This window comes from Carcharodon carcharias, chromosome 20 (assembly GCF_017639515.1).
Source record: "Carcharodon carcharias isolate sCarCar2 chromosome 20, sCarCar2.pri, whole genome shotgun sequence".
Taxonomy (NCBI): Eukaryota; Metazoa; Chordata; class Chondrichthyes; order Lamniformes; family Lamnidae; genus Carcharodon; species Carcharodon carcharias.
The window spans coordinates 3,485,213-4,382,712 of record NC_054486.1 but is presented as its reverse complement, the minus strand read 5'-3'; the positions used below and the strand labels follow the sequence as shown (position 1 = coordinate 4,382,712).

The 897,500-nt window shown below is 47.2% G+C and overlaps 1 protein-coding gene and 1 pseudogene across 1 annotated transcript; both read right to left on the bottom strand.

Moving 5' to 3' along the window:
- Nucleotides 1-113,109: 113,109 nt before the first annotated feature.
- On the bottom strand, nucleotides 113,110-113,318 carry LOC121292803 (annotated as a pseudogene).
- A 27,099-nt stretch (nucleotides 113,319-140,417) lies between these two features.
- Nucleotides 140,418-886,467, bottom strand: prkd1 (protein kinase D1). Its single transcript, XM_041215333.1, has 18 exons — nucleotides 886,222-886,467; nucleotides 544,835-544,973; nucleotides 482,989-483,120; nucleotides 233,920-234,080; nucleotides 207,727-207,937; nucleotides 201,357-201,434; nucleotides 192,333-192,522; nucleotides 182,876-182,999; nucleotides 176,274-176,351; nucleotides 174,310-174,589; nucleotides 165,377-165,429; nucleotides 160,309-160,381; nucleotides 157,290-157,396; nucleotides 156,554-156,715; nucleotides 154,940-155,038; nucleotides 154,529-154,796; nucleotides 143,046-143,131; nucleotides 140,418-141,490 (listed from the first exon to the last, which is right to left on the bottom strand). Exons 1-18 carry the CDS (start codon nucleotides 886,411-886,413, stop codon nucleotides 141,272-141,274), a joined length of 2,652 nt encoding a protein of 883 aa, XP_041071267.1. The 5' UTR covers nucleotides 886,414-886,467; the 3' UTR covers nucleotides 140,418-141,271.
- Between the last annotated feature and the right edge of the window lie 11,033 nt (nucleotides 886,468-897,500).

The following is an 897,500-nucleotide window of genomic DNA, read 5'->3' as shown; positions in this document are numbered from 1 at the left end:
CTTTTCTTTGCATTAGACAGAATGGCTCTTTTTCATCATTGTGTCACCCCCTGCTTGCCACTAGGCTCCAACTATGAGACATGTCAACTGCCTGTCACAACTACAATAGACAGCAACCCAGAATTGTTTTAGTCAAATCCAAGGGGAACTTCTTGAACAAAGGGAAAATTTTACTGCACAGGTTTTGCAGAGTCTGATTTTGAAATTTTTGAATGGATCTTGCAGACTTAATAGATGTTAATTAGCCCTGCAGTTTTGTGTTGACTGTGTTAACATCAGTGTCTGTGAAGCATTCATATATCACTGCTTTATATGATGATCTCATCAGGTTAGAGAGGCAGGCAGTCTGAGAACTATGCAGCATTTCAGCTAACATGGTATCTAATAAATTATAGGGAAATAATAGCTTTTGGAGTATGATTTAGTAATGAAGCAGGATTACAGGATAGAGGCAGATGGGTTTTACAGCACCTTTCACACTGAGAGCTAAGACTGAAATAGAGTCTACCTATACGACAGCCTTTAAGGGTAACATTATCTCTTCATTTTGCTAGCACAATTATCCTATGGCCTGTATGTGAAAAGTTAGTGTCATATTACTCATCAAAGCATATTGTGGATGAATAATAACTGTGTAGCATGACCTCTAACCTTAATAAGGACCTTTAAAGAATTTTAGAGCAATTTGTGCCTTTTACATAGTGGCCTTTTAGGTACTGCAGTTTTGAATGGCAACTTGATCCCACCATTCTAATCTGTTTAGTACAGTTATTGTTCGCTGTGATGAGTGGGCAAATATTTAGATGATCCAAATATCGGAGAAGCAAGATGTACTATAATTAAATACATTAGTTCAATACAGCAGGTGTTTGAAAGCTTGGCAGCATATTTATATAATGAAACATTTGAAAACAGGCAAGTTATTATGCTGATTACGGCTTAATGGAATCTGCAGACACAAGGCACTTAATTTCCTTTGTAATTATCAGTCTGTTGTACTAAAAAATGTATCTGTATGTTATAATGTTTTCTTCCAAGCAGTTTTCATACAATACGCACAATTCACAATGTTTGGGTAGTGACTAATCTGCTGTTTTATTCAAACCATCAATTCGAAGTATTCTATATAAATAGCATACTTTTAACCAGGTATTCTGATTTCTTAGATATAAATGGCAAAGACATATTGCTGTTATTTTTGTAATCAGCACTAAATTCTAAAAACCTGTCATGTCTTACATCAATCGTTCTTCTGCAAATTTAGTATGTTTTTTCCTCTACTTTTCTATAGCCTAGTTGGGCCCATTTACATTTTAGATGTAACAAACAATAAGCTATAATTTGCTAGATAAATATGTGATTAGCAACTTGCTATTAATTAACAACCATAAGTGCGTTATTATTCTGGTGTTGCTGTTGATGGTGCAGATAAATATGTCAAATGATTGCTTGAGTAAAAGATTGCTTGAAACTTTGTAGCCTTGATATTAAAAATCTTACTGACTTCTTGAAATTAATTTTAAGTCTGTAAATGAGCAACATTGCAGATGTATTTTGTTTAAACTAATCAGTATGTGTTCAGCTGTTTATTTAAAAGGACACTTACAGTATGAATTTTGTCCAACTCATCTGATTTTCTATTCACTTCAGAGTAATTTGGTGCCCAGAGGGGTCAACGGAGACCACAGCTCCTTTTTATTTGCTTTAATTCAACAATGAGGTTGTGACCATCCTAAACAATAAATCTACAGCCACTAATACTAGGTCTATTTCCCTCCTTTATGCCTCCTTTATCCTGCACCTGTGACAATTGCCCTGTGTTAGTGAAGGTAACAGGAGTCAGGTTAAAGGTCAAGGGACAGGGCACTGTCAAGAGGAAGTTATTTTTTCAGGCCACTGACTTAGGCAAAGTTTCCTTCTAATGTGACATCCATCTGTCAATCATGTACATCAGGTAGCTCACCAATGCTAACTGCTGTTTTTGTCACAAGGATACAACTCTTTTCATTTCTCTCACCAGGATCCCTCTAATTACTTTAATATAACTAAAATGACTGAGCAAAAGGCTTTAATTTTTCCAGCACCAACAATCCAACATTAGCAGAAGTTACAATGACGTGAAGTTTTTATTGAATATACTACTTAATTAATATATGCAAGTGATCAACCAAAGATCAAAATATCCCATTCAAAGAAAACAATAATCGATCAGCTTTGCTGGAGAAAGCGCTTAATTATAATGGAACTTATAATCTTACAGAGCTCAGTTTGCTTTTGAAAAGCTTTCACATTTTATGATCAGGACTACCATCTCAGCAGGTCATGCCTGGTTTAGCTAGTGCTACCCATAGTAATGTTGGTGGAATATGGATATTAGTCTGTGATGTCGGCACGACTAAAGCAGAAACAGAAGGCCGGTTTCTTTTGAACTAGAATTTTCTCTTCATTCTGAGAGCTGTACTTGTGTGGCCAGTTAGTATTTCTGCTCAGAAACCTTCTTCCAGGCTACTCAAAATCTCCTTGGAAAAATTATAGATCCTGTAAATTATTTATACGTTACCACAATTTTGGATAAGTAATATTATGAAAAATGCACTTACAAACCGTGATCATAGTAGTGTTGTCTCCATCGTCCCATTTTAATGAAACATGTAAAATATTGCTCTTTAGTGGTTTACAGTGTGTAGCCAAGCTCCCAGGCCATTTTTGAGCTTGTTACATTGGTGTCAGTTATAGTAAAGTGCTTGTTGTAGATTCATTGTGAATCAGCAGACTGTCCAGTGATAATTAGACAACATTTGTGTGCTTTCTACCATCTTAGGATGGATAAATATGTTGGATTTCTGATGGTATGTCGACTGAATGCCGTCCCCTACTGCTATAAATAGGAGAGACCATTTAGTGTGGTGGCTTAACTACATAATTTGCCTGTAACATGTGGGCTATGACTGTCTTTTAGAAGCTTTTAGAGGCATCTTCTGGTTGTGAAGCTCTTACCCATAATATAGAGATCCTACTGGAATAGTCCCTTGAGAAAATGCCAATGTTAGGAGCTTTGGTTGCAATTCTTAACAATCTGAGCCTTAAAACCAGCCTGGTCATTCTAAGAAAAGATTAAGGTGGTGAGGGAGAATGCACTGAATAGAGAAAAAAGGTAGGTGCATTATGTGAAGAAATACTCCTTAAACACGGAACAATATTAAAACCTGCTGTTTTGTTCTCTAAACATTTGACCTTGTTTCATCAGGGCCACTGCACACAATAGGTAGTTAATGCTAATTATTTAATTGGACGTAAGAAAAAAATGAATAGGTACGAGTCAGATGTGTGTGTGTTTTGCGCGTGGCAGGGAAGGTAGATATATTGCAGGTAAATCATCAAGGAATACACCGAGCATCTGAGCCAGCTGGCATGCTCCTTCCATTGTGTCAGTGATAGGACTACATGTTGTAATAGCACTGTGTTCAGACGGTCTGTTGCACAGCTGTTCCTATTTTGAAACAAACAGGCTTGTGTTGGGAAATCCAGTCTGTCACTGGTATAAAGCGAATTTTATTCAGACAGGAAAGGAGTGTCTCTTCTTTCAGACAAACATCGAGCTTATAAGGTTGATAATCACAGCTTCAGTTAATAATAATTCATAATTACACGTGCAATGCTTTTTACTGCAGTTTTGCCATCTGCCATGAAGGAAGAAAAGAATCCAAAAGGCAAAGTTGCAATGAAATGAAAATTAGTGTCTGCAATCTTTTGTGTGCCGATTTGAATTTGTGGCGAGGATTTTGCGCAGTTTGATTGCTGTTGTGAATACCACCGGCAGTTAGTGGGGAGCAATTGTTTTGCTCATGGAATTGTCTTTAATGCTAACTCAAAGCATGTAACAGCAATATCCAAACAGCAATGACTATACTCGGACTGGCATTCAACAATATTGAATCAAGAGATTTATTTTACATCGTAACCTACATGTAGGATAAGTGGCTTAGCATGGTGTGACATTCCTACACTTGTAAAAGTATATTACCCTTTGCAGCTGAGTAGCACGGTTTTGCATTAAGTAAAACGCTCCAGAAGCAGTGAAATCATTGGCCTCTGACAATCTGAAAGAATAAAAATCACTTGCCACAGCAAACCATTTCCACTGAGTGTACATCACTAACATTGTGTGTGCTTTCCCCATCAGCTCAACCACGCAACATTGGACAAGAATCCCATTTTAATCAGTGCTCACTTTACTTCAGTTTTAATTATAAAGCCTTACAAGTGTAGGTTTGGAAATGTAGGTCATTATTACATGACTGCTTTGGCAAAAAATGATGCACATTGTAATACATTCTGTCACTGTTATGAGAATGCAGATGACAAACATGAATATATGTGTTTAAATAAATGCAAATCAAAATTGATTTCCATTTATCTTTAAATTTTCTATTTTAATAGTGAAAGATCCTGAATGAATTAAATTAATGTCCACCTAAGGGCCTCAATTTTTAGGCTGGCGGGTGGATTGAAACTCCATGGGGGAGGCCTGAAAGGTTCGATCTTGGGCGAGAATGGCAGGGGGTCAGTGCTTCCATCAGAAGGCTCCTTCTGACTGGGAGTGCACTCCCCTTAAGACCCGGTAGCCTCCAGACCTTCCCGCCCCTCCCCCCAACCTCCCCTCCTACCCCCTACCTATCCCCTGAGACCCCAATCGGTTTGGCTGGCAGCTCCCCAAGGCAGGACTTCCTCCTGAGGGATGGGCGGGAGCCCTGCCCTATGCCAATCAACGCTCGTTGGAGTAGAAATTTGCAGCAGGGCAGCCAGAGTCAATAGGGACATGTTCCCCATCGACTCCTGGGCAAGTCCCCACAATCCAAAACATTCAGGCCCATAGCCTGCTTATGAAGATGATTTTTTAAAAAATCAATCCAAACAATAAACTTCACAAGTCCTTTGGGTTCTTAGTGTCAACTTTTATCTGCTTGATAGATCTTGGTAGAATTTAACATTTATTTCCACACATTGTGTGACTACCGAATAATTGTCCCACAACCTGAAGCATTTGTTAAAAAGAGAAAATTGGTTTACACATTTTGAATTCCATTCAACATAGGAAGCTGCCACAGTTATAAATCATGTCCACTGTCATGACCAGGACTGCACTCCAGTTGTGGATTCAGGCCCACTCTGCAGAATTTATAATTCTGTTCCTGTAGTTTCTGAAGAGAAATGTAATTGGAGATAAACATCTGCCTCAATGGTTCACTAGGCTTCCATTTGACAACATGTGATACTGCAATTGATAATTGTTGTTTCCCTGCTGCATAAGATATAAATTTAAAACAGGAAAACATGCCATCATTTTGCGTGGGAACGAACATCTTTAGTGACCGTAGAGCTTTTTTGCAACAACAACACAGCCAAGGGAATAAAAATGCCTAATTTAGCCCAATTTGTAATGTTGGGCATCCGATCCTCAAATTTCAATATATCTGCACAGAAAGCAATCAAGTTGCTTTTGGATTCCTCTCTAGATTTGGCTTTCATTCTTTTCCCCAATAACACAACAATATGCACCCAACATATTGTGGTCAACAATATTTCCCCTCGCTAATTGCAGTTGTTTACATCGGCCTTCAATGGAAATTAAAGCAAAATGGTAAAATTCAGAACTGGAAGGGAGTTAGCGATATGGAAATGCAATTATATATTTATCCGTGTGGTACCCTAGGAAACGTTCAACATCCACTCAGAACAGTTAAGCTATTCAGAAATTTTACTGTATCAAACAGCTGCCCTATAATTATTTTTTTCCCACATGTTGGGTAGGTTGAAGCTGTATGAAACACTGGTGGAAAAATGCTTGTGTACTTAAAGGATGTTTGATATTATTTAGCAGCAATCAGTGTTAGTAATTTGCAGTTTATGTGCACAAACAACTGACATCTGATTTTTTTGCCTGAGTTGAGGCTGTGTGATTGGCCTTGACACTAAAATGTTAAATACACCAAAGGTAAATAGATGGTGTGAGTAACATGATTTGTCACAGGTATGGTTTTATTAGCGCCAGTGTGGGCAGAATTTAATCATGGGCAACTGTGGGGGCTACAGTTTAATAATCTAGATTACACCATATTTTGATTGCATAGTTTCTTATTGCATATCATGACTAATAACTACTAAGATTCAGAGCATTGAAACTAATGTAATGTTTTTAAAAAAAACCTAATGTTTCACTTTTGTAAAATACTCAGCAGCTGCACTGCAGTTAATTTAGTTTTATCTCACAATTTTAATGTGTCCTTTTTAAATGTTATAGCCTAGAAATGCTAGTTGGTGAAATTAGACTTTGAGTGCTCCACATGCTTGTTTGTCATTCCCCTGTCCACTTTAGAAAGAGATGTTAACTTATATATCTTAAACAGACTAATTTTTTGGTATAAATAGCAGGAGAGAGGTATGTCATAGGGGAAGTTGTTAAGTGCCTGAAAGATAATATTACAGACCATAGTTTTTAGGTCCAATGTTTAAAATAATGCTGAAATTTGATGAAGTAAGGATATGAAGAAAATGGTAAGCTTGTACTTACATTTATACAACATTTTTCTAAATAGTTGTTGACTTTATTGGGCATTATTTCCTAAGAATCAGTAACTTTATCCTACATTTTGGTACCCGTTTCAAGATGGCAAACTTGGGTGTTAATACCAATTTATACAGTTTCATTACATCATATTTTTGATTTGGGATTATCTTAGTTGTTAACTCTTCTATCTAACTTTGAGGTAGCACATCTAATGAAATAAATAATGCTCCATTTCCAAGTATCAGCGAGCTTTTATACATCTTGTACCATTTAAGGCATTGAATCAGACCACTTCTGACCATGGCCAGAATCTTTCCCTCATCGGGAGCGTTCGGAAAGCTGACCGCCGCCCACGATTTCATGTGGGTGGGCCAACTAAGGCCCCCGCCCTGCATGGATCGCGAGTGGTAGCGCTGAGCACTAACTGTGTGGACAGTGGGGTGGGGGGGAGGGAGAGTGGGCGTGGTGCACAGTTCACACATGAGCACAAAAGAGCACTTCAATCTCCCTGAGGCATGAAGCTGCTTTTTTTAAAAAAAAAATTAATAAAGACAATAAAGATTTAATGAAACATGTCCCCTCTTGTGCTGTGTCACATGGGATGAGGCATGTTTTTAATGTCAAAATAAAGTTTTTATTTAATGTGTATTAGCTTTAGGAAACCTCATCCCGCTCATGGATAAAGTTTGCTAAAAACTGTAAAGGCCGCTTGGCCTTTTCGCCTGCCCGACTCCCATTAGGTTGGACGGGCAGCGTAAATTTCAAGTTAATTAGCTCATTAAGGGCCTTAACAGGCCTTTCAATTATCGGCAGATGCACAGCCGGCTCCAGCGCGTACCCGCCGAACGAAATATCAAGCGAGTGTGCGATGACGTTGGAACACGCCCGACATCATCATGCGTTATATTACACTCAGGTGTGTTGGGTGTGCACCCACACGCCGAACATAAAACACTGGCCCATGTGTTAGTATGACTGGGACTTTGGAAGGCAGTATTTAATTGTCTGTGTATTTGTCCTGTCAAAGGTGTAGCAGAGGTTTGAATAAATGGCCACTTAAGGGCTTCATCCCATCATCACTGATATTGTAACAATGTCAGGCAGTGGTCCTGCCAGCAGGTCAACACTGGTAGGTAAGTCTGCAGCCTGGTGTTGGGGGGGTTTGGGTCACTCTTACTCGGGCATCCTGTGCCCAGCAGAGGGATCCGCTGGTAGCAAGGGCTTCCCCCTTGGGCAGATCAACCTCCAGAAGGCCCTATAGACTCATCGCCCCCCCCCCTGCTGGATCCTCCCTCACTGATCCCAGTGAGTCCACACCACTTTTTTTTTGGGGGGGGGGGGGTGCTCCAGGGGCACACCTCAGTCCCAGGCCTACTGCTGGGCCTGGTGACAGTGCCCGTACTGGACAGCTGCCAAACTCCGATTGGAGCTGGGGAATTCCCAATGACATGACGCAGCCTGCTCGATTGGGATTTGATCATGTTGAGGCTCCCAGAATTGACTGCAGCAGGGTTGCCAGTAACTCTCCAGCCCGTGGATGGGCCCAGTGTTGTAATCATTAAACACCAACAGTGGGATCCCAATGTTTCAGAGCTCTGAAGAAGAGTCATACGACCTTGAAACGTTAACTCTGTTTCTCGCTCCGTGGGTGCTGCCAGACCTGCTGAGTTTTTCCAGCATTTTCTGTTTTCATTTCAGATCAATGGTCTTTCATCAAAGTGAACAGGCAGTGTGTGTGAGGGAATTGTGAGACTCCACTTGCAATTCAACATCTTCCCCATTCCAACATAGTCCTCATGTTTATCACCACCACATCCATTTCACATTTCCTGCCACTACTGCTCCTAATAAAAACCTTGACAAAACATCTTTTTGCAGCAACACATCCAATTATACAAACATTCCCTTAATGCCCACCTTGGGGGTGCAAAAACCCTTTGAACAACTCAGCATTTACCACTGAATCACAGTGCAGAAGAGGCCCTTTCAGTGAAGGAATTTCTCCTCATCTCAGTCTTAAAGGCTGACTCGTAATTCTGAGACTGTGAACCCTAGTTCTAGACTTCCAGGCAGGGGACACATCCTTCTAACATCAACGTGATCAAGCCTTTTCAGAATTTTTATGTTTCAATATCATCACCACTCATTCTTCCAAATTCAAGGAAATGTAGGCCAGGTCTATTGCTCAAAAGACAATCCCACCACCCCGCTCCCAACAAGAATCAGTTTAGTGATCTTCATTGCTCTACCTCCCAGGCAAATACACCCCTCCTTAGGTAAGAAGGTCAAACTGTACACAGTACTCCAGGTGTGGCCTAATCAAAGTTCATCTTTATGCACTAGGACTTCATTGCTCTTACACTCCAATCCCTTTTTTACCTTCCCAATTGCTTACTGCACTGGACTATTAACTTTCTATAATTTGTATGTGAGGACACTAATCTGAGGCCCTGTTTGCCCTCTCAAGTGGACTGAAAAGATCCCATGATATTATTTCAAAGAGGAGCAGGGGTCATCTCCAGGTTATTCAATGCCTTGATTTTAAAATTCTCATTCTTGTTTCAAATTCGTCCATGGCCTCGCTCCTCTTTATCTCTGGCATCGTCTCCAACCCCACAACCCGAAAGACATCTGTGCTCATTCAATTCTGGCTTCTTGAGCATCTTCGATTTTACGTGCAACTCTGTTGATGGCCATACCTTCAGTTACCTATCGTCTAAGCTCCGGAATTCCCTCCCTAAGCCTCTTCACCTCTCGTTCTTCCTTTGAGATACTTCTCAAAATCTACCTCTTTCATGAATCTTTTGACCATCTGCCCTAATATCACTTTATGTGACTCCATGTCTAGCTTCATTTTCTAATGCTCCTGTGAAGCCCCTTGTGACACTTTATAAGTTAAACGCTTTATGCAAATATAAGTTGTTGTTGTATTTGCCTGTTTTCACCCATTTCATCCTCAAATTCCATTGCGCACATGTCCCTGTATGTGATTCATCTGATTCCCATGTAATAGCAAAGATTGTGCTGAAAGGAGACTGTTACAAATTTGGGCTTTGTTGTGGATAACTATTCAAGTTCAGTGTTGTCAGTGGCTCCTGTTAGGTAATCCCAAGCCTTTACATTGACTTTATATTTCATTACATTAAACCACTTAGGTAAGAATGTAACCCAGAGAGTGTTAACAGTGCAACCCCCTCACAAAACAAACTGCCTCAAATCTCTACCTGCTCATCACTTCAACCACCTGCTCTCCTATATGCATTTGAGAAGCACAAAGACTGGACCATAACATGAGTGTGTCCAGCTCTTTTTCCTGCACCAGCGATGGTAACATTATTCATGGTAAGGGCCAACTGAGTGTTGATATGTTACAATGTCCCCTCTAGCCCAGAGCTCTGTGCTGGGATGTTGCTAATGAAGTGTCATAAACCTTAGAGATTGTGCTGTCAGTCCAGATGGTTCAGACTCATCGCTAGACACAAGAGGAATATATTAAATGTGCAGGACAGAATCTTCAGAATCATGTTACCTGACATTACTATATCTGGAATTGCAAATCAGGCTGAAGACTTCCTTCCTCGTTCCTTGTTTTTAGTGTTTATATCCTCTGAAAGTAAGTATTTGTACTCCTGAAGGGGAAAGGTGTTAATGTTAGAGAATGAAAACTTCCCATTTTGGGCGCCTACTATCAGTGACATGCATTCCCAGACCAGGCATGGCACAGTTGAAGACAGGATAAAGTTCCCCTTACCGTGTCCTTGGGAATAGATCTCAGCCCCAAACTCAGGACAGCACCTCGTGCTGGACAGCTCAGACCTTTCTTCCCATTTCCCACACCAAAGGGCTGGTTTTAGCTTCTGGAGATCACTGACGATCGGCTGGTGCGGCCAATTTGCTATTTCCTGCCATGGTTAATCGTTAAAATCAGCCTTCAATTATCTTGTGGCCTTTCTGAGCAAGGTTACAAATTAGCAGATAATTAGGGAAGTTTTATCCTGTGTGTTTATGTTACCCAACCTCATAATAAATAGGACTCTAACAGCCTGCAATGAGGGGGAAACCTATCGCATCCATCTGAACCTCTTATTTCTGAAGGCTGGGTTGAACTGTCAGGTGAGTAACCTGCTCCCAGGCATTGGTTCTGCAGTTGAGTGGATTTTACACATTTCCTACTGCCTTCTGACTTTTACCTCCTGCTTGATAAGGCAGCTGTTTCCAGGTTTGATTGGTTTTATGTGCTGGGGATAAGGTTATTTTTAATGGTCCAAGACTTTAGTTCTTGCCTTGCCATGGTCATTCCTGATTTTGACTGACTTAGGTAGCTTAATTCACCTTGGTAATTTAAATCATCTTGAATACATCAGGGGGAATATAAATAACTCAGTGATAACTGAATTTCACAATTGCTAAATACTGCAACATTTGCTGTTCACTAATGTTAAACTTGGTGTACCAGTCCAAAGTCAGGGTCTGATCTAACTTAGGGATGAAGCAGAGCAAGATTCTCCGGAGGATTTGGTTGCACTCCACTTTGATTACCGGTCTTAAAACAGTGAGGTCAAATCTGATCAACAAAGTGCTTGGGAGTGCATTGTACATTCTGGCACCTTTTCAGTATACCTTCCCTCAGATTACATGTTTTGACAGTATTGTGTTTGTTTTTATTTTTACAGAAAAATTCTTTAGTTATTACAAGTCATACACTGCCTTTGTTCCAGCAAACAATTCTCACTGTCCTTTTTTAAAATTCATTCATGGGATGTGGGCTTCGCTGACTGGGCCAGCATTTATTGCCCATCCCTAGTTGCCCTTGAGAAGGTGGTGGTGAGCTGCCTTCTTGAACCGCTGCAGTCCATGTGGTGTAGGTACACCCACAGTGCTGTTAGGAAGGGGTTTCCAGGACTTTGACCCAGTGACAGTGAAGGAACGGTGATATAGTTCCAAGTCAGGATGGTGAGTGACTTGGAGGGGAACTTCTAGGTGCTGGTGTTCCCATCTATCTGCTGCCCTTGTCCTTCTAGATGGTAGTGGTTGTGGGTTTGGAAGGTGCTGTCGAAGGAGCTCTGGTGAATTCCTGCAGTGCATCTTGTAGATGGTACACACTGCTGCTACTGTGCGTTGGTGGTAGAGGGAGTGAACGTTTGTGGATGGGGTGCCAATCAAGTGGGTTGCTTTGTCCTGGATGGTGTCCAGCTTCTCCAGTGTTGTGGGAGCTGCACTCATCCAGGCAAGTGGGGAGTATTCCATCACATTCTTAACTTGTAGATGATGGACAGGTTTTGGGGAGTCAGGAGGTGAGTTACTCTCCGCAGGATTCCCAGCCTCTGACCTGCTCCTGTAGCCACAGTATTTATATGGCTGGTCCAGTTCAGTTTCTGGTCAGTGATAACGCCCAGAATGTTGATAGTGGGGGATTCAGTGATGGTAATGCCATTAAACATCAATTAAAATTAAATTATCTGTTGTTGGAGATGGCCATTGCCTGGCACTTGTGTGGTGTGAATGTTACTTGCCATTTGTCAGCCCAAGCCTGGATATTGTCCAGGTCTTGTTGCATTTGGACATGGGCTGCTTCAGCATCTGAGGAGACGCAAATGGTGCTGAACATTGTGCAATCATCAGTGAACATCCCCACTTCTGACCTTATGATGGAAGGAAGGTCATTGATGAAGCAGCTGAAGATGGTTGGGCCTATGAAATTACCCTGAGGAACTCCTGTGGTGATGTCCTGGAGCTGAGATGACTGACCTCCAACAACCACAACTTTCCTTCAGCACTAGCTAGGTATGACTTCAACCAGTGGAGAGTATTCCCCCTGATTCCCATTGACTCCAGTTTTGCTAGGGCTCCTTGATGCCACACTAGGTCAGATGCTGCCTTGATGTCCAGGACAGTCACTCTCACCTCACCTAAGGAGTTCAGCTCTTTTGTCCATGTTTGAACCAATGTTAAAATGAGGTCAGGAGCTGAGTGGCCTGAAGAAACCCAAACTGGGCTAAGCAAGTGCCACTTGATAGCACTGTTGAGAAACCCTTCCATTACTTTACCGATGATTAAGAGTAGACTGATGGGGCGGTAATTGGGCGAGTTGGAATTGTCCTGCTTTTTGTGTACAGGACATACCTGGGTAATCTTCCACATAGCCGGGTAGATGCCAGTGTTGTTGCTGTACTGGAACAGCTTGGCTAGGGGTGTGGCAAGTTCTGGAGCACAAGTCATCAGTACTATTGCCGGAATATTGTCAGGGCCCATAGCCTTTGCAGTATCCAGTGCCTTCAGATGTTTCTTGATAAAATATAGAGTGAATCGAATTGGCTGAAGTCTGGCATCTGTGATGCTGGAGACTTCCGGAGGAGACCAAGATTGATAGTTCTGGCTGAAGATTGTAGCAAATGCTTCAGCGTTTTGCACTGCTATCCTGGGCTCCCCCATCATTGAGGATAGGAATATTTGAGGAGCTTCCTCCTCCACTGAGTTGTTTAATTGTCCACCACCATTCCCAACTGGATGTGGCAGGACTGCAGAGCTTAGACCTGATCCGTTGGTTGTGGGATTTCTTAGCTCTGTCTATTACTTGCTGCTTATGCTGTTTGGCACGTGAGTAATCCTGTGTTATAGCTTCACCAGGTTGACACCTCATTATTAGGTATGCCTGGTGCTGCTCCTGGTATGCCCTCCTGCACTCTTCATCGAACCAGGGTTGATCCTCTGGTTTGATGGTAATGGTAGAGTGGGGGGTGTGCTGGGCCATGAGGTTACAGATTATGTTCGAGTACAATTCTGCTGCTGCTGATGATCCACAGTGTCTCATGGATGCCCAGTGTTGAGTTGCTAGATCTGTTCGAAATCTATCCCATTTAGCACACAACATGAAGGAGGGTATCCTCAATATGAAGGTGAATCTTCATCTCCGCAACAACTGTTTGGTGGTCACTCCTGCCAATGCTGTCATGGACAGATGCATCTGTGACAGGCAGGATGAGGTCAGATATGTTTTATCCTCTTGTTGACTTCCTCACCACCTGCTGCAGACATAGTTTAGCCGCTCAGTCAGTATTGGTGCTACCGAGCTACTCTTGGTGAAGGACATCGGAGTCCCCCACCCAGAGTACATTCTGAGCCTGCCACCCTCAGTGTTTCCTCCAAGTAATGTTTAACATGGATGAGCGCTGGTTCATCAGCTGAGGGAGGGCAGTACGTGGTAATCAGCAGGACGTTTCCTTGCTGATGTTTCACCTGATGCCATGAGACTTCATGGGGTCCGGAGATGACGTTGAGGATTCCCAGGGCAACTCCCTCTCAACTGTATCCCACTGTGCCTCCCCCTCTGCTGGGTCTGTCCTGTCGGTGGGTCAGGACATACCCAGGGATGGTGATGGTGGTGTCTGGGACATTATCTGTCAGGTGTGATTCTGTGAGGATGACTTGGTCAGGCTGTGAGACAGCTCTCCCAATTTTGGCACGAGCCAACTGAGTTGTTTGCTCGGCCATTTCAGTGTCAACCACATTGCTGTGGGTCTGGAGTCACGTAGGTCAGACCAGGTAAGGACAGCAGGTTTCCTTCCCTAAAGGGCATTGGTGAACCAGATGGGCTTTTACAACAATTGGTAATGGTTTCATCTGACATGGTCATCATCATCACCAGATTTTTATCTATCTGCCATGGTAGGATTTGAATCAGGTCCCCAAAATATTACCCTGCGTCACTCATTCAGTAACGATACCACTATGCTATTACCTCCCTCCTTAGGATGAACTTAGGATAAACATTTTATAGCCCTGCCTTCCTTTAAGTTAGACTGATGGCATATTATTTTTTGTTAACTGAATAACTTCTATAGACTAGTATGAACATATTTAAACAATACTTCACTTCAGGTGTAAGGGCTTGGGAGGGAATCCTGTTACTGAATCTTATATCCATCGACACTCAGAGCTCTCTACTCTCTTTCACTCCCTCATTCCCTTCCCACTCACCCCTGGAGAAAAATCTCCTGCCAGAATTGTCCAGTCTCATTGGGAGTGGGCGTGCTTGGCAGCGAGGGTGGACAATCTGGCAAGAAGGCCAAAAACCAGTTTTACACCATCGTGAAACTGGATTGTGATGGTCCCCTCTGCCTGTCAATGGGATGCTGTGTTTCCCACTGTCCAACGTCGGGAAGGCATCATTGTAGTTGCAAGCCAGAATCATCCTCCCCACGTCAAGTTTACCTCCCACATCGACATGACTTCAGAATGGTAAGCTTCATGACGGCCTTTAAAAGGTGTGCACCTGGCGAGCTGAACTTGGAGGGGAACTCGGAGGTGAGTAGGTGAGTGCACATAACCTTACACAGCGCTCGTGAGTATCGCCCGTAGGACATCGAGGAAGAGGCACCACATATTCCGGGGCCGGGGGGGTGGGTGAACAGGCAAGTTGCTTTTTCCTATCTGGGTTTCAGTGCCGGCCATGGGTGGGGCTGATGGGGGGTGGTGGGGGTGCAAGGAAGCACAGACTGAGGGAAGTAGAGAAGCACAGGGGGCTTTGGGTGAGGGAGGTGGCCAGGCACTTGGAAACGTTTGTCCAAAGTGAGCATTCTTCCACAGCTGAGACTGTTCAGCAGCTGCTCCATTAACCCGCTGGGAGCTGGGCCTCTGAAGCTTTTCTGCCCACGCAGGCATTGCAAAAGCACGAAGGTGCCACCAAGTGCTCGTGGGACGAATCTGCCTTCCGTTCATTCACTTCACACAACACTCCCAAGCTCTAAACTTCATTGATTTTGATTTCCTTGTTGACGCTATCATTCTGCAGCTGGTGAATTGCTTAGCAACTCCCTCACCTCCATTTTAATGGCCCCATTCCTAGTAAATCCTTTACCATCTTCTTCCTTTATCTTTGTCTCTAGTTTGGCCCCCATATTCGTTTCCTAAATTTCAAGTATATAAACTTGAGCATACTTGGTGCACCACTGGTTTGGAAATTCAATACCAGATCTAGCTTGACCACATCAAGCTCTGCTGGACTTGGTTTTCCTCTGAAAAAAACTGTCTACTCCTCTCAGACCATCTTGGAGGGCAGTTATTCACTGGAGGCTCCTTTGTCCCCATTAATACCTCCATCGTAAGGGATGTTCTTTATTTCATGGCCCCTCCCACCTTCACCTCCAAAGAGTAGTTTAAGGAACTCATGGATTTATGCATCGTTGCATCAAAAACCATCTGTTCAGCTGCCTCTTCTGTTTCTCCCTTTTTCCCTTCCACATCAGGAGCTGGAATTTTCCAGTCCTCTTGGGGTAGACTGGGAGGCAGGGAGGCCTGTAAATTCATGAGGAAAGGCCTGATACCTTCCTGCTGCCTGTAAAGTCGTGAAAAAAGGCAAGGCTTGAGTGCCTGTTACCTTCTTGCTGCCAAGGCATTTTGCCAGTGGCAGGGAAGGTGCAGGATGGACCTCCCACCCACAGGGGGCTCTTCCTGCTGCAATAGCATTTTGGGCCCTGCATCCTTTGGGAAGACCACCTGGTGAACTCTGTTGGCCTCCTGCTAGGCCAGATGAGGGCCCTACTAATCTGTAGCCCAGGGAGGCTTCGACCCCACAGCCACACCTGCCCGTCCCCATTGCTTTCACCAATCCCCCTCAATGCAGACTGCCTGACAGGCCCTGATGACCCCTGACCCCAATCATCTTGTCTGAGGGCAGTGCCCAGGCTGCTCCTCCAGGGTGGGTGCAGTCTCAACACTGGCCACCGCTCCCAGTGGTGCTGCCGAGACAGCTGTGCTGCTGGCGCTCTGATTGGCCGATGGCTCTTGAAGGCGGGCACTGTCCCTTAAAGGGATCGGCAGTGGATGGGCCCAAAATGTGGCTGGGTTTCCCCAAACATCTGAGGCAGTGTTACCCTTAGTTTTACCCTGAGCTTTACCCTGAGTTTTACCCCCAGTGTTACCCCCAGCTTCACCCACAGTGTTAGCCCCAGTTTTTGGCCCATTGTCAGGGTCTCCTTCATCCTGACAAAACCTTTCCTCGCTCAACCTCATTTCCATTAATTCCTCACCATCCAAACTGCTTTACTGGTTGATTGGTTCTGAAAAATGATCCCTCTGTTCAGGCACTGAATCATTTTCTCTCAAGATGGCAATCCTCATATTCTGCATCAAAAACGCCCTCTTGCCTCCATCCTCCTTGCTAACCCGTGTCACTTCTCTTTGCTCTCCGGAGGCTTTGAACATTTTATTGGCTCTCAGCTCCATTCCCATCTCACAAATGCGTCTGGAGTTGAAGGCAAATTAGAAATTAGATAAAAATAATAGGTAACCATGCTGAGAAGATAGTGGACTTCTGTAATGTTGGGCTGGATTTTACAAGGGGGGGTCACACTGCTTACTCTCCCAGAAGAAAATTCAGTTTCAAACTGACCGATTTAACTTGGACCGTCCCATAGCAATAACACACTGCCGGCAGCCAAAACAAGCCGATGGTCAAGTCCAGGCATTGAGAGCTGTCTGCCAATCTGACTGGCTGGCAGCCCTAGCTCCAGAGCGGAGGAGTGGGTGCTGCTGGGACTGTAAGGAGGGCCACAGGGATCGAAGGTGGACACCACACGCAGGCTTTTGGGCAGGGTGCTGGGGGAAACGTTTTTGGAGGCCAAGGTGGGGAGGCACAAAGGGGCTATCATCTTGTGGGGAGGTGGCTTCAATCCACACAGGGCACCCCCTGAATGATATAACCCCCTCCTTTCTTCCCACCTTTTCAACAAAGTTGTTTTAAAAAAACAGCCACCTCACTGTCGCCCACCTGGCATTGTAGCAATGGAGGTGGATTGAGGGAGCTAATTGGGCTATAATTGGCCTATAATTAAGGGTCGAAATAGGCTAAGGGTGGGCAGGCTTGCCTTACCCACCCCCTGTATTATGGGGACTGGGTCAGCGTAGGCAGGAAGGTGGTGAGGTCACGACTTGACATAGTTCACATGCCCCCCCCCTCCCCCCCCCTCCTCCTCCCCCCCATGGAAAACATGCCCGTGCATTGTGGATCACTTCTAGAAAGTCCCTCCTTTGTGAAGACAAAGTCAAAACATTTGTGTAGTTCTCCTCAAATTTATACTTCTTGGATGTGAGAGCAGGTTATTTTCTTGTAGCCTGTGAGGAACACTGTAAAGGTTGAATATTGTTTTCTGTTTGGTTGGATGCATGTATTAGATTATCTGCTTAAGTTCAAGATGCTTGAATTCCCTCGCAGCCTGACTGTTAAAACATTTTTTACTGTGGAAGGCATATTGAAAATTAATCCTCATCATCATTTCAGAACAACATGAGTTGCAAACTTTTCAAAAGAGTTCTCTTTTTATCAGGGATCCAATTAGATCGAGCTTTGAGAAAACATACTATTCATAAAATGCTGCTCATCTCATTTGGACGATAATGTCATTTACGCTCATTTATTTGCTGCATGCACATTGACACAAAGGCATATGTTTACAAAATTATGAGGGGAATAGATAGAGTGGACAGGATAAAATTGTTTCCCTTGGTGGAGAATTCTCGAACCAGGGGACGTTGATTCAATATAAGTGGCAGAAGGTGTGGGGGGGACATGAGGAAGAGTTTTTTTACACAGAGGGTAGTGGGTGTCTGGAATTCGCTGCCCAAGTTGGTGGTAGAGGCAGAAACTTTAAACTCTTTTAAAAAGTACCTCGATCTGCACCTTAAGTGCTGTAAGCTGCAGGGCTATGGGCCGGGTGCAGGAAGTTGGGATTAGAAAGGGCACCTGGGTGTCCTCGGGCTGGCATGGACAAGATGGGCTGAATGGCTGACACCCTCTGTCCTTCTGTGCTGTAACTTTTCTCTGGGTCTATGGTTCTATGGTTATTAGAATTCTAGGGATTTATGAGAGGCAAGACCATTCTTGGTGCCTGATATTTATCTCATGAAAAAAGGTTGAGCAGGTTGGGCCTGAACACTTTGGAGTTTAGAAGAACGAGAGGTAATCTTATTGACACATAAGATCCTGAGGGGACTTGAGGGGACAGGAGGATGTCTCTTCTCTTGTTGGGGAGACTAAAACTAGGGGACACAGTTTAAAAATAAGAGGCCTCCATTTTAAGAAGGAGATGAAAAGAGTTTGTTTTCTCTAAGGGTCGTCGGTGTGTGGAATTCTCTTCCCCCGAGAGCAGTGGAGGCTGGGTCTTTCAATTTATTCAAGGCTGAGTTAGACATATTTTTTGACTGACAAGGAGGTCAAGGGTTACAGGGGGCAGACAGGAAATTGGAACTGAGACCACAACCAGATCAGCCATGACCTTATTGAATGGCGAAGCAAACTCAAAGGGCCTGCTCCAAAGTCCGATGTTCATTGACAGAAATTTGTTGTTTTGCGCTGAATTTTATTGGAAGGGATACAATCCCAACTTTGGGGACTGAATTGTGTCATGTGGTTGGGCGATTGGATGTGATACAGGATTTAATGGCTGGCAGGCAGTCAATAGTAGCTGGTGGGCAGGAGAAAGGGGCAGCCAGTAGTAGTTGGCAAGTGGGGAGATGTCCCAGCCACGAATGGCAGCGGGTGTCATATTCAAGGGACAGCAGCATCACAGGAACTGATAAATAAGGTCGGCTGCAGCTCGAGGAAGGGTGGTCCCCAGGTTTAAAGATGCCTCCTTGGAGCTGTTTCTCTGGCAGGAAAAGGCCAGAAAGCGTCAGCAAGAAGACATGACCATGGATCACAGAGGGTGTCAGCAACGACAGGGTGAGCACGTAAACCTGGTTGCAGTTCCACAAGAAGTTCCATAAGCTGGAGCAGTGAGGGAAGGTGAGTGATATTCATGATTCCAAGCTCTTAGCCTTGCCTGCAACAGAAGACACTCACAAACAGGTTGCCGAGCAACCATTAGTAGGATCAGGCATCAACATTCACAGTGAAACACATAGTTGCCCCACAGTGTAGCCCTTGGCCCCTTAGAGTTGATCACTCGATTGGCAATGGCCACTTGCAGTAGGGCCTCCCAATGGTGCAATACTGAACTAGAAACTGGCAGAGAATAAGCAGCAGAGCTGGGGTATGAGTGACTCAATGTACATGTGTGTTTGCAGGGGAAGTGAACTCCCAATGTCAGGGAGACGAGATGAAACACAGGAGGATTGTTATTGCTCACTGCATTGGTGCTGAGGAAGCAATGGAGCTGGGAGGGGTTTCAGCACAACAGCTTGTTGCTGAGGGTGAGGCAGGTGTGGAGGTCATAGAGACTGAGTTGCTTCATGGAGGCGTCTATTGAACCTCATTACCCACGGGACACCTATAGCCAGTGATGAACACTTGGAGCTCCTGATGAAGGAGTTGGTGGGAAACCTACCACCCTAACATCACCCTGTCTCTCCCACCAGCTCAAACAGCAGCTGGGACAACAACAAGGGCAGAGCAGCCACATGAGTCCTCAAAGGAGGAACTGCCACCTGAGGAGACAGCATCCTAGCACACCCTCCACCAGTGCAGATAGGCTCTTGCCAATGGGCATTAACACGTGGTAGCACCAATCGGTGAGCAAAGCACAGACGCAAGCAAGCAACTAACAGAGTCTGTGATAGATGGGGCCACTCTCCATCAGAGGAACTGAGGAGGATGAATCCAGCAATGCTCAGCTTCAGGAATCATCAGTAAAGTAGCTGATATTGGAGCAGCAGCGTGGGATGTGTGGAGACTTGTCAGAGTTCCCAGAAGCTGTTCACACCCATGCATGGACAATGGAGGAGTCCATCCATGCCATGAGCTGTATCATGTCTCTCGAGTACGAGTGCGTGGCCTCTTCCATTGAGAGAGTGGCGACCCTCATGGAGAGACACGTCCACCCAATGGATACAGGAGCAGGTGCTCCTGCTCTAGGTGGCAGTTCCATGACTTTTTTGGTGATGCAAAGCTTCATGAAGCCACAATAACTGAGGCGGCTCTTCCACACCACGTGCCAGGACTCTCTCGACCTCAGCTACCCAGACGAGGTCTGCAAGTGTAATCTAAAACACCAGAGTGGAAAGGCAAACAGCCTGTATACACTTCAGCTGTGGGAGAACCCACAAGTATTCACATAATTACACTTGGATGCACTTGGGTCTGACTGGGAGACAGTTTATTGTTGAATGTCAAAGAAAATTGGCTTTAAGTATCAGATAAAGGATCATGTTTTGCTTCAGATACTGTTTCATGCAATCATTTCTACATTATTGGATCCACCAGCTGGTGAATTCTTGAGAAGGAGGTCATGAAAAGGTCAGCATGAGGGCATTGTTGAAAGGAAAGGCCAAAGACTACCTGAGGGAGAAGACTGAATTGTTTACATGGCAATTTTTAGGTTAATTTCAGGAGAAACGTGACAATACAAGTGATTTGCACATCGCCCTGACACACAACGCCCATTGACAGTGACGCCTTGGGTGCATTGCCATTAGCCACCTGACCTTGAGCCCCATCCAAATCCACATCGGAGGAGGAGGGGGCAATGTACTCAAGGAGATCCTCACTCTCCAAGCCTCTCCTCTCTGAAGTGCCTTGGTGATGTAAAATGCAGCGCTCCCCCAGATCTACCCAGGCAGCTGAACATCATTTTCAAAAAGGCCTATTGCCCTCAAAATTGCTTGGCAGGTGAGCTCTGCCTTTATGGTGCAACTCCACCAATGTGGAAGGAGCCATGTCTTCAGTGTGTATCTCTTGTCATCCAGTATCCATCCACAAAGGCATTTGGGTGGCCAGATACGTTGAGGCGCCTGAGACTATCTCAGAACGAGTTGAGTTGTGACAGCTTCCCGGAGCCATGTACACCCCCACAGGATCTATTTGTGATGGCTGCAAACTAGCTGTTCATTCAAACCCTCCTTGTTGACAAAGGCTCTGGCCCGTCTGTGGAAGCCTTGATGGCCACATGTATGCGGTCAATTACCCCCAGCACCCAAGGGAATCCAGCAATGGCTCCAAATCTTATTGCCCTCTTTGCTTGACTGGCCTGATCTGTGTGAAGCCATTTCTATTGGCCGGTCCTTTGGTACAAGGTGTCTTGATGAAGTGATGGGCCATGACTGGAAGTTCACAGATGTCTCCAGAGGATCCCTGAACTGATCCTTAGATGTAAACGTTGAGGGTAACGGTGACTCTGACCGTCACAGACATGAGTGCCACCACATCCTAGGAGCCTCAAATCCCCCTCCAGCTTTACATAGAGCTCTGACACCACATGACTGGACAGCCAGAATCTTTGTAGACACTGATAACTGACATCTTCATGTAGCAGAGTTTTTGCTGTAAAACGCTTTTGATTTCGATTTGCACCTTCTGCAACCATGAACCTGCAAATCTGGCCTTCTCCACCCTTTTCTTCCACATCCCCTTTCACTCTTTAGGAGCCTGCTGCACCTCTGGCTTTTACAGCCCTGCTCCTTGGGGTTATACCTGTTCCTTGGTCTCACCCTCATTATCCTCACTTGAGGACTCAAAGTCACCCATTGATAATGGATGAGCTTACGAGTCAAAGCTTCTCAGTCCCTTAACTCTGGAAGAGTTAGAGCTTGGAGAGACCCTTCCTATAATCTGCCTCCTATGTGTCAACCTACTTGGAAATGCCACCAACTTCTCCCCCCTGTTTTTTAATGATTCTCACCTTCCCTGTGCACCACTCACCTGCCACTGAGCATTTGCTTCCTTGTAGCTGGCGAGTCACTCAAGCGACATGGGTCCTATGCAATCTCAGTAAAAACTTAAACAAAACCTCAAAGCAGCAGCCAATTTGTTTCTTAACATGTTTAATTACCTGACCGCTGTTGCAGTGGCTGCTGTTACCGCTCTTGGCCCCATCACCCAACCACCTTCAGAGAAGTTGGCCGGCACCAGAACACATTGGGGTTCCGTTCTGAAGCATTGCCCCTGCCATTTTACCAGCACCCCCACCTCTAGTACCATTGCCCCAGAGCCAGTAAACCTCTATATCAGCAAAATGTTTAGCTAGTCAAGTACTCCAGCTGCTTCTTTAATCTAACTGAAGGTGCACATTATCTCCTTTTAGAAAAACCTCTTTGTGCATTTTGTATTTCACAACCTGCATCAGTGATGTTAACTTTTGCTGCTTGTTGATATAAGCTTGTGTTAGAATCATTTACTGATTCTTTCTTGGGGTATCAGCCCATGGAAATATGATTGATTCATGTGTTACATTTCACCTGGGAATGAAAATATCACTTAAGCTTTTATTCGCCATGTTGCAGTCTGCACTATTTCCTGGATCAGCAGAATGTTGAGTATACCTTCAGATGCTAAAACAAATCTCTCTTTCAAGTTGTACTGGTAATGCCAAACCTCATCCTAACACATTTGAACCATTTCACCCATTTTTCTTACCTTGAAGAGACTGGCCTTGGAGTTGTTCTATAATTTGAAGTGGGATATAAAATGACAAGTCCACGGGCAGGACTGTATTGTTTGTTAGATAAATAAAGATTAATAAAATGCATAGGATCGATGGTAATGACTCGTTCCAACTGAAGCATGTGTAAACTGTAAGAGTTAAGTAATTCTCTTTGTACTTCCTGATCTTATCTTTAATTACCTAACAAGCACAAGGAAAAATGTGCTTCTCTTTAGAAACAATTGTTATTTGCAGAGATAAAAACAAAAAACTGCGGATGCTGGCAATCCAAACCAAAAACAGAATTACCTGGAAAAACTCAGCAGGTCTGGCAGCATCGGCAGAGAAGAAAAGAGTTGACATCTGTTCCGATGATGCTACCTTCAAAAACAGTTCCTCTGACATGTCCTCCTTCTTCCTTAACCGAGGTTTTCCACCCACGGTCGTTGACAGGGCCCTCAACCATGTCCAGCCCATCTCCCGCGCATCCGCCCTCATGCCTTCTCCCCCTCCCAGAAACATGATAGGGTCCCCCTTGTCCTCACTTATCACCCCACCAGCCTCCGCATTCAAAGGATCATCTTCCGCCATTTCCGCCAACTCCAGCATGATGCCACCACCAAACACATCTTCCCTTCACACCCCTGTCGGCATTCCGTAGGGATCATTCCCTCCGGGACACCCTGGTCCACTCCTCCATCACCCCCTACTCCCCAACCCCCACCTATGGCACCTCCCCATGCCCACACAAAAGATGCAATACCTGCCCCTTCACTTCCTCTCTCCTCACCATCCAAGGGCCCAAACACTCCTTTCAAGTGAAGCAACATTTCACTTGCATTTCCCCCAACTTAGTCTACTGCATTCGTTGCTCCCAATGTGGTCTCCTCTACATTGGAGAGACCAAACATAAACTGGATGACCGCTTTGCAGAACACCTGCGGTCTGTCCGCAAGAATGACCCAAACCTCCCTGTCGCTTGCCATTTTAACACTCCACCCTGCTCTCTTGCCCACATGTCTGTCCTTGGCTTGCTGCATTGTTACAGTGAAGCCCAACGCAAACTGGAGGAACAACACCTCATCTTCCGACTAGGCACTTTACAGCCTTCCAGACTGAATATTGATTTCAACAACTTTAGATCTTGAACTCCCTCCTCCATCTCCACCCCCTTTCTGTTTCTTCCCCCTTCCTTTTGTTTTTTCCAATAATTTATTCAAATTTTTCTTTTCCCACCTATTTCCATTATTTTTAAATCTTGTATGCCCTGCTAGTCTTTCCACCCCACCCCTACTAGAGCTGTACCTTGAGTGCCCTACCATCCATTCTTAATTAGCACATTTGTTTAGATAATATCACCACCTTCAACACCTCTGTGTTCTTTTGTCTGTGACATATTTTGATTATCTGCTCCTATCACTGCTTGCTTGTCCCTACAACCACACACCACCACCACCCCCCCGCCCTACCACCCCCCCACCCCCTTAAACCAGCTTATATTTCACCCCTCTCATTATATTCACTCCGTTCTCTGGAAGGGTCATGAGGACTCAAAACATTAACTGTTTTCTTCTCCGCCGATACTGCCAGACCTGCTGAGTTTTTCCAGGTAATTCTGTTTTCGGTTTGTTATTTGCAGAAGTGCTTGTTTCTTGCACATGAACCAATCACTGAAAGGTTTTTATTCCAGCAGGAAATTCCTAGCTGGTTATCTGGTGTCTGAATGAATATAGTACAGAGGCCAGAGAATCCTAAATCTTTAAGTGTCATAGAGTTGAAATTCAGACAACTTTTCTTAGTGGAAACATTAAATTTTATTTACAAGACAGCAGCAACTACACGTGTGCATCAAACTGCGTAACTAAAGAAGAACTCTCTCTGTAGAGGTTCCCTGTGCTGCTAACCCATTGGTTTACACAGATCATGTGATCTTGCAACGTGGGATTATTCTTAAAGCTACTGTATTACATTTCCCAAAACTATAATTACTACGTTCCTCCCCCTTTAACTTTTCTGTACATTTTGTATTTACAAGGATATTTATCTCATGACATTACAATATTTACACAGGTCATGAAATTATAAGTTCAGTCTTCCAGATGTTTTCCTGATCCATGTGGAACGTCGGAGCTCCACGACTTCCAATTCCTTGACAGGAACCATATTCTCTGGAACCGCATTAACATCTGATACCTCTTTAGGCACTTGCAGTTCGATGCCTTCCACTCTGACAGAGACATCGGGCATGTCTATCCTTGGTTGAGCAACTTCAAAAGGAACCACAGGTTCAGCGATAGTTACAGGTGGAACATCATTTTATTGGGTTATCTCTCTTTTTCTTAAATGATCCACGGGTGATCCAGCCCTCCACTTCCATGTGGTACGACAATGGTCCGGTGACAGAACTTCCTTTACCAGGTAACCACTTCGGTCCTCCACCAAAACTCCTAACATTTATTGCTTCTCCAACAGTAAATTGATGCTCATGACTATGCAAATCATGAGTCGCTTTTTGGTTCCCTTGACTTTTCTCCACCTTTCTATCCAAATTGGGAAGTATTAGGCTTAGTCTTGTTCAAAGACGGCGCCTCATCAGTAACTCTGCAGGTGTTGCTCCTGTCGTAATGTAGAGGGACTGTTCTGTAGTGAAACAGAGAACAAGCAAGCTTAGTCGCCAACGAATCACCTGTTAACGTTTTCATTCCCGCATTAAAAGTTTGTAGTGCCCTTTCCGCCAATCTGTTTGGTGACAGGTGATACGGTGCAGTCTTCACGTCGTTGATACCGTCGAGGTTGATAAATCGTTGGAACTCAGCGATCGTAAACGCAGTACCATTATCTGAGACGATGAACTCTGGCAATCTGTGGGTGGTGAAGCTCTAGGGTAGCACCAGACATTGGCGACTTTACCTCATAAACATCTAGTGACTTGGAATGAGCCTCTATAATCAGCAGAAACATGGTTCTAAGGAAAGTTCTTATGTGATCAGTGTGCAACCGCACCCAGGGTCTACCTGGCCACTCCCATGGGGGTAATGGGGCTGCCACTGGTAACTTCTGTAGTTGTTGACGTTGCTCACAGTGTTTTACCACCTTCTCAATATTGTTGTCCATCCCCAGCCATCAAAGATAACTTTGTGCTATCATCTTCATTCGGGAGATCTCTGGATGGGCTCTGTGTAGCTCGACAAAAAGTAGTTCCCTTCCTTGTGCAGAAACTACTCCCCATGCACCCCATAATAGGACACCATCTTGACTGCTCATCTCATGTCTTAGGTTGAAAAATGGCTTCAATTCATCAGAGACCGGTTCCTGGGATAACCATGTAACACTTGGTCTCTCACTTGAGATGGGACTGGATCACGATTTGTCCAGTTAATCCAGATAAGTCTGCCTGGCACAGGCTGATGAGGAATCTAGAAAATTCATCACTAATACGAGCTCCTGTGGGATTGGAACATGTTCATCATTCTCTTGCAAAGGCAACTTAGGGCTTCGGCATTTGCTATATGAATCCCTGCGGCAGAACCCGCTCGCTGACGCGTAAAATGATGCGGAATGATGTCAGGCAGAATTCCTGACCTCACCTTGCACCATTTCAATTTTCAGGTCAGCGGGGACATAGCCGAATCAGCTGTGCATCCACTGACCTGTCAGCGGCCAATTGAGTCCATTTAAAAACTAATTGAAGTACTTAAAGAACCTGTCCGTCCAACTTTAAGGTTGGCAGGAAGGCCAGGAGCACTGGTGGGCTTCAGGAAAAGCATCAAACCCCATCCACGGGTGGGATGAGGTTTCACGTAGGTTTTTAAAAATTTAATAAAAGTTTGATTAAAAGTGATGGACATGTCAGGGAAATTTTATTTTTCTAGACTTCATATTTTTGAATTTGGTTCTGATCTCCCTGAGGCAGCATTTAGTACAAAAGGCACACTCTTGGCTCAGGAAATTCCCCTCCGCCCCCTGCACAGGGAGCGCATAGCCTTAATTGGCCCACCCACTTAAAGTGGCGTGTAAAATGTCCCGATTGGGAGCGCTGATCGAAGATGCGCCCGCTCCTGAACTCCCCCCCACCCCCCCCGAAAGGGGAGAAAATCCTTCCCCTGCTCTATGTGCAAAGGTGTATTTGTATGCCGCCAAAATTATGCCCATCTTTTTATTCTTGCAGATGCGATGGGAGGTAAAGCCTTTTCCTCGCTAAACAGACCCAAAAGTGGTTTGTGGTCTGCTACTATCATGCAATGTTGCCCGTGCATGTATTGGTGGAATTTTTTTCAGACCAAAAATAATTGATAGGCCTTCCTTTTTGATCTGAGAATACCCTTTTACTGTTGTAGTAAGTGTTCTGGATACACAGCCTACTGGCCTCTCTCTGCCTTTGTCCATTTTGTGAGATAGTATCACTCCCATTCCATAGGGGGATGCATTGCAGGTTAGCACCAATTCCTTTATCTGGTCATAATACACTAACACATTGGAAGAGTGTAAGAGCTGTTTTACTTTCATGAAGGTTTCTTTTTGTGGTACCTCCCAAACCCAACGCTGGTTTTTTCTTAGGCGTGAATGTAGAGGGGCTAGAACTGTGGATACATTTGGTAGAGATCGCCCAGAATCATTTAGCATTCCTAAAAATGATTTAATTTCAGAGGTGTTCTTGGGTACAGGTGCCTCTCTTATTGATTTAATCTTCTGTTCAACAGGATGTAAACCTTGGGCATTTACCCAATAAATGAATTCATTTGCTTGAAAATTTGCATTTTTCCTTCTTCAGGTGCACTCGTGCTTTGAAAAATCATTTCTGGACTTCCTCTAGGTTAGTCAAGTGCTCCTTGTCAGTGAATCCAGTTATCGGTACATCATCCAGGGGGACCACAAGCTCTCCATCATCCTCTGAAAAACAGCAAAGGCTGAGGAAAGACTGAAAGGCAGGCGTGTATACTGGTATAACCCTTTGTGGTATTTATGGTGATGAGTTCCCGCGAGGTGTCATCCAGCTCCAGTTGCTGATATGCGTGAATCACATCAAGCTTTGTATACGTTGACCCTCCTGCGAGTTTGGCATTGAGGTCTTCAATCTTGGGAACAGGGTACCTGTCCAGTTTGGCTGCTTTGTTGACTGTTAGTTTATAGTCCCCACAGACTCGGATGGTCTGGCCTGGTCTAAGAACCAGGGACTACAGGTGCTGCCCACTCTGAGAACTGAACCGCTTTTATGACACCCAGCCTCTCTAGCCAGTTCAGCTCAGCGTCAACCTCTCTCAGGCCATATTGTACCGGTCTCGCTTTCAAGAAGCGAGGAGTTGCTTCCGGGTCCACGTGAATCTTGCCCTGTAGGTCTTGGATTTTTCCCAGTTCATCCTTGAAGACAGTGTCATTTTTTTTAGCAGCTCTGTTAGTCCACCTGCTCACAACTGGAAGATTTCGGACCAGTTTAATTTAATCTCCTTCAACCAATCATGCCCTAGAAGGCTTGGCTCTTCACCTTCCACCACCATCACTGGTAGCTGTGCCAATTGGTGTCTATAATGAACAGTTGCTCTGGTGATACCTTTTACCTGCATTTCCTCCCCTGTGTATGTTTTTGGCTTGGCAGATGTTTTTTTTATACCAAATTTAATTGTTGATCACCTTTATCTAAATATCTGAAAGTGTGTTCTCCTATTACTGTGGTAGAAGCACCAGTGTCTACTTTCATTTTTAAGGGTTTTCCATTCACCTGCACTGTGACAAATATTGGCTCAGTCTTCCCAAATTTCATGTTGAATAATGAATACATGTCAGAAGGTGAAGTCTTCTAGCGATTGGCAATTTAAAAAGTAGAATGTTATTTTTGTCACAGAAGTGGATTTAACCAGGCTCACAAAGCGAGATTTACACAGGCCTCCAAGTAACAAACAAGTCCAATGACATCTATAGCGTAGACGAGCCAGAAACAACCAATGTTTAAAAATTCATTCATGGGATGTGGGCATCAATGACTAGGTCAGCATTTATTGCCCATCCCTAATTGCCCTTGTTCAGAAGGCATTTTTTAAGAGTCAACCACATTATTGTGGGTCTGGAGTCACATGCAGGCCAGACCAGGTAAGGACAGCAGATTTCCTTCCCACAACAATGAGCCCCTTTGGGTTCGCCAAAGGATAGTTTGCTGAGAGTGGCCTTTTTCCAGGTTGGAATTAAGCCTTCAAGTTGCCTTCTGGAGTGCTGGCAGGAAAGTCTTGAAAGATAGCAAATGACAAAGAAAATATAGCTGTGTGTAAGCTGGAAGATACCATGAGGGCATGGTGTGCACTTGGAGTCAATCTGATGCAGGAAATCCCCTGTGGAAAATAATCTTTGGGTCAGGCACAAATTATGTGTTGAGAGCTATTCTCTTCCCAGATTCCTTTAAATGCGCTGTCGCCTTTCCCACCTTTTCCCTGGCTCTTCAGGTGGAGCAGGCCGCATTTCACCTGTTTAATGTGTTCTACCAGGAGGAATACCTTGCTGAACTCTGGGGTTCGTGCCCCGAAATGCTAAGTTGGGCAGCCTTTCCCTCACTCTTAGCCACCTTGCATAGCTATATGTCCATTTAGTCACCCCTCAAATGGGTGGTCCCTTCACTTCCCCAGAGTTTTGTGTCTCCAAATGTGGCTTTGTTTCTCGCTCTACATATGCCAGGTAATTTTCTCCTCCCTCCAGCAACCTGGACCAAAACAGACAAATGTCTGAAATTTATTTCGAAATTTGAGAAAAGCTGAATAAATAATTGTCTCAATACGTAGTCACATTTCCTTTTAGCTTGGATCTGCTTGTCAGAAATTCACCTTTGGCCTTGTCTCCCTGACAAAGACAAAATCGCACTGGCAGCTCTGCAGAATTATTCAAATGAGCTGAAGTAAAAATTTTTGGGGTACTGCTCCACATTGCCTGCCAAAAAAACGCGATGTAGAGACGTCTACAATGCTGGGGTTGGAATTTCAGCCGCTAAATTTCTAATTGTTGTGAGGGAATGTTTTACCTGTCCCGGGACATGCACCAAGTCAAATCGTAAACAGGGCAGAAGCATGGTGATGTAAGCAGAGTTCTGTCTGGCTCGAATAGCTACCGAGCTACTACAGTGTAATTACTTCCTGAAATAGTAACAGGAGGCAAATGGAGGGTCATTGTATCCTTATTGTTAATCAATGTCAGTTCTAGTTTCTTGTTTGTGCAGCAATCACTGTAATATCACGAATCTGTACTGCTTGCTTTATTGAATTGCTGCTTCACAATATTCATGTCAATGGTTCCAAAAGGCAATGTGCAAGAAAGTACAATCTGTTGTAGAAAGTAAAACAAAAGCAGTATTTGCTCAAACGTCTAAGGTCAACAACTTGACCGGTGTTCATCCTATTGAACTAAGATGAACAAATACTGAGGCTTCCTTCTGTCATGGTCGTCTCCGATGAATTGTGTTAAACGCTGGTGAAGGAAATGTCATGGGAATAGGTTAACAGTCTTCTTTCTTATAAATGATCAGAGTGAAAATTCTCAACACATTTCAGTACATCCTTAATTGGTACAAATGAGAAGCCACATTTCTGACAGAGCAACACTATCACAGTATGCGTCTGAAAGATATTGAATTAAATGTATTCTTAAACACTGTCATGATTGTCCTTATTCCTAATATTCTATTAGTCATAACTGGAAACTATGATTAGAAGAAAGAAGTTGTGTTTCTATTATCTGACGTTCTCTCAGCCCTTACAGACATTCCAAATTGCATTTTCTATTCTTCATTTGTGGACTGCCTACAGAAAGTACTGGTCGTCTTTGGAAAACAACACCTGCAGTTACATTCAAAAGCCGAGCATTTCCAAACATACTCTGAAGTGGTTGGTCATTGTTCTGAGGTGGATAAAGACGAGGCCTTTACCTGACTAACAGAAACATTCCAGCACCATCAGAGCTCTGAACACCCTCTCCATGGGTAATGAGTCCTGCGAGACATTGTAAACCCTCAGGGAAATGTGGTTGGATGTAAAAAGAGGGTTGAGGTTTTTAAATAAGTTTCCTACCCACAGATGCCATCAAGCTTTTATACTATTCATTTCATTTCTGTGGTCTTTACAAAGACTCCCAAAGCTGTGGTCACCACTTATGCAGCTATAACGCACACAATTAGGCTGAAATCTGCACTTCAATGAATTAAATGCAAACATTTTACTGAATGTCACAAAATAAACATATGTTGGTGAACATTTTAAGCATCAAAATACTGTTGGTTTACCAGACTTCACCCCCTTTTTTTAAAAAATCTGAACTAGAGGTGCAATTCTTTGATTATAATCAGTCAAACCACTGCCCACGTGTTTTAAAGTTCTATTTGAAGTAGTTTACCTTTTGTGAATGAATTGCAATTACTTTTCTTCAAGGATTTTTTAATACACATCTTATGCTTCAGAGCAGGTTTTGTCACTAAGTAAAACCTGGCTTTTAAGTTTGTCAGCAATAACAAACACAAGTCCCCTTTTTTCTCTCAGGGAAGTGATAGCCTCTTAATTCTCTAAGACTCTTGAACCTGATGATGCTGCATTCATAAGAGGAACTAAATTACCCCAGTGGTCAAATAGGAGTTTATATGTAACCAGAAACCAGAGCAATTTTTTCATCTTTGTGCTTGAAAGCCCATTCTCAAGTACAAACATTTCTACATGGGCTTCAAGCCAGATTTACACGATGCTCAACATAAGAGGTCAAATAACAACAGGGCAAGTTTTATATCTAGGGATGGATGGGGAGCAGATGATCCTTTGCCACGCATGTTGTTATTTAAGGATGGCACCAAATAATTGTACCCAGAAAATGAACATAATCAACCATGAAAAATGATACAGCCACACATGCGAGCAGAAAATGCTTTTCATCATGTGTGCATGTATATCAGTAATGTCCAGATTCCCCTTTGTTCCCTCCCTCGCATTATCAAACTTTTATACTTAATATAAAATCAGGCCTATTAGCTGAAATTTCTGGCTTTAACCCCAGTGCATCCACCTCTATATTTTTCCCTTGGTCTAATTACTCAATGATTTCAAGGAATTGTGTCCTTATTACTTAATCCTCCTTTTACCATGCACACTCCCTTAGAATATCCTTGCCTGTTCAGCTTGCTGAGTGGATGCTGAATTGCTATCCCACAGTTAATTGATCCTGAGATTTCCAGCTGAGTCCACATACCTTCTTTAGGATACCAAGTCTCCTCCAGCTGTATTATGAAGAATAGGAAGATTAAGCACAAATGGCAACCTTAAGCAGAAACTTCCTGCTCTGCTGTTTACATTAGGTCATTAATATGTCACTTCTAAAACCAATGTTGGACAAATACAGGCATCACTAGTCATGAATGAGTTAGTGGAGGCCCGCAGTTGGTGTGATATTTAAGGACTTTTGATGGTTTCAGTCTGAAAAGGCACTAACTCTATCTTCCCAAAAAAATCATGTTGGTTCACTTAAGAATTTTCTTTCCTTTGAATTAACTAATTATTCTAGATCCTATGGGTAAGGGAAATCATATTTCCTTTTTAAAAAGCCACTGTGTACTGCTTCTCCCTCACTCACTCTCTGTGGAGAGAATTTTCTCCCCCTTGGGTGGGTCATTCGAGAGTGGGCATGGGTGGGTGTGGAGCCCACCACCACCTGCAATCGGCTCCATGTCACCATTTTATGTGCGCGGGCCAATTAAGGCGTGAAACGTGGCTCCCGAGGACAGAGGGGGTGGGCAGGCAGCAGCGGGACTGCAATGACCACCGGGTCCAATGATGACCTGTCGGCCTGTTTAAATAGTGCGCAGCCAGCCTTGCAAAGGCTGTGAGACATGACAAACACCAGGGCTCCCCAGAGCGCTGCTGGTGAGCAGGCCAGGCTGGAGGGTAGGTCAGTGGGGCATGTATTGCCCAAGCCTAGTTCACCCTGAGAGGGTGGTGCTGAGATGGGTTATTAGTTTGATGAAAATATCAGGATGTCATGTTGAAAGATAGGAATTGTACAGATTTGTACAGCATGTGGTAGACTGACCCCCCACGGTACTGTTTTGGGGGCTACCTCAAGGATCTGCACCCAGGCGCAGTGCTGGAACTCCGAAACATGTCAAAGTCAGGCTGCTGACATGCTGGGAGGGGAGATGCCATCCACCCACTGTCCTTGGCGTTCCACGTGCTTGTGTGTCTTTGCCATGCAAAGTGAAACCGTGTGGGTGGCAAATGTGACGGAAGCAGCATGTGAGCAAGGATGGGGGGGGTGGGGGTCAGCCTTGGCTTCTTGGTGTGAGTGAGCGGCAGCTGCAGGGTCACGATTCACTGGAGCCCTGTAATGTCCCACTCAGGTGGGGGTAGCAGGGATGCGATGGGAATCCAGACACAGGGTGGATTAATCAATGCTCCTCTCTCCTTTTCAGGAGAAGACCACACACAACACTGCAGAGTGGATGTGGACTGGTGGAGGCCAGACCCAGTTGGCCATAATCACTAGATACGAGAAGGAGGTGATGGAGCTGGAGAGGTTCCATGCTCACAGCTCCGCCGGTGGCAGTGAGACTGGGGTGCCTGGGGGAGGTAAGAGTGCCACACACTGAGGTCACCATGTGTGTCCCAGCAGCTATTCCACTGTTGAATGTTCAGTGATTGAAGCTTCCATTGATTATGGAAGGATGAGCGTATACTGATCCAAGGGCCAGGCATGCACATTGACATTGTCTCCACTTGAACGAATCAAATGTCCTTGTTCTTCCTTTCTACATCACCAGATCAGGGCTGGGAGAAGGAGGCACAGGGCCCACCTCTCACCCCTGAGACCCCAGAACAATTAGAATCACCAGCATCACACCATCTCTGCCAAGCGGGCACCAGCGCAGATATAAGCACCTCAGTAGGAATTAGATCATCGGGTAGTGTCCCGGGGCACAGCGGTGAGGGCACTTCACACTCGCTGGAGGTGTGGGTGAAAACAGAGAGTACCCAGGGTGCCGGCAGTCAGAGAACTGCAGGGGACCAGGAACATGCTCAGTCGGTGGCTGATGGTGAGCCTCTGGAGTTGTTCCTGAGGCAGCGAACGCTGGAAGTGCAGCAGCGTGTGCAGGAGGATCTGACCGAGATACATGAGGCTATGCATGGCAGGGTCTCCGTGCTGGAGGAGTCCACGCGGAGCATCACTGGTGCAATGAGCCTCATTGCCAAGCGCCATGCGTCCTCCATGGATAGAGTGATGAGTCTCGTGGAGAGGCTTGTCCAGGAGAACAATCGGGGTCTCCTGGGGTTGGCCTCGGACCTGCAAGCCCTCACAGCGGCATTGACTACAGCTGATCAGTGACAATGTGGGAGATGGATTGGGCACCAAGTATCCCAGCTCGGTGCCCGTCCATCCACGGTGAGCAGGGAGGTCTGAAGTGACCTCACATTGGTGCAGCAGCTGCCTGTCGACTCTGCGGGCACCTCTCAGGGTGCTCCGGATGAGGGCAGCAGCTCCTCTGCCCCTCTACCAGTAACCATGGGATCTGATGAGGCTCCGATGACTGGGGAGATGCCAGCCGTGGAACTGGCCGCTCCCTTCCAGGCGGGGCCAGCACAGGCTCCACGGGCCAGAGGATGCCCACCAAGGTCATCGAGGCTAACAGGACAGCAGAGTCAGCAGGCTGTCTCTAATTGCAGTGCCAGCGAGGGGGGAGCACCTAGACATAGCACCCAGAAATGTAAACTTAAGACATCTTGGGTTGTTTTCGTTGGAGCAGAGAAGACTGAGGGGTGATCTGATCGAGGTGTACAAGATTATGAGGGGCATGGACAGGGTGGATAGGGAGCAGCTGTTCCCCTTAGTTGAAGAGTCAGTCATGAGGGGACATAAGTTCAAGGTGAGGAGCAGGAGGTTTAGGGGGGATGTGAGGAAACACTTTTTTACCCAGAGGGTGGTGAGGGTCTGGAATGCGCTGCCTGGGAGGGTGGTGGAGGGGGGTTGCCTCACATTCTTTAAAAAGTACCTGGATGAGCACTTGGCACATCATAACATTCAAGGCTATGGGCCAAGTGCTGGTAAATGGGATTAGGCAGGTAGGTCAGGTGTTTCTCATGTGTCGGTGCAGACTCAATGGGCCGAAGGGCCTCTTCTGCACTGTGTGATTCTGTGATCTGTGATCTGTGACCTTAGGCACACCACGGGTTTCTGACTGGTGGTTTTTTGTTGCCTCGCTCTGAGTTGATTATAAGTTGGTGTGATGCTGAACACCTTTGCATTCATTTTCTTTTCTGTTTTATTTTGTGAATCCATTAAACATTTCTATATGAACTTGACTCAGGATGATTCCTTACTTCTGCAGCCAGATGGGAACCCATGATGTTGTGAGTGAGCTGTTTGACATTGAGCTTTATTGACAAGGCACATAGTTAATGTTCCTAACCAGGCAGATGTTGCTCTCAGCTATCGAGTGTGGAGCCTGCAGCTCTGGCCTGTGTTAAAGGTCCATCTGTGGTGGGCTAGCTGACGGTTCATTGGATTAGAGCCTCCCAGGTGTCCATGCCTTCCTGGAGTATACCCGGGTCAGTGTCTACCCTCTCAGCATTTCCCTGTGTGTGCTCACCCTCAGACTCACTGCTGGACTCATCGTGTGCAGCTGCAGCCACTACATCCCCGTCTTCCTCGTCCACTGCGTCCCCCTTTCCAGCGCCAGATTGTGGAGAGCGCAGCATGCAACCACTGTCAGTGACACACGATCTGGGGGGTATTGGAGTGTGTCGCCTGAGTGGTCCAGGCATCGGAGGCTCATCTTGAGAAGACCGATGGTTCTCTCCACCTCAGACTTTGTGGAGCCGTGGCTCCTATTGTGCCGCTGCTCAGCTTCTGTTCTTGGATGGTGGAGAGGCATCATAAGCCACCTTCTGAGGGGATAGCCCTTGTCACCTAGCAGCCATCCACCCAGCCGGGCTGGAGCACTGAAGAACCCCGGCACCTGGGAGTGTCTGAGGATGTAGGGGTCGTGGGAGCTGCCTGGGTACCTTGCACAGACTTGTAGAATCAGCATCCTGTGGTCACACACTCTGCACATTCATGGAGTGGAAGCCCTTCCTGTTGACGAAGGCACCGGGCTCACCTGCTGGTGCCTTGATGGCCACATGTGTACAGTCTATAGCACCCTCGACACGGGGGAAGCCAGCAATGGCCACGAAGCCTCTGGCTCACTGTGTCTGACTTGCCTGGTCCCAGCGGAAGTGGATGAAGGTCAATGCCCGTCTGAACAGAGCGTCTGTAACCTGCTTGACACAAGTGTGGACAGCTGATTGGGAGACACTGCAAAGATCACCCACCGAGCCCTGGAAAGAGCCAGGGATAGACATTGAGGGCAGCTGTGACCTTCAGAGCCACTGGCATGGGGTGTCCACCCACACGGTTAGGGGAGATCTCAGGGCCAATTATCTGGCAGATGGAGGTGACTGTGTCCCTTAAGAGACGGAGCCTCCTTCGGGACTGCACCTCAGACATATTGAGGTAGCTGCTTCACCGCCTGTAGACCCTGGCAGCAGGATAAGGGCATCTTCTGCGGCCCCTTCCACCTTGGACTTCCTGTTGGCCCTGCGCCCCTTGTGCCTGCACCTGTCCTCCCAAAGGTGGCTCCCCTGGAGGCTGAATATGGACTCCTGGCCTCCTCCCACTTTTGGCCCTCCCTTCCTCCTCAGTGGAGGTGCCTCCAGTGGAGTGTTCACCTCCCATTCCCAGGCTGAGGGAAGGCCTCCTGAAACCAACAAGGCCCCAGAAATGATGTTAACTCCAGAGTCCTGAGCTGAAGCCTGTTACTCCTGTCCAAGCAGCTGTGACGAGTTTTGAAGTATTCCTGCTCACACAGGCAAGTAGCAGCAAGTTAAATGTCTGCCAAGGAACACTCGCGACCCCACTCACCCCTCTTATCCCACCCGTGGATGAGGTTTATAAAAATGGTGCCTACCCACCTGCCCGTTGTGTCTGTGCGAGGACGTGAAGATCACACAGGCCCCAAAACATTGGCGTCAAATACTGGCTCAAGGGCCTTAAGTGGCCCGTTAATTAATGGCGGGCGCGCATCAGAGATCATCGCCTGCCCGCCCACCGAAATATCGCAAAATGTCGGGATGCCCACCCGATGTCACCGTGCATCATTTTACACATCGGTGGGCGGGGCCTGCTCCCTCACACGGACGAGACAATTCTGCTTATTTTAACAGTGACTGCGTAATCCTGACATTAGTTTTGTCGACAGCAGAGTATATTTATCTTGGGCAGAAAATAAAAGACTCTGCTCAGGATTTCCTGATAAAAACACTTCTAGTGGTTGCAGTTCCATCACTCGCAATAGCAGAGAATTACCCCTTAAATTTATTTCCAAATTACAATCTAGCTTCTTAGCTGTGTCGCAATCATTTTCGTGCACCATTAATATCTGCCAAATGCAAAAGCTAACCCGCAGTGACGAATTTTCTGGAGGCGTATCCGAAGCAAGGGATTGGATTTTTTCAAAGAGGTTTGTTGTGCGCCATGATTCCAGAATGATTGGCCCACAGAAGGGGACTGTTTTGGTGCTCTACTGTAGGTGAGGGGATACAGATTGCGAGGAGCGCGAGCAAGTCAGAGAAGCGTCCTTTCCTACACCAAATAATTTGCTGACAGTGAGCTCAAATAGGACATTGAGAATGTATCAAGATTCTTCCAATCAGGAGGCTGTGGATATGGGGCAGAATTTTCCCCCCGTCACGGGGGAAGTTCAGGAGCAGGCGGGTGTGGGCACACCTCCGACTGGAGCCCCCGATCGGGGGCGCGCCGCCATTTTACTTGGACGGGCAATTAAGACCCACCCAGCTTGATGTCCACCAGGAAGCGCTATGCAGCCCCTGTGCAGGCAGGCTGGGGGCCATTCCCTCAGCCGGGAGTGCGCTTATTCACGCTTTTGCACATGCGCACGATAGAGCGCACTCATCGCCCTGAGGCTAAGTCCCGCCTCAGGGAGATCAGCTCCAAATTCAAAAATGTTAAAAAATAGCAAAATAAAATTTCCCTGACATGTCCCTTCACGTGACACTGTCACATGAGCTGGGACAAGTCCATCGCTTTTCGTTAAACTTTTATTAAATTTTTAAAGACCCACATGAAACCTCATCCCGCGCATGGATCAGTTTTGATGCTTTCTCTGAAGCCCGCCAGGGCTCCCAGCCTGTTCACCAAACTTAAGGTTGGACGGACATGTCCTTTAACTGCTGCAATTACTTTGTAAATGGTCTCAATTGGCTGCTGACAGGTCGGCGGGCACACAGCTGATTCGGCTACTCCCCCGCCGACCTGAAAATGGAAACGATGCGGGGTTACTCCCGACATCATCCAGCATCATTTTACTGGTCACGAGCAGGCCCCACCCCCCCAGCTTACCGACTGGGAAATCCTGGCCATGGAAACAAAAAGAAAAATGGAAACATAAATTGGAGAAATTTATACAGCAAAAAAAAATTTAAACAATGTGCTGAGAAAGCCAAGTGTCCAAGTCATAATAATGCCATCAGAGATTCTTCGAGCTGAATCTTGAGACAGTGGCGAAGATAAAGTTTGATTCTATCTGACCTCATCTCTACTGGCGGTAAAACCTTATCAAGAAGACAAGAAACAGGAGCAGGAGTAGACCACAGAGCTCATCAAACCTGCTCCGCCATTCAATATGGTCATGGCTCACCTCAAGTTTCAACTCCATTTTCCCATCTACTCCCCTTACCCCTTGATCCCCTGAGAGATCAAAAATCTGTCTATCCCAGACTTAAGTGTATTTAACGATGGAGCATCCACAACCCTTGGGGTAGAGAATTGAAATGGAAGGTTGGTAGGTTGGCAGTATTGTAGCCTGTGGAGCAGTGGGGCTTGATCTACTGTCTACAGGAGGAGAAACCGACCGATCAGGAAAGAATCAAATTACCAATAAAGGAAGTAGCAACTCTTGCTGTCATTGATAGGGAAACCGTATCCTAGCAACCAGAGCAAATAACTTCCAAACAATACTAAGAGCACCATGAGCTGGAAAAAGGCATTGCTAGATGGAAGTTGCTGCAAGCTCAGCTAGAAGTAGATTTCCGTAGTTCAGGAATTTACAGAACAGCATCCAGCTGGCCTGGAATGTTGGCCCAATTGATATTCTTGCACTCACAACAAGCTGACACTGATTATAAGATGATGCTTAGTTCAGGTCAGCCTCTCTTAATTTGAAAAGTGTGCACATTTTACACAGAACAAGGTGAATCCTAAAATGGATGGAATGAAAAGGTTGGTAAATATGTAGAGCAGATTACTTGCGCAGGTGAGGGAACAATAAAAACACATTCAACACATGTAAATTCTTCAATTACTTAATCCCTTAACAAAAACAAACATTTGCATTCATAGCCCCACATCAAAGACTTTATAACCTACTTGGAGTTGCCAATCAAACTGAATTGGCAGACCCTTCATTGTGATAATGCTAGGTGGTGGAATCAGTCACACAACACAAATCCTACAATGATGGCCCTCAGGCTTATGTCAACAGAGTGAAATAGCAAACCCTGAGTTAAAAAATTTAAAGGCCCAGAGATTTAAATGCCTTGACAGCTTGACAGTTCCAGTGGGTTTATCCATTTTTTATGCACATTCACGTCTAATTTTAACAATCTCAAAAGGCATTTGACCCCTCCCAAAGGTGCCCCTGAAGTGCACTCAACCTCTCCAAAGAACTCTGGTGAGGTTAGACCTTCTACTGAAAAGTGTAAAGCCCACATGTTGTGGTTTGGACATCCTACCAATGAAAATTGGATCTGTTTGAAGGCAGCTGTACTCTTACATGTGCAGTTGCCTCCATGAACCATGGATATGAAAACTACAGCGCCACCCCCCCCCCACCGCCCCCCCCACCGCCCCCCCCCCCCCCCCCCCCCCCATTCCCCCACAGTGAAACTGGTGGACCTCGGGTTTGGGGGCAGCACTCGGGAATTGGGGCAATGGCGCCATTTTAGTTAAGCCACAGACTTACTGGGGAGTTGGCGTAGAAGGTGTAAAGACGAAGAGTGATGGATGGTACCCATGTGTTTGTGTGGGTTGGCACTAAGTTGGCATAGGAGCCATAAAGGGTCATGGAGGTGGGTGGAGGGGCATAGGGGTTGTGTGGGGGTGGGGAGGGGGCGTGAAACATGAGGGCTCTTTTTGTTTTCTTGTTTTTTTTTTTAATGCCAGGACAAAGTACCAGAGCACCAAGGACAGCTCTTCAGACAGCAGCCCCTGTGGCTGCCTCCACACTATCTCCGGGGGTGTTGGGTGCTTGACCCCCATTAACATCTGCCAACCCAGAATGAAAGTCTGACCATCCGGGGCACTTACAAGCCGGGTTTGCGGGATTTAGGAATTTTCCTGACCCTGCTCTCCCGAATTAGGTGTGAAAATTTAGGCCAATATATCTCAAAAACTAATGGAAGGATTTCAATGAAACTTGGTGCACAGATAGAAAGGAAGAACTGAATAGTTTCTGGTGAAGGGACAAATCCAGATTCTGGGATTTTTTAAAGGATCCATTAACATTGGGAGTTAGGGCAAATTAACTTCTGTTTTAGGATGTTGTGGGTTGTCTCAGCTGCTGGAACTGGTCTCAGCTGTCAACATGTGAGCAGAGTTTTCAAAACAGGATGTTGGATGTGGATTACATAGAGCATCAACCAGGCAGGGAAAAGCCTCAAGTAAATAATAACATTGAGCTAACACAGCATGGCAGAGGAATTTGCTCTACTGAGTGTCGTCTGCTCTCAAATTCAAAGCCCTTGGAAAGGAACTGAGGAAATACTGTGGATAGGTGGGCTGGTTGGTTCACGGTCTTCTCCTGCTTGAAACTGTTATTTATTATCTGTTCTTCATTGATTGACTAATTTGCAATAAGAGTAAACAATTGTGTTGACTGCATGCAGTTATCCTGATACATTTGGTAACATGCACAGCTTCATCCCATTTAATATGTGCCACTATAATTTGAAATGTAAATTTCATTACAATTACATCTAGGAGTTGTAAATTATGTTACATGATGTCTGTCAGCACGGAAAATATTGTAGCCTTGCACAATTTCATGAATTGAGGGAAATATTGGGACACATCCTCAAATTTGCTGGTTTTAGAGGAACTTAATTAACAAAAAGAAAAATGGTTTTGATGACATTAACATTAGAACACCTCTAATTTCTTTCTATTTCAAAGCAAAATAAAACCTACAGGTCTGGGCTTTTTGAAGTACTCAACAGTTTATTATCTTGATCATCTCTGTTTCCGAATATGTTGATGAAGACACACTGTGTTTTGAATCTCCGTGGTGGAGTCTAGTTTGTGTTGTTTTTGTGACAGTTTCTACCGAAGCACTTGAAGCATTGCAGGTGCCCTGTTAGTGTCAGATTGCAATGCCAGTTGTCGTGCTACACAAAGTCTCCTTGAATGGATTGTTCATAACTACACCTTGGCCATGATTTGTGTCTCCCCCTGGCTGATGCAGCCAGCCATTTAAATCTCCATTCAGTTCGGCAGGGCAGTAATACTCCACCGGGCAGGAGGGGCTGTAAAATCCTGGCCCTTGTCTGGAGTTGGCTTGTCAACCCTCCAAGTGTTATGAACAAGTCAGTGTTGTATTAAACAATAAACTGGTTAACAGCTGAAGTTAAAAGGCGAGGGTAAACAAGTAAACCATGTTTAGGAATGTAAACACATGCAAAATATGAAAAGACCCTGTCCAATTCTACAGTACACCTCTTAAACACTGTCTACCTCCATGTGCCTGTGTGGACGGTTTCTTGCACATGTCCATTATCCTCTGCAAATAGTTGAATCTAAACTCTCTGTGAACCTTCCCTCTTTAAGCTTGAGCCTATTTCCTAGTTCAAGAGTCTGTATTGCAAAGACCAATTTAACTTATTTATTGCAGCCATACCGATATTACCAATATCACACGTACTACCAACTGAGCTTAAAATTGAACAGGCCAGTGAGGGAAGCAGAAGTGAAGGCCCACGCACAACTCAAATTGATTTTTCACCTTCACTTGTCTCCCCTCATTTAAAGAAAATGCAGCTTAAAAACACACAAATATTGATCAACAACTGCAAGTGAAGATAGGTAGGAAAGTAGGTTGTGAAGAGGACATAAGGAGTCTGCAAAGGGATATAGATGGGGTAAGTAAGTAGGCATAATTTTGGCAGATGGAGCATAATGTGGGAAAATATAAACTTGTCCACGTTGGCAGGAAGAATAGAAAAGCAGTGTATTATTTAAATGGAGAGAGACTGCAGAACGCTGCGGTACAGAGGGATCTGGGTGTCCTGGTACGTGAATCAGGAAAAGATTGTACGCAGATAAAGCAAGTGATTAGAAAGGCAAATGGAATGTTGTTGTTTATTGCAATGGGAATGGAATATAAAGGTAGGGATGTTTTGCTACAGTTGTACATGGTGTTGCTGAGACCACACCTGGAATACTGTGTACAGTTTTCATCTCCTTATTTAAGGAAGGATATAAGTGCATTAGAAGCAGTTCAGAGAAGGTTGACCCGACTGATACATGGGATGGCGGAGTTATCCTATGTGGAAAGGTCGGACAGGCTGGGCCTGTATCTGTTGGAATTTAGAAGACTGAGAGGGGATCTTACTGAAATATATAGGGCAGGATTTTTAAGTTGACGTGTGGGCACGATCGTCTGTGGAACAGACCGCCACCCGCAATCGGCCCCCGGCCGCGATTTCACGTTGGCTGGCCAATTAACGATGATCAGCGCTGCCTGGATTGGGGACGGGAGGAGGGTGAGGGCTGAAGTCAGTGTGGGCGCGGGCGAGCACTGACAGAAAGCCCCCTGAAGGTAGAGAGCTGCCCCAGGGAGCTGAAGGCTTCAAAAGTGTCAAGTAAAGATTTTTAAATCCGGAAAACAATGTCCACCCAACACAAGCAGTCGCCTGAGCTTAGACATTATAAAAACTCTGTGCTTAGATTTTTTCTTGTTTATTCTGAGAAATGCAAAGGCTGCCTGGCCATTTTGTCTGCCCGCCAACCTTAATCCCAGTCAATTGCGCCGTTAATGGGCTTAACTGACCTCTTAAATGTCGGCAGGCGCACTTCCCAGTTTAGTGCACGCGCGGCAACTGAAATATCGCGCGAGTGCGCAATGATGTCGGGATGCTCGCCTGATGTCATCACGCGCTGTTTTACTCTCGAGCGGGTCCGGTGTGTGCCTGCCTGCTCATTGACAAATCCTGGCTACAAGATCCTGAGGGGCTTGACAGGGTGTATGCTGAGATGATGTTTCTCCTTGTGGGAGAGGGTAAAACTAGGGAACAGAGTTTAAAAATCAAGGATCTCTCATTTAAGACAGAGATGAGAAGAATTTTTTTCTCTCAGGGGGTCGTGAGTCTTTAGAACTCTTTTCCCCAGAGAGTGGTGGATACAGGCTCAATGAATATTTTTAAGGTCGAGTTAGATAGATTCTTGACTAACAAGGGAGCCAAAGGTCATTGGGGACAGGCGGAATGTGGAGTTGAGGCCACAGTCAGATCGGCCATGGTCTTATTGAATGGCAGAGCAAGCTTGAGGGGCCGAATGGCCTACTCTTGTTTTTAATTCTTATGTTTGTAGGCTCAGCACTTTAAATGTCCGGACAATATGCTGAACTAATTAAAAAAAGGCTTTGAAATGAAGCAGCAATTGTATAATTCAGTATGTCAGAGCCTGTTCTGAACCTTTCAATGGACATGTCAGACCACGTTTGGTGTATTGTGCTCTGTATTCTATATTCACCTCAAAAACTTAGCATTTGTGAGTACAGAAAGGGACAACATGACTGATCTCAGGTGTAAAGGGATTAGAGAAGCTCAAATGTTACAATGTAGAAAGGAAGCAGATAGGAGACAACATCGCCAAGGCATATCAAATGTTAAATAACTCAGATAAAGCAAACTTGCTTCAAAGAGAAAATTAGGACATAAATTTAAATCATTGCAAAGTTATTTTAAAATGAACGTTAGGATTCTTTGTTCATACGTGAGAATGGTTTGCCAGGTGAAGTGTTTGAGACAAAAATATTCAGGGCATTCAAAATGCACCTGGTTGTTAAACTTGCTGGGAGACATGGAAATAAGTTGAATGGCTTTCACTCATCCTTAGGCTTTCTAATGGCCTTATCCATATGGCCACAGAATTAGTATAATAAGACTGGAACTCTTTGCATTGGCATTATGAAGGAAATGAACCTATCAGCTTTGTATTTGGAAAAGAGCTTTTTACCAAATGCATCTGTGGAATAGTGGATAAAGATGATTCAAAATGAAACATGAAGGTGCAAATATTAATCAGCACTGCAGAGTTATTTATAGGAAATAATGAGTGTCTTATTATACAGGATGTCTGAAGGAAAGACAGTCAGCTGCTCCTGTTCTCACACTCACTGTTTTGATATTACAGATGACATTACAATATGACATTTTCCTGCAAAACTTTATATACGCTGAATATTTGTGAAAAACAGCCCATCAGGATGGAATTGGCTGCTTAAAAGTGATGTCCTTTGTAAAGGAAAAATGGCAGCATATGGAATTGGGTTGAAAATCAAAAATAAAATATCCAATTTTATTGCAGTAAACTTCAGGCAGCTTGTTCTTTTTGTTAGGGTTCTTCAGCCTATTTCAAACAGTTCTGAAGGTTTGCAAAATTAAACAGTAAATAAACTGCAACCTTTCTGTAATTCTAATACAGAAGGAAAGTTTTTCTAATACAGGCTAGGGGGAGGTCATGAGACTTGAAATTAGCTTCAGAGATATTTGCGCCTGTGTTGATGATATTTAGTTGAGATTTTTAAGGTCATCTTCTGGCAGAAAGGTGACCTTAGAAATCACTGCCTGGCACCACTACAGTCATCATGTTGTGTTCTCTTGTTCAGCATAAGCATACCAGTCATGCAACAAGGATTGGTAGAACAATAATGTGGACTCTTAATGTGAAGATAAGACTACAATGGTAATTTGGTGGCTACATAGGACACGTCGGGTCTATAGGACTATTGCACTCCCATCTACAGGGTATACGGGATACTACGTCACACCCTGTCTGGCAATAGGAAGCAGTTTTAGATGTGCCCCTTAAAGGTATATCACGACTGTTTCTATCCGCTTTTATCCATTCTTTTATCATTTTAAAAACATTTATCAAATACCCCAATGATCTCTCCTGTTCTAACAAAAATAGTTCCGTCTAATTACGTTTCTTTTATATTTGGTCAGACCAGGCATATTCCTAGTGAGTTTGTGCTGTACCCTCTTTGTTGCTTCAACATCCTTCCTATACTGCAGAGACCATAAACGTACAGAGTACCTCAACAGTGCTCTTATGATTCAAAATTACATCTTGACTTTTACATTCTGAAGCCTCTGCATAAAAATCAGTATTGCATTAACTATTTTATCACCTTCTAGAACTATCCAATCTTACTGCAGAGGAGAGGCCATTTGACCATTGTACCTGTACCAGTTCTTGGGAACAGTTATCCAATTAGTCCCACTTCCCCTGCTCTTCCCCATAGCCCTGCAAATTGTTCCTGTTCAACTATCCAATTATCTACTTGAGGTTATAACACCTTTAATGGGGAAGTTTCACACTCCTTTCTCTCTAATGGATGGAATTACTATGAAGTCATGAAATTAAAATATAATCTTTATAATCTTCATAGATATATAGTTTTTTTTTACTGTAAATGCACCAAGACTAATGTTAAACAATAATGTAAAATAGGAACCATTCTTAATTGGAAGCATTTTTATTAGGACAGTTAATCCCTTTGCTGTGTATCACTCTTCATATTAAAATTGATTTCTTAAATCTTTAATTTTGCATGAAACTTTCATGAACATTATCCCATCCTGTTGTCAATTGTGCCTTAACAATTGCAAAAATGTCAAAACTGTTCTTCAAAAGATTATTTCTCATGCTCTACTCCTGACTCCAGCTGTATCAGCATTTCAGTGGGAAAGCTTTATATTTGCACCAAACAATTAACTGCAGGTAAATTAAAACACAATTATAACGTAAATGAGAACTCTGATAACTGCCTGTTGTTGCACATCTGCTTTCATTTATGTAGTTCACTGATGTGTTTGCTTTGTAAATACTTGCATTAAATCATTGTTGATAACTCACAAGAGAAGTGCTCAAAATTCACAGCGAGACGGTGAAATTAATTATAACTATTGAAATCTGTAGCGATAATTCTGCGTCATTTTGGAAGATGAAATGCGCTTCACTTTTTGTGCACTCCACTAAATGATCTGATGAATGTATAATCATTCACAGATTTCAAAATGCTGAAAATTGATTACCTTTGATTAGCTCCGATCTACACAGAGAGCTCTGACAGGGTATATGTGAAACATTAGAACATTATAAAGTAACAAATGATTTAATTACCAGTGTGCCTGTTAATGTAGGATTCCCTGCAGAGAACCCGTCAAATCACCGGTCTGTAATAAACCTGTAGGTTTAACTTAATTCTATTAAGGTTTAAATAATATTTCCCACTGTCCACGTTGCTGTGGTGTAAAGTTTCTTTATGCAACCTAATCATTTTTAATTAGGATGGAGTAATTCTAAAATCTTTGCAGACATGGAATTAGATGTCTGCTGTTTGTAATTAAAATATGCATAATTACTGAAATGGTTTCTTACACTGCTTAAGTTTTAAAATACATGTAATGCTGCAATTAAAACAACAACTTATATTTATGTAGCACCTTAAGCATAACAAAATACCCAAAGGTGCTTCACTTAAACAGTAACATTTGGCAGCAAGCTATATAAGGGCAGATGGCGGAAGGTTTAAAGGAGGAAAGAGAGTTAGGGAGACATAGAGGTTTAGGAAAGGAGTTCCAGTGCTTAAGGCCTTAGCACAGCCATGAATAGGGAAGTAATTGAAAAACTAGCTGTTAGATTTATTTTTATATTTGTTCATAGGATATGGCAAAGGCAGCATTTTTTAATACCTATGCCTAATTGTCCTTGAGAAGGTGGTGGTGAGCTGCCTTCTTGAACCGCTGCAGTCCATGTGGTGTAGGTACACCCACAGTGCTGTCAGGGAGAGAGTTCCAGGATTTTGACCCAGCAACAGTGAAGGAACGGTGATATATTTCCAAGTCAGGACAGTGAGTGGCTTAGAGGGGAACTTGCAGGTGGTGGTGTTCCCATCTATCTGCTGCCCTTGTCCTTCTAGCTGGTAGCAGTCACAGGTTTGGAAGGTGCTGTCGAAGGAGCCTTGGTGAGTTGCTGCAGTGCATTTTGTAGATGGCACACACTGCTGCTACTGTGTGTCAATGATGAGGGCAGTGAATGTTTAAGATAGTGGATGAGTGCTGATCCAACGGGCTGCTTTGTCCTGGCTATTGTTGAGCTTCATAAGTGTTATTGGAGTTGTGTTCATCCAGGCATCACAATCCTTGTAGATGGTGGACAGATTTTTGGGGAGCCTGGATGTGAGTTGCTCACTGAAGAATTCCCAGCCTCAGTGCCTTTATGGCTGGTCCAATTAAGTTTGGGTCAATGCTAACTCCCAGGATGTTGACAATGGTGGATTCAGCGATGGTAATGTCATTGAATGTCAAGGGGAATGTCAAGGGGTTAGATTCTCTCATGTTGGAGATAGTCATTGGCTGGCACTTGTTTGGGATGTATGTTACTTGTCATTTATCAGTCCAAGCCTGAATGTTGCCCCATTCTTGCTGCATGTGAGTATAAACTGCTTCAATATCGGAGGAATTACGAATTGAATTAAACACAGTGCAACCATCAGCGAACATCCCCACTTCTGACCTTATGATGGAAGGAAGGTCATTGATGAAGCAGCTGAAGATAGTTGGGCCTAGGACACTACCCTGAGGAACTCCTGCAGTGATGTCCTGGAGCTGAGATGACTGACCACCAATAACTACAACCATCTCCCTCTGTGCTAGGTATGACTCCAACCAGCAGAGAGTTTTCCCCCTGATTCCCATTGACTCCAGTTTTGCCAGGGCTCCTTGATGCCACACTCGGTCAAGTATTGCCCTAATGTCAAGGGCAGTCACTCTCACCTCACCTCAGGATTTCAGCTCTTTGTCTATGTTTGGAGCAAGGCTGAACTGAGGTCAGGGGTTGAGTGGCCCTGGCTGAATCCAAACCAAGCATCAGTGAGCAGCCACTTGATAGCACTGTCATCAACATGCCTCACTTGCTGAGGATTGGCCGGGTTGGATTTGTCCTGCTATTTGTGGACAGGACATACCTGGGCAATTTTCCACATTGCCAGGTAGATGCCAATGTTGTAGCTGTACTGGAGCAGCTTGGCTAAGAGCACAGCTAGTTCTAGAGCACAGTACTATGTTTCAGTAGCACTGAATAGTTTCAGTAATATTGCCGGAACATTGTCAGGGCCAATAGATTTTGCAGTATCCAGTGTCTTCAGCCATTTCTAGATATCACGTGAAGTGAATCAAATTGGCTAAAGACTGGCCTCTGCGATGTTGGGAACCTCCGAAGGAGACTGAGATGCACTGCAGCAGTTCAAGAAGGCAGCTCCCCACCACCTCCTCAAGGGCAATTAGGGATGGGCAATAAATGCTGGTCTAGCCAGTGATGTCCACATCCCAGGAATGAATTTTAAAAATCATCCACATGGCACTTCTGGCTAAAGATGGTTGCAAATGCTTCAGCCTTGTCGTTTGCACTGTTGGGCTCCTGCATCATTGAGGATGGGGATATATTAGCTTGGGGGGGGGGGTGGAATTTGGTGTTCCACATGTTCCCATGGGTTTTCCATTCAGCGAGTTGGGTTAAAATTTCCCTCAGTGCCTCTACTGTTTCTGTGAATGACACATCTTTCCGTGGTATTAACCCTGTGCTAAGGTATAATTCTGCGAGCAACATTCACATTCATTGCCCTGCCAATTAGCCATTATTGATGTATGCTCCTTGACAGTGGGCATTGGAAGGTTGTTTCATTGAGGGGATCATCACACCCAAATCCAATCATGTCCTTACCCAACAGCCATAAACTTCCCTTTAACAGATGGTTTGAGAATCCTAACCAATTTTCACTTGCCCCACCCAGGGGCATCAAAATTCACTGGATCACCACCTCCTTAGTTAAGATCAGTTAATTCAACTAAGGCTATGGAGCTGGTGAGGGTCTAGGCTGCCAGCTGGAGAGACCCGTGATGCCTCCTCTTGGCAAAGTCTGCCGCGTTACCAGTCAAGTGGTTGAGAGGTCACTGGTGGACCTTTCATGGGATCAGGATCTCAGTGGCTGGAAGTTCCGCCTGCTAAGAGCTGTTGGCCAATCACAGGCTGGCAGCTGTTTTGTGTAGCAGTGCCACCAGGGAACCGGAACGACACTCACTGGAGGCCCAGCATCTCAGAGCAATCGAGGCCAGAGGGAAGCGATGGCAGGAGGTCTTTCATAGGGTGTGAGTCGCAAGAAGTGGGGGTAGGGGCCGGGGGGAACAAGCAGCAAGGACAGGGGGTTGGCTTTCAACAGACACCCCCTTCCTGATTCTGGCCCTGTGATCACGCACTGAGGGTCTTTGAGTGAAGGCTTCCATGACCCACCTTGCCGCAGACATACTCAGGGTAGGGGCAGGAAAGTGGTGGAGTCCCTACCTGCCACCATCCCACCTGATTAAATGCCCTTCCCACTACCAAACATGCCATGGTGGAGAGCATACAATACCACTTTAGGGATCAAACCTGGAATGTTCTTCAGATGTAAGCTTCTGCTAATTGCTGGACAAATTCATGTGATAATCTGCAAAGGTATTCCATGCTACTGTCTCCTCTGCCATTGACCTCCCTGCATAGTACCTTCATGTCTTATTAGTACCCAAACTGTGTCAAATGGTGCTCTAAGTTGTATCTAACATTACTTTTCATTCCAAAAGGAAACAGTGGAGGTTAAGTCAAACTTTGTTTTAGCTATTTGAAAACTGGTATCAGAACGTGGATTGTTTCTGATCTGAGGAGACAATGAAATTAACAAAGTTTCATCAATTATTTAGTTTGTGGAATTTTACTTAAACTTAAGAATCCTCCAAATTTATATTAAAGTCATAATCTTTAGAAATTATTGCTGAATTAATATTCACTATCCATTTTAATAGACCATGAAAAAGATTAAAGTATCAAAATAATAATGAGAATTTAGGCTTTTGAATGTTAGGCTTGCTTTGTAGTTTCCAGGTGAAAACTCAGATTATCCAAACTCTTGAGTTTAAAAAAAAAATTGGGAGCATCAAATGATTAATTTTGAATAATTATATATATATACAAATGTTTGAACTTAATTTCCAAAAATAAAAAAAAATTACATTCAAGCAGATAATTGTAACAATGGACTCAATTACACTCATAATAAGCCGAAGGACAGCAGTGTATTAGTGTAACTATTCTTACTACTAATATTCTGACCCTGAATACACAGTCATATAGAGTTCATATATTTATATTTGCACTAATCTTCACCAGTGCCTTTTCGAATGTAGACATGGTGTATCATAGCAACATAACTGAAGGCTTAGACAACAGTAATCACAAATACTCTAGGCACCAAAATGAAAGCGTTTGTGCTTTTTAGAGTACAGCTTGTCAGGAAAACTTCTGTTCTTTCTCATTTTCCTTGTTGTCCATGTACTGGCTTTTGCAGTTTTAGCTTCAGTTAAACTATATAAGCAAGTTTATTTTACATCTTGCTTTCGGTGTTCTAATACCAACTCTCATCAGAAGCCAATAATATTATTTCTACTTTTGAATGAAACTTTAGGAATGCAGAGAGAAAGCCGAACGATGGCTTAACAAGCTAAAACAGAGGGTCAGTGCATCAGAGGGTCTGAAGTGTGAAGAAGCATTGGAGAAGTTTTGGCCATTCGATTTTCAACAGAGTGAACCAAGATCTTACAGAGATTGTAAACTGTGTGGGAAAGAAAAATCTGGAAAATTACTTCAAATGAATGGTGAGGGTAGGACAAGGGGTGGTGGGGTTGTGGGGTACAGGTTCAAATTATTCAAAGGATTGATAGCAGGAAGAGTTATTTACACCAAGTTCTCACACGACGAGGAGAAACCCATTCTGACGCAGACAATTTCCTGGATACGGATAGTAGCGCGAGCTGTCCAGATTTCCTCATTGGAGAATTCCGCAGGCAGCGGGTGGGTAGTAACCCACGGCACTGCCTGCCTCTGCCAAACCAAAATAAATCTGCATAGAGATAAAAACAAAAAAACTGCGGATGCTGGAAATCCAAACCAAAAACAGAATTACCTGGAAAAACTCAGCAGGTCTGGCAGCATCGGCGGAGAAGAAAAGAGTTGACGTTTCGAGTCCTCATGACCCTTTGACAGAACTTGAGTTCGAGTCCAAGAAAGAGTTGAAATATAAGCTGGTTTAAGGTGTGTGGGGGTTGGTGGGGGCGGTTTGGGTGGGGGGAGAGAGAGAGAAGTGGAGGTGGTTGGTGTGGTTGTAGGAGCAAACAAGCAGTGATAGAAAACAAACAAGCAGAAATAGAGGAGCAACACCTCATCTTCCGACTAGGCACTTTACAGCCATCCGGACTGAATATTGAATTCAACAACTTTAGGTTGTGAGCTCCCTCCCCCATCCCCACCCCCTTTCTGTTTCCCCCTTCCTTTTGTTTTTTCTAATAAATTATATAGATTTTTCTTTTCCCACCTATTTCCATTATTTTTAAATATTTTTAAATCTTTTATGCTCCCCCCCACCCCCACTAGAGCTATACCTTGAGTGCCCTACCATCCATTCTTAATTAGCACATTCGTTTAGATAATATCACCAACTTTAACACCTATGTGTTATTTTGTTCTGTTGTTTGTGACATCTTCTGATGATCTGCTTCTATCACTGCTTGTTTGTCCCTACAACCACACCCCCACTCCACTTCTCTCTCTCTCTCCTCACCCAACGCACCACCCCCCCCCCCCCCCCAACCCGCCCCACAGCACACCTTAAACCAGCTTATATTTCACCCCTTTCTTGGACTCACTCAAGTTCTGCCGAAGGGTCATGAGGACTCGAAACGTCAACTCTTTTCTTCTCTGTCGATGCTGCCAGACCTGCTGATTTTTTCCAGGTAATTCTGTTTTTGTTATAAATCTGCATAGCCTCAGTGAGTTCCTCCCCCAAGGAACCTGAGGAAAATAAGGCAGACAAAAAGCCTGGAAACGTTTTAGAAACAATTTAAGCAGCTAATAGGTGCTCCTTCTAGATAGGCGTTCCTCATCAGTACTTACCTTCCTCTCCAGTGAATTGAAGTACACCACCAGTTTGAAAGAGGGATGTACCCTTAGCGGCAAGATGGGTTCAGAAGTTTGGAATGTACAGTAGCCTAGAGATTGAATCAAACTGTGTCCATTTTATAGGTGTAAAATGAGCACCTTTATGTCATTATTCCATTGGAGAAGTCCACTAATGGTATTCTGTCGAGGTCCAGGATGCACACATGAAAAAGGCATTAGGCCCTTTGCATATGTAAATACATGGCCCAGCATCTGCTAGAGGTCTGTTTTGCAAACTTCAATTAAACATGACCACATGTCTTGTGCACACTAATGTACATAGGGAAGGCAGGGGGGATGGTACCATGGTGATAATGTACTGGACTGGTAATCCAGAGGTCCAAGCTAATAACCTGGGTGCATGGGTTCAAATCCTGCCATGGCAACTGGTGGAATTTCAATTCAAATTAATAAAAAAAAAATCTGGAATTGAAAACTAGTCTCAGTAATGGTGACAATGAAACTATCACTGATTGCCATAAAAAACCCATCTGGTTCACTAATGCCCTTTAGAGAAGGAAATCTGCCGTCCTTACCTGTCTGGCCTACATGTGACTACAGACCCACATCAATGTGGCTGATTCTTAAATGTCCTCTGAAATGGCCAAGCAAGCCATTCAGTTCAAGGGGCAAATAGGGGTAGGCAACAAATGCTGGCCTTGCCAGTGACACCCACATCTCATGAAAGAATAAAGAAAAATATATAATTTGCCATCAATCTGATAGAAATGGATTTGATAGCTCATTAAGCACATCATATACAGCAGCTTCACACCAATGGCGAGATGTGGCAGTCCCATTGTCAGGTTGGTTATCGGGTTGGAGGTGGGATTGCCCCCCACGAGATGCCAGGAAGAAGCCGGCAGGCAGGAGAGGCACTCGGTTTAGGGAGTTGGGTGGGCCTTCGATGCGGATGGCTAAATCTAAAGGCCAGTAACTCTGGGGGCTCAGCAGTAGCACTGAGGGAAGTGGTCACTGTTGAGGCAACAAAGATTTGGTGAAGACCCCCCTCAGAAGAGTGTTATAAAGCAGCAGATGACATGTGCCAGGCAGATCAAATCCACGAGGGAAACTCAATCCCGCTATCACAACGGTTTTGCAATTTGTATTTATTTCAAGATGCGTGCCCTGAATTCAGTAGTAATAAGTCCACCGAGGCTCTCGAGATTTTTTAGAAAACTAAATTATATATTTATTAACAATAGAAAAGATTTCAAGCACATACATAGGGCTACAAATTACTGTAATTACTCCTATAACCCCTAATTAATCTGGCTTCCATTTACAACCCCATTAAGGCAGCAGTAAAAACAAATAGATTTAAACAGAGCCAGGCATGTCAACACAATACCCTGGACAGTAGAATTCAAAGCAGTTTTTCCCAGCTTCAGTTTCTGTAGAGAATAGCTAAATGTACAAATACTGGAGGCTTTTTGCACTTCTGGTAAATCTTACAATGCCTTCCTCTAACACATAGCCTCTTCTTCTTTATACATGTTTCTCCCTTTGAATGTAAATTTCATTGTTCCCATGCGTCTTTAGAACTTTACCTTCCTCATAATATAAATCTATTCACGGTACTAGCATTGTCAGTAACCTTTGGGAAAAATAAACACACTGCTTGGCCTAGCTTCCCTGGCTAGGTGTAACATCCTACCATCTCTTTGAAATTCAAACTACCCTGAGTTATCTAAAAATGCAAATTCTCCTCACTTCCCCTTTGAAAACTTCAGCCGTGTTTACGGATTTAGCATTTCAAACCTAGCTTCTTTTTATGAGTCAAAGCCTTCAGACCAGCTGTCTCCAATTCAATTAAAGCCCCCTCCACACACACACATGCACACATACACGCACAAAAAAGCTACCCAAACCCCACTATTAAGCTACCTTTACAATAAATCGTAATGATATTATGGGCTGAATCTTCTGGTTGGTGTGTGGGGGTAGGCTGGACATGCCGATGTGTACAATGACGCATGATGACATCGGACGTGCATCCTGACTTCATCACGTGCCACTGCGATATTTTGTTTGGTGGGCACGCGCCAGAGTCACCATTAAGAAATCAATTAAAGCAGTTTAGAATGTTGCCTGTCCAACCTAAAGGTTGGGGGGCAGGTGAAAAGCCCAAGCGGCCTTCATGTTTTTCAGGAAACCTTATCCACGGGCGGGATGAGGTTTCCTGGAGCTTTTATGAAATAAATAAATAAAATTTCCCATCTTTACAAATATATCCCAACTCATGTGACACAGCCACATGAGGGAACATGTTTGAATAAATTTTGAAAATGCTTCTTTAATTTTTTTCCGATCCATTCAATGTCCCTGAGGCAGCTCCGTGCCTCGGGGAGATTACTGCGCCCTTTCACTTGCATGCGTGAAACAGCACAGGCCCTGACTCTCCTTCGTCCCCCCTCCCCCATAGCACTAAGTGCTACTGGCTGCGTTTTATACTGGAGGGACCTTAATTGGCCCACCCATGTAAAATGACGGCACACAGCTGATCGTGGACAGTGATCGGCTCCACACCCGCTGACGCCCAGCCTGCTCACCATGGGAAAAATGCAGGCCTGTGAGAATTATTATACTTTTATGACACCCGCATTATTAATGGAAAATTAACCATCATAATTTATAAAGACGGCTTCATTTTGTTAACCATTTTGTTACAATTCCTCCTATACTTATCCATATACTCACACTTACATTACTAGATGTATGCATTGACATAACAACATATGTAAACAAATCCTTGGTATCAACAGAAATCATTTCAGTCCAGTGTCCAGGTTTTAAATGTACATTTTTCCCTTTGAGCTTCTAACTCTTGACAATGTATCTGCAATTAGATTTTCTCGTCCAGCCACATGTATAATCTGTAGATTAAATGGTTACAGTAATAAAAACTCCATTTGAACAACCTTGTATTTCGCTCTTGAAATTTGTCCAGAAACTTTAAAGGGTTGTGGTCTGGATAAGCAATTGTTTCTGACAAATTGTTTTCAATGTAATTCTCAAAATGCTGCGACAATAACACCAGACCAGAGTCTCCTTTTCGATCATTGACTATCTTCTCTGTTGTACAGTCAACTTCCGTGAAAAATACCTCTTGGTCTCTCAATAACAATACGTTCCCAATCCCTATATCGCTTGAGTCAATGGCCAACTTAAATTGCTTGGCATAACTGGGTACTGCCAAAACTGGTGTCATAGTTTTCAAAGTGTCAAATACCTTCTGACACCCCCTGTGTCCATTGAAACTTCTTTTTAAATAGTTCAGTTAATAGAGCAACCACTCAGCTAAAATTTGGTACACATTTCCGGTAAAACCTGCTCATGCCCAGAAATCTCCAAACTTCTTGTTTTGTTGTAGGTACTGGGAAATCCACAATAGTGAGAGACTTTCACATCTCTTGGAGCCACCTTAGCATGTCCATTGGTATGGCCTAGGTACATGACTTTTGATTTTACAAATTTACTTTCAGCCAAGTTCATCACCAAATTAGCTCCTGGTAGTTGATTTAATAATTCTTCCAGATGTTGTAAATGCTCCTCCCACGTTTGACTGAAAACTATCAAGTCATCCATATAAACAGCACAATTGCTCAGTCCAGCCGTTACTTTGTCGGTCTTTGAAATGTTGCAGGTGCATTTTTCATACCATACAGCATGACTTTAAACTGATATAATCCATCTGGTATCACAAAAGCCAATATCCCCTTTATTCTCTCTAATAACTGTACTTGCCAATATCCTCTCAGCAAGTCAATTTTTATGATAAATTTGATTGTCCTACTTTCTCAGTGCAATCTTCCAACCATGGTATTGGATATAAATCCACTTTTGTCACTGCATTCACTTTTTAATAGTCCACGCAGTTTATGTTCTATCTGGTTTCATTGCCATCGCAATAGGCAAACTCCATTTACTGCAACTAGAATCAATGATGTCATTCTGAAGCATGAATTCAATTTCTTTCTGTTCCGCTGATACATTTGGTGCAGTTAATCTATAATATCGAAGATGAAACTTCTACACTCACATCATGTATAACTAAAATTGTCCTCTCCAGCTTATTCCCACAAATAGCTTTGTGTGACTGCAATAGCTTCTCCAAATCACTTTGATACTAATCTGGAAGGTAATTCAATGTTACATTTAAATTTTTAAGTACCCCTTCATTATCTAATTTGATTAGAGCAAAATCAATCTCCGAATCCTTCATCTCTACTTCTTTCTCCTTATCTATACCACTATTACTTCCTTTTGGTCCTCTTCCCTGTCAAAGTATTTTGTAAGCATATTCGCATGACACACCCTCTGCTTCCTTCTTCTATTTGGAGTACTCATTAAATAATTTACTTCACTCAGTTTCCTTTCAATCCTGTAAGGCCCACTAAATCTTACCATTAACGAGTCATCCAGTATTGATAACAGAACTAAGACTTTTTCCCCAGCAACAAGACAATGAGCTGTTGCTTTCCTATCTGCCTTTACTTTCATCGCTTGCTGTGATATCTTTAAAAAGTTCCCTAGCTAACTCACATGTTCTGTCCAATCTTTCTCTGAAGTTTGATACATAATCCAGGAGAGTAGCTTCCAAATTTTGACCCATCAATATCTCATGAATCAATTTCAGTGGTCCCCATACCTCATGACCATAGACTAATTCAAAAGGACTAAATCCAGTCAATGCATTAGGAACATCCCTAATAGCAAATGACAAGAATGTAATTCCCCTATCCCAATCCTGTGGATAATCCTGACTATACACCCTCATCATAGTTTTTAAAGTTTGTTGCCATCTTTCCAAAGCCCCTTGTGACTCAGGATGGTAAGCTGTTAACTTAAACTGTTTTATCCCCAAACTGTTCATTATTTCCTTAAACTGCCATGACATGAAATTTGACCCCTGATCTGATTGTATTTCTTTAGGTAAATCATATCTTGCAAAACATTTAGTCAACTCTTCCACAACTTTCTTTGTTATAATATTTCTGAAAGGCATTGCTTCAATAAACATTTTAGACACACCCATTATTGTCAGCAAATACTGATTTCCACTTTTCATCTTAGGAAAGGCTCCTAAACAATCAATCATGACCCTATTAAAATGTTCTCCAAATGTTTGGATTGTAATTAAAGATGCCGGCTTAATCGCTGCTTGTGGTTTCCCTATTACCGGACATGTGTGACATGTTCTACAGAATTTAATTACATCTATATGCACTCGAGGCCAATAAAAATGTTTTTGTATTTTTGCATTTGTATTTCTAATTCCTAAATGTCCCCCAATTGGAATTTCATGAGCTATTCTCAGGATCTCATTTCTATATCCAAATAGCATTACAATCTGATGTATTTCCCTCCAGTTTTCATCTGCTGAAATTTTATAGGGCCCCCACTTTCTCATTAACACATTACCCTTAAGGTAATAACATTCTGGAATACATTCTGCCTCTGTTTCTGAGTAAGCTGACCGATAGAACTGTTTTATTTGTGGATACTTTTTCTGTAACTCTACAAACTGCATTGAGCTAAATATCTCAGTTACATTCTCCTCCATTCTTTCTTCCTGAACAATCTTATCAAAGCCAGTGTCAGCTATTTGAATTTCAACACCTTTTCCTTGCCTTATAACTACCTGTTCTCCCTTTTTCAACCCGTGAGCCTGTGATCTTGTTACCACACAATCTGGAAAAATTCCAGGATGCTCTTACTCCAGCACTTCTGTTAAAAACACCTCTACAAGCTGCTCCAATACCACAGGCATTGCCCACATCTGTGACCCAGCTATCTCATTACCTAAAATAAATTGAACCCTCACAATGTGCAATTTTTCCACTACTCCAGCAATCACTTCACCTGTTTTCCACTTATTCTTTAAATTTACCTTCCACAATGGAGTAGGTCCAGCATCTCCTTGAAACCCACTTATTATCACCTGTTCCTGCAACCACCCTCTGAACAACAAATATCACTATTTCACAACATTAAAGATTGACTAGCTCCTGTGTCTCTTAAAATTTCAATATCTTTACCTACTCCACCCTTGACAAATGGTTCCCCTTCACATACAAAATCTTCAAACATTTCTACAACCTGCTTCTCCGAACTTTCTCGGGTAAATTGTGAACACATTCTCAGATCTTTACTTATCACTGATGCTTCCTATTTTACATGTGCACAAAACACTGTTTTTTTTTTCCTGTGCCTGAATCTCAGAATACACAATACTATTACTTCCAGAACGTTTCTGCATCCCAATAATTCCAACAGATTTTCCCTGTAATTTCCAGCACACAGACTTCATGTGCCCAACTTTATTACAATGAAAACACTTCAATTTTTGAGTATCACTTCTTTCCTCCGCATCTTCCTTTTTATCCTGAGAAAACAATTCCAGGGAATTTCCACCTGCTCCTTTTCTTCCCTGACTACCCACCTTCCTTTCACCTTCCCACTTTCTACCCTTCTCAGATTTAAAAGGGTGACAAAAAAAGAGTTAGATCTATGAAGTAACTCATAATCATCAGCTATCTCTGCTGCGTGTCTCACCATTTTAACCTTTTGTTCTTCCACATGAGTTCTCTCTACCGAAGGAATTGAATCTTTAAACTCTTCTAAAAGAGTCACTTCTCTAAGAGCTGCACATGTTGTCTCTATCTTTAATGCCCATATCCACCAGTCAAAATTACTTTGCTTTACTCTCTCAAACTCAATTAAAGTTCACCCAGGCTGTTTTCTCATATTCCTAAATTTCTGCCTGTATGCCTCAGGAACCAACTCATTTGCACTCAAAATAACCTTTTTTTTAACCACATCACATTTCTTCTGACGGTGAAGCATAAAACTCATGTGCTGTACCCACCAACCCAGATTGTAACAACAACGTCCAGTTTACATGTGGCCATTTCATCTGTTTCCCTATTTTCTCCGATGAAATAAAGAACGTCTCCACAACTCTTTCTTAAAACATCGGAAGAGCTTGCTCAAATTCAAACATCTCTCCACTTGGCTTTAGGTTAATGGTTTTCTCATCATCAGAACTTTCCTCAGCACTTGATATCTCCTTTTTAAAGTCCTGATTATTAAGTCAGTACTCGCTGTCTCTTTCCTGCTCTCTTTCCTCCATTGCTAACTACTCCCTGTGGAGATAAAGTTTTCACATTTCCCTTTATTTTTGAAATAATCCCTTTTTTTCTTTCCCTCCAATTCATGTTTGCTCAGTTCCCTTACTTGTTCAAATTCAAGCTTCCTCATTTTTAACTGAAGTCTCACTGCCTCCAGCTGTGACTCACTAGTCTCAGGTATCACTTCCAACTTTAAATGCTGTGCTATCACTTCAACTCTGTCTGCTTTCTTTGCCCCTACAGATAACCTCAGTTACAACTTATCCACCAGCTCTGTTAACTTACCTGTAGATACTTTTTGTGACCCAATCAAAGTTATATCTTCTACCTCCCAACAAGATTTAGCCATGGATACAGCCATTTTTGAAGTCTCACCACTTTAAAAATCCTTCACAGCAACTCCTGAATTCAAAGTGCATCTCATACTCGTAACCTAAAGATTCACCACCTCTAAACCAATCAAGGAACTTGAAATATTCCCGGATGAGCCCCCAATTTTTCATGACACAACAGATGATGTTTGCCAGGCAGATTGAATCCACAAGGGAAATTCAATCCTGCTATCACAATGATTTTGCAATTTGTATTTGATTTTAAGATGTGTGCCCTGAATTCAGCAATAGTAAGTCCACCGAGGCTCTAGAGATTTTTTTAGTAAACTAAATTTAGATTTTTAACAAAAGAAAAGATTTTGAGCACATACATAAGTACACAAATTACTACTATAATAACCCCTAAAACCCCTAATTAATCTGGCTTCCAGTTACGCCTCCATTAAGGCAACAGTAAAAACAAAAAGATATAAACAGATCCAGGCAAGTCAACACAATACCCTGGACAGTAGAATCAGAGTGGCTTTTCCTAGCTTCGGTTTTTGTAGACAGCAACTTAATGCACAAATTCTGAAGGTTTTTCACATTTCTGGTAGATCTTGCAATGCCTTCCTCTGACACATAGCTCTTCTTCTTTATACATGTTTCTCCCTTTTAATGCAAATTCTATTGTTCCCATATGTCATTGGAACTTTACATTTCTCATAGTATAAATATATTCACGGTGCTAATATTGTCAATAATCTTTGGGAAAAATAAACACACTGCTTGGCCTAGCTTCTCTGGTGAGGTGTAACTTCCTACCATCTCTTTGAAATTCAAACTACCCTGATTTATCTCGAAATGCAAATTCTCCTCACTTCACCTTCTAAAACTTCAGCCACGTTTACATATTTAGCATTTCAAACCTAGCTTCTTTTTATGAGTCAAAGCCTCCAGACCAGCTGTCTTCAATTCAATGAAATCATACACACACACAGAAACTATCCAAAACCCAATATTAATCGACTTTTACAATAATTCACAATAATATTATGATAATTGTTATACTTTCATGACAAGGGTAAGCATTAAATAAATTTTTACATGTGCCAACAGTCAGGGCTGAAACAGAGAGGAAACTCTTGCTGTGGTAGGGCTGGGGCCCGGGCGGGGGCATTAGTTGTTGCCAGCAGCCCCCACTCCTGCACCAAGAAGCCTCCGGCTCTAATGGATTCATACAGCTGGTGGCTGCCCCATAAAGTGGGGATGTCATACTGAAGTAATATTCATTAAATGGATGTTGCCATTTTTATATTATATTGGACAAGATAGAATTTAAACTGTTATTGAGAAATAATTTTAAGGACTCTGATCGAATTGAAACATTTCTATCCATGTGGCCTGAAACAAGATACATATTTTTTGAGGTCAGCGCTTCTAGAAGTCTGAACAACGCATATTTAAGAAAATAATGAGTTTGTTTAAATTATTGTGTTGATGAGTGGTATTTTTCAATTAGAATATCACAATAAACATTTTAAAGCTAACAAAGTAGAAATTTTAAACTGAAACATCAATGTTCTACCTGAAAGGGTTGATGTGATTTTGTTCAAATTCGCAAGCTAAGTATATTGACTGATAGATATACATCAAAACATTTTTAGAAATATATACTCCAGCAAAAATAGCAAACTTTATGTAACAATCGAGTATCAAAAGAACAAGGATCTTTTTAACTGGAAACATTTGCTTGCTTTTCTGCTTAGGTACTGGTATTATACATCTTCAGTATGCCTTGGAATGAAAAACAGCCACAGACATTTAGCTGCCTTGATGGAAAAGAAGAAATATTTTTGATAAAGTGGATAATATATAAAAAAAAACTCATGAATCAGAGGTGACTTCACTGTCTCGAGCACGTTTTCAGGTTGGAAGACAGTCACACATCTAGGAATTCTCTGTATGTTGAGATAGCCAAATCTAGAAGACAAGTAGGATGTTCAAAGCTCCACTTCAAGAACGTTTGCAAGCTACAGTGACACGAAGGCTGAACACTTGTTTTCACGCCTGGGAGACACCAGCTAATGACAGAGGGAAAAGGTGGGCCGGCATGCACCACCACGATGATCGGTGGCTCCAGCGGCTTGGCAATAGGCACCAACACCGAAAACAACAGTCAATGCCTGATAGACCTCTTCATATCTGGCACTTGAGGTAGGAGCTGCCTCTCACAAATTGGTCTCTTCAGCCATCAGCAAAAGTTCACCACATGAAGTTACCGCATCCCCAAAGGATTGGATTTGCTGCCGGTCATCATCTTACATGGATGGAAGGATACCGGCAAGTAAAAAGTAACCAAAACTTACCAGAATCAAAAGACATTTTTTCAGCACTTGTGAAGATAAAACTTTTTGCAAATAATTTTCCAGTCTGAAAGTATTACCCTGTTAACAATGGAACTTCGGCGACTGTATATGTTACATTTTTTGTTGAATCTTCAACACATGGGCCAAAATCCTGGAACTCCCTCCCTAACAGCACTGTGGGTGTACCTATACCACAGGAACTGCAGCTGTTCAAGAAGGCAGCTCACCACCACCTTCTCAAGGGCAACTAGGGACGGGCAGTAAATGCATGAAGAAAAAAAACATTTTTACAACTAGTAACAGACAAGAAGAGCTGACAATTTTTACATTCATTTTCCATTTCATTTAAACACAGGTAGCAGGAAAAAATCACAATGGAAGAGACCATCTAGTTTGGCTCATTAAATTAATTCTGCTTGGTTTATTTTCTTCCATTAGGTACATGACAAGGCCTCTTTGAAATTATAAAACTGTTTCCAAATATGTACAACATTTTAAAATATAGCTGTTTTTTTTAAGTAAAAAGAAGCTTATTTTAATTTTTGGTGTGTAAATGATGAGGTATAAGTTTTAATTTGGGTTTTGGAAAGACCTTATCAACACAGTGTCGTCAACACACTTTTCCAACAAGTGTCCTTAGACAATATTGTTCTGTTAATACAAATTATGCAATTTCTGATCTTCTCTGCTCCCTTGCATTGACTGAAAACCCTTTTCTTCTTGGTCTGATTTGTATTAGTTTATTTGTTGTTAAAACCTGCTTTTAAACTGAAAGACTGAATTCGTTTAAAAAGCTTTCATCTTTAAATAGCTTTAACTTTGATAAATGTACAAATGAATGGATAATATACATTCCGCTAGTCACTGTAATATCTGTTTATTTTTCTCCCCAAGAGTTCCACCAGTATCCACCATTCATTTACTCTTGGCATTAAAGATGTAGCTTGTGGAATTATGTCAATTCTGTCAAACCCAGGTCTGCAACCTGTGAGTTTTCAACAGAAATATCATCCACATGACCAAAATTGTGCATTGTCATGTGGGGCACAGCCAAAGAAAATCACATCAGAAAATGGCAGAATACGAAAGGAAAGAACTTAATTACACTTTTACAGGATTGTTTTCAAGATTAATCAACTGGTGTTTAAATACTGGCTGCAAGTTATTTATTGCAATAATTCTCCCAATTCAGACAGGGACAGAAATGTGATCTCATCAAAATGTTAAAAGAACCAGAAAACTCCTAATAAATCATCCTGGGTGTCAGATAATTTAAGTATATCATACACAGAGCTCAAACTAGGATATAATTTAGTTTATATGTTTGACTGGTGTAGGAACAGGTGTTTGGTCTAAATTAGACTTGGAGACAGTAAAGGATGAAAGTAAAGACTTTTTCTCTTTCAGATGTATTCTTAGTCACTTTGCTTTGTAAACAGACAGTGTGCTTCTATTCATTAAGTGTCGGACATTGCTAAAGTGTGTAACCTTAGCAAGTACATTAGCTCCATACCTGTAATGCTGTTGTAACGTCTGTTTGTTGATTCTCGTCAATGAGTCCACATTGCTGTGGTGTATAGAAGATTCTGAAACAATAAATGTGAGTGTGGCAGGGGGTTTAAATATGTGGCAGGATCTATTTTACATGAATTTTATAGGTAAGGTCATCATTATCTATAGTATTTAATATTGCAAATGTTTCCTTTATAATTAGCCTTGTACTGACCCAAACTTGCAAAAGGTTGTATCCTATTTTGATGCTTATAGATTGACAATAAACTTTGAAAGCTGTTCAATAATTATTTTAACAATGCTGCTTCTTAACTCTGTCAGTGATAGGACACTATGAATAAGCCAATTTATTTTCAGCTGGCCGCAAAGACCCAATAAATTGTATCATGTGTTTGGTGCATAGTTTAGAGTTGATCTCTGGATAAAAAGAGTTCTTGGGATGGAAGGTGAGTAATATTAACACTGGGGCAGGATCTCCACATCTGATACAGAGTATGAATCAGGTCTACCAATGCACTGGGTGGATTTTCGGTAAGATAAAGATGTTGCACTGTTTATGCGAATGATGGTGCTTCTATTGGAATGAATTTTCTTTACTGTTTTCCACACTGTTTGTTATTAAAGAAAAGTTATCTTTCCCTTTCCTGATTAGATAAACAAGGATACACTAATGTCTAAGTGCTTCAACAGGAGATTAAATTAAAAAGGCCAATTAGCTAAACTTCAAAAAGTTCATGCGTGCATAATTCTACCTGTTTGGCTTCGTGCCAGCAATACACAGCAATAAACAGCATATGGAACTCACCGGATACTAAAACTACTCCCCGCTAAATTGCACCAGACCACACTACAATAAAAAGACTCACGTATGGGTGTGCTCTATGCCTCCCAGGCACAAATCCAAAGCCCGCAATTAGTCCATAAATTGGTGGACCCGAAAAATGTATTGTCTTAGCTGGTATATAATTATCTGTTTTGATGAACTATGATTCTGAGGGCCATTGTCTTCAGGCCTGGGTCTGTGAGTGGAGCAGTTGTCTGACAGACTCAGGAGTGGACTTTCCATTTAGTGTCCATGCCTGAGTGATTTCTGCAGTCTCTTGTTGGCTGGGTGAAATACTGAGTGTTTCTGCATGATTTCTTGAGTTGATGAGAAGCAATTATGCCTTAAATGAAGTCATTCATGTCTGGATTTTTGTTTGCATATTTTTCACTGTTCACCTGTTATTAAACCCATCTTTAACTGTAAGTTACTTTCAAACAGATTTTGTCGCCAACACAATTTTGTTATCAAAAGAAAATAATGTGCACTCACTGGATGTTTTCGATAGAAGTTAGCCAAGCAGAAATTTAAATGTGAAAAGCGGGCAATGTTTGAGCACAGTCAGGTATAAAATGTTTCAATACCAAAAGGGGAGCAGTTTTTTTAATTTTCATCATGACTATATATTTCACTTCTGCTTCAAAAGTATGTCCAGAAACTGAACAGATTTTGTCAGACATAAGAACACTTCTTGGTGCAGGTCTCTGCATTCTGAAATTGTGTTATACTATCTTATTGTTTCCATGGTTATTTAATAAGTTGCATCAACCCTCACTTATGCCAAAACCTGCCGGATTTTTATTAACCTATAGCTTGTTACATTTAACGTGATAACCGGGCTGCTATTTAAGATCTCTATTTCTAATAAAAGATTAAATTGCCTCATAATAACTTAATTCAGTAGTATTGCTGTGAGTAGTGGTTTACTATTAAAGCAATTTATTAAACAGAGACACCAATTTATTTCCTTTACACTTTGGATGCCTAACAAGGTCTTTTATGATTGTGGTTTCCAAGGTGATGTTGGGCACATTGTACCTAGATGACACTGGTGTCATGAAAATGAATAAAAGAGAATAAAGTGCACCAAGCCATGCAAATTTGCATACCATTACTGCTAATATTTCTCATTAAGTGCCCACATTTTTGTTGCGATCTGTCGCAGCCATAATTTTGCGAATCTGTTGTTGCTCATACTATTCATAATAAGAGTGTGATTCATATGCCACAACTGTAGTAGGAATTTAGTGTTTAAATATATTTATTTTAATTGCAACCTAATATAGTTGCTTTAATGATGATCACTCCCAATGTCAAAGTTATCAGATATAATTGTTGTGAGGCTTTGAAACGTATACGCTCAAATCTAAACAAAATGCTAGATAACTGAAGCTAAAAATATGAAATATTAAATGCCTGCGAGGCATGCATGTGGGAAAATTTTAACAGATGTTAGATTTGTGAAGGAATTATTTTGATTATTGGATGTTGGTTAGGGCAGCAACGCCACAGAATGCCAACAATAAGTGTGCTTCGGCTCTTAAATCTGCTGTTAAATGTGATAAGAAATGAACTACCTATGACACCTATTCGCCTGCCTTGCACTGTCTGCTGTAGGTACAGGCTGGCAGTCGAACTTCAGAGGACGACTGTATTAAGGTGACCCCTGCTGTCCACTGACAGAGCTGCAAACTTTGCAAAATTAGCACAAAGTGGCTAAGAGCAAAACGGGCTTTTCTGCTTTAATTGTGCTTCCTTCAAGTGTGGCACCAAAAGCATTGCGCTCTTGCACCTTATCTAACAGATTTCTAAAGGATCTGACTTGCTTCACTGGAAATTTGTCTCAGCATCCACTTGCTGAAAGCAAGCCCCTAACTGTCTGCTCGGTGATGCCAGCTATCGATTATTTCCTCCCCTCCCAACAAAGGTTTTCTTTTTCTCTTTCCCGGCAGGATTCTGTAATGACCCATAAAATCATCACAGAGTTCTGAGTTCCAAAGCCACAACAAGGGCAGCCAGGTTTAGAAGGATTATTTTCTATCAATTGTTTGTTTCAGCTGGCAATATTAGAGAATTAAGAACTAAATTGCCTGAACTAATATTGTTCCATTAACAATAAAAAAACAGAAAAAAATACTTAAGTTTAATTGTGTAAAAGCTCACTACATATCTGCACACTTTTTGATGGGTAATTACTTTAAATCCTATGCCAGAATACTTAGATACTCTTACTCGTTCCATGGTCCTACAAACCTTCCCACTATTCCACGTAAAATAGCTCTCAGGACCAAGCACCTCCTCATGATCTTGAGACCCCAGATCCCCTTTAGCTAACTCTCTGACATTTCCATGAACTAGACGGCTGAAACGTTATACAGTAATTAATGTTGATCCTAGCACACACGCAGCCTGCAGTACAAATTAGAATGGAAAAGGTTATCATAATATTTTGCTAGTCCATTTGGCAGAGTTGAACAGCTCCCTGTGGGAGATGAGGAGCAACTGCATTTTGAAGTTTGTTTTGGGACTCTGCACTTTCAAGCCAGCTTTAAGCTTTTGAAATACTTTAACTAAAAAAAAAATTAAGTGCAACAGTTGAAACAGTCAGTATTCATGTATCTTATACTTTTCAACATTTTGGGTTCCTTGCAGATTGCCTGAATTGTGAAGATGTTAATAGCAAATGTATCACATCATGATCAAGTAATGTGGCAGGGATTGGTAACTGCCAAAATAACTGAAACTTCATCATCAAGGCAGACATCAAGCTTGAAGAGTTCAATTTCAGGTACAACCAACAGCTGGAACTCCTCTGGCTATCCATGATGTCTGAGAAAACACCCAGAGACTAAATAATTTAGATTAAATATTTCTGACCTGTATAATTGTTTAAGAGAGGTATTCAGACACTAGCTGAAAGAGGTCAACCAGCTGTAGAACAAAACTAAGCTGCAATTGTTTAGAAATACGATCTTGCATTCGGAGAGTGGATGGATTGTAATGTAGGCTGTTCGAATTTTGTGTGACAATACGTGCCTGAAATGTAGTGAATGAGATTAGAGAACATTGCAATGGTAACAAGATTTTTTACATTTTGTTTCCAAAGACGCACTATGAATTGTAATAATGGATGGCATTTGAAATGCTATCGGAGTGTTCCAACCACATTACCCAGCGGCAAGTGAAACAGTTACATTTAAATATACATAGGAGCCCTCTTCAGAAATCAAAAGAGAATGCGTTAAAAGTCTCCTCAACTATTTTTATATTCTAAGACTGATTGGCTTCATATAAAACAAAAGTTTATAATACTATCCAAGCAAGTCATTACACCCTTCAAAATCAGCATGGTGACAGTAAGAAGTGCAGTGCTTTAGACTTCTTGACAATGCATATTTTTTTTTTGCTCATGATAGTATTAATGGGCATACTTGTCAGTATGAAAATATACGATTGCGATAAAGTAGAAGAATCCCTGCTGCTCTTCAAATATGATGGAAAGGTTTGACTTTACCAGTGAAAATACCCACAATTCATCACTCTTCACAGAAAGAGTCAAAACTTGCAATCACAACAAGAGGAGAAAGCTTCTAGCAATATCCCTGGGAATATGTTGAGGTGGCCATTTTAGTCTCGCATCATTCTTAATAGGAATTCTGTGATTTTATTACTTACTTCGATATTTCCGTGTGGCAAGGTCAAAAATTGCATTTTTATTCCAATGGCAAATTTTATATTAATTATATGACGTTTCACAGAATGTAAATAGCACATGCACATATTATCCCAAAGATGCAAACGCTGATTGAATGAAATGTCCTCAATCATGAAACTTTGCAATGGTTTTAATTTTTCCTTTCTGCTAGTTAACAATTATACTTTATTTAATACTCGGGACAATTGATCTTCATCCATTTTGTTTACTAGTTTAATGGTTTAACAAACTAATGCAAGGAATAGAGTGAGAAAAATACCCTGTTGTCATCTAAAGAAAACATTTGTAATTTAAAGTGCCCTTTAATTTCAATGGCACATTGATTATTTTTGTAATTATCTGTAATTTTATTTAATCTTATGATAGTAATCATAATTTAACAGCAAAATTAAAAGTGTACCAACATTTTACAGAGTTTATTTTCCCAAGATATTAAATGTTATGAAAAATCTATTGCATTACATTTTCTCTAATGATGTAACATTCATCCTTACATAGAATTCAATTTCCAGATGTTATATTAAGAAAATGATATTATTTTGCAAGTATTGTAAGTACTGATGAAAATCATTACTTCTGTTGTGTTATTAAACTGACCAATTGTTAGTGTTGCCAATGTGTCACTTGCAGTCATTTAGAACATTGATAAGATGCAGAGAGAGTTTCATCAATAATGGAAAACTGAGTCATTTTCTAGTGGTCAACCTATTGGTCCTTATTAACTTATTGAGAAATGTAAAACTGTTCCAGTACTTTGTTTGCCGACATCTAAAAGTCCCTGTGGTTACGGTTTGTTTTCTGACTTGAACAATTAAAATGCCCAATTTTTTTCCCACCGTTGATGTCGTGATCGGGGTCGTTTAGCTCTCAAAGTGCTACCTCGAAATGCTAAATGCTTTCTTCAATTGTCAGCTTGAACTGATGGTTATTGATCCAGTGTCTGTGAACCAGTATTGCTGGGTTGATCAGTGCCTGCCCCCTACTGACTGCATTGAAAAATGCGAATTCTGCAAGTTTCTCGTTCGCCATTGCTGCCATTCTAGTTTTGAGGGTATTTGTTATCCATGAATGTTTCACCTGCTTCTGCAGCACCGAACATTCAAAGGTTTTTTTTTATGTAAGTTGTTAATAACAGCTGTCATAATGTGTACTATGTACACAGTGTGTATGCAATCTGTATTATCTCTTCACAATCTCCTTTTGAACTTGAATTATTTTCCTGCAGATATTAATACAGCATTGAAAACAAAGATCAATCATCATACATTAGACAAAGGAATTTCATTAAGTGGAGCCAAACGATGTGATGCAGTGTTTGAAGGGCATTATTAAATAGCTTTCCTATTTCTGTTATTTCTTGCTTTTGTGTGTGTATTCAGAGCAGCTGGAAGAATGATCTCTCAGATGTATGGATTGAGAATGAATTGGAATGAGGTAGATAATTATTTTTGGAATTTCTGTAGATTTCATCTGCCTAGTCATGGTCTGTAGTTAGATTCAGACTGTATATTTCGAACTCTGTGACTGCATTCCCAATCACTTTGAATGTCTATTCATAGAAACTGGCTAGTACAGTGTTGAGCCAATGTGATTTCAGATGAAAACTAGTACATATGTTTACCTAAATGTAATTTTTTAATTTGTGCCAAGTCTCTTTTGTGTGGACATTGTATTTGTTGCCTTTGAATCCAGTCTGTTTGTTAAAGATAACCATAAACAGAGAAAGAAAATCAATCATTGGAGAAGGGAAGTACATTCACTGAAATCAGTTTGCTACATTGTTTGAGAGACCATAACATAAAAGTGTGTACACTTGTTTTTATAAGATTCAAGAGCGCGCATAGCTTATGCAATTTTGTTTAATTCCCAGAATGAACACTGCTTTCAACTGCCTGTCAGAGAACTGCCTTGTTCAATTTTTACACCGCTAAACTTATTCTTAATAATATTGCCTTAAATCCTTAAAACAAATGTTTTGTAATTGTGATGGTCACTCAATTATGTGATGTCCATCACGTCCATTTTCATTGGAATGCACACAAGCTGACAAGTACTTAAAGGTTTCACAAACACATCAAAATCACAAGTGAAGGGTCACTGCTTCTATTGGTTTAATGTTTGTTATTTAATGATAAAGAGATAGTTGGAATGTGATTTTTGTATACCATGGTGATGGTATGTGTGCATCACGAATGTAAAATGTTTGTTGTGAAGATCCCACTGTTTGCAGGTGTGGAATGCCCTGAGGAAGAGCAGAAGTGATATCTCTGCAGGTGTCAGCTTCAAGAACAGGAACTTCCCTGTCCTCTCGCACGCTTTTGCTCCTTCGTCATGTTTTAGAATTAAGGTCTTGAATTGGAAAAGGTGATTTTATTGTCATTACTACACTTATAAAACCTGGCTGATTTAAAGTTGTGGTCTCTGGGGACGCACAATAGTTAAAAAAAAAAACTTTATGTAATTTTTTTTTGTTTTGCAAGTTAAAATGGTGCAGGAGCACTGCAATGATATTTTGCATCATCACATCACAGGGTTTTTTTTTAGAAAGTATGTAGACAATATTTCCTAAACCACTTTTCAGAAGAATTATCCCCCTTTAAAGCTTCATGCTTCATACAAAATATGACAGGAAACAGTTGCAGTCTGAAATTTGGTTTTCTTATGTAGGTGCATGCATTAGGTACAAATGTTATAAAACAGTTTCGAATATTTTGATTAAAAAAGAGAAATAACAAGCAGTTGACCAATATAACCTTTGGCCTGAAGTTATATTTACATTTTAAATTAAGGTCACCTATCTAATTTTACTTCAAGTACAATAAGCATAAATACCTCAGCTGTAATAAACTATTGAAGCCACTTGCATTGAACTGATGCAAACTGATGTGATGTAGGTTGAGATATGTAGCTGCTCTCATTTCTCTTCACTTATCACTTAGATTTTCATGTTCCATTCACGCCTAAAGCCAATCACGGCTAACTTGGCTGTTGAAGTTGCAAGAAAATTTGAACTCTAAATACCAGAAATCTTTGTTGGTAATGCTATTGTCAAAACAAGCATATTCAATTTCTCTCTCCACTTTTTAGACAACTATTCATCAGTTTAAAATAAATGGGTTAACATCTTGGTTAAAAAAGCAGAGAGATGAATTTGGTGTAAGCCTGTTAAGTGTGTGGATGATAATATCAATATTAATAATTTCCATGGGCTTTGTTGCCTTTAACTTATTGAATTGAGAGGTTTGATTATCATCCCAGTTTAAATAGTGTGACAAAAATGATACCTAGAAATATATTTAAAGAGCTTTTTTGGCAATTAGAAGCCATTTCCTATTTGGCCAAATCTATTGCCTATATCTACATCAATCAGCTGACCAAACGTTTTGATTCTTTTTCTTGTATTTCTCACGTGCCGGTGCAGACTCGATGGGCCGAAGGGCCTCTTCTGCACTTTGATTCTGTGATTCTGCTGCAACCAAAATCCTGGATCTGCTTGTCCTGGTTCAAAAAGTGTAACACTGCCAGAGAGCCAGCCTAAAATCCCACTGAGTTTGAAATTCATTTAATTGGTTTTAGCTACACAGTGGCCAGAATTTTCTTGTCAGCGTGTGTGTGGGGCGGGGGGCACATGCTGACTCATAAAATGACGCGCGGTGATGTCAGGCATGCATCATTCCAATCCTCAGTTCAGCGCGCACATAGCTGACTCGGCTGTGCACCCGCCAAACTGTCAAAAACCTATTTAAGGCCATTATTAAACTAATTGAAGTACTTGTCCTGGCTGCCTGTCTAACCTTAAGGTTGTTGGGCAAGCGAAGCGCCCAGGCGGCCTTTGCATTTTTCATGGAATCTCATCCACGGGCGGGGTGAGGTTTCATGAAGGGTTTATAAGTTTAATAAAAAATTTTTATTAAAGTTCATTGACATGTCCCAGCTCATGTGACACTGTCACATGAGGGGACATGTCTGAAAAATGTTTTTGATTCTTTTATTCAACTTTTCAAAATCAAAGTAATCTTCCTGAGGCAACTCCATACACGAAAAAGCACAGGCCCCGACTCTCCCTCCCCCCAACAACTGCCCGCACAGGTAGCGCTGAGCGCTTCCCATGTGCACCTCATGCTGGGAGGGCCTTAATTGGCCCGCGCACGCAAAATGGCAGACCACAGCCGATTGCGGGCAGTGATCGGCTAGGTACCTTCCCACTCCTGCTCCCAAACTGGCCGCCTGACGGGGAGAAAATTCTCCCCTGTGCTTTTTCTGAAGTAATGCAGAATTCCATAAAAATATGTCAATTTCAATAACTGCTTCAAGTTGACAGAATGCAGAGTTTATGGTCACTAGGTGGTTACGTTACTGTATTAGTAATAATCAGAGAATAAAAATTAAAATGCCGCTATAGCAATGTGAAAATCTGAATTCAGTTTAAAAAATTATGTAAGTAAAAGTGACCATAAGATTGTTGGATGATCATTAAAAACCACAACTGTTTCACTAATGCCCTTTAGGGAAGGAAATCTGCCGTCCTTACCTGGTCTGGCCTACATGTGACTCCAGACACACAGCAATGTGATTGACTCTGAACTGCCTCCTGAAGTGATCTATTAAGTCACTCAGTTGTATCAAATTATTACTCTAGAAGAAGGAATATCATCCCCTTCTCAGCTAGCTAGGGACAGAAACTGAATGCTCCATATGACACACTTATCCCAAGAATAGAAAAAAGATGTTTAGCTGGAGAGGAGATGTTGCTAAATATTGATATTATTAATAGGGGATAACTTGCATATTATATGTCTGATTCTGGTTAGCTAACATTGATAGTGAAGTGGCAAATGAGTTCTGTAATCTTTTTAAGAAAGAAAAATAATCAGAATTCAACTCACAAGACAGATTCTCAGGAAATAGAGGATTTATAGCAGAATTAAAGATACGTTTGATGTTACTAACATTTGAAAACATAAGATAACAATTCCCAGTTATCTTTTTAATGCAGTCATACACATATTGAAATTTGTGGAAAGTAAACAGGTGTTTCAGGGTTTGCCTCAATTAACTCAAAACTTAACTACATAATTGATGATGCATATAGTGTGTTAAATCATGTGAGTGTGCAATGATAACATGCAAATAATATATTTGTTTTCATATATAATACAGATCATGCAAGAATCTGACTTTATGCCAGGAGACAGGCTGTATCTTGCCCACTGAATTAGTGTGACCTGATAAAACTAATAGTTAGCTATGGGAAAGATCACCATAGGATAATACTGTAGATGTGGGAATGAACACAATGGGATAATACTGTAGGTGTGGGAATGAACAGAATGGGATAAAGCTGTGAGTATGGGAATGAACAGAATTGGATAATACTGAAGGTGTGGGAAAGAATACCATAGGATAATACTGTAGGTGTGGGAATGAACAGAATGGGATAATGCTGTAAGTATGGGAATGAACAGAATTGGATAATACTGAAGGTGTGGGAAAGGACACCATAGGCTAATACTGTAGGTGTGGGAATGATCAGTATGGGTTAATACTGTAGGTGTGGGAGTGAATACAATGGGATAATACTGAAGGTGTGGAAATAAACACAATGGGATAATACTGTAGGTGTGGGAATCTACAGAATGAGATAATACTGAAGGTGTGAGAATGAACACAATGGGATAATACTGAGGGTGTGGGAATGATCAGTATGGGTTAATATTGTAGGTGTGGGAGTGAATACAATGCGATAATACTGAAGGTGTGGAAATGAACATAATTGGATAATACTGTAGGTGTGGGAATGAATACAATGGGATAACACTAAGTGTGGGAATGAACACAATGGGATAATACTGCAAGTGTGGGAATGAACACAATGGGATAATACTGAAGGTGTGGGAATGAACACAATGGGATAATACTGTAGGTGTGGGAGTGAACAGAATGGGATAATACTAAAGGTGTGGGAATGAACACAATGGGATAATACTGAAGGTGTGGGAATGAACACAATGGGATAATACTGTAAGTGTGGGAATGAACACAATAGGTTATTACTGTATTTGTGGGAATGAACACAATGGGATAATACCGTAGGTGTGGGAATGAACAAAATTGGATAATACTGTATTTGTGGGAATGAACATAACTGGATAATACTGTAGGTGTAGGAATGAACACAATGGGATAATACTAAGTGTGGGAATGAGACAATGGGTTAATACTGTATTTGTGGGAATGAACATAATTGGATAATACTGTAGGTGTAGCAATGAACACAATGGGATAATACCGTAGGTGTGGGAATGAACAAAATTGGATAATACTGTATTTGTGGGAATGAACATAATTGGATAATACTGCAGGTGTAGGAATGAACACAATGGGATAATACTAAGTGTGGGAATGAGACAATGGGTTAATACTGTATTTGTGGGAATGAACACAATGGGATAATACTAAGTGTGGGAATGAGACAATGGGTTAATACTGTATTTGTGGGAATGAACACAATGGGATAATACCAAGTGTGGGAATGAGACAATGGGTTAATACTGTATTTGTGGGAATGAACACAATGGGATAATACTGCAGGTGTGGGAGTGAACAGAATGGGTTAATGCTGTAAGTATGGGAATGAACACAATGGGATAATACTGTGTCAAGTTTGCACTGTAGGATTAGTTAAGCATCATTGGGGTTTGCACATTCTGGGTTCTATTACATGAGTGCGGTGACTACAGATCTCACAATCGTCAGCCCCAGGGAAGAACGTAAAAATCCTTTTACACAAACTTCAATGAAATCTTCTGTCCATACTTGTTCCATAAAATAATTATCCTTAATATGTTTTTCAGGGTGGTAAATGGATACCAAGCCATGTTATGATGTCATGGCTTCCCTGTGACATTAAAGTAATGGAAATATGATTTGTGTTGTCATCACTTTCTATAATTATTCAAACAAAATTCAACCCATCTGAATGACATATTCTTCTCTTTGACACAATGACTATTATAATGAAACACCAAAAGTCAACTTGTAATGCTTTGAAAGCCGATTTATAAATCTATATTTTTCCTCCTTGTATCTGGAATGCATAACTATGGAATATCAAGTTTATAATCATTATGATCTGTATACGACTTGTTCAACTTACATTAGGCTCAAAAGTAGCTGAAAGAGCCACTGACGATGTGAACATGGCCCATCCTTCATTATATTAGTTTCCAATAATAACCGTGCCTTGTTTACGAAGCTGACAGGTTTTTCATATCACTTGCATATTCTGTTATGGTAAATTCACTGGAGTGCATTCATTGCAGCTTTATGCCAGTTCTGTTTCCTGAGGATCATACTGCAGTAAAGACAAATCTGATGTGTTAAAAAGTTAGTGATTTATGTTTAAAAGTATTTTAATTAAATACTGAAACAAGGAAAGCTGTTTAGCAACTCTGTAAGAACATTTTACTTTCAGTAATAATGTCTGCAGCATTCATTATCATCTCAGGAAATTAGGAATCAAAAAGCATGTGTACATTTAAAAAGGCAGTGTTGCCATGCTAGTGTCTTTTAAGATTTTAGTTTATAAACAAAAAAAAATATCCAATGAAAAGATTGGGAATGCCATGTTGAATCACCAATTCATGTCCAGCACTACAGCTGTTGCTAAACCGTATTGCATTCAGACATTTTGTGTAAGTTTCAAATTCTAGATTAGCAGATAATATGCAAAGCTCATTTGAAATGTCAAGTCAATTGCTATGATTAATCCACAATTTGATATTTGTGCATTACAAACACTAATTAACTGTTTTCCTGAAGGCTGAGAATCTTCTGGAAGCAGCATAACATTTGAAGATTAGGTTACAGGGATTTTTACACACTCAAAATAATTATATGATCTAAGTTTTGGTTAAACTAAGACCGCTTTGTAACAGTTGGCACAAGAATTGATGCAAGTCTGTTAAAGTGAGATCTTTCTTGGTGGAAAGCATGACAGCACAACAGTACTTGAAATCTAGCTCTTCCAATGAGTCATGCCTAAATGAAACTCTCTAATGAGTTGACCTTGGTATCTGAATAACATTGTTGTATTCATTTTACTTTAGATGCAAGATTCTTACTATAGTCCTCATACTGAATCTGGACCCATTAATCCTGATGATGTAAAGCTTCCCACCAAGTCTGCTTAAAAATAAGCAAACCCCATGAAAAGCTGATTAGATTTAAGTATTGATAAACAAATGAGTTGGGATAATTTGAAGATTTGTTAAAAAGAACAAGTTCTAATCCATGCTCAGAGCTAATTCTTTGTCTGGCTCTAGGCAAAACCTTTTTGGTAAACTCGGTAGAGCATTTCCCCCACAGTAGGCCTGTGGGATCTGCTTTGATCATAATTTACAAGTAATTGATTACTTTAATGTGGCAGCAGGATTAACCAAAATGACTGCATGTCAAACTGACATAAATTATTCCAAATTCTACAATCTATTTTAACATTTAAAAGTTTTTATTTCAGCAAGCTTTCCCTAAAATGAATATTCTGTACACGAACATGATCAAATTGCTACTTTAAAAGAAAATCTCATTTGGTTTGCGTCAATTAACTTCTATGAGTTTAAGAAGTTGTCTTACAAAAACTTAGAGAAAGAAATTGGACAACAAAGAGTTCATTTCCTTATCATTTGATCACTTTTTTGACATGAGTGGTTCACACCTTTTTTAACCAACAGCTTCCTTGTACACCTGCTCAGCCATCTCATCAATTTTATTTTAGCAAAGTAGTTTCCTTTCAGTTTGTCCACCAAAAGATGGCAAGTGTGATAAAGGAGAGAAACAGATAAGTATTGGCAGTCTTTATCTTGGCGTCTCTGTTTGTTTTTGCATTGGTGTACGCAATGAAACAAAGAGGATTTAATCATGTTAAACAAAAGGCTATTGGTACCCAGGGGGATCTCATTTACTTTGCTCCTGGTGTACTCGGTTCATATTGCACCTCTTCCTCTTTGTCGATGCAGTACACTGAGTTTCCTACCTGAGGCTTAGAATTGGAAGGTGTGAAACTCAGCATTTGTTTTGACAGGTGCTCTTTCCCAAACAACAACCAGGACAGCCAATGCCTGGGCACATGAGCAACACCCCTCTGATATGCTAATTACTGTATTTACCAAACTTTTCTCTTTAATGAGGTTTAGTAGCTCAGAACACCTTTGTGACTATTGACATGATGTGATGTTCATGCTATGATTTGAATTGAATCCACTATTCATTTAGTGCTCAATATATTGACCCAGCAGTAATAAGGTCAAAATACCTGGAGAGAGGAAGACAGTATTAGTCACTATTAAGTTAGAAACATTTTCCTCATGAGTCAGATTACCACTGCCTATTCCATTTACACTAAGGTTTACTGACCATTGTGTTTAATTTATGTGAAAACACTGTTTTAGTGGACGTTGTTACATGTGGGGAGAGTGGTTTTAAAAGCCCTTTGGGTTCCTTCAAAATAACTTTTGCTTTTCTTCAGTTGCCTCACTGACTGATTTGAAAATCCTGTGACCAGGAATCGAGGTGGGTCAGTCTAGGATGCTAACATCGTAAATTATTTGATTGTCAGTCACTTCCTTTGTGAAGACTTGTAAGTTTTTGACTGATCCATGGTTCAAACATTTATAAATGTTCATGGGGAGGGTGTGGAGATATTGCAAACTTCTTTCCAAAATGCAAATGCTGTAAATAATGGTTTGAAATCACCGCTGTGGTAATTTCCACATCCATTTTGGACTCAAACGTGGAGCAGGCTTTCAAACCGCATTGGTAGGCTTCCTAACCATTGCTTGGCCCTAGAGCTTGCAATTGCTCCATTCCAGACATGAAGTTATTTAATATTGGGACAGTAACAACTGCAGCAGTTTCTCTTAAATCTGCATGACAGCAAGTCAAAGATTAATCATGAGTGTTGGGTTGGAGATGCCTTTGTGATATTATTCAAGAATAATGTACCTACCCATGGATATTTTTAGCCCCTAAATAAAAAATTAAATATTGAAGAGCACCAACTTTTCTGTTTTATCTTGTCTCAATGTGGTTTAAATTTGCACAGATATCTCATTTCAAACTAGCAGCATAAATATGGGCCATACAAAGGTATATTAAATATTAGATTCTGTAAACAATGTTGGGTGAATTGAAGAGATGAAGTCAAGGAGTGGCTGTGTTTGTTTAACTATCATCTTTTCCCCTGTACTGACAGTGCTCCTACTTCTTAGTCGCAGGTCATAATGAATAGATAATGTTTCAGCCACAACAGGTGTTCATTTAAACCTGAGGCATTTAGCAGGTATGAGAAACTTTAATTAACATTTTGTTTAATTACTGCCCTATGACCCCTTTTCCTTTCCCATGTTGGTTCTCACCTTCCCAAACAAAAGCCCAATCCCTGCAGCTAATATTAAGATCAGAAACTTAAATTTGCTGTTTCAGGTTTCGTGAGTTCTTTATTCTGACACTATGACATTCCCATCAGCTTCCTTTTCAGTTGCCATAAGCAGATTAAAGAAATTTCACTAGTTAGGCTTGTTGATTTTTTGGGGTAAAATTCTATTTCTTACTTTCCCTATGATGACAAATTGTGTTCAGTTTTCCGAAGGCTGTTTTAACATTCATTTGCATCCCACCAAGGTCAGAGTCTGATTACTATAAGTAATGTTATCTATCCACACGGAAGGGTAAATGGTTCTTCTGTATGTTCCAGCTCAAGAAAGAGATTAAAAAAAATATCAGAGTATCACTTTTCATTAAAGTAGTTTAGACAAACTTCTGTATGAAATATTGCAGCTGAGAAACTGTTCAAAAATGATCTTAGTTCTACATATGGGGAACTGACATTTCTGCCACCATTTGTGATTATATTGAGCCAATGTGGGTGCTATAGTAACAGCTTATGCTGCTTCCAGCTTTGTGATGCCTTCTCACCCTCCCTGCAGGCTAGCACAGCATCTTTGACATTTTATTCTTCTTACACATTAAAGTTAATGATTATTGTGTGTAACTGTATATGGCACAGTTTTAATGAGGAAAAGTGAACTTTGCAATCTCACTGTGTTTTTATTACGAAGAGCTCACCATCTTTACATCCTTCATTTGATTCAGAGATCATGTCAAAATGTCTGATTTCATTATTCAAAAGCTAAGGAAAACAGACAGTTGATCTGTTTAGCACTTTGTGTGAGAGTCATTACTTGTACATGTTTTAATGTGTAACATTGTCTCTTTGTGGATGCTACTAAATGAAGTATTTATCAATTAAAGAGAAACTGAAAGTAAGCCGACAGAGAATATGCATTTGCTTTACAAAAAGATCTCTTGTACCTCATAATGAAATAGACAATTATTCTGACAAGCAAGTTCATTAGCTTCATTATGGGAGCGAACAAATGATTTTTGCCTTTGTTTCTAAATGATTTCCAGAGTGTAAATGTACATTTGTACCAATTTTCCAAGGATGCCAGCTCATCGTAATATTCATTCAGTGAGATGTTACTGTAGGAAGAGACAAAGAAATTAACCTGACAAAATGTAACTGCTGAAAATTGTTCAGGCACAATTCCTTTTGTTCAGATGGTCTTTGAAATCACTGGCTATTACCAAGATTTGGATAATGTTTTTAAGTTACTAAGAGAACAGAATTAATGTCTATCAATCTTGTTAACTCATTTATAATCTGTTTTACCTGTCCAGTAAATCTATGAAAAAATTCCCTCAAAACCTCCATAACCAATAGTTTAGCAAAGACAGTAACAGAGCAATGGTTGCCTTTTTAATAACGACATTGAACTTTGTAATTATCAGCAACAGAGGTGATATATGTGCAATTATTTGAGTGTTGTCAGTGTCGTGGGACTAACTGACAGACACGGGAATGTTTATTTCAATTCCTGGATAAAGGTCATCTTTACTTGTTGCAAAGAGGGGCACATGGTGGTCGAAGTCCTGTCAGGGCAAATACTGAGGCAATAATGCTGATCCACGGTAAAGCTATGCTCACAATGTTTGGCACTATTCCTGTATTTGGTATGACATTCAAGATTGGATACTGTGAAATGTTAGTGTTGAGCTGTAATCTGTCAGCCTTGCTAAGCATATAAAATGAAGTAAATACATTTTTAGCATGCAATTAATATGCATCTACAATAGGTACTGTAAAAGCAACACTGATAGCCACAGCAAAACACTTCCACATTCATTAAATGATGTATATTTTGGCTCACACAAATGAGAACTGCAGTAAAATAGCATCTAATTATGTCTCATTAAAACTAGCAGAAATCAAAACAGCAGCTTAGTTTGCCTGCATGTATAACATCAGATGATGATGTCTTTCTATCGAGCTTGCCGATTTATTTAGCTAATGCAGAAATAATTGGTTTTTGGACATAATGATTTCAAAGTCCCAAAGACACCGGCTGTCATCTGTGATCTCATGAGATGGAATGTTTAAATGATCTGAGTGCCCTAAAACTACAAGCAACATATAACTGTCTTGCATGCTAATGTGTATGTGTTGCGTAAGTGTTTTAATACTGCATCTATCTGTACTGACTTTGTCAGGATTCCAAACTACAAAATGTAAAGCTGACTGTGACAACTTTAATTGGACAAGTTTATGGCAAATTAACTGATTTCCACTGTTCTCGAACAGGTTTCCATGGGTTTCATGCACAGTACTATGTCACTATGTGTGGGAATCGGATTGGTTGCATTAGTACAATAAGCTGCCATATAATACGTTCGCTGTATGTGTCCAGATTTCAGTTACATAACAACCTGTGATAATTACTAAACATCGAGTCTGGCTGACAAGAATAATGTCACAATAGGAACATTTCAGAATATGATAATCATGGCTGGGGAAAACAATGGTGATTTTTCTTATGTAAATAAATTACCAACTGGAGTTTAGAATTATGATCCATTATAAAGTGTGTGTGTGTTTATCTCCTTCTGCAGTTTAGACATTTGAGAAAATTCTGTTCAGAAACTGGCAGAAGATTAAAAACAGTACAAAAGTTGTTTGAATTTTTCAATTCAGTTAAATTAATTTGTGTTCCTAATTACACTCGTGATTTTCTAACATATTTCATTGTTTAAAATAACTTCTCCATGGAGTTCTCCCTTTGAAGGTTCAAAAACAACCTGCAGTTAAATAGCACCTTTATCATTGAAAAGCCTCCCAAAGTGCCTCACAGGAGCAGAATCAGACAAAAGATGACACCAAAGCAAAAGTTGATATTATAAGGGGAAGAGGTTAAGTCTTAAGTGGTCTTAATGGAGGGTAGAGAGCCTGAGAGATTTGAATTGTAGAGTGTTGTACAGCTGCTGATGGGGTAAAGGAGTGGCAGATACTTAAGAGGTTGGAGTTAGAGAAAAACAGAGCTTTCAGAGGGTTATAATTCTGGAGGGGTTTCTCAAGACAGGAAAATGTAAGGCTATGGGGTGTCAGGAAGATATAATAATTTTCATAACGTTATTAGAATTTATTGTCAAGTGGGGTCTATGTGTGTGTGTGTGTGTGACTTAACTGAATTAAAGGCAGCAGTCAGAAGGCTTTGATGTAACAGAATGTAACAGATAAGCAAGGTTTGAATTGTAAAGTAGATAAACATAGGTGTAACAGGAACAATTGCATCTTTAAATAAACCAGGTTAACTTGAATTAAAAAGAGGGGGCGAAATGTTTCACCTAACTAAGAGAAGTTAAGATACCGTGTGTTTATTTTTTCCAAAGATTACTGGTAAAATTGGTACTTTGATGGATTTTTATTATTAGAGAGTTCAAGTCCAAAGACACAGCGAAACAATGGGAATTTGCATTCAAAAGGGAAAACATGAATAAAGGAGAGAAGGATGTGTGCAAAGGAAAGAATTCTAAGATCTAACACAAGTGTGAAAAGCACTTAAACCTCAAGCAGCTGTCTACAAGGAACTGAAGCTGAGAAAAACTCACTTTGAATTTGACTGTTCAGGGTATTGTGTGACACTTTGCCTGGGTCTTTTAAAATCTATGTGTCTCACTGTTGCCTTAACAGAGGTGTAACTGGGGTTTAGATTAAATAGGGGATTTAGAAGATATCATTGTAGCAATTTGTAGATCTCTGTATGTGCTTAAAATAATTTATTTTATTAATAAAGGTTTAATTTAGTTTTGTAAAAAACTTTAAGACTTGGTAGCCTTCTTTTTACTGAATTCAAAGCCTGCATTTCAAAATAAACACAAATTCCAAATAGTTGTGGAAGCTGCTTTAAGTTTCCCTCTGGGATTTGGACAGCTTGGCATTTACCATCCACCTGCCATAACAGGAGCATAACTTGAGCAGAGGATCAGAATGTGAATGGGAATGTATGTTATTGAGAACAAAGGCGATGGCTGAGTGCGATTTTATGTTCATTAGGATTTGGGCAGCAGTGGTTTGAAGAAGCTCAAGTTTATTAAAGTTGGAAGAAGGGAGAATGGCCGAGAGAGCATTGGAACATTGTGAAGGTAGCAACAGTATGAAAGGTATTTTCGGCAGCAGGTGGCTGAGATAGCCAGGTGGTGAGCATTAGGATGGGGACAAAAGGATCAAAGGTAAAGATAAGGAAGTGATTGAGCAGACTGATAGCTGTAAAAATGTCGTGGAAAATGGGGGAACCAAAGGCTAGACAGGTGACAGTTTAAGAGTGGCCCCATAAGCGACTTGGAGAAAGGGTTAGATGTGGAGTTAGAAGGGAATATGAGTGGCAATGAATACAAGGAAGTGATGGTTTTGACTCTAATTCAGACATTGAGAATAGGGAGGCCATGTTTAAGTAGCAAGGTTGGGGCAGTGGCTGTGAATGTGGGTAAGAGAGTTTGTTTGAAAGGAAAAGTTAAGGAAGGACAAGAGAATTCCGAGGTGAGAGGACAAGCTAAGTTGAAATAGACATCAAAATCATAAAAAATGAGGAATCACTCAGTTCAGAGGTAGGAAAGAAGGGAAGGGATCTTGATAAGAAGCTTTGGATGGAGTTGGGCAGTCAGAAAAGAATAATAAATCTAAAGAAGAGGCAAGAAGAGTGGAGCAACTAAGAACCTCAAGGAAGGAGATGGTGAGACAGACAAAGTTGAGATTTGAGTATAAGGGCCATCCAGCTACACCGGGACAGTTTGACTGGACCAGGAAGTTATAGACATGTGAGGAAGGGAAAGGTGACATGAGCCTTGAGTCAAGCTTTCATCACGGCAATAATGCCAATGCAATCCTTCACAATAAGTTAATGATGAAAAGGACACTCTTCAGAAGTGAATGGGCATTCTGGAGAGACATGCCAAGGGAGCACTGACTGTTTATCAACTGATAGAGTCTAAGAGGTGGGAGGAGTGAATGGGAGGAGGAGAAGGATAGCAAGATGAACTTGAAGCAGAGGTGATGGATGGGAAGGTCAGCGAGAGAGGTGGATGGGACAGTAGTGGCTGTTGCTTGGAAAGGAGCACTGACAGTATCACTCAGCAGCAGACAATTTGCATAAATCCAGGCCCCACAAGTAACCAGATAAACTGTTTTCATAATTAATTACATTTAGTTAACATTTGGACAGGATACCAGTGACAAGTCCACTGGCTCCTCTTTAAATAAGGTGATGGGATCTTCCATGTTCACCTGGCAGAGCAGCTTTCAGTTTAATGGGCCATTTGAAACAATACCTCTGATACTGCAGCCATCCCATGCTACTGCACTGAGGTATCAGTGTAGATTTTGTACTTGTGCTGGAGTTGGGCACAATCTTTTCGCTCAGTACTGAGTGGTATTGTGCCTCCTGGCTCGGATTCTCGGGCCCAGCTGTGGCAGGACCCACTGTGCTGGATGTAGCTGGCCAGCCAAAAGTCCATTGAGTTTGGGAGGGCTGGACGATCCCAGCAGTGGACAGGCCAGATAATCCACCCAATGTTTCAGTTCAAGGTGGCAATGTGTTAATTACCTGCCTGTTTTGATTACCTGCTTTGTAACTTAAAAACTTGCTTAAAATTTATGAAAATACCAATGCCAGTAGCTTATAAACCTGAAGTTATATTTCCATACCTTTGTTAGGTCATTGGCTGCAAGATTATTGCTCCAAATCGCTTATCATTCTCAAACAATTCGATTTCATCGCAGAAAAAGGCGCAATAATATACTGGGTGATCTACGTCCATCCAAGGCACTGATTTTGTGTCTAATATCTTTAACACATATTTAAAAAATACATTTGATCAAAACTCTTGCACTGCACTCCTGAGATTTTAAGCTCAGCTGGAGGCCTGGATCACAGCTCAGTTGATGTCAGGCATATATTTAGTCAATAAACACCTGTGCCCACACAATGGGGCTGTCACCCTTTTCATTCAGGTGTCGGTTTGGAACTTGCAATCATTCCTAACCTGTGGCTGTGGGTGATTATAATTGTACAATTAATAAATAGCCAACATAATTAAAGGATCCACCTGCGACTTCAACTGCAGCTTCATGTATGGTGACATTTTGACGCTCTCTATTTTTTTCTATAAAGGTGAAGGCCTTATTTGGAACAATGATGGTGGTTTTATTATTATCCAAACAATACTTAGGCTGGTATCGTCCACACCCATTGGCGACAGGCACCATGGTGGGCATCAGTGGATGATGTGGCAAGATGGAAAAAAAATTGGTTTTACACCGTTGTGAAGCCAGTTTATGATCGTCCACTCCATCCGTCAGTGGTGGGCCACATTTCCTGCTGTCCAACATCAGGAACTTAATTTTAATGCATTTGCATCTCATCACTTTGGCAGCAAGCCAGAATCATCCCCCCCCCCACCCACATCAAATTTTTCTTCCACGGCAGCATGACTCAGAATCACGTGATTTACCTTTCAAAAGCCTGCACCTGGCGAGCTGAACTTTGAGGGGAACTGCTGTAGGATTTGGCACCATAGGGACATGGAGGGCATCCACTGCCAGTGACTATGAAAGTGACTGCGGTGCTCAAATTTTGTGCCAGTGGCTCCTTCCAGGGTTCCACAGGTGATCTGTGCAGGATCTCGCTAGCCTCCATCCACAAGTGTGTCCAGGACATCACGTATTCCATCTTTAAGAAGACTTTGTGTATTTCACCTGGGATCAGGAAAGCCAGGAAGCAAGAGCGCTGGGATTTGCGCAGATTTCAGGTTTCCCACAGGTTCAGGATGCACTCGACTGTACTCATGTGGCCCTCAGATCTCTGTGGTAACAAGCAGCCAACAACGCCTACCACAAGGGCTTCCACTCACTGAATGTTCAGTTGGTGTGAGACCACCACAAACACATCCTACAGGTCTACGCCCAATTCCCAGGGAATGTCCATGACTCCTACATCCTTAGCAGGTCTCAGATCCCTGACATCTTCCAGGGTCCAGAGAGGCTGCAGAGTTGGCTCCTCGGGGACAAGAGCTACACACACAGGCCGTGGCTGATGACACCCATGTGGCAGCCTCAGTCTGCAGCAGAGCGATGGGATAATGAGGCTCATGATGCAAGCTGGACTTCGGTGGAGTAAAGGGTAGGCTTTTTGAAAATGAAGCTGGTGCACTCGGGAGGTCCTAACAGCTGCAAGATTTGTGGAGGATGATGACGAGCTGCAGTGAGGACAGTCCTGACATCCTCACCTTACATCTGTGAAAATCTGACTCCTGTGTGGCTGAAGGCAGCGCACATACCCTCAGTGCTCAGGCTCCTGTCATGGAGACACAGCGGAGACCCTAATAGTCGCCAGATTCTAGGAGGATGATGACGATATGCAGTGAGGACACTCCATAGATCTTCACCTAGCTTCTGAGAATGTCTGAGTTCTGTCTGGCTGAGGGCAGCTCGCTGGCGCTCTGTGATCAGGGTCATATCATGGAGACGCAGCCATGAAACTTTAAATGTACCTGATCCATTGTCTGCCTTCAGCATCTGTCTCCCTTCAGAAGCAGAGCCTCACTGGTCACAGGTACTGAGGAGATGAGGGGCCAGCCCCACCTTAAAGGTGCTGAGATCACTCAGAGAGAATGAGAGAACTCTGTGACTCCTGCCCACAACATCCTGGCAGCAACGACCAGCACCATTGAGGTGCAGGCATCAGTAATGTGTCCAGTGTGTGTGAGGCCGGACCATCACTTTACTCTGAAGGTTACACACTGCACAGGGAAGAGGCCACCTTCATCTTGTGCAGGAACCAAGGTTTCACATCTGAGTGACACAAACACTGCTCATCAGAACAAGGAGCCATAGGCAGGGAGACATTCTTGGGAGTTTATTGACAATAATGATTTTTATGTACAAGTGATTAACGCCGATGCCTAGGCTGTGCAATTACATCTTCTTAACCTTCCTAACCCTGCCACTGTGTCTTGGTTGTCCCCCGACATCCACAGCTGAGGTGGAGGCAGCCTGCTGACTGCTACACCCTGTCTGTGATGACCTTGGTGGGTGTCCTCTGGAAGGCCGAGACCTGAGGACCCCGGCCTGCTTTGGGTATCCATTTGGATCTGCCGGAGTCACCTGGGTGGATGGCCTGGGGTGTCAAACTGCAGGTCCTTCTCCCTATAGGTGCCCGAGGGCCCCTGGCTGACTCCTTGAGGAGAAGGGGAAGCTTGAGAAAGATTAAGCTGCCCCGCACCCCTCTCATATTGAAACTTTGGAGGGCAACTACGGCATCAGCTATGGAGTTCAACTCACACAGCAATGCAGGTCCGATGTCCTGGACTAAGGTTTGTATGGCAGCTGCCATCCTGCTAGTGTTGACTCTGATGTGTTGGCACGTTGGTGCTATCACTTGGACTTAAAGCAGACGGACTCCTCCATCATCCCTCGCAATCTGAGGGGTGCACCAGACATCCCTCCCTGATGTTCCCGTGATTGTCTTTGCAGCTCCAACATCTGATTGAGGACGGAGTCCAGAGGCTCACCATCTGACTCGGACTCAGCAGGTTCCTGACCTCCAGCAGTTCTCCGAGTGCCGGCGACCAAGGATCTCCCTTCCTCCGCCTGCGGTGGGACAGATTGTGGGCTGTGCTCACCAGATTGTGATCCCGAGGCTGCTCCACATTTAGACCCCCCCCCAGAGGTGTGTGTCACTGCGCTGGTGAAGGGTGCAGGTGAGCACCGTGATGGGTCTTCAGAGGTGCTACCCTCGGGGGCCTCATCCGAGGTGCTCTCAGTGCTAGGGTCAGGGTCAAGGTCACCTGAGGGAGACGTACAGATGTGCCTCGGACAGAAAGTGGAGATTATTAGTGCTTGAACGCAGAATAGTGGACTCAGGGTAGCATTGAGGGAGGGATGGTAGAGTGCAGGATCCTCACGTGAATGTTTGCCAACGACCTCACCATCACTGCAGGAGTGGTCAATGTCCTCTCTGGCCAGTTCCAATCCACCACTCTCGAATGGAGTGAAGATCTTGATTCCCAGCAATCCACTTGGAAATATATCGCTGTTCCTTCACTGTCGCTGGGTCAAAATCCTGGAACTCCCTTCCTAACAGCACTGTGGGTGTACCTACATGACATGGGCTGCAGCGGTTCAAGAAGGCAGCTCACCACCACCTTCTCAAGGGGCAACTAGGGATGGGCAATAAATGCTGGCCCAGCCAGCAAAGCCCATATCCCGTGAATGAATTTTAAAAAATATCTTGTCTGGGACCTCTCCCAATGATTGTGCCTGATCTTTTTCTTCATAAAGACAGGTGGAGAGAGTGTGAGCAAGGCACATGCCAGGCTAAATAAGAAGGATCCAGGCGTGTGTGTGTTTGCTGAGTGGAGCCATGGACAGGCTGAGGAGGCAGTCTCCAGAGGAGATGAGGCCAGATGGAGATGTGAGGGTGTGTGTGAGAGAGTGAGTGATGTCCCTTGAGCTGGCAGTGAGTGAGATGCCATTGAATGTGTGATGGGCTTGAATGGGTGGGTTCAGAGCGATGAGATGGTTGCCTTACCCTGGCTGCACAGATGAGATCATTGATCCATTTTCTGCACTGGATGGCTGACCTCTTGTGTGCAGCATTGGCACTGACCACCACTGCCACCGCCTCCCAAGCCGGAGTGGTGAGACTGATGGGCCTCCTGCGACCAGAGCGGGGGTAGAGGACATCGCAATGGGCCTCCATTGTGTCCAGGAGGCATCCCAGGGATGTGTCACCAAATCAGGGGCTGCACTCTTCTTGGCATTTGGGGCCATGTCTTCAGTGGAGCAGTCTGGACTGCAACCATTGAGAAGTGTGCGCGTGGCTGCAGTTTAACTTTGGCACCAGGAGCGAGGAAGTGGCGAGGTAACGAGGGCAAATTGGAGGCCGCCTGCCAGCGAGGCGGTGTGTTCCCTGTGGCTGCATCATGAATGAGGCGGGAAGCGGGTGATAAAGCATGGAAACCCGCCCCTGTGGCTGATGGGTCAGAAGTCTTTATTCACATCCCCTACCACACTTAGTGCAAATCTGGGACAGTTCCACCCTTACACTTGGCACAGGGAAGATTTCTTGTTCGATATTAGTTACAAAACTGTAAATTAATTATTCACACTTGTATTTAGAAATTTACCAGATTTTAGTAAACATTTTCTCCCCTGGCCTTCCTGTCATGTCCATCTTGCTTTTGGGAGTTTGTACTGAGATTGCCTATCATCCTAGAAATCTCCCTTTTTCATTGAATCACGAATGTTGATGACTAACATATTTTCCATCTGTTGCCTCTAAGTCTATTCAGGCAATAAGACCTTCTGAGTTCTGCCATTGTTCCCTGCAATCATGCAGCGAGCTCAGCTGAGTGTTGCTGCAGCCTGGGTGAGAACACCCAAACTATTTCTCCATCTTTTTCCATTCATAATGCTTCTTGTGACAAAAAAACCTTTTACAACTGATGGGTTCGTTCCTGATTTCTTGACATTTCCTTTAATGCTTTCTGAAATCCAGCTGGCCAAGGTTGTCTGATTTCTACTGGTGAATCATAGTTGTGTGATAAAACCTTTCATCTAAATATCTTGCCTGATTTTAACTTTTGCCGTCTGGATAATAATACTGAGTTTGCACTTTTCCTCAACGCATAAAACCTGCTCCAACAGCAGTCACATAATTTAGCCAAGTTTTGTTACAACAACATATTCTGTTCAAACAATGATTAAAGCTGAAAGCTTAATGTCTCCTCGAATGCTGTGTCTACTTTAGGATGCTTAGCCACTTCTTCTGATGACTGTTATTTGCTAAGCCCTCAATTTCCTCATTGTCTCCAGCATTTGCATTGTTTTTTAAATGTCATGTTTTAGTGCATTTGGCTACACTTATGCAAATTTTCCTTGATCTTTTTAGCACTGTAAATCTTACTTTTCCAAATGCCTCAGGGCTCATTTGCATAGCTGCAGCGTTTAAGGACACAAAGGTTTCCTTGTTTTATGCCACAGTCATAACTGGTTCACCTTTACACCCCCCAAAAATGGTTTTACAGCTCCCCCTAGCAGTTTAGATAAGTGCAAGTGAGGGTCTGGTGAGTTGAAAGGGGTAGAAATTTCAATTATTAATAACATGAACTTTTTTAAACACTTTCCCTCACTTCAGTGACCAATCAATTAACACTTGCGCTTCAATTAACTGAAGTACTTTCCTTCCCTCCCAGAATTTTTACATGGACCCTGGCATATTCCCAACTCCTAAAACCACACTCAGCTTAACTTTATACAAGAAGTGGCTTTTCCCACAGGCATAGCCCTTTGTGCCACCATAATGGAGTAGCACCATGTTCAGACCAGGAGAACCAGACAGCAAGGCCCATTAAGTCAAAGCTCCCTATACAAGCTACAATGGCCTTACGTGGACCTCTCCACTATTACAATGACATAAAAGTGGCATTGAACAGTGGAGAATATGTGAATAGGAATCGTTCTGCCCTTAGGACTTTCAACTCATTTATACTCAAACCAGGCTGTGTTTTCATTTGTCAATGTGAGGCCAGAAGCTGCAGGGTGGCATCATCGACTGATTGACTGCAGTGGCAGCACCTTCATCTACCAAATGTTGCCAAAGCAGATCCCTTTGGCACGGCAAGACTTGATGAGGAATCCTTACTTGTGCAAAGGAGTTCTAATCTGCTGAATTATGCTTCAGTTATAAAGTTACACAGAGCATTGGTGAGGCTGCATCTCGAATATTGTGTGCAGTGTGGGTCTCCTTATTTGAGAAAGGATGTAAATGTGTTTGTAGCAATTAGGGTTTTACTTCATGTGTAGTGTACCTTTGAGAATGATACTTGTTAGGCAGGATCATATGATCTGTAGTAACCAATAGGGTAGTAGCACGGGCTACCTCAGCAGTCAGTGTACAGATATAGTTGGAGTTGAAAGCATACATATAGTTGCTGCTGAGTATATTGTAAATAAACTTAAAGTTTCCACCCAAGAAGTGCCTGCGGATCAACTGTATCACTAATAGAATAACTTGGCCATCCTACAACAGCGTTGGAGGTGGGTCAGAGGAGGTTTACTAGATTGATACCTGGAATGAGTGGATTGTCTTATGAGAAAAGGTTGGACAGACTGGGCTTGTTTCCACTGGAGTTTAGAAGAGTGAGGGGGTGATTTGATTGAAGTATACAAGATCCTGAACGACCTTGACAAGGTGGACATGGAATGGATGTTTCCTCTTGTGGGTGAGTCCAGAACTAGGGGGCACTGATTTAAAATTAGGGATCGCCCTTTTAGGACAGAGATGAGGAGAATTTTTTTCTCTCAGAGGGTTGTGTGACTTTGGAACTCTCTGCCTTAGAAGGCAGCGCAAGTGGGGGTCACTGAATATTTTTAAGGCTGAGGTAAACAGATTCTTGTTAGGCAAGGGAATCAAAGGTTATCGGGGTAGATGGAAAACTGGAATTCAAAACACAAACAGACCATGCATGATCTTATTGAATGGCAGAGCAGGGTCGAGGGGCCGAATGGCCTACTCCTGTTCCTATTTTGTATGTTGTATGAATAGTCTATTTCCTAACTTACTGTGACCTTCATAAAATAAAAAAGCAAGAAAAGCAATGTCCATGTTTTAGAAAGTAGACTTTTCTTATTGCAGATGATGGGGCTGGCAGGTTATTTGTTTGAATATAAGATTGCCAGTTAATGAGTGTGTGGGAATTGTGGTAGAAAAGATAAAGTAACAGATGTGGAGTTTTGAGGATGTGGGAGTGGACAAAGGGGTTTGGAGGTTGCGCAAGTTTCTTACAGGGAAGTCATATAGACCCTTATGTCGGCTGTAAGAGGATGAATCTGTGTTGCTGAGGAAGATAACACGCTACCTTTGCCGGCCCTCTCCTGAGCTGTGATATTTAGAACTGAATGCCTGCAATACAAGTGACCTTGTAAGTGATGCTGTGTGGAGATTCTTATCTAAGATCACAGCCTTACTTCGATCTGTTCCGCCGGAGTTACAGTGAGAATCTGACAAAGCAGCCAAGAGGCTGTAACCCTTCATTTATATTTCAGCTGGCTCACTGAAATATTAGCATGATCCTCAGAGACTATAACATCAAGTGATGTAGGGACAAACAGAGGAGAATCCCAAGGAGCAGATTTTAAAGAAATGCTGTCCTCTTTCAAGCCTTTCCCATAAGCACACAGGAGAAGAGATGACTGGAATACAAGCTACCCTAAACAGCTCCATTTAATGAAGTGGTTTTGGAAATGCAGACAGTACTGTGAAGGAAACTGGTTTGTTCTGGAGCAGAGGGGGCTTCTCTGCAATAAAAGCCAGTATCATGGCTACAGGAGGGAAATGCAGCATCAGGCTGTGTGCAGGTCAGTAAAACATTTGCTGATCTTGAGAAGGGTGCCAATTAAGTAAAAGCCATTTTTGCTCCCTTTTACAAAAAATTGCCTTACACAGCCTTCTCTTTTAATCTTGATGCCTCGTCACAGAATGACAATCAACAACACTCAATAATAGTTTGCACAATTTCAAAATACACAAGCATGCCCTTTTTTTTTGCAGGGCTGTGTTCATTGTTGGTGGTATAAGGTATTTACCCTCCGCCCCTTCTGGGGCAAACAATGATCCACTTAGAAGACTGTCCACACTAGGTACCTCAGATACCTAAGTGTTCACACAGTTGCATAAGATGGCTACTGGCATGGATATTTGGATCTAAACATATTTTCTATCACATTCATAATTACACAGTTTCCTGGTCTCTATTTTGACTAGAGAAGGCCACACTAGTTTCTGAAGACAGAGGGAGATTTCAAACATATGAACCTACAAGCAGTGTCTCAATCCTGCTCCACCATTTGTTGAGATCATGGCTGATCTGATCATGGCCTCAACTCTTCTTTCCTGTCTACCCCCTATACACTTTGACACCCTCGTTAGTCAATAACTTATCTAACTCAGCCTTAAACATATTCAATGACCGAGCCTCCACTGCTCTCTGGGCAAGAGAATTCCACAGACTAACGACCCTCTGAGGGAATAAATTATCCTCACCTCAGTCATAACTGGGAGGCCACTTCTTTTTAAACTGTGTCCCCTTGTCTAGTCTCTCCAACAAGGGGAAGCATCCATTCAGCATCCATCCTGTCAATTCCCCCCAGTATCTCATGTGTTTCAATATCAGCTCTCAGTCATCTAAACTCCAATGAACACCCTGTATATCTTACCCTGTATAACTATAGCAAAACTTCCCTACTTTTATGTTCCATTCTGCTTGCAATAAATGACAACATTTCATTTGCCTTCCTAATCACTTGCTTTTCCTGATATATATTAGTGATTTACAGGGACTTTGGTGTAGAGGGCATAATTTCAATAATGATACGAAACTTGGAAGCATTGTAAACTGTGAGGAGGATAGTGTGAAACTTCAAAAGGACATAGACAAGTTAATGGAGTGGGCATACAGGTGGCAGATGAAGTTCAATGTGGAGAAATATGAAATGATTCATTTTGGTAGGAAGAACATGGAGAGGTGATAGAAAATAAGGGGTACAATTCTAAAAGGGGTGCAGGAGCAGAGGGACCTGGGGGTATACGTGCATAGATCATTGAAGGTGGCAGGATAGGTGGAGGGGAGCAGTGAATAAAGAATACAGTATCCTAGGATTTATTAATAGGAGCAAAGAGTACAAGAGATAAAAGGTTATGTTGAACTTGTACAAGAGACTATTTCAGCCTCAGCTGGAGTATTGCATCCAGTTCTGGGAGCCTCACGTTACAAAGGATGTGGAAGCTTTGGAGAGAGTGAAGAAAGGATTCATGAGAATGATTCCAGGGATGAGGAACTTCAGCTATGAAGATAGATTGAAGAAGTTAGGACTATTTTCCTTGTAGAAGAGAAGGCTGAGAGGAGATTTGATAGAGGTGTTCAAAATCATGAGGGATCCGGGCAGAGTAGACAAGGAGAAATTGTTTCCACTCATGAAAGGATTGAGAATGAGAGGGCACAGATTTAAAATAATTGGCAAAAGAACAAAAGTAATTTCAGAACATTTTTTTTTCAAACAGAGAGTGCTAGGATCTGGAATGCTGTGCCTGAGAGTATGGTGGAGGTAGGTCCAATCGAGGTGCTAGGATCTGGAATGTGCTGCCTGAGAGTATGGTGGAGGTAGGTCCAATCGAGGTGCTAGGATTTGGAATGCTGTGTCTGAGTGTGTGGCGGAAGCAGGTTCAATCGAGGCATTCAAAAAGGAATTAGACTGTTATCTGAAAAGGAAGAATGTGCAGGGTTATGGGGAGAAGACGGGAGAATGGCAAAAGGTGAGTTGCTCATTCGGAGAGCTGGTGCAGGCATGATGGGCCGAATGGTCTCCTTCCGCACTGAAAAAAATCCTGTGATTCTGTGACGTACTGGGACATCCAGATCTCACTGTACCACAGAGCTCTGCAATCTCTCTCCACTTAAATAATATTCTGCTTCTCTATTCTTCCTGCCAAAGTGGACAAGTTCACATTTTCCGATGTTATTCTCCATCTGCCAAATTTTGCCCACACACTTAACCTGTCTTTATCCCTTTGCAGGCATCTTATGGCCTCTTCACAACTTTCCTACTTAACTTTGTGTCAACAGAAAACTTAACAATCATACTTTTGGTTGTTTCATCCAAGTTGCTGATATAGATTATAAAGAGCTGAGGCCCCAGCACTGATCCTCATGACATTCCACTCATTACATCTTGTCAACCCAAAAATTACCCAGTTATGCCTACTCTCTGTTTCCTGTTAGCTAACCAATCCTCTATCCATGTGAATATGTAACCCCCTACATAATGAACACTTATCTCACGTAGTGACCTTTGATGTGGCACCTTATCAAATGTCTTCGGGAAATCCAGGTACACCGCATCAACAGGTTCCCCCTTATCTACCTTGCTTGTTGCTTCCTCATAGAACTCTAATAAGTTAGTCAAACAAGATTTCCCTTCCACAAAACCATGTTGACTCTGCCTGATTGCATGAAGATTTTCTAAGTGCCCCACTATAACCTCCTTAGTAATAGATTCCAGCATTTTCCCCGTGACAAGATTTTAGGTTAACAGGCCTGAAGTTTCCTGATTTCTGTCTCCCTCCCTTCCTGAATAGAAGAGTTACATTTGTTATTTTCCAGTCCATTGGGATCTTTCTAGAACTGAGGGAATTTTGGAAAATTAAAATCAATGCATCTACTGCTTCAGCAGTCACTTTTTTAAGACCTTAGGATGAAGTCCATCAGGATCTGGGGACTTGTCAGCCCTAGGTTCTAATAATTTTCTAAGTAACCTTTCCCTAGTGATTGTAACTGTTTTAAGTTCCTCCCTCCTTTTCAAACCTTGATTTACAATTATTTCTGGGATGATATTTGTGTCCTGTACCATGAAGACAGACACAAAACTGGAATCTTCCATTTGGAGTAAGGTGTGTGGACAGGAGACTGCACCTGAAGAGATGTAGATCGAATGAACAGTTGGAAATTTGGTTCAGTTGGGAAGACCTATGCAGTGGGGAAAAGAAGTGTCCCTTTTTCTGCTGTTTTACAGCCTCCAGTAGTTGGTGGATTTCTTTTCTTGTCTCCAAGTGAAGTGAGTGCGACTTTCTATTAATTTACCTGTGTAAATTATTGACTAATTGAGTAATTAAGTAAACAAGGTTGGACAGACATGGCCGGGCTGGAGGTGTGCCACGATTACAGCATGTGGGAATCTGTGGAATGCACTGCAATCCCACACAGCCACAGCTGCAGAAAGTATCTGCAGCTTAGGCAACTTTGGCTCGAGTTGCTGAGCCGGAGTCTGAGTTGTGGATAGTGCAGGACATCAGGGAGGGGGAGAGTTACCTGGACACTTTGTTCCTGGAGGCAGTCACTCCCCTCAGGTTAGGCAGAGCCTTAGAGTTGGTCAATGGCCATTGACAGGAGGGTGTGACTGCGAGTCAGGCAGGTTTGGGGAATCAGCATGTAGTGATGGAGGAGCCTCAGCCCCTGACTTTGTCCAACAGGTACGAGCTGCTTGCTACCTGTGTGGATGAGGAGAAGGACTGCAAGGTGGATGAGCAGGCTGACCACGGCGCCCTGGTGAAGGATGCCATTCAAGTGGGTGGAGTGAAGAGGAATGTGGTAGCGATAGGAGACAGTATAGTCAGGAGGTTAGATACTGCTCTCTGCAGCTGCAACTGGGAGGTCCGAACATTGTGATGCCTGCTCAGTGCCAGGGTTAAGGACACCTCCTCAAGGCTGGAATGGAACTTGTGGGGAATGGAGGGGAGTGGGTGGGGTGCAGAGGATCCAGCTGTTGTGGTCCACATGGGAACCAATGACATAGGTAGAACCAGGAATGATGTTCTACTAAGAGGATTTAAGGAGTTAGGAACCAAATTAAAATGCAGAACTTCAGAAGTAATCATCTCTGGATTGCTATCTGAGACACGCGCACATTGGCACAGGGTCAATCAGGCCAGAGAAATAAATACATGGATCAAAGAGTGGCGTGGAAAGAAGGGGTTTTGATTCATTGGGCACTGGCATCAGCACTCAAGCAAGAGTGAACTATTCTGTTGGGAGGGACTCCCCTTGAACCAGGCTGGGGCCAGTGTCCTGGCCAGTCATATAACTAGAGCTTTAAACTAATGGGGGGCTGAGCTGGGCAGTAGGGTTCAGGTGAAGGGAGATTTAGAAATCCAAAGAGAAAGTTGGAGGTATTGGAAGAGTGTACTGATGTGGGTAAAGGCAAGCACAGTGGGACAGGATGGGACAGAGAGTTTAACAAAAATTGTACATCACCGAATAAGGTCATTGCAGGGAATAGAACCAAAAAAAATTGAAACTAAAGATTCTTTATCCAAAAGGATGAAACATCCACAATAAGATAGATAAACTAGTGGCAAAATAGAGATAAATGATTTTGATCTAATCACCATTACAGAGACATGGTTACAAGGTGATCAAGTTTGGGAAAGAAATATTCCAGGGTACACAACATTTCACAAATACAGACATAATGGCAAGAGAGAAGGGATCACCTTGACAGTAAAAGGTAGCATAAGGACATTAGTGAGAAAGCAACTGGCCTCAGAAGATCATGAAGTAGAATCGGTATGGGTGGAGTTTAGGAATAGCAAGAATCAGGAAGATCTAGTGGGAATAGTTTATAGGCCCCCTAACAGTAGTTATACCATTGGACAGAGCATTAAACAAGAAATCAATAGAACTTGCAGCAAAGAAGATGTAATAATTATGGGGGCTTTAATCTTCATATAGACTGGGATAATCAAATTGGCAAGGGTGGCCTAGAAGATGAGCTTGTAGAATATTTTCATGATGGTTTCTTGGAACAATACATTTTGGAACTGATGAGGGTTAAAACTATCTTAGACCTAGCATTGTCTAATGAAGCAGTGTTAATTAGTAATGTCATGGTAAAAGATCCTTTGGGAAATAGTGATCATAATACCATTAAATTCCATGTTAAGTTTGATAGTGACATACTCCAGTCACAAACAAGAACCTTGAACTTAACTAAAGCCAATTACTTAGGTATAAGGGGAGAACTGGCTAAGATTAATTGGGTAAATAGATTAAAAGGTTTGGCGGTAAATGAACAGTGGGAAACATTTAAAGAAACAATTCAAAATCTTCAACAAGAATACATTCCATTGAAAAACAAAACCCAGTGAGAAAGACCCATCTGTGGCTCACTCAGGAAGTTAAGGATAGTATTAGATTAAAATAAGAGGCTTACAATGTTGCAAAAAAACAGTAGAAAGTCTGAGTCTGATTATTGGGAGTGTTTTAGAAATCAGCAGACGGCCACCAAAAAGTTGATAAAAAGGGGAAAAGTAGATTGAGAGTAATCTAGCCAGAAATATAAAAACAGATTGTAAGAGCTTTGATGAGTTTATCAAGAGCAAGAATGTAGCCACAGTAAAAGGTGGTCCCTTAGAGGCAGAGACAGGAGAAATTATCATGGTGAATGAGGAAATGGCTGAGGTATTGAACAAATATTTTGTGTCTGTCTTCACAATAGAATACACAAGTTTCATTCCAGAAATAGACGGTAACCCAGGGGCTAAAAAGACTGAGGAAATTAGGGAAATTAGCATCAGCAGAGAAAAAGCATTGGTGAAACTTGAGGGACTAAAATTCGACAAATCCCCGGTACATGACGGCCTATGCCCTAGGCTTTTAAATGAGGTAGTTGCAGAGATAGTGGATGCGCTGGCTGTGATTTTCCAAAATTTCTTAGATTCGGAAATGGTCCCATCAGATTGGAAGTTGGCAAATGTTAAACCGCTTTTCAAGAATGGAGGGAGAAAACAGTGAACTACAGGCCAGTTAGCCTAACATCGGTTGTTGGGAAAGTGCTGGAATCTATTATTAAGGAAGGCTTAACAATGCACTTAGAAAAGCATAGTATGGTTAGAAAAAGTCTACATGGTTTTACTAAGGGGAAATTCTGTCTGATGAATTTATTAGATTTTCTTGAGGGTATAACTAATAGGGTAGATAAAGGGGAACCAGTAGATGTAGTATACCTGGATTTCCAAAAGGCATTCAATAAGGTGCCACATAAAAGATTAATAGGCAAGATGGAGTTGGGGGTAGTATTTTAGCATGAGTAGAGGATTGGTTAAAAGTTGGAAAGCAGAGAGTGGGCACAAATGATGCTTTTTCAAATTGGCAGGCAACGAATAGTGGAGCGCCACAAGGATCAGTGCTGGGGCCCCAGCTATTTACCATCTATATTAATGACTTAGATGAAGAAACGGAGAGTAATATAGCAAAGTTTACTGATGATACCAGCTGGGTCGATAGGTAAACTGTGGAGAGGACACAAAGAAATAGCAATAGGTTAGGAGATTGTGCACCAAGGTGGCAGATGGAATATAATGTGGGAAGGTGTGAGGTTTTTCACTTTGGACATAAGAGGCAGAGTAAACTGGGTCTATGTTCTCTTGAGTGTAGAAGAATGAGAGGTGATCTCATTGAAACCTACAAAATTATGAAGGGGTTTGACAGGGTGGATACTGAGAGATCGTTTCACTGGTCGGGGAATCTTATACATGAGGACGCAGTCTCAGGATAAGGGACCGATCATTTAGGACCAAGGTGACGAGAAATTACTTCACTGAAAGGGTCGCGAATCTTTGGAATTCTCTATCCCAGAGTGTTGTGGAGGCTCCATTGTTGAATACATTTAAGGCCAGGATAGACAGGTTTTTGGTGTCTCAAGGAATTAAGGGAAATGGAGAGCAGATGGGAAAATGGAGTTGAAGCCCGAGATCAGCCATGATCGAACTGAATGGTAGAGCAGGCTTGAAGGGCTGTGTGGTCTATTCCTGCTCCTATTTGTTATCTTCTTCTACAGTCTAAGTTCCGTGGCAGGTGCTGAAGTAGGAGTGATTCCCGCCCGGCGGGGGTGGGGTGGGGTGGTGGGTGGGATGCCTGATCACGCGGATCTTGCGCTGTTCATCTCATTCCATACGCATCCACGAGGAAGTCGCCAAATCTCACAGCGGGGGTGGGCAAGAAGTTACCATCCCACCATTACCTCATGGGGTTGAAGGTTCTGGTGCCAGATATAAAGGGCACCTGGACAGCCATCCACTCACTGCAGGCTAGGAGCTCCGGATTCTGTCGAGACCAGTATGTCACAGACCAGACAACGTGTGGCCCCGCGGGTTCCCCTCCAGGCCGTCCAGGAGAGGTGGGAGATGCTATTTCCCAGGGATGGCCGCAGGAGACTCTCCCGTCTGACCACAGCTGCCTGGGCAGATGTGGCAGCAGGGGATAGCATATCAAACAAGCACCCAGGAGTGGAGGAAGACGATGAATGATCTGGTGTGCTCTGCCAGGGTAAGTTGCATTGTCTACTCACTGTAAAGGGGCACTCAGGAGGCACATGTGAGGGCACGGGGATGTCAGACAGGAGCTTGGCCTGCAGGACTCAGCAGCAGCTGGGACATGTGCATTGAATGTGCACCAGGCACTTCATGGTCCCAATCTTCTATCAGTTACAGGGCATCCTGCTTGTTAATCACATAGGGATGCACGCTCCTGAACTGCTTATACACCCATTGGGATGACACTCAATCCTTCTGTCCATCTGCAGGACAAGAACACCCACAATAAGAGGGAGCAGGCCAAGATTCCAGGTACAGCAAGGAAAGGGAGAGGCCCACAGCAGAGACCAGCTGCAACTCTATCTCTGACCCTACCTCTCAGGATGATACCTCAGAAACCTCAGAGGATGCCCCACCATAGTGTTGACTCACACTCTCCACCAGCGCAGGTACAGTCACCTCGATGGGTGCAAGTTCTAGACCAAGCTCAGGGTCACTGAGTATGGTGAGTTTGTCACTGACATGAGTCCACATCTGTCAGAGGCAGTGACAGCCGAGGTCCCTGAATTTGGAGGACTGCTGGAGACTAGGCCCCTGCCCAGCCCCACGCAGATGATGAGCCTCTGGACTAGGCCCTAAGAGACCTGTTGGAGGTGTAGAGATAGGCAGGGGAACATCAGGCAGAGATTACAGAGGCGATGTACAGACTGGACCGAAGGCTGGGGGAGTCCGTCCATGTTCTGTCTGCTGTCATGTCTCCAGAATGCGAGCATTTGGCTGCCTCCATGGAATGGGTGGCGGTCACCTTGGAGACCCAGGTCCAGCAGAACACACAATGGCTGCCAGATATGTGCTTGGACCCTCACTGCATCGCTCTAGCCATGGGTATAGAGCAAAAGTGGCTGGGTGAGAGGGGGATGGGACACTTCAACCTCCCTCCAGGTGCCTCTTCTCCTCAAGGAGTCATGGAGGTGCCATTGAGCACTCACAAGGAGAGGGAACACTAACAAGGCACTCCAGGGGAATCACCCCCAGGACAGGGTGCACTGCCACCCCACCTCCACTTTGCCAGTGACCTCATTGGCAGAGAGAGTGAAGCTCTACACTGTCAGACTGAGGAGGGTGTACCTGCACCTGAGCAGGAGACCCTTAGCAGGCAGGGGCCCTCTAGGCCTCAGGCTATCAGAGGACACCCACCAAAGTCATCACAGCCAACAGGGCACAGCAGTCACAGGCTGCCTACACCTCAGCCACAGATGTCAGGGCAGCACCTAGATGTAGTGATAGCAAACAAAATACTGAGAAGTTTTGAAGGCATACAGGTGGCACAGGTATACAATCATTGTATAGTCTTTTGGAATTTGTAAATATCTGTTCACTCGCACTATTTGGAAGTGTCCTGGATTGCATCTTGCTGCTAGTTGCTTCAATGGTCGCTGGCACTTAAAGGTCTGGAATCAGAGTCCGATAATGAACTCCTGTAGATTCACTTCCCTCACATTGTCAACATAGTGATTACTCAATTACCCCACATGTGCAGGATTAAACACTGGCCACCATTTGGGAGTCTATGGCCTGGACACACATCAGGTAAGTCACCACCTACAGCTCACCATGTTCTGAGCTCAGAAAATGTGTTCAGGAGGTCATTGCAGTTCCTGGTGCTGTTGCTTTGATGTGAGATGTGAGTGGATGCAAGGAGTACTCCAGGGGAGTTAAACCTGCGACGTGAGTGACAAGGAACAGTGTAGGTGCAGTTTCAGGGCTGTCAGAGAGAATGAAGCTCTACACTGTCTGCTTAACAGTAGAAAACCAGAGGCTGCCCTTCATGTAGGAGGAAGCTGTGGTTGACACATCCAATCATTAATGGCTGTCCTTAATGATTTGTCATTTTAAGTTAACATGCAGGTGAAGGCTGCAGTATGGAGGTAACGGGCAAGTTAGCCTTGAATACAAGAGGGATTGAGTGTAGGATTAAAGAGATGGGCGTGCAATTAAGTGAAGCCTTTGTCAGACCTCACTTGGAGATTTGTTTGGCCTGCTCATCTCTTTGTCAAGGGTGCTGTAGACCTCATATTGAGACATAAGTGACTAAGACTATATTTGAGACAAAAGTGCATGGGACAGCATTGAAAGACTGGGATCTTAGTCCATGAGGAGAGAGAGAGTAGAATGGGCCTGTCTGCTGGACTGAGCCAAGGACTGTGAGACTGTCCATGTGAAGCATCAGCAGCTCAAACAGGCCTCTGCAGGGTCCATGCTGGAAAGACGTTTACTTTAACTGGAGTGTCCACAATGACAGATCACAGTCTCACCATAATGCTGAAGCTATTTAGGGCTGAGACTTGTGGAAGTCTCTGCGATTGGAGGGTCCGGATTGGTTCCTACTCAACAACCCATAATACAGGTGAGGCACTCTCAATGGGTGGACTCCAAAGCAACCTTGAAGCTTCTCAGCATGATGAAGATGTCAGGGGATATGGGTTTACTCTGGGTGAGTGACAACCAGGGGGCAGGAATACAATCTTCCCTCATCAACCTGTGTAGAAGAGTGATCTGGGACAGTATAAAAGCTAAAGAGAAAGCATACAATGCGGTGAAGAGCAGTGGGAAACCGGGGGATTGGGAAGCCTACAAAGACCAACAGAGGACAACTAAAAAAGAAATAAGGAGGGAGAAGATTAAATATGAGGGTAAACTAGCCAGTAATATAAAGGAAGATTGCAAGAGTTTTTTTTAGATATATAAAGGGTAAGAGAGAGGCAAAAGTGGACATTGGGCTGCTGGAAAACGACGCTGGAGAAGTAGTAGTGGGGAACAAAGAAATGGCGGAGGAACTGAATGGGTACTTTGCATCAGCCTTCACAGTGGAAGACACGAGTAACATCCCCAAAGTTCAAGAGAGTTGGGGGGCAGAGGTGAGTATGGTGGCCATTACCAAGTAGAAGGTGGTAGGAAAACTGAAAGGTCTGAAGGTGGATAAATCACCTGGGCAAGATGGATTACACCCCAGAGTTCTGAAGGAGATAGCTGAAGAGATAGTGGAGACGTTAGTGGTGATCTTTCAGGAATCACTGGAGTCAGGGAGGGTCCCAGAGGACTGGAAAATCACTAATGTAACCCCCCTGTTTAAGAAGGGAGTGAGGCAAAAGACGGGAACTTACAGGCCGATTAGCCTGACCTCGGTCATTGGTAAGATTTTAGAGTCCATTATTAAGGATGAGATTTCAGAATACTTGGAAGTGCATGGTAAAATCAGGCAAAGTCAGCATGGTTTCAGCAAGGGGAGGTCATGCCTGACAAAACTGTTAGAATTCTTTGAGGAGGTAATGAGTAGGTTAGACAAAGGAGAGCCAATGGATGTTATCTACTTGGACTTCCAGAAGGCCTTTGACAAGGTGCTGCACAGGAGGCTGCTCAGTAATATAAGAGCCCATGGTGTTAGAGGCAAGGTACTAGCATGGATAGAAGATTGACTGTCTGGCAGAAGACAGAGAGTGGGGATAAGGGGGTCCTTCTCAGGATGGCGGCCTGTGACTAGTGGAGTTCCGCAGGGGTCAGTGTTGGGACCACAACTTTTCACTTTATACATTAATGATCTAGGTGAAGGAACTGAGGGCATCCTGGCTAGGTTTGCAGGTGATACAAAGATAGGTGGAGATACAGGTAGTATTGATGAGGCGGGGAGGCTGCAGAAGGATTTGGACAAGTTATGAGAATGGGCAAAGAAGTGGCAGATGGAATACAACATGGGCAAGTGTGGGGTCATGCACTTTGGTAGGAAGAATAGAGGCCTAGACTATTTTCTAAATGGGGACAGAATTCAGAAATCTGGAGTGCAAAGGGACTTGGGAGTCCTAGTCCAGGATTCTCTTAAGATTAACTTGCAGGTTGAGTCGGTAGTTAGGAAGGCAAATGCAATGTTGGCATTTATTTCAAGAGGACTAGAATATAAAAGCAGGGATATGCTGCTGAGGCTTTATAAGGCTCTGGTCAGACCACATTTAGAATATTATGAGCAATTTTGGGCCCCGTAGCTGAGGAAGGATGTTCTGGTCCTGGAGAGAGTTCAGAGGAAATTCATAAGAACGATCCCAGGAATGAAAGGCTTAACATATGAGGAACATTTGAGGACTCTGGGTCTATACTCGATGGAGTTTAGAAGGATGAGGGGGATCTGATTGAAACTTACAGAATACTGAAAGGCCTGGATAGAGTGGACGTAGGGAAGATGTTTCCATTAGTAGGAGAGACTAGGACCCGAGGGCACAGCCTCAGAGTAAAGGGAAGACCTTTTAGAACAGAGATGAGGAGAAACTTCTTTAGCCAGAGAGTGGTGAATCTATGGAATTCATTGCCACAGAAAGCTGTGGAGGCCAGGTCATTGAGTGTATTTAAGACCGAGATAGATAGGTTCTTGATTGGTAAGGGGATCAAAGGTTACGGGAAGAAGGAAGGAGAATGTAGCTGAGAACCTTATCAGCCATGATTGAATGGTGGAGCAGACACGATGGGCTAAATGGCCTAATTTCTGTTCCTATGTCTTATGGTCTTATGGTATCTCGAGGAGCCAAATGATGTTCTCACTCTGCTCCTCCCTATGGGCCTCTCTATCTGATTCCACCAGAAAGAGCTCTCTGCCAGGCCTGAGCCCATTGGCAGCAGGTGTGAGGGTGACTTAAGTGCATCTTGCTGAGGTTAAGTTTGATATTACTTTCAATATGCCAGGCATACAGACATGTGAGGGCATGGATAAAATCAGTCCTATTTACAGGTGCCCAAGGGTCACGGGAGAATGGAGTGCTTTGCAGGTTCTAATGTACCCATTTATTAGCATTGTTTGGAGCATGCAAAGGATCAAACCATCAGCAGGGCTGATGTTAAGTAGTGCAATTTAATTCAGTCATCATAAATCAAGGTACGTTAGGGCAAAGTATAATGTCTGTTACCAAAATGGAGCTGGGGTCTGCCAGCCAGTGGAGGATAGAAAATTAAAGTGTTGAAGAAATGTGTTGGCAGCTTACTCTGCCTGGAATGTTTTAGCCATCAGATTGTCACAGGCCTGCTTGCCTCATTGTACCTTTGCAATGGCCCCTGTATGTTCCTCTGAGACATCTTGGCCCTCATCATCACCACCCCTTCACCTTCTTCATCATCAGAGGCGATCTGAACCTCATCTTTAAGAGGCCTATCATCTGCTCAATCTCAAACCTGGTGGAGGCATGTGCAACATTATAGCTCTGCTCAGCAACACTCTTCAGGTGGTGACCCAGTGTCATCAGCTAGGTCTTCTGGAGGTCTCCCTTGTCCCCAAGGAGCCAGCCCTGCAATCATGGAGGACCTTCAAAAACCTTGTAACCCTGGGAGTGGTTCAGAATGTAGGCGTCATGAGAGGTCCCTTGGAATCGAACACAAACATCCAGGATTATCTCCTGTGTTTACATATCAGCTGCATGTTCAAAGAGTGGAAGCCTTTTCTATTGATGAATGTGACTGGCTATTGCCAGGGAGCTCTCAAGGCCACATATGGACGGTCAATAGCCTCTTGCTCTTGCTAGAAAACCCAACTCTTGCAGCCTGGATTTCAGGATCCAGACATAATTCAAGAAATTGGTACGCTCTCCTGAGCAGGGCAGCTGTCACCTCCCGGATGAACCTTGTGTGTTGATGACTGGAAGATGCTGCACAGGTCCCCAATGGAGCCCTGGAAGGAGCCACTGGCAAAGAAGTTTAAGGCGATGGTGATCCTTAATGCCAGCTTGGCTGAGGGCCAGGATGCGCAATGGCCTGAGCAGTAAGAGGTGGCGGGGCCTCCAGAAGTCAGGATGCTCATGACTGGGGTCAATACAATGGCAAGCCTTGGCCTGAACACGGGCATATCACAGACAATGAATTCCTCCAGGTCCTTGCAGCTATAGATCATCGTGGCCAATGTGAGCAATCTCATTCCGGGACATTCTAAGGCGCCTCCAACATTTGCCTTTTGGCCAATTGTGTTGACCTTGAACTCCACCCATCCAAAAAGGCCCTCCTCCCACTTTGAGGGATCACAGTTTCAGAGTGACATCGTTGCAGAATCCCAAAATGGTGCATGTTACATTCAAGACTCGGTCCACAACCTTCTACCCTCCACCTGTCACCCACCAACTTCTCCCCATCACCCTTGACCTACCCAATATCACTATTCTCATCCCTTCTGTCAACCTTGAACCTCTCTTCCCACCCCCCCCCCGTTACCCTTGCACCTATTACCATCGACCTCCATATACCTTCCCTCCTTTCTGAGCCTACACCCATCCCCATGCCCACCCTAACATTGACCTCTCCAGTTATCCAAGCAACCTGTTTCATCTGTTTTCCTGACACCCTCATGAAACCTTCAGCTACCTGACTATTAGCCTGGACCTGTCACCCTTAAGCATCCTACTTCCCCCTCTCACTGTCATTGTGCTCTCCGCTGCCCGGTATCCTCAGTTCAATCCCTAGGACCCAATGTTGACAGCATGGACCAAAACCTCTAGGACCATTTCTCTCCCACCGTCCGTGCCTAGAAACCCCCCTCCCCCACCAACCACAAGACCCCCAGACTGAAGAAGCAAGGTCCTTCCTTCCATCCCACATCGCTGCACCCTCACATTCCCTTGCTGTCTCTCTCCCTGCCCCAGACAGTCTGTTTTCCTTCTCTGCACAGCCTTCCTACCTTCCACCCTTCACCTGCCTCCCATGTCCAGCTTCTGCTCCACCCTTCTATCCTCAGCCTTCCTCCCATGTCCAGCCTCAGCACAGCTTGGCCTACCAGCGCCTGATCTGAGTCAAAGGCTGAGATATGTGAGCGGTCCCCAAGAAGACCAAAGCAGGGTCTACTCTTGGATGAAGTCAAGCTCACCAAGTGCATGCCACTTTTATACAGTCACAATTGTGAATGTTCTAGTTCCTGCCTGGAGAGGAACTTACTTTGGAGGGGGACCTTAATTCCAGTGAGGTGGCCTTTTAATGATTGTGCATGACGTGCCAACACACGCAGGACTTCCTGACATTGTTTGTTCGGAAGCTCAACCACCTTAAACCGGCTTTTAAAGCCCGAGGAACTCAATTTCTAAAATTCATCCCGTCATCGGGAAACTGATTTTTAGCCTCATTCCAAATTAAGTACCCCCGCCTGCTAAGCTTTCCGGAAGATTCCGCCCAAATTATCTGTTCACTGCATCAACCATTTCCTTATTTCCCAGTATTAATTTCCCAGACTCACTCTCTAGAGGACCAACACTCCTGTTAAAAACTCCTTTTTTTAATTACATGTAGAAACTGTTAATATTTTAGTCATATTTCTAGGTAGCTTTCTCTCATTTTCTAATTTCTCTCCCTTTTTTTAGTCATTCTTTGTTGTTTTTATATTCTATCCAACCTTCTGACCTGCCATTAATATTTCCAGAATTGTATGCTTTTTTTTCAGCTTGACATTATCTTTGACTTCCTTTGTTAGCCACAAATGCTGCGTCCTTCTCCCAGATTCTTTCTTTCTCACTGGGATGTATTTTTGCTGAGTGCTATGAAATATCTCCTTAAACGTCTGCCCACTGTATCTCTACTGACCGATCCCTTAACTTAATTCTCAGTTCTCTTTAGCCAGTTCTGTCTTCATACCCTTATAATTATCTTTATTTAAGTTCAAAACACTTTTCTTAGACCCACTTTTCTCTCCATCAAACTGAATGCAAAATTCAATCATGTTATGTTGTCTAGGGGTGCCTTTATTTTCAGGTCATTAATTGAACCTGCATCATTTCACATTACCAGGTCAAGTATAGCCTGCTCTCTGGTTGGCAATAGAACGCGCTGCCCTAAGAAACTGCCCCAAAAACATTCCATGAACTCATCTTCCAGGCTGCCTTTGTCAACCTGATTCATCCAATCTATATGCAGATTAAAAAAATCACCCATGATTTTCACTGTACCTTTCTCACAAGCCCCATTATTTCTTCCTGGATGCCCTTTTCTTTAGTATGGTTACTGTTAGGGGTCCTAGACCCTACTACACCCACAAGCAACTCCTTACCTTTGCTATTTCCTATTCTACCCAAACTGATTCTACCCTAATTAAAGCAAAACGCTCTGAAGGAGGGCATATGGACTCGAAACATTAACTCTGTTTCTCTCAGACGCTATCAGACTTGCTGAGTTTTTCCAACATTTTCTGCTTTGATTCTACACCCTGATCTTTAGAACTAAGCTCATCTTTCTCTATTGTACTAATGCCATTCTTAGTTAGCAATGCTACCCCTCCACCTTTTGCTAGCTTCCTGTCCTTCCAAAATATTATGTACCCTTGAATATTCAGCCAGCCTTTGTCATCCTGCAGCCATGTCTCTGTAATAGCTATCAAGTTATAAATATTTATTTCTATTTGAGCTGACAATTCATCTTTTTTTGTTACAAATGTTATATACATTCAAATACAGAGCCTTTAGACATGTCTTTTTACCATTTTTGCAATCTCTAGTCTTATCTGCTGGCACACTCTTAGGTTTGTACACTCTGTCATTAATCAATTCCTGTCATGCCCTGATTATCATTACCCTTATTGCTACCTTTCTCTCATCTATTGCTACCTTTCTCTCATCTCTGTCAGTAATCAATTCCTGTCATGCCCTGATTATCATTACCCTTATTGCTACCTTTCTCTCATCTTCTCCTCTCCCTTTAATTTATCATATCTTTCCTCACTTGATCCCTCACCCTCACTATTTAGTTTAAAGTCCTATCTACCGCCCTAGTTATACAGCTCACCAGGGCACTGGTCCTAGCACAGTTCAGGTGAAGACCATCCCAACAATATAGCTCCCAATTTCCCCAGTACTGGTACCAGTGACCCATGAATCAAAACCCATTTCTCCCACACCAATCTTTGAGCCACACATTCAAATTCCTAATCTTATTTATCCGGTGCCAATTTGTTTGTGGCTCAGATAATAATTCAGAGATTATTACCTTTGAGGTTCTGCTTTTTAATTTAACCCCTAACTGTTCATACTTCCTAAACAGAACCTCTTTCCTAGTCTTATCTATGTCATTGGTATCTACGTGGACCATGGCCAGTGGATCCTTTGCCTTCCACTGTTAAGTTCCACTCTAGCCCAGAGTAGATGTCCTGAACCAAGGTACCAGGCAGGAGAGCCTAACTGATAATCTTAAATTGGTTGTCAGTATAATCCTTAGCACATTCAGCATTGTTTAGCAAGGGTTGTCCAATCGCAGGATCATATCTAATGACGGGCACTGTGGGCAGAATCATCCCAGATTTGCACCCTGTTGCTAGCTGCAATGATGGGTTTTCATGCCGTATCATCCCAAACCTGCTACATTACTTTTGCATTCACGGGAAACACGCCATTTCCATAGCAGGCGGGCTCTCATTCACCCACCACACCGTCACCTCGCCGCTTCATCATGCCCGGGCGCGATATTTAAAGTGCAGCCGCGCTCAGTGCTTCCAGCCCAGGGCTGCAGCAAAGAAGACATGACCCCAAAAGGCAAGAAGACCTGCAGCCCTCGAGTGCCTTTTGGATACTGTGGAGGCTGCTGTGATGTCCTCTACCCCTGCTCTGGCCACAAGAGGGGCAGCTACATCACCGCTCCAGCTTGGGAGGCAGGACAGTGGTGGTCAGTGCCAACGCTGCACAGGAGAGGTCAGCCATCCAGTGCAGAAAGAGGATGAATGATCTCATCCGTGCTGCCAGGGTAAGACAACCATCTCATCACTTTAAACTCACACACTCACAAGCCCATCACACATTCACTGGCATCTCACTCTCTGCCAGCTCAAGGGACATCACCACTCACTCTCTTTCACACACACTCACACCTCCATCTGGCCTCATCTCCTCTGGAGGCTGCCTCCTCAGCCCTCACCTTCTTGAGGCCACTTGCACAGATCAACATGTGGCCCCTACACAAACCCAGGGATACCCTCCTTCCCCAGTATAGCCCTCATTTTGCATCTTCTTCCCTTTCCTTAGGCCACTTCACCCCCTTCCCCAAGCAAGCCCGAGACCTGCAGGCCATTGAAAAGCCCCCCCTGCCTGATGGCTGCTCTGGTAGGTAGAGACCTGCCCATGAGCCCCCCTAACAGTGATGTGGTGCTGCCTGTGAAGCCTGGAGCTGGTGACTGTGAGTGCTGCCTGAAGCAAGGGAGGCAAACACACCTCAAAGTCCCGAGTGAAGTGCAGCTCACCAGGTGCACGCATTGTATATGTTGTTGTGAAATGTGTTGGCGTGGGCAGACAATTCAGTGGGAAGGGGGGGTTGGGGGTGCCGATGAGTGCAGTGGGCTGGCCTTACAATGAAACGCTGATGTATTGCAATGAGGCTTCCAATGTCCGATGGTGGGGAATGTGGTTCACCATTGGCGGGCAGAGCGGACGATTGCAAACTGGTTTGACAACGTCATGAAACCAGTTTTTGGCCTTCTTGCCTTATTGTCCACTCACACCACCGAACACGCCTGACATCAGTGGGCAGGGAAAATCCCAGCCTACGTTCTGAGTTTTGCCAACACCAGCTGGTTGAGTACGGTCAGTACTTTGCCCATTGTGAACAGTGGCTGGGACATGCTGTTTAATATGATCCACTCATCTTTGGAGCGCTTGGCCTACATACCCAGCGTCACACCGGCACTGAAATTCATACACCACATTATTCATTTGTGTGTTGACAGCAGCACCCTGTTGGTACAGAATTAAATTTTAGTTTATGCCTCTAGACCTGCCTGTGCTTATATTCTTATTATTCCAATTAATGCCCTACTTACCCCGATTGAAATTCCTTAGTTTAGATAAGAGAGAAAACGCTTACCAGCCAATCACCTACCTGCCTCCCTGTAATGTCACAACTTGATTTTTCTTTCCAAAGATGGCAATGGCAGAATGAGCTGCTGAAGACCCGGACTCTCAGCCTTTAGGAACTCAAATGATGCTTTGATCCTTGACTTGCAATGTGAAAAGAGCCTCAGTGACATGGAGGAGAGTGGGTGACTTCCTTCAAGCTCTTAGCTAGCATTCTCCTTCCCGTTCTATTCCTTTTCTACTTGTGCACTGACTCCTTCAATCCCTCATATATAGACATAGCAATAACACACTATCTTGTTTTGCTATGTTTCAAGAATGTTTTATCACTATAATTCTCAAATATTTTCCAACAGTTGAAGGTTGTGCCTTATAATGACTTCAAAGCATTTCCCAGGATTCAGAGTCATCCACTCATAAATTGGCAGGCACCAAAACAGATATATCCACTTGGAGCTAATTCAGCTGCCGAGTCTAGAGATTTGGACCTCGCAGAGTTTGGTAGCTCATTGCAAGTCTTTTATGCAGCCATGTCAAACCTTTGTAGAGTTTTGTGTGACTGCCTGGGCAAGACCAGCAGAAAGGAAATGACCACTTCAGGACCCTTTGTAGCTGAGCACCCACTTGACAGAGGACATAGGCTTAGGCTTGGATGAAATAACAACAATGAGAGAAATAAAGGCTTGCATTTATATTGCATCTTCCACAACTTCAGGACATCCCAAAGTGTTTAACAATCAATGAAGAATTGGAAGTACTGTTGTACTGTAGAGAATGTGGCCACCAACTTGCAGCAACAAACTTCCACAAACAGAAAAGTGATAATGACCAGATAATCTGACCTAGTGATGTTGTTTGAAGGATTATTATTGCTCAGGAACCAGAGGGAACTCCCACATTCTCCTTCAAAACAGTGTCACTGGATCTTTTATAGCCATCTGAGAGGGAAGACAAGGCCTCAGTTTGATGTCTCATCCAAAAGGAAGATCTCGGATAGCATGGCATTCCCTCTGTACTGCGATAGATTGTCAGCCAAGGTTTTGTGCCCAAGTCTCTGGAGTGAGACTTGAAGTCACAACCTCCTGATTCAGAGGTGAGCAGGCTACTCGCTAAGCGAAGGCTGACACAATAAATAGCCAATCTTTTCACTGGGGTCCTCAGGATCTTGGACTCTAGGTTATACCGAGCTTCCTTGTCTCAATACATTGTGTTAGAAAATGAGATTACATTGGTTCAAAAACTACACATGAGGGAATACATAGTACCAGGGGAATGATGGCAATGATTGATTTGAGGATTCCATCCAGCCCCATTACTCCATATTTCTCAGATGATGTGGAGACCAAGGCAGTCACCATAGTGATGCCCATAATGCCTGTAGTATAAACTAGTTCATTTCAGGTTGGTACCATTTACTTCCACCCCCATAAACAAAAGGTGACATCAAGCAGTCGGCCACCTTACTTCTTCCTTGCACTGAGGAACCGCTCAGGAGAAATATGCCGAATGAGGAATAGGGTGAACACTCCTGCACCACATGTGTAGTTAAGGTGAATAAAATATGGGTTAACTGGGACTTAAATATATCGTGAGAAGTTATTTGAGATGAGGCCGTCGTGTGGTTATTTTAATAATCTAGGGAATATAAATTCATAACTCCACCTGAGTCCAAAAATTTGACTTAAAACATTTTGTTTGTTGGTGTGTGTCCTCTCCAAACTGTTCCATGATGCAGTGTGAAGTTGTGTAAAATGTTGCAGCCACCGTTGTTCTGGTAACGGAGGCTGGTCTGTAGTATAGCCCTCACCTCATCCTTCCAGAGATCTGAACCCTTATTTAAAGATGGTTTAAGGGTGGAATCCTTCATCTGGGCTCAGCAGGTACCTCATTACATCTCTTGGTGCGTCTCATCCCCTATGGGTTACAACACATTTAACACTGAAATCCAATATCACAGGCAGTAAAGGGCAAAGGACAAGCTAAAAGTCAGGGCAAAATCAGATAATTCAACCTTGCCCTCACTGCAGAAAGCCCATGCTGGTCTGCAATCAGGCTCCACACACTCTGGATACACAACAGATGACTCTACGCGTGCAAGAAACAGCCATCTTTGAAAAGGATGGGAAACCAACAATGATGACATTACCACTGGGGTTGGTTTAATTACTACAATTCCGTATTTTTCATATTATCTTTACACAATTTGTATAACTGCAAATTATCCATAACATGAATTAAGCTAATTGTTAAGGGGCGGAGCTGACTAAAAATAAAAGTGGCATTGTCTTCAGGAAATGGTTCAAGCTGTGTTATTAGCGTGCAATCAAAATTGACATGGCATTAATTTTCAAATTCGGAGATGTAGGGACTTTCCTATGGATGTTAGTATGATGTGCTCTGAACAAGATAGAGAGAAGAGGGGAGGGTGAGAGAAAGAATTCTTTCCAGGAGATTTTCTATAGTGATTAAAAGATGAAGCACTGGCTTGAAATAAGGATTAGTAAATGTTCAACATTTTAAAGTAAAGTATCTGAATCTCCATGTCTACCTGTGACAGGATGACCAAAGCAGAGTGATATTAATGGGCAGATTCTTTTTTTATGCAGTCAGCTCCTTCCAGGTACCAGGGTGTGATGTCTAGCATGTTCCAATCTATACGTTATGTGGAAGACATTGTGAGGACAGTTAATTATATACGTTTCCTCAGTCACAAATTGAGGCACTTTTGGAAGCTATTTACAGAATTCAAAAGTTTTTTTTTTATTCAATACAATCTGAACAACATCTAGAGATTTCAACTCCTTACTTCATCTCTTTCACAGCCAGACCTGGAGGCAGTGACTGGGATTTTCAGCCTCCTCTTTGTCCATGGTGACTGATGTGTGTAGATACCTGCTGCACCGTACTTTGAATTTTACATTACTTTTGTCCTTCTTAATTTTCACAGATTTTGCACCCTTTCTTCTTGCTGTTAACAAAAAGTCTTTGATTTCTACTATCATCCAAGGCATGGTTGCAATGAATCCAGCGGCGGGGAGATAAATCGCGTTCTGAGACTCAAGGGTAGGTGAACACACTTTTTGCAGAACTGAGAGATGTATTGCTTTGGAATTGAATGATGATGGCCCCGTTTTCCCTGCGCTGGTGATCAGTGCAAAGTCGCGTAAACATCAGAGGATGCAAACTCATTATAAAGTTAAAATAACATTGAGTCAGGAGACAATATGCAAACCAACCAAGAACCTTTAAATTCTTTTGTTTGTGCTTAACTCAATGAAGCAGGTAGGTGGGGCCATTTAAATATTGCTTCATTCAGGTATATACAACAAATTGGCACCACATAAACAATGTTTAATGTAATTTCACAAAAATGTTTGTGGGATAAACCACATTTGTTGTGTATTTATAATATTCTTGGTCTTGTGTTAACAGATATATTTAATACAGCATTGAGACTGTGAAAAATAAATAATAAATGAGACAGGTGGTGTTAGTTGTTCTGGTCTTAGAACATTTAATTATACTAAAGGCACAATATAAATGCAGATTGTTGGTGTTGATATGCAGCCTCAAGGGCAATAGGGGTATATCTTGCTTCATAGGAAGGCACATTGGCTGAATGTGTAGATTGTATTTGACACCACCACAGGCTTCAGACTGACCAGAGAAGCCTCATTCTGTGTAAATTGTTCCAAGTTGAATTGTACAGTACAGGTTTCTGCAAAGCAGCCAGCTGATTATCTGAAAGGCTCAAACTATTTTGGATATCTATGTTTTTTAAATCATTCTAATATTTTTTCCTCTTCACTTTGATGTCAAAAAGGCACCAGACAGTGAAGATCAGTTCCCTCTGTTCCCTCGTTGAAATAGCCCATCTCCATAGGCATTGGTTATTTGGTCATCACTGTTCAGCTCTATTCTGTGCTCAGGTTTCCACACATAGGAGATCCTTAGGGGTTTTTGGATAGTGAGCAGGAACTGTGGCTAATTCTCTCCTAATCCGAGAATATTGAAGCCAATGCAGCACTCTTCGGTGTCCCAGCTGAGATTAGTTAACTTGCTATAGTCAACCCTGTGACCTTTCTGATCTATATAACTCAGATGGGAAAGTGTGTAAAGCCCATTTTGGTTCTTAATCTTACATGCACTAAAGATTGCAGCGCACCCCAAAATGTCATAATATTTGCATGTAGAAACAGTAGTCTTACAGACAAATAGCCGGCAAAACATTGGCACACTCCAGACCCTAATGAAATCCTCAGGTCAGCCCAGCAACAAGATAAACTGTCTCCAAATTAGGAACATGGGAGTGGACTATTCAGCCCCTCAAGCCAATTCTGCCAATCAGTTAGATCATGCTTGATTTGTATTTTAACTCCATCTACCTGTCTTGGTTCCAAAAGCCTCGTCTAACCAAAACATATATATCTCAGTTTTGAAATATTCAATTGTCCTGGTCACAACAGCTTTTTGGAGGGGAGAGTTCCAGATTTCCATCACTCTTTATGTGAAGGAGTGCTCCCTGACATCAGCCCTGACCACCCCAACTCAAAAATTAAGGTTATGCCCCCTTATTCTGGACTCCCCCGCCAGAGGAATTAGTTTATTTCTATTTACCCTTTAATATCCGACTGGAATACCCAACGACGTTGATTGCATTTCAGTCTGGTTTTCAGGTTAGAACGATCAATTTTTTTGGTTGTAGCAACTAACATTAGTAACTACAGACTCAAAGTTCCTATGGTCAAGTATCAACTGTGAAGAGAAAACAACTAATACACTCTGAGATTAAAATCACAAGTTTACATATTCCAAAGGTGGTTGCACGTTTGGAATTATAATTGATGCATTTTGGAAAAAGAAACCAGATTTCCTGTTGATCATTGTACATTATTTGCATGAATTGAACCCCTGGTTTATACATTTATCATAGTAAAAGAGATACTCAGAAAGATATATCAAGAGAAGGAGCTCTAATCATATCATAGTCTATATAACTACCTCTTAAACCGCAATAGAAAAGAGTATAGGTAATTTCTCCTCTGTAGGCAGCAGTTCTTCAGGTTGTATCTTTGCTGTGACTGTGGAAGCCTGGAGCCTAAATACAATCATCTCTCTGGTTTTAGTATCGTGTGTCACTAAACTTTCCATTCCTTTGATTCCTGAATCTGTTTTCAGCAGTTTGGTAACCTATTCCCATGCCCCTCAACTTGTCCTCTGATTAAAGTAATTAACACCAGTGGCAAATATTCCATCAGGAGTTTTCATGACATTGAGATCCATCTCTTTTGTGAACCTCAGCTTTATCTTTTAGTCAGCCGCTTTCTACAATTGTTGTATGTTAGTATCATCATGCATTCATTTATAAGAAGCAAAATCCCTGTACTCAACAGGCTCAGTCGGTTATTGAAACGTTCATTTTAATTTGTCATTGGTTGTAAATTGTCGTATATGATTCTGCTTATGTGATTGGTGAGTGTTTGCTGTTTGCCATCCAAAGCGCCTTACAGTTCTGTACAGGATAATTCCATACATTTCTGATTCCTTAAATGACACATATGAATTCGTAATGGCTCGCAATGATCACATTGTCTAACTCGTTTCCCATTACAACTATTCTTTGGTAGCAATCAATTTAGCTAAGAAATGACCTAAAAATATGTTATTATTACCTGATGCATATTTTAAAAAGTTTCTTTATAAAAATTCTGGTCTGAGCTTTAACAGTCTATTCCTACTGGAGTCATCTGTGAATAATGTAATTTAAAATAATGTCTTTTTTTTTTCCTTTGAGTGTTTAACACAGGTAGCCTCTACTTAACATCTATTATAATATAAAAACTTTAAATTGAAAGAACTGTTTTGCGGCGATGATTGCTATGAAGTTATCACTGGATATGATTTCAGAGGTTTGATGTGTGGAATGTGATAAAGGACAATCGAACATACAAACATACTTATGAACATATGAAATAGGAGCAGGAGTAGGCCATTCGACCTCTCGAGCCTGCTCCACCATTCAATAAGATCATGGCTGACCTGTTTGTGTTTTGAATTCCACATTCCCATCTACCCCCAATAACCTTTGATTCTCTTGACTAACAAGAATCGATCTACCTCTGCCTTAAAAATATTCAGTGACCCACCTCCACCTCCTTCTGAGGCAGAGAGTTCCAAAGTCACACAACCCTCTGAGAGAAAAAAATTCTCCTCATCTCTGTCCTAAAAGGGCGGCCCCTAATTTAAAAACAGTGCCCCCCTAGCTCTGGGCTCACCCACAAGAGGAAACATCCTTTCCATGTCCACCTTGTCAAGGCCGTTCAGGATCTTGTATACTTCAATCAAATCACCCCCTCACTCTTCTAAACTCCAGTGGAAACAAACCACTAGTCACTAGCCACTAGTTTTCTGTCTTTGTTTTCATAAGGTAATGAATAAAACTTGAATTTTCTGTTCACACGGTAACAAACTGAGATATAAAAGGAAAATGTTTCACTTGATTTCGTTCCACAATTAAAGAGGCAATTTTGTACATTTAAAACTGAATGGTTGATGAATGTAATCGCTGAAAAATGCGATTGGTAAAATGACCACAAGATGGCAGAAGATACTTGCACTGCCAGATGTTTGGAGGCAGCTGGTTAATGAGGTATGGTCTTCACCACCATTTATTTTATGGAAAATTAAGGAGAAAGAACTGATTTAAGTTTCTACAGAAGCTGCTCTGTCATCAAAATAAAACATTTATAATATCCTTCTGATCAGTGGTCTGTATTTGGTTGTGCCACTTAAGCTTCTGTACTCCCATTGCCAAGATGGCATAGAAATAGGTAGGATTGAGCTGAATGAAGGAACGCAGTTTGGGGTTCAATGATGTATAAATTGCATAAAGCATCAGTCATATGGTTTTTGATATTTGAGCCCTTGGTTGAGTCACATATGGTGTCTATAATGTTTCAATGTTGTTGCAGTAATGATTGCTCAGGGATAAATCCACCCCGAGAAAGCCTTTCAGGTTCTTGAAGATGTACATGCACCAAATCATCTTCCTACAAAAATAGAATTCATTGTCACGTGACCTTTTAAAATGAAGCTATCCATTAAACCTGTGATAATACTGGCTCAATTGTTCAAATAAGCTAAATTATTCCAGCATTTTGGTTGTTCTAATGATGCTTATAACACTCTGGTTCTTATCAGAGTAAGCAAAAAGCTTAGTGTTTATGATATATTGAAAGCTGAAGTTGCACTCAGCTGTGTTAAGTGGTAACTTGTCTTTTAGATTTTTTTCAGTAATGCATCTGTTCTGTGCTTAAAGTCACCTTTCAATGAATATTCTAACTCACCAGCAATGCTAAAGCAGTCAGTTTTATTTGGTTTTGAAGCAAAAAACCTTTCACAAAATTTGTTCTGAGACCTATCAAGACACTTGTTATAAAAGGACAATTGCCAACACTCTATGGTACAATGAGCAGTAACTGCTTTTATTTTTTGATCTTTTTTGACTCATTAAAGCAAGGAATATTTGTGCTAGAAAATATAACCCTCTCCCCATTTCAGTCCCCTTTGCCAAGTTGAAGTAATTTGAGGTCGAGATTTCAATGGTTAGATATAAAATGAAGATCTTGGTGCTCCATGCAATGGTGTACCATCGCTTCATATCAGAAGAATACCCTTCCTGCAAAGTGACATTCCTGCTTTCCATATAACAAAAATAAGTGAGATTACAAGGTTATTTTACGATCAGTTATACATACTCAGACCTGAAGTGGTTTTAAAGATGGGGCAAAAATCACCTTCCTTTGCTATCAGCCTGATCAGGATTAAAACCAAGTCCCAGCCAGTTAGTCTCAGCATTCCTGAGCTCAAAGAGTGAGGGATTCAGTCGGGTTCCTTGTGGTTTAATTGCTTTGGTCCTATAAAGTTAGCATGTGCACTCAGTGTGTGTTAAGCAATAGTCATTTTTTGAGGTTTTTTAAAAATAAAAACTATGCTGTTGCTTCCTCCCTCACCCCTAACAACAAAAAGATCCTTCAGTTTTGACTCAATGCCCTTTGTCCTGCACCAGACAAAGCTATTTTCTCCCCACAACTGCTGCACCATTCTTGCACAACGACAGGCTAACGTAAGTGTAAATTATGTTATCATTAACATTCAGTTGGCAGTGTATGATAACCAAAGCAATACCTTCAAGACACAGTGAAATGGCACCAAAGCCAATATTTCTAAAATGAATAAAATTCATCCCACTGTTTAGCTCAGGAGCTGCTTTACACTAGTTTCTTCGTAAAATAATCTCTAATGTTTACTGCTCAATCTTCAGATATGCATAAAATATGTTATTTATAATATTGAGCAGTTTCAGTCCCTGCTAGTTTCTACAGGCCAGATCCCTACAATTTTACTTATCATTGATGTTGGCCAATTCATCCACTTTGATGAATAAAACTCCTATGATTATTGTTCAGACTTACTGTTAAATGGAATAGAATTGGTGTTTTTCTCATTTGGAGTGATGGTCCCAATTGTTCAGATTTGGGAAGTGAATAGGTGTGAAGTATCAACAACAATTGCTGATCTGGGTCGAGTGAGTTGATCTCAGATGGGATGTCAATTATTGGTCCCTGTCCCCCTGTATTAGGCAGACAATTAGACCAGAGTTTCTAATCCTGATCACTTCCCTACAACCTCTGTCTGAATGGCCTGCCTGTGTATGAATGGGATAGACCCGGCTGTGATGATACTATATTCCCAAGGGCTGCACACACAATGTCAAGGAATCAGGCATCAGTGTCGTCTTTCTGAAAACTATGAGAGCGTAAGGGAATTCTTAGGGAATGTGAATGTGTAGTATAAAAACATTTTATAATTTAGTATTAATTGACATAATTACAGCTTCAAGGACTGCTCCATTTTTATCTTATTTTATATCAGCAGGACATCTTGGGATCTATAACTTACAGCATGATATAAACACAAATTACTGTCATTTTTCTGAAGTAATAGTAGCAGCTCCTATAAAATTGAACTCATCATAATTGTAAGCCAGAATGACAGGATATCGTATTTATACAAAATCTGATCCTGCTAACGCTGATGTTGCAAAAATATATTTTCCATCTTTATAAATGTTGTTAAAAACCTTGAAGCAATTGCATGATTAACTTTTTGAGACTATTCATCAAGAATATTTTTCCCCATTTTGAATTAAGCAATCTGAGCGAAGAGATCTTCTCTGTAAGAAGCAAATTGGCATTGTAACATTTATACACATATTGCTTTTTCTCACTAAGTGAAATTGTCCTGTCATGGCATCCAAGATCTCTTGTGGAGAACCAGATTGTCCTCACTGGCTCCTTACTGCCAACTGAATCTGCAAAGAGCAGAAGATTTCTGAGGTAGAGACGGGAGGAGAGGGTATTTTAGTTTAGGGGTTTAAGGCCATTCAACATTCATTTCAACTCTCCTGAAATAAATAAGAACTTTAGCTTGGGTTTAAAACACATTTCTGGCAATCAGGTGGTGTTGCATAAGGGGAGGAGAAAAAAGCATATGTTTATTTTCATTAATTTTGCCTGAGAACTCAGTGAGGTGCAGTAAATGTTGGAGAGGAGCTCTTCCGTTTCCTTTCCTGGCTGTCATACATAACACACACACACACACAGTTACACTGAAATCACACCCAACTGCTCTGCCAGCAGGAATATTTGAATGGAATCAGTACAAAATAAAAGAAAAGTGTGTGTATATAATAAAATTGCTGTTTGTTTTTCTTCAGGCTAACAGTAAACATTAAAATGATCTTGCAATGTTCAAACACCCACATTTGTTCTGGCTTTGGGCTGTTTATTTTTAATCAAGATTGATCATATTTTGTGTTGACGCTCAAAAGTTTAAAACAGGAAACAGGCTTTCAACTTCCAAATTTAACAAGAAGCAGTCGTATAAATTCCTTTGTACTCTGAGCAGAGGGAATGAACAAAAAGGGTGCTCACATATTTAAAGGTACAAATGCAGATCTTCCCCGAGTTTAATTTCCGTATAAGCTTACGGTTAGATTACGAGGATATTATTTGAAAACACTCAGTCTCCATGACGGTTTCAGGGTCTGATAAATAATGGGTGTCACTGTTCTAGAGATTCCTGCTGTTTTTCGTCAAATGATTGTGCCCTGAAAGGACCATTAATGGGAAGGTTGAATGAAAAAAGAAGTCAATTGCTTAGCTGTAGACTCCGAGAAATGTGGTGAACTTCAACAGCAGTTTAGCTAACATCTATTTATATACCGCCTTCACCCTGAATACTGATATTAAAGGAGGACCATTCTGTTTTGGGGAAGGATGTCTTATAGTGCTATTTCCAAAAAAAAAATCAGGCTTCTAATAAGAACCGTAAAATGGTTTAAAATATTTTTACTGTATTTAGCAAAAATCAATGGATTGAGTATTGTGTTACCATGTTTGTTGAGGCTGCTGTATGCAGAGCCTTCCAGTTTATTGTATGAGGTAAATAATAAGTTATGCAGGTTTCATATTTTTATAGCAATACTATTATGTTAAAGCTTACATCATGCGATTTTTGATTATTGTGAATTTCATAAGGTAATGGATCCTGACTAATAGCTTGCAGTGTCTTCTTGAGTGTTATGGTTATTTCTTTAAACTGACGAGTGTCACTAACTGCCTTATCCATCTAAAAGCAATTACTTATTAATCAATTTTAAACCTTGCAAAGGTTCTAGCCGAAATCAAAGTGAGCAAGGTTGCGAAATAATCAATCAAAAATGGCTGCAGATTTTGACAGAAGTGTACACCGGATACTTTGAAAACATTTGAAAGAAAATCTTTTCAATCTTTTACAAATCTCAAAAGTGGAGGTAGTGACTTTCATTATTTTAATTTATCTGGATGAAGGATTTGAGTGAGCTACCTGTTTCACAGAATCATGCATCAATTAGAATGATTAGCTTAATCACATAACACAATTTTTAACCCAAAGAAACATGGCTAATGTTTAAATAATAATAAATAAACCTATCATAAATAGAAACAGTGCACAATTAAATGAAAAAAAATTGCTCCTTCCTGCTCTGATACTCAGGTTTGAAATGTCAACTCTTGGTGACAAGTCATGTCCATGTCTCTATTAAAGTTTTCATTTTGTATGCACCTACAACAATAATATTTATGATGATTTATACATCAGAATATAATTTTCTTGAGATTTACCAATTATTTAGATTATAGTGCTCAATATATCAGAAAAAAAAATTTCCACAAATGTGCTTTCCACAATGACATTTTAAAAGATACAAGTGATAAAATACCTCATGGCTAGCATGTAGAGAACATATAGAAAATGTCAAATCTGACTAGAATTTTGGCTGTGATATTATTGCTTGAGTGTTATCTGGTTTGGCTGTGTTTGAAGACATTCTCACATCTCATAATGTGATGTGGCACAACCATTTAGTAACCCAGTCCAGCTGAACAAATTGCAAATATACATGTATCCAGAGGATACAGAGCGACCGACTGTGATACAACATGCTTTTCCCAAAATCAGCATCTTGAATCATTTACAAGCAACACTGATTCAGATGCAATCATTTGTTTTAATATTGATTTTAGTTATACATTATAGTTTTAATTTTAAAGAGGTATTGGCAGAGAAGCCACAATTATGTTCACAATTATGATTTTTATAAGCCATTTTTCCATGGCTGCCATTTTGAAATTCCCTATAATGTATACAATTATTATTTAATGGGATTTTTCCAATGCAAAGTGTCACAGACAAAATTTATGTGTTCCTTTTTACTGCCCATACAAATCAATATATTTGTATGTAAGGGGCATGTATTTTCTTGCCCTCAGAGTGATTGTCCAAATTTAATTCTAGCAGCAAGCTTTTTGTGAGTTTTAAAATAAAGAATATTATTTATTATCAAACACTTGCTCTAGATGTTTAAAATGTGATGTCTCACGCACACAAAAATTTCTCTTTCATGGCACGTGTGTAGTTTCTTGGATGAGTTGATGCTTTAGGTTAAATGCAAGCCTTGTAAAGCAGAGGATTATCAGTAAAGCTGCAAGGCCTCTTTCAGCAGGTTGGTTCCCCGGTGAACCCAAAGTTGGAAAAGGTTTGGGAGAGCCCTCAGGATCTCCCATTTTCAGGGTATTTTCTGTTTATGACTTTGGCTGCTTGGATGTCTTTCAGCTAGTTTGATGGCTTTCTGATGGAACTCTGTCCTGTAGAACAGCTTCTGCTGTTTTTAAAAGCAAACAGAAAGAATGGCTGTCTCATCATGTGACCTTTTTCATACCTGAATTCTTTTTCTAAATGAGATGGGTAGATAGGTCAATTATATATTCTGTGTTCTGTATTTCACACCCTTAAGGTTTGAGACAGCTAATGTCTTTGTATTTGAAAGACCCATTCAACTGATGATACCCTTTTCAATTAGTTTTAGGAATAGGGCATTGAGTCAATATCAATCTGGAGGGTTCCTTCCATTTGTTCCCTCTTGAGCCAGGGGAGTGGTTTCAATCTGCAAGAGAAGTCAGCTGATTCCTGGTGACCATCTTCTTACAGCCTTTTGTGGTCTGTTTTAAAATATGAAAATTAGTTTGAAGTTCAGAATCTACTGGGACATGAATGTATGACTTGTACCTCACCTAGTGCCCATTGCCTGTCATAATAGGCTCTGACTCCCTGCAACCCTGAATTGGATAAAGAGATTCTGGAAAACTGAGTGAATTGATTCAGTTAGTGAAATGTTTATGGAGCTAACATAAATTTGGATGTATTGTAGGCTTGTATCACTCTGACTTGCTATGAAAGCAAACATTTGCAACTATTTTCAAACTTATTGATGGGTACTCTATGGAAGTAAACCCTATAGTTACTCTTATTGATTGGTACTCTATGGAAGTAAACCCTATGGTTACTCTTATTGATGGGTACTCTATGGAAGTAAACCCTATAGTTACTCTTATTGATGGGTACTCTATGGAAGTAAATCCTATAGTTACTACCATAGCCCGTTCAGCAAATTTGAAGTGCCACTGTTAAAAATCCATGACTATTTTGATTCCCAGTGCAGTGCAGTTATGATCTAATAGAATACTCCCATTGTTTCCACACCACAAACATGCTATTGTTTTGAAATTTGCTGCAATCTTTTATAATTTTAGAAGTTTTAAAATTAGTCAGTCGATTAGTTCCAGGAGATAATTTGTTTCACCATTAGTTGATGTAAGTGTAAAGGGGATCGTAAGAAGAGAAAAGCCCTTCAGTTTATCAAGGACAATATTTCCTTGAATCTTGTACAACAAACCCTATCCTGATCTCCACCTGATGGAAACTTGGATAAACTCTCTCCCTCCTTCCCTCCAATCTGTAGAAATAATCAAGCAAAACTCCAAAATTTTTATTCGTCCCTGTAACTCCATCACTCAACTAAGATGGTAGCTTTTACCACACATTTCTTGGACACAACAAGAGTGGTCACAATCCATTGGGATATTTAATGATTTCTGTCTACTCTGATCTCAGCATTCATTCTTAACCAAACCTAATTCTTGTTTGAAAGAATTCTATGGCACTATATTGGCTGCTTCTTAATGGAGTCTGTCCACAAATCTGCTGCTCTCTGGATAGATATAGATGGGGGCTTTGTACAAAACCCATACATGTTGTGCAGGTCATCAAGAAAGTTTATGGTCTGTCAAATTAGTGTGCTTGATGGACCATCTATGAGTTTCAAAAACTACAAAATGAGTTTTGCCTCAGAATCTTAACTGAGACAAAGTCAGATAAAAAGGAAGATTACAAGCTTGATAAGGATGTGACTTAATATAACATCAACTGTTAATATATTCACATGTACGATGCAAGCCCTCCAATTTGTATCAGAAACTTTAAGAAACTGTGTAAGAGACATCACGGCCTGAATATTGCCGTTGGCGTGTGGGGGTGGGGTTGACACGCTGATGCGCAGAGTGATGCCAGAGGACATTGGGTGTGCGTCCCGACATCATCGCGTCTCATTTAGACATTTCGTTCAGGTGCGTGCCGGAGGTGGCTGTGTGCACACTGAACTGTCAAAGGCCTAGTAAGGCCATTAGAGAAGCAGTTTAGATAATTAATAGCACTGCCTGTCAAACCTTAAGGTTGGTGGCAGGTGAAGAACCCAGGTGGGCTTCAGGTTTTTCAGGAACCCCATCCACCGGTGGGCTGAGGTTTCATGAAGATCTCATAAAATTATTAAGTAAATTTTGCACAATTCTTAAACATGTCCCAGCTCATGTGACACTGTCACATTAGGGGACATAACTACATAATTTTTAACTTTACTTTTTATATATTTTTATTAAGTACTTAATCTCTCTGAGGCTCAGGGAGATTGGTGTGCTCCTTCACACAGGCCCCAACTCTCCCTCCTCCCCCACCCACCCGCACAGGTAGCAGCACTGAGCCTTAATTTGCCTGCCCACATAAAAAGGAGCGATCAGCTCTGTGCCCGCTCCTGCCCAGTCTGCCCAACACGGTTAAGTTTCTGTGCCCATAAGTTTAAAAGAATAAACTCTGAGAAAATAGTTGGTCAAGATGCTAATGAGCTGCAGTTAATGATCGACTGTAAGTAAGAAACATATGGTTTTGAATATATCAGTACTTGAAACACACCCACACCCATTGTTTTCAAAAGTCTTTGATCCCTTTTCTGGTTTTGGAAAATGAGAGATAAAAAACAGCCAGAGACAGGCAGCCACAAAGGTTTTGTCCCAACACATTAAATAGGCCAGATTTGTTATGATAGTAAATCTAACAGCATCCCCACGTTTAGCTTTCTAAATGTTTTATGTCACAGCTGCTGCAAGCGTGAGCTGATAATGTCACCGCACAGGGGACAAGACATTTCAGGCCTGAGCGAACAGGACAAGCGACTCCACGGCCAGGATATTTCCCTCGTTGGGCGGTCTCAAAGGGAGCGGGTGGGGGTTGGTCGGGAAGCTGACCGCCACCCGCGATCGGCTCCTCGCCGCGATTTTCATGTGGGTGGGCCAATTAAGGCCCACCCACCCTGCGTGGATCGCGAGCGGCAGCGCTGAGCACCACCTGTGCGGGCGGGGGGTGGGGAGGGGGTGGGGGGGAGTGGGCCTGGAACACAGTTCGTACACGCGCACGCAAGAGCACTTCAATCTGCTTCAGAGGGATTGAAACGCCTTTTAAAACAATTAATAAAGACAACATGGGATGGGGCATGTTTTTAACTTCAAAATAAAGTTTTTATTTAATTTGTATTAGCTTCAAGAAACCTTATCCCGCTCGTGGATGAGGCTTCCTAAAAAAATGTAAAGGCCGCTTGGCCTTTTTGCCTGCCTGACTAACCTTAGGTTGGGCGGGCAGCGTAAATTTCAACTTAATGAGCTATCTCTATAAATGATAAATTTGTTACTGCTGCTTCTCCACCAGATGCAGAGACCACTAATGAATAGAGAACTGATACTTTTCCGTAACAAAAACAGAATTACCTGGAAAAGCTCAGCAGGTCTGGCAGCATCGGCAGATGCTGCCAGACCTGCTGAGTTTTTCCAGGTAATTCTGTTTTTGTTTTGGATTTCCAGCATCCACAGTTTTTTTGTTTTTATATTATTATTATTATTATTGATACTTATCCGTTTTTGAGTTACTAATGACATCTACAAACCATAGGTTGAAGTAGCTTTTATTGTCTGAATTCTAAGTTCTTTTTATTAAATGGTATATTTGCCAATTCTGGTTGACTACCTCTTGGTTGAAAATAACAATACTAACTACCAGATGAAGGATTTCCAACCTTTGCATGTAATTCTTCCTGCTGCAGAGAAATTGAGGAGCTTTGACTCAAAAAGGATTGAAACAGATAAAGAGTGGCTGTAACAAAAACCACTTGATGAAGATTGATTACAAAAGTGGATCAGGCAAGTTAGCTGGAGAAATGTAAGTTTATCTAGAATTTCGAAAGGTACATTTCTAATAATTGAAGAGCATGTGTGACAGCTTCAAGAAGCTACACTGATTAGCTATAAGAAGTAATCTTAATGGCATGTCTCAGCTTTCTGCAGCAGCAGCCAAACCCTATTGTTTACACTGAAAGCAGTGAATACTGCTTCAAGTAGACTGATGTAGGTAGCCAATAGTGGCTGAAATCATACAAAATATATAGATTATTGATTCAATGTAGAGCAAAACAAATAGAATGAACACTAGGAAGCCATGTGATCTCAGTTTATTCTTGGAACCTGCATGTTGCATAAGAAACAAGTCAAGAGTTAGCATAGGGTTAGTAAATAGTTGCGAAATAAGACACTACATAGGAGAAATGCGTGAGTGGTAATTTCATTGAGAATTTCAGGTGATGTTACCTAGTTAATACTGTCAGTAGTCATTACCTTTTAATCACAGGCGCTCAGTAATTGATGATGGTTAATCTCGTCATTGTCAGGGCAAAAGCAGAATGTCTATACCTGATACATTCAGTGAAAGGTAGAATCGCTTGCATTTGCCAAATCTGTACCTGATTATAAAATACTACCCATCAGTTCACCCGTTTGTTCAAAAGAGGCCATCATATTGACATGCTGAATTGCATAGAATTAAACAATAGCGAGCGCAGTAATCCTGGGGCTCAGAGGTTGTTGAAATTAAGACAAAATGAGTAGAGTTAAGGCAGGGTTGATACTGGGTAGGAGTTTATGTTGGGGCAGCAGAACAAAACTGAGTGTGCAGGGAAATGACAACATAGACCAACAGAGGAAAAAAGTCAGATTTGGCAGGAATAATAATCTCACAGCCACAGACTAAAGAGAAGTTACAAAGTATACTTTTGTAAGACAATTGCATGTTTTGGCCTTGATCCTTCCAAGCTGTGTTTGATGGGATTCATTTCTCTGCCTTTCTGTTGGGAGACAGCAGGGATACTTTGTAATGAAGGTAAGATTATTCTTCCGTGTAAGGGTTAAGGGGAGGAAAATGGGAGCCAACAGTCACCTGGACACAAGTCAAGAGCACATCTATTTAATGGTGAGATAAACCCATGTTTTACTCCAAAGGACAGAGAAATTAGAACATGAGGATATGAATGCAAGTAAATTTCAAACACCTGTCAGGGGAAAATCTTTTGTAAAAATGCGTGGAAATGTAAATAAAGATGATGGGATTAGTTAGTTTACAATTCCTGCTATGATGGAGAGAGATAATTTAAGGGCCAATGGGTCATTTGTCATCCCTCGTTTTTATCGTGAACATATTCAGTTCTACAATCCTGATGAAAAGCAGATCAGTACTTTGATTTTTCATTAGACTGATAGATTTAAAGTGAAAAATGAATTGGTCAACACACATTAGGCAGGGCTTCGAGCAATTCATTGTAACCACTTAGTAAGCTCAAAAACATGCATTTTGAATCATATAATCTAGCCATAATGAACTGATGAAATGAAAAACTAAAATCTCCTATTAAACATTAAAGACTCTGCTTATTAAATCTGTTCTTTGGCTATTAAGGGTGGAATTTTGTGCCCCCAGTGGCATCGGGACTCATGGCGGGCGTGAATGGACAATGTAGCGGGAAAGCCAAAAATCGGTTTTAAGCCGTCATGAACCCAGTTTATGATCGGTCGCTCTGCTCGGTAATGGTGGCCACGTTTCCTGCTGCTGGACGGTGGGAAGGTCATTTTAACACATCTGCATTTAATGATAATCCCTGCTCACCAGAATCATCCCCCCCCCCCGCCCCACGCTGGATCATCCAGGCACATTGGTGAGATTACACACCAATGTGTTTCACAACTGTACATAAGCAACATGCACCTGGTGGGCTGCACCTCACTCAGGACTTTGAGGTGTGTTTGCCTCCCTTGCTTCAGGCAGCACTCACAGTCACCAGCTCCAGGCTTCACAGGCAGCACCACATCACTGTTAGGGGGGCTCATGGGCAGGTATCTACCTACCAGACCAGCTGTAAAGGGTGGGGGGCTTTTCAACAGCTGCAGGGCTAGGGCTTGCTTGGGGAAGGGGGAGAAGTGGCCTCAGGCAAGGGAAGAGGCTGCAGGCTGAGGGCTGTACTGGGGAAGGAGTGTCTCCCAGGGTGTGTGGGGTCCCATATTGAACAGTGGCAATGAACTCAAGATGATGAGGACTGAGAAATCAATCTCCAGAGGAGATGAGGCCAGATGGAGATGTGAGGGTGTGTGTGAGAGAGTGAGAGGTGATGTCCCTTGAGCTGGCAGTGAGTGAGATGCCAGTGAATGTGTGTGATGGGCTTGTGAGTGTGTGAGTTTAGAGAGATGAGATGGTTGTCTTACCCTGGCAGCATGGATGAGATCATTCATCTTCTTTCTGCACTGGATGGCCAACCTCTTGTGTGCAGCATTGGCACTGACCATCTCTGTCACCGCCTCCCAAGACGGAGTGGTGAGATTATTGGACCTCCTGTGACCAGAGCAGGGGTAGAGGACATCACGGAGGGCCTCCATGGTGTCCAAAGAATGTCCCAGGAATGCATCACTGAATTGGGGGGCTGCACTCTTCTTGGCTCTTGGGCCATGTCTACACCGGAGCAGTCCTGGGCCACAAGCATTGAGAACTCTGCACACAGCTGCAGCTTAAATATGGTTCCCGGAGTGAGGAAGCCATGAGGTAATGGTGTGGCCGGCAAATCGGAGGCTGCCCTCCAGTGAGACAGCGAGTCTCCTGTGGCTGTATCATTAATGAGGTGGGAATGGGACGATACAGAGTGAAAAGCAAAAAGCCGCCATTGTGGCCGGGGGGGGGGTGGTAGGGTGGGGGGGGTTGAGGGGGGAGGGGTGGCAAAATGCCCCTTTTCCTGCCCGCTACAGGACGTAGTGCAAATCTGGGACGATTTTGTCCTAAGATTTTCCTTTTGGATTTAGGTCAGCAGTTCACGGTTAATCCTGATGGAGTGCTACATTGTCAGAGGCGTTGGCTTTCAGGTAAGACATTAGACTGAGGTCCAGATCCCCCAGCAAAATGGAAAGATCAGGCAGTTCTCTCAGTTTTCCAGCCAACACTCTAATCATCATTCCTTTATTTGTTGTTTGTGGGACTTAGGCCGGGATTTTCCGGTGGGAGCCGTTGTGAGAGATTTGGCAGCCCAGCCGAAACTCCATTGACTTCTGGCGGGACCGGATGATCCTGGCAGTGATCAGGGCCCAAACATCCTGTTGTTTGTGTTCCAATTTGGCTACTGCTTGCTTAGGTTACAAAATTGCTTCATAAATAATCCATCAGTTGTAAAACATGTTGGTATATCCTGAGGATGCGACAAGGCACTATAGAAATGTAATTACTTTCTTTGTATTTTCTCCTCGGTTAAGTCACAAGTAGAAACTTCCAAACTACTGTTCTTGAACACTGTAACGAACAATAAAAGTTACAGAGCACCTGACCATATACCCCTTAAAGTTTTTTTCCTATACAGCAGCTCTGAGGGCAGGATTTCTTCCCCCCAGTGACCTCAACTGCAGGGAAGACCCGATAGTGGTCACCTAAGTGTCTGAAGGGCACTTCACTCCGTCAGACCTCCCCCACCGAACTGACAGGAGTTCCTCAGCAGCTTTCCCATTGGTGGCGGGGTGGGGGGGTTGGGTGGGGCGGCGAAAGCCTGTCAGTCCGGCAGAATCCTGGCCTTGATTTTTAAAATAACTAACTTAAATCTATAGTTAATCATAATGGAGATATTTAACAACAAGCTGCAAATATAAAATGATTTTTCAAGGCCAGGTCTGTTGTTCCGTAATAGTTATTAACAGATCATCATTTAAAATAAACAATGATTGAACAAGGTGTGACTTTTTGAGGTTTCTATCAGTAATGTGAGAGTGGATGGGGCAAATTCTCAATCAACTGATTTCACTAGATTGCTAGCTCTGGGGTATGTGTGCCCACAATGCAGCCTGTGGTGGAGCGAGTGACAGACCACAACTTCAGGATTTCCCCCTTCACCTGCCCGCCCATGCATTAAACCTCATGGCTTTGGACAGTTTCAGAAGGGTAATGATGGCAAACAATTATAATCCAGTGTCAGAAACCCTTGCAAAACCCAGGCCAACACATTCAAGTAGACATGGGGATAGCGAGAGAGGATGGAAGGATTGCAAATGTTACACAGCTGTTGATGAAAAGTGAGGAGAATAAATTGAGTGACTATTGGCCAGCCAGGCTGACATCGATGATGGGGAAATGTTTTGAGAAAATACTTTGCAATGATATCAGTTGGCATTTACAAAAATCTGGACTGAAGGTCAGCATGGATTCGTTAAAGGCAGATTGTGTTTGACTAACTGGATTGCATTCTTTGATGTGGTAAGGGATAATAAGGGTATTGTTGTGTAGACTGATTTTCAAAAGGCATTTAACAAAGTAATATATAATAGACTTGTTAGCGAAGTTAAAGACCATGGGATTTAAGTGATAGAGACAGCGAGGAGCGATGGTGACTACTACTGTGAGACTGGAAGAAGACATACAATTATGCTCCCCAGGAGTCAGTAATAGAATCACTGCTCTGATATATTTATTAATGACCTTGACTTGTGTATACGGGGCATCATTTCAAAGTCTGCAGACTGAAGTGAAGTTTGGAAATGTTGTAAACAATGAGGAACATTGTAACACACTTCAGGAGGACAGGATCAGACAGGTGAAATGGGCACACACATGGCAGATGAATTCGGATGCGGAGATGTGTGAGGTGATACCGTTCTGTTAGGAAGAATGAGGAGAGGCATTAACTCAGTGGTGCAATTTTAAAAGGGGTCAAGAAAACCAAAGACCTGGAGGTGTACACACACATACTTTTAAAGATGGCAGAACAAGTTGAAAAGGCTATTTAAAAAAAAAAGCATGTGGGATTCTTGTTTTCATTGCACCAGGCCCACAAGCGATACTATAAAGACACGGCCCTAAGTTGTCCTCGCCTTGCTTCAGCTACTACATTTCCTGAGGCCTGGAAAACTCACCAGCTACTGTAAATCCTGCAGAGCTGCTGGGCTCATTAACAGATTTAACCAGCCAGCCCAGACCTGTGGCTGTTCCCCCCTTGACGATCCTCCTTAAGACCTGAAACTAAATGTGCTGGAGTTGAGTTTCAACTTTTACTAATGTGAATATCTGACCCAACCCAAGCTCAACTGTTTATGACTGTTAAAATTCACCGCTACAACTCCTTCATCTGATTCTGGAGTTATTGAATTGCAGATGGGAAATTTGGTTCTTTGATGTCATGTAAGGCCTCAACCCGTTTATGAATGCAGCTGCACAGACGTTTCTGCTGGGTCTCTAATGGACGTGGGGCTTTGTAGCAAGATCCTCACTGGAATGATTTAGAAGTTTAGTTTTTGAAAGGAAGTTAAAATGGACAGATCAGACAGGACAGTTAGACATGTGAAAGGCAAAGCTTGTAATTAGAGAGGCGTCGTGAAAATATAATAATGTTCATATTATTATTGTGATTTATTGTAATGGTAGGCTAATAGTGGGGTTTGGATTAGTTTCTCTGTTTGGATGTGTGTCTGTGGGATTTAATTGAATTGAAGGCAGCTGGTCTGGAGCTTTTGAGTTATCAACAGGGAAGCTAGGTTTGAAATGCTAAATACTTAAACATGGCTGAAGTTTTAGAACGTGAGGTGTGGGGAACATTTGCATTTTTAGATAAATTAGATGACTTTGAATTTCAAAGGAATGTTAAAATGTTATACCTAGCCATAAGAAGTTAAGCCAAACAGTGTGTTTATTTTTCCCAAAGGTTACTGATAATATGAGTACTATGAAAGGTTTATACTTTGTGAAAAATAAAGTTGCAATCACATATTGGAACAATGGAATTTACATTTAAAATGGAGAAACATGTATGAGGTTATGTGTAAGGGGGAAGGCATTCTAAGATCCAAAACAAGTTGCCTATTCAAGTTGTTGGCTATAGGAACCAAAGTTAAGAAAACTCACTTTGAACATCCCTGTACAGGGTATTGTGTGCTCTGCCTGAATTCTGTTGTTTTACTGTTGCTTCATTGGATGTGTAATTGGCAGTCAGATTAATTAGGGTGTTTAGGAATGATTATAGCAGTAATTTGTAGACCTATGTATATGCTTAAAATCTTTTCTTTAATTAATAAATAAACCCTACAAATTTAGGTTTGTAAAAAAAAAATCCTCTAAGCCTCAGTGGATTTATTACAAATGAATTCAAGGCACACATCACAAAATACAATATAAATTGCAAAACAGTTGTGGCAGTTGCTTCAAGTTTTCCCCCTGGGATTTGGGCAGCTCTGCATTTAGCATCCGCTGTACCATAACAAAATTGGGGGCTCTTTGCGGGATATATTTCAAATTTCTTGATTGGTTTGGAGTTGGTGAATCTTAAGGTTACGAGTATAAGAAGCACTTTGAATTCAGGAGTTGGTATGACATTTTTTTTAAAGCGGTGAGACTGCAATCTGGCTTTGGCAGTTGCTAAGGCAACTTGTCTGGCAGTTGAAATTCTAACTTTGGTTAGTTTACAAAAGGTAAATAAAGCTAAATTAATGTAATTGTCAGATAAGTTACAATTAGGATTATCTGCAAGGGGGGTAAGGAAATCAGACATAATTGAAGGTGTAGCACAGCATTTGAGAGACCGAGTTCTCCAAGAGGGGTGGGTCATTGAAATGTGCTCAAATTCAGTTGCAAATGAAAAAAATGGAACTGGAGGAAGCAGGAAAAGAAAAGGAAAGAGAAAAAGAGAAAGGGCATTCTAAAGGGAAAAGGCAGAAAGGCAGGAGAGAGAAAGAAAGCAGGAAAAGGAGTTAGAAATGGTTAGGTTAGAAAAAGAGGAAAGAGAAAGGGAGACACAGACAATTCCAATGCTGGCAGTTAACAAAGAGATACTCGAAGGTGCAGAAGGACTTATTTCCAGATCAGAACACAGTGGGGAGATTTTAAATTTGGACAAGCTCTTCCAAAGTTTGAAGAAAGAGATGTTGACACGTTCTTTACTTCAGTTGAGAAGATACCTAAACAGATGAAATGGCCATAGGAAAACTGGACATTTTTGTTACAATCTAGGTTGGTGGGTAGAGTAGATGAGGTTTATGTTTCACTGTCAGAAGAAATGTTGGTGAACTATAATGTAGTAAAAAAGACTATTTTAAGTGCATGTGAGTTGGTTCCTGAGGATTACAGGCAGAAATTTAGGAATATGAGAAAATAGCCTGGGCAGACTTATCTTATGTTTGAGAGAATAAAACAAAGTAATGTTTATTGGTGGATACAGGCATTAAAGACAGAGAGGCTATATGAAGCTCTTGGAGAAATAATTCTTTTGGAAGAATTTAAAGATTCAATTCTTTCAGTAGTGAGAACTCATGTAGAAAATGGGATTAGAATTGTTAAGTACTTGTTTGACCGGCACAGACTCAATAGGCCGAAGGGCCTTTTTCTGCACTGTAGACCTCTATGACTCATGTGGAGGAATATGTGGTTAAAATAGGAAAACAAGCAACAGAGTTAACTGATGATTATGAGTTAGTTCATAGAGCTAAACATTTTTCTCATCACCCTTTTAAATCTGGGAAGGATAGAAAGAGGGAAGGTGAAAGGAAGGTGGGTAGTCAGGGAAGAGAGGGAGTAGGTGGAAATTCCCAGGAAGTTTTTTCTTACAATAAAAGGAAGGTTCTGAGGGTGGAAGTGACACTTGAAAATTGAGGTGTTTTCATTGTAATGAAGTTGGAGAGGTGAAGTCAATTACAGGGAAAATCTGCTGGAATTATTGGGGTGCAGAAAGTTCTGGAAGTAAAAGTGCTGTGGGTTCTGAGGTTCTGACAGAGGAAAAACCATTGGTTTGTGTACAGGTAAAACAGGAAGAATCATTGATCGGTGGAGAAGTGGGATTGAGTTCACAATTTACCCAAGGGAGTTCTGAGGAGCAGGTTGCAGAAATGGTTAAAGGCTTTGTGTGTGAAGGGAAAGTCTTTCCAAGGGTAGAATCTTACCTATTTCGGGCGGGTTTGGTAGAAGTGGGTGGGGGCTGGCGCTCAGGTAACCAGTGCCCCTGATCAGCTGCCAATTAAGGCCCACCCAGTGTAACACATAGCCAATAGCACTCAGCGCTACCTGTGTGGGTTGGGGGAGGAGGGAGAGTCATGGCCTTTCATGTGTATATGCGTGAAAGAGTGCAGCAATCTCCCTGAGGCAGCTCCGTGCCTCAGGGAGATTAAGTATTTAATAAAAAATGTTAAATAATAAAGTAAAAAATTATTTAAATATGTCCCCTCATGTCACAGTGTCACACGAGCTGGGGCATGTTTGTGAAGTCAAGAAAATTTATTTATTTATTTTATACACGCTTCAGTAAACCTCATCCCTCCCGTGGGTGTGGTAGATGGGTCTGGGAGCAGCTGGGAAACAGCTCGCCACCCACAATCGCTCACCAACTGCAATTTCACGCTGGCTGGTCAATTAACAGCCAGTGCAAAAGGCACACTGAATGGCTCAGCTCAGCTGGGTTGGGGGCAGGAGGAGGGCGAGTGACGAAGTCAGTGAAGGCGTGGGGGAGCGCGGAATGAAAGCTCCCTAAAGGCAGAGAGCTGCCTCAGGGAGCTGACAAATTTAAAACTATCAAATAAAGATTTTAAAATGTAGAAAAAAATGCCCACACATTGGACTCAGTCACCACAACGTAAAGGTTATAACAATTCTACCTAAATGTTTTTAGTTTTTTAAAATTAATGTCGGAAACCTCATCCTGCCCTTGGATGAGGTTTCCTCAAAGATCCAAAAGCAGCCTGGCTGATTCGCCCACCCACCAACCATAAGGTTGGATGAGCAGTGAAAAATTACCATTAATTGCTACTTTAATGGCCTTAATAGGCCTCTTAATTGTTGGTGGGCACATTGCCATCTCTCACGCGGGCCTGCCCACCGAAATATTGCGCAAGTGAACAATGGCGCTGGGACACTCGCCAGATGTCATCACATGCCATTTCATGCTCGAGCCAGTCAGGCACGCACCCACACGCCAAGTGAAACATTCTGCCCCATGACTACAGGGTGGAGTAGGTAAAGATGTTAAAATTCTAAGCGACACATGGGCTAGTCAAGTCTTAATATTGTGGGATAATGATATTTGTTGTGCAGAGGGAGTATTACAGGAACAGGTGACAATAAGTGGGTTTCATGGAGATGCTGGACCTATCCCCAATGTGGAAGATAAATTTAAAGAGTAGTGGAAACACGTGAGGTGATTGTTGAAGTAGTGAAAAAAATTGCCCATTGCAGGGGTTCAATTTATTTTAGGTAATTATATAACTGGGTTAGAGATGTGGGTGATGCCTGTGTAGTTGAGATGTCTTCAACAGAAGTGTTGCAGAGAGAGCATCCTGCATTGTGTGGTAACAAGATCACAGGCTCACAAACTGAAACAGGAATAACAGGAATTTAAAAAGCAGGGAGAAGGTGTGGAAGTCCAACTAGCTGATACGGTTTTTGATAAGATTGTTCAGGAAGAATGGAGGATAATGCAGCAGAGGTATTTAGCTCACAGCAGTTGGTAGAGTTACAGAAAAAGGATACACAAAAAATACATTTTTTTCAGACAGCTTACTCAGAATCACAAGCAGAATGTATTCCAAAATGTCATTACTTTAAGGGTAATGTTTTAATGATAAAATGGAGGCCTTATCACGTTTCAGCAAATGAAAGCTGGAAGGAAGTGCATCAGAATGTTATACCGTTTGGATATAGAAATGAGATTCTAAGGATAGCTCATGAATTTCCATTGGTGGAACATTTAGGAATTAGAAAGACACAGGCAAAAAATACACAAACATTTTTATTGGCCTAGGTTGCATTGAGATGTAGTCAAATTCTGAAGAACATGTCACACATGTCAGGTGATAGGGTAACCACAAGCAGTGATTAAGCTGGCACCTTTACTTCCAATTCAAGCATTTGAAGAACCTTTTATTAGAGCCATGATTGATTATGCAGAACCCACCCTAAGACTAAAAGTGGAAATCAGTACTCACTGACAATAATTATGTGTCTACCAGGTTTCCTGAAGCAATACCTTTGAGAAATATTACAACAAAGAGAATTGTGGAAGAGTTGACTAAATGTTTTGCAAAATATGGTTTACCAAAAGAAATGTGATGAGATCAGGGGTCAAATTTCATGTCACAACTGTTTAAGGAAGTAATGAACAATTCGGGGGTAAAACAATTTAAGTCAATAGCTTATCACCCTGAATCACAAGGGGCTTTGGAAAGATGGCAACAAACTTTAAAAACTATGATGAGGGTGTATAGTCAGGGCTATCAAAAGGATTGGGATAGGGGAATTCCATTCCTGCTACTTGCTACTAGGGATGCTCTGCATCAACTGGCTTTAGTCCTTTTGAACTAGTCTATGGTCATGAGGTATGGGGACCACTGAAATTGATTCATGAGAAATTGGTGGGTGAAAATTCAGAAACTACTCTCCTGAATTATGTATCAAACTCCAGAGAAATATTGGATAGAGCATGTGAGTTGGCTCAGCAACATTTAAAAATACCACAGCAAGTGATGGAAGTGAAGGCAGATAGGAAAGCTACAGCTTTGTTGCTGTGTAAAAACATGTTAGTTCTGTTACCAGTACTGGGTGACTTGTTAAAGGCAAGGTTTAGTGGGTCTTATAGGATTTAAAAGAAAATGAGTGAAGTAAATTGTTTAATAAATGCTCCACATAGAAGAAAGAAGCAGAGGGTGTGTCATGTGAATAAACTTAAAAGGAAATTTGACAGGGAAGAGGACCAAAAGGAGGTATTAGTGATGGTAGAAAAAGAGAAAAGTAGACATGACGGATTCCGAGATTGATTTTTCTCTAATCAAATTGGATAAAGAGGGGGGGTACTTGCAAATTTAAACGTAACATTGAATTACCTTTCAGACAAGTATCAAAGTGATCTGGAGAAGTTTTTGCAGTCACATAAACACATTTGTGGGAATAAGCTGGAGAGGACAAATTTAGCTCTAAATGACATGTGTGTAGAAGTTTCATCTTCAGTAAGGTAACATCCTTATAGATTAAATGCGGCAAAGTTATCAGAACTACAGAAAAAAATTGAATTCATGCTTCAAAATTATATCATTGAGTCTAGTTGCAGTAACTTGAATTCACCTGCTGTGGTGATACTGAAACCAGATGGAACACAAAGACTGTGTGTGGACTATCGAAAGTTGGATGCAGTCACAAAAGTGGATTCATATCCTATACCACAGTTGGAATATTGCATTGAGGAAGTGGGACAATCAAAATTTATCACAAAGTTTGACCTGCTACTAGGATATTGGCAAGTACCGTTATTGGAGAGAGCAAAGGAGATATTGGCTTTTGAGGTGCCTGATGGACTATATCAGTTTAATGTCATGCCATTTAGTATGAAAAATGCACTTGTAACATTTCAAAGACTGAGAAACAAAGTAATTTCAAGACTAAGCAATTGTGCTGTTTATATTGATGACTTGATAGGTTTCAGTCAAATGTGGAAGGAGCATTAAAAACATCTGGAAGAATTATTTAATTGATTACAAAAGCTCATTTGGTGATGAACTTAGCTAAAAGTAAATTTGCAAAAGCACAAGTTAAATACCTAGGCCATACCACTGGACATGGTAAGGTGGCTTTGAGAGATGTGAAAGTCTCTCACTGTCATGGATTTCCCATTCCTACAACAAAACGAGAAGTTTGGAGATTTCTGGGCATGAGTGGGTTTTATCGGAAATGTGTACCAAATTTTAGCAGAGCGGTTGCTACCTTGACTGAACTATTAAGAATGAACAAAAAGTTTCAATGGACATATGAGTGCCAGAAGGCATTTGCCAATTTGAAAACTGTACTGACTATGACACCAGTTTTGGCAGTACTCAATCATGCCAAACAATTTAAGTTGGCCATTGACTCAAGCGATATAGGCATTGTGGCTGTAATGTTACAAAAAGATGACACTGCAATTAAGAAACCAATAGGGTATATTTCAAGGAAGTTGAATGGACAACAGAGGAGATATTCAATGATCGAAACAGAGACTCTGGCTCTGGTGTTGGCATTGCAGAATTTTGAGATTTACGTTGCAAACAATGTGTCAGAAACAATTGTTTAGACACACCACAATCCTTTAAGGTTTCTGGACAAATTTGAGACAGAAGTGCAAGGCTTCTGCAGTTTATTACTGCAACTATTTAATCTACGGATTATACATGTGGCTGGATGAGAAAATCTAATTGCAGATGCGTTGTCAAGAGTTTAAAGCTGAAAGGGAAAATTGAACATTTACAAAACCTCGGGTAGAATTTTCTGGTTGCCATGCAGGGGTTGGACCCGACACACCAACGTGTAAAATGACGCACAATGATGTTGGGGCGTGCGTCCCAATGGCATTGTGATATAGCATTCTGCGGGCAGGCACTGGAGTTGGCTGTGTGCCCGCTGAAATGTAAGCGGCCTATTAAGGCCATTAAGAAATTAATTGAAGCACTTGCTAATACTGCCCGTCCAACCTTAAGGTTGGCATTCCTGAAGCTTTTGTTAAATAAATAAACTTTGATAAATATAAAAACACGTCCCCGCATTCATGTGGCACAGTCACATGTAGGGACATGTTTTACTAAATTTTTCAATCATTTCTTTAATTATTTTAACACCCATTCAATCTCCCTGAGGCAGCTCCATGACTCAGGAAGACTGCTGTGCTCTTTCGCGCACATGCACAAAAGAGCGTTGGCCCCAACTCTCTTTCCTCCCCCCGACCCCCACACAGGTATTGGCACCAGCGCCTGCTCCCGCTCAGCCCACCTGCTATATGAAAAATCCTGCCCCTTGACACTGAGCTGGAATGATTTCTATTGATATGAAGGATTTGTGTAATATATATATATATATTTATGTTAATGCATGGATCTGGTAATGTATAGTGTGAATATATAGGTATGTATAGGAGGTAATGTAAGATGGGTTAAGAAAATGAAGCTGTTCCTTTTCCAGTAATGAGGGGGGTGTCATGAAAATATAATCATTTTCATACTATTATTGTGATTTATTGTAATGATAGATTAATTGTGAGGTTTGGATTAGTTTCTCTGTTTGGATGTGTGTGTGGGGAGGATTTGGTTGAATTGAAGGCAGCTGGTCTGGAGCTTTTGAGTTATCAACAGGGAAGCTAGGTTTGAAATGCTAAATACTTAAACATGGCTGAAGTTTTAGAATGTGAGGTGTGAGGGAAATTTGCATTTTTAGATAAATTAGGTAAGTTTGAATTTCAAAGAAATGGTAAAATGTTACACCTAGCCAGAAGAAGTTAAGCCAAACAGTGTGTTTATTTTCCCCAAAGATTACTGATAATGTGAGTGCTATGAAAGAATTATATTATGAGAAAAGTAAAGTTGCAAAGACATATTGGAACAACTGAATTTACATTAAAAAGGGAGAAACATATATAAAGGAGATGAGATTATGAGTAAGGGGGAATGAATTCTAAGATCTAAAACAAGTTGTGAAAGGCCTCCAGCCTCTTCAAGTCTACACAAACCTTGGTTAAGAAAACTCATTTTGAATTTCCCTGTCTATGGTATTGTGTGCTTTGCCTGGGTCTACTGAAATCTATTTTGTTTTACTGCTGCCCTAATGGAGGTGTAACTGGGAGTCAGATTAATTAGTAGATTTAGGAGTTACTATAGTAGTAATTTGTAGACCTAAGTATGTGCTTAAAATCTTTTATTCTATTAATAAATGTTTAATTTAGTTTTGTCAAAAAAAACCTCTAAGCCTCAGTGGACTTATCAGTGCTGAATTCAAGGCACACATCTTGAAATACAATACAAATTGCAAAACAGTTGTGGCAGCTGTTTCAAGTTTCCCTCTGGGAGTTGGACAGCTTGGCATTTACCATCTGCTGTGCCTTAACAAGAATCTTATAACCATAATGCCACAGAGTTCAAAAGTTTGATCCTGTCTTTAATTCTGAAGCCAAAAAATATTCTAAGTCACTTGGACATGGAATTTCCTGCATAGACCCATTTTAACAGCATTTTAATTAATTCAAACCATTTAAACAGAGGTCACATGGTATCAAGCAATTTTTAGTTAAAATGCTACAACATAAAGAAAGTAGCAGAATTCAACCTGACCAATCCTGTATGAGTCACCATAACTAAGGCATTAAGGCTTACAAGAGCAGCTGACATTTGTACATAAAACAAGTCTTCAATCACTGTACATCTTGAGTATTACTCCTTGTTGCAGTTTGTTGCTGATAAGCTATACATTTTGGACGTGGATATCCCAAAGGTTACATGATTTTTTTTTTAAATCCTTTGTTCTTAACAAGCTGAAAATTGTTCACAGAACAGCTATAATGTTATACTCTTCCAAGAGTTGGCATAGAGCTAAATACTGAAAGAGGTTAAAAACACTTTATAAAGCAAAATTTACAAATTAGTTCTCCCCCCTGACTGGGGTGCATTGTAGATAGATGGAAATAGTCACCAGTGAAGGCACACTGGAAACTGTTTATGGAATGAGAAAAAAATACAATCTATTAACTTGCAAGTTATAGATTTAGTGCTTGCCATTAGCACAGGGTGTACAGAACATAGTCGCCTACACATAAACATATATGCACAATGCTGCTTGAAATGCAATAAGTAAACTTGCCAAAGTTGAAAGAGTCTTAATAGTACATTAAAGTTTCATTATTGGAGTATGAGAACTGGGGTTGAAACTGTGTTTTAGAATGGCAGTTGCTTTGCAAGTTTACAGTCATCAGTAGAAATTAGCAAGCATTCCTCCTTCCTATGGTTAGGGCAGGAGTTGCATTTATTTGATGAAGGTTCCTTCCACTTGCTGGTATTCTTGTTACAATACTTTTGAGTTCTATTTCCTTTCAAAGAATGCTGACACGTTCACTCAAAGCCTTCATTTCTGTCTCCTCTATCTCAGTGTTCTCACTGTAAACTGTTTTATGATTGACTAGATGTGTTGGATACTCCAAGCCATGCTGTCCAGCAAACTGTTCCCAGCGGGAATCATCGCTCTCATGAGTGATGTAGCGTTCTCCAAATTTGCACTCAAGCTCTCGTAGATCCAGCCATGTTTGGTAGTCCTTCAGGACAAAATGAAGAAACGAATTAATTAAGCTTCAAAGCCAACACGAGGCTGTTTACAGATTTTACAAACCATTAGGGAGAATTTTACCAGTTATATCTTTCTTGTTAACATAATCACCTTCTGGGATTTTTGGACTTTTGTTCCATGGAAGGGCTTTTGGGAAAAATATTTTTGAAGTACCCTCAAACAATTAAAAAAAAAACACCAAACTGGTTAAACTGCTAATGAGCTGGACAATTGAAGCCCTTTTCTAAACGCCCAAAACAATAAGCAAATTGTGAGCCTGTTTCAGTAATTGATAAACATCTCACACCCATTTTGTTGGGAAGTCTCTGTTCCTGCACTCAGCAGAGGCTGTCTGACATAGGCCAACCTCTCTGGTTGTGAACAGGTGAGTTTAAAATCGGGAAAAAAAGTGCACATTGGCCAGTTTTTAAGCAGACGGCTGTTAGGGGCAGATTTTTGCCTAGACTCAGATGGTTAGGATGTAGGAGGGCACATAAAAATAATTTTGTTAAGTCAAACATGATGACCATCAATGTGAGAAGCACAGCATGTTCCTTATTTTGTATTACTATAGATAGGCAGTTGTGCTGATTTAATTGAATCCAATCATAACCATGGCCTGGATGTTCACTTGCCGTAGGCAAAATAAAATAGCTGAATGAATCATCCCAGCCTCATCTCACTTGAAGGTTAACAATCTGCCGACTGAATGATTGCAGGAACCCAGATGTGAATGGTTTGATATCCTGTATGTATGCCAAGGGGATTGTTGCCCCTCCTATGTAATACTGTCAAATAAATTGACGTTGGGCAGTGAAGCTATGAAATTTGACTTGGGTAGTAAGCCAATGAGCAATTGTGAATCTGCAGCTTGTTTTGCCCTTCACCCGATCATCTCCCCTATTGAAATCAATGGGAAATAGAATCAGGTGGAGTGGGAAACAGGTGATGATTCTCACCCCGTGAGTCCACTCCACAACATCAAAGATGTGGGGGAACCAGTTATGTGAGTGACTGATGTCACTGAACCTAAAAGGTTATTGACAGCAAATACAAACTTGTAACAATCACATTAAAATCAACTAATGCAAAGGGCTTTAAAAACCTAGCTAAAGTACAAATACTCGCATAGCAAAGATGACATCCAGGACAGGAGTGATCTTGATAGGATACAAGATTGGACTGACCCACAATATACACATAGATCTGAAAATCTATGTACTCACTCTTTTTCCACTATAGGGAGTGTTAATAACATCCTAGCCAATTTCAAGATAAAAAATGAGAAGCGACTAGGACCAAACAAAATGCAGTTCTGTCTGCAAGGTCCAGTTCCCAGGAATGTCTTGAAGGGGATTAACAAAAATGAATTGAGAGCAATTTATTTGTAAAAGGAAACATTGACAAACAATTCCATTCCTGAATTTTTATACTAATCTGGGATGGACAGTTCTTCAGTTGATAATTCAAAAGCATCCTCCAAGATTGGCTTAAGAAATGACAGACTGTGCAGAAGACAATTGTAGAAAAATAAGTAATCTGACCTGCAACCAGGGATGACTGAGAGACTTGTCCACAGTAAAACGTTTTCTCATTTTTACTTGCAATAGATTATTGATGACGTCAATAGCTGGAATATAAAAAAGCAATCAACTGGTGTGCACTTTTGAAATACAGAAATGGAATTTAGATTATAAAGTATGTCAATGAAAACAGTAAATGCATGCAGACAAAATAAAGCTTATCTGAAGGGTCAAGTGCTGGCTCTGTAAACTTGACCCTGGGGCTACAGACTTCAAAAGCTATCCATCATCATCATTCAGCTGAATGAACAATCACAAAAAAAAATGCACATTTGACATGAATTATAAAGGCCATTTACAAATGCTTTGGCAGACACAAGCAATTCCATTTACTGGTGTGATTGCTGCTTATTGCAGTAGTTTGTTCTCATGTTACACTGAGGTTTTATGAAACAAAAATCACCAAGTTAAACAGTGACTCGGAGATAAATGAAAAACGCCGAGGTACGCGAGGTTAGGCTGAAACATCCGAGGAGTGTCATTCACCATCGGATTGTCACTCTACTCCTATTTTCATACCCAATGCCGGAGCTCTGCATTTCAGGCTCAGACTTCCCTATTGGGCCTCTTCAGAGATGCAGGATGGCCAAGTCACATCCCTTTCTATGGCACTAGCTGCTGTATTTTGATAAGGCATCAATCACTAGCCCATCAAAAAGCTTTGGGACATTTAAATAGCTTTTCACGGTGTTGGTGAATGAGATAAGTGGATAGGGTACCAGCTGCGTAGGGTGCCAGTTGGATAGGGTGGCAGGGTCGTAGGTGTCAGGGTGGTGAGGTTGGGTGGAAGGATTAGGGTGGAGCTGCTGGGTTGGGGGGTAGTTGGAGAGTGAGGGTGGAGTCAGAGTGTCGGGAGGAATCAGAGGGCCAGTGGGGGGGTCAGAGGGCCAGGGCAGAGCTTGTGGGCCAGTGGGGAGTAGGTGGGTCAGGGGAGAGTCATAGAGTCCGAGGAGTGAGACAGATGGTTAGGCCAGAGCAGGCAGGTCGGTAAGCGTCAGAGAGTCGGGGGGGGGGGAGTCAGGGGTTTGACAAGGTCAGTGGCTATTCTAACATTTCCTGGGTAACTATCCAGATGAGTCCGAACCGTCCAAACTCTCACGCAGAGTCAGAGACATTTTTGGAGGAGCAAGGGGATTATCCATCGGAAGTTGAAACTTCCCAGACAATTCCTGCGGAATCCTTGCATTGGAACTTCCAAGGGATTCCTGAGCAAATCTTCCAGAGTCCATCTTGTCTCGGACTGTCCAGAGGCTGGAAGATCTGGGCCATTATTCTGAAAGTGAACGCAGTTATACATTTTACAATCGCTTCTTGCGGATGGCATCTGCTATGTTAGAGGCTAAACTATTGCACACTAAATGGAATCACATTCCGTTTGAGTATTTGCAGCATTATTTTCAACTGTGTCACCAGGTTTGATCTATACTGTGTTAGTTGTTCTCAGCAAGTTTGCACTATATATATATATATATATATATATAAAAACAAAAAAACTGCGGATGCTGGAAATCCAAAACAAAAACAGAATTACCTGGAAAAACTCAGCAGGTCTGGCAGCATCGGCGGAGAAGAAAAGAGTTGACGTTTCGAGTCCTCGTGACCCTTCGACAGAACTTGAGTTCGAGTCCAAGAAATAGTTGAAATATAAGCTGGTTTAAGGTGTGTGGGGGGGGCGGAGAGAGAGAGAGAGAGAGAGAGAAGTGGAGGGGGTTGCTGTGGTTGTAGGGACAAACAAGCAGTGATAGAAGCAGATCATCAAAAGATGTCACCAACTATTGTTGATGATCTGCTTCTATCACTGCTTGCTTGTCCCTACAACCACCCCAACCCATTCCACTTCTCTCTCTCTCTTTCTCTCTCCGCCCCCCCCTCCACACACCTTAAACCAGCTTATATTTCAACTCTTTCTTGGACTCGAACTCAAGTTCTGTCGAAGGGTCATGAGGACTCAAAACGTCAACTCTTTTCTTCTCCGCCGATGCTGCCAAACCTGCTGAGTTTTTCCAGGTAATTCTGTTTAAGTTTGCACTATTGTTCACCAATGATGGGGGAAATTACCCAGATTATGTCCAGTGACTCCCACTGGAAAGTGAAGACATGGATGTTGAGTAAAGACCAAGGCTTAGAAGTTCAGGAGAGCCCATTGCTTGGACCAAGGAGCCTGGAATTTTGATTCTCAGACCTCATTATTATGTAGAAGTTGCAGTAGTTGGAGCCAGCACAGGAACCTGTGTGAATATTCAGGTAAGTGATTGGATAAGATCACAGAGGTCTGGAGAAGAAACAGCTGGCCTTAGACCACAATTGGGGGGTGCTGTGGGAATTTTGGAAAGAAGATTACTGTAATTTGCAGTATTGCTGGGGACGAGGGCCTTAGTTTGCAATCGGGTGGCCGGGGAGGGGAGGGTTTGGTGGGGGGTGGTGGTAGGAGATCCAGGGAGCCTGGAGGTCAGATCGGAGATTGCAGGACTGGGAATGACAGTGATTAAAGTGAGGTATAAACCCTTTCTTCATTGCGTACGGCTGAGAACTAGATTTCCCGCAGCCATCAGCCCTGGTGCTGACTGCCCCAGGCACAAGGCAAAGTTTCCAGAGGGACCAGAGGCAGGTGAGGGGCCCTTGCTTTGCGCAGATTATTGGCCTAAGACCTGTTTCTGATGTGCATAAGGTACAGCTCTTGTTTGGTCTTTACCAAAATGGAGTCGAGCATGGCACAGAACAGAATTTTGGACACAAAATGGCAACTATAGCTCTGAAAGGCAGCAAAGGATGACTAAAAAAATAGAGTGAAAATAGATTATCAGAGGAAAGTAAGAAGAAATACAAAAACTGACAGTAAGAGCTTCTGCATGAATATAAAAAGGAAAAGAGTGGCTAAAGTGAACATTGATCCTTTAGAGGGTGAGACTAGGGAATTAATGGAAAACAAGGAAATGGCAGAGAATTTGAACATGTATGTTGTAGCTGTCTTCAAGGGAGAAGGCACTAAAAGACTCCCAAAAATAGCAAGAAAAATCAGGGGGCAAAAGAGATGGATGAACTTAAAGCAATCATTATCAATAGAGAAAATGTACAAGGCAAATTTATGAGACAAGTTCCCTAGACCTGATGGTCTGCATCCTAATGTCTTAAAAGAGATGACTGCAGGGATGCATTGGTTGTAATCTTCCAAAATCCCCTAGATTCTGGAAAGGTCCCAACAGATCCAAAAAACACAAATGTAAGACCTCTATTCAGGAAAGGGTGGAGACAGAAAACAGGAAACTAGAGACCAGTTAGATCTTAATCTGACATTGGAAGATGTTGGAATCCATTGTTAAAGAAGTAGTATCAGAACATTAAAAACAATCATTATACAATCAAGCAGGGTCGACATGGTTTAGTGAAAGGGAAATCATGTTTGACAAACTTATTCCTGTTCTTTGAGGATATGATGAACAGGATGTATAAAGAGGAACCAGTATATTTATCAAAGGCATTTGATAAAGTGCCACCTAAGTGGTTATTGCACAAGACATGCTGTTGGGGCAATATATCAGCTTAGACAGAAGATTGGCTAACTTACAGAAAACAGAGAGTCAAGAGAAATGGGTCATTTTCAGATTGGCAAAGTGGAACTAGGGAAGCACCACAGGGGTCAGTGCTGGAACCTCAACTATTTATGATCTGTTTCAATGAATTGGATGAAGGGACAGACTGTATTGTTGCCAAATTTGCGGACAATAGAAAGCTGGGTGGGAAAGTAAGTTGTGAGGAGGACAAAAAGATTCAGCAAAGGGATATAGATAAGTTAAATGACTGGGCCAAAATTTGGCAAATGGCATATATTGTGGGAAAATATGAGGTAGTCCACTTTGGTAGGAGTAATAGGAAAGCAGAATATTATTTAATAGGAGAGAGACTACAGAATGCTGCAGTACAGAGGGAGCTGGGTGCCCTTGTATATGAATCACAAAAAGTTAGCCTGCTGATACAGCAAGAATTGAGGAAAGCAAATAGAATGTTGGACTTTATTGTAAGGGTGCTGGAGTATAGAAGTAGGGAAGTCTTGCTACAACTGTACAGGGGATTGTTGAGGACACACCTAGAGTACTGTGTGCAGTTTTGGTCTTATTTCAAGAGGGATATACTTCCAGTGGAGGCAGTTCAGTAAATGTTCGCTAGATTGATTCCGGGGACAAAGGGATTGTTTTATGAGGGAAGGTTGAGCATGTTGAGCCTATACTTACTGGAGTTTAGAAGAATGAGAGGGATTTTATTGAAACATACAGGATTCTGAGGGGGCTTGACAGGGTAAATCCTGAAAGGATATTTCCCTTTGTGAGAGAATCTAAAGCTAGGGACTATAGTTTGGGAATAAGGGGTTTCCCACTAAGATGGAGATGAGGAGGAATTTCTTCTCTCAGGTGGTTGTGAGTCTTTGGAATTCTTTTCCCCAGAAAGCAGTAGAGGTTGCATCATTGAATATCTTTAAGGCTGAGTTAGTCAGATTTTTGATCTATAGGAATGTCAAAGGAGATGGGGCTGGCGGCAATGTGGAGTTCAAGCCACAATCAGATCAGCCAGAGTCTTATTGAATGGCAGTGCAGGCTGGGGGGGCTGAATGACCTACTCTGGCTCCTAATTCTTACATTCTTATTGTCATATGAGATTCAAGCATATGGACTACATGAAGATTATAAACCAGAGATCCATTATTCCATTGGTATCAAATCTTTATAAACATTAATGGAAAAGCTTAAATCTGAGAAACAATTTATTTACAATGGACATTCATGGCCAACACTCCAGATCCACCTGGATACTGTTTAAAGTTTAACTCCTGACCTCTAACCAGCCAGGTAGCAGAGTTCAGTTGGTGGACCTCCTCCAGCTAACTTCCTGTGATCTATGTGAACCAGATTACCTCATTTCTCTCCTCCAGGTGTCTCAGGTCTCAGGGTGCTATCCAGGCAGTCTGCCCAGTTCTCCAGCAAGCTGTATGCCTGCCCCAATTCCCCTTGCCGTCTCTCCAGCCACCGTCAGAGGCTTCGAGCTGCACTGTATTTGGCCTTGGCACTTACCACGTTGCAACTCACAACTCTTGGGCTCCTTGCTGCTGCTCTCAGCTCACCTCATGGCACCTTGTTCTGCTTTATCCAGCCAGCCAAAGACACTGTTCTCTGTACAGACGGTCCACAGGGGCTGGCCAGCCCCCTGCCTGGTACTCTAACCACCATCACCACCTGCTGACAGAAGCTCTGCTACATTATGAAAACCCAGGCTCTAAGGAACCAAAGTTTCTAGACCTTGATCTAGTCTGGCTGTGATATCCTAAATTCTTCAACAGCCTGCCAACACTCTCAGTCCGGATTCACATGAAACACACGAAGATCAATGGCTTGTGACACCATGAGAAGGTGCCCTCAGGAGGGCAGTGGAGAAGAAGGAAGAAGGAATATACTTTAAATATTTTCTCCAAATGTAAGTACATTATAGTTTCTGAAATTAAAAGTATAATTCAATTGTCATGAAGCTTTTAATATATATAATATTGTTGGAAAATATTTTTCTTTTAAAATAGAGGTTTAGTCTGTGGGTGTGTCTTAATTGGATTAAAGCCAGCCAATCTGGGTGCTTCGATGTGTACTAGTTTTGAGATGTAAACAAAGAAGTAGAGGTGTATTTGCATTTTTTGAACAGAGCATTCAAGAAGTGGGGTGAAATTTGGCACCTAGCCAGCAGAGACCAAGCAATATATTTATATTACTAATAAAATTGGTAATATGAAAGTAGTTTTATTGTGAGAAGAGGTGGGGTTCAACAAGGCTGGTGATACAATGAGAATTTTACATTCAATGAGCTGTGCTGGATATGACCAATAACAGTTTTCATGTGTGCAGAGCAGAGGCAATGTAAGATCAAAGTAGCTGTAAGCCTACAATTGTCTCCATAGGAACCAAAGTGAGAGGAACCTCATTTTTAATTCATAAGGTGAAAATGCTTTGCCTGGTGTCTGGTTAAGTCTATGGGTTGCTGTTGACTTAATGGAGATTAATTTGGGAATTTGTTAAACGTTATGATAGTAGTAATTTGCAGCCATGTGCATATATTTTAACCTGTGTAAATTAATAAAATGTTTCATTTAGTTTAATATAAAACCTCTTGAGAACTGGTGGTCTGATTCCTGAAGTTAGAGTTGCACCTCAAACATACTACTTAAAAATATAGGTTATGACAGTTGTTTAAAGTTTCCCTCTGGGATTTTTAAATAACTCAGCTTTGCCAAAAGGCTGTCACATAACATGAATAAAGATGGCAAAGATAAACTGGTGTTCAGTTCCACTTGTGATTTATATAACCCTGTTTCCACAAGAAGCTATGTGCTTTGATATGTTTGCTGTCACATCAGCAACTAACTGATAAACTAATATTGTTATCCTGTTACTGTTACATTATTTAAATCTCCTTATGTGCATGTGTGAAACCAGGCCACTCAGCTCTTTTCTGTTCCTTGTATTATAAATTTAAATATGATGCAGGAATGACCCGAATTATTTTAGACAGTGAGCTGTAGTTATACTGCAGCTTTTCGTCTTGCACTCAGGACATTTCTCAAGAATACAAATTCAAGGGAGACAACAAATAAAAGTGGCAACCATTTTCTGGTTCATTCCTCAAGGCAATGCCTTGACCAATCAGCGTCAAGCTGCCTGGCTTAAATTTCAAACAATGCTTGGCAGTTAACTGTCAGCCACCATCAACTCGTGGATTCTCCATGGTAACGCTTCTACCAATCAGAGTCCACTTGCTAACCAATAAGCACTCTCTTTTCATATAGTGTAAAGTCTCCCTTGGATTTATTTTCTTGCAAATTGTCCTGATGAGTGCAAGATGAAAAGCTTCGACAAAAATCTCTTTTCTCAGCATCACTCTGTACTACAAAAACGACTGTTCATACTGCAGCTATTGCACAGCACTCCTCATTATCACAACTATTGCCAATATGACAATTTCTCTGAAATTATCGGCAAATCATTGCATTTTTGACAATTCTTTTGGACTCAGACACCACAATGTCTAAATAGGGGAAAATATAAGATTCAAAGTGGAAGCAAATAAAGGGGCACAATGGTCCAGATCTCTGAGGAGTCATGGAGATTCTGTGGACCTTTAAAAATGCTGGGAGGGTCTCTGGATCTGGAAGTCCCACCCACCCCGTCTTTGACAGACCCCATTTTCTCTGTTAGTGGAAAAGGGGTGAGGCACGATTGACACATGGAGAGAAACCTAAACTCAGCCGGGGCATTAGGGTTCAGTGTGGGAGTCAGGAATTTTTAGTGCTCATGAAGCGGGGAATAAGGCGCTGGATTTTACAGGGAGTTGGACTGCTCACCCCCACCCACCACGCCGACCACAACCCGTGGAAGGAAAGTTGGCCGGCAGCCACTCACCCACAAGAAGCCCACTCTGCAGCCAAAGAGCGCTGCCAGTGGGGATAAACTAAATGGGAGAGGAATTTCCTCCCCACAGTGAGAAGAAGTCCCGCCCCCAGGAGCTGCTGGTCAATCTGATTGGCTGGCAGCTCTAGCAGCCCTGGCAGGTCTGAGAGCTCAGTACGGGGGCACTGCTGGGACTTAGAGGAGGAGCCAGGAAAAGAGAAGATGGATGTAGAAGCCAGGTAAGTTCTGGGCGTTTAGTGAGGGGAGTGATCCGAGAGTCCAGCGAAGTGGGTGGGGGTGGGGGGGTTGTTGTGGGGGGCCGGGATTGGGAGGGCAGCAGTGAGGAACGAAAGGGGCGGTGACAATTTTGGGGGGGTGCTTCTGATGCACGCAAGGCACCCCCTGAATGATGTGCCCCCCATTTCCTTCCTGGCTTTTTTCAACTTGGCCTGCCCACCGCACCCGGCCTGCCCATGCCAATCGTATTATGCCATGACCAATGTCTTATCTTAGTCAATTAGCTGGGTAATAAGCTCATTTGACCTTTAGTAATTTATTTAAGTATGCTGGCCGGCGGCCAATGTCAGCACCTGCCACCTAAGGCATTACAGGGGTCCGCTTGAGGGTGGACAGGAAGGTGATGGGCTTGGCACCCCTCGTATTTTACATACTTGCACTGAAAACACGCCTTGTGGTGGGGGGAGGGGGGAGTGTAAAGTCCAGCCCAATGTCTGGACAACTGTTGAACTGCGCAGTTATTTAAATCCCAAGGCCTTTAAAAATTAAAAAAAAAAGCAGCCTGCTTGTGTCAATGAGAGTTGAAAACAATCTGTTCTAGCAGTTACAATAGCTGTTTGTTGACATTACCCCAAAGCTACTATTATGCCATTATTAATGCTCAATCATTATTTCAGTAGAGGATCCTAAGTTCATAGTTTGATTGACAGCTCAAAGAGGTAGTTGAAGGATTAGCTGGCTTTGTTGTGAGGTTATGAATTCAGGTATTTTTGTTTTGTAAGAGACTAAGTACTTGAGGAAATTTAAATGTTTTGAATAGGCTTCCATGAACGGGATTGCTTTTTTACTATAGAAAAGACTCTAATAGATGTTTAGAATTTTATTTTACTTCATCTCAACATGGCCCTTGATGTCTGCCCTTGGTGGATACTGGGTGAGTTAGCATGGAGGGTGTAAAGGCAAAGGGTTTTTTATTATTCATTTACGGGATATGAGGGTCATTGGCTAGGCCAGCATTTATTGCCTATCCCTAATTGCCCTTGAGAAGGTGGTGGTGAGCTGCCTTCTTGAACTGCTGTAGTCCTATGAAGCAGGTACACCCACAGTGCTGTTAGGGAGGGAGTTCCAGGACTTAGACCCAGAAACAGTGAAGGAACAGTGATATATTTCCAAGTCAGGGTGGTGAGTGGCTTGGAGGGGAACTTCCAGGTGGTGGTGTTCCCATCTATCTGCTGCCCTTGTCCTTCTAAATGGTAGTGGTCGTGGGTTTGGAAGGTGCTGCCCAATGAGCTTTGGTGAGTTTCTGCAGTGCATGTTGTAGATGGTACACACTGCTGCTACTGTGCTTCGGTGGTGGAGAGAGTGAATGTTTGTGGATGTGGTGCCAATCAAGGGGGCTTCTTTGTCCTGGATGGTGTCTTCTTGAGTGTTGTTGGAGCTGCACTCATCCAGGCAAGTGGAGAGTATTTAATTACACTCCTGACTTGTGGCTTGTAGATGGTGGACAGACTTTGGGGAGTCAGGAGGTGAGTTGCTTGCTGCAGGATTTCTAATCTTTAACCAGTGCTGGTAGCCACAGTATTCATATGGCTGGTCCAGTTCAGCTTCTGGTCAATGGGAACCCCCAGGATTTTGATAGCGGGGGATTCAACGACAGTAATGCCATTGAATGTCAAGGGGCAAAGCCTAGATTCGCTCTTGTTGGAGGTGGTCATTGCCTGACACTTGTGTGGCGTGAATGTTACTTGCCACTTGTCAACCCAAGCCTGGATATTGTCCAGGTCTTGCTGCATTTGGATATGGACTGCTTCAGTATCTGAGGAGTCACAAATGGTGCTGAACATTGTGCAATCCTCAGTGAACATCCCCACCTTATGTTAGAAGGAAGGTCATTGATGAAGCAGCTGAAGATGATTGGGCCCAGGGCACTACCCTGCGGAACTCCTACAGTGATGTCCTGGAACTGAGATGACTGACCCCCAACAACCACAAGCATCTTCCTTTGTGCTAGGTATGACTCCAACCAGCAGAGAGTTTTCCCCCTGATTCCCACTGACTCAGTTTTGCTAGGGCTCCTTGATGCCACACTCGGTCAAATGCTGCCTTGATGTCAAGGGCAGTCACTCTCACCTCAACTCTGGAGTTCAGCTCTTTTGTCCATGTTTGAACCAAGGCTGTAATGAGGTCAGGAGCTGAGTGGCCCTGGCAGAACCCAAACTGGGTACAGTAAGCAGGTTATTGCTCAACAAGTGCTGCTTGATAGCACTGTTGATGACCCCTTCCATTACTTTACTGATGATGGAGAGTAGACGATTGGGGCAGTAATTGGTCAGATTGGGCTTATCCTGTTTTTTGTGTGCAGGACATACCTGGGCAATTTTCCACATTGTCGGATAGTTGCCTGAGTTCTAGCTGTACTGGAACAGCTTGGCTAGGAGCGCAGCAAGTTCTGGAGCACAAGTACCCAGATATGTAAGTAGTCCTGTGCTGTAGCTTCACATCTCATTTTAGGTTTATGTGGTGCTGCTTCTGGCTTTGTCCCCTAGCTTGATGGTAATGGTAGAGTGGGGGATATGCTGGGCCATGAGGTTACAGATTGTGTTCGAGGACAATTCTGCTGCTGCTGTTGGTCCACAACACCTCATGGATGCCCAGTCTTGAGTTGCTAGATTTGTTCGAAATCTATCCCATTTAGCACGGTGGTAGTGCCACACAACATGATGGAGGGTATCCTCAATGTGAAGATGGGACTTCGTCTCCACAAGGTCCGTGCAGTGGTCATTCCTACTGACACTGTCGTGAACAGATTCATCTGCGGCAGCCAGGTTGGTGAGGATGAGGTTAACTTGTTGGTTCCCTCACCACCTGCCGCAGACCCAGTCTAGCAGCGATGTCATTTAGGATTCGGCCACTCTGTCAGTAGTGGTGCTACCGAAACACTTTTGGTGATGGACATTGAGGTCGTCCACCAGAGTACATTCTGCACCCTTGCCACCCTTGGTGGTGTTGGGCAAATTGGCGTAATTTGGCATGGAGGGTATGAGGAGCCATTAGGGATGGTGGGGGGACTTAAGGTGGCACAGATGTGTTACATGGACCAAGTGGAAGGTGAGGCGGTATAAGCAGTGAGGGCCATAGGGCCTCATATTTCACAAAACTACTAGGACAAAGCCTGAAACAATCGAGCCGGGCCTTTGAAAGAGCCACCCGTGCTACACAGCAGGCCCTGTTGCTGCCTCCAATCTACATCCATGCACAGCAGGCCTGACTTCATCCCACACCCCAGATCGAAGATCCCGCCATTCGAGTGAGTTTCTCCCAAGGCGATTGCTGTGGGTTCTTGCCACCTGACTCGGGAGTGAAATTCCGGGCCACTATTTATGCTTGCTTTAGGAAAATCCTTGAACACAAAGTAGATGAGCCAAAATATTACTGAATGGAGATTAATGAGCAACAGAATTCCAATGTTCACTTCCATGAAGATGTGAAGATATCACAATGTTACATCAAACCATGTTACAGATGAGTAAATATTCAGGATGTGTGCTTGGTTGAATATTGCGTTCATACCTAGCAAGATATTAAGGAGGTGATTATTCTTTGGTCTAATTATTACTCTGCAAAGGGATTAAGGGTGAGGAATATCATAACAGCAATGTTGTCCTTCAGAGAAAGAGGCTGAATCTCCCTTTGAACTTTGAAATGAAATGAGAAATATTGAAATATTTTTATCTTGCTTCTTACACCCCAGTTCTGTGTTTTAATGAGTCTGTTTAATATATTTACCTTCAAGGGAGATCTCCTTCCAGGGATTAGGTGGATACATGAAAGCAGCATTCTGGATTTGATCATGAATGTCTTCATCCTCATTAAATGGAAAGGTGCCACTAAGACTGACATAGACGATAACGCCTACAGACCACATATCTAACGATCGGTTATAACCTTTGTTCCGAAGCACTTCTGGAGCCAAATATGCTGGCGTTCCCACCACAGAACGCCTGAAAGACTTCTCCCCAATTATACGTGCAAATCCAAAGTCACAAAGCTTGACCTATATTTAGAAAAGCACCAGGTGTGATGAGAATTAAAATGATTAGGTGCAACAATCTGCAAAAAAAGCATTGTACAGAAATGTAACGATAGAGAACCTACAGGATCTGTGTTCAGACACTAAGATAACATATTCACTCTAACCTGTGGCAAGGGGTCTGCCGATGCTAGCAGCACATTCTCGGGTTTCAAGTCACAGTGAACTATGTTCTTAAAATGAAGATGTCGCAAAGCAACAAGTATCTGTTTCAAAAAAAGGTTAACATTAATAAGAGCACTCTCCAGGAAATAATATCTCCTGTTTATCAATGTATAGTTTTGGAATAGGCAGAATCAGACTTCACTTTAATCTCAGAATTTCTCTATGGACATTAAATAAAGGAAGAATAGACTATGTAGAACATAGAAACCTGAGCTAATGTAATGAAAAAAAGTGCAACACAATTCTATGAAGTGTAGAGCATTTTGAATGTTACATCTCTAAGTAAGGTACAGGTACCTGGCTGCTCTGGTGTCAGCAAGCAGTTTCCATTTTCTTTTTGCAAGGAATTGTCAAAATTCACTCAGTTGCATATCTGATAGATATGTGATGCAATAAAGTTAGTCTTCATATTTTGAGATTTCAGTAAATCGACCTTTAAATCTGGTTTTCAATCAACTGATTAAGAATAATCCCCTGCAGCTATTTTAGTATCATGTGCAAATATTAACACCACTCTCTCTAGACCCATATCCAAACCATCGATATACACAGAGAACAGAAGTGGCCCCAAAAAGTACCCTGAGGAACACCAACCACTTTGAAAAAACTGGCCCAACTCCTAAGCTGCCTTAATGTAAATTTTGAATTTAAGAACAATTTTTAATCTAGTTTGTTACCCTCTCTCTAACTCTGTATCCTTAATCTTCTTGGGTGATTTTCCATCTGGAATGTGAGCAAGGCATTCCTAAATCCCATCTGGAATCAGTGCACCTACATTTCCACTATTTACCCACCTACCATGTCTTAATTGCTCTAATCGTTACTTCATAGTCAATAAGTTTAAAAAATAGGAAATTATTTTCATCAAGGAGCCAAGAGTATTTTTGGATCTGGCAGCAGTTTAAGGGTTAATTCCACTGTTACAACATGAGATGGATGACAAACAGAGTCAAGATGCCAGCAAAGAAGAATTCACATCCTTTGATAATAGGTGTGAGTTTTGACTGATGGAAAGAAAAGAGAGACCTTCACATCTGTGATATGGCTTAGGCCAAGGGTGAAAGTCAGCAATGGAAAGGATATGTCATGACTAGCTGGAAGGAAACTCAAATGAGACAACCAGAAATGACTTGATGAATATGTGTAGAGTATGCTGAAAAGTAGTATCAATGGTGAGCGCAGGTGCTGTCCAAGGTCCAAATTGATTTCAGCAGAGTAATCGTGGGTGAGGACCAGACCTATAATATGAATTCAGAAGTGACTGAGCTTCTCTCTAATTCTAATTTAAAGAAGACTAGCTAAGAGTTCAAAACACATTGCAAATTAAGTCCCATATATTAGCTTTTTAATATTAGATATCCTTTCAAGTTCAAGTCACTTAGAGATATTTTTATAGCAAAGATGCTTCACTTTAGCTGCAGGCTGGTTACTAGTTTTATCAACTGTTTAAAAAGAATTCAGCAAAAGTGCACCAGTAGTATTATTAATGATGCTATTTACATGTCAGTTTTGAAGATGGTATTATTAATCTGCTTGCCCTTGTAACTGTCACGTACCTGCGTAATAAGAAACTTTGTTATGCGTTCTGGCAGCTGTCCTTTCTCGCTTGACAGGATCACTTCCAACATGTCTCCATGGAGCTTTTCCATGACAACAAACACTCTTTCTGGAGTCTCAAACATGCATTCCAAATTCACTACACCAGGATGATGCAGATTCTAGGTGAAGAAATGGTATCTATAAAAAGGTGTCCTTTCCCATTGACAATACAAGTTTAAAATGGAACAGTACAGTATCTTTAAAATAAATTATTTGAGTATTTTGTGGACAAGCAAAATCTTATGGCAAGATATAGATTAGATTGTGGACACTGAAATTAAAAAGTAAATCATTAAAAGTTTATATTTACAAGGTTTATATTTTTGATATTCTTTTATGTTCATGATGATTTCAGCCCTAGAGAATGAAACCATCAGCTTCAGTGGTGACAAACAACTGCAGTCGGACAGACTAATGCTTCTACCCTCTCCCAACAACCCTTAACCATTCTATTCCTATGGAAAATGGGCCAGGAATATCCAAAATTACTTTACATAGGATTCTGACAACCAATTGTCAGAGCGTTCTCAACACCCCAGGACTGGATTTTATCCTGGCTCTCAATGCTCAAAGGATCCTGTGTTAACCCACTATGGCAGTACTCCTCCCCATTCCCACCCCACCCACACACAATGCTAATTCTGAGGTCTCTGAATGTTTGCTGTCAATGTTCAGGATTTCTCCCCCATTTACCTGTAAAATGGCAACTTCATTCCGAAGCTGACTTTCCTGCTTTGTTGGGAATCTTAGCTTATCAATTACTTTGATTGCGACATCTCTCCCTGTCTTGCGATGTTTACCTACAAACAAGCAAAAAAGATTCAACTTTAATTGTGGATTGTAACACTGGAACATTTTCTCTTGTGATACTTGGATTATTCGATTGCATTTCCTGCCTTCTCCAGCTCTCTTAGTTATTGTTTGATTATCAATGGGAGTCTTGGCCAAGCAGTCACTGTCAATGTCGGAATGCTGGCAGTGAGATTTGTGTTTTATTCGGATGGCTGGAGAAGTTTGAAGTCAAGGTTAACAATCCATTCAATGGCTTCAGCTGATGCCGTGTGAATGGTTGAAATGCCGCCAGGGCAGAAATTCAGGATGTGGGTGACGCTCTGACTTGGATGACCACAGTCACAACTTGAGCTCATCCTCATGCTCCACTCGTGGAGCCACATCTCTCCTGGACCATCCTCAAGTGGTTAAGGGTTTCCACAGAGTTTCTGTGGGAGGTTGAAACCAGCTGGGGTCAGTTAGCAGATTGAGGTTGGTGATGTTTGCAGACAACCGAGAGGTGTGCCATCGAGACATGGGGCTGTCATCAGATTGTAGGATGTGGAGTGTGTTCCAGTGGGGACTATGGAATTTCAGACGAGTGTGTGAGGTTTTTTTTGAGATCCTGTCAATGGGACTGCTGTCAGCTGGTGATGTGCTTTCATGAGGCATGATTTCCCTATGGTCATCAGGGAGTTCAGCGTGTGCTAGCACAGGAAGCCCCTTGAGCTGTTTTGTTCTCAACATCCCAGAAATAATCCTCATGACTTCCTGAGGGTGGATCTCAACTACAGTGAGTACACAGTGAACCTTTCCAGCGGCTGCAATGTTTTACTTTTATTCTTATCCTCAACCAGTTTCCATATGGACTATTTTAGCAGGAGTACTTACTACCTCAGTGGGCTGATTATTACTTCTTTTGACTGTTGAAATTTGCTATTTTTTTTCACAGCCTAGCTAAAATAAAATGATTGTTGTTGCCTCTCTCTCAGTAGAGACTTTATAAAGAATCAGCCATAATAAATAGCTGAAGAGAACAAATACGCTGGCACAAAATGAAACTGGGTGCATGTGGTGCAAAAGGATTCCTCAGCTGGTTGGATATCAATATAAGTTTACGCCAGACTTTGTGTCACTGACTCACCTAATGAAGGGCCTAAGGGACAATTTCTCTGACTAGACATTGTTAAAAGTAAAACTCCTGGAGTTTAGAAAGACAGCTCATTGACTGCGGTGAAAAAACCTCACTGATGGTAATTGTCCTTTAGTATAACATAAAATAGATTGTAAAAATGAATCGCGAGAGGAAGAGTAGATTTCTTGGTGATTGCCTGGTTTGTTGCTACTCTTCAGTAAGTGACTACTTGCCCATTGTAGCATGTTTTGTTTGTGTAGCCATTCACTGTGACTTTAATATTCAGGATAATAGCTGATCCAGTCAGCGTAACATATACTTGCACCTTCTCAATAAAGTGCAATTCATGATTTGAAATAGAATATAAATACGCTTGATTTTCCTGCTTTTGTGATTTCACCTACTTAAATTCTAGGTTTTGATAGTTGGGGTTATTATCCAAATACTCTGGATATCAATGTAGGAAAAAGTAAAATCCACAAGAATTATCAATTATTTGGCAATGATAATAACAGATTTAGTACAGCAAAAGGAACTCACATGAGTTAATTTGTTTTATTTGATGCTTTGTTTAAATGCTTATAGTATTTAAATAAGAAATTAAGCTTAAATATAGATAACACTTGGTATAAATTTTCAGCCAATATCTGCAATCTGTGCAAAGCACTGCACTACCATATGATGGAGGAATTATTAACTTGCATGGTATAGACCAGCTGCAAAATCTTTGCTCCTATATCTCTTACATCGCTTGATCCAGCTGTCAAGCTCCTCACACTCTCTCCATTTTCAGGTACCATGCCCTAAGTGGGCATTGGTGACCACAGACCTCTGTGCTAATCTTGCTCTAGAGGCGTGGATCATCTTTGTTGATGGTACATTCATCCAGTTTGTGAGGCTCTTGAAAAAGATCATTCTTTGTCTACCTCAATCTCTTTTACTATCGAGCTTTGCCATTAGCAACAGACTTTCTAAGGGGAGAAGGTGCCATTGTGGTAATGTCACTAGTCTAGTGATCCAGAGGCTCTGGCAAATGCTCGTGGGGCAAGGAATCAAATCCCACCATGGCAGCTGGTGGAATTTAAATTAAATTAATAAAAATCCAGAATTGAAAGCTTGTGTTTAATGGTGACCATAAAGCTATCATCGATTGTTGTGAAAACCCATCGGGTTCACTAATGCTCTTTAGGGAAGGAAATCTGCTGTCCTTACCTGGTCTGGCCCACGTGTGACTCCAGACCGACAGCAATGTGGTTGATTCTTAACTGCCCTCTGGAAGGCCCAGCAAGCCACTCAGTTCAAGGGTAATTAGGGATGGGCAACAAATGCTGGGCTAGCCAGCGACACCCACATCCCCTGAAAGAATAAATAAAAAATCACAGTTTCTTCTTCACCCTCACAGAAGAATTGGCACATCAAAGTGATTGCTCAGGTTAAGGATTCACTTTACAATCCTTATTTTGTCGCTCACAGTGCCAGTGTAATATCATTTATAAAATGGTATCGGTTTTCTTATACTGCTTGCTGGAGAGAAATCAAATCAGCTCACAGATCACCGCCTGCAGATCACTAAATGTAGCTAAAATGATTGGTTTACTTCACAATGGATTTTGTTCCATGAATGGAGAAATTAAAGTTTACAGAATTATTAATAAACAGGGAAATTTCTCAACATAAAATAGCAACTTTCAGCTGAATGAGTGTCTTTAGGTTGTGGTTATTCTACAATTCAGTTACACGTATATATAATCATGATGCTGCTGCTAAAATAAGTTAATTTCTGGATGTTCTGGTAAGTTTCCTTACCCCCATAGACGATTCCAAACTGCCCGGATCCCAGTACTTCATCTGGAAATATTTGATATACCATGCTGATATCCTGTTGGAAGACAGTTATTACAACAGCTTACATAAGCCTCATTACTGAAAAAAAGACTTCTTCGACAAAATGAGATTCACATCTAAATTATAAACTCTGCATTAATTCCGAAATTCCAAAATATAAACTCTTGGATATCGATGTCAAAAATCGCTCGTTTCCAAAACTGAATAATATTTTACAGCACTCAGGGAAAAATGTTTCACCAGCTTTCATCATCAGCGATGTCCCCCAGGGTTTATCACCCAGCACAATTAATGTTTTTGATACACATTAGTGATTTGGAAATGGGGGTACAGGGCACAATTTCAAAATTTGTCGATGAAATGAAACTTGAAGTTTAGTAAAGAGCGAGGAGGATAGTGATAGACTTCAAGAGGACATAGGCAGGTTGGTGGAATGGGCAGACAGATGCAGGAATGTGTGGCATGACGTATTTTCTTTCTGTCAAAATGTAAGCTAAACAGCGCAAATTTAAAGAACCGAGAGACCTGGCAATGTTTCTACACAAAGCTTTGAAGGTGCAGGGCAGGTTAACAAATCAGTTAATAAAGCACACGGGATTCTGGGCTTAGAAACAGAGGCACTGGGTACAAAAGCCAACATGTTTTGCTAAACCCATATAAAAACCTAGGGGGGGTATTTTATGGGATGTGTAAGAGCAGGAAATGTGGTGGGTGGGTGACTTAATTAGGTGGAGCTGAAATTTCACTTTCCTGATGGGGATTCACACTCAGCGATTAACTCAGCGACCTGCTTGTGGCAGGTCGGGTCTCATGCTGCCCTGTGGTGGGTACATGGCGGGTACCGTGAATACTTATCACATTGACATCTTCTGTAATTGTCCTGCCTTTATGATAAAGTCAGCAGCACACGAGAACCTTGTGGGCACCCCCTGTTCACGTTGCTTTAGAGGTTGTGTCTGACGTCAGCAGTTTTCTTTGTTGAACTCTGCAGCATAAGGAAGGGAGGAGGAGAATGGCAGCTTGTATGGAGGCTCGGGACTGGCAAAGGCGAGTCAATGGTGGTGGGTGGAGTGTGTGGTGGTGCGGTGTGGAGTAGAGTGAAGTGGGAAGGGCCTGGTGTCCTGGGTGTGGTTGGGGGGGGTGGTGGGGAGGGTGGTTTGGTGAAGGTGATGGGGTCTGTCAGTCAAGGTAAATGAGGGGCCTTTAGGGCAGGGTCAGTACTTTCCACATGTGTGTCCATCTCAGGGTGTTGGCTGGTAGAGTCCTTACAGGACTTTGAGATCACCTACAACATTTCAATTATCCCCACTGGGAGCGATCTCAGACAATGACCTTTACAATAAATAGATAGGATAAATAAAGAAATATCCCTAACTCTGCTGTAAAAATCAATGTGTGAGGTGTGCCTGTACATTTAGCTCTCTGATTAAGCTAGTCTCAACCAAAAACAATGATGCACACATGGATAAAGTGAAACCGGTGTCAGATTAAATATTTACAAGTAAAAGTTAAATTTGAAAAACACCCATACCACCTTTGTGCTCTCAATAAGTCTTATATTAATGGCAATGGAGTTGGGCAGGAAAGTGGTGGTCCTGATGCAGAGCCACCCTGTTTGTCCACGAGGTTCTTTTATAGTTGCCCGCAGCTGCTAAAATTGTCAGCAGACAGTGGGTTTCACCAATAAAAAGCTTTCCCTGCTGCAGATTCTCATGTGTCTCCATCGCACTCTCTGCTGGGCCATGAATTCTAATGGTAATTGCATGGGAGGCAGCAAAAGGTGAAGGAGCGGAAGAGGCATCCACTCCCTGTAATACTGCCAGGAACTGCACGTCACGATTAAAATTCCACCCTAGGTCTGCCCCAGCTGGCATGTTGTGCCCAAAACAATGCGCCACACTTTAGGATGGACATGAAGACTCTGAAGAGGATACAGAAGAGGTTTACTATCATGGTTCCAGGGATGTGGGATTACAGTTACAGGGATAGCCTGAAGTCAGGGTTATTTTCCTTACAGCAGAGAGAATGTTAAGGGAATAGAGATGTTTGAAATCATGAAGGACTTAGAACGAATAAATAAAGAGAAACAGTTTCCAGTGGATGAAGAGTCAATAGCAGGGAAAACAAATTCAAGGTGATGCGCAAAGGAATCAGAAGCAAAATGGGGAAAAACATCTTGTGCAAGGAGTTAGCATTTGGAGTATAGTGTCTGCTAGGCTGGTGGAAAAAGGAATTGGATAAATACTTGAAAGATTAAAGAAAATGGATATGGGGAAAGAGTGGGGGAGTGGGACTAATTAGATTGCTCTTTGGAAGAGTTGGTGCAGACAGAATGCTCTGTGCCAAACTTATTCTGATATTCCAGGTTTTTTTTTAACTTGAGCAGGCATTGCTTCAATGGAAATATATACAAACCTTTTATAAAGGTTAAGTTAAAAGTTGAAATGACCAAATATGTAAACAAAGATTTTTTTTAAAGGGCGAGGTGACCTTATAAGAAAACTTTCATTTTTTATATCACAAGTTATAATGTTTCATCAGTAAATTATGAATGGATATCATTGTTGGAGCCCCGTTTTATTTTTCATGATGTCCTTTAGGGAAGGAAATTTGCCGTCCTTACCTGGTCTGGCCTACATGTGACTCCAGACCCACAGTAATGTGGTTGAATCTTAACTGCCCTCTGGAATGACCTAGCAAGCTACTCAGTTCAAGAGCAACTAGGGATGGGCAACAAATGCTGGCCTTGCCAACGACACCCACATCCCATAAAAGAATAAAAAAATAAAACCACTCTTCCCTCCTTAGTTCTAAGATAGCAAACAAAGTTAATATATTTTGAAGAGTTGTCGTTTAGTTGCATTTTTGTACCCTCGTGGTATCAACTGAAAATGTAACAACTGCATGTGAAGCAGTGATTGATGTTTACTCTGTTAAACTCATCTACACAAATCATTGAAGGCAGCGTCACTCATGACTGTTAAAATCATTCTCACCCATCAAATATAAATAGGCATTTGACATTTGGCTACTAGATACGCTCATGGTGCCTTAATCACATTCTATAATGTAAAAAACATTTTTCAAGTTAAAATTATTTTTGATAAAATGGTTAGAGAAAATTATCTTTAGTGTGATTCATTCCTTAGAGTGATTATGTTTTCAACAGAGATGGTAATGCCGAGGATACATTTTCTCCACAACCATTTTAAATTTGCTATTTTTTTTTCCATTAGTTTGAAGCAAAAGGCTGGAGGCTCCCTTGCCCCAGCTCCCTTGCCCCAGCAGTACCACTGGGGACAGGGGCCACTGCTGGGACTGTATTCGTTTCCTGAAGACGAGCAGCTTGGAGCCCAGACAGGATCACTCCAGGGCCACACCAGCAGGCCCTGGCAAGGTGGGTAGGGGGCCAGGATCGACCGAGCCGAGGTGAGGTGAAAAATGCAGGGCAATATTTTGCAGGGGGTTCCGATTGGCAAAGGGGACCTGAACAGGAGGCACCCTCCAGCTCGGCCACAAGGTGTCACCTGGTGGGCAGGGCACTTGGCACCAGCCTCCCCTTCCAAGGGAAAGATGCCCCCAGTGATGGGTAAATGACAGGTACAGTGCTGCTGCTATGGCACCCAATTTTACACATTTCCCACTTGGTGTCCTGCCCCCTGGTACAGCATAAAATTCTGGCCTTTGGTGTGTCTGCATAAAAATAATAGTTAACAGCTTGAAATTTGTTGAATATATTTGCTTTTTACTTTTAGCTCCTCTTTATCCCCATTCACAACGGACCCATGAAGTAACCCATCTGGACTGAAGTGATTTAAGTTGAAACTGTGACTAGTATTTAAGTGTGCTCCTAGGTTAAATGAACGTTTTGTCAGGAAGATATAATAATTTTTATACTGTTATTTGGAATCTATTGTAAAGTATCATGAAAGTGTGGTGTCTGTGTGTGTGAGTGTGTCTGTGTCTGTGTATGTGACTTAATTGAATTAGAGACAGCTGGTCTGAAGGCTTTGATGTAAGAAAAGAAGCTAGGTTTGAAATATTAAATAGGTAAACATGGGTGAAGTTTTAGAATGTGAGGTGCAAAGGGACATCTGCATTTTTAAATAAACCAGCCTAGCCTGAATTCAAAAGAGGGGGTGAAATGTTACACCTGGCCAGGAGAAGTTAAGAAACAGTGTGTTTATTTCTCCCAAAGATTACTGGTAAAATTGGTACTATGATAGATTTTTATTATTGGAAAAGTAAAGTCCAAAGACATACTGAAACAATAGGAATTTGCATTCAAAGGGTGTATAAAGGAGAAAAGGCTGTGTGTAAGGGAAGGCATTCTAAGATCTAACAAGTGTGAAAAGTCTTTAGCCTCTGTGCTCAAACTGCTATCTGCAAGAACCAAAGTTAAGAAAACTCACTTTGAATTCAACTATTGTGTATCGTGTTACTTTGCCTGGGTCTTTTAAATTCGATGTGTTTTACTGTCGCCTTAATGGAGGTGTAACTGGGAGTTGGATTAATTAGGGGAGCTAGGAGTTAGCATGGTACTAATTTATAGATCTACGTTGTGCTTAGAATTATTTCTTTTATTAATAAATATTTAATTTAGTTTTGTAAATACCCTCTAAGATTAGGTGGACTTATTACTACTGAACTCAAGGCATGCATCTCAAAATAAATATACGAATTGCAAAACAGTTGTGGCAGTTGTTCCAAGTTTCCCTTTGGGATTTGAGCGGCTCAGCATTTCCCATCGCTGTACCATAACAACTTACACCTGAACTACCGTGTATCAGTGTGGACACGATGGGGCAGGGGTTGTGGATTATGAAGGATTAATTTTCAGCTACTCCTAAAATGGACCTAATTGATAATCATATGTATTTTTGTGTCCTGCAAGAGGAATGGACAGCACAGAGGGAAAATAACACTGTCTGAAGCGTGCCAATGGAATGGCATCTTTGATCTTCAGTGATGGATTTTCATTCCAGTTTGTGAACAATAACATTCCTTCCCTTCTGCAAACACTACTCACCACATTCTCCTGGATCTGGCAGTTTGACACTGAAATGCTGATGGACGCATCTCCTGGTGAAAGAGAATAAACCGCTGTGAAATGGTTTGAAATGTTTATGTGCCAATTATGTTAAGTTCATAAAAACAGAAAAGCAGGAAACAACCGGCAGGTCAGGGAGTATCTGGAGAGAGGAAAACACCTAATGTTTCACGTTGGCTTTGCGTCTCTCTCCATAGATGTTGCCTGACTAGCTGAGTATTTTTATTTCGCATTTCTGTCATCGGCATCCAACATGTTAGACAACATGGTTTTTGTTAAGGCTTTCATACAATCAGTGTGTGTGCTGGGCGAGCATGTAGTGCTTGGTACAATAGGACCTTCTCGGGTATCTAGTCATTCACGCTGTGCTTGTCTGACCAGGGCTAGAACCTCCTCAAAACCAAGACCTCTTGCTCACAGTTATGAACATATGAAATATGCGCCGAAGAAGGCCATTCGGCCCCTCAAGCCTGCTCCGCCATTCAATGAGATCACGGCTGATCTGTTTGTGTTTCGAATTCCACATTCCCATCTACCCCCAATAACCTTTGATTCCCTTGCCTAACAAGAATCTATCTACCTCTGCCTTAAAAATATTCACTGACCCCACCTCCACCTCCTTCTGAGGCCGAGAGTCCCAAAGTCACACAACCCTCTGAGGGAAAAAATCTCCTCATCTCTGTCCTAAAAGGGCCACCCCTAATTTTAAAACAGTTCCCCCTAGCTCTGGACTGTCCCATAAGGGGAAACACCCTCTCCACGTCCACCTTGTCAAGGTCGTTCAGGATCTTACATACTTTAATCAAGTCACCCCTCACTCTTCCAAACTCCAGTGGAAACAAGCCAAGTCTGTCTAACCCTTCCTTATAAGACAACCCATTCATTCCACGTATCATTCTCCTCTGAACCGCCTCCAATGCATTTACACCCTTCCTTAAATAAGGAGACCAAAACTGCACAAGGTATTTGAGATGTGGCCTCATGAATGCCCTGTATAACTTAAGTATAACATCCTTACTTTTATGTTCAATTTTTCTTGTAATAAAGGACATCATTCCATTAGCCTTCTCAATTACTTGCTGTACCTGCATACTAACTTTTTGTGACTCATGCACTGGGAACACCTAGATCCCCTCTGTACCTCAGAATTCTGCAGTTGTTCCCCATTTAAGTAATACTCTGCTTTTTTATCTTCCTGCCAAAGTGAACAACTTCACATTTTCCCACATTATACTCCATCTGCCAGATTTGTTCCCACTCACTCAGCCTATCTATATCTGTCTCCTTAGGTTCTCTTCACAACATACTTTCCTACCTATCTTTGTGTCATCTGCACAGTTAGCTCCCATGCCTTCATTCCCCTCATCTAAGTCATTGATGTAAATTGTAAAAAGTTGAGGCCCCAGCACAGACCCCTGCGGGACTCCACTCCTCACATCCTGCCAATGAGAAAAAGACCCATTTATACATACTCTCTGTTTCCTGTTAGCCAGCCAATCTGCTAGCTGTGCTCATACATTATCCCCTACACCATGAGCTTTAATTTTCTGCAATAACCTTTGATGGTGACATCTGATCAAAAACCTTATGGAAATCCAGGTACAGTACGTCTACAGGCTCCCCTTTATCCACAGGGCATGTTACTCCTTCAAAGAACAGCTGAGGTGATCCACTGCAGCTCTGACCAATAGATTCAAATATATCATGTAATAATATATAAGCTCCTCAGGTAGCTACTTTTCCATATCTCAAACATATTTTGACATTGGAACATTGGAATGTAAAAAAAAGACCAGCAGGATATTCAGTAATGGGTTCAAATCAAAGATTTATTCAGTAAATGTTTTGTGCTTAACTGAAATGATATTTGCCTTCTGTGCCTATTCTAGAACCAATCTGCAGTTTCACTAGAATGATCAATGAAAATGTTTAAGTATAATATGCAAGGGAGAATGGTAACATCGGAACTGCTAGATGAAAAAGAGGTCCATCTAATTTGATTTCTACCAGTGTGACAATCACAATGAGAATGAATTCAGATTAAGTTATGTCAGTGCAGAGTTGGCCTAAAAGAAAAGGAGATATATTTCTGTTGATCAGAGAATTTTTTTTTTAAAAACTCAGTGTATGAGTGCAACTAGACATGACTGGGTGGTTCGGCTCTAGTTTCTGAGTCAGAGAGTCAAGCCCCACTTCAGAGGCTTGAGCCCATTATTTATTTGGCACTTAGTACAGCGCTGAGGGAATACTGAGGGAGTACAGCGCTGAGGGAATACTGAGGGAGTACAGTGCTGAGGGAATACTGAGGGAGTACAGTGCTGAAGGAATATTGAGGGAGTACAGCGCTGAGGGAATACTGAGGGAGTACAGCGCTGAAGGAATATTGAGGGAGTACAGCGCTGAGGGAATACTGAGGGAGTACAGTGCTGAGGGAATACTGAGGGAGTACAGTGCTGAAGGAATACTGAGGGAGTACAGTGCTGAAGGAATATTGAGGGAGTACAGCGCTGAGGGAATACTGAGGGAGTACAGCGCTGAAGGAATATTGAGGGAGTACAGCGCTGAGGGAATACTGAGGGAGTACAGTGCTGAGGGAATACTGAGGGAGTACAGCGCTGAGGGAATACTGAGGGAGTACAGTGCTGAGGGAATACTGAGGGAGTACAGTGCTGAAGGAATATTGAGGGAGTACAGCGCTGAGGGAATACCGAGGGAGTACAGTGCTGAGGGAATACTGAGGGAGTACAGTGCTGAGGGAATATTGAGGGAGTACAGCGCTGAGGGAATACCGAGGGAGTACAGTGCTGAGGGAATACTGAGGGAGTACAGTGCTGAGGGAATACTGAGGGAGTACAGCGCTGAGGGAATATTGAGGGAGTACAGCGCTGAGGGAATACCGAGGGAGTACAGTGCTGAGGGAATACTGAGGGAGTACAGCGCTGAGGGATTATTGAGGGAGTACAGCGCTGAGGGAATACTGAGGGAGTACAGCGCTGAAGGAATATTGAGGGAGTACAGCGCTGAGGGAATACTGAGGGAGTACAGTGCTGAGGGAATACTGAGGGAGTACAGCGCTGAGGGAATACTGAGGGAGTACAGTGCTGAGGGAATACTGAGGGAGTACAGTGTTGAAGGAATATTGAGGGAGTACAGCGCTGAGGGAATACCGAGGGAGTACAGTGCTGAGGGAATACTGAGGGAGTACAGTGCTGAGGGAATATTGAGGGAGTACAGTGCTGAGGGAATATTGAGGGAGTACAGCGCTGAGGGAATACCGAGGGAGTACAGTGCTGAGGGAATACTGAGGGAGTACAGTGCTGAGGGAATACTGAGGGAGTACAGTGCTGAGGGAATATTGAGGGAGTACAGCGCTGAGGGAATACCGAGGGAGTACAGTGCTGAGGGAATACTGAGGGAGTACAGCGCTGAGGGAATATTGAGGGAGTACAGCGCTGAGGGAATACTGAGGGAGTACAGTGCTGAGGGAATACTGAGGGAGTACAGTGCTGAGGGAATACTGAGGGAGTACAGTGCTGAGGGAATACTGAGGGAGTACAGCGCTGAGGGAATACTGAGGGAGTACAGTGCTGAGGGAATACTGAGGGAGTACAGTGCTGAGGGAATACTGAGGGAGGACAGCGCTGAGGGAAAACTAAGGGTGTACAGTGCTGAGGGAAAACTGAGGGAGTACAGCGCTGAGGGAATATTGAGGGAGTACAGTGCTGAGGGAATACTGAGGGAGTACAGCGCTGAGGGAATACTGAGGGAGTACAGCGCTGAGGGAATACTGAGGGAGTACAGTGCTGAGGGAATACTGAGGGAGTACAGTGCTGAGGGAATACTGAGGGAGTACAGCGCTGAGGGAATACTGAGGGAGTAAAGCGCTGAGGGAATACTGAGGGAGTACAGTGCTGAGGGAATACTGAGGGAGTACAGTGCTGAAGGAATATTGAGGGAGTACAGCACTGAGGGAATACCGAGGGAGTAAAGTGCTGAGGGAATACTGAGGGAGTACAGTGCTGAGGGTATACTGAGGGAGTACAGTGCTGAGGGAATACTGAGGGAGTACACTGCTGAGGGAATACTGAGGGAGTACAGTGCTGAGGGAATACTGAGGGAGTACAGCGCTGAGGGAATATTGAGGGAGTACAGCGCTGAGGGAATATTGAGGGAGTACAGCGCTGAGGGAATATTGAGGGAATACAGCGCTGAGGGAATATTGAGGGAGTACAGCGCTGAGGGAATACTGAGGGAGTACAGTGCTGAGGGAATACTGAGGGAGTACAGTGCTGAGGGAATACTGAGGGAGTACAGCGCTGAGGGAATACTGAGGGAGTACAGCGCTGAGGGAATACTGAGGGAGTACAGTGCTGAGGGAATACTGAGGGAGTACAGCGCTGAGGGAATACTGAGGGAGTACAGCGCTGAGGGAATACTGAGGGAGTACAGCACTGAGGGAATACTGAGGGAGTACAGTGCTGAGGGAATACTGAGGGAGTACAGCGCTGAGGGAATACTGAGGGAGTACAGTGCTGAGGGAATACTGAGGGAGTACAGTGCTGAGGGAATACTGAGGGAGTTCAGCGCTGAGGGAATACTGAGGGAGTACAGTGCTGAGGGAATACTGAGGGAGTACGGCGCTGAGGGAATACTGAGGGAGTACAGCGCTGAGGGAATACTGAGGGAGTACAGTGCTGAGGGAATACTGAGGGAGTACAGTGCTGAGGGAATACTGAGGGAGTTCAGCGCTGAGGGAATACTGAGCGAGTACAGTGCTGAGGGAATACTGAGGGAGTACTCTTGGAGGCAATTGTGTTGGATGAGACACTAAACCAAGATGCCATCTGCCTTCTCAGTTGCGCTTATAGGGTCACATGGCTCTATTCAGAGAAGAGTATGGAGATTTTCTGTATTCTGCTTAAAATTTATCCCTCAACTTTCAACACTAAAACCTATTTATCTCATTGCTATTCAATACAAATTGGCTGCCACATTATGACAGTGACCATACTTCAAAAATACTTAAATGGCTGTGAAGTACCATTCTCAGGATATGAAAGTGGTTATATATAAATGAAAGCGTTTCTTTTTTTATTTTAAAAATAGGGGCAAATGATGGGTTGACAATCACAGCCTTTCAGAGTGCATTTACACTACAACTTTAGCATTGGTGTGAAGCAGTTTCAGATATCGACTCAGATGTAGTGTGCAGAACAGATGTCAAAGCCCAAACTGACTCTGAGGTAGAGGAATGTCCATCATAAGATATAAACTCATGGGGAGGTGCTGTCAGGTCTGATCCTGATACAGGCTAGATTTTCACTGTTAACTGCAGTGTATTGAAGTGAAATTTTCGCACAGATGCTGAAGGTATAGCCTCAATGCAGCCTTACATAAAAGATTTCACCAGATTTCTAATCAAAATCTGTGAAGGTCCCACATCATTGAAAGAAGATTTCTACTCAGTACTTTTTGTCCCAGTATTATGCTGAAATATTTGTCAAGGCAGGTGAAAGCCGTTTGGCACAACTTTGGGAATGGTAATGCATGACAAATCTTAGAATGATCTCCAATAAAAACAGAGCTACATTTTAAAATTGCTGGGTGGAATTTAATCCACTTCCCAATGGTGGAACCAGACCTGGGTGCCACTTCTGCTTTCGTATTGGGAGCCAGTGCCCATGTGACTCATCTGAGAATTTAAAACACCAACAGCAGGCACGTGAAACACACATAATCACATGATTCCATTGGAGGATCTCGCCATCAGGTGACAGCTCAACAGGTCCGTGCGGGTTATAGAAAAACCGTTGGACAAACATGGAAGCTCTGCATCAAAGCCCCAAGTCTCTTCTCCACCTCCTTTTCATCGGCAGTCTGAGCCATTTGTCCTGTGCGCCCCTTCATCCCCCTCAAACTTCTCCCCCACCCCCCACCCCCCCCGTCACTTCCCCCCCTCCCCCACTGTTATGAATCTTTATTGTCCTGCCGCACACCCACCCCGGCCCTTCCCCACACCCAGCATCACATCCAAACCCCTTCCACATCACTTTGGTGACGTCAGAGCCATATTAACGTTCATTACCTTACACTCGGTTCAGCAATGTCTCATTTCAGATTCTCCTCTTGGCAATCAGGGAATGGTGGGAGGTGCCCCTCCTGACCAAAGGCAACAGGAAGCCCTCCCACCTGACTAAGCTGGCCTTGGATGGAGAGCGCAGAGGAGGCTAGCACTAGCAGCCATAGGGTCCACCCAAGATCCTGGGCCCAGTGCAGGAAAAGGATCAATGAACTCCTTCAATCCACCTGGGTAAGTGTCACGTTGGCATGGGATTGTCTCTCATGTGGGATTCAGGCTCCGTGTTTGTGTGAGAGTGCAGCTCGGCGAGGTGGGCGAATGTATGATCAGCCTCAGGATTGCTTGTCACTTGAGGCCAAAGTGTGTTACAGTTTGGATTGAGCGAGTGACTGGACGGAACCAAACACATCGACAGGCCAGTATGTGTGTGGGGATGGGCGCAGACAAGGGAGTCGGTTGTCAAGTCACTAAATCTCCACTTTCTCCCGCGGGACAAACCTGAAGGAAAATCTACAAAGACAGGTGGGGGTGGGGGAGTGTGTTGGTGGGGAGGGGGGTGGGTGGGTAGGGGGTGGGCAGCTGCCCGATTTCAAGTCTTCAGACCCACTGAGGAAGAAGCCGTCCGGATTCCAGGAGAATGGGGTAACCAAACTACAGAGTGACAAAGGGGCAGAGTGAGAGTGAGAATGTACCCAACCTGCTGCTGTTAACAATGGGCGTTCAGGACCACGTAAGGAATTGGGATGTGCTCACAGATTCTGAGGAACCGTAACGTGTTGCTTATTGTTGCCCACGGGTCTCCATACTCCAGGCCGCAAGCCTCAGCCACTCGAGGAGACCAAGGACTCGATCCTTCCACAAGATGACACCAGTGAGCCGGTGGATGCACCATCACCAAGCTCAAGCTCATTTGCACAAGTGTCGAAACACTCACACTGTCACAGAGGGGGTTGCATTTAGTATCAGGACCACAACCTGGTCAGCACAGCACAGTCAGGCCCCAGCAGCTGAGTGGGGGGGTGGGGTTCATACACATTCATGCCCTCTTCCTGGGGCTCATTCCACTGTTCTTCATCTGAGGAGGGTTCACCGTGTTGCATACTACAACTATCCATCAAATCCTGTGTGGTACGCACTGCAGGGTCCCTCCACACCTGTCAAAGCAGTGGAAGTGAATTTTTGACATGCTAATGGTCTGTTTAATGATGGCTCTGGTGGAGGTGTGGGCTGCATTGGAGCACTCTTTCGCTGCACTGTCTGGATGTCCCATTGGTACCCTGAACCAGGTCTGGGTGGAATGCCCTCGTCACCCAGGATCCCATTCTCAACCTGGGCTGGGCCTCAAAAATCTCAGGAATCTGTGAGTTCCACAAGCTATATGAGTTCTGAGAGCTCCCCTGGGAAACGCCTGTGGTCACAGAGCAGTTGGAATGTGGAGTCCTACACAGTTCACATATTCCACTGGCTGGTCCCAGGCAGATCCAATGGAGACATGAGTACAGTAACTTACCTCTTGCCCTCTAGGGCAACGAGCGATGGCGGAGAAGCCCATAGCCCTGGATGCCAGGCTGTCATCAACTGTGGTGAACCAGATGAACGCATTGGCCTGATGCAAAAGAGGGCATTGGTCACTTTGATGCACTTGTGTGTGGTCGCCTGTGAAATGCCACATGTCACCAGTGGAGCCCTGGAAGCAGCTGGTGGTGAAAACGCCGAGTGTCACAGCCGATTTGAGGGCCACAGGCATGGGGTAGCCATGAAATCCATGTGGTGGCAGGTCTTGCTGCACAATCTGGCAAACTTCAGTGGCCACTTCCTGGGACAATCTAAAGTGTCTCTGGCGTTGTCTTTTCGAAGTCTGGGGGCATCTTGTCCATGTTCTGAAGACGTGCTGCTGCGCCAGTGATCATTTGCTTAGATATCTGACCACCCTACCCCTGTGCCTGCTGCTGGCCTTGCAGCTTCTATTGTTGACCAATGAGAGGTCTCCTTTATCAGATCCTCTCGTTGTGCTCCTGCGGCTGTAGGAATATTGGGTGTATGAGACCCATAGGTATTCCAGCAAGTGAATTGTGTGAAGACCACAGTCAGGGGAGTGAGAAACTGTACATCCATGGGTTTCATCTGTACAGCTGCTGAGCAGTGAGATTTTCTACTCTTCTCATTGTCCACACCCAAAACTCCACCCATCCCCCCACTGGCCTCCTCCCGCTTGGATCTGCACTCCTGGCAGCTGCAAGTAAGTTTTGGACAAGGCCAGTTACGCTGTGCAAGTGACCGTCGAATTGCAACCCGTGACTCTCCACCCTCCCCCGTCACCTTCAACTTTGTTCCCATCACCCTTGACCCTCCCACTATCAGTGTGCATCTGGAACCCTTGAACCACCGCCCCCCCCCACCCCCCAAACCCCCACCGCCCCCACTACCCCCCCATCACCCCTGACCCTGTCATTGTGGAAGTAGACATGCCATCCTCAACTCCGCCCTCCCCAAGCCTACCACCAGCTCCATTGAGATTGCCCCTCTTCCCACTCTGATCCCCGGTTCCCCCCACCCCTGCGTCATGGCGTGAATCCCCCCTGCCCCCACCACATTGACGACTTAGTCGTTCAGTCTGAACCCACCATCGTTATTTTGAAATTTCAGCTCCGGCGTAATTCACTCACTCTGTCTGCCACCTTTCCCAGTCTCATCATTAAACTCCTCTTTTTACTTCATGTTTAGGTATATAGAAGGGAAAATTATTTGACTGCTTGCAGTGAGGGGATTTTTTTTAAATTTAAGGCTTTAAAGATATTGAAACGGATTATTTCATATTATAAATCTCACTTACTGTGCAGACCACGCACCGATCCTGAAGATGAACCCTTTGGAATGACTGGCATCAAGGCATGCTGAATGGCCAACTCCCACACCTGAGCAACGTCCAGCCCAGTGCCACCTGTCAACACACTGTTGTTTTTGGGTGAACTCAAATGATTAGTCGGGTTTTCACCAACAAAATACACCACACTCGCGGTGGTAATTTCAAAACAGTGAGGATTGGCTCCAGCAGGTAATAAGTTAAAGTTATTCCCAGGTTCCAGAGATAAAACTTCAGAAAGCGGAATTTCCTGCAATTAAAAGCATTTTGTTTTTATTTTGTGCTTAAAAATATCACCTCATAGTCAGCAATATGATAAATTAAACAAGGTGTTATATTGAGATCAGCGGTTATGCATATAAAGATCAAGTACATTTCAATGAGTTATATTTTTGTAACAAATATATTTTTCCAGCCTCCTAATTTTTTTCTCTCCATTTCTCTATTCCTCCTCTGAAGGCAGGGACTAATATTTGGATCCAGTTCTATAGGGCATAGGAAACCCTGTCATATCTGAACAGGCTGAGGGATATTGCAGTTCAGGCCTGTATTCTCTACTCCAGTTGTTTTGGTACTTTCCTGATTGCTGGAGCCTGAATCCTGACCCATGTTCCTTTACAGAGCCCAGGAACACGCAGGCCAGTTGCTGCAGCCCACTTGCCAAGTCAAGTAACCCAGTCCACAAGGGAATCGAACCAGAGGCCTCCTTTATCAGTGGGCTCAGCACCGCAACATTTAGTGCAATGCACTCTCAGGCATCAGGGGTCACCCATGACGCAGCTTGTTACAGGGTTGTAACATAAAATGATTTTTACATTTTTGAAACAATTCTTTTCTTGTTGTGCATTTTTCTCAGAAGGAACATCCTGGAGGCTGACCTCCGTGTGAAAGCCTGTCTCAAATTTCCACCTCCCTGGCTGAAATGCATTGCTCGCCCCTCCCTGTTGTTTCACTTATGGGCACACATCGAGAGGATATAATACACATAACATCACTCATTTTATAGGTTTACAAACAGGCTCAAATCATTATGTATGTGGCATGTATTCAGTGAGAAGATAGATTAGCCTTTGTGTTATGTCTGATCATTTAATTTAGCGAAATTTAAAGCTGTGTGCATCAACAGTTTTTATTACAATAATGCGGTACTCAAAATTGCAATTTTCAAAAACAAAGTTTGTTTAAAAGTTGCAAGTTGTTCATCTTTAACTCTGGCAAATTGAAGCTTACCATCTGTTAACACAAGGTCTACACTGCCAGCTGTCAATCATTGACTGCAATGTGCCATGATGACATAATTCCTCCACATGTCAGAGTGACATAGATTATGAGTCACAGCATTGGTGTCCTGAGAGATTGATAGTCACATTTACAGGATCATTGTAAATTGTGATGAGCATCTTTGTTTACAAAGACTGGTATTTCAAACTTGTTATAGCTTCACCCTGGATTAGATTTTTAAAATAATTTTTCAGGGGCACCATCATGTTCTGAGTACTGTTACTTTTTCCATATAAACCATGAAGGAATTGTGGCTTAAGATGTTTAAAACGCTAGGCAGTTAAAATTGTAGTACTTGTGTATATCAATCTTTAGCATTTATCTAAATATAGTTTCTTAAACATCCCATATTGCTCATGACCAAAGTCTTATTTTATTCTTTGAATTGTAAAAGTACAATTTAAAACTATTCATTTTGCTTGACTAATTGAAATATTCAGTGTAGAAAAGTTGATTCCATTTAATGTAATCTGTAATTATTTTGAAGTGAAATCCATTTAAAGCTACCCAAAATGCTTTCGATAGCAGTCTGAAATAGAAGGGTTAAAGTAAGAGTTCACCTGGAACTTTTCACTGACATTTAGTTTGCATCATTTGGATTATTTGTTCAGTGTTAATGTCTGACTGAGAAAATCAAGTAAGGAATGCTTTACCTTGTAATATTTGCTTCCTGTATCATTCTGAAAGAGGGTGATGCATTTACTATCTAGTCTCCAATAGTGTCTTTTTCGCTACATGACAAAAACACATTCCAATGTTAGAAAATTCTTAAAAGAACAGTGAATAGCACATTTAAATGGTAGCATCATTTATGTACTAGTATTAGGCAATAAAAGCCTTCTGTGCTGAATAAATGTCAGTGTCACAGGCAGAGCTGTTTATACAGTAGTGCGGAGGTTTTTATGTTAAGTGCCCTAAAAGGTTTTATCCGTATTATAGTATATCTCGGGAGACAGGATAATGCTGGGAAACTGATGGAAATTGGACAACACCATACTGAAGAGTCATATAATAATAAAAAAGTAAAACAGATTGTACCTTTCTTTCCTCTCCCCTCCCCAGTTTCCTGTCTTCCACTCTCCAATCTCCAGTGTTGGTTTCATTCTTAGTGTACTTAAAGATTTCTCTCCTTCCCTTTCTAACCCACCCCTGCTATTTTAAATTCTATTTCTCAGCTTTCTTTAGCACAAAGGTTATTGTTTTTTATTCATTCATGGGATGTGGGCTTCGCTGGCTGGGTCAGCATTTATTGTCCATCCCTAATTGCCCTTGAGAAGGTGGTGGTGAGCTGCCTTCTTGAACCGCTGCAGTCCATGTGGTGTAGGTACACCCACAGTGCTGTTAGGGAGGGACTCCCAGGATTTTGACCCAGCGACAGTGAAGGAACGGCGATATGTTTCCAAATCAGGATGGTGAGTGCCTTGGAGGGGAACTTCCAGGTGGTGGTGTTCCCATCTGTCTGCTGCCCTTGTCCTTCTAGATGGTAGGGTTTGGAAGGTGCTGTCTAAGGAGCCTTGCTAATTCCTGCAGTGCATCTTGTAGATGGTACACACTGCTGCTTCTGAAGGGAGTGAATGTTTGTGGATGGGGTGCCAATGAAGCGGGCTGTTTTGTCCTAGACGGTGTCAAGCTTCTTGAGTGTTGTGAGAGCTACACTCATCCAAGCGAGTGGGGAGTATTCCATCACACTCCTGACTTGTGCCTTGTAGATGGTGGGCAGGCTTTGGAGAATCAGGAGCTGAGTTACTCGTCGCACAATTCCTAGCCTCTGACCGGCTCTTGTAGCCACAGTATTTATATAGCAAGTCTAGTTCAGTTTCTGGTCAATGGTAACCCCCAGGATGTTGATAGTGGGGGTTCAGTGATGGAAATGCCATTGAATGTCAAGAGGCGATGGTTAGATCCTCTCTTGTTGGAGGTGGTAATTTTGGTCATGCATTTTGACATGGACTGTTTCAGTATCTGAGGAGTTGTGAATGGTGCTGAACATTGTGCAATCATCAGCGAATATCCCCACTTCTGATCTTATGATGGAAGGAAGGTCATTGATGAAGCAGCTGCAGGTGGTTGGGCCGATGACACTACCCTGAGGAACTCCTGCAGTGATGTCCTGGAGCTGAGATGACTGGCCTCCAGCAACCACAACCATCTTCTTTTGTGCTAGGTATGACTCCAACCAGTGGAGAGTTTTCCCCTGATTCCCATTCACTCCAGTTTTGCTAGGGCTCCTTGATGCCACACTCGGTCAATTTCTGCCTTGATGTCAAGGGCAGTCACTCTCACCTCACCTCGGGAGTTCATCTCTATTGTCCATGTTTGAACCAAGACTGTAATGAGGTCAGGAGCTGAGTGAACCTAGTGAAACTCAAACTGGGTGTCAGTGAGCAGGTTATTGCTAAGCAAGTGCCGCTTGATAGCACTATTGATGACCCCTTCCATTACTTCACTGATGATTGAGCATAGACTGATGGAGTGGTAATTGGCCTTGTCCTGCTTTTGGGGAAAGGGACATACTGGGCAAATTTTGACACAGCTGGGTAGATGCCAGTGTTGTAGCTGTACTGGGACAGCTTGGCTAGGGCTGTGGCAAGTTCTGGAGCACAAGCCTTCAGTACAATTGCTGGAATATTGTCAGGCTCCATAGCCTTTGCAGTATCCAGTGCCTTCAGCCATTTCTTGATATCACGTGGAGTGAATCAAATTGGCTGAAGTCTGGCATCTGTGATGCTGGGGACCTCTGGAGGAGGCCGAGATGGATCATTCACTCGGCACTTCTGGCTGAAGATTGTAGCAAATTCCTTGGCCTTATCTTTTGCACTGATGTCTTGGGCTCCATCATCATTGAGGATGGGGATATTTGGGGATCCTCCTCCTCCAATGAGTTGTTTAATTGTCCACCACCATTCTTGACTGGATGTGGCAGGACTATAGAACTTAGATCTGATCTGTTGGTTATGGGATTGCTTGGCTCTGTCTATCACTTGCTGCTCATGCTGTTTGCCACACAAGTAGTCCTGTTTTACAGCTTCAGCAGGTTGATGCCTCATTTTTAGGTATGCCTGGTGCTGCTGTATCAAAACTATGCTGACTTCACCGCCCACTCAATCCAACCATTGACATCACAGCTATCCTCTTCACTATCAACTACACGGCCAATTTTTGTGTCATCTGTAAATTTCCCAATCATGGCTCCCACATTCAAGTCTAAATCATTAATATTTCCAACAAACAGCAAGGGCCCCAACACCGTGCCCTGTGGAACACCACTGGAAACCATTTTCCATTCGCAAAAATATCCATCAATCATTACCTTTTGTTTCCTGTCACTGAGCCAATTTTGGATCCAATCTACCACCTTCCCCTGTATCCCATGAAATCTCACTTTCCTGACCGGTCTGCCATGTGGGACCTTGTCAAATGCCTTCCCAAAATCCATGTAGACAACATCCACTGCACTACCCTCATCAATCCTCCTTGTTGCTTCCTCAAAAAGTTCTATTAAGTTAGTAAGATACGATTTTCCATTAACAAAACCATGCTGACTATCCCTGATCTATCCGTGCCTTTCTAAGTGAGAGTTTATCCTGTCTCTCAGGATTGTTTTCAATAATTTTCCCAGCACTGAAGTCAGACCGACCAGCCTATAATTTTCTGGCCTATCGCTTGCACCCTTTTTAAATAATGGCACAACATTCACAGAAATCTTATTGACAAACGGCTGAACAACAAGTGTAACTATCCAGGTAATAGGTTGTTTTACTCTTTCATAGGATGTGGGCATCACTGGCAAGGCCAGGATTTCTTGTCCATCCCTAATTGCCCTTTACTGAGTGCCATTTCAAGAGTCAACCACATTGCTGTGGGTCTGTATTTATTTGTAGGCCAGACCAGGTAACATTGCAGATTCCCTCAAGGGCATTAATGAACCACATGGTTTTTACAACAATGGCTGATAGTTTCACGGACACCCATTACTGAGAGAAGCTTTCAATTCCAGGTTTGTTAATTGAATTTAAATTCCACCAGCTACTGCAGCGGGATTTGAATACACATGCCCTGAGCATTATACTGAGTGTCTAGATGCTGACATTACCACTTTACTACCATCTCTCCAAAGGCTTTTTGTATAAAATCCTTTCAGGTTTTCTGGTTTGAACACTTTCCCTGTCACTGTTATAAAGTGTTCCTCTCAGTCCAATGAAATTATATTGAAACATAACATGGAACCAGGCAGCCACAGATACACAGTAAACACCGCTTATCTTTTTAAAGTATCCAAACAGAGAACATTTGGGAAAAAGAGTGTTTTCTAGTTGCTGCATTAATCAGACGCAACTTCTGATCAGCTTTACTGAAGCTCATTGAGTACATTTCTGAAGCAATGGAGCATTGGTCTGAGGCCAATAACAAGGCAATGGATGTCATCAACACTGAATACAGTTTATTACCTTATGAGCTCCCATCCTTACCAAAGCAGCAATAGGTCAGCAATAAATATTGGGCTGAATCTTCCGTCGAGTGACAATCACTGTCGGGTTTCCACTCTGCTCCTTTTTACTTAACTTAGATTGGAGTTATATTTCTCACCCGGCCTTCCAGCCTGGGCTTGCTGAGAAATATGCAGCATAGCTGCCCCTGGACTCCCTTCTGTGCAGGGCATTATCAGTCGGGATGTGAAGCCATGCACCTTTTTTCCAGCATTAGCTACAGTAAACCACTGGTAAACCAAAAGATCCCAGCCATTTTGGCAGGAGAGAAGGTAAGTGGGTAAGATGTGTCGGGGTTGGGCATGTCAGGTGGCCAGGAGGGTGGTGGGGTGGGGGGGGGTGGGGGAGGGTTTGATCACTGTCTGGCGGGAGGTGGGGTGTGATGAGCACTGGCGTCCGTGGTGGGGATTGGGTAGTCAATTGGGGAGTGGGGATGAGCATTGTCCCATAGGATGGGTGAACATTGCTATGGGTTCTGGAGCACTTTGACACTCCAGCTGTCTCAGGTAGAGTTTTACTAGTTTTACACCTGCTATGAAAAGCTCTAAGTAAGTCTGTGTAAAAACCAGGGTGAGCAGAGGGCAAACAGCCCAAGTTTCCATAGTTGTGACCAATCATGGAGCAATCCAGACAGGCTAAAACCAGCAATCAGAAGTGTAAATGTCCTGCACAAATATCGGAAGTGCTTACGTCGGGACTTCCGATGGATCCCACGCATATCTTTCTGGATACCTCCTGTCTCTGTCTATCCAGAGGTTGCAAGGTTTGGAGATATATTTCTACAGACATGTTCATCATTTCTGACATTACCATGTCAATGTAACAGAGCTTAGATACAGACGGAGCTTACAACACCCAGTGAAACTAAGAAAAGTGCATGGACTGTGGCAATATTTCAAAGGAAGTAATATGGGCTGATGGAGAATAGTCTTACTTGTTGGGGTGGATGTTTCTACAGAAGCTGCAGAGAAATTCTTTCCAATCTGAAGACAACTCATAAAGGGCAGAGGCCCTGGTTGCTGAATACTTGCTTGTGGGTGAACTGAAAGGACTTTGGTATAGAGTATAACTAAAAGAGACACTCTCAACTTTGCACATAGGGACATAGGAATATAGGAGCCGGAGTAGGCCATTCAGCCCTTCAAGTCAAGTCTGCTCCCCCATTCAATAGGATCATGGCTGATCTGGTTGTGGTCTCAACTCCACTTTACTGTCTTCCCCAGTAACCCTTGACTCCCTTGTCGATCATAAACCTGTCTAACTCAGCCTTGAATATATTCAATGACCCAGCCCCCACTGCTCTCTGGAGGACAGAATTCCACAGACCAACAACTGTCTGAGAGAAGAAATAGTCCTCATTTCCATCTTAAAAGAGAGAGCTCTTATTTTTAAAGTGTGCCCTCTAGTTTTAGTCTCCCCCACAAGAGGAAACTCCCTCTGAGTGTCCACCCTATCAAATCCCCTCAGGATCTTACATGTTTCAATAAGATCACCTCTCATTCTTCTAAACCCCAATGGTGATAGGCCCAGCTTGTCCAACCTTTCTCCATAAGATAAGGCCCTCATCCCAGGAATGAGTCAAGTGAACCTTCACTGAACTGCTTCTAAAGCAATTGTATCTTTTTTTTCAAATAAGGAGATTAAAACTGTACATGGTATTCCAGATGTGGTCTCGCCAAGGCCCTGTACAGCTACAGTAAACTTCCCTACTTTTATATTCCATTCCTCTTTTAATAAACACCAACATTCCATTTGCCTTCCTAATCACTTGCTGTGCCTGCATACTAACTTTTTGTGATTCATATACCAGGACACCCAGATCCCTCTGTACCGCAGAGGCCTGCAATCTCTCCCCTTTTCTATTCTTCCTGCCAAAGTGGACAAATTTACATTTACCGACCCTATTACCCTGTGTGACTGGGCTTTTCTGTTGATTATAGGTTTGTACCCAAATACAGGGTAATAGGTGATAATGGTACTGTGCAGTGAGTACAATTTCATTCACCAGGATTGGGCTCTGGGATTTTTTTTTCCTCTGAAATCTACATAGTTTTTCACTATTTGCAGGTGTCAATTTCTGGTTAAAAAATGGCAACTGGTATTTGGGGTGAAAATACAGCGCACACTGTCAGTGTTAATATAATTTATTGGTACTGGTAAAACAGGCTTGATACCAGTGAAAGAAAGCATTTAACGCCATATGTCTTATATGGAGAGGTGTTTGCTTTGGTTACCTGCATCAGTCTCACTCTCTGTACTGTTCAGCTACGTCGTTATTTTAATATTGTAAAATAAATTACTCAGTCTTGCTGTATCATAATAATGGTGGAAGAATTTCAATACATAAGTTGGGGTAAATCTGATTCCAATTTTGGATTAGAGCTACGGGCTGATATAGCTTCGAGCAGCCTTCTTACAATTTTTTCTTTGCCCTTCAGTTCAAAATATGTTTGCACTGTAACTTGTGGAAGTGTAAGCTGACAATGGTGTGACATGGATGCCTCAGTCAACAATGGAATCAACAAGTCTATCTCTTCAACCAATTAGATGTAAGGATTGGGGCGATATGATTGAGGAGAAGTGTGTAAGGGAGTTGGAATCTGGACCATTAGTGTCAGTAAGAAACTGAAATTACTTTGCCGCAGTGCAAGAATTATAACGCAAACACACCTTTCCCAGAATTTAAACTCCTGTTGTATGTGTCTTTAACATTGATGTGAACACTCAATACCCAATATCTGACAGGTCTTGCATACTCATCTTCTTACCAGAGTGTCCTTGCTGGTGAAGTGCACCATCCACCCCTCCTTCTGTACAGTGCTACTTCTCCTCTTTGTGTGTTTAACAGACTGTACCACTCTCATCAAAGGAATGTTATTACTTGTGGAAGGGCTTAAAAGAGAAAAACAGCAAAACATCACAATTGCTTAGAACTTTAAAACACAGGGGTGAGGTGATGCTATCTACTTCTGGAGCAAAACAAGATCCACTGGATTTCTTTGAACTTTATGAGGTACTTAATTTTAAAGTAACACTCCTCAATTAACTATTTAAAAAGATGGATGAAAATTTAATTAAGACGCTATTTAAGAGCTCGTCTGATGACTCAGTTGGTACTTGTCATTTTATAATTATCCTTTACGATCCCACTGATTGTAAATTTATGATGCACATTTTTTAACCTAAGTACAAGACAGGTATGTTGGTCCATCAACTGCACCATTGCCTGGGGTGATGCATTACGAGATGGTCCTGTAAGCAGCTTGTTTGATTTGTATGTTCCAGTCCATTGAGGACTGCTACTTCTCAGCCTCTCTTTAGTGTCCAGCTGTCTGGGTGCAGCTTGCACTAGTTCAGGCTTATTAGCTCATCTACAGAACCTCAGGCAACAACATTGTCGTGTCACAGACTCTTGCATTTAGTGTACAGCAAGTGCCTTTCCCCATACGGTTGTATTGTGTGTGAGTTTGTTGACAAAAATGCAGTAAGTTCATTCCATATGCAGACAGATACCAAATGTCTAGTAGTTGCTGATAGTGCTGCTGGATTCCACATTCAACCCCTCCATCAGTGGTGCATTGTGGTTGCAGTCTGTACAATGTACAACAACTCGCTCATCTTAATTTGACATTGATGTGGCCTCAGCAAGAAAGACAAGAGCAGCAATATTGTGGGAACACCATCACTTCCAAAATCCCCTCCAAGCCACACACCGTCCAGACATGGATACATATCACCATTCCTTCAATCTTACTGGCTCATTATCTTGGAATTCCCTCAGACCGACATCAACTCATCACCATAAGTACTGCAGCAGTTCAAGAAGGTGGCCCACTACTGCCTCTCGGGGAAACGATGGATGAGCAATAAATGCATCTTTCGCAGACCATCTTCACCCACAGCCAAGGAGCACATTTCTTTTAATGTTGAGAGGTCACTTGCAGTGTGGATAGCTGTGTTGTTATTTTATGACTGTAGGCTGTGAAATCCTGTAGCGTGATAACCTGGGGCATGACAGGAGGTAATTCAAATGGAATGTTATTTCAGCTGGGGAATTTTGAATTTGGAGCTGGGTCAGGTCTCCTCAGCTGAGTGATGGAAGTGACCCAGAATTCTTGGCATTCAGCAGGGCTGACTGGGAAATACAGCTAAGCAAAAGTTGAAGAGGACATTTGTGTGACATAGATGGTCATAGAGTTGTTTCCTTGATGAAATAGTTGGCTGTATCTAGTCTTCATTGCCAGAGGAAGTGGAGTGCCTCACGGCATAAGGGAGCCTTAAGATATTTTAGGGTCTGATGTTCTTTAGGACTGCTTCACTGTGGTACTTCCACCATTCTCGCTTGATTTTTAACATTTCTCCCTTCCTTCAATTTCTCTCATGGTAGCACTGTTACTCAGTGTGGTCACTGTTACTCCGTGTGGTCACTGTTACTTAGTGTAGTAATTGTTAGTTAGTGTGGTAATTGCTACTCAGTGTAGCCATTGTTACTCAGTTTGATTATTGTTACTCAATATGCTTGCTGTTGCTCAATCTGGTCACTGTAACTCATCGTGATTACTGTTACTCAGTCTGGTCACTGTAACTCAATGTGATTACTGTTTCTCAGTATGGTCACTGTTACTCAGGGTGATTAATGTAACTCAATGTGGTCACTATTACTCAGTGTGGTTACTTTTACTCAGTGTGGTAATTGTTACTCAGTGTGGTCATTGTCACTCAGTGTGATTATTGTTACTCAATATGCTTATTGTTGCTCGTGTGGTCACTGTTGCTCAATGTGGTCACTGTAACTCAGTGTGAATACTATTACTCAGTGTGCTCGCTGTTACTTAGTGTCATTACTGTAACTCAGGGTGTGCTCACTGTTACTCAATATGTTTACGGTTATTCAGTGTGAATATGGTTACTCAGTGTGCTCACTGTTACTGAGTGTGGTTACCGTTACTCAGTGTACACCTTGTTACTCAGTGTGATTACTGTAAATCAGTATGCCCACTGTTACCCAGCGTGCTCCCTGTTACTCTGTGTGATTACTGTAACTCTGTGATTATAGTTACTCAGTGTGATTACTGTTACTTAGTGTAATTACTGTAACTCTGTGATTACAGTTACTCAGTGTGATTAGTTACTCAGTGTGATTACTGTTACTCAGTGTGATTACTGTTACTTAGTGTAATTACTGTAACTCTGTGATTACAGTTACTCAATGTGATTACAGTTACTCAGTGTGATTACTGTTACTTAGTGTGATTACTGTTCTCTCTTTTGCTGCAACTTCTAGTTCTCCTCTGCTCAAAGCTTTTCTTTTAAAAAAAAAATGGCCCAGCTTTCTCTTTCTGCTCCTTCTACTGCATTTTCTCCTTTAGTTACTTACTGCCTACTTTAGTTCTTTTATCCCTTTTATTTTCCCTTTTCTGCTGCCTCGTCCTCTTAAGCTATGAGAACAGTTTGCATAAACTTGGTTTTTATTACTTTTAGTTTAGAAAGTTGAGGAATGATCCAAACAAAGTCTTTAAAATGATAAAGGTATTTAATAAGGTAGATACAAAGCAACTGTTTTACTGTTTCCTGTTAACATGTCACTGCCCTTTACTTTATCCACAATTATTGCTGGAATCAGGGAAATATGATCAATGTCTTTTATGCTGATGGAGTCAGTGCTCCAAATCTGTGCCACATCAGATAAAATGCTTAAACTCATATTCATTTACGTTTCCTCATATATTAATTTCTCAGTTCTTGCATAATGGGCGGATTTTAGTGCAGCCTCCCCGAAGGGGCTAAGAATCGAACGGGAGTAGGTGGGAAGGATTCCCGATGACGGGAACTGACACCCGGATAAAACGGACAGCGGGAAGGCAACGTGTCCATCAGCCTGCACCAATACAGAGCTGAAACCAACTGAGATAGGTAAGGTGGCTGTTAAGGATCATTTGCATTCTGGTGAACAGGGTTAAATTTACCTTTGGCAATGAAGCGAAGGGCGAGCGGGGACCTCGAGCTGTCAGTTCCCTGACGAGTGAAAGCTGGGAGTGTTGAAGTGGGGCGGCGGAAAATCAGCCATTTCACAGCCACCTTCCACAGGAGGGACAGAAGGAGTTCGCAAAGTTACAGCCGGAACAAGGGCCAGCAAACTGTGGCATTTTGTTTGTCAACTTCAATGAAAAACAACCTCTTTGACAGCGGGGCTTTGGCGTGTGAAGTATATGGATGGCACAAGAATGACCCAAGAACAGCTGAGCTTTGAGTTATCGGAGATTTTGACCTGGTATTATTTTATTATGAGTAAACTTACGGATTCCCGGTATGGAACGAGGTTAATGCTGTTCTCTCTAGGAGCAGTATAACTCTGCCTTTATCATTTTTTAACGGCGATCACAATGTTGGATGTGTGACCAGAGGCACCATGTTCAGTGAGAGCTGCAAAAACCCCCACCCCTGTCATGTAATCAGAAGGGCCTCACATGTCACTTTGCGTAATTGTCCACCCCCTTCCCACCCAAACAGGAATGTCATTGAATTCCGGATCTGCTGGCAGACACCCATTCCCTGGACTAAATTCCACCAAATAAGAAAAGATAGCAGCAGATATCCATTTCTTTTCCAGTCATTCCTTTCTCGTTTATACTTCATTTTCTGGCTCTTCTTAATTCGCGGCTCTAATTAGTTCCTTCCATTTAATAGTTTGAATGGTTACACATTTTTGATCATCCTTCCAGCCCCCCAATTAATTAGCGTGCTATCTCCACATTCCTGGTCTTGCTGATGTCTCACCACTGGATCTTTTTTTTTCCCCTGTAGGATAATTTGCTGCTATACCCACTTATGGGTTCACGATTTAGCTGACTGGAAGAATAAAGACCTTACATGATGCTCAAGGGCTGCATCTTCACTGGACAATATCAGCGACACTCTATCGAGCATTCTGAAGAGCAGGAGAAAATGGGTAGTTTGTACAACAATGCTACAGAGCGATCAGAATTACTATATTGATGAATATTCTCACTTTTATATCAGGTTTACCGCACAGAGGCACAGTCTGTAGAAAGGTTGTGCCTAATAAAAAGTTTGCATTGTCTTTAGAATTAGAACACATTCTTACAAAAATGGATCCTGGCATTTCTTGTGATCGAAATATCCACAATCTTCCCCGTTTCAACAGACAGCAAGGATTAGAACATATAGAAAAAGTATGCAGAGAAAACCCATCTAGATACTCTGTCTATCTCTTCCACTCACATGAGGAATTGCAGTGATGGCTGGTGGACTAGATTTATTGGCTTGTGAATATGTAAAGATTTGGTCACATTGTTTAGCCATGAAACAACCACTTTACCACCTTGTAGGGAATGTACAATGGAACCGGAGCCCTTGAGAACTTCTTGCAAAAAACATTGCCCCCACAGAGTTAAATCCTGAGGTTATTTACCAAGGAATGAACGGTTGAAATAAATTACATTTTTTAGTAAATAAAATAGATTTATCTCAACAAAATAAACTGCAACTAGAGTCGTTATTTTACGAAAGTGATGATAGCAGGAAGCCACTTTGCTTTCCAAGTTGGAAACGCTCAACAAACTGTATGGCTTATAAACTCATTCTGTAAATAACCCTCAATGTCACATTTTCACCTGTAAACTTTGGTAGGGAGCATTACTTATATATTAAACTGGCGTTCTCTGTCAACTCGGCCATCACATGGGGCTGGATTTATTCCACGGTTGGCAGGCGGGCCCCACCGGCTCGGCGGTGGGCAGGTAGCTGACCCCCGCCACCGAAACGGGGCCTGCCGCCATTTTGAGTGGGCGGGCCAATTAAGGCCCTCCCAGTGGCAACCCTGACAGGAAACGCTATGCGCTATGTGCTTCCTGTCCCGGGGGGGGCGGGGGGGGGTGGAGGGAATCCCCATCTGTCAGAGTGAGCTCTTTCACACATGCGCACGACAGAGCGCACATCTCCCTGAGACTAAGGCCAGGATTTTGCCGTTGGCGATTTGGGGGTGGGGCCCGCTTGCCGACGGGAAAACGATGCGGGATGATGTCAGGAAGAACCCCCGGCGTCATCCTGGTTCCTTTAAATATTCAGGAAGGTGGGTGGACAGCAAAATCAATTGAGGCCGTTGACAGGCTATTTAAGATCATGAAAGACCTGCCTGTCTAACAGAGGCCCAGCGGGCTTCTGATAATACACGAAACTTCATCCACCGGCAGGATGAGGTTTCATGTCCGTTTTAAAAAGTTTCATAAAGTTTATGTGTTTCTTATTAACATGTCCCATCTCATGTGACATTGTCACATGAGGGGGAGATGTTAATAATTTTAATATTTTTCTATTTTTAGAGTTTTTTTTACTTGTCATGAATCTTTCTGGTTCAGCACTTAGTCTCAGGGAGCTGTGCGCTCTGTTGTGCACATGTGTGAAAGAGCTCGCTCTGACAGAAGGGGATTCCCTCTCCCCCGGAACAGGAAGCACATATCGCACAGCACTTCCTGTCGGGCAGGCCGCTGGGTGGGCCTTAATTGGCCCGCCCACTCAAAATGGCGGAGGGCCCTGTTTTGGTGGCAGAGTTCGGCTGCCTGCCCATCGCCAAGCCGGTGGGGTCCGGCCGCCCACTAAGGGTTAAATTCTGCCCCAAGTGCTGTCTCAGGGAGATTACTGACAGGCAAAAAAAAACACTAAATATAGAAAAATATTAAAATTATTAACATGTCCCCCCCCCCCCCCCACCCCAGCTGTCCACCCTCCTTCCTGAAAATTTAAAGGGACTGGGATGATGTCGGGGGTTCCTCCTGACATCATCCCGCATCATTTTCCTGTCGGCGAGCGGGCCCCACCCCCAAATCACCGAGGGGAAATCCTGGCCATTATCTATTTGAAAGTTTCAATCTTCAAAACTGTCTTAGCAAAATGTAATCAAAGTAAGAATCTTGAGATAATTCCCAAGTTGTGCACATCTGTCAGGCAATACGTAGTTCAGATTATTGGTGCTCTGTTCTCTGCCATGCTATAACCTTCAAGCATTCGTCCCTATTTGGAGCAAGTTATTGAATCAAATTGAGAAATACATGGCTACAGTATATCTCTTCGCATGACATATGTTTGGGCTGTGTAGATTGAATATTTGAGGAAGTCAGAGTTCAAATCCCAAGCCATTTCCAGTTGAATTATGTTAAATCAAGTTATAGGTAAACTTTTAAGTTATCACCTTTAAATTGCACAATTATCTTACAGTTAAAAGTATATTTTAAACCATTAGTTTAAATACATTTTGGAAACAATTTCCAATGCACCTTAAAATTCAGAGAAATTGTCTACTGCTACATTTTAAAGTCCACTTGTACACTGCAAACTTTGTTCATTAAAGTGAGGTATGGTTGACTCAATACAGCCATGGAAAGGCATAAGTACATAAATGTATTCAGTGCCTTGAAAAAAATGGTCCTGCCAAAGGAGATATAAGGATAGGAGAGGAACCCAAGCCCACCTCTCATTGGAATACCCCAGAGGACTACTGCATTTGTGTCAGCTGATAGTATTCTACAGAGAGGCTCACAACATCCCAGCTGTCCTGGTACTATTCATTTTGTGCAACATATATTCTTGTGTATTTCTAAAAATAAATCAGCCTAATGTTGCTTTGCCTCTTGATAATGTGGACAGCAAAAAATAAACGTTATAGACTAGATAATTCAAATAAGAAAAATGATTGGTGCTTCCTGTAACCTGAGAAGATCTAGGAAGCAGAAAATGAACACTAAAATGGGCTGTTATAATGGACAGAGCTGAGGTGTTATTGAGAACTTCCACCAACCAAAAGCCAAACTAATTTATTAATGGATTGTTGCAAACAGGAAAAGGGATCTCAAGAAATTGGTGGTATGAGTCTTTAGTTACGCTAAATAAGCCTATAATTGTGGCGTATTAAATTGTTTGCTTATTTCCTTTCACAATAACCAGGTGACAGCATTCCATGCATACCATAAGTAAATAAATATGGTTCCAATTACGCTCTGAAAGGGAGGAAAAGATTCAGTGAGGCAAACTTTGGGCTCACTACATAGAACAATGACAAATTTTGTGAAGTAATTACAGGGTCTTGTCCAGGTTAAGCATGTCAATACATCCTCTCAAACTTCTATACTAGAAAAGAACAGATTGCAAAGGAAGGAGCAGTCTTACACTTGTGCCTGACAAGTGTAGAGTCAAGCTGTGCCCTGTTTATCAGTCTGGGAAACAGAAGTGCTCCGCTCAGTAAAAACGGATAAAGAGAATCGTTATAAAGACTGAGATTTTGTCTCTGATGTACCCACTTTGATCTAATGATGTTTGCTAGTGGTCTTGATTGTGGTAGTCGTCTGTTTGATGTAAGTCTCAGAATTTAAAAAAATACTTTATGAACACCATTTACCTCAAGTGATTTGTTTTTTCCCCCTTAAAAACAATCTATATTTTTGCTTTGCGGCATCAAATGTTGAAAAAAAAGCCTGTGTGAAGGCAGAACAAACACCAACCTCCTTTAACATGATGAACCACATGACAACAGAACAAAACAAAGACTTGTGAACAGAAACCTCTGTGTCATCCACATGAAGCAAAATGATACATGGCATTTTCAGTTCTTAATGTTCTGTACAGGCAGGTGCCGATCAGTCTTTAGGAGCCAGTGTCTCATCAAAATACAGGCTGCACATATTACTCCATTTCATAGAAAGAGGTAAAGCTTAACTCCAGTACATGCTGTTGTTACAGCAATAACTTGCCCAGTTCATCTTTATTTTCAGAAGTATACTGACTTCAGTCCAGAGCTCACAAGGTATATCTGACATCCTATATGACATAATTTCTTCATCCTCTCCAGCTTAATAATATTGCAAATGTCCATCAGATTCTCATGTCACCATGTTTCAATATTCTTATAACACAAACTGAAGGATAATTGGCTATCATCTTTGACGCATTGAAGTTTCTTAGAATAGAGAAATAATTGAGGTTTTTCTACCCTCCCTCATATACAATTACCATATTAAATGTTCAGCAACATGGCACAGCCAGTTCTTATTAAATGATGAACTGCTTTCATTTAGTAGATGCAGGAATAACACGAATCACAACATATGCTGATGGTGTGCAATCTTTAGCTGTGAACATGATAAAATGTGTCATTTTGTCTACAATGCATTTAGTTAAAGGAGAAGGTTGTTCATCTGTATCTCTCCACAATACCATGATAGTGTGTCCACTTTTCTTTTGTTCTCATATTTTATGCTTTGTAACCTGACCATGTGCAACTTCAACACTGAGATGAGCTTCCTATCTTAACCATCACCAAGGCTGCCGGCTGCCATCTCTGCAACATAAACTGTCTCCCCTATTCCTCTCCATTACAGCCACTGAAATCCTATCAACATTTCCATTATTTTCAACGCCCTCCAACTCCCTTCTCCGTGTTCTCCTGAAATCTACTGTGCATAGACTTCAATTTATCCAAAATTCTGTCATTGGCATCCTGTCTGTCTCCCTTATCCTTGACTCCTGGCTTTATCAGCCTCCACAGCTCCCAACTCTGATTCAAAATGCTCACCTTTGTTCACTGATCTGTTGGTTTAATTTGTGATTCTATGGACATGAATCAGGATATCTGGCCTATCTATGCATTATTTACCATTCCCATAACCCAGTTAATGTCCGATCTTCTTCTGACTCTGTGGCTTGTGCATGGTCTCTCATTCCATGTCACTTCCTGGTCGCAAAACCTTCAGTAATTTACACTCTAATCTCTAGAACTGACTTTCTAAACACCTCCACCATGTGAATTCTCTCCCTATTTTCAGCCATCTCCTTAAATCCTTTTTCTTGCTTTTGGTTATTTTCCCCTAACTCTCCTATTACTGCTTGACATCTGTTTTTTTTTTCTCTCTGTGAAGTGGCCTAGAACATTTCAAGATGCTAATATATGCAAATAGTTGTTGCCAGAGGCAATCCAGAAGCTGATATTTTGCCTAAAATGTCCTCTTGGTTTCATGAACCTTTCTTGTTGTGAGATTATGAACCAGGAGTATTGTCTAAGACACAGCACATTATGGAATGAAACCAGCAGTTCTAACCCAATGCATTATTTGACATGCATAATTCTGCAAATATGTAATACTTACAGTGTACAGCCAAGCCAAATGTACCTGCCTATATTCCAACAATCTCTTCACATTATAATCACAGACTAACCTTATAGTGCGGTTTGCATCATCTTGCTCATGGTCCTGCATGTCATCATGATTCCCTGGGATTAATATTTCAGAGTCGTGAGATATGGACTCTTCCATGTCATCGGTAAGTGCGCTGTTTTTTTCACTGTCATTGTCATCACTTCCTTCTTCCATTACCACATCTGATTCTGCACCAGGGCTAAGCAAATCTATCAAAATTATACAAACCACACAAACCAATCACAAATTTTGCTGGTGATGCTAATTTAACATTCATCTAATACCTAGGCAATAGTTAAAGTGATACATGTCTAGGGTTCCAGAGACTTTATAAAAGTAACATATGTAATAGTAAGATGCTGAGGGAGCATTTCCTCTTGACATTTGACATCAGGTGTACAATTTATTTACAGTTTAAGTGATGTCTGAACAGGTGAACAGGTGATGGCTCACCAAATCATGTATTTGCATGAAATATTCAAGTAAACCATTGTGCCAAAAAGAGTTAAGACTTTAAATCAGAAAAATACTTGATGTAAACACTTTTTAATAGTCACGCCAAGACTTGAGCACACAAATCAAGGCTGACACTCCAGTGTAACCTTGAGTGAGTGCTGCACTGTTGGAGGTGCTATCTTTCAGATGACATGTTAAACCAAAGCTCCCATCTGCTTTCTCAGGTGAATATAAAAAAAAAGTCCCATGGCTCCTACCTTAAAGAAGAGAAGGGGAGTTACCCCCAATGTCCTGGCCAATATTTATCCCTCAATCAATATCACAAAAACAGATTATCTGGTGTTGGGAAAACTATATCTTCATGAACCGGATTTTTCTTCTAAAATTTGGAAGGACATTGCATTATGTGGACACTTAGATGGTGACCTGGGATTTTTTTTAAAGGGTCATAAGTTCACCTTGGAACCATCAACAAGCATGGTTTAACCAAGCAATCACCTGGCCAGCAGGGTACTTCAGGAAGCACTGTTTGTTTGTTTTGAACTGCAATCACTTCAATTGATGGGGGGAGAAAATTGGCATAAACACAAGCAAGTGACTTACTGGACACCACATGGCAGAGACAAGCTTTAAGTTTTGAACCTGTTGTTTTGTGAATTCAGTCTTGTTGGGGAATAAGCTGAGCAGGAGGGCTACCTTAACTGACTCTCTCTCTCTGTCTTGGCTGAAATTTTGTGTGTGGTTATAAACCTGTAGCCAGAGAATCTTCATCTGAGTGTAACTTGTCTGCATTTTGGATCTGCAAACCTGAGACAGGAAGAATTTGTCCAACTCTATGTTCTCCTCCACGCCAAAGCTCCATTGGTGAGAGCCTCCAGACGTCTACCAGGAACAGCAGCCCGCCTTCACGAGTGAACTCCAGATCGATAGCATCAAGATCTTGCAAAATTTATCATTTATTTTATAATGCCTATCCTCTAAGGCTCATCTCTGCAGAGAGACCCTATTTGTTTGTCCTTTGTTTGCTTTTGTGTGTGTACATGCACGCGTGTGTGCTGGGGTATTTTTAAAAGCAAAAGATAGTTATACAGCCAGGTTACATTTGTGTGTTAACCAGTTCTAACAACTTATTTTAAGGGAAAAAATGTTTTGTAATAAATCAATCATTCTAAGTTAATTGAAAGAAGCCTGGTTAAAGACTCTTTTATTCTGGGTCTAACAGTTGTGAAGGTAAATAATTGGCCATTTTGGTGAGTGAATTAAACCTTAAACTAATGGTGTGACCTGTGGAGTAGTGACTAGATAAACTGTGCATTCCTCCCATTCCAATCATTACACTAGTCACTATCACTTTGCTGTTTGTGGGAGTTTGTTGGCTGCTACATCTCTTATGCTTCATTGACTCTGAAGTGCTTTGGAATGTCCAGTATGTAGAGTAAAGAGTTAACATGGTAACATCTGGAGCACCTGATACTGATGTAACTATGATGCAATGTCACATGACTAAGAAGCTGAAACCTGGTGGGAAGCAGAAGTACAGCCTCGTGTTGAGTAACTGAAATGTATATAGATCTGTAGATAAATGAGAAAGTTTTTACAAACAGCAGTTCTTCGGGTAATGAGTAAACCCTATAAAAACCCCACTTAGACCCCAAATTCAAGGCGATACATGGTGGCAATGGTGGTGGCATCAGACAGAACATAAAGACCCACAATAACTCCTGCAGACCTGAAAGACCTACAAATCCTTGGAAAAGGAATAAGAAGGAAAACGATTAAGACCTGCCTGAGAACAAAGCATCATGGGTGCTGCAGATGCAAGCAGACACTCAGGCCCAGAGTCCAGACAGCAGCGAGAACAGATCATAATCTACAAGCCAAACTACTGAAGCTGTAACAGATCCAGAACTTAAGGTAAGCATGGAGTCTACAGTGCCACTCCCAGAACCATTCTGAAGTACTGAAAGCTCACAACAGGCTCAACACTGGGAGAATTGGAAGAAGATGTTCTCAAATGCTACAGCTTTCGGTTTGCCTAGGAAGACTTTGATGAGGCTTCGAGATTACATGAGCAAGTCCTCCAGGTATTCGATTTGTACTTCAGTGTTTGAAAAATATTGATTAGTGAGCGAGTGGTATTTAATAAGAGGAGGCAAAAACTGGCCGAATCCACTGACTCATTTATAAATGACCTGTACAGACTTTCAGAGAATTGCGAGGGATCCTCAGAGATGAATTAAGACGCAATCATATAATGATTGGGGTCTTGGATGAAGCCCGATCAGATCTTTTGCAAATGAGGGAATATTTAACTCTTGCAAAAGCAGAGCAAATAATGCAATAGACCGAGCTTAGGAAGCAAAACAGAGTCCGTGTTTGTAGGGAAAGTGATGTCCTTGCGAAAAAATGAGTGACACCATTCAATATGACGGACAGTAAAGAGAAAGCACAGTGAGGCAAAAGCCTGTGAGATCGGGAAAAAGTGCACCAACTGCCATTTTGAGATGCTGTTGGTGTGGCGGGGAAACCTGATACAAAAAGGGAAGAATGTCCAGCAGGGGGTGCTGAGTGCCACAACGGGGGGGAAGTTTGGACATTTTAAAATAGTCTGCAGATCCAAAGTTCCTGCAGCTCATAGGAAGCAAGAGATAATAATGAAACCAAATAAAATCCAAAAAGTGGAAAAGCCACGGTAAAAAAAACAAATAACCTCCTTAGGAGAAATTAATGAAACAGAAAGTAATTATTGGAGCATGAAATTAGAAGTTGATGGTCACCCTACAGAATTCGTGCTGGATACTGGTGCAGGTGTTTCAGTGTTACCCAATGAAGTTAAATGTCTTAAAAATATCATTTTGCAGCCAAACTCCATCCAGTCGCAATGTCAGGAGGGGCTATACGGATAGTAATAGGCCAACACCCGGCAAGATTAAGGTACAAGGATAAAGAAATTATTGAAACTCTGTATGTTAGACAGAATCAGGAGTCCCCATTATTGAGCAGAAAAGCATGCTTACAGTTGAGGCTGATTTATAAGGTTGGTGAAATTGCTGGCGAGCAGTCCAGTGAGGTTTTCAGAAATGAAGTTCCATCCCAATTTTCAGGCTTAGAAAACAGAATATCACATAACCCTGAGGGTGGGTGCTAAACCGATGTGTCCCTTCACAACGAGGAAGGTCCCTCACCTACTCTTAGACAAAATCTAGAGTGAGTTTGAACACATGCTACAACAAGGGGTCATCTCTCCAGTTACCATGCCGACAAAGTGGTGTTCTGGAATGCTCACAGGACCAAAGTCTAATGGTTCAATTAGAATCTGTGTGGACTTGACTTAAATGAACAAGTCAGTAGAGTGTGAGATCCATCCAATAGCATTAGCTGATACCATCGTCAAATTAGCAAAAAGCACCCTCTTCACAAAATTAGATGCTAACAGTGGCTTTAGGCAGTTGCCTCTGGACAAAGATTCCAGATTGTTAAGGAATTTTATCACCCCATTTGGCCGATATTATTTTAACAGGTTACCTTTCAGAAATGCTTCTGCACCTGAGATATTCTAAAGAACAATGTCTCAGACGCTGGAAGGAGTAATATGCCGTATGGGTGACATTCTCGTACATGGTTCATCGAGGGAGGAACTTGACCACCAAGTGAGAGCAGCCCTCAAATTCCTACAAGAAGGATTTTTGACATTAAGCGGCAAATGTGAATTTGTGAAGCCTATGATAAAATTCTTAGGCCACGTTAAGCAAGCTTCAGCAATTACAGCCAACCCACAGAAAACCGAGGTCGTTAGAGAGTTCACATAGCCTAGAAAAATCACAAAATCACAAAGATTCCTTGGGATGTAGGCAAGTTCCTACCAAACTTGGTGGAAATCAATAAACCATTATGACAGCTGTTGTGACAAAGTCAACTGTGGTGCTGGAATGTGAACCAGCAAAATGCTTTTGACAAAATCAAAAATCTCCTAATTTCACCAGAAGTTCCAGCGCACTATGATCCAGAGATGCCAACAACTGTAGCAGTGACGCATCATCTACAGGCTCAGGCACAGCGCTGTTTCAAATTCAAAAAGCTGGACAAAGAGGACCAGTATATTACACCTTGAGATCTTTCATGGACAGAGAGAAGAGGTATGAAACTATTGAGAAAGAAGCATTAACAGCCACAAGGGCCTGTAGGAAGTTCCCTGATTGTCACTGGATTAAGGTTTAAAAGTGAAACCTACCACAAACCTTTGGTTACTTTTTTTAACCTAAAGGAAATTGCAAAAAAGTCACCTAGAATTCAGCACTTTATATTGAGCCTCATGGGATTCGATTCAGCTACTGAGTATGTTCAAGGGAGGTACCAGGCAACAGTAGATACATTATCAAGAATACCAGTGAAAGGAGTCAACAGCAAGACCTACTTCACTTCCAATTGAGGAAGTGGAAACATATACTTCACTCATTATCAAACTCCAGCCACTGGGAAGAGATCACAATAAATTAAGCAAGCACTTCAAAAGGATGACAAGTGCATCAAAATTAAAGTGTTTTGTCAGAATGGATGGTCCTAACAGCCCAGTATTTCAACAATACTTCAAACAGAGAAAACGTCTCATAATCATAGATGATTTCTTAGCAGTTAATGACAGGCTAGTCATCCCTGAAACACTTTGGGGGAGATGATGGCATAGTGATAATGTCACTGGACTAGCTCAAGGCTAATGCTCTGGGAACATGGCTTTGAATCCCACCGTGGCAACTGGTGGAAATTGAATTCATTTAATAATGAACTTTGCACAGGAAAATGGTTTCATATATATGACTAGTTTGCCTAGATATCCTCAGTCAAATCAAAAAGCTGAAAGAGGAGTTCAAACAATCAAAGAATTGATGAAAAAGAACAAAGATATTCACTTAGCCCTTTGTAACTTCAGAACCTCACTGCTAAAAAATGGGTTCTCATCAGAACAATTGATGGGAAGACGCCTGTGAACACGCTCTACAACAAACCCTGCAGCCTAACATTACCTCAGGTGACCATGAGGAAGTTAGGAAAAGTTAGGAGCAACAAAGAGACAGCCAGCTCAGAATTTCAACTTCAAGCACAGCGCATGAGACTTGAAAATGCTACAGCCCAGGGAGTGAGTGTGGATACGAGATCAACAGAAAGAAGACATTGTCATAGAAAGAGCTCCACAATCGAGATCTTACAGAATTGAGACTGGCAGGGAAACATCAGAAGGAACCGAAGAGCCTTGATAACATTGAGAATGAAACCAATGGAACCTTGGACATACTATTTAGATCCGGATGGAGACAAGGAAACAGAAATAAGTAGAAACATGAAAACCACCCATATGGAAGACACTCGTATCAAATGACAAGATAGTGCAGCTCATCCTCAAACTCAAAATGAATTCAGGACCAGATCTGGGAGATTGGTCAAGGCAACACAGAGACAAACCCTGTGAAGTCTGAGACTTTGGAGGGAGATGTATGGGTATGTATATATTTGGTATAAAGACTTGGGGGGAGATGTAGAGTAAAGGGTTAACATCAGGAGAACCTGACACATTTTTTTAATTCATTCACGGGTTGTGGGCTTTGCTGGCTGGGCCAGCATTTATTGCCCTTGAGAAGGTGCTGGCGAGCTGCCTTCTTGAACCGCTGCAGTCCATTGCTGTAATTACTGATGTATCTGTGATGTAATGTCACATGACTAAGAGACTGGGACCTGATGGGAAGCAGAACCTCATGTACAGTTACTGAGATGTATACAGATCTGTAAATAAACAAGAATGGTTTCTACGAATGACAGACAATCTGTGATAGCATTTTCAGGGTAACAGGCAAACCCTAAAGAAACCCCATCTAGACCCTGAACTCAAACAAAACACAGTGATCATGAAAGGCACTATATAAAAGCAAGTCTTTCTTTCTTTGAATGAATTTCTTCCTCAATGAATTTCGGGCTTGGCATGATGCTGAACTCTTCTTCCTCCACCTTCGTCTCCTTGCTCACATCTTTGGGCAGGAGTTCTCTCCCCGTTCAATGGATCCTTTTACCCACCTCCAATATTCTCCCTCCACCTGGACCCCTCCCTCTGAATTCTTACCTTCTCTTGATCTTTTCATTGAGAACTGTCGGCGTGACATCAGTCATCTCAATTTCTCTGCTCCTCTCACCCACTCTAACCTGTCTCTCTCTGAACTTGCTGCACTCCGTTCTCTCACGTCCAACCCTGACATTGTCATCAAACCTGCTGACAAGGGTGGTGCTGTTGTTGTCTGGCAAACTGACCTCTACCTCGCAGAGGCTGAGTGTCAACTCGTACACTTCCTCCTACCTCTCCCTGGACCATGACTCCACCACTGAACATCAAGCCATTGTTTCCAGGACTGTCACTGACCTCATCTCCTCTGTGGATCTTCCTTCCACAGCTTCCAACCTCAGTCTCCCAAACTCGAACGGCCCGCTTCTACCTCCTACCCAAAATCCACAAACAGGACTGTCCCGGCAGAATGATCATGTCAGCCTGTTCTTGCCCCATGGAATTCATTCCTCGCTATCTTGACACCATTGTCCCTCCCCTTGTCCAGTCCCTTCCCACCTACATCCGTGATTCCTCTGACACCCTACATCTTATCAACAATTTCCAGTTCCCTGGCCCCAACTGCTTCCTCTTCACCATGGACATCCAATCCCTCTACACCTCCATCTCCCACTGGGATGATCTGATCGCTCTTTGTTTCTTTCTCGAACAGAGGCCCGAACAATCCCCATCCCCACTACTTTCCTCCGTCTAGCTGAACTTGTTCTCACACAACAATTTCTCCTTAAACTCCTCTCACTTCCTCCAAATAAAAGATGTGGCTATGGGTACCCACATGGGCCCCAGCTATACCTGTCTCTTTATGGGGTATGTGGAACATTCCTTGTTCCAGTCCTACTCCGGCCCCCTTCCACAACTCTTTCTCCGGTACATCGATGATTACTTCGGTGCTGCTTCATGCTCTCGTCTGGACCTGGAAAAATTTATTAATTTTGCTTCCAATCTCCACTCCTCCATCATTTTCACATGGTCCATCTCTGACACTTCCCTTCTCTTCTTTGACCTCTCTGTCTCAATCTCTGGTGATAGACTGTCCACCAATATCCATTACAAGCCTACCGACTCCCACAGCTACCTCAACTACAGCTCCTCACACCCCACTTCCTGTAAGGACTCCATCCCATTCTCTCAGTTCCTTCGCCTCCGTCACATCTGTTCTGATGAAGCCACTTTCAAAAACAGTTCCTCTGACATGTCCTCCTTCTTCCTTAACCGAGGTTTTCCACCCACGGTGGTTGACAGGGCCCTCAACCGTGTCCGGCCCATCTCCCATGCATCCGCCCTCATGCCTTCTCCTCCCTCCCAGAAACATGATAGGGTGCCCCTTGTCCTCACTTATCACCCCACCAGCCTCCACATTCAAAGGATCATCCTCTGCCATTTCCACCAACTCCAGCATGATGCCACCACCAAACACATCTTCCCTTCACCCCCCCCCTATCGGCATTCCGCAGGGATCATTCCCTCCGGGACACCCTGGTCCACTCCTCCATCACCCCCTACACCTCAACCCGCTCCAACAACACCTTCCCATGCAACCGCAGAAGGTGTAACACCTGCCCCTTTACTTCCCCTCTCCTCACCGTCCAAGGGCCCAAACACTCCTTTCAAGTGAAGCAGCATTTCACTTGCACTTCCCTCAATTTAGTCTACTGCATTCGCTGCTCCCAATGCGGTTTCCTCTACATCGGAGAGAACAAACGCAGACTGGGTGACTGTTTTGCAGAACACCTTCAGTCTGTCTGCAAGCATGACCCAGACCTCCCTGTCGCTTGCCATTTCAACACTCCACCCTGCTCTCTTGCCCACATGTCTGTCCTTGGCCTGCTGCATTGTTTCAGTGAAGTTCAATGCAAACTGGAGGAACAGCACCTCATCTTCCGACTAGGCACTTTACAGCCTTCCGGACGGAATATTGAGTTCAACAATTTTAGATCATGAACTCTCTCCTCCATCCCCACCCCCTTTCTGATCCCCCTTTTTTCCAATAATTTATATAGATTTTTCTTTTCCTACCTATTTCCATTATTTTTAAATGTATTTCCATCCATTATTTTATCTCTACCTTTTAGCCTATTTCATCCCTTCCCCCCACCCCCACCCCCACTAGGGCTATCTGTACCTTGCTTGTCCTGCTTTCTACCCTTAATGTCACCTATTAGCACATTCCTTAGATAATATCACCACCTTCAACACCTCTTTGTCCTTTTGTCTGTGACATCTTCTGGTTATCTCCACCTATCACTGACCCTCTATCCAGCTCCAACTGTCCCACCACCCCCCCCCAACCCCTTAAAACCAACTTATATTTCAACTCTCTTCTATTTTTACTTAGTTCTGTTGAAGAGTCATACGGACTCGAAAGGTTAACAGTGTTCCCCTCCGCAGATGCTGTCAGACCTGCTGAGTTTTTGCAGGTATTTTTGTTTTTGTTTTGTTCTTTCTTTCATTTGAGGTGCAGAGGTGGATGTAAGTTCTTACCTCCATTAATAGCCACTTCACCAAGGCAATTATTTGGCACTTTTGGGGCACAACGTTTATGACAGTTGAATTTGCAATCTAACAGAAAAGAAACCAAAGATTTTGTTAATAATAGATGAACAGCTCACAGAATATTATTTATGACGTTCTTGAAACTGCAAAAGTGCAATGATTTGGTTGGTTAAGAAAAGGCAAATATGGAAGTCATGTTGATAACAGTTAATTTGAAAAGACTTATTACAATTGAACATGACCGTATTGTTTGAAAAATCAAGTAGACTGTGTCCTGAGTCAGTTCAGTGATACAGCACACTGTGAGTTAGCCTACTGTGGAATTAACCCCTGATCTCCAGTCAGTATCCATCAGAGATTCGAGAGACTGAATTGAAGGGAGCTACTTCTCCAGAAGGGGAGATGAGTTAAAATAGTTACACTTGAACAGAATTGATCAATATTTCTGTCAAAAATTTTCTGACAGTTGGATCAAGAGCAGCGTCCCAAACCTCAGGGAGAAGGTTAGTGCCTGTTTAATCCCATCAGGAATAGTAATGAAGCAAATAAAAGGAAGAACATTGATAAGGAATTTAATTAAAAAAACATGAAGTCCTAACAAAAAAAAACCTTTTAGTGCATCATGGCCACTCTGCAAAATTATTGTCGTGTTCTCAGATTACTGGGATGACTAGCAAGGTCAGCAGTTTATTGCCCACGCCTAGTCAGACTGAAGGAAGTGGTGTGGACAATCATTTTGAACCCCTGTGTCACGTATGCTGTTAGGTAGGTAGTTACAGGATTTTGAGCCAATGACCAGTAAGGAATGGCAATATTTGCCTCTCTCAGATGATCCTGATTGGAGGGGAAGTTGGAGGTGCTGATGTTCCCATGTATCTGCTGTCTGTGTCCTTCTAGATGGCAGAACCCATAGCTCGGGGAATTGGCAAAGAAGTCTTGGTGTCTTGCTACACAATATTCTGTAAATAGTACTCATTACAACATGGGTGGATGGAGTGCTTGTTTAAGCTGATGGATGGGGCATTGATCCTGTGGATCGTTCTGTTCTGAATGGTGGGGAGCCTCTCCAGTTTTTTTGCAGATGCCCACCTGTCCAGACCAGTGCAGGGCATTTCAAAGCAATTTGGACGAGCCTTGCAGGGGGTGAGGAGGCTTTTGAGGAGTCAGAAAGTGGGCCAATTGTCACAGAACACACAGTGACTGACCTAATCTTGCAACCACACTATTTATGTGGCTGGTTCAGCTGAGTTTCTGGTCAATGATAACCCTTCAGGGTGTTGATGGTGGGGGATTCGATGATGGTAATGCCATTAAATGTTGAGAGAGGTTGGTTAGGCTCTGCCTTTGCAGGTGGCCATGTCTCTGAAGTTTTGTGGCACAAATGTTATTTGTTGTTTAGCATCCTGAGTCTGGATGTTTTCCAGCTCTTGGTGAATGCGCCATGGACTGCTGCATTATCTGAGGAATTCTGAATGAAGCTAAGTGCTGCAATCGTCGATGAAGAGCCCAACTTCGGACCCTATGATGAAGGAATGTGATGAAGCAGCTGAAGGTCGATGAGTAGTCATTTGCAAATACAGAACTTGAGGATTGCTGAAAAATAAGACATGCCAAAGCTTTTTGTCTTGCACGCATTAGGACACTTCACAAGAATATCAATATAAGGGGAAAACAACAACTTATAGTATATGAGAAGAGAGTGCTGATTGGTTGGCAAGTGGACTCTGATTGTTAGAGGCATTGTCATGGAGAATGCAGCAGTGAATGCATCAGTCAGGCTCACAATGTGGCACATTTGCCTGTATTGGAAGCCACATATATTAACACACAGGGCCCTGTTCTTTTCAGACAGTAAGAACATGTATGCACATTGCGCCTATATCAGCTAAACATAATAAATGACAGCCATTTGCTGGCTCATTCCTCAGGGCAATGCCTGGACCAATCAGGATCAAGCTGCCTGGTTTAAATTTCAAACAATGCTTGGCAGTTAACCCTCGGTGCATTCTCCATGGCAACGCCTCTAACAATCAGAGTCCACTTGCCAACCAATCAGTATGCTCTTCTCATACAGTATAAATTGTTCTTTTCTCTTTATATTGGTATTATTGCAAAGTGTCCTGATGAGTGTAAGGCAAAAAAGCTTTGACACATCTCTTTTTCAGCAATATTGAAGTTAGATGAGTGTAAGACACTGTCCTGATTATGCTCGATAACTCCAGTCTTGATTTCCTCAAATTATCAAGGTTATTATGACTACATTTTAGACACTCTGAAACTTTTGACTATTTCTATTGAGTCTCCCAGGGTGATGGTTGTGACAGGAACTATCCATTCTATTACTTCAACTTGAGGCGGGTAGTGATAGATTTCTGGATGTTCACTGGTATGAATTTCTGTTAAGACTCAGGGGAATATGCAAGCCAGTTCCTAATAAGGGGCATCATAATTATAGGTGAATTGTCAACAGAGATAACCATTCGAAGGTACTGGTTCATCAACACAGTCTCCCAAAGCTTTAATTCACATAAATGAATTATGACCTGGGAAACTCTGATTAGTAGCTCAAGACCTCAACCACATAACAATATATGTTTTCACTTTTTTCTTTATCCCTCACTGTTTCACAAAAAAAAATCCATCACAGCAGGTGCTTGGCAAAATTAACATGCTTGAATTTTTACTCCCTGCAGCTAAGGGTATAAAATGCGAGTACAGTTATACTTGCACTTTCAATTCACATAAAGGAGTTTCAAATATGTATTGATGTAAAGGGGGCGACAGTCTGCGATCTAGCTCTGCTATGCATTACATGCTAGAAGTGTGAGACCCCTTTGGGAAGCCACTTTATAACACTTGGGCCTAGCAGACTGTGGAGAGTAATATCAATTCAGTGTGAAGACTGGTTCCAAAAATGCTCAGAATTTACTTCAGTGTCTATGTAATGGTCTCAAAATATTAAAATATACTATCTAACGGATCAAATTCTGCCCATGTTAGTAACTTAACTACAATTTTCACCTACCTATTCACTGCAGCCTTAGCTTTGGGTTATAATTGAATTTACAATCCTAACTGGGTAAAAATTTGCAAGGTATACTTTCAGGCATTCAAATATGATTTTAAGAAAAGCAAAATCAAAAGCTTCTAGAAACGTTAAGTCAGGACAAAAATTAATAGTCACTTAGGCAAATGCAGATTAATTAAGGAAAGCCAGTATGGATTTGTCAAGGGCAAGTCGTGTTTAACTAAATTGCTGGAGTTTTTTGATGAGGCAACAGAGAGGGTTGATGAGGGTAATGCTGTTGATGTGGTGTACATGGACTTCCCAAAAGGCATTTAGTACAGTGCCGCACAACAGATCTGTGAGCAAAGTTAGAGCTCACCGAATAAAAGGGGCAGTAGCAATGTGGATATGAAGTTGGCTGAGTGATAGGAAACCAGGAGTAGTGGTTAATGGATGTTTTTTGAACAGGAGGAAGGTTTAGCGAAGTTCCCCAGGCATTGTTGTTAGGACCCCTGCTCTTTCTGATATATATATTAATGAGATAGCCCTTGGTGTACATGGCACAATTTCAAAATTTGTGGATGATATAAAACTCGTAAGCATTGTGAGCTGTGAGGAGGTTAGTGTAGAACTTCAAAAGGACATAGCTCGAAGCCAGGCCAGGTTTTGAGGTACCACTCGTGCATCAGGTGGACACATTGGCCTTGTCCAGTCCGTATTCAATTGAGGATTGTCCACATCCTCCAAGGTAGATTGAAGCCTGGGCGTTGAGGTGTTGGGTCAGAAATGATGTGTTTATTTGGAGTGTGTTTTCTGCCCAAGCTCTCCTCCAGGTTTCAGTGTTACAGAGTTGGAGATGTTGGATTCATGTCAAGAGCGGGGTTTTGTAGAGCCATTTGGTGAGCTGGGGAGTCTTGAAGGTTCCTACGGATGGGGAGGCCCAGGTTGCTGCTGAGATGAGTTATTTCTCTGGTGTGTTGCTGCGTCCTGTTGAATGGAGGGAGGGCCGATATTTGATAGGACTGGTAACCATTGAACTGAAGTTGGTCTCAGGGTTCCAGAGATGATCCTCATTACTGAGTGAAGTTGTGTGTTGGTGTGTTTGGTGTGAAACTCGAGTCCCATACAGGCGCACAGTACTCAGCTGTTGAGAAGACCAGAGCGATGGGAGAAGTACAAAGGATGGTGTTTTTTACACCCCAGCTTGTGCCACTGAGCTTGTGAATGATGTTGCTCGTCTTGGTCTTTTTGGCAGTCTTTCGGAGGTGCTAATGATAAATTAGGGAGTTGTCAAGGGTCAATCCGAGATAGGTGGGAGTTGAGTCATGCCGCACTTTTTCTCTACAGAAGGTGGCATTTAGGGTGTTGTGTGCCTTATGATTTTCAAGGTGGAAATGCAAAGTTAATGGACTTGGCTGGGTTTGGTTGCAGTCTCCGCTTGTAGATCAGAGGTCAGAGTTTAGTGCAGGTCAGAGTTTAGTGTGGCTTCCTTTGCCTGAGTTGTCAATTTTGTCAAAGCAAATAATTTTTTGTGACGATGTGGCAGGCATGTCATTTATGTAGATGTTAAAAATGTCGGTGCAGGGTACTGCCCTGTGGGAGGCTGTTGGTGAGTGTTGTTGGAGAGCTGACCTTGTCTCCTGGGTAGATGTTCATCCTTCTATAGCTCTGAAATGTGCACAGCAGCCAGGGTAGTTTGGCACTTGGCAGCAAGCAGGGAGAGTTTCAGCATCAGTCCGGAGAGTTTCAGCATCACTCCATGTTTCCACACAGTATCTGGGCTGACACAAGTTCTTGAAACTGGCCCCAGCCTTGAGTTTGAGATGAAAACCAGCCTCAATGTTTTAAGGGCTCGTTCACAGCAAATGTGTTGGGGCCTAAAGCCAGTCTGCTCTTGGGGGAGGGATGGATTGGTAATCGGGCTACTTCTTAAAAGAATGAGCCACTCCAGGAGATTATAGGCTGTACTGCGCAGTGAAATGGGCCTGCAGCTCCCAGACTCATCTGCTGTCTTTCCTGGTTTTGGCAGGGCTATTACCTTTGCCTCACACCCGATTTGGGGAATGTGGCCATTCCCCACCACAGTTGAGAAGAGTGTGAGCACCCATTGCTTTGTCAATGGGTCAAGATGGCGGAGGAAGTCTGGTGGGCCACCATCTTTCCCGGCTGCTTTGTCCTTTTTTGTGTGTAAAAGATACTGTTGCGCCTCATCTGGAGTTTTGTGTCCAGTTCTGGGCACCACACTTATTAGAGAGGGCACAGAATAGATTCATGAGACTGGTTCCAAGGATGAGGAACTTTAGTTTTGAAGATAGATTGGAGAAGTTTGGGCTGTTCTTGGAGAAGAGAAGGCCAAGAGGAGGTTTGACAGAGGTATTCAAAATCATGAGGGGTCTGGACAGAGTAGATAGGGAGAAACTGTTCCCATTAATGGAAGAATTGCGAACCAGAGGGCACAGATTTAAGGTAATTGGCAAAAGAGGCAATGGAGGCATGAGCAGAAACATTTTTATGCAGCCACGTGGTTAGGATGTGGAATGCACTACCTGAAAGTCTGGTGACCCAGGTTCAATTGTGGCTTTCAAGAGAGAATTAGATTATTATTTGAAAAGGAAGAATGAGCAGAGCTACTGAGAGAAGGTAGGAGAGTGGCTCTAAGTGGATTGCTCCTTCAGAGAGCCGGCACAGACATGGCAGGCTGAGTGGCCTCCTTCTGTGCTGTAACCATTCTCTGCTTCTGTGATTCTAATAGATTTGTAGATAATGTGGGGTATTTGCCACTTTTCTAATCTAAACTGTATCACAGATGGAACATGGTACATGTTGCAAAGCTGCATGGTCTCCGAGTTTTCTAAAACCTGTCCAGTGAAATGCTGGTTCTGTGAATTCCCTATAAAACTTTACCTCTGGATTAAAATTAAAGTAAGTGCCTCTGGGGGATTCTTCAGCATATTTGAAATTGACTGGCCAAGAGTGGGGAGGAGTTAGAGCGGTTAATGTTGTAAACGAGCATTGAAAACAGAGTTGCAAGATGTAAGTGTGAACAGTGTTGAGTATGCTGGGGACCTGTATGATCAGGAGAGAGTTTGGCTAATTTTAAAATGTAGGCTCAGAATGGAATATGAATAAATATATAATTAGTATTGGCATTTTGATGACTCACTGAACGAAATGAATAGGGCCTGAAATAATTTAATTTGCCAACATTGTACAAAGAAACTGCAGTGCTTTAATCTAAGAGAAGCAAACACAATAGACATTAACAACTTCATAAAAATTGGTTTTCTGATAAATTTCAACAATTTTTACTGTCTGGAGCAACCGTACATGCAGATTGATCCCATTACTCACCTTTACACTGCACACCCTGTCTAAAAAGCCCTTTCAAGAGCTTCTTACAGTGCTGGCAAACAGTGGGCCGGGTGTAAGAATGAATTACAAATGTGTGAGGCACTTTAACTTTGGAAAGGAAAATCTTATCCAGCTGAATGGGACGACCAATGTATGACTGTGAATTTGAGCGTTTCTCTCTTCCAATGAAAGACTCAGATGGTGCCTTCTGCTATAAGTACATAATAACAAAATGTCATTTTATTTGCACAGTCATTGTTCTGTAACAGATTAGAAAGATGTTTGAAAAATATTAAGCACATATTGAGCAACAGCTAAATGGTTATTTATATGACATTGAATAAGGTGAGGTAACCCATTAATAGATTGCAAACATGGCACTATATATACAGCAATTAGGGTTTACCTACTTACTTAGGAATGTTAGAGACACATTTTTATTCTTTGCTATCTATTTTTTCCTATACTATTAAACAGCAATTTGCACATTGATTGGCTTAAATTTCTACACCAATTGATTCACACTTAGCTATCAGATAGTATTATACAGGCTGGAAAGACATATACTATTCAGTCAGTTTGAAACTGCTTTGGAAGATGAGAGGGTTAAGTAAGTATTTGCAATGTGCAGTTATGGAAATAAGATTGTACTTTAGCAATATATGTAGTTTAAAACACAAAATGAATATATGATCTTACTGAATCAGAGATGTGATTGTCATTTTCGATTAGTAATATCACAGCAGTTAATGTGTGCCTGAATTTTAAAATACCGTTTGATCTGACATTTTCTTTGAATTCTAAAACATTTGCACTCTATGTTTTCTCAGTTTCCGGCAGATGCTACGGGTACACCTATTATGCAACTTAAATACTAATGTATTGAACTCACAGTATGTTGGTATTTATACCACAAGTGTGAGGGTAGATTGCTGAATAACAAATACAGTCATTTGCATAATTTATTCTACTGTCGGGAGTGGAATTGCTTATCCTGCCACTCATTCTTTTAGTAACCTCCCTACAACTAATTCCATAGGCATGTCTTCATAAGCTGTATTTCAATAATATGATGGAGGTGTAGCCTACACTTAATTTAAAGTTGTTTAATTTGAATTATACAGTAACTAGACAAATTAATTAAATTAACAAAATTGTAGCTAATGGTTAATTCATTTTTTTTTCACTCAAAAATGCCTTTGAATTAAAGATAGTTGACTGTACTTTAAATCTCTACCTCTATGCCTCACTGGGACTTCATTACTGAGGGATATACACACACACACCTTGCAGCACTCCTGGATAGGCTGAGTAAAGGGACTATGTTTCCCCTTCAGTTTTGCACTCAGCAGCCTTCGGCAAATACTAAAATCTGGAAAACAGTTTCAAAATTTTCACCTTCACAAGACACCAGGCAGCTAAAAAGTGGCTCTATTTTTGTGACAAACTGAAATGAGGTTTGTAGACAATGTTCCGAGTTTGTAATTTCAATCCTGTTTTGTGAGGTTGCAAAACCGTCTTCCCAAATGACTTAAAAATCATGGGAGATGTTGAATTAATGAATAATTTCATAATAATTAAAATTAAATATCCCCCCAATTTAGATGAAGAAAAACTATATATGAAACCTTTTCTATCAATTCTCAATAACTAACTACTGAACAATGGATTTTTGTCAGAAGGGGGAACCGTTGCATACCACTGAAGATTTGTCACTCATGAATGATTTGGTATCATTATTTGAAGAATAAATTGTGATCAGTTATTGAATGTTGAATATCTATGAAATCTGTGAGTGAAGTTAATGTATCATTAGGTTCCAAGCTATGTAGGTGGAGGTAACTGAATTGTTTGGCCTCTGTAACTATTAGAATGGGTGGCAGGCATTAAATTGTACATCTCGGTGTTAGAACCTAGAGGAGACTGAAGCAAAAGGGAGGCAGTAAGGTCCATATTGGAAACATCCAGCAAGAAGAGACAGAAATGAGGGGTTATTTTAATGCAGACTTTCAATACTTAGGTTCACAAACTTGGGGTAGAAATTTCTCGTCATATTACCATTAAAATTCACTTTCAACCATTTCCTTCAGAGTAGTTAAGATGTTAATTATTTGGTTTCTAGCCATTGTATATAATGGAATATTTCACAGGAGGATGAGCTACAGAGGTAGGATTGATAGTGTCTCTAATGCCGATGAAGAGAAAAGCTTTGTGCACATCCTCTGAACCTTCACATTAAATTGTAAGTTTGAAATTCCTCTCTTTTTCAGTCGACAATATTTCTTATGCAATTTGTCTGGACTTTTTTAAGGAGTTGTACCAGGTTTAGTGAAGTACACATACAGTTGACTGTCAGTTATGGCATGTATTGTGTCAGTTTGTGATGTCAATACTTAAAGTTTATCGAACCATAAACAATTTAGATTACAGGGAAAACTATGACCAATGTATGACCAGTGTACAAGTTATAAAGCAGGTGTATTTCTGTTAACATGATTTGTCTGATTTCCATAGTTCCGCTGTAATGTTATCGGTGATACATAATCCAGTTAACAAGCAGCTGTAATAACTTGTAGCATCGATCAACTGGAATAGCAAAAAACTCATACTGGAGTTTGTGAAAATGAATTCTTCTGGTTATAGACAGGTGAACCAGATGTAACATAAAAAAAGTAAGAGCTTGCATTTTCATAATGCCTTTCACAAAATGTCCAAAAATGTCTTACATAAGGAAGTATTTTATGAAGTGGAATTACTGCTGTAATGTAAGAAAAGTAGCAATCAATTGGTAAACAAATAGAAGTTAGATAAATGAGCAGATAATCTGATTTAGTGATGTTGGTTGAGGGTTAATATTGGCCAGGACACTGGAGAGAATATTTACGACATTTTAAAATAGCACCATGATATTTTTTACATCCATCGGACAGAGCAGATGGGACCTCAATTAACACCTTATCAAAAAGAAAGCACATCCAACAGTGCAGCACTCCCTCAATACAGCAGTGTCAGCCTGGAATATGTGATCAAGTTTCTGAAGTCAGACTTGGACCCACACAATCTTCTACAGTACACTACTACATTTTGATCAAGTGTCAAAATGTGTTAAAATCCTGGAAGCCCCTTCCTAACTGCACTGGACTGTCACATTTCAAGAAGGTGACTCACAACCACCTTCTCAAGGATCATTAGGGATGGACAACAAATGTTGACCTTGCCAGTGGGGTTCAAATTCCAACAACAAAAGAAGTGGCTTCTTGGCAAAATGTATGGATTCTCCTGGCCCTCTGTATTGGATAATGACTCAGTTAATTGGAAACAATCTCCAGTGTATTTACTGAGCAGTTGCCTGTAATCTTCATCAGTTGATAGCAACCAGGGGACACAGTCAGAAAATGGAGATTTCAAGCAGCTGCTCCTGGAATGATGAAAGTGGATGAACAAGGGTGGGCAGAGCCTTCACTGGTCATTACTTTTACCAGATGGATTCCTTTTAACTGAAACATCTGGCTTCATAGTGCTGAGGCCACCAGTTCCTCAGGTGAACAGTTAACAGAACTTAATCCCAATTTAACAAAGTGTGAACAGCTGAATGAATTGCTCACAATAGCCAGGGTGCTTAATCCATTGCATTTGTATTGAATTCAATGGTAATGATAAATAATTATCCCCCATTTGCCAAGTAGATGAAGCTTAACTCCACAATGGACTGAAAAACATCCGACACCCGGATAAGCACAGACAATGTGGGTGGTGAGGACTCTGTTTACTCTGAAGAAGTCATATTGGACTCGAAACATTAACTCTGTTTCCCTGTCCACAGATGCTGCCAGACTTGCTGAGTTTTCAGTTTTTATTTGAGGACGACCTTGGTTTACCCGTGAACCTTCACCACGTTATTCAGTTTAAAATCAATACTACACATTCTGAGATTTCATTGTAAAATTACACTAGATGGCACTGAGGCATTATACTAATGTGTGAATTGAGAACCAAATCACAACCATGAGCTGGAATATTGTGTACAGTTCCGGGCACCATATTATATGAAGGATGTGAACACGTTGGAGAGAGCGCAGAAGAGGTTTACAGGAATGGTTCTAGGGATGAGAAACGTCAGCTATGAGGATAGATTGAAAAGGTTGGGACTGTTCCTCTTGGAGAGAAGGAGGCTAAGAGGAGATTTGATAGAGACGTTCAAAATCATGAGGGGGCTGGACAGAGTAGATGGGGGAAGCTGTTCCCACTCGTAAAAGGATCAAGAATGAGGGGGCACAGGTTTAAAGTGATTTGCAAAAGAAGCAAGTGTGACACAAGGAAAATACTTTTCACACAACGAGTGGTTGGGGTCTGGAATGCACTGCCTGGAAATGTGGTGGAGGCAGGCTCAATTGAGGCATTCAAGAGGGCATTAGATAATTATTTGAATAGAATCAACGTTTAAGGGTATGGGGAAAAGGCAGGGCAATGGCACTAGGTCATAATGTACATTTGGGGAGCTGGTGCAGATATGATGGGTTGAATGGCCTCCTGTGCTGTTAAGATTCTGTGTGATTAGTCAAAGACAATCCATCCCAATTTTTAGTGATGTAGCAGAGCTTTTGGAAGGCCCATTTAATTAGCAAATAGGCTATCACTGAACAGACACTTTCTCAGTTGGTCAGCGGAATTGAAAGGTCAAAGCAGATTTTGCAGAGTGGAACATGTTCACATCCACATGTGTGACTGCAATATCCAGATGTGTTGTCTAATGTGGTACCAACCGCAGAAGCAGCAAACTGTGAGATTACACCAATCTTTCAGCAGAAGGTCAGAGGTCACCAGACTTTACTGAATTTCTTTCCTTACGAGGTAAATATTCAGCGATTTCACCAGTGAATTGAGAACAGAGAAGCTGTTGCAAAACGGATTGTGTATCAAGATGATTTTAAAATACCTTAATGTTACCAGTGGGATTCACATCAAAATTGTCCTTTGGAGGATCTGATGCGGTAAAATTCACCATTCAATTCTATCCACATTAATTATGTAGACTTTCAGTGATGCAGTGATTTAATTGAATGAAAGTGGAAGAAAATTACGACTTGTGTGAATTGGAAATGACTGGCTGTGACATGGAAACTGGAGATACTCAAACTGTATTTAACTGATAGAAAGGAATTTATTACAAAGCTTATGTAGGCTACTGGAGGCCCACATGTTTATGTACGAAACAGGGACAAAGTCACAAAAATGGCTTAAACTACTATTTCAAAGTAAATGGGATTTTCAAGTTAGCTAGGGAAAAAGGAGCTTCAGGCTTTTCCTTATTATTTGTTGATGGCAGGTGAGTGTCGCTGGCTGGGTCAGCAATTATTGCCCTTCCCTAATTGCAAGTTGGTGGTTAGTCACTTTCCCGAACAACTCCAGTCCATGTGATTTAGGTACAATGACAGTGCTGATAGGAAGGGTTTTGACCCAGTGACGATGTAGGATTGGGGGTATATTGCAATTTAGGATAACGTAAGACCTAGAGAGGACTCATATGTCTACCAACCATATTCTTCTAGACAATAGAGGTCATGAGTTTGGAACCTAGGTAGGTGGCTGTAGTGCATCTTGTAGGTGGTGCACACTGTGCATTTGGGGTTGGAGGGAGTGGATGTTGGAAATGGTGGATGGGGTGCCAATCAAGCAGGGTACTTTGTCCTGGATGGTGTTGAGCTTCTTGAGTGTTGTGGGAGCTGCAATCATCCAGGCAAATGATAAATATTCCATCACATTCTTGTCTTGTGCTGATGGTGGACAGGCTTTGGGGAGTCAGGAGGTGAGTTACTTGCCACATGATTCCTAGCCTCTGACTAGGGATTCAGTGATGGTAATGCCATTGAACATCAAGGGGCAATGGTTAGATTCTCTCTTTTTGGAGATGGTCATTGCCTGACACGTGTATGGTGCAAACGTTACTTGCTACTTGTCAACCGAAGCCTGGATATTGTCCAGGTCTTGCTGCATTTGGACATGGACTGCTTCAGTATCTGAGGAGTTGCGAATGGTGCTGAACATTGTGCAATCATCAGTGAACATCCCCACTTCTGACCTTATGATGGAAGGAAGGTCATTGATGAAGCAGCTGAAGATGGTTGGGCCGAGGACACTAACCTGAGGAATTCCTGCAGTGATGTCCTGGAACTGAGATGACTGACCTCCAACAACCACAACCATCTTCCTTTGTGCTAGGTGTGACTTCAACCAGTGGAGGGTTTTCCCCGATTCCCATTGACTCCAGTTTTGTTAGGGCTCCTTGATGCCACACTTGGTCAAATGTTGCCTTGATGTCAAGGGCAGTCACTCTCACTTCACCTTGGGAGTTCAGCTCTTTTGTCCATGTTGGACCAAGGCTGTAATGAGGTCAGGAGTTGACTGGCCCTGGCGGAACCCAAACTGGGCATCATTGAGCAGGCTATCATTGTCTAAATATCACTTGATGGCTCTGTCGACAACACTGCAATCATGTTGCTGATTATTGAGAGTAGACAGGAGCACAAGTTTTCAATATAACAGATGATGATGATGGGGTCCATAGCCTTTGCTGTATCTAGTTTGCTGAGCAGTTTGTTGAAATGACAGGGAACGAACTGAATTGATTGAATACTGGCAACTGTGGTGCTGGGAGCTTAGGTGAAGGCTGGGATGGATAATCGACGCAGCATATCTGGCTGAGGTAGGCTGCAAATGATTCAGCCTTGAGTGACAATCTGTCCCCTTGCCAGCCTTGTTTCTTTCAAGTGCTGTTCAACATGAAGGAATATCAGCTGAGGGGTGCAGTGGGTGGGAATCAGCAGGAAGCTTCTTTGCCCATGTTTGGCCTAATGTTGTGACTCTCCATGTGGTTTGGAATCAATGGTTCTTTTGCTATTCAACCTATATCGATGTCCTCTGGTTCTTGTACCTACTACCAATGGGGACTGTTTCTCACTATCTACTCTGTGTACAGCCAATGGGAACAGTTTCTCACTATCTACTCTGTGTACAGCCAATGGGAACAGTTTCTCACTATCTACTCTGTGTACAGCCAATGGGAACAGTTTCTCATTATCTACTTTGTGTACACTCCTCATGGTTTAGTGAACACAAAATACTAGTTGAGGGAACTCAGCTGACATTCAAGTCTTCTCAAGGTGAACTATCATCTAAAGCCTTTTCACTTGTGTTACTCCCTGTGGCAGGCTACTTACTGGCTGTGCCTGAGCATGCTACATGATATAGAAAAGTTGAGTATTATATGGGAGTCAAGTCCCCAGCAGAATTTTACAGAAGTGTTTTAATAACAGGTTAAAAATATAAAATTATGAGGTAAGTGTTGAAGTATTATCTGTGCTTATAAAATGCTTCATGAAAAATAAATAACCCCAGTGCATGCCACACCTTCAACGGAAGTGGAGCCCACATACACTGCTGCATTAAAATGAGGTCTAACCAACCATTAAATACTAACCCTGCAGGTCTCTGTTGCTCTTCTAGGCAAGTTTAAATTATGGTCATCAGCAATTGGACCAAAATGGTTTGTGAAATCTAGACTTTTAAACTGGTGTCTTCACAGAATCGCACAATGCAGAAGAGGCCCTTCGGCCCATCGACTCTGTACCAACACGTGAGAAACACCTGACCTACCCACCGAATCCCATTTACCAGCACTTGGCCCATAACCTTGAATGTTATGACGTGCCAAGTGCTCATCCAGTTACTTTTTAAAGGATGTGAGGCAACCCGCCTCCACCACCCTCCCAGGCAGAGCATTCCAGACCATAACCACTCTCTGGGTAAAAAGGTTTTTCCTCACATTCCCCCCTAAACTTCCTGCCCCTTACCTTGAACTTATGCCCCCTTGTGACTGACCCTTCAACTAAGGGGAACAGCTGCTCCCTATCCACCCTGTCCATGCCCCTCATAATCTTGTACAGCTTGATCAGGTCGCCCCTCAGTCTTCTCTGCTCCAACGAAAACAACCCAAGTCTATCCAACCTCTCTTCATAACTTAAATGTTTCATCCCAGGCAACATCCTGGTGAATCTCCTCTGCACCCCCTCCAGTGCAATCACATCCTTCCTATAATGCGGTGACCAGAACTGCACACAGTACTCCAGCTGTGGCCTCACCAAGGTTCTATATAACTCCAGCATGACCTCCCTACTTTTGTAATTCATGCCTCGAATGATAAAGGCAAGTATCCCATATGCCTTTTTCACCACCCCACTCACATGCCCCTCCGCCTTCAGAGATCTATAGACACACACGTCAAGGTCCCTTTGTTCCTCGGAACTTCCCAGTGCCATGACAAGGAATTGAATACTTCCTTGTCAAATTACTCCTTCCAAAGTGTATCACCTCACACTTTTCAGGGTTAAATTCCATCTGCTACTTACCTGCCCATTTGACCATCCCGTCTATATCTTCATGTAGCCCAAGTCACTCAACCTCACTGTTAACCACCCGGCCAATCTTTGTGTCATCTGTAAACTTACTAATCCTACCCCCCACATAGTCATCTAGGTCGTTTATATAAATGACAAATAATAGGGGACCCAGCACAGATCACTGTGGTACGCCACAGGACACTGGCTTCCAGTCACTAAAGCATCCTTCTGTCATCACCCTCTGTCTCCTACAAATAAGCCAATTTTGAATTTGCCCTATCAAGTTACCCTGTATCCCATGTGCCTTTGCCTTCTTTATATGTCTCCCAAGTGGGGCCTTGTCAAAGGCTTTGCTGAAATCCATATAAACTACATCAACTGCACTACCCTCATCTACACACCTGGTCACCCCCTCAAAAAATTCAATCAAATTTGTTAGGCATGACCTCCCTCTGACAAAGCCATGCTGACTATCCCTGATCAAACCTTGCCTCTCCAAGTGGAGGTAGATTCTCTCCTTCAGAAATTTCTCCAATAGTTTCCCTACCACTGACGTGAGACTCACTGGCCTGTAGTTCCTTGGCTTATCTCTACAACCCTTCTTAAATAGCGGAACCACATTAGCTGTTCTCCAGTCCTCTGGCACCTCACCCATGGCCAGAGAGGAATTAAAAATTTGGGTCAGAGCCGCTGCGATTTCCTTCCTTGCCTCCCTCAGCAGTCTGGGACACAAATCATCCAGACCTGGAGATTTGTCCACTTTTAAGCCTGCCAAAACCTCCAATACCTTGTCCCTCCCTATATCAATTTGCTCAAGAACCTCGCAGTCTCTCTCCCCGAGTTCAATACCTTCATCCTCATTCTCTTGGGTGAAGACGGATGTGAAGTGTTCATTCAACACTCTAGCAATGGCCTCTGGCTCCACCCATAGATTGACCCCTTGGTCCCTATGGGCCCTACTCTCCCTGGTTATCCTCTTCCCATTGATATACTTACAGAATAACTTGGGATTTTCCCTACTTTTACCAGCCAGAGCTTTCTCATATCCTCTCTTTGCTCTCCTAATTGCTTTCTTAAGCTCCATCCTGCGCTGGCTGAACTCCACTAATGCCTCCGCTGATTTGCTTCACTTGTACCTGCTAAAAGCCTCTCTTTTCATTCTCATTGTAACCTGCATATCTCTGGTCACCCATGGTTCTCTGGGCTTGTTACTCCTTCATAAGCACATCACCCATTCAGCACCTGTTTTCACCCTTTCACCAAAATAATCCCCCAATATTTTTATCAGTGTTGAAAGGTTTGTTTAGAGATGGTTTGACAAATGACACAAATAAATCCCCAAATATCCCTATAAGAAGGATTACTTTGTCACAGGCCATTTCATGTTAGTCCTCCCTGCACAGAAGGTCATAAAAAGCATTCAAAGAATAAATATCTAATATTTCCATTGATGTTTCAGAAGAGGTGCAAGCTTGGCTCAGTTCATGCAAATAGACCGCATCATTATTATTACCTCTGTTTTGATCTAGTTACATGTTCAAAGATTTCTTCTGCACATCACCATCCCTGTGTATGTCCTGTCCCACCAGCAGGACACACCCAGCAGAGGTGGCGATAGAGTGGTATACATTCAGGAGGGAGTTGGGCTGGAAGCTCTTAACATCGACTCCAGACCCCATGAAGTCTCATGGCATCAGGTCAAACATGGGCAAGGAAACCTCCTGCTGATTGCCACCAATCAAGCATTCGCAACAATCTTCAGCCAGAAGTGCCGAGTGGATGATCCATCTCGGCCTCCTCCGGAGGTCCCCAGCATCTCGGAAGCCAGTCTTCAGCCAATTCGATTCACTCCACGTGATATCAAGAAATGGCTGAAGGCAGTGGATACTGCAAAAGCTACGGACGCTGACAATATTCCAGCAATACATGTGCTCCAGAACTTGCTGTTCCCCTAGCCAAGCTGTTCTAGTGCAGCAACAACACAGGCATCTGCCCTGCAGTGCGGAAAATTGCCCAGGTACGTCCTGTTCACAAAAAGCAGGAAAATTCCAACCCAGCCAATTACTGCCCCATTAGTCTACTCTCCACCATCAGTAAAGTAATGGATCTGATTGTCAACAGTGCTATCAAGTAGCACTTGCTTAGCAATAACCTGCTTACTGGCGCTCAGTTTGGGTTCTGCCAAGGCCACTAAGCTGCTGACCTCATTACAGCCTTGGTTCAAACATGGACAAAAGAGCTGAACTCCCAAGGTGAGGTGAGAGTGACATCAAGGCCACATTTGACCGAGTGTGGCATCAAGGAGCCCTAGCAAAACTGGAGTCAATGGGAATCCGGGGGAAAACTCTCCGCTGCTTGGATTCATATCTAGCACAAAGGATGATGGTTGTGGATGTTGGATGTCAATCATCTCAGCTCCAGGACATCACTGCAGGAGTTCCTCAGGGTAGTGTCTAGGCACAACCATCTTCAGCTGCTTCATCAATGACCTTCCTTCCATCATAAGGTCAGAAGTGGGAATGTTTGCTGATGATTGCACAATGTTCAGTAACATTCGCGACTCCTCAGATACTGAAACAGTCTGTGTCCATATGCAACAAGATCTGGATAATATCCAGGCTTGGGCTGACAAGTCACATTTGCGCCACACAAGTTTCAAGCAATGACCATCTCCTACAAGAGAGAATCTAACCATCGCCCCTTGACATTCAATGGCATTACCATCACTGAATCCCCCACTATCAACATCCTGGGGGTTACCACTGACCAGAAACTGAACTAGACCATCGATATAATACTTGGCTAAAGTGCAGGTCAGAGTTTGGAAATTCTGCAGCGAGTAACTCACCTCCTGATTCCCCAAAGCCTGTTCACCATCTACAAGGCACAAGTCAGGAGTGTGATGGAATACTCCCCACTTGCCTGGATGAGTGCAGCTCCCACAACACTCAAGAAGCTTCACATTGTCCAGGACAAAGCAGCCCTGCTTAATTGACACCACATCCACAGACACTCACTCCCTCCACCACCGAGGCACAGTAGCAGCAGTGTGTGTACCATTGACAAGACGCACTGCAGGAACTCACCAATGCCTCTTACACAGCACCTTCCAAAAATGGGGTGGGCGCGCATCCCACCACCACCCCTGAGCTCACCCTCATAATACAGGAGGCGAGCAGGTGCCGGCCGCCATATTTAAATCAACAACTAAGGGTCAATTAGACTTGCTATCAAGCCTGTGAACCCTGATAATACACCGCCCAGGTCATAATATGTTTGCCATGGGCAGCAGGGTTGGAATGGGAAGCCTGATTTCGAACCTGAACTGGTGAAAGGCGGGAAGCGGGTGGGGGTGGTTGCTCTTTGGGGGCTGTCCTCTGCTGACCGAGTGAACACCCTCTTCCTTCCTGCCCACTCCTTCCCTTAAACACACCCCTTCACGCCCACTGCCCCTCTCCCTAACCCTCCGGGGCCAAGACCCCGGACTTACCCGCTCCGAGGATCCTCGGCCTTGGGCTCCACTCCTCACCTGCAGTTCCAGCCGCTGCCATTGACACCTTCCTGGTGCTCTGGGACTGAGGGAGCTGCCAGCTCCAGAGGGCGAGACTTCCCACTCAGTTTTGAGGAATGAGCCCCACAGTGCTTTATTGCTGCAGCATGTTGGCTCCAAGCCAAAGTGGTTTACAGGGAGAAGTGTTGTCTGCCCACTGCTCTTGCCCTCCCCCCACCCCCTGTATTATTCTGCCCACGGTGACAGCAGAGATCATCCTGCAACACCAGCAAGGGACAGCTTCATGTACGGCACTTGTGGCAGACTCTGCTTTTGCCATCAAAAGGAGTGCAGTGGATGATCTTACTCTGGCCTCACCAGAGTCCTGAGGCTGCATCCCCATCATCTCTCAACAGAAAGATGCCAATCATGTCAATGGTCACCAAAAACAAAATGTTGGACACACATGACTCCATCTAGGAGGGAGACCTTTTAAGAGCCTTTGCCAAACAAGGACTTGAGTTTAGAAAGAAAATACCTCTCCACTGCTTTCTATAATAGTAATTCAGAATGGTGAGAGTAAAGGGTTGAAGGTCCATGCCAGCTGCTGATAGTTGTGTGATTTTATTTTGCATTTATTTATCCCACAGACATTTTTACAGGTTTTTAAAGGTGTTCTTTTCAACAGCTGCTTTTATTTTGTTGTAAACACAAACCTCTTATGTCTAATCCCATGGGTCTCCCAATAGGAAACATTAAACATTCAGTGCAAATTACAAATACATTTGAAGATTTAATTAAACTGCGTAGACAGCACACATTATTTTCTTCACTATCAAATCTAAAAGGTTTGTTGTGTGCGAATTATATATTTTCCAGAATAGTTCAAATATCGAATGACAAATATGATGACTGTAGTTGCAATACTGATCAATACATTCAGTCAATCCCAATAACAGGTTTCCCGTGTCCCAACTAGTTTGATGTAATATCCTAGACATTTATTGCAATTTCTGTTCTACTATGCCAAAATATCAATTGCTGCATCACTTCAAAGGAACTCTACCACATCACAGAAGAAATCGAAGTCTAGTAACATCCGTGCGGTACACGTGGAGATGAAGGCATCCAAAATCCAACTGAGTTAAAGATCGGGACTAAAGAGCACAGTTCTTTTAATTTTAAGATAAAAAGGTTTGGATGCAAAAAAAAATGTCACACTGCACCTGCTACTCCCATTCCGTACCGGAAAATCAGTAGATCTACAGTGCAGCAAGGTTTTTTTTCTTATTCATTCATGGGATGTAGGCGTCACTGGCTGGGTCAACATTTATTGCCCATCCCTAGATGGTGTGTTGCCTTCTTGAGCCGCTGCAGTCCATGTGGTGTAGGTACACCCACAGTGCTGTTAGGAAGGGAGTTCCAGGATTTTCACCCAGTGACAGTGAAGGAACAGGGATATATTTCCAAGTCAGGATGGTGAGTGACTTAAAGGGGAACTTGCAGGTGTTCCCATGTGTCTGCTGCCCTAGTCATTCTAGATGGTAGTGGTCGTGGGTTTAGAATGTTCTGTCCAAGGAGCCTTGGTGAATACCTCCAGTGCATCTTGTAGATGGTACACACTGCTGTTACTGTGCGTCGGTGGTGGGGGGAGTGAATGTTTGTGGGTGTGCTGGCAATCAAGGGGGCTGCTCTGTCCTGGATGATGTCGAACTTCTCAAGTGTTGTTGAAGCTTCACTCATCCAGCCAAGTGGGGAGTATTCCATCACACTCCTAACTTGTGCCTTGTAGATGGTGGACAGGCTTTGGGGAGTCAGGAGGTGAGTTACTCACCACAGGATTCCTAGCCTCTGACCTGCTCTTGTAGACATAGTATTTTTATGGCTAGTCCAGTTCAGTTTCTGGTCAATGGTAACCCCCAGGCTGTTGATAGTGGGGGATTCAGTGATGTAAATGCCATTGAATGTCAAGAGGTAATGGTTAGATTCTCTCTTGTTGGGGATGGGCATTGCCTGGCACTTGTATGGCACAAATGTTACTTGCCATTTGTTAGCCCAAGCCTGGATATTGTCCAGGTCTTGCTGTATGTGAACACAGACTGTTTCAGTATCTGAGGAGTCGCGAATGGTGCTGAACATCGTGTAATCATCAGCGACCATCCCCACTTCTGACCTAATGATGGAAGGAAGGTCATTGATGAAGCAGCTGAAGATGGTTGTGCCTAGACACTACCCTGAGGAACTCCTGCAGTGATGTCCTGGAGCTGAGATGACTGACCTCCCACAACCACAACCATCTTCCTTTATGCTAGGTATGACTCCAAGCAGCGGAGAGTTTTCCCCCGGATTCCCATTGACTCCAGTTTTGCTAGGGCTCCTTGATGCCACACTTGGCCAAATGTTGCCTTGATGTCAAGGGCAGTCACTCTCATCTCACCTTGGGAGTTCAGCTCTTTTGCCCATGTTTGGACTAACGCTATAATGTGGTCAGGAACTGAGTGGCCCTGGCGGAAACCAAACTGAGCGTCAGAAGAGCAGGGGGCAAAGCTATCTCCAGCAAGAGAGAATCAAACCATCGCCCCTTGATGTTCTATAGCATTACCATCATTGAATCCCCCACTATCAATATCCTCGGGGGTTACCATTGATCAGAAATTGAACTGGGCTAGCCATATAAATACTGTGGCTATAAGAGCAGGCCAGAGGTTAGGAATCATGTGGTGAGTAACTCACCACCTAAATCCCCAAAATCTGTCCATCATCTACATGGCACAAGTCAGGAGTGTGATAGAATACTCCCCACTCGCCTGGGTGAGTGCAACACCTACAATACTGAAGAAGCTGGACACCATCCAGGACAAAGCAGCCCACTTGATTGGCACCACATCCACAAACATTCACTCCCTCCACCACAGTAGCAATAATGTGTACCATCTACAAAGATGCACTGCAGGAATTCACCATGGCTCCTTAGACAGCACCTTCCAAACACATGACCACTACCACCTAGAAGGACAAGGGCAGCAGATAGATGGGAACACCATCACCTGGAAGTTCCCCTTCAAGTCATTCACCATCCTGACTTGGAAATATATGGCCATTCCTTCACTGTCACTGGGTCAAAATCCTGGAACTCCCTCCCTAACAGCACTGTGGGTGTACCTACACCACATGGACTGCAGTGGTTCAAGAAGACAGCACACCATCACCTTCTAAAGGGCAACTAGGGATGGGCAATAAATGCTGACCCAGCCAGCGAAGCCCACATACTGTGAATGAATAAAAAAAACAAAATGATATCATTGAGTCTAGTTGCGGTAACTGGAGTTCACCTATTGTACAGGTAGCGAAACTGGATGGAACGCAAAGACTGTGTGTGGACAATTGAAAGGCAAATGCAGTGACAAAGTAGATTCATACCCTATACCCCAGTTGGAAGATTGCATTGAGAAAGTGGGGCAATCAAAATTTATCAGAAAGATTGACTTGCTAAGAGGATATTGGCAAATACCGTTATCGGAGGGAGCAAAGGAGATATCGGCTTTCGTGATGCCAGATGGACTATATCAGTTTAAAGTCATGCTGTTTGGTATGAAAAATGCACCTGCAACATTTCAAAGACTGAGAAACAATGTAATTGCAGGACTGAGCAATTGTGCTGTTTATATGGACGACTTGCTAGTTTTCAGTCAAATGTGGGCGGAGCATTTACAACATCTGAAAGAATTATTTAGTCGACTACAAGAAGCCAATTTGGTGATGAACTTGGATAAAAGTGAATTTGCAAAAGCGTAAATAGGCCATACCGTTAGACATGGTAAGGTGGCTCCGAGAGATGTGAAAGTCTCTCACCATCATGGATTTCCCTATACCTGAGTCTGGTGATAGCATTACAGCATTTTGAGGTTTATGTTGCAAACAATTTGTCAGAAACAATTGTTTATACAGACCACAATCCTTTAAAGTTTCTGGACAAATTTTGAGACAGAAGTGCTAGGCTATTCAGATGGAGTTTATTACTGTCACTACTTAAGCAACAGATTATGTATGTGGCTGGACAAGAAAATCTAGTTGCAGATGTATTGTCAAGAGTTTGAAGCTGAAAGGGAAAATTGGACATTTAAAAACCTGAAGACTGGGCTGGAATGATTTCTGCTGATGCAAAGGATTTATATATATTTTTATGTTAACGCATGCGTCTGGTAATGTAATAGTGTGAGTATATAGATTAGTAAAGGAGGTAATATAAATGGATTAAGAAAATTAAGCTGAGTTTTTAAATTATGACGGTTCATCTTCCAGTAAGGAGGACGGTGTCATGAAAATATAATTATTTTCATAATATTATTGTGATTTATTGTAAAAGTAGGTTACTAGTGGGTTTTGGATTAGTTTCTCTGTGTGGATGTGTGTGTGGGTGATTGAATTGAATTGCAGGCAGCTGGTCTGGAGCTTTTGAGTTATCAAAAGGACGCTAGGTTTGAAATGCTAAATATGAAAACCTGGCTGAAGTTTTAGAATGTGAAGTGTGAGGAAACTTTGCATTTTTAGATAAATTAGTCGTTTGAATTTCAAAGCAATGGTAAGATGTTACACTTAGCTAAAAGAAGCTAAGCCAAACCGTGTGTTTATTTTTCCCAAAGGTTACTGATAATATGGGTACTCTGAAAGATTTATGTTATGAGAAAAGTAAAGTTGCAAACACATATTGGAAGAATGGAATTTACATTAAAAAGGGAGAAACATGTATAAAGGGGATGAAGTTATGTGTAAGGGAGAAGGCAGTCTAAAATGTAACACAAGTGTGAAAAGCCTCCAACCTCTGTGCATCAAGTTGCTGTCAACAGAAACCGAAGCTGAGAAAACTCACTTTGAATATCACTGTCCAGGGTATTGTGTGCTTTTGAAATTCATTTGTTTTTACTGTTGCCTTAACTGAGATGTAACTGGGAGCCAGATTAATTAGGGGATTTAGAAGTAGTTGTGGTAGTAATTTGTAGACTTAAATATTTTATTTTATTAATAAAAGTTTAATTTAGTTTTGTAAAAAACATAAGACTCAGTGGACTTATTACTGCTGAATTCGAGGCATGAAACTCGAAATAAAATACAAATTGCAAAACAGTTGTGGCAGCTGTTTCAAACTTCCCTCTGGGATTTGAGCAGTTCATTATTTACCATACACTGTACCACAACAAACGTTCACTTGGCCACAATGTGAAAATGAAACCCACCATAAAGTAAACATTCCAAACCAACTTTAAAAATGAAAACATGTTGTACTGAATACAAATATCAACAAACCACTCTTGTGCATTCTTTGAGTGCCTGTCTTCTGTGTACCTTTGGCTATCCTAGTGCACCTTCACAGTGCTACTCCAGTGACTGCAGAATGGCTGGTGAAATGCCACCAGCCTTCAGTGAGGGAGGCTACCGATGGTCTTGCAGGACGGTCTCAGCAGCTCTGCTCAAGAAAGCACGTCTGTGGACTGCACCATACCAACAGACAACAACAAGGGCTCTGATAAAGTGACAGTGGAGGGATTCGCATGCTTTCAGTCTGAGAGCGTACAGCAGGTTTGTGTTCCAAGACCATTGGGAAAGTGTTGGGAGGACAGATTGTTGGATTGTTGTGACACACTATGAGCCCCTTTAAACACTGGTATCTGCAGCTTTGATGGCAGCAGTCTGAACTTGCATAATTTCAGTCTGAGCTTCCATTATACACTCAGATGTTGAGTGGCTTCTGCTTGTCCTGCAATTGAAGCCGAAATATTAGCCACCAGATGCTGCAAAATAGTTGTGTCTGCAAGTATGTTTACAGAGTGTGTCACCACTTCCACACTGGAAAGGATGGGCTCCAGTTGATATTGAATTCCTCCATGCTCCTTGAGATTGACGGCAGGCTTTCTGCCATTGCCTGCCAATGCAGCAAGCATTTAATTGTACATACCCCTCAGTCTTCTTTTATCAGACACATTGAAGCTTCATCTGAGTCCCCTGCAGCAGAACTTGGGTGAGTCTTCACCCCCTGGTGAGCTGGTCCCTGTGTTACTATCGTCCGATGCCCTTGCTGCAGAATACACCTACCCAGTGTCTCGCCACATGCAGATCCCACCTCTAAGCTTTAAGTAGTGCAGGCCAGCTTTAACATTTGCTAGCCTCTTGCAGTGTTGCGCCATCGCTCATGAGTGTTTTGTGATCCCTGCATCTGTGATTGAGGTTCTGAATTTTGGGGCCACAATCTTGATTCAAGTTGAAAATGCCTTTCATATTTTTTACAAGCAGAAGACAAACACAATCAGTCCATTGCCATGCTACATGCAGGCAGTGGAATACAGAGAAATGAACCACCTTTTAATGAAATAGGCTTTATTTGCACATGTTTTTTATTTTAATTCTCCCAATGGATGATTCAATGAATTAACAGATTGTTGTAAAAATATTTAGGAACAATCTCACTTTACCTGTCAAGGAGAATGGACCTTTAGCGGTGTTTGCATAAACTGGTTAGCTTTTGGATACAGTTAACAACTAATAAAATTCTCAACAATTTCCAGCATCGTTGCTAAATCGTGAGAGAGGAGCTGAAAGACAGGACATTCATGAAAGGCTGTTTTAAGGTCAGGTCGCAAATTGGGCAGATTAGTAGCTGTGGGGCAGAATATTGTTTGCTATATAATGTGGTTGTTCTGGGGGCCAAAATTAAACAGTTTTAAAGGTGAAGAGTTGAAGTAATTGCTTGTATCAGATTACTTGTTACTCTCCAATGAGCTGTTCATGTTTTTCACCTGTTAAGTATTCCCCAAGCCTACTGCTCAGCCTTCCTTTTTCTGACCACCTTGTGTGTTATTTACCCATACTGTCTAAGAGGGAAATACATCACTCCATATTCATTATCGTATTTGTTGCATTATTATGTGTACCTCACCGCATGATACCGTTCTCAATGAAGCAACACAACTTTTGACATGGGGCAGTCATTTTACAGAAACGGTAGGAGGTGGCCATGCATGCTACCAGTCAAATTGTTCCCTTAGCACTTTTCAGCAGCACCAGTGGGACATCGTTACAGAGCGATGACTGAGACCGGTAGGTCACGTATTTGACCTCCTGGATGGACGCCCCTCCGAGTGGCAGTAGAACGGACACCACCAGATGGAAGTAGGAGACGGGGCCGGCCAGACAGACCTGGCAAAGTACATTTCAGGAGGACCTTCAAGAGCGGGACACCACCTGGGCTGAAGTGAAAGAGATTGTGAAGGACCGGGGCCAGTGGTGGAATCTTGCTGCCCATTGTCGCATACGGAACTGGAGGAAATAAGTCAAAGTAAGACTCATCTAGAAGAAGGATAAAGTTTTATGGGTTCAAGCTGATGTGTCAGTTACTTTAATATAATTAAGAGCAATGATGGGAAGAATGAGAAATGACTGAATGCATCAACCACAATTTAAGATAAAACTTAATAAAAAAGATGCTAATTTATGTTTTGAGTTTTAGCTCTCTATAATTTAGGACAGCATCTTCTTTGTATTAATGGGTCACATACAATACACAGCCTTTATCCTTCTACTCTTCTTGGCATACAGTCTACCTAAAACATCGATATAGAGGATACCCAAAGCCCCGGTATACAACATTTCTTTAAAAATGGAACTGACCATATTCAATACGGAAGACAAAGTCATTTTAGTTTTAAAACATTTTTAAAGCAAAAGAAAATCAAAGGAAGAGAAGATATGATAAATGTTACTTCAGGAGATGTAAATTAAGCAATTGCATTTAAAGTGCATTTCACAAAGGAATCATTTAATTTGACTGTATAATGTTAAAGGTTTTATGATCTTTTCATGTTTTAAATTTATTTACGCATTTCATTTTAGCCATTAGCTTTAGAGGGTGGGATTTTGTCTGTCCACCATTGTGTTTGGTGGTGTGAGCGGACAATATGGTAAGACGGCTAAAAGTCGGTTTCATGATGTTGTGAAACCAGTTTGCAATCGTCTGCTCTATCTGTCAATGGCGGACTGCACGTCCCACCATTGGACATCAGAACCTCGCTATAATACATCTACATATCATTATAAGCCCTGCTTGCTGGAATCATCCAAGCCACTGGCGAGTTGCACTTCACTCGGGACTTTGAGGTGTGTTTGCCTACCTTGCTTCAGGCAGCACTCACAGTCACCAGCGCCAGGCTTCACAGACAGCGCCACATCACTTTTAGGGGGGCTCGCGGGCAGGTCTCTACCAACCAGACCAGCCATAAGGTAAGGGGTGGCTCTTCAATGGCTGCAGGGATAGGGCTTGGGGAAGGGGGAGAAGCCTGCAGGGAAGAGGCTGCAGAATGAGGGCTGTACTGGGGAAGGGGGGTATCCCAGGGTGTGTGTGGGGGAACATGTTGATCAGCGCAAATGGCCTCAAGTTGGTGAGGGCTGAGGAGGCAGTCTCCAGAGGAGATGAGGCCAGGCGGAGATGTGAGGGTGTGTGTGAGAGAGTGAGTGGTGATGTCCCTTGAGCTGGCAGTGGGTGAGATGCCAGTGAGTGTGTGACGGCCTTGTGAGTGTGTGAGTTTAGAGTGATGAGATGGTTGCCTTACCCCGGCAGCACAGATGAGATCATTTATCCTCTATCTGCATTGAATGGCCAACCTCTCCTGTGCAGTATTGGCACTGACCACCACTGCCTTTGCTTACCAAGCTGGAGCGGTAATGTAGCTGCCCCTCCTGTGGCCAGAGTGGGGGTAGAGGACATTGCGGTGGGCCTCGACAGCATCAAAAAGGTGTTCAAGGGGCGGGTCATTAAACCAGGGGGCTGCAGTCTTCTTGCCTTTTGGAGCCATGTCATGTTTGCAGCAGTCCTGGGCTGGAAGCACTGAGAGGTGTGCACGTGGTTACACTTTAAATGTGGTGCCCGGCGTGATGAAGAGGCGAGGCTGGCGAATCGGACCCCACCTGCTATCGGAACGGCGTGTTTCCCAGGAATGCAAGATTAACCAGGCGAGACCGGGACGATACAGAGCGAGAAGCTGCTATTGTGGCCAACGGGTAAAACATCCTTTTTCCCACCCACTACCACACTTAGTGCAAATCAAGGACGATTCTGCCCATATTGTTGAGGAGTGACAGCATGCGTATGACACCTAATTGTGCAATACACTTCATAATTTTTAAAATCAAGGGAATGTGGTTTCAATACATTGGTTGATGAATTGTTTAACAAACCTTCAGTAAAGGACAGCTGAACTTCGTTTCAAGACATGCTGCTGAGCACACAGGATAAATGCTTTCCCATGGATTAGAATCAGTGACATTTATTAGACTAATTAACATTCATATTTCAGCGATTTTCATCAAATTAACATGAGTATTTCAGTGACCTTCACTCTGCAAATGTTAGCATTTCAGTGGCACTGGGTAACATTCATGTTTGGATGGCATATTGGGGTAAATGCAAGCATTATAATGGTGCTCATTGGAATAACATTAATATTTTAATGACAGTTATTGGGGTTAATGCTAGTTTTTAGCAATATTTATTGAGCTAATGTTAGTATTTCAGTCATGCACATTGAGGTAACAATATTTTAATAACATCCATTTAGGCAACACCTAGTATTTCAATGAGATTCATTTAGTTAATGTTTGCATTTCATTGACATTCACTGGGCTAACAGTTGTAGCCCTGTGACATTCCTTGGGCTAATATTAGCATTTCTGTGATACTCATTATAGTATGGTTAATGTCAACTCAGTGACATTGAGCTAATGTTAGTATTTCAGTGAAATTTATATGGTTAATAATAGCATTCCAGTGTTACTTATTAAGATAATATTTCATTGAAATCCATTGAGGTAACCTTAATAATTCTCAGTGAAATTCATTTAATTGTCACAAATGCTATTATCATTTACTGGGTCAGCCTTCGTATTTTCAACTGATTAGAATAGTGTTCACATTTCACTGACATGGGAGTGATGCTAGTATTGCTGTAATTTTTGAGGTACTGTTTGTGGTTCAGTGATTGATTTTCTACCAAGTTAATGCTATAATGCTAATACTACATTGACATTTATGGAGGTATACTTATTTCAGTGAACTTCATTCATTTGATGTTTGCATTTTAATGACATTCATTGGGCTAACAGTATTATTGTTTTAACTAGCTTTCATAATAATTCCAAAACTTCTATTTATATTGTGTGCTACCTTTATACAAAAAAGTTTCCAAGCCGTTTAAAAGTAGAATTAGAGGAGGAAGTAAAGATTGATTAGGACTCCTGAACAAAGGCCTGATTGAAAAGATGAAGAAATTTTAAAGGAGGAGAGAGGTGTGGAGAGGTTTCAGGAGGGAGTTAGGAAGAGCAGCTGAAGATCTCTTTTCATTGGTGGGATACGAAGGATGGCAGCACATAAAAGGCCAGAGTCACAGGACCAAAGAGTGTGGGATGGGACGCAGAGCCGGAAGAGTTTGTGGAAATGGGCTGAGATAAGACCAAGGAGTGATTTGAACACAAAGGTGAGGAGTTAAAATTTAAAAAACTTGGGGGCGAGAGCCTAACATAGTCTAGAGAGGCTTTTGGTTATACGCAAACAGGTCTCTATGATCAAAACATTACGGGTAGCTACAATGTGGGCACGCTGGAATTTGTGAAGCTTGAGGGATGATGAACCAGAAAGGAGGACATTTCAATGATTGTATCCATAGGTCAAAGAAACATGGGCTAACGTTTGAACATCAGAGGGATTGAGATCAGGACAGGGGCCCACAATGCACAGGATGAAATAGGCAGTTTTGGTGATGGGTAGATGGTGGGGTTTACAGTCCAATTTGGGTCAAAGCCAATTACAAGTCTGTTTCATTTTGAGTAAAAGTTAGAAAGAGGGCGGATTCAGTGTCACAAAAGAAAAGTTCACAGAGGTGGCTGAAAATGATGACTCTAGCCTTCCTGATGTCAAATTGGAGAAAGGTATCGCTCTTAAATCAATTGATGTCAGACAGTCTGGCAGTACGAGAGTGCCAATGGGGTGAGGAATTAGGGGTGATGGACAGGTAGTTCTTTGGGTTTTCAAAACAAATGTAGAATATGGATTTTTTAAAAATTCATTCATAGGATGTGGGCGTTGCTGGCTAGACCAGCATTTACTGCCCTTCCCTAATTGCTTTTGTGGTGGTGGTGGTGGTGGTGAGCTGCCTCCTTGTACCGCTGCAGCCTATGTGTATGCATGGCATTCATTTGGCGAACACCAGCATTGCTGTGATGCTCATTGAGCTAATACTATCTCAATGATATACATCAGGGTAAATGGAATGATTATAGGGCCCGATTAACTCAGTTGGCCAGTTGGCTAGTGTGTGGTTCAGAATAATGGCAACAACGTGGGTTCAATTCTCATTCCGGCTGAGGTAAATTTGGGATCTGCCTCCTTGCCCTACCCCTGAGAGTGGGAGGCAATAGCAAACCAGCATGCACTAAAACTGCCAAGGAGCTAGCTCAGGATGAAGCATCATGAGGCGACAAGCCATGGACCTGCCTTCCGGCGGAGTGCACATGGGATGTCAGATATTGTGGGGACATTCATTGGGTGAAAATTAGTATTTGGTGACCTGCATTGTTAATATTTCAGTGACATTCATTGGCTTAATGTTAATATTTTGTTATTACTCATTTCTGCTGATTGGAGAAACCTTCCCATGTTTTTCAGCCATGACTGTCTTGGATGTGAACTGCTTCACTTTATATTAAATGCCAGAACAGATGGAAACTTTAAACAAAAAATGTAAATGAGCCTTGTGTTAATCAAAGATGCAAACAGTTTCTTTTCTTTCCTGTGATAACTGATAAAAATGAGTGGCTACGGACATAACGGGGCAATTTTTTAAAAACTATTTTGTTTAATAACAAGAGCTGCCCATAGACACACAATGTGGATTGAACAAAGAGAGGAGCACAAACTACAGGGCGCTATGGAAGGGAAAAAGGTCAATTATGTTGGAGGGAACAGGGAGAGATTCTGAAAGTGAGACTTGAATCGTGGGCCTTACGAAATATTTTCAGGTAATCAGAATATATAATTAACAAACTCATTGAATAATTAAATCACAAACAATATCCAATTTAATTGTAAGCACCCAAAATTCAGTTAATTAATGAACATAGAGAAATTTAAGGTTGATTTTACTTTGCTTTTCCAATATTTTTAGAGTATATTATTCCAAACGTGAAAATCCTAAATCATTTTCAATTGATATATTTGGTGGTCGAGTGTTGTTTTTCCCTCCTTCCATCACTTTTTAAAAATTTAATAAGTTATAAAAGATACACATGCATAACATGTTTACCATACAAACAGCTCCTAGGATGTTACAGGATACATCTTCTTACCTTGGGATATCAATGGATTATAACCTATTTAAATATCAGCACTTATTCATCATTGATTCCTAGCGTACCTGGTACTAGAGAGTTCACAGTATGTAATATTTCTCAGTGTGGAACAAACTGCTATAAGAAAGTTGAAAATAATTTGAGCACTGTACTGTCTCCAAACCCCACAATGGGTGAAAACTGCACAAAGTAGATTGGCAAATATGTTGCATTTGGTAAGTGGCCTTGCAAAATTAAAAGTACCCTACCAATCCTATGTCATAAGTCCCGGATAATATAAAACAAATTCAAATACTTTTACGTTACAAAGGAGCAGCCAATTCCAGTTTCCCAACCAGCTCTGGTTACAGCACTTTGCAATGTAAAGTGCCTGACCTTTCTGTAACCAGCAACTTCATAGAACCGTGAAAATGTAGATCTACAATTTACAGTTGAGCTAAGGCTGCCTGTCCCTGAGAAGTAAATACAGGGGCTTAGAATTCCCTCTCTATTTGTCCCCAGTGACACATGCTGATCTGTTCAGCCGCATGATTGGTTGCAAGTGTGAGTACAATACACCCAAATCTCCTCCATCATTTATGGGCATTTTTCAATCCCTCCACCCCAATACATCCCTAATCATAAAACCAGCTCCATCACACCTCCCCCAATGCCCCCTCCTTCCCCAATCCCCCATCGATGAGTTCTCTGCAATGGTGTTTCCTCAGAAGCTTTCTTCAAATTATGACATTATCAAGCGCAGTAGGAAACAATCATATTTTCTCGTGTCTTATTGCCAATTTTAAAGTGTTTAAAGAATTCTCAGAGTCCTGCACTGTATTTTCTGTTCCTTTGAATGCATTTTCATGGCATAAGTATAAGTCACATTAAAAATTGAAAAGCTTTCCAGATTACAGGTTTTTAAACATGCTGTGCCTAATGTGCATGAATGATGGTTGAATGAGTTGAAGCCTTAATTTTCATACTTAAAGGAGGAATATATAGCAACATGTTTTGGGTGCTTTTCGAGCACCCAGGTTTATACATGTTTTTACATTTGGGTGTGTTTTCATGAGGCTGACAGGGAGTTCTGGTGTACCATTGCCATAGGGTCAACGGGCAGATTTTGGCTCTAATTTGAGAATATGCCCATGCAGTAAATTCAAGGCCAGGGAGTGAGAACCAATTTTGATTTGAAAGCATGTTATAGGGTGGAGCCTAGTGCTCGTGCATAGAGCAACACCTGACTGAACTGGGAGAAAAGTGTGAGTGACGCATGCAGTTTACTCTTCTTGAAGAAGCGCAAAAGGTTTTTTCATACACGGAACTTCATTCACAATTCTTAAACTTACTGATGAAGAATCAAAGGCAGAATATTTTCACAATATTTATATTTGTGGAATTTTGCATCTATTTAAATAAAAACGTTAAAGCGATAGATGCCAATTATTCACATACCAGTAAGCCATCTATCAATTCACTCCTACCATTTTAAACTGGGTTAGGTTACTTCAATTAATTTTTCTACCTTGCCTTGTTAAAATGCTCAAATCAAAGCTTTTCCAGTAAAGCTGTTTTTCTCTTGGGGAATGAAGGTAGTCATTAGATGTCCCCCAGTATAACGAGAGGGCGATAGTTATTTCTACAGCAATCAGCTGCTGTGAATAATGCCTGAAGAAATTGTTACGAACTATTCACTACCAGATGTCATATTGTATCATAGTGTGGAATTTAATAAATGCTACTAAATTGTACTGCAGTGTAAATTAACAGATGTTGATTATTCTCTATTTGAAGTCCCATTAAAAACTGGGATTCCAGCCTTAAGGAAACTTACTGCGCATTGTACAAGGGCGCCCACAAGTGTTTTCAGGAGATATTGGTACTGTGTTTAACCTCTTAGTCTAATGATGTGTGGATTTCTGTAAGATTACCTACCAGCAGCATCTCATCTGCAGCACTCGGTGACAGATCATTCGAGACAGACCGTGAAGTACTTAATCCTGTCAGTGAGACATTGGAGAGGCGTCTCTTACGCACACCACTGCAGTTGTTAGGAATTTTGAATGCACACCTCTTGTGGTAGTTGAGACCACATCCTGCAAATATTTAAATTAAAAGATGCATTCAGTAAGAACTGGAAACAGACTCATTATTAAGTTAATAAAGAAAAACTGTGGTTCTTTCATTCCTGTGGGAAAATGGTCAACAGTCATAGAAATGCCTGATGATCAGCTCTTCATGAAAGTAACATACATAAGGCCTGACACTGTGTTCATCATGGCCTCATCTTGGAGTTAGGAAGTTGAGGGTTCTACTCCGAGTCCAGAAACGTGAGCGCAAAATCTAGATTGACACTCCAGTGCAATACCGAAAGAGTGCTGCATTGTCTCAGGTGTTGCCTTCAGTCTTAAACCAAATGTCTGCTTTTTGAGGTTAATATAAAAGATCCCATGACTTTAATACAAAGAAGAGCAGGGGAATTCTTTCTGGAGCCTCGGCCAATATTTATCCCTCAACCGACCTCGCCAAAACAGGTTAGCTGGTCTGCTTGGGAGATCTTGCTGTGTGCAATTTGGCTATCGTGTTTCCTACATTAAAAGAGTGACTACGCTTCAAAAGTACTTCATTGGCTGCAGCGAGCTTTGGCATGGTCTGAGGTCAAGGAAAGTGCTACATAAATGCATGTCTTTAAGAAATAAGTTTGAACAGGAACCCTGACGGAAGTTACATGTTAATTATGTTAAGAAGCCACATTAAGGCTCAACACATAAAAACCACAGTGTCAAATTTTTATATTGATTAGAAAATTTACTGCTGAAATGTGTTTTTCTGTAATTTGCCATTCATTTAGGCATATGAAAATCAAATTTAAGAAAGTGCATTAAAATGGCATAAGAATTAAAAACTTTTACTCACCACATGTATCAACCATCTATCAAAGAAGGATAAAATGTTCATGTCTCAGAAAACTAATGTTGATAACAAACATTGGATTGCTTAATCACAAGATCATCCCACCAGAGCAGCTGACAGAATTTAAATTTAATTAATAAATCAGGAATAATAAGCTAATCTCATTTCTAATGATCATGAAACTACTGGATTGTCAAAATAAACCCATCTGGTGCACTAATGTCCTTCGGGGGGACATCTGCCATTCTTATCCAGTCTGATCTACATTTATTTAATTCGTTCATGGTATAGGAGCATTGCTGGCAAGACCAACATTGTTGCCCATCCCTAATTGCCCTTGAGAAGGTGGTGGTGAGCTGCCTTCTTGAACTGTTGCAGTCCGTGAAGTGTAGGTACACCCACTGTGCTGCTAGAGAGGGAGTTCCAGGATTTTGACTCAGCGACAGTGAAGGAATGGAGATATATTTCCAAGTCAGGATGGTGAGTGACTTGGAGGGGAACTTGCAGGTGGTGGCGTTCCCATCTATCTGCTGCCCTTGTCCTTCTAAGTGGTAGAGGTCATGGGTTTGCAAGGTGCTGTCGAAGGAAGTGCATCAAGTTGCTACAGTATGTCTCGTAGATGGTAAACACTGTTGTGGCCTCACCAGGATCGCACCTCATTTTTAGGTATGCCTGGTACTACACCTGGCATGCTCTCCCGCACTCATCATCGGAGCAGCATTGATCCCCTGGCTTGATGGCAATAGTGGAGTGAGAGATACACCAGGCCGAGATTGCAAATTGTGGTTGAATACAATTCTGGGGTCGCTGATGGTCCAGAACACCTTATGGATGTCCAGTTTTGAGCTGCTAGATCTGTTCAGAATCAACCCCGTTTAATACAGTGGTCATGCCACACAATATGATGGAGGGTACCTTAGTATGAGGATAGGACTTTGTCTCCACAGGGACTGTTCAGTGGTCACTCCAATCAGTACTTTCATGGACAGATGCATCTACAATGGGTAATTAGTGAGAGCAAAGTCAAGTATGTCTTTCCCTCTTGTTGGTTCTCTCACTACCTGTTGCAGGCCCAGCCTGTCAGGTATTTCTGCCAATGGTGGTGCTACCGAGCCACCGAGCCACTCTTAGGGATGGACGTTGAAGCCCCCACCCAGAGTACATTCTGTGCCCATTGCACCCTCAGTTCTTCTTTCAAATAGTGTTCAACATGGAAAAGTGCACGTTCATAATCTGAGGGGGCAGGGATTGTAGTCATCAGCAGGAGATTTCCTTATCAATGTTTGACCTGATGCTGAGACTTCAGGGAGTCCAAAATCAACTGTATACCACAGTGCGGCCATCTCTGGTATGTCTGTCCTGCCCTGGGTCAGGACATGTCCAGGTGTGATAATGGAAGAGCCTGGGACACTGGCTGTAATGTATGATTCCGTGAGTATAGCAGACAGGCTGTTGCTTGACTAGTCTGTGTGACAGCTCTCCCAATTTTGGTACGAGCCCCCGGATCTTAGTAAGGAGGGCTTGTGCTATTGTCATTTCCGATACCTAGGTTGAAGCTGGGTGGTCTGTTTGGTTTTATTTCTTTTTGATTTTTCCTTAGTGGTTTGGTACAACTGAATGATTCGCTAGGCCATTTCAGAGTCAACCACATTGCTGTGGATCTGGAGTCACATATGAACCAGGCTGGGTAAAGACAGCAGATTTCCTTCTCTGAAGGACATTAGTAAACCAGGTGGTTTTATCAGCTTTATGATCATTATTAATGAGACTACCATTTTATTCCAGACTTATTAATTAAAATTTATCAACTAAATTGAAATTCCACCAGCTGCCAAAGTGGGATTTGAACTTGCACCCCCAGGCTCTTAGCTAGGATTACTCATTCAGTATGCCAACATCCCCCATGACTGAACATTATGGTTGACTCTTAACTGCTCTCTGAAATGGCTGAGCAAGCCACTCAGTTGTTGGTGATTCATATCACACAGGGATGGGCAGTAAATGCTGGCCTTGCCAGCGATGCCCACATCTCAAGAACGAATAAAGTAAGTGAGTTGCTATACCAGCGTCAAATTTAATAAAACGGCTGGATTTCCTTCAAACTCATCCTTAACGTTTAAGAGAAACTGGTGATCAAATTATAGTTAATGAGGAAAGTCAATAGAATATGGTCAGTCTGAGCCCACAACCACTCTACTCGTTCACAGCTTGTTATAATTCTCATAAACTCTGAAGCAAGGGTGAACTTCATGATAATAACATCATTTCTGCTCTCGCTTGTCTTCACATACATTCATTAATCTCATCAATTTGAGTGAGTAGATTCAATTAACATTTTGAAAGACTTGTAACCTAGTTGTGTTTGGGGATTGTAGTCCTTGAGCAGTTAAATGAGATAATGGCAGAGCAGGAGTATGAAATAAATAAACTTCTTTGACCCATGAAGTATAGAAGCAGCACATCATTAGAACCACTTTCATAGATTACAGTGTCCAGTCCTTCAGCTTGTTTTCATTCTTTATGAATATTACCCTTTCTGCCTCTTTTCTCCCTCTCTTTCAATGCACTCTCTCCTTTCATTTCATTTTCTGCATCTACTTTGGCACTACCAGCAGATGGGATCTCAGCACTGAATGCCTACCAGCCGCTTTAAGATCCCCACCTCATGTAAGATCCTGCACAAACAGCATCTTAATCCCTTACTGGGGAGGGCCCAGCACACACAGCAGACATGCATGCTTCTGAACTGCTCCTTCATCCACAGTGCTCACAGGCAATCCATCTGTCCTTATGCAGGACAAGATCTCCCACAATCAACAGAAGACAGCAAAGGCCGGAGGGGGGAACCCCCTGAGCTGAGGACACTCTCTTCCCACAAGGAGCAAGCAGCAGGGCTCACTGGCAGGGTCAGAGGTCGCTCTTGCATGGAAGGTGAGATCGGCCTCCCCAAGCCAGTGAGGGTCCATCCAGTGTACATCAACAAGATGGGGACGATGACTATGAGCGACCTATAATGTAGGAGCCTGCCTAGTCAGTTGCTAATTATCTCTTCTCTCTATTCCAGCCACCAACCTCAGCCCAACCCCCAGAGCATCTCAGATGAGGAGACAGAGGAAGCACCTGAGGAAGACAGGTTACTGCTTTCACCTGCACCCTCCAGCGCAGATACACGCACCTCAGTGTGTCCTCGTTCTAAAGCAGGCTCAGGGTCACAATCTGGTGATCACCTCACAGGCACATGTCCACAGCAGACAGAGGCAGGGACAGCCGAGGTCTCTGTCATTTGGAGGGCAGCTGGAGATCAGGCCGCTGCTGAGTCCAAGTCTCTTGTCCAGTCTCTGCAATTGGCCCTCAGACAAATGTTGGAGATGCAAAGACAGGCAGGGGAACATCTGGCAAGTTTTGTAAGAGCTCACACCGGACTGGAACGAAGGATGGAAGAGTCCGCCCGCGTCCTCTCTGATGTCATGGCTCTGGCATGTAAGCTTATCCAATGAGAAAGGTGGCAGTTGCCTTGGAGACCCGGGCCCAGCGGTTTCTGCCAGATTTATGCTTGGACCTGCACACCATCTAGCCTTGGGGGAAGGGAACCTTGATCTCCCTTCAGGTGCCCCTTCTCCTCAAGGAGTCAGGGAGGGGCCCTTGGCAGCCAAGGGGAGGAGGACTGCCAGCCAGACACCCCGGGGGCATCTACCCAAGACACTCAAAGGGTGTCCTGCTGTCCCAAATCCCCTCTTCCTGGGACCCCATCAACTCCGGCAGTTCAGGCTGAGAGGGTGCGCCTGACCCAGAGCAGGAGACCCTTAACAGGCTGGGGTCCTCCAGACCTCAGGCCTTTGGAGGACATCCACCAAAGTCATCTCAGGCAAGAGGGCGTAGCAGTCAGCTGGCTGCCTCCATCTCCGCTGTGGATGTCGAGGCTGCATGTACACATAGCAGTAGGGTTAGCAAAATTAAGAAGTTGTGAATGCACAATGGTGCCATGGGTGTTCATTCACTGTGTATAATCTGTACTATTGTAAATATATTTCACACTTATCCCTTCTCCAAGTCTCAGGTATTGAATGGCTAATCGACTTGATGCAAGGTCCTGCAGTCAGTCAAAGGCCTAGAATGAACCTCCACTCCCCCAATTATCTCCTGTCTTGCCCCTCAGCTCAATGAAGTCTGACTCAATCTCGTCGCAGTGAATCACCTTTAGTTCCACATCAGCGACATGAACAAAGGCACTTCCTGTATGAAAATGATGCTGGACAAGACACAAGCAACCTTTACACCTCAGGCAGACGCTATGTGACCTCTTGAGAATTTTTTTATCAAGGTTAGTGATTATTCTGATGCTGTTGCACTGAAGTCTGTAGTTTGCGGATGTTATGAGTTCTTGTTGCACCCAACGTTGGAGTCTTTTCACCAAAGTGAACTTTGCAATGCAGCTTATTTTATAATTGCGATGTTCTGGTTAAAGTCGTATTCATCTTCAAGCACCATAGCCTTTCAGGCCTCCCTGCAACATGATTTCATCTCCACAGTTATTAGTTTCCACTCTCTTCACGTGTGACATTGGATGATGGAAGTTGGTTAAACTCGGTGACATTTGAAATGTCTACTAGACAAGAATGTGTGTGTGATGTCAGAGGTGTGTGCACATCCTGATGAAACCATCCACTTACCTGTGAGGATCTTACTTGGCTCCTGAATGGCTGCCTAGCGTTGCTTGATGGAACCCTGTGTGAAGTCACAGAACGCCAATCGATATGGAATTCGTTGCATGACTGTGCACTCACTGACTTCCAGTTCATAGAAAGGATTGGCTTTTGTGAGATGGATAATGTCGGAGGCTGTGATGGTATGAGAGCGATGCTCCGACACACCTGAGTGCTCAGCACGATCTATGAAGGGACGAAGTTATCATTAACTTAATGACTGGGTCATGTCTCTCCCAGGTGCCAAGGCAATGCAGGCCATAAACTTGGCAGGCTTCTGATGAATGCAGGGTAAGGAGTGTTCATCAGTAATCACACAGTGGTCCTGCTGAACCACTCTTTGTGAGAACAATGTGAACATAATTTCCAGCTTTGCATCCATGCTGTTGTGCAATAGGTCACTGCGTCTTGATGTCCAATGGCATCTTGGGGCTCAGTATCAAGATGTGGCCTCTACATTAATCATGCATGAGAGCTGGTGTTTGGAGAGATGATGCCGTCTGGATGTAGCTCCTTCTTCAGATGGTACACGATCACCATTGACGAATGTTTTTTGTCTTAGAGCCCCTTGCTCAGCAGCATGGTACTGGCATGAGTGCTTCCAGGTGTACAATCGCCATTCAGCTTCTTGAAAGGTGCCCTGGCCACTGACTCGCTGCTGTCATGGTTGAAAGGACTGCACTATGTGTAGTTGCATGAGGATGTGTGCTTGTGGAGTGCTAAGCACATTACATAGCGGCCGCATGTTGCATAGGCTACCACAGCTTCCAAGGATGCCCCCATCGTTAGGGTTGAAGTTGACTTATGCTTCCTCCATGATCATTGTGAGATTGATGACCTTTTGTGATGCATTGAAGATGACAATGAATGTGTTATTATCTCCCCTGCATCAAAGCATGAACAGAACTGTGCTCGTTACAACTTGCTTCACCTTACTCCTCCTGGAATCTTGTAGTTATGAGGTTGTCATGGGCACATCTGCCACATTGTGCCCATGCAATGACATCATCTTGTGGCCTTTCTGAATTCTCACCCTCTACAGATTCATCCCCTTCAATGTCCTCCTCATCTGAGGAGACATCTGTGTATCCCTGTGGTAACACATCTGTGTATCCCTGTGGTAACGCATCTGTGTATCCCTGTGGTAACGCATCTGTGTATCCCTGTGGTAACGCATCTGTGTATCCCTGTGGTAACACATCTGTGTAGCCCTGTGATAACACATCTGTATATCCCTGTGGTAACGCATCTGTGTATCCCTGTGATAACACATCTGTGTATCCCTGTGGTAACGCATCTGTATATCCCTGTGATAACACATCTGTGTATCCCTGTGGTAACACATCTGTATATCCCTGTGATAACACATCTGTGTATCCCTGTGGTAACACATCTGTATATCCCTGTGATAACACATCTGTGTATCCCTGTGGTAACACATCTGTATATCCCTGTGATAACACATCTGTGTATCCCTGTGATAACACATCTGTGTATCCCTGTGGTAACACATCTGTGTATCCCTGTGGTAACACATCTGTATATCCCTGTGGTAACACATCTGTGTATCCCTGTGGTAACACATCTGTGTATCCCTGTGGTAACACATCTGTGTATCCCTGTGGTGACACATCTGTATATCCCTGTGGTAACACATCTGTATATCCCTGTGGTAACACATCTCCCCTTGGCAGCATCAGGGCACAGCAAACAATGGTGACCGGGACACACTCTGTGGTGAGTACTGGAGAGCCCAGCATCTGAAATGCATCTTTAAGAGGCCAACTATTAAAGGCCCTTTGGCTGAATGTGCAGCTTGTATCTCTCCTCAGATGAACGGAATGCCCCTTAACACTGAAAAGCCAACCCTCTAAGTGCCAAGCTCCCTTCAATACCCTGGCAACAGGGAGTGACTCAAGATGTACGAGTTGCGTGAGTTTCCTGGGTACCTAGCACAAACATGCTGGATCTGATTTCTGTGATCACAAATTAACTGGATGTTTAGACAGTGAAATCCTTTTCATTAATGAATCTCACAGGCTGCTGCCAGGGAGCTCTCAAGGCCACGTGTGTGCAGTTGATGGAGCCCTGCACTTGCAAGAAGCCTGAGATCGCAGCAAATCCCACGGCTCTGGGAGCCTGGCTTGCTTCATCCACGTCAAAAGGGCATCTGTCACCTCCCTTCTGCATTTGTGTGTCGCCGATTGTGAGATTTGGCAAAGGTCCCCAGTGGAGCCATGGAAAGATATGTCAGCAACAAAGTGCGGTAACCTTCAGTGCGACCGGCACTGGACGCCCTCCAAGTCTGTGCAATGTGAGTTCCTCACGGAGAAGGTGGCACATATGAGCTACCACATCCTTGGACAAGTGAAGGTGTCTGCAGCATTGTCTTTTACTCATCTCCATGTGTGTGCTGCATCCTCAGTGGACCCTTGATTGTGCCAAATATCTTTGTGGATTTGGCCTTCCTCATCAGAATCTGGGACTTCCTGGGGCCCTGCTAACTCTCATTCCTCAGAATCTGGGACTTCCTGGGGCCCTGCTAACTCTCATTCCTCAGAATCTGGGACTTCCTGGGGCCCTGCTAACTCTCATTCTTCAGAATCTGGGACTTCCTGGGGCCCTGCTAACTCTCATTCCTCAGGGCGATGGTCTTCCCTGAGCTGTGCCAATCAGCGATGGGCCCTTCTTCTGCTCTTTGTAATCATAGTATCATCAAGGCAGCATTGCCTGCAGCCAGCATTCTCCTCTCCTCCTTGTATCTGTGGACAGATACAATTGAACAATCAATGGTAGTTCCTTTTGTATGGTCTCCCTCTGTATACAAGGCAAGAATGCAGTCTCCAGCCCTTGACTTTCCCTCAGTCTGCACATCCCATAACAAGGCCACCCTTGCAGGATGATATCATCCTGGACGATGACACGTGGCTGTACTTTGCCCTCGGACGTGGCTAAACATTCACAATGAGGGTCTTCATTAGGGTCAAAAGACCCAAGTCCTAGGAGCCGCAGTCAGCCTTGTGTTGCTTGTCCTCCAGTAGCCTTTACAATAACTATCGATGCTCAATCCTTGCACATATGTCCTGACTGCAAGCAGGATGCCAAGACCTGTGCAGTGGGAACATGGAGGCTTGTAGGGTCCCTGCTGCCTGTGTAGCAGACGTGGCCATTGTTTCTTGGAGCCTGTATCCGTTGTGACATGCCCCTGCAAGGATCAGATGCCAATGAAGACCATGTGTACCTCAGCACCTACACTTAATTGGATTCTTGCCTGAATGCACATCATTAGTGAAGGAGCCAGGCTGATTTGCTTTGCATGAGCCCCTTGAGTCCAGCACTCAGCTAGGTCATGCTCTTCATGGTTTGAACAGGACAGGTATAGGGTGTCTCTTCAATTGGCCAAGAATTACTGACCTCAAAGTTATTGATGAATGGAAGCTCGCCAGGTGCATGTCACGTATATACAGATGAGAAACAGTCTGTTGTAATTATCCACTAGCAGGGCAGTTAATTCCAGTGAGTTGGCCTTTTAATGAGCATTCATGAGATGCAAATATGGTTTCTGATCGAGATCAGCGGGGAAGTTGACCCCTATTTAACCTGCTATCAAAGTCAGCAGAACAAAATTACCAACTAATTTCCTGCCGGTGGGACACTGACATTTTCCATCCACCAAATTTAGTTCCCCTGCCCGCCACAATTCCCATCGCTGGCAGGAGTGGTAAATCCCACCCCAAGGTTCACTGAGTTTATCTTCTCCTGCCTTGGGAATTGCATCATAGAATGATAATGGAGTTGTTAAATCAGAACAATCAATCTCCAGTGTGATTGCTGACACAGGGCCTGGGAATCATCCTGATCACCAGCTCACCCAAGTCACACAAAGTGCACCCAATGTTGAGCGAGGAGCATCTCTCCTCACTGTGGCCAGGAGTTTCCTATTAGCTCACTGGAGAAAATCAAGAGCTTGGGGCTGGAGGGTTGAGGATATTGGGGTGGAGGGGTGAATTGGAAAGGGAACAGAGATCAAACTGTGGGGGGGCGGGGATCAGAGGATCAAAGAAATAGCTGATCAAAGAGAGAGGAGATCAGAGGGAAGGGGGGGAGAAAAGATTGTGGCAGGCGGAAGAGGGGATCAGATGAGGGGGTGAGATTAGAGAGGGAAGAATGACTGAAGATTGAGGGGGAAGGTCAGAAACTGGAAGGGGAGTGTGGAGAGAATAGTAGTTGGGAGGCTGATGGGAGTAAACATGATCCAGGTCTAACCCTCTCCACCTGTCACTGCTAAATGGGAACACATTCTCAGTTTACTTTTGAGCTGGGTCATTTGATGATGTCGTTCTCAGTGCACGGTAAAAAATCAATAGCTCTGCTAATTATGTCACGTTAAGTGACATCACTGTCACTCACTCTCATTATCTTACAGAACCAACATGGCAGCTCAGATTATATAGAATAAAACTGTCGCTTCAATGGAGTTGATTTGTCAAACTTAGCATCAGGGAAATGGCCTCAGCACCCGAGAGAATCTTGCAACATCCATTCATAGGGATACATTTTTCAAAGGGTCCACACATCAAAATTAGTGTTGATAAACAGCTCACAGCATGCAGCTGCTGCCTGGGGACTCTATCAATACCCAAACTTGCAACAAATCCTATTCACCCATCAATCCTGTGCTTGTGGACGCACTTTGGCTCATTGTCTACCGACACGTTTGATTTTACAATTCTTATCCTCATGTTAAAATTCGTAGTGTGAGGACAGTAATTCAGTAGTGTGAGCGCTGTACATTCAGTAGTGTGAGTGCTGTACATTCAGTCGTGTGAGCGCTGTACATTCAGTAGGGTGAGCGCTGTACATTCAGTAGTGTGAGCGCTGTACATTCAGTAGTGTGAGCGCTGTACATTCAGTAGTGTGAGTGCTGTACATTCAGTAGCGTGAGCGCTGTACATTCAGTAGTGTGAGGGCTGTACATTCAGTAGTGTGAGCGCTGGACATTCAGTAGTGTGAGCGCTGTACATTCAGTTGTGTGAGCGCTGTACATTCAGTCGTGTGAGCGCTGTACATTCAGTAGTGTGAGCGCTGTACATTCAGTAGTGTGAGCGCTGTACATTCAGTCGTGTGAGCGCTGTACATTCAGTCGTGAGCGCTGTACATTCAGTAGTGTGAGGGCTGTACATCCAGTAGTGTGAGCGCTGTACATTCAGTAGTGTGAGCGCTGTACATTCAGTCAAGTGAGCGCTGTACACTCAGTACTGTGAGCGCTGTACATTCAGTCATGTGAGCACTGTACATTCAGTAGTGTGAGCGCTGTACATTCAGTCATGTGAGCGCTGTACATTCAGTAGTGTGAGCGCTGTACATTCACTCATGTGAGCGCTGTACATTCAGTAGTGTTAGCGCTGTACATTCAGTAGTGTGAGCACTGTACATTCAGTAGTGTGAGGGCTGTATACTGTCTGGAATCAGTACTGTGAGTGATGCACACTCTTTGAAACTATAGTTTCTTAGAATTGCTACAGCACAGAAGTTGGCCATTCTGCCCATTGTGTTTATCCTGACTCTCTACAAGAGGAACTCATTTAGTCCCCACTCCTGCTTAGCCCACGGCCCTGCATGTTGTTTTCTATTTAGAAAACTATCCATTTTTTATTTGAAAGCCTGAACTGAATCTGCCTCCACCACACTCAGACACCACGTTCCAAATCCTAACCAATCACTGTGTAAAATATACTTTTCTTCATGTCACCTTTGGTTCTTTTAACATTCACCTCAAATCTCTATCCTCTGGTTCTCGATCCTTCCATCTACAGGAATAGTTCCTCCCTAACTGCTTTGTTTAGGTCCCTCATGATTTTGAACGCCTCTAACCAATCTCCCCTCAACATTCTCTTCTCCAAGGACAACAACACCCTTTTCTCGAATCCATCCAGGTGCCTGAAGCTCCTCAGCCTGGAACCATTCCTTTAAATCTTTTCTGCACCCTCTCTAATGTCTTCATATTGTCTCTAAAGTGTGGTGCCCAGAACTGGACACAATGCTCCAGTTGAGGCTGTGTAACCACTTTAACTCTCATCCACCTCATCCTGATATGTCTCTTCCTATTCTTACTGATTACAGCTTATTACATATAGTTACCTAAATCTACAATTACCTATCAGAAACAATAAAACAGTTGCTTATTTTACAATTACAGTATTTGAGACAGATAATGTTTAGAGATAACATTTATAATGCAGTAAATAAGGAGTTAAAGGCCCACAATTAGCAATTGTTGAGATTATAATGTTTAAGAATCTCTCTCCCACCACCCTCCCCCCTCCCCACCATCTTTAATTTTCAGTCTCCGTACTGCAGTAACTATGGTAACATAAGTAAGACCTCACAAGCCAGAACTGTTAAATTATTTCTTTGACAGATTCTTAATAGCTAGAAGGAAAGAACTTGCAAAACAAACTGAGACATTCCCTTTATCTGATTAGCATAAAGCTTGTCTTTGTTATGTTCTACATAAATATAGAAATTGTTAAGCCATTCACAAACTGAACACTTCAATCAATGTTTACGTACAAGACCCTTCAATACGGTGCAGTTTGATGGTGGTAACCCTATTTGCTTGACACCATCTTTGTGATGTTATTCCAGCCTATGCCACCCCTGGCATTGATTGTAACATAGAAAACCTGCCCAAAAGATGCCCAGATGACCAACACAGCTGTTTGTGCTTATACCCAGTGCCTGAGATTCTGAGCCGGCAGCTCTTGGAAAGCTATGGGGAGTCCTCATGATGTGTGTATTATCAAAAGTATCATGTGATTCTGAACGTTTGGAGTCTCTATTTTCTTTTCACTGTAACTTTCAAGGATTCTTACCAAACAGTTTGGCAAGCTGTTGATCAAGGTAGTTAGCTGTGACTAGACTGGACTAGCAATGTTTATAAACACTCTGGTCATTGTTACCATCCCTCATTCTCACCCTTATCCCAAGGAACTGAGGTGTAAGAGCATCACACCACTATCACTGCTTCTACCACTGATAGCATTGTTGCCAGTTCCACTGATACTGTGCATCCTAAATAAATTCCAGTTTAGTGTTGGTGCCTTTATCTTGAATCTGGCACAAATGGTCCAGTGCCCATATGATACCTAATACTGATTTTAGGAGTGATGTCCGTTGTATGATGTTGCTTGTGCCTGCACGGCATTGTAATGTAAAGGTGATCGGCAGAGCAAGGGTTAATGTGGGAGTAGAGAATAGCACCACCTATGGTATGATGTATAGAGTCACATGGTAATAGACTGAGAGAACAGTTTAGAAGCAGGTTACCTGCATGACAGCAGCACCATGCATGAGAGTAACCTGGGATCTGTACACAGTGAAAGGTTCACGGCAAACGGTTCATGTTTAAACATACAAGTTCTAGATCTCATCATTGAGACACCACAATGATGGCACCATAACACAACATGTTGATCAGCAGTAATAATGCAACAATGGCAGGGTGATATATAGTGGAGGTGAGGATCCAGGTGCAGGTTTAAAGAGATAGGTAATCTGAAAATATTCCCTGTGTTGTGTCAAAACTCAAGTTGCATACAATAGCAACAAATGATGAAAATACTTATACACAGCACAGCAATAATGTATTGAACTGAAAACAAAAATCAAATGCCAAATCAAGGAAAGATACCCAAGGTAAGATATACTTGCCATAGTGGGAGTACAATTTTGCCATTCCAATTTTTGTAATCTATATTTATTTCAGTGATGCATGGGAATTTCAAGCGGTTTTAGTGAAAAATAACCTGTAGCTGTTCGTCACATCTGGAATTGATTCATCACATATCAGATTCAAATCTCCAAGGTGTGTTTTACATCAAGATTTTCATCCTAATTTCAGAATTTGTTCACAATTATTAATCTTGTGAAGTCAAATCAATTTATCATATGACAAAAATATTGCAATGTCAGGGCTGTTATACGGTTGAGAGACAATAAGATATTTTCTACTTACGACCAAGTTTCCCTAATTTGATTTCTTATTTACTCTGATTTAATGTTCAGTTGCAAATTAATTGAGGACAAATAAAATACAAAGCAAGAACAGAGGAATGTATAAGAATGGCAAAGACCAAGTTGATTCAATTTGTCTGGCATCAAAATTCGAAACAAAATATATAATTCATTATCTGTAGCACTCAACAGGTTCACATATCAAATGGCCGCGTAACTTTTTCCTAATATTATCATTATTAAACACTTTTGTTTCTGATAAAATTATGCTGAATATAATAGCAGATTTTTTTTTTAAAGTATAATTTCAACTTCTCCCAGCTAAAATGGGATGCCTGTTACAGGAAATTGAACCCAGATACTAATTTTTCAACACTCATGAAACAGCACACATTGCAGAGAACGCAATTCTGGAGGTGACTGAAGTTGATCAAATGTTCTCAGCTCCTCATATCCACTTCAAGACAAAGTGGGAGTACTCCATCTCTTGGCGCATGTGGTTAATTCATGTTAGCAACAGCACCTCACAATGTCATTTCCAGCAACATACGGATAGGAATCATAAAGTTACATTCCATTTTCTCAAGCCTTTCCATAAAATTCATTCATTTAATGTAATGTAATAATCTCAAAGAAATGAATGTTGCAACAAAGATTAAATAATTATTGCTGCCAGCAATATTGAGTGTGAGGAATGATATTACAATAGATGGCCTGCATTCTATGTATGTGTTCATCACCAAATGTGTGAACTGATTTGGGGATTTGCAAAATTCTGTAAATAAATCACTGATATTCAGTCTACATAGGTGATTACAAAAGGAAATGGTTCACTTGTCTGAGCATGTTGTCATTTAAAACAAAAGTTCAGTTGGATAAAGATTTAGACATGCGCTACTCATTCTATTAGCTTCAGCAGTCTTAACAGTTTTAGACAGGGACAAATGTTTTCTATTAAACAGTTATGGAAAGCCTTAACAAAACAACCACCAACACTGCTATCCAACAAATGTTACAGTATATAACCTTATTGACTGAACACAGCCAGTGATCAGGGAACCTGTTAAGACATTACTTTACAAAGCATTCGTCGCTGCAAAATGCTTTGATCTGTTTGGAATTCCTGCCAAAATTATTCATTAACAAAAGTATTCATCGCTTGACCAGTCAGTGTTTTCTGCAGATAGGAATTTATTCTGTAGAGTAACCTACATTATGAAAAGTTTAGACTGGACATTGTTTCAGTTAAAATGCAGATGTTTTGGAGAATGGTAGCATGACCAGCTGTAAAAGTCAGAAATCAAGAACTCCCATCTGTCTAAAGGGGGTAGTCAGTGAAAATGTATTAGGATTAAAGAAATTAAAAATTGAAACCTTTGACGATGAATCCTACTTGGTGACTTTTGCTCACATTTGATGTTATGTTATCCTGCAGTTATTAGTATCATAACATTGATGTAGATGGGGGATGCAAGTTCATGTAACATTGATGTGAGAGGAGCGTGCCATGTAACATTGATGTGGGGGGAGTGTGTTCATGTAACATTGATGTGGAGGGGGAGCCTGTTCATGTAACATTGATGTAGAGGGGGAGCGTGTTCATGTAACATTGATGTAGAGGGGGAGCGTGTTCATGTAACATTGATGTAGAGGGGGAGCGTGTTCATGCAACATTGATGTAGCAGGGGTTAACTTCATGTCGCATTGATTATCTGCCACTAGGTGTTGATGGTGTGCTTTCTGTCTGCTGTACTAAACAGCAAAACACTCAAACTTTTTGCCAGTGTTTGCACTGACACAGAAGTAAATGTGTGTGTGTGTTGGGGGCAGAGGGTCGGTGTGAGGGGTGTGGGGCTGGTTACAGTGGTGTCTGGGGGAAATTTTAATCCCCAGCTCCCCAGGACATATGGGGCAGTAACCAGGGTTTCAACTTTTTGCAAACAGGAAATCCCTAAGCTGTGAAGATGGCTATCTCAGGGTGGGCTGAGGGTGGGCGGTGCACTCAGGTGTCTAACTTGCCCTCGAGAGGCAGCTCAGGAATTAATGGCTGTAAAATTAGGCTCCATGATCTCCAAAGTTTCGGCGCACTGGGTGTGATTTTGATACTAAATTGGGGTCGGTGTTGAGCCCACACACATTTATGGTGTGACTCACACTGGCTGCCATTTTATCTTATGGCTGTTCAGGTGGGTTTGGGAGATATGCAGAGTTGGAGGATCGTAATGGGCCACAGAGTGTAAAGCTGATTTGACACCAGGGCTGCCAGTTTTAACTTCAATGCTTCAGCTAATGTCCTCTCTTAAACACACACACCTACATTCTGCAGGAAGAATTCCCAAGCAGCACTATTTAAACAGGTCCTCAACTACTTTCTGCTCAGTTACTTACTGATTTTGACTGTTTATATCTGGGTTTATACATGTGCCGTGTGTTTCTTGCTGCTGTTTAAAGTTGGTTAAATCATGTAGACTGCATGCAGGGAAAACCTTAGTTTAGACTCCAAGGGCTTTGCTCAAGCCACTTGCTCTCAGTCATGGGTGGTACAGCTACCATTCACCCGGATGCACCATGAGAGGGGGATTGATTAGAGGCAGCACAGAGGGGGACGAGCTGCTCACACAGGCTTCGGGGGTCTGGTGGGACGTCCGTGGGGGGGGAGGAGCTCTTATCCGCCTCCGGGAGCATTTCTCTTGCCTCAGTGTAATTGTGTACAGCTCTCTGTTTTACAAAGGAGGTATTCAGCAAAGTATTCTACCTCTGCGGCCTCAGAGCAGGGTAAGGATGGCACTGCCAGTGGTTGTGAAGGTGATTCAGTCCTGATTTTTTTTTCCCCTCAAGATGCTCTCAGGCTGGAGCAGGCGACATAAAAGCAAAACACACCTCACGTGTAGCACTGAAGAGCAGCCATATGGACTCGAAACGTTAACCCCGTTTTTCTCTCCACAGATGCTGTTAGACCTGCTGAGTTTTTCCAGAATTTTCTGTTTTTGTTGGAGTGGGGGACATTTCTGACATGCCCCTGTTTGGTGCATCGGAGAGCTGGCAGATTCTCTTTGTACCAGGAGAGGGGAGTTCGTTGTGTTCCGTCTGAGCAGAGAGAAGGTGGCAGAATGTGGCTTTGCAAGGATGGCAAACTTCCCCACAGAGCAAGGTGTCATCAACTGCCAGAAACATGCATGTCTCAGTGAGCACTGCAAAATGCCGAGGCCTATTGCAACCCCAAAGGTTTTCACTGTTTGAAAGTACAGTTGGTGTGTGACCACACTCAGTGCACCAGGCGGGTGAATACTCTGTCTCCTGACAGCCGTCATGATCCTTTTATTTTGCACCATCGTGTGAAGCCAGAGGGTGGATGTAGGTCAACAAGGGCTATGTGCTCAGCACCAAGCTCAGGGCTGGCAGTGTGTGCTGACTGTGAGATGTGATCACGCGGCTTGCACTGGTTCTGGGTGTGTGAGAGTGAGATGAAGCAATCAAAGTTGGTAAATGATTTGTGCTGGATAGAGATTGTTGGTTGGTAATGTGATGGAGCTGTGAAAGAAGCTCTGCGTGAGGATAATGGTTCATTTATAAGGACATGGCGTATGAAGATGAACGCATGGAGATTGACCACTCATGAGAGGTCATTAAATTTATTCCTGCACCATATCCAGGCTCTCAGGGCTACATTGCCTACATTGACAGAAATGGCTGTTTGCCTCCAGTGCCTTCTCAGTATTTGTCTGGGGGACAATCCTGTCCATCTCCAGCGCTGCATCTGAGAACTTTGGAGCATGGTCTCTGCATGTTGTGTTATTTTTACTCTTCTCCCTGATTAGAATGTCTTCTGAAGCCAGAAAGAGCCTCCCCATTAAGGGGTGCAGGCTGTGGCTAGCCTCGCATGGTCTTGGTCGCCTGCTGATGGGTGTAGCCACTCAGCATACTATAAAGCATTGGGCTGCACATTACCATTTAAATTAGCGAGCAGCACAAAGTTTGTGGGCGGCCTACATCAGAACAGGCACAGGCGAATCACCCATCACAAACAAGGAGCACATTTTCAGACCTTATCCAATTCCCCCCCATAATATTTAAATATACCATTGCTCAAGCTGCTCGGATTTACAGACACATTGAAAAGCCCTGGGAAGGAAGGGGTCTGGGATGATTGACAACCAACGGCAGGAATCTGGGGGAGGGGCAGTTGAAGATAGGAGGTCATGTGATGACATTTCCCAGGGTATGACCAGCACTGATGACACTCAATTACTGAAGATCCAGCAGTTACAAGCCACAGACTTCATTTCAATAACACTTTTGCCCCATTTTCTTTAAAAAAAAACAGAAAGGCTTTGTTTGTCACAAGATCCCAGAATCCTCTATTCCATTCGAACTTCACTGTGTTATCCAAGGGTAAGAGGCAATCTCCATTCTGAAGAAGGGTCAGATGGACTTGAAATGTAAATTCTGTCTGTCTCTCCACAGACCTGCTGAGTTTTTCCAGCGATTTTTGCTCTTGCTCCATGTAAAACCCTCGTTTATTTTCATTTGCACACTGAATTCTAACAATTGATGTTTGAAAAGTCCAGCTTGAGGTTAAACGAGGAATTTGGTTGATCGGTGCCATGGCTCAACCGGACATGCCTGCCTCAGCACTGATTGGTTTACTGATGGGCACAGTCTGACTACCTCTTCAAGCCTGGCTTGAGATTGGTGTACACTGCTGTCAATCTAATATTGTCACGCAGTGGCTGATTCCCACCTGGCTAGAAGGTGGACAGGCACTTAATTTAAAGCAGGTCATGGGAGCAGATTAACCACAGAGCCTCCTGTAGATTAACCCCAGTGTCCCCTGTAGATTAACCCCAGTGCCTCCTGTAGATTCCCCCAGTGCCTCCTGTAGATTAACCCCAGTGTCTCCTATAGATTAACCTCAGTGCCTCCTGTAGATTCACCCCAGTGCCTCCTGTAGATTAACCCCAGTGTCTCCTGTAGATTAACCTCAGTGCCTCCTGTAGATTAACCACAGTGCCTCCTGTAGATTAAACTCAGTGCCTCCTGTAGATTAAACACAGTGCCTCCCGTAGATTGACCCCAGTGTCTCCTGTAGATTAGCCCTAGTGCCTCCTGTAGATTAACCACAGTGCCTCCTGTAGATTAACCCCAGTGCTTCCCGTAGATTAACACCAGTGCTTCCTGTAGATTAACCCCAGTGTCTCCTGTAGATTAGCCCCAGTGCCTCCTGTAGATTAACCCCAGTGCCTCCTGTAGATTAACCCCAGTGTCTCCTGTAGATTAGCCCCAGTGCCTCCTGTAGTTTAACCCCAGTGCCTCCTGTAGATTAACCCCAGTGCTTCCCGTAGATTAACACCAGTGCTTCCTGTAGATTAACCCCAGTGCCGCCAGTAGATTAACCCCAGTGCCTCCTGTAGATTAACCCCAGTGTCTCCTGTAGATTAACCCCAGTGCCTCCTGTAGATTAACCCCAATGTCACCGGTAGATTAACCCCAGTGCCTCCTGTAAATTAACCCCAGAGTCTCCTGTAGATTAATCCCAGTGTCTCCTGTAGATTAACCACAGTGTCGTCCTGTAGATTAATCCCAGTGCCTCCTGTAGATTAAACCCAGAGTCTCCGGTAAATTAACTCCAGTGTCTCCTGTAGATTAACCTCAGTGCCTCCTGTAGATTAACCCCAGTGTCTCATGTAGATTAAACCCAGTGTCTCCTGTAATTTATCCCCAGTGTCTCCTGTAGATTAACCCCAGTGTCTCCGGTAGATTAACCCTAGTGCCTCCTGTAAATTAACCCCAGAGTCTCCTGTAGATTAATCCCAGTGTCTCCTGTAGATTAACCACAGTGTCCTCCTGTAGATTAATCCCAGTGTCTCCTGTAGATTAACCCCAGAGTCTCCGGTAAATTAACTCCAGTGTCTCCTGTAGATTAACCTCAGTGCCTCCTGTAGATTAACCCCAGTGTCTCATGTAGATTAACCCCAGTGTCTCCTGTAATTTATCCCCAGTGTCTCCTGTAGATTAACCCCAGTGTCTCCTGTAGATTAATCCCAGTGTCTCCTGTAGATTAACCACAGTGTCTTCCTGTAGATTAATACCAGTGTCTCCTGTAGATTAACCCCAGAGTCTCCGGTAAATTAACTCCAGTGTCTCCTGTAGATTAACCTCAGTGCCTCCTGTAGATTAACCCCAGTGTCTCATGTAGATTAACCCCAGTGTCTCCTGTAATTTATCCCCAGTGTCTCCTGTAGATTAAGCCCAGTGTCTCCTGTAGATTAATCCCAGTGTCTCCTGTAGATTAACCCCAGAGTCTCCGGTAAATTAACTCCAGTGTCTCCTGTAGATTAACCTCAGTGCCTCCTGTAGATTAACCCCAGTGTCTCATGTAGATTAACCCCAGTGTCTCCTGTAATTTATCCCCAGTGTCTCCTGTAGATTAACCCCAGTGTCTCCTGTAGATTAACCCCAGTGTCTCCTTTAGATTAATCCCAGTGTCTCCTGTAGATTAACCATTGTCTCCTGTAAATTAACCCGTGTCTCCTGTAGATTAGCCCCAGTGTCTCCTGTAGATTAACCCCAGTGTCCCCTGTAGATTAACCCCATTGCCTCCTGTAGATTAACCCCATTGCCTCCTGTAGATTAACCCCAATGTCCCCTGTAGATTAACCCCAGTGCCTCCTGTAGATTAACCCCCGTGTCTCTTGTAGATTAACCCCAGTGCCTCCTGTAGATTAACCCCAGTCTCCCCAGGAGATTAATCACAGAGCCTCCTGTAGATTAATCCCAGTGTTTCGTGTAAATTAACCCCAGTGTCTCCTGTAGATTAACCCCAGTGTCTCCTGTAGATTAACCCCAGTGTTCCCTGTAGATTAACCCCAGTGTCTCCTGTAGTTAAATCCCATTGCCTCCTGTAGATTAACCACAGTGCCTCATGTAGATTAACTCCAGTGTCCCGTGTAGATTTGCCCCAGTGCTTCCTGTAGCTTGGCCCCAGTGTCTCCTGTAGATTAACCCCAGTGTTTCCTATAGATTAGCCCCAGTGCCTCCTGTAGATTAACCCCAGTGCCTCCTATATATTAACACCAGTGTCCCCTGTAGATTATCGGCAGAGCCACCTATAGATGAACACCAGTGTCTCCTGTAAATTAAACCCAGTGTTTCCTGTAAATTAAACCCAGTGTCTCCTGTAGATTAACCCCAGTGTCTCCTGTAGATGAACCCCAGTGTCTTCCTGTAGATTAATCCCAGTGTCTCCTGTAGATTAACCCCAGAGTCTCCGGTAAATTAGCTCCAGTGTCTCCTGTAGATTAACCTCTGTGCCTCCTGTAGATTAACCCCAGTGCCTCCTGTAGATTAACCTCAGTGCCTCCTGTAGATTAACCCCAGTGTCTCCTGTAGATTAACTCCAGTGCCTCCTGTAGATTGACCCCAGTGTCTCCTTTAGATTAATCCCAGTGTCTACTGTAGATTAACCAGTGTCTCCTGTAGATTAACCACAGTGCCTCCTGTACCTTAGCCCCAGTATCTCCTGTAGATTAGCAGCAGTGTCTCCTGTAGATTAACCCCAGTGTCTCCTGTAGATTAACCCCAAAGTCGCATGTAGATTAACCCCAGTGCCGCTTGTAGATTAACCCCAGTGCCACCTATAGGTTAACCCCAGTGCCACCTGTAACTTAAACCCAGTGTCTCCTGCAGATTAACCCCAGTGCCTCCTGTAGATTAGCCCCAGTGCCTCCTGTAGATTAGCCACAGAGCCTCCTGTAGATTAACCCCAGTGCCTCCTGTAGATTAACTATAGTGTCCCCTGTATATTAGCCCCAGTGTCTCCTGTAAATTAAACCCAGTGTTTCGTGTAAATTAACCCCAGTGTCTCCTGTAGATTAACCCCAGTGTCTCCTGTAGATTAACCCCAGTGTTCCCTGTAGATTAACCCCAGTGTCTCCTGTAGTTAAATCCCATTGCCTCCTGTAGATTAACCACAGTGCCTCATGTAGATTAACTCCAGTGTCCCGTGTAGATTTGCCCCAGTGCTTCCTGTAGCTTGGCCCCAGTGTCTCCTGTAGATTAACCCCAGTGTTTCCTATAGATTAGCCCCAGTGCCTCCTGTAGATTAACCCCAGTGCCTCCTATATATTAACACCAGTGTCCCCTGTAGATTATCGGCAGAGCCACCTATAGATGAACACCAGTGTCTCCTGTAAATTAAACCCAGTGTTTCCTGTAAATTAAACCCAGTGTCTCCTGTAGATTAACCCCAGTGTCTCCTGTAGATGAACCCCAGTGTCTTCCTGTAGATTAATCCCAGTGTCTCCTGTAGATTAACCCCAGTGTTCCCTGTAGATTAACCCCAGTGTCTCCTGTAGTTAAATCCCATTGCCTCCTGTAGATTAACCACAGTGCCTCATGTAGATTAACTCCAGTGTCCCGTGTAGATTTGCCCCAGTGCTTCCTGTAGCTTGGCCCCAGTGTCTCCTGTAGATTAACCCCAGTGTTTCCTATAGATTAGCCCCAGTGCCTCCTGTAGATTAACCCCAGTGCCTCCTATATATTAACACCAGTGTCCCCTGTAGATTATCGGCAGAGCCACCTATAGATGAACACCAGTGTCTCCTGTAAATTAAACCCAGTGTTTCCTGTAAATTAAACCCAGTGTCTCCTGTAGATTAACCCCAGTGTCTCCTGTAGATGAACCCCAGTGTCTTCCTGTAGATTAATCCCAGTGTCTCCTGTAGATTAACCCCAGAGTCTCCGGTAAATTAGCTCCAGTGTCTCCTGTAGATTAACCTCTGTGCCTCCTGTAGATTAACCCCAGTGCCTCCTGTAGATTAACCTCAGTGCCTCCTGTAGATTAACCCCAGTGTCTCCTTTAGATTAATCCCAGTGTCTACTGTAGATTAACCAGTGTCTCCTGTAGATTAACCCCAGTGCCTCCTGTAGATTGACCCCAGTGTCTCCTTTAGATTAATCCCAGTGTCTCCTGTAGATTAACCAGTGTCTCCTGTAGATTAACCACAGTGCCTCCTGTACCTTAGCCCCAGTATCTCCTGTAGATTAGCAGCAGTGTCTCCTGTAGATTAACCCCAGTGCCGCTTGTAGATTAACCCCAGTGCCACCTATAGGTTAACCCCAGTGCCACCTGTAACTTAAACCCAGTGTCTCCTGCAGATTAACCCCAGTGCCTCCTGTAGATTAGCCCCAGTGCCTCCTGTAGATTAACCCCAGTGCCTCCTGTAGATTAACTGCAGTGTCCCCTGTAGATTAGCCCCAGTGTCTCCTGTAAATTAAACCCAGTGTTTCGTGTAAATTAACCCCGTGTCTCCTGTAGATTAACCCCAGTGTCTCCTGTCGATTAACCCCATTGCCTCCTGTAGATTAACCACAGTGTCCCCTGTAGATTAACCAAACGGCCACCTTTAGTTTAGCCCCAGTGTCACCTGTAGATTAACTCAATTGTCTCCCGTAACTTAACACCAAAGCCTCCTGTAGATTAACCCCAGTGACTCCTGTAGATTAACCCCAGTGTCTCCTGTAGATTAACCACAGTGTCTCCTGTAGATTAACCCCAGAGTCTCCGGTAAATTAACTCCAGTGTCTCCTGTAGATTAACCTCTGTGCGTCCTGTAGATTAACCCCAGTGCCTCCTGTATATTAACCTCAGTGCCTCCTGTAGATTAACCCCAGTGTCTCCTGTAGATTAACTCCAGTGCCTCCTGTAGATTGACCCCAGTGTCTCCTTTAGATTAATCCCAGTGTCTACTGTAGATTAATCAGTGTCTCCTGTAGATTAACCCCAGTGCCTCCTGTAGATTGACCCCAGTGTCTCCTTTAGATTAATCACAGTGTCTCCTGTAGATTAACCAGTGTCTCCTGTAGATTAACCCCAGTGCCTCCTGTACCTTAGCCCCAGTGTCTCCTGTAGATTAGCAGCAGTGTCTCCTGTAGATTAACCCCAGTGTCTCCTGTAGATTAATCCCAGTGTCTCCTGTAGATTAACCCCAAAGTCGCATGCAGATTAACCCCAGTGCCGCTTGTAGATTAACCCCAGTGCCACCTATAGGTTAACACGAGTGCCACCTGTAACTTAACCCCAGTGTCTCCTGCAGATTAACCCCAGTGCCTCCTGTAGATTAGCCCCAGAGCCTCCTGTAGATTAACCCCAGTGCCTCCTGTAGATTAACTGCAGTGTCCCCTGTAGATTAGCCCCAGTGTCTCCTGTAAATTAAACCCAGTGTTTCATGTAAATTAACCCCGTGTCTCCTGTAGATTAACCCCAGTGTCCCCTGTAGATTAACCCCAGTGTCCCCTGTAGATTAACCCCAGTGTCTCCTGTAGATTAACCCCATTGCCTCCTGTAGATTAACCACAGTGTCCCCTGTAGATTAACCAAACGTCCACCTGTAGTTTAGCCCCAGTGTCACCTGTAGATTAACTCAATTGTCTCCCGTAACTTAGCACCAGAGCCTCCTGTAGATTAAACCCAGTGACTCCTGTAGATTAACCCCAGTGTCTCCTGTAGATGAACCTCAGTCTCTTCCTGTAGATTAATCCCAGTGTCTTCTTTAGATTAACCGAGTGCCTCCTGTAGATTAACCCCAGTGCCTCCTGTAGATTAACCCCAGTGTCTCCTGTAGATTAACCTCAGTGCCTCCTGTAGATTAACCTCAGTGCCTCCTGTAGATTAACCACAATGCCTCCTGTAGATTAACCTCAGTGCCTCCTGCGGATTAACCACAGTGCCTCCTGTAGATTAACCTCAGTGCCTCCTGTAGATTAACCACAGTGCCTCCTGTAGATTAACCCCAGTGTCTCCTGTAATTTATCCCCAGTGTCTCCTGTAGATTAACCCCAGTGTCTTCTGTAGATTAACCACAGTGTCTCCTGTAAATTAACCCCAGTGTCTCCTGTAGATTAGCCCCAGTGTCTCCTGTAGATTAACCCCAGTGTCCCCTGTAGATTAACCCCATTGCCTCCTGTAGATTAACCCCATTGCCTCCTGTAGATTAACCCCAATGTCCCCTGTAGATTAACCCCAGTGCCTCCTGTAGATTAACCCCAGTGTCTCTTGTAGATTAACCCCCAGTGCCTCCTGTAGATTAACCCCAGTCTCCCCAGGAGATTAATCACAGAGCCTCCTGTAGATTAATCACAGTGTCTCCTGTAGATTAACCCCATTGTCTCCTGTAACTTAACCCCAGTGTATCCTGTAGATTTAAACCAGTGCCTCCTGTAGATTAACCCCAGTGTCTCCTGTAGATTAACCCCAAAGCCGCATGTTGATTAACCCCAGTGCCGCCTGTAGATTAACCCCAGTGCCACCTATAAATTATCCCCAGTGCCACCTGTAGATTAACCCCAGTGTCTCCTGCAGATTAACCCCAGTGTCTCCTGTAGATTAGCCACAGAGCCTCCTGTAGATTAACCCCAGTGCCTCCTGTAGATTAACCCCAGTGTACCCTGTAGATTAACCCCAGTGTATCCTGTAGATTAACCCCATTGCCTCCTGTAGATTAACCACAGTGTCCCCTGTAGATTAACCAAACGGCCACCTGTAGTTTAGCCCCAGTGTCACCTGTAGATTAACTCAATTGTCTCCCGTAACTTAGCACCAGAGCCTCCTGTAGATTAAACCCAGTGACTCCTGTAGATTAACCCCAGTGTCTCCTGTAGATGAACCTCAGTCTCTTCCTGTAGATTAATCCCAGTGTCTCCTGTAGATTAACCGAGTGCCTCCTGTAGATTAACCCCAGTCTCCCCAGGAGATTAATCACAGAGCCTCCTGTAGATTAATCCCAGAGTCTCCTGTAGATTAACCCCATTGTCTCCTGTAACTTAACCCCAGTGTATCCTGTAGATTTAAACCAGTGCCTCCTGTAGATTAACCCCAGTGTCTCCTGTAGATTAACCCCAAAGCCGCATGTTGATTAACCCCAGTGCCGCCTGTAGATTAACCCCAGTGCCACCTATAAATTATCCCCAGTGCCACCTGTAGATTAACCCCAGTGTCTCCTGCAGATTAACCCCAGTGCCTCCTGTAGATTAACCACAGTGCCTCATGTAGATTAACTCCAGTGTCCCATGTAGATTTGCCCCAGTGCTTCCTGTAGCTTGGCCCCAGTGTCTCCTGTAGATTAACCACAGTGTTTCCTATAGATTAGCCCCAGTGCCTCCTGTAGATTAACCCCAGTGCCTCCTATATATTAACACCAGTGTCCCCTGTAGATTATCGGCAGAGCCACCTGTAGATGAACACCAGTGTCTCCTGTAAATTAAACCCAGTGTTTCCTGTAAATTAAACCCAGTGTCTCCTGTAGATTAACCCCAATGTCCCCTGCAGATTAACCCCAGTGTCTCCTGTAGATTAACCGCAGTGTCCCCTGTAGATTAACCAAACGGCCACCTGTAGTTTAGCCCCAGTGTCACATGTAGATTAACTCCATTGTCTCCCGTAATTTAACACCAGTGCCTCCTGTAGATTAAACCCCGTGACTCCTGTAGATTAACCCCAGTGTCTCCTGTAGATGAACCCCAGTGTCTTCCTGTAGATTAATCCCAGTGTCTCCTGTAGAGTAACCACAGTGTCTCCTGTAGATTAACCCCAGAGTCACCGGTAAATTAGCTCCAGTGTCTCCTGTAGATTAACCTCTGTGCCTCCTGTAGATTAACCCCAGTGCCTCCTGTAGATTAACCTCAGTGTCTCCTGTAGATTAACCCCAGTGCCTCCTGTAGATTGACCCCAGTGTCTCCTTTAGATTAATCCCAGTGTCTCCTGTAGATTAACCAGTGTCTCCTGTAGATTAACCCCAGTGCCTCCTGTAGATTGACCCCAGTGTCTCCTTTAGATTAATCCCAGTGTCTCCTGTAGATTAACCAGTGTCTCCTGTAGATTAACCACAGTGCCTCCTGTACCTTAGCCCCAGTGTCTCCTGTAGATTAGCAGCAGTGTCTCCTGTAGATTAACCCCAGTGTCTCCTGTAGATTAACCCCAAAGTCGCATGTAGATTAACCCCAGTGCCGCTTGTAGATTAACCACAGTGTCCCCTGTAGATTAACCAAACGGCCACCTGTAGTTTAGCCCCAGTGTCACCTGTAGATTAACTCAATTGTCTCCTGTAATTTAGCACCAGAGCCTCCTGTAGATTAAACCCAGTGACTCCTGTAGATTAACCCCAGTGTCTCCTGTAGATGAACCTCAGTCTCTTCCTGTAGATTAATCCCAGTGTCTCCTGTAGATTAACCGAGTGCCTCCTGTAGATTAACCCCAGTGCCTCCTGTAGATTAACCCCAGTGTCTCCTGTAGATTAACCTCAGTGCCTCCTGTAGATTAACCTCAGTGCCTCCTGTAGATTAACCACAGTACCTCCTGTAGATTAACCTCAGTGCCTCCTGTAGATTAACCACAGTGCCTCCTGTAGATTAACCGCAGTGCCTCCTGTAGATTAACCACAGTGCCTCCTGTAGATTAACCCCAGTGCCTCCTGTAGATTAGCCCCAGTGCCTCCTTTAGATTAACCCCAGTGCCTCCTGTAGGTTAACCCCAGTGCTTCCCGTATATTAACACCAGTGCTTCCTGTAGATTAACGTCAGTGTCTCCTGTAGATTAGCCCCAGTGCCTCCTGTAGGTTAACCCCAGTGCCTCCTGTAGATTAACCCCAGTGTCTCATGTAGATTAACCCCAGTGTCTCCTGTAATTTATCCCCAGTGTCTCCTGTAGATTAACCCCAGTGTCACCTGTAGATTAACCCCAGTGTCTCCTTTAGATTAATCCCAGTGTCTCCTGTAGATTAACCAGTGTCTCCTGTAAATTAACCCCAGTGTCTCCTGTAGATTAGCCCCAGTGTCTCCTGTAGATTAACCCCAGTGTCCCCTGTAGATTAACCCCATTGCCTCCTGTAGATTAACCCCATTGCCTCCTGTAGATTAACCCCAATGTCCCCTGTAGATTAACCCCAGTGCCTCCTGTAGATTAACCCCCGTGTCTCTTGTAGATTAACCCCAGTGCCTCCTGTAGATTAAACCCAGTCTCCCCAGGAGATTAATCACAGAGCCTCCTGTAGATTAATCCCAGAGTCTCCTGTAGATTAACCCCATTGTCTCCTGTAACTTAACCCCAGTGTATCCTGTAGATTTAAACCAGTGCCTCCTGTAGATTAACCCCAGTGTCTCCTGTAGATTAACCCCAAAGCCGCATGTTAATTAACCCCAGTGCCGCCTGTAGATTAACCCCAGTGTCTCCTGCAGATTAACCCCAGTGCCTCCTGTAGATTAACCACAGTGCCTCATGTAGATTAACTCCAGTGTCCCGTGTAGATTTGCCCCAGTGCTTCCTGTAGCTTGGCCCCAGTGTCTCCTGTAGATTAACCCCAGTGTTTCCTATAGATTAGCCCCAGTGCCTCCTGTAGATTAACGCCAGTGCCTCCTATATATTAACACCAGTGTCCCCTGTAGATTATCGGCAGAGCCACCTGTAGATGAACACCAGTGTCTCATGTAAATTAAACCCAGTGTTTCCTGTAAATTAAACCCAGTGTCTCCTGTAGATTAACCCCAATGTCCCCTGCAGATTAACCCCAGTGTCTCCTGTAGATTAACCGCAGTGTCCCCTGTAGATTAACCAAACGGCCACCTGTAGTTTAGCCCCAGTGTCACATGTAGATTAACTCCATTGTCTCCCGTAATTTAACACCAGTGCCTCCTGTAGATTAAACCCCGTGACTCCTGTAGATTAACCCCAGTGTCTCCTGTAGATGAACCCCAGTGTCTTCCTGTAGATTAATCCCAGTGTCTCCTGTAGAGTAACCACAGTGTCTCCTGTAGATTAACCCCAGAGTCTCCGGTAAATTAGCTCCAGTGTCTCCTGTAGATTAACCTCTGTGCCTCCTGTAGATTAACCCCAGTGCCTCCTGTAGATTAACCTCAGTGCCTCCTGTAGATTAACCCCAGTGTCTCCTGTAGATTAACTCCAGTGCCTCCTGTAGATTGACCCCAGTGTCTCCTTTAGATTAATCCCAGTGTCTACTGTAGATTAACCAGTGTCTCCTGTAGATTAACCCCAGTGCCTCCTGTAGATTGACCCCAGTGTCTCCTTTAGATTAATCCCAGTGTCTACTGTAGATTAACCAGTGTCTCCTGTAGATTAACCCCAGTGCCTCCTGTAGATTGACCCCAGTGTCTCCTTTAGATTAATCCCAGTGTCTCCTGTAGATTAACCAGTGTCTCCTGTAGATTAACCACAGTGCCTCCTGTACCTTAGCCCCAGTGTCTCCTGTAGATTAGCAGCAGTGTCTCCTGTAGATTAACCCCAGTGACTCCTGTAGATTAACCCCAGTGTCTCCTGTAGATGAACCTCAGTCTCTTCCTGTAGATTAATCCCAGTGTCTCCTTTAGATTAACCGAGTGCCTCCTGTAGATTAACCCCAGTGCCTCCTGTAGATTAACCCCAGTGTCTCCTGTAGATTAACCTCAGTGCCTCCTGTAGATTAACCTCAGTGCCTCCTGTAGATTAACCACAGTGCCTCCTGTAGATTAACCTCAGTGCCTCCTGTAGATTAACCACAGTGCCTCCTGTAGATTAACCCCAGTGCCTCCTGTAGATTAACCACAGTGCCTCCTGTAGATTAACCCCAGTGTCTCCTGTAGATTAGCCCCAGTGCCTCCTTTAGATTAACCCCAGTGCCTCCTGTAGATTAACCCCAGTGATTCCCGTAGATTAACACCAGTGCTTCCTGTAGATTAACGTCAGTGTCTCCTGTAGATTAGCCCCAGTGCCTCCTGTAGGTTAACCCCAGTGCCTCCTGTAGATTAACCCCAGTGTCTCATGTAGATTAACCCCAGTGTCTCCTGTAATTTATCCCCAGTGTCTCCTGTAGATTAACCCCAGTGTCTTCTGTAGATTAACCCCAGTGTCTCCTTTAGATTAATCCCAGTGTCTCCTGTAGATTAACCAGTGTCTCCTGTAAATTAACCCCAGTGTCTCCTGTAGATTAGCCCCAGTGTCTCCTGTAGATTAACCCCAGTGTCCCCTGTAGATTAACCCCATTGCCTCCTGTAGATTAACCCCATTGCCTCCTGTAGATTAACCCCAATGTCCCCTGTAGATTAACCCCAGTGCCTCCTGTAGATTAACCCCAGTGTCTCTTGTAGATTAACCCCAGTGCCTCCTGTAGATTAACCCCAGTCTCCCCAGGAGATTAATCACAGAGCCTCCTGTAGATTAATCCCAGTGTCTCCTGTAGATTAACCCCATTGTCTCCTGTAACTTAACCCCAGTGTATCCTGTAGATTTAAACCAGTGCCTCCTGTAGATTAACCCCAGTGTCTCCTGTAGATTAACCCCAAAGCCGCATGTTGATTAACCCCAGTGCCGCCTGTAGATTAACCCCAGTGCCACCTATAAATTATCCCCAGTGCCACCTGTAGATTAACCCCAGTGTCTCCTGCAGATTAACCCCAGTGCCTCCTGTAGATTAGCCACAGAGCCTCCTGTAGATTAACCCCAGTGCCTCCTGTAGATTAACCCCAGTGTACCCTGTAGATTAACCCCAGTGTCTCCTGTAGATTAACCCCATTGCCTCCTGTAGATTAACCACAGTGTCCCCTGTAGATTAACCAAACGGCCACCTGTAGTTTAGCCCCAGTGTCACCTGTAGATTAACTCAATTGTCTCCCGTAACGTAGCACCAGAGCCTCCTGTAGATTAAACCCAGTGACTCCTGTAGATTAACCCCAGTGTCTCCTGTAGATGAACCTCAGTCTCTTCCTGTAGATTAATCCCAGTGTCTCCTGTAGATTAACCGAGTGCCTCCTGTAGATTAACCCCAGTCTCCCCAGGAGATTAATCACAGAGCCTCCTGTAGATTAATCCCAGAGTCTCCTGTAGATTAACCCCATTGTCTCCTGTAACTTAACCCCAGTGTATCCTGTAGATTTAAACCAGTGCCTCCTGTAGATTAACCCCAGTGTCTCCTGTAGATTAACCCCAAAGCCGCATGTTGATTAACCCCAGTGCCGCCTGTAGATTAACCCCAGTGCCACCTATAAATTATCCCCAGTGCCACCTGTAGATTAACCCCAGTGTCTCCTGCAGATTAACCCCAGTGCCTCCTGTAGATTAACCACAGTGCCTCATGTAGATTAACTCCAGTGTCCCGTGTAGATTTGCCCCAGTGCTTCCTGTAGCTTGGCCCCAGTGTCTCCTGTAGATTAACCACAGTGTTTCCTATAGATTAGCCCCAGTGCCTCCTGTAGATTAACCCCAGTGCCTCCTATATATTAACACCAGTGTCCCCTGTAGATTATCGGCAGAGCCACCTGTAGATGAACACCAGTGTCTCATGTAAATTAAACCCAGTGTTTCCTGTAAATTAAACCCAGTGTCTCCTGTAGATTAACCCTAATGTCCCCTGCAGATTAACCCCAGTGTCTCCTGTAGATTAACCGCAGTGTCCCCTGTAGATTAACCAAACGGCCACCTGTAGTTTAGCCCCAGTGTCACATGTAGATTAACTCCATTGTCTCCCGTAATTTAACACCAGTGCCTCCTGTAGATTAAACCCCGTGACTCCTGTAGATTAACCCCAGTGTCTCCTGTAGATGAACCCCAGTGTCTTCCTGTAGATTAATCCCAGTGTCTCCTGTAGAGTAACCACAGTGTCTCCTGTAGATTAACCCCAGAGTCTCCGGTAAATTAGCTCCAGTGTCTCCTGTAGATTAACCTCTGTGCCTCCTGTAGATTAACCCCAGTGCCTCCTGTAGATTAACCTCAGTGTCTCCTGTAGATTAACCCCAGTGCCTCCTGTAGATTGACCCCAGTGTCTCCTTTAGATTAATCCCAGTGTCTCCTGTAGATTAACCAGTGTCTCCTGTAGATTAACCCCAGTGCCTCCTGTAGATTGACCCCAGTGTCTCCTTTAGATTAATCCCAGTGTCTCCTGTAGATTAACCAGTGTCTCCTGTAGATTAACCACAGTGCCTCCTGTACCTTAGCCCCAGTGTCTCCTGTAGATTAGCAGCAGTGTCTCCTGTAGATTAACCCCAGTGTCTCCTGTAGATTAACCCCAAAGTCGCATGTAGATTAACCCCAGTGCCGCTTGTAGATTAACCACAGTGACCCCTGTAGATTAACCAAACGGCCACCTGTAGTTTAGCCCCAGTGTCACCTGTAGATTAACTCAATTGTCTCCCGTAATTTAGCACCAGAGCCTCCTGTAGATTAAACCCAGTGACTCCTGTAGATTAACCCCAGTGTCTCCTGTAGATGAACCTCAGTCTCTTCCTGTAGATTAATCCCAGTGTCTCCTGTAGATTAACCGAGTGCCTCCTGTAGATTAACCCCAGTGCCTCCTGTAGATTAACCCCAGTGTCTCCTGTAGATTAACCTCAGTGCCTCCTGTAGATTAACCTCAGTGCCTCCTGTAGATTAACCACAGTGCCTCCTGTAGATTAACCTCAGTGCCTCCTGTAGATTAACCACAGTGCCTCCTGTAGATTAACCGCAGTGCCTCCTGTAGATTAACCACAGTGCCTCCTGTAGATTAACCACAGTGCCTCCTGTAGATTAGCCCCAGTGCCTCCTTTAGATTAACCCCAGTGCCTCCTGTAGATTAACCCCAGTGCTTCCCGTATATTAACACCAGTGCTTCCTGTAGATTAACGTCAGTGTCTCCTGTAGATTAGCCCCAGTGCCTCCTGTAGGTTAACCCCAGTGCCTCCTGTAGATTAACCCCAGTGTCTCATGTAGATTAACCCCAGTGTCTCCTGTAATTTATCCCCAGTGTCTCCTGTAGATTAACCCCAGTGTCTCCTGTAGATTAACCCCAGTGTCTCCTTTAGATTAATCCCAGTGTCTCCTGTAGATTAACCAGTGTCTCCTGTAAATTAACCCCAGTGTCTCCTGTAGATTAGCCCCAGTGTCTCCTGTAGATTAACCCCAGTGTCCCCTGTAGATTAACCCCATTGCCTCCTGTAGATTAACCCCAGTGCCTCCTGTAGATTAACCCCCGTGTCTCTTGTAGATTAACCCCAGTGCCTCCTGTAGATTAACCCCAGTCTCCCCAGGAGATTAATCACAGAGCCTCCTGTAGATTAATCCCAGAGTCTCCTGTAGATTAACCCCATTGTCTCCTGTAACTTAACCCCAGTGTATCCTGTAGATTTAAACCAGTGCCTCCTGTAGATTAACCCCAGTGTCTCCTGTAGATTAACCCCAAAGCCGCATGTTGATTAACCCCAGTGCCGCCTGTAGATTAACCCCAGTGCCACCTATAAATTATCCCCAGTGCCACCTGTAGATTAACCCCAGTGTCTCCTGCAGATTAACCCCAGTGCCTCCTGTAGATTAACCACAGTGCCTCATGTAGATTAACTCCAGTGTCCCATGTAGATTTGCCCCAGTGCTTCCTGTAGCTTGGCCCCAGTGTCTCCTGTAGATTAACCACAGTGTTTCCTATAGATTAGCCCCAGTGCCTCCTGTAGATTAACCCCAGTGCCTCCTATATATTAACACCAGTGTCCCCTGTAGATTATCGGCAGAGCCACCTGTAGATGAACACCAGTGTCTCCTGTAAATTAAACCCAGTGTTTCCTGTAAATTAAACCCAGTGTCTCCTGTAGATTAACCCCAATGTCCCCTGCAGATTAACCCCAGTGCCTCCTGTAGATTAACCCCAGTGTCTCCTGCAGATTAACCCCAGTGCCTCCTGTAGATTAACCACAGTGCCTCATGTAGATTAACTCCAGTGTCCCGTGTAGATTTGCCCCAGTGCTTCCTGTAGCTTGGCCCCAGTGTCTCCTGTAGATTAACCCCAGTGTTTCCTATAGATTAGCCCCAGTGCCTCCTGTAGATTAACCCCAGTGCCTCCTATATATTAACACCAGTGTCCCCTGTAGATTATCGGCAGAGCCACCTGTAGATGAACACCAGTGTCTCATGTAAATTAAACCCAGTGTTTCCTGTAAATTAAACCCAGTGTCTCCTGTAGATTAACCCCAATGTCCCCTGCAGATTAACCCCAGTGTCTCCTGTAGATTAACCGCAGTGTCCCCTGTAGATTAACCAAACGGCCACCTGTAGTTTAGCCCCAGTGTCACATGTAGATTAACTCCATTGTCTCCCGTAATTTAACACCAGTGCCTCCTGTAGATTAAACCCCGTGACTCCTGTAGATTAACCCCAGTGTCTCCTGTAGATGAACCCCAGTGTCTTCCTGTAGATTAATCCCAGTGTCTCCTGTAGAGTAACCACAGTGTCTCCTGTAGATTAACCCCAGAGTCTCCGGTAAATTAGCTCCAGTGTCTCCTGTAGATTAACCTCTGTGCCTCCTGTAGATTAACCCCAGTGCCTCCTGTAGATTAACCTCAGTGTCTCCTGTAGATTAACCCCAGTGCCTCCTGTAGATTGACCCCAGTGTCTCCTTTAGATTAATCCCAGTGTCTACTGTAGATTAACCAGTGTCTCCTGTAGATTAACCCCAGTGCCTCCTGTAGATTGACCCCAGTGTCTCCTTTAGATTAATCCCAGTGTCTCCTGTAGATTAACCAGTGTCTCCTGTAGATTAACCACAGTGCCTCCTGTACCTTAGCCCCAGTGTCTCCTGTAGATTAGCAGCAGTGTCTCCTGTAGATTAACCCCAGTGACTCCTGTAGATTAACCCCAGTGTCTCCTGTAGATGAACCTCAGTCTCTTCCTGTAGATTAATCCCAGTGTCTCCTTTAGATTAACCGAGTGCCTCCTGTAGATTAACCCCAGTGCCTCCTGTAGATTAACCCCAGTGTCTCCTGTAGATTAACCTCAGTGCCTCCTGTAGATTAACCTCAGTGCCTCCTGTAGATTAACCACAGTGCCTCCTGTAGATTAACCTCAGTGCCTCCTGTAGATTAACCACAGTGCCTCCTGTAGATTAACCCCAGTGCCTCCTGTAGATTAACCACAGTGCCTCCTGTAGATTAACCCCAGTGTCTCCTGTAGATTAGCCCCAGTGCCTCCTTTAGATTAACCCCAGTGCCTCCTGTAGATTAACCCCAGTGATTCCCGTAGATTAACACCAGTGCTTCCTGTAGATTAACGTCAGTGTCTCCTGTAGATTAGCCCCAGTGCCTCCTGTAGGTTAACCCCAGTGCCTCCTGTAGATTAACCCCAGTGTCTCATGTAGATTAACCCCAGTGTCTCCTGTAATTTATCCCCAGTGTCTCCTGTAGATTAACCCCAGTGTCTTCTGTAGATTAACCCCAGTGTCTCCTTTAGATTAATCCCAGTGTCTCCTGTAGATTAACCAGTGTCTCCTGTAAATTAACCCCAGTGTCTCCTGTAGATTAGCCCCAGTGTCTCCTGTAGATTAACCCCAGTGTCCCCTGTAGATTAACCCCATTGCCTCCTGTAGATTAACCCCATTGCCTCCTGTAGATTAACCCCAATGTCCCCTGTAGATTAACCCCAGTGCCTCCTGTAGATTAACCCCAGTGTCTCTTGTAGATTAACCCCAGTGCCTCCTGTAGATTAACCCCAGTCTCCCCAGGAGATTAATCACAGAGCCTCCTGTAGATTAATCCCAGTGTCTCCTGTAGATTAACCCCATTGTCTCCTGTAACTTAACCCCAGTGTATCCTGTAGATTTAAACCAGTGCCTCCTGTAGATTAACCCCAGTGTCTCCTGTAGATTAACCCCAAAGCCGCATGTTGATTAACCCCAGTGCCGCCTGTAGATTAACCCCAGTGCCACCTATAAATTATCCCCAGTGCCACCTGTAGATTAACCCCAGTGTCTCCTGCAGATTAACCCCAGTGCCTCCTGTAGATTAGCCACAGAGCCTCCTGTAGATTAACCCCAGTGCCTCCTGTAGATTAACCCCAGTGTACCCTGTAGATTAACCCCAGTGTCTCCTGTAGATTAACCCCATTGCCTCCTGTAGATTAACCACAGTGTCCCCTGTAGATTAACCAAACGGCCACCTGTAGTTTAGCCCCAGTGTCACCTGTAGATTAACTCAATTGTCTCCCGTAACGTAGCACCAGAGCCTCCTGTAGATTAAACCCAGTGACTCCTGTAGATTAACCCCAGTGTCTCCTGTAGATGAACCTCAGTCTCTTCCTGTAGATTAATCCCAGTGTCTCCTGTAGATTAACCGAGTGCCTCCTGTAGATTAACCCCAGTCTCCCCAGGAGATTAATCACAGAGCCTCCTGTAGATTAATCCCAGAGTCTCCTGTAGATTAACCCCATTGTCTCCTGTAACTTAACCCCAGTGTATCCTGTAGATTTAAACCAGTGCCTCCTGTAGATTAACCCCAGTGTCTCCTGTAGATTAACCCCAAAGCCGCATGTTGATTAACCCCAGTGCCGCCTGTAGATTAACCCCAGTGCCACCTATAAATTATCCCCAGTGCCACCTGTAGATTAACCCCAGTGTCTCCTGCAGATTAACCCCAGTGCCTCCTGTAGATTAACCACAGTGCCTCATGTAGATTAACTCCAGTGTCCCGTGTAGATTTGCCCCAGTGCTTCCTGTAGCTTGGCCCCAGTGTCTCCTGTAGATTAACCACAGTGTTTCCTATAGATTAGCCCCAGTGCCTCCTGTAGATTAACCCCAGTGCCTCCTATATATTAACACCAGTGTCCCCTGTAGATTATCGGCAGAGCCACCTGTAGATGAACACCAGTGTCTCATGTAAATTAAACCCAGTGTTTCCTGTAAATTAAACCCAGTGTCTCCTGTAGATTAACCCTAATGTCCCCTGCAGATTAACCCCAGTGTCTCCTGTAGATTAACCGCAGTGTCCCCTGTAGATTAACCAAACGGCCACCTGTAGTTTAGCCCCAGTGTCACATGTAGATTAACTCCATTGTCTCCCGTAATTTAACACCAGTGCCTCCTGTAGATTAAACCCCGTGACTCCTGTAGATTAACCCCAGTGTCTCCTGTAGATGAACCCCAGTGTCTTCCTGTAGATTAATCCCAGTGTCTCCTGTAGAGTAACCACAGTGTCTCCTGTAGATTAACCCCAGAGTCTCCGGTAAATTAGCTCCAGTGTCTCCTGTAGATTAACCTCTGTGCCTCCTGTAGATTAACCCCAGTGCCTCCTGTAGATTAACCTCAGTGTCTCCTGTAGATTAACCCCAGTGCCTCCTGTAGATTGACCCCAGTGTCTCCTTTAGATTAATCCCAGTGTCTCCTGTAGATTAACCAGTGTCTCCTGTAGATTAACCCCAGTGCCTCCTGTAGATTGACCCCAGTGTCTCCTTTAGATTAATCCCAGTGTCTCCTGTAGATTAACCAGTGTCTCCTGTAGATTAACCACAGTGCCTCCTGTACCTTAGCCCCAGTGTCTCCTGTAGATTAGCAGCAGTGTCTCCTGTAGATTAACCCCAGTGTCTCCTGTAGATTAACCCCAAAGTCGCATGTAGATTAACCCCAGTGCCGCTTGTAGATTAACCACAGTGACCCCTGTAGATTAACCAAACGGCCACCTGTAGTTTAGCCCCAGTGTCACCTGTAGATTAACTCAATTGTCTCCCGTAATTTAGCACCAGAGCCTCCTGTAGATTAAACCCAGTGACTCCTGTAGATTAACCCCAGTGTCTCCTGTAGATGAACCTCAGTCTCTTCCTGTAGATTAATCCCAGTGTCTCCTGTAGATTAACCGAGTGCCTCCTGTAGATTAACCCCAGTGCCTCCTGTAGATTAACCCCAGTGTCTCCTGTAGATTAACCTCAGTGCCTCCTGTAGATTAACCTCAGTGCCTCCTGTAGATTAACCACAGTGCCTCCTGTAGATTAACCTCAGTGCCTCCTGTAGATTAACCACAGTGCCTCCTGTAGATTAACCGCAGTGCCTCCTGTAGATTAACCACAGTGCCTCCTGTAGATTAACCACAGTGCCTCCTGTAGATTAGCCCCAGTGCCTCCTTTAGATTAACCCCAGTGCCTCCTGTAGATTAACCCCAGTGCTTCCCGTATATTAACACCAGTGCTTCCTGTAGATTAACGTCAGTGTCTCCTGTAGATTAGCCCCAGTGCCTCCTGTAGGTTAACCCCAGTGCCTCCTGTAGATTAACCCCAGTGTCTCATGTAGATTAACCCCAGTGTCTCCTGTAATTTATCCCCAGTGTCTCCTGTAGATTAACCCCAGTGTCTCCTGTAGATTAACCCCAGTGTCTCCTTTAGATTAATCCCAGTGTCTCCTGTAGATTAACCAGTGTCTCCTGTAAATTAACCCCAGTGTCTCCTGTAGATTAGCCCCAGTGTCTCCTGTAGATTAACCCCAGTGTCCCCTGTAGATTAACCCCATTGCCTCCTGTAGATTAACCCCAGTGCCTCCTGTAGATTAACCCCCGTGTCTCTTGTAGATTAACCCCAGTGCCTCCTGTAGATTAACCCCAGTCTCCCCAGGAGATTAATCACAGAGCCTCCTGTAGATTAATCCCAGAGTCTCCTGTAGATTAACCCCATTGTCTCCTGTAACTTAACCCCAGTGTATCCTGTAGATTTAAACCAGTGCCTCCTGTAGATTAACCCCAGTGTCTCCTGTAGATTAACCCCAAAGCCGCATGTTGATTAACCCCAGTGCCGCCTGTAGATTAACCCCAGTGCCACCTATAAATTATCCCCAGTGCCACCTGTAGATTAACCCCAGTGTCTCCTGCAGATTAACCCCAGTGCCTCCTGTAGATTAACCACAGTGCCTCATGTAGATTAACTCCAGTGTCCCATGTAGATTTGCCCCAGTGCTTCCTGTAGCTTGGCCCCAGTGTCTCCTGTAGATTAACCACAGTGTTTCCTATAGATTAGCCCCAGTGCCTCCTGTAGATTAACCCCAGTGCCTCCTATATATTAACACCAGTGTCCCCTGTAGATTATCGGCAGAGCCACCTGTAGATGAACACCAGTGTCTCCTGTAAATTAAACCCAGTGTTTCCTGTAAATTAAACCCAGTGTCTCCTGTAGATTAACCCCAATGTCCCCTGCAGATTAACCCCAGTGCCTCCTGTAGATTAACCCCAGTGTCTCCTGCAGATTAACCCCAGTGCCTCCTGTAGATTAACCACAGTGCCTCATGTAGATTAACTCCAGTGTCCCGTGTAGATTTGCCCCAGTGCTTCCTGTAGCTTGGCCCCAGTGTCTCCTGTAGATTAACCCCAGTGTTTCCTATAGATTAGCCCCAGTGCCTCCTGTAGATTAACCCCAGTGCCTCCTATATATTAACACCAGTGTCCCCTGTAGATTATCGGCAGAGCCACCTGTAGATGAACACCAGTGTCTCATGTAAATTAAACCCAGTGTTTCCTGTAAATTAAACCCAGTGTCTCCTGTAGATTAACCCCAATGTCCCCTGCAGATTAACCCCAGTGTCTCCTGTAGATTAACCGCAGTGTCCCCTGTAGATTAACCAAACGGCCACCTGTAGTTTAGCCCCAGTGTCACATGTAGATTAACTCCATTGTCTCCCGTAATTTAACACCAGTGCCTCCTGTAGATTAAACCCCGTGACTCCTGTAGATTAACCCCAGTGTCTCCTGTAGATGAACCCCAGTGTCTTCCTGTAGATTAATCCCAGTGTCTCCTGTAGAGTAACCACAGTGTCTCCTGTAGATTAACCCCAGAGTCTCCGGTAAATTAGCTCCAGTGTCTCCTGTAGATTAACCTCTGTGCCTCCTGTAGATTAACCCCAGTGCCTCCTGTAGATTAACCTCAGTGCCTCCTGTAGATTAACCCCAGTGTCTCCTGTAGATTAACTCCAGTGCCTCCTGTAGATTGACCCCAGTGTCTCCTTTAGATTAATCCCAGTGTCTACTGTAGATTAACCAGTGTCTCCTGTAGATTAACCCCAGTGCCTCCTGTAGATTGACCCCAGTGTCTCCTTTAGATTAATCCCAGTGTCTCCTGTAGATTAACCAGTGTCTCCTGTAGATTAACCCCAGTGCCTCCTGTAGATTGACCCCAGTGTCTCCTTTAGATTAATCCCAGTGTCTCCTGTAGATTAACCAGTGTCTCCTGTAGATTAACCACAGTGCCTCCTGTACCTTAGCCCCAGTGTCTCCTGTAGATTAGCAGCAGTGTCTCCTGTAGATTAACCCCAGTGTCTCCTGTAGATTAACCCCAGCGCCGCTTGTAGATTAACCCCAGTGCCACCCATAGGTTAACCCCAGTGCCACCTGTAACTTAACCCCAGTGTCTCCTGCAGATTAACCCCAGTGCCTCCTGTAGAGTAGCCCCAGAGCCTCCTGTAGATTAACCCCAGTGCCTCCTGTAGATTAACTGCAGTGTCCCCTGTAGATTAGCCCCAGTGTCTCCTGTAAATTAAATCCAGTGTTTCGTGTAAATTAACCCCGTGTCTCCTGTAGATTAACCCCAGTGTCTCCTGTCGATTAACCCCAGTGTATCCTGTAGAATAACCCCAGTGTCTCCTGTAGATTAACCCCATTGCCTCCTGTAGATTAACCACAGTGTCCCCTGTAGATTAACCAAACGGCCACCTTTAGTTTAGCTCCAGTGTCACCTGTAGATTAACTCAATTGTCTCCCGTAACTTAACACCAAAGCCTCCTGTAGATTAACCCCAGTGACTCCTGTAGATTAACCCCAGTGTCTCCTGTAGATGAACCTCAGTGTCTTCCTGTAGATTAAACCCAGTGTCTCCTGTAGATTAACCGAGTGCCTCCCGTAGATTAACCCCAGAGTCTCCGGTAAATTAACTCCAGTGTCTCCTGTAGATTAACCTCAGTGCCTCCTGTAGATTAACCCCAGTGCCACCTATAGATTAGACCCCAGAGTCTCCGGTAAATTAACCCCAGTGTGTCCTGTAGATTAACCCCAGTGTCCCCTGTAGATTAACCCCAGTGTCTCCTGTAGATTAACCCCATTGCATCCTGTAGATTAATCACAGTGTCTCCTGTAGATTAACCCCAGTGCCTCTTGTAGATTAACCCTAGTCTCCCCTGTAGATTAACCCCAGTACCTCCTGTAGATTAGTCCCAGTGTCTCCTGTAGATTAACCCCATTGACTCCTGCAACTTAACCCCAGTGCCTCCTGTAGATTAACCCCAGTGCCTCCTGTAGATTAACCCCAGTGTCTTCTGTAGATAAGACCCAGTGTCTCCTGTAGATTAACCCCAGTGTCTCCTGTAGATTAACCCCAGTGCCTCCTATAGATTAACTCCCGTGTCCCCTGTAGATTAAGGGCAGAGCCACCTGTAGATGAACCCCAGTGACTTCCTGTAGATTAATCCCAGTGCCTCCTGTAGAATAACCACAGTGCCTCCTGTAGATTAACCCCAGAGTCTCCAGTAAATTAACTCCAGTGTCTCCTGTAGATTAACCCGAGTGTCTCCTGTAGAGTAACCACAGTGTCTTCCTGTAGATTAATCCCAGTGTCTCCTGTAGATTAACCCCAGAGTCTCCGGTAATTAGCTCCAGTGTCTCCTGTAGATTAACCTCTGTGCCTCCTGTAGATTAACCCCAGTGCCTCCTGTAGACTAACCTCAGTGCCTCCTGTAGATTAACCCCAGTGTCTCCTGTAGATTAACGCCAGTGCCTCCGGTAGATTGACCCCAGTGTCTCCTTTAGATTAATCCCAGTGTCTACTGTAGATTAACCAGTGTCTCCTGTAGATTAACCCCAGTGCCTCCTGTAGATTGACCCCAGTGTCTCCTTTAGATTAATCCCAGTGTCTTCTGTAGATTAACCAGTGTCTCCTGTAGATTAACCCCAGTGCCTCCTGTACCTTAGCCCCAGTGTCTACTGTAGATTAGCAGCAGTATCTCCTGTAGATTAACCCCAGTGTCTCCTGTAGATTTACCCCAGTGTCTCCTGTAGATTAACCCCAAAGTCGCATGTAGATTAACCCCAGTGCCGCTTGTAGATTAACCCCAGTGCCACCTATAGGTTAACCCCAGTGCCACCTGTAACTTAACCACAGTGTCTCCTGCAGATTAACCCCAGTGCCTCCTGTAGACTAGCCCCAGAGCCTCCTGTAGATTAACCCCAGTGCCTCCTGTAGATTAAATGCAGTGTCCCCTGTAGATTAGCCCCAGTGTCTCCTGTAAATTAAACCCAGTGTTTCATGTAAATTAACCCCGTGTCTCCTGTAGATTAACCCCAGTGTCCCCTGTAGATTAACCCCAGTGTACCCTGTAGATTAACCCCAGTGTCTCCTGTAGATTAACCCCATTGCCTCCTGTAGATTAACCACAGTGTCCCCTGTAGATTAACCAAACGGCCACCTGTAGTTTAGCCCCAGTGTCACCTGTAGATTAACTCAATTGTCTCCCGTAATTTAGCACCAGAGCCTCCTGTAGATTAAACCCAGTGACTCCTGTAGTTTAACCCCAGTGTCTCCTGTAGATGAACCTCAGTCTCTTCCTGTAGATTAATCCCAGTGTCTCCTGTAGATTAACCGAGTGCCTCCTGTAGATTAACCCCAGTGGCTCCTGTAGATTAACCCCAGTGTCTCCTGTAGATTAACCTCAGTGCCTCCTGTAGATTAACCTCAGTGCCTCCTGTAGATTAACCACAGTGCCTCCTGTAGATTAACCTCAGTGCCTCCTGTAGATTAACCTCATTGCCTCCTGTAGATTAACCCCAGTGCCTCCTGTAGATTAACCACAGTGCCTCCTGTAGATTAACCACAGTGCCTCCTGTAGATTAGCCCCAGTGCCTCCTTTAGATTAACCCCAGTGCCTCCTGTAGATTAACCCCAGTGCTTCCCGTAGATTAACACCAGTGCTTCCTTTTGATTAACCCCAGTGTCTCCTGTAGATTAGCCCCAGTGCCTCCTGTAGATTAACCCCAGTGCCTCCTGTAGATTAACCCCAGTGCCTCCTGTAGATTAACCCCAGTGTTTCCTGTAGATTAGCCCCAGTGCCTCCTGTAGATTAACCTCAGTGCTTCCCGTAGATTAACACCAGTGCTTCCTGTAGATTAACCCCAGTGCCACCTGTAGATTAACCCCAGTGCCTCCTGTAGATTAACCCAAGTGCCACCAGTAGATTAACCCCAGTGCCTCCTGTAGATTAACCCCAGTGTCTACTGTAGATTAACCCCAGTGCCTCCTGTAGATTAACCCCAGTGTCTCCGGTAGATTAACCCCAGTGTCTCCGGTAGATTAACCCCAGTGTCTGCTGTAGATTAACCACAGTGTCTCTTGTAGATTAACCCCAGTGCCTCCTGTAGATTAACCCCAGTCTCCCTAGGAGATTAACCACAGTGCCTCCTGTAGATTAACCCCAGTGTCTCCTGTAGACTAACCCCAAAGCCGCATGTTGATTAACCCCAGTGCCGCCTGTAGATTAACCCCAGTGCCACCTATAAATTATCCCCAGTGCCACCTGTAGATTAACCTCAGTGTCTCCTGCAGATTAACCCCAGTGCCTCCTGTAGATTAGCCACAGAGCCACCTGTAGATTAACCCCAGTGCCTCCTGCAGATTAACTATAGTGTCCCCTGTAGATTGACCCCAGTGTCTCCATTACATTAATCCCAGTGTCTTCTGTAGATTAACCAGTGTCTCCTGTAGATTAACCCCAGTGCCTCCTGTACCTTAGCCCCAGTGTCTCCTGTAGATTAGCAGCAGTGTCTCCTTTAGATTAACCCCAGTGTCTCCTGTAGATTAACCCCAGTGTCTCCTGTAGATTAACCCCAAAGTCGCACGTAGATTAACCCCAGTGCCGCTTGTAGATTAACCCCAGTGCCACCTATAGGTTAACCCAGTGCCACCTGTAACTTAACCCCAGTGTCTCCTGCAGATTAACCCCAGTGCCTCCTGTAGATTAGCCCCAGAGCCTCCTGTAGATTAACCCCAGTGCCTCCTGTAGATTAACTGCAGTGTCCCCTGTAGATTAGCCCCAGTGCTTCCTGTAGATTAACCCCAGTGCCACCTGTAGATTAACCCCAGTGCCTCCTGTAGATTAACCCAAGTGCCACCAGTAGATTAACCCCAGTGCCTCCTGTAGATTAACCCCAGTGTCTCCTGTAGATTAACCCCAGTGCCTCCTGTAGATTAACCCCAGTGTCTCCTTTAGATTAACCCCAGTGTCTCCTGTAGATTAACCCCAGTGTCTCTTGTAGATTAACCCCAGTGCCTCCTGTAGATTAACCCCAGTCTCCCTAGGAGATTAACCACAGTGCCTCCTGTAGATTAACCCCAGTGTCTCCTGTAGATTAACCCCAAAGCCGCATGTTGATTAACCCCAGTGCCGCCTGTAGATTAACCCCAGTGCCACCTATAAATTATCCCCAGTGCCACCTGTAGATTAACCCCAGTGTCTCCTGCAGATTAACCCCAATGCCTCCTGTAGATTAGCCACAGAGCCTCCTGTAGATTAACCCCAGTGCCTCTTGTAGATTAACTATAGTGTCCCCTGTAGATTAGCCCCAGTGTCTCCTGTAAATTAAACCCAGTGTTTCGTGTAAATTAACCCCGTGTCTCCTGTAGATTAACCCCAGTGTCTCCTGTAGATTAACCCCAGTGTTCCCTGTAGATTAACCCCAGTGTCTCCTGTAGTTAAACCCCATTGCCTCCTGTAGATTAACCACAGTGCCTCATGTAGATTAACTCCAGTGTCCAGTGTAGATTTGCCCCAGTGCTTCCTGTAGCTTGGCCCCAGTGTCTCCTGTAGATTAACCCCAGTGTTTCCTATAGATTAGCCCCAGTGCCTCCTGTAGATTAACCCCAGTGCCTCCTATATATTAACACCAGTGTCCCCTGTAGATTATCGGCAGAGCCACCTGTAGATGAAACCCAGTGTCTCCTGTAAATTAAACCCAGTGTTTCCTGTAAATTAACCCCAGTGTCTCCTGCAGATTAACCCCAATGTCCCCTGCAGATTAACCCCAGTGTCTACTGTAGATTAACCCCAGTGCCTCCTGTAGATTAATCACAGTGTTCCCTGTAGATTAACCAAACGGCCACCTGTAGTTTAGCCCAGTGTCACATGCAGATTAACTCCATTGTCTCCCGTAATTTAACACCAGTGCCTCCTGTAGATTAAACCCCGTGACTCCTGTAGATTAACTCCATTGCCTCCTGTAGAGTAACCACAGTGTCTTCCTGTAGATTAATCCCAGTGTCTCCTGTAGATTAACCCCAGTGCCTCCTGTAGATTAACCTCAGTGCCTCCTGTAGATTGACCCCAGTGTCTCCTTTAGATTAATCCCAGTGACTACTGTAGATTAACCAGTGTCTCCTGTAGATTAACCCCAGTGCCTACTGTAGATTGACCCCAGTGTCTCCTTTAGATTAACCCCAGTGTCTCCTGTAGATTAACCAGTGTCTCCTGTAGATTAACCCCAGTGCCTCCTGTACCTTAGCCCCAGTGTCTACTGTAGATTAGCAGCAGTGTCTCCTGTAGATTAACCCCAGTGTACCCTGTAGATTAACCCCAGTGTCTCCTGTAGATTAACCCCATTGCCTCCTGTAGATTAACCACAGTGTCCCCTGTAGATTAACCAAACGGCCACCTGTAGTTTAGCCCCAGTGTCACCTGTAGATTAACTCAATTGTCTCCCGTAATTTAGCACCAGAGCCTCCTGTAGATTAAACCCAGTGACTCCTGTAGTTTAACCCCAGTGTCTCCTGTAGATGAACCTCAGTCTCTTCCTGTAGATTAATCCCAGTGTCTCCTGTAGATTAACCGAGTGCCTCCTGTAGATTAACCCCAGTGGCTCCTGTAGATTAACCCCAGTGTCTCCTGTAGATTAACCTCAGTGCCTCCTGTAGATTAACCTCAGTGCCTCCTGTAGATTAACCACAGTGCCTCCTGTAGATTAACCTCAGTGCCTCCTGTAGATTAACCTCATTGCCTCCTGTAGATTAACCCCAGTGCCTCCTGTAGATTAACCACAGTGCCTCCTGTAGATTAACCACAGTGCCTCCTGTAGATTAGCCCCAGTGCCTCCTTTAGATTAACCCCAGTGCCTCCTGTAGATTAACCCCAGTGCTTCCCGTAGATTAACACCAGTGCTTCCTTTTGATTAACCCCAGTGTCTCCTGTAGATTAGCCCCAGTGCCTCCTGTAGATTAACCCCAGTGCCTCCTGTAGATTAACCCCAGTGCCTCCTGTAGATTAACCCCAGTGTTTCCTGTAGATTAGCCCCAGTGCCTCCTGTAGATTAACCTCAGTGCTTCCCGTAGATTAACACCAGTGCTTCCTGTAGATTAACCCCAGTGCCACCTGTAGATTAACCCCAGTGCCTCCTGTAGATTAACCCAAGTGCCACCAGTAGATTAACCCCAGTGCCTCCTGTAGATTAACCCCAGTGTCTACTGTAGATTAACCCCAGTGCCTCCTGTAGATTAACCCCAGTGTCTCCGGTAGATTAACCCCAGTGTCTCCGGTAGATTAACCCCAGTGTCTGCTGTAGATTAACCACAGTGTCTCTTGTAGATTAACCCCAGTGCCTCCTGTAGATTAACCCCAGTCTCCCTAGGAGATTAACCACAGTGCCTCCTGTAGATTAACCCCAGTGTCTCCTGTAGACTAACCCCAAAGCCGCATGTTGATTAACCCCAGTGCCGCCTGTAGATTAACCCCAGTGCCACCTATAAATTATCCCCAGTGCCACCTGTAGATTAACCTCAGTGTCTCCTGCAGATTAACCCCAGTGCCTCCTGTAGATTAGCCACAGAGCCACCTGTAGATTAACCCCAGTGCCTCCTGCAGATTAACTATAGTGTCCCCTGTAGATTGACCCCAGTGTCTCCATTACATTAATCCCAGTGTCTTCTGTAGATTAACCAGTGTCTCCTGTAGATTAACCCCAGTGCCTCCTGTACCTTAGCCCCAGTGTCTCCTGTAGATTAGCAGCAGTGTCTCCTTTAGATTAACCCCAGTGTCTCCTGTAGATTAACCCCAGTGTCTCCTGTAGATTAACCCCAAAGTCGCACGTAGATTAACCCCAGTGCCGCTTGTAGATTAACCCCAGTGCCACCTATAGGTTAACCCAGTGCCACCTGTAACTTAACCCCAGTGTCTCCTGCAGATTAACCCCAGTGCCTCCTGTAGATTAGCCCCAGAGCCTCCTGTAGATTAACCCCAGTGCCTCCTGTAGATTAACTGCAGTGTCCCCTGTAGATTAGCCCCAGTGCTTCCTGTAGATTAACCCCAGTGCCACCTGTAGATTAACCCCAGTGCCTCCTGTAGATTAACCCAAGTGCCACCAGTAGATTAACCCCAGTGCCTCCTGTAGATTAACCCCAGTGTCTCCTGTAGATTAACCCCAGTGCCTCCTGTAGATTAACCCCAGTGTCTCCTTTAGATTAACCCCAGTGTCTCCTGTAGATTAACCCCAGTGTCTCTTGTAGATTAACCCCAGTGCCTCCTGTAGATTAACCCCAGTCTCCCTAGGAGATTAACCACAGTGCCTCCTGTAGATTAACCCCAGTGTCTCCTGTAGATTAACCCCAAAGCCGCATGTTGATTAACCCCAGTGCCGCCTGTAGATTAACCCCAGTGCCACCTATAAATTATCCCCAGTGCCACCTGTAGATTAACCCCAGTGTCTCCTGCAGATTAACCCCAATGCCTCCTGTAGATTAGCCACAGAGCCTCCTGTAGATTAACCCCAGTGCCTCTTGTAGATTAACTATAGTGTCCCCTGTAGATTAGCCCCAGTGTCTCCTGTAAATTAAACCCAGTGTTTCGTGTAAATTAACCCCGTGTCTCCTGTAGATTAACCCCAGTGTCTCCTGTAGATTAACCCCAGTGTTCCCTGTAGATTAACCCCAGTGTCTCCTGTAGTTAAACCCCATTGCCTCCTGTAGATTAACCACAGTGCCTCATGTAGATTAACTCCAGTGTCCAGTGTAGATTTGCCCCAGTGCTTCCTGTAGCTTGGCCCCAGTGTCTCCTGTAGATTAACCCCAGTGTTTCCTATAGATTAGCCCCAGTGCCTCCTGTAGATTAACCCCAGTGCCTCCTATATATTAACACCAGTGTCCCCTGTAGATTATCGGCAGAGCCACCTGTAGATGAAACCCAGTGTCTCCTGTAAATTAAACCCAGTGTTTCCTGTAAATTAACCCCAGTGTCTCCTGCAGATTAACCCCAATGTCCCCTGCAGATTAACCCCAGTGTCTACTGTAGATTAACCCCAGTGCCTCCTGTAGATTAATCACAGTGTTCCCTGTAGATTAACCAAACGGCCACCTGTAGTTTAGCCCAGTGTCACATGCAGATTAACTCCATTGTCTCCCGTAATTTAACACCAGTGCCTCCTGTAGATTAAACCCCGTGACTCCTGTAGATTAACTCCATTGCCTCCTGTAGAGTAACCACAGTGTCTTCCTGTAGATTAATCCCAGTGTCTCCTGTAGATTAACCCCAGTGCCTCCTGTAGATTAACCTCAGTGCCTCCTGTAGATTGACCCCAGTGTCTCCTTTAGATTAATCCCAGTGACTACTGTAGATTAACCAGTGTCTCCTGTAGATTAACCCCAGTGCCTACTGTAGATTGACCCCAGTGTCTCCTTTAGATTAACCCCAGTGTCTCCTGTAGATTAACCCCAGTGTCTCTTGTAGATTAACCCCAGTGCCTCCTGTAGATTAACCCCAGTCTCCCTAGGAGATTAACCACAGTGCCTCCTGTAGATTAACCCCAGTGTCTCCTGTAGATTAACCCCAAAGCCGCATGTTGATTAACCCCAGTGCCGCCTGTAGATTAACCCCAGTGCCACCTATAAATTATCCCCAGTGCCACCTGTAGATTAACCCCAGTGTCTCCTGCAGATTAACCCCAGTGCCTCCAGTAGATTAGCCACAGAGCCTCCTGTAGATTAACCCCAGTGCCTCTTGTAGATTAACTATAGTGTCCCCTGTAGATTAGCCCCAGTGTCTCCTGTAAATTAAACCCAGTGTTTCGTGTAAATTAACCCCGTGTCTCCTGTAGATTAACCCCAGTGTCTCCTGTAGATTAACCCCAGTGTTCCCTGTAGATTAACCCCAGTGTCTCCTCTAGTTAAACCCCATTGCCTCCTGTAGATTAACCACAGTGCCTCATGTAGATTAACTCCAGTGTCCAGTGTAGATTTGCCCCAGTGCTTCCTGTAGCTTGGCCCCAGTGTCTCCTGTAGATTAACCACAGTGTTTCCTATAGATTAGCCCCAGTGCCTCCTGTAGATTAACCCCAGTGCCTCCTATATATTAACACCAGTGTCCCCTGTAGATTATCGGCAGAGCCACTTGTAGATGAAACCCAGTGTCTCCTGTAAATTAAACCCAGTGTTTCCTGTAAATTAACCCCAGTGTCTCCTGCAGATTAACCCCAATGTCCCCTGCAGATTAACCCCAGTGTCTACTGTATATTAACCCCAGTGCCTCCTGTAGATTAATCACAGTGTTCCCTGTAGATTAACCAAACGGCCACCTGTAGTTTAGCCCAGTGTCACATGTAGATTAACACCATTGTCTCCCGTAATTTAACACCAGTGCCTCCTGTAGATTAAACCCCGTGACTCCTGTAGATTAACTCCATTGTCTCCTGTAGAGTAACCACAGTGTCTTCCTGTAGATTAATCCCAGGGTCTCCTGTAGATTAACCCCAGAGTCTCCGGTAAATTAGCTCCAGTGTCTCCTGTAGATTAACCTCTGTGCCTCCTGTAGATTAACCCCAGTGCCTCCTGTAGATTAACCTCAGTGCCTCCTGTAGATTGACCCCAGTGTCTCCTTTAGATTAATCCCAGTGACTACTGTAGATTAACCAGTGTCTCCTGTAGATTAACCCCAGTGCCTACTGTAGATTGACCCCAGTGTCTCCTTTAGATTAATCCCAGTGTCTCCTGTAGATTAACCAGTGTCTCCTGTAGATTAACCACAGTGCCTCCTGTACCTTAGCCCCAGTGTCTCCTGTAGATTAGCAGCAGTGTCTCCTGTAGATTAACCCCAGTGTCTCCTGTAGATTAACCCCAGTGCCGCTTGTAGATTAACCCCAGTGCCACCCATAGGTTAACCCCAGTGCCACCTGTAACTTAACCCCAGTGTCTCCTGCAGATTAACCCCAGTGCCTCCTGTAGATTAGCCCCAGAGCCTCCTGTAGATTAACCCCAGTGTCTCCTGTAGATTAACCCCAGTGTTCCCTGTAGATTAACCCCAGTGTCTCCTGCAGTTAAACCCCATTGCCTCCTGTAGAATAACCACAGTGCCTCATGTAGATTAACTCCAGTGTCCCGTGTAGATTTGCCCCAGTGCTTCCTGTAGCTTGGCCCTAGTGTCTCCTGTAGATTAACCCCAGTGTTTCCTATAGATTAGCCCCAGTGCCTCCTGTAGATTAACCCCAGTGCCTCCTATATATTAACACCAGTGTCCCCTGTAGATTATCGGCAGAGCCACCTGTAGATGAACCCCAGTGTCTCCTGTAAATTAAACCCAGTGTTTCCTGTAAATTAAACCCAGTGTCTCCTGTAGATTAACCCCAATGTCCCCTGCAGATTAACCCCAGTGTCTCCTGTAGATCAACCCCAGTGCCTCCTGTAGATTAATCGCAGTGTCCCCTGTAGATTAACCAAACGGCCACCTGTAGTTTAGCCCAGTGTCACATGTAGATTAACTCCATTGTCTCCCGTAATTTAACACCAGTGCCTCCTATAGATTAAACCCCGTGACTCCTGTAGATTAACCCCAGTGTTTCCTGTAGATGAACCCCAGTGTCTTCCTGTAGATTAATCCCAGTGTCTCCTGTAGAGTAACCACAGTGTCTTCCTGTAGATTAACCCCAGAGTCTCCGGTAAATTAGCTCCAGTGTCTCCTGTAGATTAACCTCTGTGCCTCCTGTAGATTAACCCCAGTGCCTCCTGTAGATTAACCTCAGTGCCTCCTGTAGATTGACCCAAGTGTCTCCTTTAGATTAATCCCAGTGTCCACTGTAGATTAACCAGTGTCTCCTGTAGATTAACCCGAGTGCCTCCTGTAATTTATCCCCAGTGTCTCCTGTAGATTAACCCCAGTGTCTCCTGTAGATTAATCCCAGTGTCTCCTGTAGATTAACCCCAGTGTCTCCTGTAGATTAATCCCAGTGTCTCCTGTAGATTAACCACAGTGTCTTCCTGTAGATTAATCCCAGTGTCTCCTGTAGATTAACCCCAGAGTCTCCGGTAAATTAACTCCAGTGTCTCCTGTAGATTAACCTCAGTGCCTCCTGTAGATTAACTCCAGTGCCTCCTGTAGATTAACCCAAGTGCCACCAGTAGATTTTCCCCAGTGTCTCCTGTAGATTAACCCCAGTGGCTCTTGTAGATTAACCTCAGTGCCTCCTGTAGATTAACCCCAGTCTCCCTAGGAGATTAACCACAGTGCCTCCTGTAGATTAACCCCAGTGTCTCCTGTAGACTAACCCCAAAGCCGCATGTTGATTAACCCCAATGCCGCCTGTAGATTAACCCCAGTGCCACCTATAAATTATCCCCAGTGCCACCTGTAGATTAACCTCAGTGTCTCCTGCAGATTAACCCCAGTGCCTCCTGTAGATTAGCCACAGAGCCACCTGTAGATTAACCCCAGTGCCTCCTGCAGATTAACTATAGTGTCCCCTGTAGATTGACCCCAGTGTCTCCATTACATTAATCCCAGTGTCTTCTGTAGATTAACCAGTGTCTCCTGTAGATTAACCCCAGTGCCTCCTGTACCTTAGCCCCAGTGTCTCCTGTAGATTAGCAGCAGTGTCTCCTTTAGATTAACCCCAGTGTCTCCTGTAGATTAACCCCAGTGTCTCCTGTAGATTAACCCCAAAGTCGCACGTAGATTAACCCCAGTGCCGCTTGTAGATTAACCCCAGTGCCACCTATAGGTTAACCCAGTGCCACCTGTAACTTAACCCCAGTGTCTCCTGCAGATTAACCCCAGTGCCTCCTGTAGATTAGCCCCAGAGCCTCCTGTAGATTAACCCCAGTGCCTCCTGTAGATTAACTGCAGTGTCCCCTGTAGATTAGCCCCAGTGCTTCCTGTAGATTAACCCCAGTGCCACCTGTAGATTAACCCCAGTGCCTCCTGTAGATTAACCCAAATGCCACCAGTAGATTAACCCCAGTGCCTCCTGTAGATTAACCCCAGTGTCTCCTGTAGATTAACCCCAGTGCCTCCTGTAGATTAACCCCAGTGTCTCCGGTAGATTAACCCCAGTGTCTCCTGTAGATTAACCCCAGTGTCTCTTGTAGATTAACCCCAGTGCCTCCTGTAGATTAACCCCAGTCTCCCTAGGAGATTAACCACAGTGCCTCCTGTAGATTAACCCCAGTGTCTCCTGTAGATTAACCCCAAAGCCGCATGTTGATTAACCCCAGTGCCGCCTGTAGATTAACCCCAGTGCCACCTATAAATTATCCCCAGTGCCACCTGTAGATTAACCCCAGTGTCTCCTGCAGATTAACCCCAGTGCCTCCTGTAGATTAGCCACAGAGCCTCCTGTAGATTAACCCCAGTGCCTCTTGTAGATTAACTATAGTGTCCCCTGTAGATTAGCCCCAGTGTCTCCTGTAAATTAAACCCAGTGTTTCGTGTAAATTAACCCCGTGTCTCCTGTAGATTAACCCCAGTGTCTCCTGTAGATTAACCCCAGTGTTCCCTGTAGATTAACCCCAGTGTCTCCTCTAGTTAAACCCCATTGCCTCCTGTAGATTAACCACAGTGCCTCATGTAGATTAACTCCAGTGTCCAGTGTAGATTTGCCCCAGTGCTTCCTGTAGCTTGGCCCCAGTGTCTCCTGTAGATTAACCACAGTGTTTCCTATAGATTAGCCCCAGTGCCTCCTGTAGATTAACCCCAGTGCCTCCTATATATTAACACCAGTGTCCCCTGTAGATTATCGGCAGAGCCACCTGTAGATGAAACCCAGTGTCTCCTGTAAATTAAACCCAGTGTTTCCTGTAAATTAACCCCAGTGTCTCCTGCAGATTAACCCCAATGTCCCCTGCAGATTAACCCCAGTGTCTACTGTAGATTAACCCCGGTGCCTCCTGTAGATTAATCACAGTGTTCCCTGTAGATTAACCAAACGGCCACCTGTAGTTTAGCCCAGTGTCACATGTAGATTAACTCCATTGTCTCCCGTAATTTAACACCAGTGCCTCCTGTAGATTAAACCCCGTGACTCCTGTAGATTAACTCCATTGCCTCCTGTAGAGTAACCACAGTGTCTTCCTGTAGATTAATCCCAGGGTCTCCTGTAGATTAACCCCAGAGTCTCCGGTAAATTAGCTCCAGTGTCTCCTGTAGATTAACCTCTGTGCCTCCTGTAGATTAACCCCAGTGCCTCCTGTAGATTAACCTCAGTGCCTCCTGTAGATTGACCCCAGTGTCTCCTTTAGATTAATCCCAGTGACTACTGTAGATTAACCAGTGTCTCCTGTAGATTAACCCCAGTGCCTACTGTAGATTGACCCCAGTGTCTCCTTTAGATTAACCCCAGTGTCTCCTGTAGATTAACCCCAGTGTCTCTTGTAGATTAACCCCAGTGCCTCCTGTAGATTAACCCCAGTCTCCCTAGGAGATTAACCACAGTGCCTCCTGTAGATTAACCCCAGTGTCTCCTGTAGATTAACCCCAAAGCCGCATGTTGATTAACCCCAGTGCCGCCTGTAGATTAACCCCAGTGCCACCTATAAATTATCCCCAGTGCCACCTGTAGATTAACCCCAGTGTCTCCTGCAGATTAACCCCAGTGCCTCCTGTAGATTAGCCACAGAGCCTCCTGTAGATTAACCCCAGTGCCTCTTGTAGATTAACTATAGTGTCCCCTGTAGATTAGCCCCAGTGTCTCCTGTAAATTAAACCCAGTGTTTCGTGTAAATTAACCCCGTGTCTCCTGTAGATTAACCCCAGTGTCTCCTGTAGATTAACCCCAGTGTTCCCTGTAGATTAACCCCAGTGTCTCCTCTAGTTAAACCCCATTGCCTCCTGTAGATTAACCACAGTGCCTCATGTAGATTAACTCCAGTGTCCAGTGTAGATTTGCCCCAGTGCTTCCTGTAGCTTGGCCCCAGTGTCTCCTGTAGATTAACCACAGTGTTTCCTATAGATTAGCCCCAGTGCCTCCTGTAGATTAACCCCAGTGCCTCCTATATATTAACACCAGTGTCCCCTGTAGATTATCGGCAGAGCCACTTGTAGATGAAACCCAGTGTCTCCTGTAAATTAAACCCAGTGTTTCCTGTAAATTAACCCCAGTGTCTCCTGCAGATTAACCCCAATGTCCCCTGCAGATTAACCCCAGTGTCTACTGTAGATTAACCCCAGTGCCTCCTGTAGATTAATCACAGTGTTCCCTGTAGATTAACCAAACGGCCACCTGTAGTTTAGCCCAGTGTCACATGTAGATTAACACCATTGTCTCCCGTAATTTAACACCAGTGCCTCCTGTAGATTAAACCCCGTGACTCCTGTAGATTAACTCCATTGTCTCCTGTAGAGTAACCACAGTGTCTTCCTGTAGATTAATCCCAGGGTCTCCTGTAGATTAACCCCAGAGTCTCCGGTAAATTAGCTCCAGTGTCTCCTGTAGATTAACCTCTGTGCCTCCTGTAGATTAACCCCAGTGCCTCCTGTAGATTAACCTCAGTGCCTCCTGTAGATTGACCCCAGTGTCTCCTTTAGATTAATCCCAGTGACTACTGTAGATTAACCAGTGTCTCCTGTAGATTAACCCCAGTGCCTACTGTAGATTGACCCCAGTGTCTCCTTTAGATTAATCCCAGTGTCTCCTGTAGATTAACCAGTGTCTCCTGTAGATTAACCACAGTGCCTCCTGTACCTTAGCCCCAGTGTCTCCTGTAGATTAGCAGCAGTGTCTCCTGTAGATTAACCCCAGTGTCTCCTGTAGATTAACCCCAGCGCCGCTTGTAGATTAACCCCAGTGCCACCCATAGGTTAACCCCAGTGCCACCTGTAACTTAACCCCAGTGTCTCCTGCAGATTAACCCCAGTGCCTCCTGTAGATTAGCCCCAGAGCCTCCTGTAGATTAACCCCAGTGTCTCCTGTAGATTAACCCCAGTGTTCCCTGTAGATTAACCCCAGTGTCTCCTGCAGTTAAACCCCATTGCCTCCTGTAGAATAACCACAGTGCCTCATGTAGATTAACTCCAGTGTCCCGTGTAGATTTGCCCCAGTGCTTCCTGTAGCTTGGCCCTAGTGTCTCCTGTAGATTAACCCCAGTGTTTCCTATAGATTAGCCCCAGTGCCTCCTGTAGATTAACCCCAGTGCCTCCTATATATTAACACCAGTGTCCCCTGTAGATTATCGGCAGAGCCACCTGTAGATGAACCCCAGTGTCTCCTGTAAATTAAACCCAGTGTTTCCTGTAAATTAAACCCAGTGTCTCCTGTAGATTAACCCCAATGTCCCCTGCAGATTAACCCCAGTGTCTCCTGTAGATCAACCCCAGTGCCTCCTGTAGATTAATCGCAGTGTCCCCTGTAGATTAACCAAACGGCCACCTGTAGTTTAGCCCAGTGTCACATGTAGATTAACTCCATTGTCTCCCGTAATTTAACACCAGTGCCTCCTGTAGATTAAACCCCGTGACTCCTGTAGATTAACCCCAGTGTTTCCTGTAGATGAACCCCAGTGTCTTCCTGTAGATTAATCCCAGTGTCTCCTGTAGAGTAACCACAGTGTCTTCCTGTAGATTAACCCCAGAGTCTCCGGTAAATTAGCTCCAGTGTCTCCTGTAGATTAACCTCTGTGCCTCCTGTAGATTAACCCCAGTGCCTCCTGTAGATTAACCTCAGTGCCTCCTGTAGATTGACCCAAGTGTCTCCTTTAGATTAATCCCAGTGTCCACTGTAGATTAACCAGTGTCTCCTGTAGATTAACCCGAGTGCCTCCTGTAATTTATCCCCAGTGTCTCCTGTAGATTAACCCCAGTGTCTCCTGTAGATTAATCCCAGTGTCTCCTGTAGATTAACCCCAGTGTCTCCTGTAGATTAATCCCAGTGTCTCCTGTAGATTAACCACAGTGTCTTCCTGTAGATTAATCCCAGTGTCTCCTGTAGATTAACCCCAGAGTCTCCGGTAAATTAACTCCAGTGTCTCCTGTAGATTAACCTCAGTGCCTCCTGTAGATTAACTCCAGTGCCTCCTGTAGATTAACCCAAGTGCCACCAGTAGATTTTCCCCAGTGTCTCCTGTAGATTAACCCCAGTGGCTCTTGTAGATTAACCTCAGTGCCTCCTGTAGATTAACCCCAGTCTCCCTAGGAGATTAACCACAGTGCCTCCTGTAGATTAACCCCAGTGTCTCCTGTAGACTAACCCCAAAGCCGCATGTTGATTAACCCCAGTGCCGCCTGTAGATTAACCCCAGTGCCACCTATAAATTATCCCCAGTGCCACCTGTAGATTAACCTCAGTGTCTCCTGCAGATTAACCCCAGTGCCTCCTGTAGATTAGCCACAGAGCCACCTGTAGATTAACCCCAGTGCCTCCTGCAGATTAACTATAGTGTCCCCTGTAGATTGACCCCAGTGTCTCCATTACATTAATCCCAGTGTCTTCTGTAGATTAACCAGTGTCTCCTGTAGATTAACCCCAGTGCCTCCTGTACCTTAGCCCCAGTGTCTCCTGTAGATTAGCAGCAGTGTCTCCTTTAGATTAACCCCAGTGTCTCCTGTAGATTAACCCCAGTGTCTCCTGTAGATTAACCCCAAAGTCGCACGTAGATTAACCCCAGTGCCGCTTGTAGATTAACCCCAGTGCCACCTATAGGTTAACCCAGTGCCACCTGTAACTTAACCCCAGTGTCTCCTGCAGATTAACCCCAGTGCCTCCTGTAGATTAGCCCCAGAGCCTCCTGTAGATTAACCCCAGTGCCTCCTGTAGATTAACTGCAGTGTCCCCTGTAGATTAGCCCCAGTGCTTCCTGTAGATTAACCCCAGTGCCACCTGTAGATTAACCCCAGTGCCTCCTGTAGATTAACCCAAATGCCACCAGTAGATTAACCCCAGTGCCTCCTGTAGATTAACCCCAGTGTCTCCTGTAGATTAACCCCAGTGCCTCCTGTAGATTAACCCCAGTGTCTCCGGTAGATTAACCCCAGTGTCTCCTGTAGATTAACCCCAGTGTCTCTTGTAGATTAACCCCAGTGCCTCCTGTAGATTAACCCCAGTCTCCCTAGGAGATTAACCACAGTGCCTCCTGTAGATTAACCCCAGTGTCTCCTGTAGATTAACCCCAAAGCCGCATGTTGATTAACCCCAGTGCCGCCTGTAGATTAACCCCAGTGCCACCTATAAATTATCCCCAGTGCCACCTGTAGATTAACCCCAGTGTCTCCTGCAGATTAACCCCAGTGCCTCCTGTAGATTAGCCACAGAGCCTCCTGTAGATTAACCCCAGTGCCTCTTGTAGATTAACTATAGTGTCCCCTGTAGATTAGCCCCAGTGTCTCCTGTAAATTAAACCCAGTGTTTCGTGTAAATTAACCCCGTGTCTCCTGTAGATTAACCCCAGTGTCTCCTGTAGATTAACCCCAGTGTTCCCTGTAGATTAACCCCAGTGTCTCCTCTAGTTAAACCCCATTGCCTCCTGTAGATTAACCACAGTGCCTCATGTAGATTAACTCCAGTGTCCAGTGTAGATTTGCCCCAGTGCTTCCTGTAGCTTGGCCCCAGTGTCTCCTGTAGATTAACCACAGTGTTTCCTATAGATTAGCCCCAGTGCCTCCTGTAGATTAACCCCAGTGCCTCCTATATATTAACACCAGTGTCCCCTGTAGATTATCGGCAGAGCCACCTGTAGATGAAACCCAGTGTCTCCTGTAAATTAAACCCAGTGTTTCCTGTAAATTAACCCCAGTGTCTCCTGCAGATTAACCCCAATGTCCCCTGCAGATTAACCCCAGTGTCTACTGTAGATTAACCCCGGTGCCTCCTGTAGATTAATCACAGTGTTCCCTGTAGATTAACCAAACGGCCACCTGTAGTTTAGCCCAGTGTCACATGTAGATTAACTCCATTGTCTCCCGTAATTTAACACCAGTGCCTCCTGTAGATTAAACCCCGTGACTCCTGTAGATTAACTCCATTGCCTCCTGTAGAGTAACCACAGTGTCTTCCTGTAGATTAATCCCAGGGTCTCCTGTAGATTAACCCCAGAGTCTCCGGTAAATTAGCTCCAGTGTCTCCTGTAGATTAACCTCTGTGCCTCCTGTAGATTAACCCCAGTGCCTCCTGTAGATTAACCTCAGTGCCTCCTGTAGATTGACCCCAGTGTCTCCTTTAGATTAATCCCAGTGACTACTGTAGATTAACCAGTGTCTCCTGTAGATTAACCCCAGTGCCTACTGTAGATTGACCCCAGTGTCTCCTTTAGATTAACCCCAGTGTCTCCTGTAGATTAACCCCAGTGTCTCTTGTAGATTAACCCCAGTGCCTCCTGTAGATTAACCCCAGTCTCCCTAGGAGATTAACCACAGTGCCTCCTGTAGATTAACCCCAGTGTCTCCTGTAGATTAACCCCAAAGCCGCATGTTGATTAACCCCAGTGCCGCCTGTAGATTAACCCCAGTGCCACCTATAAATTATCCCCAGTGCCACCTGTAGATTAACCCCAGTGTCTCCTGCAGATTAACCCCAGTGCCTCCTGTAGATTAGCCACAGAGCCTCCTGTAGATTAACCCCAGTGCCTCTTGTAGATTAACTATAGTGTCCCCTGTAGATTAGCCCCAGTGTCTCCTGTAAATTAAACCCAGTGTTTCGTGTAAATTAACCCCGTGTCTCCTGTAGATTAACCCCAGTGTCTCCTGTAGATTAACCCCAGTGTTCCCTGTAGATTAACCCCAGTGTCTCCTCTAGTTAAACCCCATTGCCTCCTGTAGATTAACCACAGTGCCTCATGTAGATTAACTCCAGTGTCCAGTGTAGATTTGCCCCAGTGCTTCCTGTAGCTTGGCCCCAGTGTCTCCTGTAGATTAACCACAGTGTTTCCTATAGATTAGCCCCAGTGCCTCCTGTAGATTAACCCCAGTGCCTCCTATATATTAACACCAGTGTCCCCTGTAGATTATCGGCAGAGCCACTTGTAGATGAAACCCAGTGTCTCCTGTAAATTAAACCCAGTGTTTCCTGTAAATTAACCCCAGTGTCTCCTGCAGATTAACCCCAATGTCCCCTGCAGATTAACCCCAGTGTCTACTGTAGATTAACCCCAGTGCCTCCTGTAGATTAATCACAGTGTTCCCTGTAGATTAACCAAACGGCCACCTGTAGTTTAGCCCAGTGTCACATGTAGATTAACACCATTGTCTCCCGTAATTTAACACCAGTGCCTCCTGTAGATTAAACCCCGTGACTCCTGTAGATTAACTCCATTGTCTCCTGTAGAGTAACCACAGTGTCTTCCTGTAGATTAATCCCAGGGTCTCCTGTAGATTAACCCCAGAGTCTCCGGTAAATTAGCTCCAGTGTCTCCTGTAGATTAACCTCTGTGCCTCCTGTAGATTAACCCCAGTGCCTCCTGTAGATTAACCTCAGTGCCTCCTGTAGATTGACCCCAGTGTCTCCTTTAGATTAATCCCAGTGACTACTGTAGATTAACCAGTGTCTCCTGTAGATTAACCCCAGTGCCTACTGTAGATTGACCCCAGTGTCTCCTTTAGATTAATCCCAGTGTCTCCTGTAGATTAACCAGTGTCTCCTGTAGATTAACCACAGTGCCTCCTGTACCTTAGCCCCAGTGTCTCCTGTAGATTAGCAGCAGTGTCTCCTGTAGATTAACCCCAGTGTCTCCTGTAGATTAACCCCAGCGCCGCTTGTAGATTAACCCCAGTGCCACCCATAGGTTAACCCCAGTGCCACCTGTAACTTAACCCCAGTGTCTCCTGCAGATTAACCCCAGTGCCTCCTGTAGATTAGCCCCAGAGCCTCCTGTAGATTAACCCCAGTGTCTCCTGTAGATTAACCCCAGTGTTCCCTGTAGATTAACCCCAGTGTCTCCTGCAGTTAAACCCCATTGCCTCCTGTAGAATAACCACAGTGCCTCATGTAGATTAACTCCAGTGTCCCGTGTAGATTTGCCCCAGTGCTTCCTGTAGCTTGGCCCTAGTGTCTCCTGTAGATTAACCCCAGTGTTTCCTATAGATTAGCCCCAGTGCCTCCTGTAGATTAACCCCAGTGCCTCCTATATATTAACACCAGTGTCCCCTGTAGATTATCGGCAGAGCCACCTGTAGATGAACCCCAGTGTCTCCTGTAAATTAAACCCAGTGTTTCCTGTAAATTAAACCCAGTGTCTCCTGTAGATTAACCCCAATGTCCCCTGCAGATTAACCCCAGTGTCTCCTGTAGATCAACCCCAGTGCCTCCTGTAGATTAATCGCAGTGTCCCCTGTAGATTAACCAAACGGCCACCTGTAGTTTAGCCCAGTGTCACATGTAGATTAACTCCATTGTCTCCCGTAATTTAACACCAGTGCCTCCTGTAGATTAAACCCCGTGACTCCTGTAGATTAACCCCAGTGTTTCCTGTAGATGAACCCCAGTGTCTTCCTGTAGATTAATCCCAGTGTCTCCTGTAGAGTAACCACAGTGTCTTCCTGTAGATTAACCCCAGAGTCTCCGGTAAATTAGCTCCAGTGTCTCCTGTAGATTAACCTCTGTGCCTCCTGTAGATTAACCCCAGTGCCTCCTGTAGATTAACCTCAGTGCCTCCTGTAGATTGACCCAAGTGTCTCCTTTAGATTAATCCCAGTGTCCACTGTAGATTAACCAGTGTCTCCTGTAGATTAACCCGAGTGCCTCCTGTAATTTATCCCCAGTGTCTCCTGTAGATTAACCCCAGTGTCTCCTGTAGATTAATCCCAGTGTCTCCTGTAGATTAACCCCAGTGTCTCCTGTAGATTAATCCCAGTGTCTCCTGTAGATTAACCACAGTGTCTTCCTGTAGATTAATCCCAGTGTCTCCTGTAGATTAACCCCAGAGTCTCCGGTAAATTAACTCCAGTGTCTCCTGTAGATTAACCTCAGTGCCTCCTGTAGATTAACTCCAGTGCCTCCTGTAGATTAACCCAAGTGCCACCAGTAGATTTTCCCCAGTGTCTCCTGTAGATTAACCCCAGTGGCTCTTGTAGATTAACCTCAGTGCCTCCTGTAGATTAACCCCAGTCTCCCTAGGAGATTAACCACAGTGCCTCCTGTAGATTAACCCCAGTGTCTCCTGTAGACTAACCCCAAAGCCGCATGTTGATTAACCCCAGTGCCGCCTGTAGATTAACCCCAGTGCCACCTATAAATTATCCCCAGTGCCACCTGTAGATTAACCTCAGTGTCTCCTGCAGATTAACCCCAGTGCCTCCTGTAGATTAGCCACAGAGCCACCTGTAGATTAACCCCAGTGCCTCCTGCAGATTAACTATAGTGTCCCCTGTAGATTGACCCCAGTGTCTCCATTACATTAATCCCAGTGTCTTCTGTAGATTAACCAGTGTCTCCTGTAGATTAACCCCAGTGCCTCCTGTACCTTAGCCCCAGTGTCTCCTGTAGATCAACCCCAGTGCCTCCTGTAGATTAATCGCAGTGTCCCCTGTAGATTAACCAAACGGCCACCTGTAGTTTAGCCCAGTGTCACATGTAGATTAACTCCATTGTCTCCCGTAATTTAACACCAGTGCCTCCTGTAGATTAAACCCCGTGACTCCTGTAGATTAATCCCAGTGTCTCCTGTAGAGTAACCACAGTGTCTTCCTGTAGATTAACCCCAGAGTCTCTGGTAAATTAGTTCCAGTGTCTCCTGTAGATTAACCTCTGTGCCTCCTGTAGATTAACCCCAGTGCCTCCTGTAGATTAACCTCAGTGCCTCCTGTAGATTGACCCAAGTGTCTCCTTTAGATTAATCCCAGTGTCCACTGTAGATTAACCAGTGTCTCCTGTAGATTAACCCCAGTGCCTCCTGTAATTTATCCCCAGTGTCTCCTGTAGATTAACCCCAGTGTCTCCTGTAGATTAATCCCAGTGTCTCCTGTAGATTAACCCCAGTGTCTCCTGTAGATTAATCCCAGTGTCTCCTGTAGATTAACCACAGTGTCTTCCTGTAGATTAATCCCAGTGTCTCCTGTAGATTAACCCCAGAGTCTCCGGTAAATTAACTCCAGTGTCTCCTGTAGATTAACCTCAGTGCCTCCTGTAGATTAACTCCAGTGCCTCCTGTAGATTAACCCAAGTGCCACCAGTAGATTTTCCCCAGTGTCTCCTGTAGATTAACCCCAGTGGCTCTTGTAGATTAACCTCAGTGCCTCCTGTTGATTAACCCCAGTCTCCCTAGGAGATTAACCACAGAGCCACCTGTAGATTAATCCCAGTGTCTCCTGTAGATTAACCCCAGTGGCTCCTGTAGATTAACCCCAAAGTCGCATGTAGATTAACCCCAGTGCCGCCTGTAGATTAACCCCAGTGCCACCTATAGATTATCCCCAGTGCCACCTGTAATTTAACCCCAGTGTCTCCTGCAGATTAACCCCAGTGCCGCCTGTAGATTAGCCACAGAGCCTCCTGTAGATTAACCCCAGTGCCTCCTGTAGATTAACTCCAGTGTCCCCTGTAGATTAGCCCTAGTGTCTCCTGTAAATTAACCCCAGTCCCTCCTGTAGATTAACCCAAGTGTCTCCTGTAAATTAACCCCAGTGTTCCCTGTAGATTGACCCCAGTGTCTCCTGTATTTAAACCCCATTACCTCCTGTAGATTAAACACAGTGCCTCATGTGGATTAACTCCAGTGTCCCGTGTAGATTAGCCCCAGTGCTTCCAGTAGCTTGGCCCCAGTGTTTCCTGTAGATTAACCCCAGTGTTTCCTGTAGATTAGCCCCAGTGCCTCCTGTAGATTAACCCTAGTGCCTCCTATAGATTAACTCGTGTCCCCTGTAGATTAACGGCAGAGCCACCTGTAGATGAACCCCAGTGTCTTCTGTAAATTAAAGCCAGTGTTTCCTGTAAATTAACCCCAGTGTCTCCTGTAGATTAACCCCAATGTCCCCTGCAGATTAACCCCAGTGTCTCCTGTAGATTAACCCCAGTGCCTCCTGTATATTAACCGCAGTGCCTCCTGTAGATTAACCCCAGTGTCCCCTGTAGATTAACCAAACGGCCACCTGTAGTTTAGCCCCAGTGTCACATGTAGATTAACTCAATTGTCTCCCGTAACTTAACAACAGAGCCTCCTGTAGATTAAACCCCGTGACTCCTGTAGATTAACCCCATTGTCTCCTGTAGATGAACCCCAGTGTCTTCCTGTAGATTAATCCCAGTGTCTCCTGTAGATTAACCACAGTGTCTTCCTGTATATTAATCCCAGTGTCTCCTGTAGATTAACCCCAGAGTCTCCGGTAAATTAACTCCAGTGTCTCCTGTAGATTAACCTCAGTGCCTCCTGTAGATTAACCCCAGTGTCTCATGTAGATTAACCCCAGTGTCTCCTGTAATTTATCCTCAGTGTCTCCTGTAGATTAACCCCAGTGTCTCCTGTAGATTAATCCCAGTGTCTCCTGTAGATTAACCACAGTGTCTTCCTGTAGATTAATCCCAGTGTCTCCTGTAGATTTACCCCAGAGTCTCCGGTAAAGTAACTCCAGTGTGTCCTGTAGATTAACCTCTGTGCCTCCTGTAGATTAACCCCAGTGCCTCCTGTAGATTAACCTCAGTGCCTCCTGTAGATTAACCCCAGTGTCTCCTGTAGATTAACCCCAGTGCCTCCTGTAGCTTAGCCCCAATGTCTCCTGTAGATTAACCCCAAGTCGCATGTAGATTAACCCCAGTGCCGCTTGTAGATTAACCCCAGTGCCACCTATAGATTAGCCCCAGAGCCTCCTGTAGATTAACCCCAGTGCCTCCTGTAGATTAACTCCAGTGTCCCCTGTAAATTAGCCCCAGTGTCTCCTGTAAATTAAAGCCAGTGTTTCGTATAAATTAACCCCAGTGTCTCCTGTAGATTAACCCCAGTGTGTCCTGTAGATTAACCCCAGTGTCCCATGTAGATTAACCCCAGTGTCTCCTGTAGATTAACCCCATTGCATCCTGTAGATTAATCACAGTGTCTCCTGTAGATTAACCCCAGTGCCTCCTGTAGATTAACCCCAGTCTCCCCTGTAGATTAACCCCAGTACCTCCTGTAGATTAGTCCCAGTGTCTCCTGTAGATTAACCCCATTGACTTCTGTAACTTAACCCCAGTGCCTCCTGTAGATTAACCCCAGTGCCACCTGTAGATTAACCCCAGTGTCTTCTGTAGATAAGACCCAGTGTCTCCTGTAGATTAACCCCAGTGTCTCCTGTAGATTAACCCCAGTGCCTCCTATAGATTAACTCCTGTGTCCCCTGTAGATTAACGGCAGAGCCACCTGTAGATGAACCCCAGTGTCTTCCTGTACATTAATCCGAGTGCCTCCTGTAGATTAACCACAGTGCCTCCTGTAGATTAACCCCAGTGTCTCCTGTAGATGAACCCCAGTGTCTTCCTGTAGATTAATCACAGTGTCTCCTGTAGAGTAACCACAGTGTCTTGCTGTAGATTAATCCCAGTGCCTCCTGTAGATTAACCCCAGTGTCTCCTGTAGATTAACTCCAGTGCCTCCTGTAGATTGACCCCAGTGTATCCTTTAGATTAATCCCAGTGTCTACTGTAGATTAACCAGTGTCTCCTGTAGATTGACCCCAGTGTCTCCTTTAGATTAATCCCAGTGTCTCCTGTAGATTAACCAGTGTCTCCTGTAGATTAACCACAGTGCCTCCTGTACCTTAGCCCCAGTGTCTCCTGTAGATTAGCAGCAGTGTCTCCTGTAGATTAACCCCAGTGTCTCCTGTAGATTAACCCCAAAGTCGCATGTAGATTAACCCCAGTGCCGCTTGTAGATTAACCGCAGTGCCACCTATAGGTTAACCCCAGCGCCACCTGTAACGTCACCCCAGTGTCTCCTGCAGATTAACCCCAGTGCCTCCTGTAGATTAGCCCCAGAGCCTCCTGTAGATTAACCCCAGTGCCTCCTGTAGATTAAGTGCAGTGTCCCCTGTAGATTAGCCCCAGTGTCTCCTGTAAATTAAACCCAGTGTTTCGTGTAAATTAACCCCGTGTCTCCTGTAGATTAACCCCAGTGTCTCCTGTCGATTAACCCCAGTGTACCCTGTAGATTAACCCCAGTGTCTCCTGTAGATTAACCCCATTGCCTCCTGTAGATTAACCACAGTGTCCCCTGTAGATTAACCAAACGGCCACCTTTAATTTAGCCCCAGTGTCACCTGTAGATTAACTCCATTGTCTCCCGTAATTTAACACCAGAGCCTCCTGTAGATTAACCCCAGTGACTCCTGTAGATTAACCCCAGTGTCTCCTGTAGATGAACATCAGTGTCTTCCTGTAGATTAACCCCAGTGTCTCCTGTAGATTAACCAAGTGCCTCCTGTAGATTAACCCCAGAGTCTTTGGAAAATTAACTCCAGTGTCTCCTGTAGATTAACCTCAGTGCCTCCTGTAGATTAACCCCAGTGCCTCCTGTAGATTAACCTCAGTGCCTCCTGCAGATTAACCCCAGTGTCTCCTGTAGAATAACTCCAGTGCCTCCTGTAGATTGACCCCAATGTCTCCTTTAGATTAATCCCAGTGTCTACTTTAGATTAACCAGTGTCTCCTGTAGATTAACCCCAGTGCCTCCTGTAGATTGACCAGTGTCTCCTGTAGATTAACCCCAGTGCCTCCTGTAGCTTAGCCCCAGTGTCTCCTGTAGATTAACCCCAATGTCTCCTGTAGATTAACCCCAAGTCGCATGTAGATTAACCCCAGTGCCGCTTGTAGATTAACCCCAGTGCCACCTATAGATTAGCCCCAGAGCCTCCTGTAGATTAACCCCAGTGCCTCCTGTAGATTAACTCCAGTGTCCCCTGTAGATTAGCCCCAGTGTCTCCTGTAAATTAAAGCCAGTGTTTCGTATAAATTAACCCCAGTGTCTCCTGTAGATTAACCCCAGTGTGTCCTGTAGATTAACCCCAGTGTACCATGTAGATTAACCACAATGTCTCCTGTAGATTAACCCCATTGCATCCTGTAGATTAATCACAGTGACTCCTGTAGATTAACCCCAGTGCCTCCTGTAGATTAACCCCAGTCTCCCCTGTAGATTAACCCCAGTACCTCCTGTAGATTAGTCCCAGTGTCTCCTGTAGATTAACCCCATTGACTTCTGTAACTTAACCCCAGTGCCTCCTGTAGATTAACCCCAGTGCCTCCTGTAGATTAACCCCAGTGTCTTCTGTAGATAAGACCCAGTGTCTCCTGTAGATTAACCCCAGTGTCTCCTGTAGATTAACCCCAGTGCCTCCTATAGATTAACTCCCGTGTCCCCTGTAGATTAACGGCAGAGCCACCTGTAGATGAACCCCAGTGTCTTCCTGTACATTAATCCGAGTGCCTCCTGTAGATTAACCCCAGTGTCTCCTGTAGATGAACCCCAGTGTCTTCCTGTAGATTAATCACAGTGTCTCCTGTAGAGTAACCACAGTGTCTTGCTGTAGATTAATCCCAGTGCCTCCTGTAGATTAACCCCAGTGCCTCCTGTAGATTAACCTCAGTGCCTCCTGTAGATTAACCCCAGTGTCTCCTGTAGATTATCTCCAGTGCCTCCTGTAGATTGACCCCAGTGTCTCCTTTAGATTAATCCCAGTGTCTACTGTAGATTAACCAGTGTCTCCTGTAGATTAACCCCAGTGCCTCCTGTAGATTGACCCCAGTGTCTCCTTTAGATTAATCCCAGTGTCTCCTGTAGATTAACCAGTGTCTCCTGTAGATTAACCACAGTGCCTCCTGTACCTTAGCCCCAGTGTCTCCTGTAGATTAGCATAAGTGTCTCCTGTAGATTAACCCCAGTGTCTCCTGTAGATTAACCCCAAAGTCGCATGTAGATTAACCCCAGTCCCGCTTGTAGATTAACCCCAGTGCCACCTATAGGTTAACCCCAGCACCACCTGTAACTTAACCCCAGTGTCTCCTGCAGATTAACCCCAGTGCCTCCTGTAGATTAGCCCCAGAGCCTCCTGTAGATTAACCCCAGTGCCTCCTGTAGATTAACTGCAGTGTCCCCTGTAGATTAGCCCCAGTGTCTCCTGTAAATTAAACCCAGTGTTTCGTGTAAATTAACCCCGTGTCTCCTGTAGATTAACCCCAGTGTCTCCTGTCGATTAACCCCAGTGTACCCTGTAGATAAACCCCAGTGTCTCATGTAGATTAACCCCATTGCCTCCTGTAGATTAACCACAGTGTCCCCTGTAGATTAACCAATTGGCCACCTTTAGTTTAGCCCCAGTGTCACCTGTAGATTAACTCCATTGTCTCCCGTAATTTAACACCAGAGCCTCCTGTAGATTAACCCCAGTGACTCCTGTAGATTAACCCCAGTGTCTCCTGTAGATGAACATCAGTGTCTTCCTGTAGATTAACCCCAGTGTCTCCTGTAGATTAACCGAGTGCCTCCTGTAGATTAACCCCAGAGTCTCCGGTAAATTAACTCCAGTGGCTCCTGTAGATTAACCTCAGTGCCTCCTGTAGATTAACCCCAGTGCCTCCTGTAGATTAACCTCAGTGCCTCCTGTAGATTAACCCCAGTGTCTCCTGTAGATTAACTCCAGTGCCTCGTGTAGATTAACCCCAATGTCTCCTTTAGATTAATCCCAGTGTCTACTTTAGATTAACCAGTGTCTCCTGTAGATTAACCCCAGTGCCTCCTGTAGATTGACCAGTGTCTCCTGTAGATTAACCCCAGTGCCTCCTGTAGTTTAGCCCCAGTGTCTCCTGTAGATTAACCCCAAGTCGCATGTAGATTAACCCCAGTGCCGCTTGTAGATTAACCCCAGTGCCACCTATAGATTAGCCCCAGAGCCTCCTGTAGATTAACCCCAGTGCCTCCTGTAGATTAACTCCAGAGTCCCCTGTAGATTAGCCCCAGTGTCTCCTGTAAATTAAAGCCAGTGTTTCGTATAAATTAACCCCAGTGTCCCCTGTAGATTAACCCCAGTGTCTCCTGTAGATTAACCCCATTGCATCCTGTAGATTAATCACAGTGTCTCCTGTAGATTAACCCCAGTGCCTCCTGTAGATTAACCCCAGTCTCCCCTGTAGATTAACCCCAGTACCTCCTGTAGATTAGTCCCAGTGTCTCCTGTAGATTAACCCCATTGACTTCTGTAACGTAACCCCAGTGACTCCTGTAGATTAACCCCAGTGCCTCCTGTAGATTAACCCCAGTGTCTTCTGTAGATAAGACCCAATGTCTCCTGTAGATTAACCCCAGTGTCTCCTGTAGATTAACCCCAGTGCCTCCTATAGATTAACTCCCGTGTCCCCTGTAGATTAACGGCAGAGCCACCTGTAGATGAACCCCAGTGTCTCCTGTAGATTAACCCCATTGCCTCCTGTAGATTAACCACAGTGCCCCCTGTAGATTAACCAAACAGCCACCTGTAGTTTAGCCCCAGTGTCACCTGTGGATTAACTCAATTGTCTCCCATAACTTAACACTAGAGCCTCCTGTAGATTAACCCCAGTGACTCCTGTAGATTAACCCCAGTGTCTCCTGTAGATGAACCTCAGTCTCTTCCTGTAGATTAATCCCAGTGTCTCCTGTAGATTAACCGAGTGCCTCCTGTAGATTAACCCCAGAGTCTCCGGCAAATTAACTCCAGTGTCTCCTGTAGATTAACCTCAGTGCCTCCTGTAGATTAACCCCAGTGCCTCCTGTAGATTAACCTCAGTGCCTCCTGTAGATTAACCCCAGTGCCTCCTGTAGATTGACCCCAAAGTCACCTTTAGATTAATCCCAGTGTCTAATGTAGATTAACCAGTGTCTCCTGTAGATTAACCCCAGTGCCTCCTGTAGATTAGCCCCAGTGTCTTCTGTAGATAAGACCCAGTGTCTCCTGTAGATTGACCCCAGTGCCTCCTATAGATTAACTCCCGTGTCCCCTGTAGATTAACGGCAGAGCCACCTGTAGATGAACCCCAGTGTCTCCTGTAAATTAAACCCAGTGTCTTCTGTAGATTAAAGCCAGTGTCTCCTGTAGATTAACAAGAGTGCCTCCTGTAGATTAACCCCAGTGCCTCCTGTAGATTAACCCCAGTGCAGACTGTAGATTAACCCCAGTGTCTCCTGTAGATTAACCCCAGAGCCTCCTGTAGATTAATCCCAGTGTCTCCTGTAGATTAACCCCATTGTCTCCTGTAACCTAACCCCAGTGTCTCCTGTAGATTAAAACCAGAGCCTCCTGTAGATTAACCCCAGTGACTCCTGTAGATTAACCCAAAGTCGCATGTAGATTAACCCCAGTACCGCCTGTAGATTAACCCCTGTGCTACCTATAGATTAACCCCAGTGCCACCTGTAACATAACCCCAGTGTATCTTGCAGATTAACCCCAGTGCCTCCTGTATATTAGCCCCAGAGCCTCCTGTAGATTAACCCCAGTGCCTCCTGTAGATTAACTCCAGTGTCCCCAGTAGATTAATCCCATGGTCACCTGTAAATTAAACCCAGTGTTTCCTGTAAATTAACCCCAGTGTCTCCTGTAGATTAACCTCAATGTCCCCTGCAGATTAACCCCAGTGTCTCCTGTAGATTAACCTCAGTGCCTCCTGTAGTTTAACCCCAGTGTCTCCTGTAGATTAACTCCAGTGCCTCCTGTAGATTGACCCCAATGTCTCCTTTAGATTAATCGCAGTGTCTACTGTAGATTAACCAGTGTCTCCTGTAGATTAACCCCAGTGCCTCCTTTAGATTGACCAGTGTCTCCTGTAGATTAACCCCAGTGCCTCCTGTAGTTTAGCCCCAGTGTCTCCTGTAGATTAACCCCAATGTCTCCTGTAGATTAACCCCAAATCGCATGTAGATTAACCTCAGTGCCGCTTGTAGATTAACCCCAGTGCCACCTATAGATTAGCCCCAGAGCCTCCTGTAGATTAACCCCAGTGCCTCCTGTAGATTAGCCCCAGTGTCTCCTGTAAATTAAAGCCAGTGTTTGGTATAAATTAACCCCAGTGTCTCCTGTAGATTAACCCCAATGTGTCCTGTAGATTAATCCCAGTGTCCCCTGTAGATTAACCCCATTTCCTCCTGTAGATTAATCACAGTGCCTCATGTAGATTAACTCCAGTGTCCCGTGTAGATTAGCCCCAGTGCTTCCTGTAGCTTGGCCCCAGTGTCTCCTGTAGATTAACCCCAGTGCCTCCTGTAGATTAACCCCAGTGTCTCCTGTTGATTAACAGCAGTGTCTCCTGTAGATTATCCCCAGTGTCTCCTGTAGATTAACCCCAAAGTCGCATGTAGATTAACCCCAGTGCCGCTTGTAGATTAACCCAAGTGCCACCTATAGATTAACCCCAGTGCCACCTGTAACATAACCCCAGTGTCTCTTGCAGATTAACCCCAGTGCCTCCTGTAGATTAGCCCCAGAGCCTCCTGTAGATTAACCCCAGTGCCTCCTGTAGATTAACTCCAGTGTCCCCTGTAGATTAGCCCCAGTGTCTCCTGTAAATTAAACCCAGTGTTTCGTGTAAATTAACCCCAGTGTCTCCTGTAGATTAACCCCAGTGTCTCCTGTAGATTAACCCCAGTGTCCCCTGTAGATTAACCCCAGTGTCTCCTGTAGTTAAACCCCATTGCCTAATGTTAATTAACCACAGTGCCTCATGTAGATTAACTCCAGTGTCCCGTGTAGATTAGCCCCAGTGCTTCCTGTAGCTTGGCCCCACTGTCTCCTGTAGATTAACCCCAGTGTTTCCTGTAGATTAGCCCCAGTGCCTCCTATAGATTAACTCCAGTGTCCCCTGTAGATTAACGGCAGAGCCACCTGTAGATGAACCCCAGTGTCTCCTGGAAATGAACCCCAGTGTCTCCTGTCGATTTACCCCAATATCCCCTGCAGATTAGCCCCAATGTATCCTGTAGATTAACCCCAGTGCCTCCTGTAGATTATCCGCAGTGCGTCCTGTAGATTAACTCCAGTGTCCCCTGAAGATTAACCAAACGGCCACCTGTAGTTTAGCCCCAGTGTCACCTGTAGATTAACTCCATTGTCGCCCGTAACCTAACACGAGGGCCTCCTGTAGATTAACCCCAGTGACTCCTGTAGATTAATCCCAGTGTCTCCTGTAGATGAACCCCAGTGTCTTCCTGTAGATTAATCCCAGTGTCTCCTGTAGATTAACCCCAGTGTCTTCCTGTAGATTAATCCCAGTGTCTCCTGTAGATTAACCACAGTGCCTCCTGTAGATTAACCCCAGATTCTGCGGTAAATTAACTCCAGTGTCTCCTGTAGATTAACCTCAGTGCCTCCTGTAGATTAACCCCAGTGCCTCCTGTAGATTAACCTCAGTGCCTCCTGTAGATAGACCCCAGTGTCTCCTTTAGATTAACCCCAGTGCCTCCTGTAGATTAATCCCAGTGTCTCCTGTAGATTAACCCCAGTGTCTTCCTGTAGATTAATCCCAGTGTCTCCTGTAGATTAACCACAGTGCCTCCTGTAGATTAACCCCAGATTCTGCGGTAAATTAACTCCAGTGTCTCCTGTAGATTAACCTCAGTGCCTCCTGTAGATTAACCCCAGTGCCTCCTGTAGATTAACCTCAGTGCCTCCTGTAGATAGACCCCAGTGTCTCCTTTAGATTAACCCCAGTGCCTCCTGTAGATTAGCCCCAGTGTCTCCTGTAGATTAGCCGCAGAGTCTCTCGTAGATTAACCCCAGTGTCTCCTGTAGATTAACCCCAATGTCCCCTGTAGATTAACCCCAGCGCCTCCTGTAGATTAACCCCAGTGCCTCCTGTAGATTAACCCCAGTATCTCCTGTAGATTAACCCCAGTGCCTCCTGTAGATTAACCCCAGTCTCCCCTGTAGATTAACCCCAGTACCTCCTGTAGATTAATCCCAGTGTCTCCTGTAGATTAACCCCCTTGTCTCCTGTAACTTAACCCCAGTGCCTCCTGTAGATTAACACCAGTGTCTTCTGTAGATAAGACCCAGTGTGTCCTGTAGATGAACCCCAGTGTCTCCTGTAGATTAACCCCAGTGCCTCCTATAGATTAACTCCCGTGTCCCCTGTAGATTAACGGCAGAGCCACCTGTAGATGAACCCCAGTGTCTCCTGTAAATTAAACCCAGTGTCTTCTGTAGATTAAAGCCAGTGTCTCCTGTAGATTAACAAGAGTGCCTCCTGTAGATTAACCCCAGTGCAGCCTGTAGATTAACCCCAGTGTCTCCTGTAGATTAACCCCAGAGCCTCCTGTAGATTAATCCCAGTGTCTCCTGTAGATTAACCCCATTGTCTCCTGTAATTTAACCCCAGTGTCTCCTGTAGATTAAAACCAGAGCCTCCTGTAGATTAACCCCAGTGTCTCCTGTAGATTAACCCCAAAGTCGCATGTAGATTAACCCCAGTGCCGCCTGTAGATTAACCCCTGTGCTACCTATAGATTAACCCCAGTGCCACCTGTAACTTAACCCCAGTGTCTCTTGCAGATTAACCCCAGTGCCTCCTGTATATTAGCCCCAGAGCCTCCTGTAGATTAACCCCAGTGCCTCCTGTAGATTAACTCCAGTGTCCCCAGTAGATTAACCCCATGGTCACCTGTAAATTAAACCCAGTGTTTCCTGTAAATTAACCCCAGTGTCTCCTGTAGATTAACCTCAATGTCCCCTGCAGATTAACCCCAGCGTCTCCTGTAGATTAACCTCAGTGCCTCCTGTAGTTTAACACCAGTGTCTCCTGTAGATTAACTCCAGTGCCTCCTGTAGATTGACCCCAATGTCTCCTTTAGATTAATCCCAGTGTCTACTGTAGATTAACCAGTGTCTCCTGTAGATTAACCCCAGTGCCTCCTTTAGATTGACCAGTGTCTCCTGTAGATTAACCCCAGTGCCTCCTGTAGCTTAGCCCCAGTGTCTCCTGTAGATTAACCCCAATGTCTCCTGTAGATTAACCCCAAGTCGCATGTAGATTAACCTCAGTGCCGCTTGTAGATTAACCCCAGTGCCACCTATAGATTAGCCCCAGAGCCTCCTGTAGATTAACCCCAGTGCCTCCTGTAGATTAGCCCCAGTGTCTCCTGTAAATTAAAGCCAGTGTTTGGTATAAATTAACCCCAGTGTCTCCTGTAGATTAACCCCAATGTGTCCTGTAGATTAACCCCAGTGTCCCCTGTAGATTAACCCCATTTCCTCCTGTAGATTAATCACAGTGCCTCATGTAGATTAACTCCAGTGTCCCGTGTAGATTAGCCCCAGTGCTTCCTGTAGCTTGGCCCCAGTGTCTCCTGTAGATTAACCCCAGTGTCTCCTGTAGATTAGCCGCAGAGTCTCTCGTAGATTAACCCCAGTGTCTCCTGTAGATTAACCCCAATGTCCCCTGTAGATTAACCCCAGCGCCTCCTGTAGATTAACCCCAGTGCCTCCTGTAGATTAACCCCAGTATCTCCTGTAGATTAACCCCAGTGCCTCCTGTAGATTAACCCCAGTCTCCCCTGTAGATTAACCCCAGTACCTCCTGTAGATTAATCCCAGTGTCTCCTGTAGATTAACCCCCTTGTCTCCTGTAACTTAACCCCAGTGCCTCCTGTAGATTAACACCAGTGTCTTCTGTAGATAAGACCCAGTGTGTCCTGTAGATGAACCCCAGTGTCTCCTGTAGATTAACCCCAGTGCCTCCTATAGATTAACTCCCGTGTCCCCTGTAGATTAACGGCAGAGCCACCTGTAGATGAACCCCAGTGTCTCCTGTAAATTAAACCCAGTGTCTTCTGTAGATTAAAGCCAGTGTCTCCTGTAGATTAACAAGAGTGCCTCCTGTAGATTAACCCCAGTGCCTCCTGTAGATTAACCCCAGTGCAGCCTGTAGATTAACCCCAGTGTCTCCTGTAGATTAACCCCAGAGCCTCCTGTAGATTAATCCCAGTGTCTCCTGTAGATTAACCCCATTGTCTCCTGTAATTTAACCCCAGTGTCTCCTGTAGATTTAAACCAGAGCCTCCTGTAGATTAACCCCAGTGTCTCCTGTAGATTAACCCCAAAGTCGCATGTAGATTAACCCCAGTGCCGCCTGTAGATTAACCCCTGTGCTACCTATAGATTAACCGCAGTGCCACCTGTAACTTAACCCCAGTGTCTCTTGCAGATTAACCCCAGTGCCTCCTGTATATTAGCCCCAGAGCCTCCTGTAGATTAACCCCAGTGCCTCCTGTAGATTAACTCCAGTGTCCCCAGTAGATTAACCGCATGGTCACCTGTAAATTAAACCCAGTGTTTCCTGTAAATTAACCCCAGTGTCTCCTGTAGATTAACCTCAATGTCCCCTGCAGATTAACCCCAGCGTCTCCTGTAGATTAACCTCAGTGCCTCCTGTAGTTTAACCCCAGTGTCTCCTGTAGATTAACTCCAGTGCCTCCTGTAGATTGACCCCAATGTCTCCTTTAGATTAATCCCAGTGTCTACTGTAGATTAACCAGTGTCTCCTGTAGATTAACCCCAGTGCCTCCTTTAGATTGACCAGTGTCTCCTGTAGATTAACCCCAGTGCCTCCTGTAGCTTAGCCCCAGTGTCTCCTGTAGATTAACCCCAATGTCTCCTGTAGATTAACCCCAAGTCGCATGTAGATTAACCTCAGTGCCGCTTGTAGATTAACCCCAGTGCCACCTATAGATTAGCCCCAGAGCCTCCTGTAGATTAACCCCAGTGCCTCCTGTAGATTAGCCCCAGTATCTCCTGTAAATTAAAGCCAGTGTTTGGTATAAATTAACCCCAGTGTCTCCTGTAGATTAACCCCAATGTGTCCTGTAGATTAACCCCAGTGTCCCCTGTAGATTAACCCCATTTCCTCCTGTAGATTAATCACAGTGCCTCATGTAGATTAACTCCAGTGTCCCGTGTAGATTAGCCCCAGAGCTTCCTGTAGCTTGGCCCCAGTGTCTCCTGTAGATTAACCCCAGTGCCTCCTGTAGATTAACCCCAGTGTCTCCTGTTGATTAACAGCAGTGTCTCCTGTAGATTAACCCCAGTGTCTCCTGTAGATTAACCCCAAAGTCGCATGTAGATTAACCCCAGTGCCGCTTGTAGATTCACCCAAGTGCCACCTATAGATTAACCCCAGTGCCACCTGTAACATAACCCCAGTGTCTCTTGCAGATTAACCCCAGTGCCTCCTGTAGATTAGCCCCAGAGCCTCCTGTAGATTAACCCCAGTGCCTCCTGTAGATTAACTCCAGTGTCCCCTGTAGATTAGCCCCAGTGTCTCCTGTAAATTAAACCCAGTGTTTTGTGTAAATTAACCCGTGTCTCCTGTAGATTAACCCCAGTGTCTCCTGTAGATTAACCCCAGTGTCCCCTGTAGATTAACCCCAGTGTCTCCTGTAGTTAAACCCCATTGCCTAATGTAGATTAACCCCAGTGCCTCCTGTAGATTAACTCCAGTGTCCCCTGTAGATTAGCCCCAGTGTCTCCTGTAAATTAAACCCAGTGTTTCGTGTAAATTAACCCGTGTCTCCTGTAGATTAACCCCAGTGTCTCCTGTAGATTAACCCCAGTGTCCCCTGTAGATTAACCCCAGTGTCTCCTGTAGTTAAACCCCATTGCCTAATGTAGATTAACCACAGTGCCTCATGTAGATTAACTCCAGTGTCCCGTGTAGATTAGCCCCAGTGCTTCCTGTAGCTTGGCCCCACTGTCTCCTGTAGATTAACCCCAGTGTTTCCTGTAGATTAGCCCCAGTGCCTCCTATAGATTAACTCCAGTGTCCCCTGTAGATTAACGGCAGAGCCACCTGTAGATGAACCCCAGTGTCTCCTGTAAATTAAACCCAGTGTTTCCTGTAAATGAACCCCAGTGTCTCCTGTCGATTTACCCCAATATCCCCTGCAGATTAGCCCCAGTGTATCCTGTAGATTAACCCCAGTGCCTCCTGTAGATTATCCGCAGTGCGTCCTGTAGATTAACTCCAGTGTCCCCTGTAGATTAACCAAACGGCCACCTGTAGTTTAGCCCCAGTGTCACCTGTAGATTAACTCCATTGTCGCCCGTAACCTAACACCAGGGCCTCCTGTAGATTAACCCCAGTGACTCCTGTATATTAATCCCAGTGTCTCCTGTAGATGAACCCCAGTGTCTTCCTGTAGATTAATCCCAGTGTCTCCTGTAGATTAACACCAGTGTCTTCCTGTAGATTAATCCCAGTGCCTCCTGTAGATTAACCCCAGATTCTCCGGTAAATTAACTCCAGTGTCTCCTGTAGATTAACCTCAGTGCCTCCTGTAGATTAACCCCAGTGCCTCCTGTAGATTAACCTCAGTGCCTCCTGTAGATAGACCCCAGTGTCTCCTTTAGATTAACCCCAGTGCCTCCTGTAGATTAGCCCCAGTGTCTCCTGTAGATTAGCCGCAGAGTCTCTTGTAGATTAACCCCAGTGTCTCCTGTAGATTAACCCCAATGTCCCCTGTAGATTAACCCCAGCGCCTCCTGTAGATTAACCCCAGTGCTTCCTGTAGATTAACCCCAGTATCTCCTGTAGATTAACCCCAGTGCCTCCTGTAGATTAACCCCAGTCTCCCCTGTAGATTAACCCCAGTACCTCCTGTAGATTAATCCCAGTGTCTCCTGTAGATTAACCCCATTGTCTCCTGTAACTTAACCCCAGTGCCTCCTGTAGATTAACACCAGTGTCTTCTGTAGATAAGACCCAGTGTGTCCTGTAGATGAACCCCAGTGTCTCCTGTAGATTAACCCCAGTGCCTCCTATAGATTAACTCCCGTGTCCCCTGTAGATTAACGGCAGAGCCACCTGTAGATGAACCCCAGTGTCTCCTGTAAATTAAACCCAGTGTCTTCTGTAGATTAAAGCCAGTGTCTCCTGTAGATTAACAAGAGTGCCTCCTGTAGATTAACCCCAGTGCAGCCTGTAGATTAACCCCAGTGTCTCCTGTAGATTAACCCCAGAGCCTCCTGTAGATTAATCCCAGTGTCTCCTGTAGATTAACCCCATTGTCTCCTGTAATTTAACCCCAGTGTCTCCTGTAGATTAAAACCAGAGCCTCCTGTAGATTAACCCCAGTGTCTCCTGTAGATTAACCCCAAAGTCGCATGTAGATTAACCCCAGTGCCGCCTGTAGATTATCCCCTGTTCTACCTATAGATTAACCCCAGTGCCACCTGTAACTTAACCCCAGTGTCTCTTGGAGATTAACCCCAGTGCCTCCTGTATATTAGCCCCAGAGCCTCTTGTAGATTAACCCCAGTGCCTCCTGTAGATTAACTCCAGTGTCCCCTGTAGATTAACCCCATCTTCACCTGTAAATTAAACCCAGTGTTTCCTGTAAATTAACCCCAGTGTCTCCTGTAGATTAACCTCAATGTCCCCTGCAGATTAATCCCAGTGTCTCCTGTAGATTAACCTCAGTGCCTCCTGTAGTTTAACCCCAGTGTCTCCTGTAGATTAACTCCAGTGCCTCCTGTAGATTGACCCCAATGTCTCCTTTAGATTAATCCCAGTGTCTACTGTAGATTAACCAGTGTCTCCTGTAGATTAACCCCAGTGCCTCCTTTAGATTGACCAGTGTCTCCTGCAGATTAACCCCAATGTGTCCTGTAGATTAACCCCAGTGTCCCCTGTAGATTAACCCCAGTGTCTCCTGTAGATTAACCCCATTTCCTCCTGTAGATTAATCACAGTGCCTCATGTAGATTAACTCCAGTGTCCCGTGTAGATTAGCCCCAGTGCTTCCTGTAGCTTGGCCCCAGTGTCTCCTGTAGATTAACCCCAGTGCCTCCTGTAGATTAACCCCAGTGTCCCCTGTAGATTAACCCCATGGTCACCTGTAAATTAAACCCAGTGTTTCCTGTAAATTAACCCCAGTGTCTCCTGTAGATTAACCTCAATGTCCCCTGCAGATTAATCCCAGTGTCTCCTGTAGATTAACCTCAGTGCCTCCTGTAGTTTAACCCCAGTGTCTCCTGTAGATTAACTCCAGTGCCTCCTGTAGATTGACCCCAATGTCTCCTTTAGATTAATCCCAGTGTCTACTGTAGATTAACCAGTGTCTCCTGTAGATTAACCCCAGTGCCTCCTTTAGATTGACCAGTGTCTCCTGCAGATTAACCCCAATGTGTCCTGTAGATTAACCCCAGTGTCCCCTGTAGATTAACCCCAGTGTCTCCTGTAGATTAACCCCATTTCCTCCTGTAGATTAATCACAGTGCCTCATGTAGATTAACTCCAGTGTCCCGTGTAGATTAGCCCCAGTGCTTCCTGTAGCTTGGCCCCAGTGTCTCCTGTAGATTAACCCCAGTGCCTCCTGTAGATTAACCCCAGTGCCTCCTGTAGCTTAGCCCCAGTGTCTCCTGTAGATTAACCCCAATGTCTCCTGTAGATTAAACCCAAGTCGCATGTAGATTAACCTCAGTGCCGCTTGTAGATTAACCCCAGTGCCACCTATAGATTAGCCCCAGAGCCTCCTGTAGATTAACCCCAGTGCCTCCTGTAGATTAGCCCCAGTGTCTCCTGTAAATTAAAGCCAGTGTTTGGTATAAATTAACCCCAGTGTCTCCTGCAGATTAACCCCAATGTGTCCTGTAGATTAACCCCAGTGTCCCCTGTAGATTAACCCCAGTGTCTCCTGTAGATTAACCCCATTTCCTCCTGTAGATTAATCACAGTGCCTCATGTAGATTAACTCCAGTGTCCCGTGTAGATTAGCCCCAGTGCTTCCTGTAGCTTGGCCCCAGTGTCTCCTGTAGATTAACCCCAGTGCCTCCTGTAGATTAACCCCAGTGCCTCCTGTAGCTTAGCCCCAGTGTCTCCTGTAGATTAACCCCAATGTCTCCTGTAGATTAAACCCAAGTCGCATGTAGATTAACCTCAGTGCCGCTTGTAGATTAACCCCAGTGCCACCTATAGATTAGCCCCAGAGCCTCCTGTAGATTAACCCCAGTGCCTCCTGTAGATTAGCCCCAGTGTCTCCTGTAAATTAAAGCCAGTGTTTGGTATAAATTAACCCCAGTGTCTCCTGCAGATTAACCCCAATGTGTCCTGTAGATTAACCCCAGTGTCCCCTGTAGATTAACCCCAGTGTCTCCTGTAGATTAACCCCATTTCCTCCTGTAGATTAATCACAGTGCCTCATGTAGATTAACTCCAGTGTCCCGTGTAGATTAGCCCCAGTGCTTCCTGTAGCTTGGCCCCAGTGTCTCCTGTAGATTAACCCCAGTGCCTCCTGTAGATTAACCCCAGTGTCTCCTGTTGATTAACAGCAGTGTCTCCTGTAGATTAACCCCAGTGTCTCCTGTAGATTAACCCCAAAGTCGCATGTAGATTAACCCCAGTGCCGCTTGTAGATTAACCCCAGTGCCACCTATAGATTAACCCCAGTGCCACCTGTAACATAACCCCAGTGTCTCTTGCAGATTAACCCCAGTGCCTCCTGTAGATTAGCCCCAGAGCCTCCTGTAGATTAACCCCAGTGCCTCCTGTAGATTAACTCCAGTGTCCCCTGTAGATTAGCCCCAGTGTCTCCTGTAAATTAAACCAGTGTTTCGTGTAAATTAACCCCAGTGTCACCTGTAGATTAACCCCAGTGTCTCCTGTAGATTAACCCCAGTGTCCCCTGTAGATTAACCCCAGTGTCTCCTGTAGTTAAACCCCATTGCCTAATGTAGATTAACCACGATGCCTCATGTAGATTAACTCCAGTGTCCCGTGTAGATTAGCCCCAGTGCTTGCTGTAGCTTGGCCCCACTGTCTCCTGTAGATTAACCCCAGTGTTTCCTGTAGATTAGCCCCAGTGCCTCCTATAGATTAACTCCAGTGTCCCCTGTAGATTAACGGCAGAGCCACCTGTAGATGAACCCCAGGGTCACCTGTAAATTAAACCCAGTGTTTCCTGTAAATGAACCCCAGTGTCTCCTGTCGATTAACCCCAATGTCCCCTGCAGATTAGCCCCATGTATCCTGTAGATTAACCCCAGTGCCTCCTGTAGATTATCCGCAGTGCGTCCTGTAGATTAACACTAGTGTCCCCTGTAGATTAACCAAACGGCCACCTGTAATTTAGCCCCAGTGTCACCTGTAGATTAACTCCATTGTCGCCCGTAACCTAACACCAGGGCCTCCTGTAGATTAACCCCAGTGACTCCTGTAGATTAATCCCAGTGTCTCCTGTAGATGAACCCCAGTGTCTTCCTGTAGATTAATCCCAGTGTCTCCTGTAGATTAACCCCAGTGTCTTCCTGTAGATTAATCCCAGTGTCTCCTGTAGATTAACCACAGTGCCTCCTGTAGATTAACCCCAGATTCTACGGTAAATTAACTCCAGTGTCTCCTGTAGATTAACCTCAGTGCCTCCTGTAGATTAACCACAGTGCCTCCTGTAGATTAACCCCAGTGTCTCCTGTAGATGAACCCCACTTTCTCTTATAGATTAACCACAGTTTCTCTTATATATTAACCCCAGTGTCTCCTGTAAATCAGCCCCAGTGTCTCCTGTAGATTTGCCCCAGTGTCTCCTGTAAATCAGCCCCAGTGTCTCCTGTAGACTTGCCTCAGTGCCTCCGGTAGATTAACCCCAATGACCCCTGTAGATTAACCCCAGTGCTTCCTGTAGATTAACCCCTGTGCCTCCTGTAGATTAACCCCAGTGTCTCCTGTAGATTAACCCCAGTGCCACCTGTAGATTAACCCCTGTGTCCCCTGTAGATTAACCCCAGTGCCTCCTGTAGATGAATCCCAGTGTCACCAAAAGATTAACCCCAGTGTCTCCTGTAGATTAACCCCAGAGTCTCTCATGCAGGTTAAACCCAGTGCCTCCTGTAGATAAACCCCAGTACCTCCTGTCGATTAACCCGTGTCTCCTGTAGATTAACCCCAGTGTCCCCTGTAGAGTAGCTCCAGTGTCTCCCGTAGATTAACTCCAGTGTCTCCTGCAGATTAAACCCACTGTCTCCTGCAAATTAAACCCTGTGCCTACTATGCATTAACTCCAGTAACCCTTGTAGATTAACCCCAGTGCCTCCTGCAGATTAATCCCAGTGTCTCCTGTAGATTAACCCCACTTTCTCTTATAGATTAACCACAGTGTCTCTTACATATTAACCCCAGTGTCTCCTGTAAATCAGCCCCAGTGTCTCCTGTAGATTAGCCCCGCTGCCTCCTGTAGATTAACCCAATGACCCCTGTAGATTAACCCCAGTGCTTCTTGTAGATTAACCCCTGTGCCTCCTGTAGATTAACCCCAGTGTCTCCTGTAGATTAACCTCAATGCCACCTGTATATTAACCCCAGTGTCCCCTGTAGATTAGCCCCAGTGCCTTCTGTAGATTAACTCCAGTGTCCCCTGTAGATTAGCCACAGTGCCTTCTGTAGATTAACTCCAGTGTCCCCTGTAGATTAACCCCAGTGACTCCTGTCGATTAACCCCAGTGTCTCCTGTAGATTAAACCCAGTGTCTCCTGTAGATTTAACGCAATGTCTCCTGTAGATTAACACCAGTGTCTCCTGTAGATTAACCCCATTGTCACCTGTAACTTAACCCCAGTGTCTCCTGTAGATTAACCCCAGTGTCCCCTGTAGATTAACCTCAGTGTCTCCTGTAGATTTAACCAAATGTCTCCTGTAGATTAAAGCCAATGCCTCCTGTAGATTAGCCCCAGTGTCTCCCGTAGATTAAACACAGTGTATCCTGTAGATTAAACCCAGTGTCTCCTGTAGATTTAACGCAATGTCTCCTGTAGATTAACACCAGTGTCTCCTGTAGATTAACCCCACTGTCACCTGTAATTTAACCCCAGTGTCTCCTGCAGATTAATCCCATTGTCTCCTGTAGATTAACCCCAGTATCCCCTGTAGATTAACCCCAGTGTCTCCTGTAGATTTAACCAAATGTCTCCTGTAGATTAAAGCCAATGCCTCCTGCAGATTAACCCCAGCGTCTGCTGTAGATTAACCCACTGTCTCCTGTAGATTAACCCCAGTGTCTCCCGTAGATTAACCCCAGTGCCTCCTGCAGATTAACCCCAGTGTCCCCTGTAGAATAACCCCAGTGCCCCCTGTAAATTAACCCCAGTGCCTCCTGTAGATTAACTCCAGTTTCTCCCTTAGATTAACCACAGTGTATCCTGTAGATTAACCCCAGTGTCTCCTGTAGATTAACCCCAATGTCTCATGTAGATTAACCCCAGTGTCTCCTGTAGATTAACCCCAGTGTCTCCTGTAGATTAACCCCAGTGCCTCCTGCAGATTAATCCCAGTGTCTCCTGTGGATTAACCCCACTTTCTCTTATAGATTAACCACAGTGTCTCTTACATATTAACCCCAGTGTCTCCTGTAAATCAGCCCCAGTGCCTCCTGTAGATTAGCCCCAGTGCCTCCTGTAGATTAACCCCAATGACCCCTGTAGATTAACCCCAGTGCTTCTTGTAGATTAACCCCTGTGCCTCCTGTAGATTAACCCCAGTGTCTCCTGTAGATTAACCTCAATGCCACCTGTATATTAACCCCAGTGTCCCCTGTAGATTAGCCCCAGTGCCTTCTGTAGATTAACTCCAGTGTCCCCTGTAGATTAGCCACAGTGCCTTCTGTAGATTAACTCCAGTGTCCCCTGTAGATTAACCCCAGTGACTCCTGTCGATTAACCCCAGTGTCTCCTGTAGATTAAACCCAGTGTCTCCTGTAAATTTAACGCAATGTCTCCTGTAGATTAACACCAGTGTCTCCTGTAGATTAACCCCATTGTCACCTGTAACTTAACCCCAGTGTCTCCTGTAGATTAACCCCAGTGTCCCCTGTAGATTAACCTCAGTGTCTCCTGTAGATTTAACCAAATGTCTCCTGTAGATTAAAGCCAATGCCTCCTGTAGATTAGCCCCAGTGTCTCCTGTAAATTAACCCCAGTGCCTCCTGTAGATTAGCCCCAGTGCCTTCTGTAGATTAACTCCAGTGTCTCCTGTGGATTAACCCCAGTTGTCCCCTAGGTTAACCCCAGTATCTCCTGTAGATTAACCCCAGTGCCTCCTGTAGATTAACTCCAGTGTCCCCTGTAGATTAGCCCCAGTGCCTTCTGTAGATTAACTCCAGTGTCCCCTGGACCTTAAACTCAGTGCCTCCTATAGATTAACCCCAGTCTCTCCTGTAAATTAACCCCAGTGTCTCCTGTAAATTAAACCCAGTGTCTCCTGCAAATTAACCACTGTGCCTACTATAGATTAACTCCAGTGTCCCTTGTAGATTAACCCCAGTGCCTCCTGCAGATTAATCCCAGTGTCTCCTGCAGATTAACCCCACTTTCTCTTAAAGATTAACCCCAGTGTCTCCTGTAAATCAGCCCCAGTGTCTCCTGTAGATTAGCCCCAGTGCCTCCGGTAGATTAACCCCAATGACCCCTGTAGATTAACCCCAGTGCTTCCTGTAGATTAACCCCTGTGCCTCCTGTAGATTAACCCCAGTGTCTCCTGTAGATTAACCCCAGTGCCACCTGTAGATTAACCCCTGTGTCCCCTGTAGATCAACCCCAGTGCCTCCTGTAGATGAATCCCAGTGTCACCAAAAGATTAACCCCAGTGTCTCCTGTAGATTAACCCCAGAGTTTCTCATGCAGGTTAACCCCAGTGCCTCCTGTAGATAAACCCCAGTACCTCCTGTTGATTAACCCGTGTCTCCTGTAGATTAACCCCACGGTCCCCTGTAGAGTAGCTCCAGTGTCTCCCGTAGATTAACTCCAGTGTCTCCTGCAAATTAAACCCAGTGTCTCCTGCAAATTTAACCCTGTGCCTACTATGGATTAACTCCAGTAACCCTTGTAGATTAACCCCAGTGCCTCCTGCAGATTAATCCCAGTGTCTCCTGTAGATTAACCCCACTTTCTCTTATAGATTAACCACAGTGTCTCCTGTAGATTAACCCCAGTGTCTCCTGTAGATTAACCCCAGTGTCTCCTGTAGATTAACCCCAGTGTCCCCTGTAGATTAACCCCAGTGTCTCCTGTAGTTAAACCCCATTGCCTAATGTAGATTAACCCCAGTGCCTCTTGTAGATTAACTCCAGTGTCCCCTGTAGATTAGCCCCAGTGTCTCCTGTAAATTAAACCCAGTGTTTCGTGTAAATTAACCCGTGTCTCCTGTAGATTAACCCCAGTGTCTCCTGTAGATTAACCCCAGTGTCCCCTGTAGATTAACCCCAGTGTCTCCTGTAGTTAAACCCCATTGCCTAATGTAGATTAACCACAGTGCCTCATGTAGATTAACTCCAGTGTCCCGTGTAGATTAGCCCCAGTGCTTCCTGTAGCTTGGCCCCACTGTCTCCTGTAGATTAACCCCAGTGTTTCCTGTAGATTAGCCCCAGTGCCTCCTATAGATTAACTCCAGTGTCCCCTTTAGATTAACGGCAGAGCCACCTGTAGATGAACCCCAGTGTCTCCTGTAAATTAAACCCAGTGTTTCCTGTAAATGAACCCCAGTGTCTCCTGTCGATTTACCCCAATATCCCCTGCAGATTAGCCCCAGTGTATCCTGTAGATTAACCCCAGTGCCTCCTGTAGATTATCCGCAGTGCGTCCTGTAGATTAACTCCAGTGTCCCCTGTAGATTAACCAAACGGCCACCTGTAGTTTAGCCCCAGTGTCACCTGTAGATTAACTCCATTGTCGCCCGTAACCTAACACCAGGGCCTCCTGTAGATTAACCCCAGTGACTCCTGTATATTAATCCCAGTGTCTCCTGTAGATGAACCCCAGTGTCTTCCTGTAGATTAATCCCAGTGTCTCCTGTAGATTAACCCCAGTGTCTTCCTGTAGATTAATCCCAGTGCCTCCTGTAGATTAACCCCAGATTCTCCGGTAAATTAACTCCAGTGTCTCCTGTAGATTAACCTCAGTGCCTCCTGTAGATTAACCCCAGTGCCTCCTGTAGATTAACCTCAGTGCCTCCTGTAGATAGACCCCAGTGTCTCCTTTAGATTAACCCCAGTGCCTCCTGTAGATTAGCCCCAGTGTCTCCTGTAGATTAGCCGCAGAGTCTCTTGTAGATTAACCCCAGTGTCTCCTGTAGATTAACCCCAATGTCCCCTGTAGATTAACCCCAGCGCCTCCTGTAGATTAACCCCAGTGCTTCCTGTAGATTAACCCCAGTATCTCCTGTAGATTAACCCCAGTGCCTCCTGTAGATTAACCCCAGTCTCCCCTGTAGATTAACCCCAGTACCTCCTGTAGATTAATCCCAGTGTCTCCTGTAGATTAACCCCATTGTCTCCTGTAACTTAACCCCAGTGCCTCCTGTAGATTAACACCAGTGTCTTCTGTAGATAAGACCCAGTGTGTCCTGTAGATGAACCCCAGTGTCTCCTGTAGATTAACCCCAGTGCCTCCTATAGATTAACTCCCGTGTCCCCTGTAGATTAACGGCAGAGCCACCTGTAGATGAACCCCAGTGTCTCCTGTAAATTAAACCCAGTGTCTTCTGTAGATTAAAGCCAGTGTCTCCTGTAGATTAACAAGAGTGCCTCCTGTAGATTAACCCCAGTGCAGCCTGTAGATTAACCCCAGTGTCTCCTGTAGATTAACCCCAGAGCCTCCTGTAGATTAATCCCAGTGTCTCCTGTAGATTAACCCCATTGTCTCCTGTAATTTAACCCCAGTGTCTCCTGTAGATTAAAACCAGAGCCTCCTGTAGATTAACCCCAGTGTCTCCTGTAGATTAACCCCAAAGTCGCATGTAGATTAACCCCAGTGCCGCCTGTAGATTATCCCCTGTTCTACCTATAGATTAACCCCAGTGCCACCTGTAACTTAACCCCAGTGTCTCTTGGAGATTAACCCCAGTGCCTCCTGTATATTAGCCCCAGAGCCTCTTGTAGATTAACCCCAGTGCCTCCTGTAGATTAACTCCAGTGTCCCCTGTAGATTAACCCCATGGTCACCTGTAAATTAAACCCAGTGTTTCCTGTAAATTAACCCCAGTGTCTCCTGTAGATTAACCTCAATGTCCCCTGCAGATTAATCCCAGTGTCTCCTGTAGATTAACCTCAGTGCCTCCTGTAGTTTAACCCCAGTGTCTCCTGTAGATTAACTCCAGTGCCTCCTGTAGATTGACCCCAATGTCTCCTTTAGATTAATCCCAGTGTCTACTGTAGATTAACCAGTGTCTCCTGTAGATTAACCCCAGTGCCTCCTTTAGATTGACCAGTGTCTCCTGCAGATTAACCCCAATGTGTCCTGTAGATTAACCCCAGTGTCCCCTGTAGATTAACCCCAGTGTCTCCTGTAGATTAACCCCATTTCCTCCTGTAGATTAATCACAGTGCCTCATGTAGATTAACTCCAGTGTCCCGTGTAGATTAGCCCCAGTGCTTCCTGTAGCTTGGCCCCAGTGTCTCCTGTAGATTAACCCCAGTGCCTCCTGTAGATTAACCCCAGTGCCTCCTGTAGCTTAGCCCCAGTGTCTCCTGTAGATTAACCCCAATGTCTCCTGTAGATTAAACCCAAGTCGCATGTAGATTAACCTCAGTGCCGCTTGTAGATTAACCCCAGTGCCACCTATAGATTAGCCCCAGAGCCTCCTGTAGATTAACCCCAGTGCCTCCTGTAGATTAGCCCCAGTGTCTCCTGTAAATTAAAGCCAGTGTTTGGTATAAATTAACCCCAGTGTCTCCTGCAGATTAACCCCAATGTGTCCTGTAGATTAACCCCAGTGTCCCCTGTAGATTAACCCCAGTGTCTCCTGTAGATTAACCCCATTTCCTCCTGTAGATTAATCACAGTGCCTCATGTAGATTAACTCCAGTGTCCCGTGTAGATTAGCCCCAGTGCTTCCTGTAGCTTGGCCCCAGTGTCTCCTGTAGATTAACCCCAGTGCCTCCTGTAGAATAACCCCAGTGCCTCCTGTAGCTTAGCCCCAGTGTCTCCTGTAGATTAACCCCAATGTCTCCTGTAGATTAAACCCAAGTCGCATGTAGATTAACCTCAGTGCCGCTTGTAGATTAACCCCAGTGCCACCTATAGATTAGCCCCAGAGCCTCCTGTAGATTAACCCCAGTGCCTCCTGTAGATTAGCCCCAGTGTCTCCTGTAAATTAAAGCCAGTGTTTGGTATAAATTAACCCCAGTGTCTCCTGCAGATTAACCCCAATGTGTCCTGTAGATTAACCCCAGTGTCCCCTGTAGATTAACCCCAGTGTCTCCTGTAGATTAACCCCATTTCCTCCTGTAGATTAATCACAGTGCCTCATGTAGATTAACTCCAGTGTCCCGTGTAGATTAGCCCCAGTGCTTCCTGTAGCTTGGCCCCAGTGTCTCCTGTAGATTAACCCCAGTGCCTCCTGTAGATTAACCCCAGTGTCTCCTGTTGATTAACAGCAGTGTCTCCTGTAGATTAACCCCAGTGTCTCCTGTAGATTAACCCCAAAGTCGCATGTAGATTAACCCCAGTGCCGCTTGTAGATTAACCCCAGTGCCACCTATAGATTAACCCCAGTGCCACCTGTAACATAACCCCAGTGTCTCTTGCAGATTAACCCCAGTGCCTCCTGTAGATTAGCCCCAGAGCCTCCTGTAGATTAACCCCAGTGCCTCCTGTAGATTAACTCCAGTGTCCCCTGTAGATTAGCCCCAGTGTCTCCTGTAAATTAAACCAGTGTTTCGTGTAAATTAACCCCAGTGTCACCTGTAGATTAACCCCAGTGTCTCCTGTAGATTAACCCCAGTGTCCCCTGTAGATTAACCCCAGTGTCTCCTGTAGTTAAACCCCATTGCCTAATGTAGATTAACCACGATGCCTCATGTAGATTAACTCCAGTGTCCCGTGTAGATTAGCCCCAGTGCTTGCTGTAGCTTGGCCCCACTGTCTCCTGTAGATTAACCCCAGTGTTTCCTGTAGATTAGCCCCAGTGCCTCCTATAGATTAACTCCAGTGTCCCCTGTAGATTAACGGCAGAGCCACCTGTAGATGAACCCCAGGGTCACCTGTAAATTAAACCCAGTGTTTCCTGTAAATGAACCCCAGTGTCTCCTGTCGATTAACCCCAATGTCCCCTGCAGATTAGCCCCATGTATCCTGTAGATTAACCCCAGTGCCTCCTGTAGATTATCCGCAGTGCGTCCTGTAGATTAACACTAGTGTCCCCTGTAGATTAACCAAACGGCCACCTGTAATTTAGCCCCAGTGTCACCTGTAGATTAACTCCATTGTCGCCCGTAACCTAACACCAGGGCCTCCTGTAGATTAACCCCAGTGACTCCTGTAGATTAATCCCAGTGTCTCCTGTAGATGAACCCCAGTGTCTTCCTGTAGATTAATCCCAGTGTCTCCTGTAGATTAACCCCAGTGTCTTCCTGTAGATTAATCCCAGTGTCTCCTGTAGATTAACCACAGTGCCTCCTGTAGATTAACCCCAGATTCTACGGTAAATTAACTCCAGTGTCTCCTGTAGATTAACCTCAGTGCCTCCTGTAGATTAACCACAGTGCCTCCTGTAGATTAACCCCAGTGTCTCCTGTAGATGAACCCCACTTTCTCTTATAGATTAACCACAGTTTCTCTTATATATTAACCCCAGTGTCTCCTGTAAATCAGCCCCAGTGTCTCCTGTAGATTTGCCCCAGTGTCTCCTGTAAATCAGCCCCAGTGTCTCCTGTAGACTTGCCTCAGTGCCTCCGGTAGATTAACCCCAATGACCCCTGTAGATTAACCCCAGTGCTTCCTGTAGATTAACCCCTGTGCCTCCTGTAGATTAACCCCAGTGTCTCCTGTAGATTAACCCCAGTGCCACCTGTAGATTAACCCCTGTGTCCCCTGTAGATTAACCCCAGTGCCTCCTGTAGATGAATCCCAGTGTCACCAAAAGATTAACCCCAGTGTCTCCTGTAGATTAACCCCAGAGTCTCTCATGCAGGTTAAACCCAGTGCCTCCTGTAGATAAACCCCAGTACCTCCTGTCGATTAACCCGTGTCTCCTGTAGATTAACCCCAGTGTCCCCTGTAGAGTAGCTCCAGTGTCTCCCGTAGATTAACTCCAGTGTCTCCTGCAGATTAAACCCACTGTCTCCTGCAAATTAAACCCTGTGCCTACTATGCATTAACTCCAGTAACCCTTGTAGATTAACCCCAGTGCCTCCTGCAGATTAATCCCAGTGTCTCCTGTAGATTAACCCCACTTTCTCTTATAGATTAACCACAGTGTCTCTTACATATTAACCCCAGTGTCTCCTGTAAATCAGCCCCAGTGTCTCCTGTAGATTAGCCCCGCTGCCTCCTGTAGATTAACCCAATGACCCCTGTAGATTAACCCCAGTGCTTCTTGTAGATTAACCCCTGTGCCTCCTGTAGATTAACCCCAGTGTCTCCTGTAGATTAACCTCAATGCCACCTGTATATTAACCCCAGTGTCCCCTGTAGATTAGCCCCAGTGCCTTCTGTAGATTAACTCCAGTGTCCCCTGTAGATTAGCCACAGTGCCTTCTGTAGATTAACTCCAGTGTCCCCTGTAGATTAACCCCAGTGACTCCTGTCGATTAACCCCAGTGTCTCCTGTAGATTAAACCCAGTGTCTCCTGTAGATTTAACGCAATGTCTCCTGTAGATTAACACCAGTGTCTCCTGTAGATTAACCCCATTGTCACCTGTAACTTAACCCCAGTGTCTCCTGTAGATTAACCCCAGTGTCCCCTGTAGATTAACCTCAGTGTCTCCTGTAGATTTAACCAAATGTCTCCTGTAGATTAAAGCCAATGCCTCCTGTAGATTAGCCCCAGTGTCTCCCGTAGATTAAACACAGTGTATCCTGTAGATTAAACCCAGTGTCTCCTGTAGATTTAACGCAATGTCTCCTGTAGATTAACACCAGTGTCTCCTGTAGATTAACCCCACTGTCACCTGTAATTTAACCCCAGTGTCTCCTGCAGATTAATCCCATTGTCTCCTGTAGATTAACCCCAGTATCCCCTGTAGATTAGCCCCAGTGTCTCCTGTAGATTTAACCAAATGTCTCCTGTAGATTAAAGCCAATGCCTCCTGCAGATTAACCCCAGCGTCTGCTGTAGATTAACCCACTGTCTCCTGTAGATTAACCCCAGTGTCTCCCGTAGATTAACCCCAGTGCCTCCTGCAGATTAACCCCAGTGTCCCCTGTAGAATAACCCCAGTGCCCCCTGTAAATTAACCCCAGTGCCTCCTGTAGATTAACTCCAGTTTCTCCCTTAGATTAACCACAGTGTATCCTGTAGATTAACCCCAGTGTCTCCTGTAGATTAACCCCAATGTCTCATGTAGATTAACCCCAGTGTCTCCTGTAGATCAACCCCAGTGTCTCCTGTAGATTAACCCCAGTGCCTCCTGCAGATTAATCCCAGTGTCTCCTGTGGATTAACCCCACTTTCTCTTATAGATTAACCACAGTGTCTCTTACATATTAACCCCAGTGTCTCCTGTAAATCAGCCCCAGTGCCTCCTGTAGATTAGCCCCAGTGCCTCCTGTAGATTAACCCCAATGACCCCTGTAGATTAACCCCAGTGCTTCTTGTAGATTAACCCCTGTGCCTCCTGTAGATTAACCCCAGTGTCTCCTGTAGATTAACCTCAATGCCACCTGTATATTAACCCCAGTGTCCCCTGTAGATTAGCCCCAGTGCCTTCTGTAGATTAACTCCAGTGTCCCCTGTAGATTAGCCACAGTGCCTTCTGTAGATTAACTCCAGTGTCCCCTGTAGATTAACCCCAGTGACTCCTGTCGATTAACCCCAGTGTCTCCTGTAGATTAAACCCAGTGTCTCCTGTAAATTTAACGCAATGTCTCCTGTAGATTAACACCAGTGTCTCCTGTAGATTAACCCCATTGTCACCTGTAACTTAACCCCAGTGTCTCCTGTAGATTAACCCCAGTGTCCCCTGTAGATTAACCTCAGTGTCTCCTGTAGATTTAACCAAATGTCTCCTGTAGATTAAAGCCAATGCCTCCTGTAGATTAGCCCCAGTGTCTCCTGTAAATTAACCCCAGTGCCTCCTGTAGATTAGCCCCAGTGCCTTCTGTAGATTAACTCCAGTGTCTCCTGTGGATTAACCCCAGTTGTCCCCTAGGTTAACCCCAGTATCTCCTGTAGATTAACCCCAGTGCCTCCTGTAGATTAACTCCAGTGTCCCCTGTAGATTAGCCCCAGTGCCTTCTGTAGATTAACTCCAGTGTCCTCTGGACCTTAAACTCAGTGCCTCCTATAGATTAACCCCAGTCTCTCCTGTAAATTAACCCCAGTGTCTCCTGTAAATTAAACCCAGTGTCTCCTGCAAATTAACCACTGTGCCTACTATAGATTAACTCCAGTGTCCCTTGTAGATTAACCCCAGTGCCTCCTGCAGATTAATCCCAGTGTCTCCTGCAGATTAACCCCACTTTCTCTTAAAGATTAACCCCAGTGTCTCTTATATATTAACCCCAGTGTCTCCTGTAAATCAGCCCCAGTGTCTCCTGTAGATTAGCCCCAGTGCCTCCGGTAGATTAACCCCAATGACCCCTGTAGATTAACCCCAGTGCTTCCTGTAGATTAACCCCTGTGCCTCCTGTAGATTAACCCCAGTGTCTCCTGTAGATTAACCCCAGTGCCACCTGTAGATTAACCCCTGTGTCCCCTGTAGATGAACCCCAGTGCCTCCTGTAGATGAATCCCAGTGTCACCAAAAGATTAACCCCAGTGTCTCCTGTAGATTAACCCCAGAGTTTCTCATGCAGGTTAACCCCAGTGCCTCCTGTAGATAAACCCCAGTACCTCCTGTTGATTAACCCGTGTCTCCTGTAGATTAACCCCACGGTCCCCTGTAGAGTAGCTCCAGTGTCTCCCGTAGATTAACTCCAGTGTCTCCTGCAAATTAAACCCAGTGTCTCCTGCAAATTTAACCCTGTGCCTACTATGGATTAACTCCAGTAACCCTTGTAGATTAACCCCAGTGCCTCCTGCAGATTAATCCCAGTGTCTCCTGCAGATTAACCCCACTTTCTCTTAAAGATTAACCCCAGTGTCTCTTATATATTAACCCCAGTGTCTCCTGTAAATCAGCCCCAGTGTCTCCTGTAGATTAGCCCCAGTGCCTCCGGTAGATTAACCCCAATGACCCCTGTAGATTAACCCCAGTGCTTCCTGTAGATTAACCCCTGTGCCTCCTGTAGATTAACCCTAGTGTCTCCTGTAGATTAACCCCAGTGCCACCTGTAGATTAACCCCTGTGTCCCCTGTAGATGAACCCCAGTGCCTCCTGTAGATGAATCCCAGTGTCACCAAAAGATTAACCCCAGTGTCTCCTGTAGATTAACCCCAGAGTTTCTCATGCAGGTTAACCCCAGTGCCTCCTGTAGATAAACCCCAGTACCTCCTGTTGATTAACCCGTGTCTCCTGTAGATTAACCCCACGGTCCCCTGTAGAGTAGCTCCAGTGTCTCCCGTAGATTAACTCCAGTGTCTCCTGCAAATTAAACCCAGTGTCTCCTGCAAATTTAACCCTGTGCCTACTATGGATTAACTCCAGTAACCCTTGTAGATTAACCCCAGTGCCTCCTGCAGATTAATCCCAGTGTCTCCTGTAGATTAACCCCACTTTCTCTTATAGATTAACCACAGTGTCTCCTGTAAATCAGCCCCAGTGTCTCCTGTAGATTAGCCCCAGTGCCTCCTGTAGATTAACCCCAATGACCCCTGTAGATTAACCCCAGTGCTTCTTGTAGATTAACCCCTGTGCCTCCTGTAGATTAACCCCAGTGTCCCCTGTAGATTAACCCCAATGCCACCTGTAGATTAACCCCAGTGTCCCCTGTAGATTAACCCCAGTGCCTCCTGTAGATGAATCCCAGTGTCACCAAAAGATTAACCCCAGTGTCTCCTGTAGATTAACCCCAGAGTCACTTATGCAGATTAACCCCAGTGCCTCCTGTAGATAAACCCCAGTACCTCCTGCTGATTAACCCGTGTCTCCTGTAGATTAACCCCAGTGACCCTGTAGAGGAGCTCCAGTGTCTCCCGTAGATTAACCACAGTGTATCCTGTAGATTAACCCCAGTGTCTCCTGTAGATTAACCCCAATGTCTCCTGTAGATTAACCCCAGTGTCTCCTGTAGATTAACCCCAGAGTCTCTCATGCAGGTTAACCCCAGTGCCTCCTGTAGATAAACCCCAGTACCTCCTGTTGATTAATCCATGTCTCCTGTAGATTCACCCCAGTGTCCCCTGTAGAGTAGCTCCAGTGTCTCCCGTAGATTAACCCCAGTGTCTCCTGTAAATTAAACCCAGTGTCTCCTGCAAATTAACCCCTGTGCCTACTATAGATTAACTCCAGTAACCCTTGTAGATTAACCCCAGTGCCTCCGGCAGATTAATCCGAGTGTCTCCTATAGATTAACCCCACTTTCTCTTATAGATTAACCACAGTTTCTCTTATATATTAACCCCAGTGTCTCCTGTAAATCAGCCCCAGTGTCTCCTGTAGATTTGCCCCAGTGTCTCCTGTAAATCAGCCCCAGTGTCTCCTGTAGATTTGCCCCAGTGCCTCCGGTAGATTAACCCCAATGACCCCTGTAGATTAACCCCAGTGCTTCTTGTAGATTAACCCCTGTGCCTCCTGTAGATTAACCCCAGTGTCTCCTGTAGATTAACCCCAGTGCCACCTGTAGATTAACCCCTGTGTCCCCTGTAGATCAACCCCAGTGCCTCCTGTAGATGAATCCCAGTGTCACCAAAAAATTAACCCCAGTGTCTCCTGTAGATTAATCCCAGAGTCTCTCATGCAGGTAAACCCCAGTACCTCCTGTTGATTAACCCGTGTCTCCTGTAGATTAACCCCACGGTCCCCTGTAGAGTAGCTCCAGTGTCTCCCGTAGATTAACTCCAGTGTCTCCTGCAAATTAAACCCAGTGTCTCCTGCAAATTAAACCCTGTGCCTACTATGGATTAACTCCAGTAACCCTTGTAGATTAACCCCAGTGCCTCCTGCAGATTAATCCCAGTGTCTCCTGTAGATTATCCCCACTTTCTCTTATAGATTAACCACAGTGTCTCCTGTAAATCAGCCCCAGTGTCTCCTGTAGATTAGCCCCAGTGCCACCTGTAGATTAACCCCAATGACCCCTGTAGATTAACCCCAGTGCTTTTTGTAGATTAACCCCTGTGCCTCCTGTAGATTAACCCCAGTGTCCCCTGTAGATTAACCCCAATGCCACCTGTAGATTAACCCCAGTGTCCCCTGTAGATTAACCCCAGTGCCTCCTGTAGATGAATCCCAGTGTCACCAAAAGATTAACCCCAGTGTCTCCTGTAGATTAACCCCAGAGTCACTTATGCAGATTAACCCCAGTGCCTCCTGTAGATAAACCCCAGTACCTCCTGCTGATTAACCCGTGTCTCCTGTAGATTAACCCCAGTGACCCTGTAGAGGAGCTCCAGTGTCTCCCGTAGATTAACCACAGTGTATCCTGTAGATTAACCCCAGTGTCTCCTGTAGATTAACCCCAATGTCTCCTGTAGATTAACCCCAGTGTCTCCTGTAGATTAACCCCAGAGTCTCTCATGCAGGTTAACCCCAGTGCCTCCTGTAGATAAACCCCAGTACCTCCTGTTGATTAATCCATGTCTCCTGTAGATTCACCCCAGTGTCCCCTGTAGAGTAGCTCCAGTGTCTCCCGTAGATTAACCCCAGTGTCTCCTGTAAATTAAACCCAGTGTCTCCTGCAAATTAACCCCTGTGCCTACTATAGATTAACTCCAGTAACCCTTGTAGATTAACCCCAGTGCCTCCGGCAGATTAATCCGAGTGTCTCCTATAGATTAACCCCACTTTCTCTTATAGATTAACCACAGTTTCTCTTATATATTAACCCCAGTGTCTCCTGTAAATCAGCCCCAGTGTCTCCTGTAGATTTGCCCCAGTGTCTCCTGTAAATCAGCCCCAGTGTCTCCTGTAGATTTGCCCCAGTGCCTCCGGTAGATTAACCCCAATGACCCCTGTAGATTAACCCCAGTGCCTCTTGTAGATTAACCCCTGTGCCTCCTGTAGATTAACCCCAGTGTCTCCTGTAGATTAACCCCAGTGCCACCTGTAGATTAACCCCTGTGTCCCCTGTAGATCAACCCCAGTGCCTCCTGTAGATGAATCCCAGTGTCACCAAAAAATTAACCCCAGTGTCTCCTGTAGATTAACCCCAGAGTCTCTCATGCAGGTAAACCCCAGTACCTCCTGTTGATTAACCCGTGTCTCCTGTAGATTAACCCCACGGTCCCCTGTAGAGTAGCTCCAGTGTCTCCCGTAGATTAACTCCAGTGTCTCCTGCAAATTAAACCCAGTGTCTCCTGCAAATTAAACCCTGTGCCTACTATGGATTAACTCCAGTAACCCTTGTAGATTAACCCCAGTGCCTCCTGCAGATTAATCCCAGTGTCTCCTGTAGATTATCCCCACTTTCTCTTATAGATTTACCACAGTGTCTCCTGTAAATCAGCCCCAGTGTCTCCTGTAGATTAGCCCCAGTGCCACCTGTAGATTAACCCCAATGACCCCTGTAGATTAACCCCAGTGCTTTTTGTAGATTAACCCCTGTGCCTCCTGTAGATTAACCCCAGTGTCCCCTGTAGATTAACCCCAATGCCACCTGTAGATTAACCCCAGTGTCCCCTGTAGATTAACCCCAGTGCCTCCTGTAGATGAATCCCAGTGTCACCAAAAGATTAACCCCAGTGTCTCCTGTAGATTAACCCCAGAGTCACTTATGCAGATTAACCCCAGTGCCTCCTGTAGATAAACCCCAGTACCTCCTGCTGATTAACCCGTGTCTCCTGTAGATTAACCCCAGTGACCCTGTAGAGGAGCTCCAGTGTCTCCCGTAGATTAACCACAGTGTATCCTGTAGATTAACCCCAGTGTATCCTGTAGATTAACCCCAATGTCTCCTGTAGATTAACCCCAGTGTCTCCTGTAGATTAACCCCAGAGTCTCTCATGCAGGTTAACCCCAGTGCCTCCTGTAGATAAACCCCAGTACCTCCTGTTGATTAATCCATGTCTCCTGTAGATTCACCCCAGTGTCCCCTGTAGAGTAGCTCCAGTGTCTCCCGTAGATTAACCCCAGTGTCTCCTGTAAATTAAACCCAGTGTCTCCTGCAAATTAACCCCTGTGCCTACTATAGATTAACTCCAGTAACCCTTGTAGATTAACCCCAGTGCCTCCGGCAGATTAATCCGAGTGTCTCCTATAGATTAACCCCACTTTCTCTTATAGATTAACCACAGTTTCTCTTATATATTAACCCCAGTGTCTCCTGTAAATCAGCCCCAGTGTCTCCTGTAGATTTGCCCCAGTGTCTCCTGTAAATCAGCCCCAGTGTCTCCTGTAGATTTGCCCCAGTGCCTCCGGTAGATTAACCCCAATGACCCCTGTAGATTAACCCCAGTGCCTCTTGTAGATTAACCCCTGTGCCTCCTGTAGATTAACCCCAGTGTCTCCTGTAGATTAACCCCAGTGCCACCTGTAGATTAACCCCTGTGTCCCCTGTAGATCAACCCCAGTGCCTCCTGTAGATGAATCCCAGTGTCACCAAAAAATTAACCCCAGTGTCTCCTGTAGATTAACCCCAGAGTCTCTCATGCAGGTAAACCCCAGTACCTCCTGTTGATTAACCCGTGTCTCCTGTAGATTAACCCCACGGTCCCCTGTAGAGTAGCTCCAGTGTCTCCCGTAGATTAACTCCAGTGTCTCCTGCAAATTAAACCCAGTGTCTCCTGCAAATTAAACCCTGTGCCTACTATGGATTAACTCCAGTAACCCTTGTAGATTAACCCCAGTGCCTCCTGCAGATTAATCCCAGTGTCTCCTGTAGATTATCCCCACTTTCTCTTATAGATTAACCACAGTGTCTCCTGTAAATCAGCCCCAGTGTCTCCTGTAGATTAGCCCCAGTGCCACCTGTAGATTAACCCCAATGACCCCTGTAGATTAACCCCAGTGCTTTTTGTAGATTAACCCCTGTGCCTCCTGTAGATCAACCCCAGTGTCTCCTGTAGATTAACCCCAATGCCACCTGTAGATTAACCCCAGTGCCTCCTGTAGATGAATCCCAGTGTCACCAAAAGATTAACCCCAGTGTCTCCTGTAGATTAATCCCAGTGTCTCCTGTAGATTAACCACAGTGCCTCCTGTAGATTAACCCCAGATTCTACGGTAAATTAACTCCAGTGTCTCCTGTAGATTAACCCCAGTGCCTCCTGTAGATTAACCACAGTGTCTCCTGTAGATTAACCCCAGTGTCTCCTGTAGATGAACCCCACTTTCTCTTATAGATTAACCACAGTTTCTCTTATATATTAACCCCAGTGTCTCCTGTAAATCAGCCCCAGTGTCTCCTGTAGATTTGCCCCAGTGTCTCCTGTAAATCAGCCCCAGTGTCTCCTGTAGACTTGCCTCAGTGCCTCCGGTAGATTAACCCCAATGACCCCTGTAGATTAACCCCAGTGCTTCCTGTAGATTAACCCCTGTGCCTCCTGTAGATTAACCCCAGTGTCTCCTGTAGATTAACCCCAGTGCCACCTGTAGATTAACCCCTGTGTCCCCTGTAGATTAACCCCAGTGCCTCCTGTAGATGAATCCCAGTGTCACCAAAAGATTAACCCCAGTGTCTCCTGTAGATTAACCCCAGAGTCTCTCATGCAGGTTAAACCCAGTGCCTCCTGTAGATAAACCCCAGTACCTCCTGTCGATTAACCCGTGTCTCCTGTAGATTAACCCCAGTGTCCCCTGTAGAGTAGCTCCAGTGTCTCCCGTAGATTAACTCAAGTGTCTCCTGCAGATTAAACCCAGTGTCTCCTGCAAATTAAACCCTGTGCCTACTATGCATTAACTCCATTAACCCTTGTAGATTAACCCCAGTGCCTCCTGCAGATTAATCCCAGTGTCTCCTGTAGATTAACCCCACTTTCTCTTATAGATTAACCACAGTGTCTCCTGTAAATCAGCCCCAGTGTCTCCTGTAGATTAGCCCCAGTGCCACCTGTAGATTAACCCCAATGACCCCTGTAGATTAACCCCAGTGCTTTTTGTAGATTAACCCCTGTGCCTCCTGTAGATCAACCCCAGTGTCTCCTGTAGATTAACCCCAATGCCACCTGTAGATTAACCCCAGTGCCTCCTGTAGATGAATCCCAGTGTCACCAAAAGATTAACCCCAGTGTCTCCTGTAGATTAATCCCAGTGTCTCCTGTAGATTAACCACAGTGCCTCCTGTAGATTAACCCCAGATTCTACTGTAAATTAACTCCAGTGTCTCCTGTAGATTAACCCCAGTGCCTCCTGTAGATTAACCACAGTGTCTCCTGTAGATTAACCCCAGTGTCTCCTGTAGATGAACCCCACTTTCTCTTATAGATTAACCACAGTTTCTCTTATATATTAACCCCAGTGTCTCCTGTAAATCAGCCCCAGTGTCTCCTGTAGATTTGCCCCAGTGTCTCCTGTAAATCAGCCCCAGTGTCTCCTGTAGACTTGCCTCAGTGCCTCCGGTAGATTAACCCCAATGACCCCTGTAGATTAACCCCAGTGCTTCCTGTAGATTAACCCCTGTGCCTCCTGTAGATTAACCCCAGTGTCTCCTGTAGATTAACCCCAGTGCCACCTGTAGATTAACCCCTGTGTCCCCTGTAGATTAACCCCAGTGCCTCCTGTAGATGAATCCCAGTGTCACCAAAAGATTAACCCCAGTGTCTCCTGTAGATTAACCCCAGAGTCTCTCATGCAGGTTAAACCCAGTGCCTCCTGTAGATAAACCCCAGTACCTCCTGTCGATTAACCCGTGTCTCCTGTAGATTAACCCCAGTGTCCCCTGTAGAGTAGCTCCAGTGTCTCCCGTAGATTAACTCAAGTGTCTCCTGCAGATTAAACCCAGTGTCTCCTGCAAATTAAACCCTGTGCCTACTATGCATTAACTCCATTAACCCTTGTAGATTAACCCCAGTGCCTCCTGCAGATTAATCCCAGTGTCTCCTGTAGATTAACCCCACTTTCTCTTATAGATTAACCACAGTGTCTCTTACATATTAACCCCAGTGTCTCCTGTAAATCAGCCCCAGTGTCTCCTGTAGATTAGCCCCGCTGCCTCCTGTAGATTAACCCCAATGACCCCTGTAGATTAACCCCAGTGCTTCTTGTAGATTAACCCCTGTGCCTCCTGTAGATTAACCCCAGTGTCTCCTGTAGATTAACCTCAATGCCACCTGTATATTAACCCCAGTGTCCCCTGTAGATTAGCCCCAGTGCCTTCTGTAGATTAACTCCAGTGTCCCCTGTAGATTAGCCACAGTGCCTTCTGTAGATTAACTCCAGTGTCCCCTGTAGATTAACCCCAGTGACTCCTGTCGATTAACCCCAGTGTCTCCTGTAGATTAAACCCAGTGTCTCCTGTAGATTTAACGCAATGTCTCCTGTAGATTAACACCAGTGTCTCCTGTAGATTAACCCCATTGTCACCTGTAACTTAACCCCAGTGTCTCCTGTAGATTAACCCCAGTGTCCCCTGTAGATTAACCTCAGTGTCTCCTGTAGATTTAACCAAATGTCTCCTGTAGATTAAAGCCAATGCCTCCTGTAGATTAGCCCCAGTGTCTCCCGTAGATTAAACACAGTGTATCCTGTAGATTAAACCCAGTGTCTCCTGTAGATTTAACGCAATGTCTCCTGTAGATTAACACCAGTGTCTCCTGTAGATTAACCCCACTGTCACCTGTAATTTAACCCCAGTGTCTCCTGCAGATTAATCCCATTGTCTCCTGTAGATTAACCCCAGTATCCCCTGTAGATTAACCCCAGTGTCTCCTGTAGATTTAACCAAATGTCTCCTGTAGATTAAAGCCAATGCCTCCTGCAGATTAACCCCAGCGTCTGCTGTAGATTAACCCACTGTCTCCTGTAGATTAACCCCAGTGTCTCCTGTAGATTAAACCCAGTTTCTCCTGTAGATTAACCCCAGTGCCTCCTGTAGATTACCCCCAGGGTCTGCTGTAAATTAACCCCCGTGTCTCCTGTAAATTAACCCCAGTGCCTCCTGTAGATTAGCCCCAGTGCCTTCTGTAGATTAACTCCAGTGTCTTCTGTGGATTAACCCCAGTTGTCCCGTAGGTTAACCCCAGTATCTCCTGTAGATTAACCCCAGTGCCTCCTGTAGATTAACTCCAGTGTCCTCTGTAGATTAGCCCCAGTGCCTTCTGTAGATTAACTCGTGTCCCCTGTAGCTTAAACTCAGTGCCTCCTATACATTAACCCCAGTCTCTACTGTAAATTAACCCCAGTGTCTCCTGTAAATTAAACCCAGTGTCTCCTGCAAATTAACCACTGTGCCTACTATAGATTAACTCCAGTGTCCCTTGTAGATTAACCCCAGTGCCTCCTGCAGATTAATCCCAGTGTCTCCTGCAGATTAACCCCACTTTCTCTTAAAGATTAACCCCAGTGTCTCTTATATATTAACCCCAGTGTCTCCTGTAAATCAGCCCCAGTGTCTCCTGTAGATTAGCCCCAGTGCCTCCGGTAGATTAACCCCAATGACCCCTGTAGATTAACCCCAGTGCTTCCTGTAGATTAACCCCTGTGCCTCCTGTAGATTAACCCCAGTGTCACCAAAAGATTAACCCCAGTGTCTCCTGTAGATTAACCCCAGAGTTTCTCATGCAGGTTAACCCCAGAGTCTCTCATGCAGGTAAACCCCAGTACCTCCTGTTGATTAACTCGTGTCTCCTGTAGATTAACCCCACGGTCCCCTGTAGAGTAGTTCCAGTGTCTCCCGTAGATTAACTCCAGTGTCTCCTGCAAATTAAACCCAGTGTCTCCTGCAAATTAAACCCTGTGCCTACTATGGATTAACTCCAGTAACCCTTGTAGATTAACCCCAGTGTCTCCTGCAGATTAATCCCAGTGTCTCCTGTAGATTATCCCCACTTTCTCTTATAGATTAACCACAGTGTCTCCTGTAAATCAGCCCCAGTGTCTCCTGTAGATTAGCCCCAGTGCCACCTGTAGATTAACCCCAATGACCCCTGTAGATTAAACCCAGTGCTTTTTGTAGATTAACCCCTGTGCCTCCTGTAGATCAACCCCAGTGTCTCCTGTAGATTAACCCCAATGCCACCTGTAGATTAACCCCAGTGCCTCCTGTAGATGAATCCCAGTGTCACCAAAAGATTAACCCCAGTGTCTCCTGTAGATTAACCCCAGAGTCACTCATGCAGATTAGCCCCAGTGCCTCCTGTAGATAAACCCCAGTACCTCCTGCTGATTAACCCGTGTCTCCTGTAGATTAACCCCAGTGTCCCCTGTAGAGTAGCTCCAGTGTCTCCCGTAGATTAACCACAGTGTATCCTGTAGATTAACCCCAGTGTCTCCTGTAGATTAACCCCAATGTCTCCTGTAGATTAACCCCAGTGTCTCCTGTAGATTAACCCCAGAGTCTCTCATGCAGGTTAACCCCAGTGCCTCCTGTAGATTAACCCCTGTGTCCCCTGTAGATTAACCCCAGTGCCTCCTGTAGATGAATCCCAGTGTCACCAAAAAATTAACCCCAGTGTCTCCTGTAGATTAACCCCAGAGTCTCTCATGCAGGTTAACCCCAGTGCCTCCTGTAGATAAACCCCAGTACCTCCTGTCGATTAACCCGTGTCTCCTGTAGATTAACCCCAGTGTCCCCTGTAGAGTAGCTCCAGTGTCTCCCGTAGATTAACTCCAGTGTCTCCTGCAGATTAAACCCAGTGTCTCCTGCAAATTAAACCCTGTGCCTACTATGGATTAACTCCAGTAACCCTTGTAGATTAACCCCAGTGCCTCCTGCAGATTAATCCCAGTGTCTCCTGTGGATTAACCCCATTTTCTCTTATAGATTAACCACAGTGTCTCTTACATATTAACCCCAGTGTCTCCTGTAAATCAGCCCCAGTGCCTCCTGTAGATTAGCCCCAGTGCCTCCTGTAGATTAACCCCAATGACCCCTGTAGATTAACCCCAGTGCTTCTTGTAGATTAACCCCTGTGCCTCCTGTAGATTAACCCCAGTGTCTCCTGTAGATTAACCTCAATGCCACCTGTATATTAACCCCAGTGTCCCCTGTAGATTAGCCCCAGTGCCTTCTGTAGATTAACTCCAGTGTCCCCTGTAGATTAGCCACAGTGCCTTCTGTAGATTAACTCCAGTGTCCCCTGTAGATTAACCCCAGTGACTCCTGTCGATTAACCCCAGTGTCTCCTGTAGATTAAACCCAGTGTCTCCTGTAAATTTAACGCAATGTCTCCTGTAGATTAACACCAGTGTCTCCTGTAGATTAACCCCATTGTCACCTGTAACTTAACCCCAGTGTCTCCTGTAGATTAACCCCAGTGTCCCCTGTAGATTAACCTCAGTGTCTCCTGTAGATTTAACCAAATGTCTCCTGTAGATTAAAGCCAATGCCTCCTGTAGATTAGCCCCAGTGTCTCCTGTAAATTAACCCCAGTGCCTCCTGTAGATTAGCCCCAGTGCCTTCTGTAGATTAACTCCAGTGTCTCCTGTGGATTAACCCCAGTTGTCCCCTAGGTTAACCCCAGTATCTCCTGTAGATTAACCCCAGTGCCTCCTGTAGATTAACTCCAGTGTCCCCTGTAGATTAGCCCCAGTGCCTTCTGTAGATTAACTCCAGTGTCCCCTGGACCTTAAACTCAGTGCCTCCTATAGATTAACCCCAGTCTCTCCTGTAAATTAACCCCAGTGTCTCCTGTAAATTAAACCCAGTGTCTCCTGCAAATTAACCACTGTGCCTACTATAGATTAACTCCAGTGTCCCTTGTAGATTAACCCCAGTGCCTCCTGCAGATTAATCCCAGTGTCTCCTGCAGATTAACCCCACTTTCTCTTAAAGATTAACCCCAGTGTCTCTTATATATTAACCCCAGTGTCTCCTGTAATTCAGCCCCAGTGTCTCCTGTAGACTTGCCTCAGTGCCTCCGGTAGATTAACCCCAATGACCCCTGTAGATTAACCCCAGTGCTTCCTGTAGATTAACCCCTGTGCCTCCTGTAGATTAACCCCAGTGTCTCCTGTAGATTAACCCCAGTGCCACCTGTAGATTAACCCCTGTGTCCCCTGTAGATGAACCCCAGTGCCTCCTGTAGATGAATCCCAGTGTCACCAAAAGATTAACCCCAGTGCCTCCTGTAGATAAACCCCAGTACCTCCTGTTGATTAACCCGTGTCTCCTGTAGATTAACCCCACGGTCCCCTGTAGAGTAGCTCCAGTGTCTCCCGTAGATTAACTCCAGTGTCTCCTGCAAATTAAACCCAGTGTCTCCTGCAAATTTAACCCTGTGCCTACTATGGATTAACTCCAGTAACCCTTGTAGATTAACCCCAGTGCCTCCTGCAGATTAATCCCAGTGTCTCCTGTAGATTAACCCCACTTTCTCTTATAGATTAACCACAGTGTCTCCTGTAAATCAGCCCCAGTGTCTCCTGTAGATTAGCCCCAGTGCCTCCTGTAGATTAACCCCAATGACCCCTGTAGATTAACCCCAGTGCTTTTTGTAGATTAACCCCTGTGCCTCCTGTAGATTAACCCCAGTGTCTCCTGTAGATTAACCCCAATGCCACCTGTAGATTAACCCCAGTGCCTCCTGTAGATGAATCCCAGTGTCACCAAAAGATTAACCCCAGTGCCTCCTGTAGATAAACCCCAGTACCTCCTGCTGATTAACCCGTGTCTCCTGTAGATTAACCCCAGTGACCCTGTAGAGGAGCTCCAGTGTCTCCCATAGATTAACCACAGTGTATCCTGTAGATTAACCCCAGTGTCTCCTGTAGATTAACCCCAATGTCTCCTGTAGATTAACCCCAGAGTCTCTCATGCAGGTTAACCCCAGTGCCTCCTGTAGATAAACCCCAGTACCTCCTGTTGATTAATCCATGTCTCCTGTAGATTCACCCCAGTGTCCCCTGTAGTGTAGCTCCAGTGTCTCCCGTAGATTAACCCCAGTGTCTCCTGTAAATTAAACCCAGTGTCTCCTGCAAATTAACCCCTGTGCCTACTATAGATTAACTCCAGTAACCCTTGTAGATTAACCCCAGTGCCTCCGGCAGATTAATCCGAGTGTCTCCTATAGATTAACCCCACTTTCTCTTATAGATTAACCACAGTTTCTCTTATATATTAACCCCAGTGTCTCCTGTAAATCAGCCCCAGTGCCTCCTGTAGATTTGCCCCAGTGTCCCCTGTAAATCAGCCCCAGTGTCTCCTGTAGATTTGCCCCAGTGCCTCCGGTAGATTAACCCCAATGACCCCTGTAGATTAACCCCAGTGCTTCTTGTAGATTAACCCCTGTGCCTCCTGTAGATTAACCCCAGTGTCTCCTGTAGATTAACCCCAGTGCCACCTGTAGATTAACCCCTGTGTCCCCTGTAGATCAACCCCAGTGCCTCCTGTAGATGAATCCCAGTGTCACCAAAAAATTAACCCCAGTGTCTCCTGTAGATTAACCCCAGAGTCTCTCATGCAGGTTAACCCCAGTGCCTCCTGTAGATAAACCCCAGTACCTCCTGTCGATTAACCCGTGTCTCCTGTAGATTAACCCCAGTGTCCCCTGTAGAGTAGCTCCAGTGTCTCCCGTAGATTAACCCCAGTGTCTCCTGTAAATTAAACCCAGTGTCTCCTGCAAATTAACCCCTGTGCCTACTATAGATTAACTCCAGTAACCCTTGTAGATTAACCCCAGTGCCTCCGGCAGATTAATCCGAGTGTCTCCTATAGATTAACCCCACTTTCTCTTATAGATTAACCACAGTTTCTCTTATATATTAACCCCAGTGTCTCCTGTAAATCAGCCCCAGTGCCTCCTGTAGATTTGCCCCAGTGTCTCCTGTAAATCAGCCCCAGTGTCTCCTGTAGATTTGCCCCAGTGCCTCCGGTAGATTAACCCCAATGACCCCTGTAGATTAACCCCAGTGCTTCTTGTAGATTAACCCCTGTGCCTCCTGTAGATTAACCCCAGTGTCTCCTGTAGATTAACCCCAGTGCCACCTGTAGATTAACCCCTGTGTCCCCTGTAGATCAACCCCAGTGCCTCCTGTAGATGAATCCCAGTGTCACCAAAATATTAACCCCAGTGTCTCCTGTAGATTAACCCCAGAGTCTCTCATGCAGGTTAACCCCAGTGCCTCCTGTAGATAAACCCCAGTACCTCCTGTCGATTAACCCGTGTCTCCTGTAGATTAACCCCAGTGTCCCCTGTAGAGTAGCTCCAGTGTCTCCCGTAGATTAACTCCAGTGTCTCCTGCAGATTAAACCCAGTGTCTCCTGCAAATTAAACCCTGTGCCTACTATGGATTAACTCCAGTAACCCTTGTAGATTAACCCCAGTGCCTCCTGCAGATTAATCCCAGTGTCTCCTGTGGATTAACCCCACTTTCTCTTATAGATTAACCACAGTGTCTCTTACATATTAACCCCAGTGTCTCCTGTAAATCAGCCCCAGTGCCTCCTGTAGATTAGCCCCAGTGCCTCCTGTAGATTAACCCCAATGACCCCTGTAGATTAACCCCAGTGCTTCTTGTAGATTAACCCCTGTGCCTCCTGTAGATTAACCCCAGTGTCTCCTGTAGATTAACCTCAATGCCACCTGTATATTAACCCCAGTGTCCCCTGTAGATTAGCCCCAGTGCCTTCTGTAGATTAACTCCAGTGTCCCCTGTAGATTAACCCCAGTGACTCCTGTCGATTAACCCCAGTGTCTCCTGTAGATTAAACCCAGTGTCTCCTGTAGATTTAACGCAATGTCTCCTGTAGATTAACACCAGTGTCTCCTGTAGATTAACCCCATTGTCACCTGTAACTTAACCCCAGTGTCTCCTGTAGATTAACCCCAGTGTCCCCTGTAGATTAACCCCAGTGTCTCCTGTAGATTTAACCAAATGTCTCCTGTAGATTAAAGCCAATGCCTCCTGTAGATTAGCCCCAGTGTCTCCCGTAGATTAACCACAGTGTATCCTGTAGATTAAACCCAGTGTCTCCTGTAGATTTAATGCAATGTCTCCTGTAGATTAACACCAGTGTCTCCTGTAGATTATCCCCACTGTCACCTGTAATTTAACCCCAGTGTCTCCTGCAGATTAATCCCATTGTCTCCTGTAGATTAACCCCAGTGTCCCCTGTAGATTAACCCCAGTGTCTCCTGTAGATTTAACCAAATGTCTCCTGTAGACTAAAGCCAATGCCTCCTGCAGATTAACCCCAGCGTCTGCTGTAGATTAACCCACTGTCTCCTGTAGATTAACCCCAGTGTCTCCCGTAGATTAACCCCAGTGTCTCCCGTAGATTAACCCCAGTGTCTCCTGTAGATTAACCCCAGTGCCTCCTGCAGATTAACCCCAGTGTCCCCTGTAGATTAACCCCAGTGCCCCCTGTAAATTAACCCCAGTGCCTCCTGTAGATTAACTCCAGTTTCTCCCTTAGATTAACCACAGTGTATCCTGTAGATTAACCCCAGTGTCTCCTGTAGATTAACCCCAATGTCTCATGTAGATTAACCCCAGTGCCTCCCGTAGATTAAGCCCAGTGTTACCAGAAGATTAACCCCAGTGTCTCCTGTGGATTAATCCAATTGTCTCCTGTGGAGTAATCCTATTGTCTCCTGCAGATTAATCCCAGTGTCTCCTGTAGATTAACCCCAGTGTCTCCTGTAGATTAAACCCAGTTTCTCCTGTAGATTAACCCCAGTGCCTCCTGTAGATTACCCCCAGGGTCTGCTGTAAATTAACCCCAGTGTCTCCTGTAAATTAACCCCAGTGCCTCCTGTAGATTAGCCCCAGTGCCTTCTGTAGATTAACTCCAGTGTCTCCTGTGGATTAACCCCAGTTGTCCCGTAGGTTAACCCCAGTATCTCCTGTAGATTAACCCCAGTGCCTCCTGAAGATTAACTCCAGTGTCCCCTGTAGATTAGCCCCAGTGCCTTCTGTAGATTAACTCCAGTGTCCCCTGTAGCTTAAACTCAGTGCCTCCTATAGATTAACCCCAGTCTCTCCTGTAAATTAACCCCAGTGTCTCCTGTAAATTAAACCCAGTGTCTCCTGCAAATTAACCACTGTGCCTACTATAGATTAACTCCAGTGTCCCTTGTAGATTAACCCCAGTGCCGCCTGCAGATTAATCCTAGTGTCTCCTGCAGATTAACCCCACTTTCTCTTAAAGATTAACCCCAGTGTCTCTTATATATTAACCCCAGTGTCTCCTGTAAATCAGCCCCAGTGTCTCCTGTAGATTAGCCCCAGTGCCTCCGGTAGATTAACCCCAATGACCCCTGTAGATTAACCCCAGTGCTTCCTGTAGATTAACCCCTGTGCCTCCTGTAGATTAACCCCAGTGTCTCCTATAGATTAACCCCAGTGCCACCTGTAGATTAACCCCTGTGTCCCCTGTAGATTAACCCCAGTGCCTCCTGTAGATGAATCCCAGTGTCACCAAAAGATTAACCCCAGTGTCTCCTGTAGATTAACCCCAGAGTTTCTCATGCAGGTTAACCCCAGTGCCTCCTGTAGATAAACCCCAGTACCTCCTGCTGATTAACCCGTGTCTCTTGTAGATTAACCCCAGTGTCCCCTGTAGAGTAGCTCCAGTGTCTCCCGTAGATTAACCCCAGTGTCTCCTGTAGATTAACCCCAGAGTCTCTCATGCAGGTTAACCCCAGTGCCTCCTGTATATAAACCCCAGTACCTCCTGTTGATTAATCCGTGTCTCCTGTAGATTAACCCCAGTGTCCCCTGTAGAGTAGCTCCAGTGTCTCCCGTAGATTAACCCCAGTGTCTCCTGTAAATTAAACCCAGTGTCTCCTGCAAATTAACCCCTGTGCCTACTATAGATTGACTCCAGTAACCCTTGTAGATTAACCCAAGCGCCTCCAGCAGATTAATCCCACTGTCTCCTGTAGATTAACCCCACTTTCTCTTATAGATTAACCACAGTTTCTCTTATATATTAACACCAGTGTCTACTGTAAATCAGCCCCAGTGTCTCCTGTAGATTAGCCCCAGTGCCTCCTGTAGATTAACCCCAATGACCCCTGTAGATTAACCCCAGTGCTTCTTGTAGATTAATCCCTGTGCCTCCTGTAGATTAACCACAGTGTATCCTGTAGATTAACCCCAATGCCACCTGTAGATTAACCCCAGTGTCCCCTGTAGATTAACCCCAGTGCCTCCTGTAGATGAATCCCAGTGTCACCAAAAGATTAACCCCAGTGTCTCCTGTAGATTAACCTCAGAGGCTCTCATGCAGATTAACCCCAGTGCCTCCTGTAGATAAACCCCAGTACCTCCTGCTGATTAACCCGTGTCGCCTGTAGATTAACCCCAGTGTCCCCTGTGCAGTAGCTCCAGTGTCTCCCGTAGATTAATCACAGTGTATCCTGTAGATTAACCCCAGTGTCTCCTGTAGATTAACCCCAGTGTCTCCTGTAGATTAACCCCAGTGCCACCTGTAGATTAGCCCCTGTGGCTCCAGTAGATTACCCCCAGTGTCTCCTGTTGATTAACCCCAGTGACTCCCATAGATTAACCGCGGTTTCTCCTGTAGATTGACCCCAGAGTCTCCTTTAGATTAATCCCAGTGTCTCCTGTAGATTAACCCCATTGTCACCTGTAACATAACACCAGTGCCTCCTGTAGATTAACGCCAGTGTCTCCTGTAGATTAACCACAGTGTCTCCTGTAGATGTAAAACAATGTCTCCTGTAGGTTAACCCCAGTGTCTCCTGTAGATTAACTCCAGTGTTTCCTGTAGATTAACCCCAGTGTCTCCCGTAGATTAACCCCAGTGTCTCCTGTAGATTAACCCCAGTGCCTCCTGTAGATTAACTCCAGTGTCCCCTGTAGATTAACCCCAGTGTCTCCTGTAGATTAACCCCAGTGCCTCCTGTAGATTAACTCCAGTGTCCCCTGTAGATTAGCCACAGTGCCTTCTGTAGATTAACTCCAGTGTCCCCTGTAGACTAACCCCAGTGCCTCCTATAGATTAACCCCTGTGTCTCCTGTAGATTAACCCGAGTTACTCTTATAGATTAACCCCAGTGTGTCTTTTAGATTAACACCAGCGTCTCCTGTAGATTAGCCCCAGTGCCTTCTGTAGATTAACTCCAGTGTACCCTGTAGATTAACCCCAGTGTCTCCTGTAAATCAGCCCCAGTGCCATCTGTAGATTAACCCCAGTGTCTCCTGTGGATTAACTCCAGTTTCCCCTGTAGATTAGCCCCAGTGCCTCCTGTCGATTAAACCCCAGTGTCTCCTGTGGATTAACTCAGTGTCCCCTGTAGATTAGCCCCAGTGCCTCCTGTCGAATAACCCCAGTGTCTCCTTTGGATTAACCCCAGAGTCTCCTGTAGATTAACCCCAGTTTATTTTAAAGATTAACCCCAATGTCTCCTGTAAATCAGCCCCAGTGTCTCCTGTAGATTAGCCACAGTGTCTCCTGTAGATTAACCCCAGTGCCATCTGTAGATTAAACCCAGTGCCACGTGTAGTTAAATCCGAATGTCTCCTGTAGATTAACACCTGTGGCTCCAGTAGATTAACCCCAGTGCTTCCTGTAGATTAACCCCAGTGTCGAATAAAGATTGACCCGTGTCTCCTGCGGATTAACTCCAGTGTCTCCTGCAGATTAACCCCAGTGTCGACTGTAGATTAACCCCATTCTCTCCTGTAGATTAACCCCATTGTCTCCTGTAGATTAACCCCAGTGTCTTCTGTGGATTAGTCCAATTGTCTCCTGTGGATTAATCCCATTGTCTCCTGCAGATTAATCCCAGTGTCTCCTGTAGATTAACCCCAGTGTCTCCAGTAGATTAAACCCAGTGTCTCCTGTAGATTTAACGCAATGTCTCCTGTAGATTAACACCAGTGTCACCTGTAACTTAACCCCAGTGTCTCCTGTAGATTAACCCCAGTGTCTCCTGTAGATTAACCCCAGTGCATCCTGTAGATTACCCCCAGGGTCTGCTGTAAATTAACCCCAGTGTCTCCTGTAAATTAACCCCAGTGCCTCCTGTAGATTAGCCCCAGTGCCTTCTGTAGATTAACTCCAGTGTCCCTGTAGATTAACCTCAGTGCCTCCTACAGATTAACCCCAGTGTCTCCTGTAGATTAACCCGAGTTTCTCTTATGGATTAACCCCGTGTCTCTTGTAGATTAACCCCAGTGTCTCCTGTAGATAAGCCCCAGTGCATCCTGTAGATTAACTCCAGTGTCCCCTGTAGATTAACCCCAGTGCCTCCTGTAGTTTAAACCCTCTGTCTCGTGTAGATTTACCCCAGTTTCTCTTATAGATTAACCCCAGTGTCTCCTGTAAATCAGCCCCAGTGCCATCTGTAGATTAAACCCAGTGCCACGTGTAGATAAACCCCAGTGTCTCCTGTAGATTAACCCCTGTGGCTCCAGTAGATTAACCCCAGTGTCTCCTATTGATTAACCCCAGTGTCTCCCGTAGATTAACCCAGGTGTCTCCTGTAGATTGACCCCAGAGTCTCCTGTAGATTAATCCCAGTGTCTCCTGTAGATTCACCCCATTGTCACCTGTAACTTAACACCAGTGTCTCCTGTAGATTAACCGCAGTGTCTCCTGTAGATTAACCACAGTGTCTCCTGTAGATTTAAACCAATGTCTCCTGTAGATTAATCGCAGTGCCTCCTGTAGATTAACCCCAGCGTCTGCTGTAAAATTAACTCCATTGTCTCCTGTAGATTAACCCCAGTGTCTAGTGTAGATTAACCCCAGTGTCTCCCGTAGATTAACACCAGTATCTCCTGTAGATTAACCCCAGTGCCTCCTGTAGATTAACTCCAGTGTCCCCTGTAGATTAGCCCCAGTGCCTTCTGTAGATTAACTCCAGTGTCCCCTGTAGATTAACCCCAGAGACTCCTGTCGATTAACCCCAGCGTCTCCTGTAGATTAAACCCAGTGTCTCCTGTAGATTTAAAGCAATGTCTCCTGTAGATTAACACCAGTGTCTCCTGTAGATTAACCCCATTGTCACCTGTAACTTAACCCCAGTGTCTCCTGTAGATTAACACCAGTGTCTCCTGTAGATTAACCCCAGTGTCTCCTGTAGATTAACCACAGTGTCTCCTGTAGATTTAACCCAATGTCTCCTGTAGATTAATCGCAGTGCCTCCTGTAGATTAACCCCAGCGTCTGCTGTAAAATTAACTCCATTGTCTCCTGTAGATTAACCCCAGTGTCTAGTGTAGATTAACCCCAGTGTCTCCCGTAGATTAACACCTGTATCTCCTGTAGATTAACCCCAGTGCCTCCTGTAGATTAACTCCAGTGTCCCCTGTAGATTAGCCCCAGTGCCTTCTGTAGATTAACTCCAGTCTCCCCTGTAGATTAACCCCAGTGCCTCCTGTAGATTAACCCCAGTGCCTCCTGTAGATTAACTCCAGTGTCCCCTGTAGATCAGCCCCAGTGCCTTCTCTAGATTAACTCCAGTGTCCCCTGTAGATTAACCCCAGTGCCATCTGTAGATTAAACCCAGTGCCACGTGTAGTTAAATCCGAAAGTCTCCTGTAGATTAACACCTGTGGCTCCAGTAGATTAAACCCAGTGCTTCCTGTAGATTAACCCCAGTGTCGAATAACGATTGACCCGTGTCTCCTGTGGATTAATTCCAGTGTCTCCTGCAGATTAACCCCAGTGTCTACTGTAGATTAACCCCATTCTCTCCTGTAGATTAACCCCATTGTCTCCTGTAGATTAACCCCAGTGTCTTCTGTAGATTAACCCCAGTGTCTCCTGTAGATTAACCCCAGAGTCTCCTGTAGATTAATCCCAGTATCTCCTGTAGATTAACCCCATTGTCACCTGTAACTGAACCCCAGTGTCTCCTGCAGATTAATCCCATTGTCTCCTGCAGATTAACCCCAGTGTCCCCTTTAGATTAACCCCAGTGCCCCCTGTAAATTAACCCCAGTGCCTCCCGTAGATTAAGCCCAGTGTCCCCTGTAGATTAGCCCCAGTGTCTCCTGTAAATTAACCCCAGTATCTCCTGTAAATTAAACCCAGTGTCTCTTGTAGATTAACCCCAGTGTCCCCTGTAGATTAACCCAGAGTCTCCTGTAGATTAACGCCAGTGTCTCCTGTAGAATAACCCCATTGCCTCATGTAGATTAACCCCAGTGTCCCCTGTAGATTAACCCCAGTGCCTCCTGCAAATTAACCCCAGTGCCTCCTGTAGATTAGCTCCAGTGTCTCCCGTAGATTAACCACAGTGTATCCTGTAGATTAACCCCAGTGTCTCCTGTAGATTAACCCCAATGTCTCCTGTAGATTAACCCCAGTGTCTCCTGTGGATAAACCCCATTGTCTCCTGTAGATTAACCCCAGTATCTCCTGTAAATTAACCCCAGAATCTCCTGTAAATTAAACCCAGTGTCTCCTGTAGATTAACCCCAGTGTCCCCTGTAGATTAGCCCCAGTGCCTTATGTAGATTAACTCCAGTGTCCCCTGTAGATTAACTCCAGTGCGTCCTGTAGATTAAACCCTCTGTCTCCTGTAGATTTACCCCAGTTTCTCTTATAGATTAACCCCAGTGTCTCTTATAGATTAACCCCAGTGTCTCCTGTAAATCAGCCCCAGTGCCACGTGTAGATAAACTCCAGTGTCTCCTGTAGATTAACCCCTGTGGCTCCAGTAGATTGACCCCAGTGTCTCCTGTTGATTAACCCCAGTGTCTCCCGTAGACTAACCCCAGTGTCTCCTGTAGATTGACCCCAGAGTCTCCTGTAGATTAGTGCCAGTGTCTCCCGTAGATTAACCCCATTGTCACCTGTAACTGAACCCCAGTGTCTCCTGTAGATTAACTCCAGTGTCTCCTGTAGATTAACCCCAGTGCCTCCTGTAGATTACCCCCAGTGTCTCCTGTAAATTAACCCCAGTGCCTCCTGTAGATTAGCCCCAGTGTCTCCCGTAGATTAACCACAGTGTATCCTGTAGATTAAACCCAGTGTCTCCTGTAGATTTAACTCACTGTCTCCTGTAGATTAACCGCAGTGCCTCCTGTAGATTAACCCCAGGTTCTGCTGTAAAATTAACTCCAGTGTCTCCTGTAGATTAACCCCAGTGTCTCCTGTAGATTTACTCCAGTGTCTCCTGTAGATTAACCCCAGTGTCTCCCGTAGATTAACCCCGGTATCTCCTGTAGTTTAACCCCAGTGCCTCCTGTAGATTAACTCCAGTGTCCCCTGTAGATTAGCCCCAGTGCCTTCTATAAATTAATTCCAATGTCCCCTGTAGATTAACCCCAGTGACTCCTGTCGATTAACCCCAGTGTCTCCTGTAGATTAACCCCAGTGTCTCCTGTAGATTAACCTCAGTTTCTCTTATAGATTAACCCCAGTGTCTCTTGTAGATTAACCCCAGTGACTCCTGTAAATCAGCCCCAGTGTCTCCTGTAGATTAGCCACAGTGTCTCCAGTAGATTAACCCCAGTGCCATCTATAGATTAAACCCAGTGTCACGTGTAGATAAATCCGAATGTCTCCTGTAGATTAACACCTGTGGCTCCTGTAGATTAACCCCAGTGCTTCCTGTAGATTAACCCCAGTGTCTAATATAGATTGACCCGTGTCTCCTGTGGGTAAACTCCAGTGTCTCCTGCAGATTAACCCCATTGTCTCCTGTGGATTAATCCCATTGTCCCCTGCAGATTAATCCCAGTGTATCCTGTAGATTAACCCCAGTGTCTCCTGCAGATTAAACCCAGTGTCTCCTGTAGATTTAACGCAATGTCTCCTGTAGATTAACACCAGTGTCTCCTGCAGATTAACCCCAGGGCCTCCTGCAGAGTACCCCCAGGGTCTGCTGTAAATTAACCCCAGTGTCTCCTGTAAATTAACCCAAGTGCCTCCTGTAGATTAGCCCCAGTGTCTCCCGTAGATTAACCACAGTGTATCCTGTAGATTAAACCCAGTGTCTCCTATAGATTTAACGCAATGTCTCCTGTAGATTAACACCAGTGTCTCCTGTAGATTAACCCCACTGTCACCTGTAACTTAACCCCAGTGCCTCCTGTAGATTAACCCCAGTGTCTCCTGTAGATTAACCCCAGTGCCTCCTGTAGATTAGCCCCAGTGTCTCCCGTAGATTAAGCACAGTGTATCCGGTAGATTAACCCCAGTGTCTCCTGTAGATTAACCCCAATGTCTCCTGTAGATTAACCCCAGTGTCTTCTGTAGATTAACTCCAGTGTCTCCTGTAGATTAACCCCAGAGTCTCCTGTAGATTAATCCCAGTGTCTCCTGTAGATTAACCCCATTGTCACCTGTAACTGAACCCCAGTGTCTCCTGCAGATTAATCCCATTGTCTCCTGTAGATTAACCCCAGTGTCTCCTATAGATTAACCCCAGTGTCTCCTGTAGATTTCACCAAATGTCTCCTGTAGATTAACCCAAATGTCTCCTGTAGATTAACCCCAGTGTCTCCTGTAGATTAACCCCAGTGTCTCCTGTAGATTCACTCCAGTGCCTCCCGTAGATTAAGCCCAGTGTTACCAAAAGATTAACCCCAGTGTCTCCTGTAGATTAACCTCAGAGTCTCTCATGCAGATTAACCCCAGTGCCTCCTGTAGATAAACCCCAGTACCTCCTGATGATTAATCAGTGTCTCCTGTAGATTAACCCCAGTATCCCCTGTAGTGTAGCTCCAGTGTCTCCCGTAGATTAACCCCAGTGTCTCCTGTAAATTAAACCCAGTGTCTCCTGCAAATTAACCCCTGTGCCTACTATAGATTAACTCCAGTGTCCCTTGTAGATTAACCCCAGTGCATCCTGCAGATTAATCCCAGTGTCTCCTGTAGATTAACCCCACTTTCTCTTATAGATTAACCCCAGTGTCTCTTATATATTAACCCCAGTGTCTCCTCTAAATCAGCCAAAGTGTCTCCTGCAGATTAGCCCCAGTGCCTCCTGTAGACTAACCCCAATGACCCCTGTAGATTAACCCCAATGCTTCTTGTAGATTAACCCCTGTGCCTACTGTAGATTAACCCCAGTATCTCCTGAAGATTAACCCCAATGCCACCTGTAGATTAACCCCAGTGCCCCCTGTAAATTAACCCCAGTGCCTCCTGTAGATTAGCTCCAGTGTCTCCCTTAGATTAACCACAGTGTATCCTGTAGATTAACCCCAGTGTCTCCTGTAGATTAACCCCAATGTCTCCTGTAGATTAACCCCAGTGTCTCCTGTAGATTAACCCCAGTGTCTCCTGTAGATTAACCCCAGTGCCTCCCGTAGATTAAGCCCAGTGTCACCAAAAGATTAACCCCAGTGTCTCCTGTAGATTAACCCCAGAGTCTCTCATGCAGATTAACCCCAGTGCCTCCTGTAGATAAACCCCAGTACCTCCTGTTGATTAATCCGTGTCTCCTGTAGATTAACCCCAGTGTCCCCTGTAGAGTAGCTCCAGTGTCTCCTGTAGATTAACCCCAGTGTCTCCTGTAAATTAAACCCAGTGTCTCCTGCAAATTAACCCCTGTGCCTACTATAGATTAACTCCAGTGTCCCTTGTAGATTAACCCCAGTGCCTCCTGCAGATTAATCCCAGTGTCTCTTGTAGATTAACCCCACTTTCTCTTATAGATTAACCCCAGTGTCTCTTATATATTAACCCCAGTGTCTCCTGTAAATCAGCCCCAGTGTCTCCTGTAGATTAGCCCCAGTGCCTCCTGTAGATTAACCCCAGTGCTTCTGGTAGATTAACCCCTGTGCCTCCTGTAGATTAACCCCAGTGTCTCCTGTAGATTAACCCCAATGCCACCTGTAGATTAACCCCAGTGCCCCCTGTAAATTAACCCCAGTGCCTCCTGCAGATTAGCTCCAGTGTCTCCCTTAGATTAACCACAGTGTATACTGTAGATTAACCCCAGTGTCTCCTGTAGATTAACCCCAATGTCTCCTGTAGATTAACCCCAGTGTCTCCTGTAGATTAACCCCAGTGTCTCCTGTAGATTAACCCCAGTGCCTCCCGTAGATTAAGCCCAGTGTCACCAAAAGATTAACCCCAATGTCTCCTGTAGATTAACCCCAGAGTCTCTCATGCAGATTAACCCAAGTGCCTCCTGTAGATAAACCCCAGTATCTCCTGCTGATTAACCCGTGTCTCCTGTAGATTAACCCTAGTGTCCCCTGTAGAGTAGCTCCAGTGCCTCCTGTAGATTCACCACAGTGTATCCTGTAGATTAACCCCAGTGTATCCTGTAGATTAACCCCAGTGTCTCCTGTAGATTAACCCCAATGTCTCCTGTTGATTAACCCCAGTGTCTCCTGTAGACTAACCCCAGTGTCTCCTGTAGATTAACCACTGTGGCTCCAGTAGATTACCCCCAGTGTCTCCTGTTGATTAACCCCAGTGTCTCCCGTAGATTAACCCCAGTTTCTCCTGTAGATTGACCCCAGAGTCTCCTTTAGATTAATCCCAGGGTCTCCTCTAGATTAACCCCATTGTCAAGTGTAATTTAACACCAGTGCCTCCTGTAGATTAACCCCAGTGTCTGCTGTAGATTAACCACAGTGTCTCCTGTAGATTTAAAAAAATGTCTCCTGTAGGTTAACCCCAGTGCCTCCTGTAGATTAACCACAGTGTCTGCTGTAAATTAACTGCAGTGCCTCCTGTAGATTAACCCCAGTGTCTCCTGCAGATTAACTCAAGTGTCTCCTGTAGATTTACCCCAGTGTGTCCCGTAGATTAACCCCAGTGTCTCCTGTAGATTAACCCCAGTGCCTCCTGTAGATTAACTCCAGTGTCCCCTGTAGATTAACCCCAGTGCCTCCTGTAGTTTAACCCCTCTGTCTCCTGTAGATAAATCACAGTTTCTCTTATAGATTAACCCCGGTGTATTTTATAGATTAACCCCAGTGTCTCCTGTAGATTAACCCCAGTGCCTCATGTAGATTAACTCCTGTGTCCCCTGTAGATTAGCCCCAGTGCCTTCTGTAGATTAACTCCAGTGTCCCCTGCAGATTAACCCCAGTGACATCTGTAGATTAAACCCAGTGCCACGTGTAGTTAAATCCGAATGTCTCCTGTAGATTAACACCTGTGGCTCCAGTAGATTAAACCCAGTGCTTCCTGTAGATTAACCCCAGTGTCGAATAAAGATTGACCCGTGTCTCCTGTGGATTAACTCCAGTGTCTGCTGCAGATTAACCCCAGTGTCTACTGTAGATTAACCCCATTCTCTCCTGTAGATTAACCCCAGTGTGTCCCGTAGATTAACCCCAGTGTCTCCTGTAGATTAACCCCAGTGCCTCCTGTAGATTAACTCCAGTGTCCCCTGTAGATTAGCCCCAGTGCCTTCTGTAGATTAACTCCAGTGTCCCCTGTAGATTAACCCCAGTGCCTCCTGTAGTTTAACCACTCTGTCTCCTGTAGATTAACCGCAGTTTCTCTTATAGATTAACCCCGGTGTATCTTATAGATTAACCCCAGTGTCTCCTGTAAATCAGCCCCAGTGTATCCTGTAGATTAGCCCCAGTGCCTCCTGGAGATTAACCCCAGTGCCTCCTGTAGATTAACTCCAGTGTCCCCTGTAGATTAGCCCCAGTGCCTTCTGTAGATTAACTCCAGTCTCCCCTGTAGATTAACCCCAGTGCCTCCTGTAGATTAACCCCAGTGCCTCCTGTAGATTAACTCCAGTGTCCCCTGTAGATCAGCCCCAGTGCCTTCTCTAGATTAACTCCAGTGTCCCCTGTAGATTAACCCCAGTGCCATCTGTAGATTAAACCCAGTGCCACGTGTAGTTAAATCCGAAAGTCTCCTGTAGATTAACACCTGTGGCTCCAGTAGATTAAACCCAGTGCTTCCTGTAGATTAACCCCAGTGTCGAATAAAGATTGACCCGTGTCTCCTGTGGATTAATTCCAGTGTCTCCTGCAGATTAACCCCAGTGTCTACTGTAGATTAACCCCAGTGTCTACTGTAGATTAACCCCATTCTCTCCTGTAGATTAACCCCAGTGTGTCCCGTAGATTAACCCCAGTGTCTCCTGTAGATTAACCCCAGTGCCTCCTGTAGATTAACTCCAGTGTCCCCTGTAGATTAGCCCCAGTGCCTTCTGTAGATTAACTCCAGTGCCCCCTGTAAATTAACCCCAGTGCCTCCTGTAGATTAGCTCCAGTGTCTCCCTTAGATTAACCACAGTGTATCCTGTAGATTAACCCCAGTGTCTCCTGTAGATTAACCCCAATGTCTCCTGTAGATTAACCCGTGTCTCCTGTAGATTAACCCCAGTGTCTCCTGTAGATTAACCCCAGTGCCTCTCGTAGATTAAGCCCAGTGTCACCAAAAGATTAACCCCAGTGTCTCCTGTAGATTAACCCCAGAGTCTCTCATGCAGATTAACCCCAGTGCCTCCTGTAGATAAACCCCAGTACCTCCTGTTGATTAATCCGTGTCTCCTGTAGATTAACCCCAGTGTCCCCTGTAGAGTAGCTCCAGTGTCTCCCGTAGATTAACCCCAGTGTCTCCTGTAAATTAAACCCAGTGTCTCCTGCAAATTAACCCCTGTGCCTACTATAGATTAACTCCAGTGTCCCTTGTAGATTAACCCCAGTGCCTCCTGCAGATTAATCCCAGTGTCTCCTGTAGATTAACCCCACTTTCTCTTATAGATTAACCCCAGTGTCTCTTATATATTAACCCCAGTGTCTCCTGTAAATCAGCCCCAGTGTCTCCTGTAGATTAGCCCCAGTGACTCCTGTAGATTAACCCCAGTGCTTCTGGTAGATTAACCCCTGTGCCTCCTGTAGATTAACCCCAGTGTCTCCTGTAGATTAACCCCAATGCCACCTGTAGATTAACCCCAGTGCCTCCTGTAGATTAGCTCCAGTGTCTCCCTTAGATTAACCACAGTGTATCCTGTAGATTAACCCCAGTGTCTCCTGTAGATTAACCCCAATGTCTCCTGTAGATTAACCCCAGTGTCTCCTGTAGATTAACCCCAGTGTCTCCTGTAGATTAACCCCAGTGCCTCCCGTAGATTAAGCCCAGTGTCACCAAAAGATTAACCCCAGTGTCTCCTGTAGATTAACCGCAGAGTCTCCTCCAAATCAGCTCCAGTGTCTCCTGTAGATTAGCCCCAGTGCCTCCTGTATATTAACCCCAATGACCCCTGTAGATTAACCCCAGTGCTTCTTGTAGATTAACCCCTGTGCCCCCTGTAGATTAACCCCAGTGTCCCCTGTAGATTAACCCCAGTGCCTCCTGTAGATGAATCCCAGTGGCACCAAAAGATTAACCTCAATGTCTCCTGTAGATTAACCCCAGAGTCTCTCATGCAGATTAACCCAAGTGCCTCCTGTAGATAAACCCCAGTATCTCCTGCTGATTAACCCGTGTCTCCTGTAGATTAACCCTAGTGTCCCCTGTAGAGTAGCTCCAGTGCCTCCTGTAGATTCACCACAGTGTATCCTGTAGATTAACCCCAGTGTCTCCTGTAGATTAACCCCAATGTCTCCTGTTGATTAACCCCAGTGTCTCCTGTAGACTAACCCCAGTGTCTCCTGTAGATTAACCACTGTGGCTCCAGTAGATTACCCCCAGTGTCTCCAGTTGATTAACCCCAGTGTCTCCCGTAGATTAACCCCAGTTTCTCCTGTAGATTGACCCCAGAGTCTCCTTTAGATTAATCCCAGGGTCTCCTCTAGATTAACCCCATTGTCAAGTGTAATTTAACACCAGTGCCTCCTGTAGATTAACCCCAGTGTCTCCTGTAGATTAACCACAGTGTCTCCTGTAGATTTTAAAAAATGTCTCCTGTAGGTTAACCCCAGTGCCTCCTGTAGATTAACCACAGTGTCTGCTGTAAATTAACTGCAGTGCCTCCTGTAGATTAACCCCAGTGTCTCCTGCAGATTAACTCAAGTGTCTCCTGTAGATTTACCCCAGTGTGTCCCGTAGATTAACCCCAGTGTCTCCTGTAGATTAACCCCAGTGCCTCCTGTAGATTAACTCCAGTGTCCCCTGTAGATTAACCCCAGTGCCTCCTGTAGTTTAACCCCTCTGTCTCCTGTAGATAAATCACAGTTTCTCTTATAGATTAACCCCGGTGTATTTTATAGATTAACCCCAGTGTCTCCTGTAGATTAACCCCAGTGCCTCATGTAGATTAACTCCAGTGTCCCCTGTAGATTAGCCCCAGTGCCTTCTGTAGATTAACTCCAGTGTCCCCTGCAGATTAACCCCAGTGACATCTGTAGATTAAACCCAGTGCCACGTGTAGTTAAATCCGAATGTCTCCTGTAGATTAACACCTGTGGCTCCAGTAGATTAAACCCAGTGCTTCCTGTAGATTAACCCCAGTGTCGAATAAAGATTGACCCGTGTCTCCTGTGGATTAACTCCAGTGTCTGCTGCAGATTAACCCCAGTGTCTACTGTAGATTAACCCCATTCTCTCCTGTAGATTAACCCCAGTGTGTCCCGTAGATTAACCCCAGTGTCTCCTGTAGATTAACCCCAGTGCCTCCTGTAGATTAACTCCAGTGTCCCCTGTAGATTAGCCCCAGTGCCTTCTGTAGATTAACTCCAGTGTCCCCTGTAGATTAACCCCAGTGCCTCCTGTAGTTTAACCACTCTGTCTCCTGTAGATTAACCGCAGTTTCTCTTATAGATTAACCCCGGTGTATCTTATAGATTAACCCCAGTGTCTCCTGTAAATCAGCCCCAGTGTATCCTGTAGATTAGCCCCAGTGCCTCCTGGAGATTAACCCCAGTGCCTCCTGTAGATTAACTCCAGTGTCCCCTGTAGATTAGCCCCAGTGCCTTCTGTAGATTAACTCCAGTCTCCCCTGTAGATTAACCCCAGTGCCTCCTGTAGATTAACCCCAGTGCCTCCTGTAGATTAACTCCAGTGTCCCCTGTAGATCAGCCCCAGTGCCTTCTCTAGATTAACTCCAGTGTCCCCTGTAGATTAACCCCAGTGCCATCTGTAGATTAAACCCAGTGCCACGTGTAGTTAAATCCGAAAGTCTCCTGTAGATTAACACCTGTGGCTCCAGTAGATTAAACCCAGTGCTTCCTGTAGATTAACCCCAGTGTCGAATAAAGATTGACCCGTGTCTCCTGTGGATTAATTCCAGTGTCTCCTGCAGATTAACCCCAGTGTCTACTGTAGATTAACCCCATTCTCTCCTGTAGATTAACCCCAGTGTGTCCCGTAGATTAACCCCAGTGTCTCCTGTAGATTAACCCCAGTGCCTCCTGTAGATTAACTCCAGTGTCCCCTGTAGATTAGCCCCAGTGCCTTCTGTAGATTAACTCCAGTGCCCCCTGTAAATTAACCCCAGTGCCTCCTGTAGATTAGCTCCAGTGTCTCCCTTAGATTAACCACAGTGTATCCTGTAGATTAACCCCAGTGTCTCCTGTAGATTAACCCCAATGTCTCCTGTAGATTAACCCCAGTGTCTCCTGTAGATTAACCCCAGTGTCTCCTGTAGATTAACCCCAGTGCCTCTCGTAGATTAAGCCCAGTGTCACCAAAAGATTAACCCCAGTGTCTCCTGTAGATTAACCCCAGAGTCTCTCATGCAGATTAACCCCAGTGCCTCCTGTAGATAAACCCCAGTACCTCCTGTTGATTAATCCGTGTCTCCTGTAGATTAACCCCAGTGTCCCCTGTAGAGTAGCTCCAGTGTCTCCCGTAGATTAACCCCAGTGTCTCCTGTAAATTAAACCCAGTGTCTCCTGCAAATTAACCCCTGTGCCTACTATAGATTAACTCCAGTGTCCCTTGTAGATTAACCCCAGTGCCTCCTGCAGATTAATCCCAGTGTCTCCTGTAGATTAACCCCACTTTCTCTTATAGATTAACCCCAGTGTCTCTTATATATTAACCCCAGTGTCTCCTGTAAATCAGCCCCAGTGTCTCCTGTAGATTAGCCCCAGTGACTCCTGTAGATTAACCCCAGTGCTTCTGGTAGATTAACCCCTGTGCCTCCTGTAGATTAACCCCAGTGTCTCCTGTAGATTAACCCCAATGCCACCTGTAGATTAACCCCAGTGCCTCCTGTAGATTAGCTCCAGTGTCTCCCTTAGATTAACCACAGTGTATCCTGTAGATTAACCCCAGTGTCTCCTGTAGATTAACCCCAATGTCTCCTGTAGATTAACCCCAGTGTCTCCTGTAGATTAACCCCAGTGTCTCCTGTAGATTAACCCCAGTGCCTCCCGTAGATTAAGCCCAGTGTCACCAAAAGATTAACCCCAGTGTCTCCTGTAGATTAACCGCAGAGTCTCCTCCAAATCAGCTCCAGTGTCTCCTGTAGATTAGCCCCAGTGCCTCCTGTATATTAACCCCAATGACCCCTGTAGATTAACCCCAGTGCTTCTTGTAGATTAACCCCTGTGCCCCCTGTAGATTAACCCCAGTGTCCCCTGTAGATTAACCCCAGTGCCTCCTGTAGATGAATCCCAGTGGCACCAAAAGATTAACCTCAATGTCTCCTGTAGATTAACCCCAGAGTCTCTCATGCAGATTAACCCAAGTGCCTCCTGTAGATAAACCCCAGTATCTCCTGCTGATTAACCCGTGTCTCCTGTAGATTAACCCTAGTGTCCCCTGTAGAGTAGCTCCAGTGCCTCCTGTAGATTCACCACAGTGTATCCTGTAGATTAACCCCAGTGTCTCCTGTAGATTAACCCCAATGTCTCCTGTTGATTAACCCCAGTGTCTCCTGTAGACTAACCCCAGTGTCTCCTGTAGATTAACCACTGTGGCTCCAGTAGATTACCCCCAGTGTCTCCAGTTGATTAACCCCAGTGTCTCCCGTAGATTAACCCCAGTTTCTCCTGTAGATTGACCCCAGAGTCTCCTTTAGATTAATCCCAGGGTCTCCTCTAGATTAACCCCATTGTCAAGTGTAATTTAACACCAGTGCCTCCTGTAGATTAACCCCAGTGTCTCCTGTAGATTAACCACAGTGTCTCCTGTAGATTTTAAAAAATGTCTCCTGTAGGTTAACCCCAGTGCCTCCTGTAGATTAACCACAGTGTCTGCTGTAAATTAACTGCAGTGCCTCCTGTAGATTAACCCCAGTGTCTCCTGCAGATTAACTCAAGTGTCTCCTGTAGATTTACCCCAGTGTGTCCCGTAGATTAACCCCAGTGTCTCCTGTAGATTAACCCCAGTGCCTCCTGTAGATTAACTCCAGTGTCCCCTGTAGATTAACCCCAGTGCCTCCTGTAGTTTAACCCCTCTGTCTCCTGTAGATAAATCACAGTTTCTCTTATAGATTAACCCCGGTGTATTTTATAGATTAACCCCAGTGTCTCCTGTAGATTAACCCCAGTGCCTCATGTAGATTAACTCCAGTGTCCCCTGTAGATTAGCCCCAGTGCCTTCTGTAGATTAACTCCAGTGTCCCCTGCAGATTAACCCCAGTGACATCTGTAGATTAAACCCAGTGCCACGTGTAGTTAAATCCGAATGTCTCCTGTAGATTAACACCTGTGGCTCCAGTAGATTAAACCCAGTGCTTCCTGTAGATTAACCCCAGTGTCGAATAAAGATTGACCCGTGTCTCCTGTGGATTAACTCCAGTGTCTGCTGCAGATTAACCCCAGTGTCTACTGTAGATTAACCCCATTCTCTCCTGTAGATTAACCCCAGTGTGTCCCGTAGATTAACCCCAGTGTCTCCTGTAGATTAACCCCAGTGCCTCCTGTAGATTAACTCCAGTGTCCCCTGTAGATTAGCCCCAGTGCCTTCTGTAGATTAACTCCAGTGTCCCCTGTAGATTAACCCCAGTGCCTCCTGTAGTTTAACCACTCTGTCTCCTGTAGATTAACCGCAGTTTCTCTTATAGATTAACCCCGGTGTATCTTATAGATTAACCCCAGTGTCTCCTGTAAATCAGCCCCAGTGTATCCTGTAGATTAGCCCCAGTGCCTCCTGGAGATTAACCCCAGTGCCTCCTGTAGATTAACTCCAGTGTCCCCTGTAGATTAGCCCCAGTGCCTTCTGTAGATTAACTCCAGTCTCCCCTGTAGATTAACCCCAGTGCCTCCTGTAGATTAACCCCAGTGCCTCCTGTAGATTAACTCCAGTGTCCCCTGTAGATCAGCCCCAGTGCCTTCTCTAGATTAACTCCAGTGTCCCCTGTAGATTAACCCCAGTGCCATCTGTAGATTAAACCCAGTGCCACGTGTAGTTAAATCCGAAAGTCTCCTGTAGATTAACACCTGTGGCTCCAGTAGATTAAACCCAGTGCTTCCTGTAGATTAACCCCAGTGTCGAATAAAGATTGACCCGTGTCTCCTGTGGATTAATTCCAGTGTCTCCTGCAGATTAACCCCAGTGTCTACTGTAGATTAACCCCATTCTCTCCTGTAGATTAACCCCAGTGTGTCCCGTAGATTAACCCCAGTGTCTCCTGTAGATTAACCCCAGTGCCTCCTGTAGATTAACTCCAGTGTCCCCTGTAGATTAGCCCCAGTGCCTTCTGTAGATTAACTCCAGTGCCCCCTGTAAATTAACCCCAGTGCCTCCTGTAGATTAGCTCCAGTGTCTCCCTTAGATTAACCACAGTGTATCCTGTAGATTAACCCCAGTGTCTCCTGTAGATTAACCCCAATGTCTCCTGTAGATTAACCCCAGTGTCTCCTGTAGATTAACCCCAGTGTCTCCTGTAGATTAACCCCAGTGCCTCTCGTAGATTAAGCCCAGTGTCACCAAAAGATTAACCCCAGTGTCTCCTGTAGATTAACCCCAGAGTCTCTCATGCAGATTAACCCCAGTGCCTCCTGTAGATAAACCCCAGTACCTCCTGTTGATTAATCCGTGTCTCCTGTAGATTAACCCCAGTGTCCCCTGTAGAGTAGCTCCAGTGTCTCCCGTAGATTAACCCCAGTGTCTCCTGTAAATTAAACCCAGTGTCTCCTGCAAATTAACCCCTGTGCCTACTATAGATTAACTCCAGTGTCCCTTGTAGATTAACCCCAGTGCCTCCTGCAGATTAATCCCAGTGTCTCCTGTAGATTAACCCCACTTTCTCTTATAGATTAACCCCAGTGTCTCTTATATATTAACCCCAGTGTCTCCTGTAAATCAGCCCCAGTGTCTCCTGTAGATTAGCCCCAGTGACTCCTGTAGATTAACCCCAGTGCTTCTGGTAGATTAACCCCTGTGCCTCCTGTAGATTAACCCCAGTGTCTCCTGTAGATTAACCCCAATGCCACCTGTAGATTAACCCCAGTGCCTCCTGTAGATTAGCTCCAGTGTCTCCCTTAGATTAACCACAGTGTATCCTGTAGATTAACCCCAGTGTCTCCTGTAGATTAACCCCAATGTCTCCTGTAGATTAACCCCAGTGTCTCCTGTAGATTAACCCCAGTGTCTCCTGTAGATTAACCCCAGTGCCTCCCGTAGATTAAGCCCAGTGTCACCAAAAGATTAACCCCAGTGTCTCCTGTAGATTAACCGCAGAGTCTCCTCCAAATCAGCTCCAGTGTCTCCTGTAGATTAGCCCCAGTGCCTCCTGTATATTAACCCCAATGACCCCTGTAGATTAACCCCAGTGCTTCTTGTAGATTAACCCCTGTGCCCCCTGTAGATTAACCCCAGTGTCCCCTGTAGATTAACCCCAGTGCCTCCTGTAGATGAATCCCAGTGGCACCAAAAGATTAACCTCAATGTCTCCTGTAGATTAACCCCAGAGTCTCTCATGCAGATTAACCCAAGTGCCTCCTGTAGATAAACCCCAGTATCTCCTGCTGATTAACCCGTGTCTCCTGTAGATTAACCCTAGTGTCCCCTGTAGAGTAGCTCCAGTGCCTCCTGTAGATTCACCACAGTGTATCCTGTAGATTAACCCCAGTTTCTCCTGTAGATTAACCCCAATGTCTCCTGTTGATTAACCCCAGTGTCTCCTGTAGACTAACCCCAGTGTCTCCTGTAGATTAACCACTGTGGCTCCAGTAGATTACCCCCAGTGTCTCCAGTTGATTAACCCCAGTGTCTCCCGTAGATTAACCCCAGTTTCTCCTGTAGATTGACCCCAGAGTCTCCTTTAGATTAATCCCAGGGTCTCCTCTAGATTAACCCCATTGTCAAGTGTAATTTAACACCAGTGCCTCCTGTAGATTAACCCCAGTGTCTCCTGTAGATTAACCACAGTGTCTCCTGTAGATTTTAAAAAATGTCTCCTGTAGGTTAACCCCAGTGCCTCCTGTAGATTAACCACAGTGTCTGCTGTAAATTAACTGCAGTGCCTCCTGTAGATTAACCCCAGTGTCTCCTGCAGATTAACTCAAGTGTCTCCTGTAGATTTACCCCAGTGTGTCCCGTAGATTAACCCCAGTGTCTCCTGTAGATTAACCCCAGTGCCTCCTGTAGATTAACTCCAGTGTCCCCTGTAGATTAACCCCAGTGCCTCCTGTAGTTTAACCCCTCTGTCTCCTGTAGATAAATCACAGTTTCTCTTATAGATTAACCCCGGTGTATTTTATAGATTAACCCCAGTGTCTCCTGTAGATTAACCCCAGTGCCTCATGTAGATTAACTCCAGTGTCCCCTGTAGATTAGCCCCAGTGCCTTCTGTAGATTAACTCCAGTGTCCCCTGCAGATTAACCCCAGTGACATCTGTAGATTAAACCCAGTGCCACGTGTAGTTAAATCCGAATGTCTCCTGTAGATTAACACCTGTGGCTCCAGTAGATTAAACCCAGTGCTTCCTGTAGATTAACCCCAGTGTCGAATAAAGATTGACCCGTGTCTCCTGTGGATTAACTCCAGTGTCTGCTGCAGATTAACCCCAGTGTCTACTGTAGATTAACCCCATTCTCTCCTGTAGATTAACCCCAGTGTGTCCCGTAGATTAACCCCAGTGTCTCCTGTAGATTAACCCCAGTGCCTCCTGTAGATTAACTCCAGTGTCCCCTGTAGATTAGCCCCAGTGCCTTCTGTAGATTAACTCCAGTGTCCCCTGTAGATTAACCCCAGTGCCTCCTGTAGTTTAACCACTCTGTCTCCTGTAGATTAACCGCAGTTTCTCTTATAGATTAACCCCGGTGTATCTTATAGATTAACCCCAGTGTCTCCTGTAAATCAGCCCCAGTGTATCCTGTAGATTAGCCCCAGTGCCTCCTGGAGATTAACCCCAGTGCTTCCTGTAGATTAACTCCAGTGTCCCCTGTAGATTAGCCCCAGTGCCTTCTGTAGATTAACTCCAGTCTCCCCTGTAGATTAACCCCAGTGCCTCCTGTAGATTAACCCCAGTGCCTCCTGTAGATTAACTCCAGTGTCCCCTGTAGATCAGCCCCAGTGCCTTCTCTAGATTAACTCCAGTGTCCCCTGTAGATTAACCCCAGTGCCATCTGTAGATTAAACCCAGTGCCACGTGTAGTTAAATCCGAAAGTCTCCTGTAGATTAACACCTGTGGCTCCAGTAGATTAAACCCAGTGCTTCCTGTAGATTAACCCCAGTGTCGAATAAAGATTGACCCGTGTCTCCTGTGGATTAATTCCAGTGTCTCCTGCAGATTAACCCCAGTGTCTACTGTAGATTAACCCCATTCTCTCCTGTAGATTAACCCCAGTGTGTCCCGTAGATTAACCCCAGTGTCTCCTGTAGATTAACCCCAGTGCCTCCTGTAGATTAACTCCAGTGTCCCCTGTAGATTAGCCCCAGTGCCTTCTGTAGATTAACTCCAGTGCCCCCTGTAAATTAACCCCAGTGCCTCCTGTAGATTAGCTCCAGTGTCTCCCTTAGATTAACCACAGTGTATCCTGTAGATTAACCCCAGTGTCTCCTGTAGATTAACCCCAATGTCTCCTGTAGATTAACCCCAGTGTCTCCTGTAGATTAACCCCAGTGTCTCCTGTAGATTAACCCCAGTGCCTCTCGTAGATTAAGCCCAGTGTCACCAAAAGATTAACCCCAGTGTCTCCTGTAGATTAACCCCAGAGTCTCTCATGCAGATTAACCCCAGTGCCTCCTGTAGATAAACCCCAGTACCTCCTGTTGATTAATCCGTGTCTCCTGTAGATTAACCCCAGTGTCCCCTGTAGAGTAGCTCCAGTGTCTCCCGTAGATTAACCCCAGTGTCTCCTGTAAATTAAACCCAGTGTCTCCTGCAAATTAACCCCTGTGCCTACTATAGATTAACTCCAGTGTCCCTTGTAGATTAACCCCAGTGCCTCCTGCAGATTAATCCCAGTGTCTCCTGTAGATTAACCCCACTTTCTCTTATAGATTAACCCCAGTGTCTCTTATATATTAACCCCAGTGTCTCCTGTAAATCAGCCCCAGTGTCTCCTGTAGATTAGCCCCAGTGACTCCTGTAGATTAACCCCAGTGCTTCTGGTAGATTAACCCCTGTGCCTCCTGTAGATTAACCCCAGTGTCTCCTGTAGATTAACCCCAATGCCACCTGTAGATTAACCCCAGTGCCTCCTGTAGATTAGCTCCAGTGTCTCCCTTAGATTAACCACAGTGTATCCTGTAGATTAACCCCAGTGTCTCCTGTAGATTAACCCCAATGTCTCCTGTAGATTAACCCCAGTGTCTCCTGTAGATTAACCCCAGTGTCTCCTGTAGATTAACCCCAGTGCCTCCCGTAGATTAAGCCCAGTGTCACCAAAAGATTAACCCCAGTGTCTCCTGTAGATTAACCGCAGAGTCTCCTCCAAATCAGCTCCAGTGTCTCCTGTAGATTAGCCCCAGTGCCTCCTGTATATTAACCCCAATGACCCCTGTAGATTAACCCCAGTGCTTCTTGTAGATTAACCCCTGTGCCCCCTGTAGATTAACCCCAGTGTCCCCTGTAGATTAACCCCAGTGCCTCCTGTAGATGAATCCCAGTGGCACCAAAAGATTAACCTCAATGTCTCCTGTAGATTAACCCCAGAGTCTCTCATGCAGATTAACCCAAGTGCCTCCTGTAGATAAACCCCAGTATCTCCTGCTGATTAACCCGTGTCTCCTGTAGATTAACCCTAGTGTCCCCTGTAGAGTAGCTCCAGTGCCTCCTGTAGATTCACCACAGTGTATCCTGTAGATTAACCCCAGTTTCTCCTGTAGATTAACCCCAATGTCTCCTGTTGATTAACCCCAGTGTCTCCTGTAGACTAACCCCAGTGTCTCCTGTAGATTAACCACTGTGGCTCCAGTAGATTACCCCCAGTGTCTCCAGTTGATTAACCCCAGTGTCTCCCGTAGATTAACCCCAGTTTCTCCTGTAGATTGACCCCAGAGTCTCCTTTAGATTAATCCCAGGGTCTCCTCTAGATTAACCCCATTGTCAAGTGTAATTTAACACCAGTGCCTCCTGTAGATTAACCCCAGTGTCTCCTGTAGATTAACCACAGTGTCTCCTGTAGATTTTAAAAAATGTCTCCTGTAGGTTAACCCCAGTGCCTCCTGTAGATTAACCACAGTGTCTGCTGTAAATTAACTGCAGTGCCTCCTGTAGATTAACCCCAGTGTCTCCTGCAGATTAACTCAAGTGTCTCCTGTAGATTTACCCCAGTGTGTCCCGTAGATTAACCCCAGTGTCTCCTGTAGATTAACCCCAGTGCCTCCTGTAGATTAACTCCAGTGTCCCCTGTAGATTAACCCCAGTGCCTCCTGTAGTTTAACCCCTCTGTCTCCTGTAGATAAATCACAGTTTCTCTTATAGATTAACCCCGGTGTATTTTATAGATTAACCCCAGTGTCTCCTGTAGATTAACCCCAGTGCCTCATGTAGATTAACTCCAGTGTCCCCTGTAGATTAGCCCCAGTGCCTTCTGTAGATTAACTCCAGTGTCCCCTGCAGATTAACCCCAGTGACATCTGTAGATTAAACCCAGTGCCACGTGTAGTTAAATCCGAATGTCTCCTGTAGATTAACACCTGTGGCTCCAGTAGATTAAACCCAGTGCTTCCTGTAGATTAACCCCAGTGTCGAATAAAGATTGACCCGTGTCTCCTGTGGATTAACTCCAGTGTCTGCTGCAGATTAACCCCAGTGTCTACTGTAGATTAACCCCATTCTCTCCTGTAGATTAACCCCAGTGTGTCCCGTAGATTAACCCCAGTGTCTCCTGTAGATTAACCCCAGTGCCTCCTGTAGATTAACTCCAGTGTCCCCTGTAGATTAGCCCCAGTGCCTTCTGTAGATTAACTCCAGTGTCCCCTGTAGATTAACCCCAGTGCCTCCTGTAGTTTAACCACTCTGTCTCCTGTAGATTAACCGCAGTTTCTCTTATAGATTAACCCCGGTGTATCTTATAGATTAACCCCAGTGTCTCCTGTAAATCAGCCCCAGTGTATCCTGTAGATTAGCCCCAGTGCCTCCTGGAGATTAACCCCAGTGCCTCCTGTAGATTAACTCCAGTGTCCCCTGTAGATTAGCCCCAGTGCCTTCTGTAGATTAACTCCAGTCTCCCCTGTAGATTAACCCCAGTGCCTCCTGTAGATTAACCCCAGTGCCTCCTGTAGATTAACTCCAGTGTCCCCTGTAGATCAGCCCCAGTGCCTTCTCTAGATTAACTCCAGTGTCCCCTGTAGATTAACCCCAGTGCCATCTGTAGATTAAACCCAGTGCCACGTGTAGTTAAATCCGAAAGTCTCCTGTAGATTAACACCTGTGGCTCCAGTAGATTAAACCCAGTGCTTCCTGTAGATTAACCCCAGTGTCGAATAAAGATTGACCCGTGTCTCCTGTGGATTAATTCCAGTGTCTCCTGCAGATTAACCCCAGTGTCTACTGTAGATTAACCCCATTCTCTCCTGTAGATTAACCCCAGTGTGTCCCGTAGATTAACCCCAGTGTCTCCTGTAGATTAACCCCAGTGCCTCCTGTAGATTAACTCCAGTGTCCCCTGTAGATTAGCCCCAGTGCCTTCTGTAGATTAACTCCAGTGCCCCCTGTAAATTAACCCCAGTGCCTCCTGTAGATTAGCTCCAGTGTCTCCCTTAGATTAACCACAGTGTATCCTGTAGATTAACCCCAGTGTCTCCTGTAGATTAACCCCAATGTCTCCTGTAGATTAACCCCAGTGTCTCCTGTAGATTAACCCCAGTGTCTCCTGTAGATTAACCCCAGTGCCTCTCGTAGATTAAGCCCAGTGTCACCAAAAGATTAACCCCAGTGTCTCCTGTAGATTAACCCCAGAGTCTCTCATGCAGATTAACCCCAGTGCCTCCTGTAGATAAACCCCAGTACCTCCTGTTGATTAATCCGTGTCTCCTGTAGATTAACCCCAGTGTCCCCTGTAGAGTAGCTCCAGTGTCTCCCGTAGATTAACCCCAGTGTCTCCTGTAAATTAAACCCAGTGTCTCCTGCAAATTAACCCCTGTGCCTACTATAGATTAACTCCAGTGTCCCTTGTAGATTAACCCCAGTGCCTCCTGCAGATTAATCCCAGTGTCTCCTGTAGATTAACCCCACTTTCTCTTATAGATTAACCCCAGTGTCTCTTATATATTAACCCCAGTGTCTCCTGTAAATCAGCCCCAGTGTCTCCTGTAGATTAGCCCCAGTGACTCCTGTAGATTAACCCCAGTGCTTCTGGTAGATTAACCCCTGTGCCTCCTGTAGATTAACCCCAGTGTCTCCTGTAGATTAACCCCAATGCCACCTGTAGATTAACCCCAGTGCCTCCTGTAGATTAGCTCCAGTGTCTCCCTTAGATTAACCACAGTGTATCCTGTAGATTAACCCCAGTGTCTCCTGTAGATTAACCCCAATGTCTCCTGTAGATTAACCCCAGTGTCTCCTGTAGATTAACCCCAGTGTCTCCTGTAGATTAACCCCAGTGCCTCCCGTAGATTAAGCCCAGTGTCACCAAAAGATTAACCCCAGTGTCTCCTGTAGATTAACCGCAGAGTCTCCTCCAAATCAGCTCCAGTGTCTCCTGTAGATTAGCCCCAGTGCCTCCTGTATATTAACCCCAATGACCCCTGTAGATTAACCCCAGTGCTTCTTGTAGATTAACCCCTGTGCCCCCTGTAGATTAACCCCAGTGTCCCCTGTAGATTAACCCCAGTGCCTCCTGTAGATGAATCCCAGTGGCACCAAAAGATTAACCTCAATGTCTCCTGTAGATTAACCCCAGAGTCTCTCATGCAGATTAACCCAAGTGCCTCCTGTAGATAAACCCCAGTATCTCCTGCTGATTAACCCGTGTCTCCTGTAGATTAACCCTAGTGTCCCCTGTAGAGTAGCTCCAGTGCCTCCTGTAGATTCACCACAGTGTATCCTGTAGATTAACCCCAGTTTCTCCTGTAGATTAACCCCAATGTCTCCTGTTGATTAACCCCAGTGTCTCCTGTAGACTAACCCCAGTGTCTCCTGTAGATTAACCACTGTGGCTCCAGTAGATTACCCCCAGTGTCTCCAGTTGATTAACCCCAGTGTCTCCCGTAGATTAACCCCAGTTTCTCCTGTAGATTGACCCCAGAGTCTCCTTTAGATTAATCCCAGGGTCTCCTCTAGATTAACCCCATTGTCAAGTGTAATTTAACACCAGTGCCTCCTGTAGATTAACCCCAGTGTCTCCTGTAGATTAACCACAGTGTCTCCTGTAGATTTTAAAAAATGTCTCCTGTAGGTTAACCCCAGTGCCTCCTGTAGATTAACCACAGTGTCTGCTGTAAATTAACTGCAGTGCCTCCTGTAGATTAACCCCAGTGTCTCCTGCAGATTAACTCAAGTGTCTCCTGTAGATTTACCCCAGTGTGTCCCGTAGATTAACCCCAGTGTCTCCTGTAGATTAACCCCAGTGCCTCCTGTAGATTAACTCCAGTGTCCCCTGTAGATTAGCCCCAGTGCCTTCTGTAGATTAACTCCAGTGTCCCCTGCAGATTAACCCCAGTGACATCTGTAGATTAAACCCAGTGCCACGTGTAGTTAAATCCGAATGTCTCCTGTAGATTAACACCTGTGGCTCCAGTAGATTAAACCCAGTGCTTCCTGTAGATTAACCCCAGTGTCGAATAAAGATTGACACGTGTCTCCTGTGGATTAATTCCAGTGTCTCCTGCAGATTAACCCCAGTGTCTACTGTAGATTAACCCCATTCTCTCCTGTAGATTAACCCCATTGTCTCCTGTAGATTAACCCCAGTGTCTTCTGTAGATTAACCCCAGTGTCTCCTGTAGATTAACCCCAGAGTCTCCTGTAGATTAATCCCAGTATCTCCTGTAGATTAACCCCATTGTCACCTGTAACTGAACCCCAGTGTCTCCTGCAGATTAATCCCATTGTCTCCTGTAGATTAACCCCAGTGTCTCCTATAGATTAACCCCAGTGTCTCCTATAGATTTAACCAAATGTCTCCTGTAGATTAACCCCAGGGTCTGCTGTAGATTAAACCCAGTGTCTCCTGTAGATTAACCCCAGTGTCTCACGTAGATTAACCCCAGTGTCTCCTGTAGATTAACCCCAGTGCCTCCTGCAGATTAACCCCAGTGTCCCCTTTAGATTAACCCCAGTGCCCCCTGTAAATTAACCCCAGTGCCTCCCGTAGATTAAGCCCAGTGTCCCCTGTAGATTAGCCCCAGTGTCTCCTGTAAATTAACCCCAGTATCTCCTGTAAATTAAACCCAGTGTCTCTTGTAGATTAACCCCAGTGTCCCCTGTAGATTAACCCAGAGTCTCCTGTAGATTAACGCCAGTGTCTCCTGTAGAATAACCCCATTGCCTCATGTAGATTAACCCCAGTGTCCCCTGTAGATTAACCCCAGTGCCTCCTGCAAATTAACCCCAGTGTATCCTGTAGATTAACCCCAGTGTCTCCTGTAGATTAACCCCAATGTCTCCTGTAGATTAACCCCAGTGTCTCCTGTGGATAAACCCCATTGTCTCCTGTAGATTAACCCCAGTGTCTCCTGTAAATTAACCCCAGTATCTCCTGTAAATTAAACCCAGTGTCTCCTGTAAATTAAACCCAGTGTCTCCTGTAGATTAGCCCCAGTGCCTTATGTAGATTAACTCCAGTGTCCCCTGTAGATTAACTCCAGTGCGTCCTGTAGATTAAACCCTCTGTCTCCTGTAGATTTACCCCAGTTTCTCTTATAGATTAACCCCAGTGTCTCTTATAGATTAACCCCAGTGTCTCCTGTAAATCAGCCCCAGTGCCACGTGTAGATAAACTCCAGTGTCTCCTGTAGATTAACCCCTGTGGCTCCAGTAGATTGACCCCAGTGTCTCCTGTTGATTAACCCCAGTGTCTCCCGTAGACTAACCCCAGTGTCTCCTGTAGACTGACCCCAGAGTCTCCTGTAGATTAGTGCCAGTGTCTCCCATAGATTAACCCCATTGTCACCTGTAACTGAACCCCAGTGTCTCCTGTAGATTAACTCCAGTGTCTCCTGTAGATTAACCCCAGTGCCTCCTGTAGATTACCCCCAGTGTCTCCTGTAAATTAACCCCAGTGCCTCCTGTAGATTAGCCCCAGTGTCTCCCGTAGATTAACCACAGTGTATCCTGCAGATTAAACCCAGTGTCTCCTGTAGATTTAACTCACTGTCTCCTGTAGATTAACCGCAGTGCCTCCTGTAGATTAACCCCAGGTTCTGCTGTAAAATTAACTCCAGTGTCTCCTGTAGATTAACCCCAGTGTCTCCTGTAGATTTACTCCAGTGTCTCCTGTAGATTAACCCCAGTGTCTCCCGTAGATTAACCCCGGTATCTCCTGTAGTTTAACCCCAGTGCCTCCTGTAGATTAACTCCAGTGTCCCCTGTAGATTAGCCCCAGTGCCTTCTATAAATTAACTCCAATGTCCCCTGTAGATTAACCCCAGTGACTCCTGTCGATTAACCCCGGTGTCTCCTGTAGATTAACCCCAGTGTCTCCTGTAGATTAACCTCAGTTTCTCTTATAGATTAACCCCAGTGTCTCTTGTAGATTAACCCCAGTGACTCCTGTAAATCAGCGCCAGTGTCTCCTGTAGATTAGCCACAGTGTCTCCAGTAGATTAACCCCAGTGCCATCTATAGATTAAACCCAGTGTCACGTGTAGATAAATCCGAATGTCTCCTGTAGATTAACACCTGTGGCTCCAGTAGATTAACCCCAGTGCTTCCTGTAGATTAACCCCAGTGTCTAATATAGATTGACCCGTGTCTCCTGTGGGTAAACTCCAGTGTCTCCTGCAGATTAACCCCATTGTCTCCTGTGGATTAATCTCATTGTCCCCTGCAGATTAATCCCAGTGTATCCTGTAGATTAACCCCAGTGTCTCCTGCAGATTAAACCCAGTGTCTCCTGTAGATTTAACGCAATGTCTCCTGTAGATTAACACCAGTGTCTCCTGCAGATTAACCCCAGGGCCTCCTGCAGAGTACCCCCAGGGTCTGCTGTAAATTAACCCCAGTGTCTCCTGTAAATTAACCCAAGTGCCTCCTGTAGATTAGCCCCAGTGTCTCCCGCAGATTAACCACAGTGTATCCTGTAGATTAAACCCAGTGTCTCCTATAGATTTAACGCAATGTCTCCTGTAGATTAACACCAGTGTCTCCTGTAGATTAACCCCACTGTCACCTGTAACTTAACCCCAGTGCCTCCTGTAGATTAACCCCAGTGTCTCCTGTAGATTAACCCCAGTGCCTCCTGTAGATTACCCCCAGGGTCTGCTGTAAATTAACTCCAGTGTCTCCTGTAAATTAACCCCAGTGCCTCCTGTAGATTAGCCCCAGTGTCTCCCGTAGATTAACCACAGTGTATCCGGTAGATTAACCCCAGTGTCTCCTGTAGATTAACCCCAATGTCTCCTGTAGATTAACCCCAGTGTCTTCTGTAGATTAACTCCAGTGTCTCCTGTAGATTAACCCCAGAGTCTCCTGTAGATTAATCCCAGTGTCTCCTGTAGATTAACCCCATTGTCACCTGTAACTTAACCCCAGTGTCTCCTGCAGATTAATCCCATTGTCTCCTGTAGATTAACCCCAGTGTCTCCTATAGATTAACCCCAGTGTCTCCTGTAGATTTCACCAAATGTCTCCTGTAGATTAACCCAAATGTCTCCTGTAGATTAACCCCAGTGTCTCCTGTAGATTAACCCCAGTGTCTCCTGTAGATTCACTCCAGTGCCTCCCGTAGATTAAGCCCAGTGTTTCCAAAAGATTAACCCCAGTGTCTCCTGTAGATTAACCTCAGAGTCTCTCATGCAGATTAACCCCAGTGCCTCCTGTAGATAAAACCCAGTACCTCCTGATGATTAATCAGTGTCTCCTGTAGATTAACCCCAGTATCCCCTGTAGAGTAGCTCCAGTGTCTCCCGTAGATTAACCCCAGTGTCTCCTGTAAATTAAACCCAGTGTCTCCTGCAAATTAACCCCTGTGCCTACTATAGATTAACTCCAGTGTCCCTTGTAGATTAACCCCAGTGCATCCTGCAGATTAATCCCAGTGTCTCCTGTAGATTAACCCCACTTTCTCTTATAGATTAACCCCAGTGTCTCTTATATATTAACCCCAGTGTCTCCTCTAAATCAGCCAAAGTGTCTCCTGCAGATTAGCCCCAGTGCCTCCTGTAGACTAACCCCAATGACCCCTGTAGATTAACCCCAGTGCTTCTTGTAGATTAACCCCTGTGCCTACTGTAGATTAACCCCAGTATCTCCTGAAGATTAACCCCAATGCCACCTGTAGATTAACCCCAGTGCCCCCTGTAAATTAACCCCAGTGCCTCCTGTAGATTAGCTCCAGTGTCTCCCTTAGATTAACCACAGTGTATCCTGTAGATTAACCCCAGTGTCTCCTGTAGATTAACCCCAATGTCTCCTGTAGATTAACCCCAGTGTCTCCTGTAGATTAACCCCAGTGTCTCCTGTAGATTAACCCCAGTGCCTCCCGTAGATTAAGCCCAGTGTCACCAAAAGATTAACCCCAGTGTCTCCTGTAGATTAACCCCAGAGTCTCTCATGCAGATTAACCCCAGTGCCTCCTGTAGATAAACCCCAGTACCTCCTGTTGATTAATCCGTGTCTCCTGTAGATTAACCCCAGTGTCCCCTGTAGAGTAGCTCCAGTGTCTCCCGTAGATTAACCCCAGTGTCTCCTGTTGATTAAACCCAGTGTCTCCTGCAAATTAACCCCTGTGCCTACTATAGATTAACTCCAGTGTCCCTTGTAGATTAACCCCAGTGCCTCCTGCAGATTAATCCCAGTGTCTCCTGTAGATTAACCCCACTTTCTCTTATAGATTAACCCCAGTGTCTCTTATATATTAACCCCAGTGTCTCCTGTAAATCAGCCCCAGTGTCTCCTGTAGATTAGCCCCAGTGACTCCTGTAGATTAACCCCAGTGCTTCTGGTAGATTAACCCCTATGCCTCCTGTAGATTAACCCCAGTGTCTCCTGTAGATTAACCCCAATGCCACCTGTAGATTAACCCCAGTGCCCCCTGTAAATTAACCCCAGTGCCTCCTGCAGATTAGCTCCAGTGTCTCCCTTAGATTAACCACAGTGTATACTGTAGATTAACCCCAGTGTCTCCTGTAGATTAACCCCAATGTCTCCTGTAGATTAACCCCAGTGTCTCCTGTAGATTAACCCCAGTGTCTCCTGTAGATTAACCCCAGTGCCTCCCGTAGATTAAGCCCAGTGTCACCAAAAGATTAACCCCAGTGTCTCCTGTAGATTAACCGCAGAGTCTCCTCCAAATCAGCTCCAGTGTCTCCTGTAGATTAGCCCCAGTGCCTCCTGTATATTAACCCCAATGACCCCTGTAGATTAACCCCAGTGCTTCTTGTAGATTAACCCCTGTGCCCCCTGTAGATTAACCCCAGTGTCCCCTGTAGATTAACCCCAGTGCCTCCTGTAGATGAATCCCAGTGGCACCAAAAGATTAACCCCAATGTCTCCTGTAGATTAACCCCAGAGTCTCTCATGCAGATTAACCCAAGTGCCTCCTGTAGATAAACCCCAGTATCTCCTGCTGATTAACCCGTGTCTCCTGTAGATTAACCCTAGTGTCCCCTGTAGAGTAGCTCCAGTGCCTCCTGTAGATTCACCACAGTGTATCCTGTAGATTAACCCCAGTGTCTCCTGTAGATTAACCCCAATGTCTCCTGTTGATTAACCCCAGTGTCTCCTGTAGACTAACCCCAGTGTCTCCTGTAGATTAACCACTGTGGCTCCAGTAGATTACCCCCAGTGTCTCCTGTTGATTAACCCCAGTGTCTCCCGTAGATTAACCCCAGTTTCTCCTGTAGATTGATCCCAGAGTCTCCTTTAGATTAATCCCAGGGTCTCCTCTAGATTAACCCCATTGTCAAGTGTAATTTAACACCAGTGCATCCTGTAGATTAACCCCAGTGTCTCCTGTAGATTAACCACAGTGTCTCCTGTAGATTTTAAAAAATGTCTCCTGTAGGTTAACCCCAGTGCCTCCTGTAGATTAACCACAGTGTCTGCTGTAAATTAACTGCAGTGCCTCCTGTAGATTAACCCCAGTGTCTCCTGCAGATTAACTCAAGTGTCTCCTGTAGATTTACCCCAGTGTGTCCCGTAGATTAACCCCAGTGTCTCCTGTAGATTAACCCCAGTGCCTCCTGTAGATTAACTCCAGTGTCCCCTGTAGATTAACCCCAGTGCCTCCTGTAGTTTAACCCCTCTGTCTCCTGTAGATAAATCACAGTTTCTCTTATAGATTAACCCCGGTGTATTTTATAGATTAACCCCAGTGTCTCCTGTAGATTAACCCCAGTGCCTCATGTAGATTAACTCCAGTGTCCCCTGTAGATTAGCCCCAGTGCCTTCTGTAGATTAACTCCAGTGTCCCCTGCAGATTAACCCCAGTGACATCTGTAGATTAAACCCAGTGCCACGTGTAGTTAAATCCGAATGTCTCCTGTAGATTAACACCTGTGGCTCCAGTAGATTAAACCCAGTGCTTCCTGTAGATTAACCCCAGTGTCGAATAAAGATTGACCCGTGTCTCCTGTGGATTAACTCCAGTGTCTGCTGCAGATTAACCCCAGTGTCTACTGTAGATTAACCCCATTCTCTCTTGTAGATTAACCCCAGTGTGTCCCGTAGATTAACCCCAGTGTCTCCTGTAGATTAACCCCAGTGCCTCCTGTAGATTAACTCCAGTGTCCCCTGTAGATTAGCCCCAGTGCCTTCTGTAGATTAACTCCAGTGTCCCCTGTAGATTAACCCCAGTGCCTCCTGTAGTTTAACCACTCTGTCTCCTGTAGATTAACCGCAGTTTCTCTTATAGATTAACCCCGGTGTAACTTATAGATTAACCCCAGTGTCTCCTGTAAATCAGCCCCAGTGTATCCTGTAGATTAGCCCCAGTGCCTCCTGGAGATTAACCCCAGTGCCTCCTGTAGATTAACTCCAGTGTCCCCTGTAGATTAGCCCCAGTGCCTTCTGTAGATTAACTCCAGTCTCCCCTGTAGATTAACCCCAGTGCCTCCTGTAGATTAACCCCAGTGCCTCCTGTAGATTAACTCCAGTGTCCCCTGTAGATCAGCCCCAGTGCCTTCTCTAGATTAACTCCAGTGTCCCCTGTAGATTAACCCCAGTGCCATCTGTAGATTAAACCCAGTGCCACGTGTAGTTAAATCCGAAAGTCTCCTGTAGATTAACACCTGTGGCTCCAGTAGATTAAACCCAGTGCTTCCTGTAGATTAACCCCAGTGTCGAATAAAGATTGACCCGTGTCTCCTGTGGATTAATTCCAGTGTCTCCTGCAGATTAACCCCAGTGTCTACTGTAGATTAACCCCATTCTCTCCTGTAGATTAACCCCATTGTCTCCTGTAGATTAACCCCAGTGTCTTCTGTAGATTAACCCCAGTGTCTCCTGTAGATTAACCCCAGAGTCTCCTGTAGATTAATCCCAGTATCTCCTGTAGATTAACCCCATTGTCACCTGTAACTGAACCCCAGTGTCTCCTGCAGATTAATCCCATTGTCTCCTGTAGATTAACCCCAGTATCTCCTATAGATTAACCCCAGTGTCTCCTGTAGATTTAACCAAATGTCTCCTGTAGATTAACCCCAGGGTCTGCTGTAGATTAAACCCAGTGTCTCCTGTAGATTAACCCCAGTGTCTCCCGTAGATTAACCCCAGTGTCTCCTGTAGATTAACCCCAGTGCCTCCTGCAGATTAACCCCAGTGTCCCCTTTAGATTAACCCCAGTGCCCCCTGTAAATTAACCCCAGTGCCTCCCGTAGATTAAGCCCAGTGTCCCCTGTAGATTAGCCCCAGTGTCTCCTGTAAATTAACCCCAGTATCTCCTGTAAATTAAACCCAGTGTCTCTTGTAGATTAACCCCAGTGTCCCCTGTAGATTAACCCAGAGTCTCCTGTAGATTAACGCCAGTGTCTCCTGTAGAATAACCCCATTGCCTCATGTAGATTAACCCCAGTGTCCCCTGTAGATTAACCCCAGTGCCTCCTGCAAATTAACCCCAGTGCCTCCTGTAGATTAGCTCCAGTGTCTCCCGTAGATTAACCACAGTGTATCCTGTAGATTAACCCCAGTGTCTCCTGTAGATTAACCCCAATGTCTCCTGTAGATTAACCCCAGTGTCTCCTGTGGATAAACCCCATTGTCTCCTGTAGATTAACCCCAGTGTCTCCTGTAAATTAACCCCAGTATCTCCTGTAAATTAAACCCAGTGTCTCCTGTAGATTAACCCCAGTGTCTCCTGTAGATTAGCCCCAGTGCCTTATGTAGATTAACTCCAGTGTCCCCTGTAGATTAACTCCAGTGCGTCCTGTAGATTAAACCCTCTGTCTCCTGTAGATTTACCCCAGTTTCTCTTATAGATTAACCCCAGTGTCTCTTATAGATTAACCCCAGTGTCTCCTGTAAATCAGCCCCAGTGCCACGTGTAGATAAACTCCAGTGTCTCCTGTAGATTAACCCCTGTGGCTCCAGTAGATTGACCCCAGTGTCTCCTGTTGATTAACCCCAGTGTCTCCCGTAGACTAACCCCAGTGTCTCCTGTAGATTGACCCCAGAGTCTCCTGTAGATTAGTGCCAGTGTCTCCCGTAGATTAACCCCATTGTCACCTGTAACTGAACCCCAGTGTCTCCTGTAGATTAACTCCAGTGTCTCCTGTAGATTAACCCCAGTGCCTCCTGTAGATTACCCCCAGTGTCTCCTGTAAATTAACCCCAGTGCCTCCTGTAGATTAGCCCCAGTGTCTCCCGTAGATTAACCACAGTGTATCCTGTAGATTAAACCCAGTGTCTCCTGTAGATTTAACTCACTGTCTCCTGTAGATTAACCGCAGTGGCTCCTGTAGATTAACCCCAGGTTCTGCTGTAAAATTAACTGCAGTGTCTCCTGTAGATTAACCCCAGTGTCTCCTGTAGATTTACTCCAGTGTCTCCTGTAGATTAACCCCAGTGTCTCCCGTAGATTAACCCCGGTATCTCCTGTAGTTTAACCCCAGTGCCTCCTGTAGATTAACTCCAGTGTCCCCTGTAGATTAGCCCCAGTGCCTTCTATAAATTAATTCCAATGTCCCCTGTAGATTAACCCCAGTGACTCCTGTCGATTAACCTCAGTTTCTCTTATAGATTAACCCCAGTGTCTCTTGTAGATTAACCCCAGTGACTCCTGTAAATCAGCCCCAGTGTCTCCTGTAGATTAGCCACAGTGTCTCCAGTAGATTAACCCCAGTGCCATCTATAGATTAAACCCAGTGTCACGTGTAGATAAATCCGAATGTCTCCTGTAGATTAACACCTGTGGCTCCAGTAGATTAACCCCAGTGCTTCCTGTAGATTAACCCCAGTGTCTAATATAGATTGACCCGTGTCTCCTGTGGGTAAACTCCAGTGTCTCCTGCAGATTAACCCCATTGTCTCCTGTGGATTAATCCCATTGTCCCCTGCAGATTAATCCCAGTGTATCCTGTAGATTAACCCCAGTGTCTCCTGCAGATTAAAACCAGTGTCTCCTGTAGATTTAACGCAATGTCTCCTGTAGATTAACACCAGTGTCTCCTGCAGATTAACCCCAGGGCCTCCTGCAGAGTACCCCCAGGGTCTGCTGTAAATTAACCCCAGTGTCTCCTGTAAATTAACCCAAGTGCCTCCTGTAGATTAGCCCCAGTGTCTCCCGTAGATTAACCACAGTGTATCCTGTAGATTAAACCCAGTGTCTCCTATAGATTTAACGCAATGTCTCCTGTAGATTAACACCAGTGTCTCCTGTAGATTAACCCCACTGTCACCTGTAACTTAACCCCAGTGCCTCCTGTAGATTAACCCCAGTGTCTCCTGTAGATTAACCCCAGTGCCTCCTGTAGATTACCCCCAGGGTCTGCTGTAAATTAACTCCAGTGTCTCCTGTAAATTAACCCCAGTGCCTCCTGTAGATTAGCCCCAGTGTCTCCCGTAGATTAACCACAGTGTATCCGGTAGATTAACCCCAGTGTCTCCTGTAGATTAACCCCAACGTCTCCTGTAGATTAACCCCAGTGTCTTCTGTAGATTAACTCCAGTGTCTCCTGTAGATTAACCCCAGAGTCTCCTGTAGATTAATCCCAGTGTCTCCTGTAGATTAACCCCATTGTCACCTGTAACTGAACCCCAGTGTCTCCTGCAGATTAATCCCATTGTCTCCTGTAGATTAACCCCAGTGTCTCCTATAGATTAACCCCAGTGTCTCCTGTAGATTTCACCAAATGTCTCCTGTAGATTAACCCAAATGTCTCCTGTAGATTAACCCCAGTGTCTCCTGTAGATTAACCCCAGTGTCTCCTGTAGATTCACTCCAGTGCCTCCCGTAGATTAAGCCCAGTGTTACCAAAAGATTAACCCCAGTGTCTCCTGTAGATTAACCTCAGAGTCTCTCATGCAGATTAACCCCAGTGCCTCCTGTAGATAAACCCCAGTACCTCCTGATGATTAATCAGTGTCTCCTGTAGATTAACCCCAGTATCCCCTGTAGAGTAGCTCCAGTGTCTCCCGTAGATTAACCCCAGTGTCTCCTGTAAATTAAACCCAGTGTCTCCTGCAAATTAACCCCTGTGCCTACTATAGATTAACTCCAGTGTCCCTTGTAGATTAACCCCAGTGCATCCTGCAGATTAATCCCAGTGTCTCCTGTAGATTAACCCCACTTTCTCTTATAGATTAACCCCAGTGTCTCTTATATATTAACCCCAGTGTCTCCTCTAAATCAGCCAAAGTGTCTCCTGCAGATTAGCCCCAGTGCCTCCTGTAGACTAACCCCAATGACCCCTGTAGATTAACCCCAGTGCTTCTTGTAGATTAACCCCTGTGCCTACTGTAGATTAACCCCAGTATCTCCTGAAGATTAACCCCAATGCCACCTGTAGATTAACCCCAGTGCCCCCTGTAAATTAACCCCAGTGCCTCCTGTAGATTAGCTCCAGTGTCTCCCTTAGATTAACCACAGTGTATCCTGTAGATTAACCCCAGTGTCTCCTGTAGATTAACCCCAATGTCTCCTGTAGATTAACCCCAGTGTCTCCTGTAGATTAACCCCAGTGTCTCCTGTAGATTAACCCCAGTGCCTCCCGTAGATTAAGCCCAGTGTCACCAAAAGATTAACCCCAGTGTCTCCTGTAGATTAACCGCAGAGTCTCCTCCAAATCAGCTCCAGTGTCTCCTGTAGATTAGCCCCAGTGCCTCCTGTATATTAACCCCAATGACCCCTGTAGATTAACCCCAGTGCTTCTTGTAGATTAACCCCTGTGCCCCCTGTAGATTAACCCCAGTGTCCCCTGTAGATTAACCCCAGTGCCTCCTGTAGATGAATCCCAGTGGCACCAAAAGATTAACCCCAATGTCTCCTGTAGATTAACCCCAGAGTCTCTCATGCAGATTAACCCAAGTGCCTCCTGTAGATAAACCCCAGTATCTCCTGCTGATTAACCCGTGTCTCCTGTAGATTAACCCTAGTGTCCCCTGTAGAGTAGCTCCAGTGCCTCCTGTAGATTCACCGCAGTGTATCCTGTAGATTAACCCCAGTGTCTCCTGTAGATTAACCCCAATGTCTCCTGTTGATTAACCCCAGTGTCTCCTGTAGACTAACCCCAGTGTCTCCTGTAGATTAACCACTGTGGCTCCAGTAGATTACCCCCAGTGTCTCCTGTTGATTAACCCCAGTGTCTCCCGTAGATTAACCCCAGTTTCTCCTGTAGATTGATCCCAGAGTCTCCTTTAGATTAATCCCAGGGTCTCCTCTAGATTAACCCCATTGTCAAGTGTAATTTAACACCAGTGCCTCCTGTAGATTAACCCCAGTGTCTCCTGTAGATTAACCACAGTGTCTCCTGTAGATTTTAAAAAATGTCTCCTGTAGGTTAACCCCAGTGCCTCCTGTAGATTAACCACAGTGTCTGCTGTAAATTAACTGCAGTGCCTCCTGTAGATTAACCCCAGTGTCTCCTGCAGATTAACTCAAGTGTCTCCTGTAGATTTACCCCAGTATGTCCCGTAGATTAACCCCAGTGTCTCCTGTAGATTAACCCCAGTGCCTCCTGTAGATTAACTCCAGTGTCCCCTGTAGATTAACCCCAGTGCCTCCTGTAGTTTAACCCCTCTGTCTCCTGTAGATAAATCACAGTTTCTCTTATAGATTAACCCCGGTGTATTTTATAGATTAACCCCAGTGTCTCCTGTAGATTAACCCCAGTGCCTCATGTAGATTAACTCCAGTGTCCCCTGTAGATTAGCCCCAGTGCCTTCTGTAGATTAACTCCAGTGTCCCCTGTAGATTAACCCCAGTGACATCTGTAGATTAAACCCAGTGCCACGTGTAGTTAAATCCGAATGTCTCCTGTAGATTAACACCTGTGGCTCCAGTAGATTAAACCCAGTGCTTCCTGTAGATTAACCCCAGTGTCGAATAAAGATTGACCCGTGTCTCCTGTGGATTAACTCCAGTGTCTGCTGCAGATTAACCCCAGTGTCTACTGTAGATTAACCCCAGTGTATCTTATAGATTAACCCCAGTGTCTCCTGTAAATCAGCCCCAGTGTATCCTGTAGATTAGCCCCAGTGCCTCCTGGAGATTAACCCCAGTGCCTCCTGTAGATTAACTCCAGTGTCCCCTGTAGATTAGCCCCAGTGCCTTCTGTAGATTAACTCCAGTCTCCCCTGTAGATTAACCCCAGTGCCTCCTGTAGATTAACCCCAGTGCCTCCTGTAGATTAACTCCAGTGTCCCCTGTAGATCAGCCCCAGTGCCTTCTCTAGATTAACTCCAGTGTCCCCTGTAGATTAACCCCAGTGCCATCTGTAGATTAAACCCAGTGCCACGTGTAGTTAAATCCGAAAGTCTCCTGTAGATTAACACCTGTGGCTCCAGTAGATTAAACCCAGTGCTTCCTGTAGATTAACCCCAGTGTCGAATAAAGATTGACCCGTGTCTCCTGTGGATTAATTCCAGTGTCTCCTGCAGATTAACCCCAGTGTCTACTGTAGATTAACCCCATTCTCTCCTGTAGATTAACCCCATTGTCTCCTGTAGATTAACCCCAGTGTCTTCTGTAGATTAACCCCAGTGTCTCCTGTAGATTAACCCCAGAGTCTCCTGTAGATTAATCCCAGTATCTCCTGTAGATTAACCCCATTGTCACCTGTAACTGAACCCCAGTGTCTCCTGCAGATTAATCCCATTGTCTCCTGTAGATTAACCCCAGTGTCTCCTATAGATTAACCCCAGTGTCTCCTGTAGATTTAACCAAATGTCTCCTGTAGATTAACCCCAGGGTCTGCTGTAGATTAAACCCAGTGTCTCCTGTAGATTAACCCCAGTGTCTCCCGTAGATTAACCCCAGTGTCTCCTGTAGATTAACCCCAGTGCCTCCTGCAGATTAACCCCAGTGTCCCCTTTAGATTAACCCCAGTGCCCCCTGTAAATTAACCCCAGTGCCTCCCATAGATTAAGCCCAGTGTCCCCTGTAGATTAGCCCCAGTGTCTCCTGTAAATTAACCCCAGTATCTCCTGTAAATTAAACCCAGTGTCTCTTGTAGATTAACCCCAGTGTCCCCTGTAGATTAACCCAGAGTCTCCTGTAGATTAACGCCAGTGTCTCCTGTAGAATAACCCCATTGCCTCATGTAGATTAACCCCAGTGTCCCCTGTAGATTAACCCCAGTGCCTCCTGCAAATTAACCCCAGTGCCTCCTGTAGATTAGCTCCAGTGTCTCCCGTAGATTAACCACAGTGTATCCTGTAGATTAACCCCAGTGTCTCCTGTAGATTAACCCCAATGTCTCCTGTAGATTAACCCCAGTGTCTCCTGTGGATAAACCCCATTGTCTCCTGTAGATTAACCCCAGTGTCTCCTGTAAATTAACCCCAGTATCTCCTGTAAATTAAACCCAGTGTCTCCTGTAGATTAACCCCAGTGTCTCCTGTAGATTAGCCCCAGTGCCTTATGTAGATTAACTCCAGTGTCCCCTGTAGATTAACTCCAGTGCGTCCTGTAGATTAAACCCTCTGTCTCCTGTAGATTTACCCCAGTTTCTCTTATAGATTAACCCCAGTGTCTCTTATAGATTAACCCCAGTGTCTCCTGTAAATCAGCCCCAGTGCCACGTGTAGATAAACTCCAGTGTCTCCTGTAGATTAACCCCTGTGGCTCCAGTAGATTGACCCCAGTGTCTCCTGTTGATTAACCCCAGTGTCTCCCGTAGACTAACCCCAGTGTCTCCTGTAGATTGACCCCAGAGTCTCCTGTAGATTAGTGCCAGTGTCTCCCGTAGATTAACCCCATTGTCACCTGTAACTGAACCCCAGTGTCTCCTGTAGATTAACTCCAGTGTCTCCTGTAGATTAACCCCAGTGCCTCCTGTAGATTACCCCCAGTGTCTCCTGTAAATTAACCCCAGTGCCTCCTGTAGATTAGCCCCAGTGTCTCCCGTAGATTAACCACAGTGTATCCTGTAGATTAAACCCAGTGTCTCCTGTAGATTTAACTCACTGTCTCCTGTAGATTAACCGCAGTGGCTCCTGTAGATTAACCCCAGGTTCTGCTGTAAAATTAACTCCAGTGTCTCCTGTAGATTAACCCCAGTGTCTCCTGTAGATTTACTCCAGTGTCTCCTGTAGATTAACCCCAGTGTCTCCCGTAGATTAACCCCGGTATCTCCTGTAGTTTAACCCCAGTGTCTTCTGTAGATTAACTCCAGTGTCCCCTGTAGATTAGCCCCAGTGCCTTCTATAAATTAATTCCAATGTCCCCTGTAGATTAACCCCAGTGACTCCTGTCGATTAACCTCAGTTTCTCTTATAGATTAACCCCAGTGTCTCTTGTAGATTAACCCCAGTGACTCCTGTAAATCAGCCCCAGTGTCTCCTGTAGATTAGCCACAGCGTCTCCAGTAGATTAACCCCAGGGTCTGCTGTAGATTAAACCCAGTGTCTCCTGTAGATTAACCCCAGTGTCTCACGTAGATTAACCCCAGTGTCTCCTGTAGATTAACCCCAGTGCCTCCTGCAGATTAACCCCAGTGTCCCCTTTAGATTAACCCCAGTGCCCCCTGTAAATTAACCCCAGTGCCTCCCGTAGATTAAGCCCAGTGTCCCCTGTAGATTAGCCCCAGTGTCTCCTGTAAATTAACCCCAGTATCTCCTGTAAATTAAACCCAGTGTCTCTTGTAGATTAACCCCAGTGTCCCCTGTAGATTAACCCAGAGTCTCCTGTAGATTAACGCCAGTGTCTCCTGTAGAATAACCCCATTGCCTCATGTAGATTAACCCCAGTGTCCCCTGTAGATTAACCCCAGTGCCTCCTGCAAATTAACCCCAGTGCCTCCTGTAGATTAGCTCCAGTGTCTCCCGTAGATTAACCACAGTGTATCCTGTAGATTAACCCCAGTGTCTCCTGTAGATTAACCCCAGTGTCTCCTGTAAATTAACCCCAGTATCTCCTGTAAATTAAACCCAGTGTCTCCTGTAGATTAACCCCAGTGTCTCCTGTAGATTAGCCCCAGTGCCTTATGTAGATTAACTCCAGTGTCCCCTGTAGATTAACTCCAGTGCGTCCTGTAGATTAAACCCTCTGTCTCCTGTAGATTTACCCCAGTTTCTCTTATAGATTAACCCCAGTGTCTCTTATAGATTAACCCCAGTGTCTCCTGTAAATCAGCCCCAGTGCCACGTGTCGATAAACTCCAGTGTCTCCTGTAGATTAACCCCTGTGGCTCCAGTAGATTGACCCGAGTGTCTCCTGTTGATTAACCCCAGTGTCTCCCGTAGACTAACCCCAGTGTCTCCTGTAGATTGACCCCAGAGTCTCCTGTAGATTAGTGCCAGTGTCTCCCGTAGATTAACCCCATTGTCACCTGTAACTGAACCCCAGTGTCTCCTGTAGATTAACTCCAGTGTCTCCTGTAGATTACCCCCAGTGTCTCCTGTAAATTAACCCCAGTGCCTCCTGTAGATTAGCCCCAGTGTCTCCCGTAGATTAACCACAGTGTATCCTGTAGATTAAACCCAGTGTCTCCTGTAGATTTAACTCACTGTCTCCTGTAGATTAACCGCAGTGCCTCCTGTAGATTAACCCCAGGTTCTGCTGTAAAATTAACTCCAGTGTCTCCTGTAGATTAACCCCAGTGTCTCCTGTAGATTTACTCCAGTGTCTCCTGTAGATTAACCCCAGTGTCTCCCGTAGATTAACCCCGGTATCTCCTGTAGTTTAACCCCAGTGCCTCCTGTAGATTTACTCCAGTGTCTCCTGTAGATTAACCCCAGTGTCTCCCGTAGATTAACCCCGGTATCTCCTGTAGTTTAACCCCAGTGCCTCCTGTAGATTAACTCCAGTGTCCCCTGTAGATTAGCCCCAGTGCCTTCTATAAATTAACTCCAATGTCCCCTGTAGATTAACCCCAGTGACTCCTGTCGATTAACCCCAGTGTCTCCTGTAGATTAACCCCAGTGTCTCCTGTAGATTAACCTCAGTTTCTCTTATAGATTAACCCCAGTGTCTCTTGTAGATTAACCCCAGTGACTCCTGTAAATCAGCCCCAGTGTCTCCTGTAGATTAGCCACAGTGTCTCCAGTAGATTAACCCCAGTGCCATCTATAGATTAAACCCAGTGTCACGTGTAGATAAATCCGAATGTCTCCTGTAGATTAACACCTGTGGCTCCAGTAGATTAACCCCAGTGCTTCCTGTAGATTAACCCCAGTGTCTAATATAGATTGACTCGTGTCTCCTGTGGGTAAACTCCAGTGTCTCCTGCAGATTAACCCCATTGTCTCCTGTGGATTAATCCCATTGTCCCCTGCGATTAATCCCAGTGTATCCTGTAGATTAACCCCAGTGTCTCCTGTAGATTTAACGCAATGTCTCCTGTAGATTAACACCAGTGTCTCCTGTAGATTAACCCCATTGTCACCTGTAACTTAACCCCAGTGTCTCCTGTAGATTAACCCCAGTGTCTCCTGCAGATTAACCCCAGGGCCTCCTGCAGAGTACCCCCAGGGTCTGCTGTAAATTAACCCCAGTGTCTCCTGTAAATTAACCAAAGTGCCTCCTGTAGATTAGCCCCAGTGTCTCCCGTAGATTAACCACAGTGTATCCTGTAGATTAAACCCAGTGTCTCCTATAGATTTAACGCAATGTCTCCTGTAGTTTAACACCAGTGTCTCCTGTAGATTAACCCCACTGTCACCTGTAACTTAACCCCAGTGCCTCCTGTAGATTAACCCCAGTGTCTCCTGTAGATTAACCCCAGTGCCTCCTGTAGATTACCCCCAGGGTCTGCTGTAAATTAACTCCAGTGTCTCCTGTAAATTAACCCCAGTGCCTCCTGTAGATTAGCCCCAGTGTCTCCCATAGATTAACCACAGTGTATCCGGTAGATTAACCCCAGTGTCTCCTGTAGATTAACCCCAATGTCTCCTGTAGATTAACCCCAGTGTCTTCTGTAGATTAACTCCAGTGTCTCCTGTAGATTAACCACAGAGTCTCCTGTAGATTAATCCCAGTGTCTCCTGTAGATTAACCCCATTGTCACCTGTAACTGAACCCCAGTGTCTCCTGCAGATTAATCCCATTGTCTCCTGTAGATTAACCCCAGTGTCTCCTATAGATTAACACCAGTGTCTCCTGTAGATTTAACCAAATGTCTCCTGTAGATTAACGCCAATGCCTCCTCTAGATTAACCCCAGGGTCTCCTGTAGATTAACCCAGTGTCTCCTGTAAATTAAACCCAGTGTCTCCTGTAGATTAACCCCCGGTCTCCCGTAGATTAACCCCAGTGCCTCCTGTAGATTAACCCCAGTGCCTCCTGCAGATAAACCCCAGTGTTCCCTTTAGATTAACCCCAGTGCCACCTGTAAATTAACCCCAGTGCCTCCTGTAGATTAGCTCCAGTGTCTTCCGTAGATTAACCACAGTATATCCTGTAGATTAACCCCAGTGTCTCCTGTAGATTAAACCCAATGTCTCCTGTCGATTAACCCCAGTGTCTCCTGTAGATAAACCCCAGTGTTTCCTGTAGATTAACCCCAGTGCCTCCCATAGATTAAGCCCAGTGTCTCCCGTAGATTAATCACAGTGTATCCTGTAGATTAAACCCAGTGTCTCCTATAGATTTAACGCAATGTCTCCTGTAGATTAACACCAGTGTCTCCTGTAGATTAACCCCACTGTCACCTGTAACTTAACCCCAGTGTCTCCTCTAGATTAACCCCAGTGTCTCCTGTAGATTAACCCCAGAGTATCCTGTTGATTAATCCCAGTGTCTCCTGTAGATTAACCCCATTGTCACCTGTAACTGAACCCCAGTGTCTCCTGCAGATTAATCCCATTGTCTCCTGTAGATTAACCCCAGTGTCTCCTATAGATTAACCCCAGTGTCTCCTGTAGATTTAACCAAATGTCTCCTGTGGATTAACTCCAGGGTCTGCTGTAGATTAACCCAGTGTCTCCTGCAGATTAAACCCAGTGTCTCCTGTAGATTAACCCCAGTGTCTCCCATAGATTAACCCCACTGTCTCCTGTAGATTAACCCCAGTGCCTCCTGCAGATTAACCCAGTGTCCCCTTTAGATTAACCCCAGTGCCCCCTGTAAATTAACCCCAGTGCCTCCCGTAGATTAAGCCCAGTGTCCCCTGTAGATTAGCCCCAGTGTCTCCTGTAAATTAACCCCAGTATCTCCTGTAAATTAAACCCAGTGTCTCCTGTAGATTAACCCCAGTGTCCCCTGTAGATTAACCCAGAGTCTCCTGTAGATTAACCCCAGTGTCTCCTGTAGAATAACCCCATTGCCTCATGTAGATTAACCCCAGTGTCCCCTGTAGATTAACCCCAGTGCCTCCTGCAAATTAACCCCAGTGCCTCCTGTAGATTAGCTCCAGTGTCTCCCGTAGATTAACCACAGTGTATCCTGTAGATTAACCCCAGTGTCTCCTGTAGATTAACCCCAATGTCTCCTGTAGATTAACCCCAGTATCTCCTGTAAATTAAACCCAGTGTCTCCTGTAGATTAACCCCAGTCTCCCCTGTAGATTAACCCCAGTGACTCCTGTAGATTAACGCCAGTGTCTCCTGTAAATTTAACCCAATGTCTCCTGTAAATTAACTCCAGTGTCTCCTGTAGATTAACCCCAGAGTCTTCTGTAGATTAGCCCCAGTGTCTCCCCTAGATTAACCCCAGTGTCTCCTGGAGATTAACCCCAGTGCCTCCAGTAAATTAACCCCAGTGCCTCCTGTAGATTAACCCCAGTGTCTCCTGTAGACTAAACGCATTGTCTCATATAGATTAACCCCAGTGCCACCTGTATATTTACCCCAGTGCCTCCTGTAGATTAACCCCAGTGACTGTTATATATTAACCCCAGTGTCTCCTGTAAATCAGCCCCAGTGTCTGTTATATATTAACCCCAGTGTCTCCTGTAAATCAGCCCCAGTGTCTCCTGTAGAAATGCCCCAGTGTCTTCTGTAGATTAACCCCAGTGCCATCTGTAGATTAAACCCAGTGCCACGTGTAGATAAATCCCATTGTCTCCTGTTGATTAACCCCTGTGGCTCCTGTAGATTAACCCCAGTGTCTCCAATGGATTAACCCCAGTGTCTCCAGTAGTTTAACCACAGTGCCTCCTGTAGATTAACCCCAGTGTCTCCTGTAGATTAACCCCAGTTTCTCTTATAGATTAACCCCAGTGTCTGTTATAAATTAACCCCAGTGTCTCCTGTAATTCAGCCCTAGTGTCTCCTGTAGATTAGACCCAGTATCTCCTGTAGATTAACCCCACATTCTCTTATAGATTAACCCCAGTGTCTCTTATATATTAACCCCACTGTCTCCTGTAAATCAGCCCCAATGTCTCCTGTAGATTAGCCCCAATGTCTCCTGTAGATTAACCCCAGTGCCATCTGTAGATTAAACCCAGTGCCACGTGTAGATAAATCCCATTGTCTCCTGTAGATTAACCCCGGTGCCTCCTGTAGATTAACCCATGTCTCCTGTAGATTAATCTCAGTGTCTCCTGTAATTTAACCCCAGTGTCTCCTGTAGATTAACCCCAGTGTCTCCTGGAGATTAACCCCAGTGTCACCTGTAGATTAATACCAGTGTCTCCTCTAGATTAACCCCAGTGTCTCCTCTAGATTAACCCCAGTGTCTCCTGTAGTTTAATCCCAGTGTCTCTTAGAGATTAACCCCAGTGTCTCCTGTAAATCAGCCCCAGTGTCTCCTGTAGATTAACCCCAGTGTCTCCTTTAGAATAACCCCATTGCCTCATGTAGATTAACCCCAGTGTCCCCTGTAGATTAACCCAGTGCCTCCTGCAAATTAGCCCCAGTGCCTGCTGTAGATTAACTCCAGTGTCCCCTGTAGATTAACACCAGTGCCACGTGTAGATTAACCCCAGTGCCTCCTGCAAATTAACCCCAGTGCCTACTGTAGATTAACTCCAGTGTCACCTGTAGATTAGCCCGAGTGCCTTCTGTACAATAACTCCAGTGTCCCTTGTAGATTAACCCCAGTGCCTCCTGGAGATTAACCCCAGTGTCTCCTGTAGATTAGCCCCAGTTTCTCTTATAGATTAACCCCAGTGTCTCATATATATGAACCCCAGTGTCTCCTGTAAATCAGGCCCAGTGTCTCCTGTAGATTAACCCCATTGTCACCTGTAATTTAACCCCAGTGTCTCCTGTAGATTAACCCCAGTGACTCCTGTCGATTAACGCCAGTGTCGCCTGTAAATTTAACCCAATGTCTCCTGTAAATTAACTCCAGTGTCTCCTGTAGATTAACCCCAGTGTCTCCTGTAGATTAGCCCCAGTGTCTCCCGTAGATTAACCCCAGTGTCTCCTGGAGATTAACCCCAGTGCCTCCAGTAAATTAACCCCAGTGCCTCCTGTAGATTAACCCCAGTGTCTCCTGTAGACTAAACGCATTGTCTCATATAGATTAACCCCAGTGCCACCTGTATATTTACCCCAGTGCCTCCTGTAGATTAACCCCAGTGACTCCTGTAGATTAACGCCAGTGTCTCCTGTAAATTTAACCCAATGTCTCCTGTAAATTAACTCCAGTGTCTCCTGTAGATTAACCCCAGTGTCTCCTGTAGATTAGCCCCAGTGTCTCCCCTAGATTAACCCCAGTGTCTCCTGGAGATTAACCCCAGTGCCTCCAGTAAATTAACCCCAGTGCCTCCTGTAGATTAACCCCAGTGTCTCCTGTAGACTAAACGCATTGTCTCATATAGATTAACCCCAGTGCCACCTGTATATTTACCCCAGTGCCTCCTGTAGATTAACCCCAGTGACTGTTATATATTAACCCCAGTGTCTCCTGTAAATCAGCCCCAGTGTCTGTTATATATTAACCCCAGTGTCTCCTGTAAATCAGCCCCAGTGTCTCCTGTAGAAAGGCCCCAGTGTCTTCTGTAGATTCACCCCAGTGCCATCTGTAGATTAAACCCAGTGCCACGTGTAGATAAATCCCATTGTCTCCTGCTGATTAACCCCTGTGGCTCCTGTAGATTAACCCCAGTGTCTCCAATGGATTAACCCCAGTATCTCCAGTAGTTTAACCACAGTGCCTCCTGTAGATTAACCCCAGTGTCTCCTGTAGATTAACCCCAGTGTCTGTTATAAATTAACCCCAGTGTCTCCTGTAAATCAGCCCTACTGTCTCCTGTAGATTAGACCCAGTATCTCCTGTAGATTAACCCCACATTCTCTTATAGATTAACCCCAGTGTCTCTTATATATTAACCCCAGTGTCTCCAGTAAATCAGCCCCAATGTCTCCTGTAGATTAGCCCCAGTGCCTCCTGTAGATTAACCCCAGTGCCATCTGTAGATTAAACCCAGTGCCACATGTAGATAAATCCCATTGTCTCCTGTAGATTAACCCCGGTGCCTCCTGTAGATTAACCCATGTCTCCTGTAGATTAATCTCAGTGTCTCCTGTAGATTAACCCCAGTGTCTCCTGGAGATTAACCCCAGTGTCACCTGTAGATTAATACCAGTGTCTCCTCTAGATTAACCCCAGTGTCTCCTCTAGATTAACCCCAGTGTCTCCTGTAGTTTAATCCCAGTGTCTCTTAGAGATTAACCCCAGTGTCTCCTGTAAATCAGCCCCAGTGTCTCCTGTAGATTAACGCCAGTGCCATCTGTGGATTAAGCTCAGTGCCACGCGGAGATAAATCAAAGTGCCTCCTGTAGATTAACCCCAGTGTCTAGTGTAGATTAACCCCAATGTCTCCTGTAGATAAATCCCATTGTCTCCTGTAGATTAACCCGAGTGTCTCCAGTAGATTAACCCCAGTGCCTCCTGTAGATTACCTCCAGTGTCTTCTGTAGATTAGACCCAGTGTCTCCTCTAGATTAACTCCAGTGTCCCTTGTAGATTAACCCCAGTGCCTCCTGTAGATTAACCCCAGTGTCTACTGTAGATTAACTCCAGTGTCTCCTGTGGATTAACCCCAGTGTCTCCTGTACATTAACCCCAGTTTCTCCTGTAGATTAACCCCAGTGTCTCCTGTAGATTTACCCCATTCTCTCCTGTAGATTAACCCCAGTGTCTCCTGTACATTAACCCCAGTGTCTCCTATGGATTAATCCCATTATCTGCTGCAGATTAACCCCAATGTCTCCTGTAGATTAACACCAGTGCCTCCTGTAAATTAACCCCAGAGTCTCCTGTAGCTTAATCCCAGTGTCTCCTGTAGATTAACCCCATTGTCACCTGTAACTTAACCCCCGTGTTTCCTGTAGATTAACCCCAGTGTCTCCTGTAGATTTACCCCATTCTCTCCTGTAGATTAACCCCAGTGTCTCCTGTACATTAACCCCAGTGTCTCCTATGGATTAATCCCATTATCTCCTGCAGATTAACCCCAATGTCTCCTGTAGATTAACACCAGTGCCTCCTGTAAATTAACCCCAGAGTCTCCTGTAGCTTAATCCCAGTGTCTCCTGTAGATTAACCCCATTGTCACCTGTAACTTAACCCCCGTGTTTCCTGTAGATTAACCCCAGTGTCTCCTGTAGATTTACCCCATTCTCTCCTGTAGATTAACCCCAGTGTCTCCTGTACATTAACCCCAGTGTCTCCTATGGATTAATCCCATTATCTCCTGCAGATTAACCCCAATGTCTCCTGTAGATTAACACCAGTGCCTCCTGTAAATTAACCCCAGAGTCTCCTGTAGCTTAATCCCAGTGTCTCCTGTAGATTAACCCCATTGTCACCTGTAACTTAACCCCCGTGTTTCCTGTAGATTAACCCCAGTGTCTCCTGTAGATTAACCCCAGTGGCTCTTGTAGATTTAACCCAATGTCTCCTGCAGATTAACCCCAGTGCCTCCTGTAGATTAACCCCAGTGCCTCCTGTAGATTAACCCCAGTCCCTCCTGTAGATTAACCCCAGTGTCCCCTGTAGATTAACCCCATTACCTCTTGTAGATTAATCCCAGTGTCTCCTGTAGAGTAACCCCAGTGACTCCTGTAGAGTAACCCCAGTGTCTCCTGTAGATTAACTCCAGTGTCCCCTGTAGATTAACACCAGTGCCACGTGTAGATTAACCCCAGTGCCTCCTGCAAATTAACCCCAGTGCCTACTGTAGATTAACTCCAGTGTCACCTGTAGATTAGCCCGAGTGCCTTCTGTAGAATAACTCCAGTGTCCCTTGTAGATTAACCCCAGTGCCTCCTGGAGATTAACCCCAGTGTCTCCTGTAGATTAGCCCCAGTTTCTCTTATAGATTAACCCCAGTGTCTCATATATATGAACCCCAGTGTCTCCTGTAAATCAGGCCCAGTGTCTCCTGTAGATTAACCCCATTGTCACCTGTAATTTAACCCCAGTGTCTCCTGTAGATTAACCCCAGTGACTCCTGTCGATTAACGCCAGTGTCTCCTGTAAATTTAACCCAATGTCTCCTGTAAATTAACTCCAGTGTCTCCTGTAGATTAACCCCAGTGTCTCCTGTAGATTAGCCCCAGTGTCTCCCATAGATTAACCCCAGTGTCTCCTGGAGATTAACCCCAGTGCCTCCAGTAAATTAACCCCAGTGCCTCCTGTAGATTAACCCCAGTGTCTCCTGTAGACTAAACGCATTGTCTCATATAGATTAACCCCAGTGCCACCTGTATATTTACCCCAGTGCCTCCTGTAGATTAACCCCAGTGACTCCTGTAGATTAACGCCAGTGTCTCCTGTAAATTTAACCCAATGTCTCCTGTAAATTAACTCCAGTGTCTCCTGTAGATTAACCCCAGTGTCTCCTGTAGATTAGCCCCAGTGTCTCCCCTAGATTAACCCCAGTGTCTCCTGGAGATTAACCCCAGTGTCTCCTGTAAATCAGCCCCAGTGTCTCCTGTAGATTAACCCCAGTGTCTCCTGTAGAATAACCCCATTGCCTCATGTAGATTAACCCCAGTGTCCCCTGTAGATTAACCCCAGTGCCTCCTGCAAATTAGCCCCAGTGCCTGCTGTAGATTAACTCCAGTGTCCCCTGTAGATTAACACCAGTGCCACGTGTAGATTAACCCCAGTGCCTCCTGCAAATTAACCCCAGTGCCTACTGTAGATTAACTCCAGTGTCACCTGTAGATTAGCCCGAGTGCCTTCTGTAGAATAACTCCAGTGTCCCTTGTAGATTAACCCCAGTGCCTCCTGGAGATTAACCCCAGTGTCTCCTGTAGATTAGCCCCAGTTTCTCTTATAGATTAACCCCAGTGTCTCATATATATGAACCCCAGTGTCTCCTGTAAATCAGGCCCAGTGTCTCCTGTAGATTAACCCCATTGTCACCTGTAATTTAACCCCAGTGTCTCCTGTAGATTAACCCCAGTGACTCCTGTCGATTAACGCCAGTGTCTCCTGTAAATTTAACCCAATGTCTCCTGTAAATTAACTCCAGTGTCTCCTGTAGATTAACCCCAGTGTCTCCTGTAGATTAGCCCCAGTGTCTCCCGTAGATTAACCCCAGTGTCTCCTGGAGATTAACCCCAGTGCCTCCAGTAAATTAACCCCAGTGCCTCCTGTAGATTAACCCCAGTGTCTCCTGTAGACTAAACGCATTGTCTCATATAGATTAACACCAGTGCCACCTGTATATTTACCCCAGTGCCTCCTGTAGATTAACCCCAGTGACTCCTGTAGATTAACGCCAGTGTCTCCTGTAAATTTAACCCAATGTCTCCTGTAAATTAACTCCAGTGTCTCCTGTAGATTAACCCCAGTGTCTCCTGTAGATTAGCCCCAGTGTCTCCCCTAGATTAACCCCAGTGTCTCCTGGAGATTAACCCCAGTGCCTCCAGTAAATTAACCCCAGTGCCTCCTGTAGATTAACCCCAGTGTCTCCTGTAGACTAAACGCATTGTCTCATATAGATTAACCCCAGTGCCACCTGTATATTTACCCCAGTGCCTCCTGTAGATTAACCCCAGTGACTGTTATATATTAACCCCAGTGTCTCCTGTAAATCAGCCCCAGTGTCTGTTATATATTAACCCCAGTGTCTCCTGTAAATCAGCCCCAGTGTCTTCTGTAGATTAACCCCAGTGCCATCTGTAGATTAAACCCAGTGCCACGTGTAGATAAATCCCATTGTCTCCTGTTGATTAACCCCTGTGGCTCCTGTAGATTAACCCCAGTGTCTCCAATGGATTAACCCCAGTATCTCCAGTAGTTTAACCACAGTGCCTCCTGTATATTAACCCCAGTGTCTCCTGTAGATTAACCCCAGTGTCTGTTATAAATTAACCCCAGTGTCTCCTATAAATCAGCCCTAGTGTCTCCTGTAGATTAGACCCAGTATCTCCTGTAGATTAACCCCACATTCTCTTATAGATTAACCCCAGTGTCTCTTATATATTAACCCCAGTGTCTCCAGTAAATCAGCCCCAATGTCTCCTGTAGATTAGCCCCAGTGCCTCCTGTAGATTAACCCCAGTGCCATCTGTAGATTAAACCCAGTGCCACATGTAGATAAATCCCATTGTCTCCTGTAGATTAACCCCGGTGCCTCCTGTAGATTAACCCATGTCTCCTGTAGATTAATCTCAGTGTCTCCTGTAGATTAACCCCAGTGTCTCCTGGAGATTAACCCCAGTGTCACCTGTAGATTAATACCAGTGTCTCCTCTAGATTAACCCCAGTGTCTCCTCTAGATTAACCCCAGTGTCTCCTGTAGTTTAATCCCAGTGTCTCTTAGAGATTAACCCCAGTGTCTCCTGTAAATCAGCCCCAGTGTCTCCTGTAGATTAACGCCAGTGCCATCTGTGGATTAAACTCAGTGCCACGCGGAGATAAATCAAAGTGCCTCCTGTAGATTAAACCCAGTGTCTAGTGTAGATTAACCCCAGTGTCTCCTGTAGATAAATCCCATTGTCTCCTGTAGATTAACCCGAGTGTCTCCAGTAGATTAACCCCAGTGCCTCCTGTAGATTACCTCCAGTGTCTTCTGTAGATTAGACCCAGTGTCTCCTCTAGATTAACTCCAGTGTCCCTTGTAGATTAACCCCAGTGCCTCCTGTAGATTAAGGCAGTGTCTACTGTAGATTAACTCCAGTGTCTCCTGTGGATTAACCCCAGTGTCTCCTGTACATTAACCCCAGTTTCTCCTGTAGATTAACCCCAGTGTCTCCTGTAGATTTACCCCATTCTCTCCTGTAGATTAACCCCAGTGTCTCCTGTACATTAACCCCAGTGTCTCCTATGGATTAATCCCATTATCTGCTGCAGATTAACCCCAATGTCTCCTGTAGATTAACACCAGTGCCTCCTGTAAATTAACCCCAGAGTCTCCTGTAGCTTAATCCCAGTGTCTCCTGTAGATTAACCCCATTGTCACCTGTAACTTAACCCCCGTGTTTCCTGTAGATTAACCCCAGTGTCTCCTGTAGATTTACCCCATTCTCTCCTGTAGATTAACCCCAGTGTCTCCTGTACATTAACCCCAGTGTCTCCTATGGATTAATCCCATTTAACTCCTGCAGATTAACCCCAATGTCTCCTGTAGATTAACACCAGTGCCTCCTGTAAATTAACCCCAGAGTCTCCTGTAGCTTAATCCCAGTGTCTCCTGTAGATTAACCGCATTGTCACCTGTAACTTAACCCCCGTGTTTCCTGTAGATTAACCCCCGTGTCTCCTGTAGATTTACCCCATTCTCTCCTGTAGATTAACCCCAGTGTCTCCTGTACATTAACCCCAGTGTCTCCTATGGATTAATCCCATTATCTCCTGCAGATTAACCCCAATGTCTCCTGTAGATTAACACCAGTGCCTCCTGTAAATTAACCCCAGAGTCTCCTGTAGCTTAATCCCAGTGTCTCCTGTAGATTAACCCCATTGTCACCTGTAACTTAACCCCCGTGTTTCCTGTAGATTAACCCCAGTGTCTCCTGTAGATTTACCCCATTCTCTCCTGTAGATTAACCCCAGTGTCTCCTGTACATTAACCCCAGTGTCTCCTATGGATTAATCCCATTATCTCCTGCAGATTAACCCCAATGTCTCCTGTAGATTAACACCAGTGCCTCCTGTAAATTAACCCCAGAGTCTCCTGTAGCTTAATCCCAGTGTCTCCTGTAGATTAACCCCATTGTCACCTGTAACTTAACCCCCGTGTTTCCTGTAGATTAACCCCAGTGTCTCCTGTAGATTAACCCCAGTGGCTCTTGTAGATTTAACCCAATGTCTCCTGCAGATTAACCCCAGTGCCTCCTGTAGATTAACCCCAGTGCCTCCTGTAGATTAACCCCAGTCCCTCCTGTAGATTAACCCCAGTGTCCCCTGTAGATTAACCCCATTACCTCTTGTAGATTAATCCCAGTGTCTCCTGTAGAGTAACCCCAGTGACTCCTGTAGATTAACTCCAGTGTCACCTGTAGATTAGCCCGAGTGCCTTCTGTAGAATAACTCCAGTGTCCCTTGTAGATTAACCCCAGTGCCTCCTGGAGATTAACCCCAGTGTCTCCTGTAGATTAGCCCCAGTTTCTCTTATAGATTAACCCCAGTGTCTCATATATATGAACCCCAGTGTCTCCTGTAAATCAGGCCCAGTGTCTCCTGTAGATTAACCCCATTGTCACCTGTAATTTAACCCCAGTGTCTCCTGTAGATTAACCCCAGTGACTCCTGTCGATTAACGCCAGTGTCTCCTGTAAATTTAACCCAATGTCTCCTGTAAATTAACTCCAGTGTCTCCTGTAGATTAACCCCAGTGTCTCCTGTAGATTAGCCCCAGTGTCTCCCGTAGATTAACCCCAGTGTCTCCTGGAGATTAACCCCAGTGCCTCCAGTAAATTAACCCCAGTGCCTCCTGTAGATTAACCCCAGTGTCTCCTGTAGACTAAACGCATTGTCTCATATAGATTAACCCCAGTGCCACCTGTATATTTACCCCAGTGCCTCCTGTAGATTAACCCCAGTGACTGTTATATATTAACCCCAGTGTCTCCTGTAAATCAGCCCCAGTGTCTGTTATATATTAACCCCAGTGTCTCCTGTAAATCAGCCCCAGTGTCTTCTGTAGATTAACCCCAGTGCCATCTGTAGATTAAACCCAGTGCCACGTGTAGATAAATCCCATTGTCTCCTGTTGATTAACCCCTGTGGCTCCTGTAGATTAACCCCAGTGTCTCCAATGGATTAACCCCAGTATCTCCAGTAGTTTAACCACAGTGCCTCCTGTATATTAACCCCAGTGTCTCCTGTAGATTAACCCCAGTGTCTGTTATAAATTAACCCCAGTGTCTCCTATAAATCAGCCCTAGTGTCTCCTGTAGATTAGACCCAGTATCTCCTGTAGATTAACCCCACATTCTCTTATAGATTAACCCCAGTGTCTCTTATATATTAACCCCAGTGTCTCCAGTAAATCAGCCCCAATGTCTCCTGTAGATTAGCCCCAGTGCCTCCTGTAGATTAACCCCAGTGCCATCTGTAGATTAAACCCAGTGCCACATGTAGATAAATCCCATTGTCTCCTGTAGATTAACCCCGGTGCCTCCTGTAGATTAACCCATGTCTCCTGTAGATTAATCTCAGTGTCTCCTGTAGATTAACCCCAGTGTCTCCTGGAGATTAACCCCAGTGTCACCTGTAGATTAATACCAGTGTCTCCTCTAGATTAACCCCAGTGTCTCCTCTAGATTAACCCCAGTGTCTCCTGTAGTTTAATCCCAGTGTCTCTTAGAGATTAACCCCAGTGTCTCCTGTAAATCAGCCCCAGTGTCTCCTGTAGATTAACGCCAGTGCCATCTGTGGATTAAACTCAGTGCCACGCGGAGATAAATCAAAGTGCCTCCTGTAGATTTAACCCAGTGTCTAGTGTAGATTAACCCCAGTGTCTCCTGTAGATAAATCCCATTGTCTCCTGTAGATTAACCCGAGTGTCTCCAGTAGATTAACCCCAGTGCCTCCTGTAGATTACCTCCAGTGTCTTCTGTAGATTAGACCCAGTGTCTCCTCTAGATTAACTCCAGTGTCCCTTGTAGATTAACCCCAGTGCCTCCTGTAGATTAAGGCAGTGTCTACTGTAGATTAACTCCAGTGTCTCCTGTGGATTAACCCCAGTGTCTCCTGTACATTAACCCCAGTTTCTCCTGTAGATTAACCCCAGTGTCTCCTGTAGATTTACCCCATTCTCTCCTGTAGATTAACCCCAGTGTCTCCTGTACATTAACCCCAGTGTCTCCTATGGATTAATCCCATTATCTGCTGCAGATTAACCCCAATGTCTCCTGTAGATTAACACCAGTGCCTCCTGTAAATTAACCCCAGAGTCTCCTGTAGCTTAATCCCAGTGTCTCCTGTAGATTAACCCCATTGTCACCTGTAACTTAACCCCCGTGTTTCCTGTAGATTAACCCCAGTGTCTCCTGTAGATTTACCCCATTCTCTCCTGTAGATTAACCCCAGTGTCTCCTGTACATTAACCCCAGTGTCTCCTATGGATTAATCCCATTATCTCCTGCAGATTAACCCCAATGTCTCCTGTAGATTAACACCAGTGCCTCCTGTAAATTAACCCCAGAGTCTCCTGTAGCTTAATCCCAGTGTCTCCTGTAGATTAACCCCATTGTCACCTGTAACTTAACCCCCGTGTTTCCTGTAGATTAACCCCAGTGTCTCCTGTAGATTTACCCCATTCTCTCCTGTAGATTAACCCCAGTGTCTCCTGTACATTAACCCCAGTGTCTCCTATGGATTAATCCCATTTAACTCCTGCAGATTAACCCCAATGTCTCCTGTAGATTAACACCAGTGCCTCCTGTAAATTAACCCCAGAGTCTCCTGTAGCTTAACCCCAGTGTCTCCTGTAGATTAACCGCATTGTCACCTGTAACTTAACCCCCGTGTTTCCTGTAGATTAACCCCCGTGTCTCCTGTAGATTTACCCCATTCTCTCCTGTAGATTAACCCCAGTGTCTCCTGTACATTAACCCCAGTGTCTCCTATGGATTAATCCCATTATCTCCTGCAGATTAACCCCAATGTCTCCTGTAGATTAACACCAGTGCCTCCTGTAAATTAACCCCAGAGTCTCCTGTAGCTTAATCCCAGTGTCTCCTGTAGATTAACCCCATTGTCACCTGTAACTTAACCCCCGTGTTTCCTGTAGATTAACCCCAGTGTCTCCTGTAGATTTACCCCATTCTCTCCTGTAGATTAACCCCAGTGTCTCCTGTACATTAACCCCAGTGTCTCCTATGGATTAATCCCATTATCTCCTGCAGATTAACCCCAATGTCTCCTGTAGATTAACACCAGTGCCTCCTGTAAATTAACCCCAGAGTCTCCTGTAGCTTAATCCCAGTGTCTCCTGTAGATTAACCCCATTGTCACCTGTAACTTAACCCCCGTGTTTCCTGTAGATTAACCCCAGTGTCTCCTGTAGATTAACCCCAGTGGCTCTTGTAGATTTAACCCAATGTCTCCTGCAGATTAACCCCAGTGCCTCCTGTAGATTAACCCCAGTGCCTCCTGTAGATTAACCCCAGTCCCTCCTGTAGATTAACCCTAGTGTCCCCTGTAGATTAACCCCATTACCTCTTGTAGATTAATCCCAGTGTCTCCTGTAGAGTAACCCCAGTGACTCCTGTAGAGTAACCCCACTGTCTCCTGTAGATTAACCCCAGTGTCCCCTGTAGATTAAACCCAGTGTCTCCTGTAGATTAAGCCCATTGTCTCCTGCAGATTAACCCCAGTGTCTCCTGTAGATTTACGCCCGGTGCCGCCTGTAAATTAACCCCAGTGTCTCCTGTAAATTAGACCCAGTGTCTCCTGTAGATTAACCCCAGTTTCTCTTATAGATTAACCCCAGTGTCTCTTATATATTAACCCCAGTGTCTCCTGCAAATCAGCCCCAGTGTCTCCTGTCGATCAACCCCAGTGCCATCTGTAGATTAAACCCAGTTTTACGTTTAGATAAATCCCATTGTCTCTTGTAGATTAACCCCTGTGGCTCCTGTAGATTAACCCCAGTGTCTCCAGTAGATTAACCCCAGTGCCTCCTGCAGATTAACACCATTGTCTACTGTAAATTAACCCCAATGTCTCCTGTGGATTAACCCCAGTGTCTCCAGTACATTAAGCCCAGTCGCTCCTGTAGATTAACCCCAGTGTCTCCTGTAGATTAACATCAATGTCTCCTGTAGATTAACCCCAGTGCCTCCTGTAAATTAACCCCAGAGTCTCCTGTAGATTAATCCCAGTGTCTCCTGTAGATTAACCCCAGTGTCTCCTGTAGATTAGCCCCAGTGGCTCCTGTAGATTTAACCCAATGTCTCCTGTAGATTAACCCCAGTGCCTCCTGTGGATTAACCCCAGAACTCCTGTGGATTAACCCCAGTGCCTCCTGTAGATTAACCCCAGTGCCTCCTGTACATTAACCCCAGTGTCCCCTGTAGATTAACCCCAGTGCCTCCTGTAGATTAATCCCTGTGTCTCCTGTAGAGTAACCCCAGTGTCTCCTGTAGAGTAACCCCAGTGCCTCCTGTAGATTAACCCCAGTGCCTCCTGTAGATTAACCCCAGTGCCTCCTGTACATTAACCCCAGTGTCCCCTGTAGATTAACCCCAGTGCCTCCTGTAGATTAATCCCTGTGTCTCCTGTAGAGTAACCCCAGTGTCTCCTGTAGAGTAACCCCAGTGCCTCCTGTAGATTAACCCCAGTGCCTCCTGTAGATTAACCCCAGTGCCTCCTGTAGATTAATCTCAGTGTCTCCTGTAGATTAACCCCAGTGTCTCCTGTAATTTAACCCCAGTGTCTCCTGTAGATTAACCCCAGTGTCTCCTGGAGATTAACCCCAGTGTCACATGTAGATTAATACCAGTGCCTCCTGTAGATTAACCCCAGTGTCTTCTGTAAATTAGACCCAGTGTCTCCTGTAGATTAACGTCATTGTCTCCTGTAGATTTACATCAGTGGCTCCTGTAGCTCAACCCCAGTGCCTCCAGTAGATTAACCCGTGTCTCCTGTAGATTAATCCCAATGTCTCCTCTAGATTAACCCCAGTGTCGCCTATAGTTTAATCCCAGTGTCTCTTAGAGATTAACCCCAGTGTCTCCTGTAAATCAGCCCCAGTGTCTCCTGTAGATTAACCCCATTGTCTACTGTAGATTAACCCCAGTGTCTCATGTGGATTAACCCCAGTGTCTCCTGTACATTAACCTCAGTCTCTCCTGTAGATTAACCCCAGTGTCTCCTGTAGATTAACCCCAATGTCTCCTGTAGATTAATCTCAGGGTCTCCTGGAGATTAACCCCAGTGTCACCTGTAGATTAATACCAGTGCCTCCTGTAGATTAATCCCAGTGTCTTCTGTAGATTAGACCCAGTGTCTCCTGTAGATTAACGGCAGTGTCTCCTGTAGATTAACCCCATTGTCAACTGTTACTTAACCCAGTGTCTCCTGTAGATTAACCCCAATTTCTCCTGTAGATTAACCCCAGTTTCTCCTGTAGATTTAACACAATGTCTCCTGTAGATTAACGCCAGTGTCCCCTGTAGATTTGCCCCAATGTCTCCTGTAAATTAACCCCAGTGTATCCTGTAGATTAACCCCAGTGTCTCTTATAGATTAACCCCAGTGTGTTTTATATATTAACCCGAGTGTCTCCTGTAGATTAGCCCCAGTGTCTCCTGTAGATTAACCCCAGTGACAACTGTAGATTAAACCCAGTGCCACATGTAGATAAATCCCATTGTCTCCTGTAGATTAACCCAGTGTCTCCAGTAGATTAACCACAGTGCCTCCTGTAGATTAACCCCAGTGTCTACTGTAGATTAACCCCAGTGTCTCCAGTAGTTTAACCACAGTGCCTCCTGTAGAATAACCCCAGTGTCTCCTGTAGATTAACCCCAGTTTCTCTTATAGATTAACCCCAGTGTCTGTTATATATTAACCCCAGTGTCTCCTATAAATCAGCCCTAGTGTCTCCTGTAGATTAGACCCAGTGTCTCCTGTAGATTAACCCCACATTCTCTTATAGATTAACCCCAGTGTCTCTTATATATTAACCCCACTGTCTCCTGTAAATCAGCCCCAATGTCTCCTGTAGATTAGCCCCAGTGTCTCCTGTAGATTAACCCCAGTGTCTCCTGTAGATTAACCCCAGTGTCTCCTATGGATTAATCCCATTTTCTCCTGCAGATTAACCCCAATATCTCCTGTAGATTAACACCAGTGCCTCCTGTAAATTAACCCCAGAGTCTCCTGTAGATTAATCCCAGTGTCTCCTGTAGACTAACCCCATTGTCACCTGTAGATCAACCCCATTGTCACCTGTAGATTAACCCCAGTGTCTCCTGTAGATTAACCCCAATGTCTTCTGTAGATTAGACCCAGTGTCTCCTGTAGATTAACGCCAGTGTCTCCGGTAGATTAACCCCAGTGCCTCCTGTAGATTAACCCCAGTGCATCCTGTAGATTAACCCGTGTCACCTGTTGATTAATGCCAGTGTCTCCTCTAGATTATCCCCAGTGTTTCCTCTAGATTAACCCCAGTGTCTAGTGTAGATTAACCCCAGTGTCTCTTGTTGATTAACCCCAGTGTCCCCTGTAGATTAAACCCAGTGTCTCCTGTAGATTAAGCCCATTGTCTCCTGCAGATTAACCCCAGTGTCTCCTGTAGATTTACCCCCGGTGCCGCCTGTAAATTAACCCCTGTGTCTCCTGTAGATTAACCCCAGTTTCTCTTATAGATTAACCCCAGTGTCTGTTATAGATTAACCCCAGTGTCTACTGTAAATCAGCACCAGTGCCACCTGTAGATTAAACCCAGTGCCACGTGTAGATAAACTCCAGTGTCTCCTGTAGATTAACCCCTGTGGCTCCAGTAGATTGACCCCAGTGTCTCCTGTTGATTAACCCCAGTGTCTCCCGTAGACTAACCCCAGTGTCTCCTGTAGATTGACCCCAGAGTCTCCTGTAGATTAGTGCCAGTGTCTCCTGTAGATTAACCCCATTGTCACCTGTAACTTAACCCCAGTGTCTCCTGTAGATTAACTCCAGTGTCTCCTGTAGATTAACCCCAGTGTCTCCTGTAGATTAACCCCAGTGCCTCCTGTAGATTACCCCCAGGGTCTGCTGTAAATTAACCCCAGTGTCTCCTGTAAATTAACCCCAGTGCCTCCTGTAGATTAGCCCCAGTGTCTCCCGTAGATTAACCACAGTGTATCCTGTAGATTAAACCCAGTGTCTCCTGTAGATTAACTCAATTGTCTCCTGTAGATTAACCCCAGTGTCTCCTGTACATTAACCCCAGTGTCTCCTATGGATTAATCCCATTTATCTCCTGCAGATTAACCCCAATGTCTCCTGTAGATTAACACCAGTGCCTCCTGTAAATTAACCCCAGAGTCTCCTGTAGCTTAATCCCAGTGTCTCCAGTAGATTAACCCCATTGTCACCTGTAACTTAACCCCCGTGTTTCCTGTAGATTAACCCCAGTGTCTCCTGTAGATTTACCCCATTCTCTCCTGTAGATTAACCCCAGTGTCTCCTGTACATTAACCCCAGTGTCTCCTATGGATTAATCCCATTATCTCCTGCAGATTAACCCCAATGTCTCCTGTAGATTAACACCAGTGCCTCCTGTAAATTAACCCCAGAGTCTCCTGTAGCTTAATCCCAGTGTCTCCTGTAGATTAACCCCATTGTCACCTGTAACTTAACCCCCGTGTTTCCTGTAGATTAACCCCAGTGTCTCCTGTAGATTTACCCCATTCTCTCCTGTAGATTAACCCCAGTGTCTCCTGTACATTAACCCCAGTGTCTCCTATGGATTAATCCCATTTAACTCCTGCAGATTAACCCCAATGTCTCCTGTAGATTAACACCAGTGCCTCCTGTAAATTAACCCCAGAGTCTCCTGTAGCTTAATCCCAGTGTCTCCTGTAGATTAACCGCATTGTCACCTGTAACTTAACCCCCGTGTTTCCTGTAGATTAACCCCCGTGTCTCCTGTAGATTTACCCCATTCTCTCCTGTAGATTAACCCCAGTGTCTCCTGTACATTAACCCCAGTGTCTCCTATGGATTAATCCCATTATCTCCTGCAGATTAACCCCAATGTCTCCTGTAGATTAACACCAGTGCCTCCTGTAAATTAACCCCAGAGTCTCCTGTAGCTTAATCCCAGTGTCTCCTGTAGATTAACCCCATTGTCACCTGTAACTTAACCCCCGTGTTTCCTGTAGATTAACCCCAGTGTCTCCTGTAGATTTACCCCATTCTCTCCTGTAGATTAACCCCAGTGTCTCCTGTACATTAACCCCAGTGTCTCCTATGGATTAATCCCATTATCTCCTGCAGATTAACCCCAATGTCTCCTGTAGATTAACACCAGTGCCTCCTGTAAATTAACCCCAGAGTCTCCTGTAGCTTAATCCCAGTGTCTCCTGTAGATTAACCCCATTGTCACCTGTAACTTAACCCCCGTGTTTCCTGTAGATTAACCCCAGTGTCTCCTGTAGATTAACCCCAGTGGCTCTTGTAGATTTAACCCAATGTCTCCTGCAGATTAACCCCAGTGCCTCCTGTAGATTAACCCCAGTGCCTCCTGTAGATTAACCCCAGTCCCTCCTGTAGATTAACCCCAGTGTCCCCTGTAGATTAACCCCATTACCTCTTGTAGATTAATCCCAGTGTCTCCTGTAGAGTAACCCCAGTGACTCCTGTAGAGTAACCCCACTGTCTCCTGTAGATTAACCCCAGTGTCCCCTGTAGATTAAACCCAGTGTCTCCTGTAGATTAAGCCCATTGTCTCCTGCAGATTAACCCCAGTGTCTCCTGTAGATTTACGCCCGGTGCCGCCTGTAAATTAACCCCAGTGTCTCCTGTAAATTAGACCCAGTGTCTCCTGTAGATTAACCCCAGTTTCTCTTATAGATTAACCCCAGTGTCTCTTATATATTAACCCCAGTGTCTCCTGCAAATCAGCCCCAGTGTCTCCTGTCGATCAACCCCAGTGCCATCTGTAGATTAAACCCAGTTTTACGTTTAGATAAATCCCATTGTCTCTTGTAGATTAACCCCTGTGGCTCCTGTAGATTTACCCCAGTGTCTCCAGTAGATTAACCCCAGTGCCTCCTGCAGATTAACACCATTGTCTACTGTAAATTAACCCCAATGTCTCCTGTGGATTAACCCCAGTGTCTCCAGTACATTAAGCCCAGTCGCTCCTGTAGATTAACCCCAGTGTCTCCTGTAGATTAACATCAATGTCTCCTGTAGATTAACCCCAGTGCCTCCTGTAAATTAACCCCAGAGTCTCCTGTAGATTAATCCCAGTGTCTCCTGTAGATTAACCCCAGTGTCTCCTGTAGATTAGCCCCAGTGGCTCCTGTAGATTTAACCCAATGTCTCCTGTAGATTAACCCCAGTGCCTCCTGTGGATTAACCCCAGAACTCCTGTGGATTAACCCCAGTGCCTCCTGTAGATTAACCCCAGTGCCTCCTGTACATTAACCCCAGTGTCCCCTGTAGATTAACCCCAGTGCCTCCTGTAGATTAATCCCTGTGTCTCCTGTAGAGTAACCCCAGTGTCTCCTGTAGAGTAACCCCAGTGTCTCCTGTAGATTAACCCCAGTGCCTCCTGTAGATTAACCCCAGTGCCTCCTGTAGATTAATCTCAGTGTCTCCTGTAGATTAACCCCAGTGTCTCCTGTAATTTAACCCCAGTGTCTCCTGTAGATTAACCCCAGTGTCTCCTGGAGATTAACCCCAGTGTCACATGTAGATTAATACCAGTGCCTCCTGTAGATTAACCCCAGTGTCTTCTGTAAATTAGACCCAGTGTCTCCTGTAGATTAACGTCATTGTCTCCTGTAGATTTACACCAGTGGCTCCTGTAGCTCAACCCCAGTGCCTCCAGTAGATTAACCCGTGTCTCCTGTAGATTAATCCCAATGTCTCCTCTAGATTAACCCCAGTGTCGCCTATAGTTTAATCCCAGTGTCTCTTAGAGATTAACCCCAGTGTCTCCTGTAAATCAGCCCCAGTGTCTCCTGTAGATTAACCCCATTGTCTACTGTAGATTAACCCCAGTGTCTCATGTGGATTAACCCCAGTGTCTCCTGTACATTAACCTCAGTCTCTCCTGTAGATTAACCCCAGTGTCTCCTGTAGATTAATCTCAGGGTCTCCTGGAGATTAACCCCAGTGTCACCTGTAGATTAATACCAGTGCCTCCTGTAGATTAATCCCAGTGTCTTCTGTAGATTAGACCCAGTGTCTCCTGTAGATTAACGGCAGTGTCTCCTGTAGATTAACCCCATTGTCAACTGTTACTTAACCCAGTGTCTCCTGTAGATTAACCCCAATTTCTCCTGTAGATTAACCCCAGTTTCTCCTGTAGATTTAACACAATGTCTCCTGTAGATTAACGCCAGTGTCCCCTGTAGATTTGCCCCAATGTCTCCTGTAAATTAACCCCAGTGTATCCTGTAGATTAACCCCAGTGTCTCTTATAGATTAACCCCAGTGTGTTTTATATATTAACCCGAGTGTCTCCTGTAGATTAGCCCCAGTGTCTCCTGTAGATTCACCCCAGTGCCATCTGTAGATTAAACCCAGTGCCACATGTAGATAAATCCCATTGTCTCCTGTAGATTAACCCAGTGTCTCCAGTAGATTAACCACAGTGCCTCCTGTAGATTAACCCCAGTGTCTACTGTAGATTAACCCCAGTGTCTCCAGTAGTTTAACCACAGTGCCTCCTGTAGAATAACCCCAGTGTCTCCTGTAGATTAACCCCAGTTTCTCTTATAGATTAACCCCAGTGTCTGTTATATATTAACCCCAGTGTCTCCTATAAATCAGCCCTAGTGTCTCCTGTAGATTAGACCCAGTGTCTCCTGTAGATTAACCCCACATTCTCTTATAGATTAACCCCAGTGTCTCTTATATATTAACCCCACTGTCTCCTGTAAATCAGCCCCAATGTCTCCTGTAGATTAGCCCCAGTGTCTCCTGTAGATTAACCCCAGTGTCTCCTGTAGATTAACCCCAGTGTCTCCTATGGATTAATCCCATTTTCTCCTGCAGATTAACCCCAATGTCTCCTGTAGATTAACACCAGTGCCTCCTGTAAATTAACCCCAGAGTCTCCTGTAGATTAATCCCAGTGTCTCCTGTAGACTAACCCCATTGTCACCTGTAGATCAACCCCATTGTCACCTGTAGATTAACCCCAGTGTCTCCTGTAGATTAACCCCAATGTCTTCTGTAGATTAGACCCAGTGTCTCCTGTAGATTAACGCCAGTGTCTCCGGTAGATTAACCCCAGTGCCTCCTGTAGATTAACCCCAGTGCATCCTGTAGATTAACCCGTGTCACCTGTTGATTAATGCCAGTGTCTCCTCTAGATTATCCCCAGTGTTTCCTCTAGATTAACCCCAGTGTCTAGTGTAGATTAACCCCAGTGTCTCTTGTTGATTAACCCCAGTGTCCCCTGTAGATTAAACCCAGTGTCTCCTGTAGATTAAGCCCATTGTCTCCTGCAGATTAACCCCAGTGTCTCCTGTAGATTTACCCCCGGTGCCGCCTGTAAATTAACCCCTGTGTCTCCTGTAGATTAACCCCAGTTTCTCTTATAGATTAACCCCAGTGTCTGTTATAGATTAACCCCAGTGTCTACTGTAAATCAGCACCAGTGCCACCTGTAGATTAAACCCAGTGCCACGTGTAGATAAACTCCAGTGTCTCCTGTAGATTAACCCCTGTGGCTCCAGTAGATTGACCCCAATGTCTCCTGTTGATTAACCCCAGTGTCTCCCGTAGACTAACCCCAGTGTCTCCTGTAGATTGACCCCAGAGTCTCCTGTAGATTAGTGCCAGTGTCTCCTGTAGATTAACCCCATTGTCACCTGTAACTTAACCCCAGTGTCTCCTGTAGATTAACTCCAGTGTCTCCTGTAGATTAACCCCAGTGTCTCCTGTAGATTAACCCCAGTGCCTCCTGTAGATTACCCCCAGGGTCTGCTGTAAATTAACCCCAGTGTCTCCTGTAAATTAACCCCAGTGCCTCCTGTAGATTAGCCCCAGTGTCTCCCGTAGATTAACCACAGTGTATCCTGTAGATTAAACCCAGTGTCTCCTGTAGATTAACTCAATTGTCTCCTGTAGATTAACCCCAGTGTCTCCTGTACATTAACCCCAGTGTCTCCTATGGATTAATCCCATTTATCTCCTGCAGATTAACCCCAATGTCTCCTGTAGATTAACACCAGTGCCTCCTGTAAATTAACCCCAGAGTCTCCTGTAGCTTAATCCCAGTGTCTCCTGTAGATTAACCCCATTGTCACCTGTAACTTAACCCCTGTGTTTCCTGTAGATTAACCCCAGTGTCTCCTGTAGATTTACCCCATTCTCTCCTGTAGATTAACCCCAGTGTCTCCTGTACATTAACCCCAGTGTCTCCTATGGATTAATCCCATTATCTCCTGCAGATTAACCCCAATGTCTCCTGTAGATTAACACCAGTGCCTCCTGTAAATTAACCCCAGAGTCTCCTGTAGCTTAATCCCAGTGTCTCCTGTAGATTAACCCCATTGTCACCTGTAACTTAACCCCCGTGTTTCCTGTAGATTAACCCCAGTGTCTCCTGTAGATTTACCCCATTCTCTCCTGTAGATTAACCCCAGTGTCACCTGTAACTTAACCCCCGTGTTTCCTGTAGATTAACCCCAGTGTCTCCTGTAGATTAACCCCAGTGGCTCTTGTAGATTTAACCCAATGTCTCCTGCAGATTAACCCCAGTGCCTCCTGTAGATTAACCCCAGTGCCTCCTGTAGATTAACCCCAGTCCCTCCTGTAGATTAACCCCAGTGTCCCCTGTAGATTAACCCCATTACCTCTTGTAGATTAATCTCAGTGTCTCCTGTAGAGTAACCCCAGTGACTCCTGTAGAGTAACCCCACTGTCTCCTGTAGATTAACCCCAGTGTCCCCTGTAGATTAAACCCAGTGTCTACTGTAGTTTAACCACAGTGCCTCCTGTAGAATAACCCCAGTGTCTCCTGTAGATTAACCCCAGTTTCTCTTATAGATTAACCCCAGTGTTTGTTATATATTAACCCCAGTGTCTCCTATAAATCAGCCCTAGTGTCTCCTGTAGATTAGACCCAGTGTCTCCTGTAGATTAACCCCACATTCTCTTATAGATTAACCCCAGTGTCTCTTATATATTAACCCCACTGTCTCCTGTAAATCAGCCCCAATGTCTCCTGTAGATTAGCCCCAGTGTCTCCTGTAGATTAACCCCAGTGTCTCCTGTAGATTAACCCCAGTGTCTCCTATGGATTAATCCCATTTTCTCCTGCAGATTAACCCCAATATCTCCTGTAGATTAACACCAGTGCCTCCTGTAAATTAACCCCAGAGTCTCCTGTAGATTAATCCCAGTGTCTCCTGTAGACTAACCCCATTGTCACCTGTAGATCAACCCCATTGTCACCTGTAGATTAACCCCAGTGTCTCCTGTAGATTAACCCCAATGTCTTCTGTAGATTAGACCCAGTGTCTCCTGTAGATTAACGCCAGTGTCTCCGGTAGATTAACCCCAGTGCCTCCTGTAGATTAACCCCAGTGCATCCTGTAGATTAACCCGTGTCACCTGTTGATTAATGCCAGTGTCTCCTCTAGATTATCCCCAGTGTTTCCTCTAGATTAACCCCAGTGTCTAGTGTAGATTAACCCCAGTGTCTCTTGTTGATTAACCCCAGTGTCCCCTGTAGATTAAACCCAGTGTCTCCTGTAGATTAAGCCCATTGTCTCCTGCAGATTAACCCCAGTGTCTCCTGTAGATTTACCCCCGGTGCCGCCTGTAAATTAACCCCTGTGTCTCCTGTAGATTAACCCCAGTTTCTCTTATAGATTAACCCCAGTGTCTGTTATAGATTAACCCCAGTGTCTACTGTAAATCAGCACCAGTGCCACCTGTAGATTAAACCCAGTGCCACGTGTAGATAAACTCCAGTGTCTCCTGTAGATTAACCCCTGTGGCTCCAGTAGATTGACCCCAGTGTCTCCTGTTGATTAACCCCAGTGTCTCCCGTAGACTAACCCCAGTGTCTCCTGTAGATTGACCCCAGAGTCTCCTGTAGATTAGTGCCAGTGTCTCCTGTAGATTAACCCCATTGTCACCTGTAACTTAACCCCAGTGTCTCCTGTAGATTAACTCCAGTGTCTCCTGTAGATTAACCCCAGTGTCTCCTGTAGATTAACCCCAGTGCCTCCTGTAGATTACCCCCAGGGTCTGCTGTAAATTAACCCCAGTGTCTCCTGTAAATTAACCCCAGTGCCTCCTGTAGATTAGCCCCAGTGTCTCCCGTAGATTAACCACAGTGTATCCTGTAGATTAAACCCAGTGTCTCCTGTAGATTAACTCAATTGTCTCCTGTAGATTAACCCCAGTGTCTCCTGTACATTAACCCCAGTGTCTCCTATGGATTAATCCCATTTATCTCCTGCAGATTAACCCCAATGTCTCCTGTAGATTAACACCAGTGCCTCCTGTAAATTAACCCCAGAGTCTCCTGTAGCTTAATCCCAGTGTCTCCTGTAGATTAACCCCATTGTCACCTGTAACTTAACCCCCGTGTTTCCTGTAGATTAACCCCAGTGTCTCCTGTAGATTTACCCCATTCTCTCCTGTAGATTAACCCCAGTGTCTCCTGTACATTAACCCCAGTGTCTCCTATGGATTAATCCCATTATCTCCTGCAGATTAACCCCAATGTCTCCTGTAGATTAACACCAGTGCCTCCTGTAAATTAACCCCAGAGTCTCCTGTAGCTTAATCCCAGTGTCTCCTGTAGATTAACCCCATTGTCACCTGTAACTTAACCCCCGTGTTTCCTGTAGATTAACCCCAGTGTCTCCTGTAGATTTACCCCATTCTCTCCTGTAGATTAACCCCAGTGTCTCCTGTACATTAACCCCAGTGTCTCCTATGGATTAATCCCATTATCTCCTGCAGATTAACCCCAATGTCTCCTGTAGATTAACACCAGTGCCTCCTGTAAATTAACCCCAGAGTCTCCTGTAGCTTCATCCCAGTGTCTCCTGTAGATTAACCCCATTGTCACCTGTAACTTAACCCCCGTGTTTCCTGTAGATTAACCCCAGTGTCTCCTGTAGATTAACCCCAGTGGCTCTTGTAGATTTAACCCAATGTCTCCTGCAGATTAACCCCAGTGCCTCCTGTAGATTAACCCCAGTGCCTCCTGTAGATTAACCCCAGTCCCTCCTGTAGATTAACCCCAGTGTCCCCTGTAGATTAACCCCATTACCTCTTGTAGATTAATCCCAGTGTCTCCTGTAGAGTAACCCCAGTGACTCCTGTAGAGTAACCCCACTGTCTCCTGTAGATTAACCCCAGTGTCCCCTGTAGATTAAACTCAGTGTCTACCGTAGTTTAACCACAGTGCCTCCTGTAGAATAACCCCAGTGTCTCCTGTAGATTAACCCCAGTTTCTCTTATAGATTAACCCCAGTGTCTGTTATATATTAACCCCAGTGTCTCCTATAAATCAGCCCTAGTGTCTCCTGTAGATTAGACCCAGTGTCTCCTGTAGATTAACCCCACATTCTCTTATAGATTAACCCCAGTGTCTCTTATATATTAACCCCACTGTCTCCTGTAAATCAGCCCCAATGTCTCCTGTAGATTAGCCCCAGTGTCTCCTGTAGATTAACCCCAGTGTCTCCTATGGATTAATCCCATTTTCTCCTGCAGATTAACCCCAATGTCTCCTGTAGATTAACACCAGTGCCTCCTGTAAATTAACCCCAGAGTCTCCTGTAGATTAATCCCAGTGTCTCCTGTAGACTAACCCCATTGTCACCTGTAGATTAACCCCATTGTCACCTGTAGATTAACCCCAGTGTCTCCTGTAGATTAACCCCAATGTCTTCTGTAGATTAGACCCAGTGTCTCCTGTAGATTAACGCCAGTGTCTCCTGTAGATTAACCCCAGTGCATCCTGTAGATTAACCCGTGTCACCTGTTGATTAATGCCAGTGTCTCCTCTAGATTATCCCCAGTGTTTCCTCTAGATTAACCCCAGTGTCTAGTGTAGATTAACCCCAGTGTCTCTTGTTGATTAACCCCAGTGTCCCCTGTAGATTAAACCCAGTGTCTCCTGTAGATTAAGCTCATTGTCTCCTGCAGATTAACCCCAGTGTCTCCTGTAGATTTACCCCCGGTGCCGCCTGTAAATTAACCCCTGTGTCTCCTGTAGATTAACCCCAGTTTCTCTTATAGATTAACCCCAGTGTCTGTTATAGATTAACCCCAGTGTCTACTGTAAATCAGCACCAGTGCCACCTGTAGATTAAACCCAGTGCCACGTGTAGATAAACTCCAGTGTCTCCTGTAGATTAACCCCTGTGGCTCCAGTAGATCGACCCCAGTGTCTCCTGTTGATTAACCCCAGTGTCTCCCGTAGACTAACCCCAGTGTCTCCTGTAGATTGACCCCAGAGTCTCCTGTAGATTAGTGCCAGTGTCTCCTGTAGATTAACCCCATTGTCACCTGTAACTTAACCCCAGTGTCTCCTATAGATTAACTCCAGTGTCTCCTGTAGATTAACCCCAGTGTCTCCTGTAGATTAACCCCAGTGCCTCCTGTAGATTACCCCCAGGGTCTGCTGTAAATTAACCCCAGTGTCTCCTGTAAATTAACCCCAGTGCCTCCTGTAGATTAGCCCCAGTGTCTCCCGTAGATTAACCACAGTGTATCCTGTAGATTAAACCCAGTGTCTCCTGTAGATTAACTCAAGTGTCTCCTGTAGATTTACCCCATTGTGTCCCGTAGATTAGCCCCAGTGCCTTCTGTAGATTAACTCCAGTATCCCCTGTAGATTAACCCCAGTGCCTCCTGTAGTTTAATCCCTCTGTCTCCTGTAGATAAACCCCAGTTTCTCTTATAGATTAACCCCGGTGTATTTTATAGATTAACCCCAGTGTCTCCTGTAGATTAACCCCAGTGCCTCCTGTAGATTAACTCCAGTGTCCCCTGTAGATTAGCTCCAGTGCCTTCTGTAGATTAACTCCAGTCTCCCCTGTAGATTAACCCCAGTGACATCTGTAGATTAAACCCAGTGCCACGTGTAGTTAAATCCGAATGTCTCCTGTAGATTAACACCTGTGGCTCCAGTAGATTAAACCCAGTGCCTCCTGTAGATTAACCCCAGTGTCGAATAAAGATTGACCCGTGTCTCCTGTGGATTAACTCCAGTGTCTCCTGCAGATTAACCCCAGTGTCTACTGTAGATTAACCCCATTCTCTCCTGTAGATTAACCCCATTGTCTCCTGTAGATTAACCCCAGTGTCTCCTGTGGATTAATCCCATTGTCTCCTGTGGATTAATCCCATTGTCTCCTGCAGATTAATCCCAGTGTCTCCTGTAGATTAACCCCAGTGTCTCCTTTAGATTAAACCGAGTGTCTCCTGTAGATTTAACGCAATGTCTCCTGTAGATTAACACCTGTGTCTCCTGTAGATGAACCCCAATGTCACCTGTAACTTAACCCCAGTGTCTCCTGTAGATTAACCCCAGTGTCTCCTGTAGATTAACCCCAGTGCCTCCTGTAGATTACCCCCAGGGTCTGCTGTAAATTAACCCCAGTGTCTCCTGTAAATTAACCCCAGTGCCTCCTGTAGATTAGCCCCAGTGCCTTATGTAGATTAACTACAGTGTCCCCTGTAGATTAACTCCAGTGCCTCCTGTAGATTAAACCCTCTGTCACCTGTAGATTTACCACAGTTTCTCTTATAGATTAACCCCAGTGTCTCTCATAGATTAACCCCAGTGTCTCCTGTAAATCAGCCCCAGTGCCATCTGTAGATTAAACCCAGTGCCACGTGTAGATAAATCCCAGTGTCTCCTGTAGATTAACCCCTGTGGCTCCAGTAGATTAACCCCAGTGTCTCCTGTTGATTAACCCCAATGTCTCCCGTAGATTAACCCCAGTGTATCCTGTAGATTGATCCCAGAGTCTCCTGTAGATTAATGCCAGTGTCTCCTGTAGATTAACCCCATTGTCACCTGTAACTTAACCCCAGTGTCTCCAGTAGATTAACCCCAGTGTCTCCTGTAGATTAACCCCAGTCCCTCCTGTAGATTACCCCCAGGGTCTGCTGTAAATTAACCCCAGTGTCTCCTGTAAATTAACCCCAGTGCCTCCTGTAGATTAGCCCCAGTGTCTCCCGTAGATTAACCACAGTGTATCCTGTAACTTAACCCCAGTTTCTCCTGTAGATTAACCCCAGGGTCTCCTGTAGATTAACCCCAGTGCCTCCTGTAGATTACCCCCAGGGTCTGCTGTAAATTAACCCCAGTGTCTCCTGTAAATTAACCCCAGTGCCTCCTGTAGATTAGCCCCAGTGTCTCCCGTAGATTAACCACAGTATATCCTGTAGATTAAACCTAGTGTCTCCTGTAGATTTAACTCAATGTCTCCTGTAGATTAACCGCAGTGCCTCCTTTAGATTAACCCCAGGGTCTGCTGTAAAATTAACTCCAGTGTCTCCTGTAGATTAACCCCAGTGTCTCCTGTAGATTTACTCCAGTGTCTCCTGTAGATTAACCCCAGTGTCTCCCGTAGATTAACCCCGGTATCTCCTGTAGATTAACCCCAGTGCCTCCTGTAGATTAACTCCAGTGTCCCCTGTGGATTAGCCCCAGTGCCTTCTATAAATTAACTCCAGTGTCCCCTGTAGATTAACCCCAGTGACTCCTGTCGATTAACCCCAGTGTCTCCTGTAGATTAACCCCAGTGTCTCCTGTAGATTAACCTCAGTTTCTCTTATAGATTAACCCCAGTGTCTCTTGTAGATTAACCCCAGTGACTCCTGTAAATCAGCCCCAGTGTCTCCTGTAGATTAGCAACAGTGACTCCTGTAGATTAACCCCAGTGCCATCTATAGATTAAACCCAGTGTCACGTGTAGATAAATCCGAATGTCTCCTGTAGATTAACACCTGTGGCTCCAGTAGATTAACCCCAGTGCTTCCTGTAGATTAACCCCAGTGTCTAATATAGATTGACCCGTGTCTCCTGTGGATAAACTCCAGTGTCTCCTGCAGATTAACCCCAGTGTCTCCTATAGATTAACCCCAGTGTCTCCTGTAGATTTAACCAAATGTCTCCTGTAGATTAACGCCAATGCCTCCTGTAGATTAACCCCAGGGTCTGCTGTAGATTAACCCAGTGTCTCCTGTAGATTAAACCCAGTGTCTCCTGTAGATTACCCCCAGGGTCTGCTGTAAAGTAACCCCAGTGTCTCCTGTAAATTAACCCAAGTGCCTCCTGTAGATTAGCCCCAGTGTCTCCCGTAGATTAACCACAGTGTATCCTGCAGATTAAACCCAGTGTCTCCTATAGATTTAACGCAATGTCTCCTGTAGATTAACACCAGTGTCTCCTGTAGATTAACCCCACTGTAACCTGTAACTTAACCCCAGTGTCACCTGTAGATTAACCCCAGTGCCTCCTGTAGATTACCCCCAGGGTCTGCTGTAAATTAACCCCAGTGTCTCCTGTAAATTAACCCCAGTGCCTCCTGTAGATTAGCCCCAGTGTCTCCCGTAGATTAACCACAGTGTATCCTGTAGATTAAGCCCAGTGTCTCCTGTAGATTTAACTCAATGTCTCCTGTAGATTAACCGCAGTGCCTCCTGTAGATTAACCCCAGGGTCTGCTGCAAATTAACCCCACTGTCACCTGTAACTTAACCCCAGTGTCTCCTATAGATTAACCCCAGTGTCTCCTTTAGATTTAACCTAATGTCTCCTGTAGATTAACGCCAATGCCCCCTGTAGATTAACCCCAGGGTCTGCTGTAGATTAACCCAGTGTCTCCTGTAGATTAAACCCAGTGTCTCCTGTAGATTAACCCCAGTGTCTCCCGTAGATTATACCCAGTGTCTCCTGTAGATTAACCCCAGTGCCTCCTGCAGATTAACCCCAGTGTCCCCTTTAGATTAAACCCAGTGCCCCCTGTAAATTAACCCCAGTGCCTCCTGTAGATTAGCTCCAGTGTCTCCTGTAGATTAACCACAGTGTATCCTGTAGATTAACCCCAGTGTCTCCTGTAGATTAACCCCAATGTCTCCTGTAGATTAACCCCAGTGTCTCCTGTAGATAAACCCCAGTGTCTCCTGTAGATTAACCCCAGTGCCTCCCGTAGATTAAGCCCCGTGTCCCCTGTAGATTAGCCCCAGTGTCTCCTGTAAATTAACCCCAGTATCTCCTGTAAATTAAACCCAGTGTCTCCTGTAGATTAACCCCAGTGTCCCCTGTAGATTAACCCAGAGTCTCCTGTAGATTAACCCCAGTGTCTCCTGTAGAATAACCCCATTGCCTCATGTAGATTAACCCCAGTGTCCCCTGTAGATTAACCCCAGTGCCTCCTGCAAATTAACCCCAGTGCCTACTGTAGATTAACTCCAGTGCCACCTGTAGATTAACTCCAGTGCCACCTGTAGATTAACCCCAGTGCCTCCTGCAAATTAACCCCAGTGCCTACTGTAGATTAACTCCAGTGTTCCCTGGAGATTAGCCCCAGTGCCTTCTGTAGATTAACTCCAGTGTCCCTTGTAGATTAACCCCAGTGCCTCCAGTAGGTTAACCACAGTGTCTCCTGTAGTTTAACCCCAGTTTCTATTATAGATTAACCCCAGTGTCTCTTTTATATTAACCCCAGTGTCTCCTGTAAATCAGCCCCAGTGCCTGCTGTAGATTAGCCCCAGTGCCTCCTGTAGATTAACCTCAATGACCCCTGTAGATAAACCCCAGTGCTTCTTGTAGATTAACCCCCGGCCCTCCTGTAGATTACCCCCAGGGTCTGCTGTAAATTAACCCCAGTGTCTCCTGTAAATTAAACCAAGTGCTTCCTGTAGTTTAGCCCCAGTGTCTCCCGTAGATTAACCACAGTGTATCCTGTAGATTAAACCCAGTGTCTCCTATAGATTTAACGCAATGTCTCCTGTAGATTAACACCAGTGTCTCCTGTAGATTAACCCAACTGTCACCTGTAACTTAACCTCAGTGTCTCCTATAGATTAACCCCAGTGTCTCCTGTAGATTAACCCCAGTGCTTCCTGTAGATTTCCCCCAGGGTCTGCTGTAAATTAACCCCAGTGTCTCCTGTAAATTAACCCCAGTGCCTCCTGTAGATTAACCCCAGTGTCTCCCGTCGATTAACCACAGTGTATACGGTAGATTAACCCCAATGTCTCCTGTAGATTAACCCCAGTGTCTTCTGTAGATTAACTCCAGTGTCTCCTGTAGATTAACCCCAGAGTCTCCTGTAGATTAATCCCAGTGTCTCCTGTAGATTAACCCCATTGTCACCTGTAACTGAACCCCAGTGTCTCCTGCAGATTAATCCCATTGTCTCCTATAGATTAACACCAGTGTCTCCTGTAGATTTAACCAAATGTCTCCTGTAGATTAACGCCAATGCCTCCTCTAGATTAACCCCAGGGTCTGCTGTAGATTAACCCAGTGTCTCCTGTAGATTAACCCCAGTGTCTCCTGTAGATTAACCCCAGTGCCTCCTGTAGATTAACCCCAGTGCCTCCTGCAGATAAACCCCAGTGTTCCCTTTAGATTAACCCCAGTGCCCCCTGTAAATTAACCCCAGTGCCTGCTGTAGATTAGCTACAGTGTCTTCCGTAGATTAACCACAGTATATCCTGTAGATTAACCCCAGTGTCTCCTGTAGATTAACCCCAATGTCTCCGGTAGATTAAACCCAGTGTCTCCTGTAGATAAACCCCAGTGTTTCCTGTAGATTAACCCCAGTGCCTCCCGTAGATTAAGCCCAGTGTCTCCGTAGAGTAAGCACAGTGTATCCTGTAGATTAAACCCAGTGTCTCCTATAGATTTAACGCAATGTCTCCTGTAGATTAACACCAGTGTCTCCTGTAGATTAACCCCACTGTCACCTGTAACTTAACCCCAGTGTCTCCTGTAGATTAACCCCAGTGTCTCCTGTAGATTAACCCCAGTGCCTCCTGTAGATTACCCCCAGGGTCTGCTGTAAATTAACCCCAGTGTCTCCTGTAAATTAACCCCAGTGCCTCCTGTAGATTAGCCCCAGTGTCTCCCGTCGATTAACCACAGTGTATCCGGTAGATTAACCTCAGTGTCTCCTGTAGATTAACCCCAATGTCACCTGTAGATTAACACCAGTGTCTTCTGTAGATTAACACCAGTGTCTCCTGTAGATTAACCCCAGAGTCTCCTGTAGAGTAATCCCAGTGTCTCCTGTAGTTTAACCCCATTGTCACCTGTAACTGAACCCCAGTGTCTCCTGTAGATTAATCCCATTGTCTCCTGTAGATTAACCCCAGTGTCTCCTATAGATTAACCCCAGTGTCTCCTGTAGATTTAACCAAATGTCTCCTGTAGATTAACCCCAGTGTCTCCCGTAGATTAACCCCAGTGTCTCCTGTAGATTAACCCCAGTGCCTCCTGCAGATTAACCCCAGTGTCCCCTTTAGATTAACCCCAGTGCCCCCTGTAAATTAACCCCGGTGCCTCCCGTAGATTAAGCCCAGTGTCCCCTGTAGATTAGCCCCAGTATCTCCTGTAAATTAAACCCAGTGTCTCCTGTAGATTAACCCCAGTATCCCCTGTAGATAAACCCAGAGTCTCCTGTAGATTAACCCCAGTGTCCCCTGTAGATTAGCCCCAGTGCCTTCTATAAATTAACTCCAGTGTCCCCTGTAGATTAACCCCAGTGACTCCTGTCGATTAACCCCTGTGTCTCCTGTAGATTAACCCCAGTGTCTCCTGTAGATTAACCTCAGTTTCTCTTATAGATTAACCCCAGTGTCTCTTGTAGATTAACCCCAGTGACTCCTGTAAATCAGCCCCAGTGTCTCCTGTAGATTAGCCACAGCGTCTCCAGTAGATTAACCCCAGTGCCATCTATAGATTAAACCCAGTGTCACGTGTAGATAAATCCGAATGTCTCCTGTAGATTAACACCTGTGGCTCCAGTAGATTAACCCCAGTGCTTCCTGTAGATTAACCCCAGTGTCTAATATAGATTGACCCGTGTCTCCTGTGGGTAAACTCCAGTGTCTCCTGCAGATTAACCCCATTGTCTCCTGTGGATTAATCCCCTTGTCCCCTGCAGATTAATCCCAGTGTTTCCTGTAGATTAACCCCAGTGTCTCCTGCAGATTAAACCCAGTGTCTCCTGTAGATTTAACGCAATGTCTCCTGTAGATTAACACCAGTGTCTCCTGTAGATTAACCCCATTGTCACCTGTAACTTAACCCCAGTGTCTCCTGTAGATTAACCCCAGTGTCTCCTGCAGATTAACCCCAGGGCCTCCTGCAGAGTACCCCCAGGGTCTGCTGTAAATTAACCCCAGTGTCTCCTGTAAATTAACCCAAGTGCCTCCTGTAGATTAGCCCCAGTGTCTCCCGTAGATTAACCACAGTGTATCCTGTAGATTAAACCCAGTGTCTCCTATAGATTTAACGTAATGTCTCCTGTAGATTAACACCAGTGTCTCCTGTAGATTAACCCCACTGTCACCTGTAACTTAACCCCAGTGCTTCCTGTAGATTAGCCCCAGTGTCTCCCGTAGATTAACCACAGTGTATCCGGTAGATTAACCTCAGTGTCTCCTGTAGATTAACCCCAATGTCTCCTGTAGATTAACCCCAGTGTCTTCTGTAGATTAACCCCAGTGTCTTCTGTAGATTAACTCCAGTGTCTCCTGTAGATTAACCCCAGAGTCTCCTGTTGATTAATCCCAGTGTCTCCTGTAGATTAACCCCATTGTCACCTGTAACTGAACCCCAGTGTCTCCTGCAGATTAATCCCATTGTCTCCTGTAGATTAACCCCAGTGTCTCCTATAGATTAACCCCAGTGTCTCCTGTAGATTTAACCAAATGTCTCCTGTAGATTAACCCCAGGGTCTGCTGTACATTAACCCAGTGTCTCCTGCAGATTAAACCCAGTGTCATTTGTAGATTTACCCCAGTGTCTCCCATAGATTAACCCCACTGTCTCCTGTAGATTAACCCCAGTGCCTCCTGCAGATTAACCCCAGTGTCCCCTTTAGATTAACCCCAGTGCCCCCTGTAAATTAACCCCAGTGCCTCCCGTAGATTAAGACAGTGTCCCCTGTAGATTAGCCCCAGTGTCTCCTGTAAATTAACCCCAGTATCTCCTGTAAATTAAACCCAGTGTCTCCTGTAGATTAACCCCAGTGTCCCCTGTAGATTAACCCAGAGTCTCCTGTAGATTAACCCCAGTGTGTCCTGTAGAATAACCCCATTGCCTCATGTAGATTAACCCCAGTGTCCCCTGTAGATTAACCCCAGTGCCTCCTGCAAATTAACCCCAGTGCCTCCTGCAGATTAGCTCCAGTGTCTCCCGTAGATTAACCACAGTGCATCCTGTAGATTAACCCCAGTGTCTCCTGTAGATTAACCCCAATGTCTCCTGTAGATTAACCCCAGTATCTCCTGTAAATTAAACCCAGTGTCTCCTGTAGATTAACCCCAGTCTCCCCTGTAGATTAACCCCAGTGACTCCTGTAGATTAACGCCAGTGTCTCCTGTAAATTTAACCCAATGTCTCCTGTAAATTAACTCCAGTGTCTCCTGTAGATTAACCCCAGTGTCTCCTGTAGATTAGCCCCAGTGTCTCCCCTAGATTAACCCCAGTGTCTCCTGGAGATTAACCCCAATGCCTCCAGTAAATTAACCCCAGTGCCTCCTGTAGATTAACCCCAGTGTCTCCTGTAGACTAAACGCATTGTCTCATATAGATTAACCCCACTGCCACCTGTATATTTACCCCAGTGCCTCCTGTAGATTAACCCCAGTGACTGTTATATATTAACCCCAGTGTCTCCTGTAAATCAGCCCCAGTGTCTGTTATATATTAACCCCAGTGTCTCCTGTAAATCAGCCCCAGTGTCTCCTGTAGAAAGGCCCCAGAATCTTCTGTAGATTCACCCCAGTGCCATCTGTAGATTAAACCCAGTGCCACGTGTAGATAAATCCCATTGTCTCCTGTTGATTAACCCCTGTGGCTCCTGTAGATTAACCCCAGTGTCTCCAGTAGTTTAACCACAGTGCCTCCTGTAGATTAACCCCAGTGTCTCCTGTAGATTAACCCCAGTGTCTCCTGTAGAATAACCCCATTGCCTCATGTAGATTAACCCCAGTGTCCCCTGTAGATTAACCCCAGTGCCTCCTGCAAATTAACCCCAGTGCCTACTGTAGATTAACTCCAGTGTCCCCTGTAGATTAACACCAGTGCCACGTGTAGATTAACCCCAGTGCCTCCTGCAAATTAACCCCAGTGCCTACTGTAGATTAACTCCAGTTTCACCTGTAGATTAGCCCGAGTGCCTTCTGTAGAATAACTCCAGTGTCCCTTGTAGATTAACCCCAGTGCCTCCTGGAGATTAACCCCAGTGTCTCCTGTAGATTAGCCCCAGTTTCTCTTATAGATTAACCCCAGTGTCTCATATATATGAACCCCAGTGTCTCCTGTAAATCAGGCCCAGTGTCTCCTGTAGATTAACCCCATTGTCACCTGTAATTTAACCCCAGTGTCTCCTATAGATTAACCCCAGTGACTCCTGTAGATTAACGCCAGTGTCTCCTGTAAATTTAACCCAATGTCTCCTGTAAATTAACTCCAGTGTCTCCTGTAGATTAATCCCAGTGTCTCCTGTAGATTAGCCCCAGTGTCTCCCCTAGATTAACCCCAGTGTCTCCTGGAGATTAACCCCAGTGTCTCCTGGAGATTAACCCCAGTGCCTCCTGTAGATTAACCCCAGTGTCTCCTGTAGACTAAACGCATTGTCTCATATAGATTAACCCCAGTGCCACCTGTATATTTACCCCAGTGCCTCCTGTAGATTAACCCCAGTGACTGTTATATATTAACCCCAGTGTCTCCTGTAAATCAGCCCCAGTGTCTGTTATATATTAACCCCAGTGTCTCCTGTAAATCAGCCCCAGTGTCTCCTGTAGAAAGGCCCCAGTGTCTTCTGTAGATTAACCCCAGTGCCATCTGTAGATTAAACCCAGTGCCACGTGTAGATAAATCCCATTGTCTCCTGTTGATTAACCCCTATGGCTCCTGTAGATTAACCCCAGTGTCTCCAATGGATTAACCCCAGTATCTCCAGTAGTTTAACCACAGTGCCTCCTGTAGATTAACCCCAGTGTCTCCTGTAGATTAACCCCAGTTTCTCTTATAGATTAACCCCAGTGTCTGTTATAAATTAACCCCAGTGTCTCCTGTAAATCAGCCCTAGTGTCTCCTGTAGATTAGACCCAGTATCTCCTGTAGATTAACCTCACATTCTCTTATAGATTAACCCCAGTGTCTCTTATATATTAACCCCAGTGTCTCCTGTAAATCAGCCCCAATGTCTCCTGTAGATTAGCCCCAGTGCCTCCTGTAGATTAACCCCAGTGCCATCTGTAGATTAAACCCAGTGCCAAATGTAGATAAATCCCATTGTCTCCTGTAGATTAACCCCGGTGCCTCCTGTAGATTAACCCATGTCTCCTGTAGATTAATCTCAGTGTCTCCTGTAATTTAACCCCAGTGTCTCCTGTAGATTAACCCCAGTGTCTCCTGGAGATTAACCCCAGTGTCACCTGTAGATTAATACCAGTGTCTCCTCTAGATTAACCCCAGTGTCTCCTCTAGATTAACCCCAGTGTCTCCTGTAGTTTAATCCCAGTGTCTCTTAGAGATTAACCCCAGTGTCTCCTGTAAATCAGCCCCAGTGTCTCCTGAAGATTAACGCCAGTGCCATCTGTGGATTAAACTCAGTGCCACGCGGAGATAAATCAAAGTGCCTCCTGTAGATTAACCCCAGTGTCTAGTGTAGATTAACCCCAATGTCTCCTGTAGATAAATCCCATTGTCTCCTGTAGATTAACCCGAGTGTCTCCAGTAGATTAACCCCAGTGCCTCCTGTAGATTAACCCCAGTGTCTTCTGTAGATTAGACCCAGTGTCTCCTCTAGATTAACTCCAGTGTTCCTTGTAGATTAACCCCAGTGCCTCCTGTAGATTAACCCCAGTGTCTACTGTAGATTAACTCCAGTGTCTCCTGTGGATTAACCCCAGTGTCTCCTGTACATTAACCCCAGTTTCTCCTGTAGATTAACCCCAGTGTCTCCTGTAGATTTACCCCATTCTCTCCTGTAGATTAACCCCAGTGTCTACTGTACATTAACCCCAGTGCCTCCTATGGATTAATCCCATTATCTCCTGCAGATTAACCTCAATGTCTCCTGTAGATTAACACCAGTGCCTCCTGTAAATTAACCCCAGAGTCTCCTGTAGCTTAATCCCAGTGTCTCCTGTAGATTAACCCCATTGTCACCTGTAACTTAACCCCCGTGTCTCCTGTAGATTAACCCCAGTATCTCCTGTAGATTAACCCCAGTGGCTCCTGTAGATTTAACCCAATGTCTCCTGCAGATTAACCCCAGTGCCTCCTGTAGATTAACCCCAGTGCCTCCTGTAGATTAACCCCAGTGTCCCCTGTAGACTAACCCCATTACCTCTTGTAGATTAATCCCAGTGTCTCCTGTAGAGTAACCCCAGTGACTCCTGTAGAGTAACCCCAGTGTCTCCTGTAGATTAACCCCAGTGCCTCCTGTAGATTAACCCATGTCTCCTGTAGATTAATCTCAGTGTCTCCTGCAATTTAACCCCAGTGTCTCCTGTAGATTAACCCCAGTGTCTCCTGGAGATTAACCCCAGTGTCTCCTGGAGATTAACCCCAGTGTCACCTGTAGATTAATACCAGTGCCTCCTGTAGATTAACCCCAGTGTCTTCTGTAGATTAGAGCCAGTGTCTCCTGCAATTTAACCCCAGTGCCTCCTGTAGATTAACCCATGTCTCCTGTAGATTAATCTCAGTGTCTCCTGCAATTTAACCCCAGTGTCTCCTGTAGATTAACCCCAGTGTCTCCTGGAGATTAACCCCAGTGTCTCCTGGAGATTAACCCCAGTGTCACCTGTAGATTAATACCAGTGCCTCCTGTAGATTAACCCCAGTGTCTTCTGTAGATTAGACCCAGTGTCTCCTGTAGATTTAACGCCAGTGTCTCCGGTGGATTAACCCCAGTGCCTCCTGTAGATTAACCCCAGTGCATCCTGTAGATTAGCCCGTGTCTCCTGTAGATTAATCCCAGTGTCTCCTCTAGATTAACCCCAGTGTTTCCTCTAGATTAACCCCAGTGTGTCCTGTAGTTTAATCCCAGTGTCTCTTAGAGATTAACACCAGTGTCTCTTGTAATCAGCCCCAGTGTCTCCTGTAGATTAACGCCAGTGCCATCTGTGGATTAAACTCAGTGCCATGTGGAGATAAATCAAAGTGCCTCCTGTAGATTAACCCCATTGTCTAGTGTAGATTAACCCCAGTGTCTCCTGTAGATTAACCCCAGTGTCCCCTGTAGATTAAACCCAGTGTCTCCTGTAGATTAAGCCCATTTTCTCCTGCAGATTAACGCCAGTGTCTCCTGTAGATTTACGCCCGGTGCCGCCTGTAAATTAACCCCAGTGTCTCCTGTAAATTAGACCCTGTGTCTCCTGTAGATTAACCCCAGTTTCTCTTATAGATTAACCCCAGTGTCTCTTATATATTAACCCCAGTGTCTCCTGCAAATCAGCCCCAGTGTCTCCTGTAGATCAACCCCAGTGCCATCTGTAGATTAAACCCAGTGCCACGTTTAGATAAATCCCATTGTCTCTTGTAGATTAACCCCTGTGGCTCCTGTAGATTAACCCCAGTGTCTCCAGTAGATTAACCCCAGTGCCTCCTGCAGATTAACACCATTGTCTACTGTAGATTAACCCCAATGTCTCCTGTGGATTAACCCCAGTGTCTCCAGTACATTAACCCCAGTCGCTCCTGTAGATTAACCCCAGTGTCTCCTGTAGATTAACATCAATGTCTCCTGTAGATTAACCCCAGTGCCTCCTGTAAATTAACCCCAGAGTCTCCTGTAGATTAATCCCAGTGTCTCCTGTAGATTAACCCCAGTGTCTCCTGTAGATTAGCCCCAGTGGCTCCTGTAGATTTAACCCAATGTCTCCTGTAGATTAACCCCAGTGCCTCCTGTGGATTAACCCCAGAACTCCTGTGGATTAACCCCAGTGCCTCCTGTAGATTAACCCCAGTGCCTCCTGTAGATTAACCCCAGTGTCCCCTGTAGATTAACCCCAGTGCCTCCTGTAGATTAATCCCAGTGTCTCCTGTAGAGTAACCCCAGTGTCTCCTGTAGAGTAACCCCAGTGTCTCCTGTAGATTAACCCCAAACCTCCTGTAGATTAACCCCAGTGCCTCCTGTAGATTAACCCCAGTGCCTCCTGTAGATTAATCTCAGTGTCTCCTGTAGATTAACCCCAGTGTCTCCTGTAATTTAACCCCAGTGTCTCCTGTAGATTAACCCCAGTGTCTCCTGGAGATTAACCCCAGTGTCACATGTAGATTAATACCAGTGCCTCCTGTAGATTAACCCCAGTGTCTTCTGTAAATTAGACCCAGTGTCTCCTGTAGATTAACGTCATTGTCTCCTGTAGATTAACCCCAGTGGCTCCTGTAGCTCAACCCCAGTGCCTCCAGTAGATTAACCCGTGTCTCCTGTAGATCAATCCCAGTGTCTCCTCTAGATTAACCCCAGTGTCTCCTATAGTTTAATCCCAGTGTCTCTTAGAGATTAACCCCAGTGTCTCCTGTAAATCAGCCCAAGTGTCTCCTGTAGATTAACCCAATTGTCTACTGTAGATTAACCCCAGTGTCTCATGTGGATTAACCCCAGTGTCTCCTGTACATTAACCCCAGTCTCTCCTGTAGATTAACCCCAGTGTCTCCTGTAGATTAACCCCAATGTCTCCTGTAGATTAATCTCTGGGTCTCCTGGAGATTAACCCCAGTGTCACCTGTAGATTAATACCAGCGCCTCCTGTAGATTAATCCCAGTGTCTTCTGTAGATTAGACCCAGTGTCTCCTGTAGATTAACGGCAGTGTCTCCTGTAGATTAACCCCATTGTCAACTGTTACTTAACCCCAGTGTCTCCTGTAGATTAACCCCAATTTCTCCTGTAGATTAACCCCAGTTTCTCCTGTAGATTTAACACAATGTCTCCTGTAGATTAACGCCAGTGTCCCCTGTAGATTTGCCCCAATGTCTCCTGTAAATTAACCCCAGTGTATCCTGTAGATTAACCCCAGTGTCTCTTATAGATTAACCCCAGTGTGTTTTATATATTAACCCGAGTGTCTCCTGTAGATTAGCCCCAGTGTCTCCTGTAGATTCACCCCAGTGGCATCTGTAGATTAAACCCAGTGCCACATGTAGATAAATCCCATTGTCTCCTGTAGATTAACCCAGTGTCTCCAGTAGATTAACCACAGTGCCTCCTGTAGATTAACCCCAGTGTCTACTGTAGATTAACCCCAGTGTCTCCAGTAGTTTAACCACAGTGCCTCCTGTAGAATAACCCCAGTGTCTCCTGTAGATTAACCCCAGTGCCTCCTGTAAATTAACCCCAGTGCCTCCTGTAGATTAGCCCCAGTGGCTCCTGTAGATTTAACCCAATGTCTCCTGTAGATTAACCCCAGTGCCTCCTGTGGATTAACCCCAGAACTCCTGTGGATTAACCCCAGTGCCTCCTGTAGATTAACCCCAGTGCCTCCTGTAGATTAACCCCAGTGTCCCCTGTAGATTAATCCCAGTGCCTCCTGTAGATTAATCCCAGTGTCTCCTGTAGAGTAACCCCAGTGTCTCCTGTAGAGTAACCCCAGTGTCTCCTGTAGATTAACCCCAGTGCCTCCTGAAAATTAACCCCTGTGCCTCCTGTAGATTAACCCCAGTGCCTCCTGTAGATTAATCTCAGTGTCTCCTGTAGATTAACCCCAGTGTCTCCTGTAATTTAACCCCAGTGTCTCCTGTAGATTAACCCCAGTGTCTCCTGGAGATTAACCCCAGTGTCACATGTAGATTAATACCAGTGTCTCCTGTAGATTAACGCCAGTGTCTTCTGTAAATTAGACCCAGTGTCTCCTGTAGATTAACGTCATTGTCTCCTGTAGATTAACCCCAGTGGCTCCTGTAGCTCAACCCCAGTGCCTCCAGTAGATTAACCCATGTCTCCTGTAGATCAATCCCAGTGTCTCCTCTAGATTAACCCCAGTGTCGCCTATAGTTTAATCCCAGTGTCTCTTAGAGATTAACCCCAGTGTCTCCTGTAAATCAGCCCAAGTGTCTCCTGTAGATTAACCCAATTGTCTACTGTAGATTAACCCCAGTGTCTCATGTGGATTAACCCCAGTGTCTCCTGTACATTAACCCCAGTCTCTCCTGTAGATTAACCCCAGTGTCTCCTGTAGATTAACCCCAATGTCTCCTGTAGATTAATCTCTGGGTCTCCTGGAGATTAACCCCAGTGTCACCTGTAGATTAATACCAGTGCCTCCTGTAGATTAATCCCAGTGTCTTCTGTAGATTAGACCCAGTGTCTCCTGTAGATTAACGGCAGTGTCTCCTGTAGATTAACCCCATTGTCAACTGTTACTTAACCCCAGTGTCTCCTGTAGATTAACCCCAATTTCTCCTGTAGATTAACCCCAGTTTCTCCTGTAGATTTAACACAATGTCTCCTGTAGATTAACGCCAGTGTCCCCTGTAGATTTGCCCCAATGTCTCCTGTAAATTAACCCCAGTGTATCCTGTAGATTAACCCCAGTGTCTCTTATAGATTAACCCCAGTGTGTTTTATATATTAACCCGAGTGTCTCCTGTAGATTAGCCCCAGTGTCTCCTGTAGATTCACCCCAGTGCCATCTGTAGATTAAACCCAGTGCCACATGTAGATAAATCCCATTGTCTCCTGTAGATTAACCCAGTGTCTCCAGTAGATTAACCACAGTGCCTCCTGTAGATTAACCCCAGTGTCTACTGTAGATTAACACCAGTGTCTCCAGTAGTTTAACCACAGTGCCTCCTGTAGAATAACCCCAGTGTCTCCTATAGATTAACCCCAGTTTCTCTTATAGATTAACCCCAGTGTCTGTTATACATTAACCCCAGTGTCTCCTGTAAATCAGCCCTAGTGTCTCCTGTAGATTAGACCCAGTATCTCCTGTAGATTAACCCCACATTCTCTTATAGATTAACCCCAGTGTCTCTTATATATTAACCCCACTGTCTCCTGTAAATCAGCCCCAATGTCTCCTGTAGATTAGCCCCAGTGTCTCCTGTAGATTAACCCCAGTGTCTCCTGGAGATTAACCCCAGTGTCACCTGTAGATTAATACCAGTGCCTCCTGTAGATTAACCCCAGTGCCTCCTGTAGATTAACCCCAGTGCCTCCTGTAGGTTAACCCATGTCTCCTGTAGATTAATCCCAGTGTCTCCTCTAGATTAACCCCAGTGTCTCCTGTAAATCAGCCCCAGTGTCTCCTGTAGATTAAGGCCAGTGCCATCTGTGGATTAAACTCAGTGCCATGTGGAGATAAATCAAAGTGCCTCCTGTAGATTAACCCCAGTGTCTAGTGTAGATTAACCCCAATGTCTCCTGCAGATAAATCCCATTGTCTCCTGTAGATTAACCCGAGTGTCTCCAGTAGATTAACCCCAGTGCCTCCTGTAGATTAACCCCAGTGCCTCCTGTAGATTAACCCCAGTGTCTACTGTAGATTAACTCCAGTGTCTCCTGTGGATTAACCCCAGTGTCTCCTGTACATTAACCCCAGTTTCTCCTGTAGATTAACCCCAGTGTCTCCTGTAGATTTACCCCATTCTCTCCTGTAGATTAACCCCAGTGTCTCCTGTACATTAACCCCAGTGTCTCCTATGGATTAATCCCATTATCTCCTGCAGATTAACCCCAACGTCTCCTGTAGATTAACACCAGTGCCTCCTGTAAATTAACCCCAGAGTCTCCTGTAGATTAATCCCAGTGTCTCCTGTAGACTAACCCAATTGTCACCTGTAGATTAACCCCATTGTCACCTGTAGATTAACCCCAGTGTCTCCTGTAGATTAACCCCAGTGTCTTCTGTAGATTAGACCCAGTGTCTCCTGTAGATTAACGCCAGTGTCTCCGGTAGAGTAACCCCAGTGCATCCTGTAGATTAACCCGTGTCTCCTGTAGAATAATGCCAGTGTCTCTAGATTATCCCCAGTGTTTCCTCTAGATTAACCCCAGTGTCTCCTGTAGTTTAATCCCAGTGTCTCTTAGAGATTAACCCCAGTGTCTCCTGTAATCAGCCCCAGTGTCTTCTGTAGATTAGCTTCAGTGTCTCCTGTAGACTAACCCCAGTGCCATCTGTAGATTAAACCCAGTGCCACGTGTAGATAAATCCCATTGTCACCTGTAGATTAACCCCAGTGTCTCCAGTAGATTAACCCCAGTGCCTCCCTGTAGATTAACCCCAGTGTCTACTGTAGATTAACCCCAGTGTCTCCTGTAGATTAAACACAGTTTCTCTTATATATTAACCCCAGTGTCTCTTATATATTAACCCCAGTGTCTCCTGTAAATCAGCCCCAGTGTCTCCTGTAGATTAGACCCAGTGTCTCCTGTAGATTAACCCCAGTTTCTCTTATAGATTAACCCCAGTGTCTCTTATATATTAACCCCAGTGTCTCCTGCAAATCAGCCCCAGTGTCTCCTGTAGATTAACCCCAGTGCCATCTGTAGATTAAACCCAGTGCCACGTTTAGATAAATCCCATTGTCTCCTGTAGATTAACCCCTGTGGCTCCTGTAGATTAACCCCAGTGTCTCCAGTAGATTAACCCCAGTGCCACCTGTAGATTAACCCCATTGTCTACTGTAGATTAACCCCAATGTCTCCTGTGGATTAACCCCAGTGTCTCCAGTACATTAACCCCAGTGTCTCCAGTACATTAACCCCAGTCGCTCCTGTAGATTAACCCCAGTGTCTCCTGTAGATTAACATCAATGTCTCCTGTAGATTAACCCCAGTGCCTCCTGTAAATTAACCCCAGAGTCTCCTGTAGATTAATCCCAGTGTCTCCTGTAGATTAACCCCATTGTCTCCTGTAGATTAACCCCAGTGTCTCCTGTAGATTAACCCCAGTGTCTCCTGTAGATTAGCCCCAGTGGCTCCTGTAGATTTAACCCAATGTCTCCTGTAGATTAACCCCAGTGCCTCCTGTGGATTAACCCCAGAACACCTGTGGATTAACCCCAGTGCCTCCTGTAGATTAACCCCAGTGCCTCCTGTAGATTAACCCCAGTGCCTCCTGTAGATTAACCCCAGTGTCTCCTGTAGATTAACCCCAGTGCCTTCTGTAGATTAACCCCAGTGTCTCCTGTAGATTAACCCCATTGTCACCTGTAGATTAACCCCACTGCCTTCTGTAGATAAATCCCATTGTTTCCTGTAGATTAACCCCAGTGTCTCCAGTAGATTAACCCCAGTGCCTCCTGTAGGTTAACCCCAGTCTCTACTGTAGATTAACCCCAGTGTCCCCTGTAGATTAACCCCAGTTTCTCTTATAGATTAACCCCAGTGTATCTTATATATTAACCCCAGTGTCTCCTGTAAATCAGACCCAGTGTCTCCTGTAGATTAGACCCAGTGTCTCCTGTAGATTAACCCCAGTGCCATCTATAGATTAAACCCAGTGCCACGTGTAGATAAATCCCATTGTCTCCTGTAGATTAACCCCTGTGGCTCCTGTAGATTAACCCCAGTGTCTCCAGTAGATTAACTCCAGTGTCTACTGTAGATTAACCCCAGTGTCTCCTGTGGATTAACCCCAGTGTCTCCTGTGGATTAACCCCAGTGTCTCCTGTGGATTAACCGCAGTGTCTCCTCTACATTAACCCCAGTCTCTCCCGTAGATTAATCCCAGTGTCTCCTGTAGATTAACCCCAATGTCTCCTGTAGATTAACCCCAGTGCCTCCTGTAAATTAACCCCAGAGTCTCCTGTAGATTAATCCCAGTGTCTCCTGTAGATTAACCCCATTGTCACCTGTAATTTGACCCCAGTGTCTCCTGTAGATTAACCCCAATGTCTCCTGTAGATTAACCCCAGTGCCTCCTGTAAATTAACCCCAGAGTCTCCTGTAGATTAATCCCAGTGTCTCCTGTAGATTAACCCCATTGTCACCTGTAATTTAAACACAGTGTCTTCTGTAGATTAAACCCAGTGTCTCCTGTAGATTAGCCCCAGTGGCTCCGGTAGATTTAACCCAATTTCTCCTGTAGATTAACCCCAGTGCCTCCTTTAGATTAACCCCAGTGTCCCCTGTAGATTAACCCCAGTGTCCCCTGTAGATTAACCCCAGTGCCTCCTGTAGATTAATCCCAGTGTCTCCTGTACAGTAACCCCAGTGTCCACTGTAGAGTAACCCCAGTGTCTCCTGTAGATTAACCCCAGTGTCTCCTGTAGATTAGCCCCAGTGGCTCCTGTAGATTTAACCCAATGTCTCCTGTAGATTAACCCCAGTGCCTCCTGTGGATTAACCCCAGAACTCCTGTGGATTAACCCCAGTGCCTCCTGTAGATTAACCCCAGTGCCTCCTGTAGCTTAACCCCAGTGTCTCCTTTAGATTGACCCCAGTGACTCCTGTAGATTAACCCCAGTGCCTTCTGTAGATTAACCCCAGTGTCTCCTGTAGATTAACCCCATTGTCACCTGTAGATTAACCCCAGTGCCTCCTGTAGATTAACCCCACTGCCTTCTGTAGATAAATCCCATTGTTTCCTGTAGATTAACCCCAGTGTCTCCAGTAGATTAACCCCAGTGCCTCCTGTAGGTTAACCCCAATGTCTCCTGTAGATTAACCCCAGTGCCTCCTGTAAATTAACCTCAGAGTCTCCTGTAGATTAATCCCAGTGTCTCCTGTAGATTAACCCATTGTCACCTGTAATTTAAACACAGTGTCTTCTGTAGATTAAACCCAGTGTCTCCTGTAGATTAGCCCCAGTGGCTCCGGTAGATTTAACCCAATTTCTCCTGTAGATTAACCCCAGTGCCTCCTTTAGATTAACCCCAGTGTCCCCTGTAGATTAACCCCAGTGTCTCCTGTAGATTAATCCCAGTGTCTCCTGTACAGTAACCCCAGTGTCCACTGTAGAGTAACCCCAGTGTCTCCTGTAGATTAACCCCAGTGTCTCCTGTAGATTAGCCCCAGTGGCTCCTGTAGATTTAACCCAATGTCTCCTGTAGATTAACCCCAGTGCCTCCTGTGGATTAACCCCAGAACTCCTGTGGATTAACCCCAGTGCCTCCTGTAGATTAACCCCAGTGCCTCCTGTAGCTTAACCCCAGTGTCTCCTTTAGATTGACCCCAGTGACTCCTGTCGATTAACCCCAGTGCCTTCTGTAGATTAACCCCAGTGTCTCCTGTAGATTAACCCCATTGTCACCTGTAGAGTAACCCCAGTGCCTCCTGTAGATTAACCCCACTGCCTTCTGTAGATAAATCCCATTGTTTCCGGTAGATTAACCCCAGTGTCTCCAGTAGATTAACCCCAGTCCCTCCTGTAGGTTAACCCCAGTCTCTACTGTAGATTAACCCCAGTGTCTCCTGTAGATTAACCCCAGTTTCTCTTATAGATTAACCCCAGTGTATCTTATATATTAACCCCAGTGTCTCCTGTAAATCAGACCCAGTGTCTCCTGTAGATTAGACCCAGTGTCTCCTGTAGACTAACCCAGTTTCTCTTATAGATTAACCCCAGTGTCTCCTGTAAATCAGCCCCAGTGTCTCCTGTAGATTAGCCCCAGTGTCTCCTGTAGATTAACCCCAGTGCCATCTGTAGATTAAACCCAGTGCCACGTGTAGATAAATCCCATTGTCGCCTGTAGATTAACCCCTGTGGCTCCTGTAGATTAACCCCAGTGTCCCCAGTAGATTAACCCCAGTGCCTCCTGTAGATTAACCCGAGTGCCTCCTGTAGATTAACCCATGTCTCCTGTAGATTAATCTCAGTGTCTCCTGTAGATTAACCCCAGTGTCTCCTGTAATTTAACCCCAGTGTCTCCTGTAGATTAACCCCAGTGTCTCCTGTAAATCAGCCCAAGTGTCTCCTGTAGATTAACCCAATTGTCTACTGTAGATTAACCCCAGTGTCTCATGTGGATTAACCCCAGTGTCTCCTGTACATTAACCCCAGTCTCTCCTGTAGATTAACCCCAGTGTCTCCTGTAGATTAACCCCAATGTCTCCTGTAGATTAATCTCTGGGTCTCCTGGAGATTAACCCCAGTGTCACCTGTAGATTAATACCAGTGCCTCCTGTAGATTAATCCCAGTGTCTTCTGTAGATTAGACCCAGTGTCTCCTGTAGATTAATGGCAGTGTCTCCTGTAGATTAACCCCATTGTCAACTGTTACTTAACCCCAGTGTCTCCTGTAGATTAACCCCAATTTCTCCTGTAGATTAACCCCAGTTTCTCCTGTAGATTTAACACAATGTCTCCTGTAGATTAACGCCAGTGTCCCCTGTAGATTTGCCCCAATGTCTCCTGTAAATTAACCCCAGTGTATCCTGTAGATTAACCCCAGTGTCTCTTATAGATTAACCCCAGTGTGTTTTATATATTAACCCGAGTGTCTCCTGTAGATTAGCCCCAGTGTCTCCTGTAGATTCACCCCAGTGCCATCTGTAGATTAAACCCAGTGCCACATGTAGATAAATCCCATTGTCTCCTGTAGATTAACCCAGTGTCTCCAGTAGATTAACCTCAGTGCCTCCTGTAGATTAACCCCAGTGTCTACTGTAGATTAACACCAGTGTCTCCAGTAGTTTAACCACAGTGCCTCCTGTAGAATAACCCCAGTGTCTCCTATAGATTAACCCCAGTTTCTCTTATAGATTAACCCCAGTGTCTGTTATACATTAACCCCAGTGTCTCCTGTAAATCAGCCCTAGTGTCTCCTGTAGATTAGACCCAGTATCTCCTGTAGATTAACCCCACATTCTCTTATAGATTAACCCCAGTGTCTCTTATATATTAACCCCACTGTCTCCTGTAAATCAGCCCCAATGTCTCCTGTAGATTAGCCCCAGTGTCTCCTGTAGATTAACCCCAGTGTCTCCTGGAGATTAACCCCAGTGTCACCTGTAGATTAATACCAGTGCCTCCTGTAGATTAACCCCAGTGCCTCCTGTAGATTAACCCCAGTGCCTCCTGTAGGTTAACCCATGTCTCCTGTAGATTAATCCCAGTGTCTCCTCTAGATTAACCCCAGTGTCTCCTGTAAATCAGCCCCAGTGTCTCCTGTAGATTAAGGCCAGTGCCATCTGTGGATTAAACTCAGTGCCATGTGGAGATAAATCAAAGTGCCTCCTGTAGATTAACCCCAGTGTCTAGTGTAGATTAACCCCAATGTCTCCTGCAGATAAATCCCATTGTCTCCTGTAGATTAACCCGAGTGTCTCCAGTAGATTAACCCCAGTGCCTCCTGTAGATTAACCCCAGTGCCTCCTGTAGATTAACCCCAGTGTCTACTGTAGATTAACTCCAGTGTCTCCTGTGGATTAACCCCAGTGTCTCCTGTACATTAACCCCAGTTTCTCCTGTAGATTAACCCCAGTGTCTCCTGTAGATTTACCCCATTCTCTCCTGTAGATTAACCCCAGTGTCTCCTGTACATTAACCCCAGTGTCTCCTATGGATTAATCCCATTATCTCCTGCAGATTAACCCCAACGTCTCCTGTAGATTAACACCAGTGCCTCCTGTAAATTAACCCCAGAGTCTCCTGTAGATTAATCCCAGTGTCTCCTGTAGACTAACCCAATTGTCACCTGTAGATTAACCCCATTGTCACCTGTAGATTAACCCCAGTGTCTCCTGTAGATTAACCCCAGTGTCTTCTGTAGATTAGACCCAGTGTCTCCTGTAGATTAACGCCAGTGTCTCCGGTAGAGTAACCCCAGTGCATCCTGTAGATTAACCCGTGTCTCCTGTAGAATAATGCCAGTGTCTCTAGATTATCCCCAGTGTTTCCTCTAGATTAACCCCAGTGTCTCCTGTAGTTTAATCCCAGTGTCTCTTAGAGATTAACCCCAGTGTCTCCTGTAATCAGCCCCAGTGTCTTCTGTAGATTAGCTTCAGTGTCTCCTGTAGACTAACCCCAGTGCCATCTGTAGATTAAACCCAGTGCCACGTGTAGATAAATCCCATTGTCACCTGTAGATTAACCCCAGTGTCTCCAGTAGATTAACCCCAGTGCCTCCCTGTAGATTAACCCCAGTGTCTACTGTAGATTAACCCCAGTGTCTCCTGTAGATTAAACACAGTTTCTCTTATATATTAACCCCAGTGTCTCTTATATATTAACCCCAGTGTCTCCTGTAAATCAGCCCCAGTGTCTCCTGTAGATTAGACCCAGTGTCTCCTGTAGATTAACCCCAGTTTCTCTTATAGATTAACCCCAGTGTCTCTTATATATTAACCCCAGTGTCTCCTGCAAATCAGCCCCAGTGTCTCCTGTAGATTAACCCCAGTGCCATCTGTAGATTAAACCCAGTGCCACGTTTAGATAAATCCCATTGTCTCCTGTAGATTAACCCCTGTGGCTCCTGTAGATTAACCCCAGTGTCTCCAGTAGATTAACCCCAGTGCCACCTGTAGATTAACCCCATTGTCTACTGTAGATTAACCCCAATGTCTCCTGTGGATTAACCCCAGTGTCTCCAGTACATTAACCCCAGTGTCTCCAGTACATTAACCCCAGTCGCTCCTGTAGATTAACCCCAGTGTCTCCTGTAGATTAACATCAATGTCTCCTGTAGATTAACCCCAGTGCCTCCTGTAAATTAACCCCAGAGTCTCCTGTAGATTAATCCCAGTGTCTCCTGTAGATTAACCCCATTGTCTCCTGTAGATTAACCCCAGTGTCTCCTGTAGATTAACCCCAGTGTCTCCTGTAGATTAGCCCCAGTGGCTCCTGTAGATTTAACCCAATGTCTCCTGTAGATTAACCCCAGTGCCTCCTGTGGATTAACCCCAGAACACCTGTGGATTAACCCCAGTGCCTCCTGTAGATTAACCCCAGTGCCTCCTGTAGATTAACCCCAGTGCCTCCTGTAGATTAACCCCAGTGTCTCCTGTAGATTAACCCCAGTGCCTTCTGTAGATTAACCCCAGTGTCTCCTGTAGATTAACCCCATTGTCACCTGTAGATTAACCCCACTGCCTTCTGTAGATAAATCCCATTGTTTCCTGTAGATTAACCCCAGTGTCTCCAGTAGATTAACCCCAGTGCCTCCTGTAGGTTAACCCCAGTCTCTACTGTAGATTAACCCCAGTGTCCCCTGTAGATTAACCCCAGTTTCTCTTATAGATTAACCCCAGTGTATCTTATATATTAACCCCAGTGTCTCCTGTAAATCAGACCCAGTGTCTCCTGTAGATTAGACCCAGTGTCTCCTGTAGATTAACCCCAGTGCCATCTATAGATTAAACCCAGTGCCACGTGTAGATAAATCCCATTGTCTCCTGTAGATTAACCCCTGTGGCTCCTGTAGATTAACCCCAGTGTCTCCAGTAGATTAACTCCAGTGTCTACTGTAGATTAACCCCAGTGTCTCCTGTGGATTAACCCCAGTGTCTCCTGTGGATTAACCCCAGTGTCTCCTGTGGATTAACCGCAGTGTCTCCTCTACATTAACCCCAGTCTCTCCCGTAGATTAATCCCAGTGTCTCCTGTAGATTAACCCCAATGTCTCCTGTAGATTAACCCCAGTGCCTCCTGTAAATTAACCCCAGAGTCTCCTGTAGATTAATCCCAGTGTCTCCTGTAGATTAACCCCATTGTCACCTGTAATTTGACCCCAGTGTCTCCTGTAGATTAACCCCAATGTCTCCTGTAGATTAACCCCAGTGCCTCCTGTAAATTAACCCCAGAGTCTCCTGTAGATTAATCCCAGTGTCTCCTGTAGATTAACCCCATTGTCACCTGTAATTTAAACACAGTGTCTTCTGTAGATTAAACCCAGTGTCTCCTGTAGATTAGCCCCAGTGGCTCCGGTAGATTTAACCCAATTTCTCCTGTAGATTAACCCCAGTGCCTCCTTTAGATTAACCCCAGTGTCCCCTGTAGATTAACCCCAGTGTCCCCTGTAGATTAACCCCAGTGCCTCCTGTAGATTAATCCCAGTGTCTCCTGTACAGTAACCCCAGTGTCCACTGTAGAGTAACCCCAGTGTCTCCTGTAGATTAACCCCAGTGTCTCCTGTAGATTAGCCCCAGTGGCTCCTGTAGATTTAACCCAATGTCTCCTGTAGATTAACCCCAGTGCCTCCTGTGGATTAACCCCAGAACTCCTGTGGATTAACCCCAGTGCCTCCTGTAGATTAACCCCAGTGCCTCCTGTAGCTTAACCCCAGTGTCTCCTTTAGATTGACCCCAGTGACTCCTGTAGATTAACCCCAGTGCCTTCTGTAGATTAACCCCAGTGTCTCCTGTAGATTAACCCCATTGTCACCTGTAGATTAACCCCAGTGCCTCCTGTAGATTAACCCCACTGCCTTCTGTAGATAAATCCCATTGTTTCCTGTAGATTAACCCCAGTGTCTCCAGTAGATTAACCCCAGTGCCTCCTGTAGGTTAACCCCAATGTCTCCTGTAGATTAACCCCAGTGCCTCCTGTAAATTAACCTCAGAGTCTCCTGTAGATTAATCCCAGTGTCTCCTGTAGATTAACCCATTGTCACCTGTAATTTAAACACAGTGTCTTCTGTAGATTAAACCCAGTGTCTCCTGTAGATTAGCCCCAGTGGCTCCGGTAGATTTAACCCAATTTCTCCTGTAGATTAACCCCAGTGCCTCCTTTAGATTAACCCCAGTGTCCCCTGTAGATTAACCCCAGTGTCTCCTGTAGATTAATCCCAGTGTCTCCTGTACAGTAACCCCAGTGTCCACTGTAGAGTAACCCCAGTGTCTCCTGTAGATTAACCCCAGTGTCTCCTGTAGATTAGCCCCAGTGGCTCCTGTAGATTTAACCCAATGTCTCCTGTAGATTAACCCCAGTGCCTCCTGTGGATTAACCCCAGAACTCCTGTGGATTAACCCCAGTGCCTCCTGTAGATTAACCCCAGTGCCTCCTGTAGCTTAACCCCAGTGTCTCCTTTAGATTGACCCCAGTGACTCCTGTCGATTAACCCCAGTGCCTTCTGTAGATTAACCCCAGTGTCTCCTGTAGATTAACCCCATTGTCACCTGTAGAGTAACCCCAGTGCCTCCTGTAGATTAACCCCACTGCCTTCTGTAGATAAATCCCATTGTTTCCGGTAGATTAACCCCAGTGTCTCCAGTAGATTAACCCCAGTCCCTCCTGTAGGTTAACCCCAGTCTCTACTGTAGATTAACCCCAGTGTCTCCTGTAGATTAACCCCAGTTTCTCTTATAGATTAACCCCAGTGTATCTTATATATTAACCCCAGTGTCTCCTGTAAATCAGACCCAGTGTCTCCTGTAGATTAGACCCAGTGTCTCCTGTAGACTAACCCAGTTTCTCTTATAGATTAACCCCAGTGTCTCCTGTAAATCAGCCCCAGTGTCTCCTGTAGATTAGCCCCAGTGTCTCCTGTAGATTAACCCCAGTGCCATCTGTAGATTAAACCCAGTGCCACGTGTAGATAAATCCCATTGTCGCCTGTAGATTAACCCCTGTGGCTCCTGTAGATTAACCCCAGTGTCCCCAGTAGATTAACCCCAGTGCCTCCTGTAGATTAACCCGAGTGCCTCCTGTAGATTAACCCATGTCTCCTGTAGATTAATCTCAGTGTCTCCTGTAGATTAACCCCAGTGTCTCCTGTAATTTAACCCCAGTGTCTCCTGTAGATTAACCCCAGTGTCTCCTGTAAATCAGCCCAAGTGTCTCCTGTAGATTAACCCAATTGTCTACTGTAGATTAACCCCAGTGTCTCATGTGGATTAACCCCAGTGTCTCCTGTACATTAACCCCAGTCTCTCCTGTAGATTAACCCCAGTGTCTCCTGTAGATTAACCCCAATGTCTCCTGTAGATTAATCTCTGGGTCTCCTGGAGATTAACCCCAGTGTCACCTGTAGATTAATACCAGTGCCTCCTGTAGATTAATCCCAGTGTCTTCTGTAGATTAGACCCAGTGTCTCCTGTAGATTAATGGCAGTGTCTCCTGTAGATTAACCCCATTGTCAACTGTTACTTAACCCCAGTGTCTCCTGTAGATTAACCCCAATTTCTCCTGTAGATTAACCCCAGTTTCTCCTGTAGATTTAACACAATGTCTCCTGTAGATTAACGCCAGTGTCCCCTGTAGATTTGCCCCAATGTCTCCTGTAAATTAACCCCAGTGTATCCTGTAGATTAACCCCAGTGTCTCTTATAGATTAACCCCAGTGTGTTTTATATATTAACCCGAGTGTCTCCTGTAGATTAGCCCCAGTGTCTCCTGTAGATTCACCCCAGTGCCATCTGTAGATTAAACCCAGTGCCACATGTAGATAAATCCCATTGTCTCCTGTAGATTAACCCAGTGTCTCCAGTAGATTAACCTCAGTGCCTCCTGTAGATTAACCCCAGTGTCTACTGTAGATTAACACCAGTGTCTCCAGTAGTTTAACCACAGTGCCTCCTGTAGAATAACCCCAGTGTCTCCTATAGATTAACCCCAGTTTCTCTTATAGATTAACCCCAGTGTCTGTTATACATTAACCCCAGTGTCTCCTGTAAATCAGCCCTAGTGTCTCCTGTAGATTAGACCCAGTATCTCCTGTAGATTAACCCCACATTCTCTTATAGATTAACCCCAGTGTCTCTTATATATTAACCCCACTGTCTCCTGTAAATCAGCCCCAATGTCTCCTGTAGATTAGCCCCAGTGTCTCCTGTAGATTAACCCCAGTGTCTCCTGGAGATTAACCCCAGTGTCACCTGTAGATTAATACCAGTGCCTCCTGTAGATTAACCCCAGTGCCTCCTGTAGATTAACCCCAGTGCCTCCTGTAGGTTAACCCATGTCTCCTGTAGATTAATCCCAGTGTCTCCTCTAGATTAACCCCAGTGTCTCCTGTAAATCAGCCCCAGTGTCTCCTGTAGATTAAGGCCAGTGCCATCTGTGGATTAAACTCAGTGCCATGTGGAGATAAATCAAAGTGCCTCCTGTAGATTAACCCCAGTGTCTAGTGTAGATTAACCCCAATGTCTCCTGCAGATAAATCCCATTGTCTCCTGTAGATTAACCCGAGTGTCTCCAGTAGATTAACCCCAGTGCCTCCTGTAGATTAACCCCAGTGCCTCCTGTAGATTAACCCCAGTGTCTACTGTAGATTAACTCCAGTGTCTCCTGTGGATTAACCCCAGTGTCTCCTGTACATTAACCCCAGTTTCTCCTGTAGATTAACCCCAGTGTCTCCTGTAGATTTACCCCATTCTCTCCTGTAGATTAACCCCAGTGTCTCCTGTACATTAACCCCAGTGTCTCCTATGGATTAATCCCATTATCTCCTGCAGATTAACCCCAACGTCTCCTGTAGATTAACACCAGTGCCTCCTGTAAATTAACCCCAGAGTCTCCTGTAGATTAATCCCAGTGTCTCCTGTAGACTAACCCAATTGTCACCTGTAGATTAACCCCATTGTCACCTGTAGATTAACCCCAGTGTCTCCTGTAGATTAACCCCAGTGTCTTCTGTAGATTAGACCCAGTGTCTCCTGTAGATTAACGCCAGTGTCTCCGGTAGAGTAACCCCAGTGCATCCTGTAGATTAACCCGTGTCTCCTGTAGAATAATGCCAGTGTCTCTAGATTATCCCCAGTGTTTCCTCTAGATTAACCCCAGTGTCTCCTGTAGTTTAATCCCAGTGTCTCTTAGAGATTAACCCCAGTGTCTCCTGTAATCAGCCCCAGTGTCTTCTGTAGATTAGCTTCAGTGTCTCCTGTAGACTAACCCCAGTGCCATCTGTAGATTAAACCCAGTGCCACGTGTAGATAAATCCCATTGTCACCTGTAGATTAACCCCAGTGTCTCCAGTAGATTAACCCCAGTGCCTCCCTGTAGATTAACCCCAGTGTCTACTGTAGATTAACCCCAGTGTCTCCTGTAGATTAAACACAGTTTCTCTTATATATTAACCCCAGTGTCTCTTATATATTAACCCCAGTGTCTCCTGTAAATCAGCCCCGGTGTCTCCTGTAGATTAGACCCAGTGTCTCCTGTAGATTAACCCCAGTTTCTCTTATAGATTAACCCCAGTGTCTCTTATATATTAACCCCAGTGTCTCCTGCAAATCAGCCCCAGTGTCTCCTGTAGATTAACCCCAGTGCCATCTGTAGATTAAACCCAGTGCCACGTTTAGATAAATCCCATTGTCTCCTGTAGATTAACCCCTGTGGCTCCTGTAGATTAACCCCAGTGTCTCCAGTAGATTAACCCCAGTGCCACCTGTAGATTAACCCCATTGTCTACTGTAGATTAACCCCAATGTCTCCTGTGGATTAACCCCAGTGTCTCCAGTACATTAACCCCAGTGTCTCCAGTACATTAACCCCAGTCGCTCCTGTAGATTAACCCCAGTGTCTCCTGTAGATTAACATCAATGTCTCCTGTAGATTAACCCCAGTGCCTCCTGTAAATTAACCCCAGAGTCTCCTGTAGATTAATCCCAGTGTCTCCTGTAGATTAACCCCATTGTCTCCTGTAGATTAACCCCAGTGTCTCCTGTAGATTAACCCCAGTGTCTCCTGTAGATTAGCCCCAGTGGCTCCTGTAGATTTAACCCAATGTCTCCTGTAGATTAACCCCAGTGCCTCCTGTGGATTAACCCCAGAACACCTGTGGATTAACCCCAGTGCCTCCTGTAGATTAACCCCAGTGCCTCCTGTAGATTAACCCCAGTGCCTCCTGTAGATTAACCCCAGTGCCTCCTGTAGATTAACCCCAGTGCCTCCTGTAGATTAACCCCAGTGTCTCCTGTAGATTAACCCCAGTGCCTTCTGTAGATTAACCCCAGTGTCTCCTGTAGATTAACCCCATTGTCACCTGTAGATTAACCCCAGTGCCTCCTGTAGATTAACCCCACTGCCTTCTGTAGATAAATCCCATTGTTTCCTGTAGATTAACCCCAGTGTCTCCAGTAGATTAACCCCAGTGCCTCCTGTAGGTTAACCCCAGTCTCTACTGTAGATTAACCCCAGTGTCCCCTGTAGATTAACCCCAGTTTCTCTTATAGATTAACCCCAGTGTATCTTATATATTAACCCCAGTGTCTCCTGTAAATCAGACCCAGTGTCTCCTGTAGATTAGACCCAGTGTCTCCTGTAGATTAACCCCAGTGCCATCTATAGATTAAACCCAGTGCCACGTGTAGATAAATCCCATTGTCTCCTGTAGATTAACCCCTGTGGCTCCTGTAGATTAACCCCAGTGTCTCCAGTAGATTAACTCCAGTGTCTACTGTAGATTAACCCCAGTGTCTCCTGTGGATTAACCCCAGTGTCTCCTGTGGATTAACCCCAGTGTCTCCTGTGGATTAACCGCAGTGTCTCCTCTACATTAACCCCAGTCTCTCCCGTAGATTAATCCCAGTGTCTCCTGTAGATTAACCCCAATGTCTCCTGTAGATTAACCCCAGTGCCTCCTGTAAATTAACCCCAGAGTCTCCTGTAGATTAATCCCAGTGTCTCCTGTAGATTAACCCCATTGTCACCTGTAATTTGACCCCAGTGTCTCCTGTAGATTAACCCCAATGTCTCCTGTAGATTAACCCCAGTGCCTCCTGTAAATTAACCCCAGAGTCTCCTGTAGATTAATCCCAGTGTCTCCTGTAGATTAACCCCATTGTCACCTGTAATTTAACCCCAGTGTCTTCTGTAGATTAAACCCAGTGTCTCCTGTAGATTAGCCCCAGTGGCTCCGGTAGATTTAACCCAATTTCTCCTGTAGATTAACCCCAGTGCCACCTTTAGATTAACCACAGTGTCCCCTGTAGATTAACCCCAGTGCCTCCTGTAGATTAATCCCAGTGTCTCCTGTAGAGTAACCCCAGTGTCCACTGTAGAGTAACCCCAGTGTCTCCTGTAGATTAACCCCAGTGTCTCCTGGAGATTAGCCCCAGTGGCTCCTGTGGATTAACCCCAGAACGCCTGTGGATTAACCCCAGTGCCTCCTGTAGATTAACCCCAGTGCCTCCTGTAGATTAACCCCAGTGTCTCCTGTAGATTAGCCCCAGTGTCTCCTGTAGATTAACCCCAGTGTCTCCTGTAGATTAACCCCAGTGTCTCCTGTAGATTAACCCCATTGTCACCTGTAGATTAACCCCACTGCCTTCTGTAGATAAATCCCATTGTTTCCTGTAGATTAACCCCAGTGTCTCCAGTAGATTAACCCCAGTGCCTCCTGTAGGTTAACCCCAGTCTCTACTGTAGATTAACCACAGTGTCTCCTGTAGATTAACCCCAGTTTCTCTTATAGATTAACCTCAGTGTATCTTATATATTAACCCCAGTGTCTCCTGTAAATCAGACCCAGTGTCTCCTGTAGATTAGACCCAGTGTCTCCTGTAGATTAACCAGGTTTCTCTTATAGATTAACCCCAGTGTCTCCTGTAAATCAGCCCCAGTGTCTCCTGTAGATTAGCCCCAGTGTCTCCTGTAGATTAACCCCAGTGCCATCTGTAGATTAAACCCAGTGCCACGTGTGGATAAATCCCATTGTCTCCTGTAGATTAACCCCAGTGTCTCCTGTAGATTAACCCCATTGTCACCTGTAGATTAACCCCAGTGCCTCCTGTAGATTAACCCCACTGCCTTCTGTAGATAAATCCCATTGTTTCCTGTAGATTAACCCCAGTGTCTCCAGTAGATTAACCCCAGTGCCTCCTGTAGGTTAACCCCAGTCTCTACTGTAGATTAACCCCAGTGTCCCCTGTAGATTAACCCCAGTTTCTCTTATAGATTAACCCCAGTGTATCTTATATATTAACCCCAGTGTCTCCTGTAAATCAGACCCAGTGTCTCCTGTAGATTAGACCCAGTGTCTCCTGTAGATTAGACCCAGTTTCTCTTATAGATTAACCCCAGTGTCTCCTGTAAATCAGCCCCAGTGTCTCCTGTAGATTAGCCCCAGTGTCTCCTGTAGATTAACCCCAGTGCCATCTATAGATTAACCCCAGTGCCATCTATAGATTAAACCCAGTGCCACGTGTAGATAAATCCCATTGTCTCCTGTAGATTAACCCCTGTGGCTCTTGTAGATTAACCCCAATGTCTCCAGTAGATTAACCCCAGTGTCTACTGTAGATTAACCCCAGTGTCTCCTGTGGATTAACCCCAGTGTCTCCTGTGGATTAACCCCAGTGTCTCCTCTACATTAACCCCAGTCTCTCCCGTAGATTAACCCCAGTGTCTCCTGTAGATTAACCCCAATGTCTCCTGTAGATTAACCCCAGTGCCTCCTGTAAATTAACCCCAGAGTCTCCTGTAGATTAATCCCAGTGTCTCCTGTAGATAACCCCATTGTCACCTGTAATTTGACCCCAGTGTCTCCTGTAGATTAACCCCAATGTCTCCTGTAGATTAACCCCAGTGCCTCCTGTAAATTAACCCCAGAGTCTCCTGTAGATTAATCCCAGTGTCTCCTGTAGATTAACCCCATTGTCACCTGTAATTTAAACACAGTGTCTTCTGTAGATTAAACCCAGTGTCTCCTGTAGATTAGCCCCAGTGGCTCCGGTAGATTTAACCCAATTTCTCCTGTAGATTAACCCCAGTGCCTCCTTTAGATTAACCCCAGTGTCCCCTGTAGATTAACCCCAGTGTCCCCTGTAGATTAACCCCAGTGCCTCCTGTAGATTAATCCCAGTGTCTCCTGTACAGTAACCCCAGTGTCCACTGTAGAGTAACCCCAGTGTCTCCTGTAGATTAACCCCAGTGTCTCCTGTAGATTAGCCCCAGTGGCTCCTGTAGATTTAACCCAATGTCTCCTGTAGATTAACCCCAGTGCCTCCTGTGGATTAACCCCAGAACTCCTGTGGATTAACCCCAGTGCCTCCTGTAGATTAACCCCAGTGCCTCCTGTAGCTTAACCCCAGTGTCTCCTTTAGATTGACCCCAGTGACTCCTGTAGATTAACCCCAGTGCCTTCTGTAGATTAACCCCAGTGTCTCCTGTAGATTAACCCCATTGTCACCTGTAGATTAACCCCAGTGCCTCCTGTAGATTAACCCCACTGCCTTCTGTAGATAAATCCCATTGTTTCCTGTAGATTAACCCCAGTGTCTCCAGTAGATTAACCCCAGTGCCTCCTGTAGGTTAACCCCAATGTCTCCTGTAGATTAACCCCAGTGCCTCCTGTAAATTAACCTCAGAGTCTCCTGTAGATTAATCCCAGTGTCTCCTGTAGATTAACCCATTGTCACCTGTAATTTAAACACAGTGTCTTCTGTAGATTAAACCCAGTGTCTCCTGTAGATTAGCCCCAGTGGCTCCGGTAGATTTAACCCAATTTCTCCTGTAGATTAACCCCAGTGCCTCCTTTAGATTAACCCCAGTGTCCCCTGTAGATTAACCCCAGTGTCTCCTGTAGATTAATCCCAGTGTCTCCTGTACAGTAACCCCAGTGTCCACTGTAGAGTAACCCCAGTGTCTCCTGTAGATTAACCCCAGTGTCTCCTGTAGATTAGCCCCAGTGGCTCCTGTAGATTTAACCCAATGTCTCCTGTAGATTAACCCCAGTGCCTCCTGTGGATTAACCCCAGAACTCCTGTGGATTAACCCCAGTGCCTCCTGTAGATTAACCCCAGTGCCTCCTGTAGCTTAACCCCAGTGTCTCCTTTAGATTGACCCCAGTGACTCCTGTCGATTAACCCCAGTGCCTTCTGTAGATTAACCCCAGTGTCTCCTGTAGATTAACCCCATTGTCACCTGTAGAGTAACCCCAGTGCCTCCTGTAGATTAACCCCACTGCCTTCTGTAGATAAATCCCATTGTTTCCGGTAGATTAACCCCAGTGCCTGCTGTAGATTAACCCCAGTCCCTCCTGTAGGTTAACCCCAGTCTCTACTGTAGATTAACCCCAGTGTCTCCTGTAGATTAACCCCAGTTTCTCTTATAGATTAACCCCAGTGTATCTTATATATTAACCCCAGTGTCTCCTGTAAATCAGACCCAGTGTCTCCTGTAGATTAGACCCAGTGTCTCCTGTAGACTAACCCAGTTTCTCTTATAGATTAACCCCAGTGTCTCCTGTAAATCAGCCCCAGTGTCTCCTGTAGATTAGCCCCAGTGTCTCCTGTAGATTAACCCCAGTGCCATCTGTAGATTAAACCCAGTGCCACGTGTAGATAAATCCCATTGTCGCCTGTAGATTAACCCCTGTGGCTCCTGTAGATTAACCCCAGTGTCCCCAGTAGATTAACCCCAGTGCCTCCTGTAGATTAACCCGAGTGCCTCCTGTAGATTAACCCATGTCTCCTGTAGATTAATCTCAGTGTCTCCTGTAGATTAACCCCAGTGTCTCCTGTAATTTAACCCCAGTGTCTCCTGTAGATTAACCCCAGTGTCTCCTGGAGATTAACGCCAGTGTCACCTGTAGATTAATACCAGTGCCTGCTGTAGATTAACCCCAGTGTCTTCTGTAAATTAGACCCAGTGTCTCTTGTAGATTAACGCCATTGTCTCCTGTAGATTAACCCCAGTGCCTCCTGTAGATTAACCCCAGTGCCTCCTGTAGATTAACCCGTGTCTCCTGTAGATTAATCCCAGTGTCTCCTCTAGATTAACCCCAGTGTCTCCTATAGTTTAATCCCAGTGTCTCTTAGAGATTAACCCCAGTGTCTCCTGCAAATCAGCCCCAGTGTCTCCTGTAGATTAGCCCCAGTGTCTCCTGTAGATTAACCCCAGTGCCATCTGTAGATTAAACCCAGTGCCACGTTTAGATAAATCCCATTGTATCCTGTAGATTAACCCCTGTGGCTCCTGTAGATTAACCCCAGTGTCTCCAGTATATTAACCCCAGTGCCTCCTGTAGATTAACCCCAGTGTCTACTGTAGATTAACCCCAGTGTCTCCTGTGGATTAACCCCAGTGTCTCCTGTACATTAACCCCAGTCTCTCCCGTAGATTAACCCCAGTCTCTCCTGTAGATTAACCCCAATGTCTCCTGTAGATTAACCCCAGTGCCTCCTGTAAATTAACCCCAGAGTCTCCTGTGGATTAATCCCAGTGTCTCCTGTGGATTAACCCCCTTGACACCTGTAATTTAACCCCAGTGTCTCCTGTAGATTAACCCCAGTGTCTCCTGTAGATTAGCCCCAGTGGCTCCTGTAGATTTAACCCAATGTCTCCTGTAGATTAACTCCAGTGCCTCCTGTGGATTAACCCCAGAACTCCTGTGGATTAACCCCAGTGCCTCCTGTAGATTAACCCCAGTGCCTCCTGTAGATTAACCCCAGTGTCCCCTGTAGATTAAGCCCAGTGCATCCTGTAGATTAATCCCAGTGTCTCCTGTAAATCAGCCCCAGTGTCTCCTGTAGATTAGCCCCAGTGTCTCCTGTAGATTAACCCCAGTGCCATCTATAGATTAACCCCAGTGCCATCTATAGATTAAACCCAGTGCCACGTGTAGATAAATCCCATTGTCTCCTGTAGATTAACCCCTGTGGCTCCTGTAGATTAACCCCAATGTCTCCAGTAGATTAACCCCAGTGTCTACTGTAGATTAACCCCAGTGTCTCCTGTGGATTAACCCCAGTGTCTCCTGTGGATTAACCCCAGTGTCTCCTCTACATTAACCCCAGTCTCTCCCGTAGATTAACCCCAGTGTCTCCTGTAGATTAACCCCAATGTCTCCTGTAGATTAACCCCAGTGCCTCCTGTAAATTAACCCCAGAGTCTCCTGTAGATTAATCCCAGTGTCTCCTGTAGATTAACCCCATTGTCACCTGTAATTTGACCCCAGTGTCTCCTGTAGATTAACCCCAATGTCTCCTGTAGATTAACCCCAGTGCCTCCTGTAAATTAACCCCAGAGTCTCCTGTAGATTAATCCCAGTGTCTCCTGTAGATTAACCCCATTGTCACCTGTAATTTAAACACAGTGTCTTCTGTAGATTAAACCCAGTGTCTCCTGTAGATTAGCCCCAGTGGCTCCGGTAGATTTAACCCAATTTCTCCCGTAGATTAACCCCACTGCCTTCTGTAGATAAATCCCATTGTTTCCTGTAGATTAACCCCAGTGTCTCCTGTACAGTAACCCCAGTGTCCACTGTAGATTAACCCCAGTGTCTCCTGTAGATTAGCCCCAGTGGCTCCTGTAGATTAGCCCCAGTGACTCCTGTAGATTTAACCCAATGTCTCCTGTAGATTAACCCCAGTGCCTCCTGTGGATTAACCCCAGAACTCCTGTGGATTAACCCCAGTGCCTCCTGTAGATTAACCCCAGTGCCTCCTGTAGGTTAACCCCAATGTCTCCTGTAGATTAACCCCAGTGCCTCCTGTAAATTAACCTCAGAGTCTCCTGTAGATTAATCCCAGTGTCTCCTGTAGATTAACCCATTGTCACCTGTAATTTAAACACAGTGTCTTCTGTAGATTAAACCCAGTGTCTCCTGTAGATTAGCCCCAGTGGCTCCGGTAGATTTAACCCAATTTCTCCTGTAGATTAACCCCAGTGCCTCCTTTAGATTAACCCCAGTGTCCCCTGTAGATTAACCCCAGTGTCTCCTGTAGATTAATCCCAGTGTCTCCTGTACAGTAACCCCAGTGTCCACTGTAGAGTAACCCCAGTGTCTCCTGTAGATTAACCCCAGTGTCTCCTGTAGATTAGCCCCAGTGGCTCCTGTAGATTTAACCCAATGTCTCCTGTAGATTAACCCCAGTGCCTCCTGTGGATTAACCCCAGAACTCCTGTGGATTAACCCCAGTGCCTCCTGTAGATTAACCCCAGTGCCTCCTGTAGCTTAACCCCAGTGTCTCCTTTAGATTGACCCCAGTGACTCCTGTCGATTAACCCCAGTGCCTTCTGTAGATTAACCCCAGTGTCTCCTGTAGATTAACCCCATTGTCACCTGTAGAGTAACCCCAGTGCCTCCTGTAGATTAACCCCACTGCCTTCTGTAGATAAATCCCATTGTTTCCGGTAGATTAACCCCAGTGCCTGCTGTAGATTAACCCCAGTCCCTCCTGTAGGTTAACCCCAGTCTCTACTGTAGATTAACCCCAGTGTCTCCTGTAGATTAACCCCAGTTTCTCTTATAGATTAACCCCAGTGTATCTTATATATTAACCCCAGTGTCTCCTGTAAATCAGACCCAGTGTCTCCTGTAGATTAGACCCAGTGTCTCCTGTAGATTAACCCAGTTTCTCTTATAGATTAACCCCAGTGTCTCCTGTAAATCAGCCCCAGTGTCTCCTGTAGATTAGCCCCAGTGTCTCCTGTAGATTAACCCCAGTGCCATCTGTAGATTAAACCCAGTGCCACGTGTAGATAAATCCCATTGTCGCCTGTAGATTAACCCCTGTGGCTCCTGTAGATTAACCCCAGTGTCCCCAGTAGATTAACCCCAGTGCCTCCTGTAGATTAACCCGAGTGCCTCCTGTAGATTAACCCATGTCTCCTGTAGATTAATCTCAGTGTCTCCTGTAGATTAACCCCAGTGTCTCCTGTAATTTAACCCCAGTGTCTCCTGTAGATTAACCCCAGTGTCTCCTGGAGATTAACGCCAGTGTCACCTGTAGATTAATACCAGTGCCTGCTGTAGATTAACCCCAGTGTCTTCTGTAAATTAGACCCAGTGTCTCTTGTAGATTAACGCCATTGTCTCCTGTAGATTAACCCCAGTGCCTCCTGTAGATTAACCCCAGTGCCTCCTGTAGATTAACCCGTGTCTCCTGTAGATTAATCCCAGTGTCTCCTCTAGATTAACCCCAGTGTCTCCTATAGTTTAATCCCAGTGTCTCTTAGAGATTAACCCCAGTGTCTCCTGCAAATCAGCCCCAGTGTCTCCTGTAGATTAGCCCCAGTGTCTCCTGTAGATTAACCCCAGTGCCATCTGTAGATTAAACCCAGTGCCACGTTTAGATAAATCCCATTGTATCCTGTAGATTAACCCCTGTGGCTCCTGTAGATTAACCCCAGTGTCTCCAGTATATTAACCCCAGTGCCTCCTGTAGATTAACCCCAGTGTCTACTGTAGATTAACCCCAGTGTCTCCTGTGGATTAACCCCAGTGTCTCCTGTACATTAACCCCAGTCTCTCCCGTAGATTAACCCCAGTCTCTCCTGTAGATTAACCCCAATGTCTCCTGTAGATTAACCCCAGTGCCTCCTGTAAATTAACCCCAGAGTCTCCTGTGGATTAATCCCAGTGTCTCCTGTGGATTAACCCCCTTGACACCTGTAATTTAACCCCAGTGTCTCCTGTAGATTAACCCCAGTGTCTCCTGTAGATTAGCCCCAGTGGCTCCTGTAGATTTAACCCAATGTCTCCTGTAGATTAACTCCAGTGCCTCCTGTGGATTAACCCCAGAACTCCTGTGGATTAACCCCAGTGCCTCCTGTAGATTAACCCCAGTGCCTCCTGTAGATTAACCCCAGTGTCCCCTGTAGATTAAGCCCAGTGCATCCTGTAGATTAATCCCAGTGTCTCCTGTAAATCAGCCCCAGTGTCTCCTGTAGATTAGCCCCAGTGTCTCCTGTAGATTAACCCCAGTGCCATCTATAGATTAACCCCAGTGCCATCTATAGATTAAACCCAGTGCCACGTGTAGATAAATCCCATTGTCTCCTGTAGATTAACCCCTGTGGCTCCTGTAGATTAACCCCAATGTCTCCAGTAGATTAACCCCAGTGTCAACTGTAGATTAACCCCAGTGTCTCCTGTGGATTAACCCCAGTGTCTCCTGTGGATTAACCCCAGTGTCTCCTCTACATTAACCCCAGTCTCTCCCGTAGATTAACCCCAGTGTCTCCTGTAGATTAACCCCAATGTCTCCTGTAGATTAACCCCAGTGCCTCCTGTAAATTAACCCCAGAGTCTCCTGTAGATTAATCCCAGTGTCTCCTGTAGATTAACCCCATTGTCACCTGTAATTTGACCCCAGTGTCTCCTGTAGATTAACCCCAATGTCTCCTGTAGATTAACCCCAGTGCCTCCTGTAAATTAACCCCAGAGTCTCCTGTAGATTAATCCCAGTGTCTCCTGTAGATTAACCCCATTGTCACCTGTAATTTAAACACAGTGTCTTCTGTAGATTAAACCCAGTGTCTCCTGTAGATTAGCCCCAGTGGCTCCGGTAGATTTAACCCAATTTCTCCCGTAGATTAACCCCACTGCCTTCTGTAGATAAATCCCATTGTTTCCTGTAGATTAACCCCAGTGTCTCCTGTACAGTAACCCCAGTGTCCACTGTAGATTAACCCCAGTGTCTCCTGTAGATTAGCCCCAGTGGCTCCTGTAGATTAGCCCCAGTGGCTCCTGTAGATTTAACCCAATGTCTCCTGTAGATTAACCCCAGTGCCTCCTGTGGATTAACCCCAGAACTCCTGTGGATTAACCCCAGTGCCTCCTGTAGATTAACCCCAGTGCCTCCTGTAGGTTAACCCCAATGTCTCCTGTAGATTAACCCCAGTGCCTCCTGTAAATTAACCTCAGAGTCTCCTGTAGATTAATCCCAGTGTCTCCTGTAGATTAACCCATTGTCACCTGTAATTTAAACACAGTGTCTTCTGTAGATTAAACCCAGTGTCTCCTGTAGATTAGCCCCAGTGGCTCCGGTAGATTTAACCCAATTTCTCCTGTAGATTAACCCCAGTGCCTCCTTTAGATTAACCCCAGTGTCCCCTGTAGATTAACCCCAGTGTCTCCTGTAGATTAATCCCAGTGTCTCCTGTACAGTAACCCCAGTGTCCACTGTAGAGTAACCCCAGTGTCTCCTGTAGATTAACCCCAGTGTCTCCTGTAGATTAGCCCCAGTGGCTCCTGTAGATTTAACCCAATGTCTCCTGTAGATTAACCCCAGTGCCTCCTGTGGATTAACCCCAGAACTCCTGTGGATTAACCCCAGTGCCTCCTGTAGATTAACCCCAGTGCCTCCTGTAGCTTAACCCCAGTGTCTCCTTTAGATTGACCCCAGTGACTCCTGTCGATTAACCCCAGTGCCTTCTGTAGATTAACCCCAGTGTCTCCTGTAGATTAACCCCATTGTCACCTGTAGAGTAACCCCAGTGCCTCTTGTAGATTAACCCCACTGCCTTCTGTAGATAAATCCCATTGTTTCCGGTAGATTAACCCCAGTGCCTGCTGTAGATTAACCCCAGTCCCTCCTGTAGGTTAACCCCAGTCTCTACTGTAGATTAACCCCAGTGTCTCCTGTAGATTAACCCCAGTTTCTCTTATAGATTAACCCCAGTGTATCTTATATATTAACCCCAGTGTCTCCTGTAAATCAGACCCAGTGTCTCCTGTAGATTAGACCCAGTGTCTCCTGTAGACTAACCCAGTTTCTCTTATAGATTAACCCCAGTGTCTCCTGTAAATCAGCCCCAGTGTCTCCTGTAGATTAGCCCCAGTGTCTCCTGTAGATTAACCCCAGTGCCATCTGTAGATTAAACCCAGTGCCACGTGTAGATAAATCCCATTGTCGCCTGTAGATTAACCCCTGTGGCTCCTGTAGATTAACCCCAGTGTCCCCAGTAGATTAACCCCAGTGCCTCCTGTAGATTAACCCGAGTGCCTCCTGTAGATTAACCCATGTCTCCTGTAGATTAATCTCAGTGTCTCCTGTAGATTAACCCCAGTGTCTCCTGTAATTTAACCCCAGTGTCTCCTGTAGATTAACCCCAGTGTCTCCTGGAGATTAACGCCAGTGTCACCTGTAGATTAATACCAGTGCCTGCTGTAGATTAACCCCAGTGTCTTCTGTAAATTAGACCCAGTGTCTCTTGTAGATTAACGCCATTGTCTCCTGTAGATTAACCCCAGTGCCTCCTGTAGATTAACCCCAGTGCCTCCTGTAGATTAACCCGTGTCTCCTGTAGATTAATCCCAGTGTCTCCTCTAGATTAACCCCAGTGTCTCCTATAGTTTAATCCCAGTGTCTCTTAGAGATTAACCCCAGTGTCTCCTGCAAATCAGCCCCAGTGTCTCCTGTAGATTAGCCCCAGTGTCTCCTGTAGATTAACCCCAGTGCCATCTGTAGATTAAACCCAGTGCCACGTTTAGATAAATCCCATTGTATCCTGTAGATTAACCCCTGTGGCTCCTGTAGATTAACCCCAGTGTCTCCAGTATATTAACCCCAGTGCCTCCTGTAGATTAACCCCAGTGTCTACTGTAGATTAACCCCAGTGTCTCCTGTGGATTAACCCCAGTGTCTCCTGTACATTAACCCCAGTCTCTCCCGTAGATTAACCCCAGTCTCTCCTGTAGATTAACCCCAATGTCTCCTGTAGATTAACCCCAGTGCCTCCTGTAAATTAACCCCAGAGTCTCCTGTGGATTAATCCCAGTGTCTCCTGTGGATTAACCCCCTTGACACCTGTAATTTAACCCCAGTGTCTCCTGTAGATTAACCCCAGTGTCTCCTGTAGATTAGCCCCAGTGGCTCCTGTAGATTTAACCCAATGTCTCCTGTAGATTAACTCCAGTGCCTCCTGTGGATTAACCCCAGAACTCCTGTGGATTAACCCCAGTGCCTCCTGTAGATTAACCCCAGTGCCTCCTGTAGATTAACCCCAGTGTCCCCTGTAGATTAAGCCCAGTGCATCCTGTAGATTAATCCCAGTGTCTCCTGTAAATCAGCCCCAGTGTCTCCTGTAGATTAGCCCCAGTGTCTCCTGTAGATTAACCCCAGTGCCATCTATAGATTAACCCCAGTGCCATCTATAGATTAAACCCAGTGCCACGTGTAGATAAATCCCATTGTCTCCTGTAGATTAACCCCTGTGGCTCCTGTAGATTAACCCCAATGTCTCCAGTAGATTAACCCCAGTGTCTACTGTAGATTAACCCCAGTGTCTCCTGTGGATTAACCCCAGTGTCTCCTGTGGATTAACCCCAGTGTCTCCTCTACATTAACCCCAGTCTCTCCCGTAGATTAACCCCAGTGTCTCCTGTAGATTAACCCCAATGTCTCCTGTAGATTAACCCCAGTGCCTCCTGTAAATTAACCCCAGAGTCTCCTGTAGATTAATCCCAGTGTCTCCTGTAGATTAACCCCATTGTCACCTGTAATTTGACCCCAGTGTCTCCTGTAGATTAACCCCAATGTCTCCTGTAGATTAACCCCAGTGCCTCCTGTAAATTAACCCCAGAGTCTCCTGTAGATTAATCCCAGTGTCTCCTGTAGATTAACCCCATTGTCACCTGTAATTTAAACACAGTGTCTTCTGTAGATTAAACCCAGTGTCTCCTGTAGATTAGCCCCAGTGGCTCCGGTAGATTTAACCCAATTTCTCCCGTAGATTAACCCCACTGCCTTCTGTAGATAAATCCCATTGTTTCCTGTAGATTAACCCCAGTGTCTCCTGTACAGTAACCCCAGTGTCCACTGTAGATTAACCCCAGTGTCTCCTGTAGATTAGCCCCAGTGGCTCCTGTAGATTAGCCCCAGTGGCTCCTGTAGATTTAACCCAATGTCTCCTGTAGATTAACCCCAGTGCCTCCTGTGGATTAACCCCAAAACTCCTGTGGATTAACCCCAGTGCCTCCTGTAGATTAACCCCAGTGCCTCCTGTAGGTTAACCCCAATGTCTCCTGTAGATTAACCCCAGTGCCTCCTGTAAATTAACCTCAGAGTCTCCTGTAGATTAATCCCAGTGTCTCCTGTAGATTAACCCATTGTCACCTGTAATTTAAACACAGTGTCTTCTGTAGATTAAACCCAGTGTCTCCTGTAGATTAGCCCCAGTGGCTCCGGTAGATTTAACCCAATTTCTCCTGTAGCTTAACCCCAGTGTCTCCTTTAGATTGACCTTAGTGACTCCTGTAGATTAACCCCAGTGCCTTCTGTAGATTAACCCCAGTGTCTCCTGTAGATTAACCCCATTGTCACCTGTAGATTAACCCCAGTGCCTCCTGTAGATTAACCCCACTGCCTTCTGTAGATAAATCCCATTGTTTCCTGTAGATTAACCCCAGTGTCTCCAGTAGATTAACCCCACTGCCTTCTGTAGATAAATCCCATTGTTTCCCGTAGATTAACCCCAGTGTCTCCAGTAGATTAACCCCAGTGCCTCCTGTAGGTTAACCCCAGTCTCTACTGTAGATTAACCCAAGTGTCTCCTGTAGATTAACCCCAGTTTCTCTTATAGATTAACCCCAGTGTATCTTATATATTAACCCCAGTGTCTCCTGTAAATCAGACCCAGTGTCTCCTGTAGATTAGACCCAGTGTCTCCTGTAGACTAACCCAGTTTCTCTTATAGATTAACCCCAGTGTCTCCTGTAAATCAGCCCCAGTGTCTCCTGTAGATTAGCCCCAGTGTCTCCTGTAGATTAACCCCAGTGCCATCTGTAGATTAAACCCAGTGCCACGTGTAGATAAATCCCATTGTCGCCTGTAGATTAACCCCTGTGGCTCCTGTAGATTAACCCCAGTGTCCCCAGTAGATTAACCCCAGTGCCTCCTGTAGATTAACCCGAGTGCCTCCTGTAGATTAACCCATGTCTCCTGTAGATTAATCTCAGTGTCTCCTGTAGATTAACCCCAGTGTCTCCTGTAATTTAACCCCAGTGTCTCCTGTAGATTAACCCCAGTGTCTCCTGGAGATTAACGCCAGTGTCACCTGTAGATTAATACCAGTGCCTGCTGTAGATTAACCCCAGTGTCTTCTGTAAATTAGACCCAGTGTCTCTTGTAGATTAACGCCATTGTCTCCTGTAGATTAACCCCAGTGCCTCCTGTAGATTAACCCCAGTGCCTCCTGTAGATTAACCCATGTCTCCTGTAGATTAATCCCAGTGTCTCCTCTAGATTAACCCCAGTGTCTCCTATAGTTTAATCCCAGTGTCTCTTAGAGATTAACCCCAGTGTCTCCTGCAAATCAGCCCCAGTGTCTCCTGTAGATTAGCCCCAGTGTCTCCTGTAGATTAACCCCAGTGCCATCTGTAGATTAAACCCAGTGCCACGTTTAGATAAATCCCAATGTATCCTGTAGATTAACCCCTGTGGCTCCTGTAGATTAACCCCAGTGTCTCCAGTATATTAACCCCAGTGCCTCCTGTAGATTAACCCCAGTGACTACTGTAGATTAACCCCAGTGTCTCCTGTGGATTAACCCCAGTGTCTCCTGTACATTAACCCCAGTCTCTCCCGTAGATTAACCCCAGTCTCTCCTGTAGATTAACCCCAATGTCTCCTGTAGATTAACCCCAGTGCCTCCTGTAAATTAACCCCAGAGTCTCCTGTGGATTAATCCCAGTGTCTCCTGTGGATTAACCCCATTGTCACCTGTAATTTAACCCCAGTGTCTCCTGTAGATTAACCCTAGTGTCTCCTGTAGATTAGCCCCAGTGGCTCCTGTAGATTTAACCCAATGTCTCCTGTAGATTAACTCCAGTGCCTCCTGTGGATTAACCCCAGAACTCCTGTGGATTAACCCCAGTGCCTCCTGTAGATTAACCCCAGTGCCTCCTGTAGATTAACCCCAGTGTCCCCTGTAGATTAAGCCCAGTGCATCCTGTAGATTAATCCCAGTGTCTCCTGTAGAGTAACCCCAGTGTCTCCTGTAGAGTAACCCCAGTGTCTCCTGTAGAGTAACCCCAGTGCCTCCTGTAGATTAACCCGAGTGCCTCCTGTAGATTATCCTGAGTGCCTCCTGTAGATTAACCCATGTCTCCTGTAGATTAATCTCAGTGTCTCCTGTAGATTAACCCCAGTTTCTATTGTGATTTAACCCCAGTGTCTCCTGTAGATTAACCCCAGTGTCTCCTGGAGATTAACCCCAGTGTCACCTGTGGATTAATACCAGTGCCTCCTGTAGATTTACCCCAGTGCCTTCTGTAAATTAGACCCAGTGTCTCCTGTAGATTAACGCCAAAGTCTCCTGTAGATTAACCCCAGTGGCTCCTGTAGATTAACCCCAGTGCCTCCAGTAGATTAACCCGTGTCTCCTGTAGATTAATCCCAGTGTCTCCTCTAGATTAACCCCAGTGTCTCCTATAGTTTAATCCCGGTGTCTCTTAGAGATTAACCCCAGTTTCTCCTGTAAATCAGCCCCAGTGTCTCCTGTAGATTAGCCCCAGTGTCTCCTGTAGATTAATGCCAGTGCCATCTGTGGATTAAACTCAGTGCCACGTGGAGATAAATCAAAGTGTCTCCTGTAGATTAACCTCAGTGTCTAGTGTAGATTAACTCCAGTGTCTCCTGTAGATTAACCCATTCTCTCCTGTACATTAACCCCAGTGTCTCCTGTAGATTAACCCCAGTGTCTCCTGTAGATTTACCCCCGGTGCCGCCTGTAAATTAACCCCAGTGTCTCCTGTAAATTAACCCCTGTGTCTCCTGTAGATTAACCCCAGTTTCACTTATAGATTAACCCCAGTGTCTCTTATATATTAACCCCAGTGTCTCCTGTAAATCAGCCCCAGTGTCTCCTGTAGATTAGCCTCAGTGTCTCCTGTAGACTAACCCCAGTGCCATCTGTAGATTAAACCCAGTGCCACGTGTAGATAAATCCCATTGTCACCTGTAGATTAACCCCAGTGTCTCCAGTAGATTAACCCCAGTGCCTCCTGTAGATTAACCCCAGTGCCTCCTGTAGATTAACCCCAGTGACTACTGTAGATTAACCCCAGTGTCTCCTGTAGATTAACCCCAGTTTCTCTTATAGATTAACCCCAGTGTCTCTTATATATTAACCCCAGTGTCTCCTGTAAATCAGCCCCAGTGTCTCCTGTAGATTAGACCCAGTGTCTCCTGTAGATTAACCCCAGTTTCTCTTATAGATTAACCCCAGTGTCTCTTATATATTAACCCCAGTGTCTCTTATATATTAACCCCAGTGTCTCTTATATATTAACCCCAGTGTCTCCTGCAAATCAGCCCCAGTGTCTCCTGTAGATTAAACCCAGTGCCATCTGTAGATTAAACCCAGTGCGACGTTTAGATAAATCCCATTGTCTCCTGTAGATTAACCCCTGTGGCTCCTGTAGATTAACCCCAGTGTCTCCAGTAGATTAACCCCAGTGCCTCCTGTAGATTAACCCCATTGTCTACTGTAGATTAACCCCAATGTCTCCTGTGGATTAACCCCAGTGTCTCCAGTACATTAACCCTAGTGTCTCCAGTACATTAACCCCAGTCGCTCCTGTAGATTAACCCGTGTCTCCTGTAGATTAACATCAATGTCTCCTGTAGATTAACCCCAGTGTCTCCTGTAAATTAACCCCAGAGTCTCCTGTAGATTAATCCCAGTGTCTCCTGTAGATTAACCCCATTGTCACCTGTAACTTAACCCCAGTGTCTCCTGTAGATTAACCCCAGTGTCTCCTGTAGATTAGCCCCAGTGGCTCCTGTAGATTTAACCCAATGTCTCCTGTAGATTAACCCCAGTGCCTCCTGTGGATTAACCCCAGAACTCCTGTGGATTAACCCCAGTGCCTCCTGTAGATTAACCCCAGTGTCTCCTGTAGATTAACCCCAGTGTCTCCTGTAGATTAGCCCCAGTGTCTCCTGTAGATTAACCCCAGTGTCTCCTGTAGATTAACCCCAGTGCCTTCTGTAGATTAACCCCAGTGTCTCCTGTAGATTAACCCCATTGTCACCTGTAGATTAACCCCAGTGCCTCCTGTAGATTAACCCCACTGCCTTCTGTAGATAAATCCCATTGTTTCCTGTAGATTAACCCCAGTGTCTCCAGTAGATTAACCCCAGTGTCTCCTGTAGGTTAACCCCAGTCTCTACTGTAGATTAACCCCAGTGTCTCCTGTAGATTAACCCCAGTTTCTCTAATAGATTAACCCCAGTGTATCTTACATATTAACCCCAGTGTCTCCTGTAAATCAGACCCAGTGTCTCCTGTAGATTAGACCCAGTGTCTCCTGTAGATTAACCCAGTTTCTCTTATAGATTAACCCCAGTGTCTCCTGTAAATCAGCCCCAGTGTCTCCTGTAGATTAGACCCAGTGTCTCCTGTAGATTAACCCCAGTGCCATCTATAGATTAAACCCAGTGCCACGTGTAGATAAATCCCATTGTCTCCTGTAGATTAACCCCTGTGGCTCCTGTAGATTAACCCCAGTGTCTCCAGTAGATTAACCCCAGTGTCTACTGTAGATTAACCCCAGTGTCTCCTGTGGATTAACCCCAGTGTCTCCTGTGGATTAACCCCAGTGTCTCCTCTACATTAACCCCAGTCTCTCCCGTAGATTAACCCCAGTGTCTCCTGTAGATTAACCCCAATGTCTCCTGTAGATTAACCCCAGTGCCTCCTGTAAATTAACCCCAGAGTCTCCTGTAGATTAATCCCAGTGTCTCCTGTAGATTAACCCCATTGTCACCTGTAATTTAACCCCAGTGTCTCCTGTAGATTAACCCCAATGTCTCCTGTAGATTAACCCCAGTGCCTCCTGTAAATTAACCCCAGAGTCTCCTGTAGATTAATCCCAGTGTCTCCTGTAGATTAACCCCATTGTCACCTGTAATTTAACCCCAGTGTCTTCTGTAGATTAAACCCAGTGTCTCCTGTAGATTAGCCCCAGTGGCTCCGGTAGATTTAACCCAATTTCTCCTGTAGATTAACCCCAGTGCCTCCTGTAGATTAATCCCAGTGTCTCCTGTACAGTAACCCCAGTGTCCACTGTAGAGTAACCCCAGTGTCTCCTGTAGATTAACCCCAGTGTCTCCTGTAGATTAGCCCCAGTGGCTCCTGTAGATTTAACCCAATGTCTCCTGTAGATTAACCCCAGTGCCTCCTGTGGATTAACCCCAGAACTCCTGTGGATTAACCCCAGAACTCCTGTGGATTAACCCCAGTGCCTCCTGTAGATTAACCCCAGTGCCTCCTGTAGATTAACCCCAGTGTCTCCTGTAGATTAGCCCCAGTGTCTCCTGTAGATTAACCCCAGTGTCTCCTGTAGATTAACCCCAGTGTCTCCTTTAGATTGACCCCAGTGACTCCTGTAGATTAACCCCAGTGCCTTCTGTAGATTAACCCCAGTGTCTCCTGTAGATTAACCCCATTTTCACCTGTAGATTAACCCCGGTGCCTCCTGTAGATTAACCCCACTGCCTTCTGTAGATAAATCCCATTGTTTCCTGTAGATTAACCCCAGTGTCTCCAGTAGATTAACCCCAGTCCCTCCTGTAGGTTAACCCCAGTCTCTACTGTAGATTAACCCCAGTGTCTCCTGTAGATTAACCCCAGTTTCTCTTATAGATTAACCCCAGTGTATCTTATATATTAACCCCAGTGTCTCCTGTAAATCAGACCCAGTGTCTCCTGTAGATTAGACCCAGTGTCTCCTGTAGATTAACCCAGTTTCTCTTATAGATTAACCCCAGTGTCTCCTGTAAATCAGCCCCAGTGTCTACTGTAGATTAGCCCCAGTGTCTCCTGTAGATTAACCCCAGTGCCATCTGTAGATTAAACCCAGTGCCACGTGTAGATAAATCCCATTGTCTCCTGTAGATTAACCCCTGTGGCTCCTGTAGATTAACCCCAGTGTCCCCAGTAGATTAACCCCAGTGCCTCCTGTAGATTAACCCGAGTGCCTCCTGTAGATTAACCCATGTCTCCTGTAGATTAATCTCAGTGTCTCCTGTAGATTAACCCCAGTGTCTCCTGTAATTTAACCCCAGTGTCTCCTGTAGATTAACCCCAGTGTCTCCTGGAGATTAACGCCAGTGTCACCTGTAGATTAATACCAGTGCCCGCTGTAGATTAACCCCAGTGTCTTCGGTAAATTAGACCCAGTGTCTCTTGTAGATTAACGCCATTGTCTCCTGTAGATTAACCCCAGTGCCTCCTGTAGATTAACCCGTGTCTCCTGTAGATTAATCCCAGTGTCTCCTCTAGATTAACCCCAGTGTCTCCTATAGTTTAATCCCAGTGTCTCTTAGAGATTAACCCCAGTGTCTCCTGCAAATCAGCCCCAGTGTCTCCTGTAGATTAGCCCCAGTGTCTCCTGTAGATTAACCCCAGTGCCATCTGTAGATTAAACCCAGTGCCACGTGGAGATAAATCCCATTGTATCCTGTAGATTAACCCCTGTGGCTCCTGTAGATTAACCCCAGTGTCTCCAGTATATTAACCCCAGTGCCTCCTGTAGATTAACCCCAGTGTCTACTGTAGATTAACCCCAGTGTCTCCTGTGGATTAACCCCAGTGTCTCCTGTACATTAACCCCAGTCTCTCCCGTAGATTAACCCCAGTGTCTCCTGTAGATTAAGCCCAATGTCTCCTGTAGATTAACCCCAGTGCCTCCTGTAAATTAACCCCAGAGTCTCCTGTCGATTAATCCCAGTGTCTCCTGTGGATTAACCCCATTGTCACCAGTAATTTAACCCCAGTGTCTCCTGTAGATTAACCCCAGTGTCTCCTGTAGATTAGCCCCAGTGGCTCCTGTAGATTTAACCCAATGTCTCCTGTAGATTAACCCCAGTGCCTCCTGTGGATTAACCCCAGAACTCCTGTGGATTAACCCCAGTGCCTCCTGTAGATTAACCCCAGTGCCTCCTGTAGATTTATCCCAGTGTCCCCTGTAGATTAAGCCCAGTGCATCCTGTAGATTAATCCCAGTGTCTCCTGTAGAGTAACCCCAGTGTCTCCTGTAGAGTAACCCCAGTGTCTCCTGTAGATTAACCCGAGTGCCTCCTGTAGATTAACCCGAGTGCCTCCTGTAGATTAACCCGAGTGCCTCCTGTAGATTAACCCATGTCTCCTGTAGATTAATCTCAGTGTCTCCTGTAGATTAACCCCAGTGTCTCCAGTAGATTAACCAGTGTCTCCTGTAGATTAATCCCAGTGTCTCCTCTAGATTAACCCCAGTGTCTCCTATAGTTTAATCCCAGTGTCTCTTAGAGATTAACCCCAGTGTCTCCTGTAAATCAGCCCCAGTGTCTCCTGTAGATTAGCCCCAGTGTCTCCTGTAGATTAATGCCAGTGCCATCTGTGGATTAAACTCAGTGCCACGTGGAGATAAATCAAAGTGTCTCCTGTAGATTAACCTCAGTGTCTAGTGTAGATTAACTCCAGTGTCTCCTGTAGATTAACCCCATTCTCTCCTGTACATTAACCCCAGTGTCTCCTGTAGATTAACCCCAGTGTCCCCTGTAGATTAATCCCAATGTGTCCTGTAGATTAAGCCCATTGTCTCCTGCAGATTAACCCCAGTGTCTCCTGTAGATTTACCCCGGTGCCGCCTGTAAATTAACCCCAGTGCCTCCTGTAGATTAACCCCAGTGTCTCCTGTAGATTAACCCCAGAATCTCCTGTAGATTAACCCCAGTGTCTCCTGTAGATTAACCCCAGTGTCTCCAGTAGATTAACCCCAGTGTCTCCTGTAGATTAACCCCAGTGTCTCCTGTAGATTAACCCCAGTGTCTGCTGTAGATTAACCCCAGTGTCTCCTGTAGATTAACTCCAGTGCCTCCTGTAGATTAACCCCAGTGTCTCCTGTACATTAACCCCAGTCTCTCCCGTAGATTAGCTCCAGTGTCTCCTGTAGAATAACCCCAGTGTCTCCTGTAGATTAACCCCAGTGTCTCCTCTAGATTAACCCCAGTTTCTCCTGCAGTTTAATCCCAGTGTCTCTTCGAGATTAACCCCAGTGTCTCCTGTAAATCTGCCCCAGTGTCTCCTGTAGATTAACCCCAGTGTCTCCTGTAGATTAACCCCAGTGTCTCCTGTACATTAACCCCAGTGTCTCCTGTAGATTAACCCCAGTGTCTCCTCTAGATTAACCCCAGTGTCTCCTGTAGATTAGCCCCAGTGTCTCCTGTAGATTAGCCCCAGTGTCTCCTGTAGATTAGCCCCTGTGTCTCCTGTAGATTAACCCCAGTGTCTCCTGTAGATTAACCCCAGTTCCTCCTGTAGATTAACCCCAGTGCCTCCTGTAGATTAACCCCAGTGCCTTCTGTAGATTAACCCCAGTGCCTCCTGTAAGTTAACCCCAGTGCCTCCTGTAAATTAACCCCAGTGCCTTCCCCAGTGGACTCAGCTCTCCCCTGCTGGTCTCCTCCACCATGTCCCTGATTGGCCAATCAGAAAGTTCCGACAGAATGGTCAGTCTGGGCACTGGCGATGAACCAATCACAGCAAAGAACAAAGAACAAAGAAAAGTACAGCACAGGAACAGGCCCTTCGGCCCTCCATGCCTGCGCCGATCATATTGCCCGTCAACTAAAACATTTTGCACTTCTGAGGTCGTTATCCTTCTATTCCCATCCTATTCATGTATTTGTCAAGCTGCCTCTTAAACACCACTATCGTACCTGCTTCCACCACCTCCTCTGGCAGTGAATTCCAGACACTCGCTACCCTCTGCGTAAAAAACTTACCCCTCACATCTCCTCTATAGTTTTCTCCTCACACCTTAAATCTATGTCCCCTAGTAATTGACTCTTCCACCCTGGGAAAAAGCTTCTGGCTATCTACTCTGTCCATGCCACTCATAATTTTGTAAACTTCTATCAAGTCGCCCCTCAATCTCCGTCACTCCAGTGAAAACAGTCCGAGTTTCTCCAACCTCTCCTCATAGCTAATAACCTCCAGACCAGGCAGCATCCTGGTAAACCTCCTCTGCACCCTCTCCAACGCCTCCATAACCTTCTGGTAATGTGGCGACCAGAATTGCACGCAATAGTCCAAGTGTGGCCTAACCAAGGTTCTATACAGCTGCAGCATGACTTCCCAGCTTTTATACTCAATACCCCTGCCAATGAAGGCAAGCATGTCATATGCCTTCCTGACTACCTTATCCACCTGCGCTGCCACTTTCAGTGACCTGTGGACCTGTACACCCAGATCCCTCTGCCCGTCGATGCACTTAAGGGTTCTGCCATTTACTGTGTAATTCCTGCCTGTATTAGACCTTGCAAAATGCATTACCTCGCATTTATCCGGATTAAACTCCATCTGCCATTTCTCCGCCCAAGTCTCCAACCGATCTATATTCCATTGTATCCTGTGACAATCCTCTTCACTGTCTGCAACTCCTCCAACCTTAGTGTCATCTACAAACTTACTAATTAGCCCAGTTACATTTTCCTCCAAATCATGTATACAACAAACAGCAAAGGTCCCAGCACTGATCCCTGCAGAACTCCACTAGTCACAGCTCTCCATTCAGAAAAGCACCCTTCCACTGCTACCCCCTGTCTTCGATGACCAAGCCAATTCTGTATCCATCTTGTCAGCTCACCTCTGATCCCGTGCGACTTTACCTTCTGTACCAGTCTGCCATGAGGGACCTTGTCAAATGCCTTACTGAAATCCATGTATATAACAACCACTGCCCTTCCATTGTTGATCATCTCTGTCACTTCCTCGAAAAACTCGATCAAGTTAGTGAGACACGACCTCCCCTTCACAAAACCATGCTGCCTCTCACTAATACGCCCATTCACTTCCAAATGGTAGTAAATCCTGTCACGAAGAATCTTCTCCAATAATTTCCCTACCATTGACATAAGGCTCACCGGCCTGTAATTTCCTGGATTGTCCCTGCTACCCTTCTTCAACAATGGAACAACATTGGCCATTCTCCAGTCCTCTGGGACCTCACCCGTAGCCAGTGAGGATACAAAGCCCCAGCAATCTCCTCCATTGCCTCCCTCACTACTTTGGGGTAGATCCCATCTGGACCTGGGGACTTATCCACCTTAATATTCTTCAAGACACCTATCACCTCCTCTTTTTGATCTCAACATGATCCAGGCTATCTACACACTCTTCCCTAGACAAATCAACCACTAAGTCCTTCTCTTTGGTGAATACTGATGAGAAGTATTCATTTAGTATCTCTCCCATTTCTTCTGGCTCCACACACAGATTCCCACCTCTGTCCCTGAGTGGGCCCACCCTTTCCCTGGCTACACTCTTGCTTTTTACATATATATAAAAGGCCTTGGGATTTTCATTAATCCTGGTTGCCAGTGACTTTTCATGACCCCTTTTAGCCCTCCTGACTCCTTGCTTAAGTTTCTTCCTACTTTCTTTATATTCTCCACAGGCTTCATCTGTTCCCAGCCTTCTAGCCCTTACGAATGCTTCCCTTTTCTTTTTGACTAATCTCACAATATTTTTCGTTATCCAAGGTTCCTGAAACTTGCCATACTTATCCTTCATCCTAGCAGGAACATGCTGGTCCTGAATTCTTATCAACTGACGTTTGAAACCCCCCCACATGTCAGATGTTGATTTGCCCTCAAACATTCGCCTCCAGTCTAGATTCCTCAGTTCCTGACTACTATTGTTATAATTAGCCTTCCCCCAATTAAGCACCTTAACCTGAGGACTCCTGTTATCCTTATGCACCAGTACCCTGAAACTTACTGAATTATGGTCACTTTTCCCCAAATGCTCCCCTACTGAAACTTCGACCACCTGGCTGGGTTCATTCCCTAATACCAGGTCCAGTATTGCCCCTTCCCTAGTTGGATCATCTACATATTGTCTCAGGAAGCCCTCCTGGATGCACCTTACAAATTCTGCACCATCCAAACCCCTAGCACTAAGTGATTCCCAGTCAATATAGAGCAAGTTAAAATCACCCACCACAACAACCCTATTGCTTTTACATCTTTCCAAAATCTGCCTACATAACTGTTCCTCAATCTCCTGCTGGCAATTGGGAGGCCTATAGTAAACACCCAACATTGTGACTGCACCCTTCCTATTCCGGAGCTCTACCCATATTGCCTCGCTGCATGAGCCCACCCAGGTGTCCTCCTGTCGTACAGCTGTGATATTCCCCTTAACCAGCAGTGCCACTCCCCCACCTCTTCTACATCCCTCCCTATCCTGCCTGAAACACCTAAATCCTGCAACGTTTATCTGCCATTCCTGTCCATCCTTCAACCAAGTCTCTCTAATAACAATAACATCATAGTCCCAAGTACTAATCGAAGCTCTAAGCTCATCTGCCTTGCCTGTTATACTTCTCGCATTGAAACAAATGCATTTCAGACCCCCAGTCCCACTGTGTTCAGTAATTGCTCCCTGCCTGCCCTTCCTCTTAGTCCTACTGACCATATTCACTAGTTCCCAGTCCTTTATTTCACCTGCTGACCTATTGCTCTGGTTCCCACCCCCCTTGCCATACTAGTTTAAACCCTCCCGAGTGACACTAGCAAACTTCGCAGCCAGGATATTGGTGCCCCTTCAGCTTAGATGCAACCCGTCCTTCTTCTACAGGTCCCACCTCCCTGGAAGAGATCCCACTGATCCAGATATCGGAAACCCTCCCTCCTACACCATCTGTTCAGCCACGTGTTTAGCTGCACTATCTTCCTATTTCTAGCCTCACTGGCACATGGCACAGGGAGTAATCCTGAGATTACAACCCTAGAGGTCCTGTTTTTTAACTTTCTGCCTAACTCCTTGAAATCCCGCTGCAGGACCTCGTCACTCTTCCTGCCTGTGTCGTTAGTACCAAAGTGTACCACGACCTCTGGCTGTTCTCCCTCCCCCTTCAGAATGTTCCATACCCGATCAGAGACATCCTGGACCCTGGCACCAGGGAGGCAACATACCATCCTGGTGTCTCTTTCACGACCACAGAAGCGCCAATCTGAGCCCCTGACTATGGAGTCCCCTATGACAATTGCTCTTTTGTGCTTTGACCCCGCCCCCTGCTGAACGACAGAGACAGCCGTGGTGCAACTGCTCTGGCTACTGCTGTTGTTTTCCCCTGATAGGCCATCTCCCCCAACAGTATCCAGAACGGTTTACCTGTTAGAGAGGGGGACAGCCACAGGGGATTTCTGCACTGACTGCCTGCCCCTTCTAACGGTCACCCCTCTATCTGTCTGTACCTTGGGTGTGACCACGTCTCCAAAACTCCTGTCAATGACGCTTTCTGCCACCTGAATGCTCCTAAGTGCATCCAACTGCTGCTCCAACCGATCCATGTGGGTCTGTGAGGAGCTGCAATTGGGGACACTTCCTGCAGATGTAGTTGTCCAGGACACTTGAAGTGTCCCAGATTTCCCACATCCCACAGGTGAAGCACTTCACCCCAGCAACTGCCATTTCTAGAACTATTTAATAAATTAATTTAAATCTAATAACTGCTTATTGACTCCTTATTAATTATACACTCCCTAGGGCTAGATTTCTACTATAAATGCTAAATTCTAAGAACAGTAATCCCCTGCTTCTGTTAATTTATTTGGTTTAATTAGTTTAACAATGTTTTAGTTTCAGATTCAGTGTAGATTATCTACCAGACAATCAGGTCCCAGATTTACCGTGACGCCACTTTTAATTTTTTTTTAAGACCCGAGATCCGTGAATCCCCGAGGTCAGGTTTTTATACTCACCCCTCTGGAACTCCGCCCTCCGACTCTGCTCCCTGGAACTAGGCCGCGAATCCCCGAGGTAAGGATTTAATACTCACCTCTCCAGAACTCCGCCATCTGACTCCCTGGAACTAGCAGCAAAAAGCTATCCCATTGAGAACCTGTCCATTTTGGGGGATTTTTTTTTCCCCTCAGCCCAGGCTCTGAATGCCAGTGAGGAGGATTTCTGTCCATGTGGGAGCGTTCCTGGTGCTGTTGCTTAATGGTTGGTGAGCAGCCAGCATTCTGATTGGCAAGGTGCAGCAAAAAGGGGTGTTGTTGGGTTTTCCAACAGTAAGGAGTGTGAGGGAACGCGGAGGGGAGAGAAAATGAAGAGATGCTGATGCTGTGTGCTGATGGAGATGTCTGATATGGTTCATGTAAAGAGTGAAAAGCTGCAAACTGGATTATTTGATATTTTTTGAGCAAGTTGTCAGGACGCAGAGATATTTGATGAAAAACTGGGAATGTCCTGGCAAAACTGGGTGTCTGATCTCTATACCCCTGCTATCCAATTGTCAGTGTGCCTCAATCCAAACATCAGCCCCTTCCCCCAATGTCGACCCGTCTTCTCTTTCCCGACAGTGATCACTTTGCCCCTGGCAACCTCTCCATGATCCACCAATCTCTCCCTCCCTCACTCCTCTCTAGTTCCCATTGTGGCCTTCTTCCACAGGCCTTCCCACCCAACAGCCTCTCCAATTCGACCCTGCTGTTAAATTCAGTGGTGCCTCCACATTCCTCCTATTTCTTGTTTTCCAGGTCACTAAAAGTCATGCTCATTATCCCACAACAGCACCCCCCCACCACCCCAACCCTACAACACACACTACCCATGACACTGCGGGTAGCATTATGACTCATTTTTTGAACTTCTCTTTAAACAATCAAGGTTCTCTGCATGTATGTCATAGGTAGCTATAGACACTTGGTTGAAGGATGGGCCACGGGTACCACTGCCTGAACTCAATTCTTGGTTGTAATTATTGGGTAAATGTGAGAGAGGTTTCTTTGTCAAAGAGGTTCCTGACCAATACTTTAGAATGTGTCGGTGATTCAGTGTTCGCATTCCCATCAGGTTCCTGTCAACATTTGCTCAAGTCATCTACAATTTTAGTCAAACAATCAAGTTTAGAAGGTCAGAGGGCAAATTGGCCTGGATATTTGAGAGGCTAATGAGCCTCTGGAGGTGTTCAATATGGGGTCTTGATCTGCCATGTTGACTTAGCCCAGCTTTTAGCGCTAAACGCCATCTTGTTTATAGGAGTCGGAAATGTGCCCTGGGAACAGCTAGCTGGAGGAACACTAAGGGTTTGATTGCCAATTACATTTCCTGTTAGCACTCATTACAAGGTTTCATAGCATTTTGGTGACTAGTGCTTCAATTAATATCCCTGTTGTGGGGGATTCTTCGCTCACCATTCATTTTCTGCTTAAGGTTTGAGGAGAGCATTTGAAACACACCAAGAGACATTCTGGGGCACTTTGCTACGACTTCACCAGTTAACATTCTCTCAGGAAAAAAGGAGTGCTGTGCTACTCAACCCGACTGCACACCTCACAGGGGTCACCAAGGGAGAATAAGTGCTTGGTCATTGACATCTTGCTAGGGATCCCCTTGGCCTGCCGGAGGACTGGGAGGAGAGGGGGGCAGGCAGAGCAGCACCAACCGCTGGACACGGGGGTAGGAAGGCAAGGTGAGCTTCTTCCCCACTGCAAGTAAAGGGCATCCTCCTCCTCTGGAGCTCCTCTACCAGGACCTCCAGTACTCCATCAGAGAACATGTGCACTCTCTACCTTGTTCCTGAACCATCCGGAAACATTCTGTTGCGTATCAGCAAGTGCAAGGCAGTGGCAGAGTGGTAATATCACTGGACTAGCAATCTAGCAGCCCAGGCTAATGCCCTGGGGGCGGGGGTGAGGGGCATGGGTTCAAATCCCACCATGGCTACCGGTGGAATTTAAATTAAATGAGTGAATCTGGAATTAAAAGTTAGCCTCAGTAATGGTGACAATGAAAACTTGTAAAAGCCCATCTGGTTCACTAAGGGAAGGAAATCTGCTGTCCTTACCTGGTCTGGTCTACATGTGATTCCAGACCCACAGCAACATGATTCTGAAATGGCCCCACAAACCACTCAGTTGTATCAAACTGCTACAAACTCTAAAAATAGGAAAGAAACCAGATGGACAACCCGGCATGGACCTAGGCACTGGAAACAACAACTGCAAAGCCAGCTCTGTCGACCTTGAAAAATCCACCTTACTAACATCTGTAGCGTAAAGGGTTGATGTGAATATGTAAGTGAGAGAGTTTACATCACCTTGGGGAAGAAAGGAGCAGGTCAGTACACTTCCGTACACAATGGGTAGTTGTGCAGATGACATCCTCGTCTGACAAGGGATTAATGGGAAAGCTGCTGCGTATGTAAAGGTAATGAAAGCATTCGATGCCTACTTCAGATTCAGGAAAAATACCAAAGTTGAGTGGGTGACTTTCACTAGGTGCACTTAGCAACCGGGAAAGTGTCTATTACACCAATTGGCTAGTACGGCAAGTTAAAGGAAAAATTCATTTGAGATAGAACTATTGTTGGTGTCTTAGATGAAAACTTGTTGGACCTTTTGCAGTTGAGGGATTACTTCAACACAAACCAATGCCACTCAGTTCACCAGGCAAGCTGAGGTTAGGAAACAGAATCATTCAGTACTTTGACAGGGAGACTCATTTGCAAAGGACCACTGACTGAGTGGAGCTTGTTAAGTTTCAGAGTAAAAACATGACTGCACAGAAGCAGAGGCAGCAGAAAGAGGGTGCAGCAACTGTCATCACCAAGTGTTATCGACGTGATGGGAAAAGGCAGCATGAATGTGGGGACTGTCCCACCAAAACTACAGTGCCATTTTTGGAAGAAGATGGGTCATTTTAAAGCAGTGTCATAGCAAGGACTTTACATTTCAGGAGCGAAAAGAAAAAACCTCGAAGATCAGCAAAATCCAGCAAATTGAAAATGTTAACGATGGTAGAGGCACCATCTCTGGGTGAGATTAAAGGGTCAAGGGAAGTTTTTGGAGTGCTGAAATTTTAGTTGGTGGATGTAAAACATGTTTTAAACTGGGCACTAGAGTTTTGGTTTCGCTTGCCATTTCAACACTCCACCCTGCTCTCTTGCCCACATGTCTGTCCTTGGCCTGCTGCATTGTTCCAGTGAAGCTCAACGCAAACTGGAGGAACAGCACCTCATCTTCCGACTAGGCAGTTTACAGCCTTCCGGGCTTAACATTGAGTTCAACAGATCATGAACTCTTTCCTCCATGCTCACACACCTTTGATCCCCCTTTTTCAATACTTATTTTTTACTTTTTATATATTTTTTCCCACCTATTTCTATTATTAATTTTTAAACTTACTTCCATACATTGTTTTATCCCCACTTTTAAGCCTATTTCGATCTTATTTCCCACACCGTCCCCTCCCCCCACCCCCACTAGAGCTATCTGTCACTTGCTCATTCTGCTTTCTACTCTTAATGTTACCATTAGCATCTTAGCCAGTATCACCACCATCAACACCCCTTCGACCTTTTGTTTATGACATCTTTTGCAATCTCTCCTTTGCCTCCACCTATCACTGGCCTTCTATCCAGCTCTACCTGCCCCACCCCCATTAAACCGTAACAATGTCACCACATTTTTACTTCTCTTTAGTTCTAAGGAAGAGTCATACAGACAGGAAACGTTAACTCTGTCTTTCTCTCCACAGTCGCTGTCAGACCTGCTGCATCATCTACAAGTGGCACTGCAGCAGCTCACGAAGGCTCCTTCATCAGCATCCAAAACTAATAAAACTCAGAAATGAAGGGTACCAGTAGAACTTGTCCGAACTGGTCCTGTATACCTTAAAATGGAACTCTAGAATCACTGGTGCCAGTTTTACTGATATTTTCTGGGATTTGTACATTTTCAACTGGTTTTTCCTTCCTTCCAAACCTACAGCCACTACCAGCTAGAAGGACAAGGGCAGCAGATAGATGGGAACATCACCACCTGCAAGTTCCCCTCCAAGTCACTCACCATCCTGACTTGGAAATATATCGCCGTTCCTTTACTGTCGCTGGGTCAAAATCCTGGAACTCTCTCCCTGACAGCACTGTGGGTGTACCTACACCACATGGACTGCAGCGGTTCAAGAAGGCAGCTCATCACCACCTTCTCAAGGGCAACTAGGGATGGGCAATGAATGCTGGCCCAGCCAGCGACATCCACATCCCATGAACCAACGGATCAGACCTAAGCTCTGCACACATCCAGTCGTGAATGGTGGTGGACAATTAAACAACTCGCTGGAGGAGGAGGCTCCACAAATATCCCCATCCTCAGTGATGGAGGAACCCAGCACATCAGTGCAAAAGATAAGGCTGAAGCATTTGTCACAATCTTCAGCCAGAAGTGCTGAGTGGATGATCCATCTCGGCCTCCTCCAGAGGTCCCCAACATCACAGATGCCAGTCTTCAGCCAATTCGATTCACTCCACATGATATCAAGAAACTGTTGAAGGTACCAGATGCTACAAACGCTATGGGCCCTGACAACATTCCGGCAATAGTACTGAAGACTTGTGCTCCAGATCTTGTACCCCTAGCCAAGCTGTTCCAGTACAGCTACAACACTGGCATCTACCTGGCTATGTGGAAAATTGCCCAGGTATGTCCTGTACACAAAAAACAGGTCAAATCCAACTGGCCAATTACAGCCCCATCAGTCAGTAAATTGATGGGCGAAGTCATCAACAGTGCTACTGAGAGGCACTTGCTTAGCGATAACCTGCACACTGACACTCTGTTTGGGTTCCGCCAGGGCCACTCAGCTCCTGATCACATTACAGCCTTGGTTCAAACATGGACAAACAAGCTGAACTTCCAAGGTGAGGTTAGAGTTACTGCCCTTGACATCAAGACCACACTTGACTGAGTGTGACATCAAGGAGCACTAACAAAACTGGAGTCAATGTGAATCAGGGGGAAAACTCTCCGCTGGTTGGAGCCATACCTAGCACAAAGGAAGATGGCTGTGGTTGTTGGAGGGCAGTCATCTCAACTCCAGGACATCACTGCAGGAGTTCCTCAGGGTAATGTCCTCGGCCCAACCATCTTCAGCTGTTTCATCAATGACTTTCCTTCCATCATAAGGTCAGGAGTGGGGATGTTCACTGATGATTGCACAATGTTCAGCACCATTCGCGACTCCTCAGAAACTGAAGCAGCCCATGTCCAAATGCAGCAAGACCTGGACAATATCCAGGCTTGGGCTGACAAGTGGCAAGTAACATTCGCACCACACAAGTGCCAGGCAATGACCATCTCCAACAAGAGAAACTCTAACCATCACCCCTTGACGTTCAATGGCATTATGATCACTGAATCCTCCACCATCAACATCCTTGGGGTTACCATTTACCAGAAGCTGAACTAGACTAGCCATACAAATACTGTGGCTACAAGACCAGGCTAGGAATTCTGCTGCAAGTAACTCACGTCCTGACTTTCCAAAGCCTGTCCATCATCTTCAAGGCACAAGTCAGGAGTGTGATGGAATACTCCCCACTTGCCTGGATGAGTGCATCTCTCACAACACTCAAGAAGCTTGACACCATCCAGGACAAAGCAGACCACTTGATTGGCACCCCATCCACAAATGTTCACTCCCTCCACCACCAATGCACAGTGGCAGCAGTGTGTACCATCTACGAGATGCACTGCAGGAATTCACCAATTCTCCTCAGACAATACCTTCCAAACCCACAACCACTACCATCTAGAAGGACAAGGGCAGCAGATAGATGGGAACACCACCACCTGGAAATTCCCGTCCAAATTACATACCATCCTGATGTGGAAATATATCACCGTACCTTCACTGCCACTGGGTCAAAATCCTGGAACTCCCTCCCTAACAGCACTGTGGGTGCACCTATACACCACATGGACTGCAGCGGTTCAAGAAGGCAGCTCACCACCACCTTTTCAAGGGCAACGAGGGATGGGCAATAAATGTTGGCCCAGCCAGCGACATCCACATCCTGTGAATGAGTGAAAAGCGTAAAATGAAAAGTGGTGTGTGAATGTCACATTAACTACTCCACAAAAATTGCTTCTAATTTAAAGTTTTAGTGCCTCCAGGTAAATTTAAATCCTGACAATCACTGTTTTGTACCAAAATGGCAGGTTAAAACGCGATTTCCAAACAGGTGTGTCTCATTAGCCCAACACACACTCACTTAGCGCTTTGTTTTCACTCTTTCACCAATGTTAGGCCCTGAGCGTTTCATCAAATACTGATAAAACAAAGCAATGATCCTAGTTTTCTTCAAATAAACTGAATCAGTATTTAGCAGGCGTGATAGACACAACTAGTTGCAATTAAATCCAAACTACCTAATTGTTAAAGGAAAGTAATACTTCATGCCTTGTACAAATATGTATTGCTTTAATAACTTACAGGTGAATCATGTTGCAAACTTAACATAATTTATTCTTAATCAAAAAGAAGGTTGAGAATTTGCTCTAAAATAAACTTGTCATACCCCGAACATAGTGTTGAACTTCCTGGAGAACACGCCAACTGAGGAATGAGGCTATTATTGTGAAAGGTAATTAGCTCCTTTTGGGAATAGAACTGATTCTGGAAATAAGGAATCTCCATATGGATAGATATCAGATACACAACCAGAATGAAAGGCACACAATGCTCAGACCTTTGTGAAATTTGTTAGTTGAAAACATAAGACTTTTCACTCTGTGAACTCTGAGAAAGACTATTATGCAGCTATTTCCAATACTTCACTGCATAAAAGTTATCTTGAAATTAGCAAGTAACCTATCTGGAAACATACACCAATCTGGAAACATACACCTTCATAACTGGAAGTTAAAGAACTGGACTGTGATAGCCGATTGCAATTTAAATCAGAGGATATTTTATGGAGTATTATTGTACCTAGTTAGAAGCACTGGTTAAATTGTAGTCAAAAGCAAGTAATCCAGAGGAATTTTAAAGGTACTCGTTATAGAGTCATAGAGGTCTACAGCACAGAAAAAGGACCTTTGGCCCATCGAGTCTGCGCCAGTGAAACAAGTACCTAACTATTCTAACCCCTTTCTCCAGCACTAGGCCCATAGCCTTGTATGCCATGGCATTGCAAGTGCACATCCAAATACTTCTTAAATGTTATGAGAGTTTCTGCCTCTACCACCCTTTCAGGCAGTGAGTTCCAGATTCCCACCACCCTCTGGGTGAAAAAATTCTTCCTCACATCCCCTCTAAACCTCCTGCCCCTTACCTTAAATCTATACCCCCTGGTTATTGGTCCCTCCACCAAGGGGAAAAGTTCCTTCCTGTCTACCCTATCTAGGCCCCTCATAATTTTATACACCTCAGTCATGTCCCCCCTCAATCTCCTCTGCTCCAGGTAAAATAAATCCAGTCTATCCAATCTTGCCTCATAACTAAAACTCTCCAGTCCAGGCAACAACCTGGTAAATCTCCTCTGCTCTCTCTCTAGTGCAATCACATCCTTCCTATAATGCGGATTCCAGAACTACACGCAATACTCTAGCTGTGGCATAACCAGCGTTTTATACAGTTCCAGCATAACCTTCCTGCTCTTATATTCTATGCCTCGGCTAATAAAGGCAAATATCCCATATGCCCTCTTAATCACCTTATCTCCCTGTCCCGCTACCTTAACGGACCGGTGGACATGCACACCAAGGTCCCTCTGACCCTCGGTACTTCCCAGGGTCCTACCATTCATCGTGTGTTCTCGTGCCTTGTTTGTCCTTCCCAAGTGCATCACCTCATACTTATCCAGATTAAATTCCATTTGCCACTGATCAGCCCATCTGACCAGCCCATCTATATCCTCCTGTAATCTAAGGCTATTCTCCTCACTGTTTACCACCCCACCACTTTTCATGTCATCCACGAACTTACTGATCAACCCACCTACATTCAAGTCTAAATCATTTATCTAGACCACAAACAGCAAGGGACCCAACACCAATACCTGTGGAACCCCACTGAACACAGGCATCCAGTCACAAAAACACCCCTTGACCATTACCCTCTACTTCCTGCCACTCAGCCAATTCTAGATCCAATTTACCAAATTGCCTTGGATCCCATGGGCTCTTACCTTTGCTATCAGTCTCTCATGCGGGACCTTATCAAAAGCCGTGCTGAAGCCCAAGTAGACCACGTCATTGCCCTCATCTACACACCTGGTCACCTCTTCAAAAAATTCAATCAAATTGGTCAGACATGACCTCCCCTTAACAAAACCATGCTGACTGTCCTTGATTAATCCCTGCCTCTCCAAGTGTTGATTAATCCCTGCCTCTCCAAGTGTAGATTAATTCTGTCCCTCAGAATTGTTTCCAATAGTTTCCTCACCACTGAGGTTAGACTGACTGGCCTGTAGTTCCCTGGTTTATCCTTTCTCCCTTCTTGAATAATGGTACCACACTGGCTGTTCTCCAGTCCTCTGGCACCTCTCCTGTGGCCAGAGAAGTATTGAACATTATTGCCAGCGCCCCTGCTATCTCCTCCCTTGCCTCACTCAACAGCCTGGGATACATTTCAGCCAGGCCCAGAGATTTATCTACTTTTAAGCTTGCCAGACCACTTAGAACCTCCTCCCTTTCACTGCTAATTTCTTTAAATATATCACAGTCCTTCTGCCTGATTTCCACACCCACATCGTCCCTCTCACTTGTGAACACCGACACCAAGTATTCATTTAGAACCTACCTCCGTCTTCCGGCTCCACACACAAATTACCATTATGGTCCTTTATGGGCCCTACTCTTTCCCGAGTTATCCTCTTACTCTTAACGTACTTGTAAAGTAATTTTGGATTTTCCTTTATTTTACCTGCCAATGTTTTTTCAAACCCTCTTTTTCACAGCATCACAGAGTGCAGAAGAGGCCCTTCGGCCCATCGAGTCTGCACTGACACATGAGTAACACCTGACCTACCTACCTAATCCCATTTACCAACACTTGGCCCATAGCCTTGAATTTTTGCTCTCCTAATTTCCTTTTTAAAACATTCTATACTCATCTAGGGCTTCTGCTGTTTTGAGCCCTCGGTATCTGCCATAAGCCTCCCTTTTTCTCTTTATCCAATCCTGTATATCCCTCGACATCCAGGGTTCCCTGGATTTGTTGGTCCCACCCTTTGTCTTTACTGAAATATGTTGGCCCTGTACTCTCCCTATTTCCTTCTTGAATGAGTCCCACTGCTCTAATGCAGATCTACCTAAAAGTAGCTGCTTCCAGCCCGCTCTGGCCAAATCATATCTGATCTTATTAAAATCGGCCTTCCCCCAATTTAGAACTCTGATTTCTGGCCCATCCTTGTCCTTTTCCATGACAACCTTGAATCTAATGGAGTTATGATCACTATCTGCAAAGTGCTCCCCCCACTGATACCTCTACCACTTGCCCAGCTTCGTTCCCTAAAATTAAGTCCAGGGTCACACCCTCTCTTGTAGGGCCTTCTACATACTGGTTTAAAAAGCTCTCCTGGATACATTTTAAGAATTCCACTACCTCTAAACATATCACACTGTGACTAACCCAGTTAATGTTGGGGAAGTTGAAATCCCCCACTATTACTACCCTATTATATTTACACTTCTTTGAAATCTTCCTACATATCTGCTCTCCTATTTCTCTCTGACTGTTTGGAGGCCTATAGTACACTCCCAGCAATGTGATTGCTCCTGTTTTGTTTTTCAGTTCTACCCATGTGGCTTCATTTGAGGAGCTTTCTAAGATGTCATCCCTCCTTCCAGCTGTAATTGATTCCTTGATCAATATTGTGATACCCCCTCCTCTTTTACCTCCTTCCCTGTCTCTCAGGATCCCATCCACCTGCCAAGTTTAAACCCTCCCCAACAGCACTAACAAACCTTCCCACAAGGATGATGGTCCCATTCCGGTTCAGGTGCAAACCCTCTGCCTTGTACAGGTCCCAGCATCACCAGAAATGGTCCCAATGTCCCAGAAATCTAAAGCCCTCCCTCCTGTACCATCTCTCAAGCCACACATTCATCTGGACTAACCTCATATTTCTATAATCACTAACGCGTGGCACTGGAAGTAATCCAGAGATTGCTACTTTTGAGATCCTGTTTTTTAATCTGTTTCCTAGCTCCCTAAATTCTGCTTGTAGGACCTCATCCCTCTTTCTACCTACGTTGTTGGTACCAATATGTCCCACAATCTCTGTCTGTTTGCCCTCCCCCTTTAGAATGCCCTGCAGCCAGTGACATCCTTGACCCTGGCACCAGGAAGACAACATATCATCCTGGAGTCACGTCTACGGCCACAGAAACGTTCCCCTTACTATTGAGTCTTCTACCACTATTGCTCTTCTCCTCTTTTTAGTCCCCCTCTTGCACCCCCCCCCCACCATGCAGCTGAGCCACTCACAGTGCCATGAGCGTGGCTGCACTCCCCAGAGGAGCCGTCACTCTCATCGGTTTCCAAAACAGAAAAAAAGGCTCTCGAGCGAGATGCACCCTGGGAATTTCCTGACTACCTGCCTGACACCTTTCTTCTGACTGAAGGTCACTCATTCCCCCTCTGTCTTCACTTCCATAAGCTGTGGGGTGACCACGTCTAAACACTTGCTATCCATGAAACTCTCAGCCTCACAGATGCACATCAGAACCTCCAGCTGCCACTCAAACTCCGAAACCCAGAGCCCAAGTAGCTGCAGCTGGTGGCAGTTCCTGCACACGTGGTCAGTCAGAGCGCAAGGAGCATCTAGGGCTTCCCACATGTTGCAGGCGGTACATAACATGGGACTGAGCTGCCCTGTAAAAAAAATAAATTATTTATGTACTTTAAATAAAAACTAGAACCCTTACCTTTACTTCGCTTAATCTATTATAAACTGAAGAAAAAAACTTACTCACTACTCACCAATCAGCTCTTACCTTTGTGCTATTGTCATTTTTTGAAGTGACTGCTTCACCATGTTGCTGATTGTGGCATACTCTTCCCGAACTGCTTCACCGCGATGCTAACTGCGGGGTGCTCTTCCCAGACTGCCTCATCGCAATGCTGACTGCGGGACACTCTTCCTGGACTGCTTCCCCGCGATACTGACTGCAGGACACTGTTCCCGGACTGCTTCACCGCGATGCTGACTGCTGGGTGCTCTTCCCAGACTGCTTCACCATGATGCTGACTTCGGGGCACACTTCCCATACTGCTTCATTGCGATGCTGATTGCGGCACACTCTTCCCAGACTGCTTCACCGTGATGCTGACTACGGCACACTCTTCCCGGACTGCTTCAATGTGATGTTGATTGCAGGACACTCTTCCTGGACTGCTTCACCGTGATGCTGACTGCAGGACACTCTTCCCAGAGTGCTTCACTGTGATGCTGATTGCGGGACACTCTTCCCAGACTGCTTCACTGCAATGCTGATCACAGCACACTCTTCCCAGACTGCTTCACTGCAATGCTGACTATGGCACACTCTTCCCAGACTGCTTCACTGCAAAGCTGACTACGGCACACTCTTCCCAGAATGCTTCACTGCAATGCTGACTGCGGCACACTGTTCCCAGACTGCTTCACTGCGAAGCTATTTGCGGGACACTCTTCTCAGACTGCTTCACTGCGATTCTGACTGCAGGACATTCTTCCCAGACTGCTTCACCACAATGCTAACTGCGGCATGCTCTTCCCAGACTGCTTCACCACAATGCTAACTGCGGCATGCTCTTCCCAGACTGCTTAACCACTGCGACGCTGCCTGCGGGACACTCTTCCCAGACTGCTTCACCGCAATGCTGACTGCGGCATGCTCTTCCCAGACTGCTTCACCGCAATGCTGAGTGCGGCACGCTCTTCCCAGACTGCTTCACCGCAATGCTGACTGCGGCACACTCTTCCCAGACTGCTTCACCACAATGCTAACTGCGGCACGCTCTTCTCAGACTGCTTCACTGCGATGCAGACTGCAGAACACTCTTCCCAGACTGCTTCTTTGCGATGCTGACTGCAGGACACTCTTCCCAGACTGCTTCACCACAATGCTGACTGCGGTGCACTCTTCCCAGACTGCTTCACCGCAATACTGACTGCGGTGCACTCTTCCCAGACTGCTTCACCGCAATGCTGACTGCAGCGCACTCTTCCCAGACTGCGTCACCGCAATGTTAACTGCGGCACGCTCTTCCCAGACAGCTTCACCACAATGCTAACTGCGGCACACTCTTCCCAGACTGCTTTACCACAATGCTAACTGAGGCATGCTCTTCTCAGACTGCTTAACCACTGCGATGCTGACTGCGGGACACTCTTCCCAGACTGCTTCACCGCAATGCTGACTGCGGCATGCTCTTCCCAGACTGCTTCACCACAATGCTGACTGCGGCATGCTCTTCTCAGACTGCTTAATCACTGCAATGCTGACTGCGGCACACTCTTCCCAGACTGCTTCACCGCAATGCTAACTGCGGCATGCTCTTCCCAGACTGCTTCACTGCGATGCTGACTGCAGAACACTCTTCCCAGACTGCTTCTCTGCGATGCTGACTGCAGGACACTCTTCCCAGACTGCTTCACCACAATGCTGACTGCGGCACACTCTTCCCAGACTGCTTCACCATGATGCTGACTGCACGATACTCCTCCAAGACTGCTGCACCGCAATGCTAACTGCGGCACACTCTTCCCAGACAGCTTCACCACAATGCTAACTGCGGCACGCTCTTCCCAGACTGCTTCACCACAATGCTAACTGCGGCATGCTCTTCCCAGACTGCTTCACCGCAATGCTGACTGCAGCATGCTCTTCCCAGACTGCTTCACCGCAATGCTGACTGCAGCATGCTCTTCCCAGACTGCTTCACCACTGCGATGCTGACTTGGGGACACTCCTGCTTCACAGCAATGCTGACTGTGGCACACTCTTCCTGAACTGCTTCACCGCTCTGCTGCTGTAGGACACTCTTCCCAACTTATTATAGACTGATCCATGACCAGCATAGTCTAGTATGGTACTTTAGTGCTTAAACTGTGTCCCTATGTGAATAAAACATGTAAATATGTCTTGCTACCCAGTGTGTCTGTATTCTCTCTGTGGTCCAGCATATGAGTAACATTCCCTCAGCCCAATATCACTGCCTTAAATCATCACTCCTCAGTACTGCTGCCTGATCCAGCCCAGTGAAGAAGGGGTGGGATTACTTTAGATAGGCCACAATTTTTAGATTATTCATCCACTTGATGTATATCCAGTGCAGCTGAGCATACGGACTAACATTACGTCTGAAAGCTGTGTGACAAATATATATCACCATTATCTCACTGGGATTATCTCATGTGAAGACTACTCACTCATTTTCTGGCTGTTCCTTCCTCAGCATAGCTCCTACTCATCAGGGGAGCTGCTGTTCTGGGCTCTGCAGGCTGGGCCCACATTCACTCCATTCTCCAGTCACCTCCTCCCACCCCCACCACTCCTCCTGCCCAAGCCCCTGACCACCATCTGCCTCATCCCTGTTCCCAGTGTTCCTCTCCCAATCTACGCCCCATATTCCCAGGGTCCTTCTGAAAGTGTCCTTCTGTCCACAGGGAGAAATGATGCAATGTACCAGTGTTACTATGCCAAATGGGAAGCTAAATAGACAAACTTGTCTACTCCTGCCCTATTTGGTATGTTTATTCCACATGTTAGAGATTTATTTTAGTTAAAAGGTGAATCGGCTGCATAATCGTTGCAGGCTGTTATGTTTGAAGTGGAGCACTGTCCTCCTTCATGCACCACCACAACCTCGTTTAAAGAAATACTTTATAAACTACCCAAATAAAGCTTTTGAAACCTGTCCTCTACTTGGGGGGGGGGGGGGAAAAATTGAAAAACAATCATATACCATAGTGAAATGAAGCATTGTACCCTGTTGGAGCTAATTAGACGTTATCCTGGTAAATTGTACACAATGTTCATGTTTAAACGGCAGAATGTAATCTCCATCAATAGTCACCGCCTGGCAATAAAATGAAGTCTATGCCCATGTTTTTGGGCCAGGCCAAGACTTTTGTTCAAAACTTTAACAGAAGTTTTAAAAGACACAAATTACATTGTCAATGGGTAAATATGTAACTGATAGCGTTATTCTGTTGAAAGTTTTATTTAACTTTACAGTTTTTGATGAAAAATGGTAGACAAAAATTTACCAAAAAATCACAGTGAATCGATCAATCAATTAGGGGGATGGTGGTGTTGTTGTAATGTCCCTGGACTAGTAATCCAGAGGCCAATGTTCTGGGACATGGGTCAAATCCCAGCACAGCAGCTGGTGGAATTTAAATTCAATGAATAAAATCTGGAATATAAGGCTAACCTCAGTAATAGTGACCATGACAAATATCATCAATTGTTGTAAAAACCCATCTTGTTCACGAATGTCCTTGAGGGAAGGAAATCTGCTGTCCATGCCTGGTCTGGCCCACATGTGACTCCACACTCCTGACTTTTAACTGCCTTCTGAAGTGGCCTTGCAAGCCACTCAACTCAAGGGCAATATTTTTAAAAATTCATTTTATCGGATGTGGGCTTCGCTGGCTGGGCCAGCATTTATTTCCCATCTCTAGTTGCCCTTGAGAAGGTGGTGGTGAGCTACCTTCCAGAACCACTGAAGTCCATGTGGAGTAGGTACACCCACAGTGCTGTTACGGAGGGAGCTCCAGGAATTTGACCCAGCAACAGTGAAGGAACGTTGATATATTTCCAAGTCAGGATGGTGAGTGCCTTGGAGGGGAATTTCCAGGTGGTGGTGTTCCCATGTGTCTGCTGCCCTTGTCCTTCTAGATGGTAGCAGTCATGGGTTTGGAAGGTGCTGTCTAAGGAGCCTTGGTGACTTTCTGCAGTGCATCTTGCAGGTGGTATACACTGCTGCTACTGTGCGTCAGTGGTGGAGGGAATGAATATTTTTGGGGTTATTTGTCCTGGATGGTGTCAAGCTTCTTGAGCGTTGTTGGAGCTGCACCCATCCAGGCAAGTGGGGAGTATTCCATCACACTCCTGACTTGTGCCTTGTAGATGGTGGACAGGCTTTGGGGAGTCAGGAGGTGAGTTACTCGTTGGATGATTCCTAGCCTCTGACCTGCTCTTGTAGCCACAGTATGTATATGGCTAGTCCAGTTCAGTTTCTGGTCAATGGTAAGTCCCCAGGATGTTGTTAGTGGGGGCTTCAGTGATAGTAATGCCATTGAACATCAAGTGGCGATGGTTAGATTCACTCTTGTTGGAGATGGTCATTGCCTGACATTTGTGTGGTGTGAATGTTACTTGCCATGTGTCAGCCCAAGCCTGAATATTGTCCAGGTCCTGCTGCACATGGACATGGACTGTTTCAGTATCTGAGGAGTCACGAATGGTGCCGAACATTGTGGGATGGACAACAAATGCTGGTCATGCCAGTGACACCCACATCCCATATCCCAAGAAAGAACAAATAAAACAAACAATGGATTCAGTCATGATAAAAACAAAATACTGCGGATGCTGGAAATCTGAAACAAAAACAAAAATAAAAACAAAAATAGCTGGAAAAACTCAGCAGGTCTGACAGCATCAGCAGAGAGGGATACAGCAACTGAGTTTCTCTCTGCAGATGCTATCAGACCTGGATTCAGTAATGATGTGTGATGATAAATTGTTGATCTAAGTTCTTCTTATAATGGAAGACCAGTGTATCAACGGGTCACAAAAATAAATTCAACGGAAATAAACTCAACAACATGACATAGCAAGTAAGGATAACATAGATAAGAATCCCAAAAAAGTCAGCATGCAGATACAGTAAGTAATTGGGAAGACAAATGAGATTTGGCCTTCACTGAAAGGGGGATGGAGTATAAAAAGAGGGAAGCCTTGCTAGAACTGTACGAGATATTGGTGAGACTGCATCTTGAGTACTGTGTACAGATTTGGAGATTAACTTTCCTCTGGGCTCGGAAAAACCCGACCTGCGCATTGTTGTGCCTTGCAAACTGCTCACTAGGCCCATGGGTGACTTCACATGTTATTTTTGTTATTTCACGTTGGGATCAGGTTTGCAGTCAGTGCAGTTTTGTGAGCTATGAGCCAGTGCATGAGGAGGGCCAGCTACAAGGCCCACCTGGATTCCCCACCACAGTATCCAAACTCCTAACAGTGTTTAAAGGCCCTCTGAAACTCACGCCTCACCTCTCTCACCACCCCAAGCTTCCTGATGCTGCCCCGTGCCCCCTCATCACCCAGGCCCCTTGTAGGCTCCACGTGCATCGTCTGGAGCCATTATGCACTAAGTACTGTCCTCAGGTTCCATACATTATCAATGGAAAATATTTTACATTCCTTGGGGAAAAAAATGAACCTTGTATCATCTGATAAAAGCCTCCAGATCATTGATACTATGAGAAAAAAGTTCACTCCATCTTGTGGCAAAAAAAGCCTTGCAATATTTGTAACTCTATTAGCTTGTGTGAACAAACCAGAAACTCCATCAAAGGCACAATCTGTTATTACAACTTCTTGAAACTGTCTTTCATTCTTAAACTAATGGAACACCTACTGTGATGATACCCATTGGCACCTGAAAGTCAGTCAAACATTGATAATGGCCAGCGCTGCCCAAACAATAGACTTACCCCCTGGCTCATTTCAATTTCAAAGCAGAGAGCCTGTTAATAAATGTTTGGAAGTGGATGGTTAGATTGTTCCAAGTGTCAAAACCAGACTTTATTTTCATCAGCCAGAGCCATTTCAACCATAGAATGGTTACAGTACAGAAAGAGGCCATTTGGCCCATTGTGTCTATGCTGGCTCTCTGACAGAGCAATGCACCAGGTGCCACTCCTCTGCCTTTCCCTTGTGACCCTGCAAATGTTTCCTCTTCAGACAATGATCCAATTCCTTTTGAAAGCCTCAATTAATCATGACTGTGCCACACGCTCAGGCAGTGCATTCTAGATCGTAAACACTCACTTCCTGAAAAGGTTTTTCCTCATGTCGCCATTGCTTCTTTTGCCAATTACTTTAAATCTGTGTCCTTCTGGTTCTCAATCCTTCCACCAATAGGGAACATTTTCTCCCTATCTATTCTGTCCAGACCCCTCATGACTTTGAACACCTGTACTGAATCTCCTCTGAATCTTCTCTTCTTCTTGCAGAATAATCTCAGCTTCTCCAATCTATGTAAATGAGGGTCCTCATCCCTGGAACCATTCTCATGAATCTTTTGTACACTCTAATGCAACACCCTTTCTAAAGTGTCATGTCAGAACTCAACACAATACTCTAAACCAATATTATATACAGGTTTAACATCACTTCCATGCCCTTGTACTCTGTGCCCCTGTTAACAAAACCCTGGATGCTGTGTGCTTTATTAACTTCTCTCTCACCCTGTCCTGCCACCTTCAATGATTTATGTACATATACCCCCAAGCCCCTCTGCTCCTGCACCCTCTTTAGAATCATACCCTTTATTTTATATTGTCTCCCGCACCCTTCCTGCCAAAATGAATCATTTCACACTTCTGTGCTTTGAATTTCATCTGCGCATTCCACCAACCTGTCTATGTCCTTTTGAAGTTCTACGCTATCAGGTTCACAATACTTTCAAGTTTTGTATCATTTTCAAATTTTGAAATTGTGCCCTGGACACCCAGGTCTAGGTCACGAATATATATCAAGAAAAGCAAGGGTCGCCAGCACTGATCCTCGGGGAACTCCATTACAAACCTTCTTCCAGTCCGGAAAACAACCAACGACCAGCCCTTTGAGAGAAGAAATTCCTCCCCATCTCTGTCTTAAATGGGGAAAGCTTTTATTATGTGCCTGGAGCCTTCTACAGCAGCAGGTAACTGGAAAAGTACTTGGTACTGGCTATATCTGTTTTGTTTGGCACTGGATATCTTAACAAAGTAGAGCTTACCTTCGCATTTCAGACCCTGTCTCACTAATCCCCACAGCATCTCCCCACAGTGATCACAGAAAGCAGGGGCTCTGTAGGAATGGACAAACAAGGCGTGTGGTCGAATCTGGAAATCTTCAAGTGTGGCAGCAGCTGCACATGACAAACAGAGGAAGAATTTAGGAGCCATGCAAAATGAATTGCTGTTTTATACAATACATTAACTTGTCAACAGAGTTTGCTTTACAAAGGCTTCATAACTGTTTCCTCTATCCACCATAGTGGGGCGTGATGTCAAGAAATGTATAAGAAGTGAAAGCATTTTTCTAAATTAACCAACGCAGTTTTACTAAATGGGAGTATTTATAAAATTATTAGTTTGAATTACTATCCCTGTCATAATAGGAGTTGATGGAATTTAGTACAAATTCTGGATTGTTGTTGTTCAAATGCTCCAAATTGTAAAAGAAGAAACTGAGAAATGGAAAAAGATACAGAAATGTTCTTGTGGGCACAGTTAAAAAGAAGAAATTATATTTTAAAATAATATTTATGCTGCTCCTCTGTTATTCTCCATTTAGGGTTGCCTGATGCATTCAGTGCTGCCAATATCAGAGAAATGTTAGGAGATGCATCAGAACTAAAATGAGTGATTTTTTTTTTTCTTTTAACTTTTAGGCAAGTTTGATTGGCACATTTTTCTTTAATGGACACAAAATTAGTCAAAACATGAATTAAAAGGGATTTTATGTGGTGACATGAGAAAAAGGAGAGTGATGTATGTCATAGTCAGGATGGTGAATGACTTGGAGGAACATGCTGGTGTTCCCTTGTGCCTGCTGCCCTGGTCCTTCTGGATGGGGAGGTGCTTCAAAGAAGCTTGGTGACTGACTGTGGTGCATATGGTAGAAACTACTGGCTGCAGCCACACACACAGCCAGGGATGGAGGGAGTGAATGTTTAAGGTGATAGGTGGAGCGCTGAGAATGCAGATCGCTTTGTTCTGTGTGGTGTTGAGCTTCCGGAATGTTGTCACAATTGCTTTCATCCAGGCAAGTGTTCAGTACCTGATAGGATAAGTGATGGAAAGGCTTTGGGAGTCAGGAGATGAGCCACTTACCACAGAATATCTGGCCTCTAACCTGCTCCAGTAGCCATGGAGTATACATAGCTGAATCAATTGGGTTTCTGGTCATTAGTGACCCCCGTTTGTTAACGGTGGGGGACTTGCTGGTGGTCCTGGCATTGATTGTTAAGGGGACCCTTACATTTTGGTATGTAACTATAAATAATAGCTTAAGATTTAAAAAAATGAAATAAGAACAGAATGTCCAATTTTGAAATGGGGACAGAATATGCCTGGACCGTCTGATGCGCCTATCCCCTGACCCTGCTTCTAAACCTGTTTCACTTAAAGCTGACTCCTGGCTCAGTGTTTTCTGCTTCTGTGATGCAGCCTGTGCAGGACTCTCATCCAACTGGGCACTGGTGAGAGGAGAAGCAAAAATCCCTGATCCTGTGTAATGGTACAGAATATCCACTAGTAATTATGACATATACAAGAACTGATATTAAGGTCTGGCATATGGTTATTTATAGTTCACCTTGGCAGGACTTGAGCAATACGGTGATTCTGAAAGGTTTTTCTGCAGCACAGGACAAAGAGAAACAACCACATTCTCAAACAAAGTACTGTGCCTCCTACCAAAGACACACATAGTTTCCTCTTATTGACACTTAAAAAGGGCTCCACCTCCCAGTAAATTATTACAGCTTCCAAAAATGAAAGGTAAAAATATAGACACTGCAAAATGCTGCCAAAGGTCTTTTGATGACATATGATAAAAAAATAACCAAAATACTGACCTTTCAGGCAGAACGGTGGGTTTAATTCAATATCATTTAGTGGGTGTTGAAAATCGATTGATTTAACTGTTTTTGTCAATACTGGAGAAGTGTGAAATGACTGGGGGATTTGTGCTAGTGGGTTGAATTTTACTCACCTTTTGTAGGATGAACGCTATTGAGTTCTTTAGGACACATTCCCTTAGGTAATAGTTTTTCCTGACACAATGAATTATAAAATGCTTTATTTTGCAAAGGAAAGGGGGCGTTTAATGTGGGCCAATTTATTCGAATTATGGCTTGTAGACATTTGAACAAAGAGGCTAGGAAGGAGCTGAAAGACACATGAAAAAGAGAACAAATACTTCTGGCACAGGGCTCTTCTTTATAACAGTAAAAGGCTACAGCAATTTCGAAACATTACTTTGTTCTATCTTGGTTAGCCAACAATAATAGCACAAAATTCCAGGGCAAGGTTTTAATCCTGTTGTGTTGCGAGTACAGAGCACAATGATGTTATTTAGAAGTTCGAGAACAGCAGTGAGAAATGTTAATTTTCTCAACCTCCCCCAAATTTGTGGCGGCAGAGGGAGTAATGGACAAAGGGTCTGTACTGCTGCAGATTAACATTATGTCGCACTTTAGGTGGCATTCCCCATCCCCCTCCCCTGCTGTCACTTCCACATTCTGCTGTTCAAACAGCACTTAAAAACCTCACAGGAACAAACAATAACATCAGGAGCAGCATTCCTCCCCTTCCAGAGATTCAATCTTAGTCAGCAATATAGCCATTTTAATGCCCAGTACCCAAATCTTCCTCTGTTGCTCTTTAGCATAATGACAGTTATATTATTGGGGAAAAAAAATGGGCCAGGAAAGTATTTAAATATTCACGTAAATATGTCTAATCAGTACTGTGCTAAAAAAAAAATAAAACCAGGTGAGAAATTCCCTCCTTTCTGGGTTGTAAATTCAGCTTCTAGAGGGGTTGGAAGCTGCAATGGAACCATCTCCTTTCACTGCTCTGGGATTGTCGAATGGAGAGAGTAGGTGCTGCTTCAGTCTCACCCTTTCCTCATTGCCCTGTCAAAGGGGATGTGGCTGGAGAGAGCCTGGCTCCACTGAAAGTCCCACCAGTTTTATCACCCAAAGGCCTAATGGATGCCTGGAGGAAGAGGAGGGTTTGCGCCATCTATCAGCCCCCAAGACCCAGTAATGTAATGGTAATAGATATTGAGGAGCAACAAGGAGCTGTTCCCACAACCCACTCAGTCTGCACAGTGCATGCCCCAGAACGGAGTGGGTACCTACCAGACCCCCACAAACCCATACACCCGCCCCCCCTGCACTCCCGACCTCCAACCACCCCTCCCCCATAACATTGAACTAGCCTCACCACCGGAATTTGCAATATAATCATAGTTGGGTTTCCTCCTAAAGTATCTCAAGTGGCCCCAATGTCACTAGCAGAACTGCTACATTTTAGCACTATGATATGATAATGCCCAATAGCATTTAGCATGCATTCTGCTACATCTGTTAAAAAGACAAACCCAGTAATAATAAGAATATTTGGAAAATTATAGTGTGCTTATTGAGATTGGTAACATCAAGCAATTAAGGTCTAAAACTTCCTTTGTATCTTTCCATGGCAAATATCAGATGTACATATTGAAAAATAACATCCTTTCAGTGAATACTTAATGTCAGGATTGTGTAGGTTGTTATGTCATGGACTCCCATAAGCTACACAGTGACACCATGGAATTTTTGCTTTTATTTTTCCATAATTCAATCCCAAGTTATTGAGTCACTAGAGAATCTGGCATTTGCAGGAGGATATCAATGGACTGGTCAGGTGGGCAGAGCAGTGACAAATGGAATTCAACCAGAAAAGTGTGTGGTAATGCACTTGGGGAGGGCTAACAGGGAAAGGGATTACACTATGGAATGGTAGGACCCTGGAAAGTACTGAAGATCAGAAGGACCTTGGTGTGCATATGTACAGATCCCTGAAGGTAGCAGGGCAGGTAGATATGGTGGTTAAGGTATATAGGATACTTGCCTTTATTAGCCGAGGCATTGAATGTAACAGCAGGGAGGTTATGCTGGAACTGTATAAAACACTGGTTAAGCCACAAATGGAGTACTGAGTGCAGTTCTGGTCACCACATTATAGGAAGGATGTGATTGCACTGGAGAGGGTGCAGAGGAGATTTACCAGGATGCTGCCTGGGCTGGAGAGTCTGAGATATGAGGAAAGATTGGATAGGCTGGGGTTGTTTTCCTTGGAGCAACGAGGGTTGAGAGGGGACCTGATAGAGGTGTATAAGATTATGAGGGGTATAGATAGGGTGGATAGGAAGGTACTTTTTCAATTAGAAGAGGGGTCAATAACCAGGGGGCATAGATTTAAGGTAAGAAGTAGAAGGCTAAGAGGGGAGTTGAGGAGAAATGTTTTCACCCAGAGGGGGTGGGAGTCTGGAACTCACTGAATGAAAGGGTAGTTGAGTCAGAAACTCTCGTAACATTTAAGAAGTATTTAGATATTCACTTGCATTGCTATAGCCTCCAGGGCTATGGGCCAAGTGCTGGAAAATGGGATTCGTGTAGTCAGATCTTTGTTGACCGGCACGGACACGATGGGCTGAATGGCCTCCTTCTGTGCTGTAAATGTCAATGAGTCTATTTGCTGCCCTGTCCGAGTTGCTCTGAGAAGGTGATGATGGGCCATCAGGAACAATTCCAGTTTTTAGTGGTCTGATTAAACTAAGTGATTTTCTAGGGTCACTTCAGAGGGCAGTTGCAAGTCAACCACTTTGGACATATAGGCCTGACTGGGAAAGAAAGGACTGGTTCCCTTCCTTGGGCCTTCCAGTGCATCCATCGAGTATTCGCTTTTAAAGATACAGCTAAGTCAATGGTTTTGATTGAAACTTGTGGTTTAATAAACAGCTGAATAATTGAAATAAGTGGATATGATTTAGGCAAAGCAAACAACATATTTCCACACATACTCCATGTGCTTGTCTATTTTAAAATGATGTGGCCAGGGAAAATGAGGGTGATCTCTGCATATTTATCACAATATTAGGATCAAGCTGCTGATCCAGCCCAAAGTGTGACAAATACTAACTTTTCCTTTTGGTATAAAAGGACTTCTCTTTGTATAGGGTCTTTTGTCACCTCAGAGTGCCACAAGCTGCTTTGCAGCCGATGAAGTGCTTTTGAAGTATCGTTAATTAAGTAAACTGAAGGAAACCCAGCACCAAGTTGTGCACAGCAAGGGTCTCCAACAGTAATAGGCTACCTAGAAAAATAATTTTTGACAGCACAAGCTTAGGACACCAGTATTCCCTTCCAAATATAATTGTCTATGAAGTCTATAAAAAAAACTATTTTAAAGGAGGAAAAGAATAACTTGTATTTATATTAGACTTTTCCAATTGGCAGGATGTCCCAAAGCACTTTACAATCGTTACTTTAAAATTGTAGTGACTGTTGTAACGTACATAAACATGCCAACCATGAGCATTGAGAAAAATAAAATAAATAACCTCTTCTGGTGCTGTCGGCTGAAGGATAATTATTGGGCTGTATTTTGGGAGCGTTTCCTGCTCCTCTTTGAATAATGCCATGGGTTCCTTTACATCCACCTGAATAGGCAGCTCACATCTTGGTTTAACATCTTAACCAAAAGGCAATGGTGGGATACTCTCCATCGTGTTGTGTCGCACTGCCACCATGCTAAATGGGGTAGATTTCAAACGGACCTAGTAACTCAAGACAGGGCATCCATGAGGTGCTGTGGGCCATCAGCAGCAGCAGGATTGCAGTCGAACACAATCTGCAACCTCGTGGCCCAACATATCCCCCACTCTACCATTACCATCAAGCCAGGGGATCAACCCTGATTCAATGAAGAGTGCAAGAGGGCATGCCAGGAGCAGCACCAGGCATACCTAATAATGAGGTGTCAACCTGGTGAAGCTATAACACAGGACTACTCACATGCCAAACAGCATAAGCAGCAAGTGATAGACAGAGCTAAGCAATCCCACAACCAACGGATCTGATCTAAGTTCCGCAGTCCTGCCACATCCAGTAGTGAATGGTGGTGGACAATTAAACAACTCACTGGAGGAGGAGGCTCCGCAAATATCCCCATCCTTAATGATGGAGGAGCCCAGCACATCAGCGCTAAAGATAAGGCTGAAGTATTTGCTACAATCTTCAGCTAGAAGTGTCGAGTGGATGATCCATCTCGGCCTCCTCTGGAGGTCCACAGCATCACAGAAGCCAGTTTTCGGCCCATTCAATTCACTCCACGTGATACCAAGAAACATCTGAAGGCACTGGATACTGCAAAGGCTATGGGCCCTGACAATATTCCAGCAATAGTACTGAAGGCCTGTGCTCCAGAACTTGCTGCATCCCTAGCCAAGCTGCTCCAGTACAGCTACAACACTGGCATCTACCCGGCTATGTGGAAAATTGCTCAGGTAAGTCCTGTATATAAAAAGCAGGACAAATGCAACCCGGCCAATTACCTCCCCATCAATCTACTCTCCATCATCAGTAAAGTAATGGAAGGAGTCATCAACAGTGCTATCAAGTGGCACTTGCTTAGCAATAACCCACTTACTAACACTCAGTTTGGGTTCCGCCAGGGCCGCTCAGCTCCTGACCTCTTTATAACCTTGGTTCAAACATGGACAAAAGAGCTGAACTCCTGAGGTGAGGTGAGAGTGACTGCCCTTGACATCAAGGCAGCATTTGACCGAGTGTGGCATCAAGGAGCCCTAGCAAAACTGGAACCAATGGGAATCAGGGGGAAAACTCTCTGCTGGTTGGAGTCATACCTAGCACAGAGGGAGATGGTTGTGGTTATTGGAGGTCAGTCATCTCAGCTCCAGGACATCACTGCAGGAGTTCCTCAGGATAGTGTCCTTGGCCTGACCATCTTCAGCTACTTCATCAATGACCTTCCTTCCATCATAAGGTCAGAAGTGGGGATGTTCGCTGATGATTGCACAATGTTCAGCACCATTCGCGACTCCTCAGATACTGAAGCAGCCCATGTCCAAATGCAGCAAGGACAATATCCAGGCTTGGGCTGACATGTGGCAAGTAACATTTGCACCACACAAGTGTCAGGCAATGACCATCTCCAACAAGAGAGAATCCAACCATCACCCCTTGACATTCAATGGCATTAACCTCACAAAATCCCGCACTATCAACATCCTGAGTGTTATCATTGATCAGAAACTGAACTGGACCAGCCATATAAACACTGTGGCTATAAGAACAGGTCAAAGGCTAGGAATTGTGCGACGGGTAACTCATCCCCTGACTCCTCAAAGCCTGTCCACCATCTACAAGGCACAAGTCAGGAGTGTGATGGAATACTCCCCACTTGCCTGGATGAGTGCAGCTCCTACAACACTGGAGAAGCTGGGCATCATCTAGGACAAGGCAGCCCACTTGATTGGCACCACATCCACAAACATTCACTCCCTCTACCACCAACACACAGTAGCAGCAGTGTGTGTACCATCTACAAGACGCACTGCAGGAATTCACCAAGGCTCCTTAGACAACACCTTCCAAACCCATAACTGCTACCATCTAGAAGGACAAGGGCAGCAGATAGATGGGAACACCATCACCTGGAAGTTCCCCTCCAAGTCACTCACCATCCTGACTTGGAAATATATCGCCGTTCCTTCACTGTCACTGGGTCAAAATCCTGGAACTCCCTTCCTAACAACACTGTGGGTGTACCTACACCACATGGACTGCAGCAGCTCAAGAAGGCAGCTCACCACCACCTTCTCAAGGGCAACTAGGAATGGGCAATAAATGCTGGACCAGCCAGTGACATCCACATCCCCTGAATGAATTAAAAAAAAGTAGGTTCAAAGTTTAAATAAAAAGTGGCCTTTGCATTTGGGCTAGTACAGTGGTGGTGAAACCCTTCCACAGTAAATGCTGCTGCACCCAGGAAACCAGGGCCCCACCCTGTCAGCCACCGCACCCCCCCCCCCACCAAATCTGCCACTTTCAGGTTCCCAACACCTCTGGGAACCTGGAGGCCAACTGGAAGATCCCAGTTGATCTCCGTCAAAAGGCCTTAATAAGCCTGCAATTGGCACATTGGCTATCCACCACATGCAGGCGAGTAGCCCTGCTCCACCCACACACCGCTCATCCCAGCTCCAGGGAAGTGGTCCGAGAGTGGGATGGATCTGGTGAAGCAGCACACAGGCTGGTCAAGTGAACTGCGGGGGAAAGAAAATCTTCTTTTTTGCAAGCACCAGTTTCTCGCCCTACATAAATCTAGCATTTTTTCTTAATAGACTTGAAACTGTCCAGCTAATGCTGCCAATTATAATCATTCAAACTGTTTTTGATCTAAGTATCAAGGACTATTTAAATAAATAATGAAGTATCCAGGCCTAGTCTTCACCTATCATTCCTCCTCTAAAACTGACAACAACATCTGGAGTTCGCAAATACATAATTAAATGTGAAAGTGCAGGGGGTATTGTCAGTGGTTCAAGCTTTCTCCACAGGGTGTGCTGTTGAGAACCCACCCATCATCAATCCAATTGGAAATCACTGAACTGATGAGAACTTGTTATTTTAGGCTATTAGTCTGACTATAAAAACCCTTAACCGAGTTACACCTTGTTGAATGATGTACAACTGGGTTTTAATGGCATACCAAGTTCCTAATTACTGCTAAGATTTTGTTTTTACCCTGGAAAACAAAGATATCTGGGAAATACCAAATTTCTCCATTAAAATAAAATAAATTCCATATTTAAAAAATATATGTTTGTGATATTTAAACTTCTATCCTAATCCTATATGTATGTTCCAGTCATTTATTTCCCTCTGTCTAACATTGAATTGAAAGTGAAGTGTAATAAATGCATTTTACTTCCTGGTTCGCAGTCTGTGAAAATACTGCCGTGTGATTGGCTGCTTCCCTTGCCTGATGGCTGCACTGCACCATATTTAAACCACACCCGCACACACATCTTTCAATGTCTGTAGACCAGGGCACACAATAGGCAAGAGATGGCTCCCAAAAGCAGGAAGAGTGCAGCCCCCAAGTTTAGTGACACCTCACTGGGTCAACTTCTGCACACAGTCAAGGCCACAGTGACATTCTCTCCCCTGAGGATGGCCGGTGGCAGCCTAAGGTCACCAGCTGGTTTGGGAGGAGGTGTCTGTGGCTGGGAGCGCTGACTCAGCCCGCATGAGAACAGCAATACAGTGGGGCAAACTGATGAATGATCTCATCCACAACTCCAAGGTAAGTCAAGCTTCTCAGCTCACACTCGCACAAGCCTCTCCCACATTCACAGGATGACAGTGCACAAGCATCTCACACACGACCAGCACACGGAACATCACACCTCACTCTCCCACACACACACCCTGACATCTCTGCCTGGGCTCACATCCGGATCCCAAACACAGAACCGCTCAGCACCCACACACAGCAGGCGTCCTTATCACCTGCCTTGACATGCTTCCTGCTCAACCTCTCTCCATCTGTCTTCATGCAGGCCAAGCTCACCCATAATAAGAGGGAGAGGTCCCAGATCATTGGTGGGATGTCAGAGATCAGGGCGCTCACCCAGTATAAGGAGCTTGCAGCTGGCTGGAGAGGACCGGGACCATCCCTGTGGTGACGGTGAGGTTCACACCCAAGTGAGGACCCTGCACCAGCTGATCCTTCAGCGAGACTGTGAGTGCAATGTTACGTCTTGGGATCTGTTGCCATGCACTAATTATCTCTGCCCTCTTTCATAGGCAGCTCAGCCAAGTGCCCCAGAGACACCGGGAGCCAGCCCCTCATCTCCAGCCCCGAAGACACCTCGGATGAGGATCTTGTGGAAAACCTGCCACAGCGCTTACCCACAGTCTCCTCCAGCGCAGAGACACACACCACAGTGGGACCTAGATCTAGAGCAGGCTGACTGTCACAATCTGGTGAGCACAGTACAGATTCTGGTTCATAGCAGGGGGATACAGTCACATCCGAGGTCATCAACACTTGAGGGGCTGCTGGAGGTCAGGATTCTGCTGAGTTCTGGTCAGATGATGAGTCCATGGACTCGGTCTTAACACAGATGTTGCAGCAGCAGCAACTGGAATATCCGGCAGGGCTGTCAGCTACATTCCAACATATGATGGAGGAGTCTGTCCAGTTTCAGTCTGAGATGATAGCACTGGCATACCAGTGTACCAAGGTCAACACTGGTAGGATGGCGGCCACCATGGAGACCTTGATCCAGGACATAGCACCTGTGCTGCTGTGGGAGTTGCACTCCATCGCTGTAAGCATTGGTGGCATCCGTCAGTGTCTACATGAGAGGGTTAGGGTTAGGGTCGACCTTAGTCTAGTTGCCCCTTCTCCTCAAGGGGTCAGCCAGGAGCCCTCGGGCACTCACAGTGAGGGGGAGCAGTAGCTGGACACCCCTGGATCCTTCACCAGGTGACTCTGGGAGTGTCTAGAACGATCCCAATCCTCACTTCCTGTGACTCCATCACCTACAGCTCTACAGGCCGAGGAAAGTGCATCTGCGTCACAGCAGAGCTGGGGCCTCCAGGCCTCAGACCACCAGAGGATGCCTGCCAGGGTCATTGCAGGTAACAGGGCTTCTCTGTATGCTGGGTTGTGTTGTGCTCGATCAGGTGTCACACCATGTTCCGCCCCCCCACTTATCTCTGATTTCACATCATGTACCTCTGATCGACGTGATGAGTTGGCTGCACACAACAGTGTGTGTCCCTTCTCAGGTCATTCCCGACATCAGTGATGCCTCACTCTCAATGGAACGTGCGCTGGTGCAAAGCATCTCATCGACATGCTTTGCAGATTCAAGTGATGTTTATTCCTGGCTGTCTACGTTGGAGGCTCATGTAGTTCCCCATCTCATCTTCATTACGGAACGGTGAAGGTGTAGTGTAGAAGAGAGATGTAGATGCGCATGGAGAAGGGTAATCTGTCCTTGAACTCCATGCTCTCTGTCATCTGTGAGGGCTTGCAATCTATAAACCCACACTCGGAGGTCGTGCACGCTCCTGCCAGCCTTGTGTGTTGTCAACTCTACGAGGGTACATCTGCCAAGCTGACCAATGAGTGTGTGCATCTTCCTACCTCAACATGCCAGTGCTCTGATCCTCGCGGGCACAATTTTGTCCTGGCATTCAAAGCTATAGATTTAACCATTTTGCACCTTGGAATTGTAGGCAGAGCACCCACAGGGCTATCGTCAAAAAGAAGGGATGCACCACAGCTCATGCATTCTGCTTAGCCTCCCCTCCCCTAAAGATTGCCAAGCTCAGCAATGCTACATCCATATGGAGATGTGTTGTGGTCAATGGAACTCTTGAGCAAGGTCTCGATGCTCATATGTTAGCCTGATGGGAAGACAATGCTCAGGGCAGAAATGGGCTGGGAGCGAGGATGTAATGCAGCTGGTTTGTGTTCGTTATTATCAACAAAGTGCAACCTTGGGGGCTTCAGGGTGTGTCTACATTTTCGGGGTCTCAAGGGCCAGAGCTGACCATTATGGGAAATGATGGTGTCAAAAAGGTGTTTTCATATCTCAATGGCCATTGTGTGATGATCTATGCCCATTGAAAGGTCAGGCTAACTGGAGCCCCGCATCCCTAACTGAGAGTGAAGGGTCTCAGTGTAACGGGGATTAAGGTAATGCTGGGAACTGAGTGCTTTGACTAAGCGTTATCATCTGTTGAATGTCCTCAACTGGCCCAAGTCTAGTCTCGCAATATCACCATTGAAGTGACACATTTGGCATCTTTCCATTGCTGGAAATGGATCTCCTTGATGCGCTTTGTCAGACTGGAGGTATACTGCCATGATTTTAGAGAGGCCTGGAAATTCCCATCTCTGAAGCTGGCACCTGCAAGGTTATAGCTTTCCAAGAGGCTTATCCTATTTTTCCAGGTTCCCACTTATTTTCGGAGCCATTATCACACTGGGGAGAAACCACGATTGTTCCAATGGGTTATTGCAGGGAGATTGATGATGGAACACAGCGGGATTAATCTCCCATGAATGCGCTATTACACTGAAGGCTCCAGATTTCCTTTGTAGTAATTGAGATGCTCCTAACATGTCTCAGCTGTGCCCTCTTCCTTATGTGGTAATACAGGTGGGTGCACCTTTAAACGGCCCTTCAGTGATCCACTCCTCCCAGAAGCCCTTGCAGCCCTCCCCAACAATGTTTTTCCTACTTTCACTTCCTGCTGCGCCATTGCTTGAGGTTCTAAGATGGTGGTCCTCAGGTTTTATTACCAGACCTGGTACGACCCTCCCTGTGTTCCCATGGAAATCTCCTCCATCGTCCTGGAGGAGCATCACATTCAGGTTTCCCTCCCTCCTATTACTCTCAGATCTCCCCCTGTAATCCTTGATCCTATTGTAATCGTGGTTGATATCCCTGTATTACCCCCTGAGATGTTTGAGGTGGCTGTCCTCATGCCCCATGTAGACTTTGCCCCTCCCCATCTTGAGGCCTACTGTACCGTCACATATAGGGACCCCCCCCTCATGAGACTGTCGAGTGCCTACTCCTACACTACCTGTTCCCTATCCACAGGTTGCAGATGTCTCCCCTGACATCAGCGGACAAGCACTACGTCGGAAACTTCCGGAATGTGTGAGGTGCTGACCGTGCCCGGCACACACTATGCTGACATGGACTGACATGTCCACCCCTGGACTGGGACAAGGACTGTCTTTGGAAGCTGAGCATTGTAAACTGCAGCACTTCTTCACTCCACAATCCTCCCTCCGGCCCCAACTCGCTCCTGTCCTTCTGTAAGAGACTCCCTCCCAATTCTCACCGAGAGGACGCGTCCCACCTCCCGGCCCAACCCCCCCAACCCAACCTCCCCCCCCACCCCAATGCCAGTCATGTGTCTGAATGCAACCATTCCCAATTTTTGCCCTTGCCCGCCCCACCCCCAGCCCCTTCCCTTTCCTATTCTTATCTTCACCCCTCTCAGTCGAGCCCTTGCCCTGCAACATATTACAACCCATCCCTGCCTTACCACTGCTCTGATACATAGAGCCTTGCGTCTATAACCCCCCCCCCCCCTCTTAAAAGTGAAGTGTGTTGCCTGGGGAGCAGGAGCGGAGTCCAAGGAGCCGTGAGCGCTGCACACTGCAAGCCTTGAAGTCACAAGTGACGTGCAGATCGCCGGGTGGGCGTCAATGTGCTTGTGAGTCACACTGGGTCTAACTGGACACCGGTGTAGCCTTCTGATCCAGCGTGGGGGTGGGGGAGGGATTCTGGTGAGCTGCCTTCATAATGAGCATTCATGACATTCTAATGTATTCAAATGACCTTCCCAACATGGTGTGGCAGGAAAATTGCCCCTCCATCGAAGGCAGGAGTGGGCAATCCTAACCTGTTTTTTGCCAACAGGAAAATGACTTTTTCCCTCCTGCAACGTTTTCCCCTCCCATTGGCGTTATGGCCACAACAGGCAGGGCCAGAGAATCGCGGCCATTGTATCGACATTGCTAATTTTCTGCAGGTCATGATTCTTCCCTAAGAGAACTGTTCATCAATTCATATTTCACAGTCTGTAAGTTTCATTTACCTTTCCTCCATGCCTGTTTTAGAAATTATTGATGTAAAGATATTAAATGATACAGGACACCCTGCAAGGTGAATGGGAACAGCCAGGAGTTGTAGTTAATCCGTGTTAGATATAGCTCCAGAAACTCTGTTCCTGTCTAGGAAAAAGGGAAAGAACAGGACATTAAAGGTGATAATCTCTGGACAAGTTCCAGTGCCGTGTGATAGTGAGTACAGAAACAGGAAGGTAACACAGGGAGATGAGACAGAATCAAGGACATCAGATTGCTGGAGCACATGGACGAGGAGCCAGGGAGATCTGTACTAGCGGACAGCTTGCATACAAACTTGACTGGGGCCACTGTTCTCATGGGGAGGTTAACTAGTGCTGTGGGTGAGGGTTTAAACAAAGCAGCAGAGTGGAGAGACTAGGTGCATAAAAGACAAGGAGGGACAAACAGCAACAGAACAAAGAATAGTATAGAAAGAGCAGTAACTGGATAAAGACAAAAAGCAAAATTGACTAGCATGGTGTCTGAATACATGTGTGCTAAAGCAAGGAATGTTACAAATATGGCTAATGAATTACAGGCTTAAGTTGCCATTTGAGGTCATGATATAGACTCATATACAGCACAGAAGGAGGCCATTCAGCCCATCGTGTCCGTGCCGGTCAACAAAGATCTGACTACACTAATCCCAGTTTCCAGGGCTTGGCCCATAGCCCTGGAGGCTGTGGCAACACAAGTGAATATCTAAATACTTCTAAAATGTTACGAGAGTTTCTGACTCACCCACCCTTTCATTCAGTGAGTTCCAGACTCCCACCACCCTCTGGCTGATAAAAGTTCTCCTCAACTCCCCTCTTAGCCTTCTACCTCTTACCTTAAATCTATGTCCCCTGGTTATTGACCCCTCTACTAATGGAAAAAAGTACCTTCCTATCCACCCTGTCTACGCTCCTCATAATCTTATCCACCTCTATCAAGTCCCCTCTCAACCTTTGCTGCTCCAAGGAAAACAACCCCAGCCTATCCAATCTTTCCTCATAGCTCAGACCCTCCAGCCCAGGCAGCATCCTGGTGAATCTCCTCTGCTCCCTCTCCAGTGCAATCACATCCTTCCTATAATGTGGTGACCAGAACTGCACTCAGTACTCCAGTTGTGGCCTAACCAGTGTTTTATACAGTTCCAGCATAACCTCCCTGCTCTTGTATTCTATCCCTTGGCTAATAAAGGCAAGTATCTCCTATACCTCCTTCTCATACCTATAACAAAGGTCTGTCTTAAACAAGAGTAGTAATGAGTGATAAATATGTATATGTCAGATAGAAATAGAAAAAAGATGAGGGGGTGGTTGCACAGAAGGGTGGTGGGCACTGGTCAAAGATAATATTACATTTCTACAGAGGGACAAAATACTAAATGGTTCAAAATCTGAATTTATTTGGTTACAGCTAAGGAGTAGAAAAGGAGCTGTAACATTGCTGGATGTTTACTCTCGGCCCCAAATAGAGAGAAGGAGATTAAGGAGCTAATCGGTGGACAAACTTCAGAGGAGTGTAGAAGGAACAGAGTAGTAACAGTGAGAGCCTTCAATTATCCTAATGTCGACTTGGGGGAAAGAAAACAGGGTTCAAGACAAAGGATGAAGAATCCCTAAAATACGTATAGGGAAAGCTCCTTAATCGGAATGTTCCCAGCCCAATAATGAAGGAAGGAGTGCTGGATGTGAGCTAAGTAGGGAACGTTGAGTGTGTCTCAACGACAACTTACACTTACATAGCGTTTTTAATGCAGTAAAAAAATCTCAAAGTGCTTCACAGGAGCATCATCAAAACAAAATGTGACATCGAGCCACATGAGGAGATCTTAAGGCAGATGATCAAAAACTTGGAAGAAGAGGTAAGTTTTTTAAAAAATCTGAAAGGAGGAAAGGGAGAGGTTTGGGGAGGGAGTTCCAGAGCTTAGGGCCTAGTGGAGTAATTAAAATCAGGATGCTTGAGGCTTGGAGGAGCTCAAATATATCAGAGAGATCAGAGCTGGAGGAGATTAGAGATAGGGAGGGGTGGGGCCATGGAGGGATCTGAAAGCAGGGATGAGAATTTTAACACCGAGGTGTTGCTTAGCCAAGGTCCAATGTAGTTCAGCGAACAGGATTGGTATAGGTTAGGACACAGGCAGCTGAGTTTTGGATAACTTTAGGTTTACAGGGGGTAGAATGTGATAGGCATCTGGGTAATAGTGATCACAATATAACTGGGTTTAAAGTATTTATGGAAAGAGGCAGGACAAAATAAATGGTGAAAACTTCCAACTGGAAGAGAGCCTATTTCAGTGATTTTTGGGAGAAAGGATTTAGCAGCAGGTCTAGCTCTTACTTCCCCCACTTTAATGAATTTTGTGTTCAGCATAACTTTGAACTCTTCCTCCATCATTTTCACCACCATGCTCATTTTTTTGGGCAGGAGTCCAACCCCTGCTCCACTGGCCCTTTCAGCCATCCCCAATACTCTTTCTCCACTTGGACACCTCCCTCTGGTCTCTTACCCCCTCTTGATCTTTTCATTGAGAGCTGTTGGTGCAACATCAGCTGCCTTAATTTCTCTGCTCACCTCACTCACTCTAATCTGTCTCCCTCTGAACTTGCTGCACTCCGTACTCTCAGGTCTAACTCTGACTTTCTTATCAAACCTGCTGACAAGAGCAATGCTTTTGTTGTCTGGCGTACTGACCTCTACCTCACAGTGGCTGAGCGCCAACTCGCAGACACTTCTTCCTAACTCCCCCTGGACCATGACCCCCACCACCGAACATCAAGACATTGTTTCCATGATTGTCACTGACCTCATCTCCTCTGGAGATTTTCCCTCCATAGCTTCCCAACTCCGTGTTACCAGCCCAGGACAGCCTACTTATAACTCTTTCCCCCAAATCCACAAACAGGACTGTCCTGATAGACACATCATTTCAGTCTGTTCCTGCCCCACTGAAATTATTTCTTCCTATCTTCACTCCATTATTTTCTCCCTTTGTCCAGGCTTTTCCTACCTACATTCATGATTCTTCTGATGCCCTATGTTATTTCAACAATTTCCAGTTCCCTGGCCCTAACCGCCTCCTCTTCACCATGGACGTCCAATCCCTCTACACCTCCATCCCCCACCGGGACAGTCTAAAGACTCTCCACTTCTTCCAAAGCCTGAGTAATCCCTACCCATCACCAACTTTCTCCACCAATTTCTCCTTTAACTTGTCTCATTTCCTCCAAATAAAAGGTGGGTACCCATGTATTTGTGCCTGTCTTTTTGTGGGATATGTGGAGCATTCCTTGTTCCAGTACCGCTCAGGCCCCCTCTCACAAGTCTTTTTTCACTACCCGATGACTGCATCAGTGCCACTTCATGCTCCCATCTAGACCTGGAAAAATTCAACAATTTTGCTTCCAATTTCCACTCTTCTCTCACCTTCATATGGTCCATCTCTGAAACTTCCCTTCTCTGTCTCCATTTCTGGTGATAGACTGTCTACCAATATCCATTACAAGTCCACCGACTCCCACAGCTACTTCAACTACAGCTCCTCACACCCCGCTTCCTGTAAGGACTCCATCCCATTCTCACAGCTTCTCTGTCTCCATCACATCTGCTCCGATGATGCTACCTTCCACAATGACACTTCTGACATGCCTTCCTTTTTCTTCAGCCAAGGACTACAACCCCACATCCTTCTACTGCAGTTGTCAGGGCCCTCAACTGTGTCTGATCCATTTCCCACATTTTTCCCTCACCCATTCCCCTCCCTCACAGAACCATGATAGGGTTCCCCTTGCCCTCACTTTCCACCCCAACAGCCTTCGCATTCAAAGGATCATCCTCCACCTATTCCACCAACTCCAGCATGTCGCCACAACCAAACACAACTTCCCCTCCCCTCCCCTATCAACATTCCGAAGGGACTGTTCCCTCCCTGACACCCTCTATTACCCCAACACCTCATCCTCTTCCCATGGCACTTCCCCATGCAATTGCATGAATAGTAACATCTACCCCTTTACCTCCTCTCTCCTCACCATCCAAAGTTCCAAACACTCCTCCTTCCAGGCGAAGTATTAATTTACTTGTACTTTTTATCAATTTAGTCTACTGTATTCCCTGCTCTCAATGCCAGTCCTCTACACTGGAGAGATCAAACGCAGACTGTGTAACCACTTTGTGGAACACCTCCAATCAGTCCACAAGCATGATCCTGACTTTCCAGTCGCTTGCCATTTTAATTTACCACCTTGGTCTCATGGTCACATTTCTGTCCTCGGTCTGCTGTAATGTTCCAGCGAAATCCAATTCAAGCTGGAGGAACAGCACCTCATCTTCCAATTAGGCACTTTACTGATTTCAAGATTGAGTTCAACAACTTTAAGCCATGAGCTCTCTCCTTCATTTTGAATTTCCATACCCCGCCCCCCCCCTCCTCCCCCAAATGCCAGGCTGTATCTTGCGGTCATGTTTTTGCTTTCAGACAGAGTTGAACTTTATTCTGCTATTAACACCTGCTCTCAACCAATGCTTTGTTTCTTTACTACAACCACTAACCCTCCCTTTGCCTTTTGTTCCTTGACATCTTTGGTATTTAATCTCCCCTGCCCGCTAACCCATCCCTGACCTTCTCTTTGCTCCACCTGCCCCTTCCCACTTTTTCAACCGCATAAAAACCCATCACATTTCTACCTCTCTTCAGTTCCAAAGAAGAGTCATATTGGACTTGAAACGTTAACTCTGTTTCTCTCTCTACAGACGCTGCCAAACCTGCTGAGTTTTTATTCTCACGGGCATGAATGGGAAAGCAGTTTGTCAATAATGACTGGCCATCAAGATGGGAATGTTTTGGGTACATAACATCGAAAGCTGAAGTTCCCTGGATGACAAAAGAAATAAAGGTTAAAATAAACAGAAGAGGGTAGTTTATATCAAATGTCAGGTACAGAATACAGCAGAAAACCATCAGAATACAGAATGAGAGGGAAATTCTATCCCTCAAGTAGAATTAGATCCTTATAAAGGTTTATGCTTTGAGCGTAGTTTGTTTTGATATCTAAATCTTTCATTAGAGACCATGTAATTTTTCTGTATCTATTCATTAGCGTTAAAAAATTCTGCATTGTAAATTTTCCAGTAAATCCTAATTTAGTATAATGATTGCAATCAGCTAGCAGGGAGTTGCTGGGCAGACAGAACAGCTACAAAGATATTTTTGATAATGTAAATTATTTTGTGGGATGTCCATGTTACCATTGTGGAAATATTATTATCACAAGAAATACACCGTTTGAATTGATTGACCTATGATTGCCTTTTCACAGAAAGTGGTAATGGACAATAAGTGCAGTATCGCACTTTTGGCACCCTGGAGGTGACTGAGAGGTCATCAGGTCATCGGTCACAAGGTCCTGCCTGCAGACGGATATGATGGAACGGAAAAACGCAAGAGCAGTTCCCCGGAGAGACAATGCAGATGGATGTCAAAGCCATCTACATCCAGAAAGGTGACACTGTCGAAAATTAGGATACAGAAGGTGACCATCTGGCCCATTGTGCTGGCTCTTTGCTAGAATTAATTCAAAACGAATCCCCTTTCCTGGCACTTTACGAGCAGAATGAAGCAGGGTAAGGTTGTTTTGTAATCACCTGATGCCAGGTGAAGTTCACACTGAAATTTGATGCACCAGGTACAACTGCTTACTACTTTATGCCTTTACAGGAGAGGCTGTGAAGCATGTTAATCCTTTTATGTATTGTTATTCTTTATTGACTATTTACTGTTTAATAATTTGTTTAACAGGATTTTTGTAAGTTTTAGCCAAGGTCTACGCAATGCTTATTCTATCATCTTGCAAAGTCAAGGAAACTCAGGCCAGGCCACCTGATTATCAGTAGACGGAGATACAGTGACAGGAGCTTTTCTTTTTGGTCTTTTGGTAACTAGCTAGGTTAAGGTAGGTGAAAACGCAGTCGCTTCATAGCAAACAACAGCTCAATTTCGGGAATGGTTTGAGGTGTCGACCCTGAGGAAAGCGTTTGGGTAAAATCAGGACAATGAGTAGATTTCAATGGTTGTGGAAGTGGACCATTTACAGGGTCCCCAATCCCATTAAATCCCAATCAGGTAGCCCGCAACCTGTTGCCAGGGTTCCCGGATTCTGAAGTCTGGATGTACTGCCTGCGAGAGCTGTCAGACAATCAGAGATCTGGCAACTCTCCAGTAATGGCAGTGCCACCAGGGATGGTGGTCACTGCTGGTAATGCAGGAGGCTCGAGGCTGAGGGTCATTGCTGGAGCCCCAGAATGTAGGTAAGTTGGGCGGGCTCAGTGGGGCCTCCTTGACTGGCTGCAGCAAGTGAGTTGTGGGGGGGAGGGGGTCAGTGTGAAGGGCAGGGGACTGAATGAATATATATTGTTTTTAAAATACCGTACCTTTGTTCTGGGATCATACCTCGCCCTAGTCAGCAGGCACCAGGCTCTGGTAAGATAGTTCAAATTTGGGAAATATTAAATATTATAAGTCTACCTGCTGCAAAGTTTGTGTAGGAATGCAGATTAAACAGCAGAATCTGGGAGGGTCTTGCTTTAAGCAGAATTTCACAGACAGGAGAGCCTCCATTATTAGAAAGGGCACCTGGGTGTCCTCAGGCTGGCATGGACAAGATGGACCAAATGGCCTCCTTCTGTGCTGTAACTTTTCTATGGTTGTATTGCTGCTTACTGTCCCTTCAGGAGGTCAGGGGAAGTTAAAATACTGCCGACTGGGCTGGGAAGAAGAATCCAGCCAGTAACAGCTCCTAACAGCCAGAAGAAGCTTTGTACAAAAAGCTTTTTTCACTGTTTAATTTTACTTCTGAAGCCTGCAGTACAAATTCTTGCCTAAAATTACTATTTTATTAATTACTATTTTATTACTATTACTATTTCAGTATTACAAGGGGTAAAGTACCCCCTGGCAGAAATCTGCCCTACCACAGTCTACCACAAGCCCCCCTTCACCGGTCAGTACACGCGTTGGGTTCCTGCCAGTTCCACACGCTATAATATTGATCTCATTGACAACTTCATAGATAGGGCCCAAGCCATTTGCTCACCATGTAAACTTGATGCTGAAATAGGGACACGTCAAAGACATCCTGCAGGATAATGACTGCCCTGATCAGATCATTTCACATTGTATATCACACAAACTCAGGAACTGGCCTAAGGCCATCACTTTCAGCCCTGAAATGTGCTCAGTCTACCTCAGATTACCCTGGAAGGGTAAAGTATCTGAAAAACAGATGAAGCTGGCTGTTTCATGCTGCTACTATGCAGTAACAACATGAGTGGTACTCACCACTAACAGGATGCTGCTGTCAAGCCAAAATAGATTCTGCCTATCACCCAAATGAGTGATGTGGTATATGAATTTCAGTGCTAGTGTGACGTTAGGTACGTAGACCGTACATCCCAAAGACTGGTGGATCGTATCAAACAGCATGTCCCAGCTGCTGTTCACAACGGGCAGGGTACAGACTGTATCCAACCAGCTCGTGTTTGCTAAACTCAAAACACAGTGTCCAACATCTGATGTGATTCTGCGATTGGGCAACACTTGCTAAATAGTCCTCAGTGCACTAACAATTACACTGACAACCAATTTAAGATTGTCACTCGGGCTCGCAATATGGCGTATTTGTGTGTACCGGAAACTACATATATTAACACACGGGGCCCAGTTCTTTATAGACAGAAAAACATGGACACACACTGTGCCCGTTTCAGCTAAACAAAATAAATGACACCCATTTGGTGACTCATTCCTCAGGGCAATACATTGAGTAATCAGGGTCAAGCTACCTGGTTTAAATTTCCAACAATGCTTGGCAGTTAACTGTCAGTTACCATCACTGGTGCATTCTCCATGGCAATGCCTCTACAAATCAGAGTCCACTTGCCAACCATTCAGCACTCGCTTCCTACAGAGTATAAGTTGTGTTTTCCCCTTATATTGGTATTCTTTTGTGAAGTGTCTTGTTGAGTGCAAGATGAAAAGCTTTGACATGTCTCTTCTTTCAGCAACACTCAATTATTATTTGATAGACAGAGGAGCTGAAATGGCTGAACAGCACCACCACTGCAAGCCAAGCAATAACCTATGACCTGCTAAGGCAGTGGCCACTAAAAGCACTGCAACTCAGAGCCAAAACGCCTGAATAGCTGTCAAAAGTTTCAGGTCACATTAAAAATCATGGAAAAAAAGATGACCACAAAGTTTCCAACACTCAATTTGAGGGCAGCAGACCTCCTATGTGGGTTCACATTGTTCTGACAACACGTCGAGTTCTGTTTTCTGGACCTTAATATTTTGAAACCAGATTAGCAAGCCATTAAAATTGAAATCGCGATAGACAATAAAGGCCTCCACAGACTGAGCACATCAGGTCTGTCCAATGACCATCTTAAAAATCCAGATAAAATATGGCCAACACATTAAGAACAATTACAAATGAATCTCTACTTCTGAATACACTGTCTGAAGTCTATGTCTTTTAGGCAACAAGCAACAGAGACCACTGACCAACTCATAAATAAGGGGCATGACTGTAACTTCATGGCAGCAGAGCTGGCCAACAGAATAATTGATGGTATCAACCCCAAAGGAAGCATTCCAAAAGGACCTCTTGGACCAACCCAAAGGTTACAGCCTGGAATTACTACTGCAAAGTGGACACAAGTACAAAGCCCAGTAATGATGGGTAGTCAGAGTCTACGGGCTCTGCGTAATTCATCCACCACTGGCACAATAGCCAATGCAGACAAGCCTAGTGAGCAACGTGGGCTTTGCAGTCTCCTGCACCCAGAAATTGATCACCTTTTAACAGTGTTTGCAAGGCATGTGGTACCAGATGGTACTGGAAGTGCCAGTGCAGAACGCAAAGGCCTGAACAAGAAGTTCAACATCATGAGAAGCCACAATGCAAAGCTAGCCAGGTACAACATTGTAAACAACCAAGAGCGTGTACCAGACATCGTCAAGACAAGACCCACAAAATATCTAGCCAAGCTACATGCTCAGGTGATGAGGATGACCAGACCATCGACACAGAAACTGAGCAGATATTCAACATGGCGGACATCAAAGAATGTATTGGCACAGTGGTACCAACTGAAGCCTTTACCACCATCCAGATTATATGCCCACAGATGATGAGTCAGCATAACCTGTATGCAAAACTGGATACCAATGCAGGTGCAAACATCCTCCACTTCATACATGGAAATGTGCGTACCCACTGAAAGTGGCAAGTGATGGTTCAACCAACGACTGCCAAATTCACCACGTACAATGGCTTGGAGATTCCATCCTGGGATCCATTACACTCAAATTTTGCTAAAAATCTCACCCTGGTCACCCCAGATAATTTAAGTCATGGATATCACGGGTTCATTGATCAGAGGCCTACCAGCCTGTCCTTGGTCACCATCCATGGTATCGTCAAGACAATGATGAAGAGCACAGGCTACAAGGGGTGCCTTTGGAAAGCCTGTACTTACACGGGGAGATGACCACCTAACTCTACAATGCATTTCAGCAGCCAACAGGCTGTGTGGCACAATTTGTACCGAATGTGTAAACCCATCCTGAGCTTGCAAAGTTCATCATTCTGCAGAACCAACGCTGAATTACTATTTGGCAGAGAAACGTGGACAAACTTCCTCAGTTATCACTCGTTGATAGTTCCAGGAGTACAGGATCCACTACTCAAAAACAGGGGAAGGTGAAAGATACCCGTGACTGGCCTGAAACCTGAACATCAGACAGAAAGTTCCAGTACAAAAACCCAACTGATGGCATCTGGGATCCAGTAGAAATCATCAGCATAGGCCCAGAACCAAAAGTGTATCAAGCATGAACACCAAGTGGCATGTCAGTGTGATGAAACAAATGCCAAAACGGGACAATACCATAACACCGAGCAGTCCTATAGTGAACAGAATGCAGTCTAAGACACAACACAATAACAGCACCTTAACCAGCAATCTGTAAACACACAGCAGCCTCCAGCAAGAATCACCATTAGCTACATCTGGATGGCTAAGCAAACCACCAATATGTTTCAGAAACTTGTAAATTTATTGCCTTTTCATAATGGTTTATTCGGACACAATGTCATTTTCTTTTGCTGTCACATAAATAGTTTGGTTCTTTAAGGGTAAACCTTTAGCTAGAAAAATAGAAAAAAGGGGGGGTGTTGTGATACAATTCATATGATGTACAAATACCTTTTAAGGCTCTTCCATGGCTGTGTTCATGGCCGGTGGCCTGGAGAGGGGGCATGAGGTGTCCACTGGTACACTAGGGGCTTTCCACGATTGGTGGGCACCATGGGGTGCATCATCACCCCAGAATGACATTTTGATTTGATTTTGTAAGTTCCCTTTCATCTTTTTGTTTTAGTTACAGTGCCCACCAGAGGCTGTCACCCACTCTTTGATTATTTTGTTTTCCCGATCATTTGTTCTTGTTTATTCTTCTTAAAAAGAGCATGTACCTTTAAAGAGTTATATCATATTACCTCGACAGGATGTGATGTATTGGTCCCATGACCTGTATTCAGTCTACAGCATCAAATGGTAAAAGTCAGACATGTATACTTAGCCTCCTAGTCAACATTATTTGTAAATAAACTTATGTTCAAATAAAGAACGAACATTATTGTTTTACCAATCCTTTTCATAAGATTGGTACGTTTACACACAGAAGAATGTAACACCGAGAAAGAGGGACTCCTCAACAGGCCGCAGGCATACCCGCTGGCGTTTACCTGGCGATTTGCTGATATGACATGTACCCCACCCCACGTGGATCGATACCAAAGGTGGAGGGATGAAGGTGGGCACTTAAGGGCTCCAACTGGCCTCTGAATAGGAAGGCCTTCCTTGACCATTTCTCAGGCTTAATTGGGGGCGGGGGAGGGGGGGGTGGAGGTATCAGGAAGGCAGGAAGGCAATGGGCTCTCCACCCTGAGCCTTCCCCTCCCCCCCCCCCATTATATGGCACCTCTCACCTTCCAGCTCACTGCACAGAAAGACGAGACCCAGTTATGCTTCTCCTTCTCCATTTTTGATTTGCTGATTGCCTGACTGACAAAGCACTGGACAAATTCATCCAGCTTAGCGTCAGAAACTGACCAAAGACATCATCTTCCGGATTCCCCTTCACACAAATCTTCCTCTGGCCTCAACGTCATCCATCTCTTCCGTTGTCCCTTCAGGCTAAATTCAAAGGAGCATCACCTTAACCTGTGTGAACTTGAGCAGACCGTCCCACCTCAGATCCAATCCACTGACCAAGTGGATTCTTTCACCTCCAGAGCATCGATTTTTACACTAGAATACTGATTGTACTAGCTCATCATATTCCATCTTTTGGGGGTATTTTTTTCAGTCACCATACTGCTTCCCTTGGAAACCTATTTGACCTTCCACCTCTACTTGTTACCTTCAAAAAGCACCCTAAAACCTTTTCTCTATAACCTTGCTGCAGCCTCTCCCAACAATTATTTCCCGTTATTTCTGGTCTATCTCCACTTTTCCCACCTTGAATGCTTTGAGGCATTTTCTTTTACTCAAATGTTAATTCTAGCAAGTTATGCTTTTTAATGATACTTTGAATGAATATTTGGATAGGGCTAAAACAAAAACAGAATTACCTGGAAAAACTCAGCAGGTCTGGCAGCATCGGCGGAGAAGAAAAGAGTTGACGTTTCGAGTCCTCATGACCCTTCGACAGAACTGGGTTCTGTCGAAGGGTCATGAGGACTCGAAACGTCAACTCTTTTCTTCTCCGCCGATGCTGCCAGACCTGCTGAGTTTTTCCAGGTAATTCTGTTTTTGTTTTGGATTTCCAGCATCCGCAGTTTTTTTGTTTTTATCTTTTTTGTTTTTATTTGGATAGGGCTGACTGTTATACACTCCGATTATCATATACATTTTTAGTTTTTTGTGACAAAAAAATGTCACCATCATCTGTGTGATGGAAAATTAAAGACAGAAAACATACTCAAAATGTTTTCCACAGTTTTCACTTCCTTGGATTGATATTGAGTCTGCTTAATGATGTGGGGAGACAGCAACTGTTTGTGTGTATGCCAGTTAAAATGTAACACCTCAAGGAAAATGCTCAGCACTTACAAAGACTTTTATCTTGTATGTTTAGTGTAAATGGAGTAAGCTGTTTGTTGACGCAGACAGTCAGTACCAGTGAAAACAGATGTGTTGATGTACAAGGGAATCAGATATACTGGAAAAGCACAAAAGGGTCTTCGTGTTGTATCTGAATGACTGAGTAAATACAATTGTTTCATGGTTACTTATTTATGTTCAGATCCAACAGATATCATCACTTTAACTGGAACAGTGAACCAAGACCCTCCGAAACATCAGATTAAATTGTAGAAGTGTACGGAATATAATTGCAGCCAATTTTTTTTTCACAGAATGATCCAATTCTATTAAGCGATTGAATTGGATAATGGTCCCAACATCATTTTCTGAGTTTTGACACTTAGTTGAAAATTTTTGTTACTGCAGGAAGCCCTGAAACAGGGAAATCTGATAGAAGGCCCTTGCATTTGCAGTACTGAATTTTTCATTCTAGAATGTTATTAAGGATTTGTTTTCATTTCTAAGGCTGTAGGCTGAGAAATGTAATCAAAATGTAGGACTGTTCGTCGATGAACACACGTTAAACAAATTAAAACTGTTATCAGAGCTGCTATTAACAAGTTATAGCTACCATGGAAATGCTGTATTCTATGTTAAAATGTGACAGTACATTCAATTCACACCTATCTTTTATTATGAAGAATGTTCTTGTAGCATCTACTTCTGACACTAGATGTCACTATGGCAAGTTTCTAACGCATCCTCCAGACAAAAGCCGGGCAGATAAAAAATACATTCCTGATTTTTCACACAGTTTATGCTGCACTACACAAACAAAAGGAATTCACATAATGTCTTTACCAGCACAGGGCTCTCATGAAAGGGGGGTGTTAAAACTCACATTATTCATTTTCAATCAAAATGATTTGTTAAATTAAGTAACAATGATAAAAGGTGATTTGTTTTTACAGCCTGTGTTCTGAAGCACACCGTTATAAAATTACTAACAGAGGATTAGTACAGTACCCGATCAAACACTTGAAGGGGAAGAGAGGAATGTAGTATATTGAGAACTCTTAATTAAAACAAAACAATTTTTAAACCGTTTCATATTTTTTCATTGGTCAAACGCAAGTCACCACGGCAGCTTTCTAACGGTGTTACCTGTCCCAGAACCAAGGCAGACAGAGCACGGGTCTGGCAGAGTGCTGATTTAACAGAATGGTTAAGAACTGGTAAAAATGCTGCCGGAAAGGCCCAAGTCTTAATGTCAATTAATTTTGTGGAGTAAACTCATTGGGATCATTATTCTCACCATTGTATGTGGATTTGATTGAGCCCGGAGGGCACGTAATGGTGGATGAGGAAAGCTGCAGATATATTAATAAGCTGGACGCGAGAACAGAGGGCATAAGTTCAAAGTCTGCAGATATCACAAAGCTTGGAAATATAGTAAATGATGAGGAGGATAGCTTCAGACTTGAGAAGGACACTGGCTGGTGAAATGGGAAGACAAATTTAACACAGAGAAGTGCAAAATGACGCATTTTGGAAAGGAAAAATGAGGAATGGCAACATAAACTAAATGTTAAATGACCACAAGAACATTTGGCTTCACATACACATTTCATTGAAGGTGGCAGGACAAGCTGATAAAACTATTTAAAAAAAAACATACAAAAGCCTTGGCTTTAAAATAGAGGAATAGAGTACAAAAGGAACTTATTGCCCAAACTTTCTAAATCAAAGGTTAACCTTCAGCTGGATGTACTGTGGTCAGTTCTGAGCACCATACACTGGGAAGAATGTCAAGGCTTTGGAAAAGGTGCAAAGGAGATTTCGTAGAATGGTACCTTGGATGAGAGAGGATGAGAGTTATGTGGAAAGGTTTCAGAAGCTGGGAATGTTCTCCTTATAGAAGGCAACAGGGAGATTTAAGAATGGAGCTCAAAATTATGAAGAGTTTTGATGCAGTAGATTGGGAAAAACAATTCCAACTGGCAGGGGGATCAGTAACCAGAGGACAGATTAAGATAATCGGCAAAATAAGGCAGGGACTGATAAAGAGAATTTATTTTAGTTTGTGGTTGTTTGCGTCGCAACCCTGGGGGGGACCATATCCTGCACATGCTCAGTTGCAGTCTCACTGTCAGTTTCAGAGTGTCAGCTGGCAGCATTAAACAAGATGACTTGACACAGACTAAAAGTAAAATTCAAGTTATCCATTTTTAGGTCTGTGCAGTCCTTAACCAATTGTAGATTTTTGTTTTTAATCCACTTATCATTTAGCAAATATCCTTGCTGTAAAACATGCTTCTGGTAATTCAATAAATGATAAAGCTATATAATCAGGACATTTCAGTAAATGAGATTCTCAGCTTCCAATGTAGAGAATTGATTGTAATATTTAGTTTAAGGACAATTTTCGGTAATAAAAAAAAAATTGACTAAAATATTTCAGAAAAAATTATATTCCTAATGAGGGACTCCAAATGATGACCCTGGCAATAAGAGTCCCATTATCTTGCGGTTGAGCTATCTGGGTTGTGTAGGTACTCCCTGCACAAAGCCTTACCACACTGGATCTAGCCTAAGGACACAGCACTCACGTTAAATCTCACTGGGCTGAATTTTGATCCTCAAGGCAGGTGGCAGGAGTCGGGAAAATTCCAAGTTTCTCCCACCCGAGGGAAAAGTGGCTCCGGAGGCATGATCTTCACTGGTGGGTGACAGGTGCAGGCTGAAGTCAAGCCAGCTGGGCCCAGAAACACTTAGGAGCTAGAGACGGGAATGATTCAAGAGGTGGGCTTTTCACAACTCAGGCCCAGTATAAAAGGCCAACCTGGATGTCACTCAGTGACAAGAAGGAAGTTGCAAAGGGATTGCAAGGCTGTTGGGAGGAGACTTCATTCTATTGTCATGTGAGTATAAGTTTTAAATGTTGGCCAACTGATTATTATTGCTGTAAGAGACAGCCCATTAAGAGCCTTCCATAGAAAACTTTAGATGCTGAATCTGCCTTTTGCAAATGTGCAAGGATTGTCCACACAGCCGATGAAGTTAATATATCTCCCCAAACTTTTGTGAAATAAATTGCAAAAGTCACGCTGGGGTCACTTGAGTTAAATGAAACTATGTATAACCTTGACCAGAAATTTTGGCTGTGAATAGAAACTGCTTTGCCCTCATGTCCCAAGCTGTCTTAGGGATCAAGGTGTCCAACACGCTTGCCTTGTGGTTGCCACTAGTGTCAAAATTAATGAGTTCTTTAGATATATAAATTCAAATTATTACTAAGTTTAAAGGAAGAATATTTTATATGAAAGCCCTAGGTCAGAACAAAGTCCAATCCCATTCTCCTATTTACCTCTAATAACCTTTAATAGACTTATTTTTCAATTCTTTCTAATTCTCTTCTAAAAGAATGGATGAAGGCGCCTTCCTTAACAGTTTGTCTTAGGGAGTTCCATTCTCTGTGTCGGAGAATTTTTTTTCTAATTCCCCTTTAATTTTTCTCGTGATTATCAAAATTTTGGCATGGAAATGTCCACCACTGCCTCCACATGAAATCGATGCTCTGTAATCACAACTCTCTTGAAGATTATCTTAATTCTGTGCCCCCTTGTAAATGTCATGCCAGCCAGTAGATGATAAATTGGCCAATTTTCTAAGGGGATAGATCCAGCTCAGTGCTCATTTACTACAGTAAGTGAGATTTGAAATGAGGAAACCACACTGAAAGGAAACTTGAGGTTTGAAGGAAAAGATCATTCCAAATATCTAATGTGTCTCCTGCTTCTGACAATAAGAGTTATTTTTAATGCAGCATTGAAAGCTGCCCAGTGTTACATTTGCTGCTCTCTGGACAGATAACCAAATACGACTGAAAAATGTACACTTACAAAATCAGCCACAAATCATGTTTATACATAGTAGGTTTTTGCTACAGTCCTTCCCTTATATGGCACGTTTGTATATAGTGTCTTATTTCCTTAGTTCTACTCTTTGTTCCAAGTTTTGGCTTTACTCCAGCTCCCGAGTACAAACTATTTTGTGCATGTGAATAGAGAATTATTCTGCTGTTCTGGTTTGGAAATCATTTCAATGACAGCTTTCACAACTTATTGACAAACAGTTGTCTCAGTCACACTTCAATGTTGGTATTTATGGTAATTAATTTTGGATTCAGTGTTGCTTCTATCTTTTCACTTTTCACATCAGTCCATTCTTCTCCTGAACACTATCGCTTGATTTTTGAGCCTTACTTACTCTCTGCATTTCGTCTGCCTAATTAAAAAATCACCACATGTCAGAATATCAGCAAAATAGCCACCTGGAATTTCCATAGTGGGGGGAATATTTGGGGTGGGGGAGGCGGGGGAGGGGGCTGGTGGTAGATAGTTCTCCTGATCTGATGCAGAAAACAAGCTGAACACCCTAGTAAGTGGCCAGAAGCGGTTGTTTTTGCCATTTTTCTGCCAATATCGCACTAAAGCCAGTGTTGGAGACTGGAAAAAGTCTCCAGAAATTTTCCCAAAATGTTTTAAAAGACAATTTAAATACAAGATTTCCATAATCAGTTTCTTGTTCTGTTTTCCCATCAGGTTCAGTTGCATGAAAAGTTTAGAACTATACCTCATTCAGAAGAGAAACTCAGGACAAACTGAGAACTGTTGAACCAGTCAATGCTCGAGTTAACAACGAAACAGAAAACACATGACTGCACCTGGAACAATTTGTAGATTAAGAGAATGGATTTTTGAGCACTTCCTGGTGAGTGTTGTTTTAAAGTTACAGGACTTGATCAGACAGGATTGTCAGTTTGCTTCTGTATATCCTTGCTCTTACTGGGAGTTTGATGGCAGGGAAATGGAAAGTTCATCCTTACAAAGGTCTTGGGCAGTGGGAGGAGAACAGGCAAGTGGGAAGTAACTTTAATTTGTTGACACAAGTTTTAGTTTTTGAAAACTTTAGGCTATCAGTTCTTCTGCCCTTGCTTTCACAGCTGGGCATTCAATCTCCTGTTTGACTTCCTCTCCTTCCTGCACACATTGCCCTTGTGTGGGGCTGCAGGTGTTCCCTTCCCTGGTAGTCATCAGCTTCAGGTTCCAGTAACAGCAAGCAGCAAGCAGCAAGCCATTCCCAACAGCACAGCACCAGCAATAATCCCGCGGGTTGCTTTATCTAGGCATTTAGACTGAAACTTGGGCATGCTCTATAACACTCCTCAGGTTGCATGGGTCTCGTTAGACCTGTTCTTCCATCTGTCTGTGAAAGTCTCACTGAAGTCTTCAGCTGAGTGTAGGGGTAACCCTGGATACTAGCTGGCTAGTCTGATACGTCGCTTTGAGTCATGAAAGCTGCAATGCTGATGATCACATGATGAAAGAGTCAGAGCAGCTCCCTGGATATCTGCCGTTGGTTAGATCAGATGATCAGTGTCCCACATTAGCTGCACAAGTCATTGCTGTTCATAAAGTACTAACTATTGGGGACTAGGCATAAGTTCCATAAGTTACTCTCTGCATCTGTGTGAAGCCAGTTATAAAACTGGATGGCTCTTCCTCCCTTTGCTTCTATTGGAAAGGAAAAAGAGAGACTGTGCCATCTTTTCAATGCCAGACTTGTTCCCCCTCCCTTGATTGTGGATTGGCTGACCCCTGACCCACTCCTCCCACACATCACCACCCCCAGCCCACCCGCCTCCCCATCCACTTCTCCAGTCCTCTGCAAATCTGCACTTATCTGATTGGAGTCAGTGATGGGGAGTGAAAATAACGCCCTAAAGTTGATAACTACCAGGCCTTCAATAGCAATGGAGACATGCTCCGTGCAGTAATCTTGATGTAATCAATTTAATTACAGTAGGCTGCCAGGAGTGCTCATGGTTCAGATGGTTCATTATCTGCTTCTGCTCCTGCACCACCAGTCCACCCGAACCTACCCGTCCAGGCCCTCCAATTCCCTGAGTTACAATCAGCCATTAACCACCACCCTTGTATGTTCACATCATCTTTCTCTGGGCAGACATCAGCAGAGTTAGCAGCAAAAATCCTGACTTAACCTCCCGAGAGATCCTTAGATAGGGACAGCAATAAGAACCTCCATAATACTTACACAAAATGGCTCCCAGGCTGTATCTGCCTCAGGAATGCTCACTGCAGCTTCCAATTCTATTGTCAAGTTAATTATTTGGGGTTAGTTGGAGACGGAGGTGGAAGTGATTGAGACGGTGGGCTATGCTCACTTGATCCTATTACACAGGAGTTAAGTACTCCTGGTAGTATTATTATATTAAGATTACTGTAGTAGAGTATGGCTGCATTGCAATTCTATGAAGATCCCAAGTTTGTTTCTCAGAATTTTATAGAATTTCATTAGTAAAATTAGGTAGTAAAGACAGACTACTTCACTCAAAAAGACTCTTGGTCAGATTCCATCTGGAGGGTGGTACTCTGTTTTCAGCACTGAACCTCAGGAAAGGTATCTTGGCCTGAGAAGGGGTACAGATTCAGCAGATATTATAAGGGCAGGTTGCATAAACATGGCTCATATTCCCTTAAGCTTAGAAAATTGAAGAGAGATTTAATTAAAGGTGTTTAAAATTAAGATTTGATAGGGTCGGGGAATTCAGAACAAGAGGGTATGATCTTAAAATCAGATCTAGACCATCTCAGAGTGTGATCAGGGAGCATTTTTCACACAATGGAAAAATCAGGACTCGTTCCCTCAAAAAGCTGTGTGCGCTGGGTTCATTGAGATTCTCAACTGAGATATTAGGTAACAGTAACATGGCACGTGAAACAAAAATAGGCAAGTAGAATTGAGGTGCAGATGAGTCATGATCTAATATGATGCTTGCACAGGTTCGAGGAGCCGAAGGGCCTCCTCCTCTTCTTATGCATCAGGTAGAGAATTCTCAGTGCCTAATCGTTGGTGAACTTCTCTTTTATTCTTATTTTACTCCTTTCCGTTTTCAAAAATTTTAATGGGTAAAATGTTTGTTGTTACACCCAAGATGAACTAGCCCATTCTTAGATGTTGTTGTGGTTGTATTCCACTTTACTTGCTGCATTTCTGATGTAAACACAGACTTATTATTCAACAGAATAATCTGTTGCATTCCCAAAGCCTGAATGCCTCAATTACACAAAATGACAGACTACAATATGTTGATTAATCAGGACATTTCTCATCCCCAGGAGCTACAGTGCCAGTGTTAGCAATTACTTTAACAATACTGACAGGCAGAATTCTTCTCCTGTGAAAACTGTAGCTTAATTGCTTATTTAAGAGTCACCTCTGCATTTGGAAAAATCACTAACAGCTAAAGACCTATTTTTCAGGATTTAAATGCTTTGTAAAGCATCTATTTGCTGAATTTTCTCAGCTCCAGTGGGAGTTTTCACTGTTAATGTATTTCACGTTTGTCTAAACATTAACTTGAAAATGACGGTAAACCCAATCTAATATTGAAAAGGTTTAGAATAACCAATCAATTTAAAGCAAACAATTACAGCAATATTTTAGTCTGAGTTTTGTGGGTTGATTTTGGAAAACACAATTACTGGCCAAGATAAATACTTATTCTTTCAACAATTGCAAAGAAAGTGATTTCAGGGGCTAAACTAAAATGTAGACTTGAGTAATGCCAGAAGTTCAAAATCTTCAGTTCTTCCGACTATGCGTTTTAGCGTTATTAATTACTGCTGACAGCCTGTTTGTGATAACACTCTAGCCATAGTCCGTCCAGAGGGAATACGTTGCTATTGGGCCTAAAACCGTGATGCTGCATTTAACACTCTATCCCTCCCACCACCATCTGGCTCAGGGCCTCTACAAAGGGGTCCCAAACTCCCACCGGAATCAGGTGGGATCCTCACTAACTTGCATCTCACGGGCCAGAATATTAGTGGGTGGGTGGGGGGGTGGGCCCCACATGCCGTCCTGCAAAACGACACACGACGGGCTCAGGCCTGCTTCCCAAATTCAACCCGCCTCATTTAGAGATTGTGTTTGGCGGGTGGGTGGCGGAGATGGCTGTGCACCTGCCGACCCGTCAGCGGCTTGTTAAGGCCACTACAAAACCAATTAAGCGTTGTCGGCAACGCCGCCCGTCCAACCTTAGGCTTGGTGGCAGGCGAAGAGGCCGAGCGGCCTTGGCGTTTTCCAGGAAACCCCATCCACGGGCGGGATGAGGTTTCCCCGAAAGGTTTCATAAAACTATTAATTAAATCTTGCACAATTCACGAACGTGCCCCAGCTCAGGTGACACTGTCACATTAGGGGACATGTTTAAGTAATATTTTTCCTCCCTTTCTTAAAAAGCTTTACTCTCAACTTAATCTCCCTGAGGCAGCTCCGTGTCCAGGCCCTGACCCTCCCCCTCACCCCCCCCAACCCCCACAACCACCCCCCCCCCCCCCCACCACCCCCCCCAGCACCCCCCCACCCACACAGGTAGCACTGAGCGCTTCCGGGTGTGCGTCACGCTGGACAGGGCTCGCCCACGTAAAATGGCGGCACGCAGCCGATGGTGGGCAGCTATCGGCTCTGTGCCCGCTCCCGCCCAGCCCGTCCGACATAGGTCAGATGCAGCCCGTGGTGTACAGAGAACCCGATTCAAGTACAAATGGGCGGAGCCAGTGCCATGAATTGCTGGTCCTTGCTCACGAAAACAGCCCAGGAAATATGTTTTTCGACGAGGACTCCAGGACTTCCTGGATGTAGGCCCCAGTATTTAAATGGACAAGGTCTCTTGGCCTTGGAATTTTATAGCACAGAAGGAGACCATTTGGCCCATCATTCCTTTGAAAGAGCTGTCTAGTTACATCCCACACTCCCCCCCTTCTCCCCATAATCCTACAAATACGTCCAGTTCAGGAGCGTCATACTTCCTGTTAAAGGTTCCTATGGAATCGGAATCCACCGGCTTTTCGCTAATGTGTTGCAGTGGTGCAGGTCTGAATGACCCTCTGTGTGAAGACATTTCTCTCCATTTTCCTTCAAGGTCCTTCGCCAATTATTTTAAATGGACAATCTCTGTGAACGACCAACACGCCAGAGGAAAACTTGCTCTGTCAAAACCCTTAATCATTTTGAATATCTCCATTAGTATTCCCCTCTACCTTCAGGAGAACAAACTCACCTTCTCCAATATCACCACATAACTGAACGCCCACTGCCAGGTAACATCCTGCTAGATCTCTACTGTACCTTCCCTGACACCTTGACATTCTGTCGTAGGTGTGCTGCCCAGAAATATACTCAATATTCCAGCTGAGGCCTAACCAGAGTTTTTTAAAAGTTTAGTGTGACATCCTTATTTTTAAAATGTCTCACGAATTCCTGACTTTGTAACATGCCAGCCCAACCATTCAGCTTTCCTCACCGATGGCATCATCAAAAGGCAACCTTCAGGTATTCACAATGAAAGTAACGGTGTGCACATGTGCATATGGTATTGGGGGCAGGAGGGGTACGTGGGAGTGCAGGTTAATGCATGAAGTTCTCAGTCATTGAGACAATGCACTGCATTGTGATCCTGGGAGAATTCTTTTCGCTGTTCCTGTACTTACAGACCCCTCAGAACATCAGAGAATCAGCATTGGAAGATCTTTTTGCCATGGGTCCTCATTAGGATGTCACTGACTGTCTTCTGCTTTGCTCAGTTAGCGCTTATCCAGACAATTAGTGTTTATTGATACATTCTTGCCCAAATGGTGGAAGATTTTCTCCTGAGATGTTGGGAGTGGTTGGTGAATTGGCTCTCGTGTTACGCAGGCTGTTTACACTGGGAAGTGGGCACCCCACTTGGAGATGAATGTCACTGAGGGCAGCACTGGAAGGACCAGTTGGCTACAGTATTCACCAAATACAGCCACAAATGAGCTGGGGAACTTGGCCCTCAGAGAACTTGATTGAAAGGCCGGAATTTTCCATCCACATTGGGAGCGGCATTTTAATGCATTTTCATCTAATTATAATCCTGCTCGCCAGGATAAACCCTCCCATCCCCCACACAGGACCATCCAAGCAAATCACACCAACCTGTTCCACAACTGTACATAAACCATGTGCACCTGGTGAGCTGCACTTCACTCAGGATGTTGAGGTGTGTTTGCCTCCCTTGCTCGAGCAGCACTCACAGTCATCAGCGCCAGGCTTCACAGGCAGCACCACATCACTGTTAGGGGGGGTCACGGGCAGGTCTCTACCTACCAGATCAGCTGTAAGGCAGGGGGGGCTTTTCAACAGCTGCAGGGCTAGGGCTTGCTTGGGGAAGGGGGAGAAGTGGCCTCAGGCAAGGGAAGAGGCTGCAGGGCGAAGGCTGTACTGGGGAAGGGGGGGTATCCCAGGGTATGTGTGGGGGGCACATGTTGATTTGTGCAAGTGGCCTCAAGATGGTGAGGGCTGAGGAGGCAGTCTCCAGAGGAGATGAGGGCCAGATGGAGATGTGAGTGTGAAAAACATCCATTCATCACTGCTCTGCTTCCTAACCCTTAGAGCCAATTATGTCACCAAGTTACCACCGTTACTTTAATACCATGGCCCGGATTTTCCACAAAGAATCATCGGATTACTGCTGCGCTCCTACTTCTTTGTGCCCCCCACCCCCCCAGTACTTTTCCGCATTTCTGGACTGGTCTTCCCATCCCGGCTTCTTCAGAAATGTGGAGCGTACATCATGGGGAAGACAAGACACCAACCCTGTGTTAGTGAATGGATGATGAGTGAATGGTCAGTGTACTAGTTTGGTGTGTAAAGTGGGTAGGCTGGCAGTTGGGTTGGGTAGCAGTTTGGTGGGGTGGTAGGTGGGTCAGGCAGGTAATCAGGTTTGACCACGAGGGGTTGTCAGGTCAGGTACCAGTCAAGTCGGATCAGGTGGGGGGTTGGGAGTTTCAGGTGGTGAGAGCTAGATAGGTTGGATCGGGGAGAGGGGGTTGGGTTGGGTCGGGGTGGAGTTGGGGGGCGGGGACAGATTTGGATGGGGTCAGGAAGGGTAGTCGGGTTGGGGGGAATCGAGCAGTCATGGGTAATCAGGTCGTAGGGTGCAGTTGGGTTGGGGGGGTGGGTGTCGAGGTAGTCAGGGGGTTGTCAGAGTTCAGGAGGAAGAGTCGGGGAAGGGGAGGGTGGTTCAAGGTGTGAACTTGGGAGGGGGGATGACGGGGCAACTTTAGGCCCTGTGGAACAACACCACTGGAAATCACTTTCCATTCGCAAAAATATCCATTGACTATTACCCTTTGTTTCCTGTCGCTGATGCAATTTTGGATCCAACTCATCACCTTCCCCTGTATCCCATGGGATCCCACTTTTCTGACCAGTCTGCCACGTGGGGCCTTGTCAAGTGCCTTACTGAAATCCATGTAGACAACATCCACTGCACTACCTTCATCAGTACTCCTTGTTAATTCCGCAAAAAAATTTGATTTAGTAAGATATGATTTTCCCCTAACAAAACCATGCTGCCTATCTCTGATCAATCGTGCCTTTCTTAGTGACAGTTTATCTTGTGTCTCGGAATTGTTTCCAATAATCTGCCCACCGCTGAAATCAGGCTGACCGGCCTATAATTTTCTGGCCTATCCCTCGCACCCTTTTGAAATAATGGCACAATATTCGCAGACCTCCAATCCTCTGGGACTTCGCCTGTACCTAGCGAGGATTGGAAAATGATCCTCAGAGCATCCACCGCTTCCTCTCTGGCTTCCGTCAACAGCCTGGGATACAATCCATCGGGCCCTGGTGATTTACCCACCTTCAAGGATGTCAGTCCCTCCAGTACATCCTCTCTCACTATGCTTATTGTACCTAATATCTCACGCTCCTCCTCTTTAACTAGAATATCTGCATCATCCCTCTGCTTAGCGAAGACAGAGACAAATTACTCATTGAGAACCCTGCCCACATCTTCTGCATCAACCCATATCCTTTCGCTTTTTATACGTTTATACAAGATTTTTACATTCCCTTTTATGTTACCTACTAATCATGGTTTTCTATTGTATTCTATGGCTCACATGTTTTTTTTTCTGCTTATTCACACTACGCTACACAAAGATACATACAGAACATGACATTCAAACAAAATTACATTTCTCCTTTGAACAGATATGATATCAGGGCTTTAAACTAAACAAGAGGGGTGAGGGATCAAGTTTGGGTAGAGGTAGCAATTCAATGTGTAGAGTCAAGACAGGAGAGCAAAACAGTAATATGAGAAATGAAGGTCAGAGAATGGGAGGAAGGGACAGAGAGAAAAAGCCTAAGAATACATCAAACTGTCAAGACTAGATGTTACAAAGGTGACAAAACTGAAGGCTCTCTATCTGAATGCACAAAGCATTCATAACAAAATAAATGAATTGATGGCCCACATTGAAATAAATGTGATCTGATAGGAATTATGGAGACATGGCTGCAGGAGAACAAAGACTGAGTATTGAGGGGTACATGACATTCAAGAAGAATAGGAAGTGAGGTAAAGGCGGAAAGGTAGCGCTGTTAATCAAAGAGGGCATTGGTGCAACAATTAGGAATGACTTTGGTTCAGGAGATCAGAATGTAGAATCTGTTTAGCTGGAGATGACAAATAGTAGGGGAATAAGTTCTCCACAGGCTCCCTAACAGTTGTTATGATCCCATGAGATTACCCCAGGACAAGCCTGATCCCAGCCTGATAGATCCTAACTTTCATTTTGTTTGTTTAGACATGTGGAGAGTCACCGGAGTCAGCTGATGAACTTTTAACAAAAGAATAAAACATTTATTAAACAAGGGAAGATGAATTATATTAAAATACTCCTTCACCCACAACTATACCTTTACAGATAGGGGAGGTATTTTTCTCCAGTGGGCTGGACAGGAACGGGTGCAGAACCGATCGATGCCTGCAATTGGGTGCCCAATTAATGCCCCCCCAGTGTAACACGCAGCTGGAAACGCTCAGCACTACCTGACCGGGTGGGGATGGGGGGGATGGAGGGAGAGTTGGGGCCTGCGCTCTTTCTCGTATGAGTGTGAAAAAGTGCAGCAATCTCCCTGATGCAAAGAGCTGCCTCAGGGGGATTGAATAGATATAAAACTTTTCCATAAATAAAGTAAGAATATATTTAAACATGTCCCCTCATGTGACAGTGTCACAAGAGCTGGGACATGTTTGTGAAGTATGGAAAATGTATTTACTTATTTAATGAAACCTTCAGGAAACTTCATCCGCCCGTGGATGAGGTTTTCTGAAAAACGTGAAACCTACCTGGGCTCTTCGCCTACCCGACAACCTTAAGGTTGAACGGGCAGTGTTCTAAACCAGTTTGATTACTTTTTTAATGGCCCTGATAGGCCATTGACTGTTTGGCGCACGCCTGCGGAATGAAATATCGAAATGACGCTCGATGACATCGGGACGCAGGCCCGACATGATCGCGTGTCATTTTACATGTCGGCGTGTTGGATCCACCCTGCACACCAACGGCAATATTCTGCCCATATATGCAGACTTGTAAGGATAACATAAATAACAAAAGCTATCTTATACTCGAATGCTCATGCGGTCCATGTACCAATAGGCAACCTGTGGTCAGACACACCACACTCTGAAACCGAGTGACAGATGCCACCTCAACCAGATGCTATGGATTTCTCCTCAACTCCCCCTAGATGCTTATTAAACCATGAGCCAACCAGTCTCACTGAACTCTGGCTTTCACAGGAGGATTTTCAATCTCCACTCTCCAAGAATTCGCTTTGGAAACTTCTCCCAAACCAGTGTTTTCACTCAGATGCCTTCCGCAAGGGTTCACCTCCAGCATTTTGAACTCTCCTTCTGATGTTCCTCTCCCCAGGTTAGCACATGCATTCAAGCTGTCTTCCATGCACTCTCTCTCACCAACTCAGCCTTAACAGTCCCAATGCTTCCCATGCCCATAGCAAAGAACTACAGACATTTAGCCATCTCTTTGGACCTTCTTGCCTCTTGCAATCTGTTCTCGCTTTAAATCTGCTTTATGCAGCTTTTGTTCCTTTAAATCTGAAGCTGGGGGCCTTTCTCTCTGCCCCTCACTCTTAACTTCACTTAATCGGACCTTTTCCAGGTTCCTGTCCTTCGCTTGACTAGAAGATCTTCTTGGGACTTCCTCTTCTTCCACTCGCCTGGATTTTGGGGTCTTTTTTTAGCTTGATACTCGATTCTGCTTCACAGCTGTCTTCAAACCAACTGAACTCAAAGAGCTTCCAAATCAAAACTGTTGTTTCTCTTCTTCTATGCCTGTCAGTGGGAGGGACCTGCTTCTCTGGCCCCCTGTTGATAGGCAACAGCCCAATTTTTCTACGCTTGTTTGTTTAACCTTAGCTTACAGTCATAAAACTCTCATTAGAAATGCAAACACCTTTTAAAGTGAAACTAACACTCAATTTGACCTTTCCTAACACTCAGATACAGAAATACAAATCAAACTTAAACATTAAAGCTAAAACTCATTCCTAACACACATAAATACCAAAATAATTTACTTAAACTGTCTCTATTGCCTAACACAGTAGCAAGAGTGTAGGACAAAGAATTCAAGAGAAAATATTGTATGGTTGTGATAAAGGGATGACAATGATCATGTGTGATTTTAATCTACATGTAAACTGGAAAAATCAGATTGGCATTAGTAGCCCCTGGATGAGGAGTTCATAGAATGCTTTTGAGATAGTTTCTTAGAGCAGCATGTTCTGGAACCAACCAGAGAGCAGGTTATATTAGACTTGACATTGTGTAATGTGATAGGATTAATTAATGACCTCAGAGTGAAGGCACCCCAAGTAGCAGCGACCACAATATGATTGAATTTTACATCCACTTTGAATGAGAGAAGAGTGGGTCTAAGACTAATATCTTAAACTTAAATAAGGGCAACTATGTGGGCATGAAAGCTGAGCTAGCTGAAGTGAATTTGGAAACTAAGCTAGAGGATAGATCAATAGAGAAGCAGTGACAGACATTTAAGGGGATATTTCAGAGTATTCAAATAAGTACATTCTTATTCTAAAGAAAAATTTTAAAGTCACCATCCATATTCACTGCAAGAAGTTAAGGAAAGCATCAAACTAAAGGAAAATGCATACAACTCCACAAAGTTGAGTGGCAGGACCAATGCTTGGTCAGAATGTAAAGAACAGCAGAGAATGACTAAATGGTTAACCAAGAAAAAGAAAGAGTATGAGAGGAAGATAGCTAGAATTTTAAAAAATGGATAGCAAGAGTTTCTGCAGGTATTTAAAAAGGAAAAGAGTAAGTAAAGTGAGTGTTAATCCTCGAGAGGGTGATAGTGGGGAGTTAATAGTAGATAACAAGGGAATGGCAGAAGAAGTGAACAGATATTTTGCTTCTGTGTTCACTATAGAGAATATATACATTCCAGTAATAGCTGCAAATCAGGAGGTGAAAGGGAGAAAGGAACTTGGTGAAATTGAAATCATTAGGGAAATGGTACTGAGAAAATTGATGGAGCTGTGGGCTCACAAGTCTCCAGGTCCTGATGGACTACATCCTAGGGCCTTAAAAGAGGTGGCTAATGAGGTAGTGTTAACATGAACTGGTGTTAATTTTCCAAAATTCACTAAATTCTGGAAAGTTTCCATCAGACTGGAAAGTAGCAAATATAACCCCTTTATTCAAGAAGGGAGGGAGGCAGAAAACAGGAAACTATAGGCCAGTTAGCTTGATAGCTGTCATGGGGAAGTTGTTAGAATAGATCATTAAAGAGGTTATAGCTAGGCACTTAGAAGGGCTCAAGGCAATAGGGAAGAGTCAGCATGGTTTTGCAAAAGGAAAATCATGCTTTACCAATTTATGGAAGTTTTTTGAAGGAGTAGCATGTGCAGTGGATAAAGGGGAGCCTGTAGATGTACTGTACTTGGATTTCCAGAAGGCATTTGATAAGATACCACCATCAAAGATTATTGCAGAAAATAGAAGCTCATGGCACAGGGAGTAATATATGAGCATGGATAGAAGATTGGCTGGCTAACAGGAAGCAGAGAGTAGGCATAAATGGGTCTTTTTCTGATTGGCAAGATGAGATGAGTAAAATCCCACAGGGGTCTGCACTAGGGCCTCAACTTTTTACAATTTACATCAATGACTTAGATGAGGTGAGTCAAGACATGGGAGCTAAATTTGCAGATGACACAAAGATAGGTAGGGAAGCTTATTGTGAAGAGGACATGAGGAGGTTGCAGACGGATATAGGTAGGTTAAGTGAGTGGGCAAACATCTGGCAAATGGAGTATAATGTGGGGAAATGTAAAATTGTTCACTTTAGCAAGAAGAACAAAAAAGCAGAGCATTACTTAAATGGAGAATGGCTGCATAATTCTGAGGTACACAGGGACATAGGTAATCGAGTACGAATCACAAAAAGTTAGTATGCAGGTACAGCAAGTAATTAAGAAGGCTAATGGAATGTTATCCTTTATTACATGAGGAATTGAACATAAAAGTAAGGATGGCAGCATCGGCGGAGAAGAAAAGAGTTGACGTTTCGAGTCCTCATGACCCTTCGACAGAACTTGAGTTCGAGTCCAAGAAAGAGTTGAAATATAAGCTGGTTTAAGGTGTGTGTGTGGGGGGCGGAGAGATAGAGAGACAGAGAGGTGTGGGTGTGGTTGTAGGGACAAACAAGCAGTGATAGAAGCAGATCATCAAAAGATGTCAACAACAATAGTACAATAGAACACATAGGTGTTAAAGTTAAAGTTGGTGATATTATCTAAACGAATATGCTAATTAAGAATGGATGGTAGGGCACATTCGTTTAGATAATATCACCAACTTTAACACCTATGTGTTCTATTGTACTATTGTCGTTGACATCTTTTGATGATCTGCTTCTATCACTGCTTGTTTGTCCCTACAACCACACCCCCCTCCCCTCCACCTCTCTGTCTCTCTATCTCTCCGCCCCCCACACACACACCTTAAACCAGCTTATATTTCAACTCTTTCTTGGACTCGAACTCAAGTTCTGTCAAAGGGTCATGAGGACTCGAAACGTCAACTCTTTTCTTCTCCGCCGATGCTGCCAGACCTGCTGAGTTTTTCCAAGTAATTCTGTTTTTGTTTTGGATTTCCAGCATCCGCAGTTTTTTTGTTTTTGTTTTTATAAAAGTAAGGATGTTATGCTTCAGTTAGATAGGGCATTGGTGAGACCACATCTCGAATACTGTGTGCAGTTTGGGTCCCCTTATTTAAGGATGGATGTAAATGAATTGGAGGCGGTTCAGAGGAGGTTTACTAGATTGATACCTGGAATGAGTGGGTTGAGGAAAGATTGGACAGACTGGACTTGTTTCCACTGGAGGTTAGAAGAGTGAGGGGTGATTTGATTGAAGTTTACAAGATCCTGAATGGCCATGACATGGTGAATGTGGAAATGATGTTTCCTCTTGTGGGTGAGTCCAGAACTAGGGGGCACTGTTTTAAAATTAGGGGTCGCCCTTTTAGGACAGAGATGAGGAGAATTTTTTTTCTCTCTCAGAGGGTCGTATGACTTTGGAACACTGCCTCAGAAGGAGGTGGAGGTGGGTCATTGAATATTTTTAAGGCAGAGGTAGATCGATTCTTGTTAGGCAAGGGAATCAAAGGTTATCGGGGGTAGATGGGAATGTGGAATTCAAAACACAAGCAGATCAGCCATGATCTTATTGAATGGCAGAGCAGGCTCGAGGGGCCAAATGGTCTACTCCTGTTCCTATTTCTTATGTTCTTAGGTGTATATTTTTATATTTCTGTGTTTATGTATATATTCTGTGTAGATAAGGGTAAGCTATGTCTGTGTATATCAAGCGTTAATGAAAGGTAAGGTTGTTGGAGTCAGATTGTCTGTAGATTCTTAGGGTGCTATCATCTTGTATTCTGTAATGAGGCCTTATGTTGGGTGTTGACTTACAATGAAACAGAGTAGATCTGAAATTAGCATGTGGGGATAAGTTTTGAAATTGATTTGTTGCTGTTACATTTCAAAGGAGATTTGTGAGTCAACAGGGGCAGACGTTTTACATTTTATTGACCAGAAATAGAGGTAAAATAGGAACATGAAAGATTTTAATATTTGGAAACCTTGGTTTCCAAAGAGACATTTAAAGACAATAGATAAAAGGGGTGAAAAGATATTTATGAGAACGGGTTTTCAGCTGTAGAAGTTGCTGTGGGGGTACTCCTGTTGTAGGCCGGCTCTGGTGTTTTGGAGTGTGTTGTAAAACTGAGAAAACTTTTTAATTGAAGAAAGCAGCTCAGTTTCGGGCCAGGAGAAAATTGGTCCTGAGAAACAGTTTGTTTTAAAACTTCCTTTGGAAAACCCACATCAGCATGGGTTTGTTCTGGGAAGTTGTGGATTGTACTTCTCTTTAAAGTGAAAGCTATTTCTTGGTTTGGGTGATATTTCCTGGATTTTATGGTTAAGAATCTATAAGGGCTGTTGCCAAAAAGATAGTTTTATTGTGTATCTTTGGTAAAGCACTTTGGGGGTTATTTTATAAGTATATCTTTTATCTTGTCTGTCTATGTTTTATTTTCCTATTCTTTAAAAAAAAACATTGTAATTCTTCAAACTTTCAATGTTATCACTGGAGCCCTGTACTTTTGTATTCAGTAGCTTTCCCTCCGCCTTTCTACAATACAGAAAAAAATTACAATCAGCTGAGACCGATTTCAATCTGTGATCTGGCTTGCTCAGCGTTAACATCAGCTGCAGTCGTAACACAGAGAAGAATAAGAGGAGAGACTGTTTCCAATGGCTGAAATATTGGTAAGCAGAGGGCACAGGTTTAAGGTAATTAGTTAGTGAACCATGGGCAGGATGAGGGGAATTTTTTTATGCAGTGAGCATTTATGGCATGAATTGCCTGGAAGGGTGATGGAAATAGATTAAATAATAACTTTCAAAAGGGAATTGAATAAATACTTGAAGGGGAAATCTTAGTAGGGCTATGGAGAAAGGACAAAGAAATTGAATTAATTGGCAAGGTCTTTCAAAGAGCCAGCACAGGTGAGGTTTTTATTTTGTTATATCCTTGGATTGAAACAGTTTCAACAGAGTTTTCCTGATTGAAGTCTGAAAAATAAAGGCTGCATACAGAGTGATGTGAGTGAGGGGACAAAGACCTTGCCCATTGACTCTACAGAGCACAGAGGAATCTCTATTTCTGCTTGGCTTTTTTGAGATGCTAGCTTGGGGAACAGCACTGCACCTTCCAACAGAAACTGTTAGTGTTGCTCTGTATTCCTCATAGAAATTTACAGCATGGAAGGAGCCATTCAGCCCACCATGTCCACACCTGTTGAGAAGTAGCCATCGAACCTAATTCCACTTTCTTGGCCTGTAGCTCTGTAGGTTACAGTACTTCAGATTCAAATCCAAGTATTTGTAAAACGTAATGAGGGTTTCTGCCTCCACCACCCTTTCAGGCAGTGAGTTCCAGATCCTCATCACTGTCTGGGTGAAAACTTTTTCCCTTGAATCACTTCTAAACCTGCTACCCCTTAATCAATGACCCTGTTTACAGAACCCTCAAGCGAGAGGAATAAGGCCTTCCTCTTCACTCTTTCTCGGCCCCTCATAATGTATACACTTCAGCTAGGTCTCTCCTCAGCCTCCTCTATTCCCAAGAGAACAACCACAGTCTATTCAATCTTTGTTCATAACTAAAATTCCCAGTCCAGGCCTCAAGTATCCCTTATATATTCTTGACCATCTTATCTACCTGTCCAGACACCTTCAGGGATTTGTGGACATGCACTCCAAGGTCCCTCTGTTCCTCTCCACTTCTCAATTTCCTACCATTTACTGTGTGTTCTCTTGCCTTGTTTGTCCTCTCTAAATGCATTGCCTCACACTTCTCCAGATTTGCCTCCTTGTTCTACTGTTCCACGAACCTGACTGACTCCTTCTGAGGCAGTCCCTCGGGATTAAGGGTGCCTTCCTTCTGCTCCGGGGTTGTCGGTCTTGAGGTGAATAAGAAGTCCGATGCTGGATCTGCACTCTCACCCACAGGTGGCACAGGTAGTGTTTGATGAGACAGCTCGGAGTTTAGTACGGTCCTTCCGCTGTTGGTGCTTGGCCTCCCCCCCGCTCCCCTGGGCCTGTCAGAGACGTTCCAATTGGTCGGCGCCTTCATGGGTGCTTCTTCTCCAGTTTGGGCATCTCGAGCAAGAGATTCCCACAAATCAGTGGGGATGTTGTATTTTTCCAGGGAGGCTTTGAGGACTTCCCTGAAACGTTTCCTCTGCCTCCTGGTAAGGGTTTAGTGTGACGAAGCTCGGAGTGGAGAGCTTGTTTTGGGGGTTCAGTGTCAGGACGATGTGGCCCACCCAACGTGGCTGATTAAGCGTAACCAGTGCCTCGATACTGGGATATTGGCCTGACTACAGGCCATTGTTATCCAGCTTTCTTCTTCATTGTCAACTACATGGTCAACTTGAGTATCATCTGCAAACATCTTAATCAGACCCCCTACATTCAAATCCAAATTATTTATACATACCCCAACAAACAAGGAGACCAGAATCTTCTGTTCAGCGAGCGATGGGGGGGGGGTGGGCAAGGCCCACTCGTTGGCGTGTAAAATGATACGGGGTGATGTCGGGCATGTGTCCCAACGTCACCACGCGTCATTTAGATTTTCAGTTTGGCAGGTGCGCAGCCAAATCGGCTGAGTGCCCGTTGACCTGTCAATACCCTATTGAGGCCATTAAAAAAGTAATTAACATGACTAACGGACCTGTCCATCCAACCTTAAGGCTGGTGGGGAGGCTGGGAGCCCTGGCAGGCTTCAGAAAAAGCATCAAACCTCGTCCACGGGCAGGATGAGGTTTCATGTGGTTATTAAATTTTTTATAAAATGTTTAAATAAAAGAAATGGACATGTCCCAGCTCATGTGACAGTGGCACACGAGTGGACATGTCAGTCATTTATTTCCCCTTCTTTATTGAAATTTTCCAACCCGAGCCGATCTCCCTGAGACAGCACTTTCCATCAGGAAGATCTGTGCTCTCTTTCGTACGCATGCGTGAAAGAGTGCGCTCCCAGCTCAGGGAATCTCCCACCCTCGGCCTGCACAGGGAGTGCACAGCGCTTCCTGGTGGATGTCATGCTGAGCGGGCCTTAACTGGCCTGCCCACGTAAAATGGTGCCACACCCCTGGCACACCCCAGGGAACCCGCCTGATACCCCACAACTGCCCCACCGCACCCCCCCCCACTACCCGATGGGGGAAGGATCCTGCCCCAGTACTGAGCCCTAAAAAACACCGCTGCAAATAGTCTTCCAGCCTCAAAAACACCTATTGACCATTATCCTTTGCTTCCTGCCACAAAGCCAATTTTGGATCGTTCTACATTCTCTTAGGTCCCATTGCTTTACTTTTGTGAACAGTCTGCCACTTGCAACCTTACCAAAAGTCTTGCTAAAATCCACATAGATTGCATTGAATGCTGTGATATCTTCTAACATCTCCCCAGCATTAGTGGACAAAGTATAAGAGATGGTAAGTGATGTGCCAAACTTCCTCATGTTCCTTTTAAGCTGCAAATATATTGTCTATTTTATCCTTTCTCCTTCCTCTGCCCCACTGTGCTGACCCACACATCTTCAATTCTAATCTATTCGTTCCCAGAATATCAAAAATGAAGAACTCCTCATCTCCCTCAGTCTTTTCTTCATATTAAACTTTGAAGGCTTCAAAGCCAACGTTTGGAATCGAGGATCACCTGACTCACTTATCTCATCTTCTCTTTCGGTCTTGCATTGTGGGCTTTAGCCCTTCAAGTTGGCTTCTCAGTTCAAAACATTGCCAGTTATCCCACAACAATGCAATAGATTTGATTGGTACACAGATTTGCTAAGTTGCTCAGAATAATAGTTCTCCTCCTAAGCAGTTCCCATCTTCAGTATTTGTAAATCGGTGATGCTTATCAGTTATACTCTTAAGTTAGGATCTAGCTTCTCATTGAGAAATGCTACAAACAGGAAAACATTTATACTCTTTCAAATTAGCTGTTCACTGTGTTCTTGACATCGAGTTTCTTTTGCTTATATAACTACAAACGTTACATAAATTGAAGGGAATCAGAATCAAATAAGTTTAATGTGCTTAATGACCATGTCATCAGCATCATTCATCTCGGATCGTTAACCACAATTCCACTCATTTATGGGATAACCTCTGGCACTTGGAAAGGATGATCTTCCACAGCAGCCAACTGGTATTAAGGGTTTCCTTTGCCTGCATGGAACTACAAAGATGATTGAAAATGCTGCCCTCCATGATTCTGGTGAGCAGGCCGCAAGAAATACTCCTTGGCAGCTGGGAGACCATTAACTGCTCAAACACTGAGGTGCCAAATCCTAGAACACAAATGGACTAAGTGAGTACTTCCCATCATGACAAATATACTCATCTCTGCGGAGTCAATTTGTAGGGTCCGACTATGCAGTAAGAAGGCAGACCATCTTGCATTTTGAGTCCAGCAGATACGGAGCTGTCAAGCAACAAGTGGATGAAATTTTCATCTTCACTGCCAGGATGGTAACTTGACAGAGCAGATTTTTTTTAATGAATTGAGGATCAGGCAGGTTCTACAACAGTTGGGTGATCCATTCCCTTACGTAGGCAAGAAAGATAACATTTCCCTGTGGATGTTTTAATTCAGTGATGTTTAAGCAAAAATCCACAGGTGGGACGAGGTTTCCAAGAACAAATAAAATTTAAATAAAAATTCTTAAAATTCTATACAGAGTCACAGGAGGGGACCTGTTTTTAAAGTTGTTTAAGTTTTTAATTTTTAATTTCAAAAATCTTCAGCTCCCTGAGGCAGCTCTGTGCCACAGAGCTTTTACAGCGCACTCCTGCGAATGCGCCAACTTCAGCACTTGCTCTTCTCCCACCCCCACCCCAGCAGCATCGCCATTTCACACTGCATTTCACACTGGCCGTTAATTGGCCAGCCAGCGTGACGTTGTGGTCGGAGCCCAATCACGGGTGGGGTTGACTTCCCGACCACTCCTGGGCCTGTACACCGCACCCCCCCCCCACCCGCCAATCACCGGAAAATCCTGGCAGCTGGCCCAATATTCCCCCACTCTGTAGAACCCCCTCAATTTTAACCTCATTGATTTCAATGGAATAAAGATTGGGTAGTTCTACAATGGATGAGCAACCACTCCACTAGCTTACTGCCTAGATAGTGAAGTAGAACATTTACCACCATATACAGGTCTTTTCTTCTTTTAGCTAACTTGCTTTTGACCAAAAGTAAAGAATTCCCTTCCTGATTCTAAATACATTTTAAGACACTTACCACTTCCTTTCAACGAAAGAATCGATTGGAAGGTTTTGCCGAGTCCAATATTTTTCACCACACAAGGATGTAGTCTGTGATATTACATCATAGGTATTATAAGAGGGTTGATGCTGGAAAGCAATCTGCACTACACTATGAAACAAAGGAATGACTTGCATCTTTATAATGACATAAAATATCCTCAGGATATCACATAGCTTTTTGTAATAAATGAGTAAGAACAGCTTCTTGTTTCTCTCCCTTCAGATGTTATGTAATACTACCCAGATTTCCTGCCTGATGATGGACAACATTTCCACCTTGGAGTTAGCTTGTGACAATACAAGTAGCTTTAAAGTCCAATACGGACGTTACTAAAATCTCCTTTACCTGTTGGGTAAGTACTGGATAGTACATCTAAAGGACCAGAAAAGTTTACAACACAGGTAGCCCATTGTGTATTTGCTGGAGTATATGGTGGTAAATGTTCTACTTCACTATCCAGGCAGTAAGCCAGTGGAGTGGTTGCTCATCCATTGTAGAACTACCCAATCTTTATTCCATTGAAATCAATGGGGTTAAAATTGAGGGGGTTCTACAGAGTGGGGGAATCCAGAACTAATTCCCCTGCCCACTCGCTTCTTACAGCCTTATTCAAATGTTAATCAGTCAAACGTTTAGTTACTCCTACCTGCTATAGCGTATTCCTTACTAATGTTTGAAGCAACTGTAATAGTTCATTCTTTGAGAGAGTTTATAATTGATAAAAGGGACTGCATCTTAAATTCCCAGGATACATAAAAGTCATAAGACACGAAAGAAAGGGAACAAAATTACACTCATGAAGAATGTTAATATGTTCCATTTGCAATATCCTATTTTTACAGCCCTCATCTTGTTTTTTCTGGTTTATTTAAACTGTGGTATTGCTATTAGATAAGATGTTTCACAAAAACAGCCCAAACCACTTTTATGTGAGTATTTTTTGTTGATTTGACATCTTAAAAAACACTCATTGCCCCCTTTATTTCAATGATGCTTTAATCTATTTGAACTTTTAAAAAGATGTTACAATACCATATTTTAAAATGTTCCATATATAATTCTGCCAAAAAATAAGGTCAGTATAAACTATGGAATTATTTAAAAGTGAATAGATCTGATGAATTATAAAAACTAAACTGCGAAAACAGTTTTAAATTATGGCATTCTGAGTTTTATGTTAAATAAAGATAAAGAAACCCCTGTATTTGGGTTTTAGTTTTCTATTAGCAGAAGTTACTACAGCCAGTCTGGTTATAACTGAATTCAAAAATCTCCACAAAATCTAGGCTCAAAGAATGTTAATTTGCAGTATTAAGATGAAAAGAAAAGCTGTATATACTTGAAATCTAGAAGAGAAACAGAAAATGTTAGAAATATGCAGCAGTTTACTCAGCATCTAAAGGATCTCGGCTCCTTTTTTATCTTTCAGTCATTATCAGGCCATTAAAGCCTGGCCAGAAGTAGGTTCTTCATAATTTTATTTATTCCCACTGTTAGAGTAAAAGTCAAATATTTTCTCATATTAATCATAATACATAAATGACATATCTTGAAAATAAAAAAATAGTCTTACAGGCACCAGTGTTTGAATATTGCCAACTATGAAACTTCTAAAAACTTGTGTACTACTTTTGTTCATCATAGTTCGTGATAACAAGGTCTGCATTTTCGATAAACAATGCAAAATAGTGTAAGAACAAATCTTTTTATTTCTGTTGCACTGTTGTAAAGAACATATCTTTTTATTTCTGTTGGACTGTGGATTAAAACTACAATGGCTGCAGTTTGAAGGACATGTTTACTGGAACAGTGTGAGGGATATATACACTGTTGCTGTCTTGGAACAGAGTGTGCCATGAAAGACCAGATGGTGCTGAGGAGGAGTCTGGTCTAATGGGGAACAGCCTGGCAACAAGGTTTTAATTGGCTCCTGACCAAGTGACCAGGGTTTGTTTAAGTGCAGTGCAGCAGAATAACTCCTAGCCTGAAAGGAAGAAGACCTCTTGCTCCTGTTTGTGTAAGATTCAAATAACTCCACAATAATAGCTAGCTGGCTTTTTCTCCTTATATCTCTATAACCTGCTCTCTCTCTGAAAACCTCTGTCAAGAGGCAAAGGGGAAAATCACTGTTAGAGACATTGAAAGGCAAGTGCTTAACCTGTGAACTAAATACGGAAAGTGCTGGAAGGCCACCTTGTGTCATCAACAAAGAACTGAAAGGAATTTGGAAGACATCAACCAAAATCAGCCCTTCGAATCCTGTACTCCAGAAGTGGTGCTATTGAACGGTTTTATCCCACTCTTAAAATCCATGGTTTTTGTGTCTTATGTGTCTTGTATTTGTATATAGGGATTTAAGAAGGGATAGAGTTTAGGTTATAGAGTTAGAAATTAGCAGTTCATATTTCTTTCCTTTGCCACTAGTTAAAGACAATTTGTTCAATAAACAGTTATTTACCTATTAAGTTTACAAACCTGGTGCTCGTATTCTGTTAACCTAAACTAAACAATCAGGTGGGTTGATCAAACTTTTTCACATTCATTGTGGCTCGGGGAGCAGTGGGACTGATATTGCAGTGCACTATCCCCAGGGAGTTGTGACATTAATCAGGTCAATTGATAACTATTCTGTTATGTTTCATGCCTCAGAGATATACAGAGACGATGTACTCCAGAGTTTATCCTCTTTTCTATTTCTCCTTAGTTCTGTTGAAGAATCATACGGACTCAAGGCGTTAACTGTGTCCCTCTCTGCAGATGCTATCAGACCTGCTGAGTTTTTCCAGGTATTTTTATTTTTGTTCTAGATTTCCAGCATCCAGTTTTTTTGCTTTTATTTTACTCCAGAGTTATATGTCTGAACAGGAGTTTTATTCAATGCTTTATAATGTCTGCTCTCATGCTTCCAACTACTTGCCTCCAGTTTAGTTTCTCTCTCTCAGTCATCACACCCAAGCTTAAATAAACATACATAGTCAACAGCCAACAGATGGACATAATCAAACACTGAACAATTGAACATAACACATTCAAGTAAAGTCACAGCAGATAATTGTCCCAGAATGATAGAAGGAGTAGGGAGAATGCTTGTTTAAGCTTTAGGAAATGACATTGTTCTGGCGGTTGCTGTCTCTAGTGTGTAAGAGCAGATGCTCTAGGGCAAAATATGTAGACTGGGATCCATATTCATGATCTTTATTTGCATCATGGCTAGAAAGCCTGAAAATCTGATTTGGAACAGCTGCTCCCTAATATGTGAACTGAAGTGCAGTTCCTGTCATTATCTGCATGTCATTTACTATAAGCACAAGCACTAGCTGTTATTACATCTTTTGTTTAAAGACATGAAATGCTTTATTCGAGTATTCAAAGAATAGGCTTCGATTTTAACTGCTAACAAAGCAGCAATGGCAAAAAATGAAACTAACAGATAATTTTAAGGAGAACAAAAATAAAAATAGCTGGAAAAACTCAGCAGGTCTGACAGCATCTGCGGAGAGGAACACAGTTAACGTTTCGAGTCCGAATGACCCTTCAACAGAACTAAGTAAAAATAGAAAAGAGGTGAAATATAAGCTGGTTTAAGGGGGGGTGGGACAGGTAGAGCTGGATAAAGGGCCAGTGATAGGTGGAGATAACCAAAAGATGTTACAGACAAAAGGACAAAGAGGTGTTGAAGGTGGTGATATTATCTAAGGAATGTGCTAATTAAGGGTAGAAAGCAGGACGAACAAGGTACAGATAGCCCTAGTGGGGGTGGGGTGGGGTGAAGGAATCGAAAAAGGCTAAAAGGTAGAGATAAAACAATGGATGGAAATACATTTAAAAATAATGGAAGTAGGTGGGAAAAGAAAAATATATATAAATTATTAGAAAAGGGGATCGGAAAGGGGGTGGGGATGGAGGAGAGAGTTCAGGATCTGAAATTGTTGAACTCAATATTCAGTCCGGAAGGCTGTAAAGTGACTAGTCGGAAGATGAGGTGCTGTTCCTCCGGTTTGCGTTGGGCTTCACTGGAACAATGCAGCAGGCCAAGGACAGACATGTGGGCAAGAGAGCAGGGTGGGGTGTTGAAATGGCAAGCGACAGGGAGGTCTGGGTAATACTTGCGGACAGACCGAAGGTGTTCTGCAAAGCGGTCACCCAGTTTGCGTTTGGTCTCTCCAATGTAGAGGAAACCGCATTGGGAGCAGTGAATGCAGTGGACTAAGTTGAGGGAAGTGCAAGTGAAATGCTGCTTCACTTGAAAGGAATGTTTGGGCCCTTGGACGGTGAGGAGAGGGGAAGTAGAGGGGCAGGTGTTGCACCTTCTGCGGTTGCATGGGAAGGTGCCGTGGGAGGGGGTTGAGGTGTAGGGGGTGACCAGGGTGTCCCGGAGGGAACGATCCCTGCGGAATGCCGCCGGGGTGGGGGGGGAGGTGAAGGAAAGATGTGTTTGGTGGAGGCATCATATTGGAGTTGGCAGAAATGGCGGAGGATGATCCTTTGAATGCGGAGTCTGGTGGGGTGATAAGTGAGGACAAGGGGGACCCTATCATGGTTCTGGGAGGGAGAGGAAGGCGTCCCAACCGTGGAGAAGTTAAGGAAACCTAAGGAGAAGTTGCACTGAAAAATTCTACTAACAACAGACCATTTTACAATGCTAGAGGCAACATTCTCCCCTTGTCGGAGGGGAAGTGTGGGAGCGGGCGCAGGCAGGTGCGCTTCCGATCAACGCTCCCAGATGGGGGCGTGCCGCCATTTTATGTGGGCAAGCCAATTAAGGCCCGCCCAGCTTGACGTCCACCAGGAAGCGCTAAGCGCTCCCTCTGCAGACGGGGGTGGGGGTGGGGTGGGATTCCCTCAGTTTGGGAGTGTACTCTTTCGCGCATGCACACAAAAGAGCGCACAGCTCTCCCGGAGGCAAAATGCTGCCTCAGGGAGATCGGCTCCGATTTCAAACCTTGAATAAAGATTAGAAAAAAAATTCCCTGCCATGTCCCCCCATATGACACTGTCACATGAGCTGAGACATGTCCATAACTTTTATTGTAAAATATTCTGCATTTTTAAAATCACTCATGAAACCTCAACCCGCCGGTGGATGAGGTTTCACGTTTTTTCTGAACCCTGCCGGGGTTCCCAGCCTGCCCACCGACCTTAAGGTTGGACGGGCAGTGCCATTAATGAATTCAATTGGTTTTTTTAATGGCCTTCATAGGCTGTTGACAGGTCGATGGGCACACAGTCGACTCGGATGCTCACCCACCGACCTGAACGCGGGGTGAGGTCAGGACCCATGCCTGACATCACTCCGCATCATTTTACACGGGGACCCACTCCCGTCCCTGGTATCCAACCGGACGATGCTGGCCAAGGTTTCTAACAGACCAACCAAATCCCTTTACAGTGCTTGGGCTGAAGCCCTGAATTTGTCAATCTCCACAGAGAATAATGCGTTTTGCTGTGTATGAGCATGGGTTAGGAATTTGGAAAAGTTCTGGAGTGGCTGATCGCTTCACCTGGTCACCACGTCCCAGTAAACAGGAAATGGGACAATCGGCGTGGGAGTGGGCAGTTTGTACCAGGTCAGTGCCAGCCAATTTACAAAGGAAAAATTATGTTAATGATCCCCTGCCCCAAAATTCACAACTGCTGGATGAGCTCTGCGCCCAGCATTCCCAGCGCCCATATATAATGGGCAAATCGCTAAGCCAGTGTACTGGCTTGCTTTGATTGCTTTCATAAAACTCCCTTCGTATCCTTAAGTTGCATTGAGAACTTGTAACTGTTCTGCTGGAAGCGTCGATATCTAATTGTATTCTGCTCGCTATGTAGATTAATTTGATATGGAGGCTGTCATTTTTGCTATTTCCTATGCTTCCTCGCTGGCAGTTGCAGATTACCAGGCTGACCAGCCAGTGACTATTCCCGAGAGTGGAATCCATTATAATGAATAAGGAAGGACAGGTTTGCTCACTGCTGCCACTCGAGTGTCGTTTTAAACAAAAATCGATATAAACTAAACGGCCAGCTGGGAAACATTGAACAAGTTTCAAAGCCGGAAAGATGCTTATGTTTGAATCTGACCATTCAGAATTCTACCTGAATATCTCAGGTGTCTCAGTGAATCAGCAGGTTGAAGCATAAACATTTACAGCCATGGAACAAAATGCTGGAGGTTCAGTACCACTGAATTCCCAGCCTCAGCCTGACTGATACAAGATAGGGACAAATGGAACTCAGGCATCTTTCCTCTAAAGACTGAGGGGAAGTTGGAAAGAGAATCTCTTCCTATTGACTGGTCAAGAAAATCAGGTACTTGCCTGACCTCCCCCCCCCATGCAGGACAACATTGCCGGGGAAAAGGACTGACAAGGGTCAAATTGGAAGCACAAGATTACTATTTTCATGCCTTTCAGACGCATTCAACATTTCAAACAAGTTGGTACAGTCAAGCATAGTCAAGGAAGAATAGACTGGTATTCATCGTTTTAACATATCTCTCAGTTAGACTGAAAACTGCATTATATGACACGCAAAAATGGCAAGACATTGGGAAATGGGCAAGTTCACAAATCTGATTCCAGCTGCAGTTCAGTAAAAATTGAATGGGAAATAATTCATGATCCAGGACTTATCAGAAAAATCAGGCAAAATCAAACAGTCAACAAATATAAGCATTTGGCACTAGCCCTGCTAAATGAAAAGTATTGTAATAATAGTACAGAAGCTGTTCATTAGACTAAGAATTGCAGGAAGAACAAAGTGCATACTTGGTAAAAACTCGCGTGTGCAATAAGCAAGCAGTATTAACCTTATGGTTAACAAAATCACAATTGTTTGAAGTACTGAATGTATCTGATAGACACTATAATACATTATATAATACATTATATTTTGATGAGTAGCAGAAACTAGGAGCTTTCTCATACAGATGAAAAAATGTATGTAGGTGGGACGTTGTTTTCTTTTATTAATGTTACTGTGAAAGTAAATAAAATGCATGCATAGCTCATACATCATGTTAAACATTCATTTCCTTAATATTTTAAGATCTACTGATAATGAGAAAACAGAGGCAAACATTGAAAAAAAGAGAAGCAGGTGAAAAGACTATATGGAGTGTATTTGCCTACATGTCTTTAACAGATGACTCAATCCCTGAGCCGACATGCACTCACCACTATGTAACTGAACAGCATCAACCAGGAGGATCCCAAATTCAACTCCTGGTGTATGCTGAATTCGCTGATTAAAATGGATAGAAAACTGGGAGCTTATGTTTAGAGTGTAGTGATCTCGGCCTGACTTTTCTCTATGTACTTTCCTCTATGCACACTCCACCCTGTGCGTAAGAGGAAAACCTGCCCTTTTATATTTTTCCCTTTAGTGAATGCTGATGAAATTCCATTCTCCAGTTTCTTATCAGAACAACTGACATATATATTCGCTGTGAAATGTAATTTAAGTGACCAGTGATCCAATCATGGTATACATGATATTCATTCAAGTTATTAAACACCCAAACAAGAGGTTGGCCAGAATTGTAACCTCCCCGTGAGCAGGCGCGTGTCTGACTCGGATGGGTGTAAAGTCGCAGAAGAGATGCCATCGGGTGAGCAGCCCGAAGTCATTGTGCACTTGTGTGATATTTCACTTTGTGGGCGCATGTAAAAGTCAGAGGAGTACCTGCCGACAATTAAGCTCATTAGCGGCCCCTTGGTGAGCGATTTTTTTGTGGCCCGTCCAACCTTATGGTTGGGAGCTGAGCCAATCGGGCTTGATGAAACCTCATCCAAGGCTGGGATGAAACCTCCATTAGGATTTAAAATAAGAAGAAATATCTGGGTTTTTTTTTTTGAGCGTTGCCTTCAGGTGCTTGATTGTGCTGCGTGGAAATTTTTTGCAGCATTTTTGTGCTTTCTTTTATTATTTGGAGGTCTGCAGCTCCCAGAACTCCCTCTGGTCTGTCTTCAGAGAGCTCAGTGGAAGCGCTTACCAGCATTCGCAGTGGCGTCGGCACTCACCCTCTACCCACCCCCACCCCGGCAGCGCTGAGCCTTCCTCAACAGCCAGCCAGCGTGGAACATACGCTAAGTGCCGATCGCGATGGGGGTACAGGTTGCTGTCTGCTCCCAGGCCCACTGAGCGCATGCACCCGATGAACGCAAAATTCAGGCCGTAGAATGATTTTGAATGTGATTTATGTGTCGAAAATATTTAATTATCATTAACAACAGAACATTCAACATTTAATTACCTTGTTGCAAAAAATGAATAGCTGTGTACGTTTAGTTTAGATCACATGATGTAAAGCACCAGTGATTTGGATATACTTAAATCTGGAAGCTACAGCATTCTTTTCACAACAATTCCAATAAACATTTTATCTAAACTCAATGGCAGTAAAAAACAACCTAATTAATTAAAACAATTCTACTATACATGTAAAAGGTCAAGTGGGCATAGTTCTCAAATTTATTCACCATCTAAAAACGTAACAAATAAATTTCCATTATATTCACAGTTCATTGGCTAAACAAATTAAAAGATGCAGGTGTAAGTCAGAACAGTTCCTGTCTCATGTCTAAATGACTATGTCTTTTGCACAGCTGAGGTTAACAGCTACTCAAGTGTCATGACAACAATGTTGGAAAAAGTCATACACACTCGGATTCCATTTCTTTTTATGTGGTTCATGATCCCTTCAGATCTGCGGATTCTGCTGTAATTCCATCTCACTGTTTGGAAGAAGTTATCACCTTTAAATTTCCAATTTAATGCAACAGCAATAATCCCTGCCATGCAGAAATCTTCTGCATATGTAAACCATATGTTGCCAGCCTGCATTACAGCACATCATGCTGTAAGTATTGTAATCACAATTCTGTTACCCAGCAATGAGATAAAATCCGAATCTCATTTCAAGATGCGGTCCATTAAGAACAAGGCTCCAATCCCTTACTGACAGATATTGGAGCCATGGTAGGATTTTGGGTAAAGTGGAGGGTGTTAAATGGATCCCAAGCCAGAAGGTAAAGCATGAATATACACCTTTTCTTGATAGTGGGGCTTTTCACAAAACACAACATCACAAATCTCTGCCTCCTACATACCTACCAACCCACTGTCCTGGCAGTCTGTCTTCTTTTTTATATGTGCTCAATATACTTAATCAATCAGTACCCTCCATCTGTTATCTTTTAATAATACAATTATTTGCCTCATCCTGTCACTGCTGGTAAGCTCCTTTGTGGAGAACTCTCTGTGAACACCAGTTAAGGATGGGTCAGTTAGCCCCCAGGGACAGGCAAATGTAATGATGCCAGTGGAGCTGCAATTCCAGGTGATTGACTGGACATGGGACCGGTGGCTATTTTACTGCATTAATATCCTGACTCAGGTAGATGCAGATAGATGGTGGGCAGAGGAATAGATGACAATGAAAGAGTATTGCAATGAAGAAATGAGGGAGGCAGAAATAGATTTTATTGAAGAAGAGAGCTAATGGGTGTTAATAAAGAGGAAATAAACTAGGAGTGATACAGCAGGGAATAGGGGAGAAACTGAGACCAGTGCTTGGTGGTGTTGAATGGAAAAAGAATGCTGGCATTAATTGAGAAGGTAAGGAGGGAGAGCAGCGAATTGCAAAAAGAAAAAATTGTCAGCATGGATTCTGGGTGGAAAATGAAGTATGGGAACTTAAAATCTGGGAAGCTGGAATCAGAGTAATAGCTGAGAGTGTGGAATGCTGGGTTGGATTCGAGGGGTAGAGTACGATTAATGCCCACTTAAGGGCCTCATCCCACCACTGCTGGTAATCTCATGAGGTTTGCTCCACCCACCCCAACCCCATCCATGTCCCCATATTTTCCATCTGCCTATTTATCCTCCATAGCCACTCACCTAGTACCAATATGGGCAGACATGGGCATATCTTTGAAATGGGCATTATACAAATAAACATCTAAGAATCTAATACAGCTGTCATATTCAAAGGCATTTCATACTGAAAAAAAATCTCATCCACAAAACCCATTCAAATTAAAATAAGGTATTTACCCCTCAAGTAATCAATCTGTTATGAAAACAAATAAACACATATCCAGTCATAACACCAAAGACTGGTAATCCTGTGGAAAACTCTTAAAACTGTCAAGCAAAACGTGAACAGAACCCCCAGCTGAGATAAATAGTTCTGGACCTTTTGAAACTTAGTCAAGCATTCATAATAGCCCCAGCTATCAAAACAAATCATGGGAAATGTCAACAATGGAGTCCATTATACTTGAAAAAGATTGGCCTTTTTATAAGTTACAGCTCCTGGCTCATTTCCATTTCAAACATTTTGAAACTCTCATTCTAATCTGCACAAGGGCAGCTCCTCTGTTCACTTCTCTATGCCTCAGGATCTTGCGCTTTCCTCTTTAGGTGCTCCTAACAGCCTCCCATCGTGAACTTCAATACGCAATCAGCAACATGACAAGGGAAAAGAATACACGAGGCAGTTTCCATTTGCCTTCCTCACGTGTGCCCAATGTGTGTTTCACAAGTTCTCTTCCTGAAGTTTCCTCCACCCGTAAGCAGCAACTGTCCCTCGAGGTTCTAGCTCTTCCACCATCACCACCAAAAATTTGTCGGTTCCGCAACTGACCTTAGTTCATTACCCTGAGCATTGGGACACTAACTTAGACCTGTCTTCCAGACTAGCATTGCCAATTTGATTGGTCCAGTCTATATGAAGATTGAAGTCCCCCCCAATTACTACATTGCCTTTGTTACAAGTTCCAGTTATTTCTTGCTTAACGCACTGTCTAATTTTGGAGACCTATAAACTAGTCCCACTATCATTTTCTGACAATTACAATTCCTAATCTCTACCTACGCTATTTCTACTTCCTAATATTGAGTTAAGATCCTTTCTCACTACTGTCCTACTATCATCCTTCACTATCAGGGCTACGCCTCCTCTTTTTCCATTCTGTCTGTCTTTTAGGAATGTTGTGAACCCTTGGGAATATTTATTTATTTTTGTTATTCAGTCACGGGATGTGGGCTTCGCTGGCTGGCCCAGCATTTATTACCCATCCCTAAAAGCCATTGAGAAGGTGGTGGTGAGCTGCCTTCTTGAGCTGCTGCAGTCCATGTGGTGTAGGTACACCCACAGTGTTGTTAGGGAGTTCCAGGATTCTGACCCAGCGACAGTGAATGAAGGGTGATATATTTCCAAGTCAGGATGGTGAGTGACTTGGAGGGGAACTTCCAGGTGGTGGTGTTCCCATGTATCTGCTGCCCTTGTCCTTCTAGGTGGTAGTGGTCGTGGATTTGGAAGGTGCTGTCAAAGGAGCCTTGGTGAGTTGCTGCAGTGCATCTTGTAGATGCTGCCACTGTTCACCAGTAGTGGAGAGAGTGATTGTTGAAGATGGTGGATGGGATTCCAATCAATCAGGCTGCTTTGTCCTGGATGGTGTCGAGCTTCTTGAGTGTTGTTAGAGCTGCATTGATCGAGGGAAGTGGAGAGTATTCCGTCACACTCCTGACTTCTGATGGTGGACAGGCTTTCGGGAGTCAGGAGGTGAGTTACTTGCCACAGGATTCCTAACCTCTGACCTGCTCTTGTAGCCACAGTATTTATACGGCTAGTCCAGTTCAATTTCTGCTCAATGGTAACACCCAGGATGTTGATAACTTTGGTTGCTTTTGTCACCATGGGTTGAATTTTCAGGTCAGCGAGCGGGGGTGGGGCCTGCTCGCTGATGTGTAAAATGACAGGTGGTGATGTCGGGCGGGTGTCCTGACATCACCGCGCCTCGTTTAGATTTTCAGTTTGGCGGGCGCATAGCTGACTATTAAGGCCTGTTAAAAACGAATTGAAATAACTAAATGAGCTGCCCGTCCAACATTAAGCTTGGGGGCAGGTGAAGATCCCAGGCGGCCTTCACATTTATCACGGAACCTCATCCACGGGCGAGGTGAGGTTTCCTTAAGGGTTTTAAAATTCAATAAAAATGTTCAGAAAAGTTCACTGACATGTCCCAGCTCATGTGACATGAGGGGACATGTTTTAGAAGTTTTTTTTTATTTCTTATTTAGAGGGTTAAAATTTAAACAAACTTCCCTGAGACACCTCTGTGCCCCAGGGAGATTTCTGCACTCTTTCACCCACATGTGCAAAAGAGACCAGGCCCTAACTCAGGGAATCTCCCCCCACCAGCCGCACAGGGAAACACTCAGCGCTCCCAAGCGAGCGTCGCGCTGGGTAGGCCTTAATTGGCCTGCCCTCGTAAAATGGCAGCGCGCACCCGATCGGGTTCCAATCTGCCCCCACAGGGGGAAATTTCCGCCCCTTGTCTACATATTGGTGGTTAGAGCTAAAACATTTATCTCTATGTGCCATTAATTCAACTATCTTACTGCAAACTAAGGGCCACATATTTCAACTAATAAAAGATCAGGTTTAACATTGGAGGCAAAAAACTCAGAACATTTAAGAAAAAGTGGATGCTACAGTTGAGGAATGCTGGGAGCTTTGTAGATGGATGAATTTAAGATGGTCAAATGTCCTTATCATAATTATCTTGTGAACTGTTAGGCAACTTTTCATTGTAGCTTCTCAAAGGACATGAATCTATCTAATAGTTCCTGCAGAATCTTTCCATGATGCTTGACACATTTGAAGAGGGAGGGCGATCAGTAACTCTCCTGGCAGTTAACTCAGAATAAAAATTGCCAGTGGAATTCTTTCCTCAATCAGTGCCAGAGTTATTGAATTGAAATCAAGCTGAGTTATATCATTGCATTATTGGGCGAGGGCAGATACATTTATGTTATAGATTACCTGACAGGACAACCTCGATCAGATCTCCCTCTTGAATATCAGTTGCAGCCTTCACCAACTGTAGGATGTTTTCGGAGTTGGATTCATGACGAAACAAGAGGATTTTATCGTACATCCCATAGAATCCACATTCAGGAAACTGAAAATAACAAGATTAAAATATGAATAATGAGGGACATGTAATTGTGTGAAAGAACATTAAATTGGCATTAAAAGCTCAGTAAGGCTAAAAATTTCAAAGAGCTACTTACTATATCAGTATTTTTTAAACAGTAATTTAGGAACAGTCAAATTACAGCTTTACTGAACTCTTCATTGGTTAGTTACCCTGTAAGTTTCCAAGATGTAATACAGGAAATATAGCTACCTGGATAGCCATGATCATGCACTCTGACGTATTGGGGGCAATTTTCCTGGAACAAACCCTGCCCACAGCAGCACCCACCCCCCTATCTACCCCCCACCTCCCGCCACACCCCCCCCAACCCCCACCACCCCCTCCCCCTCTCCCCCCACACACCCCCTTGTCCCCCCACCCCCTCCCATACCCCACAACTCCTCCGCCACCCCCCTACCGCCTCCCACACCCCCCACCTCCCCTCCCCATCAACACCCACCTCCAACAGGCGCCACCCCCCCCCCCCCCCAACCCCCACCCCAACTCCCCACCCCCCAACCCCTTCACCTCCCACCTCCCCACTGCATCTGAGAATTGTGAATTGTGGGCCAGGTCATTTGACTGAGCCCATTGTGCAGGCCCTCTCCCAGGGGCTTCTGGTTGCTTTCCCAAAACAGGAGCTGGAAGATCTCCAGCCAACAACCCCTGGTCCAACTTACCTGAAAAAGCAGAAAATTGACTTATTTGCCAGGCCAATAGGACATAAGGGCTGTTTCTTTGAAATGTCCCTCCTAATGTGGTGGGAATGTCCGGAATGCCCTCTCGTGTCCCATTTGACTGATATTACAGTCAGCTGGCCAACTTAGACAAAGCCTCAGAAATCCCAAAGCAACAAGGCTAGAGAACTGATTAATTCCCTGGACTTTTTGTTGTAGTTTGTCACTCAGGAAATATGTTGACTGGATACAAATCACAGCAAAATTGATCCCATTCTTTTCAGACCATGTTTATTAAATCACCTGTAGAATTTCACCAAGGAAACTGCAGGGTACAGCGCACACTGAGTGTATAAGAAGGTTGGGGAGATCTGGGACAGTGAACAAATCTCCGGGTGGAATTCTACCACTCCGTCATGGTGGGAGTGGGACTGGAAAATGCAGCAAGTCATTCAAATCTCCATTAACTCCGGTGGGACCGGAGGATCCTGACTGTGGGAGGGGCCGGAACATTCCGCCCTGAGGTTTGAAATTAATTGGTGACAGATCAGCGCAAGGTGAGTTTTCAACTGATTTACGATTGGTTCACAGAAATTTCAACTAATCAGATTTGTCTGTAGTTTTTTTGTGCTATAAGTACATTTAAAGTGTGACATATGCTATACAGAACAAGTTTATTATACACTTTAAAGTATTTGTTTGAAAGTGAAACAAAGATCCATTTTTATCATATGCATCACCTCTTTCTGTCTTAGAAAATCACTTTAACTTTTGGAATTTTCAAGATGGTGGAAGTTCATTGGAGGAGGCAACATTGACCACAGATGTAAAGAGGATGCAAAAAGTTTCTGATATTCTTAAATAGTAAATGAAATAGTAAACAGAAACTGAATCAGCTGGATGCAGATATTGCTTAAATGTTTAGGACTAGAGCAGCATTCTATTTCTGTAAAACACTTGTCAAAAGCAGAAGCAGAAAGCATTGGCTTAAACAAAGACAAACAAAATAAATAGATGGCCAAACTTATATGTACATGTGGCATAATAGAGGAAATGGCCATTGGAGGTGATAACGGTTCAGATGGTTTAGTGGTCAGTACAATTTGGATCTGGCAGTATATGAACAGGAGGATGTTTATGGGGCAGTGGGTAGTGTTCCTGCTTCTGAGCCAGAAGCTCTGGGTCGGAGTCCAATTCCAGGGGGAGAATTTTCTCCCTGTCGGCGGGTGGGGGGGGAGGGGGATGGACTGGGAGCGGGTGCGGGCAGGTGAGCAGCCCATTGCCACCCACGATTGGCTGCGTGTCGCCATTTTACACACAATTAAGGCCCCGCCCAGCATGATGCACACCCGGAAGCACTGAGCACTCCTTGTGCGGACGGTTGGGCGGGGGGAAGGAGGGAGAGTCGGGGCCTGTGCTCTTTCGCATCTGTACACAAAAGAGAGTAGAAATCTCCCTGAGGCACAGAGCTGCCTCGGGGAGATTAGTTTGACTTTCAAAAATTTTAATAAAGAAAAAGAAAAGAATTTTGAAGGCATGTCCCCTCATGTGACAGTATCATGGGACTTCAATAAAATCTTTCATTCAACTTATAAACACTTCATGAAATCTCCTTCCGCCCGTGGATGAGGTTTCATGAAAAATGGCCTCTTTGCCTGCCCCCCCCCCACCCCCCCAACCTTAAGATTGGACGGGCAACTCAGTTAATTCCTTTAATTGATATTTAAATGGCCTCAATAGGCCTTTGACAGTTCGGCGGACGCGCAGCTGACTCTAGTGCGTGTCCACTGAACTGAAGATCTGAATGACGCGCTGTGACATCAGGACACACACCCAACATCACCGCACGTCATTTTACGCGTTGGCAAGCAGGCCCCACCCCAGCTTGCAGACCCGAAAATTCTGGCCCAGGGCTTGATGTCCTAGGAATGTGTGTTCATAACTCAATCAAAACAACCTGCACATCCTTCCAATACACCTATGGTAGGCAGTCAGGGCAGGAGAGTCTCCTGGTCAGCCAGAACCTGCAGAAGACAATGGCAAACCATTGCAGTATCTTGCCAAGCATAACCATGGACCAATACATGGTAACCCATGGTCACCAGCACCCACTTAAGGCACAGCACCTGAACAGAGATTGTATGATCATGTTAAAGACTGCAATAATGGGCCAGATCTTCCGGCCTCTGGATCATCGGAAACTGGACATACCCCCCAAGATGCACGATAGGACTCGGCCAAAGTCTTAACGCACTGACTCCATGGTTATTGCCTGGGAAGTTTAAACTTCTCATGGTCAATTCCCCTGCTCCTTGGGGCCTTCCAGGAAAGTCTCCAACTCTGTGTTAGAATCGGGGACTTCGGACAGTTCCGATTTACTTACCTGCATAGTTACCGAGGAAATGCTAAACACAAAAATCCTAGTCTAACTCCTGGGTAGCTACGCAACTGATGCCGCTCCTCACCACCAACAATAATCCCACTGCCCTTGACCCCCTCCTCAAACTCCCGGCCTGACCTGACTAACTTCACCTGCTGATTTCCCCCACCAACCCAACCAGACTAGCCTCCAACACTAGACTCCCCACTGAAATGACCTCACAACCACCAACCCCCCCCCCCCACCCCACCCCGGCCTCCCTGTTGACTCTCCTAACCCAACCTGACCCATCCTCACCACCCTACCCCCTTACCAACTTAACTCACCCACCCTACCCACTTACATACCTACGCATTCATCTATTCACTAATACGCATATTCACTAACACACTTGGAAGCTTTGGGACATTTAATCTTTGAGTTTCATGGCAGCTAGTGCCATAAAAAGGGGGCATGGCGTCTGCGCAGATTCTGACCACTGCTCCATCCGAGGTATCCTGCACTGGCTGAGTTCTGCAGGATCCTCCATCAGAAGATTGGCCAGAAAAATTGGAGGAAGGTACGTGGGTAGTTTTCTGTCCAGTCAGTCGGAAACTGGTGTTCTGAACCTGATCGGAAGGTTTAGGCCATTTTCAGAGTAATTTGTAGATAACAATTCTGTTATGACCTGGCAGATGATGTGTGCCGGGTGGGTCAAATCCACGAGGGAAACTTGATCACGCGGTCACAATGGTTTTGCAATTTGTATTTTATTTCGAGATGCATGCCCTGAATTCAGTAGTAACAAGTCCACCAAGATTCTAGAGGTATATTACAAAACTAAATTAAACATTTAGTAACAGAAGAAAAGATTTCAAGCACATACATAGCTTTACAAATTACTACTATAATAACTCCTTAAACCCCTAATTAATCTGCCTCCCAGTTACACCCCATTAAGGCAATGGTAAAAAACAAATAGATTTTAAACAGACCCAGGCAAATCACCACAATATCCTGGAAAGCAGAATTCAAAGTGGCTTTTCCCAACTTCGCTTCTTGTAGACAGCAGCTTAATGCACAAATACTGGAGGCTTTTCACACTTCCGGTAGTCTTGCAATGTCCCTTCTCTGACAGATAGGCTCATATCCAAATTCCATTGTTCTCATATGTCTTTGGAACTCTATCTTTCTCGTAATATAAATCTATTCATGGTACTAATATTGTTAGTAACCTTTGGGAAAAATAAACACACTGCTTGGCCTATCTTCCGTTGCTAGGTGTAACATTCTACCATCCCTTTCAAATTCAAACTGCTCTGATTTATCGAAAAATACAAATTCTCCTCACTTCACCTTCTAAAACTTCAGCCATGTTTACGTAATTAGCATTTCAAATCTCACTTCTTTTTGATGAGTCAAAGCCTCCAGATGAGCTGTCTCCAATTCAATTAAGTCCCACACGGACACACACATAGGGCAGAATTTCACCCATGTCGGGCGGGCTCAGCCGGGGTGGTTAGGAAGCCGACCGCCCACGCGTGATGGGGGCCGAAAGGCAATTTCACGCTGGCAGGTCAATCAAGGCCCACCCAGCATGAAACACAAGCTTCAGCCCTGCCTGTGCAGGCGGGGGGGGTGGGGGGGCGGGCACTGTGAGCAGGGCAAGCACGAACTTCATACATGCACGCGAGTGCCCACTTGCAAATGCCCCTGAGGCACAGAGCTGCCTCACGGAGACGGACTGATTTAAAAAAAAAGTAGATTTTATAAATGTTATTAAACATGTCCCCAGTCATGTGACATGGTCACTTGAGCAGGGACATGTTATTCATGAAAAATTAGAGGTTTTATTTTAGTTTGCTTCTGGAAACTTCATCCCGCCTATGGATGAGGTTTTCAAAAAAAGGCCTTTTCGCCTGCCTGCCAACCATTGGACAGGCCATGAAAAATTTATTTTAATTAACCGTTTAATGGCCTTAATAGCCTTTTAATTGTCACACGCCCACCAACTGAAATATCGCGCGAGTGCGTGATGACATTGGGATGCTCGCCCGATGTCATCGTGCTTCATTTTACACTTGGTCAGGTCAGGCATGGACCCGCTGAGCTAAAATATTTACCCATAGACAAACTATCCAAAGCCCACTATTAACCTGCCTTTACAATAAATCACAATAATGTTATGAGAATCATTATACTTTCGTGACACCCAACTCCTTAACGAGAAAATGAACCATCATAATAGTAAAAGATGGCTTCATTTTCTTAACCCATCTTACATTAACTCCTAGACTTATCTGTATACTCACACTATTACATTACCAGATGCATGCATTAACATAATATATATACAAATCCTTGGTATGAACAGAAATCATTTCAGTCCAGTGTCCAGGTTTTAAATGTCCAATTTTCCTTTGAGCTTCTAACTCTTGACAACGCATCTACAATTAGATTTTCCCATCTAGCCACATGTATAATCTGTAGATTAAATGGTTACAGTAATAAAAACTTCATTTGAACAACCTTGCACTTCGGTCTCGAAATTTGTCCAGAAACTTTAAAGGGTTGTGGTCTGGATAAACAATTGTTTATAACGAATTGTGTGCAAAGTAAATCTAAAGACGTTGCAACACTAACACCACACTCAGTCTCTTTTTCGATCATTGAATACCTTCTACGTTGTACATCCAACTTCTGTGAGAAATATCCGATCAGTTTCTCAATTCCAGTTTCATCTTCTTGCAACAGAACAGCCCCAATGCCCAATGTTTGGCACAATTAGGTATAGCCTAAACTGGGGTCGTATTCAGTACAATTTGCAAACTGTCAAATACCTTCTGACACCCCTGTGTCCACTGAAACTTCTTGTTCAGTCAATGGAGCAACCACTTGGCTAAAATTTGGTACAAAATTCCAGTAAAACCTACTCATGCCCAGAAATCTCCAAACTTCTCGTTTTATTGTAGACACGGGGAAATCCACAATAGCATTGACATGATGCTAGTGTAGAAGTTTCATCTTTGATAAGGCTGCATCCTTATAGGTTAAATCCAGCAAAGTTGAATTTGATTTCACATCTTTCAAAGCCACCTTACCATGTCCAATGGAATGGCCTATATACGTAACTTGCGTTTTTGCAAATTCACTTTTTGCCAAGTTCATTACTAAATTAGTTCCTTGTAGTCAACTAAATAATTCTTCCAGATGTTGTAAATGCTCCTTCCACCTTTGACTGAAAACTATCAAGTCATCAATATAAACAGCACAATTGATCAGTCCCTGCAATTACTTTGTCAGTTTTTTAAATGTTGCAGATGCATTTTTCATGCCAAATAGCATGATTTTAAACTGACACAGTCCATCTGGCGTCACTAAAGCCAATAATTCCTTTGCTGTCTCTGATAACCATACTTGCCGATATCATCTCAGTAAGTCAATAATTGTGATAAACTTTGATGGTTCCACTTTCTCAATGCAATCTTCCAGCCGCAGTATAGGATGTGAATTTACTTTTGACATCGCATTCACCTTCCAATAGTCCACACACGGGGCAGAATTTTGCCCTTAGTGGGAGTGTGGGCCCCACCAGCTGGGCAGTGGGCAGACAGCCGACCCCCGTCACCGAAACGGGCCCCACCGCCATTTTGAGTGGGCAGGCCAATTAAGAGCACACTGCTCCCTGCGACTAAGCGCTGTCTCAGGGAGATTAGTGACAGTGTACAAAACTTAAACAATAGAAAAATAAAAATATTATTAACATGTCCCACTCATGTGACAATGTCACACGAGATGGGACATGTTAATAAAAAAATGACATAAACTTTATTAAAGGTTTTAAAAACGGACATGAATCCTCATCCCGCCAGTGGATAAAGTTTCATGAATAATCCACAGCCCCCTGGGGCTCCTGGCCTGCCCACCAGCCTTAAGCTTGGACGGACAGGGTGTTTAACAATCTTAATTAGCCTGTCAGTGGCCTTAATTGGCCATTGACAGGTCGGCGGGCGAACAGCTATTTCACTGTTCGCCCGCCTTCCTAAAAGTTTAAAGGGACTGGGATGACATCCCGCGTCATTTTCCCGTTGGTGAGTGTCTCCGCCCCCAAATCGCTGATGGGAAAATCCTGGCCCATGTGTAGCTAAGTTTGTCCTTCCCAGCTTATTCCCACCAATAGATTTGTGTGACTGCAATAACTTCTCCAAATCACTTTGACAATTGTCTGAAAGGTAACTCAATATTACATTTAAATTTTCAGGTATGCCCTCATTATTCAATTTGATTAGAGGGAGATCAATTTCAGAATCCTTCAGTTCTACCTCTTTCTCCTTATCTACCACCATTAATACCTCCATTTGTTCCTTTTCCCCGTTAAAGTACTTTTAGGCATATTTACATGACACAACCTCTGTTTCCTTCTTCTATCTGGAGTATTTATTAAATAATTTACTTCACTCAGTTTCTTTTCAATCCTGTAAGGCCCTCTAAACCTTGCCTTTAATGAGTCACCCAGTATTGGTAACAGACATAACACTTTTTCGCCAGCAACAAAACTAAGAGCGGTGGCTTTCCTATCTGCTTTCACTTTCATCACTTGCTGCGATATCTTTAAGTGTTCCCTAGCTAACTCACATGTTCTATCCAATCTTTCTCTGAAGTTTGATACATAATCCAGGAGAGTATTTCCTGAATTTTGACCCACCAATTTCACATGAATCAATTTCAGTGGTCCCTTTACCTCATGACCATAGACTAGTTCAAAAGGACTAAATCCAGTCGATGTATTAGAAACATCCCTAATAGCAAATGACAAGAATGTAATTCCCCTATCCCAATCCTGTGGATAATCCTTACTCTACACCCTCATCATAGTTTTTAAAGTTTGTTGCCATCTTTCCAAAGCCCCTTGTGACTCAGGATGGTAAACTGTTGATTTAAACTGTTTTATTTGTGGATTGTTTTTCTGTAGTTCTACCAACTGCCTTGAGTTAAATACCTCAGCTGCATTCTCCTCCATTCTTTCTTCTGAACAACCTTATCAGCCAATTGAATTTCAACACCTTCTCCCTGCCTTTTAACTTCCTCTTCTTCCTGGTTCAACCTGTGAGCTCGTGATCTTGTTATCACACTATCTGGAAACAAGCCAGGATACTCTTTCTGCAAAACTTCTGTTGAAAACACCTCCACAGGCTGTTCAACTACAATAGGCATCACCCACATCTGTGACCCAGCTATATCATTACCTAAAATAAACTGAACCGCTGCAATGGACATTTTTTCCACTACTCCAACAATCACCTCACCTGTTTTATACTTACTCTTTAATTTTATCTTCCACGGTGGAGTAGGTCCAGCATCTCCATGAAACCCACTTATTATCAGCTGTTCCTGCAATACTCCCTCTGAACAACAAATATCACTATCCCACAACATTAAGGATTGACTAGCCCTTGTGTCTCTTAAAATTCTAATATCTTTACCTACTCCATCCTGCACACATTGAAAGATTTCCCCTTCACATACTAAATCTTTCACATACAAAAACATTTCCTCAACCAGCTCCTCAGAACTCTCTTGAGTAAATTGTGAACACATTCTCAATTCCTTACCTATCACTGCTTCTTCCTGTTTTACCTGTACACAAACCATTGGTTTTTCCTGTGCCTGAGCTTCAGAATACACAGTGCTTTTACTTCCAGAACTTTTCTGCATCCCAATAATTCCAACAGATTTTCCCTGTAATTCCCAACACACTGGCTTTGTGTGCCCAATTTTATTACAATGAAAACACCTCAATTTTCGAGTGTCACTTCGATCTTCGACACCTTCCTTTTTAGTCTGAGAGAAAAACTTCCTGGGAATTTCCACCCACTCTTTCTCTTTCCTGACTACCCACCTTCCTTTCACCTTCCCTCAGGTTTAAAACAGTGACAAAAAAGAGTTTAGCTCTATGAACTAACTCATAATCATCAGCTATCTCTGCTGCTGGTCTTACCCTTTGAACCCTCTGTTCCTCCACATGAGATCTTACTACCAAAGGAATTGAATCTTTAAAATTACTTCTCTAAGAACTGTCTATGTTATCTCTATCTTTAATTCCCATATCCACTGGTCAAAATTAATTTTGTTTTAATCTCTCAAACTCAATATAAGTTTGCCCAGGCTGTTTTCTTATATTCTTAAGTTTCTGTTTGTATAGCTCAGGAACCAACTCATATGCACTCAAAATAGCCTTTTTTACCACATCATAATCCACTGACATTTCTTCTAACAGTGAAGCATAAACATTATGTGCTCTACCCACTAACATAGATTGTAATAACAATGTCCAGTTTTTTTGTGGCCATTTCATCTGTTTAGCTCTACTCAAATGATATTAGAAATGGCTCCACATCTCTTTCCTCAAACTTTGGAAGAGTTGGCACAAATTTACACATCTCCCCACTGGCTTTTAGGTGAACAGTGTTTTCATCATCAGAACTTTCCTCAGCATCTAATGTCTGCTTTTTTAAAGTGCAGCTTTTTAAGCTGATACTCTCTGTCTCTTCTCTCTCTCTTCCATCATTAACTTCTCCCTCTGGAGATTAAATTTTCGCATCGCCAATTCTTTTTGAAATTATCTCCCTTTTCTTTCTTTTTCAGCTGCCTCTAGTTCCAGAATTCTTTTCATTTCCAATTCTTTTTCTTTTGTCTTCAATTCATTTTTTTTTTCCATTTCTTTTGCTTGTTCAAATTCAAGCCTCTTTGTTGCTAACTGAAGTCTCACTACCTCCAGCTGTGACTCACTAATCTCAGGTGTCACTTCCAGTTTTAAATGTTGTGCTATCACTTCAACTACATCTGCTTACTTTGCCTCTACAGGTAACCTCAACTGCAACTTATCCTCCAACTCTATTAGCTTACTCTTGGATACTTCTTGTAACCCAATTGTAGTAATATCCTCTACATCTAAAAAATTTTAGTCATGGATGTAGCCATTTCTGCAGTCTTACCATTTTAAAAATCCTTCACACCAACTCCTGAATTTAAAGTGCTTCTCATACTCGTAACCTTAAGATTCACCAACTCCAAACCAATCAAGGATTTCAAATATCCCACAAAGAGCCCCCAATTTGTTTTGAGGCGGTAGATGTTGTGTGCCAGCCTGATCAAATCCACAAGGGAAACTTGATCACGCGGTCAATGATTTTGCAATTTGTATTTTATTTTGAAATGCGTGCCCTGAATTCAGTAGTAACAAGTCCGCCAAGACTCTAGAGGTTTTTCACAAAACTGAATTAAACATTTAATAACAAAAAAAAAGATTTCAAGCACATACATCGATCTACAAATTATTACTATAATAACTCATAAAACCCCTAATTAATCTGGCTTCCAGTTACACCCCCATTAAGGCAATGATAAAAAAATAGGTTTTAAACAGATCCAGGCAAATCACCACAACACCCTGGACAGTAGAATTCAAAGTGGCTTTTTACAGCTTCTGTGTCTGTAGGCAGCAGCTTCTTGCACAAATACAGAAGGCTTTTCACACTTCTGGTAGATCTCAAAAAGCCTACTCTGACACAAAGCCTCAGTTCCCACTACACATGTGTCACTCTTTTAATGCAAATTCCATTGTTCCAATATGTCACCGGAACTTTACCTTTCTCATAATATAAATCTATTCATGGTGCTTATATTACCAGTAACCTTTGCAAAAAATTAACACACTGCTTGACCTAGTTTCTCTGGCGAGGTGTAACTTCCTACCATCTCTTTGAAGTTCAAATTATCCTGATTTCTCTAAAAATGCAAATTCTCCTCACTTCACCTTCTAAAACTTCAGCGATGTTTACGTATTTAGCGTTTCAAACCTAGCTTATCTTTGGTGAGTCAAAGCCTCCAGACCAGCTGTCTCCAATTCAATTAAATCCCACACACACATAGAGAGAAAGTATCGAAATCCCACTATTAACCTACTTTTACAATAAATCACAATAATATTATGAGAATTACTTTACTTTCATGACAATTCCATGTGCAGAACATTGTTAAAATTCTTTGTTAGTGTTTGTTTTGTTTTGTCCTCATGGTTGAAATTGGCCACCCAAGAACTATGACAGCAGCAGTGTAAAACCAGGCCACTCGGTGCCATTTGTTACTGTCAAAAGTGGTTCCTTAAAAACTTGGTATCACACTGTTTTTGAGATTACAGCCATTGTACAAAATCTGCTTCACTAGCAAGTCACAGAGCTGGTGTGAAATTGCAGCTCTGAGGCTTGATATAAACAGATAATATTAAGTATTCATTCATCCATTTATAATCAATGTGCAGCATGGTACAAAAATAAATTGTACTGCTTGAAACATGGGTTTATTTTTACTAAGCATCTGACACTTACTTGCCAACAGCCATGACCTGCTGAAACATTTTAGTCTCACGCAGGGGGAAGAAAAAACTAACACTGGCCTATTACTGATGATCTGCTTCCCTTCTGCCTCAATTATACTGTAGCCAAGTAATGTAATGTTCGAGCATGTTCAACAGCAATGGGTAGAGGCAGCTGTAATTCTGCACACCACTCAGACTGCTGTTGACTGGGGTAAATTGAGCTCTGTGTATAATAAGTTAAACACATGCATGGAGGTCTGCTTACCAGCCTCCAGAGAAATTACTAATAGTGGAAAAGTGTTGAAGGATGGGGACTGAAGAGAAGAAATAATGGCGTCAAGATATGGAGCAGGTTTATTCAGCAAGAAAAGTGCGAACATATAGTGTGCCACACAAAGTCTTCATTAAGTAGATATGACAGTTATGTTCTTACTTGTTGATCTCCCAAGATGTTGCAAAGAGGTAGCGATGACCAAGTGCAGTCCTCAGATGAAGTGGGATTAGTGAGCAAAGAATAATTGGACCAGGACACACAGATAGAATTCAGTCCCATTTGAAATTAGCATATTGTCTTCTTGCTTTGAGATTTTCATTATAAATTCCACATTTATAATGGAGAATGTCTATGTCTGAAGGGCAAAGAATGATTGGCAGGTCTTGCTCTATTATAATTCACTTTACTTACATTTAAACATATTTCAAGCACTATTTGTTAAGTACTTTGCAGAGTACTAGGAATGTAAAATGGCTTAAAATGTAAAGCTGTGCAGCATTAAAACGTTTCAAACTAATAGCAAAACAGTTTGCTCCAATATTTTCTTTTGAGAATTTGATATAATTGTGGTATTTGCACAAGTCAAGCCTTTTGTCAGACAGTCACATCTCATCTTAACAGCTTTATTTCAAATAACCTGATGCATATTTAGACTTCAAATTAGATGACAGTGACAAAAACTGCTTCCATGGCAGCTTTCAACATGGTCTCAGGGTTTGAACTATTTTGAAAGTGACGGAATTATTGACCTGGAATTTCTTCAATCCAACTTGTACCGAAATCACACTCATCTTGCTGACAGCAACTTACACTGTATTTTCCTGTCAATTCCCATTAATCACATCAGAATGTAAAACAAAAACAAAAATACCTGGAAAAACTCAGCAGGTCTGACAGCATCGGCACATCAACAGAAGAGTCATACGGACTCAAAACATTCACTGTGTTCCTCTCTGCAGATGCTGTCAGACTTGCTGAGTTTTTCCAGGTATTTTTGTTTTTGTTTTGGATTTCCAACATCCGCAGTTTTTGCTTTTATCAGAATGTAAATATCAGCATAAAAAAAGTGCAAGTCAATCTAAACAATCAGGGCTGAGGAACATAAGCTACTTCCTTCATATTCTTCTTTAACTTATTGATAAACTTATACAATTTAAAGTTTTAACCCATCTAAAGCTCATTTGTGCACAATAAATCCAGCATGTTTAAGAAAATGCAAATGTGAAAGCTTTTGTTTTTTTAATCTAACAGTATCTGATATTATGTAAAAACATTCAAAATACAGAAAATACAATGTTGATCTCAGAAATATATATATTTTTTAATTGTATAAACCAGAAATAGTGACCTCAGGACCTGCTGAGCCTAAGGTTCTGAATTTAAATATCTGGTTATTGAGAATGAGTGCAGATGCTGTTGTAATTGTTGGAAAGTACCATTCACTGGTGTAATTATATGGGGGCGGGGCCATGACAATGAGCTAAGTGGGGTTTGGCCACACACTACACACAAGTTGCACAAACAAACAAGGAAATTCCCATGTTGTGGCATCATAGCCCAAAAATGTCATGAATTGGTTACAATTTTTGGGGGAAAAAACTTATGTTGTTACACTTGCCAAGAAATTCCGAATCATTGGCTTAAGGCAAACTAATAGCATTATCATTAGTTATGATTTATGATTTTTCATATATACCAATATAATTGCTAATTAATGGGCCAGAATTCGCTGTCAAAATAATGGCGAGGCTAATAGTGTTTTATGTTACTTACATGCAAATACTACAACAATTTCAGGCAAGGTCAGTGTTAGGGACAGGAGAGGGGTTAATTTAAACAATACTAATTTCTCTTATCACCAGCCACCCATAAACAGAAAGGTGTTTTGATTTGCTTCCCCCTTTATAAGTGGTGGTGTATTTTCCAACCCCTCAGTTTTGGTGTGACCCCACAGCAAATTCAAGATAGGATGAACTCAAAGGGTTAGTTTATTTGCTCACACTCAAACCGTGGGAGGAAAGTAGCAATGTTGCCTCCTTTGCATTCATACAGTAAAAGAGGGATATAGAGAATAAAGATTTACAGTGTAGAGACCACAGAGAAAAGGAATATTGTTTTACATAGGTCCAGAGTCCAGAATCAAAGTCCAATAAGGTACTGCTTCACAGAGGTCAGCAGGCTAAAAACCAATGCTGTATAATTCACTTTTCCAGTGGTGCTGATTTCACAAGATGAGACAGACTCACTGGGATGAATCAGTCTTATAGGTGATGGTACAGAAATCCCAGCAGAAAGTGTTGATGGGGCTAGGCATTCAACCTGGGCAGAGCTCATTTCCTGTGATGTTGCTAGTTAGATGGTAAAATGGAAGACTGAGTTTGCAGTACAGAAAGGCAGTATAACTGATTCCACCAGCCAAAGGTTCACATCACATGACTCCCAGTTCTCCACATTGTCTCTAATGAGGGATGTGTATCCCTTGTCTGGGTCCCTGAGATTGTTAAATGTCCCAGCCATTAAGAATTGAAAGGAAGGTTATGGGGCCCTTTGTCCTAGCAGGCGAGTAGACTCCACTTGGCCAGACTGGGTTACGAAATGCAGATGGCCTTTCTATGGCTCTCTTTGAATTCGGTCTGTGCACCCCACAGGAGGTTGTTAAGTGTTCCTTCAGAGATAACGAGGGACAAGTTTATTTGATATTGCCAGGTTTCTCCTTTTGTTCCAGGGTCACAGACAGATATAGCTTCAGCCATTTTAAAAGGTTTTTGTCCAGCTTTTAAAATTTTAGAAATAGTCATGAGTATATCTATATATATTTTATAAAAATATACAGTGTGAGGTCTTAGTTCCCTAATGCAGACCCAAATATCCAAGTTACTGTCTTTGCAACAACAGCATCTTGCTGTCTGGCTCATCACTGTAATGGACTGAATTGTGTGAAGTTGCTGTGTTTGTGCTGTAGACGCAAATTAAACTTGTACAGAAAGTTACGTCTTGTCCATTCCGGTCTAAGTACTCTTATAGCAGCATGATAAATGTTAAATATTATCAATGAACCACTCGGGCACTGAAAATTAACTATTTCAAGTGTGCAGTTTCAATCTTTCAGACTTTAATTGGTGGAAATTTTAATAATGTAAAATTTTTTTAGTCACTTTTTTGTATTATGACGAAGTAGCAAATAAGAGAAGAGTGGCAGATTCAACACACTATTGGTGGCTAATTTATTGAGTGAATGTATCAGAGATATAGCAGTTGGGTTTTCATGTGGTTTCAGAACAAAGAATCCCTTCCTGTACTTGACATAGATTTTGCTTTGCACTTGTAATAAGGACTAGTCACTGTATGTAGGAATAATGAACAGAGCATCAAGGTCACCATGACAGCTTCAAGTGTTATGGTGCAGTTGCCATGGCAGCTGTACCTATGGCTCTTTCCTGATTGAACACTGTTTTCCGACTTGGCAGAATAAATGCGCATAAGCAAGCTTTTGTTAGAAACAATGTAAAATATGAAAATGTTCACCATACCCTCGAATACACATTCACTTTAAGCCAACATTGGAAAAGAAAGTTGTTTTTGGGGTCGGGGGTAACAATTCAACCAGCGGCTCAAAAAGGTTTGCCCGCTTATTCAAGTTCAGCAAAAAAAAAACCTAAAACCTTACTTGATTGCAAATGTTTGTGGCAGTTAAAATAAACTCAACTATTTTTGGAGCTGACTGCTAGTAACTTCTGATGCTCACAGTTGTTTCCTGTTCTACACGTAAATCATATTTGAAAGGCTCACACAGTGACCAGGGCATGGGGATCTTGTCAACATTCCCAGATGAAACTCAGAGGGCCAGGGAAAAAACCAACTTATTAACTATTCACACAGAAACGGCAAACTTCACTCTGTGGAAAATTGATGTTGTACTGAGAGCTTTCTAAAGCTTATTAGTTTAAGTCATTAACACTTTGAAGTTTGAAAACAAGCCCACAAGAGTAATATCCTAAATGGAACATATTAATTAGTTATGCAGTGGTAAGTGTGCATACTTCCTGCTGATACAGCCCCCTGAGGGGGCTTGACAGGGTAGATGCTGGGAGGATGTTTCCCATCACAGGGGAATCTAGAATTCGGGGACACAGGTTCAAACGAAGGAATCTTCCGTTTAAGATGGAGGTGAGGAGAAATTTCTTCTCTCTGAGGGTCATTAGACTTGAGATTCCCTTTTCCAAAGGGCTGTGAAGGCTGGGTCACTGAATATAGAATCACAGAATCACACAGTGCAGAAGAGGCCCTTCAGCCCATCGAGTCTGCACCGACACGTAAGAAACACCTGACCTACCTACCTAATCCCATTTACTAGCACTTGGCCCATAGCCTTGAATGTTATGATGTGCCAAGTGCTCATCCAGGTACTTTTTAAAGGATGTGAGGCAACCCGCCTCCACCACCCTCCCAGGCAGCGCATTCCAGACCATCACCACCCTCTGGGTAAAAAAGTGTTTCCTCACATTCCCCCCTAAACCTCCTGCCCCTCACCTTGAACTTGTGTCCCCTCATGACTGACCCTTCAACTAAGGGGAACAGCTGCTCCCTATCTTGCAGTCTGTCCGCAAGAATGACCCAAACCTCCCTGTCGCTTGCCATTTCAACACTCCACCCTGCTCTCTTGCCCACATGTCTGTCCTTGGCCTGCTGCATTGTTCCAGTGAAGCCCAACGCAAACTGGAGGAACAGCACCTCATCTTCCGACTGGGGACTTTACAGCCTTCCGGACTGAATATTGAGTTCAACAACTTTAGTTCTTGACCTCCCTCCTCCATCCCCACCCCCTTTCTGTTTCCCCCTTCCTTTTGTTTTTTTCCAATAAATTATATAGATTTTTCTTTTCCCACCTATTTCCATTATTTTAAAATATTTTTAAATCTTTTATGCTCCCCCTACCCCCACTAGAGCTATACCTTGAGTGCCCTACCATCCATTCTTAATTAGCACATTCGTTTAGATAATATCACCAACTTTAACACCTATGTGTTCTTTTGTTCTGTTGTCAGTGACATCTTTTGATGATCTGCTTCTATCACTGCTTTTGCCTACACCCTCCCCCTCCACTTCTCTCCCCCCGCACCCCCACCCCCCCACCACCTTAAACCAGCTTATATTTCACCCCTTCCTGGGATTCACCTAGTTCTGTCGAAGGGTCATGAGGACTCGAAACGTCAACTCTTTTCTTCTCCGCCGATGCTGCCAGACCTGCTGAGTTTTTCCAGGTAATTCTGTTTTTGTTTTGGATTTCCAGCATCCACAGTTTTTTGTTTTTTGTTTTTGCTCCCTATCCACTCTGCCCATGCCCCTCATAATCTTGTACACCTCGATCAGGTCGCCCCTCAGTCTTCTCTGCTCCAACGAAAACAACCCAAGTCTATCCAACCTCTCTTCATAACTTAAATGTTTCATCCCAGGCAACATCCTGGTGAATCTCCTCTGCACCCCCTCCAGTGCAATCACATCCTTCCTATAATGTGGCGACCAGAACTGCACACAGTACTCCAGCTGTGGCCTCACCAAGGTTCTGTACAACTCCAACATGACCTCCCTACTTTTGTAATCCATGCCTCGGTTGATAAAGACAAGTGTCCCAAATGGCTTTTTCACCACCCCACTAACATGCCCCTCCACCTTCAGAGATCTATGGACACACACGCCAAGGTCCCTTTGTTCCTCAGAGCTTCCTAGTGCTATGCCATTCATTGAATACTTCCTTGTCAAATTGCTCCTTCCAAAGTGTATCACCTCACACTTTTCAGGATTAAATTCTATGTCACTTATCTGCCCATTTGACCATCCCGTCTATATCTTCCTGTAGCCCAACACAGTTAACCTGACTGTTAACCACCCGGTCAATCTTTGTGCCATCCCAGGCTGAGCTGGACAGATTATTGATCTACACAGGAGGCAGGGGTTTATGTGGGGAGCAGGCAGGAAAATATGTTTTTTATTCATTTTATGGGATGTGGGCATCACTGGCTGGGCCAGTATTTATTGCCCATCCCTAATTCCCCTTGAAAGATGGTGGTGAGCTACCTTCTTGGAGGAACGGCAATATATTTCTAAGTCAGGATGGTGAGTGACTTGGAGGGGAACTTCCAGGTGGTGGTGTTCCCATCTATCTGCTGCCCTTGTCCTTCTAGATGGTAGTGGTCGTGGGTTTGGAAGGTGCTGTCCAAGGAGCCTTGGTGAATTCCTGAATTCACCTTGTAGATGGTACACACACTGCTGCTACTGTGCATCGGTGGTGCAGGGAGTTAATGTTTGTGGATGTGGTGCCAATCAAGGGGGCTGCTCTGTCCTGGACAGTGTCCAGCTCCTTCAGTGTTGTGGGAGCTGCACTCATCCAGGCAAGTGGGGAGTATTCCATCACACTCCTGACTTGTGCCTTGTAGATGGTGGACAGGCTTTGGGGAGTAAGTGGTGAGTTACTCACCACAGGATTCTTAGCCTCAGACCTGCTCTTGTAGCCACAGTATTTATATGGCTAGTCCAGTTCAGTTTCTGATCAATGGTAACCCCCCAGGATGTTGATAGTTGGGGATTCAGCGATGATAATGCCATTGAACATCAAGGAGCGATGGTTGGATTCTCTCTTGTTGGAGATGGTCTGGCCTGACACTTGTGTGGTGCGAATGTTATGTGCCACTTATCAGCCCAAGCCTGGATATTGTCCAGGTCTTGCTGCATTTGGACATGGACTGATTCAGTGTCTGAGGAGTCATGAATGATGCTAAACATTGTGCAAACATCAGTGAACATCCCCACTTCTGACCTTATGATGGAAGGAAGGTCATTGATGAAACAGCTGAAGTGGGTCAGGCCAAGGACACTACCCTGAGGAACTCCTGCAGTGATGGCCTGGAGCTGAGATGACTGACCTCCAACAACCACAACCATCTTCCTTTGTGCTGGGTATTACTCCAACCAGCAGAGTTTCCCCCCGATTCCCCTTTTGCTAGGGCTCCTTGATGTCACAGTTAGTCAAATGCTGCATTGCTGTCAAGGGCAGTCACTCTCACCTCAGGGGTTCAGCTCTTTATCCGTGTTTGAATCAAGGAGCTGAGTGGCCCTGGCAGAAACTAGGCATCAGTGAGCAGGTTATTTTTGTTTTATTCTTTCCTTCATAGGAGTCAACCACATTGCTGTCAGCCAGACCAGGTAGGAAATTAGTGAACCAGGTGGGTTTTTACGACCATCATTGTGTGGTCATTATCAGACTTTCAACTCAAGATTTTTGTTGAACTCAAATTTCAAAATGTGCCATGTTGGGATTCGAACCCAGGTCCCCAGAGTATTACTCTGGAATACTAGCCTGTGACAATACCACTATGCCACCTGGTGCCACCATAGTGCTGCTTAATAGCACTCTTGATGACCTCTTCCATCACTTTACTGATGATTGGGAGTAGGCTGATGGGTGGTAATTGGCCAGGTTGGATTTGTCCTGCTTTTTGTGTACCTGGGCAGCTATGTCCTTCAGGACCCAGCCAGCTTGGTATGTAGTGGTGCCACCAAGCCAGTCTTGGTGATGGACATTGAAGTCCCCCACCCAGAGCACATTCTGCACCTTTACCACCCTCACTGCTTTCTCCAAATGGTGTTCAACATGGAGCAGCGCTGATTCATTGGCTGATGTGGGGAGTGGTACATGATAATCAGCAGGGGGTTTCCTTGCCCATGTTTGACCTGATGCCGTGAGACTTCATGGGGTCTGGAATCGATGTTAAGGACACCCAGGGCAACTCCCTCCCGCCTGTATACCACTGTGTCAGCACCTCTGCTGGGTCTGTCCTGCCAGTGGGCCAGGACATACCCAGGGATGGAGATGGTGGTGCCTGGGACATTGTCTGTAAGGTATGATTCCGTGAGGATGAATATGTCAGGCTGTTGCTTGACTAGTCTGGGAGACAGCTCTCCCAATTTTGGCACAAGCCCCCAGAGGTTAGTAAGGACATTGCAGGGTCAACAGGGGTGAGTTTGCCGTTGATATGAAAACAATAGAAACATTGAAAATACAAGCAGGAGTAGTCCATTCAGCCCTTCAAGCCTGCCCCACCATTCATCATGATCATGGCTGATCATCCAACTCAATAGCTCCTGCTTTCTCCCCATATCCTTTGATCCCTTTTGCCCCAAGAGCTATATCTAATTTCTTGAAAACATACAATGTTTTGGTCTCAACTATTTTCTGTGGTAATGAATTCCACAGGCTCACCACTCTCTGGGTGAAGAAATTTCTCATCATCTCAGTCCTAAATGGTCTACCCCATATCCTCAGACTGTGACCCCATGCTCTGGACTCCCCCACCATCGGGAACATCCTTCCTGTATCTACCCTGTCTGGTCCTGTTAGAGTTTTATAGGTTCCTATGAGATTCCCCCCTCATTTTTCTGAACTCCAGCGAACATAATCCTAACTGACTCAATCTCTCCTCATATGTCAGTCCCACCATCCCGGGAATCAGTCTGGTAAACCTTCGCTGCACTCCCTCTATAGCAAGTACATCCTTCCTCATATAAGGAGACCAAAACTGCACACAATATTCCAGGTGTGGTCTCACCAAGGCCCTGTATAACTGCAGCAAGACATCCCTGCTCCTGTAATTGAATCCTCTGGCTATGAAGGCCAACATACCATTTGCCTTCTTTACCACCTGCTGCACCTGCATGCTTACCTTCAGCGACTGGTGTACAAGGACACCCAGGTCTTGTTGCACATTCCCCTCTCTCAATTTATAGCCACTTAGAAAATAATCTGCCTTCCTGTTTTTGCTACCAAACTGGATAACCTCACATTTATCCACATTATACTGCATCTGCCATGCATTTGCCCACTCACTCAGCTTGTACAAATCACGCTGAAGCATCTCTGCATCCTCCTCACAGCTCACCCTCCCACCCAGCTTTGTGTCATCTGCAAATTTAGAGATATTGCATTCAGTTCCCTCATCTAAATCATTAATATATATTGTGAATAGCTGGGGTCCCAGCACTGATCCCTGCGGTACCCCACTAGTCACTGCCTGCCATTCAGAAAAAGACCCGTTTATTCCTACTCTTTGTTTCCTGTCTGCCCAACAGTTTTCTATCCATCTCAATACACTACCCCCAATCCCATGCGCTTTAATGTTACACGCCAATCTCTTATGTGGGACTTTGTTGAAAGCCTCCTGAAAGTCCAAATAAACCACATCCACTGGCTTTGGTGCCTAGCTCAATGCCGAGTGATCCATCCAGTTTCATTCCTTTTAGGATTTTTAGCAGTTTCATACAACTGAGTGGCTTGCTAGGCCTTGCAGAGGGCATTTAAGAGTCAACCATGTTGCTGTGGGTCTGGAGTCACACATAGGCCAGACCAGGTAAGGGCATTAAAGAAAGCAGGAGGGTTTTTACGTCACTGGTTTTATTGCCATCATTACAACTACAATTCACCATCTGCTGTGGCAGGATTTGGACCTGGGGTTCCCAAAGCATTGACTGGGTCATTGGATTACTAGTCCAGTGACAATACCACTATCTCACTGTCTCCCCTGGGCACACTCAGATCAGCCATGATCTTACTCAATGACAGAAGAGTCTGGATGGGCCAAGTGGCCTGCTCCTACTCCTACTTCTCATATTCTTAGGCAGGAATGTTGCAAATTTTCATCAGCAGCAGCTTAATTTGCCACCACCTGTAAATTAACCAACTCAAACAGAAATGAATTGGCACCATTTAAATCTCTCACTTCAACAAGAAGGAACCAGGTACCTGACCCACCCAGGACAGAACTGAGAAATTGAGTAGGGAAATTGAAACAGACACCTTCAAAATCCGGAGTGGAGCCAAGCAAGGCTGTGCGATAGCCCCCATCCTATTTACAATCTACCAGACACTGGCTATTCACCTCATCAAAGACCAACTGCCCTCTGGTGTCAGTATTAAATACCATTTTGATGGAAAACATTAACCTCAGGTGCCTCCATACTAAAATTAAACTGACCACCATAGATATACAATGTACACTTTGTGAATGACAACAGCGTCATTGCCAACTCTGCACCAGACTTTCAAGCAACTCTCGATCTCTTCAGTTTTACATACATGAAACTCAGCCTATCCTTGAGTGTTGCCAAAGCAAATCGCATATCAACCCACACCTGGTCAGCCAAATATTCCACCTCCCATATATGTTGAAGGAGAGACTCTGGAATAAGCTGAGCACTCCCCATACCTTGGCTGCCACCTCTCTCAAAAGACCATGATTAATTAAGAGATCTAATTCCGGATCAGCTGTACCAGCTCAATCTTCTCCAACATAGTGCAGCGAGTGTCTGACATCAAAGACCACAGAAAGTCAACATAGTCCACGTGTACAGATCAGTTGTCATCATCACACTCCTGTACCGCAGTGAGGCCTGGATTATGTATCAGCGACACATCAGAGCGCTGGAGAAATTCCATCAGCAATGCCTCTCCCACATCCTCCGGATTCAATGAGAGGACCATCGACAGATAGCTAGTGTCCTTCTAGAAGCCAGCTCCACAACAGAATAAGGGTAATATAAGTCCCATGAGGCAGATTCTAGTCTTTCCATGCCCCACCTTTCCAGATCTTGCTGGAGAAGGGGAGACACTTACTTCATCAGCCCACTAACAGCATCATCATTCCCCAAAATGTCAGTTATACCTTTATGGAGATGCCAGTTTTAAATCAAGGAGGAAAGGAAACATCAGGAGAGAGCAAGCCTGTGCATTGTCTAGGGGCTCTCTATAAAGGCAACATTGCGAGTTGCACAAGCAGATCTCCAGGAAAAGATGATGTGGTGGAAAGGGGGGGGGGGAATGGGAAAAAACAGTAACAAATGAAATTGCTACAAAAAAGATCTGTTGGCAGTTCAATAAATAGGAAACTATTAATGTATGAAAAAGTACAAAGAGTCAATCAAAATTGAGTTATCTTCTAAAAAATCTGTAATATGGTTCTCAATTTCAATATGCATCCAGTTACTTTAATCTGGTTGAATATTCAATGTTCCTAAATCCCTTTGTATAATGATTAATCAATCATTGTTACACATTTAAATACTCATCAAATTACCTTGGATTAAAGTTTCACTTTGGAGGTAATTCTGAAGCCAGTTTTTATATAGATCTTTCGTGAGACTGCGTTTGGAGTGCTGTGCACAGTGTGATCTTCTTATCTAAGGAAGGGTATATTTGTCTTAGAGAGGGTACATTAAATGTTCACCAGATTGATTTCCGGGATGAGAAGCTGGGATGAGAGATGTTGGGATGAGAGGGTGGGAAGAGAGGGCTGGGAAGAGAGGGCTGGGATGAGAGAGGCTGGGATGAGAGGGCTGGAATGAGAGAGGCTGGAATAAGAGGGCTGGGATGAGAAAGGCTGGGATGAGAGAGGCTGGGAAGAGAGGGCTGGGATGAGAGAGTCTGGGATGAGAGTCTGGGAAGAGAGGGCTGGGATGAGAGAGTCTGGGATGAGAGAGGCTGGGATGAGAGAGGCTAGGATGAGAGAGGCTGGGATGAGAGAGGCTGGGATGAGAGGCTGGGATGAGAGACGCTGGGATGAGAGGCTGGGATGAGAGAGGCTGGGATGAGAGAGGCTGGGATGAGAGAGGCTGGGATGAGAGAGGCTGGGATGAGAGAGGCTGGGATGAGAGGCTGGGATGAGAGGCTGGGATGAGAGACGCTGGGATGAGAGAGGCTGGGCTGAGAGGCTGGGATGAGAGACGCTGGGATGAGAGAGGCTGGGATGAGAGAGGCTCGCCGATGTGGAGAGTTTGAGTAGAATGTTCTAATTCCAACTGGAGTTTAGAAGAATGAGAAGTGATCACATTGAAACATATACAACTCTCAGAGGGTTTGACAAGCTCGATGCTGAGAGGCAGATTCCCTTGGCTGGGAAGTCTGGAACAAGGGTTCATAGCTGCAGGATAGGAGTTTGGCCATTTTGGACTGTAAAGAAGAAACTGCTTGGCTCAGAGGATCATCTTTGGAACTGTCTACCCCGGGGAGCTGTGGATGATCAGTTAATGAGTTTATTCAAGACAGAGACCAATAGATTTTTGGGCATGAAGGGAATCAAGGGATGCGAGGATAGAGTAGGAATGTGAAGCTGATGTCATTCAGCCATGATCCTACTGGATGGTAGAGTAGGCTCAAGGGGATATAGTAGGCTCAAGGGGGTATGGCCATTTATGCTGCAATTTCTTCTCTTAAATTACACCCATTTTGACAAGTGTTTTCTTTTCTGACTTTCCACTCAAACTCATTTCCATATTGACCAATGTATGAACGGCAGCAAAACCAGCAGAATTGGGCAGCATTTTAAAAAGTAATTTTAAAAGAAACTGCTTAAAAATATTTCTTAACATGTTTAAGAGTGGCAGCTCGGTGTGATTTGATTAATACCAAAAAAAGACAACAATGGCATTTGCAACCTGTCAATCCATCTCCTGTGCATCACTCAATTTTAAATGATTGAAAGTGACTTTTCAAAATATACATAACTATTTTCTCGTTAGATTAGGGGACATCAGTAAATTTCTTCGTACATTTTTAGAGGTTTCATTGGAAACCTTTCAAAACATACCCAGTACCCTAAAGATCCAGCTGGATTATTGAAGTCTCCTTGATGGCCAGCGAACAAGTGCTCCTGAGAGAGGCTCCCTATGGTGACTAATTCATCCTGGGGGTGTGGCCAGTGTTGTTGGTGGCGCCTGGTTTTAACTCCTTATTTTAAAATTTAAAAAAAAATCACTGAAACTCTAGCGCTGTTCTCAATTTGTGCTTAAAATTCCGTGACAGTATCAGGGGAATTTAACTAAAAACAGTCCAGCCACAGAAATTTCCGGCTCTTATGTATAATTCTTAGGGCAGCTGAGATGAAAATAGCTTAGAACTGCCTCCCTAACTTTTCAATTAATTTACTGTATTACTAATTCACTCAACAAGAAATTGATTCCTGCTTAGTGCTACTGTACATGATTTTTTTTTAACATCGCTTTTAAGATGTTAAAAATTCGGCTTTACTCAGGCTAAATTATTTGTATTACTGTTTACATACGATCAAAATTATTTTCCCTGTTGAGGTTTACAGATAGTCCTCTTGTGTCACATGCGGGGTTGGAATCAGTCCAAAACTGGTCAAATCCCTGATCTCTATCACTCAACTTTTGTTTTACAATTCAATATCAGCACAATCTCACACTGGCACTAATTTGGATGCTTATCACTCTAACACGCAGATCCATAATCTTCCCATACTGACAAATGTATTTCTTATGACTTATTAGCCACTTGACCCAATCTTCAACAGCATCTTTCTCCAAATCAAATTGTTTGTGCATGGACAGTGTACGTACGTGCAGACTCACAGGCTCTGAGGAACTATTTGCCTTGATAACAAGGCTCCTGCTCCACATCTTAACATAAGATGACATCTGAGTCATGCCCAAGAATTCATTATTGGCCTAACCGAGTTTGGATTCAGACAAACCACTTAATCTAAATAATTATGTTTGTCTACCCCAAAGTGAGCTACACCATCTCAGTTTATATTGTCTGTTAATTCAGAGTGATTTAACTGCACAACTGGATATGCTAATTCCACAAACTGACATTTAGTATTATTCTGAAGAAAGGAGAAACTGGACTGATTAGATTGCTGTATAACGGACTAATCTGCAGGTGGAGATCCTATTATTCGTTATCTGTATTCTATTTATGTAATGCCACCATTTGACAGGTAACAGATACAGTTTGAAACCATGATCCATTCCTCTGATATTAAGTGTGAGAGGCCAAATGTCCAAATAAAGTGCACACCAGAACAGGGGTTACATTTCACCATGGAGATCACCAGACAATCTGAAGTTGGTCTGCGAATGCAAGTGCTTATTGTGTCCTTATTGTGGCACTGAAGGCAGTGAGAAAGTGCCAGCTTCAGATGGGCTGCAAATCTCAACAGGCGAGACTCCCGTTACCAGGATCTTGAACGCTGGGGAGGGGCTGACAGTGGCTACTTGAGAGGACCTAATACAGTCAGACTGCCCCCATAGAACTGAAGGGGGTTCCCTGCTGGTTGTCTGGCCAGTGGGCACAGCCCCTGTCAATCAATTAAATTCAGCCCAAAGAGTTAATTTTATTCATTCAAGAGATGTGGGCATCGTTGGCTAGCTCAGCATTTATTGCCCATCCCTAACTGCCCTTGAGAAGGTGGTGGTGAGCTGCCTTCTTGAACCGCTGCAGTCCGTGTGGTGTAGGTACACCCACAGTGCTGTTAGGGAGGGATATAGAAAGATTAAGTGCGTGGGCAAAAATTTGGAAGATGGGGTATTGTAGTAATTATGGTTTGGGGAAATGTAGGACTGTAGCTTTAAGAATAATCCTGTGTTTTAAGATCACATGGGTGGGCAGCTGAACTCTGCCGCCGAAACGGGCCCTGCCGCCATTTTAAGTGGGCGGGCCAATTAAGGCCCCGCCCAGCAGCCTGCCCGACAGGAAGTGCTATGCACCATGCACTTCCTGTGCGGGGGTGGGGAGGAGATTCCCCAGATGCAAGAGCGCTCTCCTTCATGCATGCACACGACAGAGCACACATCTCCCTGAGACTAGGTGCTGCCTCAGGGAGAGAGCTAAAAGTTTAATAAACCTAAAAAAATAGCAAAATAAAAAATGTATTAACATGTCCCCCTCATGTGACAATGTCACGAGATGGGACATGTTAATAAATATTACATAAAGTTTATTAAAGCTTTTAAAAACAGACATGAAACCTCATCCCGCCAGTGGATGAAGTTTGATGTATTATCTGAAGCTCGCTGGGGACTCCTGGCCTGCTCGCCAGCCTTAAGGTTGGACGGGCAGGGCCTGTAATTGGCTTAGTGATCCTGTCAATGGCCACAATTGGCCATTGACAGGTCGGCGGGCGGACAACTGATTTCACTGTCCACCCGGCTTCCTGAATATTTAAATGGGGTGGGATGATGTCGGGGGTTCCTCCCAATGTCATCCTGCATCATTTTACCATCAGCGAGCAGGCCCCACCCCCAAATTGTCAATGGGAAAATCCTGGCCATGGAGTTTGATGCACACGTGTAGTCGCTGCTGCTGTCTTGTAAATAAAATTAAATGTTTCCACTAAGAAAAGTTGTCTGAAGATCAACTCTTTAACAAGTTTAATGTGGGAAAATGTGGCCTTGTCCATTTTAGCAGGACAAGTAGAAAAGTGACATAGTATTTAACTGGAGAGAAACTGCAGAATGCTGTGTACAGAGGGATCTGGCTGCCTTCATATCAATCAGAAAAAAATAATATGCAGATGCAGCAATTAATTAGGAAGGCAACTGGAATTTTGTTTTTTATTGCAAGGGGAGCGGAGTATAAAAGTATGGAAGTCTTGTTACAACCATAGGGGTCATTGGTGAGACCACACCTAGAGTACTGTGTACAGTTTCAATCTCCTTATTTAAGGGGTGATATACTTGCATTGGAGGCAGTTCAGAGAAGATTCACTTGGTTGAATCATGTGTTGAAGGGTTGTCTTGTGAGAAAAGGTTGAGCAGGTTGGGCCTATACTCATTGGAGTTTTAAAGAATGAGAGGCGATTTTATTGAAATATATAGGATTCCGAGGGGTCTTGACAGGCTGGATGTTGGGAGGATATTTCCCCTCGTCAGAATAAGAGATCTTTCATTTAAGCTGGAAATGAGGAGGAATTTGTTCTCTCAGAAAGCTATTAATATCTGGAATTCTCTTCTCCCGAGAGCAGTGGAGGCTGGGTCATTGAATATATTTAAGGCTGAGTTAGACAGGTTTTTGATCTACAAAGGACTCAAGGGGGGCAGACAGAAAAGCTGAATTGAGACCATAATCAGGTTAGCAATGGTGGAGCAGACTTGAGGGGCCGAATGGCTTACTCCTGCTCCTATTTCTTAAGTTTTAAATGCTTTAAAAGTTTACTGTTGCTTACCTAACGCAATATATTTTAATTTAGTTTCCCAATCTACGCTAGCCAACCCGCCCTCATATCTATTGAGTTTGCTTTGTTCAGACTTAAGACCCAAGTTTCTGACTTAAGAAAGTAATTTTCAAACTGAGTGTAAAATCCCATCATATTGTGATCACTCTTCCACAGAAGTTCCTTTACTATAAAGCTGTTATGTAACCTTGTATTCCTGCACAATACTAGATCTTACATTGCCTTTCTCCTTGATGGTTCCTTGACATTCTGATCTAAAAACTATATTGAATGCATCCATGAACTCGTCCTCCACAGTAGTTTGCCCAGTCTCTGAGGGGTACCCTTGCTCCATTCACCTTTAATTTCCTGATTTACACTCTGAACAACAGTCCAATTGCTGGTAAGGGTGACTGGTAATAAACAACTCCCACCAATGTTTTCTGCCACATCCTGTTTCTCAGCTCCATCCAAAGGGATGCTACGGGCTGAATTTTACCCGTCTTTTCGGATGCACTGGGAGGCAGTGAGATGGAAAGACTGGGAAAGTGGCACAGAGGGCAAGTGGGTGAATGTGCCAGTTGTCTTCCTGCTGCCATGTCATTTTGCCAGTGGTGGGAAAGGTGGGAGGTGGCCTGCCCATAGCCCAGCTGAGCCACTTATGTGGCTAATTAATGGCCTCTTCTCACCTCCACTGTCATTTTACCGGCACTTGACAGCCCTCCATCATATGGCGAGACCACGAGACGAAACCTGGTGGCCTCCCAGCAGGTCAAGGGGTTGAGCGGGGGGGGGGAATCTCTTTTTCAGGCAATCTTTGGCCACAACAAGCACCACCCCACGCACGAACCCCCAACACCTCAGGCCAGGGTCTGCCTGACCAGCCTTGGCACCCCCATATGCCACATACCAGACTTTGAGGGCACCCAGCCATCGACGCGCCCTCATTCTCCGGCTGCAGCCCCAGCTGAGATGCTGCTGAAGCTGCTGAGCTGCTGGGCCTGGGCTGGAAGCTCTTGAGAATGTTTTCCAGAGGCTGCGTGTGACCTGTCCACTGTTGGCAAAGAGCCATTGCAGGAGCAAAATTTCTCTCAGTTGCCTCCTTAAATATTTGAATTGTCTTCCCGCCACTATGTGCATTATGTCAACAAGGCTCCCAACTCACCCCTGGGAAAGACGGAACGAGGTAGGAAAACATCGGAATACTAGCCCAAATTAATTTCTCTTCATGTTCCCAGCCTCCCCTACTTCCTAACCCCCCTCCGGCAGCCTGGGAAAACTCCTCCTGTGTTTTGTTTCTCGAACCCTCTCTTTTAAAATAATATCTGCCCCATGTATGTTTGCGCCATGCCACATGCCATTGTCGGAGGGGAGAGCACCCTCCTAGGTCACTGTTAGTGATCGCCCTTGCTTCTTCCTTAACCCCTTGCCACCTTGTGTCTAGCAGACCCTTTCGATTGGCCCAAATGAAACGAGGAAGTCACAAAGTGAGGAATTGCAGTTGTGATTCTGTGTCCCACCACAGCTTAGGGTCGCAGCTGATATAATAATTCAGCATCGCGCCGGATACAACTCATTCACCATCAGATAATTCCTGCAAATAGTGTCAAAGCTCACATTGTTCAAGTTGTATTCACTGTATGAATGTGCTAGGAAAAGAATTGTTTCATCTTCACCTTTATCATCTAAGGGTGATTCTTTTACAGATAAATTCAATTTTCTAAGTTTCACATAAAGCTTTTTGATAATAGAGTAATGTTAACAGTTTCCTTGAAACATTTCCAGCTCCGGATACATTAAAACACAGTGGGCAGAATTGCAGTAGCAGGCAGGGAAAAGGACGTTTTACCCATCAGCTGCAATGGTGGCTTTTTGCCTCATTAATTATGCAGCCACAGAAAACACTCCGTCTCGCTGGCGGGCAGACTCTGAGTCGCTCGCCACGCCGTTACCACACTGTTACCTCACTCCGGGTGCCATGTCTAATCTGCAGCCGCACACACAGTTCTCAATGCTGACAGCCCAGGACTGCTGCAGTCAAGACCATGGCCCTGAAAACCAGGAAGAGTTCAGTGGCCTGTCACTGGAATGTCTATTGGAGGCTCACTGTGATGTCCTCCACCCCTGCTCTGGCTGCAGGAGGTCCAACAATCACAGCACTCCAGCTTGGGAGGCAGGGCAGTGGTGGTCAGTGCCAATGCTGCACACAAGAGGTCGGCCATCCAATGCAGATAGAAGATGAATGATCTCATCCGTGCTGCCAGGGTAAGACAACCATCTCATCACTCTGAACTCTCACACTCCCAAGCCCATCACACATTCACTGACATCTCATTCACTGCCAGCTCAAGGGACATCACTACTCACTCTCTCACACACACACCCTCACATCTCCATCTGGCCTCATCTCCTCTGGAGACTGCCTCCTCAGCCCTCACCATCATGAGGCCATTGTCACTGTTCAATATGGGACCCCACACACACCCTGGGAGACACTCCTTCCCCAGCACAGCCCTCACCCTGCAGCCTCTTCCCTTGCCTGAGGCCACTTCTCCCCCTTCCCCAAGCAAGCCCTAGCCCTGCAGCCATTGAGAAGCCACCCCCCTGCCTTATGGCTGGTCTGGTAGGTAGACACCTGCCCATGACGCCCCCCCACCACCCCCAAAGTGATGTGGTGCTGCCTGTGAAGCCTGGCGCTGGTGACTGTGAGTGCTGCCTGAAGCAAGGGAGGCAAACACACCTCAAAGTCCTGAGTGAAGTGCAGCCCACCAGGTGCATGTTGCTTATGTACAGTTGTGAAATTGGTCAATGTAGAATCACGCCCGGATGATCCAGTGTGAGGGCGTGTTTCTGGCGGGTAAGGATTATAATGATATGCGGATATATTAAAATGAAGTTGCCGATGCCCAGCGGTGGGTCATCTGACCCATCATTGACAGGTGGATCGGACAATTACAAACTGGTTTACAATGTCATGAAGCTGATTTTTAGCCTTCCCACCATATTGTACACTCACCCCCGCCATGGTGCCCAACGCCAATGGGGACGGAAAATTCCGGCCAATATGTGGAACAAAATATTCACAGTATTCTCAGAACATACCTTCAGAGACACACAAATGTATTTCTACAACCTTTATTTAGCAGATAGATTATACTATAATTCACAGGAAGTTAATGGATGCTATGTAACACATTTATAAATTTGTATTTTTGACACAAGCTGTATGGGAGCTTGTAAGTTGACTAATTACTTGTTGTTCACTGAGTCGTTGTTGAATTCTGTTTTCTTTTATTTTCTTGGTGTTTTTTCAAAAGCGCAAAACTAAATAACACCTCTCGCTTGATTGCAGACAGGGAATTTAGCTATTAGAGTAGCCAAGGACTCAGTCACATGGACAGAATGCAATCGGTATACAAACTGTCAACCAAATACAGTTACAATATTGAGGATAGAGGATTGCCCACTTTTAATCTGTATGTTTAATTTTTTAGGTAAAATAGAGTAAAGAAGCAGGTCATGTCACCTGTTCCAAAATGCTGCTTGATAACCAGCACCAACAGATGCTGCTGTGTGAATAAGAGGCCGAACTTGCTGAAGATACGAAATTCTCACACGTGAGCAAAGGGGCTACGCTAACAAAGTCAGCTTCAGGCCTTTGGGCAGAGGAGCAAAGAGAGAGGGCAAAAAACAGGAGGTTCTGTGTGGTCAGTAGAGAGAAGCGGCTGTTTTGGCTTTGCGGACTACCACAGCCAGATGCCAGAGGGAGACAGTGTCTAGTCGAAGAGATGCATTCCGCAGCCATCTAACAATTCCGGAAGATTCATCTAGGCATGGCCAGGAGAAGAATCATCAGAACAGGCGTTACTTAAGGAACTCTCTGAAAACTGAGGAAAATACCTGAATACAGTCACTTAAAGTTGCTATTTGGTGCAACAGGTTATGGGAACCCTTTGGAAGCTGGGAGCAGCTGTGATTGTTCACTAAAAGGACTGTAATTCCGTGGGGAGTGTGGTAAATATAAAAGGGGAATGCTCCTCTCTGTATAAGCACAAGTTGTCTACGAGAAGAAAATAGTGTTTAGACCAGAGTGTATTTGGTCATTTATTGCAGTAAAAGATTTAAAATGTGAAATCTCATTGTGCTATTCTTTCAACTATCACCTGGAAGTCCAATTCTTTTTTTTAAATGCTTTTGGTCTCTATGGAGATGATAAGAATACCATGGGCTGAATTTTGTGTACCTCAGTGGTGGAACGGAGTCCGACCCAGGAGTACATGGATTGCAAACTCCCCTCCCCCTCTTTGAAATATGTTGGTTAATACGTGTAGCAACTAATTAACAGCCACCTGGTAGGGAGCTGGCTAAGAGCATTGAGAAATGGTGGGCAGTACATCCAATTGGCCATTGAAAGGTGCGATGTCCGGGGTCAGAGGGAGCAGAATTTAAATTCCTGTAAACTATTGCAGCAGCTAAGAGCTTGTTTCTAAATGTGAAGGGCTAATCTGTTGGTATGGAAGCATTCAGGACCTTTGTCAGGGAAGAAAGGACATTTGAATGCAGCTGATGCACTCCACTGATGAATAGCAAGTGTTTAGAGAGATATTTGAAACCAGGCCTTTAACTCTCTTTGTCTCTCAGACGGCCAAGAGAATGGAGCCAGGAGCTGGGAAGGACCCAAGACTGAGAAGACCCCCTGCGAGTCCTCCTCCAGGCTGTAAGTGATAGGCAGGAGCTCGTCATGCTGCTGATGGGATGGGAGATCTCCCAACCCGGCAACAGCAGCCTGGACAGAGTTGCATTCGAGGTAAGCATTGGAGGCTTGTCCAGTGAACCTGGCTGCAGCGCCGAGAAAGACTCAATGATGTCTGAGATCTGCAAGGGTGAATGTTTCACCATTCTGGTGGTGGACGTACATGGGAGGGTGTGAAGTGGGTCAATTATGGGATTATCTTGTGTGTTGCCCAAGTTTGGAAGGCAACATGATGCAGACATGTCACTCAGCATGGCAACGGGAATTATTAGGGGAGGGGGACTCCTACACCTGTTAGCTGGCAAAGTATGCTATCGACAGAGTGCACAAATGGCCACACATTTGAGGCCTGATTGTAGCACAGCATCATCATAACAACTTCCCTCTTTCATTGCAGAAGAAGAGGGTGCGCAATGCCGGGGAGAGGACTAATGTACTGAACTTGATAGTCCTGAGGGGGTGGTCCTGGAGTTGGCTAGCAACCAATGGAGCCAGGTCATAGATCGAGCCAAGACAGGAGGAAGGCCCCAGGGTGGTGAGATTTCAAGGGGGTATATCTAACATTCCAGCAAACACTTCGGAAGGGCCTGGAGAAAGGAGGGTGCTTGAAGCTATAGAAACTGGCAGGAACCCATTCATGGGTTGTGTCTTTGGAGGCTTATCAAATTCAGGCATGAAGATGCCTTTATGTTGAAGGAACTAGGCTCAGGCACTGATTCACATCTCCCAATAGCTCCAGTTTTTGCTATAAAGAAGATTGTCTCAGCAAACAAATTTCAAAGGATGAAATGCCACTAACTCTCCTTTTTGGTTTTCCCTACAGGTGTAACATCAGCATCTGGCGCGAAATGCCCCAAGGGGCTGACTTTAACCTGTGAGGAGGAAGAGGAAGCCTCAAAAGGTGCAGCATCACCTCCCTGCTCCATACCCAGCACCAGCACTGATACCCCATGAGGTGAGTATATGTGTAACTCAGCTGTAATTGATAGAAACACTGGTGAGACACATCACAAACACACAAACATTTGTCAAAGACTGAGATGGAGAAGGCCTCTGACAGTCAGGGTAGTGCTGGAGGTGACCTAGATGCTGAGTCCCAGTCTGATAACAAGCCCCTGGAGTCAACCACCAGGCAGCAGATGTGGAACATCCAGCGTGAGGTGCATGGGGATGTGGCAGAGGGGTTGCAGGTTCTGGAACAGACAGTAGAAGAGTCCATCCAGGCCATGAGCACTGCGATCACCCACTCTACAGAACACCTGGCTTCCTCCATTGACAGACTGCTGACAAATATGCAGCAGATCACAGATGCGATAGTAAGTATGCGTCCTGACCCGCTTTCTATCGCCTTGTCTCCAGACCCTCCTGTGGACCAGCTTACACTTCCTGCTGCTGCTCACCCTCCTCACCAGACTCGTCACCAGAGGATCAGCCTGCCTCCATCAGTTCCGCCTCTAACAGGGCTTTCCCTCTCTGGAGGGCCAGTTTGTGCAATGTACAGGAAATGACTACCATAAGGGACGCTCTGGCTGCTGTATATAGGAGAGCACCATCTGATTGATCCAGGCATCTGAAATCGCATCTTGAGTGTCCCAATGGTCTGCTCAATGATGGCCCTGGTCATAGCATGGACATCATTGCACTGCCACTCATGTTCCATCCATATAGATTCCTTACAGGGATCATCAGCCATCATTCTCAAGGGTATCTGAACATTTATTTACATCTGAACACAATCTGAACTTTTATTTATTTATTTCTGTTTATTAATGCCCCTGCCTGTCTAGTTTGTGTTTTTATGGCTACACGAGTGCAATCAATTGCTCCTTGTACCCATGGGAATTTGTACCCATGTCAGATTTACAGCACAAATGGTGTTGTGCTCAATGTTGATGAGAGAGCTTCCTTTCTACCCCCTTCACTGAGGAAATTCCCTGATGTAAATGCTGCGAAAGACAAAATTTGTAACAGTGCCTAAGCCGCAGCTTCAGAAGCAGATTCTGCTGCTATAGTCAGCAATCGCCGCCCCCTCCTCCCCCCCTTTTATATCCCCTTTCCCCATTCCCTGAAAAAAACCCAACTCACACCAGCTTCTCACGCCTTCTGGGCTGGGAAACGTTTTACTGCAGTCAACTGACTTCTAACCAAGCTTCATCGCTGGTTATAAAGGGCGGGTGGGCTGTCCATCACGGCACCTGCCTGCCTACCATTTTACAGCAGACCAGTGGGATGACTTTGGGTCCATGACCTGATGTCATGAGGTCACATCGGCGAGGCTTTGGCACTCCTGCCTCGTGAATGTAACATTCAGCCCTATATTAATGACAAAGTGGAGAATGTGGAAAAACAAGCTATGCAAATGTGGTTTAGCACAAAGATCCTGCTTGCATTCTATTTAACATCATGAGTGTGCGAAAACTACCTGGTTATTTTTGTGTATCTCCCTGACATTGCACAAGGTAAACTGGATGGTGTACTAATTTGTAAGGACATCAATGTTATACCATATGATGTACAATACATTACTCTAATGAGCTGAAATTCTACCTTTAACTTCCACAGGGCTCCACCAATTTAGAGTCATAGAGGCCTACAACACAGAAAAAGGCCCTTCGACCCATCAAGACTGTGCCAGTGAAACAAGTACCTAACTACTCTAATCCCATTTTCCAGCACTAGGCCCATAGCCCTGTATGTCATGGCATCACAAGTGCACATCCAAATACTTCTTAAATGTTATGAGGGTTTCTGCCTCTACCACCTTTTCAGGCAGTGAGTTCCAGATTCCCACCACCCTCTGGGTGAAAAAATTCTTCCTCACATCCCCTCTAAACCTCCTGCCCCTTACCTTAAATCTATGCCCCCTGGTTATAGATCACTCCACCAAGGTGAAAAGTTCCTTCCTGTCTACCCTATCTATGCCCCTCAATTTTATACACCTCAATCATGTTCCAGCATTACCTCCCTGTTGTCCACTGTTACAGTCCCTGTAGAGACTGATAACTTTTAGAAATAAATTCATATTCCCAGCAGCCAACTTAAAGGAATTGCACCACAAAATTTCAGGTTTTAAGACTTCTACTGTAATAAACAAACTAAAAAACATTGAGTAAACATATAAAACAAAAACAAAAATACCTGGAAAAACTCAGCAGGTCTGGCAGCATCTGGGGAGAGAAGCACAGTTAACATTTCAAGTGTGCATGACTCTTCAACAGAACTATAAACATATACTTCAGCTGGCAAAAAATACACTAAACTACAGAAAAGAGCCCCCGTGTAACATGTAAAACTATCGAAAATTTCCCTCCTTCGTTATTCCTTACTCTGGCCCCGAAAGTAACATAGAAACAAAGAAACTAGGAGCAGGAGTAGGCCATTCAGCCCTTCGAGCCTGCTCTGCCATCAATACGATCGTGGCTGATCCTCTATCTCAACGCCATATTCCTGCTTTCTCTCCTACCCCTTGTTGCCCCTAATATCCAAAAATTTATCAATTTCTATCTTGAATATACTCAGTGACTCAGCCTCCAGTCTTCTGTGGTAGAGAATTCCATAGGTAGACACTTCATTCTCCAGGAACCAGTCCAAAGTGATTCTCAGCCCATTTTGCTTTTTCCAGCTGGATAACTTCTACTCCCCGAACTGAATTACATGGTGTGGTCTACCCTGGAGCTCCCTCCCTCTAGCCAGCCAAAGCTAGGCAAATCTTCCAGTTTCATTTGAAACCTCTTCCACCTGAGCATGTGCTCCCACCACATTCTTGCAATGGTTGAGCATAGAAACTTGCTGTCTCTATTTCTCTGCTCTCTATCTCCCCCTCTCAGATTCTTCCAGCCCATTACCTGTCTGTGATGTTCATTGATATTTTTAGGAGAACCTTGTAATTCGATCCTATAATGGCTTCCTATGCACTCTACCCTTCTCAAAGCCCATCTCCATGACAACATGAGTCACATAGGCCATGTATCCAGGTGGAAATATGACTTCCAAACGCCTTCCTCGGGCATTGAGGGTTAACAGTCTATTTGCTGTCAGCACAGATGCTTTCGCCATTTTCTACAGAGCATGAACCTTGCATCTTCTTCCCAGTAAAACAGCCTGGGCCCCAGTTTAATTTTGTAATGACCATATTAACCAGGCTTGCTGTCAGCAGAATTCAGAACAGGTCACATGACCCCCTTCATTCTTCCTTTTTACCCTAAAATAAAGATACAATACCAAAGCATAACCATCTTATAAAACCTCATATTAATAGCACCACCATAAATTTGAAGCAATATGGTGGGTAACCTGGTAAAACAGCACAAAGACCTTTTACAAGCTTTCGAGATACCTGCACTTCACCAGTTCTACATCCCAGATTTTAATCACTTCACCATTGGCACCCATGCCTTTAACTGTAAAGACCTCAGGAGCTCCTTTTCTAATCCTCTGCTTTCTATCCTTCTATAAGCCTACCTCTTTGACCAAGCATCTGCCTTGGTATCTCTTTATTTGGCCAAGTGTCAAATTTATTTTGATAACACTCCTGTGAAGCACACTGGGACATTTTACCATGTTATAGGCACTATGTCAACACAAGTTGTTGAGATTCACCACCATAAAGTTTACTTGCTGCTCAGGCAATAGAGGATCAAGTCATGCAGAGCTTTTGGTCAGAGAGCTTTGCAAATTTCATTGCCAGCTTTAGGCAGGAGGGTGGAGATTTTTTTAAGTCAAAGACACCTACCATTTTAAGATTATTTCATTACTGTAAAAGTGTGTGATATATCTAATGCCAAGGTACCATTTTCATATTTCAATGTTTCTGTCATGGCATTAATCATAGTAAGTAGAATATGTACTTTTGAGAACACCAATTCTATAACATGTAATGCATAATATATTATTCTGCTAAGATGCTGCTATATCCATTTAAGGCAACAAAAATTTAAATGATGCAAAACAAACTCAGCTCCTGACCTCATTACAGCCTTGGTTTAAACAGGGACAAAAGAGCTGAACTCCCAAGGTGAGGTGAGAGTGACTGCCCTTGACATCAAGGCAGCATTTGACCGAGTGTGGCATCAAGGAGCCCTGGCAAAACTGGAGTCAATGGGAATCAGGGAGAAAACTCTCTGCTGGTTGGAGTCATACCTAGCACAATGGAGGATGGTTGTCGTTCTTAGAAGTCAATCATCTCAGCTCCAGGACATCACTACAGGAGTTCTTCAGGGTGGTGTCCTAGGCACAACCATCTTCAGCTGCTTCATCAATGACCTTCCTTCCATCATAAGGTCAGAAGTGGGGATGTTCGCTGATGATTGCACAATGTTCAGCACCATTCGCAACTCCTCAGATACTGAAGCAGCCCATGTCCAAATGCAGCAAGACCTGGACAATATCCAGGCTTGGGCTGACAAGTGACAAGTAACATTCGCCCCACACAAATGTCAGGCAATGACCATCTCCAACAAGAGAGAATCCAACTATCGTCCCTTGATGTTCAATGGCATTACCATCACTGAATCCCCCATTATCAACATTTTGGGGGGATACCATTGACCAGAAATTGAACTGGACTAGCCATATAAATACTGTGACTACAAGAGCAGGTCAGAGGCTCGGAATCCTGCGGTGAGTAACTCACCTCCTGACTCCTCAAAGCCTGTCCACCATCTACAAGGCACAAGTCAGGAGTGTGATGGAATACTCCCCACTTGCCTGGATGAGTGCAGCTCCCACAACACTCAAGAAGCTTGACACCGTCCAGGACAAAGCAGCTGCTTGATTGTTTGTGGATGTGGTGCCACTCACTCCCTCCACCACCAACGCACAGTAGCAGCAGTGTGTGTACCATCTACAAGATGCACTGCAGGAATTCACCAAGGCTCCTTCAACAGCACTTTCCAAACCCACGACCACTACCATCTAGAAGGACAAGGGCAGCAGATAGATGGGAACACCACCACCTGGAAGTTCCCCTCCAAGTAACTCATCATCCTGACTTGGAAATATAACGCCGTTCCTTCACTGTATCCGGGTCAAAAACCTGGAACTCCCTCCCTAACAGCACTGTGGGTGTACCTACACCACATGGACTGCAGCGGCTCAAGAAGGCAGTTCACCACCACCTTCTCAAGGGCAATTAGGGATGGGCAATAAATGCTGGGCCAGCCAGCGAAGCCCACGTCCCGTGAATGAAATTTTTTAAAAAACACAAACTCAGAGTTTAACTGTTACTTAGTTGAGGAACTTTGGAGATTCTGCAATGTTCTTTCTAATTTCTTGCTCTGGTTCTGAAAGTATTAGGATATTTTTCTCCTTAACTAAACGTTCGTTTGCATTTGTGCAATAACTGCTGTATGACAACCACTTTTCATATCACGTTAAAAATGCAAAAACAAATCATCCTTTGAACCTATTGGCCCAGATTATTTGGGGACTTGTGCCGTTATAACACAGGGACCCTTCAGCAAGCGGAAATTATGGGGTCGGTGACTTATGCTATTAATTATGCTAATTCCTATTTTCCTGACATTTCTGTGCCACTGTGGTGTTACCTCCACTGAAAACAGTCAGAATGTAACTATGGTCACTCCACCTGCATTAGAATCCCTGTCGATCACAATTTTCCCACATTTATGCAGCTTTTTGCATTGCCACTTAGACTCAGCAATGTTTTTTGAGGTGAGGTATCGGCCGTGAAACTGAAAAAAATCTTAAATCAGGAAGGGACAGCTTAAAATACATCGTAATCAGCAAACAGCATTGTCAAGTAGCAGTAAAATGTGCAAACGGCTGTCCAAAGTTAGTTTCCTGTATTATTTTTTTGGAAACGAGGTCAAACAATTGTGGAAAGAAACAAACCTGAAAATTGCAGAGTTTGAACCTGAAATGGCACCTGTTACATTTCATGTAGTTTCTTAGCCAAAAGTCACGGCCGAGTCTGTAACCGATTTTACTTTTGTTATTCTTGGAAAGAAGGTTAATGTCAAAAAACTGAAATATTTCCGTGTCAAAACAGACAGCACTGCTCACTCTGCTGTACCTCTGACTTCCCGTTCTCAGTTGGATTTGAAGGATAGCCTATTAACTAAATCCCACCGTGTATTTGCTTCAAATGACAGAAACCAGTAAAACTAAATGAGTAAAAATGTTTACTTCCTTCAGCCACGAGGAGATTTGCTTGTTTACTGCAGGCCTTTCGAGGCAGCGTTTTGTTCACATGCTCATTTTCTTTTTTTAGTTACTTTAGAATTGTATTTGAAATTGACAGGAAAGTGAGCAAAGCAGCCTTGCTAGCCAGTAAACACGACTATGGTTAAATGGCAATTGGCTGTATCCCTTCTGATTCTCTTTTCATTCACTGCAATGCTCACAGTGGTGAATTATAATGAAGTAGCAGCGAAATAAAGGCACAGGTTTTGTTTCAACAACGTCTCGCAATGTGCTCCATCCATCATACTTTTACCCTCAAACTTCAACCCAAAATTGGTTTCCCTGGAAGTTGATGCAGGTGCAAGCTGGTAAACAGCACGATGACCACAACAGAGCATCCTGAACCTTGGTGAACAATGGGACTAACAAGTTATCACCTTAACTGATGGGGTTTAAGATTCGAGCAAGAAGCAGGATTGGCAGAGAAGGGAATAGAGTAATTTAGAGTTAAATCAGGTACAGAAAGAAGTGAAAAGAGGAAAAGAAAGATTGGGTTAAGAGAAAGAGAGAAATAAAGGGCGGAAGAAGTGTGGTGACAGGGAGGTTCTGCAGCGCATTTCCCATTGGTCAGAGTGGTGGGAAATTGCACCTGATTCCACGCTTGGAAACTCATTAGTTACGCACAGGCGGGTATCTCTCCGAATCACTTGGCAGGTCGAGAGCTGATTCGTCTGCCCCACTGTTACCTATAACAGGGTCAAAGGACCAGGCACCAAATTTAAATGCCACCCGAACATGCACACTCTCTGTGGCCCACCTGTCTCAGGACCCAAAAGAAACCGGCTGCACCTGCTTCAGCCACGCCGTCCTCCAGCCTTGCTATGGGCAGTGTGAATGCACAGGGATGTCCTGTATCCCAGAGACAGCTCCAGAAAACTAACCAGCCTCACCTCTCTGGCCTGCAAGGCTATCACAGAGGATGTCAGAGCAGTTGGTAACTGCTGCCAAAATGCCATGCAGTGCAGGAAGAGAATGACTGATCTCATCCACTCTGCCAGGGTAAGTCATCCTGCAACTGCCCCCAAATATCAAACCCTCATCATGGCATCACGCACTCAAACGGCTACTCTAGAAACATAGAAACTAGGAGCAGGAGTAGGCCATTCAGCCCTTTGAGTCTGCTCTGCTATTCAATATGATCATGGCTGATCATCCAACTCAGTAGCCTGCTCCCGCTTTCTCCCCATACCCTTTTATCCCTTTCGCCCCAAGAGCTATATCTAACTCCTCCTTGAAAACATACAATGTTTTGGTCTCAACTACTTTCTGTGGTAGTGAATTCCACAGGCGCACCACTCTCTGGGTGAAGCAATTTCTCCACATCTCAGTCCTAATTGGTCTATCCCATATCCTCAGACTGTGACCCCATGTTCTGGACTCCCCCACCATCGGGAATATTTACTTGTCCCACCCCCCTCCCCCTTAAACCAGCTTATCTTTCACCTCTTTTCTATTTTTCTTCAATTCTGTTGAAGAGTCATTCAGACTCGAAACGTTAACTGTGTCCCTCTCCACAGATGCTGTCAGACCTGCTGAGTTTTTCCAGGTATTTTTATTTTTGTTTGTGATCGAGAACATCCTTCCTGCATCTACCCTGTCTAGTCCTGTTAGAATGTTATATGTTTCTATGAGATTCCCCCCTCATTCTTCTGAACTCCAGCGAATATAATCCTAACCGACTCAATTTCTCCTCATATGTCAGTCCCGCCATCCCAGGAATCAGTTGGGTAAACCTTTGCCGCACTCCCTCTATAGCAAGAACATCCTTCCTCAGATAAGGAGACCAAAACCTCACACAATATTCCAGGTGTGGTCTCTTCAGGGATCCCACACAACCATCGGAAGGGAACCACATATCACCACTGATTGAATTGTGGACACTTTCACATCACCACCATCTCACCTATCATGGTGTTCACACTCCACCCTCAGCCCCTTTCAGGGAGGGGAACACACACAGGAGACATGCATCTTTCCCAACCTCTGCTCCATCCCTTCTCATCACATTCCTTTCTCTTGTCTTCATCCAGGGCAAGTTTTCCCAGAACAGACGGGAAAGATTGCAGGCTGGGGGAGGGACAGCCGACATCATTGCCTTCATGGAATTCAAGGAGGAGGATGCTGCCGAGCTGGCTGGAAGGGACAGGGATAGCTACTGTGGGGAAGGGGGAGATCGGATTGTCTCAGTGACCCAGTGCTGATCACTCCTCCATTCATCAAATCCTGACACTCACAGTGAGTGCAATCTCGTAATCAGTCTGCTCATCAACTAAAGCTCTTCTCTCTCTTACAGGCACCAGCAGATCAAAGTCCGAGCCCCCAGACCACATCGGCTGAGCACAGTCCTCACCCACACCCTCCACCAGTGCAAAGACACACACCTCGGTGGGGCATAGCTCTCGATTAGGCTCGGGCTCACCTAGTAGAGAACACCTCACTGACACATTCCCGCAGCAGTCGGAGGCAGGGACAGCCCAGCTCTCTGGCACTCGAAGGGCTGCTGGAGACCAGCCAAACACTCAGTCTGAGTCAGGTGATGAGCCTCCGTGAGCAGCCGCTGACACAATATTGGAGATGCAACAACGGGCGCGGAACATCAGACAGTGATTCGACAGTGACTCAGAGGACTAAAGCAAACGGTGGAGGAGTCTGTCCTTGTTCTGTCTGATGTTGCAGCTCTGACATGCGAGCGCCTCGGGGTCACCATGAGAAAGCTGGTGACTACGATGGACACCTTGGTCCAGCAATATTTGCCAGATTGGTGCTCAGCCCTGGACTCCATGGCCATACACATTGCTGGGATCCATCAGTGGCGAGGCAAAAGGGCCTGCAGGGAAACGTGACCTCTCTCCAGGTGCCCCTTCTCCTCAAGGGGTCAGGATGGGGCCCCCAGTCAGTGATGCCCACATCCCATGAACAAATGAAAAAAACTCCCAGGGTACCTGGAACAAAAGAGCACGTTGTCCTTCTGATGATCACAGACCAGGTGAACGTTGATGGAATGAAATCCTTTACAGGTTGATACATATTCGGGACGGCTGCAATGTAGCTCTTAAAGCCACATGGGCACAGTCGACAGCACCCTGCACTCTTGAGAAGCCGGAGATAGTTGCAAAGCCATTGAATCTCGCAGCCTGGCTATCTTCATCAACAGAAAACCTCACATTGTGATGAGCCTTGCAGTAGAAGATGTCTGTGACTTCCTAAGTGCATCTATGTGTGGTGGACTGCGAGATGCTGCACAGATCCCGAGAGTCCCTGGAACGACTCACAGGCAAAGAAATTGAGTGCAATGGTTACCTTTAAAGCCACTGACAGGGGATAGCTTCTCATTCCAGGAGGCATTAAGTCCTCACAAAGAATGTGGCAGCTGTGATGTACCAAAGCTCTTGGGACAAACGCAGACATGCATGGCATTGTCTCTCACTCACCTACAGATAGGAGAGGCTTCTTCGATATACCCTAGGTCTGGCAATTTGCCTCCATGGTTTGGGTCTATCCTCCTGACCCGCTTGTTCTGGCTGTGGCTCCCCTTGACCCTGGACCTCAGGCGGGGCCTCCTCCTGAAGCTACGCTTGGAATCTCCTCCTCCATTGTATTAGAACCCACAAAAAGACTGCATTGAGCCCTGGATCCATAACTGTTTTATTCTTCTCTCGGAAATGAGAGATTGAACAGATAAGTGATTACCAGGTCAACATACTGAAGCAGGCAATCTATTGCCAATCGCAACTGGAATGGTCTACAGTGATTTCTGCCCTACTGGCCTCCTTGCTGATGCAGCCTTGTATCTGAAGCACTAGCATACACATTGAGGTGACCAAGCTGCCATTCCTGAGACTTAACATCTGAATTGCACAGAGGTTGGAGAAGATTTAAATAACATGCATGACCTAACCTAGCTGAGTGCTGCAATCTCTGATCTGACATAGTAATTAACTGTAAGTAGCTCACGATTAATGACTGGATCCTCTTTGGCCCATTATGAAGACCAATTCTGGAAAGCACATGACAGGCCTCCACTGATGGGATTCAGTGTACGCAGCACCTGTGCCTCCTTAACATTACTTGCATTCCCAAATTTCACATTCCTGTGTGTTGAAATGCAGTGACTGTGATGTTAAGCCTGAATATACCTGCTACTGCCTTGTTAAAGACATCGGCTTCTAATGGCTGTCTTCACAAGGATGTCTTCCTCCTATCTCCTCAATCAAACTCCAGTTTACTCTTGTGATACCAACAAGTTGGAGGACGCACCCAGAAAGGGCCCCTTAGTCCAGCAATGCGCCCCTCCCACACTGCCCCAGACACCTCCCATGCACCCCTCCCACACTGCCCGAGACACCTCCCATGCACCCCTCCCACACTGCCCGAGACACTTCCCATGCACCCCTCCCACACTGCCCGAGACACCTCCCATGCGCCCCTCCCACACTGCCCCAGAAACCTCCCATGCAGAATTGTTTCTACTTTTGATTTGTAACTGCACCATAAGTCCAATACAGCAAGATGGTGGTTCCCACTATTACTTCAAAACCAGCTTCAATGCTCCCTCTTTCACTGTCCACATCCCAGATACCTACCTGGAACCTCACGCTGTGCAGGTAGAGCTCCCTCCTGTGGTTCTCCAGCCTCCTCCAGTGATATTGGATCCCACTGTTCTTGTGATCGACATTCCCACCCTCCCCACTGAACCCATCACTACTGACAGCCCATTGGCCATGTGAACCTCTACCCTCCCCATCTAGAGGCGGTGTGCATGGTCACCTATAGAGTACAAACCCCCCACCCCCCCCAAAGGAAGCCTCACATGTCACCCTATCCAAATTTATTATCTGTTCCCCAAATACAGGCTCCCATGCCTCCCATAAACATGGCCATCCCATCTGCAGCCCAGTACAGACACAGACAAGCCGATAGACAGTGACTGTTAGAACACTCTGCACACCAAGCTGTGCATTATTCCTATTGAGCACACAGCCATTGCTCCTCCCTGGAGCTGGAGTACATCATCCTTGCCATGAATACTCCAGCATAGCTCACTGCGCCCATCACTGTCTCCACTCTATTGACTATTGACTGTGAGGCCCACAGAGCACCAGGATGGTCCCTACTCTCTGACTCCTGTCCACAGAGCACCAGGAAAGTCCCTACTCTCTGATTCCTGACTGCAAGCCCCAGACCAAGGAATTTGCCTTTCACAGAGTTCCCCATTGCTCTCATGACTGAAGACTACACTGTCTTCCTTCTCAATCACCCCCCCCAACTTATGAGTCTCCGTGCAACCCTTCACGTTTGAGCCACACTAACACACCCCCTATTTCCTATTTCAGAGTCTGTGTGCATTCCCTCCCATTCATACATGTGGTATCTCATTCACCCCCTTGTTTATCAGTGTTTCAGTTTTCCTTGTTGGACTCCAGTTTCTGACCCCTCAGTCTCCCCTCTGCCTTCCATTGTTCTGCCTTCCATCGTTCACCCTTCCCCAAACCACTTGCATAGCCTTCCTGTCCTTTTGCCCACCCGTTTGCTTGTTATCCTTAGCTCCCCCCCCAACCCCACCACCTAGACCCCTCTCCCCTCCCCCCCACCACCCCCACCCTCACCCTGGTTGAAATGCTAGTGTCTGTATGCTCAGCCTTGCCAAGCACCGCTATACAGTGGTCAATGGTGGCACCTACCTGGAACAGACCACCCCTACAGCCCCCCAACTCAGCGTAATACTGGTCTCTATCTGAACACCCTACAGATGCACCCATCGAGAGCAGACCAGCCCTACCCCCCAGCAGTATGGCATTGCGCTGGCAATGCACCGAGGCTGGCGCAGCGCTTTGGCAGATTGGCTGTGAATGTTGCATTCACCTTGAACTCTTGAGTGAAGTGAGGTCCAGCCTGTGCACATCACTCTTTTTCAGAAGAGACTCAGACAAAGTATGATTTTTGGCTGGTGTGACACAAGGTTGGAAAGCTGCACGTGATTCCAGCAAGAAGCTAGTTTAATGAGCTTTCATGAGATGGTCTTGTATGCAAATGGCGCTCACACCACAGCTCAGCAGGATACCCAAACCGCCATTAACCCACTCCATCAGCAGAATTGCAAGTGGTTTTTACACCAGCAGGTTTCTGATTTTGGGGCTCCCACTAGATTTCCCGCTCCCGCCCACCACAAAACTCACGGGCAGCCAGATGGGGAACATTTTGCACAAAGGGACAGAAAGGAAAAGTAATGAAAAAAAGTAATTTTTTTTTAAAATCTCCAACAACTATTTATTTACGACATAGCGTAGCAATGAAACTCTCTTGTTTAAATTGTTTCCTTTCTTGGTGTTGAGTAGCATTGCGGGAACATGAATCTTGTCATTAGCAAAGTGATTACATAGTAATTTTCCAGCCCTCACTTTTTACAGTGGACTGAATTGGCAATAATCGTCCAATATAACAATATCTTAAACTTCACAGGGAGGTTGAAGGTGAGCTGCCCCTTTCACGAGGAAGTGACAGAACAGCTCAACTTGTCCACAATTTACGATGATTTTTAGTACATTGATCATTTTGAGATGACTGTCTGTTCCTCTGCAATGATTGCTGGATAATTTATACATTAGAATCAGCATGAGTGATTAAACTTGCTGTAATTCTGGCAGCAAAATCTGTGAAGGAATAAGTTATCGATGGCAAGATTACTGCCCAACATGATGGAATTCACAATGCCTCAGGAAACTTTGGCCAACGTATGTCCATGGGATATATCCTAAAGAAACATATTCTGTGACATTAATCACTTGTGCGGAGACAGAACCACTCAGTTGAGTTATCTGGAAACTCACTGATTCACCACTGACCACACATTATCATTCATGTATCTCACCATCACCACTGGGACATGGTTTATACATTTGAACTCAATGTGCCTTAACATTGGCATCTTTCAATTTCCACCACTGGAGTCTGGCAAGCAAGCTCTGTTTACACACTGCTCAGTGAATTGGGTGATAACATCTTACAAGTTTTATCAGTAGGACACACTGAGTTTTAAAAATGTTTTGTAGCAGTCACTGACCACTTCCACTGGTTCTGGTCAATAATAATTGCTAACTGATGGTGAGTCAGCTAGCTAAAAGGCATTTATACCATATGAGTAATTCTGATTATGTTGTGATCCATGACGCAAAGCTTTACTCGCTTATTAATATAAGAGAACTCAGATGATCCAACTTTCCTAAACATTCCAGTGAATGTCATGTATAATAAGGCATTTCTGTTGATTTGCTGCACAAAGAGGAACTTTGGTTAGTGATATCTAAGGTGCATTTCATTTAGCTGAGTACATTAATATAGGACCTGGTGCCAGTATATCCTGAATCAGAGCACTAAACTGTCAGAAAAAAATCTCAATTTGAATCATTCAGATTCTTTTGACTTTTGGCATGTCCAATCTACAGAAGCAATATAAACACGTTATATTAAAAAAAACAGAACAAAAAGCATCACTATGAAATGGGTCCCGTGTTATAATTCAACGTTTTGCAAAACTAGAATATCAAAGTCTCGAAATAGTTACAAGAAATTTATTCAACATATATTTCCCTTGATGCCTCATATACCCACATAAGAAAGCCCAGCTTGGGTGAGGGCTCTCTGTAATGGGAATGAACACCAATAGTTCATTGAAACTTTAGATTCAGAGCTGATATGCATTGTACCAGATTGTTTGACAGTGGCATACTGTTCAATTTCATAGTGTTATCTCATGACTTAAGTATGAGGGAATAAATGGTCCATATTTAAGTGTTTGCTTTCCGATGCATGTTCAAACCAGATATAAAATAGTTGAGCATGATAATTATACATAACTGTTATGATTTAGTGTCTGTTGGAGATACTTTCACAGATACAGTGGTATCAGTTTCTCCCTCAAGCAGTCTAAATGTTTTACTTTCATGGAAATTAACTGACATGTTTACTGATATGACTAATGACCCAGAGATGTCTGTAAACCGGACTGGATATTTTGCAGTTGTTATTCTTTAACCTCTCAAAAGAGAGAGAAAGTTAACATGAGGAGAAACTTGCTCTGAATCATTGGCCAGGTTACTTCATAGTGGGGTGAAATGTTCAAACCAATAGCTATAATTGGAGTTATTTTGTTCAATAAATGCAGCTTGACTTCACATAATGATATGAAAATATAATGAATTCACAACATTATGCGGCTTTGACAGGTCATCAAAACCTATTGCAAACAGGATAATTTTTCTGTGCAGTCTCAACTTTTAATCATAACTCACTATCTCTCAAGCCCTGACCCCACCCCATCCCCACTGTCCCCACTCACAGCAGAGCCCACCAGCTTAAAATGACCCCTGCTGATTTCAAATGGACAGGGTTGTTGCAGGAGCACTGAGTGAAGCGATCTTTAAAAATGATCTTTCATTGTGTGCAGGACATACAGTTCAAACAATCTGTCCCAAACTTAAAGATACACTGGCATTGGAGGCAGTCCAGAGAAGATTCACTAGTTTGATTCAGGGGATTTTGTTATGAGGAGAGGTTGAGTAGGTTGGGCAAGTACATTTTGGAGTTTAGAAGAATGAGAGGCAACCTTATTGAAACATGTAAGATTCTTAGGGGGCTTGACAGGGTAGATGCTGAGAGGTTGTTTCCCCTTTTGGGAGAGTCTAGGACCAGAGGGCATAATCTTAGAGTAAGGGGTCATCAAATAAAACAGAGATGAGGAGGAATTTCTTCTCTCAGAGGGTAATCAATATGTGGAATTCTTTACCACAGAGGGCTGTAGAGGCTGGGTCATTAAGTATATCCAAGCCTGAGATAGACAGGTTTTTAATCAGTAAGGGGATCATGGGTTATGGGGAAAAGGCAGGAAAGTGGAGTTGAGGATTATCAGATCAGCCATGATCTCACTGAATGGCAGAGCAGACTCGATGGGCCGAATGGCCTACTTCTTCTCCTACATCTTATGGTCTTATGTATTAAAAGGCATCTGCACAGCTTCTCTCCTGTTAATTTAACCCCTTTAAATCAAGCCTTAGTTTAAAGGAATTTTTAAAACTATTTCCCATCTAGATGTTTTCTGTGGAAAAATGGACAAAAATATTCAGAAATGTGACAGTAACCAACCTGAAAATACTTCTAAGTCATGGATAAGCACAGGTACATCAAATGGAATTACACCCAAAGTACCAAGCGACCCTAATGACTGGACTTTGAACATCTTGTTCTATGACATTTCGATGCTTCACAATTTGAATCTGAACTTAGACATACACTCTACTCTCATAAATAGAAAGAAGAATAGAAAAGAAGAGGGCTAATTTTATAGCCCCGAAAATGAGTTTGGGGATTGCAAGGTGGGATTAACTCACACCGTTGCTTCTGATGTAGGTAACTTACCAACTTCTTGCTGCTTGTTAAGTGACATGAGTTCAGTGTGCACCCTGTGCTAGCTGCACTGTGAAGAGACTACAAGCGACAGAGAGGGGACCAAAATTGAGACGGGCTAACAACAGTTACAGTCAGCCTGCATCTCTGAAAGAGAAGGTGAACTGAGGCATTGGAACTCAGCCTGAGAGGAAACATGGAAAAAGACATAAAGATGGCACAACGTGGAACAGAACAGGCACCAAGATGTTCTGACTTTGCATTGGAACCCTTGGTTGAGGAGGCAGAGAGGGGGAGAGATGTCTTCTGTCTGTAGGAGGTCAGGAGGCCCAGACAAACTCTCAGGAGGCAATGGAGCCTGAGAGTCATGGTGATCAATTCCAGGCATCAGGCCACAAGGACCTTAATACCATCACACGAGAAGTTCAGTGATCTCACACACATGGCCAAGGTCAAATGCCATATCCTGCTACTGGCTTCGAACATACCTCAATGAACCACAACCCTACCACTCATCTACCAACAATTTTATTGTCTGGACTTGGAAATATATAGTCATTCCTTCATTGTTGTTTGATCAAAGTCCTGGAATTCCCTATCTAATAGCATCCAAATACCTTGATGGCATGTATGATTACCACCTCCTTCTTGATGCCAATTAGGGATGTGCAAGAAATGTTGCCCTTGTCAGCGCCCCCCACCCCCACCCCCACCCCCCCCATCCCATGACAAATCCATGTTGACTGTCTTTGATTCATCCATGCCATTCTAAATGACAATATATACTGTCCCTCAGAACTTTTTTCAATGATATTCCCACCACCAAGGTTAGGCTGGCTGGCATATAATCACTCAGTCTTTTCCTTTCTCCTTTTTTAAACAATGATACAGTGTTATCAGTCCTTTAGTCCAGCAGTACCACACCTGGAATCAGAGAGGATTGGAAATGATGCTCAGGGCCTGTGCTATTTCCTCCTTGGCTACTCTTGGCAGCCTGGGATACATCTCATCTGGGCCTGGGGATTTATCCACTCTCACAGATGTTAGGACCCTTAGTATTTCCTCTCTCACAATATTTATACCATCCAATATTTCACACTGCTCCAAGGTGACAATGTCTTCAACGTTCTCCTCTTCAATGAAGACAGATGTAAAGTTTTCATTCAAAACTAAGCCAACATCTTCCAGCTGCACACAGAGGTTTTTTTTTTGGTCTTTAATAGGAACTATTCTTTCCTTAGTTATCCTCCTGCTCTTTATATGTTTATAAAATATCTTTGGGTTTTCCTCAATTTTATTTGCCAACGTTGTTCATGCCCTTTCCTTGCTTTCCTAAATTTCTTTTTAATTTTATCCCGTATTCTCTATACTCCTCAAGGCAGTATACAGTACTGAGTGCTCAATATCTGTTAGAAGCTCCCTAAAGTTACCTTATTCTGCTCTGTATGTTCTTTGACATCCAGGGATATCTAGATTTGGGATTCCCACCCGTTTTCTTTGTGGGAATATACTTCTTCAGGATCATTTCAATCTTCTCGTTGAGTACCTCCCACTGCTCTGACACTGATTTACCTTCAAGCAGCTATTTCCAACCCCACTCTTACCAAATCACATATCGGTTTAGTAAAACTGGCCTTTCCCCAAGTTAACACTTTTACTCTTGGAGCTCATCACCCTCCCCCATTGCAAGGGTCCACCAGCAGCCAACGCACCTACAAGAAAGATGTCCCACAGCCATAAAGCTGTGCAGGATAGCTAGACAGGCAGAGGGTCCGACTACCACCCCTCAGTGAGAGAATGTCCTGCGCTCAAGGGCTGCCAGCCAATCTGATTGGCCGGCAGTTCTAGAAGACCAGCAGCACCAGAACTGAGTAGTGGGCACTGTTACGATTGCAAGAAGACCCACGGAGAATGTCGATGGATCCCAAAGCCTGATAAATCCCAAGTTTTTAGGGTGAAGAGGGATTGGTCAGCCAAGGGAGGGGAAGACAAGGGGGATGGGGCATGGGGTTTGTAGGGCAGGTAGGAAGGAACAAAATGAGGACGTAACATCTAGGGGGTGGGGGATAATATCTTTACATGCCCCCTCCCCCTGTCAAATACATGACCAGCAGGGAGCCGTGAAATCCAGCCCATGGTTTTCCTTTGCCCTTTTCTGTAACCATTATAAATCTAACTGAATTATGATCGCTATCACTAAAATGCTCTGCCACTGATAACCCTTCCACCTGTCCAGCTTCATTTCCTACAATTAAACCCCGAACTGCCCCTTCTCTTTTTGGATTTGCTACGTATTAGGTTAAAAAAAAGTTCTCCCGGATTCATTTTAAGAATTCTGTGCCCTCTATACTTTTCACATTGAATCTACCCCACTTAATACTTGGGTGGTTGAAATTCTTCCTATTACTGCCCTATTGTTACTGAACTTCTCAGAAGGGTCATGAGGACTCGAAACGTCAACTGTGCTCTTCTCCACCGATGCTGCCAGACCTGCTGAGTTTTTCCAGGTATTTCTGTTTCTGGTTTTGCTTCCATATTTGCTCTTCTATCTCCCTCTGACTGTTTAGGGGTCTGGTGTTCACTGCCAGCAGTGTGGTTCCCCCTTTCTTGTCCCGCAGTCCAACGCATATTGCTTCATTTGATGCTCCTTCTAGCATATTATCCCTCCCCATGTTTCTTTAACTAATATTACATCCCATCCTATTACTTTTTATCCCCTCCCTAGCTCATTTGAAACTTGTAACCAGGAAGGTTGCACTGTTCTTTTCCAATGACCCTATTCCTGCCCTTTTTAAGCTGCATTTCGGTAATCGCTATAAGACATATGGATATCTAAGCGCTGATCCGTGCAGCTCATCTGCTTCAGTCACTAAACTCCAGGGGCAGAACACTGCCCTTGTCGAGCAGGCTCGGTGGGACCAGGTGGGGATAGGTGGGGACTGTGGAGGGTGTGCAGGGCTGTCAAGAGTAGGCGGGGCTGTCGGGGTGGGCGGGGCTGTCGGGGGTGGGCGGGGCGGGGCTGTCGGGGTGGGCGGTGCTGTCGGGGGTGGGCGGTGCTGTCGAGGGTGGGTGGGGCTGTCGAGGGTGGGCAGGGCTGTCAAGAGTAGGCGGGGCTGTCGGGGTGGGCGGGGCTGTCGGGGTGGGCGGGGCGGGGCTGTCGGGGGTGGGCGGGACAGTTGGGGTGGGCGGGGCTGTTGGGGTGGGCGGGGCGGGGCTGTCGGGGTGGGCGGGGCGGGGCTGTCGGGGTGGGCGGGGCGGGGCTGTCGGGGTGGGCGGGGCTGTCGGGGTGGGTGGGGCTGTGGGGGTGGGCGGGGCGGGGCTGTCAGGATTGGGCGGTGCTGTTGGGGGTGGGCGTGGCTGTCGGGGGTGGGCGGGGCTGTGGGGGTGGGCGGGGCTGTCAGGATTGGGCGGGGCTGTTGGGGGTGGGCGTGGCTGTCGGGGGTGGGCGGTGCTGTGGGGGTGGGCGGGGCTGTGGGGGTGGGCGGGGCTGTCGGGGGTGGGCGGGGCTGTGGGGGGTGGACGTGGGTATGAGGTCAGGAAGCCGAATGCCGCCCGTCAATGAGGTCAGAAGGTGATTGAGGGTGTGTCGGGCCAGTTACGTCCCTCCCAGAGCAATGGCGCAGGGCAGTGCAGAGAGCTGCCTGTGTGGGGAGGAGGGTGAGAACTTCCTCAGGGAGATGAAGCCTTTTCAAAAAAACAGGAAATAAATAATGTAATAAAACATGTCCCCTCCAGTGTCACATGTGCAGGAACATGTTCTTAATTACATTTCCAAACTTTCATTTATATTTTTATTTGCTTTAGGAAATCACATCCTGTCCGTGGATGAGGTTTCCTAAAAAATGCAAAGGCCGCTTGGGCTTTTCACCGCCCGCCGACCGTTAGCTCGGACAGGAAGTGAATTGTCTCTGTCAATAACATTGTTAATGGCCTTAACCAGCCTTTTAATTGTCAGCGGTAGCACTGCCCATCCCCACACTGCCCATCCCCGCTGCCAATTCCCACTGCCCATCCCCACACTGCCCATCCCCGCACTGCCCATTCCCACTGCCCATCCCCGCACTGCCCATTCCCACTGCCCATCCCCGCACTGCCCATCCCTGCTGCCCATTCCCACTGCCCATTCCCACTGCCCATTCCCGCACTGCCCATCCCCGCACTGCCCATCCCCGCACTGCCCATCCCCGCACTGCCCATTCCCGCACTGCCCATTCCCGCACTGCCCATCCCCGCATTGCCCATTCCCGCTGCCCATTCCCGCTGCCCATTCCCGCTGCCCATCCCCGCACTGCCCATCCCCGCACTGCCCATTCCCGCTGCCCATCCCCGCACTGCCCTTCCCCGCACTGCCCATTCCTGCACTGCCCATTCCCACTGCCCATCCCCGCACTGCCCATTCCCGCAATGCCCATTCCCGCACTGCCCATCCCCGCACTGCCCATCCCCGCACTGCCCATCCCCGCACTGCCCATTCCCGCACTGCCCATTCCCGCACTGCCCATCCCCGCATTGCCCATTCCCGCTGCCCATTCCCGCTGCCCATTCCCGCTGCCCATCCCCGCACTGCCCATTCCCGCACTGCCCATCCCCGCACTGCCCATTCCCGCTGCCCATCCCCGCACTGCCCTTCCCCGCACTGCCCATTCCTGCACTGCCCATTCCCACTGCCCATCCCCGCACTGCCCATTCCCGCAATGCCCATTCCCGCACTGCCCATCCCCGCACTGCCCATTCCCGCTGCCCATCCCCGCACTGCCCATCCCCGCACTGCCCATTCCCGCACTGCCCATTCCCACTGCCCATCCCCGCACTGCCCATTCCCGCAATGCCCATCCCCGCACTGCCCATTCCCGCACTGCCCATTCCCTCATGCCCATCCCCGCACTGCCCATCCCCGCAATGCCCATCCCCGCACTGCCCATTCCCACACTGCCCATTCCCACTGCCCATTCCCACACTGCCCATTCCCACTGCCCATCCCCGCACTGCCTATTCCCACACTGCCCATCCCCGCACTGCCTATTCCCACACTGCCTATTCCCACACTGCCCATCCCCGCACTGCCCATTCCCGCACTGCCCATCCCCGCACTGCCCATCCCCGCACTGCCCATTCCCACTGCCCATCCCCGCACTGCCCATCCCCGCACTGCCCATCCCCGCACTGCCTATTCCCACACTGCCCATCCCCGCACTGCCTATTCCCGCACTGCCCATCCCCGCACTGCCCATCCCCGCACTGCCCATTCCCGCACTGCCCATTCCCACTGCCCATCCCCGCACTGCCCATCCCCGCAATGCCCATCCCCGCACTGCCCATTCCCGCACTGCCCATTCCCTCATGCCCATCCCCGCACTGCCCATCCCCGCAATGCCCATCCCCGCACTGCCCATTCCCGCTGCCCATTCCCACTGCCCATTCCCACACTGCCCATTCCCACTGCCCATCCCCGCACTGCCTATTCCCACACTGCCCATCCCCGCACTGCCTATTCCCACACTGCCCATCCCCGCACTGCCCATTCCCGCACTGCCCATCCCCGCACTGCCCATCCCCGCACTGCCCATTCCCACTGCCCATCCCCGCACTGCCCATCCCCGCACTGCCCATCCCCGCACTGCCTATTCCCACACTGCCCATCCCCGCAATGCCCATCCCCGCACTGCCCATTCCCGCTGCCCATTCCCACTGCCCATTCCCACACTGCCCATTCCCACTGCCCATCCCCGCACTGCCTATTCCCACACTGCCCATCCCCGCACTGCCTATTCCCACACTGCCCATCCCCGCACTGCCCATTCCCGCACTGCCCATCCCCGCACTGCCCATCCCCGCACTGCCCATTCCCACTGCCCATCCCCGCACTGCCCATCCCCGCACTGCCCATCCCCGCACTGCCTATTCCCACACTGCCCATCCCCGCACTGCCTATTCCCGCACTGCCCATCCCCGCACTGCCCATTCCCGCACTGCCCATTCCCGCACTGCCCATTCCCGCACTGCCCATTCCCACACTGCCCATTCCCGCACTGCCCATTCCCGCACTGCCCATTCCCACACTGCCCATTCCCGCTGCCCATCCCCGCACTGCCTATTCCCGCACTGCCCATTCCCGCACTGCCCATTCCCACTGCCCATTCCCACTGCCCATTCCCCCGCTGCCCATTCCCCCGCTGCCCATTCCCCCGCTGCCCATCCCCGCACTGCCCATCCCCGCACTGCCCATCCCCGCACTGCCCATTCCCTCTGCCCATTCTCCTGCTGCCCATTCTCCTGCTGCCCATCCCCGCACTGCCTATTCCCACACTGCCCATCCCCGCACTGCCCATCCCCGCACTGCCCATCCCCGCACTGCCCATTCCCGCACTGCCCATTCCCACACTGCCCATTCCCACACTGCCCATTCCCACACTGCCCATTCCCACACTGCCCATTCCCGCTGCCCATTCCCCCGCTGCCCATTCCCCCGCTGCCCATTCTCCCGCTGCCCATCCCCGCACTGCCCATCCCCGCACTGCCCATTCCCACTGCCCATTCCCGCACTGCCCATTCTCCTGCTGCCCAGCCCCGCACTGCCCATCCCCTCATGCCTATCCCCGCACTGCCCATTCTCCCGCTGCCCATCCCCACATGCACCCACCGATAAATATCAGACAACCGTGTGTTGACACTGGGGGCTCTTGCCCCATTTTACACTCAAGCAGGTTGGGCAACCACCCACCAAGCTGAAAATGTTGCCCCAGGTACTGAATCCTGTGTCATTAATCACTGAACCACTCCCTTATTGTCTATTTTCTAGCCTTTGATTTCTCTGACTTCCAAACTCACTTGCCTTCCATTTCCAGCTTTGCTTCTCCCCTTCCTGTATCTATGATCAGGTTACCAACCCCCTGCCAAGCTTGTTTAAACCCTCCCTGGCTGTGCTAGCAATCGTTCTTGCTATGATTTTGGTCCTGACTCTGTTGTGGGGCCACCCATCAGGCAAGGGTAAGTCCCACCTCCCCAGAACAGGTCTTAATGTCCTGTGTGGGAATCTAATGTCCTCCCTGCTGTGCCATCTATCCAGCCACACATTACCTGCCTATATATTCATATCTGCCTATCTCTGTCCTGCCCAGAGAGTGACATTGGAGTAATCCAGAGATTACTAGCTTTGAGGTCCTTTTTTTAAAAGTTTCCTAGCTCCTTAAAATCTGCCTGTAGGACCTCATCCCTCTTTCTACCTTTCTACTGGTACCAATAAAGACCATGACCTCTGACTCTTCATCCTCCCTACTCAGAATATTCTGCAGGCGTTCAGTGACATCCTTGATCCTGGCACCAATGTGAAATATACGAACCTGGAAATGCCTGGCTATTTCCCTTAACCATTGAATCCCTTATCACTACTGTTTTTCTATATTTCCTCCTCCTAGCCAGTGAGGGGGCCCAGGTCTTGGCTCTGGTTGTATGTCCCAGAGGAACCATCACCTTCAGCAGTACTGAACTCAGTAATTCAGAAATGAACACTGGCTGGGGAGGGAGATGCACTCAAGGAAATGCTGCACTACCTGCCTGGTCTTTCTTGTCTGTTTGGACGCCATTCATTCCCTCTCCGCCTGCGCACTCTTCTAGAAACAACCATCCCTGTATCTCTCAGCCTCGTGGATGCACCGCAGTCACTCCAGCTCCAAAGCCAGGAGTGTCGAGCTCCTCCAGCTGACAATATGGGTCAGTAGGACAGCAAGACTAGGAGCAACCCCCCCGCCCAACCCCATTCCTATCCCCTTGGGTTAAGGGAAGACAGTTGGAACTTGTTTTGTGTTACCTCGGGGGCTGTGAATAAAACATGGAAGCAAATTCCTCAGGGATGGTCTCCCTCGCCTAAGGGGTCCCTGGTTATCCACGGAAATGTGCCAAATTCAGACCTGCTCTTACCAAGTCTACTTTGCACACTGCAAGTTTCACATTCTCAGGCTACCAAAATCTGACGAGAGTGCAGGCAGCTCCTGATTTAAACGCGCCTACGCCAAACATGCCCCACCTCCATTCCTGCCCTGGCGAAAATTACACGTGCTGTGTTCGTGAGCGGGACTTCATGATTTTCCAGCAGTTCTGATATTTGTCTCGTCATATACCTGACCTGCTGAACAAGGGGAGGGCACTGGATTCAGTTGTCAAGAGGGAAATGGAGGAGTGGGTGTCTTGCGTCTGATCTGTGGTCCATATGTGACTGTGTGCTCTCAAGTATCCAACTTGAGTTAAATATGCATCAGTTCTCATGGGACTTTAGCATAGGTTTGCACTGAACTCAGTAATTAGAATAACCTTTGACCCCACTGAGAGTGAAATTCAATGCTTGAATCTGAAGGGAAGTTAGATTTCGATCAAAGCTGACAGAACACTGGACAAAAATCCTTCACTCAGATCCCATTTCTCTGCATCAAATACAGCATACATCAACTGACCAATCAATAAAAATCACATTTCAATTCAGTATTTTGTTATCACAGCAATCTATCAGATTCCTATTAAACAGGATTGGAACGACTTTGTGTACATGATTATATTTGACTGTAATAGGAATTTCTGGGAGTAATTGCAAGGCAGTAATACAATTGTGGGCTTAAGGTAATGTCACAAACCACAAGACCAGAACTAGAGAAGTTATTAAGTTATCTGAATCTCAAGATTAGATTAAAACCTGAAATCATTCTTTTGGTATCTGTTATTTTTTTCTAATAAACAGGTTTAATTTAATTTGGACATTTATTCAGCTTAGATGTGTAGGTGTATTCCATCTCACTGCAGCATGATGATTCCCACTGGAAAGCTTCTGTTGAATGATTACTGAGGAAGAATTTCACTATTATTTAATGGTATGTCTGGCATATGTTATAAACTGAATTTAGTGTCTGTCATTAAAATCTTCAACAACAACTTGCATCCCTTTCACTCTTTTAAACAGGTTCAAAGTACTCAGAAATTTTAATCGTGTCTCAGCAGGTGATATTAAAGAGGGCTGACTAAATTCTTGATTAAGAAGGATTTTTAGGGTTGGTCCTTATAGGAAGGTGGAGAGGTGGGGAAGCTTAGAAAGGGAATTCCAAAGTATGGGCCTAAGCGACTGAATGGTGGGACATAAGGATTTTGAGATGCACAGAAGGTCAGAGTTGGAAGGATGCAGGGTTCTCAGGGGGCTTGTACTGCTGGAGAAGGTTGTAGAGAAAGGGTGAGGTGAGACCACGAAGGGATTTGAATATGTGGATAGGTATTTTAAATTTGAGGCATTGGGGGATAAGTCAGAGAGGATAGAGGTGATGGCTGATTGGGAGTCGATGCAGAATAAGATTATAGGCATCAGGGGTTAGGATGAGCTCAAGTTTATGAAAGGTGGAGTTTGGGAGGCTAGCCAGGAGTGTGGTAAAATAGTTACATTTGGGGACCACAAAAGTACAGATGAGAGTTTGAGCAGCTGATGGGCTGAGGCATGAGTGATCTTACAGAGGTGAAAATGACAGTCTTTTTATGGAGAAAACTTAGAAGTGAAGTTTGGGAACTGTCTGGTTCAACCTGTGATACTGGCTGAGGAAGGGAGTGCTGCAGACAGACCCATCCAACACCCCTCGGAAATAGATGGTGGGCGGAAGAGTTTGAGGCCAAGCTGCAGTCACTGCTGAGAGATCGCAGCAAAGGTTTCAGCAGAAGAGACAGGCTGAAGGCTGGGCCCTCTCCCTCTCTCTCTTATGAAAGAAGTGTATGTCCTGGTTCAGAAGCCAACTCCACCAGAAATCTACCAGCGAACCGAGATCCCATAATAATTAAAACATCTTCTACATGTGACTGCGTCCATGAAACCAGCTAACCCAAATCGGCTGTAATGTTTAAAGATCTACACCTCCAGGACAATTAAAGAACACTTAATCAAGTAGTTTCAAACTTATTTTATTGAACTCTGACTTCCCTGGTTTCTGAAACTTGTGCCTGTGTGTGCGTGTATGATTGTGTGTGTGTGATGTGTGTGTGTGATTGGGTGTGTGTGATTGGGTGTGTGTATGTGATTGGGTGTGTGTGATTGGGTGTGTGTGATTGGGTGTGTGTGATTGGGCGTGTGTGATTGGGCGTGTGTGATTGGGCGTGTGTGATTGGGTGGATGTGATTGGGTGGGTGTGATTGGGTGGGTGTGATTGGGTGGGTGTGATTGGGTGGGTGGGTGTGTGTGATTGGGTGTGTGTGATTGTGTGTGTGTGTGTGATTGTGTGTGTGTGTGATGGTATGTGAGTGTGTTGGTGTGTGAGTGTGATGGTGTGTGAGTGTGATGGGGTGTGTGTGTGATGGGGTGTGTGTGTGATGGGGTGTGTGTGATGGTATGTGTGATGGTGTGTGTGTGTGATGGTGTTTGTTGGTGTATGTGTTGGTGTGTGTGCGATTGTGTGTGTGTGATTGTGTGTGTGTGATTGTGTGTGTGTGAGTGTGTGTGTGTGATTCTGTGTGTGTGAGTGTGTGTGATGTGTGTAATGTGTGTATGATGTGTGTGAGTATGTGTGTATGATGTGTGTGTGTGCGTATGATGTGTGTGTGTGTGCGTATGATGTGTGTGAGTGTGTGCATATGATTGTGTGTGTGTGCGTATGATTGTGTGTGCGTATGATTGTGTGTGTGTGTGCATATGATTGTGTGTGTGCGTGCGTATGATTGTGTGTGTGTGTGTATGATTGTGTGTGAGTGTGTGCGTATGATTGTGTGAGTGTGTGCGTACGATTGTGTGAGTGTGTGCGTATGATTGTGTGTGAGTGTGTGCGTATGATTGTGTGAGTGTGTGCGTATGATTGTGTGTGAGTGTGTGCGTATGATTGTGTGTGTATGTGTGTGTGATGTGTGTGTGATGTGTGTGTGGTTGTGTGTGTGTGTGTGATGTGTGTGTGATGTGTGTGTGGTTGTGTGTGTGTGTGATGTGTGTGTGATTGTGTGTGTGTGTGTGATGTGGGTGTGTGTGATGTGGGTGTGCGTGATTGGGTGTGTGTGATTGGGTGTGTGATGGTGTGTGTGTGTGATGGTGTGTATGTGTGATGGTATGTGTGTGTGATGGTATGTGTGTGTGATGGTGTGTGTGATGGTGTGTGTGTGTGATGTGTGTGTGTTGGTGTGTGTGTTGGTGTGTGTGTGATTGTGTGTGTGTGATTGTGTGTGTGTGATTGTGTGCGTGTGATTGTGTGTGTGTGTGTGTATGTGTGAGTGTGTATGTGTGAGTGTGTATGTGTGAGTGTGTATGTGTGAGTGTGTGTGATGTGTGTAATGTGTGTAATGTGTGTAATGTGTGTATGATGTGTGTGAGTGTGTGCGTATGATTGTGTGTGTGTGTGTGTGTGTGCGTATGATTGTGTGTGAGTGTGTGAGTATGATTGTGTGTGAGTGTGTGAGTATGATTGTGTGTGAGTGTGTGCGTATGATTGTGTGTGAGTGTGTGTGTATGATTGTGTGTGTGCGTGCATATGATTGTGTGTGTGTGTGTATGATTGTGTGTGTGCGTATGATTGTGTGTGTGATTGTGTGTGTGTGTGATTGTGTGATTGTGTGTGTGTATGATTGTGTGTGTGTATGATTGTGTGTATGATTGTGTGTGTGTGTATGATTGTGTGTATGATTGTGTGTATGATTGTGTGTGTGTGTGTGTATCTGTGTGCATGTGTGTGTGTCTGTGTGTGTGTGTATGATTGTGTGTGTATGATTGTGTGTGTGTGCGTATGATTGTGTGTGTATGATTGTGTGTGTGTGCGTATGATTGTGTGTGTGATTGTGTGTGTGTATGATTGTGTGTGTGTGTGTGTGTGTATGATTGTGTGTGTGTGTATGATTGTGTGTGTGTGTATCTGTGTGCATGTGTGTGTGTGTCTGTGTGTATGATTGTGTGTGTGTGTATGATTGTGTGTGTGTATGATTGTGTGTGTGTGTGTATCTGTGCGCATGTGTGTGTGTCTGTGTGTGTGTCTGTGTGTCTGTGCGCGTGTGTGTGTGTCTGTGTGTGTGTCTGTGTGCGAGTGTGTCTGCGTGTGTCTGCGTGTCTGCGTGTGTCTGCGTGAGTGTGTCTGTGGTCTGTATGTGTGCGCGTGTGTCTGTGTGCGTGTGTATCTGTGTGCGCGTGTGTCTGTGTGCGCATGTCTGTGTGCGCGTGTCTGTGTGCGCGTGTCTGTGTGCGCGTGTCTGTGTGCGCATGTGTCTGTGTCTGTATGCGTGTGCGTGTGTCAGTTTGTGTGCGTGTCTGTATGTGTGTGCGTGTCATTATGCGTCTCTGTGTGTTTGTGGGTGTGTGTATGTGTGTCTGTGTGTGTGCATGTGTATCTGTGTGGGTGCACGTGTATCTGTGTGTGTGCATGTGTCTCTGTGTGCATGTGTCTGTGTATGTGCGTGTGTGCATGAGCATGTGTGCGTGTGTCTGTGTGCATGTGTGTGTGGCTGTGTGTATGGCTGTGTGTGTGTCTGTGAGTGTGCATGTGTCTGCGTGCGTGGGTCTGTGTGCGTGTATCTGCGTGCGCGTGTGTCTCTGTGCGCACGTGTCTCTGTGCGCGCATGTCTGTGCGTGCGTCTGTGCGCGCGTGTCTGTGTGCGCGTGTGTCTGTGCGCGTGTGTGTCTGTGTGCGTGTGTGCGTGTGTGCGTGAGTCATCTCTGTGCGCGTCTCTGTGCGCGTGTCTCTGTGCGTGTGTCTCTGTGCGTGTGTCTCTGTGTGCGTGTCTGTGTGCATGTGTCTGTGTGCGTGTCTCTGTGCGCGTGTCTCTGTGCGCGTGTCTCTGTGCGCGTGTCTCTGTGTGTCTCTGTGTGTGTGTGTCTCTGTGCGCGTCTGTCTGTGTGCGTGTGTCTGTGTGCGTGTGCGTGTGTCTGTGTGCGTGTGTCTGTGTGCGTGTGATGGTGTGTGTGTGTAATGGTGTGTGTTTGGTGTGTGTATGTGATGTGTGTGTGTGATGGTGTGTGTGGGTGTGTGTGATTGTGTGTGTGATTGTGTGTGTGAGTGTGTGTGATGTGTGTACTGTGTGTATGATATGTGTGAGTGTGTGCGTATGCTTGTGTGTGTGTGTGTGTGTGTATGATTGTGTGTGAGTGTGTGCGTATGATTGTGTGTGTGTGCGTATGATTGTGTGAGTGTGTGTGATGTGTGTAACATGCGTATGATGTGTGTGAGTGTGTGCGTATGATTGTGTATGATTGTGTGTGAGTGTGTGCGTATGATTGTGTGTGTGTGGGCGTATGATTGTGTGTGTGTGTGCGTACGAGTGTGTGTGTGTGTGCGTACAATTGTGTGTGTGTGTGCGTACGATTGTGTGAGTGTGTTCGTATGATTGTGTGCATATGATTATGTGTGTGTGTGCGTATGATTGTGTGTGAGTGTGTGCGTATGATTATGTGTGTGTGCATATGATTGTGTGTGTGTGTGTGTGCGTACGATTGTGTGAGTGTGTGCGTATGATTGTGTGCATATGATTATGTGTGTGTGTGCGTATGATTGTGTGAGTGTGTGCGTATGATTATGTGTGTGTGTGCGTATGATTGTGTGTGTGTGATTGTGTGTGTGTGTGTGATTGTGTGAGTGTGTGCGTATGATTGTGTGTGAGTGTGTGCGTATGATTGTGTGTGTGCGTACGATTGTGTGTGTGTGCGTACGATTGTGTGAGTGTGTGCATATGATTGTGTGAGTGTGTGCATATGATTATGTGTGTGTGTGTGCGTATGATTATGTGTGTGTGTGCATATGATTGTGTGTGTGTGCGTATGATTATGTGTGTGCGTATGATTGTGTGTGTGTGTGATTGTGTGCGTGTGTGTGATTGTGTGTATGTGTGTGTGATTGTGTGTGTGTGTATGATTGTGTGTGTGTGTATATGATTGTGTGTGTGTGTATGATTGTGTGTGTGTATGATTGTGTGTGTGTATGATTGTGTGTGTGTGTGTATCTGTGTGCACGTGTGTGTGTCTGTGTGTCTGTGTGCGTGTGTTTGTCTGTGTGTGTCTGATTGTGTGTGTGTATGATTGTATGTGTGTGTGTATCTGTGTGCATGTGTGTGTGTCTGCGTGAGTGCGTCTGTGTGTCTGTCTGTGTCTGTGTGTCTGTCTGTGTCTGTGTGCGCGTGTGCCTGTGTGCGCGTGTGTCTGTGTGCGCGTGTGTGTGCGCGTGTGTCTGTGTGCGCGTGTGTCTGTGTGCGCGTGTGTCTGTGTGCGCGTGTGTCTGTGTGCGCGGGTGTCTGTGTGCGCGTGTGTCTGTGTGCGCGTGTCTCTGTGCGTGTGTCTCTGTGCGTGTGTCTCTGTGCGTGTGTCTGCGTGCGTGTGTCTGCGTGCGTGTGTCTGCGTGCGTGTGTCTACGTGCGTGTGTCTGCGTGCGTGTGTCTCTGTGTGTGTGTGATGGTGTGTGTGTGTGATGTATGTGTGTTGGTGTGTGTGATGGTGTGTGTGATGGTGTGTGTGTGTGATGGTGTGTGTGTGATGTGTGTGTGATGGTGTGTGTGATGGTGTGTGTGATGGTATGTGTGTGTGATGGTGTGTGTGTGATGGTGTGTGTATGATTGTGTGTGTATGTTTATCTGTGTGCATGTGTGTGTGTCTGTGTGTGTGGTGTGTGTCTGTGCGCGTGTGTGTGTCTGATTGTGTGTGTGTCTGATTTTGTGTGTGTGTGTGTATCTGTGTGCATGTGTGTGTCTGTCTGTGTGCGTGTGTGTGTGTCTGTATGTGTGTGTGTCTGTGTGTGTGGCTGTGTGTGTGTCTGCGAGTGTGCGTGTCTGCGTGCGCGTGTGTGTCTGTGTGCGCGTGTCTGTGTGCGCATGTCTGTGTGCGTGTGCGCATGTCTGTGTGAGTGAGTCTGTGTGCGTGAGTCTGTGTGCGTGAGTCTGTGTGCGTGAGTCTGTGTGCGTGAGTCTGTGTGCGTGTGTCTCTGTGCGTGTGTCTCTGTGCGTGTGTCTCTGTGCGTGTGTCTCTGTGCGTGTGTCTCTGTGCGTGTGTCTCTGTGCGTGTGTCTCTGTGCGTGTATCTCTGTGCGTGTATCTCTGTGCGTGTATCTCTGTGCGTGTATCTCTGTGCGTGTATCTGTGTGTGTGTGATGGTATGTGTGTGTGATGGTATGTGTGTGTGATGGTGTGTGTGTGATGTGTGTGTGATGATGTGTGTGTGATGGTATGTGTGTGTGATGGTATGTGTGTGTGATTGTGTGTGTGTGTGATTGTGTGTGTGTGTGATTGTGTGTGTGTGTATGATTGTGTGTGTGTGTTTCTCTGTGTGCATGTGTGTGTGTGTCTGTGTGCATGTGTGTGTCTGTCTGTGTGTCTGTCTGTGTGTCTGTCTGTGTGTCTGTCTGTGTGTCTGTCTGTGTGCGCGTGTGTCTGTGTGCGCGTGTGTCTGTGTGCGCGTGTGTCTGTGTGCATGTGTGTCTGTGTGCGCGTGTGTCTGTGTCTGTATGTGTGTTCGTGTGTCAGTCTGTGTGTGCTTGTCTGTATGCGTGTGTCTGTGTGCATGTGTCTGTGTCTGTGGGTGTGTGTCTTTCGGTGTGTGTCTGTGGGTGTGTGTCTGTGGGTGTGTATGTGTGTCTGTGTGTGTGCATGTGTATCTGTGTGTGTGCATGTGTCTCTGTGTGCATGTGTCTGTGTGTGTGCATGTGTGTGCATGTGTCTGTGTGTGTGCATGTGTCTGTGTGTGTGCATGTCTGTGCGCATGTGCATGTGTGTCTGTGTGCACGTGTTTGTGTCTGTATGTGTGTGTGTGTCTGCGAGTGTGCGTGTGTCTGTGTGCGTGTGTCTGTGTGCGCGTGTCTGCGTGCGCGTGTCTGCGTGCGCGTGTCTGCGTGCGCGTGTCTGCGTGCGCGTGTCTGTGTGCGCGTGTCTGTGTCTGTGTGCGCGTGTGTGTGTCTGTATTTGTGTGTGTCTGTGTCTGTGTGTGTGGCTGTGTGTGTGTCTGCGAGTGTGCGCCTGTCTGCGTGCGCCTGTCTGCGTGCGCGTGTGTGCGTGCGCGTGTGCGTGTGTGTGCACGTGTGTCTGTGTGCGCGTGTGCGTGCGCGTGTCTGTGTGCGCGTGCCTGTGTGCGCGTGTGTCTGTGTGCGCATGTGTGTCTGTGTGCGTGTGCGTGTCTGTGTGCGCGGGTCTGTGTGCGCGGGTGTGTCTGTGTGCACGTGTGTGTCTGTGTGCGCGTGTGTGTCTGTGTGCGCGAGTCTGTGTGCGTGAGTCTGTGCGCATGTGTCTCTGTGCGTGTGTCTCTGTGCGTGTGTCTCTGTGCGTGCGTGTCTCTGTGCGTGCGTGTCTGTGGGTGTGTGCCTGTGTGTCTGTGTCTGTGCATGTGTATCTGTGTCTGTGTGCATGTGTCTGTGTGTGCATGTGTCTGTGTGTGTGCATGTGTCTCTGTGTGCATGTGTCTCTGTGTGCATGTGTCTCTGTGTGCATGTGTCTGTGTGTGTGCATGTGTGTGCACGGGCGTGTGTGCATGTGCGCGTGTGTCTGTGTGCGCGTGTCTGTGTGCGCTTGTCTGTGTGCGCATGTCTGTGTGCGCATGTCTGTGTGCGCATGTCTGTGTGCGCGTGTGCCTGCACGCGTGTGTGACTGTACGCGTGTGTGACTGTACGCGCGTGTGCGACTGTACGCGCGTGTGCCTGTGCGTGTGTGTTTCTGTGCGTGTGTCTGCGTGCGTGTGTCTGCGCGCGTGTCTGCGTGTATGTGTCTGCGTGCGTGCGTGTGTGTGTCTGTGTGCGCGTGTGTGACGGTGTGCGCATGTGTGTCTGTGTGCGCGTATGTGTGTGTGTATGATTGTGTGTGTGTGTGTTTATCTGTGTGCATGTATGTGTGTCTGTGTGTGTGGTGTGTGTCTGTGCGCGTGTGTGTGTCTGTGTGTGTGTGTCTGATTGTGTGTGTGTGTCTGATTGTGTGTGTGTGTATCTGTGTGCATGTGTGTGTCTGTCTGTGTGTCTGTGTGTTTGTCTGTGTCTGTGTGTTTGTGTGCGCGTGTGTCTGTGTCTGTATGCGTGTGTCAGTCTGTGTGTGGGTGTCTGTATGCGTGTGTCTGTGTGCATGTGTCTGTGTCTGTGGGTGTGTGTGTGTGTCTGTGTGTGTGCATGTGTATCTGTGTGTGTGCATGTGTATCTGTGTGTGTGCATGTGTTTCTGTGTGCATGTGTCTGTGTGCGTGTGTCTGTGTGCGCGTGTCTGCATGCGCGTGTCTGCGTGTGCGTGTCTGCGTGTGCGTGTCTGCGCACCTGTCTGTGTGTGCATGTCTGTGTGCATGTGTGTGTCTGTGTCTGTGGGTGTGTGTCTGTGGGTGTGTGTCTGTGGGTGTGTATGCGTGTCTGTGTGTGTGCATGTGTATCTGTGTGTGTGCATGTGTCTCTGTGTGCATGTGTCTCTGTGTGCATGTGTCTGTGTGTGTGCATGTGTCTGTGTGTGTGCATGTGCGTGTGTGTCTGTGTGCATGTGTGTGTGTGTCTGTATGTGTGTGTGTCTGTGTCTGCGAGTGTGCGTGTGTCTGTGTGCGTGTGTCTGTGTGCGTGTGTCTGTGTGCGTGTGTCTGTGTGCGTGTGTCTGTGTGCGTCTGTCTGTGTGTGTGTGTCTGTGTGCGCGTGTGTGTGTCTGTGTGTGTGTGTGGCTGTGTGTGTGTGTGTCTCTGTGCGTGTGTGTCTCTGTGCGTGTGTGTCTCTGTGTGGCTGTGTGCGCGTGTGTGGCTGTGTGCGCGTGTGTGTCTCTGTGCGCGTGTGTCTGTGTGTGTGTCTGCGTATGTGTGGCTGTGTGCGCGTGTGTGTCTCTGTGCGTGTGTCTGTGTGCGTGTGTCTGTGTGCGTGTGTCTGTGTGCGTGTGTCTGTGTGCGTCTGTCTGTGTGTGTGTGTCTGTGTGCGCGTGTGTGTGTCTGTGTGTGTGTGTGGCTGTGTGTGTGTGTGTCTCTGTGCGTGTGTGTCTCTGTGCGTGTGTGTCTCTGTGTGGCTGTGTGCGCGTGTGTGGCTGTGTGCGCGTGTGTGTCTCTGTGCGCGTGTGTCTGTGTGTGTGTCTGCGTATGTGTGGCTGTGTGCGCGTGTGTGTCTCTGTGCGTGTGTCTGTGTGTGCGTATGTGTGTGTGTGGCTGTGTGCGCGTGTGTCTGTGTGCGCGTGTGTGCCTGTGTGTGCGTATGTGTGTGTGTGTGTGTCTGTGTGTGCGTGTGTGTCTGTGTGCGTGTGTCTGTGTGCATGTGCGTGTGTCTGTGTGCGTGTGCCTGTGTGCGTGTGCCTGTGTGTGTGTGTCTGTGTGCGCATGCGTGTCTGTGTGCGCGTGCGTGTGTCTGTGTGCGCGTGCGTGTGTCTGTGTGCACGTGCGTGTCTGTGTGTGTGTCTGTGTGCACGTGCGTGTCTGTGTGTGTGTCTGTGTGCGCGCGCGTGTGTCTGTATGCACGTGCGTGTCTGTGTGTGTGTCTGTGTGCACGCGCGTGTCTGTGTGTGTGTGCGTGTCTGTGTCTGTGTGTCTGTGTGTCTGTGTGCACGCGTGTGTCTGTGTGTGTGTGTGTGTGCGCGCGCGTGTATGTCTGTGTCTGTGTGTTTGTGTCTGTGTGCGCGCGTGTGTCTGTGTGCGCGTGTGTGTCTGTGCCCGCGTGTGTCCGCGCGCGTGTGTGCGCGCGTGTCTGTGCGCGCATGTGTCTGTGTCTGTATGCGTGTGCGTGTGTCAGTCTGTGTGTGCATGTCTGTATGCGTGTGCGTGTGTCTGTATGTGTGTGCGTGTCTGTATGCTTGTGCGTGTGTGTGTGGGTGTGTGTATGTGTGTGTGTCTGTGTGTGTGCATGTGTCTCTGTGTGCGTGTGTCTCTGTGTGCATGTTTCTCTGTGTGTGCATGTGTGCGTGTGTCTGTGTGCATGTGTGTGTTTGTGTGCATGTGTGTGTGTCTGTGTGTGTGTCTGTGTGTGTGGCTGTGTGTGTGTCTGTGAGTGTGTCTGTGAGTGTGCATGTGTCTGTGTGCGCGTGTGTGACGGTGTGCGCATGTGTGTCTGTGTGCGCGTATGTGTGTGTGTATGATTGTGTGTGTGTGTGTTTATCTGTGTGCATGTATGTGTGTCTGTGTGTGTGGTGTGTGTCTGTGCGCGTGTGTGTGTCTGTGTGTGTGTGTCTGATTGTGTGTGTGTGTCTGATTGTGTGTGTGTGTATCTGTGTGCATGTGTGTGTCTGTCTGTGTGTCTGTGTGTTTGTCTGTGTCTGTGTGTTTGTGTGCGCGTGTGTCTGTGTCTGTATGCGTGTGTCAGTCTGTGTGTGGGTGTCTGTATGCGTGTGTCTGTGTGCATGTGTCTGTGTCTGTGGGTGTGTGTGTGTGTCTGTGTGTGTGCATGTGTATCTGTGTGTGTGCATGTGTATCTGTGTGTGTGCATGTGTTTCTGTGTGCATGTGTCTGTGTGCGTGTGTCTGTGTGCGCGTGTCTGCATGCGCGTGTCTGCGTGTGCGTGTCTGCGTGTGCGTGTCTGCGCACCTGTCTGTGTGTGCATGTCTGTGTGCATGTGTGTGTCTGTGTCTGTGGGTGTGTGTCTGTGGGTGTGTGTCTGTGGGTGTGTATGCGTGTCTGTGTGTGTGCATGTGTATCTGTGTGTGTGCATGTGTCTCTGTGTGCATGTGTCTGTGTGTGTGCATGTGCGTGTGTGTCTGTGTGCATGTGTGTGTGTCTGTATGTGTGTGTGTCTGTGTCTGCGAGTGTGCGTGTGTCTGTGAGCGCGTGTCTGCGTGCGCATGTCTGCGTGTGCGTGTCTGCGTGTGCGTGTCTGTGTGCGCGTGTGCGTGTCTGTGTGCGCATGTGTGTCTGCGTCTGTGTGTGTGGCTGTGTGTGTGTCTGCGAGTGTGCGCGTGTCTGCGTGCGCCTTCTGCGTGCGCATGTGTGCATGCGCGTGTGCGTGTGTGTGCACGTGTGTCTGTGTCCGCGTGTCTGTGTGCGCATGTCTGTGTGCGCGTGCCTGTGTGCGCGTGTGTGTCTGTGTGCGCGTGTCTGTGTGCGCATGTGTGTCTGTGTGCGCATGTGTGTCTGTGTGCGCATGTGTGTCTGTGTGCGCGCGTGTCTCTGTGCGCGCGTGTCTCTGTGCGTGCGTGTCTCTGTGTGTGTGTGTCTGTGTGTCTGTGTCTGTGCATGTGTATCTGTGTCTGTGTGTATGTGTCTGTGTGTGCATGTGTCTGTGTGTGTGCATGTGTCTCTGTATGCATGTGTCTCTGTGTGCATGTGTCTCTGTGTGCATGTGTCTGTGTGTGTGCATGTGTCTGTGTGTGTGCATGTGTGTGCACGGGCGTGTGTGCATGTGCGCGTGTGTCTGTGTGCGTGTGTCTGTGTGTGCTTGTCTGTGGGCGCTTGTCTGTGTGCGCATGTCTGTGTGCGCATGTGCCTGCACGCGCGTGTGACTGTACGCGCGTGTGCCTGTGCGTGTGTGTCTCTGTGCGTGTGTCTGCGTGCGTGTGTCTCTGTGTGTGTGTCTGTGTGCGCATGTGCCTGTGCACGTTTGTGTGCATGTGTCTGTGTGCGTGTGTCTGTGTGCGTGTGTCTGTGTGCATGTGTCTGTGTGGATGTGTCTGTGTGCATGTGTCTGTGTGTGTCTGTGTGCGCGTGTGTGTGTCTGTGTGTGTGTGTGTGGCTGTGTGCGTGTGTGTCTCTGTGCGTGTGTGTCTCTGTGCGTGTGTGTCTCTGTGTGGCTGTGTGCGCGTGTATGGCTGTGTGCGCGTGTGTGTCTCTGTGCGCGTGTGTGTCTGTGTGTGCGTATGTGTGTGTGTGGCTGTGTGCGCGTGTGTGCCTGTGTGTGCGTATGTGTGTGTCTGTGTGTGCGTGTGTGTCTGTGTGCGTGTGTCTGTGTGCATGTGCGTGTGTCTGTGTGCGTGTGCCTGTGTGCGTGTGTCTGTGTGCGTGTGTCTGTGTGCGCGTGCGTGTGTCTGTGTGCGCGTGCGTGTGTCTGTGTGCGCGTGCGTGTGTCTGTGTGCACGTGCGTGTCTGTGTGTGTGTCTGTGTGCGCGCGCATGTGTCTGTATGCACGTGCGTGTCTGTGTGTGTGTCTGTGTGCACGCGTGTATGTCTGTGTCTGTGTGTTTGTGTCTGTGTGCGCGCGTGTGTCTGTGTGCGCGTGTGTGTCTGTGCCCGCGTGTGTCTGCGCGCATGTGTCTGTGCGCGCGTGTCTGTGCGCGCGTGTCTGTGTCTGTATGCGTGTGCGTGTGTCAGTCTGTGTGTGCATGTCTGTGTGCGCGTGCGTGTGTCTGTGTGCGCGTGCGTGTGTCTGTGTGCACGTGCGTGTCTGTGTGTGTGTCTGTGTGCACGTGCGTGTCTGTGTGTGTGTCTGTGTGCGCGCGCGTGTGTCTGTATGCACGTGCGTGTCTGTGTGTGTGTCTGAGTGCACGCGCGTGTCTGTGTGTGTGTGCGTGTCTGTGTCTGTGTGTCTGTGTGTCTGTGTGCACGCGTGTGTCTGTGTGTGTGTGTGTGTGCGCGCGCGTGTATGTCTGTGTCTGTGTGTTTGTGTCTGTGTGCGCGCGTGTGTCTGTGTGCGCGTGTGTGTCTGTGCCCGCGTGTGTCCGCGCGCGTGTGTGCGCGCGTGTCTGTGCGCGCGTGTCTGTGTCTGTATGCGTGTGCGTGTGTCAGTCTGTGTGTGCATGTCTGTATGCGTGTGCATGTGTCTGTATGTGTGTGCGTGTCTGTATGCTTGTGCGTGTGTGTGTGGGTGTGTGTATGTGTGTGTGTCTGTGTGTGTGCATGTGTATCTGTGTGTGTGCATGTGTCTCTGTGTGCGTGTGTCTCTGTGTGCATGTTTCTCTGTGTGTGCATGTGTGCGTGTGTCTGTGTGCATGTGTGTGTTTGTGTGCATGTGTGTGTGTCTGTGTGTGTGTCTGTGTGTGTGGCTGTGTGTGTGTCTGTGAGTGTGTCTGTGAGTGTGCATGTGTCTGTGTGCGCGTGTGTGACGGTGTGCGCATGTGTGTCTGTGTGCGCGTATGTGTGTGTGTATGATTGTGTGTGTGTGTTTATCTGTGTGCATGTATGTGTGTCTGTGTGTGTGGTGTGTGTCTGTGCGCGTGTGTGTGTCTGTGTGTGTGTCTGATTGTGTGTGTGTGTCTGATTGTGTGTGTGTGTATCTGTGTGCATGTGTGTGTCTGTCTGTGTGTCTGTGTGTTTGTCTGTGTCTGTGTGTTTGTGTGCGCGTGTGTCTGTGTCTGTATGCGTGTGTCAGTCTGTGTGTGGGTGTCTGTATGCGTGTGTCTGTGTGCATGTGTCTGTGTCTGTGGGTGTGTGTGTGTGTCTCTGTGTGTGCATGTGTATGTGTGTGTGTGCATGTGTATCTGTGTGTGTGCATGTGTTTCTGTGTGCATGTGTCTGTGTGCGTGTGTCTGTGTGCGCGTGTCTGCATGCGCGTGTCTGCGTGTGCGTGTCTGCGTGTGCGTGTCTGCGTGTGCGTGTCTGCGCACCTGTCTGTGTGTGCATGTCTGTGTGCATGTGTGTGTCTGTGTCTCTGGGTGTGTGTCTGTGGGTGTGTGTCTGTGGGTGTGTATGCGTGTCTGTGTGTGTGCATGTGTATCTGTGTGTGTGCATGTGTCTCTGTGTGTGTGCATGTGTCTCTGTGTGCATGTGTCTGTGTGTGTGCATGTGCGTGTGTGTCTGTGTGCATGTGTGTGTGTCTGTATGTGTGTGTGTCTGTGTCTGCGAGTGTGCGTGTGTCTGTGAGCGCGTGTCTGCGTGCGCATGCCTGCGTGTGCGTGTCTGCGTGTGCGTGTCTGTGTGCGCGTGTGCGTGTCTGTGTGCGCATGTGTGTCTGCGTCTGTGTGTGTGGCTGTGTGTGTGTCTGCGAGTGTGCGCGTGTCTGCGTGCGCCTTCTGCGTGCGCATGTGTGCATGCGCGTGTGCGTGTGTGTGCACGTGTGTCTGTGTCCGCGTGTCTGTGTGCGCATGTCTGTGTGCGCGTGCCTGTGTGCGCGTGTGTGTCTGTGTGCGCGTGTCTGTGTGCGCGTGTGTGTCTGTGTGCGCATGTGTGTCTGTGTGCGCATGTGTGTCTGTGTGCGCGTGTGTCTCTGTGCGCGCGTGTCTCTGTGCGTGCGTGTCTCTGTGTGTGTGTGTCTGTGTGTCTGTGTCTGTGCATGTGTATCTGTGTCTGTGTGTATGTGTCTGTGTGTGCATGTGTCTGTGTGTGTGCATGTGTCTCTGTATGCATGTGTCTCTGTGTGCATGTGTCTCTGTGTGCATGTGTCTGTGTGTGTGCATGTGTCTGTGTGTGTGCATGTGTGTGCACGGGCGTGTGTGCATGTGCGCGTGTGTCTGTGTGCGTGTGTCTGTGTGTGCTTGTCTGTGGGCGCTTGTCTGTGTGCGCATGTCTGTGTGCGCATGTCTGTGTGCGCATGTGCCTGCACGCGCGTGTGACTGTACGCGCGTGTGACTGTACGCGCGTGTGCCTGTGCGTGTGTGTCTCTGTGCGTGTGTCTGCGTGCGTGTGTCTCTGTGTGTGTGTCTGTGTGCGCATGTGCCTGTGCACGTTTGTGTGCATGTGTCTGTGTGCGTGTGTCTGTGTGCGTGTGTCTGTGTGCATGTGTCTGTGTGGATGTGTCTGTGTGCATGTGTCTGTGTGTGTCTGTGTGCGCGTGTGTGTGTCTGTGTGTGTGTGTGTGGCTGTGTGCGTGTGTGTCTCTGTGCGTGTGTGTGTGGCTGTGTGCGTGTGTGTCTCTGTGCGTGTGTGTCTCTGTGCGTGTGTGTCTCTGTGTGGCTGTGTGCGCGTGTATGGCTGTGTGCGCGTGTGTGTCTCTGTGCGCGTGTGTGTCTGTGTATGCGTATGTGTGTGTGTGGCTGTGTGCGCGTGTGTGCCTGTGTGTGCGTATGTGTGTGTGTCTGTGTGTGCGTGTGTGTCTGTGTGCGTGTGTCTGTGTGCATGTGCGTGTGTCTGTGTGCGTGTGCCTGTGTGCGTGTGTCTGTGTGCGTGTGTCTGTGTGCGTGTGTCTGTGTGCGCGTGCGTGTGTCTGTGTGCGCGTGCGTGTGTCTGTGTGCGCGTGCGTGTGTCTGTGTGCACGTGCGTGTCTGTGTGTGTGTCTGTGTGCGCGCGCGTGTGTCTGTATGCACGTGCATGTCTGTGTGTGTGTCTGTGTGCACGCATGTATGTCTGTGTCTGTGTGTTTGTGTCTGTGTGCGCGCGTGTGTCTGTGTGCGCGTGTGTGTCTGTGCCCGCGTGTGTCTGCGCGCATGTGTCTGTGCGCGCGTGTCTGTGCGCGCGTGTGTCTGTGTCTGTATGCGTGTGCGTGTGTCAGTCTGTGTGTGCATGTCTGTGTGCGCGTGCGTGTGTCTGTGTGCACGTGCGTGTGTCTGTGTGCACGTGCGTGTCTGTGTGTGTGTCTGTGTGCACGTGCGTGTCTGTGTGTGTGTCTGTGTGCGCGCGCGTGTGTCTGTATGCACGTGCGTGTCTGTGTGTGTGTCTGTGTGCACGCGCGTGTCTGTGTGCGTGTCTGTGGCTGTGTGTCTGTGTGTCTGTGTGCACGCGTGTGTCTGTGTGTGTGTGTGTGTGCGCGCGCGTGTATGTCTGTGTCTGTGTGTTTGTGTCTGTGTGCGCGCGTGTGTCTGTGTGCGCGTGTGTGTCTGTGCCCGCGTGTGTCCGCGCGCGTGTGTGCGCGCGTGTCTGTGCGCGCGTGTCTGTGTCTGTATGCGTGTGCGTGTGTCAGTCTGTGTGTGCATGTCTGTATGCGTGTGCGTGTGTCTGTATGTGTGTGCGTGTCTGTATGCTTGTGCGTGTGTGTGTGGGTGTGTGTATGTGTGTGTGTCTGTGTGTGTGCATGTGTATCTGTGTGTGTGCATGTGTCTCTGTGTGCGTGTGTCTCTGTGTGCATGTTTCTCTGTATGTGCATGTGTGCGTGTGTCTGTGTGCATGTGTGTGTTTGTGTGCATGTGTGTGTTTGTGTGCATGTGTGTGTGTCTGTGTGTGTGTCTGTGTGTGTGGCTGTGTGTGTGTCTGTGAGTGTGTCTGTGAGTGTGCATGTGTCTGTGTGCGCGTGTGTGACGGTGTGCGCATGTGTGTCTGTGTGCGCGTATGTGTGTGTGTATGATTGTGTGTGTGTGTGTTTATCTGTGTGCATGTATGTGTGTCTGTGTGTGTGGTGTGTGTCTGTGCGCGTGTGTGTGTCTGTGTGTGTGTCTGATTGTGTGTGTGTGTCTGATTGTGTGTGTGTGTATCTGTGTGCATGTGTGTGTCTGTCTGTGTGTCTGTGTGTTTGTCTGTGTCTGTGTGTTTGTGTGCGCGTGTGTCTGTGTCTGTATGCGTGTGTCAGTCGGTGTGTGGGTGTCTGTATGCGTGTGTCTGTGTGCATGTGTCTGTGTCTGTGGGTGTGTGTGTGTGTCTGTGTGTGTGCATGTGTATCTGTGTGTGTGCATGTGTATCTGTGTGTGTGCATGTGTTTCTGTGTGCATGTGTCTGTGTGCGTGTGTCTGTGTGCGCGTGTCTGCATGCGCGTGTCTGCGTGTGCGTGTCTGCGTGTGCGTGTCTGCGCACCTGTCTGTGTGTGCATGTCTGTGTGCATGTGTGTGTCTGTGTCTGTGGGTGTGTGTCTGTGGGTGTGTGTCTGTGGGTGTGTATGCGTGTCTGTGTGTGTGCATGTGTATCTGTGTGTGTGCATGTGTCTCTGTGTGCATGTGTCTGTGTGTGTGCATGTGTCTGTGTGTGTGCATGTGCGTGTGTGTCTGTGTGCATGTGTGTGTGTCTGTATGTGTGTGTGTCTGTGTCTGCGAGTGTGCGTGTGTCTGTGTGCGTGTGTCTGTGTGCGTCTGTCTGTGTGCGTGTGTCTGTGTGCGTGTGTCTGTGTGCGTGTGTCTGTGTGCGTGTGTCTGTGTGCGTCTGTCTGTGTGTGTGTGTCTGTGTGCGCGTGTGTGTGTCTGTGTGTGTGTGTGGCTGTGTGCGTGTGTGTCTCTGTGCGTGTGTGTCTCTGTGCGTGTGTGTCTCTGTGTGGCTGTGTGCGCGTGTGTGGCTGTGTGCGCGTGTGTGTCTCTGTGCGCGTGTGTGTCTGTGTGTGTGTCTGCGTATGTGTGGCTGTGTGCGCGTGTGTGTCTCTGTGCGTGTCTCTGTGTGTGCGTATGTGTGTGTGTGGCTGTGTGCGCGTGTGTCTGTGTGCGCGTGTGTGCCTGTGTGTGCGTATGTGTGTGTGTGTGTGTCTGTGTGTGCGTGTGTGTCTGTGTGCGTGTGTCTGTGTGCATGTGCGTGTGTCTGTGTGCGTGTGCCTGTGTGCGTGTGCCTGTGTGCGTGTGTCTGTGTGCGCATGCGTGTGTCTGTGTGCGCGTGCGTGTGTCTGTGTGCGCGTGCGTGTGTCTGTGTGCACGTGCGTGTCTGTGTGTGTGTCTGTGTGCGCGCGCGTGTGTCTGTATGCACGTGCGTGTCTGTGTGTGTGTCTGTGTGCACGCGCGTGTCTGTGTGTGTGTGCGTGTCTGTGTCTGTGTGTCTGTGTGTCTGTGTGCACGCGTGTGTCTGTGTGTGTGTGTGTGTGTGCGCGCGCGTGTATGTCTGTGTCTGTGTGTTTGTGTCTGTGTGCGCGCGTGTGTCTGTGTGCGCGTGTGTGTCTGTGCCCGCGTGTGTCCGCGCGCGTGTGTGCGCGCGTGTCTGTGCGCGCGTGTCTGTGTCTGTATGCGTGTGCGTGTGTCAGTCTGTGTGTGCATGTCTGTATGCGTGTGCGTGTGTCTGTATGTGTGTGCGTGTCTGTATGCTTGTGCGTGTGTGTGTGGGTGTGTGTATGTGTGTGTGTCTGTGTGTGTGCATGTGTATCTGTGTGTGTGCATGTGTCTCTGTGTGCGTGTGTCTCTGTGTGCATGTTTCTCTGTGTGTGCATGTGTGCGTGTGTCTGTGTGCATGTGTGTGTTTGTGTGCATGTGTGTGTGTCTGTGTGTGTGTCTGTGTGTGTGGCTGTGTGTGTGTCTGTGTGTGTGTCTGTGAGTGTGTCTGTGAGTGTGCATGTGTCTGTGTGCGCGTGTGTGACGGTGTGCGCATGTGTGTCTGTGTGCGCGTATGTGTGTGTGTATGATTGTGTGTGTGTGTGTTTATCTGTGTGCATGTATGTGTGTCTGTGTGTGTGGTGTGTGTCTGTGCGCGTGTGTGTGTCTGTGTGTGTGTGTCTGATTGTGTGTGTGTGTCTGATTGTGTGTGTGTGTATCTGTGTGCATGTGTGTGTCTGTCTGTGTGTCTGTGTGTTTGTCTGTGTCTGTGTGTTTGTGTGCGCGTGTGTCTGTGTCTGTATGCGTGTGTCAGTCTGTGTGTGGGTGTCTGTATGCGTGTGTCTGTGTGCATGTGTCTGTGTCTGTGGGTGTGTGTGTGTGTCTGTGTGTGTGCATGTGTATCTGTGTGTGTGCATGTGTATCTGTGTGTGTGCATGTGTTTCTGTGTGCATGTGTCTGTGTGCGTGTCTGTGTGCGCGTGTCTGCATGCGCGTGTCTGCGTGTGCGTGTCTGCGTGTGCGTGTCTGCGCACCTGTCTGTGTGTGCATGTCTGTGTGCATGTGTGTGTCTGTGTCTGTGGGTGTGTGTCTGTGGGTGTGTGTCTGTGGGTGTGTATGCGTGTCTGTGTGTGTGCATGTGTATCTGTGTGTGTGCATGTGTCTCTGTGTGCATGTGTCTGTGTGTGTGCATGTGTCTGTGTGTGTGCATGTGCGTGTGTGTCTGTGTGCATGTGTGTGTGTCTGTATGTGTGTGTGTCTGTGTCTGCGAGTGTGCGTGTGTCTGTGAGCGCGTGTCTGCGTGCGCATGTCTGCGTGTGCGTGTCTGCGTGTGCGTGTCTGTGTGCGCGTGTGCGTGTCTGTGTGCGCATGTGTGTCTGCGTCTGTGTGTGTGGCTGTGTGTGTGTCTGCGAGTGTGCGCGTGTCTGCGTGCGCCTGTCTGCGTGCGCGTGTGCGTGTGTGCACGTGTGTCTGTGTCCGCGTGTCTGTGTGCGCGTGTCTGTGTGCGCGTGCCTGTGTGCGCGTGTGTGTCTGTGTGCGCGTGTCTGTGTGCGCGTGTGTCTGTGTGCGCATGTGTGTCTGTGTGCGCATGTGTGTCTGTGTGCGTGTGTGTCTCTGTGCGTGCGTGTCTCTGTGCGTGCGTGTCTCTGTGTGTGTGTGTCTGTGTGTCTGTGTCTGTGCATGTGTATCTGTGTCTGTGTGTATGTGTCTGTGTGTGCATGTGTCTGTGTGTGTGCATGTGTCTCTGTATGCATGTGTCTCTGTGTGCATGTGTCTCTGTGTGCATGTGTCTGTGTGTGTGCATGTGTCTGTGTGTGTGCATGTGTCTGTGTGTGTGCATGTGTGTGCACGGGCGTGTGTGCATGTGCGCGTGTGTCTGTGTGCGTGTGTCTGTGTGTGCTTGTCTGTGGGCGCTTGTCTGTGTGCGCATGTCTGTGTGCGCATGTCTGTGTGCGCGTGTGCCTGCACGCGCGTGTGACTGTACGCGCGTGTGCCTGTGCGTGTGTGTCTCTGTGCGTGTGTCTGCGTGCGTGTGTCTCTGTGCGTGTGTCTGTGTGCGCATGTGCCTGTGCGTGTTTGTGTGCATGTGTTTGTGTGCGTGTGTCTGTGTGCGTGTGTCTGTGTGCGTGTGTCTGTGTGTGTGTGTCTGTGTGCGTGTGTCTGTGTGCGTGTGTCTGTGTGCATGTGTCTGTGTGGATGTGCCTGTGTGCATGTGTCTGTGTGTGTCTGTGTGCGCGTGTGTGTGTCTGTGTGTGTGTGTGGCTGTGTGCGTGTGTGTCTCTGTGCTTGTGTGTCTCTGTGCGTGTGTGTCTCTGTGCGTGTGTGTCTCTGTGCGTGTGTGTCTCTGTGTGGCTGTGTGCGCGTGTATGGCTGTGTGCGCGTGTGTGTCTCTGTGCGTGTGTGTGTCTGTGTGTGCGTATGTGTGTGTGTGGCTGTGTGCGCGTGTGTGCCTGTGTGTGCGTATGTGTGTGTGTCTGTGTGTGCGTGTGTGTCTGTGTGCGTGTGTCTGTGTGCATGTGCGTGTGTCTGTGTGCGTGTGTCTGTGTGCGTGTGTCTGTGTGCGCGTGCGTGTGTCTGTGTGCGCGTGCGTGTGTCTGTGTGCGCGTGCGTGTGTCTGTGTGCACGTGCGTGTCTGTGTGTGTGTCTGTGTGCGCGCGCGTGTGTCTGTATGCACGTGCGTGTCTGTGTGTGTGTCTGTGTGCACGCGTGTGTGTCTGTGTGTGTGTGCGTGTCTGTGTCTGTGTGTCTGTGTGTCTGTGTGCGCACGTGTGTCTGTGTGTGTGTGTGCGCGCGCGTGTATGTCTGTGTCTGTGTGTTTGTGTCTGTGTGCGCGCGTGTGTCTGTGTGCGCGTGTGTGTCTGTGCCCGCGTGTGTCTGCGCGCATGTGTCTGTGCGCGCGTGTCTGTGCGCGCGTGTGTCTGTGTCTGTATGCGTGTGCGTGTGTCAGTCTGTGTGTGCATGTCTGTATGCGTGTGCGTGTGTCTGTATGTGTGTGCGTGTCTGTATGCGTGTGCGTGTGTGTGTGTGGGTGTGCGTACGTGTGTGTGTCTGTGTGTGTGCATGTGTATCTGTGTGCGTGTGTCTGTGTGCATGTGCGTGTGTCTGTGTGCGTGTGTCTGTGTGCGTGTGTCTGTGTGCGCGTGCGTGTGTCTGTGTGCGCGTGCGTGTGTCTGTGTGCGCGTGCGTGTGTCTGTGTGCACGTGCGTGTCTGTGTGTGTGTCTGTGTGCGCGCGCGTGTGTCTGTATGCACGTGCGTGTCTGTGTGTGTGTCTGTGTGCACGCGTGTGTGTCTGTGTGTGTGTGCGTGTCTGTGTCTGTGTGTCTGTGTGTCTGTGTGCGCACGTGTGTCTGTGTGTGTGTGTGCGCGCGCGTGTATGTCTGTGTCTGTGTGTTTGTGTCTGTGTGCGCGCGTGTGTCTGTGTGCGCGTGTGTGTCTGTGCCCGCGTGTGTCTGCGCGCATGTGTCTGTGCGCGCGTGTCTGTGCGCGCGTGTGTCTGTGTCTGTATGCGTGTGCGTGTGTCAGTCTGTGTGTGCATGTCTGTATGCGTGTGCGTGTGTCTGTATGTGTGTGCGTGTCTGTATGCGTGTGCGTGTGTGTGTGTGGGTGTGTGTCTGTGTGTGTGTCTGTGTGTGTGCATGTGTATCTGTGTGTGTGCATGTGTCTCTGTGTGCATGTGTCTCTGTGTGCATGTTTCTCTGTGTGTGCATGTGTGCGTGTGTCTGTGTGCATGTGTGTGTTTGTGTGCATGTGTGTGTGTCTGTGTGTGTGTCTGTGTGTGTGGCTGTGTGTGTGTCTGTGAGTGTGTCTGTGAGTGTGCATGTGTCTGTGTGCGCGCGTGTGTGTCTGTGTGCGCGCGTGTGTGTCTGTGCCCGCGTGTGTGTCTGCGCGCGTGTGTCTGTGTGCACGCGCGTGTGTCTGTGTCTGTGTGTTTGTGTCTGTGTGCGCGCATGTCTGTGTGCTCGTGTCTGTATGCGCGTGTCTGTATGCTCGTGTCTGTGTGCTCGTGTCTGTGTGCGCGTGTCTGTGTGCGCGTGTCTGTATGAGCGTGTCTGTGTGCTCGTGTCTGTGTGCTTGTGTCTGTGTGCGCGTGTCTGTATGCGCGTGTCTGTGTCTGTGTGCGCGTGTCTGTGTGCGCGTGTGTGTCTGTGCGCATGTGCGTCTGTGTGCACGTGTGTGTGTGCGTGTGCGTGTGTCTGTTTGCGTGTGTGTCTCTGTGCGTGTGTTTGTGTGCGGGTGCGTGTGCATGTGTGTGTGCATGTGAGTGTGTGCATGTGTGTGTGCATGTGTCTGTGTGCATGTGTCTCTGTGTGTGCGCGTGTCTGTGTGCACGTGTGTGTGTCTGTATGCATGTGTGTCTGTGTGCGCGTGCGCGTGTCTGTGTGCATGTGTGTCTGTGTCCGCGGGTCTGTGTGCGCGTGTCTGTGTGCACATGTGTCTGTGTGCGCGTGTCTGTGTGCGCGTGTCTGTGTGCGCGTGTGTGTCTGTGTACGCATGTGTGTCTGTGTGCGCATGTGTGTCTGTGTGCGCGCATGTGTCTGTGTGCGCGCGTGTGTCTGTGTGCGCGCGTGTGTCTGTGTGCGTGCGTGTCTCTGTGCGTGCATGTCTCTGTGCGTGCATGTCTCTGTGCGTGCATGTCTCTGTGCGTGCGTGTCTCTGTGTGTGTGTGTGTGTGTGTGTCTGTGTCTGTGCATGTGTATCTGTGTCTGTGTGTATGTGTCTGTGTGTGCATGTGTCTGTGTGTGTGCATGTGTCTCTGTGTGCATGTGTCTCTGTGTGCATGTGTCTGTGTGTGTGCATGTGTGTGCACGGGCGTGTGTGCATGTGCGCGTGTGTCTGTGTGCGTGTGTCTGTGTGTGCTTGTCTGTGGGCGCTTGTCTGTGTGCGCATGTCTGTGTGCGCATGTCTGTGTGCGCATGTGCCTGCACGCGCGTGTGACTGTACACGCGTGTGCCTGTGCGTGTGTGTCTCTGTGCGTGTGTCTGCGTGCGTGTGTCTCTGTGCATGTGTCTGTGTGCACATGTGACTGTGCGCGTCTGTGTGCATGTGTCTGTGTGCGTGTGTCTGTGTGCGTCTGTCTGTGTGCGTGTGTCTGTGTGCATGTGTCTGTGTGCGTCTGTCTGTGTGTGTGTGTCTGTGTGCGCGTGTGTGTGTCTGTGTGTGTGTGTGGCTGTGTGCGTGTGTGTCTCTGTGCGTGTGTGTCTCTGTGCGTGTGTGTCTCTGTGTGGCTGTGTGCGCGTGTGTGGCTGTGTGCGCGTGTGTGTCTCTGTGCGCGTGTGTGTCTGTGTGTGTGTCTGCGTATGTGTGGCTGTGTGCGCGTGTGTCTCTGTGCGTGTGTCTGTGTGTGCGTATGTGTGTGTGTGGCTGTGTGCGCGTGTGTCTGTGTGCGCGTGTGTCTGTGTGCGCGTGTGTGCCTGTGTGTGCGTATGTGTGTGTGTGCGTGTGTCTGTGTGCATGTGCGTGTGTCTGTGTGCGTGTGCCTGTGTGCGTGTGCCTGTGTGCGTGTGTCTGTGTGCGTGTGTCTGTGTGCGCATGCGTGTGTCTGTGTGCGCGTGCGTGTGTCTGTGTGCGCGTGCGTGTGTCTGTGTGCACGTGCGTGTCTGTGTGTGTGTCTGTGTGCGCGCGCGTGTGTCTGTATGCACGTGCGTGTCTGTGTGTGTGTTTGTGTGCACGCGCGTGTCTGTGTGTGTGTGCGTGTCTGTGTGTCTGTGTGTCTGTGTGCACGTGTGTGCCTGTGTGTGTGTGTGTGTGTGAGCGCGCGTGTATGTCTGTGTCTGTGTTTGTGTCTGTGTGCGCGCGTGTGTCTGTGTGCGCGTGTGTGTCTGTGCCCGCGTGTGTCCGCGCGCGTGTGTGCGCGCGTGTCTGTGCGCGCGTGTCTGTGTCTGTATGCGTGTGCGTGTGTCAGTCTGTGTGTGCATGTCTGTATGCAAATGCGTGTGTCTGTATGTGTGTGCGTGTCTGTATGTTTGTGCGTGTGTGTGTGGGTGTGTGTATGTGTGTGTGTCTGTGTGTGTGCATGTGTATCTGTGTGTGTGCATGTGTCTCTGTGTGCGTGTGTCTCTGTGTGCATGTTTCTCTGTGTGTGCATGTGTGCGTGTGTCTGTGTGCATGTGTGTGTTTGTGTGCATGTGTGTGTGTCTGTGTGTGTGTCTGTGTGTGTGGCTGTGTGTGTGTCTGTGAGTGTGTCTGTGAGTGTGCATGTGTCTGTGTGCGCGTGTGTGACGGTGTGCGCATGTGTGTCTGTGTGCGCGTATGTGTGTGTGTATGATTGTGTGTGTGTGTGTTTATCTGTGTGCATGTATGTGTGTCTGTGTGTGTGGTGTGTGTCTGTGCGCGTGTGTGTGTCTGTGTGTGTGTGTCTGATTGTGTGTGTGTGTCTGAGTGTGTGTGTGTGTATCTGTGTGCATGTGTGTGTCTGTCTGTGTGTCTGTGTGTTTGTCTGTGTCTGTGTGTTTGTGTGCGCGTGTGTCTGTGTCTGTATGCGTGTGTCAGTCTGTGTGTGGGTGTCTGTATGCGTGTGTCTGTGTGCATGTGTCTGTGTCTGTGGGTGTGTGTGTGTGTCTGTGTGTGTGCATGTGTATCTGTGTGTGTGCATGTGTATCTGTGTGTGTGCATGTGTTTCTGTGTGCATGTGTCTGTGTGCGTGTGTCTGTGTGCGCGTGTCTGCATGCGCGTGTCTGCGTGTGCGTGTCTGCGTGTGCGTGTCTGCGCACCTGTCTGTGTGTGCGTGTCTGTGTGCATGTGTGTGTCTGTGTCTGTGGGTGTGTGTCTGTGGGTGTGTGTCTGTGGGTGTGTATGTGTGTCTGTGTGTGTGCATGTGTATCTGTGTGTGTGCATGTGTCTCTGTGTGCATGTGTCTGTGTGTGTGCATGTGTCTGTGTGTGTGCATGTGTCTCTGTATGCATGTGTCTCTGTGTGCATGTGTCTGTGTGTGTGCATGTGTCTGTGTGTGTGCATGTGTGTGCACGGGCGTGTGTGCATGTGCGCGTGTGTCTGTGTGCGTGTGTCTGTGTGTGCTTGTCTGTGGGCGCTTGTCTGTGTGCGCATGTCTGTGTGCGCATGTCTGTGTGCGCATGTGCCTGCACGCGCGTGTGACTGTACGCGCGTGTGCCTGTGCGTGTGTGTCTCTGTGCGTGTGTCTGCGTGCGTGTGTCTCTGTGTGTGTGTCTGTGTGCGCATGTGCCTGTGCACGTTTGTGTGCATGTGTCTGTGTGCGTGTGTCTGTGTGCGTGTGTCTGTGTGCATGTGTCTGTGTGGATGTGTCTGTGTGCATGTGTCTGTGTGTGTCTGTGTGCGCGTGTGTGTGTCTGTGTGTGTGTGTGTGGCTGTGTGCGTGTGTGTCTCTGTGCGTGTGTGTCTCTGTGCGTGTGTGTCTCTGTGTGGCTGTGTGCGCGTGTATGGCTGTGTGCGCGTGTGTGTCTCTGTGCGCGTGTGTGTCTGTGTGTGCGTATGTGTGTGTGTGGCTGTGTGCGCGTGTGTGCCTGTGTGTGCGTATGTGTGTGTGTCTGTGTGTGCGTGTGTGTCTGTGTGCGTGTGTCTGTGTGCATGTGCGTGTGTCTGTGTGCGTGTGCCTGTGTGCGTGTGTCTGTGTGCGTGTGTCTGTGTGCGCGTGCGTGTGTCTGTGTGCACGTGCGTGTCTGTGTGTGTGTCTGTGTGCGCGCGCGTGTGTCTGTATGCACGTGCGTGTCTGTGTGTGTGTCTGTGTGCACGCGTGTATGTCTGTGTCTGTGTGTTTGTGTCTGTGTGCGCGCGTGTGTCTGTGTGCGCGTGTGTGTCTGTGCCCGCGTGTGTCTGCGCGCATGTGTCTGTGCGCGCGTGTCTGTGCGCGCGTGTGTCAGTGTCTGTATGCGTGTGCGTGTGTCAGTCTGTGTGTGCATGTCTGTGTGCGCGTGCGTGTGTCTGTGTGCGCGTGCGTGTGTCTGTGTGCACGTGCGTGTCTGTGTGTGTGTCTGTGTGCACGTGCGTGTCTGTGTGTGTGTCTGTGTGTGCGCGCGTGTGTCTGTATGCACGTGCGTGTCTGTGTGTGTGTCTGTGTGCACGCGCGTGTCTGTGTGTGTGTGCGTGTCTGTGTCTGTGTGTGTGGCTGTGTGTGTGTCTGTGAGTGTGTCTGTGAGTGTGCATGTGTCTGTGTGCGCGTGTGTGACGGTGTGCGCATGTGTGTCTGTGTGCGCGTATGTGTGTGTGTATGATTGTGTGTGTGTGTGTTTATCTGTGTGCATGTATGTGTGTCTGTGTGTGTGGTGTGTGTCTGTGCGCATGTGTGTGTCTGTGTGTGTGTGTCTGATTGTGTGTGTTTGTCTGATTGTGTGTGTGTGTATCTGTGTGCATGTGTGTGTCTGTCTGTGTGTCTGTGTGTTTGTCTGTGTCTGTGTGTTTGTGTGCGCGTGTGTCTGTGTCTGTATGCGTGTGTCAGTCTGTGTGTGGGTGTCTGTATGCGTGTGTCTGTGTGCATGTGTCTGTGTCTGTGGGTGTGTGTGTGTGTCTGTGTGTGTGCATGTGTATCTGTGTGTGTGCATGTGTATCTGTGTGTGTGCATGTGTTTCTGTGTGCATGTGTCTGTGTGCGTGTCTGTGTGCGTGTGTCTGCATGCGCGTGTCTGCGTGTGCGTGTCTGCGTGTGCGTGTCTGCGCACCTGTCTGTGTGTGCATGTCTGTGTGCATGTGTGTGTCTGTGTCTGTGGGTGTGTGTCTGTGGGTGTGTGTCTGTGGGTGTGTATGCGTGTCTGTGTGTGTGCATGTGTATCTGTGTGTGTGCATGTGTCTCTGTGTGCATGTGTCTGTGTGTGTGCATGTGTCTGTGTGTGTGCATGTGCGTGTGTGTCTGTGTGCATGTGTGTGTGTCTGTATGTGTGTGTGTCTGTGTCTGCGAGTGTGCGTGTGTCTGTGAGCGCGTGTCTGCGTGCGCATGTCTGCGTGTGCGTGTCTGCGTGTGCGTGTCTGTGTGCGCGTGTGCGTGTCTGTGTGCGCATGTGTGTCTGCGTCTGTGTGTGTGGCTGTGTGTGTGTCTGCGAGTGTGCGCGTGTCTGCGTGCGCCTGTCTGCGTGCGCATGTGTGCATGCGCGTGTGCGTGTGTGTGCACGTGTGTCTGTGTTCGCGTGTCTGTGTGCGCGTGTCTGTGTGCGCGTGCCTGTGTGCACGTGTGTGTCTGTGTGCGCGTGTCTGTGTGCGCGTGTGTGTCTGTGTGCGCATGTGTGTCTGTGTGCGCATGTGTGTCTGTGTGCGTGCGTGTCTCTGTGCGTGCGTGTCTCTGTGCGTGCGTGTCTCTGTGCGTGCGTGTCTCTGTGCGTGCGTGTCTCTGTGTGTGTGTGTCTGTGTGTCTGTGTCTGTGCATGTGTATCTGTGTCTGTGTGTATGTGTCTGTGTGTGCATGTGTCTGTGTGTGTGCATGTGTCTCTGTATGCATGTGTCTCTGTGTGCATGTGTCTCTGTGTGCATGTGTCTGTGTGTGTGCATGTGTCTGTGTGTGTGCATGTGTGTGCACGGGCGTGTGTGCATGTGCGCGTGTGTCTGTGTGCGTGTGTCTGTGTGTGCTTGTCTGTGGGCGCTTGTCTGTGTGCGCATGTCTGTGTGCGCATGTCTGTGTGCGCGTGTGCCTGCACGCGCGTGTGACTGTACGCGCGTGTGCCTGTGCGTGTGTGTCTCTGTGCGTGTGTCTGCGTGCGTGTGTCTCTGTGCGTGTGTCTGTGTGCGCATGTGCCTGTGCGTGTTTGTGTGCATGTGTCTGTGTGCGTGTGTCTGTGTGCATGTGTCTGTGTGCGTGTGTCTGTGTGCGTGTGTCTGTGTGCATGTGTCTGTGTGGATGTGCCTGTGTGCATGTGTCTGTGTGTGTCTGTGTGCGCGTGTGTGTGTCTGTGTGTGTGTGTGGCTGTGTGCGTGTGTGTCTCTGTGCGTGTGTGTCTCTGTGCGTGTGTGTCTCTGTGCGTGTGTGTCTCTGTGTGGCTGTGTGCGCGTGTATGGCTGTGTGCGCGTGTGTGTCTCTGTGCGTGTGTGTGTCTGTGTGTGCGTATGTGTGTGTGTGGCTGTGTGCGCGTGTGTGCCTGTGTGTGCGTATGTGTGTGTGTCTGTGTGTGCGTGTGTGTCTGTGTGCGTGTGTCTGTGTGCATGTGCGTGTGTCTGTGTGCGTGTGTCTGTGTGCGCGTGCGTGTGTCTGTGTACGCGTGCGTGTGTCTGTGTGCGCGTGCGTGTGTCTGTGTGCACGTGCGTGTCTGTGTGTGTGTCTGTGTGCGCGCGTGTGTCTGTATGCACGTGCGTGTCTGTGTGTGTGTCTGTGTGCACGCGCGTGTGTCTGTGTGTGTGTGCGTGTCTGTGTCTGTGTGTCTGTGTGTCTGTGTGCGCACGTGTGTCTGTGTGTGTGTGTGCGCGCGCGTGTATGTCTGTGTCTGTGTGTTTGTGTCTGTGTGCGCGCGTGTGTCTGTGTGCGCGTGTGTGTCTGTGCCCGCGTGTGTCTGCGCGCATGTGTCTGTGCGCGCGTGTCTGTGCGCGCGTGTGTCTGTGTCTGTATGCGTGTGCGTGTGTCAGTCTGTGTGTGCATGTCTGTATGCGTGTGCGTGTGTCTGTATGTGTGTGCGTGTCTGTATGCGTGTGCGTGTGTGTGTGTGGGTGTGTGTCTGTGTGTGTGTCTGTGTGTGTGCATGTGTATCTGTGTGTGTGCATGTGTCTCTGTGTGCATGTGTCTCTGTGTGCATGTTTCTCTGTGTGTGCATGTGTGCGTGTGTCTGTGTGCATGTGTGTGTTTGTGTGTCTGTGTGTGTGGCTGTGTGTGTGTCTGTGAGTGTGTCTGTGAGTGTGCATGTGTCTGTGTGCGCGCGTGTGTGTCTGTGTGCGCGCGTGTGTGTCTGTGCCCGCGTGTGTCTGCGCGCGTGTGTCTGTGTGCGCGCGCGTGTGTCTGTGTCTGTGTGTTTGTGTCTGTGTGCGCGCATGTCTGTGTGCTCGTGTCTGTATGCGCGTGTCTGTATGCTCGTGTCTGTGTGCTCGTGTCTGTGTGCGCGTGTCTGTGTGCGCGTGTCTGTATGAGCGTGTCTGTGTGCTCGTGTCTGTGTGCTTGTGTCTGTGTGCGCGTGTCTGTATGCGCGTGTCTGTGTCTGTGTGCGCGTGTCTGTGTGCGCGTGTGTGTCTGTGCGCATGTGCGTCTGTGTGCACGTGTGTGTGTGCGTGTGCGTGTGTCTGTTTGCGTGTGTGTCTCTGTGCGTGTGTTTGTGTGCGGGTGCGTGTGCATGTGTGTGTGCATGTGAGTGTGTGCATGTGTGTGTGCATGTGTCTGTGTGCATGTGTCTGTGTGCATGTGTCTCTGTGTGTGCGCGTGTCTGTGTGCACGTGTGTGTGTCTGTATGCATGTGTGTCTGTGTGCGCGTGCGCGTGTCTGTGTGCACGTGTGTCTGTGTCCGTGGGTCTGTGTGCGCGTGTCTGTGTGCACATGTGTCTGTGTGCGCGTGTCTGTGTGCGCGTGTCTGTGTGCGCGTGTGTGTCTGTGTACGCATGTGTGTCTGTGTGCGCATGTGTGTCTGTGTGCGCGCGTGTGTCTGTGTGCGCGCGTGTGTCTGTGTGCGCGCGTGTGTCTGTGTGCGTGCGTGTCTCTGTGCGTGCGTGTCTCTGTGCGTGCGTGTCTCTGTGCGTGCATGTCTCTGTGCGTGCATGTCTCTGTGCGTGCATGTCTCTGTGCGTGCATGTCTCTGTGCGTGCATGTCTCTGTGCGTGCATGTCTCTGTGCGTGCATGTCTCTGTGCGTGCATGTCTCTGTGCGTGCATGTCTCTGTGCGTGCGTGTCTCTGTGTGTGTGTGTGTGTGTGTGTGTCTGTGTCTGTGCATGTGTATCTGTGTCTGTGTGTATGTGTCTGTGTGTGCATGTGTCTGTGTGTGTGCATGTGTCTCTGTGTGCATGTGTCTGTGTGTGTGCATGTGTGTGCATGTGTGTGCACGGGCGTGTGTGCATGTGCGCGTGTGTCTGTGTGCGTGTGTCTGTGTGTGCTTGTCTGTGGGCGCTTGTCTGTGTGCGCATGTCTGTGTGCGCATGTCTGTGTGCGCGTGTGCCTGCACGCGCGTGTGACTGTACGCGCGTGTGCCTGTGCGTGTGTGTCTCTGTGCGTGTGTCTGCGTGCGTGTGTCTCTGTGCGTGTGTCTGTGTGCACATGTGACTGTGCGCGTCTGTGTGCATGTGTCTGTGTGCGTGTGTCTGTGTGCGTGTGTCTGTGTGCGTGTGTCTGTGTGCATGTGTCTGTGTGCGTCTGTCTGTGTGTGTGTGTCTGTGTGCGCGTGTGTGTGTCTGTGTGTGTGTGTGGCTGTGTGCGTGTGTGTCTCTGTGCGTGTGTGTCTCTGTGCGTGTGTGTCTCTGTGTGGCTGTGTGCGCGTGTGTGGCTGTGTGCGCGTGTGTGTCTCTGTGCGCGTGTGTGTCTGTGTGTGTGTCTGCGTATGTGTGGCTGTGTGCGCGTGTGTCTCTGTGCGTGTGTCTGTGTGTGCGTATGTGTGTGTGTGGCTGTGTGCGCGTGTGTCTGTGTGCGCGTGTGTGCCTGTGTGTGCGTATGTGTGTGTGTGTGTGTCTGTGTGTGCGTGTGTGTCTGTGTGCGTGTGTCTGTGTGCATGTGCGTGTGTCTGTGTGCGTGTGCCTGTGTGCGTGTGCCTGTGTGCGTGTGTCTGTGTGCGCATGCGTGTGTCTGTGTGCGCGTGCGTGTGTCTGTGTGCGCGTGCGTGTGTCTGTGTGCACGTGCGTGTCTGTGTGTGTGTCTGTGTGCGCGCGCGTGTGTCTGTATGCACGTGCGTGTCTGTGTGTGTGTTTGTGTGCACGCGCGTGTCTGTGTGTGTGTGCGTGTCTGTGTGTCTGTGTGTCTGTGTGCACGCGTGTGCCTGTGTGTGTGTGTGTGTGCGCGCGCGTGTATGTCTGTGTCTGTGTTTGTGTCTGTGTGCGCGCGTGTGTCTGTGTGCGCGTGTGTGTCTGTGCCCGCGTGTGTCCGCGCGCGTGTGTGCGCGCGTGTCTGTGCGCGCGTGTCTGTGTCTGTATGCGTGTGCGTGTGTCAGTCTGTGTGTGCATGTCTGTATGCAAATGCGTGTGTCTGTATGTGTGTGCGTGTCTGTATGCTTGTGCGTGTGTGTGTGGGTGTGTGTATGTGTGTGTGTCTGTGTGTGTGCATGTGTATCTGTGTGTGTGCATGTGTCTCTGTGTGCGTGTGTCTCTGTGTGCATGTTTCTCTGTGTGTGCATGTGTGCGTGTGTCTGTGTGCATGTGTGTGTTTGTGTGCATGTGTGTGTGTCTGTGTGTGTGTCTGTGTGTGTGGCTGTGTGTGTGTCTGTGAGTGTGTCTGTGAGTGTGCATGTGTCTGTGTGCGCGTGTGTGACGGTGTGCGCATGTGTGTCTGTGTGCGCGTATGTGTGTGTGTATGATTGTGTGTGTGTGTGTTTATCTGTGTGCATGTATGTGTGTCTGTGTGTGTGGTGTGTGTCTGTGCGCGTGTGTGTGTCTGTGTGTGTGTGTCTGATTGTGTGTGTGTGTCTGATTGTGTGTGTGTGTATCTGTGTGCATGTGTGTGTCTGTCTGTGTGTCTGTGTGTTTGTCTGTGTCTGTGTGTTTGTGTGCACGTGTGTCTGTGTCTGTATGCGTGTGTCAGTCTGTGTGTGGGTGTCTGTATGCGTGTGTCTGTGTGCATGTGTCTGTGTCTGTGGGTGTGTGTGTGTGTCTGTGTGTGTGCATGTGTATCTGTGTGTGTGCATGTGTATCTGTGTGTGTGCATGTGTTTCTGTGTGCATGTGTCTGTGTGCGTGTGTCTGTGTGCGCGTGTCTGCATGCGCGTGTCTGCGTGTGCGTGTCTGCGTGTGCGTGTCTGCGCACCTGTCTGTGTGTGCGTGTCTGTGTGCATGTGTGTGTCTGTGTCTGTGGGTGTGTGTCTGTGGGTGTGTGTCTGTGGGTGTGTATGTGTGTCTGTGTGTGTGCATGTGTATCTGTGTGTGTGCATGTGTCTCTGTGTGCATGTGTCTGTGTGTGTGCATGTGTCTGTGTGTGTGCATGTGTCTCTGTATGCATGTGTCTCTGTGTGCATGTGTCTCTGTGTGCATGTGTCTGTGTGTGTGCATGTGTCTGTGTGTGTGCATGTGTGTGCACGGGCGTGTGTGCATGTGCGCGTGTGTCTGTGTGCGTGTGTCTGTGTGTGCTTGTCTGTGGGCGCTTGTCTGTGTGCGCATGTCTGTGTGCGCATGTCTGTGTGCGCATGTGCCTGCACGCGCGTGTGACTGTACGTGCGTGTGCCTGTGCGTGTGTGTCTCTGTGCGTGTGTCTGCGTGCGTGTGTCTCTGTGTGTGTGTCTGTGTGCGCATGTGCCTGTGCACGTTTGTGTGCATGTGTCTGTGTGCGTGTGTCTGTGTGCGTGTGTCTGTGTGCATGTGTCTGTGTGGATGTGTCTGTGTGCATGTGTCTGTGTGTGTCTGTGTGCGCGTGTGTGTGTCTGTGTGTGTGTGTGTGGCTGTGTGCGTGTGTGTCTCTGTGCGTGTGTGTCTCTGTGCGTGTGTGTCTCTGTGTGGCTGTGTGCGCGTGTATGGCTGTGTGCGCGTGTGTGTCTCTGTGCGCGTGTTTGTGTGCGGGTGCGTGTGCATGTGTGTGTGCATGTGAGTGTGTGCATGTGTGTGTGCATGTGTCTGTGTGCATGTGTCTCTGTGTGTGCGTGCGCATGTCTGTGTGCACGTGTGTCTGTGTCCGCGTGTCTGTGTGCGCGTGTCTGTGTGCGCATGTGTCTGTGTGCGCGTGTCTGTGTGCGCGTGTCTGTGTGCGCGTGTGTGTCTGTGTGCGCATGTGTGTCTGTGTGCGCATGTGTGTCTGTGTGCGCATGTGTGTCTGTGTGCGCGCGTGTGTCTGTGTGCGTGCGTGTCTCTGTGCGTGCATGTCTCTGTGCGTGCATGTCTCTGTGCGTGCATGTCTCTGTGCGTGCGTGTCTCTGTGTGTGTGTGTCTCTGTGTGTGTGTGACTGTGTGTCTGTGTCTGTGCATGTGTATCTGTGTCTGTGTGTATGTGTCTATGTGTGCATGTGTCTGTGTGTGTGCATGTGTCTCTGTGTGCATGTGTCTCTGTGTGCATGTGTCTGTGTGTGTGCATGTGTGTGCACGGGCGTGTGTGCATGTGTGCGTGTGTCTGTGTGCGTGTGTCTGTGTGTGCTTGTCTGTGGGCGCTTGTCTGTGTGCGCATGTCTGTGTGCGCATGTCTGTGTGCGCGTGTGCCTGCACGCGCGTGTGACTGTACGCGCGTGTGCCTGTGCGTGTGTGTCTCTGTGCGTGTGTCTGCGTGCGTGTGTCTCTGTGCGTGTGTCTGTGTGCGCATGTGACTGTGCGCGTCTGTGTGCATGTGTCTGTGTGCGTGTGTCTGTGTGCGTCTGTCTGTGTGCGTGTGTCTGTGTGCATGTGTCTGTGTGCGTGTGTCTGTGTGCGTCTGTCTGTGTGTGTGTCTGTGTGCGCGTGTGTGTGTCTGTGTGTGTGTGTGGCTGTGTGCGTGTGTGTCTCTGTGCGTGTGTGTCTCTGTGCGTGTGTGTCTCTGTGTGGCTGTGTGCGCGTGTGTGGCTGTGTGCGCGTGTGTGTCTCTGTGCGCGTGTGTGTCTGTGTGTGTGTCTGCGTATGTGTGGCTGTGTGCGCGTGTGTGTCTCTGTGCGTGTGTCTGTGTGTGCGTATGTGTGTGTGTGGCTGTGTGCGCGTGTGTGTCTGTGTGCGCGTGTGTGCCTGTGTGTGCGTACGTGTGTGTGTGTGTGTCTGTGTGTGCGTGTGTGTCTGTGTGCGTGTGTCTGTGTGCATGTGCGTGTGTCTGTGTGCGTGTGCCTGTGTGCGTGTGTCTGTGTGCGCATGCGTGTGTCTGTGTGCGCGTGCGTGTGTCTGTGTGCGCGTGCGTGTGTCTGTGTGCACGTGCGTGTCTGTGTGTGTGTCTGTGTGCGCGCGCGTCTGTATGCACGTGCGTGTCTGTGTGTGTCTGTGTGCACGCGCGTGTCTGTGTGTGTGTGCGTGTCTGTGTCTGTGTGTCTGTGTGTCTGTGTGCACACGTGTGTCTGTGTGTGTGTGTGCGCGCGCGTGTATGTCTGTGTCTGTGTGTTTGTGTCTGTGTGCGCGTGTGTGTCTGTGTGCGCGTGTGTCTGTGCCCGCGTGTGTCCGCGCGCGTGTGTGCGCGCGTGTCTGTGCGCGCGTGTCTGTGTCTGTATGCGTGTGCGTGTGTCAGTCTGTGTGTGCATGTCTGTATGCGTGTGCGTGTGTCTGTATGTGTGTGCGTGTCTGTATGCTTGTGCGTGTGTGTGTGGGTGTGTGTCTGTGTGTGTGTCTGTGTGTGTGCATGTGTATCTGTGTGTGTGCATGTGTCTCTGTGTGCATGTGTCTCTGTGTGCATGTTTCTCTGTGTGTGCATGTGTGCGTGTGTCTGTGTGCATGTGTGTGTTTGTGTGCATGTGTGTGTGTCTGTGTGTGTGTCTGTGTGTGTGGCTGTGTGTGTGTCTGTGAGTGTGTCTGTGAGTGTGCATGTGTCTGTGTGCGCGCGTGTGTCTGTGTGCGCGCGTGTGTCTGTGTGCGCGCGTGTGTCTGTGCCCGCGTGTGTGTCTGCGCGCGTGTGTGTCTGCGCGCGTGTGTGCGCGCGCGTGTGTCTGTGTCTGTGTGTTTGTGTCTGTGTGCGCGCGTGTCTGTATGCGCGTGTCTGTGTGCTCGTGTCTGTATGCGCGTGTCTGTGTGCTCGTGTCTGTGTGCTCGTGTCTGTGTGCTCGTGTCTGTGTGCTCGTGTCTGTGTGCTCGTGTCTGTGTGCGCTTGTCTGTATGAGCGTGTCTGTGTGCTCGTGTCTGTGTGCTTGTGGCTGTGTGCACGTGTCTGTGTCTGTGTGCGCGTGTCTGTGTGCGCTTGTGTGTCTGTGCGCATGTGCGTCTGTGTGCACGTGTGTGTGTGCGTGTGCGTGTGTCTGTTTGCGTGTGTGTCTCTGTGCGTGTGTTTGTGTGTGGGTGCGTGTGCATGTGTGTGTGCATGTGAGTGTGTGCATGTGTGTGTGCATGTGTCTGTGTGCATGTGTCTCTGTGTGTGCGCGTGTGTCTGTGTGCACGTGTGTGTGTCTGTATGCATGTGTGTCTGTGTGCGCGTGCGTGTGTCTGTGTGCACGTGTCTGTGTGCGCGTGTCTGTGTGCGCGTGTCTGTATGCTCTTGTCTGTGTGCACGTGTTTGTGTGCGCGTGTGTCTGTGTGCGCGTGTGTCTGTGTGCGCGTGTGTGCATCTGGGTGCGCGTGTGCGTGCGTCTGCGCGCATGTGTGTCTGTGTGCGCGCGTGTGCCTGTGTGCGTGTGCGTCTGTGTCTCTGTGTGTGCATGTGTCTCTGTGTGCATGTGTCTCTGTGTGTGCGCGTGTGTCTGTGTGCATGTGTATGTGTCTGTATGCTTGTGTGCATGTGTCTGTGTGCGCGTGTCTGTATGTGCGTCTCTGTTTGCGCGTCTGTGTGCACATGTGCCTGTGTGCGCGTGTGTGTCTGTGTGTGCGTGTGTGTGTATGTGTGCGTGTGTCTGTGTGCGTGTGTCTGTGTGCGTGTGTCTGTGTGCGTGTGTCTGTGTGCGCATGTCTGTCCGTATGCATGTGTGTGTGTCTGTGTGTGTGTGTCCGTATGCATGTGTGTGTGTCTGTGTGTGTGTGTCTGTGTGCGCGTGTCTGTGTGCGCGTGTCTGTGTGCGCGTGTCTGTGTGCGCGTCTGTGTGCACGTGTCTGTGTGCACGTGTCTGTGTGCACGTGTCTGTGTGCGCGTGTCTGTGTGCTCGTGTCTGTATGCTCGTGTCTGTATGCTCTTGTCTGTGTGCGCGTGTCTGTGTGCGCGTGTGTCTGTGTGCGCGTGTGTCTGTGTGCGCGTGTGTGCGCATATGTGCATCTGTGCGCGTGTGTGCATCTGTGTGCGCGTGTGTGCATCTGTGTGCGCGTGTGCGTGTGTCTGCGCGCATGTGTGTCTGTGTGCGCGCATGTGCCTGTGTGCGTGTGCGTCTGTGTGTCTGTGGGTGTGTGTGTCTGAGTGTGTCTGTGTGTATGTGCATGTGTCTCTGTGTGCATGTGTCTCTGTGTGTGCGCGTGTCTGTGTGCATGTGTGTGTGTCTGTATGCGTGTGTGCACGTGTCTGTGCGCGTGTCTGTATGTGCGTCTCTGTGTGCGCGTGTCTGTGTGCACATGTGCCTGTGTGCGCGTGTGTGTGTCTGTGTGCGTGTGTCTGTGTGCGTGTGTCTGTGTGCGTGTGTCTGTGTGCGTGTGTCTGTGTGCGCGTGTCTGTGTGCGCGTGTCTGTGTGCGCGTGTGTGTCTGTGCGTGTGTGTCTGTGTGTGCGTGTGTGTCTGTGCACGTGTGTCTGTGTGCGCGTGTCTGTGTGTGCGTGTCTGTGTGTGCGTGTGTGTCTGTGTGCGCGTGTGTGCGCGTGCGTCTGTGTGCGCGTGTGTCTGTGTGCACGTGTGTCTGTGTGTGCATGTGTCTGTGTGCGCGTGTGTGTCTGTGTGCGCGTGTATGTCTGTGTGCGCGTGTGTGTCTGTGTGCGCGTGTGTGTCTGTGTGCGTGTGTCTGTGTGCGTGTGTCTCTGTGCGTGTGTGTCTGCACGCGCGTGTGACTGTACGCGCGTGTGCCTGTGCTTGTGTCTGCATGCGTGTGTCTGCGTGCGTGTGTCTGTGTGCGCGTGTCTGTGTGTGCGTGTGTGTCTGTGTGCGCGTGTCTGTATGTGCGTGTGTGTCTGTGTGCGCATGTGTGTCTGTGTGCGTGTGTATGTCTGTGTGCGCGTGTGTCTGTGTGCGCGTGTATGTCTGTGTGCGTGAGTCTGTGCGCGTGTCTGTGTGCGTGTGTCTCTTTGCGTGTGTCTCTTTGCGTGTGTCTCTGTGCGTGTGTGTATCTGTGTGTGTGTCGGTGGGTGTGTGTCTGTGGGTGTGTGTCTGTGTGTCTGTGTCTGTGCATGTGTATCTGTGTCTGTGTGCATGTGTCTGTGTGTGCATGTGTCTGCGTGTGCACGTGTGTGTGTGCGCGTGTGTGTGTGCGTGTGTGTGTGTGCGTGTGTGTCTGTGTGCATGTGTTTGTGTGCGGGTGCATGTGCATGTGTATGTGCATGTGTGTGTGTGCATGTGTGTGTGCATGTGTCTCTGTGTGCATGTGTCTCTGTGTGCATGTGTCTCTGTGTGTGCGCGTGTGTCTGTGTGCACGTGTGTGTGTCTGTATGCATGTGTGTCTGTGTGCGCGTGCGCGTGTCTGTGTGCACGTGTCTGTGTGCACATGTCTGTGTGCACGTGTCTGTGCGCGTGTCTGTGTGCGCGTGTCTGTATGCGCGTCTGTATGCTCGTGTCTGTATGCTCGTGTCTGTATGCTCGTGTCTGTATGCTCTTGTCTGTGTGCTCTTGTCTGTGTGCGCGTGTCTGTGTGCGCATGTCTGTGTGCGCGAGTGTGCATCTGGGTGCGCGTGTGCGTGTATCTGCGCGCATGTGTGTCTGTGTGCGCGCGTGTGTCTGTGTGCGTGTGCGTCTGTGTGTCTGTGGATGTGTGTGTCTGAGTGTGTCTCTGTGTGTGCATGTGTCTGTGTGCATGTGTCTCTGTGTGTGCGCGTGTCTGTGTGCATGTGTGTGTGTCTGTATGCTTGTGTGCACGTGTCTGTGTGCGCGTGTCTGTATGTGCGTCTCTGTGTGCGCGTCTGTGTGCACATGTGCCTGTGTGCGCGTGTGTCTGTGTGTGTGTGTGTGTGTGTGTGTGTGCATGTGCGTGTGTCTGTGTGCGTGTGTCTGTGTGCGTGTGTCTGTGTGCGTGTGTCTGTGTGCGTGTGTCTGTGTGCGCGTGCGTCTGTGTGTCTGTGGATGTGTGTGTCTGAGTGTGTCTCTGTGTGTGCATGTGTCTCTGTGTGCATGTGTCTCTGTGTGTGCGCGTGTGTCTGTGTGCATGTGTGTGTGTCTGTATGCTTGTGTGCACGTGTCTGTGTGCGCGTCTGTATGTGCGTCTCTGTGTGCGCGTCTGTGTGCACATGTGCCTGTGTGCGCGTGTGTGTCTCTGTGTGTGTGTGTGTGTGTGTCTGTGTGCGTGTGTCTGTGTGCGTGTGTCTGTGTGCATGTGTCTGTGTGCGCGTGTGTCTGTGTGCGCATGTATGTGTGCGCGTGTGTGTCCGTATGCATGTGTGTGTGTCCGTGTGCGCGTGCGCGTGTCTGTGCGCGCGTGTTTGTGCGCGCGTGTCTGTGCGCGCGTGTCTGTGCGCGCGTGTCTGTGCGCGCGTGTCTGTGCGTGCGTGTCTGTGTGCGCGTGTCTGTCTGCGCGTGTCTGTCTGCGCGTGTGCCTGCACGCGTGTGTGACTGTACGCGCGTGTGCCTGTGCGTGTGTCTCTGTGCGTGTGTCTGCATGCGTGTGTCTGCATGCGTGTGTCTGCATGCGTGTGTCTGCGTGCGCGTGTGTGTGTGCGCGTGTGTGTCTGTGTGCGCGTGTGTGTCTGTGTGCGCGTGTGTGTCTGTGTGCGCATGTGTGTCTGTGTGCGCGTGTGTGTCTGTGTGCGTGTGTCTGTGTGCGCGTGTGTGTCTGTGTGCGCGTGTGTGTCTGTGTGCGCGTGTGTGTCTGTGTGCGCGTGTGTGTCTGTGTGCGCGTGTATGTCTGTGTGCGTGAGTCTGTGCGCATGTGTCTCTGTGCGTGTGTCTCTGTGCGTGTGTGTCTCTGTGCGTGTGTGTGTCTGTGGGTGTGTGTCTGTGTGTCTGTGTCTGTGCATGTGCGTCTGTGTGCACGTGTGTGTGTGCGTGTGCGTGTGTCTGTGTGCGTGTGTGTCTCTGTGCGTGTGTTTGTGTGCAGGTGCGTGTGCATGTGTGTGTGCCTGTGTGTGTGCATGTGTGTGTGCATGTGTCTCTGTGTGCATGTGTCTCTGTGTGTGCGCGTGTGTCTGTGTGCATGTGTGTGTCTGTATGCATGTGTGTCTGTGTGCACGTGCGCGTGTCTGTGTGCACGTGTCTGTGTGCGCGTGTCTGTGTGCGCGTGTCTGTGTGCGCGTGTCTGTGTGCGCGTGTCTGTGTGCGCGTGTCTGTGTGCGCGTCTGTGTGCGCGTGTCTGTGTGCACGTGTCTGTGTGCTCGTGTCTGTATGCTCGTGTCTGTATGCTCTTGTCTGTATGCTCTTGTCTGTGTGCGCATGACTGTGTGCGCGTGTCTGTGTGCGCATGTGAGTCTGTGTGCGCGTGTGTGCATCTGTGTGCGTGTGTGTCTGTGTCTGTATGTGTGTGTGTGTGTCAGTCTTTGTGTGCGTGTCTGTATGCGTGTGTCTGTGTGTCTGTGTCTGTGTCTGTGGGTGTGTGTCTGTGGGTGTGTATATGTGTCTGTGTGTGTGCAAGTGTATCTGTGTGTGCATGTGTCTCTGTGTGCATGTGTCTGTGTGTGTGCATGTGTCTGTGTGTGTGCATGTGTCTGTGTGTGTGCATGTGTGTGTGTGTCTGTGTGCATGTGTGTGTGTCTGTGTCTGCGAGTGTGCGTGTGTCTGTGAGCGCGTGTCTGCGTGCGCATGTCTGTGTGTGCGTATCTGCATGTGTGTGTCTGCGTGCCTGTCTGTGTGTGCGTGTCTGTGTGCGCGTGTGCGTGTCTGTGTGCGCGTGTGTGTCTGTGTGTGTGTGTGTCTGTGTGTGTGGCTGTGTGTGTGTCTGCGAGTGTGCGCCTGTCTGCGTGCGCCTGTCTGCGTGCGCCTGTCTGCGTGCACGTGTGTGCGTGTGCGTGTGTGTGTGTGTACGTGTGCGTGTGTCCGCGTGTCTGTGTGCGCGTGTCTGTGTGTGCGTGTGTGTCTGTGTGCCCATGTGTGTCTGTGTGCGTGTGTCTGTGTGCGTGTGTCTGTGTGCGTGTGTCAGTGTGAGCGTGTGTCTGTGTGCGCGTGTGTCTGTGTGCGCGTGTGTGTCTGTGTGCGTGAGTCTCTGTGCGTGCGTGTCTCTGTGTGTGCGTGTCTGTGGGTGTGTGTCTGCGTGTCTGTGTCTGTGCATGTGTATCTGTGTCTGTGTGCATGTGTCAGTGTGTGCATGTGTCTGTGTGTGTGCATGTGTCTGTGTGTGTGCATGTGTGTGCACGGGCGTGTGTGCATGTGCGCGTGTGTCTGTGTGCGCGTCTGTGTGCGCTTGTCTGTGGGCGCTTGTCTGTGTGCGCATGTCTGTGTGCGCGTGTGCCTGCACGCGCGTGTGACTGTACGCGCATGTGCCTGTGCGCGTGTGTGCCTGTGCGCGTGTGTGCCTGTGCGCGTGTCTCTGTGCGTGTGTCTGCGTGCGTGTGTATGCGTGCGTGTGTCTGTGTGCGCATGTGCCTGTGCGCGTGTCTGTGTGCGTGTGTCTGTGTGCATGTGTCTGTGTGCATGTGTCTGTGTGCATGTGTCTGTGTGCGCGTGTGTGTGTCTGTGTGCGCGTGTGTGTCTGTGTGCGCGTGTGTGTCTGTGTGCGCGTGTGTGTCTGTGTGCGCGTGTGTGTCTGTGTGCGCGTGTCTGTGTGCGCGTGTCTGTGTGCGCGTGTCTGTGTGCGCGTGTGTGTCTGTGTGCGCGTGTAAGTCTGCGTGCGTGAGTCTGTGTGCGTGGGTCTGTGTGCGTGAGTCTGTGTGCGTGTGTCTCTGTGCGTGTGTCTCTGTGCGTGTGTCTCTGTGCGTGTGTCTCTGTGCGTGTGTCTCTGTGCGTGTGTCTCTGTGCGTGTGTGTGTCTGTGTGTGTGTCTGTGGGTGTGTGTCTGTGTCTGTGCATGTGTATCTGTGTCTGTGTGCATGTGTCTGTGTGTGCATGTGTCTATGTGTGTGCATGTGTCTGTGTGTGTACATGCGTGTGCACGGGCGTGTGTGCATGTGCGCGTGTGTCTGTGTGCACTTGTCTGTGTGCGCTTGTCTGTGTGCGCATGTCTGTGCGTGCGTGTCTGTGTGCGCGTGTGACTGTACGCACGTGTGCCTGTGCGCGTGTCTCTGTGCGTGTGTCTGCATGCGTGTGTCTGCGTGCATGTGTCTCTGTGCATGTTTCTCTGTGCGTGTGTCTGTGTGCACATGTGCCTGTGCGCGCATGTGCCTGTGCGCGTCTGTGTGCGTGTGTCTGTGTGCGCGTGTCTATGTGCATGTGTCTGTGTGCATGTGTCTGTGTGCATGTGTCTGTGTGTGCCTGTGTGCGCATGTGTGTGTGTGTCTGTGTGTCTCTGTGCGTGTGTGTCTCTGTGTTTGTGTCTGTGGGTGTGAATATGTGTCTGTGTGTGTGCATGTGTATCTGTGTGTATGCATGTGTCTCTGTGTGCATGTGTGTGTGTGTCTGTGTGCATGTGTCTGTGTGTCTGTGTGCATGTGTGTGTGTCTGTATGTGTGTGTGTCTGTGTCTGCGAGTGTGCGTGTGTCTGTGAGCGCGTGTCTGCATGTGCGTGTCTGCGTGCCTGTCTGTGTGTGCATGTCTGTGTGCGCGTGTGCGTGTCTGTGTGCGCGTTGTCTGTGTCTGTGTGTGTGGCTGTGTGTGTGTCTGCGAGTGTGCGCGTGTCTGCGTGCGCCTGTCTGCGTGCGCCTGTCTGTGTGCGCGCGTGTGCCTGTGTGCGTGTGCGTCTGTGTGTCTGTGGGTGTGTGTGTGTGAGTGTGTCTCTGTGTGTGTGCATGTGTCTCTGTGTGCATGTGTCTCTGTGTGCTCGTGTGTGTCTGTGTGCATGTGTCTGTGTCTGTATGCGTGTGTGCGTGTGTCTGTGTGCGCGTGTCTGTGTGCGCGTGTCTGTGTGCGCGTGTCTGTGTGCGCGTGTCTGTGTGCGCGTGTGCCTGTGTGCGCGTGTCTGTGTATGCGTGTGTGTGTGTCTGTGTGCGTGTGTCTGTGTGCGTGTGTCTGTGTGCGTGTGTCTGTGTGCACGTGTGCCTGTACGCGCGTGTGCCTGTACGCACGTGCGCCTGTGCGCATTTGTCTCTGTGCGTGTGTCTGCGTGCGTGTCTGCGTGCGTGTGTCTGCGTGCATGTGTCTGTGTGCGCATGTGCCTGTGCGCGTGTCTGTGTGCGCGTGTGCCTGTGTGCGTGTCTGTGTGCGTGTGTCCGTGTGCATGTGTCTGTGTGCATGTATGTGTGTGTGTCTGTGTGTGTGCATGTGTCTCTGTGTGTGCATGTGTCTCTGTGTGCATGTGTCTCTGTGTGCATGTGTCTCTGTGTGTACATGTGTGTGCACGGGCGTGTGTGCATGTGCGCGTGTGTCTGTGTGCGCTTGTCTGTGTGCGCTTGTCTGTGTGCGCTTGTCTGTGTGCGCGTGTCTGTGTGCGCGTGTCTGTGTGCGCGTGTCTGTGTGTGCGTGTCTGTGTGCGCGTGTCTGTGTGCGCGTCTGTGTGCGCGTGTGACTGTACGCATGTGTGCCTGTGCGCATGTCTCTGTGCGTGTGTCTGCATGCGTGTGTCTGCATGCGTGTGTCTCTGTGCATGTTTCTCTGTGCGTGTGTCTGTGTGCACATGTGCCTGTGCGCGCATGTGCCTGTGCGCGTGACTGTGTGCGCATGTGCCCGTGCACGTCTGTGTGCGTGTGTCTGTGTGCGCGTGTCTATGTGCATGTGTCTGTGTGCATGTGTCTGTGTGCATGTGTCTGTGTGTGTCTGTGTGCGCATGTGTGTGTGTGTGTGTGTGTGTCTCTGTGCGTGTGTGTCTCTGTGCGTGTGTGTCTCTGTGTTTGTGTCTGCGTGTGTGTGGCTGTGTGCGCGTGTGTCTGTGTGTGTGTCTGTGTGTGTATCTGTGTGCATGTGTGTGTCTGTCTGTGTGTCTGTCTGTGTCTGTGTGTTTGTCTGTGTGCGCGTGTGTCTGTGTGCGCGTGTGTCTGTGTGCATGTGTGTCTGTGTGTGCGTGTGTCTGTGTCTGTATGTGGGTGCGTGTGTCAGTCTGTGTGTGCATGTCTGTATGCGTGTGTCTGTGTGCATGTGTCTGTGGGTGTGTGACTGTGGGTGTGTGTCTGTGGGTGTGTGTGTATGTGGGTGTGTATGTGTGTCTGTGTGTGTGCATGTGTATCTGTGTGTGTGCATGTGTCTCTGTGTGCATGTGTCTGTGTGTGTGCATGTGTCTGTGTGTGTGCATGTGCGTGTGTGTGTGTCTGCGTGCGCCTGTCTGCGTGCGCCTGTCTGCGTGCGCATCTGCGTGTGTGTGTGCACGTGTGCGTGTGTCCGCGTGTCTGTGTCTGCGTGTCTGTGTGTGCGTGTCTGTGTGCGCGTGTCTGTTTGCGCGTGTGCGTGTCTGTGTGCGCGTGTGTGTCTGTGTCTCTGTGTGTGGCTGTGTGTGTGTCTGCGAGTGTGCATGTGTCTGCGTGCGCCTGTCTGCGTGCGCCTGTCTGCGTGCGCATCTGCATGTGTGTGTGCACGTGTGCGTGTGTCCGCGTGTCTGTGTCTGCGTGTCTGTGTGTGCGTGTCTGTGTGCGCGTGTCTGTGTGCACGTGTCTGTGTGCGCGTGTGTCTGTGTGCCCGTGTGTGTCTGTGTGCGCGTGTGTCTGTGTGCGCGTGCGTGTCTGTGTGCGCGTGCGTGTCTGTGTGCGCGTGCGTGTCTGTCTGTGCGTGCGTGTCTCTGTGCGTGCGTGTCTCTGTGCGTGCGTGTCTCTGTGCGTGCGTGTCTCTGTGCGTGCGTGTCTCTGTGCGTGCGTGTCTCTGTGCGTGCGTGTCTCTGTGCGTGCGTGTCTCTGTGTGTGTGTGTCTGTGGGTGTGTGTCTGCGTGTCTGTGTCTGTGCATGTGTATCTGTGTCGGTGTGCATGTGTCTGTCTGTGCATGTGTCTCTGTGTGCATGTGTCTGTATATGTACATGTGTGTGCACGGGCGTGTGTGCATGTGCGCGTGTCTGTGTGCGCGTGTCTGTGTGCGCTTGTGTGGGCACTTGTCTGTGTGCACATGTCTGTGTGCGCGTGTGCCTGCACGCGTGTGTGACTGTACGCGCGTGTGCGTGTGCGCGTGTCTCTGTGTGTGTGTCTGCATGCGTGTGTCTGCGTGCGTGTGTCTGCGGGCGTGTGTCTGCGGGCGTGTCTGCGTGCGTGTGTGCTCATGTGCCTGTGCGCATGTCTGTTTGCGTGTCTGTGTGCGTGTGTCTGTGTGCGTGTCTGTGTGCGTGTGTCTGTGTGCGTGTGTCTATGTGTGTCTGTGTGCGCGTGTGTGTGTCTTTGTGTGTGTGTGTCTGTGTGCGTGTGTGTCTCTGTGCGTGTGTCTCTGTGTGTGTGTCTGCGTATGTGTGGCTGTGTGCGCGTGTGTGTCTCTGTGCGCGTGTGTGTCTGTGTGCGTGTGTCTGTGTGCGCTTGTCTGTGTGCGCTTGTCTGTGTGCGCTTGTCTGTGTGCGCGTGTCAGTGTGCGCGTGTCTGTGTGCGCGTGTCTGTGTGCGCGTGTCTGTGTGCGCGTGTCTGTGTGCGCGTGTGACTGTACGCATGTGTGCCTGTGCGCATGTCTCTGTGCGTGTGTCTGCATGCGTGTGTCTGCATGCGTGTGTCTCTGTGCATGTTTCTCTGTGCGTGTGTCTGTGTGCACATGTGCCTGTGCGCGCATGTGCCTGTGCGCGTGACTGTGTGCGCATGTGCCCGTGCACGTCTGTGTGCGTGTGTCTGTGTGCGCGTGTCTATGTGCATGTGTCTGTGTGCATGTGTCTGTGTGCATGTGTCTGTGTGTGTCTGTGTGCGCATGTGTGTGTGTGTGTGTGTGTGTCTCTGTGCGTGTGTGTCTCTGTGCGTGTGTGTCTCTGTGTTTGTGTCTGCGTGTGTGTGGCTGTGTGCGCGTGTGTCTGTGTGTGTGTCTGTGTGTGTATCTGTGTGCATGTGTGTGTCTGTCTGTGTGTCTGTCTGTGTCTGTGTGTTTGTCTGTGTGCGCGTGTGTCTGTGTGCGCGTGTGTCTGTGTGCATGTGTGTCTGTGTGTGCGTGTGTCTGTGTCTGTATGTGGGTGCGTGTGTCAGTCTGTGTGTGCGTGTCTGTATGCGTGTGTCTGTGGGTGTGTGTCTGTGGGTGTGTGTCTGTGGGTGTGTGTCTGTGGGTGTGTGTGTATGTGGGTGTGTATGTGTGTCTGTGTGTGTGCATGTGTCTCTGTGTGCATGTGTCTGTGTGTGTGCATGTGTCTGTGTGTGTGCATGTGCGTGTGTGTGTGTCTGCGTGCGCCTGTCTGCGTGCGCCTGTCTGCGTGCGCATCTGCGTGTGTGTGTGCACGTGTGCGTGTGTCCACGTGTCTGTGTCCACGTGTCTGTGTCCGCGTGTCTGTGTGTGCGTGTCTGTGTGCGCGTGTCTGTTTGCGCGTGTGCGTGTCTGTGTGCGCGTGTGTGTCTGTGTCTGTGTGTGTGGCTGTGTGTGTGTCTGCGAGTGTGCATGTGTCTGCGTGCGCCTGTCTGCGTGCGCCTGTCTGCGTGCGCATCTGCGTGTGTGTGTGCACGTGTGTGTGTGTCCGCGTGTCTGTGTCTGCGTGTCTGTGTGTGCGTGTCTGTGTGCGCGTGTCTGTGTGCGCGTGTCTGTGTGCGCGTGTGTCTGTGTGCCCGTGTGTGTCTGTGTGCGCGTGTGTGTCTGTGTGCGCGTGCGTGTCTGTGTGCGCGTGCGTGTCTCTGTGCGTGCGTGTCTCTGTGCGTGCGTGTCTCTGTGCGTGCGTGTCTCTGTGCGTGCGTGTCTCTGTGTGTGTGTGTCTGTGGGTGTGTGTCTGCGTGTCTGTGTCTGTGCATGTGTATCTGTGTCGGTGTGCATGTGTCTGTCTGTGCATGTGTCTCTGTGTGCATGTGTCTGTATATGTACATGTGTGTGCACGGGCGTGTGTGCATGTGCGCGTGTCTGTGTGCGCGTGTCTGTGTGCGCTTGTGTGGGCACTTGTCTGTGTGCACATGTCTGTGTGCGCGTGTGCCTGCACGCGTGTGTGACTGTACGCGCGTGTGCGTGTGCGCGTGTCTCTGTGTGTGTGTCTGCATGCGTGTGTCTGCGTGCGTGTGTCTGCGGGCGTGTGTCTGCGTGCGTGTGTCTGCGTGCGTGTGTCTGCGTGCGTGTGTGCTCATGTGCCTGTGCGCGTGTCTGTTTGCGTGTCTGTGTGCGTGTGTCTGTGTGCGTGTCTGTGTGCGTGTGTCTGTGTGCGTGTGTCTATGTGTGTCTGTGTGCGCGTGTGTGTGTCTTTGTGTGTGTGTGTCTGTGTGCGTGTGTGTCTCTGTGCGTGTGTCTCTGTGTGTGTGTCTGCGTATGTGTGGCTGTGTGCGCGTGTGTGTCTCTGTGCGCGTGTGTGTCTGTGTGCGTGTGTCTGTGTGCGCGTGTCTGTGTGCGCGTGTCTGTGTGCGCGTCTGTGTGCGCGTCTGTGTGCGCGTCTGTGTGCGCGTCTCTGTGTGCGTGTCTGTGTGCGCGTCTCTGTGTGCGCGTCTCTGTGTGCGCGTCTCTGTGTGCGCGTCTCTGTGTGCGCGTGTCTGTGTGTGCGTGTCTGTGTGCGCATCTGTGTGCGCTTGTCTGTGTGCGCGTGTCTGTATGCTCGTGTCTGTATGCTCGTGTCTGTATGCTCGTGTCTGTATGCTCTTGTCTGTGTGCGCGTGTCTGTGTGTGCGTGAGAGTCTGTGTGCGCGTGTGCATCTGTGTGCGCGTGTGCGTGTGTCTGCGCGCATGTGTGTCTGTGCGCGCGTGTGCCTGTGTGCGTGTGCGTCTGTGTGTCTGTGGGTGTGTGTGTGTGAGTGTGTCTCTGTGTGTGTGCATGTGTCTCTGTGTGCATGTGTCTCTGTGTGCTCGCGTGTGTCTGTGTGCATGTGTGTGTGTCTGTATTCGTGTGTGCGCGTGTCTGCGTGCGCGTGTCTATGTGCATGTGTCTGTGTGCATGTGTCTGTGTGCATGTGTCTGTGTGTGTCTGTGTGCGCATGTGTGTGTGTGTGTGTGTGTCTCTGTGCGTGTGTGTCTCTGTGCGTGTGTGTCTCTGTGTTTGTGTCTGCGTGTGTGTGGCTGTGTGCGCGTGTGTGTCTGTGTGTGCGTATGTGTGTGTGTATGATTGTGTATGTGTGTGTTTATCTGTGTGCATGTGTGTGTGTGTCTGTGTGTGTGGTGTTTGTCTGTGCGCGTGTGTGTGTCTGTGTGTGTATCTGTGTGCATGTGTGTGTCTGTCTGTGTGTCTGTCTGTGTCTGTGTGTTTGTGTGCGCGTGTGTCTGTGTGCGCGTGTCTGTGTGCATGTGTGTCTGTGTGTGCGTGTGTCTGTGTCTGTATGTGGGTGCGTGTGTCAGTCTGTGTGTGCGTGTCTGTATGCGTGTGTCTGTGTGCATGTGTCTGTGGGTGTGTGTCTGTGGGTGTGTGTCTGTGGGTGTGTGTCTGTGGGTGTGTGTCTGTGGGTGTGTGTGTATGTGGGTGTGTGTGTGTGTCTGTGTGTGTGCATGTGTATCTGTGTGTGTGCATGTGTCTCTGTGTGCATGTGTCTGTGTGTGTGCATGTGTCTGTGTGTGTGCATGTGCGTGTGTGTCTGTGTGCATGTGTGTGTGTCTGTGTGTGTGTCTGTGTCTGCGAGTGTGCGTGTGTCTGTGAGCACTTGTCCGCGTGCGCGTGTCTGCGTGTGCACGTCTGCGTGCCTGTCTGTGTGTGCGTGTCTGTTTGCACGTGTCTGTTTGCGCGTGTGCGTGTCTGTGTGCGCGTGTGTGTCTGTGTCTGTGTGTGTGGCTGTGTGTGTGTCTGCGAGTGTGCGCGTGTCTGCGTGCGCCTGTCTGCGTGCGCCTGTCTGCGTGCGCCTGTCTGCGTGCGCATCTGCGTGTGTGTGTGCACGTGTGCGTGTGTCCGCGTGTCTGTGTCCGCGTGTCTGTGTGTGCGTGTCTGTGTGCGCGTGTCTGTGTGCGCGTGTCTGTGTGCACGTGTGTCTGTGTGCCCGTGTGTGTCTGTGTGCCCGTGTGTGTCTGTGTGCGCGTGTGTGTCTGTGTGCGCGTGCGTGTCTGTGTGCGCGTGCGTGTCTCTGTGCGTGCGTGTCTCTGTGCGTGCGTGTCTCTGTGCGTGCGTGTCTCTGTGTGTGTGTGTCTGTGGGTGTGTGTCTGCGTGTCTGTGTCTGTGCATGTGTATCTGTGTCGGTGTGCATGTGTCTGTCTGTGCATGCGTCTCTGTGTGCATGTGTCTGTATATGTACATGTGTGTGCACGGGCGTGTGTGCATGTGCGCGTGTCTGTGTGTGCGTGTCTGTGTGCGCTTGTGTGGGCACTTGTCTGTGTGCACATGTCTGTGTGCGCGTGTGCCTGCACGCGTGTGTGACTGTACGCGCGTGTGCCTGTGCGTGTGTCTGTGTGTGTGTCTGCGTGCGTGTGTCTGCGTGCGTGTGTCTGCGTGCGTGTGTCTGCGTGCGTGTGTCTGCGTGCATGTGTGCTCATGTGCCTGTGCGCGTCTGTTTGCGTGTCTGTGTGCGTGTGTCTGTGTGCGTGTGTCTGTGTGCGTGTGTCTGTGTGTGTGTGTCTATGTGTGTCTGTGTGCGCGTGTGTGTGTCTTTGTGTGTGTGTGTCTGTGTGCGTGTGTGTCTCTGTGTGTGTGTGTCTCTGTGCGTGTGTCTCTGTGTGTGTGTCTGCGTATGTGTGGCTGTGTGCGCGTGTGTGTCTCTGTGCGCGTGTGTGTCTGTGTGCGTGTGTCTGTGTGCGCGTGTCTGTGTGCGCGTCTGTGTGCGCGTCTCTGTGTGCGCGTCTCTGTGTGCGCGTCTCTGTGTGCGCGTCTCTGTGTGCGCGTCTCTGTGTGCGCGTCTCTGTGTGCGCGTCTCTGTGTGCGCGTCTCTGTGTGCGCGTCTCTGTGTGCGCGTCTCTGTGTGCGCGTCTCTGTGTGCGCGTGTCTGTGTGCGCGTGTCTGTGTGCGCGTGTCTGTGTGCGCGTGTCTGTGTGCGCGTGTCTGTGTGTGCATCTGTGTGCGCGTGTCTGTGTGCGCGTGTCTGTATGCTCGTGTCTGTATGCTCTTGTCTGTGTGCGCGTGTCTGTGTGTGCGTGTGAGTCTGTGTGCGCGTGTGCATCTGTGTGCGCGTGTGCGTGTGTCTGCGCGCATGTGTGTCTGTGCGCGCGTGTGCCTGTGTGCGTGTGCGTCTGTGTGTCTGTGGGTGTGTGTGTGTGTGTCTCTGTGTGTGTGCATGTGTCTCTGTGTGCATGTATCTCTGTGTGCTCGCGTGTGTCTGTGTGCATGTGTGTGTCTGTATTCGTGTGTGCGCGTGTCTGCGTGCGCGTGTCTGTATGTGTGTTTCTGTGTGCGCGTGTCTGTGTGCGCGTGTGTGTCTGTGTACGCGTGTGTGTCTGTGTACGTGTGTGTGTGTCGGTGTGCGTGTGTCTGTGTGCGTGTGTCTGTGTGCGTGTGTCTGTGTGCGTGTGTCTGTGTGCGTGTGTCTGCGTGCATGTGTCTGTGTGCACGTGTGCCTGTACGCGCGTGTGCCTGTACGCGCGTGTGCCTGTACGCATTTGTCTCTGTGCGTGCGTGTCTGCGTGCGTGTCTGCGTGCGTGTCTGCGTGCGTGTCTGCGTGCGTGTCTGCGTGCGTGTGTCTGTGTGCGCATGTGTCTGTGCACATGTCTGTGTGCGCGTGCCTGTGTGCGTGTCTGTGTGCGTGTCACCGTGTGCATGTGTCTGTGTGCATGTGTGTGTGTGTGTCTGTGTGCGCGTGTGTGTGTCTGTCTGTGTGTGTCTGTGTGCGTATATCTGTGTGCGTGTGTGTCTGTGTGCATGTGTGTCTCTGTGTGTGTGTCTGCGTGTGTGTGGCTGTGTGCTCATGTGTGTCCGTGTGCGCGTGTGTGTCTGTGTGCGCGTGTGTCTGTGTGCGCGTGTGTGTCTGTGTGCGCGTGTGTGTCTGTGTGCGCGTGTGTGTCTGTGTGCGCGTGTCTGTGTGCGTGTGTCTGTGTGCGTGTGCGTGCGTGTGTCTGCGTGCATGTGTCTGCATGCGTGTGTCTGCGTGCGTGTGTCTGCGTGCGTGTGTCTGCGTGCGTGTGTCTGCGTCCGTGTGTCTGCGTGCGTGGGCCTCTGTGCGTGTGTCTGTGTGCGCATGTGCCTGTGCGCGTGACTGTGCGCATGTGCCTGTGTGCGTCTGTGTGCGCGTGACTGTGTGCATGTGTCTGTGTGCGTCTGTGTGTCTGTGTGTGTGTGTCTGTGTGTGTGTGTCTGTGTGTGTGTGTCTGTGTGCGTGTGTGTCTGTGTGCGTGTGTGTCTGTGTGCGTGTGTGTCTGTGTGCGTGTGTGTCTGTGTGCGTGTGTGTCTGTGTGCGTGTGTGTCTGTGTGCGTGTGTGTCTGTGTGCGTGTGTGTCTCTGTGCGTGTGTGTCTCTGTGCGTGTGTGTCTCTGTGCGTGTGTGTCTCTGTGTGTGTGTCTGCGTGTGTGTGGCTGTGTGCGCGTGTGTCTGTGTGTGCTTATGTGTGTGTGTATGATTGTGTATATGTGTGTTTATCTGTGTGCATGTGTGTTTGTGTCTGTGTGTGTGGTGTGTGTCTGTGCGCGTGTGTGTGTCTGTGTGTGTTATCTGTGTGCATGTGTGTGTCTGTCTGTGTGTCTGTCTGTGTCTGTCTGTGTGTTTGTCTGTGTCTGTCTGTGTGTTTGTCTGTGTGCATGTGTGTCTGTGTGCGCGTGTGTCTGTGTCTGTATGTGTGTGCGTGTGTCAGTCTGTGTGTGCGTGTCTGTATGCGTGTGTCTGTGTGCATGTGTCTGTGTCTGTGGGTGTGTGTCTGTGGGTGTGTATATGTGTCTGTGTGTGTGCATGTGTCTGTGTGTGTGCATGTGCGTGTGTGTCTGTGTGCATGTGTGTGTGTCTGTATGTGTGTGTCTGTGGCTGCGAGTGTGTGTGTGTCTGTGAGCGCGTGTCTGCGTGCGCGTGTCTGTGTGTGCGTATTTGCATGTGCGTGTCTGCGTGCCTGTTTGTGTGTGCGTGTCTGTGTGCGCGTGTGCGTGTCTGTGTGCGTGTTGTCTGTGTCTGTGTGTGTGGCTGTGTGTGTGTCTGCGAGTGTGCGTGTGTCTGCGTGCGCCTGACTGCGTGCGCCTGTCTGCGTGCGCCTGTCTGCGTGCGCCTGTCTGCGTGCGCCTGTCTGCGTGCGCCTGTCTGCGTGCGCGCGTGTGCCTGTGTGCGTGTGCTTCTGTGTGTCTGTGGGTGTGTGTGTGTGAGTGTGTCTCTGTGTGTGTGCATGTGTCCCTGTGTGCATGTGTCTCTGTGTGCTCGCGTGTGTCTGTGTGCATGTGTGTGTGTCTGTATGCGTGTATGCGTGTGTCTGTGTGCGCGTGTCTGTATGTGTGTGTCTGTGTGCGCGTGTCTGTGTGCGCGTGTGCCTGTGTGCGCATGTGCCTGTGTGCGCGTGTGTGTCTGTGTACGCGTGCATGTGTCTGTGTGCGTGTGTCTGTGTGCGTGTGTCTGCGTGCGTGTGTCTGCGTGCGTGTCTGTGTGCACGTGTGCCTGTACGCACGTGTGCCTGTACGCACGTGTGCCTGTGCGCATTTGTCTCTGTGCGTGTGTCTGCGTGCGTGTCTGCGTGCGTGTGTCTGCGTGCGTGTGTCTGTGTGCGCATGTGCCTGTGTGCGTGTCTGTGTGCGCGTCTGTGTGCGCGTGTACCTGTGTGCGTGTCTGTGTGCGTGTCTGTGTGCGTGTGTCCGTGTGCATGTGTCCGTGTGCATGTGTCTGTGTGCATGTGTCTGTGTGTGTCTGTGTGCGCGTGTGTGTCTGTGTGTGTGTCTGTGTGCGTGTATCTGTGTGCGTGTGTCTGTGTGCATGTGTGTCTCTGTGTGCGTCTGTGTGTGTGTGGCTGTGTGCCTGTGTGTGTGTGGCTGTGTGCTCGTGTGTGTCTGTGTGCGCGTGTGTCTGTGTGCGCGTGTGTGTCTGTGTACGCGTGTGTGCCTGTGTGTGCGTGTCTGTGTGCGCGTGTGTCTGTGTGTGCATGTCTGTGTGCGTGTGTGTCTGTGTGCATGTGTGTCTCTGTGTGTGTGTCTGTGTGTGTGTGGCTGTGTGCTCGTGTGTGTCTGTGTGCGCGTGTGTGTCTGTGTGCGCGTGTGTGTCTGTGTGTGCGTGTGTGTGTGCGCGTGTGTCTGTGTGCGCATGTCTGTGTGCGTGTTTCTGTGTGCGTGTGTCTGCGTGCGTGTGTCTGCGTGCGTGTGTCTGCGTGCATGTGTCTGCGTGCATGTGTTTGCGTGCATGTGTTTGCGTCCATGTGTCTGCGTCCATGTGTCTGCGTCCATGTGTCTGCGTCCATGTGTCTGCGTCCATGTGTCTCTGTGCGTGTGTCTGTGTGCGCATGTGCCTGTGCGCGTGACTGTGTGCGCATGTGCCTGTGTGCGTCTGTGTGCACGTGTATGTCTGTGTGTGCGTGAGTCTGTGCGCATGTGTCTGTGTGTGTGTGTCCCTTTGCGTGTGTCTCTGTGCGTGTGTGTGTCTGTGTGTGTGTGTCTGTGGGTGTGTGTCTGTGGGTGTGTGTCTGTGTGTCTGTGTCTGTGCATGTGTATCTGTGTCTGTGTGCATGTGTCTGTGTGTGCATGTGTCTGCGTGTGCACGTGTGTGTGTGCGCGTGTGTGTGTGCGTGTGTGTGTGTCTGTGTGCGTGTGTGTCTCTGTGCGTGTGTTTGTGTGCGGGTGCGTGTGCATGTGTATGTGCATGTGTGTGTGTGCATGTGTGTGTGCATGTGTCTCTGTGTGCATGTGTCTCAGTGTGTGCGCGTGTGTCTGTGTGCACATGTGTGTGTCTGTATGCATGTGTGTCTGTGTGCGCGTGCGCGTGTCTGTGTGCACGTGTCTGTGTGCACGTGTCTGTGTGCACGTGTCTGTGTGCACGTGTCTGTGTGCACGTGTCTGTGCGCGTGTCTGTGTGCGCGTCTGTGTGCGCGTGTCTGTATGCGCGTGTCTGTATGCTCGTGTCTGTATGCTCGTGTCTGTATGCTCTTGTCTGTGTGCTCTTGTCTGTCTGCGCGTGTCTGTGTGCGCATGTCTGTGTGCGCGTGTGTGCATCTGGGTGCGCGTGTGCGTGTATCTGCGCGCATGTGTGTCTGTGTGCGCGCGTGTGTCTGTGTGCGTGTGCGTCTGTGTGTCTGTGGATGTGTGTGTCTGAGTGTGTCTCTGTGTGTGCATGTGTCTCTGTGTGCATGTGTCTCTGTGTGTGCGCGTGTGTCTGTGTGCATGTGTGTGTGTCTGTATGCTTGTGTGCACGTGTCTGTGTGCGCGTGTCTGTATGTGCGTCTCTGTGTGTGCGTCTGTGTGCACATGTGCCTGTGTGCGCGTGTGTGTCTGTGTGCGTGTGTGTGTGTGTGCATGTGCGTGTGTCTGTGTGCGTGTGTCTGTGTGCGTGTGTCTGTGTGCGCGTGTCTGTGTGCGCGTGTGTCTGTGTGCGCATGTATGTGTGCGCGTGTGTGTCCGTATGCATGTGTGTGTCCGTGTGCGCGTGCGCGTGTCTGTGCACGCGTGTCTGTGCGCGCGTGTCTGTGCGCGCGTGTCTGTGCGCGCGTGTCTGTGCGCGCGTGTCTGTGTGCGCGTGTCTGTGTGCGCGTGTCTGTCTGCGCGTGTCTGTCTGCGCGTGTGCCTGCACGCATGTGTGACTGTACGCGCGTGTGCCTGTGTGTGTGTGTCTCTGTGCGTGTGTCTGCATGCGTGTGTCTGCATGCGTGTGTCTGCATGCGTGTGTCTGCATGCGTGTGTCTGCATGCGTGTGTCTGCATGCGTGTGTCTGCATGCGTGTGTCTGCGTGCGCGTGTCTGTGTGTGCGTGTGTGTGTGCGCGTGTCTGTGTGCGCATGTGTGTCTGTGTGCGCATGTGTGTCTGTGTGCGCATGTGTGTCTGTGTGCGCGTGTGTCTGTGTGCGTGTGTCTGTGTGCGTGTGTCTGTGTGCGCGTGTGTGTCTGTGTGCGCGTGTGTGTCTGTGTGCGCGTGTGTGTCTGTGTGCGCGTGTGTGTCTGTGTGCGCATGTGTGTCTGTGTGCGTGTGTATGTCTGTGTGCGTGAGTCTGTGCGCATGTGTCTCTGTGCGTGTGTCTCTGTGCGTGTGTGTCTCTGTGCGTGTGTGTGTCTGTGGGTGTCTGTGGGTGTGTGTCTGTGTGTCTGTGTCTGTGCATGTGCGTCTGTGTGCACGTGTGTGTGTGCGTGTGCGTGTGTCTGTGTGCGTGTGTGTCTCTGTGCGTGTGTTTGTGTGCAGGTGCGTGTGCATGTGTGTGTGCCTGTGTGTGTGCATGTGTGTGTGCATGTGTCTCTGTGTGCATGTGTCTCTGTGTGTGCGCGTGTCTGTGTGCACATGTGTGTGTCTGTATGTATGTGTGTCTGTGTGCGCGTGCGCGTGTCTGTGTGCGCTTGTCTGTGTGCGCGTGTCTGTGTGCGCGTCTGTGTGCGCGTGTCTGTGTGCACGTGTCTGTATGCTCGTGTCTGTATGCTCGTGTCTGTATGCTCTTGTCTGTGTGCGCATGACTGTTTGCGCGTGTCTGTGTGCGCGTGTGAGTCTGTGTGCGCGTGTGTGCATCTGTGTGCGCGTGTCTGTGTCTGTATGTGTGTGCGTGTGTCAGTCTGTGTGTGCGTGTCTGTATGCGTGTGTTTGTGTGCATGTGTCTGTGTCTGTGGGTGTGTGTCTGTGGGTGTGTATATGTGTCTGTGTGTGTGCATGTGTATCTGTGTGTGCATGTGTCTGTGTGTGTGCATGTGTCTGTGTGTGTGCATGTGTCTGTGTGTGTGCATGTGCGTGTGTCTGTGTGCATGTGTGTGTGTCTGCGAGTGTGTGTGTGTCTGTGAGCGCGTGTCTGCATGCGCGTGTCTGTGTGTGCGTATCTGCGTGTGTGTGTCTGCGTGCCTGTCTGTGTGTGCGTGTCTGTGTGCGCGTGTGCGTGTCTGTGTGCGCGTGTGTGTCTGTGTCTGTGTGTGTGTCTGTGTCTGTGTGTGTGGCTGTGTGTGTGTCTGCGAGTGTGCGCCTGTCTGCGTGCGCCTGTCTGCATGCGCCTGTCTGCGTGCACGTGTGTGCGTGTGCGTGTGTGTGTGTGTACGTGTGCGTGTGTCCGCGTGTCTGTGTGCGCGTGTCTGTGTGCGCGTGTCTGTGTGTGCGTGTGTGTCTGTGTGCCCATGTGTGTCTGTGTGCGTGTGTCTGTGTGCGCGTGTCTGTGTGAGCGTGTGTCTGTGTGCGCGTGTGTCTGTGTGCGCGTGTCTCTGTGCGTGCGTGTCTCTGTGCGTGCGTGTCTCTGTGCGTGCTTGTCTCTGTGCGTGCGTGTCTGTGGGTGTGTGTCTGCGTGTCTGTGTCTGTGCATGTGTATCTGTGTCTGTGTGCATGTGTCAGTGTGTGCATGTGTCTGTGTGTGTGCATGTGTCTCTGTGTGCATGTGTCTCTGTGTGCATGTGTCTCTGTGTGCATGTGTCTCTGTGTGCATGTGTCTGTGTGTGTGCATGTGTGTGCACGGGCGTGTGTGCATGTGCGCGTGTCTGTGTGCGCGTCTGTGTGCGCTTGTCTGTGGGCGCTTGTCTGTGTGCGCATGTCTGTGTGCGCGTGTGCCTGCATGCGTGTGACTGTACGCGCGTGTGCCTGTGCGCGTGTGTGCCTGTGCGCGTGTCTCTGTGCGTGTGTCTGCGTGCGTGTGTATGCGTGCGTGTGTCTGTGTGCGCATGTGCCTGTGCGCGTGTCTGTGTGCGTGTCTGTGTGCGTGCGTCTGTGTGCATGTGTCTGTGTGCATGTGTCTGTGTGCATGTGTCTGTGTGCATGTGTCTGTGTGCGCGTGTGTGTCTGTGTGCGCGTGTGTGTCTGTGTGCGCGTGTGTCTGTGTGCGCGTGTGTGTCTGTGTGCGCGTGTGTGTCTGTGTGCGTGCGTGAGTCTGCGTGCGTGAGTCTGCGTGCGTGAGTCTGCGTGCGTGAGTCTGCGTGCGTGAGTCTGCGTGCGTGTGTCTCTGTGCGTTTGTCTCTGTGCGTGTGTCTCTGTGCGTGTGTCTCTGTGTGTGTGTCTCTGTGCGTGTGTCTCTGTGCGTGTGTGTGTCTGTGTGTGTGTCTGTGGGTGTGTGTCTGTGTCTGTGCATGTGTATCTGTGTCTGTGTGCATGTGTCTGTGTGTGCATGTGTCTATGTGTGTGCATGTGTCTCTGTGTGCATGTGTCTGTGTGTGTACATGCGTGTGCACAGGCGTGTGTGCATGTGCGCGTGTCTGTGTGCACTTGTCTGTGTGCGCATGTCTGTGTGCGCGTGTCTGTGTGCGCGTGTCTGTGTGCGCGTGTCTGTGTGCGCGTGTCTGTGTGCGCGTGTGACTGTACGCACGTGTGCCTGTGCGCGTGTCTCAGTGCGTGTGTCTGCATGCATGTGTCTGCGTGCATGTGTCTCTGTGCATGTTTCTCTGTGCATGTGTCTGTGTGCACATGTGCCTGTGCGCGCATGTGCCTGTGCGCGTGACTGTGCTCATGTGCCTGTGCGCGTCTGTGTGCGTGTGTCTGTGTGCGCGTGTCTATGTGCATGTGTCTGTGTGCATGTGTCTGTGTGCATGTGTCTGTGTGTGCCTGTGTGTGCATGTGTGTGTGTATGTCTGTGTGTCTCTGTGCGTGTGTGTCTCTGTGTTTGTGCCTGTGGGTGTGTATATGTGTCTGTGTGTGTGCATGTGTATCTGTATGTATGCATGTGTCTCTGTGTGCATGTGTCTGTGTGTGTGCATGTGTCTGTGTGTGTGCATGTGTGTGTGTGTCCGTGTGCATGTGTGTGTGTCTGTATGTGTGTGTGTCTGTGTCTGCGAGTGTGCGTGTGTCTGTGAGCGCGTGTCTGCATGTGCGTGTCTGCGTGCCTGTCTGTGTGTGCGTATCTGTGTGCGCGTGTGCGTGTCTGTGTGTGCGTTGTCTGTGTCTGTGTGTGTGGCTGTGTGTGTGTCTGCGAGTGTGCGTGTGTCTGCGTGTGCCTGTCTGCGTGCGCCTGTCTGTGTGCGCGCGTGTGCCTGTGTGCGTGTGCGTCTGTGTGTCTGTGGGTGTGTGTGTGTGTGAGTGTGTCTCTGTGTGTGTGCATGTGTCTCTGTGTGCATGTGTCTGTGTGCTCGCGTGTGTCTGTGTGCATGTGTCTGTGTCTGTATGCGTGTGTGCGCGTGTCTGTGTGCACGTGTCTGTGTGCGCGTGTCTGTGTGCGCGTGTCTGTGTGCGCGTGTGCGTCTGTGTGCGCGTGTGTGTCTGTGTATGCGTGTGTGTGTCTGTGTGCGTGTGTCTGTGTGCGTGTGTCTGTGTGCGTGTGTCTGTGTGCACGTGTGCCTGTACGCGCGTGTGCCTGTACGCGCGTGTGCCTGTACGCACGTGCGCCTGTGCGCATTTGTCTCTGTGCGTGTGTCTGCGTGCGTGTCTGCGTGTGTGTGTCTGCGTGCATGTGTCTGTGTGCGTGTGCCTGTGTGCGTGTCTGTGTGCGTGTGTCCGTGTGCATGTGTCTGTGTGCATGTATGTGTGTGTGTCTGTGTGTGTGCATGTGTCTCTGTGTGTGCATGTGTCTCTGTGTGCATGTGTCTCTGTGTGTACATGTGTGTGCACGGGCGTGTGTGCATGTGCGCGTGTGTCTGTGTGCGCTTGTCTGTGTGCGCGTGTCTGTGTGCGCGTGTCTGTGTGCGCGTGTCTGTGTGCGCGTGTCTGTGTGCGCATGTCTGTGTGCGCGTGTCTGTGTGCGCGTGTCTGTGTGCGCGTGTGACTGTACGCATGTGTGCCTGTGCGCATGTCTCTGTGCGTGTGTCTGCATGCGTGTGTCTGCATGCATGTGTCTCTGTGCATGTTTCTCTGTGCGTGTGTCTGTGTGCACATGTGCCATGCGCGCATGTGCCTGTGCGCGTGACTGTGTGCGCATGTGCCCGTGCACGTCTGTGTGCGTGTGTCTGTGTGCGCGTGTCTATGTGCATGTGTCTGTGTGCATGTGTCTGTGTGTGTCTGTGTGCGCATGTGTGTGTGTGTGTGTGTCTCTGTGCGTGTGTGTCTCTATGCGTGTGTGTCTCTGTGCGTGTGTGTCTCTGTGCGTGTGTGTCTCTGTGCGTGTGTGTCTCTGTGTTTGTGTCTGCGTGTGTGTGGCTGTGTGCGCGTGTGTGTCTGTGTGTGCGTGTGTGTCTGTGTGTGCGTATGTGTGTGTGTATGATTGTGTATGCGTGTGTTTATCTGTGTGCATGTGTGTGTGTGTCTGTGTGTGTGGTGTGTGTCTGTGCGCGTGTGTGTATGTGTGTGTGTATCTGTGTGCATGTGTGTGTCTGTCTGTGTGTCTGTCTGTGTCTGTGTGTTTGTCTGTGTGCGCATGTGTCTGTGTGCGCGTGTGTCTGTGTGCATGTGTGTCTGTGTGTGCGTGTGTCTGTCTGTATGTGGGTGCGTGTGTCAGTCTGTGTGTGCGTGTCTGTATGCGTGTGTCTGTGTGCATGTGTCTGTGGGTGTGTGTCTGTGGGTGTGTGTCTGTGGGTGTGTGTGTATGTGGGTGTGTATGTGTGTCTGTGTGTGTGCATGTGTATCTGTGTGTGTGCATGTGTCTCTGTGTGCATGTGTCTGTGTGTGTGCATGTGTCTGTGTGTGTGCATGTGCGTGTGTGTCTGTGTGCATGTGTGTGTGTCTGTATGTGTGTGTGTCTGTGTCTGCGAGTGTGTGTGTGTCTGTGAGCGCGTGTCCGCGTGCGCGTGTCTGCGTGTGCGCGTCTGCGTGCCTGTCTGTGTGTGCGTTTCTGTTTGCATGTGTCTGTTTGCGTGTGTGCGTGTCTGTGTGCGCGTGTGTGTCTGTGTGTGTGTGGCTGTGTGTGTGTCTGCGAGTGTGCACGTGTCTGCGTGCGCCTGTCTGCGTGCGCCTGTCTGCGTGCGCGTGTGTGCGTGCGCATCTGCGTGTGTGTGTGCACGTGTGCGTGTGTCCGCGTGTCTGTGTGCGCGTGTCTGTGTGCGCGTGTCTGTGTGCGCGTGTGTCAGTGTGCCCGTGTGTGTCTGTGTGCGCGTGCGTGTCTCTGTGCGCGTGCGTGTCTCTGTGCGTGCGTATCTCTGTGCGTGCGTATCTCTGTGTGTGTGTGTCTGTGGGTGTGTGTCTGCGTGTCTGTGTCTGTGCATGTGTATCTGTGTCGGTGTGCATGTGTCTGTCTGTGCATGTGTCTCTGTGTGCATGTGTCTGTATATGTACGTGTGTGCACGGGCGTGTGTGCATGTGCGCGTGTCTGTGTGCGCGTGTCTGTGTGCGCTTGTCTGTGGGCGCTTGTCTGTGTGCACATGTCTGTGTGCGCGTGTGCCTACACGCGCGTGTGCCTGCACGCGTGTGTGACTGTACGTGCGTGTGCCTTTGCGCGTGTCTATGTGTGTGTGTCTGCGTGCGTGTGTCTGCGTGCGTGTGTCTGCGTGCGTGTGTCTGCGTGCGTGTGTCTGCGTGCGTGTGTATGCATGCGTGTGTATGCGTGCGTGTGTATGCGTGCGTGTGTATGCGTGCGTGTGTGCTCATGTGCCTGTGCGCGTGTCTGTTTGCGTGTCTGTGTGCGTGTGTCTGTGTGCGTGTGTCTGTGTGCGTGTGTCTGTGTGCGTGTGTCTGTGTGCGTGTGTCTGTGTGCGTGTGTCTGTGTGTGTGTGTCTGTGTGCGTGTGTCTGTGTGCGCGTGTCTGTGTGCGTGTGTCTGTGTGTGTCTGTGTGCGCGTGTGTGTGTCTTTGTGTGTGTGTGTCTGTGTGCGTGTGTGTCTCTGTGCGTGTGTGTCCGTCTGTGTGTCTGTCTGTGTCTGTCTGTGTGTTTGTCTGTGTCTGTGTGTTTGTCTGTGTGCATGTGTGTCTGTGTGCGCGTGTGTCTGTGTCTGTATGTGTGTGCGTGTGTCAGTCTGTGTGTGCGTGTCTGTATGCGTGTGTCTGTGTGCATGTGTCTGTGTCTGTGGGTGTGTGTCTGTGGGTGTGTATATGTGTCTGTGTGTGTGCATGTGTATCTGTGTGTGTGCATGTGTCTCTGTGTGCATGTGTCTGTGTGTGTGCATGTGTCTGTGTGTGCATGTGTCTGTGTGCATGTGTGTGTGTCTGTATGTGTGTGTGTCTGTATGTGTGTGTGTCTGTGTCTGCGAGTGTGCATGTGTTTGTGAGTGCGTGTCTGCGTGCGCGTGTCTGTGTGTGCGTATCTGCATGTGCGTGTCTGCGTGCCTGTCTGTGTGTGCGTGTCTGTGTGCGCGTGTGCGTGTCTGTGTGCGCGTTGTCTGTATCTGTGTGTGTGGCTGTGTGTGTTTCTGCGAGTATGCGCGTGTCTGCGTGCGCCTGTCTGCGTGCGCCTGTCTGTGTGCGCGCGTGTGCCTGTGTGCGTGTGCGTCTGTGTGTCTGTGGGTGTGTGTGTGTGTGAGTGTGTCTCTGTGTGCTCGCGTGTGTCTGTGTGCATGTGTGTGTGTCTGTATGCGTGTGTGCGTGTGTCTGTGTGCGCGTGTCTGTATGTGTGTGTCTGTGCGCGTGTCTGTGTGCGCGTGTGCCTGTGTGCGCGTGTGTCTGTGTACGCGTGTGTGTGTGTCTGTGTGCGTGTGTCTGTGTGCGTGTGTCTGTGTGCGTGTGTTTGTGTGCGTGTGTTTGTGTGCATGTGTCTGCATGCGTGTGTCTGCGTGCATGTGTCTGTGTGCACGTGTGCCTGTACGCGCGTGTGCCTGTACGCGCGTGTGCCTGTGCGCATTTGTCTCTGTGCGTGTGTCTGCGTGCGTGTCTGCGTGCGTGTGTCTGCGTGCGTGTGTCTGTGTGCGCATGTGCCTGTGCGCGTGTCTGTGTGCGCGTGTACCTGTGTGCGTGTCTGTGTGCGTGTGTCCGTGTGCATGTGTCTGTGTGCATGTGTCTGTGTGTGTCTGTGTGCGCGTGTGTGTGTCTGTGTGTGTGTGTCTGTGTGCGTGTGTCTGTGTGCGTGTGTGTCTGTGTGCATGTGTGTCTCTGTGTGTGCGTCTGTGTGTGTGTGGCTGTGTGCGTGTGTCTGTGTGCATGTGTCTGTGGGTGTGTGTCTGTGGGTGTGTGTCTGTGGGTGTGTGTCTGTGGGTGTGTGTGTATGTGGGTGTGTATGTGTGTCTGTGTGTGTGCATGTGTATCTGTGTGTGTGCATGTGTCTCTGTGTGCATGTGTCTGTGTGTGTGCATGTGTCTGTGTGTGTGCATGTGCGTGTGTGTCTGTGTGCATGTGTGTGTGTCTGTATGTGTGTGTGTCTGTGTCTGCGAGTGTGTGTGTGTCTGTGAGCGCGTGTCCGCGTGCGCGTGTCTGCGTGTGCGCGTCTGCGTGCCTGTCTGTGTGTGCGTTTCTGTTTGCATGTGTCTGTTTGCGTGTGTGCGTGTCTGTGTGCGCGTGTGTGTCTGTGTGTGTGTGGCTGTGTGTGTGTCTGCGAGTGTGCACGTGTCTGCGTGCGCCTGTCTGCGTGCGCCTGTCTGCGTGCGCGTGTGTGCGTGCGCATCTGCGTGTGTGTGTGCACGTGTGCGTGTGTCCGCGTGTCTGTGTGCGCGTGTCTGTGTGCGCGTGTCTGTGTGCGCGTGTCTGTGTGCGCGTGTGTCAGTGTGCCCGTGTGTGTCTGTGTGCGCGTGCGTGTCTCTGTGCGCGTGCGTGTCTCTGTGCGTGCGTATCTCTGTGCGTGCGTGTCTCTGTGTGTGTGTGTCTGTGGGTGTGTGTCTGCGTGTCTGTGTCTGTGCATGTGTATCTGTGTCGGTGTGCATGTGTCTGTCTGTGCATGTGTCTCTGTGTGCATGTGTCTGTATATGTACGTGTGTGCACGGGCGTGTGTGCATGTGCGCGTGTCTGTGTGCGCTTGTCTGTGGGCGCTTGTCTGTGTGCACATGTCTGTGTGCGCGTGTGCCTACACGCGCGTGTGCCTGCACGCGTGTGTGACTGTACGTGCGTGTGCCTTTGCGCGTGTCTATGTGTGTGTGTCTGCATGCGTGTGTCTGCGTGCGTGTGTCTGCGTGCGTGTGTCTGCGTGCGTGTGTCTGCGTGCGTGTGTCTGCGTGCGTGTGTCTGCGTGCGTGTGTATGCATGCGTGTGTATGCGTGCGTGTGTATGCGTGCGTGTGTATGCGTGCGTGTGTGCTCATGTGCCTGTGCGCGTGTCTGTTTGCGTGTCTGTGTGCGTGTGTCTGTGTGCGTGTGTCTGTGTGCGTGTGTCTGTGTGCGTGTGTCTGTGTGCGTGTGTCTGTGTGCGTGTGTCTGTGTGCGTGTGTCTGTGTGCGCGTGTCTGTGTGCGCGTGTCTGTGTGCGTGTGTCTGTGTGTGTCTGTGTGCGCGTGTGTGTGTCTTTGTGTGTGTGTGTCTGTGTGCGTGTGTGTCTCTGTGCGTGTGTGTCCGTCTGTGTGTCTGTCTGTGTCTGTCTGTGTGTTTGTCTGTGTCTGTGTGTTTGTCTGTGTGCATGTGTGTCTGTGTGCGCGTGTGTCTGTGTCTGTATGTGTGTGCGTGTGTCAGTCTGTGTGTGCGTGTCTGTATGCGTGTGTCTGTGTGCATGTGTCTGTGTCTGTGGGTGTGTGTCTGTGGGTGTGTATATGTGTCTGTGTGTGTGCATGTGTATCTGTGTGTGTGCATGTGTCTCTGTGTGCATGTGTCTGTGTGTGTGCATGTGTCTGTGTGTGCATGTGTCTGTGTGCATGTGTGTGTGTCTGTATGTGTGTGTGTCTGTGTCTGCGAGTGTGCATGTGTTTGTGAGTGCGTGTCTGCGTGCGCGTGTCTGTGTGTGCGTATCTGCATGTGCGTGTCTGCGTGCCTGTCTGTGTGTGCGTGTCTGTGTGCGCGTGTGCGTGTCTGTGTGCGCGTTGTCTGTATCTGTGTGTGTGGCTGTGTGTGTTTCTGCGAGTATGCGCGTGTCTGCGTGCGCCTGTCTGCGTGCGCCTGTCTGCGTGCGCCTGTCTGTGTGCGCGCGTGTGCCTGTGTGCGTGTGCGTCTGTGTGTCTGTGGGTGTGTGTGTGTGTGAGTGTGTCTCTGTGTGCTCGCGTGTGTCTGTGTGCATGTGTGTGTGTCTGTATGCGTGTGTGCGTGTGTCTGTGTGCGCGTGTCTGTATGTGTGTGTCTGTGCGCGTGTCTGTGTGCGCGTGTGCCTGTGTGCGCGTGTGTCTGTGTACGCGTGTGTGTGTGTCTGTGTGCGTGTGTCTGTGTGCGTGTGTCTGTGTGCGTGTGTTTGTGTGCGTGTGTTTGTGTGCATGTGTCTGCATGCGTGTGTCTGCGTGCATGTGTCTGTGTGCACGTGTGCCTGTACGCGCGTGTGCCTGTACGCGCGTGTGCCTGTGCGCATTTGTCTCTGTGCGTGTGTCTGCGTGCGTGTCTGCGTGCGTGTGTCTGCGTGCGTGTGTCTGTGTGCGCATGTGCCTGTGCGCGTGTCTGTGTGCGCGTGTACCTGTGTGCGTGTCTGTGTGCGTGTGTCCGTGTGCATGTGTCTGTGTGCATGTGTCTGTGTGTGTCTGTGTGCGCGTGTGTGTGTCTGTGTGTGTGTGTCTGTGTGCGTGTGTCTGTGTGCGTGTGTGTCTGTGTGCATGTGTGTCTCTGTGTGTGCGTCTGTGTGTGTGTGGCTGTGTGCCTGTGTGTGTGTGGCTGTGTGCTCGTGTGTGTCTGTGTGGGCGTGTGTCTGTGTGCGCGTGTGTCTGTGTACGCGTGTGTGCCTGTGTGTGCGTGTCTCTGTGTGCGTGTGTGTCTGTGTGCGCATGTCTGTGTGCGTGTGTGTCTGTGTGCATGTGTGTCTCTGTGTGTGTGTCTGTGTGTGTGTGGCTGTGTGCTCATGTGTGTCTGTGTGCGTGTGTGTGTCTGTGTGCGCGTGTGTCTGTGTGTGCGTGTGTGTCTGTGTGCGCGTGTGTGTCTGTGTGCACATGTCTGTGTGCGTCTTTCTGTGTGCGTGTGTCTGCGTGCGTGTGTCTGCGTGCGTGTGTCTGCGTGCGTGTGTCTGCGTGCGTGTGTCTGCGTGCTTGTGTCTGCGTGCTTGTGTCTGCGTGCATGTGTCTGCATTCATGTGTCTGCGTCCATGTGTCTGCGTCCATGTGTCTGCGTCCATGTGTCTGCGTCCATGTGTCTGCGTCCATGTGTCTGCGTCCATGTGTCTGCGTCCATGTGTCTCTGTGCATGTGTCTGTGTGCGCATGTGCCTGTGCGTGTGACTGTGTGCGCATGTGCCTGTGTGCGTCTGTGTGCGTGTGTCTGTGTGCATGTGTCTGTGTGCACGTGTCTGTGTGTGTGTGTGTGCGTGTGTGTGTGTCTGTGTGTGTGTGTGTCTGTGTGCGTGTGTGTCTGTGTGCCTGTGTGTCTGTGTGCCTGTGTGTCTGTGCGCGTGTGTGTCTGTGCGCGTGTGTGTCTGTGTGCGTGTGTGTCTCTGTGCGTGTGTGTCTGTGTGCATGTGTGTCTCTGTGTGTGTGTCTGCGTGTGTGTGGCTGTGTGCGCGTGTGTGTCTGTGTGTGCGTATGTGTGTGTGTATGATTGCGTATGTGTGTGTTTATCTGTGTGCATGTGTGTGTGTGCATGTGTGTGTGGTGTGTGTCTGTGCGCGTGTGTGTGTCTGTGTGTGTGTATCTGTGTGCATGTGTGTGTCTGTCTGTGTGTCTGTCTGTGTGTTTGTCTGTGTCTGTGTGCGCGTGTGTCTGTGTCTGTATGTGTGTGCGTGTGTCAGTCTGTGTGTGCGTGTCTGTATGCGTGTGTCTGTATGCGTGTGTCTGTGTGCATGTGTCTGTGTCTGTGGGTGTGTGTCTGTGGGTGTGTATATGTGTCTGTGTGTGTGCATGTGTCTCTGTGTGCATGTGTCTGTGTGTGTGCATGTGTCTGTGTGTGTGCATGTGTCTGTGTGTGTGCATGTGTGTGTGTGTCTGTGTGCATGTGTGTGTGTCTGTATGTGTGTGTCTGTGTCTGCGAGTGTGTGTGTGTCTGTGAGCGCGTGTCTGCGTGCGCGTGTCTGTGTGTGCGTATCTGCATGTGCGTGTCTGCGTGCCTGTCTGTGTGTGCGTGTCTGTGTGCGCGTGTGCGTGTCTGTGTGCGCGTTGTCTGTGTCTGTGTGTGTGGCTGTGTGTGTGTCTGCGAGTGTGCGCGTGTCTGCATGCGCCTGTCTGCGTGCGCCTGTCTGCATGCGCCTGTCTGTGTGCGCGCGTGTGCCTGTGTGCGTGTGCGTCTGTGTGTCTGTGGGTGTGTGTGTGTGTGAGTGTGTCTCTGTGTGCTCGCGTGTGTCTGTGTGCATGTGTGTGTGTCTGTATGCGTGTGTGCGTGTCTGTGTGCGCGTGTCTGTATGTGTGTGTCTGTGCGCGTGTCTGTGTGCGCGTGTGCCTGTGTGCGCGTGTGTCTGTGTACGCGTGTGTGTGTGTCTGTGTGCGTGTGTCTGTGTGCGTGTCTGCGTGCGTGTGTCTGCGTGCGTGTGTCTGCGTGCGTGTGTCTGCGTGCGTGTGTCTGCGTGCGTGTGTCTGCGTGCGTGTGTCTGTGTGCACGTGTGCCTGTACGCACGTGTGCCTGTGCGCATTTGTCTCTGTGCGTGTGTCTGCGTGAGTGTCTGCGTGTGTGTGTCTGTGTGCGCATGTGCCTGTGCACGTGTCTGTGTGCGCGTGTGCCTGTGTGCGTGTCTGTGTGCGTGTGTCCGTGTGCATGTGTCTGTGTGCATTTGTGTGTGTGTGTCTGTGTGTGTGTGTCTGTGTGCGCGTGTGTGTCTGTGTGCGTGTATCTCTGTGCGTGTGTGTCTGTGTGCATGTGTGTCTGTGTGTGTGTGTCTGCGTGTGTGTGGCTGTGTGCTCGTGTGTGTCTGTGTGCGTGTGTGTGTCTGTGTGCGCATCTGTGTATGTGTGCGCGTCTGTGTATGTGTGCGCGTCTGTGTATGTGTGCGCGTCTGTGTATGTGTGCGCGTCTGTGTATGTGTGCGCGTCTGTGTATGTGTGCGGGTGTGTCTGTGTGCGCGTGTGTGTCTGTGTGCGCGTGTGTCTGTGTGCGCGTGTGTGTCTGTGTGCGCGTGTCTGTGTGCGCGTGTCTGTGTCTGTATGTGTGTGCGTGTGTCAGTCTGTGTGTGCGTGTCTGTATGCGTGTGTCTGTGTGCATGTGTCTGTGGGTGTGTGTCTGTGGGTGTGTATATGTGTCTGTGTGTGTGCATGTGTATCTGAGTGTGTGCATGTGTCTCTGTGTGCATGTGTCTGTGTGTGTGCATGTGTGTGTGTGTGTGCATGTGTGTGTGTGTCTGTTTGCATGTGTGTGTGTCTGTATGTGTGTGTGTCTGTGTCTGCGAGTGTGCGTGTCTGTGAGCGCGTCTGCGTGCGCGTGTCTGTGTGTGCATATCTGCATGTGCGTGTCTGCGTGCCTGTTTGTGTGTGCGTGTCTGTGTGCGCGTGTGCGTGTCTGTGTGCGCGTTGTCTGTGTCTGTGTGTGGCTGTGTGTGTGTCTGCGAGTGTGCGCGTGTCTGCGTGCGCCTGTCTGCGTGCGCCTGTCTGTGTGCGCGCGTGTGCCTGTGTGCGTGTGCGTATGTGTGTCTGTGGGTGTGTGTGTGAGTGTGTCTCTGTGTGTGTGCATGTGTCTCTGTGTGCATGTGTCTCTGTGTGCTCGCGTGTCTGTGTGCATGTGTGTGTCTGTATGCGTGTGCGTGTGTCTGTGTGCGCGTGTCTGTATGTGTGTGTCTGTGTGCGCGTGTCTGTGTGCGTGTGTGCCTGTGTGCACGTGTGTGTCTGTGTATGCGTGTGTGTGTGTCTGTGTGCGTGTGTCTGTGTGCGTGTGTCTGCGTGCGTGTGTCTGCGTGCATGTGTCTGTGTGCGCATGTGCCTGTGCGTGTCTGTGTGCACGTGTGCCTGTGTGCGTGTCTGTGTGCGTGTGTCCGTGTGCATGTGTCTGTGTGCATGTGTGTGTGTGTGTCTGTGTGCGCGTTTGTGTCTGTGTGTGTCTGTGTGCGTGTATCTGTGTGCGTGTGTGTCTGTGTGCATGTGTGTCTCTGTGTGTGTGTCTGTGTGTGTGTGGCTGTGTGCTCGTGTGTGTCTGTGTGCGCGTGTGTGTCTGTGCGCGCGTGTGTCTGCGTGCGGGTGTCTGCGTGCGTGTGTCTGCGTGCGTGTGTCTGCGTGCGTGTGTCTGCGTGCGTGTGTCTGCGTGCGTGTGTCTGCGTGCGTGTGTCTGCGTCCATGTGTCTGCGTCCATGTATCTGCGTCCATGTATCTGCGTCCATGTATCTGCGTCCATGTGTCTCTGTGCGTGTGTCTGTGTGCGCACGTGCCTGTGCGCGTGACTGTGTGCGCATGTGCCTGTGTGCGTCTGTGTGCGTGTGTCTGTGTGCGCGTGTCTGTGTGCATGTGTCTGTGTGCACGTGTCTGTGTGTGTCTGTGTGCGTGCGTGTGTGTCTGTGTGCGTGCGTGTGTGTCTGTGTGCGCGTGTGTGTCTGTGTGCGCGCGTGTGTCTGCGTGCGTGTGTCTGCGTGCGTGTGTCTGCGTGCGTGTGTCTGCATGCGTGTGTCTGCGTGCGTGTGTCTGCGTCCATGTGTCTGCGTCCATGTATCTGCGTCCATGTATCTGCGTCCATGTATCTGCGTCCATGTGTCTGCGTCCATGTGTCTCTGTGCGTGCATCTGTGTGCGCACGTGCCTGTGCGCGTGACTGTGTGCGCATGTGCCTGTGTGCGTCTGTGTGCGTGTGTCTGTGTGCGCGTGTCTGTGTGCATGTGTCTGTGTGCACGTGTCTGTGTGTGTCTGTGTGTGTGCGTGTGTGTCTGTGTGCGTGCGTGTGTGTCTGTGTGCATGTGTGTCTGTGTGCGTGTGTGTCTGTGTGCGTGTGTGTCTGTGTGCGTGTGTGTCTGTGTGCGTGTGTCTCTGTGCGCGTGTGTCTCTGTGCGCGTGTGTCTCTGTGCGCGTGTGTCTCTGTGCGCGTGTGTCTCTGTGCGCGTGTGTCTCTGTGCGTGTGTGTCTCTGTGCGTGTGTGTCTCTGTGCGTGTGTGTCTCTGTGCGTGTGTGTCTCTGTGCGTGTGTGTCTCTGTGCGTGTGTGTCTCTGTGCGTGTGTCTGCGTGTGTGTGGCTGTGTGCGCGTGTGTGTCTGTGTGTGCGTATGTGTGTGTGTATGATTGTGTATGTGTGTGTTTATCTGTGTGCATGTGTGTGTGTGTCTGTGTGTGTGCATGTGTCTCTGTGTGCATGTGTCTGTGTGTGTGCATGTGTCTGTGTGTGTGCATGTGTCTGTGTGTGTGCATGTGTCTGTGTGTGTGCATGTGTCTGTGTGTGTGCATGTGTGTGTGTGTCTGTGTGCATGTGTGTGTGTATGTATGTATGTGTGTCTGTGTCTGCGAGTGTGCATGTGTCTGTGAGCGCATGGCTGCGTGCGCGTGTCTGTGTGTGCATATCTGCATGTGCGTGTCTGCGTGCCTGTTTGTGTGTGCGTGTCTGTGTGCGCGTGTGCGTGTCTGTGTGCGCGTTGTCTGTGTCTGTGTGTGTGGCTGTGTGTGTGTCTGCGAGTGTGCGCGTGTCTGCGTGCGCCTGTCTGCATGCGCCTGTCTGCGTGCGCGTGTGTGCGTGCGCATCTGCGTGTGTGTGTGCACGTGTGCGTGTGTCCGCGTGTCTGTGTCCGCGTGTCTGTGTCCGCGTGTCTGTGTGCGCGTGTCTGTGCGCGTGTCTGTGTGCGCGTGTCTGTGTGCGCGTGTGTCTGTGTGCGCGTGTGTCTGTGTGCCCGTGTGTGTCTGTGTGCGCGCGTGTCTGTGTGCGCGTGCGTGTCTCTGTGCGCGTGCGTGTCTCTGTGCGCGTGCGTGTCTCTGTGCGTGCGTGTCTCTGTGCGTGCGTGTCTCTGTGTGTGTGTGTCTGTGGGTGTGTGTCTGCGTGTCTGTGTGTGTGCTTGTGTATCTTTGTCGGTGTGCATGTGTCTGTCTGTGCATGTGTCTCTGTGTGCATGTGTCTGTATAGGTACATGTGTGTGCACGGGCGTGTGTGCATGTGCGCGTGTCTGTGTGCGCGTGTCTGTGTGCGCTTGTCTGTGGGCGCTTGTCTGTGGGCGCTTGTCTGTGTGCACATGTCTGTGTGCGCGTGTGCCTGCACGCGTGTGTGACTGTACGCGCGTGTGCCTGTGCGCGTGTCTCTGTGTGCGTGTCTGCATGCGTGTGTCTGCATGCGTGTCTGCGTGCGTGTGTCTGCGTGCGTGTGTGCTCATGTGCCTGTGCGCGTGTCTGTTTGCGTGTCTGTGTGCGTGTGTCTGTGTGCGTGTGTCTGTGTGCGTGTGTCTGTGTGCGTGTGTCTGTGTGCGTGTGTCTGTGCGCGTGTGTGTCTGTGCGCGTGTGTCTTTGTGTGCGTGTGTCTTTGTGTGCGTGTGTCTGTGTGCGCGTGTCTGTGTGCGCGTGTCTGTGTGCGCGTCTCTGTGTGCGCGTCTCTGTGTGCGCGTCTGTGTGCGTGTCTCTGTGTGCGCGTCTCTGTGTGCGCGTCTCTGTGTGCGCGTGTCTGTGTGCGCATCTGTGTGCGCGTGTCTGTGTGCGCGTGTCTGTATGCTCGTGTCTGTATGCTCGTGTCTGTATGCTCTTGTCTGTGTGCGCGTCTGTGTGTGCGTGTGAGTCTGTGTGCGCTTGTGCATCTGTGTGCGCGTGTGCGTGTGTCTGCGCGCATGTGTGTCTGTGCGCGCGTGTGCCTGTGTGCGTGTGCGTCTGTGTGTCTGTGTGTGTGTGTGTGTGTGTGTCTCTGTGTGTGTGCATGTGTCTCTGTGTGCATGTGTCTCTGTGTGCTCGCGTGTGTCTGTGTGCATGTGTGTCTGTATGCGTGTGTGCGCGTGTCTGTGTGCGCGTGTCTGTATGTGTTTCTGTGTGCGCGTGTCTGTGTGCGCGTGTGCCTGTGTGCGCGTGTCTGTGTACGCGTGTGTGTGTCTGTGTGCGTGTCTGTGTGCGTGTGTCTGTGTGCGTGTGTCTGCGTGCATGTGTCTGTGTGCACGTGTGCCTGTACGCGCGTGTGCCTGTACGCGCGTGTGCCTGTACGCGCGTGTGCCTGTACGCATTTGTCTCTGTGCGTGTGTCTGCGTGCGTGTCTGCGTGCGTGTGTCTGCGTGCGTGTGTCTGTGTGCGCATGTGCCTGTGCGCGTGTCTGTGTGCGCGTGCCTGTGTGCGTGTCTGTGTGCGTGTGTCCGTGTGCATGTGTCTGTGTGCATGTGTGTGTGTGTGTGTCTGTGTGCGCGTGTGTGTCTGTCTGTGTGTCTGTGTGCGTATATCTGTGTGCGTGTGTGTCTGTGTGCATGTGTGTCTCTGTGTGTGTGTCTGCGTGTGTGTGGCTGTGTGCTCATGTGTGTCTGTGTGCGCGTGTGTGTCTGTGTGCGCGTGTGTCTGTGTGCGCGTGTGTGTCTGTGTGCGCATGTCTGTGTGCGTGTGTCTGTGTGCGTGTGTCTGCATGCGTGTGTCTGTGTGCGCATGTGCCTGTCCGCGTGTATGTGTGCACGTGCCTGTGTGCGTGTCTGTGTGCGTGTCCGTGTGCATGTGTCTGTGTGCATGTGTGTGTGTGTGTGTCTGTGTGCGCGTGTGTGTCTGTCTGTGTGTGTCTGTGTGCGTATATCTGTGTGCGTGTGTGTCTGTGTGCATGTGTGTCTCTGTGTGTGTGTCTGCGTGTGTGTGGCTGTGTGCTCATGTGTGTCTGTGTGCGTGTGTGTGTCTGTGTGTGCGTGTGTCTGTGTGCGCATGTGTGTCTGTGTGCGCGTGTGTCTGTGTGCGCGTGTGTGTCTGTGTGCGCATGTCTGTGTGCGTGTCTGTGTGCGTGTGTCTGTGTGCGTGTGTCTGCGTGCGTGTGTCTGCGTGCGTGTGTCTGCGTGCGTGTGTCTGCGTGCGTGTGTCTGCGTGCGTGTGTCTGCGTGCGTGTGTCTGCGTCCGTGTGTCTGCGTCCGTGTGTCTGCGTCCATGTGTCTGCGTCCATGTGTCTCTGTGCGTGTCTGTGTGCGCATGTGCCTGTGCGCGTGACTGTGCGCATGTGCCTGTGTGCGTCTGTGTGCGCGTGTCTGTGTGCATGTGTCTGTGTGTGTCTGTGTGCATGTGTCTGTGTGCGTCTGTTTGCGTCTGTGTGTGTGTCTGTGTGCGTGTGTGTCTGTGTGCGTGTGTGTCTGTGTGCGTGTGTGTCTGTGTGCGTGTGTGTCTGTGTGCGTGTGTGTCTCTGTGTGTGTGTCTGCATGTGTGTGGCTGTGTGCTCATGTGTGTCTGTGTGCGTGTGTGTCTGTGTGCGCGTGTGTCTGTGTGCGCGTGTGTCTGTGTGCGCGTGTCTGTGTGCGTGTGTCTGCGTGTGTGTGTCTGCGTGCGTGTGTCTGCGTGCGTGTGTCTGCGTGCGTGTCTGCGTGCGTGTGTCTGCGTCCATGTGTCTGCGTCCATGTGTCTGCGTCCATGTGTCTGCGTCCATGTGTCTGCGTCCATGTGTCTCTGTGCGTGTGTCTGTGTGCGCTTGTGCCTGTGTGCGTGACTGTGCGCATGTGCCTGTGTGCGTCTGTGTGCATGTGTCTGTATGCGTCTGTGTGCATGTGTCTGTGTGCGTCTGTGTCTCTGTGCGTGTGTGTCTGTGCGTGTGTGTCTCTGTGCGTGTGTGTCTCTGTGCGTGTGTGTCTCTGTGCGTGTGTGTCTCTGTGCGTGTGTGTCTCTGTGTGTGTGTCTGCGTGTGTGTGGCTGTGTGCGCGTGTGTGTCTGTGTGTGCGTATGTGTGTGTGTATGATTGTGTATATGTGTGTTTATCTGTGTGCATGTGTGTGTGTGTCTCTGTGTGTGGTGTGTGTCTGCGCGTGTGTGTGTCTGTGTGTGTGTATCTGTGTGCATGTGTGTGTCTGTCTGTGTGTCTGTCTGTGTCTGTCTGTGTGTTTGTCTGTGTCTGTGTGTTTGTCTGTGTGCATGTGTGTCTGTGTGCGCGTGTGTCTGTGTCTGTATGTGTGTGCGTGTGTCTGTCTGTGTGTGCGTGTCTGTATGCGTGTGTCTGTGCATGTGTCTGTGTCTGTGGGTGTGTGTCTGTGGGTGTGTATATGTTTCTGTGTGTGTGCATGTGCATGTGTGTCTGTGTGCATGTGTGTGTGTCTGTATGTGTGTGTGTCTGTGGCTGCGAGTGTGCGTGTGTCTGTGAGCGCGTGTCTGCGTGCGCGTGTCTGTGTGTGCGTATCTGCATGTGCGTGTCTGCGTGCCTGTTTGTGTGTGTGTGTCTGTGTGCGCGTGTGCATGTCTGTGTGCGCGTTGTCTGTGTCTGTGTGTGTGGCTGTGTGTGTGTCTGCGAGTGTGCGCGTGTCTGCGTGCGCCTGTCTGCATGCGCCTGTCTGCGTGCGCGCGTGTGCCTGTGTGCGTGTGCGTCTGTGTGTCTGTGGGTGTGTGTGTGTGAGTGTGTCTCTATGTGTGTGCATGTGTCTCTGTGTGCATGTGTCTCTGTGTGCTCGCGTGTGTCTGTGTGCATGTGTGTGTGTCTGTATGCGTGTGTGCGTGTGTCTGTGTGCGCGTGTCTGTATGTGTGTCTGTGTGCGCGTGTCTGTGTGCGCGTGTGCCTGTGTGCGCGTGTGTGTCTGTGTACACGTGTGTGTGTCTGTGTGCGTGTGTCTGTGTGCGTGTGGCTGTGTGCATGTGTCTGCGTGCGTGTGTCTGTGTGCACGTGTGCCTGTACGCGCGTGTGCCTGTACGCACGTGTGCCTGTGCGCATATGTCTCTGTGCGTGTGTCTGCGTGCGTGTCTGCGTGCGTGTGTCTGCGTGCGCGTGTCTGTGTGCGCGTGTGCCTGTGTGCGTGTCTGTGTGCGTGTGTCCGTGTGCATGTGTCTGTGTGCATGTGTCTGTGTGTGTCTGTGTGCGCGTGTGTGTGTCTGTGTGTGTGTGTCTGTGTGCGTGTGTGTCTGTGTGCATGTGTGTCTCTGTGTGTGCGTCTGTGTGTGTGTGGCTGTGTGCCTGTGTGTGTGTGGCTGTGTGCTCGTGTGTGTCTGTGTGCGCATGTGTGTCTGTGTGCGTGTGTCTCTGTGTGTGTGTCTGTGTGTGTGTGGCTGTATGCTCGTGTGTGTCTGTGTGCGTGTGTGTGTCTGTGTGCGCGTGTGTCTGTGTGCGCGTGTGTGCCTGTGTGCGCGTGTGTGCCTGTGTGTGTGTGTGTGTCTGTGTGCGCGTGTGTCTGTGTGCGCATGTCTGTGTGCGTGTGTCTGTGTGCGTGTGTCTGCGTGCGTGTGTCTGCGTGCGTGTGTCTGCGTGCGTGTGTCTGCATGCGTGTGTCTGCGTGCGTGTGTCTGCGTGCGTGTGTCTGCGTGCGTGTGTCTGCGTGCGTGTGTCTGCGTGCATGTGTCTGCGTGCATGTGTCTGCGTGCATGTGTCTGCGTGCATGTGTCTGCATCCATGTGTCTGCATTCATGTGTCTGCATCCATGTGTCTGCGTCCATGTGTCTGCGTCCATGTGTCTGCGTCCATGTGTCTGCGTCCATGTGTCTGCGTCCATGTATCTGCGTCCATGTGTCTGCGTCCATGCGTCTCTGTGCGTGTGTCTGTGTGCTCATGTGCCTGTGCGCGTGACTGTGTGCGCATGTGCCTGTGTGCGTCTGTGTGCGTGTGTCTGTGTGCGCGTGTCTGTGTGCATGTGTCTGTGTGCACGTGTCTGTGTGTGTGTGCGTGTGTGTGTGTGTGTCTGTGTGCGTGTGTGTCTGTGTGTGCGTGTCTGTGTGCATGTGTCTGTGTGCACGTGTCTGTGTGCACGTGTCTGTGTGTGTGTGTGCGTGTGTGTGTCTGTGCGCGTGTGTGTCTGTGTGAGCATGTCTGTGTGCGTGTGTCTGCGTGCGTGTGTCTGCGTGCGTGTGTCTGCGTGCGTGTGTCTGCGTGCGTGTGTCTGCGTGCGTGTGTCTGCGTGCGTGTGTCTGCGTGCATGTGTCTGCGTGCATGTGTCTGCGTGCATGTGTCTGCATCCATGTGTCTGCATTCATGTGTCTGCATCCATGTGTCTGCGTCCATGTGTCTGCGTCCATGTGTCTGTGTCCATGTGTCTGCGTCCATGTGTCTCTGTGCGTGTGTCTGTGTGCGCATGTGCCTGTGCGCGTGACTGTGTGCGCATGTGCCTGTGTGCGTCTGTGTGCGTGTGTGTCTGTGCGCGTGTGTGCATGTGCGCGTGTGTGTCTGTGCGCGTGTGTGTCTCTGTGCGTGTGTGTCTCTGTGCGTGTGTGTCTCTGTGCGTGTGTGTCTCTGTGCGTGTGTGTCTCTGTGCGTGTGTGTCTCTGTGTGTGTGTCTGTGTGTGTGTGGCTGTGTGCGCGTGTGTGTCTGTGTGTGCGTATGTGTGTGTGTATGATTGTGTATGTGTGTGTTTATCTGTGTGCATGTGTGTGTGTGTGCATGTGTGTGTGGTGTGTGTCTGTGCGCGTGTGTGTGGCTGTCTGTGTGTCTGTCTGTGTCTGTGTGTTTGTCTGTGTCTGTGTGCGCGTGTGTCTGTGTCTGTATGTGTGCGTGTGTCAGTATGTGTGTGCGTGTGTCAGTCTGTGTGTGCGTGTCTGTATGCGTGTGTCTGTGTGCATGTGTCTGTGTCTGTGGGTGTGTGTCTGTGGGTGTGTATATGTGTCTGTGTGTGTGCATGTGTATCTGTGTGTGTGCATGTGTCTCTGTGTGCATGTGTCTGTGTGTGTGCATGTGTCTGTGTGTGTCTGTGTGCATGTGTGTGTGTCTGTATGTGTGTGTGTCTGTGTCTGCGAGTGTGCGTGTGTCTGTGAGCGCGTGTCTGCGTGCGCGTGTCTGTGTGTGCGTATCTGCATGTGCGTATCTGCGTGCCTGTCTGTGTGTGCGTGTCTGTGTGCACGTGTGCGTGTCTGTGTGCGCGTTGTCTGTGTCTGTGTGTGTGTCTGCGAGTGTGCGCGTGTCTGCGTGCGCCTGTCTGCGTGCGCCTGTCTGCGTGCGCCTGTCTGCGTTCGCCTGTCTGCGTTCGCCTGTCTGTGTGCGCGCGTGTGCCTGTGTGCGTGTGCGTCTGTGTGTGTGTGTGTGTGTGTGTGTGTCTCTGTGTGCTCGCGTGTGTCTGTGTGCATGTGTGTGTGTCTGTATGCGTGTGTGTGTCTTTGTGCGTGTGTCTGTATGTGTGTGTCTGTGCGCGTGTCTGTGTGCGCGTGTCTGTGTGCGCGTGTGCCTGTGTGCGTGTGTGTGTCTGTGTACGCGTGTGTGTGTGTCTGTGTGCGTGTGTCTGTGTGCGTGTGTCTGTGTGCGTGTGTCTGTGTGCGTGTGTCTGTGTGCGTGTGTCTGTGTGCGTGTGTCTGCGTGCGTGTGTCTGCGTGCGTGTGTCTGCGTGCGTGTGTCTGCGTGCGTGTGTCTGTGTGCACGTGTGCCTGTACGCGCGTGTGCCTGTACGCACGTGTGCCTGTGCGCATTTGTCTCTGTGCGTGTGTCTGTGTGCGTGTCTGCGTGCGTGTGTCTGTGTGCGCATGTGCCTGTGCGCGTGTCTGTGTGCGCGTGTGCCTGTGCGCATGTCTGTGTGCGTGTGTCCGTGTGCATGTGTCTGTGTGCATTTGTGTGTGTGTGTCTGTGTGTGTGTGTCTGTGTGCGCGTGTGTGTGTCTGTGTGCGTGTATCTGTGTGCGGTGTGTCTGTGTGCATGTGTGTCTGTGTGTGTGGCTGCGTGTGTGTGGCTGTGTGCTCGTGTGTGTCTGTGTGCGTGTGTGTCTGTGTGCGCGTCTGTGTATGTGTGCGCGTGTGTCTGTGTGCGCGTGTCTGTGTGCGCGTGTCTGTGTGCGCGTGTCTGTGTGCGCGTGTCTGTGTGCGCGTGTCTGTGTGCGCGTGTCTGTGTGCGCGTGTCTGTGTGCGCGTGTCTGTGTGCGCGTGTGTCTGTGTCTGTATGTGTGTGCCTGTGTCAGTCTGTGTGTGCGTGTCTGTATGCGTGTGTCTGTGTGCATGTGTCTGTGGGTGTGTGTCTGTGGGTGTGTATATGTGTCTGTGTGTGTGCATGTGTATCTGTGTGTGTGCATGTGTCTCTGTGTGCATGTGTCTGTGTGTGTGCATGTGTCTGTGTGTGTCTGTGTGCATGTGTGTGTGTCTGTATGTGTGTGTCTGTGTCTGCGAGTGTGCGTGTGTCTGTGAGCGCGTGTCTGCGTGCGCGTGTCTGTGTGTGCGTATCTGCATGTGCGTATCTGCGTGCCTGTCTGTGTGTGCGTGTCTGTGTGCACGTGTGCGTGTCTGTGTGCGCGTTGTTTGTGTCTGTGTGTGTGGCTGTGTGTGTGTCTGCGAGTGTGCGCGTGTCTGCGTGCGCCTGTCTGCGTGCGCCTGTCTGCGTGCGCCTGTCTGCGTGTGCGCGTGTGCCTGTGTATGCGTGTGTGTGTGTCTGTGTGCGTGTGTCTGTGTGTGTGTGTCTGTGTGCATGTGTCTGTGGGTGTGTGTCTGTGGGTGTGTGTCTGTGGGTGTGTATATGTGTCTGTGTGTGTGCATGTGTATCTGTGTGTGTGCATGTGTCTCTGTGTGCATGTGTCTGTGTGTGTGCATGTGTCTGTGTGTGTGCATGTGTCTGTGTGTGTGCATGTGTCTGTGTGTCTGTTTGCATGTGTGTGTGTCTGTATGTGTGTGTGACTGTGTCTGCGAGTGTGCGTGTGTCTGTGAGCGCGTGTCTGCGTGCGCGTGTCTGTGTGTGCATATCTGCATGTGCGTGTCTGCGTGCCTGTTTGTGTGTGCGTGTCTGTGTGCGCGTGTGCGTGTCTGTGTGCGCGTTGTCTGTGTCTGTGTGTGTGGCTGTGTGTGTGTCTGCGAGTGTGCGCGTGTCTGCCTGTGTGCGTATGTGTGTCTGTGGGTGTGTGTGTGAGTGTGTCTCTGTGTGTGTGCATGTGTCTCTGTGTGCATGTGTCTCTGTGTGCTCGCGTGTGTCTGTGTGCACGTGTGTGTCTGTATGCGTGTGTGCGTGTGTCTGTGTGCGCGTGTCTGTGTGTGTCTGTGTGCGCGTGTCTGTGTGCGCGTGTGCCTGTGTGCGCGTGTGCCTGTGTGCGCGTGTGTATGCGTGTGTGTCTGTGTGCGTGTGTCTGTGTGCGTGTGTCTGCGTGCGTGTGTCTGTGTGCGTGTGTCTGCGTGCGTGTGTCTGTGTGCACGTGTGCCCGTACGCGCGTGTGCCTGTACGCACGTGTGCCTGTGCGCATTTGTCTCTGTGCGTGTGTCTGCGTGCGTGTCTGCGTGCGTGTGTCTGCGTGCGTGTGTCTGTGTGCGCACGTGCCTGTGTGCGTGTCTGTGCGCACGTGTGCCTGTGTGCGTGTCTGTGTGCATGTGTCCGTGTGCATGTGTCTGTGTGCATGTGTGTGCGTGTATCTGTGTGCGTGTGTGTCTGTGTGCATGTGTGTCTCTGTGTGTGTGTCTCTGTGTGTGTGTCTCTGTGTGTGTGTCTCTGTGTGTGTGTCTCTGTGTGTGTGTCTCTGTGTGTGTGTCTCTGTGTGTGTGTCTGTGTGTGTGTGGCTGTGTGCTCGTGTGTGTCTGTGTGCGCGTGTGTGTCTGTGTGCGCGTGTGTGTCTGTGTGCGCGTGTGTGTCTGTGTGCGCGTGTATGTCTGTGTGCGCGTGTCTGCGTGCGCGTGTCTGCGTGCGCGTGTCTGCGTCCGTGTGTCTGCGTCCGTGTGTCTGCGTCCGTGTGTCTGCGTCCGTGTGTCTGCGTCCTTGTGTCTGCGTCCGTGTGTCTGCGTCCGTGTGTCTCTGTGCGTGTGTCTGTGTGCGCATGTGCCTGTGCGCGTGACTGTGTGCGCATGTGCCTGTGTGCGTCTGTGTGCGTGTGTCTGTGTGCGCGTGTCTGTGTGCACGTGTCTGTGTGTGTCTGTGTGCGTGTGTGTCTGTGTGCGTGTGTGTCTGTGTGCGTGTGTGTCTGTGTGCGTGTGTGTCTGTGTGCGTGTGTGTCTGTGTGCGTGTGTGTCTGTGTGCGTGTGTGTCTCTGTGCGCGTGTGTCTCTGTGTGTGTGTGTCTCTGTGCGTGTGTGTCTCTGTGCGTGTGTGTCTCTGTGCGTGTGTCTGCGTGTGTGTGGCTGTGTGCGCGTGTGTGTCTGTGTGTGCGTATGTGTGTGTGTATGATTGTGTATGTGTGTGTGTTTATCTGTGTGCATGTGTGTGTGTGTGTCTGTGTGTGTGGTGTGTGTCTGTGCGCGTGTGTGTGTCTGTGTGTGTGTATCTGTGTGCATGTGTGTGTCTGTCTGTGTGTCTGTCTGTGTGTTTGTCTGTGTCTGTGTGTTTGTCTGGGTGCATGTGTGTCTGTGTGCGCCTGTGTCTGTGTCTGTATGTGTGTGCGTGTGTCAGTCTGTGTGTGCGTGTCTGTATGCGTGTGTCTGTGTGCATGTGTCTGTGGGTGTGTGTCTGTGGGTGTGTATATGTGTCTGTGTGTGTGCATGTGTATCTGTGTGTGTGCATGTGTCTCTGTGTGCATGTGTCTGTGTGTGTGCATGTGTGTGTGTGTGTGTGCATGTGTGTGTGTGTCTGTTTGCATGTGTGTGTCTGTATGTGTGTGTGACTGTGTCTGCGAGTGTGCGTGTCTGTGAGCGCGTGTCTGCGTGCGCGTGTCTGTGGGTGCATATCTGCATGTGCGTGTCTGCGTGCCTGTTTGTGTGTGCGTGTCTGTGTGCGCGTGTGCGTGTCTGTGTGCGCGTTGTCTGTGTCTGTGTGTGTGGCTGTGTGTGTGTCTGCGAGTGTGCACGTGTCTGCGTGCGCCTGTCTGCGTGCTCGCGTGTGTCTGTGTGCATGTGTGTGTGTCTGTGTAGGCGTGTGTGTGTGTCTGTGTGCGTGTGTCTGTGTGCGTGTGTCTGTGTGCGTGTGTCTGCGTGCGTGTGTCTGCGTGCGTGTGTCTGTGTGCACGTGTGCCCGTACGCGCGTGTGCCTGTACGCACGTGTGCCTGTGCGCATTTGTCTCTGTGCGTGTGTCTGCGTGCGTGTCTGCGTGCGTGTCTGCGTGCGTGTGTCTGCGTGCGTGTGTCTGTGTGCGCATGTGCCTGTGTGCGTGTCTGTGTGCACGTGTGCCTGTGTGCGTCTGTGTGCGTGTGTCTGAGTGCGCGTGTGTCTGAGTGCGCGTGTGTCTCTGTGCGCGTGTGTCTCTGTGCGCGTGTGTGTCTGTGTGCGCGTGTGTGTCTGTGTGCGCGTGTGTGTCTTTGTGCGCGTGTCTGTGTGCGCGTGTCTGCGTGCGTGTGTCTGCGTGCGTGTGTCTGCGTGCGTGTGTCTGCGTGCGTGTGTCTGCGTGCGTGTGTCTGCGTGCGTGTGTCTGTGTGCGCATGTGCCTGTGTGCGTGTGTCTGTGTGCACGTGTGCCTGTGTGCGTCTGTGTGCGTGTGTCTGTGTGCGCGTGTCTCTGTGCGCGTGTGTCTCTGTGCGCGTGTGTCTGTGTGCGCGTGTGTCTGTGTGCGCGTGTCTGTGTGCGCGTGTCTGCGTGCGCGTGTCTGCGTGCGCGTGTCTGCGTGCGCATGTCTGCGTGCGCGTGTCTGCGTCCACGTGTCTGCGTCCGCGTGTCTGCGTCCGTGTGTCTGCGTCCGTGTGTCTGCGTCCGTGTGTCTGCGTCCGTGTGTCTGCGTCCGTGTGTCTGCGTCCGTGTGTCTGCGTCCGTGTGTCTGTGTGCGCATGTGCCTGTGTGCGTCTGTGTGCGTGTGTCTGTGTGCGCGTGTCTGTGTGCACGTGTCTGTGTGTGTCTGTGTGCGTGTGTGTCTGTGTGCGTGTGTGTCTGTGTGCGTGTGTGTCTGTGTGCGTGTGTGTCTGTGTGCGTGTGTGTCTCTGTGCGTGTGTGTCTCTGTGCGTGTGTGTCTCTGTGCGTGTGTGTGTCTGTGTGTGTGTGTCTCTGTGCGTGTGTGTCTCTGTGCGTGTGTGTCTCTGTGCGTGTGTCTGCATGTGTGTGGCTGTGTGCGCGTGTGTGTCTGTGTGTGCGTATGTGTGTGTGTATGATTGTGTATGTGTGTGTGTTTATCTGTGTGCATGTGTGTGTGTGTGTCTGTGTGTGTGGTGTGTGTCTGTGCGCATGTGTGTGTCTGTGTGTGTATCTGTGTGCATGTGTGTGTCTGTCTGTGTGTTTGTCTGTGTCTGTGTGTTTGTCTGTGTGCATGTGTGTCTGTGTGCGCGTGTGTCTGTGTCTGTATGTGTGTGCGTGTGTCAGTCTGTGTGTGCGTGTCTGTTAGCGTGTGTCTGTGTGCATGTGTCTGTGGGTGTGTGTCTGTGGGTGTGTATATGTGTCTGTGTGTGTGCATGTGTATCTGTGTGTGTGCATGTGTCTCTGTGTGCATGTGTCTGTGTGTGTGCGTGCATGTGTGTGTGTGTGTGCATGTGTGTGTGTGTCTGTTTGCATGTGTGTGTCTGTATGTGTGTGTGACTGTGTCTGCGAGTGTGCGTGTCTGTGAGCGCGTGTCTGCGTGCGCGTGTCTGTGGGTGCATATCTGCATGTGCGTGTCTGCGTGCCTGTTTGTGTGTGCGTGTCTGTGTGCGCGTGTGCGTGTCTGTGTGCGCGTTGTCTGTGTCTGTGTGTGTGGCTGTGTGTGTGTCTGCGATTGTGCGCGTGTCTGCGGCGCCTGTCTGCGTGCTCGCGTGTGTCTGTGTGCATGTGTGTGTGTCTGTATGCGTGTGTGTGTCTGTGTGCATGTGTCTGTGTGCGTGTGTCTGTGTGCGTGTGTCTGTGTGCGTGTGTCTGCGTGCGTGTGTCTGCGTGCGTGTGTCTGCGTGCGTGTGTCTGTGTGCACGTGTGCCCGTACGCGCGTGTGCCTGTACGCACGTGTGCCTGTGCGCATTTGTCTCTGTGCGTGTGTCTGCGTGCGTGTCTGCGTGCGTGTGTCTGCGTGCGTGTGTCTGTGTGCGCATGTGCCTGTGTGCGTGTCTGTGTGCACGTGTGCCTGTGTGCGTCTGTGTGCGTGTGTCTGTGTGCGCGTGTCTCTGTGCGCGTGTGTCTCTGTGCGCATGTGTGTCTGTGTGCACGTGTGTGTCTGTGTGCGCGTGTGTGTCTGTGTGCGCGTGTGTGTCTGTGTGCGCGTGTGTGTCTGTGTGCGCGTGTCTGTGTGCGCGTGTCGGCGTGCGTGTGTCTGCATGCGTGTGTCTGCGTGCGTGTCTGCGTGCGTGTGTCTGCGTGCGTGTGTCTGTGTGCGCATGTGCCTGTGTGCGTGTCTGTGTGCACGTGTGCCTGTGTGCGTCTGTGTGCGTGTGTCTGTGTGCGCGTGTGTGTCTGTGTGCGCGTGTGTGTCTGTGTGCGCGTGTCTGCGTGCGCGTGTCTGCGTCCGTGTGTCTGCGTCCGTGTGTCTGCGTCCGTGTGTCTGCGTCCGTGTGTCTGCGTCCGTGTGTCTGCGTCCGTGTGTCTGCGTCCGTGTGTCTCTGTGCGTGTGTCTGTGTGCGCATGTGCCTGTGTGCGCATGTGCCTGTGTGCGTCTGTGTGCGTGTGTCTGTGTGCGCATGTGCCTGTGTGCGTCTGTGTGCGTGTGTCTGTGTGCGCGTGTGTCTGTGTGCGCGTGTGTCTGTGTGCGCGTGTGTCTGTGTGCGCGTGTGTCTGTGTGCGTGTGTGTCTGTGTGCGTGTGTGTCTGTGTGCGTGTGTGTCTCTGTGCGTGTGTGTCTCTGTGCGTGTGTGTCTCTGTGCGTGTGTGTCTCTGTGCGTGTGTGTCTCTGTGCGTGTGTGTCTCTGTGCGTGTGTCTGCGTGTGTGTGGCTGTGTGCGCGTGTGTGTCTGTGTGTGCGTATGTGTGTGTGTATGATTGTGTATGTGTGTGTTTATCTGTGTGCATGTGTGTGTGTGTCTGTGTGTGTGGTGTGTGTCTGTGCGCGTGTGTGTGTCTGTGTGTGTGTATCTGTGTGCATGTGTGTGTCTGTCTGTGTGTCTGTCTGTGTCTGTCTGTGTGTTTGTCTGTGTCTGTGTGTTTGTCTGTGTGCATGTGTGTCTGTGTGCGCGTGTGTCTGTGTCTGTATGTGTGTGCGTGTGTCAGTCTGTGTGTGCGTGTCTGTATGCGTGTGTCTGTGTGCATGTGTCTGTGGGTGTGTGTCTGTGGGTGTGTATATGTGTCTGTGTGTGTGCATTTGTATCTGTGTGTGTGCATGTGTCTCTGTGTGCATGTGTCTGTGTGTGTGCATGTGTGTGTGTGTGTGCATGTGTGTGTGTGTCTGTTTGCATGTGTGTGTGTCTGTATGTGTGTGTGACTGTGTCTGCGAGTGTGCGTGTGTCTGTGAGCGCGTGTCTGCGTGCGCGTGTCTGTGTGTGCATATCTGCATGTGCGTGTCTGCGTGCCTGTTTGTGTGTGCGTGTCTGTGTGCGCGTGTGCGTGTCTGTGTGCGCGTTGTCTGTGTCTGTGTGTGTGGCTGTGTGTGTGTCTGCGAGTGTGCGCGTGTCTGCGTGCGCCTGTCTGCGTGCGCGCGTGTGCCTGTGTGCGTGTGCATATGTGTGTCTGTGGGTGTGTGTGTGAGTGTGTCTCTGTGTGCGTGCATGTGTCTCTGTGTGCATGTGTCTCTGTGTGCTCGCGTGTGTCTGTGTGCATGTGTGTGTGTCTGTATGCGTGTGTGCGTGTGTCTGTGTGCGCGCGTCTGTATGTGTGTGTCTGTGTGCGCGTGTCTGTGTGCGCGTGTGCCTGTGTGCGTGTCTGTGTGCGTGTGTCCGTGTGCATGTGTCTGTGTGCATGTGTGTGTGTGTGTGTCTGTGTGCACGTGTGTGTGTCTGTGTGTGTCTGTGTGCGTGTATCTGTGTGCGTGTGTGTCTGTGTGCATGTGTGTCTCTGTGTGTGTGTCTCTGTGTGTGTGTCTGTGTGTGTGTGGCTGTGTGCTCGTGTGTGTCTGTGTGCGTGTGTGTGTCTGTGTGCGCGTGTGTCTCTGTGCGCGTGTGTGTCTGTGTGCGCGTGTGTGTCTGTGTGCGCGTGTGTGTCTGTGTGCGCGTGTCTGCGTGCGCGTGTCTGCGTCCGTGTGTCTGCGTCCGTGTGTCTGCGTGCGTGTGTCTGCGTGCGTGTGTCTGCGTGCGAGTGTCTGCGTCCGTGTGTCTGCGTCCGTGTGTCTGCGTCCGTGTGTCTGCGTCCGTGTGTCTGCGTCCGTGTGTCTGCGTCCGTGTGTCTGCGTCCGTGTGTCTCTGTGCGTGTGTCTGTGTGCGCATGTGCCTGTGCGCGTGACTGTGTGCGCATGTGCCTGTGTGCGTCTGTGTGCGTGTGTCTGTGTGCGCGTGTCTGTGTGCACGTGTCTGTGTGTGTCTGTGTGCGTGTGTCTGTGTGCGTGTGTCTGTGTGCGTGTGTGTCTGTGTGCGTGTGTGTCTGTGTGCGTGTGTGTCTGTGTGCGTGTGTGTCTCTGTGCGTGTGTGTCTCTGTGCGTGTGTGTCTCTGTGCGTGTGTGTCTCTGTGTGTGTGTGTCTCTGTGCGTGTGTGTCTGTGCGTGTGTGTCTCTGTGCGTGTGTCTGCGTGTGTGTGGCTGTGTGCGCGTGTGTGTCTGTGTTTGCGTATGTGTGTGTGTATGATTGTGTATGTGTGTGTGTTTATCTGTGTGCATGTGTGTGTGTGTGTCTGTGTGTGTGGTGTGTGTCTGTGCGCGTGTGTGTGTCTGTGTGTGTGTGTATCTGTGTGCATGTGTGTGTCTGTCTGTGTGTCTGTCTGTGTCTGTCTGTGTGTTTGTCTGTGTCTGTGTGTTTGTCTGTGTGCATGTGTGTCTGTGTGCGCGTGTGTCTGTGTCTGTATGTGTGTGCGTGTGTCAGTCTGTGTGTGCGTGTCTGTATGCGTGTGTCTGTGTGCATGTGTCTGTGGGTGTGTGTCTGTGGGTGTGTATATGTGTCTGTGTGTGTGCATGTGTATCTGTGTGTGTGCATGTGTCTCTGTGTGCATGTGTCTGTGTGTGTGCATGTGTGTGTGTGTGTGCATGTGTGTGTGTGTCTGTTTGCATGTGTGTGTCTGTATGTGTGTGACTGTGTCTGCGAGTGTGCGTGTCTGTGAGCGCGTGTCTGCGTGCGCGTGTCTGTGGGTGCATATCTGCATGTGAGTGTCTGCGTGCCTGTTTGTGTGTGCGTGTCTGTGTGCGCGTGTGCGTGTCTGTGTGCGCGTTGTCTGTGTCTGTGTGTGTGGCTGTGTGTGTGTCTGCGAGTGTGCGCGTGTCTGCGTGCGCCTGTCTGCGTGCTCGCGTGTGTCTGTGTACATGTGTGTGTGTCTGTATGTGTGCGTGTGTCTGTGTGCGTGTGTCTGTGTGCGTGTGTCTGCGTGCGTGTGTCTGCGTGCGTGTGTCTGCGTGCGTGTGTCTGCGTGCGTGTGTCTGCGTGCATGTGTCTGTGTGCACGTGTGCCCGTGCGCGCGTGTGCCTGTACGCACGTGTGCCTATGCGCATTTGTCTCTGTGCGTGTGTCTGCGTGCGTGTCTGCGTGCGTGTGTCTGCGTGCGTGTGTCTGTGTGCTCATGTGCCTGTGTGCGTGTCTGTGTGCACGTGTGCCTGTGTGCGTCTGTGTGCGTGTGTCTCTGTGCGCGTGTGTCTCTGTGCGCGTGTCTCTGTGCGCGTGTGTGTCTGTGTGCGCGTGTGTGTCTGTGTGCGCGTGTGTGTCTGTGTGCGCGTGTGTGTCTGTGTGCGCGTGTCTGTGTGCGCGTGTCTGCGTGCGTGTGTCTGCGTGCGTGTCTGCGTGTGTGTGTCTGCGTGCGTGTGTCTGTGTGCGCATGTGCCTGTGTGCGTGTCTGTGTGCACGTGTGTGTCTGTGTGCGCGTGTGTGTCTGTGTGCGCGTGTGTGTCTGTGTGCGCGTGTGTGTCTGTGTGCGCGTGTGTCTGTGTGCGCGTGTGTCTGTGTGCGCGTGTCTGTGTGCGCGTGTCTGCGTGCGCGTGTCTGCGTGCGCGTGTCTGCGTGCGCGTGTCTGCGTCCGTGTGTCTGCGTCCGTGTGTCTGCGTCCGTGTGTCTGCGTCCGTGTGTCTGCGTGCGTGTGTCTGCGTGCGTGTGTCTGCGTCCGTGTGTCTGCGTCCGTGTGTCTGCGTCCGTGTGTCTCTGTGCGTGTGTCTGTGTGCGCATGTGCCTGTGTGCGTCTGTGTGCGTGTGTCTGTGTGCGCGTGTCTGTGTGCACGTGTCTGTGTGTGTCTGAGTGCGTGTGTGTCTGAGTGCGTGTGTGTCTGTGTGCGTGTGTGTCTGTGTGCGTGTGTGTCTGTGTGCGTGTGTGTCTGTGTGCGTGTGTGTCTCTGTGCGTGTGTGTCTCTGTGCGTGTGTGTCTCTGTGCGTGTGTGTCTCTGTGCGTGTGTGTCTCTGTGCGTGTGTGTCTCTGTGCGCGTGTGTCTCTGTGCGCGTGTGTCTCTGTGCGCGTGTCTCTGTGCGCGTGTGTGTCTGTGTGTGCGTGTGTGTCTGTGTGCGCGTGTGTGTCTGTGTGCGCGTGTGTGTCTGTGTGCGCGTGTCTGTGTGCGCGTGTCTGCGTGCGTGTGTCTGCGTGCGTGTCTGCGTGTGTGTGTCTGCGTGCGTGTGTCTGTGTGCGCATGTGCCTGTGTGCGTGTCTGTGTGCACGTGTGCCTGTGTGCGTCTGTGTGCGTGTGTCTGTGCGCGTGTCTCTGTGCGCGTGTGTGTCTGTGTGCGCGTGTGTGTCTGTGTGCGCGTGTGTGTCTGTGTGCGCGTGTGTGTCTGTGTGCGCGTGTCTGTGTGCGCGTGTCTGTGTGCGCGTGTCTGTGTGCGCGTGTCTGTGTGCGCGTGTCTGCGTGCGCGTGTCTGCGTGCGCGTGTCTGCGTCCGTGTGTCTGCGTCCGTGTGTCTGCGTCCGTGTGTCTGCGTGCGTGTGTCTGCGTGCGTGTGTCTGCGTGCGTGTGTCTGCGTCCGTGTGTCTGCGTCCGTGTGTCTGCGTCCGTGTGTCTCTGTGCGTGTGTCTGTGTGCGCATGTGCCTGTGTGCGTCTGTGTGCGTGTGTCTGTGTGCGCGTGTCTGTGTGCACGTGTCTGTGTGTGTCTGAGTGCGTGTGTGTCTGAGTGCGTGTGTGTCTGTGTGCGTGTGTGTCTGTGTGCGTGTGTGTCTGTGTGCGTGTGTGTCTGTGTGCGTGTGTGTCTGTGTGCGTGTGTGTCTCTGTGCGTGTGTGTCTCTGTGCGTGTGTGTCTCTGTGCGTGTGTGTCTCTGTGCGTGTGTGTCTCTGTGCGTGTGTGTCTCTGTGCGTGTGTGTCTCTGTGCGTGTGTGTCTCTGTGCGTGTGTGTCTCTGTGCATGTGTGTCTCTGTGCATGTGTCTGCGTGTGTGTGGCTGTGTGCGCGTGTGTGTCTGTGTGTGCGTATGTCTGTGTGTATGATTGTGTATGTGTGTGTTTATCTGTGTGCATGTGTGTGTGTGTCTGTGTGTGTGGTGTGTGTCTGTGCGCGTGTGTGTGTCTGTGTGTGTGTATCTGTGTGCATGTGTGTGTCTGTGTGTCTGTCTGTGTCTGTCTGTGTGTTTGTCTGTGTCTGTGTGTTTGTCTGTGTGCATGTGTGTCTGTGTGCGCGTGTGTCTGTGTCTGTATGTGTGTGCGTGTGTCAGTCTGTGTGTGCGTGTCTGTGTGCGTGTGTCTGTGTGCATGTGTCTGTGGGTGTGTATATGTGTCTGTGTGTGTGCATGTGTATCTGTGTGTGTGCATGTGTCTCTGTGTGCATGTGTCTGTGTGTGTGCATGTGTCTGTGTGTGTGCATGTGTCTGTGTGTCTGTTTGCATGTGTGTGTGTCTGTATGTGTGTGTGACTGTGTCTGCGAGTGTGCGTGTGTCTGTGAGCGCGTGTCTGCGTGCGCGTGTCTGTGTGTGCATATCTGCATGTGCGTGTCTGCGTGCCTGTTTGTGTGTGCGTGTCTGTGTGCGCGTGTGCGTGTCTGTGTGCGCGTTGTCTGTGTCTGTGTGTGTGGCTGTGTGTGTGTCTGCGAGTGTGCGCGTGTCTGCGTGCGCCTGTCTGCGTGCGCGCGTGTGCCTGTGTGCGTGTGCGTATGTGTGTCTGTGGGTGTGTGTGTGAGTGTGTCTCTGTGTGCGTGCATGTGTCTCTGTGTGCATGTGTCTCTGTGTGCTCGCGTGTGTCTGTGTGCATGTGTGTGTGTCTGTATGCGTGTGTGCATGTGTCTGTGTGCGCGTGTCTGTATGTGTGTGTCTGTGTGCGCGTGTCTGTGTGCGCGTGTCTGTGTGCGCGTGTCTGTGTGCGCGTGTGCCTGTGTGCGCGTGTGCCTGTGTGCGCGTGTGCCTGTGTAGGCGTGTGTGTCTGTGTAGGCGTGTGTGTGTGTCTGTGTGCGTGTGTCTGTGTGCGTGTGTCTGTGTGCGTGTGTCTGCGTGCGTGTGTCTGCGTGCGTGTGTCTGCGTGCGTGTGTCTGCGTGCGTGTGTCTGCGTGCGTGTGTCTGCGTGCGTCTGTGTGCACGTGTGCCCGTACGCGCGTGTGCCTGTACGCACGTGTGCCTGTGCGCATTTGTCTCTGTGCGTGTGTCTGCGTGCGTGTCTGCGTGCGTGTCTGCATGCGTGTCTGTGTGCGCATGTGCCTGTGTGCGTGTCTGTGTGCACGTGTGCCTGTGTGCGTGTCTGTGTGCGTGTGTCCGAGTGCATGTGTCTGTGTGCATGTGTGTGTGTGTGTCAGTGTGCGCGTGTGTGTGTCTGTGTGTGTCTGTGTGCGTGTATCTGTGTGCGTGTGTGTCTGTGTGCATGTGTGTCTCTGTGTGTGTGTCTGTGTGTGTGTGTCTGTGTGTGTGGCTGTGTGCTCGTGTGTGTCTGTGTGCGTGTGTGTGTCTGTGTGCGCGTGTGTGTCTCTGTGCGCGTGTGTCTGTGTGCGCGTGTGTGTGTGTGCGCGTGTCTGTGTGCGCGTGTCTGTGTGCGCGTGTCTGTGTGCGCGTGTCTGTGTGCGCGTGTCTGCGTGCGCGTGTCTGCGTGCGTGTGTCTGCGTCCGTGTGTCTGCGTCTGTGTGTCTGCGTCCATGTGTCTGCGTCCGTGTGTCTGCGTGCGTGTGTCTGCGTGCGTGTTTCTGCGTCCGTGTGTCTGCGTCCGTGTGTCTCTGTGCGTGTGTCTGTGTGCGCATGTGCCTGTGCGCGTGACTGAGTGCGCATGTGCCTGTGTGCGTCTGTGTGCGTGTGTCTGTGTGCGCGTGTGTCTGTGCGCGTGTGTGTCTGTGTGCGTGTGTCTGTGTGCGTGTGTGTCTGTGTGCGTGTGTGTCTGTGTGCGTGTGTGTCTCTGTGCGTGTGTGTCTCTGTGCGTGTGTGTCTCTGTGTGTGTGTCTGCGTGTGTGTGTCTGTGTGTGCGTATGTGTTTGTGTATGATTGTGTATGTGTGTGTTTATCTGTGTGCATGTGTGTGTGTGTCTGTGTGTGTGGTGTGTGTCTGTGCGCGTGTGTGTGTCTGTGTGTGTGTATCTGTGTGCATGTGTGTGTCTGTCTGTGTGTCTGTCTGTGTCTGTCTGTGTGTTTGTCTGTGTCTGTGTGTTTGTCTGTGTGCATGTGTGTCTGTGTGCACGTGTCTGTGTCTGTATGTGTGTGCGTGTGTCAGTCTGTGTGTGCGTGTCTGTATGCGTGTGTCTGTGTGCATGTGTCTGTGTCTGTGGCTGTGTGTCTGTGGGTGTGTATATGTGTCTGTGTGTGTGCATGTGTATCTGTGTGTGTGCATGTGTCTGTGTGTGTGCATGTGTGTGTGTGTGCATGTGTGTGTCTGTGTGCATGTGTGTGTGTCTGTATGTGTGTGTGTCTGTGTCTGCGAGTGTGCATGTGTCTGTGAGCGCGTGTCTGCCTGCGCGTGTCTGTGTGTGCATATCTGCATGTGCGTGTCTGCGTGCCTGTTTGTGTGTGTGTGTCTGTGTGTGCGTGTGCGTGTCTGTGTGCGCGTTGTCTGTGTCTGTGTGTGTGGCTGTGTGTGTGTCTGCGAGTGTGCGCGTGTCTGCGTGCGCCTGTCAGCGTGCGCCTGTCTGTGTGCGCGCGTGTGCCTGTGTGCGTGTGCGTCTGTGTGTCTGTGGGTGTGTGTGTGTGTGAGTGTGTCTCTGTGTGCTCGCGTGTGTCTGTGTGCATGTGTGTGTGTCTGTATGCGTGTGTGCGTGTGTCTGTGTGCGCGTGTCTGTATGTGTGTGTCGGTGCGCGTGTCTGTGTGCGCGTGTGCCTGTGTGCGCGTGTGTGTCTGTGTACGCGTGTGTGTGTCTGTGTGCGTGTGTCTGTGTGCGTGTGTGTGTGTGTGTCTGTGTGTGTGGTGTGTGTCTGTGCGCGTGTGTGCGTCTGTGTGTGTGTATCTGTGTGCATGTGTGTGTCTGTCTGTGTGTCTGTCTGTGTCTGTCTGTGTGTTTGTCTGTGTCTGTGTGTTTGTCTGTGTGCATGTGTGTCTGTGTGCGCGTGTGTCTGTGTCTGTATATGTGTGCGTGTGTCAGTCTGTGTGTGCGTGTCTGTATGCGTGTGTCTGTGTGCATGTGTCTGTGGGTGTGTGTCTGTGGGTGTGTATATGTGTCTGTGTGTGTGCATGTGTATCTGTGTGTGTGCATGTGTCTCTGTGTGCATGTGTCTGTGTGTGTGCATGTGTCTGTGTGTCTGTTTGCATGTGTGTGTGTCTGTATGTGTGTGTGACTGTGTCTGCGAGTGTGCGTGTGTCTGTGAGCGCGTGTCTGCGTGCGCGTGTCTGTGTGTGCATATCTGCATGTGCGTGTCTGCGTGCCTGTTTGTGTGTGCGTGTCTGTGTGCGCGTGTGCGTGTTTGTGTGCGCGTTGTCTGTGTCTGTGTGTGTGGCTGTGTGTGTGTCTGCGAGTGTGCGCGTGTCTGCGTGCGCCTGTCTGCGTGCTCGCGTGTGCCTGTGTGCGTGTGCGTATGTGTGTCTGTGGGTGTGTGTGTGAGTGTGTCTGTGTGTGTGTGCATGTGTCTCTGTGTGTGTGCATGTGTCTCTGTGTTCATGTGTCTCTGTGTGCTCGCTTGTGTCTGTGTGCATGTGTGTGTGTCTGTATGCGTGTGTGCATGTGTCTGTGCGCTTGTCTGTATGTGTGTGTCTGTGTGCGCGTGTGCCTGTGTGCGCGTGTGCCTGTGTGCGCGTGAGTGTCTGTGTATGCGTGTGTGTCTGTGTGTCTGTGTGCGTGTGTCTGTGTGCGTGTGTCTGTGTGCGTGTGTCTGTGTGCGTGTGTCTGTGTGCGTGTGTCTGTGTGCGTGTGTCTGCGTGCGTGTGTCTGCGTGCGTGTGTCTGCGTGCGTGTGTCTGCGTGCATGTGTCTGCATCCATGTGTCTGCATTCATGTGTCTGCATTCATGTGTCTGCATCCATGTGTCTGCGTCCATGTGTCTGCGTCCATGTGTCTGCGTCCATGTATCTGCGTCCATGTGTCTGCGTCCATGTGTCTGCGTCCATGTGTCTCTGTGCGTGTGTCTGTGTGCTCATGTGCCTGTGCGCGTGACTGTGTGCGCATGTGCCTGTGTGCGTCTGTGTGCGTGTGTGTCTGTGCGCGTGTGTGCATGTGCGTGTGTGTGTCTGTGTGCGTGTGTGTCTCTGTGCGTGTGTGTCTCTGTGTGTGTGTCTCTCTGTGCGTGTGTGTCTCTGTGCGTGTGTGTCTCTGTGCGTGTGTGTCTCTGTGTGTGTGTCTGCGTGTGAGTGGCTGTGTGCGCGTGTGTGTCTGTGTGTGCGTATGTGTGTATGATTGTGTATATGTGTGTTTATCTGTGTGCATGTGTGTGTGTGTCTCTGTGTGTGGTGTGTGTCTGCGCGTGTGTGTGTCTGTGTGTGTGTATCTGTGTGCATGTGTGTGTCTGTCTGTGTGTCTGTCTGTGTCTGTCTGTGTGTTTGTCTGTGTCTGTGTGTTTGTCTGTGTGCATGTGTGTCTGTGTGCGCGTGTGTCTGTGTCTGTATTTGTGTGCGTGTGTCAGTCTGTGTGTGCGTGTCTGTATGCGTGTGTCTGTGTGCATGTGTCTGTGTCTGTGGGTGTGTCTGTGGGTGTGTATATGTGTCTGTGTGTGTGCATGTGTCTGTGTGTGTGCATGTGCGTGTGTGTCTGTGTGCATGTGTGTGTGTCTGTATGTGTGTGTGTCTGTGGCTGCGAGTGTGCGTGTGTCTGTGAGCGCGTGTCTGCGTGCGCGTGTCTGTGTGTGCGTATCTGCATGTGCGTGTCTGCGTGCCTGTTTGTGTGTGTGTGTCTGTGTGCGCGTGTGCGTGTCTGTGTGCGCGTTGTCTGTGTCTGTGTGTGTGGCTGTGTGTGTGTCTGCGAGTGTGCGCGTGTCTGCGTGCGCCTGTCTGCGTGCGCGCGTGTGCCTGTGTGCGTGTGCGTCTGTGTGTCTGTGGGTGTGTGTGTGTGAGTGTGTCTCTGTGTGTGTGCATGTGTCTCTGTGTGCATGTGTCTCTTTGTGCTCGCGTGTGTCTGTGTGCATGTGTGTGTCTGTATGCGTGTGCGTGTGTCTGTGTGCGCGTGTCTGTATGTGTGTGTCTGTGTGCGCGTGTCTGTGTGCGCGTGTGCCTGTGTGCGCGTGTGTGTCTGCGTACGCGTGTGTGTGTCTGTGTGCGTGTGTCTGTGTGCGTGTGTCTGTGTGCGTGTGTCTGTGTGCGTGTGTCTGTGTGCATGTGTCTGTGTGCATGTGTCTGCGTGCGTGTGTCTGCGTGCGTGTGTCTGTGTGCACGTGTGCCTGTACGCGCGTGTGCCTGTACGCACGTGTGCCTGTGCGCATATGTCTCTGTGCGTGTGTCTGCGTGCGTGTCTGCGTGCATGTGTCTGCGTGCGTGTGTCTGCGTGCGCGTGTCTGTGTGCGCGTGTCTGTGTGCGCGTGTCTGTGTGCGCGTGTGCCTCTGTGCGTGTCTGTGTGCGTGTGTCCGTGTGCATGTGTCTGTGTGCATGTGTCTGTGTGTGTCTGTGTGCGCGTGTGTGTGTCTGTGTGTGTGTGTCTGTGTGCGTGTATCTGTGTGCGTGTGTGTCTGTGTGCATGTGTGTCTCTGTGTGTGCGTCTGTGTGTGTGTGGCTGTGTGCCTGTGTGTGTGTGGCTGTGTGCTCGTGTGTGTCTGTGTGCGCGTGTGTGTCTGTGTGCGTGTGTCTCTGTATGTGTGTCTGTGTGTGTGTGGCTGTATGCTCGTGTGTGTCTGTGTGCGTGTGTGTGTCTGTGTGCGCGTGTGTCTGTGTGCGCGTGTGTGCCTGTGTGCGCGTGTGTGCCTGTGTGTGCGTGTGTGTCTGTGTGCGCGTGTGTCTGTGTGCGCATGTCTGTGTGCATGTGTCTGTGTGCGTGTGTCTGTGTGCGTGTGTCTGCGTGCGTGTGTCTGCGTGCGTGTCTGCGTGCGTGTCTGCGTGCGTGTGTCTGCATGCGTGTGTCTGCGTGCGTGTGTCTGCGTGCATGTGTCTGCATCCATGTTTCTGCATTCATGTGTCTGCGTCCATGTGTCTGCGTCCATGTGTCTGCGTCCATGTATCTGCGTCCATGTGTCTCCGTCCATGTGTCTCTGTGCGTGTGTGTGTGCTCATGTGCCTGTGCGTGTGACTGTGTGCGCATGTGCCTGTGTGCGTCTGTGTGCGTGTGTCTGTGTGCGCGTGTCTGTGTGCATGTGTCTGTGTGCACGTGTCTGTGTGCACGTGTCTGTGTGCACGTGTCTGTGTGTGTGTGTGCGTGTGTGTGTGTCTGTGTGCATGTGTCTGTGTGCACGTGTCTGTGTGTGTGTGTGCGTGTGTGTGTCTGTGTGCGTGTGTCTGCGTGCGTGTCTGCGTGCGTGTGTCTGCGTGCGTGTGTCTGCGTGCGTGTGTCTGCGTGCGTGTGTCTGCGTGCGTGTGTCTGCGTGCGTGTGTCTGCGTGCGTGTGTCTGCGTGCGTGTGTCTGCGTGCGTGTGTCTGCGTGCGTGTGTCTGCGTGCGTGTGTCTGCGTGCGTGTGTCTGCGTCCATGTGTCTGCGTCCATGTGTCTGCGTCCATGTGTCTGCGTCCATGTGTCTGCGTCCATGTGTCTCTGTGCGTGTGTCTGTGTGCGCATGTGCCTGTGCGCGTGACTGTGTGCGCATGTGCCTGTGTGCGTCTGTGTGCGTGTGTGTCTGTGCGCGTGTGTGCATGTGCGCGTGTGTGTCTGTGCGCGTGTGTGTCTGTGTGGGTGTGTGTCTGTGTGGGTGTGTGTCTGTGTGGGTGTGTGTCTCTGTGCGTGTGTGTCTCTGTGCGTGTGTGTCTCTGTGCGTGTGTGTCTCTGTGTGTGTGTCTGTGTGTGTGTGGCTGTGTGCGCGTGTGTGTCTGTGTATGCGTATGTGTGTGTGTATGATTGTGTATGTGTGTGTTTATCTGTGTGCATGTGTGTGTGTGTGCATGTGTGTGTGGTGTGTGTCTGTGCGCGTGTGTGTGTCTGTGTGTGTGTATCTGTGTGCATGTGTGTGTCTGTCTGTGTGTCTGTCTGTGTCTGTGTGTTTGTCTGTGTCTGTGTGCGCGTGTGTCTGTGTCTGTATGTGTGTGCGTGTGTCAGTATGTGTGTGCGTGTGTCAGTCTGTGTGTGCATGTCTGTATGCGTGTGTCTGTGTGCATGTGTCTGTGTCTGTGGGTGTGTGTCTGTGGGTGTGTATATGTGTCTGTGTGTGTGCATGTGTATCTGTGTGTGTGCATGTGTCTCTGTGTGCATGTGTCTGTGTGTGTGCATGTGTCTGTGTGTGTCTGTGTGCATGTGTGTGTGTCTGTATGTGTGTGTCTGTGTCTGCGAGTGTGCGTGTGTCTGTGAGCGCGTGTCTGCGTGCGCGTGTCTGTGTGTGCGTATCTGCATGTGCGTATCTGCGTGCCTGTCTGTGTGTGCGTGTCTGTGTGCACGTGTGCGTGTCTGTGTGCGCGTTGTTTGTGTCTGTGTGTGTGGCTGTGTGTGTGTCTGCGAGTGTGCGCGTGTCTGCGTGCGCCTGTCTGCGTGCGCCTGTCTGCGTGCGCCTGTCTGTGTGCGCGCGTGTGCCTGTGTGCGTGTGCGTCTGTGTGTCTGTGTGTGTGTGTGTGTGTGAGTGTGTCTCTGTGTGCTCGCGTGTGTCTGTGTGCATGTGTGTGTGTCTGTATGCGTGTGTGTGTCTTTGTGCGTGTGTCTGTATGTGTGTGTCTGTGCGCGTGTCTGTGTGCGCGTGTGCCTGTGTGCGCGTGTGTGTCTGTGTACGCGTGTGTGTGTGTCTGTGTGCGTGTGTCTGTGTGCGTGTGTCTGCGTGCGTGTGTCTGCGTGCGTGTGTCTGCGTGCGTGTGTCTGCGTGCGTGTGTCTGCGTGCGTGTGTCTGCGTGCGTGTGTCTGCGTGCACGTGTGCCTGTACGCGCGTGTGCCTGTATGCACGTGTGCCTGTGCGCATTTGTCTCTGTGCGTGTGTCTGTGTGCGTGTCTGCGTGCGTGTGTCTGTGTGCGCATGTGCCTGTGCGCGTGTCTGTGTGCGCGTGTCTGTGTGCGCGTGTGCCTGTGTGCGTGTCTGTGTGCGTGTGTCCGTGTGCATGTGTCTGTGTGCATTTGTGTGTGTGTGTCTGTGTGTGTGTGTCTGTGTGCGCGTGTGTGTGTCTGTGTGCGTGTATCTGTGTGCGTGTGTGTCTGTGTGCATGTGTGTCTGTGTGTGTGTCTGCGTGTGTGTGGCTGTGTGCTCGTGTGTGTCTGTGTGCGTGTGTGTCTGTGTGCGCGTCTGTGTATGTGTGCGCGTGTCTGTGTGCGCGTGTGTGTCTGTGTGCGCGTGTGTCTGTGTGCGCGTGTGTCTGTGTGCGCGTGTCTGTGTGCGCGTGTGTCTGTGTCTGTATGTGTGTGCGTGTGTCAGTCTGTGTGTGCGTGTCTGTATGCGTGTGTCTGTGTGCATGTGTCTGTGGGTGTGTGTCTGTGGGTGTGTATATGTGTCTGTGTGTGTGCATGTGTATCTGTGTGTGTGCATGTGTCTCTGTGTGCATGTGTCTGTGTGTGTGCATGTGTGTGTGTGTGTGCATGTGTGTGTGTGTCTGTTTGCATGTGTGTGTCTGTATGTGTGTGTGACTGTGTCTGCGAGTGTGCGTGTGTCTGTGAGCGCGTATCTGCGTGCGCGTGTCTGTGTGTGCATATCTGCATGTGCGTGTCTGCGTGCCTGTTTGTGTGTGCGTGTCTGTGTGCACGTGTGCGTGTCTGTGTGCGCGTTGTCTGTGTCTGTGTGTGTGGCTGTGTGTGTGGCTGCGAGTGTGCGCGTGTCTGCGTGCGCCTGTCTGCGTGTGCGCGTGTGCCTGTGTGCGCGTGTGTGTCTGTGTATGCGTGTGTGTGTGTCTGTCTGCGTGTGTCTGTGTGCATGTGTCTGTGGGTGTGTGTCTGTGGGTGTGTGTCTGTGGGTGTGTGTCTGTGGGTGTGTATATGTGTCTGTGTGTATGCATGTGTATCTGTGTGTGTGCATGTGTCTCTGTGTGCATGTGTCTGTGTGTGTGCATGTGTCTGTGTGTGTGCATGTGTCTGTGTGTGTGCATGTGTCTGTGTGTCTGTTTGCATGTGTGTGTGTCTGTATGTGTGTGTGACTGTGTCTGCGAGTGTGCGTGTGTCTGTGAGCGCGTGTCTGCATGCGCGTGTCTGTGTATGCATATCTGCATGTGCGTGTCTGCGTGCCTGTTTGTGTGTGCGTGTCTGTGTGCGCGTGTGCGTGTCTGTGTGCGCGTTGTCTGTCTGTGTGTGTGGCTGTGTGTGTGTCTGCGAGTGTGCGCGTGTCTGCGTGCGCCTGTCTGCGTGCGCGCGTGTGCCTGTGTGCGTGTGCGTATGTGCGTCTGTGGGTGTGTGTGTGAGTGTGTCTCTGTGTGTGTGCATGTGTCTCTGTGTGCATGTGTCTCTGTGTGCTCGCGTGTGTCTGTGTGCACGTGTGTGTGTCTGTATGCGTGTGTGCGTGTGTCTGTGTGCGCGTGTCTGTATGTGTGTGTCTGTGTGCGCGTGTCTGTGTGCGCGTGTGCCTGTGTGCGCGTGTGTCTGTGTATGCGTGTGTGTGTGTCTGTGTGCGTGTGTCTGTGTGCGTGTGTCTGCGTGCGTGTGTCTGTGTGCGTGTGTCTGCGTGCGTGTCTGTGCACGTGTGCCCGTACGCGCGTGTGCCTGTACGCACGTGTGCCTGTGCGCATTTGTCTCTGTGCGTGTGTCTGCGTGCGTGTCTGCGTGCGTGTCTGCGTGCGTGTGTGTGTGCACATGTGCCTGTGTGCGTGTCTGTGTGCACGTGTGCCTGTGTGCGTGTCTGTGTGCATGTGTCCGTGTGCATGTGTCTGTGTGCATGTGTGTGTGTGTGTCAGTGTGCGCGTGTGTGTGTCTGTGTGTGTCTGTGTGCGTGTATCTGTGTGCGTGTGTGTCTGTGTGCATGTGTGTCTCTGTGTGTGTGTCTCTGTGTGTGTGTCTGTGTGTGTGTGGCTGTGTGCTCGTGTGTGTCTGTGTGCGTGTGTGTGTCTGTGTGCGCGTGTGTCTGTGTGCGCGTGTGTGTCTGTGTGCGCGTGTGTGTCTGTGTGCGCGTGTGTGTCTGTGTGCGCGTGTGTGTCTGTGTGCGCGTGTGTGTCTGTGTGCGCGTGTGTGTCTGTGTGCGCGTGTGTGTCTGTGTGCGCGTGTGTCTGTGTGCGAGTGTCTGCGTGCGCGTGTCTGCGTCCGTGTGTCTGCGTCCGTGTGTCTGCGTGCGTGTGTCTGCGTGCGTGTGTCTGCGTCCGTGTGTCTGCGTCCGTGTGTCTGCGTCCGTGTGTCTGCGTCCGTGTGTCTGCTTCCGTGTGTCTGCGTCCATGTGTCTGCGTCCGTGTGTCTGCGTCCGTGTGTCTGCGTCCGTGTGTCTCTGTGCGTGTGTCTGTGTGCGCATGTGCCTGTGCGCGTGACTGTGTGCGCATGTGCCTGTGTGCGTCTGTGTGCGTGTGTCTGTGTGCGCGTGTCTGTGTGCACGTGTCTGTGTGTGTCTGTGTGCATGTGTCTGTGTGCGTGTGTGTCTGTGTGCGTGTGTGTCTGTGTGCGTGTGTGTCTGTGTGCGTGTGTGTGTGTCTGTATGCGTGTGTGTGTGTCTGTGTGGGTGTGTCTGTGTGCGTGTGTCTGTGTGCGTGTGTCTGTGTGCGTGTGTCTGTGTGCATGTGTCTGCGTGCGTGTGTCTGCATGCGTGTGTCTGCGTGCGTGTGTCTGCGTGCGTGTGTCTGTGTGCACGTGTGCCCGTACGCGCGTGTGCCTGTACGCACGTGTGCCTGTGTGCATTTGTCTCTGTGCGTGTGTCTGCGTGCGTGTCTGCGTGCGTGTGTCTGCGTGCGTGTGTCTGTGTGCACGTGTGCCTGTGTGCGTCTGTGTGCGTGTGTCTGTGTGCGCGTGTGTCTCTGTGCGCATGTGTGTGTCTGTGTGCGCGTGTGTGTCTGTGTGCGCGTGTGTGTCTGTGTGCGCGTGTGTGTCTGTGTGCGCGTGTGTGTCTGTGTGCGCGTGTGTGTCTGTGTGCGCGTGTGTGTCTGTGTGCGCGTGTGTGTCTGTGTGCGCGTGTGTGTCTGTGTGCGCGTGTCTGTGTGCGCGTGTCTGCGTGCGTGTGTCTGCGTGCATTTCTGCGTGCGTGTGTCTGTGTGCGCATGTGCCTGTGTGCGCATGTGCCTGTGTGCGTGTCTGTGTGCACGTGTGCCTGTGTGCGTGTGTCTGTGTGCGCGTGTGTCTCTGTGCGCGTGTGTGTCTGTGTGCGCGTGTGTCTGTGTGCGCGTGTCTGCGTGCGCGTGTCTGCGTGCGCGTGTCTGCGTGCGCGTGTCTGCGTGCGCGTGTCTGCGTCCGTGTGTCTGCGTCCGCGTGTCTGCGTCCGCGTGTCTGCGTCCGTGTGTCTGCGTCCGTGTGTCTGCGTCCGTGTGTCTGCGTCCGTGTGTCTGCGTCCGTGTGTCTCTGTGCGTGTGTCTGTGTGCGCATGTGCCTGTGTGCGTCTGTGTGCGTGTGTCTGTGTGCGCGTGTCTGTGTGCACGTGTCTGTGTGTGTCTGTGTGCGTGTGTGTCTGTGTGCGTGTGTCTGTGTGCGTGTGTGTCTGTGTGCGTGTGTGTCTGTGTGCGTGTGTGTCTGTGTGCGTGTGTCTCTGTGTGTGTGTGTCTCTGTGCGTGTGTGTTTCTGTGCGTGTGTCTGTATGCGTGTGTCTGTGTGCATGTGTCTGTGTGTGTGCATGTGTCTGTGTGTGTGCATGTGTCTGTGTGTGTGCATGTGTCTGTGTGTCTGTTTGCATGTGTGTGTGTCTGTATGTGTGTGTGACTGTGTCTGCGAGTGTGCGTGTGTCTGTGAGCGCGTGTCTGCGTGCGCGTGTCTGTGTGTGCATATCTGCATGTGCGTGTCTGCGTGCCTGTTTGTGTGTGCGTGTCTGTGTGCGCGTGTGCGTGTCTGTGTGCGCGTTGTCTGTGTCTGTGTGTGTGGCTGTGTGTGTGTCTGCGAGTGTGCGCGTGTCTGCGTGCGCCTGTCTGCGTGCGCGCGTGTGCCTGTGTGCGTGTGCGTATGTGTGTCTGTGGGTGTGTGTGTGAGTGTGTCTCTGTGTGCGTGCATGTGTCTCTGTGTGCATGTGTCTCTGTGTGCTCGCGTGTGTCTGTGTGCATGTGTGTGTGTCTGTGTGCGCGTGTCTGTATGTGTGTGTCTGTGTGCGCGTGTCTGTGTGCGCGTGTGCCTGTGTGCGCGTGTGTGTCTGTGTATGCGTGTGCGTGTGTCTGTGTGCGTGTGTCTGTGTGCGTGTGTCTGCGTGCGTGTGTCTGCGTGCGTGTGTCTGCGTGCGTGTGTCTGCGTGCGTGTGTCTGCGTGCGTGTGTCTGGGTGCGTGTGTCTGCGTGCGTCTGTGTGCACGTGTGCCCGTACGCGCGTGTGCCTGTACGCACGTGTGCCTGTGCGCATTTGTCTCTGTGCGTGTGTCTGCGTGCGTGTCTGCGTGCGTGTCTGCGTGCGTGTCTGCGTGCGTCTCTGTGTGCGTGTCTGTGTGCGCATGTGCCTGTGTGCGTGTCTGTGTGCGCATGTGCCTGTGTGCGTGTCTGTGTGCACGTGTGCCTGTGTGCGTCTCTGTGTGTGTGTGTCCGTGTGCATGTGTCTGTGTGCATGTGTGTGTGTGTGTCAGTGTGCACGTGTGTGTGTCTGTGTGTGTCTGTGTGCGTGTATCTGTGTGCGTGTGTGTCTGTGTGCATGTGTGTCTCTGTGTGTGTGTCTCTGTGTGTGTGTCTCTGTGTGTGTGTCTCTGTGTGTGTGTCTCTGTGTGTGTGTCTGTGTGTGTGTGGCTGTGTGCTCGTGTGTGTCTGTGTGCGTGTGTGTGTCTGTGTGCGCGTGTGTGTCTCTGTGCGCGTGTGTCTGTGTGCGCGTGTGTGTCTGTGTGCGCGTGTGTGTCTGCGTGCGCGTGTCTGCGTGCGCGTGTCTGCGTGCGCGTGTCTGCGTGCGCGTGTCTGCGTGCGCGTGTCTGCGTGCGCGTGTCTGCGTGCGCGTGTCTGCGTGCGCGTGTCTGCGTCCGTGTGTCTGCGTCCGTGTGTCTGCGTCCGTGTGTCTGCGTCCGTGTGTCTGCGTCCGTGTGTCTGCGTCCGTGTGTCTGCGTCCGTGTGTCTGCGTCCGTGTGTCTCTGTGCGTGTGTCTGTGTGCGCATGTGCCTGTGCGCGTGACTGTGTGCGCATGTGCCTGTGTGCGTCTGTGTGCGTGTGTCTGTGTGCGCGTGTCTGTGTGCACGTGTCTGTGTGTGTCTGTGTGCGTGTGTCTGTGTGCGTGTGTGTCTGTGTGCGTGTGTGTCTGTGTGCGTGTGTGTCTGTGTGCGTGTGTGTCTGTGTGCGTGTGTCTCTGTGTGTGTGTGTCTCTGTGCGTGTGTGTTTCTGTGCGTGTGTCTGCGTGTGTGTGGCTGTGTGCGCGTGTGTGTCTGTGTGTGCGTATGTGTGTATGATTGTGTATTTGTGTGTGTTTATCTGTGTGCATGTGTGTGTGTGTGTCTGTGTGTGTGGTGTGTGTCTGTGCGCGTGTGTGTGTCTGTGCGTGTGTATCTGTGTGCATGTGTGTGTCTGCCTGTGTGTCTGTCTGTGTCTGTCTGTGTGTTTGTCTGTGTCTGTGTGTTTGTGTGCATGTGTGTCTGTGTGCGCGTGTGTCTGTGTCTGTATGTGTGTGCGTGTGTCAGTCTGTGTGTGCGTGTCTGTGTGCGTGTGTCTGTGTGCATGTGTCTGTGGGTGTGTGTCTGTGGGTGTGTGTATGTGTCTGTGTGTGTGCATGTGTATCTGTGTGTGTGCATGTGTCTCTGTGTGTGTGCATGTGTCTCTGTGTGCATGTGTCTGTGTGTGTGCATGTGTGTGTGTGTGTGCATGTGTGTGTGTGTCTGTTTGCATGTGTGTGTCTGTATGTGTGTGTGACTGTGTCTGCGAGTGTGCGTGTCTGTGAGCGCGTGTCTGCGTGCGCGTGTCTGTGGGTGCATATCTGCACGTGCGTGTCTGCGTGCCTGTTTGTGTGTGCGTGTCTGTGTGCGCGTGTGCGTGTCTGTGTGCGCGTTGTCTGTGTCTGTGTGTGTGGCTGTGTGTGTGTCTGCGAGTGTGCGCGTGTCTGCGTGCGCCTGTCTGCGTGCTCGCGTGTGTCTGTGTGCATGTGTGTGTGTCTGTATGCGTGTGTGTGTCTGTGTGGGTGTGTCTGTGTGCGTGTGTCTGTGTGCGTGTGTCTGTGTGCGTGTGTCTGTGTGCGTGTGTCTGTGTGCGTGTGTCTGCGTGCGTGTGTCTGCGTGCGTGTGTCTGCGTGCGTGTGTCTGTGTGCACGTGTGCCCGTACGCGCGTGTGCCTGTACGCACGTGTGCCTGTGTGCATTTGTCTCTGTGCGTGTGTCTGCGTGCGTGTCTGCGTGCGTGTGTCTGTGTGCGTGTCTGTGTGCGCATGTGCCTGTGTGCGTGTCTGTGTGCACGTGTGCCTGTGTGCGTCTGTGTGCGTGTGTCTGTGTGCGTCTGTGTGCGTGTGTCTGTGTGCGCGTGTCTCTGTGCGCGTGTGTGTCTGTGTGCGCGTGTGTCTGTGTGCGCGTGTGTCTGTGTGCGCGTGTCTGTGTGCGCGTGTCTGCGTGCGCGTGTCTGCGTGTGTGCATGTGTCTGTGTGTGTGCATGTGTCGGTGTGTCTGTTTGCATGTGTGTGTGTCTGTATGTGTGTGTGACTGTGTCTGCGAGTGTGCGTGTGTCTGTGAGCGCGTGTCTGCGTGGGCGCGTCTGTGTGTGCATATCTGCATGTGCGTGTCTGCGTGCCTGTTTGTGTGTGCGTGTCTGTGTGTGCGTGTGCGTGTCTGTGTGCGCGTTGTCTGTGTCTGTGTGTGTGGCTGTGTGTGTGTCTGCGAGTGTGCGCGTGTCTGCGTGCGCCTGTCAGCGTGCGCCTGTCTGTGTGCGCGCGTGTGCCTGTGTGCGTGTGCGTCTGTGGGTGTGTGTGTGAGTGTGTCTCTGTGTGCGTGCATGTGTCTCTGTGTGCATGTGTCTCTGTGTGCTCGCGTGTGTCTGTGTGCATGTGTGTGTGTCTGTATGCGTGTGTGAGTGTGTCTGTGTGCGCGTGTCTGTATGTGTGTGTCTGTGTGCGCGTGTCTGTATGCGCGTGTGCCTGTGGGCGCGTGTGTGTCTGTGTGCGCGTGTGTGTCTGTGTGCGCGTGTGTGTCTGTGTGCGCGTGTGTGTCTGTGTGCGCGTGTGTGTCTGTGTGCGCGTGTCTGTGTGCGCGTGTCTGCGTCCGCGTGTCTGCGTCCGCGTGTCTGCGTCCGCGTGTCTGCGTCCGCGTGTCTGCGTCCGCGTGTCTGCGTCCGCGTGTCTGCGTCCGCGTGTCTGCGTCCGCGTGTCTGCGTCCGCGTGTCTGCGTGCATGTGTCTGCGTGCGTGTTTCTGCGTCCGTGTGTCTGCGTCCGTGTGTCTGCGTCCGTGTGTCTGCGTCCGTGTGTCTGCGTCCGTGTGTCTGCGTCCGTGTGTCTGCGTCCGTGTGTCTGCGTCCGTGTGTCTCTGTGCGTGTGTCTCTGTGCGCATGTGCCTGTGCGCGTGACTGTGTGCGCATGTGCCTGTGTGCGTCTGTGTGCGCGTGTCTGTGTGCGTGTGTGTCTGTGTGCGTGTGTGTCTGTGTGCGTGTGTGTCTGTGTGCGTGTGTGTCTGTGTGCGTGTGTGTCTGTGTGCGTGTGTGTCTGTGTGCGTGTGTGTCTGTGTGCGTGTGTGTCTGTGTGCGTGTGTGTCTGTGTGCGTGTGTGTCTCTGTGCGTGTGTGTCTCTGTGCGTGTGTGTCTCTGTGCGTGTGTGTCTCTGTGCGTGTGTGTCTCTGTGCGTGTGTCTCTGCGTGTGTCTGCGTGTGTGTGGCTGTGTGCGCGTGTGTCTCTGTGTGTGCGTATGTGTGTGTGTATGATTGTGTATGTGTGTGTTTATCTGTGTGCATGTGTGTGTGTGTCTGTGTGTGTGGTGTGTGTCTGCGCGTGTGTGTGTCTGTGTGTGTGTATCTGTGTGCATGTGTGTGTCTGAGTGTCTGTCTGTGTCTGTCTGTGTGTTTGTCTGTGTCTGTGTGTTTGTCTGTGTGCATGTGTGTCTGTGTGCGCGTGTGTCTGTGTCTGTATGTGTGTGCGTGTGTCAGTCTGTGTGCGTGTCTGTATGCGTGTGTCTGTGTGCATGTGTCTGTGGGTGTGTGTCTGTGGGTGTGTATATGTGTCTGTGTGTGTGCATGTGTATCTGTGTGTGTGCATGTGTCTCTGTGTGCATGTGTCTGTGTGTGTGCATGTGTCTGTGTGTGTGCATGTGTCTGTGTGTCTGTTTGCATGTGTGTGTGTCTGTATGTGTGTGTGACTGTGTCTGCGAGTGTGCGTGTGTCTGTGAGCGCGTGTCTGCGTGCGCGTGTCTGTGTGTGCATATCTGCATGTGCGTGTCTGCGTGCCTGTTTGTGTGTGCGTGTCTGTGTGCGCGTGTGCGTGTCTGTGTGCGCGTTGTCTGTGTCTGTGTGTGTGGCTGTGTGTGTGTCTGCGAGTGTGCGCGTGTCTGCGTGCGCCTGTCTGCGTGCGCGCGTGTGCCTGTGTGCGTGTGCGTATGTGTGTCTGTGGGTGTGTGTGTGAGTGTGTCTCTGTGTGCGTGCATGTGTCTCTGTGTGCATGTGTCTCTGTGTGCTCGCGTGTGTCTGTGTGCATGTGTGTGTCTGTATGCGTGTGTGCGTGTGTCTGTGTGCGCGTGTCTGTATGTGTGTGTCTGTGTGCGCGTGTCTGTGTGCGCGTGTGCCTGTGTGCGCGTGTGTGTCTGTGTATGCGTGTGTGTGTGTCTGTGTGTGTGTCTGTGTGCGTGTGTCTGTGTGCGTGTGTCTGTGTGCGTGTGTCTGTGTGCGTGTGTCTGTGCGTGTGTGTCTGTGTGCGCGTGTGTCTGTGTGCGCGTGTCTGTGTGTGCGTGTCTGTGCGCGTGTCTGCGTCCGTGTGTCTGCGTCCGTGTGTCTGCGTCCGTGTGTCTGCGTCCGTGTGTCTGCGTGCGTGTTTCTGCGTCCGTGTGTCTGCGTCCGTGTGTCTGCGTCCGTGTGTCTGCGTCCGTGTGTCTCTGTGCGTGTGTCTCTGTGCGCATGTGCCTGTGCGCGTGACTGTGTGCGCATGTGCCTGTGTGCGTCTGTGTGCGTGTGTCTGTGTGCGCGTGTCTGTGTGCACGTGTCTGTGTGCATGTGTGTCTGTGTGCGTGTGTGTCTGTGTGCGTGTGTGTCTGTGTGCGTGTGTGTCTGTGTGCGTGTGTGTCTGTGTGCGTGTGTGTCTGTGTGCGTGTGTGTCTGTGTGCGTGTGTGTCTGTGTGCGTGTGTGTCTCTGTGCGTGTGTGTCTCTGTGCGTGTGTGTCTCTGTGCGTGTGTGTCTCTGTGCGTGTGTGTCTCTGTGCGTGTGTGTCTCTGTGCGTGTGTGTCTCTGTGCGTGTGTGTCTGTGCGTGTGTGTCTGTGCGTGTGTCTGCGTGTGTGTGGCTGTGTGCGCGTGTGTGTCTGTGTGCGCGTGTGTGTCTGTGTGTGCGTATGTGTGTGTGTATGATTGTGTATGTGTGTGTTTATCTGTGTGCATGTGTGTGTGTGTCTGTGTGTGTGGTGTGTGTCTGTGCGCGTGTGTGTGTCTGTGTGTGTGTATCTGTGTGCATGCGTGTGTCTGTGTGTCTGTCTGTGTCTGTCTGTGTGTTTGTCTGTGTCTGTGTGTTTGTCTGTGTGCATGTGTGTCTGTGTGCGCGTGTGTCTGTGTCTGTATGTGTGCGTGTGTCAGTCTGTGTGTGCGTGTCTGTATGCGTGTGTCTGTGTGCATGTGTCTGTGTGTGTGCATGTGTCTGTGTGTGTGCATGTGTCTGTGTGTCTGTTTGCATGTGTGTGTGACTGTGTCTGCGAGTGTGCGTGTGTCTGTGAGCGCGTGTCTGCGTGGGCGTGTCTGTGTGTGCATATCTGCATGTGCGTGTCTGCGTGCCTGTTTGTGTGTGCGTGTCTGTGTGTGCGTGTGCGTGTCTGTGTGCGCGTTGTCTGTGTCTGTGTGTGTGGCTGTGTGTGTGTCTGCGAGTGTGCGCGTGTCTGCGTGCGCCTGTCTGCGTGCGCGCGTGTGCCTATGTGCGTGTGCGTATGTGTGTCTGTGGGTGTGTGTGTGTGTGTCTCTGTGTGCGTGCATGTGTCTCTGTGTGCATGTGTCTCTGTGTGCTCGCGTGTGTCTGTGTGCATGTGTGTGTCTCTGTATGCGTGTGTGCGTGTGTCTGTGTGCGCGTGTCTGTATGTGTGTGTCTGTATGTGTGTGTCTGTGTGCGCGTGTCTGTGTGCGCGTGTGCCTGTGTGCGCGTGTGTGTCTGTGTGCGCGTGTGTGTCTGTGTGCGTGTGTGTCTGTGTGCGTGTGTGTCTGTGTGCGTGTGTGTCTGTGTGCGTGTGTGTCTCTGTGCGTGTGTGTCTCTGTGCGTGTGTGTCTCTGTGCGTGTGTGTCTCTGTGCGTGTGTGTCTCTGTGCGTGTGTGTCTCTGTGCGTGTGTGTCTCTGTGCGTGTGTCTGCGTGTGTGTGGCTGTGTGCGCGTGTGTGTCTGTGTGCGCGCGTGTGTCTGTGTGTGCGTATGTGTGTGTGTATGATTGTGTATGTGTGTGTTTATCTGTGTGCATGTGTGTGTGTGTCTGTGTGTGTGGTGTGTGTCTGTGCGCGTGTGTGTGTCTGTGTGTGTGTATCTGTGTGCATGTGTGTGTCTGTGTGTCTGTCTGTGTCTGTCTGTGTGTTTGTCTGTGTCTGTGTGTTTGTCTGTGTGCATGTGTGTCTGTGTGCGCGTGTGTCTGTGTCTGTATGTGTGTGCGTGTGTCAGTCTGTGTGTGCGTGTCTGTATGCGTGTGTCTGTGTGCATGTGTCTGTGTGTGTGCATGTGTCTGTGTGTGTGCATGTGTCTGTGTGTCTGTTTGCATGTGTGTGTGTCTGTATGTGTGTGTGACTGTGTCTGCGAGTGTGCGTGTGTCTGTGAGCGCGTGTCTGCGTGGGCGCGTCTGTGTGTGCATATCTGCATGTGCGTGTCTGCGTGCCTGTTTGTGTGTGCGTGTCTGTGTGTGCGTGTGCGTGTCTGTGTGCGCGTTGTCTGTGTCTGTGTGTGTGGCTGTGTGTGTGTCTGCGAGTGTGCGCGTGTCTGCGTGCGCCTGTCTGCGTGCGCGCGTGTGCCTATGTGCGTGTGCGTATGTGTGTCTGTGGGTGTGTGTGTGAGTGTGTCTCTGTGTGCGTGCATGTGTCTCTGTGTGCATGTGTCTCTGTGTGCTCGCGTGTGTCTGTGTGCATGTGTGTGTGTCTGTATGCGTGTGTGAGTGTGTCTGTGTGCGCGTGTCTGTGTGTGTCTGTGTGCGCATGTGTGTCTGTGTGCGCATGTGTGTCTGTGTGCGCGTGTGTGTCTGTGTGCGCGTGTCTGTGTGCGCGTGTCTGCGTGCGCGTGTCTGCGTGCGCGTGTCTGCGTGCGCGTGTCTGCGTGCGCGTGTCTGCGTCCGTGTGTCTGCGTCCGTGTGTCTGCGTCCGTGTGTCTGCGTGCGTGTGTCTGCGTGCGTGTTTCTGCGTCCGTGTGTCTGCGTCCGTGTGTCTGCGTCCGTGTGTCTGCGTCCGTGTGTCTGCGTCCGTGTGTCTGCGTGCGTGTGTCTCTGTGCGTGTGTCTCTGTGCGCGTGTCTCTGTGCGCGTGTCTCTGTGCGCGTGTCTCTGTGCGCATGTGCCTGTGCGCGTGACTGTGTGCGCATGTGCCTGTGTGCGTCTGTGTGCGTGTGTCTGTGTGCGCGTGTCTGTGTGCACGTGTCTGTGTGCATGTGTGTCTGTGTGCGTGTGTGTCTGTGTGCGTGTGTGTCTGTGTGCGTGTGTGTCTGTGTGCGTGTGTGTCTGTGTGCGTGTGTGTCTGTGTGCGTGTGTGTCTGTGTGCGTGTGTGTCTGTGTGCGTGTGTGTCTGTGTGCGTGTGTGTCTGTGTGCGTGTGTGTCTCTGTGCGTGTGTGTCTCTGTGCGTGTGTGTCTCTGTGCGTGTGTGTCTCTGTGCGTGTGTCTCTGTGCGTGTGTCTGCGTGTGTGTGGCTGTGTGCGCGTGTGTGTCTGTGTGTGCGTATGTGTGTGTGTATGATTGTGTATGTGTGTGTTTATCTGTGTGCATGTGTGTGTGTGTCTGTGTGTGTGGTGTGTGTCTGCGCGTGTGTGTGTCTGTGTGTGTGTATCTGTGTGCATGTGTGTGTCTGTGTGTCTGTCTGTGTCTGTCTGTGTGTTTGTCTGTGTCTGTGTGTTTGTCTGTGTGCATGTGTGTCTGTGTGCGTGTGTGTCTGTGTCTGTATGTGTGTGTGTGTGTCAGTCTGTGTGCGTGTCTGTATGCGTGTGTCTGTGTGCATGTGTCTGTGGGTGTGTGTCTGTGGGTGTGTATATGTGTCTGTGTGTGTGCATGTGTCTGTGTGTGTTCATGTGTCTGTGTGTCTGTTTGCATGTGTTGTGTCTGTATGTGTGTGTGACTGTGTCTGCGAGTGTGCGTGTGTCTGTGAGCGCGTGTCTGCGTGCGCGTGTCTGTGTGTGCATATCTGCATGTGCGTGTCTGCGTGCCTGTTTGTGTGTGCGTGTCTGTGTGCGCGTGTGCGTGTCTGTGTGCGCGTTGTCTGTGTCTGTGTGTGTGGCTGTGTGTGTGTCTGCGAGTGTGCGCGTGTCTGCGTGCGCCTGTCTGCGTGCGCGCGTGTGCCTATGTGCGTGTGCGTATGTGTGTCTGTGGGTGTGTGTGTGAGTGTGTCTCTGTGTGCGTGCATGTGTCTCTGTGTGCATGTGTCTCTGTGTGCTCGCGTGTGTCTGTGTGCATGTGTGTGTGTCTGTATGCGTGTGTGCGTGTGTCTGTGTGCGCGTGTCTGTATGTGTGTGTCTGTGTGCGCGTGTCTGTGTGCGCGTGTGCCTGTGTGCGCGTGTGTGTCTGTGTGCGCGTGTGTCTGTGTGCGCGTGTGTGTCTGTGTGCGCGTGTGTGTCTGTGTGCGCGTGTCTGTGTGCGCGTGTCTGCGTGCGCGTGTCTGCGTCCGTGTGTCTGCGTCCGTGTGTCTGCGTCCGTGTGTCTGCGTCCGTGTGTCTGCGTGCGTGTTTCTGCGTCCGTGTGTCTGCGTCCGTGTGTCTGCGTCCGTGTGTCTGCGTCCGTGTGTCTGCGTCCGTGTGTCTGCGTCCGTGTGTCTGCGTCCGTGTGTCTGCGTCCGTGTGTCTCTGTGCGTGTGTCTCTGTGCGCGTGTCTCTGTGCGCGTGTCTCTGTGTGCATGTGCCTGTGCGCGTGACTGTGTGCGCATGTGCCTGTGTGCGTCTGTGTGCGTGTGTCTGTGTGCGCGTGTCTGTGTGCACGTGTCTGTGTGCATGTGTGTCTGTGTGCGTGTGTGTCTGTGTGCGTGTGTGTCTGTGTGCATGTGTGTCTGTGTGCATGTGTGTCTGTGTGCGTGTGTGTCTGTGTGCGTGTGTGTCTGTGTGCGTGTGTGTCTGTGTGCGTGTGTGTCTGTGTGCGTGTGTTTCTCTGTGCGTGTGTGTCTCTGTGCGTGTGTGTCTCTGTGCGTGTGTGTCTCTGTGCGTGTGTGTCTCTGTGCGTGTGTGTCTCTGTGCGTGTGTCTCTGTGCGTGTGTCTCTGTGCGTGTGTCTGCGTGTGTGTGGCTGTGTGCGCGTGTGTGTCTGTGTGTGCGTATGTGTGTGTGTATGATTGTGTATGTGTGTGTTTATCTGTGTGCATGTGTGTGTGCGTCTGTGTGTGTGGTGTGTGTCTGTGCGCGTGTGTGTGTCTGTGTGTGTGTATCTGTGTGCATGTGTGTGTCTGTGTGTCTGTCTGTGTCTGTCTGTGTGTTTGTCTGTGTCTGTGTGTTTGTCTGTGTGCATGTGTGTCTGTGTGCGCGTGTGTCTGTGTCTGTATGTGTGTGCGTGTGTCAGTCTGTGTGTGCGTGTCTGTATGCGTGTGTCTGTGTGCATGTGTCTGTGTGCATGTGTCTGTGGGTGTGTGTCTGTGGGTGTGTATATGTGTCTGTGTGTGTGCATGTGTATCTGTGTGTGTGCATGTGTCTCTGTGTGCATGTGTCTGTGTGCGCGTGTCTGTGTGCGCGTGTCTGCGTGCGCGTGTCTGCGTCCGTGTGTCTGCGTCCGTGTGTCTGCGTCCGTGTGTCTGCGTCCGTGTGTCTGCGTCCGTGTGTCTGCGTCCGTGTGTCTGCGTCCGTGTGTCTGCGTCCGTGTGTCTGCGTCCGTGTGTCCGCGTCCGTGTGTCTCTGTGCGTGTGTCTGTGTGCGCATGTGCCTGTGCGCGTGACTGTGTGCGCATGTGCCTGTGTGCGTCTGTGTGCGTGTGTCTGTGTGCGCGTGTCTGTGTGCACGTGTCTGTGTGCGTGTGTGTCTGTGTGCGTGTGTGTCTGTGTGCGTGTGTGTCTGTGTGCGTGTGTGTCTCTGGGTGTGTATATGTGTCTGTGTGTGTGCATGTGTATCTGTGTGTGTGCATGTGTCTCTGTGTGCATGGGTCTGTGTGTGTGCATGTGTCTGTGTGTGTGCATGTGTCTGTGTGTCTGTTTGCATGTGTGTGTGTCTGTATGTGTGTGTGACTGTGTCTGCGAGTGTGCGTGTGTCTGTGAGCGCGTGTCTGCGTGCGCGTGTCTGTGTGTGCATATCTGCATGTGCGTGTCTGCGTGCCTGTTTGTGTGTGCGTGTCTGTGTGCGCGTGTGCGTGTCTGTGTGCGCGTTGTCTGTGTCTGTGTGTGTGGCTGTGTGTGTGTCTGCGAGTGTGCGCGTGTCTGCGTGCGCCTGTCTGCGTGCGCGCGTGTGCCTGTGTGCGTGTGCGTATGTGTGTCTGTGGGTGTGTGTGTGTGTGTCTCTGTGTGCGTGCATGTGTCTCTGTGTGCATGTGTCTCTGTGTGCTCGCGTGTGTCTGTGTGCATGTGTGTGTCTGTATGCGTGTGTGTGTCTGTATGCGTGTGTGCGTGTGTCTGTGTGCGCGTGTCTGTATGTGTGTGTCTGTGTGCGCGTGTCTGTGTGCGCGTGTGCCTGTGTGCGCGTGTGTGTCTGTGTATGCGTGTGTGTGTGTCTGTGTGTGTGTCTGTGTGCGTGTGTCTGTGTGCGTGTGTCTGTGTGCGTGTGTCTGTGTGCGTGTGTCTGCGTGCGTGTGTCTGCGTGCGTGTGTCTGCGTGCGTGTGTCTGCGTGCGTCTGTGTGCACGTGTGCCCGTACGCGCGTGTGCCTGTACGCACGTGTGCCTGTGCGCATTTGTCTCTGTGCGTGTCTGCGTGCGTGTCTGCGTGCGTGTCTGCATGCGTGTCTGCATGCGTGTCTGTGTGCGCATGTGCCTGTGTGCGTGTCTGTGTGCACGTGTGCCTGTGTGCGTGTCTGTGTGCGTGTGTCCGTGGGCATGTGTCTGTGTGCATGTGTGTGTGTGTGTCAGTGTGCGCGTGTGTGTCTGTGTGTGTCTGTGTGCGTGTATCTGTGTGCGTGTGTGTCTGTGTGCATGTGTGTCTCTGTGTGTGTGTCTCTGTATGTGTGTCTGTGTGTGTGTGGCTGTGTGCTCGTGTGTGTCTGTGTGCGTGTGTGTGTCTGTGTGCGCGTGTGTGTCTCTGTGCGCGTGTGTGTCTGTGTGCTCGTGTGTGTCTGTGTGCGTGTGTGTGTCTGTGTGCGCGTGTGTCTCTGTGCGCGTGTGTGTCTATGTGCGCGTGTGTGTCTGTGTGCGCGTGTGTGTCTGTGTGCGCGTGTCTGTGTGCGCGTGTCTGTGTGCGCGTGTCTGCGTCCGTGTGTCTGCGTCCGTGTGTCTGCGTCCGTGTGTCTGCGTCCGTGTGTCTGCGTGCGTGTTTCTGCGTCCGTGTGTCTGCGTCCGTGTGTCTCTGTGCGTGTGTCTGTGTGCGCATGTGCCTGTGCGCGTGACTGTGTGCGCATGTGCCTGTGTGCGTCTGTGTGCGTGTGTCTGTGTGCGCGTGTCTGTGTGCACGTGTGCGTGTGTCTGTGTGCGTGTGTCTGTGTGCGTGTGTCTGTGTGCGTGTGTCTGTGTGCGTGTGTCTGTGTGCGTGTGTGTCTGTGTGCGTGTGTGTCTGTGTGCGTGTGTGTCTGTGTGCGTGTGTGTCTGTGTGCGTGTGTGTCTGTGTGCGTGTGTGTCTGTGTGCGTGTGTGTCTGTGTGCGTGTGTGTCTGTGTGCGTGTGTGTCTGTGTGCGTGTGTGTCTGTGTGCGTGTGTCTGTGTGCGTGTGTGTCTGTGTGCGTGTGTGTCTGTGTGCGTGTGTGTCTGTGTGCGTGTGTGTCTGTGTGCGTGTGTGTCTGTGTGCGTGTGTGTCTGTGTGCGTGTGTGTCTGTGTGCGTGTGTGTCTGTGTGCGTGTGTGTCTCTGTGCGTGTGTGTCTCTGTGCGTGTGTGTCTCCGTGCGTGTGTGTCTCCGTGCGTGTGTGTCTCCGTGCGTGTGTGTCTCCGTGCGTGTGTGTCTCCGTGCGTGTGTGTCTCCGTGCGTGTGTGTCTCCGTGCGTGTGTGTCTCCGTGCGTGTGTCTCCGTGCGTGTGTGTCTCCGTGCGTGTGTGTCTCCGTGCGTGTGTGTCTCCGTGCGTGTGTGTCTCCGTGCGTGTGTGTCTCCGTGCGTGTGTGTCTCCGTGCGTGTGTGTCTCCGTGCGTGTGTGTCTCTGTGTGTGTGTCTGCATGTGTGTGGCTGTGTGCGCGTGTGTATCTGTGTGTGCGTATGTGTTTGTGTATGATTGTGTATGTGTGTGTTTATCTGTGTGCATGTGTGTGTGTGTCTGTGTGTGTGGTGTGTGTCTGTGCGCGTGTGTGTGTCTGTGTGTGTGTATCTGTGTGCATGTGTGTGTCTGTCTGTGTGTCTGTCTGTGTCTGTCTGTGTGTTTGTCTGTGTCTGTGTGTTTGTCTGTGTGCATGTGTGTCTGTGTGCGCGTGTCTGTGTCTGTATGTGTGTGCGTGTGTCAGTCTGTGCGTGCGTGTCTGTATGCGTGTGTCTGTGTGCATGTGTCTGTGTCTGTGGCTGTGTGTCTGTGGGTGTGTATATGTATCTGTGTGTGTGCATGTGTCTCTGTGTGCATGTGTCTCTGTGTGTGCATGTGTGTGTGTGCATGTGTGTGTGTGTCTGTGTGCATGTGTGTGTGTCTGTATGTGTGTGTGTCTGTGTCTGCGAGTGTGCGTGTGTCTGTGAGCGCGTGTCTGCATGTGCGTGTCTGCGTGCCTGTCTGTGTGTGCGTGTCTGTGTGCGCGTGTGCGTGTCTGTGTGCGCGTTGTCTGTGTCTGTGTCTGTGTGCGCGTTGTCTGTGTCTGTGTGTGTGGCTGTGTGTGTGTCTGCGAGTGTGCGCGTGTCTGCGTGCGCCTGTCTGCGTGCGCCTGTCTGCGTGCGCCTGTCTGTGTGCGCGCGTGTGCCTGTGTGCGTGTGCATCTGTGTGTCTGTGGGTGTGTGTGTGTGAGTGTGTCTCTGTGTGCTCGCGTGTGTCTGTGTGCATGTGTGTGTGTCTGTATGCGTGTGTGCGTGTGTCTGTGTGCGCGTGTCTGTATGTGTGTGTCGGCGCGCGTGTCTGTGTGCGCGTGTGCCTGTGTGCGCGTGTGTGTCTGTGTACGCGTGTGTGTGTCTGTGTGCGTGTGTCTGTGTGCGTGTGTCTGTGTGCGTGTGTGTGTGTGTGTCTGTGTGTGTGGTGTGTGTCTGTGCTCGTGTGTGTGTCTGTGTGTGTGTATCTGTGTGCATGTGTGTGTCTGTCTGTGTGTCTGTCTGTGTCTGTCTGTGTGTTTGTCTGTGTCTGTGTGTTTGTCTGTGTGCATGTGTGTCTGTGTGCGCGTGTGTCTGTGTCTGTATGTGTGTGCGTGTGTCAGTCTGTGTGTGCGTGTCTGTATGCGTGTGTCTGTGTGCATGTGTCTGTGGGTGTGTGTCTGTGGGTGTGTATATGTGTCTGTGTGTGTGCATGTGTATCTGTGTGTGTGCATGTGTCTCTGTGTGCATGTGTCTGTGTGTGTGCATGTGTGTCTGCGTCAGTGTGTCTGCGTCAGTGTGTCTCTGTGCGTGTGTCTCTGTGCGTGTGTCTCTGTGCGTGTGTCTCTGTGCGTGTGTCTCTGTGCGTGTGTCTCTGTGCGTGTGTCTCTGTGCGTGTGTCTCTGTGCGTGTGTCTCTGTGCGTGTGTCTCTGTGCGTGTGTCTCTGTGCGTGTGTCTCTGTGCGTGTGTCTCTGTGCGTGTGTCTCTGTGCGTGTGTCTCTGTGCGTGTGTCTCTGTGCGTGTGTCTCTGTGCGTGTGTCTCTGTGCGTGTGTCTCTGTGCGTGTGTCTCTGTGCGTGTGTCTCTGTGCGCATGTGCCTGTGCGCGTGACTGTGTGCACATGTGCCTGTGTGCGTCTGTGTGCGTGTGTCTGTGTGCGCGTGTCTGTGTGCGCGTGTCTGTGTGCATGTGTCTGTGTGCACGTGTCTGTGTGCACGTGTCTGTGTGTGTCTGTGTGCGTGTGTGTGTCTGTGTGCGTGTGTGTCTGTGTGCGTGTGTGTCTGTGTGCGTGTGTGTCTGTGTGCGTGTGTGTCTGTGTGCGTGTGTGTCTGTGTGCGTGTGTGTCTGTGTGCGTGTGTGTCTGTGTGCGTGTGTGTCTGTGTGCGTGTGTGTCTGTGTGCGTGTGTGTCTGTGTGCGTGTGTGTCTCTGTGCGTGTGTGTCTGTGTGCGTGTGTGTCTCTGTGCGTGTGTGTCTCTGTGCGTGTGTGTCTCTGTGCGTGTGTGTCTCTGTGCGTGTGTGTCTCTGTGCGTGTGTGTCTCTGTGCGTGTGTGTCTCTGTGCGTGTGTGTCTCTGTGCGTGTGTGTCTCTGTGCGTGTGTGTCTCTGTGCGTGCGTGTGTGTGTCTGCGTGTGTGTGGCTGTGTGCGCGTGTGTGTCTGTGTGTGCGTATGTGTGTGTGTATGATTGTGTATGTGTGTGTTTATCTGTGTGCATGTGTGTGTGTGTCTGTGTGTGTGGTGTGTGTCTGTGCACATGTGTGTGTCTGTGTGTGTGTATCTGTGTGCATGTGTGTGTCTGTCTGTGTGTCTGTCTGTGTCTGTCTGTGTGTTTGTCTGTGTCTGTGTGTTTGTCTGTGTGCATGTGTGTCTGTGTGCGCGTGTGTCTGTGTCTGTATGTGTGTGTGTGTCAGTCTGTGTGTGCGTGTCTGTATGCGTGTGTCTGTGTGCATGTGTCTGTGTCTGTGTGCATGTGTCTGTGGGTGTGTATATGTGTCTGTGTGTGTGCATGTGTATCTGTGTGTGTGCATGTGTCTGTGTGTGTGCATGTGTCTGTGTGTGTGCATGTGTCTGTGTGTGTGCATGTGTCTGTGTGTGTGCATGTGTGTGTGTGTGTGCATGTGTGTGTGTGTCTGTGTGCATGTGTGTGTCTGTATGTGTGTGTGTCTGTGTCTGCGAGTGTGCGTGTGTCTGTGAGCGCGTGTCTGCGTGCGCGTGTCTGTGTGTGCGTATCTGCCTGTGTGCGTGTCTGCGTGCCTGTCTGTGTGTGCGTGTCTGTGTGCGCGTGTGCATGTCTGTGTGCACGTGTCTGTGTGCGTGGCTGTGTGTGTGTCTGCGAGTGTGCGCGTGTCTGCGTGCGCCTGTCTGCGTGCACCTGTCTGCGTGCGTGCCTGTGCCTGTGTACGTGTGCGTCTGTGTGTCTGTGGGTGTGTGTGTGTGAGTGTCTCTGTGTGTGTGCATGTGTCTCTGTGTGCATGTGTCTCTGTGTGCTCGCGTGTGTCTGTGTGCATGTGTGTGTGTCTGTATGCGTGTGTGCGTGTGTCTGTGTGCGCGTGTCTGTATGTGTGTGTCTGTGTGCGCGTGTCTGTGTGCGCGTGTGCCTGTGTGCGCGTGTGCCTGTGTGCGCGTGTGTGTCTGTGTACGCGTGTGTGTCTGTGTGCACGTGTCTGTGTGCACGTGTCTGTGTGCACGTGTCTGTGTGCACGTGTGCCTGTACGCACGTGTGCCTGTACGCGCGTGTGTGCCTGTACGCGCGTGTGTGCCTGTACGCACGTGTGCCTGTGCGCATTTGTCTCGGTGCGTGTCTGCGTGCGTGTCTGCGTGCGTGTGTCTGCGTGCGTGTGTCTGTGTGCGTGTCTGTGTGCGCGTGTGCCTGTGTGCATGTGTCTGTGTGCATTTGTGTGTGTGTGTCTGTGTGTGTGTGTCTGTGTGCGCGTGTGTGTATCTGTGTGCGTGTGTGTCTGTGTGCATGTGTGTCTTTGTGCATGTGTGTCTCTGTGTGTGTGTCTGCGTGTGTGTCTGCGTGTGTGTGGCTGTGTGCTCGTGTGTGTCTGTGTGCGCGTGTGTCTGTGTGCGCGTGTGTCTGTGTGCGCGTGTGTCTGTGTGCGCGTGTGTCTGTGTGCGCGTGTGTCTGTGTGCGCGTGTGTCTGTGTGCGCGTGTGTCTGTGTGCGCGTGTGTCTGTGTGCGCGTGTGTCTGTGTGCGCGTGTGTCTGTGTGCGCGTGTGTCTGTGTGCGCGTGTGTGTCTGTGTGCGCGTGTGTGTCTGTGTGCGCGTGTGTGTCTGTGTGCGCGTGTGTGTCTGTGTGCGCGTGTGTGTCTGTGTGCGCGTGTGTGTCTGTGTGCGCGTGTGTGTCTGTGTGCGCGTGTGTGTCTGTGTGCGCGTGTGTGTCTGTGTGCGCACGTCTGCATGCACGTGTCTGCGTGCACGTGTCTGCGTGCGTGTCTGCGTGCACGTGTCTGCGTGCACGTGTCTGCGTCCACGTGTCTGCGTCCATGTGTCTGCGTCCATGTGTCTGCGTCCATGTGTCTGCGTCCATGTGTCTGCGTCCATGTGTCTGCGTCCATGTGTCTGCGTCCATGTGTCTCTGTGCATGTGTCTGTGTGCGCATGTGCCTGTGCGCGTGACTGTGTGCGCATGTGCCTGTGTGCATCTGTGTGTGTGTATCTGTGTGCGCGTGTCTGTGTGCATGTGTCTGTGTGCGCGTGTCTGTGTACGTGTGTGTGTGTCTGTGTCTGTGTGTGTGGCTGTGTGTGTGTCTGCGAGTGTGCGCCTGTCTGCGTGCGCCTGTCTGCATGCGCCTGTCTGCGTGCGCGCGTGTGTGTGCACGTGTGCGTGTGTCCGCGTGTCTGTGCATGTGGCTGTGTGTGCATGTGTGTCTGTGTGCCCGTGTGTGTCTGTGTGCCCGTGTGTGTCTGTGTGCCCGTGTGTGTCTGTGTGCGCGTGTCTGTGTGCTCGTGTGTGTCTGTGTGCTCGTGTGTCTGTGTGCGCGTGTGTCTGTGTGCGTGAGTCTGTGTGCGCGCGTGTCTCTGTGCGTGCGTGTCTCTGTGCGTGCGTGTCTCTGTGCGTGCGTGTCTCTGTGCGTGCGTGTCTCTGTGCGTGCGTGTCTCTGTGCGTGCGTGTCTCTGTGCGTGCGTGTCTCTGTGCGTGCGTGTCTCTGTGCGTGCGTGTCTCTGTGCGTGCGTGTCTCTGTGCGTGCGTGTCTCTGTGCGTGCGTGTCTCTGTGCGTGCGTGTCTCTGTGCGTGCGTGTCTCTGTGCGTGCGTGTCTCTGTGCGTGCGTGTCTCTGTGCGTGCGTGTCTCTGTGCGCGCGTGTCTCTGTGCGCGCGTGTCTCTGTGCGTGCGTGTCTCTGTGCGTGCGTGTCTCTGTGCGTGCGTGTCTCTGTGTGTGTGTGTCTGTGGGTGTGTGTCTGCGTGTCTGTGTCTGTGCATGTGTATCTGTGTCTGTGCGCATGTGTCTGTGTGTGCATGTGTCTGTGTGTGTGCATGTGTCTCTGTGTGCATGTGTCTCTGTGTGTATGTGTCTCTGTGTGCATGTGTCTCTGTGTGCATGTGTCTCTGTGTGCATGTGTCTGTGTGTGTGCATGTGTGTGCACGGGCGTGTGTGCATGTGCGCGTGTGTCTGCGTGCGTATGTCTGCGTGCCTGTGTCTGCGTCCATGTGTCTGCGTCCATGTGTCTGCGTCCATGTGTCTGCGTCCATGTGTCTGCGTCCATGTGTCTGCGTCCATGTGTCTGCGTCCATGTGTCTGCGTCCATGTGTCTGCGTCCATGTGTCTGCGTCCATGTGTCAGCGTCCATGTGTCAGCGTCCATGTGTCTCTGTGCGTGTGTCTGTGTGCGCATGTGCCTGTGCGCGTGACTGTGTGCACATGTGCCTGTGTGCGTCAGTGTGCGCGTGTCTGTGTGCGCGTGTCTGTGTGTGTCTGTGTGCGTGTGTGTGTCTGTGTGCGTGTGTGTCTGTGTGCGTGTGTGTCTGTGTGCGTGTGTGTCTGTGTGCGTCTGTCTGTGTGCGTGTGTCTGTGTGCGTGTGTGTCTGTGTGCGTGTGTGTCTGTGTGCGTGTGTGTCTGTGTGCGTGTGTGTCTGTGTGCGTGTGTGTCTGTGTGCGTGTGTGTCTGTGTGCGTGTGTGTCTGTGTGCGTGTGTGTCTGTGTGCGTGTGTGTCTGTGTGCGTGTGTGTCTGTGTGCGTGTGTGTCTGTGTGCGTGTGTGTCTGTGTGCGTGTGTGTCTGTGTGCGTGTGTGTCTCTGTGCGTGTGTGTCTCTGTGCGTGTGTGTCTCTGTGCGTGTGTGTCTCTGTGCGTGTGTGTCTCTGTGCGTGTGTGTCTCTGTGCGTGTGTGTCTCTGTGCGTGTGTGTCTCTGTGCGTGTGTGTCTGCGTGTGTGTGGCTGTGTGCGCGTGTGTGTCTGTGTGTGCGTATGTGTGTGTGTATGATTGTGTATGTGTGTGTTTATCTGTGTGCATGTGTGTGTGTGTCTGTGTGTGTGGTGTGTGTCTGTGCGCATGTGTCTGTGTGTGTGTATCTGTGTGCATGTGTGTGTCTGTCTGTGTGTCTGTCTGTGTCTGTCTGTGTGTTTGTCTGTGTGCATGTGTGTCTGTGTGCGCGTGTGTCTGTGTCTGTATGTGTGTGCGTGTGTCTGTGTCTGTATGTGTGTGCGTGTGTCAGTCTGTGTGTGCGTGTCTGTATGCGTGTGTCTGTGTGCATGTGTCTGTGTCTGTGGCTGTGTGTCTGTGGGTGTGTATATGTGTCTGTGTGTGTGCATGTGTATCTGTGTGTGTGCATGTGTCTCTGTGTGCATGTGTCTGTGTGTGTGCATGTGCGTGTGTGTCTGTGTGCATGTGTGTGTGTCTGTATGTGTGTGTGCCTGTGTCTGAGTGTGCGTGTGTCTGTGAGCGCGAGTCTGCGTGCGCGTGTCTGCGTGCGCGTGTCTGCGTGTGCGTATCTGCGTGTGCGTGCCTGCATGCCTGTGTGCGCGTGTGCGTGTCTGTGTGCGCGTGTGTGTGTCTGTGTCTGTGTGTGTGGCTGTGTGTGTGTCTGCGAGTGTGCGCATGTCTGCGTGCGCCTGTCTGCGTGCGCCTGTCTGCGTGCGCCTGTCTGCGTGCGCCTGTCTGCGTGCGCGTGTGTGTGTGCACGTGTGCGTGTGCGCGTGTGTCTGTGTGCGCGTGTGTCTGTGTGCGCGTGTGTCTGTGTGCGCGTGTGTCTGTGTGCGCGTGTGTCTGTGTGCGCGTGTGTCTGTGTGCGCGTGTGTCTGTGTGCGCGTGTGTCTGTGTGCGCGTGTGTGTCTGTGTGCGCGTGTGTGTCTGTGTGCGCGTGTGTGTCTGTGTGCGCGTGTGTGTCTGTGTGCGCGTGTGTGTCTGTGTGCGCGTGTGTGTCTGTGTGCGCGTGTGTGTCTGTGTGCGCGTGTCTCTGTGCGTGCGTGTCTCTGTGCGTGCGTGTCTCTGTGCGTGCGTGTCTCTGTGCGTGCGTGTCTCTGTGCGTGCGTGTCTCTGTGCGTGCGTGTCTCTGTGCGTGCGTGTCTCTGTGCGTGCGTGTCTCTGTGCGTGCGTGTCTCTGTGCGTGCGTGTCTCTGTGCGTGCGTGTCTCTGTGCGTGGGTGTGTGTCTGTGGGTGTGTGTCTGTGGGTGTGTGTCTGTGGGTGTGTGTCTGCGTGTCTGTGTCTGTGCATGTGTATCTGTGTCTGTGTGCATGTGTCTGTGTGTGTGCATGTGTCTCTGTGTGTATGTGTCTCTGTGTGTGCATGTGTGTGCACGGGCGTGTGTGCATGTGCGCGTGTGTCTGCGTGCGTGTGTCTGCGTGCATGTGTCTGCGTGCATGTGTCTGCGTGCATGTGTCTGCGTGCATGTGTCTCTGTGCGTGTGTCTGTGTGCGCATGTGCCTGTGCGCGTGACTGTGTGCGCATGTGCCTGTGTGCGTCTGTGTGCGTGTGTCTGTGTGCGCGTGTCTGTGTGCGTGTGTCTGTGTGCGCATGTCTGTGTGCGCGTGTCTGTGTGCGCGTGTCTGTGTGCGCGTGTCTGTGTCTGTGTGCGTGTGTGTCTCTGTGCGTGTGTGTCTCTGTGCGTGTGTGTCTCTGTGCGTGTGTGTCTCTGTGCGTGTGTGTCTCTGTGCGTGTGTGTCTCTGTGCGTGTGTGTCTCTGTGCGTGTGTGTCTCTGTGCGTGTGTGTCTCTGTGCGTGTGTGTCTGTGTGCGTGTGTGTCTGTGTGCGTGTGTGTCTGTGTGCGTGTGTGTCTGTGTGCGTGTGTCTCTGTGCGTGCGTGTCTCTGTGCGTGCGTGTCTCTGTGCGTGCGTGTCTCTGTGTGTGTGTGTCTGTGGGTGTGTGTCTGCGTGTCTGTGTCTGTGCATGTGTATCTGTGTCTGTGCGCATGTGTCTGTGTGTGCATGTGTCTGTGTGTGTGCATGTGTCTCTGTGTGCATGTGTCTCTGTGTGTATGTGTCTCTGTGTGCATGTGTCTCTGTGTGCATGTGTCTGTGTGTGTGCATGTGTGTGCACGGGCGTGTGTGCATGTGCGCGTGTGTCTGCGTGCCTGTGTCTGCGTGCCTGTGTCTGCGTGCCTGTGTCTGCGTGCCTGTGTCTGCGTGCCTGTGTCTGCGTGCCTGTGTCTGCGTGCCTGTGTCTGCGTGCCTGTGTCTGCGTCCATGTGTCTGCGTCCATGTGTCTGCGTCCATGTGTCTGCGTCCATGTGTCTGCGTCCATGTGTCTGCGTCCATGTGTCTGCGTCCATGTGTCTGCGTCCATGTGTCTGCGTCCATGTGTCAGCGTCCATGTGTCTGCGTCCATGTGTCAGCGTCCATGTGTCAGCGTCCATGTGTCAGCGTCCATGTGTCAGCGTCCATGTGTCAGCGTCCATGTGTCTCTGTGCGTGTGTCTGTGTGCGCATGTGCCTGTGCGCGTGACTGTGTGCACATGTGCCTGTGTGCGTCTGTGTGCGTGTGTCTGTGTGCGCGTGTCTGTGTGCGCATGTCTGTGTGTGTCTGTGTGCGCGTGTCTGTGTCTGTGTGCGTGTGTGTGTCTGTGTGCGTGTGTGTCTGTGTGCGTGTGTGTCTCTGTGCGTGTGTGTCTCTGTGCGTGTGTGTCTCTGTGCGTGTGTGTCTCTGTGCGTGTGTGTCTCTGTGCGTGTGTGTCTCTGTGCGTGTGTGTCTGTGTGCGTGTGTGTCTGTGTGCGTGTGTGTCTGTGTGCGTGTGTGTCTGTGTGCGTGTGTGTCTGTGTGCGTGTGTGTCTGTGTGCGTGTGTGTCTCTGTGCGTGTGTGTCTCTGTGCGTGTGTGTCTCTGTGCGTGTGTGTCTCTGTGCGTGTGTGTCTCTGCGTGTGTGTCTCTGTGCGTGTGTGTCTCTGTGCGTGTGTGTCTCTGTGCGTGTGTGTCTCTGTGCGTGTGTGTCTCTGTGCGTGCGTGTGTGTGTCTGCGTGTGTGTGGCTGTGTGCGCGTGTGTGTCTGTGTGTGCGTATGTGTGTGTGTATGATTGTGTATGTGTGTGTTTATCTGTGTGCATGTGTGTGTGTGTCTGTGTGTGTGGTGTGTGTCTGTGCACATGTGTGTGTCTGTGTGTGTGTATCTGTGTGCATGTGTGTGTCTGTCTGTGTGTCTGTCTGTGTCTGTCTGTGTGTTTGTCTGTGTCTGTGTGTTTGTCTGTGTGCATGTGTGTCTGTGTGCGCGTGTGTCTGTGTCTGTATGTGTGTGTGTGTCAGTCTGTGTGTGCGTGTCTGTATGCGTGTGTCTGTGTGCATGTGTCTGTGTCTGTGTGCATGTGTCTGTGGGTGTGTATATGTGTCTGTGTGTGTGCATGTGTATCTGTGTGTGTGCATGTGTCTGTGTGTGTGCATGTGTCTGTGTGTGTGCATGTGTCTGTGTGTGTGCATGTGTCTGTGTGTGTGCATGTGTGTGTGTGTGTGCATGTGTGTGTGTGTCTGTGTGCATGTGTGTGTCTGTATGTGTGCATGTGTGTGTCTGTATGTGTGTGTGTCTGTGTCTGCGAGTGTGCGTGTGTCTGTGAGCGCGTGTCTGCGTGCGCGTGTCTGTGTGTGCGTATCTGCCTGTGTGCGTGTCTGCGTGCCTGTCTGTGTGTGCGTGTCTGTGTGCGCGTGTGCATGTCTGTGTGCACGTGTCTGTGTGTGTGGCTGTGTGTGTGTCTGCGAGTGTGCGCGTGTCTGCGTGCGCCTGTCTGCGTGCACCTGTCTGCGTGCGTGCCTGTGCCTGTGTACGTGTGCGTCTGTGTGTCTGTGGGTGTGTGTGTGTGAGTGTCTCTGTGTGTGTGCATGTGTCTCTGTGTGCATGTGTCTCTGTGTGCTCGCGTGTGTCTGTGTGCATGTGTGTGTGTCTGTATGCGTGTGTGCGTGTGTCTGTGTGCGCGTGTCTGTATGTGTGTGTCTGTGTGCGCGTGTCTGTGTGCGCGTGTGCCTGTGTGCGCGTGTGCCTGTGTGCGCGTGTGCCTGTGTGCGCGTGTGTGTCTGTGTACGCGTGTGTGTCTGTGTGCACGTGTCTGTGTGCACGTGTCTGTGTGCACGTGTCTGTGTGCACGTGTGCCTGTACGCACGTGTGCCTGTACGCGCGTGTGTGCCTGTACGCGCGTGTGTGCCTGTACGCACGTGTGCCTGTGCGCATTTGTCTCGGTGCGTGTCTGCGTGCGTGTCTGCGTGCGTGTGTCTGCGTGCGCGTGTGTCTGTGTGCGTGTCTGTGTGCGCGTGTGTCTGTGTGCATTTGTGTGTGTGTGTCTGTGTGTGTGTGTCTGTGTGTGTGTGTCTGTGTGCGCGTGTGTGTCTCTGTGTGTGTGTCTGCGTGTGTGTCTGCGTGTGTGTGGCTGTGTGCTCGTGTGTGTCTGTGTGCGCGTGTGTCTGTGTGCGCGTGTGTCTGTGTGCGCGTGTGTCTGTGTGCGCGTGTGTCTGTGTGCGCGTGTGTCTGTGTGCGCGTGTGTCTGTGTGCGCGTGTGTCTGTGTGCGCGTGTGTGCGTGTGCGCGTGTGTCTGTGTGCGCGTGTGTCTGTGTGCGCGTGTGTCTGTGTGCGCGTGTGTCTGTGTGCGCGTGTGTCTGTGTGCGCGTGTGTGTCTGTGTGCGCGTGTGTGTCTGTGTGCGCGTGTGTGTCTGTGTGCGCGTGTGTGTCTGTGTGCGCGTGTGTGTCTGTGTGCGCGTGTGTGTCTGTGTGCGCGTGTGTGTCTGTGTGCGCGTGTGTGTCTGTGTGCGCGTGTGTGTCTGTGTGCGCGTGTGTGTCTGTGTGCGCGTGTGTGTCTGTGTGCGCGTGTGTGTCTGTGTGCGCACGTCTGCATGCACGTGTCTGCGTGCACGTGTCTGCGTGCGTGTCTGCGTGCACGTGTCTGCGTGCACGTGTCTGCGTCCATGTGTCTGCGTCCATGTGTCTGCGTCCATGTGTCTGCGTCCATGTGTCTGCGTCCATGTGTCTGCGTCCATGTGTCTCTGTGCATGTGTCTGTGTGCGCATGTGCCTGTGCGCGTGACTGTGTGCGCATGTGCCTGTGTGCATCTGTGTGTGTGTATCTGTGTGCGCGTGTCTGTGTGCATGTGTCTGTGTGCGCGTGTCTGTGTACGTGTGTGTGTGTCTGTGTCTGTGTGTGTGGCTGTGTGTGTGTCTGCGAGTGTGCGCCTGTCTGCGTGCGCCTGTCTGCATGCGCCTGTCTGCGTGCGTGCGTGTGTGTGCACGTGTGCGTGTGTCCGCGTGTCTGTGCATGTGGCTGTGTGTGCATGTGTGTCTGTGTGCCCGTGTGTGTCTGTGTGCCCGTGTGTCTGTGTGCGCGTGTGTGTCTGTGTGCGCGTGTCTGTGTGCTCGTGTGTGTCTGTGTGCTCGTGTGTGTCTGTGTGCTCGTGTGTCTGTGTGCGCGTGTGTCTGTGTGCGTGAGTCTGTGTGCGCGCGTGTCTCTGTGCGTGCGTGTCTCTGTGCGTGCGTGTCTCTGTGCGTGCGTGTCTCTGTGCGTGTGTGTCTCTGTGCGTGCGTGTCTCTGTGCGTGCGTGTCTCTGTGCGTGCGTGTCTCTGTGCGTGCGTGTCTCTGTGCGTGCGTGTCTCTGTGCGTGCGTGTCTCTGTGCGTGCGTGTCTCTGTGCGTGCGTGTCTCTGTGCGTGCGTGTCTCTGTGCGTGCGTGTCTCTGTGCGTGCGTGTCTCTGTGCGCGCGTGTCTCTGTGCGCGCGTGTCTCTGTGCGTGCGTGTCTCTGTGCGTGCGTGTCTCTGTGTGTGCGTGTCTCTGTGTGTGTGTGTCTGTGGGTGTGTGTCTGCGTGTCTGTGTCTGTGCATGTGTATCTGTGTCTGTGCGCATGTGTCTGTGTGTGCATGTGTCTGTGTGTGTGCATGTGTCTCTGTGTGCATGTGTCTCTGTGTGTATGTGTCTCTGTGTGCATGTGTCTCTGTGTGCATGTGTCTCTGTGTGCATGTGTCTGTGTGTGTGCATGTGTGTGCACGGGCGTGTGTGCGTGTGTCTGCGTGCGTATGTCTGCGTGCCTGTGTCTGCGTCCATGTGTCTGCGTCCATGTGTCTGCGTCCATGTGTCTGCGTCCATGTGTCTGCGTCCATGTGTCTGCGTCCATGTGTCTGCGTCCATGTGTCTGCGTCCATGTGTCAGCGTCCATGTGTCAGCGTCCATGTGTCTCTGTGCGTGTGTCTGTGTGCGCATGTGCCTGTGCGCGTGACTGTGTGCACATGTGCCTGTGTGCGTCAGTGTGCGCGTGTCTGTGTGCGCGTGTCTGTGTGTGTCTGTGTGCGTGTGTGTGTCTGTGTGCGTGTGTGTCTGTGTGCGTGTGTGTCTGTGTGCGTGTGTGTCTGTGTGCGTCTGTCTGTGTGCGTCTGTCTGTGTGCGTCTGTCTGTGTGCGTGTGTGTCTGTGTGCGTGTGTGTCTGTGTGCGTGTGTGTCTGTGTGCGTGTGTGTCTGTGTGCGTGTGTGTCTGTGTGCGTGTGTGTCTGTGTGCGTGTGTGTCTGTGTGCGTGTGTGTCTGTGTGCGTGTGTGTCTGTGTGCGTGTGTGTCTCTGTGCGTGTGTGTCTCTGTGCGTGTGTGTCTCTGTGCGTGTGTGTCTCTGTGCGTGTGTGTCTGCGTGTGTGTGGCTGTGTGCGCGTGTGTGTCTGTGTGTGCGTATGTGTGTGTGTATGATTGTGTATGTGTGTGTTTATCTGTGTGCATGTGTGTGTGTGTCTGTGTGTGTGGTGTGTGTCTGTGCGCATGTGTCTGTGTGTGTGTATCTGTGTGCATGTGTGTGTCTGTCTGTGTGTCTGTCTGTGTCTGTCTGTGTGTTTGTCTGTGTGCATGTGTGTCTGTGTGCGCGTGTGTCTGTGTCTGTATGTGTGTGCGTGTGTCTGTGTCTGTATGTGTGTGCGTGTGTCAGTCTGTGTGTGCGTGTCTGTATGCGTGTGTCTGTGTGCATGTGTCTGTGTCTGTGGCTGTGTGTCTGTGGGTGTGTATATGTGTCTGTGTGTGTGCATGTGTATCTGTGTGTGTGCATGTGTCTCTGTGTGCATGTGTCTGTGTGTGTGCATGTGCGTGTGTGTCTGTGTGCATGTGTGTGTGTCTGTATGTGTGTGTGCCTGTGTCTGAGTGTGCGTGTGTCTGTGAGCGCGTGTCTGCGTGCGCGTGTCTGCGTGCGCGTGTCTGCGTGTGCGTATCTGCGTGTGCGTGCCTGCATGCCTGTGTGCGCGTGTGCGTGTCTGTGTGCGCGTGTGTGTGTCTGTGTCTGTGTGTGTGGCTGTGTGTGTGTCTGCGAGTGTGCGCATGTCTGCGTGCGCCTGTCTGCGTGCGCCTGTCTGCGTGCGCCTGTCTGCGTGCGCCTGTCTGCGTGCGCCTGTCTGCGTGCGCCTGTCTGCGTGCGCCTGTCTGCGTGCGCCTGTCTGCGTGCGCCTGTCTGCGTGCGCGTGTGTGTGCACGTGTGCGTGTCCGCGTGTCTGTGTGTGCGCGTGTGTCTGTGTGTGCGCGTGTGTCTGTGTGCGCGTGTGTCTGTGTGCGCGTGTGTCTGTGTGCGCGTGTGTCTGTGTGCGCGTGTGTCTGTGTGCGCGTGTGTCTGTGTGCGCGTGTGTCTGTGTGCGCGTGTGTCTGTGTGCGCGTGTGTCTGTGTGCGCGTGTGTCTGTGTGCGCGTGTCTGTGTGCGCGTGTGTCTGTGTGCGCGTGTGTCTGTGTGCGCGTGTGTGTCTGTGTGCGCGTGTGTGTCTGTGTGCGCGTGTGTGTCTGTGTGCGCGTGTGTGTCTGTGTGCGCGTGTGTGTCTGTGTGCGCGTGTGTGTCTGTGTGCGCGTGTGTGTCTGTGTGCGCGTGTCTCTGTGCGTGCGTGTCTCTGTGCGTGCGTGTCTCTGTGCGTGCGTGTCTCTGTGCGTGCGTGTCTCTGTGCGTGCGTGTCTCTGTGCGTGCGTGTCTCTGTGCGTGCGTGTCTCTGTGCGTGCGTGTCTCTGTGCGTGCGTGTCTCTGTGCGTGCGTGTCTCTGTGGGTGTGTGTCTGTGGGTGTGTGTCTGTGGGTGTGTGTCTGCGTGTCTGTGTCTGTGCATGTGTATCTGTGTCTGTGTGCATGTGTCTGTGTGTGTGCATGTGTCTCTGTGTGTATGTGTCTCTGTGTGTGCATGTGTGTGCACGGGCGTGTGTGCATGTGCGCGTGTGTCTGCGTGCGTGTGTCTGCGTGCATGTGTCTGCGTGCATGTGTCTGCGTGCATGTGTCTGCGTGCATGTGTCTCTGTGCGTGTGTCTGTGTGCGCATGTGCCTGTGCGCGTGACTGTGTGCGTCTGTGTGCGTGTGTCTGTGTGCGCGTGTCTGTGTGCGTGTGTCTGTGTGCGCATGTCTGTGTGCGCATGTCTGTGTGCGCGTGTCTGTGTGCGCGTGTCTGTGTCTGTGTGCATGTGTGTGTCTCTGTGCGTGTGTGTCTCTGTGCGTGTGTGTCTCTGTGCGTGTGTGTCTCTGTGCGTGTGTGTCTCTGTGCGTGTGTGTCTCTGTGCGTGTGTGTCTCTGTGCGTGTGTGTCTGTGTGCGTGTGTGTCTGTGTGCGTGTGTGTCTGTGTGCGTGTGTGTCTGTGTGCGTGTGTGTCTGTGTGCGTGTGTCTCTGTGCGTGCGTGTCTCTGTGCGTGCGTGTCTCTGTGCGTGCGTGTCTCTGTGTGTGTGTGTCTGTGGGTGTGTGTCTGCGTGTCTGTGTCTGTGCATGTGTATCTGTGTCTGTGCGCATGTGTCTGTGTGTGCATGTGTCTGTGTGTGTGCATGTGTCTCTGTGTGCATGTGTCTCTGTGTGTATGTGTCTCTGTGTGCATGTGTCTCTGTGTGCATGTGTCTGTGTGTGTGCATGTGTGTGCACGGGCGTGTGTGCATGTGCGCGTGTGTCTGCGTGCCTGTGTCTGCGTGCCTGTGTCTGCGTGCCTGTGTCTGCGTGCCTGTGTCTGCGTGCCTGTGTCTGCGTCCATGTGTCTGCGTCCATGTGTCTGCGTCCATGTGTCTGCGTCCATGTGTCTGCGTCCATGTGTCTGCGTCCATGTGTCAGCGTCCATGTGTCAGCGTCCATGTGTCTGCGTCCATGTGTCAGCGTCCATGTGTCAGCGTCCATGTGTCAGCGTCCATGTGTCAGCGTCCATGTGTCAGCGTCCATGTGTCAGCGTCCATGTGTCTCTGTGCGTGTGTCTGTGTGCGCATGTGCCTGTGCGCGTGACTGTGTGCACATGTGCCTGTGTGCGTCTGTGTGCGCGTGTCTGTGTCTGTGTGCGTGTGTGTGTCTGTGTGCGTGTGTGTGTCTGTGTGCGTGTGTGTGTCTGTGTGCGTGTGTGTGTCTGTGTGCGTGTGTGTCTGTGTGCGTGTGTGTCTCTGTGCGTGTGTGTCTCTGTGCGTGTGTGTCTCTGTGCGTGTGTGTCTCTGTGCGTGTGTGTCTCTGTGCGTGTGTGTCTCTGTGCGTGTGTGTCTCTGTGCGTGTGTGTCTCTGTGCGTGTGTGTCTCTGTGCGTGTGTGTCTCTGTGCGTGTGTGTCTCTGTGCGTGTGTGTCTCTGTGCGTGTGTGTCTCTGTGCGTGTGTGTCTGTGTGCGTGTGTGTCTGTGTGCGTGTGTGTCTCTGTGCGTGTGTCTCTGTGCGTGCGTGTCTCTGTGCGTGCGTGTCTCTGTGCGTGCGTGTCTCTGTGTGTGTGTGTCTGTGGGTGTGTGTCTGCGTGTCTGTGTCTGTGCATGTGTATCTGTGTCTGTGCGCATGTGTCTGTGTGTGCATGTGTCTGTGTGTGTGCATGTGTCTCTGTGTGCATGTGTCTCTGTGTGTATGTGTCTCTGTGTGCATGTGTCTCTGTGTGCATGTGTCTGTGTGTGTGCATGTGTGTGCACGGGCGTGTGTGCATGTGCGCGTGTGTCTGCGTGCCTGTGTCTGCGTGCCTGTGTCTGCGTGCCTGTGTCTGCGTGCCTGTGTCTGCGTGCCTGTGTCTGCGTGCCTGTGTCTGCGTCCATGTGTCTGCGTCCATGTGTCTGCGTCCATGTGTCTGCGTCCATGTGTCTGCGTCCATGTGTCTGCGTCCATGTGTCTGCGTCCATGTGTCTGCGTCCATGTGTCAGCGTCCATGTGTCTGCGTCCATGTGTCAGCGTCCATGTGTCAGCGTCCATGTGTCAGCGTCCATGTGTCTCTGTGCGTGTGTCTGTGTGCACATGTGCCTGTGTGCGTCTGTGTGCGTGTGTCTGTGTGCGCGTGTCTGTGTGTGTCTGTGTGCGTGTGTGTGTCTGTGTGCGTGTGTGTCTGTGTGCGTGTGTGTCTGTGTGCGTCTGTGTGCGTGTGCGTCTGTGTGCGTGTGTGTCTGTGTGCGTGTGTGTCTGTGTGCGTGTGTGTCTGTGTGCGTGTGTGTCTGTGTGCGTGTGTGTCTGTGTGCGTGTGTGTCTGTGTGCGTGTGTGTCTGTGTGCGTGTGTGTCTGTGTGCGTGTGTGTCTCTGTGCGTGTGTGTCTCTGTGCGTGTGTGTCTCTGTGCGTGTGTGTCTCTGTGCGTGTGTGTCTCTGTGCGTGTGTGTCTCTGTGCGTGTGTGTCTGCGTGTGTGTGGCTGTGTGCGCGTGTGTGTCTGTGTGTGCGTATGTGTGTGTGTATGATTGTGTATGTGTGTGTTTATCTGTGTGCATGTGTGTGTGTGTCTGTGTGTGTGGTGTGTGTCTGTGCGCATGTGTCTGTGTGTGTGTATCTGTGTGCATGTGTGTGTCTGTCTGTGTGTCTGTCTGTGTCTGTCTGTGTGTTTGTCTGTGTGCATGTGTGTCTGTGTGCGCGTGTGTCTGTGTCTGTATGTGTGTGCGTGTGTCAGTCTGTGTGTGCGTGTCTGTATGCGTGTGTCTGTGTGCATGTGTCTGTGTCTGTGGCTGTGTGTCTGTGGGTGTGTATATGTGTCTGTGTGTGTGCATGTGTATCTGTGTGTGTGCATGTGTCTCTGTGTGCATGTGTCTGTGTGTGTGCATGTGCGTGTGTGTCTGTGTGCATGTGTGTGTGTCTGTATGTGTGTGTGCCTGTGTCTGAGTGTGCGTGTGTCTGTGAGCGCGTGTCTGCGTGCGCGTGTCTGCGTGCGCGTGTCTGCGTGTGCGTATCTGCGTGTGCGTGCCTGCGTGCCTGTGTGCGCGTGTGCGTGTCTGTGTGCGCGTGTGTGTGTCTGTGTCTGTGTGTGTGGCTGTGTGTGTGTCTGCGAGTGTGCGCATGTCTGCGTGCGCCTGTCTGCGTGCGCCTGTCTGCGTGCGCCTGTCTGCGTGCGCCTGTCTGCGTGCGCCTGTCTGCGTGCGCCTGTCTGCGTGCGCCTGTCTGCGTGCGCCTGTCTGCGTGCGCCTGTCTGCGTGCGCGTGTGTGTGTGCACGTGTGCGTGTGTCCGCGTGTCTGTGTGCGTGTGTGTCTGTGTGTGCGTGTGTGTCTGTGTGCGCGTGTGTGTCTGTGTGCGCGTGTGTGTCTGTGTGCGCGTGTGTGTCTGTGTGCGCGTGTGTGTCTGTGTGCGCGTGTGTGTCTGTGTGCGCGTGTGTGTCTGTGTGCGCGTGTGTGTCTGTGTGCGCATGTGTGTCTGTGTGCGTGAGTCTCTGTGCGTGCGTGTCTCTGTGCGTGCGTGTCTCTGTGCGTGCGTGTCTCTGTGCGTGCGTGTGTCTGTGGGTGTGTATCTGTGGGTGTGTGTCTGTGGGTGTGTGTCTGCATGTCTGTGTCTGTGCATGTGTATCTGTGTCTGTGTGCATGTGTCTGTGTGTGTGCATGTGTCTCTGTGTGTATGTGTCTCTGTGTGTGCATGTGTGTGCACGGGCGTGTGTGCATGTGCGCGTGTGTCTGCGTGCATGTGTCTGCGTGCATGTGTCTGCGTGCATGTGTCTGCGTGCATGTGTCTGCGTGCATGTGTCTGCGTGCATGTGTCTGCGTGCATGTGTCTGCGTGCGTGTGTCTCTGTGCGTGTGTCTGTGTGCGCATGTGCCTGTGCGCGTGACTGTGTGCGCATGTGCCTGTGTGCGTCTGTGTGCGTGCGTCTGTGTGCGCGTGTCTGTGTGCGCGTGTCTGTGTGCGCGTGTCTGTGTGCGCATGTCTGTGTGCGCGTGTCTGTGTGCGCGTGTCTGTGTGTGTGTGTCTGTGTGTGTGTCTGTGTGCGTGTGTGTCTCTGTGCGTGTGTGTCTCTGTGCGTGTGTGTCTCTGTGCGTGTGTGTCTCTGTGCGTGTGTGTCTCTGTGCGTGTGTGTCTCTGTGCGTGTGTGTCTCTGTGCGTGTGTGTCTCTGTGCGTGTGTGTCTGTGTGTGTGTGACTCTGTGTGTGTGGCTGTGTGCGCGTGTGTGTCTGTGTGTGCGTATGTGTGTGTGTATGATTGTGTATGTGTGTGTTTATCTGTGTGCATGTGTGTGTGTGTCTGTGTGTGTGGTGTGTGTGTCTGTGTGTGTGTATCTGTGTGCATGTGTGTGTCTGTCTGTGTGTCTGTGTGTGTCTGTGTGTTTGTCTGTGTCTGTGTGTTTGTCTGTGTGCATGTTTGTCTGTGTGCGCGTGTGTCTGTGTCTGTATGTGTGTGCGTGTGTCAGTCTGTGTGTGCATGTCTGTATGCGTGTGTCTGTGTGCATGTGTCTGTGGGTGTGTGTCTGTGGGTGTGTATATGTGTCTGTGTGTGTGCATGTGTATCTGTGTGTGTGCATGTGTCTCTGTGTGCATGTGTCTGTGTGTGTGCATGTGTCTGTGTGTGTGCATGTGCGTGTGTGTCTGTGTGCATGTGTGTGTGTCTGTATGTGTGTGTGTCTGTGTCTGCGAGTGTGTGTGTGTCTGTGAGCGCGTGTCTGCGTTCGCGTGTCTGTGTGCGCGTATCTGCGTGTGCGTGTCTGCGTGCCTGTCTGTGTGTGCGTGTCTGTGTGCGCTTGTGCGTGTCTGTGTGGGCGTGTGTGTCTGTGTCTGTGTGTGTGGCTGTGTGTGTGTATGCAAGTGTGCGCGTGTCTGCGTGCGCCTGTCTGCGTGCGCCTGTCTGCGTGCGCGTGTGTGTGTGTGCACGTGTGCGTGTTTCCGCGTGTCTGTGTGCCCGTGTGTGTCTGTGTGTCCGTGTGTGTCTGTGTGCCCGTGTGTGTCTGTGTGCCCGTGTGTGTCTGTGTGCCCGTGTGTGTCTGTGTGCCCGTGTGTGTCTGTGTGCGCGTGCGTGTCTCTGTGCGTGCGTGTCTCTGTGCGTGCGTGTCTCTGTGCGTGCGTGTCTCTGTGCGTGCGTGTCTCTGTGCGTGCGTGTCTCTGTGCGTGCGTGTCTGTGGGTGTGTGTCTGCGTGTCTGTGTCTGTGCATGTGTATCTGTGTCTGTGTGTGCATGTGTCTGTGTGTGCATGTGTCTGTGTGTGCATGTGTCTGTGTGTGCATGTGTCTGTGTGTGCATGTGTCTCTGTGTGCATGTGTCTCTGTGTGCATGTGTCTCTGTGTGCATGTGTCTCTGTGTGCATGTGTCTCTGTGTGCGTGTGTCTCTGTGTGCGTGTGTCTCTGTGTGCGTGTGTGTCTGCGTGCGTGTGTCTGCGTGCATGTGTCTGCGTGCATGTGTCTGCGTGCATGTGTCTGCGTGCATGTGTCTGCGTCCATGTGTCTGCGTGCATGTGTCTGCGTGCATGTGTCTGCGTCCATGTGTCTGCGTCCATGTGTCTGCGTCCATGTGTCTGCGTCCATGTGTCTGCGTCCATGTGTCTGCGTCCATGTGTCTGCGTCCATGTGTCTCTGTGCGTGTCTGCGTCCATGTGTCTGCGTCCATGTGTCTCTGCGCGTGACTGTGTGTGCATGTGCCTGTGTGCGTCTGTGTGCGTGTGCCTGTGTGCGCGTGTCTGCGTGTGTGTGTCTGTGTGCGTGTGTGTGTGTCTGTGTGCGTGTGTGTGTGTCTGTGTGCGTGTGTGTGTGTCTGTGTGCGTGTGTGTGTGTCTGTGTGCGTGTGTGTGTGTCTGTGTGTGTGTGCGTGTGTGCGTGTGCGTGTGTGCGTGTGCGTGTGTGCGTGTGCGTGTGTGCGTGTGCGTGTGTGCGTGTGCGTGTGTGCGTGTGCGTGTGTGCGTGTGCGTGTGTGCGTGTGCGTGTGTCTCTGTGCGTGTGTCTCTGTGCGTGTGTCTCTGTGCGTGTGTCTCTGTGCGTGTGTCTCTGTGCGTGTGTCTCTGTGCGTGTGTCTCTGTGCGTGTGTCTCTGTGCGTGTGTCTCTGTGCGTGTGTCTCTGTGCGTGTGTCTCTGTGCGTGTGTCTCTGTGCGTGTGTCTCTGTGCGTGTGTCTCTGTGCGTGTGTCTCTGTGCGTGTGTCTCTGTGCGTGTGTCTGTGTGCGTGTCTGTGTGCGTGTGTCTCTGTGCGTGTGTCTCTGTGCGTGTGTCTCTGTGCGTGTGTCTCTGTGCGTGTGTCTCTGTGCGTGTGTCTCTGTGCGTGTGTCTCTGTGCGTGTGTCTCTGTGCGTGTGTCTCTGTGCGTGTGTCTCTGTGCGTGTGTCTCTGTGCGTGTGTCTCTGTGCGTGTGTCTCTGTGCGTGTGTGTCTGTGCGTGTGTGTCTGTGCGTGTGTGTCTGTGCGTGTGTGTCTGTGCGTGTGTGTCTGTGCGTGTGTGTCTCTGTGCGTGTGTGTCTCTGTGCGTGTGTGTCTCTGTGCGTGTGTGTCTCTGTGCGTGTGTGTCTCTGTGCGTGTGTGTCTCTGTGCGTGTGTGTCTCTGTGCGTGTGTGTCTCTGTGCGTGTGTGTCCCTGTGCGTGTGTGTCTCTGTGTGTGTGTCTGCGTGTGTGTGGCTGTGTGTGCGTGTGTGTCTGTGTGTGCGTATGTGTGTGTGTATGATTGTGTATGTGTGTGTTTATCTGTGTGCATGTGTGTGTGTGTCTGTGTGTGTGGTGTGTGTCTGTGCGCGTGTGTGTGTCTGTGTGTGTGTATCTGTGTGCATGTGTGTCTGTCTGTGTGTCTGTCTGTGTCTGTCTGTGTGTTTGTCTGTGTCTGTGTGTTTGTGTGCATGTGTGTCTGTGTGCGCGTGTGTCTGTGTCTGTATGTGTGTGCGTGTGTCAGTCTGTGTGTGCGTGTCTGTATGCGTGTGTCTGTGTGCATGTGTCTGTTTCTGTGGGTGTGTGTCTGTGGGTGTGTATATGTGTCTGTGTGTGTGCATGTGTATCTGTGTGTGTGCATGTGTCTCTGTGTGTGTGCATGTGTCTCTGTGTGTGTGCATGTGTCTCTGTGTGTGTGCATGTGTCTCTGTGTGTGTGCATGTGTCTCTGTGTGCATGTGTCTCTGTGTGCATGTGTCTGTGTGTGTGCATGTGTCTGTGTGTGTGCATGTGCGTGTGTGTCTGTGTGCGTGTGTGTGTGTCTGTATGTGTGTGTGTCTGTGTCTGCGAGTGTGCGTGTGTCTGTGAGCGCGTGTCTGCGTGCGCGTGTCTGTGTGTGCGTATCTGCGTGTGCGTGTCTGCGTGCCTGTCTGTGTGTGCATGTCTTTGTGCGCATGTGCATGTCTGTGTGCGCGTGTGTGTGGCTGTGTCTGTGTGTGTGGCTGTGTGTGTGTCTGCGAGTGTGCGCCTGTCTGCGTGCGCCTGTCTGCGTGCGCCTGTCTGCGTGCGCCTGTCTGCGTGCGCCTGTCTGCGTGCGCCTGCCTGCGTGCGCCTGCCTGTGTGCGCCTGTCTGCGTGCACGTGTGTGTGTGTGCACGTGTGCGTGTGTCCGCGTGTGTGTGTCGTGTGTCTGTGTGTGTGTATGTCTGTGTGTTACTGTGCATATGTGTGTGTGTGCAGCTGTGTGTGTGTATGTGTTTGTCTGTGTGCGTGTGTGTCTATGTGTCTGCGCGTCTATATGTATGTTCGTGTCTATGTGTGTGTCCGTGTACATGTGCATGGCCATGTGTATGTGTGTGCATGTGTTTGTACATGCGTGTCTGTGTGCGCGTGTCTGTGTGCGCGTGTCTGTGTGCGCGTGTCTGTGTGCGCGTGTCTGTGTGCGCGTGTCTGTGTGCGCGTGTCTGTGTGCGCGTGTCTGTGTGCGCGTGTCTGTGTGCGCGTGTCTGTGTGCGCGTGTCTGTGTGCGCGTGTCTGTGTGCGCGTGTCTGTGTGCGCGTGTCTGTGTGCGCGTGTCTGTGTGCGCGTGTCTGTGTGCGCGTGTCTGTGTGCGCGTGTCTGTGTGCGCGTGTCTGTGTGCGCGTGTCTGTGTGCGCGTGTCTGTGTGCGCGTGTCTGTGTGCGCGTGTCTGTGTGCGCGTGTCTGTGTGCGCGTGTCTGTGTGCGCGTGTCTGTGTGCGCGTGTCTGTGTGCGCGTGTCTGTGTGCGCGTGTCTGTGTGCGCGTGTCTGTGTGCGCGTGTCTGTGTGCGCGTGTCTGTGTGCGCGTGTCTGTGTGCGCGTGTCTGTGTGCGCGTGTCTGTGTGCGCGTGTCTGTGTGCGCGTGTCTGTGTGCGCGTGTCTGTGTGCGCGTGTCTGTGTGCGCGTGTCTGTGTGCGCGTGTCTGTGTGCGCGTGTCTGTGTGCGCGTGTCTGTGTGCGCGTGTCTGTGTGCGCGTGTCTGTGTGCGCGTGTCTGTGTGCGCGTGTCTGTGTGCGCGTGTCTGTGTGCGCGTGTCTGTGTGCGCGTGTCTGTGTGCGCGTGTCTGTGTGCGCGTGTCTGTGTGCGCGTGTCTGTGTGCGCGTGTCTGTGTGCGCGTGTCTGTGTGCGCGTGTCTGTGTGCGCGTGTCTGTGTGCGCGTGTCTGTGTGCGCGTGTCTGTGTGCGCGTGTCTGTGTGCGCGTGTCTGTGTGCGCGCGTCTGTGTGCGCGCGTCTGTGTGCGCGTCTGTGTGCGCGTCTGTGTGCGCGTCTGTGTGCGCGTCTGTGTGCGCGTCTGTGTGCGCGTGTGCATCTGTGTGCGCGTGTGCATCTGTGTGCGCGTGTGCATCTGTGTGCGCGTGTGCATCTGTGTGCGCGTGTGCATCTGTGTGCGCGTGTGCGCGTCTGTGTGCGCGTGTGCGCGTCTGTGTGCGCGTGTGCACGTCTGTGTGCATGCATGTGTCTGTGTGCATGTGTGTCTCTGTGCGTGTGCGTGTCTGTGCGTGTGTCTGTGTGTGTCTGTGTGTGTGTCTGTGTGTGTGTCTGTGTGTGTCTGTGTGTGTGTGTGCATGTGTATCTGTGTGTGTGTGTATCTGTGTGTGTGTGTGTATCTGTGTGTGTGTGTGTGTGTGTCTGTGTGTGTGTGTGTGTGTGTGTGTGTCTGTGTGTGTGTATCTGTGTGTCCCTGTGTGTGTGTCTCTATGTGTGTATGTGTCTGTGTGTGTTTGCATGTGTGTGTGCGTGTGTGTGTCTGTGCATGTGTGTCTGTCTGTGCGTGTGTCTGTCTGTGTGCGTGTGTGTGCGTGTGTCTATGTGTGTTTGTGTGTATATCTGGGTGTGTGTCTGCGTGTGTGTCTGTGTGTGTGTCTGTGTGTGTTTGCGCGTGTGTGTGTCTGTGTGTCTGTGCGTGTGTGTCTGTCTGTGCGTGTGTGTCTGTCTGTGCGTGTGTGTCTGTCTGTGTGCGTGTGTGTGTGCGTGTGCCTATGTGTGTTTGTGTGTATATCTGGGTGTGTGTGTGTGTGTCTGTGTGCGTGTCTGTGTGCGTGTGTCAATGTGTGTTTGTGTGTATATCTGGGTGTGTTTCTGCGTGTATGTGGGTGTTCATGTGTGTGCGTGCGTCTGTTTGCATGTGTCTGTGTGTGTGCGCATGTGTCTGTTTGCGAGTGTGTGTGTGTCTGTGCGTGTGTCTGTGTGAGTGTGTGTGTGTGTGTGTGTGTGTCTGTGTGTGTGTGTGTGTCTGTGTGTGTGTGTCTGTGTATGTGTGTCTGTGTATGTGTGACTGTGTGTGTGTGTGTCTGTGTGTGCGTGTCTGTGTGCGTGTGTCTATGTGTGTTTGTGTGTATATCTGGGTGTGTGTCTGTGTGCATGTGTCTGCGTGTGGGTGTCCATGTGTGTGCGTGCGTCTGTTTGCATGTGTCTGTGTGCATGTGTCTGTTTGCGAGTGTGTGTGTGTCTGTACGTGTGTGTCTGTCTGTGTGTGTGTATCTGTGTCTGTGTGTGTATCTGTATGTGTGTGTGTGTGTCTGTGTGTGTGTGTGTGTGTGTCTGTGTGTCTCTGTGTATGTGTCTGTGTGTGTTTGCATGTGTGTGTGCGTTTATGTGTCTGTGCGTGTGTGTCTGTCTGTGCGTGTGTCTGTCTGTCTGCGTGTGTGTCTGTGTGTGTCTGTGTGTGCGTGTGTGTGTCTGTGTGCGTGTGTCTATGTGTGTTTGTGTGTATATCTGGGTGTGTGTCTGTTTGCATGTGTCTGTGTGTGTGCATGTGTCTGTTTGCGAGTGTGTGTGTGTCTGTGCGTGTGTGTGTGTCTGTGTGAGTGTGTCTGTGTGTGCGTGTCTGTGTGCGTGTGTCAATGTGTGTTTGTGTATATATCTGGGTGTGTGTCTGCGTGTGTGTGTGTGTGTATGTGGGTGTCCATGTGTGTGCGTGCGTCTGTTTGCATGTGTCTGTGTGTGTGCATGTGTCTGTTTGCGAGTGTGTGTGTCTGTGCGTGTGTCTGTGTGAGTGTGTCTGTGTGTGTGTGTGTGTGTGTCTGTGTGTGTGTCTGTGTGTGTGTGTGTCTCTGTGTGTGTGTGTATCTGTATGTGTGTGTGTGTCTGTGTGTGCGTGTCTGTGTGTGCGTGTGTCTATGTGTGTTTGTGTGTATATCTGGGTGTGTGTCTGTGTGCATGTGTCTGCGTGTGGGTGTCCATGTGTGTGCGTGCGTCTGTTTGCATGTGCCTATGTGTGTGCATGTGTCTGTTTGCGAGTGTGTGTGTCTGTGTGTGTGTCTGTGTGTGTGTGTGTTTATGTGTGTCTGTGTGTGTGTATCTGTGTGTGTGTATGTGTCTGTGTGTGTATCTGTATGTGTGTGTGTGTGTCTGTGTGTGTGTGTGTCTGTGTGTCTCTGTGTATGTGTCTGTGTGTGTTTGCATGTGTGTGTGCGTTTGTGTCTGTGCGTGTGTGTCTGTCTGTGCGTGTGTCTGTCTGTCTGCGCGTGTGTGTGTGTCTGTGTGTGCGTGTGTGTGTCTGTGTGCGTGTGTCTATGTGTGTATATCTGGGTGTGTGTCTGTTTGCATGTGTCTGTGTGTGTGCATGTGTCTGTTTGCGAGCGTGTGTGTGTCTGTGTGAGTGTGTCTGTGTGTGTGAGTGTGTGTGTGTGTCTGTGTGTGTTTGTGCGTATATCTGGGTGTGTGTCTGTGTGTGTGCATGTGTCTGCGTGTGTGTCCATGTGTGTGCGTGTGTCTGTTTGCATGTGTCTGTGTGTGTGCGTGTCTGTTTGCGAGTGTGTGTGTGTCTGTGTGTGTGTGTCTGTGTGTGTGTGTGTGCGCCTGGCCTGAATGATGTTTGAGGGCCAAGTGCTTGACATTGTGTTTTTATCATTTTTTTCCGGTTTAATGGTTAATAAATTTGCTCTCTCTTTGACTCAAAAAAACCCGATTTAATTGACTCCTAATTGCTCACAATTTAAATAGTTAAATAGATTTGAATTTGAAATAGGTGCTTCCTTGTGAGAAAGAAAGATAACCCATTGCGACTAACTGAGAAGGTTGAATTGACGGGAGCCAGTTCACTGCTCCTCAATTAATCATAGCAAAAGATTCTCCTTAAAATGTATCTCTTTGACCCAGCTTCAGGTCATCTGCCCACATACCCCCTTAAGTGGCTCAGATTGATTATGTTTCTGTGCAGAGTTTTGGGATATTTCACTACGCTAAAGGTAGTATATAAATGCAAGCTGTTGTTGTTGGACTAACATCACATCATGTCAACGTGATGATACTGAATTCATATTATTCAATACAGTCCTTAGTTCACAATGTTTCAGTGATCATATCATTTCAACCTGACTAGCTCTCTCCCACCACTGAGCTGAATATTCCTGCCTGTTATCTCGTCAGCAACAGAGAAAGTGACAGAGAGAGAAACAAATGGGGCTTTAATATTATTCACAGTTCTTTATATCTGTCTGATATCCAAAAGGGGATACTCTAAGAACTTGACCATCAAAGGTTTCCATGGAAATCAAATGAATGAACTTGATCACTGAGCCGCTGTTGGATGTGAATCTCACACCAGCTGGTAAATGGTTTCAATTTCACACAATAAGGATGAACATCTTTCAGTGCAGCACACCTGAAGCCTATTCTAGTATTACCGCATGTCTAAACTGTTTGGCCACTTCCAAAGCAGCCCAGCCCACTGCAACTCTATAAACAAAAGGGAAATTTACTGCTCAGTGAGATGATGGGGCCAAGACAACATTGTGCGATGAGAAGCCTGATGCATGTGAGGTCTCAAAACAACTGTTCCCAAATCATTAAATAACAAACTGGCACTGAAACCCAGTGCAGCCCTCACACATTCATAAATAACCCCTAACACTTTCACCCTCACACATTCATAAATAACCCCTAACACGTTCACCCTTACACATTCATAAATAACCCCTAACACTTTCACCCTCACACATTCATAAATAACCCCTAACACGTTCACCCTCACACATTCATAAATAACCCCTAACACTTTCACCCTCACACATTCATACCTAAACCCTAACACTTTCACCCTCACACATTCATACCTAAACCCTAACACTTACACCCTCACACATTCATACCTAAACCCTAACACTTTCACCCTCACACATTCATACCTAAACCCTAACACTTTCACCCTCACACATTCATACCTAAACCCTAACACTTTCACCCTCACACATTCATACCTAAACCCTAACACTTTCACCCTCACACATTCATACCTAAACCCTAACACTTTCACCCTCACACATTCATACCTAAACCCTAACACTTTCACCCTCACACATTCATACCTAAACCCTAACACTTTCACCCTCACACATTCATACCTAAACCCTAACACTTTCTCCCTCACACATTCATACCTAAACCCTAACACTTTCACCCTCACACATTCATACCTAAACCCTAACACTTTCACCCTCACACATTCATACCTAAACCCTAACACTTTCACCCTCACACATTCATACCTAAACCCTAACACTTTCACCCTCACACATTCATACCTAAACCCTAACACTTTCACCCTCACACATTCATACCTAAACCCTAACACTTTCACCCTCACACATTCATACCTAAACCCTAACACATTCACCCTCACACAATCATACCTAAACCCTAACACTTTCACCCTCACACATTCATACCTAAACCCTAACACTTTCACCCTCACACATTCATACCTAAACCCTAACACGTTCACCCTCACACATTCATACCTAAACCCTAACACGTTCACCCTCACACATTCAAACCTAAACATTAACACATTCACCCTCACACATTCATACCTAAACCCTAACACGTTCAGCCTCACACATTCATACCTAAAACCTAACACTTTCACCCTCACACATTCTAACCTAAACCCTAACACTTTCACCCTCACACATTCTAACCTAAACCCTAACACTTTCACCCTCACACATTCATACCTAAACCCTAACACTTTCACCCTCACACATTCATACGTAAAACCTAACACTTTCACCCTCACACATTCATACCTAAACCCTAACACTTTCAGCCTCACACATTCATACCTAAACCCTAACACTTTCACCCTCACACATTCATACCTAAACCCTAACACTTTCAACCTCACACATTCATACCTAAACCCTAACACTTTCACCCTCACACATTCATACCTAAACCCTAACACTTTCAACCTCACACATTCATACCTAAACCCTAACACTTTCCACCTCCCTGACTGATGAGTGTATCTTCTTGTTTTTTCTCATCAGAGGAGAGAAAACGAAGGCTGTGATTTGACTCTGCCCCCACCTTTGAGTGTTGAAGATTGGTTTGCCAAGCCATCAATCAAAATGATCACCTTCAATGAAAAGCCACGCCTCCAACGTGGAAGCTTCTGAAATTTGTATGTCAATTCAGCTAAGTTCACCCTTTGTGATCTAGTCAATGGAAATGTCTTCTCGCATAAAAGTATGAAATACTTCTGGATCAAGCATTAAGGAATTACACTGTCTAAAAATTAATATGATGTGTATAGGTGAAGAGTTGGGTCACTGTGACCTATTTCCCTTGCAACTGCCCAGGCTTCTATCCACATCCCAGGAATACAGACTTCTTAAAAGAATGATCTATCTCTGGGAACTAGCTCTTTATTAACTGGAATTAATCTTAATAGTAATAAGAAATAGCAACACAAGGACAATTAAGAATGTGGTCACATCCTCTCTCTTAGCATGTGCAATGCTACACATGATGATCTATTCTATACTCAATGGAATTTCTCACATGAATTCTGTGGATGAGGAACGGATCATCATGTTTTCTCGTGAACATTATTATTATTCTGCTGCTAAAGCACAACTACACATCTCACCAACGCTACACATTATCTTTACTCTGTTTCTGATGCTGCTTGGTCTTGAAATATACAGATTGGCTTTTCCTTCATTTGAAAACAACTTTGGTCATTCCTGAAGTCAGAAGGTGTTTTTTGGTGCGGGTCAGTTGAGTTGATTGATCTTAGCAAAAGTTCAGGTCAATCAATGTCAGATCATGCTGGCTTTTTTCTGTGCAGTGTAGAAGTTTGTATCATATTCAGACTGCATGTACCATTTAATTATACATAGATAAGGCACCTTTCTACTTTATTCACAAGACAGTTAGAACACAATTAACTTAAAGCACACCTCCTAAAGTAAGCAGGATCTAGTTAGTGCATATTGAGAAATGGATAACAGCATAATCCAGATGCACAAGCAGGTCCCTTAGTTAGGAATAGTGTGCTCCTTTTCCTGAGCACCTGCATTGGCAAGAAACTCAAATACCCAAAAGAACTACAAGCCAAACAGCAGAAGCAGCAGTGATAGGCACAGCTAAACAATCCCAAAATCAACAGATCAAATCATCAGGTCAGAATTGGGGAAGTTTGCTGATTATTGCACAATGGTCAGTAACATTCACAGCTCCTTAGTCACTGAAGCAGTCCTTGCCAATATGAAGCAAGACCTGGGAAAGATCCAGGCTTGGGTTGACAAGTGGCAAGTAACATTTGCACCATATAATTGCCAGGCAATGACCATCTCCAACAAGAGAGAATCCAACCATCGCTCCTTGACCATTGCTGAATCCCCCACTATCAACATCCATTGACCAGAAATTGAACTAGACTAGCCATGTAAATACTGTGGCTACAAGAGCAAGCCAGAGGCTAGGAATCCTGCATTCAGTAACTCACCTCCTGACTCCCCATAGCCTGTCTCCCATCTATAAGGCACAAGTCCGGAGTGTGATGGGATACTCGCTACTTGCCTAGATGAGTGCAGCTCCCACAACACTCAAGAAGCTTGACACCATCCAGGACAAAGCAGCCCACTTGATTGGCACCACATCCACAAACATTCACTCCCTCCACCATTGACGCACAGTGGCAGCATTGTGTACCATCTACAAGATTCACTGCAGGAATTCACCAAGGCTCCTTCAACAGCACCTTCCAAACCCACAACCACTACCATCTAAAAGGACAAAGGCAGTAAACACATAGGAACACCACCAACTGCAAGTTCCCCTCCAAGTCACTCACCATCCTGACTTGGAAATATATCACCATTCCTTCACTGTTGCTGGGTCAAAATCCTGTAACTCCCTCCCTAACAGCACTGTGGGTGTACCTATACCACATGGACTGCAGAGGTTTAAGAATGAGGCTCACCACTGTAATATAAAGGTATCTGGCATAGCAAGGGTTAATGTGGGACTGGGAAACAGTGCTGCCTACAGTGTGATGTAAAGAGACACATGGCCTGAGACTGGGGTCAGTTGTGGACTGGTCAGAGACCTGTGTAGAAGCAAGCATGGAGTTAGCTCATAGCTTAGGCTATACCCTGCATATATGTTCATATAGTTATGTGTTATCAATAAACAGTCAATGTTCAACCATACAAGATTCAGAACCTCTTTGTGAAACCTACTGAACATACAACACACAACAACCACCACCTTCTCAATCAGGGATAGGCAACAAATGTGCTGGCCTTGCAGGTGACTCCCACATCCCATGAAAGAATAAAAATATAGATATTGCCTGTGTAGATATTGCAATTTAAATCTAGCACATATATGAATAATGAATGTAGTTATTTACAATTGGTACAATTCTCATATCATGCTGTGCTGAGTTTTATCATTTATACTTAAAGGTTGCCCATCCATAAAGCTAAAAGCTTTCATTAGGTTTGTACCATTGTCTTTCTATGGGGCTTTAGTTTGGTAACTCTTTCAAACATGACTGTATATTTATTTTAGGCATACCGTGCAGCACTATTCTGTCTCTTTTAATAAACTGCACTGCTCTCGACTGCGCTGATTTTTGCTGTGAGAAATACTACCTAAAATTTCAAATTGCTTTAAAATAGTCCATCATTTTATCAGAAAGGAATGGGATTATGATCTAACTTTATTGCAAGACACATTCAGTATCATACAAGCAAAGCAACATTAAACCAACTCATTCAGGCACAATGTTTATAAGAAAGGTTTCTAACAGTGAAAGCGGTTGTATGAAGAGAATGATAAGATGTTACTCAGTGAAGTGCACATTATACAGCTTTTCGTTATCCAGAGTTTTCACCAAAAACTTCACATTCCTGTAATTAGCCTGCCCTTACGCAGCCTCCATGTGGAAAATCTGAATCACCCATTACATCAGCATTTCATTTCATGCCTTTACTCACAGTATGCCTTTGTCCACCAATGAAAAATAGTAAAGAAAAAGTGCAGATGTTTACTATTACCACTGACTGAATACATGTTCAGGCTGACTACTTCAGAAGGTTTTGACATGGATCGATTTTCCATTGGGGTGTTCAATTTTACCAGGTTTTGTCCCCTGCAAATTGAAATGTTTTATGAAAATACTTATGTTGTCCGGTCATATCACAATGTCAAGATAATTAAATCCATTGTTTCGACACAGGATCAAAATTGAAACGTTACTGGCATTTGAACCATAATGTATTCAACAAGAATTCTTCCAGTTTTGAACCTGTCTACAGAATTCAGCACTTCAATGTGGTACATTGCAGAAACAAGCGAAAAAGAAAAGGGTAAACATACAGAGTGACACTGATGACAGCCTTGGAAACATCTATGTTCTACCCACACAATCCCGCCCTGACGAAGGCAGAATAGTGACAACTAATGTGGGCAATAAAAGGCAAAAGGCAGAGAGCAATTTCATGTTTTATTTATTTAAAGAGGGGGAGGTATATATTAATGAGAGCAACTCAGATTGATTCCTTGATTAGAACTTAGTGCACAGAGAAATTTACCCAGAAAGCTGTTAGGCTATATTTTCTAAATCTTTTTTGTAAAACATCTTTGTGGATGGCCAAGTTTGAACAAAAGTACACTTCAGGGCTCTCTCCAAGAACACTTACTTTTTGGATATTCCCTAATAGCAAGCTTTGCAGCAATAATGAATTTTTAACATACAAACATAAAAACATACAAATTAGGAGCAGAAGTAGACCATTCAGCCCCTCGAGCCTGCTCTGCCATTCAATAAGATCATGGCTGATCTGACTGTGGCCTGAACTCCACATTCCCACCTACCCTATGCCAAGACAGCCTGGAGTGACCAGGCTGCACCTTATCATTCCCTCTTTAAATGTTGCATTGAAAATATGCATTTTACAAAGTTTTATCAACAATGTTGAAGGAACATAAAACAGCATCACATCTTTTGCCAGCCATCTGTATCATCGCAGTGAGGTAATGAACTGTTTAAAGGTTAGAACAAACATTTTGACCATGATCAGGTGGCATTAATGTATTTTCTCAATTGCTTAATTTTACACCAGTTAATCCTCAATTTATTCTGTTCTTTCATGTGTAATGCTATCGAAGCAAAGTTTAACAATTATGCTGTTTAGTTGCCACTTTTTGACCCATACTCAGTTTATCATTACCGTACGTACAATGAAAGTCTTATTTTTGTATACATAATGATGCTGATAATTGCAAGGAAAAAATCAATTTTAAAGTTATGTATTAAAAATAAAATATTTTATAAGTAATTTTTGTAGCTGAATGAATAGTTTCCTTTCTTTGTACTAGGGCTGTGACAGCTTTCATTGATTGTCCAAAGGTAGATTAATCTCTGGGGTATTCATCATATACTGTAATTTAGGGAAACTATAGGTGCACTGCTGTAATAAGAAATGTAATATAGGATGCAGAAAAGAAGAGAAGATTCTCTAATGGATTTTACCTCCCCCTCCCCTCTCCCACTCAGCATACACTGTGATTCTCCATCCTCCAGCAACTCTGGGTATCGGCCTTCAATAGACTCCTTTTAAAAAAACGCAAGTAGAATAAGGTTACATTCGGAAACTCAAAACAAAATTATCCCTGTTGTATTAGTTCTAGCTACAAATATATAATTGGCAAATTAAGAATGTTGAAAAAAAATTTCATTAAAACCCCCTCCCATCCTGTTTCCTCATCTATTCTTTTCTCATCGCTTCTCCATTTCCAAACATCTGTTCTCCGGTGCCATCTTCCATAACAGTGCTTTTGATGTGTATTCCTTTTCCCTCAATCAACATTTCTGTTCACCGTTCAGTCTCAAATGCAAGCTTCAGCTTCTTGCCATTTTAATCCTTCATCGCTCGTACATTTTGACCTCACCCTCCCACACTGTTCTTATGAAACTCGACAGGAGCTTGAGGAACGGCATCTCATCTTTCAGTTAGGCACTTGCCAGCCTTTTGGGTTCATCATCGAGTTCAACTATTTCTGATCGTGTCCACTGCTCTGGTGTTCTTTGAGAGCAGGTGCAGGTAATGGTTCCGCTGTTGTCCCCTAGACCCATCTTTTGTTTCTTTACTTGTCCCTTTACCCCACCCCTTTGCCTTGTCCTTACATCTCTGCTGTTATTTAATCTCTACTGCCTTTCATCCCCTCACAGACTTTCCCCTTTATTCTTTCCTCCCCCCCCACACCCCACCCCACCCCCGCTTTACTTGCTCAAAACCTTTTACACTAACAATTTCCAGCTCTGACAAAACGTTAACTCTGTTTCTCTCTCCACAGACGCTGGGCGTTTCCAGCATTTTCTGTTTTTGTTTCAGATTTCCAGCATCCGCAGTATTTTGCTTTAGTAAGATGATTTCTAATCAGACTTAGAGCATATTCTTTAATACCTCTTCAATTTCTAAGCATGGTTGTTCACTGCTGCTTTCATCTCTGGATCTTTGGCCTGCACATACAAACACGTGTGTCTTTACGCACATACAAACACGTGTGTCTTTACGCACATACAAACACGTGTGTCTTTACGCACATACAAACACGTGTGTCTTTACGCACATACAAACACGTGTGTCTTTACGCACATACAAACACGTGTGTCTTTACGCACATACAAACACGTGTGTCTTTACGCACATACAAACACGTGTGTCTTTACGCACATACAAACACGTGTGTCTTTACGCACATACAAACACGTGTGTCTTTACGCACATACAAACACGTGTGTCTTTACGCACATACAAACACGTGTGTCTTTACGCACATACAAACACGTGTGTCTTTACCTTTGTTTACAAATTTTTCAATTACTTCAGTTTGAGCACAAAGAACTGTGGATTGTTTTTGAATGTTTCATGACCCATGAACTTTCAGCATCTCAATGTTGTTTCTATTATTTCCTTAACTACTCTAAAAGCAGGAAACATTTCCAAGCTAACGGCAAATGGTAATAACTTGCTCGCAGTGTTTGATTTAGTTGCTGAGAAGTAGGCGGCAGTCGCCTGGGGTGATTATCCAGAGATTAACATGCTCTGTTGGTTTATGCTGCTTGGCTCACATTAGCAACATGGCTGAGATCGAGACCTCAGCACAAGTGCAAATCTGTCACATTGTTCTGCAATCAGCACATTGGAACACTAACCCAATAAAACAGTACTCGAGTATTGCTGAGAAAAAGAGGCTTTTTTGTTGAAGCTTTTGTCATCAGGACAATTCGCAAGAAAATGCCAACGTCGGGGGAAACAACAATTTATACTGTATGAGAAGAGAATGCTGATTGGTCGGCAGGATCCCACGGGCTACTCTGATCAGATCATTTCATGCTGTTGCACAAACTCCCCTTCCTTGGTTTACTAGTTGAGAAATCTGGCAGGAGATTCTCTATCACAATCTACCACAAGCCCTCCTTCACTGGTCAGTACACGCGTTGGGTTCCTGCCAGTTCCACACGCTATAATATTGGTCTTATGAGCAGGGTGCAGACCGTACCTAACCAGTCTGCAGGCTTGAGCTTGCAAAACTCAAAACACCCTGTCCAACATCAGCTGTGATTCTGCGATTGGACAACACTTGCTAAATAATCCTCAGAGTTCTAACAGTTCTAACAGACAACCAATTTAGGGCTTAAGCATTGCTAAAAAAGAGACATCTTGCTCTCATCAGGACACTTCATAGGAATACCAATATAAGAGGAAAAACAACAATTTATACTGTATGTGAAGAGAGTGCTGATTGGTTGGCAAGTCTGATTGGTAGAGGTGTTGCCATGGAGAATGCTTCAGTGATGGTGACTGACAGTTAACTATCAGGCATCGTTTGAACTTTAAACCAGGCAGCTTGACCCTAATTGGTCAAGGCATCACTGTGAGGATGGCTGTCACTTCTTTTGTTTAGCTGAAAAGGCACAATGTGCATATATGTTCTTTCTGTCTGCAAAGAACAGGGCCCTGTGTATTAATATATGTTGATTCCATGTTGTGTAGCGTAACTACAAATTGAGTGATCAGGGAAGCTCTTCAATGACATCTTAATTACATTTTCATCCATCTTTAAAACAGCTGATTGAGGAGTGTTATTTTAAAATATAACACACCATGAAATGCAAGGAAGTTCTGTTGAGCACCAGATGTAGATAGCATCATCATTCTGCACTTCACTGTAATATAGCTGACCTGTAGGAGTGGGTGGGGGAGGGGAGAAGGCGGTGAGGGAATGTAAGATATCCTAAGGCACTATTTTGAAAAAGAGCAGAGGAGTTCTTTCCAGTGTTCTCGCCAATATTGTCCCTCAATCAACATCACAAAAGAAAATATTTGCTGGTCATTTGCACATTGCTGTTTGTGGGAGCTTGCTGTGCACAAATTGGCTGCCACATTTCCTACATTACAATAGTGACTATGCTTTAAAAGTACTTCATTGGTTGTAAAGATTTGGGATATCCTGAGGTCATGGAAGGTGCTATATAAATGCAAATGTAAGTCTTCCTTCCTCATACTGACACCAATAGTGTTCCCATCAATCATGCACTTCACCTTTATGAGCAGTAAAACGCAAGCTTGGGAAGGTGGCTCATGTGTGAAGAGTATCTGTCATTTGAAGAATAATGAAATCGTTAGCTGTGAGGTTATTTGCAAGGAGCATCCACATGGATAGATATAAGGAAGGGATGTTCAGGAAGTAGCTGAGCAATGAGAAGCCTGAAACTGGACTTCTGCATTTTTCCAATAAAATAGCAACAATAACAAATGCATTCTGAGAACTCTTTTGCTATCTAATGCTTTGTCAACAATTTGCCAATTTTACCCTGAGGCCCAAATAGCTTGTCTAGGATTTCTTAAGTCTGGTGAACATTGAAACAAAACTCTGCAAGTATCAACACGCTGGCATCTGTGGTTCTGTTTGGCTTGGCGATAAATAAAATGAGGCAAAACTTTCCTTGTTTAATTGAAACCACTTGGAAGAGAAACACTGAATGAGTCCTAAGAACTAATCTATCTTGATGCCAAATCAAATAAGGCTGATGTACCACAGAGGCCCACAATTCACTAATGCTGTGAGCTGAACTGAATGCTCATATTGTCTTTCATGTGAGGTATGCTTGAAGAGACTCAAATGGTAAGTACATTAGATTAAAATGAATTTGAAATCAACGGGAGATTTTCTTGAGACGGTTTCATGAACAAAATAAGGTATGAAAATATATTTTTCAACCAGTTCTGCGTGTTCTGAATCCTGAAAAATTAGCAGCTTATCAGGCAAATTGAGAGAAGTTGGCCTCAAAATTAACATAGCAGTCAATTACATATGGCACCAGGACAAAAACTCTTCAGTGGATGGAGTCTTAACTGCCAGAAAGGAAAATGGTCAATGTCAGCTGGAGGTCAAGCATTACAGTCCCAGGGGAATCCCTGGGAGTTCCTTAGGCAAGAGCCCTAGGTCCAGTCCTCTTCAGTTGCTTCAGCGGTGTTCCGTCCGTCATGAAGTCAAGAAAGGAGCTATTCGCTAATGATTGCACAATGTTCATCTCCATTCAGAACATCTCCAGAAATGAAGTAGCCAATGCCAGCCTACAGTAAGCCCTGAACAACATCCAGCCTTGGGTAACAGGTAGCAGGTAATATCCATGCCACATAAGAAGGAATCATAGTCACCAACAAGAAAAGTCCACCCACTTCGTTCTGACCCTCAGCACTGCCATTGCAAAATCACCCACCATCAATTGGAAACTTCAGTAGATCAGGCATATCAAAACTGTCACCACAACTACAGGGTTAAGCCTGCACGCTCTGTGATAAATGACTCGCCTTTATTCAACCCTCTCTTATATCTGTAAAGCTCTAGTCAGAAGTGTGATGGAATACTCACAACTCACCTGGATGGCTGCAGCTGCAACAACACACAAGACATTTGCTACCATCCAAGACAGCTTAGTTCCTTTAATCAGTTCCCTTGCAGCTGATTTCAATATTCTCCCCGTTCAACCCCACAAGAGTGTGGTTGCAGTATATAGTATCTACAACAGTAATTTTCAAACTGGAGTCTGCCAGGGGATCTGTAAAATAATCTGAGGAGTAATGGAAGGCCACAGGGAGTTTCCTGATAGCAAATGAGTGATGACAGGAGGCAGGCTGCATGCGAGCCAGAATACAGGAGCAGAGCAGCCAACACATTTGAGGAGGGGAGGAGTTGAGAGCTAGCAGGATGAAAGCCAGAACCTGCATCTCACCTGAAAATATGAGGAGAGCTACATAGAATTTGGATGGATGGTGCTCAGTGATCAATTGCTACAATGTGTTTTGTATTTTATCCAATGATGATTTTATCCAATGACGTTTCTATCCAATGATGGTTTTATCCAATGATGATTTTATCCAATGATGATTTTATCCAATGATGATTTTATCCAATGATGGTTTTATCCAATGATGATTCTATCCAATGATGATTCTATTCAATGATGGTTCTATCCAGTGATGATTTTATCCAATGATGATTTTATCCAATGATGGTTTTATCCAATGATGGTTCTATCCAATGATCATTCTATCCAATGATGATTCTATCCAATGATGATTTTATCCAATGATGATTCTATCCAATGATGGTTCTATCCAATGATGCAATGACGCCTGCCAAACCTAAAACAACACTTTACAACAAAGAATCTGGAATAAGAATGCTGCATCAAAAGACTTTTTTTAAGCAAACAAAAACACAGCTGACAGAAAACTCAAATGACAAACGCAATCTCAGTTCCAAAGAAAGCTCTGAAATGTTAACATCGTTTCATGTTGCTAAAAGCAAGCAGCCCCATTACTACCAGAGAGAGCTGATGCCTCCAACTACTGTCTTATTGGGATGGGAGTACGGTTGCCAACCGTAATTAAATGTATTCCTGGAGGTTTCATCATATGATTTGCTCCCACGCTCCAGCTGTTAGTCGGCCAACACATCCATCCTTGTGATATACTGCCTTCCTGCGCCAATTGGAAAGCAAAAAGACTCATTAGCCATTTGAATGATGCTTCCTGTCAGTCAAATGGCATTTCCCCCCCCGCCATTTTCATTATTTTTTTATATCTGGTAAAATGTTCAAAGAAAATGGTAAAAAAAAATCTTTTGAATGCCGCAATGATATGTTTTCCTTGGCTGCCCTGCAGCATTGTCCTGGAGAATGACTTTGAATTTCTGGAGACTCCAGGCCAATCCTGGTGGGTTGGCACTGATTGGTGAGTGAAGATGCAACACACAATTGAAGGCTGTGCTGCTGCACAGACAGTGCTGCTGCTCTGACAGGCAATAGTTGAGGTGTTGTTGCAAGAACAAGAGCCATAAACCCACAGGTAATTGTGACACATTGTCCGGTACATCATTAAAAAGCCTTTGCTTCAAAGCAAATGGAACCCTAATTTCACACTGATTTAAACGATATAGCGACAGCTGTGAATTTTGTGAAGCATGATTGTAAAGTTGTGTTCAGAACTGGATGTGGACATGAGAAATTATTGTTTCATACTGAAGTACATCAGTTACCTTGCAGCAGAATCCTAGCAAGAGTTTGTAAGCTTGGTAAGAGGCTGCTGGCTTTTCTTTCTGTGGATGTTCCTGCATTAGCTGAAAATTTACACATAGTGAAACTTGGACACATTAACCATACTTTTATATTCTGTCACATTTACACTGAATCTATCAATACACAGTGGAGCAACACCACCATACTCAAAGTGAGTGAAAAATGAGGAAGAAATTCTAAATTTGGAAAAGCAGGATTTGGAAAAGTAGGATTTGGAAAAGCAAGATTTGCAAAAGCAGGATTTGGAAAAGTAGGATTTGGAAAAGCAGGATTTGGAAAAGTAAGCTGTGCAATAGAGTTTCAGACGTTCCCACTGCTGCCTGAGTTTCTAGATGTAAACACAATGGCAGTTGAGTATCTGAAAGAAAGGATCATTGCTCATTTTGCAACGTTGGCAGAGTACTGCAGTGTTTATTTTGAAATATAAACACAGATGAATACGATTGAGTGCAGGATTCGTTTTTAACATTTGCTATGTCATTTTGTTGCCCAAGTGGAAAACTAGAAGAGACAGGTGGAACTGTCCTGTTCCCATTCGCTGTAAAATGAGTTTCAGCAACAGACACTTTCCCAGTTTTTGGCCATCTGTTGCTGTGGAGTATCCAGAATTGGTAAAAGAAGCAATGGAAAGTGTTGCTACATTCCCCACAATACACATTTGTGAAACATCATTTTGTGCGATGGCAGCAATGAACACAAAGTAGTGATTCCATCTGGGAGTGGAGAATGATTTATTAGTGCCATTGTCAAACATCACACCTAGGATAGACAGACTTTGCAAAAAGAAGCACACATATCTCACTGGTATCTGTAAGTAAACACCATTTCTTTTATAAAAGCATAACTAAACAATCCTTACATGCAACACTTCTAAATTATGATTATTATATAGTGTTACAATGTAGATAGAGGTCCTTGATTATTAGTCTGCTTGAAAATGGGTTCTTCATCCAAAAAGGTTTGACAGCCACCGATTTACTGGATGCGCAACAGCAACTCTCATCAAACTTACTCCAACAGCCCCTCCCAGCCAGCAACTTCCACTGTGGAGAAGGGCAATAGCAGCAAGATCATGGGAACTCCATCATCCTCAAGATCCCATTCAAATCACACCACCATCCTGATAGGGACATGTCCTGTTGTTCCTCTGTTGGGACAAAATTGTGGAATTTCCAATCTAATTGCTGGTACTATGACCTCAAAGCCTGCAGAATGAGGAGAAGACAACAGGCGATTGAAAATGTGGCTTCTCCAACACTAAGCACACGCTAAAGGCAAAAACAACACGTGTACATGAATGGAACACAGAATGGAACACAGAAGGAAAATACTGTGGATGCTGGAAACCTGAAATAAAGTTTAAAAATGTTGAAAATACCCAGCAGCAGTCAGGCAGTCATCCCGGGAGGGAGAAACATAGGGTGGGGTTTTACAGCCCACCACTGATGGGTTTGCAGGCAGGAGGGCCTGGAAAACTCTCCAGGTGACATTTCTCCCCCCACGTGCCCCCAACCTGTCCTCAATTATATGGATTTGGGGGCAGGTGATGCCTCGAGAAGCCCAGCTGCCCTCCTCCTCATTGAGGCCTACTGGTTAATTTGGGGGATGGGGGGGCGGTGGTGCCTGGCTGGTCACCCTGCTTGGGCCTTGGTGGCAAGGCGAGGGGAGGGGCACCTCCCTCACTGGTTCCCTTTCCACATCAAGTGGCCCCTAGGATCTTGCCCCCCTTGGGGTGCACGGTCCCCCTGGCCTTTCCACCAAGACCCCCCCCCCCCCATTCTCCTCTCCACCCTACCCCAAGCTTCCCAGCCATTGTGAAACCCCTACAATGAACTCCACCCTGACTCTGAGTTCAGAGCTGCACGTTGGGCCACCACTCCCAGTGGTGCTGCTGAGAGCACAGAGCTGAGGGCCAATCACCTCTCTGAGGCCGGCACCTCTCTGAGGTGGGACTTGCTGCCGAGTGAGGGACTGAAGTCTCCCCTCCAGCAAATTAACACCACAGAGCACTAAATGGTGACAGGACAAGGGTTCGATCCCCTTCGATTCTTCAGATGGCAGAGTGTGAAACCCCGCCGGCCATTCAATTCTGCTTCTGATTAACGTTTCGGGTCAGTGACCTTTCATCAGAACGATGAAGGTTTGGAATTGTAACAGAGTTTGAGCAGGTAAGAGAGGGGAAGGGTGGGAAGAAGATCAAAAGGGAAGGACTGTGGGCAGAGTTTAGCCCTCGGTGGGCGGGCGGACCCCACCGGCTCGGCGATGGGCGGGCAGCCAAACTCCGCCACTGAAACGGGCCCCGCCGCCATTTTGAGTGGGTCGGCCAATTAAGGCCCGTCCAGCGGCCTGCCCGACGGGAATCACTATGCGCTGTGCGCTCCCTGTGCGAGGGGAGGAGGGATTCCCCAGCTGTCAAAGTGCACACTGCTCCCTGAGGCTAAATGCCATCTCAGGGAGAATACTGACCACAGAAAAAACTTTAAAAATAGACACATTAAAATTTATTAACATGACCCCCTCATGTAACAATGTCACGCAAGATGGGACATGTTAATAAAGAACACATAAACTTTATTGATTTTTTACAAAATGGACATGAAACTTCATCCCGCCAGTGGATGAAGTTTCATGAATAATCTGCAGCCCTCTGGGGCTCCTGGCCTGTCCACCAGCCTTAATGCTGGACAGGCAGGTCTTTCATTACTTTAAATAGCCTGTCAATGGCCTCAATTGACCATTGAGAGCTCGGCGGGCGGACAGCTGATCTCGCTGTGCCCCCGCCTTCCTAAAAATTTAAATGGGGCGGGAAGACGTCGGGGGTTCTTCCCAACATCATCCCGCGCGCATCATTTTCCCATCTCCAAATCGCCGAGGGGAAAATCCTGGCCAGTGTGTGAAAGGTGAGCAGGAGAGATTCAATGGCAAGTAAAGAAAGAGATGTGTCTAGAGGAGGTGTGATTGGCAGGGCAGCAGCTATTCAGGATCCTGGCATGTTTACAAACCACTAAAAGAGAATGCACAGTTACAAGACAAGTCGCTTAACCAGTTAATGGAATGCTGGCTTTTATAACAAGGAGGCTGGAATAAGGTGAGGATGTGATGCTTTAGTTGGACAGAGCCTTGGTCAGACTCCACCTAATGTCCTGTGTTCAGTTTTGAGCACCAAATCTCAGGGATTATTTATTATTGTCAAAGAATTATTTATTTAAAAATCAACTTCCATTACTGCCAAGGGCCAAAATGAGGTAAGTTTTACAAACAATGGTTCCAAGCAAAATATAAAAATGGGTAAACTGATAGAAAGAACAGAGTAGAATGATGTACTGACCATTGGATTCGGGTCTTTATGTTCAAAGTTTACCAATCATTAGAGTTTGTTTATTGTGCTGCCCCTGTGTATCTCTTAGAGAGGGAACAGCACAGATTCTCCAGAAAGATGCCAGAGCTTTTTCTTTCTCCTTCTCCTTCTTTTGGTTTCTCCCATTTTACTTGGGGTCACCATAATGCTGGTTGATCCCCCTTCTCCATCTGGCCCTGTCAGCCATCCATCCCTCTTCCAATCCTGCTGCATTTAAGTTTTTTACCACCTCATCTTTCCATCTGGTCTTAGGCCTTCCGCTTCTCCTCCGTTCTCACAACCCCACCTCCGTCACTAACCTCACCATGTCCTCTCTCTCTTCACAACAGGTGACCATACCATTTCATTCTTTTCTCAGCTACTTTCTTTGATGCTTCCACAATCTTCACTGACCCCCTGATGCACTGGTTCCTGATCTTGTCCTTTCTCATCACTCCACACATCCATCTTAGCATCCATGTCTCATTTGTATGCAGTTGTTCTTGATGATGCCCAAGTTTCTGCACTACGTAACAAGGCCAGGACAATACCAGGGCTTAAAGGTTAAAATTATGCAACTAGGTTGTATAAACTTGCTTTGTATCTCTTTGAGCTTTAGCAGGTATATGGGTCATCTAATAGTAGTCTTTAAAATGATAGAGGGATTCAATAGGGTAGATATGAAAAACCATATCATCCAGCGAGGAATCTTAAAATGTGGAACTAGGTCATTTAGGAAGAAGTTAGGAAGCAAAATGTGGTAATTGATTTAAGAAACAAAGTGAAAAAATAGAAAAGAGCAACTTATATTATTTATGTGTGCCCACAAGTAAATAACTACTTTTGAAGTTCATCTCACTGTCAGGTAGTCAAATTGTACACAACAAAGTCCTACTGAACGGGTTTGACTAAGGGAGGAGTACCACCCAGAACAACCTGTGCTTTTTTGAGTAATGCTGCTGTATCTTCCACATCGACATGAATATCTCAGCTGCAAGTTGGTGCCTCTGACATCTTAGCGAGTTCCTTAGTTTTATACAGAAGCGAGGGTTCCCAACCTTCTGTTAGTGAGCTGCTGTTCCCAGGAATTGAAGATTAAGCTCCAGAGTACTGCTGCTTGCAACCAGTAAGAAAATTTATTGGACATTAAAAAAATTATGCTTTTATTTCATTTTCTTTGAACACTTTTGTTCATCGGGTATAAAAGTATTGGAGATGGGAAAAGAGGCAGATTGAGTGAAAGTCAAGAATCATCCAATCGCTTCCCAGTTTCCAATTGGTTTGGGATGGTAGTATTCCACAAGAGTCGACATGTTGGGAGTCAATGGAGGTGGCACTGGGTGGGGCGGGCGGCATGCAAATGGTTAGAGGCAGGAAATTGTGTAATAAAACTGCCAACAATGCATCCAGGCAGAATAGGCAACCCTAATGGTTGCAATCAAATCACTGTGCACTAATTACTTTAAATAAAAAAACATAAAATTACTCTAAATAAAACTTCATGGGCCTACTATGATATAACAAGCTAAACTGTGAATCTGATCAGATATAATGAGCCTGTAAATTTCCTCTGTGATATGAGCGTGTTTTTTTGTTTAAATCTGGAGTCATAGCATGGACAGCATGCTCATTCCGCTTGCTTCTTGTCAATGCAGAGTAGAATGGTGCGTCTTACAATCAACACCATCAGCGGCTGCTGACAAAGTCATCGGTCACCTTGGTGAAGATGAGTGGACAATAAACCTAAAAATAAATTGTAAACTTGCTGAGTACTGAGTACAAGGAGAAATTTGAGTAATCTCCCTCGTATTTTAAAGCTCGGTGTCATTGTAAAATCCTAATAACCACCTAATACCCACTCTCTTCAGAGGTTTTTAGTGCCTTTTGTCAACTTTAGTAATTTGATTGTTTCACTTTTCCAATTTAGTGAATCATGTAGCTGTGAATCTGTCAGATACACTTTCATATCTGAAAATAAACCCCATTTAAAGCTGATTTCAGGTCCTGGTGTAAGTAAGGAGATAGAGGTTAGATGTGTATAGGAAAGTAATGTATTTTTGTCTGTGTAATTCAGCTGCTTTTTCAATTAGACCCAACACAGTTTGCCTTTATTTGCACTCTCACTTGTAACATTCCTCCAAGAATGTATTTTGTTTTTGTAATTTTCAAGGTTTTGTGGGTTTCAAATATTAACACATTCCAGGGAATCCTGTCATTAATTGTCACAGTTTAGTTGTTACCCAATTTAAAACGGTGCTTTTACTGCAAAACTGGTGCTCTTTGCAGCAAATAACAAAACGTTAAGCCAACAAATTCAGAAATCTCATCATAGTGACAGAAATATGATTATCCCACAGATCCCTAGTTTGAAAATCAGTGCTTCTTTTATACAGCGCATGCTAGATTATCAATTGCAAGTTACTGTTGACCTATTTCTCTCATTGTGCCTCTTAAGGTCTCATGTTTATATAACTCCGACCATGTTTTTATCTCCCCTTTCCCACTCTTGCACCTTACGGATCATTTTATTTCTTTCCCTCTGAATGATTCCGTTTTTCTCCCTCCTCTTCCCATTTCTTTTTAAAAATACTCTTCCTCTGTAACATCTTCCAGTTCTGACCAAAGGACCTTCCTGAAAAGACAACTTACTCTTTACAGAGAGGCTGCCTGACCTGCTGAATGTTTCCAGTATTTTCCGTTCTTACACTTTTTCGCTGACTGTGTAATTCATTCTGTGAATTCCCTTCCATGACTGAACGTAGATCAGTGGAAGCCACGTTATGAGAATCAATCTCTGGATATTATTTTTATGAGTGTTGTAATGAACCTTGATAGAGATATGCTCTTCCATGCAGTATTTATCTGTATTTTATTTATGAAATGCATTGTTTAAAGTTAGGCAACCAGAGCAAATTGGTGCAATTTAACTCTGCAACAGAAGACTTTGTTAAACTACCCTTCTGAATAAAAGATATCTCATATCAAATAGAGTGGCCAGAGCCATGCAATTGGCTGAAGACACTACAGCCTGATGAATACTGCACAATGGCTGAGTAATGAGATCTGTACAAGAACTTAAGTTTAATCCATTAAGCAGAAAGCCTCCACGGACCATGTGTAATTGGTCCTATAGCAGTCCAAGATAAATAAGCTGCTAGCAACCATGCCCCTCTGACCTGAATTGTGTCCCTTCGGTGAAAACAAGTTTAGTTCTCGAAACCTCTCTCTTTAACTAATAGTGCACCTATTCTGCCACTTTTCCAATGTTTTCAGGTGTGTATCAACATGAACGGAGTCAGTTAACTCAGATGTTGGTTTTTAATCTCATGCTCAGTGCACAGAAGCTTTGTAGTGTGATACCCTGTAGTGTGATATACCTGCAGTATAGCTTCAGTCCGTGCGCAGTTGATTTTAGAAGTGTCCAGGTGGTCCATTGGGCTGATGGGAATTTAAACTCTGGTGTAATTTCAGTGCGATTAGAGAATTGGCACACCTAAGCCCTCTCTGCTAATATCTGACCAGCAGTAATGGCTGGCCTTGCTGTTACCTGAATGCTGTGTGGCTGCCAGTAAAATTGCCATCTGTAGGCTACACATCATACTCTTTATACTGACCCAAGGCTAATTATACCTAAAGCCCTGATGTCTTAAGACCTGGACTTATCCTGCTTCATCTCAGGAGCCTTCCTAACATGATTTGTGTGAATTTCTCAGGGTTTCACCCCTCCAGCCTCCAGCACTGTAACTTCAGTGGACGTTCAAAGTCACAGTGGCCGACAGGGACAGTTCATGAGCAGCTTCCCATCAACTAACTGTTTTGAACCTTAGATGCCTAAAATTACAGCCAATATTCTAAGTGTGATCTTAGTAAAGTTGTGTACAGGATTAAAACCATTTTTAGTTATCGCATTCATCATCGTTAATTAATCTACACTTGGAGAGGCAGGGATTAATCAAGGACAGTCAGCATAGTTTTGTTAAGGGGGGGTCATGTTTGACCAAGTTGATTGAATTTTTCGAAGAGCTGACCAGGTGTGTAGATGAGGGCAATGCATTTGACATAGTCTACTTGGACTTCAGCAAGGCTTTTGATAAGGTCCCACATGGGAGACTGATAACGAAGGTAAGAGACCACGGGATCCAAGGCAATTTGACGAATTGGATCCTAAATTGGTTGAGTGGCAGGAAGCAGAGGATGATGGTCAAGGGGTGCTTTTCTGACTGGATGCCTGTGTCCAGTGGGGTTCCACAGGGATCGGTGTTGGGCCCCTTGCTGTTTGTGATATGAACGACTTAAACTTGAATGTAATAGGGTTGATCAGTAAGTTTGCAGATGAGACAAAAATTGGTGGGGTGGTAAATAGCGAGGAGGATAGCCTTAGATTACAGGAGGATATAGACGGGCTGGTCAGATGGGCTGATCAGTGGCTAATGGAATTTAATCCGGATAAGTGTGAGGTGATGCACTTGGGTAGGACAAACAAGGCACGGGAATACACGGTGAATGGTAGCGCCCTGGGAAGTACCGAGGATCAGAGGAACCTCAGTGCGCCTGTCCACCGGTCCGTTAAGGTAGCAGGACAGGGAGATAAGGTGGTTAAGAAGACATATGGGATACTTGCCTTTATTAGCAGAGGCATAGAATATAAGAACAGGGAGATTATGCTGGAACTGTATAAAACACTGGCTAGGCCATAGCTAGAGTATTGCGTGTAGTTCTGAAATCCGCATTATAGGAAGGATGTGATTGCACTAGAGAGAGTGCAGAGGAGATTTATCAGGATATTGCCTGGGCTGGAGAATTTTAGTTATTAGAAAAGATTGGATGGACTGGGGTTATTTTCCCTGGAGCAGAGGAGATTGAGTGGGGACATGATTGAGGTTGTATAAAATTATGAGATGCCTAGATAGGGTATTCAGGAAGGAACTTTTCCCCTTGGTGGAGGGATCAATAACCAGGGGACATAGATTTAAGGTAAGGGACAGGAGGTTTAGAGGGGATGTGAGGAAGAATTTTTTCACTCAGAGGGTGGTGGGAATCTGGAACTCACTGCCTGAAAGGGTGGGAGAGGCAGAAACCCTCATAACATTTAAGAAGTATTTGGATGTGCACTTGCGATGCCATGACATACAGGGCTATGGGCTTAGTGCTGGAAAATGGGATTAGAATAGTTAGGTACTTGTTTCACTGGCACAGACTCGATGAGCCAAAGGGCCTTTTTCTGTACTGTAGACCTCTATGACTCTTGACCCTGGCTGAAGAAACACCTACATGTGATTTTGAAAAATATACTTTGAAACAACCACTTTTAAAAGGATTCTGTTGTTGTTTAGTAAAATAAAAGTAGGGAGTATTGCTCCTTTAAGCCCTCATCTCTGTATTACCTACTTAATATAAACAGGCTATTTTCTGATATTTATGCATGCCTGGTCAAAATCAGATTTTGGCATCTTGCTAGGTAAAAATAAATCTTCTGCTAGTTATCACCACTGGTAAAATTGCAGGAGAGAAGAATACATAAAGTATTTGGCTTTTATAACTTTGCAAACTTTTCTGGTAATTTACATTGCATCTATATGAAGTGTTAATTGTACATTCACAATCACCAAAAGATAGTTTTGCTTTAATTAATGAGGGTTTAAGTTAAATTAAAATGCTGCCTTGGTGCAAAAGATATCACTTTAGTTTCAGCTTGAGTAAATTAGTCGATATATTGTGCTCAGAACATTCTGCACCGTTCTGCCTGGTTGAATAGGATTTCACTGTAACAGCTCATCTTGGGATCCTTGTTAAAGGCTATCTGTGTAATTTTAATGTAGCTCAGGCCATGTGTTTGAAATGAGGAGCAGCTGATCAGACATTAATACCTGTATAAATTGCAGGAAAATAAAGTCATTAAACTGGATGCTTAAATAATTAAAAGCACACAGAGCACTATGTAAAATTTTAATGAAGAATGATTATAAGGACATCCACAGTCCGATTGTTTTATCCAATTTGAAAACACAGCAAGTCCAAGATTATAAGTTAAAATGTAACAAAGCCATTCTCACTCTTAAAAAAGCCAAGAGTCAACGACAGGTCATTCCCCGCTCTGGACAGAAGCTTAGGATTCCAGACAGAAGCCACTTTGTGCTTTCTCTACCTGGAGCCTCTTATCAGGAGCAAACTAAACAGAAGAGTTTCACTGAAACAGCTGACACAACTTCCTGAGCAATCCAATTGCTATTCCATATCATTATTATTTATCTGTATTATTTTTAAACCGTTGGTTAATTCCTCCTAAAATGAATGTGCATTCTGAATTCTACTGAGAACTTTATTTTTAAAGTGTCTTGGATAAATAACTTGGAAATGTGCATTATTTAAATTCTGTAAAATCTTCAAATATTTTTAATCTGATCACTTGAATGCTTTTAAATGCTTTTCTAGATGTCCCCACTTACCTATTTATACCACGTTTAAAACAATCCTGAATGCTGTCAGGATGGGAATGAAGATTGCAAAATTAGCAATTCTTTATGATAGAAAATGATTTTTTAAAAAACTCCAGCAGCTGCTTTATTTGCAATGTATATGCATGAAGTCTGCATGTATTTCTGATCTTCAACACTGGATTTAAATACCGTGCTTTTTAAAAAAAATCCATCTACAAAGTGCCTGATTTGGCAAGACTTTTACAGTTTAATTTGTTCATTAGCCTTTCTCCATTTTTGATCTCATTGTACAGGCTATTTAAAGAAAACTAAGATCATTTTCAGAATGATCAAAGGTACTTTCATCCCTTATCTGACCAACTTTTACTTAAAAAAGAAATTAGGAGCGCAAAGAGAGGGCATGACAAAACACTGGTGGGTGAAATAAAGGAAAATCCTAAGGCGTTTTATAAGTCTATCAGGGGCAAGAGGATAACCAGGGAAAGAGTCGGGCCCATTAGAGACCAAAGTGGCAATCTGTGTGAGGAGCTGGAAGACATAGGTGAGGTTTTAAATGAGTACTTTGCATCTGTGTTCACTATAGAGAAGGATAATGTAGGCGTAGAAATCAGGGAGGGGAACTGTGATATACTTGAACAAATTAGCATTGAGAGGGAGGAAACATTAACAGTTTAGTGGGTTTTAAAGTGGATAAATCCCCAGGCCTAGTTCAGATGTATCCCAGGCTGCTGCGGGAGGCAAGGGAAGAGATTGCAGGGGCCCTGACATTAATTTTCAAATCCTTTCTGGCCACAGGAGAGGTGCCAGAGGACTGGAGGAGAGATAATGTGGTACCATTATTCAAGAAGGGTGGCAGGGATAAATCAGGGAACTAAAGGTCAGTGAGCTTAGCATCAGTGGTAAGGAAAGTTTTGGAAAAAATTCTGAGGGACAGAATTAATCTCTACTTGGAGAGGCAAGGGTAGTCAGCATGGCTTTGTCGGTGGAGATCATGTCTAATAAACTTCATTGAATTTTTCGAAGAGGTGACTAGGTGTGTAGATGAGGGTAGTGTAGTTGATGTAGTCTACGTAGACCTCAGTATGGCTTTTGATAAGGTCTTGCATGGGAAACTGGTCACGAAGGTAAGAGCCCATGGGATCCAGGACAATTTGGCAAATTGGATCCAAAATTGGCTTAGTGGCAGGAGGTAGAGAGTGATGGTTGAAGGTTGTTTCTGTGACTGGAAGCCTGTGTCCAGTGGCATACCACAGGCTTTAGAGCTGGGCCCCTTGCTGTTTGCAGTGTACATTAATGATCTAGACATGAATGTAGAAGGTATGATCAGCAAGTTTGCAGATGACACAAAAATTGATGTTGTGATAAATAGTGATGACAACATAAATGAGCTGGTCAGATGGGCAGAACAGTGGCAAATGGAATTTAATCCTGAAAAGTGTGAAGTGATGCATTTTTGGAGGACTAACAAGACAAGGGAGTACACAATGAATGGTAGGATTCTAGGGAGTACAGAGGATCAGAGGGACCTTGATGGGCATGTCTATAGATCCTTGAAGGTAGTGGGACAAGTAGGTAAGGTGGTTAAGAAGGCATATGGGATACTTGCCTTTATTAGCCGAGGCTAACAAGAGCAGGGAGGTTATGATGGAACTGTATAAAACGCTGGTTAGGTCACAACTGGAGTACTGTGTGCAGTTCTGGTCGCCATACTATAGGAAGGGTGTGATTGCACTGGAGAGAGTGCAGAGGAGATTCACCCGGATGTTGCCTGGGCTGCAGTTTCAGCTATGAAGAGAGACTGGGTAGGCTAGGGTTGTTTTCCTTAGAACAGAGAAGGCTGAAGGGGGGGCCTGATAGAGGTATACAAAATTATGAGGGGCATAGATATTGTAGATAGGAAGAAACTTTTCCCCTTAGTGGAAGGGCCAACAGCTAGCGGGCATAGATTTATAGTAAGGGGAAGGGGGTTTGGAAGGGATTTGAGGAAGAATTCTTTCACCCAGAGGGTGGTTGGAATCTGGAACACACTGTCTGAGGAGATAGTAGAGGCAGAAACCTTCATAACATTTAAGAAGCATTTGGATGAACACTTGAAATGCCATAGCCTACAGGGTTATAGGCCAAGTGCTGGAAAATGGGATAGGGGCTTGATGACCGGTGTGGACCCGATGGGCTGAAGGACCTCATCCCATGCTATAAAACTCTATGACTCTATGACAAATACTTACGAGGATTAAACTTTCACTTAACAAAATCAAGATGATTTTGATTAAGAGTTAGTATGCAGTCCTTCATATCATATTTGTTATTTAAACAATAGTGCTGCTTTCCCCCCCTCTCCCCACAATGCTTCCCATCCCCCAGTACACCATAGCTGTCAGTGTAGCTGCCTGTATTCAGCTAACTGAGAATATTCAAGTATTGGTCAAGCCGGAATCGTTGTTGCTATCAGGGTTGAAGCTATTGGCAAAAACGTAAACACATGGAACCAAAGGAAAAAATGGCATATTGGTGTTTATTAATATATAAAGTAGATGAACGTATCTTAGTTTTGTTCATTGAAACTCTTGGAATTATCTGTTGGGTAACTCTCTGGCTAGGAAAATCTGAGTCACATCACCTCTGACCTAAACGAGACCTTGTGTTGACTTCATCCCAGTTCCAATTTAATTTTTATCAGGTGGAAGTCTACAGCAGCCAGCACTATACAGCTAAGTTAGTAATGAATAATACTGAGTGAGCCAAGAAGTCTGTTATAGTCTAGATTCTATATAAACTATGGATAAAGAAAACAGCCAATTTGCCAATGTTTTACCACAGCTCACTCATTCAGCAATTCAATCTGAACACATCTTGCACCAGTTACTAGGCTTCAAAATGTGGTGTTGCCCACATCTTTTTATCTACCAAGTGTTTGGATTTAAATGTTTAGATCAGTAATTATGCATTGTGGGGAACCAGAATGCAGACACTACCAGGTTTATGCTTGGACGAGGCACATGCTTATCAGAGATAACTATATCAAATCACATTTGACCCAGACACAACAGGAATTTCTAATATCCTGTACATAAAAATAAGAATTTATGGGTTGGAAGGAGGAGATAGAATTAATTCGCTCTGCTGATTTTCTGATAATGCCAACCCAGTGTGGCATCATGTTGCTTAATAAGATGGCTGTTTTTAATTGGGAATTGATCTGAATTCTGTTAATCTAATTTTACAACCAACAATTCAACTCTAAGTTGCCCCTTCTGGTCTGGTTTGTCTTGATACATACATAACTTTAGCTAAGCTGTGCCTGTATAAGAAGTTGTTCCTTGAATCTGAATAATGGGACTGTGTTCTTAATAAAAATAGACTCTTTGGGGATGGAACTTCCATTTGATTACTAGGCCTTTTACCACCCAGTAATAAGGTTATTTTCCCTGTACTATCTGATGGGGAGAATTTTCTGTTTGGCATGTGGAGGCCCATGTCACATGCCTATTAAGGCCATTGATAATACAATTAAAGATATTGACAGGGTTGCCTGTGCAACCTTAAGCTGGGGGGCAGGTGAAGAGCCCAAGCGGCCTTCACATTTTTCATGAAACCTCATCCTCGTGAAAGGTTTATTACATTAATAAATATTTTTCGAACATTTCAAAAACATGTCCCAGCTCATGTGATGCTGTCACATGAGGGGGACATGTGTAAAGGATTTACCTTTTTTATTTAAAATTCTCATTATGAAATTAATCTCCCTGAGGCAGCTCCGTGTCTCAGAGAGATTTCTGCGCTCCTCCACGCGCATGTGTAAAACCGTGCAGGCCCCAATTCTCCCTCCTCCCCCGCCCGCACAGGTAACGCTGAGCACTACCAGGCACGCGTCATGCTGGGCGGGCCTTAATTGGCCTGCCCATGTAAAATGGCAGTGCTCAGCTGCTCACGGGTGGCGATCGGCTCCACCCCCGCCCATGCCCACTCCCAACGTGGAGAAAATTCTCCCCCATGTTTTGCGCTGAATTACATTGTTCTCTTTGGGGACAGTAATTCTTTCATTCTGGTCTATAAAATCACCGTCTAAGACGCATTAAGGGAATAGCTTGGGCCACTGTATCCAGCATTGTCAAAAGGAAGGCATCCCCAAAAGAGAGCATTCCTTCAATTGGGATCAATTAGAAATGAGTGAACTGTTCTCCACTCTGGTTATTCCTATTGAAAAAGATACATTTCACACTTTTCATGCCTGAAACTCAGAAATCTAAATGAACCAGGATAAATCTGCTTTAACTCTATTGAAGAATGCCACTTGCTTATCTTGGTGCGTGATAATGACAAATGCTGGGTCATTGTGAGGTATTCGGATGAAGATAAGAGTAAAACAAAGGCCGGGATTTTCCATTCCAGGCCTAAATCCCAGGGCAGAGGCAGGAGCTGGGAGTGTATCCAGCTGCAGAGTCCGGTCAGAATTTACACCAAATGGTACAATGTTGGGCTCGTTAATTATGCAGTCAGGGGTTTCCTGACGTATTGCCTGGCAGGGCAGGCTGGATGATGCGCACTGCGCTCTCATATCCAGGCACCACATTGAAAAGGTGTCTGAACGTCAACTTCTTTGTCGTGATCCCCCTGTGGACGGAGAGCTCCGGCCCCCAGGTCCAGGGACACTTTCCTTGATGCGCTGCTCAATGCAGTGGAGACCAGGAGGGGTGGATGAGGTCATCCATCCATTCCCGGCACTGCAGGGCAGTTCTCTCATGGAGGCCGTGGGCACTGACCCACCTGGCAACTTCCTCCCATGCAGGGATGGTCACACAAGCTCAGCCTCCCCCTTCCATCCGCAGGTTACGGGATGCAAGGGCCTCAGTGGCAAGGGCATCATCCGGGTGGCCCATACAGAAAAGAGCAAGTCAGTGTGATAAGGTGATGCTTCACTGCAGCCCATCTAGTCTGCAGGAGGAGGGGCAGGGAGAGAGACAGACAGAGAGAGACAGAGACAGAGACAATGAGGCATGTGCAGGGTGGCAAGGGTCTTTGTCAGGGCCCTTGTGAGCCGTGTGTAAGAAGCCTCTCACGCAGACTGAGCCTTTGCCCTTCACACACTTATCTGTTGAAACACCCCAGCACTGTCAGTGCTACACGCTGGGGTTCCCCTTCAGTTGGCCAGTGAGCTGACCTGCATCTCCACCACCCGACACACCCCCCCCCCCTCCCCCCTTGCCCCCCCTCCCCCAACCTTCCCCCACCACCCCCGCCCTCCCCCCTCCCCCCCCCCAACCTCACTGACCTAACTCCCACAGCATCTCCAGATCTCCACCTCGAGGCTCTGGATAGTTGGGAGCGCCCGTGGTTCGTGTGACCTTTCAGGTTGAGTCCAGCATCTTCCAACCTCTCCTCGTGACCCACACCCTCCCTCCCATGACCGTTGCCCTCCTGGTGTGACCTTTGACCTCCCCTCAGTCAATCCTTCCCCATCATGCTCTGCCTCATGCTGGTGAATGTCCACATCTCCTACCTTCCCGAGGATTCCACCCCCGCTACAATAGACATGCCCCCCCCTTATCCTGCCTCCAACAGCCCTCAGCATCCTTTCACCCATTATCACAGGACCCTCACCCTTCCACCCTACTGGCTCTCACTGTCCCCTCTAACCCTCACCACCCATTCCTATCACCAATCCCCTCAGTATGCCGCCCTGAACTCATCAGTTGACACCCCTTTCCCCCCATGGCCATTCACACCTGTGCACCCCCCATGCCTATTCACAGCTGCCAACCATGCCCTCCCCAAACCCCACCTGGACTCCACAATGGTCCATCCCACACTGGGGCTCCGTAGCAGCTCATCCCTAACATGATCCCTGCAGCGTCTCTACCTTTCCCCCATCATCTCCAACCCCTCCACCCCATTTTGGCTTCAACACACGCTCAACTTCTTCATTCCTCTCCTCACTATCTAATCCCCCAACCACCAGCACAATCACTGCCCAACAGTACCTCATGCAGACAAGTAACTGCAGAGTGAGGATCCACATCCTGGAATCTCCTGCAGAGTGAGGATCCACATCCTGGAATCTCCTGCAGAGTGAGGATCCACATCCTGGAATCTCCTGCAGAGTGAGGATCCACATCCTGGAATCTCCTGCAGAGTGAGGATCCACATCCTGGAATCTCCTGCAGAGTGAGGATCCACATCCTGGAATCTCCTGCAGAGTGAGGATCCACATCCTGGAATCTCCTGCAGAGTGAGGATCCACATCCTGGAATCTCCTGCCGAGTTTAGGATCCACATGGTGGATGCTCCCCCCACCCAATGCTACATGTGGTGTTCCAGGGTCCACAGTCACTGGAGGTCTCCATCTTCCACTCTCCGCAGGCCGCCCCAGGCCTTCTTCTAGCTGAGTAACGACATGTCCACGCCATGTTGGTCCGGACGTGTCCCGGACTGACGTGACATCATGCTAGCCGCACAGATGATTGGACAGAGGTGACAATTCCTGTTGAGGTTGCATCTGCATCCCATTGACAGGATGCAAAGTGGCTTCACCGGCCTCTGGCAGGAATGGTGACCCACCATGATGGATGGGAACACGGTCCCACTGTCATTTCGAACTTTCAGCTCCCTCCACATTGGTCTCTTAAAATGGTGGCTGAGCGGTATGAGTGTGATGAAAATACACTGTGAACAAGACAACTGAACTAATGGTTTAAGATTTAGAACTACCTGCAATAATGACAATCTGGCTCCCTGCCCTTAGCTCTTATCCTGTGTAATTTGATGTGCAAACTTGAAATCTGCATTTAAATACTTCATGTGACTAAATGGTTATCCTTCCAAGGTTTACGTTTTTCTTTAAGATGGTTGTTTTTCCAAAAAAATGACAATTAATTGTGCACAAAGCTTCAGGATAACAAACAGAACTATTGTAAAACTTGTACAACTTTCATGTACGATTGAAAACTTTATTTCAAACTATTTCCTAGAATTTTCCTGCACCTGATGGTTACTGTTCTCAAACAAAAACACTGTGCATAAGAAGCAGAAACAGACCTTGAAAGTATTTTGAACACCACCTATTCCTGTCTCCGACAGAAAATTAGGACTGATAACCAGGCCTCCGTTGCCATGGGAGCTAGTGCTATGGGAGTGAAATATCACAAAACAGAACTCAGTAATAGTTGCTTCACGTGTTGCCTGGAACACAAGCTGATTACCAGATGACAATGTGTACTATGCCCTCCCATTCTTGTAGATTTACAATGCCTGGCTGGTGCACTGTGTGAAGAGATTTCCAGTCACCAGTCTTTCTCTAAAGTATTTTCCCTTGCCTCTATCAAATTAATGATCAATATCTAATTCATTTAACCGTATCCCTGTCGGTTGAGAGGTTAATATCTTTTTAATTTTACAGCCGTACTAAACAGATCAACCTATTTGGAACATAAAACCCAACCACCACTATTTCAATAACCAAACCTGACACTAGCACTTTCACATTACAACAGGGCACTTGGATACCAACCAGTACTTCACATGGTTACAGTAAGGCTTGTTTTTATCTACATTCTGTGTATAACTATAACTGATGGATTCTCCCGTCACTTTGACAGATGATTGTTCAGCAAGGGGGCACATTGTTTGCACTGTTTTTTTTTTATTCCTTGGATCTGGGCATCTCTGGCTAGGCCAGCATTTATTGCCCATCCCTAATTGCCCTTGTCCAGAGGGCATTTAAGAGTCAATCACATTGCTGTGGGTCTGGAGTCACATATAGAGCAGACCAGATGAAGACAGCAGATTTCCTTCCCTAAAGGGCATTAGTGAACCAGATGGGTTTTTTTTACGACAATCAGCAATGGTTTCAGGGTCATTATCAGACTTTTCATTCCAGATCTTGCCGTGGTGGGATTCGAACCCGGGTCACCAGAGCATTACCCTGTGTCTCTGGGTTATTAATCCAGCAACAATAACACAACACCATCACCTGCCCTTCAATCAGCTGCTCTTATATGTGATGTTAAACCAAATCTTGATTTGCAGATTTGATTGTAAGTCTCACATACACAGTCACAGTTGGAGAGCTGGGTGAAGACACTGGTTTTGCAGAGTCCCCACTTGTCCTGTGGGCACCTGACTCCGTTCTCCTCAAATGTTGAGATTGCTCAATGACAAAGACTTCTCCACTTGGATCTGTCCAGGGTGGTTTTCCCCATGTAATGGGGCCCAGCTTCCAGGCTCTGAGGTTGGCTTTCAGAATGTCTATGCATCGGAGTTTGGGATGTCCCTATGGTGCGGGTTCCTGTGCTTAGCTTGGCTGTGAAATACTGCCTTTGGTACATGGGAATCCTCCATGCGAACCACACATGGACTATCTAGTGAAGCTGATAAGCCTGCTCTAGATACCAGGTTTGCGGCACCTTGCAAGAATTTTGATGGTAATGATTTTGCCAGATCACAAAAGGCTGAGCAAAATTCAGACGAAGAAAAAAAGGCCCGAAAGCAGAGGAAGATTCCACTGTGCGGGTGAGAAGAAGCAGCTGGGTGAAGGCAGGGTCATAGGGCATAGCCAGATCACCAAAAAAAGGCGAGCAAAATTCAGAAAAAAAGTGGAGATTACCTTTTAAAATAGACAGTAATCAGGATCAGCACATCCAGAGGGTAGCTGGAGAAGAGCCTCAGCAGCTGGAGCACAGCCGGAACTATAACATGTGCTGGCCTAGCTTGACTGAATGACAAAAGAAAAGATTTTTAAACAGCAGAGAGAGCTAAAAAAGCAGAATAAAAAAAGCAAACATCTTTTTATCGCGTTAAAAACTTCCTACACAGAGAATGTGATGAAAAGAAAAACAGCCCATTGGTGCAACTGGAGCCTGCCGAAACCTGACCAGCATGGGAAGATCAAAGAGGAGAAAAAAATAAGGCAGCTACAGAGTCATCTTGAAGAGAAAACAAATTAAAGAGACATTCACCTGTTATAAAAAACTGCCATGGATATATAATTAAAACCACCAGAGCCATTCAGGCTAAGGCAAGGGCCAAACCAGATCCAAAATTGGATGTCATGGAGAAGAAAATACCTAGATTACAGGAGTACTTCATGATTAAGTCAGGAATCAGAAGAAGTGCAAGTTAATATGTTCTTACACTTGTTTGGTGTATTTGAGGATGAAGTAATCCTAGGACAAGGTATAGATGAATAGTCATTTGGTAGTACAGAACTTAAGTATTGCTGAAAAAGGAGATATTTTTATGTCAAAGCTTTTCGTTTTGCACTCATCAGGACAATTTGCAAGAATACCAAATGTAAAGGGAACAGCAATTTATCCTATATGAGAGGAGAGTGCTAATTGGTTAGCAAGTAGATTCTGATTGGTAGATTGCCATGGAGAATACACCATTTGATGGTGACTGACAGTTAAGAGTCAAGCTGCCTGGTTTAAATTTCAAGCAATGCTTGGCAGTTAACTGCTTGGTGTAGAGAACCAACTTTCACATAGGAAGATGAATTTGCTAATAAAAAAAATAGAACTTGATGAACTTCAAGCATCAGAAGTGTCTATTAACTATTGCGAGAAATGCCTGGAACAGGAAAAGGAATTGCTGATTAGTCAGAACAGTAGGTTGAATGCAGAAGTAACAACCAAAACTGATTAAATTCTTGAACTTCATCCAATCTGAAGAACGTGAAAGATGAGATGCACAGTACGAAACGGCAAATCCAGAGTTTAGAAGCAGAGAAACAAAAACAATTGAACAAACTAGGAGAGTCGATGAAGCTGAATGAAAAGATTCATAAGCTTGAAAAAGGATTGGAAAATGAGAGTAAACAAATATCTGGCTAAAATTGTGGAACAAGCGGAAATGAGAGTTCCATTTTTGAAACGTCAACTTCCAAGAAGAACACGGCGAACCTCATGGAAAAGGAAAATCCGAGTCCACTCAAGGAATGAACGGGGTGGACATTCCCTTTGGGAAAAAAGGGGACGCACCCACAATGTCTGAACAAAGCAGGCAGGTTGTCAATAAAGAGAAACAAAACTCAGAGGAGCACAAAGAGCGAATCAAATACAGCCAACCTAAGTACGGACAACACAGAGTACTACAGCTTCAATGCCATACCAACAGAGTCAATCCAAAACAACTCAGATTAGCATTCCTCCAAATATGGCAGAACGAATCTGGAAGAATTGTCGAGCCTCCAGACCATCTGAATTTATAGCGACTTGAGGGGGGGGGGGCGGGGGGCAATAGGGGCGTCAAGTAAAGAAGATTGTATTGTAAATATATTTGGGTGAGGACTTGGGGGAGGTGTAGTATAAGGGTGTTCAGGCAGAGCAAGGGTTAATGTGGGACTGGGCAAACAGTACCACCTAAGGTATGATGTAGAGAGTCACATGATGGTAGACTGTGTCCGGTCTGGAAGGAGCCTGTATAGAAATAGTACCCACGCAGGGCTGTGGCTTGGAGCTAGTTATATAATTATGGGTTACCATTAAATGGTTTACATTCAACTATACAAGCCTTCAGCCCACTTAGTGAGACACCCACCAACCTGATAACAGTATTCATTTTATAACATTATGAACTATATACAGTCTACCAACACAATATAAATATATAGCTAACTAACTACAACATTTCAGATTGAATTAACCATCATCTGAATCACCGAGCAATTCATCCCAATTGTCTGGTTGTATAACATCATCATATGGATCTTCCTCGTCAACATCATTGGTAACTTCAGCATTATCATTCCATAAGTGGTCATTCTTGGTACAGTCAAACATATTCCAAATTCCAAATTTTAGAAATGATTTTTTGACAACATTGGGATCAAATTCATTCCACACATCCTATGACCCACTGAGACGTGACCAGTAAGGGTGCTTGTATCTTTCATTATGAAATGTGTTTTCAGCTTCCAACATCTAATTGTTCCACATCTTTCAGATACTGTCCTTGAGAGGTTTATTTATACACACACCCACAGGCTAAACAGCACTCGCCAGACTGCCAGAATAACTGCTAGTTTGGTGTTGCTCCATCTAACATCACAGACAATATTGTTGATGAGATAGGATTCGAACATGTTGTTTTACTTTATGTCGTCCTCCTGCTCTCACATTCCACACTTCTTTGATCCATTTCTTGCAACCACCTTCATCCATTCAGCCTGGATGACAATACCTTTCTGAGATTTCTCTTTGGGGGTGAGTTTTTCATTTGAATATCACCATCACTTTTAATTTTGTGCCGTCTGCACTACAAGATGGAACCAGCGTGACCCACATCTTCTCATGGTCCTGGTCAGCCGCCCTTAAAAGGACAGATTTAATAATCACAAGGTTTGATCCCTGAAACACTGGGGTTGACTCTTGCACAGGTTATATATGGTATCTTGTAAAGAATGTTTAATTAGGCTGCGCTAACATGTACATGGAGCCACAATATGAATGAAAGCTTGTCCCATTAACAACTAATGCATTTTTCTCCTTATTTTTTCATGGGGTAGGCACATTGCTGGCAAGGGCAGTATTTGTTACCCACCTCTAATTGCCCATAAACTGAGTAGCTTACTAGGCCATTTCTGAGGACAGTTAACAGTCAACCACATTGCTGGGGGGTCTGGAGTCACATATAGGCCAGACTGGGTAAGGATGACAGATTTCCATCCCTAACACACTGCTTGCCAACCTCCTGGTCAAGAGTGTAAATCAACTGTTAAAATCAGTTGGCAGGAGGCTATCGCTGGGACCCAGGAGAACTGTCTGCACCACAAGGCAAGGGCTCCAGGAAGGAAACCCTGGGCTAAAGAAGGACCAAGGTTTCCTTCTGGGACAAGGAAGGTTATTGCAGCCTCCTCCCAGTCCACAAGGCAACCAGTAACGTAGTTTGAAAGCTGCCCTTACTGAGTGTCTTATAGCCCCAGCCGCTGTTCCAGACAGACATTGCCTGGTGGGAAAGTCATTACTATTTGCCAGTTCTCCAGTTAAAATAGCACATGTAGCAGGTCCGCATCTTAAAGAGGCTCCTGCAGATGTGTGGGCATGTGTCAAGGTGTCCTTGCCTATTACAATTTGAGTTTGCATATGGCCAGATCAGAGCAGGAAAGAGCAGATATATCTCCAGCTTCAACTTACCCACAACTGCTGCCTAACACAATATTACTGTTATCCACACGGCAGGGCAGGTTTACACCTGCTCCTATATATGAAGCCCAGGCTTCATTGGCTCTTCAAGATATTCTGAGAATCTAGGTGCATGGCGACTGAGAATAGCCATAGGTAATGGAATGTGAGCTTCGCTGGCTGGGCCAGCATTTATTGTCCATCCCTAGTTGTCCTTGAGAAGGTGGTGGTGAGCTGCCTTCTTGAACCGCTGCAGTCCATGTGGTGTAGGTACACCCACAGTGCTGTTAGGGAGGGAGTTCCAGGATTTTGACCCAGCGACAGTGAAGGAACGGCGATATATTTCCAAGTCAGGATGGTGAGTGACTTGGAAGGGAACTTCCAAGTTGGAAGTGATGGTGTTCCCATGTATCTGCTGCCCTTGTCCTTCTAGATGGTAGTGATCGTGGGTTTGGAAGGTGCTGTCTAAGGAGCCTTGGTGAATTCCGGCAGTGCATCTTGTAGATGGTACACAATGCTGCTACTGTGTGTTGGTGGTGGAGGGAGTGAATGTTTGTGGATGTGGTGCCAATCAAGTGGGCTGCTTTGTCCAGGATGGTGTCAAGCTTCTGAGTATTGTAGGAGCTGCACTCATCCAGGCAATTGGGGAGTATTCCATCACACTCCTGACTTGTGAGTTACTTGTTGCAGCGTGCTGAGCCTCTGACCTGCTCTTGTAGCCACAGTATTTATATAGCTAGTCCAGTCCAGTTCAGTTTCTGGTCAGTGGTAACCCCCCAGGATGCCGATAGTGGGGAATTCAGTGATGGTAATGTCATTGAACATCAAAGGGTGGTGATTGATTCTCTCTAGTTGGAGATGGTCATTCCCTGGCACTTCTATGGCATGAATGTTACTTGTCACTTGTCAGCCCAGGCCTGGATATTGTCCAGGTCTTGCTGCATTTGGACATGGGCTGCTTCAGTATCTGAGGAGTTGTGAGTGGTGCTGAACATTGTGCAATCATCAGAGAATATCCCCACTTCTGACCTTATGATGGAAGGAAGGTCATTGATGAAGCAGCTGAAGATGGTTGGGCCGAGGACACTACCTTGAGGAACTCCTGTGGTGATGTCCTGGAGCTGAGATGACAGGCCTCCAACAACCACAACCATCTTCCCTGGTGCTGGGTATGACTCCAATCAGCAGAGAGTTTTCCCCCTGATTCCCATTGACTCCAGTTTTGCTAGGGCTCCTTGATGCCACACTCGGTCAAATGTGACCTTGATGTCAAGGGCAGTCACTCACTGGGCATCAGTGAGCAGGTTATTATTAAGCAAGTGCCACTTGATAGCACTGTTGATGACTCCTTCCATTACTTTAGTGATGATTGAATGCAGACCGATGGGGTGACAATTGTCTGTGTTGGATTTGACCTGTTTTTTTTGTGTACAGGACATACCTGGGCAATTTTCCACATAGCCGGGTAGATGCCAGTGTTGTAGCTGTACTAGAACAGCTTGGATAAGGGCACAGCTAGTTCTGGAGCACAACACTTCAGTGCTATTGCCGGAATATTGTCAGGGCCCATAGCCTTTGCACTATCCAGTACCTTCAGCCTTTTCTTGATATCATGTGGAGTGAATCGAATTGGCTGAAGACTGGCATCTGTGATGCTGGGGACCTCCAGAGGAGACCGAGATGGATCATCCACTCGGCACTTCTGGCTGAAGATTGTGACAAATACTTCAGCCTTATCTTTTGCACTGATGTGCTGGGCTCCTCCATCATTGAGGATGGGGATATTTGTGGAGCGTCCTCCTCCAGTGAGTTGTTTAATTGTTCACCACCATTCACAACTGGATGTGGCAGGACTGCAGAGCTTAGATTGTGGGACCGCTTAGCTCTGTCTATCACTTGCTGCTTATGCTGTTTGGCGCGCAAGTTCTTTGTTGTAGCTTCACCAAGTTGACACCTCATTATTAGGTATGCCTGGTGCTGCTCCTGACATGTCCTCCTGCACTCTTCATTGAACCAGGGTTGATGCCCTGGCTTGATGGTAATGGTAGAGTGTGGGATGTGCCGGGTCATGAGGTTACAGATTGTGTTCAAGGACAATTCTGCTGCTGCTGATGGCCCACAGCACCTCATGGATGCACAGTCTTGAGTTCCTAGATCTGTTCAAAATCTATCCCATTCAGCACGGTGGTAGTGCCACACAACACGATGGAAGGTATTCTCAATGTGAAGGCAGGACTTCGTCTCCACAATGACAGTGCAGTGGTCACTCCTACCAATACTGTCATGGACAGATTCATCTGCGGTAGGCAGATTGGTGAGGATGAGGACAAATATGTTTTTCCCTCTTGTTGGTTCCCTCACCACCTGTCACAGACCCAGTCTATGCCAGCTCCTCGGCCAGTCATGGTGCTACCGAGTCACTCTTGGTGATGGACATTGAAGTCCTCCACCCAGAGTACATTCTGCGCCCTTACCACCCTCAGTGCTTCCTCCAAGTGATGTTCAACATGGAGGAGAACTGACTCATCAGCTGAGGGTAGTACCTGGTATTCAGCAGCAGGTTTCATTGCTCATGTTTGACCTGATGCCGTGAGGCTTCATGGGGTCTGGAGTCGATGTTGAGGACACCCAGGGCAACTCCCTCCTGACTGTATCCCACAGTGCAGCTACCTCTGCTGCGTCTGTCCTGCCGGTGGGCCAGGACATACCCAGGGATGGAGATGGTGGTGTCTGGGACATTATCTGTAAGGTATGATTCTGTGAAGATGACTATGTCAGGCTGTTGCTTGACTAGTCTGTGAGACAGCTCTCCCAATTTTGTCACTAGCCCCAGATGTTAGTAAGGAGGACTTTGCAGGGTCGACAGGGCTGAGATTGCCGTTGTTGTCGTTTCCTGGTGGTCCGTCCGGTTTCATTCCTTTTTTCAGACTTTGTAGCAGTTTGACATCAAACCGCTACAATCAATAAATTGAGTTCAATTGATTTCAGAGAGAGGGAGAAATTAAATTACTAAATGAATTCAAGTACAGTGTTCTCAGCAATAATTTTGTCTTAGGACTGGTCAAGTCCAGGTTCCAGCCAAAACTTGTTTGTTTCTATGTGTGGTTGCCTGTGTGTGTTGATGTATGTGCGTGGTTGCATGTGTGTGTATGTGTGTGTGTGTGTGTGTATGTGTGGTTGCCTGTGTGTGTGTGTCTGTGTGTGTGGGTGTGTGTATGTGTGGTTGCCTGTGTGTGTGTGTGTGTGGGTGTATGTGTGTGTGTGTCTGTGTGTGGTTGCCTGTGTGTGGGTGTGTGTATGTGTGGTTGCCTGTGTTTGCGGGTGTATGTGTGTGGTTGTGTGTGTGTGTATGTGGTTGTTGTCTGTGTGCATGTATATGTGTTTGCATGTGTTTTCATGTGAGTGGTTGTGTGTGTGGTTGCATGTATAGGTGTGTGTGTGTGTGTGTGTGTGTGTGTGTGTATATGTGTGTGTGTGTGTGTGTGTGTATGTGTGTGTGTGTGTATGTGTGTGTGTGTGTGGTTGTGTGCTGGTGCATGTGAGTGGAAACCGTAACATTTTACATGCAAAGTTTTCACTTTTTCCAAATTACAGCCTTTATTTTATTTAAGATCTTTCTGAACCAATCTTATTTGTACAGTGCCAGGAAACAAGTCCTTCCTGCCTGAAATCAACGGAGATAAAAAACAGGAAATGGACACACCAGGTGTAATCTTAATGAACCTGATTTCTCCACAAGGCAACAGCATCTAATCTAGAACAGGAGGGAGAGGACAAGCTTCATTATGTCCACTCATTTTCGCTGGAAGATGACTCAAGGAGCTAGCAGTTCCCCAGTGCCTCATTCCATTTTTGGTAGTGAGTATGGAGAGGCTCTTTGGCAATAGAGGCTATCATTGCTGAATAGGATTCCGACCTCGCCCATTCTCAGCCAGTGATTACCGGATTCCCGGCCAATATACCTCCTGAACACCGGTGTTGCCTCGAACTTCAGTTTGCATGTCAGTGGGCACTTGGCGCACGATGCAATCTCTTTAAGATTGATGCACGCATCTTAACATTGCTTGTGGAAAGCCTGTTTGTTCCCTGCATGGCACATTCTCCATTGCTGCGTGGCTGGGCATCCACTCAGCTTACAGTGAACGCTGCTCACCCCCCACCACCCCCATGGGCATTAAAGATCATTGTAGTGTTTGTATTGCTGCCCCGGATGGGATTGGGTAGCTCAGCACAGAGCAGGATTGAATCTTCAATCTTCCTGGTTTCTTATGACTCTGTACCACACTGCATTGTACATATATCTAGCATTTTTATTAAGTATGATACTACTAATAATTTTAAGCTCTTTTTATCTGAAAGAATAAGAGTGAACCAATGACTTGCTTGTCAAGCACTCCTCACACCTCAAACTATATTGCTGTATATCTGACCAGTAAAAGGTGTAGAAATGGCTGTAAATAAGACCCTTTCCATCATTCTCCAAGACAGAACTACCTGGTTCCGCTCACCTTTTCCTAGGTCATTGCTGAGATTAGGATCTTGCCGGAGGAAGTATGAATGTAAGACTTTAGCACACCACCATTTTGGGTCATCAATCCAACTATTTTGGTGCATTAGTTTCCTTTCGGTTATCACAACATGACTCATTGTCATTACTAAAACTACGAAAAGGAACTGTAGATCTTTTTAGTGAATTTTACACTCCAGGTCAATGATGTTCCAATATGAACACTTTCCTGTTATGAGTATCCAGTGCCAAAATAAATTGCAAATTCAGTACAGTCTGAACCTGAATAATCACAAAAGCAAACAGATTATCCGGTTATTAATCTCACAACAGTTTGCTATGCACAGAATTGGCTTCTGCATTCTCCACATTACAACAGTGACTATATTCAAAATGTACTTAACTGACCATAAAACACTTTGAGAATTCCTGAGGCAATGAGAATACAATATAAAAAGCATTATATAAGTACAAATTCTCTCCTTTCCTTTTAAAGCTTCTTCTATACATTCCTACATCAAAACCTTGTCCACACCAGTGTGAAGTCTTCTGCATAATCGATCGCAGTTAGCTCCGTTGGTCAGATGGCTGGCAAATGGTTTGGATTACCATCAACAGCATGGGATTCAATCCCTATTCTGGCTCAGGTAGACTCAAGGTTTGCAACCTTGGCCTATCTGTCACGAAAGAAATCACAGAACTTTCCACTGTTCAGAGAATAATCCTAATTTTAGAGGGTATAAAGTATCCTGGTGCCTAAATAATAAAATGAAGAATGACCAGAGTGTCACCTTGTCTATCCTGGTCAGGTCACTGAACTTGCAATTCTGTTCTGCAGCTCTGGTAAGGGGTGAGAGTGTTGGCATTCGATGCTAGTGTGACCTCTCCACATAGCAAGGGAGACACTTTTTCAACAGTCCCATCCTATTAGAAGACCCAGCAGTAAATGCACTATTCAACCCCTGGAGAAAGGGCTGCATTCAGATTCTTGCCCTCTTCCTTTTCTCGGCTGTCTATGTTAGCTGTTCCAGTTGAACACCTTCTTGAAAAGTGGCCATGCTCACACTAGAACTATCCCACTTCAGCTACCTGAGAGTGGGCTCAGTGAGTCTAACACTTATCGCTGCTGCTGCAATCTTCAGCCAAACAGGACATTTTAAAAGTTACATTCTAATTCCCAAGTACCCATGCACTGCTCATTAATCCTATTTCACATAGGAATTAGGAGATTTGCCTATAGATATGTAAATGAGATGACCTTCTCAAAAACAGAATTACCTGGAAAAACTCAGCAGGTCTGGCAGCATCGGCGGAGAAGAAAAGAGTTGACGTTTCGAGTCCTCATGACCCTTCGACAGAACTTGAGTTCGAGTCCAGGAAAGAGCTGAAATATAAGCTGGTTTAAGGTGTGTGTGTGGGGGGCGGAGAGATAGAGAGACAGAGAGGTGGAGGGGGTTGGTGTGGTTGTAGCGACAAACAAATGACCTTCTAGTGGATTCAGTGCGGCAAAAACATCGGATTCGTTGCCGTCAATTTGACAACATTCATCACATGGAATTTTGAAGCAAAAGCCTTCATTCGGGAACAAATATATTTAATTTACAAGTTTTGAAGTGTGTTACTCGTCCCCTTGCAAATACAAAGCTAAGCCCCTCTTGGTCTATTTTCTATACGGAGTCATTTGATACTCAGTACAGAGACTCATTGGCTACTCTTCAAATGAACAGGAAAGCAGGAAATGATACTGAGCTTATATTTTCCTTTAAATAAACATGTTACAATTTTTACAAACACAAATTGCAATTACAATATTTTACAATCAGATATCTGACAAAGAGTGAAGAGGTGTGAGGAGGCAATAGTTGAGGACGAATAAGGGAATAGAAAAGTGATCAGAAACTTCGTCTGCATTTAAAACAAGTCATTAATCTGAAATCACAATGCCACCAAACATTTCAAATCACTATCAAGATAATAAAAACATTATCTCCATTTAGAAGTGATTATCCCAGTCGGATAAAACTAAATGCCAAAAAACCTGTAATCCAGTTTTATCACTGTATACAACAAACCTTCCTCCACCCCTGAACTACACGTAAATATCGCTTAAAAACATAACTGCAATTGGAATTAATATGCATGAGAAGGTGCAGAGAGAGAGAGCTTTGAAAGTTGTCTAAGTAAATTGTGTTCTAATAGAAAACATGGGAGATTTAAAACTGAAAATAATAATGCTACAACACTGGAAATCCACCAATAGTTTCATTGGACCACCCAGTAAGTTAAATGCAGTCTATAGTCATCCACTTTAAATAATGTTTACATTTTTCATTTTATTATCTACTTGATTTTATTATCTGATTATAAAAACATTCCCATACAAACTAGGAAAGGAAAGGCAAAATATCTTAAAGAACATTGTCTGCAGTTCATTGAAAGATCTTTATACTGGGAAGAAAAATGCATTGTACAGGATTGAGAAGGTTTAGTCCAATGGTTTTCATGCTCAGTAGCTAACACTTCCACTATTTCTATCCAAACAAAAACACCTGGTTAACGCAACAGTCTTTATGGTAAAAACCTGGTAGGTGTATCAGAGAAGAACAGTAAGCAATTTCAGGATGATACATTTGGACCCTGCCAATGTGCTTGCAAATAACTGATGAAACATTTGACTTCAAACATTTCATGAAATATCTCTGATTGACAGGAACTTTGCAACCCAGATAATGCTGTGCTCTTAAACAAAAACAAAAATACCTGGAAAAACTCAGCAGGTCTGACAGCATCTGGGGAGAGGAACACAGTTAACGTTTCGAGTCCGTATGACTCTTCAACAGAACTAAGGAACTTTTCCTGCTGAGTTTTTCTAGGTATTTTTGTTGTGGATTTCCAGCATCCACAGTTTTTTGCTTTTATCTATAATGCTGTGCTCTTGTTTGATTATTTGAAAAAGCATTCGGGGAGAACTTGGCTAAGGCTGGAACACACATTCAGGGATTGCATTACATGGTTAACCCGCACCCTCTCGTTGCATCGCAGACAATATGTTAAATTGGCACTGCCTGCTGTTTTAAACAATTGTTATGTGCAGCTAGCAGTACACGTATTCTTCATTGGATAAAAACGTCAGCAGAGGGCCTAATATTGCAGGGGGATAATGGGACTTAAGGGCAATCTGCCTGTTTTAAAGGAAAGAAGTATTGTGACTGCAGGAAATGGTAGAGGTTGATGTTCCCTCAAGTCCACAGCAGCTCATTTCAATTTGGTGACTATAAATTGTTTTTGCAGCCAAGCCCACAGATGATCTTAACTAAAACATCTGGTGAGCAGAGTGCATGGTGCTTTCTGGGTTTCTATGCACATGCATGCCATTAAGCAAACATGACTTGCCCTCCTTTGTGAATTGAATCTGCTCCGTGAAAGGTTGAAGAATAGCTGAACGTGCTAGCGTGAACCAGTATTTTCTGAAAGTGTGCCCAAGGCCTTGGTGGAAGAGATGGAATGGAGGAGAAACTCTTTATGTCCACAAGCTCTCCTGACAGATGTTAGGGAGGCAGTGGGAATGTGTCCCAGCAAAGGTCAGTGCCAAGAAGGTGCCTCCAAGAACATGGATACAGTGCAGGAAGAACTTAAAGGATCTCACAAATTATCACAGTGACTTCATCTCCAATGGTACCATTACCCTCATCCAGTGCTCAGTTCACTAAAAATGCATCACTCACCTACTAAACAACTCTACCAATCAGGACTCAACCCTTCCATTCATATACTTTACCCCAGCTTCATGCTTGGCATTGGTGCAAGTCTCACATTCACAACTCACAGCTATACAACCAAAGCAGCCACATCGCCTAAACATATTCCACAACCATCTGGGATTCCCCCTAAAGTTATCCAATGAAGGTCAGCAGCCTTCCAGCACCCATACAGCAGCTATCGGGGAAACAATGTGTAGGAGCACCAGGAGAGGCAAAGACACAGGGAAGAGTCACTAAAGGAATGCACAAAGGTGATTAGACCATAAAACCATAAGTCGTAGAAACAGAAATAGGCCATTCAGCCCATCGAGTCTGCTCTGCCATTCAATGAGATCATGGCTGATCTGATAATCCTCAACTCCACTTTCCTGCCTTTTCCCCATAACCTTTGATCCCTTCACTGATTAAAAATCTGTCTATCTCAGCTTTGAAAATAACAATCCAGCCTCTACAGCCCTCTGCGGTAAAGAATTCCACAAATTCACTACCCTCTGAGAGAAGAAATTCCTCCTCTTCTCTGTCTTAAATGGGTGACACCTTAATCTGAGTTATGCCCTGTGGTCCTTGACTCTCCCACATTCTATACAAGTGTACAGTGGGTCAATGGGCATGGAAGTGCTGTAACTTGCCAGAGGAGGTGAGGGGCCATAAGGGGTGGGTGGAAGAGCAGAGCTTGGCATAGGGGGCATGAGGGGCTTTGCAGGCACTTTCCCCTGAAATGGGCAGGGTGGGCCACCTCAAGGATGAAATTTCAGGCCTGACAGTCTATCCACTGTCAGCACAGGTGCTTCTGCCATTGTCTATAAGTATGAACACCTTAGACCTTCTTCCCAGTAAAACAACCTGGGCCCCCTTTAATCTTTAACAATCAAACCACCCATTTTTGCTGTTTGCAGAATTCAAACCCCCTTTCATTCCTCCATTTTACACTATATTAAAAGACAGCCCCCAAAACATAATAATCTTATAAAAACTTGACATTTGTAACAATCTCCAGTAGTAACCTGGGAAGAGCCTGTGGCATAGAAGTTAACAGCCATGGTCACCTTGACAGTGGCAGAGAATTCACTGCTTTGAGGTTGCAGTTATAGCTGCCACAGTTGGCAGAGTTCAGTCACAATCTCTTTAGTGAAGCAAAGATGTTTCATGTATTGGTCCTCAGCTCAGAGAATTGTTCCCTGAAGATATAAAAACAGAAAGTTCTGGAAATACTCAGCAGGTCTGGCAACATCTGAGGAGAGAGAAACAGTTCTCTAGTCGATTATAATTCTTTTCCCCTCTTCTTCAGTCATATTCAACTCAAAACATTAACTCTGTTTCTCCCTCCATGGATGCCACCTGACCTGCTGAGTATTTCCATCATTTTCTGTTTTTATTTCAGATTTCCAGCATCTGCTGTAGTTTGCTTTTATTATATTATTCCCTGAAGAACCTGGGTGGATATGGTCTCTTGCTACAATCCCTTCTTCCACTCTTTCCCTGCGTCCCCTCTTTTTCCACCCTCTTCCAGGAACTTGCCTGCTCTGCATGACCTCTTTTCATTCTGCCAGTAATGCTCAATTGCAAGAGGATGGTCTGCTAGTGCACGCATGTCTGCAAGAAACCTGCTTCAGCGCAACCCTTTAAACCACCAAACAAATTACTTTGGCACCAGGCCGCTCACTCTCTGTATATTATTGAAATCTTAGACAAGTATAGGAAGCCAGAAGAAATAATCCAGCAACTAACCTGTAGGTAGTTAATGAGCCCCAATTCCCCATCTGTCAGAGTTCACTCCTTCACAAATGCAAGCGAAAGAGCGCACACCTCCCCGAGACTAAGTGCTGTCTCAGGGAGAGCGCTAAAACTTTTATAAACTTCAAAAATAGGAAAATAAAAAAATTAACATGTCCCCCTCATGTGATAATGTCACACGAGATGGGACATGTTAATAAATCTCACATAAAGTTTATTAAAGTTTTTAAAACCAGACATGAAACCACATCCCACCAGTGGATGAAGTCTCATGTATTATCAGAAGCCTACTGGGGCTCCTGGCCTGCTCGCCAGCCTTAAGGTTAGACAGGCAGGGCCTTTAATTACCTTAATTATCCTGTCAATGGCCTCAATTGGCCATTGAAAGATCAGCGGGCGGACAACTGATTTCGCTGTCCACCCGCCTTCCTGAATATTTAAATGGGGTGGGATAATGTTGGGGTTTCCCCCCAATGTCATCCCGCGTCATTTTCCCATCAGCGAGCAGGCCCCACCCCCAAATCGCCGACGGGAAAAATCTGGCCGCAGTGAAACAATGGGAGTTTATATTCAAAGGGGAAAATATGAATAAAGGAGTGAAGGCTGTGCGTTGGGGTCAGCATTTTTAAGATCTGACACAAGTGTGAAAAAGCTTCAACATCTATGGGCTGGATTTTCTGGTCGGCGAGTGGGGGTGGGGTCCGTTCTCCGACGTGTGAAATGACACGGGGTGACATTGGGCGGGCGTCCTGACCTCACCCTGCATCATCCACATCCTCAGGTCAGCGGGCACACAGCCAGGCCGTTAACAAAGTAGTTGAAGTCATTAATGGACCGACCCGTCCAAGCTTAAGGTTGGTGGACAGGCCGGGAGCCCTGGCGGGCTTCAGAAAAAGCATCAAACCCTCATCCACGGGCGGGATGAGGTTTGATGTGGATTTAAAAATCTCACCATATTTATAATAAAAGTTATGGACATGTTCCATGTCCCAGACAGCGTCACATGAGGGGACGTGGATGGGAAATATTTTTCTCAGCTTTATTTAAAGTTTAAAATGGGCGCCGATCTCCCTGAGGCAGCACTTTGCCTCAGAGGGATCTGTGTGCTGTTCCGCGGGTATGTGTGAAAGAGTGCACTCCCAGCTGAGGGAATCCCCTCCGCGCCTGCACGGAGAGCGTACATCACACTGGGCGGGCCTTAATTGGCCAGCCACGTAAAATGACAGCACGCTTCAATCGAGGGCACCAATCAGAAACCCGCCTGCCCGCGCCTGCTCTCCACCCACCCCCACCCCCACGCCTCAATCAGGGGTGCCGATCGGAAGCCTGCTTGCCCGTGCCCGCTCCTGCACTCCACCCCACCACCCCCCCCACCCCACCCCAATGGGGGGCAAATGTTGCCCAAAGCCTCAAGCTGCTGTTTTCAAAGGACTGAAGTTACGAAAACTCACTTTGAATTCGACTGGTTCAGGTTATTGTGAGTCACTTTGCCTGGGTGTTTTAATATCTGTGTGTCTCACTGTTGCCTTAACAAAAGTGTATCTGGGAGTTAGATTAAGTAGGGGATTTAGAAGTTATCAGAGTAGTAATTTGTAGACATATGTGTGTGTTTAAAATCATTTCCCTTATTAATAAATGTTTAATCTAATTTCGTAAAAACCTACAAAGTTCACTTATCATGACCGAATACAAGGCACGCGTCTCAAAATTTATACAAATTGCAAAACAAGTTATGGCAGTTGTTTCAAGTTTCCCTTTGGGATTTGGGATTTACCATCAGCTGTGCCATTACATAATTAGGATCAGGATTAGGTCCCCTGGCCCCTCAAGTCTGCTCCGTCATTCAATAAGATCATGGCTGATCTGCTATTAACCTCAACTCCACTTTCCTGCCTTTTCCCCATAACCCTTGATCCCCTTACTGATTAAAAATCTGTCTATCTCAGCCTTGAACATACTTAACGACTTAGCTTCTACAGCCCTCTGTGGTAAAGAATTCCACAGATTGACTACCCTCTGAGAGGAGAAATTCCTCCTCATGTCTGTTTTAAATGGGAGACCCCTTACTCTGAGATTATGCCCTCTGGTCCTAGACTCTCCCACAAGGGGAAACAACCTCTCAGCATCTACCCTGTCAAGCCCCCTAAGAATCTTACATGTTTCAATAAGGTCGCCTCTTATTCTTCTAAACTCCAGTGAGTACAAGCTCAAACTACTCAACCTCTCCTCATAAGAAAATCCCTCCATCCCTGGAATCAACCTAGTGAACCTTCTCTGGACTGCCTCCAAGCTAGTATATCTCCCCTTAGATAAGGGGACCAAAAGTGTTCACAGTATTCTAGGTGTAGTCCAACTAGTGCCTTGTATAGTTTTAGCAAGACGTCCCTATTTTCATACTCCATTCCCTTTGAAATAAAGGTCAACATTCCATTTGTCTTCCCTATTACCTGTTGAACTTGTATGCTAGCTTTTTGTGATTCATGCGCAAGGACATCCAAATCACTCTTCTCTCTGTACTGCAAAGTTTTGCAGTCTTTCTCCATTTAAATAATATTTAACTCCTCTATTCTTCCTGCCAAAGTGCATAGCCTCACATTTTCCCACATTATATTTCATCTGCCAGGTTTTTGCCCACTCAATTAACCTGTCTATATCCTTCTGTAGACTCTTTGTGTCACCCTCACCACTTGCCTTCCCACCTATTTGTGTGTCATCCACAAACTTGGTGGTAGTACATTCCCTTCCCTCATTTAAGTCATTAATACATATTTTAAACAATTGTGGTCCCAGCAGTGATCCCTGTGGCATTACTTACAGGTTGTCATCCTGAAAATGCCCCCTTTATCTTAACTCTCTGTCTTCTATTAGTTAGCCAATCCTCTAACCATGCTAATATACTACCCCTAGCACCATGGGCTCTTATCTCATTAAGTAGCCTTAAGTGCTGTACCTTATTGAACACCTTTTGGAAATCCAAATATATTACATCTACTGGTTCCCCTTTATCTATCTTGCTTTTTAATAGTTTTTAATTTTAATAATTTAATTTTTATAAATTTGTCAGGCATGATTTCCCCTTCATGAAACCATGCTGACTCTGCTTGATTAGATTATGTGTTTCTAAATGCTCTGCTATTACATCCTTTATAATAGACTCTATTTTCCCAATGACAGATGTCAAGCTAATTGGCCTGTAGTTACCTGTCTCTCCCCCTTTTTGAATAAGCTGGCAGTTTTCCAATCCTCTGGGACTTTCTCAGAATCTAAGGATTCTTGGAAGATTACTACCAGTGCATCCAATATCTCTGCAGCTACTTCCTTTAACATCTAAGGATGCAACCCATCAGGTCCAGGGTCTATCGACCTTTAGCTCCATTAGTTTCCCTAGTACTTATTCTCCAGCAATAGTTATTGTATTTATTTCCTCCCCCTCTTTTGCCCATTGATTATTTAGTATTTTTGGAATGCTATTAGTGTCTTCTACCGTAAAGCCTGATGCAAAGTATTTATTCAACTCCTCTGCCATTTCTTGGTTCCCCATTATTATTTCCCCAACCTCATTCTCTAAGGGGCCTGTGTTCACTTTGGCATTTCTCTTCCTTTTTATATATTTAAAGAAGCTCTTACAGTGCACTTTTACATTACTTGCTAGTTTACCCTCAAAGTTTATTTTCTCCCTCTTTATTATTGCTTTTTAAAACTTCCCCAATCCTCCGGATTGCCACTGATCTTTGCCATGTTGTATGTTTCTTCGTTCAATTTGACACTGTCCTTAACTTCCTTGGTTAACCAGGTTGGTTTATCCCCTTCCTACAATCCTTCTTCCTGACTGGGATATATATTTGTTGTGAGTCGTGAACTATTCTCTTAAACGTCTGCTATTGTTCATCAACCTTCTTTTCTGCTAAACTCCTTTCCCAGTCCACTCCAGCCAATTCTACCCTATTTCTTTTGCAATTAACCTTATTGAAGTTTAGCACAGTAGTTTCCAACCCAAGTTTCTCAATCTCAAACTGAATGCTAAATTCCACCATGTTATGGTCACTGTTTCCTAGGGGATCTTTCACTCTGAGATCATTTATTAAACCTGCCTCATTACACATTACCAGATCCAAAATAGCCTGATCTATGGTTGGATCCATGACATATTGTTGTAGGAAACTGTCGCGAATACACCCTATGAATTCTTGCCCGTGGCTACCTCTGCCAATTTGATTTTCCCAATCTACATGAAGATTAAAGTCACCAATGATTAATGAACTGCCTCTTTTACATGTCCCATTATCTCCTCATTTATTCTCTGTCCTACACTATAGTTACTGTTAGGGGGCCTATAGACTACTCCCACCAGTGTCTCCTTCCCCTTGTTATTTCTTACCTCTGCCCATATGGATTCTACATCCTCTGATCCAAGACCATTTCTTGCTACCACAGTTACTCCATCTCATACTAACAAAGCTACCCCACCACCCTTTCCTTCCTGGCCTTTTGAAAAGTCACATGCCAATGAATATTTAGTTCCCAGCTTTGATCTCCTTGTAACCTTGTCTCTATAATGGCTATAAGATCACACCCATTAAGCTCTATTTGTGCATTTATTTTGTTCTGAATACTATGTGCATTTAAATAGAGAGCCATTAATTTTGCCCTTATGCCATTTTTCCCCTTTTAACTCTATCTGCCATTTTACGTGGGTGGGCCAATTAAGGCCCGCCCAGCGTGACGCACACCCGGTAGTGCTGTGCGCTCCTTATGCGGGTGGGGGGGGGGGATTCCGAGTCTTTCACACATGCATGCAAAAGGTGTAAAAATCCTGTGCCTCAGGGAGACTAGTTTAAGTTCTGAAAAATTTAACAAAGGAAAATAAAAAATTTTAAAGCCATGTTCCCTCATGTGAAAATGTCACATGAGCTGGGGCATGTCCATTAATTTTTTCAATTTAATTAATAAACCTTTAACGAGACCTCATCCCACCCATGGATGAGGTTTCATGATAAATGCGAAGGCCGCCTGGGCTTTTCACCTGCCCCCCACCAAGCTTTAATGTTGGACGGGCAGCTTTCTAAACAACTTCAGTTGCTTTCTTCATGGCCTCAATAGGCCTTTGATAGTTTGTCGGGCGTGCAGTTGACATAGCTGAGCGCCTGCTAAACTGACAATCTAAATGACGTACGGTGATGTCAGAATGTCCGCCTGACATCACCGCGCGTCATTTCACACATCAGCGAGCGGGCCCCGCCCTTGTTCACCAACCTGAAAATTCTTCCCATAATTTCCCTCTCACAAAACCATGTTGACTCTGCCTGATTACCTTGAATTTATCTAAGTGCCCTGCTATACATCTTTAATAATAGCTTCTAACATTTTCCCTGTGACGGATGTTAAACCAACATGTAGTTTCCTGCTTTCTGTCTCCCTCCCTTTTTGAATAAAGGAGATATATTTGCTATTTTCCAATCTAATGAAACCTTCCCTGAATCTAGGGAATTTAAGGAAATTGAAACCAACGCATCAACTATCTCATTAGCCACTTATTTTTAGACCCCAGCATGAAGTCCATCAGGACCCCGGGATTTGTCAGGCCGCAGGCTCCAACAATTTGATCAGTACCACTTCCTTGGTGATTGTAATTTTCCTGAGTTCCTCCTTTCTTTCCATTTCCTGATTTACAGCTATTTCTGGGATGTTACTTGTACCCTCTATAGTGAAGACTGATTTAAAATACCTGTTCAATTCATCTGCCATCTCCTTATTTTCCATTGTTAATTCCCCAGACTCACTTTCTATAGGACCAATGCTCACTTTGTTAACCCTTTCCTCTTTAAAATATCTATAGAAACTCTTACTATCTGGCTTTATATTTCTAGTTAGCTTTCTCTCATATTCTAAGTTTTTCCCTCGTTATTAATTTTTTAGTCATTCTTTGTTTTTTATATTCTGTCCAATCTTCCATCCATCTTCTAATCTGCCACCCATCCATGCGCAATTATATACTTTTCAGGTTTGATACTATCTTTAACTTCTTTAGTTAACCATGGATGGTGGGTCCTCGCCTTGGAATTTCTCTTTCTCATTGGAATGTATCTATTCTTTGTTTTCTGAAATATCCCCTTAAATGTCTACCACTGCATCCCTATTGACCTCCCTTAACCTCATTTGCCAGTTCACATTAGCTAGCTCTGCTTTCATACCCTCATAATGGCCTTACTTAAATTTAAAATACCAGTCTTGGACATTCTTCTCTCCCTCAAACTGAATGTAAAATTCAATCATATTATGATTGCTGCTATCTAGGGGTGCCTTCACTATGAGGTCATGAATTAATCCAATCTCCTTGCACAATACCAGGTCAAATTGTCTACTCTACAGTTGGCTCCAGAAAACGTTCTAAGAAACTATACTGAAAACATTCTATGAATTCCTTATATAGGCAACCTTTACCCATTTTCCAGTCTACAGCAAACATTTTCCATTCGGTGGGCAGAGTGGGGGTGGGGGTGGGGGTGGGGGTGGGCAGAGTGGGGGCGGGGATGGGGGTGGGTGGGCAGAGTGGGGGCGGGGGTGGGGGTGGGTGGGCACAGCACACTGGCTCAGATACCACTCCGAGCGATGGGGAGGCACCAAGATGTAGCACCCGGAAACGTGAACATGAGGCACGTTAGACACTCCATGGGTTTGTCACTGGTGCTTTTGTGTTGGCCCGAGATTAGGGAATTATTATTTGTTTATGGTTGAAAAAACATTTTGGTTTGATTTAGTGAGATCTTCTGATGGTGAAAATTAAAACCAGATGTGTTACCATAGCTGAGGGCAGCTCCTTTGTTCTGCATTTGTAAGTTTGACAGACATGTCATGAGTGTTTGAGTGGACATTGAGGTTTATGTCCAGAGCCCTTAGTTGCAGCTGATGAGGTGGCAGATTTAGCATTTAACTGCAAACTACAAAAGTGCCAGGCAATGCTGGTCCTGCTGACCCATGTGTGTGGAGCGAGCTGAAGGTTCATTGGATTAAAGTCTCCAGGGTGTCCCGGCCTCCTTGGTGTAGTCCCGGGTCAGTGTCTACCCCCTCAGCATTTCCCTGTGCTTCCTCATCCTCGGACTCACTGCTGGACTCATCGTGTGCAGCCGCATCCACTGTGTCAACACCATCAGCATGCACTGTGTCCCCCCTTTCCAGCGCCAGATTGTGGAGGGCGCAACATGCAACCACTGTCAGTGTCACATGATCTGGGGGGTACTGGGGTGCGCCTCCTGAGCAGACCAGGCATCGGAATCACATCTTGAGAAGACCAATGGTTCTCTCCACCACAGCCCTTGTGCAGCCCTGGATCCTATTGTGCCGCTGCTCAGCTTCTGTTCTTGGATGGCGGAGAGGCGGCATGAGCCACCTTCTGAGGGGATAGCCCTTGTCACCCAGCAGCCATCCATCCAGCCGGGCTGGAGCACTGAAGAGCCCCGGCACCTGGGAGTGTCTGAGGATGTAGGCGTCGTGGGAGCTGCCTGGGTACCTTGCACAGACTTGTAGAATCAGCATCCTGTGATCACACACTATCTGCACGTTCATGGAGTGGAAGCCCTTCCTGTTGACGAAGGCACCGGGCTCACCTGCTGGCGCCTTGATGGCCACATGTGTACAGTCTATAGCACCCTGGACACGGGGGAAGCCAGCAATGGCCAAGAAGCCTCTGGCTCACTGTGTCTGACTTGCCTGGTCCCAGCGGAAGTGAATGAAGGTCAATGCCCGTCTGAACAGAGCATCTGTAACCTGCTTGACACAAGTGTGGACAGCTGATTGGGAGACACCGCAAAGATCACCCACCGAGCCCTGGAAAGATCCGGAGGCTGTGACCTTCAGAGCCACTGGCATGGAGCGTTTGCCCACACAGTTAGGGGAGATCTCAGAACCAATCATCTGACAGATGTAGTTGACTGTCACCTTTGACCCTGCACCTCAGTCATATTGAGGTAGCTGCTTCTCCGCCTGTATACCCTGGCAGCAGGATAGTGGCATCTTCTGCCCTGGACTACCTCTTGGCCCTGCACCCCTTGTGCCTGCACCTGTCCTCCCAAAGGTGTCTCCCCTGGAGGCTGAATGTGGACTCCTGGCCTCCTCCCACTTCGAGCCCTCCCTTCCTCCTCAGAGGAGCTGCCTCCAATGGACATGTCAGAACCCATTCCCAGGCTAAGGGGAGACCTCCAGAAGGCTGCAGGCCCGATAAAGATTCCCGACTGCAGAGAGCTGAGCTGAAGGTTCAAAGGACAGAGAAAGCTGCTGGAACTCGCTCTGAACTGCTACAGATCACAAAGGCAAGTTTAAAAATCTTTCTCCAATAAATACTCGCAGACCAGATTGACGACCCCACTGAGCCCTCTTATCCCGCCCGTGGATGAGTTTTATTAAAAAGTCTCTTACCCACCTGCTTGTTGCACCTGTGCGCCAGCTTGAAAATTGCATGGGCGCCTAAAAATCGGTGTTTATTGATGAATTAGGGGCCTTAACAAGCCCGTTAATTAATGGCGGGCACACATCGAACTTCATCGTGTTCCCACCCAGCGAAATATCACGATGGCACATGGTGCAGTGGGGACACTCGCCCGACGTCACAGTGCGCCATTTTACACACTGGCATGTGGGACCCACCCACTACATGGTCAAGTTGAAAATTCTGCTCTATATGTGGATTAAAATCCCAAATGATTATTTCCACACCTTTCTCACAACATCCCATTACTTCTTCCTTTATACTCCATATGGGTACTCTTCAGGGGCCTGTACATCACTCCCAAAAGTGACTTCTTGCCTTTATCATTTCTCATCTCTACCTAAACTACTTCTGCAACCTGATTGCCTGAACTTAGGTCAACCCTCTCTTTTGTACTAATAATATCATTAATTAACAGAGCCACCCTTACACCTTTCCTTGTTTCCTAAATGTCACAAAACTTTCAATATCCAGGTCCCAATCTCTGTCCTCCTGTAGACAAGTCATGTTAATGGCTATCAGAGTGTACCTACTTATTTCTGTTTGTGCTTTCAGTTCACCATTTTTTTTAATGCTTTGTGCATTCAGATACAGAGCCTTTAGTTTTATCCTTTTATTATTTTTGTAACCTCTAGCCTTACCTGTTGATTTAGTCTTAGATTTGTACTTTCTGTCCCTTCCCATCAAGGTCTGTTTATTATTTCCCCTATTAGTATATTTTTCACTTGTCTTGCCTCTACTGTTTGATTTACCACATCTGCCCAAATTTGATCCCTTGCCCTCACTACTGAGTCTAAAATACTCTACTTCCCTTGTTAAGCGGCTCACTAGAACACTAATCCCATGGTTCAGGTGTAGCAAAGGTACAGATCTCACTTTCCTCGGTACTGGTACCAGTGCCCACAAACCGGAACCTAATTCTACCACAACATCCTTTGAGCCACGCGTTCACCTCTCTAATCTTATTTGTCCTATGCCAATTTGCACGTGGCTTCATTAATAATCCAGAGATTATTACCTTCAAGATTCTGCTTCTTAATTTGATGCCCAGCTCGTCACACTGACTATGCAGAACCTCCTTCCTCATCCTGCCTATGTCATTGATACATGGACCACAATGACTGGATCCTCCTTCTCCCACTACAAGTTCCTCCCCAGCCCTGAGCTGATGCCCTGATCCCTGGTACCAGGCAGGCATCTGGATTCCCGCTCTTTGCTGCAGAGAACAGTGCCAATTCCCCCACACCATACTGTTCCCTACTACCATTACAGTCCTCTTTGTTCCCCTCCACTTGAATGGCTTCCTGTACCACGGTGCTATGGTCAGTCAGCTCATCCACCCTGCAGCCCCCACTCTCATCCAAACGAGCTGAAAGAACCTCACGTCGGACAATTGGACAATTTCAAAAGCTGACCAAATCAGGAGGGGTGTGACTGCCTCCTGGTACAATGTGTCCAGGTAACTCCCCACCCCCCCCCCTCCCTGATGTGTCACAGTGTCTGCAGCTCAGCCTCCAGCTCAATGACTCTGAGTTGAAACTCCTCAAGCTGCAAACACTTACTGCAGACGTGTTTGCCCTGGATCACACTGGCATTCAGGAGTTCATACATGCTGCAGCCTGTCCTGCCATTCTTAATGTGTTTTAATTAACTACTTAAATATTTTGTACAATTGAGTATTTCCCTTCTTTATGTATATTTTGTTAACATTACCACCAGCTCATTTACTACTTTAAACCTTTGGAATAGAAAAGACCTTAACCACTTATCAGATATTTTCCAGGTACTCACCAAGCAGCTAGCTTCTCCCCCTGTAATAGAGTAAGAGCCAATTTCTACAGGGTGAACAAGTTAGAAAAAGAAAAGAAGCATCTCCTTTCGCTCTTCATCTAACTCCCTCGCTCACCAAACTCCCAGCACTCTATTCAAAATTGTACTCCAGTGCTAAGTCACACTGAAAGGCCTGTACTTATATGCTGTGAAACTAAAGAGCTCAGCCCCGGGGACAGAGAAACAGAAAAAACAGTTTAAGCTAATTTCCTTAATGAACTAACTTCAGCTGCTCTCCAGTGTGTAGCAGTAACTCCATCCTTCACCTCTGTCACAGTAAACCTGTATTTAGATGGTGCCATTCCATTTTTAATCCATCACATAGTATGTTCCAAATACATGAGTGCACAAAGTAACAAATAACATTAGACCAACTGTTTGATTAATTTTGCCCTACATTCAAAATCTCCTAAATTGCACGGAGCATTTCCCATTCCTTTCCAGTAAGTTACAGGCAGTGATCACCTTAATGAGTGAACATTGATTCAGAAATTTCCAAAAAAATCCAAGATAAATACTATGTTGCATGCTATAATTGACCACATGGAAGGGCAATTTAGTGAAACATTTCTATGTTAGTTGTACGCCAGTCGCTTGATTACCAAAACCCATTTTTGAAGCGGTGTATTGATAAGGCAACAGTTGCACAAGTTATTCATTTATGCCTATCTTAATATTTATCAAATGACATTTAAAATTTTGGGTGCTGAGTGAAGTTTCATGTTTTCACATAACTTGACCCTTTACTAAGCATATTAAAAACTTAGCCTCGTTCCACCCCCTATTGAAAGCTCAGTCAGGTACAATAATTAATTGAGTCATGAAAATAATCTGAAAGGAGAAAAACATCAGCCAGATAACCTGTGTGACAAATACAGGACAATCAACTCATGATATCACTGAACACAACACAGAAATCGCTCAATTTCTCTTTCTAAATAAACATTAGTGAACTGTAGGTGGGACAGAGGGATAGGTTCTGGAATCAAAACCAGTCAATAGCTGGCAATTCCAGCTTCTCATGCAATTTGCCCATTGTTATTAACATGAACTACTATTTCTTAATAGATATACTGAAGCACTGAAGTGACAACATGTGAATGGATAAGCTTGGTTCAGTTGTTAAACTTAACAGTGAATTAGTTTACTTGTAAACTGAACCTTCAGTTTATTCCCAGGTGGGGTCCTGTGGATCTGCTGCACTTCTTCAAAGGTCTTTTCTTCGCTGTTTTTTTACTATTTTTGTCAGTACTAATTTACTCAGCACCGCTGGCCACTTTCAAAACACTTCAGTGTTTCAGTGAAATACTGTATACCGATTGTTTTGTCAGCTGATAGGACTCAATCCTCTCTAAAATTGCTTCACTATGAGAAAACAAAAGCACACTTATGCTAACACTCAGATGCTGACACTTAGCATATTTAAGAAATTGTGAGCTAATGTCTGGTCTGTTCTAGAACAGGACGATCTTTTCATTTTTCATATTCCATATGCTGGTGCCAAAACGTGACTAACTCGTGTTGCGATTAAAAGTCTTTTCTAGCCTCAAACAGAATTCGGAGAGAGGAGACAGTTTACTTCTAATAATGTTGATGACTACACTTTAACTATTCCACAGAACTGGTGGCCCAGTTTTGCTACAACTAAGGAATTGTTTGTCCCTGGGCGGAATTTGCCCCTGGCGGGGGTGCTCGGTGGGGGTGGGGCAGGGATGGCTGGGAAGCCGATCGGAACCCGCGATCGGCACTGCGATTTTACAATTAAGACCCACCCAGCATGGAGCGTGAGCGGCAGCGCTCGGCGCTGTCTGTGTGGGCAGGGGGAGGAGGGAGAGCCGAATGATCACTAATGTTGCGCATGCACACGAGTGAGCACTTCAATCTCCCTGAGACACGGAGCACTATGAAAAAACTTAATGAACAAAATAAAAATGTCATTAAACGTGTCCCCTCATGTGACTCTGTCACCTGAGCAGGGACGTGTTTTTAATTCAAGTGTAAATTTTTTTTTATTTGCTTTAGGAAACCTCATTCCGCCCGTGGATGAAGTTTCCTAAAAAAACGTAAAGGCCGCTTGGCCTTTTCGCCTGCCCGGCAGCCGGTAGGTTGGATGGGCAGTGAACATTTCAGCACAATTGTTAACTTAATGGTCTTAACTGGCCTTTTGATTGTCAGCAGGAGCGCTTTCAGCTCCGGCGCACACCCGTCAACTTAACTATCACGAGAGTGCACACTGATGTCAGCACTCTCGGCCGACATCAGCACGCTTAATTTCATGTTCGGGCATGTCGGGCACCTTGTACTCAATTTAGTCTCTAACATGAAACTTTACATCAAACTAACAAACATTTATGATGTCTTGATTTGCAGAACTTTAAATCCAAATAAAGTTGACCTTAATAAGTAGCTTTGGTGACTCAACATAATGGCCTGGGAGAGTTGAGCTTTTATTTTGGCTTTGTCTAAAGATTGTACTCCTTCTTCCCATCCTTAATCCCCACAAGTCAGTGAGGTGTTCGACCTGGTGGAACAAAGCTCACAGCCACTAAGAAGGAAGGAGAACATTTACAGGTGATCTATCAAAGATGCACACCAGCAACTCTCCTTAACCTCCCTGACATTTATCGCAAATCCAGGGAAAGAGAAAAGGTTGTACCCATAAAAATTAGCTTTTTTGCAGGAGAGCAGAGGAGTTTTCTGACCTGCCCATACTGATGCAGTTATGAGGAATTACAGAGTTTTCTGACCTGCCCATACTGATGCAGTTATGAGGAATTACAGAGTTTTCTGACCTGCCCATACTGATGCAGTTATGAGGAATTACAGAGGAGTTTTCTGACCTGCCCATACTGATGCAGTTATGGGGCTGTCATTGCAGGTCTTCTGGGTTTGCAACATGTTAGGCAAACGGAGTTCAGACTGCAGACAGGAGAAGAGCTGTGGAGAGAGGATGAGGAGGAAGAGAGCGCTCTCTGAACGCCCTACCTACCAAAGGTCTTTAGGCAACACTTATTCTACCTTCACCTTAGCCAGGAACAACGCCTAAGGTACCCAAGGTTCGCTGAGGAGACGGTCACTGAATTGTGCCACCTCTTTCAACAGGATCTACAGCCATGACTGCAGGGTAAGGATGGCTCTGCCAATGGCCATCAAGCTCACTGTCACTTTCAATTTCTACACATCTGGATCCTTCCATGTCTGAAAATGGGAGCAAACCAATTCTGAAATCCGTTTAGTACCAAGACTGGAATCGATTCACATTTTTCTGCTGCTTAAGTAGTTTCTGCTATGTAGGCAGACATTTCAAAGAACCATTATTGTTTGTTGACATGCAGGTCTTGTTACCATTTTCTTCCCAAAATATAATCTGTTTCTTACACATCCTGAAAGAGGTTAAGTCCAAATCTACAACTGATAATTTGTATATCTTGGCCTGTTATCTAGAGTGAACAGCAAACTTCTCCAAACTAGGTGCCAGATATGCCCATGTTAGGTAGTAATGTGCATGTCCTTGGTGGGCATGTAGCTTAGAAGTGGCAAATAGGTTGTTCAGTGCTTTTTTCTCTGAACTTAGATTGCCATTAAGCTGATCTAAGAATAATCACTTTTAAGATTATCACAAGCAGAAAAGCCAACACCAAATTACTTTCAAAACACTCTTATTCCAGCTATTCCTGAATTCTTGACCTTTCATTGTTTCTAACTGACTAAGCATTAAACGTACAATAGCCTAGCCCTCAGCTGGTGCACTATCACTTATTGTCATGAATTATTTCCTGATTACTTCCAAACCAATTTAATTTCTTAGAAGATAAGTTAAAATTCTCCTGCACCTGAATTTTTCTAATTGGATTAGTAAAAACTTGAGCTCCATTATATACTTGTAGTTCAAAACAAGCTTGTTATGACCCGGATGTTTTGATTCAACTTGCACTTTAATACACTTGTCGATAGCTAATGGAGAAATGCATTAGATATCTGACATTGTTACACACAATAAATTTAGATCCAGAACTGGCCACATATAATAACTAATACCCCAGAGAGGTTGCAAGGCAAACTAAGGACCCAAGTAACATCAGAAACTGCAAACATTTAGTTTATCGAGGATACCTGGCACCTGATTTGGAAAAAATGTGTGAATATTTTAGCATATGTGTGCTTCTAGTATAATTATGACTGTAGTTCTGCCCAATCTAAGATATCCAAAAATGTTGTAATTTAAAACTTTATTTTTCTTTGAGACTGTCCATTTCAAAACTTGTGTTTTCCCAATTGATGGTGTTTATATTGATATACAAATCATCTAGGATGTTTTGTACCTAGCAGAACATGTGCACTTAACTGACTAAAATGTAGAATTATGGGTGTAAAACACTGCAATTTAAAGTATAGATTACTAGGGGAAATACCACTTGTAGTCACCAAGGTTATCTGGAATATTTGTACTAATTTTCTATTGAAGTAAACATGAATAATAAAATTGCTTTAATGTTGGATAATACACCTCCTTGTTCCTAAAATCATCCATACTCTACGCTCATGTAATACAACACAAAATGCACCATCCACATTAAACGAAGTTTAAAAGAGTGAAATCTATCATTTTGCTTCTCGGAGATTTCACAGTTTACTTGCATATATGTAGTTTAAAAACTTTAATGCAACTATCATTTTCCTTCACTAAAACTCTAAAATCCTCATACAAATGCTGTAAGGGACAATTGTTATACACAGTCTGGTGTCCAATGATAGGTTTGAGGACATATTAACGGTGCTTTCAATCAGCCAGGGTGAAATGCAAATATCAAACAAGAGAATGCTGACTGATTTGTGTTAAAACTTGTCAATGTTCTGTAGACATAAAACTTCAGCGATTTAAGCTCTTCTTTAAGTAGCTAATCCCAACCTTTTAGAATAGCACAATTTCCATTTTCTTTCACAGTTCGATGCCATCACCTACAAAGCTGGTGGCTTCAGAAAGCAGGCTGAGCTGTTGGATTGCACAAGTGACCACAACCCAGGAATGAAAATTCCTGACATTAAATATCTCCATTTTTTCTTTAAAAAAGGGAAAATAACTTTTAATCCAATCAAGTTATTTTAAAAACAGTCAAAGCTTCAAATAGTCCACTCTGCAGTGAAGAAAGCAGTCAAGATCCATGAATGCCCAACATTGAACACTAATCCTATTTGAAATTGCTTGACACTGAATACATACAATGGAAACTGTAACATTTCACAGAATGTTTCTTCAAACATATAATCAACAACTCTACATAAAGGTTACGGCAATTCCCTCAGTGAGCTTGTTAGAAATTTGACATGCAGAACAATAGTCACAAAAAGCCTACATAATTTCAGCTGGAACTGGCACAAAAGGGAATTATCTAGACATATTTGCATAACTTATGCTGGTTCATAATTCCTGTATACCTTCAAATATTGTGCGTACATCACTAAAGATGCCTGTTATATATTTCTTTGTATCAATTACCACACTTAACTCCATCCTTTGCTCTTTGACCTTTCAGCTATATCTGGTCCTATATCTTTTCTGTAATCTTGTTCAAGATTTTTTCCACTTGGGTGTTTTAGCTGTCATTCAATTATTATATAATTTAATACAAAGCAAGGATTGAGAAAAATTATTTTCCTCTACAGTCCTACATCCAATTTGTTCCATTGTGGATTATAACCAGCACATTAATAGAACAGTTTTGCAAGAATTCTTCCCTTGAGGCACTCCCAAAGTTTATCAAGTAAAACTCAATTTTTTTCTATTAAATCTCATAACCAGTTTATTCAACTCCAAAAAGTTGGTTTCTATAGAACCTGCCCAAGGTTCACTACCTCTGAATGTCTCTGACTCGCCATTCATGAGCTATCTATTGCAGTTCTATAATTCATAGGCAGATATGTGAATGCAACTTGTTTTGATTCCTTTCCTAAGTTTATTAGTCCCTATTCATGCAATACTATGCATGAACGATTGAATGAGCAGTCTCTAGCTCGAGTTAGCAGCGCAGTGTAATCTAGAAGTCATCGTTAGAGTGAGCTAACCTGAAATTCAACCAGGATATTACTCCAATGCAATGGCACATTCAAGATGGGCTACATTGCAATTAAATCACCTCTAATTATTTTAGAGACTATAAAACGGAACTTGTACAGTTGTAAAGCTAGTATTAAAATGTAAAGACTACCTGCAGCCTTTCTCTTAATAGAAAGCCACCAATTGAAACCAGTCAATTTGTTCAATAGATATTCCTCAAGGTGCACTTGCCAGCTCCTTCAATTGTGATGAGTAATCAGAATTATTTAATCAACCCGAGACAGGGTTATTTACAGGCCCAAACAGCTCTTGTATTAAAGGTGTCTCCACTGGCCCATTGCAGTATCTGGCTGCTTGAGGTATTCTTCTATTCAAACCATGGAGCGGGGCGCATGGCCAGGAAAGTCCTGAGGAACTCCTGGTCGTACATCCGTGATGAGGTGGTTTGCGAGTTTGACAGCTATTTCAGAGTCCTTTGAGAAGAAGGCAGATCCCCTTACTTGCTGGTTCGATCTGTGAATGATAACTCAGTGGGTAGCAATGTCTTCCTAAGGATTCAGTAGGCAGTGTATTTGTAATTAGAAATCACTGACTACAAGGCAAGCTGCTTTAAAGTTCTGTTCCAGGCTTACAAATAAGGTTGGTCAGAAGTAATAGTAGTTAAAGATCTGATTAACAACAATATTTAGAGAGAAAGTGAGTTGGTACAATGTTTTAGAAATGAAGCAGTATAGGGAAAATATAACTGTTCGTTCATCTGTTTCATGCAAATAAACCCATTTGTTGTTCAAAACCTGTTTCTTAATTCATTAAGAGTGCTTATGCAATCCATTGTCCACATGAAGAGCAGGATTCATACGGCAGATACAAGTAGAAAGGGCAACTGTTAACAGCCCCTGGGTTTCATTATGGGTCAGCATAATATTGGGCAGAAAGAGTGGCCTATGGATCACTTGAAAAGTGGCTGATAATGCAGAACCCAAGAAAATATCTAACATAAAAGGTTAATGTGTAAAATTAGAGCACATGGGGTTGGGGATAATATATTGGCACGGATTGAAAATTGCTTCACAGGCAGGAAACAGAGAGTCTTTTTCAGAGTGGCAGGCAGTGACTAGAGGGGTACATAGGGTTCAGTGCTTGGGGCCCCAGCTATTCACAATATGTATCAATAATTTAGATGAGGGAACCAAATGTAATATTTCCAAGTTTGCTGATGACACAAAATTGGTGGGAATGTGAGCGATGAGAATTTTAAGAGGCTTCAAGGCAATTTAGACAAGTTGAGTGAGTGGGCAAATACCTGGCAGATACAGTATAATGTAGATAAGTGTGAAGTTATCCACTTTGGTAGGAAAAACAGAACGGCAGAGTATTATTTAAATGGTGATAGATTGGGGAATGTTGATGTACAAAGGGACCTGGGTGTCCTTGTACACCAATCACTGAAAGCAAACATGCAGGTGCAGCAAGCAGTTAGGAAAGCAAATGGCATGTTGGCCTTCATTGTTAGACGACTTGAGTACAGGAGCAAAGATGTCTTACTGCAGCTGTACAGAGCCTTGGTGAGACCACATCCGGGCCTGAATTTTACCTTTGGCAGGCACGCGTGATTGGCTGGCCTGGGAATGGTCAGGAAACGGGCCCCTGATGGTGATCAGCCCCTGACTGTGGCCGGCCAGTGTGAAAGGTGCACTGGAAAGATCAGGGCAGGAAGTGGGAGAGCGATAATGTTTCTGTGGGCATGGGTAAGCGCTGTGAGAGAGCTCCCTGAAAGCAGACAGCCACTTCAGGGAGCTGCAGACCTAAAACGATGAAGGAAAGGTTTAAAAAGCTGCCAAACAATGTCCAGTCAAGCACCTGAAAATGGAGCTGATAAAAAAGCTGCTTACAGATGTTTATTTTTATTTCATGTCCGCACGGAGATTTCATCCTGCCCTTGGGTAAGGTTTGATGAAAAATGTAAAGGTCACCTGGTTGACTTGCCCGTCCACCAACTGTAAGGTTGGATGGGCCACGAAGAATCGGAGACAATTTCGCCTTTAATGAGCTTAATTGCCTCTTAATTGTTGGCGGGTGAGCTTCTGACTTTTACACATGCCCGCCGAGTGAAATATTGCGCGAGGATGCTCGCCTGAGGTCTCTTCGTGCGTTTTTACACCCGATTGGGTCAGGCGCGCCCCTGCCCACATATGTAAAGTTCAGCCCCTGGAGTATTGTGTGCAGTTTTGGTCTCCTTACCTAAGAAAGGATATACATGCCATTGAGGGAGTGCAGCAAAAGTTCACCAGGCTGATCCCTGAGATGGCAGGATTGTCGTATGAGGAGAGATTGGGCCAACTAGGCCTGTATTCACTGGAGTTTAGAAGAATGAAAGGGGATCTCATTGAAACATATAAAATTCTGACAGGGATGGACAGACTGGATGCTGGGATGATATTTCCTCTGGCTGGGGGGGTCTAGAACAAGAGATCACGGTCTCAGCATACGGGGTAGAGGATGGTGAACCTGTGGAATTCTCTACCACAGAAGGCTGTGGACAGCAAGTCAATTAATATATCTAAGAAGGAAATAGATAGATTTCTGGACTCTAAAGGTATCAAGGGGTATGGAGAGAGTGCAGGAGGATGACATTGAGATGGAGAATCAACCATGATCATATTGAATGGCAGAGCAGGCTTGAAGGGCTGAATGACCTACTCCTGCTCCCAGTTTCTATGTTCTTATAAAATCAGAAACCAGGATAAACTGCAGCTCCAGCTTTAGGACAAGTTTAGGGAGACCTCCAAAGACTGGAAAATTGAACTGAAGTGCCATATTTATTTGCAACTATTATTCACACATAAAGAGTTAATTAAATGTAGCCAGAGTTTCAGAAATCATTTGCAATTCTCTTCCCATAAATCTACTGTTTAAAGCAATCAGGAGCACTTTGTAAATGTGACCTTGTACAACTTCAACTTTCACTGGCCACAGTTCAATTTTACAAAGCTAACTTAAACATTGAAATGAAAGTTTAAATGGATCGGAAGTCTCTTGGGACAGCTTTACATTCGAGTTGACAATAGCATTGTTGCCCAGTGAGAAAAGCCCAAAGGAGCTGAATTTTTCATGCATGCCCCTCGTCTTTGATTATTATGTGCACAGGTGGTGGAATTGGGGGAAGGTGGGGGAAGTAGATCAGAAGATCTCCCAATTGATCTGCTCCAAAACTTAGCAAAAGTTGCCACCCATAAAATCGATGGTGGAGCTGGGTTTCAGGATGCTTGTCCCTCTTCTAAGAGCTCCCATACATGTCTGGGTGACCCTGGAGCCAGGTCACAGGATTTACACCAATGCAGCAGTTTGTTTCAGGCTTTTTTTTATAATCAATGGACAATGTTGGACATTCTGTCAGAATAGAATACTATTCTAAACTCAAATGCATTGTCAGTTCTTATGAATTTTTTTTTACTGCTTCCCTCCTTGTAAAATTAGGATTGGTCTATAGCAAAAGCTGCTCATCGGTTCAAACAAAATCTAACAGTGGAAATGGAGCAGCAAACATTAGTGCTGTACATTCATACACCACACAGAGGAAGTACCGATGTCAAATCAGTGTAACTGCAGCATTATTATTGCAGCTGTGAAACAGGACAACTGCCAAGTTCCTGACATAATTGCGAACAAAAATTCTAAAAAGCACTCCAGAGCAGAGTTATACTCAATTCAAAGTGTTTATGTTTCTGAAGAATTTAAGTTTAAAATCCCTGCATTATGATTTGAGTTACTCATCCCTTAATCTTTTTGTCAAATTATTTCCTTAAGACTATTTCCTCATTAATGTGAAATTGCCAGGAATATTGCATCAAAATAAAACACTCGCTACAATGAACAAATGTTGGACAGAAGCTCAACATTGAGCATCTTTGGGTCGCCCCGAATGCGAAAATAATACCTGAAGTTTGTTTTCTATTCTTTCAGGCTTTCATTAAAGATTTAACTAACTGAAGTGGGTGGGTTGTTTAAAGCCATTTAACGGAGTGAAAGTCTTTACTCCAAGCGTCTCCCATGTCTTTATGATAAATTACTAAGTGAAGTTATATTTTTATGGTGAAGTGACTGAAGTAAAATGTAAGGACATAGCAGGTGCATGGATGGGGGAGGTGGTGGCATAGTGGTCATTTTGCTGGACTTGGAATGCAAAGGCCCTGACTAATGCTCTGGTGAACATGGGTTCAAATCCCACCAAGGCAGTTGGTGGAATTTAAACTCAACTAATAATTCTGGAATTAAAAGCTAGTCTCAGTAATGGTGACTGTGACAACTATCATTGATTGTTATAAAAACACATCCGGCTCACCAAAGCCCTTGAGGAAAAGAAAGGAAATCTGCTGTCTTTACCTGGTCTGGCCTACATGTGACTCCAGACCCACAGCCTCTGAGGTGGTCCAGCAAGTTGTTCAATTTAAGGGCAGTTAGGATGGGTAATAAATGCTGGCCTTGCCAGCGATGCCCGCATCCCATGAAAGACAAAAAGGGCATCTCCATATAGATGGCAAGCTACAAAGCCTTAGAATGAGATGTTGGAAGCGTTCACAGTGTAGTATCTTAGGGGAGGATCTTCCGGTCGGCGTGCAGGGGTGGGGCCCGTTCGCTGACACATAAAATGATGCAAGATGATGTCGGGTGGAACTCCCAACATTGCCCCGGGTCACTTCCGTTTTCAGTTCGGCCGAGTCAGCTGTGCACCTGCCGACCTGTCAACGGCCTATTGAGGCCATTTAAAAATCAATTAAGCTCAATACTGGACCTGCCCGTCCAACCTCAAGGTCAGCGGGCAGGCCGAGAGCCCTGGCGAGGTTCAGGAAAAGCATCTAACCTCATCCACGGGCGGGATGAGGTTTCATGAGGGCTTTTAAAATATTTAATAAAGGTTTCAGTAAAAGTGATGGACATGTCCCAACTCATGTGACAGGATCACATGAGGGGATGTGTCAGGAACATATTGTTATCATTTGTTTACCATTTTTAAATTTGGCACCAATCTCCCTGAAGCAGCACTTAGCCTCAGGGAGATGAGTGTGCTCTATCGTGTACATGCGTGAAAGAGCACACCCTCGGCTCAGGGAACTCCCCCCTCCCTCCCCTCCTGCACAGGGAGCGCATAGCACTTCCTGACGGACGTCATGTTTCTTGGCCCCCCCCACGTAAAATGGCGCCGCGCCCCCGATTGGGGGCACCGATCGGAGACACACCTGCCCATGCCCAATCCCACATGTTTTCCCTATAGAGTACCACAGAGTCAATAACCTTTCCATCATCTGCTAAAAATGCCCACTGTAACGCTTTTACATCATTTAGAATCAATTACTTTTTAAAAGTGTCATGAGGCTATTCCCCTTTGTTTTTGAAAATATTACTTTTCAACTTTCAACTGAGCTGAAATTTTGCAACTTGAATTGAAACAGAGCAGACTGCTTAAAAATGTAAGATCACGTTACAAGGTGAAGATGAGAAACAAAAAAAAATCACCCTCAGGAGAGCGTAAAGAGACAGACATTTCCTAGCTGGAGTTTTTGGAAGAGGTAACAGAGAGGGTTGATGAGGGCAAGGCCATTGGTGTATATGGACTTCCAAAAGGCGTTTGATACAGTGCCACACAACAGACTTGTGAGGAAAGTTATAGGTCATGGAATAAAAGGGACAGTAGCAACGTGGATACAAAATTGGCAGAGGGATAGGAAACAGAGAGTGATGGTTAATGGATATTTTTCGGGCTCGAAGGAGGTTTACAGTGGAGTTCCCTAGGAGTCGGTATTAGGACACTTGCTCTTTCTGATATATAAAATGATCTAAGGGACAATTTCAAAGTTTGCGGATGACAGAAAACTTGGGAGAATTGTAAACTGTGAGGAGGACAGTGTAGAACTTCAAAAGGACATTGACACGTTGGTGGAGTGGGCAGATAGGTGACAGAGGAAGTTTAATGCAGAGAAGAGTGAGGTGATACACTTTGGTACAAAGAACATGGAGAGACAGTGTAAAATAAAGGATACTATTCTAAAGGGTGTGCAGGAGCAGAGAGACCTGGGTGTATATGTCCATAAGTCATTACAGGTGGCAGAACAGGTAGAGAGAGCTGTTTCTAAAGTATACAGTATTCTAGGCTTCTGTAATAGGGCCATAGAGTACAAGTGCAGGGAGGCTATGATCAACTTATATAAGACACTGGTTAGACCTCAGCTGGAGTATTGTGTACAGTTCTGGGTGCCACACTATACAAAGAATGTGAACGCATTGGAGAGAGTGCAGAAGAGGTTTACGAGAGTGTTCCAGAAATGAGACACTTCAGTTGTGAGGAAAGATTGGAGAAGTTGGGACTGTTTTCCTTGGAGAGGAGAAGGCTAAGAGGAGACTTAATTGAAGTTTTCAAAATCATGAGGGGTCTGGACAGAGTAGAGAGGGAGGAACTATTCCCACTCGTAAATGGATCGAGAACCAGAGGCCACAGTTTTAAAGTGTTTTTCAAAAGAAGCAAATGTGAGGTGAGGAAAAGTGTCTTCACACAGCGAGTGGTTAGGGATTGGAATGCACTGCCTGAAGTGTGGTGGAGGCAGGTTCAATTGAGGCATTCAAGAGGACATTGGATGATTATCTAAATAGAGACAATGTGCAGGGTTACGGGGAAAAGGCAGGAGATTGGCACTAAGGTAAAATGCTCAGCGAAGCTGGTGCAGACACGATAGGCTGAATGGCCCAGGTACACCTTAACAATTCTGTGACTAAGAATGTGTCACGTTGCTGGGAGTATTGTCCTTCAGGTAAGACAATTGCTGTGAGGGGTTACTGCAATAAACACAGCAAGCATTTGTGTAGCAGTTATAGTTTTGTGAAATGTAGGACTGTATCTTTAAGAATAATCCCGTGTTGTAAGATCACATGATCTGTGTAAACCAGTGGGTTAGCAGTGCGGGGAACCTCTACAGGAGGGAGTTCTTCTTTCATGATAGGGCAGAATTTTCTTCTGGTTGGGTGGGAGCCAGCCCGACCAGACAGTAGGTAAAATGTTGCTCGATGATGTCAGTCAGTGGCAGTGCGCCCGCCGACAATTAAGCACCTGGAGAGTGGGCGAAAAGGCCAAGCGCCTTTGCACTTTTGGCAAAACCTCATCCACAGGCGGGATGAGGTTTACATCGATGATTAAAAAATGAATAAAAACCTTTTAACATTCATAGTTAACATGTCCCTGCTTGTGTGACAGTCACATGAGGAGACATGTTTCATTATTTTTAATATCTTTATTTTTTACTTTATAAATCGTCAACTCCCTCAGTCAGCTCTGTCCCTCAGTCACTCTGACCCTCAGTCACTCTGACCCTCAGTCAGCTCTGTCCCTCAGTCAGCCCTGTCCCTCAGTCACTCTGACCCTCAGTCACTCTGACCCTCAGTCAGCTCTGTCCCTCAGTCACTCTGACCCTCAGTCACTCTGACCCTCAGTCAGCTCTGTCCCTCAGTCAGCCCTGTCCCTCAGTCAGCCCTGTCCCTCAGTCACTCTGACCCTCAGTCACTCTGACCCTCAGTCACTCTGACCCTCAGTCAGCTCTGTCCCTCAGTCAGCCCTGTCCCTCAGTCAGCCTTGTCCCTCAGTCACTCTGACCCTCAGTCACTCTGACCCTCAGTCACTCTGACCCTCAGTCAGCTCTGTCCCTCAGTCAGCCCTGTCCCTCAGTCAGCCCTGTCCCTCAGTCACTCTGACCCTCAGTCACTCTGTCCCTCAGTCAGCTCTGTCCCTCAGTCAGCTCTGTCCCTCAGTCAGCCCTGTCCCTCAGTCACTCTGACCCTCAGTCACTCTGACCCTCAGTCACTCTGTCCCTCAGTCAGCTCTGTCCCTCAGTCAGCTCTGTCCCTCAGTCAGCCCTGTCCCTCAGTCACTCTGACCCTCAGTCACTCTGACCCTCAGTCAGCTCTGTCCCTCAGTCAGCTCTGTCCCTCAGTCACTCTGTCCCTCAGTCAGCTCTGTCCCTCAGTCAGCCCTGTCCCTCAGTCAGCTCTGTCCCTCAGTCAGCTCTGTCCCTCAGGGAGCTCTGTCCCTCAGTCACTCTGTCCCTCAGTCAGCCCTGTCCCTCAGTCAGCTCTGTCCCTCAGTCAGCTCTGTCCCTCAGTCAGCCCTGTCCCTCAGTCAGCTCTGTCCCTCAGTCAGCCCTGTCCCTCAGTCAGCTCTGTCCCTCAGTCACTCTGACCCTCAGTCAGCTCTGTCCCTCAGTCACTCTGACCCACAGTCAGCTCTGTCCCTCAGTCACTCTGACCCTCAGTCAGCTCTGTCCCTCAGTCACTCTGACCCTCAGTCAGCTCTGTCCCTCAGTCAGCCCTGTCCCTCAGGGAGCTCTGTCCCTCAGTCACTCTGTCCCTCAGTCACTCTGACCCTCAGTCAGCTCTGTCCCTCAGTCAGCCCTGTCCCTCAGTCAGCTCTGTCCCTCAGTCACTCTGACCCTCAGTCAGCTCTGTCCCTCAGTCAGCCATGTCCCTCAGGGAGCTCTGTCCCTCAGTCACTCTGTCCCTCAGTCACGCTGACCCTCAGTCAGCTCTGTCCCTCAGGGAGCTCTGTCCCTCAGTCAGCTCTGTCCCTCAGTCAGCTCTGTCCCTCAGTCAGCTCTGTCCCTCAGTCACTCTGACCCTCAGTCACTCTGTCCCTCAGTCAGCTCTGTCCCTCAGGGAGCTCTGTCCCTCAGTCACTCTGTCCCTCAGTCAGCTCTGTCCCTCAGTCACTCTGTCCCTCAGTCAGCTCTGTCCCTCAGTCACTCTGTCCCTCAGTCACTCTGTCCCTCAGGGAGCTCTGTCCCTCAGTCACTCTGACCCTCAGTCAGCTCTGTCCCTCAGTCAGCTCTGTCCCTCAGTCAGCCCTGTCCCTCAGTCACTCTGTCCCTCAGTCAGCTCTGTCCCTCAGTCACTCTGTCCCTCAGTCACACTGTCCCTCAGTCAGCTCTGTCCCTCAGTCACTCTGTCCCTCAGTCAATCTGTCCCTCAGTCACACTGTCCCTCAGGGAGCTCTGTCCCTCAGTCACTCTGACCCTCAGTCAGCCCTGTCCCTCAGTCACTCTGTCCCTCAGTCAGCTCTGTCCCTCAGTCAGCTCTGTCCCTCAGTCACTCTGACCCTCAGTCAGCTCTGTCCCTCAGTCAGCTCTGTCCCTCAGTCAGCTCTGTCCCTCAGTCACTCTGTCCCTCAGTCACTCTGACCCTCAGTCAGCTCTGTCCCTCAGTCAGCTCTGTCCCTCAGTCACTCTGACCCTCAGTCAGCTCTGTCCCTCAGTCAGCCCTGTCCCTCAGTCAGCTCTGTCCCTCAGTCACTCTGACCCTCAGTCAGCTCTGTCCCTCAGTCAGCCCTGTCCCTCAGTCACTCTGTCCCTCAGTCACTCTGACCCTCAGTCAGCTCTGTCCCTCAGTCACTCTGTCCCTCAGTCAGCTCTGTCCCTCAGTCACTCTGACCCTCAGTCAGCTCTGTCCCTCAGTCAGCCCTGTCCCTCAGTCACTCTGTCCCTCAGTCAGCCCTGTCCCTCAGTCACTCTGTCCCTCAGTCAGCTCTGTCCCTCAGTCACTCTGTCCCTCAGTCAGCTCTGTCCCTCAGTCACTCTGTCCCTCAGTCACTCTGCCCTCAGTCACTCTGTCCCTCAGTCAGCTCTGTCCCTCAGTCAGCCCTGTCCCTCAGTCAGCTCTGTCCCTCAGTCACTCTGTCCCTCAGTCACTCTGTCCCTCAGTCAGCCCTGACCCTCAGTCAGCTCTGTCCCTCAGGGAGCTCTGTCCCTCAGTCACTCTGACCCTCAGGGAGCTCTGTCCCTCAGTCACTCTGTCCCTCAGTCAGCCCTGTCCCTCAGTCACTCTGTCCCTCAGTCAGCTCTGTCCCTCAGTCACTCTGTCCCTCAGTCAGCTCTGTCCCTCAGTCAGCTCTGTCCCTCAGTCAGCTCTGTCCCTCAGTCAGCCCTGACCCTCAGGGAGCTCTGTCCCTCAGTCACTCTGTCCCTCAGTCACTTTGTCCCTCAGTCAGCTCTGTCCCTCAGTCACTCTGACCCTCAGTCAGCTCTGTCCCTCAGTCAGCTCTGTCCCTCAGGGAGCTCTGTCCCTCAGTCACTCTGTCCCTCAGTCAGCCCTGTCCCTCAGTCACTCTGTCCCTCAGTCAGCTCTGTCCCTCAGTCACTCTGACCCTCAGTCACTCTGTCCCTCAGTCACTCTGACCCTCAGTCAGCTCTGTCCCTCAGTCAGCCCTGTCCCTCAGTCAGCCCTGTCCCTCAGTCAGCTCTGTCCCTCAGTCACTCTGACCCTCAGTCAGCTCTGTCCCTCAGTCAGCTCTGACCCTCAGTCAGCCCTGTCCCTCAGTCACTCTGACCCTCAGTCAGCTCTGTCCCTCAGTCAGCTCTGTCCCTCAGTCACTCTGACCCTCAGTCAGCTCTGTCCCTCAGTCACTCTGACCCTCAGTCAGCTCTGTCCCTCAGTCACTCTGACCCTCAGTCAGCTCTGTCCCTCAGTCACTCTGACCCTCAGTCAGCTCTGACCCTCAGGGAGCTCTGTCCCTCAGTCAGCTCTGTCCCTCAGTCACTCTGACCCTCAGTCACTCTGTCCCTCAGTCACTCTGTCCCTCAGTCACTCTGTCCCTCAGTCACTCTGTCCCTCAGTCACTCTGACCCTCAGTCACTCTGTCCCTCAGTCAGCTCTGTCCCTCAGTCACTCTGACCCTCAGTCAGCTCTGTCCCTCAGGGAGCTCTGTCCCTCAGTCACTCTGTCCCTCAGTCACTCTGTCCCTCAGTCAGCTCTGTCCCTCAGTCACTCTGACCCTCAGTCAGCTCTGTCCCTCAGGGAGCTCTGTCCCTCAGTCACTCTGTCCCTCAGTCACTCTGACCCTCAGTCAGCTCTGTCCCTCAGTCACTCTGTCGCTCAGTCACTCTGACCCTCAGTCAGCTCTGTCCCTCAGTCACTCTGTCCCTCAGTCACTCTGTCCCTCAGTCACTCTGACCCTCAGTCAGCTCTGTCCCTCAGGGAGCTCTGTCCCTCAGTCACTCTGTCCCTCAGTCACTCTGACCCTCAGTCAGCTCTGTCCCTCAGTCACTCTGTCCCTCAGTCAGCTCTGTCCCTCAGGGAGTTCTGACCCTCAGTCAGCCCTGTCCCTCAGTCACTCTGTCCCTCAGTCACTCTGTCCCTCAGTCAGCTCTGTCCCTCAGTCACTCTGTCCCTCAGTCACTCTGACCCTCAGTCAGCCCTGTCCCTCAGTCAGCTCTGTCCCTCAGTCACTCTGACCCTCAGTCAGCTCTGTCCCTCAGTCACTCTGACCCTCAGTCAGCTCTGTCCCTCAGTCACTCTGTCCCTCAGTCACTCTGACCCTCAGTCAGCTCTGTCCCTCAGTCACTCTGTCCCTCAGTCACTCTGTCCCTCAGTCAGCCCTGTCCCTCAGTCACTCTGACCCTCAGTCAGCTCTGTCCCTCAGTCACTCTGACCCTCAGTCAGCTCTGTCCCTCAGTCACTCTGTCCCTCAGTGAGCTCTGTCCCTCAGTCACTCTGTCCCTCAGTCAGCTCTGTCCCTCAGTCACTCTGACCCTCAGTCACTCTGTCCCTCAGTCACTCTGTCCCTCAGTCAGCCCTGTCCCTCAGTCACTCTGACCCTCAGTCAGCTCTGTCCCTCAGTCACTCTGTCCCTCAGGGAGCTCTGTCCCTCAGTCACGCTGACCCTCAGTCACTCTGACCCTCAGTCAGCTCTGTCCCTCAGGGAGCTCTGTCCCTCAGTCAGCTCTGTCCCTCAGTCACTCTGACCCTCAGTCACTCTGTCCCTCAGTCACTCTGTCCCTCAGTCAGCCCTGTCCCTCAGTCACTCTGACCCTCAGTCACTCTGACCCTCAGTCAGCTCTGTCCCTCAGGGAGCTCTGTCCCTCAGTCACTCTGTCCCTCAGGGAGCTCTGTCCCTCAGTCACTCTGACCCTCAGTCACTCTGTCCCTCAGGGAGCTCTGTCCCTCAGTCACTCTGTCCCTCAGTCAGCTCTGTCCCTCAGGGAGCTCTGTCCCTCAGTCACTCTGTCCCTCAGGGAGCTCTGTCCCTCAGTCACTCTGTCCCTCAGTCAGCTCTGTCCCTCAGTCACTCTGACCCTCAGTCACTCTGACCCTCAGTCAGCTCTGTCCCTCAGTCAGCTCTGTCCCTCAGTCACTCTGTCCCTCAGTCAGCTCTGTCCCTCAGTCACTCTGACCCTCAGTCAGCCCTGTCCCTCAGTCACTCTGTCCCTCAGTCAGCTCTGTCCCTCAGTCACTCTGTCCCTCAGGGAGCTCTGTCCCTCAGTCACTCTGTCCCTCAGTCACTCTGTCCCTCAGTCAGCTCTGTCCCTCAGTCAGCCCTGTCCCTCAGTCACTCTGTCCCTCAGTCAGCTCTGTCCCTCAGTCACTCTGTCCCTCAGTCACTCTGACCCTCAGTCAGCTCTGTCCCTCAGTCACTCTGTCCCTCAGTCACTCTGTCCCTCAGTCACTTTGTCCCTCAGTCAGCTCTGTCCCTCAGTCACTCTGTCCCTCAGTCAGCTCTGTCCCTCAGTCACTCTGTCCCTCAGTCACTCTGTCCCTCAGTCAGCTCTGTCCCTCAGTCACTCTGACCCTCAGTCACTCTGTCCCTCAGTCACTCTGTCCCTCAGTCAGCCCTGTCCCTCAGTCACTCTGACCCTCAGTCAGCTCTGTCACTCAGTCACTCTGACCCTCAGGGAGCTCTGTCCCTCAGTCACTCTGACCCTCAGTCAGCTCTGTCCCTCAGTCACTCTGTCCCTCAGTCAGCTCTGTCCCTCAGTCAGCTCTGTCCCTCAGTCAGCTCTGTCCCTCAGTCACTCTGACCCTCAGTCACTCTGTCCCTCAGTCACTCTGTCCCTCAGTCACTCTGTCCCTCAGTCACTCTGTCCCTCAGTCACTCTGACCCTCAGTCAGCTCTGACCCTCAGTCACTCTGACCCTCAGTCACTCTGACCCTCAGGGAGCTCTGTCCCTCAGTCACTCTGTCCCTCAGTCAGCTCTGTCCCTCAGTCACTCTGTCCCTCAGTCAGCTCTGTCACTCAGTCACTCTGACCCTCAGTCAGCTCTGTCCCTCAGTCACTCTGACCCTCAGTCAGCTCTGTCCCTCAGTCACTCTGACCCTCAGTCACTCTGTCCCTCAGTCACTCTGTCCCTCAGTCAGCCCTGTCCCTCAGTCACTCTGACCCTCAGTCACTCTGTCCCTCAGTCAGCTCTGTCCCTCAGTCACTCTGTCCCTCAGTCACTCTGTCCCTCAGTCACTCTGTCCCTCAGTCAGCTCTGTCCCTCAGTCAGCTCTGTCACTCAGTCACTCTGACCCTCAGGGAGCTCTGTCCCTCAGTCACTCTGTCCCTCAGTCACTCTGACCCTCAGTCAGCTCTGTCCCTCAGTCACTCTGTCCCTCAGTCAGCTCTGTCCCTCAGTCACTCTGTCCCTCAGTCAGCTCTGTCCCTCAGTCACTCTGACCCTCAGTCACTCTGTCCCTCAGTCACTCTGTCCCTCAGTCAGCCCTGTCCCTCAGTCACTCTGACCCTCAGTCAGCTCTGTCCCTCAGTCAGCCCTGTCCCTCAGTCAGCTCTGTCCCTCAGTCACTCTGTCCCTCAGTCACTCTGACCCTCAGTCAGCTCTGTCCCTCAGTCACTCTGTCCCTCAGTCAGCTCTGTCCCTCAGTCACTCTGTCCCTCAGTCAGCTCTGTCCCTCAGGGAGCTCTGTCCCTCAGTCAGCTCTGTCCCTCAGTCACTCTGTCCCTCAGTCACTCTGTCCCTCAGGGAGCTCTGTCCCTCAGTCACTCTGTCCCTCAGTCACTCTGTCCCTCAGTCACTCTGTCCCTCAGTCACTCTGTCCCTCAGTCACTCTGTCCCTCAGTCAGCCCTGTCCCTCAGTCACTCTGTCCCTCAGTCAGCTCTGTCCCTCAGTCAGCTCTGTCCCTCAGTCACTCTGTCCCTCAGTCAGCTCTGTCCCTCAGTCAGCTCTGTCCCTCAGTCACTCTGTCCCTCAGTCAGACATGTCCCTCAGTCAGCTCTGTCCCTCAGTCACTCTGTCCCTCAGTCAGCTCTGTCCCTCAGTCAGCTCTGTCCCTCAGTCACTCTGTCCCTCAGTCACTCTGTCCCTCAGTCAGCTCTGTCCCTCAGTCAGCTCTGTCCCTCAGTCACTCTGTCCCTCAGTCAGCTCTGTCCCTCAGTCAGCTCTGTCCCTCAGTCACTCTGTCCCTCAGTCAGCTCTGTCCCTCAGTCAGCTCTGTCCCTCAGTCACTCTGACCCTCAGTCAGCTCTGTCCCTCAGTCAGCTCTGTCCCTCAGTCACTCTGACCCTCAGTCACTCTGACCCTCAGTCAGCTCTGTCCCTCAGTCACTCTGTCCCTCAGTCAGCTCTGTCCCTCAGTCACTCTGACCCTCAGTCAGCTCTGTCCCTCAGTCACTCTGTCCCTCAGTCACTCTGTCCCTCAGTCACTCTGTCCCTCAGTCAGCTCTGTCCCTCAGTCAGCTCTGACCCTCAGTCACTCTGACCCTCAGTCAGCTCTGTCCCTCAGTCACTCTGTCCCTCAGTCAGCTCTGTCCCTCAGTCACTCTGTCCCTCAGTCAGCTCTGTCCCTCAGTCAGCTCTGACCCTCAGTCACTCTGACCCTCAGTCAGCTCTGTCCCTCAGTCACTCTGTCCCTCAGTCACTCTGACCCTCAGGGAGCTCTGACCCTCAGTCACTCTGTCCCTCAGTCACTCTGTCCCTCAGTCAGCTCTGTCCCTCAGTCAGCTCTGTCCCTCAGTCACTCTGTCCCTCAGTCACTCTGTCCCTCAGTCAGCTCTGTCCCTCAGGGAGCTCTGACCCTCAGTCACTCTGACCCTCAGTCAGCTCTGTCCCTCAGTCAGCTCTGTCCCTCAGTCACTCTGTCCCTCAGTCACTCTGTCCCTCAGTCAGCTCTGTCCCTCAGTCACTCTGACCCTCAGTCACTCTGACCCTCAGTCAGCTCTGTCCCTCAGTCACTCTGACCCTCAGTCACTCTGACCCTCAGTCAGCTCTGTCCCTCAGTCAGCTTTGTCCCTCAGTCACTCTGTTCCTCAGTCACTCTGACCCTCAGTCAGCTCTGTCCCTCAGTCACTCTGACCCTCAGTCAGCTCTGTCCCTCAGTCAGCCCTGTCCCTCAGTCAGCTCTGTCCCTCAGTCACTCTGTCCCTCAGTCACTCTGTCCCTCAGTCAGCTCTGTCCCTCAGTCACTCTGTCACTCAGGGAGCTCTGTCCCTCAGTCACTCTGTCCCTCAGTCACTCTGTCCCTCAGTCAGCTCTGTCCCTCAGTCAGCTCTGTCCCTCAGTCACTCTGACCCTCAGTCAGCTCTGTCCCTCAGTCACTCTGACCCTCAGTCACTCTGTCCCTCAGTCACTCTGTCCCTCAGTCAGCTCTGTCCCTCAGTCACTCTGTCCCTCAGTCAGCTCTGTCCCTCAGTCAGCTCTGTCCCTCAGTCAGCCCTGTCCCTCAGTCACCTGTCCCTCAGTCACTCTGTCCCTCAGTCAGCTCTGTCCCTCAGTCACTCTGACCCTCAGTCAGCTCTGTCCCTCAGTCACTCTGTCCCTCAGTCAGCTCTGTCCCTCAGTCACTCTGTCCCTCAGTCAGCTCTGTCCCTCAGTCACTCTGTCCCTCAGTCACTCTGTCCCTCAGTCACTCTGACCCTCAGTCAGCTCTGTCCCTCAGTCAGCTCTGTCCCTCAGTCAGCTCTGACCCTCAGTCACTCTGTCCCTCAGTCAGCTCTGTCCCTCAGTCAGCCCTGTCCCTCAGTCAGCTCTGTCCCTCAGTCACTCTGTCCCTCAGTCAGCTCTGTCCCTCAGTCACTCTGTCCCTCAGTCAGCTCTGTCCCTCAGTCACTCTGACCCTCAGTCAGCTCTGTCCCTCAGTCACTCTGTCCCTCAGTCAGCTCTGTCCCTCAGTCAGCTCTGTCCCTCAGTCAGCTCTGTCCCTCAGTCAGCTCTGTCCCTCAGTCACTCTGTCCCTCAGTCACTCTGTCCCTCAGTCACTCTGTCCCTCAGTCAGCTCTGTCCCTCAGTCACTCTGTCCCTCAGTCACTCTGACCCTCAGTCAGCTCTGTCCCTCAGTCACTCTGTCCCTCAGTCACTCTGTCCCTCAGTCAGCTCTGTCCCTCAGTCACTCTGTCCCTCAGTCACTCTGACCCTCAGTCAGCTCTGTCCCTCAGTCAGCTCTGTCCCTCAGTCAGCTCTGTCCCTCAGTCACTCTGTCCCTCAGTCACTCTGTCCCTCAGTCAGCTCTGTCCCTCAGTCAGCTCTGTCCCTCAGTCACTCTGTCCCTCAGTCACTCTGTCCCTCAGTCAGCTCTGTCCCTCAGGGAGCTCTGTCCCTCAGTCAGCTCTGTCCCTCAGTCACTCTGACCCTCAGTCAGCTCTGTCCCTCAGTCACTCTGACCCTCAGTCAGCTCTGTCCCTCAGTCAGCTCTGTCCCTCAGTCAGCTCTGTCCCTCAGTCACTCTGACCCTCAGTCAGCTCTGTCCCTCAGTCACTCTGACCCTCAGTCAGCTCTGTCCCTCAGTCACTCTGTCCCTCAGTCACTCTGTCCCTCAGTCAGCTCTGTCCCTCAGTCACTCTGTCCCTCAGTCACTCTGACCCTCAGTCAGCTCTGTCCCTCAGTCACTCTGTCCCTCAGTCAGCTCTGTCCCTCAGTCAGCTCTGTCCCTCAGTCACTCTGACCCTCAGTCAGCTCTGTCCCTCAGTCAGCTCTGTCCCTCAGTCACTCTGTCCCTCAGTCAGCTCTGTCCCTCAGTCAGCTCTGTCCCTCAGTCACTCTGACCCTCAGTCACTCTGTCCCTCAGTCACTCTGTCCCTCAGTCACTCTGTCCCTCAGTCACTCTGTCCCTCAGTCAGCTCTGTCCCTCAGTCACTCTGTCCCTCAGTCACTCTGTCCCTCAGTCAGCTCTGTCCCTCAGTCACTCTGTCCCTCAGGCAGCTCTGTCCCTCAGTCACTCTGACCCTCAGTCAGCTCTGACCCTCAGTCACTCTGACCCTCAGTCAGCTCTGTCCCTCAGTCACTCTGACCCTCAGTCACTCTGTCCCTCAGTCAGCTCTGTCCCTCAGTCACTCTGTCCCTCAGTCACTCTGTCCCTCAGTCACTCTGTCCCTCAGTCACTCTGACCCTCAGTCAGCTCTGTCCCTCAGTCACTCTGTCCCTCAGTCACTCTGTCCCTCAGTCACTCTGTCCCTCAGTCAGCTCTGTCCCTCAGTCACTCTGACCCTCAGTCACTCTGACCCTCAGTCACTCTGTCCCTCAGTCACTCTGTCCCTCAGTCACTCTGACCCTCAGTCAGCTCTGTCCCTCAGTCAGCTCTGACCCTCAGTCACTCTGACCCTCAGTCAGCTCTGTCCCTCAGTCAGCTCTGACCCTCAGTCACTCTGTCCCTCAGTCACTCTGACCCTCAGGGAGCTCTGACCCTCAGTCACTCTGTCCCTCAGTCAGCTCTGTCCCTCAGTCAGCTCTGTCCCTCAGTCAGCTCTGTCCCTCAGTCACTCTGTCCCTCAGTCACTCTGTCCCTCAGTCAGCTCTGTCCCTCAGTCAGCTCTGTCCCTCAGTCACTCTGTCCCTCAGTCACTCTGTCCCTCAGTCAGCTCTGTCCCTCAGTCACTCTGTCCCTCAGTCACTCTGTCCCTCAGTCAGCTCTGTCCCTCAGTCACTCTGTCCCTCAGTCAGCTCTGTCCCTCAGTCACTCTGTCCCTCAGTCAGCTCTGTCCCTCAGTCACTCTGACCCTCAGTCACTCTGTCCCTCAGTCACTCTGTCCCTCAGTCAGCCCTGTCCCTCAGTCACTCTGTCCCTCAGTCAGCTCTGTCCCTCAGTCACTCTGTCCCTCAGTCAGCTCTGTCCCTCAGTCACTCTGACCCTCAGTCAGCTCTGTCCCTCAGTCAGCTCTGTCCCTCAGGGAGCTCTGACCCTCAGTCACTCTGTCCCTCAGTCACTCTGTCCCTCAGTCAGCCCTGTCCCTCAGTCAGCTCTGTCCCTCAGGGAGCTCTGTCCCTCAGTCACTCTGTCCCTCAGTCAGCTCTGTCCCTCAGTCACTCTGTCCCTCAGTCAGCTCTGTCCCTCAGTCACTCTGTCCCTCAGTCACTCTGACCCTCAGTCAGCTCTGTCCCTCAGGGAGCTCTGTCCCTCAGTCAGCCCTGACCCTCAGTCACTCTGACCCTCAGTCACTCTGACCCTCAGTCACTCTGTCCCTCAGTCACTCTGACCCTCAGTCACTCTGACCCTCAGTCACTCTGACCCTCAGTCAGCTCTGTCCCTCAGTCACTCTGACCCTCAGTCACTCTGTCCCTCAGTCACTCTGTCCCTCAGTCAGCTCTGTCCCTCAGTCAGCTCTGTCCCTCAGTCAGCTCTGTCCCTCAGTCACTCTGTCCCTCAGTCAGCTCTGTCCCTCAGTCACTCTGTCCCTCAGTCAGCTCTGTCCCTCAGTCAGCTCTGTCCCTCAGTCACTCTGTCCCTCAGTCAGCTCTGTCCCTCAGTCACTCTGTCCCTCAGTCACTCTGTCCCTCAGTCACTCTGTCCCTCAGTCAGCTCTGTCCCTCAGTCACTCTGACCCTCAGTCAGCTCTGTCCCTCAGTCACTCTGTCCCTCAGTCAGCTCTGTCCCTCAGTCACTCTGACCCTCAGTCAGCTCTGTCCCTCAGTCAGCTCTGTCCCTCAGTCACTCTGACCCTCAGTCAGCTCTGTCCCTCAGTCAGCTCTGTCCCTCAGTCACTCTGTCCCTCAGTCAGCTCTGTCCCTCAGTCAGCTCTGTCCCTCAGTCACTCTGACCCTCAGTCAGCTCTGTCCCTCAGTCAGCTCTGTCCCTCAGTCACTCTGTCCCTCAGTCACTCTGTCCCTCAGTCACTCTGTCCCTCAGTCACTCTGTCCCTCAGTCAGCTCTGTCCCTCAGTCACTCTGTCCCTCAGTCACTCTGTCCCTCAGTCAGCTCTGTCCCTCAGTCACTCTGTCCCTCAGTCAGCTCTGACCCTCAGTCAGCTCTGTCCCTCAGTCAGCTCTGTCCCTCAGTCACTCTGTCCCTCAGTCAGCTCTGTCCCTCAGTCACTCTGTCCCTCAGTCAGCTCTGTCCCTCAGTCACTCTGTCCCTCAGTCAGCTCTGTCCCTCAGTCAGCTCTGACCCTCAGTCACTCTGTCCCTCAGTCAGCTCTGTCCCTCAGTCAGCTCTGTCCCTCAGTCACTCTGTCCCTCAGTCACTCTGTCCCTCAGTCACTCTGTCCCTCAGTCAGCTCTGTCCCTCAGTCACTCTGTCCCTCAGTCAGCTCTGTCCCTCAGTCACTCTGTCCCTCAGTCACTCTGTCCCTCAGTCACTCTGACCCTCAGTCAGCTCTGTCCCTCAGTCAGCTCTGTCCCTCAGTCACTCTGTCCCTCAGTCACTCTGTCCCTCAGTCAGCTCTGTCCCTCAGTCACTCTGTCCCTCAGTCAGCTCTGTCCCTCAGTCACTCTGTCCCTCAGTCAGCTCTGTCCCTCAGTCACTCTGTCCCTCAGTCAGCTCTGTCCCTCAGTCACTCTGTCCCTCAGTCAGCTCTGTCCCTCAGTCACTCTGTCCCTCAGTCAGCTCTGTCCCTCAGTCACTCTGTCCCTCAGTCACTCTGTCCCTCAGTCAGCTCTGTCCCTCAGTCACTCTGTCCCTCAGTCACTCTGTCCCTCAGTCAGCTCTGTCCCTCAGGGAGCTCTGTCCCTCAGTCACTCTGTCCCTCAGTCACTCTGTCCCTCAGTCACTCTGACCCTCAGTCACTCTGACCCTCAGTCAGCTCTGTCCCTCAGTCACTCTGTCCCTCAGTCACTCTGTCCCTCAGTCAGCTCTGTCCCTCAGTCAGCTCTGTCCCTCAGTCACTCTGTCCCTCAGTCACTCTGTCCCTCAGTCAGCTCTGTCCCTCAGTCACTCTGTCCCTCAGTCAGCTCTGTCCCTCAGTCACTCTGACCCTCAGTCAGCTCTGTCCCTCAGTCACTCTGTCCCTCAGTCAGCTCTGTCCCTCAGTCAGCTCTGTCCCTCAGTCAGCTCTGTCCCTCAGTCACTCTGTCCCTCAGTCAGCTCTGTCCCTCAGTCACTCTGTCCCTCAGTCACTCTGTCCCTCAGTCACTCTGTCCCTCAGTCACTCTGTCCCTCAGTCAGCTCTGTCCCTCAGTCACTCTGTCCCTCAGTCAGCTCTGTCCCTCAGTCACTCTGTCCCTCAGTCAGCTCTGTCCCTCAGTCAGCTCTGTCCCTCAGTCACTCTGTCCCTCAGTCAGCTCTGTCCCTCAGTCAGCTCTGTCCCTCAGTCACTCTGTCCCTCAGTCAGCTCTGTCCCTCAGTCAGCTCTGTCCCTCAGTCAGCTCTGTCCCTCAGTCACTCTGTCCCTCAGTCACTCTGACCCTCAGTCAGCTCTGTCCCTCAGTCACTCTGTCCCTCAGTCAGCTCTGTCCCTCAGTCACTCTGTCCCTCAGTCAGCTCTGTCCCTCAGTCACTCTGTCCCTCAGTCAGCTCTGTCCCTCAGTCACTCTGTCCCTCAGTCAGCTCTGTCCCTCAGTCACTCTGTCCCTCAGTCACTCTGTCCCTCAGTCAGCTCTGTCCCTCAGTCACTCTGTCCCTCAGTCAGCCCTGTCCCTCAGTCAGCTCTGTCCCTCAGTCAGCTCTGTCCCTCAGTCACTCTGTCCCTCAGTCAGCTCTGTCCCTCAGTCAGCTCTGTCCCTCAGTCACTCTGTCCCTCAGTCAGCTCTGACCCTCAGTCACTCTGTCCCTCAGTCAGCTCTGTCCCTCAGTCAGCTCTGTCCCTCAGTCAGCTCTGTCCCTCAGTCAGCTCTGTCCCTCAGTCAGCTCTGTCCCTCAGTCAGCTCTGTCCCTCAGTCACTCTGTCCCTCAGTCAGCTCTGTCCCTCAGTCACTCTGACCCTCAGTCACTCTGTCCCTCAGTCACTCTGTCCCTCAGTCACTCTGTCCCTCAGTCACTCTGTCCCTCAGTCAGCTCTGTCCCTCAGTCACTCTGACCCTCAGTCACTCTGTCCCTCAGTCACTCTGTCCCTCAGTCAGCTCTGTCCCTCAGTCACTCTGTCCCTCAGTCAGCTCTGTCCCTCAGTCAGCTCTGTCCCTCAGTCAGCTCTGTCCCTCAGTCACTCTGACCCTCAGTCAGCTCTGTCCCTCAGTCAGCTCTGTCCCTCAGTCAGCTCTGTCCCTCAGTCACTCTGTCCCTCAGTCACTCTGTCCCTCAGTCAGCTCTGTCCCTCAGTCAGCTCTGTCCCTCAGTCAGCTCTGTCCCTCAGTCACTCTGTCCCTCAGTCAGCTCTGTCCCTCAGTCACTCTGTCCCTCAGTCAGCTCTGTCCCTCAGTCACTCTGACCCTCAGTCAGCTCTGTCCCTCAGTCACTCTGTCCCTCAGTCAGCTCTGTCCCTCAGTCACTCTGTCCCTCAGTCAGCTCTGTCCCTCAGTCACTCTGTCCCTCAGTCAGCTCTGTCCCTCAGTCACTCTGTCCCTCAGTCAGCTCTGTCCCTCAGTCACTCTGACCCTCAGTCACTCTGTCCCTCAGTCAGCTCTGTCCCTCAGTCACTCTGTCCCTCAGTCACTCTGTCCCTCAGTCAGCTCTGTCCCTCAGTCACTCTGTCCCTCAGTCACTCTGTCCCTCAGTCAGCTCTGTCCCTCAGTCACTCTGTCCCTCAGTCACTCTGTCCCTCAGTCAGCTCTGACCCTCAGTCAGCTCTGTCCCTCAGTCACTCTGTCCCTCAGGGAGCTCTGTCCCTCAGTCAGCTCTGTCCCTCAGTCAGCTCTGTCCCTCAGTCACTCTGTCCCTCAGTCACTCTGACCCTCAGTCAGCTCTGTCCCTCAGTCACTCTGTCCCTCAGGGAGCTCTGTCCCTCAGTCAGCTCTGTCCCTCAGTCAGCTCTGTCCCTCAGTCACTCTGTCCCTCAGTCAGCTCTGTCCCTCAGTCAGCTCTGTCCCTCAGTCAGCTCTGTCCCTCAGTCACTCTGTCCCTCAGTCACTCTGTCCCTCAGTCAGCTCTGTCCCTCAGTCAGCTCTGTCCCTCAGTCAGCTCTGTCCCTCAGTCAGCTCTGTCCCTCAGTCAGCTCTGTCCCTCAGTCACTCTGTCCCTCAGTCAGCTCTGTCCCTCAGTCACTCTGTCCCTCAGTCACTCTGTCCCTCAGTCACTCTGTCCCTCAGTCACTCTGTCCCTCAGTCAGCTCTGTCCCTCAGTCACTCTGTCCCTCAGTCAGCTCTGTCCCTCAGTCACTCTGTCCCTCAGTCAGCTCTGTCCCTCAGTCACTCTGTCCCTCAGTCAGCTCTGTCCCTCAGTCACTCTGTCCCTCAGTCACTCTGTCCCTCAGTCACTCTGTCCCTCAGTCAGCTCTGTCCCTCAGTCAGCTCTGTCCCTCAGTCACTCTGTCCCTCAGTCAGCTCTGTCCCTCAGTCAGCTCTGTCCCTCAGTCACTCTGTCCCTCAGTCAGCTCTGTCCCTCAGTCACTCTGTCCCTCAGTCAGCTCTGTCCCTCAGTCACTCTGTCCCTCAGTCAGCTCTGTCCCTCAGTCACTCTGTCCCTCAGTCAGCTCTGTCCCTCAGTCACTCTGACCCTCAGTCAGCTCTGTCCCTCAGTCAGCTCTGTCCCTCAGTCACTCTGTCCCTCAGTCAGCTCTGTCCCTCAGTCACTCTGTCCCTCAGTCAGCTCTGTCCCTCAGTCACTCTGTCCCTCAGTCAGCTCTGTCCCTCAGTCACTCTGTCCCTCAGTCAGCTCTGTCCCTCAGTCACTCTGTCCCTCAGTCAGCTCTGTCCCTCAGTCACTCTGTCCCTCAGTCACTCTGTCCCTCAGTCAGCTCTGTCCCTCAGTCAGCTCTGTCCCTCAGTCACTCTGTCCCTCAGTCACTCTGTCCCTCAGTCAGCTCTGACCCTCAGTCAGCTCTGTCCCTCAGTCACTCTGTCCCTCAGTCAGCTCTGTCCCTCAGTCACTCTGACCCTCAGTCAGCTCTGTCCCTCAGTCACTCTGTCCCTCAGTCAGCTCTGTCCCTCAGTCACTCTGTCCCTCAGTCAGCTCTGTCCCTCAGTCACTCTGTCCCTCAGTCAGCTCTGTCCCTCAGTCAGCTCTGTCCCTCAGTCAGCTCTGTCCCTCAGTCACTCTGACCCTCAGTCACTCTGTCCCTCAGTCAGCTCTGTCCCTCAGTCACTCTGTCCCTCAGTCAGCTCTGTCCCTCAGTCACTCTGTCCCTCAGTCAGCTCTGTCCCTCAGTCACTCTGTCCCTCAGTCAGCTCTGTCCCTCAGTCACTCTGTCCCTCAGTCACTCTGTCCCTCAGTCAGCTCTGTCCCTCAGTCACTCTGTCCTCAGTCAGCTCTGTCCCTCAGTCACTCTGTCCCTCAGTCACTCTGTCCCTCAGTCACTCTGACCCTCAGTCAGCTCTGTCCCTCAGTCAGCTCTGTCCCTCAGTCAGCTCTGTCCCTCAGTCACTCTGTCCCTCAGTCACTCTGTCCCTCAGTCAGCTCTGTCCCTCAGTCAGCTCTGTCCCTCAGTCAGCTCTGTCCCTCAGTCACTCTGTCCCTCAGTCACTCTGTCCCTCAGTCACTCTGACCCTCAGTCAGCTCTGTCCCTCAGTCACTCTGTCCCTCAGTCAGCTCTGTCCCTCAGTCACTCTGTCCCTCAGTCACTCTGACCCTCAGTCAGCTCTGACCCTCAGTCAGCTCTGTCCCTCAGTCAGCTCTGTCCCTCAGTCACTCTGTCCCTCAGTCAGCTCTGTCCCTCAGTCAGCTCTGTCCCTCAGTCACTCTGACCCTCAGTCAGCTCTGTCCCTCAGTCAGCTCTGTCCCTCAGTCAGCTCTGTCCCTCAGTCACTCTGTCCCTCAGTCACTCTGTCCCTCAGTCACTCTGTCCCTCAGGGAGCTCTGTCCCTCAGTCAGCTCTGTCCCTCAGTCAGCTCTGTCCCTCAGTCACTCTGTCCCTCAGTCAGCTCTGTCCCTCAGTCACTCTGTCCCTCAGTCAGCTCTGTCCCTCAGTCACTCTGACCCTCAGTCAGCTCTGTCCCTCAGTCACTCTGTCCCTCAGTCAGCTCTGTCCCTCAGTCACTCTGTCCCTCAGGGAGCTCTGTCCCTCAGTCACTCTGTCCCTCAGTCAGCTCTGTCCCTCAGTCACTCTGTCCCTCAGTCAGCTCTGTCCCTCAGTCACTCTGTCCCTCAGTCACTCTGTCCCTCAGTCACTCTGTCCCTCAGTCACTCTGTCCCTCAGTCACTCTGTCCCTCAGTCAGCTCTGTCCCTCAGTCACTCTGTCCCTCAGTCAGCTCTGTCCCTCAGTCACTCTGTCCCTCAGTCAGCTCTGTCCCTCAGTCAGCTCTGTCCCTCAGTCACTCTGTCCCTCAGTCACTCTGTCCCTCAGTCAGCTCTGTCCCTCAGTCACTCTGTCCCTCAGTCACTCTGACCCTCAGTCAGCTCTGTCCCTCAGTCACTCTGTCCCTCAGTCAGCTCTGTCCCTCAGTCAGCTCTGTCCCTCAGTCACTCTGTCCCTCAGTCACTCTGTCCCTCAGTCAGCTCTGTCCCTCAGTCAGCTCTGTCCCTCAGTCAGCTCTGTCCCTCAGTCACTCTGTCCCTCAGTCAGCTCTGTCCCTCAGTCAGCTCTGTCCCTCAGTCAGCTCTGTCCCTCAGTCACTCTGTCCCTCAGTCAGCTCTGACCCTCAGTCAGCTCTGTCCCTCAGTCACTCTGTCCCTCAGTCACTCTGTCCCTCAGTCACTCTGTCCCTCAGTCAGCTCTGTCCCTCAGTCAGCTCTGTCCCTCAGTCACTCTGTCCCTCAGTCACTCTGTCCCTCAGTCAGCTCTGTCCCTCAGTCACTCTGTCCCTCAGTCACTCTGTCCCTCAGTCACTCTGTCCCTCAGTCACTCTGTCCCTCAGTCACTCTGTCCCTCAGTCACTCTGTCCCTCAGTCACTCTGTCCCTCAGTCACTCTGTCCCTCAGTCAGCTCTGTCCCTCAGTCACTCTGTCCCTCAGTCAGCTCTGTCCCTCAGTCAGCTCTGTCCCTCAGTCACTCTGTCCCTCAGTCACTCTGTCCCTCAGTCACTCTGTCCCTCAGTCACTCTGTCCCTCAGTCACTCTGTCCCTCAGTCACTCTGTCACTCAGTCACTCTGACCCTCAGTCAGCTCTGTCCCTCAGTCACTCTGTCCCTCAGTCAGCTCTGTCCCTCAGTCACTCTGTCCCTCAGTCACTCTGTCCCTCAGTCACTCTGTCCCTCAGTCAGCTCTGTCCCTCAGTCAGCTCTGTCCCTCAGTCACTCTGACCCTCAGTCAGCTCTGTCCCTCAGTCACTCTGTCCCTCAGTCACTCTGTCCCTCAGTCACTCTGACCCTCAGTCAGCTCTGTCCCTCAGTCACTCTGTCCCTCAGTCACTCTGTCCCTCAGTCAGCTCTGTCCCTCAGTCACTCTGTCCCTCAGTCACTCTGTCCCTCAGTCACTCTGTCCCTCAGTCAGCTCTGTCCCTCAGTCACTCTGACCCTCAGTCACTCTGTCCCTCAGTCACTCTGTCCCTCAGTCAGCTCTGTCCCTCAGTCAGCCCTGGCCCTCAGTCACTCTGTCCCTCAGTCAGCTCTGTCCCTCAGTCACTCTGTCCCTCAGTCAGCTCTGTCCCTCAGTCAGCTCTGTCCCTCAGTCACTCTGACCCTCAGTCACTCTGTCCCTCAGTCACTCTGTCCCTCAGTCAGCTCTGTCCCTCAGTCACTCTGTCCCTCAGTCAGCCCTGTCCCTCAGTCACTCTGTCCCTCAGTCAGCTCTGTCCCTCAGTCACTCTGTCCCTCAGTCACTCTGTCCCTCAGTCACTCTGTCCCTCAGTCAGCTCTGTCCCTCAGTCAGCTCTGTCCCTCAGTCACTCTGACCCTCAGTCAGCTCTGTCCCTCAGTCACTCTGTCCCTCAGTCACTCTGTCCCTCAGTCAGCTCTGTCCCTCAGTCAGCTCTGTCCCTCAGTCACTCTGTCCCTCAGTCACTCTGACCCTCAGTCACTCTGTCCCTCAGTCAGCTCTGTCCCTCAGTCAGCTCTGTCCCTCAGTCAGCTCTGTCCCTCAGTCACTCTGTCCCTCAGTCAGCTCTGTCCCTCAGTCAGCTCTGTCCCTCAGTCAGCTCTGTCCCTCAGTCAGCTCTGTCCCTCAGTCACTCTGTCCCTCAGTCAGCTCTGTCCCTCAGTCACTCTGTCCCTCAGTCAGCTCTGTCCCTCAGTCACTCTGTCCCTCAGTCAGCTCTGTCCCTCAGTCAGCTCTGTCCCTCAGTCACTCTGTCCCTCAGTCACTCTGTCCCTCAGTCAGCTCTGTCCCTCAGTCACTCTGTCCCTCAGTCAGCTCTGTCCCTCAGTCAGCTCTGTCCCTCAGTCACTCTGACCCTCAGTCAGCTCTGTCCCTCAGTCACTCTGTCCCTCAGTCAGCTCTGTCCCTCAGTCACTCTGTCCCTCAGTCAGCTCTGTCCCTCAGTCACTCTGTCCCTCAGTCAGCTCTGTCCCTCAGTCACTCTGACCCTCAGTCACTCTGTCCCTCAGTCAGCTCTGTCCCTCAGTCACTCTGACCCTCAGTCACTCTGTCCCTCAGTCAGCTCTGTCCCTCAGTCAGCTCTGTCCCTCAGTCACTCTGACCCTCAGTCAGCTCTGTCCCTCAGTCAGCTCTGTCCCTCAGTCACTCTGTCCCTCAGTCACTCTGTCCCTCAGTCACTCTGTCCCTCAGTCAGCTCTGACCCTCAGTCACTCTGACCCTCAGTCAGCTCTGTCCCTCAGTCAGCTCTGTCCCTCAGTCACTCTGTCCCTCAGTCACTCTGTCCCTCAGTCAGCTCTGTCCCTCAGTCACTCTGTCCCTCAGTCACTCTGTCCCTCAGTCACTCTGTCCCTCAGTCAGCTCTGTCCCTCAGTCACTCTGTCCCTCAGTCAGCTCTGTCCCTCAGTCACTCTGACCCTCAGTCAGCTCTGTCCCTCAGTCACTCTGTCCCTCAGTCACTCTGTCCCTCAGTCACTCTGACCCTCAGTCAGCTCTGTCCCTCAGTCACTCTGTCCCTCAGTCAGCTCTGTCCCTCAGTCACTCTGTCCCTCAGTCAGCTCTGTCCCTCAGTCACTCTGTCCCTCAGTCACTCTGTCCCTCAGTCAGCTCTGTCCCTCAGTCAGCTCTGTCCCTCAGTCACTCTGTCCCTCAGTCACTCTGACCCTCAGTCAGCTCTGTCCCTCAGTCACTCTGTCCCTCAGTCACTCTGTCCCTCAGTCAGCTCTGTCCCTCAGTCACTCTGTCCCTCAGTCACTCTGTCCCTCAGTCAGCTCTGTCCCTCAGTCACTCTGTCCCTCAGTCAGCTCTGTCCCTCAGTCACTCTGTCCCTCAGTCAGCTCTGTCCCTCAGTCACTCTGTCCCTCAGTCAGCTCTGTCCCTCAGTCACTCTGTCCCTCAGTCACTCTGTCCCTCAGTCAGCTCTGTCCCTCAGTCAGCTCTGTCCCTCAGTCAGCTCTGTCCCTCAGTCAGCCCTGTCCCTCAGTCACTCTGTCCCTCAGTCAGCTCTGTCCCTCAGTCACTCTGTCCCTCAGTCAGCTCTGTCCCTCAGTCAGCTCTGTCCCTCAGTCACTCTGTCCCTCAGTCACTCTGACCCTCAGTCACTCTGTCCCTCAGTCACTCTGTCCCTCAGTCAGCTCTGTCCCTCAGTCACTCTGTCCCTCAGTCAGCTCTGTCCCTCAGTCACTCTGTCCCTCAGTCAGCTCTGTCCCTCAGTCACTCTGTCCCTCAGTCAGCTCTGTCCCTCAGTCACTCTGTCCCTCAGTCACTCTGTCCCTCAGTCAGCTCTGTCCCTCAGTCAGCTCTGACCCTCAGTCACTCTGTCCCTCAGTCACTCTGTCCCTCAGTCACTCTGTCCCTCAGTCAGCTCTGTCCCTCAGTCACTCTGTCCCTCAGTCAGCTCTGTCCCTCAGTCACTCTGTCCCTCAGTCACTCTGTCCCTCAGTCACTCTGACCCTCAGTCAGCTCTGTCCCTCAGTCACTCTGTCCCTCAGTCAGCTCTGTCCCTCAGTCAGCTCTGTCCCTCAGTCACTCTGTCCCTCAGTCAGCTCTGTCCCTCAGTCACTCTGTCCCTCAGTCACTCTGTCCCTCAGTCACTCTGTCCCTCAGTCAGCTCTGTCCCTCAGTCACTCTGTCCCTCAGTCACTCTGTCCCTCAGTCAGCTCTGTCCCTCAGTCACTCTGTCCCTCAGTCAGCTCTGTCCCTCAGTCAGCTCTGTCCCTCAGTCACTCTGACCCTCAGTCAGCTCTGTCCCTCAGTCACTCTGTCCCTCAGTCAGCTCTGTCCCTCAGTCAGCTCTGTCCCTCAGTCACTCTGTCCCTCAGTCAGCTCTGTCCCTCAGTCACTCTGTCCCTCAGTCAGCTCTGACCCTCAGTCAGCTCTGTCCCTCAGTCAGCTCTGTCCCTCAGTCACTCTGTCCCTCAGTCACTCTGTCCCTCAGTCACTCTGACCCTCAGTCACTCTGTCCCTCAGTCAGCTCTGTCCCTCAGTCACTCTGTCCCTCAGTCACTCTGTCCCTCAGTCAGCTCTGTCCCTCAGTCACTCTGTCCCTCAGTCAGCTCTGTCCCTCAGTCACTCTGTCCCTCAGTCAGCTCTGTCCCTCAGTCACTCTGACCCTCAGTCAGCTCTGTCCCTCAGTCAGCTCTGTCCCTCAGTCAGCTCTGTCCCTCAGTCACTCTGTCCCTCAGTCACTCTGACCCTCAGTCAGCTCTGTCCCTCAGTCAGCTCTGTCCCTCAGTCAGCTCTGTCCCTCAGTCACTCTGTCCCTCAGTCACTCTGTCCCTCAGTCACTCTGTCCCTCAGTCAGCTCTGTCCCTCAGTCACTCTGTCCCTCAGTCAGCTCTGTCCCTCAGTCACTCTGTCCCTCAGTCAGCTCTGTCCCTCAGTCAGCTCTGTCCCTCAGTCACTCTGTCCCTCAGTCACTCTGACCCTCAGTCAGCTCTGTCCCTCAGTCAGCTCTGTCCCTCAGTCACTCTGACCCTCAGTCACTCTGTCCCTCAGTCACTCTGTCCCTCAGTCACTCTGTCCCTCAGTCAGCTCTGTCCCTCAGTCAGCTCTGTCCCTCAGTCAGCTCTGTCCCTCAGTCACTCTGTCCCTCAGTCAGCTCTGTCCCTCAGTCACTCTGTCCCTCAGTCACTCTGTCCCTCAGTCACTCTGTCCCTCAGTCACTCTGTCCCTCAGTCAGCTCTGTCCCTCAGTCAGCTCTGTCCCTCAGTCACTCTGTCCCTCAGTCAGCTCTGTCCCTCAGTCACTCTGACCCTCAGTCACTCTGTCCCTCAGTCACTCTGTCCCTCAGTCAGCTCTGTCCCTCAGTCACTCTGTCCCTCAGTCAGCTCTGTCCCTCAGTCACTCTGTCCCTCAGTCAGCTCTGTCCCTCAGTCACTCTGACCCTCAGTCAGCTCTGTCCCTCAGTCACTCTGTCCCTCAGTCAGCTCTGTCCCTCAGTCACTCTGACCCTCAGTCAGCTCTGTCCCTCAGTCAGCTCTGTCCCTCAGTCAGCTCTGACCCTCAGTCACTCTGTCCCTCAGTCAGCTCTGTCCCTCAGTCACTCTGTCCCTCAGTCACTCTGTCCCTCAGTCACTCTGTCCCTCAGTCACTCTGTCCCTCAGTCAGCTCTGTCCCTCAGTCAGCTCTGTCCCTCAGTCACTCTGTCCCTCAGTCAGCTCTGTCCCTCAGTCACTCTGACCCTCAGTCAGCTCTGTCCCTCAGTCAGCTCTGTCCCTCAGTCACTCTGTCCCTCAGTCAGCTCTGTCCCTCAGTCACTCTGTCCCTCAGTCAGCTCTGTCCCTCAGTCAGCTCTGTCCCTCAGTCACTCTGTCCCTCAGTCAGCTCTGTCCCTCAGTCACTCTGTCCCTCAGTCACTCTGTCCCTCAGTCAGCTCTGTCCCTCAGTCACTCTGTCCCTCAGTCACTCTGACCCTCAGTCAGCTCTGTCCCTCAGTCACTCTGTCCCTCAGTCAGCTCTGTCCCTCAGTCACTCTGTCCCTCAGTCACTCTGTCCCTCAGTCAGCTCTGTCCCTCAGTCACTCTGTCCCTCAGTCAGCTCTGTCCCTCAGTCACTCTGTCCCTCAGTCAGCTCTGTCCCTCAGTCACTCTGTCCCTCAGTCAGCTCTGTCCCTCAGTCACTCTGTCCCTCAGTCAGCTCTGTCCCTCAGTCACTCTGTCCCTCAGTCAGCTCTGTCCCTCAGTCAGCTCTGTCCCTCAGTCAGCTCTGTCCCTCAGTCACTCTGTCCCTCAGTCAGCTCTGTCCCTCAGTCACTCTGTCCCTCAGGGAGCTCTGTCCCTCAGTCACTCTGTCCCTCAGTCACTCTGTCCCTCAGTCAGCTCTGTCCCTCAGTCACTCTGTCCCTCAGTCAGCTCTGTCCCTCAGTCAGCTCTGTCCCTCAGTCAGCTCTGTCCCTCAGTCACTCTGTCCCTCAGTCACTCTGTCCCTCAGTCACTCTGTCCCTCAGTCAGCTCTGTCCCTCAGTCACTCTGTCCCTCAGTCAGCTCTGTCCCTCAGTCAGCCCTGTCCCTCAGTCACTCTGTCCCTCAGTCACTCTGTCCCTCAGTCAGCTCTGTCCCTCAGTCAGCTCTGTCCCTCAGTCACTCTGTCCCTCAGTCAGCTCTGTCCCTCAGTCACTCTGTCCCTCAGTCAGCTCTGTCCCTCAGTCACTCTGACCCTCAGTCACTCTGTCCCTCAGTCAGCTCTGTCCCTCAGTCACTCTGTCCCTCAGTCACTCTGTCCCTCAGTCAGCTCTGTCCCTCAGTCAGCTCTGTCCCTCAGTCACTCTGTCCCTCAGTCAGCTCTGTCCCTCAGTCACTCTGTCCCTCAGTCAGCTCTGTCCCTCAGTCACTCTGTCCCTCAGTCACTCTGTCCCTCAGTCAGCTCTGTCCCTCAGTCAGCTCTGTCCCTCAGTCAGCTCTGTCCCTCAGTCACTCTGTCCCTCAGTCACTCTGACCCTCAGTCAGCTCTGTCCCTCAGTCACTCTGTCCCTCAGTCAGCTCTGTCCCTCAGTCAGCTCTGTCCCTCAGTCAGCTCTGTCCCTCAGTCACTCTGTCCCTCAGTCAGCTCTGTCCCTCAGTCAGCCCTGTCCCTCAGTCACTCTGTCCCTCAGTCACTCTGTCCCTCAGTCAGCTCTGTCCCTCAGTCACTCTTTCCCTCAGTCAGCTCTGTCCCTCAGTCACTCGGACCCTCAGTCACTCTGTCCCTCAGTCAGCTCTGTCCCTCAGTCAGCTCTGTCCCTCAGTCAGCTCTGTCCCTCAGTCACTCTGTCCCTCAGTCAGCTCTGTCCCTCAGTCACTCTGTCCCTCAGTCACTCTGTCCCTCAGTCACTCTGACCCTCAGTCAGCTCTGTCCCTCAGTCAGCTCTGTCCCTCAGTCAGCTCTGTCCCTCAGTCACTCTGTCCCTCAGTCACTCTGTCCCTCAGTCAGCTCTGTCCCTCAGTCACTCTGTCCCTCAGTCAGCTCTGTCCCTCAGTCACTCTGTCCCTCAGTCAGCTCTGTCCCTCAGTCACTCTGTCCCTCAGTCACTCTGTCCCTCAGTCAGCTCTGTCCCTCAGTCACTCTGTCCCTCAGTCAGCTCTGTCCCTCAGTCACTCTGTCCCTCAGTCACTCTGTCCCTCAGTCACTCTGTCCCTCAGTCACTCTGTCCCTCAGTCAGCTCTGTCCCTCAGTCACTCTGTCCCTCAGTCACTCTGTCCCTCAGTCACTCTGTCCCTCAGTCACTCTGTCCCTCAGTCACTCTGACCCTCAGTCAGCTCTGTCCCTCAGTCACTCTGTCCCTCAGTCAGCCCTGTCCCTCAGTCACTCTGACCCTCAGTCAGCTCTGTCCCTCAGTCAGCTCTGTCCCTCAGTCAGCTCTGTCCCTCAGTCAGCTCTGTCCCTCAGTCACTCTGTCCCTCAGTCACTCTGTCCCTCAGTCAGCTCTGTCCCTCAGTCAGCTCTGTCCCTCAGTCACTCTGTCCCTCAGTCACTCTGTCCCTCAGTCAGCTCTGTCCCTCAGTCACTCTGTCCCTCAGTCAGCTCTGTCCCTCAGTCACTCTGTCCCTCAGTCACTCTGTCCCTCAGTCACTCTGTCCCTCAGTCAGCTCTGTCCCTCAGTCAGCTCTGTCCCTCAGTCAGCTCTGTCCCTCAGTCAGCTCTGTCCCTCAGTCACTCTGTCCCTCAGTCAGCTCTGTCCCTCAGTCACTCTGTCCCTCAGTCACTCTGTCCCTCAGTCAGCTCTGTCCCTCAGTCACTCTGTCCCTCAGTCAGCTCTGTCCCTCAGTCACTCTGTCCCTCAGTCAGCTCTGTCCCTCAGTCACTCTGTCCCTCAGTCACTCTGTCCCTCAGTCAGCTCTGTCCCTCAGTCAGCTCTGTCCCTCAGTCAGCTCTGTCCCTCAGTCACTCTGTCCCTCAGTCACTCTGACCCTCAGTCACTCTGTCCCTCAGTCAGCTCTGTCCCTCAGTCAGCTCTGTCCCTCAGTCACTCTGTCCCTCAGTCACTCTGTCCCTCAGTCACTCTGTCCCTCAGTCACTCTGTCCCTCAGTCACTCTGTCCCTCAGTCACTCTGTCCCTCAGTCAGCTCTGTCCCTCAGTCACTCTGTCCCTCAGTCAGCTCTGTCCCTCAGTCACTCTGTCCCTCAGTCACTCTGTCCCTCAGTCAGCTCTGTCCCTCAGTCAGCTCTGTCCCTCAGTCACTCTGTCCCTCAGTCAGCTCTGTCCCTCAGTCACTCTGTCCCTCAGTCAGCTCTGTCCCTCAGTCAGCTCTGTCCCTCAGTCACTCTGTCCCTCAGTCACTCTGTCCCTCAGTCAGCTCTGTCCCTCAGTCACTCTGTCCCTCAGTCACTCTGTCCCTCAGTCAGCTCTGTCCCTCAGTCACTCTGTCCCTCAGTCACTCTGTCCCTCAGTCAGCTCTGTCCCTCAGTCACTCTGACCCTCAGTCAGCTCTGTCCCTCAGTCACTCTGTCCCTCAGTCAGCTCTGTCCCTCAGTCACTCTGTCCCTCAGTCACTCTGTCCCTCAGTCACTCTGTCACTCAGTCACTCTGACCCTCAGTCAGCTCTGTCACTCAGTCACTCTGTCCCTCAGTCAGCCCTGTCCCTCAGTCACTCTGTCCCTCAGTCACTCTGTCCCTCAGTCACTCTGTCCCTCAGTCAGCTCTGTCCCTCAGTCACTCTGTCCCTCAGTCACTCTGTCCCTCAGTCAGCTCTGTCACTCAGTCACTCTGTCACTCAGTCACTCTGTCCCTCAGTCAGCTCTGTCCCTCAGTCACTCTGTCCCTCAGTCACTCTGTCCCTCAGTCACTCTGTCCCTCAGTCAGCTCTGTCCCTCAGTCACTCTGACCCTCAGTCAGCTCTGTCCCTCAGTCAGCTCTGTCCCTCAGTCACTCTGTCCCTCAGTCACTCTGTCCCTCAGTCACTCTGTCCCTCAGTCAGCTCTGTCCCTCAGTCACTCTGTCCCTCAGTCACTCTGTCCCTCAGTCACTCTGTCCCTCAGTCAGCTCTGTCCCTCAGTCACTCTGTCCCTCAGTCACTCTGTCCCTCAGTCAGCTCTGTCCCTCAGTCAGCTCTGTCCCTCAGTCAGCTCTGTCCCTCAGTCAGCTCTGTCCCTCAGTCACTCTGTCCCTCAGTCAGCTCTGTCCCTCAGTCACTCTGTCCCTCAGGGAGCTCTGTCCCTCAGTCACTCTGTCCCTCAGTCAGCTCTGTCCCTCAGTCACTCTGTCCCTCAGTCACTCTGTCCCTCAGTCACTCTGACCCTCAGTCAGCTCTGTCCCTCAGTCACTCTGTCCCTCAGTCACTCTGTCCCTCAGTCAGCTCTGTCCCTCAGTCAGCTCTGTCCCTCAGTCACTCTGTCCCTCAGTCACTCTGTCCCTCAGTCAGCTCTGTCCCTCAGTCACTCTGTCCCTCAGTCACTCTGTCCCTCAGTCACTCTGTCCCTCAGTCAGCTCTGTCCCTCAGTCAGCTCTGTCCCTCAGTCACTCTGTCCCTCAGTCACTCTGTCCCTCAGTCAGCTCTGTCCCTCAGTCACTCTGTCCCTCAGTCACTCTGTCCCTCAGTCAGCTCTGTCCCTCAGTCAGCTCTGTCCCTCAGTCAGCTCTGTCCCTCAGTCACTCTGTCCCTCAGTCACTCTGTCCCTCAGTCAGCTCTGTCCCTCAGTCACTCTGTCCCTCAGTCAGCTCTGTCCCTCAGTCACTCTGTCCCTCAGTCACTCTGACCCTCAGTCACTCTGTCCCTCAGTCAGCTCTGTCCCTCAGTCACTCTGTCCCTCAGTCACTCTGTCCCTCAGTCAGCTCTGTCCCTCAGTCACTCTGTCCCTCAGTCACTCTGTCCCTCAGTCAGCTCTGTCCCTCAGTCAGCTCTGTCCCTCAGTCACTCTGTCCCTCAGTCAGCTCTGTCCCTCAGTCAGCTCTGTCCCTCAGTCAGCTCTGTCCCTCAGTCACTCTGTCCCTCAGTCAGCCCTGTCCCTCAGTCACTCTGTCCCTCAGTCAGCTCTGTCCCTCAGTCAGCTCTGTCCCTCAGTCAGCTCTGTCCCTCAGTCACTCTGTCCCTCAGTCACTCTGTCCCTCAGTCACTCTGTCCCTCAGTCAGCTCTGTCCCTCAGTCAGCTCTGTCCCTCAGTCACTCTGTCCCTCAGTCAGCTCTGACCCTCAGTCAGCTCTGTCCCTCAGTCACTCTGTCCCTCAGTCACTCTGTCCCTCAGTCACTCTGTCCCTCAGTCAGCTCTGTCCCTCAGTCAGCTCTGTCCCTCAGTCACTCTGTCCCTCAGTCAGCTCTGTCCCTCAGTCAGCTCTGTCCCTCAGTCAGCTCTGTCCCTCAGTCACTCTGTCCCTCAGTCACTCTGTCCCTCAGTCACTCTGTCCCTCAGTCAGCTCTGTCCCTCAGTCACTCTGACCCTCAGTCAGCTCTGTCCCTCAGTCAGCCCTGTCCCTCAGTCACTCTGTCCCTCAGTCACTCTGTCCCTCAGTCAGCTCTGTCCCTCAGTCACTCTGTCCCTCAGTCACTCTGTCCCTCAGTCACTCTGTCCCTCAGTCACTCTGTCCCTCAGTCAGCTCTGTCCCTCAGTCACTCTGTCCCTCAGTCACTCTGACCCTCAGTCAGCTCTGTCCCTCAGTCACTCTGTCCCTCAGTCAGCTCTGTCCCTCAGTCACTCTGTCCCTCAGTCAGCTCTGTCCCTCAGTCACTCTGTCCCTCAGTCACTCTGTCCCTCAGTCACTCTGTCCCTCAGTCACTCTGTCCCTCAGTCAGCTCTGTCCCTCAGTCACTCTGACCCTCAGTCACTCTGTCCCTCAGGGAGCTCTGTCCCTCAGTCACTCTGTCCCTCAGTCAGCTCTGTCCCTCAGTCACTCTGTCCCTCAGTCACTCTGTCCCTCAGTCACTCTGTCCCTCAGTCAGCTCTGTCCCTCAGTCACTCTGTCCCTCAGTCACTCTGTCCCTCAGTCACTCTGTCCCTCAGTCACTCTGTCCCTCAGTCAGCTCTGTCCCTCAGTCAGCTCTGTCCCTCAGTCAGCTCTGTCCCTCAGTCACTCTGTCCCTCAGTCAGCTCTGTCCCTCAGTCACTCTGACCCTCAGTCAGCTCTGTCCCTCAGTCACTCTGTCCCTCAGTCAGCTCTGTCCCTCAGTCACTCTGTCCCTCAGTCACTCTGTCCCTCAGTCAGCTCTGTCCCTCAGTCACTCTGACCCTCAGTCAGCTCTGTCCCTCAGTCACTCTGTCCCTCAGTCACTCTGTCCCTCAGTCAGCTCTGTCCCTCAGTCAGCTCTGTCCCTCAGTCAGCTCTGTCCCTCAGTCACTCTGTCCCTCAGTCAGCTCTGTCCCTCAGTCACTCTGTCCCTCAGTCACTCTGACCCTCAGTCACTCTGTCCCTCAGTCAGCTCTGTCCCTCAGTCACTCTGTCCCTCAGTCACTCTGTCCCTCAGTCAGCTCTGTCCCTCAGTCAGCTCTGTCCCTCAGTCACTCTGTCCCTCAGTCACTCTGTCCCTCAGTCAGCTCTGTCCCTCAGTCAGCTCTGTCCCTCAGTCACTCTGTCCCTCAGTCACTCTGTCCCTCAGTCAGCTCTGTCCCTCAGTCACTCTGTCCCTCAGTCACTCTGTCCCTCAGTCAGCTCTGTCCCTCAGTCACTCTGTCCCTCAGTCACTCTGTCCCTCAGTCAGCTCTGTCCCTCAGTCACTCTGTCCCTCAGTCACTCTGTCCCTCAGTCACTCTGTCCCTCAGTCACTCTGTCCCTCAGTCAGCTCTGTCCCTCAGTCAGCTCTGTCCCTCAGTCACTCTGTCCCTCAGTCACTCTGTCCCTCAGTCAGCTCTGTCCCTCAGTCACTCTGTCCCTCAGTCAGCTCTGTCCCTCAGTCACTCTGTCCCTCAGTCAGCTCTGTCCCTCAGTCACTCTGTCCCTCAGTCACTCTGTCCCTCAGTCAGCTCTGTCCCTCAGTCACTCTGTCCCTCAGTCACTCTGACCCTCAGTCACTCTGTCCCTCAGTCACTCTGACCCTCAGTCAGCTCTGTCCCTCAGTCACTCTGTCCCTCAGTCACTCTGTCCCTCAGTCAGCTCTGTCCCTCAGTCAGCTCTGTCCCTCAGTCACTCTGTCCCTCAGTCACTCTGTCCCTCAGTCACTCTGTCCCTCAGTCACTCTGTCCCTCAGTCACTCTGTCCCTCAGTCAGCTCTGTCCCTCAGTCAGCTCTGTCCCTCAGTCACTCTGTCCCTCAGTCAGCTCTGTCCCTCAGTCACTCTGACCCTCAGTCAGCCCTGTCCCTCAGTCACTCTGTCCCTCAGTCACTCTGTCCCTCAGTCAGCTCTGTCCCTCAGTCAGCTCTGTCCCTCAGTCACTCTGTCCCTCAGTCACTCTGTCCCTCAGTCAGCTCTGTCCCTCAGTCACTCTGACCCTCAGTCAGCTCTGTCCCTCAGTCAGCTCTGTCCCTCAGTCACTCTGACCCTCAGTCAGCTCTGTCCCTCAGTCAGCTCTGTCCCTCAGTCAGCTCTGTCCCTCAGTCACTCTGTCCCTCAGTCACTCTGTCCCTCAGTCACTCTGTCCCTCAGTCAGCTCTGACCCTCAGTCACTCTGTCCCTCAGTCACTCTGTCCCTCAGTCACTCTGACCCTCAGTCACTCTGTCCCTCAGTCACTCTGTCCCTCAGTCAGCTCTGTCCCTCAGTCACTCTGTCCCTCAGTCACTCTGTCCCTCAGTCACTCTGTCCCTCAGTCAGCTCTGTCCCTCAGTCAGCTCTGTCCCTCAGTCAGCTCTGTCCCTCAGTCACTCTGTCCCTCAGTCACTCTGTCCCTCAGTCACTCTGTCCCTCAGTCAGCTCTGTCCCTCAGTCAGCTCTGACCCTCAGTCAGCCCTGTCCCTCAGTCACTCTGTCCCTCAGTCAGCTCTGTCCCTCAGTCAGCTCTGTCCCTCAGTCACTCTGTCCCTCAGTCACTCTGTCCCTCAGTCACTCTGTCCCTCAGTCAGCTCTGTCCCTCAGTCACTCTGTCCCTCAGTCAGCTCTGTCCCTCAGTCAGCTCTGTCCCTCAGTCAGCTCTGTCCCTCAGTCACTCTGTCCCTCAGTCACTCTGTCCCTCAGTCAGCTCTGTCCCTCAGTCAGCTCTGTCCCTCAGTCACTCTGTCCCTCAGTCAGCTCTGACCCTCAGTCACTCTGTCCCTCAGTTAGCTCTGACCCTCAGTCACTCTGACCCTCAGTCACTCTGTCCCTCAGTCAGCTCTGTCCCTCAGTCACTCTGTCCCTCAGTCAGCTCTGTCCCTCAGTCAGCTCTGTCCCTCAGTCAGCTCTGTCCCTCAGTCACTCTGTCCCTCAGTCAGCTCTGTCCCTCAGTCACTCTGTCCCTCAGTCAGCTCTGTCCCTCAGTCACTCTGTCCCTCAGTCACTCTGTCCCTCAGTCACTCTGTCCCTCAGTCACTCTGACCCTCAGTCAGCTCTGTCCCTCAGTCAGCTCTGTCCCTCAGTCACTCTGTCCCTCAGTCACTCTGTCCCTCAGTCAGCTCTGTCCCTCAGTCAGCTCTGTCCCTCAGTCACTCTGTCCCTCAGTCACTCTGTCCCTCAGTCACTCTGTCCCTCAGTCACTCTGTCCCTCAGTCAGCTCTGTCCCTCAGTCACTCTGACCCTCAGTCACTCTGTCCCTCAGTCAGCTCTGTCCCTCAGTCACTCTGACCCTCAGTCAGCTCTGTCCCTCAGTCACTCTGTCCCTCAGTCACTCTGTCCCTCAGTCACTCTGACCCTCAGTCACTCTGTCCCTCAGTCAGCTCTGTCCCTCAGTCAGCTCTGTCCCTCAGTCACTCTGTCCCTCAGTCAGCTCTGTCCCTCAGTCACTCTGACCCTCAGTCAGCTCTGTCCCTCAGTCACTCTGACCCTCAGTCACTCTGTCCCTCAGTCAGCTCTGTCCCTCAGTCACTCTGTCCCTCAGTCACTCTGACCCTCAGTCAGCTCTGTCCCTCAGTCACTCTGTCCCTCAGTCACTCTGTCCCTCAGTCAGCTCTGTCCCTCAGTCACTCTGTCCCTCAGTCACTCTGTCCCTCAGTCAGCTCTGTCCCTCAGTCAGCTCTGTCCCTCAGTCACTCTGTCCCTCAGTCACTCTGACCCTCAGTCACTCTGTCCCTCAGTCAGCTCTGTCCCTCAGTCACTCTGTCCCTCAGTCACTCTGTCCCTCAGTCAGCTCTGTCCCTCAGTCACTCTGTCCCTCAGTCAGCTCTGTCCCTCAGTCACTCTGTCCCTCAGTCAGCTCTGTCCCTCAGTCACTCTGTCCCTCAGTCACTCTGTCCCTCAGTCACTCTGTCCCTCAGTCACTCTGTCCCTCAGTCAGCTCTGTCCCTCAGTCAGCTCTGTCCCTCAGTCACTCTGTCCCTCAGTCAGCTCTGTCCCTCAGTCACTCTGTCCCTCAGTCACTCTGTCCCTCAGTCACTCTGTCCCTCAGTCAGCTCTGTCCCTCAGTCACTCTGTCCCTCAGTCAGCTCTGTCCCTCAGTCACTCTGTCCCTCAGTCAGCTCTGTCCCTCAGTCACTGTGACCCTCAGTCAGCTCTGTCCCTCAGTCACTCTGTCCCTCAGTCACTCTGTCCCTCAGTCAGCTCTGTCCCTCAGTCAGCTCTGTCCCTCAGTCACTCTGTCCCTCAGTCAGCTCTGTCCCTCAGTCACTCTGTCCCTCAGTCAGCTCTGTCCCTCAGTCACTCTGTCCCTCAGTCAGCTCTGTCCCTCAGGGAGCTCTGTCCCTCAGTCACTCTGTCCCTCAGTCAGCTCTGTCCCTCAGTCAGCTCTGTCCCTCAGTCACTCTGTCCCTCAGTCACTCTGTCCCTCAGTCACTCTGTCCCTCAGTCAGCTCTGTCCCTCAGTCAGCTCTGTCCCTCAGTCACTCTGTCCCTCAGTCAGCTCTGTCCCTCAGTCACTCTGTCCCTCAGTCAGCTCTGTCCCTCAGTCAGCTCTGTCCCTCAGTCAGCTCTGTCCCTCAGTCAGCTCTGTCCCTCAGTCACTCTGTCCCTCAGTCACTCTGTCCCTCAGTCAGCCCTAACCCTCAGTCAGCTCTGTCCCTCAGTCACTCTGGCCCTCAGTCACTCTGACCCTCAGTCACTCTGTCCCTCAGTCAGCTCTGTCCCTCAGTCACTCTGTCCCTCAGTCACTCTGTCCCTCAGTCACTCTGTCCCTCAGTCAGCTCTGTCCCTCAGTCAGCTCTGTCCCTCAGTCAGCTCTGTCCCTCAGTCACTCTGACCCTCAGTCAGCTCTGTCCCTCAGTCACTCTGTCCCTCAGTCAGCTCTGTCCCTCAGTCACTCTGTCCCTCAGTCAGCTCTGTCCCTCAGTCACTCTGTCCCTCAGTCACTCTGTCCCTCAGTCACTCTGTCCCTCAGTCAGCTCTGTCCCTCAGTCAGCTCTGTCCCTCAGTCACTCTGTCCCTCAGTCACTCTGTCCCTCAGTCAGCTCTGTCCCTCAGTCAGCTCTGACCCTCAGTCAGCTCTGTCCCTCAGTCAGCTCTGTCCCTCAGTCACTCTGTCCCTCAGTCAGCTCTGTCCCTCAGTCACTCTGTCCCTCAGTCAGCTCTGTCCCTCAGTCACTCTGTCCCTCAGTCACTCTGTCCCTCAGTCAGCTCTGTCCCTCAGTCAGCTCTGTCCCTCAGTCACTCTGTCCCTCAGTCAGCTCTGTCCCTCAGTCACTCTGTCCCTCAGTCACTCTGTCCCTCAGTCAGCTCTGTCCCTCAGTCACTCTGTCCCTCAGTCAGCTCTGTCCCTCAGTCAGCTCTGTCCCTCAGTCACTCTGACCCTCAGTCAGCTCTGTCCCTCAGTCACTCTGTCCCTCAGTCAGCTCTGTCCCTCAGTCACTCTGTCCCTCAGTCACTCTGTCCCTCAGTCAGCTCTGTCCCTCAGTCAGCTCTGTCCCTCAGTCACTCTGTCCCTCAGGGAGCTCTGTCCCTCAGTCAGCTCTGTCCCTCAGTCAGCTCTGTCCCTCAGTCACTCTGTCCCTCAGTCAGCTCTGTCCCTCAGTCACTCTGTCCCTCAGTCACTCTGTCCCTCAGTCAGCTCTGACCCTCAGTCACTCTGTCCCTCAGTCACTCTGTCCCTCAGTCAGCTCTGTCCCTCAGTCAGCTCTGTCCCTCAGTCAGCTCTGTCCCTCAGTCACTCTGTCCCTCAGTCAGCTCTGTCCCTCAGTCAGCTCTGTCCCTCAGTCAGCTCTGTCCCTCAGTCAGCCCTGTCCCTCAGTCACTCTGTCCCTCAGTCAGCTCTGTCCCTCAGTCACTCTGTCCCTCAGTCAGCTCTGTCCCTCAGTCACTCTGTCCCTCAGTCAGCTCTGTCCCTCAGTCAGCTCTGTCCCTCAGTCAGCTCTGTCCCTCAGTCAGCTCTGTCCCTCAGTCACTCTGTCCCTCAGTCACTCTGTCCCTCAGTCAGCTCTGTCCCTCAGTCACTCTGACCCTCAGTCAGCTCTGTCCCTCAGTCACTCTGTCCCTCAGTCAGCTCTGTCCCTCAGTCACTCTGACCCTCAGTCAGCTCTGTCCCTCAGTCACTCTGTCCCTCAGTCAGCTCTGTCCCTCAGTCACTCTGTCCCTCAGTCAGCTCTGTCCCTCAGTCAGCTCTGTCCCTCAGTCAGCTCTGTCCCTCAGTCACTCTGTCCCTCAGTCAGCTCTGTCCCTCAGTCACTCTGTCCCTCAGTCAGCTCTGTCCCTCAGTCAGCTCTGTCCCTCAGTCACTCTGTCCCTCAGTCAGCTCTGTCCCTCAGTCACTCTGTCCCTCAGTCAGCTCTGTCCCTCAGTCACTCTGTCCCTCAGTCAGCTCTGTCCCTCAGTCACTCTGTCCCTCAGTCAGCTCTGACCCTCAGTCACTCTGACCCTCAGTCAGCTCTGTCCCTCAGTCACTCTGTCCCTCAGTCACTCTGTCCCTCAGTCAGCTCTGTCCCTCAGTCAGCTCTGTCCCTCAGTCACTCTGTCCCTCAGTCAGCTCTGTCCCTCAGTCAGCTCTGTCCCTCAGTCACTCTGTCCCTCAGTCACTCTGTCCCTCAGTCAGCTCTGTCCCTCAGTCAGCTCTGTCCCTCAGTCACTCTGTCCCTCAGTCACTCTGTCCCTCAGTCAGCTCTGTCCCTCAGTCAGCTCTGTCCCTCAGTCAGCTCTGTCCCTCAGTCAGCTCTGTCCCTCAGTCAGCTCTGTCCCTCAGTCACTCTGTCCCTCAGTCAGCTCTGTCCCTCAGTCACTCTGTCCCTCAGTCAGCTCTGTCCCTCAGTCACTCTGTCCCTCAGTCAGCTCTGTCCCTCAGTCAGCCCTGTCCCTCAGTCAGCTCTGTCCCTCAGTCACTCTGTCCCTCAGTCACTCTGTCCCTCAGTCACTCTGTCCCTCAGTCAGCTCTGTCCCTCAGTCAGCTCTGACCCTCAGTCAGCTCTGTCCCTCAGTCAGCTCTGTCCCTCAGTCACTCTGTCCCTCAGTCAGCTCTGTCCCTCAGTCAGCTCTGTCCCTCAGTCAGCTCTGTCCCTCAGTCACTCTGTCCCTCAGTCACTCTGTCCCTCAGTCACTCTGTCCCTCAGTCAGCTCTGTCCCTCAGTCACTCTGTCCCTCAGTCAGCTCTGTCCCTCAGTCACTCTGTCCCTCAGTCAGCTCTGTCCCTCAGTCAGCTCTGTCCCTCAGGGAGCTCTGTCCCTCAGTCACTCTGTCCCTCAGTCACTCTGACCCTCAGTCAGCTCTGTCCCTCAGTCACTCTGTCCCTCAGTCACTCTGTCCCTCAGTCACTCTGTCCCTCAGTCAGCTCTGTCCCTCAGTCAGCTCTGTCCCTCAGTCACTCTGTCCCTCAGTCACTCTGTCCCTCAGTCAGCTCTGTCCCTCAGTCACTCTGTCCCTCAGTCACTCTGTCCCTCAGTCACTCTGTCCCTCAGTCAGCTCTGTCCCTCAGTCAGCTCTGTCCCTCAGTCACTCTGTCCCTCAGTCAGCTCTGTCCCTCAGTCACTCTGTCCCTCAGTCAGCTCTGTCCCTCAGTCACTCTGTCCCTCAGTCAGCTCTGTCCCTCAGTCAGCTCTGACCCTCAGTCAGCTCTGTCCCTCAGTCAGCTCTGTCCCTCAGTCACTCTGTCCCTCAGTCAGCTCTGTCCCTCAGTCAGCTCTGTCCCTCAGTCACTCTGTCCCTCAGTCAGCTCTGTCCCTCAGTCAGCTCTGTCCCTCAGTCAGCTCTGTCCCTCAGTCAGCTCTGTCCCTCAGTCACTCTGACCCTCAGTCAGCTCTGTCCCTCAGTCAGCTCTGTCCCTCAGTCAGCTCTGTCCCTCAGTCACTCTGACCCTCAGTCAGCTCTGTCCCTCAGTCACTCTGTCCCTCAGTCAGCTCTGTCCCTCAGTCACTCTGTCCCTCAGTCAGCTCTGTCCCTCAGTCAGCTCTGTCCCTCAGTCAGCTCTGTCCCTCAGTCAGCTCTGTCCCTCAGTCAGCTCTGTCCCTCAGTCACTCTGTCCCTCAGTCAGCTCTGTCCCTCAGTCACTCTGTCCCTCAGTCACTCTGTCCCTCAGTCACTCTGTCCCTCAGTCAGCTCTGTCCCTCAGTCACTCTGTCCCTCAGTCACTCTGTCCCTCAGTCACTCTGTCCCTCAGTCACTCTGTCCCTCAGTCAGCTCTGTCCCTCAGTCACTCTGTCCCTCAGTCACTCTGTCCCTCAGTCACTCTGTCCCTCAGTCAGCTCTGACCCTCAGTCACTCTGTCCCTCAGTCAGCTCTGTCCCTCAGTCACTCTGTCCCTCAGTCAGCTCTGTCCCTCAGTCACTCTGTCCCTCAGTCACTCTGTCCCTCAGTCACTCTGTCCCTCAGTCAGCTCTGTCCCTCAGTCACTCTGTCCCTCAGTCAGCTCTGTCCCTCAGTCACTCTGTCCCTCAGTCACTCTGTCCCTCAGTCACTCTGTCCCTCAGTCAGCTCTGTCCCTCAGTCACTCTGTCCCTCAGTCACTCTGTCCCTCAGTCAGCTCTGTCCCTCAGTCAGCTCTGTCCCTCAGTCAGCTCTGTCCCTCAGTCACTCTGTCCCTCAGTCAGCTCTGTCCCTCAGTCACTCTGTCCCTCAGTCAGCTCTGTCCCTCAGTCACTCTGTCCCTCAGTCAGCTCTGTCCCTCAGTCACTCTGACCCTCAGTCAGCTCTGTCCCTCAGTCACTCTGTCCCTCAGTCAGCTCTGTCCCTCAGTCACTCTGTCCCTCAGTCAGCTCTGTCCCTCAGTCAGCTCTGTCCCTCAGTCACTCTGACCCTCAGTCAGCTCTGTCCCTCAGTCACTCTGTCCCTCAGTCACTCTGACCCTCAGTCAGCTCTGTCCCTCAGTCACTCTGTCCCTCAGTCAGCTCTGTCCCTCAGTCACTCTGTCCCTCAGTCAGCTCTGTCCCTCAGTCAGCTCTGTCCCTCAGTCACTCTGTCCCTCAGTCACTCTGTCCCTCAGTCAGCTCTGTCCCTCAGTCAGCTCTGTCCCTCAGTCACTCTGTCCCTCAGTCAGCTCTGTCCCTCAGTCAGACCTGTCCCTCAGTCACTCTGTCCCTCAGTCACTCTGTCCCTCAGTCAGCTCTGTCCCTCAGTCAGCTCTGTCCCTCAGTCAGCTCTGTCCCTCAGTCACTCTGTCCCTCAGTCAGCTCTGTCCCTCAGTCACTCTGTCCCTCAGTCAGCCCTGTCCCTCAGTCAGCTCTGTCCCTCAGTCAGCTCTGTCCCTCAGTCACTCTGTCCCTCAGTCACTCTGTCCCTCAGTCAGCTCTGTCCCTCAGTCACTCTGTCCCTCAGTCAGCTCTGTCCCTCAGTCACTCTGTCCCTCAGTCAGCTCTGTCCCTCAGTCAGCTCTGTCCCTCAGTCACTCTGTCCCTCAGTCAGCTCTGTCCCTCAGTCAGCTCTGTCCCTCAGTCAGCTCTGTCCCTCAGTCAGCTCTGTCCCTCAGTCACTCTGTCCCTCAGTCAGCTCTGTCCCTCAGTCAGCTCTGTCCCTCAGTCAGCTCTGTCCCTCAGTCACTCTGTCCCTCAGTCAGCTCTGTCCCTCAGTCACTCTGTCCCTCAGTCAGCTCTGTCCCTCAGTCACTCTGTCCCTCAGTCAGCTCTGTCCCTCAGTCACTCTGTCCCTCAGTCAGCTCTGTCCCTCAGTCAGCTCTGTCCCTCAGTCACTCTGTCCCTCAGTCACTCTGTCCCTCAGTCACTCTGTCCCTCAGTCAGCTCTGTCCCTCAGTCACTCTGTCCCTCAGTCAGCTCTGTCCCTCAGTCACTCTGTCCCTCAGTCACTCTGTCCCTCAGTCAGCTCTGTCCCTCAGTCACTCTGTCCCTCAGTCAGCTCTGTCCCTCAGTCAGCTCTGTCCCTCAGTCACTCTGTCCCTCAGTCAGCTCTGTCCCTCAGTCACTCTGTCCCTCAGTCAGCTCTGTCCCTCAGTCACTCTGTCCCTCAGTCAGCTCTGTCCCTCAGTCACTCTGTCCCTCAGTCAGCTCTGTCCCTCAGTCACTCTGTCCCTCAGTCAGCTCTGTCCCTCAGTCAGCTCTGTCCCTCAGTCACTCTGTCCCTCAGTCAGCTCTGTCCCTCAGTCAGCTCTGTCCCTCAGTCAGCTCTGTCCCTCAGTCACTCTGTCCCTCAGTCAGCTCTGTCCCTCAGTCAGCTCTGTCCCTCAGTCAGCTCTGTCCCTCAGTCACTCTGTCCCTCAGTCAGCTCTGTCCCTCAGTCACTCTGTCCCTCAGTCACTCTGTCCCTCAGTCAGCTCTGTCCCTCAGTCACTCTGTCCCTCAGTCAGCTCTGTCCCTCAGTCACTCTGTCCCTCAGTCAGCTCTGTCCCTCAGTCACTCTGTCCCTCAGTCAGCTCTGTCCCTCAGTCACTCTGTCCCTCAGTCAGCTCTGTCCCTCAGTCACTCTGTCCCTCAGTCACTCTGTCCCTCAGTCAGCTCTGACCCTCAGTCAGCTCTGTCCCTCAGTCAGCTCTGTCCCTCAGTCAGCTCTGTCCCTCAGTCAGCTCTGTCCCTCAGTCACTCTGTCCCTCAGTCAGCTCTGTCCCTCAGTCACTCTGTCCCTCAGTCACTCTGTCCCTCAGTCAGCTCTGTCCCTCAGTCACTCTGTCCCTCAGTCACTCTGTCCCTCAGTCACTCTGTCCCTCAGTCAGCTCTGTCCCTCAGTCACTCTGTCCCTCAGTCACTCTGTCCCTCAGTCAGCTCTGTCCCTCAGTCACTCTGTCCCTCAGTCACTCTGTCCCTCAGTCACTCTGTCCCTCAGTCAGCTCTGTCCCTCAGTCACTCTGTCCCTCAGTCAGCTCTGTCCCTCAGTCACTCTGTCCCTCAGTCAGCTCTGTCCCTCAGTCACTCTGTCCCTCAGTCAGCTCTGTCCCTCAGTCACTCTGTCCCTCAGTCAGCCCTGTCCCTCAGTCAGCTCTGTCCCTCAGTCAGCTCTGTCCCTCAGTCAGCTCTGTCCCTCAGTCAGCTCTGTCCCTCAGTCACTCTGTCCCTCAGTCAGCTCTGTCCCTCAGTCAGCTCTGTCCCTCAGTCACTCTGTCCCTCAGTCAGCTCTGTCCCTCAGTCACTCTGTCCCTCAGTCAGCTCTGTCCCTCAGTCAGCTCTGTCCCTCAGTCACTCTGTCCCTCAGTCAGCTCTGTCCCTCAGTCACTCTGTCCCTCAGTCAGCTCTGTCCCTCAGTCACTCTGTCCCTCAGTCACTCTGTCCCTCAGTCAGCTCTGTCCCTCAGTCACTCTGTCCCTCAGTCAGCTCTGTCCCTCAGTCACTCTGTCCCTCAGTCAGCTCTGTCCCTCAGTCACTCTGTCCCTCAGTCACTCTGTCCCTCAGTCAGCTCTGTCCCTCAGTCACTCTGACCCTCAGTCAGCTCTGTCCCTCAGTCACTCTGTCCCTCAGTCAGCTCTGTCCCTCAGTCAGCTCTGTCCCTCAGTCAGCTCTGTCCCTCAGTCACTCTGTCCCTCAGTCACTCTGACCCTCAGTCAGCTCTGTCCCTCAGTCACTCTGTCCCTCAGTCAGCTCTGACCCTCAGTCACTCTGTCCCTCAGTCAGCTCTGTCCCTCAGTCACTCTGTCCCTCAGTCAGCTCTGTCCCTCAGTCACTCTGTCCCTCAGTCAGCTCTGTCCCTCAGTCACTCTGTCCCTCAGTCAGCTCTGTCCCTCAGTCACTCTGTCCCTCAGTCACTCTGTCCCTCAGTCAGCTCTGTCCCTCAGTCACTCTGTCCCTCAGTCACTCTGTCCCTCAGTCAGCTCTGTCCCTCAGTCACTCTGTCCCTCAGTCAGCTCTGTCCCTCAGTCAGCTCTGTCCCTCAGTCAGCTCTGTCCCTCAGTCACTCTGACCCTCAGTCAGCTCTGTCCCTCAGTCACTCTGTCCCTCAGTCAGCTCTGTCCCTCAGTCACTCTGTCCCTCAGTCAGCTCTGTCCCTCAGTCAGCTCTGTCCCTCAGTCACTCTGTCCCTCAGTCACTCTGTCCCTCAGTCAGCTCTGTCCCTCAGTCAGCTCTGTCCCTCAGTCACTCTGTCCCTCAGTCACTCTGTCCCTCAGTCACTCTGTCCCTCAGTCAGCTCTGTCCCTCAGTCACTCTGTCCCTCAGTCAGCTCTGTCCCTCAGTCACTCTGACCCTCAGTCAGCTCTGTCCCTCAGTCACTCTGTCCCTCAGTCACTCTGTCCCTCAGTCACTCTGTCCCTCAGTCAGCTCTGTCCCTCAGTCACTCTGTCCCTCAGTCAGCTCTGACCCTCAGTCACTCTGACCCTCAGTCAGCTCTGTCCCTCAGTCACTCTGTCCCTCAGTCAGCTCTGTCCCTCAGTCAGCTCTGTCCCTCAGTCAGCTCTGTCCCTCAGTCACTCTGTCCCTCAGTCAGCTCTGTCCCTCAGTCACTCTGTCCCTCAGTCAGCTCTGTCCCTCAGTCACTCTGTCCCTCAGTCAGCTCTGTCCCTCAGTCACTCTGTCCCTCAGTCAGCTCTGTCCCTCAGTCACTCTGTCCCTCAGTCAGCTCTGTCCCTCAGTCACTCTGTCCCTCAGTCACTCTGTCCCTCAGTCACTCTGTCCCTCAGTCAGCTCTGTCCCTCAGTCACTCTGTCCCTCAGTCACTCTGTCCCTCAGTCACTCTGTCCCTCAGTCACTCTGTCCCTCAGTCAGCTCTGTCCCTCAGTCACTCTGTCCCTCAGTCACTCTGACCCTCAGTCACTCTGTCCCTCAGTCAGCTCTGTCCCTCAGTCACTCTGTCCCTCAGTCACTCTGACCCTCAGTCACTCTGTCCCTCAGTCACTCTGTCCCTCAGTCACTCTGTCCCTCAGTCAGCTCTGTCCCTCAGTCACTCTGTCCCTCAGTCAGCTCTGTCCCTCAGTCACTCTGTCCCTCAGTCACTCTGTCCCTCAGTCAGCTCTGTCCCTCAGTCAGCTCTGTCCCTCAGTCACTCTGTCCCTCAGTCACTCTGTCCCTCAGTCACTCTGTCCCTCAGTCAGCTCTGTCCCTCAGTCACTCTGACCCTCAGTCAGCTCTGTCCCTCAGTCACTCTGTCCCTCAGTCAGCTCTGTCCCTCAGTCACTCTGTCCCTCAGTCACTCTGTCCCTCAGGGAGCTCTGTCCCTCAGTCACTCTGTCCCTCAATCACCTCTGTCCCTCAGTCACTCTGTCCCTCAGTCAGCTCTGTCCCTCAGTCAGCTCTGTCCCTCAGGGAGCTCTGTCCCTCAGTCAGCTCTGTCCCTCAGTCACTCTGTCCCTCAGTCAGCCCTGTCCCTCAGTCAGCTCTGTCCCTCAGTCAGCTCTGTCCCTCAGTCAGCTCTGTCCCTCAGTCAGCTCTGTCCCTCAGTCACTCTGTCCCTCAGTCAGCTCTGTCCCTCAGTCAGCTCTGTCCCTCAGTCAGCTCTGTCCCTCAGTCACTCTGTCCCTCAGTCAGCTCTGTCCCTCAGTCACTCTGTCCCTCAGTCAGCTCTGTCCCTCAGTCAGCTCTGTCCCTCAGTCACTCTGTCCCTCAGTCAGCTCTGTCCCTCAGTCACTCTGTCCCTCAGTCAGCTCTGTCCCTCAGTCAGCTCTGTCCCTCAGTCACTCTGTCCCTCAGTCAGCTCTGTCCCTCAGTCACTCTGTCCCTCAGTCAGCTCTGTCCCTCAGTCAGCTCTGTCCCTCAGTCACTCTGTCCCTCAGTCAGCTCTGTCCCTCAGTCACTCTGTCCCTCAGTCAGCTCTGTCCCTCAGTCACTCTGTCCCTCAGTCACTCTGACCCTCAGTCACTCTGTCCCTCAGTCAGCTCTGTCCCTCAGTCACTCTGTCCCTCAGTCAGCTCTGTCCCTCAGTCACTCTGTCCCTCAGTCACTCTGTCCCTCAGTCACTCTGTCCCTCAGTCACTCTGTCCCTCAGTCACTCTGTCCCTCAGTCAGCTCTGTCCCTCAGTCACTCTGTCCCTCAGTCAGCTCTGTCCCTCAGTCACTCTGTCCCTCAGTCAGCTCTGTCCCTCAGTCACTCTGACCCTCAGTCAGCTCTGTCCCTCAGTCACTCTGTCCCTCAGTCAGCTCTGTCCCTCAGTCACTCTGTCCCTCAGTCACTCTGTCCCTCAGTCACTCTGTCCCTCAGTCAGCTCTGTCCCTCAGGGAGCTCTGTCCCTCAGTCAGCTCTGTCCCTCAGTCACTCTGTCCCTCAGTCAGCTCTGTCCCTCAGTCAGCTCTGTCCCTCAGTCAGCTCTGTCCCTCAGTCACTCTGTCCCTCAGTCAGCCCTGTCCCTCAGTCACTCTGTCCCTCAGTCAGCTCTGTCCCTCAGTCACTCTGTCCCTCAGTCAGCTCTGTCCCTCAGTCAGCTCTGTCCCTCAGTCACTCTGTCCCTCAGTCAGCTCTGTCCCTCAGTCAGCTCTGTCCCTCAGTCACTCTGTCCCTCAGTCAGCTCTGTCCCTCAGTCACTCTGTCCCTCAGTCACTCTGTCCCTCAGTCAGCTCTGTCCCTCAGTCACTCTGTCCCTCAGTCACTCTGTCCCTCAGTCAGCTCTGTCCCTCAGTCACTCTGACCCTCAGTCAGCTCTGTCCCTCAGTCCCTCTGTCCCTCAGTCAGCTCTGTCCCTCAGTCACTCTGTCCCTCAGTCAGCTCTGTCCCTCAGTCACTCTGTCCCTCAGTCAGCTCTGTCCCTCAGTCAGCTCTGTCCCTCAGTCACTCTGTCCCTCAGTCACTCTGTCCCTCAGTCAGCTCTGTCCCTCAGTCACTCTGTCCCTCAGTCAGCTCTGTCCCTCAGTCACTCTGACCCTCAGTCAGCTCTGTCCCTCAGTCACTCTGTCCCTCAGTCAGCTCTGTCCCTCAGTCACTCTGTCCCTCAGTCAGCTCTGTCCCTCAGTCAGCTCTGTCCCTCAGTCAGCTCTGTCCCTCAGTCACTCTGACCCTCAGTCAGCTCTGTCCCTCAGTCAGCTCTGTCCCTCAGTCAGCTCTGTCCCTCAGTCACTCTGTCCCTCAGTCAGCTCTGTCCCTCAGTCACTCTGACCCTCAGTCAGCTCTGTCCCTCAGTCAGCTCTGTCCCTCAGTCAGCTCTGTCCCTCAGTCACTCTGTCCCTCAGTCAGCTCTGTCCCTCAGTCAGCTCTGTCCCTCAGTCACTCTGTCCCTCAGTCAGCTCTGACCCTCAGTCAGCTCTGTCCCTCAGTCACTCTGTCCCTCAGTCAGCTCTGTCCCTCAGTCACTCTGTCCCTCAGTCACTCTGTCCCTCAGTCAGCTCTGTCCCTCAGTCAGCTCTGTCCCTCAGTCACTCTGACCCTCAGTCAGCTCTGTCCCTCAGTCAGCTCTGACCCTCAGTCAGCTCTGTCCCTCAGTCACTCTGTCCCTCAGTCAGCTCTGTCCCTCAGTCACTCTGTCCCTCAGTCAGCTCTGTCCCTCAGTCACTCTGTCCCTCAGTCAGCTCTGTCCCTCAGTCAGCTCTGTCCCTCAGTCACTCTGTCCCTCAGTCAGCTCTGTCCCTCAGTCAGCTCTGTCCCTCAGTCACTCTGTCCCTCAGTCAGCTCTGTCCCTCAGTCACTCTGTCCCTCAGTCAGCTCTGTCCCTCAGTCACTCTGTCCCTCAGTCAGCTCTGTCCCTCAGTCACTCTGTCCCTCAGTCAGCTCTGTCCCTCAGTCACTCTGTCCCTCAGTCAGCTCTGTCCCTCAGTCACTCTGACCCTCAGTCAGCTCTGTCCCTCAGTCAGCTCTGTCCCTCAGTCAGCTCTGTCCCTCAGTCACTCTGTCCCTCAGTCAGCTCTGTCCCTCAGTCACTCTGTCCCTCAGTCACTCTGTCCCTCAGTCAGCTCTGTCCCTCAGTCAGCTCTGTCCCTCAGTCACTCTGTCCCTCAGTCAGCTCTGTCCCTCAGTCACTCTGTCCCTCAGTCAGCTCTGTCCCTCAGTCACTCTGTCCCTCAGTCAGCTCTGTCCCTCAGTCACTCTGACCCTCAGTCAGCTCTGTCCCTCAGTCACTCTGTCCCTCAGTCAGCTCTGACCCTCAGTCACTCTGTCCCTCAGTCAGCTCTGTCCCTCAGTCACTCTGTCCCTCAGTCACTCTGTCCCTCAGTCAGCTCTGTCCCTCAGTCACTCTGTCCCTCAGTCAGCTCTGTCCCTCAGTCAGCTCTGTCCCTCAGTCACTCTGTCCCTCAGTCACTCTGTCCCTCAGTCAGCTCTGTCCCTCAGTCAGCTCTGTCCCTCAGTCACTCTGTCCCTCAGTCACTCTGTCCCTCAGTCACTCTGTCCCTCAGTCACTCTGACCCTCAGTCAGCTCTGTCCCTCAGTCAGCCCTGTCCCTCAGTCACTCTGTCCCTCAGTCAGCTCTGTCCCTCAGTCACTCTGTCCCTCAGTCAGCTCTGTCCCTCAGTCAGCTCTGTCCCTCAGTCACTCTGTCCCTCAGTCACTCTGTCCCTCAGTCACTCTGTCCCTCAGTCAGCTCTGTCCCTCAGTCACTCTGTCCCTCAGTCAGCTCTGTCCCTCAGTCACTCTGTCCCTCAGTCACTCTGTCCCTCAGTCAGCTCTGTCCCTCAGTCACTCTGTCCCTCAGTCAGCTCTGTCCCTCAGTCACTCTGTCCCTCAGTCACTCTGTCCCTCAGTCAGCTCTGTCCCTCAGTCAGCTCTGTCCCTCAGTCAGCTCTGTCCCTCAGTCAGCTCTGTCCCTCAGTCACTCTGTCCCTCAGTCACTCTGTCCCTCAGTCAGCTCTGTCCCTCAGTCAGCTCTGTCCCTCAGTCACTCTGTCCCTCAGTCAGCTCTGTCCCTCAGTCACTCTGTCCCTCAGTCAGCTCTGTCCCTCAGTCACTCTGTCCCTCAGTCAGCTCTGTCCCTCAGTCACTCTGACCCTCAGTCAGCCCTGTCCCTCAGTCACTCTGACCCTCAGTGAGCTCTGTCCCTCAGTCACTCTGACCCTCAGTCAGCTCTGTCCCTCAGTCACTCTGTCCCTCAGTCAGCTCTGTCCCTCAGTCAGCTCTGACCCTCAGTCAGCTCTGTCCCTCAGTCAGCTCTGTCCCTCAGTCAGCTCTGTCCCTCAGTCACTCTGTCCCTCAGTCAGCTCTGTCCCTCAGTCACTCTGTCCCTCAGTCACTCTGTCCCTCAGTCAGCTCTGTCCCTCAGTCAGCTCTGTCCCTCAGTCACTCTGTCCCTCAGTCAGCTCTGTCCCTCAGTCACTCTGTCCCTCAGTCAGCTCTGTCCCTCAGTCACTCTGTCCCTCAGTCACTCTGTCCCTCAGTCAGCTCTGTCCCTCAGTCACTCTGACCCTCAGTCAGCTCTGTCCCTCAGTCACTCTGTCCCTCAGTCAGCTCTGTCCCTCAGTCACTCTGTCCCTCAGTCAGCTCTGTCCCTCAGTCACTCTGTCCCTCAGTCAGCTCTGTCCCTCAGTCACTCTGTCCCTCAGTCAGCTCTGTCCCTCAGTCACTCTGTCCCTCAGTCAGCTCTGTCCCTCAGTCAGCTCTGTCCCTCAGTCACTCTGTCCCTCAGTCAGCTCTGTCCCTCAGTCAGCTCTGTCCCTCAGTCACTCTGTCCCTCAGTCACTCTGTCCCTCAGTCACTCTGTCCCTCAGTCACTCTGTCCCTCAGTCACTCTGTCCCTCAGTCAGCTCTGTCCCTCAGTCACTCTGACCCTCAGTCAGCTCTGTCCCTCAGTCAGCTCTGTCCCTCAGTCAGCTCTGTCCCTCAGTCACTCTGACCCTCAGTCAGCTCTGTCCCTCAGTCACTCTGTCCCTCAGTCACTCTGTCCCTCAGTCACTCTGTCCCTCAGTCAGCTCTGTCCCTCAGTCAGCTCTGTCCCTCAGTCACTCTGTCCCTCAGTCAGCTCTGTCCCTCAGTCACTCTGTCCCTCAGTCACTCTGACCCTCAGTCACTCTGTCCCTCAGTCAGCTCTGTCCCTCAGTCACTCTGTCCCTCAGTCACTCTGTCCCTCAGTCACTCTGACCCTCAGTCACTCTGTCCCTCAGTCAGCTCTGTCCCTCAGTCAGCTCTGTCCCTCAGTCAGCTCTGTCCCTCAGTCACTCTGTCCCTCAGTCACTCTGTCCCTCAGTCAGCTCTGTCCCTCAGTCACTCTGTCCCTCAGTCAGCTCTGTCCCTCAGTCACTCTGTCCCTCAGTCAGCTCTGTCCCTCAGTCACTCTGTCCCTCAGTCAGCTCTGTCCCTCAGTCACTCTGTCCCTCAGTCAGCTCTGTCCCTCAGTCACTCTGTCCCTCAGTCAGCTCTGTCCCTCAGTCACTCTGTCCCTCAGTCAGCTCTGTCCCTCAGTCACTCTGTCCCTCAGTCAGCTCTGTCCCTCAGTCACTCTGTCCCTCAGTCAGCTCTGTCCCTCAGTCACTCTGTCCCTCAGTCAGCTCTGTCCCTCAGTCACTCTGTCCCTCAGTCAGCTCTGTCCCTCAGTCAGCTCTGTCCCTCAGTCACTCTGTCCCTCAGTCACTCTGTCCCTCAGTCAGCTCTGTCCCTCAGTCACTCTGTCCCTCAGTCACTCTGTCCCTCAGTCAGCTCTGTCCCTCAGTCAGCTCTGTCCCTCAGTCACTCTGTCCCTCAGTCAGCTCTGTCCCTCAGTCAGCTCTGTCCCTCAGTCACTCTGACCCTCAGTCACTCTGTCCCTCAGTCAGCTCTGTCCCTCAGTCAGCTCTGTCCCTCAGTCACTCTGTCCCTCAGTCAGCTCTGTCCCTCAGTCAGCTCTGTCCCTCAGTCAGCTCTGACCCTCAGTCAGCTCTGTCCCTCAGTCACTCTGTCCCTCAGTCAGCTCTGTCCCTCAGTCACTCTGTCCCTCAGTCACTCTGTCCCTCAGTCAGCTCTGTCCCTCAGTCAGCTCTGTCCCTCAGTCACTCTGTCCCTCAGTCACTCTGTCCCTCAGTCACTCTGACCCTCAGTCAGCTCTGTCCCTCAGTCACTCTGTCCCTCAGTCACTCTGTCCCTCAGTCAGCTCTGTCCCTCAGTCAGCTCTGTCCCTCAGTCACTCTGTCCCTCAGTCAGCTCTGTCCCTCAGTCACTCTGTCCCTCAGTCAGCTCTGTCCCTCAGTCACTCTGACCCTCAGTCAGCTCTGTCCCTCAGTCACTCTGTCCCTCAGTCAGCTCTGTCCCTCAGTCACTCTGTCCCTCAGTCAGCTCTGTCCCTCAGTCAGCTCTGTCCCTCAGTCAGCTCTGTCCCTCAGTCACTCTGTCCCTCAGTCACTCTGTCCCTCAGTCAGCTCTGTCCCTCAGTCAGCTCTGTCCCTCAGTCACTCTGTCCCTCAGTCAGCCCTGTCCCTCAGTCAGCTCTGTCCCTCAGTCACTCTGTCCCTCAGTCAGCTCTGTCCCTCAGTCACTCTGTCCCTCAGTCACTCTGTCCCTCAGTCACTCTGACCCTCAGTCAGCTCTGTCCCTCAGTCAGCTCTGTCCCTCAGTCACTCTGTCCCTCAGTCAGCTCTGTCCCTCAGTCAGCTCTGTCCCTCAGTCACTCTGTCCCTCAGTCACTCTGACCCTCAGTCACTCTGTCCCTCAGTCACTCTGACCCTCAGTCAGCTCTGTCCCTCAGTCAGCTCTGTCCCTCAGTCAGCTCTGTCCCTCAGTCAGCTCTGTCCCTCAGTCACTCTGTCCCTCAGTCACTCTGTCCCTCAGTCAGCTCTGTCCCTCAGTCACTCTGTCCCTCAGTCAGCTCTGTCCCTCAGTCAGCTCTGTCCCTCAGTCAGCTCTGTCCCTCAGTCACTCTGACCCTCAGTCAGCTCTGTCCCTCAGTCACTCTGTCCCTCAGTCAGCTCTGTCCCTCAGTCAGCTCTGTCCCTCAGTCACTCTGTCCCTCAGTCAGCTCTGTCCCTCAGTCACTCTGTCCCTCAGTCAGCTCTGTCCCTCAGTCACTCTGTCCCTCAGTCAGCTCTGTCCCTCAGTCACTCTGTCCCTCAGTCAGCTCTGTCCCTCAGTCACTCTGTCCCTCAGTCAGCTCTGTCCCTCAGTCAGCTCTGTCCCTCAGTCACTCTGTCCCTCAGTCAGCTCTGTCCCTCAGTCAGCTCTGTCCCTCAGTCACTCTGTCCCTCAGTCAGCTCTGTCCCTCAGTCAGCTCTGTCCCTCAGTCACTCTGACCCTCAGTCACTCTGTCCCTCAGTCAGCTCTGTCCCTCAGTCAGCTCTGTCCCTCAGTCACTCTGTCCCTCAGTCACTCTGTCCCTCAGTCACTCTGTCCCTCAGTCAGCTCTGTCCCTCAGTCAGCTCTGTCCCTCAGTCACTCTGTCCCTCAGTCACTCTGTCCCTCAGTCAGCTCTGTCCCTCAGTCAGCTCTGTCCCTCAGTCAGCTCTGTCCCTCAGTCACTCTGTCCCTCAGTCACTCTGTCCCTCAGTCAGCTCTGTCCCTCAGTCACTCTGTCCCTCAGTCAGCTCTGTCCCTCAGTCAGCTCTGTCCCTCAGTCAGCTCTGTCCCTCAGTCACTCTGTCCCTCAGTCAGCTCTGTCCCTCAGTCAGCTCTGTCCCTCAGTCACTCTGTCCCTCAGTCACTCTGTCCCTCAGTCACTCTGTCCCTCAGTCAGCTCTGTCCCTCAGTCACTCTGACCCTCAGTCACTCTGTCCCTCAGTCACTCTGTCCCTCAGTCACTCTGACCCTCAGTCAGCTCTGTCCCTCAGTCACTCTGTCCCTCAGTCAGCTCTGTCCCTCAGTCACTCTGTCCCTCAGTCAGCTCTGTCCCTCAGTCAGCTCTGTCCCTCAGTCACTCTGTCCCTCAGTCACTCTGTCCCTCAGTCACTCTGTCCCTCAGTCAGCTCTGTCCCTCAGTCACTCTGACCCTCAGTCAGCTCTGTCCCTCAGTCACTCTGTCCCTCAGTCAGCTCTGTCCCTCAGTCACTCTGTCCCTCAGTCACTCTGTCCCTCAGTCACTCTGTCCCTCAGTCACTCTGTCCCTCAGTCAGCTCTGTCCCTCAGTCACTCTGACCCTCAGTCAGCTCTGTCCCTCAGTCAGCTCTGTCCCTCAGTCACTCTGACCCTCAGTCACTCTGTCCCTCAGTCAGCTCTGTCCCTCAGTCACTCTGACCCTCAGTCAGCTCTGTCCCTCAGTCAGCTCTGTCCCTCAGTCACTCTGACCCTCAGTCAGCTCTGTCCCTCAGTCAGCTCTGTCCCTCAGTCACTCTGTCCCTCAGTCAGCTCTGTCCCTCAGTCACTCTGTCCCTCAGTCAGCTCTGTCCCTCAGTCAGCTCTGTCCCTCAGTCAGCTCTGTCCCTCAGTCACTCTGACCCTCAGTCAGCTCTGTCCCTCAGTCAGCTCTGTCCCTCAGTCACTCTGTCCCTCAGTCAGCTCTGTCCCTCAGTCACTCTGTCCCTCAGTCAGCTCTGTCCCTCAGTCAGCTCTGTCCCTCAGTCACTCTGTCCCTCAGTCACTCTGACCCTCAGTCAGCTCTGTCCCTCAGTCACTCTGTCCCTCAGTCAGCTCTGTCCCTCAGTCAGCTCTGTCCCTCAGTCAGCTCTGTCCCTCAGTCACTCTGTCCCTCAGTCAGCTCTGTCCCTCAGTCACTCTGTCCCTCAGTCAGCTCTGTCCCTCAGTCACTCTGTCCCTCAGTCAGCTCTGTCCCTCAGTCACTCTGTCCCTCAGTCACTCTGTCCCTCAGTCACTCTGTCCCTCAGGGAGCTCTGTCCCTCAGTCACTCTGTCCCTCAGTCAGCTCTGTCCCTCAGTCACTCTGTCCCTCAGTCACTCTGTCCCTCAGTCACTCTGTCCCTCAGTCACTCTGTCCCTCAGTCAGCTCTGTCCCTCAGTCACTCTGTCCCTCAGTCACTCTGTCCCTCAGTCAGCTCTGTCCCTCAGTCACTCTGTCCCTCAGTCAGCTCTGTCCCTCAGTCACTCTGTCCCTCAGTCACTCTGTCCCTCAGTCACTCTGTCCCTCAGTCACTCTGTCCCTCAGTCAGCTCTGTCCCTCAGTCAGCTCTGTCCCTCAGTCACTCTGTCCCTCAGTCAGCTCTGTCCCTCAGTCACTCTGTCCCTCAGTCACTCTCTCCCTCAGTCACTCTGTCCCTCAGTCAGCTCTGTCCCTCAGTCACTCTGTCCCTCAGTCACTCTGTCCCTCAGTCACTCTGACCCTCAGTCAGCTCTGTCCCTCAGGGAGCTCTGTCCCTCAGTCACTCTGTCCCTCAGTCACTCTGTCCCTCAGTCAGCTCTGTCCCTCAGTCAGCTCTGTCCCTCAGTCACTCTGTCCCTCAGTCACTCTGTCCCTCAGTCACTCTGTCCCTCAGGGAGCTCTGTCCCTCAGTCACTCTGTCCCTCAGTCACTCTGTCCCTCAGTCAGCTCTGTCCCTCAGTCAGCCCTGTCCCTCAGTCACTCTGACCCTCAGTCAGCTCTGTCCCTCAGTCACTCTGTCCCTCAGTCACTCTGTCCCTCAGTCAGCTCTGTCCCTCAGTCACTCTGTCCCTCAGTCAGCTCTGTCCCTCAGTCACTCTGTCCCTCAGTCAGCTCTGTCCCTCAGTCAGCCCTGTCCCTCAGTCACTCTGTCCCTCAGTCATCTCTGTCCCTCAGTCACTCTGTCCCTCAGTCAGCCCTGTCCCTCAGTCACTCTGTCCCTCAGTCACTCTGTCCCTCAGTCACTCTGACCCTCAGTCACTCTGTCCCTCAGTCAGCTCTGTCCCTCAGTCAGCTCTGTCCCTCAGTCACTCTGACCCTCAGTCACTCTGACCCTCAGTCAGCTCTGTCCCTCAGTCAGCTCTGTCCCTCAGTCACTCTGTCCCTCAGTCACTCTGTCCCTCAGTCACTCTGACCCTCAGTCACTCTGACCCTCAGTCAGCTCTGTCCCTCAGTCATTCTGACCCTCAGTCACTCTGTCCCTCAGTCAGCTCTGTCCCTCAGTCACTCTGTCCCTCAGTCAGCTCTGTCCCTCAGTCACTCTGACCCTCAGTCAGCCCTGTCCCTCAGTCACTCTGACCCTCAGTCAGCTCTGTCCCTCAGTCACTCTGACCCTCAGTCAGCCCTGTCCCTCAGTCAGCCCTGTCCCTCAGTCACTCTGTCCCTCAGTCACTCTGTCCCTCAGTCAGCTCTGTCCCTCAGTCACTCTGACCCTCAGTCAGCCCTGTCCCTCAGTCAGCTCTGTCCCTCAGTCAGCTCTGTCCCTCAGTCACTCTGACCCTCAGTCAGCTCTGTCCCTCAGTCAGCTCTGTCCCTCAGTCACTCTGTCCCTCAGTCAGCTCTGTCCCTCAGTCACTCTGTCCCTCAGTCACTCTGACCCTCAGTCAGCTCTGTCCCTCAGTCACTCTGACCCTCAGTCAGCTCTGTCCCTCAGTCACTCTGACCCTCAGTCACTCTGTCCCTCAGTCACTCTGTCCCTCAGTCAGCTCTGTCCCTCAGTCACTCTGACCCTCAGTCACTCTGACCCTCAGGGAGCTCTGTCCCTCAGTCACTCTGTCCCTCAGTCAGCTCTGTCCCTCAGTCACTCTGTCCCTCAGTCAGCTCTGTCCCTCAGTCACTCTGTCCCTCAGTCAGCTCTGTCCCTCAGTCACTCTGTCCCTCAGTCAGCTCTGTCCCTCAGTCACTCTGACCCTCAGTCACTCTGTCCCTCAGTCACTCTGTCCCTCAGTCACTCTGTCCCTCAGTCAGCTCTGTCCCTCAGTCACTCTGTCCCTCAGGGAGCTCTGTCCCTCAGTCACTCAGACCCTCAGTCAGCTCTGTCCCTCAGTCACTCTGTCCCTCAGTCACTCTGTCCCTCAGTCACTCAGACCCTCAGTCAGCTCTGTCCCTCAGTCACTCTGTCCCTCAGTCACTCTGTCCCTCAGTCAGCTCTGTCCCTCAGTCAGCTCTGTCCCTCAGTCACTCTGTCCCTCAGTCAGCTCTGTCCCTCAGTCAGCTCTGTCCCTCAGTCACTCTGACCCTCAGTCACTCTGACCCTCAGTCACTCTGTCCCTCAGTCAGCTCTGTCCCTCAGTCACTCTGACCCTCAGTCACTCTGACCCTCAGTCAGCTCTGTCCCTCAGTCAGCTCTGTCCCTCAGTCACTCTGTCCCTCAGTCACTCTGACCCTCAGTCACTCTGACCCTCAGTCAGCTCTGTCCCTCAGTCAGCTCTGTCCCTCAGTCAGCTCTGTCCCTCAGGGAGCTCTGTCCCTCAGTCAGCTCTGTCCCTCAGTCACTCTGTCCCTCAGTCACTCTGTCCCTCAGTCACTCTGTCCCTCAGTCAGCCCTGTCCCTCAGGGAGCTCTGTCCCTCAGTCACTCTGTCCCTCAGTCACTCTGTCCCTCAGTCAGCTCTGTCCCTCAGGGAGCTCTGTCCCTCAGTCACTCTGTCCCTCAGTCACTCTGTCCCTCAGTCAGCCCTGTCCCTCAGGGAGCTCTGTCCCTCAGTCACTCTGTCCCTCAGTCACTCTGTCCCTCAGTCAGCTCTGTCCCTCAGGGAGCTCTGTCCCTCAGTCAGCTCTGTCCCTCAGTCACTCTGTCCCTCAGTCACTCTGTCCCTCAGTCAGCTCTGTCCCTCAGTCACTCTGTCCCTCAGTCAGCCCTGTCCCTCAGTCACTCTGTCCCTCAGGGAGCTCTGTCCCTCAGTCACTCTGCCCTCAGTCACTCTGTCCCTCAGTCACTCTGACCCTCAGTCAGCTCTGTCCCTCAGTCAGCTCTGTCCCTCAGTCAGCTCTGTCCCTCAGTCACTCTGTCCCTCAGTCAGCTCTGTCCCTCAGTAAGCTCTGTCCCTCAGTCAGCTCTGTCCCTCAGTCAGCTCTGTCCCTCAGTCACTCTGTACCTCAGTCAGCTCTGACCCTCAGTCAGCTCTGTCCCTCAGGGAGCTCTGTCCCTCAGTCACTCTGTCCCTCAGTCACTCTGTCCCTCAGTCAGCTCTGTCCCTCAGGGAGCTCTGTCCCTCAGTCACTCTGTCCCTCAGTCACTCTGTCCCTCAGGGAGCTCTGTCCCTCAGTCACTCTGACCCTCAGTCAGCTCTGTCCCTCAGTCACTCTGACCCTCAGTCAGCCCTGTCCCTCAGTCACTCTGTCCCTCAGTCAGCTCTGTCCCTCAGTCAGCTCTGTCCCTCAGTCAGCTCTGTCCCTCAGTCACTCTGTCCCTCAGTCACTCTGACCCTCAGTCAGCTCTGTCCCTCAGTCACTCTGTCCCTCAGTCACTCTGACCCTCAGTCAGCTCTGTCCCTCAGTCACTCTGACCCTCAGTCACTCTGTCCCTCAGTCAGCTCTGACCCTCAGTCAGCTCTGTCCCTCAGTCAGCCCTGTCCCTCAGTCACTCTGTCCCTCAGTCAGCTCTGTCCCTCAGTCAGCTCTGACCCTCAGTCAGCCCTGTCCCTCAGTCAGCTCTGTCCCTCAGTCACTCTGTCCCTCAGTCAGCTCTGTCCCTCAGTCACTCTGACCCTCAGTCAGCTCTGTCCCTCAGTCACTCTGTCCCTCAGTCACTCTGACCCTCAGTCACTCTGTCCCTCAGTCAGCCCTGTCCCTCAGTCAGCTCTGTCCCTCAGTCACTCTGTCCCTCAGTCACTCTGACCCTCAGTCACTCTGTCCCTCAGTCAGCCCTGTCCCTCAGTCAGCTCTGTCCCTCAGTCACTCTGTCCCTCAGTCACTCTGACCCTCAGTCACTCTGTCCCTCAGTCAGCCCTGTCCCTCAGTCAGCTCTGTCCCTCAGTCACTCTGTCCCTCAGTCACTCTGTCCCTCAGTCAGCTCTGTCCCTCAGTCAGCTCTGTCCCTCAGTCAGCTCTGTCCCTCAGTCACTCTGACCCTCAGTCACTCTGACCCTCAGTCAGCTCTGTCCCTCAGTCAGCTATGTCCCTCAGTCACTCTGTCCCTCAGGGAGCCCTGTCCCTCAGTCAGCTCTGTCCCTCAGTCACTCTGTCCCTCAGTCAGCTCTGTCCCTCAGTCAGCCCTGTCCCTCAGTCACTCTGTCCCTCAGTCACTCTGTCCCTCAGTCAGCCCTGTCCCTCAGTCAGCCCTGTCCCTCAGTCACTCTGTCCCTCAGTCACTCTGTCCCTCAGTCACTCTGACCCTCAGTCACTCTGTCCCTCAGTCAGCTCTGTCCCTCAGGGAGCTCTGTCCCTCAGTCACTCTGTCCCTCAGTCACTCTGTCCCTCAGTCAGCCCTGTCCCTCAGTCACTCTGACCCTCAGTCACTCTGTCCCTCAGTCAGCCCTGTCCCTCAGTCAGCTCTGTCCCTCAGTCAGCCCTGTCCCTCAGTCAGCTCTGTCCCTCAGTCACTCTGTCCCTCAGTCATTCTGTCCCTCAGGGAGCTCTGTCCCTCAGTCACTCTGTCCCTCAGTCACTCTGTCCCTCAGTCAGCTCTGTCCCTCAGTCAGCTCTGTCCCTCAGTCACTCTGTCCCTCAGTCAGCTCTGTCCCTCAGTCACTCTGTCCCTCAGGGAGCTCTGTCCCTCAGTCAGCTCTGTCCCTCAGGGAGCTCTGTCCCTCAGTCACTCTGACCCTCAGTCACTCTGTCCCTCAGTCAGCTCTGTCCCTCAGTCAGCTCTGTCCCTCAGTCACTCTGTCCCTCAGGGAGCTCTGTCCCTCAGGGAGCTCTGTCCCTCAGTCACTCTGTCCCTCAGTCACTCTGTCCCTCAGTCACTCTGTCCCTCAGTCAGCCCTGTCCCTCAGTCACTCTGTCCCTCAGTCACTCTGTCCCTCAGTCACTCTGACCCTCAGTCAGCTCTGTCCCTCAGTCACTCTGACCCTCAGTCAGCTCTGTCCCTCAGTCAGCCCTGTCCCTCAGTCAGCTCTGACCCTCAGTCACTCTGACCCTCAGTCACTCTGACCCTCAGTCACTCTGTCACTCAGTCAGCTCTGTCCCTCAGTCAGCTCTGTCCCTCAGTCACTCTGACCCTCAGTCAGCTCTGTCCCTCAGTCAGCTCTGTCCCTCAGTCACTCTGTCCCTCAGTCAGCTCTGTCCCTCAGTCACTCTGTCCCTCAGTCAGCTCTGTCCCTCAGTCACTCTGTCCCTCAGTCAGCTCTGTCCCTCAGTCACTCTGACCCTCAGTCAGCTCTGTCCCTCAGTCAGCTCTGTCCCTCAGTCACTCTGACCCTCAGTCAGCTCTGACCCTCAGTCAGCTCTGTCCCTCAGTCAGCTCTGTCCCTCAGTCACTCTGTCCCTCAGTCAGCTCTGTCCCTCAGTCACTCTGTCCCTCAGTCAGCTCTGTCCCTCAGTCACTCTGACCCTCAGTCAGCTCTGTCCCTCAGTCAGCTCTGTCCCTCAGTCACTCTGTCCCTCAGTCAGCTCTGTCCCTCAGTCAGCTCTGTCCCTCAGTCAGCCCTGACCCTCAGTCAGCTCTGTCCCTCAGTCACTCTGACCCTCAGTCACTCTGTCCCTCAGTCAGCTCTGTCCCTCAGTCACTCTGTCCCTCAGTCAGCCCTGACCCTCAGTCAGCTCTGTCCCTCAGTCAGCTCTGTCCCTCAGTCACTCTGTCCCTCAGTCACTCTGTCCCTCAGTCAGCTCTGTCCCTCAGTCACTCTGTCCCTCAGTCAGCCCTGACCCTCAGTCAGCTCTGTCCCTCAGTCACTCTGTCCCTCAGTCACTCTGACCCTCAGTCAGCTCTGTCCCTCAGTCAGCCCTGTCCCTCAGTCACTCTGTCCCTCAGTCAGCTCTGTCCCTCAGGGAGCTCTGTCCCTCAGTCAGCCCTGTCCCTCAGGGAGCTCTGTCCCTCAGTCAGCTCTGTCCCTCAGGGAGTGTTTGGTCCACACTCCTGCATGCATGGGCAAAGTTCCACACTTGACCTCCTCCTGCCCCACCCCGGCAGCACTTAGTGCTGTAGAGCACAATTCACACGGCTGTCCATTAACTCCCCGGCCCACACACCCACCCATCCGACAACTGGAAAATCCTGGCCATGGAGTTTGATGCACCCGTGTAGTTGCTGCTGCTGTCTTGTAAATAAAATTAAATGTTTCCTCTAAGAAAAGTTGTCTGAAGACCAACTCTTTAACAGTTTGGTTACACCTTGACCTGTCTGTAGGTCCTGGCTATTTAGATGAACCTTATCGGAAGGCACTGGACCAATATGAGTTGGAAGGTGGAATTGAGGATGTCAAAGATCTTCAAGGACACCAGCTGATTTCTACCAGCACTGTATCTATAGTAGGGATCAGCAGGTGGTGCGGAAGGGAGATCTATAACAGAGTAATCACACCTGGAGTGTAGAATGGGCCAAATAGACTGTATTTTCTTTCCATTTTGGATTTTTTTTACTCTGGAATTTTCTTCCATTCTTATTTTAGATCCATTGACATGAGCTGAGGAAAAGGGGGAAGTTCTAATCGCATTGTAACTGATCAGGAAGTATGGTAACATAATGGTTATGTTATTAAACTAGTAATTCAGAGGCTTGAACTAATGATCCAGAAACATGAATTCAAACCCCACCAGAGCAATTGGGGATTTAAATTTGATTAGCTAAATAATTCTGAATTAACAATGGTGTCCATGAAACAAATGGATTGTCTTAAAAATTCACCTGGGCCACCAATGTCCACCCTCCAAGGAAAGGAACCTGCTTTCCTAGCCCAGTCTGGCCCATGTCAGGCCTTTTGAAATGACAGTCGCTCAGCTGTGTTAAAGGCAGTAACTCGCCACAACCTTCTCTATAACAACTAGGGCTGGACAATAAATGCTGGCCTTGCCAGTGATGCCCACATCCAGTGAAATGAATATTTTTTTTTTAAAAATGACTCCTCCAACTAACAACTACTATCCAAACATACAAGTTAGGATTAGGACTGGGCCTTCGAGCCTGTTCCGTCATTCAATAAGATCATGGCTGATCTGACTGTAACCTCCCACCCACCCCCAATAATCTTCACTGGATTAGTAATCCAGAGACCCAGTGTCTGGGGACATGAAAAGCTGGATACCTGGGTTTGAATCCAATCACAACAGATGGTGGAATTGGAGTTCAATACAACCTGGAATTAAAAGTCTAATGATGACCATGAAATCACTGTCGATCGTTGTAAAAACCCATCTGGTTCACTAATGTCCTTTAGGGAAGGAAACCTGCCAGCCTTACCTGGTCTGGCCTACATGTGACTCCAGACCCACAGCAATGTGGTTGATTCTTAAAACGCTTGTCCTCTGAAATGGCCTACCTAGACACTCATTGTATCAAATCGCTACAAAGTCCACAAGGAATGGAACTGGATGGACCACAGGGCCTCAACCTAGACACCGCAAATGACAACGGCAAACTCAACCCTGTCGACCCTGCAAAGTCCTCCTTACTAACATCTGGGGGCTAGTGCCAAAATTGGGAGAGCTGTCTCACAGACCTGTCAAGCAACAGCTTGACAGATAATGTCCCAGACTCCACCATCAGCATCCCTGGGTATGTCCTGACCCACCAGCAGGACCAGCCCAGCAGAGGTAACTGCACAGTGGTATACAGTTGGGAGGGAGTTGCCCTGGGAGTCCTCAACATTGACTCCAGACCCCATGAAGTCTCATGGCATTAGATCGAACATGGGCAAGGTAACCTCCTGCTGATTACCAAGTACCGCCCTCCTTCAGCTGATGAATCAGTGCTCCTCCATGTTGAACATCACTTGGAGGGTGGCAAGGGCACAAAATGTATTCTGGTTGGGAGACATCAATGTCTACCACCAAAAGTGTCTTGGTAGCACCACTTCTAACTGAGCTGGCTGATTCCTAAATGACACAGCTGCTAGACTGGGTCTGCAGCAGGTGGTGAGGGAACCAACAAGAGGGAAAAACATACTTGACCTCATCCTCACCAACCTGCCTGCTGCAGATGAATCTGTCCATGACAGTATCAGTAGGAGTGACCACCACACAGTCACTGTGGAGATGAAGTCCCACCTTCACATTGAGGATACCCTCCATCGTGTTGTGTGGCACTACCACTGTGCCGAATGGGATAGATTTCAAACAGATCCGGTAACTCAAGACTGGGCCTCCATGAGGTGCTGTGGGCCATCAGCAGCAGCAGAATTGTACTCGAACACAATCTGTAACCTCATGGCCCAGCATATCCCCCACTCTACCATTACCATCAAGCCAGGGGATCAACCCTGGTTCAATGAAGAGTGCAGGAGGGCATGTCAGGAGCAGCACCAGGCATACCTAAAAATGAGGTGTCAACCTGGTGAATCTATAACACAGGACAACTTGTGTGCCAAACAGCATTAGCAGCAAGTGATGGACAGGGCTAAATGATCCCACAACCAATGGATCAGGTCTATGCACTGCAGTCCTGCCACATCCAGTCGTGAATGGTGATGGACAATTAAACAACTCACTGGAGGTGGAGGCTCCACAAATATCCCCATCTTAAATTATGGGGGAATCCAGCACATCCGTGCAAAAGATAAGGCTGAAGCATTCACTACAATCTTCAGCCAGAAGTGCCGAGTAGGTGATCCATCTTGGCCTCCTCTGGAGGTCCCCAGCATCACAGATGTCAGTCTTTAGCCAAATCGATTCACCCCGTGATATCAAAAAATAGCTGAAGGCACTGGATACTGCAAAGGCTATGGGCCTGGACAGTATTCCGGCAATTGTAGTGAAGACGTGTGCTCCATAACTCGCCATGCCCCTGGTTAAGCTGTTTCGTGCAGCTACAACACTGGCATCTACCCACCAATCGAGCAGGCTGCTCTGTCCTGGATGGTGTCAAGCATCTTGAGTGTTGTGGGAGCTGCACTCATCCAGCAAGTGGGGAGTATTCCATCACACTCCTGACTTGTGCCTTGTAGATGATGTACAGGCTTTGGGGAGTCAGGAGGAGAGTTACCAGTCGCCGGATTCCTAACCTCTGACCTGCTCTTGTAGCCACAGTATTCATTTGGCTAGTCCAGTTCAGTTTCTGCTCAATGGTAACCCCCAGGATGTTGATGGTGGGGGATTCTGCCCGATTACCTTTAATATTTTCTAAGTGCCCTGCTATAACATCATTAATGTTACCCAAATGTTAATTCTAAATCATTTTAACACTTAGTCATCTCATTGATATTTCTGAAATGTTGCTGTGCACAATATGGATGATGTGTTTTATCTACATAACAATTAATGCAGCAATGCATTGTGTGAAGCACTTTCCAATGTTTGAGAGAGAATGCTTCTGAATACAATTATTCATTCTCATGCTCGCTATGAATGCTGCTTTTGAAAATCTCTGCAAGTTGAGACTTGTTGCCATAATTCTTTCATGTAAAACCAGAAAAATACTATTCCGCTGTCATTTCCTTAGCTAAATTTGCATACTGTAATTTAATAATGAAAACCAGACAGAAATATTGGTATAAACACTGAGACAAACAACAATTTATTTTGGGGGTTTTTGTGTTTGAAAAATCTCCCCTGTCCAAGACACCAGTGACATTTAACTGGTCATCTTCAGCCCTGTCTCTTGCCAAAGATTGTGTAGTGAGCCATTGAACCTTGGGATGATACCTGAGAAACCCCATTGATGCCAAGGCCTGTCTGATGCTGTTAAATGAGTGGAACAGAACCAGTGGCAGGCTGCTTAGATGTGCAAAACCAAGTCTTACCATAGTTGTAGGACCCAAATGCAGATTGTCAGGTACAAATAACAGCTTCTTGAGGCCTGCTCATAAAACTATCCTGAAAACTTTGCAGTTTTTCAGTGGGCTGAAGAAGAGAAAAGGCTCCAAGACAAACTTTGGCCCATTCGAGACTAAGGCGGGAATTTTCCGTGCCCGTTGGCGTTGGGTGTCATGGCGGGCATGAGCGGACAATATGGTGGAAAGGCCAAAAATCAGTTTCACAATGTCGTGAAACCAGTTTGTCATCGTATGCTTCAGCTGTCAATGGTGGGTCAAGTATCATGCCACAGCACATCGGGAATGTCATTTTAATACAAGTGCACATCACTATAATCATATAGTCGCTTGAATCATGCCTCCCCCCAATGCTGGATCTTCCAGGCACACAGACACTATTGCACATCAATGTGTTTCACAACTGTACCTAAACAACATGCACCTGGTGGGCTGCACTTCACTCAGGACTTTGAGGTGTGTTTGCCTCCCTTGCTTCAGGCAGCACTCACAGTCACCAGCTCCAGGCTTCACAGACAGCGCCACATCACTGTTAGGGGGGCTCCCGGGCAGGTCTCTACCTGCTAGACCAGCTGTAAGGCAGGGGGGTGGGGGAGCTTTTCAATGGCTGCAGGGCTAGGGCTTACTTGGGGAAGTGGGTTATCCCAGGGTGTGTGTGGGGGCCACATGTTAATGTGTGCAAATGGCCTCATGATGGTGAGGGCTGAGGAGGCAGTCTCCAGAGGAGATGAAGCCAGGCGGAGATGTGAGGGTGTGTGTGTGAGAGAGTGAGTAGTGATGTCCCTTGAGCTGGCAGTGAGTGACATGCCAGTGAATGTGTGATGGGTTTGTTAGTGTGAGAGTTCAGAGTGATGAGATGGTTGTCTTACCCTGGCAGCACAGATGAGATCATTCATCTTCTATCTGCATTGGATGGCTGACCTCTTGTGTGCAGCATTGGCACTGACCACCACTGCCATCGCCTACCAAGCTGGAGTGGTGAGATCGCTGGACCTCCTGCAGTCAGAGCAGGGGTGGAGGACATCACAGTGAGCCTCCAAAAGGCATCCCAGGGATGGGCCACTGAACTCGTCCTGGTTTTCAGGGCCATGGTCTTGACTGGAGCAGTCCTGGGCTGTCAGCATTCAGAACTGTGTGCATGGCTGCAGTTTAGACATGACACCTGGAGTGAGGTAACAGTGTGGTAACGGCGTGACGGGCGATTCAGAGTCTGCCCACCAACGAGACGGAGTGTTTCCTGTGGCTGCATAATTAAAGGGGACAAGCCACCATTGCACCCAGCCACTACCACACTTAGTGCAAATCTGAGACCATTCTGCCCTCGGCCTGTGTATTATGTTTTACAGCAACTGATCAACACTTTAGGTGCTCAGTATCCATCCAAGACAGGCACTGCATTGGAAGGCTGTGCTCTCAACTTGTGGCTTTGCTGTTAAAGGTACATTGTTACTGGCTGATTTTCTGTGTAGCTACTTATCACTCACAATTTCTGTGCTATATTATTGTTGTAGGAGTAAGAATTTAGGGAAACAATTTGGAAATTTACTGAGAGGTTCCCAACGCTGTGCCATTTATTGTAGAATCATTGAATCTTACAGTACAGAAGGTGAGCCATTCAGTCCTTCATGCTGAGCCCATATTGTGAACAAGTTACCAATTTAGTCTCACTCTTCTGCATTTTCTACATAACTCTGAGACCTTTTCTGCTTCAAATTGTTATCCAATTCCCATTTAAATTTACTCTTGAAAGTGTTTCCAGTGCCATTTCAGTCCCCTTTCAAGTAGGTTATCCACATTACAGCAAATGCAGCAAGCAGTCACTGGCAAAATGGTCCACCCAGACAATTCAATCCTATTTTGCTTGTATTCCTTATTTACTAGCTGGCCATGTTTGAACTCTGAGTGTTTGGTAGCTTGGGCAGGGCTGTTCTTAGTGTTCTTGGCTCATCCTGAATGAGAAGAACAACACCTATTAGTAACTTCAGCTCAAAATATATATACATTCATGGTCGAATTGATACAAACTTCATGCTTGGCTCCTTTAGACTCTCTTCTATACACATAAGGTCTATGGGCACAAAAAATGTTAATACTCCTGGACAACTCATCTACTTGAAGACATCCTAACAAGGGAGCACTTCCTCAATTGTGCACTGGAATGTCAGTGTATATCCTAGTATGGGGCTCTGAATCAAACCAGCAGCCTTTTTGTAGTATTCAAATACCTTAATGAACAAGCACCAATTGAGAACTAAATAAATGTAAATAATGGACACAGGGATGTCTGTAGAGCACGCACACTAAAGCTTCAATCTCCTGTATCATGGGTAGCAGGTCAATATTCACAACTGTTGATGAGATGAGCCATCTAGTGCAATCCAGCTCCTTCCAACAGGAAAGGGGAAGGAAGTCAAGAAGTAAGTGATGTGTCTCAGGCCGCATTTGATACCAGCAAGTGACCAGTGGTGCAGAGACGTCAGCAGCAGCCTGTCTAGAGACAGGTGATCCAGCTGACCTCTCAGTCTGGGATAAATGCATACTGTGGATGACCAGCGGAAAGGGAAAGAATACTCTTTCTTTGAAAGAAAGTGGGAAATAATAGTGGCTTAAGAATGATAAAAAAGCAGCAATGTAATGAGAATTCAGACAAATGTGTTGACCCCACACTGGCTAGAACCATTAGGGTAATATGTTGTATTTAACCCTTGATATCTGTTAGTATTGATTATATTTTATGATATATCGTTACCAAGTGAGTATTAATTATCACCTAGGAACATCATGGAGAAGAAAAATGAGAGAATTGCAGTCTCCCAAAGAATTCATTACATTTTCATTCAATTTATTTAAACAGAAGAGAATAATCAGATGAGTTCTCTTACCAAAATATAAACCACCCTTTTGATTTTTTGTTTCTGCTTAATGCCAACCTGTAAAAACAAAATTTGACTGCATATTGTCTCCTTACCTTTTATTGCTCTTCTCAAAGGGCCAACTATCAATGCATGGGCAGATTAACATAGAAATGCTGAAGTTATGGTCTTTCTGTCACTCTCCACCACACGCTGCACAGTGAATTCCTCTTAGTCAGAGCCAGCAGTCAGTAATGAGAGCTTCCCACTTTCCACTCTCACATTGCTCTTCAAGACCCCATAAAAAGTTACATCATGTTAAATCAAGTGTAACAGAGTTTTTAAACAGGTGATCTGAGTAAAAGCTATTATTGAAAACCAGATCTGGCCCTGAAAAACTAATTTTGTATATTGTTTTAATTCATCCATGGGATTTGGTGTCCCAGATTGCCATTAACTTGAGCCGCTGCAGTCCATGTGGTGTAGGTACAGCCACAGTGCTGTTAGGGAGGGAGTTCCAGGATTTTGACCCAGCGACAGTGAAGGAACGGCGATATATTTCCAAGTCAGGATGGTATGTTGCTTGGAGGGGAACTTGCAGCTGGTGGTGGTGTTCACATACATCTGCTGCTTATTGACTCCTGTTTTACTAGGGCTGCTTGATGTCATGCTTGGTCAAATGCGGCCTTGATGTCAAGGGCAGTGCCTCTCACCTCACCTCTTGAATTCAACTCTGTTATCCATATTTGGACCAAGGTCAAGAGTAAATTGGTCCTGGCAGAACCCAAGCTGAACATCAGTAAGCAGGTCACTGCTGTGTAAGTGCCCACTGATAGTGCAGTCAATGACACCTTCCATCACTTTGCTGATGATCAAGAGCAGACTGATGGGGTGGCAATTGGCAGGTTTGGATTGGTCCTGCTTTTTGTGTACAAGACATATTTGGGCAATTTTCCACATTGTCGGGTAGATGCCAATTTTTTATCCATACTGGAACAGCTTGGCTAGGGGCGCAGCTAGTTCTAGCGCACAAATTTTCACTCCTATTGCCAGGATGTTGTCGGGGCCCATAGCCTTTGTAGTACCCAGTGCCTTTGGCATCTGTGAAGTGTTCTTAAGTATTGCCATTATGATTAATTACTAGATCTTTTTAAACAATTTTTGTAATTTTTAAAAAGGATTTTCATGATATTTCAGTTTCTACCCTCGCCCCATGTATGTCTCCTAATTTTTATTCTGCTGTATGTAAACTCTTTAAAAATGATTTGATTTCAGTGCTTTCCATTCCCTGGTCGGCCATTTTGAAAATTTTTCAACTGCTTAGACATCTCGGTGACATCACTGCAGCTCCACACTGAGAATCACCATTAAATAAAAGAAATCTACTGCAGAATGGCAGGAGCAGGTAGTGTTCTGACCATAGAGGTCACTAGATAGTCGCTGGTGGTATGGAACTTGAGTATTGCTGAAAAAGGAGACATGCTGTTGAAGCTTCTGTCCTGAACTCATCAGGATAGGATGAAAGAATACCAAATTTCAAAGGGAACAACAATTTATACTGCAGAAGAAAGGGTGTTGATTGGTTGACAAGTGGACTCTAATTAGATAAAGCATAGCCATGGGGAATGCATGCATGTCCAATCGACTGTTGGATTGTACCAAACAGCATGTCCCTTTGGCTATCCGCAGCAGGCAGAATACTGAATGTATTCAACCAGCCCATTCTTGTGAAATTCAGAACATAATGTCCAACATTATATGTGATTCTGTGATTGGACAACACTTACTGAACAACCCTGAACGTGCCAAGAATTATATTAACAACTAATGTAACTCACGTATGCTTACTAGGAGCTACATATAATCCTTCACAGGACCTGGTCTCTGCAATTAGAAAGAACATGTCCAAGCATTACATCTTTTTCAATTAAACAAAGCATGGGGTTCAATTGTTCCCTGGTGCATTCTCCATGGCAACAATTTTTTTTTCTTCATTCATTCACGGGATGTGGGCTTTGCTGGCTGGGCCAGCATTTATTGCCCATCCCTAGCTGCCCTTGAGAAGGTGGTGGGTGAGCTGCCTTCTTGAACCGCTGCAGTCCATGTGGTGTAGGTACACCCACAGTGCTGTTAGGAAGGGAGTTCCAGGATTTTGACCCAGCGACAGTGAAGGAACAGCGATATATTTCCAAGTCAGGATGGTGAGTGGTTTAGAGAAGGACTTCCAGGTAGTGGTGTTCCCATCTATCTGCTGCCCTTGTCCTTCTAGGTGGCAGTGATTTTGGAAGATGCTGTCTAAGGAGCCTTGGTGAGTTCCTGCAGTGCATTTTGTAGGTGATACACACTGATGCTTCTGTTCATAGGTGGTGGAGGAAGTGAATGTTTGTAGATGGAGTGCCAATCAAGAGGGTTGCATTGTCCTGGACAGTGTCAAGCTTCTTGGGTGTTGTGGGAGCTTCACTCATCCAAACAAGTGGGGAATGTTCCGTCACATTCCTGACTTGTGCCTTGTATATGGTGGAGAGGCTTTGGGGAGTCAGGAGGTGAGTTATGCATTGAGCAATTCCTAGCCTCTGACCTGCTCTTCTAGCTACAGTATTTATATGGCTAGTCCAGTTCAGTTTCTGGTCAATGGTAACCCGCAGGATGTTGATAGTGGAGGATTCAGTGATGGTAATGACATTGAACAAGGTAATGTTCACTCTTGTTGGAGATGGTCATTGCCTGACATTTGTGTGGTGTGAATGTTACTTGCCACTTATTAGCCCAAGACTGGATATTGTCCAGGTCTTGCTGCATTTGGACATGGACTGCTTCAGCATCTGAGGAGGCGTGGTTGTGGATCTCTTTCTATAACAATGTCTCCTTTCTGTTGATCTCGTATCCACACTCTTTCCCTGGGCTGTAGCATTTTCAAGTCTTGTGCGCTGTTGAAATTCTAAGCTGGCTGTCTCTTTGTTGCTCCTAACTTTTCCTAACTTCCTGATGGTCACCTGAGGTAACGTTAGGCTGCAGTGTTTGTTGTAGAGCTGAAAGTTGTGTTCACAGACGTCTTCCCATCAATTGTTCTGATGGTGAGAACCCATTTTTTAGTGATGAGGTTTTGTAGTTAAGAAGGGCTAAGTGAATATCTTTGTTCTTTTTCATCAATTCTTTGATTGTTTGAACTCCTCTTTCAGCTTTTCGATTTGACTGAGGATATCTAGGTGAACTAGTCATATGCATGAAACCATATTCCTGCGCAATGTTATGGAACAGTACATTAGCAAACTGAGGACTGTTTTTTATGCCACAATATCCGGGATGCCGTGTGTCATGGAGATTCTTCTTAGTGATGTAATGACTGCCTCTGCCATGATGTTATGCAGTGTACTCACTTCGAACCATCCGGAATGGTGAGCAAGGACAATGGTCAAAACTTTGCCTTTAAATTTTATCCTCAAACAAATCCATCCCAGGCGCTCTCTTGGCCTCAAAGGAGAAGTGGAGGGCACTGGTGGTTCACTCTGCTGTTGGCTATTCACTGCACATGTAAGGCAATTCATGATTAACTCTTCAATAGAGAGACTGATGCCTGATCACCAAACTGACTTTTGGGATCTTGCTCTGCATTTGCAATTCCCAAGTGACCTTGATGAATTTTCTGGAATGTCTCTTGAAGTATTTCAGGGATGAGGAGACTGTCATTAAAAACTAAGAAATCATCTATGATTATGAGACGTTTTCTCTCTTTGAAGTATTTGTGAAGTACTGGGCTGTTAGGACCATCCATTCTGGCAAAACACTTTAATTTTGATGCACTTGTCATCCTTTTGAAATGCTTGCTTAACTTCTTATGATCTCTTCCCAGTGGCTGGAGTTTGATAATGAGTGAAGTATATGTCACCACTTCCTCAATAAAATTTAAAACTTGCTGTTTGACTCCTTCCACTGGTATTCTTGATAATGTATCTACTGTTGCCTGGTACCTCCCTTGAACATACTCAGTAGCTGAATCGAATCTCATGAGGCTCAACATAAAGTGCTGAATTCTAGGTGACATTTTTGCAATTTCCTTTAGGTTAAGAAAAATAACCAAAGGTTTATGGTAGGTTTCACTTTTAAACCTTAATCCAATGACAATCAGGGAACTTCCTACAGGCCCTTGTGGCTGTTAATGCTTCTTTCTCAATGGTTTCATACCTCTTCTCTCTGTCCATGAAAGATCTCAAGGTGTAATATACTGGTCCTCTTTGTCCAGCTTTTTGAATTTGAAACAGCGCTGTGCCTGAGCCTGTAGATGATGCGTCACTGCTACAGTTGTTGGCATCTCTGGATCATAGTGCGCTGGAACTTCTGGTGAAATTAGGAGATTTTTGATTTTGTCAAAAGCATTTTGCTGGTCTACATTCCAGCACCACAGTTGACCTTGTCTCAACAGCTGTCATAATGGTTTACTGATTTCCACCAAGTTTGGTAGGAACTTGCCTACATCCCAAGGAATCTCTGTGATTTTGTGATTTTTCTAGGCTATGTGAACTCTCTAACGACCTTGGTTTTCTGTGGGTTGGCTGTAATTGCTGAAGCTTGCTTAACGTGGCCTAAGAATTTTATCATTTGCTTCAAAATTCACATTTGCCGCTTAATGTCAAACATCCTTCTTGTAGGAATTTGAGGGCTGCTCTCACTCGATGGTCAAGTTCCTCCCTCGATGAACCATGTACAAGAATGTCACCCATACGGCATATTACTCCTTCCAGGATCTGAGACATTGTTCTTTAGAATATCTCAGGTGCAGAAGCATTTCTGAAAGGTAACCTGTTAAAATAATATCGGCCAAATGGGGTGATAAAATTCCTTAACAATCTGGAATCTTTGTCCATAGGCAACTGCCTAAAGCCACTGTTAGCATCTAATTTTGTGAAGAGGGTGCTTTTTGCTAATTTGGTGAGACTTTCATCCACTGCTGGTATTGGATGGATCTCGCACTCGACTGACTTGTTTAATTGAGTCAAGTCTACTCAAGATTCTAACTGAACCATTAGACTTTGGTCCTGTGAGCATTCCAGAACACCACTCTGTTGTTATGGTAACTGGAGTGATGACCCCTTGTTGTAGCATGTGTTCAAACTCATTCTTGACTTTGTCTAAGAGTGGGTGAGGGACCTTCCTCGCTATGAAGAGACATATCGGTTTAGCACCCACCCTTAGACCAGAATATTCCCCTCAGCGATTTGGGGGTGGGGCTCGCTCGCTGATGGGAAAATGACGCGGGATGACATTGGGAGAAACCCCCAACATCATCCCACCCCATTTAAATATTCAGGAAGGCGGGTGGACAGCGAGATCAGCTGTCCGCCCGCCGACCTGTCAATGGCCAATTGTGGCTATTGACAGGAGAATTAATCCAATTACAGGCCCTGGCGGGATGAGGTTTCATGTCCGTTTTAAAAATCTTTAATAAACTTTTTGTGAGATTTATTAGCATGTCCCATCTTGTGTGACATTGTCACATGAGGGGGACATGTTAATAATTTTTTTATTTTTCAATTTTTCAGGTTTTTTATACTGTCACCAATCTCCCTGAGACAGTGCTTAGTCTCAGGAGCAGCGCATGAAAGAGCGCACTTTGACAACTGGGGATACCCTCACCACCACCCCCACCCCCCCCCCCCCCCCCCCCACCCCCCCGCCACCCACCCACACAGGAAGCACCTAGCGCTTTCCATCGGGCGGGGCCTTAATTGGCCCGCCCACTCAAAATGGCGGCGGGGCCCGTTTTGGCAGCGGAGTTTGGCTGCCCACCCATCGCTGAGCTGGTGGGGCCCGCCCACCCATCAAGGGCTAAATTCTGCCCTTAGGGTTATGTGATTTCTGTTTTCAACTTTCCTAAGCCTGAAAATTGGAATGGGAATTCACTTCTGAAAACCTCACTGGACTGCTCGACAGCATTTTCACCAACCTTATAAATCAGCCTCAACTGTAAGCATGCTTTTCTGCTCAATAATGGGGACTCCTAATTCTGTCTAACATACAAGGGTTCAATAATTTCTTTATCCTGTATCTCAATCTTGCCAAGTGTTGGCCTATTACACAATGTAGCCCTTCCTGGACCTTGCGACTAGATGGAAGTTGTCTGCAAAATGATATTTTTAGGACATTTAACCTCATCAAATAAAACTGAAAACCCTGTGACAGAATCTAGCTTGAATTCTGTTTTCCTAAGGAGGTTATTTGTTTGTTTCTGTGGCTTTTCCACTTTTTGGATTTTATTTGGTTTCATTGTTATCCCTTTCTTCCTATGAGCTGCAGGAACTTTGGATCTGCAGACTATTTTAAAATGTCCAAACTCCACCCCCACCCCCCGCCCCCGTTGTGGCACTCAGCACCCCCTGCTGGACATTCTTCCCCTTTTGTATCAGGTTTCCCTGCCACACCAACAGCATCTCAAAATGGCGGTTGGTGCACTTTTCTGGATTTTGTGGGTTTTTGCCTCACCGTGCTTTCTCTTTTTTGTTCAACATATTGAATGGCGTCTCTCATTTTTTTTTTCCAAGGGTCAACACTTTCCCCACAAACAATCACTTTGTTTACCTTCCTAAGCTCAGTCTGTTGTACCATTTGTACTGGTTTTGAGAGAGTTAAATCTTCCCTCCTTTGCAATAGATTAGGTAGGGTTTCATCTAAGACTCCAACTACTATACGCTCATATATTTATTCATCTCTGAGAATCCCATAGCCACAATTCTCTGAAATTCCTAAAGGTCATGTATAAATAAATCCATGGATTTGCCCAGTTTCTGCCTCCTCTTATTACATTTTGCTCACTTAATGATCAAATTGTTTGAGCACTGAAGTATAAATCAAATGCCTGGAGGACTTTATCATATGAGCTTGTAGCCTCATCAATGCCTGCTCTGTCTTGCAATAACATCATCTGCTATGCCCCCTACTGCATACAGTGAAGTGCTAACCAGATCCTTCTGTGCTTTTTATGTAAGTCTGAAGCTGTTCTGTATGGAGAATCTCTTCTTCCAAAGGTGCCATCGTAAAGTCTGTCGCAAGCCTTCAATGCTTCAGAATGGTTCTGGGAGTGGCACTGTAGACTGCATACTTACCCTGAGTTCTGGATCTATTACTGCGTCAGTAGATTGTGATCTGTACTCACTGCTGCCTGGACTCCGGGTCTGTGTGCCTGCTTGCATCTACAGCACCCACAATGCCCTGTTCTTAGATGGATCTTAATATTTTCCTTCTTATCCTTTTTCCAAGGATTTGTAGGTCTTTTAGGTCTGCAGACTTATTTTGGAGTTTTTCTGGGTCTTTATGCACTGTCCACTGCCACGATGCTTTGTCTTGAGTTTGGGGTCTAGACAGAGTTTCTTTAGGGTTTGCCAGTTATCCTAAGAATGCTACCTTATTCATAAAAATCATTTTTGTTAACTGACAGATCTTTATACATCTCAGTATCTCTACATGAAGTTCTACTTCTGCTTCTCACCAGATTAATGTTAGTCATGTGACATTGCATCATAGTTACATCAGTATCAGGTGCTCCAGATGTTAACCCTTTACTCTACAATGAGTGCAAGATGTAAAGTTTTGACAGCATGTCTCTTGTTTCAGATCACAAAAAGATTTCTTTGAGGCCAATGACAAGCAACTGTGTTTCGCTGCTAACTGCAAATTCCAGGCCACAGACCATTAGGTTTGATATGGTTTTTTAGAGAATCATGAGCAGTCTGCAGGGATTGCCCTAATCCTACTCTCCTACCTTCATCCTGATAGTGAAGCACAGAGACTGGGCTGCTTGACCTGAAAGACAGAGCGGAGATGTAAAGCTTGCAATGAAAGAAGATGGGCACAAAGCCACAACTTCTCACTGTGCTCTAGAGCTCTGACTGGTCCATTAATCACACTTCATATCCTAATTTAACATGAGGGTTTATTGTGTTTTTGCAGCTGGTACCAAATGATTGTGAAAATTATTCTTATTTATTAAGAAATTTACGAACGAATGCCATGTAATTTCTCATACAGGTGATATTATAAAGGTTAGGATGTGGCCGTTTTGGTGGGAAGTAACATTGCACTTTTCAGTATATTAAAGCTTGGCAGGAACATTTCAAGCCTTCTCCAGTTGAGAAAATAGGGTAGAAAATAGACTGGACCCATTATCAGGATGCCAAAAAGAAAGAGCCCCATAACTTTAGCAGCAGGACTAATATCTGCCATGCACAATCCCAGAAACTGCTGCCAATGTACACCAATCTCCACCCCATAGCTCTGTAAATCCACACGCAGCTCAGAAAACTAAATTGCATGTCTGTTCCTTATAATAACTTTCCTATCATCTGGCTAGTAATGAGGCAATGGTAAGCATTTTACAAGTAAATAGATAAAGAGTAGCTAAAGCTAATGTTGGTCCTCTAGAGAGTGAATCTGGGGAATTGATAATGGAGAACAAAGAAATGGCAGAGGCATTGAACATGTATTTTGTGTCTGTCTTTACCGTAGAAGACTTGGAAAACTTCCCAAAGATATTTGAAAATCAAAAGGTAAACGGGGGGAGGAACTTAAAACAATCACCATCAGTGGGGAAAAGGTGCTGGGAAAACTTTTAGACCAAGAGTCTGACAAGTTCCCAGGACCAGATGGCTTTCACCGTCAGGTCTTAAAGGAAACGGCTGCAGAGACAGTAGATGCATCGGTTATAATCTTCTAAAATGCCTTAGATTCTGGAAGGGTTCCAGTGGATTGGAAAATAGCTAATGTAACACTTTTATTCAAGAGAGGGAGACAGAAAGCAGGAAACCACAGGCCAATTAGCTACGATCCAAAGAAGACTCTTCCATACTGGGAACATCGGCCGGGAGTCATGGTGAGCAGGGGCGGGGCAAGGCACTGGTGAGTATACGGCAAGAAAGCAAAATACCAGTTTCACAACATTGTAAAACCAGATTGTGATCGAACACTTCACCCATCCATGGCAGGCCACATTTCCCACCGCCGAATGTCGGGAACCTAATTTCAATACTTTAGCATCTCATATAAGCCCTGCTTGCCTGAGTCATCCCCCCATGCCAGATTATCCGGGCACTGATGTGTTTCACAACTGTACATAGGCTGCATGCATCTGGTCAGCTGCACTTTGTTTGGGACTTTGAGGTGTGTTCGCCTCCCTTGCTTCGGGCAGCACTCACAGTCACCAGCGCCAGGCTTCACAGGCAGCACCACATCACTGTTAGGGGGGCACACAGGCAGGTCTCTACCTACCAGATCAGCCATCAGGCAGGGGGGGCTTTTCAATGGCTGCAGGGCTAGGGCTTGGAGAAAGAGGAGATGTGGCCTCAGGCAAGGGAAGAGGCTGCAGGGTGAGAGCTGTACTGGGGAAGGGGATATCCCAGGGTGTGTGTGGGGGGCACATGTTGATCTGTGCAAGTGGCCTCAAGAGGGTGAGGGCTGAGGGGGCAGTCTCCAGAGGAGATGAGGCCAGATGGAGATGTGAGGGTGTGTGTGAGAGAGAGTGAGTGGTGGTGTCCCTTGAGCTGGCAGTGGGTGAGATACCAGTGAATGTGTGATGGTTGTGAGAGTTCAGAGTGATGAACTCTGGCAGCACGGATGAGATCATTCATCCTCTTTCTGCACTGGATGGCCAACCTCTTGTGTGCAGCATTGGCACTGACCATCTCTGTCACCACCTCCCAAGCCGGAGCGGTCAGATTGTTGGACCTCCTGTGACCAGAGCAGGGGTAGAAGACATCACAGAGGGCCTCCATGGTGTCCAAAGAATGTCCCAGGAGTGCATCACCAAATTGGGGGGCTGCACTCTTCTTGGCTTTTGGGGCCATGTCTACACCGGAGCAGTCCTGGACCACAAGCATTGAGAATTCTGCACACAGCTGCAGCTTAGATACATTGCCTGGAGTGAGGAAGCCGTGAGGTAATGGTGTGGCGGGCAAAACGGAGGCTGCCCTCCAATGAGACAGCGAGTCTCCTGTGGCTGTATCATTAATGAGGTGGGAATGGGATGATACAGAGTGAAAAGCAAAAAGCTGCCATTGAGGCCGGCGTGTATAAACGACATTTCTCCCACCCGCTATTGCACTTAGTGCAAATCTGGGATGATTCCAGGTTAACTCTGCTTCTCTCTCTCCAGATGCTGCCAAACCTGCTGAGTTTTTGCAGCATTTTATGTTTCTATTCCAGTTAGCCTAACATCTGTCATAGGGAAATTGCTAGAATCCATTATTAAGGAGGTTACAGCAGGATACTTAGAACATCAAAATGCAATCAGGCAGAGTCAAAATGGATTTATGAAAGGGAAATCATGTTTAAGTAATTTATTAGAGTTTTTTGAGGGAGTAACAAGCAAGGTGGATAAAGGGGAACTTGTGGATGTGGTGTACTTGGATTTCCAGAAAACATTTGATAAGGTGCCACATCAAAGGTTACAACACAAGATAAGAGAACATGGTGTAAGGGGTAACATATTCGCATAGATAAAGGATTGGTTAGCTAAAAGGAAGCAGACAGTAGGGATAAATGGATCTTTTTCAGGTTAGCAAGATGCAACTAGTGGAATGCCACAGGTATCAGTGTTGGGGTCTTAACTATTTACAATCTACATCAATGATTTAGATGAAGGGATCGAATGTATGGTAGCTAAATTTGACACTGACTCCAAGATAGGCAGGAAAGTAAGTTGTCAAGAGGAGATAGAGAGTCTGCAAAGGGATAAAGGACAGGTCAATTGAGTAGACAAAAATTTGGCAGATGGAGTATAATGTAGGAAAATGTGAACTTGTCCACTTTGGCAGGAAGAATAGAAAAGCAGTGTATTATTTAAAAGGGGAGAGACTGCAGAACTCAGTGGTACAGAGGGATCCGGGTGTCCCGGTACATGTATCACAAAAAGTTAGTATGCAGCAAGTGATTAGGAAGGCAAATGGTATGTTGGTGTTTATTGACAGAGGGATGGAAAATAAAAATAGGGAAGTTTACTGCAGCTGTACAGCAGTACAGTACGTCTGAAGTACCATGTACAGTTTTGATCTCCTTATTTGAAAAAAAAAGATAATATTGAATTAGAAGCAGTTCAGAGTAGGTTCACTTGATTCATTCCTGGGATGAGCGGCTTATCTTATAGAGAAAGGTTGGACAAGCTGGGCCTATCACCATTGGGGGTTAGAAGAATGAGAGGTGATCTTATTGAAACATATAAGATCCTGAGGGGATTTGATAGGGTGGACACTCAGAGGGAGTTTCCTCTTGTGGGGGAGACTAAAACTAGAGGGCACACTTTAAAAATAAGAGCTCTCTCTTTTAAGACAGGGATGAGGAGATTTGTTTTTCTGCCAAAGGGTCATTAGTGTGTGAAATTCTCTTCCCCAGAGAGCAATGGGGGCTGGGTCATTGAATATATTCAAGGCTGAGTTAGACAGGTTTATGATTGACAAGGGAGTCAAGGGTTAGGGGGGGAACAGACAGGAAAGCGGACCCGAGACCACAACCAGATCAGCCATGACCTCAATGGCTATGATCTTATTGGATATTATGATCTTATGACAGAGCAGGCTCAAAGGGCCGAATGGCCTAATCCTACTCTTTAGTTTTATATTCCTATCATCAGGTTAAAATAAATGGAGGAAACATTACTTTAATGAGGTTTCAAAGAGCTCAAAGCAGCATGCATTGATGACTTTTTCTGAAATAGGAGCTGCTGTAAAACAATGAGCCGAGTTTCCCAGCCCCACTTGGTTTGAAATGAGAAGCAATCCTGGTATCCCATTTACTACCTAAGTTAGCTTCTCCTCTTCCTTGTCCATTTATTTCAGATCCACCAGCCAATATCTGCAGTTAAGTAGACTTCTGTGATATTATTTCAATTTTGAATGAAAAATTGCCAGAATTTGATCATAGTTTTGCTTGTCAATCAATAATTGACAATAAAAGCAACAAAGTGACCATATCAGCACTTTGTGGCAGTGTAAAGGCTCCTCTCTGTATTAAAATGAAACATTTGTCATAAGCTTGGCACAAGACTGAACTCTATGCAGTGATTGCTACTGACATTTAACATGACCTTCTATTGCATCGTTCATTAACCACAGTTACAATTACTTAGCTAACTTAAATGACAGGGTTTTTTATTGTGACAATTGTCTGGTGACCTGGGTAGAAAAAGTGTGTAATATTACAAAAGACTAATAAAAGTGAATAACATTTAGAACCAACCACTAACAAGAAATGGCTCTGATTTTATAAACAGTGGCCAGGTACCCCACATTTTTAGATATCACTCAGGGACCAGAAATGATACTTGGAAAAATAAAAATTAGTTAATTGGGGCTCTTATTCAGCCATTCTTTTAGTAATAAATGAAAAGGTTTTAGCAAAGACTCCTTCAAATCCAACCATATCCAGTGACATACAATTTACATATTTACACATGGAGGAGGTAAACTTTCAAAACCACAACAGAATGACAAATTATTAGAATGATAATTTATACATAAATACAAAATTCTTAGCCTGAGTAGTGGAGCGATTACAACTGCCCTCAGAAATTCATTAGGAAGGGGGTTCCTGCTCTTGATCAGTATCCAGTGATTTCCAGTGGGAAATTCATATGCCTGGGAGTTGGGTGAGACCAGAATTGCACTGGCCTATGATTATTCTTCTGCCTCTTCCCTGGCTCACCCCACACCCCCAAACACCTTTAGTTGAACAGTCTACTGATGCTGGCTGTCTGTGCTTATAGATGAACGATGGTTACTTTAAGCATTAGCAATGCATCGGGATAAGGGAGTATGGGGAAAAAAATAAACTGTGTCCTGTGGAATGGAATACTACCTATGACTGCAATGACCAGAATGTTAATGTCTTCTGTCTCCCCTGTCTTTGGTTGGAAAAAAAAAACATACCAGTATCCTACAAGAGCATAGACACAATAATGAAAAGGATTAATAGGATATGACCTCCTCATTTTTGATGAGTATGGGTTTTTACTTCCCTTCCCGAAATTTCCCTTATGCCCTCTCCTCAATGATAGAGCCTCTGTCAGAAATAATACTCACATACTTACCCATAGGGCATTTTCAGGACAAGCGAATTTTCAGGAGAAATGAAATCATTTTGTCTTTAAAATGTTGAGCTCCTGAGGATAATGCCTCCGTCAAAATGGTATGATTTACTTATGTGTATACAGTCAGTAACTTTGTCCACTAATTATACAAAACATTTGTACAATTTTTATAAACTTACACAATTTTGTAAAATGCCTCAAGTTTTCCATTTGTAATTCTCAAAGGGCGAATTTTATGGGGGGGAAGGATTACCCAACACCCCCGACCTAAAAGTTGGTCATCACTTCACTGACTTGAAATCTGGCCATCTCACAGTGGTATTACTTTAGGGGCAGCCTTAAATGGTGCAGAGTGGGACTTCTGCCCCTCAGGGACAGGGAGTCCCATCCTAGAGGGCTGAGCTCCGTAGTCCCAGCAGCGCCCAAAGAGAGAAGTGACCACTGCCGGGATTGCAACCAGGCCCAGGAAGAAGTGAAGGTGCCTCTCAGAATTATAAGTCCAGGGATTTTGGATGGGTACGACTGTAAGACCCCAGCAAGAGGAGGTAAGGGGTTGAGTTAGAGAAGCCGGGAGTAGGGGGGCAGGCATAAAAGTGGGGGGACCACCTTTGGAAGGGATCCCCCGATGGGAACTCCCCAAAAGGAGGTAACCTCCTTCCTGCCCATCAGCAGCCTATGCTGTCAAAGCTGCCAGGCTGCCCACACTCCTCTACCTTCCCCCACAGACTGAAATATTGCAGCTGAGGCAGAATGAGACCTTTATGTGATGGTTCATTCTCCACTTAAGGACCTCAATAGGCCTAAGAGTGGGTGGGCTGCCTGATACCTTACCAGTCCCCCATAATATGGTGGGTGGGTTGGGGGGTAGGAGGGGAAGTGGGGGCATGGCCACCCATTTTATTTTACCTGCTTCCCCCCTCCCCCCCCCCCATCCCCCAAATGCAACCAAGGGAGCAGCTGTAAAATTCACCCCAAAGTTCCCTAGGAATTTTCCCAAAGTAATTTTGGATATTTCAAAAATAGATGGGTAAAATTCTTACTCTGTTGCAAACTATGTGGATGTTATCAGTAATCCCTCTCAGGGTACTCTCTGTATGTATAAAAGGCAAAGTGTTATTCTAGGGCACCTTAAGAATTCAAATGCAGGGGCAGTAAGAGAGAGGGTGTTTTTTTCTGGGAAACCAAAGCAGTTTGCAGTTCAAATCAGATAAAAGAAAATGTGTTTTTTTAATTGAAAGGCAAGTCAAAAAGTGAAGAACAGATGGGTCAGAGAAATAACAAATAGCTTTGGAGAGGCAATAGTTTTTCATTAAAAATTGAATAATGTGGAACCTTATTAATGGTTTAGCATTCAGTTTTCTAATAGTCTATATTACAGATTTCAGCTTAACCCACAGAAACAAAAAATATAAAATTTGAAATACAGATACATTGCTACTCCAGTACTGACTGATCATTTTAAAAGTTTCCATAACTTTACAACTGTTTTTACACTCAATAAAACTGATAACTCATTTCAGTTGTGCTCTCACAGCGTTTCATTGTAACCCGAGGCTGCAGAAAAAGTGATTGCTATCTTCTTCTCCTCCAGCAAGCATCCTTGATAATTTGAGGGTCACCAAACCACAGCTAATGCTGTGGTTTTACTACAAGACAGGGCAAGAAGGCAGCCCCAAGTCTACCTCAGCCATTGGACACTGCACTATTCTGAAGCACACGCTGGCCACCTAACTAACTGAGCTAACCACTCACCCCTACCCTCCCAAAAACTCACAACTGTTCACTTTAGTTGTTGTGTTACTCTCTATCTTGACACAGCAGGTCATTCCCATTTCAATGTACCAGGCATCGTGATCAAATTTTGATTCAATGTATCTTTCTCCCAAGTTCTGTTTTGAAATGTAGTTTTTTTTAGGAGCTATGATATTTTTGACATAATTTGTTGAAAGAACAGAACGATATATTTGATTTTACCATCAAAATTTCTTTTTCTATAGCAACTTAGTGGCTGTGCTGCGGTGAACCTCCAAAGGACACTGCTTCATCTGCTCACTGACCAATAGGTATTAACTAAAACATGTGATTCTATCGTTTAGCTTGACAGGCAGATAATAACCCACAATTTAATGACGCTGAAGTCAAGATATAATGTCACTTTACAACGATTACACCAAGCTGAACATTTGGTCAGTTAAAGTATGCCATTTTTTTAAACATTCACCATTGTGCATGGTGTTTATTTAAATATTCTTTATGGTGTTCATGTTCAGGCTGCAGGATATGCAGGGTCGCGCTTTTTTCATCCTAAGATCATTAGGTATTAAATTTTACTCATCAATTCTCGGAACTAATTTTACTCATCATTCTTTTTGGCTTTGTAGCTTATAAAATAGAATTAAGAAAAGCAGTTTGTTTTTTTCCCCATTAGGTAACTGTCCTAGTTGTCCACATACTGCGTGTCTTCCTGCCTCTTAGTCCCGCGATGTGCAGCGTGTAACCCAAGTAGTAAATAACGCAGATGGAGCTCATCCGTCCATTTATACTTCGACAAGCAAAAGGTGCCCGATCGCTTCAAGCCAAAATTTTTGACATTTTTTTTTACTGCTGCCAGGCAACATGTATAGATACATTATAGACACTCGGTTCGTATTTTTGGAAAACTAAACTGTTAGAACGAGAGAGAGAAAAAAAGATCTTTTGGAAAGTCAAAGTGTAAATTATGAACATTTAAGTTTTGTTGATATAAAGGCACATTTTCCATCAGGTTACACGAGCTGTCAGACACCTGCCTAAGAAATACTTTTCCCAGAGAGGAGACAACACATTCGGGATCCCAGGTCTCGTCGCTTCACAACAGGACAAAGCTCAGTCTCACTCATCTACCCGATACAAAGGGACATTTCGCTAAAATAAAACTTTCAACACAACTTTTAGCGATTCGGCCAGGAGTCTTACTTTGCCCTTCGCTTTGGAATTGCCAACCCATTTTCCAAACTCAGTAAACTGTCCAACAAGAATCAACACTGATCGAGACTTTCAAATCTCAAATCAGTGTAAACCGTGCTGCCTGCTCAATCCTTCCTAAACCACAAGCTATTGATCCAAACCCTCAGGCTGGGTCAGTGTGGAAATGGGAGGGAGGGGGGGGGGGGGGGGGGGGGGGCAGTGTGCCGAGGCCAGGGTGATGATGCCTTCCGCAGAGTGACCCTTCCACAGAGTGACCCCCACACCAGACTGACCCTTCCACAGAGTGACCCTCACACCCAGAGTGACCCCCATACCAGAGTGACCCTTCCACAGAGTGACCCTCACACCCAGAGTGACCCCCATACCAGAGTGACCCTTCCACAGAGTGACCCTCACACCCAGAGTGACCCCCATACCAGAGTGACCCTTCCACAGAGTGACCCCCACACCAGACTGACCCTTCCACAGAGTGACCCCCACACCAGACTGACCCTTCCACAGAGTGACCCTCACACCCAGAGTGACCCCCATACCAGAGTGACCCTTCCACAGAGTGACCCTCACACCCAGAGTGACCCCCATACCAGAGTGACCCTTCCACAGAGTGACCCTCACACCCAGAGTGACCCCCATACCAGAGTGACCCTTCCACAGAGTGACCTTTCCAGAGAGACCCCACACCCAAAGTGACCCCCACACCAGAGTGACCCTTCCACAGGGCGACTCTTCCACAGAGTGATGCCCACACCCAGAGTGACCCTCACACACAGAGTTAAGCCACCTCTCTTACACTTTTATAGTTCAGTTTTATGGTTGTGGTCACCTCACACACTCCACACTCAAACTGACATTTCCAAACCACAGACATGAGAAAACCCAATGGGATTTTCAAAGTGGAAGTGTCCAGAACACCTCCCTCCCTATTCGAGTCCACCCCAACCACCAAGCTGAAATGTTTACTTTCAACCTTTTGAATGTTAATAAGAGTCCCTTTTCTCTCCCCCACACCGCCCCCCACTCTGTGACTCTCTCTCTCTCTCTCTCTATCTCATTACTCTGACTGTCTCTCACTTTTACTCTAAGTCTTCTGACTCTATCGCTTGTGACTCTCTCCCACTCTTGTGACTCTAATTCTCTCTCTCTCTCTGACTCTCTCACACTGACTCTCTCTCTCTCTCTGACTCTCTCTCACACTCTGACTCTCTCTGTTTCTCTCTCTCACACTCTGACTCTCTCTCTGTTTCTCTCTCACACTGACTCTCTCTCTCTGTTTCTCTCTCTCACACTCTGACTCTCTCTCTCTGAATCTCTGTTTCTCTCTCTCACACTCTTTCTCTCTGTTTCTCTCTCTCACACTCTGACTCTCTCTCTGTTTCTCTCTCTCTCTCTCTGACTCTCTCTCACACTCTGACTCTCTCTGTTTCTCTCTCTCACACTCTGACTCTCTCTCTGTTTCTCTCTCACACTGACTCTCTCTCTCTGTTTCTCTCTCTCACACTGACTCTCTCTCTGACTCTCTCTCTGAATCTCTGTTTCTCTCTCTCACACTCTGACTCTCTGTTTCACTCTCACACTCTGACTGTCTCTCTGACTCTCTTACACTCTGACTCTCTCTCTCTGACTTTCTCTGTTTCTGTCTCTCACACTCTGACTCTCTCTGTTTCTCTCTCTCTCTGACTCTCTCACACTGACTCTCTCTCTCTCTGACTCTATCTCTCACACTGACTCTCTCTCTCTGACTCTCTCTCTCTCTGTGTTTCTCTCTCTGTTTCTCTCTGACTCTCTCTCACACTCTGACTCTCTCTCTCTGACTCTCTCTCTCTGTGTTTCTCTCTCTGTTTCTCTCTGACTCTCTCTCACACTCTGACTCTCTCTCTCTCTGACTCTCTCTCTCTGTTTCTGTCTCTCACACTCTGACTGTTTCTCTCACACTCTGACTCTCTCTCTCTGACTCTCTGACTCTGACTCTCTGTTTCTCTCTCTGTTTCTCTCTCTCTCTGACTCTCTCTCACACTCTGACTCTCTCTGACTCTCTCTCTGTTTCTCTCTCTCTCTGACTCTCTCTCTCACACTCTGACTCTCTCTGACTCTCTCTCTGTTTCTCTCTCACACTCTGACTCTCTATCTGTGTCTCCCGCTAACCGCGCCAACTTTATACTCGGGTTACCTTTTGGTCCACGATGGAACAGGCCATTTCCCGGACATGTGCGAGGGAGAAGTCGCTGCCATCCAGGATGACGGGCTCTCTGCTCAGGCCGATCTGGATGTGGAAGGGGATGCCCTGAGCGGACAGCCGCTCTGCTCCCAGGGACGGGGGGGAGCAGGGGCTGCCCGAGCGGATCACTGGCGCCGGCTTCATCCACCCGGCCGACAGGCAGCGAGAGCTCCCCTCTCTCCCTCTGCTCCCTCACTCTCCGGCTGGTCAGTACGGCGGAAAATGGCGACAGGGGGGGTGGGTGGGTGGGGGGCGGGGGGCTGCTCGGGGTAAAGAGGCAGAACAGGAAGCGGCTGAGAGTTGGGAGCTGGAGAAGGCAGAATCCCGCTGCTCCTACTCCAAACACTGAGAGCTGTCTCCTGCTCCCCTCCAGGCACTCTCATAGGTCAGTGAACCTTTCCCGCTTTCACTTTACTGCATCTTTGTTTATATCTCTGTATCTCTCAATGTGTGTCTGTCTCAGTCTCCCTATCAGTGTTCCTCTCTGTGTCTATCTCTGTGTCCCTATCTCTATTTCTCCCAGCCTGTGCCTCTCTGTGTGTCTCTCTCTCTCTATTCCTACCGGTGTCCCTATCTGTATTTTTCTCTATCTCTGTGTCTCTATTTCTCTCTATGTCTCTATCTCCGTGTCTCTCTGTCTCTCTCTGTCCCTCTATGTGTTTCCCTCTATGCCCCTCTCTGTCAATGAGTGTCTGGATCACTACCTAAGTGTCTCTATCACTGTGTGTCTTTCTCTATCACCTTGTTCCAAACTCTGTCCCCACTAACTCTGCCTCTTCTGTGCGTTGCTCCCTGTCGAACTCGGGTTCCTCAATGCCCCCTTCCCCACCCTTCCTCGCGGCCATCAGAGCAGGGACAGCCCCGTCTGGGAGACACTGTCACTTGGAGATCTCTGCCCTGGGCAAGAACATCATTGGGTAACAGCAGGAGCTCCCCCTCTTAATTATCGCCTTTGCAATTTGTGGATATTAGCATTGCAAATTCAGGGGGCAGGGCTGAGAGTGGGGGCTGGGGGGTAGTGTAAGGCTATAATCATCAGTTCTATATCCGTTCCATCAAGCTGTCACTCTGAGGCAAATGTCAAACACAGTTCCACCCCTTCCACTTTAACTTAGAACAAATGTTATCTTAACGACTCCCAAAAGATTGTATTGAGACAGAAAACGGTCCCCACACTCCTTAAGTACCTTCTCCACTCAGCACAGCTTTAAAAAGTTTTCAGCCATGGGCTGCATAGTCTGAGCGGCTCAGTGCCTCTCCTGCAGCTCAAAGTGTGATCAGTGATTGCAAAAACAGTGTATTCTTGTCAGAGGGATTTGTGGGATTGGGAATTGGTGTGTGCGTGTGTATCTATCTGTATTTGTGTCTGTGTATGTTTATCTGTATTTGTGTGTGTCTATATTTGTGTGTGTCTATCTGTGTCTATCTGTATTTGTGTCTGTGTGTCTGTCTGTATGTGTTTGTGTATGTGATTGTGTATTTGTGTGTGTCTGTCTGTGTCTATCTGTATTTGTGTCTGTGTGTGTATGTTTGTCTGTATTTGTGTGTGTGTCTGTATTAGTGTGTGCTTGTATGAGTATGTGTGTGTGTGTGTGTGTGTGTGTGTTGGGTGGGGGGGGGGGGTGCGGGATGAGCCAGCTCTAACCCACACTGTTTCAGAATGCTGACTCCCTCCCGCAGCTCCTACATTCTGGGAGCAGCCTTCCACCCCCTGTGTCTAAATCATCACTTCCACCTCACTCTTCCATGTGGACACCCTTGAAGAAAATTCCAATCGACTTTTGGAGGGACCAGGTATTCCTGTTTTACGGCTGTGTTAAATATTATCGGACCTTGAGGGAAAAAAAGATGATCTTTTCACGCTTGCGGTCGATTTGAGAACGTTGCTTCCCCGGTATTACCGAAAGAAACTTTGAACCACAGTGTTTTTCAGTGTGCATGAGTTTGAAGTTTATCTGTTACCAATTTACCGTTAAAAATAAGTGAAATCATAAATGTTCCTGACCCTCCTGCCCGTCTTATTAAAATAAATCAATCGGAGTGTTGGTTGTGGAAATTACAATTGGGTAATTTCACCGCGGGGCTTTTTGAGGTTCAAACTTCGCCAATGTAGCAAATTTTCAACTAGGAGATTTCTCTATGTACTTCCCGAAATGGAGAGAATATGTTACCAAACATGAATATTAAGGTTATTACAGTGTAGGCTTGAGTGATCCGAAAGATAAGTAGCAAGTCCATGTTGGTGCATCACCTGTGTCCAGCTCCCACTCGACATTACAAACCCCTTGGTTCAGGGGGTCCCATGCTGGGTTCCCCCAGTGGGTCCCACGCTGGGTTCCCCCAATGCATCACGTTTCTGAACTTCAAGCGGCAGAAATCACTGGGCCCTCGACCCTACAAGAAAACAGGCGGGTTGACAAGAGTCTGAATATCGTCCGCAGGTGGATGAATTGCGGGTTGTTTTTTCTGCCTTTTAAAGATTACGAGCGCGTTCCAAAGAAAATCTTTTTCTCTTAAAATTATGCGAGATACATTTTCTTTTCCTCCCTTGAAATAGTAGCACCCTGCTTCCTCTGAAAAACGAATGGATACCACGTTATATGTTTATTTTCGTTACCCTTGACCTTTTCCCACATGTTCTCCGGCGGATCAGACCTTACTGTGGGCTCAGAGTCTTTGATTCTAGCTGTCCTCTGATTCATCTTCTCCCAACAGACTTGGGAGAAAAATTCTAGCTCATGGAATAAAAGGGAAAGTAGACACTTGGATAAGAAACTGGCTGAGTGACAGGAAACAGAGTTAGTGATAAATGATTGTTTTTCAGATTGGAGGAAGGTTTGTAGTGGAGTTCCCCAGGGGTCAGTGTTGGGACCCTTGCTCTCCCTGATATATATTAATGACCTAGACTTTGGTGTGCAGGGCATGGTGTCAAAATTTCCAGATGATATGAAGATTGGAGGCATTATCAACTCTGATGAGGATAGTCTTGGACTTCAAAAGGACATAGACTAGAGCTGTACCTTGAGTGCCCTACCATCCATTCTTAATTAGCACATTCGTTTAGATATTATCACTACCTTCAACACCTCTGTGTTCTTTTGTCTGTGACATCTTTTGATTATCTGCTCCTATCACTGTTTGCTTGTCCCTACAACCACTCCACCCCGCCACCCCCCCCCCCAACCACCCCCCCCCCCCCCCAACTTAAACCAGCTTATATTTCACCCCTCTCCTTATATTCACTCAGTTCTGTTGAAGGGTCATGAGGACTGGAAACGTCAACTCTTTTCTTCTCCACCGATGCTGCCAGACCTGCTGAGTTTTTCCAGGTAATTTTGTTTTTGTTTTGGATTTCCAGCATCCGCAGTTTTTTGTTTTTATTTATTTTATAGACATGTTGATGGATTGGGCAGGCAAGTGGCAGCTGAAGTTCAATGCAGAAGTGTGAGGTGATTCATTCTGGCAGGAAAAATATGGAGAGTCAGTCGAAAATAAAGGGAGAGACTCAAAAGGAGCTGCAGGAATAGAGGGACCTCAGTGTCCCATAAAAATTTTGCAAATCCCTTCCTTTTTACGTACCTATAGAAACCTTTACAATCTCTTTTCATGTCTCTAGTTAGTTTATTTTCATAACCTAAGTTCTCTTTCTTTACCAATCTCTTGGTCATCCTTTACTGAATTCTAAAGTCTCCGGATCTTCAGACTTGCTACTCTTTTTGCAACATTTTAAGCCTCTTTCTTTGATATATTACTATTAACTTCTTTTGTTGGCATGGTAAATAAGCTTAGGTACTAGATTTTAGTGTAACCCAACCATTTTTAGGTTAGTTTCATGTTATATTCATTGTAATAAGCTAACAGATCAAAAAGTCATCATATGGTAGCACTGAGATAAGAAGCCATTTGTTTTCTGTACTTTATAATCATTCACATGATATTAATTAAGTGTCTTTACATAATTAGGAACCAGCCAGAAACAGATGATTGACCAAACAGTGTACCTGAATTAGGCTATAATTGAAGAAATAGTAATTAATCAAGTAGTTATGTTAAACCTGAATTTCAAACCTAATACCTTTAAGCAATATTTTAATATTTCTGTTTTTGATGAGTATCAAGTCAGATATGTTGTGCTAAGCTCAGTGAAAGCTATGACCCAATGGACAATCGACAATTGTGCAAAGTCAGGTAACAAAGGATCCGGCTGAATATTACGTGTCCCTGACGAGCGTGTTTTCCTTTGTGGGGGAGGGGGGGCATTTAAAACAGGGTGTGTACCCATCCCACCGCCTTCCCACCCTCCCCACAGCTCATCCTCGGGTGTGGAGGAGGCAGTGGGGGGAGGGTGGAGTGGGGGTGGGGGGAGGACAGTGGGGGGGGACGGAGCGGGGGTGGGGGGAGGACAGTGGGGGGAGGGTGGAGTGGGGGTGGGGGGAGGGTGGAGCGGGGGTGGGGGGAGGACAGTGGGGGGAGGGTGGAGCGGGGGTGGGGGGAGGACAGTGGGGGTGGGGGGTGGGGGGACAGTGGGGGGAGGGTGGAGCGGGGGTGGGGGGAGGGTGGAGCGGGGGTGGGGGGACAGTGGGGGGAGGGTGGAGCGGGGGTGGGGGGGCAGTGGGGGGTGGGGGGAGGACAGTGGGGGGAGGGTGGAGCGGGGGTGGGGGGAGGGTGGAGCGGGGGTGGGGGGACAGTGGGGGGAGGGTGGAGTGGGGGTGGGGGGAGGACAGTGGGGGGAGGGTGGAGTGGGGGTGGGGGGACAGTGGGGGGAGGGTGGAGTGGGGGTGGGGGAGGACAGTGGGGGAGGGTGGAGTGGGGGTGGGGGGAGGGTGGAGTGGGGGTGGGGGGACAGTGGGGGGAGGGTGGAGTGGGGGTGGGGGGAGGGTGGAGTGGGGGTGGGGGGGGCAGTGGGGGTGGGGGGAGGACAGTGGGGGGAGGGTGGAGTGGGGGTGGGGGGAGGGTGGAGTGGGGGTGGGGGGAGGGTGGAGTGGGGGTGGGGGGGCAGTGGGGGGAGGGTGGAGCGGGGGTGGGGGGAGGACAGTGGGGGGAGGGTGGAGTGGGGGTGGGGGGAGGACAGTGGGGGGAGGGTGGAGTGGGGGTGGGGGGAGGACAGTGGGGGGAGGGTGGAGTGGGGGTGGGGGGAGGGTGGAGCGGGGGTGGGGGGGCAGTGGGGGGAGGGTGGAGCGGGGGTGGGGGGAGGACAGTGGGGGGAGGGTGGAGTGGGGGTGGGGGGGCAGTGGGGGGAGGGTGGAGTGGGGGTGGGGGGAGGGTGGAGTGGGGGTGGGGGGAGGGTGGAGTGGGGGTGGGGGGAGGACAGTGGGGGGAGGGTGGAGTGGGGGTGGGGGGAGGACAGTGGGGGGAGGGTGGAGTGGGGGTGGGGGGAGGACAGTGGGGGGAGGGTGGAGTGGGGGTGGGGGGAGGGTGGAGCGGGGGTGGGGGGGCAGTGGGGGGAGGGTGGAGCGGGGGTGGGGGGAGGACAGTGGGGGGAGGGTGGAGTGGGGGTGGGGGGGCAGTGGGGGGAGGGTGGAGTGGGGGTGGGGGGGAGGGTGGAGTGGGGGTGGGGGGAGGGTGGAGCGGGGGTGGGGGGAGGACAGTGGGGGGAGGGTGGAGTGGGGGTGGGGGGAGGACAGTGGGGGGAGGGTGGAGTGGGGGTGGGGGGAGGGTGGAGTGGGGGTGGGGGGGCAGTGGGGGGAGGGTGGAGCGGGGGTGGGGGGAGGGTGGAGCGGGGGTGGGGGGAGGACAGTGGGGGGAGGGTGGAGTGGGGGTGGGGGGAGGACAGTGGGGGGAGGGTGGAGTGGGGGTGGGGGGAGGACAGTGGGGGAGGGTGGAGTGGGGGTGGGGGGAGGGTGGAGTGGGGGTGGGGGGGCAGTGGGGGGAGGGTGGAGCGGGGGTGGGGGGAGGACAGTGGGGGTGGGGGGTGGGGGGACAGTGGGGGGAGGGTGGAGCGGGGGTGGGGGGGCAGTGGGGGGTGGGGGGAGGACAGTGGGGGGAGGGTGGAGCGGGGGTGGGGGGAGGGTGGAGCGGGGGTGGGGGGGCAGTGGGGGGTGGGGGGAGGACAGTGGGGGGAGGGTGGAGCGGGGGTGGGGGGAGGACAGTGGGGGAGGGTGGAGTGGGGGTGGGGGGAGGACAGTGGGGGGAGGGTGGAGTGGGGTGGGGGGAGGACAGTGGGGGGAGGGTGGAGTGGGGGTGGGGGGAGGACAGTGGGGGGAGGGTGGAGTGGGGGTGGGGGGAGGGTGGAGCGGGGGTGGGGGGGGCAGTGGGGGAGGGTGGAGCGGGGGTGGGGGGAGGACAGAGGGGGGAGGGTGGAGTGGGGGTGGGGGGGCAGTGGGGGGAGGGTGGAGTGGGGGTGGGGGGAGGGTGGAGTGGGGGTGGGGGGAGGGTGGAGCGGGGGTGGGGGGAGGACAGTGGGGGGAGGGTGGAGTGGGGGTGGGGGGAGGACAGTGGGGGGAGGGTGGAGTGGGGGTGGGGGGAGGGGGGAGTGGGGGTGGGGGGAGGGACAGTGGGGGGGGGACAGTGGGGGGACAGAGTGGGGGTGGGGGGAGGGTGGAGCGGGGTGGGGGGGGACAGTGGGGGAGGGTGGAGTGGGGGTGGGGGGACAGTGGGGGGGGACAGAGTGGGGGAGGGTGGAGCGGGGGTGGGGGAGGGTTGAGTGGGGGTGGGGGGAGGGTGGAGCGGGGGTGGGGGGACAGTGGGGGAGGGTGGAGTGGGGGTGGGGGGACAGTGGGGGGGGACAGAGTGGGGGAGGGTTGGAGCGGGGGTGGGGGAGGGTTGAGTGGGGGTGGGGGGAGGGTGGAGCGGGGGTGGGGGGCAGTGGGGGGGGACAGAGCGGGGGTGGGGGGAGGACAGTGGGGGAGGGTGGAGTGGGGGTGGGGGGAGGGTGGAGCGGGGGTGGGGGGGCAGTGGGGGGAGGGTGGAGCGGGGGTGGGGGGAGGACAGTGGGGGGAGGGTGGAGTGGGGGTGGGGGGGCAGTGGGGGGGAGGGTGGAGTGGGGGTGGGGGGAGGGTGGAGCGGGGGTGGGGGGAGGACAGTGGGGGGAGGGTGGAGTGGGGGTGGGGGGAGGACAGTGGGGGGAGGGTGGAGTGGGGGTGGGGGGAGGACAGTGGGGGGAGGGTGGAGTGGGGGTGGGGGGAGGGTGGAGCGGGGGTGGGGGGGCAGTGGGGGGAGGGTGGAGCGGGGGTGGGGGGGAGGACAGTGGGGGGAGGGTGGAGTGGGGGTGGGGGGGGCAGTGGGGGGAGGGTGGAGTGGGGGTGGGGGGAGGGTGGAGTGGGGGTGGGGGGAGGGTGGAGCGGGGGTGGGGGGAGGACAGTGGGGGGAGGGTGGAGTGGGGGTGGGGGGGAGGACAGTGGGGGGAGGGTGGAGTGGGGGTGGGGGGAGGGTGGAGTGGGGGTGGGGGGAGGACAGTGGGGGGAGGGTGGAGTGGGGGTGGGGGGAGGGTGGAGCGGGGGTGGGGGGTGGGGGGACAGTGGGGGGGGACAGAGCGGGGGTGGGGGGGCAGTGGGGGGAGGGTGGAGCGGGGGTGGGGGGGACAGAGCGGGGGTGGGGGGAGGACAGTGGGGGGAGGGTGGAGTGGGGGTGGGGGGAGGGTGGAGCGGGGGGTGGGGGGGACAGAGCGGGGGTGGGGGGAGGACAGTGGGGGGAGGGTGGAGCGGGGGTGGGGGGTGGGGGGACAGTGGGGGGAGGGTGGAGCGGGGGTGGGGGGAGGACAGTGGGGGGAGGACAGTGGGGGGAGGGTGGAGTGGGGGTGGGGGAGGGTGGAGCGGGGGTGGGGGGAGGACAGTGGGGGGAGGGTGGAGTGGGGGTGGGGGAGGGTGGAGTGGGGGTGGGGGAGGGTTTGAGTGGGGGTGGGGGGAGGGTGGAGCGGGGGTGGGGGGTGGGGGGACAGTGGGGGGAGGGTGGAGCGGGGGTGGGGGGACAGTGGGGGGGGACAGAGCGGGGGTGGGGGGAGGACAGTGGGGTGGGGGGTGGGGGGACAGTGGGGGGGGACAGAGTGGGGGTGGGGGGGAGGGTGGAGCGGGGGTGGGGGGGCAGTGGGGGGGACGGAGCGGGGGTGGGGGGAGGACAGTGGGGGGAGGGTTGAGTGGGGGTGGGGGAGGGTTGAGTGGGGGTGGGGGAGGGTGGAGCGGGGGTGGGGGGTGGGGGGACAGTGGGGGGGGACAGAGCGGGGGTGGGGGGGCAGTGGGGGGAGGGTGGAGCGGGGGTGGGGGGTGGGGGGGCAGTGGGGGGGACAGAGCGGGGGTGGGGGGGCAGTGGGGGGAGGGTGGAGCGGGGGTGGGGGGTGGGGGGGGCAGTGGGGGGAGGGTGGAGCGGGGGTGGGGGGGCAGTGGGGGGGGACAGAGTGGGGGTGGGGGGGCAGTGGGGGGAGGGTGGAGCGGGGGTGGGGGGGCAGTGGGGGGGGACGGAGCGGGGGTGGGGGGAGGACAGTGGGGGGAGGGTGGAGCGGGGGTGGGGGAGGACAGTGGGGGGAGGGTGGAGCGGGGGTGGGGGGAGGACAGTGGGGGAGGGGTCGAGCAGGCTGCCCGCTGTATTAAAATGAGCAATTAAGGGTCAATTAGGTTTGTTATTAAGCCAATTGGCCCGAATAATATGCTGCCCACATTAAAAAACCTTTGGTACGGGCAGCAGGTGGGAGCAAGATGCCCGATTTTTAACCTTGAGTGGTTAAAGGGTGGGAAGGAAGGTGGGGGGGTGGCGCTCTCTGGAAGCTGCCCTTTCCTAAGCACAGGGCTGCCCCCCTTAGGCTTAACCGATGCCCCCCCTGGCGCTGCCAAGACTGATAGAGGTGCCAACCAATCAGAGTGGCCGGCGGCTGCAGAGGGTGGGGTTGGGGTGGACGGTCCCACTCAGCCCTGGGTGGACTGCGCAGTGTATCACTGTGGAGTCGCCCAGCCTCATGTCAACATGGTTTCCAGGCTGAGGGGGGTGTGTTGCAACTGCCCCACCCTGTGTTATTCAGGCCGTTGTCCTTTCAAGAGATGATGTGCGTAAGTAGTCAAACTCCAATTAAAACAAACCAACGGTTAGATTAAGCACCGTCTGAGATGAGGTGTTGATAAGTTAGGGGATAAAAGTAAAGAATTTGAATGACATCTTTGCTGGCTAGTTGTGGACTGGATGCTCTGGAGACAGAATTTGAAAGAATTGCTGTCAATGAAGGAAGAGGAGAACAGCTTTACTTTGGCAGCCATGGCAGTGTTCTCTCTCTCTCTCTCTCTCTTCATCAATCTCTTGGCCACCCATTGCTGAATTTTAAAGATTTGGAATCCTCAGGCTTGCTACTCTTTTTGCAACATTATCAGCATCTTCCTTTGATTTATTACTATTGTTAACTTCTCTTGTTGGCACAGTTGGACCACTAAACCCCATGCATTTGTATTCTTTAAGGGAATGTATCTGTTAAAAATTATGAATTAATTTTTAATATTTGCCTTTGTTTACAATGTTACAGCACCATCATGTCTGTACCGGCTCTCCGAATGAGCAGTTCACTTAGTGCCATTCCGCCAATAATCATATATTTTTCCCAATCTACCTTAGCCAACTTGCCCTCATACCTACATAGGTTTGCTTGTTCAGATTTAAGACTGTAGTTTGGATTTAATTCAATCATTTTAAATTCAGTACAAAATGCTATCAAATTATAGTCACCACCTCCTTTATGTTAGGTTTGACTTGAGCCAGTGGAGACTTATCCCCCGATTCTCATTGACTCCAATTTTACTCAGGCCACTTGATGTCGAGGGTAGTCACTCTTAGCTCAGCTCTGGCATTCAGCTATTTGTCAATGCTTGGATCAAGGCTAGAATGAGGTCTGGAACTGAAGGTCCTGCCAGGCCCCAAACTGAGCATTGGTGAACAGGTTATTGGGGACTAAATGCTACTTGATAGCGCTGTCAGCAACATTTCCATCACTTGGCCAGATTTTATTTTTCCTGTTTTGCAGCTCCTCAGATACTAAATCAACCATGCCCACATGCAGCAACGCCTGGACAACGTTCAGGCTTGGGCATACCAACATACAAAATAGGAGCATAAGTAGGCCATTCAGCCCCTCGAGTCTGTTCTGGCATTCAGAGATCATGGCTGATCCATTTGTGTTTCAATTTCCACATTCCCATCTACCCCGATAACCTTTGATTCCCTTGTCTAACAAGAATCGATATTCAATGACCCCGAATCCACCTCCTTCTGAGACAGAGAGTTCCAAAGTCACACAACCCTCTGAGAGAAAAAAATTCTCCTCATCTCTGTCCTAAAAGGGCGACCCCTCATTTTAAAACAGTGCCTCCTAGTTCTGGACTCACCCACAAGAGGAAACATCCTTTCCATGTCCACCTTGTCAAGGCCGTTCAGGATCTTGTATACTTCAATCAAGTCACCCCTCACTCTTCTAAACTCCAGTGGAAACAAGCCCAGTCTGTCCAACCTTTCCTCATAAAATAACCCACTCATTCCAGGTATCAATCTAGTAAACCTCCTCTGACCCACCTCCAATACATTTACATCTTTCCTTAAATAAGGAAACCAAAACTACACACAGTATTCGAAATGTGGTCTCACCAATGCCCTGTATAACTGAAGCATAACATCCTTACTTTTATGTTCAATCCCTCTTGTAATAAAGGATAGAATTCCATTAGCCTTCCTAATTACTCGCTGTACCTGCATACTAACTTTTTGTGACCCTTGTGGGGGAGGTAGTGGCACAGTGATACTGTCACTTGACTAGTGCTCCAGAATCCAGGGGGCCTGGGTTTGAATCCCACCACAGCAGATGGTGAAATTTGAATTCAATAAAAGAAAGTCTGATGATGACCACAAAACTGTTGCTGATTGTTGTACAAATCCATCTGGGTCACTGATGTCCTTTAGGGAAGGAAACCTGCCATCTTTACCTGGTCTGACCTACATGTGGCTCCAGACCCACAGCAATGTGGTTGACTCTTAAATGCCCTCTGAATGAGGGCAATTAGGGATGGGCAATAAATGCTGCTCTAGACAGCGATGCCCACATCCATTGAACAAATTTAAGAAAGATGAAAGCTCTAGATCCTGTTACACCTTGCTGTTCTCTGTTTAAGTAAAGCTCTGCTTTTTTTATTCTTCCTGCTAAATGATAAGTATTCATGCCGCACAAGTGTCAGGCAATCACCATTTCCAACAAGAGAGATTCTAACTAACTCTCTTTGATGTTCAATGACGTTTTACTATCACTGAATTCCACACCATCAACATTCTGG

What these genes read in the sequence shown, in the direction of transcription:
- prkd1 (XM_041215333.1), bottom strand. Translation starts at nt 886,413, where the DNA reads ATGAAGCCGGCGCCAGTGATCCGCTCGGGCAGCCCCTGCTCCCCCCCG. An exon ending in GATCGAGGTTGTCCTGTCAG is followed by an intron (nt 483,121 to 544,834) that starts GTAATCTATAAC and finishes TGTCATGTGCAG; the next exon opens with CTGCTGCCACACTTGAAGAT. An exon ending in TCAGTCATCCCTGGTTGCAG is followed by an intron (nt 141,491 to 143,045) that starts GTCAGATTACTT and finishes TTTGTCCTGAAG; the next exon opens with GACTACCAAACATGGCTGGA.